Here is a 1,153,433-nt window from a genome sequence, read left to right on the forward strand (position 1 = left end):
TATCTCAAAAGAAATCAGCCATACTAACTAGTCTAAACATGGTCTAAACTTCTTCAGTGTTGTCTAAAATATCTGGTGTCCACGCCATCTATTATCCAATAGCAGAACTTCGTAATGAACACACGAGCGTAATGTTCTCGTATTTATTTCATTATATCTAATAGCGTAGCAAGCGATTTTCGTGCTAGTTGATAGATGGCACTGTAATCAAATTCGAAGAGACATCTAGTGAAGAATTGTTAAACGAATAAGTTTCAATAAACTTCCAATAGATGGCGTTTTGTAGCTGACGCTCTAGTTTTTCATTATTCTAGTCTTGTTTGTTATGTTGAGATACACTATGAAAACAAACAGCACCGAAATGATCGTTAAAATTGTTTATTTTGAAAACAGTACGTAGATAATATTTTAATGCACAAGTGCGGCTTATCTTAATTTTAAATGCGTTTTATACGACATCAAAGATAACATATTTAGCTTCGCCGATCAGTTTTCGTAGTGCAGGAAGTCCTGGAAAATAAAAATAAAATTTCTGTACTGTGAGCACCAAATAATAATGAATATGAATTTAATTTTTACTGTGTATATTATTATAAGCGCTCTTCGTTTTAGTTGCAGAATAAGTTTACATTTAGTTGCGGAACTCCAATAGATTTGTCGAGTCAGCGTCAAAAATAGCTGATCAGACTAAGTATGTCAAAAGACTCAAAAGTATGTACAATTCTCTAGTAACAACAAAAAAGAAATATGTCTCTATATGTAGAAAAAATATACTGTAAAGACGGAATTCCAGCCACCAGTGTGCGGCACTGTGCAGCATAAGCATTTTTGTACTCAATATGCTTGTCCGCACAGTGGCGCACACTGGTGGAATCCCTGCTTAACTGTACTTTTGGACGCGAACTGAAGATATATCTCTATTTTCTGGAAAAGTATTCCATTCCAACTTTTGGTGCGTTGTTTCATCCGCTACTATTGATAGTGGCCATACCTACCAAACTCAATTTTAGGTATGTAGATTTATCAGACGTAAAGGTTAATAAGAAGACTTACTATAAGGAAGCAAGTCCCAATGATAGCTACCTTGACACCGACGGTAGCGTCAGCAGGGAAGGTGATCTTGAAGTGGTCAGCATCTGAGAAGAGTTCGCACACCCCACCCAAGCTATCAGATGTTAAGATTGATAAGACTCACTATAAGGGAGCAAGTCCCAATGATAGCCGCCTTGACACCGACGGTAGCGTCAGCAGGGAAGGTGATCTCGAAGTGGTCAGCATCGGAGAAGAGTTCGCACACCCCACCCAAGCTATCAGATGTTAAGATTGATAAGACTCACTATAAGGAAGCAAGTCCCAATGATAGCCGCCTTGACACCGACGGTAGCGTCAGCAGGGAAGGTGATCTCGAAGTGGTCAGCATCTGAGAAGAGTTCTCGCGCCAGCCCGCCCCAGCGCTTAGCAATGACGCCAACTTGCTGCTTCTTCGTGTTGTACAACTGGAAAACAAAGAAAAGACATGTTTATCTGTGGCAAAAAGTTTCTTTAGGTCAGATATTGACTAACTTTAAAGAGACGCATTTTTTTTGTACCACGTCGGTGGCAATCAAGCATACGGCCCGCCTGATGGTAAGCAGTTACCGTATAGATGCCTGCAACACCATAGATATTACATGCGCGTTGCCGACCCTTTAAAAACCTGTACACTCCTTTTTTCAAGAACCCCGTACTGTATTACGCGTTACTTAGAAATCACCCATTTTAGAAGTCTCAAAGTGGTTTAAGTGATTTAACTCAGTTCCTCGTACCTAAAGTCGTGGTTTGTCGACCCCTGGAATAGGTTATTTAAAAATTATCATATGAGTGGCGGATTTGAGTCTGCCGCCCTAGGCCCCGGGCCCTGTAGTAGCTACTAGCCGCCCCTTTCTCAGCAGCCATTACATAGACTGCCGCCTTGCTGCCGCCCCTAATATCTTACCGCCCTAGGCCCGGGACTACTGGGCCTTAGGGCAAATCCGCCAGATGCATGTGACCGATTCGAGGAACAAGTTTTTTATTTTATTTGAATAGGCTGGCTTGCTTGATCTACGGAGTTATCTAAATGTCAAAGATGGGTCTTTATTGTTTCCCATATAGTTTTAAGTCATAATGTATTGTTTGTCCACATTTTCGTTAGTCATAATTTGGTTTTTCTCAGAAACGCGTAACTTTACAGGATTGCCATAAAACAAACCTAACCCGAGGAAAATCCTGAAAAGTTAACGGTTTCAGAATTATACATATATACCCACGGACAAGAACAAAGCTAAATACCACGCTTTACGTAATCGCTGCAGCACGGTGTGCCGTGACGCACAGCGGCACCATATTCATGAGTCAGTGGAAAAGGGTGAGCCAGCTAAAATTTGGAAATTTCTCAAGTCCTATGGAGTTGGTAAATCAAGCAGTATTTCAATCCCTAATGATTTAGATATCAACCTCCTAAATTTGCACTTTTCTTCTCCTGCTCTTTTCAGCGGTCCAGTTAAGGCTGAAACTCTTACTCGTCTTTCTTCTTCTCCAACTCCAAGCTTTTCCCCCTTTTCTTTTACGCCAGTCACTAACAGCGATGTCGAGAAGAATATCCGGTACATTTCTTCGAATGCCGTTGGGGTCGACTGTGTGGGCCGTCACATGATCATTCCGCTTCTCGACCTTCTTGTCCCTATCATAACTAGCATCTTTAACTCTTCCATCTCTTCTTCTTCTTTTCCTAAAATTTGGAAAGATGCTGATGTAATTCCGATTCCTAAAAAATCAAATCCGTCTTCCTTCCCTGACTTTAGGCCTATTTCTATCTTACCATTTCTTTCCAAAGTCTTAGAGCGTCTAGTGCACTATCAACTTACTTCGTTTTTAAATAGAAACTCTCTCCTTAATCCATTTCAGTCTGGTTTCCGATCTGATTGCAGCACGGTCACCGCTCTAGTTAAAATTACAGACGACATCCGTTTAGGAATGGATAACGGAAAGCTAACAATACTGACATTGCTCGATTTCACTAACGCATTTAATACTGTAGACTTCGATATACTGTTAGGGGTGCTAGGTACTCTCAATATATCTCCTGATGCGATTAGGTGGTTTCGCAGTTACTTGGAAGGTCGTCGGCAACGTATTAAAATAGACGACGTTCGTTCATCGTGGTGCAACACGCTAGCTGGCGTCCCGCAGGGTGGCGTGTTGTCTCCCCTTCTCTTTTCCATCTTCATCAATTCTATTTCTCTTAACCTCCTTTCTTCTTATCATTTGTATGCCGACGACCTCCAAATTTACTCTCAGTGCCCAATTGCGGATCTACCTTCTCTGATTCTTACCACCAACTCTGATTTAGAGCGCATTTTGCACTGGAGTTCTTGCTATGGAATTAGAGTTAATCCTACGAAGACCCAAGCTATTATTATTGGTAGCCCCAAGAACATAGCTAAGGTGAATTTTGAGAGTCTGCCTCCTATTTTATTCGATGGGGTCCAGATCCCGTACTCGGCCCAAGTAAAGAATCTGGGCGTGATTATGGATCGTACTCTTTCCTGGGGTCCGCAACTTAATGAAGTCGGTCGTAAAATTTTTGCCGCTGTGGGATCTCTTAGGCGTCTCCGCAACTTTTTACCACTTTCCACTAAAACCGCGCTGGCCCAATCCTTTCTTCTTCCCATTTTAGACTATGCCGACATCTCTTATCTCGATCTTACCGAAGAGCAATTGAACAAGATTGAACGGCTTCAAAATGTGTGCATTCGCTTCATTTTCGGGCTACGAAAATTTGATCATGTCTCCAGCTTCCGGTCACAGCTCAGGTGGTTACCGATTCGTTTCCGACGTAATACACATATCCTGTCTCTACTCTATCGCACTTTATTTATTCCAAATACTCCTGAATACCTTAAAAAACGGTTTAGTTTTCTTTTGTCTGTTAGGTGTGCTCAGAATCGCCTTCTTGCTGCCCCTCGGTCATCTAGTAAGTTCTACAACAAATCCTTCACTTTCCAGTCTGTAAGATTGTGGAATGCTTTGCCCATTGATATAAGACGTGCTCAATCCCTACCCATTTTTAAAAAACTTCTAAAAGAACACTATTTAAAATCTCTTTCTTAGTCTTGGTCCTTTCACTTACACATATATATTTTTCTTTTTGTTCACGCTACCTGGTCGTTATTCTTCTCTTGCTTGAATTCTCATTATGTATTTATGTATTTTGTGTAGGTTTATGTAGTGTATTATTGTTGCTTAAATAATATATGTAGTTTATGTAGTTTATTTTTCATTGTTTGTTATTTATACTTAGGTATTTGATTTGTAAACTTTACACCTTTGTTATTTTGCACTGCCCATTAACTTATTTCTAGCCACTGAATCGCTATCTGAAGGTTGTCTGGAAGAGATCGCTTTTTAGCGATAAGTCCGCCTGTTGTTACCTACTCACTTATGTCCTGTCATTGTTTGTAACATGTATTTTTCTTTGTAGTGCACAATAAAGTATTTTATTATTATTATTATTTGTATCTCCTTCGATATCACGGGCCTATAAATCCCGGTCTTTTGATAGGCTTGCGTGGGGATATAGATCCAACACGTAGAGGCCCCTTGGAGAGCTTTAATGTCATGTAGAACGCCTGCTGGAACCCGTTCACAGGCGCAACAATAGACACCCATGAACCGGTCGCAGCAGGCATTGGGACTATTGCAGAAAAAGTGAACAGTATACCGGTCTATGGATTGAAGTTTGGGTGGGCAATGAGACTGGGCTATTGTAAAGAACTCCGGACACCTACCATAACAATGTTAATACACGTTATCGCGGCAGGTGGTGACTTGCCGCTGACTAGATGGGCCCCTGAAACTGCCGTCGTGAAGACGACCAGGAGCAACACCGGTGTGAGCGGCTCAGGGGTGTCGAGAGGTGTGCGCCGCTTTCTACCCAGTGACTGTTAACAGCCACTGTGCCAACTCGCGTCTTATGCATCTTTCACTTCCACCCCTGGAGCATATAGCTCTTACGACTCCCCTCTGGACGGCCAATGAAGGCAAGCCAGAGCTGAGAGTCCTGCGGGTCCCCTTGGGGTCCACTCCGACCGACGAAGACACGCCGGAGACGGAGACCCTGACCGACTCTCTGGAGCACTCGGGTCCGTGGGGTCGTCACTCCCCAACAGCTCGCCACAAGCTGCCCTGCGGGCTTATTATTATTATTATTATATAATTATGACTAATGATAATATGACAATCATTATGACTTTCAATAACTATGTCAAACAAACGTTGTTCCATCTAGTTGTCATAGGAGACATGAATAATCTTTAACAGTCAAGTCACTCTTTAAAAATCCTTACTTACTTTAAAATCAGCATCTCCCGTAGTAGCCATAGGACCCTTGACTCTCAGCATAGGACGGTCATTGGCATCGTTAATGTTAAGTACAGGCTTGAAGAAGGTGACCTCCTGTCGGACCACGCTGATAAGACTGCCGCACAAGATTACGTCCATCTTGTCAGGGCCGAACGTGTAAGGCCGGCGAAGGCGAACTACCTGGAAACAAACTGGAATTAATGAAGATCCAATTTAACAGAGCATATTTAAGTTCGACTTGAACCGCCGTCCTTAAGGCCACAGGTAGACACTTGGATAAGTATCGGTAGCCGAATAGAGTAGAGGCAAGCTTTTTCAATTTCAGTATCTTTTTGCTGCGTGGGGTGGAGGATAGACGATAACTTTTTTCGCTTGTCATCGCATTATATTAGCACAACTTTTTCCCCTTCTCAAAGTAACTATTTCAGCTTTTTAACACTCTTTCCCGTGAAACAAAAGCGAATCAGAGATTACGCACACCGGGATAACTATAATTATCGAAAGGAAAACACAGTACCGAAATAGGTACTGTGTTTTCCTTTTGATAATTACCTAACACCGAACTACTATTTATTTTTGATGATTACAGTTATCTCTGTTTGTTTACTTTCTGTTTATGATGTAATCCTCATTTTACATTGAACATTCTTCTGCTACAAAACGAAATTTTTAATCTGTCAGAATTAATGTAAACAAACTACTCGTAACGTACGTCAGGGGTTAAAAAAATTGGGCTCGCGGAAAAACTTAAAAATAAATGTCAGAAATATGTTACTTAATTTATCACCACAATGTAAACATGAATGGTCAGCTTGTTGACTCGTCAGCTGAAGTGCAGTTTGCACCCGATACTAAACAAACCCATTAAACGGGGTGCGGCAGATCGATGGGGTATGGGGTCGACCCAAGGTCAATCATGATTGACCGAAAATAGGGTTAGTACCTTCTTTTAAGCCACGGACCACTTACAGATACATTGTGCACATAGTTTCCTAAAAAATAAAGTTATTGGAATATTCTAGAAAAAATTACAAATATACAAAAGTGTGATATTTTCGAAACCCATGTTAAAAAAATTAATTTTGTGTTTTTGTAGCCTTTGCAAACATTATACGACATAACCTAGTGGCGCTCTTTTACATGTGCCATTTTCAACCAAAACGGTACTTATTGTCGCTTGTCAGTAAGGCGCTATTTCCATATAGCTTCAATTAGAAATCAACCTTATCAACAAGCGACAAGGTGGTGCTTTTTGGTTGAAATCGTCACATATATTCACCACGTAGTTGCATTGTAAACCATTTTATATACAGCGCAGCCCCAGTTTACTCTATTTTTATTTTTTGTAGATAGTTGTAATCTACATACCTAATTGAAGATTGTAAACGTGGACAGACCTGAAATGACCAGTCACGCTCTAATACAGTTTTTGTACGGAACGCCATTGGACGGTGACTGCGAGTTGTCTTAATGTGCCATCTACTGAAGTGATCTGTGGTCAAGCTATAAAGACAACGCTATCTTGAAAGAATTGTTCTGCTGAAAGAAAATGGGAAAAGCCATAAAATTCGACGCAAAGGGGTTATACAATTGAACCTTTTTGAAAGGGAAATGTTCCAGTAATATGGAAGTCGTCTTAATAAGGTCAATGCGGCCAAATCCGTTTGTAAAAATTCCGTAGGTACTTAAACATGAGTTCAATAGACATGGCAAATAATGTAGACAAACCAATTTATCTTCATTTCTTCGTAATCGCGCACTTTTTGTGGACAACCCTGATTCAATCAACAGTTCATATATATTTTTTTTATTTTTTATTTATGCAGCTAAACTGTGGAATGAACTGTCGCCTGCGGTATTTCCGGACCGATATGACCTTCAAACCTTCAAGAAAAGAGCGTATACCCATCTTAAATGCCGGCAACGCACTTACAACCCCTCTGGTGTTGCGGGTGTCCATGGGCGGCGGTAATCGCTTACCATCAGGTGATCCGTCTGCTCGTTTGCCTCCTATTTCATAAAAATAAAAAATAAAATTATATCAATTACTAGTTTTTAACATGTTCATTGTTTTATCTGATCCCTTTTTTTGACATAATAATTGAAAGTCATAATGTAATGATTGTCAGATTATAATTCTGAAACCGTTTACATTATTGGATTTTCGTAAGGCTACCCCGTAGATAGGTTAGGTTTGTTTTATGGCAATGCTGAAAAGTTACGCGTCTCTGAGTAAAACCAAATTATGACTAACGAAAATGCAGACAAACAATACATTATGACTTAAAACTTTATGGGAAACAATAGAGACCCGTTAATTATATATATTTCAATTTAAATAACCATCGCAAAACTTTCAGGTTATTCGTCAAATGCTAATAAAATCTGTCGTATTTTTTTACATTTTTTGCTATTTCTATTGAACTCTACTTTTGACGAGGGCGTTTTTCTAAAACAGTAGGTACCTGTCCTGTACCTACCTATTGCCTTCATCGACATAGTCCCAGAAAAGCATGGAGCTTCGTGAACGTCAGCTGCAGCTCCGTGGGTAGATTGAGCAGTAACAGCCTTATACAAACGTTAAAAAATAGTCTAAACGAAATACTAACTTCTTTATCCTGTGTGTCATAAATGTTTATTTCAAAAGCGCGGTCCTTCCCGCCGAACAGCCGGTTGAGTGCGCCGGAGTTCTCCTTTGCGTACAGAATGACAGCGCCATCTGGTGCCAGCACCACGTACTTGTTGTTAGAGAAACCAGTCACTTTCTGCCTGATCGTCACGCCGTGGAGGCCTTCGAGGCCTTTGATGCCTGAAACGGAAATATAAATCAAAATTAAGAATAAATGTGATATTTTCTATAAAAAGGGACCTTATTGTCGATGGCGCTTACGACATTATAAACGATGCTCCGATATAAATACAATGCCGCGCGAAGCTGTGCGGCGTAAGGGCCATCGACAATAAGGTCCCTTTTCATAGAAAATGCCCCAAATAAATCAATATTTGGGGACAATCTTACACAGATCGAACCAACCTCAAGCTAAGAAAAGCTAGCACTATGGGCACTAAACGACGGTATACAAATTTATTAAGATAAATACACACTTTGTTCGAGATGGACACAAATAAATGACCTTACCAGGATTTGAACCCTGGCCTCCTGCTTCATAGGCAGAAGCTTCAATTAAGCTACTACCGAGTACTACTATAGCGAGTAGGCTAGGAGGCAGTTACTGAAAATAGGAGTTATATGCAACTTCTTGTTGTTAATTTATTTTTGAAGAAGTCACTGCAATCAGTGACTTCTTCAAAAATAAATCCAAATGCCAATACAAATAAATAAATTGTCAATACAAATATTTTTTCTAATTGTATAGCAGCTCTTACAGCTCTGCTCCTTAGTATCTTCAATGTCTTTGCTGCCTATTTTTACTGGCTTAAAATAGTTATTTGTGCAACAAGAGAGGAAAGTTGGTTTTTCTTGCGAGTGTTTATTTTGAGTTCCGAGAAAACGAAAAATTCTATAATTGAATCACGAGCGAAGCGAGTGATTCTAAGTTAGAAACTTGAGCGTAGCGAGGGACTCAAAAACACGAGATGTAAAATAACTGCTCTCGTGTTGCACACATAATTTTTCACCTCAATAGTGAGAACATAATATATTAAAGATAAAATGTATTTCGAATTACACAGAATAATTCGGAGAAAAAAAAGTTATCGAAGTATGAAGTGGCAGTTCATGGCCTTCACTAAATTAAAAAGCTACTTTGTTTCACTCCCTGGAGTGAGGAAAGTCGCACTTTCCTCATTCCAGAGAGTGACGAAAGTAGGCTTGTTCGAGCTGCTGAGGTGAAAAAATTATATTATATTACGATTATACAAAACACTATTTTGATACGATGTTATGTTGGCAAAATGCGGCTCCTGAGTACCAATTTTAATATGTTACATGTTGTTATCTACGTCACTTGTAACTCAAATCTCAAATGAATTATTCATTATACAGGATGTTTGTACAAGCCACTTTTTGCAAGGTGATGCAACTGAGTAACTTTTACTACCTATGCGACAAATCCCAAAATCTCAAAAAAAAAATTGCTGGCATACATTTTGACCGATCAGATGACGATGTTTTCTATTCACTTGCTTTTGGTAGCTGTAGTTACCAGCCTTCAGATATGATTCGCTATGGGATAGGCAAAATTTTATTCGCGTAATATACATCTCACAAAATTTTGCTAAGGGTAAAGCTGTCACTCAGACGCCACGCCACTGTCAGAACTGAAATTGGGGCATTTTCTATGAAAAGGGACCTTATTGTCGATGGCGCTTACGCCGCACAGCTTCGCGAGGCATTGTATTTACATCGGAGCATCGTTTATAATGGCGTAAGCGCCATCGACAATAAGGTCCCTTTTTATAGAAAATACCACAATTAAACTTTATACGAATGCACGCATGTAGGTCTATGTTGCTCTGTGGTCTGTGACGGATTAATCGGTCTTTGGCGTTGGACCTACGCTGCCGATATATATGTCACCGGCGACCAAAAGATTAAATAAAATACCCTGTATATTACTCAAGTGAAGAGTCAAGTGAAGTGAAGTGTATTTACATAATATTATTCATAAACCATAGTGCCATTCACTTACCTAAATGTGACGCGGTCGCCATTTTGAAATTATTTCACAGTCTTTCAGATTACAGTTAACTATTTCACTTTAATATCGTTTTTGACTACCACTTCATAATTTCACTTTTATCTTAATTATACTTAAAGTTAATTTCTTACACGATCATGGCAGCTCACTGTATCGAGACGTTTTAAAAATACCTTAATCTGGAGCCCGAATTAGATTTCGCAATTATGGTTTTAAGACGAAACCGACTTGCCATACAAACGGACTACGTTTTCCTCTCTGTAATGTTTAGGTTTAGGTATTGGTATAATTTTTAGGCTCAGGTACTAAACTACTAACCTTTTGAAACTGTTTTTACTAACAAAATGTATGTGTTACAGTTATATGATATAAATGATTTCAAATTCAAAATTCAAATAGACCGGCGACTGAACCGGTGAGATTGTAACTAATAAAATGGGCGTATGTATACTCGATTAATCATATTAAGTAGGTAGTATAGATTTAAAAGGCAGATAAATACAATGTAACTTGAAACATTTAGTCTAACCCGTTCGTATAAAAATACCGCAAATCGATGTACAGGTTAGCCGTTTGGCACACGCATACTAGAGGCCAAAACTAAATTTTTGACCCCCAGTTCCTAAAAAAATTTCGCTGGGGGGGGAGTGATAAAACATATTTTTTTTGAGGCGATTCTAAAAATATATCACATCATTTCATTTCGGGCATTTTTTTAAATTAAAACAAAAAGTATTTTCGAAACATATCAAGTTTGGGCTCCTCCAGACACGATATGGCAGATTTTTTTTGTACAATATACCACAAATGATACGTGATATCCTCATGTCTAACTCCAAGAAAGCAATTTTGTAAATAATATCATTAACAATTTTTTTTTTTTCAATTTTACAAAGCGACACAGTTCTACTTCAATACCTATAAAATGTTGTCGTTACGTTTATCAGCTGTTATTTATCATTTTTAGTGCCCTTTCCTTTCTTTCCTTTATTTTCGACCGGAAATGGAAGTCATTTTTCATCTGGCATGCTCTTTGTATAATGAAACATTACAGAAACAATATGCGGGAATGTCTTTATTAGTTATTTTTTGTTTAGATAAGTTCTAGCCACTTTTTCTATTTTTTTTCTGTATACCTATATACATATATTTTTTATCATTTCAACGAAAAATATAAATGAAATATTTTACCTAGCTAGGCAACAGTATTTTCCCAAAAAATAACAGATATGAATGTCTATTAACGAGAGAGACCTTAGCAAGGATACCACGAGTTGGCATTTGACTTTTACGTTAGCATCTGCGTAAACTCGCTCGCATTTCCTCTCTACGCGAGCGAGGTGGACTGCGAATTGCGATCAAGTTTACGCAGTCAGTAACATGAACGTCAAGTGTCAACTCGTGGTACAACTAACTCGGCTGACGCACTTGATTACCTATAATTTCTAATGGTTTTTTTTTTAAATTGTGTTACACAGTGTTAGCACAATTGTATACAAATCGAATTATTTGCTAATCCGTCAAGTAGACGAAAACTATAGAGCATGGACGGAAACTAGCGCAATGACTGACGGGCCAATTCGAACAATGATCTAGATATCAACTATAGATATCCACTAGATATGAAACAGAAACGATAACGAGATATTTAAGAAAGTCATGTCAAATTTGACATTTCCGCGATTCCGAATGTCCTCTTTAACGATCTCTTTAAGATTTGCTTAAGATATTACTTAGACATCCAATGGATATTTAATGGATATCCCAAAACGTCGCAAGAATCGAACTGCAAAAGTTGAGAACTATTTAATCTATTAGATCGTATTGTTCTCGTTAACTAGTTGAGAACTATTTAATCTATTAGATCGTATTGTTCTCGTATCTAGTAATTATCACGTTGTTCGAATTGACCGGGTCTTTTTGGTAAGTCATCCTTACACCCTTACTATCCATCTGGACATCTTTAATGAGAATTAAGTATTTTTAAACCATAAATTACAGTCATACTCCATGAATTTTAATTTTTTACATAGCTAATACAACCTAAAAACTCATCAGTCACAACTAAACTCAAGTTGTAAACAAATATCAACGAATCGAACAACGAAAACACATAGCCTTCACAAGTTTAACAACCTAAAAAAAACTATTATAACATTAATTATTTAAATTCATCACACACACATTCCAGAAGCATGCAAACACAACACTAACAAAAACTGATGTTCATTTGTTTTCAACTTTATTCGAATTATGAAATGTTATTCAAATTCTTAGAATAACGTTATCGGACATCGGACACGACTCGCCGACGCCGGCGTCGCGTTTTCACTGACAATGTACACAGGAGTATATACATATACACTGTACAGTGTATACAGTATACATAGTGTGCAATGTAGACAACGCGATTTGACTTTAATGTCATGGGGTCACTTTGATTTGATTGTTTACTTGTTTTTGTTGTTTTTAATACCGGAAAATTAATTCACTTACGACGAAGTTGCACCAACCCCAATTGAAGGACAGATAAACAGCAATCAGCAGTGAACTAGAAACCAAGAAAGGTCTGCAGAGATATTGACAGCACACGCAGTGCGGGTGTTATTTTAAACGTCAAACTTCTATGAAATTATGACATACTAGCTTTTGCCCGCGACTTCGTCTGCGTGGAATTAGTAATTTGGGTATCTTAATTCTTAAAGAAATCTGCTTTTTAATCCACCCTTTTTTCACCCCCAAATTGGTCCACACTATACATTTCCACCCCATTTTTTACACCCTTAAGGGATGATTTCGGGGATAAAAGTTATTCTATATCCTTTCCCACAGCTCAAACTATCCCCATACCAAGTTTCATCTAAATCGGTTCAGCGGTTATTGATTCCCCATTCAAATTTCCACCCCCCTTTTCACCCCCTTGAGGGGTGAGTTCTGGGATAAAAAGTATCCTATGTCCTTCCCCGGGACTCAAACTATCTGTATACCAAATTTCAAATAAATCGGTTCAGCGGTTTAAGCGTGAAGAGGTAACACACAGACAGACAGACAGACTTTCGCATTTATAATATTAGTATGGATTAGTATGGATAAATGGCAGTGCCACTGCGTGTGCTGTCAAAATCTCTGCGGACTTTTCTTGATCTAACTCTATGAAATCTCTCATACAATGAGGAACCGTGCGAAATCGATTTTTCATACAAACGTACCTAGTCCTCTTTTTCCTCTGGATTTTAACATTATCCATACTAATATTATAAATGCGAAAGTCTGTCTGTTTGTCTGTCTGTCTGTCTGTGCTGTGTGTCTGTTACCTCTTCACGCTTAAACCGCTGAACCGATTTAGTTTAAATTTGACGTAGAGATAGTTTGAGTCCCGGGGAAGGACATAGGATAGTCCCAAAAATTATCCCTTAAGAGGGTGAAAAGCGGGGTGTTATCATGGTGGAATTGAGATAATTAATGAGTTGCCTAATAATTTGTGTGCATGTTATGCTCAAATTGAATGATTGCTATTAGACTTTCTCCAGGCGCTATTCTTACTCTAGCTGGGGTTACTAAGTCCACGCAGACGAAGTCGCGGGCAAAAGCTAGTAGAAAATATTTTGACAATAATTTATGGAAAATAATTCACTTATATCTGTACTTGCCGAAAAAGAGTACAATAAAATTTATATCATCTTTACCATGTTGTCTGGCTGGATGTGTACTTATTAGGTCAACTTACGGCCATGTGTATGGATGGTATAGAAAGGATCGCAATCTCTTATGGCAGAATTGTTGTAAAAGTGACCGCGTTAAGCTTTAAATAATAGTTCCTAATCCCTCCGGTGGCGCTAGTTAGGCTCTGGGACATGAGTATAACATGAACCATATAAGGCAACAAATAACCCGACCAAATTACGTAGGTTGTTTTTGGTAGTATTTCGGTGTATGGTGGCGCCGCCTAATTACTGTTTTTTGATGGACACTTTTCATACATAGAGATTTGGCTCCTTTATACAGTCTCCATGGCCATGTGTTTATTATTGTCTGGCTCGATGTCATTACTCGGCTAAGTGATTGTTTAACAACAGTTTGATGTCAGGCGTTTGCCACTTTGGTCATGGGTGAGCGGCTTGCCGTGTTAATAGGGTATTTGACTACTAGTCAAATCAGTTTCTTTTTTCGAACTGTCAAAACGATTTTACTACTATCATAGAGTAACTTATACTAGAGCGGTACTGTCATAGTAAATTTTGTAACCCCAGTAAATTCACTGCCATCTGTCGACACACTTTAAAGCTAAAAATAAATATTTATAAAAATACGATAAAATGTATTTAAATATGGATAAATGATTTTTTTATTTGCATTAATTATTTTTTAATGATTTTCACCCATGTTCTTTCACTGGTATGCGTTAAAATTATAAATAACAAACGAAAAAGTCAACGCCCTCTATACGAGAGTAGGCCAAAACTAGTGGCGCCATCTGATCGAGAATCAAATTTTCATGATTTTCGAGGCACGTTTTTTTCTTAGACTGTATCCATCTATTACGGAGTTATATCTATCTTTGCTACTATGGAATTTATATGAAACACTAGTGAGTCACAATCAAATCAAATCAAAACTCTTTATAGTTTTAAACGGATTTTAAAATAGAAATTGTGTCTAAAAATAACTGCTGTCTACGTTTCTCTATTAATCTCCTAGCGCTTTATTTCATGCATGTTGTAAAATTATTTATTTTAAATACTGTCAAATACCCTATAGGCCTATAATAACAAAATGTAAAGTCGTCGTCAATAGAACTTGCAAATAATTTAAACAAACATGACAGATAAATGTGTCAAACGCTAAGAAAATCTGTCTTGTTTGTTTATTGTTAACCTAACATTTTTACGAAGGCTATTTTCCCTGAAATATTAATAATTAACATTTAATTTAAATTAAAAAAATTATAAATAAAATATTGAAGTATACAGATTGTTGATAATGTCTTGGTTGTCCTTTTAGATAGCGAGATTACGAAGTAATAAATGTAAAATGGTTTGTTTACGTTATTTGCAAGTTCTATTGACGACGACTTTAACGGTAACGGGATAACGCTTAACACATTTTTCTCAAAAATGGACGGCAAAGTCGACGTTGCCGGTTAAAAAGTAAGTCGCGAAGTGCGTAGTTTATGGTCAGTCAAAAAATTAAAAAGTTAAAAACATTGCAGTCTCGATTTCGGGACTGCAATGTTGCATACAAATTCCATTATTTGTCGAGTTCCAAACTTTTTAAAAGTTGAAGTGGCCATATCAAATGAAGGCATAGGTCCATTAAACAGCCAAACAGATGATCAGTACTTATTATTATAATGTTGGTACCGCGACTATTTAGGTGTCTCAAATAGGTTGGCGTATTTTCAGCAGAAAAATACACTTCCATTTTTAATTTAAAAAATAAAACGGCGGCAAAGCAAATCTTTTTAGTTTTTTCTGTGATAATATATACCTATACATAAGAACGTTGCTTCTGTAAAATATTTCTATTATATTTGCATTTATTGCGCCATTTTTGAGAAAAGCACTATATATGACTCGGCTGGAAGGCTACTTGCTGGCTTCGGATTCAATTAAACGGACTCCCAAGGTCGTCCGTTTAAAACGAATCCTCAGCCAGCAAGTAGCTACTTCCGAGCCTCGACAATAATGTACTATTAAGTAGTCGCGCTATTATAGGTATTTAAGATTATGAAAAAAACACATTCACGTAAAAACTACAAATTTAAACAAATAGTTTTATCTAACTACTACATAACTGTCCTTTTTTGTCTATATAATGTTATATTTAAAAAACCGGACAAGTGCGAGCCGGACTCGCCCACCGAGGGTTCCGTACTTTTAGTATTTGTTGTTATAGCGGCAACAGAAATACATCATCTGTGAAAATTTCAACTGTCTAGCCTAGCTATCACGGTGAGATACAGCCTGGTGACAGACAGTCGGACAGACAGACAGTGGAGTATTAGGGTCCCGTTTTTACCCTTTGGGTACGGAACCCTAAAAATAACAACGCATATTATCGGGTCACTGTCGTTTTTTAAGTCAAAGAACGTCGACGTGTTAGAACGTGAGTGACAGTTTCATATAAATAATTCCCATTTGTCCCCGCCTCATATAGGGCGGCGGTCACGTGGGGCGAGGACAAACGGGGACCCCTTACTGTGTCAACAGTCATAATAATCCCACCAAAAACATTTTCATGTAAAATGTTGCATAATGAGACCATCTGGCTGGCACTGTCAAAAAGTTATCAGATCACATGTAGAGCTTCTAAATTTCTAACTCTACCTACACGCTCCAACTCTACAAGCTCCAACTTTTCAAACTCTACACCTTAGTCAAAATATATGGCTTGGCCGTTTCGCTACTGTCACATGGGCGTAAATTGAATAATGTATTCACTGTTCATTATTTTTCTGTTATGCTGATAATTTATATCAATACGGGTTGTATTCCCAGTTCTGTGCTTGACGCTGCTATCTTAAAATGTAGGTACTAACCTAAAATAAGTTACAGGTAAGGTGCCGTACCCAAAGGGTAAAAACGGGACCCTATTGCTAAGACTCCGCTGTCCGTCTGTTCGTCTGTCCGTCTGTCTGTCACCAGGCTGTATCTCATGAACCGTAACTAGACAGTTGAAATTTTCACAGATGATGTTTTTTTGTTGCCGCTATAACAACAAATACTAAAAACAGAATAAACTGAATATTTACCATATAAGAAACGTAATTTTTTGCCGGTTTTTGCGTTTGGCCCTATAATTGACTTATAGAAAACGTCATGCGTGATGCTTTCCATAGAAAACTAAGCGCCGGAAGCTCCGACCCGGACACGGCCCGGTCTAACGTGAGTCATCCTTTATACCTTTTTTAAGTGCAATAAAGATTAAAATAAATAGTTATATTAAATAATAAATATTTTTTTCGAGCCTTGTATTATTTGTAGGTAACTCTGAAGACACTTACCTGAAGATGATAATTTGGCAAGGAGATTAACAGTCCGTATTATTCTTTTATGTTTGATTTCTCATTGCAACCATTGTTTTTTCTTCGCTAGATATCCAATAATTTCCAGAATGTCTTTACTGATCCCGATCTAATGCAAGCATTTGTGTAGCTGAGCTGGTGGTCTTAATGTAGCAAATATATTGAACGGTTGATTGCTTCTGAAATAATGGTCAAGCTTGAAGCGGTTGTACAGCAGTTCTGAAGTTTTTAGGGTTCCGTACCCAAAGGGTAAAAACGGGACCCTATTACTAAGACTCCACTCTCCGTCCGTCTGTCTGTCTTTCCGTCTGTCACCAATAAAAATAAAGCTGAAATTGTAACTTGGATAGTAGAGAATTTACTAGAGACAAGTTCTCCTGTTGTGCTTTTTTATCTGCAATAAAGTTTAAAATAAATAAGTTTTCCACATTCCCACAGGTTCACAAATTGAATGCAGGAATTAGAAGATAAAACAGTCCGGGTCCAGGGCATTTTCTTTGATTGGTGATCAGCGTGATGTATTCTATAGAAAACGAAGTGTCGGACGCCTATCCGGCCCCGAACCGTTCTAGCGTAAGTCACCCTTAACTTTGGGTAATAGTAATAGTAATTTATTTGCTTTAAATGTAATTACAATTGTTAAGTGAGCGTACGTACATTCACTTTAATAAGTCATGCAAATTATTTCCTTAATAGTTAAATCTGAACTTATAATTACAAATTTAGTATTTAATTATTTTTTTCATATGAAATAAAACTATGAAAACGGAATATATCGCGTATATTGAATCTATAATACATCCCGACGTTTCGAACCCTTTACAGCGTTCGTGGTCAACGGGTGACTGAGGAAAAATTACAAAGTGCAAAAATACCCACATACTAAAATAATGAACAATCATAGACTATAAACTTTAAGGCCGGTTGTACATGCAAAATCGGTTCATAAGGCTAGTTATACACTACAATTATTTTAAAAAAAAAACGTCGGGATGTATTATAAATTCAATATACGTGATATAATCCGTTTCCATAGTTTTATTTCATGAGTAACTATCGCGGTAACCGAACAATATTATATTTTTCATAATTTTTTTTTTTAGAATTTATTTATTTATTTCCACTTATATTTAGGTACAATCAATTTACAAAACAACATTAGAATTAAGGTTGACAAACTCAAATCCGCAACGTAGGCTTCGTCAGGTGGGTACAACCATAAATCAGCAACAGGCGTCGTCATTAATTAGTTCAATTATTAACGATAATTACATGTGCACAAATAAAAATAAAGAAACAAAGCAACACAATTAAATTACAATTTAAAAACAGAATTCATAATAAATTATTAAAAATCAAATAAATTTCATATATATACTAAGAAAAAGTGCCCCAGGCTGGAATTGGAAGGCAGGTTGAACTTTCCGTTATTAATTTAATTTGTTCTAATACTTTTAACAGTTATTTAAATATATTTGAAAAATTACTGACATTCATAAAAAAAATTCAATACAAATGAAGAATAAAACATTAAAATAAAAACTGTTTAATTGAATTAAAATATAAACAGGTCACAAAGAATAACAATTTCTGATGTTTCAAATATACAATTAAATTATTCAATTAAAAACAACATGTATGTCCACAGGAGAGACATGAACCTAAACTGCATGTACGGTGATTCATTTGTTTCCACGGATCCCTAATAACAATGGGCAATGGCCACCCACACACGGCCTCGCGGCTAAATAGTTTCGCGTAATAAACATTACAATAACGCCTTATATTTAGATCGCTTTTCTGTCGGTCTTCGCCGTGATAACTACTTAAGAAGACTTTCATACGATTAGAGCCGGACCAAGTTAACTATGCATGGTTTTTACTAAATAGTGAGTAAACCTTAAGCACAGAATAAGTAATAGTATTATTTGGTATTATCATACAGAACGGCCACGCACCGCCGCGCCCCGCCCCGATTCGAATTACTTCGCCCCGCGACAGCAGATTGACGGCCGTTTGCCGGCCGCACAGTACTGTTTTTAAGCAACTTACTTACACACTGACAAATGACGCCGTTAACACTCTATGGTTCACACATAGAAACGCAAGTGATATTCGATGTATAGCGTGTCCGCCCTGTGCCTTAAGGGTAATGCATGTTTTTTTTCTTTTTGCCCGAAATAAAATACATGTGTCACATAATTGTTTACTGACTCTGGGAAAAATAATAAATAAAATTAAAACATCGATTTTCACTGCTAAACGACTTGATAGTTCGTGGACTAATATTATTAGTCTAATACCGTTCGAGAAATGGGCCCCTAGAGTCCTTCCCTTCTAAAGCTAAATCTGCACCGACTGAACAGAATAAAGTGTCATGTGTCAGTCCCTAATCTTCCTCTGGATTATAACATTATTAAAAATATTTTGACACAATTTGTTGTATGCTATGCTATGTCCCTACATTTGAATTTTTCGAATTTTTAATTTGTATTATAGAGATAATAAAAAAAATTGTGTGACAACTATTTATCGCTCCTAATTTCTACATTAATCAAAAAAATATAAAAAGTCAAACGTAGGGGCATAGCTATGGTTAATATACATCAAATTATGTAACAATATTTTCCATAATCACAATATCCAGAGAGGAAAATGGGGACTACATTTGTATGGAGTAGTGCGAGCGCCGACCCTTGAGAACCCTAAATACCCGCTTCTTGAAGAACTCTACTCTATAATAATATTACTTCTTACTATTTTCTTGCTCTATGGTATTCATTCCTATTAAAAGCAGAGAATGAAAGATTGCACTTGAACCCGTGTTTTCCACGTTTCGCCTTGTAGATGAGTGATATAGAACAGATAACAACTGTGTGATTAACATACTAACACAATTACGTAAGCATTTATTTGTATCAATAGGGCATGGAGACTGTATAAAGGAGCCAAATCTCTATGTATGAAAAGTGTCCATCAAAAAACAGTAATTAGGCGGCGCCACCATACACCGAAATACTACCAAAAACAACCTACGTAATTTGGTCGGGTTATTTGTTGCCTTATATGGTTCATGTTATACTCATGTCCCAGAGCCTAACTAGCGCCACTGGAGAGATTAGGAACTATTATTTAAAGCTTAACGCGGTCACTTTTACAACAATTCTGCCATAAGAGATTGCGATCCTTTCTATACCATCCATACAATAGGGAATATTACGCAAAACTCTGCGTAGGGGGCGCCAGGGCGCCACTACCACAATCTGAGAGTCTATCGGGAAACAAGAAAATTTCTTTGTCTAACATCTCTGTCACTCTTGCATATTCGAGCGATAAAGAGGCAAGCGAATTTTCGGATTCACGTTTCCCGGTAGGTCCTCTGTAAGCAAACCGCCTTGATGCATCAATGTCATATTTTATTATCTCTGAAAACTTGTCAAAAACCTGTTAAAGGTACAGTATGTATAAGTTACTCTATGGTTTACTAAAAAGGCTAGTCCTGCACTTTGGTGGCAGAACATTGCAGTAATATCCCCTATTATTGTAAAAGTTTATGTTTTTGTTATGCCATTAGGAATAAATGTAAAATTTTGATTAGTTAAGGTCAGGTGGGGTAAGAGAATCATAGTTTATTTTGCTCGGACCTCCATAGTTATGAGAAAAGTCCTTCTACGTAAGTATTTTTGAATTTATTTTATATATGCATTTAGTTTTATTTTTAGTAAAACGGGGTGGCTTTAGTAAAATTTGGGGTTACTTTGATAGTTTGAAACGGTCATAAATTTACCATTATTTATTGAAACCGTAAAAAATCTCGCATAAAAATATATTATGAGTATGTCTTAAAAAGTAAAATTTCAAAGTCGCCCCTGCATTTGAAAGCCACCCCGTTTTACGGTACCTACTTATTATCATTTAATTTATTTTTGAATACCCTTTCCTACCTCTACCTGTTTATTCCCTACAAGTGTTTCTTGCCCCATAGTTTCTCTTACCCCACCTAACCTTAGATGTTTATGTTTATCATACTTATAGTTTAGTTTAGTTTATTTATTTCGCAATACAATGTTCGTTATAATGTGATGGGCACCTTTGCGCAAGGGACAACTCGGGGGGGGGGGGACTTTTTGACTAGGCTTAATTTAGTCTTATTATTAAATTGTTTCTTAAATAAATAAATAGATATAAGGAATTAACAAACAAAAAGAATACATATAATTCCATTACAATGGTGTAGCATCAATTCGTAACCCAGAATAGATAACAAAAACAAGAAATAAATGTATGGCAGGGCCCATTTCTCGAACGATATTAGTCTAATATATTATTATTAGTGTGTTGCCATGGTAACCCATACGACTTGACAGTCCGTGGACTAATAATATTAGTCTAATACCGTTCGAGAAATAGGCCCCAGGGCACGTCGTCACGTCTGTCTCCAAATTGCACGAGTAATAAGTAAAGGGCAAAGCCAGTCCCAATTTGGACAAAATATGGCTAAGAAGCTGGCAGCTTCTGAATTATTTATACAGTATTTGGGACAGTAATACGTGCCTATGAATAACCTGTGTTTGTATCAGAATATACTTGAGTTTGTTTATACAATTTAGTTGGTATGAGTAGGTAGATATATTTTGGTAAAAAGTAATACTGCAATTATAAGAACCCCAAAATCCTATACTAAATGAGACGGCGTAGGTACGTCACTTACGTCAGGATACTGATAGAAATACCGTTTTACAGTTTTGAGTGTCTTGCGTAACTCAAAATGTATCGGGAGTTAGCAAGAAATGGGGCTTCTACTCGAATTATAGATAGTTTCTGTTTGAAACGTGAAAACGTTTTCACGTTTGTAAATTGACGACGCCGTTTGTACGGCGGATTCTTACAAAATGCCTGCGAGACCCTTATAAGGTACCGAAAGGTTTATAATTACCTATTGGCTAAAGATTGTCGGATTTGGCGATTTTGAAGCCTTTATAAGCCAGATGGGTAATATTTCCTACTATGATTTTGAACTATGCAGTGATAGAATAGAATTTTGCATAATATGGATACTCGACACCCATTCTCGTTAGAGGGTTAGGTCTAACACCCAGGAGTCATAGGGCCCAAAGAGGAGTGGCATTGTAAGATTTGTAATATTCTCGTTAGTAAGGGAATAGGTATTACGCAAAACTGCGTATTGGGCGCCACTAGCACAAACTGTAAATAAACCGCATTGATGCATCAATGTCATATTATTTATTCGTAACAAATAATCTGTAAAGTGTAAAAACTTGTCAAGGAACTTTTTAAGGCATATTATATATTTTATTAGCAAAGAGAATTGAGTAGGTAAGTAAAGTTATAAGTTACTCTGTGGTTTACGGTTTGAGCTAGTGCTGCCTCCGGCGGCAGAACATAGTCCCTATTGATTGCGCCTTTGCTAGTTTTGTTCCATTGTAATAACAACTTTGCTTGTGATAATACAGTAGGCGCTATAATAATTGTATTGTTTGTCCCTATTCTGAATGAAAACAATAGTATTTTATACAATCGTGATATAATGGAGAGCTTTTCAGTCGAATACCGTCTTAAGGCCACGAAGCTTAGCTCATTCTTCTACGAGTCAACAAAAATAACACTTACGTAAGTACTTTAATAGAATCATAATAAGTATATAGATAGGTAAACAAGTATTGCAGCTAAGATACGCGAGCAGCTGCGATGCCTTCATCGAAGGTGTCGTTGACCAACCCGCCGGGCCCCGGCGGCCGGGGCGCGTACGGCGGGTTGGTCAACGACACCTCCTCGTAATCATGAGGCCCTGGTACTTGCTCCTTGCTAAATTCAATTTTTAGACAGTTTTTTTCTCGATTTTGGCCACCGTAGCCTATGGAGACTAACAAGCAACGCTAAGCGGTTTTCGTAGTCTATGGATGTTGGTATATGAAGGGTGTCACATGCGCGTTTCTTATGAAGCAACTGTTTCTTCTATACAACCTAGAATAAATAATTAATTTGAGCTATCGTTTTGTTTTGTCCTCTTGACCGCAGCGAGCTGTGATTGGTCAATTTCATTATAGGTGACTAAACCGTTTTGAAATTAATATAGCCCATACATGAAAAGTATCCAATTACAGTTTGGTATACGAAATCTTAATTCAACCATACAGTCGAGTACATTTTTTTTATTAAACGTTAACGGTAATTATTGTCAACATTCCCATATTTTTTATCACTTTATCAGTTTGCTGAACTATATGTAATGTACTCCATACTATCTATTTTGGTTCCGTTTCTTTTGTTCCATCCAATCGGTAATGTTTTGCGCTGTTAAATTCCAATACGTAAATAAACAGTTATTTATAGATACAATTAACCCTTTGAATGCCTTGTCCCGTATACGTCACAGACAATTTGAACTTTAATTTACAAATTCAAGGTTTAATTCGGTAGCAATGTTTGACACTGGCGTTCGAGGGGTTAATGCACAAAAAGGCGGCCAAGTGCGAGTCGGACTCGCGCATCGAAGGCTCCTTACTTTTTAGTATTTGTTGTTATAGCGGCAACAGAAATACATCATCTGTGAAAATTTCAACTGTAGCTATCACGGTTTATGAGATACAGCCTGGTGACAGACAGACGGACAGCGGAGTCTTAGTAATAGGGTCCCGTTTTTACCCTTTGGGTATGGAACCCTAAAAAGGAACGGAATGCTGCCAAAAATCGGAGGTCAAAATAAAAACAAATCTTAAAAGAATTGTAATTTTATTAAAAATAATATCACAAAATCATAATTTAGAACTATAACTAAAAACCTAAATGCCTAACAACCAATCTACTTCTCAATCGTTTTCGGTTCCTTCTCTTCTTTGGCGTTGATCTTGATGGTCCTCTCTTCCAGAGGCTCAGATCTGAACGCGACTAGCAACAGCTTCCCCTTATCAAGATGGCACTCGACTCTCTCCGGAGGAAAACCTTCGGGAAGCAGGAACCTCCTCTCAAAATGGCTCCTCGTCCAACCATCCTCGCGTTTCACCTCCTTTTTTCCTTCAACCATGATTTCATTCCCGACTGTCTTCACTTGGATCTGATCTGGGGTGAAATTCTGCACGTCCAAATGCACCTCAACTTTCTTCCCGTCGACTTTGACTTCGGCGTCGGAGTATGCTCCCTCGATCCCATGCTGCAGAGGCGCTGTTGCTTCCTTGATGAACTTTATCGGGTCGCGGAAGAAAGGATCGCGAGTGAAGACAACGAAAGGATCCTCAAATGCCCTTCCGATAGGATCACGGAGGGCCAGATTCCGAAAATGACGCGCCCAATACGGCATAAGTGACATTTTGCGTTTGAATTGTTTCCTCGTCGCTTGGTTACTCGTTCGTATTCTTTTACAACTGTTGCGTTTCCGCGCGCGCCGGCCGTTTATATAGTTGACGGAGCAACGCTATCTGTCGGCGAGAAGCTTGGAGAAAGTTCACGAATATTCTAGGGAGGAAGTGCAGTTTTGATAATAGCGCCACCTAGTGACAGGTAGCCAAACTACGTTATAATTAAGGTGACTACTATAGGAAAGTATACATTTTAAACTTTCAAACGATACATTAATTTAAGTTATTATGTACTTATAACAGTTATAACTCTTTGCTAACATTATAAAACAGATGATTATTATTGTATATTATAATTAATTCGAATGCCTGTCTTATATCTATCCGCATGATGCGCCATCTATTGATGAATAGCGAAACTAATGCAAATCAAATTGGAGAAACTGGAGCAAGCACAAGTAGCGAAGTCTAGAGACATCTAGTGGCAAATAGTGCTACAGAAATTACTAGACGCCCCTAGAAATGTAGAGTTCACTGACTCCTTTTAAAATAACTTGAAAGTTTAAGCTTTTGCCTCAATTTTGTAATAACATTAATTCAGATCCTTAATACGCAGTTTGTTGTCTATTTGTCGAGAATAAGCACTATTTAATGAATGATTGTTATATTTTAAACCTATTGTGAAATACTATAAAATACTGATGCAATATTTTCTGTCTTTTACTAAAGATTAGATTTAGATTTATTTATTTCAGGATAAAATCATCTCATCTTCTTATCATGATCGTCAAACATTACATACTAAAAAATACAAAATAAATAAATAAAAGTTATTTATAAATACATAGGTTACTTACAAAATCACCAAATATCACTGTTTTCTTGTGCATTTTAGTTATTTATGTCGAAATTATTCATTGAAATCTCACGCCGCTCACGCGTAATATTTATACACGGTAGCAAAAAAGGTGCACTTTAAATTACGAGTATGTGTCATGACTTCGGACTTAGTGATATTTTGGTTAAAAACTATCATCACCTTGACCTACCTTACATTTCATTAGTGTCAAAAGGGCCTCTACTCTCTACGTGTTGGCTTCGGCTCCGCGCACGCCTCCTAATGGTCCGGAACAGCTTGTTCCGTGATGGGAAAGACAGGAATAAATAGTAAGTACATTGTACAACAAGGGCATAAAGCGATCCATTTTTATCCGAGGCAATGGACATTTATGCCTGAGTTATACACTGCTTTTCACTTCGAGTGTGAGTAAAATATACAAAAATATCCAATATTTTAGGTTATTTTACCGTATTTATTCAAGACTAAAGTAAATTGTACTCAGTTGTGTCGGGGGCGCGGGGCACGCCGGTCGGGAGCGCGCCGGTCAGCCCATAATCTGTATGGCAGATTTTGGACTTAATTGCTAAGTCAATAAGGGTTATAATATATGATTTTACTTTATGCTCTAGAGCATAATAAGCAACTTTATGTCGTCTACGCACGACCATTGAAATTAATAGCTTAAATATAAATAACAATAAAATCTACATTTGAATTTGCAAAAACCATGTAATTGTTCTGTTCATTTTGAAAGATATTCCTTTTACTGAGTAGAAGGATTTCTTTAGTAGCTCAGTCGCCCCAATATCGCCTCTATCATATTAAAATTAGGTTGAGCGAGCCACTGTACCCGGCTATTTTTTTCCGAGCCACTGTTTCCCACCCTACACTACTTATTTCGATTCTTAGTTTGCGTCTGAATGTTACATCACATCACATGTCTCATTTTTAGGGTTCCGTACCAAAAGGAAAAAACGGAGCCCTTGTAGGATCACTTTGTTGTCCGTCCGTCTGTCTGCCAAGACTCTTATTTAGCGTGGAGGTATCGAGTTGAAATTAAAACCATATACTTAGGTCTAGTCGGACTAGACCTAAGTATATGGTTTTAATTTCACTAGACTAGTCCCTTGAAGCTGTGAAAGTATAGTTGGTCAAGCAAACCTTGTCCGTAGAAAAGGGCGGCAAATTTTAAAAATGTAGGCGCGAAGGGTTATCGTATCGTCCCATAGAAAATTTGAATTTCTCGCCTTTTTCTACTGACAAGATTTGCGAACTATAACTTCTAAGATAACAAATTTATTTTAATGCTGCTTGCATGCTTATGCTGATTCATGTCAAAGTGTCCATTTTCTATTAATATTATTTATTATCGTTTTATAAAAATTAGTACGTTTACTACGTAGTATTGTTTGCTCGATCATCAGCAGCTCACGAAGCGGTCTGCGGCTGCGCCGGCGCGTGTACACATGTACGTAAGTAAGATACGGATACGGATGGAGGTAATTTGGAACCTTACATTACAATTTGGGCCCGTAATTAAATAGACTATACCTATAGCCAGCCATGTTCCAACTGACAGGCTGATATCGTCCGGACGACTGATAGTCAGTGGGCCCCTTTACCTAATACATATAAAAGCCCCGTCAAACCTGTTAGTTGGTCAGCTGCTCCCCCCTCCCCTCCAACTCCGTCGCCAAGCCCCCTCCCATCAGGCTCCGGCGCCCCCTAAGGAGGGCTCCGTCTTCAGCCCCAGAGCCCACAAAGTGACGTCAGCGACGTCATAATGACGTAATAATGACGTCACAATGACGTCGCTGACGTATAAATAAATAAATAAATAATAAATAAATATTATAGGACATTCTTACACAGATTGACTAAGTCCCACGGTAAGCCCAAGGAGGCTTGTGTTATGGGTACTCAGACAACGATATATATAATATACAAATACTTAAATTCATAGCAAACACCCATGACTCAGGAGCAAATATCTGTGCTCATCACACAAATAAATGCCCTTACCGGGATTCGAACCCAGGACCATCGGCTTCACTGGCAGGGTCACGACCCACTAGGCCAGACCGGTCGTCATAAATGCTACCTGGGAGCTTTCACCACATTTTACATTAGGCCTGATACATTCTCTCACATTTCAGATTATGGATACGAGTTTTAGACGAAAATAATTATAAACCAGTATGATGTTTTAATGCTATTTATTTTCAAAATACATACAGACATGTCGATAAATAGTTTGTGACGAACTACGTATATAGGTATATTTACACAACAGATTAATGCATGTTAAGGACTATACAGACGCTTATTACATGCTATGTTTGTAAAAAATAACCCCAATATATATCAAGGGAACGATAAATTCATCATTCATCATTTCATCATTCATCATCATAATCATTCATCATTTTAGTTATGATCATTTTATTTTATTTATTAGATATAACTCGATCAACCCCCTGTTTGATAAGTTTGAAGAAAATATGAACAGTTTAACGTCATGTTCAGGAGGAAGGAAATATGAACAGTTTAGTAATATTATTCTGTTAGTTTTAGCAAAACAAAATAATGTTCATTTTAAATTTTTTACATCTTAGTGTTATGCTGCAATCGGAATCGAATCGGAATCGGAAATCGCCGTGAAAATGCGGATTGCAAATATTGCAATCACTAATATGAACAGTTACGTCGTGTTCAAGAGGAAGGGAATATGAACAGTTTAACGTCGTGTTCAGGAGGAAGGGAATATGAACAGTTTAACGTCGTGTTCAGGAGGAAGGGAATATGAACAGTTTAACGTCGTGTTTAGGAGGAAGGGAATATGAACAGTTTAACGTCGTGTTAAGGAGAAAGAAAATATAAACAGTTTAACGTCGTGCTCAGGAGGAAGGGAATATGAACAGTTTAACGTCGTGTTCAGGAGGAAGGGTATATGAACAGTTTAACGTCGTGCTCAGGAGGAAGGAAATATGAACAGTTTAACGTCGTGTTAAGGAGGAAAAAAATATAAACAGTCTAACGTCGTGTTCAGGAGGAAGCCACCAGCTCGCAAGAAAATTACGAGAACAAGGAAAATCTTAACCCGCTCTACTGTCATTAGGATGCTTATGAGAGTGATAGGCAAAGAGGTCATACGATCAAAGAAACAAAGAGAAGTGGTTACATGCGTTCCATAGAAATATGCTGATAAGAAGATGGCGCCTCCGAATGCCGTTACATATTTTTAGAGCCGATGTGTCAAGAACAAAATTATTAAAGCGGCTAATGTATATTGAAGTATAACACGATGACAGTCATATTTACCTGATGATTGTAATGTGGGATGATTTAAATAAAGAATTGGAAGGGATAGTGGGAGATCCACTGATTAATTGTTATAAAGATTGGATCGTGTTGTTGGGTTCTGTTAAAGCGGAACTGTTTTCACGTGTGGGGTTTAATTTAAAATCATTTAATTGTTTACTAAATGTAATTTTTTGTGTAATAGTATGAACAGTTTAACGTCGTGTTCAGGAGGAAGGGAATATGAACAGTTTAACGTCGTGTTCAGGAGGAAGGGAATATGAACAGTTTAACGTCGTGTTCAGGAGGAAGGAAATATAAACAGTTTAACGTCGTGTTCAGGAGGAAGCTACCAGCTAGCAAGAAAAGGATAACAAGGAAAATCTTAACCCGCTCTACTGTCATTAGAATGCTTATGAGAGTGATAGCTCCGCAAAGAGGTCATACGATCAAAGAAATAAAGAGAAGTGGATACATGCGTTCCATAGAAATATGCTGATAAGAATATGGCGCCTCCGAATGCCGTTACATATTTTTAGAGCCGATGTGTCAGGAACAAGATTTATTAAAGCGGCTGATGTATATTGAAGTATACCACGATGACAGTCATATTTACCTGATGATTGTAATGTGGGATGATTTAAATAAAGAATTGGAAGGGATAGTGGGAGATCCACTGATTAATTATAAAGATTGGATCGTGTTGTTGGGTTGTGTTAAAGCGGAACTGTTTTCACGTGTGGGGTTTAATTTAAAATCGTTTAATTACCTAATAAATGTAATTTTTTGCGTAATAGTATGAACAGTTTAACGTCGTGTTCAGGAGGAAGGGAATATGAACTGTTTAACGTCGTGTTTAGGAGGAAGAAAATATAAACAGTTTAACGTCGTGTTCAGGAGGAAACCACCAGCTCGCAAGAAAATTATGAGAACAAGGAAAATCTTAACCCGCTCTACTGTCATTAGGAGGCTTATGAGAGTGATAGCTCCGCAAAGAGGTCATACGATCAAAGAAACAAAGAGAACTGGATACATGCGTTCCATAGAAATATGCTAATAAGAAGATGGCGCCTCCGAATGCCATTACATATTTTAAGAGCCGATGTGTCAAGATTATTAAAGCGGCTAATGTATATTGAAGTATACCACGATGACAGTCATATTTACCTGATGATTGTAATGTGGGATGATTTAAATGAAGAATTGGAAAGGATAGTGGGAGATCCACTGATTAATTATAAAGATTGGATTGTGTTGTTGGGATTTGTTAAAGCGGAACTGTTTTCACGTGTGGGGTTCAATTTAAAATCATTTAATTGCCTAATAAATGTATTTTTTTGTGTAATAGTATGAACAGTTTAACGTCGTGTTCAGGAGGAGGGGAATATGAACAGTTTAACGTCGTGTTTAGGAGGAAGAAAATATAAACAGTTTAACGTCGTGTTCAGGAGGAAGCCACCAGCTCGCAAGAAAGGGATAACAAGGAAAATCTTAACCAGCTCTACTGTCATTAGGATGCTTATGAGAGTGATAGCTCCGTAAAGAGGTCATACGATCAAAAAAACAAAGAGGAGTGGATACATGCGTTCCATAGAAATATCCTGATAAGAAGATGGCGCCTCCGAATGCCGTTACATATTTTTAGAGCCGATGTGTCAAGAACAAAATTATTAAAGCGGCTAATGTATATTGAAGTATACCACGATGACAGTCATATTTACCTGATGATTGTAATGTGGGATGATTTAAATAAAGTATTGGAAGGGATAGTGGGAGATCCACTGATTAATTATAAAGATTGGATCGTGTTGTTGGGTTGTGTTCAAGCGGAACTGTTTTCACGTGTGGGGTTTAATTTAAAATCATTTAATTGCCTAATACTTAAATATAATTTTTTGTGTGATTTGACCAAACATTATAGCATCACCTGATCATGATGATGATAATGATGATGATGATGATGAACTTTGTAGATCATATTTTTTCAATATAATTGCGAGTGTACATCTTAATAGGGTATTTGACTACTAGTCAAATCAGTTTCATTTTTCCAACTGTCAAAACGATTTTGCTACTATGGAATTTATATGAAACACTAGCATGTGACGTCACGATCAAATTACCTACTCTTTATAGCTTTATACGGATTTTAAAATAGAAATTGTGTCTAAAAATAACTGCTGTCTACGTTTCTCTATTAATCTTTTGGTGCTTTATTTCATGCATGGTGTAAAATAATTTCTTTTGAATACAGTCAAATACCCTATTGTAATCATTTATATTCTCATTCTCTCTCTTATATAATAGGTATAATAAATCTTATACACAGAATAAAAATAGGGATGTTTTATTGAATATAACGCAATGAATTCACAATGTGTTAGAAACAATATTATCTTTAGCTATCCAACTTTACATACACTTTTTTCGTCTCAAAACTTTTATCACTAGATAAATATCAGTTTAGTTTTCTGCAATTCTTGCTCTTAAAAACATACAGAAATAGGTTGACGGTCAGCATCTCAAGTAAATACGTCACTGGGTTACTGTTTACACTTTGATTACTTAAAATGTCCGGAGTCCAGTTACCGGGGTAGCCTTAGCGAAAGTTGATTCATATTTACTCATTCTCACGGCGTCATTGACCTTAAACTTGGCACGTGGTTTGATTTTAATGTTATTGTACACATTATGTAACAATAACAACTGATAAGTTATTTTTGTTCACGCTTGCCGGGGCCATTACAATAGTGCGATGTGGTTTGTTACTTACTTATTGTAAATATTGTAATTATGATCCGCATCCTTTATCAGTTGTGACCATTTGTACGATACGCAGCATTCAAGCTAAATTATTTCCAAATCCGATGTTTTAAGGTTTTAATTAGCCTCTCCACTATTGAAGCTTTCATAACGCTAAAGGTATTTTATTGTATTGTCCACAGAAGTGACCTTTTCTAAAAGGTGTTCCGACTCGTTCGCATCTTTCCTGTACCTATTTATATAGCAAATTTAGGGGAATCTAAAGCAAATTTTTACGCGGCACCTTACAAGCGGGATAATTTTTTACAGTACTTGAGGCTGAAATAAGAAAAACGGGATATTGATAGGATTAAACGAACTTACCTGAAGTGAAGTTCAATCCTGATTATATGAAGTATTTAGTCCTGGATAATTTTAACAGTGTAGTAGTCTCGATCGCTGGCCAAGAAAGAAAAAATTACCAACTGTCACGATGAAAGAAAAAATTACCAACTGTCACGATGACATTCATATAGTTTAGAGTATTCATGCACTAAATGGGAAGTAACCATGGATTCATGGTTACTCGAGGAGGGTGGGGATACCCCTTATCCAGGACTAAATACTTCATATAATCAGGATTGAACTTCACTTCAGGTAAGTTCGTTTAATCCTATCATTATATTCGTATTTAGTCCTGGATAATTTTAACAGTGTAGATGTTTAGAGAAGATACTTAAATAATTTGTAAAAATAAATGTCTCAAAAATCTACCCAAAAACAAGCACTTGTATTTTTGGCAAGAATATGTATATCTATATATTATCTATCATGGAAACCTATACCTATCTCTATATTCCATAAAAAAATTAAAATTAAGGCTAAATAAACAAGTCGCTATGAGAAATCTCAAAATATCAAAATCGGCTTTTGAGTTTCCTGGCAAAAAGCAGAGAAATTTTAAAAAATTCTCCGACCAATTACATGAGAATTACCAATAATAAAATTAGGTTTTGAACTTATACTACTTTAATGGGTAAATACTCTGAGAATCAGAGATTTATTTACTGCGTTCAAAGTTTTGAACATGTAAAGATAAGAGTTTTGAGTTTTGATGTAAAGATAATTCATATCTAACAAGAGCAGCAGACAGTAACAGAGTAGTTATCTGGAGCATCCCTTTATGCTTAAAACATTATGTTCACTGGTGAGACCTACCCATATACTATGATCTTTATCTTGACCAATGTGAGACATCATAATTAGAAAATGTAAAGAAAATATGTAATAATGTACCTTTATTGCGGTATATAAATATAAAGCCTCCATAAAAGAAAGAAGACATGAGAACTGTCAAAGATAAAGATAAAAGATATTTATTCGTTACTATTTATCTACCCTTTATTTTCTTGTTGCTTGTCTAAGACACATCAGACAAGGTTTTAAGACATTATGATGCTATAGTTTTCTCTTATATTATATTTGTTTATTCCAATAAATACATATTTCATTTCATTTATTTATTCATAAACAATAATAAATTGAGTCTAGACAGTCATATTTTCGGGGCATCACCCAGTAAAGGAAAAACGTGGCGTGGCAGTCTTTATTATTAATTTTTCTTCTCTAAAGATTTTAAAGAGTATTGCTGTTTTAAATAAACATAAAAATAAAAGGAACTGTATTATTTGTTGAAACATGAAATATCTAAGACTGTAATTTTACTTTCAAAATCTCAAGTTGATTTATTATTTGTAACATACACCCTTAAGAAGACACTCATTGCTTCACATTCACGCAATTAAGCGTAATAGATTGTATCATGTCCATATTTTAAAGTCTGAATACCACTCTTCTTTTCCCAGACCTGGTGTATCTTGGGAGATTAGGACATGCTCGGAGTTGTTTAAACAACTTTCAACAATAGTACTAATAAATGTACATGGTGATTAAACATTAGATAGCTTATGTTGGAAGGGATTTAAGCACCCTTATTTAAAAAGTTGTTAAGTAACCACTTAACTAAGCTAAGTAAGTAATAGTCACTTACTATGCTATAAGGGGTAATATAAATAATACATCCTACACTTAAAATATTCTAAATTGCTTCCCTATCTAAAACAAGTTTCACATTGTCTTTTAATATATTTTATTTAATGTCTATATACATCTAGGAATATAAAAAGGTGATGCTGTTAGAGATAAAGAATCATATCTTTCAATTATTTGTTCTAGTATTTCTCAACCACTACCTACTGAATCTGACAAAAGATTCTAAATGAGTTAGTAAGTAAGCAATTTGAACCGAAACAACCTATAATTTTGGTTCAGATAATATAAATTCTTATTATATTGAAAATGTGTGAAATTACCACCACATATGTATGTGGATCGGTCTGTGGCGTTTCCTGCATAATTCCATAATAAAAGCCATGAATCAATTACAACATAAGCATTAGCCTTGAGAATCCGAAATACAATGAAAAACAGAAAATGACTATTCTCATTACATATCATAATTATGAGTTATTATGAACAGAAAGTTTGTCTCAAATGCTCTGTTAAATGCCACAAATAACTTCATAGATCAGTTTGGACAGTCTTACTGCTAAAAGGTCTTTCCAACTTCTGTTTGATCTATACTGAACATATTCATACAGAAAGTATATAAAAAACGATATAAATGAAATGCAACAATATGATCTGTTGTGAATTTTATTGTATTTGTGAAATTATTTCAATTCACTACTGATTATATAAATATAATTGATTAATTATATCATTACAAATAAAATAAAAATATATAGGAATTGCTCATTATGGCATAAAGCATATTTTTCTTTTTGGAATCCAATTCTTTTTTCCATCTCAGCTCTATTATCGATAATTGTCTTCATCAGGTCCATCATCATCATCATCCCCCAACCGTTTAAAGTAATTTTACAGTACCAAGAGGTATCAAACATTCGAACACTTTGGATAAGAATCTTTCTAGTACATACCTAACTAATAATGTTGTTTTATTTAATGTCTTAGGCTTAAAGTTAGTAGACCCTTCAAAACCAAACAATACCAGGTAACGGGGACACTAATGTTTAAATGTTGGGAAATGTGATATGACTATTGCATAATACCTATAAACCTACATTATTATCTACCTACCTACCTACTTATATAACCTACCTACCTATTTAATATTACTTACATATCCATTAAATTTCTATTTCCTTATCACAAATGTATCGAAATCTGAGCTCGTGCTAAATTGAACCCTACCATTTTGTGAAAGGGTTCCAAGCAATTGTAGGAAAAATGTTGACACAATTTGCCTTGCCTTTATAAAAGGCCCAAAAGTTTGGTAAATAATTTAAATAAATGAGAGTTTGGAGCTTTGGACTTGCTCAGAATTTATAATTTATTGATATTAGACATCCATCCAATGGCTGACTGATTAAAGTTTTCTATGTATAGTCTTTGGTATTGTAAGTACCCTTGTTCACCTACAGTTTTGTATTTTATACAACTTACTGTTCATTATCTGTAATTTGAAGGAGGAATAAACTCTTGATTTAATTCAATATATAATTCATATTTCTGAAGGAAATGGAAATTATGTCATGTTTGATTATTTTGATCAAAGGCAATTGGGCTTTGAGAACCTAAAAATTTTAATGCACAACTGACTGGGCTATCCGGGAACATATCAAGAATAAGAATAAGAAATATTATCATAATTTGTTGTGATATTTATATTTCTTGTGAGAGTGGCTAAAATAAATTAGTATTTATATTTATAATTGAATTGAATTGAGTAACCCTTAAAGGGTTATTTTTCCTTATGATATTAGAAGGAATGTATTAGTCAACATGTATGGCAATTTACCAAACTGCCTGCAAAAGGAAAAAGATTCCGTTCTAACAATATGATATTATGAAATTTATGAAACAAGCTTAAGCTATAGGAAGCTTGTAAGAAGTGTTAATGAAAATAGTATATGCCATGAACCCCCAGATTTGATCTTCATAATAAGGCAGCTGTCTGGATCTTGTCCTAATAAAGGCTGATAGCATTCTTTTGCATATTAGTATAATATGAGTAGGTATGAAGACTATGAAGTGCACTACTGAGTCACTTATTTATTTACTGACTGCCTCTCTTCTGGATAAGGCTACAGAATTTTTGATTAGCAAAGGAATAATAAAAATGACATGCCTCAAAAGGGTTCAGCATATATTATAAGTGTTTGGTACAGACCTTAATCCAAATATTTTATTCCAGCAGCTTCCAGAATAATGTTATTATTTGTAAACAATAAGTCAGCACTTAATTAGCATACAATACTAGAATAAGCTAGTTGATATTTATGTACATGACACAGGACCCCGTTCATGACTGTGACAAGATGCGCTAAATTTGATCCAGATATTTGGGTTTCTTGTTAGGTCAATCTCAGCTGCTAATGTCATTATAAGAAATTAATTAGCTATTAAAAGACATTTCGTGTATTATCATCCCACGGATGACGTGTTTCTGGTCATATATTTAATTCCATTTTATTATTGAATATTCGGTTCTCTTACTTGTCCCACGGACGAAGGGCTTCTTGCTATGCAATGAGCATAGTAATTGAAGTCATTTTAAAAAGATCTGACCCTCGTTCCACGAACGAGGCACAATGTCGCCACGCGACATGTGGATATTTTTAAGCCAACATCTCCCAGAATGTCCCACGGACAAAGATAACATAACACCATGTCGCCACGCGACATATGGGTATTTTCAAGTCAACCCTTAAACAATGTCCCACAAGGACATAGACAAACTCGTCACACGAGAATGTATAAGAACTAGATACAAAATTGTATAGGTATTTTATAATAAAGTGAGGATAAGTACATAAACTATTGTATCACACCTCCAAGTTTCCCCACGGGAACACTTTTAGCACCTTATAGTAGCAAGAATTTGGAAAATGAAGACTGCTTCAATTATCTCCTGATGATAATGTACTTACGTTCCGATATTTTATAACTTTCACTTTCCATGTGCACTTTGCACCGCATATCGTCTTTTTAGGTATAACTGCATTGATTATTACGGGAAAACTAAGAATTACTCAATAAAACATAAATTGTTCATAAAGCGACATGTGCGGTATATGGCGCGCGAAAAAGATATGAATGTCATCGTGACAGTTGGTATTTTTTTCTTTCATCTCGGCGACTCTAAATTCGCGTCAGATTGGCCAGCGATCGAGACTACTACACTGTTAAAATTATCCAGGACTAAATACGAATATAATTATGTACTTATTTAGAGTCGTTAACTTTTATTGTATTGTCCACATAAGTGTCAATTTTTCTAAAATGTGTTTGACTCAACTACAAGTTGGTAGATTTCATTCCTAGGTTTTTGATCCATATACTGATTTTATAACGACTAATACTACTACTAATACTAGTGGCTCTGTGAGCTGTAGACCTCGCGAGCATAGCTTAAGATGGATGTGTCTAGGGCTGTCCTGCCGACTAACTACAAAAAGTGATTGTGCACAATTTACGAATTATCACCATCGTTTCCAAAACTCAAACTTTTTCTAAGACGTGTTGATATTAACCAAAGATAGATAATACAGTAATCGATGTATACAGTCTAAGGAAAAAATGTGCCTCGAAAATCACGAAAATTTGATTCTCGATCAGATGGCGCCACTACCTTTGGCCTACTCTCGTATAGAGGGCGCTGACGGTTTCGTTTGTTATTTAACCATTTTAACGCATATCAGTGAAAGAACATGGGTCAAAATCATAAAAATAATTAATGCAAATAAAAAAAATCATTTATCCATATTTAAACACATTCTATCGTATTTTTATAAATCTTCATTTTTAGTTTTAAAGTGTGTCGACAGATGGCAGTAAATTTACTGGGGTTACAAAATTTACTATGACAGTACCGCTCTAGTATAAGTTACTCTATGCCTAATAAAAACGCTAACACCCGGTTTACTACCACCACTGACGTATAAACACTTTGAACTTTAAACTACTAATAATATAACGCTGTAACTTAAAAGAAGCTTTTGATTTCTATCTAATAAATAACTCACCTATCAATCGTATTATGTATAATGTTACATAAGATTGAAGAGGTTGTTTCGTTTAGTTGCAGTGGGCAATCGTTGACGGTGTGGTTTTAATATCAGCAGTTTTTCTATACTTCTTCACCTTCTCTCTTCTTCTTCTCAGTCTTTTTCAATCTTAGTGACGTAGGCCTCCTACAATTTCTGCCATTCTGCTCTATTTTGCGCTCTTACTTAAAAGAGAAAATATGATATTAGTAACTTATATAACATCGATGAAGGACGTATTACTTTGAATTACCAAATCTTAACTCATCATCACATTATTGGAAGAAAAGCTGGTGGGAGATCAGGGAGATGGTTAAGTTAATTAATTAGACATATCTCAAAATTAAGGAAATATATTAGTTAGTAATGATAAACAAAAAAGAAATTGATGTTATTTTAATCGTAAAAAAACAATCCATATAATTAGATAAGCAATTTACTATTGCAAGTTTATTTAATATTTTCAGCGGTAAAAAAAGTTTCATTATTATTAACCATCAAAAATATGAAATAATTGGGGAATTCGTTAATCAGAACTTTATCAAAATCGTTCCAGATTGACTCGTATCTTGGTCTAACTCTAGATAGGTAATAAGTAAAGCGAAACGACAGAAATTATGTGTATAATGTGTATATGATAGGTATAACTTTTTAATTCGATTTAAGAGGCCGGTGTCGATTTTGGAGCAAAAATGTAAAATTGATAGATTTAGTCGTTGAAATTAATGAAATTATACACGTTTTGTTACGTAATATCTAAATAACAAGTATTGGTTTCTATTAGCACGTCTTCTCATCTTGCCTTTTAATAATGAGGTCGCGAGCGTGCGTCACCGGTAATATATGAAGAGAAGGGGCAGTTTTTAAAAATTCATCAAAAAATTATGGTGGTAAATTATACAAATTGATGTATAAGAATAGTATCATCAAATGTTGTAGATTGTTTAAGTATCAAAATTACGTCGAAAGTAAGTAGATTTTCGGAGAAATTGTCACTTGTTTTGAGGTCATTTCTGAAGAAAATTGTATTCGTTTTACTTTCATTTCCTCGGACTCTAAGTCATATAACAAAAATGTAATTTGATAAAGGTCAAGTACAGAATATGTGTAATACAAATTTACCATTTTTAGCAGTGCAGACTTTACGAAATTTACAAATAAGAGCGACAAAATCAGCGCTTTACGCGCGTTTACCTAAACGTCCATTAGAAAAAAAAACATTACTAATTTTGTGTCTGTTTTCAAAAAATTGATTTGATAAAAGGCAAGATAAGAAGACGTGCTAATAGTAGCTAGTACTTGTTATTTCAATTAGGTAACAAAAGGTGTACAATTTCACAGACTAAATCTATCAATTTTACATTTTTGCGACTTAAATCGACACCGGCCTCTTAATTTAAAAATATATAAATAGTGAAATTAGATAGGTTGGTAATTAAAAAGTTTATACTCACGTTATATAAGTGGGTTGCGAAGTACTCTATACACAACTCACATGTGTACACAAATGGTGAATAGGTTTAGCTGCAGAGTAGCGGCAGCGATGACTCTCTCGACCGGCTGCATGGCCTGCGGCTCCAATAGCTTCGCCTCAGACGGTGCCAGCTGTACGGATTGACACCGACGGGATCTGGCCCACCAAAGGCCACGTCCGAAGTAGACACCTGAAATATTTCATTGACTAGGCCTCAGGAATTGCGATCAGGGTGAGCGAGAACAGCTCATCACTTCGATAAATCAGTTTCAAATAGTAACACAGGATTTCTAGGCGGAACCCTTTTAAAGATAAAGAAAGTTTATTATTCAAGTAGGAATATTACAATACGCTTATGAACGTCAAATAAAGCTACACCGGCTCTAACCCTACACCTCTGCCCCGAGGATATTTAAATCCCCCCTCAATTGGAGGAGGGTATCCCAATATGGGATCGGCAACAAACGGCGAGACACATCTTTTCAAAACAATACATCTTATAATTAACATGCATTATGAGTAAAGGATGACTCACGTTAGACCGGGCCGTGTCCGGGCAGGAGCTTCCGGCGCTTACTTTTCTATGACATGACAGGTGATCACGTGATGCTTTCCATAGAAAACGAAGCGCCGGAAGCTCCGGCCCGGACACGGCCCGGTCTAACGAGTCATCCTTAAATAAGAAAAGATACCAAAAAAATACTATTTTGGTTTTTAACACAACATTATGTTACGCGAGACAATTGTATGAGGCTGCATGGCGGGCCGTGCAGTTTCTGACGAAAATAGGAACGAAATCTTACCTATCGGAGGAAAATCGTCTTACCGGGCTCTCTATTGGAACATGTTAACTCAAGAGGGCCCAGGACGAGCCTGGTTCGTCACTTTCACCCTATCCACGGGGGCCATATATAGCCTCATTTTTGAATATTTTTAACTGTTGTGTTCTCAAATGCTAGTGAGATAGGAATGAAGTATGAACATCGCGTTTTTATTTATAGGGAAACCGGAGCGGATGGTAGCAATTTAATACTTTAGGGTTGCTAATGAGATAGTTAAAAATGTTATAATTTATTATATTTAAAATGATTAATCTGATCAGATTCTAACTGATTTTAAATAGAGCATAACTGGGATTTGAACATATCTGTTTTATTAGATAACAGGTCAGAACAGGTAGAAAACAGGGTTTCAAATAGGTTAGGTTAGGTTAAAGATCTAGCTCACCTATCTAGTTCTTGAAAATACACAAATATGCAAGATCTCTAAGTCTATATGTGCCATTCTCAACCAAAAGGGTACTTATTGTCGACTATCAAAAAGGCGCTATTTCCATATAGCTTCAATTTGAAATAAACCTTATCGACTAGCGACAATGTGGTACCTTTTGGTTGAAAACGTAACATATGTAGACTATGGCGATCGCTTATCATATAGTTGCTTACCGCTATCATCGACAGCTCTGAAGTATAGACTTTACGCCTCCAAAACAGCTCTATCTCACTTTATTCTAAGAGATGAGAAGGAGACAGCTCTTAAACCTCCCCCCCCCCCCCTTTGTGGTCATAGGTACTCATTATACTCATAGTAAAGAAAAGTGTAAGCTTACCCATCAGTTCTTCAATAAGGCGTTATCGTTCTTGAAAAGATCAGTAGCCGTATACAAGATCTCTGAACGTCTATAGGCTATGGCGACCGCTGACCATGTGTACTTACCACCGTTGTCGTCAACCCTATTATATAAACTGTACGCCCCCAAACAACTATATCGCATATCCGTTATTAAACCACTCATCCGGTCAAAAAAAATACTGATGACAAAATTTTTTTGTAATAGAGTGGAACCTCGATCAGTTGTAAAACAAATAACTATTTTATATAATCTTGATTTTTAGGGTCCCGTACCTCAAAAGGAAAAAACGGAACCCTTAAAGGATCACTCGTGCGTCTGTCCGATTGTCACAGCCTATTTTCTCCGAAACTACTGGACCAATTAAGTTGAAATTTGGTACACATATGTAAGTTTGTGACCCAAAGATGGACATGTAACGTAAAGAAATTAATTTTAAACATGCGGGCCACTTTTGGGGGGTAAATGAGAAAATTAAAAAATTAAGTTTGTCAAATTATATCGTGATACATATCAAATGAAAGAACTCATTGTAAGAATCTTAAATATATATTTTTTATAATTTTAAGATAAATAGTTTAGAAGTTATTAGAAATGTGGAGTCAAGCGTGAGTCGGACTTAATTACTTAGTTTTTGATCCGACTCCTACAGGTTTTTTAAAGACATTTCACATAAAAAATACATTGTTTAAATTGTGTAATGTACGGATCCCTTGGAACGCGAGTCCGACTCGCGCTTGGCCGGTTTTTTTTTAATAACATCACCGTATATTTGCTTTCTCTATATAACAACACTTTGATCTGATTACTTTAAAATCTAGAAATTATCCTCTTTTATAAAAAAACTTCCGTGAGACACAGACATATTAAATATATTAATAACGGGTCACAAGTCGAAAAACGCTCGACATATTCACTCCGTACCGAGCTCCTGATGACACTCCTCCACATATGTTAATACAAATGATTTTTATGAGGATACCAATACCAAACCAGATCTATAAGATAGATTTCACACAGTTGAACCTAATTCTATTTAAAATTATTAGTTTAAATAACCCACTGTTCTAATATGTATCTACATAAGGTTATTGCTTAGAGTCAAGAGTCAAAATATTCTTATATTCTTTATTCAAATAGACCTAGCAACAAGCACTTTTAAATTGGTTGTCAAGTTTTACAAATATTACCTTAATCTAAATATCAGAGCAATTTATTGATGCAGTTATTATTATTCTTAAACACATTGAATTATTATGGCTATGTCAAACTTAATAATAAGAATTTCACAAAAGGATCGTCAAACACCAAAATTGTATAAAAAATACTAGTCTAGAAACTTTCTAGAATAAAAATCTAAATGTCAAGAAATACGGATTACTTAATATAGGTATTTATTGAATTATCAATTTCGTCATTATTAACATAATAATAAATAATTAATTATTTTCAATCACAATCCCACGGTGTTTCATTATTCGTGTAGTCTTAATCAAAATAAGAGATGAAAGAAAAGAACAAGCATAGTTTTCATCTTCATCACTACACCTTATAAAACAAAGTCCCGCTTCCGTCTGTGTGTATGTATGTTTGCGATAAACTCGAAAACTATTGAACAGATTTGCATGCGGTTTTCACCTATCAATAGAGTGATTCTTGGGAAAGGTTTAGGTGTATAATTTGTTAAGGTTTTGTGTTACCCGTGCGAAGCCGGAGCCTATTTCATATTTTTTTTAATATACTACGTCGGTGGCAAACAAGCATACGGCCCGCCTGATGTTAAGCAGTCTCCATAGCCTATGTACGCCTGCAACTCCAGAGGAGTTACATGCGCGTTGCCGACCCTAACAGTCCTCTCCCTCGAGCTCTGGCAACCTTACTCACCGGCAGGAACACAACACTATTAGTAGGGTCTAGTGTTATTTGGCTGCGGTTTTCTGTAAGGTGGAGGTACCTCCCCAGTTGGGCTCTGCTCTAGATCTGGAATGACATCCGCTGTCCTGTGCCCTACCACACAAAGCGAGATGTCATTCACAGTGCCCATACCTCTCTTTTGGACGTAGTTTAAGGACATACCCCCGGGTCCGGACGTAGTTTAAGGATATACCCGGGTCCAAAAAATAATAATAGTTATTAGAAAAAATAAATCAAATTGGAACACATCGCTCGAAAATGTTTCTTATCACCATACCGTATATCCTGTCTCTTATCATCAAACCGCATCCTGACACCCTATCATTAGCCATTAAGGCCTAAATAATTTTACAAAATATATTATAATTTTTTAAAGTTCATATTAGACCTATGCTCGTGATTCCTTGGATCTTTTAAGCTAGCACAATACATAGACTTCAGAGTTCAACGTCGCCCTCTGTCGGAAAAGTTTTGGGCTGGTAACGACGTCGGCCTCTACTCATAAACCATACATTTCACTGCGGATTTTTTTAGAACTAACTAACGTATACAAAGTGGCGCCTGGTGAAAAAGTTTTGGTCTAGGACCGGCAGACAAACACTACTCGGGTCACTCACATTTTTAAAGTAGGTACCTAGACAACGGTGAACCGTGAGTGACTCGTTTTAATATATTCAATATGTACCTAGGTCAAATATTGAACGTATTATACGTAAGGTAGGTAAGTATTTAAAATATGACTAACTTGCTGACAGCAGATTAACAGTAAAAATATAAATTATAATGTAAAAAAAACTAATAAAAAAAATAGTGACCCGAAAAAATACTTTTAAAAATATCGTACCCTAGTGGTTTCATGAAACGCGCGCGTCCGCAAACATCAGTTTGATTATAATTACCTACCATCATACCAGTTTCTGTTTGTTTAAGAGGCCGGTGTCGATTTTGGAGCAAAAATGTAAAATTGATAGATTTAGTCGTTGAAATTATACACGTTTTGTTACGTAATATCTAAATAACAAGTATTGGTTTCTATTAGCACGTCTTCTCATCTTGCCTTTTAATAATGAGGTCGCGAGCGTGCGTCACCGCTCACCGGTAATATATGAAGAGAAGGGGCAGTTTTTAAAACTTCATCAAAAAATTATGGTGGTAAATTATACAAATTGATGTAGGTATAAGAATAGTTTCAGCAAATGTTGTAGATTTTATTTAAGTATCAGAATAACGTTGAAATTAAGTCGATTTTCAGAGGAATTGTCACTTGTTTTGAAGTAATTTCTGGAGAAAATTGAATTTTAACTTTCATTTCCTCGAACTCTAAGTCATATAACAAAAATGTAATCTGATAAAGGTCAAGTACAGAACATGTGTAATACAAATTTACTATTTTTAGCAGTCCATACTTTACGAAATTTACAAACAAAGAGCGACAAAATCAGTGCTTTACGCGCATTTACCTATACGTCCATCATAAAAAAAAACATTACTCATTTAGTGAGTCTGTTTTCAAAAAATTGATCTGATAAAAGGCAAGATAAAAAGACGTGCTAATAGCAAAGAGTACTTGTTATTTCAATTAGGTAACAAAAGGTGTACAATTTCACCGACTAAATCTATCAATTTTATATTTTTGCGACTAAAATCGACACCGGCCTCTTAATATTTGAAGAGGCAAGGTGAAAAACATTTTGCAAATAAACAACTGCGCATTTTTACAAAAATACACTTCAGCAAACTTCACAGTCAAATTTTCCGATAAAGCGGACCCTGAAATCAGCCACTGGTCCAGGGGTTCCCAATCTTTTTAGGGTTCCGTACCCAAAGGGTAAAAATGGGACCCTAATACTAAGACTCCACTGTCCGTCTGTCTGTCTGTCACCAGGCTGTATCTCATGAACCCTGATAGCTGGATAGTTGAAATTTTTACAAATGATGTATTTCTGTTGCCGCTGTAACAACAAATACTAAAAACAAAATAAAATAAATATTTGTGGGGCCCCCATATATCCCATACAACAAACGTGTTTTTTTTGCCGGCGGCGGTGTCCTAACCTAGCTAGGCTATTCGAAATAGATAGGTAACATGATTGCCTCTCGGCGCCCCTCTCTACTATCTACGGCGCCCCAGGGCGCCGCGGCGCACAGTTTGGGAACCCCTGCACTGGTCAAACACAATTGTTTAGCCTAATAATATATATAAGCGTTAACCAAGCTAATAATAATACAATATTTATCCTTTCAATCTACGTATATTCACGTCATTACGGTAGTATATATTTTACAGAAAACGTTTCTGTCTATCATTGTGAACATCCTAGTCAGAGCTCCCGTACATTTTACGGTGCTGTTTCTTGCCTAAGTTTTATAAAAGATATAGGAAATGGTGAGATTATTAGCTGTTATTTTGGCTGTGGCCATTTTTAGTGTTGTTTTAAGCAAGACTTTGGAAGAGACAAAGGATTTGGGTAAGTAATAAATTCAATACTTAGATACAATAATTTATATATCTTGAAATTATTTTAAACGGGTAACTCACGTATTAATAAGTCGGATAAATGCTCGACATGTTTGGAATCAATTTTTGAGGGTTCTTCGTAAAGGAGCGCTCACTGGCCTTTACTTTACTGATCGAGCATGCGACGTGTTCTGCGCTAATAGGGCCTGAGTCGCCATAATACAAATTACATTCCAAAAAATGAATTAATGAATTATGGTCCTTCTAGCCGGATTATCCGGTCACATTCATACAACTCTTGTTGAGTGTATGTTGCCGATTCAAACACACTTTCCATTTTTACTGGTTCACACCAGATGCTGGTTCACAAGTGCCAAATACGGTCTTGGTGAATCTTATCGACCGTATGGTGTTCAAAGATGGATGATAACTTGATTAGCACGCTTTTGAAAAGGCGATCGAAACTACAGATCATTTTGAATCGCGATGTTCACTTCTAGAACTTGTTTTATAAGTCAATGACTTTAGCCATCTATTTTCTGTACATTGGACGTTTCATAATAAGGCAGTGCAATGTGTGATCGCCAGTCGTATGATATGTTCCATCGTGTACATTTGAATCAGATATAACGCAGTGCTCAAGGTGCTCGAAAATATCTGAACACGCTCTCTATAACAATGACAATAGAGGTGTGTACAGAACAGATAGTTATGCGTGAGTTGGCCCGGTTGGACGCTCCGATACCTATATCTGATAGCGACTGTACAGTTGCATCAGATATACCTAAGTATAATTGAACAAATCTATTTATCAAGACGAAAGCGCATGTTGAGATATTGTTAAGCACATTATGACTTTATGATATACTTGGTGTCGCCTGTACGTGTACCTACGTAAATGATATCCATACTAATATTATAAATGCGAAAGTCTGTCTGTCCGTGTGTGTGTGTTCACACTTAAACCGCTGAACCGATTTAGTTGAAATATGGCATAGAGATACTATGAGTCCCGGGGAAGGACATAGGATAGTTTTTATGTAAGAAATCATCCCTAAATAAAGTGAAAAGGGGGTGGATTTAAGAAATTTAATGAATTGCCTGATAATTGATGTCAAGCAATTAAGCTTATGCTCAAATTGAATGATTGCTATTACACTTTATCCAAGCGCTAAGCTTACTCTAGCTGCTGTTACTGATTCCACGCAGACGAAGTCGCGGGCAAAAGCTAGTGTTTTAATAGCATGCATAATTGTTTCAGAACAAAAAGTTCACCGGCTGTGGAAGAGATACATCAACCAGGCTCTATCATCGGGCTTCAACAGCAACGGCCTCTCCAGGATTCGAACTCGGAGAAAGTTAGTTTATTATTATATTCTTTGAGATTTTGAGTCAGTTTCGCTTTATATCTATTAGTCGATTCGTGTAGACACTGTAGACACATTTGGTGTCTTCTCCAAGTAGGTACTTAAACTACTTAATGAAAATCTTCATGGTATTCAGGCACCTACCAAAATATGTCACTAACGTACGGAACCCTTCGTGCGCGAGTCCGACTCGCACTTGGCCTCAACTGTTACACACCAAAGCCAAAACTCAGGGCAACTGTAGTCGGTACAATATTTATTTCGACATTAAAGTTAACTTTATTTACAGCGTAGCGGAGGACTGTGAGAAATTAGAACTGTGCAAACTGCACGCGAGATCTTCTAGTAACTTCATGTCTGCGTTCGAACTTTACTTCGTCAAGTGAGTTAAAATACCTTCATGTTCACTATTATCAATATTTTTTTTAATAGCCCATCTCGTTTTCCACTGCTGGGCAAGGGCCTCCCCTTTCTTCCGCCACTTATCACGGCTTGGTGCATGCTCCCGCCAGTCCCTGCAAAAAGTGTCGATGTCATCCCGCCATCTCTTTTTTGGTCTGCCTCTGCCCCGGCCACCAATACCAATCATATTAAATTATTTTTAACCGGGTCACTCACGTATTATTAAACATGTCGAGCTATTCGACTTAATAATACGTGAGTGACCCGGTTTAAAGTAATTTAATATGTTTGAGTCTCACGGGAGTTTTATAGTTAAAACCAATTACCAATATTACTAAACGGTTTTTAAAATCTAAAAATAAAACGTGCTTGTATGTTTTGTGGTACCTAACAAATTAAATTTACCTTCCGAAGTCGTCTAAGCTGTATATTAGAAGCAAGATTTTTTAATAAACTTAAGTAACAACTTTTGTACAATTAGTTTTTCAAAGCGGCAGCAGCCTGCCTTTCCCATAACAACGAAGTGTACCTAAATAAGAACGGGTCGCTCACGTTTTTAAGCCAAAAATTACTCTATATGTTTATGCTATATTTTTATTTTTAATTGGTTTTAATGACATACATATGAAAGTCAGAGTATTGTACGTTAAATTCTGGCTGATTGTGATGTAACCAAATACTAACCCTACCACCATTTATATCCACTCACATTCAAACAATAAATAATTTGTATTTGTAAATTTAGAAAAAAAAAATTTGAGTCACATGCATTTTGACCAGTTTGTTTCTACTTTCTAGGGAATTACCTAGAAAGCAATTCACCTTTGGTTGCATTGCAATGTAATTGAAGCGTTTTAAAATATTTATCAGAATGATACCGATGAACCGATTAACTCTGCCGAATATTCGGTTTGGTAAGATCTAAATCGAACATTCGTATTCGGCAAACTCCATATTCGGCCCATCTCTAGTAGGTAGTCTCGCGGGAATTTTTGTATACGAGCTTCCCGCTTTTTTCAGCAAAGAGAACGCCCGGCTATGGGACCACCAGACGCACACGGCGGCCGACTGCAACCGCCGATTCGCTCATTGCTTCGGTGGTGCGCAGCCCCAACAAAAGCCGCAACATCAGAGGCAGTTCAGAGACAGCAGTCCTGACTATGATAACGATAGAGAGTTTAGTAGTGATGATTACGAATGATCATAACAACTAGGTACTGAATTATTGGTAAAGCCTGACCAGGAATATATGATCACGCGACAGGTTGCGGAATTTTAACAGAACTATTTTTTTCATACTATACTTAACTGTCACCCTATACATGAGAATGAACAGCGCCCTCTTGACAATGATCATATATTACTGGTCAGGCTTTAACAGTCCTCTAGCCTCTTGTACAGTCTGGCAAAAAAAAAATAGAAATTAAAAAGTGGAAACACTGTAGTGTCGTCCCGTTTTTCTTAGATTGATTTGAAAGGGACGACACTACAGTGTTGCCACTTTTTAATTCCTACTCTTTTTTGCCAGACTGTAAATATATCTAATAAATAAAAATCTGTTATACTTTTCTTTCACCACCGTTTTCATGGTCCTACTCCTCATGAATGCACCACAAAATTTTGCCTGAATTGCATACGTATATCAATTTGTAGCATTACTCGAGCTCGAATAGTGAGTGACTCATTCTTAACAATAACATATCGAGTCACTCACGGCGAATAAAACAGTTTTTTACATCACCAATTCGAAAAAGGCCTTTTCTTCCCTGCTAGGAGGGATCAGGGGCCCCTTTTTTCCCAGCTAGTAGGGATTAAAGTGACCCTTTTCTGTTCTAGGACACAATTTTGATATTTTTGAGATAATATTTTTAACATCATAATTTCCTTATAGGTGATGTTAAAAGCAGTATGCGTCACATGGTAGCAAAATTATTTCCATCTTGGCCGTAAGTGCCGTAACACACTTGAATCCCTCACTACGCTCAGGATTATATTTTAGAATCATTCGTTTCGTTTAGAATTCAATGTAAGCCCTGGCCGTAAATTTTTCATTTTGCTCCCTTGTGACACAATCTACTATTTCAGCATAGGTACTGCTGTACCCGTACCATGAGTCACTGACAGTGTCAAAACTGACATATACGCTAACTTTTATGCGAGTACGAGCGAGATGCATGGAAAGTAAGTTACGTTCTCGATAGCGTTTAAAATGTCAGTGCCAAACTGGTGGTAACCACTCTGACAATCTAATTTTAAACATCACTTTTCTAGCATGATCTTTGTGACCCGTTCATAACTACATAGTATAAAACAAAGTCGCTTCCTGCTGTCTGTCTGTATGTCTGTCCCCATGTATGCTTAGATCTTTAAAACTACGCAACGGATTTTGATGCGGTTTTCTTTAATAGATAGTGATTCAAGAGGAAGGTTTATTTTAATAACAAAACTTCCGTGAGACACAGACATATTAAATATATTAATAACGGGTCACTCACGTATTTTAAGTCGAATAACGCTCGACATGTTTCACTCCGTACCGAGGAGTCTCATCAGGAGCTTGCGTTGACGGTGACTGACCAGCGCGAGAAAGGCGGCGGGAGGAAGGTTTATATGTATAATAAATCAGCATTGCACCCGTGCGAAGCCGGGGCGGGTCGTTAGTTATTTAATTTAATATGTCTGAGGCTCTCCGGACTTCCGGAGTTTCGTGCCCCCTTAAGTTGCGATAGGTAAAATGACGTCACAATAAAACAACAGATATCATCATATATTTGTAATCAGTGAATCTGTCCAAAAATATAACGCGTACAGCTAACGACTAGGGAATGCAAACCGGTTTTTATTTGTATGAAATTTCGGTTAATAACCGGTTATTAACCGGTTTGCATTACCTACTAACGACGCCTAGACAAGTGCACTTCCTAACAACTGTACAGCACCGGGCTTCGCGTTTGCAACCATCTGGCCCCTATTCCACCACGGTGACAGTTGCGACAATAGGCTAGATGACAATTTTTTATTAATAGTATCAATCGATCAGGTTTGTTTTTGGGATCAAATGTCTATATGGGACCCATTGTTTTTTTTGTTGTTGTTTTTTTTTTTAGTTAAGTATTTGTTTTTTTTTGTATGGATTGACATGTTATCAAATAATTAATTAAATTGTATGTAGTTATTACAAATTATGAATTTTATTTTATTTGTTTTTCACTTGTCTTCAATTGGTATTTAATTTATTTAATTTTATTATTAAAAATATATTTATTTGCTGACATGTCCCATAATTACTCAGTTTAATTTAATTAATTTATAAGCATGTATGTAATTAGTTCGTAAGATTTCTAACACAATGCATTATTGTTAAAGAAATAAATAAATGAAATGAAAAATGAATTGCATTAAAGCAATACAAAAGTCAGAAATGACAGTCAAAGTCCGACAGTCGTACTTCACTCGCGAAACGCGCCTAACAAACCGATAAGTGAACGTGACGTCAAGGTCACTGAGAGAGCATCTTGAATGTATGGAAAATAAGTAAAATTGCGCTTTTGTCGGTGAAATATTGCGTTTATGCATATAGTTGCTATACAATCTTTTTTTGAATAAAATGCAAGGAATCGAATGGTACCCTTACTTTTTTTCTTCTTGGAAGTTAAAAAATTACTTAAATTTTGAAACATTCAAGTCCTGTATTTTTGCATTATTTCCATATATTATTTTAATATCCACATTATTGTGATAATTGCTCATTTGCTATCTATTTAACTAGATTTTGTTATAAAATTCAACATGTGTCATCAGCCCTATTGTCGACATCACTGTTACTGACGTCACAGGCCTCCATAGGCTACGGTAACCGACGTACTTTAGGCGTTATGGCCTTTAGTTTTTTTTTACATTTGATAGTTGCAAACGCAAATCATTATCCCTACTAAAGCCTGACCAGAAATATATGATCATTGTCAAGAGGGCGCTGTTCATTCTCATGTATAGGGTGACAGTTCAGTATAGTATGAAAAAATTAGTTCCAGTGAAATTCCGCAACATGGCGCGTGATCATATATTCCTGGTCAGGCTTTATATTAGTTACAGTTACAGCACCCATCGATGTGTGGGTTTCATACAAAACAACACAATGGTATGTGTCGTTTTCAAGAAAAAGGTACCGCACTGTCGCTTGCCATAACGCTCTGACAGGTTATTCGTGTAAAGATACAAGCAAATTACGTCCTTAAAGTGATACCTTTTGCTTGAAAACGTCACGTATAGGTACCTAATCTCTTTTCAGTTGCTCAAACACTCGTTTAAATTGTGGCCTTAGGTTTTAGTTATACTGGGAAGGAGGATGGGCAGATTTGTATGGACACTGGTCTTGCCGGCCTAGCACATAATTGGCGCGAGAGTATCTCGCCGCGACATAGACTACCCGTCCCTCTTTAATTAATACAGTTAGTAAAAGAAGGGTAGTCTATCTCGCGGCAAGACACTGTCGCGCCAATCATGTGCTCGGCCTACAGGAACCGATAAGAATAAGCGAAAGGTTTTTATATATCCTCCATTTTTTTGTATGGCGACTTGTCAAATCACTGCTAAAAACTTTTTTTGAGAAAAAAAAACAAGAAAACGAATAAAAAACTAAAGTATCGTGACACAAAATCATCGAAAAGAACAAAACCTTTAAAGGCAAGACGCTTACCGCAAGGATTCTTGTACACTGACCCGCCTGTTGCTATCTCTATCGCACGCGCATAATTATATTGCTGTCGCGCCCATGATGCCGGTTGTCAATGTCACTGTGCGACCGTGACAGCAATATAATAATTATGCGCGTGCAATAGAGATAGCAACAGGCGGGTAAATGTACCAAAATTCTTGTGGTAAGCGTGTTTTTTTTTTAAATAAATGTTTGCACAACTGAGCTTTCATAAGCATTCCGTCTCAACAATAAACATCTCATGAACGAAACGCCTACGCTACTTGTTCGACATTAGACCTTATGGGGACAATGATAAGATGCATTTTGGCATGGACCCTAATTTCTAGTTTAGTTGGTAATGTGAGATTTAAAACTGACGTTGTTTATACATTATTATAGCATATTCACAGTGATCTGAATCAGTTTGATTAATATTTTAAAAAACTGATCAGCGACGATAGCGTGGTCGCGTTTTTATCGCCTCTCATGCCATGCGTCACTTTCGCACTTACATACTTATAGCGTGACAGGCGATATAAACGCAACCGTGCGACCGCCGCTGGACAACTGATAACAGATCAGTGTAAACCTGCCTTTACATCTTGTACAGCAGCAGAAGTTGCTAAGCGGCAGTGTTGGGCGCAATTAATTACTTATGTAATTTAATTACTAATTGAATTGCATGTAATGAAATTGTTTGTAATTTAATTACATGAAAATTCAATTACACGCAATTCAATTTGTTATGTAATTTGTAAAAAATTGCAATTACAACAATTGGCAATTAAATTACTCAATTACTTTATGTTGCCAGAAGACTAATATAACAACAAACAGGCGAAAAAAAATATTTCAATAATAATTATGTATTACAAACTCTTACTGTATTTTTTTTACATTTACTAAAACCCGATGGTATAAAAATCTAACATTTTAACCCTTCGAATACCCATACATAAAACAGTATTTTATTTATTATTTCCCCTTGTACAGAATCTTGCAAAAATACTTTTACATAAAAAGTCAAATATAGTCAAATTTAGTCATGGTTAGTCAAATTTAAAGCTCATTCATAATTTTAATATGATTTTGGAAATAAAGATGATCGAAAATTTGTAATCAATAAAAGTAATTTGAAATTGAGTGAAGTAATTAATTTCAAATTTCAAATTCATAATGTAATAAAAAAATATAACAATTACATTTTGCAATTACAATTGTAAATTGAAGGCGCAATTACTTTTTACATGTAATTATGTTGTTATTTCAATTGTTAATTAGTAATTCAATTAGCGTTTGCCCAACACTGCTAAGCGGGCGAGGTGTTCAAAATTACCTTGACACGCCCTTATTCTCTTAACAAAAAAGTCGCATCAAGATCATTTTGAACACCTCGCCCGCTTAGCAACTTCTGCTGCTGACGGAAGTATGAGTAGCAGTTTAAAGTCTTAATACATCTGTAAATGCACTATAATTAGTCTCAACATTCTGAAATGGTCTCTTAAACAAAAATCAGCAACATCTTATGATATTTGAAAACTACTTACTTACATGACATTGCAACCGTCACTTCAGCAGAACCACTTAATAAGTTAATAGTATTAGGCTATGCTAGTATAACGTACATTGTGTGCATGACTCTAGTAGGTCTACTATAGTTGAATGTGCGTCACTCTAGCAGGGCCTTATAATAAAGTGTTTTTGCTGAATAAATGGTATATCACACGTGTTTCTATACTAACCAATAAACCAACGCGTCAAAAGCGGCTCCATCGCTCAAGCAAACTTCAAAACAAAAACATACATATTATACTATGCTTACCCTGTATAATTACAAAAAGAAATAGGCCGAATTTCGAACAATATATGTGCCATTCTCAAGCAAAAGGGTACTTATTGTCGGCTGTCAATAAGGCGCTATTTGCATATAGCTTCAATTTGAAATAAACCTTATCGACTAGCGACAATGTGGTACCATTTGGTTGAAAATGTCACATATTACTGTAGTAAAGATTAAAACATGACTTTTTACTTTTAGACCATAATTTCGTTTAAAATTTACGAAAATATATTACTGTATTCTTGTGAAGTTTCTTTTTTAATGGCACGAAATAATCTATCTTTGGGTTCGCATCCAACGGTGAAAAAGGAGAAGAAATGGCGTCTATTTCAATAAATATAAACGTTAGTGCATTGTATTTAAAGTATAAAATGAAACATTCTGTCAATGTCAACCAAAATCAAGATATTAGCTTAAAAAAAATCGTTAAAAGATATTTCAGAAATGGTCCCAAGCAAGAGGTCAAATAAGAAGGTTTAAGATCAGAATAAGCATTCTTATAATGAAATAGAAACAAAAAATAATAATTTACAGTACATAAATGGTGCTATTTTACCGCACTAGTGCGATAATTAGCACATTACGTAACTATGTCGAAAATGTACAGTACATAAATGGTGCTATTTTACCGCACTAGTGCGATAATTAGCACATTACGTAACTATGTCGAAAATTTAAAGGGCCATAATATACTGTAAAACGTTGGATACATGTGCGAATAGGTAATTCGCAACTCGTGTCGATTAAAAACGCTCCCTACAGTCGTATTTTAATTTATCGCCACTCGTTGGGAATTCCTTATTCTTCGCACTTGTATCGTAAAGTACTATATTCTGTCATTTTCTCCTTTTCCAACCGTGCCTTCTCTTATATAAATAACCAAATAGTATGCCTAATACCTTACAACTATTGCCAAAGTACGAAAATACTATGAATATAATATTTAGAATGGCACTTAATATCTTTTGTAATTCACAAACAAAGCTTTTGAACATTATGAGTGCATCAGATTCGAAAATTTTTGAAACATGAAATTTATTTCACTCGCAAAATCGAATTGTCTTCATAGGATGATTACAGCGCACGCTGTGGCGTATATCGGGACTTTCAGGAAAAGTCAACTAGCCAATAACGAATAAAATCAATGAGGGCTACCGTTTATGTACTAACCAGATGGCGCCACTGTTGAGTAAGGTCCGAAGTACAGTCAGTCATTGTTATTTGCCATCATTATCTTCCTCGCGTTTTTGCCACGGCACATGGGAGCCTGGGTCCACTTGGCAACTAATCCCAAGAATTGGCGTAGGTACTATTTACGAAAGCGACTACCATCTGACCTTCCAACCCAAAGGGTAAACTAGGCCTTATCGGGATTAGTCCGGTTTCCTCACGATGTTTTCCTTAACCGAAAAGCGACTGGTAATTGTCAAATCATATTTCGTACATAAGTTCCGAAAAACTCATTGGTACGAGTCGGGGTTTGAACCCGAGACCTCCGGATTGAAAGTCGCACGCCCCCACCGCTAGGCCACCAGCGCTTATCGCTAGGCCACCATTGCTTATACGCTGCACATAAGCGTTGTCATTTTTAACTAAAATAGCCGTTGAATAAACTCGTATATTATATCTTAGTTACAGTCTGGCAAAAAAGAGTAGAAATTAAAAAGTGGCAACACTGTAGTGATGTCCCGTTTTTCTAAGATTGATTTGAAAGGGACGGCACTACAGTGTTGCCACTTGTTAATTTCTACTCTTTTTTGCCAGACTGTAAGCCCGATGAAAACACCGGTTTTTGCAAGGAAACGAATATCATGTTCCTTTTACTTTAATGAATATTGTCACTTAAAAAGTCACAAATAAAGCATAGACATTAAAGTAGTGTTGTCTATGTGAAAATGTTGACTTTTTTTACTAACAATATTAGCAAAATTCTGGAATCCTTTTGTAAATTCATGACTCACAACCAACTACTGAAAACTGTACACGTGAATATAATCTAATATTTAATTATATAATTGCGAGAAAAAATCGTTTGAGATCTAAATATATAAAGGAACTTAAATAAAAAGAAAAACTTAAATTATTCTAAATTTTAAATAATATAAACAAATATTTATACTAGTGCTTAGAATAACTGTAATTAAATTAGTACTTTTAATTAATAACAAAATGACAAATGCAAAACTGCTAGTACATCGTAATGTTTATATTATAAATAATAAAAAATACTAGAAGTTAGACCGAAAGGAAAAGCTATCTACAGATATTGTCAAATAACACTATACTATTGCTGTGCTCCTCACGCAAAAGTTGTGAGAAAGTGAAACAGAAATAGTACCTTATTTCATATTTTAGCGCCGTCAAACACAAATAAGCATAAGATTGTGACACGAGTATAGAAAAAAATCATATTGTCCTTACAAAGCATACCGAGAGAAATGATCATTCAAAAAATAGTTTTTTTTAAATATATATATAAAGGCGAAACAAATGCCTATAATAATCGTAAATTCATTGAGCCCGTAATATCATTTCAAACCAAAACGATAACCTGAAATTAGAAAGAATTGTAAAATGGCATAGATATGTACCTATCTGTAAATTTTTATTTTTATTACTTACCTCCAATTACCTACTCGATGTACAGTCAAAGATTTTAATTTCGGACCCATTTTGTACCTTGTCATAGTATAGTATGAGGTCTCTATCGACTTTCATATTGGGTCACAAATTAAAATCTGCGGGCGAACCGTGACGTATGATTTTTGTACGCACTTGCGCAAAAATAAGTAGCTACATTTTATACCAAGTATACGAATAAATAATTCATACATTTTACGAAAAATGCATATTAGTCGCCGACATTGTTTTTTATTACTAATCATTAATTATATTAAAGTGATAACACGTGTTGTTCTATCCACAAATAAATTTATGAATCCTGGTCACGGCACCAAACTGTAATTAACTCATTCGAAATCCTGATTTTCACGCATTATTATTTACTTCAATGGGACTTAATCACGTACAAGCTTCAAAATTACCTTCGACGTTCGGTGTGCGGCGAGAACACGGAGTTAATGCCGTCCTCGAAACGTTGGAGGTAATTTTATTAGAAGTGCTACTGTCGCTTACGGTTGATGAATCCGTGAACTAATTTCAGAGGAGACAACATGTTTGGTGCAATTTTTACAACTCCTTTCAACAACTCAAAACTGACATAAGATCATTTCAACAACAACCCTTTGTAAACTTGACACATGTAAGTTCTCTTGTTGTTTACGCATCTTTGAGATTTCGATCTCAAACAAACGATCCTTTCAAAAGCCCATCAATTTCAAAGATCAGCTCAAATATAACATTTGTATTGACACATACCACTTACTCATTTGACAGTTCAGACTTAGAACCAGTCAGCGTTCTGCTCGTTCGTTCTGTTCTCTTACGCTTCAAGTCAATAGCGTCAAGTATAAGTTGCCTCATATCGTTGTAACATTTTTCTAACATGGGACTATATTTTTGACGCAATCTGTACATTTCAACAGTTTTGACACTCAAATATAAGGTCATTTTAAAGACATAAAGTACTAAATCGAAAGCCTGTCTAGAAGTTCTGTTGCCACTTACGCTTCAAGTCGATAGCGTCAAGAATCGGTTGCCTCCTGTGGTTGTAGCGCGTGCGGGATACGATATCTGCTCCCATCTTTAATTTTAAGTAAGCAACTATATGTATGACGCAATGTATACATCTCCTTTCAACATCTCAACACTTTCAAATACCAGTCTATATAACACCCAGGTGTGTTTGACACATTAGAAATTTTGTTGCCGCTTACGCTTCAAGTCGATAGCGTCAAGAATGGGTTGCCGCTTGTGGTTGTAGCGCGCGCGGAGTTGCTCGATCTCGGCCTCCATCTCGGAGTCCAGGCTCTCCATGCGGGCTTCTAGCTCCGACACCGATAGGAAAGTTAGCTGGAAACAAAACAAAATGGTATAAAAATTCATACTTAATATTATAAATGCGAATATGGTCTCGCCGGAAGATCAGCGCTGACTCTCGGGTCAGCATTATGCTGAGGCGAGACCATTTTCGTGGTAATTAACTCCTACCTATTTTATAAATGCTTATAGTTTTAGTTATACTTCTGTATGTAATTTTAGTTTTAAGTTTATCACGAATAAAACATTTGATTCTTAATTCTTGAAAGTGTATCTGTCTGTCTGTTACCTCTTCACGCTTAAACCGCTGAACCGATTTAGTTGAAATTCACCCCTCCCTCACCCCTTTTCTTGATCCCCTCCCGCCTCATAAACGTGTGACGTAATTAATGGATGAGCCCTTGGGGTGGTATTCCACCAGCCCAATTTCTTTGTCTAATGTCAATGCGTCTCACTTTCTCATTAAGCAAAATCGAAGACGCAATACATATTGGACAAATAAATTGGAAAGGTCCAATACCATTCTTACGAATTCCGTGTTTCCTTTTTTTGTTATGATGTTTGATATAAAATATTTTAATAACTATAGCTAATCATGAAGAATCATAGTTAGTCATGTTAATCACTCTTTAGGGTAGTATTCTTTTCTTAACCCTACTTAAGCAAAAAAATTCTAAATTCAAAGCTTGACACTTTTTTCATTACTCACAATAAGGCGAAAAAAAAAAATTGACAACCCAACCATGCGAACGCTATGCAAGCATGGACTGACGCAACTTGATACCGGTATTCAGACCGGTATGACCGGCCAGTAAGTAGTGTCCAGCGAGGTGGTGTTTTTGCCTTCAAACATTCTAATAATCAGAGCCCGGAATTTTCGCGGCAAAACAAAAGCCTGTCGCTATATTGCTAGAGTTAGAAACATTTTTTTATCGATATCGATAGTTGGGTAATGAAAGAAAAAAATGGTCTTCAATTAAAACATATATAGGTATTTAATAAGTAAATTTAAGTAAGATTTTCATAAAATTACATAGAAAAGATGCAATTTCTTCTTCGAAATCTACGTCAGTAATGTACCACACAGCAGAACATGACATTATATGTGTAATTCTCATCCAAAAGGGTACTTATTGTCGGTTGTCAATAAGGCGCTATTTCCATATAGCTTCAATTTGAAATCACCCTTATCGACAAGCGACAATGTGGTACCTTTTGATTGAAAACGTCACATATTTGGTTTGTGACAGTGATAGTAGATAATCATTATCATTAATTTCTCAAACTTCTCTGGGAGTAAACAGTTTCGTTTATCACTATAAAGCCATTTATGTATACTATTAAATTATGTATACTAATCGTATTTGTTTGTATATAATTTTATACAAACCTCACAATTGAATTTTTATGAAATATTCTTTTTATTTGGTTGACCGTCTTTGTCTTCTATTACACAACTATCGTTATCGATAAAAAAATGTTACTAAATCTAGCATAATTGCGACAGTCTTTTGATTTGCCGTAAAAAATCCGGGGTCTGCTAATAATTCTAGTTAATCATGAAGAATAGTTAGTAATGTTATTCACTCATCAGGATAGTCCATTCTTTTGGTAACCGTACTAATAATAAGAAAAAAATTCTTACCAGCTTTTGACACTTGTTTACTGTCAATAAAACGACATATAATAGAATAGACTACCCAATCACCACTCCATGCGCTACGCAAGCCTGGACTTACGCAACTTGATACCGGTATGGAAACCGGTACCGGTACCGGTAATACCGGTCACTGAGTGGTGTCGAGCGGTAGGAGGCTGACGACGTGAAGTTGACTTACGAATTCCATGTTGCCGTCTTCGACTAAAGCGCGTTGGAAGGCGAGGGCTCCCGCATCGCCTACTATACCTTCCGCCCTAAAAAAAAAGTTTTATGTGTTATTAGTACCAATACATTGCACACTTTAACCCTTTATAAGGCATACGGGTGTCAGGAATTATGCAAAATTGAACCAAATCACTTTAAAATAAAGTTCAAATCAGGTGGGAAATATATTCCCTCTGCCTTATAAAGGCTTAAACAAATAAAAAAATGGTACAATAATACAAGAGTTTTGTTTTTTTTAAACTATTGTATGGATAATATTGCTTCGTCATTTTGAAACAATTCTAATCGATTCTGAATCGACAAAAACTGTTAATAATCTAAGTACCGCAGCTAGATTTCATGAGAGGCGTTTATAAATAGACTTATATTGGCCGGGATATAGACCGTGATTGTCTTTAACTTCTTTTCTTTGTAACTGCGTCGAAATATCGGGAGCTCATAAATAATACAAAAGGTAATCACGGTCTATATCCCGGTCAATATAAGTCTAGTGAAACTAACCGTGAATCATTCAAAATTCTAATATTATAGTTCACTAAATGGTTGTATAATGATTATTAAAGTTCTATAATCAGTTTATAATGCATATTTCAGTTTAGTTAGAAGTGTCATACAGTATCCAAGACTAGAATGTATACCTGACGGTGTCATCTCCAGGTAGCCTTAAAGGGCCGGTGAGCGTGCCATTAGCCGTGCCAATGTTGAGATGATTCACTTCCTTCTTCTCGAAATGCTCGAGAAACAGCGGACGGTATTTCGGCCGGTTAGTGTCCATCGGGTCTGTGTCGTGGCCTGCAAGAAAAACGGGAAAAAAATATGATAAGGCTCTGAACAGGGAATTGGACATACGCTGTTATTCTATCGAGTAACATATCAAAAATGTGGCTGCAGAGAACGAAGAAATGTTTTGGATTTCCTTATCTTTATTGCGTAAATGTCCTGAAATAACTATAGTTTGGCCCAGGACTGTCTCATTTGAAACATAGACAGAGATAATCATATTGGCTTTGTCTAACGCTAGTACTAGCACCCAAAAGAAAGGAATGAGTATAGTTTTCCTGGTTCTTACTGACTGTCAGGTTGTGTATGCCAGACTATAGTTTCTATGCCAATTATTGGGATCATTTTCCAAGCACTTATGACCAGCGGCATAAAGCCGGGACAATGCAAGGAAGAAGGACTGAAACAATTAAACCGAATTTGATGTCATATCGCAATGTAAATGCATTGTTTCATATTAGCAGTCTTGTACCGGCAGTCTGTGCTGCCCCTCTCTGTGCCGCCTGTTTACGTCGTTCTTTGATGGCCGAAAAGTGTGGGCACTAGAGGACCCACATAGCGTTATAAGACACTTTTATTTGGCTTCACTGCGTAAAATTGTTTCTTTGTATATTTGATTCAAATCTTGTAACTTAAATTTGGACCACTTCCTAATGACTTATATGGGCTCTAGGGTACCCACGTCATATACTCACGTTTTATGGTGGCGAGGTCCGCGTCGGGCTTATTAATAACCAGTGCCCAGGTCGTGGGTCAGATATGTTCCATTTCATGTGGGCTCTAGTGTGCCCACGTCATATACTCACGTTTCATGGTGGCGAGGTCCGCGTCGGGCTCATTAATAACCATAGTGCCCAGGTCGTGTGTCAGTTCAGTACCATCTCGTGTGGGCACTAGAGTGCCCTCATCCCGTTTCTTCATTGTTGCGTCGTCATAGCCCTCGCCCTGGTCACAAAAGAGTATAAATTGTGCCATTTTCAACCAAAAGAGTATTTATTGTCGTTTGTCAGTAAGGCGCTATTTCCATATAACTTCAATTAGAAATCAACCTTATCGACAATGTGGTACCTTTTGGTTGAAAACATCACAATTGATCAATATTCAATGGAAGACCTACCGAACTGTGTCACTTTAATTATAGCACAAAAAGTAAGAAAGAGTATTTGTACCATGAACAATGTATAAAAAAACATGGCAGTATTTTAGATAGGAAATCTACTTTTAGTTTAACTTTTTTTTTGAGACAATGGTTAAAGTCTATGTCATCACGCCATCACTGTCTGGGCATGCCCCACAGAAATAAATATACCATAGAAGACGCAAATGCATCTACTTCGCGTGTCCGAACCCCGACCAAGCGTCGAGGTTGACCGTCGCTCTTTACAGTCCACGCGCGTCAGTTGTTGCAGCCGGACGTTCGTGAAAACTTAAAAAATACTTCGTTGGATGATAATTAACTGCAACAGCCCAAAAATTGCGAGCACCCAAAGGCAAGAACATATTTCCTATCACAGATAAGTAATATTAAAATTATATTATGCGTAAATTTTGTATGAAAAAGTCGGCACGCTTGGTTTCAATACAAATCGTGGTATTTGCGTCATCTAGCGTATATATTAAATCTGTGGCCCCTTTATCACATTAGCGCCTTCCTCAAAGGCATCCAGTCACTTATTGACACCTTACTCAGCAACTGGCCCGGAAAAAACACGTCGTGGGGTCTTGAAATCAACGGAGAGGCCTTTGCCCAGCGGTGGGACACCGTAATAGGCTAAGTAAAAAAAAACCGGCCAAGTGCGAGTCGGACTCGCGCACGAACGGTTCCGTACCATTACGGAAAAAAACAGCAAAAAAAATCACGTTTGTTGTATGGGAGCCCCATTTAAATATTTATATTATTCTGTTTTTAGTATTTGTTGTTATAGCGGCAACAGAAATACATCATCTGTGAAAATTTCAACTGTCTAGCTCTCACGGTTCATGAGATACAGCCTGGTGACAGACAGACGGACGGACAGACGGACAGACGGACGGACAGACGGACAGCGGAGTCTTAGTAATAGGGTCCCGTTTTTACCCTTTGGGTACGGAACCCTAAAAAATGGTACACTAAAGTAAGTGGTTACTTACAGCGCCAGCAATGATTTTGCCGTCCGGCGTGACGGTGGGTTGCTGCCTGAAGGCCTGTGTTTCTCGGATTTCTCTCGCCTCGGCTATCATACTGCTTAGTATTGACGGGTGTTTCGCGTTACCTGTAATTAATATCGCGTTACCTGTAATTAACATCGCGTTAATCGCGTTAACAAGTAAGGGGTGTACAGAAAAAAAAAACACACTTCAAATGAAAAAAACTGATGCAATAGGGAATATTACGCGAAACTCTGAAAGGGGCGCCACTACCACAACCTGAGGGTCTATCGCGAAACAAGAAAATCGAAATTTCGTTATCTAACATCTCACTCTTGCATATTCGAGCGATAAAGAGGCAGATAGCGAAATTTCGGATTCGCGCTTGCCGGTAGGCCCTCTGTAAACAAACCGCTTTGATGCATCAAGGTCATATTTTATTATCTATGAAACCTTGTCAAAAACCTGTTAAAGGTACAGTATGTATAAGTTACTCTATGGTTTACTAAAAAGGCTAGTGCTGTACTCTGGTGGCAGAACATTGCAGTAATATCCCCTATTGAGGATTTTTGGATTACTAGAATATAAATCTACTTTTAATTTAAATAATTATCAGTTTTTTTATGACTAAATTTTCTGTCGGAGTGATAAGAAGCTTTTTCCTAGCGCATTCAGTGGCAGCTTTTTACGGAGCTTTTTTTCATATTTGCCTGCACCATCCCAACACCTCCTGGAGTTGTAAACGTTTTTTGCCTGTTTTATCCTACCCTAAAATACTCTTAATTTGAGCCATAATGGAAAAATTTGCGTTATTAATTTCTAGGTCGTCGAAAATCATACAATTTCCTTCGTACAAAAAGTAGCATTTTGTAACAGACGGGCTTATAAGGCTTCCGTCTGCCATTTTGACTACTACAAAAGCAGGCGTGACTCACTCCGCGATTTCGTTGCGCCGCTATAAGTACATGCGGCCGCCCCCAATTCTGGTGTCTAGCCATAGTAGTTGCCGCGCACCGCTACGGAACGGACGCCTGTTCGCGCTTGCGCCACCTAGCGGTCATATCTGTCGTAATTGACGCGTTTTGTTAGAGTGAATCTTCTCTACCTAGTACTATTATTTATTCTGTAGCAAAAGTAAGAGTAAATGTGACGAGGTCTAGACAAAGGTCCTACTTTGTCGCTTACCATAAGGACGAGATTTGCTTGTCTTTATACGAATAACCTACCAGTATCAAAGCGTCCATAAGCACCATAAGGCAAGCGACAAAGTGGGACCTTTTTGCTTGGAAACGACACAAATAATAAAATATTAAATTACCAATAAACTCGTGTGTTAGCAGGTACTCCGCTGTGGCTCTTTCTTCCGGATTCTTTATAAGGCACTGCGTAACGAAATCGATGAATTCTGGCGACCATTGGTCTGGTTCTCTGGAAAAAAGAAACGACTGATCAGTGTCAACTGTCAAAACTAGTAATTTTGCCGTTTAATCCTTAAATGCATCTGAAGGACTGCCTGCCTACTGGATCACTCCATCCTAGTCGCGCATATAGCATAGTGAGACAGATATAGCTGTAGCTATGTTCACCTGAAGGACGGCGGCGGTTTGGTCGGTATCATGAAGATGGCCCTCATGGGGTGTATGTCGCCGTAGGGCGGCTTGCCCTCCGCCATCTCCAGCGCCGTGATGCCGAGAGACCAGATGTCGGCCACGCAGTCGTAGCCGATCTCCTGAATCACTTCCGGCGCCATCCAGAACGGTGTGCCGATTACTGTGTTGCGTTTGGCCATTGTGTCCTGAAAGAATAATTTGCAGTTTAAAAAATAGCCCACGAGAAAACGATGAAAGTCCCAATCTCAGACATAAAATATCTTCTCATACCACAACTCACAAATTATGTCCCACCACAAGTTCAGAGCCAAACAAAATATACAGAGCTTGGACCGATACTAATCTACAGGTACTTACAGTAAGTTGTCCAGCGACTCCAAAGTCAGCCAGTTTTGTGTTGACGAGACTGTTCTACCCCTTGATATCGCGGTAGATCAGGTGATTAGTTTTTCCTTGGGGTTTTCTTGTGGACACTCTATGATGTCCCTTCAGATGCTACATACATTTGCTTATGGACTTTCAAACAAATCACTTTCAGGGGCTCATGACAGCGCGTTCAGAAGTAGAGCTCGAATAAGAGGAGAGTAGATACGCTTTATTGTAACTGCAAGGTCATGGCTTCTAAGCCTATGTTGTAGGACTCATCCAATAGAAGACTTCTGTACTTACTGTAAGTTGTCCAGTAACCCCAAGGTCAGCCAGTTTGGCGTGACCTTCAGTATTGAGGAGTATGTCCCCCGCCTTGATGTCGAGGTGGATCTTTAGTATTCTTGTGGACACTACGATGTTCATACATACATACAGTTGCATATACTATAGGACTATTACTTACAGTAAGTTGCCCAGCAACTACAAAGTCAGCCAGTTTGGCGTGACCCTCGGTGTTGAGGAGTATGTTCCCCGCCTTGATGTCGCGGTGGATCTTACGTCGCCGGTGCAGGTACTCCAGGCACTTGAGAGTTTCACACAGTATGGTCTCTATTTCATCGTTAAAATCTTCTTGTTCCTCTTCGATGTTTCTACAGATGATGAACCGACACTAATGTACAGGAGCACTTACGGTAAGTTGTCCAGCGACTCCAAAGTCAGCCAGTTTGGCGTGACCCTCGGTGCTGAGGAGTATGTTCCCCGCCTTGATGTCGCGGTGGGTCTTTAGTATTCTTGTGGACACTACGATGTTCATACATACATACAGTTGCATATACTATAGGACTATTACTTACAGTAAGTTGCCCAGCAACTACAAAGTCAGCCAGTTTGGCGTGACCCTCGGTGTTGAGGAGTATGTTCCCCGCCTTGATGTCGCGGTGGATCTTGCGTCGCCGGTGCAGGTACTCCAGGCACTTGAGCGTTTCACACAGTATGGTCTCTATTTCATCGTTAAAATCTTCTTGTTCCTCTTCGATGTTTCTACAGATGATGAACCGACACTAATGAACAGGAGCACTTACGGTAAGTTGTCCAGCGACTCCAAAGTCAGCCAGTTTGGCGTGACCCTCTGTGTTGAGGAGTATGTTCCCCGCCTTGATGTCGCGGTGGGTCTTTAGTATTCTTGTGGACACTACGATGTTCATACATACGTTTACAGTTGCATTACTATAGGACTACTTGCAGTAAGTTGTCCAGCGACTCCAAAGTCAGCCAGTTTGGCGTGACCCTCGGTGTTGAGGAGTATGTTCCCCGCCTTGATGTCGCGGTGGGTCTTTAGTATTCTTGTGGACACTACGATGTTCATACATACATACATTATAATAAGACTGAGGAGATAGTGCAGTGACGCTACGGCGCACTTGTATGGAGAAAGGAAACATTGTATAATGCTCTAAATTGTATAATTGTATAATGCTTTAAATATCGCGGCCATAAGCCTCAATTTCTGTCCATATGTAGTGGTACTCTATGTTACATAATTAGACATTTAACCTATAGGTATAGACACTTAGCCGTAAGAGACTTGACTGACAGACTGACCAACGTAAATCCATAGTAGCTAAGGTTATTAGCACTAGCACCTATCTTCATCTTTAGACATACTTTTTTTTTTTTTTTTCAATCTAGTTTTTAATTCACTAACTGGTCGCCCAAGATACAGGCTATGCCTAGTTTGGGGACCCCTGTTCATACTGTTTTAAATGTACCGCTGTATACGCGCAACCTGGACCTCATGTATACTCAATCTGCAAATTCCCATCTTTGTGTGCAAAATAAATATATTTTTCATTTTTTTTTTTTCATTTTCATTTTTTCATACAGTTGCATATACTATAGGACTATTACTTACAGTAAGTTGCCCAGCAACTACAAAGTCAGCCAGTTTGGCGTGACCCTCGGTGTTGAGGAATATGTTCCCCGCCTTGATGTCGCGGTGGATCTTGCGTCGCCGGTGCAGGTACTCCAGGCACTTGAGCGTTTCACACAGTATGGTCTCTATTTCATCGTTAAAATCTTCTTGTTCCTCTTCGATGTTTCTACAGATGATGAACCGACACTAATGTACAGGAGCACTTACGGTAAGTTGTCCAGCCACTCCAAAGTCAGCCAGTTTGGCGTGACCCTCTGTGTTGAGGAGTATGTTCCCCGCCTTGATGTCGCGGTGGATCTTGCGTCGCCGATGCAGGTACTCCAGGCCCTTAAGCGTGTCACACAGTATGGTCGCTATTTCATCTTCTGAGAGGGTCTTCTTGCGGAGCCTCATGATGTCGGAGACGGAGCCTGCACCGCAGTATTCCATTACGATCTGGAAAATATGTGCAAATGTAAAAGGAAGGAAAGGCTAGAATATGTTTGATTAGATGTTTTAAATTTAAATTTCGATCAAAATTTAATTTAAATAATTGATTTAATTAATTAATAATTAATAAATTTAATTTAATTTAATTTAATTCGTTTAAAATTTTAATTTCGATCAAGATGGGAAACTGTCATGTTACCAGCAGGAAAAAAATGTATAAATGTTTCGAAATTCTGTTTCAGTAGACACAATGACTAGGAAACCTTTTAGTCAACTAGTGTTACGGGGCTTAGGTGGAAAAATTAATACAGATGGTTTAAATTCTTATGACATATTTTTGTGATTTGGGTCCCTTTCCCTAAAATCGTTTACTAATTCCACCCTACACCCGTAAACTCCGTATCCTGCCCGTAAACTTCGCTCCGAAATTTTTATAATTTTTAATGCATAAAATATTGGGCACAAGTCAATGTCCGCCGAATGACTTAAAAACTTGGCAAGACACTTACCCAAAGGTCGGTATTTTTGAAGTAGCTGCCATAGTATTTGACAACGTAAGGACTGTCGCACTGCTGCATGATGCTGATCTCCTTGATGATCTCCTGCAGGTCCGTGTCCACTGGGACTTGCTTGATGGCGAGGACCTGACCGCTTTCTTTGTGGAGGGCCTGGAAACATGACAATCAGGATTTGTTTCGAGAATCTGTAATATATTTTTACATTCTGATTGAAGTAGATATCTTTCCTTACTTGCCAAAACCATTATATGCATCGGAAGGTCTAAGTTCTGCATAGACCAAACTGGTAGTTAAAAAAACTGATAAACCAAGTTACTTATACCGCAATTGCCTACGGTAAAATAAGCTCAAGGAAATACGATCCCATCGACACATTTACTTCAACTTTCTCTAAGCGATATCACCGCCAGTATATTTTCCTTACTTCTCTACCGATGGGTATATAGATAGAGAGAAATCTTCCACCTATTTTTACTTTGCAGTACAAAGGTCAGACAGGTATGGATTTTTTCTTAGTGTGAGGAAATTAGACTAGGATTTTAGTGTAAGATATTAACGCTAAGGTACCTTGTAAACGCTTCCATAGGACCCCTCTCCAAGCTTGCAGATGATGTCGAACACCTCCTCCGGCTGCCGAGTGAGACTCTCCTCCGAGAGCTTCTTCAACTCACTGCAACAAACAAACACAAGCTTATACACAAATCGAATGAAAGAGACAAGTTATTGACTATTTTCTTGCGCGAGAAACGTGAACATATAAATCCTATGGGAATAAAACATTGATCGTTGATGGCTCTGCTACAGCTAGTTAAGGGGCCCACTGACTATCAGTCCGTCGGACGATATCGGCCTGTCAGTTGTTCGGAACTGTTACATTTTTCTTCTGACAGGTCGGTATCGTCCGGCGGACTGATAGTCAGTGGGCCCCATTAAGGACTGCCGTTAAGAGCCGTAGAAATAATGAAATAGTATTCAGTTGATATTAGCCTGCTTACTTGTGAAAAATGTTTCGAGTATAGCTTCTGGCTAACAAAGGATGAGATTTCAAAGTAATATGCTTTTGTAAGTGTAAATTTGTGGCATTTTGTGGTATACGAAAACAAGAAAGAGACATTTCCCCGCATTCGACGCATAGAACATATAATTTCAACCCTCACCTACAATTCAGTACACTTCTAAAATATTCCATATTTTTTGCACAGGAATAAGTTACATTGTAAACATTTACTTGATAACTTTAATCAAAAAGGCCAACTTATTCAATGCAAGTTTTGAGTATAAATTAATGCTATCTACTTGACTTCCAGAGGTCCGTGTTTGGGAGGTGATAACGAGATAGCTTGACCTTAAGTGCTTCTGCATAACAGCTAGTGCGCTTTTTGCCTTTCGAGATGACAGTCGTCACCAAGTAAAATAAGATATAAGGATACCAAATCAACGATGAAGTTCTTAATAGGAGTGGCACTGCTATGTGCAGTGTTCACAGTCGCAAATGCTACCGACTGCAACGTCTGTCTCAACGGCCACTGCCACGGCTCGTCCAGCTTTTATGGAGGCATCAACAAGCTCTCTACAGGTCACATGGCCATCGACTTCAACTCCAATATCCTCTACCATTACAACGAAGGCATCAACGCCATTAACTTGGACACCAACACCATGACAGCTGTACCAATGCAAGGTAAAGGAAACTATTTAAGCGTAGACCGAGACACTGGAGATTTGTATTATTACAAGAACGCTAATTTCAACAACACCATCTATAAATATCGGCCTAAAACTGGCCAGACTGAAGTTATAAACGTCCAGATTCCTGATAATAATCCGCCTCCTTTAAACGTATTGGTACATAATGGGTCTTTATATTTCAATACTCATCGTGAATCTGGATATGATGTCGCAAGTGGATTGAACGTCTTAAAAGGATCTATGATTGAAAGAATACCTGCCTTAGAAAACGTCACTGTTAATAACATAGTGATTGACAAAAATGGAATTATGTATATCAAGTCTGGTTCTGAGGTGTACAGAGTGAAGCCAAATACGAATGAAGCTGTTTTATTTAAACAAGCTAAATACTTGATAAGTGGAGATAGGAATGGTGAAGTATATTTCTTTGGCCCAACAAATAGATACATTTACAAAGTAAATGCAGATGGGGATGACTTGATCAACATCGGAGCATACGATGCTTCTATGGATGGACGCAAGCGACCAAATCTAAAGGAGTTCATCTTTGATAAGAACGGAAATCTAATTTTCAAAGACAAATGGTCGACTTTGTACTATAAATTTAATCCAGCAAGGTGCACTTTCACATTTGAGGCAAACACAGGTCGTACTAGAATAACTAAACTGTAAACAGGAAAAAAAAACCTAGCAAACTTGAAGCATATTCAGATATAAAAATAGCTTATACTAAGTTTTAAACATAATTTCAAATAGAGTGTGGCCCGCTTGCACCATCGGAAGGTCGTCGTTAGACATGAAATTAAAGTAGGGTAGCTGTGATTAGACTGATTAGGGTGTGCTCCCGGTAGTTTTCTATACAAAATCTGTTCCGGAACCGGGAATTCCCGATTCTCGCCATACAAATTCAGGGACCGACCGGGACCTCACTAACTGTTGTTGTAAAGTAGATATGGCGGTAGAAGAATTTTTCGAAGCAGATCTTTACTTATTTTCTTATTTATGGTATTGTTTAAGGTTGCGCATTGGTATTTTAAAGTATTACACAATTCCCGTTCTTTTGCGGTTCCCGTTCTGTACAAACAGAAATTTGAATCAAATTGGTAACATAGGTTCTGTATGTATGTAACATGCTTCAAATTGCATATGTTTTCTGAAGCAGGTAGCCTCGTAGAACTAAGCTGCGGTTATTTCAAAAGCGGTTCCGCAACCGCAAAAAATGTAACGTACGGCATGCTTTATAAGCGCACGCACTTAAAAGACTGAAACCGCAAGAAATTAGACTGAAACCGCAAGAAAAAAACCGCAGTGCGTTCTAAGCCTAACAAATTTAAACCAGTTATGAAGCATATTTTTCACGGGTTTCTAATCCTTTATAAACCATTAAAGGCTAAAGCTGTAAGACGAATAAGCCAATATGTGGCCCGCTTACTTGACGTCTTAGGCTGAGAACGCACTGCGATTATTTTTTTGCGGTTTCAGAATCGCAAAAATTGTAACGTACGTACGGCATGCTTCATAAGCGCACGCACATAAAAGACTGAAACCGCAAGAAATTAATCACAGTGCGTTCTAAGCCTTACTATGCTGTAGGTACAGTCGAAGGCAAAAATATCGATCCAGACAAATGGCTCAAAAATATGTGAACACGACTTTATTGTCTAAGGTGTAAGAGCGTACACATATTTTTGAAACTTTGGTAATGTATATAATATTTATGCCCTTGACTGTACATCTACTTGTCGGTGACAAGATCATTTTAAACACCTCGCCCGCTTAGCAACTATTGCTGTTAACTGTACAACAAAGAAATCAAATGATTATTTATTTCTTGTTCCTATATATGCATTGTAGACGGCAGGTTTTTGATAAAGGTTAGTAAAGAGAGTGTGTGTACTCGAAGCACAAAGTTAGTATCGACTATAATATTTATCAGTGAGTGCAGTCAAAACAACCAAATTGTTATTATTGAATTTTATCTAGAAACAGCATATGACCTGTGACATATTGAAACAATGATAACATGTTAGGTAGAAATATGGCGTTCATTATGTTGATTATTACCTGTAAATTTGTTAACACATTTTAATAGGAAATATTACGCGAAACTCAGCGAAGGGGGCGCCATCACTACCACAATATATATAGGGTCTATCGCGAAACAAGAAAATCGAAATTTCGTTATCTAACATCTCTGTCACTCTTGCATATTCGAGCGATAAAGAGACAGATAGCGAAATTTCGGATTCGCATCTCCCGGTAGGTCCTCTGTAAGCAAACCGCCTTGATGCATCAATGTCATATTTTATTATCTCTGAAAAACTTGTCAAAGACCTGTTAAAGGTACAGTATGTATAAGTTACTCTATGGTTTACTAAAAAGGCTAGTGCTGCATTCTGGTGGCAGAACATTACAGTAATATCCCCTATTTTAAATAAAACGTTAGTAAAACTATATTTTTCGCCAGAAATATAGAAATAAATGTAAATTTTAAAGTAAATTTGTAAATTTCATTCGACAGCGTGACACGTCTTTATACGTCTACTAGCTTTTGCCCGCGACTTCGTCTGCGTGGAATCAGTAACAGCAGATATAGTAAGTTTAGCGCCTGGATAAAGTCTTATAGCAATCATTCAATTTGAGCATAATAATTACACAAGGCAACTCATTAATTATCTCAACTCCACGCTGATTCCACCCCGCTTTTCACCCTCTTAAGAGATGATTTTCGGGATAAAAACTACCCTATGTCCTTCCCCGGGAATCAAACTATCTTTATACCAAATTTCAACTAAATCGGTTCAGCGGTTTAAGCGTGAAGAGGTAACAGACAGACAGACAGACACACTTTCGCATTTATAATATTAGTATGGATTTTTGTATGGGAGTTTGTACAGCGCTCCAAGAGGGACGTTTTGGAAACTCAAACTCCTATACAATCGAATGAAATTTACACTATGGTGATTTAGTGGTAATGTTGAATATGACAGAAGCATGTCAGAAGTGATATATAATGGGACCATCCGAGGGCCTGCCACCTAGCTGGCCAAAACCAAATACTGGAACTACAAAGTTCATAATATGAACGCTCCCTTACGCGATGGAAGGTCTGCCATCTTGTGGCCTGAATCGGAAACGTAAAGTTGTCAATTATCACTTTACGCTACAGAAGTGCAACTTGCAAATAGTTTCCAAAAAGCTGAACGAATTCTCGGAAACAAAGGAAACTTCCATTTTGGAAATAGAAAATTTCGTTTCCAATAAGTACAAAAATATGAGAAATTTCCAAAATTTTTCATGTGCAAATTTCGCAGTTTTGAAAACTGACGGCACATCAGTAGTTCAAGCCAATAAACGCGGGGTTTTTGTGGTGCCCCTGCAGTTTACCAAGTTCTCATATAACCACCTTATAACTTTTGGGGGAACTTTTGTCTTTTCCATTACAGTGTGATACTTGTTATGTTAATTTGAGTAACCCGCCTTAATTACAAAATCTATTTGTCAATACTTAACATCATCCTGCCACTTTCCTCAACCTTGATTGCTATGAGCTTCCCTGTTTTATAAAATAAACATTACGGGTTCATTGGCCGAATTCCAATAACACAAAAATAAATAACCCAACCTCTTACCTTACCTATCATACTTATACTATTAACAACTTTATTCAAACCACATAAAGTTCCAATTACGAAAAATGTTACACTTTTTATAAGATTTTATTCAAAATCAAGCCGGTCGATTCTTTTATCAGCGTTACTTTAAAATGCACTCTATTTCTAATAGATCAAGGTTCAAACTAAAATTATGTAAGATACGACGTTTATACAGCAACATGTGTGTAGGCATAATTTTTCAGTGTCAACGACCAGCTATCACGAAGGGTCGGTCATTACTCAAACTATTACAGCCTGTGTCACAAGTCCGTTATTTAGAAGGGTAGTGTCAAAGCAAGCTAACTACTCATGTAGTTCTCAACATTTGCAATGACAAAATGTGATAATGCCATCATTAATGTCAAATTTCTATGAAAATATGTCGTTATTGGTGACTGGTGACACGGCCTAACTTTGTTCAGTTCAAGTCAATGCTAAGTAGCTTGGACGGACTCTACAACAGAACCTGTCTCTCAGGCAAGCAGAAAGAGTAGAAAGAGACAAGTATTAGCTCTATGGGCTATGAATCATGCAACAAAGTGCGAAAGTGTCATTGCAAACGACAAATTTCAAAAGAAATTTGACAATTGGCCATTCCACTTTTCGTTGTAAATACATACGTTTTTGACACTTTTTCGTAAAATGCATATTTTAGAATACTTGGCCATTACTTTCATTTTCTGTTTTGTGATGAAGAAAGAGGTTTAATTAGGCTATCGATCCCGATATTCCCGATAGCTTTGTTTAATAAATTACTACTTTTTTTTATTTATTTCTTATTCTATATTAAAATCTTACATTACATCAAACAGAAAAGTGCCGTGAAACACTATCGGGTTTGTATCGACACTGCATTCGTGGATACATTTTACATTTAAACATTGTTGTGGTACGTAGGAAAAACAAGAATTATATAAAGTCAAAAATGAGATTACTTAATTACAAGAAATAAAATTATCGGCGGGTAAAACAAAATAGCTCCCACTCAAGTACACAACCGGCCGTGCCGTGAATTCCTTATCGCTGGGCGACTTACGTGTCAGGAAAGTCGTAAGCGGCTCAGGTTTTCCTAAGCGTATGACAAAACATAATCACAGTAACTCAGTGGTCCTTAATTGCCTCCCATAACCATGTATGAAAATAAGGCATTTACCATTACGTTACAATCTATTAAATATTAATATATGAATTTTGGTCAACAAATTCCTACGATTTGGTTCAGGTACAATTTGGGAATACAACTTTTACACACGAATTCAATATGTATCATACTTTTTTCTGGCAATATATTAATAATTAATAAATTAATATATTAATAATTAATGTCTTCGGTTACCGCGATAGTTACTCATGAAATAAAACTATGAAAACGGATTATATCGCGTATATTGAATTTATAATACATCCCGACGTTTCGAACTCTTTACAGCGTTCGTGGTCAACGGGTGACCCGTTGACCACGAGTTCGGAACGTCGGGATGTATTATAAATTCAATATACGCGATATAATCCGTTTTCATAGTTTTATTTCATGAATATATTAATAGTCACGAAAAAGTAGAAGGACCCATTTATACTAGCACTTCACACTGTATCTTGCTAAGTTGGTGCAGATTTGCTTGGACTGAATCTAATATAGGCTCTATTATTATGCTTATGGGGTTCACAAACTTTTCCACCAGAACCAGAAAAACACCTCAATGGCGCTGTACGTCCATTCAAAACTTACCAGGAGAAATGCAAGTTTGTTTTTTTTTATGAAATAGGAGGCAAACGAGCAGACGGATCACCTGATGGTAAGCGATTACCGCCGTCCATGGACACCCGCAACACCAGAGGGGTTGTAAGTGCGTTGCCGGCCTTTAAGATGGGAATACGCTCTTTTCTTGAAGGTTTGAAGGTCATATCGATCCGGAAATACCGCAGGCGACAGTTCATTCCACAGTTTAGCTGTGCGAGGCAGGAAGTTTCTAGAGAAACGCACAGTTGAGGACCGCCAACCATCCAAGTGGTGAGGATGGTAATGTTGTCGCGTAGGGCGATGGCGAAAAGAAGCGGCAGGTATTAATCCGAACAATTCCTCGGAGCACTCCCCGTTATACACGCGATAGAAAATGCAGAGCGAGGCCACATCTCTAAGCAGCGCCAAGGAGTCAAGCCGTTCCGAAATACGCTGGCAGTCGACAATTCGAGTCGCTCTTCGCTGGATGCGGTCCAGAGGGAGAAGCTGGTATTGGGGTGCCCCTGCCCATAGATGAGAACAGTATTCCATGTGTGGGCGAACCTGCGCTTTATACAGCTGTAGGCGGTGGGCCGGCGTGAAATACTGTCTCGACCTGTTGAGCACACCGAGCTTTTTTGATATATATACGATACGATGATTTGTCAAAATAAAGATAAAAAATTCATATAGGTAGGTATCGTAGCCAGGGGGGTGTCACTGCGCAGTTTAGGTATATTTGGCCGGCGCACCGCCCGGGCAGGTGTATGGCAGTGGGCTGCCGCTCGGCTCGCACGATAGTCGTGTCACGTGGCGCTCGCGCAAAATTGAAAATACGCAATGGCTTCGAAACCTAAATCGCGATCTAATCTGTATAAATAATGTTCTGTTTACGGATGTCTGAATAAACGGAAGAACAAGGAAGCAGAAAAATCATTTTTTTTTAATTCCGGACTATATTGACCGACATATTTTCAAAGGAATAAGTACTTCTGTGGCATACCTACTTCCGTGAGAATCAGACATACTATCTCCGCCTAAAAATTTTATGTTTACAGAATCAACGTATGTAATTCCTACATATTTATCTTAAAAATAATAAATCAGTAGGTATAGGTACAAAAACTTGTCAAGTGACAACCCCGTGCCGACACTCGCAGCTCGGTCATAAAACTGCGGCGCGCAAAGAAGATTCACGGTTCGTGCGCGGTTATAAGTTTCAATTTTGCTTGCAGGCGGCGAGTGTAGGTATAATTTTGTACCTAAATCTGGCTTTTGTGAAGGAGTGAATTTTCTGTACGGTAGTACTATTAGTTATTCTGTGTCGTAGCTGGGCGGCTAGAACTTTTCCAAACGTGCCGTGCCTTATGGCAGACGAGTAGGTACTACATACGAGAAACCAACTCCGGTCGTAAAACGAGAAATAGATGAAAATACTTTTAACGACAAAATTAAAACTAACCATTAATAAAGTTTTGATTTATTATAACGTGCTTTTAAAAGGTGGGAAACGGGAAGTTTATAGACTTATTTATAACTGGAAATCTATAACACTGTTGTACTTTGGAAGATACTACAGTCCACGTAAAAATATACTATACTTACACGTAACCAAATACTATTACTTATTTTGTGACGTAACACGTAACACGTAATATTTATACTTATAGTAGGTATGTGAATGAATATGATTAATTACTTAAGTCAGATGAAGGTTTTTGTGAAATTTAGTGGAACAACTTGCCATTTATTGAGATAATGTAATATTTCTTAAAAGCCAGCAACTGTCAGCAAAGTAATTTTTAAGTTTTACTTTTTGAAGTTATCAAAAGATATCGATATACAACGCACAGCCTAACCTAAACTGTGTTAAACGCCTTGAAAATAGAAACATAAATATATTCTTTACTCTAGAACTCTACTAAGAGGTTTTTTTTGAAATTCAACCCTTAATCCTTAGGACCTAAAGGGTGTCAAAATGAAGTTGAAAGTTAAAAAACGCGGACTAATTCGCAGGCGGTAGCTCGTTGTAAATATTATAGTAAAAAAGATTTGATTACCACCAGATTACAATTAAACAAAGGCAAGATAACATTTGTTTTATTCCTTTGTTCTATTGTTTTGGGTTTTCTCATGAGCCGGACAGGTAAAAATAAGCCATAACTTCGCACACAATATTGCCACTGTTGCAGTTTTGTATTTTTTTGTTTGAGCGAGCGCAAAGCGCGAAAGAAGCTTCTTCTTTCACGGCCTGGCCACGACATTGCGTGACTGGCTTCGGCTAAGGCGACAACCATATGTGGGAACGAAATGTCCGATCGCTGTCTCGCTCCAACCTATGGTTGCCTTAGCCGAAGCCAGTCGCGCAATGTCGTGGCCAGGCCGTCAGCTTGGACGAAAATGCTTTCGTTCGTCCGACTATTCTTATCTAGAGGAGGCATTTCTCAACCAATTATCGTAAATATTTATAAGCTGTTTTTGATATTTACCAATTGCCGATGGATCTCTTTATCGATTCAATTTTGCATTTTTGTAATGGCAAAGCGGGGTTCGCGGATTCCATCGTCCAGAGCTGGTAATAATATGATAATCCATCGTATTTACATTCTAGCCACATAGCTATGGAATGCTTGATTTGAGGAAAATGTTCCCTTTTTATTTAATAACGTATCCAATACGAGGAAGCTGATTCACTACGCGTATTTCGACGTACTTACAGAAAAACTATATTTACAGTCCGTGGACTTTATATCATTGTAACAAGATGTACATTCGTATACTGAATATTCGGTCAGTTATCAGTGTACTTTAAACCAAAACTGTTTTAAAATAAATAAACAAACAGCATATGGCGACCGATATCGTTATAACAACATTAAGGCGACTGAACACACTGTGGCGTAACTAGGGGGGGGGCTGAGGGGGGGGGGGGGGGGGGCGCCATCCAAGGGGGGCCGCCAAAATGAGCAAAAGGCAGCAGCAGGGAAACTTTTGTCAGTCGTCAGGGGGCGCAAATTTGGTGACTGCCCCGGGCGCCATATCCTCTAGCTACGCCCCTGACACACTGAGACAGTCCGTAGAATGAACCCGGTAATGTACACGCAGGGCGAAGTCACGGGCAGAAGCTATTGTAAATATTGTTTTATCTAAATGAACACTAAGGAAAATAGGCGCTATTGAATGATGATGTATCTAACCCATGAATTTGGTATGTACTATGTACATAATTTCAGTTCTTTTTAAATGACTCAAGTCTTTACAAAAGACTCAATAAGAACGCATAACTAGAGTCAGGTCTCAATAAGAACTCATAACTAGAGTGAAAAACGGAGTCGAGTCGAGGACTCTAAGGAGTTGGAGGAACTTTGTCTTAACCAACACTAACGCGAACGCCGTGGGCCCGCCGCGCCGCTTCGTTTCGCGTTCGCGAGTTGTTCGCTTACGTAAGACGCTGCGTAAAGCGACAGAGTACTATAGATACCTCTCACGGTCGAATGATGATCCCTATACGACAATTCATTTTTACATATAGTTATACTATGAATATTCTCAAATGATTTTTACGTCTAAGATCCTAATCTGTTAAACACAAGCCATTGTTTCTTTTCTGCGAGCGCTCGGCCATTGTGTCTAAGCGCGTGCGATTGTGTCTGAGCGCTTGGCATGCGCTCAGACGCAATGGCCGACCGCTCGCACAAAAGAAACAATGGCTTTTGTTTAACAGATAATAGGGTCTTATAGGTGTATAAATCATTTGAAAAAAAACTTTTGTCCACAGTTTTAGAAATTAAACATTGAAGTAATAAATAACATCCCAACGGTTAGAACCAAAATGATGAATTTTGGAATGATGCCATTCAGTTATCGAGCATTTCGCTCGTCCATGTCCGTACATGTATTGGCGCGGGCGAGACGCACGATAACTAAATAACATGATGCAAATCAAATATCATTCTGATGTCAGTGTACGCTCGAATTGGACTGTGTATTAAAACATATAACCTGAATTCCTGAAGTTCAATAGACGGAAGGATATTGACTCTGCCGAAAGGCTCTTAGACACCGCTATTCATACGAGACACCTGACACCATTGTTAGATACATTATAGACGGAGAGCTAGTCCCGAAAAATAGGGCACAATTGAGCATAGAAACTAGAACTAGACAGAGAAACTTAGACAGTCCCTATTTTGCTCCCTGGATAGGTATTAACTTTATGGAAAATATTTTTACACAATTTGTTGTATATTAGCCATAGATATGTGCCCCTTTGTTTGACTTTTTTTAAAGTTTTTAAGTAGGTATTGTAAAAGTTAAGAGGGAAAAACAAATTCCATACTAATATTCAAAGGCTCGTAATGAACTTACTAGGATTTTAACCCAGGACCACAAACTTTGCTGGCAGGTTCACTAACCACAATGGTAAAAAGGCCAGTTTAGTTCTCCCAAAAGCAGGATGATTCCCGAATTTCCCGATAATGTTGACGATTGATCTCTTTGTGTATATAAAATAAACATTGCTGGTGCTGCGAAATGAACTTAAATTTACTAGTGTTTATCGGAAGCTCTCAGATGAGTGTGGAGTGAATCTAGGTAAGAGATTCTGTACCTATACCTCGCATTGTAAATAGTGATATCATCCGATGTGCATCCGATCGATATTTTAATATATATAGGTATATATATATATTTTTTTTATTAATTCAAAACATTTACACAGCATTACAGCGAACTAATACACTGAGAAATTTATAATAGAAAGTATTTATACAACTAGGTACATGATACAGTCTAGAAAGGACAACAGAACAAATGTAAGAAAGAAAAACTAATACAAAACAGATGATTCACGCTTATCCATCGCATCGCACGCATATCCATTATTCCATATCAACAAACAGTCTAGCTCTGAGTACTCGTATCTAGATCTCATATTGGCAAAATGTCGTAACGAGATTTTTGGCGTCCACCGTGCAGGGCTATAACCGCGAAAATCGAAGTTCGCAAATTGCGGGCATCTGTCTCTGTCTTTCTAATTGCGCCTTCATTGGAGTAAAAGAAAAAGATCCCCGCAATTTGCGAATTTCGGTTTTCGCGGTAGCCCCTCAGGACGGCGACGGCGACAGATAAAACTTAGGTATAGACAGTGAAATACTTTGTTTATTAAAAATTGTTGCAAAACTGGTTTTCTGTTTTTTTTTTAATACGTCGGTGGCAAACAAGCATACGGCCCGCCAGATGGTAAGCAGTCACCGTAGTCTATGGACGTATGCAACTCCAGAGGTATTACATGCGCGTTGCCGACCCTAACACCTTGCACCCTCGTTGAGCTCTGGCAACCTTACTCACCGGCAGGAACACAACACTATGAGTAGGGTCTAGTGTTGTTTGGCTGCGGTTTTCTGTAAGGTGGAGGTACAGTGAGGTTTCCCCAGTTGGGCTCTGATATGGATCTGCCCTATCACACAAAGCGAGATGACATTCACAGAGCCCATTACCTCTCTTTTGGACGTAGTAGTTTAGGGACATAGCGGGGTTTCTTTAACAACTTTAAAATAACTAAAGTTTTAAAATACTCCAATCCAAAGACGCGAGTCTTTATCAACACAACATTGACAAACCCACACACCCTAGCACCTAAATGGTCGCGTACTGTGCGGTTTAAGAGGAATTTCTTCCCGCGTACGCTTCGGCTGTGGAATGAGCTCCCTGCCGCGGTTTTCCCGAGGGGCTACAGTATGGGGTTCTTCAGAAAAGGAGTGTACAGGTTTTTAAAGGGTCGGCAACGCGCGTGTAATATCTCCGGTGTTGCAGGCGTCCATAGGCTACGGTAACTGCTTACCATCAGGCGGGCCGTATGCTTGATTGCCACCGACGTGGTATAAAAAAAACCCACTTCGTCAGTAGAAAAAGGCGCCAAATTCATTTAATTTAATCCGCCGCCTTTTTCTACTGACATCAGAAATGGCTTATAAAACTATATTTCGGACAAATTCGCTCCTCTTACCCCGGAGGCCGCTCATTAGCGCTCATCCTATCAGCTCTTCGTTTCTTGCAGGTGTTGCAGTTCAGAGTGGGAGCTCCCCCCTCCCACACCCCTCCCTTCCAGAACACGAGGCGGCCGTCACTGTCCATGGGTGCCCATAGCTGCCCATGAGGCAAAGGTTGAGGTAGTAGGTCGTATCAGTTATGACTTCTCAAATCATAAGAGGCTTTTGTAAAACCGCAGCTTGGCATATGGCTCTTTAGAGGTACAATTGCGGTTCTGCAGGTCACCGAAAAAATTAACACTTTAAAGAGTTCTGGAAAACCACAGTTGCGTCTCTTTGGAATTCCTAAATCTGGCGATTTCTACTGCGGTTGGCTCGCCCCGCCAGTCCTCATAAGTTTCCCGAACTCTGGTTTAGTATTTTGGAATTCACAATTTCACTTCCTCACGTCCGTAAAACGTACACAATATTGGCAAGTTCATTGAAAGTATTGAAACCCAAAAATAAACTGCATCCGTTCGTAGAAGTATAATGTCAACTTTGAACAAAAACTTTTCACTATATTCACTGAACACTATTTATCCAGGTCACATTGGATTAAAAATAAACGTTCATAAACTTATGACACATGTGGCGTTTATGTAACCAAGGCATCCAAAAGCGATTAACAAAACTTCACTCCTGAAATATCACGTATCCTTTATGGAAGAACGTAACGGGTATGGGACGTCCGCTCTCTTCCCGCGTTGGATACAGACTGCCTTTGATGTTTAAATACATTCAAACTTGGAACTGGCCATCTAGATGTGGACCGTTCAGAAATCCCATTCCATTCTCGTTCTATATTTGAAATGTCCCAGGAGATTTCACATTGTTTATGAGACGAGAGAAATATATTGACAGACCGTGGGTGGTATTTACGTGTTAGTGAAGAATATGGGAACTTTAGGTTCTTTATCGGATTATCTGTGTGAGAATTGATATATTTTTTCTAGCAAAAGCTTTTAATGATAACGGCGATAACCTAATTCTGCATAAGAAGCCGCTTCCACCTCGCTTGTACTGAACTGTTATTTGCTATAGATTTTTGCTGAGTTTGAATAAACTTGATTGATCTTACATCTTACATATAGCTGGTCAAGCAAATCTTGTCAGTACAAAAAGGCGGCCAATTTAAAAAATGTAGGCGCGAAGGGATATCGTCCCATAGAAAATTTTAATTTCGCGACTTTTTCTACTGACAAGATTTGCTTGACCAGCTATATATCTGTTTTGTTTCGTTTTAAGCACAAGAATGTTACGTATAAGTTAACATGTTCTCACTTGTTTAATGTTTAAAGTATCTACATAAAATAAACAGAAACGTTTTTAGTATAAATTGCCGTCACCCATATCACGGTTCTATGAGGAAGCACATTTTCCTTCCTTAATGGCGCATGAAGTTGCGTTTAACTTCTTTCAACTATAAATTCTTTAATTATTCATATTAATTTACCGTGTTCAGTGGTTGCATCACAAGTAAATATAAACATGACATTTCAGAATATAGCTTTGTGATGCCTGCCAAAGTATGCCGGCTTCAAGGCATTCAAAATATGTGTAATATATTTTTCATACTGATTTTATCGTGGTCCGTTAATTTGGAATACCTAATTTCAGTAATTTCACACTTAAACCATTTTAAATCTATTTCAATTATATTATGTATGTCAGTCTGTGTACTAAGTAATAAATTAATCAATACAATCAATCATAAACTTCAGAGTTGCTACAAAATTAAAAAGATAAATTCTCGACTTTCGAAACACTACTTAAGTGTCAAAATTGTTTGAATGTATCTATAGTTTGTCAAACGACTGTCTCATTTCAAACATAGACGGAGAGATTCATACTATCATTGTCTTACACTACTACTAGCACCCAAAAGAAAAGGATGTGTAGTTTTTTTTGTTTTTATTTACCGCCAATTTGGTTTGACCAACTATATGTGCCATTCTCAACCAAAAGGGTACTTATTGTCGGTTGTCAATAAGGCGCTTTTTCCATATAGCTTCAATTTGAAATCTACCTTATCGACAAGCGACAATGTGGTATCTTTTGGTTGTAAACGTCACATATTTTGATTTGCTACCATTTTGCTACACATACAATGTGTACGCGCTTGGCACCGGCTCGGCTGCCGCGAGTTGGTCTCTAATGTCTATAAATAGTTACACAGCAGATCCCTCTTTTATTTATTTAGATACCGTTAGGTCATTAGCGGTCTTAGAAACTCTCGTAGTATTTTGTGGTTTGGAGAATCTAGGGGGGTCTGGTTGATTAATTCGTTCATCTGAGGAACTATTTACGTCAATCTTGGAGTAAGTTAGATTAAATGTTGTAAGTGGAAATGGTAGTAAATGTACCTACATAATACTACCTCGTAGAGAAAATTGTGGAAGCTATACATACTTATTTTAGTGTTAAGTGTATGTCACAAATATTTGGAATCCTTAAAATCAGAACGTCAACCGGACGTATCATCATTATAGATAATAATACATTTAATAACTATACAAATTGGTACTCCATCAAACACATAATTTGTTGTGCCAAATACTTCTTCAAGGCCAGACTTCACATTCGGTAAATCTTAGTGCATTGCAATAAAAACAAAATAGTAACCTATTGTACTAAATAACTACAAGCGATTTAACGCTAAACAATGATGTTGATTTTCGTGCTATTTTGAACCCTAACATAGAGTCAAAAGATCTAGTTTCTAAAGACAATGTTTACGAATCCCAAAGAAACAGGCGTCGTTGTAAGTTTTACTGCCAAATTTAAGCCGTGTGAATTTTATGGCATTACCTTTCAGACGTCCCAAATACCAGAGAAGTCAACTTTGTAATAGAAAGAAAAGAAAGAAAGGAAATACATTTATTTAACGCCACAACAGATTACATATATGGAAAAGGAAACATACAGACAAAAAAAAGAAGCCAACAAGGAGAAAGTCACACATATAAAATGAAGCACATATTGCACCCCCAAAAAAAAATATACTAATAGGTCTACCACTTATCTTGGTCTTGGACGTTTGGCAATTGAGTTCCGCGGTGTTTTTTTAGCAGAAGATGACGGCATGTTGGGACCAAAACTAGTTCATATATTACATTTTTACTTACCAATTACCTCAGTTAAATGGTAAACCTTATAGTACTCTGATTTTTATCTGATCACCTGATTACACTTATTAAATTCTGGAAGATCCTATTGGATATATGCTTATGTCCAAAATTGCCCAGATATACTTCCAGATGGATGGAGGATCTAATAAAACCACTCAGCCATGTGATCTTAGTCACAGGAGAATAACAAGACTTCGTTCTCGTATATTTAGTATACGTGTAATCATGCAAAATATTTGCGCGATATTTTAGTGACTAGGACCATGAACTTCGCTCTGCCTACGATTTACACTAAACGACGTATATCGTTCAAACAATTCTTTGACAAATGTACTTATATCTTGGAATTCTATCTATATATGTTACTAAGTTTTAAGTACTCATATTACGCTCCCACACACGCCAGGTAAAATTACATCACACAAGCCAGGTACAATTAAAATATCGCCTTTATATAATTTGCTGGGATCCTATTTGACTTTGCCAGTTATTTTGTCGCAAACTGATGTATTTGGTTTTTGGTACTTTTTTGACTTAGCTTCTTTAATATTGTTATATATGTAATATGTGGTAGATATGTTTACATGCGTCGACTAGAGGGTGGTTAAACATATTGGATGTCAGCTTGTTAGTTCCGAAATACACACGATTGAGCTAACGCGGTGTTTCATTGCTGCTCTCGGATATACCTAAAAAGCTTTCCACTATATCCTAGTTACATACACAATAAATATAACTATGTACTAACACTAATGTCCAAACATTACTACGTGCTAATCATCAAATTGGCACAAAGCTACGCATCTATCGGCACGGGCTGTATCTGGGTCGGTCTGTGACCCGCCGAGTGTTCAAGACGAGAATGATCTTTTTCGGTCTTGTTCGTTTTGATGACTTGTAACGAGGCACTTTGTGGGGAAATTTTTATACATTCGTTTTCATTGAAATTGATTATTGTAAATAAGCTGTCTTGTGACTTTTGATGAGTCACATCCAAGCATACTTATAAAGTTTAAGTTATTAATATATGAAAATTATTCTCATTACTAATGCTCTGAAAGTGGCTTATTATTGTTTATTTATGTTCTTTGGGCCATCTAACAACACCGCCCCAACCCCAATGTTATTCCAACTTTAAACCTATTCTCATTGTTCATTCCTCAAACCAATAACGCAAACGATTTCTAAATTATGTATACTTAAAGGGTTCATAAAATCGCGGGCCCTTTTAAGTCCTCGATAAGTGCGCGCAATGATTTACACTGAGCTTGAGTCATTCGTTGAGTCATGGTTTTGTGGTACTAAAAGCAAGAAAAACTAGATTTTGCAATAAACTTACGAATTGTCAGTTAACAGGGAGCTTAATGCCAGGGCACTGCCAGGGTGTCCACTGGCTTATGAAATTTTTGAAAACGTTTTCTAGTAATTTGTTAGACCAATTAGTGATAATGTTACAGTAACATGTTATATATTTTATTAAATAAAATAAAGGGTCAAATACATTACAATACATAACCCTTATAATACATTACATTTGTAAACTGTACGCTCAGATTAGAAAGTTAACCCCTTACTTCATGTCAAAAATAAAATAAGTATTTGGTTACAAGTAAACTTTAATAGCTAAAAACATAACAATCATATAAGGCTGCGCATGCAGTAAAGGGTTAAGTAGGTAAGTTTAGGTTTAAGATAAAGTTAAGTTACATATCAACCGCTAACACAAACGCAAAGGAGCCTCGTCTGCCAACAAACCACTGTGTGGTTTGGCAGAAGAAAATATGTATTTAGTTGTAAGTAAGATCTTTGAATAAACGTTTTTTTTTCTTTTATTTGTGATCTACTCACAAAGCCCTTTCATTTAGTACCCCAGATGGTATGTTTAAAAGAAAATTAAAATAAAAGTTTGTACAGTCGCCATCAGATATATCGGAGCAGCCGAGGTGTTCACAATATCTGATACACGCACTCTAACGCCCTGACAATAGAGGCGTGTTCAGATATTTGTGAGCGCCTTAGCCGCTCCGATATATCTGATGGCGACTGTACTGCCGACTTTATGACGTCACAGCAACTACGCCCACCACTTTCGCGCTTGTCATCTCATATATTTTTACTGAACGCACTTATACCAAATATACCCATATCCGAGACGACATGAGCGAAAATCGATTTCTAGAAGACTTTTCGTGAACACACACAACAAGGCTTCCGATACAGGAATTATGACACTTCGCTCGATACAATTAATTCCCAAAGTAACCTCTAACTCGGATTTTTAATCAAACTTTACTCGGTTATTTATTATGTGACAAACAAAAAAAAAAGAAAAAACAATCTTAACTTAAATAGTAATTAGAGCTTTCAAATTTCGTTACTGTAAGGCAACGTTTTTAAAACAAAAATAAATCGACAAAATTCGAACAAAATTGACACTTGGCGTTGGCCGCATGGTCTTTCCCGTTCTTTCTTGCGAAATGTGACAGTGATAGCGGCAAACCGATGGAACGGCCTTAAATAATAGGTAGAAAAAAACTTTAGAAAATCTTTTTACCCTGATCTTTCACCCAAAGGTTTAACCCCAAATTTAAACTAAATACCCCAAACTAAAAGGTATTCGCCGAGTAAAGTCATAAAAGGATTTGAAGCCCTAAGGCTTACCGGTGCCGTAACCTCCTAAGGCCCAGCCATACAAATGAAAAATCCAAAATTTGCCACTGAAATTTGAAACCTAAAGTGTAGGAAATAGAGTTGATTTTGCGTTGTTTGAAAACAAACAAAGCAAAAGCTACTCTGTTCCAATTGAATATGATTTAGATTTCATCGAACTGAAGAAGTACTCTAGGTAGGACCTTGGGCCTTAGGAGGGTAATGGTCCGCTTGCCGCACCATATTCGGAACCGAACGGTTACCAAGAACTGTGCCATGACTAACGACCTTAACTATATCGTCGCTATACTTAATCAACCTCATATCTGCAGCCATCATTTGATGGAAATGACGCTTTTCTTTCATTCGGAATACGGGTGTTTTTATCATCAAATGAGTGTTGCAGATACGAGGTTGAGTAAGTATAGCGGCGATATGCTTTCAAAGATTTAGATCGGAAGCGATCAAATTTTGCAGTCATCTTTTGTGGCTTTGTCCAATCATCAGATATATCGAAGCGGCCAAGGTGCTCACAAATATTAGACGCCTCTATTGTCAAGGCGTTAGTGCGTTTTCAGATATTTTTGAGCACTTCGGCCGCTCCGATATATCTGATGGCGACTGTCCTTTTCACTGGCCCAGTGGCCTTTATGGTGAAAGGATATGGAATCATTTGAAATCCGATGCGAGTAAAGTAAATGAGGCAATCCCTCAGTGTCGCTTCTAAACGCTATTAACACTGGTCTGCTAATAATTGTGGTATTTTCTATAAAAAGGGACCTTATTGTCGATGGCGCTTACGCTATTATTAACGATGCTCTGATATAAATACAATGCCGCGCGACGCTGTGCGGTGTAAGCGCCATCGACAACAAGGTCCCTTTTCATAGAAAGTGCCTCAATTCATGGCTTAAAATTACAGTGCCGAATTAAAATCTGGCTCCTTTACATGTCGAGAAAAATCTAAAGGGACATTTGTAAACTGCTCGTAAGTAAGTGACATTTGTGTAATGCTTCAAAAAAACCTCTTGAAGATTGGGCGGTACCATGCTCCGTGCCGATTTGATGGCCCTATACTAACTATTAACAGTTTTGAATGATTCACGGTTAGTTTCACTAGTCACTAGACTTACAAAAAGTAATCACGGTCACGGTATAAGTCTTATAACTATAGTTGAACGAAAACAATAGACATCTGAAGAAATTTGGCCAGCGAATTGTGATACTACTTAGGTACTGGAATGCTGCAAATTTTAAACACAACTGAGATCAATGGAGGCACTGGCAGCATACCTACTCTATGTATTCATAAGCATTTGGGAGTAATGGCCTCTCTAAACGTCACCGATAATCGCATGCGATTCGCAGTTCATTGCGACATTTGGTCCTGCTGATTCTCCTACTTAGCATTTATCTAAAATCGCATGTCATTTGTTTCAACGTCTATAGAGGCCTAACGATTAACAAGTCACTGGATTATCCTTTAATACCAACTAAACCAACTGGAGAAAGAAAGAAAACCGCAGCCAAATAACACTAGACCCTACTCATAGTGTTGTGTTCCTGCCGGTGAGTAAGGTTGCCAGAGCTCAACGAGGGTGCGGAGTGTTAGGGTCGGCAACGCGCATGTAACTCCTCTGGAGTTCCAGGTGTATATGGGTTACGAAGACTGCTTAACATCAGGCGGGCCGTATGCTTGTTTGCCACCGACGTAGTATTAAAAAAAAAGGAAAAAAAAAAACAATAATTATTGTGTTGAACTGTTACAGGCATTTATAGTTTTCAGAAACATGGGATGTTGGTTCCGCATCCGCAGCTGTTCGACCAGCGTGCGGGTTCACTGACCGACTGAGTCATAAGGCCCAGGTATAAAACCTGGTATTTACTGGTGTTTCTACGTACTCGCAATCGGTTGGACGGGTCATTTATTATTATAAAATTTCCCTTCGCAACCTTTAGAAACAATGGCGCGTTGAAACATATGATAGAGTTAGACCAAGAGAAGTCTGCAGAGATTTTGACCATCGTAGTGATAGTAATTATGTAGTGACAAAGAAGATATAATAGGATAGAGCGGTACTGTCATAGTAATTTTTGTAACCACAGTAAATTCACTGCCATCTATCGACACACTTTAAAACTAAAAATGAAGATTTTAAAAATACGATAAAATGTATTTAAATATGGATAAATGATTTTTTTTATTTGCATTAATTATTTTTATATGATTTTGACCCATGTTCTTTCACTGATATGCGTTAAAATTGTGAAATAACAAACAAACCCTCAACGCCCTACGACGAGAGTAGGCCAAAGGTAGTGGCGACATCTGATCGAGAATCAAATTTTCGTGATTTTCTAGGCACGTTTTTTCCTTAGACTGTATCCATCTATTACGGAGTTATATCTATCTTTGGTAGTGACTACTTAGGTAACTGTCGTGTTAGCGTTTATGACGTCATCAACACGGTCAATAGATATAGTCGTTAGTTTTCAAGCTGGCCCTTACGGCTAACTCATTGTCTATTGTAAGTAAAACCGAACGTGCTACTTAATAGCCGAAAGGGATAGTACCATACATAAGAAAGGGACAGCATGATTCGTCCCTGAATCGCTGTGAAACTTCGGTTTTGTAAGAAGTTTCCTTTCTGTACGGTAGTACTATTACCTATTAAATCACATTTAGAAACGGGTCTATCGCGAATTTATTTTGTTACCTTTATTTACCGACGTTTCGACACAGGTTTCACTGGTCGTGGTCGCGGCTAACTGACGTCCCAGCAAAATGTCAAGACAGAGATTTGTGTGACTACCCCACGAAAAGTGCATTTAAAGTTCGAGGTAGACATCACATTTTCAAACCACCCACTACACATAAAAGTTAATTATTGTCAATAGTCCGACACACAACACTCACAACATCCGCGCACATGATGTGATGCGCATGTGATTTAATATGTGTTTAAACCGCAAAAGTTTTAAATGTTATACTATTACCTATTCTGTGATTACGTGTGATTAGCGTGTATGCCAGTGTTGACACTGTCAGTGTCTCGTGGCACGGGTACAGGTGTATAAAACAGGGTTGATAAGAAATATTGCCACCCAGTGTTGACACTGTCAGTGTCTCGTGGCACGGGTACAGGTGGATAAAACGGGGTTGATAAGAAATATTGCCACCTAGTGTTGACACTGTCAGTGTCTCGTGGCACGGGTACAGGTGGATAAAACGGGGTTGATAAGAAATATTGCCACCTAGTGTTGACACTGTCAGTGTCTCGTGGCACGGGTACAGGTGGATAAAACAGGGTTGTTAAGAAATATTGACACCCAAAGACAGAATTGGAAAACGTTTATCTTAAAAAAAACATTTAGTTAAGGAGCTGGGAACAAATATTTGAAACTTTGCAGAAATACCCAGTGATAATCAGACCGGAGAAAGTATGTATGACGTTGGAAACTGGTACGGTGGGACGAATGTTCCGCAAATGTCAATATGCAGAGCGGTACAAGTAAATCGCTTTTTTATCATTTATAACGCGGTAACAGGATGTTATTTCCAATTCTAACTTTATAACATTTTTCAAACACGATGGACATGGTTTACACATTATTCACCTCGTAGAGTACTCATAGCTAAACCCTAAAAAAACGCTTTGTATTTAGCTTAAAGCATTTTCATCGACAAACCAAGACAACACACGCAAGTGTCTCCTAGTTTCCCACACTAAAAGCAGACTAAATTTTAAAATTATTTCCTTAAAACCCTCATTTCATTCGCATTTTGTGGCCCGTATTTTGAACTAGATAAAAATACAATCTATGGGCGTCCGCTAACTGGCGCGGGTGCACGGAGCGGGCGCACGCACGCAGGTGACGCAGGTGAGGTGACGCAGGTACTATTGTAGGTCAAATCCGTCGTACGCGTCCGCGCCAGTTACAGCGGTTTCGCACTACGCCCAATCCGAATCCGATCCGAACCTGTGAAAATATGGTCCGAAGTAGCCGTAGAACTATTTCTATGGTAATTTACGCACTACGTCATCCGATTTCGGAAAGAAATCAGACGGATCTATTGCGTAAATTACCATAGAAATAGTTCTACGGCTTCTTCGGACCCACTCGGACCATATTTTCTAGGAATCGGATCGGACGTAGTGCAAAACCGCTCTTACTCGGCTCTTAGTTGCTCATACTATTTTTCATTAACCCGCTCACCGGCGACGTTCAATCGCACCAGCTAGCGGACGCCCTAAATATAGTAAATATAAATAGAAATTGAAAGTATCATTAGGACTAAACGAAGATGTAAATATTGTAAATACATCCCAACGATAAGTTTGGCGGCTTCACCATGTAGCACGTTAAGTTTCCTCATTTAAAAACACCGTGACCTCTCAACCTGACCCCACTACTGTTTGTGCAGCCGAATGGGGTTAAAGGTCACATGTCTGACATGTCTCCGAAACTAATGAAAGTTCTCCCGAGCTTTTCAATTCCGGAGGTACTTGACGAAATAGGTTCAGAGGAACCCGCAAGGTAAATTGGGGCCTGGATTTTTATGTCCTGGATTTTGCATACCATTTGATGATATTAGGTAAAAAATATTTTTCGGACTCGAATAACATTCGAATACATGGTTTAACTCATTTACCACGATAGTAAAAATTGTAAAATTAGCACTGAAAATAATTTATTTAAAATAAAGTCAACATTCCTACACCATTTGTTTTGCCAAAATAACTGCTCAACAATACGCAAAATTGAAATGACTAGTCCTTATCAAACGGATGTCCGTCCGTGAGATATGCCCAGCTGACATTATCGGACTTTTCAACGACGTTTTGGTACCTTGTCGCAGTTAGCTGCATGAGACCTTCGAAACATTTAGCTTTAATATGTTAGTCAGACAGGGGTACTAAAATATTTAGCTTCGAGTTATGTAGGTGGGCTATAGTACTTGCATAGATTATTAACAACGTAGAGGATTGACTAGGAATTTTCATCTGCCTGATTACTATTTGTCCAGAATGCGTACATTCCTAGGTCAATACGAAAATGAAACACTCGAGAGAGGTGTTATTATTTGATCATTCGTTCGATTCGGAGTCACATTTTTGTGAAGAAAGCATGTAAGTCAAGTTGCAGTGGCGTTTCTTTTCCAGTTATCTGGCAAAAAGTAATTTTGTCTCTTCTTCTTCCCTGCTCCATCCCACTTTAGGTGGGGTCGGCTCTCCTAATTATTTTGCGCCACAAGACTCTGTCGAGGGGGGGGGGAGTAATTTTGTATTGGATTATATTAATATACTTAGTTGAGTAGCCATCAGATATCTCGGAACGGCCAAGGTTCTCAAAAATATCTAAGCATCTTGGTAACAGCCCATTCCAAAAACAAAAAGGCTGAGAAAAATTCACGTAAAGGAGTTAAGAGTGAAAAATCAATCTGTTTTAATCTGTGGTCGTCATTTAAATTAAATCATACCCTCGGAATTCAAGTATTACGTCACGACTATTGTCTTGTTAAATAATGGGGGACATTCAAAACAAATATGGCACGGTTCATTGTAACATGAGATATACTAATCAATCAATAGTATTAATTATTCCTTGTTTTAGTGATCAATGTTTTACAAGGTTTTTGTGAAGCTTCGCTCTCTGTCTTTTATGAAAAAAAATCAAGCATAGGCAGTGTTTAAAAAGTTTGAATAGGAAGCTCAATACTCATAGACTAACTAACATATACATTGAATTTTGAAAGTCATTAATTTGCCTCTTATTAGGGGGGTTTTTCACGCAAAATAGGCGCAATATATGACGTCAAGTTGCGGAAACCAAGCCCGCGAAAACCTATACTCCACAACTCCACAGTAGACCTGTACCGCTGGCTATATTTTGACCCCTAGGTTATAAAAATATTAAAGTCAATTCTGTTTTCGCTTATGAATACTTTGTTAAGATGTAAATCTTACATTTTGTTTTGTGTCATATATATAATTTGCTTTTCTAGTAATTTGTTATTTTGTGGTAATTATTTTTTATTTTGAATTATTTTGGAGAAAAAAATATTCGAGAGAAAACATGTAACTGTGTTGCATTTAGGATAGTGTTTTTAGTGTGAAAACATAGTTTGTGTCAATTACGTCCACTGCAATCTGATACTATGTCATAATATTCTAAATGACACAAAAAAAAATTAGAGTTAAAAAAAATTACTTAGGTCGAATTTAATCGTTTAAATAGGTCCATTAAATTATTTTGTGTCTTATTAAGGCATAGCTTCATAAGATATTTGATGATTTTGTTGTAACAGGCTGTCACCGTTACAAAAGAATATTAAAGATATTAGAGTTTACATCTTATTAATTTGAAATGCGGGATAAATAAGATGTATGAATTTGTGTCACTTGCATCCACTGCATAAACAAATATTACAAAAATATTATTTGCGTTCAAACGAAGCTAGCGGGCGGTCTGAATGGGCAACGGAGGCCGTGCAGGGTGGGGCCGCGGCGTGACCTTGCCGTACGCAACGCAAGTTTACTTCGCCTGTGCGCCAAATTAACGCAACTTATTCAAAGAAGTTACGCAAACAACACAACAACAAGCAACAAGCAAGCAAAGAATGCGTCGAATTATCTTTTACCTATTTAAAACTTATAGATATTGTACAATGTCACCATTATGCAAAAGAACTGTAAGTACATGTTTGATTTGCGAGCGAGCTGGCAACATTGCGCAGGGAAATCTTAAAAATATCGCGTTTACGTGAACGCCACATACATTTGTGACAGTGATAGGGAAAAGGTACCACTAAAGTAAAATTTGGTTATTAATACCGTGACTTTCTTTCATTCTTTGATAAAATAATTGCTATTTATGCAACAAGTGCGGAAATCATCTTTACGCACGTGTATCATACAATGTTTTACTATGCATTGTGCGAGTAAATAAAAAAACATATCATGGCAAATAAGTTTAATTATTAAAAGGAGTGTTTTAAATCGACACGAGTTGCGAATTACCTATTCGCACGTGTATCGTACGTTTTACAGTACATATGGCCCTTTAAACTTTCGACATATGCACGGTAAGTGCTCTTTTCCGCACTAGTGCGAGAAAGTAGCACCATATGTACTGTAAAAAAAAATTGAAAACAAAAAGCACTAGTGCGGAAAAGCAGTACTTTCCGCACGATATGGCTCCGTAGGAAACGCACTTTTCGAGCACATGCATTGTAAAAAAATATATAGGACTGTATCTCCTAAACCATGCGTCGTAGCGCAAAAATAATAAAATTTTCGTTCCCCTTTATGTAACCCAAAAGTAATACATGAAAAATACAATGAAAAAAAAGAAACAAAATCTTTATAGGGCTGTATCTCCTAAACCGTGCGGCGTAGCGCAAAAATAAACGTTTCGGTCCCGTTTATGTAACCATTAATTTATATTTAAAAAAAAACGCAATAAAAAAAACTAAAAAAAAAAACTTTATAGGGCTGTATCTCCTAAACCGTCGTAGCGCAAAAATAATCAAATTTTCGTTCAACTTTATGGAACCCCAAACTAATATACAAAAAACTCAATGAAAAAAAAAGACAAAAAAAAATCTTTATAGGGCTGCATCTCCTAAATCGTGCATCGTAGTGCAAAAATAATCAATTTTTCGGTCCCCTTTAAGAAACCCTTAATTAATACTTAAAAAAAAACCAAAAAAAAAACAGGAAAAAATCTTTATAGAGCTATATCTCCTAAACCGTGCGTGGTAGCGCAAAAATAACAAAATTTTCGTTCCCCTATACGGAACCCCAAAGTAATATACAAAAAACACGATGAAAAAAAAACAACAAAAAAATCTTTATAGGGCTGCATCTCCTAAACCGTGCATCGTAGCACAAAAATAATCAAATTTTCGTTCCCCTTAAGAAACCCTTAATTAAAACTTAAAAAAAAAACCAGGAAAAAAACTTTATAGAGCTATTATAGCTATATATATAGATATAATACCTCCTAAACCGTGCGTGGTGGCGCAAAAATAATAAAAGTTTCGTTCCCCTTTATGCAACCCATAATTTATATTACAAAAAAAACAATAAAAAAAAACAAAAAAAACTTTATAGGGCTGTATCTCCTAAACCGTCGTAGCGCAAAAATAATCAAATTTTCGTTCCCCTTTGTGGAACCCCAAACTAATATACAAAAAAACACAATGAAAAAAAAAAAATGAAAAAAAATCTTTATAGGGCTGCATCTCCTAAATCGTGCAGCGTAGCGCAAAAATAATCAATTTTTCGTTCCCCTTTAAGAAACCCTTAATTAATACTTAAAAAAAAAAAAAAAACAAAAAAAAACAGGAAAAATCTTTATATAGCTATATCTCCTAAACCGTGCGTGGTAGCGCAAAAATAACAAAATTTTCGTTCCCCTTTACGGAACCCCAAAATAATATACAAAAAACACAATGAAAAAAAAAACAACAAAAAAAATCTTTATAGGGCTGCATCTCCTAAACCGTGCATCGTAGCACAAAAATAATCAAATTTTCGTTCCCCTTTAAGAAACCCTTAATTAAAACTTAAAAAAAAACCAGGAAAAAAAACTTTATAGAGCTATTATAGCTATATATATATATATATATATATAATATCTCCTAAACCGTGCGTGGTGGCGCAAAAATAATAAAATTTTCGTTCCCCTTTATGCAACCCATAATTTATATTTTAAAAAAAACGCAAAATTTAAAAAAAAAATCATTATAGGGCTGTATCTCTTAAACCATGCGTCGTAGCGCAAAAATAATTAAAAAAAACCCCTTTAAGAAACCCGTAATTAATACTTAAAAAAAAAAACAAAAAAAACAGGAAAAAAAACTTTATAGAGCTGTGTCTCCTAAACCGTGCGTGGTACCGCAAAAACAATAAAATTTTCGTTCCCCTTTATGCAACCCATAATTTATATTTAAAAAAAACGCAAAATTTAAAAAAAAATCTTTATAGGACTGTATCTCCTAAACCATGCGTCGTAGCGCAAAAATAATAAAATTTTCGTTCCCCTTTATGCAACCCATAATTTATATTTAAAAAAAAACGCAAAATTAAAAAAAAAAAACATTATAGGGCTGTATTTCTTAAACCATGCGTCGTAGCGCAAAAATAATTAAAAAAACCCCTTTAAGAAACCCGTAATTAATACTTAAAAAAAAACAAAAAAAAAACAGGAAAAAACTTTATAGAGCTGTATCTCCTAAACCGTGCGTGGTACCGCAAAAACAATAAAATGTTCGTTCCCCTTTATGCAACCCATAATTTATATTAAAAAAAACGCAAAATTTAAAAAAAAAATCTATAGCGTGTATCTCCTAAACCATGCGTCGTAGCGCAAAAATAATAAAATTTTCGTTCCCCTTTATGAAACCCCAAAGTAATATACAAAAAACACAATGTAAAAAAGAAAAAAAAAAAAAAAAACATCTGTATAGGGCTGTATTTCCTAAACCATGCGTCGTAGCGCAAAAATAATAAATTTTTCGTTCCCCTTTATGCAACCCATAATTTATATTTAAAAAAAAACGCAAAATTTAAAAAAAAATCATTATAGGGCTGTATCTCTTAAACCATGCGTCGTAGCGCAAAAATAATTAAAAAAAACCCCTTTAAGAAACCCGTAATTAATAATTAAAAAAAAACAAAAAAAAACCAGGGAAAAAAACTTTATAGAGCTGTATCTTCTAAACCGTGCGTGGTACCGCAAAAACAATAAAATTTTCGTTCCCCTTTATGCAACCCATAATTTATATTTAAAAAAACGCAAAATTAAAAAAAAAAATCTTTATAGGGCTGTATCTCCTAAACCATGCGTCGTAGCGCAAAAATAATAAAATTTTCGTTCCCCTTTATGAAGCCCCAAAATAATATACAAAAACACAAGAAAAAGAAAGAAAAAAATAATAACAAAAAAACTTTATAGGGCTGTATCTCCTAAACCGTGCATCGTAGCGCAAAAATAATCAATATCCGTTCCCCTTTAAGAAGCCCCTAATTAAGATTTAAAAACGCAAAAAAGAAAAAGAGAAAAAAATCATTTTAGGGCTGTATCTCCTAAACCGTGCGTCGTAGCGCAAAAATAATAAAATTTTCGTTCCCTATTATGAAACCCCAATGTAATAACAAAAAACGCAAGGACAAAAAAAAGAAAAAAAAACAACAAAAAAAACTTTAGGGATGTATCTCCTAAACCGTGCATGGTAGCGAAAAATAATCAAATTTTCGTTCTCCTTAAGAAGCCCTTAAATAAGATTTAAAAACGTAAAAAAGAAAAAGAAAAAAATCTATATCGGGCTGTATCTCCTAAACCGTGCGTCGTAGCGCAAAAATAATCAACTTTTCGGTCCCCTTTATGTAACCATTAATTTATACAAAAGTAACGCAAAAAAAGAGTTTTTTTTATAGGGCTTGATCTCCTAAACCATGCGTCGTAGCGCAAAAATAATTAAATTTTCGTTCCCCTTTATGAAACCCCAAAGTAATATACAAAAAACACAATGTAAAAAAGAAAAAAAACAATAAAAAAAACTTTATAGGGCTGTATCTCCTAAACCGTGCGTCGTAGCGCAAAAATAATCAAATTTTCTTTCCTCTTTATTCAACCCTTAATTTATATGTAAAATAAAAACGCTTTCACTAAACTGCTGTAACTCGGAAACTTAGAATCCACAAAGGGGACTTTACTAAATTATGACACATATTAAAGCCTGACCAGTAATATATGATCATTGTCAAGAGGGCGCTGTTCATTCTCGCGTATAGGGTGACAGTTCGAATTTTCCACTCATTTACTCTAAGGTTAGCTGGAAGAAATCCCTTATAGGGATAAGCTCGCCTTTGTACCTAAATTTATATGAATTTCATGTTATCAATTTTTGTTTTGTACAATAAAGTGATTTACTACTACTACTACTACTACAGTTCAGTATAGTATGAAAAAATATTGTATTTAATGAACATCATCATCAATGTAATTAATGTTGCTTGCCACGCTTAAACATAACAAAAATCACAATAAATTGCGTCTTAAAATAAACTTAAAAAGTCTACTAAAAATCGAAACAAAAGTAATTTTTAAGTAGCTGATGTGACATTCTCAATCAAAAGGTAGGTACCACTTTGTCGTTTACCATAAAGACGAAATTTGATTATATCTTTATACAAATAACCTGTCAGAGAAAGTGGTACCTTTTGATTAGGAACGTCACAAATGTTGGTCAGTATGAGGAGTGCAGCCTACAGTTTATTTTTAATTATATTTATATACCTACTACGGTAAGATTGATAAGACAATGTAATTATGCCTCCGAATGAAATAAATACACTGTATCGCAAAACTAAGTGGCGAGACAGCTCATAATGCCATCTCTTGGTTGGTCTTAACAAGGGTAAAGGAGATAGATAGTATTAAGATCTCAGTCGCCAGCTGATATTGCGGCAAGTATAATAAGCACCCCACCCGCGTAGGTACCCTTCCCCGCGCACGCCCTTCTTGCTCAATTGAGTTTTATTTTGCTAGATAGTAAAAAAACCGTGGATCAAAATGACCCAAATTATGAATGATGTCTCAATGTGGTATTATAACATTGTAGACGTAAACTTAATAATATGAATTTTTTTTTGTGGCAGATACAGGGTGTTAATTAGAAAAAAATTTTTTTTAAATAAAAGCGGTGGATGAATTTGACACAGATTTGTTTGAATAACATATAACAATGTTCTGTAAAGTACAACACTTCACTTACCGACTCTAATATTTTTTTAGGCGTTTTAGGATCAATATTAGGTATTTATTAAATGCCATTATAGCCGTGGATGAAAATGACACAAAATGCGTGTGTACGTCGGAAGCCACTTTGCCTTTACAGGGAAACAATCTTCTAAACCGTGCGTGGTACCGCAAAAACAATAAAATTTTCGTTCCCCTTTATGCAACCCATAATTTATATTTAAAAAAACGCAAAATTAAAAAAAAAATCTTTATAGGGCTGTATCTCCTAAACCATGCGTCGTAGCGCAAAAATAATAAAATTTTCGTTCCCCTTTATGAAGCCCCAAAATAATATACAAAAACACAAGAAAAAGAAAGAAAAAAATAATAACAAAAAAACTTTATAGGGCTGTATCTCCTAAACCGTGCATCGTAGCGCAAAAATAATCAATATCCGTTCCCCTTTAAGAAGCCCCTAATTAAGATTTAAAAACGCAAAAAAGAAAAAGAGAAAAAAATCATTTTAGGGCTGTATCTCCTAAACCGTGCGTCGTAGCGCAAAAATAATAAAATTTTCGTTCCCTATTATGAAACCCCAAAGTAATAACAAAAAACGCAAGGACAAAAAAAAGAAAAAAAAACAACAAAAAAAACTTTAGGGATGTATCTCCTAAACCGTGCATGGTAGCGAAAAATAATCAAATTTTCGTTCTCCTTAAGAAGCCCTTAAATAAGATTTAAAAACGTAAAAAAGAAAAAGAAAAAAATCTATATCGGGCTGTATCTCCTAAACCGTGCGTCGTAGCGCAAAAATAATCAACTTTTCGGTCCCCTTTATGTAACCATTAATTTATACAAAAGTAACGCAAAAAAAGAGTTTTTTTTATAGGGCTTGATCTCCTAAACCATGCGTCGTAGCGCAAAAATAATTAAATTTTCGTTCCCCTTTATGAAACCCCAAAGTAATATACAAAAAACACAATGTAAAAAAGAAAAAAACAATAAAAAAAACTTTATAGGGCTGTATCTCCTAAACCGTGCGTCGTAGCGCAAAAATAATCAAATTTTCTTTCCTCTTTATTCAACCCTTAATTTATATGTAAAATAAAAACGCTTTCACTAAACTGCTGTAACTCGGAAACTTAGAATCCACAAAGGGGACTTTACTAAATTATGACACATATTAAAGCCTGACCAGTAATATATGATCATTGTCAAGAGGGCGCTGTTCATTCTCGCGTATAGGGTGACAGTTCAGTATAGTATGAAAAAATATTGTATTTAATGAACATCATCATCAATGTAATTAATGTTGCTTGCCACGCTTAAACATAACAAAAATCACAATAAATTGCGTCTTAAAATAAACTTAAAAAGTCTACTAAAAATCGAAACAAAAGTAATTTTTAAGTAGCTGATGTGACATTCTCAATCAAAAGGTAGGTACCACTTTGTCGTTTACCATAAAGACGAAATTTGATTATATCTTTATACAAATAACCTGTCAGAGAAAGTGGTACCTTTTGATTAGGAACGTCACAAATGTTGGTCAGTATGAGGAGTGCAGCCTACAGTTTATTTTTAATTATATTTATATACCTACTACGGTAAGATTGATAAGACAATGTAATTATGCCTCCGAATGAAATAAATACACTGTATCGCAAAACTAAGTGGCGAGACAGCTCATAATGCCATCTCTTGGTTGGTCTTAACAAGGGTAAAGGAGATAGATAGTATTAAGATCTCAGTCGCCAGCTGATATTGCGGCAAGTATAATAAGCACCCCACCCGCGTAGGTACCCTTCCCCGCGCACGCCCTTCTTGCTCAATTGAGTTTTATTTTGCTAGATAGTAAAAAAACCGTGGATCAAAATGACCCAAATTATGAATGATGTCTCAATGTGGTATTATAACATTGTAGACGTAAACTTAATAATATGAATTTTTTTTTGTGGCAGATACAGGGTGTTAATTAGAAAAAAATTTTTTTTAAATAAAAGCGGTGGATGAATTTGACACAGATTTGTTTGAATAACATATAACAATGTTCTGTAAAGTACAACACTTCACTTACCGACTCTAATATTTTTTTAGGCGTTTTAGGATCAATATTAGGTATTTATTAAATGCCATTATAGCCGTGGATGAAAATGACACAAAATGCGTGTGTACGTCGGAAGCCACTTTGCCTTTACAGGGAAACAAAGAATTTCGTCTCTAATATTTTTTTTACAGAATGCTGATTGAAAAAAGAAATACCTAAATTTCTACCTAAGCAAATACCTAGGATGACACAAAATATTATTTTTAGGTTTAGTATATGGTCTGGAAACTATATATAAAAAATAAGCAACATTAATATTCTTATAACCTCAGAAGTTATTGGTACAGGTCTACAGTCCACACAGAGCGAGCCGCCTCAGGAGGAAATTGCCGCGCGAGGCAGCTGGGTCGGTAGAGACGTGCCTCGCCCGAGGCGCGTCTACACAGGCCAAGCTGCTCCGCGCGGCAATTTCCTCGCGAAGCGGCTCGTTCTGTGTGTGTACCCGCTTTATCAAGTTTAGCACTAATGTCATAATAACAAGTGCGGATAGGCAATTTCAGTAGAATAGTAGAATTTTAGTGTTTGCAGTAGACAAACTTATCTCTAAAAGTCACAACAAACAGAAAGTGTAAGTTAAAGTTTATACCTACAACCAGTAAATAGAATGTTTTGTATTTAAAATCCAAATGGATTTGTTTGTTTGTTTCTTGAATGTTTTTCTTTTTTTTCTTGTATACTTGTTTTTTTATTTTTGTTTGTGCTCTTCATGTATATTTTTTTGGTTTGGTTAATATGTTTGTATATAATTAGGTATTCTATGTGTGTAGCTTTGTAATGTTTTAATATGTATCTTTGTGTGTTATCTGTCGTGGCATCACCGAATGGGCCCTACGGAAGACCAGCGCTGGCTTTATAGCTAGCATTATGCTGAGTTGGGTCCATTTCGTGATGCACACTTGATGATCTCTTCTTTTCTTGCTGTTGTTGTCTGTACATGTTCGTACTTGTGTTGTGATCGTCACGAATAAATGTCTTTTATCTTTATCTTATTTTATCTTAAATTTATGGAAATAAAAAATAATCTGATGATCATTATAATTGGCTCAGTGGCTTTCACAACATGGTGTAACACAATAATATAGAATCAACCAACCAAAGATCAGAAATGAATATGTCAGTGCTAATTGCACTTTTATTATTATTATTATAGCCTCTTTGTTTCCATACTCTTTTCCGTTATTTAGTTTTTTTTTTTTTTTTTTTTTTAAATTTGGTTAAAATATGTTTTTATGCTGTTGTTGTTTCTGTTATTTTTTCTTCTTTCTTGGGGTATGGATCCCATTTGGGTAAAGGCCTCCTCCCATTTCTTCCATAAATATCTATGTTTGGCATTGTACATCCAGTCTTTCCCGGCAACCTCTACTATGTCATCGGTCCACCGTTTGACAGGTCTTCCAGTTTTCCTCTTCGCTGGTAATGGTCCTTTCCATTTTGTTGTTAATGTTGTCCATCTGTTATCTGTACACCTTGAGATGTGTCCTGCCCATTGCCACTTGAGCTTTAGAGCTTGTGTGAGCGCATCCTTTACGTTTGTTTTGCTTCTTATAGTTTCGTTTCTAATTTTATGCATTTTGTTAATTCTCAGTATGCTTCTTTCCATAGCTCGTTGTGTAGTATTTATTTTTTGTTTGATTTTGTTAGTATAAGTCCACGTTTGCGACCAAAACCCTCCCACAAATAAAACACACACGGAGCCCAAAAAGTGTTTAAATTTGAATACTACCATAATTGCACTTATTAAGTTACATTGTTGAATCACATGTCATTTGATAGACCGGTTTCACATGTCACTAAAATATCAGGTGTGTTGCAAACAGACTATGCTTAACACTATAGTCAATTTTATAAAGACGGGGGGTCGGTTGCACCAAACCGTCTGTCACCGTTCAAGCGTTCGATAAATTTTATTTTATGAGAAGTTTCATAGATCTCTGCTGAGTGACGTTGATCAGTCTGTTAACGGTGGTTGGTGCAATTGGCCCTAAAACAATGTAAAGAAACAAGATGTGATTGACCTTAAGACTTGGTCATTCAGCCAATGAGATACAACCACATACGTATGTGGTTAAAGTTAAACCTGTAACTTTCTAGCTTATTATGGGGCTAGTTCAATTTGTGTAAAACCTTGCCATATGATACCTTTTTTATTTCACATTTATTTGCCAATAGCCGGGTCCACACAGAGCGAGCATATGCGTGAGGCAGTTTCCTTGTGCACAAAACGGCCAGTGTAAATGTGCCTCGCGCACGTTTCCTAGCGCACAAAATGGCCAGTGTAGACGTGCTTCTGAGGTGGCGCGCGCGAGGCACGTCTACACTGGCCGTGTTGTAATCAAGGAAATTGCCTCGCGAGTATGCTCCCTATGTGTGGACCGGGCTAATGGTATAACATTGGCCGGACTACCACATTCCATGGTTTTGATTTTTTGTGTACACCCTTGTAAGATTCTAATGTAATAAACTATAGTATAAATTTATTAAGGGTAAAAAATGTTTCTAATAATATGTTGATCAAAATAAATAAACCTTTGAATCTCCTTATGTATGGATGGTATAGAAAGGATGCCAATCTCTTATGGCAGAATTGTTGCAAAAGTGTCCGCTTTCAGCTTTAAATAATAGTTCCTAATCTCTCCAGTGGCGCTAGTTGATCTTTATAAGTTTAACTACCTATAATAACTAAGTTTAAATATATAAGTACAGGTATTGTATGTAACTGGGTACAACTAACTGAAAATAGGTTACAATAAAAAGGTAACAATGTGGCTGAACAGTACCATGCCCCTGAAAAAAGATAATTAAAAAAATATTGGAATATGTTGTCATTTAGACAATGTCATTTTTAGATGTCTATTCTATAGGGTTTTTTTGATACGTTATTAATGTTATTATTTTTAAAGTTTATTTATTTTTATATCGTACATATTAATGTGTGTAACAAGATTTTTCTGAATTGTGTACCGCCGCGTACGGTTTTACCCACAATTGAGGTTCAGTAGGTACCGTTATTGGGGTTAGGTTGTCCGCATTATCAGTCAAAATTAACGTTTCCATCCATGAAATTACTGGTCCTGCTAAGTGAGTGTTTGTGGTTGGTTATTATAATTTAATAATGATTTTAAATACATTCTATTCTTACCTCTTTGATGACATTTCCGCCGTCATTTTTGCTAGAGCACTTTTTCAGTCACAATAATGAAATAAACAAACTTAAGTCCATTATCTATTACGTTAACACTGAAACATAAAAGTTCGTTTCACTGTTCATCGAAAAATGCTGTATTATTGTGGAAAAACCAAAAAAAATCGAGACCTCTATGCACTTTGTGCATCGCATGAAAACTGTCAAATCGACACAGTGAAAGATTCGTTTTACGGTACAATGTTTTAATAGCTACATATCGTTAACTATTATAAGAATATGTAATTTTCTACAAAAACTAGAACTTTATTATTGAATTATACGGATATTTTTATTCCACTGTAATTTTATCACAGTTGCTTATATTTACGCGGTTATAATATTTTACACGAGCATTATCGTAAGCGTTAAATTCGAGAAACGGAACGTTTTATCTTCCTTCAGTGGTTGCTACGGCAACTTCGTATTGATAACAACTCATGGCCAATGGCCGTGTCCAAAATTTCTGTGTTTACTGTCATTGTGTCAACTTGTAATGTGTCCGGGAAAGAAATCGCTTTATCGATCAAACATTTATAGTTAACAGTGCCCTAAATATGAAGTTGCAGTAGCCGCTGCAGAGATGTTTAAAAACACATTTCAGTCCGGTTTCCTCTCGATTCTTTACAGTATTGGCAGCAAACCTCTGCAGATATGGGACAAGAAGGTGCGAAATGGGCACATAAAGAGGATTACGGACAACGATATTCAAAGTCTGGTGCTAGAAATTGTCGGGACCAACGTTAGCACCACGTATATAACATGTCCTGCAGACCCAAAGAAGACGCTCGGCATTAAGCTACCATTCTTAGTTATGATTATTAAGAACCTGAAAAAGTACTTCACTTTCGAAGTCCAGGTAAGGTTAACACAGTACTAGTGGAATACCGTCGTGCTAACGGTTTTTACGAGGAAAAGTTAGGTTATGTGCCCTGCAAAATTAGCTCAAATAATTTTAAGGTTAGTTTTTACCGCCATTTTTATAATTCGTTGTTACAGGTCTTGGACGACAAAAATGTACGACGGAGGTTCAGAGCAAGTAACTATCAGTCAACTACTCGTGTAAAACCATTCATTTGCACCATGCCGATGCGTCTTGATGAGGGCTGGAACCAAATACAATTTAACCTGGCTGATTTCACCCGGAGAGCTTATGGAACTCATTATGTAGAAACCCTGAGGGTCCAGATACATGCAAACTGTAGAATAAGGAGAGTTTACTTCTCCGATAGATTGTACTCTGAGGATGAGCTACCGGCCGAGTTCAAACTATTCCTTCCCATACAGAATAAGGCAAAGGCAACAGTAGCTACCTAATCAACAAATCTAGTAAAAACGAATGGTCATTACTATAGTAAAATATACCTTTAAGTTTATTTTTTTTGTATAATGACACTAAAAGAGACAGTGCACTACTTATTTGATATCCAACATTTTGTTGTAACTGTGAGAAATATAAAAGCACATCATAAACAGGTATTTCATTTAGTCCCAAATAAATTGTATGAGATTGGAGCCAAAAAGCATATAATCGCAATTTACAGCGCAAGAATAATGTACACAAACGCGCGCGCAGCGTGACAATCCTACTTACGACAAGGCAGTATGGCTTAGAGCTTTAGCCTGTCGAACCAGATGGATGAGAACAAAAAAACGTGACAACAAATGACAGTTCTGACTACAGATAAGAAAATAATCATGCCGGTTATGTGTCGTTATGTAGTAATTAAATAGTGGAAAATATTTTACACATGTTGGCAACATGAATAAAAAAATTGCCTCCTGAATCATCCTTGAATAATTATATCACAATATATTATAGTTGGTCAACCCAAATTGGCAGTAAATAAGAACAAAAAAAACTATACTCATCCTTTTCTTTTGGGTGCTAGTACTAGTGTAAGACAAAGACAAATAAACTTAAATGATTCTCTCTGTCTGTGCTCTGTCTATGTTTGAAATGAGACAGTCCTTTGACAAACTGTACAAACAAACTCACATGAATTTATTATGTTAGGAATCGATAACGATTGACTAAGAACTGGATAAAATGTTATAACGTACAAAGATAGATACTTTTTGGATAGTTTGAACATATTATACTACTCTTTGGTTTGAACTGTCTGAATAACACTTATTACCAATCGCAGAAATCAAGTCTGGCATGACTTTATTTATGTTGATGTGTCATTTTCTTATCAGTTTACGCTTATCTGTGATATATAAGCGAAAATGGGAACTTTACTAGATTTAAGAATTATTTCCTTAATTTATTTAATATCTTTAGTTGTAAATTGTTACGGTAACGACATATTAGGATGTGGTGGATTCGTGAAAAGTCATGTCAATTTGGATTTCTCTAAAATCGAAATCGGATTGTAAGCTAACCTCACTCACTTAGTTATCTTACTTCATTAATCCAATAAGACACTTAAAAACGTTAATAATCAGAAAAATAACACAACTAAACAATATTTAAATGCATTACAATTTTTGTAGCTGATATCCATTCACAAATCATACAGAAACTTATTGTTTTTAGATATACCAAAGAAGGTAGCTTAAAAGAGAAGACAGAATGCGCCCCAAACAACGGATACTACTTTCTGCCGCTCTACGAAAAGGGAGAATACGTGTTAAAGGTCCACCCTCCTCCAGGATGGAGCTTTGAGCCCTCGGAAGTCAACTTAAACATCGATGGTGTTACCGACCAGTGTTCTACCGGCCAGGATGTAAATTTTTCGTTTAACGGTTTTGGTATTACTGGTCTCGTGATCACGGCGGGGCAGAAGCAAGGGCCTGCCGGTATAGCGGTGCAGCTGGTTAATGATAAAGGTGAAGTGAGGAACACGGTGACCTCTGCGGGTGGTGATTTCCACTTTACTCCGGTGATTCCAGGGAAATACTCTGTAAAGGCATCTCATCCTAGGTAAAGCACTAACTACTGGATTAACTTGGTAACAATAGTATTATACCTATAGCCTGTTTATGGAAAATCATTAATATGTGACATTTTCAACCAAAAAGTACCACATTGTCGCTTGTCAATAAGGTTGATTTTAAATTGAAGCTGTATGGAAATAGCACCTTATTGACAACCGACAATAAGTAAGTACCCTTTTGATTGAAAATGGCACATATCTAATAAAACATGCATTATGTGGCTGTACTAAAAAAAGCCCTCAAGTAAATTGATTTCTCTTCTTTGCTTTAGAATGTTCATTAAAAAATAAAATAAAAAAAAAGCTGTTTATTTCTGGGTATTTTACATACTTAAATATAAAGTTTTTCAAACTTAGTCTAGTAATAGAAAATCGCACCAGAACCCTATTATGAGGTATAGGCCTCAGCCAGAATTTTCTACCTCTCTCAATCTTAAGCCCAATATGCAGTTGGCCCCCACCACCCACCCAGCGTGCCAATGGCCGTCTTCTTATTTTTATCCCGACCGGACCTTCCCAGGCTGTTGCTTGTAAGGTCCATCTCTTGTCCTGGAGTCTGGCAACATGGCCAGCCCATCTCCATTTTTGTTTCTGGGCCTGGCTTAGTGCATCTAACTTTAAGAGTTTTATATGATTCACAATTAGTTTCACTAGATTTATATTGACCAGGATATAGACTGTGATTACCTTTTGTATTGTTTTTGAGGTAATCACAAATATCACAATACAAAAGGTAATCACGGTCTATATCCCGGTCAATATAAATCTGTAACCTTAGTCTTGTTTCTGATTATCGAATGCCTGATCTTTATCTATTTTCCTTATTAAAAGCATACTTCTTTCCATTCCCCTTTTGCATGAAACTATCCCTTTAAGAATGTTCATTAATCCTTTAAATATTTTATGCAAAGATCTTACCCAACTAAATGTAACCAGTTTATAATAAAAAAAAATGTATTTTAAAACTTGTAGATGGAAGCTAGAACCATCTTCAGCTGTAGTCCAAGTGAAGGAAGGCAACACAGCCCTGCCGACAGGTGTGCTGGCGGTCAAAGGTTACGATGTGAAGGGCTCCGTCACTTCTAACGGCAACCCTATTGCTGGGCTCTATGTGCTGCTGTATTCCAAAGAGGTTTGTAACCACAATAATAAAAAAATGTAACTAAAATCATTGTCTTGGAAATTCTATGTATTCTTTTGTCATATAAGGCTTTAGAGTTTGTGAAGGCATATTTTGTAACATAGAGAAAACCACTCAGATGGAATGCAGAAATTTTAATTATACTTGAGCCAGTTTACATTTTCGTACACAAATATAACATGCAGTATTTTACATTATAGGCAGTAGGCACCATAGAACTGTGACTATAAAAGTTTGGCTTTATTCTTACATCCTAACTGATGTATTATTTTTACCATCAGGAAAGCCCCAAACTCCGCGTAGAAGGCTGCAAGACGGCCCTCCTGCAGGGTGTCCCCGGTTCCCCAATCTGCCACTCCATAACGGACAACAACGGGGAGTTCACATTTGGTCTGGTGCCAGCGGGAGAATACAAGTTACTGGCGCTGGCCAAGAGCCCGGGACAGGTGACTGTCAGCTATAATGTGAAGCCGGAGAGTGTGCCGTTTGTTGTGCTTCATGATAGCCTGTATATTAAGAATGCTTTTGAGGTTAGTACTCTACAAATATATGGCTCTGTTTTTGTTAGCGTCCGACCGAAATTTCGGTTAAGGATTTCCCATACTGGATGCGTTCTGTGGGCAGTGGTCAGGTCAAGCTTCAACTTCAAAGGTTGCTGTCAATGTTGTTCATACATACTGCGGGTTTGACCTGACTGCCGCCCGCAGAACGCATCCAGTGTGGCAAATCCTTTACGGTTTCACTGCTGATGGTTTGGTTTCTGCCAAAAAGAAACTCGGCCGCGCCGAAACTATATTTTGCACAATATTTTGCGGTTATCTATATGTAGTAAGTAGTAATAAGTAGGTTTTAAGTGGATTAGCCAAACCGAAATACTATACATATAGTTGGTCAAACCAATTTGTCAGTCAGTAACAACCAGGAAAATTATACTCATACCTTTCTTTTGGGCGCTAGTAGTATGATTCTCTCTGTCTATGTTTGAAATGAGACAGTCCTTTGACAAACTTTACATAGTATTCACATCGTACTTTTTTCAGGTTACCGGTTTTACAGTAATGTCGTCAGTGGTGTCCACTGCTGGAACAGGCTTACCTAACGCACGCGTGTCCTTGGACGGAAAAGCGGTCGGGAAGACGGACGGCGCCGGAAAATATACCCTGCCATCTTTGCAAAGTGGGACCTACACGATCAGCGTCGAACATGGTAATTATTGTTTCTCAAACATGCGCAGAAATGTGCCATTTTCAACCAAAAGAGTACTTATTGTCGCTTGTCAGTAAGGCGCTATTTCCATATAGCTTCAATTAGAAATCAACCTTATAAACAAGCGACAATGTGGTACCTTTTAGTTGAAAACGTCACAAATATTGTCGTTATAGAAGTAATAGGCTGCGAAACATTATTATGCGGTCGCTTTAGTGAAGCTGGCAATGGATATTCATACAACATTGCCATGAACCGTGATAGCTAGACAGTTGAAATTTTCACAGATAGTGTAATTCTGTTGCCGCTATAATAACAAATACTAAAAACAGAATTAAATAAATATTTAAGTGGGGCTCCGAGGAAGGAAGGAGAGGAATTAAATAAATATTTAAGTGGGGAAACGACTCAAGTTCCGTAACCCGCCAGCTCTTGGTATGGTGCATGTTGACAACGAGTGGGATATACATGATTCATGGATGGCTGAGTGGAATGCCCAACAATCCAATGGTGAACAACTTTTCACATTCAACCCAAATAGACGCCCACCCGGCTTCGACAAACCACGCCGAGTATGGAGTCAACTAAACCGCACTTGAACAGGCGTTGGAAACTGCTTACCACTGGCATAAATGGGGTTGGTGTGACTCCCCTCAGTGCATGTGTGGTGACCCTGAGCAGACGGTCGAACACATTGTTCTGGAATGCCCTCTCACCAAATACAAGGGACGGATTGAAGACCTCGCGAACCTCAGTGAAAGGGCCATCGAGTATTTGAAGAGTGCAAACCTCAATCTTTAGATTAGTATTTAATTTAAATCCAGTAACTGTAATGCCATACGATAAATAAGTGGGGCTCCCATACAACAAACGTGATTTTTTGCTGTTTTTTTGCGCAAGGAACCCTTCGTGCGCGAGTCCGACTCGCACTTGGCCGGTTTTTGATTTAAAGTGTACGTATTGTCTCCAGAACAAGCCCAGTTCGATGATATCCAGCTAACTATAACCCCAATCGGATCGGTCCGCGTCCCCGAGGCGCTTGTGACGCGCTGGCGCGTGTGCGGCGCGGTGACGCCGCCCGCCGCACGACACGTCGTCGTGCGCGACGGCCGCGTACCCGTTGACGACCAAGGTGGGTTATTTTTTAAATCTTTTTTTTAACCCTTTACCTACGGGGACTGAAAACCCAGTCACCGCTCAATAGGGGCATGTATTGGCGAGAGTCAGCGGTTTGACATAATTTCACTTACTTGTAACTTTTGAAGTACTTCAGCTAAGACCAGACGGTCGTCAAATATATATGCTGATTATATTATTGTTTGTCAGGCAAATGGTGCACGTTCCTGCCACCTGGCGTGTACACGGCGAGAGTCGATGTTTCTGAGCAGGAACAACGGGATGGATTGCAGTAAGTGTGCAAATTTGTGCAGCATGTGAGAAGTTTCATCTATCAAAATTAAATTATGAAAGTATATATCATTTTTACCGTAACAAATACGAGTTTAATACTATTTTGTTATAAAAAAAACATGAGATTTGTTTTTAATTTAAAAATTAAAATCGTAGATTTTATTATCTGTATGTCACGTGACCACAAACGCCCGCCATTTTTTCTCATGAGTGACGTCACTAGCAAAAACAAGTGTTCAATTTGCACTTCACATTTGACGTTTCTTTGTTACTGCACTGCTATGATGACGTCAGCAAGTGATGCCATTTTGGCGTGAACATGTATCGTTTAAATTTTAAAACCAAGTTTTCTTTGCTACCAAAGCTAAACGAACATTTATAAATATGTATTTGAAAAAAATGTGTAATAGCCTATATTGGCGAATCAACTTTTAGACGGACACTTTTCACGTCTCTGGCGTTACCAAACATGTCTCTGGAGTTACTAAGTAACCACGTTTCAAATTAATTATTTGTCAAAATTTAAGGTCCATCAGAGAGCAAATAGCTTGTTTTAACGTTTAACATAAAAATACATGAAAGTATTGTCTAAAAGTGTTGGTCTAAAAGTAGATTCGCCCATACTAGGAAAAAAAAGAACCAGTAAAATATTAAGGATAATGTAAGACACTATTCTTACATATGGCTTTACATTCTCAACGTAGTTTGATTTTGCTTTGAAACATCAAAAACTCGTCCAAAACTCATTTAGCACAATTTCTTTCAGATATTACCCCTTATCACACAAAATCACTGTAGCCCACTCCTCCGTATCCGACATAGCGTTCTCGCAACTAAAAGCACTCGTATCCGGCACGGTCCGGTGTCGGACGGGCGCCTCGGAGCTGCCCGTGACTCTTCGGACGTTAGCGCCGGACGGTAGCGTTGTGGGTAATCCTCTTACTACAACTGCAAAAGGTTTGTTGCATTACTATCAATCCTAACAAAAAAAAAGATTGAAATTTTGACATTTCATCATCGACATCCTTTACCTGGGACCTCCCGCTTCCATCTCAATGAGTTTTCTTTGTTTCAGATGGCAAATACACCTTCAAAGATGTACTACCCGGTAGCGTAGAGCTATCAGTACCATCCGATAGACTTTGCTGGGCAGAAAGCGTACACAACATAGTGGTAACGCAGGAGACAGCTACAGTACCGGACTTTGTTCAGACAGGACATGTATTGAGGGCTATTAGTTCTCATAAGATTGAGGTACGTGTCCACTATGTTACATTAAAAAAATGCATACAGTTGTACGTTGATGTCAGTACCGTCCGATACTGTGTTGGGCAGGAAGCGTTCACAATATCGTGGTAACGCAGGAGACAGCTACAGTACCGGACTTTGTACAGACCGGGCACGTGTTAAGGGCTACTAGTTCTCATAAGATTGAGGTATTTGTCCACTGTGTTACATTAAATAATTTTGCGTACAGTTGCATATACTGTAATGTCAGTACCATCCGGTAGACTGTGTTGGGCAGAAAGCGTTCTCAACATCGTGGTAACGCAAGAGACATACACAGCACCAGACTTCGTACAGATCGGACAAGTGGTTACATGTTTTGTATATCTGTTAGTGTAAGTTGTTTAATTAATAAATCCTAAAAAAGGCCTTCACTTTATTTTGCCGAATCTCCCCCGTATAGATTTGCAATTTTAACTATAAAACTCCCACACATAAAACATGAAAACATGTCGAGCTATTCGACTTAATAATGCGTGAGTGACCCAGTTTAAAATAAACTAAAAAAGGGGTTTATAACTACTAGTTCTCATAAGATTGAGGTATGTGTCCACTGCGTTACAGTATAATTTTGCATATAAAAACATACATTGAGTCAGTATAGTTCAGTACCCTCTGATACACTGTGTTGGGCCGAAAGTGTACACAACATTGAGGTAACGCAAGAGACAGTGTATATGGAGAACGCTGTATGTCCAGACCAAAACATTTTTACCCCAATTTAACAGCAGTACTACGCAAATTTAAATAACGGTTTCTTTCAGGTGGATTATATTAGCGACGACGGCTCAGAAACAGGCACGTTAACCCTCCCAGCGGGCGCGAGCACGCACTGCGTGGGGCGCGGGCTGCCCCGCCGGTACACGCTCACCCCGCGCGGCTGCCACCAACTCAACCCGCCCACTGCCCGCGCCGACACCGCCGCTGAACACCCTCAGGTATGTTATAGGGACGAATGATCAGTAAAGGACACGTTAACCCTCCCAGCGGGCGCGAGCACGCAGTGCGTGGGGCGCGGGCTGCCCCGCCGGTACACGCTCACCCCGCGCGGCTGCCACCAACTCAACCCGCCCACTGCCCGCGCCGACACCGCCGCTGAACACCCTCAGGTATGTTATAGGGACGAATGATCAGTAAAGGACACGTTAACCCTCCCAGCGGGCGCGAGCACGCAGTGCGTGGGGCGCGGGCTGCCCCGCCGGTACACGCTCACCCCGCGCGGCTGCCACCAACTCAACCCGCCCACTGCCCGCGCCGACACCGCCGCTGAACACCCTCAGGTATGTTATAGGGACGAATGATCAGTAAAGGACACGTTAACCCTCCCAGCGGGCGCGAGCACGCAGTGCGTGGGGCGCGGGCTGCCCCGCCGGTACACGCTCACCCCGCGCGGCTGCCACCAACTCAACCCGCCCACTGCCCGCGCCGACACCGCCGCTGAACACCCTCAGGTATGTTATAGGGACGAATGATCAGTAAAGGACACGTTAACCCTCCCAGCGGGCGCGAGCACGCAGTGCGTGGGGCGCGGGCTGCCCCGCCGGTACACGCTCACCCCGCGCGGCTGCCACCAACTCAACCCGCCCACTGCCCGCGCCGACACCGCCGCTGAACACCCTCAGGTATGTTATAGGGACGAATGATCAGTAAAGGACACGTTAACCCTCCCAGCGGGCGCGAGCACGCAGTGCGTGGGGCGCGGGCTGCCCCGCCGGTACACGCTCACCCCGCGCGGCTGCCACCAACTCAACCCGCCCACTGCCCGCGCCGACACCGCCGCTGAACACCCTCAGGTATGTTATAGGGACGAATGATCAGTAAAGGACACGTTAACCCTCCCAGCGGGCGCGAGCACGCAGTGCGTGGGGCGCGGGCTGCCCCGCCGGTACACGCTCACCCCGCGCGGCTGCCACCAACTCAACCCGCCCACTGCCCGCGCCGACACCGCCGCTGAACACCCTCAGGTATGTTATAGGGACGAATGATCAGTAAAGGACACGTTAACCCTCCCAGCGGGCGCGAGCACGCAGTGCGTGGGGCGCGGGCTGCCCCGCCGGTACACGCTCACCCCGCGCGGCTGCCACCAACTCAACCCGCCCACTGCCCGCGCCGACACCGCCGCTGAACACCCTCAGGTATGTTATAGGGACGAATGATCAGTAAAGGACACGTTAACCCTCCCAGCGGGCGCGAGCACGCAGTGCGTGGGGCGCGGGCTGCCCCGCCGGTACACGCTCACCCCGCGCGGCTGCCACCAACTCAACCCGCCCACTGCCCGCGCCGACACCGCCGCTGAACACCCTCAGGTATGTTATAGGGACGAATGATCAGTAAAGGACACGTTAACCCTCCCAGCGGGCGCGAGCACGCAGTGCGTGGGGCGCGGGCTGCCCCGCCGGTACACGCTCACCCCGCGCGGCTGCCACCAACTCAACCCGCCCACTGCCCGCGCCGACACCGCCGCTGAACACCCTCAGGTATGTTATAGGGACGAATGATCAGTAAAGGACACGTTAACCCTCCCAGCGGGCGCGAGCACGCAGTGCGTGGGGCGCGGGCTGCCCCGCCGGTACACGCTCACCCCGCGCGGCTGCCACCAACTCAACCCGCCCACTGCCCGCGCCGACACCGCCGCTGAACACCCTCAGGTATGTTATAGGGACGAATGATCAGTAAAGGACACGTTAACCCTCCCAGCGGGCGCGAGCACGCAGTGCGTGGGGCGCGGGCTGCCCCGCCGGTACACGCTCACCCCGCGCGGCTGCCACCAACTCAACCCGCCCACTGCCCGCGCCGACACCGCCGCTGAACACCCTCAGGTATGTTATAGCAAAGATAGATATAACTCCGTAATAGATGGATACAGTCTAAGGAAAAAACGTGCCTCGAAAATCACGAAAATTTGATTCTCGATCAGAGGGCGCCACTAGTTTTGGCCTACACTCGTATAGAGAGCGTTGACGGTTTCGTTTATTATTTATAATTTTTTTACGCATATCAGTGAAAGAACATGGGTCAAAATCATAAAAATAATTAATGCAAATAAAAAAAATCATTTATCCATATTTAAATAATATTTAAATATTTATTTTTAGTTTTAAAGTGTGTCGACAGATGGCAGTGAATTTACTGGGGTTACAAAATTTACTATGACAGTACCGCTCTAGTATAAGTTACTCTATGGTTATGGTTATAGCATACTTATACTAGAGCGGTACTGTCATAGTAAATTTTGTAACCCCAGTAAATTCACTGCCATCTGTCGACACACTTTAAAACTAAACATGAATATTTATAAAAATACGATAAAATGTATTTAAATATGGATAAATGATTTTTTTTATTTGTATTAATTATTTTTATGATTTTGACCCATGTTCTTTCACTGATATGCGTTAAAATTGTTAAATAACAAGCGAAACAGTCAACGCCATCTATACGACAGTGGGCCAAAACTAGTGGCGCCCTCTGAACGAGAATAAAATTTTCTTGATTTTCGAGGCACGTTTTTTCCTTAGACTGTAAACATCTATTACGGAGTTATATCTATCTTTGGTTATAGGGACGAATGAACAGAAGAAAAAGTGACCAAGTCCACCGGTGGCCGAGGCGGGAATCGAACTCGCGTCTTCAGCTTACGCGGCTAACGTGACCACTAGACCACCCGGCCACGGCGCTATCCGTCTCAAATTCTCTGGTGTATGCTGTCTTTGAAAGGCGCCTAGCTTTAACCAAGGGCGAGCAGTACTGACTTGTCCCGGTCCTGAGCTAAAGAAGTTACCCACAATCTTCCGAATTTCGCCCACCCAACGAGATTTCTTTCATCCGAAAGCGGCCCCCATTCCATTAACATTTTGCCCCACCTGCCATCACTTTGCTTAGAAACATGTCCCGCCTAACTCCATTTTGGGTGCACCTTGGTGCGACCAGGAGTGCGAAACTCCTCGCTTCGGGCAAACTCGGCTCCGTTCGGCTCATTGCTCCGAGCAATTATTAGGGTTGACACAACTTGGCGTCCCTTTGCGTGCACGACCACAGATAAGACAAAACTTGAATTTTGGAACCCTAAATAGCCGAAAGGGATAATTAGAAAGGGACAGCATCATTCGACCCTGAACCGCTGTCAAACTTCGGTTTTGTAGGAAGTTTCCTTTTTGTACGGTAGTACTATTATTTATTCTGTGGTGCGACGTCGGATCTCGACATTCCTTACTCGATCTTGATGCCGAGCGTGTCACAGTACGTTTAATGCGAACTTAAATCTTTCTCGAATGTCTGCCCCAGTCTAGAAACATCTATGTCAAATCGTTTAATTTTTATTTAAACTGGTGTGGGCTTTGTTCATCAATTAGCAGTAATTTAATTGTGGTAAAGTAACACACATTTTTGTCCACAGCCAATAAACTTCATCGCCGTAGCCCATTCGGTGGTCCTCCGCGTGACCTCCCCTGAACCTGTAGTAGACCTGGTGCTGAAGATCGGAGCTGATGGTCACGGAGCGCGCGCTGTTGGACCTCTGAAGGCTCAACCCAGGGCTGGAGGTGGATATGTGTTCGAGCACGAGCTGTTCATGAAAGAGGTAAGGAATAAATATCCCTAAAAGAGAGAAAAACCGGCCAAGTGCGAGTCGGACTCGCGTTCCAAGAGTTCCGTACATGACATAATTTAAACAATGTATTTCTTATGTGAAACGTCAGTGAAATGTCTTAAAAAACCCGTAGGGGCCGGATCATAAACTAAGTAATTAAATCCGACTCACGCTTGACTGCACATTTCTAATAGGTTTTCCTGTAATGTATAAGTAAAGATCTATTTTGTGTATTTTTTCAAAATTTAGACCCACTAGTTTCGGAGATAAAGGGGGGAATGGTCATTTTTTGCCTATTTTTTTGAATAACTTCTAAACTGTTTATCATAAGATTATAAAAAATATATATTTGAGATTCTCACAATGAGCTCTTTCATTTGATATGTAACACGATATAGTTTGAAAAACTTTATTTTTAAATTTTCTCATTTACCCCCCAAAAGTGGCCCCCGTGTTTAAAATTATTTTCTTTACGTTACATGTCCGTCTTTGGGTCACAAACTTACATATGTATACCAAATTTCAACTTAATAGGTCCAGTAGTTTCGGAGAAAATAGGTTGTGACAGACGGACAGACAGACGGATAGACAGACAGACAGACAGACGCACGAGTGATCCTATAAGGGTTCCGTTTTTTCCTTTTGAGGTACGGAACCCTACAAATAACAATTTTCGATTCAACGGGACCTACACTTACCTGAACCCTTCGGAACAGACTGAAACAAGACGTGAAGATGCTTATACATTGCCCATAGTACCTATAATTTCGCTTTTTTTATATGGAAATCAGAGTCAACCGGACAGCTCAGTGGCCTATTTAATAAAGCTACAAGTTATAAGCGGAACTCTCTTTCAAACCCTATGAGTTAGAAAGAGACTTCCGTTTGTAAACTGAAACTTTACTTAGCTTTATCAAATAGGCCACCGGTCCTATGATTCCTGACCGTTGGCAGGCATGGCTCACTCAGCGATTTCGTCGCGTTGCTACAAGTACACGCGGCCCACACCAATTTTGGTGTCTAGCAGTAGTAGTTGTCGCGCACCGCTACGGAACGTACGCCTGCTCGCGCTTGCGCCACCTAGCGGTCATATCTGTCGTTTAGACGCGTTTTGTTAGAGAGTGAACATTTTGTACAGTCGCCATCAGATATATCGGAGCGGCCGAGGTGCTCACAAATATCTGAACACGCCTCTATTGTCAAGGCGTTAGAGTGCGTGTTCAGATATTGTGAGCACCTCGGCCGCTCCGATATATCTGATGGCGACTGTACCTAGTACTATTATTTACGTACGCAAAAAACTTAGGTTTTTTTCTATTTCAGGGCGAAGTAGCAGTAGTATCAGCCGAATCATCGACTCTCCTCTTCCATCCGTCTGAGCCTCAGCAAGTGATCGGTTCGTCCGACTGTCAGCCGCAGGCGTTGACCATCCGCGCCGTCAAGGGCCTGTCCTTGACTGGTCGTATCATACCCCCTGTTGCTGGGGTTACTGTCACTTTGACCTCAGGTTAGTATTGTTCAATCCTCCAAAAATGGTCGTTTCTTCCGAGATACACAGACGGATATACACTAACATAATCCTTTTAGAACACAACGGAACTGGTTCGACGCTTATGGATTGCCCACAGCATCCTTGCTCTGAGTCAAGCTACCGTTTATGCAATGTACGATAACACACCGTTAGCGCGATGTAGAATTAGCGTCAGTAGGAACAGCGCTATCTAGTGACGTTTTCGCTTCCTAGTCTGGCGAGCGAGAAAGAGAACGCTCCTAGTATTAGGGAGACAGCGTGATTCGTAACGTAAATTCTTTCAGTCAAACAGTTGTTTCTTCTCAAAAATGGACGACTTCCGGTTCGAGCGCCATCTTGATAGTTAGCATCGTGATTAATTACTTTGTTTTTTGCTTATTAATATTGTTTAAAGTGTAATATCGATAGCTTATTATACAGTAAACTAATGTGGTAGTGTGCAGTGAATGGAGAATTAATTTTGAAGCGCGTTTAACCACCATCTTGGAGTCAACGGCCGGTAGTCCACGTGCTTCTTGTAAAGTCTAGCTATCGATTTACAAGAGCTAACAAATCACCGTACACTGTCTTGTACAACCGTACAATTTTTGTCGTTTGTAAACCTCTCAATACCTTGATACTGGCGAAATAGTCCCACTGGGCTGAAGCCATAATTTTAAAAGAAGAAGAAGAAGAAGAAAAATGGACGGCAAAGTCGACGTTGCCGGTTAAAAAGTAGGTCGCGAAGTGCGTAGTTTATGGTCCGTCAAAAAATTAAAAAGTTAAAAACATTGCAGTCTCGATTTTGGGACTGCAATGTTGCATACAAATTCCATTATTTGTCGAGTTCCAAACTTTTTAAAAGTTGAAGTGGCCATATCAAATGAAGGCATTAAACAGCAAAACAGATGATCAGTACTTATTATTATAATGTTGGTACCGCGACTATTTAGGTGTCTCAAATATGTTGGCGTATTTTCAGCAGAAAAATACACTTCCATTTTTAATTTAAAAGTAAAACGGCGGCAAAGCAAATCTTTTTAGTTTTTTCTGTGAAAATATATACATAAGAACGTTGCTTCTGTAAAATATTTCTATTATATTTGCATTTATTGCGCCATTTTTGAGAAAAGCACTATATATGACTCGGCTGGAAGGCTACTTGCTGGCTTCGGATTCAATTAAACGGACTCCCAAGGTCGTCCGTTTAAAACGAATCCTCAGCCAGCAAGTAGCTACTTCCGAGCCTCGACAATAATGTACTATTGTTAGACAATTAGAATTCTGTACGTAGTACTTTAATCTATTCTGTGCTAAAGCAGGCGTGACTCACTTCGCGATTTCGTCGCGCCGCTACAAGTACATGCGGCCGCCCCCAATTCTGGGGTCTAGCCATAGTAATTGCCGCGCACCGCTACGGAACGGACGCCTGTTCGCGCTTGCGCCACCTAGCGGTCATATCTGTCGTAATGGACGAGCTTTGTAAGAGAGTAAATCATCTGTACCAAGTACTATTATTTATTATGGCAAAAGGTCCATTAGTCAATCATAACTTTTACATAGACCTAGCATTACATAGATCAGCTTCAGCTATACGCGTGCGCCCGTGAGGGAAAAACATACGCAATGCGACGATATGATTTGTCGAGTAGATTTGTAGCCCACCATAAACCATACTAAATTTACGGTGGGGAATAAAAGAAATGTGAGACTGTGACAAGGACAAACAATAACAGCGCTTTCTCTGCTACTCCTACTGAAAGATACATAAGACTATCCCGTTCGGTCATTTCCCCCCACCCCTCATGACCCGATCCGAGTTATACTAGATTCATGTAACTTTATTATACTTATGTAATTGCATGTGATCAATAATTTAATTATCAAATTAATTTTTAACAAGCAGAAACGTCTGCGATCGATGCTGTTAAGCTTAGAATAATTTTTTAAAAGTGGAACAATTACTACCTTGGGTGAGACTTGAACTCACGGCCTCTGGATCGATACTCCAGCGCACTTTTCTGCTTGTTAAAAATTAATTTAGAATGGGTAGCACATCGTAACTGGTGAATTTCCAATATGACTTGGAACTCCGGTGGCCGTTTAAGAAGTGTAACACTCTTACGGTAGATGTCGCTAGGGTCCCCTAGACCCATATAGTGGGAAGATTTGCTGACTATGGATGAGGTCTTGGTGGCTCAGTTGGCAGAGCGCTGGAGTATCGATCCAGAGGCCGTGAGTTCAAGTCTCACCCAAGGCAGTAATTTTTCCACTTTTAAAAATTTAATTATCCATTTATATTTCATACAATCTTTGTCTTCAGAGGACCTCGAGCTAACCCAGACCACAACAGCCGCCGGCACATACAGCTTCGGTCCCCTGGACGCGAGCAAGCAGTACTCCATCACGTGCTCCAAGGAATCTTACGTGTTCGACGGCCCTAACGACGCCGGGGACGTGCGCGCGCATAAGCTGGCTGAGATTATAGTTGAGCTGGTCGATGATGCTGATGGGAAGCCTTTACAGGTAATTAAAAAGACGAATTTAAACTGTTGTGAGACATACCATAGATATAACTCCGTAATAGATGGATACAGTCTAAGGAAAAAACGTGCCTCGAAAATCACGAAAATTTGATTCTCGATTAGATGGCGCCACTAGTTTTGGCCTACTCTCGTATAGAGGGCGTTGACTGTTTCGTTTGTTATTTATAATTTTAACGCATACCAGTGAAAGAACATGGGTCAAAATCATAAAAATAATTAATGCAAATAAAAAAAATCATTTATCTATATTTAAATACATTCTATCGTATTTTTATAAATCTTCATTTTTAGTTTTAAAGTGTGTCGACAGATGGCAGTGAATTTACTGGGGTTACAAAATTTACTATGACAGTACCGCTCTATGGACATACTAACATTAAATCATTTTACGGTTTAGACTCACTTGTTTTAGTCACTCGCGCGACATGTTAAAAGAAATTAAGTCATCCTTCGACTGTCGAAGGCAAAAATATCGATCCAGACAAATGGCTCAAAAATATGTGAACACGACTTTATTGTCTAAGGTGTGAGAGCGTACACATATTTTTGAAACTGGGAATGTATATATATTTATGCCCTTGACTGTAAAACCCTAGCATTATTGAAACGGTCCCCTGAATGTCCTGTCCCCTGAAATCTTTTGTTAATAAATGAAAGTTCAAAATAGATTATGGAATATGTACAATTTTTTTTACCAGGGGTCTCAGGAAGTTAATACTCTGTACACTTGTATCTGGACATTCTGGACTTAAATATTTATTATACAACATTTTACACAACTATAATATTTATTTTACAACACTTAACTGAAGTATAATATTCCAGGGCGCCCTAGTCTCCGTAAGCGGCGGCTCGTACCGCCGTAACCTGGTGTCCGGTGCTTCAGGCTCGCTCCGGTTCAGCTCTCTAGCTCCGGCCGAGTACTACGCGAAGCCTCTGATGAAGGAATACAAGTTCAGTCCGCCGCATGAGATACTCACTGTGCAGGAGGGGCGCGAGCACAAGTTGACACTCAGGTAATTTGTAGGTATACAGGGTGCTTTTGTTACCACTGACCAATCTCTGAGGGATGAAATATACGGGGTCCCTTTTTTTAACATAATTACTGAAAGTCATAATGTAATGATTGTCATATTAACATTAGTCATAATTCTGAAACGGCTAACTTTTCAGGAATTTCTTTAGTTTATCCTATAGATAGGTTAGGTTAGGTATCGTAGCGTAAAAACCCGCACACCAAGAAGATGTTGATACAATTCCTCGCCAGTCTGCCTGTGACCACGAACGTAACGTCACGTTCGAAACGTCAGGCCATAAATAAACGTAAGTTTTTACGCGATTAAGTCACGTGTTAGTTCTTAAAAGTATGAGTGAAAATCGTGTTAGTTTTAATGAAACTGTTTCTGTTTAGTCCAATAGTTGACTAGTAAAAAACGTCTTAAGGCGTTAAGTCCGCCATTTGTTAAATTGCTACTACAAACATGTATTTTTTTTTTCAGAGGAGTCCGAGTGGCATGGTCCTGCGTCGGCCATCTTCTGTCTCTCGGCGGAGTGGGCTGGGCCGGGGCCACTGTGGTAGCCAAGGCATCAGGGAAGTGCGCTAGTGAAGAAGCCACTACCGAGGCTAATGGAGCCTTCAGGTAACTGTTACTATAATCAAAGATAGATATAACTCCGTAATAGATGGATACAGTCTAAGGAAAAAACGTGCCTCGAAAATCACGAAAATTGGATTCTCGATCAGATGGCGCCACTAGTTTTGGCCTACTCTCGTATCTCTATACGTTGTATACGGCGTTGATGGTTTCGTTTGTTATTTATAATTTTAACGCATATCAGTGAAAGAACATGGGTCAAAATCATATAAAAATAATTAATGCAAATAAAAAAATCATTTATCCATATTTAAATACATTTTATCGTATTTTTATAAATCTTCATTTTTAGTATCAAAGTATGTAGATAGATGGCAGTGAATTTACAGTGGTTACAAAATTTACTATGACAGTACCGCTCTATCTTATTATATCCTCATTGCTATAATTCAGCTTCGGATCATTAACATTAAGAGACTCGATTAGTCCAACTGGGATCACTATACTTGAGTCTTTTGAATCCCTATTTTTGAATACGCATGCCGAAAATTAATTTTAGTGGCATATGTTGAATAGGTTTGGCTACATTTATAGGGTTCCGTACCCAAAGGGTAAAAACGGGACCTTATTACTAAGACTCCGCCGTCCGTCTGTCTGTCCGTCTCATGAACCGTGATAGCTAGACAGTTGAAATTTTCACAGATGATGTATTTCTGTTGCCGCTATAACAACAAATACTAAAGCAGAATAATATAAATATTTAAATGGGGCTCCCATACAACAAACGTGATTTTTTTGCTGTTTTTTCCGTAATGGTACGGAACCCTTCGTGCGCGAGTCCGACTCGCACTTGGCCGGTTTTTTATTTACTTCTAAATAAAAGGAAGTTCAATATAAAGAAAAACGCGGTCATGTGAAAGTTTTTGAATTTTTTTGCTTATTGTTTGACGTCGTTAATCTTGACTTTCTTACGTCTACAGTTACTATAAAAAAATATGTTTTTGTGCAGAATTCGCGGTCTACTTCCCGGCTGTGTATACTCATTACAACTCAAGGACTCAACTACACCAGATCTGGCTGGACTGAAGCTAGTCAAAACACCGGCTTCCATACAAGTTAGTATCTTGTTATCTAAGTTATATGATTCAAAATCGCTCGGTAACAATTCTTTAGATGATTTCGTGAAGATTCATTGGTTGTTTAAGATGTGTAATGTCTAAGACAAATTATATTCAAATTAATTATATTAAATTAATTATTTATATTAAATTAATTATTTATTATTTTGAATTAATTATATTACGAATTTAACACCTGAACACACATCTACTTTGTATGGCTCCGTCCATTATGTGGTAACTTTAGCTGTCAAGGGTGTTTTAGAAATCAGTAACCAGAAAAATATATGGCGTCGTATCTAGTTCGGCTATCAAAATCGGAAGCACGATTTTTTCTTGCACTTTACACCTTTTATTTGTCTACTTAATCAAAATATTATTCCAGGTGAAAAACAACCAAGACATCACCGACGTCCAACTGATTGCCATCCAACCGCAGCAGATAACGGATACCAATGTTCTGGTCTATACCCCCAACATAGACCATTATAAGACCCTCCGTCTCACCCTGGCACTGGAGTCCACCCCGGACACTCCTATATACTCCACTAAACTTGACAGTGCCGGATACAGCCAGACTTTAAACCCAGGTATATATTTACGTCCAACCGCAGCAGATAACGTACACCAATGTTCTGGTCTATACCCCCAATATAGACCATTATAAGACTCCGTCTTACATTAACACTGGAGTCCACCCCGGACACTCCTATATACTCCACTAAACTTGACAGTGCCGGATACAGCCAGACTTTAAACCCAGGTATTTATTTACGTCCAACCGCAGCAGATAACGTACACCAATGTTTTGGTCTACACTCCCAACATAGACCATTATAAGACCCTCCATCTTACATTAGCACTGGAGTCCACCCCGGACACTTCTATATACTCCACTAAACTTGACAGTGCCTGATACAGCCAGACTTTAAACCCAGGTATTTATTTACGTCCAACCACAGCAGATAACATACACCAATGTTATGGTCTATACCCCCAATATAGACCATTATAAGACTCTCCGTCTTACATTAACACTGGAGTCCACTCCGGACACTCCTATATACTCCACTAAACTTGACAGTGCCGGATACAGCCAGACTTTAAACCCAGGTATTTATTTACGTCCAACCGCAGCAGATAACGTACACCAATGTTTTGGTCTACACTCCCAACATAGACCATTATAAGACCCTCCGTCTTACATTAACACTGGAGTCCACCTCGGACACTCCTATATACTCCACCAAACTTGACAGTGCCGGATACAGCCAGACTTTAAACCCAGGTATTTATTTACATCCAACCACAGCAGATAACATACACCAATGTTCTGGTCTATACCCCCAATATAGACCATTATAAGACCCTCCATCTTACATTAGCACTGGAGTCCACCCCGGACACTCCTATATACTCCACCAAACTTGACAGTGCCGGATACAGTCAGACTTTAAACCCAGGTATTTTTTACATCCAACCACAGCAGATAACATACACCAATGTTCTGGTCTATACCCCCAATATAGACCATTATAAGTCCCTCCATCTTACATTAGCACTGGAGTCCACCCCGGACACTCCTATATACTCCACCAAACTTGACAGTGCCGGATACAGCCAGACTTTAAACCCAGGTATTTATTTACATCCAACCACAGCAGATAACGTACACCAATGTTCTGAACTATACCCCCAATATAGACCATTATAAGACTCCGTCTTACATTAACACTAGAGTCCACCCCGGACACTCCTATATACTCCACTAAACTTGACAGTGCCGGATACAGCCAGACTTTAAATCCAGGTATTTTATTTTATTTTAATTTTGGAAGCTTTGTTTTAATGAACGTTGCTTAGACCCACTTCCTATTATTCGATTGAACTAAAACCACATACCTACTGTTAAAGTAATACACCAATCATCATCAAATAAAGGATTTAATACAATAAAAACAGACATAACTTGGGAAACTCCACTACGCCATTGCGGCGATGGTCATAGGTCAGTCCTTGCCGTGCTATAGTGATGTGTCCATTTCTAATACCGACTGTAGAGCAGCACTCGTGAAAGCCTTATTATCGGCAAAGATAGATATAACTCCGTAATAGATGGATACAGTCTAAGGAAAAAACGTGCCTCGAAAATCACGAAAATTTGATACTCGATCAGATGGCCTACTCTCATCATTTAACAATTTTAACGCATATTAGTGAAAGAACATGGGACAAAATCATAAAAATAATTAATGCAAATAAAAAAAATCGTTTATCCATATTTAAATACATTTTATCGTATTTTTATAAATCTTCATTTTTAGTTTTAAAGTGCGTCGATAGATGGCAGTGAATTTACTGTGGTCGTTATAACTACATATGTGGTATTTTCTATAAAAAGGGACCTTATTGTCGATGGCGCTTACGCCATTATAAACAATGCTCCGATATAAATACAATGCCGCCATCGACAATAAGGTCCCTTTTCATAGAAAATGCCCCATATGTAAGTTGGCTGACCATTCAATATTATAATACCATCAAGCTGTTGGTATTTTTGCACATTGTAGTTTTTCCTCAGTCACCCGTTGACCACGAACGCTGTGAAGGGTTCGAAATGTCGGGATGTATTAGAAATTCAATATACGCGATATAATCCGTTCTAGATATATACAGTGGTACTACGTAAACGAAATTAATAACTAGCTTAAATCTAAAATAGGCCCTTGAGGCATTGTACCAAGGATGCTGGCGGCATTTCCCCGCTGTATCGCAATGCTGATACGTTGTGCGAGAAAGCCGCCAGCTCTTCGGTCACCAGTTACGTCAACCAGACGCTTCGCGATTTCTGCAAACAACTTGTGCGCGCTGGGACCCCATGGACCTAGAGTTTCAACTCCAAATGGAACGAAATGATACTCTCTACCGAGGCTCTTATATTTATTACGTTTTAAAATTTCGGCGCTTTCCGCCGCTCCGCCCGCTTTTACATTAGTCCGTTGGAGGTGGGACGGTGCCAGTGTGTCTACGTTCGTTATATCCGTTCTCATAGTTTTATTTCATGAAATTACAGGATGTTAAAATAAATGTTTCAGTAAAGAAAAGTACAGTAAGCGATAAAAGCTTGTATCAACAATGAAATTTTTGACAAAAACTTTTTTTTCTAGGTCTGATGTACGTGCTGCCGCGTTTGCCAGCCGATAATAAGACTTATATCGTGCAGTTAGAGTCCAGTTTGTCTAAAGCGACGCACAGCTACGAGGAGCTGGTTGGTTACTTCAACTCTGATGGCCAGTTCAAGCATTTCGATTTGGAGTTTTTGCCTAAGGTTAGTGACATGTTTTATGCATACTAATATTATAAATGCGAAAGTCTGTCTGTCTATCTGTGTGTTCCCTCTTCACGCTTAAGCCGCTGAACCGATTTAGATAAAATTTGGCATAGAGATAGGTTGTCCCTGAGAAGGACATAGGATAGTTTTTATCCCGAAAATCATCCCTTAAGATAGTAAAAAGCGGGGTGGAATTGAGATAATTGACGAAGTGCCTGCTAATTTGTGTGCATAATATGCCCAAATTTAGATTGCTATGAGATTTTCTCCAGGCGCTATTCTTACTCTAGCTGCGGTTACTAAGTCCACGCAGACGAAGTCGCGGGCAAAAGCTAGTATTATAAATGCGAAAGTGTGTCAGTCTGTCTGTTACCTCTTCACGCTTAAACCGCTGAACCGATTTTGTTGAAATTTGGTATAGGTGTAGTTGGAGTCCCGGGGAAGGACATAGGATACTCTTTGTTCTGGAACTCACCCCTTAAGGGGGTGAAAAGGGGGGAGGTGAAAATTTGTATGGGGAATTAATAACCGCTGAACCGATTTAGATAAAACTTATTCAACTAATTACTTACTACTAAAATTATTCAACTTTGATGCCAAATATCTCGAAAACAATGAACTTTGAATTAAATATGGGATACTGTATTGCTTAAATCCGTTGCTGTTAATATGATAAGCTACAAAAAAACATTAGAAAACTAAGGGATTCAGATCGAAGGTCATCGGGGCATGGGATGCCCTTAAAAGAATTTTAATAGTCACAATACATTATTTTTCAGGTAAAATCCTCAGAACAAGAACTCCGCCAAACCTCCCTACTAGTAGTACCCCTGTTCCTCCTCCTAGCGCTCGCCTACCACCACCGTGCCAGTCTACTGTCGCACGTCACTGCCCTGGCTAGTCAACGGGTCACGCCTACTAGACCTACTAGAGCTAGACCCGATGTTCTTGATCATGCCAGTATAGAACAGATCGTGAGCACTGTTAATGCTGCTGGGAAGAAGAAGAAACAGTGAGCTTTATAGTATTGAATGAGGGCTACCGCGTTTAATTTCGCCGCTAGGGGCGCTAGTGTAGATGGTCTTTCAAAATGTCAAATACATAGATGTTGGGGGTTTCAAGCTTTATTATCGGGAATTTTCACTCCTTATTTATAATTAAGGTAAATATTTGTGCCATTTTCAAATAAAAGGGTACTTATTGTCGCTTGTCAGTAAGGCGCTATTTCCATATAGCTTCAATTAGAAATCAACCTTATCGACAAGCGACAATGTGGTACCTTTTGGTTGAAATCGTCACATTTGTCCATCTTTGATTAATCATGGTAAACAATAGATATAGCTCAATAAATGTTAGTGGTATAAAAAAGTGCCAACTAAAATATATGCAAAATTAAACAGGTTGAAAAAATTACACATTTAGACGTTAAAATACCTTTGTGTATATTAGAACGTATTGAAGAATTTTGGGATCTGTTCTTCTGGACCTACATCTACAGTGGCGCCGGCTGGTGAGCACAAAAACTGTAGCCCTCATTGCATGAAAAGACTTACGTTTTATATGTACTTTCTCAAATAGTAATTTATTTAAAACTTCTTAAAAATGGTGAACGAATGAATTGAACAATTTTAAAGGTTATAATGTTGTTTTAATTTATGTTATGTAGATGCATTTATGTTCGGATGGTGTGTTTTTAATTATGTCAAATAAAATGGACAGTTCTAATAAACGAAGTTTATTTATTTCTAATTTATTCATTCATTTGCATAACTTAACCTTTTCGACGCCGTGTCAAACACAAAAGCTGTCACTCGGACGCCACGTCACCGAAGTGCCAAACTGAAATTGAACTTTATGCACATGCACGTAGGTCTATGTTGCTCTGTAGTCTTTGACCGATTAAACCGTCTTTGGCGGCCGATATATCCGTCATTGGCGTCCAAAAGGTTAAGGGCCCTTTTCTAATTAAAAAGTCCTTGTGCACATGGAGCTTAAGAACCCTTCTCTAATGGGAAGCCACAAATGTATAAATAAATTACTACGGTAATTAAAAACTAATTACTCTCGTTTCAAGTCGAAGATTGCTCGGCATGTTTCGCTCCATGACGAGGAGCTTCAACGGGAGTACGAGTTGGCGGACCAACGCGGACTGCGCAGCTTTCCGCTACCGTGAGCAATCTTCGACTTGAAAATGCGTGAGTGACCAAATTTAATATATTAAATATCCCTTTTGTGTCTCACGAAAGTATTGTTACCTATTAATTTCATGCGGGATCTTTAAAATGGGGTTACTTTGATTGGCGGGGTAACATTGATCATCGATTTTTGAGGAATAGGGAGCTGATTTTTGAAAGCGAACTTAAACGTGTCGTTTTCAAGCAAAAGGTACCACATGCCGCTTGCCATATGGACGCTCTGGCAGATTATTCGTATAAAGATACAAACAATTTTCGTCCTTATGGGTAAGCGCCAATGTCCCTTATGATTGAAAACGTCACATTTGATAATGTGGTTAGCATGCTTAACAGAAGTAGATGATAAAAGCGTTTAGAAACAAATTCCTCAAAGTTCAAAAAACGATGATCAATGTTACCCAACGAATCAAAGTAACCCCAGTTTATGTTATTCATAAACAAAAACACCAGCAAGATCTATAACGTTTATTGTTCCTCAATAACAACCTGCCTTCGCCTATTTACAGAATATCCAGGCAATTTAGACACGCTTAAAACAATTCAACAATGGAATGGACACTGAATCTAGAGCACCAAACAATTTTGACAAGGTTTCTAGCCTTTTCAGATAGCATACACCAGAGAATTTGGGACGGATACCGCCGTGGCCGGGTGGTCTAGTGGTCAGGACGTTAGCCGCGTAAGCTGAAGACGCGGGTTCGATTCCCGCCTCGGCCACCGGTGGACTTGGTCACTTTTTCTTTGGTGTAAGTTATTTCAGTTTATAATTTAAACTAGTAGTCAAATAAATGTCATAAAATAACTTGATTTGTTCCCTGGTTGGAAGATTTCTAGGACCAAAAATATTTTCAAACTGTGATATCGGTGGGAAAGGGTCGTATACAGGGTGGTTAAAAAATAAGTGCATTCCCTTTGCCAGGGAGGTTTTGGGATTATACTGAGCAACTTTTACTATGGGAGCAGCCCCGAAATCGCGAAAACACATTTGGCTGTTCCATACACTTTGGTTGGTCCATTTTCTATGGGAGGGTAATTTTTTTTTTCGCGATTTCGTGGTTGGTCTCATAGTAAAAATTGCTCAGTATAATCCCAATAACCTCCAAATGCACTTACTTTTTAGCCCTTTAAAGAAAAACAAGTCGTCTCTTTTGTTCTCGAAAGTTAAGGACAAGTTAAGGAAAGTTAAGTTAAGGATTTAATCTGTTTAGTTATGATTATATCGGCCAAAATGTTGTTACACCAATGTCCTTTACTTATGGGGAACAGAAAGTAATAAAATAAGAACGTAAATATGCGTATGACCAATTATGAAGAAAAATACACCTTTTAATTGTTAAATGCATAGGTCAGCTAATGCAATTGCACCCACGGAACAAAGGCGCCTACTCTATAGGGTGACCAAAAAATAAGTGCATTCCCGTTGCCAGGGAGGTTTTGGGATTATACTGAGCAACTTTTACTATGGGACCAATCACGATATTTATTGCGAAAAATTTTTTTACCCTCCCATAGAAAATGGATCTGCCAAAATGTATGAAACAGACAAATTTTTTTTCGCGATTTCGGGGTTGGTCTCATAGTAAAAGTTGCTCAGTATAATCCCAAAACCTCCCTGGCAACGGGAATGCACTTACTTTTTAGCCCTTTAAAGAAAAACAAGTCGTCTCTTCTGTTCTCGAAAGTTAAGGACAAGTTAAGGAAAGTTAAGGATTTAATCTGTTTAGTTATGATTATATCGGCCAAAATTTTGTTACACCAATGTCCTTTACTTATGGGGAACAGAAAGTAATAAAATAAGAACGTAAATATGCGTATGACCAATTATGAAGAAAAATACACCTTTTAATTGTTAAATGCATAGGTCAGCTAATGCAATTGCACCCACGGAACAAAGGCGCCTACTCTATAGGGTGACCAAAAAATAAGTGCATTCCCGTTGCCAGGGAGGTTTTGGGATTATACTGAGCAACTTTTACTATGGGACCAATCACGATATTTATTGCGAAAAAAATTTTTACCCTCCCATAGAAAATGGATCTGCCAAAATATATGAAACAGACAAAATTTTTTTCGCGATTTCGGGGTTGGTCCTATAGTAAAAGTTGCTCAGTATAATCCCAAAACCTCCCTGGCAACGGGAATGCACTTATATTTTAGCCACCCTGTATATCAATTCGGTGCACTTACTTCCATAGTGGACAGAGGCGTATTTTAAGGATTTGGCGCCCCGGGCCAGTCAGATTCGCCGCACCATCAAGTGATGATAATGTATCTCATATAAGAAAAAAAGCCCTATTTTGCCGCCCCCTTGCAGCCTGCCTCCCCGGGCACAGAATAAATAATAGAACTAGGTACAGAAGATTCACTCTCTAATAAAACGCGTCTATTAAGACAGATATGACCGCTAGGTGGCGCAAGCGCGAGCAGGCGTCCGTTCCGTAGCGGTGCGCGGCAACTACTATGGCTAGACACCGAAATTGGTGAGGGCCGCATGTACTTGTAGCGACGCGACGAATTCGCGGAGTGAGCCACGCCTGCCCCGGGCCCCGGGCTATGGCCCTCTTGGGTAAATACGCCCCCGATAGTGGATGTGCTTCACATACCCAATGGTGATGTCGTTTGCCTAATATATCAAAGAAAAGTCCGCCTGGCCAATATTTGATCAAATGTACATTGCGTCACTCTCTAAGGAAAATGTGAGACGCAAATACAAATTTGATCAAATATTCGACAGGTGGACTTTTCTATGATATATTAGGCAAACGAGCAGACGTATGAGACGTATCGCCTAATGGGTGCTAATGGTAAGCAGTTACGTCGCCCTTGGACACCTGCAACACCAGAGGGATTGTGAGTTGACGGCATTTAAGTTGGGCGTAGGTACGCTCTTTTCTCGAAGGACCCTAAAGGATTTGCCACACTGGATGCGTTCTGCGGGCAGCGGTCAGGTCAAACTTCAACTTGAAGGTTGCTGTCAATGTTGTTCATACATAATAGGCTATTTGACTAATTTTTGAAAATGGTTTTAATTGATTGTTTATGACTTAATAATTACACTACATTGATATTTCCGTGAAATTTCCTGTATTAAATATAAAAACACAATGTTAGTTTATTTATTTTGAACGCGCCTTAAACGCTGTTTTTGCCAAGGGGCTAATCACGTGACACGTGTGACGTCACACGCGAGTAAACTCAGTCAATGACCTTAGTAAATCTTATGGTTTATGTGCATTGAATTGATTATTTCACTGTAAAATGGTATATAAATGGTGTATAGTGCCGCAATGTTCAAGTACGACTATAAAAAATCCAGATAAATTGTTTGTTTCCGTTCCAACGAATCCCAAAAAAAGAAAAATGTGGTTAAAACTAGCGCGAAGAGACCCAAAGAGCATTTTAGCTCATACAAATGTTTTTATGTGTGAAGACCACTTCGATGTAAGTAATATTTAACTGTAAATAAATATGGTAGTTAAAGCAGCGGATTTTGTTGTATTTAACGAAACAAGATCTAGGTATTTAATGTATTACTACATAACCTCATAACATAGCTCTTTCAGCATTAGTAGGTAGTTAGTAGCATACTTTTTCTTTCAAACTAAAGTGCAGTATGGAGATACTATTCTCGTCATCGTATTCTATATATATATCGTCGTCGTATTCGTATCATCGAAATCGAAATGTTCGTAAATAAACAATTTCTACGTATACTCACATAGCTGTTTTTACATTTCTAAGTTCCGCAGCATAGTAATCCGGATTATCTTTAAAGAAAAGTGCAACCTTTGATGCGTCTATGTCTAGTAGGTTGCCGCTATCAGCTTTCACATATTTAGGCTCCATTTTGAGATTCTTATGAATATTGTGCTACTAGATATATGGATAAATCGGAATATATCAGAAAACTGGAACAATAACTAAAATTAACTAAATACAAATAAAACAGTTAAAACACTCGAGGCAATCAAGAATGTTTACGCGCGTGTGACGTCATCCGAGCGTTGACCAATCACAGAGCGTTCACGTCCCTGATGAAATTTCAAAAAATATTAAATTTTCTTTCGTTTATATTCCAAAAGCTAAACATTATTTACATTCAAATATAGTGAAATATACTTTATTAATTTATTATCTTTCAGGATGACAGCAATTCGTTATATATTTTTAATGTTGTCAAATACCCTATGCGGGTTTGACCTGACCGCTGAGCGCAGAACGCATCCAGTGTGGCAAATCCTTTAGGTAGCTTTAGGGACTTAGTCCTTACATGCATTTGCCCCATAGTTGCGATTACACAGATTTGCCTTATGTGGTGAATCAAATTCAACAGTCGATTTTGATACATCAGTTACTTATATAACTAGTTATAACGCGCCAACCACAAACGTCAAGCCAAGCTCGCGTATTGGACGACTTCATTGCTGCACCCCATGAGCCAATCACGGCTCCGAATCGCAACGCGCTGCGCGTGAGCGACCGTATACAGATACGTTCCCGCCGCTCCCGCGCAGTCCGGCAACCGACGCGGTACAATTGATACACCTCTATCTAATATTTTGTTAATTCATAAAAGTAATCAGTGTTTAACTCTTTAAGTTTTCCCATTGTGTACTCTACCAGTGCAATACTTAACAGAATACACTTTTAATCTGATATGTGTGTCTTTTCACTTTAAAATATAGCCTCGTCATCGAACCCCGAGCTAGCTGGCGCTACAAAATGGCTGCCCAAGTGTGAGGCTATAGTGAAAAAGTGAACATTTGTGCCGTGATTCGTTAAAATAAACAATATAGTGTAATAAAATGCCGCCTAAATCAAGGAGAAATCGACGTGTGTCGACGCCGACGCCAGATGACCTCGAGCCCGCTCGAGAAGGTTCTTTCACCAGAGATGACGTCGCGACGCTAGTGGAGTCGTTACAACGGTCGCAAACCAACGCCTTCAGGGAACTGCTGGAAAGCGTCATCACAACCTCTAGGCACCCGTCGTCGTCTACTACATCGACACCGTTTCCGCTTCCAGTAGAAGGAGGAAATTTCTCTCGCTGCAAAGCTCGATTCGCTGGAAATTCAGAGGAGTCCATCGAAGGTTTTATTGACGCCATTGAAGCCTACAAAGATTGTGCAAATATCTCGGACGATAACGCCATTCGAGGGTTATCTATGCTATTAACGCATTCAGCCGCAGATTGGTGGCAGGGCATAAAACCTGAGACAACTTCATGGGCCGAAGTAATTGACAGCTTGCGCCATACCTACGGCGACAATCGAGCTCCGCCGCGCATTTACCGCGACCTATTTGCTACACCTCAAGGCGACGAAAACACTCATATTTACGTCGCGAAGTGTCGAGCGCTGTTTTCAAAATTGCCGCGCAACGAGTTAACTGAGAAAACACAGTTAGACATGGTGTACGGACTTATACACAAACGAATACGTAAACGTGTTAAGAGGGAAGAGTGCGCAACGTTTAAGATATTGTTACAAAAGGCGCGCGCTGTCGAAGAATCGTTGAACGAGAGTACGAACGATACAAAGGCCGCCGCTTCCAAGAACGTGAGCCACGCCTCGTCGAGTCTTCGCGTTGCCGTGTCAAAGCCGCCGCGCGCTACCGCGAGCGCGAGCGCCGCGCCGCCGCCCCGCGAGCCCCGCGCGCCTCCGCCGCATCTTTCAGATGATAACAGTGATAATAACAATACCGCGTCCGCCGCGAAAAAGTCGTATAGTAAGAAGTGCGGGTATTGTAAACGTTACGGGCACGTAAAAGAAGAATGTAGAAAGTTAAGTAAAGACTCTAGCACGTCTAACGATAATAATAATAGTAACGCATCAGATGTCAATGTTTTACGTTGTTATGGATGTGGTCAAATTGGTGTTATACGCGCAAATTGCGAAAAATGTAATGCTACATTCTGTACTGTCAACTGCAGCATGGATTCGTCCAATCCAGGGTTAAAGGGCACTGGTAAGCAGTCTAAGAAGCTCTCCCCGGTGAGTAGTTCTCTTAACACTATACCTAATGTTCAAAATGATAAGCTTGACGAGACCTTTTTGTCTCTCACTGATTTTCGACATGCACTTCCTGCAAATTTTTTTGGTGACGGTTTAGTAGCAAGGCCGGTGACGCCCCGCGCCGCCGACAGCTCCCAGGACGACCCCGTAGTTGTTCATCAATCGTGCACACTTTTTGCAGAGTCCTCTATTGATAACAGTGATAAGCAAGTAAATAGTTCCCATAGTAAGGAAATGTCATTTTGCACCGTGTCAAATAATATTAGTAACATCCCTGTGCTGCCAGAGCAGGTCATTGACGCCAAATCTAGGTTGACTACAGCTGTTTTTGGAACAGCTGATATCAGTATTAAGAATGGTCACAGTATAACTAACTACAGTATGTCATCTTTGGGTCACAGTATAGATAATTCCAGTATGTCAACCACACCTTGTGAGGGAATTCTATTTTCAGCTGTGAATTTTTCAGGGACAAACCAGAAGGTTGAGGACTCCACGGAGCCTGCACCTGGAGCCCAGATTGACCAGAATGACTCTGAGGACCCCGTGTTGGATTTATTTGACACTTATGAGGAATACACAAATAGACATCAGCGGCCAATTTTAGGGATTGGAATCCTGGACATGCAAGGTATTGCCTTAGTGGATACTGGTGCAAAGAGAAGCTTGGCAAGTCAGAAGCTCTACTCACTGTTACTTGAGAAAAAGCAACAGTTCTGCGAGAAGCAAATGAGAGTGAGATTCGCTGATGGTTTACCTCAAATTAGAAATGTGCTCAATATTACCTTAGATGTCAAAGTGAAGGAAAGAGTAATACCTCAAGAGTTCCTGATCTTACCTGAAGCTGAAGAAAATGAAACTTTACTGGGAATCGATTTTCTAAAAGCATCTCGCCTCAACCTGGACTTTGATACCCATACTTGGTGTTTTCCTGGTGGTGAGAGATATCCCATACAGTATGAATCTGACATGCCAACGCAATTGTCAATTGCTACAAGCAATATACTTCATGCTGAAGAAGGATCAATGCTCAGCGAAGGTGAAAAGATTAAATTAGCCGAAGTGTTAGAGAGAAATAGTGCAGTCTTCAGTCTAGGGGGAGCGCCCACTCCAATTGTTGAACATCATATTGACACTGGAGACCATGCACCTATATCTGTACCTCCATACCGGCTCACACCTGCAAAGAAGGAAATAATGAAAGCGGAGATTGAGAAGATGCTCCGGGAAGGGATAATAGAGGAATGTGAATCTGCTTGGACCTCACCGGCAGTACTTGTTCCTAAGAAGAATAATACTGTCAGATTCTGTGCTGATTATAGAAAGCTGAATAGCATTACAAAGACAGATAACTATCCCTTACCCTTAATTGATGAGCTGCTGCAGTCGACCGGAAGACATTGCTACATAAGTACCATAGATCTGAGATCCGGATACTGGCAAGTAAGTGTGAATCCAGCTGATCGAGATAAGACTTCGGTGATCACACCATTCGGTACCTACCGTTTTGTACGGATGCCATTCGGTTTAAAGAATGCACCTGCAACCTTCCAGCGGTTGATGGATAAATTCAAATCCGGTGCCAGCTTGCAAAATACTACAGTTCTAGCTTACCTAGACGATCTCCTGGTGATATCTGACAGTTTCGAAAAACACCTGCAAGACCTGCAACTTGTGTTCGACCGACTACGTCAGTTTGGCTTAAGAGCAAACCGAGAGAAATGTGTTTTTGCCTGCAAAGAGGTCAAGTACCTTGGACACCTCATCACCCCTGACGGTATAAAGCCAGATAATGGGAAAGTTGAAGCTATCTTAGCCATGAAGGAGCCTAATAACCTCAAGCATCTTCGGACATTTCTCCAGACCTGCGCTTGGTTCAGAAAATTTGTTCCAAATTTCTCAGCGGTAGCTCAGCCGCTCACCAAGCTTACCAAGAAAAATGAACCATGGAAATGGCAAGACGAGCAACAACAGGCCTTTATGGAGCTCAAAACCAGATTAACTTCTGCTCCAATCCTGGTGCAAGCGGATTACAGCAAACATTTTATTCTACGGACTGACTCAAGCAACTATGCTCTTGGAGCTTGCCTTATGCAAGGCGAAGGACATGATGAGCGTCCCATTGAGTATGCCAGCAGGCTGCTCACTCCGGCAGAACGCCGTTACAGTACAACTGAAAGAGAGTGTTTGGCTGTGATCTGGGCTGTTGAGAAGTACCGGCCCTATATTGATGGTCATACAGTTTTAGTGAAGACGGATCATCAGCCGTTGAAATGGCTGTTGACTCACAAGTCACCAAGTGGTCGCCTTATCCGGTGGGCACTTAAACTGCAAGGTTTTGACATCAAATATGAATATACACCTGGAAAGGCCAACGTCATAGCAGACACATTGAGTCGACCGGTCTGCGATGAAAACTCCAAAGAAGAATGTGGAGTCTGCTCTATAATTATTGATATTCCACAGGTTAACCCGACGGAACTACGAACTGCTCAGCTCAATGATCCAGAAGTCGCCAAGATTGTTCAAGACCTGGAAGACTCTGATCCCATTAACTCAACCAGATGGCTAGAGAGAGGATATGTCATGGCCCAAGGGGTCCTCTACTATTACAATCCCAACTCTGAGTCGGAGGAAGCTCAGCTGGTAGTACCCAACTCTATGAAGGAGGCCGTCTTAAAAGAGTACCACGACGCCCCAACAGCTGGTCATCAGGGCGTAGAAAGGACTCTCGCACGCATTTGTCACAAGTATTACTTCACAGGAATGCGCAAATACATCACGGAATATCTAAAACAATGTGAAGAATGTGAACGCTACAAGAAAAGCGACGCTGACCAGCACCGACGGCAGTCACCTTTGTTTTGCGTTAATGACCTAGTTCTGGTAGACACTCATTTGCTTAGTAACGCTTCTAAAGGTTTAACAAAGAAATTCATGCCAAAACGGGATGGTCCCTATCGTATTAGTAAAGTAATTAGTCCAACTTCTTATGTTGTAGCTGACATACAAACCAATACCGACCTGGGTAAATACCATAGTTCTGACTTGACACCATTCACACCAGGTCAAGGTATTCCTTCGGTGCCTGTCCAACCACGGCGACTACGTGGTCGCCCTCGTAACTTAGCGCGAGATGATAATGTTACCAAGTCCCCAACGGGTCGTTCTGGGAACTTGGAGGGGGAGTGTATAACGCGCCAACCACAAACGTCAAGCCAAGCTCGCGTATTGGACGACTTCATTGCTGCACCCCATGAGCCAATCACGGCTCCGAATCGCAACGCGCTGCGCGTGAGCGACCGTATACAGATACGTTCCCGCCGCTCCCGCGCAGTCCGGCAACCGACGCGGTACAATTGATACACCTCTATCTAATATTTTGTTAATTCATAAAAGTAATCAGTGTTTAACTCTTTAAGTTTTCCCATTGTGTACTCTACCAGTGCAATACTTAACAGAATACACTTTTAATCTGATATGTGTGTCTTTTCACTTTAAAATATAGCCTCGTCATCGAACCCCGAGCTAGCTGGCGCTACATAGTTAAATAATACTCAGAGGTATACATCTTTTTGCCAAGTTCTTTATGAAAAAATAGATGAGAGCTTATTAATAGGAAAACTTTTAAATTGTGATATTTACTCTTATATCCCAGTCAATTTTAAAATAATCTAGAAAATATTGATCTACAATTAGAATGACTTAAAATTATGAGTAGGTATTGACTATAATTTTATTAAAAATAAAACAAACAAGATATCATATTTTGAGCGTCTAGCACTCCTACTAACATACCATTTATACTTACGTTAGTTAATTAATAAAAAAAATATACTAAAGTTACCAACACAATATGATTAAGGACCAGAGGTCACCGGCTGCGCGTGCGCAAAATTGTTGGAGCAGTGCACGCACACGTCACGCATGCGGTGTGCCATCTCTCTATACGCATCTGTATATTACAACGCGCATGTGCACATCTACGCACACACATCCGGTGTGCGCAGGCCTGGTTTATAATGAGAATCAGTATGTTTCTTAGAATCAGTTCTGTTTAATTTGTCTTTTTTGCCCCGCTGTAGGCCGAGCACATGATTGGCGCGACAGTATCTCGCCGCGAGATAGACTACCCATCTTTTACTAACTCTATTAATTAAAGAGGGACGGGTAGTCTATGCCGCGGTGAGATCTCGCGCCAATCATGTGCTAGCCTGGCTGAGCGATATACGAGTATATGAACAATGTTACATTCTTCAGTGCATTTATGCAAAAGAAATGTATAAATTGCGAGAGAACATGGGCTGCGTGTTGCGTGCGCGAAGACGTGCACGTGCGCCAAATTGTTGGAGCAGTGCACGCACACGTCACGCATGCGGTGTGCCATCTCTCATAAAGATCTATATTACACGTGCATGTCTACGCACACGCATCCGGTGAGCACAGGCGTAAGTTACTTACCTACTTAACTGCGCGACACAAAGGAGCGTAAAGGACCTATACTAAAGAAGAGACGCTTTGCACATAGATTTTCGTAAATCGACCCGCCTGTTGACATTTGCCATCTCTATTGCACTCGCGTTATTATAATATTGCTGTCACGGTCGCACAGTGACATTGGCAACCAGCATCATGGGCGGGACAGCCCACACACACACAAACTGCATCTTCCATTCATTCTTGCTGTCTGCATCTTCTCAAATGACTATTTCATCTAAGACGGTAATCTGTTAAACGAAAGCCATTGTTCCTTTTATGGTAGCGGTCGCCCTTTATAATTATGCGCGTGCGATAGAGATAGCAACAGGCGGGTACGGAAATATATGAAAAGGAAGTTTTTTTTTGTCTTCTTAATCACGTTTTTTTGCAATATGACTAATTCAAAGGTAAAATAGCATGGCGAAGCCATAGTAAACACAAATTTGCTAATAAACCCTGCTTTAAATATGTTCAAAATCACAGCACCCCTAAATAATCTCAGTATTCACTATAATAAGCTCAAAATTAAAGCAACACAGGTCACACAGGACAGGAATGTATTTGATTATATATAATTTTGTGATGGTTTAAAATATACGATGCAATTAGGCTGCCTTTCCACCGAGGAGGAGATGAGAGGAGATTCTCTACTTTGCTGGATTATAACAACCAATGCTGTTAGTTGATTTTGCGCACGTCTCATCTCTGTCTCAGTGGAAAGGCACATGTGACACACACAACACAGATATTCACAAATCCTGGCACCTATAAAAATAACTTTACAGTACAAATGGTGCTACTTTACCGCACTAGGGCGGTAACTAGCACTATACCTACGTGCGTATGTCAAAAATTTAAAGGGCCATATGTACTGTAAAACGTTGCAGAATACACGTGCGAAAAGGTTATTCGCAACTCGTGTCGATTTAAAACGCGCGAATTGCGAATTTCCTACTTTTCGCACTTGTATCCTAATGTACTATTGCACGGACTTTGAACAGAACAAAGTGTGAGAGTGTCATCATGGATATTATATTTCCATAGAAATCTAACATCAATGATGTCATTGCCACATTTCATTTTTGAAAATGCCATGCATAGTTAGCTTGGTCTGCCTGTACAAGCAACTTTTTTTTGACAATAACTTCAATTTCTCACAAATCAAATTCCTCGACCATGGCTTATAATATCATTGTATCTTCCTTCTAGAAAAATACCGTATTTTACACTATCAAGATCATAATTTTGACAAAACAATCAACTATGTAGCCTAGAATATTCTTTGGAAGATTTTCACTAAATGCTATAAATCTTGGATCTATATAGTGCTATATATTGATTAATAATTTAAAACTACGAGTTTTCCACGTGTACTAGTGTCTGAGTATCATTTGGCAGTAGAGGAAGCTATCCAGCACTGGAAAGAAAAAACATGTTAGTTAATCACTACATAGCATAAAACAAAGTCGCTTCCTGCTGTCTGGATGGATGTCTGTCCATTGTATGCTTAGATCTTTAAAACTACGCAACGGATTTTGATGCAGTTTTTAGGGTTCCGTACCCAAAGGGTAAAAACGGGAACCTATTACTAAGACTCTGCTATCCGTCTGTCCGTCTGTCTGCCTGTCTGTTACCAGGCTGTATTTCATGAACTGTATTTCAAATTTTCACAGATGATGTATTTCTGTTGCCGCTATAATAACAAATACTAAAAAGTACGGAACCCTCAGTGGGCGAGTCCGACTCGCATTTGGCCGGTTTTTTTAATAGATAGAGTGATTCAAGAGATAGGTTTATATGTATAATACATCAGCATTGCACCCGGGGCGGGTCGCTAGTAAATAATAAAATAAATATAATAAAATAAAAATAATAAAATAAAAGATATATAAGACCTACATAAGACCAATTCTGGAATATGGCTTTCAGATATGGAATCCATACTTCAAAAAAGATATTGACATGATCGAGCGAGTGCAGCGTAGATTCACTAAAATTCCCGCACAACTAAAGTCACTTTCATACGAAGAAAGATTAGTCAAGCTGGGCCTGACAACACTGCAAAAAAGGCGTGAACGCGGCGACTTGATCGAAACGTTCAAAATAATTAACGGACATTACGACTGTCCAGAACTAAGCGATCTGTTCGCTCGAAACTCAAACACGCGCACAAGAGGACACAACCTTAAACTAATAACAACAAAGCACAAAACAAATATCGGCAAACACTTTATTGCAAACCGAGTAGTAAAGGCTTGGAACAAATTACCCTCAGAAGTTGTGAACTCTGCAAGTGTTAATCAATTTAAAAATAGACTAGACAAACTATGCTAACTGTGCTAAGTGAACTATGATTTAGACGTACCAGCATCAGCTGCCTGTCTAAAATGAAATAATAATAATAATAATAAAATATTAGGGGGCACATGAGGAGTATTTTCAAAAGGGCTTATTTTTGTATGGTGTTCATGGAGAAATAAGCCCTTTTGAACAGACTCTCTTCACATAATAACCTAGCCCCAAACTAAGCAAAGCTTGTACTATGGGGTCTATGGGTATTGGGTACCAGGCGACAATATGCATACTTAGATACATAGCAAACATCTAACTCAAAAACAAATATTTGTGATAAACACACAAATAAAATTGTGTCATTTTCAAAGCCAAAGGCGACATTGACGCTTACCATAGAGACACTCTGACAGATTATTTGTATAAAGATACAAGCAAATTTCGTCCTTACCATACCATAGTAAGCGACAATGTGGTACCTTTTGCTTGAAAATGTTACAATGCCCTTACTGGGATTCAAACCCGGGACCTCCTGCTGCATAGGCAGAGTCACTACGGATTTAATCAGGCCGGGCAGTTAATCATGTTATTGTATGTAATGTATGTATGTAAAGTTATATTTTTTAGCATTTTTACGCACAAGTTAATAATAACGGTACTTACAATATTGCGCAGCGCTGATCAGCAAATCATACAACTGTATCGGGCCCTTCCCTTTCAGCACCACCTCGGCCACAAACACATACACCACCCGACTTGTCTCAAACAGTGAATCTAGCAGCAACCAAGTCGTAATGTTCCGACTGGTGTTCAGGGTTGTGCTCCGGTTCATGACGATACAGCTGTTCAGGAAGCCTATGGCGCTCGTCACAATCATTAGGCCGGAGATGAAATAGTGAACTCCTGAAAAAAGTTGTTGTTAGAAATATTTTGTATGAGCATTCTTTAAGGCATTCTTTGACTTTTTACGCTTCAGTTTTAATACTTTTTAGGGTTAAAACGGGACTGTTTACTAAGACTCCTCTGTCCGTTTGTCTGTCACCAGGCTGTATCTTATGAACTGTGATAGCTAGACAGTTAAAACTTTCACAGATGATGTATTTTTGTTGCCGCTATAACAACAAATACTAAAACGTACAGAACCCTCGGTAGGTGAGTCCGACTCGCACTTGTTTAATTTATGCTAGAAAGTCAATGTTTGCTCTTATATTTCATTGTTTTTATCAAGCACATACGTCTGCAAGCGATACTACAAATTTTTATATTAAAGTAAAAATGGAAAATATCACTGCTCTGGGCAAGACTCGAACTTGCGAATTTTTGGAACACCTTTTTCCTTTAATGTAAAAACTTCCATAGATTTTTATCAAATAAAATAGAAACTTGTATTTCTAGCATTCTAAAAACATCAAGACCAACTAAGGTAAGCAGTTTATGATATAAACAAGTAGCCTTAAATAGAGTAATTTTGAATACAATTAAGTACAATAGGGTCACAATAAAAGGCTACGCAGCATATACGGAACTATACGCCACTTTAAACGGATGATACGAACCCAAATCGCTACTGAATAATGGCTCCAAATAGAATAATTCCGGCTTCAATAACCGAAGCAGAGCCATCACAAACGCGGTCGAAGACGAAATCTGCAATCAAATAAATTAAATAATTACACGCAATCACAGCGACTTTGTTTTCGCTTCGAGGAACATAATCACAGCCACCGTTTAAGCTAATTATGTTCTTCATTTGTAAGTCAACAACCTTGTGCAAACTCAGACAAAATAAACAGTAAATATACCAAAATAAATACAGTTAAACTTACAGAGAACACCGCCGCCACCACTCGCACGTACATTTTCAAGTCTAATAGAGGCATAGCTTTTGTTTTCGATTGTGTTGACATCGAGGCGAGGGTAGTAAAGGAACTTGGAATGCTATAGCAGGTCAAGTTCTAATATTTACGGCAGTGAAAATCGATACGAAATCCGTAATTTGCGCGGTCGGATTTCATTGGACGTCATTTTGACATTGACGGCTTTCTTTGTATAGTCTATGGCGGAGTTGATAAGAGCTGTGGAGCTGTCTATGTCTCACTATTTATTTATGAAATGACAATAAAATAAATTATGTGCAAAGTGGTTGTGACATATTACAGTTCATTATTTTTTTATGTTTAATTTATATATATTTGTGTTTTTTTTCCTATATCAGCGTCGAACTTTGAGGACATCTATATAAAAAAGTTTGTACCTATGATTTAAAAACTTTTCGATAGATGGCGTTAACAAGCAGTTCACAGCCCTTCAAAAGTTTTAAAATGGGGTTGGGGGAGTCTTTGCCCCTTTGTCTAGTTTATCTTTTACTAAATGCCCCTTAAACGCTTCATAAGGGCCCTCCACACTCATGCGCGAATAACGGCCCTTATAGGAACCTATACACCTTACTTTAGGCGCCGTGAGTTCAGGTCGCAGCTCGATTAAGCACTGAGCGGGACAGCCAAGCATATATGCCCGGGAATTTTTAAGAAAAACAGTAGGTAATCGATGACTTCGATCAAAAGTACAATTGCGCGTATTTATACTCTGGTACAGCCTCTTTGTTAGTAGAAAAAGGCGGCAAATTTAAAACACGTAGGCGCGGAGAGTTTTTTTTCTATCAAGCGAAAGTTTTTTGATCAGGGTTTCAAAACGATGAAGTTACTAAAGAAAGGTCTCAAGATGCTCTTCATATTTTTGGCAAACGTATTATGATTAAAAATAAAAAGCAACAATTTTTTATTAATAACTTTGCTGGCTAAGCCCACGGCTCCTTAGTTTCATGATTGATACTAAAAATTTGTTCCTATAGCTAGTGCAGTCAATTTTTTACTAAACCTTTACTATTTAGCAAAGATAGATATAACTCCGTAATAGATGGATACAGTCTAAGGAAAAAAAGTGCCTCGAAAATCACGAAAATTTGATCCTCGATCAGACGGCGCCACTAGCTTTGGCCTACTCTCGTATAGAGGGCGTTGACGGTTTCGTTTGTTATTTATAATTTTAACGCATATCCGTTAAATAATATGGGTCAAAATCATATAAAAATAATTAATGCAGATAAAAAAATCATTTACCCATATTTAAATACATTTTAACGTATTTTTATAAATCTTCATTTTTAGTTTTAAAGTATGTCGATAGATAGCAGTGAATTTACAGTGGTTACAAAATTTACTATGACAGTACCGCTCTATCTTATTATATCCTCTTTGCTATTTAGGATTATTTGTGTGAAGCGCTTTATCGCGAAACATCTCGTATACAACCAAAAACCTACCTACCTTTACAATTTGTATTTCATGCAGTCAAAATTGTGCATTTTCAACCAAAAGGTACCACATTGTCGCTTGTCAATAAGGTTGATTTTCAATTGAAGCTATATGGAAATAGCGCCTTATTGACAACCGACAATAAGTACCGTTTTGATTGAGAATGGCACAAATAGATATATAAATGCTAAGTTATGTACTTATGTACAAGCGTTAATAATAATTAATCCAAAACAAAAACACTCGGATAAGAGACGCTGAATGTTCAAGAAAGAATAATTAGGTACTCTTTACTTCATTTGAAGCCATTACAGGCAAGTCAAATTAGATTTCTTTCATGAATTAATTCCCAGCAAGTTGGAAATCGTCTTAATATCTTCATTTAGTTCTAAATTAGTGTAATCCGAGTTTGCTCCATTCCAGTTGTGGGAAAATTTATGCTCTTTTTCAGTTTTTTGCTTGTGGTTCAAAAACGGTACGTCCGACGGAAAATTTGTTCTTATCATGATATAAATTGACATCTGAGGATCCGAAATGTACCTTAATATGAATTAGTAGTCAAAAATTTTAAAAAATGGCCGCCACTTTGAATTTTTTTTTTGGTATACCTTGTACCTAATCGTGTTAAATATCCGATTTTTTTTTCACCAGTGTCTGATACACAACTACCTGCTGGTAGTGACATTGTTATTGATGATGGGTTCCTTCTACATGGAGTGGTTTTGTCAATCCAAGGTAAAATCTCCCAAGGCTCCCAAAATTTATCCACACCTGAGATTATACGCATTTAGGATCAAATGAAGGAATTGAAATGATTTCCAGTTTGCTGGGAATTAATTCCTTATAACGCTTATTTGGATCTAATTTGACTGTCCTATTACACCGATAACTAAAAACAGTCTTTTCTACCCCTCTTGCCACCGAAATAAAATTCGATTTACAATTTAATGATGCAACATATAAATGATTTTGTCACGGCTGTCTCGCGCTCGTCAACTTTTGATTCGACAATCGCATTTGAATTTTTACGAACAATTAATTTCAACTGCTGTCAACAAATCTACAAATGCTTGCAATTAAAATTATGTTTCTTATTTTACTCGATAAAAGAGCAGTTAATGAATGTGAGTTACATTTTAATTCCAATTGTTTGAAGTGTTATTGTAAAAAAAACACTTGAATATTTTACACTGTGGCCTTCTGTTTGAAAAACCTTGTCCGGGCGGAGCAGAGCCGAGCTCCTACCGCGAACCACGTTCGACGTGTTGCCTCTCTGTCGTTCGTACATAAGTGTGACAGGGAGGTAGCACGTCGAACGTGGTTTTCGGTAGGCCCTCTGGGCTATAACCGCGAAAATCGAAGTTCGCAAATTGCGGGCATCTTTCTCTATTACGCCTTAATTGGAGTAAAAGAAAAAGATCCCCGCAATTTGCGAATTTCGGTTTTCGCGGCAGTCCCCCTGTAGCGGATGCTCCTTTGTGACTAAATAAAAACAATAATGTATACTCAAGTAAAATAAATATCAAGTAAAAAACATTATGGTGATTAAGCTTTAACGATTTTTCTAGACATTTCATCCATAAATTGAGTGTTCTGTGCTGGGGTGGGTGGTGATGATTGACGTTTTTTTTGGAAACAACCAAGTTAAACTTATCCAGTGACTTTTTCTTCTTTATCTTTTTAGTGTGGATATCTCTTCGTCTTCCTCTCGTTATCCTGGCATTTTTGCCACGGCTCATGAGAGCCTATATAGGGTCCGCTTGACAACTAATCCCAAGAATTTCTGTAGGCACTAAATTTTACGAAAGCGACTGCCATCTGACCTTCCAACCCAGAGGGGGAACTAGGCCTTGTTAGGATTAGTCCGGTTTCCTCGCGATGTTTTCCTTCACCGAAAAGCGAATGGTAAATATCAAATGATATTTCGTACATAAGTTCCGAAAAACTCATTGGTCAATATTATTAGCCCACGAAACGTTAAATTGTATGGGTTGCTATGGCAACACACTACTTAATAATATTAGCCTAATACCGTTTGAGAAATGGGCCCCAGGGGGTTTGAACCCGTGACCTTCGGAATGAAAGTCGCACGCTCTTACCGCTAGGCCACCAGCGCTCTTATTTTTTATTTTTACAATGTTTCTTTATTTTTACAACATGATACTACTCGAACTATTTTTAAACACAGACAGACAGGCATTGAAATAAAATAACAATTAACAAAATTAGAATGGACCCAAATTTAAATTTCGAACCATTTCAAATTCAGGGGCGCAATAATGGCTGACAATCAACCGCTATTCACGCTGACCACTCAATCCGATTACCGATTAATTCGATTAAAAATAAATAACCATTCGCAGAAATCCTTGTAAAGTTCAAAAATGAACTCTAACTCTATGGTTATACGGTTGTTGGCGAGCGCATCATTTTTGCGGTTTTTTCGATTTGTGTTTCCATTTATGAATTTACGAGTTGTTGGCAGTTATAAATTTTGCGATTGTTGCGTCATTTTCGTTGAGTTATTATTTGATTACGATATATGTGGTTTATGGTTACAGTTTTATGATTATGCAGTTTTCATTTATTCCCTTGACGATATAATTTTAGTAACTCATTTTATTCAATTATTAAATACACCAATCCCTTTAGTAAAGATATAATATATCTTTACTAAAGGGATTGGTGTATATAATATATCTTTACTAAAGGGATTGGTGTATGGGATATTATCCCATACTAACACTTAACACGCACTAGATTTACAAATTAGAAGGTCATCATTATCTGCATGTGTGTGATACGCGTCCATAGGATACGGTCACTACATACAGTACCTAGTTATTATGATGCACACACCTGCTTGTTTGCCACCGACGTGAAAAAAAGTTTAGGAACCAAACTACGTGTACACTTTACACATAGGTAGATAATAATAAAATGTATGCCGTCCCTACACACTAACTATTATGTTTTCACCTTTTGAAATAAAATATTGTCTAAAATTTAAATAAACGCTTTTTAACATTTTTTTAAATATGTATAAGCATCTCCTTAATAAATAAAAAATAATAACACATACTCTATTAACACAAACCGAACAGAAAGTTTTGCAATATCAAACACAACGTCTCTATTATCATATGCAATTATACCATCTCCCAAACCTAACAAATGCAAAAGCGATAGCCACTCAATTTCTATTTACTCTGACCACTTGCTGTGGACGCTGCGGTCATCCCGTGGTCAGTCCAAAAACACTTAATAAAACCAAAGGAAAAACACTCCTAAATCCATTGAATAAAGTCCTTTTCATATTACAAAACTCAAAGGAATAAAATTAAAAAAAAAAAATAACAAAAAAACATTTTAAGTGGATGCGAGGTTCAATGAGAACTAACCTTTAAACCATAGACAATAAGAATGGGCGACGTGGCTGAATAGAGCTATTGTCAAAGCTTGGGGCTAATCGTTGGGCAATAAAACGGTATGGTGACTGTGCTTTGATGCAATCCACTTTATTTTATTACAATAATATTGACTCTTGGTGGCTGTTGGTCAGTTGAGGGGCTGTCCGAATAAGCTACTTTCTTTTCTATAATAAAAAAACCGGCGAAGTGCGAGTCGGTCATTAAGGAAAAAAATTTGGACCGCGCACGAAGGGTTCCGTACCATCTGTTTTGTCTTGTCTTGTTAAATTCAACTTCAACTTCAAAAATCGTTTATTCAAGTAGGCTTAGTAATAAATTAATAAGCACTTTTGAACAGCCAAGCATGTCAATTAAGTTCAATGTATAGTAACCTAGCCATAACTTACATGTTTGGTATAACTGTTAATGTAAGTTAGTCGATGAATAAATAAATAAATGATAAATGATTACGCAAAAAGCGGCAAAAAAATCACAGGAAACAAGATTTGCATCCAATTTATTTGCCACTCTTGTTAAATACAACTTTCTCATAAATATTTGAAGAATATGATTAGAGGCCGATATGTGCGTAGATAAAATGTGTTAACGTAGCCGAGCGACATTATACGCTACGTCGCGTCGTGTAGGCTGTACCGTTAATTTGGCGTAGCACTCATCATCATTATAGCACGTTGTAGACAGTCGAAGGCTACCAAAGTATATTATGACAACGCCATATTTACAAAATAAAATATGTACCAGCCTATGTATAAACATTTTACATGTAAAATAAGTAAAAATGCATTCATAAAATTAACATCAATGATAGAAAAGCTTTCGGATGTAGGGATAACTTTTGAATATGCAACCAATAAACATAGTCTATTGACATATTTCTAACAGACAGTTTTCGTACTCAATATCAATTCATAAGCACACAGTAAATCAAGTGCAGGGGTCAGCAAACACCAATAATAATGGAATTAATATGCACATGTTTGTGCTCGTAACTCAGCGCAATGGAGCGTGTGTGAATGTCTATTATAATTTACAGCGTAGTTTAGGGATACTTGTATAGTATAGTAAATGGAAAAAGATTATGGGCCCTGGAGGGAAAGTGAAACCTTAACTTAGCTCATTTAATTAAAGGAAACATTTAACAAGTTTGGAAACATCAAATTATTTTATTAAATATTGCTGCTCACTGGAGGGCTTCGTCACTTTTTCTTAAATATATGATATCTATTACAGTTTATAAAGGAAACATTCTTTTATTTTTTTAAAGAAACAAAATTGCATTCAGTTTTTTTTTATTCGCCTGTCTCGCCCAGGAATCGAACCGACTAAAAATTCCAAAAAATAAACAACCTCTATTTTATTCTACTAGTCGTCGTCTATCATCGAACTTGCTCACAAACTTTCACAAGTATACGTAGGTTAAGAATGGCAACCAGTAGGCGTATTATGGATGGATTTATCCACGTGATAATAGTATTTTATACAATCGTGATATAATAGAGAGCTTTTCAGTCGAGTACCGTGTTTAAGCAACGAAGCTTGTTGAGTTGCTTAAGTTAAGGTACGAGATTGAAAAGCTTGATTATATGACTATTGTATACAATACTTTTTCTACGAGACAAAAAAATAATACTTTCAACTAGTGGAATCATATAGGTAAACAAACCAAAAGTATACAGCTAAGATACGCGAGTTGCCGCAGCCCGCGATACCTTCATACTCATTACTCGTACGCGCCCCGGCCGCCGGGCCCGGCGCCCCCGGCGGATTGGTCAACTCAACGACACGTCCTCCTCGTAACTCATGAGGCCCTGGTACCTGTTCCTTGCTAAATTCAATTTTAAGACAGTTTTTTTCTCGATTTTGGCCACCGTAGCCTATGGAGACTAACAAGCAACGCTAAGCGGTTTTCGTAGGGTATGGATGTTGCTATATGAAGGGTGTCACATGCGCGTTTCTGACTTATAAAGCAATTGTTTCTACTACAATATAAAATAAAATGTTTTTGTTGGCCAACCTCACAAAGCAGATGCGACGCAGCAGCGTGTTTAAATAGACAAATTTGCATTGAATCGAGTCTCCTTAAACAAGAAATATTTTATCGAAATGTATGAAGTTCTATTTTCAAAATTTTTATAATTGACTAAACCGTATCGATAAAATTCTCATGCTTGAGTCGGAAGTGCCATAGACTATCCAATGTTGAAAAGAGTAAGGTTGTAGTGTTGCATATGAAGTTGTAATACACAGATTATACTCGATGAGTAGAAAAAAGTTATTTTATCACGTATATAAATCCATCACGTGACGGTTACGTCACTTTTTACTTATAAATGCGTATTTTCTGTACTGCCGGCCTAGCCAAGGTGACAATCGCTATCACTCTTCCATATTAGTGCGACAGTGACAGTTGCGTTTCGATCGCTACGGAGCGTAAGCGATTGGCATGTTGGCTACGCGGCCTGTATAGGAGAACATCCGTACACACGAAAGCGTTTTTGCCCAAACTGGAACGGAGACCTTCGGTAACGCTCGGCCAACAACACACTCATCATGACACACAAACCTATAATCTTAAAATTATATTTGTTATCAATAACGATTGATTTAATAAACTCGTATGACGAATCACCCGAATTTATAGCTATTGTCACCCGGAAGGGTAACTTTTGTACTGAAATTAGGTTGGTGCCATTTGGCGGCTTGTCGAACTTATGATCGATTGTCGATTATCGACTCGTTTATCAATTTACAATTAAAATCGTATTTTTCTTAATAAGAATATAATATATTTTAAATTATATTAGAAAGAAATATAATATATTTTATTTTTAATGAATTCTGATGTGTATTAGTTTTACCGATCTGCTTTGTTTAAAAAAATATTGTTTCTCATTTTTAGGGTTCCGTACCCGACAGGGTAAAAACGGAACCCTATTACTAAGACTCCGCTGTCCGTCTGTCTGTCTGTCACCAGGCTGTATCTCATGAACCTTGATAACTAGACAGTTAAAATTTTCACAGCTGATGTATTTCTGTTGCCGTATAACAACAAATACTAAAAAGCACGGAACCCTCGGTGCGCGAGTCCGACTCGCACTTGGCCGGTTTTTTTTTACCTATATATCAAAATACATACACTTCTACTATTCTGCTAGCGCTGATCAAAAAAATTTCAATAAGAAGAAATGAAGAATTGACCCACATTGATCTAGTATGTAATTATGTATTATGATAATATGTATGCGGGGTGCTAAGCTAAAAGTTTTACTGACTACCTAATCGACCGAGCGAGCGAAGCGAAGTAAAGTTTTTACATTCAACTTGGAACACACGGCCAGCTAGGGGCACGTCCCGGCATTTCGATGTTTTTGAGCTGAACTATCAGAGGATAGTTTGATGGACAATAACTTAAGTTTTCCTCTAAGAACAAATTGTCATGCATCACTTTCGCACTTAAATACTTGTTAGAACGTGACAAACATGATGACAAATGATAAAAAACCGACCATCTTAGCCCTACAGATCTTCATAAAACACTTTATTCATTAATCTAAAGACGCACACTAGATAATAGAAATGGATTTACTGTACAGTACTTTTGACTTATTTATCCCGTGTTTTGTAATAAATATAATGGATCTGAGTTTCGTTAGGTCATTGTACCTGTACAATATAAAAGTAGTTAACCTGGTAGGACGTTTAAGGCAGATATTATCTTAATTATCTATAAATTTTCGCGACGCGACCGCACTTTGCATAAAAAAATTAGCAAGCCCCTGATGAAGTGTATTGTGTTTTTAAGGTCATTTAACCAAAGTTGAAGCAAACATAAAATTTTGTAAAATGTACATACTTTATCTACTATATATAATATGAATATTATGTACCTATTAATCAAATTTTATAGAAATATGTTTCTCATATAAGTGAAAATGTAAATTTCTTTTTGAGAAAATAAAAATTCTTTAACCCGAAAATTGAAAAATTTTAAGCTTTATAATTAAAATCACTTTTTTTTATTACCTATTCTGTTTTTTTATTCCGTAGACTAAAATGACATTTCATGTGGTACTAAGAAATGTCATGTCTTACACATGAAACGTCATTTTAGTCTACGGAATAAGAAAACAGACTCAATTGAACACTTCTGAAAATACTTAATCGCTGCGAAATTTCAAAGCTCGCCATTTTGCACGAGAAAAATAGAGTATATATAGCTATTAAATATTACACCAAAATTCGTTCGAACATGCTCGGTTGAGTCATTAATGTTTTTTTTTTTCAATTAAACTTCTTATTAAAAGACGGAAGTGACGCGAAGAGACGCCTTTGACTGTATGGCTTTTTTGGTATAAAGGTACGGAACCCTTCACTGTACGTGGTCTGCACTGGGCCGGTTTTTTTATTAACCCCTTGACCGCCAAAGACGCATGCGGCAACAGCCCAATGTCAACCATTGTGCATTTCGCCAAGTTTCGCGACAACACGCCGCATGAGCATGAGCGTGGCGTCCAAAGGGTTAAAAGCAGGAGGTCGCGACCCGCAGTTTGAAGAACACTGATTTAAGACAATTTTGGTGAATGAAGTTGATTTATATTGTACTTTTGAGACTGTTTGTTATCCCGTGGCTTTTGTAATAGATATTAATTGGATCTGAGTTTTGATAGGTCGTTGTACCTGAATTATAACTTGTAACAGTCGTTGACCTCTAGGTTCATTAAGAGCTGGGTAAAGATTTTAAAAGAAAAACTCAGACGTATTCTGATTTTAAACTTTGTCATTGCAAATGCCATGTAGTTAGCATGGTCCTTGGTACGACTCTAGTTAGACCACGAAAAGTATGCAGAAATTTTGCGTTATTTATACGTCACAATTTCATACAAGTTTGACATTTAAAATAACAGTATTGCATGCGATTTTCTTTACAATGCGGTATTTAGTCGATCGACTAAATTCATTGTACTCTGTAGTCAGTAAAATCTCATGCAGGTTATTGAATCGTCTAACGGGGCTTAATTTTATTGTTAATCCTTTTCTTGGCAATATATCTTACAGGATACATACATAATTTTACACCCTCGGCCGCTTCTACATCTCGTTTGTTTTTAATTTGCCAAGAAGGTATTTGAATCGACTTCTCAGTTTTAATGTCAATATATTCTGTGTGAATTTCGTGACATTATTTTTACCAACAGTTTTAAACGATATCGGCCTGTCAGTTGTTCAGAAATTTTTGTTCTAAATATCGTCCGGCGGACTGATAATCAGTAGGCCCCTTAATATTTTCGAAATGTATGCATTAATTTCATGAAATCAAATCAATTACGTGCCCCGCGCGATTTTTTTGTGAAATTAGTGTGTCATGCAACTTTAAGACAAATTAATCTAAAAGCAAGGGATTGAGGGATACACGTGGCAGATACCATCCCCGAGCGCACAATATGATACATCCGGAGATGGTTTTCGCCAGGTGCAAAGACTATTGCAGTGCAGCACTTTTGTGCTGCGATGGAATCTAAGGTCATAGGCTATTGATATCCAAGTTGGATGGACTGGATAATGGGCTATGGGAGGAGACTATCGGACACCTGCCGTGACAATCAGTCTCAAAATTGTGTAAGACAGGTGGTGACTCGCCAACTCATTTAGTGGGCCCTACAACGGCCGCACGCACAGTGCGACAATAGAGCAACACTTCAGAGCGGCTGTGAGGTTGTCGAGAGGTGAGTCTGCGGTAGCCAGATCCCGGTAATCCGTCAAGCAGGTCGCCGGCGTTATGACATTTTACACTACCAACCTGGAGCATAGGTCCCGCTCTCGCGACTCCAGACTCCACTCTGGCCGGCCAGTCAAGGTAAGCACAGAGGTGAGGGCCAGATGACAGGGCCCTCTGGAATAGGGGTCCGCGGTGTCGCCACTCACCGTCAGCTCGCCACAAGCTGCCCCCGCGGGGTTATTATTATTATTATTCGTAGTGAAAATGCGACGTGAAAAACTAGTGTCGCGAAAGTGCCTGCGCTGTGCGGACGTGGAGCTTCGATGCTGATGGGGTCATGGTCACTGAGATGCTGTACTCGTAAATCTCACGACACTAATATACTCGTATTTCACGAAATTACTTTCGCATTTATCGAAACAACTTTCATAAAATTGATTTCAACATGCATGACACAAATTTCGTAATGTAAATAAATCCCGCTTTATAGACACTCGGTGTACGGGCATGCAATTAAAACTCGCTGACCTTTCGACGGAATTCACGTGAATAGTGAATACACAGATAAATGCATACGCTATTCATGCTAGAATCGAGAAATTGTAGAGGTGACCTGGTAATTTTAAATTGAATTCAAACTTCTATATACCTAGAGTGATATTAGATATTAGATTTTACAGTTTGTGTTTTGCTATTGTTATGATACGACTCGTGCATTTCGCGATTTTCGCGCGCACCACGAAGTGCACGCGATCGTATCATAACCACAAAAACCTAAATACCGCTCGAAGTCATTCCAGTCGGAAAAAACTTGAATAATATTATTTAAGTTAAAACTTTATAAATATTTTGAAACATAATATATATTGCATGAAACGAATACTTTTGAGGCGAGTAGATTTTATCAAACGATAAAAAATACTTTTCCCCTCACTAGCTCGGAAAGCCGTCTATTATCCTTTAAAACAAGCGGGGAAAAACGCATTTTATCCACTAGTGGGGAAAGTAATTTGACCTTGGATGGAGCGTGTTTAAGTAGCTTGACAGGTAACAAAACGTAAAACGCTCATAATAATGGTTCGTTCGATATTAATTATCATTAAATAAATGGTTTGAGAATCTAATAAAAAATACCAAATTTAGCTTTATTTAATAATTTTAAGTCATAAACCTTAAAATTCCATAAGAAACGTTAGATTTTTTATAATGATGTTAAATATAATTCTGAACGCACAAGTTGAGTCGATGCAATTTCAAAACGCATCGTTGACATTTCATACGTCAGAACAGAAATGTCAACATTGTCAACAAAAATTTTACTGTTCTTCTCACCGACTCACGTAAAAATCAGAATTTCTAGTGTTTTCTGTTATAATATCGTAAAAAAAATAGTAATTCCAGTGATGAAGATGATCTAACGCCTGTGGATGTTGCACTTTCCTCGCTATAGTGAGGGGAAAAGTTTTGTGTTACACACGGGTGCAAATGTATTTTACTTCTCGTGTGTTGAAACACTCGCTACGCTCAGGATTCTATTTTAGAACCACTCGCTTCGCTCGTGGTTCAACTATAGAATCCTTTCGCTTGCTCATGTTTCAATTCCACACTCGCGGGTAAAATACAACTTTGCACCCTTGTATAACAAATAACTATTATTTATCAAACTAAGCTAAATATAAAAACTAAATAACGAGTAAGTAGATTATTGGACAACGTTTTCCTGATGCTTAATGATATGGATTTAGTTCTGGTCCTTGAATAAATTAAATAACAAAAATCATCAAAGAATCGACAGCGTTAAAGCTCTATGTGAAAGCTTACCGGTCAATGTTTTGAGTTGAAAGAAAGAAAGAAAGAAAAGAAAGAAAATACATTTATTTAACGCCACAACAGATTACATATATGAAAAAAAAAGGAAACATACAGACAAAAAACATTGGACGCTAAAATAGGACCCCACTCAGCATAATGCCGCGGTAATCCGCGGCGCTGGTTTTCAGTGGGGACCTGACTTAAAACTATGAGTTGGTGGCGACACATACGCCAACGACACTAACAAAAAACACAGACAAAAAAAAGTAAGTAAGTAACCACCACAAACAAAAAAAAATAAAAAAATCTAATACATACTAAACAATAAAAGAGAAAAAAATAAAAACAATAATGAAATATAAAATGCACAATGAATTAAGTATATATAAAAAAAATACATAGAAAGAAAGCTTACAATTTTTTTTTTCAAAAAATAAATAAATTTGAATTAAAACTGTAACCTAAAAACTTAAAGCTAGCCACAAAACAGATATGGACAATAGGCGATCACTTCAGCCAGCAAACAATTAAATTGACTTGAGAGTTAATAGACTACCTATTCGATACCTGGAACGCTAGATTAAGCGGAGGCTACACTGTCTTCATTCATATAAAATGTCGATAAGAGTTTCATATGAACAGTAAAGACAGATTAAATAGACTGCCAATCCAATTAGGGAGCCTGCAAGAGTAAGAAAGAGAGAGAGAAGTTTCATTCATATATACCGTCGATAGGAGTTTCATATATACTTGGTCAAACCAAATTGTCAGTAAATAAGAACAAAAACTAATAACCAATAAATATAAATACTGAAACAATGTACCTAACCATGTGTCAATTTAATAAATGGCTATTCTGATTCTGATTCTGAAACACAAAAAAAACTATACTCATCCGTTGCTTTTGGGTGCTAGTAACTAGTGTAAGATAAAGATAGTATGATTTTCTCTGTCTATGTTTGAAATGAGACAGTCCTTTGACAAACTATAAATACACAAAGACTATAAAGACACACAGTGAAGAGTGAAGATAGAAAATATTGTCTTCGGTTACCGCGATAGTTACTCATGAAATAAAACTATGAAAACGGATTATATCGCGTATATTGAATTTATAATATATCCCGACGTTTCGAACCCTTTACAGCGTTCGTGGTCAACGGGTGACTGAGGAAAAATTACAAAGTGCAAAATAACCCACATACTAAAATAATGAACAATCATAGACTACAAACTTTAAGGCTGGTTGTACATGCAAAAACGGTTCATAAGGCTAGTTATACACTACCATTATTTTCAAGTAAAGATATATATTTATACGCGATAAAAAAAAAACATAGTTTCATAGTTTTATTTCATTAGTGAAGATAGACTAAATAGACCGCCAATCCGATAAGGGAGTCGCTGATAAAAAATAAATATTTGATATGAGATTTTTATTATTTGTATTGATACTGAGGTTACTAGTAGGTAATATTCATCATTACTGATTGTATAACGTCGCTGAAAGCTCAGGAAAGCTTAGTTTTACTTTTCAAAGAAAAACAAGAAATATACTTGTCTTCATATACATAGATACAAGTTTCATGTGATAGCATTGATATAGCTTTTTTTTAAGCGGAGGCGACACTGTCTTCATATAAACTTCCAATCCGATAAGTGGCAATCGTTTTCTGTCGCATTCTATCATCCCGATATGTATACTTACTCTTCAATTGGGATTTGTCGATAGGTTAATGTTTGTTAGTTTGGCTCCGGCCTTTGGAGCCTATTTAGGGATAAGAGAGACAGAGAAAGAAGTAGTAGTCATTGTTAAGCATGTCATTACATTACCTCGTACCTTAGTCAGTAGAAAAAGGCGCGAAATTCAAATTTTCTATCGGTCGGTTCTTCGCGCCAAAAAATTTGCCGGTTTTTTTCTACTGACGGAAATAGCTTGACAGACTATATCTTTGAATAACCCCTTTCTTAAGTATCTTCAGAAAACCTAGGCAAGGAGGCATACAACTGAAAATACACAGAACAAGCTGTAATATGGTGTGCGTACCTTGTGAGCATGACGCATCCCGGTCAATTCGAAGAACGTGATAATTACTAGATACGAGAACAATACGAGATCTAATAGATACGTTATAGTTTAGTTCTCAACTAGTTATCTTTTGCAGTTCGATTCGAGAAACCAATTGTCATTTCACGCTACAATTATTGTGACGTTTTGGGATATCCATTAGATATCCATTGTATGTCTAAGTAATATATTAAGCAAATCAAGGGGACATTCAGAATCGCGGAAATGTCAAATTTGATATGACTTTCTTAAATATCTCGTTATCGTTTCTGTTTTATATCTAGTTGATATCTAGATCATTGTTCGAATTGGCCCGATACATTAGATTAATACTTCCAGTTTGTATGATCGCCATTCTATACCCAGCCTTAAGCGAGGTTTAGACTACCAAGAACTTGCATGCAATTTACGTCACATTGCCGACTACTAAGGCAAACTGCATTCAAAATGTTTATCAGATACCGCAATGTAATGAAAATTGCATGCAAGTTCTTTGCTAGTCTAAACTTCGCTTTACGTTCACCCATTCCATTAAACCCGATTCCTAGAACCCACCTACACTGTATACATCCACAGTTGCAGCCGGTGGCATGCATCCCTTCGATTCACCCCCTACTGCACCGGTCCTATGGTGTAATGGTTAGCACTCTGGACTCTGAATCCAGCGATCTGAGTTCAAGTCTCGGTGGGACCTTAAATGTCTTTTGGGTTTGGTTTTTTTCACCTTATAGTAGGGAGGTTTTTCGTAGGTTTTCGTTTTTCCTTTAAGGTTTTGACGACTGGTCTGGCCTAGTGGGTAGTGACCGTGCCTGTGAAGCCTATGGTCCTTAGTTCCTGGGTTCGAATCCCGGTAAGGGCATCTATTTGTGTGATGAGCACAGATATTTGTTCCTGAGTCTAGGGTGTTTTCTATGTAGTTGTATATTATATATATCGTTGTCTGAATACCCGCAACACAAGCCTTCTTGAGGTTACTGTGGGACTTAGTCAATCTGTGTAAAAATGTCCTATAATATGTATTTATTTATTTATAGTAAAAAAACCGGTCAAATGCGAGTCGGACTCGCTCACGAAGGGTTACGTACCATAGGCACATAAAAATACGCAAAAAACGGAAAAAAAATACTTTTGTTGTATGGGAGCCCCACTTAAATATTTATTTTATTATGTTTTTAGTATTTGTTGTTATAGCGGCAACAGATATACATCATCTGTGAAAATTTCAACTGTCTACCTATCACGGTTCATGAGATACCTACAGCCTGGTGATAGACGGACGGACAGCGGAGTCTTAGTAATAGGATCCCGTTTTTACCCTTTGGGTACGGAACCCTAAAACACATTTTGGATTCTGATACTTACCTATTGTGATGGTAACTGTAAACATCGTTTATTTATACTATTTATACCAAGATCAAAACAATTTAGTATATCTACATAAAATCGCGAAAACGAAAAGTAGGTAAATTAATTTGAAAGCTAACATAACATTAGGATTTAGGATATATAATTTATCCACCGAATTTATAAGAAATGGCTTAAATTAATTATGTAATTGTATATGGAATTTTTATTCTGAAATAAATTATTTGAATTGGAATTTGAATTACTTTTCCATGGATACTAAAACTTTCACGGCTTCATGAACAATCAAAGAGTTTCTTAAAGTTTAATTTTAATTGGCTTCCTCCTCAAAAGCTATTAATATCATATTAATTATTCAATTTAGTTTCTGAAGTTTATTTCTTGTAACTGCCTTAAGGTATTAATTTTCAATAACCTATGTCATAATTTTATTCGCTGTCGAAGGGAAGTCTTAAACTAGTTTTCTAATTCTTTGTCCTCGCCTTATCCCGTTACGCGGGGTCGGCTTTCCTAATCTTGAGGTGCCACTTTGTTCTCTGATATGCGTCGTCACTGGACAGGCCCAACTCCTTCATGTCTCTCCAGACATTCGTCAGCCAGGTAGTTACTGGCCTGCCCCTTCCTCCCTTTGCTGCAGGCATGGAAAGGCACTTTTTCACAACGTGGTTTTCGGGTCTACGCATCACATGTCCGAACCACCTGTCTGGATTCCTTTATCTTCTCGGTAACTGGTGCCACCTTGAAGGTGCCCCGGATATATTCATTTCTGACTATTTAAGGGTAACTCCTCCTGCCCAACGAAGCATACGCATTTCAGTAGTGTGTAGTTTTTGCTCATGTATTTGCTTCGTAGCCCACGTTTCACTACCGTAGAAACTTAGACTTAGACTAGTTAAACTAGACTACTAGTTAGACTAGTTAATAATAAATTAATTTGATCTGCCTAAACTTATATATACTATAGGAACAAACAGTCTTGCAGCGCAGGAATTCTGAAAAAAATATATGGAATTATTGGCATAATTAATGGAAGATTTATAGACTATAGACCGAAGATATTTTACATCAAAACACAGGCATTAAGCATAGAAAATTATAATTCTCTGTAAGATAATAATTATATATTACCCTATTTCAAACGCCAAAGGAATGAACACCGGGAAATAGAAAATTGTATGTTTCTTGTCATTCTCGTCAATTGTTCTAGTTTGAACATACATATATTCAATATTTGTATAGCATCGTTTGGTTATGATTACAACAATAACTTAAGGATGACTCACGCTAGACCGGGCCGGGCCCGGGCCGAGATGTCCGACATGTCATTTTCTAAGACGGCTGATCGGAGATCACGTGGCGCTTTCCATAGAAAACGAAGCGCCGGCAGCTCCGGCCCGGCCCCGGCCCGGTCTAGCGTGAGTCATCCTTTATTTGTCAGTTGGCAGCTGCCAAATAGTCTGAAGATGTCCTACGAAAGTTCATAAATTGTCACCACGTCGTGCGTTGACGGCGCTTGTATTTCAACCACCACCAACTTCGCACAAAGCCAATAGACTTTGCAACAAATCGAATGCGATTTTCAGTATATTGCTGCATTTGATCGATTGAATTCATTGCACATACTTAGTCGCCTATAGTCGGTAATCTATCGAAAATCGAATGTGGCTTATTGCATGGCCAGTGGAGCAATGTAGTCCACAATCTCGAGCCCCAACCGGACAGGCCCCTATTTCACCACGGTGACAGGTGTGACAATTGTCGATATCACTGTTGCTGACGTCACAGGCCTCCATGGGCTACGGTTACCGCTTACCATCGGGCGGTCCGTATTCCTGTTTGCCACCATCATTGTATTATTTGAAAAAACGTTATTATATCGACAAAAAAGGTAAGTTTATGACGATGATGATGACAATTGTCACAAGAATTAACAGAATTTTCGGTAATTCTTGACAGGAAATAGTGCTGTGTCGGAATTTCGTGACAATTGTCGTGTTTCTTGTGCTAATTGTCATTAACTTCGCAAAATAAGTACCTTGGCGATATAATGAAGTTTTTTAAAATAAAAATAAATTAAATGATCATGATTATGATTTTTATTATTAAAATGTTGGTGGCAAACAAGCACACCGCCCGTCCGATGGTAAGCGGTTACCGTAGCTTATGGAAGCTTTTGACGTCAGTAATAGTGATGTCGATAATTGTCGCTCCTATCACCATGGTAGAATAGGGTGATCATTCGACAGATGTTCGGATAGCGATGGCAATACGGCCGTGCGGTCAGAAACTTGATATTAGTTTCATGTTTAAGTTCTCCTTCGAGATGAGTTGACAAGTACTTGTTCATGTTTGACAAAGTTTAAACTGAGACGCGCTTTGATATTCAGGATTCTAGGTCATATTAGTTTCCAAGTCATCTACTCAAAGGTTTCATGGAAGACATTCCTTACCCTCCTAAGTCCCAGCTTTTTTTAAAGTCATAGTCCTAGAGGCCTCTTGTTCATTTTTTTGCACATAATAAATATTTGCTGTCAGTCCTGAACAGACTATTTACAACTCTATGGACTGTCAGAATACTCTGCGCGAGCATTAAAATTTGAAAGCGGGAGGCATCTAAACATTTTGTACATCGGTGTTTATCGTTCAAAATATGTGTAAACTAGCCATACTAACAGAAGAATATCACCATGTTACTAAACTAAAAGAACACAAAAGATGTACAAAACTAAGATGTCTACAGAACCAAAACAAATATTGTATACCCAAATATAACAACATATATGGCACTAGGCTGTACACATATATATTACCTAAAATATTGAATGATCTGCCAGAAGTTGTTTGTGCTAAATATTTAAATGGTAAACATATAAAAAATGTCGTTAAAATGCACTTATTAAAAACTAACGACACAAGCTATGTATACTAAGAATCATATTTATGATAAGATATAGGATATAATATTGTTTTTCTTTATGTTATTCTCGAACTCCCCATCGGCACACAAACCTCCATAAGGTTTTGCCTACGATGGGTCTTGTAATGATCTAAAAAACTGTAATTTGCTTCCTTATTCAATAAATTAAAAAAAAAAAAAAAATATTATAGTAATTTACTTAACGCTGGGACTGAAGGGTGACTTTTATTATGTACAAAATTTGGTACCGCAGGACTTAGGAGGATAGAATAGAATTTATCTTCTAGTGCCTCTGGTCTAGCCGAAGTATTTGCCACCTTTTCAGCCTACTCGGATTGTCATTGGTGTTTACCGTACCTTGCAACTTTGCAAGTTCGTTTGAAAGCGGGGGGCATCTAACGATTTTGTACCGAAATATGTACTATAGTACATATTTCGGTACTATATTACTATAGTAATTTACTTGATGCTGGGACTGAAGGGTGACTTATATTCTGTACAAAATTTGGTACCGTAGGACTTAGGAGGTTATAGGTAATCGCATTTGTTGTTTACGACAGAAAATACGCTTACCATACGGTATTTCGTACACTGACCCGCCTGTTGCTATCTCTATTGCACTCGTATATTATATATATCGCTGTCCCGCCCATGATCCTGGCTGTCAACATCACTGTGTGAGCGTGTTAGCAATATAATTATGCGCGTGCGAAGGAGATTGCAACAGGCGGGTTAATGTACTAAAATCCTTGTGGTAAGCGTAGTTTATTAACCACTTCAAGATTTCAAAGGTTCTCAATTCGGTTGTTTTTTTTTTAAATGTTTGTTACTCCATAACTCCGTCATTTCTGGACCGATTTTGAAAATTCTTTTTTTGATTCTAAGTAGGTTGAGGCAGCGTCTTCACTTGCGTTGCGCGGCCTCGACCCGAGGCTGCCTCTAGTGGATACGTGGCTTTAAAAATTGCCTTCTCCAGAGCACACAGTCGCTGTGGCCGAAATCGGTCAGGAGAGCATCATCAACATATGCGCAATAAAGATTACGATCTCTTTTTCTAATTAAATAGACATAACACCTATATACATAGACATAACAAATTCACCTATTTACTCCCCTATCTTTAACTATGAAAGCTGTTTCTTTACATATATGAAAAATAAACCCAAACGCGTGCATGTAATTTAAACACATAATAAAAACCAATCAAACTGCGTGATTCTTTATACCTGCGACATAAGGCCGCTTTTTCTTTAACAAAAAGCTTTGTAAAGGCACGTGGCACACACGCGACAGGCACGCTTACATGTTTATTATAAAGTAAGGAGCTTTTGAAAACTCTTATTCCGCATTATTCGTTATTTGAATTTGAACTTTAAGATTTTAGGATAAGGTTTATATTTATTTGTAGTTTTGAGTGAGATACGATAATGCGAAGGTTGGTTTTGATAATATGAGTAGGCAAAAATATGTAGGTAATTGCTTTTAGGCATTGTGCTTACTTCATAATCTGTCCTTTGGAAAGTAAGATTGACAGTTCTTTGAACTATTTTAATCCTTTGTAATTACTTGTTATTGCTTTAAAAACCTAATGTTACTGTAAACTGTAGGTATGTAAGAGAAAATTTGCTTCATAAACATCGAATTGGGTTAAAATTGCGGACTATATTAGGCGAAGGCTTAGACGCTCGACGTACAATAAATATTTTGATACATAAATATGTTAAATGATGATAGATCACGTTCTATTTACGTTACGTAATGTAATGGCAAGGCTACACGTGTAATATTTATCACGTCAGTACTGTAACTATCTTTACAGTACATATGGTGGTACTTTCTCGCACTAGTGCGTAAAAGAGCACTTTACGTGCATATGTCGAAAGTTTAAAGGGCCATATGTACTGTAAAACGTTGTACGATACACGTGCGAATACGTAATTCGCAACTCGTGTCGATTTAAAACACTCCCTGCGGTCGTGTTTTAATTTATCGCCACTCGTTTCGAATTTCCTCTTTTCCGCACTTGTATCGTAAATAACTATTACAGTGCATATGATGCTACTTTACTGCACTAGTGCGATAATTAGCACTTTACGCAACTATGACGAAAATTTAAAGGGCCATATACTGTAAAACGTACGATACACGTGCGAATAGGTAATTCGCAACTCGTTTCGATTTAAACCACTACCTTCGGTCGTGTTTTAATTTATCGCCACTCGTTTCGAATTTCCTATTTTTCGCATTTGTATCGTATATAAAATCGTAATGTACTAATCTTTTATCTATCGTAATGTACTAACCGGCAGTCTCCATTGCTGTCGCGATGCGTACTGACATTTCGCAGTATTTACTGTACTACGTGTCAATATTTATCACAAACTGCGATCCGCAATCCAGAAATCTAGATTTACGAGTATGTGATAAATATTGTCATCCGCCAATATACTAGACTAGACGGTCAATAAATATCACATTTTATTTATTTGGGGCATCAACAGCAATACAAAAAGTAATACATAGCATAGTGAACAGAAAACATAGCCAATAACAGATGTCCTCAAAAGTACAACTAACATGCAGTTACTAAGTGGAAACAAGGGAATACAAAAAAAAGAAGGGAGTAAAATAGTTATTTACGATACAAGTGCGAAAAAGAGGAAATTCGAAACGAGTGGCGATAAATTAAAACACGACCGAAGGGAGTGTTTTAAATCGACACGAGTTGCGAATTACCTATTCGCACGTGTATCGTACAACGTTTTACAGTACATATGGCAGTTAAAATTTTTGACATAGTTACGAAATGTGCTAATTTACGCACTAGTGCAGAAAAGTAGCACCATATGTACTGTAAAAGTATTTTATACAAACTAGATATGGCTTGCATAACGTGTGTGTGTATGTGTGTGTGTGTTATGAGTGATTGTGTGTGTGTATGTGACTGTGACTGATAAATACTGTGGTTTACTGATATTTGATAAATATAAGTACATCACAGTATTTATTGTACGTCTAGGCTTCGCCTTTTAGGAGTTGAGAATGTTTGAGCGAAGTTTCTCGAAGTCCCGAACTTCTCAATTGAGTTGGAGCTTTGTGGAAATTTGTGCTTATTGTCTGTAATTTCTTACTTGTTCATATTGTTTTTGTTTTTTTGGAAATTTCGCAATGTTGGAATTGTTATTTAGATTGTATGCCATACTGTCGTCATGTCGTCACAGAATAAATAGTAGTGCCGTAAGGTCGGGGTACTTTAGCCCTCCAAGGTTACTTTGCACACCCATGAAAACCTATTTTATTGAATTGATACATTCTTAAAAACGACATTATGTTATTAATCTGTTTTTGTATAAGCGTTTAGTGTCGTTTTTAAGAATTTATTAATTCCATAAATGGATTTTCATGTGTGGACAAAGTAACCGTAAGGGCTAATGTACCCCGACCTTACGGTACTGATATGTACAGAAGTTTCAGTCTCTAACAAATTGCGTCTATTACAGTGGGACGGGTAGTTTATGTCGCGGCGAGATACTCTCGCGCCAATCATGTGCTAGCCCGGCTGATATCGTGTAACAATGAGACGAGGACGATTCTAATTTAACAATTCGTTATGGTTTTGAACTGGTTTTGACACGACCTTGACAGGCTCTTGGTGATTGGCGCGCATCTCACGTGCGACTTTCACTTCGTTTCGCTCGTCGCCTTAAAGCCAAACACTTTAAATAGCTTTTATTTTATTACACGTCGAATTATGTTAATCTTATGGCTGCCGGCTGTTTTAATTAACATTTGTAGGTACTTCATTTGAATTTAAGTACATGTGCCCAATTAATTAAAAATACAACAAACGTGTGGTATTTACTATGTAAAGTAACAGTATTCACGATATGAAATATTAATCCTACTTTAAATATAATTTGACCTCGGCCACCGACCCAACATTATGTAAATACAAAGCGCCGGCCACTTCGTTAAATTTGGTTTTATTTCTAGTTTATTTAGCAGATTATTTATTTTTTACTTCGCCCCTAGGGCAAAGTACCTACGCATTAATGAAACCAAACAAGCAGAATTAAGTAGGTACATAGTTTTAATAATTATACCACAGATTATATAATTTAATACAAATTAAATTATGATTAAGTACTTAGTTAAATGTAGTGTGAATGAATGAATGATACTAATTTCTTATTTACAGATTTAAATTTAGATGGTGTGTTGATCCATAACGATAAATCATTCAGTAAATTTATTACATTTAAGTCTAGTCTATTAGATATTCAGAAGGAATATAAATTTAGAAATAAAGATAATAACTAACTAGATCTTATAACTTTCACTTTTAATCAATAAACGTTACTCTTATATTTTTATTGAAAAAACCGGACCAAGCTTACTCTGCTCTGTATCGACTTTGATGGTAAATATTTTTATGATTACGGAATATATATATTTTTCGGTGACCAAATATTCCGATGCTAAAATTCTGATCAAATTAGCTTGTGCGTGGTGCGTTTAAGTATTATTTATTAGTCTGACTATAATTTACTTTTACAGCAATCAGTATGAATTTTAATAACAAAACTTCCTTGAGAGACAGACATATTAACGGATATTCGGTACGGAGTGAAACATGTCGAGCGTTTTCGACTTAAAATACGTGAGTGACCCGTTTCAGTATGAATTTCTTACAGTCATTTAACAAAATAAATACAGCTAAAGTGTGTTATTGTAATAAATAAAACAGCTTATTATTCATAATAGTAGCCCATAAAGTTGTTATTATCATTTAAGTATCCTTAAAAATATTACTTTCCAAGTACTCGGTAATTTAGGTTCCTGAATATTTCACTTAATAATTTCATAGGTATATAAGATACATTAAAAATAGCTGTTATTGAAAAATCTACTTTAACTAAACGCATTATGGTTCAAAATTTAATTCAAAAAGAAAAAACAATTGTAGGGGTGTATTATATTCAATGACTTCTCAATCATTGCATTCGGAACGATCCCTCAAATGCATAAAATTTACACTCAATTACAATTTACTGCAATTTCAATCTTATTTTATTCTTTTAAAATTCATAATCGCTTACCATGCGCTACGCTATTGCAAATAACACCTTAGCCCTTAAATTTTTAGGTCTACATTTGGTTGTTAAAGTGTATTTTTTAAGGGGGTTGGATGCGTACTCGACAAATTAACTTAGGGCATAAATGTATGGAGTGTTCATGGCGTTTATGATGTTTTAGATCTAGTAAGTTTTGGCACGTGGCAGCGTGGGATCGGCGTGAGCGCGCTTTCCCACATCTCGTTGACACTTTGCTTTGGTTACACAGAAATTAAAAGAAAATTAGCTTTTCACGATTTTATCGCTACTTAAAGTATTTTAGTCCTTATTTTTATAGCTGTATAGTGTAAGATCGAATGCTTGAGGCAAATTATTATAGATAAATAATATATACAAAGAATATATGTAGTGATAAAATGACGGAGACTTTCCCCTATGATTCATGTTTTTTTTGAACAGGAAATTAGATGCTAGTTTGTTTACTTCCGGTTATTTATTAGTTATACGTACGTATCGTATCGCCTAGTAAAAACAATATTACCTATACTTATATGAATAATGTGGAGAGATTTAATAATAAATAAAATCCATACAACATACTATTAATTTGTTACTATTACAAAATACAAAGAGGCCACGAATTCTTTGCAATCGAATTGTTATGGTTTGAAATTCGTTCGCGTCTTTTTTGAAGACATCGCAAAGTTACGTTATGAAAATCCAAAGCTAATTTTTACGCGGCACCCTAACAGGCGGGATATTATTTTTTTCAGTACTTGAAACTGTACCTGGGTCGTTAAATTTCGATGTATTGTCCACGTATTGTCCATAAAGGATGACTCACGTTAGACCGGGCCGTGTCCGGGCCGGAGCTTCCGGCGCTTCGTTTTCTATGGAAAGCATCACGTGATCACCTGTCATGTCATAGAAAAGTAAGCGCCGGAAGCTCCGGCCCGGACACGGCCCGGTCTAACGTGAGTCATCCTTAAAGGTGACCTCTTTGTGCAATGTGTTTGACTCATAAATCTGATTTTATCGAAGACCAACATTTATTTTATTACAAATGGAAACTGCCTCAATCTGGTTTTACCAAAGATCATTAATTCATTATTGACATTTAAAATACGAAAGCATACGTTTTATATTATTGATTGTGTTTTTTTCTGTCAGACATTAGCTATTAACCATGGAGACTATATAAAGGAGCCAAATCTCTATGTATGAAAAGTGTTCATCAAAAAACAGTAATTAGGCGGCGCCACTATACACCGAAATACTACCAAAAACAACCTACGTAATTTGGTCGGGTTATTTGTTGCCTTATATGGTTCATGTTATACTCATGTCCCAGAGCCTAACTAGCGCCACCGGAGAGATTAGGAACTATTATTTAAAGCTGAAAGCGGTCACTTTTGCAACAATTCTGTCATAAGAGATTGGCATCCTTTCTATACCATCCATACTATTAACTATGCTGAGACATATTTTCTTTTTTAGGCGACAAAGAAACATTTTGGGAAAGAAAAATAAATTAGAACAGTAAAGAGGTTTTGTTTACACGTGTATTATTTTACCTAATTATTTTACACGTGGTTTGTTAGCGTACCTAGTTTATTTTGCAAAAGTATTTTTCAAAGCTTTCTTTGTGAAAACATAAGTAATAAAAAGCTTTCTTAATCGGGTTTCTTGATAGCAATAATGTTTTTCCAAGCAGATATTTTTGGCTCATAAATTTCTACAAAATGTGACGTTTATAGCACTTCCACAGAGTGAATAGGCTGTTACTGAACCGGTGAGCTCCATCTTAGGCCCTGTCTTCACTTTCCATCAGGTGTGACTAGGGCCAATCGCCGATCAATTTATAATTAAAAAAAAAGGTTACTATAAGGTGTAATTTAGGTATAGGTAATTATTTCTAATTATTGACTCCAACGATTATAATTCATTAAGTCATTTAACACAAGTCACTGTTATCCATGCACTGGCGCCGTCATTTCCTGGTAGCACATTAAACATAGACGCATTAGTAATATTTATAAATAATGTTCATTTAGTGCATTAATAATATTTGTCTTTTCGCTGTTATCAGTGGTTAATCACTATCAGGTCACGTATTTTCGAGGAGACGTCTACTTATATATACACGGTGGCTAAAAAATAAGTGCATTCCCGTTGCCAGGGAGGTTTTGCGATTATACCACCAGGCCAGGCGCCAGAAATTTCCCCGGCGCTCGGCGACAGATCAGGTCTATGGTTCTGCTGCAAAACCACAACTCGGCTGCAGAGGACAGGGAGAACGGCACATCGTGACACCGACTCTCCTCTTCCTCGGCAGCCCCACCAACGCCGCTACAGCGGAACGGCCCCGCCAAGTTCGCAAGGGATAGGGAGAGTGGCGCATCGAAATACCATCACTCCTCGCGCGATTCCACCTCTGCCGCCGAGGATAGGGAGAACGGCTTACCTCAATACCGACACTCCTCTTCCTCGACGGTCCACCTTCGGCGTATCACAAGCGGGCTAAACCAGCCCACTTGGAGCGTCCTCCTCGGGCCAGCCCGCGCCTCAAACAGGCCGGCCCTGGTTGCCTCTTCGCTTCACCGTGGGTGACTAAGCCACGGTTACTAAGCCCCTCCACCACGACAAGGTGAGCAGCCCGCGGGGGTACGGAACCTTAAAAATGTGTATGACTTTCCAATACCGACTGTCCAATGCTTAAAACTACACCACCTATGTCCTTGGCTTGCCGCGTGTTTCTAAACAAATCAAACAAAATTAGGCCAAACTATTCCTGGACTAGTTACCTAACTTGTTTCGTCCTGTAAGGTGTCGAAGTTAGGAAGCTACACGAGCGACATTTGTTTTTAGGGTTCCGTACCCAAAGGGTAAAAACGGGACCCTATTACTAAGACTCAACTATCCGTCTTTGTCTGTCTGTCTGTCTATCACCAGGCTGTATCTCATGAACCGTGGTTCCGTACCGTTACGCAAAAAAACACGTTTGTTGTATGGGAGCCCCACTTAAATATTCATTTTATTTTGTTTCTAGTATTTGTTTGTTACAGTGGCAACGGAAGTACATCATCTGTGAACATTTAAACTCTCTAGCTATCACAGTTCATGAGAAACAGCCTGGTGACAGACAGACAGACAGACAGACGGACAAAGAAGTCTTAGTAATGGGTTCCGTTTTTACCATTTGGATACGGAACCCTAAAACAAAAAAAAAGGGTTCCATAATAGTTAAATAGACACAATTTTATGTTCAGTCTCTTATTGTTTAAGTGCATACTTGCGGCTATAGTAAGACAACAGTGATTAACTTTGTCAAAGTACCTAATGATAGTAAAGTAGTAGTAGTAATTATAGTAATACATATATTCCTAGTAGTGTCTAGTTTTAAGTTTAAACAGGGTGACCTTAGCCATTGGACAAACCCTGAAATCCCACATAGGGTGTAGGGTCTCAGGAATGCTCTGACTAATTTTTAATTAGAACAAAAGATAAATCCTAAAGATAAATCTCCTTTTCCTCTACTGTCCGAAATTTGGGTGTCATCATGGACCAGACGCTTTCCTGGGAACCCCACGTGGCTGAGGTGAGTAAAAAAATGTTTGGTTCCCTACACTCTCTTCGACGACTTCAGAATTTCCTCCCTCTTCGTACCAAACTGACTCTTGCCCGCTCTCTCTTGCTCCCTCTACTAGACTATGGTGACATTGCGTTCTTGGATCTTAATGAGGAATTGCTGAATAAACTTGAGCGCTTACAAAATGTCTGTATCAGGTATGTGTATGGCCTCCGTAAATACGACCACATTTCTAATTTTCGTAAGCAGCTCGGGTGGTTACCGATCCGCCAGCGCAGGGATGTGCATGTTCTGTCGTTGCTTTTCAACATACTCTTCAACCCCTGTTCCCCATCTTACCTAACCGAGAGATTTAACTATCTGGCTGAAGGAAGTGATCACCGCTTACGTTCTAGTGCTAATCTTACGCTTGCTATCCCTTCGAATAAGTCTCGAACGTACGCAAATTCATTCACAGTGCGCGCGGTGAAGTTGTGGAACGAGTTGCCCCTGTCGCTCAAACGGTCCCGGTCTGTAGCATCACTCAGTTAATCTGAAAAAGCTTTGGCTTTCCCACGAACTGTGATTTGGTTGAGTGCTAATATATATATATTATTTATATATTATATATATATATATATATATGTATATATTTATTTAGTACAAAATATTTATGTATGCTAGTACATATTTATTTTATTGCATAATGCAATTGATGTATTTTAGTTATTCGTAGACTTTAATATTGTAGTTTTCCTTTTTAAATATTATTGTACGTTCTGTAAGTTTGTCTATCTATCTAATTCGAATTTTCCACTCATTTACTCTAAGGTTAGCTGGAAGAAATCCCTTATAGGGATAAGCTCGCCTTTGTACCTAAATTTATATGAATTTCATGTTATCAATTTTTGTTTTGTACAATAAAGTGATTTACTACTACTACTACTAATAATCGTATCCGGAACACCACGCTGCGCGCAAAAACCCGCATTGCTGACGTCGGTGAGAAGACTGCTAGGCTCAAATGGGACTGGGCCGGTCACGTCTGCCGCATGCATCCAGACAGATGGGCTAGCATAGCCACCAAATGGATGGCAGAAGAGGGGCGCGGACCCGGCAGGCCCAGACGGAGATGGCGGGACGACCTAGACACCTTTCTCAACAACTGGCCGGAGGAGGCACTATATCGGGAGTCGAGTGGGACACCATAATAGGCTAGTAAAAAAAAAAAAAATTCAAACAAAAATTAATTCCAATGATCGACAACAAAAGGAAACAGCTGTATTAATCACTGGCAGTGTTTTTGACAACTTGTTTGAAAATATGCGGCAAGATGACATTTGTCATAAGTCAGAATCTTATTAATGTCATAAATAAAAAAGATAATCAATAAGGTCGAAGGTTTCATACTATTTATTAGCTCAGGAGCTATTAAAACATACAGGCTGCTCCAATGTAAAAAATCGTAATGTGTTAATTTCTTCGTAACCGCTACACCGGTTGTTATGATACTTGGTATACTGATTCTAAATACCCTAATGCATATGTACATTTCGTCTTTGTCCAATGGCTAAGGATACCCTGTATACATTTATATGTATGTTAGTCTGTAAGGTATTTGTGATATGGGCCTTGTTGCCTGATTTAAATTTTAAATAAATAAATAATTAAATATATATTATTTAAAATGTTTTTCAAACATCAAACATTTATTCAGCAAATAGGCCACAGGGGCACTTTTACATGTCAATTTTTACAAACAATACAATTAACCCAAAATTACAAAAAACAATTACATAAATATAAATGTTAAATTACACAAGAAAAAAAAAACCTAATAAAAACTATACTATTGTTTAGAGATGTAAAAGTCTGTAGGTGTCAGAGATAAAATGTACATAATAATAAAAAAAGATCATATTTTAACCTAACTTAACCTACTGGTTTGCTATGATTTGTAAATTAAATGCTGTCATCATTAGCGATTTAAGGATTTAGATTATACACATTAGTGTGTTCTCTATAACAAGATACTTACTCCCACGACTCCCGACAATTAAAACAGATTCTCGTATCAAACAGATAAGTGTGTAGAGAAAAGTTAATTTGGTGACACATTAATGTGTAAAACATAACCTCAATATTTCTAAAGTATTGAGCCCAAACAAATGTATTGACGGACGCTTCACCTAATCCACTTTTTAAGTGTTCTAACACCTTCGATCAAGCAAGGTTCACTGCTCTCCATACAAAATCCGAATAGACAAAACCATTTGATAAAAAGCTTTACTTTTACGACAAAAATGTAATAAAATACATTAGATCTATTGTCGGTTGAGACCTTTAATCTTGGAGCTGCCGCACCCAAGTTATCCACTAATGGTGTTGACCGGATTTTTGTGCAATGTGGGGTGACTTTGATTTCAGGCCTTCACAGACATAGCTATGGACATACAAACAAATAGAGGTACCTAAATAGTATGCAATTAAGCATACAGTTTCGACAGGTAATAAGCAAGTAAATATACCTAATAATTATAAAATTTATATTATCATTTTATAGGTATTTCAATGAATAGCATTTATTTACATAAAAGATATACCTAGTGACCCAGTCGTACTACTAAGTCCCCCGCAAGGGTCCTCGGCAAGCTCGGTTTTCCATACAAACGTAGTTACGCTCTCATTTTAAAACAACTAGCTAGATTGCTCTGAAACTTTGTATTTACAATAGGATAAGGTATATCTATGTCTGTAATTAGTTTATGTAGCTTTAGATAACATAGTTAAAAAATACAGCGAATTTAAGTTTTTCATACAAAAGTTGTTATTGCTCTATTTATTTATTTATTTCGTTTGTTTTATAAACTGGAGCTATATAATCGCACTTAAACTATCGTGAGACATATTTCTAAATATTTAGATCAGTACGGTTTTTACTCACTATTATTTTTAGAGTGCACGACGTACAACCGCCGCGGACACTCGTGCCTGAGGAAGGATTCCCAAAGAATCCGAAACATGTCGCCAAAAGCGACTAAATAATAGTGAGTAAAAACCGTACTGATCTAAATATTTTGGAGCTATATAAACTAATTACAGACCTTGATATAGCTCATGCCATTGTATGTGCAGTGTCATTACAATCCAACACGTATTTTTAAAATGAGAACGAAACTCCGTTTGTATGGGAAGGTGAAATTCGGCCGAGCTTGCCCAAGACTCTTAATAACTATCTTAAATCTATAATGGGCCCTTGAGGCATGTACCAAGGATGCTGGCGCCATTTCCTCGCTGTATCGCAATGCTGATACGTTGTGCGTGGAAGCCGCCAGCTTTTCGGTCACCAGTTACGTCAACCGCTATTTCCATTGATATTATCAATATCATAAGAGAGCACCAATAGTTAGGTATTTAAATTTTTAGTGCTCCGTACAAAACTACTAAAAATCTCACATTTACATAATAAAAAAAACAACTCAAAGAACGACTGAACGCTTACAAATTGTTCATTCTGACGTTTGTGGACCTATCCGAACGCCTACAATTAGCGGAAACAAGTACTTCGTCACATTCATCGACGATTACTCCCGATACAGTCGAGATTACCTGCTGAAATGCAAGAGCGAAGTCTTAGAAAAATTTAAAGAGTTCAAAGAGTTAGCAGAAACGCACACGGGGAACAAACTCATAGTTAGTACTTCATTTATTAGTGAAAGCTGCACCTTGTTAGTGACTAGGTGAACCCTTCTGGCATCGATCTGGTTATCAGATCGACCTTCGCCAGGTGACCCACTTAGCCTAGCGCCTGCCACAAGCAGATTACCTGTATAAACTATAGATGTATGTGGCTGATCAGGGGGCCTAGCCAAAATGCCAATTTTCGATTTCTGTCTCTATCACTCTTACAAATTACTGCGAAAGAGTAACAGATAGCGTTTCGTTGTCGTACCGCAAACGATTGACATCTTGGCTAGGCATTCTGATGTGGATAGATGTTTTGTCTGTCCATCTGTCTATCACCAGGCTGTATCTTATCAACCGTGATAGCTAGACAGTTGAAATGTTCACAGATGATGTATTTCTGTTGCCGCTATATAGGTACATATAACAATACTAAAAGCAGAATTAAATAAATATTTAAGTGTAGCTCCTAAGCAACTAACAACCAAAAACTAGTATTTAAGCAAAAAAAAAAGAAAATTTTTTTTACTAACCATCATAAAGCAAGAAATCGTTAATAATGTATCTGTAATAATTTAGCGGGAAATAAAAGGCTTTTTTTTATTTATTTTTTATAAGTGTAGCTCCCATACAAGAAACTCGATTTTTTTGCGTAATGGTACGGAACCCTCCGTACGCGAGTCCGACTCGCACGTGGCCGGTTTTGTATTATTAGATTTACTTCGCCGAACAGTGTACAGACACAGTTAATATACACATTTTCTTTATTCATATATCATATATTTTCTTTATAATTACTAGTTTAATTACTCTGAATCTCCTGGAAACGAGGTCGTATTTACGTAAACTTTAATCTCGATTGTATTGAGCTTTCACAGCCAGATGCTGTCTGACCGTAACAGATTGTCTTGGAAACCTTCGTAAGTTTATTTTTATAAACTAATTTCATTCGTTTCAAACCCACACTTGTATAAGTAACTATTTATGAACAACTTTGGAGACAAATCAAATTATTTTAGTAAATAATATTGTCTTCGGTTACCGCGATAGTTACTCATGAAATAAAACTATGAAAACGGATTAAATCGCGTATATTGAATTTATAATACGTCCCGACGTTTCGAACCCTTTACAGCGTTCGTGGTCAACGGGTGACTGAGGAAAAAATTACAAAAAACTACTAATACTAATTACTAGCCTTATGAACCGATTTTGCATGTACAACCAGCCTTAAAGTTTATAGTCTATGATTGTTCATTATTTTTAGTATGTGGGTATTTTTGCACTTTGTAATTTTTTCCTCAGTCACCCGTTGACCACGAACGCTGTAAAGGGTTCGAAACGTCGGGATGTATTATAAATTCAATATACGCGATATAATCCGTTTTCATAGTTTTATTTTATTTTATAAAATATTTTGATTTGTGTTTTTCTAAGTAGTTACACTACTATATATAAATTGTAATAAATGTCATATATTAAAGAAAAAACCGGCCAAGTGCGAGGCGGACTCGCGCACCGAGGGTTCCGTACTTTTTAGTATTTATAGCTGCAACAGAAATACGTCATCTGTGAAAATTTCAACTGTCTAGCTATCATGGTTCATGAGATACAGCCTGGTGACAGACAGACAGACAGACTGACAGCGGAGTCTTTAATAGGGTCCCGTTTTTACCCTTTGGGTACGGAACCCTAAAAACTGACGAAGTCCTCCAGTGGTGAAGGCCGGATTCGAACCGGCATCTTTAGCTATCGCGGCTAACGCCATGAACCCCTAGGCCACCTCGTCACGGCGGTACCCGTCACAATTTCTCGACTATATATGCCGTCTTTGTAAGACTATTTTTTTCTTTAATATATGTCATCTATTACAATTTATAACTATTTATGTTTATGTGTGTTTGTGCAAATTGTACACGCACACAGGCAAAAAGGGATTAAGTAAAGTTTTTAAATATAATTTAAATTTACTTACTTACTTACTCCGTTGGCTCAGCGACCCAAAATGAGACTTGGCCTCCGACCAAAGATAAATATAACTCTGTAATAGATGGATACAGTCTAAGGAAAAAACGTGCCTCGAAAATCACGAAAATTTGATTCTCAATCAGATGGCACCACTAGTTTTGGCCTACTCTCGTATAGAGGGCGTTAACGGTTTCGTTTGTTATTTATAATTTTAACACATATCAGTGAAAGAACATGGATCAAAATCATATAAAAATAATTAAAATCAAATAAAAAAAACATTTATCCTTATTTAAATACATTTTATCGTATTTTTATAAATCTCCATTTTTAGTTTTAAAGTGCGTCGATAGATGGCAGTGAATTTACAGTGGTTACCAAATTTACTATGACAGTACCGCTCTATCTTATATCCTCTTTGCCTCCGACACAAGACAGCCAAAATTTAAATTTAAAACATCGAATTTGAATTTTAATCAATATGTCTCTTGATTCAACTTGATAAATGTTATACATGTTTTTCGGTTAGATGTATTTATTGGTGATATTTTTTTCTTGGATATATTTGTACAAACTACACAAAACTGTTTTTCGTTTGAATATGCAATGGTCGTACTCTACAGAGTTTAGGAAATGGTGCCATATTGATTTGAATTAAAATTAGACGTTTTTAAATTTACTTACATGGTCAATTTATTATACACGGTGGCTAAAAAATAAGTGCATTCCCGTCAGCCAAATTTTTTCTCGCGATTTCGGGGTTGGTCCCATAGTAAAAGTTGCTCAGTATAATCCCAAAACCTCCCTGGCAACGGGAATTAAAGTTTTGAATGATTCACGGTTAGTTTCACTAGACTTATATTGACCGGGATATAGACCGTGATTACCTTTTGTATTATTTGTGAGCTCCCGATATTTCGACGCAGTTACATGCATCATGTTCACGGGTGACTGAAGATAGCGGGTGGGTGTCAAAGTTGTGTAGACAGCGCTCTGTCTACCCTCATTCTTGCGCGTCGGCTGCGTTCACTTTCAACGTTACCAACGGTCGCATTCACACTTGTTGGTCCGGTCGCGTTCACACTCGTTGGTCTGTCCAAACACACTACACTCACGGTGTCACTACGCGTGTTTGATTCGGATACCACTGGTTTTTAAATAATACAAAAGGTAATCACGGTCTATATCCCGGTCAATATAAGTCTAAGGGGAATTAACTTACTTTTTAGCCACCCTGTATAGTATATTCCTGAACAACGCAAAAAACACGGAGACAATTACTCGAAATTGACAATTGACTCTTATCATGACAATAGAATCATAAGTGGACAGGAATAATCGAATTTGAAAGATAAGCAAACAATGAGTTGGCAAACTATATGTTATAGGTACCTAAGTTTTTTACCTATATTTTAATACCTTTCTTTACTTAGCAGTTACATAAACTACTATTTTTGGACAAAAGTTATTTTTGATGAAATTCATCGATTACTATATTAATAATGAGTTCATCCGTGGCAGTTTTAAAGTCAGACCCATTGAGGAGAAACTCGCCGAAACCCGTCTAAGGTGGTATGGACACGTAATGAGGAGACCCGAGGATCATATGACCAGAAAGGTCCTCAGTATAAACACCGGTCCGAGGAATCCCGGTAGACCCCTTCAAACTTGGATGTCTGTCATCAACAATGACCTAAAGAAAGCCCAAATCAACGACACGACGACCCAGAACCAAAGAGTGTGGCGAAGATTGACGAGGAGAGCCGACCCCAAATGAAATGGGACGTGGCTAGGCAAAGAGAGAGAGAGAGAGAGATTACTATATTAATAATATTTATTAGATGACAAATTTTCATTAATATAGGTAGTACTAATCGATTGGTCCTTATCGCTAGATTCTAGTATATTGAATAAAACCGTAGCCCGTAGCACTGCTACGCTAGCCTGCTACGGCTACGTGCTGCGTGCTACGTGATTGACGTAACCTTCTCTGAAGCCTTCATTTGCTAAAAACACGAGACCCGGGTTTAACAATTTGCTGAGAGGAAAGGGCACGGCCGCTTCTCTATACTGACGTTTCCGCTCTGAATATTGACATTATGGAAAACATATTCACATATTTTTATGTATAGCTAAATATCTACGTTTGACTTTTTCCTATTTCAACAATTATTTACGTGAGAAAGCTACCAGCTCTTCGGTCGCCAGTGAAGTCGACCAGTCTTTTGCATAGCTCTTTTAAAAGTTAACCCTCATATAAGCCATAAGGGAGTCAGGAATTATGCAAAATTGAACCCTATCACTTTGAAATATCAGGTGGGAAATATATTCCCTCTGCCTTATAGACTTAGAGCATTAGGACCCCAAGTTGTAGTCCAGACATCGTGACGTACGCAAAACGATACGATTCATAACACGTGCCTGCTCTGTGGGTAGAAATATTATATAAAACCAATAAATAAATTCAAGATTGCGATCTAACCCGTGACCACAAACGTGTAGCCGCACGCGTATTGAAATTATCTTACCGGTCAATTCGAACAACGTGATAATTACGAGAACAATACCAGATCCAATAGATACGTTATAGCTTAGTTCTCATCTAGTTATCTTTTGCAGTTGGATTCCAGAAACCAATTGTCATTTCACGTTACAATTATTGTGACGTTTTGGGATATCCATTAGATATCCATTGGATGTCTAAATTAAAGAGATCATTCAAGAGGACATTCGGAATCGCGGAAATGTCAAATTTGACATGTCTTTCTTAAATATCTCGTTATCGTTTCTGTTTCATATCTAGTGGATATCTAGTTGATATCTAGATCATTGTTCGAATTGGCCCGAATGTTTGTTTATTATACTAGGTTTTTCATGCGACTTAATCCACGGGGTACATTTTAGCAACACTTAGGGCCACTTGCAACATTCCACTAACCCGGGTTAACCGGTTAAACCTGAAGTTACCATGGTTACCAGTACAATTAGACACTGGGTTAACGGTTTAACCGCTTAACCCCGGGTTAGTGACTAACCCGGGTTAACCGGTTAAACCTGGAGTTACCATGGTTACCAGTACAATTTGGCACTGGGTTAACGGTTTAACCGCTTAGGTTAGTGGGATGGAGCAAGTGGGCCTTAAATACAAACTAAACTAATCCTTCAATTTCACTCCCTATATCGTCAGGTGACAACCAAAACTCACTAATTACTTTCACAAGTTAAGCCAGTGAATCGTGTTATTACCAAAATTATCGGCCCGATTCGAACCTTAAGATACGTCAAATATTACGTCTAGATACGATATGGATTAGATGGGTCTCTATTGTTTCCCATATAGTTTTAAGTCATAATGTATTCATAATGTCACCCGTTGACTTGACCACGAACGCTGTAAAGGGTTCGAAACATCGGGATGTATTATAAATTCAATATACGCGATATAATCCGTTTTCATAGTTTTATTTCATCATAATGTATTGTTTGTCCACATTTTCGTTAGTCATAATTTAGTTTTTCTCAGAAACGCGTAAATTTTCAGGATTGCCATAAAACAAACCTAACCTATCTATAGGATAACCCGAGGAAAATCCTGAAAAGTTAACGGTTTCAGAATTATGACTAATGATAATATGCCAATCATTACATTATGACTTTCAATAATTATGTCAAAGGGACCCCGGATTGGGTATGTCAGTGTCAAAAGTGACGTTTCTGTTTGAAGAAACGCAGGCCGAAATGTCATATCATGGTCGCTTTTGTCACTTGTCATGTCATGCGTCACTTTCGCACTTACATACTTGTTAGAACGTGATAGGCATGATGACAGGTGATCAAAAACTGACCATCTTAGCCATACTGGACACATGGTTATACCTTTAAAATACTTCAATAATTAAGATTATGGATAGGATATGTCAGTCAAAAGTGACGTTTATGTTTTAAGAAACGTCACTTTTGTCACTGACATACTCATACTCATACTTTATTGGTAATATAAATTACAACGGCCCGTTTATCAAAAGCTTGTAGCTTGTAATACAAGTGGAAGTCCCTTTTTGACAGCTTTTGTTAGAAAGGGACTTCCACTTGTATTACAAGCTACAAGCTTTTGATAAACGGGGCCCAGGTCAAGATTTATGTACATTTCGGAAATGGATGAATTCAATTACTATTATCACAGCATTATTACTTAAATATTATTATTAATGTTATTAAGGTTTGTTACACAACTTATTTATACATATTTTGAGGTCAGATATTCTTCGACACTATAAAACGGCCGCTCAATAAGCCAATTTTTGAGTATAGATTTAGCCGTTTTGGCTAGGCTACGTGGCACTGCCGCTAATTATACCTATATATCATATCATAGAGTAACTTATACTAGAGCGGTACTGTCATAGTAAATTTTGTAACCCCAGTAAATTCACTGCCATCTGTCGACACACTTTAAAACTAAAAATAAATATTTATAAAAATACGATAAAATGTATTTAAATATGGATAAATGTTTTTTTTATTTGCATTAATTATTTTAATATGATTTAGACCCATGTTCTTTCACTGGTATGCGTTAAAATTATAAATAACAAATGAAACAGTCAACGCCCTCTATACGAGTGTAGGCCAAAACTAGTGGCGCCATCTGATCGTGAATCAAATTTTCGTGATTTTCGAGACACGTTTTTTCCTTAGACTGTATCCATCTATTACGGAGTTATATCTATCTTTGATCATATCCAATCAATGTCGTATCTTTAACAAATTTTTGACGTATGTTAAAGTTGGAATCAGGCCGTTAGTAGCACGTGCCTTCCCCTCGTGGTAAACGCGAGCTGCGTGAGGAAACCGGGAAAACTTTACTATTCCATCGAATGTTTGAATTAATTAACCTTGAGGAGGGCCTATGCTACACGTGTTAAAGATTACTCGTGACATTACCCTGTGTTGTATATACGGGCAAGGTAAACTTAGAGCTCGACATGATAATGCTTTTTTAATGTAGGGTTCCGTACCTTAAAAGGAAAGAACGGAACCCTTATAGGATCTCTTTGTTTTCCGTCCGTCCGTCTGTCTGTCAAGACCCTTATCTCGGGAACGCGAATTAAAACCATATACTCAGGACTACAGCCCCTTGAAGCTGTGAAAAAATCAAATTTCAAAGTTTACGTAAAATAAGATACGGCCGTTTATGACGTAAAAAAACATATATTTCGACACACTCAAAGGAATCAAAATTTATAGGGTACTTCCCGTTGACCTAGAACTATAAAATTTTGCAAGTAATATCATCTTAATCATAGTACAGGAAAAATATGAAAATTAAAAAATTGTTAGAAAAAAAATGTACGGTATCCTCGGTGGGCGAGTCCGACTCGCATTTGGTCAGTTATTTATGTTTTATGTTACAATAAATATTTTTATAAACTTTTTTCGGGTAGTTTAATATTATTTATGTTTACCCCCGTGGACATTTCGCTGGCCCAATATTACAGGGTTCTATGTTTCACTTTTATCTAACTGAAATTTGAACTTTATCATAGTGACATTAAGTCGAATTTTAACTATCTTGAAAATGTTACATAGAACCCTGTAATATTGGGGCAGCGATTTTGTGTGGAAGTCAGTCATCCGTGACAGCAGCAACCTAACAGCTGGTGGCCCAGTTGAAACGTCGAATTTAAGGTTAAAATAATGAATCAAATTATATCGCGGTAGACCTGTTTATGGCACTAAAAAGGTGTACAAAACACGAGAGTTTAAAGTGTTATACAGCAAATTAATTTTTTAAGTGAACAAATAAATAATTATTTACGATACAAGTGCGGAAAAGAGGAAATTCGAAACGAGTGGCGATAAATTAAAACACGACTGCAGCACACCGCAGGGAGTGTTTTAAATCGACACGAGTTGCGAATTACCTTTTCGCACGTGTATCATACAACGTTTTACAGTACATATGGCCCTTTAAACTTTCGACATATGCATTTATTACATATTATATTCACAGTTTCAGATTAGAATTCACATTGTTTATTCCCTAGTGTATATGTTCAACATACGATTAACACAAATAAATATCTACCCACTTAAAAACTTAGCTCGAGCACTGTCATAAATTAAAAATACAATTTGTGATAGCCTTTGTTAGCTTTTCACTTTCACATAATGGTGAAAAGTGAATGGTTATATCGAACGCTTTAATCTTACTTATACAATGAAGTTAGTGAAAAAAACACGAAATCGCCTGAGTAGGGCGAAGTTCACCTTTGGCGAGATTATATAGTTTTAATTTGCTAACTCAAACACTCCACTTTGTTTGAGTTCGCAAATGAAAACTATTATTTCTGAGATTGGTTTATTTCGATGCGTATCTATTTAGGTATATAGGTAGGTACTTAGACAACTTAAATATGTCTTTCTGTAAGTAAACGAGAAGATTTGAGGGGAATAGTGTGGGAATGCCACCGGAATAATGACCTGCGGTTCCAACTCCAGGGAATTGGACTGAATGAACGCAACAGGTGATCGACAGCCCGTCAGTGGATGCGGTTTTTTACGCGAAAGCGAGTTCAGTGGTTCTTAGCTATAGTTTGTCAAAGGACTGTCTCATTTCAAACATAGACAGAGATAATCATACTAACAGAACAAAGAGTCTTACACTAGTACTAGTACCCAAAAAAAAGGATGCCTATAGTTTTTTTGGTTCTTATTTACTGCCAATTTCGTTTGACCAACTATATGTTTGATATAAATCGATCCCGCAGTTGGAAATCTCAACTGATATTTTTTTTTTTACTTTTTAAGGGTTGTTTCTTTATTATTAATCTTTTTGCGTAGAAACTTTTTTTAATTTAATAGTTTTTTTTTAAATAGGTATCGAAATGAATAAATTGAATTTATTGAGACCACAAATACGGAATTAAATATCTAAAATATAAAATTTAAAACTGTGATAAAATCGTCATTAGTAACGGATAGGACATAAAGTTGTATATATATAATTATAAACTGTAATAGATATCATACACTAAAGAAAAAGTGACCAAGTCCACCGGTGGCCGAGGCGGGAATCGAACCCGCGTCTTCAGCTTACGCGGCTAACGTCCTAACCACTAGACCACCCGGTCACACAGCCGCGGATGGGTGGGGTGGAGGTGGAGCGGCGGGTGGTCTAGTGGTTAGGACGTTAGCCGCGTAAGCTGAAGACGCGGGTTCGATTCCCGCCTCGGCCACCGGTGGACTTGGTCACTTTTTCTTCTATTACAGTTTAAAATTTATATATAGTAATGTGACTACTTAAAAAAAAAAAAACAATTTTTTTAATTAAATAATTTGATTTGTTCCCTAGCCAGTATATATACGAGTTTATACTTAGCTAATGCACTTAAGGAATATCCATACACCATACACAATAATAAGCCTGCTTTATAGATATGCAAAATGCCAATTTAATTAATTCTTATTTCAATATCTTTAACCTGTGCTTTAATTCCAATTATTCACCATTTGTTCTATTCACCCACTAAATTGCAAGACAGCAATAGTGAAATAGGCTTACTTTTATTAGCCAATATACAAGAACTATTTACAGATACCGACACGTACTTAATACCCTATATCTTCCACCCTTCCCTAAGGGCTTACTCCGTATGAATAATTCAAAGCCGTGGTCTACACTGCACTTGGCAAGCGCTGAAGCCTTCCTATTATAGAATACTAGCTTTTGCCCGCGACTTCGTCTGTATGGACTAGAGTAAGAATAGCGCCTGGAGAAAGTCTTATAGCAATCATTTAATTTGAGCATAATATGCACACAAATATTAGGCAACTCATTATCTCAATTCCACCATGATTCCACCCCGCTTTTCACCCTCTTAAGGGATGATTTTCGGGATAAAACTATCCTACGTCCTTCCCCGGGACTCAAACTATCTCTACGCCAAATTTCAACTAAATCGGTTCAGCGGTTTAAGCGTGAAGAGGTAACACACAGACAGACAGACAGACAGACTTTCGCATTTATAATATTAGTGTGGATAGCCTTATTAAAATGATGCTGAGGTGTGAAGTTAGTCAACAGGTTTTCTATTTTAAAATCGACTTCATAATCTTAAAAGGAAAGATTCACAAATGGTAGGTTTCTTTTTTAATGTGTTTCCCGATTTATTTAAAAAGAAGGACCAAGTCATTTTTGCTTTAATTGTCTTCGATAACTAAACAGAAGAAGCATCGATAATATAGCGATTATCGATTTACTAAAAGTTGATAATGATAACAGAAGTAAGTTCGCATCATCTATCATTATAGTTTTGATTTATTTCAGTATCAATTGACGTTTTCTAAAAACAGTTGTCACTTAGGCCCCCTTTATACTTAGTTTTTTTAGCATTATAAAAAGGGTAAACAATCTTGACGTGTCTTTTTATTGAAAAACACTTTTGAAAAATAAGTCACAGCAAAATGTGATAACTACACAAAGTAGGTATAGAACACGAACAAAGTATTGAACACAGAACTATATTGTTCAATAACCTTGCTTGGTATACTGATCTAACATGTGATACGTATACTATTCGGTATCGTGGTCTAAGGTTAATAAAAAAGTTTAGGTACTAAGTCAAGTTTAGTATCATTTTTAACTAAATATGAGATGAAGACTTAGATTTCATCTAAATTGGTTCAGCGGTTATATATATCCCATACAAAATTAAATTCCTCCTGTCTTTTCACACCCTTAAAGGATAAAAACTACGCTATGTTGTTCCCCGGGACTCAAACTATCTTTAAACCAAATTTTAACTAAATTGGTTCAGTTTTTGTTTTTTCATATTTTTTATATGTTTTTACTTCGAAATGGTGTCAATATGATACCATAAATGAATTCTGCATCCCCGATTTATACAAAAACGATACCAAATTTGGCCTAGTAGCTTAAATGATATATATATCAAGATAAAGTTGAGCCCCCCCCCCTCCCCCCCTCCCACAAATAAAATATAAAAAATCTTCGTGGCTCCACTTCTTAAATCCATCCTTGGGTCCTAAAGACCAATCTTGCCAAAGGAAATCTTTTGTTAACAAAACGCCGTATTTCATGAGCAACAAGTACGACTAATTAGGTTTAGGTACAAAATATGTTATACAAAATCATGAAAACCCTCACTCGTAAAACATATACGAAACATTTTGGAAGCACAATTTACCAAAAATAAAGTCAACATTAATTATTGTCGTATTGGAAAGGCAGCATTCCATGAAACATACTTCAATTAATTTTAACAAAACCCGACTTGTATCCATGCGAATAGTACAGTTGACTTTGGGTATATACTACTAGATGGCGATATATATAATATCTATAGTGGTAACGCGGCTAGTGTGATGGGCACCTTTGCGCCAGGGACAACTCGGGGGGGGGGGGGGCTCTTTGACTAGGCTTAAGTTTAGCATAATAGATATTATATATTGTGGGCTCAACACAATCCTAACTGAACTTAGGTACTGGTGGGACCCTAATCACTTCTGAATGAGATTGGCTCAGGACCGGGATAAGTGGCGTACGCGAGGAGAGGCCTATGCTCAGCAGTGGGCGATAGAAGGCTGATATGATGATGATGATGATGATGATGAGGGACCCTAATCCCGATCGACCTATCGATTTGTGTAAAATTGTCCTAAAATATTTATTATTATTTATTAATCTGCCAAGGTCTCGTATAGTTAGTATTTTGTCAACAATATTTAAAAATGTGTATAGATTTGATAATAAAATCACGCACTGAAAATTGTTTTGATTATCAACTGAGGATCATACTCATGTTGACTGTACTTGCTTACCTGTATGTTAATTAACTGTCTAAAGTTTACACAGTTAATTAACATACAGGTTATATTAGACTCTAAACACACAGTTAACAATTATAAATTAATTACTTATTATAAGCGATTTTTCATACCTAATAAAATTCTACATTCTCATAATATTTCCGAAGAAAAGCCTACTTAGCAAAAGTTTTCTTTCTATTTTTAACACTTGCTTAAATTACCTAGACACCCATTTTAATATCTAATTCTCATCAGTTTGTGCCTAACGGTAGTGTAGAATCTGTAATTTCCAAAATATTCGAAGCATTAAGTTACGCGCTTGTGGTTAGGGGTGTAAGGTTCCTGGGAACGTCAGAGCGAGGGGTGTTAATTTTACTGAGGGTAGTTATTAGATTAGCTTACGGTTGACGTTTGGGCAAAACGCGTGTGGGGACATATCACGTGTCCTTTGAGACTTTTTACGATTTTATATATAAGTATTTAAATATTATAGGACAATCTTACACCAACCGACCTAGTCCCATAGTAGCCTTAATAATGCTTAATACTCTGAATATTAACATAACTAATTACCGAATAAATTAAATGAAGGAATAAAAATATCTTTTACAGTACATATGGTGCTACTTTCTCGCACTAGTGCGTCAAATAGCACTTTTCGTGCATATGTCGAAAGTTTAAAGGGCCATATGTACTGTAAAACTTTGTACGATACACGTGCGAATAGGTAATTCGCAACTCGTGTCGATTTAAAACACTCCCTGCGGTCGTGTTTTAATTTATCGCCACTCGTTTCGAATTTCCTCTTTTCCGCACTTGTATCGTAAATAACTATTATTTTCATGATTCTACTCCCTATCACTCATATCGATATGACATACAGTATATGCTTTCCAATTATTATTAGAAACGATTTGGTGATACACCAACAATACCTATATTTTTCCAACGAATATTTTAACTGCGGAATATCCAACCGGTTAAGATTTAAACGGCCTCTTAGCCTATTCGGTAGTGACCGCAGGATCACGAAACAGGAGGTCCCGGTAAGGGCATTTATTTGTCTGTTCATCACGAATATTTGTTCCTGATGTATGTTAGTTATGTAGTATGTATAATTATTGATCTATATATGTATGTATATCGTCGCCTAGTACCCATAGTACAAGCTTTGCAACTAAGTTGGGGCTAGGTTGATCTGTGTAAGATTGTCCCCAAATATTTATTTACACCAACCACTTGTAACTCACACTAGACACACGGAACGACAGGTCAATATTCCTCGTTATCTCGCTGTAATAAGGAATCCGATTGAAACTTACAACTCGTATTAATTTTTGTACGGGTTTTGGTACGACCTTGATGATTATCACATTTTCACTTAATTTTCTATTTACCAATCAACGTCAGCGATTTCAATGTCTGATAATATCATAACCATTACAAATTGTTAAATTTGAACCGGGCTCCTGGACTACCTTTTATTTTAATCTAGAAAATAACATTTCTAGTCAAACCACCAACATTTTAGATTTTTCAAGTAAGAAAGTAGATAATTATTATGTACAGAGTGAATTCCAAATGGGGTACCAAATCAGTACCTATACCTACAATATAAGATATTGTTTTTTTTCTAACGAACAATGTCTATTTTAGAAACAGTGGACAAGCCAATAACAAAACTAAACAAAAGTAGGTATAGCCTGTTCGGAAAGAGAAGTCGTGGAATGTATTGGGCCCCATACATTCCACGACTCCTCTTTCCGAACAGTCTCTATGTAAGTTTTTCTAGCTTATTCTAAATAAGAACAATCTTAAAACTTTCAGTTAATTGACACACGTCCTCTTATAAGTAATTACAACAACATCAAACAACAAATATTTTGGAATATACGCCATTTTCCCTGTTAGCTACGATAACAATCAGCAAGCAATTTCAAGCAAATTGACATTCGCCGTTATCGCTAAGCACAAATTTTGACTATGAATATAAAGTATATGGAGATACGTCATATTTCTTTAGCGTAACTTATCTACAAAGTTTAATGGAGTTACAGCGTTTTACTCGTATCTTGCCTACAAATATCAATAACCTATACATGTAGATACGCCCTTTTTCTCCGGGCACAACTAATCAACAAGTAGGTAATTACAAATGAATAATTTTAGCTTGCCTACGAATATTAAAGTACTTATAATCTCGTTAGACCAAGGACAATTTTTGCGCTTACGAGTATATGGAGATACGCCTTTTTTCCCCAGCACAACTTATCAACAAGTAATAAAACAAGTGAATGGACATACGTCCTTTGCGTTTAGGCCACGCGGGGGTGAGCAGTCATTCCCGCCGACGCCGCCGCGCCGCACGCACGCCGGTTCTCGCGACGATCGAAACTTTGTTGTGTAGTGAAGATGGTGTTGACCGACTTTCTGACGGAGACACGAAGGAGGTGGTTGAAGGTGAGATTTAAATCTTTTTAGTGTATTCTTTAGTTTATAAGTAGTACTTATAGGCTTATTTATGTCTTATTTTTAAAATATTACTTTTTAACAGAACTTGTAGATGTAGAATTCTATTTCTTTCTGTCTTTAAAACCGTAAGTGATATTTACTGTATATGATTTCAGGCAGATACTCTATAAAAAAGTGTGATCCCTTCTATATACATAGCACAATTTTTGGCAAATATAATGTCATTTTTAGGGTTCCGTACCCAAAGGGTCGGTCTGTCACGAGGCTGTATCTCATGAACCGTGATAGCTAGACAGTTGAAATTTTCACAGATGATGTATTTCTATTGCCGCTATAACAACAAATACTAAAAAGTACGGAACCCTCGGTGGACGAGTCCGACTCGTACTTGGCGGGTTTTAAATTTATTGTTCAAATGTAAGTGAAAAAATAAACAAACGTTCAGTCAAAAAAGTAGTGTGAAAATAAGAGAAGCTTACATATAGGTAAATAAGTATTTTGATTGTTAGTTAAATTTTATCGCCAACAAATCAATTTTTAGATTCATTTTATTACATGTCAGGGGATATGTAATGTAGTCAATGAATGAGTGAGAACTACTCGTATTGAGACAAATCAGAAAGGCTATGACCGTCATTACCGTCAATGTGTTATTAATAATATAATTTCTTTATTCAGATTTCTATGATCCATTATTTGAGGGCACATTATAATTGCAAAGATACCAAAACGTGTCTGTGCGAAAAGAGAAGAGTTGTGGAATGTAAGGGAGCACATTTCACGACTCTTCTCTTTCTGCACAGACTCTAACACAGTTTTGACATAAGCTACTCTGGTAATAAAATAAATACGGGTACCAACTAAATCAAACATGTAGAAATGGTACCTCGCCGTTCTAAGTATCAAGTGGAGATTCTTCTTTTTTTTCATGGCGTAAAAGCCTTTTCTTTTAAACTTGACTTCTAAAGAATTGCTATTAAACTAATTTCTTGAAGTTATTGAAATTCCATTACAATGGATTTTAGCCGTTATTATAAATATTGGTACACCATGACAATTTCTGAATGAGAGTTGGTAGAAAACTTATTGCACTATACTATTAGAGTGTTAACGAGTACTGCATTTGTTGGTGTTAATTACCTAATTACCGTTTGTATTCATTAATGAATATAAATATTTTTTGTTCTCCACGAAAGTATTGTTAGGTTTGTGTATCGGATTTTAATTTAACAAACTATTACGTAATTATTTCTTTGGTTAGACAGATATATGAGGGCATATTCGGAAACGAAAAAGCGGCTAGCAATTTTATTTCAATATAAGTTCTTAAACAAACGAAAATAGTTTTATCGCGAACTTTTTCGTTTGACGTAGGTATCTCTTTCTTGTGTTATGAGGGGCTGATAGAGTAACAATAACAAATATTGTCTTCGGTTACCGCGATAGTTACTCATGAAATAAAACTATGAAAACGGATTATATCGCGTATATTGAATTTATAATACATATATATATATATATATATATATATATATATATTATTTATATATATATCTTTACTTGAAAATAATTGTAGTGTATAACTAGCCTTATGAACCGATTTTGCATGTACAACCAGCCTTAAAGTTTATAGTCTATGATTGTTCATTATTTTAGTATGTGGGTATTTTTTGCACTTTGTAATTTTTCCTCAGTCACCCGTTGACCACGAACGCTGTAAAGGGTTCGAAACGTCGGGATGTATTATAAATTCAATATACGCGATATAATCCGTTTTCATAGTTTTATTTTATTTCATAACAATAACAAGTTGATTAATGGGCATGTTTGGCCATGGTTCTGTCTGTACATTACAAGGGCCCATAGGTTGGCAGGTGTGACAGTTGACCCGCTAAGCTTTGCGCTGTAGCGAAACAGTGTGTAAGTGGTGTAAGCAATGATTTCAATAATAAGTAATATAATTTGTCAATGGGTGTAAGCATAGAGTAACTTATACTAGAGCGGTACTGTCATAGTAAATTTTGTAACCCCAGTAAATTCACTGCCATCTGTCGACACACTTTAAAACTAAAAATGAAGATATATAAAAATACGATAGAATGTATTTAAATATAGATAAATGATTTTATTTATTTGCATTAATTATTTTTATGATTTTGACCCATGTTCTTTCACTGATATGCGTTAAAATTGTTAAATAACAAACGAAACCGTCAACGCCATCTATACGACTGTAGGCCAAAACTAGTAGCGCCCTCTGAACGAGAATCAAATTTTCTTGATTTTCGAGGCACGTTTTTTCCTTAGACTGTATCTATCTATTACGGAGTTATATCTATCTTTGGTGTAAGGAACGGTGGAAACGGCTCACCGTCTGCCGGGTCAAACTATAATGTCAAGTGTTACCGTAGAATTTTATCTCGGAAGTATTTTAATGTTAAACTATCCTATTGTATACTACACTGACATTATTTGCATACGAGATAAGATTTCATTGTATGTGTAAGATAAACGTAAACCCCAGAAACGGAGGGACGTTTGTTATGCATACGTATTAAATAATTTTAAAAGGAAAATAGACGTTAAGTGCAAGGTGCACATAATCTGCAGTACATGTAAATTAGATAATAGTACTACGTACGAAATATTTTTGAACTTAAAAAGTTTGACAGCCAAAGGTCAAGAATGACTGGTCTTTTTCCTGCGTAGGGAGGTACAGAATGTACCTATAATTACATTAATTACTGCTCGGATCAGTCGTGAACTGATACCACTGCTCGTGTAAGTACTTACATCTTAATATCTAGTAGTGTAAAGGATGACTAACGTTAGACCGGGCCGTGTCCGGGCCGGAGCTTCCGGCGCTTACTTTTCTATGACATGACAGGTGATCACGTGATGCTTTCCATAGAAAACGAAGCGCCGGAAGCTCCGGCCCGGTCACGGCCCGGTCTAACGTGAGTCATCCTTTTATCCTTTATATGCTTTTGGGTTTTTATTATTTTTTACACGAAAAACACGTAGGTAAGTGTACTAGAGCTTATTATATACATGTTTTATTTGACAAAATATTGACGCTGTTAGCTTAGCCCTGCAGTGTCTTTTCTACGACTCACTACTGTTTCTTTCCCCTGGATAATCATGTAAAATATTACGAAAATGTAGGTAAATATTAAAATATATTTATAAATAAAGGACACATAATTTAGGTCAATTTTCGCTCGATAATAATCGATACGTTATGAGGGTCCTCATCAAGAGCACTTACAGCAAAGGGCCGGTCCGTCCTCGGTGACCGTGACGAGCTATCCGTCGAAATATGTGACGTTTTCAAGCAAAGGGTACCACATTGGACCCGGGTATGTCCTTAAACTACGTCCAAAAGAGAGATATGGGCACTGTGAATGACATCTCGCTTTGTGTGGTAGGGCACAGGACTGGGGAGGTACCTCCACCTTACAGAAAACCGCAGCCAAATAACACTAGACCCTACTAATAGTGTTGTGTTCCTGCCGGTGAGTAAGGTTACCAGAGCTCGAGGGAGAGGAGTGTTAGGGTCGGCAACGCGCATGTAACTCCTCTGGAGTTGCAGGCGTACATAGGCTACGGAGACTGCTTAACATCAGGCGGGCCGTATGCTTGTTTGCCACCGACGTAGTATAAAAAAAAAATTGTCGCTTACCATACGACATTGGATTATATCTTTATACGAATAACCTGTCAGAGAGTCCTTGTGGCAAGCGACCTTTGATTGAAAACGAAACATATATTTTAATATGTCTAAATCTCACGGGAGCTTTTAAAGTAAAAAGCACCTACTCAGAACTATGTGAATATAAAAAGAAATACTTTTAGTTTTTGAATCTATATCTAGATTAGTCAGTTTTGTTATGGTCCAAACAAAAATGCAATTGAGAGCGACACAACACAAAAATTGGCAACTTTGTGACACTTTTGAAATCAACAGTCTGCTTGATGCTAGAAAAAACCAAAAAAATGTCTGTGTCAGTTACGTTACTCGCACTATTCTCCTGACGACCGGCGGCCTACACGTAGTACAGTCGCCATCAGATATATCGGAGCGGCCAAGGTGCTCATAAATATCTGAACACACCTCTATTGTCAAGGCGCTAGAGTAAGTGTTCAGCCGGCCGCCGGCCTAGCCAAGGCGACAATCGCTATCGCTTCACCATCGAATCGCTTTGTGTCTCTCTATCACTCTTCCATATTAGTGTGACAGTGACAGTTGCGTTTCGTTCGCTACGTATCGTTAGCGATTGGCACGTTGTCTACGGGGCCTGATATTTTTGAGCACCTCGGACGCTCCGATATATCTGATGGCGACTGTACAGAGGCCCCAATTAACTTTTGGTTCTTTTCATTTCTCATGCTCTGAAAGAGGGTCATTGTTGTTCTAAAAGGTGTGCAGAAAATGATACGTCTGCACTAGAGCATTTTATGTTCGAAGTAAGATTTTTTAAATTTTTTACGATAAGCAATTGAAATTTGAGTTTAAATGGATTTGTTATACAATTTTCATTCTGTTATTTGACTCTCCATTCCATAAATAACGATACTTTTGTCTAAATTGTTAATTGAAAGTACCCTCAAGAAATACTATAAAATTGTATACTTAGTCATGTTTTTAAAAAAACACATGCATTATACTTTCCTCGTATTCAAAATGAAAAGTAGAGTGTTTTCATGATTCATCCCTTGGTTAACAATCTACTATTGTCAATTGGACAGTTAAAATCAAGCTGACAAATTTTGAAATCCGGTCGTCAGGATACTTAGTATTTTTCAAACAGGCGGGTTAAGGATGACTCACGTTAGACCGGGCCGTATCCGGGCCGGAGCTTCCGGCGCTTACTTTTCTATGACATGACAGGTGATCACGTGATGCCTTCCATAGAAAACGAAGCGCCGGAAGCTCCGGCCCGGACGCGGCCCGGTCTAACGTGAGTCGTCCTTTACGCCGACAGGTGGCATCTCCATACAATTTACAATCTTAAAACGCCAAATCTCACAAAATTTTATTGATATTTGGAGATACGTCATTTTATCTTAACACGGCAGTAAACAATTATTTATTACGCCGACGTCTCGTCTGCACCATTCATTACGATTATATTTTAAAACATTCTGCAGTATATGGACATGTTTGTTTAATTGTGTAAATATTATGCTTAATGTTATGTCATTTGGTGATAATTTTTATGTTTACAAAACTGATGAAATAAAACTATGAAAACGGATTATATCGCGTATATTGAATTTATAATACATCCCGACGTTTCGAACTCTTTACAGCGTTCGTGGTCAGTCACCCGTTGACCACGAACGCTGTAAAGAGTTCGAAACGTCGGGATGTATTATAAATTCAATATACGCGATATAATCCGTTTTCATAGTTTTATTTCATGAGTAACTATCGCGGTAACCGAAGACAATATTATTTACAAAACTGGTTAAGCGGATCTGGTGCAAAATAATCTGAATGCAACTTTTAAAGCGAGCGAACGATAGTTAAAGCCTGTCGGCGCGACTCGCGAAATGAATTAGAGATTCACTAGATATGAAATAGTAAAGATATGTGATGTCCCACGGTTAAAGGATGACTCACGTTAGTCCGGGCCGTGACCGGGCCGGAGCTTCCGGCGCTTACTTTTCTATGACATGACAGGTGATCACGTGATGCTTTCCATAGAAAACGAAGCGCCGGAAGCTCCGTCCCGGTCACGGCCCGGTCTAACGTGAGTCATCCTTAAAGGTACCTTATGGCGGTTGGAGCTAACGCTATTATAAACGCCGCTCCAATTAATATTGTATGGATTAATCATACATTTTACATACATGTAAAACTACAAGGGAATTGTCTCATGATATGTATTTAATTCCAATTTTTTTTTATTAGGTTATACTGTGAAGTGGAAGTGGAGAGACTGGAGATGTAATTGAAAATGCGATTTCGTTTGGGAATATTTATTTTATTCTGTTTTTAGGGTTCCGTACCGAAAGGGTAAAAACGGGACCCTATTACTAAGACCCCGCTGTCCGTCTGTCATCAGGCTGTATCTCATGAACCGTGATAGCTAGACAGTTGAAATTTTCACACGTGATGTATTTCTGTTGCCGCTATAACAACAAATTCTAAAAAGTACGGAACCCTCGGTGCGCGAGTCCGACTCGCACTCGATTTTTTTAGTATTTGTTGTTATAGCGGCAAGAGAAATACATCATCTGTGAAAATTTCAATTGTCTAGCTATCACGGTTTATGAGATACAGCCTGGTGACAGGCAGACGTCTCGTTTTTACCCTTTAGGTACGGAACCCTAAAAAATTAAACAGCTATTTGTATGAAAACATAAAAGGTTTAACGTCGTTTACGCCATACAAAAATTTAGAAGGTTTACTAATATTGCTTTTAGGTGCGTATGTTTGCATATTTGATAAGATAAGCGTGTTGTCTTAGTTATTATTTATTCATTTTGGACTGACAACGAAAATGCGTACCTAAGGGGCCCACTGACTATCAGTCCGCCGGACGATATCGGCCTGTCAGTTAGAACAAAAATTTGACAGTTCCGAACAACTGACAGGTTGATATCGTCCGGCGGACTGTTTGTCAGTGGGCCCCTTAAAGTCGTCGTCAATAGAACTTGCAAGTAAACAAACCGTTTCACCTTCATTACTTCGTAATCTCGCTCTTTAAAAGGACAACCATGACCTTATCAACAGTCTATATACTTATAGTTATTTGTTATACAAGGGTGCAAAGTTGTATTTTACCCGCGAGTGTGGAATTGAAACACAAGCAAGCGAAAGGATTCTATAGTTGAACCACGAGCGAAGCGAGTGGTTCTAAAATAGAATCCTGAGCGTAGCGAGTGTTTTAACACACGAGAAGTAAAATACATTTGCACCCGTGTGTAACACAAAACTTTTCCCCTCACTATAGCGAGGAAAGTGCAACATCCACAGGCGTTAGATCATCTTCATCAACTGGAATCACTGATTTTTGTACGATATTATAACAAAAAACTCTGGAAATTCTGTACTTTTACGTGAGAAGTTTTTAAGTAAAAATTTTGTTGACAATGTTGACATTTCTGACGTATGAAATGTCAATGATGCGTTTTGAAATTGCATCGACTTAACTTGTGCGTTCAGAATTATATTTAACATAATTATTAAAAAACAAACGTTTATTATGGAATTTTAAGGTTTATGACTTCAAAACATCAATTAAAACTAAATCTGGTATTTTTTATTAGATTCTCAAACTATTTATTTAATGATAATTAATATCGAACGAACCATTATTATGAGCGTTTTACGTTTTGTTATCTGTCAAACTTCTTAAACACGCCCCATCCAAGGTCAATTTACTTTCCCCACTAGTGGATAAAATGCGTTTTTCCCCGCTTGTTTTAAAGGATAAAAGACGGCTTTCCGAGCTAGTGAAGGGAAAAATATTTTATTTATATAAATTTTTAGTTAAATTAAATGTTAATTATTAATATTTTAGCTAAATAACCTTCGTAAAAATGTTAGGTTATGTGTCAAACGCTAACAAAATCTCTCATATTTGTTTCTATTGTTTGCAAGTTCTATTGACGACGACTTTAAAGATCTAAATCGTGATTTCTTAGTCAGTGTCGCACTTTTGTAGGTATGGATTATTATTAGTGATGTACCGACTAATGTTTTGGCCGACTAGCCGACTAATCGGCGCTCGGATGGCCGATTAGTCGGCTGACTAGTCGGCCAAGTTCATAATCGTTACTTCCCGATAAAGGTTACATAGTATGGCCACTGCAGTAGCTTTGTCTAAGTTCGGGTGCAACTGAAAAACAAAAGTTTTGCTCCTTGTGTCATCCCGTTTACGTCGGCTTTCCTGACTAGTCGTTACATCCCTAATTATTATAATACAGATAACGTTATTAAATGAAACAAAGATTCATTAATCAACACGACATTTACTGCTGGAGTACAATCTAGAGTGCAAGCGGACAACAATAACAGTTAACATAAACCTACATTACTGATAATAGGAGTTATTGCTCTGATAGTGCAAGTGTTTAGACAGGCTGGCTAGGGATGAAAGCTAATCTAGAACAGGGGTGTTAGCCAAGATAACCGTTGTTGATAGAAAACTCGCGCAGCCAAACTGGCATGAACTGTCGCTTGCGGTATTTCCTTACCGACACGATCCATGCTCGGAACCGGTTTTTTCTTCATACAAAAAATACCGGTATAATTACGTTCCTTTTCGTTCTTTTGTTTATTATTTAATTTTTAATGGGACAATCTAATAATACGAAGTTGTTACCTAAATACATGATTCAGTCCTACGTAAAGAGCATAATTTTTTTTTAATAACAAAACTTCCGTGAAACACAGACATATTAAATATATTAATAACGGGTCACACGTATTTTAACTCGAAAACGCTCGCTCGTTGACGTGAGTGACCCGTAATTAATATATTTAATACATAGAAACAATTATAAATATTGGGCTATTTCGGGTTTTTCAAAGAAACCGGTTCCGAGCCCTGACTCGCACCACCCAGACGTTGTAATTGCGTTGCTAGCCCTTAAGATGGGACAAAACACTTGGGTCGTGTCACACGACCTTCAAACCTTCAAGAAAAGAGCTTTGTCCCATCTTAAGGGCTAGCAACGCAATCGCTAATCGCTTACCATCAGACGAGTCGTCTGCTCGTTTGCCTATGTCATAAACATATTAGACCACCTAGGGAATAATTAACTAGATCATATTCCAGCCGGGTGGAGCCAAAGGTTCAGCTATGCTATCTAAAAATAATATCAATAATTTATTCTAAATATTGTAATAATGTCCATGAAAATATTCCGACAGAAAGCTAACTCTCTGAAATAGGTTGCTTCGAAAATAGGGCTTCAACAAATAGGAATGTAGGTAATTAGGTAGGCACAAATAACCTGTTTGCCAAACACGTTCCTCCTTTTATACAGTATGTATTTTTCATACGTCGTCGAGACGTAGGGTTCAGTGCCATGAAACTATTTTTATAAGAAACTATTAATTTAGCCTTACCTAACGCAGCGTACTACGTAGGCGAACACGCGAACGCGAAGCGATGCGGCGCGGGGTGAATCAATCCTTTGATACCTTAAGAAGTGTCCTACCGTAGGACACTACGTGGGCGATCTCGTTGCGAACGCGAACGCCGTGGGCCCGCCGCGCCGCTTCGCTTCGCGTTCGCGAGTTGTTAGCTTACGTAAGACGCAGCGTAAGAAAGTGCAATTATTATTTTCAATATTATCGAGCAGCAATATATTGCGTACATAGTTATCACCTGTGGCAGTTGTGACGTCGTGTCAATAAGTGCGAAGTTTTGAATAATTATTTTTTAAGGAATAAGTTTTTAAGACAACAATTAAGTTTTTGTTACAAGTTTTTATCGCTGATCCCACTTATCTTTTAACAGGCCACTAATACTCTTTCAGACAATTCTAACAAACCCAAACACAATTAGATTGCGGTGTTTTATTACAGAGTTCCTAATCCTATGGCCATTTCCTATGTCCATCATCAGACCAGCTCACCCAACTTACATACCTTTTTGTGGAGTTTCAGCTCAACGATGATAATGGGAAGTGTGTCGTGGGTCTTATTTCGCTTGCAACATTTTACCCGACCAATCCGAACATGCATACAATGTACATTGCAGGTTAAATGAAAGCTTGTAAAAATAAAGGTAAATATAATAAATAAAAATAAAGGTTGTTAAAAGTTGATTCATTTGGGCCTATACTAACTAAATAGGTACCCTTAGAATAGATTAGATTAGATTAGATGAGACCCTAATTATAGACCCGCCGCAGGCAGACTTTGATTGCCAAAAGAAATCAAAATTAAAGCAAATATCCTAAAATTGCTTCATAAAATATCAGTCTCAAAGCAATATCGTGTTTTTTACTTTCAATTTCAGGTTAAATAAAGGATGTTTTAGTAAAATATATTAAAGTTGATTCATTTGGGTACCCTTAGAATATGTGTTCGTATCAAAAAATACACATAGTATGTCTTCCACAGTCTCATAATTAAGTTTTCTCTTGAGTACCTAGTACCTGTCGGAAAGTTTTCCTTAGACCCTAATTATAGAAGACCGCCGCAGGCTTTAATTGCCAAAAGAAATCAAAATTACCGCAAATATCTTGAAATTGCTTCATAAAATATCAGTCTCAAAGCAATATCGTGTTTTTTACTTTCATTTTTAGGTAATAACGTTTATTTTTGATAGCTTCACAGTTTTAAGGATGACTCACGTTAGACCGGGCCGTGTCCGGGCCGGAGCTTCCGGCGCTTACTTTTCTATGACATGACAGGTGATCACGTGATGCTTTCCATAGAAAACGAAGCGCCGGAAGCTCCGGCCCGGACACGGCCCGGTCTAACGTGAGTCATCCTTTACTGGTTGCTGCGTAATTTTATTGTATAGGTATAATATACCTATAATCGTGTTTAGTTCACCTTGTTCACCTTGTTAGGTTTAACATTTGCTGTCGAAAAGTTTTCCTTAGACCCTGATAATAGACCCGCCGCAAGCAGACTTTGATTGCCAATAGAAATCCAAATTACGGCAAATATCCTGAAATTGCTTCATAAAATATCAGTCTCAAAGCAATATCGTGTTTTTTACTTTCACTTTTAGGTATTAATTTTATTGTATCAAGGTACCTATAATCGTGTTTAGTTCACCTTGTTTGCGCAAATATTCGTAATTCGTTTTTACAAGCCTAGTGTTCTACTGAAGGCGTATTATGGATGACTTTTAACACCAAGTGGTCATGTCTAGACAAATACGACCATATAGGGTGATTTTGTCTCTGATCATACGCTCAGAGGTTACAAACCTTATTTAGGTCATACTTACTGACCAATTTTTACTATGGGATCAACCTCAAAAACGCGGCAAAAATATAGCTTTAGGTATAGTGTAGTGGTGAATTTTCATATCATAATGTTTTTCGCTCGTACCTAATTTATCCCGTACGTACCTAAAGATTGTCTGGAAGAAACCGCTTTTTAGCAATAATACCGTCTATTGTTTACCTCTACTTGTTATTTAAATATTCTTTTCTTCTGTAGTACTGTGCAATAAAGAGTATTTTTTATTGTATTGTATTATATTCGTGCGAGCAAGGTGCACTGAACTGAGAGTATAAAAATAATATGTTAAGGGTCCCCGGCAAGCTCGGTTCTCCATACAAACGTAGTTACGCTCTTATTTTAAAACGAGTAGCTAGATTGCTCAGCCGGGCTAGCACATGATTGGCGAGAGAGTATCTCGCCGCGACATAGATTACCCGTCCCTCTTTAATTTATACAGTTAGTAAAAGACGGGTAGTCTATCTCGCGGCGAGATACTGTCGCGCCAATCATGTGCTCGGCCTACTGAAACTTTGTACTTACTTACAATAGGATAACGTATAATCGCACTTAAACTATCGTGAGACATATTTCAAAATATTTATCAGTACGGTTTTTACTCACTATTACTTTTAGTCGCTTTTGGCGACGTACAACCGCCGCGGACACTCGTGCCTGAGGATGGATTCCCAAAGAATCCGAAACATGTCGCCAAAAGCGACTAAAAATTATAGTGAGTAAAAACCGTACTGATAAATATTTAGGATAAGGTATATCTATGTCTGTAATTAGTTTATGTAGCTTCAGATACCATAGTTAAAAAAATACACCGAATTACAGACCTAGATATACCTCATGCCATTGTATGTGCAAAGTTTCATTACATTTCAACCCGTAGTTTTAAAATGAGAACGAAACTCCGTTTGTATGGGAAGGTGAAATTTCTAAACTTTGAATGTCATTTGTTCCTGCAGGTAGCTCATTAACAATACTTGATTTTATATTTCGAAACTTTTGAAATCGAAACTTCATACTTTAGTTTTGCTGAAAAAGACGCAAAATCATTTTTTCGCTACTAGTTAAAGCAAATTTAACTTCTTCACATTCTTTGCTTTCGAAAATTTTTCTAACAAAATCAACTCACGCGGACTGCCATTATTTATATTATATAAATAACATTTCCTATTGACAGCCGCGGATGGATAATGTGAAACGTTGACCCTTCAGGACCACTGACCCTTTACGCGATTAGGGCCAGGATAGCAGAGGTCATTCGATATAGCTCTGATATAGCCTAGATAGCAAGTCAATGCCTTTTGATTGTCCTACGTTGTCCGAATTTGACAGCAGGTTCCTAAATTAAGTAAGTACTTGACAGTTTTTTTGTTTTAATGCGATAATTATAATGAAGTTCGATTCACGTAAGTTTTCACTTACAAATATATTAGGTTTTAAGTTAGCTTGCATTTGTAAATTTAATTAGTTATCTAATTTTTTTTCGTTCCTGTAAGTAGTAAGAAATAAAAAAAAACTTACGGCAAAATTATACCTACAGTCGTAAAAAAAGATACATGTAACTTTGTCGAGAATATGGTATGTATACCTACCAGTTATCGGAATATGCAGTATAAATACTTAAACTTGGTAGAACAAAGTCATAAAGTGGAAGTAATACTTGTTAATACTTTTTTATATCTTTGTAAGATAAAAATTGGGCCAATAAAAGAAAAAAAAATGATTACTTCGGTTTTAAATGTACATTTGCAATTTAATATTACATTATAAGATAGGAAAAAAGAATCCTTATGAGAGTTATGAGTAACCGTATACTAGACCTAAATCTGCCCAAAGATAGATATAACTCCGTAATAGATGGATACAGTCTAAGGAAAAAACGTACCTCGAAAATCAAGAAAATTTGACTCTTGATCAGAGGGCGCTACTAGCTTTGACCTACTGTCGTATAGATGGCGTTGACGCTCTCGTTTGTTATTTTTATGCATATCAGTGATAGAACATGGGTCAAAATCATAAAAATAATTAATGCAAACAAAAAAAAAACATTTATCCATATTTAAATACATTTTATCGTATTTTTATAAATCTTTATTTTCAGTTTTAAAGTGTGTTGATAGATGGCAGTGAATTTACTGTGGTTACAAAATTTACTATGACAGTACCGCTCTAGTATAAGTTACTGTATGATCTGCCTAACCTAATAATAAAGATGAGAGCTGCTACGTATTGGATCTATATCCCCACGCAAAACTATCAAAAGACCGGGATATAAAGGGCCGTGAAATCCAAGAAGATAAGAGCTGTAAGCCTTGACTCAAATACATGTATATTAGGGTGTAAAAGGAGCGGTTTAAGCCACCTTATAACTCCCTTCAAATCTTGACGCGGATTAAGGCAATTTCTAGGTCAAAGATTCCGGTAAAAAGACCCTTCTCTCTCTTTATGAATTTAAAATAGCCCAATTACAAATTTAACTAAGTTTGTAAGCTGATATGAAACTTGGCACGAACATAAGATATATCTGTCTAGTATTATTTTTTTATCCTAAAAATTGTTATAGATACAAACAAAGCAGAGCGTGTAGAAGTTTCGTATGTAGATAGATAGAATATGATGGGCACACTACAGTAAAAAGATACAAAAGAAAAGAACAATATAGTAAAATGTTTACTTGCACTATTTTTTTATTAAAATTTCTAGACATTATTTCTTTCAACAAGTCATTTTAAAATGAGAGCGACGACAGGTGTCGTCCCTATCGTGCCTACCCGTGCGGAATGCACGTTATTCTGCACGTAAAGTATACGTCACGCTTCGTAAGTTACATTCCTTTTCCTTATGCCCTTTTGGGTCATACGAAGAATAACAAAACATATGTATCTAATGTTCCCGAAAGGAGGAGTGATCAAGCCGAATTTGAGGATTCGGGTTTTAGAAATTTTCCAAAAGGGGAGTTCGCAATATCAACATCTCAAAGACTATTATGTATGTAGTTGGTGTAGAATTTCACATTACAACATTTATAACTTATGAATGAGCGGTTATCGTTCATAAGTCAAACGTTTGCGGTTAAAAGAAGCGGTACAGTACTTAAAAACTGTAAATCTCTGAAGTAGAGTAAGACAAAAAGCCATACGAAAAAAAAAACATGATTGAGTCAGTCGCGATTCATCATCTTCCTCGCGTTATCCCGGCATTTTGCCACGACTCATGGGAGCCTGGGGTCCGCTTGACAACGAATCCCAAGAATTGATGTAGGCACTAGTTTTCACGAAAGCGACTGCCATCAGACCTTCCAACCCAGAGGGGGACCTAGGCCTTCTTAGGATTAGTCCGGTTTCCTCACGATGTTTTCCTTCACCGAAAAACGACTGGTAAATATTAAATGATATTTCGTACATAAGTTCCGAAAAACTCATTGGTACGAGCCGGGGTTTGATTGAACCCTAGACCGCTTTTTTCAGTCGCAATTCATAAAATGAGGAAATTTTATGAATCGCGACTGAAAAATGCGCTGGTGGCTGGTAAGTCGCGATTCATAAAATGAGGAAATTGCAGATCACAATATACCCATTATGTTACAAATTAGCTTTCGCCCGCGACCTCTTCCGCGTACTCTTACGAAACGCATCTCCAACTCCAATATTTTAAACGTCATTTCCTCCCTTTATGGAATGAATCCCGAGAAAAAAGTATTAATGTCTATTTCTATAATCTACCTTGCGATCTAAATCTCGAGGGGCTACTATAGGAGGTTCTAAAAGAGGAGGGTACAGGTTTTTAAAGGGTCGGCAACACGCATGTAACACTCCTGGAGTTGCAGGCGTCTATGGGCTACGGTGACCGCGTGATTGAGGATCAAACATCCAAATATCTAAACATCAGAAACAAAGAGATAATTTTTGACATTGTGTTTAGTATAACTATCATTACTTTCTGACATTTTATCTCACTGTATTTGACTTTTAATTTTTTTATTTTGTTATGATTTGTTTGTTTTTATTTATTTTTTAATTATTTTACTGAATTATTATTTTTTACAATTAGACGATCTTTTTGTGAGTTCATGTTATTTAGATACATTGTGACATTGTTAAATACTATGTAATTCCCAATAAGAAATAAATTAATCTAATCTAATCTAATCATCAACCATACACATAAAATATGAATTTACTAGCGACCCGCCCCGGCTTCGCACGGGTAAACCTCAACAAATTATACACCTAAACCTTCCTCAAGAATCACTCTATTGATAGGTGAAAACCGCATGAAAATCCGTTTAGCAGTTTGAGTTTATCGCGAACAGACAGACAGATAAACGCGGCAACATAACTACTAATTATAACAGAAAAACTGTTTTCCTTTCGATATGCGAGCAAATTAGTTTTGGCAGTTCCCATGAGTTTCGTATGTCTTAGTGATTATAGTGACGTCACATTTTTTAGGGTTCCGTACCCAAAGGGTAACAACGGGACCCTATTGTTAAGACTCCATTGTCCGTCTGTCTGTCTGTCTGTCAACAGGCTCTATCTCATGAACCGTGATAGCTAGACAGTTGAAATTTTCACAGATGATGTATATCTGTTGCCGCTTTAACAACAAATACTAAAAACAATAAAATAAATATTTAAGTGGGGCTCTCATACAACAAACGTGATTTTTTTGTCGTTTTTTGCGTAATGGTACGGAATTTTAACTATCGTGAGACATATTTCAAAACTCACTATTATTTTTTATTTTTAGAATCCGAATCATGTCGCCAAAAGCGACTAAAAATAATAGTGAGTAAAAACCGTACTGATAAATATTTTGAATGGTACGGAACCCTGTGCGCGAGTCCGACTAGCACTTTGACGGTTTTTTCCTGAAATTACGTAAGTAAGTCACTTATGTCGAATGAGTATTATTATGAGTATATTGTATATAAAACGTTTATAAAACGTAATACTTATACATCTAAAATAACAATAAATATGAATTAATTCGTGATACATACACAAAAATATACATAAAACAAACACGCCTAGGTTAAATGCGTACATCTTATGAAAGCGTATCTTAGGAGACTGGAACATCAAAAATAAAAGTATTTATTTAATACTTTTACCTTTGACTTATGAAAACAAATATAAAAGCACTTTTTACTCGCCTACGCGACAGGCAATGTTGCCTACTTACTTGTTAACCCAGAAAAATGCTAAGGTACCGTGACAAATTGTGAAGTTGAGACCAATTAGGGGCATAATCTAAAGTAATAAAGTATTAGTAAAGCTGCCGCATTTCCAACTAGCAATGTAATTATTCTCTGAACTAGATACGTGACTTTCCTACACACAATACTCCAATCATTTCGCTCATATCAGGACATTACATCATGTTTATTCATGAAACATTAGCGTATTACTCAAGATACCGATATAATTGACACAGTATCGATTCTAGGTAAATTGTTGCTCGTATTTCAGTAGTATCTGGCCAGTTAGCCCAAATAATGGGCCTAGTTTTTGGATACCGTGTCATAATGATGTTTATTACTTTTATTAGTTGTTGTACGATTTGTTTCTGTCTTTGTAAAGCTAGTTGACCCTTATAATAATAAAGCCCATTTATTTCCAGTCAACAAATTTTTACATGCATGTTGATTAAGTACATTTATCTAAATTCTAGTTTGTAACTTTTTTTTCTTTTTTAACTACTACCAATGATCGGAACCCCTTCTGGGTATAGGCCTCCTCCAGCTTATACCAGGCCTCTCTGTCCATTGCACTCTTTCTCCATTCCTCTCCTGCAATCGCTTTTATGTCATCTACCCACCTTTTTCTAGGACGCGCTCTTCTCCTCTTTCCTGTTGGTCCTTCCCATCTAGTTGTCTCTAATGTCCATCGTTTATCTTTGTATCGTGCTATATGTCCTGCCCAGCGCCATTTCTGTTTTAGAGCATAATGTAAGTAAGTTAACTCTTTACGTTAGCATATTACAGGTATATTCATGATTCATGACATACTAGCGTATCACTCACGATATCGATATAATTGTCAGAATCGGTTCTAGGTAAATTGTCGCTCGTAATTCAGCAGTAAATATCTGGCCAGTTAGCCCAATTATTGGGCCTAGTTTTTGGATACCGTGTGATAATGATGTTTATTACTTTTATTAGTTGCTGTACGATTTGTTACTGTCTTTGTTAACCTGGTTAACCCTTTACGAAAGTTAGAAAACAACATAACTTTAAAAGTATCGGATCAGGGGGCCTAGCCAAGATGACACTCGTTTGCGCTACAACGAAACGCTATCTTTCTAATATGGTTCTCTTTTTCTCTCTCTCTCTCTCTCTATCACACTATATGGAAAAGAGACAGAAAGCGTTTCGTTGTCGTACAAATGATTGTCATATTGGCCTTTAGAATAAAGAATCTACCATTCCGGAAGTAGCTTTGAAAATGAGATAATGAGACAAAATTAAATGCATTGAGTTATGCTTACGGCGCGATTCGGGAAATGAATTAGAGATTCACTAGATATGAAATAGTAAAGATATGTGACGTCCTACGGGTAAAGGTACTTTATAGCGGTTGGAGCTTGCGCTATTATTAACGCCGCTCCAATTAATGTTGGATATCGCTAACGTCGCATAGCGTCGCAAATTATTGCCGCCATAAGGTACCTTTTGCCGTGAAATGTCACATATCTTTACCATTTCCAAAGATAGATATAACTCCGTAATATATGGATACAGTCTAAGGAAAAAACGTGCGTACTAGCTTTGGCCTACTGTCGTATAGATGGCGTTGACGGTTTCGTTTGTTATTTAACAATTTTTACGCATATCAGTGAAAGAACATGGGTCAAAATCTTTTTTTTTTTAATGCAAATAAAAAAAAACATTTATCTATATTTAAATACATTTTATCGTATTTTTATAAATCTTCATTTTTAGTTTTAAAGTGTGTCGATAGATGGCAGTGAATTTACTGAGGTTACAAAATTTACTATGATATTTAGTACCGCTCTAGTATAATAAGTTACTCCATGCTATTTCATATCTAGTGAATCTCCAATTCATTTCTCGAATCGCACCGTTATTTTCGTTATCGAAATTATGGTAATACGATTCAGGGTTTTAATAATAGGTACAGCTACATTTTTATTTACATTTAAATGTTGTTAAGTTGTTATATGTTTAGTTTTGAAATTGTTATTTTTTTAGCTTTAAGTTTGCATGCCATATTTTGGCTGAACATGTTGATAGTAAATTAATTGTTTTTATTTTAATAATTAATTAATCACAAATTATTTAAATGTCATTTCTAAACTAAACGATAAAGTACAATTAAAGATATTACAATTAAAACATTACATTAAATGTCATCATAATTACATTACAATACTATTTTACAAACACAAATTTAAAACTATTTAACTAACCTAAGACCCGTTCTGTGGCATGCCTGGTCCACAAGTCCCCATCACACTCGCAGCGTTGCCGCGCTGTATGGCAATGGAGACTTGTTGGACAAGCCAAGACCCAGATCGGGGATCGCTCCCCCTCTCTCTCAGCCGCCGACCAAGTTCTCTGAACACCGACCCAGTTCTCTGAACAAATTTTAAATGTTAGTTTCAGAATCAGAACCTAAACTACACTCTCGTATCTAAATGTTCAAAGACGTCTACCTTAGTTTAAGGCATATTTAATAGATGTAGTTAACATGAGAAGCTCTAACAAACTTAGTTTCAGTACCTGCCCACAAAAGATAGTTCCAACCTAACTTCTAATTAAGTTTCGTCGTTTTACTACGCACGAGTCGTTCTTAGATACCTACTCATAAAGGTATTCTATTCTGCATAAAGTTACTTGTTAAGTTATAATTGTCTGCAAAACATTATAATGCACACTACTTGAAAACCATGCACTATTTGGAACAAGTGTCTTGTCAAATTTGTTCTTAGTGTAACAAAAATATTGGGGATCCGTTTATGAGCATATTCGGTATCGTGCTCTGATTACGAAGAAACAGAAGAAAGATTATTTTTTTTCTATCGGGCAGGTGATAATTCGGTCAACATTGAGGGTTTTCGCCACCAAAAAATTTTCGCGACAAAAAACATTTTTCTTCTACTAGTTCCTACGCGGTTATGGATAGCTAGCTAGAAATGGCTAGAAAGTCACTTCTATCTAACTCTAAACATGCAAAATCGCTTCAAATAATATGCCAACCCGGTACCAAAACCACTAAGCCACTTTTAATATTAAAAAGCTCAAAGTTAAAGCTTAAAGCAAACATTTGTACTGTATTATGAGTATTAAAGATTAAAATAATTTTTCCTTGTTACAGGCTTTCAAGCTATTCAAACGGAGCAAAAGCCGCAAGAGCGCCCGCAATCGCATCTCGCCCCTCGTGCGCTCACCATCTTACTCTGGCACTGTCGACGCTCGCTCCGAGATCGACATCCAACGCTACTGCCCTTGCAGAGCCTCCTTGCCACCCCTCCACATCCCAAGCGAAAGCATCGATGGATACAGCAGCTGCAATAGTTACGACAGCTCACGAAACGAAAGTTTACGCAGCTACGAATGTGGATACAACTGCGCGCGTTCAGACTCAGCTTATGAATCCGCCAGAAGCAGCCCAGCTAGAGCACCGGTCTGCTATGCCACAGTCACATATTTTAACGTTAACGACAGCGAGGATAGCAGCAGTATCAGAACAGAATACACACTATTAGATTATGATGCGGAGGACAGAGAAATGGAAGGAACGGAGGAGAGAGCGCAGAATCTTATCAACGAAAGCTTGGAGCTAGTTAGCACTTTATGAATTGGTTTTAGCTAAGGTAGATTTTGTATGATATTATAGTGTTTTGTTTTGGATTAGCTTTAAAATAGTTTTAACTGTGGTGTGCTCTTGATAAATAAATAAAAAAGTAATTTTCAACGAAATGTACTGCAATGGACTTTAAAATAAACATATGAAATATGAACACAATCTAAGGCTTTAAAGTAAACACGCCACGGTCAACTAACATTATATCAAAGAAACAAATTAATTAGTTGTATTTGACTGTTTTGTGTAGGTAGATATAAATTAATGTCTGCACATTAAGTTATTATTAGTAACAATAGAGAAGCCATACCAAACAATGAAATTGTCGCAATCGCAACCTGTACCACGAGACCAAAACGTCGTAAGCGCCGTAAAATTCATGGCGCTTACGCGTTTAGGTCGCGAGACTCACACTCCGCTTCTATAGTTTGATGTCAAAACAACATCAACTCATGGCGCAAAATACTGGTTCTGTGTGCCGGTTCTATACGTTAGTAATAATAGTTTAATGTGTCTGCGTAACAATAGTACATTTCGATGCTAGTGCGGAAAGTATGTCATTACTTAAGTATGTCATGACATATCCGCACGTGTATCGAACGACGTTTTTTAATACAGCTGCGAAAAAATAAGAAAAGCAATAAGTATTAAGGAATGGAATTCGAAACTTTTTATATTATTAATTCTGTGACATCATTGACATTATGAAGAGGTATTTTTCTAGCTTTATTCGACTAGAATAGATTTTGTTATTATTATTGAACCCAATTCAATGAAAGTTTTTTTTTTTCAAATGCATGTTCTATAAGACAGAAACAATTGTAAATATTAAAACATTGTACTATGATTACCTAAATATCGTTATTTACGATTATTTGTGTATCGTATATTTATAAAAACAATATCGAATGTTGCCTTTGGAAACTTAAAACATTCTTGCAGTAAGAAAATACGCCTCTTCTTTGACAGGCGTTCCGTTCCATTCAGACAAATTATTAAGAACGGTTTTTCAACATTAAAAAATAAACGTGTTATAATACTTATAATGATGAAGAGGTAAGTAATAAAATATGAAATATGCATATTTTTCGTATTCTTACATTAACAGTAGGTTTTTATGTTGATTACGACGTTTAAAGGAAACTAATAAATATATAAACTATAAATATATAAATAAATATATAAATATATAATAAATAAACTAACACTCATTAATAAGTAGTCATGAATTGGAACAAGTATAAATTAAAAAAAAATGGAAAAGTAAAAAGCACTAGTTCGCTAAAACCAACTTTCCGCACGCTAAACAGCCACGAAAAGTAGCACTTTTTGAGCAACTGTATTAAAAAATAATGTATATAATCAGCCTCTGACGAAATTAAAAAATATATAGTTAAAAGTTCACTGGGAAATTTTGGACTATTATCTTGTATGGCTTGGCCTGAGGAGGCTAGGAACTCTAAATAATGAATAAAGAAAATTTTAATTTGTTAGCTGATTGTATATTGCGTCTACCAAAGTTTGTGTGATATCATAAAATATAATTATATGTTAGTTAGTATAAATGACGTCGACCAGCTTGCCGTTCAATACCATATCATAAATAATAATGATCATAAAATTCTACATTATTTTATACAAAAAACCGACAATACCAGAGCATTCTGCTGGGGTATAATTAAATATGTTTTACGAAATTTGATATTTTAATATTTAATTCATGGAATGCTTTTTCACCAAATACAAATAATTTTATACAATGTTATCCGAGTATTTAAAGTTTATTCGTAAGTTTAAAACATTCCAAATCTGAATATTATTAGGATTTTGATACACGACTGAGCAGTGCAGTCATTGTTAATAAGTAAGTAATTTTATATATTACGTATATTCTATATAATAATAGAATAATATTCTATATCGTTGATCTCAATTCAATTTTATTACTTGGTCATTAAATTTCTCCTTCGTCCCAATTTGTAATTGTAAAAACATATTCTGGCCATAATTGGACCAAACTCTTCATGACAGAACAAAGTGTGGAAGTGTTATTATATACGTTATATTTTATTAGAAGTTTGACACAATTTAGATATGATTTTTAATCAAATGTAAAATATGAAAAGGTTTATTATTTCGATTGTAACCCTAAAGATAGCATGTATTTGAATAAATGTATGTTATTACTTGATTTTGTATCCTAATTGGCTAAAATTGCCAATCATTTGCGATTGGGAACGCGACATAAGCTTGTATTGAATAAATTCCACCATTTAAAAACAATGTACGAAGGGGATTGTAATAAATTGATGTCATAATTACCATCGTATTTTATTTGGGTTATTGGAGGGTTTTGCTAATTGACCTTTTTATAGGTAAGTACCTATCTCTTATTTTCTAAGGTAACAAGCATCTGAATTGATATTATATTCATCATCTTCCTCGCGTTGTCCCGGCATTTTTGCCACGGCTCCATGGGAGCCTGGGGTCCGCTTGGCAACTAATCCCAAGAATTGGCGTAGGCACTAGTTTTTACGAAAGCGACTGCCATCTGACCGTCCAACCCAGAGGGGAAACTAGGCCTTGTTGGGATTAGTCCGGTTTCCTCACGATGTTTTCCTTCACCGAAAAGCGACTGGTAAATATCAAATGATATTTCGTACATAAGTTCCGAAAAACTTATTGGTACGAGCCGGGGTTTGAACCCGCACGGTCTTACCGCTAGGCCACCAGCGCTCTACTGAATTGATATTATATTACCTTGGGAAATTTTCATGAAAGCCATAATTGAAAGCTACTTCAGATAAAAGACTGGGTGAATCGTCTACTGCTGGGCGAATCCTCTCCCAAGAAAATGAGTAGACGTAATTAGGTAAGTCCCGTCTCGATAAAACAAATGTACAGCCGCCATCAGATATATCGGAGCGGCCATGGTGTTCACAATATCTGAACACGCACTCTAACGCCTTGACAATAGAGGCGTGTTCAGATATTTGTGAGCGCCTTGGCGCACCAACAACGACATTTCTGAAGTGGGATTTAAATTACGAAAACAGTGTCATGCATGTTGAAATCAGTTTCACGAAAGTAGTTTCGATATATGCGAAAGTAATTTCGTGAAATAATTAGTGTCGTGAAATTCACAGTATCGCAGTGACCAAGACCCCATCAGCATCGAAGCTACACGTCCGCACAGCGCAGGCACTTTCGCGACACTAGTTTTTCACGTCGCATTTACACTACGAAATTAGTTGCATGACACTAATTTCACCAAAAAATCGTGCAGGGCACGAAATTGATTTGCTTTCATGAAATAAATGCATGCATTACGAAAATATTAAATTACGTGAAACTGTTGGTAAAACTACTGTCACGAAATCAATTACGTAATGTAGGTAAAAATCCAGCTTTATTCCTGCTGTCATAGTCGTGTTGGCAATGTCTCCGCTGTGAACTTATTGATTGTTTATCGCCACCACATCGTAACGGTCTCGTCTCGTAGACTGTAAATGGGGTAAACCTAATAAACGGTAAATACCAGTTCACAAATTGCGGGCATGACTCTAGTTACGCCATAATTGGAAAAAGAACTTTGGTGTTCCCTGTAGACTCTATGATCCTTGAAAGAGCAAATATTGTAAAAGTATGAAGTGGTGCCGAAACCGGAATCTGCTACACCGCCGGATTATACCGACTTCAGTGACTTTTGAGAGGCTTCGCCGGAATCTTGGCTAAAAATATACCTTCTTATTCCTGAAGTATACGGTGACGTCAGAGTGCTCGCCCCTGTCGAACTGTCCCAGTACATGTCTTATTTTAAGGGTCCCCGGCAAGTTCTGTTCTCCATACAAACGTAGTTACGCTCTCATTTTAAAACGACTAGCTAGATTGCTCTGAAACTTTGTACTTACAATAGGATAAGGTATATCTATGTCTGTAATTAGTTTATGTAGCTTCAGATACCTTAGTAAAATACAGCGAATTTAAGTTTTTCATACAAAATTTATTTTTGCTCTATTTCGTTTGTTTTATAAACTGAAGCTTTATAAACTCATTACAGACCTAGATATACCTCATGTTATTGTATGTGCAAAGTTTCATTACAATCCAACACGTAGTTTTAAAATGAAAACGAAACTCCGTTTGTATGGGAAGGTGAAATTCGGCCGAGCTTGCCGGGGACTTAATTGCCATTGTCAAAAAATTTTTTTTATTGATATTGGAGGCAAATGAGCAGACGAATCGACCGTCGCCCATGGGTTGACATGGTTATGCAAAGAACCAATTTCTTTGGCTCGGTTTGGTTTGGTTGGTTTAGTTTTGGTTGGTAATTTCTTTGTATATATCTACAATTTCTACCAACGAAAATCAATACCACACATAAAATATATTCGGCGCGATTCGGGAAATAAATTAATTAGAGATTCACTAGATATGAAATAGTAAAGATATGTGACGTCCCACGGGTAAAGGTACCTTAAGGCGGTTGGCGCTTACGCTGTTATTAACGCCGCTCCAATTAATATTGCACGGGCCAACCGCCATAAGGTACCTTTACCCGTGGGACGTCACATATCTTTACTACTTCATATCTAGCAAATCTCTAATTCATTTCCCGAATCGCGCCGTAAGTTACTTGAATGTTCATGTCCGTATTATTTTAGGTAACTTGGATTGTATGTCAGCGGCTAGATAACCCCTGGTTACGTTCAAACGAGAGTTTATGTCGGTGCTAAACTGGTAAGCCACGCTGGAGTCAATCAATACTCGTCACTTTACACCGTATGTTTCTAGCTCTGACAGACAATGATGGATGAAGGTTGAATACTCGAGAGAAGAGACATAAATACGCATATAGGTATGTAAATAATTTTAACCAGAAATTCATTGATTGTAAAAGATGTGTTGTTTATGAAAAAAACGTGCCCTTGAGTTAGCTAAAGAAGATGGCGTTGTAGGGCGCCGTAACCCGTAACTAGTTTTGTGATAATGATGTGAATATTAAAATGTCGACTTTTAAAATGTTATACAATTTAAGGATGACTCACGTTAGACCGGGCCGTGTCCGGGCCAGAGCTTCCGGCGCTTCGTTTTCTATGGAAAGCATCACGTGATCACCTGTCATGTCATAGAATAGTAAGCGCCGGAAGCTCCGGCCCGGACACGGCCCGGTCTAACGTGAGTCATCCTTTATGCGATGCTGAGAATTTGATAATTATGTACCTATATAACATTAATTATTTTTTTTGGGTCAGCACAAATTGACTACACCGCCTACGCCTCTTTATACATACTCGTAATAAACATATTAGGCACAATTAGGTCGCTCGCCGCATGAAAACAATGTCCGCCAGATAGGATTTAGATTTTTCGATTGTAGGTGAACGACCCAGTGTGAATGCACCCTTATTACCTAACTCTGACCTCCGAATGTCAAAAATTATTATTATGTAATAGTAGCATAAAGCACTTTTAAATTATACTTTCTCTTACAAAAGTATTTAATAAGAGTAGGAAACATGTGCACCACCACCCTGAATAAGGCCAAAGATGTCTTGCCCAGGCAGCCCGCTTCCAGTTTCCCTTAAATCGCAAAAACAGTGAGACGAGCCGCTCTGCAGATCAACTTTAAAAGAACTCACTGACTCTGCTCACAGTTCAGCGGAGCGCGCTCGTCTGCTGGCAGTGGCTGAACCGGAAGCGGGCTATTGGTTTCACGCATTACCATCTACCAATATTGGCACCCTCCTTGATAAAACGACCCCCACTCCTCACCTGTTTACGACTGAGCACCAAAACTAATGAGCCCCACCGCTGTCGCTGTGGCACCATGGTATTAGATGAGCTGGGTCACCACGGCTTGTCCTGCCAGAGGAGCGCGGGCCGTATCTCCCGCCACGCATCCTTGAATGATGTCATCCGTAGGGCGCTTGCTTCCGTCAGCGTGCCGGCCATACTTGAGCCGAACGGTATCGCACGCGACGATGGCAAGCGGCCCGACGGGATGACACTCATTCCATGGAGGCTGGGGAGGACGCTTGTGTGGGACGCCACCTGCGTTGACACGCTCGCGCCGTCCTACCTACAGGCGACCTCCGTCAAGGCGGGTGCTGCGGCCACAACGGCAGAACTAAACAAGCGGCGCAAATATGCTGTCCTCGGCGAGGGCTACATATTTGCGCCGTTCGGAGTCTAAACTCTGGGACCGTGGGGTCCAGTGCCAAATCATTATTTAAGGATATTGCCGAGCGCCTTGTAGACGCCTCTGGTGACCAGAGGGCTGGCAGCTACTTCGGCCAGAGACTAAGTCTGGCCATCCAAAGAGGTAACGCTGCCAGTCTTCTGGGCACCATAACACATGATAGCTACCTGGGGAGCATTTTTTATTTATAAGTTTATTTTAAGTTTTATAAGTTTAGTTTTAGAGATTAGTTAGTTTATTTAATTTTAAATTTAATATATGTTTTTTATTCATTTTCAAGAATAAAAGAGTAGGTAAGTAATCTTAAATGATTTGTACAATTAAGTTGACATAATACTTTTCTTTTTATTAACTTGCAATATATCTAATATTTATCTATGTAGGTATGTATGTAACTATGTTTGTACGAGTCAAATTTCAGTCGATCAGGTTTGTTTTAAACAAATTAAAACTAAACTAACATTAAAATAAAACTACTTAAAAATTAAAGTAATATAGAAAAATACCCACCTATGAAAGGTCCCCCAAGTCTGTCCCCTGCGGAAGGGTGCCCATGAGGCTGGCTACATTACCCCGCTGGATGGCTATGCCTATTCTTTGCCCTAGGAATGAGCCAGCCCTAGGGTTTAAGTTAAATTTGTATTTGTAAGTAACATTTAAGTTAAAATGAAGCTGTTTCTATTACATAAAAAATCGCAAATGTACAAAAACCAGTATGTCGAGCAATTATGGACATTCCAGTTAGCTTCGGAAAGGACCGGGGTTATTGCAGGGACAAAGGGGACAATGAGGCAAACAGGTTTCCTGTGTCTTCGCTTTATGACATTTGAGAGGGTAACCATGGTAACCGGATGTTTGAGGACTGGGATTTCGAATTCAAAATAGGAAGAATTAAAATTTCTAAGGTCACAATAATAAAAAGATACGTAATACATACATAGGTATCAACAGGCAACTAAGAAGAAATAATAAAAAAATCTTCATTTAATTACCACGTAGGTTTTTAATCACAATTCTAATTTAAGATAATATTATGAAATCCCTACTAATATTATAAAAGCGAAAGTAACCGTCTGTTTGTCTGTTAGCTCTTTACGCTTAAACCGCTCAACCATCAATGTAGGTAGATTAAATATTGTATGGACAAAGTTTGAGGTCCAGGGTAGGACATAAATAGGATATAGTTTTTATCAATCATCATCATCATAATAATTCTAGGCAGACGAAGCTGGGGGCAGAAGCTAGTAAACCATAACAGGTAACTTGATATTTAGCTTCTGTTTTATTTATAATTCAAGGGAATAAACAGCATTAAAAATAGAACACAATGGCGCGAGCGAGTGTCAATCCTATCAAATATCAATCCAATCTAATACCAGAATGAAGCCCTCGCTTTGTTTTGAAATACGATAGTTATTGGCCCAAAGTAAATATTTATTTAACGAAACTTCCGTGAGACATAGACATATTAAACGTTTTCGACTTAAAATACGTGAGTGACCCGTTATTAATAATTAAATATTTATTTGTAGACTGCATTACTTGTATGTGTGTAAAGGTGGTAAAGTTCTAGAAAATATCTAGCTTCCAAATTTTGCAACAGAAGTTAACAGCCAAGTATATGTTGCGGTAAATTGATTTTTCAGAAGTTTATGTTTGACAAAATTTAACGCAGATGGTGCTGTTATCGTTAAAAAAAGCATGTCATTCGATCTTATATCTAAAGTCTGTCAAGCCATTTCCATCAGTAGGATAAAGCGGTAAATTTAAAAAATGTAGGCGCGACAAAGTTGTTTGACCGACTTTATAACATGTGCGTAAAATAATACTTTATTAAAATATATCAACAACATACTTACTTACATAAAATGTAAAATTATTCTAACATAAATAAATACATGCTTTCTTTTTCTTCTTTTCTACTAACAATAGAATAATCGCACTTAAACTATCGTGAGACATATTTCAAAATATTTATCAGTACGGTTTTTACTCACTTACTTACTTTTGAGGATGGATTCCCAAAGAATCCGAAACATGTCGCCAAAAGCGACTAAATAATAGTGAGTAAAAACCGTACTGATAAATATTTTGGAACAATAGAATAAGTCACAAATGTAAACATTTAATTAAGTAAGAGTTGAGCGCGGCGCGCCAATAAACTAGTTACTCCAGTTTGGCGCATTTATAGTATATATGTAACTGTGTAATTGTTTTATATGAATAAATGAATTAATTAATATCTAATCCAAAGAAAAAAAACATAAAAAACCACAGATTACAGTTTTGATTTAAACATTTTCATTTCTCATATGTTACAAAAATGGTGCTCTCGCACTGGCTGTTATGTAACGTTATACTATCATCTTGTGACAGCTACATGCAGCTACAACATGATGATAGTGTATTATTATGTTGTCCCTGTCACAGATCGTTAGAGTTCAAATTATCTCAAATGATTTTTTCGCCCAAACCCTAAGCTGTGAAACAAATGGCATTGTTTCTTTTGTGCGCCGCGTTGGCTACCTCATTTTCTCATCAGTCAAATGGATCACGCCCGTATAAAAGGCAATTTTAGCGTTCAACTTTTATGGTTCAAATTCAGATAACAGCATTCGGAGTTAACACGTTTGGGTAAAGTAGGACGACGGGTAAGAATATTCGGAGATAGCAAAATGTTGTTACTTAAGCTGAGCCCTATGTGTAGCACGCTAAAATTGCCTTTAACACTGGCGTGATCCTTTTCACTAATGAGAAATGAGGTAGCCATCGCGGTGCACAAAAGAAACAATGCCTTTTGTTTAACGGCGTAGTGTTTGGAGGAAAAAATCATTTGAGATAATTCATACTATACAATAACATTTAATAACAACTATACGGAGCACTATAACTCATTGTCACCCTACAACTCAATATGTTTCGATATTCAATACAAGTTTTCATACACAAGCCATACAATGAATAAAGTCGGGAACAGGAAAAACATGTTTGGTGGATTTGCGCTAAACATTTTTGTAATTATGAGGATTATATTTTTTTTGTGGTGAAAATGTGTATTTGTGTTTAAGCTTGCTGTTTTGTGTAAGTAATATTGTATTAGATTTGCTTTTTTTCTTTAGTAACTAAATACCAGTAAGTATTTTACTGTCCAGACTTTCAAAATACTGTTACTTAGTATCATAATATGTTATACTACAGACAGCTAGACTTACCTCTTCACTAGATATGTGTTTGTTATAAGATACAAACACATATTCCATTATGCACTCCAGTTTGTAATAACTAGTCATTAGTCATTGTCCGAAGACAATTATCTTTTCGCAGAAAACGCATACCTATTTCAAACCTGTTGACAGGTTCTTAACGACATATTTGCTATGTCTCTATTACTTATCTAGACACTTATGAAGGTACAATATCTCCTACGAAAGGAGTTAAAAGGTTTGCAACTTTATGTATTGTAAGTTAAAGTAAAAAATCCCTACTGTCCTTGAAATGGCGTTACGAGATTTGTAAAAAAGTTCGTTGAAATAATTTCGTCAGGAGTAGGGTTGATATATCAAGAAAAAGTCTGACAAAAGTTCAGACATAACCCTAAAAATTCTGACAATTCCCCGACAGTCATTTCTTAAAAAATCCGCCAATTACCTAAATTCCGTATTCCAAAATCTTTCCTACCTGTCAATACCTATTGAGATAGTATTGTCGCACGTTACGGGCTTGGGCAAGGGAATAATAAGAAAACTATTGAAATAAAAATAAATATTACTCGTTAGCGGTTTAGGTATGTTTTGAAATTTTGATTTTAATTGCAGACTCATAAGTCAAAAAAATATAGACGGAACCGTTTCATAGTGATTTTAAGACCAATCTTTGCAATTATTATCTGTTCAGCCGATTTCGTTCAATCATGTATCGAGTACGGCCACGATCTGAAATATAATGAATAGTACTTATATAATAAGTACGGCTCACCCGGTATTTAGTCCTAGCTCTAAGTATATTGATGTGCATGGTAGGTTTTAATTAATTGTACTTTTTAACATTAGTATTTAAGTTTTTTTTTGTGTTACTAACACCTCTATGGGCCATGCCTGAAAATAAATGATTATTTAATTTAATTTTAATTTAATTTAATTTAATTTATATTTATTTTGCTTTACTAAAACCGTTTTTCTTTAAAAACTGCTTGATTACCATCAATTTCAAGGACATTGGGTGTTGACAGCCCTTAACTCTCCTCAATACGCTGTAGCTAGTAGTTTGCCATTCTGTTTCCTCTGCCCAATTCCCCCCTCAATCGTAACAAAATATCCGGACGTATGGCAAATGGCAACCCTATTGAATTGTATGTAAGTATATGATACAAATTGTCACCAAAAATTAGGCTCCCTTTCTTGACTTTCGGGCAACATGAGAATATGAGACGTATTTTTACCATCTTCTGTGTACACTAACAGCCTAATTCGAAATTTAAGATACGTCAAAAATTTGCTAAAGATACGATATAGATCGGATATGTCAGTGTCAAAAGTGACGTTATTGTTTGAAGAAACATCACTTTTGACACTGACATATCCGATCCATATCGTATCTTTAGCAAATTTTTGACAGTATCTTAAAGTTTGAATCAGGCCGTAAAGAGAAATAACATCGGCTCAATTTGAAATATTTGAATACAAATTTCATAACTTAAATGGCACTTTTTTCTCTCTTTGGTGTTTGTTGACTTAGCGTCACTATCACCCCTCCTTGTCTTATTTTAACATCAATTAAAACGCAAATAAAAGGTCAAATCCAATAAAACCCCATTATAACGTCAAACGCACACATTCCAATACACACACACGTTGCACACACGCTCACGCAAAAAACTTGCACCCTGCGCACACGCTTCCCATATTAAAATGTTCAACTTTGCCGATTCGTATCAAAACCATCCATTTAAATAACGACTTTATTAGTTAACACTTAAATTTCAAATTCGAATACCATAACTGTAGAACTGTTGGCAAACTTCTATGATACCAATGGCACCTTCCTACGGAAGTGGAGAGCGAGACAGTTGCGCCGGCGCATGCGAGGGAAAGGTACGGGTAGCGTGGGAAACGTAGGGGTGGCGATATCCCATACTCGACCCCTAGAATTGCGGTAAAATACCGTATGCAGTAATGACGTAAGTTTGATATTGGTTTTATTGCAATGCTAATATTAGTAGTCAATGTGACGTACATATTTAATAAAGTTTGGTATAAAAAATCTACATTTTTAGGGTTCTGTATCCAAAGAGACCCTACTACTAAGTCTCCGCTGTCTGTCTGTCTGTCCGTCTGTCACCAGGCTGTATCTCATGAACCGTGGTAGCTAGACAGTTGAAATTTTCACAGATCTGATGATGTATTTCTGTTGCCGCTATAACAACAAATACTAAAAACAGAATAAAATAAATATTTAAGTGGGGCTCCCATACAACAAACGTGATTTTTTTAATTATACTATTTATTATAAGTATCGGAAAAATGATAATTTTAAAATTGTCTAATACAGACGTACTTAAAATGTTGTGGTAAATAAAAACTGTATTTAAATTAAAAATTATACTTTTTTTAGGGTAGTGGGAAAAAAATGTGTTAATTCTAAAATTTTCTTATAGAGACTTAATAACTAATTAGATTTTTTTCACCGGCTGTTAACAAGGAAAGTTCTTCTTGGATTCTTACTTATTTTAACATTGTATAATATTAAAACAACTTGAAATTAACACTTTGTTTCATTATTGTGCGGACCCATTATTTTTTTTTTCTTTACTTATTGACTTATTACGGCAAGTACCTAAACGTGTAAATTTAATCAATAAAATCGGTACGAAGATGAATCAAATGCACTATACCTATATAATACTTAAAGGACATACCTAATAGCAGACCCAATAGCAAGGTGAAGCCGGTTATATTTTACGTTCTCGATAGCGTTTATGTCAGTGCCAAACTGGTGGTAGCCACACTGTAGGTATTATATGAAATGTTTTAATCGGATAAGCATTAGAAAAAGAAAGAAGAAAGACATTTATTCCATAAAACACACATACACAGGACAATACAATGAAAGAAAAAAGATGTTTAAAAAAGGGAATATAAAAATAATAGCAAAAACAAAAAACAGAAAAAACAAAACAAAAAATTAAATTATTTACACATTAAAAACATAAAAGCCATAAAAATTACACACGGTTCCAGCAATGTGTGCAGTAGGGAAGAGGCCCTGTCTCAGCATATTGTTGCAATTTGCAAGCGAGGCAAATTCCAACGCTGTTATTCTGCCAAGGCCTTAGGGAGTGACATATAAATATTAATAAGATGTATATAAATATATATATAAAAAAAAAACATAATAAATGAATAGTCATTGAATGCATTGTAATATTTGTAATTTTTATAATTTAATGTAAGGATATGAAAAAAGATGTCAATTTAGAATAGTATTGTAATGTAATTACTATGTGTAAAATTGTATACACTAGCCAACATACCATTTTTTTTAAATTTGGATTTAGGTTTTCGGCTTTTCTGAAAAGTGGGCGTTTGTCCCTTATGACATTCGAAATTTCCACTGTCAAATTTTGCACTACGAAGTAAGTAGATACGCAAAAATAATGTTTTTGCTCACTTTTATCTGCTATCCTGTTATTAGGTACCTACCTATATAGTAAGTATAAAGGATGACGCACGTTAGACCGGGCCGTGTCCGGGCCGGAGCTTCCGGCGCTTACTTTTCTATGACATGACAGGTGATCACGTGATGCTTTCCATAGAAAACGAAGCTCCGGACGCTCCGGCCCGGACACGGCCCGGTCTAACGTGAGTCATCCTTAAGTATTCGCTTAGTTTACAAAGCATATTATTACATGTGACTGCACCAGTTCAATTAATCAATTTACCTGTAATATGTAGAAATTTCGCAGTTTCGATAAGTTTCCCACGGAACATCAGTACTTACACTTCGCTTAAGCTGTTCTAATTCTCAAGTCAAATAAGCTACTTATGCCGATTTAAGGATGACTCACGTTAGACCGGGCCAGAGCTTCCGGCGCTTCGTTTTCTATGGAAAGCATCACGTGATCACCTGCCATGTCATAGAAAAGTAAGCGCCGAAAGCTCCGGCCCGGACACACAGTCAGGGCAGTCATCCTTTAAACATTACTGGCGCACACATCTGGGGTTCTTATATAAGTACATACCTGTAGTTAACTCTGTGCACCCTCAGATCACCCGGGTCAAGTAAGTAAATACATAAATAAATATTATAAGACATTCTTACACAGATTGACTAAGTCCCACGGTGAGCCCAAGGAGGCTTGTGTTATGGGTACTCAAACAACGATATATATAATATATAAATACTTAAATACACAGAAAGCACCCATGACTCACCGGGATTCGAACCCAGGAGTCCCAGGACCATCGCATCGGCTAGTAAGTAAACTAAAAATACACTTGTTCACTTTAGAAATCCTTTTTCTTTTGCGGATTACGCCACATTGCATTTTACCCTGTCCTACCTATTCCTTCCGTCGCTTATACTGTTCTAATTTTAAATTCCAATTAGTTACTTATGCCGTTTCAAACATTTACAATCCTGCGAACATCTGGGGTTGTTTTATAGTGCGCACCTGTGCGATGGCTATCTACTATGAACCGGCAAATGGCAATGTCGTTGTTACTGGCCAGTTATGCTAATTTGTGATATTTTCTATAAAAAGGGACCTTATTGTCGATGGTGCTTACGCCATTATAAACGATGCTCCGATATAAATACAATGCCGCGCGGCCGCGCGACGCTGTGCGGCGTAAGCGCCATCGACAATAAGGTCCCTTTTCATAGAAAATGCCCCATTTATGTTACTTTTAAAAAGTACCTTTTTGTGGTGCCGATTAAAATTGAACTTTATTGTTCAAGATTTATAGTCCAATTTAGAAGTGTAATAATAGAGGAAATAAGCTTTTTAATGTGAGAAATTTAATAAGTTATAAAAGGGTTTATGAGTGTTTATCTCTTGGAGGTAAATACGTCATTTCGGTGCGATAGATTAGAAATAGATTATAATTAGTGAGTTTGACCATAAAGTAATCATATATTATAACTCTTTATATGATTACTTTACCCGACCCATACAAGTCTCGATTCCTTCCAAAAAAATTCAAAAGATGTCACTCAGAGCGTCATTGGGCGGTTTGACCGTTAAATACGGTTATGTTAGATTTTTTTTAGAGTTTTATGTAAATTGGAATAAAGGCGTAAACTAGTTCTACAGGTCAATGGAACTGAAAACTGAAATAGCGTTTTATTATTGCATAATTTGGCAATTATCTAAAAAAAATTATACTACGTCGGTGGCAAACAAGCATACGGCCGCCTGATGTTAAGCAGTCTCCGTAGCCTATGTACGCCTGCAACTCCAAAGGAGTTACATGCGCGTTGCCGACCCTAACACTCCGCACCCTCGAGAAATCACACACAAATCGATCTCACTCTTCTATGTAAATACGTCTCTTTCATTCTTTCCACCATTTTTGTATATAAACCGTGCATTTTGTAAATAAATTCATTCAATTCTTGTACATAGACAAGTGTTTTACTTCTACTACAAACCTTCTGAACCTACATAGCCAGCACCTTTGCTATAACATCATTCATCATCATCTCATCTCTCATTTTATGTTAAACTTTTAATTTAAAGGTGAATAAGGTGATCTATTTTTTTCCTTTATTTATGTGGTGTTTTAGTTTCCACGTGTAAATTGTGTTTAGGTAACACTAGCACATAGTTATGATATTTTTCATATAAGTACCTTGGGTACGGTAACATCAGTCATCTCCATGCAATTTATAATCGTAACCCAAAATATAGGGATTGAGAAAGTGAGAATTAGGATAATCTATCTACAATGAAATCAAAGAAATATAAAATAAATTGTCAAAATAATTTAATTCTGTTTATTTACAAGTAAAATTTACATAAGACATACCCAATGTACGTCAAACCGATATATACAAATCAAATCACACTACATAATAATAATAGCTTTTTCACAACCGCTTTTAGATATTTTTTATATTTTGCTATTTAAAGTAGTTTTTTTTCGTTTATGCCTTTTTCTTTTTAGCTTTTTTGTGCACGTTACTTATTATTAGTTAAGGATGACTCACGTTAGGCCGGGCCGTGTCCGGGCCGGAGCTTCCGGCGCTTATCATTCTATGACATGACAGGTGATCACGTGATGCTTTCCATAGAAAACGAAGCGCCGGAAGCTCCGGCCCGGACACGGCCCGGTCTAACGTGAGTCATCCGTTATGCAGTAACACTAGTAACAGCACATAATAAAAGCAGCACAATCGTATTATTGAAAATTAAAGCTTCTCATTTGGTCCCAATATGCTAGTGACTTATTAAATCTATGATATACTATATTGCTATCACACAACTTATCATATATCTCCTATCTTTACAAACGGTACAGTTTCAAACGTATTTTATAAAACTCTGAGATCGCCAACAACATTTAGTTTGATTAGGCTTATTCGGATTGTAATAATCAGCTATTAATTTGATCTGTAGGTATTTGTTACGGATATGATTTGTCAGTGTCATAGACGTTTCTGGTTGAAAAAAATTACATTTTTAACACTGACAGATTATATCAAGATCAAAATCCATATGCTGTTATTACAATTAGAATAAGTATGTAATGTTTTTCATTTAGTTGTAAAATTGGGTGAGCCTTAGACTTTAAATTAAATCTTATTTCATAAAACGTAGCTCTAAAGACAAGACTATTGGATTTCATAGGAATACATTTCAATTTTATTTTATTATTTACAGGAATATTAAAGACATTGCTAAGCATCATAAACAAAAAATATGTAGGCGTAGTAAAAATCGTCCTAATAATACTGCTTGTCATTCCAATTGGGCCCCATCAAACTAAGAAGACTTATAAATACTATAATCATAGTCTTTTGATGGCTTAATCTAGATAATATGTCCATCGATAACACAAATATTACGTCCAATTTGTGAGTAGGTACAGAAACGCGACCTTAGGCATAGGTCATTTTCATAAAGAGACACAATGTAGGTACCGATATCGGTCGATAATTTCAAATAAGTACTAGTTTGACTTTCTACGGAACATTAATAATGACAAGACAGACGTTAGATGATTTATTTAAATATATTGAGCATAAACAAAGATAGATATAACTCCGTAATAGATGGATACAGTCTAAGGAAAAAACGTGCCTCGAAAATCAAGAAAATTTGAGGGCGTTCGTGCGTTCGGGCTCGTTCAGAGGGCGCTACTAGTTTTGGCCTACAGTCGTATAGATGACGTTGACGGTTTCGTTTGTTATTTAACAATTTTAACGCATATCGGTGAAAGAACATGGGTCAAAATCATAAAAATAATTAATGCAAATAAAAAAAAATCATTTATCTATATTTAAATACATTCTATCGTATTTTTATAAATCTTCATTTTTAGTTTTAAAGTGTGTCGACAGATGGCAGTGAATTTACTGGGGTTACAAAATTTACTATGACAGTTCCGCTCTAGTATAAGTTACTCTATGGCATAAATATCCCAATGTTTAACATGTTCCCAATATTTAATGATATTAATTGTCGGGGTAGAGTCGTTTATATCATTAAAAATCTGTACAAAATGCGACAGTTTAAAGTGTTATGCCCGCAATAGTTGCCTTAAATATTATTGCTAAAAGAACCAAGTATTGAAAAGGCTGTCAGCAAACAAATTAATGTTTACCTTACATTTAAGTACCTCCTGGACTTCATTTTTGAAAGATATATGATCAACTCCAGTATGGAGTAAACTTAATCAGTAACATCCACAATCTAATAAGCTAACTCCGCACCCCAAGGTCTATAAGGTTTCGAGCTGTTCTGTGAATACTGGTTATGCGTAGGCTGGTGAGGATACGGAGTAGGATAATGAGGAACAGGGGGTGCGGGGTGGGGGCCAGGTGGTGCTGGTGGCGCAGGAGGGGCAGGGTAGTGGGGGTAAGATGGAGGGGCGGATAGCGGTGCTGCAACAGCCATAGGTGCAGCAATAGTTGTCGTCGCGGTCGAGGTTGTTGCTTCAGGTCTTAGCTCCGTGTAACCATGTTGAGTTTGAGCTTGAGGATGTACTGGTGTAGGATACTGAGGATATCCCCAGTTGGTAGATTTCGCTGCCAGCTCCCTTTGCGCCGCGAAGCACTGTAGATGGCTCATAAGGCGTAATCGCAAAGGGTCTTGGATGTCGAGGCCTTCGCAGCTGACGAGGTAGCGGGCCACTTCGGCCGCGCACTCTCTAAAGCCGATGCTGTGGTAATCCATGGCGTAGCGCTGGGGGTCGTACGCGAACGTGTCGAGACCTGTAACAAAGGAGAGGGGAGTTAGTTATGTTACGTATAAGTATGAGTTTTACTAAACGTTGCAACAATAGCATGCGATTTTAGATAATTGCTGGCTTCGTAGGAGAAATGAATTCAATCGATCGATCAAATGCCGCAATGTATTGCGAATCGCATGCAATTTATCGGTGACGTTTGGAGAGGTAAAAGAGACATGCTCGGGTGAGCCAGACAGTAGTCGTTACTTTTTATAAGTGCTTGACTGTAAAGACCGTTACAGTAAAAAATATAAATTATGTGCATAGCTAAGTAATTATCATTTTCTGCATAGGTACTTATAATGGCGGCATAAATGTGACGTTTTCGACCAAAAGGTACCACATTGTCGCTTGTGGATAAGGTTGATTTCTAATTGAAACTATATAGAAATAGCGCCTTACTGACAAGCGACAATAAGTACCCTTTTGGTTGAAAATGGCACAAATACTAAAGTTAACAGTAGATCGATACCTTTGGTCCAAATTATTGTTGTTTTTAGGGTTCCGTACCCAAAGGGTAAAAACGGGACCCTATTTATTACTAAGACTCCGCTGTTTGTCTGTCCGTCTGTCACCCGGCTGTATCTCACGAACCGTGATAGCTAGACGGTTGAAACTTTCAGAGATGATGTGTTTGTTGTTGCCGATATAACAACAAATACTAAAAACAGAATTTAAAAAAATATTTAAGTGGGGCTCCCATACAACAAACGTGATTTTTTTGCCGTTATTTTGCGTAATGGTACGGAACCCTTCGAGCGCGAGCCCGATTCGCATTTTGCCGGTTTTTTACTTATTTTATCAGTATTCTGATAACGATCACGAAGTTTAATTGGATGACAAATGTAGGAAAAAAAAATCTTCACTGAATAAGGAAATACCTCCCTAAATCAAATTTATTTCAATTCAATTAAAATTATATAAAGAGTGCAAGCTAGGTACGTTATGCAATTTCTATTTACTAGTGGCTATTAAAACTAAGATCGTTTTAAGGAAGACAGTTTTTATATACTTCACTATACTACTAACAACCCCTTCCAGATGTTACCAGAATTTGCGTATCAAAAGAAAACGAACAAAAACCAAATTTAAGAACTCATTCAACCCTTACGCAACAAGTTCTAGAAAAGGACAAGAATATAAAAATCTAAAGATTAAAGAGAGAGCTTAGAACGGTAACGGGACCCCTCCAGTTTCCGGACGTCTTCCGTACGGATGGCCAGGATAAGATGAGCTTCGGTCCCCTTCCGATCAATGGGATTTGATACGTGTAAAAACAGGTTCATTGATGATCGGGGGGGTCATGTGTGCTGGTCGGGGCAGTGGGCCACCGGGCCAGGGTGAGATGTGTCTGATTTTGTAATTGAATTGGATTTACTTTGATGTTTTTGGCGAGACGTCGATGGTAGAATAGGTATTTGAAGACTGTCAGTTCAAAAAAGATAATAAAAAAAAACATTTATTTCGGACGATAATACAATCCATATTTTGTTAGTTGAATAGAAGAATCGAGTCGAATGACATGTGGGCCAAAATAACCACAGAGTGGGTGCCCCATGAGTCAAACCGGGGATCCGGCAGACCTCATCGGCGATGGCGGGATAACTTGGACTCCTTTTTAAGCGACTGCCAAGATGTAGCTCAAAACCGGGAGGAGTGGAAGAAAAGGGGGGAGGCCTTTGCCCAGCAGTAGGACACAATAGGCTCGTAATAATACTATGTTAGCAACTAAACTAACAAATATAATAATAACAAACATAATGTGTACTATTTTAACGAAACGGGTACGGGTACGGCACTTGATTGCGCACACTTACTAGTAAGTGTTATGTAAAAGTACGCTAATAAGTCCAGTTTCAATAAAACAATATTCCAAAGTAAACCCAATATTTAAGGAATGTAGCTATAAAGTGAATTTTTCGAATTTTTTACAATATTTTAGGGTAGATAAGATAACTAAGTCACATTGACTTTGACCTATAAAGAAGAAATATAATGTTTAAAAGGTAACATTGTTGGACCCGGGTATGTCCTTAAACTACGTCCAAAAGAGAGGTATGGGTATGGGCACTGTGAATGACATCTCGCCTTGTGTGGTAGGGCACAGGACAGCGGCTGTCATTCCAGATCTAGAGCAGAGCCCAACTGGGGAGGTACCTCCACCTTACAGAAAACCGCAGCCAAATAACACTAGACCCTACTAATAGTGTTGTGTTCCTGCCGGTGAGTAAGATTGCCAGAGCTCGCGGGAGAGGAGTGTTAGGGTCGGCAACGCGCATGTAACTCCTCTGGAGTTGCAGGCGTACATAGGCTACGGAGACTGCTTAACATCAGGCGGGCCGTATGCTTGTTTGCCACCGACGTAGTATAAAATTTTTTTTATCACATTTTAAATAGGTACTGACACTAAATTAATTCCTTTTGTGGTCAAATAAAAAGATCCCAGATCACATTTAAATTAAACTGCTATGTCATTATTTGCTCAGGCTTATTAAAAGATACCCTTGAGTTCAAGTAGGTTTGAAAGGACATGTCTAACAAGTTTTTAAATTAATTATGGCAGAACAACGATTCAATTACGTGAGGTTTTTATTCATGTCTACTTTCATTTTCGCGAACATTCGTTGAGTAAGTCTTTATTTATGGGTCTTTATTAAACTGTAAGCCTTATTTAATGGTAGAAAATGAATTTTAAAACTATATAAATAAGTATAACAAAATATAGTTTGAAAAATGCGTTGCATAACTTTTTTATTCTGAAAATTTTTGGAATCATGGAAAATAAAAAAAAGAAAGTTAGAAAACAAAAAAAAAAAGAAAGAAAGTTCCCGTTCAGATTAGGGATTATTACTTAATGTTCTTAACTGTTCACGACTGTTTAATTTAATCGAAACTAACTATAAGAAGGTGCAATAAACGTGCACAAAAAATTCCGAGATCATATCATGAGCTTTGCAATTTTTGAAAATTCCTTTGGCACATTGCTAATGTAGTAAATTAAATTTGATTAATAATGCTTTCGAATAATGATAATATTTTAATAGGTTACATTGCGTTTCACATCTCAGCTCGTTTCAAATAATGACAATCGATATTTCTTCATTTTATTTTATAAACTTTTTTACTGTATCCCCAAATTCCAGAGTTCTTAGTCTTTGTTCGCCTCTTCCTTCCTTAATATTGTTTGTTTTTTGGCGCGCAGGTGTGACAACCCTTGCATTAGAATATTTTCTGTGCCAATCTCGACCTTATTCTCAAAGCGATAAGGACATGAAACTAGGGCTGGCACAATTTCCGCTTGTCATTGTATGGAATTGACGCGTGATCGTTTAATGTGGATGTAGATTAGTAGTTTTTACTTGAGGAAAGGGGTGGTAAGGGTTAAAATGGAATCGTTATGTTAAAATTATTGTACTGCGTACACACTGCGTAAATTGTACTACTTTTTACGCGCACAAGAGGACACTACCTTAAACTAGTAACAACAAAGCATAAAACAAATATCGGCAAAAACTTTATTGCAAACCGAATAGTAAAGGCTTGGACAGGGCTCGGAACCGGTATTTTTTAAAAACCCCGAAATAGCCCAATATTTTGAATTTTTTTATGCTCATTACGTAGGACTGAATCATGTATTTAGGAAACAAGCATTATTAAAACGTCCCATTAAAAATGAAATTATAAACAAAAGAACGAAAAAGAACGTAATAATACCGGTATTTTTGTATGGAGCAAATACCGGTTTCCGACCCCTGGGCTTGGAACAAACTACCCTCTGAAGTTGTGAACCCTACAAGTGAATCAAATTTAAAAATAGACTAGACAAACTATCTAAACAGTGAAATCGTGCTAAGTGAACTATGATTTAGATACCAGTATCAGCTGTAGAGTGGTTTGTAGGGGGGATGGGGGGTCAGTTATCTATGCAGCTTACTGTACTTGTAGCTTAAGAGGGAAGAATATCTTTGCGATCCTAACGAAATATCGGTACTTTTTCTATTTCCATTTCGGGAGAAACGGTTTCGACTAACTAAATCTTAACAAATCACTTTGATTTTGATGTCGATCGCTTCAACATAATTTATTCTAGGATTATAGGTTTCGCTTTTTTTTGTAAGTATTGCTAATTTTGAAAAAAAAAAAGGAAAACCTATAAACCTAGTTTTTTTATTGTGCCAAAAACGTACTAAAAATCATAAACAATTGAAAATATTTAAAAGTGGAAAAACATTTTCACTTTTTGTATGGACGAGTACAGTCAAGGGCATAAATATATATACATTCCCAAAGTTTCAAAAATATGTGTACGCTCTAAGCTCTTACACCTTAGACAATAAAGTCGTGTTCACATATTTTTGAGCCATTTGTCTGGATCGATATTTTTGCCTTCGACTGTACGTAGTATTCTTGCCTCTTCAAAGTTTTAACCAACAAGAGTTATTGTTGTTAGGTATTTAATAATTTATGTCTATCTTTCTTCGCGCCAAATTTCTTGGTAATCAGTTGTTTACTGTTTAGCCTTTAGATGGTAATAGACAGACAAAGTTAATTACTTATTAACATTACTGATACATATTACGTAACTGTATGGATTATTTTTCATCAATCATCAGGCATTCTGAGGATGCAACAGAGTTAAACGCTAAGATTAAACAGAGTACGAATTTTTCTTTAAATTTTCATTTCCCATTCAATTTCCAGAAAAAAATACCTATAACTTTGACGTGTAACGATACAGGCCCCTTGATAAGGGCATAAAGTAAAAGGGCCTCACCACAGGGCACGGTTAGTACGGTTACGTCGAGATTGGACGACGGACGTTTCCTTTAGGGCTCTATTCTCTTTGCTGTTAAGGGCCCTTTACTCTACATTAACATACCTACAGTCAAAGGTATGCCTAAGTGCTACAGTAGGTGTCAAAGCTATGGTCCAAAGATGAGTGAATCAATGTTAGATTTTGCACAGCACAGCTCTGTTTTTATAAACCAGATACTAAAATGACAGTTCCGCTTTTCTAGACTCTGACCACGCTAACCTTGAGCAAACTTGGCAATAAGAATGCATTTATATCCCTATAAACTATTCGTAGTATCGACAGGTAAAACTTATGCAGGCGCCATCTGTTAAATTCGCCCGGCTATAGGATTTTCTAGTAATGACACAAGAACAAATAAACCTAATGATGCAAAATTTGCAAAACGTGTTTTTGTGCATAAAGTGAGAATTGATGGAAACAGTTGATGTGATTTTTTAAACATAACACAAAATGACTCTTAATTTAAGAAGCAAAAACAGTGATTTTAATTAATTTTGCTTATGTAATACTGGATAATGATTTGTTGTTTTTCTTCGTCATTTCTCAAGTTTATTATTGTTTTTTAAAAGGTCAGTAAAATTTTAGGACATTTGCTTTTCTGTTTTGTTTTGTAAACTGGGGGAGATTGCAACAAAAAGTTTTTCTCATCATCATTGTTACTTTTCTTTAAAAGGTTTTTTATGTAAGCATAGAGTAACTTATACTAGAGCGGTACTATCATAGTAAATTTTGTAACCCCATTAAATTCACTGCCATCTGTCGACACACTTTAAAACTAAAAATGAAGATTTATAAAAATACGATAGAATGTATTTAAATATAGATAAATGATTTTTTTTATTTGCATTAATTATTTTTATGATTTTGACCCATGTTCTTTCACTGATATGCGTTAAAATTGTTAAATAACAAACGAAACCGTCAACGCCATCTATACGACTGTAGGCCAAAACTAGTAGCGCCCTCTGAACGAGAATCAAATTTTCTTGATTTTCGAGGCACGTTTTTTCCTTAGACTGTATCCATCTATTACGGAGTTATATCTATCTTTGATGTAAGTAAAGCAAAACTTTTGTTCGAGAAATATCTCCAAATGATGCGAACACGTCATGATTATTTTAAAATACATAATAATGTGTATTTTTAATTTTAAACTTAATAACAATAATAAAATAGGTATAGTAAACAAACGGTTTTTTTATTGTGCACTGCGCCCGGCCAACCGTTTTCGAAAGGCATTTTATCATTTAGTTTTGTTATAATAAATAAATAATAAATTATTTATTTGGCAGGCAAGAAACCCAATTTTTACAATTTACAAAAAAAAAAAAAAAATACAGTGCAAAATACTAAAACTTACAACCTAAAACAATGAAATAAAACATTTACAAACTTATGGTCTAAAGATGGCCGTTCTCGGACCGGTGCAGTTTACGCCAATGTTTGTTAAATTCGTAGTGGGGTATTAAGATAGTATTTATGCCGCTATCGTAGACAATAGACAACTGAGGATGCAAATTTCTAGTTCCATTTTTACTCTTTACCACATATTTAAATAATCGATTGATAATTAACAGTTAAAATTAGGGTTTCTAAATTATAATTAAATTCCTAAAATTAATTTTAACTGTTAATTATCCATCGATAATTTAAATATGTGGTATGTGGTAGTTCATTATCATTTTGGACCTAATTAAATTTTCGCAACCACAGACTTTCTGTTTACATATTCTTTGAACAATTAATTAAATTATTCCAATGTACTTTTATCTTTCAACACGTTTGCAAATAAAAAAAGCTGTAAGTACAGTTTTATTATACCTATTAACAAAAAGCCAAACAGGGTGATAGAAAAAGCATTGATTTAATTATTTCGAATAAAAGCGATAGCCAAAAGGATAAAAAACGTTTTTATCAGATTCTTCATTCAATACGACATTCTTTTATCACATTCTTCGAACGAGAATTTGGTCCCATTTATTATATTAGTTTCTATTAATAGTTCGGGGCTAATAAGCTGTCCTTCATAACCACAGACATCTTATATAATTTAACATACTCATACTAATATGTATTTTTGCTTGTCTACGGAATAATTTTTGATTGTATATCTACCGGTAGACTATGTCGGAAATAGATGCCTCGCTCACTGTCCAAGGTCCTAGATCACGCGGCCGCGATAGGCCTAAGAAGCGCTGGCTGAACGTCGTGACAGCGGACATGGAGGAGAACACAGGAGAATAATCTCACACCTGAGGATGCCGAAGACCGGGCAAAGTGGAGAAGATTAAGTAGGAAAGCGGATATATCGCGCAGATATCTACGGCATAATTAGCTTTCTAATAATCCTAATAATCAAGTATTAACCTAGTCTCGGTTATCGATTTGCAAATAGTACCTTTTTGGTCCGTTGGGTCTTCCTTTGGGCTGGGTTAGGTACGTAATCGTGTTACTAGGGCAAAACCAAAATGGAATTAGGACATTCATTAGGTACTAAGTGAACTACTAAGTCAATTTTGTGAGCAAAAAGGGTTTAAAGAAGCTTATTTTATAAGAAATACTAAAAGCAGGCAAGTAACCATTTCTTTAAGGTACTTATGCGACACGACACATGCCGAGTGTCCTTTTCTGGCACCACTCGCAGCACTAACTTCTAATTTACCTAGATTTTTGTTGTGTATGTGTATTTCGAATATAAGTATCATTTATTCATTCTTAAATTGTATCATCCTTATAAAAAAAACTTAGAGTCCCATTATCATACACATAGATTGAATTAAAAAAAAAACATTTGTTAGCGGAGCTCAAGCTCAATAACAGTTAAGGTCTCCTTTGTAATATAGGTATAGTAATAGTTTATTCATAAACAGTTTTCACTGTTTGAAATTAATTTACATATTAATCATATTATACTTAGGTTACATAATTATTTAATGTAACTTAGGTAATACAATTATCAATCAGTAGGTACGTAGTTAAATGGAAATACTTAGAATATGCCTGAAATAAAAAATAACATTGTCATGCAGGTTTTCGTTATTACGAACGAAACTAGGTATGCAAAATGACACCATTTTATAAATCTACTTCTCATAAATAAACTAGCTTACAAGTGAAATCCCTCCTAAGTCGAGTCCCATTACAAACAATTCGCAAGGGCTATCATCCCCGCTGGGACAGGGTGGGGCGGGTCGTTCCCACGGACGTAGGTTCGACCCCGGACTGTGATAAGATAACTGCAATATGGTCAGGGGTTATTATAGTCAATTACATATCCAAATTTGGGCGAGTGAAAGATATTGATAAGGCAGATTGCAATATGGTTAGATACTTTTGATGGGGGTAAGGTTTTTTAACAGATAATATTGAATTAATCTTTCAAAATTTTTGACATTATTAAACTACTAGCTATAACTAGCGACCCGCTTCGTACGGGCAGAACTTTGTACCTATAGTATATACCTAAATCCGCATGAAAATCCGTCACGTAGTTTTTGAGTTTATCGCGAACATACATACATACAAACAGACAGATGCGGCTGGGGACTTTGTTTTATAAGGTATAGTGAAAACGTTTGAGGTACTTAGTTCCCAAATTAATATGTTATAAGTATGCGATAATAGAGTACGTCGCGTTTGTTAAATACGGTTTATTAAAAGTAGGAGATTGTGTCAGAAAAAATCATATCGACATAAATAATGAACATAAGGTGCAATGTCTAACATTACTTTAAAAAAATACAATCATCATCATCATGTCAGCCGATAGACGTCCACTGCTGGACATAGGCCTCCCCCAAGGCTCGCCACTCCGACCGATCCGGTGCCGCTCGCAACCACCGAATTCCCGCGACCTTCACCAGGTCGTCGCTCCATCTTGTTGGAGGCCTACCGGCAGTTCGTCTTCCGGTACGCGGACGCCACTCCAGAACCTTCCGCCCCACCGGCCATCAGTTCTGCGAGCAATGTGCCCCGCCCACTGCCACTTAAGGTTAAAAAAATACAATAAAAGATTATAATTGGTAAAGCAATCTATTATTTTCGGACTGCCCATCTCAAGTTCCCAGGTTCACACGAGAAAAAAACGCTAAACCTAAACGCTTATAACTTCAAAATGTAACTTTAAACGCCTTTGAATAGTGTTTGCCGCTTTAATGAACCCATTGTTGACCGCGATGGCCCTTTAATAGACCCCAGGGTCCCCAGGTAGACACCTGGCGGTAGAAGTAGAAAAAACCAGGAAGTGTGACCATATGTGGGCATTTTTTTCTATGGATGAGTGAGAAGTTTGTGGTCGGGTGTTTTTGAAATGGATAAGGATAAGTGATTGATTTGGTGGAGGGAAATCCATATTTTAGGGTAGAATACTTTGATTGCTAATGGTTATTTTGATTTTAGTATGAGGTTACGATGTATTCTTAATACATACTTTTAAGGCGACATATATTATTTTTATACGTATGTGTAAGGTATATCGCGTCCATATTAAACAAGCAAAGCACCCAAAGTAACATATGTACATAGTTCTATTTAAAAAAATCCTCAACCTTTATACATATACAAACGTGAAAAATGAGCACATTATTATTGTTGGGTGTGTTGTTTTGAAGCCAGAACATAGAAAATCCTCTGGTTTACGTTATTTTACAAGCATTTACGAACAAAATGAATTTCACCTCGCAAAGTCACCTTTAACTGTCATAACAAAATTATTCCCCGGTGACATTTTGTCCTCTTATTGTCAATTTCTTTGATCATTGATATTTAAGGTTAGATATGTACTTGTAATTCCTGATTAATATACTAAATAAGACTACTTACTGAGCCAATAGGTATTTGTTAGCAACGATAATCAAATTAAGATTATTTTTAAATACAGGCAGTTACGTATGTACTTTATCTAAAAATAATGGAAATACTAAAATAAAATAGAAATTTCTTTATTCTTTCACAATTGCCATTTTCCGCTTTCATTAATATCCTATGAAAGTTTCCTGAAATTTCCGAGAACTTTTCTAACTTTATTAAAACTTTCCGCAACTTAATTGCCTTCCGTGGCATACGTGCATCCCGTAGACTGGTCGTTTTAATATACCTAGTTACACTTCTTTTTTCAACCGAAACAAACTGTCGAGGGTTCGGCCTTTCACCATAAAGACAATACACATTATACATGTGTTATAGCGTTAACCGAACCGCGACCTAACCGCAAAATCTGGCTAACCGCACATCCCGAAACTATTGTACAAATTAAATTAGTGAAATAACATTACAGGAAGAGCTATTTCATAATTAATTGGATAATGTCTGTTTCCTCTTCTGGTGTTTAATTTTGAAGTTAAGTTACGAACGGTAAAAATATTAAAGAGAATAATTCGTTTGCACAGTCAAGTTTAATCTTGTTTTTAATGAGAAAATAATATGATCTTAGCTTAGGAAATTTTTTAGATTTTCCCATAACGTAAGCTTTAACTTTAACAATGATTTCAATGACCATCCTGAAATCGTATCGAATCTCAACACATAACAAATTGACAAAATACCCCCAAAAAAATCACCTAAACATTCAAGTTCACTTTTGAATTCAATTAGATCTTTAACGCTATGAAAAGTTGTATTTTAATACAAAAACAATTGTTGTTACGACCTTTTTGCCGCTGATAGTGGTCGATGCCACCTGTCGGATGCGGAAGCGGGCCGTGGGAACGCGGAACTGCGCGGGCGCACCGCACGGCGATCTCCCGATGTGCGGGCGCAGCGGCGGTTACGAAGGGACGTGAGTGCAAGGAATAATAGTGGCGGTTACAACGATTTGGGAGCGGTGGTAGTTAAGGAATTTAGGGTGTCGAGTAGGTATAGTTATATTTCGTAAAAAAAAAATGTAAAAACTTGAACCACACCAAAATCGTATAGGCATATATAGGTATGAAAAGCCAAAATATTTAGATCAGTACGGTTTCACTCACTATTATTTCAACAAACATGTCGCCAAGAGCGACTAAAAATAACATGTCTCACGATAGTTTAAGTTCGGGTATGAAAAGTAGTATGAAAACAATTTGCAGTATAAAATTTCGTATTACGCAACAACGATCATATATGGGAGTTTATACCTTGAAATATTTATTAAAACCAAAATAATGATATCAGCATAAATGGTACGCTACATATATAGTCATAGTCATTTATTCATATAACAAATATACATTGCGTTTGCTAACATAACATAAAATACAAAAAGCTCGTCGACGCAACCGGTGACCAGAGAGCTGGCGGCTTTCTCTCCCAGCGCGTAAGTATTGCCATTCAGCGAGGGAATGCTGCCAGCATCTTTGGCACAATGCCGCGGGGGCCTTATTTAGATGTTTTTTAATTAAGAGTAGTTTTGTTTTTTAATTTTTATTATTTATGTTGTTATTCTTAGTTAGTTTTAGTTTTACTTTAAATTGAATAATAATATGGTAATATGTTGTTAATAGAATTTATAAATACATAAAATACTGACCTCAAATTAATATTAATTTCCAATAAAAACAAAGCGTAAAATGGCAGTAGTCTACAATCAATGTTCCTTGTAACTAATATATAGTTTTGTAACTAACTGTTTATAATTAATTAATATTAAAACTTCTAAATTATTTTTTTTTTCAACTATGACACAATTAATAAAAAAATATTTACTACGCTTCAAAACAGTAATTTTTAAAGTTATAATACAAAATTGTCGTCCAATTTTATCACCGCGCTTGGAAATTAAGATCTTTGAAATTTTTGAATATTTCGCAAAACTTGAATGCTCACAGTTAAGCGTAAATAGGCAATGAATTCACAAGTTCCATTATCTTCGAGGTTTGAATGTTTTAGACAAATATTTGACACCGAACCGAATGTAGGTACCTATTTATAGATAAGAATAACTAATTTTTGAAGAGAACTGCGTAGGTTGTACCATAGAGTAACTTATACTAGAGCGGTACTGTCATAGTAAATTTTGTAACCCCAGTAAATTCACTGCCATCTGTCGACACACTTTAAAACTAAAACTAAATATTTATAAAAATACGATAAAATGTATTTAAATATGGATAAATGATTGTTTTTATTTGCATTAATTATTTTTATGATTTTGACCCATGTTATTTCACTGATATGCGTTAAAATTATAAATAACAAACGAAACCGTCAACGCCCTCTATACGAGTGTAGGCCAAAACTAGTGGCGCCCTCTGATCGAGAATCAAATTTTCGTGATTTTCGAGGCACGTTTTTTCCTTAGACTGTATCCATCTATTACGGAGTTATATCTATCTTTGGTTGTACTATATTTCCGAGTAATAATTGGGACAAACATTTTGATTAAAATTTATCTATTTATAGTTTATAATTAATTAATATTGTCATTTTTCTGCCCGAAACACTGGAAATTCTAGTTCAGGCATTTGTAAACTATCCACTCTTCTCCTATAACACTTCGTAGTATTTAAGAGATACTACTAAATAATAAATTTGTATTATTTGTTCTTGAAAATTAAATTTCCCTAATTCAAGATTTCATATTATTCCCTAGAGGATGGAAAGGATTAACAATATTGTCCAATATTCGTTAACAGACAGTCTGATTAATTAATAAAATTGTTAATTGACTTTAGATACAGCAAAGATAGATATAACTCCGTAATAGATGGATACAGTCTAAGGAAAAAACGTGCCTCGAAAATCAAGAAAATTTGATTCTCGATCAGAGGGCGCTACTAGCTTTGGCCTATTGTCGTATAGATGGCGTTGACGGTTTCGTTTGTTATTTAACAATTTCAACGCATATCAGTGAAAGAACATGGGTCAAAATCATAAAAATAATTAATGTAAATAAAAAAATCATTTATCCATATTTAAATACATTTTATCGTATTTTTATAAATCTTCATTTTAAGTTTTAAAGTGTGTCGATAAATGGCAGTGAATTTACTGGGGTTACAAAATTTACTATGACAGTACCGCTCCTATTATATCCTCTTTGGATACAGTCAATATCATAGTAGCGGATGAAACAACGTGCTACAATTATCTGAGATCCCAGATAACTTTTCCATATATAGATAAATTAAATAAATTAAATATAAATTAATTAAATAGATAAATTAAAGCCCCTGGCGTCCATCGGCTCGTTGGGTGGACGACATCCGGAAGGTTGCGGGTCACTTCTGGATGAGATTAGCTCAGGACCGGGACAAGTGGCGTACTGGAAGAGAGGCCTATGCTCAGCAGTGGGCGATAAAGGGCTGATATGATGATGATGATGATGAGATAAATTTCTGAAATTCACGTTCAAAAGTACCTATATCTTTTACAGTCTTAATTGTTCTATATATAAAGACATCACCGTTTGTTAAGCTGTTACCTACAGAATGGAAGACACACTATGACGCGTCGTTTGAACCGCTACTTTTGATGCTGTCCATGTTTTTGCCCAGGTAGCAAAATGACGTCAGGGACGTCATAATGACGGCATATTACGTCATAATGACGTCGCTGACGTCATTATGACGTATAAATGCTACTGGGGTGTTGATTTGATGCTGTCCATTTTAATGTTGATGCACTCCAATTAAAAACGACTTATTGATCTTGTAAAATACGCGTTAGTCGGATTGCATGTATACTTTTTGAGAACAATAAAAAGAAACTTACTTTCATAATATTGTCTTCGGTTACCGCGATAGTTACTCATGAAATAAAACTATGAAAACGGATTATATCGCGTATATTGAATTTATAATACATCCCGACGCTTCGAACCCTTTACGGCGTTCGTGGTCAACGGGTGACTGAGGAAAAATTACAAAGTGCAAAAATACCCACATACTAAAATAATGAACAATCATAGACTATAAACTTTAAGTCTGGTTGTACATGCAAAATCGGTTCATAAGGCTAGTTATACACTACAATTATTTTCAAGTAAAGAGATATATATATACGCGATAAAAACTTATCTTTCATCAAATTCACTCATAGGAGATCTAAAAAGTAACAGTCACGAAAAAAGTTGCAACTTTTCAATAGACAGGATAACGGAACCGTTGTTACTTTTGCTTTTTTACGTATTTTATGAAGCTTTTAGCCAACCGTTAAATCTTTTATTGATTTGTAGGAAACGGAAATGAGTTGTTGAGTGAATGAATGGAGAGTGAATGACAGATCTCGGGACTTGGACGGAATAGCGGTTTTTGAAGTACGATTTATATTCCGGATGCTTTTACGTTTTTAGATAAGGGTAATACTTTTTATCTACAATGGAAATTTCCCGAAATAATATAAACTGTGCCCATTTTACGACTGGTTAGAAATAAACAAGCTTACGTAAGAATTTATAATTGGACTTAGATAACAATAACGAAGTAAAGTTCGCAAGGTAAACTTTAAACTTGTACTTATAGTTGGAGCTAATCCGTAGCAAATTTTGGAACATCAGGGACTTTATTATAACCCTGGTATCTCACGGTCTTAATCTTTCATCGTATTTTTCGCGGTGTGATCTTTTGATTCCTTTTAATTTCCTTTACGCCCCAAGCCTCCACTTGTGTCGCCTCGCCTTGGCGTCTTCCGAAAGGATTAGTCTGATAGAAATGTGTGGAAGATAGGATATTACCTTTAGCATGTATCATCTTGAGGTGGTCCACAGTCAACTGTAGTATCTCAGCTTTCTCCAGCTTCGCACTGCCCTGTTTTTCACAAGCTGCTGGGACAAGCCTCTTCAGCTCGGTGAGGGAGGTGTTGATGCGGTCACGTCTCTTCTTCTCGATGACGCCTCTGCGGCGTTTGCGCGTCATGAGTTGACAGGAGTCGCCGCCGGGAGAACTGATAATAAAAACAATCTTAAGTTATTATATGTTATGTTATTGTTATATTGTAATTTGTACATATGTTGTGAAATAAATATATCTAATCTAATCAAATCTATGTTGAAAAGTGACTAAGGCAAGTACCCAGAAAAATTCAAATGTTTAATAAAATAATTTGATTTGTTCCCCATTTGTAAAGAAAAAATTGTTACCAATCTTCAAAATGAAAGTGAAGAAATTGTGCCATTGGAAGATAATAGCATATACTACTCAAATAATGTTCCAATTGATTTTAAATTTGATATAGAATGACTGACATGTAACTTGGTGTTATTAATAAATTATTTGTGTTTGTAATGGAAATCCATGTTTTTACACACACACACACACCTGTGTACCAGAGTAATAGGATAGCATTGGATTAGTATAAGCGCACTTTGTAGAATAACTAAACTATGACAAAAAAAAATAGGAATATTTTTTTAATTTTTTAAACTGTTTTAATATTTGGGCTAGATGTTTTCGAGGAAGATTAAGAATATATAGAGATAGTATAGTACCCAACTAAAATCAATCGATAGGTATCACTACATAGTATAAAACAAAGTAACTTTCCGCTGTCTGTCCGTCCGTCTGTCCCTATGTATGCTTAGATCTTTAAAACTACGCAACGGATTTTGATGCGTTTTTTTAATATGATTCAAGAGGAAGTTCATATGTATAATTTGTAAAAGTTTTGTATAAATTAGTTGAACTACCCGTGCGCAGCCGGGGCAGGTCGCTAGTCAATTATAAAATACGAAAACATAATTATCAATTCGTAAATCCTTGCTTCAGTTAACTTTGCAACTTACTTAAAGAACTTTGCTACAAGTAATACAGAAAATAGAGCGGTTTATTTTTCGTAGCCGCGTAGCTCTACGGTCGTAGCACTCTATGTAGAGCGATAAACTTATTGGAATCTATTTTGTAGATCTACATTCATTTTATTAACTTATTTCCCAGCATTAATTAGGTACCAATTTGCTTTTCAATAACACGGGGATGAAGACTATTTTTATTTGATTGTAAGTAGCCATTTCAATATACTTTCTAAATAAGCTTTTTAAATAGCCTTTCAGGACAAGAAAAAATCTTAGTGGTTAATAATAATAATGAATTACCTTTTTATTTGCGATTAGACTCGAAAGCAAGTGTTTTTTTATAGTATACAAAAATTTGCTTTATAATTATGATAGAACTATTTTTTGTGCTTACTTTTGTCACCATCAATGGAATATCATTACTCGTACCTCACAAAGAAAGTGTGGAATATCAGCAATACAGTAAATTTTTTATTTAAATATGACGTGTATAATGACACATCCTCACTTTGTTCTGCTCATGTCGGTGCAAAGTTAGCTTTAGCTTAGACGGACTATCTTGATTTTTGTAGAGTTTTGTCATAATAATCATAAGGCTAAGTACAATCTCACTAATGCAGCACTAATGATGACACCAGGGAGCCGGATTACTGGAAAATTCGGATTACTGGAATTTAGAGCAAATCTGCATATTATTGATGATGTGTTTTTAGTATGTCATAAAAATACATTTTACTATTTGAATGCTGAAATTCCGGCCAGACATGTAAAGAACTAAAGTACATATTAACATCTTATATGTAACTCGTGTTTTATCTTTAAACAATTAATTTTACTAAAATACTAAATTCAAAGAAAATTCTACTCTACGCACATAGTAAATTAGGACTTAATGATCATTTGTATACCAATTTTAGTGCCGGATTAATGAGTATAACGGACCATCGGAATCATTTAAAATCATTTGTGCCATTCTCAACCAAAAGGGTATTGTCGGTTGTCAATAAGGCGCTTTTTCCATATAGCTTCAATTTGAAATCAACCTTATCGACAAGCGACAATGTGGTACCTTTTGGTTGAAAACGTCACATTTATTTTTGCTTTTTTTAATATGTCGGAATGCCGGATTATCGATATTTCACTGTACTTACGTGGCATCTTTACTGCTCTCCTCCGAGAACGCATCGTCTTCGCTCTCGGAATGCGCGCGTTTGCTCCTGGGAGCCGGTACGGCTGCCGGCGCGGGCGCAGGCGGCCAGTAGCCCCACTGCTGCTGCTCCATATGGCGGTGGTGGTAATCCATGTTCGGTGACAGGTTGGTAACACTTTGTTACTTAGTTTAGTCAAGTCACTGGTTTTTCACAAGCATTGGTTGGTTGACAAGTGATTTTAGTCACTTAGTTTAGTTAAGTCACTGGTTTTTCACAGGCATTGGTTGGTTGACAAGTGATTTTAATCACTTAGTTTAGTTAAGTCAATGTTTTTTCACAGGCATTGGTTGGTTGACAAGTGATTTTAGTCACTTAGTTTAGTTAAGTCACTGGTTAGTTGATAGTGATTATAAATTTTAAAGATATTTTAAATTCAGATAGCTTTATAATGCTTTATTTGATGATAGGTTTATTCACTACAGTTTTAGGAGTCACTGGTTATCACTTTTATTCGTTTTTGATGGTTAAATTATTGCTTTTAAAGTTGTTGTTTAAATATATCTAACTTGGTGATAAACTTGTGTTGACGTCACTTAAAATGTTCTACACAAATTCACTTAGAACTGCGTGGCGTTCTTAGACTTGTTTAGTTATTAGTAGATATAGAAAAAAATACGTAAAATTTTCAAAGACAAGAAGTAACTCCAAGGGAAGGTTACGGTCACTGAAAAATTTGACACAAAACACTTTAAAACTTTAATTTTTCAGTCACTTAAATCCTTGCAACTTTACACTTGATCATAATTTTCTGTAAAATTAATTATCGTCCAAAATCTAAAGGTCACTTAAGTTTCCGCAAGTAGGTCACGTTTCTTTATACGCGCGTCTGTATCAGACACGTGCGCGCGCGCCGACGTCGTCGCGGAGTGTGGCGCCGCGTGCGGCCGTGTGCCGCCACCCTTCGCCCATTTATTAAAAAAAAACGTTTAACCACCACCGCCCTTATTGGAGTTTCAACTTTACCGCCAACAACTTAAGGTTGAATATATTAAATAAATGTTTGTGGAATTGATGCGCTTTGGTTTTTAAAACGCACGCGGACGTATGCACTCGCCTTTAGAAAGACTATATTACGCTACCGCTATGCTAGATGAGTTTAAGCTGTATTGCAATGACATAAGGCTTGTTGTGATAGTAAATATAATTTTGTAAATATGAAAATTGGCAATGTTAAGTTCAGTGTTAAAATACGCTATTTTGAGCTTTGTATGAACAGTGGTAAGGAGTTTTTAAGCGCAAGTGGAGATCAAGTACCGTTCGAACTATTCGTAAATTTATACTCATCATTTCCGCCTTTTATTATAGCTTTTAAATACCTTTGTTTAAAGTTGAAATTGGCTTGTTTTTATAGTTTTAGGGGTTATAATAGCCACGTGTCAGGCGGACGGTGGGAAATGAAGGAGCAATTAGGAAATGCAATTTTATTCCGAGTTATTGGTGTGAATGCATGGGGGATGTATGGGGTTGCATGGGAGCGTGGGAGGATTAACTTGCTGTATGGTAAATAAGGGTAAAAAGCTAGTTGAGTTTCAATCGCTTTGAGTGCTTTTTTTAACAGCGCATCCTTGTTTAAGGTTGATGTGAAAGAGACTTGATTATAGTTTATTATGAAGATACAATACATTATATTTAGGTATTAGAACAAATTTAATTATTTTCCAGGGGGCGCCATAGCCTTCAGTGCATATACTTACTTGGAATATTTCGACCTATGCCGCTGTGGCCCAGTGGCCGAACGCACAGGCACCCGCCGCGATAGCAGAGGACGCTGGTTCGATTCCAGCCTGGGGCACTGGAGGCCTTGGTCACTTTTTTTAGTATATGACATTTATTTCAGTTTATTATCTTTAGGTACTTATATGTGGTATATTCTAATTATACACTGAATATACACATTAGGTTGAGGTGATATATCATTCTTAATTGTTTATATATTATACTTAAAATTGTTAAACCTTAACAAAAATATGAAGAATCTAAACTACCTAAACCGACCAATTTATGTGTACCACTAAAAGAATGTTAATTTACAACTTTTTATAAAATTTTACCCAGTAACATTAAAAAAAAAACACAGAAACATAGTACACAGTTATCATGGTAATATCTAAATCAATTTATTTTAATCTTATTCATTTCAAATATTTTGATTGTCCGTGTGTGCGAGGCGGGCGGCGCGGGCAGTGCACGACGTACTACAACCGCCGCGGACACTCGTGCCTGAGGAAGGATTCCCAAAGAATCCGAAACATGTCGCCAAAAGCGACTAAAAATAATAGTGAGTGAAACCGTACTGATCTAAATATTTTGAAATATGTCTCACGATAGTTTAAGTTCGTTCAGTACAGATACGCATTTATAAGTTACAATTAATTTGAAATATTTTGAGCATTTCATTAATTACCTTAACCAATTCTGCTGATGACTGCCGTTCTAAAGTCTTTTAAGCCTGTAAGACACGGGCTTTTCTTTAAAACACAATCAAAAAGGACCCAATGCACATAAAACAATTTTGAAATGACGACTTTCAGCTTCTACCAAAAAGGTTCAGTTTTGATTTTATCCCTTTTGCCTAACTAACCCCCTATAAAATTAAAGACCTCAGTTGGCTATTATTTAGTACCATCGCTAATTGCTACGGAACCTTAATTAAGGTTCTGTATGCCCGGACACGTCTCAGACTTACTTTTGGATGAATTTAGTCGATGGGACAATGGGTTGATATACTTACCTATTGTCTTATACAGTGAAATATTAAGTTATTCAATACTGTCATACTTACGTACCGTACCAATATGTGACGTTTTCAATCAAAAGGTCCCAAATTGTTGTCGCTTAACATAAGGACGAAATTGGATGGTATCTTTGTACGAATAACCTGTCAGAGCGTTCTTATGGCAAGCGACAATGTGGTACCTTTTGATTGAAAACAACACATATAATGAAACTTACACATGTAATTACATAACACGGTTTTACAATAAATAACCATCTTATCTTATGATGTTTGTTTGTCTTGTTTAACCCACATAATTTCAAATAACTAGGTCTCTCTCTGTGGGCGCTCCCTCATGACTGAGGATCGTGGTCATCAGTGGATGTGGATGCTCCACACCTGGTTCTTGTAATCTGCCTCCATCGGTGCCTGTCCATCGCGTCTCTGACGACCGAGCAAAAGCTGGTTGAGGATGGGGCCCATTCAATTTCAATTAATATTTTTTTTTCAATTGGTTAAGAGCAACGCACGGATTGCGGAGATTGCGGGCTCAAGTCCTGCCGGAAGCGTAACTTTTTCCATTTTTTTCCTTAATATAAAATTTGGAGTATCACTTTTTAGTTTTACTTACTAGCAGGAGAAGCGGCCTACCTTTAAGTACATATACCTACTCGTAAAGAGCCTTATGCGCAGCATCATTGGATTTAACTATTTTAAAAACCCCTACGCTATTATATATTTTTTTACTAGCCTATTATGGTGTCCCGCTGCTGCAAAGGCCTCTCCCCTTGTCTTCCACGACTCTTATATACCAAAAAAACCATTTTATGCAAAAAATAAGGCATTTTTCATTTTGGGAAAGAGTGATATCTTTAAACCACTGGGTCAATTCTATGAAACATAGATAAGCTCACAAGCAACTAGCTTACACGTAAAAAAACCGCATCGAAATCGGTCTACCTATACGTTGGAGAGCTACGACGCCACAGACAGACAGACAAACAGACAGATATTGGCGTCAAATATATAATGGTCCGCGAGCCAGGCGAAAATTTCGTCAATCATCGCCTTCCTCGCGAAAACTCGTATAGTGGTTAACGGCTATTTAAGATGCACCCTAGTGGAAGTCAGCTGCCGCTCCGTTGGTGGGTTGAGGAATGGCAGCCACCGAAACACGTAAAAAAAAAAATGTTTTTAGTCATCGCCTTCCTCTTGATACTTTGTCAGATGGTAGTTTAGGTGCTATTGATAGTAAAACCAATCGTCAGCCGGTTGTATCGCGGTGGAAACATCGTCAGCTGGTCACATGAACTTGTAAAAAAAAAAAATGTTTTTAGTCATCGCCTTCCTCTTGATACTTTGTCAGATGGTAGTTTAGGTGCTATTGATAGTAAAACCAATCGTCAGCCGGTTGTATCGCGGTGGAAACACCGTCAGCTGGTCACATGAACTTGTAAAAAAAAAAAATGTTTTCAGTCATCGCCTTCCTCTTGATACTTTGTCAGATGGTAGTTTAGGTGCTATTGATAGTAAAACCAATCGTCAGCCGGTTGTATCGCGGTGGAAACACCGTCAGCTGGTCACATGAACTTGTAAAAAAAAAAAATGTTTTCAGTCATCGCCTTCCTCTTGATACTTTGTCAGATGGTAGTTTTGGTGCTATTGTTAGTAAAAACAATCGTCAGCCGGTTGTATCGCGGTGGAAACACCGTCAGCTGGTCACATGAAAATTTAAAAAAAAAGTTTCAGTCATCGCCTCCCGTTTGATACTTTGTCAGATGATAGTTTAGGATCTGTTGTGAATAAAAATAATCGTCAGCCGGCTGTATCGCGGTGGAAACACCGTCAGCTGGTCACATGAACTTGTAAAAAAAAAAAATGTTTTTAGTCATCGCCTTCCTCTTGATACTTTGTCAGATGGTAGTTTAGGTGCTATTGATAGTAAAACCAATCGTCAGCCGGTTGTATCGCGGTGGAAACACCGTCAGCTGGTCACATGAACTTGTAAAAAAAAAAAATGTTTTCAGTCATCGCCTTCCTCTTGATACTTTGTCAGATGGTAGTTTTGGTGCTATTGTTAGTAAAAACAATCGTCAGCCGGTTGTATCGCGGTGGAAACATCGTCAGCTGGTCACATGAACTTGTAAAAAAAAAAACTGTTTTCAGTCATCGCCTTCCTCTTGATACTTTGTCAGGTGGTAGTTTTGGTGCTATTGTTAGTAAAAACAATCGTCAGCCGGTTGTATCGCGGTGGAAACATCGTCAGCTGGTCACATGAACTTGTAAAAAAAAAAACTGTTTTCAGTCATCGCCTTCCTCTTGATACTTTGTCAGATGGTAGTTTAGGTGCTATTGTTAGTAAAAACAATCGTCAGCCGGTTGTATCGCGGTGGAAACACCGTCAGCTGGTCACATGAACATATAAAAAAAATTGTTTTCAGTCATGGCCTCCCGTCCCGTTGTTTGATACTTTGTCAGATGCTGCTGTGTTGCTGCTGCACAAAAAACTGTTTTAGGTGCAGAGCAGGCATGAGTTTCAATAAAATTTTAGTTAATTTACTTTCATATATTTAGTGATAGCATATCAGTAGTGTGTTAGTGCCGGTTCTAGACCAAAACTTTTCCGCTAGGGGACGACACTAAATCTAATAAAAAATACTGCAAAAATGGAAAATATATCCACCTGGTGCATCAAAACATTCAAAGTATTTAAGATGCACCCTAGTGGAAGTCAGCTGCCGCTCCGTTGGTGGGTTGAGGACTCCCGGTTGATACTTTGTCAGGTGGTAGTTTAGGTGTTTAGGTGGTCAGTGAACTTGTAAACTTGTTGGTTGATGTTAAAATAAATGTATTTTCTTTGTTTCTTTCTTTCTTTCTTTCTTTAAAAAAAAAATTGTTTTCAGTCATTGCCTCCCGTTTGATACTTTGTCAGATGATAGTTTAGGTGCTGTTGTGAATAAAAATAATCGTTAGCTGGCTGTATCGCGGTGGAAACACCGTCAGCTGGTCACATGAATTTGTAAAATGCTAATTTACTCATTGTTATCCTTATACATAGTAATTTATTAATCTCATGAAAAAGATCGTTAACTATTTATAAGCATTTGGGTATACATATTTTCATTCCTTTTGCTTGATACCCTCTAGCCACAAAGACGATAAAGAAATTAAAAGTAAAAAACGTTGAAACTTCATTCCCCTCCAATTCATTTCTATCCATTCCTTCCAATATTTTCGGAGAAAGAAATGAATCAGGGTGGGTACGTATTTTACCGGTCAACTAATTAATCTAATTCTGGTTGTTTAAATAAATTTAAATGAGTACTAAAATAAATAGATTAGCAACTAAAACGGAGCTAAGTTATACATATAAATATGAGTAGTGTTTTAATGCTGTTACAGCTTTTGTTTGTTTTCAGAAAGGTAACAAGTATTTATTTGGCAACTGAATTATTATAGGTACTCGTATTGGAGACCATTTATGAAGCACATTTTAAAAATAAATCGTCTATCTATTAATTCAAAAATGAAGTTGTTTTAAGTCATGGGTAAATGTTGTTGTTGTTGTTGTTTGTTTATTTTTATTTTTTTTATTTATTTATTTAAACTTTATTGCACAAGCAAAGAAAAATGTACAAATGGCGGACTTAATGCCAAAAGGCATTCTCTACCAGTCAACCATTAGGTCAAACAGAGACATAAATGTTGGTGCAGGATAGATTCATAAATTATAACGAGAAATAGAACAAAAAAAAAATCAAATATTATGTATATATATATAAACATAATAACGTAAACTAACAAAATTATGATTAAATACTAATACTTTATACTTAATACGTTTGTTGTTGTTGTCCTATGGTACCCCATCGGTACAAAGGGCCTTCGTGAGACGTCGCCATCCGCTCCTGTCCTGCGCCTCGCGCTTCGCGTCCCTCCAACTCAGTCCTGCTGCCCGCAGCTCAGCGTCGATTGTGCGCTGCCACGTGCAGGGGTCGGAAACCGGTATTTGCTCCATACAAAAATACCGGTATTATTACGTTCTTTTTGTTCTTTCAAAGTGGATTATGAACATGCTAAACAAAAGAACTATAAGGTATGCAGGTGAACCGCAGGCCGTGGCGGCGGTGCGAGGATGCCCTCAAGGGGGAGTCCTGTCACCTCTGCTGTGGAACCTAGTAGTCAACAACCTTATAACCAAACTGAACGAGGAACACTTCTACACAATAGGCTACGCTGATGATCTGGCAATATTAATATCAGGTAAATTTGCCAGTACAGTCTGCGATCTCACCCAGGCTGCTCTTCGGATTGTAGAACGCTGGTGTAGAGAATTCGACCTATCAGTCAACCCCACCAAAACAGAAATGGTAATGTTCACCAATAAAAGAGCGCTTGGCAACTTTACCAGACCAACACTTTTCCAAACCGAGCTACAGCTGACCGATGAAGTTAAGTACTTAGGGCTAACTCTCGACAGTAAACTCAACTGGAACAATCACATCAACAAACGTATAGACAAGGCGGGAGTTGTCTTTTGGCAATGCAGAAGGATGATTGGTAAGAGGTGGGGACTCAACCCAAAAATTACTCTCTGGCTCTATAAGACCATAATCCGCCCCTTACTCTGTTACGGTGCTCTGGTTTGGTGGCCAAGAACAAACCTAGGCAACGTACGAGACAAGCTACAAAGACTCCAAAGGCTCGCATGCGCGGCCACCACTGGCTGTACGAGGTCCACACCGACTGCAGCCATGGAGGTCATGTTAAGCCTTCCACCGCTGCACCTACACATACAACAAGAGGCCAGTCTCTCAGCGGTAAGGCTGCGAGCCCTTAACATATGGTCCAACATCATAGGAGCTCTTCACACAACTTGCCTGGATAAGGTATATGACGAATTTCCAGTGCTCAATTCGGGCACGGATCGGATTCATAAACAAGCTATCTTCGACAAAAGGTACAAAATACAGTTATACGAGGACGACAATTACGAAGGACTCAATCCTCGGGAGCTCAGAATCTTCACTGATGGGTCCAAAACAGACAGCGGATCGGGCTCTGGAACCTTCTCAGAAGACCTGAACATGTCAATCACCACTCCGCTAGGAGCCCATAACTCGGTATTCCAGGCTGAGTGCATGGGCATCATAAACGCGGCGGCTGCCATCACTGCAAGGAAGGTAGTAGGATCCTCCATCCGCATACTCTCCGACAGTAGAGCAGTCTTGATGGCTCTAAAAAGCCATATAGTCACATCCAAACTTATACACGAATGCCACGAACGACTAATGGAGGTATGTCATAACAATAAGATCACCCTACAATGGATCAAAGGACACAGCGGATCCCGGGGTAACGATGCTGCGGACGAGCTTGCCAGGCAAGGATCGAGTGCGGGAGCGATTGGCCCAGAACCGATCCTCCCGATACCGTTTAGCAAGGTACGCTCAATGCTGCTGGCACGTACAGGGAAACTACACACAGAACATTGGCTAAACCAGACTGGATGCAGACAGGCCAAACAAGCCATGCCTGGCATCAACGGAAAGCTCACAAGGGTGCTCCTTCAATTAGGAAAGACCCGACTGAGCATGGTAACCAGTGTCATAACAGGTCATGGACTATTTAACAAACATCTTTTTATAACAGGTGTCACAGACAGTCCCCTATGCAGAGGATGCATGGAGACAGAAGAAACAGCCTCTCACGTGGTGCTGGAGTGCAGCGGAGTGGCCCCATACAGGGCAAAACATCTCGGATCCCCGAGAGACCTCCCCGAGGTCCTACTCAACATCAAAGGTTTGATAGGTTTCCTCGAGGAGCTGGGCTGGCAGGACTAGCCCAACCCCTATGTCACGCAAAATAGGCGCCAGTCGTCGAGTTGCGGAAAATCGCCCGAACTACAATACAATACAATACAATACGTTCTTTTTCGTTCTTTTGTTTATAATTTCATTTTTAATGGGACATTTTAATAATGCAAAATTGTTTCCTAAATACATGATTCAGTCCTACGTAATGAGCATAAAACAATTCAAAATATTGGGCTATTTCGGGGTTTAAAAAAAATACCGGTTCCGAGCCCTGGCCACGTGTGCGCCGGCCGGCCCTGTCGCTTGCTCCCGTGCGGCTTCCACTTGTAAGCAATCCTGGCCGTGTTGTCATCTGGTCTTCGGAGGGTGTGCCCTATCCACTTCCACTTCCGTTTCGCGATTTCTTGTTTGACCGGGACTTGGTGGCATCGATTCCATAGATCCTTGTTGCTGGAAATGGGAATCCTTGTCGAAGGAATGTATCTTAAGCACTTGGTAAATGAGAAAATTAAAAAATAAAGTTTTTCAAACTATATCGTGTTATATATCAAATGAAAGAACTCATTGTGATGAGTAATGAGTCTCGTCGTTATTTATATATATATTATATATGTATATTATATTTGTATATATATGTGATTATATGTTATTTTTATTTTATTTTTGCTGTTGTATTTGTAGCACCGCCCACAATTTCTCTGCTTAGCCTTAAGGTTGACTGGTAGAGAATGCCTTATGGCATTAAGTCCGCCTTTTGTACTGTAAGGTTTTCTTTTGTGCAATAAAGATTAAATAAATAAATAAATAAATAAATAAATTGTGAGAATCTCAAATATTTTTTGAAGTGAAACTTCTTATGGCACTTCCAACTGACAGCGTTAAACGTTTAACGCTACCATACATAATAATTTAATTTATACCATACATAATATACATACATATACCAGGCGAACATAACTATGAACATACAAATACAAGAGTGTGACCAGTAAGTTGAATAGGGTAATTTCCCGAAAGTAGGGTAATTGATGCTCTTCTTAATAAATCAAGAATAAATCGCTACCATAGATAATTTAATTTTATACTCTATTATTAACTCACTAAAGTTAACTTTCGCTCGACCAGCACGGTGTCTTATCTCCCTCTCTCTCTGTGTATACTTGTTTGATACATACATGTACCAGGCTAACATAACTATAAAGGAGGTTTAAGAATTATATAACTGGAGAGGTGACAGATAAAAATGCCAATAGATAATTTATACCAACGAGTAAAGTAAGTATAATAGGTAAAGAGAGCACTTGAAGCATTTTATGGAAACTGATTTGAAAGCGCCATCTTTGATTTTATTCTGAAACTAAGTATATATGTGTGCGTGCACAACTACATATGCATACATACGTGTACTTTCGTCCCACATAATATTAGGTCTACTTGGCCAGTTTACAAGTACCATTTTTTGTTTGTAACAAAAAACTTTTATTGATTGCAAGATATCAAACAAAAAAAATTACTTGTAAACCGCCCAAGTAGTCCTAATATTATGTAAAAAAGATTTAAAAGAGTTGAATGAATATAACAAAACCATAATAGTAAAGGAAGTATTTTTATTGCTTTTCAATTTGGTATACAAAGATAGTACCTAATAAGAGCAGGTGTACCAGGTTGTCCCATAATGACCTGGACTGACCCATTTCTGCGCGACATGTCATGACATGTTATGCACTATTGGATAGCAATGTCCAAAATTGAGTACCGAAGTGTCATAAAATTCCTGTTTAAAGAAGGATTATCTCCCGCTCAAATCAAAGATCGTTTAGATGGCGTATTCGGCGAGTCTTCTCCTTCTTATAGCACCGTAAAAAACTGGGTAAACGAGTTTCGATTTGGTCGGGAAGCTGTCGAAGATCTGGGACATGATGGAAGACCAGTGGAGGGACCTCACTTCTGAAAATATCAACAGCGTCCAAGAGGAAGTTTTAAGTGATCGCCGCCTAAAGATCAGAGAAATAGCAGCAAGACTAGGGCTTTCCAAGAGCACCGTCCACCGCATAATTCACGATCATCTTCACATGAGTAAGGTCAGTGCAAGGTGGGTACCTAAACTTCTATCAGCTGTTCAGAAAGAAGAACGCGTGAAATGTGCCTCTAAATTTTTGGAGCTCTGTGGCGAAAACCCTAAAAGCATAATTAAACGGCTGGTAACTGGAGACGAAACAATGGTGCTTTATTATGATCCCGAGAGCAAACGCGAGTCGATTGAGTGGCGTTTTAAAAACGAAAAGCCCCCTATTAAAGCGAAGGTGCACCAGTCCACCAAAAAGCTGATGTGCACAATCTTTTGGGATGGCCATGGTATCCTGATTGTCGATTTTAAAGAACGTAATACCGTTATAAATGGCTCTTATAAATTTTTCAATATATTTGTACATTCTTATACGATGGCCCAGCGTAGGCCAGTCCAAGGGACGCAGCTATGCGGTGGAATGAGATATCAATATCACTTGCTCGCTCTCGCTCTAACGCATAAATGCGTCCCTTGGACTCCCTCGTGACCTTGTAGATACTACTACTTTCCGAATCAGAAAATAGATATTTTGTCAGCGCATAAGGTGGTAAAGATTGACAACTAACTGAACTAACGGATTAGCGTCTTTAACATTTCATACAAGTTATATGGGTCGAAATGGAAGTTTAATTTACGATTACTCCTGAGATATTAATTTAAATTGTATGGTGTAAGGGACCTTTGTAATCTGTATGAAATGCTTAATATAACTGACGTATTTAATTTGCTAATTATTATTAATACTGTATCCGTGTAAATAGCTTTGCAAATACCACATACTATGAAATCTTTTTGTAGTAAAGATAAGAATGGGTATAGTAAATTATCCTTAAAAGATAGACATACACCATCGCGGACTTTTTTGTAGAGCAATGAAAGAGAGATCTTTCCACCATACATTGTTTTGTTATATCTCAAACGGGTTGGGCAGCGTTTTCGATTAAATGTGTTAGCCAGCGTGATTTTTTTCTGACTTGATTACCAAATATCGTCATATTACAACCAATTTACACAAAACCTTAACAAATTATACGACTTAACCTTCCTCAAGAATCACTCTATTCATAGGTGAAAACCGCATAAAAATCCGTTCAGTAGTTTTCACTGAAATTATTACGATATACTTACTGCTCGCTTAATACTTTGATAAAATACAAGCCTATAGTTGCAACCGCTGTGTGGCGCTGTCTTCGTGCACGGTCCCAATAACCATTATTCGATAAATTGTCCTTGAAATGAATAATGTGCTGATTTTATAACGTTTTCAAGGCAAAATCATATTTTTCTGCCTTAATTTTGATTTGAATTCTTTTTGCATACCTACCTACATCAAGCCTTTTAAGGCCATCCCGCCGATTCGTCGCCGCCGCCGACTAATTTTGACCGGCGGCGCTCATATCTAATCAGTAGGCCGAGCACATGATTGACGCGACAGTATCTCGCCGCGAAATAGACTACCCGTCTTTTACTAACTGTATGAATTAAAGAGGGACGAGTAGTCTATGTCGCGGCGAGATACTCTCGCGCCAATCATGTGCTAGCCCGGCTGATCACGTCTATTTTTGCATTAGCATATTATTACACTGTCATCGGACATAAAGAAGTAATTTAAATTTCAACTGAATCAGATCACGGTTGTTCCTAAAGGTAGGTATTTTAGTTTTTCGTAAATAACTCGTAACATCATATAGCAAAATATTGTCTTCGGTTACCGCGATAGTTACTCATGAAATAAAACTATGAAAACGGATTATATCGCGTATATTGAATTTATAATACATCCCGACGTTTCGAACTCTTTACAGCGTTCGTGGTCAACGGGTGACTGAGGAAAAATTACAAAATGCAAAAATACCCACATACTAAAATAATGAACAATCATAGACTACAAACTTTAAGGCTGGTTGTACATGCAAAATCGGTTCATAAGGCTAGTTATACACTATAATTATTTTTCAAGTAAAGATATATATATATACGCGATAAAAATAAACTATGCCGGCTCCAACCCTACACCACGGACCCGAGAAGATTTAATTCCCTCCTAAATTGTAGGAGGGTATCCCAATATGGGACCGGCAACAAACTCGGCGGGACACATCTTTTCAAAACATCAGAATGTCCAGCATCATCCAACACTACGGTCTCACAGTCTATGTCTCGCTTGCTCCTTTATCAGGTGGACTACAGGATCCCAAGCTGGTGGTAGAGAAAAGCCATCTTCCCTATTAAAGTTTGGATATTTCTTAATCTCAATGGCCTCGCGCAGCATTCTGGGTATGTAACGCTTCTCCTTGGCAAGAACCAGAGGCTTATCAAACTTGATTGAGTGATTGGCTTTATCCATGACATGCTCACAGACAGCAGACCTAGGTCGACGGTGCTTGACATCAGCTATGTGTTCCTTCACCCGAGTGGAAATGCTCCGTTTCGTCTGCCCGACATATGATAGGCCACACTCACAGTCCAGCCTGTACACTCCTGCAGTCTGTAGAGGGGTATTGCATTTTACAGGCCTCAGGAATTGTGACATCTTCTTCATTGGCTTGAAATATGTTTTTATAGAAGCACGCTTCAAGATGTGGCTGATCCTGTCCGTGACCCCCCTGACAAAAGGCAGAATGGCAGGCCTGCGCTCGACTGTGGGGATCTTAATGTGGGACCTCTGGTTGACCCGCGGTATCCTGAGCTCGTTTGCCAAGCCTCCGAAAAGGAATTTGCCTAGAGATGAATTGGCCGCGTTGAAAATGTTACGCGATGATCCAGACCTTACTATTCTTCGAGCGGATAAGGGAAATGCGACGGTTGTACTTAATACTTCAGATTATAACCAGAAAATTAGGGAATTATTAGCGGATACTACAACCTACAAACATGTAAAGACGGACCCGACTATGAAAGTATTGAAAACCACTAAAGAACTAATTAGTGATTACTCGGAGAGCCTTGATCTGAATGTTGCAAGTTTAGTTCCTGACTGCCCCGTGCCTCCAAAGTTGTATGGGTTGCCAAAAATACACAAACCTAGTGCCCCACTACGTCCCATAGTGAGCCAGATAGATGCTCCCACATATAAACTGGCTCAGTACCTCGCGGGAGCCCTCTCAGCATTACGTGGTAACACTAGCACGCATACAAAGGATTCTTACCATTTCATCGGTGAGATTAAAGACCTAACATTGACTGATGATGAGATCATGGTCAGTTTTGACGTCCAGTCGCTATTTACAAGCCTACCGGTACAAGACTGCATTGAAATTGTCAAGAAGAGGTTATGTGAGCAGAACATGTCAGAGGAATATGCTAAGCTGTTGGAACATTGCCTTACATCTGGCTATTTGCTATGGAATGGTGAATTCTATCTTCAAGTCGACGGCGTGGCCATGGGGTCTCCGGTGTCTCCAGTAGTCGCTGACATCTTTATGGAGGACTTCGAGGAGAGGGCACTCTCATTGGCTCCTGTGCGACCGAAGATATTTAAAAGATACGTAGATGACACTTTTACTATACTTCCAAAAAGTAGTGTTTCAACTTTCTTGGATCACCTAAATTCCATCCATAGCAAAATAAAATTTACTATGGAGTTGGAAAAAGACTGTTCTCTCCCCTTCTTAGATGTATTGGTAAAAAGAAATCCTGATAACACCCTAGGTCGCACTGTGTATAGGAAACCTACTCATACTGATAGGTACTTAAATGGCAAATCGCATCACCATCCCAGTCAACTTGTTACAGTAGGCAAATCTTTGTTTCAGAGAGCCCAGAGGATATGTGATGACCAGCATCTGGCCGCGGAGCTCCAGCATGCCAGGCGCGCGCTCCAGGCAAACGAGCTCAGGATACCGCGGGTCAACCAGAGGTCCCACATTAAGATCCCCACAGTCGAGCGCAGGCCTGCCATTCTGCCTTTTGTCAGGGGGGTCACGGACAGGATCAGCCACATCTTGAAGCGTGCTTCTATAAAAACATATTTCAAGCCAATGAAGAAGATGTCACAATTCCTGAGGCCTGTAAAATGCAATACCCCTCTACAGACTGCAGGAGTGTACAGGCTGGACTGTGAGTGTGGCCTATCATATGTCGGGCAGACGAAACGGAGCATTTCCACTCGGGTGAAGGAACACATAGCTGATGTCAAGCACCGTCGACCTAGGTCTGCTGTCTGTGAGCATGTCATGGATAAAGCCAATCACTCAATCAAGTTTGATAAGCCTCTGGTTCTTGCCAAGGAGAAGCGTTACATACCCAGAATGCTGCGCGAGGCCATTGAGATTAAGAAATATCCAAACTTTAATAGGGAAGATGGCTTTTCTCTACCACCAGCTTGGGATCCTGTAGTCCACCTGATAAAGGAGCAAGCGAGACATAGACTGTGAGACCGTAGTGTTGGATGATGCTGGACATTCTGATGTTTTGAAAAGATGTGTCCCGCCGAGTTTGTTGCCGGTCCCATATTGGGATACCCTCCTACAATTTAGGAGGGAATTAAATCTTCTCGGGTCCGTGGTGTAGGGTTGGAGCCGGCATAGTTTATTTTTATCGCGTATATATATATATCTTTACTTGAAAAATAATTATAGTGTATAACTAGCCTTATGAACCGATTTTGCATGTACAACCAGCCTTAAAGTTTGTAGTCTATGATTGTTCATTATTTTAGTATGTGGGTATTTTTGCATTTTGTAATTTTTCCTCAGTCACCCGTTGACCACGAACGCTGTAAAGAGTTCGAAACGTCGGGATGTATTATAAATTCAATATACGCGATATAATCCGTTTTCATAGTTTTATTTCATCATATAGCAAATTTATATACAATTTTCCATAAAAAGTTTCTGAACACTCACTTGGATCAAATATCTGGACCCAAAGAGGGAACAGTGGCTTGGTAGAAAATAGGTGGCTGACCGAGCCAATTTTGATTCACAACAGCACCTAAGCTATAATCTGACAAAGTATCAAACGGGAGGCGATGACTGAATTTTTTTTTTTTTTTGACAAGTTCATGTGACCAGCTGACGGTGTTTCCACCGCGATACAACCGGCTGACGATTGTTTTTATTCACAACAGCACCTAAACTATCATCTGACAAAGTATCGAACGGGAGGCGATGACTAAAAACAATTTTTTTTTTACAAGTTCATGTGACCAGCTGACGGTGTTTCCACCGCGATACAACCGGCTGACGATTATTTTTAATCACAACAGAAGCTAAACTATCATCAGTAGGGTGCATCTTAAATAGGCGTTAACCACTATACGAGTTTTCGCGAGGAAGGTGATTGATCACGGAAACTGTTCGTGGCTCGCGGTCTATAATGAATTAATGCCTCAACTTAATAGTTAATAACCACCAGGTGGGGTTCGTTCACCAGACTTAGTTAATTCGGTCGTTAATTATATTAAATAGTCAGTTTAAATTTAAGGAACGTAAGGACATTGTATCCATGTCTGTTGAACGGACTATAGAACTAAGTGCAGTAGAATGGGAGCAATTTTAAGATAAAGCGGATGATACCTGTATTATTGTACAAGCGGATAATTTCAACAATTTAAAGTACAAACTCTGTCACGTGACAAGTTTAATCGAAAAATGGTTCTCTGCAAATGGCATGTTAATTAATCTTGACAAGACAAATATTGTTCATTTTCGACTATAAAATACAAATACAAATAAACTGAATATTGTAGTAAATGACACCTAAATCCCACAAGTAGACACTGTGAAATACCTAGGATACCAAATCGACTCAGGACTAACGTGGGCCCCGCACATACAATCCACCTGCGACAGACTTGCCTCAGCCTGTTTTGCGCTGTCCCGAATAGCACCCAGTTTATCTATTGAGAACTTAAAGACCGCCTACTATGGATATTTCCGCGCAATACTTTCTCAAGGTGTCGATCTTTGGGGTACAGCTGCTGATCGAGATAGACTGCTTAGAATGCAGAAACGCGCCCTTCGTATTATTGATGGCAAACCCGTTGACTATCCTGCACAATCTCTGTTTAAAAAACACAAGATATTAACGCTACCGTGTATATATATACTGACCGCATGTACGTATGTCAGAACAAATATGCACTTGTATAAATCCAGTGGATCTACCCGCAGTGGCCCAGCCCGCAGGTTGCCTATTCTTCTCGCCCCTAAATGCAGGCTCGCGAAGTCACGAAAGTCACTAAATATTATGGGACCAAAGCTTTATAACTCAGTACCGACCGATATAAAAGAATCGAAAAGTGACACAATATTTAACAAAAAGCTAAAATCGTTACTTGTAGAAAAGGCTTACTACTCGATCGACGAATTCATGATGTCTATGCGAAATGATCATTGATTCCATATCGTAACTTCCTCTAAACATTTATATTAACCTATTATTGTGTATAATAATTTTATCTTTATTTTATTCTTAAGAATTTGTGACTTGTAAAATGTACTTTATTTTACCAATAAAGATCTGTATATCTGTAAAGATGTAACACTTTAAACTCTCACGTTTTGTACACATAATTAATGTCATTACCGGGTCTAACGCTATTAAATTTCATTATTTTCCCTTTTATTTCGACGTTTCAACTAGGTTTACAGTTAAAGATAAAGATGTGTTTATTTGTACAAATGTAGTGATGAACATAGGTGGACGGTAATTTTGGATGCGTACATTTCACTTAAAGAAGCATGCAAATTTTTCTTACTAGCTACGTACTATAACTAATAAGTTATACAATAATAACATCATCGGGATACAGATCATACATGATTTCATTTCTACCTACGGTTTTACAATATTACTATTACATAAAATTATTTATTCAATTACAGATGTGAAATATTCATTAATTTTATAATAGCATTTATATAAGTAATTTCTTACTAGAAGGTGATATTTTAAGTAGGACAGATTCCATTATGCTTTCAAATATTTCAAAATTGCTCCAATTCTACTGCATCGTTCAACAGGCATGGATACAATGTCCTTACGTTCCTTAAATTTTAAATGACTATTTAATATCAGTTTAATGTCAGCGATGCGCACAGGGCCGCAAGAGAGAAATTTCACGAGTGGACACTCTGTGGTAGACCGGAAGTGGGCAGGTTATTTAATGAGATGTGTGAAACGCGAAGAATATTCAAATCTCGCTTAAAATGGTGCCAGGACCATCAAACCCAAATAAAAATGAATATTCTAGCTTCACAGCACTCCAAAAAGGACTTCCGGTCATTTTGGAACGCCACAAACAACATGAAGTTTCGACCTTCGTGCCCTGTGAGTGTTAATGGCAAAACTGACACCAAAGACATAGCTAACACTTTTAAAGATCATTTCGTTGTCAAATCACCTCTTGTGCGGTCGCAGGATGAGATGAACGGTGCTGAGGTCAACGTGAAACCTGGACCGGGATACTCTGCTAAGGATGTAGCAGAGGCTATTAAATCTATCACCCGAGGCAAATCCCCAGGACACGATGGCCTCAGCATCGAACACCTTCAAAATGCGGGTCCCCATATCTCGAGAGTGTTAGCTTTGTTTTATACGCTGTGTGTAAGGCACTGTTATCTGCCCGAGGATATGATGAAAACTGTAGTTATTCCTGTACCCAAAAATAAAACTGGAGATTTGTCCGACACCAATAACTACAGGCCTATATCCCTTGCGACTATTATTGCTAAGGTATTTGATAGTGTGCTTAATGTACAATTAAATAAGTACGTGAGCCTTAACCCCAACCAGTTTGGTTTTCGACCAGGGTTATCAACGGAAAGTGCAATACTGTGCCTTAAGCACACTGTCAATTACTATTTAAACAGAAAGACGCCAGTTTATGCGTGCTTCTTAGACCTGTCTAAGGCTTTTGACCTGGTTTCCTACAATATCCTATGGAAAAAACTAGAAGCCATTAAATTACCTAATGAGACCATACAAATCCTGAGGTACTGGTATGGAAATCAGGTCAATAGCGTTAGATGGTCAAGTACCTTATCGGACCCGTATCGGTTGGAGTGTGGGGTGAGACAGGGGGGGTTTGACCTCGCCCACACTTTTTAACCTTTACGTAAATGAGCTTCTCGAGGCGCTCGGCAAAACTCATGTCGGCTGCCATATCGACACAGTTTGTCTGAATAATTTGAGTTATGCAGGCGATATGGTTTTGTTGAGCGCGTCGGCTTGTGGTTTGCGAAAACTTTTATGTATTTGCGAGACCTACGCCATCCATCATGGGCTAAAATATAATGTGGGTAAAACGCAATACATGGTGTTTGAACCTACTGGGTATCGGATACCCAAGGTACCTCCCATCAACCTGAGTGGTACTCCACTGGAAAGGGTGAGGGCTTTTAAATATTTAGGCCATGTTGTCACCTCAGACCTAAAAGACAACATGGATATCGAGCGTGAACGGAGGGCCCTGTCGGTGAGGGCAAACATGATTGCGCGTAAGTTTGCGCGATGTACTAGGGAGGTGAAATTAACTCTCTTTAGAGCATATTGCACTTCCCTCTATACGTGCAGCTTATGGACATACTACACGCAGCGGGCCTATGGGGCTCTCCGGGTCCAATATAACAACGCGTTCCGGGTCCTAGTGGGGCTGCCTCGCTTCTGCAGCGCGTCAGGGATGTTTGCTGAAGCACGCATAGATTGCTTTTATACGACTATGCGCAAACGATGCACATCCCTGGTGCGCCGGGTGCGGGCCAGCCCCAACCCCATCCTGTGGTTGATAGCCGAGAGGTTTGACTGCCCATATATGAGGCACTGTGAGGACATGCATGTTTCTAGAAGTACTTATTATGTATAAGCTACTTGGGTATGTACTTCTAGAAACATAAGTCAGTTCATTTCAATATTGTTTATTTTTTATTATTTATTGTAATGTTAATTTTTGTGATAATAATTATTCTGTATATATAGTGATAGATGTAAGCATTAACATAGCTATAAGTACTTACTAACACAAGCTATATGAGTCTGTAAAGTTACTCGAAATAAAAATGATTTATTATTTATTATTTAATATAATTAACGACCGAATTAACTAGGTCTGGTGAACGAACTTCCCACCTGGTGGTTATTAAGTTGAGGCATTAGTTCATTATTAGTTCAGTAATACATAAAATATCAATATCAAAATCATTCAATAAAGTTCTATCTGTAAATATTTTCCTCTAATACATTGAATGTTTTAATGCACCAGGTGGATATACTTTCCATTTTTGCAGTATTTTTCATTAGATTAGTGTTGTCCCCTAGCAGAAAAGTTTTGGTCTAGAACCGGCACAAACACACTACTGATATGCTATCACTTTTTACAAGTTCATGTGACCAGCTGACGGTGTTTCCACCGCGATACAACCGGCTGACGATTGTTTTTACTAACAATAGCACCAAAACTACCATCTGACAAAGTATCAAGAGGAAGGCGATGACTGAAAACAGTTTTTTTTTTTACAAGTTCATGTGACCAGCTGACGATGTTTCCACCGCGATACAACCGGCTGACGATTGTTTTTACTAACAATAGCACCAAAACTACCATCTGACAAAGTATCAAGAGGAAGGCGATGACTGAAAACATTTTTTTTTTTTACAAGTTCATGTGACCAGCTGACGGTGTTTCCACCGCGATACAACCGGCTGACGATTGGTTTTACTATCAATAGCACCTAAACTACCATCTGACAAAGTATCAAGAGGAAGGCGATGACTGAAAACATTTTTTTTTTTTACAAGTTCATGTGACCAGCTGACGGTGTTTCCACCGCGATACAACCGGCTGACGATTGGTTTTACTATCAATAGCACCTAAACTACCATCTGACAAAGTATCAAGAGGAAGGCGATGACTAAAAACTTTTTTTTTTTTTACAAGTTCATGTGACCAGCTGACGATGTTTCCACCGCGATACAACCGGCTGACGATTGGTTTTACTATCAATAGCACCTAAACTACCATCTGACAAAGTATCAAGAGGAAGGCGATGACTAAAAACATTTTTTTTTTTTACGTGTTTCGGTGGCTGCCATTCCTCAACCCACCAACGGAGCGGCAGCTGACTTCCACTAGGGTGCATCTTAAATAGCCGTTAACCACTATACGAGTTTTCGCGAGGAAGGCGATGATTGACGAAATTTTCGCCTGGCTCGCGGTCTATAACACCAATGTTGTTGCGGCGGGGGTTAAAAAGATAACAGTCTGAAATAAAATATGATGTTGATGATAACCCTATTTACGGTGGTTAAACTGACTATCCAAAGTAGTTCTAAAGACCTACCGTACCTACTGTATTGCTTAGTTAGGTACTTACATGTTTTTTTTATTTTTTTATTCTTTATTAAAGGGCTTTTTCGAGTGAACGAATATGTCGCCCCATAAAACATCAAACTTAATTAACAAAGTTAAAAGAAAGTAAACAGCCAATTCTAGTTTAAGTACATTTATTTATTATTATTTATTTATTTATTTACAAAAACATGTCCAGCTCACAGCGGAGGCCAAACGCCATGACATGGAAAATACATCACACATTTCTGTCCCTCAGACAGCACTTAACAACATTTAATACCTTCCCAACTACACCGGATATGGGATTCGATAGGTTGGTATTACATAACCCAATGGAACTGTCTTTGTCGTGAAATATTTGTCTTCTAGGTCGCTCATTTCGGACAAACTCCATTAAAATGTGATTCACATCTTCGACGCGACTACATAAGGTGTATAATTCCGAATTCACTTTACGCATGAGATAGGCGAACTTATTCAATGGAATGTGTCCAGAACGCAATCTTAACAATAAAATTAAGACAGCATATTACGATCTAGTTTTGCACAGAAAATAATAATATAAGTTATATTATAACTTATATTATAAGTTCAGAGTTAAGACAAAAGCGTATTGTGTCAAATACATGTGTCCCCATGTTCAGCATGGGATGCCGCGTGAGACGTCACGTTGCAAATCGCATGTTGTTCCAACTAGTCTTCACGCATAAAAGCCGTAACAGCCATTGGCAAACTCATCCAATATTGTACCGTATTCTGATGAGACAGGTTTCAAACTTAAACTAGGGTTTCAGTGAATATGTATGCGTGATACTACTCTAATTTATAACAATAGTTAATAATTACTTAACCAAAATTGAATGGCTAACCTTTTCCATGTAGGTATAGTATACTGGTAAATATTGAAAATGAAATAAAAAAATGTTTATTGGTTCCTTACAAGTAGTTTACAGCATGGGATGGGATCTTCTTTTAAGCATTAGATATGTTTGTGACAGAAAACCCCGCTCTTCTGAAATCGCTAGGGTATAAACCATTATGTTTGTGTCTTTAATCTAGTATTTAACACTTAAAAATAAAACTAAAATTAAATACTTCTTTTATACTAAAAAGTAGTACTTTTTTTTTTTTTAATTATTTTTATATTAACTTGATGGTTTTGATAAAGCTTTCCGACATAAATAAATTATTGGTTACTCTTTTTTTAGGATTAGAAAGTAAAAAGGCTGACTTAATACCTTAAGAGTTTACCAGTGAATGATTGGATCAAATATTTAATACCGATACGACCTTCAAGAAAAGAGCGTATTTCCATCTCAAAGGCCGGCAACGCATTTATAACTTCTCTGGCGTTGCGGGTGTCCATGGGCGGCAGTAATCGCTTACCATCAGGCGATTCGTCCACTCGTTTGCCTCCTATACAATAAAAAAAACTACAGGTATAAAATATCTGACCAAATTTAGTTTGTGCTAGATATATAATATTTGGAAGTATCTGGTGTAAGACTATAATTTTACCTGCGTAACTAAGAAAATTTATAACGAGCCAAGTAAATATATAGAAGCTATATAAAACAAGGTAAATTATAATAGCTTATTGTTAAATTCAATATCCAAAGATAATCTGCCTTTCGTAACACCACCTTGCGTAACCAAACAATGCCTCCAAATCTGCGCCCTGCGCCTAATTTTCAAAACGACATTTATCCACGTTCTTAAACACATTATTCTGCACCTTGTTATTACGATCTTACATTCTATAATGCAATGAGCATTCACGTCTACTTTTAGCACAAGTCTTCCCTTCGATTACTATCACAGTTTACCAAACAAAAGATGAAAAGATAAAGATAAGGGTTCGGATTGACTCCTTTTGACACCGAATAAGATTACAAGGACGAGAGTATTGAATCGGTATTATGTTCTTGAAAAAAGCTTTTGAGTAGTCTTGTTTCGTGGGAGACGGCGCAAGATGAGAGGATTATTTTTATTATAGGGAGGATTTTTAAGAGCATGTGCCATCAGCAGGACAGGCATCATTTTTGTCACGCAGGGTATATTTGCTAAAAAAAGGATGTATTTGCTAAAAATCCTTATAAATCTAAGGACCACGGACGATTTCAATGCCATTATGCGCAAACGCTTCGCGTCCCTGATGCGCCGTGCGCGCGGCGGCACAAACGGGCTCCTGAGCGCGGTCGCAGGGGCCTATGACAGCCCGATATTTGGCCACTGGGCGAAATCGCACGCGCCACATGCACACTATGAAAAGTCACTTTTAAATGTTAATTTTAAGTTATCATAGAAAAATAAGTGACGGGCGCCTCGGCCTGGGCCCGGCCCGTTGTATCGTGTTCCGACTAAGATGTAAAATTAAGCAAAGGAAATATAATTAGACCAAAAATTGTCTATCCGATGTCATTTTGTGGAACGAACTCTTGAAACATAACTTGACTTAAGTTATGTTTTAAGAGTTTTTAGGCGAGCGATTTCGAGTTTGACTAGGTATAAAATGCTTGTGGATTTGAGTTCTTTTGACGAAGGATTACAAGATTTACAAGGTCGAGTGCATTGTTGTCATAGTTTTTGTAAAAAGCCTTTTTGTAGTCGTTCGTGGGAGACGATGCGGGATGAGCGGCTTACTTTTCTTACCGCGAGGATTTTTTAAGAAGCCGAGAGGCTAATTCGAATTTATATTTGGATATCAAAAAGTTGTTATTCTGTTTTCATTCGTACGTGCATTTTGCTCGCACTTCTCCATAAATGTATTGACGCGAGCGAGACTCACGGGCGAATGATAACTAAATATGACATAATTTTGACCCCCATTATGCAGTATTGAAAGGGTTTATAAGCGAAATTCTGGTGGAATTAATTTTGTATAAGCAGATAGTTAAACCAAGAAAAGTCTGCAGATTTTGATAGCACACGCAGTGCAGGTGTTATTTTAAACGCCAACTTCTATGAAATTATGACGTATAAAATAACACTGGCACTGCGTATGCTGTCAGAATCTCTGCAGTTTTCTTGGTCTAACTACCACAATGTTTGAAAATAAAGAAAAAATGGTATTTACTAAATTCAACGAAACTCGAATTTAGTGAATTTTTTCTTCATTTCTAAACATTATATTTAAAAGAACACTATTTAAAATCTCTTTCTTAGTGGTCCTTTCACTTACACATATATATTTTTCTTTTTGTTCACGCTACCTGGTCGTTATTCTTCTCTTGCTTGAATTCTCATTATGTTTTTATGTATTTTGTGTAGGTTTATGTAGTGTATTATTGTTGCTTAAATAATATATGTAGTTTATGTAGTTTATTTTTCATTGTTTGTTATTTATACTTAGGTATTTGATTTGTAAACTTTACACCTTTGTTATTTTGCACTGCCCATTAACTTATTTCTAGCCACTGAATCGCTATCTGAAGGTTGTCTGGAAGAGATCGCTTTTTAGCGATAAGTCCGCCTGTTGTTACCTAGTCACTTATGTCCTGTCATTGTTTGTAACATGTATTTTTCTTTGTAGTGCACAATAAAGTATTTTATTATTATTATTATATTGGAATCCTCCATTCAATTTCTATCTCGGCTCGGATCCGGGCCATTCTTGACTCGTTCATTAAGGATTGATTGAATGACGTCAAGGAATTACGGTCACGAAACACAATTCAGAATAGCTACGTCAGAGTCACAGTCAAGAGATAATGTCAGTAACCTAAGTATGTAAGAGTTCTGTGCACACAAATAATAAAAATAATAAAAATTGTAGAAATAGTACACTTAATCACTATTTTTTTAAATAATGTATGTATAAATTGTAAATAATTATAAATTGATCCATAATGTTGACACATAAACTGGTTAAATAAAAAATGATTATGATTATGTGCGTAAGTTAAATGTAGATCAGGGTGCCTAGCCAAGATGCTAATCATACGCTAAATGTCTCTGTCGCGCGCACTAATATGGAAGTGATAGAGAGAAAATTGAGAGCTACGGCGCAAACGATTGTAATCTTGGCTAGACACCCTAAGGGCCTAGCCAGGATACCAACTATTGATAGAAACTTCAATCGATACTTAAATAATGTATGAATATTCCCGTAATAGTCTCGTGCCTTTTCGTAACATCTGAAGGCGGTTCCCTGAGCCAGAAGGCGAAAAATCTCCTTATATGATCCTGTTTTTCTAAGAGGCGTTGATATTCGTAGACGTGGAAAAAATATATGTATTTCTTGACTATATTATCTTTAATATCATAGCTTCCGATACACGAATTATGACACTTCGCTCGATACAATTAATTCTCAAAGTAACCTCTAACTCGGACTTTTAATCCAACTTTACTCGGTTATTTATTATGTGATTATAAATAAAAAAAGAAGAAAAAACAATCTTAACTTAAATAATAATTTCATAGCTTTCGAATTTCGATATTGTAGGGTAACGTTTTTAAAAATAAATAAAAATCGACAAAATTCGATCATAATTGACACTTGGCGCGCATGATCTTTCCCGTTCTTTCTTGCGAAATGTGACAGAGACAGCGGCAAACCGACGGAACGGCCTGAAGGCCTACCGAGCGACCTCCCCTCCCTGTGACACTTACTCGTACCTACGAATTTACAAGTGCGACAGCGAAGCAACACGTCGAACGTACATACATTTTTCTTTTCGTTTTGCCAAAGAGAATAGATAGTATACAGGGTTATTGTCATAGTAAATTTTGTAGTCACAGTAAATTTTCTGCCATCTATCGACACACGATTAAAACTAAAAATTTAAATGTATAAAAATAAATGATTTTTTATTTGTATTTATTATTTTTGTATGATTTTGACCCATGTTCTTTCACTGATATGTGTTCATATTGTTAAATATTAAAGGGGGTCGTCAACTCCATCCATCCGAGAATAGGCCAAAGGTGTAGGCGCCATCTATCCGAGATCGATTTTTCTTGATTTCCGAGACACGTTTTTTCCTTACACTGTATTCATCTTATACGCAGTTACATAGGTCTTTGGTTTGGCTTTTGTCGATGTACGATTGTCACCTTGGCTAGACCCCCAGGATTTAATAGATCGAATTGAATGCCGCTTTCGTTGAGGCTAAAACATTATTGTACCGTGTACCTATTAGGTATTTATTAATTACACCCACCCCATAGCGAGACACTGGAACAGCCTTCATGTAGTGAGTTGACCTGACGGAATTTTGTTGACATCATTAATATCTATTTTGTATTTGTTGAATTTTTGTAATCTGCCTTTCTATTTGAGTTGTGTGTGTAATGACGGAAATTTTAATTTAATTTAATTTAATTTTAAGATTTGTTTTAATGTACCTATTTATTGTTATTTTAATTGTGCTCGTGATTAATTTGCGTGGATTGCAAATTGACTTTGTGTTTGAAGATGGGCTACTCTCTGTGTAGGTATATAATACTCTGCCACAGTTCATGCATAAAATACTATTATGTATTCACCCCAAATATCCACGTGTATTTATTATTCTATGACGTCTCCTTCCATAATTAGAGCATTAGTTGTTTGAAAAGGAAATGTACTTAGAAAGTTAGTTTAAAAATAGCGGACGTTAATGTGTATTTTTGTTAAATTAGTAGTAGTAGTAGTAAACTCTTTATTGTACAAATATACATATTAAAAATTACATGGTACAAATAATAATATGTACAAAGGCGAACTTATCCCTTTGGGGGATCTCATCCAGTTAACCTTTGAGTAGATTAAAAATTATTAATTTAAATAATAATGAATTATTTGAATTATTTTGCATTATATGACACACTTACAACACAGATATAAAAGTAAGTACGGTTTAAAACTACGAGCGGCGCGATTCGAGAAATGAAATATTAATGATATGTGACATTTCACGGCAAAAGGTACCTTATGGCGGCTGGCGCTTACGTGCTATGCGACGTAAGCGCCAGCCATCCAATATTAATTGGAGCGGCGTTAATAATAGCGTAAGCTCCAACCGTCATAAGGTACCTTTACCGGTGGGACGTCTTTACTAATTAGTTATTCTGTGCTTACAGGGAATTTAAGTTTTTCATACAAAAGTTGTTTTTGCTCTATTTCGTTTGTTTTATAAACTGGAGCTATATAAACTAATTACAGACCTAGATGTGCCTCATGTCATTGTATGCGCAAAGTTTCATTGCAATCCAACACGTATTTTTAAAATGAGAACGAAATTCCGTTTGTGTGGGAAGGTTTTTTTTTATCATACTGGTGAGGGTCAATCGGTCCTCGCTAGGAGTACGGGCGGCCGATCGCCTTTAAAGCTTGACGGAGTCGTAGCACGGTACGCTTATCACCATGCCTGTCACGTTCTAACAAGTATGTGAGTGCGAAAGTGACGGACTTAGTGATAGGGGAAACCATGCTGCTCGGGCAGGAATATATGATCACGCGCCATGTTGCGGAATTTGACTGGAACTAATTTTTTCATACTATACTGAACTGTCACCCTATACATGAGAAATGCACAGCGCCCTCTTGACAATGATCATATATTACTGGTCAGGCTTTAAGTAATATTTGGTAATATTGTTTGAGGTGTTATATTAATAAGTTTTTACTATCTGGGGACTAACAATATTTATTTGTTGAATGATTTTAAATGATCTAGGGGACTAAATATTAGGTAAATATTGACCACCATGCATTAGTATTAGTAATAGTGGGTGGCCAAACTCAAACCACGATAACTATCAAAATAAACACTATACTCCATTTCGCACGCTCTAAAAATTCACTTGCAAATTTCAACCCCTCAAAAGTCACACGCAAAAAATAACAATACGGGTTTTTGCCCATGAGATTACAAGTACGAAGCTAACCCGTTGTCTGCCGTGGGAGTGGGACATTCGGGCAGGTGGTGATATTGTGAGGGGTGACAAGTGCGTTTGTATACGGTTAATGCTTTTTATGGATATGGTCACTCAGTGGCTGGATAAGTACCGTGGAAAAATAGATTGAATTCGATTTCTTGGAAATACATAATATATTATTATTGAGATATCGTTAAAATAAACCGGCCAAGTGCGTGTCGGACTCGCGCATAAAAGGTTCCGTACAATTACGCAAAAAAACAGCAAAACAATCATGTTTATTGTATGGGAGCCCCACTTAAATATTTATTTTATTCTTTTTTTAGTATTTGATGTTATAGCGGCAACAGAAACACATCATCTGTGGAAATTTCAACTGTCTAGCTATCACGGTTCATGAGATACAGCCTGGTGACAGACAGACAGACAAACAGACGGACAGTGGAGTCTTAGTAATAGGGTCTCGTTTTTACCCTTTGGGTACGGAACCCTAAAAATGACGCATATTCGATGGTGCTGCTGTTTCTGTCTCGCCTACATCCTAAATTTTGTAGTATGTAATACTAACACCATGGGATAACTGTTATTTTGAAAATTGAAATTGAAGTTATCCCGGTTGACCTTATCTCTGTTTATTTATACCAGCCTAATCTTGACCTCCCCGAGCGAATCTGACAGCTCCGTATTCTCATTACGGAGTATTTACCCAGGTTTATTAAGTTTGGGGTCGAATCTGTCCCCAAGCGTTGCGTATTTAGTTCTAACTGAGATTCGGGAGCAAAGTAAACAGTGGAAATTGAAGGTGTGTGTAGGTTTTTTCAATGTTGTATAGCATTAATTGCCTGGGAATAATTTCCTATGGCAAAAAATATTAACTTTTTTACATAGGTATTTGAACTATGAACATGAATCGGAACATTCGGAACATTTTGACTGAACCGACCGGACCGGTATGATAAATGAACTATTAAAACCGGCCAAGTGCGAGTACCATTACGCAAAAAAAAACGGCAAATAAATCACGTTTGTTGTATGGGAGCCCCACTTAAATATTTATTTTATTCTGTTTTTAGTATTTGTAGAAATACATCATCTGTGAAAATTTCAACTGTTTAGCCATCACGGTTCGTGAGATACAGCCTGGTGACAAACGGACAGACAGACACAGACAGACAGACAGACAGAGGAGTCTTATTAGTAAATGTGTCCCGCGTTTACCCTTTGGGTAAGGAACCCTAATTAAAAGAGAACTAAAGGCCTTCAGACGTTATTACTGCCTTAGGAATCACTTTAGGAGCCTACTTAGGTACCTTCTAGACCTCACCTTTTGAGCCTGTCAAACTGTCAGATATATTCATTTGGTGCGTGGGCGTACCAACTAGAAAAAATAAAGACAACTGCGCCCCCATTTTACTTATTCATGAACTTAGTGCTAAATATGTGGGAAAATGTATCCACTAATAACAGCTAGCTTCCCCAGTAGCCTAATGCGCCAGAACAAACATTTGACAATACCAGGATTTGGTTTCCATTTCACCAACATACCAATTCACTTTATCAAACCTTTAAGTAATATAAGTAACGCTCACTTTTCCCTGCATTGCAGATAAATGATGCGTGGTAATGCCAGCAAGTTCCCACGTGAATTGGGGGTGGCATTTTAATAATTAGCAAAAGGACGTAACTACAGTACAAATGTATGGTAGTTAAGGCATTTTCCGTAGAGATTTTTTTGAGGGTGACGGCGTATTTGAATCGTTTTTTGCATCAGAGTAATTATTTTGTATACGTATTGTGTTTACTGTTGTAAATGGAGGTGAATCATGTTTCATTTGATTTGACGATGACGGTCGGGGTTTTTATTTTTTACTTAAATAAGTTATAATACCTGTACGAGTAGGGTCAGCCGCATTCGAGGGAAGCCAGTACTGTCAAACTGGACTGGTTTAATTTGGCAGACATTCATACGTACTCTATGAGTAACAACAGTTGAAGCTACGTACGAGTACTTTATTTATCAAATGGTAACTAGTAATAATTATTGACAGGTTGACGGACTATAAAAACCGGCCAAGTGCGATACGGACTCGCGCACGAAGGGTTCCGTACCATTACGCAAAAAAACGGCAAAAAAATCACGTCTGTTGTATGGGAGCCCCACTTAAATATTTATTTTATTCTGTTTTTAGTATTTGTTGTAATAGCGGCAACAGAAATACATCATCTGTGAAAATTTTAACTGTCTAGCTATCATGGTTCATGAGATACAGCCTGGTGACAGACGGACAGATAGACAGCGAAGTGTTAGTAATAGGGTCCCGATTTTACTCTTTGTAAGGAACCCTAAAAACCGAAGGTATCAAAATTCAATAACTGTTCCAAAAGGTATAAAACAAAAATAAGGAAAAATAAAGAAAAACATGTCAAACGATCGAGTTTCTTTTTATTATCTTTCTTTATTTCAGTGAAGAAAATTGTTCCCAAATATTAATTTAAGCTTAAGCTAACATTATGCCTTTCGGTCTTCATTTCTAGTTCAATAAATATACTTTTATTTACTTTAGCACAGACGAAATAATCTGAGTTCGTAAACTAAAGTTTGTTTGAAATAGAAAGCTACGATGTTAACTGGCGAGTGCTAAAAGGTTTCGTTCGATTTCAATTCATTCATTTAGTAAAAGGTGGAAAAGCTAGAAATTTTGAGAGTTTAATACAAGATCAGACTAAATGTCCTTTATTTACACTAATTTGTTTTATATGACCTTTTGCTTTAGGTATATATTTACCTAAAGGTTATCTTTTCGACAAATGCCTGTCAAAATCAATACACGAGGGATTAAATATACCACAAAGATACCATGTAACATAATAATGGTGTAGGTGTGGTGTAACTTACAATTAAGTTGTATGCCTAACATGATGAAAAAATTTAAATTTTGACTAAGTAGGTACTTAATTTAATTTCGCAATGGAAAAGATTTCAAACCAAAGAAGTTCTGACAACGACATTTCTCTAAGAAACACTTTACGTTTGCTAAAGTGCGTCCATACGTTAGAAGGAAATGTTTACAGGTCTGCAAATAAACATAGGTTAATTTTTTATCGGCAAAAATATGGAATGCATGGTAGGTATCTATATAATGATTATATCATTATCATTTTTCGATGTAGGTACTTAATTTTTTACATGTTACACGACTTAACCCTTAAATGCATAATGATGTATATATGCATCGTATATTTGATGGTCCGTGGCTCAATATGCAGCTATCCAAAATCACATTTATTACTTTTATACAGCATGACACATCTATTTCAATTTATTAAAAAGTTATACAAAAAATCATGCATTTAAGGGTTAAATACAACACAACAATAAAATAAAACAAATTTACTCTAAACTATACAGCAGCGACTTAAATTGTAAATATTTGACATAACAACATACCGGGAGGCAAAAAAAAAGAACTTATTTATTAATAATACTTGATATTGACTTCGTTCGCCCGTGCATCAAGCTCACGAATACCAAAGATAGATGTAACTCCGTAATAGATGGATACAGTCTAAGGAAAAAACGTGCCTCGAAAATCACGAAAATTTGATTCTCGATCAGATGGCGCCACTAGTTTTGGCCTACACTCGTATAGAGGGCGTTGACTGTTTCGTTTGTTATTTATAATTTTAACGCATACCAGTGAAAGAATATGGGTCAAAATCATATAAAAATAATTAATGCAAATAAAAAAATCATTTATTCATATTTAAATACATTTTATCGAATTTTTATAAATATTTATTTTTAGTTTTAAAGTGTGTCGAGAGATGGCAGTGAATTTACTGGGGTTACAAAATTTACTATGACAGTACCGCTCTAGTATAAGTTACTCTATGCGAATACTAATAAATTGCAAGCGAATAGCGCTCCAAGTACTAATAAATCAATAACAGATTTTTTAAATTCGAATGCTCCATATCATCTAACAGTTTATCGAACTGATTGAATCAATGGGAAGATGATCGCGAATCATTTCACACCTGTCAATGACACGCCATAATAAATCACCCTAAATCAATGACAATAGCTTCCTCATGTCCCCACATATCGGCCCCTAAGCGCCTCGCAGAATGGACGTAAGCGTAGTACGCGGTAGGATAGATAGATACGCCGTTTTAGATCTAATAACGCAATGGGTGTATTGCGAAGTTAAAAAGGCATAAGTGTTATTGATACCTATAGAGTGTTTCTAAACTTTGGTTCTCTCATAATCATAACCGAACGATTAAATAATGTTTGAAGTTTGGACACAATTTAATATTTATAGTTCATCATCAATGGTACCTCCTACTACATTTAGAGCCAATTAACTTTCCGCTTAGTTTGTCCAACATACTGTAATAGTAGGATTAGTAGGTACCTAGGTATTCGGAATGATTCAAATACAGATAATTTAAACAAAATCACAAATAGTGATGATCATGACAAATCTAAAACACTGAGGATTAAATAAAATATTAATTTACATTGAAGTCCAGTAGGTATATAGTCAGTAGGCAGATATGACGTTTCGCACCTGTAGCGCATGTCTCGTGCGACCCGCTTCGCGCACGCGCTCACACGCGAGCCGCACGCGCCGCCGCCGCGCGATTATTTGATCGAGTGATCCGAGCTATTCATAGATGCTTTTATTGGTACGAATAATGGTTGGCAATCTTATAAAATGTACCTAAAGGAACTCTTGTTGAATGCATTTTAATAAAGTGTACCTATTCGAATAATTTCGTATTATGTCAGATAATTCCAAAAACAAACGAAAATCACCAAATATTCCATCATAATATGGAATCCTTTTCGGAATGTTCCGACGGTTTTCGACATTCGGAATTACTCGAATACACCTTTTTAATAACAAAACTTCCGTGAGACATAGACATATTAAATATATTAAAAACGGGTCACTCACGTGTTTTAAGTCGAAAACGTACTCGGTACGGAGTGAAACATGTCGAGCGTTTTCGACTTAAAACACGTGAGTGACCCGTTTTTAATATATTTAATATGTCGAATACACCTTAATAATTTTTAGTTTCCACAAAGTATTTAAGTATCCAAATAAAAAAAATATTTCCTAAAATGTATGTACCTACCTATATAATATTAATATATATGTATGTATTTTCATTTACTTTAATTACTAGGTTTCTATTCCAAATTCCAATCACAATTTGGATATTTTTTTTCGACTCGATTCGCTTAATTAAGCTGCTCTATAGGCAAGTAAAGCTAATTTTGTATCTGTTTACGAGTAATATAAGTAAGTTAAAAGTGTCCCAGGGCCTCTTTCGATATGCTATTATAGAGGACAGCTATCCTATCCAATTACCACCCGCACATGATGGGTATAATGTGTGTGTGGTATCGAAATAAAACAGTAATTATTCAAACTTCTTTATTTAACAAATTAATTGAAAATAATAAAGGAGAAATCAATTTGAATTTACAACCCATCTAAATCAGGCTCCCCAGTTACGATATCGCTTTCGATTTCACAGTGGTTATCGCCTCTCAGGAACTTAAAGAAACCTTTATCTCCCCAGTCATTGTTCCAAGAGTTGGCGCACAACCAATACTTCTGGCCGTTTTCGACTCCCCATCCCAAGATCTTAATAGCATGACCACCCAATCCTGCTCCAGATGTATGCGAGTATACGCCGCTTTTATAATGAAGGAAATCTTCATATACGATGAAAGCGGCCTCAACGGGACCTTTAGTGTATAATTCCGCTTTAATATGATCTTCATCAGCAATCGAATAAACTTCTTTTGCGCGGTGCTTGTCTTTTTCATACCCAACATTACCAGCTGTGCATTTATCGAAGCACTCTGGCGTTTTAACTAAACCGTTGCACTTTGGCCTCGGTCCGTCTACGTGGTGTTCGCATGGAGGGATTTCATAAGGCCTGCAACCTTGAGACGAATTATATTGTCCTCCAGACACGATACCGTCGGTTTTCCAGTACTCAAACGCTTTACTCGGTTGACCACCTTGGCACCCACAACTACAGTCAGTACAGCAACTAACTAAATCCTGAGCTGAGAAGTGGAACTGTTTTTTACCATTAGAATAAGTGCAGACTCGATCGGTCATAACTTCAGTAGCTCCGAACGCCCAGCAGCTACCGCAAGATCCTTGGTCTCTTATTTCGTTTAAAGTCGGGCAATTCTGCCATTTTTCTCTAGGATCGAAGTTTTCTGGTAAACTGGCGATTAAGTCAGCGTCGTGGGTTATAGCGGGAAGCTTGAGTGACAGTGGGTTCTTGACTACTCCCATTAATGCCTTGATGTGGGTAAGAGGAGTGTCCAGAGGAAAGTTTCGTCCGGCCTTCCATGAACTTTGCTTGGAGTTGATCAGCGATATGAACTCGTCGGAAAGCGGGTGGAGAGTATCCTTTGCTGCCACAAATGTAGCAGCAATGAATAATGTACCGATGGTGACAGAAAGTGCCATTCTTTATTTCGATCGCCAAATAATTGCAAGTTGATATCACGTCAATAATGAGAAATGCTAGTAGTGTAAGGTGTTTAAATACTGAAGCAATAGTCGCTGCAATGTTTTATAACTATGTAACATAATAACACGTGTAATTAAAAATACTGGCCAAGAGCATATCGGGTTATGCTGAGTGTAGGGTTCCGAAAACCACAATTGGAAAAATATATACGTAATTATCAAACTAAAACTGTAAAGCCATTTGTATTTAGCTATACCCTGACCACAGAAAGACGGACGGCAGTGAACAACTTTTATTATGGGACCAATGCCGAAATCGCGAAAAAAATTTGGCTGTCCCATAGAAATCAGCGGTATAGTATCACATCAGCCGGAATGTGGTACCCAAGTGGTCCCATAATAAAAGTTGTTCAGTATGACCTAGTCACTACGCAGAGTACGGCTGTTGACTAAAGTTTCACCCTGCATATTGTAGTTTCACTAGACATATTGACCGGGATATAGACCGTGATTACCTTTTGTATTGTTTATTATAATTTGACCATCTTTGTACCATATTCTATGAAATAAACATTTGTATTTGAGCTCCCGATATTTCGACGCAGTTACATGCATCATGTTCACGGGTACTGAAGATAGCGGGTGGGTGTCAAAGTTGTGTAGACAGCGCTCGGTCTACCCTCATTCTTGCGCGTCGGCTGCGTTCGCTTTCAACGTTACCACCGGTCGAAATATCGGGAGCTCAAAAACAATACAAAAGGTAATCACGGTCTATATCCCGGTCAATATGTATGTCTAGTGAAACTACAATATGCAGGGTGAAATTTTAATCAACAGCCGTACTCTGCGTAGTGACTAGGTCATACTGAACAACTTTTATTATGGGACTACTTGGGGACCACATTCAGGCTGATGTGATACTATACCGCTGATTTCAATGGGACAGCCAAATTTTTTTTTGCGATTTCGGCATTGGTCCCATAATAAAAGTTGTTCACTGCCTATAAAGTTACTACGCAGAGTATCTTAAACCCCCGGTCAATATAAGTCTAAAATAGTGACGCCAGACCTTTGTTACCATAGAAAAAATGTGTACCAACATAATTATTATTTGGTCATTACACACGCAGTACAAGGACGCACTGTCAGACATTGTCATGAATAATATATCCCTGTTGATTATTTAACCCTAAAATATATCATAAAGATAATCGGCGAATATGTTAAATATTCACATTTGAAGTCGCGTAATAAAACAAAGTTACGTAGCATCGATAAGCGCATATGATATTATAACACGCATAGTTCTGCATTTTGTCGATATGAAAAGTATTTTCTAGTTTTAATTGCCCACTCACGTGTAAACTTAAAGGTACTTAAACGTATGTTAAAAAAATTAAACAACAAGCTTTCTCTTATGTAATTTATTTACTTAGCAATAAGTCTTCATAATTATAATAATGGACGTGACCGGAAAATTAAATAAACCACGAAATCAAGGCGTATAATAATATGTTCAAGAATCAAATGTCGTCAGACCTACAAAGTAGGTGTGTCTGTGCCAGAGTGTAGCTACGCCTTAAAATGGGTTCAGTCGCCATTTTTCGTTTGAACGAATTTATTTGTCGTGAGAAGAGCGCGAGTCCGGGTCCGAGACGTGGTCGTGCTCCATTTCGAAATCGTCTACGGCCATTGGGGTATCTGCGAACAAGAAAACATTCACAATAACCTCTTGAGTTTCAGAATTTTTTAGGGTTCCGTACCTCAAAAGGAAAAAACAGACCAAGTGCGAGTCGGACTCACGCACGACGGGTTCCGTACAATTACGCAAAAAACGGCAAAAAAATCACGTTTGTTGTATTGGAGCCCCACTTAAATAATTATTTTATTCTGTTTTTAGTATTTATTGTTATAGCGGCAACAGAAATACACCATCTGTGAAAATTTCAACTGTCTAGTTATCACGGTTCATGAGATACAGCCTGGTGCCAGACGGACAGACAGACAACGAAGTCTTAGTAATAGGGTCCCGTTGAACCCTTATAGGATCACTTTGTTGTCCGTCCGTCCGTCTGTCTGTCAAGACCCTTTATCTCGGGCACGCGTGGAGGCATTGAGTTGAAATTAAAACTATACTCAGGTCAACAGTCCCTTGGAAGTTGTGAAAAGATCAAACTTCTAAGTTAACGTAAAGAAAAAATACGGCCGTTTATGTTGCATAAAACGTATATTTTGACACTCTCAAGGGAATCAAAATTCATAGCGTACTTACCGTAACGTTGACCTAGAACTATGAAATTTGGCAGGTAATATCTTCTTACACTACAGGAACAGGGAAAAATCTCAAAATTATTAATTTGTAAAAAAAAATATACTTAAATTTGTACGGTACCCTCGGTGGGCGAGTCTGATTCACATTTGTTCGGTTTTATTTTATTCGGACCATTTTTCATTACATGCCGCTTACACGTGCTGTCATGGACCAAAATACTTGGCTCAGGCTGTTCTATTTTACTGAAATGGTTTAAAATTACATTCATACCCAGATGTCCATATATGAAGGCAACATAGACATAGTATATACAAGTAGTTATAGACGCGCCACCGAGCGACCGGGGAGAGAAAGAACATTCATATACAATTTCGGCAGCATAGGATTTTTTCTCTTTCACTTATAAATTTCAGTATTTCGCCATCGCCTACCTATGATGCCACCCGGTCGGTGATAAGGACAAAGCGTGGCACTATATTCTCTTTCCTCTTATAGAAATCGCAATAAGACTATCTTTCTCTATCAAAGATCTTGAAACCCCCGGGGACGCCTACATGGCGCACGGCGAATTCAACCCCCTCAGAGTTAATTATAGAATAGGTGAAGTAACGTATGACGATAAAACGAAAGCCCCGCGTCCTCTTAGAATAAGATAGTATGTAAGCACATATAAAAACAAAACACGCAATATGTTTGTATTAAACTTATTGCGAATAAATAAAACACAGCAAACACAGATCCATTAGGACATAAGTTAGCTGACTCACCCCTACACGACTCCATCGGTCATAGGGACATTTATGTATAACACAAAGTAGGCAAATAAATGACATTCTGATTCTGATTCTCTATCAAAGTGTCAGGCCCTTGGAACCACCTTGGTCGGTTTCTACACGAGACAGGGACAGGTAGTTGTTGTCTCACTCACCCAGATGGTCCAGCGTGACCCCCATAGCCTTCCTTATGCGGTGTAGCGGCGCCAGGCCGGCGGGCGGCACCCTGGCCGCCATCCCGCGCAGCCAGCCCGCCGCCTGGCGCGCTAGCTCCCTCTCGCTCGCGCTCGCGCGGGCGGAGAGAGCGAGATGCCATGGCGGAGTTGTCGACAGTCTGTAAGGAAACATCTAATGTCAGGCCTCCTTCACTCGCTCAAGGTCACGCGCTATATGCCTACCGCTCGGCGTATCGTCGACGATACAACCGACAGAGGGCCGCCGAACGCCCGCCTGAGCGCTCGCATCGCACGTTTCCCGCGCCTACGCTTCGAAATGCCGAAACCACGTAATTATTGTGCAGTAGATGGGTGTAAAGGTCAAAAAACAAAGGAAAATTTGTTGTTTTTTTTCATTTCCGAGACAAAGAAAGGTGAGTAGTATTTTAAATCTATCTTTATGAATGTTGTCACCATTTATTTCTTTGAACATAAGTAGGTAAATCGTAAATTAAGGAGTTTATTAAGTCAGGTATTATGTGTTGTTTTTAAATATTTGATTGACTAATAAAAAATATGGTTGATTCGCAAAATTCGTTTTATTACAATAATAGCATACGTAACAGTACAACCCTAGCGCATTCTTACGATAACGCGTTGGCACGTGACTCGCACGGTGAGCAAGGCAGTCTCGACTCTTAGTGCGCGTACTTATGGTACATTTCTTCTCGTCCTCAGCAGCAGGTATTATTATTAAGATTTTGTAGGCTATTATAGCGTAGGTATTCTGGCTTTTGTATGGGAATGTTGTATCTGTTACGTAGTAACTATTTATTAATCTGTGCTAATGTTATGGCACAGAATAAGTAATAGTAGAGAAATTGTGACGGGTACCGCCGTGGCGAGGCGGCCTAGGGGTTAATGGCGTTAGTCGCGATAGCTAAACACGCCGGTTCGAATCCGGCCTTCACCACCGGGAGGGCTTCGTTAGTTTTTCTTTAATATATAACACATTTTTCAGTTTTTAGGGTTCCGTACCCGAAGGGTAAAAACGGGACCCTATTATTAAGACTCCGCTGTCTGTCCATCTGTCACCAGGCTGTATCTCATCAACCGTGATAGCTAGATGGTTGAAATTTTCACACATGATGTATTTCTGTTGCCGCTATAACAATAAATACTAAAAAATACGGAACTCTCGGTGGGCGAGTCCGACTCACACTTGGTCGGTTTTTTTCTTTAATATATGACATATTTTTCAGTTTTTAATATTCTTACCTATCTCTCTGCTCCTTCTCAAGTCTCTGGAGCACCTCGCACGTGTGTCTCAAGGCGGTGGCGATGCCATAATCATGTTGAGACGCCGCGATGTCCTCTTCGACTTCGTTCAAGAAATCCACATCTATACCCAGCTCTGAGAGCGTCTTCAGCTGCTCGACGTCTACTTTGACGGATGATATGTCCTGAAAATGAGAAAAAAACATAATTTATTCTGCGAGTAGGGATTAAACACTCTTTGAAATGTTAAGGGTCTCCGGCAAGCTCGATTCTCCATACAAACGTAGTTCCGCTCTCATTTAAAAAACCGGCCAAGTGCGAGTTGGACTCACGCACGAAGCGTTCCGTACCATTACGCAAAAAACGGCAAAAAAAATCACTTTTGTTGTATGGGAGCCCCCCTTAAATATTCATTTTATTCTGTTTTTAGTATTTGCTGTTATAGCGGCAACAGAAATACACCATCTGTGAAAATTTCAACTGTTTAGCTATCACGGTTCATGAGATACAGCCTGGTGACAGACGTACAGACAGACGGACAGTGAAGTCTTAGTAATAGGGTCCCGTTTTTACCCTTTGGGTACGGAACCCTAAAAACGACTACCTAGAATATCTATGTATCTAATTAGTTTATGTAGCTTCAGATGCCATAGTTAAAAAAATGCAGCGAATTCAAGTTTTTCATACAAAAACTTGTTTTGGCTCTATTTCGTTTGTTTTATAATCTAGAGCTATATAAACTAATTACAGACTTAGACAGGGATTGGATACCGGTATATTTTTTATACAAATTAACCGGTATTCAATTTCGGTATCTCAACCGAGAGCCGTTTACGTATATTTTTCCATTTCATTTAGGTAATCTGATAATAACTCATTGTCCTTACCTAAATACCATTCTATCAAAGAAATATTTCAAATGCTACGTTACGTGATATTTTGATTTTAAGTTATACCGGTTACGACCCCTGGACCTAGATATACCTCATGTCATTGTATGTGCAAAGTTTCATTACAATCCAACACGTAGTTTTAAAATGAGAGCGGAACTAAGTTTGTATGGAAAGGTGCAATTCGGCCGAGCTTGCTCGCTCTTAACAATAATACATACCTTCACCTGAGTCGCGTTATACTCGTGCCTAAAGAAGGATTCCCAAAGAATCCGAAACACGTCGCCAAAAGCGACTAAAAATAATAGTGAGTAAAAACCGTACTGATCTAAATATTTTGAATACATACCTTTTCCTCCTGGTTCGGCTGTTCCTGATCCTTCTTCTTGTCGGGGAACAGCGCTTCCATATCGTAGAACAGGTTCCAAGGGGAGTCGGGGGCGAAGCGGAGCATCTCTTCGTTGCCCTGTCCCGTTTCTGACGCTGGAAGTTAAAACGGTTTCGTTAGTTTCCATTCGCGGCAGTCGTCAAAAACTTTCAACCCCATTTTCTCTTCTTTATTTTTAGGGTTCCGTACCCAAAGGGTAAAAACCAGACCCTATTACTAAGACTGCACTGTCCGTCTGTCTGTCACGAGGCTGTATCTCATGAACTGTGATAGCTAGACAGTTGAAAATTACACAGATGATGTATTTCTGTTGCCGCTGTAACAACAAATACTAAAAAGTACGGAACCCTCGGTGGGCGAGCCCGACTCGCACTTGTCCGGTTTTTTACAAAAAATCATTCATCTCATAATAATCTCAATAAGGCTTATCTTGGAGAACTAGATAGATTCCCTCAGAAATGTTTATCTCATCTCATATGACATAAAGACTGCATTTGTGACATTTTCAACCAAAAGGTACCACATTGTCGCTTGTCAATAAGGTTGATTTCAAATTGAAGCTGTATGGAAATAGCGCCTTATTGACAACCGACAATAAGTACCCTTTTGATTGAATATGGCACATTTAAGAAAGGTCTTACCAAAGATAGATATAACTCCGTAATAGATGGATACAGTCTAAGAAAAAAAAAACCTGCCTCGAAAATCAAGAAAATTTGATTCTCGTTCAGAGGGCGCTACTAGTTTTGGCCTACAGTCGTATAGATGGCGTTGACGGTTTCGTTTGTTATTTAACAATTTTAACGCATATCAGTGAAAGAACATGGGTCAAAATCATAAAAATAATTAATGCAAATAAAAAAAATCATTTATCTATATTTAAATACATTCTATCGTATTTTTATAAATCTTCATTTTTAGTTTTAAAGTGTGTCGACAGATGGCAGTGAATTTACTGGGGTTACAAAATTTACTATGACAGTACCGCTCTAGTATAAGTTACTCTATGGTCTTACGTAGAGTATGGTAGAGCAAGTGTGACTCCTCTTTAGTGAGAGTGGCGAAGGTCCCGTCGTAGGAGGGCGCGAATGAACTGAAGGGTCCGTAGTTCAGTGGTTTCACGCCCTTCACCAGGTTACGCCGATCCTCGCGGGGTGCTGGAAAATACAGAATACAGAATAAATATATATGGGGCATAATTATTAATAGGCTTGATGACAAATTTTTATTAAAGTTTTCGACGCCGTGTCAAACACAAAAGCTGTCACTCGGACGCCACGTCACCGAAGTGTCAAAACTAAAATTGAACTTTATGCACATGCTCTAAGAATAAATTAAATTATTTTCTATGTTTTTTTTATTTCAGTTTATGCACATGCACGTAGGTCTTTGTTGCTCTGTGATCTTTGACCGATTAATCCGTCTTTGGCGTCCAAAAGGTTAATGGTATCAATCGATCAGGTTTGTTTTTGGGATCAAATGTCTATATGGGGAAAATAAGTAAAATTTCGATTTTTGTCTGTGAAATATTGCGTTTATGCATATAGTTAGCGTACAATCTTTTTTTGGGTAAAATGTAAGGAATCGAATGGTATCTAGACTTTATTCCTCTTTGGAAGTTAAAAAAAACTTTAAATTTTGAAACTTTTAGATCTCGTATTTTTTTATCATTTCTATATGTTATTTTAATATCCATATTATTGTGATAAATTGCTCATTTGCTATCCGTGTCAGAACATAATATGGTTCAGTATTATTGAAATCGTATTATAATAAATATGTAGGAATTACAAACGTTGATTCTGTAAACATATTTTTTTTATCCGGAGATAGTATATCTGATTCTCACGGAAGAAGTAGGTATGGTATATGCCACTGAAGTACTTATTTCTTTTTTTTTATACCACGACGGTGGCAAACAAGCATACGGCCCGCCTGATGGTAAGCAGTCACCGTAGCCTATGGACGCCTGCAACACCAGAGATATTACATGTGCGTTGCCGACCCTTTAAAAACCTGTACACTCCTTTTTTGAAGAACCCCATACTGTAGCCCGTCGGGAAAACCTCGGCAGGGAGCTCATTCCACAGCCGAAATATGTGCCATTTTCAATCAAAAGGGTACTTATTGTCGGTTGTCAATAAGGCGCTATTTCCATACAGCTTCAATTTGAAATCAACCTTATTGATAAGTGACAATGTGATACCTTTTGGTTAAAAATGTCACATATGTCGGTCAATGGTCAATATACTAGTCTGGAATTTAAAAAAATGTTATTTCTGCTCCCTTGTTCTTCCGTTTATTCAGACATCCGTAAACAGAACAATATCTATAGATTTAGGTTTCGAAGGCATTATGTATTTGCAATTTTGCGCGAGTCGAGCGGCAGCCCATTGCCATACGCCTGCCCGGGAGGCGCGCCGGCCAAATGTACCTAAACTGCTTAGTGACACCCCCCTGACCACGGAGTAGGATGGAGATGGCAAGTAGGCGTTCCCATCTATCCGACAGTTAGTAGCGACCGACTCACTTTATGCACAGACTATGCTCAGTTGTTGTGTAAACTTCATGCTCGAATGACATTCACGTCGTACGTACGCTCGTCTAACAAAAATTGATAATTAAATTTAAAATGCCGTATTGTGCAGTATTAAGCTGCAGAAATCACAGCGGTTTAAAAAATCTTTCACGTGGAGGTATTTCCTATCACCGGTGGTTATTTATTTAAATATAATCCGATAAATACGAAAAATCTGTTTATTTTGCATTATTTACGAATGTTCGTTAAGTAAATTTATATTTTATCAGTTAGAACTTAGAGTTCACAATCCTTTGTCATTATTCTTTACGTTTATCTGGAATATTCGCTATCCTAAATGTCAAATAACTTCGCTACTCAGATGCTGCGCAATGTCGATATTTATATCGATAAAGTTAAAGTTACGATATTTCAAGTTTGATGTTTGGTAGTTCGGTAATAAATCTATTGAAGTTAAAGTGCAAATGTATCTCCTAGATTTCATATTGAGGCTAAGCAAAATGGACATTCCTTGACAATTGTGTTTTTCAATATGGATAAATATTTTTAATAAATAAATAAATTAATTATTATTTTAGACACGTTTCTAATTATTATTTGGGATAATCAATGTCTTAGTAAATATGGCAGCACTGGTCATCAAGCACTAAGTTAAGTCGGGGTCATTTCATCCTTTACATACGTTTTTGTTTTTTACACCCATCATATTTTCATCGTTAATATAATTAGACTAGGTACTTAATGCACTTATGCGTACAATGCATGCAATGTGCCATGAATAAACGTTTTATATTTTCTATTTCTTTATTATTAATTATTGTAGGTTACCACAAGATGCCGATATTAAAAATAAATGGATCAATGCTACTGGGCAAGAAAATTAGTTTCCGCAAAAATATAGCACCATTTGCTAGGAGCATTTCTTAGAGAAAGATTTCTGGGGATAAAATTGCCATACATCTCATCTAGCGTCCACACGCCTAAAACTTAGTTACTAATTTAGTAATTATTAGTGACATTCGGGCTCACTTAATTAACAAAAAGTGTTCCGTACCACGCAAACTAGCGTCAAATATTGGAATTTTGCCGCCCCCCTTCCTGATTTGATAGGTCACAATCTTACAATCAAATCAAGTGGGATCGATGAGCCAGTTTCATGTATGCTTTCACACCATACAATTAATTTGACAATTTAATCAGGTTGTCCCGTCTAGATTGGCCTTAAATGCTGCTACAAGTAAATATATTGTTAAAGACGAATACTTACCTATGTAAGTAATTGCAGATTTGTGATCACAAAATAACAGCAATACCGAGTTAATAGACCTTTAAAGAACTATGATTTTATCTGTTTGACTTTAAGATATATTTAATGTTCACATTAACAACCTAGTTGGTCAATTAATAAGAAACAAATTTCTAGTTAGATATTTGTTGTACTGTACTACATATTATTTTTCATACAATCACGATTATCACTACCTATATTATAATCATAAACAAAGTATCATCTAAATGTGTTAAAACATACGGTAATGAAATATCAATACCTAACTGAACACACAAATATCGATAAAACACTCCGATTACACTGTCCCCTCCCTATATCGTCGAATGGAAAGAAGTTCCAACGGTTAGCTACTCGCAGGCGTGTAGAGGTCTCGAAAACACCAGTGTAACGTGACCGTGAGATCCGTAACAAACCATGCGTAATTAGACCTTACTTATACTGGTTTTTTAGCCCTTTTCTCGCCTGTAATAAGTAGTGATTTTAAAATTATATAAAATAACGCCATCTGGTGTTGAGTAGTTGTATTAGGTGAACGTTGAGCGAGCTTTTGTGAGATGAATGAGATAATAAAAGAGTCGTATGTCATATAGCTTTGACATTATATTTTAAACCGTCACTCATGTAGCCTACAGTTGATATTCGTTCGAGAAATGTCCACCGGTAATAACTTTTTGGTATGGAAAGTTGCTACGAATCAGAGCAATTTTGTAAGTGTGTGACGTATTTTAACGTGGCTATGAATGTGTGAGTTTAGCGACACTGGTTTTCATACTAAATAGGAGTCATTTCACATCCACTAGTTTATTAATTCGTGCCCCTGACAGCGCGCCAGTGCCTTGCGTGAGCTTGCCGATATACTGTCCCAGTGTGATGGGTCTCTCGTCGGCCGGTGTGGACGGGTCCACTGTGTTTGTAACCAAATTGAGTGTAGTTTTGCCGTCGGCGTCCATGTCAGACCAAAATATGTTTCAGTATTATTGAAGTAGTATAAAGACGATATTTACTATACAGCGCGCCAGTGCCTTGCGTGAGCTTGCCGATGTACTGTCCCAGTGTGATGGGTCTCTCGTCGGCCGGTGTGGACGGGTCCATTGTGTTTGTAACCAAATTGAGTGTAGTTTTGCCGTCGGCGTCAGACCAAAATATGTTTCAGTATTATTGAAGTAGTATAAAGACGATATTTACTATACAGCGCGCCAGTGCCTTGCGTGAGCTTGCCGATGTACTGTCCCAGTGTGATGGGTCTCTCGTCGGCCGATGTGGACGGGTCCACTGTGTTTGTAACCAAATTGAGAGTCGTTTTGCCGTCGGCATCCATGTTGGGGAACGCTGTAAACAGTAATACATACATATTTATTTACTAATTAAATTATTAAAAAATGTAGCGATAATGGTATCTACGTTGATTAAATATTTTTTAGAATACTGTATCTTCCTACTATTGATTTCTGAGAAAGTACAGTCACTCTTCGAAGGCCGGAAAAATATTTGACACACACTTATGGCACTAGAAATAAGATAGTGCCAGATATTTTTGCGGCCTTCGTTGTGTAACGTATTATTTGACGACCGGTCTGGTCTAGTGGGTAGTGACCCTACCTGTGAAGCCGATGGTCCTGGGTTCGAATCCCGGTAAGGGCATTTATTTGTGTGATGAGCACAGATATTTGTTTCTGAGTCATGGGTGTTTTTTATGTATATAAGTATGTATTTATCTATATAAGTATGTATATCGTCGCCTAGCACCCATAGTACAAGCTTTGCTTAGTTTGGGGCTAGGTTGATCTGTGTAAGATGTCCCCTAATATTTATTTATTTATTTATTTATTGCAGTACACAGAGGACCAGATATCAAATTGGTTGATTTAGGTAACCGCCTATTCACAATGCACAAATCACATACGCTAACGCTATGTCCGGCACTAAATTAGTAGTTTTTGCAGGGTTTTAATTTAATTTTAAAACGAATTTTAATGTAATGTATATTGTGACATTTTGCTTTAATTTTTATTTTTGTTGTTATTACAGTTGTATTATTTTTGTGATTATTTCTATCTAAATATATATATTATCATAGAGTAACTTATACTAGAGCGGTACTGTCATAGTAAATTTTGTAACCCCAGTAAATTCACTGCCATCTGTCGACACACTTTAAAACTAAAAATCAATATTTTTAAAAATACGATATAATGTATTTAGATATGGATAAATGTTTTTTTTTTATTTGCATTAATTATTTTTATGATTTTGACCCATGTTCTTTCACTGATATGCGTTAAAATTGTTAAATAACAAACGAAACCGTCAACGCCATCTATACGACAGTAAGCGAAAGCTAGTAGCGCCCTCTGAACGAGAATCAAATTTTCTTGATTTTCGAGGCACGTTTTTTCCTTAGACTGTATCCATCTATTACGGAGTTATATCTATCTTTGATATTATGAATTGTCGTAGTATATAAGCGACTTGGTTTCTGTTGACTGTAATGTTTATATATTTTGAAATAAATAAATAGAAATAGAAAGTAAATATGTACTGTAATACTATAATACTTTAGTTCAGTGTCAAAAGGCTGATTATGTACAGTGTAGCAAGTATAGAGTATGAGGTCCCTTTGTTTGACATAATTATTGAAAGTCATAATGTAATGATTGTCAGATTACTCATAATTCAGAAACCGTTAACTTTTCAGGATTTTGGTAAGGTTATCATATAGATAACAATAAGGTTAGGTTAGGTTTGTTTTATGGCAATCCTGAAAAGTTACGAGTTTCTAAGAAAAAAACTAATTATGACTAACGAAAATGTGGACAAACAATACATTATGACTTAAAACTTTAAGGGAAACAATAGAGACCCATAGAGTATTGTAGTCATGAAATCCTAAATTAAGTATACTTATAGTATTTTAAATGTTAAAATATCAATATTAGACTTGTAGCGAGACAGAATAATATTAGTATTCGCGAGGCGCGCGGATCCGAATACTTTCTCGCTCGCACACTACTACCTGTTGCGCTCAGCGGCCCGACCGACCCGAGCGCGCGCGAAGATCTCCGAGCGGCGCACGGCACTGAATAAAAGGCGCTGCGCGGCCGCCGATAGTCACAGCGTACCACTTTCCGCTCACATGTTATATATTTTGTAGCTAGGTGTAACTTGTATGACTTGATTTTGTTCTAGTATAAGTTGCAACCAATAAAATACTGGTTTCCACTTGGCGTCTCATTCCATCCCTACACTCTTACCTTTCTTAGCTAACCTCCTACGGTGCTGCTCCCTAGCGGCCTCCATCTGAAGTTTAACACTGTCTCCGTCTGGCCTCTCGGCCCCGTCGGATACCACTTCGGCCTCCGAGCCCCCTGATTTGATGGGGCTCGAACGTTTCAGCACCTTCTGTTGATGAGAGGGGTTAGTGTATGGGATTGGGGGGGCAGCTATAGGGCATGCTGTACGCGTAGTATTCCTTGTGGTCTTTAGAATTTATCAACTCTAATAGACAATTTAGCTCTAAAATTACCTTGTTCTTAGAAACTTGTTCCATAAAACCTTCTGTGGGTGGGTTAATAATTAGGTACACACAATACATTTAATCAAATTGGATAGATACCATCCACTGGGGTGAATAGGGATGGAAAGGGTGAATAGGGACAAAACTTTAAATGAGATTTTCCTGTAAATTTCTTAAAAACCACCCACAAATTGTATCATACAAAATCTACTATTATTTTCAATCGCATGACACAATTTGTATAGGTAGTTTTTAAAACATTATCAGGGAAATATCATTTCAAGTTTTGTCCCTATTCACCCCCGCCGTCCCTATTCACCCCGGTTGACGGTATACATAAAGGTTAGACCACAATGAATCCAGCGTCTCCTAACACTTCACCATGCAATTATAATGGCGTGTCACTTGCACACGATGAAGCCAAACAAAACTATCACTTCTAGGCTTTTATTATGATAGTATTTCACTCGCTCAAATATATAACATAAAGTACAATTCTTAAATATATTTTGTAAGTATAGCTAATTCTAATATGGCTAACCACTTTTCAATATTATCTGTTGTTTGTAAGCCAGAAGACAAATAAAAAGTTCATATTATCATTTTTATGATGTAAGGTCATTCATTCTGTACAATTTTTACTATGGGGCCAACACCGATTGCGCAAAAAAAAGTCAAATATAAATCATTGACACGAAATGCCACGTAAAATTTTTATCACGTTTTTGGGGTTGATTCTGTAGCAAAAGTTATTTATTAGGTTAATCGGATTATTACCCTATTACCCCATATACAGGGTGGCCAAAAAATATGTGCATTCCCGTTGCCAGGGATTTTGGGATTATACCTACTGAGCAACTTTTACTATGGGACCAACCCCGAAATCGCGAAAAAAAATTTGGCTGTTTCATACATTTTGGCTGGTCCATTTTCTATGGGAGGGTCAAATTTTTTTTCGCGATTTCGTGGTTGGTCCCATAGTAAAACTTGCTTAATTTTTTATTATTATTATGTGATAGCAAACGAGCAGACGAGCCGCCTGATGGGAAGCAGTCATCGTCGCCCATGGACGTAAGCAACATCACAGGAGCCACTTAAGCATTGCCGACCCTTGAGAACCCTAAATACCCGCTTCTTGAAGAATCCTATGTCGTAGCACAAAGGAAATACCTCAGGAGGCAACTCATTCCACATTCTGCACGTTCTGGGAAGAAACGAGCGAGATGCCCGCTTATTCATGGTGTGCCATGTATCTAAGAAGTGAGGATGAGCTTTGCTCCTTTGGCGGGAGGTGCGGTGATAGAAACGAGACGATGGCACCAGATCAAAAAGTTCTTCGGAACATTCCCCATTGTACAGACGGTAAAACATGCAAAGAGAGCCAACGTCTCTCCGAAGACTAAGAGGTTCTAAGCCGTCACTAAGTTCGGGATTGCCGACAATAGGAACTGCCCGCCGTTGGATGGAGTCAAGGGGAAGGAGCTGGTATTGTGGAGCGCCAGACCAGAGATGGGAACAGTACTCCATATGGGGTCGAACCTTATAATCCCAAAACCTCCCTGGCAACGGGAATGGACATATTTTTTGGCCAACCTGTATATTACCCTATATATTCACATAGGAAAGTATGGTTACAAGTTAAAAATATATTATGTATGTTATATCTTTGAGCGAATAAAATAGGGCTAGTAAATATATATTCACTACTAAATGTGAAGACATTCACCTTGCGCCCGTACGTCCTAAGAGGCTGCGTGGCAAAAAGTTATCACGTAAAGGTATTTTCAAATTAAAAATAAGTCTGAATTTACAAATTTAAAACAACTTACAAACTAAATTTAAAAAGTCTTCAATAGCAATGATTTTATTGTTATCGAGTTGTTCATACAATGCAAAATTCAAAGATGCTGCACCTAAAATTAAATTTAGGGTATACTAATCAATCACAATTATTTAATTCATTATCTTTGCTGTTATTAATTTATTTCATTCCTAAATTACTAGTCTAGATAAATCATCGTAGCTAAAGATTAGAGTATTATTAAATTAGATAGACGTAACAATAGATTTGAAAAAAAAAAAATTATTAAGATATTAGAGGTTTTTGATCATTTCTAATTTCAAGAAAAAACTTTAAAGAATTAAATATTCTATGCAATATAATATAATAAAAACCGCTGCTGAATTAAATAAGAAATCTTAAAACTCACAGGTACATTCGGCGTTTTAAAAACGGCAGCCATGGCACTAACACTGAATTCGTTTTGACTTTTATTTTTACACATTTTAAATATTTCGGCCGTTACGATGCGTGACAATTTAAAACTAACAAGTTGTTGGGTCAAGTTTGAATAATAAATAATTTACAGCTGACAGATGATAACACTTTTGTCTGCCTACCCATTTTTACGAAAAAAAGAAAACACGTTTAGAATATTTAGTTATGTTCAAACCAAAGATAGATATAACTCCGTAATAGATGGATACAGTCTAAGGAAAAAACGTGCCTCGAAAATCAAGAAAATTTGATTCTCGTTCAGAGGGCGCTACTAGTTTTGGCCTACAGTCGTATAGATGGCGTTGACGGTTTCGTTTGTTATTTAACAATTTTAACGCATATCAGTGAAAGAACATGGGTCAAAATCATAAAAATAATTTATGCAAATAAAAAAAATCATTTATCTATATTTAAATACATTCTATCGTATTTTTATAAATCTTCAGTTTTTAGTTTTAAAGTGTGTCGACAGATGGCAGTGAATTTACTGGGGTTACAAAATTTACTATGACAGTACCGCTCTAGTATAAGTTACTCTATGGTTCAAACAAAACTTTTTTTAGCACACATTTACTTTTTTACTTTTTTCCTTGATTTTATGTTTTTATTTATTGGAATATTTATTGTATTATTTTTCAAGTTTAGTAATATCAGTTTGTAGAAAACTTTATGACCATAAAAATACGGTATAGCAAGAGTTTTGGCTAATAATTTCTATCGGGCTTAGTAAATATAAAAATTGTAGGTGCGGATTGAAAATGATGATGAAACACTAGTAACAGTAAATGTTAGCCAGAAAGGCCTCTCCAAACGTCGCCGATAATCGCATGCGATTTGCAACATTGCGACATTTGATTGATCGATTGAATTATATAAAATCGCATGCCATTTGTTGCAAAGTCTGTAGAGGCCTTAAAACAAAACATTGAACCAGCAATTATCTATCAATATTTTCACTCACCACATCCATCTTTCCAATATCAAATCCCAGCTCCCTAATAGGTATCTCGTACATATACGTCAGCAGATCCCCCATGGGCCTCAGCTTCTGCGGAGTGAGCTGCTTCAGCCCGGTGTGGAGAAGCCTCCGGGCGGCTTTGTGGTAGACGGTGCCCGCTTTATTGTATTTCATGGCGTTGTTGCACATTAGCTTGAAGTCGCTCTGTGGAAGAATGAAATGTTTGGAGTACATTTCTCAAAAAGTTATGACTGTGACCGAGTTGACAAGTCTCGAGTTGATTTTGTTGGAGTACCAAAATTTGGTTCAAGTGCAAAGTGCTTCTTAAGCATTAAAGGTACTTTTAGTAAGAAGCTTCATAGCCTGTTAATACTGGGAAAAGTATTTTGCAATGTCTTTGTGAACAAGGTTTGCTTACTTATACTTGTTTTTCCATTTCTCATATATCCACCCAACTTATAATAAAAGGTACTCACAATAAAACAATTGAGCGACTTATACTCATTATCATCTATCTTCTGCTTGATAGTGGAAAAGTCCATAGGCCGTCGGATAATGTCAGAGTAGCCGGGAGCAAAGTTGTCATTCACCGGCCAAGCGAAGAACTGGTGAGGGTCCCGCTTCTCAAGGTTACGGAGTAGCTGCTCTAGGAGACGGGAGAGGGGACGACGCTTCTGCGAGGCCTGATAAAAAATGTAATAGATTAAGATATCTTCAATTGTTGGAAATAATACATCAGGGAATTTTTTTAAGTCCCCAAGAAGCTAGGTTCTCCATACAAGCGTAGTTACAATCTCATTTTAAAACGACTAGCTAAATTGCTCCGAAACTTTGTACTTACAATAGGATAAGGTATATCTAGTCCGTAATTAGTTTATGTAGCTTCAGATACCATAGTTACAGCGAATTTAAGTTTTTCATACAAAACTTGTTTTTGCTCTATTTCGTTTGTTTTATAATCAATCCAACACATAGTTTTAAAATGAAAACGAAAGTCCATTTTCATGGGAAGGTGAAATTCGGCCGAGCTTGCTGGGGACTCTTAAGTTCAATAGACAATACTTCAAACAAATGATTCTTTATTCTTTCATAATTTCATGATTAAGATCATGCCATTAAACCGAGTATTGATCTTATAGACCGAGGTTAAGACCATATGATGCCAATTCACGGCTATTGTGGAGTTTTTTTACATTTATAAATCTGTTTTGCCACTTTTTCATTATATTGTAACAGTTTGCCTATCTGGGGATGGTAAAAATGGTAGTACCTCAGTTGGTTAAATTTAATTTAACTTGAACAGTTTGGTGCATCTGGCCGCTGGCCCATAAGGAGGCCCACAATATTAACTGTAAGAATAACTAATTGATTACATTGTGCCAGATCTAATTTACCTTAAGTACACAAGTACGGGGCTCTCTAGAGTTGGGTGCGGGACTCAGTCTGCGATGCACCTTTTTGGCCAGGCCTTCATCGTCAGTCTCATCATCGTCCGAGAGCTTGATCTGAAGCAGACGATTCCAGACAGTAAAATAAGAGAAGTATCATTAACTTTTTCTTTTAAAGGTCAATTTTGTGTATCAGTGAAATTTATATCTTTAAAACAGTACAGATAAATAATTATTTCGTAGTTTTAATGCTATTTACACATGTATGCGGCAAAACAACTGTCCTTTTAAAATTTGTAAGCCCTTTATGAGAACTTAGACACAAGAGTCACTGTCTGAACCGAAAAGTAAATTATAATGGAATTAAACCCAACATGCTACCCTGTAGCGGCTGTAGCATCATGTCTAGATTCTAGATAAAATTAAAGCTCAGGTATTAAGTAAGATTTTACAAATAATTGCACTGATAAGACATACCATATCAATCTCACGACGCCTTCTCTTTTTCTTCTTGGGTTTCTCATCCATTTCCTTATGGTCGTCTGTGGAATGGTCTACATCACTCATATCCATTACTTCTTCTGCGGAACACACAAAATTTTACATAAAACTTGTTGATTTTGCATTTTCTTAACGGAACGAAATAGGTTATGATTGAACTTACTACAACTCAATTTATCCATGTCATCCATAGTTATCACTTATGCTTAAACACTAATAGGTACACACTTATTAATAAAATAATCACACCGAATCCAGTTCGATTAATTACCGATAAAAACTATAAAGTACAAAAACTGTACATTAGGTTTTTGCCTTATATTTTATTTATTTTTATCAAGATTGTTCTCAATTACAAGAAATATGACGTCTAATAAAAGTCTTTTGAAAGCCGTTTGCCATTGGATGTTATAGATTTACATGCAATCATATTCTGAAATACACCAATGAGAGACGAGATATCCCCCGTCCAGCAATCGCTGTGCATTGAAAACTAACTAGCCACGCTAAACGTTTCTACCTACGCAGATTCTATAACGTGGTTATCACACTGATGCGCACCCGCAACCGATATTGTCCTATTCCCACAAAAGTTCACAAAACCACAAAATATCAAACCAAATATTTAATTGTCAGTAAACAAGAACAAAAAAAACTATACTCATCCTTTTCTTTTGGGTGTTAGTACTAGTGTAAGAAAAATAGTTAAGTATCATTCTCTCTGTCTATGTTTGAAATGAGACAGTCCTTTGACAAATAAAACTATAAATTTCAAACTGACTGCAAAGAGCATATAATCACTAACTGACTGTTTTTACAATGTTTTCATTTTATGAAGTGAAAAAGAGATTTCTGACTTTTATCGAGATACAGGACCGTTTATTGATCCTGCTCTAGTTATAGTCTCGTGGTCTAGTAGCTCTCAGGTCCAGCTAGCACGTCTTGCAGCATCGCGCGACCAGGAATAACATATAAGTACTAATCTATGCGCGTGACTACATAACATTAAGCATACATCAAGGATTTGAAGACACGAACATCATCGAAGAAATTGTATTCTTGGTAAGTTGTTAAAATTACGGTATTATAGTTGGTCAAGCAGATCTTGTCAGTAGAAAAAGGCGGCAAATTTAAAAAATGTAGTCGCGAAGGGATATCGTCCCATAGAAAATTTGAATTTCGCGCCTTTTTCTACTGACAAGATTTGCTTGACCAACTATAGCTCAATAGAAGTTTTTCGGTCAGTTAAAGTACCCCAAGTACCTATTGAAAAAAGCTTTACATAGAAATAATAATAATATAATAGTAATCATCATCTCCAGCCTTGGAGGATATAACCAAACGGAGACACCGTGTCTGTAATTTTCTGTACAAAACAGTCTGCCGATTTTTGCGGGGGAGGGGCACGCCCAATGTATACGTAACGTAAAAATAGCCGTGTCAGATAAACGTCAGTCCATACATTGCGTATGACCATTGGCCGCCTATTTTCGACAGCCTATCCTCTAAGTACCAACGCCACAAACAAGCCATAACACTATTTATTCTACACGTTTGAGTTAACACGCTCTAAATGCACTTACTACACTGCAAAACACTAAAACCATGTGTTGGCGCTTAATTTCGCTTTTTAGGGTTCCGTACCCAAAGGTTAAAACGAGACCCTATTACTAATAAGACTCCGCTGTCTGTCTGTCTGTCCGTCTGTCACCAGGCTGTATCTCATGAACCGTGATAGCTAGACAGTTGAAATTTTCACAGATGATGTATTTCTGTTGCCGCTATAACAACAAATACTAAAAAGTACGGAACCCTCGGTGCGCGAGTCCGACTCGCACTTTCTTTTCTCTTTTTGCAGTCATTAACTTATCAACGTCTTAAATTAGACTTCTTACGTCTTCCATAAATTCAGCTAAATGTATACCTCATCTATCAGAAAGTCATTTAATCTATGGCCAATTTCCTTAGAAGTTTATAGACCAACTATTGAACTCAGAAGGCAGAACCACTGTTCTACTTGTTCTTAAACTGCTGATAAACCAATGTATTCATGACCTCGACGTTAAGTAACAACACGTACTAATAGGAGATCACTTTTAACTGGTTATTGGTGTGAGAATAGTATAGCGGTGTCTATGTTTATCTCAAAATTAGAGACTAGTTATTCATAAAAACGTCTGTTTAAACCTTTAGGTTTCGGTTCGGTTCCACCTGTAAAATATCTTGGTCCATTGTGCATTGTGTCTCACTCTCTCACTAAGCAAAATGTGACAAATAAATTCGACAGGTTGAATACCACCTTTACACTGACGCGGATCCACCGTGTGAGTAAACAGCGCTATGCACATAAATAATAAATATGTAAGTTATAGCGATTTCCCGTTTGCATATCGGGGCGGCGGACAGATCCGGACAGGGGCCCATTTCTCCAAAGGTATTAGACTAATATTATTAGTCCACGAACTGTCAAATCATATGGGCTACCATGGCAACACACTAATAATATTAGACTAATTTCGTTCGAAAAATGGGCCCCAGATCCCAGCGGGACATCAGCGTGACCGAAACCTTACGTGGCACCTCAAGGCTCTACATTTACATTGCAGCGGTGGATACTTATAGCATTTTGGTTTCGGCACAGAATAAATAATAGTACTATCGTACAGAAAGGACACTTCCTACAAAACCGAAATTTGACAACGATTCAGGGACGCTGTCCCTTTTTCGGCTATTTAGGGTTGTCAAAATTCAATCCATTATAGCTTATCTGTGGTCGTGCACGCAAAGGGACGTCGCATTGTGTGTGGGAGCAATGCTGAGCCAAACGGAGCCGAGAAATTCCGAAAGGAGGTGTCCCCCACTGGTTTGGCGGGAGAGCATTAGGTAGGAACCCTGAAAATTTTCATGGTGAAACATTGTGAGTCCCTCATATGCTGTAATTGATGCAGTGAAAGTCTTATAGATAACATATTAATGAGCACTCAGCGTCATTAACGTCATCACCGCGGCCTAAGTAAGTATGTTCCACTGCTGGTTATGAGTGGTCCGTCCACTCATTGCACAATGAGGTTTAAGCGTGTGCTAGAAACGGTCGCTGACAAGCCTTCAGACCGTCTGACCTTGGTATGACCTTGGTAATGTTTGTATGAAATTTTGTTGGAAACAACTGTCTACACGGTCCGTCCCGACCAAGGCCACGCGGTCCGAGGGGTTTGTCGGCGACCGTCTAGCAAGGGCTTTACCCGTAAGCTGCAACCATCACGCTAGTCCAATGCGAATTAGGGACTTCACCTTCTTGTCCTACATAAGTAGGCTATAGTTTGGCATGCCATTTCCGTCAGTATGTAGGCGCGCAGGGCACCTATAGAAAATTTGAATTTCAAGCCTTTTTTCTACTGACAAAGTGAGCTTGCCAGAGTATAGGTGCTTACTAGGCAAATGACATTTGAATTTATTAAACCACCTACATCTGGCAAAAAAGAGTAGAAATTAAAAAGTGGCAACCACAGTGTGTGTAGTGTCGTCCCGTTTTTCTTAGATTGATTTGAAAGGGACGACACTACAGTGTTGCCACTTTTTAATTTCTACTCTTTTTTTGCCAGACTGTAAGTAAGAAGTAAAATAAAATAGAACTTAGAACACAATCTTTGTATGTAAATTGCTAGTCCGCGTACCGGAAGACCTCCAACGAGATGGAGCGACGACCTAGTGAAGGTCGCGGGAATTCGGTGGATGCGAGCGGCACAGGATCGGTCGGAGTGGCGAGCCTTGGAGGAGGCCTATGTCCAGCAGTGGACGTCTATCGGCTGACATGATGATGATGATAATGAAATTGCTAGTCTCTACAACTTATTGGTCACTCCTTAAAACCAAGTGAAAGTGGAGGAATGCCGTTTGATTTGGCGGTAGCTGTAGTTATGTAATATATATATGTCACACGGTGAAGAGAGCGTGCATAATATACACTAATCAAATGTACACACGGGCGTAGATTGTGGACAGGTTTCCCTTGGTTCTCTTGCGCTTTCGAGAATAGTGGAAACGAATGGAACTTATTAATCTTTCATATGAGTGTGGTGGTCAAGTCGTGGGTTCAAACCTCGATTGTGCTGTATAGGTAAAAAGATAGAGCATACAAACCAATTGCGAGTCGGCCTCGCGCACGAACAGTTCCGTACCAACGGCAAAAAAATCACGTTTGTTGTATGGGAGCCCCACTTAAATATTTATTTTATTCTGTTTTTAGTATTTGTTGTTATAGCGGCAACAGAAATACATCATCTGTGAAAATTTCAACTGCCTAGCTATCACGGTTCATGAGATACAGCACAGCCTGGTGGCAGACAGACGGACATACAGACAGACAGACGGATAGTGGAGTCTTAGTAATAGAGGGTTCCGTTTTTACCCTTTGGGTACGGAACCCTAATTAGTAATAGGGTCCCGTTTTACCTTTTGGGTACGGAACCCTAAAAATCGTTCTCGAAAAATAAATGCGCAAATATGCCTAAAAATTCGGTCAGGATCCTTCTTATCCCACAGACGAGGTCAAGAGGCGGCGCAAAGCCGCGAACGCAAGTGTGGAGTCGATTTCGCTGATTAGCGAACTAGAGTCCACACTCGCGTTCGCGGCTTCGCGCCGCGATTCACGCACGAGTGTAGGTAGATAGACTTGTGGCTCTATGAGTTGTCAGACCTCGCAGTCCAAAACTGCCATTTGGCAAAATTTTCAAAATACAGAAACAATCAAACCTTCAAAAAAAACCTTCAAGAAAAGAGCGTATTCCCATCTTAAAGGCCGGCAACGCACTTACAACCCCTCTGGTGTTGCGGGTGTCCATGGGCGGCGGTAATCGCTTACCATCAGGTGATCCGTCTGCTCGTTTGCCTCCTATTTCATAAAAAAAAAACACATTATTATCGAACCTGCTCACAAAACTTCACGAGAATCAGTTTCGAAACGCGACCTGTAGAATAGTCGGAACCAAGAAATCATTTTTGCCCAAGCTTAAACGAAGACACTTCGCTCGCCTATAAGTAGTTTGCCTATAAAACGTTTAAAAAAACGATTATTTTTCTTATTAAGTAATATATACCTTCATTTTCCGCCAGATTGGTTAAAATTAGGTACCCTTTCCCTTCCGATGGCTACAGAGGCTACAACAACAAATCGCTTGACAATTTTTAACTTACCCCCTCTACTTACTTACTTTTTAACCCCTCTGGTGTTGCGGGTGTCCATGGGCGGAGGTGATCGCTTACCATCAGGTGATCCGTCTGCTCGTTTGCCTCCCATATCATAAAAAACCGGCCAAGTGCGAGTCGGAGTCGCGCACGAAGGGTTCCGTACCATTACGGAAAAAAACAGCAAAAAAATCACGTTTGTTGTATGGGAGCCCCATTTAAATATTTATATTATTCTGTTATAGCGGCAACAGAAATACATCACGGTTCATGAGATACAGCCTGGTGACAGGCAGACAGCGGAGTCTTAGTAATAGGGTCCCGTTTTTACCCTTTGGGTACGGAACCCTAAAAATAACCTGTTGAACAAATAAAATCTTTGAATCTATTAAATTCATACAAATTAAGCTTGGTAATTTAATTTTGAAGTTATGGTGGAACTCACGGCGCAAATATACGAATACGAACACACATATATACTATATACATATACACGTAAACTCATAAGTCTCAAACAACCCATAAAAAGCCGTTTTTTATTTCGACTAAAGTTATTTTTAGTTTACGGTAAGTATTAAAAACTTGCATCAAACAAATCTCAACTAATAAATTTCAAAATACAAGTTCCTTGCACCACAGAAAATCAAATTAAAAACGCCGGGCACGTTCTAACGCCGATATCGAACGAAACGCGATTTATTGGGTGAGATGTTATTACGGAGCCAATTTAATTAGCTGGACATACGGTAGGTGCAACTAAACGCAATGGTGTAAAACCTAGTCTACACCACTACACCGAGCTAAATATAGTTGGTCAAGCAAATCTTGTCAGTAGAAAAAGGCGACAAATTAAAAAAAATGTAGGTGGTAGGCACGAAGCGCGCGAAGGGATATCGTCCCATAGAAAATTTGAATTTCGCGCCTTTTTCTAGTGACAAGATTTGCTATAATAAGTAACGGATTACGACTGTTAAAATTATGGTTATTACTGTTATTAGGGTAAGAGGTTCTAATGGAAATAATCTTGATTTAATCCGCTTTGCATACGGGGCTCCCACTTTAGATATTTTGGCCTTCGAGACATCTCACACGTATTACAACTGACAGTTTTATTTCAACTTATGCAATACCACAGAATAAATAATAGTACCGTACAGAAAGGACACTTCCTACAAAACCGAAGTTTGACAGCGATTCAGGGACGAATCATGATGTCCCTTTCTAATGTATGGCACTATCCCTTTCGGCTATTTAGGGTTGTCAAAATTAAAGTCAATATCTATCTGTGGTCGTGCACACAGAGGGACGTCAAGTTGTGCCAACCCTAATAATTGCTCGGAGCAATGTTGAGCCGAACGGAACCCAGAATCAGGCCTCCTTCACTCGCTCAAGGCCACGCGCTATATGCCTACCGCTCGGCGTATCGTGGACGATTCAACCGACAGAGGGCCGCCGAACGCCCGCCTGAGCGCTCGCACCGCACGTTTCCCGCGCCTACGCTTCGAAATTCCGAAACCACGTAATTATTGTGCAGTAGATGGGTGTAAAAGTCAAAAAACAAAGGAAAATTTGTCGTATTTACCGAGTAGTATTTTAAATCTATCTTTGTGAATTTTGTCACCATTTATTTCTTTGAACATAAGTAGGTAAATCGTAAATTAAGGAGTTTTTTGAGTCAGGTATTATAAGTGTTGTTTTTAAATATTTGATTGACTAATAAAAAATATGGTTGATTCGCAACATTCGTTTTATTACAACAATAACATAAGTAACAGTTCAACCCTATCGCATTCTTACGATGACGCGTTGGCACGTGACTCGCACGGCGAGCAAGGCAGTCTCGACTCTTTGTGCGCGTACTTATGGTACATTTCTTCTCATCCTGAGCAGCAGGTATTATTATTAAGATTTTGTAGGCTATTATAGCGTAGGTATTTTCGCTTTTGTATAGGAATGATGTATCTGTTACGTAGTAACTATTTATTAATCTGTGCCAGAATGCCCGAAAGGAGGAGTGTCGCCCCACTGGCAATATGCAGCTTATTTGCATTAGGTATGACCAAATCGGAAAGCTGCCTCTTTCCAATTCCAAGCAATAAAAAAACTAAATAAGCGTTCTTTTTAACCCCCACGCAAAAAGAAGGGTGTTAAGTTAACTATTATGTTTGACGCTTATGTCTGTCTGTCTGTGGCATCGTAGCTCTCCAACGGATGGGCCGATTTCGATGCGGTTTTTTAACGTGAAAGGCAATTTTCTTGCGTTAGCTATGTTTTATAGAAATCGATCCAGCAGTCTTTTTGGCATAAAATGGATTTTGTTGGCATACAGGGTAGGGGGTTATAAAATTTTAAATTTAATAGTTATCAACATCTCTCTAATTTTTGTTATTGTAAGGGGTGGTTTACACTACGGATGAAAATGCTAGGATTGAGATTCTTAATTCTAGCATATTTCATCCGCCAGTGTAAATCACCCCTAACAAATCTAACAATAACAAACGGTCCGTTTATCTGTCGGCGCTTCCCGACGAACATCGATCATCTCAAATCTCAACCAGGAAGCTAGAAGGAACCCAGGTTTAGAGGTAGATGCTTTTCGTGGTTATTTGATAAACCAGTTGTAGTGACTTACGACCAAAAGCATATTATTTTCTTACACTGTATTTCAAGTACCTAAGTATAAAATACTTAACCAACCATTCTATGTTGTTGTTGACACCGGGAGTCCTTAAGACTGACGGTGATTAGTTTGGCTCTGAATGAACATTATTCATGCTAATTAGTGGTAAGCGGTGTGGACCACACATATTGTATTGTTGTTATTTAGGTAAACAAACAGCCACTACAAGTATTGTAGTGGCTGTTTGTTTACCTAAATAAATAAAAATAAAAAAACTTTTAAAAAGGGGGCAAAAGTCGACATTGCTTATCGACGAATTAGTCTTGCTCGATGTGTGGCAATTGTGTCTACAGACAGGTCGTATTTTACATCCGATCGTCGTGAAATTTGGTGAGCACGCTCGATAATTATAAGATTTTTTTCCTCGATTCAATTTTTTTTTCAAAATGACACAACCATGGGGTTTCTATCGCGAGGTCTACAGTTTACAGAGCCAATAGTTAATTTTATCTAAACAAAAGCCTAAGGTAAAAATGCCGCACCGATGGGATCAAAATATTTAAAGCGTCCAATTAGCATGCGAGTTTTTGACGCTAGATGGCGTGATACGCTGAGCGCACGCGCGTTGCGGCGATTGCTTTATACCAAAGAGGATCAAATATTATAGAGCGGTACTGTCATAGTAAATTTTGTAACCACAGTAAATTCACTGCCATCTATCGACACACTTTAAAACTAAAAATGAAAATTTATAAAAATACGAAAAAATGTATTTAAATATGGATAAATGTTTTTTTATATTTGCATTAATTATTTTTATGATGTTGACCCATGTTCTATCACTGATATGCTATAAAATTGTTAAATAACAAACGAAACCGTCAACGCCCTCTATACGAGTGTAGGCCAAATGTACTGGCGCCATCTGATCGAGAGTCATTTTTTCGTGATTTTCGAGGCACGTTTTTTCCTTAGACTGTATCCATCTATTACGGAGTTATATCTATCTTTGCTTTTTACATAAAAATATGTATGTATTACGTTGTAGATATCTCTTTCTCCTGTAAGCTACAAAGCAAACGACTTGAAGTGATAAAATTATTTTCTGTCTCCCTTTCTCATTTTAATTTTAACGGAGAGGACCGTCTATCAGTTAACACACACACATACTCTACTTACAGAAGGTCGTTAGAGCGAAACATATTTTGACATGTCATACCAAGACAGTGGCAAAATCCACAACGCAGTTTTCGTCAATATAATCAATCAAAAACATCCGCAACATGCGTCTTTAAAATATTATGTACCCCTAAAAGCTATATAAAAAGCTATATTATTTATTAGCTATTTAAACTAATTACAGGACTAGATATACCTAATGTCATTGTATGTAGGTGCAAAGTTTCATTACAATCCAACACGTAGTTATAAAATGAGAACGAAACTCCGTTTGTATGGGAAGGTGAAATTCGGCCGAGCTTGCCGGCGGGAACTTTAAACAGTCAGACCAAAGATAGATATAACTCCGTAATACAGTCTAAGGAAAAAACATGCCTCGAAAATCACGATAATTTGACTCTCGATCAGATGGCGCCAGTACCTTTGGCCTACACTCGTATAGAGGGCGTCGACGGTTTCGTTTGTTATTTAACAATTTTAACGCATATCAGTGATAGAACATGGGTCAACATCATAAAAATTATTAATGCAAAAAAAATAACATTTATCCATATTTAAATACATTTTTTCATATTTTATAAATCTTAATTTTTAGTTTTAAAGTGTGTCGACAGATGGCAGTGAATTTACTGGGGTTACAAAATTTACTATGACAGTACCGCTCTAGTATAAGTTACTCTATGCTATGACAGTACTGCTCTATAATATTAGATCCTCTTTGGTCAGACGAACCTAGCCGCCATACAATTAGGGCATGCTCCCGGTTCTTAAATTCCCGGGCATTGTATGATACAATCGAAGCACCAGTTTATAACACAAATGAAATAGAGCAAAAGCAAGTTTTGTACGAAAAACTTAAATTCGCTGTTTTTTTAACTATGGTATCTGAAGTTAAATAAACTAATTACAGGACAATTTTATTATTGTAAGTACAGAGTTTCAGAGCAATCTAGCTAGTCGTTTTAAAATCAGCGTAACTACGTTTGTATGGAGAACCGAGCTTGCTAGGGATTTAAACGAGCATCTAACTTCCCAACCTTACCTGGCGCCCACACCCCTCCACGCATTCCCCCCTTTAACAATTTAATTCGTCCGTTTAGCGACTCCCGCGCAGATAATCAACCCTTTGTTCCACCAGCTTCATAAAGATAATTGTCCCCCAAGAATCCATACTTGAACGAAAAGTCCCATCTCACTAAACATTCGTTACTCACTTACACCCTTGTGTTATTAAAGAAACATCTGTTTGTTTTGGAATTCTTTTGTCCGCTTTAAATTAGCGGAGTTTAACTTGTTTACCATAACTTTATCTAATTTTAGCGCGGGTTTTAACGGCGAAGGTGAAATTCCTGGGAAATTCTTGGCAAGGATTTTATAGCGCAGTTTGCGAAAATAATTGCGGGTCTGATAATGCATGTGTAAGTTTTCAGGTATTTGCATCGTGTTTTGTTCTATTTTTGTTGCATTTATCCCAGATTTATCTTTTACTAGCTGCGGTCGCGTCTCCAAGAGTTAGTTTCTGTCTGTATTAATATTAAGCTTCTCTCCCCACGAGAGGACTTTCAAAAATAAAGATCAAAAGAAATGTCAGACCTGGGCAAACATGCCAAGGCAATAGTAGTAATTTATTAGTGAAAAGATAACACACAAAAATACAATTTACCTAAATAGATCAACATGTAGATATTACCTACTACATGAACCTACTATTTGTGAACGCGACCGGACCAACAAGTGTGAATGCGACCGTTGGTAACGTTGAAAGTGAACGCAGCCGACGCGCAAGAATGAGGGTAGACAGAGCGCTGTCTACACAACTTTGACACCCACCCGCTATCTTCAGTCACCCGTGAACATGATGCATGTAACTGCGTCGAAATATCGGGAGCTCACAAATAATACAAGGTAATCACGGTCTATATCCCGGTCAATATAAGTCTAGTACCTTACTACGTAGTTGTTTCTGTAACAAGGCGCTATTGAAAATAAGTTCTAGAGTTATACAAAGATAAGTTTGCAACGATTTTGATATTTTATACGTCATAATTTCATAGAAGTTTGACGTTTTAAATAACAGTTGCACTGCGTGTGCTCTCAAAATCATCATCATCATAATTTAAGAGCATGGCTCTTGTCGGTGGAGTATGCGCCAGTTTTTTTTTTAATGAAATAGGAGGCAAACGAGCAGACGGATCACCTGATGGTAAGCGATTACCGCCGCGGCGGCGCCGCCCATGGACACCCGCAACACCAGAGGGGTTGTAAGTGCGTTGCCGGCCTTTAAGATGGGAATACGCTCTTTTCTTGAAGGTTTGAAGGTCATATCGGTCCGGAAATACCGCAGGCGACAGTTCATTCCACAGTTTAGCTGTGCGAGGCAGGAAGTTTCTAGAGAAACGCACAGTTGAGGACTGCCAACCATCTAAATGGTGTGGATGGTAATGTTGTCGCGTAGGGCGATGGCGAAAAGAAGCTGCAGGGATTAATCCGAACAATTCCTCGGAGCACTCCCCGTGTTTTTTCGGTCCTCGGCCAGGTTCTTTAGGTCCCTGTAAGACACGACATTTGCTTTCGCTTTCAGTTGTTGTGTGTAGCTTGCTCGTGGTTTTCCGCGGCCTCTTCTCGCTTCTATCTTGCCTTCTAATATAGTGTTAAAGAAAGTGTCGTGTCTTATCAAGTGACCTATCATTCTGCCTCGTCTATTTTCTATGGTTCTCAGTAGGCTAATGGCTCTCAAAATCGTTGCAGACTTTTCTTGGTCTAACTGTAACAAGCCAGTTCGTGATTCGGGAAACAAGTCTAGCCTGGCTTACTTTTGCAGGGCCTATGGCCTATTAAGTAATAAGGATGTAATATTTGACTGAAGACTGTGATCCTAGTGAATTTCGTGCAAAGTTCCGAAAAATATGATAGGAGCCGGATTTCGAACTCACAACCTCCGACTTGAAAAACGTACGCCTTATGGGACCCACTGACTATCAGTCCGCCGGACGATATCGGTCTGTCAGTTGTTCGGAACTGTCAAATTGTTCTAACTAACCGGCCGGTATCGTCCGGCGGGCTGATAGTCAGTGGGCCCCTTTACCGCTCGAGTAGTACAAATAGGTTGTAACTTTGTTAGTCTTCTTCTTCTTTCCCTGTTCCCTTTATTTGGGGTCGGGCCTCCTCACTCTTCTGCGCCAAGCAACTCTGTTTTGGGTTGTCTCTTTTGACATCTGGGATCTTTTGAGGTCTCTTTCTTTGTTTGACCACCAGGTCGACGGACGGCGGCCTGGGCCTCTCTTCTGTTCTGGAATGGTTGTAACTTTGTTAGTCTTCCTAGTAATCAAAATAATTGCATATCAAGCCTACGATACCACCGAAGTCGAAGGCTAAGTTCGCAATAATTTCGATCTGTTTGTCACCACTCACCAGTGGACTAATTTAGACAAGCTGTAGGCGTTAGCGCTTTATCTAAGGAAATACATGATATGATGTCATCGAACGAACTTGAAATAATACAGATTATTTCCTTGGCTGTGACGTAATATAGATTTGAGTAGCTTAAAGCAAGTATAGTGTGTTAAATAAGCTCTTTCAATCCATATTGAAGAGTTCAGGCAAAAACGATGATGTAGTAAATTTGACTTTGCATGCATCTTAATATTGAACTTAGCTCTCATTTCACATTTGTGTTTTTGTTGGAATTTAATTTACATGCAGCACCATAAATTTGATTCATAAACTTGAGGAAGGAATAGAATTAAACTAGCCTATTTTCTGAAAACCAAGAATTGAATAAAACAGTCTGTACAAAAACTTTCTTTTAAATTAAATTAATGTAGGGATTGCTATTTGTTTTGCGTGATGATGGCGCCTAATTTGAGATGCGTTGCGTCACTCGATAACATAAAAGGTAATACTTACTTATTTCATTCATCATTATTTTAATATCTAATGCTATCATAAATGTATCTTAGGATTTAGTAGACACGTATTAAACCGCTTTCCTGCTAATAATTCAAAGTAACTTGAAACTGATCCTAATCAAATCCCGGCATTGCCGCTTCACACCTTCGTAAAATGATAGCTTCTGACCGTGTTGTCATAGGTGCGGGCGCAGACGAAGTCCAATTCTCACGAGAACCAGTGTAGTGTAAGCTTTGTGAGTTTGGGGTTTAAATACCATTTGCTATCCTTTATTCAAATTCCAAAATGAGAAGGATCTCGATTTGGTTGTATTTTTTTTCGTTTCGTATCGTGGTTACATGCTGTTTTTTTAATTGAAATTATATATTTACAGATTGGTCTCATTTTAGTCAAAATCTATTTCTGATGATGGGACCTATCAAAGTTAATCTGAAAAAGCTTTGGCTTTCCCACGAACTGTGATTTGGTTGAGTGCTAATATATATATTTTATTTATATGTTATATATATATTTATTTAATATTTATTTAGTACTATATATTTATGTATGCTAGTACATATTTATTTTATTGCATAATGCTATTGATGTATTTTAGTTATTCGTAGACGTTAATATTGTAGTTTTCCTTTTTAAATATTATTGTACGTTCTGTAAGTTTGTCTATCTATCTAATTCGAATTTTCCACTCATTTACTCTAAGGTTAGCTGGAAGAAATCCCTTATAGGGATAAGCTCGCCTTTGTACCTAAATTTATATGAATCTCATGTTAACAATTTTTGTTTTGTACAATAAAGTGATTTACTACTACTACTACTACCTATGAGGAATCGAGGGAACTCCTCAAATCTCATTTTGATATTATTATTTTTTTGATATTTTATTATTATTATTTATTATTATTTTATTATCATAGGCATACATATGGCGATTTATGTAATTTCGTCAACAGTTCTAGCATTTACATAACAAAGTGACATTTTGATGAAGTGGAACTGCTGATGATGACCAGAACGTACCACCTCAACGACACGTAATACATGTACGTCGTCTTCGTTAAGTATGTTCAGCAAGTTAGGTTTTTAAGCAACATTTATATCAAGTTCAAGTTCTCATGATGGATTCCATGAAGAATAAAGGGAACTCCAAACTTTTAAAAGCATACTTATAGCCACAGATATAAATATACCGTAGACCGGAGTGGACCCGGCTGCTGCACCAGGGGGGGGACCGGGGGCCCTTCCGTACGCCGTGCCTGTGAACCGCACTACCCTACATATTCCTTTGGCAGATCTGTTCTGTTCTCTTGTCCCTTAAGCCGTCAACGCCCCGAACCCTCTTTGTACACTCAACAACAACAACACATGGCAAATAAGGGTAAAAAAAGAAATGGTTTCTCAGCGGCATCCCCTTCCACACAAGTGGACTTCTGCAATATCAGGGGATTACACTCAAATTTGAGCGCAGTCCATTACCACCTGGAATCTGCGCAGCCGACCATCCTATTTCTAACGGAGACGCAGATATCCTGCCCGGCGGACACTGCATACCTACTATATCCCGGCTATACACTTGAACACAAGTTCATGAGACGCGCTGGTGTATGCATGTATGCCCGGCAGGGGGTCTGCTGTCGCCGCCTCCATGCCTTTGAAGACAGGGACCTGTCAGTTCTGTGGGTGCGTGTGGACTACAGCGGCCACACTCGTGTCTACGCGTGCCTGTACAGGTCTCATAGCGGAAACACGGAGACAACCCGGCTCTTCGAGCACCTGCAATCGACGACTGACAAACTTCTAGAGCAGTACCCTTCCGCAGAGCTGGTGATTTTAGGGGACTTTAATGCCCACCACGTTGAGTGGCTTGGTTCCCGGTCCACCGACCACGCGGGGAGGTCTGCTCACGAATTTTCTCTGGCCTATGGATTCTCGCAACTGGTACATTCTCCCACGAGAATACCAGACATCGAGGATCATACTAGCTCTTTACTGGACCTCCTGCTGACTACACGTCCGGACGGATATTCCATCTCAGTGAATGCACCTCTCGGTTCGTCCGATCACTGCCTCGTCCGGACACAGGCGCCTTGCGCGCGGCCCGATCCACCACGGCCAACTAGCTCGCGACGCGTGTGGCAATATAAATCAGCAGATTGGGACGGACTGCGTGAATTCTACGCTTCGTACCCATGGAGGCAGCTCTGCTTCACATCAGAAGATCCTGACTCCTGCGCAGCCAATGTTGCCGAGACCATACTGCTGGGAATGGATTGTTTCATTCCCAACACGGTAATAGCAGCGGGAGCAAAGCGACGACCTTGGTTTAATCGGCCTTGTAAAGAGGCTACAGTTCGCAAGCAAGCCGCTTACAGGGCTTGGACCAAGGCCGTAGCTAATAAGGATCCGAACGTTTCTGATGTGAAACGCGACTTAAACGCTGCCTCGAGGTCCAGTAAAAAAGCCATTGCCAGGGCTAAATACGATTTCGTCGGCAGAATTGGCGACAAGCTAGCGGGCTATCCCTCTGGGAGTCGCGCGTTCTGGTCGCTCGCCAAAGCTGCCGAGGGAAATTTTTGTCAGTCGTCGTTACCACCTCTGCGAAAAGCTGATGGTGATCTGGCCCACAGTGCAAAAGAGAAAGCCGATCTTCTTGGTACTCTTTTTGCCTCGAACTCGACCTTGAACGACGACGGTAGCGCCGTGCCGCCCACCATCCCGCGGTGTGCATACTCCATGCCCGAAATCTCATTCACGCAGAGGGATATTCGGCGGGAGTTGCTATCCCTAAACGTTCATAAGTCGAGCGGGCCAGACGGCATTCCAGCACTTGTGCTTAAGCAGTGTGCTCCTGAGTTATGTTCCGTGTTGGCGCGTCTCTTCACACTCTCTAGCAACAAACGGCATGTTCCATATTCGTGGAAGACGGCCCTTGTGCACCCTGTGCCTAAAAAGGGCGACAGATCGGACCCATCGAATTACAGGCCTATCGCTATTACCTCCCTTCTCTCTAAGGTCATGGAGCGTATAATCAACGCAAAGCTCCTGAGATACCTAGAAGAACACGACCTGATCAGCGACCGTCAGTATGGTTTTCGCCACGGTCGCTCGACTGGTGATCTTCTAGTGTATCTCACTCACCGCTGGGCTTCGGCCATTGAGAGTCAAGGTGAGGCATTGGCAGTTAGCCTAGATATAGCGAAGGCGTTCGATCGGGTCTGGCATCGGGGTCTCCTGTCGAAGTTACCATCTTATGGATTGCCGGAGGGACTATGCAAATGGATCGCTAGCTTTTTGTCTGGCAGACGCATACGAGCCGTAGTAGACGGAAGCTGCTCCAATAGCATGGACATTAACGCTGGCGTTCCGCAAGGCTCTGTGCTATCCCCAACGCTGTTTTTGCTGCACATCAATGACATGTTGTCTATCGACGACATTCATTGCTATGCAGACGACAGTACTGGGGATGCCTATTACGCAGGCCGTGCCAACATCCCTCGTTCCGTGGTGCTAGAGAGTCGTGAAAAGCTTGTGTCGGATATTGAGGGCACTCTATCCAGAGTTTCGGTGTGGGGCCGGGACAATTTAGTGCGATTCAACCCCACCAAGACACAAGTTTGCGCGTTTACCGCTAAGAAAACCCCATTTACTGTGGTCCCACAGTTCGAAGGCACAGCCCTTACCATGTCAGGGAGTATTGGGATCCTCGGTGTCGACATCTCCAGTGACGTCCAATTCCGTAGCCACCTGGAAGGGAAGGCTGATCTGGCATCCAAAAAACTCGGTGTGCTCAATAAAGCACGGCGATACTTTACTCCGGGGCAAAGACTGCTGCTATATAAATCGCAAGTCAGACCCCATATGGAGTACTGCTGTCACCTTTGGGCAGGAGCACCTGGATGCCAGCTTGGACCCTTCGACTCAGTCCAAAGGCGCGCTGTACGAATCGTCGACGATCCCAAACTCACAAGCGGTATCGAACCTTTAAGTCTAAGGAGAGACTTCGCCTCCTTGTGTGTGTTCTACCGCTTGTACAATGGGCTGTGCTCTGAAGAATTGTTTGACATGATGCCAACGGCCGCTTTCTATCACCGCACCGCTCGCCATCGGCAGGGTGTTCATCCTCACACCCTAGCACCTAAATGGTCGCGTACTGTGCGGTTTAAGAGGAATTTCCTCCCGCGTACGCTTCGGCTGTGGAATGAGCTCCCTGCCGAGGTTTTCCCGAGGGGCTACAGTATGGGGTTCTTCAAAAAAGGAGTGTACAGGTTTTTTAAAGGGTCGGCAACGCGCGTGTAATATCTCTGGTGTTGCAGGCGTTCATAGGCTACGGTAACTGCTTACCATCAGGCGGGCCGTATGCTTGATTGCCACCGACGTGGTATAAAAAAAAAAAAAAAAAGATGACGCAAATGCATCTACTTCGCGTGTCCGAACCCCGAGAAATCCTCGGGGTTGACTGTCGCTCTTCCACGTGCGTTTTTGCAGCCGGACGTCCGTGAAAATTTAAAAAATGCCTCATTGCGTGATAAATTACTGCAATAGCCCAAAAATTGCAAGCACTCAAAGGCAAAAACATATTTCCTATCACAGGTAAGTAATTTTAAAATTATATTATGCGTAAATTTTGTACGAAAAAGTCGGCACGCTTGCGTCATCTAGCGTATATATTAAATCTGTGCTTCAATAAGCTTCTTTTTTATATTTATCTAAACACCAAGCATTTGCCTTTAAACAGTGAAATGGAACTGTTCATGAATACCAGAATGGAACTCCTCCACGACAAGTATTTAACGTCTTGGGGCTAATGTAATTGTTATGACATGCACTATGGTTGTTAATAATTTATATGTGGTATTTTCTATAAAAAGGGACCTTATTGTCGATGGCGCTTACGCCATTATTAACGGTGCTCCGATATAAATACAATGCCGCGCGGCGCTATGCGGCGTGTGCGCCATCGACAATAAGGTCCCTTTTCATAGAAAATGCCCCATATGGCATTTCAAACTGTTAGGTATGTGAAGTCGGTTTTTTTTTCTATTTGAGATTAATTGAGTAGAAATAGCAAAGAATTTTGAAAATATAAAGAGGATGAATCTGTTTTATATCAGTCGTGGACTCGCTTAGGCCTGGTTGTAATTGTAATAGCTCTCCAATCCCAAGTTAGGTAACTGGCGGATTGTGTCACTATGAAGCTTAGAGATAGGGTTTCCATGTGCTACGTACTAGTTAAGGAAACAGCAACTGCATTATATCGAAACTATTAAAATACCTATGTGAAACATCCTTAATTTGATTTTAACAATTATTACACGTAAAAGAGCGTCATCCCTATTGCATAGATTGCACGCTAGACGGCCCACTATACTCCGTTTTTTTCTAGCATTAGAAAGAACTCCACAGAAGTAAGCGTGCAGTATTTATCAGGCTCTTTAATTGATAACAGTAATGGAATTATCTGTTGTAGCATTGTCAATACTTATAATTTACTTCAAAAGTGCCCGATTTAGAACCACAAGCTTACTTAGCTGCGAAGTTCTTTAACTTTTTAATGCTAAAAAACTAAGTATAGGTGTACTCTAAGGATGTTAAGATTATCTTCGCATTTGTGGCCATAGTCAGTGATAGCATCTAGATCTTAACGTTACAGAGCCTGTAAATTCGAAATTTTAAACCGATACGATAACGTTTCGAAATCGTTTTGATAGAAAAGTCATACCATTAAAGGTTAAGACGATTGGACCGTGTCTCCATACAAACAAGTCCCTATTTTCCTCCCTGAACATTGACATTATTGTTAATCTTTTTCCACAGTTTGATGTACTATATTTAATCATTGCGCGTTTGATTTTTTGATTAAGTGTGAGTAAGAGTTAGGAGCGAAGAGCATTGCTCGTAGGACCGATGGCCGATGGGGCAGAAAGGTTCTTGAGTAGCGACCGCGAACCGGAAAACGCAGTAGGAAAAGACCCACAAGTCCCACAACAAGATGGATCTCGATGGGTGAGAGGGGCACAAGATCGGTCAGATCCCTAGGGGGAGGCCTATGTCCAGCAGTGGATTTATTTCGGCTGACATGATGATGATGATGTAGGAGTGAAAAACAAATACAATACAATTTTTTAAAAGCATCATCATCATCATCATGTCAGCCGATAGACGTCCACTGCTAGACATAGGCCTCCCCCAAGGCTCGCCACTCCGACCGATCCTGTGCCGCTCGCAACCACCGAATTCCCGCGACCTTCACCAGGTCGTCGCTCCATCTCGTTGGAGGCCTACCGGCAGTTCGTCTTCCGGTACGCAGACGCCACTCCAGAACCTTCCGGCCCCACCGGCCATCAGTTCCGCGAGCAATGTGCCCCGCCCACTGCCACTTAAGGTTTGCAATTCTGCGAGCTATGTCGGTGACCTTAGTTCTACTGCGGTTTTAAAAGCATAGGTACTTATTATAAGTATTAATTAAAATCGAAAAAACTAAGAACGGGGCTGCTCTGATGATTAATATAATCCAACAAGCTTCAAAGTTCAAACTCAATAATCAGGTTGCGTTGACCAAGAAACTCGAAAAAGGCAGTGTTTAAAAACAAATTAGAAAATGTATTAATTGATAAATGTTATATTGATTTAAACTTTCACGATTTTTACTCATTATTATTTACAACGACGGGACTTAATCGCGTAAAATAAGTATTAAAATTAACCTCCGACGTTCCGGACCCTCCGGGTCTTCTCCGAGACCACGGGGACAACGCCGTCCTCGAAACGTCGGAGGTAAATTTAATACTTATTTTACGCGATTAAGTCCCGTCGTTGTAAATAATAATAAATGTTATATTATTCGGTTAAAGATTTTCTTAATGACGATAGTTTATGACATTTGTCTTTTTATACATCAAATTGAGTAATTATATTTTCTACAATGTTAATTATACGCAGAGAGGATAATGAGTACTTCGTTTGCATTGAGAAGTGGTCAGGTACTGTCATCCCCTTTCCTCTTAACTCTAAAGTATAAGAAGCCACGAAAAAGCAGACCTTATCACATCGTAATAAGACTCACCCTTATAAAGTAAGTGCATTATGTACCTGATGGTATGTAGTCATAATGCTAAAATGCATAAAATGTATCTTTGTGTCACTGCCCACGATTTGAAATAAAATTGGCCCGATTTCGTATCGCTTTCCTTTAAAAGTATTCATAAACATGCGTTTTATAGTTGTGTTAGTACCTTTATGAGATAAGAATAGCATAAAACGATGCGATAGCATATGACTAATAAAATAGTTCTGCATGAGGGTAGGGTATGGACATTTAAGTAAGTAGTTTATTTTATTTTGCCTATTTTACTTTGACATACTTATATGACATATCTAAAGACGTACCTTACGAGCTATAACGGCCCAGCCTTGACATCGCGCGGCGGCGGCAGCGGAGAGCGGCGACCATGGTGGGAACGAATGGTCCGATCGCTGTGTCTCGCTCCAACCGCTGCCGCCGCCGCGCGATGTCGTGGCCGGGCCGTAAGAATGGAGCCAGTACTGACGCACACGAATTCGAGCCAATAGTGCAGTCTAACGCAACTAGTTGCGACCAATCGCGCGCGTGATGCGAACTCATCAACCAATCGCGTCTTTAGATACATAATATATTATGTCAATGGCCTGGGGCAATAGGGAGAGTACCCAAGAAGAGTGAATCGTAGTATCGGTAAACGCTAAACGAAAATAAATCAAGTGCGAGTCGGACTCGCGTTCCAAGAGTTCCGTACATAACACAATTTAAACAATTGTATTTTTAAATCACATTTACAAACGGGTCTCGGGTAATTGTATTTTTTTATGCGAAACGTGAGTGAATTGTCTTAAATTTAAAAAACCCTTAGGCGTCGGATCAAAAACTAAGTAATTAAGTCCGACTCACGCTTGACTGCACATTTCTAATAGGTTTTCCTGTCATCTATAGGTAAAGATCTAATTAGTGTATTTTTTTGCAAAATTTTAGATCCAGTAGTTTTGGAGATAAGGAGGGGGGGGGGGGGGGGGGAATGGTAATTTTTTGCCTATTTTCTTGAATAACTTCTAAACATTTTACCCTAAAATTATTAAAAATAAAATACTTGAGATTCTCACAATGAGCTCTTTCATTTGATATGTAACACGAAATCTTTATTTTTAATTTTCTCATTTACTAACTATCTCAAAAGTGGCCTCCGTGTTTAAAATTCATTCACGTTACATGTTCGTCTTTGGGCCACAAACTTACATATGTATACCAAATTAATAGGCTATGACAGACGGACAGACAGACGCATGATTGATCCTATAAGGGTTCCGTTTTTTCATTTTGAGGTACGGAACCCTAAAAATGTATCAGGATGACAGATGCGACGAAAAGTCACGTGATTATTTCCAGGTGATTTCCAGACATTATTTTAGCCTTGATTGTTTTCTATCAATGCCTGTCATCTTGGCTAGGCCTCCTGAAGCCCAACCGTTCTTGGAGATCTATTATATACCTACATTATAGTGATAATAATTAAGCTGTATAAATAAAATAATAAATGTATATCTCCACACGCAGCATAACTTTCCCTTCTCTCGTCACAGTCGGTTATAGTTGCTGGCTACTGTTTATCGATCTCTCGATGCTTCATTGATTACCATAGTCTAGTGGCCTTGATCCTTTCGTCATTACCGAAGGCTAGCATGAAGTATGTTGCACACTATTTAGGGTAGGACAGGTATCAGGTAAATAATACTGTTATAATTGTTTATATATTTTTAGAAATTAAATGTGTGTAATTTTCATAATAGTTATTTACGATACAAGTGCGGAAAAGAGGAAATTACGAATTACCTATTCGCACGTGTATCGTACAACGTTTTACAGTACATATATGGCCCTTTAAACTTTCGACATATGCACGAAAAGTGCTCTTTTACGCACTAGTGCGAGAAAGTAGCACCATATGTACTGTAAAAAACTTTTTAAACTACTTACAGTATTTTTATTGAAGCTTTGTGCGTAAGTATAGCATTTACTTTTCATCACACTTGCTCGAAAAAAATTATTAAAATGCATGTGCTCGAAAAGTGCGTTTCCTACGGAGCCATATCATGCGGACAGTACTACTTTTCCGCACTAGTGCTTTTTGTTTTCAATTTTTTATGGCATTATATGTTTTTTTTTTATTTACTCGCACAATACATAGTAAAACATTGTATGATACACGTGCGTAAAGATGATTTCCGACTCGTATTCCTTTATACACTCGCTCGTGAATAAAATTCCACTCGTCGGAAATCATATCTTTCCGTACTTGTTGCATAAATAGCTATTTCATGCAGGACAGGTGTCACGAAGGACTAAGGCATATTGATCCCGCGGGAGTTATGGATTGTGAAAAAAGGCTATTTCACTTTTTAAAATTATATTACTAATTCATACGAATTAACTAGGTAGGTATAAATGAATTTTACTTTTGATGAAATTTAATAGTCGGATTATTGCCGGATAGATCTCATAGATCTGTAATTCTGTGCCTTCGACGCCTAACTTATCAAAACATGACATTTTACAAAATAATTATAGGTATTTAAAATGTATTTTCACATCACCAATTCGAAAAAGGGGTTTTTCTTCCCTGCTAGGAGGGATCAAAATGGCACTTTTCTGCCCTGCTAGGAGGGATCAAAGTAACACTTTTCTGTTCTAGGACACTATTTTTTTTTTACACATTATTATTTTATAAATAATATTTTTAAACGTCATAATTACCTCATAGGTGATGTAAAAGCAGTATGTGTCACATGGTAGCAAAATTATTTCCATCTTGGGCGTAACACACTTGAATCCCTCACTACGCTCAGGATTCTACTTTAGAATCCCTCGTTACTCTCGGGATTCTTTTATAGAATCCTTCGCTTCCTTTAGGATTCAATGTACGCCCTCGCCGTAAATATGTCATTTTGTTCCCTTGTAACACAATTTAATCTACTATTTCAGGAACAAGAAAGATATCAGGCACGTGTATAAGTAAGATTGTAGTAAAAACTGTTTCGTGCTAGACCGTAAGGTAGTTCTCCCTCACTTGTCATTCAGTGTTCGCGCACAATCGTGTATCCATGCTAATGTAGACGGAACTCTTTCATTCATGGCTGGCGCTTGACTGAGAAGAGTAATACAAGAAACCAGAAAGGCTAGATTTTGACATTAGACTACAAAACTGACGATCGGAACTAAAGGGGCCCACTGACTATCAGTTCGCCGGACGATATCGGCCTGTCAGTTAGAACAAAAATTTGACAGTTCCGAACAACTGACAGGCCGATATCGTCCGGCGGACTGATAGTCTGTGGGCCCCTTAAGGGATGTTTTTGTCCTTTTAGCTACAAAACCCAAAAAACTTGCCTTGCACTGGACATGAGAGTCCTCCATAACTCGAAATATTTAACCTCATTAAGACGAAGTAAACAACGATTCCCTTCACGACTATCCAACTAGGTATAAATTTTATCTCCATAACTCGAAAACTGAAATTTGACCTCTATATCTCGAAATTACTTATCAACAAAGCTTTGTAACTCGAAGGAATTAATAAGACCGTACTTTATGCGTATGTAATAAATTACCTCTAATGAGAATTTTTCATCCATTTTACCTCTGTAACTCGAAGCCTCTTTAAGACGAATAACAACCTCTGTAACTCGATACCCTCTATAAAACTCGTTAACACGAACTTTTTGGCGTGTCCCTTCAGAGGGCCTAGGGACGTGTTGCCTCTCTGTCGCACTTGTAAATTCGTATGTAAGTGTGACATGGAGGCAACACGTCGAACGTGGTTTGCGGTAGGCCCTCAGATTCGTGCTATCGAGATTCCACTGTATAGATAATCAAGTAAGCTTACTTATTTGGCCAATGTTTAGGTAGCCTAGGTACCTTCCAACTTCCAACTAGATACTCTATCTGTTAAGCTCAGCCAGTTCGACCAGCCCGGTTGAGTACGTCGTGAGTCGTAAACCTACGACCCGGGGCCAAAACTTTCCCCCGATCGTGCGATAACGCGTCCATCTTCATTGATTATGATAACCTGTGCCATAGCTAAAGACATAGAAACAAAATTATGTCCATTGTGCATTGTAAACTTACAACTCATACACATAAACACATAATTTATTGTAAGTATGTATCAATTTAAACTTTCACGATTTTTACTCATTATTATTCACAACGACGGGACTTAATTGCAACTAAACTAACGTAATTAAACTTATTTTACGCGATTAAGTCCCGTCGTTGTGAATAATAATATGTATTCAATTGTTAAAGTACTGTCTGTAATAGTAAATAATAGTGTTATTGTTTTATGATACAACTTTGAAAGTAAAGATACAGAATGTTTTTTAAGTGCAATATTTTAGCGAACAAAAATTTACTCCCAAAGAAACAACCATTTTTTTTTTCTCTATTTCGGGGTTGATCCCATAGTAAAAGTTGTTCAGTAGGTAGCTTGACCAATATATTCACATCGTAAAATATTGCAGGTCTTTGAAAAAACATACTGTATAAGCGAGCTTGCATACGCGACTTTTTATAAACATGTACCTAATAACACTGATTTAAATTTACCAAGTCAAGTCGTTCAAGTTAATAAACAAGACCAAGTGCGGGTAGTTCGAAAAACTCGCTCGCCTAGAAGATGTTGATCTGTTGATGTCAACTTGAGCCAGTCTTCTCCGAGATCACGGGGACAACGCCGTCCTCGAAACGTCGGAGGTGAATTTAAAACTTATTTTACGCGATTAAGTCCCGTCGTTGTGAATAATAATGTACCTAATAGGTAAACCTTTTATTGGGAGAACCTTGCAATTCCTTGAGAAATTACAATACAAGGGCGCGTAATGGGCCGATAGTTTTTGCGTGCAAGTGTCGATACTTTGCTGACTAATTATAATTATATTGCTGGTGCAAAAAATTCAATCAATCGGTCAAATTATCACATGAGATATCAAGGTTTGTTTAGTCGGTGTAACGTAAAAATTGATATTTTACGGTTAATAATTGACACTTATATACATAAACCTAAGGTTCTCAGTTAAAATAAGTCTTAGCTTCGAATCACAATAGGGTATTTGACTATTTTGACTGTATTTAAAATAAAATATTTTACACCATGCATGAAATAAAGCACCAGAAGATTCATAGAGAAACGTAGACAGCAGTTATTTTTAGACACAATTTATATTTTAAAACTCGTATAAAACTATAAAGAGTAGGTAATTTGATTGTGACGTTACATGCTAGTGTTTTATATAAATTCCATAGTAGCAAAGCCTAGCAAAATCGTTTTGACAGTTCGAAAAAAGAAACTGATTTGACTAGTAGTCAAATACCCTATTCTCAAATTATATCCATTTTTACTTTACTGCGCCTATAAAGCCCATAAAACTGATGTCTGTTGTGTCTATAACCTAAACCTAAACATACAATTAGCATTATCACGGCAAAGCTCATCCAATGCTCTCTCCGCTTTCCCGCCTCGCGCCTGCGCAGAACATAACGGCGCGCCGACCGACGCGGACGCACGCGAGTGCTTGTGTTCCATATTCGAAAATCGAAAACTGTGCTGTGTTGTGATTTTGTTTGTGAACTGTGACTTTTATATGCGGTGAGTGTGTTTTGTTTATTGGTACTTCTATTATTTTTTGACGATTGCCTTTTGTTTTTTATAGGCTCTGTGTAGCGATATTTTTGTTTTTGCAAATTTTTCGAAAAGTTTTTCTAAGGTGATGATTCGCGGTGAAGTTTAATTTTATTTGCGGTACTTTTTAAGTGGGTTTTTAAGAAAAATAGGTTTGTTTGATAATTGCGGCGCGGTGCCGTTATGTTCGTCTGTCTGTTCGGTTCTAGCTCAGTAACGCCGTTATGCCTGAGCACATTTGGATTGAGTTTGCGTTGATTGCTTGTGATTTGATGGAACGATCTGTGCAATGAGTATTGGAAGATAATGAATGATAGTGATGATGAATTAAATGGATTACGTATTTTTAATAATCGTAATTTTGTGTGTGCAGTTAGAATTTATAGTTTAATTTAAAACTATAAAGTATAACAACAACTTGGTTATCATAAAACGAAAGATTACAGTAAAAATTACCTTACTTAATAAACAATATTTTAACTAATTTTTTGACATACTCTATAAATCTGGCGCAAAATTTTTATATTTTATTTGAGATAATTTGTTATTGTAAATACTTAACAAACTACATCATAATTTTTATTTTTGCCAAAAAATAAGTGAATATTATACTGAGCAACTTTTACTATGGGACCAACCCCGAAATCGCGAAAAAAATTTTGGCTGTTTAATACATTTTGGCTGGTCTATTCTCTATCAGAGTAAATTTCTTTTCGCTATTTCGTGGTTGGTTCCATAGTAAATGTTGCTCGGTATAATCCCAAAACCTCCCTGGCCACGGAAATGCATTTATATTTTACACCCTGTATACTACCTAAAATATGACTACCTTTTTCTATTTATTGTAGGCATAGGCAATAATAAAATATTTAGGTAGTACATTTATAAACAAAAATTGCTAAACTTTGCAATTCAATATAGATTACGCGACAAAAACACTGTGGCTAAAAACAATTTGTAAAAGATTTCAATATAAATTGATATAAAAGAGCGTCTGATAGTCACAGCAGCAGCAGCTGTACACACACATAAACTAGGCCTAATAATTAAATATATGAACATACGAATATTGCCACGTGTCCATATTGTATGAAATTCCTACACGCAGGTACTCACTTGTTTACGTGTAAAGGCTTCTACAGACGATACTGCAATAAATGGCATGTGATTTTAGATTATTGCTGGCTAACTAGGAGCATAGAATTCAATGGATCGACCAAAAACCGCAATGTATGCAAATCGCATGCGATTATCGGTGATATATTTTTATTTATTAAAAGTCATTTATTGTCGCTGTAAAAAAAACAGTAATAGAGGTACAATAAGCTTAAATTACAGCAGTATAAGTACAAGTACATATTAGGAGATGTCATAATAGTAAATACCTGTAGGTACCTACTTAAAATTATTTTTTCTCTAAATCTAAATTAAACTATCGTGAGACATATTTCAAAATATTTAGATCACTACGGTTTCACTCACTATTTTTTAGTCGCTTTTTGCGACATGTTTCGGACTCTTCGAGAGTCTTCGCTCAGGCTCGAGTGTCCGCCCTGTCCGCCGATTAATTTACTCATATCATAATAATAAACCTTGTTGATCTATTTAATATAATTACAAAATACTATTTACATATTGAGATTCCGAATAAGGAACTCCTGCCTAACTTTCCAATAGGGTATTTGACTACTAGTCAAATCAGTTTCTTTTTTCGAACTGTCAAAACGATTTGGAATTACTACTACTATAGAATTTATATGAAAAACTAGCAAGTGACGTCACAATCAAATTACCTACACTATAGTTTTATACGGGTTTTAAAATAGAAATTGTGTCCAAAAATAAATGCTGTCTACGTTTCTCTATTAATATTTGCGTGCTTTATTTCATGCATGTTGTATAATAATTTATTTTAAATACAGTCAAATAACTTATAAGCATAGTCACGACGTTACAGCATACTAAAATGACCAAGTTGATATCTTTACTAACCACAATTATGCAGTACGCAGTATTGTTTCAACTTCGAAGCGTAATACGTGATATAACTTCTAAAGCTTCCGTCTGGTTACATCACTATCACTAACAAATGAATTAATTGAATGCAGCACTAATAAGCGTGAGATTGAAGACTTTTTAAAAGGGTCATAGTGTTATTTAGTGATATCTGCATTTCACTTCTACGTACCGTAGAAAGTTACAACTTTGCCTTTTCAACATAGCTTTAAGCAGTAGAAGCGAAATATCATAAAACTAGTAACAGATACACCTCCGTTTCAATCTGTGGTTTATAGCTAATCATATTGCTGGCAACACTGGCCTATTAGTTGAAGTGTTCCTAACTTCAGTCACGCGTGAGCCGGCTTCAAGTGAGGACGTGTTTTTTGGCGGGCAAAAAAAGAAAAAAACTTTGGTGGAATATCGGTCCAGGAGAGTCCTACAGGGATGTAGTTTTAACTGTAAATAGTATGCAGCTTAGAAACGATGTAGACGAAAATTCAACACGTTATATGCATTACTTTTGTAATTATGATCGTGGGCAATCTCATGATCGTATTTACGTATCACTTTTCACAACATTGCCCAGCACATTTTTACCGTTAGGGTTGTCACTAGTATGTATGTTATTATTGACTTGCGAGGAGGCATTTACCATGCAACGTTGTTTAAAGTTATTTTGCTAATTTTAAGAGGACATATAAGCAACAACTGCTTTATTTATATTACTTTATACTTCCTTTGCAGTTTAAAAAAGTTTCTTGTTATGTTATCTGTAGTTACCTACTTTTAATGCTTAGTAAAATTGGCAGTGCTTTTGAATAATTAATATTTTTGTTAATTTATATATTTTTGTATACTTCCTTCCTTTGCAGTAAAAAAAATTATGTTGAGTTTTGATTGTTTCTTTATAATTTGGGTAAAAGTAAAAATTGACAACCCTAGCATATTTAGGATTGTGTATGAAGAATCGCATTTTTTTTATGACTGCCCACATAAGTTTGGAGGTGAATTACTGAACTTAGTGACTTAATACCTATACGACAAAACTATGCCATGTTTAGTCTGGATTATAGACTTTGATTCATGACCACAAAGTTGATAATCGTGGAGTTAAGAGACTGTAAGCAAAAGTGGGCAATCTTGATTTTTTTTCATTTTTTTGGCCCGCCTGTTTAAGACCCATTTTCTACAGTACAGAAACTTATTTCTACTATGGTTTGCTCACTCACATAAAGAAGAGTATGTCAATATGTTATTGCCACAGATAAGTAATGCAATATGGACCAAGAAACTTGAAAAAAAAGTAAAAGACTGCAAAAAGCGGGCAAAGTTGTACAGTTTTACGGTATTGCATCTCTTTCGTCAGCTACTATACACGGTGGCTATAAAATAAGTGCATTCCCGTTGCCAGGGAGGTTTTGGGATTATACTGAGCAACTTTTACTATAGGACCAACTCCGAAATCGCGAAAAAAAAATTGTCTGTTTCATACATTTTGGCTGGTCCATTTTCTATGGGATTTTAATTGCCAATTCGAACGTACACGGATATCAGAATGACATCTAACTGATGTCATTCAGTTATCGTGCATTTCACTCGTAAGTTAGTGTCCGTACATGTATTGGCGCGGAAGAAACGCACGATAACTATATATGATTCAAATATCATTCTCATATCAGTGTACGTTCAAACTGGCCTGCAGGACATAGCTGACGGTTTTATGGTAATATACGAGTAACAAACCCAGATGGCACAAAGGATGCCCAAAAACTCCCCCTAACATCTAATACCACCTGTCGTAAGGTCACTGGTGCGTAACGACCTCTACCATCGTTTGTTTATTCGATACTCTGCGTGAAATTAAAATTTTCTAGGATTAGTGAAGCGTCCAAACTTATTAGGCAATGAATGCTCAAAAAAAGTTATAGAGGGAAATGCTTGGAACACAATTTTTGACTGCGTAACTTTGTTTGGACACTTTGGACTGGTTAGGAGGTGAACATATCAAAAGTGGTAACCCTGGTGCCGGGGGGGGGGGGTCCGGTTTGAAGGTTCCATTTTTCGCTTTTTAGGGTTCCGTACCTAAAGGGTAAAAACGGGACCCTATTACTAAGACTCCGCTGTCCGTCTGCCCGTCTGTCTGTCACCAGGCTGTATCTCACGAACCGTGATAGCTAGACAGTTGAAATTTTCAAAGATGATGTATTTCTGTTGCCGCTATAACGACAAATAATAAAAAGTACGGAACCCTCGGTGCGCGAGTCCGACTCGCACTTGGCCGGTTTTTTCGATTATATCTCGGAAACTATGTGTCTGAGCGACATGGCCACTTATACAAAATGAAGTCTAGTTTTTCGATATCTTTTATAGTTTTTGAGATATCCGCTCTTGAAGGTTTATTTAGGGCTCTCAATTTTATTTTGTTATCTACATCAATGAAGCTACTAGGCCATCTTTGGTATCGTTTTCGTATAAATCGGAAGTGCCTAATTCATTTATGGTATCATATTGACACCATTCCGAAGTAAAAACATATAAGCTTTAAACAAATAACTTGTACATAAAAACCTAACCAAGTTATATACCTAAACCTTCCGCAAGAATCACTCTATTGATAGATGAAAACCGCATAAAAAACCATAGTTTTTGAGTTTATCCCGAGCATACAGACAGAAGCGCCAGGGACTTTAGTTTTATAATGAATATGTACCTAGTGATTAGTCTTGAGAGTATATGATTTCCTCTCCTGGGCTATAACCGCGAAAATCGAAGTTCGCAAATTGCGGTCATTTTTCTCTGTCACTCTAATTACGCCTACATTAGAGTAAAAGAGAAAGATCCCTGCAATTTGCGAATTTCGGTTTTCGCGGTAGCCCCGCTGACCCCTCATATTAAATATATGGTAATGTGAAATGTTGTTTGATCGACAAGTGCTGAGGAAATCGCTTCAAGATATTTTTAATAACTATTGTAAATAAAAAAAGTGAAAAATAGTTTAGAAAAACAAATTTTCATTTATAAATCATTTATACGTAAAATTCTAAAAAGGTACCGAAATGCGACAAATTATTTGCTTATTGATTGCACATTATTGTACATTCGTTGCTTTTGTTTTTATATGGCGATTCTATTGGTACCTATTTATTTAGTTTTAGTCATGACTTCAAGTTAGTATAGCCAAAGAGGATATATAAGAGTATAACTGTCATAGTAAATTTTGTAGCCACAGTAAATTCACTGCCATCTATCGACACACGATTAAAACTAAAAGTGAAGATGGTTAAAAAAACTTAAAAATACCATAACCGTATTTATATATGGATAAATGATTGCATTTATTATTTTTATATGATTTTGACTCGATACGCGTTAAAATGGTTAAATAACAAACGAAACCGTCAACGCCATCTAGTCGAGAATAGGCCAAAGGTGGTAAAACGTGCTGGTGCCATCTGTTCGAGAATCAAAATTTCTTGATTTCCGAGGCACGTTTTTTCGTTAGACTGTGTTTTCGTCTTATACGGAGTTACATAGTCTTTGGTATAGTAAGTGTATCTAAGTTATAAAACAAGTACATTTCGATGCTAGTGCGGAAAGTATGTCATTACCCCACGAGTACCGAGACATCTTGCCACGAGCCGTAGGCAAGTGGCAAGACTCGGGACGAGTGAAGAATGACATTTCCGCACGTGTATCGAACGACGTTTTTTAATACGGTTGCGAAAAAATAAGAAAAGCAACAAGTAAGGAATGGAATTCGAAACTTTTATATTATTAATTCTGTGACATCATTGACATTGACATTATGAAGAGGTGTTTTTCTAGCTTTTATTCGACTAGAATAGATCTTGTTATTATTATTGAACCCACTTCAATGAGTTTTTTTTTCAAATGCATGTTCTACAAAACAGAAACAATAGTAAATATTAAAACATTGTACTATTATTACCTAAATATCGTTATTTACGATTATTTGTGTATCGTATATTTATAAAAACAATATCGAATGTTGCCTTTGGAAACTTAAAACATTCTTGCAGTAAGAAAATACGCCTCTTCTTTGACAGGCGTTCCGTTCCATTCAGACAACTTATTAAGAATGGTTTTTCAACATTAAAAAATAAACGTGTTATAATACTTATAATGATGAAGAGGCAAGTAATAAAATATGAAATATGCATATTTTTCGTATTCTTACATTAACAGTAGGTTTTTATGTTGATTACGACGTTTAAAGGAAACTAATATTAACACTCATCAATAAGTAGTCATGAATTGGAACAAGTAAAAATTTAAAAACATTTTAAAAGTAAAAAGCACTAGTTCGCGAAAACCAACTTTCCGCACGCTAAACAGCCACGAAAAGTAGCACTTTTTGAGCAACTGTATTAAAATCATATTTATTTACATTGCATAACAAGCCAGTTTATATTATAATTCTAGTCGTTATAAAACATTAACATGTCCCATCGTTAAAGTTACATATAAACGGTAACTTATTTGCCGACGCGTAAAAACAGTAAAAGTATTCAAATAACAAATTTAATATTTATAACGTACATTAATTGATGTGTGTGAAGTCCCCAATCCGCATTCTGTTAACGTGACTGCCTGTTGCCACGTGCTGTGGGACGTAAGTATACAAATGTGTTCGTGATGATAATACAATCATTGTTTATATGATATAAAGTCCAATTACACGAATTTTCGAATGAATGACTGCAAAAAAATAGCAATATGATAGATTTTTTGCCGCTACTGTACCTTTACGGCTTTACCATTGTGTAAAAATTAAGTCTTCTTGTAGAAAATACTTGCTGAATCCAGATTGAGCGCTTATACTTTTCCAGGGGGCATTCTGTTGATATGAAACTTGGATGAATATGAATTCCACTTTTATCTATACATTTACACGATCTTCCCCAATATCAACATTTTACTCGACTGCGTCTTAACCAAAAAGTAGGGTTATATATGGGTTGAAATGCTGCTGATTCTGGGATCGCTGTTTTCATGTCTTAAAATTTGAACTGCGAACTTGGCGGGGCCGTTCCGCTGTAGCGGCGTTGGTGGGGATGCAGAGGAAGAGGAGTGTCGGTGTTACGATGTGCCGTTCTCGCTGTCCTCTGCAGCCGAATTGTGGTTTTGCGGCAGAACCATAGACCTGATCTGTCGCCGGGCGCTGGGGTTCTAATCGTATGTATTGAAAGAGATGTTAACTATAGGGTCAAACCACGGGTAAGAGGATATTACACTATCCTTCGTAACAACAATTGTAACTTACAAGAAATAGCTGCGCATTTCGCTTGAATTAGGTATGACTAGGTACTCAAGTGAAAATGAAATAAATAACATCCCCATTCTAAGAACAAATTAAATTATTTTCTATGAAAATATTTTAATTTGTGGTTTTTCAAGTAGACACACTACTATTAAAATAACTACTATTATTTGGGGGCGCCACAAGCCTTCGGGAATTGTCATATACTTGGAAATTTCGACCCATGCCACCGTGACCGGATAGCCGAGCGGTTCAGGCACCTGTCCGGTAAACGGGGTACGCTGGTTAGATTCCAGCTCTGGACACTGGAGGCTTTGGTCATTTTTTCCTTCGTATATGACATTTCTTTCAGTTTAACATCCCCATTAGTATTTAGGCGTTAAAGGACCACCGGAAATATCTAAATCTAGACTACGTCTGCGTGAAGTTAGTAATTTGGGTAGCTTATATTTTATCCAATCTGCTTTTTATCGATTTCCCTTACAAACTTCCACCCCCTTTTCACCCCTTTTAAGGATGATTTCTGGGATAAAAACTATCCTATGTTCTTCCCTGGGACTCAAACTATCTCTATAGATACCAAATTTCAACTAAATCAGTTCAGCGGTTTAAGCGTGAAGAGGTAACAGACAGACAGACAGACACACTTTCGCATTTATAATATTAATACTATGGATATAACTAAATAACTATCCGAACTACTTAATTTTTTTTAAATTAGTGTGATTTTTTTAATAATTAAATTTGTTATGGTTTTCAAACGATTCCAACGCCTATACGAGTATCATATTTATTGATACGGGATAACTACCCGCCGAATACGACGAAGGATAGTGTAAAAGCCCCTTAAAGTTAAATCTGTTAGCTCACTTAGCACGTTCTACGTTTCCGGTCAGCCGTCACTTAAGTAACGGTTAACGATAACCGCCGGTTAAACGCTATGATGCGACAGGTGATAAATACAAATTAGGAGTTTTGTGGTTACGTGGTTATGTAATAGTGTTTTAGGGTTTTTGGTTACTTAATTGCTTTGAAGTTTATAAGCAAACTAGTTTCATACAATGTTCTGTAAAACACGTATTAGTTAAAAATAAGTTAATTCAACTGTCTAAAGGAATAACCTACCTAAAAGGGAACCTAACGGTTGTTTGGAAGAGATCGCTTTTTAGTGATAAGACCGCCTTTTGTTTACCTCTACTTGTGTTGCTGTTTTCTTTCTGTATTTCTATCCGTATAAGATGAATACAGTCTAAGGAAAAAACGTGCCTGGGAAATCAAGAAAAAATTATTCTCGGACAGATGGCGTCTACACCTTTGGCCTATTCTCGGCTAGATGGCGTAGCCGGTTTCGTTTGTTATTTAACAATTTTAACACATCAAAATCATGGGTCAAAATCATATAAAAATAATAAATACAAATAAAAAAATCATTAATCCGTATGTATGCACGCACATACAAATGAAAATTTTTTTCACACTAAAACGTAACGTAATGGAGTGGACATTTTGGGAAATCTTAATTTTTTTATGGCATGGAGAATGCTAACATTAAATCATTTTACGGTTTAGACTCACTTGTTTTAGTCACTCGCGCGACATGTTTCGGAGACATGTTTCGTTCACGACGACCGTGTATTGCGTTGCGTGTGTTTAAATTCGATGGAGAATGCTGTCGATTCTGAGTAGAATGAGCCCAAGAATGTCCAGATTTGAAAGAATCGGGTTTTCAATATTCATTTTAGAAAACGCCCAGGTACAGTCGAAGGCAAACATATCGATGCAGACAAATGGCTCAAAAATATGTGAACACGACTTTATTGTCTTAAGGGGCCCACTGACTATCAGTTCGCCGGACGATATCGGCCTGTCAGTTAGAACAAAAATTTGACAGTTCCGAACAACTGACAGGCCGATATCGTCCGGCGGACTGAGTCTGTGGGCCCCTTAAAGTGTAAGAGCGTAGGTACACATATTTTTGAAACTTTGGGAATGTATATATTTATGCCCTTGACTGTACACGATGTCAACCCGTTCAAATAGTTCTATATCATAACTATTAACTATCGTTTTAATTGTATAAGATATATACATAGTCAAGTTTCTACAGCTTTTTTGTAGCAAAATTTTCACCAACATAAAGGCAGTGTGCACACGTAAGTGCCAATTGTCACTACGAGGCCGTGGAACCGCCGGAAAAATCCGTATCACTTCGGGAATTTAGGACGGCTGTGGGAGGAAGATGGCCGATTCAAGATGGCGATTAAAGATGGCGGATTAACTTAGTTTTTGTACTTTCCCGCGGTCGCGTTGATTGTGAGATTTAATTTAATTTCTAGTCTAGTAATTAGCTTGATAATGTTGATATAGTTGTGTAAGTTGGTATAGTTTACGCTAATATGGAAAATCATTATACACTTTTGACTCCAGCCTCTCAGGTTAGGTTAAAGTTCATAAACGTTCTTTCAAATTAGTGTCCGATAAAAGTTTCGATTATGGTTTCTCCAATATAATTCCAAAGGTGTCAAAACCAGTTAAAACCCATAACGATTTGTTAAATCCGTATAAGTGCCAGTTGCACCATCCGCAATTGACAGACTGATCAACGTCACCCGGCGCACCGCGGCGGTATACTATGAAACTTTCCATACAATAAAATTAAGCGACGATGATAAACAGTTTGGTGCAACCGACCCTAATTATATTAGTGTCCGAACGATGTTTAGGTCTGAATGCGGTATGCTCGTCAGTATTTTTAGCAGAAAAGTCAAATGAGAACACTAGGCTATTTATAATTATAACTGAGTAGTTAAATAAAGGTATAGGTGCACTGGTGGTAACGACCGGCCACTATCGCATCGTCGTATTGTTGCGGCCGAAACAAAGAATCATTTTCGCGAATGATTTTTCTCCCCAGAACAATGGGCTGGAGCTTCGGTCTATGCGCAGTGTAGTGTGGGTGCAGTGGTTTCAAAAATAAAGTAAGCTTTTACTTTTAACTATCTAGTTATAATGCTGACCGGGCTAAATGGGCCATTTTAAATTATACATTTTTTTTATTCATGTATTTATTTAGGGACTTTTAATCTTAAGATTACGCCAGTCCCATCGAAAAAATTATACATGGTGGCTAAAAAATAAGTACATTCCCGTTGCATACATATTTAGACTTTAATACTCTGTACAATAAAAGCTCAATTTCATCGTATGTCCCAAAAACATATCTGAATTATTAAAACGTTTGGGATTTTTGTAGCTCAAGGGAAAGTTGTTCCAAATTAGGCGTGTTTAGTCCGGCCAGAATGACCAAACGAACCAAATTTTCCAATCCAACCAATCGAATGTACAGGTTGGCTAAAAAATAAGTGCCTTTCCCGTTGCCAGGGAGATTTTGGGAATATACTGAGCAACTTTTACTATGGGAACAACCCCGAAATCGTGAAAAAAAAAGTTTCATATATTTTGGCTGGTCCATTTTCTATGGAAGGTTAAATTTTTTTTTCTCGATTTTGTGGTTGGTCCCATAGTAAAAGGTGCTCAGTATAATCCCAAAATCTCCCTGGCAAAGGGAAGGCACTTATTTTTTAGCCAACCTGTACATTCGATTTTTTTTCCATCAGATTTTGATAAAATTTGGTTCGTTTGGTCGTTCTGGGACTTCTGGGCGGACTAAACACGCCTAATTTGGAGCAACTTTCCCTTGAGCTACAAAAATTCTATACGTTTTAATAACTCAGATATTTTTTTGGGACATACGGTGAAATTGAGCTTATATTGTACAAAATATTAGTCTAAATATACCTATATATGTACATATTAACCAAATTTTATTGAAATTGACGATAAAAAAACTACAACGTAATAAAAATCTGCCCAAGTGGGATATATTGCCCCCACCGTCCCACGCTACACTGTGCTGTACAACTAAACAATACGGCTTGTATTGTACTATAAATTGTTTTTATAACATCGCACAAAGGTCGAGAGCGTTGTCCCGATTGCCGTAATTCCTTTGATTGCAATTATTCCGAGAGTATTATTAACTTAATGAGAGGTTAGGCGATATTGTTTTATGTAGACATAATAATTAGGTTGTTATTAGCTGATGGTTTGTTCTCTAATAATATCAATCAGTCTAAAATTAAAAAAGAGGTTCATAATGCAACGGTTTATTTACAGTTTATTAACGGTTTACGATAAAAAAAACTACAACGTAATAAAAATCTGCCCAAGTGGGATATATTGCCCCCACCGTCCCACGCTACACTGTGCTGTACAACATAACAATACGGCTTGTATTGTACTATAAATTGTTTTTATAACATCGCACAAAGGTCGAGAGCGTTGTCCCGATTGCCGTAATTCCTTTGATTGCAATTATTCCGAGAGTATTATTAACTTAATGAGAGGTTAGGCGATATTGTTTTATGTAGACATAAAAATTAGGTTGTTATCAGCTGATGGTTTGTTCTCTAATAATATCAATCAGTCTAAAATTTAAAAAGAGGTTCATAATGCAACGGTTTATTTTTAAGGTGAGCGATTTGTGAGCGTAGGTTATAAAATATGATTTAATAAAAAAATTACTCGGGGAATATTGAAATATCTATTGGTATATGTAGTACTAGTATCTTATTATACCTAAATACATTTTAAACAATAGTAACCATATAAGAGCGTTTTTTTGCCATTTTTTTATGTGACCTTTTTTGCTACTTTTGTGTTATTTCTAGTCAGGATCACGAGCCCTTTTTATCCTTTTAGGAGAAAAAAAAAATGTCCCAAAATTTCTATACATTTTTCAAACTTTCCTTTTTGTTACCGCCAGCGCCATACAAAGTATATGGGGAAATGGTAACACAATAGGAAAGAAACCTTGGGATATTTTTTTATCCCATTAGGATCGAAAGAGCTCGTGAATCTGAGTAGAAATAACACAAAAGTTGCAAAAAAGGTCACATAAAAAAATGGCAAAAAAAAAGAAACGCTCATAAAGCGCTGTCATCAAAATGATATCGCAGTCAAAATTTTGCTGACCATGGAAGTAGGTCAAACTAATCTTTGTAACTTGATTAGTGTATTGTATAACAAATACAATTGAAAATATGGCTGGTACCTAATAAGATCACTGTTTACGTATTTTATTTTAAAACCCTCATTTAGATACTTAATAAAGGTTCAAAAGACAGGTTGGCCCAAAACAACGTCAGCAACATTTTTCTAAGAATATTTTTCTTGCTTACAATACACGTATTTAACAAAATGTCATATAACATTAAACCACTATTATTTAACTAAAATAAAACGTAATATCTTCAAAATATTCTTCTTTATAACTATGATACATAAACGCAAACGTTTGTGAAAATTATCAATTTTGCAACAATATGTCACAGTAAAAAACTGTCTGAAACGTATTTTTGGGCCATCCTGTAGCATCCAATGGATCTACAAGATTTGTGTATGCGTTGTCTCGGGAGGTTAAAATACTGACATATTTTTGTTAAGATATATACAGAGGTACTACGTAAACGAAATGAATAACTAGCTTAAATTTAAAATAGGTTCTTGAGGCATTGTACCAAGAATGCTGGCGGCATTTCCTTGCTGTATCGCAATGCTGATACGTTGTGCGAGGAAGCCGCCAGCTCTTCGGTCACCAGTTACGTCCACCAGACGCTTTGCGATTTCTGCAAACAACTTGTGCTCGCTGGGACCCCATGGACCTAGAGTTTCAACTCCAAATGGAACGAATTTTTTTTTAGATTTATCAACAATTTTTGTTGATATATCTTGTCAGTACACAATCAAAATGAAACAATAGGTGAATTTTCACACATAATCACTCACGAGTATCGTGTTCTATTATGTTTTCTTGTTTGATTTGACGCTTCTTCAAACGACGTGAGCGTGAATGAATTCTACATGAAAAGCCATTGTATTTGACATTTAACGAAGTTTTTCGTATTAGGTCACTTGTCTAATTATCTGTAGCAATTTTCACTTGCTTCTTGCGATAAAATTGGTTTTAACTATTGGTTTTGGCTTGGTTGGTTTTGGTTGGTTGGTTTCGACTTAATAATACGTGAGTGACCCGGTTTAAAATAATCTAATATGGTTTTAACTACATCAAAAATAAAAGGTTTTCAGTTGATTGAGATCTTTGTATGTATTTATTTTTAATTATGTTGGTGTATATATTATGTCCCCGCTCCACGTAACCATCGCCATACATGAGGTGGGGACAAATGGGAATACTTGCACCATTATTTTCCACGATTGATCAAAAACGAATGGGCCGATTTGGAAAATTATTTTTGTTTGAAGGGATGTAGGTGCTTGACACTTGACAGTTATGACTTGCGACATTTATGACCCTCAGAATTTACCCTTTAAACGCCAATTATCCTCCAAAGCGTCATACCCACAGCGTCAATACATCTTAAACGCGTAGCGTCCTCAGTTTCCATATTGCCAAAGATTGATAAAACTCCGTATAAGATGAATACAGTCTAAGGAAAAACGTGCCTCGGAAATCAAGAAAATTTGATTCTCTTACAGATGGCGCCGCCACGTTTTACAACTTTTGGCCTATTCTCGACTAGATGGCGTTGACGGTTTCGTTTGTTATTTAACAACTTTAACGTATATCAGTGAAAGAACATGGGTCAAAATCATATAAAAATAATAAATGCAATCATTTATCCATATATAATTACATATCATGGTATTTTTCAGTTTTGTAACCATCTTCACTTTTAGTTTTAATCGTGTGTCGATAGATGGCAGTGAATTACCGTAACCGTTTTTAAATATCACGTATGGCATTCAAATGGGACCTAGGTAACATAGGCAGCACCTAGACTACTTAGTGTTTCAAGAACAGTGTAAGGCTCAGTGCTAATTAGTCCGGAAGCAAAGCACAATAACCGGAAACGGCTCAAACGCCTGCGCCGGCGCTGAAACGCGCGTGACCGCCGCCATCTTGGATTTCCAATGTGCTTTTCACCAGCTGAGCACACAGGTCTATTTGAGGTGCACAAAGAAATAACGGTTCTTTAATCATTATTACAAATGTTAGTGTGTGGCAAGGATTTTTTTTTCAAAAGGGTAGACACAGGCTGTATGATAAAACATAGAGATAAAATAAGTTTTTGGCAAAAATTTCATTTTTGGTACAAGCTTTTATCGCTGACTGTACTTTTCTTTCCTCAGGCAACTAATTAGGTTGCCTTATTTTATCACAGATTTCCTGTTACCACCTGTCTCCATCATCAGATCAGCTCGATATTGCATTGTCACCAGACTTACGTATATATGCAAATTTTCAGCTTTATCGGAAACCGGGAAGTAGGTCAAATTTAACTTGCAAGATTTGACCCTTACAAACATGTTACATACATATTATATACATACTTACATAGGTACATTGCAAGTTAAATAAAAGCTTGTAATAATAATACACTAACCCCTCCTCCCTTTTAGGCATCGTTTCCACTTGCAAAATACTAGACCTCTGCGTGAAAATAAACGCCCTCACAGCGGGCTTTAAGTACAAGGGTACTTGGAGCCTGATCAGGCGTGGCTCACTCCGCGATTTCGTCGCGTCGCTGGAAGTACATGCGGCCCACACCAATTTTGGTGTCTAAGCCATAGTAGTTGCCGCGCACTGCTACGAAACGGACGCCTGCACGCGCTTGCGCCACCTAGCGGTCATATCTGTCGTAATAGACGCGTTTTGTCAGAGAGTGAATCTTCTCTACCTAGCACTATTATTTATTCTGTGGCCCGATTAAGATTTAACAACTTGTTACGATTTTGATCTTATTCTAGTCTTAAAGATAGCTCTTGTTGATAAATGCGGATATATTAATTTAATTTATTGTAAATTTCTTATTTCAAATCTTATTTAGTATTTTAAATACTAACACTTGATTTTAAGTCACCATGACCTAACCCCAATGGATCCTACTTATTTGAATAAAGTAATTATCTGGGGCATTTTCTATGAAAAGGGACCTTATTGTCGGTGGCGCTTACGCCGCACAGCTTCGCGCGGCATTGTATTTATATCGGAGCATCGTTTATAATGGCGTAAGTGCCATCGACAATAAGGTCCCTTTTTATAGAAAATTCCACATATTATTATTATTATTATAAATGAAGAGAAAGTCCTGTGTGAATGCGCGCCAATCACCAAAACGCTCATCAAGGTCGTATTAAACAGGTTCAAAATCATAACAAGTCGCTAAATCTGAATTGGGCTCCTAGAGCCAATGTGTGGTGACGGCGAGTATGTAGTAAGTACCTATTTACGTAATTTGTGTAATTTTTAGGGTTCCGTACCCAAAGGGTAAAAACGCGACCATTATTAAGGCTCCGCTGTCCGTCCGTCTGTATGTCTGTCTGTCCGTCTGTCACCAGGCTGTATCGCATGAACCGTGATAGTTAGACAGTTGAAATTTTCACAGATGATGTATTTCTGTTGCCGCTATAACAACAAATACTCAAAACAGAATAAAATAAATATTTAAGTGGGGCTCCCATACAACAAACTCGCACTTGGCCGGTTTTTTAGTAATGAAAATTAGTACCAGACAGTACATACATATATATGTCATGTAAATGCCAAGTTTAAGTAATTTAAACATGTTGTTTTAAAATTAGAGCTTAACTGCGATTGTATGGGAGCGTCTTTTTGGCGTCGGATTCGCGTGTCTCTTAAGCGATATATTGCACCATTATGGGGTCACATTAGATAATGCCACAAAACCGATTAATTGCGTGTGCTAGGATAATTGTTCCCATACACAATGAGCATGCGTGAACCGGGCCGTGGGAGACGCAGAAAAAGGAACGTTATGTAAAACCAATGTATACTAAGTTGGCAAAGTTTTTATGGTAGTGGAACTGGGTTTGGATCCCGCTGAGGCTATTTATTTAGGCATTTATGTGTTAAGCATAATGTGTTTCTGACTTATGAATGTTTTCTATGTATTTAGGTTTCATATGAAACATATCATCCCTTAACAAAAATTTTATTGAGATTACTCTGCTTACATATGAAACCTCGATTTTTAAGAAATTTTCTGAAAAGTTATATACCAAAGTATATACTTAATATTTCTGTTGTGTGCTGTCGTTATCAATAACGTTTTTATTACCTACTAAAACTTATTTTACAGTTAAAATTACTAGTTTTATCAGATTTGTAACAAGTTTATAACACCCGTTTTAGGGATACAAAGACATACAAAGTTTCCACAATTTTTGATTAGTCAACAATTCGCCAAACCTAACTCATGACATAATTCGCTGCATTACTGTGCATTATTTGCTTGAACGTGACTGCATTTCTTCAAACCGCTGCGTGTGCGCATCCCCTTCTCATCCAGAAGGTCGTAACTCAAAAGGATTTTCCACGGAGTTCCGCCATTTGGAATTAAGATTGTATAATGCTGCGCTCGCGTCGCTGTATCGAAATATTGTCACGCAAGATCTCTCGTTAAGGCTTGTACATATTGAGCGGAGATATGCGATTAGATCGTGATCTTATTTTATTCCGAGATTATACTTATATCTGTATTGTAACTTCTTAACTCATTGTTAACGGATTTACTGTGTTAGGTTTAGTTCGTCTTACCAAACGCAAATATTGTTTGAATCATGACTTCTATGAGCATTCACTGTTATTTTTAAACTTAAATTTGCTCTTCCCTCTAGCATTCTGTTTAATACCGCTGTTTCAAATCATCTTTTTGCTCCTTTATCGTCTATATTTCAAAATTTACGGTGATCTCATTGTTTGGTTATCAATTTGGAAGCGATTTATATTTTAGCCTTAACATCTCCCGTCTTTATTACTTATTTTACGTTTGGTAATTGATTATTTGTTGTAAAACGAATGTGTTATCATTAGCTACATATATGTGTAACGATTATCACTAACAACTGCAGTAACATAATTTGAATTTTCGACAACTCATATATATGAGTGTTTTCGACAACTCACAGTGCGACTGTTGCCGGCATTACTTAATGGCCGTCTAATCACCGCTAACGGTGAGTGTCGTCGACCTGCGCTGCGCAGCGCCTAGCAGCTGCGATTTGTTCGCAATTAGCCGAGGGATTAGACGATGTTTGCTTAATTTTATATTCTTTGCTTACTATTATATTCTTTGACGACCGGTCTGGCCTAGTGGGTAGTGACCCTGCCTGTGAAGCCGATGGTCCTGGGTTCGAATCCCGGTAAGGGCATTTATTTATGTGATGAACACAGATATTTGTTCCTGAGTCATGGATGTTTTCTATGTATTTAAGTATTTGTATAAGTATTATATATATCGTTGTCTGAGTACCCACAACACAAGCCTTCTTGAGCTTACCGTGGGTCAATTTGTGTAAGAATGTTCCTATATTTATCTTTATTTATTAATATTTATTTATATTCCACTAGCGATCCGCCTCGGCCTCGCACGGGTTACACAAAACATTAAAAAATTATACACCTGCACCTTCTGTAAGAATTTTTCTACTGATAGGTGAAAACCTCATGAACCCCGATCAGTAGTTTTTGAATTTATCGCGGACATACGCGGCGGGAGATTTTGTTTGTGTTGTTTTATAAGGTGTTACTTTACTTTTTCTTCTCACTCGTTGCCATGTTTACGTACGGTCGCCTGGGTCACTCTTCTTCTTTTAAAATTATGGCTTCAGCCCAGTGGGACTATTTCGCCAGTATCAAGGTATTAAGAGGTTTAAAAACGACAAAAATTGTACGGTTGTACAAGACAGTGTACGGTGATTTGTTAGCTCTTGTAAATCGATAGCTAGACTACAAGAAGCACGTGGACTACCGGCCGTTGACTCCAAGATGGTGGTTAAACGCGCTTCGAAATTAATTCTCCATTTACTGCACACTACCACATTAGTTTACTGTATAATAAGCTATCGATATTACACTTTAAACAATATTGATGAGCAAAAAACAAAGTAATTAATCACGATGCTAACTATCAAGATGGCGCTCGAACCGGAAGTCCCTGGGTCACTCTTTAAATCCTGATTTTATGGCATTTAAATTAACCAAACATGCATCAAAATCCGTTGCGTAGTTTTAAAGATCTAAGCATACATAGGGACAGACAGACAGCAGGAAGCGACTTTGTTTTATACTATGCAGTGAACGGGGCCCCACTGACTATTACAGTTGTTCTGACTGACAGGCCGATATCGTCCAGCAGACTGATAGTCAGTGGGCCCCTTAAGAAGTTCCACAAAACAAACAACTAAGTCTCGTTGAGAGGAGCTGTTTCACTAAAGGGAACATCCTTCAACAGTTTATTTATTTTATTTAAACTTTTAATGCATGATATAAAAATTGTACAAATTGCGGAATGAATGCCTTAAGGCATTCTCTACCAGTCACCCATTGGGTCAAACAGAAACTTGTAATTAGTGCAGAATTGTATATATTATATAGAGATGAAATATGAAACACAAATCAAATCTTCTAAAGTTCTGAATTTAGAAACTGTAAAAGTAACCAAATTGAGTTTTCTTTTCCTTTTCTTTTCACCGATTTTTTTGTTAGTCCCGTATTGGGATTCCCTCCTACAATTTATGAGGGATTAAAGAAAAAAAAATCCCTTAAAAAATAAACTAACTATGATTTTATAGGTCAAATATTTGTCAAACGTAACCGCAAAAAAACCGGCCAAGTGAGAGTAGGACTCGCGCACGAAGGATTCCGTTCCATTACGCAAAAAAACGGCAAAAAAATCACGTTTGTTGTATGGGAGCCCCACTTCAATATTTATTTTGTTCTGCATTTAGTATATATTATAGTGGCAACAGAAATACATAATTTGTGAAAATCTTATGTGTCTAGCTATCACGGTTCATGAGATACAGCCTGGTGACAGACGGACAGACGGACGGACAGCGAAGTCTTAGTAATAAGGTCCCGTTTTTACCCTTTGGGTACAGAACCCTAATAAAAAACAGCGAATTGAAATCAATGCAATATAAAAGAAATTGAGCCAATTTCAACGCGGCTAGCATTGCAAATCGATAGTAGGTAAACAACAATTGCACTTACAGTGGCATTTAACTACTTAGAAATAAAGTTCATTATTGTACAACCGAGGTGCATTACTGTAAAAACAAAGTTGACAAACCAGCGAATAAAAAGCGGTCGTCAACATTATTATTTTATGTGAAATAGGGTTCAATTTTGTATATTTCGTTGATTATAATGATAAGGTTGACAAATATAAGAATGCCACGTTCCGTTGGGCAGTTAATTAAACGTAATAGTTATCAATTTACATACATTTTGTAATTAATTCTTTTGGAAGGTTGATGTAATAGTGACCTACTGTTTGTAAATGTAAACATAAATATGCATTTTTCGTTTTAACACAGATTAATTAATAGGTATTCATACAAATTCAATATTATATTAATATTCATGTTATTTAAAAAATCCTAGATTAAGAATAAGTCATTTTAAACAATTTATAACCTTAAATAGAAAACTGAAATAAATGTCATATACGAAGGAAAAAATGACCAAAGCCTCCAGTGTCCAGAGCTGGAATCGAACCAGCATCCATTAAAACCACCACAAATTAAAATATTTTCATAGAAAATAATTTAATTTGTTTATAGAATTTATAACCTTCTTTGACATTTATATAACCGTATTCTGCGATGTGAGTAAACTATACAAGTATAAGTCATACGAAACAACTTTTATTATGGGACCAAGTAAGAAAACACAAAAAAGACTCTTTTATTGAGAAGAACATCGTTGTTAGGGAATGCAAACCGGTTTTTATTGTATGGAAAAACCGGTTATTAACCGAAATTTCATACAAATAAAAACCGGTTTGCATTCCCTAATCGTTGTCTCCCTGGAATAAAATCGGAAAATGGTGAAAATATATACCCAAAACTGATTTAAATACTCGGGATAAAACAAAGCCTTTAGGATATGCTTAAAAATACCTAGAAAAGTGTTATTTAATTATTAAGAGTCCCCGGCAAGCTCGGTTCTCCATACAAACGTAGTTACGCTCTCATTTTAAAACAACTAGCTAGATTGCTCTGAAACTTTGTACTTACAATAGGATAAACTATATCTAGATCTGTAATTAGTTTATGTAGCTTTAGATACAATAGTAAAAAAATACAGCGAATTTATGTTTACCATACAAAACTTGTCTTCGATCTATTTCGTTTATTTTGTATATAAACTAATTACAGACCTAGATATACCTCATGTCATTGTATGTGCAAAGTTTCATTATAATCCAGCATGTAGTTTTAAAATGAGAACGAAACTCCGTTTGTATGGGAAGGTGAAATTCGGCCGAGCTTGCCGGGGACTTAAATGCTGAATATTTCCTTTGAATTATCACAAAAATATAACAAAACTATAAATTCTTTTTAAGTAGGGTAACCAATTGTATCATACAAACACAAATATAAGTTGTGAGCATGATGTAGTTAATTTCGGCCGTCTTATTGAGTCTGATTCATATAACCGAATTAAAGTAACTTGGTAGATGTGATTTGTATCTGTCATTTCAAACACAATTTAAATATAAGACTCAGTACATTACTTTCTGCCGATAAATTAACGTCGAAGATATTTCGTATACCTATTAATAGGTAGACCTGTCATTTTTTGAAATAAACATATGTATTAGATTTTTAATGTATTATGGCCCGATTAATTCCGGCCCTTAATAAGGCCCAATAATCGATAATTATTAAATCCGGATTTACGCGCAAAAAGTCGCAAACGGAGGCTAATAGACCGAATATATTTTGACGAATACAATACTAAAGATATATGTAACTCCGTATAAGATAAATAAAGTCTAAGGAAAAAACGTGCCTCGGAAATCAAGAAAAAGTAATTCTCGAATAGCCACACCATTGGCCTATACTCGGCTAGATGGCGCGTGGCGTTGATATGTAATTTTAACGCATATCAGTGAGGTCAGTCATATGGCGTTCTAAAAAACTAAAAAATAAAAATAAAAAATGATTTATCCATATATATTTTTATACTTCATTTTTAGTTTTAATCGTGTATGGTGGCAGTAATTTACTGTTACTACAAAATTTACTATGACAATAACCCTCTATACTATCTCTACGCTAGACAACGTCCATAATGTTTATGTTTATCGCTCGACAACGTCCATAATGTTTATGTTTATTTGGGGTCGCCGTCATCGAAAACGACGAGGAGGACTATATATATACTATCTATTCTCTTTGACAATACTAACGCTAAGATATGCGGCATATAGTATGACGAGTAGGTCCTAGTAAGCATTTCCTTATTCCCCATAGCTACAATTTGCTTCAATTTTTCAATTTCAATTATTTGTTCATAAAATTTACATTTTATACGTCAGTAGGTATACAATTGCAAATTAGATTAGATATTATACGTTAAATAACTATTAAAATTTTGGCTAAATACTTATTTACAAAAAGAATTCGTCAATGCGTCTTCGACTACTTTAGTTTTCATTTGTCGTACAAATGAAGCGTAACTCGGGGCCTGACTAATTGCAGGAGGTATTTTTAGTTTTAGCCTGTCGTGTGTGGCAAGCTCAGGTCATGCACTGTACTGTACAATATACTGTTTTCAACTTTGATCGTGACACTGCTCAACGGCGTTGTTGTAATCCGCGTCTACGCAATTATTGCCTACACCTTTGAACTGTTTTGACAAATGTGTATCATCAATTATGGTTTTTGTCAGCATCGTGTTTCATAGTCGTCTTTGTTTATATCATGATGTAACTATTAATTGATGATTTGATTGAGTTTGCGTACAATATCTAATAAGATTTCATGGGATGATCTCGTTTGTTGTTGTTCGTCTCAGATTTAATTGAAGCGTTTCTGAATTGAAAAATCTCTATTTCAAAATCAAAATAACATGTACGGTCAAGTTACGATTGTTAGTTCGATAACGTCTTCTGTTATAAATTAAACTGGAACTAGAAGTACGCAGGGATTTTATAGGTTAGGTCTTGTGGTTTTATTTGAAGTTATTTCCCTTTTTTTATCTTTTGCACATCATGAGTATCTTCTCATCTGTAACTATCTTTGTTTCTATATATTCTTAGTGCTTTGTTTCTCGACAATCCGAGAGGAACATCATTTTTATCACCTGTCAGTCCTGTCACCATACCTATCACGTTCTAACAAGTATATATGTGCGAAAGTGACAGGCATAGTGACAGGCGATACAAAATTAAACCATGCTGCCACCGCAGGAGACCTAGCTAAGATGATAAATGTAAATGACAAATGAAAAAATTATTCAACGGAATGACTGATGCTTCGAAAAGTTACGTTTCTGTTTCCATTTTTTTACTTTCCATTGGCGTTTTCTATCAGCGATTTTCATCTTGGCTACACCCGAGGAACTTTCAAGTACGCATCCTCTTAATTTAAAAGCTTTAGGCTAAGCGTATGCAGATTTTGTAAAGTATCTATAGAACGTCCTTTTTGAGAATGATTGCCGAAAGGTGGGACTCGGATATCCTCCGCCGATATACCGACCTTCATGTCGTAAGACCTAGGAAATAAGTATTTATATGTTTTTATGTAATAGGTAGTTTACTAATGTAGTTTTATAAGTGTCTTGTAACTAACATTTTATGGATCTAAGCTATCTGATAATATTTTTTTAATTTTATTATTATTATTTTTGTATTTAGCTACGCACGTCGTACGCTGCAGCGCAAGGACGTTCCATACTTTACAAAATCTGCGCTGCGTCACAGAATATATAATAGTACTATACAGAAGATTCACTCCCTTACAAAACGCGACTACTACGCGCAAGGCGGCGCAAGCGCGTGCAGGCGTCCGTTTCATAGCGTTTTGCGGCAATTACTATGGCAAAACCTCAACCGCCTGGCTGCGTTAACTGCGTCGCCTGCGTCTCAGCCTTAGCCTTAAGCTCGTCCAAAAGCGACTTGAAAATAAGCAGACAATGTAAAACCAAACTGCACGACATTGACTTAAAGCCCGCTACAGACTACGCGGCGCGAAGCTGCGAACGCGAGTGTGGAGTCGATTTCGCTGATTAGCGAACTAGACTCCAGACTCGCGTTCGCGGCTTCACGCCGTGATTCGCGCATGAGTGTGGAAGGCCCATAACAGTTTTTACAATTAAACTCATAATTGTTCGCGGAAGCCTGTCACCAAACAACCCACTTATAATTTATTCAAACAATTTCCCTAAAGCCTGAGAACATGTAATTTTACTTATTGTTCTAAACAATTAGTTTGGCCGTTACGTCAGTTTATTGTTAGAAAGCGGGAAAATTATGTGAATACGACATTGTTTAGAGAGAACATGTGACAGTGATTATGGTGGATTCAGATAGGAAGGGTGGTCCATTAATTATTGTACTGGCACGTTCTTCTTCTTCTTTTTTCCTAGGGGCTATGTAAGGCTCCAGAGCCTATGTATCACTGCGACCATCTCTGATCTATTGTGATCGCCACCTACTACAACTCTCGATCCAAACCTGCAACTTCAAACAGCTGCAGGATCTTTTTGGTTTCGAGAGACTTTAACTCCTCCGGGCGCAATATATGTCCACCCAGGATCAAGTCACGAGTGCGCATTAGGCAGGGGCACTCTGTGAGGATGTGTAGGGGCGTCTCCTCTGCCTCCATACAGAGTCTGCACCGCCCCATGTCACGTTTCCCCATAGTGTGCATGTGCTTATTTAGGCCGCAGTGCCCGGTAAGCACCCTAACCAAGTTGCGCAGTTGGTTCCTAGGCAGCGCCAAGGCGTTCGAAGACGCATTTTTGCTGAAGGCCTTGATAAGCGCTTTGGAATGGTTCAAACCTGGTTTTTCCCTCCAGAGTTGAATGGTTTTGTAGTGACAGTAGGTCTTTAGGGTGAGCCGCGTTAGGCTTCTGGCACGTTTGTTTTCATTGTGTTGTGCAATATGTAGGGTGTGGTAAATACGCAGTTATACATACCTCAAGAGATCGAGATTACTTTACAATCTAAATTACTTTCTATAGCTGATACATGATTGATAATAGCTTTATATATGTAAGTAGGTTTTATATAAGTCTCATTAAATTGTACTGGCCACCAATAACCTACATAGATAATAGTAGATTGTGTCACAAGGGAGCAAAATGACATATTTACGGCGAGGGCGTACATTGAATCCTAAACAAAGCGAAGGATTCTATTATAGAATCCTGAGCGTAGTGAGGGATTCAAGTGTGTTACGCCCAAGATGGAAATAATTTTGCTACCATGTGACACATACTGTTTTTCACATCACCTATGAGGTAATTATGATGTTTAAAAATATTATTTAAGCAAAAAAATAATGTGCACAAAAATGTAAAGAGGGTCCTAGAACAAAATAGTGTTACTTTGATCCCTCCTAGCAGGAAAGAAAAGTGCCACTTTGATCCCTCCTAGCAGGGAAGAAAAACCCCTATTTCGAATTGGTGATGTGATATACCTATAGTTTAGTCAGCCCAGCTGTCAACCGGCCTCATTCTTTACATATTACATACTTGAAATAGGTTCTAGAGTGTTAGGTGTAACGCATCAGGGTCGCATTACATCATATATATATCATCGTGGCGTGGGTAGCCTGCCTATGAAGCCGATGGTTCTGGGTTCAAATGCCGGTAGGTAAGGGTATTTATTTGTGTGATGAGCACGGATATTTTTTCCTGAGTCTTGGGTGTTTTCTATGTAAGTATTTGAATCTATTATATACATATAAGCACAGCGTAGGTCGCGGGAATTCGGTGGTTGCGAGCGGCACAGGATCGGTCGGAGTGGCGAGCCTTGGGGGAGGCCTATGTCAGTGGACGTCTATCGGCTGACATGATGATGATGATGATGATGATATACATATATATCGTTGTCTGAGTAAGTGAATACCTACCCAACACAAGCATTCTTACTGTGGGGCTTAGTCAATTTTTGTAAAAAAAAAATTTTTTTTTTTATATTAGCCTATTTTGGTGTCCCACTGCTGGGCAAAGGCCTCCCCTCGTTTTCTCCACTCGACCCTGTCATCGCCATTTTCCCACCATTTGGGGTAGAATGCGTCCAAGTCGTAATTTTTGTAATAATGTCCTATAATATTTATATGTTTAATTTTCTTTATTTATCAGTTACCAGTGTTACCAATTGATCCACTTCGCCATACGGGTACAAATGTCTTACACCATATGCCTACAGTAACAACATACCGTACATACACATAAAACATGGAATGCGACTAAAACAAATTGCCATTACAAACATGAAATCCGCAAACCATCAGAGATTAAACAAATTGGCGCGAATTTGAGCCGGTGGTTGAATGCGAATTCCGTCTGTGGGACCGTCGCGTGCGCGCCTTGCGTAAGGCTCGGTAGTCCAGTCCAAGGCACGTCCTAAGGCGAGTTTAACATAAGCTCAATGTGACGAATAGCGGCATATTACTTTTTTTGGTTGGGAAGACAGCAAATGCAATATGGCAAGAAATCTCGTATTTGAATACGTACTTTGCTTAGACACAGTTATAAAGGAAGAACTTCGCTCCTTCTGCTCTACCGATCTTCTGTATTAATGAAAAGAATGGTGGTTGGCGGTGGTTGAATGCGAATTCCGTCTGCGGGACCGTCGCGTGCGCACCTTGCGTAAGGTTTGGCCGGCGGCGCTTGGCACGTTCTCGGGCGATTTAATCACTAGTATATTAATATAGATGAACAGTATAATATACTTATGATAGTGTATAAATTATAGGTAATAGTTGGTAATGTGGTACTGGCAACCGAGCAAAAGGGCCCCCAGATTCGTATATCAATTTGATTTCCGATATTAGAATTATAACTTTAACCGAAGAATCAAAAAAACTCCTTTCTCAATCGACACAATGATTGATTCATCACTCGTCTTCGTCTAAAGGCCATCCACATCGTCATCTTAAGTACATGTCAATTATCTTTAAAACCGTTATATCTCATGTCTTGTGCCACGCGCACCACAAAACTCTCCCACGGCTGACCAGCCACAATCGCTCCCGAGTTTCGACACCAGACACCAGCAGCGTTTCGTTCCAACAGCATCGAACACTTGCGAGTCTAACCCTCAGATCAACCAGTATTTTAAGTAAAGTTACTAAGGTCATGTAAGAGAAACAGCTAATTTTTCTTGGGGCAAGAGCAACAGTATGAGGATTCCCTACATGTTTTCTTATTCCATCTTAGTTATCGCAACGTGCCAAAATGATAGAATAGATAGAGTCCGATAGAAAAACATGTAATTTAGCTTAATCCCGAGCAGTTTCCCTCCAGCTTTCGACATCATGCCTACGAAGACCACATTTCTACCCTACTGGGGGATTCCAGAAAAAGGTCTACTTTGTTGGGGACATGACGCGTATGGCAGGAACCTTAATAGCCTGCAGAAATTGGTATTATATACCTCTCTCGTGGCTCAGAAACCTGAGATGCTAGTTCAAGATGAGCACCAGATCGTTTCGAGCTGCACCGTCAAAAGTGAAAATATCTCTGATGAAAACCAACCTGCGGCAGGAGACGGTACCATAAGAAGAAGACCTTTGAATTCAAAGCTAATAAGTTATCAAACGTGATCATGCTAAACATCGGCTTCATAGCTTTATCAAAAGTGTTTAAAAAAATATTAGCGTCACGTACCCGACACTTTTCTGGAATGCTCCTATTATGTAAGTATCCTCTTTATTCCCCTCTATAGAAAGGAATCCAGTTGGTTGACCTAAATGCGCTCTTTTTAAGCGATCTTCGTTCGTGGTGACCCAGTCGATGATGATGTGCGTTGGTATCATTAGGTTTGGTTCCCAGTTCTTCAATCTTGGCGTTCTCAAGGATCCTCCAAATCCCTTCGTTGCTTTTAACACGTTCCCTGTTCGAATGCTCCCAATGTGAGGTTATGAAGCTTTTTTTCAGGTGCTTCCACTATGGGTTCACAAGTTCAAATGAATTTGACACTTGGACGTGTGACTTTGTCATATCATTTTGTATGGGACAGAGAACGTGTTAACGGTATCCGTATCGTAGATAAGTTGTTAAATAAGTAGGTAGTATAGGCACCAGTCAGTTTTCAATTACGTATAGTTTTCAAGTAAAGGTAAAGTTGTTTAGTTCCAAAACTCGACTCACATGTGCTAACACAACAATTGAGACGTGTACCTATAACGCTCAAGGATGCCTCGCAAGAGTTAATTGAAATTGATAATAATGCGATTCTGGCTGACCCTCAACACGCAATTTTAAGCGATATGTACTTGGAATTTCGTATTATTTGAAAATTTTAAATACACGTTTAAGTATGGCAAGGTAAGTGATAGTAATGTACTTTATAAAGAAAAAGGGTGGCACACACATATTATTATTATGCAAAAGGTAATAAAAGGCCAGGTCCGTAAGTTCGAATCTTGCTTAAGGCGTCAATTTATTTTTATTTTTCCTTTATTCACTAAAATAAAACGCAGGAAACGGTTGACAGCATTCAGAATGGATAGTGTTGACTAGTTTTGTACATAAATATCGTATCTTCAAAATATGGACACGACATTTCTAGTCCACGAGAACCGGCCTGTGCCCAGCAGTAGGACCTTAAAACGGTGAAAACTTAAGCCGGATACACAAAAACTGAATTAGTTACACTTTAATCAAAATAAATAAGCTTAGAATGCTCACTCTACACAAGTTTCAATTTTTAATAAAAATAAGCTGTATGGGAGTATAGTAAAACGTAATAATATTATTAATAAGTGAGATTCGCTTAAAACGTAATAGGTACTTATCAAGCTCAAATATTATTGAAAATAAGTTTACGCAAAGCTAGCTTAAAACTTATTATAAATGGGTTTTTATTTATTTATGGAGTGAGCTCCCTAAGTCTATTTATTTCTCTATGACCATAGTTACCATCAAGTTATATTCATCGATGCAATACGTACTTAAATCTTTTGTAACTTTTTACTAGACAACCCATTATAATTCAATAAGTGAATTTTTTGACATAACTGTATAATTTATAATCGCATACCATTTTTGACATTTTCCTTGTTTATTATTGTTACTATTTGACGATCCTTCTCAGGGGAAATTTTTCATATAATGTATAATTAATGAAATTAATATTGGATTGTTTTGCTATTATTTAAATTTTATTTCTGACGATCACAATGTAAATTCTTATAAATTGACATTAATGTAATTTGTACTGTAATCATATGTTGTGAAATAAATATATCTAATCTAATCTAATCTAATTTTTGCCTTTCTAAGAAGTTTATACACCATTGTATATATTTATGCGCCAGTATAGCATGCTTTTCTATTACTCTAACCCGTTCTCCATAAATGCCCTAAATCCATATCCATTCCTATTAGGAAGAATCACAGGATCAACTAGAATCAAACCTCGACCTTATAACGTTGTGATATGGTTGTGATTTGTATATTTTGGTTAATGTAATGTGTAGATGTTATTGCCCCATGGAACATAAATCTGGGCAGTTAACAAGCGTTGCCTAATTGCCCGGAGACGTCCAATTAGAATCCACGTGGGTTTCATTTAATGCGCAAGAGCATTTTCAAATTATACCGGTATCTAGAATAAGGTAGAGTAAACGGGCCATTAAATTTACATTTGTAACATGTTCACCAATTTTTTTAATTTATTAATTACTAGCGACCCGCCCCGGCTTCGCACGGGTGCAATGCTGATGTATTATTCATATAAACCTTCCTCTTGAATTACTATCTATTTAAAAAAAACCGCATCAAAATCCGTTGCGTAGTTTTAAAGATCTAAGTTACGGCTGGATGAAAATTCCATTTAGCACCAAACGAAATAAATAAATAAAATAATAATAAATAAATAAATATTATAGATTTTTACACAGATTGACAAGTCCCACGGTAAGCCCAAGGAGGATTGTGTTATGGGTACTCAGACAACGATTTATATAATATATAAATACTTAAAAACATAGAAAACACCCATGACTCAGGAACAAATATCTGTGCACATCACACAAATAAAATACCCTTATCGGTATTCGAACCCAGGACCATCGGCTTCACAGGCCACTAGGCCAGGCCAGACCGATCGTCTAATTAAATAATTAACCTCAAAGCACAATTATATTATTCACCGTATCTCAACTCTGCAATTACGATCTCATACGCAATTAAACTGTAACCGCCGATCGAATAAACAAATAATTTCTAATCGGCCACACTTGATCACTTTCACCATAGAGTAACTTATACTAGATCGGTACTGTCATAGTAAATTTTGTAACCCCAGTAAATTCACTGACATCTGTCGACACCTTTTAAAACTAAAAATCAAAACCGCTAGGCTCAAATGGGACTGGGCCGGTCACGTCCACCGCATGCATCCGGAGAGGTGGGCTAGCTTAGCAACCAAGTGGATGCCGGTAGAGGGGCGTGGACGGGGCAGGCCCAAACGGAGATGGCGGGATGACCTGGACAGCTTCCTGAACAACTGGCCGGAGGAAACACCAAATCGGGAGTCGTGGAAATCAAGGGGAGAGGCCTTTGCCCAGCAGTGGGACACTTAGTAGGCTTAAAAAAAAAAAAGAAACAATATTTTTAAAAATACGATAAAATGTATTTAGATATGGATAAATGTTTTTTTTTATTTGCATTAATTATTTTTATGATTTTGACCCATGTTCTTTCACTGATATGCGTTAAAATTGTTAAATAACAAACGAAACCGTCAACGCCATCTATACGACAGTAAGCCAAAGCTAGTAGCGCCCTCTGAAGGAGAATCAAATTTTCTTGATTTTCGAGGCACGTTTTATCCTTAGACTGTATCCATCTATTACGGAGTTATATCTATCTTTGCTTTCACCGAGCTGTTTGGAAAAAAGAACTTGTATGTGTACTGTTAAATAATTACGTAACGTGCTTGTTTTTTTAAAATCAACTCTATTCTAAGCGTTTGAAGTCTAAATTGGTTTAGATCGGGAGAAAGGATTGGGTGGTCATTTGGTCAGTATTTTAAATCTTTTTACCATGACCTATGGGATTTCACCTGTATTAGTTTTTTGAGAATAAAACAGCTGTGTGATATCTTATTAGAAACTAGTGATCTTTGACATTTTCATTATAAATATGTTTATTTTTATTTTATAAAAAACAATATTTAAATTATATGAATTATAAGGGTTCCCCTCATCGGGCATAATTATTGTTTGTCAGAAATACACTTCGCATAACACGTATCGCAGAAAACTTTTAGTCGAATGATACATTCGCATAAATATATACTGTTAGCGGAGTTCGGAACGCGCCCCTAACTGACAGGACGGTTGTCATGAGCGCGAGCTGTCAAGATGGCTTGGCGCCGGATCCACGGAAGCGTCGGTCAAGCATTGTTGTGTATCGAGTTAAAATAAATCGTTTACTCAAGACCTGGTGCGTTTTGCTGTTAATAATACTCGCCGTAATAGTTATTTCGCATAATATTCATTTGGCAGAATTTTCTAAGTGGGTTAGGTTAAGGTTTTCTGCCAAAAAATATTATGCGAAAAGAAATTCTGCAATAGTATTTTAAACAATCGTGATATAATAGAGAGTTTTTCAGTCGAGTACCGTGTTTAAGCAACGAAGCTTGCTGAGTTGCTTAAGTTAAGGTACGAGATTGAAAAGCTTGATACAATACTTTTTCTACGAGACAAAAAAATAATACTTTCAACTAGTAGAATCATATAAGTAAACAAACCAAAAGTATACAGCTAAGATACGCGAGCTGCCGCAGCCCGCGATACCTCGCGCCCCGGCCGCCGGGCCCGGCGCCCCCGGCGGGTTGGTCAACGACACCTCCTCGTAACTCATGAGGCCCTGGTACCTGCTCCTTGCTAAATTCAGTTTTAAGACAGTTTTTTTCTCAATTTTGGCCACCGTAGCCTATGGAGACTAACAAGCAACGCTAAGCGCTTTTTGTAGGGTATGGATGTTGCTATATGAAGGGTGTCACATGTGCGTTTCTGACTTATGAAGCAATTATTTCTACTACAACAAAATAAAATGTTTTTGTTGGCCAACCAATCACAAAGCAGATGCGACGCAGCAGCGTGTTTAAGTAGGCTAATTTGCATTGAATCGAGTCTCCTTAAAAAAGAAACATTTTATCGAAATGTATGAAGTTCTATTTTCAAAATTTTTATAATTGACTAAACCGTATCGATAAAATTCTTATGCTTGAGTTGGAAGTGCCATAGACTATCCAACGTTGAAAAGAGTAAAGTTGTAGTGTTGCATGTTAAGTTGTAATACACAGATTATACTCGACGAGTAGAAAAAGTAATATTATGCGAAAAGCAGTAAGTATGCCAAAAGTATTTCTGCCAAACGAAATTTCTACCAAGTAACATAAATATGTCAAAAAACTTTCTGCAACATAATAGGTAACCGAATTATAAATATGTACAGTCAGTAAAATTATCTTAAAACCTCTGCATAAAAAAATCTATGCAAGGGTGCTAAGCTAAATAGTTTTGCCGACTGTACATTTAAAGTACCTATAATAGGAAGAGTTTTGCCCAGCAGTACACTTTACAGCTAAATGAATGAATGAATGAATGAATGAATAAATAATATTTATATCAAGACAAGTCCCATATTATGACACAATTACAATTATAAATAATACAATTACATATCAAATTAATAAATAAGTTAATATTTTACGAGTGAAATATTAGTATTACACAGTCAGCAGCAAAAGTAGATGAACGGGTGAGTGTCCAAATTGATCTAAACAAATCTTTAATGTAAATATAATAAGAGAGAATACAATAAAAAGTGACTATAGATAATTCAACCAGTAAAAAAAACTTGTTATTTAAATGTTTTTTTTTTGTTACAGTTGTGTGCAGTGTGAGAAATCGGAATTGAAATATAACTGTAAGTAGCTATACCTACGGTATGTATTCTTGTTATTTCTACTTGTGTATATAACCGCTTTAATTACATGTACTTGTTATTTGCCATACAAAAAGTGTAAAATTATATATCTTAGAGCCGGAGTCGGCAAGATAAAACTAACACACAATTAACTTGATGAACATTCATCAAATCATCGCTAGTTTAACTATTAAATGCAGTATTTTAACTACTTCACTGAATCCATTCACCACCTTTTTTGGTACCTAATAATGGGGTTGGCAACTGTCAAAGGTTTGCAAATATGGTGCCATCATAGCTTGGCCCTTTTTCTATGAGATTTGGCTTAAAGGGCTGGCATCCAGGGGATAAAATTCCATTAAAAAAACAAAACATTGACACAATTCTAGGGACTGACAGCCTGACAGGGCAAGCTATGCTGGCGCCATCTGCTTAATACTTCAACCGGCCAACCCCATTGACATTTTATCACGCTACATAATATTTAGTATGAATTCCTTAAAAATATGTTTTGTTTAATATATTATAAACAGGTTTATAGATATTTAAAATTTATACGTATTTAATGTCAAAATTTATTAAATTCAATTGCTTAGATTAGATTAGATTAGATATTTATTCTCATAATATGAAATTACATTATAAATTATGCTAGACTAATCTACATGAATTTATATTTTAGATATCTAATAAGTGCTTCCAAAATCTTACTCTTTTTTACCATAATACGTATCATAAACATTGCAAGAGCGTATATGCAATATTGCAAGTGAATCGTAAGTATGTACTAAAATACAATACAAGTACTCTTTATGTACGCCTTAGTAATAGAAGAAAATAATGGAGAAATAAAACACCAACAAAAATGAATACTAACGCAATAGGCCGATTTCTAAGTTAGCCTAATACAAGGTATCAATCTGCAGGGCTAAGATGGTCGGTTTTTTATAATCTGTCATCATGCCTGTCACGTTCTAACAAGTATGTAAGTGCGAAAGTGACGCATGACATGTGATAAAAATGCGACTTTAATACCGCCGCAAGTAGTCAATATACTGTTCCTAGATATCACTACTTTGTCACATCCGTCCAGTGTAATTATGCTCCATTTTTTCCATAAACCATGTCGATGCTCATACAGATCACCGGCTATTGAGATGTGTTTTTGCTGTCCGACATACATGTCAAACACGATTGTGTATTCTTACTACTATAACAACCGTAAGTTACACACAATTAGTTTTGAGCCTCTAGTTCGAAGCCATATATGGCAGTTATAATATTGAACTCTATTGGCATCTATTAAAGTTCAAATTTAAACAAATATTTTTTATAACCTAGAGGGTTAACTTGGTATTTAATGCGTAATAGTACGACACATAAAACATTTAATTTATTTTCGAAGGTTTTATATCGTCGCTATACTTACTCAACCTAATATCTGCAACAATCATTTGATGGAAATATCGCTTCTCTTACATTCGGAATACGGGTGTTTTTGTCATCAAATGAGTGTTGCAGATACGAGGTTCAGTAAGTATAGCGGCGATACGCAATGAGGCAGCAATTTATGGTGTATTTGAAAGTAAAGATGGCGAATGACTTAATTATTTAAAAATCGTGCCGAATCGTGCGAAGTTTTAGTCTAATAGGATCTAGGTTGATTTCAAATAACGTAATATACTTAGGGCCACTTTCACCATCCCACTAACCCGGGGTTAACCGGTTAAACCGTTAACCCAGTGTCAAATTGTATGTATGTGTATAAACTTTATTGTACAAAACACAGAACACAAATATGCCTCAGAATATTAGGCAGTACAAAGACTGAATTGTACGGTAACCATGGTAACTCCAGATTTAACCGGTTAGTTAACCCCGGGTTAGTGGAATGGTGCAAGTGGCCCTTTGTACGTCTACACGACGTACGGCGTAGCGTATATTACAGGCTGAATTTAGTAGGTAATAATAAACTTAATTACCTAGAAAAATCAGTTGCGAGTTTTTTTTTTCATTGTTTCTTACACAAATCAGCAAAGACGTACATTTTGGATTTCTCGGTGCTGAACATAAAAATTCAGTGCAATAATTTATCTAGTCTTTGAATTTGTTTTGTTTGTGGTGCAATAATAGTATTTTATACAATCGTGATATAATAGAGAGCTTTCAGTCGAGTACCGTGTTTAAGCAACGAAGCTTGCTGAGTTGCTTAGGTTAAGGTACGAAATTGAAAAGCTTGATTATATCACTATTGTATACAATACTTTTTCTACGAGACAAAAAAATAATACTTTCAACTAGTAGAATCATATACTTAGGTAAACAAACCAAAAGTATACAGCTAAGATACGCGAGCTGCCGCAGCCCGCGAATCCCGCGATACCTTCATACTCGTACGCGCACCGGCCGCCGGGCCCGGCGCCCCCGGCGGGTTGGTCAACGACACCTCCTCGTAACCACAGACTACATCGACTTATGAGGCCCTGGTACCTGCTCCGCGCTAAATTCAATTTTAAGACAGTTTTTTTCTCGATTTTGGCCACCGTAGCCTATGGAGACTAAACAAGAAATATTTTACTGAAATGTATGAAGTTCTATTTTCAAAATTTTTATACTTGACTAAACCGTATCGATAAAATTAAAGAAAATAAACATTTTTGATTTTGATTTTGATTTTGATTTTTTGAAAATTCTTATGCTTAAGTCGGAAGTGCCATAGACTATCCAACGTTGAAAAGAGTAAGGTTGTAGTGTTGCATATATCGTAATATACAGATTATACTCGACGAGTAGAAAAAGAATATTTACTTACTTTACCCTGTGTAGAAAATGTGCGTCAATAGTGTCATTAGAGTCGATCACCATCCTGTAGCATCTTCTAAAAAGCAACGTCTACAGGAGATAGAGCCATGAGCAGTAATCAAAGGTTGAGATGAGAGGGTTGTCGTAATTAACTAATAATGTTTATATTTGATCAAAGTAAAGCGAACGTCTCCCTGTTACTGCTCCTACAAAATGAGTCTTGGCCTCCGACACGAGTAAACGCCAGTTGTCCCGATCCTGCGCAATTGCGCTTTGGGGTTGTCCAGCACATTCGATCGATTCCTGAGATTCGGAGCCCTGAGCAACTGGTGAATTTTCTTATTGATTAATGACTATACGGAATTTGTCTATGTCAGTCTGTCACACAACTCACGCAGCAATGATCCGTTGATAGCCCTGCGCCTGAGTTTTCTGACGGAAGCGGGCGCGAGCCGCGCCGGCGCCGCTTCCGCCGCGCGCGCTTTTTGCGCTCGCGCATCGGACAGTTATGATAAACGCAAAGAGTAGAGATTAGTAATCATAAAGACTGGTTGTCGGAGGTTTGTGGTGGACGATTCGTATGCAAAATAGACCAGATTGTCCTTCCAATTAACGTTCTCCAATTTGCAAGAGCTATAGCGGCAGATCTGGGGACTTGGTAGTGCCCCGGCCAAGACGAGCAAAGCGAAGCGCACGGGCACTACCTAACTTTTCTCGAAGCGCTTTGTCGTTTATTTGAACCCTCATAACTCGGGTTTGGGTTATACCATAGATAAACCAAATTCTCGGGATATGATGTCAATAGTGGACTTACTAAGCATAAAAAATTTCAATTGCATAGCTCAAATACTTTAGATTTTATTCATATTTAAAAAACCCCGATTTCGTCACTGACTTAATCACTCACTGATGATCATCAAAACCTCTAGGGTACTTCCTAAAGTCCTAGGAAGCTTAAATTTGGTACGTAAGATAGTCTTAGCACACAAACAACAAAAAAATTCAAAAACTTGAAATTTTCTGGTATTAGGCTCTCAGGTGCCGTCGCGCCTAATTTTGGGATTATGCCTTAAGTTTAATCAAATGGGCTTGGGATCCATGCTCGGCGCCCGTGGTTAAGCAAGCTCTAAAGGGGCCCACTGACTATCAGTCCGCCGGACGATATCGGCCTGTCAGTTAGAACAAAAATTTGACAGTTCCGAACAACTGACAGGCCGATATCGTCCGGCGGACTGATAGTCAGTGGGCCCCTTTAGAACAAAAATTTGACAGTTCCGAACAACTGACAGGCCGATAACGTCCGGCGGACTGATAGTCAGTGGGCCCCTTTAGACCTACAGTCCGAACAACAACTCGATTCTTACTTTTGACACTGTCAACTGCCAAACAAACTAGAATGGCACTTTGGATCATTATCAGCTATTCCACGTTAGCGCGACCTTGTCAGCTTTTTAAAATTGAGATGACCAGATGACATGTGACAATTAGTTAGAAAAAAGTACATGACGATGTAAAAAATAGGTACCTACCTATTAACAACCCCTTAACTACCCTTAACGTTCGTAGCGTATCGTATCGTAGTCATCTCTCTCTATCACTCATCACTCTTCCCCACTAGTGCGACAGAGTGACAGTTGCGTTTCGTTCACTACGGAACGTTAACGACTGCACGTAGGGAATGCTCCCGGTACTGAGTTTGTATGGCGAGAACCGGGAATTCCCGGTTCCGGTACTGATGTATTTGTATAGAAAACCAGTACCGGGAGCACTTCCCTAATTGCACGTTGGCTATACGCACCCAGACCGTCTTAGTAGTAGTAGTAGTAGCAGTAGTAGTAAACTCTGTATTGTACAAAAGTACATATTAAAAATTACATGGTACAAATAATCTCTTTCTCTATGTTCTAATTTGTTTTCTTAGTCTCGTGGTCTAGTCGTAGCTAAAGTAACAATGCTTCGTTTCTATACTAGTTCATCATCATCATCATCATGTCAGCCGATAGACGTCCACTGCTGGACATAGGCCTCCCCCAAAGCTCGCCACTCCGACCGATCCTGTGCCGCTCGCAACCACCGAATTCCCGCGACCTTCATCAGGTCGTCGCTCCATCTCGTTGGAGGCCTACCGACAGTTCGTCTTCCGGTACGCGGACGCCACTCCAGAACCTTCCGGCCCCACCGGCCATCAGTTCTGCGAGCAATACTAGTTTGGGAATCGAAATTTTTCATTTCATTTCCATGTTCCCTTTTTTTGTCAAATTCCCGAGACATTTGATCAATGTCAATAATAATGACAAACGCGACTTTGTATGCAATCGTCTTTATTAATAGTGGTCTCTATCTTCACTGAGACTACAAAGTCAATGAGATCGATACCATAATGAAGAGGAACGCCAAGGGCGTTTTTTTACACTTCGAAATGATTATCAATTTGTCTTTTATGTCTGGAGGTAATTGAAACTTTTTAGGGTTCTGTCAATACGTCAGTCCCTTAAAGACTCATGGAGCGCATTTTGACCACTCCACCCGTTCAACTGCTTGTGCACAACATATTTGTATAGTCGCAGCCATTTGGTCAAATTAGCCAGCTAAACTCCCAGGCCGTTAAACGCCTGGCCTGCATCCAATTTGATGACTAGGCCGATAGTTATTTTGTTCTTAAATCACTCAACGTTTAACAACTTGGCGTATTAAAAGTCTGTTGAAAATGACTGATGCACTCAGCCAACTGATTCAAATTTAGATTTTAAAAAAGTTATAAATAATTTTATCATCATTATAATTTAGGAGCATGGCTCTTGTCGGTGGAGTATGCGCCAGTTTTCTCGGTCCACGGCCAGGCTCTTTAGGTCCCTGTAAGACACGACATTTGCTTTAGCTTTTAGTTTCAATTAACTAAATAAATAAATAAAACAACCTAACCATACAACATAAATTCACCAATGTCCAATTTAACTAAATGACTACATGACGATCAATCATCTGGTTGGTTAAACGTTGCGCTCAATGACTTGGCTGGTTGTTCTTCAGCCATTTCATTAGACGTCGGCGTATAATGAACGGCCTGGGCGTCGTAACTAATAGCGGGCTAATTTAACCGATTGGCTGCGGCATATATCTGCAGACGTATAAAGACATTTTACTCTTAGCAATAAATATGTGCAGCTCATTTTGATCACTTCGCCCGCTCAGCTTCTGCAGACATGTAAAGACGTCAGCATTGCTTGGCGTCCGGATAATCGGTCGGATGGCACCGCGTAAGCATGCTCCCACGGATCGGATGCCGAGGTAGCGGAATGACTAATAGGATCGGTGGCTGATGGGAATGTGAGGTGCGATGTAGTAGTATCCAGAATTGAACTGACAGCTAGACTCACGTGTTTTAAGTCGAAAACGCTCGACATGTTTCACTCCGTACCGAGGAGCGTCATCAGGAGCTTGCGTCGACGGTGACGGACCGGCGCACCATCTGGTGGTGGTGGTGGTCTGGTGGCGGTCTGCGCCGGTCCGTCACCGTCGACGCAAGCTCCTGATGATGCTCCTCGGTACGGAGTGAACCATGTCGAGCGTTTTCGACTTAAAACACGTGAGTGACCCGTTATTAATATATTTAATATGTCTATGTCTCACGGAAGTTTTGTTATTAAGACAGCTAGACTTATATTGACCGGGATATAGACCGTGATTACCTTTTGTATTGTTTTGTATTGTTGTTGTTAGGGTAAACTCGCATTATTTGGTGATACGCCTAATTCGGTGATACAAGTTTTGAAGCCAGGAAAGCTAGTGAATTAGGGCCTTTTAAATGGGACCTCACGGCTTCACGGCTTCGGCGGCTTTGCCGTGAGGCCCATTTGAAAGGCCCTAATTCACTATATAGCTTTCCTCGGTGTCATGCTTCAAAACTTGTATCACCGAATAAGTCGTGTCACCAAATAATGCGAGGTTACCCTACTTTGACACCCACCCGCTATATTTAGTCACCCGTGAACAAGATGCATGTAACTGCGTCGAAATATCGGGAGCTCAAAAACAATACAAAAGGTAATCACGGTCTATATCCCGGCCAATATAAGTCTAGTGAAACTAACTGTGAATCATTCAAAACTCTTATTGAACTGAGAGCAGTTTGAATAAAATAAAATAGAATAGAACATTTTTATTCAACATCACATGAAATGGCAGAGTTAACAGATAGCGTAGTACATTTTTTACAGATAAACCTTAAATTTAGACTTAAAAAACTAAGAGATTGAGTTGCACATATCAGAGAGAAATATTCATGCGTGTTAAATAGGAGCTTGCCTCAGCATAATGTTGCATTGTATTTACTACAACGCTGGTTTGAAAAAATATTTCGTAATTCCAGGGTCATACATAACAAATACGTCCATTTTTAAACTGAAATAAAATAATTTAATTTGTTCTTAGGGGACGTCCATTTTTCCTAAAATATTAATCATGACTAACCTACGCTTTCCTACGCATGGAGACAGGAGGTGGCCATGGAAATCGCATTATTGTTTCGTTCTTTCAGGGTTTTATTTCTCTTTTCATTACTCTAGAATATTTGCAAAGTTATATTCTAACAAAAACCACACCATCGACGTCATGCAATGTTAGAAGCTCCCCAAGTAGCCACAGCATCTCGCAAGCGGCCAACCGCATCCAGATATTACCATCGCTTGCCGCTACTAGCATAGAGTAACTTATACTAGAGCGGTACTGTCATAGTAAATTTTGTAACCCCAGTAAATTCACTGCCATCTGTCGACACACTTTAAAACTAAAAATGAAGATTTATAAAAATACGATAAAATGTATTTAAATATGGATAAATGTTTTTTTTTATTTGCATTAATTATTTTTATGATTTTGACCCATGTTCTATCACTGATATGCGTTAAAATTGTTAAATAACAAACGAAACCGTCAACGCCATCTATATGACAGTAGGCCAAAGCTAGTAGCGCCCTCTGAACGAGAATCAAATTTTCTTGATTTTCGAGGCACGTTTTTTCCTTAGACTGTATCCATCTATTACGGAGTTATATCTATCTTTGCCGCTAGCGAATTGAAGTCTTAGATGATCCAGTGTAAAGTGACCTGTAACAATTAAAGAGCTAATATTAAGAAATATCAAATCTGGAAGATGGCCTCTCTACCACCAGCTTGGGATCCAGTCGCCCATCTAATAAAGAAACAAGCAAGACAGGACTGTGAGACCATAGTGTGATTTGACATTTTAGCAGAAGTTTTAATAGTTATTTACGATACAAGTGCGGAAAATATCGTACAACGTTTTACAGTAAATTAAATTTAAATTTTCGACATAGTCACGTAATGTGCTAATTATCGCACTAGTGCCGTAAAGTGGCACCATATGTACTGTAAAAATAGGTGTAATGTACCTATTACTAACTTATTAAATTTTTCTTTTTATTTTATTCTAAATTTATAGTTTTTTTTTTTCATTATTTATTGTATGTGAGTAGTTTTGCATATTGTACTTTTGACAGAGGTAAGTACACGTACGTACCACGAACGCTAAAAAGGGTTCGAAACGTCGGGATGTTTAAATACACGATAATATAATCAGTTTACAGTTTTTTTTATGAGTATATATCGCGTCAACCGACAACAATATTTAATGAGCTATCTAAATAATGCTGGCTTAACGACCTGATTAGAACTTTCATATACGTCAAATATTAGGTCTAGATACGATACGGCTCGGATAGGTCAGTGTCAAAAAAGACGTTTTTAAAATATTTAGATCACTACGGTTTCACTCACAACGACTAAAACTAATAGTGAGTGAAACCGTAGTGATTGAAATATGTCTCACGATAGTTTAATTTCGAGTGACGTTTTTGTTTTAAGAAATGTGAGCCATGTCTCGCCCGCGCAATGTAATGTAACCTTTTGGAATATGACTAAAATTGTATTGTAGTAATAAAAAGACAGAATTTGATATGAGTTTTACTGTCGGTTAAGCCCTTTAATATGAGAAGGACGATGTGCTCTATTTCATGCGCTTGCGATGCCCTTTAGGACCGATTGTGCAGCAATAAGTAGGCATTTGCTTATTTATGCATGTGCATAGGAAACTTCAATATTGATTGAAAACTGGTCCTCTTTCTTCGCAAGTGCTTTGTAAGCATAATATTGTATTCGTTTACCGCGATAGCTTATTTATAGCATAATATTGTATTCGTTTACCGCGATAGCTTATTGATAGCATAATATTGTGTTATACCATTTACTTTTTTCCGAAAAACCATCACTTTTTGGGTTATTTAGACTCATAATCACCAGTACTATTGAATGAGACAAAGAAAAAAAGGGTCCCCGGTTGTTCATACAAATTTTGGGTGTCAGTTTTGTAACAGTCCATACAAAATGTATGTGAAAATGCCTTACAAAACTAATTTTTCGTGACATTTTTTTTCTTTTTAAATCTACATGTATAGTCCTCGTGATTCTGAGTAGAAAAAACCCAAAAGTGGATGGATTATCGAAAAAAGTAAATGGTTCACTTTTAAGTGAGGTTCACTTTTAAGTGAAAAATGCCCATATGTGGTATTTTCTATAAAAAGGGACCTTATTGTCGATGGCGCTTACGCGCTTACGCTGTACGGCGTAAGCGCCATCGACAATAACGTCCCTTTTCATGGAAAATGCCCCATATACACATACACTTGCCGGCACCGTCTTGAACCAGCAGCCCGCGACGGTAGCGCACAGATGCTGCGCTCCATTTCCCTGCGCATACGCATGTGGACGTTCACTTCGCAACTAGATCACTGACGCTTACAATGGTAATGTTATGGGTCTATCACTTAGGCAGGTGAGATGTTATTATGATCTACTGCACTCGTAAGTATACAAAATTAGAAAAAGAAAATTGACAGGCTACCTTTGCCACGCTTTTATCTTATCTAGTATTTTGCGCCATGAGTTGATGTTCTTTTGACATCAAACCATAGAAGCGGAACGTGAATCTCGCGACCTAAAGGCGTAAGCGCCATGAATTTTACGCCGATTTACGACGTTTTGGTCGCCTGGTGGCTTCTCTATAGTAACATAGAGTAACTTATACTATAGCGGTACTGTCATAGTAAATTAAATTTTGTAACCACAGTAAAATTTACTGCCATCTATCGACACACTTTAAAACTGAAAATGAAGATTTATAAAAATACGATAAAATGTATTTAAATATGGATAAATGCTTTTTCCCCTCACTAGCTCGGAAAGTTGTCGTTTATCCTTCAATACAAGCGGGGAAAAACGCGTTTTATCCTCTAGTGGGGAAAGTAATTTGACCTTGGATGGAGCGTGTTTAAGTAGCTTGCTCATGATAATGGTTCGTTCGATATTAATTATCATTAAATAAATGGTTTGAGAATCTAATAAAAAATACCAAATTTAGCTTTATTTAATGATTTTAAGTCATAAACCTTAAAATTCCATAAGAAATGTTTGTTTTTTATAATGATGTTAAATATAATTCTGAACGCACAATTTGAGTCGATGCAATTTCAAAACGCATCGTTGACATTTCATACATCAGAAATGTCAACATTGTCAACAATTCTTTTACTTAAAACCTTTTCTCACCGACTCGCGTAAAAATACACAACTTCTAGAGTTTTCTGTTATAATATCGTAAAGAAATGAGTGATTTCAGTGATGAAGATGATCTAACGCCTGTGGATGTTGCACTTTCCTCGCTATAGTGAGGTGAAAAGTTTTATGTTACACACGGGCGCAAATGTATTTTACTTCTCGTGTGTTGAAACACTCGCTACGCTCAGGATTCTATTTTAGAACCACTCGCTTCGCTCGTGGTTCACCTATAGAATCCTTTCGCTTGCTCGTGTTTCATTTCTACACTCGCGGGTAAAATACAACTTTGCACCCTTGTATAACAAATAACTATTTTTATTTGCATTAATTATTTTTATGATTTTGACCTATGTTCTTTCACTGATATGCGTTGAAATTGTTAAATAACAAACGAAACCGTCAACGCCATCTATACGACAGTAGGCCAAAGCTAGTAGCGCCCTCTGATCGAGAATCAAATTTTCTTGACTTATATTGACCGGGATATAGACCGTGATTACCTTTTGTACCTTTTGTCAAGCGTGTGTTCGTGGTCACCCGTGAACATGATGCATGTAACTGCGTCGAAATATCGGGAGCTCACAAATAATACAAAAGGTAATCACGGTCTATATCCCGGTCAATATAAGTCTAGTGAAACTAACCGTGAATCATTCAAAACTCAAATTTTCTTGATTTTCAAGGCACGTTTTTTTCATCTATTACGGAGTTATATCTTTGATAGTAATAATAACTCGATAGATTCAACCAATAGGACTGGTAGACTTCTCCACTGGGTTGCGATGCTGTTGGTTGATTCCCGCACTTCTCATCTCCGCTTTAGTGGAAAGGCAGCTTTAGGAGCGAGTATTTCATGAAATTACTGTATTATCGTCAAGATCTTTTCTTATACATTGCTTTTATTTTCGTGGCTTCATTTCTTCTAAGTCGTATTGCTGTCTAATTGGTCATTCTGCTTAGGATGTATACCTAATATACCTACGGTGCCTAGTACCGGTAGTAGGTATGGTTGAAGGGTCGGCTCTTTCAATAAACTTTAAAGTACCTACTTAGATTTAATTTTCAAAATTTATTTCTACTAAAATCCCCAGCGCAACTACATCACTAACTTTGCACTCATCATCTTCCTCGCGTTATCCCGGCTGTTTCTCACGGCTAATAGGAGCCTGGGGTCCGCTTGGCAACTAATCCCGAGAATTGGCGTAGGTACTAGTTTTTACGAAAGCGACTGCCATCTCATTTTCCAACCCAGAGGGGAAACTATTAGGCCTTTTTTGGATTAGTCCGGTTTCCTCACGACGCTTTTCTTCACCGAAAAGCGACTGGTAAATATCAAATGATATTTCGTACGTAAGTTCTGTAAAACTCATTGGTAACGAGCCGGGTTTGGACCCGCGACCTCCGGATTGAAAGTCGCACACTCTTACCGCTAGGCCACCAGCGCTTCTACATCACCAACTTTGTACTAAACTGTCAAAATACTTATTAAATTGCCTGCTTTCGTGAATCAACGCATACCTATATTTCTCTCGTGTAAAATATTTCTCTCGTGTAGCCTACACATCTAAAATAGAAATCAAATGGGACTGTAAAGTTTGATAGAAACCTTTCAGATCAACGTCCGCTATTAATCCATATATCGTTCATATTTTCCTATTACAGCTATTTTCACTATCTATGACAAGTTAAACACGCCGCCGAGAAGCAAGTGATCCTAAATAATATAGTAATAAAGACTAGATTACTTGGACACGTTTATTGCGTTGTCCAGAACTTTCAAATGTAACAATCGGTTTTTGCGCGGGAAAAGTGATGGGGACTGGTTTTCTCAGGTCTTTGGACTCTGGGTCTAGTTATTAATTATTATCCCTTCCAGCATATGAATAGAAATGGTTCTAGCTAATAAATTACCTAAGATGTAGTGAATAATTGGTTTCCATCGTATTTTCTTGGAAACGTTCGTATTTGTCATGCTAGTTTAGTCAATGTCAGTACTTTTTGTACCGTGACTGAAAAACAAGACACGTTCGTAAGTTTCCGTGAAAATACGATGGAAAATAATTATATTAGTGTATACACTAAATCTTGTATTTAACGTTTAATAAGTTTTTTTTTTTTAATTTAAGCGCAATTTCACCGTATGTTCAAAAATATTTTACTCAATTACAAAAACCGGCTAAGTGCGAGTCGGACTTGCGCACGAAGGGTTCCGTACCATTACGCAAAAAACGCCAAAAATCAAGTTGTATGGGAGCCCCACTTAAATATTTATTTCATTCTGTTTTTAGCATTTGTTGTTATAGCGGCAACAGAAATACATCTCTGAAAATTTCTACTGTCTAGCTATCACGGTTCATGAGATACAGCCTGGTGACAGACGGACAGCCAGACGGACAGCGGAGTCTTAGTAATAGGGTCCCTTTTTTACATTTTGGATATTTTTAATACAACGGATTTTTAGGAACAAGATGTAATTTAGTAATTTAGATGACTCAGGATGAGGAGCTCTTCAAATTAGCCAAATTCTATACAAAAAGGAAAAAAAACAACAACAAATTCAAAATCAGCTCTTTCACGAAGTAAGTTTGACACTTAAAGTTCTAGGTACTTACTTGCATATAATACCCATCTATGTACATACTATGTAGGTATTATATTTTAAATAAAAGGATAGTTTAAGCGAATAAAACTTTGACTTGACAAAACATATTCAAATTCACTTCCAAACCACAGACAAATTCCTACTTTCTTCAATTTCTCATCATTCTTCACTTTGAATGGGATTTCCTATCGAGTAAATGTTTAACCCACATAAAGCAATGAAAATCTAAAGCCATGCGAATAATTGTGTTATTACTTTAGAAACCTGTAATGCACATGGCATCAGTTTAATTTACGACGCAGAAAGTGAACACTTTCCCAGCAGAGATTCGTTCATAAAAGGATAGCTTTCTGATGGCGGCTGTATATGGGTAAGACTGGGTTGGGTTGACCGTTGTGTTGTACCCAGGATGGTTACACTGTATGGATAAAGGTAAACCTGAATATCCGCGCCTGTATATCCCTGAGACCGTGGTGTGGTGAAGGCTACATAAATCTTAGTACCGGTGGTAATTTTTGCTTCTTTGTAGACCTTTAATTATTTGAAATTAAATGTAATGTTTTAGTTATATTCACATAAAACACATAATATTCATTATAGCACGGACATGATAATAATTATAATATACACACATAAATTAACTAAATAAGTGACAACAAATACATATTAGAAGTTCCTGCATCGACCGATTCAAATCGGCTACAATTTTATGAAGGTAACTGATTCAGTGCGATGGTATCTGGGAGGGTCGTGGTTGTGGTATTGGGAGGCAGATGTCAGTTTCCCCGTTGAATCTGTTCGGGCTTTAGCCATGCATCCTGCTAATAAATGCATCCTGCTTATAATATATATAGATAGATAATTTAGAAGAGGGTAAGCCTCATAAGCTTAAACTAATGTTAAAAAACCGGCCAAGTGCGAGTCGGGCTCGCGCACGAAGGCTTCCGTACCATTACGCAAAAAAACGGCAAAAAAATCACGATTGTTGTATTGGAGCGCAACTTAAATATTAATTTTGTTCTGTTTATAGTATTTTGTGTTATAGCGGCAACAGAAACACATCATCTGTGAAAATTTTAACTGTCTAGCTATCACAGTTCGTGAGATACAGCCTGGTGACAGACGGACAGACAGACAGACAGACAGCGGAGTCATAGTAATAGGGTCCCGTTTTTACCCTTTGGGTACGGAACCCTAAAAAGCACTGTTTAAATAATTAAGTAGTTAAGTTAAAAGCAAAATTAAATACACATTATATTATATATATTAAATAATAAAATAGTCATAATAATTATGTAATTAAAAATAATACTTCATACTTCTTAGTAAATCTATTAGAATGTAGATTAGGCTGTCTGTCTGTGAAATTTGATTTTTTATTTATTATAACAGTGTTTTTTTTTTGCTATTCATAAGCGCATTGTGTGGCATTGTCTAAATTTGAGACATTTTTTTTTATGATATAGCTAATGTAGGAGAGATGGGGCAAGAGGTTGCCATTTTGTGTTATCAATAATTAGGATGGGAGTGCGCTCTTTTCTTGAAGGTTTAAAGGTCGAACTGGTCCGAAAATATCGCTGGCGACAGGTCATTCCACAGTTTAGCTGTGCGAGGCAAGAAGTAAATAAAAGGATGCAACCCACAAAAATCAGTCAAACATTTTCAACTTTCTAACAAAAAAAAGTCTCTAATAAAATATATTTTATTCATACACCGTGTCTCAAATTATACAGCAATATTTAGTGCAAATTACAAAGAAATCAGAATGGTGGAAAAAATAATACGATTATTTGGGTTTTACAACCAAACAAAAAGTCGGACGTTACAGCAATGTACTACAAACTAAAACAAACACGTACACAAAAAAATCATTAATTTAAATGACAATATTTTGAAGATAAGTTGGGGATCTTTGTCTTTTATTTTGTACGTATTTCTTTTTCTCGAAGATGGGAGATATGATTTGGAAAATACTTATTTTGTATAAAAGGGTATCTCGTCAGGAGTATGTTGACTTGCTTGGCTTATGGCTGGCTGGAGTATCAGCCAGGCCAGTTGACTGTTCTATTAGCGATGATTTACCCATTATTTCTTATCCCTTTAATTCGCAATGTCAAGAATACTTTACACGAGAACAAAAAAATGATGCTAGTGAAATTCTTTTGTTGACTTGTGGGAGAGACTTTAAAGCAGTCTCAAATCTCATAATACACATTTGAATTTCAATTTTCGAATTTAAATACGTATAACCATAGAGTATAATAACTTATACTAGAGCGGTACTGTCATAGTAAATTTTGTAACCCCAGTAAATTCACTGCCATCTGTCGACACACTTTAAAACTAAAAATGAAGATTTATAAAAATACGATAGAATGTATTTAAATATAGATAAATGATTTTTTTTATTAGCATTAATTATTTTTATGATTTTGACCCATGTTCTTTCACTGATATGCGTTAAAATTGTTAGATAACAGACGAAACCGTCAACGCCATCTATACGACTGTAGGCCAAAACTAGTAGCGCCCTCTGAACGAGAATCAAATTTTCTTGATTTTTGGGGCACGTTTTTTCCTTAGACTGTATCCATCTATTACGGAGTTATATCTATCTTTAGTATCTTTGGTATAACTAAAACAGTACAAGCATTCATTTACGATTCCGTTGCTTAAGATCTAATATCAACTTATAAAATTGTCTCACCAGCACCAGCGTAAAGCGTGGGTTGCAAAATATGCGGGCAGGTGGCATCTAGCCTAGATTTTACGATAGTGCCGACGCTTTCCCGGCAGATGGCGCAGGAAGTTGTAAATATCGACATTTCTGCACTAGAGAGCTAAAATGACTCGTGTATGCCTTATTTCCACGCGATTATGTTACTAATGCCTTTGGAATAACGTCATAGAATTTGTGCACGTTTTCGAGGACTTGGTTGGACAGATTTCTCCGGCCGATCTATTGGATTATTTGTTTTATTAAATACCGTAGATTCTTGTATTGGAAGTCACTGCTTTAAATTATTTATATTTACGTCTGTCGAAAGTGAAGATTCATTAGTGATAAGTTAATCTTAAATCATCAGATCTGTTTAATGATATAGGATTATGAATGGAAAATTTCAGCTCAATCATATTGGGAAATTAAGTTACCATGGAGTCTAAAATATTCAGTAGGCTTGTGCTATCTTCTATTGTGTCATACGTCACTAATATAAGTGAATACTTTTTAGAACCGGACGGCCACGAAGATGATAGAAGCGTGGCCATCATGGATCCGCATAGTACCTACATAGCATAAAAAAAGTTGACCATTTATTTCCAATTTTCTCTAGTAAATTTTGCGTTTTGCGCGAATAACGAGTCAAACTTATATGATTTTAAAAATAAAATCGACAAATATACTTACCTAAATGCCTGTAATAATAGTCTATTCTCTAAAAAACAATATACAATTTTTAAACTACGTGTTTTAACTAAAAAATAAAAGTTTAACGATTAACAACCAGTCTATCCGGTATGTTATACAAATATCATCAATAGCGATTTGATGACAGCACGGATAGAAAGTGAAACCCACCCAAACACCGTGGAAACGGGCCAAGTTCGTGATACATAAAAATGAAGATGAGTCAGGTTAGTGAACGGACGGTTTTGTTTGTCTTGGTTAAGTCCAAGTCTACCTTTTAGACCGCGGGCCAGGAACAAATTTTCATTACCACAGCATGCTGGGCGAAAACTGTAATGAAACTAATGATCCCGAAGGCCGCATGAACATGTTTGTACATGTTAATACGATCAGCTGACGGTCTTTCCACTGCGATACAACATCACAATAGCATCTAAACTATCCGCTGACAAAGTTTTGATCGGGATGCGATGTAAATTTTTTACATGTTTTAGTGGGTGGGAGAGTTTCATTCAATATCATTTCAGTTATTCATTGGGTAAAAAATAACAAAACCCACGTATGCATTCGGCCTTTATTTTTTTGAAAATTTAAATAACATGATTTAAAAAATGCCATACTTGTCCCCTTGTCAACAAATTTGTGTGTTTTTGCACGTCAGTTCGAACACTTCGAACTAATATGTGTGTTTAGGCCAATGACAAAATGACAAGTATACTTTGGCCCAGTTCGATGGTAACATGTTGACATCATATCTGGCGTGCTTGTGTTAATCTGATGACAAAGCGATATTAAGATGCAGTGGGTACAGCCGGCAGTTTTTGATAAATTGCAGCGCTTTTTTACATCATAATTCGGTTGCCAAAATATATGAATAGCTTCTTGAGGCCTTTTTCTAGTAACTTCATCGATTCGAAACTTGTCTATTGTAAAAGTAGGCAACTAGTTGTCGTTCAATATGTATTAAACGAGAGGCTCTTATAAACTGAAATGAATGTGATATACCAAGAAAAGTGACCAAGGCCTCCAGTGCCCTAGGCTGGAATCGAACGCGTCCTCTGCCATCGCGGCAGGTGCCTAAGGCATACATAAGTACATACATACACACACACATACACACATACATAGGTACATAGGTTTTTGCTATTATTTTTATATTCCCTTTTTTAAACATCTTTTTTCTTTCATTGTATTGTCCTGTGTATGTGTGCTTTATGGAATAAATGTCTTTCTTCTTCTTCTTCTTCTTCTTCATAATGAGAATAAAAAACGAGCCAGAGGCTCTTTTTAATTTTTTTACGCAATGACCACTTGCTTCTTTTACTCCGTCCTTCTGGTAAAAGTTAAACTAATATTAGCATAAAGCTGTAGCAGGCGGTGGATCCCACGCCCACGCCTGGGTGGAAATGGAAAGTGAAACCATTCCTAAGGCCAAGAGGTGTGGCTGAAATATTGATTCCTGCAGTTTAAAAACTAAACACATTATGTAAGTCAGCATCAGTAGTTTTATCTAGCAGCTTGACAAAAAGAGATATCTGCATGGGGTTTAAAGTTATAACCCCCGACCTCCGGATGGAAACACGCACGCTCTTATCGCTAGGCCACCAGCGCTTGTGTCCTTTAAAAATTTAAGTGTGTCCCTAACATTGTTAAAAAAACTAAAACTCAAACCGGACTCAATAAACTTTACAAACAAAGTAATATTTACTTTCCCTTTATCTATTGATTGAGGCATCACATCCGTGCCAATGAATAATCGATGTTATCTCAAATGACATTAGGAAGGTATTTGCTTGCGATTAAACTGATTTTCATATCACGATGTTCATTTGTTGATATAACAAGGAGGCTTTGTTCTAACAGAAAAACACTGACTATTGTTAGACCTTAAGTCGTTGTAGTCAGAGTTAGGAATGGCCAGTTGTGTAGATGGCTAAGAGTCCGGACAATCACTGTGAAAGTATATATTGTCCAAATGTCCAAATTGTCAAATGGGATGTATGGGATGTAAACATGGTTTGCTAATAGGGAATATTAAGCGAAACTCTGCGCAGGTGGCGCCACTACCACAATCTGAGGGTCTATCGCGAAACAAGAAATCGAAATTACGTTATCTAACATAATCATAATATCGTTTATTGCACCATGGTAAAAAGTTGTTACAAAAAAATACAGAGTATATAAGTATCACATGGACCCCAGAAGGGTGTTGCAAGCATTTTCTTAAGCTAAGTATTAATAAGTTTACTTACGTACTAACTTTGGAACATTAACAAGCCTTATAATAGCGGTATATTAAAATTATATTAATTACTTATGAAAAATATCATCTAGGAATTCTGTGGCTGAGTAGTATGCTTTTTCTGCAAGGAATGATTTCAACTTTTTTTCGTATGTCGCGTCTCTTTCCTCTGCTTTTATATGGTTTGGGATGTGATTATAATATTTTACTGCTGCATAATGAGGGCTTTTCCGATATATTTCTAGATTTGGGACAGGTTGCTCAAGCTTATATTTTAGTCTTTTGTTTGGTAGCTCTCTGAATAAGTTAATATTTTTCCTTACATACATGCCCAATTCAAAAATATATATAGATGGTAGAGTAAGTATGCCAAGTTTAATAAAATGAGGTTTGCAACTATCCCTATTTCGAATTCCCATTAATACACGAATGCATTTTTTTTGCATCACAAATAAGTCGTGTGCATCAGTACTGTTACCCCATGTTAAGATCCCATATCGTAACCATGAATTTGCAAAGGCGTAGTAGGCAGTTAGAGCTGTTGTTAAATTTGTGGTTTTGCGAAGCGTAAAAAGTCCATATAGAAACTGGGATATCTTAGTTTTAGTGCATGTTATGTGTGTTTTAAAATTAATATTGTTATCAAGGGTAATACCTAAGAGTTTGAAATTATCTACTTCCTCAATATCTGTTTTGTTAAGTGACAGTTTTAATTGTAATGGTGTTCTTTGATATGGATAAAATTGCATTAATTTTGTTTTATTTGAGTTTATTGTGAGATTATGGTCGCGCATCCACTGGTTAATATTATTTAAGGTATGAGCGAGCTGTACGTTGTAGTTTTCATTTCTATTAAAACTAAAAAGGAGGGAGACGTCATCTGCAAATAATGTACATTTGGCATCAATTTCTTTCGGTAGGTCATTAACATATAGCAGAAATAAAAGACAGCCTAAAACACTGCCCTGTGGGATTGAGCCTTTTGTTTCTGTAATGTCAGACCGAACTGTTTCTAATTCATGACTGGATGGATTTAGGTAGTCTATCTGAACAAGCTGCGTTCGGTTTTCCAGGTAAGATTTGAACCAGTTATAAGCTATGCCTCTAATTCCTGACCCGTATAGCTTATTTAGCATAATCTCATGAGAAACTTTATCATATGCTTTTGTAAGATCTAAGAGTAATCCGACGGCCAGGCGTTTGTTATTTATGGTTTCCATGATTTCTTGTGTGTAGTTGGTTAGGGCAAGGGCAGTTGAACGATTTTTTCTAAAGCCATATTGTCTGTCGTCCAGTACCTCATTTTTTTCCAGAAAATTGTAGACACGGTTGCACATACATTTTTCGAATATTTTAGAAACGGTGGGTAAGAGAGCTATGGGCCGATAGTTGTTAGTGTCCAGAGTACTACCTTTTTTATGTATAGGTTTTATAATTGATATTTTGCATATTCGAGCGATAAAGAGGCAGATAGCGAAATTTCGGATTTGCGTTTCCCGGTAGGTCCTCTGTAAACAAACCGCCTTGATGCATTTAACGTCATATTTTATTATCTCTGAAAACTTGTCGAAAACCTGTTAAAGGTAGAGTATTTATGTATAAGTTACTCTATGGTTTATTAAAAAGGCTAGCGCTGCACTCTGGTGGCAGAACATTGCAGTAATATCCCCTATTAGATGATCATCATCTAATTAGCAAATCTGATGATGTATTGTAAGCAATTCATTATCGTTAACCTTCTAGCAAGATCTGTGAAGAAAACATGTGGTCCGAGAGAAATAAAAAAACCGGCCAATTGCGAGTCGGACTCGCGCACGAAGGGTTCCTTACCATTACGCAAAAAACTAAAAAAAAAACACATTTCTTGTATGGGAGCCCCACTTAAATAATTATTTTATTCTGTTTTTAGTATTTGTTGTTATAGCGGCAACAGACATACATCATCTGTGAAAATTTCAACTGTCTAGCTATCACTTTTCATGAGATACAACCTGATGACGGACAGACAGACAGACAGCGGAGTCTTAGTGATAGGGTCCCGTTTTTACCCTTTGGGTACGGAACCCTAAAAATGTGGTCCGAGAGGTTGATGCGAAATAAAATAAAAAATAGGTAATTTAAAAACAAGTTTTGTTTTATCACCTTTTTATCTCGAAAAGAAACAGCTCGAACACAACAGTAAAATAATGAAACATACGTCTTATAACGAATAATTTTGTTTCTGTAACAATCGGCTTTTATGTCTATAGAAATCGAAACTTCTTATATTTACTGAGTCGAAAATGTCACTATACATACAAACCATAGAGTTACTTATACTAGAGCGGTACTGTCATAGTAAATTTTATAACCACAGTAAATTCACTGCCATCTATCGACACACTTTAAAACTAAAAATGAAGATTTGTAAAAATACGATAAAATGTATTTAAATATGGATAAATGATTTTTTGATATGCGTTAAAATTGTTAAATAACAAACGAAATTGTCAACGCCATCTATACGACAGTAGGCCAAAGCTAGTAGCGCCCTCTGATCGAGAATCAAATTTTCTTGATTTTCGAGGCACGTTTTTTTTCTTAGACTGTATCCATCTATTACGGAGTTATATCTATCTTTGATACAAACCAATCACTTCGACATTTCAAAACCCTGTTAGAATCAAGCATTTTGATTTGATATATATTTTATATGTAGGTAAGTAAGTGACTCGATATGGTGTGTCGTAGGAGTTTTCCTTCAGATCCGTTTTATCGATATTTTACATTATAACGAATGCTATAGATAAACTTTTACAAAACTAAGGAAATGTTTCACTTTATTATAAATCCTACTATTAATATCCCGGATACCGATAGCAAAGCTTCAAAAAACAGTATTACTATATAATATTGTCTTCGGTTACCGCGATAGTTACTCATGAAATAAATGTTTTGAAAAGATGTGTCCCGCCGAGTTTGTTGCCGGTCCCATATTGGGATACCCTCCTACAATTTAGGAGGGAATTAAATCTTCTCGGGTCCGTGGTGTAGGGTTGGAGCCGGCGTAGTTTTTATCGCGTATAAATATATATCTTTACTTGAAAATAATTGTAGTGTATAACTAGCCTTATAAACCGTTTTTGCATGTACAACCAGCCTTAAAGTTTGTAGTCTATGATTGTTCATTATTTTAGTATGTGGGTATTTTTGCACTTTGTCATTTTTCCTCAGTCACCCGTTGACCACGAACGCTGTAAAGGGTTCGAAACGTCGGGATGTATTATAAATTCAATATACGCGATATAATCCGTTTTCATAGTTTTATTTCATGAGTATTACTATAATCACCAATTCACGGAGCGGCGATTTGAAGCAAAATGTGAAGGGCCGACATTTCACGACTCCGGCCGAAAGGGCTGCTTTTTAGGGTTCCGTACGTACACAAAGGGTAAAAACGGGACCCTATTACTAAGAAACTGTCCGTCTGTTTGTCCGTCTGTTTGTCTGTCACCAGACTGTAACTCATAAACCGTGATTAGCTATCACAGTTGAAATTTTATCAAATGATGTATTTCTGTTGCAGCTATAACAAGTACCTTGTCTCCGGTTTTTTAAGGATATTTCTTAGTCAATATTACTACTGGAGTTTTTAATGATTCACGGTTAGTTTCACTAGACTTATATTGACCGGGATATAGACCGTGATTACCTTTTGTATTATTTGTGAGCTCCCGATATTGCGACCGTTGGTGACGTTGAAAGTGAACGCAGCCGACGCGCAAGAATAAGGGTAGACAGAGCGCTGTCTACACAACTTTGACACCCACACCTTCAGTCACCCGTGAACATGATGCATGTAACTACGTCGAAATATCGGGAGCTCAAAAATAATACAAAAGGTAATCACGGTATATATCCCGGTCAATATAAGTCTAATATTACTACTGGTCATAGTACTGCTTTACCAATTTCACTATGCATAATTAACGATTTCCACCGACCGGCTGGAGTCGGGCCGCGTCGGACTCGGAGCGCATTTTCAATGCCTATATATGGCAGAAGCGATGGAATCCGTCCGGAGCCGATCGCGTCCGCGAGAAGCCGACCGGCTTGCGGCTGCACTCCGCCCGTTCGGTGGAAATCGTACTTAAAGTTTACACCTGTATTGCCGACTGCATTGCTGCCACAAATGTAAAAAATCCGGGCAGCAACATCGATTTTCATATTTGCGGCAGCAATGGGCAGTGATGTCGCACTGCTATACTATTGACTGCAGTAAAGCAGCCGACTGCATTACTGCAGAAAACGTCAAAAAGGTCATTTTCACGAGAAATTTATATTAATTATGACATTCCCTCCCTATATTTCTGTGTGCATTTTGCCCGGTATGTGTGCGTGCATTTGTATGTATTGTTAATTATGCGCATTGTAATATATGTTTAGCTAAAGTACTAAATCAATCAACAACACGTAACAACTTAGTACAACAAATCAAAATACAATACAAAAAATACAAACAAACCGAACCGACCGAACCGAACCGAACCGAAGACAATATAATGTTTGGTAACTATCCCGAAGACTAACAACTTAGTACAACAAATCAAAATACAATACAAAAAATACAAACAAACCGAACCGAACCGAAGACAATATAATTAATTATCTATTGTAATAATATATCATTATATCATATTTATCTAACAATAAACTTGTGAATGTATTAGTTATGTGGATGTTATCTATCCTCTCTCTATTTTTATAACGATACATAAAACTAGCTTATTTTATTACTTATATTCACACGCCAATTTAGTTTCATGTATGGGAACGCCAGTTAGAAAGCTGAATTTATCGATAATTAGAAGAAACTTGTACCTATAAGATCAAACTTGATCTGATATTATGTAAATTGTAAATGTAAAGCATCTGTTTGCAACTAAATTGTGTAACTCTTGCTTGTATTGACGTTGATAAATATCTTCATCGAAATAAAACCGGAATAAATTATAGTTATTTAAAATAGTAAAATACCGGCTTAATAAGTGTTTGGTTGCAAAAATGTTTGTTAAAATTAAATGACTCACGCTAGACCGGGCCGTCCGACATGTCATTTTCTATGACGGCTGATCGGTGATCACGTGGTGCTTTCCATAGAAAACGAAGCGCCGGAAGCTCCGGCCCGGCCCCGGCCCGGTCAAGTTTCTACACAAAACTGAACTTTAAAAAAACCAAAACCAAACCCAAACCGGTTAGTCTTTTCATAACTATTCCAAATTTCAAATCGATAGCGTAAGTAGTACTGGAATGATGACGATGATGAGATTGGTGAGTAACAAAAAACCGGCCAAGTGCGAGTCGGACGCACCGAGGGTTCCGTACTTTTTTAGTATTTGTTGTTAAAGCGGCAACAGAAATACATCATCTGTAAAAATTTCAACTGTCTAGCTATTATTCATGAGATACAGCCTGGTGACAGACAGACGGACAGACGGACGGCGGAGTCTTAGTAATAGGGTCCCGTTTTTACCCTTTGGGTACGGAACCCTGAAAAGTATCTGTTGTCCACCTCCGGGCTTCAAACCTACCAAGTTTTACAAACGTAACTATAACAGCGGCCGTAGCACGGTCGCATTTTTATCACCTGTCACCATGCCTGTCACGTGGTAACAAGTATGTAAGTGCGAAAGTGACAGGCATAAAAATGGAACCATGTTGCCACCGCAGATGTTTGGTAACTATCCCGAAGACTAACAACTTAGTACAACAACATAATTTAAAACTAATACGGGACTTAATCGCGTACAAACTTACGTTTATTTATGGCCTGACGTTTCGAACGTGACGTTACGTTCGTGGTCACAGGCAGACTGGCGAGGAACTGTATCAACATCTTCTTGCCGCGCGGGTTTTGCACGCGATTAAGTCCCGCATTAGTTTTAAATTATGAGTGAAAATCGTCTTAGTTTAAATCAGTTTAGTACAACAAATCAAAATACAATACAAAAAATACAAACAAACCGAACCGACCGAACCGAACCGAACCGAAGGCAATATAACAAACAAAAACTTATCATGAATAAACTAAGTAACTGATTCGATAAAGCAAGTCTAACAAAACAAAAAAGCTGCAACAAAAAAATATCACATTCCAATAACAGTAAATCGTGTATTAAAATTTCACGATTCGATGCACTCGACTAGCAATTTAATACATTGAACCGTCTACATTGTATAAATATGAAAATAATAGTACAGATTCAGCAATGTATATGGAGCATTGTAGTTTTTCATCGGTTGACCCGCATACAAGGATGCGCAGTGACCTCCGTAATCGGCTAAATCAACAAAAAGAAGGTTATGTAATGAATTATGCGCTTGAGTGGATTAGTTTGCTGCAACTGCTAGTTTGGATAATTAACTTGTTTTGTTTTACTTTCCTTTCTGGTGTTTTGATTTAGTTTAATTGGGTTTAATCGAAAAAAGTTAACGGTCGAAGAAAGTACATTTGCTAATAAGCATAATAAATACTCGTACCTTTGTAAAAAAAATAAAAAAGGTTAGTATAGGCAGTGTAAAAAGTTTACAGTGGACCGACGACTTTGACGTGTACCGAGCTACTAACAATGGCGAATGTATGCAGCTCGGGTGCACGCGGTACACTCCCCGATTGCACGACGGCTTCGTCGAATGACTGTATTGTATTGTTTTATGACTGTGGCACAGGGTATTAAGGGGCCCACTGACTATCAGTCCGCCGGACGATATCGGCCGGTCAGTTGTTCGGAAATGCAAAATTTTTGTTCTATCTGACAGGCCGATATTGTCCGACGGACTGATAGTCAGTGGGCCCCTTAACATTTTTTTCGTACGAGTATAGTACAATGAAATCAATAAAATTATCACAAATTAGCTCATTCATGTGAGTTTCAATTCAACTATGTGCAAAAATATAAAAAAACCGGACAAGTGCGAGTCGGACTCGCCCACCGAGAGTTCCATACTTTAGTATTTGTCGTTATAGCGGCAACAGAAATACATCATCTGTGAAAATTTCAACTGTTTAGCTATTACGGATCACGAGATACAGCCTGGTGACAAACAGACAGACAGACGGACAGACAGACAGACAGAGGAGTCTTAGTAATAGGGTCCCGTTTTTACCCTTTGGGTACAGAACCCTAAAAATCACCCACAAATTACACTCCGGTGGCCGTTTAAGAAGTGTAACACTCTTACGGTAGATGTCGCTAGGGTCCCCTAGACCCATATAGTGGGAAGATTTGCTGACTATGGATGAGGTTTTGGTGGCTCAGTTGGCAGAGCGCTGGAGTATCGATCCAGAGGCCGTGAGTTCAAGTCTCACCCAAGGCAGTAATTTTTCCACTTTTAAATTTATTCTAAGCTTAATAGCATCGATCGCAGACGTTTCTGCTTGTTAAAAATCTAGCTAGTCAATTCAATTCCATAAGTTTGAATACAACTCAATTGCAACACATTCATTGCATTTACGCATATTTACACGCCAATAAGGTATTGTATCATTGTATCATTCACCATAGACCCGCAAAACACCCATACCAGCACACAAAGCTGCTACCTGTCAATTTCATAACTATACCTATACATTATGCAGTTATGACAATTGTGAACCAATCGTACAATGGAAACTGGATACTAGTACATACATACAGTCGGATGCATAAATAAAAATAAATAAATAAATATTCTTCTTCTTCCTGCCTCTGCCTTCGTCTGGGGTCGGGCCCCCTTGTGCATCGGCGCCAGGATATTCTATCCCGGGTTGTCACTGGTGCAAACTTCTGGGCTTTCAAATCCTTTTCGAAATAAATAAATAATTATTTAAAAATAAATAAATAAATATTATAGGACATTTTTAGGGTTCCATATTTAACACAAATTGACTGAGCCCCACGGTAAGCTTAAGAAGGCTTGTGTTGTGGGTATTCATACAACGATAAATATACATACATACACATACATACATATAATCACGCCTATTTCCCGGAGGGGTAGGCAGAGACTACGGATTTCCACTTGCTGCGATCCTGACATACCTCTTTCGCTTCCTTCACTTTCATAACATACGATACGATAAATATAATATATAAAATAATAACTTAAATACATAGAAAACAACCACGACTCAGGAACAAATATCTGTGTCATCACACAAATAATTGCCCTTACCGGAAGTCGAACCCAGGACCATTGGCTTCATAGGCAGGGTCACTACCCACTAGGCCAGACCAGTCGTCAAACACACACACATAATAAACATAATACTTAAACGAAAAGCGTGATCTAGAGTTACATTTTTGATAAGTACATATTATTTGGACTCCAATGGAATGGAAACGTATGTTTTGCAAGCAGAGTTTCACACTCCTCCACTAAAGGGTCACATTATGGTATAAGGTTATTTATTTTCACCTCAGCAGCTCGAACAAGCCTACTTTCGTCACTCCCTGGAGTGAGAAAAGTGCGACTTTCCTCACTCCAGGGAGTGAAACAAAGTAGCTTTTTAATTTAGTGAAGGCCATGAACAGTCACTTCATACTTTTATTTAAAAAAAATGTTTTTTTTTTTGTTTCTCTGTAATTCTAAATACATTTTAACCTTTAATATGTTCTCACTACTAAGGTGAAAACTTATGTGTGCAACACGTGTGCAAAGTCATTTTACATCTCGTGTTTTTGAGTCCCTCGCTACGCTCAAGATTCTACCTTAGAATCACTCGCTTCGCTAGTTATAGAATCTTTCGCTTTCTCGGGACTCAAAATAAACACTCGCAAGAAAAACCAACTTTCCTCTCTTGTTGCACAAATAACTATGCCTTTAAGATTTAAACATCGTCCCGCTTTTCGCTCACTTCTTATTTCTCCCACACCACCAAGTAGCAAGTCGGCAGCAGTGAAAGGCCAAACACCAAACGTTTGCCCACATTGACCAACGCATGGCTGCGTTTGCGCAAGCGATACGATTATCTGAGTATTCACCTTATACGGCAGGTTTAATGCTTGCCCAATTTGCCATTGGTTCTCGATTTGATCGGTTCGGTTATCGGAAATATGAGTGTAATTGTTGGGAATGGGTGTTTTTGATTGCGACCGCTACGCTATAAGACAAGTGGTATTTTTGTGGTTTCTGGTGGTGCTTTAGCTGAAATGTTGGGTAACAGCAAAGATAATATATAGGATCATTTCATCATCATTTCATCATTTATTTAATGCAAAAACCATGGTTATAAAAGGTGTTACATAGAGATTTGGTAGGTACATGGTCACCCTGCAAGGGCGTAGCAATGTCTTAAAAACTAGTTAAAGCTAAAAAGTTAATTTATACAAAACAAGATATGTTTAAATTGGTACTTTCAGTGGAAATATAATAATAATCAATTCGTAGTAAATATATAACATTGAATTGGTGAATTATCGTCAAGAAATAATTTTATAATTATAGCAAATTAGAATGTTATATTGTCAGTTTATTCAATTATTCCATTATAGTGTCAACAAATTGGTATTCAATTAGATAATTAATTATGAGATAACATTATTGAGTATCATATGTCATAAATTCTTATTCATAGAGGGGTACCGTCATAGAAAACTTTGTAGTCACAGTAAATTTACTGCCATCTATCGCCACACGATTAAAACTAAAAATAAAAATATATAAAAAAATATATGGGTAAATGTTTTTTTATTTGTATTTATTATTTTTATATGATTTTGACGCATGTTCTTTCACTGATTTAAAATTGTTAAATAATTTGTTATTACAACCGTCAACGCCATCTAAACGAGAATAGGCCAAAGATTGCATGGTATTGGTGGTAGCACCATCTGTGCGAGAATCAAATGTTGTTGATTTCCGAGGCACGTTTTTTCCTTAGACTTCATTCATCTTATACGGAGTTATATAGGTTTGGTAACAGTCAAAACAGAAACCTCAAATACTATTATGGTGTTACTGTGTAACTCTATGTCTGTCTGTTACCTCTTCGCGCTAATTCCGCTGAACCGATTTAGATGAAATTTTATATGGAGATAGTTTGAGGATAGTTTTTATCAATCATGATCATCATCATCCCACGCAGACGAAGTCGCGGGCAGAAACAAGGACTTCAATAAACAAAAAAATAGTTTTAAAAAAGATCGCTAAAGGAAAGATTTAAGGTGACAAAGTTTTAGACATAGACATACATAATTTATTGGTAATAAGGTATTACAGGTCAACTTTTTTTTAATATTTATCAGTACGATTTTTACTCACTATTATTTTTAGTCGCTTTTGGCGACATGTTTCGGATTTCGTGCACTGTGTAGTGCGTCGTGCTCAGTGCACCACGTACAATACAACCGCCGCGGACACTCGTGCCTGAGGATGGATTCCCAAAGAATCCGAAACATGTCGCCAAAAGCGACTAAAAATAATAGTGAGTAAAAACCGTACTGATAAATATTTTGAAATATGTCTCACGATAGTTTAAGTGCGAACATTTTTTTTAACTTATTTCTACACATCTACACATTTCTCATCATTTCATTACGGTGAAACTCAGTTTTTTTAGGAAATTTCCAGTAAAAAATCTCACATTTTAGTACGTGACAACATTTGTTTGCTTTCAACCATTCAAAGTCGTAAATGAAAACGTTAACAATGTCATCAATTTCGGTTTTTATCAAAGCACGTACGTAACCTATCGTGATACAGTGAGAGAAAGTTATAAAAAACTTTGTTTAGTGATAAAAAATATCAAACTGTCAACGAGTTTTTCTACAACGTTCGATTTCGATAACAGTTAAACATAGTGGGTGTTATACCTTTGTATCTAACATAAATATTGATTTTAAAGACGATAATTCTGTTTTAAAAGAGCAATTTATTTACCTATATCTTTATGTATATGACAATGAAAATATCGTAATTTAAGAAAAATAAATATCAGTAGGTATAATTTAAATAACATGCTTAAAATTGGATTTCTCTTTCTAAACACAAAAAATAATTGCTGCTTTTTAAACAATTAGATGTTTAAAATGTCTGTTAAATACATGGAGTTAAATATTACGTTTTCTTCCAAGTGAGTAAATCGTGATGCTCAACACGTGCTGTGATATGTAATTATATGTCTTAACACGATAACAGTAAACGATGAATTACCTTCCCAAGGTTAGCAATTAAACTGAATTCCGGCACGAAAATTGAATAACCGTACATTCTCATTAGTTTACGCCCTAGGGCGCAAAACGATAAACAGAACGGCTTTGAAACATACGTATTTAAGACCTTTTAAGAGTGAGGGACGTAATAGAATAGAAAGCATGGGCTGAGGGTTTTAAATCATCCCACGTGTTTAAGGAAAGTATGAAGTTAACTGGTCAAGTGTGAAAGGGACTTACCGGTGAGGGCATAGAACTCGATTGCCATCGGCATGCCTACTTTACGTAGTTTTAAACTGGGTATATATTTAAGAAAATAGACCAAAATTTACTGGGTTATATTATATTGTATACGAGTAATTTGTTTACCTAGCCTAAATAGTCTAATACCTAAGTACCTATTTATGTAAAATTTCATTTCAGTTACACAATGAGTTGTATTATAAAACATTTAACACTGCTAAAGGTTTTTTTTCCATAAATAAGAGCCATCAGAGTACCAAAAAAGTTTTTGAAACTATTTCATAACGCGTGATCGCAACTGCATATTATTAGACATGCAAGAATCATATAAGACTCATTTCAATCATATTTATTCAAAATCCTGATAGAAATCTCTTGGTCAATGTCACAGCCATGTTCAATATTTTCTCGAGCCATTAAAATATGCATTCATACATTATGTATGGGGCAAATACTTTGCAACATCTGATAATCTAACTTATAGAGCAGATTATGCTAAGCAGGATAGTAGACTGAGCTTTTCATTTCGCTTTTATTAATTTGCTTTTACGCGTTAGATAATTTATTAGAAATTATGTTCATTTTTACAAAGTCAAAGTCAAAGTCAATATAATCTTTATTCAAATAGGCCTAGCAACAAGCACTTTAAAATTGTCAAGTATTAAATATTACCTTAATCTAAATATCAGAGCAATTTATTGATGACGACTAAATTGCTTTAGTCTTGCAAATTCTACACGGTGATATAATACCTAAGTACTTTTATTAAAATTGTTTAATTAATTTGCAGTGCGTTTGTTTAAAGGCCTCATTTTGATGGCGCACGAACTTGCTTGCGAGTTACGAATTTAGTTACATTGCGGACATCCAATTCAGCCAAATGATTGAATAAATTGTAATTCGTCGGTCGGTATATTTATCGTAATATCATCATCTCCTAGCCGATTTCGGCCACAGCGACTGCATTTTACCACTGAGTGCGTCGCTGGTGCGCTCTCAGGTGACTGACATAGGCAATTTTTGCAGCGAATGTGCGACCAAATTCGCTGCAGGTCAGCACCCCTCCGACATAATTGGGTAGGTAAAGTTTTTTGAAGATAGGCAAATTATATTTTTATCCGATAGTATTCGTCTTAGCGATCACGGAAATGCAGCTCTTTTATTTTTATTTCGTATTATTTATTAAATATATATTTTTAAGTGACCGAGATGACGTTTGTGAAATTTAACAGCAGATCGCACTAATGCCTGTGCACGTGATTTAATTGATGAGATAGAAAAAAAACGATGACAACTGTCAGTGTCACTTAGCCTTAGCTGTCATTGCCGAAAAATAAAAATAACGGCCCAACCTTTCTGTTAAATTGCGTTTTGCGATTTACTGTTATCATTGAGATTTTTGACGACCTCAGCACGACCCAAGGACTTCTGATTCACCACGACATCTGCGAGTATTTGGACAAAGATTGAATCTACTTTCGACAACTTGGCACTGCTTATTGGACAACGTTTTCTTCCCTTACGACGACCCGACCCCTGCGCTGACCCTTGGACTAATAAATTAGTAAATTAAGATCACAGACACCATGGAACCAGAATCTGAAAACGCACGAATGGATCTATAATATTACAGGGATGAACTTTAGTGTTTTGTGCCGTCGTGTAAGAAGCGCAGACCACGTCGGCTTATTTAAGCATACCAAAGTCTTTACAAGCGATTTGGTGCCAAGCATTGGAGATATATTGCCCAAAACGCAACTTATATGTATGTGAGGACCATATCAATGTAAGTATTGTTTATTATAATCTACATATGTGGTGTTTTCTATAAAAAGGGACCTTATTATCAATGGCGCTTACGCCATTATAAACGATGCTCCGATATAAATACATCCCTTTTCATAGAAAATGTCCCATATTAAGATTGTAGTCTTTAATGTAGGTCCTTTTTGGCTACAAAGTTGCCGTGTTCTTTCGTTAACATCATTATTCTTCATTTGTCAAATATTACATATTTTTTACACATTGCTACTGTAGGTATTACTGTCTAAAATCATAACCCTCTAGCTGCAGTTTAAGGAATGCTGTTTAAAAACTTAAAATCACTTTAAACAAGTTCTTTAAGGCTTGTGTAATTAATTTACTCACAACCAACTTGGATCATTTTGTGTTAGTGACAGTATTAATCTTAAGGCTAATAAGTAAACATTTTTAAATGTTTTAAATGTTATTGAACAAAAGTTTTATCGTTTCAGGAAACTGCTTGCAACTTTCTTCGAAAGAGACACCTTCCAAAGCCGAGGTAATACAAACCAAAGTGATCGCCAGCTTGCGGGTACACATGGAACATGTCATACGGCGGTTGAGGGAATCCGCATTCTTGGAACCTCACTCGACTGTAAACCATAATCATGTCCAGTATGTAGATGAAGCCGTTTTGATAGCATGTGCTCTAGTAAACTTGCAAAGCAGTATAATAAAAATCAAATATTTTTTGTCTCGTTTTATTATATAAATCCACAAATGAATATCCTTTTACATAAACAAACACTTATCAAATAAATCATATAATAAGTATTAGGGGACATCCTACACGAAGATCGACCTAGCCCCAAACTAAGAAAAGTTTGTAAGTACAGTCCCCATCAGATGTATCAGACCGGCTAAAGTTCTCACAAATATCTGAGCACATCTTTATTGTCAAGACGTGAGGGGTATGTGTTCAGATATTTTTGAGCACATCGGCCGCTCCGATATATCTGATGGCGACTGTACTAAGGGTACTAGGAGACGATATACAACATACCAATATAGATGAGTACATACTCATATACATAGAAAACACCCATGAGTCAGGAACAATATCTCTCTTGTTTATTAAAAAACTGATGAGAAAGTTGTATTTTATCCACATGTGGGGCAAAGTAATCAGATGCAAATTTTGAGTTGTTTCCTTAGGTTAGCTGGTGGAATTGACTTTTAAATGATGATTTTGAATGATCATTTGGATTTGGTCTTGTTTGATAGTTAATATTTTCTTCGGGTTGGTGTGGTGAAAATTTTTGTGTTTCACTCGGGGGCAAAATTTGTTTAATCCTCGTGCTTTGAAACCCTTGCAACGCTCAAAATTCCACTTTAAACAACAACTTTGCCCCCCTGTAAAACAAATAACGATTGCTCAACACACAAATACCAGGGGCCCATTTCTCGAACGGTAAGGTACATACCTGCGTCAAACAAGGGCCATTTTAATACAAATCTAAATATTTTGTAGAAATGAAGAACAAGAATAAAACGTAGGTTATTATAGTACTTAATATTCACTTTATTGACCGTCTGAAAAAGTAATTCACTGTGACCCGCTCTCCCCTAATTTGAGATTTAGGTATCACTACACTACAATGATTTGAAGTTTGAAAAAAAAAAAACATTCTAAGATTCAGGCATTTAAATAAACATTTATAGCGCCCCGGCTTCGCACGGGTTACACAAAACCTTAATGTGGGCTGTACACACTCGTTCTCGGCCTGTCTTGGGGTGTCTCGATAACCGATTCTGTGTGCCTTTGGGCACTTATTATAAGACTTTATTTACCAGCTGATGCAGGGCAATCCTCACTATCACATGATGCATCATTGACATTATTATTATTTTTGTCTAAGTGAACGGTCACAATATAATTTTTTTTTCTTAATTTGGTCTCCGTTACAACTTCAGCCCGAAGAATACATTCTGTGTTGCTTCTTTTTATTTCGACATAGCCTACATTATTTTCCACATATCCGTTCCTTGATGCCCTAAAACAATAAAAAATGAATGAAGTTAAGGTTTAAGGTCTATATGTAGACTAAACATTGCAGGTAAAATATAAATAACAAAATGTTTAATGTATGTATTTCACTGATACGTACAGGAGGGCCTTCGCTCCTCTAATTTCGGCGGCATTGCTGTGCTTATCACTGTTATGATAATAATTTAAAATCATAACTAGGTCCATGTGGGGCAAGTTTGTACAATCTGCTCGCATAAACTCGCTCATCCTTCTTGCAAAACTCAGTCCAGGGTCTGCGCAAGGGTCGGGTCGTCGTGAAGGCAAGAAAACGTCCAATATGCAGTGCCAAGTTGTCGAAAGTAGATTTAATCTTTGTCCAAATACTCGCAGATGTCGTGGGGAATCAGAAGTCCGTGGCTCGTGCTGAGGTCGTCGAAAATCTCAATGATAACCATATGATAACACTAAATCGCATCAGAATATGCTTTAGTTATTATTCTGAGATTTCTGAGGTTATTTTTCGGCAATGACAGCTAAGTGACACTGACAGTTGACTTGACATCGTTTTTTTTTCTATCTCATCAATTAAATCACGTGCACAGGCATTGCAGTGCCTGATCTGCTATTAAATTTCACAAACGTCATCTCGGTCACTTAAAAAAATATATTTAATAAATAATACGAAATAAAAATGAAAGAGCTGCATTTCCGTGATCGTTATGACGAATACTATCGGATAAAAATATAATTTGCCTATCTTCAAAAAACTTTACCTACCCATGACCACAGGTGGTCTGGCCTTTCAAAGTGTGTCAGTGTCAGTACTGCTGCATCACATTTGCATAGGAATTTGACGTTTATACTCGTAGTTTAGCGTTTAGTGAATTGATCGCACGTGTCAAACCAAACTTAGCCAAATTCTAGGTAAATAAGGTAAATAAGTCTACGATTAGGTATATATAAAGGTAAATAAGTCTAGGACCTTGACCTTGCGTCCACATTAGTTCCCCGTGTCGTGTTTCTAACGACCATCATAAGCATTTAAAGCATTACGAGTATTACGTGACACGAGACGCATGCGTCCAGCGATTATGCGCGATTTGCTCGAGCAAAAACTGCGCTCAATTGCGGGTGGTACGAAAGTGCGTGATTGATTAAGTTGTGAAGTTATTAATTAGTGGGTTTTAACTGTGTTCTTACGATGTGTTTCCCAGTTGGCAATTTAAAGGTGCTATTGACTTGAGCATTCTCGCGAACATAAGAATGTACTAGCATTCCTCGAATAATTCGCTGAACCAATGATGGATATATCGGCACCGCAGGTCCAACGCCAAAGACAGATTAATCCGTCATAGACCACAGAGCAACATAGACCCACGTGCATGTGCATAAAGTTCAATTTTAATTTTGACACTTCGGTGACGTGGCGTCCGAGTGACAGCTTTTGTGTTTGACACGGCGTCGAAATGGTTAAAACTGCGAATGCTGTGAGTGAATGCTCAAGTCTATCAGCAACTTACAGACAGTGTCTCTTTTGTAAGTAAGTACTTATGAGCAAAGCAAGTAAAAAGAAAAACAACACAAACATTTTACTTGACAGGTAGGGACACCATATTAAGATGAACTGCCATCGGGATCATTATTTCCGAGCAAATCATATCATAAATACCTATCGAATGTTTTGACTACTTCTATGAGGCCAGACCCCTATTTCACCACGATGACAGTTGCGACAATTGTCGACATCACTGTTACTGACGTCACAGGTTATTATTTATTAGCTTGGCAAAATAAATATTTATTTATTGGCGATGTAGTGGCGTTTTTTTAAATTAAAATGTTGGTGGAAAACAAGCACACCGCCCGTCCGATGTTAAGCGGTAACCGTAATGTCACGTCAGCAACAGTTATGTCGACAATTGTCACACCTGTCACCGTGGTGTAATAGGGGCATAGCCGGCGCAAGCTATAAACATGGTATTATTATAGTATTCATTCTCAGCTCTGATTATCACACAACACAACAATATTCAACAAAACCCGCGCAGTGAAAGTGCACGTGTTGTGACGTAACAGCGGTCAGCGGTTGTTGACATCTTCTCAGTGTGTCATGTGTCTCGTGACATTTTGAAACAGGTATAAGGGACACCATATGACTTCTTTTCAGTGCCAGGTGTGTTGTACGGTCAACACTTGTTGGCATATCGTTGACCAAAGAACTATATAATATAACTCCTAGTCTGAGGAAAAAGCGTGCCTCGGAAATCAAGAAAATTTGATTCTCGAACAGATGACGCTACCACCAATACTGACCTTTGGCCTATTCTCGTTTAGATGGCGTTGACGGTTTCGTTTATTATTTAACAATTTTACACATATCAGTGAAAGAACATGGGTCAAAATCATATAATAATAATAATTACAAATAAAAAAATCATTTAACCATATATATATACTAGCTTTTGCCCGCGATTTCGTCTGCGTGGAATCAGTAACAGCAGCTAGAGTAAGTTTAGCGCCTGGAGAAAGTCTTATAGCAATTATTCAATTTGAGCATAATACAAATTACACAAGGCAACTCATTAATTATCTCAATTCCACCATGATTCCACCCCGCTCTTCACCCTCTTAAGAGATGATTTTCGGGATAAAAACTATCCTATGTCCTTCCCCGGGAATCAAACTCTCTCTATACCAAATTTCAACTAAATCGGTTCAGCGGTTTAAGCGTGAAGAGGTACCAGACAGACAGACAGACAGACATACTTTCGCATTTATACTAGTAAGTATGGATATATATGTATACATCTTTGATATTTTTAGTTTTAGTCGTGTGTCGATAGATGGCAGTAAATTTACTGCGACTACAAAATATACTATGACAGTACCCCTCTATCCTATATATTCCCTTTGGTGTGACATTTCAGTCAGAAAGAGTAGGGGACATCAGGATTTATCATACACATGGTTATGCTTATGGTTGTTAAAAATACTTCCTACCTTATTAGATAAAATCATAACTCTTTAATTGAGACCAAATCCAAAGTTTTGTTACTCAATGCGCATGATTCGGGCCGCGGCAGATAATCCCCGATTATCTCCGTTAATGTCATTTCCGTTACTAGAGTGCCATTCCTACATTAAAATATAATCTTGTTTTTATATTGATTTGACATTTCTCAGTACGTAAAGCTCGGATTTATAAATGTACAGTTAGCGTCAAATAGACGGTGACGGTCAAAGTGGCCAAATATATCGTAACACGTCTTTGTAAACAAAGAAATAAGGATGTGTTCCAATATATTTGGCCACTTTGGCCGTCACTATTTTTTTGAATCTGACTGTATCTACATCACCTGTGAACTAAATTACAAGTGAATATCAAAGCAAACTAACATTTTTGGAGTTCAAAAGCAGCTTCGCCTCTACCTAAACATGTTATGCATTATGCAACCAGCAAGGTGACAATTATGATTATATTTTGACAAGTCCACGCATAAGGTGTTTTATATGCAATCGTTCATGTTTTATTTTACAAAGATATTATGATTGCCGATTATCATACATCTAAACACGTAAATTAAATGTAATATTTTTATTTGAGTATTTAGGACCGGGTATGTCTTTAAACTGCGTCCGGACCCGTATATGTCCTTAAACTACGTCCAAAAGAGAGGTATGGGCACTGTGAATGACATCTCGCTTTGTGTGGTAGGGCACAGGACAGCGGATGTCATTCCAGATCTAGAGCAGAGCCCAACTGGGGAAGTACCTCCACCTTACAGAAAACCGCAGCCAAATAACACTAGACCCTACTCATAGTGTTGTGTTCCTGCCGGTAAGTAAGGTTGCCAGAGCTCAACGAGGGAGAGGAGTGTTAGGGTCGGCAACGCGCGTGTAATGTCTCCGGTGTTGCAGGCGTCCATAGGCTACGGTAACTGCTTACCATTAGGTGGGCCGTATGCTTGATTGCCACCCTCGTGGTATAAAAAAAAAGTTTTAATAAGGATTCGTAGGTAGCAACTTTTTTGTATTGTTAGTCATCGAATACAACTGGTTTATTATCATTATAGCCGAGATTCAAGTTGGGAATTTCACCAGCACTTCTTGCTTAGTCTCGCCCAACCCAGTTTGACCTAACCTAACCTCATCACTTGTTACATAACGCGATCCAAACATCCTCGAGGGGCGAATTCGGAACCGTAAATTTTAAAATATAATTCCAATACAGTGACTTAAAAACAGTAGGTAGGTATTAGAAATTAGTGATTCTTGTTGAGTAAAATTTATTTCATTACTGAAACTTTATACAAAACATAACTGAATATATAAAAGTGAAGTATATGAGGTTAGTGAATATATTATAGAAAGGTTATAATATGTGTGTAGATAAAATAGTATATGTGACTGCAGGGGTCGGAAACCGGTATTTACTCCATACAAAAATACCAGTATTATTACGTTCTTTTTCGTTCTTTTGTTTATAATTTCATTTTTTAATGGGACGTTTTAATAATGCAAAATTGTTTCCTAAATACATGATTCAGTCCTACGTAATGAGCATAAAAAAATTCAAAATATTGGGCTATTTCGGGGTTTTTAAAAAATACCGGTTCCGAGCCCTGTGTGACTGTACATAATTAGGCATTAAAGTACTCGTGGGACCGTGTGGTCCTTTTAAGAAATTCATTTCGTTCGTATCTTAAACCCACATTCGTATTTTAATGCCTTTCATTATGTAGCACTCACATAAACTATTAATTAATTATACTATTAATTATCTCTTGTACATTTCGCCATACACCGTTCAAAGCTCGGCAAAGCCTTATCTGAGGTCAACGACCGATCTATTGCGTTCCAAGACTTCCAAGTTCGAAATTTCACTCTCGATGCGCCGACGCATGCCGGAATGTTAATTAATTTATTTGCTATCGCCTTTCCAAAGTTGCGACGGTTCTCACGCCCAAGAAACATATATGTACAGTCGCCATCAGATATATCTGAGCGGTCAAGGCACTCACAAATATCTGAACACGCCTCTATTATCAAGGCGTTAGAGTGCGTGTTCAGATATTGTGAACACCTCGGCCGCTCCGATATATCTGATGGTGACTGTACAAGATATGTGTCTTGTTACAAGACACATATATTATTTTAAAGAATCAAGCAAGTTCCAAGAGTAACCCTAAAAACAGACAAAAGAACAACGGTCCTATCATATCGCTCTAACCAACTGAGCTAGCGAGACTTACTCGACCCTCGGTGAATTTTTCCATCGCTTCTCTCTTTACTAACACGCCTTTGGATGTTCCGAAAGATTGCAAGTTTGAATTTTGCTCGATCAGGTGAATAATTTTTTTTTTTTATTAAGAACGGTACAACATTTAATTTGTTTTTATAAAAAAACAATAACTGTAGAATATCTCATAACTGTAAAGATAACTTTGTGAGAGTTAAATGTTACGATTTTCACTTGTCCCAAAAAGCTTACACGCATTATGAAACTGAGAACTTGCGCTTTTTGAAACCGGTCCTGAATCGACTCTTGCGCAATGGCAAACAGCTCCTTATTTAGTGAAAGGACGTAGTATTAATTAGACTTGTGCCATTAAGACGATATTTCATAAAAAATGCTGCAGGTAGAGTGACTTTGAAACCTATTATTCCAGATAAGTTGGCTACCAATTTTTTTCTTTGACCTCAAAATCTTAATCGTGAATCAGTTGTGCCATCACCCACACTGTTACCTGTATACAGTGGACCTTATGCCTCTTGTGATAAGGTTCACCTATGTAAAGCTAGGAGTGTTGCTGTTTTTATTTCATAATATTCAATGTGGTCAAACTAGAAGAAATTCTATGTTTTAATAAATGTTCTTTTTAAATATGCAAAAAAAATATTATGTATTAATGATATTAATTTTAATATTGTCTTCGGTTACCGCGATAGTTACTCATGAAATAAAACTATGAAAACGGATTATATCGCGTATATTGAATTTATAATACATCCCCGTCACCCGTTGACCACGAACGCTGTAAAGAGTTCGAAACGTCGGGATGTATTATAAATTCAATATACGCGATATAATCCGTTTTCATAGTTTTATTTCATGATATTAATTTTAATTACGGACATATTAGCCACTAGCTGGCATCCCCAGTGTAGCCGTGGCAGAGGCAGACCGAGAAAGAGATGGTGGGACGATTTTGATGCGTTCGAGCGGGATTGGCGGGATCTTGCTCAGCACAGGGAGGATTGGAAAGGGAGAGGGGAGGCCTTTGCCCAGCAGTGGGACACACACATAGGCTAATAAAAATAAAACATATTATGATTAGTACTAGAAATGTAAAAATCTACCTAGATTTAAGAATGTTGTAGTGCCCTAACAGGGTGTTATGTACCTACAAATGTATTTATTGTAACACCTGTACTCTGATAAATACGATATGAATATGAATACATACATGTTCGGTACCTTAATACGTTATTAAAGTTAAATCCTAACAATAATGTATAGTTCTTTTGTCTTTCTCTTTACGATGTATTTTATTTTCTCTCGTGCAACGAATGCCCAATCGTTTAGGGTTTCTAAAAATTGCACTAAATATTTTTCGACCCAGAAACTAGCAATGACTGATTTCATTGCATGTGTTGCATTGCATTGATTTCATCACCACACTACGAAATAAGTTTTAGTAGAATAGAATCCTGCAATGGGATATATATTTTTCGAAGAGGGTCTAATTTATTATTTGTGTTGTTACAGAGCCGGTGTCTGGAGTGTCGAGTCGCACGCGCATGGGTGAAGCAACGAGGTGAGTTATTGGAATAATTATCATGACTGGATAAGATTTAAACTAAAATTTCCTAGTTGAATCTACACCGACATCTTCAATAATTTTCATTATTAATCATTATTCTTGCATAGACACTAAATAAATATTTACTAAAGTTCATTTGGATTTGATTTGGTTTGATTTTGTTTGATATCTTACAGTTAATATTTTCTTCGGGTTGGTGTGGTTAAATTTTTTGTGTTTCACTCGGGGGCAAAATTTGTTTAATCCTCGTGCCTTGAAACCCTTGCAACGCAAATGCCCTTTGTTGGAATCTTTCGCCTGCTCGGGTATCAATATTAAGCACAAGCGGTTAAGCAACAACTTTGCCCCTTTTAGTTAAAAGAAATAACTATTCTCCTATACTTTGTCTTATAAGTATAGGACTTTGTCTTCTATTTCACTTCTCGGAATTTTCAACACCTTCGATTTTGTATATGATATAGTAGGCAAACGAGCAAACAGATCCCCTGATGGTAAGCAACTATGTACCGTCGCCCATGGGCACCCGCAACACCAGATTTTGAAGGACTTTTAATGTAACTGGTGTACCTAAAGATGCTCTTCTTCTGCTTGTTCTTAGGGTTCCGTACCCAAAGGGTAAAAACGGGACCCTATTACTAAGACTGCTATCCGTCTGTCCGTCTGTCTGTCACCAGGCTGTATCTCATGAACCGTGATAGCTAGACAGTTGTAATTTTCACAGATGATGTATTTCTGTTGCCGCTACAACAACAAATACTAAAAAGTACGGAACCCTCGGTAGGCGAGTCCGACTCGCACTTGTTTTTTTTTGCAATTAGACCAAAACCGTCCATAAACTGGCAAAATCGCACACATCTACATCAATTTACACAACTGCTCGTATTACTCATCACTCCAATTGCTGACCCATCTCATCCATCGCCAATTTCACATATAGAAAAGATCTAGATCACATACGTGCAACCTGTATCGTGGGACCATACCTACCTCAACTGACAACGGTACTAACTTTATAGGCGCTATATACTGCTTATGACTTTGTCGTACTAGGAGCGAACATAAGTGCTGGGAACCGCCTCTATTGTCTAGCTCGTATGTGGCTTGTGAAACTTATTGCGTAAGGTCATTGCAAACGGAAATAAAGGAGTCGAATGGAATTGCTTTGTTGTCTTAAATATGGGGAATAATCCCTTGTTGGAGAGCCTATGTCTCCGAAACATGTCGCGCGAGTGACTAAAACAAGTGAGTCTAAACCGTAAAATAATTTAATGTTAGTATGTCTCACAACAGTTTAAATTCGATCTATTTAAAATATTTAAATAGGTAGCTACATACATGATTTCTAATATAATATAGTTAGGTATTACCGCTCTTTGTAGGTACATCTACGTTTGTTTCTAATTTCTTTCTACTTGGAAAAACATCTACTGTCCGCGCGCGAATTCCGTGCACGGCTGAGGAATGTTAGGAATGTTGGGCGTCATGACAGACTAGTGACATTTTAGCTGAGTAGCGCACACTCCCCTCCCCCCCCACTTCCTCGACCTCCGAATGCACGGAATTGGCACGCAGACAGTATAAATTAATTCTTTTTGGTTGCCAAATGGACTTTTTTGCTCATTACACAAACCGAAATATGTAACTTTTGGCATCCCACAAGGAAGCGTGATATATCCTCTCCCCTTTCAAACCTACATTGATGGTAACCTCTTATACCATCAGATAGGCCGTATTCTCTCTTGTTTTCCACTTAGATGGCTGCCAGTCCTTAAGAGTGCGTTTCTCCATAAACTTCCTGACGCGCATGACGAATCTGTGGATTGAACTGTCGCCTGCGGTATTTCCGGACCTTTAAACCTTCAAGAAAATCTATATTATCTCTATCTATGTTGTATCTCAAAGGCCAGCTGGTATCTTTAGGCTACGGTAAACGCTTACCATCAGGCGATTCGTCTCCTTTACCTCCAATATCATAAAAAAGTGGTATAAAAAAATCTATGTGAAAAATGTCTACAAAATAAATGAATGGTTTGAAGACGGTTTCCTTTAAGCACAGTTTAAATAATTGTACTTTTCTCCATTCTATTTCCACCTTTCACCATCAGAACAGTCAATAAATCAAAAAAATTAAAAATCTAAATCAAAATAGTTTATTGATACAGTGAATCTTATGATTTAAACAAGGTTAAGTAAACTTATTCTAATATTGTCTTCGGTTAACGCGATAGTTACTCATGAAATAAAACTATGAAAACGGATTATATCGCGTATATTGAATTTATAATACATCCCGACGTTTCGAACTCTTTACAGCGTTCGTGGTCAACGGGTGACTGAGGAAAAATTACAAAATGCAAAAATACCCACATACTAAAATAATGAACAATCATAGACTACAAACTTTAAGGCTGGTTGTACATGCAAAATCGGTTCATAAGGCTAGTTATACACTATAATTATTTTTCAAAGATATATATATATACGCGATAAAAAAAAAAAAAAAAAAAAAAAACTATGCCGGCTCCAACCCTACACCACGGACCCGAGAAGATTTAATTCCCTCCTAAATTGTAGGAGGGTATCCCAATATGGGACCGGCAAACAAACTCGGCGGGACACATCTTTTCAAAACATCAGAATGTCCAGCATCATCCAACACTACGGTCTCACAGTCTAAGGTGAGTTCGGCAAAGTTACGGACATCGGGTAAGATCGTATGATTCAAATTTCCGCCTATTGTGGGGTATTTTTTTAATGCTGGTAAGGTGATGCGATGCGCCATTTTGTTCCGCACCCCTCTTCAGTCCGCACTTGTTGCTCTGACAGACTAGACGCGTGTTTTGTGCCGTTAAGTAGAAAAGTTCAAAAAATTTGATTTCATTTTCCATCCGGATATACCCTCCGCTAGTTTTTTTGGAATAACTGGTAAGTTTAAGCGTTATTTGTTTCTTTTACAGATTGCATGTTATTTTTATTAAATTTGTGACAAATCTGTATATTTGGAATTCTGATACGATGCCTGTAGGCCAAGATCCGGTCTTACCCGAAGTGGTAAAAGATCGGATGCAAATCATCCGATCTTAAATTCTCAGGAATGCTCAAACTTTATACGTGTCACCACGATGCTTGATTAAATTTCTCTAACAGACATATATAGTGGTGTTTTTTTTTACATAACCGCAAATTACAATCTAAGTGTCTAATATTGCACACTTAAGTAGGTAACTGATCTCTTTATGAATAAATAATTATAAATATTTTTATTTACCTGCTGTAATTATGAAGAGGTAGGTTTATTTGTTTGTTGATTATTATTATTATTTTAATAATGTTAAAGAAATATAATGGTTTCTTGAAATATTATTGTTGTGTTGATTAATCAATTCTTACTTGGTTTAAAATGTGTGCTTATCAAAGCGAATTGGCCTGTTTGTAAGATCGAGAGATGTTTTCTCACACGAAATCATACTCGTAGTTATGTGAGATGGCGTTGGAAAGTTTATTAAGTACCTATAGACTGATATGACTGCAATTGATTAAGTTTTGGTCGTATTAATTCCTCCACTTTCATATTATTTTATCCTTATTATTATTTTATTTTCCAAATATGCAAGTTTACAGTTCTAAACCAAAGCACTTACATACTACAATAAATCATATTATTAAATTACATTATATTACATTATATTAATTTACATGTCAAACTATAATTTAAATCATTTCTTAAACTACCAATTGTACTCAGTCATATGATTAAATTACATTATAAATAATTCAAATTGCACATTAAACCTTATTCCTAAAATTATCAAGTATATATAAATCACTCATCTTATAAATCAATCATATTAAAATTACACATGTATAAATCAAATCAAATTAAAATTAATTTTAATTGCCCACCTATATTGCGTTACAATTGCCAAGACACAGCCCAACACGTCTCACGAAAACACCTATACTATCGTGGAATATATCTGTATCAGCAACCTGCGCGTACAATTTGTTCAGCAGCAAAAGTGCTCTCCGCGTGGGAGCATTACCACCCCGTCGAGTGCGCGCAACGCTCCTCGCAAACGGGTGCGGGCGTCGCCGCGGTTCCACTGCTGCGCCACCTCCGCGCCTCAGAACGGGGACGTGCAATCCTATCTGCCCTAGCACACTCGGATTGTCAACTCTATTATTTAGAAGCTGATAGTAGTGCACTATGAGCAACAACTTCCTTCTCAATTCCAGAGTGTCCAATCTGACCATAGCCGTAACAAATAGTGACGGATACATATAGGGGTAGTACCCATATTTACGCCTGTATATAAACCTAGCAAATTTGCGCTGTATTTTCTCTATACTTAGGATATATTTTGCTTCGTGGGGATCCCAAACTATAGCGCCAAATTCCAGTCTGCTGCGAACGTATGCATTGTAAAGCCTTATGGCAACATTCGGATTAGGAAACTGGTATGCCATCCTCATGATAAATCCGAGTGTTTTGCTCGACTTCAAACATGTGGTAGTGATATGTTGCCGGAAGTTAAGTTCCCTATCAAGCGTTAGTCCAAGGTCACGAATTTCTGTGACGCGCTCCAACGGGATACCATGCAGAGTGTACGGTGCATTTATCGGCTTGCGGATTCGGTTAAAGGTGATAGTTTTACATTTGGAGACATTAAAATGTAATTTATTAACTTCACTCCATTTAGCCACCGCATCTATATCCCGCTGCAGCGCCTCACAGTCGCTTATTTCGCCGACACCCAGGAAGAGTTTGAGGTCGTCTGCAAACAATAAACACTTGGCAGTGGTTACAACTTCCGGCAAGTCATTTATCATGATTATGAATTGCATCGGACCTAGGGTGCTTCCTTGGCTCACTCCAGATCGGGTGAAATACGCCTTCGACTCGCATCCAGCAACCTTGACCACCTGACACCGATCCCTTAAGTAATTTGCGAAGAATTTAAGAAGCTTTGGCGAGAAACCTAATGAAGCACACTTCTGCAAGAGGATGTCGTTATCAACAAGGTCAAACGCCTTCTTAAAATCAAAATATTCGGCGTCAACCTGGTGGCCCGCATCCATTTCTGCGGAGACATAGTCGACAAAAACTGTCTGGTTGGTGGAAGTCGAGCGTCCCCTACGGAACCCGTGCTGGCCGTCAGCAAGCTGGGTGGAAATCTGATGTCTAATTTGACAGTCTATCATCGATTCAAAAAGCTTGCCAAAGACAGACAGGACTGCTATGGGTCTATACGTTTCTACTTCCGTATTACTTGAACCACTCTTAGGTACAGGAGTGACTCTAGATTTCTTCCATACGCCAGGATAGACTGCACATTTCAACGCTAGGTTGTAAATATGCAAGAGCGGATCCTCTAAAGCGGATATGCAGTCCTTTGCGAGATATGGAGGAATGCCATCAAGACCTGTTGCACTGCGCGGCTTAAGTCGCTTAACAGCCTTTCGCAATCCTACGGCGTCCACAATATCTACAGTGACTCGTGCCGCCTGAGACTCTGCATTACTCACCACCTGCATTGCTTCCGCCTCGTCGAGTTGCGGCTCGTCATTATGGAATACCGAGCTAAAGTAGTCAGCAAAAGCATTTGCGGCTCTTTGTCCCGACACCCTCTCACCCTTATAGGTAAATTCGGTCGTCTGATTCCTATTCTTTCGCTTGCTCTTTACATAATTCCAGAACCTCGATGGATCTTCTGTAATGTCCTTCTCAAGGTTTCGGAGGTATTGCTGGTGGGCATTGTCGATGAGGAATTTAACACGGCTTCTATAGTAGCGGTACAGTTCTCGATTGAAATCCATCCCAATTTCTTTAAATTTTCGAAAATGAAAATGTTTGTTTTGTATATTGTGGATTATTTCCGGCGTGTACCATGATGGGTATACATAGCGCTTAGGGGCCGACTTCTTCTTCAGTGGTACACAGTTACTAATACATTCGTTTAGCTTTGCGTAAAACAATTCAGTAGCTGCATCCACACATTGTGTACTGAGAACCTCACTCCAGTCTATATTTGCTATGCTCGAATATAGTGCCCTAAAATCAGCCTTACGAAAATTCCATGGTGGATTCTCGATAGCACTTACTGGTAGGGGAGGGGATGGCAGTTGTTCGTACTTGCCACGACGCAGTGCTAATGTTGCCTCGAGTGGCGGATGATATGCGTCTGGGGGCACCAGGGCATCCACTTCTCCCGTCACACTCACATTTTGCGGTCCAAGCCCGGTCAGTACCAGGTCTAAGACTCCGCCATGATCATTAGCTATGTTATTATGCTGATACAAATTCCCAAATTCTAAAAAGGACTGAAACTGTGTCTTGACAGCTGCACTGCAAGAGTTTAAATTAAAGTCACCTACAATTAGTATATCTAAATCAGAATATTTACACATTATATTTTCCAGACAATTTAAAACCTGCAAATATTGGTCATCTTTATAATTAGACGGCAAATATATATATTTCCTATTTTATCACCCTCTTTCAACCTACCACGCTTAAGGTGTCAATGAACCTACGTGGTTCATTGACCCACATGGGTTCATTGACCCCACACCTAAAAGTTTGACAACCATAATTTCTTGAAAATTGAGCGCATGGTGTAAGATCGGACGGAAAAAATGCAAAAAAAAAAGAAATGGGTCGGATATGATAGCCCGAATTACTGCTAGGCCAATTCTTCTATATATGAATCGGTGAGTAAAACCGGTTATTTTGCAATGGTAAACTTTATGGTACCGGCAATAGGGCCGAACTTATAGGCCCGTCCGTTCTTACACCACCAGGTAAAAAAAGAATGCTGTCATATTATTTTGTTTCCTATATTTAAACACTCATTACACGCTCACTATGACGTTTAGAAAGATAATAAAATTCAATTATATAGAGCATTTCATTATTATCAATTCTGTACTTAAATCTTGTCCGTACCCTATCCAAAAGCTGAGAAAAAAAATAAAAAACAACATCATCTCAACCCACCTAAAATCGTCCGAAACTTAGCCGAACTCACCTTATGTCTCGCTTGCTCCTTTATCAGGTGGACTACAGGATCCCAAGCTGGTGGTAGAGAAAAGCCATCTTCCCTATTAAAGTTTGGATATTTCTTAATCTCAATGGCCTCGCGCAGCATTCTGGGTATGTAACGCTTCTCCTTGGCAAGAACCAGAGGCTTATCAAACTTGATTGAGTGATTGGCTTTATCCATGACATGCTCACAGACAGCAGACCTAGGTCGACGGTGCTTGACATCAGCTATGTGTTCCTTCACCCGTTTGTCATGTGTTTGTTGCCGGTCCCATATTGGGATACCCTCCTACAATTTAGGAGGGAATTAAATCTTCTCGGGTCCGTGGTGTAGGGTTGGAGCCGGCATAGTTTTTTTTTTTTTATCGCGTATATATATATATCTTTGAAAAATAATTATAGTGTATAACTAGCCTTATGAACCGATTTTGCATGTACAACCAGCCTTAAAGTTTGTAGTCTATGATTGTTCATTATTTTAGTATGTGGGTATTTTTGCATTTTGTAATTTTTCCTCAGTCACCCGTTGACCACGAACGCTGTAAAGAGTTCGAAACGTCGGGATGTATTATAAATTCAATATACGCGATATAATCCGTTTTCATAGTTTTATTTCAAACTTATTCTAGTTAAACACTGCTAGATGTTATTGCAAGATATAGAAATTGCCCGTGACACCTGCACTAGGCTATGCCTGTCTCGCAGGATGGCACTTTTCCTAGTTTGCCAGTGTTTTATTGCTTAGGCGCTAAAAAATACACTACTATCAGCTATAATACCAAAATGCATGCCTTTATCATAAAAAAAAAACTTGAACATGGTCGTCATCAGATAAAATATTTACTGTGATGTGTCAATCGATAGACGTGACAGGCAATGGCTATGTCAACAGATGGCAGATCCATTTCCGTTCGTTTATTTTTGTTGCGGACTTATCGTCGGTAGCAATCTGTACCACTCAAGCATAGGATGATTGGAATAGTCGTGAATATATTGCGTGTGGTGCAAGTTATGGGAGGTTTGCTTTCATAATATTTTCCACATCACCAATTCGAAAAAGGGGTTTTTCTTCCCTGCTAGGAGGGATCAAAGTGGCACTTTTCTTCCCTGCTAGGAGGGATCAAAGTAACACTTTTCTGTTCTAGGACACTATTTTTGCATTTTTTTCGCACATTATTTTTCTAGCTTATATAATATTTTTAAACATCATAATTACCTCATAGGTGATGTGAAAAGCAGTATGTGTCACATGGTAGCAAAATTATTTCCATCTTGGGCGTAACACACTTGAATCTCTCACTACGCTCAGGATTCTACTTTAGAATCCCTCGTTACTCTCGGGATTATATTATAGAATCCTTCGCTTCGTTTAGGATTCAATGTACGCCCTCGCCGTAAATATGTTATTTTGCTCCCTTGTAACACAATCTACTATTGTGGTATATTTAGACAGACTTGATTTCTTGGAAATCTTTCCTCCTTTGCAAAAGTAAGGTTTTTAAAACATGTTTCACATCACGTTATATTATTCAGGTGCATTCGCCTTCAGATATATAGGAGCAAATAGCAATCGAGGTGTTCACAAATATCTGAACAAAGCTTCTATTGGCAAAACATTAAAGTTGCATATATATTTTTAAGCATTTTCCGCATATATATTTTTGACTACCTTGGCCGCTGCGATACATATGATGGCGACTGTAAATCATAAGGTTAGGTCCCGATTGTGACTCAAGCAGCGTTGCATCAGTGGGAAATTGGCAATGTTACCGTCTCCTTGATAAAATGAGTGACGGAGTTGTACATATTACACAGGTCTCATCTCTAAATATTGATACACGTGACACTGTAGTGGCAAATATGTATATCTTTTTAACGTCTCTATGTATTTTATACAAATATAACTGATACGAAATAGAACAGTTATTTATTTTACAAGGGGGCAAAGTTGTTGTTTAACCTCTCGTGCTAATATTGATACCCGAGCAAGCGAAAGATTCCAAAATTGAACCAAGAGCGTAGCGAGTGGTCCGAAAAATGGAATCTTGAGCGTTACAAGGGTTTCAAGGCACGAGGGTTAAACAAATTTACCACATATGTAATGTAATTCCAACGGCTCGCCAACACAAACATCACGTGACACGACTGCTCTGCTTCGCGGTCTGTCATCAACTAACTCGTCTTAACTGTCAGTGACATCAGTATAAATTATAATATACATTTTATAAAACACCTCACATTTTTCTGTTCAAATCGATGCAAAGTTAGCTTAGACGGAATTGCTCGATTTCTACGTGTAACCTAACAACGCTCCTCGCCTGTCCCTCGCACCACGGCCGCACGGCCCGGCGCACGCGCCGCCGTAATCTGGTCCATCGATCCTCTTTAATTGATCACTCACACCTGTACTGCCGCGCACATTACTCTGTAACCCTATCTCTCGCCATATTTATAAGTTATAAGCTTAGTGTCGGAGCACGCGACTACCTTGTATAATATTTATCATACGTATTAAATGAACTATATTTTATATTATTTAACAATATTCAATTTAGAATTCAATTAAAATCGTTTATTGTATACGTCGGGTATTTGATCGACTATTCAAATTAGCTTCATATTTTGAATTGCATTCAATTGATATTCTCTTTGTAGGTCTTTCAATCTTTCTCGTGTCAATAATAATGATAGTGTACGTTTAATTTCGTGATTTCGCGCTTTGTTTTGTGCAACATGTGAAATAGTTTATTTGTGCCATTTTCAACCAAATTGTCGCTTGTCAGTAAGGCGCTATTTCCATATAGCTTCAATTAGAAATCAACCTTATCGACAAGCGACAATGTGGTACCTTTTAATTGAAAACGTCACATTTTACTACACTCAAAAGTCAAATATGCCCAACTCAAGCAGAGATGGAATTCAGAATCCCTGGTGTAAATTTTATTAGATAGCGTGACGCGTGACGGACGTACGTTTTCGAAACTATATAAATCCCTACAAAATGACACTTACTCGTAACGCAAATGCGTACGTTACGTCACGCTATCGAATGAAATTTATACTAGGGGTACAGCGAGTAGGGTAAACTCGCATTATTTGGTGACACGCCTAATTAGCTCCATGCATGAATTTATTTTTATTTTTGGATTCATAATTTATATCGTTGGAACACCGGAAATGATAAAAATACTTTTGTAAACCTTAACATTATTTTATTAAAAAATATTTAAAATGTTGAAAATTTTTGAGCGGTTGAAACGCTCATAATTTTTGGCGCGAAATCGACAGAGCGTGATGACGTCACACGTTGGGCGGCCCAACTGACATTTGCTACTAATGACACTAATCTGTCGAACGCGTGACGTCACGTGGCGTTTCGAGCGTTTCGCTCGATAGCTTTTCGCGGGCAAATTTTTGTACTTTTTATTTATAATTTTAAGTAATTAAATGGTAATTTAAAAATTTGCATTTGCATTTGTAATATGATATAACGGTAACAAACATCCGAATAAAACATATTTCGTTCAAATATAAACTTCATGCATGAGGCTAATTCGGTGATACAAGTTTTGAAGCATGACACCCAGAAAAGCTAGTGAATTAGGGCCTTTTAAATGGGACCTCACGGCTTCACGGCTTCGGCGGCTTTGCCGTGAGGCCCATTTAAAAGGTTCTAATTCCAGGGGCGTATTTACCCTATGGCCAAGGGGGCCATGGCCCGGGGCGGCAGGCTGAGGGGGGCGGCGCAGGCCGCCGCTGGCTTTCAGTTTTGGGTGGTGAAAAATGGGAAAAATTTGAAATGAAAATTTTTTTTTGTAGGTTTACTTACTGTTACCTACTAGACATAATTTGATTTAAAGTAACTATTCGTTGTCTACTGCCAGTGGTCACATTACAATTTTTACAGCGCGTTTTCGCCCCTTTGCCTTCTACCTTCTTTACCCACGTCGGATTGTCGTCGAGCTCTCACGATGTCGCCCCGTGTCGTCGCTCTTCACATCGCCTTAAGGCCGCGGGCTCCCGTTAATGCTTTTTAACGCTGCATGCTCGACGTCGGCATAAATAAACGTGGTGAGCGACGTCTAGGTGCCGGCCATTGCGTCAGCAGCCGCTACATCGTGTACGGTGTCCGTGCCTCTGTGGCGCACAGCGTCCAGAAGCTGACGCCGACGACAACCGGAAACCGTACACTATAAATATGGAGTATAGAATTCAGAGGTGGCGAACGGGGCGGTCGGAGCCTTGCACAAGAAACAAAGCACGTTTTTTTAGTGGGTACTAAATTTTCCATGAAACGCTGTGTTCATTTAGTGAACATTGCAGTGCTCAGCAAACATTGATCAATAAACGCAAAAATCATATTAAATTATAGAACTCATAGTAACTACTAGGTATTGAATAAAATTAAGTTCGGACACGACACGACATGGGGTTAGTTGTTTCAAACGGACCGCTGGCAGGGTATTGAGACTTGAGACTGTGACCCTAAGGATGTCAAATGGGAGCGCTCCACGTAAGGCCGAGATACTGCAGAGCAATGGCTCTGCGAGCTGTAGACCTTGCGTTAAGCTTAGAAAATGTAAAAGTGAAAAATACTTAGTTCGTTGAGTCATTATCACAGTGAACTCACAATGGTCTTAAGTGCCATGTAGACGCTTTTGGCGCTTAAGTGTTCCCCCACATATATCGACGCGGAATCGGCAAAATCCGATACGATCCGGGACTTTGCAGTATTTAGTTATTCTGTGGCAGCACTATGCAGAGCTCGTCTCTCTACTTGGCCATAGGTTTTTGTCCCAGCTCAGATCCACTGAAGCTCGACCTTTAAGTCTCTTGGGCCCGCAGATTCATATTCGTAGCCTTCAGCCTCCCTTAGACATGACCAGTGCTTTAAGCTCTGTTCTTCTGCAGTCCGGCCTTCAGCCTCACAGGGCAGCACATCGCAATCGGACGCTCCGGGCCTCCACCCTTATACAGAGCTCGGCCGTCGGCCTCGCTCACAATTGGCTATAGGTTTTTTTTTATACTACGTCGGTGGCAAACAAGCATACGGTCCGCCTGATGTTAAGCAGTCTCCGTAGCCTATGTACGCCTGCAACTCCAGAGGTGTTACATGCGCGTTGCCGACCCTAACACTCCTCTCCCTCGTTGAGCTCTGGCAACCTTACTCACCGGCAGGAACACAACACTATGAGTAGGGTTTAGTGTTATTTGGCTGCGGTTTTCTGTAAGGTGGAGGTACTTCCCCAGTTGGGCTCTGCTCTAGATCTGGAATGACATCCGCTGTCCTGTGCCCTACCACACAAAGCGAGAGGTCATTCACAGTGCCCATACCTCTCTTTTGGACGTAGTTTAAGGACATACCCGGGTCCAAAGCTCTGCAGAAAGGCACTGAGAAAAAATTATGCTTTTGTGTTTACTTCATGGGTCATGGGGGGGGGGGGGGCGGCAGGGACCCAATGGCCCGGGGCGCCAAATTTTTAAATACGCCTCTGCCTAATTCACTAGCTTTCCTCGGTGTCATGCTTCAAAACTTGTATCACCGAATTAGGCGTGTCACCAAATAATGCGAGTTTACCCTAATTTCGAAGTTTGGTTGATTACTTTATGGTCTTCATCGGCAGTTCCACTTTTTTTTTTTATTCACTTTAAATATTCATACAACTTTTGCCAGCATGCCACTATTGTAAACCTCTTTGGTTTATGTAATAGTTGGCGAGTTCGCGCGGTCCGATCCGCGTTTGCTTAATACTTCATTCCTGGTTCTTGGCTTGTAAGTTTTTTTTTTCGTAAAGACACGTCATCTGTACCAAATCGCTGTGAACATGTCATCAAAAAATTCACATCACGAAATCCTATGACAACATTTTGAAATAGAAACTTTTGTAGCCCGATAAAAACCGGCTCACGTACACTTAGGAGGGCTATTCGCTTTTACAAAAGGGCAATACAGCTTTGGTCGTATTTCTAATACAGTTTTATAGTCACTTATGACGATTTGGTTTGAAACATGATATTTGATGTAATTCAGTTTTATTGACTATATAAACCGTAGCGTGAAGTAACAAGATAATTACCTAATTACTTTAAGGGGCCCAATGACTATCAGTCCGCCGGACGATATCGGCCTGTCAGTGAGAACAAAAATTTGACAGTTCCGAACAACTGACAGGCCGATATCGTCCGGCGGACTGATAGTTAGTGGGCCCCTTTAGGGCCAATATAAACCGAATTCAATTGAATAATGTTGAATTGGATGTTATATATTTGTGGCAATTCTTGTCTAGTTACTTTTAGTTTTATTATTTTATTATATGAAATTTCTTATTTCCTTGCACGTTTATATAACCAGGGATCTAAACGTGAACACATTACATAGAACCTAATTTCAAATTACAATTTTTTTCCAGAACCCGGAATGTTTTCTCGGATTTCGAACTCCGATCACTGCCTTTAAGGCTAGTTTTGATATTTAAAGCTTCTACTTGCAACCTTTTTTTTCATAAACGTAGATACGCTCTCATTTTAAAACGACTTTTTAGATTGCTCTAAAACTTTGTACTTACAATAGGATAAGGTATATGGTATATTAAATAAATAAACAAATAAACAAATCTATGCCTGTAATTAGTTTATGTAGCTTCAGATACCATAGTTAAAAAAATACAGCGAATTTAAATTTTTTATACAAAACTTGATTTTGCTCTATTTCGATTGTTTTAAAAACTGGAGCTAAGTATATAAACTAATTACTGGACTAGATATTCCTCATGTAATTGTATGTGCAAAGTTTCATTACAATCCAACCCGTCGTTTTAAAATGAGAACTAAACTCCGTTTGTATGGGAAGGTGCAATTCGGCCGAGCTTGCCGGGGACTCAGTGTAAAGGGTAACATAAAGAGTTACCTCCTTTCGCAATATTTGAATAATACTTTATAAAGTGTATTAATGTAATTGTAATTATTTTGAATCTACGAAGACGTGTCGATGCCTATTTTGATATTGATTTTTTTATGTGGTCTTATTTAGATTCTTCCTTTATATCGCCATAAACTATTTTTACTCTGCATTGTTGTCATAATGACACGTACAATTAATGGCATAAGTGCCTCACGAACGGCCATTAGCTAACAATATGCCGATCCCAGATACCAGTCCATTGTTCAAGAGCGCTGTCGGCGCCAAAAACGACGACGGACCACCGGCTAGCTAGATTATACTGGACTAGACTGTACTCTGGCACAGAATAAGTAATAGTATTATCATACAGAACGGCCACGCACCGCCCCGCCCCAACTCGAATTACCTCGCCCCGCGACAGCAGATTGACGGCCGTTTGCCGGCCGCTCAGTACTAATTTTAAGCATCTTACTCACACTCGCGGGACGCGTGTATACAGACGTGCCATTCACACATAGAAACGCAAGTGATTTTTGATGTATAGCGTGCCCGCCCTGTGACTGGCTTTTCTTGGGTATTTCCTAGCCTTCTAACGCCCAAAGGGCTTTAAAAAGTATTCGTGTTAGTAGTAACAAAGAGGGATATAATAAGATAGAGTGGTCATAGTAAATTTTGTAACCACTGTAAATTCCCTGCCATCTATCGACATACTTTAAAACTAAAAATGAAGATTTATAAAAATACGTTAAAATGTATTTAAATATGGATAAATGATTTTTTTTATTTGCATTAATTATTTTTATGATTTTGACCCATGTTCTTTCACTGATATGCGTTAAAATTGTTAAATAACAAACGAAACCGTCAACGCCATCTATACGACAGTAGGCCAAATAGCTAGTAGCGCCCTCTGAACGAGAATCAAATTTTCTTGATTTTCGAGGCACGTTTTTTCCTTAGACTGTATCCATCTATTACGGAGTTATATCTATCTTTGGTAGTAATATCGGCTCAGATCTATATTGTCCGCGCAGATCTTAAAGATGTAGTGCATAATTGTTTTCCATCGTGTTTTCTCGGAAACGTTCGTATTTGTCATGCTACTTCAGTCAACCTCAGTAGTTTTTACCAAGACTGACTGAAATAGCAAGACACGTTCGTACGTTTCCGTGAAAATACGATGGTAAATAATTATGCACTACATCTGTAACTTCTTGTTTGTGTATGACAAGGATCTCTGACCAAAGTTTAATCATCTTTATCCATTTTTTTCCAAGGACGATTTTTTTCTGCTCTATTTATCATAATCGCAGCTTGAACCCACGATTTTTAACCAAAACACACATAATTATGAAATGTTAAAGAAGGTACTACAAAAACAAGCATGTAAAACATAATGAAAATACTTAAATTATAATAATAAAACAAATCAAAATATTTAATAAAATAATTTGATTTGTTCTCAAACTTGTTCATAGATGGCAGCACCAGTCTCTCTCGCTACAACGTAAATCCGTAAGGAGTTCGTTTAGGAGGTACAAGCGCGCACTGCTTGCCCTTAGAGCTGGTCAAAGACGCCTAGTCTTACTAAGATGGCATATAGTCGAGAAATTCGGACGGGCACCGCCGTGGCGGGGTGGCCTAGGGGTTCATGGCGTTAGCCGCGATAGCTAAAGACGCCGGTTCGAATCCGGCCTTCACCACTGGAGGGCTTCGTCACTTTTTCTTTAATATATATGCTATTACAGTTTTTAATAAATTAAAATATTATTTTAATTTAAAAACTTATAAATAAAAAAATTGGCCTAAGTCGTAGCCCCTCAGTAGGTTGCCCAGAAGGCTGGCCGCATTGCCCCGCATGCTGAGTAAGTAATTAGACCTGGGGCCCGTTTATCAAAAGCTTGTAGATTGTAATACAAGGTTTTGATAAACGGGCCCCTGTCCTACAGTTTGAAATGCCCCAGGGACTTGCCGAGGCTTTTTTATTCTGGAACTATCTTTTGACCAATTTGAATTAATTCTGTCTTTGAAAAAAAAAGACATAACATTAACGCTACATTAGATCACAAGAAGTATTTCAAATGTCAGTCACAACAAAATTGCACATCATCGAACAAAACTACTACTTTTTATTCGAATTGGCTATCGGTTGCTCAAACTCATTCATAAAGAACAGGCAAAACCCAACGTGCCAACAACCTACACTTGATTGCAATTTAATTGGATAAACATTGGCCTCACACTTTCATCATGTATTGCATATTGTAGCATAACCAGTATACATTGGTATCTTCCTTATACTTGTTTCATTGATATTTGTTTCTAACATTTCTGGATCATTTCGTCCTTAAAGTTCTAGATATAATGGTTTTGAAAATGCGTTTTGTTTAAGTCTTGCATCGTCACTGATTCTTTTATCTCTGAACGAAATGTATCTTTATTCATATGTGTTTAAAGATACTTTTGATTTGATGTTTCTTCGTGTTATTTTAATCGTTGCAATGAGTAATCGATTTCTTTTATAAGGGATTAGATTACACTTGAGTTCATTTTAATTATCTACTCAATTGTTAATGTAAATGCTCGATGCGTATTGTGTGGTATCGAAGATTACATGCATTTCACGCATGCGTAACTCATAATTAAAGCTAATACTAGAAGGTAATTTTTCCAGATCTTAATTATTTTATGCATTTACGCGTGATCTACTTCGCGTCTTGTCCTTAGACCTCGCGAACATAGCTTAAAACCAGGGGTCGGAAACCGGTATTTGCTCCATACAAAAATACGTATTATTATTATTAAATATTATTACGTTCTTTTTCGTTCTTTTGTTTATAATTTCATTTTTAATGGGACGTTTTAATAATGCAAAATGGTTTCCTAAATACATGATTCAGTCCTACGTAATGAGCATAAAAAAATTCAAAATATTGGGCTATTTCGGGGTTTTTAAAAAATACCGGTTCCGAGCCCTGCTTAAAACTGAATAAATATCATTGCTAATTTGAAAAATTGCCAAACACTGAATTTCCAGAAAACCCATGTATCGAACCTGTTCAGAAAAAATCACGAGTATCTGTTAAAATGCTATATCCTTAGGACATAATAGCCGGACATATGATACTTTAATACCGAAATAAGGATCAATAGGTATCGACTTCCGGAATTCCGGTATACCTGTTGGAATTGTATAGTTTCATGTTAGAAAATATGAAAAAGAAGACAGCTGTTGGTACATAAAATGCATAGATTGTGAGAAAATGCACAGTCTCGCTCGCACACTCGACCGGTTAATAGCGTCTTCGCGCGCTCACGCTGTTACCTGACCAAATTGCGCAAAAAAAAAATGTCGCGATTTAACAACGACGCGATTTCCAAAGCAGTAAAGGCTGCAATACTTCCTCTGGAAAACAAAATCGAGTCATTAAACTATATAATCAGTGAATTAAGAAGTGAAATCTGTAACTTAAAAACCGTTATCCCGTTTCAAACTACCCAGACGGTTGTGCCAAACGTTGTGACTCAAACGCAACAAGTGAAGGCGGATTTGAAAGTGGATTATGCTGCGGCCGTTTCCCGCGACTTTACTCTGTCAAACACCTGTAAACCACTCAACACTGATGAACCAAGAAAACCAGTGAGAGCTGCGGCCAGAAACACCAAAAAAAAACTAGCCGCGATGCAAAACAAACGTGTGCCAAGTCGGCAAACCACGCCGAGGTCATCGAGTATACAATCAATATGCTCCCCCAGCACTCCTGCGTCAATCATCAGCGACACACCAACGCAGCACAACACCCCGAATAATTATGAACCGGACAACTCGGCCAACGCCACGTTATCACAACAAGGCGAGACTATAAAAAACATCGTAGACCAATCTAACACAACAAACCGTCATGTAAGAAAGTCGAAAACCATCAAAGGAACTGCAAAAGATACGATCCTGGAAGGAATTGATCAAATAAGGTACCTACATGCCTGTTATTTCAAAACTACCACGCAACCTGATGACATAATTAGTCATTTGAAATCAATTGACGACATGCATGACTACACGGTCGAGCAGATACAATCTAAACATGACACTTACAGTTCATTTAAAATAGGATTCCCGTCCTCTGTTTACGATACATTCCTGAAGACTACAACATGGCCAGTCAATATTTGTGTATCTCCTTGGCGGCCCTTTCTATCTGGAAAACAACGCAAGCAATCCAACTTGTAACTTGCATTCAACCGGCCCGCAAACAACGCACCATTCAGTACAAACAAACAACTTAACCGTCATACATCAAAACATTAATAGATTAAAAAACAAAACGTTCAAGCTCGAGTGCGAACTTCAACTTAATAACAAAATTGACATAGTTTGTTTATCGGAACATTGGCTAACAAAAATAGACCTGGAGGCAGTAACCATCATGGGCTTCAAACTCAGCGCGAGCTTCTGCAGATCCTCGAGGAACGGCGGCGGAGTGTGTATATATTCTAAGTCGTCGCTACTCACATTGGAACGCCCGGAAATCGCTAATCTGAGCAAAGAAATGAACATAGAAGCGTGCGCAACCGAATATGTTGGTCTAGACTTGATCGTAATTTGTATTTATAAGCCGCCTAATTCAAGCGATGATAACAACTTTCAGTATTTTATCGCTCAATTGCAGCAAATTCTGGATTTTCAAATTTTCAAACAACACAAAGTATTAATCCTAGGCGATTTTAACATCGACCTGTTGGTTAAATCTAGTGAAAAGAAAGCTTTGCTCGATTTATTAAAATCTGTCGGTATGAGATCCTTAGTCAGCTTTCCTACCAGAATCTGCAAAACGACACAAACATGTATCGATCATGCCTACACCAACGTTCCTGTTAATGAAGTTATATGTGTAAAACCCTACGAAATGTATGTATCTGACCACCTATGTACATATGTATCGCTAGAAATTAACAAGGTACTTCAATCTAACAGTATCTTGTGGAAAAGATTATTTTCAATTATAAATATTGACGAATTTAACCGTAGCCTATCATTTTATAACTGGGACACTCTATTAATTAAAACAATCTGCCCTAGTAAAATATTCGACTCAGTATTAAATGTTGTCATTCATTTCTACAACACACACTTTCCTATAAAAAAATATCCAGTAAAAAATGTATCTAAAACCTGGCTTAACGAGAATGTGTTATCGGCCCGTAAACTTATGCGGCAAACTAAAAAGCAAATATTATCTAACCCGACATCAAACGTCAACTGTAATAACAGTGACCTAATATTAATTGAGAACAACTTCGTAAACGAACTAAGTAAGGCACGTAGGGACTATGTAAACAAAGCAATCACCAACAGTAAAAATATATGCCAGACTTCATGGCGAATAATTGCTTCAGAGACCGGTAAGTGCGACAGGAAACGCGATGCACTAGATATTTTAATAAGTAAATCAGCGGGCCGTACAGACGACCAGCGCGCGGCTGCGACGGCATCGGAACTAAACCGGTTCTATGTGAACGCCAATAAGAGTGTCATTATGCATACTAGCATCCCAACTGCACTGGCTTATCTAAGTAAGTATATAGTCAGACATGCACACGTGATCGATATCGAACCGTTTTCGCTCCAACAGGTGATAAAAGTAGCACAAAAAATTAAAAGAAAAAGTTCTCAGGATATTAATGATATGAACACAAAATTCTTAGATATAGCGCCACAGTTTCTTTTTAGTATTCTGTGCGACCTATTTAATAACTGTTTGAACTGTGGAGTTTACCCCACTTCCTTAAAAAATGTAAAAGTTCAGCCAATCTATAAAGGTAAAGGGGAAATGGACAAACTTAAACATTTTAGACCCATATCTCTGATTCCTATTTTTTCTAAAATATTTGAACGCGTTCTAAGTGATGTTCTCATGTCACACTTTAATAAAAACAACTTATTGAATAAACAACAATATGCTTACCAGCCAGGTCGTTCTACCATCGACGCAGCCCGAGACGTTCATCTAAAGGTCATAAGTCACCTAGAGGCAAAACGACAGGTTGCGGCTATATTCTGTGACCTTTCTCGTGCCTTCGAACTCGTGCATCACCCGCTCCTCCTAGCGAAGTTGGACCATTATGGTGTGACAGGTAAACTTCATCACATGATCGCCTCTTTTCTCCAGGGACGTAAACAACTAACGTCAGTCAAGGGAGCACGATCAGAGCTCCTTGACCTCGGAAATTGTGCTGTACCCCAAGGCTCCACAATGGGAAATAACCTGTTTCTCATTCTTATGAACGACTTCTCAGAAGCATCCAATGAAGCTGAGTTTGTCCTTTTTGCCGACGACGGCTGTGTAATTGTTGCAGCCGACAACCAGGACCAACTAATACTAAAACTGGACACAGTGATGCAGCAGGTTGCGGCGTGGTTCGCGGCGAACGGTATGTCCCTCAACATTGAAAAAACTAATATTGTCCATTTCGGCCTAAGGGGAACTAGAGAGCACACCCTTAATATCACATGCAACGGATTGCTAGTGCCGCAAGTCGACCACGTAAAATATTTAGGCCTTACATTCGACTCTGGCCTAACATGGGGACCACATATCGATTCTCTGTGTGACCGCCTTGCTGCCGCTTGCTTCGCGCTCTCAAGGTTGCGCCAAAGTCTGCACCCCGACAACGTCAAAAAGGCTTACTTTGGCTATTTTCACTCCCTATTAACGTATGGTATAGACCTATGGGGTGACGCCGCGGAGCGCGAGAGAGTCTTCAAACTACAGAAGCGCGCAATTCGTGTAGTCGCCGGTGTCAAATGGGACCACCCTGCCAAAGAACTGTTCACTAGTAACAAAATACTAACGCTACCCTGCCTTTATATCCTAGAGGTAGCTAAACAGGTAAGGTTTAATTACGAACAGTTCCAGTCTAACGCTGCGGAACCCAAATACAACTTAAGGCGCCGCCACGAACTTCGTCCACCCCGCACACGGCTAGCTAAATCTAAAAAATGTCTGCACACAATTGGCCCTAAAATCTATAACCGAGTCTCTGAAGACATAAAAACTGCGAATAGCTACAATTCTTTCGTACTCAAACTTAAAAAATACCTAGTCTCTGCTGCCTTCTACTCGTTAAACGAATTCTTCTGATAGGAATAGAATGTCACATGAGTCCTGCACATTTAAAACATTATAATATTATATATAATAAACATTTGGTTAACAATTGTGTACCGAATTTATAATAATGCATTGTAATTTTAATAATTTAATGTATATGAATAATAATGTAATTTAGAATAGCATTGTAAATTACTATGACGTGTAAAATTTTAATTTTATTAATAAATGATTGTATTGTATTGTATTGTATTGTATTATGTTAATAAATTGTAAATGTGTGACAAAATATTAAAAACAAATCGTTTATATTGAGCGTTTAACTGATTTTTCCTAAAAAAATGGTCATCTTCAATTCCGGTATTGAGGGCCAATATTGGATTTCCATACCGGTATTGGGAATTATCCGATATTGAGTGCCTTAATCAAGATTATATAGGTTGTTAAGCTGGCCAATCAAATAAGCGAGGTATAAACATGTGTACCTACACATACATACCTACGTATTCTTCATTAGTCTAGTAAAAATAGTCAAAAAACAAAACCCCATAATTATTTACAGTAATTGTAACGACATTCTCACAAGACTAGTTACGCGGACGGGTTTACGTATAACGTCACATTCAGACAATTACCGAGTACCCTTTAGGAATATATATAACTATTATTACCCATTGTTTAACAACGATTATACTCTATTTGTATCATTATGTTATTTGTTTTAAACTTTGTAATGAACGTTGAAAAGCTTGTTTTTAAATAATGGTATGTGTTTTACATGTGGTTGTTATGTTTTGAGAAGGTAAAGGAAAATAGGAAAAACTGATTTATTTAATTCATATGCTTATTATATCAATATCTGCTATCCTGCTGCTAGAGCGAGTGCAAAAGGCGTTTCTACGCTCCCTCTACAAAAAAATGTACGGATATTACCCATTTTTATACCCTACAAATTTTTTGCAGGGTACATTAGGTTTTAACTCACTTGAGGTGAGGCGAAATTACAGACTATGTACTTTAGCCAGTAGAATTTTACGTGGGGATTCTGACTGCCCCGAACTAGTAGCTCAGTTGCTGCGTCTATATGTTCCCTCACCGACTAGAGTTCTGTTTCGACCGCGTTGTCGCCATTTGTTAGCGCTGCCACCAGTACGAACTGTGTCCCGCCGTAAATCACCGCTTGTTCAAGCCTTGCACCTGCTAAACTCACTCCTCGAATCAGCACCAAACTGTGATGTGTTTGCGAGTGGATGGTTGGACGTGTGTTATGAATGCTTGAGGTTCTGCGAGACGAGGAATGAACGGCCTTCTTCTGTTATATGTTAGTTTAGATTTGTGTACTATGTGTATGAAATGTCTATTGGTTTCACAGTGCTTTGGATCACTGTTATGCTGTGAAATGTAATGAATAAAAAATAAATAAAAAAATAAATAAAATATGCGATTATTGAAATAAAATCCTATTTATTCCCTTCCTTTTAAAGCTCAAAAGTCCCAAAAACTTCCTAAATAACATTTTTAACCTCATTAAGACGATGTAACCAAAGCATCCCTTCACACTCTTCACAGCATCCATTACATTTTTTTAACTCCTTACTCCGAAAAATGTAATTAGTTTTATATCTCTTAGTTTTAATTATTTATTTTTAAATGTTAGTATTGTAATTTGTGATTATTTGTATATTGTTTCTTTTTCTTTCTGTATTTTCTGTGTAAGTTAGCAGTGGTTTGGTATTTTACTGTCATACTGTTTAACGTGTTTGATAAAAAAATAAAAATAAATCTCAATATTATATACAAAATATTAGGGTAAACTCGCATTATTTGATAACATGCCTAATTCGGTGATACAAGTTTTGAAGCATGACACCCAGGCAAGCTTGTGAATTAGGACCTCACGGCTTCACGGCTTTTTCGGCTTTGCCGTGAGGCCTATTTAAAAGGCCCTAATTCACTAGCTTTCCTCGGTGTCATGCTTCAAAACTTATATCACCGAATTAGGCGTGTCACCAAATAATGCGAGTTTACCCTACTAACAAATCCCTGCAATTCGAAACGAAACAATAAGCCTACAGTTTTGCATATATAGTACGAATTTTTAAGTGAATTTTTAAATCTTTGTTTCTATTTAAATTATTTATATTGATCTCCTAAAATCTCAGATTGCTTTAAGGCGGTTCCCTGAGCCAGAAGGCGAAAAATCTCCTTATATGATCCTGTTTTTCTAAGAGGCGTTGATATTCGTAGACGTGGAAAAAATATATGTAGTTCTTGACTATATTATCTTTAATATCATAGCTTCCGATACACGAATTATGACACTTCGCTCGATACAATTAATTCCCAAAGTAACCTCTAACTCGGACTTTTAATCCAACTTTACTCGGTTATTTATTATGTGCTACTATAAACAAAAAAAGAAGACAAAACAATCTTAACTTAAATCTAAATTTCATAGCTTTCGAATTTCGATATTGTAGGGTAACGTTTTTAAAATAAATAAAAATCGACAAAATTCGATCAAAATTGACACTTGGCGCGCATGATCTTTCCCGTTCTTTCTTGCGAAATGTGACAGAGATAGCGGCAAACCGATGGAACGGCCTTAACTATAATATCTCGGAGAATAATATTGGCAGCTGTAACGTCCACTGTCACCGTGAGCAGGGACCGGCCCGCTATCCCTTATCGGGGTTTTATAAGGGTATTGCATAAGGCTTAACTCACCATACCCTTTGCCAGACGAAACCCTTTGTTTTGCTTTTAAAAACCCTTATATAAAGCTACCACATTTGAGTAATCGGTAGCCCAAATACCCTTACAAAACCCTTATCATCCGCTCACCAACACCTTGCATATTGCTTATAAGGGTTAGCCTTATAAAGGGTTTCCCTTTTAGCATATAAGCGTGCTAATTTAAGTCGTCTACCTTTTTCATAAAGCACACATTACTTCGAATCCGAGCGATCGTCGGCGGCGACGGCGGCGTTCTTTGACTAGGCACGTATTTTCTTTCCTTTTTATACACTACCGTAGATATATACTAATCCTGTCTCTTTCACGCAAAGGGAAACCTTTATAAAAAGCGCTTAAAGATAAGGGTAACCCTTATTAAGAGCTAGCCTTATTTTTAGTTAGCTTTTCGGTAAGGGTTAGTTAAAGGTAAGGGTATAAATGGGCTTGCAGTTCAAAAGGGAAAGTCTTTCAATGTGTTAGCCGTGTTTAAGTATCGCCCATTAAAAGGGTTTTATCGCGGAAAGGGTTGTCCGGTCCCTGCCGTGAGGCTACCTTGTCAGCTATTCCTATTAATATTTTGTTGCCAATTTTTCTTACACAACGCAACACAATAGTCATAAGGAAACAAAAACAAGTAAAAACCTAAGTCCCCAGGCCATTAATTACAATCTGTCAGTCATGTGTTGCGCACTTTCCGCAACATATCGAGTTGCAGTAGACGGCAGTTGCAGTTGCAACGTCCGGTGAGGCAACTCGGGATACTGGCGAGTGTGTGTCTTTTAGCTATAGTATAAATTACCTCAGGTGTTTTTTTGGGCTCGGGCCCTAATCTGTTAAAAGGTATCATAGCATTTAAAAGCTTCGCGCTTTGAACACATATTAAATCACATTTATAAAATTTATTTTGCTACCTTTATTTACCGACGTTTCGACACAGGTTTCACTGGTCGTGGTCGCGGCTAACTGACATCCCAGTAAAATGTCAAAACAGAGATTTGTGTGACTACCCGAAGGAAATTCGACGAAACGACGTAAATAAAGGTAACAAAATAAATTCGCGATAGACCCGATTATAAATGTGATTTAATGCAAAAGGTATTGTTTCCTTTATGCAGTGGTTACACTTTACACTGCTTACTGCCAATAGCCCCGATATAAGTAACGGGAACAAGCCCGTTTAAAAAGCAAATTTACCATTCTAATTATATGGTTCAAATTCAAGAAACAGCCCATTCGGAGATAACACGTTTTGTTATATCCAAAAACAATACCGCTCTGATTGTTCTCTAAATGAGCTGTCACATGAAATTGAATCTTAATACTATCACGTTAGTTGCATTTTAAACGACATGGTTGTTTTGGCACGTGCTGAAAACCGCTCATAAAAGAAACAAATGTTTTTGTTTAACGGATTAGGGCCCGAGCCCGAAAAAATCATCTAAAATACTATACTATAGTTAGTTTGCGATACATACAAGGTGTAACAAAAATAGTTCTGATTAGGAAAAAGGTAGGAGAAACTTTTTTTTGATGCCAAATTTTTTGATTTAGTTAACTTGAAAGACAATAATCTGAAAAAAAATATTATCTAATGAAAAAAGCTCAAATCATTTTAGAAATGCTGGTATTTTATTATTATCATCATCATCATCATCATGTCAGCCGATAGACGTCCACTGCTGGACATAGGCCTCCCCCAAGGCTCGCCACTCCGACCGATCCTGTGCCGCTCGCAACCACCGAATTCCCGCGACCTTCACCAGGTCGTCGCTCCATCTCGTTGGAGATTTTATTAAAGAAGAAATAAATTAACTTAAAATTTGAATTTCGATATAAACCTAAATGTTACAATAATAATAAAATCTATAATAGAAAACACCAGGGTCTCAAGTTCGTAGGTATGTACATTTTATGAAGGTACAATATGTTAGTCACGACATAATTCCTGTAATCTTCAAATATATAATAGTCATGATACACACCTGTTATTTGGTTGAAGTCAACGCACTATGATGCAACCCTACCCTGCTGAGATCATCCAATAATCCAATAATTACATTAATTATAACATTAAATAATATCAGGAATTCATGAGCAATCAAATTCGATGATGAAAGGCACTTGGTTATGAATTATAACTTAAGTTATAAATTATATAGCTATGATGGCTGTGTAATGTAGTTTATATAATTATCTTCTCATCTTGAATGTATAGCGAAATAAGTTGGCGTGAAATCGGTTTGTTGCGTTAAATTTATGATTTATTAAATGATAACATCGAATACCTAATCGTAGCGAAGAGTTACAAAATACCAGTTACTTACTAATAATAATTAATGAATGAAATGGCATGCATAGCGCGCGTAACGATATTGGGTCTGTGGTGACAGCTCGGGAGAGCAACTCACGGGAGTGCGGAGTGAACATGTAGAACGTGCGCGGCTGTGTATGTTAGCGAGCCAGGATGTAAGGAACACTCAACGGCATATAATACAGGGTCCATAATTATTATGTTTACGCTCGGAATGTTCGTTTCACGCAGTATTATAAATAATATTTTTTACCACACCACACCGGCTAAAGGCTCTCTTTGTACTTAATAAACTGACAAGACCATTGCATTTTATCCACATGTGCTTCATCCACTTTGCCGCCAACTGATACAAAATTTTGAGTTGCTTGCTTATGTTAGCTGATATTAGAATTGACTTTATGATGTTTTTAATGATAAACATTTAAGTAATAACGTTCATTTGAATTTGATTTGTAATGTTTTACAATTAGTATTTTCCTTGCGTTGGTGTGGTGAAAAAATTTGTGTTTCCCTCGGAAGCAAAGTTTGTTAAACCCTGCCTTGAAACCGCGCAACATTCAAGATTCCAATTTCGAACCATTCGTTACGCCCGTGATTTAGTTATGGAATATTTCGCTCGCTCGGATATCAATATAAAGGGGTTAAACAACGGCTTTACCCCTTAGAATTTAAAACAAATAACTGCGGGATTGGCGGGATCTTGCTCAGCACAGGGAGGATTGGAAAGGAAGAGGGACCCGGGTATGTCCTTAAACTACGTCCAAAAGAGAGGTATGGGCACTGTGAATGACATCTCGCTTTGTGTGGTAGGGCACAGGACAGCGGATGTCATTCCAGATCTGGAGCAGAGCCCAACTGGGGAGGTACCTCCACCTTACAGAAAACCGCAGCCAAATAACACTAGACCCTACTAATAGTGTTGTGTTCCTGCCGGTGAGTAAGGTTGCCAGAGCTCGAGGGAGAGGAGTGTTAGGGTCGGCAACGCGCATGTAACTCCTCTGGAGTTGCAGGCGTACATAGGCTATGGAGACTGCTTAACATCAGGCGGACCGTATGCTTGTTTGCCACCGACGTAGTATAAAAAAAGAGGAGGCCTTTGCCCAGCAGTGGGACACACACATAGGCTAATAAAATAAAAAAACTTTTTCACAGTTGTCATTGCGTTAAATAGCGTTAAATGGTTATCTAGCGATAGAGAGGAAGATAGCGATTTTCGATTATTCCGTATTGATGATAGGCCCTCAGGATCTGGTGATGCTCTCCTGACAAAATTTCTTCAAATATTATAGGCACATAGTAATTTGGATATTTTCTAAGTACATTTGCCTTCGGAAAGCTCAGAAACTCGGAAAGAAAGGAAACTTGGTGAAGAGCATCTGCTGTTGAAAACCATAAAAAGATGCATGGCATGATAGACTGTCTTGTAAAGTCGGTTCTTTTTCCTCAACTTTGGGAACAAATCAAATTATTTTATTAAATATTCGGTTCTTTTTGTTAAAGATTATTATAAATCGTAGGCGTTTGATATACAATACAATACAATACAAATCCTCTTTATTGCACAACCTCAGAAAAAATGTACATGCAAACACAAATAATACATGAAGACAGAGGTGACAACAGGCACATGCACCTTTCCCTTTTATTGGTTTCACTGTCCACATATACAGATGGTGAGATAATTATGATTTATAGAGGAATTAAATGAATGCGTCTGTAGGGAATTATTGCGATGAGGACTTAGTGATAGTGGATTTGATCCTAATTGATTACAAATACAAGATTTATATTTAAATGAATATTTTACATTTGCCGTACTTCTGTATAAGTAAAAGATATGAAATCACATTTATGTGATGCGACGTATCGACACAGGTTTCACAGTTTCACTGGTGGTGGTGGTTATAAATGTGATTTAATATGTCTTCAAAGAGCGAAGGATTTTAATGTTATATCAGTAAAAAGTATCTACTAAGAGCTATATATTTATTTTAATATAAAAGTTGATTTTAAACGGCTATAAGAAAAATATCAGATTCAAGTTTAAATGCACTTGTTTTTTACATCGTTTAATCGTTTCAAAAGATACGGAATTAGACATCCAGCATGGTAATGAGTTTATTGCAGCCTCAACCGGAATTTTCTGCGAAATTGTAGTAAATTCATATATATTTTGTAACTAATAACTGCAGATGTATTGGGGTAGGGTATCGAAAATGGGATGATTTCTATACCCTGCAGATTTCTGCAGTAGGTACAACAGTAAGCAAGATGCTTCTTGTTAAGCGTTGCTGTAAAGTACGAAGTGCTTCTTAAACTCTAGAAAATAAAAAAAAACTGCGGGAATAGTTCGTGGTTTTGAAACTTATTATCAGGCATCGTAAACTGCGAGCGAAATCCATTGAAGTACTAGGGTTGTTGTCAAGTCAAAGTACGTCATTTCAATGGATTTCGCTCGCAGTTTACGATGCCTGCTTATTATTATATCAACGTGATTTGGATGCTGTTAAGCAATAATGTGTCAACCCACATTCATTTTGCAATAATATGTCAACATTATCAACTCAAAAATTTGATGCTTAAAGTTGAATTATATAAAATAAAACTTCATAAAGCATTACGCACCAAATGATTTCACGTTCCTCACTTCCCGACACATTATCCCGATCATCGTGGGAACGCTTCCGACACGTTGAGCGTCATTTGATGACGGAACGCGTCATTTGACGACGGAATGCGTCATTACCGAACTGACCAGTCATGCCATAGCGCACGGGGATGATTGCTATGTTAGATCAATTTGACGCTCGAAAGAGCTTTTACGCTGCCGCCGAATGGAAGTCATATTATCTCATGTGTGGTCAGGTTTTGGAACTTCTTATACAGCGAGTAAAAGTTTTACATACAAAACTTTTACCTTGCTCTATTTTGTTTGTTTAACAATTTTTAGTAACGAAAACTAGTAGATGCCAGACATAGATATGTATATGTTCATGCCATGTTTCATGTCATTTAAATTGTATGGGAGCGGCTTTTTGGCAGCTGCCGCTGTCAGGCGTGGCTCACACCGCGATTTCGTCGCATCGCTACAATTACATGCGGCCGCACGCGGTCCACACCAATTTTGGTGTCTAACCATAGTAATTGCCGCGCACGGCTACGGAATGGACGCCTACTCGCGCTTGCGCCACCTAGCGGTCATATCTGTCGTAATAGACGCGTTTTGGAGAGTGAACCTTCTGTACGTAGTACTATTATTTATTTTTTGGCAGCGGGTACTTGTGACTCTTAAATCAGACTGAATGTGTGAGAACTCGATAACCACGGAACATTGTAACCGCAACCGCGGGTTTGGCTTTACACAATTGCTTTGCTTTAGGGTGGTTACAGTGACAGGCATTTTATGACTCCCACACTACTAAGGAAAACTCAGTCAACTGCTATCTTCATTTAATTTAAAATAACACGATTTTCACTCATAATTTTAAACTAACACGGAACTTAATCGCGTAAAAACTTTTATTTATGGCCTGACGTTTCGATCGTGACGTTACGTTCGTGGTCACAGGCAGACTGGCGAGGAATTGTATCAACACACCACTATCTTCATCACTTAGATGGTTGGCAGTTCTCAACTGTGAGTTGCCTTGCCTCACACAGCTATACTGTCGAATAAACTGTCGCCCGCGGTACTTCCGTACCAATAAGACTTTCAAACTTTCAATAAAAGAGCGTACCCCCATCCTAAATTCCGGCAATGCACTTGCAACCCCTCTGGTGTACAGGTGTCCATAGCCGACGGTAATAATTTACCATCAGGCTATTCATCTGCTCGATTTCATGAAATAAAACCGGCCAAGTGCGAGTCGGACTCGCGCACGAAGGGTTCCGTACCATTACGCAAAAAAAAAAACAGCAAAAAAATCACGTTTATTGTATACGAGCCCCACTTAAATATTTATTTTATTCCGTATTTAAACTGTTGTGAGACTTACTAACATTAAATCATTTTACGGTTTAGACTCACTTGTTTTAGTCACTCGCGCGACATGTTTCGGAGAGCCTAGGTCTCCTTTCTCAAGCACTAATAGTGTTCACGACGACCTGCCTGTATTGCGTACTGCCGCTGCCGCGCGCCGAGAAAGCCGGTTGGAGTGACTAAAGCAAGTGAGTCTAAACCGTAAAATGATTTAATTTTATTCCGTGTTTAGTATTTGTTGTTATAGCGGCAACAGAAATACATCATCTGCAAAAATTTCAACTGTCTAGATATCACGGTTCATGTGAGATGCAGCCTGGTGACAGACGGACGGACAGCGGAGTCATAGGGTCCCATTTTTACCCTTTGGGTACGTAACTCTAAAAACAGGTTCTTTATACATGGAAAATAGGTATTCTTTGATAAGGCCTATGTCCAGCAGTGAACGTCTTTCAGCTGGTATGATTATGATGGATGGTTCTTCAGGCGGTTCCCTGAGCCAGGTGAAAAATCTCCTTATATGATCATGTTTTTCTAAGACGCGTTTATATTCGTAGACGTGAAAAAAATATATGTAGTTCTTGACTATATTATCTTTAACAACATAGCTTCCGATACACGAATTATGACACTTCGCTCGATACAATTAATTCCCAAAGTAACCTCTAACTCGGACTTTTAATCCTACTTTACTCGGTTATTTATTATGTGATACTATAAACAAAAAAAAAGAAGAAAAAACAATCTTAACTTAAATAGTCATTTCATAGCTTTCGAATTTCGATATTGTAAGGTAACGTTTTTAAAATAAATAAAAATCGACAAAATTCGTTCAAAATTGATACTTGGCGCGTATGATCTTTCCCGTTCTTTCGTGCGAAATCGATGGAACGGCCTTCAAGGTTATACATGTAAATGGAGCTGCGGTTCTCTCAGCCATCTTTGGCCTTTGACCGCCTCAAACCGCTTTCCAGACATAACTTCAGCCGTACCTACGCCATTTCTGTTTTTGTCCTAGGTTTCTAACGCGTTACGACTTATTGTTGGTTTACATAGTAATGTCAGAGTAATGTTATTGTCGCCAAGCGCTAATCGTGAATGGAGTGGAAAAACTAGGAAATGGCTGCGTTGAGAAAAGCAATGATTTAATATTTTCCCTTAGAATGCTGAGGAGTCTAAGTTTTCTAAGGGAAAACTAATTTAGAATAACAGTATACACTTGGAGTCGCCATTAAGTTACTTCCTCACAACAAAGACTTAAAGCAATAGTAATAATTTTTGTTAAAAGCATTTTTCAAAAACGTAAAACCAATAAAATACTTACGGGTTATAATTTCCCTATAACCTTTTGATCGCCTTTTAGCATATGCAAAAAGTTACGCACATGCCAACATTATGGATATAAGCTAGCTCCTAACTCTTATGATAATAAAAAAACTACTGTAATTAATATCCAGAAAGCAAAATAGGGACTACGTTTAGGATAGGGTAGGAAACAGTGGCTCGGAAAAAATAGCACAGTGGCTCACTCAACCTAATTCCAAAATGATAGAGCCGATAGAGGCGATATCAAGCTGAGCCACTGTTTCCTACCCTACCCTATACGTAGAAGCGGTCTGACTTCACTCCTTTCATCTTAAGCTGTCAAAAAACTGAGTTATGACGAACAAAGATCACCTCAAAACGATGTCATGTTTATCGCCCGCCATAAACAAATTGCACTTGTTAAGTAATGTGCAATTAAATGGAATTGTGAAACCCATAAAAATACGTATATTTATGGTGTGGAGGTTGAAACAGGTCCGCAATTTGGCCAAGGCGAGCGCCGTCTGCCGACGAATACATCACTATTGGTACAATATAAGTATCAATTATTTGTACAGTACACTTACTTTAAACTAACACTATTACGGTATTAAATAATGGAGGTGTATGAGAAGCATAGCCTCAGTTTTACGAGGGCAAACGTACTAACACTAACCTTAGTTATTAATGTAATATCGACTTAAGTGTTGTCGATATCGATAGCAAGCAATATCTAAGTCATGATACTCATAATAACAAATATAAATCATCCATGAAGTACGGCATGTTAATTAAAAGTTCCTGTATTATATATTCGAAAATCTGCCAGCAATCATATCATGGAGACTATATAAAGGAGCCAAATCTCTATGTATGAAAAGTGTCCATCAAAAAACAGTAATTAGGCGGCGCCACCATACACCGAAATACTACCAAAAACAACCTACGTAATTTGGTCGGGTTATTTGTTGGTTCATGTTATACTCATGTCCCAGACCCTAACTAGCGCCACTGGAGATATTAGGAACTATTATTTAAAGCTGAAAGCGGACACTTTTGCAACAATTCTGTCATAAGAGATTGGCATCCTTTTCTATACCATCCATAAATCATATATTGAATAATGTCAAAACCAAAATTTAAAATCTGAACACTGCTTCAGTGGTTAGTCTTACAGGTTTTGTTTGTTTCATTTGTTTAAGTACTTATTCAATTGTTTTTCTTACAGGTAATTATTCAGTGATGCGAAAAAAGTATGCTAGATACTGCCACACCATGCTTATATAATAATCGTAAGTAATATTCAGAAACTTTCTTCTCCTACCGCGTTTTTGCGTAAGCCCGATTTAGCATCTGTATGCGATTTTCATTACATTGCGATATTTAGACGATCGACTGAATTCATTTTACGCTGTAGTTAGCAATGTATCTGTCGGCGGCCGATCATAAAATTCGCCAGATCGAGATATTCCTAGGCATATCATGAAACGCGCCACCATTTCATGATCTGACTAGGACTAACCCAGGCATATCACAATCTGCCTTATAAAAGAGGCGGCAGATCGGTAAGAGCAAATGTATTCGTCGATATTCCTAATAGCTTCGTACCGGGCGCGTCGTAAAATCGTTGCATTTTCTGCCACTGGTGGCGCTACATCCGCCTTTTAGTACGATTTTACGTTCCTTTTGAGCAGCATGCGTACTTAAATCTTACGTTGCCCAAAAACGTATTAAATTCTTACATTTTGGTCAAATCATAGATAAGGTACCTACGTATTTTTTGTGAAAATTTTGTATTAGTTTGGTAAGATGCGTTTCCCAAAATCGTATTAAAATATTAAAATAAGTAGTGCTTTCTGGAACATTACCTTAGTTCATAAACTAACTTTTTATAGCAGAACAGTAAACAAAATTTGTCAAAAAGACTTGTTCTATCATAAAATGGCGGCGTTTAATGATCTGCCTAGGATTTAAAATATCTCTATCTGCCGAATTTTACGATCGGCCGCCGACATATCGACTATTGCATCCAAGTTCTCGGGGAAATGGGGCTTTAAATTCCATGTTCAAACTGTCTTCCAATGTAACCTAAGGGACTGCCTAATTAACTATATTTAGAGACTGTGCTTGCCATCATTATTTTCAAGTCAATAAACTGGTTGGAATATTTTAGCTGCACCAACTCGAGTACGTTGATATGATTCATTGACAACTTGTGCTTATTGAGCGCAGCCTACGTCGATTAAAATATTGACGAAGGTGTTTCTTAATGAATTCCCGTCTTGAAATTCAAATTAGCTTGCAAATTAACAAAAGATATTTGGATAGATAATGGAATTTTTATCGGGAAGATCGAATGGAGCATCTTTTTGAAGAACTTCCATAAAAAACCGGACAAGTGCGAGTCGGATTCGCCCACCTAGGGTTCCGTACTTTTGAGTATTTTTTATTGTAGCGGCAACAGAAATACATCATCTGTGAAAATTTCAACTGTCTATAGCTATCACGGTTCAAGAGATACAGCCTGGTGACAGACAGACGGACAGACGGAAAGCGGAGCCTTAGTAATAGCATAGAGTAACTTATTCTAGAGCGGTACTGTCATAGTAAATTTTGTAACCCCAGTAAATTCACTGCCTTCTGTCGACACACTTTAAAACTAAAAATGAAGATTTATAAAAATACGATAAAATGTATTTAAATATTGATAAATGATTTTTTTTATTTGCATTAATTATTTTTATGATTTTGACCCATGTTCTTTCACTGATATGCGTTAAAATTGTTAAATAACAAACGAAACCGTCAACGCCATCTATACGATAGTTGGCCAAAGCTAGTAGCGCCCTCTGAACGAGAATCAAATTTTCTTGACTTTCGAGGCACGTTTTTTCCTAAGACTGTATCCATCTATTACGGAGTTATTAATAAAATCATAATAGCAAACTTTTTTCTGTTTCGTAAAAAGCTGTCTCATTAACAAGTTTGGCAATGACACATAAAGCTCGAGGCACAGTGAAAGCGTTACATAACTGTGGGAAGCAGGTATCCGGTGAACCTTCGAGTATGTAGCCGCACCCAAGTGTGCCACTTTCTTAACTTCAAGTGCACTAAAGGGGCAAACTAACTATCAGTCCGCCGGACGATATCGGCCTGTCAGTTGTTCGGAACTGTCAAATTTTTGTTCTAACTGACAGGCCGATATCGTCCGGCGGACTGATAGTCAGTGGGCCCCTTAAGGGTAACTAAGGTGACTGAGGGACGGATAAGGGATAATTGAACGTTTTAACCTTTCGTATGTGCGTGGTAGTCTAAAATCGTGCGTGCCCTAAAAAAAATTTACGAAAAAAATACAAAAAGATTACTAAATCGGGAAGTGGGTCAAAAATAGCTTCCAAGATTTGAACCACACTAACTAACAAACCAACTAACATACTAACAGGGCAAGTTAAATAAAAACATGTAATATACTACTTAGTTTGTCTGTGTGTCATTTTATCTGAAACCTTCAAGAAAAGAGCGTATTCCCATCTTAAAGGCCGGCAACGCACTTACAACCCCTCTGGTGTTGCGGGTGTCCATGGGCGGCGGTAATCGCTTACCATCAGGTGATCCGTCTGCTCGTTTGCCTCCTATTTCATAAAAAAAAGCTGTTGAAAATGGCTATTTAATTTGCTAGATATATTCAATGATAAATATATTGTCATGTCGTTTTTAGGGTTCCGTTAGTCAAATAGGAACCCTTTTTTGAGTTATCGCAAAAAGTCCGCCCTTAGTAAAAAGACGTACAAAGCGCTGAGTAATTTTTCCATTTTGCTTGTAACCTACATGATAATTACTAATAGCCCCCGTTCAGCCTATTATGACAGAGGGTTAACTACGGAACCCTACACTAAGCACGGCCTAACATGCTCTTGGCCGGTCTTATTTTTTTAGGGTTCCGTACCCAAAGGGTAGATTAGATTAGATTTGATTTTTATTCTCATAATATGAAATTACATTATAAATTATGCTAGACTAATCTACATGAATTTATATTATGATCGTTATTAATATTTACATAATATTATATAATAAATTAAAAACGGGACTGTCCGTCTGTCTGTCAACAGGCTGTGTCTAATGAACCGTGATAGCTAGACAGTTGAAATTTTCACAGATGATGTATTTCTGTTGCCGCTATAACTACAAATACTAAAAAGTAGAACCCTCGGTGCGCAAGTCCGACTCGCACTTGTCCGGTTTTTTTCATCGTACTAAATGTCATCTCATTTGTCACCTAATCAAACGAATTGACGCAACAAATCAAACACGCCGACATGACATCTCGCCGCACCTTTTGTCGCAGATGTATTTATTCACAGACTTCCGGTTCGAGCGCCATCTTGATAGTTAGCATCGTGATTAATTACTTTGTTTTTTGCTCATTAATATTGTTTAAAGTGTAATATCGATAGCTTATTATACAGTAAACTAATGTGGTAGTGTGCAGTGAATGGAGAATTATTTTTGAAGCGCGTTTAACCACCATCTTGGAGTCAACGGCCGGTAGTCCACGTGCTTCTTGTAAAGTCTAGCTATCGATTTACAAGAGCTAAAAAATCACCGTACACTGTCTTGTACAACCGTACAATTTTTGTCGTTTTTAAACCTCTTAATACCTTGATACTGATACTGGCGAAATAGTCCCACTGGGCTGAAGCCATAATTTTAAAAGAAGAAAAGTATTTATTCACAAATATGTCAACATCTTAATAAAATAATGTATATAACAAGACAAACGGTTTTGTAAAGCCGCACCGCACCTTTACCGAAAACCGCAAATTCTTTTGGAGAAACATACAATTTTGTAACTTCCACAGCATTTTGTGACACTCGTATAAAACATGCGAAACTCATCCCTAACACTTACAAGATTAGGTAGTTTTTTAAACAATGCGATTGTTGAAATATGCGAGCTTTTTGAAGTTACTAACTCTGATGCAACTGTGCAAGTAAGCGCTTAACATTCAGTTCGTGGATCTAACAAAAATGAATCTTATTGTAAAAGACTTACGGTTGAATTTACAAGGGAGCATAAAGCATAATACAACCTTATAAAAAATATTAAACTGATCATGCAAGCTTGACATTATTGGACATACAAAATAATATGACATAACATTTGTATGGATCTTAAACCACTCAAGCTTTTATTTGACGAGCACGTGTCTGTCAATAATTGAATTTTACGTTTCACTCTCCATTTAAAACAACAAACATTAAGGCCCACTTGCACCATCGCACTAACCCGGGGTTAACCCTAATTTGTTAACGGTTTAACCGGTTAACCCGGGGTTAGTGGGATGGTGCAAGTGGGCCTTGTATGTATGTATAAACTCTTTATTGTACAAAACACAGAACACATCAAATATGGCACAGAAATAGGCAGTACAAAGGACGAAGGGGAAACCCTAAGGGTAAGGGGTACCCTAGGGGAAAGGGACGGGTAGGGAAGGGGAGGGGTGGGAGGGGGTCGAGGGGGGGGGGGGAGGGGAAGGAGGAAGGGGAGGGAGGTGTTATTTTAAATGGAGAGATTTAAGGTTATTAATTTTATCTTCATTCCTTGTTTGTGTATTTTATGTACTTTTGTTAAAGTTTCTTTTAAGTTTTATGTACATTTATATTTGATGTGCGTGTGAATTCATAAGTATTTTTAAGTAGGTACTTAGGATCAGTTCCACAAACCAACAGCCTGGTCAGGTCAACGCTATACAGCAGTGGAAAATGAAATTTCGCTTAAGTATAATAACATTTTACGAAAGTTTTAAAGATGATAGGCGGTTCGGAGCAACCGACCCTTAGTCTTTGAAAACTGCTCTAACGATTTTGATGAAAGTTACAATAAACTTAGAAACCGATTTTCTTTAAAAATATTGCTTGCTTTGAATTTTCTCTTTTTTTTCTCGCTAAACTAGCTCGGTTGCTCAGATTTTAAATACAGCAATAATAATGAAATAACTGAAAATTAGTACCTAAAAAACTTCATTATAACTCAAAGGAACACCGCTAAAACCCACTTAGCAGGTAGGCGGTAGCATCATGAAAAACAAGCTAAGAAAACAAGTCATAATTTAAACAAAATAAGCAAAATCACAGCCTCATGCGCAATTTAACCGGAATTCTACGTCTCAGTTAAAACCAGAAAAACTATAATCACTGCACAAAATGATACCATAAACACCTAAAAAGCATAAACAGTATAAACTAGAAATATAACTTCTTAAGAGTCCCCGGCAAGCTCGGCCGGATTTCACCTTCCCATACAAACGGAGTTTCGTTCTCATTTAAAAACTTCGTGTTATTGTAACGAAACTGCACATATGAATGATGAGATATATCTAGGTCTGCAATCAGTTTATATAGCTCCGTTTTATAAAACAAACGAAATAGAGCAAAAACAAGTTTTGTATGTAAAACTTAAATTCGCTGTATTTTTAGGGTTCCGTACCCAAAGGGTAAAAACGGGACCCTATTACCATAGAGTATCTTATACTAGAGCGGTACTGTCATAGTAAAATTTGTAACCCCAGTAAATTCACTGCCATCTGTCGACACACTTTAAAACTAAAAATAAAGATTTATAAAAATACGATAGAATGTATTTAAATATAGATAAATGATTTTTTTTATTTGCATTAATTATTTTTATGATTTTGACCCATGTTCTTTCACTGATATGCGTTAAAATTGTTAAATAACAAACGAAACCGTCAACGCCATCTATACGACTGTAGGCCAAAACTAGTAGCGCCCTCTGAACGAGAATCAAATTTTCTTGATTTTCGAGGCACGTTTTTTCCTTAGACTGTATCCATCTATTACGGAGTTATATCTATCTTTGCTATTACTAAGACTTCGCTGTCCGTCTGTCCGTCTGTCTGTCCGTCACCAGGCTGTATCTCATGAACCGTGATAGCTAGACAGTTGAAATTTTCACAGATGATGTATTTCTGTGGCCGCTATAACAACAAATACTAAAAAGTACGGAACCGTCGGTGCGCGAGTCCGACTCGCGCTTGGCCGGTTTTTTTTTAACTGTGGCATCTGAAGCTACATAAGTTACATAAAATAATAGTTTTATCTTATCCTATTCTAAGTACAAAGTTTCAGAGCAATCTAGCTAGTCGTTTTAAAATGAGAGCGTAACTACGTTTGTATGGTGAACCGAGCTTGCCGGGGACCCTTAAGCCTTTATATTGTAGCTTGTGGACAATTATTTTTTACCCCGTGTCACATATAAAGGACAATAAAAGGATAAATTTACCCTCATTTAACTACCATTAGCGTACTTTTTACAGCCGACGGACAGCTAGATCAAGGATAATAAGTGTTTAAAGCATAGATAAATAAGTAAGCATAGAGTGCTCACTCCATACATCAGTTTTGTTAACAAAACGACTATTATTTTCGTAGTCGACATCTAGCTTCAAGTAGCGGAATTATTAGTACTGGTACTCGACACTAGATGTCGCGACGAACGGAAAGTCTAATGCTCAACGATTTTCAGCTAATATTATAACCGGATTAACCGAAACTCTATTTTCAACTCCTTCTGCTTGTAATATTAGTTGTAAATTGTTGAGCTATACACTTTTCATCAGTCACGACACACGTGACATCTAGTGTCGAGTAGCAGTACTGATAATTCCGCTAGTCAACTACGAAAATAATAGTCGTTTTGGTAACAAAACTGTTGTATGAAGTGAGCATTCTATGCTTACTTATTTCTCTATGGTTTAAAGTGAGTGAAAAAGATTCTTGCGATGATTGCGAAGGGAAGATTATGAGGTAAAATAATGAAGTGTAATTCAGTGGAGTGAGTTATGCAGGTGTCATGAGAAGTCAGTGGCATATGATATGAATCATTAAATGTATGAATACGAAACTTTTTTCAACTCGGTTGGGCGACTGAAAATGCCTGCTTGTGACGACTACCTACAGATTACTCGACACTCGTGTATACACGGTGGCTAAAAAATAAGTGCATTCCTCGTTGCCATCAGGGAGGTTGTGGGATTATACTGAGCAAGTTTTACTATGGGCCCAACCACGAAATCGCGAAAAAAAATTTGGCTGTTTCATACATTGTGGCTGGTCCCTTTTCTATGCGAGGGTACATTTTTTTTTCGCGATTTTGTGGTTGGTCCCATAGTAAAAGTTTCTCAGTATAGTCCCACAACCTCCCTGGCAACGGGAATGCATTTATTTTTTAGCCATGCTGTATATTATATATGCAGCTGATATGTATCAGTCACATCTGAGTGGTATTCATGTTAAATAAAATTAAAGTTAATAGCGATTGCTTCACCTGTTTATTCAAACTGTGCCTTTATTTGCACTCTAGGCTCGAACGGCGCCGAGTATGCGCCGTTGTAGCCCCCTAAGGCCCATTGGTTCTGCCTATAGTACCTACCTAATTATTAAGTTCATTTAAATTTAAATTATTTTCAGAGGGAACCGTGTTGCACTTGTTTCTTTCGTTAAATTTTTGAACAAAACGATACCAATTATAAAGGACTAGATTTTGCCCGCGACTTCGTCTGCGTGGAGTTAGTAATTTGGGTAGCTTATTTTTATCAAATCTGCTTTTTATCGATTTCCCATACAAACTTCCACCCCCCCCCCCCCCCTTTTCACCCCCTTAAAGGATGACTTCTGGGATAAAAAGTACCCTATGTCCTTCCCCTGGACTAAAACTATCTCTATACGAAATTTCATCTAAATCCGTTCAGCGATTTAAGCGTGAAGAGGTAACAGACAGACAGACACACTTTCGCATTTATAATATTAAGTAGTATGGATGTTTTGTAAATCTGTTTGTGAAATAAACTATTCTATTCTATTCTATTCTATTCTATATGGATAGGAGTAAGGAGGATGGTGTCTTTGTAACGTTGAGATCTTTTAAAATGAATAGTAAGAACTAAAGTAAAATCAAAAAACGCAGTTATGTTGGATTTCCTGAAGAATATCGACTCGCTTGTGTTTAATATGCGATTGGAATTACTATCAAATTGCACCTTGGTCCTTGAATGCCCTTCAAAACCGAACCGTAATAGGTAATACTTTTGGTTGATTTTGAAACTACAGTAAACTAAGATACGAAGTTTTGATCGTTACCCATACGAAGCGTTAATTTTTGCCTTTTTAGTTAGAAATCGTTTAAATTAAGATAAAAGTGAGTAGTTTTAATACTTTACAGTACATATGGTGCTACTTTCTCGCACTAGTGCGTAAAAGAGCACTTTTCGTGCATATGTCGAAAATTTAAAGAGCCATATGTACTGTAAAACGTTGTACGATACACGTGCGAAAAGGTAATTCGCAACTCGTGTCCATTTAAAACACTCCCTGCGGTCGTGTTTTAATTTATCGCCACTCGTTTCGAATTTCCTCTTTTCCGCACTTGTATCGTAAATAACTATTTAATGGCATAGTCAAGTTGACAAAAGTTTATACTGTTCATAGATAAGAACTAATGTTAAGTAGTGTGCAATGAGGGCTAACGCGTATGAATTCGCCGCTAGGGGCGCTAGTGTAGATGGTGGTCTTTTCCATAGTTCGAAATGTCAAATGTCACTTGTCACTTCAATGACTGACAGCTGTTCTTTAGTCTTTTGGACCACCATCAACAGAGGCGCCAACTGGTGAGCAAAAAAACGATTGCCCTCATTAAACATTGCATTTGTTTATGTTAACATGTAATTCTAATCTAGTTCTACTTATTTTTCCCTCGTCCCTCTTGCCGTGGCCAAACCACTGGCTGTTTGTGTGTTGAGGCTTACGGCCTGGCCACGACATCGCGCGGCGGCGGCAGCGGCGGCCATAGGTTGGAGCGAGACACAGCAATCGGACCTTTCGTTCCCACCTATGGCCGCCGCTCGCCGCTGCCGCCGCCGCACGATGTCGTGGCCGGGCCGTAAGTCGTTTATAGGGGAAGTGGGCAGACTTTTGCGGGAGATTGGTCATGACCCTCCGGGTCGTTCCTTAATTATGCAAAGGTTGTCCATCGCTGTCCAATGTAGCAACGCGGTGAGCATGATGGGCCCCTTTGCATCTGGAGGGGCTCGGGGCGTATTTTGTGAATATATCTTGTGCTTGTTAGTTAGTTTAGGATTCAGTTTAATTAAGTTTTAGATTTTTGTAGATTTTAGATTATTATGTATTGCTGGTCGTTTTATCTTGTCAATAAATAATTTTTAAATGTATAAATAAATACCGTATGTTTGTTTTTATATCTAGTTCTGATATTGTTATAATTAACGGCCAACGAACTAGAATAACTATAGAAGTCTGACTAGAGCTCAAAATTACCCCACGTGTATTCTACCGCACACGAAAACACCACACGAAAATAAAAAATGTACCAAGATGACATATGCTACGAAAAGTCACGTGACTATTTCCATTTACATTTTTTTAGTTTCTATTGTCGTTTTCTATCAACGATTGGCATCTTGGCTAGGACTCCGGTGCTTTATGCGCATATTATAAGCATAAAGCGCCGGGTGCTATTGGTAGTAGCGTCGGCGAGCGCAAGGCCGGAGAGGTCACGCGCCGCACTTGTTCCCACCGGGACATGTACAAGCGACACAGTAACAATCATTACCAGTATAGCATTAAATTAAATAATCATTTTTATTGTAAATGTCATGTTATCAGTACTCAATATACTTAAATACAAATTGTTTATAATACAAAAGGTATTAATAATAAATAACAATAATTAAAACTAATAATAAACTAAACGTCTAATATGCGCCTCCACCCTGCATCGTACCCGGCTCAAAAGTTCCCATGATGCCTGCAGCATTCCCTCGCTGCACTGCAATTGAGATCTGTTGAACCAGGTACGATCCAGAGCAGGGGTCGCAGCCCCTCTCCCGTAGACTCCTCCCCAGTTCACCAATCAGACGCCGAGCCTCAGAGCCCCAGGGCCCCGCGGTTTCTATTGCCACCGGCACGAAGTCATAGCTTGATTCCAGGGCGGAGTATTTGGTGTGCTTTAGCTTGGCGGCGGATAATAATAATAATCATTTATTTTCAGGCATGGCCCATAGAAGTGTTAGGCATTAAGCTTGAAAATGAAGCTTTTGTTGATTTGGAGGTGTGTAGTGTTTCGTTTACGCAGCCGGTCAGTGTTGGTTAAGGGACTACCCGACGTTTTCATCGATATTTGACAAGTTTCGAATCGTATCTCCTACTTTTGCGCTAACATATATTATAGAATTAAGGATGACTCACGTTAGACCGGGCTGTGACCGGGCCGGAGCTTCCGGCGCTTCGTTTTCTATGGAAAGCATCACGTGATCACCTGTCAAGTCATAGAAAAGTATGCGCCGGAAGCTCCGGCTCGGTCACGGCCCGGTCTAACGTGAGTCATCCTTTATATGACAAACGGTTATCGGTACACTTAACTAAACTATGAGAACGGATTATATCGCGTATATTGAATTTATAATACATCAAAAATGCCTTTAAGGCATAATTTATAAATTCAATATACGCAATATAATCCGTTTTCATCAACCGAAGACAATATTAATTATATATGAATAACGGGTCACTCACGTATTTTAAGTCGAAAAACGCTCGACATGTTTCACTCTACAGTGTTTTTAATATATTTAATATGTTAACCCGTTATTAATATATTTATCAGTACGGTTTTTACTCACTATTATTTTTAGTCGCTTTTGGCGACATGTTAAACTAAACTACTGATAAATATTTTGAAATATGTCTCACGATAGTTTAAGTGCCGTTATTAATATATTTAATATGTCTGTATCTCACGGAAGTTTTGTTATTAAGAAGATAATATTACTTATTTATTTATAATTTTTTTAAACATTGTCTAAAAAAACACTTTCTTCGTATCTCGATTGCTGTGAAAGATCTTACATTTACGAAATCTACATACTTGGGTTCATCTTTGACGTCTGTAAAATTTAACTAATTAACACAAAAGTTATGGCCCAAAACCAGTTATTTGGCCTAAAATTGTTCAACTTTGATGCTAAATATCTCGAAAACAATGAACTTTGAAGTAAATATGGAATACTATATTGCTTAAACCCGTTGCTGTTAATATGATAAGCTACAAAAAACATTAGAAAAAGGTCATTGGGGCATGGGATCCCCTTAAGACTCGAGTCATTCTTTACGAAGTCTTTATTCGGAGGCTTTCTTGTAAAAACTAGTCGAAATTTTCAAATTTAGGTAAACACCAAAGACTCGAGGTACTACCAATCAATCATCCGGTACTGTACCCTTACCATGAGTCACTGACAGTGTCATTGTCAAAACTGACATATACGCTAACGTATACGTAATTGACTTTCTATACATCTCGCTCGCACTAATATGCAAGTACGAGCGAGATGCATAGCAAGTAAGTTACGTTTTCGATAAGCGTTTATGTCAGCGCCAAACTGGTGGTAGCCAAACTAGTCAAGGAATTTAATTTCTGTGCTTTCACAGTGACGATAATATGCATGAGATCCCGGTTTTCACGTTGACCTTCGTAACAAGTAGAAAGGGTCATAGAGATCAAACTACTTAACTCAAATGTACATCATCAAATGTTACTAATATTTATACTGTGTTGTGGGCGCAGCAGATCGAGACATTACCGTCAGTAGATGGAAGTTTGCCTTTATTAGTACCTATTTTAGTAATCTGACCGAATTGCTTGAGTTCCACCCGATTTGGCTCTAAACCTACAAGTATGGCGAAATTAGATTAAATATTAGAAGGTATAGTCGTGTTGATATTTGCTAAATAAAATGTACGTGCATTTTTTATGCAAATTTGGTCTTAAATATACGTTTAATGGTTGGGAAATGTTTTGGTGACGAGAATGGATAGGATAAGGAATGAGTATATAAGAGCAAAGATAGATATAACTTCGTAATAGATGGATACAGTCTAAGGAAAAAACGTGCCTCGAAAATAAAGAAAATTTGATTCTCGATCAGAGGGCGCTACTAGCTTTGGCCGACTGTCGTATAGATGGCGTTGACGGTTTCGTTTGTTATTTAACAATTTTAACGCATATCAGTGAAAGAACATGGGTCAAAATCATAAAAATAATTAATGCAAATAAAAAGATCATTTATCCATATTTAAATACATTTTATCGTATTTTTATAAATATTTATTTTTAGTTTTAAAGTGTGTCGACAGATGGCAGTGAATTTACTGGGGTTACAAAATTTACTATGACAGTACCGCTCTAGTATAAGTTACTCTATGATAAGAGGAAGCCTGAAAGTTGCACCCATAACAGAAAAAGTAAGGGCAAATCGCCTAGCGTGGTACGGGCATGTGATGCGGAGGGATGAAAGTCATGTGACGAGAAAGGTATTAAGAATGAATGTGGAGGGAGTTACGAGGAGAGGAAAACCGAGGAATAGGTGGATGAACTGTGTGAAAGATGATATGAAACTAACGCAAGTGAATGATGAGATGACGGGTGACGGGTGACAGAGAGGTATGGAAGAAAAAGACATGCTGCGCCGACCCCAAGTGAATGGGACAAGGGCAAGCGAATGATGATGATGATGGTTGGAAAAATTCACGTTATGTTTGTGGATAAGATTTTTCTTTGACCATATTGAAATGATTTGCCAATGAAACACCCGTTTAATGTTTGCCTCATACATTAAACCACGTTTGGTTGCATGTTTTTGTTTTTGGCATAATATTAAACTTTTTACTTTAAATCTTTTTCTTTTCACTCTTGACAGAGTAGTCGTGGTCGTGGTCATAATTTTAGCGATTGGTGACGGACTTCACAACACGCCGCCATTTTCCTTTGTTGGCTGCCTTCCTGGCACATTCGTGCAACTCATCCACTGCAGCTTTGACCTGGTCTGTCCATCGTATTCGTGGTTTTGTTCGTAGCCTGTCACCATTTACTCCTCCCTGGACCAATCACGGTGTCGCTGCGGTCATGAGGAATCAAAGACATCAACGCCTTACTATTTTATTAATAAGAAGTGCGTTGATGTCTTTTGTACTATCGTTTTACCAACTGAGATACTTACCTGAACTAGGTATAATTATTTAAGTTTTATAATAAAAAAGGATATTTGGTGTTGACTCGTAGATAAAGTGCTAATAATTAAGCTTTTCAATCGAATACCTTTCACACAATATCTCAGCAAGCTTCGTGGCCTAAACACGGAACTCGACTGAAAAGCTCTCGATTATATTATCACGATTGCATAAAATACTATTTACTTACCGCCTAAGTAGAACTATAGTAATACCTACCAAAATAGGCACGTTAACATTTAGCTGCTTTACTATAATGGTTTCTATTTCACAAACCTACATGTGTTATCTATGGAAAACCTTATTCGTACTTGACAGTTCATTGAAAACGAGAGTATTAAATGAAATTCCCATGCCTTTATTAATAGAATTGCATAAATATAAACACGAACAAAAAGATATAAGTAACGTGTTTTCCGTGTTACAATAGGGCTTTTTGGATGCCGTTGGCCGCGCCCGGGCTTTAAACAAGAAAGGTTACGACATTATCTGTGAGACCATTCACAAAGCACAAAGCATTAAAATGTAGCTCTACAATATGGGTAAACAGCTTAACCACCGGTCCATCACCAGTTTTAACTGCTTATTGAAAAACAAAACGTATATCACTTTCAACTCGCTTCATTGATAGGTATTTATTTACCTAAACAACGAACGACTTTTTTATATTTTTAAATGAATGAATTATCAAGCTTAGAATAATTTTAAAAGTGGAAAAATTACTGCCTTGGGTGAGACTTGAACTCACGGCCTCTGGATCGATACTCCAGCGCTCTGCCAACTGAGCCACCAAGACCTAATCCATAGTCAGCAAATCTTCCCACTATATGGGTCTAGGGGACCCTAGCGACATCTACCGTAAGAGTGTTACACTTCTTAAACGGCCACCGGAGTTCCAAGTCATATTGGAAATTCACCAGTTACGATGTGCTACCCATTCTAAATTAATTTTTTAACAAGCAGAAACGTCTGCGATCGATGCTATTAAGCTTAGAATAAATTTAAAAGTGGAAAAATTACTGCCTTGGGTGAGACTTGAACTCACGGCCTCTGGATCGATACTCCAGCGCTCTGCCAACTTATCGCAGACGTTTCTGCTTGTTAAAAAATTAATTTTGAATGAATTATCGCTAACAATTTCATGTTTACAATAGGACCAACACTGCGTGGAATTTACCTTAGTGTGCTAATATCATTACTAATGTTAAATTTCTATGAAAATATGACCTTTATAATAATACTCTCTCACTTTGTTATTACAAATACCTTACCTATAGTCTTACATAAGTACCTACTTATAAACATACTTATAACAATCAATGATTACGGTCTAAAATCGTGTAAATATCTCGAATGTCGTGTCTAACAAATCAGGATTATGTCGTATGCATTTAGGGAGTGTTTGGGCACAGAACAGTAATTACTATTTATCAGTGTATTTAATGCAAATTGTGTGCATGGTGACCAATCCCACAATGGGCCTCATAACAGTCAAAATTACTTTTTTTTCGACCTAGCGTTTTCCCGGCGTAGCGCCAGGGTCCGCTTAAATTAGAAATACTTGAGATATAAAGGAAAACTTAGGCAAGAATAATTTAAAACAGACCAAAAGCATGTCGGGCCCTGTAGAGGGTTCCATGGCCGTACCTAAAATATTGAAACAACTCGAAATTCTCGAAAACTATGAATTATTGAATGAAGTATGAAAAATGAAATCCTGGATCAGAGGGGTTCGGAGGACTTTTCTATCGCAAGATCTGTCTAACGATGTAAAGATATCATTAAAATAAAACAAAATAAAATGGGCAAACCGAATAAAAAAAATCTGCCTTACACGAAGAGACTTATACTGTAAGATGCAGTAAGTTTAGCCAGTTTTTGAAAAATAGTGGCGTTATTTTAGATACCTACGGTTGCCAAAAAAATATGAATAGAAATGGTGACACACCTTTCTTAAATCCATCGTTTTTTTGCGTTCGGTCTATTAGTTATTATGTGGTTCGGTAAAGGACCTAAACTCACTGCACATTAAATAAAATGTTCTGCCAAAGCGGACCGATGGAACCATTTCGCAATAGCGCTACAGGTTAGATTCCGTTGGAATTCACTTGGCTTGCGTGGGCGCAGTTTGGGAGCGCCCCTAATGGCCGGCCCTTTAAATCTATCGATCATGGTGGCTATATGGCCATAAGCCGTAGCGTAAAATCTCTAGTTGTACTTGTTTCATGTTTATGGTTAATACAAAGAAATAAGAGCCAGTGCAAGTTTTGTATGTAAGATTATTTTCTTTGTATAACAATTTTTAGTAACGAAAACTGGTACATGTCGTTTTAATGAGAGCGTACTTACCTTTGATTGTATGGGAGCTGCGTTTTGTAGGCTAGTTCGTGTGACTTTTAAAAGTTCAAGCAAGTTCGGTTCTCCATACAAACGTAGTTACGCTCTCATTTTAAAACGACTAGCTAGATTGTTCTAAAACTTTGTACTTACGATAGGATAAGGTATATCTAGGTCTGCAATTAGTTTATATAGGTTCAGATACAATAGTTAAAAAAATACAGCGAATTTAAGTTTTTCATTAAACAATAGTTTTTGCTCTATTTCGTTTGTTTTATACATTAGAGATATATAAACTAATTAGAGAACTAGGTATACCTCATGTCATTGTATGTGCAAAGTTTCATTACAATCTAACACGTAGTTTTAAAATGAGAACGAAACTCCGTTTGTATGGGAAGGTGAAATTCGGCCGAGCTTGCCGGGCTCTTAACTTGTCATTCTTGAATCTTGTATTAAGTTGTAAAGATATAGGCCACATCATATGTAGTTAGTGATGCTTTCAACATTCAGGCTATCCATGACAAGTATCAAAACAATCTACTTAATCTTCCAATCTACGCATACCATAAACAAGTCAAAGTTCAAGGCTGACAATTAGGTATAAATTAGATTATCGGGTTACAAACATTATACGGATGTCGAATTCTGTTGGCGGCTACCAAGCAATCGCTATCGAAGTTACTATGAATGTCATGGTCTGGATGACGTTCATTCAGAATTCAGAGGGCCTACCGCGAACACCGAAGTTTCCAAATTGAGGGAATCTTTCTCTGTCATTCTAATTACACCTTAATTGGAGTAAAAAAGACAGATGCCCGTAATTTGCGAACTTTGGTGTTCGCGGAAGGCCCTCTGAATAGTGAGTGGACTGACTTAAATTCATACAATAAGCACTTCTGAACTTTTCTGACGAAATCGCTGGCGGGAAAGAAGAGTAAAGGATGACTCACGCCAGAACCACAGAATAAGTATAGTATTATCATACAGAACGGCCACGCACCGCCCCGCCCCGACTCGAATTACCTCGCCCCACGACAGCAGATTGACGGCCGTTTGCCGGCCGCTCAGCGCATGACGCGTGTACAGACGTGCCGTTCACACATAGAAACGCAAGTGATTTTTGATGTACAGCGTGTCCGCTCTGTGATAGAACGGTCCGGTTCTAGGCCGAGGCATCCTAATCCTACACTTCGTTTTCTATGACAAGTGATCCGTGATCACGTGATGTTTTCTATAGAAAACTTAAGTTTCGGACACCTCGGCCCGGACCCGGACTGTTCTAGCGTGAGCCATCCTTCAAGTTTCTGATTAAGTATTTACATTCTCAGTATTCTTTCATATTTTGAAAAGCCAAGCGATTGTTATTTAATTCGTCTTGGTGGGCATTTTCCGCAAATCGACAACCATATTGTGCCTATATTACGTGAACTAACCATCCCTGGTTGCTATTTAATTGCCTCCACGACCTTGCACGGAGTCCCTAACGGCCCGGCCACGACATCGCGCGGCGGCGGCAGCGGCGAGCGGCGGCCATAGGTGGGAACAAAAGTTCCGATCGCTGTGTCTCGCTCCAACCTATGGCCGCCGCTCGCCGCTGCCACCGCACACCTGCTACCTGTTTACAGTCTAGGAGGATATTTGTTATTTCCTCTTCTTCCATGCACGCTCTTCACATGGGGCTGCCTGTTTTACTCATATGAAGTAGGTGAAATGAAATGAAATGTATTTATTTGTCAGAATATAGTACATTGATGTGACTTAAGTTAGAATTAATGCAAGTGTGTTGTGCGTTGGTGTTGTGTGTTAAGTACTATAATTTATCCTAATATTTTAAACAAGCCAAGCGATAGTTCATTATTATAAATCTGGGTAGCCACTAAATAGTTGTTGCAGTTAAATATGCCGCCTACCAATAGATCGCAATCGGCCAATGCCTATACTATAATGTCAGGGCCTCCGAGTCCAAACATTCCACTGTGTACGAAACGTTGACAGGTGGAGTACCTGCTGTTTTGATTTAGTGGGTTATTTGAGTAGTTCAGGTATAAGTAGTAGTAAAGGGCAATGGTTAATGACAGTATGCAACATTTGACCCGTACATATACATACATACATTATATTGCAAGTTAATAAAAAGCTTGTAAAAACCTTGTACATAGTTGAGATCTGCACACATGTCATTGGAAAGCCAATAGTTTTCCAGCTATCTGGGGCACATTTCTAGTCATCATCATTATCGATCATTACTTGGACCGCACCGCGGTCGGCATTTCTTTTCCAACTTTTTATGTGTGAAGTGAAATATCTGGCAGAAAGACTTAACTATGTTTTTAGTGTCGTCTTGAATTTGGATCTAAATCTTTTTTAGGTAAGGTTGAAGTTGGAGTAATTGAAGGAATAATGGTTTGAGATGATGTGAGTTATAGTAGTAGTAGTAGTAAATCACTTTATTGTACAAAACAAAAATTGTTAACATGAAATTTATATAAATTTAGGTACAAAGGCGAGCTTATCCCTATAAGGGACCTCTTCCAGCTAACCTTAGAGTAAATGAGTGGAAAATTCGAATTATATAGATAGACAAACTTACAGAACGTACAATAACCTCTAGCCGCCCAGACGTCAAAACTTGCCAAGACAAATGCAATTTTGATTGGCAAAACAAAGATTCAAATTAGAACGGTACAGGAGACCTTTTTATAGGTCTCTGGGCGGCTAGAGGCTATTATTTAAAAAGGAAAACTACAATATTAACGTCTACGAATAACTAAAATACATCAATAGCATTATGCAGTAAAATAAATATGTACTAGCATACATAAATATATAGTACTAAATAAATATTAAATAAATAAATATATATATATATTAGTACTCAACCAAATCACACTTCGTGGGAAAGCCTTTTCAGCTTTTTCAGATTCACTTTGAGTGATGCTACAGACCGGGACTGTTTGAGCGACAGGGGCAACTCGTTCCACAACTTCACCGCGCGCACTGTGAATGAATTTGCGTACGTTCGAGACTTATTCGAAGGGATAGCAAGCGTAAGATTAGCACTAGAACGTAAGCGGTGATCACTTCCTTCAGCCAGAAAGTAATCCAGAAGTAAGTAGCCGGTAGTTATCTAATGTGGGCTAAGTTTGACAGGTGTTGATTGGTCATTGGCTTTTGTTATTTTTAGGAGGAAAGGGTCGACCGCTTCTCCATACAAACGTAGTCCCCATTTTCCTCTCCGGATATTGACATAATGGAAAATATTTTAACATTTTTTTTTCACGTATATCATCCCCTACGTTTGACTTTTTTCGATTTTTTGATTATTGTAAAAATTAGGAGCGAAAAACAGATTTTATACAAATTTTGAAAGGCTCCTAACTCTTATAATAATTAAATATTCGAAATAAATAAATGTATTGATATATTCACAAGAAACGGTGTCAAAATATTTTCAATAATGTTAATATGCAGAGAGGAAAATGAGGATTACGTTTGTATGAAAAGGCGATTTCGCACACATAAGTGAGATTGTATCAAATACCTATTACGTATTTATGTTTCTCGCAATTCCAAAATATTCTTTATGACTCTATGATCTGTTTTTTTATTCCGTAGACTAAAATGACGTTTCATGTGTAAAACATGACATTTCTTAGTACCAAATGAAATGTCATTTTAGTCTTCTTCTTCTTCTTCTTTTCCTGTTACCCCCTGCTGGGGTGTAGGGCCCGAATCTTGTCTTTCCATTGACTACGGTCTTGGGCAGCTTGGGTAACCTCCTCCCACCCCATCCCCAATACACCCAGTTCTTGCTCCACAGAACGACGCCAAGTGGATTTAGGGCGACCATGTTTCCGCTTGCCGGGCATCTTCCAGGGCCACTTTGGATAGGTGGGTGTCAGGTTTCCTGAGGATATGTCCAATCCAATGCCATTTTCGCGTCTGTATCTCCCTGTGCACGGGTGTTTGTCCGGTTATTCTCCATAAGTGAGCGTTTGTGATCCAGTTAGGCCAAAAGATGCGAAGGATTTGCCTTAAGCATTTGTTCACAAACACTTGGAGCTTCGTCATTAGATCTTTGCGGACAAACCAGGTTTCGCACCCGTACAGCAGCACGGCCTTTACATTGGAATTGAAGATCCTCACTTTGGTTCTTCTCGTCAGGGTAGAGGAGTTCCACACAGGTTTAAGCTGGCCGAATGCGGCTCGGGCTTTGTCTTTGTCATTTTAGTCTACGAAATAAAAAAATAGAATATACCTGTCATCATTTTTCGTTTATTACTTGTACTAAAATACATAAAAGCCTTCATTTCTAAATTTACTACCTCGTTAACGTCATATTAATATTATAAACAAACACCTGCACTTAATTAATAAAAAAACAAATGCATTCAATTAACACTTTTCATTAACGCATTCAAATTTGCATTTATCTCATGAACTTGGAACGTATCATTTTCATTGTTTAATAAAACTTAATTACATTGTTCAAAGTGTTCAAACCGTGGGTTCTCATGGCAATTACTAAACAATAAATGATGCGTCGACACTGATTAAATATACCGATTAGCATGAAGGTTGTTCATACAATCGGTAAATTGATTTGGTGTTATGAAATGTGTATTTTGTGTTATTGAGATTGAGAATAGGGTGATTAGTGTACAGTGTTTGTGTTTATCTGTAGTGTACGCTATTAGTTTTGTTGTGCAACTTAAATAAATAGGATCGTACGTAAGTATGCTTATAGTTTTTTCATTATTTGCCTTACCTCTACCCGCGACTGCGTAGAAGTAATTAATATTTGTAAAACCCTATTTACCACCTTGGGGGTTTTGTTTCAAACATCCTTTCTTAGTCAACTAAACTAAACTAAGCATTTTTAAATTATTTTTTATCAAACAGAAACGTCTTCGAGCGATACAAGAAATTTTTAAATTAAAGGAAAAATTTAAAAATTTGGGTTGCCGGAGGTGTAAATTATTCCATTTTTATTTAATTTAAAAAAGGATATTTAATTTCAAACTTAACAACATTGGAAGAATATTATTAAGTATGTGGTGAGTATGTGACATATTTCATGGTTCTTGTTCCTGAGTTATGGATGTTTTCTATGTATTTAAGTATTTAGTTATCTATGTCTATCTATCTATTATATATATATATCGTAGTTTAGTACCAACAACACAAGCCTTAATACCTTTTGGACGCAAATGACCGTTATATACGCACCGTAGGTTCAACGCCAAAGACCGATTAATCGATCATAGACTACAGAGCAACATAGACCTACATGCAAATGCATAAAGTTCAATTTCAGTTTTGTCACTTCGGTGACGTGGCGTCTGGATTACTGCTTTTGTGTTTGACACGGCGTTGAAAACGTTAAGCTTATCATATCATATCATATCATATCATATCATATCATATCATATCATTTATTCCATTGTAATCATGTTCATTTGTACATACTGGTCTTACATATTGGTCAAGTAGGTACATGATACCCTGCTAGGGTGTACAATATTGGATCTTAAACTACTTATTTTGAACTTATACCTAGTTTTAATTTCTTATATAAGTAAACTTTTAAATAAAATAAAATTGTGTCAAAAAAAAACTTACTGTGGGGCTAGGTCGGTTTATGTAAGATTGTCCCATAATATTTATTTGTGACGTTTTCAATCAAAAGGTACCACATTCTCGCTTACCATAAGGATGAAATTGGATTGTATCTTTGTATGAATAACCTGTCAGAGCGTCCTTATTATGGCAAGCGACAATGTGGTACCTTTTGATTGAAAACGACACATTTATTTATTTATAATATAATACACTAATAATACATTTATTTGTTACAGGTAAATAACGTTGGTGACAAGATATATTTATATTATCGAGAATATATAGTAAGTGCGATTATTAGTTAAAAAAAATGTTAGTAGCGGAAATTATAATCTTATCATACGTAGTTTTTTCAGTATTCGTAAACAAATACTGAACAACGGGTCACAAAACTTCACTACATAGTATAAAACAAAGTCGCTTTCCGCTGTCTGTCCGTCTGTCGCTATGTATGCTTAGATCTTTAAAACTACGCAACGGATTTTGAAGCGGTTTTTTTAATAGATAGAGTGATTTAAGAGGAAGGTTTATATGTATAATTTGTAAAGGTCTTGTGTAAATTAGTTAAACTACCCATGCGAAGCCGGGGCGCGTCGCTAGTAATAAATAACACTTTTTTGACTTTCCCTTTTCCCAATAAATACAAAAAACTGACAACCGGATTATTTCATGCTAAATGGGTTCCAGTACCGGTGGACCGATGAGGTCCAGAAGGACCTATGTGACATCCAGGCGGCTGAATGGCGTCGGATCGCACAGGATAGGAATGAATGGCGAAACCTAGTATCGGAGGCCAAGATCCACTTCGGGTCGCTGAGTCAGCGAAGTAAGTAGTAAGTAAATGGAGTTACGTCAGGAAAAGGGGGAAGGACAGTAGTGTGAGCACCATACCCAAAGGTATCATACTGCATTATTTTAAAAACGATATTAATTTGTTTATCAATAAACATAATTTGACCTAATCAATAGTGATACTAAATTGAATTGAATACTGATTTACTAGGTACTAGTAGTAGTAGTAGTAAACTCTTTATTGTACAAATATACACATTAAAAATTACATGGTACAAATAATAAGATGTACAAAGGCAAACTTATCCCTTTGAGGGATCTCTTCCAGTTAACCTTTGAGTAGATGAGAGGAGAAAGTGAAAAGAGGGTGACAAATGTAGCAAAATGTACAACAAGGTACCAGAAAGATAAAGGATATAAATACATACAAAATTAATAGGATAAACATATAATATATTACACAAAAAGGAATGGGGAAAATACACTAAAAATTACTACTTCAGCTGGGAACAAAATATGTTTGTAGTTATTAATACCTTTTACCTACACCCTATAGAGAAATATTCGAAGGCGCAGGTCCCACGCGCCGAATCCTGCCCCAGAGCCGCAGGCGCATTACAGCCTAAATTAGGGTAACAAATGGGCCCAAATCACGGCAATTTGTTAACGTGCTATTATCGCATGAGAGCTTTAATATTTTGTGGGAAACCGGCTTCGATCCATTATATGTATAGGTATTCTACGCATACAGATATACTCCATATTAAAGCCCATTATTTTTTTAAAGAAACTGTAAAATTTAGAATTTTTGTAACTAAAAGAGGGTGGACGTCTGGTCGTACTCACGCCGAAATTGTTTTTATGAACCTCCAGGTCTGTTTGTATCGCATCTCAATTCGTACATTGTGTACAACATATGTAACATGCATATTATGACTGTTTGTGTTCTAAAAAAAAAAAAAAGAAACACTAAATTTTGTCCCTTCGTTTCTCGAAACACAAGGATAGTTCCTAATTTCTAACCTGTGTCGCCTAAATCCGATCATCACATACATTTTGGACTGTAAAAATATTGATTTAAACTTTAACGATTTCTACACATTATTAAATTGTAAAACAAGACTTAATCCGAGACCACGGGGACAACGCCGTCCTTGAAACGTCGGTTACCTTCTTATCTTAAAACTTAAATGCGCGATTAAGTCCCGTTTTACAATTTATTAATGTAAAAATATTGTAGATTGATTCACCAATATTCTTAAGTTTTGGGTACAGGGTACAGGTGTACCTTACTTAATTAATGGCGCAGCGACCCAAAATTAGTCTTGGCCAACGATACGAGTACACGCCAGATGTCTCGATCCTGTGTGTCATCTCCCAGTTATCGGCATGGAGATCGCGCAAGTCCACTTCAACAGCATCGCTCCAGCGATACCTACTTACCTACTGGAACGTAAAGATGTACTTACCTACTAGTTATTATTATTATAAATTCAATTTAGACAGGCAGCTGATGCTGGTATGCCTAAATCATAGTTAGCACGATTTAATTATATATTTAGATAAGTTTCGGAAAATTTCCAAAAATATAAAATAAATTAATTTTTAAAAATATCCAGTAATTTTGAAAATTTGGAATGTTTAATTCCCTATAAACAATGTAACCTTTTTCTATTTGAAGTCGGTAAAACCACAGATTAATAAATAGTTTGGTAAAGGGGTCCACTGACTATCAGTCCGCCGGGCGATATCGGCCTGTCAGTTAGAACAAAAATTTGACAGTTCCGTTCCGAACAACTGACAGGCCGATATCGTCCGGCGGACTGATAGTCAGTGGACCCTTTTAAACCATAAATTCTCTAATTTCTCTTGTAGAAATCAGCCGTTGCTATTTATGCAGCCATTACTATTCAATTACTTATAATAAATTAAAATCCCACAAACATTTACATATGGTGTTAATACAGTTATAAATTACCCACTTGACAAAGGGCAAGGTTAACCATACCTAGCATACCGGAGGCTGATTCTGATTTCACATTTTTTAATGGTTCTTAATCTTCATCTTTGATTCTTCTCCCTCAAATGGCAATGGGCAGGGCATAAAGCTAGGTACAATGACAGAAGATGGACACTAGAATCTACAAAATGGACAGGACCAGCAGGGAGAAGAAATAAGGGCAAACCAAAAAGAAAATGGACGGAAGACATCATCTCGGTAGCAGGCACAGAATAGTTAAAGACAGCCCAAGATAGAGACAAATGGAGAAAGTGTGAGGAGCTTTTACCCAAAAGGGATCTACATCAGACTAAATTGAAAATATGTAGTAATTTTGCAATGTGATGTGGAAATAAAAAAGCTTTTTTATTATATTTATTATTTATAATCTTCATCTTATCGAACCTCGCGTGATTTGGTACTCGCTAAATACAATCAATACTCTTCTCATTATAGGTGCGCTTGAGATTCCTAATAGATTAGATATTGTATCCTCTATCTACATGTTTTATTTAAATATGTTCTGTAATGTGTGTTTTATCTAAGGAATGGAATGCGCTCCCGCCATCTGTATTCCCTGATCAATATGACCTCGGTCTCTTTAAAACAAGAGTGAATAGGCTGTTACTGAACCGGTGAGCTCCATCTTAGGCCCTGTCTTCACTTTCCATCAGGTGTGACTAGGGCCAATCGCCGATCAGTTTATAATAATAAAAAAAAAAAATGACAGTAAACTTTTTCTACTTCTTTTTGTTCTAATGACACGACTCAAGGTCATAAATAAAACAAGATGAATTTTTTTACAAATTGTTAAATCAGAATCTGGTTCCCGCCAAATTGTGCTGAATTAGGAACCTGTTTGTATGTGTGTCATGCAGGTCGACCAGCAAAAAACACGTGGTAAACTGGTTTTAAACGGCCCTTCGAGATGTGGCTTTTTGGAGAGAATGAAATTACGATGGACTCTCTAAAATACTCTTTCTTTACAATAGCTCACCCCCCTCCCCCTCCCCATGTTTTACAATATCGTAACGTTAAGACATATCTTTTATAAGTCCTCCCTTTTTTAGGGTTCCGTACCCAAAGGGTCCGTCTGTCTGTCACGGCTGCATCTCATGAACCGTGATAGCTAGACAATTTTCACAGATGATGTATTTCTGTTGCCGCTATAACAACAAATACTAAAAAGCGGAACCCTCGGTGCGCGATTCCGACTAGCACTTGGCCGGTTTTTTTTCACGTTAGGTACTTACTTTAGGCGTATTGATGTAAAGTTGACGAAATATAAATATTGTAATTCATGTGACAACCGATAAAAACCAACAAAATTTGACCCTGACCCTAATAACAGAAGTCATAAAATAAGAAAAAACACTCCAGAAAAGTTTATAGCACCTCTATTATACCCTGACAGCTAACGCGTTGATGTCGGTGTAAAGATCTATAGATCTTACGCAAGCACAATGAATGATCTACTCCAAATTAGATTAAGCGTCTGACAGACGGACAGGGGGTAATCAACCGTTTGTTATTCGATTTCGTAATAATGAAGAAAGGTAAACGGATTTTTGAGGTTAAATTGTATGGAAGGTAGTTTATTAAAGAAAGGGTCAAGGGCGATAGTGAAGGAGGTTATTGTTTGTGAAGTATTATTAAGTAATGATACAGTTGGTGGGAACCTGAGGCTAAAACTGCCTAAAATTAGAGGACAGGACAGAGGAGACCCCAGCATTAGGGTGGTTCACGTTTGTATGGGAAAAATTCAAACTAGCCAGAAAAATCCGGCCGTCCTAGTCTGGGACCGGTCTGAAAACCAGCGCCGGGCATCTCGGCCCGGCACACGCTGAGACTGGAAACCCTTTGCCCAATTGTTTGTACTTACTTATAAATTAATAATTGTTTTTCTTATTCTTGTTTTATGTAATTTTATTTTATTTTTCTTTTGTACTTTTATTTCATTTTCTTTTGTACTTGATAATGTGGCAATAAACAATTCTTATTCTTATTCTTATTCTAAAAAGCGGCACCCCCTTATTTTGTTACACTTATTATGTTGATAAAATGTGACGTTTTCAACCAAAAGGTACCACATTGTCGCTTGTCGATAAGGTTGATTTCTAATTGAAGCTATATGGAAATAGCGCCTTACTGACAAGCGACAATAAGTACCCTTTTGGTTGAAAATGGCACAAATACGCCCAGTTTTGTAACTTTATCTCAACTACATGGGAGTGCGCAACCACCTTGAAACTTTCTAACGTAGTATGAAATCCAAAAAAAATTTAGGATTTTATTTAAGTATGTAGTTGGTTTTACATTATACTGAAATGTGATTTATAAATTATTGAGTAAAAAATCATTTTTATTTAAATTTTTTTATGATTTTTTTGGCAAGTAAAATTAACTAAAAAACATACAAAAATAGAAATAAAAATGTTTTTTTTTACTTTAAAACTTATAAATCACACGTTCAAATAGTGTGGAAACAGATACTTACTTAAATAAAAATCGAAAAAATAAACACTATTTATTTCATACAACAAAAAAAAACAGTGATTGTGAGCACCCGCCCCTTGTACGTGTTAATGTGTGTGTTGGAGATTAAGTTAATAAACTTGGTGTATTTTATCAGCATTTATTTTAATAAATAGCAAAATAAGGTAACAAAATAAATGGGTGCCCCGCCGGAAAATTTAAAAAAAGGTTCTTTGAACCACCCTTAATAATTCATGAAAAGTAGGTACACTGAAAATCTTTTATAGAACCGTAAAGCCGGGTTACTTCAACCCAACAGAGGATAAATTTGGCCCGCATGAAAACCACAATAAAAAGTTTTTAGTAAAAATATAAAACATGGACGGATACCTAAAATCAACTACATGGCAATAAGCAATAGTTCCAGTGTAATAATAAAAACAGTAACGGATTAATAATCAAAATGGCCAAAGTTACCCTCCAGGGCCAATGTAACCCGACTTTACGGAACTACAAAAAAAAACCGGCCAACTGCGAGTCGGACTCGCGCACAAAGGGTTCCGTACCATTACGCAAAAAAAAACGGCATAAAAATCACGTTTGCTGTATTGGGAGCCCCACTTAAATTTTTTTTTTTTTTACTAGCCTAATTTAGTGTCCCACTGCTGGGCAAAGGCCTCCCCTCGTTTCCTCCACTCGACCCTGTCGTTTGTAGTGTCCCGCCAATCCGGATAAAATGCGTCTAAGTCGTCCCGCCATCTCCTTTTCGGCCTGCCTGCACCCCGGCCAGCACCATCTATGGTGTTCCGTTCCGGAACACCCACTTAAATATTTATGTTATTCTGTTTTTAGTATTTGTTGTTATAGCAGCAACAGAAATACATCATCTAGGAAAATTTCAACTGTCTAGCTATCACGGTTCATGAGATACAGCCTATTGACAGACGGACAGACAGGCAGACAGTCTAGTCCCGTAGTAGTATAGGGTCCCGTTTTTACCCTTTGGGTACGAAACCCTAAAAAGTATTGAACATATCTTACATATCTAAATAACTAATCTAAAACGCCTGGGATTTTGAGGATTTTAAAATTACGATTGAAAATTGTCAATTTTCAAATGGTGAGTTTCGGAGTCGTCTTATTGTGACTATTTTGAGTTGGGAATAGAATCCTTTTTCGAGTCGTTACAAAGTGTAAGTAACTCAAATAAGTACTACTCTTGTCAATAATATTAGTTTGAAGACATTAAATTTATAATTTATAAATCAAATAATGAACACACTAGTTTTAGTTTAGGTTCTTTGGCATCCCAAGTATTTTGTTTAAAAACTTTACCTTAAATAACCAGCGCTAAAGAACGCGACCTTGTGACATACTGACATCTAACTATTGACTTGTCTGTCTGTCTGTTTGCTCTCGCTATTGGCTTACGTTCGGTTATTTAGTTGGTTTAGAAAATGTTTACAGAGCATCTAGTTTCCTATATCGTTTCAAGCGCCTTTTAACTATAGGTAACGCCACAGTACAGTAATTTTGTTAATTTTATTTATTTATTAAAAAAAAAATTACCCTTAAATCGATAATGTCCACTATACTGGACATCCCAAGAAAAAAAATCTGCACCAAATATTAATACATAGCGATACTTTCCTGCAATTGGTCAGCTTACGACTATTACATTTGTAGGATTTAGGGTTTTCTTTATTATAGGGACATTCTAAATCTCTTATTGATTAACTTACAAATCTAAGAACGATATAAGACAAAATACACGAAATGATTAAATAACATACTTAAAACACAAAATTCTCATAAAAACGATTAAAAATTTACACACAATAAAACGTACGATAGAAAAAAAATGAAGTTAACAATACATTTTAAAAAAACCTCTATGTAAAAACCATTACATGAGACTCATTTTTCTCATCGCCCGTATAAAGGAATACGACTAGACTACCTGAAGCAGTGAGGTGGAAGGTGGAAGTCACTCACAAATATAAAAAAAAAGTTATAAAACATGGAGGCGATTGGCCGGTACTGTATATGCGACAACTACTATTATAACTCTGCTTATATTTATATAGAGACAAGCGAAAGCCAACCATTTATCATGTAAACATCACGCACAAATCAATATCCATATAACTTCAACGTCAATAAATACATTAATACTCTCTAATAGTAATTACACCTGTAATTAAACGCAATAGAAAATCATCCAAAGATGGCGACGGACATGGTTTCACGTCCTACAGCAAGTAAGGTAAGATGGTTGACACTGGATTACTCAATTTTCTAATGCCCGTATCTCAAGTAATAACTCTGATAAATACTTGATTTATGCACTACTATATACATAATTTATTCAAAATTCATGATATTATATTTCAAAACCGGAATTTTTTAACACTTGATGCCAGTAACGCTTTTAGTGAAAACAGTTATACATTTACGAATAAACACTTAACTTTATTAATCGTAAATTTACCCACGCGGCAGATACACTTAAACAGATATCCGTGTCGCTGTGTTCACTTTATTGAATATGTACTTAAGTTAGTAAAAACGTGTTGCCAAGGAGCACCTTTTATGCGGGAAAAAGTTGCGATATTAACTGTGCACCACCAACCCACTGTCAACCAGCTTACCCTACATCAAAAATAAGTATATGTACATATGCCTTATTAGATTGAAATAAGGTGGTAAATTGTGTACATATATTTGATGTTGACGCAATTAGATAATGAGAGGCGTTATGGCTAGACCAGTGGCGAGGTGGTGCAAATGAAGTAAAAGTAAAGGTACATATATAAATCTTATGCGCTTGCAACCTTTTGGTACTTTACGTGTGGATGATTGGAAATGAGCTGATTAGGAGTTCCTTAGTAACTTGTCCTTCTTCTAACTCGGAATGGTCTTGCTACAATGTATGGTCTCTGGGACCATTCCGAAAGGTAAAAACCCACACGACGGCCATATCTTCCGTCGCAACGTTTCGCGAAGCGCATCATATATTTTGTTTCTTTCTAATTTCCTGGCTTTATGCCCCCTCTTAAATAGGATTAGTACCCCAAAATTGTATCACCCACGGAAGTTACATTTTGGTTACCCGGTGACCCTATTTTACCCTTTTTGTTTTACTTTTACCTTTAGTCGGTTAACCCTTTTCCAAATTTGATTAATTCCGCATATTATTATTCATGTAATCGGCTACTGACCAACTTTCGCTTTCCCCAGTTTGTTTTATAATTTCACAATCTGATAGCATCTATAAAACAATGAACACATTGTTCGGATGTATGGATGCGTAGCGCTGGTCAACACAGCTACATTACTGGCCAACTGGCCTACTGAGACACCTGGTTTTTTAGTGTTCCGTGCAAAACTTTGTTTTGACAAACGGAACACTTATGGGATCACTTTGGTCTTGCAAATCAGTTATTTCTACATAGATACTTACCCCCTTATTCATAAACGTCTACTAAAGTTGACAAGCCGCTAAAAATCTATTGTCCCTTCCGACGTATTGGTATGATGGAAAGGGACAAACGATTATTAGCGGCTTGTCAATTTTAGTACACGTTTATGAATAAGGGGTTAGTGTTTTATTTAACTATGTATTTAATTACGTTAGGTAGTCTTAGTTAGGGCCACTTACATGGAGTTAGCCGTTTATACAGTACAGTTTAACACTGTATAAACGGTTAACTCCTGTCAATGCAAATTGGTCAGTAGGGAGAAGTCAGAAACTATGAGAGATAGCGACATCTGTTCTTAGGAACCATGGCTTCGATTTTAGATTTAATAATAAAGGCATTCAATTTTTACAACAAATACTACACGCGATTACATTAAGAATATTGACCAGGTTTGATTCCCGGTTATGTATGAGAGTTAAAAAAAAGTTTGAATGTCATTATTATTATATCTACAATCGACGCCATGGTTCCTAAGAACAGATTTCGCTATCTCTCATAGTTTCTGACTTCTCCATACTGACCCATTTGGATTGATCGCCCTGTATGATTGACAGAATGGTCAAACTCCACAACCCTTAAGGCTTGATCAGTCGACCATTTTAGCAGATTCCGCCAGCATAGCTTGCACTCTCAATGCCTAGAAATGCGTCAAATTCTTGTTTTTTAATGGAATTTTATGTCCTGGATGCCAGCCCTTTAAACTGAAAACTTAAAAAAATCTCATAGAAAAAGGGGCAAGCTACGATGGCGCCACCTACCTATGCAAACCTTTGACAGTTGCCAACCCTATTGCTTTATAATTATTCTCAATAAATTTATTCCTACTCTTTATTCTTATTCTATTACGAACGCGAATGTCAGAATTATACGCTACCGGTGCTAGTCAAAGTGATTCATCTGTAGCAACGAAGCTATAGCATTAATTAAATGTAGTATTTGAGAGCAAAGCATGCTCTGATTAGCAACCGGGCACCGGTATGGCGTGCCACCGCACAGGTGGCTTGCCTTGCTATAGTTGCTATAGATATCGACTTCATTATGAAATCTTATTGAGACGACCTATGGATGGACTACAGGGTGATTATGGAGACTAAAGCTGAGACTAACGTTTACCGTTTTTGTGTTGAAAAAAAAAAGTTTTAAATTATTTACAACACGCATGGTCACCCTGCGATTAGAATACTTCCGTCAAATAGTCCACCATCATCATCAACAACAACAGTTTCATAGGTGACAACGCTTCATAGTTTCATGGGCGCAAAAGTAGTATGCCGTCAAATGGGATAACCGGGGTCAGATGGGATAACTATAGACAACGTTTTTTTTAAGTATGTTCTTGTATGTTGTTCCTTTAGCTAGTTGAACGCGGTCTATAGGTCACAGAGCCACTAAGACTGGTAAATTATGATTCAAAGATTCTTCAACTTTATTAAACAGTACACTCCTGTCAATCACGTTCATATCATTTGGGAGTATTTCCTTTGTATATTGTTATCCTAGCTGTCCCCAGTTACCCCAATTGACCGTACCCTAATCTCTATTTAGTAGATATTAAAGAGCAAGGCATGCTCTGATTACCAACCCAACGCTGGTATGGCATGCCACCGTGCCTCCGCATCGTACCGTACAGGTGGTTCGGCCTTGCGATATCGATACCTATTCGGCTTTGTTATGAAATGTACTGATTTAAATTAACACGATTTTCACTCATAATTTTAAAACGAACACGGGACTTAATCGCGTACAAACTTACGTTTATTTATGCCAGTCTGCCTGTGACCACGAACGAACGTCACGTTCGAAACGTCAGGCCATAAATAAAAGTAAATTTGTACGCGATTGTTATGAAATGTTGAGACAATAGTACATTATTGTCGAGGCTCGGAAGTAGCTACTTGCTGGCTGAGGATTCGTTTTAAACGGACGACCTTGGGAGTCCGTTTAATTGAATCCGAAGCCAGCAAGTAGCCTTCCAGCCGAGTCATATAGTGCTTTTCTCAAAAATGGCGCAATAAATGCAAATATTATAGAAATATTTTACATAAGCAACATTCTTATGTATATATTTTCACAGAAAAAAGTAAAAAGATTTGCTTTGCCGCCGTTTTATTTTTTTAATTAATAATGGAAGTGTATTTTTCTTCTGAAAATACGCCAACCTATTTGAGACACCTGTCCTATAGTCGCGGTACCAACATTATAATAATAAGTACTGATCATCTGTTTGGCTGTTTAATGGACCTATGCCTTCATTTGATATGGCCACTTCAACTTTTAAAAAGTTTGGAACTTGACAAATAATGGAATTTGTATGCAACATTGCAGTCCCGAAATCGAGACTGCAATGTTTTTAACTTTTTAATTTTTTGACTGACCATAAACTACGCACTTCGCGACCTACTTTTTAACCGGCAACGTCGACTTTGCCGTCTATTTTTGAGAATAGTACATTACTACAGAGGCCGGGAAGGAAGGGGTTGCGGGCCGAATAGAATATACGGGCGAACGTAGTGAGGCCGGATAGTTATGAGGCCGACAACCCGTTTTCACGCCGATGTATGTATAGTGCTTTTCTCAAACCCGGCTACCATCCCCCCCACACAGTCCTACAGCTCTAATGCCATAGAGCCCGTCAGGTTAAAAAAAAAAGTTTTTTTTCTAATAGGCGTATTGGCAGAATGTCATAAACGAACCACAAAGCAAATATTGCTTATAGTTTTTTTTTAATGGCCGAATGCCATGATGCTGGGCCACAATTATATGTGAAATATAAATTTAAAAAAAGCCACTTCCCGGCCTAGGCCTGCAACTTTGTATGAAATTTCATTACAGACCTCTCGTCTAGCCGCGCCTGAAACGTGATACTTCCCAGCCTAATATAAAGAACGTAATATCAATGTTACATAGCATGTTTGAGAAAAATGTATTTTAGGGACGGTTATTGCTTTTGTCGCTTCAAATTATGGATTTTTTTTAAATGGCCGAGCCATGGGACGCGAAGTCTATATATAGCTCACAGAGCCACAAATTACCTAGAATCGAATTTAAACTATCATGAGACATTAACTTAACTAACTTAGCGGTTTCACTCACGTATTTTTAGTGGAGACCTATAGGCTCTCCGAAACATGTCGCGCGAGTGACTAAAAATACGTGAGTGAAACCGCTAAGTTAGTTAAATCACCTATAGAAGTTATTAAAGAACAAGGTATGCTCTGATTAGCCAGCACGGTGTGGTATGGCATGCCACCGTGCCTCCGCATCGGACCGTACAGGTGGTTCGGCCTTGCTATATCGGCTTTGTTATGAAATATCGAGACAAATGTATTTTAGGGCCGGTTGTTGTTGTTGCAACAGTTTGTAATCCTAATTTTAGTTAAAATGTTTGACCTGATGGCTGATGTCTCATCTATGGTTGACTTAAGTCAGAATTACCTCTAACATGGGGGTGCCTTTGTTTGACATAATTATTGAGTCATAATGTAATGATTGTCATATTATCATTAGTCATAATTCTGAAACCGTTAACTTTCAGGATTTTCCTCATAGACAGGTTAGGTTAGGTTTGTTTCATGGCAATCCTGAAAAGTTACGCGTTTCCGAGAAAAACCAAATTATGACTAACGAAAATGTGGACAAACAATACATTATGACTTAAAACTATATGGGAAACAATAGAGACCCTCTGACATGTCAGCATTTTGGCGGCGGTAATCGAAGTCAGTATTTGTTTAATCTCATTAAGGCCCATTACCCGTGGTACTAATTATTTCTAGGCAATTCAAACGTTTCAAATTGGAACAGAGATCCTCTATTATTACGTTCGATTTCGAAACAAAAGAAATTCAACCATATTTCCTTCACTATCGAAGGATAAGATTTTGAATTGTGCATCCTTTTCAGGCCCAGTAAGTTCGTCTCACTATCACTGACCGTAAGCGTGCGCGAGATGGAAGTGCGCGGGAGTGCAGCGGATATCATGTTTTTTTAATTTTATTTTTTTTACGTTAAAATAATAAAAAGGTAATCGATACGTTCCGTCAAACATGATACGTATTGTCAATTTTAGAAACCATTTTTAGATTTTGTGAATACCTAATTTGTTCCAATTTTTAAAGTGTATTATGATTTTTTGTGTCAAGCGAAAGTAAAAAACCCGGCCGAGTGTGAGTCGGACTCGCGCACCGAGGGTTCCGTACTTTTAGAATTTGTTGTTATAGCGACAACAGAAATATACATCATCTGTGAAAATTTCAACTGTCTACGTTTCGTGAGATACAGCCTGGTGACAGACAGACGGACAGCGGAGTCTTAGTAATAGGGTCCCGTTTTTACCCTTATAGTACTAATAGGAACCCTAAAAACCCAGGATTCGAATTGATACAGTCCCTCGAGAAAGACCTCAAGATTGTTAATTAAATGTATGGCAGCCGCATTATGATTTGTGATCCAAAAAAGCGTTACGACTTTTTAAATACTCCGTTTTCTTAACCTTACTGCACCTTAAGGCCGTTCCATCGGTTTGCCGCTGTCACTGTCACATTTCGCAAGAAAGAAGAAGAAGAAAAAGATTTTGATCGAATTTTGTCGATTTTTATTTATTTTAAAAACGTTACCTTACAATATCGGAATTCGAAAGCTATGAAATTACTACTTAAGTTAAGATGCTTTTTTCTTATTTTTTGTTTATAGTATCACATAATAAATAACCGAGTAAAGTTTGATTAAAAGTCCGAGTTAGAGGTTACTTTGGGAATTAATTGTATCGAGCGAAGTGTCATAATTCGTGTATCGGAAGCTATGTCATTAAAGATATTATAGTCAAGAACTACATATATTTTTTACACGTCTACGAATATCAACGTCTCTTAGAAAAACATGATCATATAAGGAGATTTTTCGCCTTTAGGATAAACGGGATACGGGATACCTAACTAAGTAGATATTTGATATTATTCAACCAGCCTACCTGCCTTTGTTTTGAAGACTTAATTAATTCAGACATTTTACTGTCGATACTGATTTAATTGTTATGCTAATATCGTAAATTACAATGTGGGAATACTTGTTACAATTGAATGGAATTGTGTTCAGCCTTGGTGGGTTATGGTAACTGGCTATTTTGTAATTTTGCAGTATCACAATCGATTGTTCGTAAAGTTCTTATTCGCTTTTAGGGTTCCGTAGCCAAAATGGCAAAAATGGCCGTCTGTCTGTCCGTATGTCACAGTCATTTATAACAAAAAGTATAATGTACTCTCGTATTTGAATGTTTGTAAAGTTCTTATTCGCTTTTAGGGTTCCGTAGCCAAAATGGCAAAAATGGCCGTCTGTCTGTCCGTATGTCACAGTCATTTATCACAAAAACTATAATGTACTCTCGTATTTGAATGTTTGTAATATAGGTAGATTAACAATAAAACCGGCCAAGTGCGAGTCGGACTCGCGCACGAAGGGTTCCGTACCATTACGGATTAAAACAGCAAAAAAATCACGTTTGTTGTATGGGAGCCCCATTTAAATATTTATATTATTCTGTTTTTAGTATTTGTTGTTATAGCGGCAACAGAAATACATCATCTGTAAAAATTTCAACTGTCTAGCTATCACGGTTCATGAGATACAGCCTGGTGACAGACAGACAGACAGACGGACAGCGGAGTCTTAGTCCCTATTACTAATAATAGGGTCCCGTTTTTACCCTTTGGGTACGGAACCCTAAAAAGTAACCTGAAACTAAAACTACCTACAAAACTAAAACTAATACCTAAAAAAAAGCTAAAAATCTGTATCTAAAGAACCCCTGGGGCATAGTGCTAAAGATACTGGCAGCATTTCCTATATGTAGCTAGGTGTATGGAATATAGGTATTGTGTGTCGCTAATACTAAGTTTACAAGTTAAAAATATATTTTTCAGTGAGGCACTCTATAAAATTGGAATTTTGGGACCATATTTAGAACATTTTGGACTGTATTTAGGTAGTTTTATGGTAGCTTAAACTTTCTACAATATGCAGCAATGCCATCGCCATCTTAAAAACAAAGTGCAAACAATTATGACTTGTCTAAATCACCTACCGCCATTATTCCTACTATCTGTCCATTCAACATCGCATCCAAGCAAGAATAATCACCCGCTCTCCCATGATCGAGGATTGCTAGATTTCACACGCTTATAAAACAAACACCTGCTTTACAAACCTCACATCTACTTATATACGCTTCTTTAATATCCACTCTATCCATTTAATCATAAAGTTCTATTTGGAGTGATCTTTTTTGATTAAATAAAGAGTTTTGAAAAGTTGAAGGTGTAAAGCCTGTCGCTCATCCAGGAAGCAGCTAATGTGTTTGAAACATGGCCATTTGCTTAGCTGATAATTTCTTAATGTTCAATTTGTGAATTAATCATTTAGAAGCATCTAAAATTACATTGCGTTTAGTATTCATAAGATGTATGCATTAATGTTTTTCAGTTAATAAGTAAGGTAAGGTGGGGTAAGACTAACATAGTTTATTTTGCTCGGGACAAGACAAACAGTCTTCTCCGAGAACACGGGGACAACGCCGTCCTCGAAACGTCGGAGGTGGGTTTAATACTTATTTTACGCGATTAAGTCCCGTCGTTGTAAATAATAAAGTGATAGTCTTACCCCGGTGATAATCTTACCCCACCTTATTGTAAAGATTTTTGTTGTGACACCAACCAACAGTTAATTTTAATGTGTGTTAACAACTTCGTCAAAACAAAGGTTGTATATCTGTAAGAAAATAAATATGACTGCAGATATGAAAGGTACGTAATTTTCCAAATTGACAAAAAATTTCCAAGAAATAAAGGAAGTTATAATTTTGCAATTATAAAAATTAATTTCCCCTAAGAAATGGTGTGACTTAGGGTCGGTTGCACCAAACTGTTTGTCATTGTTAGAGTTCGCTACATTTTGTTGTATGGAAAGTTTCATAGTAAACCGCCGCGGCGCGCCGGGTGACGTTAATCAGTCTGTCATGTGCGGATGGTTCAACTGGCACTTAATGTATAAATCCGTTGTATATATCGTACTTTTGTCGTAGTCTACCTGAGGTTCAAGTACATACTGAACTTTAAAATCGCGTGCTTTTCTCACCCCTCCATATATCTCACCCTTTGAATAATCGCTCGCGATCCACTCCCGCGCAGCCATTAACAGAACGGTTGCGCGCACGGACGCGGAAAATTATTCGCGCAGCGCTTCCGTCCTCAGGGCTGGCGTTGGCACACAGCCTAATTGTTTTTAATTTACCTATTTAAATTTTCTTTTATTCCATGTATAGGTAGTACACCAAACAAAGACCAAAGATTGCCAATCGGGGGAATTAATTCATGTATAAACCAATTATCCTCTTTGCTTCGTCTTCTAGATTAGAAATAAACACAATGTAGTTTCACGTAATGCATGACCTGAAACACTAAATTTGAGAGAATAGAAAAAGAAAAAGTTTAAATCGTATTGACGTCTGACATTACCATCATTCACAATTTTCAGTGCTACGCCTGACACACGTTCTTATAATAAATAGATCTTTTTTCTAGCTAGAAATAAATTCTATTGTTTAATCATAGCGTACAATGGGTAAAAGAAAGCACAAGAGCAAAGATCGGGATTACGAACATTTGCTTCACAAAATAACGAAGCTAGAAAAGGTTATTAAACGACACCGACATGATGATCTTGTGCAATCCCCGAATAACATGGAAGGTCAGTCCTTTAACATTTTGTACGAGTATCTTTTTCAGCAATAAAGAAAATAGCTACTTTTGCATAGATATTCCTACAATAACAAACGAAGTTTGGATATTAACGAAATTATGGATATTTATGACAAATAATTATTTATCACGTGTATGGTTCGTACTGCGGGCAGTTTTTGGGGCTGTCACTTTACTTACTGACGTGAATATATACCTGATTGAAGTTGAATATCTACAGTTTAACAGAATGTCTACTATTTAACATTTCCCACGTCCCACGTGTATGGTTCGTACTGCGGGCAGTTTCTGGGACTGTCACTTTACGTTCTGACGTGAACATATACGAGCAATGCGGGCAACCTGTGGGGTTGTCACTTTGCCGTAATTACAAGCCTGTCATATATTTACAGACGCGTCGCCAGTAGATGATGATTACTCGGTATCTGTAACAGAAGAGGACATACATCATGTTGAAACCGTAAGATCGACCGTACACATACCTGAACAATCGACAAAACCCGCCAACCCTCTCTGTTCACTATCCTCACCTACAGCATCAGGCATGCCGCCGCCGCGGGCACCTACTCAAACATCTGTGCAGCAAACAGTACCCCCCACCTTTTCCGTACAAAATGTTCCTTTATCGGATACACGGGAAGTACTACCAACGCAACCTGTAGAAACATCTGAGGAGACAGGAGACGTGATTCTAGACAGTACTCTTCTAGAAATACTGGGTGAGGATCCGTCATTAATCCAACAATATGGAAAAGAAATTCAAAACGACTTAGCAAAGCGACTACAGCATATTACGACTAATGGCTTGACCAAGGAAGTTCGTAAAGAGTTATGCGACAGGTACTTACCTCCTAGCAACTGTCCCTTGATTGACGCACCAGAACTCAATCCAGAAATAATAGCTGCGGTCTCAGACGCGGTGATGAAGCGAGACAAAGGTATTCAACTAAAACAAAAACAACTAGGACGAGCAATATCATGTGTTGCTGAGGCTCTAAGTACTTTAATGTCCAAAGAAGACAAAGATGCACCAGTTATAAAGTTATTAATGGATGCCTGTCGTTTGCTTTCGGATAATCAGAACCAAGACTCGGTTACAAGAAGAAACTTTATCTTATATAATCTGAAAAAAGACACGAAGGAACAATTACAAAAAACTAACATAGATAAAATGCTATTCGGTTCCGAACTTGCAGAAACCTTAAAAACTGCAAAATCCATTTCGAAGTCCGGAGCTGATCTGAAACCACCGGCGTCATCTAATAAAGTTTCTGGCCCTAAAAACAAGCCTTACACACCGCAACAATACACAGGAGCCCAACCTAAAAGAAATAATTTAAACTGGAAGGCTCCTCCTCTGAATCGCAGGCATCAGGGGAGCCAGAGGAGCAGGGAGCCTGCTTCTTCCAGGAATCAGCACGCGAGCAGCTCGCGAACATCTTATCGAGCGGCACGATACAGGTACTCGAGCCGCCGCTAGATGGAACATCGGTGAGTTACACTGGTAGACTATCCCATTTCTACTATCAATGGTCATTATTGACCTCGGATCCGGTTATTTTATCATGGATAGCGGGATATGAGATAATTACACATCGTCCCGTGGTGCAGACTCATCCTCCTAAAAGCAAAACTTTCTCAATTAATGAGAAGCTTCAGATTTCAGAATCAATTGCAGACTTGTTAAAATCTGGCGCCATTTCTGAATGTGAACCTTGCAGTGGACAATATTTGTCGACAATTTTTTTTAATTCCAAAGCCAAATGGTAAACACAGATTTATCCTTAATCTTAAAAATTTTAATAAATTCATTGACACGGAACATTTCAAACTCGAAGATTTAAGAACTGCTTTAAAGCTGGTTTGTGAGAGATGTTTCATGAGTACTCTAGACCTAAAGGATGCTTATTTTTTAATACGTATACATGATAATTCACGGAAATATCTTCGATTCGAATGCAATACAAAATTGTATGAATTTAATGTATTACCGTTTGGCCTTAGTACTGCTCCCTTTGTGTTTACGAAAATAATGAAACCCGTCACCAAATTGCTCAGAGCATGTGGTTACCTGTCCTCTGTCTATTTAGATGACTTTCTCTTAATAGGAAGTACATTTGAGTCTTGTTTGGACAATATTAAAGCTACAAAGCAATTGTTAACATCTATAGGCTTCGTTATAAATGAAGAGAAGAGCAACCTAGTACCTAATACTAGGTGTAAATTTCTAGGTTATATCATAGACACCAAAAATTTCCAAGTTACTTTACCTGATGATAAAATAGATAAAATAAAGAAAGAATTGAATCATTTTAAGACTGTGACTCTGTGAAAATAAGAGATTTTGCGCATTTAATCGGCCTGCTTAACTCGGCATGTCTTGCAGTAGAGTATGGCCAGCTTTATATTAAAGAATTCGAAAGACAAAAATACCTCAGCTTGATCAACGATCCAGATAATTTTGACAGCTATATGAACATACCTCGTACGCTGAAGTCAGAGTTTGATTGGTGGTGTCACGCCGTTAATAAACCTACTAACAAAATTAAGTATGACGACTACTGCTTGGACATTTTTAGTGATGCTTCTACCTCGGGGTGGGGGGCGGCGTGTGGAGAGAAATCTGTAGGTGGCTATTGGTCTGTGGAGGAGAGTCGCAACCATATTAACTATCTAGAAATAATGGCAACCTTTCATAGCTTACAAACTTTTGCTGAAGGCATGTCAAACTGTCAAATATTACTTCGTGTCGATAACACGACGGCAATTTCCTATATAAATCGAATGGGAGGCGTGCAGTTTCCTCATCTCAACCGCGCTGCAAAGGATCTTTGGCAATGGTGTGAGGCACGGAATATTATTGTTTACGCCTCTTATATTAAGTCGGTAGATAACTCTGTGGCAGATGCGGAATCGCGTCGTCCACACCCGGATATTGAATGGGAACTAAATAATTCCGCTTTCAACGTTATTGTTAAACATTTTGGTTTGCCAGATATAGATCTTTTTGCCAGTTCTCTGAATAAAAAATGTTATGCATATGTTTCCTGGTACAGAGATCCACATGCACTTACCATAAACGCCTTCACCATTTCATGGAACAAATATTACTTTTACGCGTTCCCCCTTTTACGATGATTTTAAAGACGATAAGAGACAACGCTACAGGTATAATGGTAGTCCCCTTTTGGCCAACTCAGCCGTGGTTCCCACTATTTATGCAACTTCTTCCCATGGAGCCCTTATATTTTGAACTTAGTAGCGACTTGATCATATCTAATTCCAGCGATCGCAGTGTACACCGCCGACTTACCCTGGTTGCCGGAGTCTTATCCGGCAGTCGCTGCTAAGACATGGGACCCCTCCGTCATCCATCAATATAATGGTTGCATCTCTATCTGATAATTCTCTTAAGCAGTATGATTCTTGCCTAAAGAAATGGCACAGTTTCTGTACTATTAATAACGTTGATTTATTCACTTCTTCAATAGCAGAAATATTAACTTTCCTTACACAGTTGTATGAAGCTAATGCTCAATACGGTACTTTAAACAGCTGCAGATCTGCTCTGTCCCTACTTTTAGGCGCGCATATTGGTAACGATGATCGTATTAGACGTTTTTTCAAGGGCGTTTACAGAATGCGCCCGCCTTTACCTAAATATAATCAAACATGGAACACCTCAATAGTATTAGATAACCTAGCATCTTGGTTCCCCAATAAAAATCTTGATCTGGATAAGATAACTAGAAAACTTGTTAGTCTGCTTGCTGTCGTAACAGCTCACAGGGCTCAGACATTAGCTAAAATTATTTTAAGTAATGTTGTATTTCATAAAAACGAAGTAACTATTAAAATTCCCGATCTCGTCAAAACCTCGAGGCTAGGTGCAGCTTAACCTATGTTAACCTTACCGGCATTTCCGGAAAAGCCAGAAATTTGTCCGGTTAAAACGCTATCGGTTTACATAGATAAAACTAAATTGTTACGTCACAATCACGATTCTCTCTTTGTGAGTTTAAAAAAAACCTCATAAACCAGTAACTTCACAAACGATAAGTCGTTGGATTCGATTAACTTTAGGAGAATGCGGTATAGATATCACAATGTTTACCGCACATAGTACGCGACATGCAGCGACCTCTAAAGCGCATAGTCTGGGAGTAAACTTGGATGTAATAAGAAAGACCGCTGGATGGAGCGGGTCTTCAGTTATATTTGGTAAATTTTATAACAGATGTATTACAGAGACTGATAATTCAACCTTTGCCAAAACTATTATAGCTAATGTATTATAATTAATTGAGTTAATACTTTGGTAACCATTCAAGGTTTACAGACAATTTGTTTTTGGTTAAAGTATTAAATTTATTTGTTACTTTTAACTTGGTTTATTTATTTTTCGATATTTCACTATTCCTCTCAAGGTCTACATTGTGTTTATTTCTAATCTAGAAGACGAAGCAAAGAGGATAATTAATGATTAAACGAACTTACCCATAAGTGAAGTTCTATCATAATTATCCGAGTTGCTTCGTCGAATAGATTAGAATCCCGCCCTCCCGTTTACACTTGCCCTTATTGTGAAATATCTTCAATAAATTAACATAAATAGGGGTATAAACTATATGCATACTTAGATGTATGCACTTATATAAAAGTATGTTGTATCTCTGAACTAAATGATGGTAATGTCAGACGTCAATACGATTTAAACTTTTTCTTTTTCTATTCTCTCAAATTTAGTGTTTCAGGTCATGCATTACGTGAAACTACATTGTGTTTATTTCTAATCTATTCGACGAAGCAACTCGGATAATTATGATAGAACTTCACTTATGGGTAAGTTCGTTTAATCATTAATTTTGGCATAGTTGTAGGGAATGGTGTAATAAACAACATACTTAAAGTACCGATGGGTGGGGGTGAAGCTGAAAGTCTAGGGTTCCTTTTAATCGTTTTTCGTAAATAACTCACGTAACAAAAAAAACTATAAAAGAGTTTCAGTACACTTTTTCGCTAGGATCAAGATAATAGTGGCATAGTGAGAGAGTTACTTGTTCCTACTTAAAAAAAAATCTAAGGTATTTTTTTTAGTTTTTCTTAAATAAATTGTAAACCATAGCCCACAGCAAAAAATAGTCTGATATTTTAACTAGAGAATGCCGTGTAGCATTAAGTCCGCCTTTTGTCACTGTATATTCTTACTGTGCAATAAAGTATAAAATAAATAAAACTCCCGTGAGACTCAAACATATTAAATTATTTTAAAACGGGTCACTCACAAATCGGATCGGATCGGGTAAATTGGATCGAAACATGTCGAGCTATTCGACTTAATAATACGTGAGTGACCCGTTTTAAAATAAATTAATAGTCTGATACGTAAATAATCTATATGCAATTTCCTACAAAATAGATATACAGAGTGTCGCAATGCCAACAACGGCGACAACCCTAACCAAACCGCTGCGGGCAGAGATGCGTTCATCAGCAACCGAGATAGTTGGGATACTTCTGTTGTCTAGTCTGAGCGTTTTAATTGAAAGTTCCGTTCAATACAGACCATAAGTATATATACAATGCCGCGCGACGCTGTGCGGCGTAAGCGCCATCGACAATAAGGTCCCTTTTCATAGAAAATGCCCCAATTATGCGCGTATATTATTGTAGCGGCGCGCGTATTTATACTCGGTGCCGTCGACTGGACAGAAACGGCTTTGGACAGAGTAGCATGGCGGTCTTTGGTGTCGGAGGCCAAGATCCACTTCGGGTCGTCGCGCCACAGCAGTAAGTAAGTAAGCATAAACGGGCATGTGGTGGATATACAGCAAATTGTGTCAAAACATTTTCAATAATGTTAATATAGGAAAATGAAAACGTTTGTAAAGGCGATTTCGCGCGGGTCCTCCACTTTCGTCATAAAGGCTATATGAGAAAAGTACCACATGGCTAAGGCTAATGCAATATATATGAACCAAATTGTTCGAACGATATAATATAGCGTGTGATCAAAGGCCACGCGAATCAGGCTAGGACTTGATATACAGGGTGTCCTGCAGTATCATCCCTACTATTATTATAAATGTGAAAGTAACTGTCTGTCTGATGTCACATGCATGTATGCCTGTGTGATACCTTTTCACGCTTAAACCGCTGAATCGATTTGGATGATAATACACCTTGACGAATATTCTCCAAATAAATAGGTAGGATTTAATAAAATTAATAAAGAATTTAACCTTTACTTAATTATACTTCTATATTATTATGTAACTGAGTCTAAGGAGCCAAAAAACTAATGGCGTTAGTCGTAAACGCTTGTGAAATCTGACAAGACTTACATAGGTTATCGTTTGTCTTTATCTGTTATTTTGATGTTTCTTTTAGAAAGAGACAAAATTTTACAAAGGTTTCTAAGAGGTTTGCAAGTTTTATGAATAAGGGAGTTAATATAAAAAAAAAGCAAAACAAAAAAAAAAATTTTTTTTTGCGAATTTGACCTAAATTCTTGTTACATTTTTTTCTTCTTCTGGCCTCAGAAAAGCGTGGTTAAAATCTTTCGGTTTCCTCGTGAACACCTTGTATAATGTAATACTTAGTCCAAAACTGTATGTACCTATATGTGTGTAATGTATTAACGTGAAATGAACTAAACATCATCGGTACTTGTAGCGTGATGTTTAATTATACTATTGCTAATAATATATTAAGTTTCCTTAGAATGATTAAGATCTAGAAATTATATGTTTTAGTACTTTGACTCGCGATGGAATGGAAAAAGTAACCAAGTGGAAAATTAACGGAGAAAGCCATTTTTTTATTAAAGTAGAATATATATGATTTCCTCGTGGTACCTAATTGTTACAGGTTCTCCGGTCCTGTGTAATTAAAACATTATGTTAATGTAATGTCATTATATGGAAATGCATCAAATTAAGTGTAAAAATATGTATATATCCTTGCCGATAAGTGGTTATCTAGTCCTTATTTAGCATTATACTATTAAGGACTCTTATAGTTATCTGTACCTAGTTTTTATTATAAATAGCTTAACTTGAGAGTGATTTTTTAAGGCTTGAGTTATTCATATAAAATTGTACAGTCGAAGGCAAAAATATCGATCCGAACAAATGGCTCAAAATACGTGAACACGACTTTAATGTCTAAGCCTTAGACTCTAAGGTGTAAGAGCGTACACATATTTTTGAAACTTTGGGAATGTATATATATTTATACCCTTGACTGTACGTAATAAGTAATAGTCTAGACTGTCCAATAGAGTAAACAGGAAAGCAAATTAAAACTTCTCGAGTTGAGCTGCAAGTGGTGGCAAGACAGTGTTGGCCCTGTCTTGCTCCCATTTGACGTCACACGTTGGATAAAACTATGTAACATAACACAAGCCTCCTTGGGCTTACCGTGAGACTTAGTCAATCTGTGTAAGAATGTCCTGTAATATTTATTTATTATTATTTATTTATTATGTTTATCACTTTTTGTTAATAAAAATAATTTTTTAGAGGCCATACCAGGATAAGCTAAGTGAATCTGCCTTTAGCGAGGTTTGGCTTGTAATTTTTTTTTGATCTTGTGACTTTCTATTAGTAACAAGTATCTATGAAAATTTTCAGCCTCCCAAACTTTATAGTTTTTTGTAAAAAAAACGAGATATGATCTCTCTTCAATTTTTTTTTTCTAGCCAGCCGATTTTGGCGTGACACTTCCTGGCATGGCCTTTACATCTCACCAAAACTTTTGTCAAATAATACTTGATAAAATAATGTAAAAACTATCTAATTCGTCTTATACACTATTCCCCTATCCTATATCAACCACAGCTACGCCTTTGATTTTTTTGAGTTTTTAATTTTAAATACATAGGAGCAAAAATCAAAATGGGTACACATTTTTAAATCCTGTTTTCTTTTCATTTTTTAAAAAAATCTAAGAAAATGCTAGATCTTACACAGCAGTGTCATGAATTCACCCCGTATACTAGTTACATTATACTTATAAGTAACCCTCACACCCCGCAGGCTCGATGATCAGTTCACATGTCGCGTCGATAAATCATATCGGCCTAATACTTATTTATCGCATTCCTGGACGATATAAATCACAAGCGATAATTGTCACGGCCTGGAGGCCTGGAGGGAGTTAATGGAGGCCTTAAAGAATAGACCTGTTAGGTCAACTGGGAGTAAATTATGAAGTATTATAAGAGATGTATCGAATAGATTGTTATTCATTCGGTCAAGTGCGAGTTGAACTCTTTAATTACACTGATTTTAGACTAAAATCGACTAATGAATTTAAATAAACCCCATAAGCTCCATACAAAATCACTGAGAGCCCTTCATACAAAAAATGCCGGGAAAAAATGGACGTGTACTTTTTAGGATGATCATATCGTAAAAAAATTGTACATAGTGTTAGAAAGAATTAGGAAATGGAACTGAGGTTTTCATCGATTTTTGACAAGTTTTGAATCGTATCTCCTACTTTTGCACTACATATAGAATTATAAGACAAGCGGCTATCGGTTCTTCAATCTTTTATCTCCATTTTTGTCTACCGGATTGTGAAAAAAATGAATACTTATGTATTTATGATTGTTTTAAACATTGTCTAAAAAAACACTTTTTTTGTATCTCGGTTGCTGTGAAAGATCTTACTTATACGAAATCTACATATTTGGGTTCGTCTTAGACGTCTTTAAAAATTTGTCTAAGGTTTTAATTTTAAACTAATTAACACAAAAGTTATGGCCAGAAAACCAGTTTTTTGGCCTAAAATTGTTCAACTTTGATACCAAATATTTCGAAAACAATGAACTTTGAAGTAAATATGGGATACTATATTGCTAAAATCCGTTGCTGTTAATATGATAAGCTACAAAAAACATTAGAAAACTAAGGGATTCAAATCGAAGGTCAATGGGGCATGGGATCCCCTTAAATGAAATGTTACATTTCCACTGCAGATTAAACGAACTTTCACTATGACCTAAGTACCTAATCGGCCTAAACCTGCTTTACTTAGTTATTTAGTTTTAAGTCTGTACGTAATCTTAACTTAGAATAAATAAGAGATTGTTTTTATTCCACGTCGGTAGCAAACAACCAAACGGCCCGGGTGACCGTAACCTATGGACGCCTGCAACTCCAGGGGTATTACATTCGCGTTGCTAACCCTAAGTCAATGAAGTCTCTTAATTTAAAGAAAAAAAAACCATTAAAGTTACATCTGTCATCTTTAGGAAAAATTACAAACTTTACAAAATTACAGAGATGATGTATAACTTGGTACTTATCTAGCAAAATCTTACATTTTTCTAGATTCCATAGTGCCGACTGACTAAACAGACCAGCAATCGATCGATAGGCCTTTTTTTATCCAGGAAACCCGCTATTCCCACTGAAGCGTGATAATTGAACGCTCTTTACCCAAACACAAATACATTCTCAACCTTTTCACTTAAAGTCCATATTCAAATACTATTTTCTTGTGAATCCAGAATTCGCACTTAAAAAGTGTATTTTGTAATTTAAACCGTATTTCTTAAATTATGAAGTCGATTTTTCAATGCGGTTGACTTTAGAATGCCTAAGCATCGCTGGACCGTGCTGAGTCCGTTCTGAGACCACATTTAATTAGTAATAGGTGTTGAATACCAGGCTAATAGGTTTTAGTCAACCGTGGCCGTATCGATGGTTATGGAATGTGTAGTAATGAAAATAGTAGAAAAGTTAAATTGTAGTTGTTACGGCGATACTGTGATATGCCTTGCAGCTTAAAATTATGTATATAATTTTCATTTAATTCTAAAATTACTCATTAAATGACGGACTAGCAGTCACCGTCCACAAAACAGTGGATTAGGCAAAAGTACCTAAGGTCAATACGGGCAAATATGGGTAAGTCAGACATAGTTGCTGGCATTCAAATTGGAGCCTGTTTACAAATCCCTGGTTCCCTGAGCCAGAAGGCGAAAAATCTCCTTATGTGATCATGTTTTTCTAAGAGGCGTTGATATTCGTAGACGTGGAAAAAATATATGTATTAGTTCTTGACTATATTATCTTTAATAACATAGCTTCCGATACACGAATTATGACACTTCGCTCGATAAAATTAATTCCCAAAGTAACCTCTAACTCGGACTTTTAATCAAACTTTACTCGGTTATTTATTATGTGATACTATAAAAAAAAGAAGAAAAAACAATTTTAACTTAAATAGTAACATCATAGCTTTCGAATTTCAATATTGTAAGGTTACATTTACTACTTACGTTTAGTGTATGAACTCGCAATAGACATGCAAGTATGTCTCAATGATGCGGCCAGCCTTCTGGGCACACTTCCCATCGGCATTTTATTAATTATTACCTATGTGTCGAACAAAGTAAATAGTGTACCTACCTATATACCTATTTTACCTAATTTTACCTATTACTATCTCCACTTTAAGTCAAACCGGTGGATCGTGTTGGCTCGTCCCTGTTTTTACACCATTCTTGAGCACGTGTGGTCGTGGAAAGTATTTTCTCCGTATGTAAACCATCGAACTCCGTTATAAGTTGAGATGCATTGGCTCGCCACAAGTACAGTGTTGGGCTAGGGTTGATACTGTTGTTGCGGATGAGTGACGCCGCGTGCCCGTGACTCCACCCCAAAGGCAGAGAGACGAACACCGCAGGTTTTTTAGTGAGTAGAAATCTCACATTGGGGAATCTTTCGAAGATTTTTCCTAGGCAAAAAAAAAAAAAAGGGTTGATACTGTTGGTTTCATGGTAAAAAGTTTACTGAATGACATTTTAGATGTCGCTGTACCGAACAGAGCGATTTCTACATCACACCAATGATATTAAAAATCCCCTTTGAAATTAAGTCATGTAGTGTAAGGTGATCAAGCGGGTTTTACTGTATTTATAATATTTATATAGTGCTGTTTTTGTATTTTCTTCATATGTAAACCATCGAAGCTATACATTGGCTCGCCACAAGTATCTCCTAGGGTTACTAAGAATATGCCATTCCCGAGTTTTATCCCTATTCACCCCGCCATCCCTATTCACATCCGTTGACGGTATTTTGTTTAGATAGAGTTCGTTCAAGTCGGGGGTTGTTTATTGACATTTACGCCATAATAAAATATAATAAGTTCTAATTTATTCAAGTAAATCACATGTTGGCGGCCCTATGCCTTAAAGGCAAAAGTGCATGCGCGCGAATCATTCTCTCGGGAGAAATGGCGTCGGCGCAGGCGCGCCTTTCTTTATGCTAATGTATACGCCAAATTTACACGCGCAAGTGTATGCCTAATGCACGCATAAAATGTGGGTGAGTCTTTGTATAATTAGACGAGAATAATTACAAAATGTTATTTTATTAGCAAAATTAGAGAAAAGGTGCATTCGGGTAACTTCGTAAACGAGGTAATTGTGAAAATGGCAAATATCTACAAAAACAAAAAGCTTTGTACTGTAGCAACAGTAAGCAAGATGCCTTGGTAAGTGGCATGGCATAAGTGTTGTTAAAGTATGAAGTGCTTCTGTTGTTAGGTATAGATATTCTGCCGTTTTCAAAATTACTTCGATGTTATCCCAAAATCCCAATGCACCTAAAATTATTCAATGAGTGTGAGTGTAGAACACTCATTTTTCTATAGTCAGTTAGATGTAATATTTTATACTTACTTAATCAAAACTTGTCAGATAACGTAATTACTGAAATTATTTATCTAAATACCTACTTGGATTTATGTGATTTGATGGTGTCGTTCCTACAAAACTAATTTCTAAGGGCGTGGACAATCACGCACCTTTTCTAACATCCAACGTGTTCCCTCTTTTAAAATTACAATTGAAACTTTATTTATTACAATAGAAAGTTCCTATCCTAAAACATTAAAAATAACTACTAAAAACTTATGAAATAAAACTATGAAAACGGACTATATCGCGTATATTGAATTTATAATTCATCCGTTTTCATAGTTTTATTTCATGAGTAACTATCGCGGTAACCGAAGACAATATTACTAAAAACTTGTATATTCATTAAAAAAAAACTTCATAATTTACTTGAAAGTAGCATATCTTTATTCGATAAAAGGTTCTAAAGTATTTTATTTCTGTTTTGGTATAAGTCGATAAATTAAAAGGGATTTTCATAAAAAGGGGATTAGTAAGCAAATGTAATTGCTTCTGGGGACATTTTAATTTTAATGTTTCCGTGAAAATAATGAATTACGAATAATATACACTTTCGAAATTTATTATCAACTCGAAGTTATTCCCGATATCAATATTCTCTGATCGTTTAGAGAAAGTTAATCCCCACTAATTGCCCTCCCAGGGTGCAGTTCAGAAATATGACCCAGCAATAGATTCCGAGATTTAGAGGCGTCATAACATTTAAGGAAAAGTTTTGTAGGTTGCTGAGCTTAGGTTATTAAAATGATTTATGGTTGTTTATGGCCGTCCATAGAGCTCGTTTTTTTTTTTTTTTTAATCAGGCAACAAGGCCCATATTACAAATACCTTACAGACTAACATACATATATGTATTATATAAACTTAAAACTAAACACTATATATGCGACAAAACGGCGTGGTTCCGTTGAACATATGTACATATATTTTTTTATAAATGTAAAATGTGACCTGTAAAATTTGCTTTTACCAATAAAGTTCTGTATTCTGTATTCTGAATCGGCTGCTTTTGTGTCGGATTCGGCAACACCTCCTTCGGTCGCGTTTATACCTCGCCTACCTTTAAGCCCTTTAAGGAACTGAGCACGTTATCAAATGTCCATTGCTACAAATCGTAATACGGAGAAAATGTATCGAATACAAGTTTTACATGCTAAACTTCTTTTCGCTCAATTTTCTTTTGATACTGACAGATCATAATATACATGACAAATCCAGATCAAATTCATAACTTGTTATTACAATAAGAATAAGTCTTAAGGTATTTTTCGCGAACAGGTGCATTCGCGGCGCATTAGTCAGATGGATGTAAATATGCCTTTAGCATGTCTAAGCAATTATGTATTGTATAAGTTCACAACATAAATAATAATTAGTTCTTTGATCTTTGAAGTAATCATACATAATAATAAGTAATTACAATGGAATGTAAAGGCTAAGACAAGGAAAATCAAGCTCATCGAATAATCACCCAGTCATCACATAGAGTCCACTCTAATTCGAATTGAAAACCCGATCTAAGTAATGCAAGATGATTTAGATCATCGGAGTTTCATATCCATCATGAAACAAAAAAAAACACTCCACATAGGAGATTAAATTATTTGCAATAGATTTCGGTTCTCTGCCTTTTCGCCGAAAATTGTATTGCCGAATTTCACTTACCAACCAACTTTTCGCAGAAGTCTCATTTGGCCGAATTTCATTTTCCTACTTTACATAATTCAACCTAACCTAACCCAACCTAGTACGTCATTTTCATTTCCCAACTATGGGGTTGGGAAATGAAATGGTTGCGAAAGAATTATTTGGTAAAAGTTATTCGGCTAAATGAAACTTATGCGAAAAGTTGGTTGGCAAGTGAAATTCGGCAATACAATTTTCGGCGAAAAGGCAGGATCCCGGATGTGGGACATAAATAATACATGATATTGTTTATTACGTTGGCTTCGCTTGTTATTTCCCCGACCACCGTAGCCATAAATACCCAAACAAACTTCTGATCAAGATGATCACACAACACCTGATTTTTCCATCCAGCTTGGTGATCTCCGTATCAATGCCGACATAATTAGTAGAATTACAGTTATATATCACTTGACATTGATAATCGCAGAGCATTCTGCGCAGTTAACCAATACATTTAACTAACCTTACATATACCTTAATCCAACGACATACGGTATAACAGGAACAGGTCGTCAGTGAAGCATGTTTGTTAGAACACCAGCTGTCCACATCGCATAATGTGTTTGGCGGCCGTTCGTACCGGTCCGTATACGGAGTAATTTTATTTACTTTAAGAAAACGTTTAAACGCACTTGTCTTGTGACGATTTCTAGAAATCCAAATTTTAATAAAATGTTATATAAATATACAAGATTTAAGCAAAAACCGATGACGTCTCTTCTGCTTTAAAGAGGATATTGTTTCCTTCTTAATCAACATTTTAACCAACTCTATTAGTCGACGCAATTCATTTGTATCACTTACCTACACTTAATTATATGACTTAATTTAAACACAATTCTAGTCTTAAATAATAATGTGCCTTTTTAATACATTGGTTCATCTTTCTGGGCTAAGTTATACCCGATTTTGGAAGTAAACAAAGGGAACTTTAAATCTCACCTATTTTCAGTTCTCGAGATGCCAGGCATTTTCGTCACCTCTATTTAGATTTACAAATCCTATCGGCAGTTGTTTAACTGAACATTATCTCCTCTTTTCAGATGCTGTTAAAATAGCGCAATGGGGCAAGCGGGCAGCCAGCAGCACGCGCCGCTGCGCGCGCACCGTGCGCATACGCTGCCCCACGAACCGCTCCGACACGCGCCGAAGGTAAAATTAATATTTTAACTACCTACTTATGGTTGGAATTCTAATGACAATGAAAATGAGCAGTTTTAGAAATTCATACCCCAAGATGCACTCAACCTAATATAGTAGCATTTTTACAAAATTTTATCGTGCCCTGTTAGTATAGTATGCAGGGTTGTATGTTATTTAGTGTGGGTCAAATCTTGGAAGCTAAATTTGACCCACTTCCCTATTTCCGATTGAGCTGAAATTTTGCATACATATGTAAATCGGATGACAATGAAATATTATGATGACATATATGGAGCTGATGTTCTGATGGAAACAGGAGGTGGCCATGGGAACTCATTGATTAAAACAACGCAAACTAATTGTGTTTGGGGTTTCTCTAATTGTTTCGATGTACAGTCAGCGATAAAATATTGTACCAAAAATTAAATTTTCGCCAAAAGCTTATAATCCAATCATTCTTCCAACTTCCAGGTGCTCCCGTCCTTCACAGAGTCACCGCGGCTGCGCAGTACGGACAACGGCGCCATTTTGCACTCCGGGGGCACGATCAGCGGACGAAGACCAACCTCTGTAGTTCCCGAGACCACCAGGACTTCACATGGGCATGTGGTACGACGTTCATTTATCTCATCATACTTCATAAGGTAGAGAGAGATGGCGTGATGCAGAAGGAAGACGGAGCCATTTATTTTTCGGGAAAGAAAGAATTCAGTTTTGATCCTATTTTCCTTCTCTTTGCGTGTATCTGATCTCTGTCAGTATCATAACTGCACCACCTTATTGGATCCTTTTCTGGATGCTCTGTCCGCTACCAACTCCACCCCACCCACCACCACCACCTTTGTGCCCCAGTGGCCAGTGGCCATGTATTATTATTATGTTCTACGTTCCACGAGCAATACCTACGCCAGGGGTCGGCAAACCGCGGCTCTTTGGAGGTACAATTGCGGCTCTTCAAGTGACCCAACAAAATAAATACTTGCAAATTGGAGACAAAGTGACAGTTGGCTTTTTTCTAAAAAGTTTGCTGACCCCGGACCTACACCACTAAAGTATAGCAGCTCTAAACTGAAATAGAAAACATACACCACAGATTTAATATATACGCTTGATGACGCAAATATCACGATTTGTATTGAAACCAAGCGTGCCGACTTTTTAATACAAAATTTACGCAGTTTATAATATTAGAATTACTTATCTGTGAAAGGAAATACCTATATGTTCTTGCCTTTGGGTGCTCACAATTTTTTTGTTGTTGCAATTAATTATCATGCAACGAAGCATTTTTTAAGTTTTCACGGACGTCCGGCTGCAACAACCGGCGGTGGACTGTAAAGAGCGACAGTCAACCTCGACGCTTGGTCGGGGTTCGGACACGCGAAGTAGATGCATTTGCGTCTTCTATGGTATATTAATTTCTGTGAAAAAGAAAAAGTACTTGTATAGCAGCTCCCTTGATATATTTCTGCCGTCATTATTTATTACAACCTACACTGTATCACTACAATATTGTCAGAAAATAAAAAACAATCACTGAAACCAATCCCAAATAAGGCGCTAAACACGCAACATGAATTTAGATTTTACAAAAAATCGCCGCTTCCTTCAGTCGCGAGGAAAACGGTTATTAAAGGTGTTAATACAATTTGCGGAAAGCGTACCTCAAAATACTGGTAAATTATATACTTAAAGGCGGCTCAATAGCTAGAAAAAAGCATTGATATGACAGATAAATACGAGTAGGATGCAAAAAAAGTAGGTATTTAAGGATTATTCAGGTCAGTTGTTTTTTTAGTGCCTATAATTACAGTAATTACTAATAAAATCATATTTTAACAAATTGGTTGTATCTCTGTTGATGGTAAATATATCCAGTAGGTATTTGTTAGGCACATCTACGAATTTCATTTGTAACAAACACCACTACAACTGATAAAACAAAGTCCCCCGCCGCATCTGTCTGTTTGTATGTATGTATGTTCGCGATAAACTCAAAAACTACTGAACGGATTTTACTATCAATAGTGATTCTTGAGGAAGGTTTATAGGTGTATAATTTGTTAAGGTGTTGTGTAAACCGTGCGAAGCCGAAGCGGGTTTCTAGTCCACCTATAAATGTGACTATATTAAACCTTATCATAATTATAGTCGTAAATAATAATGTTTAAAATGTTTCAGCATACCAACGCATACCGGTCCCGGTCAGCAGGGGCTACTAGCGACAGCGAACTGCGGGCCCGCGAGAGGGATCCGCTACACCGCTCTTACACAAATCTCGACCTTAGGCATAACGAAAGTGAGTACATTATCAATTGATACTTCACCGGTCTTCTGCAGGAGCCACTAGCGACAGCGAATTGCGAGCCCGCGAGGATCCGCTGCACCGCTCTTACACAAATCTCGACCTTAGGCATAACGAAAGTGAGTACATTATCAATTGATACTTCACCGGTCTTCTGCAGGAGCCACTAGCGAGAGCGAATTGCGAGCCCGCGAGGATCCGCTGCACCGCTCTTACACAAATCTCGACCTTAGGCATAACGAGAGTGAGTAAATTATCGATTGACACAGTACATCCTGATCAGCAGCACAAGTGACAGAGAGCTTCGGGCCCGCTGTACCGTTCTTACACAAATATTGACCTTAGAGATAACGAAAGTAAGTGCATTATTGATTGTTACTGTGTGTCCCAGCAGGCGCCACAAGCGACAACTTACAAACGATATGACAAAGACAAATATATGATATTATAGACCCAAGCATGACCCATGCACTATTCTTTCATAAATCTCAACCTTAGGCATTAAAAGTAAGATAGTGTGTTCACTGACTTTATCAATATTTTTCTTATTTAAACACCCCTTTAAGAAAGATACGGATCTCTTATTTTTGTTTAATAATAGCTATAGTTGAGTTAAAAACTCGCTGCACGCAAAACAAGTAAAAAAAAAAGACTGTACGCCGCTCGCCACAGGTAGGTGTGACATGCACACTAAGGTACATATTAGTGTAGTGTTTGACGCAACTATTATCACTAATATCTGTATTTTCAGATGGCGGTTTGAATAAGAGATTCGGTTCCGAGCCTGATCTACGAGAGGAAGAACCTAAGCAAAAATGCAAGAGACATTTCAGGAAGAAGTACAGAGCACCGCCACCGCCTACCAATGATGTAAGAGAACTAGTTACTTGTCATAACACTGCTGTAATTTAATAATAATATGATAATTTAACTCTTCTCATGCGCGGCAGGGATTGGGCTATACAATACAATACAATACAATCATTTATTAATAAAATAGCTATAGAGATTGAGATAGAGATCTAGCCCAATGCGGATTGTGGACTTTCCATACACCTTTTGAACTTCTTCGCAGTATGCAGAATTCCGCACGATGTTTTCCTTCGCCGAAAAGCTAATGGTAAATATTTAAAATGATAATCCGTACATAAATCCATGCTGCTGTAATTTATAGGAGCATTGGACGTCTAAACTAAGAAATCCGGAGCACAAAATACTTGTAGCTACCGAATTGTCAAGTGTAGTAGTGTAGGTAAATAACAAATGTGATTACTTATATCTAACTAGCTGGCAAATTCGACTAAATTTGAAACTAATGGGTAATAAATCAAAGTAAAATAATAACAGGAGTAAATAAAGTAATCTCGGTGCTTATCAAAGCATCGACACAAATGTGGTTGATCTTAAATAATAGTTACCTACAATTTTTTTAAACCGTTACACTTATGTTCCGTTACAGCAGCACCACGAAGGTTCATCGCCAGATTCCAGCGAAGTTAATGCGAGACCGGAACCCCAAAGAAAGCTTCGGCTCTTCAGGACCAGACATGAGACCAAGAAGCTTAGCCATGAGCCTGAAGTTGCCAGTAACTCCTACACGGCCTACAAGTCCTTGGACGACCAGTCCTTCGAACGACGGTATAGGTCACCCTACAAGGACAAAGAACAACACTTCAAATATCCTGATACTCATGACATGATTCAAAGTACAGCGTCCTTGAAGAGAGAAGAACATTTAATACAAAAGCAAGATTACAGAAAGAGAACAGACAGAGTCAGCGGATGTAGAGCGAAAACATCCAAGACAAACGACAGCGAAGCATGGAAAACACCATTGCTAAACAGAAACTTTAGACATTCAGAACGATTTAAAAAGGTTGACACAGAACAACCCGTATTAAGAAGAGAAAAGACTTTTGACACGCTAATCTCGAGTGAACGAGACAGCGAATCTCCGAGAACAACGCACGAAAGCAGGATGAAAGCTTTAGGCGAACAGCTGAAGGGATCCAGACTCCAACCGAGTGAGCCTTTGAGAAAATCTCTTCCTTCACTATTACCTAAAAGTAGTGAAGAAAAAGATGAATTTCAAGCGGAACTGAAGAAGGCGACAAGTAGAATAAGAAACGAATTAGGGGCTAAAATTAATGTAAGTGAAAATAAAACTAGTCAGAACAAAACGACGCAGAAACCAAACCCAACGAAAACGCCGAGCAAAGTCAAAGAGTCTAGTCTTAAAACGAATGTTAGCAAGCCAGAAACTAAAGCAGTTGTTAGTAGAAGACCGCTAACCAGAGTTACTGAAAGTAAAATCAAGTCAACTGTAACTCAGAGTAAAGTCAATGGTAAAACAAATGTAATAACAAATGGAGATAAAATGAGTAAAGATAAAGGTAGAGCTATACCTGACAGAGGGCAGGCGTCAGGGAAAGAGTCAACTCCTGAACACTCACCTACGAGAAAGATCTCTCCGATAAGAAAGATTTCTCCCGCGAGAAATAAGACATCGAATCATGTTATTTCCAAGGAGAAGTGAGTACCAAATACCTAACACAATACGTAAATCATTTGACACTAGACCTCTCTAGATTTAAAGAATGCAAATTGGTTGTAGATTTATCTACGGTCATTTGGTAAGAAAGATCTTTTGCAACTTATACTAATGGAAATGGAAACACGATCAAAAACTGCAGTCACTTTTACAAAAATATGCCCAAGAAAGTTATAAACAAGCACCTTATTTATTAACTTCATTGTACAAAACATGAGTACTATTGAGTACTAAAGGCGGCTTAATGAGCTTAGTATGAGACAAGATCAATTTGTGCAAAGCGAGGTTTAGACTAGCAAGGACTTGCATGCGATTTTGATTACATTGCGATGCGATATCTGATTTTACATCAAATTTCTATCTCAACGATTTCTAGGTAATCTCACAACTAACATGATTTTCCAGGCATACACCAGCTCCCTCAAAACAATTCTACTTTGGCATGATAGAGAGCAAACAGTTCGAGGTCCAAGACCACCTGAAGGACTTCCCCGGCCTCGGCAGCCCCATCATCGAGGAGATCAGCAACTTCCACGCCATCGAGCAGAAGCTGCTGGGCTACCATGCCGAGGATGCGGAGTTTGAGGAGTTCAATGCCAAGCTGAAGGAGGACTGTAAGGTTAAGAACTGTGAGTATCTTTTTTTTATGATATAAGAGGCAAAGGAGCAGACGAGATATTTCCACATTAGTACAATCTGGGGCTCTTCAAAGCAAGAGTTAATATAATAGGTATCACATAGGTAAGCGTGCTCCACCGTAGACCGCATCATCACTTACCATCAGGTGGGATCGTGGTCAAACGCCTGCCTATACATCATTTAAAAAAGACGGATCGCCTGATGGTAAACGATTACCGTCGCCCATGGACACTCGCAACAACAGAGGGGTTATAAGGACAAACTCGGAAAGCATTAAAAGTGTCTTTGTCTCACTAAAAGTGGCTTGTAGGTATAAGGTAAGCATCATATTAACAAATTTTAAATGTGTTGTATTTTTCTTTCTGTTTCACACCATAATATATCACCATTTTAGGAAGGATACCCTTTCAATATCAGCTTGGGAGAAATCCTTTGAACACGATGAGCAAAACGCTTGATACTTTTACAAACGTGTTAACACTCGTAATTTACCTCCTTCATCTTTTTCCAGTGTCTTCAGAATCCGCGCTTTCCTCTGACGCGTCAGACTCGGACGGCTCTCTGGGCATAGCGCTGCGCCTGCGTCCCACGTTGCCTAAGAAACAACGCGCGGTGCCGCGATTCTCGCCCGCGGCAGCGTGGAGGCAGCTGGCGACGTTGGACGCCCATCTAGCATCGGGTAAGTTTAAGGCCTGAGTGGACGCTCGAGTTGAGCGTGCAGCGGGGCGCGGCGTGCGGCGTGCATGTTAAACAAATGGAAACGTATAGGAGCGGCCTTAGTGCACGCTGCTCAAATCACTTGTGAGCCCGACGCCACGCTGCACGCCCCGCCGAACGCTCCGCTTTGAGCGTCCACTCAGGCCTTATAGTTACTGCTGGCCCATGTTGTGGTGTCGGAATATGTGCTCTCTTCAGTGCCGTATGGAGGTATCTGGATGGTTCTGGTCATGTATTTTCTCACATGTATTAGTCGATGGCGACACCTTTTCTTAGTGGTCTCCACTTATCTTATAACATTAGCATATTATACACGGTGGCTCAAAAAATAATTGAATTCCCGTTGCCATGGAGGTTTTGGGATTATACTGAGCAACTTTGACTATGGAACCAACCCCGAAATCGTGAATAAAAATTTGACTGTTTCATACATTTTGGCTGGTCCATTTTCTATGGGAGGGTAATTTTTTTTTTCGCGATTTTGTGGTTGATCCCATAGTATAAGTTGATCAGTATAATTCCAAAACCTCCCTGACAACGGGAATGCACTTATTTATTTGCCACTCTGTATATTCACTGCTGAAAAACTGAAGTAAAGAAATGAGGGAATTCATTCCATAGCCGTAGTGTATTAACAACTTATTTTTCCCTTCCAAATATGTATTCATTGTTCATCATACATTTAAAGGACCCAACTAAATATTAATAAGGATTTAATTGTTATTACTTGTTGTATATACTAATATAGAGTAAGGCATTGTTACTAACAACATTTTTATGGGCTCCAGGCCTGAAATAAACGAATATTTAATTTAATTTAATTAATAATGTATTTTTGTTCAACAGAAACCCAACAACTAGCCGTGGAGACGAAAGTGTCAGCCGACATAACAGCCGAGTCCTCACCACGATCAGACCAGTCGGCCGACAAGTCGGGCGACTCCGGCATATCAGGAGACCACGCGCACAGCGATCAGCGGATCGAGTCGCCTTCAAGACATGTAAGCTCAACTACTTTTGTTTTTGAATACCACGTCGGTGGCCAACAAGCATACCGCCTGATGGGAAACAGTCACTGTAGCCTATGGACGCCTGCAACTCCAGGGGTGTTACATGCGCATTGCCGACCCTCTTTTTAGGGTTCCGTACCCAAAGGGTAAAAACAGGACCCTATTACTAAGACTCCGCTATCCGTCTGTCTGTCTGTCACCAGGCTGTATCTCATGAACTGTGATAGCTAGACAGTTTTTCACAGATGATGTATTTCTGTTGCCGCTATAACAAAAAATACTAAAAAGTACGGAACCCTCGGTGCGCGAGTCCGACTCACACTTGGCCGGATTTTTTTTCTTTGAAGAACCCCATACTGTGTGTGGAGCCCCTCGTTAAAACCTCGGCAGGGAGCTTTCCACAGCCGAAGCGTACGCGGAAGGAAATTCCTCTTAAACCGCACAGTACGCGAAGATACTATGTATATTATGATATTGATGATATTATCAGCCTCAGTCAATGGTTGACGTTGTACAATTAATAATAATATAAATACAATACGCGTACAATTAATATCACGTTTGTACAGTCAAGGGCATAAATATATATACATTCCCAAAGTTTCAAACATAATAATGTGTACGCTCTTACACCTTAGACTATAAAGTCGTGTTCACATATTTTTGAGCCATTTGTCAGGTTCGATATTTTTGGCTTCGACTGTATGGGAAGACAGCAAATTTAATACGACACAGTACGTAGGTACGTAATTATGTACGTATAGAGATCAAAGCCTTAGACGCAATCAGAATTTAAATTGAGTGTGCACTGAGTGAGTCTTAGGTGTAAAATTCTTCTGCTTTAGATACCTAAATATGTCTTTCTAATAATTGTGCAATCGCGAGTACTAGACTTTACTAATAAATAAAAATTATTTAATTCAGACCAAAAAATCCATATTTTATTAGTAATACTTAAACTGCCTTTTACAATATTAGCCCATATAATAACTTACTGTACTGATAACACAAACTTATGAATAACTTTATGTACTGGTAACACAAACAACGTTATCTTTATGTTACATAACGGTAGCATCATAGTGATTCCATTGTAAACATCCAATTATGCAATCATTTAGTTAACGCCCCATTTAATAACATGACACTGCCCCGATGATCCAGTGTATTTCCAACTGCAACGACAAGCAGTCATGTCGCAAAAGGTAGCTGTCGTTACCGGCTCCAACAAGGGCATAGGATTAGCCATCGTCAAGGCCCTCTGCAAGCGCTTCGATGGAATAGTCTACCTGACTTCCAGGGACGAAGGCAGAGGGAAGGCAGCCGTAGCAGAACTCAACAAACTCGGACTTAAACCAGCTTATCACCAACTAGATGTCATCGATAGAAAAAGTATAGAAAGATTCAGAGACCACATCAAGAAGAATCATAGAGGTATAGATGTTTTAATCAACAACGCAGCCATCGCTAACAGTGTCGCACTGTATAATAACTATGAGGAATGTAAATATATTGTCGAAATCACTTATAAGAGCTTGCTGACCATTCAAGAGTTACTGTTCCCGCTTATAAGGAATAATGGAAGAATTGTCAACATTTCCAGCGATTGTGGGCATTTATCTAACATTAGAAATAAATACTGGATTGACAGACTATCGAAGAAAGATCTCACGGTTGCGGATATCAACGAATTCGTCGATTGGTTCTTAGAAGCTGTGAAGAATGATAACTTCAACTATGATGACATTGCTGACGGTGGAACTGTAGGTGCATACAGAGTTGCAAAAGTTGGTGTTAGTGCATTAACCATGTTGCAGCAGAAAGAATTGGAACACCGCAATATTTCGGTTAATTCTATGCATCCTGGATTGGTTAGAACTGATATGACGGTTGGCGCAGGGTTCTACAATACCGATGAGGCGGCAGTGACACCTGTGTATTTAGCCCTGGATGCCCCCCAAACTCTGAAAGGGGCATACATGTGGTATGACAGGAAGGTGCTAGATTGGTACGACTATAAGGCGGATTGGTTCTTTAAAACGAGCACTTTGAAACAATACAAAGGGTTAAAGGGTTAGGTGATGAACTGACGGTAATTTCGATAAAGTTACTAGCACATTAAATAGCCAGTGTAGGACCACCATAACAAGTAGGTACAGTCACAATCAGATATATCGGAGCTGCCAAGGTGCTCAAAAATGTCTGAACACGCACTCTAATGTCTTGACAATATAGGCGTTCAGATATTTGTGAGCACCATGGCTGCTCTGATATATCTGATGGCGACTGTACAATTCAATTAGGCTCGTCAATAATGAAGGTTAATAAATGGACTCTAGTTGTAGTACAGTCGCCATCAGATACATCGGAGCGGCCAAGGTGCTCACAAATATCTGAACACGCCTCTATTGTCAAGGCGTTAGAGTGCGTGTTCAGATATTTTTGAGCACCTTGGCCGCTCCGATATATCTGATGGCGACTGTATATATAGGACTACTTGAATGTATAGCTTCCTGAGTTTGCGGTAGGTATTTACAATCATAGCATAAGGCAGCTAACCTATTTGTAGTACCTATTTGTTTTTATAAGAATTGTTTTGATTTGTGGCAATAAAGTGTATCATGTTGATAAGCATTTTTCTTATTCTAGATATTAAGAGCGCTCTGACTGTATTCTACAGGTTCGGATTCAGACTATACCAGCATTACTGCTACAGTGTTGCAGCGCGATATTACTGCCAACTGCATTGCTGACGCAAATGTCAAAATCGGTGGTGCTGTCCGGATGTTTGACATTAGCGACAGTAATTTTACGCTGCAATATTCCTGCAGTAATACTGGTGTAGTCTTTTTAGGTTATATATAGGTTCCGTAGTCAACTAGGAACCCTTATAGTTTCGCCATGTCCGTCTATCTGTCTGTCCGCGGCTTTGCTCCGTTATCGTAAGTGCAAAAATTTTTTTACAATGCATGTGCTAGAAAAGTGCGTTTCCTACGGAGCCATATCATGCGGAAAATACAACTTTTCCGCACTAGTGCTTTTTGTTTTCAATTTTTTTTTACAGTACATATGGTGCTACTTTCTCGCACTAGTGCGGAAAAGAGCACTTTTCGTGCATATGTCGAACGTTTAAAGGGCCGTATGTACTGTAAAACGTTGTACGATACACGTGCGAATAGGTAATTCGCAACTCGTGTCGATTTAAAACACTCCTTTTAATAATTAAACTTATTTTCCATGATATGTTTTTTTATTTACTCGCACAATGCATAGTAAAACATTGTATGATACACGTGCGTAAAGATGATTTCCGCACTTGTTGCATAAATAGCTATTTTAGTGTAGGTACCTCCCATACAAAATGGTTGTTTTTCGCTGTAACCTAATAGTGTGCCGTATCGTTGGATAGGTCTTTCAACACGAATAGAGGCAACCACCAACCTGCAACAACCATTTCATAAATTGAATATTTTCGAAAATAATCGCACCGAAAGAAAAAAACCGGCCAAGTGCGAGTCGAACTCGCGCACCGAGGGTTTCGTACTTTTTAGTATTTGTTGTTATAGCGGCAACAGAAATACATCATCTGTGAAAATTTCAACTGTATAGCTATTACGGTTCATGAGATACAGCCTGGTGACAGATAGACGGACAGCGAAGTCTTAGTAATAGGGTCTCCTTTGGGTACGGAACCTTAAAAATATGTGTCCTCCCCCCCTTTTGAACCATAGGTCCAAAAAATATTTAAAAAAATCTTAAAACAATAGCTTAATAAATACTTTCAATGATAACTATAGCGAACCATGATCGGTCCAGCCGATTCTGAGTTATTGCAAAAAGTCTTCTCTTCATTGTAAAAAGAAGTACAAAGCGCTGCGGAGGTACCTACTCCCTTATACTTGTCATGTACGTGATACATACTAATAGCCCCCGTTTAGCCTCTTCTAACAGAATGGTAACTAAACCCAACACTGAGCATGGCCCGACATGCTCTTGGCCGATTTTTTTGATAAAACTAACTAAAATAACAATTAAAAAACAATTATATCCGCGATTACGGGCACGGCCTCTGAACCTGAAAAGATCCTGAACTCATGGCGCCTTAAATCGTGTTATTTAAATTAAATAGTCTCGGTTTCTTTTGAGTCTTAGAGACAATCAAAACGCAAATTGTTCGCACAGGTCCCTGAAACAACACCAACCTGGACCCCGCAACAGGACCTCGGCGACAGCAGCTCGGACGGCGTCAGCGGAGCGCCCGCGCCGCGGGGCTCCGGCCTGGCCACCTACAGCCCGGGCGCGCAGCCCTTCAGCCTGAGCCTGCCGCGCGACGACAAGGTAGTGGGGTGGCGGGGTGGAGTACGCGGGGGTAGGGGAGGTGGGGACTTTGGTTGAACGAGGTACTTATATTTTAAATAGGTATATTTTATTTAAAAAAAAATATCAGGGTAAGTTTACCCCAGAACTAAAGTAGCCTGGATTTGCGGTAGAATAAACTGTCTCTATTGACCATACGGGCGATTATTTCAGTTATGCAGATTATGCACCCTTTGTCTTTCAAGCGAGGGTGTGTATGAGTTTTGCTGAATGCCTTTCGGTTTTAAAATTCCATTTCTCGTCTATCTACCTACCCGGTTTTCCCGAGGGGCTACAGTATGGGGTGCTACAAAAAACTTGTGTACAGGTTTTTAAATGGTCGGCAACGCGCATGTAATATCTCTGGTGTTGAAGTCGTCCATAGGCTACGGTGACTGCTTACCGTCAGGCGGGCCGTATGCTTGTTTGCCACCGACGTGGCATGAAAAAAATTCCACTGTAGATACTACCTGAAAATCAATATCATAATTAAAAAGTGTTATATCGAAAAACTAGCCATTACAACGCTAGAATTGAATTCGCAATCGGAACTAAGTAGTATCTCAATGAAATGAAGTGATACGTTCAACCCAAGTTACCAACTCTATGACAACAATTTTTTTCTAAATTTTGACTAACATTGTAAACTAACAAACTAATATTTGGCCTCAATTACCCTAAACTCTCGCGTACTCGCTGAGGAGGAGTAAAGGCAATCAGTTATCACTACTAACTCTTTATCATCATACTAACCAAAGTAACTAACTTTAGAAACTTTAATACTCATTGATATATGTTTTCATTTCAAAGCATTCTCTGTAGTCATCTAAAGCTCACGCTTATCTTACTAAAATTCTATAATACTCAGGGTGATGATTCATCATCATTCATTAATGAATTGAAGGAAAATCTAAAAGTATAAGTAAGAGATACAGAAATTTGTTGCTCGCAAAAGCGATCAGCCTCAGAGTGTCTATCGGAAAATATATAAAATAATAACCTTTTTATTTCAATTTTCATTACATCCATTGGCTACGTATCTCCAAATAACAAATTTCATATTTTCTCGCATTGCATTTGGATGAAACACCGGGTGCTCTTGTAATTATATTTTTGGATCTTACTCGTATACTAAAATATGAAATAAATTATTTCCTTGACCGATTAAATGCTATTACTTCTTCTTTATTGACTTTCATATCTTGACCTCACATTTCTTAAAGTATTCCAATCGAACCTTTATTCCTCATCAGCTCATCATTATCATTAAGAACTACTTCATTCCCGCATAGTTTAAAGGCATGTCGTGCTTCTACGAATGTTTCCAGGGCAAACAGCTCCAACAAGGCTTCAATAGCCTCCAAAAACTGCGGAAATCTGTCTCAGGGGCTTTAGGAGCCGCTTTGGGGTCCAGAAGGTTCGATTTGGAACACGAACCGATGTTACAAGAGCCTGAACAGAACTGGTTTCTGACGAAGTCCGCGCCGAATTCGTTGAGCAATCCACTGCTGTTGCAGCCACCTGCGAGAGCGAAGGTTGCTGAAGATAATATTAAGGAGGAGAATTCTACGCCGCCTTCGGAAAAGGTAAGTTTATCAGTGTTTTTACGGACTCCGTTTGATATTATATTCCATAGATTTTGCATCTTCTCTCTTTAAAGTGCTCTTGACCGTGCCTGTTGTGTCAAACTCGCCTGTTGTTATACAATTTGATTCATAAAAGTAAATATTAGTCAATTTCCTTGCTTAAGACTCCATGATTCTCCATACTGGAAGACAAAACAACATATTTTTCCTTTCTCGTTGAGAAAATACCTATCTATATTAATAATATCATTATCAACTTTTTGCCTATATCCATCTCACTTGAAGTCGTGGTAGCTTAGACTTTTTCTTTCATACCTTTCTGTCGCCTGTCATATCATATCGTCTTCTTTCTATTTTTCACCAGGAGGAATCCATACCCTGGCGGCCGGGCATAAACTACCTCTCCTGGGGCGGACATGTCATGTACCTGCCCCCCGCCCCCTCAGCACCGTCGCAGCCTCTGTCCATGCTCGGCCCTATTGATAGACCTGTCAGGTAACAACTCTATATTTCTTTATCATTATTTTAACTGAAGGGGAAATTTTAAAAATAATTGCCTCGGGCGAGACACAAACCCTCGACTCCAACTTTTTGGCCCGAAAGCATAGATTCTTAGCCTCTAGTGCCTTATAACCGTAGCCAATTTCAATTTTGGAATTTTTCACTTGCTCAGGTCACAGATTATATAATAGTTCTTCTCAGGTCTCGCACAACTCGCACAAGGAACAAACATAAACCTTTATCTCTAGCATATAAATTAGCTTCAGTCCGTCAAAGCTAAGGTTGTCTGGAAGAGATCACTTTTTCGCGATAAGACCGCCTGTTGTTACCTAGTCTTAAGCTTGTATTCCGCTTTCTGTGTATTTTTTTTTACTTTATGGTGTACAATAAAGAATATTTACTTACTTACTAACTTTGCACCGACAAAGTACAATAGCACCACTATACGCGCCACATTTTTATACGAATTTTACCTTTATCGTGACGTGTTTAGACTCCGTCACTTGTTAAAGTTGCTTTTAGTTGTTAGTCAGTGCAAATTCTAGCACGATTGCTCTATTATCTCTCGCTCAATGGGCTACCCGTATCTTTCTAATGGATGTGTAGCTTCGAGATATGACCTGATAGCCTTGTTTTAGGAGTAAATCCAGCGGTTCGCTCGAGGTGGCAGCGCGAGCGGCGCGCGCGGCGGCGTTAGCGAGCGAGATGCGCGAACGTGAGCGCTCAGCATCTCCAGAAATCGCACGCGCATTGCCAGCACGAGTGCAGCCACAGCCCGAGGTTAGTGCATTATTATACTCAAGGTCTACAATACGCCGATGAAAAGGAGCTGGAGCACATGGAACCCAGTCATTAGTAAGTGTAAGCGAAACCAAATATCGAAAGTTGAAAAATCGAATATTGTGAGTGTTGTGTGTCGACCCGGTAACATCCCTAGTGCGCAAAACGTTCAAGTTAATAAACAAGACCAAGTGCGGGTAGTTCGAAAAACTCGCGCGCCTAGAAGATGTTGATGTCAACTTTAGCCAGTCTTCTCCGAGACCACGGGGACAACGCCGTCCTCGAAACGTCGGAGGTGAATTTAATACTTATTTTACGCGATTAAGTCCCGTCGTTGTAAATAATAATGAGCTGGAGATGTTCTAACCATTCTACTGCCAGTACTGCCTGCATGTCACAAGGACACCTTTCAAAACACATCAATTTTGTCCTGAAGAAATCGTATCGGCCATGTCTGCGACACTGTACCTCTGTGTGATTGGTCTGATTGGTGGTTCTGTGATTTTATTCTAAACAATAAAGTTGTGGCAAGATTAATCCTTTTACCAGTTTAATTACATCTGTTGACTTAGTTGACTGGTATGTAATATGTAGAGTATCTAATATAGCAGTAACAGCAAAAGTGTTACTTACTGCAGTTATGGTTAGAAATAGTTTTATAACATTTAAAACTTTCGCGGTTTGAACACATATTAAATCACATTTAGAAACGGGTCTATCGCGAATTTATTTTGTTACCTTTATTTACCGACGTTTCGACACAGGTTTCACTGGTCGTGGTCGCGGCTAACTGACGTCCCAGCAAAATAGTTTTGAATAGTTGTGTAGAAATAGTTTTGTCAAATCCTACGGTATAAGTAATAATTAATGCGTTTTCGTATTTTGTGTCCGATTTCAATGCGTTTTTATATTTTCAGTAATAAATACAAATTCTGTAAACAATATAGCAGTATTAACATAAACTAAACGTGTAGAACTGATTGAATTATCAACTTCGCAATTAGCACTAAATAATGATCATGTCTCATTGCCACAAAAGCTCATAATGGCGTCGCTCAGTTAGGTAACCATCTTTTATGTTACGTTTGTGTTACATTGCCTCACGCGTCTTGATCAGTTGATGTAGGTTAGAGTTTGTGGTGTATGTACACCCCCTTTGCGTTTCAATAATTAAGACATCACAGAGTTATTGTTTTAAGTCACGCAATATCGATCAATCTGTGAAAGAAGACGTTATGTTTGACAAGTGTAATCGCGTCTTCATAAAATATGAGTTAGATACGTTCTGATTCTGATCTTGTGATTGACAACCTAGTTACCGCATAAATCGGTACGTAAGTACATTATGTATTGTGTTTATGTTTGAAAAGTTTCGCACTACTTTTTTTTACTGTATATTTTGTTTGGTTCATTCATAAATTTTGTAACAAAAGTTGAGAGTCCTGCACTTTAGATATTTCGACATGATAAACGTGAAACATTCCATATTTTTGTATAGGAAAATTCTAAATTTGATCCATAATAAAAGTTTCCTTTGTTTCCTGTGAATTTTTTCCGAAATTTCCAAGAATTTTACTTTTTTAAAGTTTCCACAACTTGCACATCAGAGGCCCTAGCCAAGATGCCAATTGTTTGCGCTGTAGCGAATGAAACGGTAATTTCTCTCTATCACTATTCCATATACTCATTTTACTAGTAAGTAAGTACTCTTCCATATTAGTGCGACTGAGAGACATTAGCGTATAGTTCGCTACTGCGTAAACGATTGACACTCCTAATCTGCACTAATACGCTAAAAGCAGTTAAGATTTAGAAATTTACACGCAATCACACACTCCACTGTACACTAAGTGCCAGTTGCAGCATCCGCACTTGACAGACTGATCAACGTCACCCGACGCGCCGCCGCGCGGACATACAATAAAATTTAGCGAACTCTTTAACGATGACAAACAGTTTAGTGCAACCGACCCTAAGTATGTCCAAATTTATGCAACAATAATTCATAATTTTTATGTTTAGTTGAGACGGAACTGCAACACACAATACCTTAATTAATTGCCAAAAAACCTTAATTGCGGAACAGATTACCTGAAGCTCAACGACAGTGTTCCCACGACACTACATAATACCAGCTACATTATGTAGCCTTCCGTGTGGGTTTTGTGCTTAACAGTATTTTAACTTAGCTTCAAGTGACGGAATGGTGGCCGCTTTTGGATGAAAGAAGCCCCTGGCGTCCGTTGCTGGCTCGTTAGGTGGACGACATCCGGAAGATTGCGGGTCACTTCTGGATGAGATTAGCTCAGGACCGGGACAAGTGGCGTACTGGAAGAGAGGCCTATGCTCAGCAGTAGGCGATAAAGGGCTGATATGATGATGATTATTATTATTATTATAAATAGTTATATAGGTACCGAGCGCGTTGGGGGGTCTGCCATCTTATGACCTGAATCATAAACATAAACATGTATAAGTACATTGCCAAAGCAAGTGCTGCCATCTACCGTTCTCGTGCGTATTCTTGTGCGTAGTAGATTCTGCCATCTTGTGGGCTACATCGGATAATTTTTCCACTTTTAAATTTATTCTAAGTGAAATCATAACTGTCGAAATAAAATTCTTTTACGTCGTAGTAGGAATCTTTAGTCATGGTTTTTGCATTGCTCTATACAACACAATTGAGGTTTAAAGTATTGGAATCCACGATTCTGGACCACTACACACGTTATAAAAGGTCAAATTAGATTAGGTACCGCTCACCATGTGGTGAGCCAATTTATTTGGGTATGTACCCAATCACATCACAGTTTTATCGTTGTTGTTCGTAGTAGGTAGGTACAGTCAAGGGCATAAATACACGGTGGCTAAAAAATAAGTGCATTCCCTTTGCCAGGGAGGTTTTGGGATTATACTAAGCAACTTTTACTATGGGACCAACCCCGAAATCGCGAAAAAAAATGTGGCTATTTCATACATTTTGGCTGGTCCAGTTTCTATGGGAGAGTAAAATTTTTTTTCGCGATTTCGTGGTTGATCCCATAGTAAAAGTTACTCAGTATAATCCCAAAATCTTCCTGGCAACAGGAATGCTCTTATTTTTAAGCCACCCTGTATATATACATTCCCAAAGTTTCAAAAATAGTCGGATCGATATTTTTGCCTTCGACTGTACTAGTAACATGTCTTTATACTGATTTAAACTTTCACGATTATTACTCATTATTATGTCTTCTATAAGACCACGGGGACAACGCCGTACCTCGAAACGTCGGAGGTAAATTTAAAACTTATTTTACGCGATTGAGTCCCGTCGTTGTGAATAATAATAACATGTCTTTGTACTGCAAGTAATGTTTGTATTGTAGTTTAATGAGTATTTTGAAGTTACACTATTGGACCAGCGCGTCCTTGGTTGACGGAAGCTATTTGACACTGAGGATTGAAGCTTATTTTCTGACAGTGAAATATTATGCGATCCTTTTTTGGTTTACATTAAGACGTTTTTTGCGTCGTTTGTAATTGTAACGTATCGTACAAAAGACTTCAACGACATATAATATAAAATGTAACATTTTCCTATTTCGTTTCAATAGGAACAGAATCGCTTTAAAAAAAAAAACTTTATGGACCTAATTTAAAACGAAACTTGGATATAAAAAAACTTTTTTTTATGTGTTATTTTCTTACTTAAAATTAAAAAAATTACTCATAGACACCTCAACGTTTGAGCACCTTGGTGGCTTGCGATATACTGTGCAATGGCAAATTAAATAAAACAATAAATGAATATGTATATACTTCAAAATATTTAGATCAGTACGGTTTCACTCACTATTGTTTTTAATCGCTCTTGGCGACAAGTTTCGGATTCGTCGGGAATCCTTCCTCAGGCACGAGTGTCCGCGGCGGTTGTACTCCGTGCATTCCGAAACATGTCGCCAAAAGCGATTAAAAATAATAGTGAGTGTAACCGTACTGATCTAAATATTTTGAAATATGTCTCACGATAGTTTAATTTCGATGTATATACTTGGTACATAATGTTGACTTCTTATGCTTATATGCATAAGATAAGGGATATATTTTATAGGTATAATCACACGACACAATTATAGCCATAACACAGGTACTTACACTATTGCTTTCTCTCTCGATCTATAGTAGTCAGATAATCAAACAATTAATACAACAATACATTAATAAGGAAACAAACGAAGACATTCACATGCATAAGCGAGATAGCATCGTATTATGCAAATATGCAACGCGGACGCAAAGCTAGGATCTTAGTGAACCATACATATTCACATATCATCATAACAACTCTGTCATAAACATCTTAAATTCAACCCTTTGCTATGACAATAAGATTCCGATTCGAATGTACGTGAAAATTCCGATACGGTTTTTCGAATATTCGCTACACAATCATAAAAGTCAATGACAAAAGGGTTTAAGTCCTCTGTAACTCATGTTTCAAATTGGACCTTCCAACATATATGAATAAGGTTCATATCGGAATAAACGTGTAAATGAAGTACAAAGAGTATGTTTGTATTCTTGGCAGGACGTTATCCGATTTTGACGAGACGCCAAAAGACCGGATCCTGTATTAAGTAATTGTTTATGCGTTGTGTGTGTTGTTGTTTATTTATAATCTGTTGATGGGAAAATTGAAGGTCTGTTTTTGTGTATGTTTCCATTTCGGTTTAGGTTTAGGCATAAAGACTTAGAGGATATAACCAAACGGAGTAGCCATCAACAGGCGTTACCCTCTGTCGAAAATAGGCGGCCAATGGTCATACACAATGTATGGACTGACGTTTATCTGACATGGTTATTTTTATGTGTCGCATACATTCGACGTGCCCCTACCCCGCAAAAATTGGCAGACTGTTTTGTACAGTAAATTACAGACAAGGCGTCTCCGTTTGGTTATATCCTCTAAACATAAAGATCATGTTTCGATCGAAAGTTCGGTTTCGCCCAAAAACTGCCAAACTTTTGGGCCGCGCCGAAATTGTATTTTCGGTAGCGTCCCGCCGAAGTTTCTGATTCGGCCGAAGGTTCGATTTCGGTCGAAAGTAGAGCAAAACTGAACCTTCGGTTTCGATAAAAAAATCTACTTCGATCGGACACTAGTTTTAGCCGCCATTTGTATTTTTTTGTATTTAGCGCAATTAAGTAAAAATAAATAAATAAACATTTTAAAAGGTACTATAAGCTTAACAAAATACACTGATACTTTATTATACCAAAACCATCGAAAACTTTATTTAATATGATAAAATATAATTTTCTATTTTAAAAAAAAAAAAAACATTTATTGTCGCAGTAAGTATACAAAAAAAACAGTAATAAACAGTAGTAGGTATAAGCTTAAATTACAGCAGAAATTACAGTAGGAACTAACTATATATACATATATGACATTTAGAATTATAATTAACAATATTATAAATGCTGCGTGCGACAATAGGCTCGGGACTCAGCTTGTGCCGCGAGTCTGGCGACTGCACAGCGCTGTTTTTCAGCCCGCACCTATCTCTTTGCTTTTTAAGAAGGATAAAACTTAATAGCTAGCTATAGGGGGAATACATGCCTTCATAGCCTGCATTAACATTCAGAAAGATGCTCACTTATATTTAGTTACAATTTTTATTATACGTCCAGCAATTGGGCCCCAAGCGGTTCAAAAGTAGCACAAAGAATTGATTTTAATTTAACATAAGAAATCTTTAATTGAGTCAAACTTTTAGCATATCAAGGGGAATACATACATATATATTAGGATCCCCCAGGAAAAACGGAAAAATGGTCAGATATAGACATATAGGTACATCATTTAATGGTAATAAGGTATTAAGGTATGTGTACCTAAGTAGGTAATATCAAATTTAATAATAAATCTCAAAGTCGTTTTTTATGAATGAATTTATGTAACAATCCAAACAATAAGGTAAGGTTAAAAGTAGAAAAGGAATGGATTAACTATTTATAGCTATGCTATCATTCACTCTATTAGCCATTCTGATCAAGTGTGATCGGATTTTGACGTGTCGCCAAGATACACGACCAACAAGCACCGAGTTATGCGTAAGAATTATGGATGGTATAGAAAGGATGCCAATCTCTTATGGCAGAATTGTTGCAAAAGTGACCGCTTTCAGCTTTAAATAATATTTCCTAATCTCTCCGGTGGCGCTAGTTAGGCTCTGGGACATGAGTATAACATGAACCAACAAATAACCCGACCAAATTACATAGGTTATTATTACGCTTCCACCGAATACGCGATGCTAAAATTTAATTTTAGCATTTGGGATATAAAAACGAGGCTTAATTGAAAAACCTTCAAATGACGTGTACAAAGTGATTCTTTGTTCTTGATTACGCTTTTTATCTCTGTTATAAGGCCGAATGCTGCGTAACGAATTTAGTATCATTGCACTAATTGATGACTAGAAAATCGGCGTTACTAATATTGCTAGTTATACAGTGTTAACGTTTGAAGCTAAGATGGTCATTTTTAGGGTTCCGTACCCAAAGGGTTAAAACGGGACCCTATTACTAAGACTCCGCTGTCCGTCTGTCTGATCGTCTGTCTGTCCGTCTGTCCGTCTGTCTGTCCGTCTGTTTGTCCGGCTGTCTGTCCGTCTGTCTGTCTGTCCATCTGTCTGTCAACAGGTTGTATCTCAAGAACCGTGATAGCTATAGAAAGTTGAAATTTTCACAAATGTATTTCTATTGCCGCCATAACAACAAATACTAAAAAGTACGGAACCCTCGGTGGGCGAGTCCGACTCGCACTTGTTCGGTTTTTTAACCGACTTCAAGATTTCAAAAGGGGGAGGTTATCAATTCGGTTGTATGTTTTTTTTTTTAATGTTTGTTACTCCATAACTCCGTCATTTCTGGACCGATTTTGAAAATTCTTATTTTGATTATAAGTATATACATACAGATTGGTCTGGATGAGGAATTGAGGGAACTCCTCAAATGTTAAAGGCATACATATAGTGATTTTAGTATTTTCATCAACAAATCAAGCATTTACATTTAAAAAAGTGACATTTGATTTGATGAAGTGGAACTGCTGATGATGATCAGAACGGAACTCTTCAATGACGCATAGTTCACGTTTGGCGATTTGTCCTCTTCGTTATGATTGGTAAGCAAGTTAGGTTTTCAAGACACATTTTTGTCAAGCTCGAGTTCTGATGATGGGATCCATGAGGAATCGAGGGAACTCCTCAAATGTGAAAGGCATACATATAGTGATTTTCATAGTTCACGTTTGGCGATTTATTCTCTTCGTTATGGACCCAGACCCAAACTTGGACCTGGACTTTTTTTTGAACTGCGATCCTCACAGAACCGAACTGCTATCAGAAAAGTGGGTTAGGTAAGGTTAGAACTGTGACCCTTACAGAAACGAAATGCTATCAGAACATTGGGTTAGGTTAGGTTAGAACTATGACCCTTACAGAAACGAAATGCTACTAGAAACGTGGGTGGTTTTACCTCATTTTAGTTAGGCAAAAGATGCTGTCTTTTTCATTTCATTGTCTGGAGTGCACCATCAACAATAAGTAACCTTTCAACGGCATCCCCCCGGTTTTTTTTTCTTAAAAATTATTTATGATTAAATCCTACTAATATTAAGTCACACGAACTTAACTATCGCCATACGATCGAAATTACGCTCTTATTTTAAAACGACATTCTGTATTAAAATACAAAATACAAATATAAATGCGTTTATTTCATTACTTTTTTACAATACAGTTGTATTAACATGAATAAGTATATCTATGACTGCTTTTACATACAAAACTTCTACGCGCTCTATTATCGTTATATAGGTAACAATTTATTTTAGCAACTAAAACTACGTTAATATTTACCTATGCCAAATTTCATGTAACGTAAGCATTTCGTTTATTTTGGCTGATAGGTTCGTGTGTCTTAATTTTTTGGTTTCTAAGGCATATGATACACCCAATAATAGGTACCATAGGCACATACTAAATGAAGTGCCCTGAATAGGTACTTCAAAATGTCAAAGCAAACTCATTACCCATAAAACAATTCCATAACATTCCTTATTCAGTTTCACAATACGTCCAACAGGCGCATGATGGACGCGGTTATCGATGCGATAGAGCAGTCCTCATTTTTTAAGGGGATTATTATTATTCAGAGCCCACTGTGTCCCACTTCTGGCCAAAGGCCTCCCCCCTCTTTTTCCACTCGTCTCTGTTTAGGGCTATATCTGGCTAGCCTCTCAAAAAGGAGTCCAAGTTATTCCGCCATCGCCGACGAGGTCTGCCGGATCCCCGGTTAGACTCGTGGGGCTCCCACTCCGTGGTTAACTTGGCCCACAAGTCGTCCGGCATTCGGGAGACATGACCAGCCCAGTCCCATTTCAACTTAGGGGATATATTTTAAAAAAACTTGAGCTTTTTTTATGTACACTGATGCATGCGAATGAAGTGAAAGTCGTGCGTGAAATGTGCGCCAATCGCCGTCGTATCAAAACCAAAACAAATTGTTCAATTAGAATCGGAATCCTGTTATTTGACTGGTTATTTTCGGAGAAATGTTTTATAATCACAACTAAAATACTTTAGTTGCTAAACATTTTGACATAAAAATATGAGTCCTATACCGGTCATTTCCACCTTTCCTCTAACCCGGGGTTAACCGGTTAAACCTGGAGTTACCATAGTTACAAGTACAATTTGATACCAGGTTAACGGTTTAACCGCTTATTCCCGAGTTAGTGGGATGATGCAAGTGGGCCTATTATGTAGGGTAGGGTAGGAAATAGTGGCTCGGAGCCACTGTTCGAGCTGAAAAAGGGTCTTTACGTATCTTTTTATTAAAAATCGCTTTTAATTTTTTTTTAACTATTACTTATGAACTATTATTTAAAAAAACTATTATTAAAAAAAAAGAATGTAAATAGTAAGTAAGGTAGTAATGTTCCTACATGCTATAATTGTTACATATTTGCCGTAGGTAACTTATTTTTCAAGTGTTTGTCAACATAAAGACACTTCAAGATTGTTTACCCTTTTTCTAAAGTTAAAAAAACTAAGTCTACCATCATACGCATCATGTGTGGTATTTTCTATAAAAAGGGACCTTATTGTCGATGACGCTTACGCCATTATTAACGATGCTCCGATACAAATACAATGCCGCACGACGCTGTTCGGCGTAAGCGCCATCGACAATAAGATCCCTTTTTATAGAAAATGCCTCATATATCAGTTAGCCATGTAAGTGGACAATGACGTTCGTCCTTCGCATACTAATCGATCAATGGTCCGCTAAATAGGCACGATTCGAAATGGTCGCGAATTGCGACAAAGAGTCATTAAGTCATTGTCAAGGTGAATCTCGAAAAAAGTGATGGGAAATACCTACGCGTACTGAGAACCTACCGTTTCTGAGCTACTTAATACGTTAACAAAGAATTTTTAGCAATATTTTTCTTATTTACACTTAAAAAAATCATAAATTACTCAATAATCCATTAAGGCGGTTCCCTGAGCCAGAAGGAGAAAAATGTCCTTATATGATCATGTTTTTCTAAGAGGCGTTGATATTCGTAGACGTGGAAAAAGACGTGGAAACAATATATGTATGTAGTTCTTGATATTATTTTTAACAACATAGCTTCCGGTACACGAATTATGACACTTCGCTCGATACATTTAATTCCCAAAGTAACCTCTTTTAATCCTACTTTACTCGGTTATTTATTATGTGATACTATAAACAAAAAAAGAAGAAAAAACAATCTTAACTTAAATAGTAGTTTCATAGCTTTCGATATTGTAACGTTTTTAAAATAAAAAATAAAAATCGACAAAATTCGATCAAAATTTACACTTGGCGCGCATGATCTTTCCCGTTCTTTCTTGCGAAATGTGACAGTGGCAAACCGATGGAACGGCCTTATTAAGTTAAAGCAGGGGGGTGTCACTGCGCAGTATAGGTATATTTGGCCGGCGCACCGCCCGGGCAGGTGTATGGCAGTGGGCTGCCGCTCGCGCAAAATTGAAAATACGCAATGGCTTCGAAACCTAAATCGCGATCTAATCTGTATAAAAGATAATGTTCTGTTTACGGATGTCTGAATAAACGGAAGAACAAGGAAGCAGAAAAAACATTTTTTTTTAAATTCCGGACTACATTGACCGACATATTTTCAAAGTAAAGTAAATTACTTATTCTTCTGTAGCATACCTACTTCCGTGAGAATCAGACATACTATCTCCGGCTAAAAAATTTATGTTTACGTTTGTAATTCCTACATATTTATCTTAAAAATAATAAATCTGTAGGTATAGGTACAAAAACTTGTCAAGTGACAACCCCGTGCCGACACTCGCAGCTCGGTCATAAAACTGCGGCGCGCAAAGAAGATTCACGGTTCGTGCGCGGTTATAAGTTTCAATTTTGCTTGCAGGCGGCGAGTGTAGGTATAATTTTGTACCTAAATCTGGCTTTTGTGAAGGAGTGAATTTTCTGTACGGTAGTACTATTAGTTATTCTGTGGTTAAAGTAGGAATGTCCCGAATGTCAGCTTCCCTATTCGTTATACTACCATAGCAAACATTTAAATGTTATTATTTATATTACTAAATCATCATAATTTATGCTAAAGCAAGTCATTATTAAATATTGAATCTAAAAGCCATTAATAAGATAATGATACACCATCGATTGGTCCATGACTCCATGTAAACAATGACTGTTTAGTGTTTACCCGCACGTTTGTGCATAAATTTATCGACATGACATCAACTGACAGGCCAATTCGAACGTACAGTGATATCAGAATGACATTTAACTGATATCATTCAGTTATCGTGTATTTCGCTCGTAATTCTACATGTATTGGCGCGGGCGTGACGCACGACTAACTAACATCATTCAAATTTCATTCTGATGTCAGTGTACGTTCGAATCGGCCTATAGTATAGTTACGTGGTGCCACAAAAACATGCGACATACATTTTCCTTAAGATGTGCTACCTTATTACGTAAGCGATCGCTATGAGACGTCAGTACTATGGAAATGTGACAAAGCAAATGTTTAAAAATAAATTAAAATGCATAGATGTTATGTTATCATCAAAACAAAATATTAAACAGTATATAGTCGCCCCGGCGCAGGTTAACTTTGACATTTATTTTTCAAATTTCTAAGTCGGTTTTGGTGGTTGCCTCTCTGTTATTTTTTGAAAATTTGAATGCGTTAATGAATCTTAATCAAATAAGTTCATTTTAAAATAAAATAAAATCTATAAAACCTCAAAATGCATAAAGAAATAGTAAAAATGTAATTACTATGCAATAAAATAACAAAGTTTCATAACCTAATGAGGCTTACCATACAATTTTTTCCTATTTTTAATTTGTACCTTGTTGTTTACCTACAAGTATACCCACGGAGTAGGATGGAGATGGCAAGTGGGCGTTCCCGTCTATCCGACAGTTAGTAGCGACCGACTCACTTTATGCACAGACTATGCTCAGTTGTTGTGTAAACTTCATGCTCGAATGACATTCACGTCGTACGTACGCTCGTCTAACAAAAATTGATAATTAAATTTAAAATGCCGTATTGTGCAGTATTAAGCTGCAGAAATCACAGCGGTTTAAAAAATCTTTCACGTGGAGGTATTTCCTATCACCGGTGGTTATTTATTTAAATATAATCCGATAAATACGAAAAATCTGTTTCTTTTGCATTATTTACGAATGTTCGTTAAGTAAATCTATATTTTAACAGTTAGAACTTAGAGTTCACAATCCTTTGTCACTATTCTTTACGTTTATCTGGAATATTCGCTATCCTAAATGTCAAATAACTTCGCTACTCAGATGCTGCGCAATGTAGATATTTATATCGATAAAGTTAAAGTTACGATATTTCAAGTTTGATGTTTGGTAGTTCGGTAATAAATTATTATTTTAGACACGTTTCTAATTATTATTTGGGATAATCAATGTCTTAGTAAATATGGCAGCTCTTGTCATCAAGCACTAAGTTAAGTCGGGGTCATTTCATGGCAACCTTTCAAACCTTCGTATTCCTTTACATACGTTTTTGTTTTTTACACCCATCATATTTTCATCGTTAATATAATTAGACTAGGTACTTAATGCACTTATGCGTACAATGCATGCAATGTGCCATGAATAAACGTTTTATATTCTCTATTTCTTTATTATTAATTATTGTAGGTTACCACAAGATGCCGATATTAAAAATAAATGGATCAATGCTACTGGGCCAGAAAATTAGTTTCCGCAAAAATATAGCACCATTTGCTAGGAGCATTTCTTAGAGAAAGATTTCTGGGGATAAAATTGCCATACATCTCATCTAGCGTCCACACGCCTAAAACTTAGTTACTAATTTAGTAATTATTAGTGACATTCGGGCTCACTAAATTAATAAAAAGTGTTCCGTACCACGCAAACTAGCGTCAAATATTGGAATTTTGCCGCCCCCCTTCCTGATTTGATAGGTCACAATCTTACAATCAAATCAAGTGGGATCGATGAGCCAGTTTCATGTATGCTTTCACACCATACAATTAATTTGACAATTTAATCAGGTTGTCCCGTCTAGATTGGCCTTAAATGCTGCTACAAGTAAATATATTGTTAAAGACGAATACTTACCTATGTAAGTAATTGCAGATTTGTGATCACAAAATAACAGCAATACCGAGTTAATAGACCTTTAAAGAACTATGATTTTATCTGTTTGACTTTAAGATATATTTAATGTTCACATTAACAACCTAGTTGGTCAATTAATAAGAAACAAATTTCTAGTTAGATATTTGTTGTACTGTACTACATATTATTTTTCATACAATCACGATTATCACTACCTATATTATAATCATAAATAAAGTATCATCTAAATGTGTTAAAACATACGGTAATGAAATATCAATACCTAACTGAACACACAAATATCGATAAAATACTCCGATTACACTGTCCCCTCCCTATATCGTCGAATGGAAAGAAGTTCCAACGGTTAGCTACTCGCAGGCGTGTAGAGGTCTCGAAAAAACCAGTGTAACGTGACCGTGAGATCCGTAACAAACCATGCGTAATTAGACCTTACTTATACTGGTTTTTTAGCCTTTTTTTCGCCTGTAATAAGTGTGATTTTAAAATTATATAAAATAACGCCATCTGGTGTTGAGTAGTTGTATTAGGTGAACGTTGAGCGAGCTTTTGTGAGATGAATGAGATAATGAAAGAGTCGTATGTCATATAGCTTTGACATTATATTTTAAACCGTCACTCATGTAGCCTACAGTTGATATTCGTTCGAGAAATGTCCACCGGTAATAACTTTTTGGTATGGAAAGTTGCTACGAATCAGAGCAATTTTGTAAGTGTGTGACGTATTTTAACGTGGCTATGAATGTGTGAGTTTAGCGACACTGGTTTTCATACTAAACAGGAGTCATTTCACATCCACTAGTTTATTAATTCGTGAGTATACCTCTAGGTATAGAAAGCAATGAAAAATAAGAAATGCTACTTTATTTTGTTTCCAAGGTTCCAATTAGATTGAAACGGTGTATCCATTGTAATGCACATTAGGCTTTACGAGGAAAAAAAACTCGATACCAATGGCGATAGCGATAGCCACACGGAACACGCTACTGGTGGGGAGCCGCATCGTCTGCGCGCGCGCATCCCACGTGTCGCACACCTGTCGTGCGCGCACTGCGGCTTACCAGTCTCTATCTCTAGTGTTCTTTTTTCAAACGCGTGCTTTACTTGACTAGCACTGTTTTTTGACCGCGGTTTTGAAGGCGACATATTAGCCAGTATTTGGTAAGCGAAGTGACTATTTTACTAATTGTTTTTTTAAAGAAATTTTAACATTTGTGTTTACGTTTTTATTGATTAGATTTTTTTTTTTTATAATTTATAATTTTAGTAAATATTCAAACTAGCTTTGCACGTTTTTTTTGTTACCTTTGATATGTTTAATGTGTTTACGAATTTATAATGATACTAAACATTACCTATATTTAATAAATACCTATGGCTAGTATATTTAGGTAAGTGATTATTGTATACTTACGTATTGTAAAATACTTTACAGTACATATGGTGCTAATTTACCGCCCTAGTGCGGTAACTAGCACTGTACGTGCATATCTCGAAAATTTTAAGGGCCATTATGTACTGTAAAACGTACAATACACGTGCGAAAAGATAATTAGCAACTCGTGTCAATTTAAAACACTCCCTTCGTTCGTGTTTTAATTTATCGCCACTCGTTGCTAATTTCCTACTTTTCGCACTTGTATCGTAATGTACTAAATATTTTATTCGAATACGGTAGGTAATCTTTACGTTTTCTAGATTGGAAATGAGTGATGTTTACGTCAGTTGTTTTCTTTATTTTTATCATAGAGTAACTTATACTAGAGCGGTACTGTCATAGTAAATTTTGTAACCACAGTAAATTCACTGCCATCTTTCGACACACTTTAAAACTAAAAATGATGATTTGTAAAAATACGATAAAATGTATTTAAATATGGATAAATGATTTTTTTATTTGCATTAATTATTTTTATGATTTTGACCCATGTTCTTTCACTGATATACGTTAAAATTGTTAAATAACAAACGAAACAATCAACGCCATCTATACGACAGTAGGCCAAAGCTAGTAGCGCCCTCTGATCGAGAATCAAATTTTCTTGATTTTCGAGGCACTTTTTTTTCTTAGACTGTATCCATCTATTACGGAGTTATATCTATTTTTGTTTTTATGTTGTTGCTAATATCAAAGCTACTTTTACGACAATAATCTTGTTTTTTAAGTTTTGTATTTTTACGAATCAATAATGATACCATAATAATTATTAATTATTACATTACAGTTTTATCGTACAGATTTTCTTTAGGTGTGCTGATTTAATAAACAACTAAATTTTGTACTAACAAATTATAATTCAACAAATTATCTTTATATAAGAAAAACTAATCTTTATATCAAAAAACTAATCTTTATATGCAATTATATTAAAGACCTTGAAATTAAAGTACTTTTGCCAAGTTTAAAGGCCAAGTTAGCAATAAAATTGCAATAAATTAATTATAAATGCGTAAGTAACTTCTCAGTTTTATCTAACTTTATAATACAACATAAATATTAACTAACGTCTGCGTACAATCCGAAAAATGTAAAGGGGCCCACTGACTATCAGTCCGCCGGACGATATAGGCCTGTCAGTTGTTCCATAGAGTAACTTATACTAGAGCGGTACTGTCATAGTAAATTTTGTAACGCCAGTAAATTCACTGCCATCTGTCGACACACTTTAAAACTAAAAATAAATATTTATAAAAATACGATAAAATGTATTTAAATATGGGTAAATGATTTTTTTATTTGCATTAATTATTTTTATATGATTTTGACCCATGTTCTTTCACTGGTATGCGTTAAAATTATAAATAACAAACGAAATAGTCAACGCCCTCTATACGAGTGTAGGCCAAAACTAGTGGCGCCATCTGATCGAAAATCAAATTTTCGTGATTTTCGAGGCAAGTTTTTTCCTTAGACTGTATCCATCTATTACGGAGTTATATCTATCTTTGGTTGTTCGGAACTGTCAAATTTTTGTTCTAACTGACAGGCTGATATCGTCCGGCGAACTGATAGTCAGTGGGCCCCTTAAGACAAGAGTTCGTGACTTGATAATCTTGGGAGATACATATCTAATAGACCATTGGGCATTTTTCATGGCATTTTCCATACAAACAACCTAATATAAACATAACTTCTTCTACAGTCGCTATCTGATATAATATATCGGAGCGGCCAAGGTGCTCACAAATATCTGAACACGCCTCTATTGTCAAGGCGCTAGGTGCGAGTTCAGATATTTTTGAGCACCTCGGCCGCTCCGATATATATGATGGCGACTGTACAGTCTGGATTGAATCTATCAATCTTCATATATCTCTATAATTACAAATAGGTACAATTAAACATAAATCTTATACCTGTACAATAATTTGCGTTCAAAAGTTATAATGTTATTAGAGAAATACTGCTATTATACGCATATTGCTACTATGAATTGTTTTGAAAATACTTATTGCATTTTTAAGAAATGTTTACAATGTTATGTTTGTGACTGCTGTGTACGTGTACTTACTTCTGTAGATACAATTGTTCTGTAAACGATCAGAATATAAGTATATGTATAGTGTATGCACCATATAATTATTGTCGGTATTATAGTGTTTATCTTTTGCGTCACTTTGATAATTTCTATTCATCATCATGTCAGCCGATAGACGTCCACTACTGGACATAGGCCTCCCCCAAGGCTCGCCACTCCGACCGATCCTGTGCGGCTCGCATCCACCGAATTCCCGCGACCTTCACCAGGTCGTCGCTCCATCTCGTTCCGTTCTACCGGCAGTTCGTCTTCCGGTACGCGGACGCCACTCCAGAACCTTCCGGCCCCACCGGCCATCAGTTCTGCGAGCAATGTGCCCCGCCCACTGCCACTTAAGATTCGCAATTCTGTGAGATATGTCTGTGACCCTAGTTCTACTGCGGATATCATCATTTCTGATTCTATCACGCAGAGAAACCCCGAAGTAAATTTCTATTTACCTACACTTAAATATTTTTTAACTTTTAAAATGATGTGATTGAAGGATTTGAAGGCCAATGCTTTACCTGAACTACTGAACAACTTCTGAAAACACTGATAAATGTGACTATAACCAATATATAAAAAATATGAAAAATACACAGAATACGGTAAGGCTAGAAAAGTAAAATTAATTTTTTGCGAGTATGTAGCTATATTTTCGTATCGTGTGTTCTACCGTCGTCATCGTGTCAAATCTGCTTAACTGTTCTATATTTTTTTTATTTTTGTGGTCCAGGTAGAGCTAGGCTATATTTAATCGACATCCAAAAGTTAGTGGCTCTTTACCAAAAAACAGTAATATAACTAACGTAAGTTTTTAAATGCATCACTACTTGATACTTAGTAGTCTCAGTATCAACACCTAACATATGCAAATGCATTTTATATAATTAAGTAAAAGCGTGGTTTAACTTTCGTAACCGCTTTTTTGTTGTGCATAAGACAGTCACTTTCCAGTTTCAGCGATGTGCAGCTAGCCGTATAATGTATGTTGCCGTCCTACATATACTACCTAGTACGATACACGGTTTCCATTTTAAAACTAAATTTGGTCTACAGTTCGTCTAAGCCAAAGAGGATAGAGCGGTACTGTCATAGTAAATTTTGTAACCACAGTAAATTCACTGCCATCTATCGACACATGATTAAAACTAAAAATGAAGATTTATAAATTAAAAATACGACAAAATGTATATTATATATGGATAAATGATTTTTTTATTTGCGTTAATTATTTTTATATGATTTTGTCCCATGTTCTTTCACTGATATGCGTTAAAATTGTTAAATAACAAACGAAACCGTCAACGCCATCTATCCGAGAGTAGGCCAAAGGTAGTGGCGCCATCTGTTCGAGAATCAAATTTTCTTGATTTTCGAGGCACGTTTTTTCCTTAGACTGTATTATTACGGAATTATATCTATCTTTGGTCTAAGCTAACTTTCCACCGATTTGAACAAAGTGAGGGAGTGTATAAATACCATTTTTTCATAATAAATCTGACATTAATCATGTCAAATTTTGGAAATGGGATGCAGAGTTATCTTGGTCCGACTCTATGAAATAGATGTGGCTAGTTTAGGGAAAAGGGACCTGACCACAAAAATAGTTAATTGAAAATTAAATTTTCTGTAAAACGTCAATTTAAATCATAACTTCTACGTGATCGATCTTTTTCACAGAGTAAACATTGAAATAATTCTTGTCATGGCTTATAAAAGTATATTATACATGTAAAATTAGATAGAGGCAAAACTGTATTAATACAATTCGAAAAACAAAAAAGGTTTCATAAATAGTGTATAAAGTAAACGGGATATCACAATCTGAATCTGCGATATATAGTCGCAAAGTGATGAATATATACTTTCTCAAAGCTAGACATGCGCAGAATTAAAAACGAGGAAATACTTAACAATCAACTTCCCGACCGGAACATTAGCGTAAAGACGCATAAAATAAATTTTTACTACGCAGTTGTACAGTGGCCATCAGATATATCGGAGCGTCCAAGGTGCTCACAAATATCTGAACACGCCTCTGTTGTCAAGGCGTTAAAGTGCGTTTTCAGATATTTTTGAGCACCTCGGCCGCTCCGATATATCTGATGGCGACTGTACAAGGAACGAATAGCTATTAGTATTAGTAAGTGGATAGTCGCGTTGTCAGTGTTGTCACCGGAATCTTAATATTTAAATCAGTTGTTTTATATAAATACTGATAAACAACACCAGACTAAACCATTGAACGTAGGATCTTGAATTTGAACCTCAACACATGCTCGACTAATAAATGAATTCTAGGGGCCCACAGACTATCAGTCCGCCGGACGATATCGGCCTGTCAGTTGTTCGGAGCTGTCAAATTTTTGTTCTAACTGACAGGCCGATATCGTCCGGCGGACTGATAGTTAGTGGGCCCCTTAAAAATTCTATCTAATGGGGTAAAAATAGGAGTAAACTTTTTTAACGACTTCAATTTGGACTTAGTTGCCGGTGGAAGCCTAAAGGAGCTATTAGTAAGTGGATAGTCGCGTTGTCAGTGTTGTCACCGGAATCTTAATATTTAAATCAGTTGTTTTATATAAATACGGATAAACAACACAGACTAAACCATTGAACGTAGGATCTTGAATTTGAACCTCAACACATGCTCGACTAATAAATGAATTCTAGGGGCCCACAGACTATCAGTCCGCCGGACGATATCGGCCTGTCAGTTGTTCGGAGCTGTCAAATTTTTGTTCTAACTAACAGGCAGATATCGTCCGGCGGACTGATAGTTAGTGGGCCCCTTAAAAATTCTATCCAATGGGGTAAAAATAGGAGTAAACTTTTTTAACGACTTCAATTTGGACTTAGTTGCCGGTGGAAGCCTAAAGGAGGAAACCTGTTAATTAATATTTATTTGTTAATATTACCACACATAATAAAAATTAAGTTATTTATTTATTTATTTCCGTATTAGAATTTTAAAAAAATACATTATTTGCTAACATTACCACATTTAATTAAAATTAAATTATTTATTTTCGTATTAAAATTAAAAAAGAATAAACATACTCGTATATGCAGATTATTTACTGATGTATAACCACAGAATAACTAATAGTACTACCGTACAGAAAATTAACTCCTTCACAAAAGCCAGATTTAGGTACAAAATTATACCTACACTCGCCGCCTGCAAGCAAAATTGAAACTTTTAACCGCGCACGAACCGTGAATCTTCTTTGCGCGCCGCAGTTTTATGACCGAGCTGCGAGTGTCGGCACGGGGTTGTCACTTGACAAGTTTTTGTACCTATACCTACTGATTTATTATTTTTAAGATAAATATCTACAATCCGTTTTCATAGTTTTATTTCATGAGTAACTATCGCGGTAACCGAAGACAATATTATATATATTCATATTTTATTTATTATTTATTTATATTGTATAACCTTACTTAATAATTTATTTGTAATAAAATATTGAAGATAACCTGTTCCCAATAGTTCACGCATCAAATATCCTTGAACTTACGTTAATCTAGATTCCTGTCTAGATTATCTAAAAACGTGGTAATTTATAGCAGATCGAATTCGAGATTAATATGACAAAAACTATACTTTTTATTAGACTGACAATGAAACATCGATGTTTAAAAAAAACATATCTTTTGTAAAAATCACTATGAACACTTTCGAGTAACTATTACCGATCTAAATTCTTTATCATTAATAAAAAAAACCGGCCAAGTGCGAGTCGAACTCGTGCACAAAGGGTTCCGTACCATTACGCAAAAAACGGCAAAAAAATCACGTTTGTTGTATGGGAGCCCCACTTAAATATTTATTTTATTCTGTTTTTAGTATTTGTTGTTATAGCGGCAACAGAAATACATCATCTGTGAAAATATCAACTGCCTATTAGCTATCACGGTTCATGAGATACAGCCTGGTGACAGACAGACAGACGGACAGACGGACAGCGGAGTCTTAGTAATTGGGTCCCGTTTTTACCCTTTGGGTACGGAACCCTAAAAAGAATTTTTGCCGCGACAACTATTCCAAACGGTAATTTACATATTTAAACAGAAACTAAGTAATATATAGAGATTTTTCGATCTGTATTTATTGCTATAACCAAAGATAGATATGATCGTAATAGATGGATACAGTCTAAGGAAAAAACGTGCCTCGAAAATCAAGAAAATTTGATTCTCGTTCAGGGGGCGCTACTAGCTTTGGCCAACTGTCGTATAGATGGCGTTGACGGTTTCGTTTGTTATTTAACAATTTTAACGCATATCAGTGAAAGAACATGGGTCAAAATCATAAAAATAATTAATGCAAATAAAAAAAATCATTTATCCCTATTTAAATACTTTTTATCTATTTTTATAAATCTTCATTTTTAGTTTTAAAGTGTGTCGACAGATGGCAGTAAATTTACTGGGGTTACAAAATTTACTATGTCAGTACCGCTCTAGTATAAGTTACTCTATGCTATAACTAATATTCTTGAAGATAAACTCAATAACCAAAGTAAAACAACAAGCCATAATATAGTGCTTGTCAAAAATCTAGGTCGGCATAATAATCAAATGCGACATAGAATAGAACTTATTACTTCGTCCTGCGCGTACGCCGGGCGTCCTTGTACTGTGACGTCATCGGCGCATCTGATGTACAATGTGCACTCCCATGACGTTAGTACAGGGTGACACAAAACACGTATCACAAAATGTGACGTTTTCAATCAAAAGGTACCACATTGTCGCTTACCATAAGGATTTTGGATTGTATCTTTATACGAATAACCTGTCAGAGTGCCCTTATGGCAAGCGACAATGGTACCTTTTAATTGAAAACGACACAAATGAGGGTATCCAATTTAAAATATGTTTTTATTATTATTAGTGACTCGCAAGTTACAAAAGGGTTGAAAAGCAATAGTAAAAACGCGATTAAATAGAAAAAAACCGGCCAAGTGCGGGTCGGACTCGCGCACCGAGGGTATCGTACTTCTTAGTATTTGTTGTTATAGCGGCAACAGAAATACATCATCTGTGAAAATTTCACGGTTCATGAGATACAACCTGGTGACAGACAGACGGACAGCGAAGTCCGTTTTTACCCTTTGGGTACGGAACCCTAAAAACGTAAGCTCAAGCTCAGATAGTTCTTCTACGGATTATTTGCGCCTCTTTTGTGTAATTGAAAACTTAATATAGGTAAGTAGTGTTTTGTCAAAAGCAATATGTTTTCAAGCAAAACTCAAATAGATTTAATGACAAAACTAACTCAATTCGTTTAATGTATTTAGTTATTAACAGAATAAAAAAACGCTTATTTTCAGAGGTTATCAGAGGCTACAGTTTTCATGACACCCTGTTAAACGATCATATGTGTCTATAAAATATAGTAAACAGTCCTGCTATGATCATAGGTCAGAGAAGCGATTAACCTTGTCCTAATCTACGGGATATTATTTGTAGTGATATAATATTGTTATCTACGTATCCCCACAATTAAATTTTAACAATGACCAATTAAAATAACATTAGCCATTACCAAGCCATGGTAAAACTATAGTAGGTAGTCGAAAACTTGCCATGAACTAAATAGTTATTTGCTTTACAAGGGGGCAAAGTTGTTGTTTAAGGGCCCCTTTGTTTGACATAATTATTGAAAGTCATAATGTAATAATTGTCATATTATCATTAGTCATAATTCTGAAACCGTTAACTTTTCAGGATTTCCCTCGGGTTATCCTATAGGTTAGGTTTGTTTTATGGCAATCCTGAAAAGTTACGCGTTTCTGAGAAAAACCAAATTATGACTAATGATAATATGACAATCATTACGTTATGACTTTCATTATGTCAAACAATAGGTGCTAATATTGATACCCGAGCAAGCGAAAGATTCCATTTTACTCGTAATGTTGTAAAACTCAATATAAAACTATGTTTTTCAAATTCAATCACCAGTGGGTGAAAACGTGGTTGAATTGTTTACCCCATTTAGCGCGGCCACACCGCGGTCATCAAGGACTAATCTCTTAACCATAATTCAATCTGATCAGGTCACAACTGTCACAAGCATCCATTTACCTATTTTACATAAGTAATTTTACACAAAACCACGCAATATTTAAAAGATTATTTAAATCAGTTACATCTCGCAGTAACCTTTTGCTATTGCCGACTGCATAAAATTACCGTTTTAAATATGTTGCCTACGAACAAAGATTATAAGAATCCGCATTGCGAAGTTATACTGATTCTGATCCTATTAGTTAATAAGTACCTACATGGTAATAAAAACCAGTTCTTAGCGATGAGCACGAACACATTATTTAATAATTGTGTAAGAAAATAAACACTGCGAACCTCTAAGTGTTTTTTGCGGATGGAAAATTTTAGCAATTGTTTTACGGCGGAATTGGTGACAAAAACTTTTAGACGTAAGTTTGTGATCAAGCTGGAGTAACTGTTCTATCATTTGATTTTGATCCATGTTAATTTCTGAAACCATGTAGTAGTAAGACTATAACAAATAGTTGAGTATGGGCAGTATGCCTAGATATGTCGAAGCCAATAAATTTTCAAAAAATTTGAGAATCACGAAGTTGGAGTTCAAATATTTTGGAAAATCTTAACAGAAACTTATACTTGATACTTCTGCTGATAACAGCCATGGTGCTTCTTATTTCCAAGATTTTCCTTGATGATTTCATAGTTCATGATAAATGTTATTTATGTCTCAAATCTGACAAAAAAGATGGACGCGAAGCAAGCATTTAAAACTATACTAAATTACAACATAATTATATACTATGTATTATTATCGTAACCACATAACTACTCTACGTGCAAATAACAACAACACCACATATTCCTTAAATAAATAGACAGACGAACTCGCAAACGAACACAGACACCATTACATAACTATTTGCTATGATTTCATAGTTAACACCGTGATCTTCGCTCGCTACAAAAAGATCTTAAGTCATTATAAACATACAGTTTTCTGCAGAGGGAAAAGCGACATTTACTGAAAACCGCTGGCGGTTATCACACTGGATGCGATTCGCACGTCACTCCGATGTGCGAGCGGGATGTCGTTATAATACGCGCATAGCTTGTCTCGCTCAAACATCGGAGCGACTTGGGAATCGCATTCAGTGATAACCGCCATCCGCCATTAGGTCCATTTTTCCTAAGCAAAATTGTTTTAATACCTTTGGCTTTAGAGTAATATTTTTATAATAATGGGACTTGTAGCATCTTGACACTATTTATAAAACTTACGCAAGCTATGTGTTAATTAGTGCTTAACCTTAAAAGGGCCTCGGGCGATTTTTTATTTTATTTATTGAACTTTTATGGGTCCTCTACACTATCGGCGATGAGACGATGACTGGCGTGATAGTGTAGACTTGTAGAGGGCATACTCGGCAGTCCCCGCCAGTCATCGTCTATCATCATCAAGGGCCTGACACTCTTTGATAGAAAAAGATATTCTTAAAGAGAAAATAGTGCCATGCTTTGTCCTTATCACCGACCGGGTGGCATCATAGGTAGGAGGCGATGGCGAAATACCGAAATTTATAAGTATGTGGATAAAATGCAACTTTCTCATCATTTTTTGAACAGAGCCTATATATTTTACGTTGTACCCATATTTATTTAATCGTAAGCGAGATGCACGGGCTACTAATATCAAAACGAGATCAAATTTACATCTCTTTGTAAATTCATATGAAACTAAAACCTTCAATAGTTATTTGTTATACAAGGGTGCAAAGTTGTATTTTACCCGCGAGTGTGGAATTGAAACACGAGCAAGCGAAAGGATTTTATAGTTGAACCACGAGCGAAGCGAGTGGTTCTAAAATAGAATCCTGAGCGTAGCGAGTGTTTTAACACACGAGAAGTAAAATACATTTGCACCCGTGTGCAACACAAAACTTTTCCCCTCACTATAGCGAGGAAAGTGCAACATCCACAGGCGTTAGATCATCTTCATCAACTGGAATCACTCATTTTTTTACGATATTATAACAAGAAACTGGAAATTCTGTACTTTTACGTGAGAAGTTTTTAAGTAATTTTTTTGTTGACAATGTTGACATTTCTGACGTATGAAATGTCAATGATGCGTTTTGAAATTGCATCGACTTAACTTGTGCGTTCAGAATTATATTTAACATAATTATTAATAAACAAACGTTTATTATGGAATTTTACGGTTTATGACTTAAAATTATTAAATAAAGCTAAATCTGGTATTTTTTATTAGATTCTCAAACCATTTATTTAATGATAATTAATATTGAACGTTTTGTTATCTGTCAAGCTACTTAAACACGCTCCATCCAAGGTCAAATTACTTTCCCCACTAGTGGATAAAATGCGTTTTTCCCCGCTTGTTTTAAATGATAAAAGACGGCTTTCCGAGCTAGTGAGGGGAAAAATATTTATCAGTACGGTTTTTACTCACTATTATTTTTAGTCGCTTTTGGCGACATGTTTCGGATTCTTTGGGAATCCCTCCTCAGGCACGAGTGTCCGCGGCGGTTGTACGTCGTGCTCGGTTGTATGTCTCACGATAGTTTAAGTGCGAAACTAAAACCTGTGTTGACCAAATTTAGAGGAACGCAAAAAAAGTTTAATTACTAATTTCGAAATTACTTTAAGGTGCTGTAATAAACCTTTTGGTTTTTTGTGTTCCTCTAAATTTGTCCATAAGTATATTAAGTAGTCTTATTCTTTTTATAAATTAATGTTTCGCATCAGACTCTAGGCCAAAATATTAACATAACTAATTTAAATGATTGCACCATGCAGAATAATAAAACTTCTTTCAGACATTTAAATAAATTAAACACCACTTCACAATATATTGATAAACGATTTATTACAAAAGCGCCGCTAAATTTCGAAATCTCTACCGGTAAGAGGTAAGGGGACGACCGGTGCTTCGTACAAACGTAGTCTCCATTTTCCTCTCTGAATATTAACATTATGTTACGTCTAATTTTATTAAAGGTTTTAATAAGATTAGACGTTTATTAACTATAGGTAAATCTCCTTAGAATGCATTTTTTCGATTTTTAAAAGCTTCTAAATCCTACAATAAGTAAATAATCTAAAAAAATGAACGGACATAGCTATCAATCTTATCTTTATTTATTTATTTATTTTCTTCAAAAAAGCAACGAACGAACGAGCAATTCTTGTATATTTCTATATTTCGGGGATCTCGGAAACGGCTCTAACGATTTCGATGAAATTTGCTATATGGGAGTTTTTGGGGGCGAAGAATCAATCTAGCTAGGTCTTATCTCTGGAAAAACGCGCATTTTTGGGTTTTTATATGTTTTCCGAGCTTTGCTCGGTCTCCCAGATATTATACATTAAATTGCATAAAAATATTTTCTTAATAACCAGGGAGGAAAATGGGGGCTACATTTGTATGGAGACCAGTCGTCCAATGTAGTCTTAAATTATAGATTTTCCATCTTAACATCACATCGAACACACTGTTGACTATATTTTAACCTTATTGACAAAGATATAAAGTGCCCCAATCGCCAGTTAAAAGCATATCTGCATGTTCAATACAACTTTATATAAATTATACGGACAAAATTAAAATTAACCTCAACATAAATAAATTTCTTGTCTACGCGTATGATAACAACGAATTTAACTGACTGATATTGCTTTTATCAGGCCAATTCGAGTGTTAGTCATCAGATTCAAACATGATACTGATCTCTTAGTGTCAAAAACGTCACTTTTGACACTGACAGATCAGTATCATATCGGAAACAGATCGAATAAATAAAACTCGAATTTGCCTCTATATTTGTCTTGCGCTAACTTAATTTTGTCGCGCTATCGTGATGAAATTTATCAATTGGGTAATTTATCGTTGGCATAGGTATATTTAATAGACGCTGTAACATTTTACTATGCTAATTATATAGGTGAAATGTGCCTCATTAAGACCGTAGGATTGGTGCCGATATCAGCCAAGTGTGTAGACTTGTCGTTTGTAGAAATATCTATAAATTAAGGTTCAAGATAGTCTGGACGGAATTTATATTCAATGCACACAGCTTTCGCACTTATCTGGCGTGTGTGGAATATAATTTATAAAGAAATGTGGCAACAAGTATATTTTATGTCTGTTATTTTTAGGGTTCCGTACCCAAAGGGTAAAAACGGGCCCCTATTACTAAGACCGCTGGCCGTCTGTCCGTCTACAAGGCTGTATCTCATGAACCGTGATAGCTAGACAGTTCAAATTTTCACAGATGATGTATTTCTGTTGCCGCTATACAAATACTGCTTACCATCAGGCGGGCCGTATGCTTGATTGCCATCGACGTGGTATAAAACCCTCGGTGCGCGCGTCCGACTCGCACTTGGCCGGCTTTTTTACTTTGGCAACATGACGGTATGGCCGAAAAACTATAACGATGTTTCGCGCTTTCTGACATATATCGATAATCGTGCTTATTCTAACGTTGACGGTTGGTTTTGATCGTGATTTTATTATTGTTAGTTTATAATTCCATTATTGTTTGTTGAAATTAATTATTGATCTTGTTATTTTCCGTTCCTTCGTGACTAATTTTTTATTTCAAAAAGTATGTACCTAGTGTACAATGAGTCAATAACGCATTTGTGTTTATCATAATAATTAGGTAGGTACAGCCAAATTTACCTATTTCCTAAGAATCTGCCTACCTATAATTATTGATTGACTTAAAAATCAATCCCATCTCGGTCCGTGTCCATATTACCGTAATGTTTGTCTTGTCTCGACCACCGCGACACAAATCACCGAGTTTGGTACCAAATCAAAGAGAAAACGACAATATTTACTTATTACTACCAATATTTGGTATTAAACTGGACCATAGAGATTGTTTTGTAAGCTGTTTATCATAAAACATTTACCTAAGTATGGTGGACTTTTTGACAAATAAATAGATTTTGTATATTTTTTTTTTGTATTTGTATTTCGTTTCATAAATCTTAAGTTTCTTAACCGATATCGTATACAGTCCATGATGAAGAATTATAAAAAGTTTATTTGGGAAGTGGACAGAACGTTTGAGACTTTTGAGAGTAAGTGGTCATGATGATAACGTCGATGAAAAGGCCGTAACGTTTCCATAGAGATTTGTCCACAACGTGACACTTTTTCGTGCATGCTACCGGTGTTCATCGATTTATAAGACGTTATCACGTCAATAATAATAGACATCAGTACTTAACAAAATCACGCTTGGTTGGAAAGTCAAAGCTTCTTCAGATCAGCCTTGAGTGACGCTACAGACGCGTCTAGTTCCACTAGACTTATATAAAAGGTAATCATGGTCCATATCTCGGTCGATGTAAGTCTAGTTCCTTTCCTGCCATAGCCATTGTGCTCCTAAATTCCGTTAGCACTAATACACCTGCCCTTCAAAGTAATGGCTTCGTATCTCACGCAGCATCCCGGCCGGAGATTCGCGTGCCTTATCGAGATGCACGTGTCGACGGTAACGTGGTAACGTGATTCTACGGTTTGCTTAAATTGTTTTAGCTGTAGCGGAAAGTTGTAGAAAAATATTTTGACGAAGTAATATGTCGGTGTCGTTTAAAAAGGAATTCATAAGCAAATTTAAAACATTTATCATCATCTCTTAGCCGTCATAAGAGAGTCGCTGGTGCGCTCTCAGGTGACTGTACGTAAGTTCAATCTGGAGAAGATCGTCTATAGGTACAGAAGATTCAGTCTCTAATAAAACGCGTCTATTACGACAAATATGACCGCTAGATGGCGCGAGTGCGAGCAGGCGTCCATTCCGTAGCGGTGCGCGGCAACTACTATGGCCAGACACCGAAATTAGTGTAAGCCGCATGTACTTGTAGCGACGCGATGAACCACGGAGTGAGCCACGCCTGCTACAGGCTCTTACGTCGCTTCTTACTCTTGCGTTTCTAGACATACTCCACTTACATGAAGGTCGGTAGAGCAGAAAGAGCGATCTTCCTTTTTGACTGTTTCTGAGTTGCTGAGCGACGTAAGAATAAAAATACGAAAGTTCTCGCCCTTTTACGGTCTTCCCAACCAAATGTTATATGCCGGTTTTTCTCCACATTGACCAATTTTTACAGCCACCACCTGACCACCTGAGATGCCATCGCGGCATTAAGGATGACTCACCCTGGCCCGGGCCGAGGCGTCCGACATGTTATTTTCTATGACGGCTGATCGATGATCACGTGGTGCTTTCCATAGAAAACGAAGCTCCGGAAGCTCTGGCCCGGCCCCGGCCCGGTCTAGCGTGAGTCATCCTTTATGAACATCCATTGGTCCAATCATTAAGAGACAACAGGAGTGGTCATTTCTTCATTCAAACGTTCTCGACTGTTTCCTCCGTGGTTTTTGAAGTTAGAGCAATGATTTTTTTTTCAACACATTAATATTGTCAATATCTGTGTTGGACTGTTTTGCTTTTTTTGATATTTTTGTTTTTTAAGGCGCTAGAGCCCTTCAAACATGGCAAAAATGGCCTTACTGACTATGCACCACACACACAGGGATAGACCCTAGCTACGCGGCGCCGCCCCCGTCAACGCGACGGCGATATCCACCTTCAAAACTCAAAACTGAGAACGGACTCAGCTCCTGTTTCGTCTTGATAAAAACATTCATACATCCCACTCACCCAGTTTGTTGGAGAGATGTTTTGGAGAGCCTGGCGGTCCATTTTTAAGCACTGACAGTACTGACACCGATATGCGTCAATAGCAATATGACTCACGGGAGTTTGAGAGTGAAAAATTACAGTTATCGTAAAAATCCTGTATATATTTCAAGGCTAAAAATAATAAATAACTAACATTCTAGCCTAAGACACCCGTGACAAATCATGTGACATCACCTTGTAGCGTAGACAAAGTGACAAACATACTGGAACGGATGAAGCTTGGCCAACCGTTGTGAAAGTGAACAAAGACGATGAAGTAATTAAAAAGTTATGATTGTTACGCCAAGCGTACATACAGTAACAAACGCATAAGTACTAGGTATAAGCTAGACAGCTACGTATTCAGCTATTTATACGTATTTTAATCAATTCCATTACATAAATAGGTATAAATACCTATATTTATAGCACCATTTGATGTAGGATCTTCAAATGTCAGTTCTAGCAAGAAAGGATTTTTAGTCAACTCTTAAAGGGGGTGAAAATGGGTTTGGAAGTTTTTCAGGACTTCTAGTACAATATCAATTTAATTCTTTTCAATACTTTATTCATAAAATACAATTTTACAAGTCAGGTAGGTGCATGCCAAATACTTAGTGCTAAGTCTTATACTTATTTTGTTATTTACTTAGTTTAAGAGGCAAGGCTGAGCCAGCGAACCAGTTGCTTTTTTTTATATATATAATTCAATAATAATAAGTTTTACCCACTTAGTACAGTGCTAGGTCTCGTAAAAGGCATCGATTGTGTAGTATGCATCAGACGCCAATTTAGATTTAAGTTTTTTATAAAAACATAGGTCGCTAGTTATTTGTTTCAGCTCTAGCGGGATTTTGTTATAAACTTTATTACTAAATTACTCTAACACTAGCCTACTCTTCTTCAAGATTTGCTTTAAGAATAATCTAATATCTCGTACCTACTCAACCACTTATAAAAACAACAAAAAATATAAAAAACAACTCAAGACTGAAATAAACAGAACAATTATCCTGCTAGGTATAAATAAAATAATTCATTAGAAATAGTTAGTTATTCAAATCAGCCATCGCGTTAACATCCGATTGTGCGCAGGAGTGTCCTTGCTGTCTGTATACTGGAAATATTGTTACGTATGTCATGCCACAATCGTTTGCTGAAAAGTTATACATACACTTGCACCATCCCATTAACCCGGGGTTAACCGGTTAAACCTAGAGTTAGGTCATCAGTACAATAAGACACTAGGTTAACGATTTAATGGGTGAACCCCGGGTTAGTGGGATGGTGCAAGTGGCCCTAAGATAATAAAATAAATAACAATTTTCTTGTCGAATATTGAATGATGCTTATTAAAATAAACTGTGGGAAATTGTCAAGCAATATCGCCGCTATACTTACTCAACCTCATATCTGCAACACTCATTTGATGACAAAAACACCCGTATTCCGAATGAAAGAAAAGCGACATTTCCATTCCATCAAATGATTGTTGCAGATATAAGGTTGAGTAAGTATAGCGACGATATGTCACTGTAATATGACTTTCGTGAAGCTAATATGTTACTGATGTTTTTTTTTTTTTTTATTTAAGGTCGCTTTTAACAACAAAGGTAATTAGCGACCACAAGGGAATGACAATTTTTTATATATATATCAATTAGTTTTATAAATCCAAGTACATGTAAATATCCATCATTTAAACAGTCATTTAAGGTGTTAGGCAACTTACAGATTTCTTTTTCATTCTTATATGCTAAACACTTAATTAAAATATGGCTAACAGTTAACTCCAAACCGCATTTATCACATTATTTTTTTTCAGTTACTGATGTTATATTGGCAACTTAGATATTGAAACTATCTCAAAGGATAAATTTGAAATTACGAATTCGCCATTTCTTAGGTAGGTTATAAATTATAATCCTTAGTAATTCGGGTCGTATAGGTAAACGTGTGAGCGAAACGATTTGACACCTAGCACTTATTGAAACATTAAAGCTATAAAAATGTCCCATCATTATTCTAACTTCGTCTCAGATAACATACCAAAACAAATGTAGCCACTTATTGCTAATATGCAAAATAGTTTAACACTCAAATCATGTATAATTTTGCCACTTAACATTCCAATATTTTTCATAGTAGTTCCTAAAACGCGCACGTACCAAACTATGCCAAGTACACATCCAATATTTATGTTACACACGTCTTCTTGTGACCTTTATTTCGGACCTTAAACAACATACATAGAGTCCCTATTTGCTTGTTAAAAACATCAGAAGTTATTGAATCTTAAGTAGAGGTGTTAAGGTTTATATTTGATTGTTTTAAAAGGTGTTTGTTCAAGAAGTATATCGATGCACAGCTGAGTAAGCAGAGTATTTGCGCGTTGCCTAACTGCTGAACTGTTTTGAAGCAGACTTCGAAACATAGTTCGATATTTATTTAAATATTTTAAGAACACTACCCTAAAAACAGTATTAGGATATAAAAACTCGCCCTCGCTCTAATGATTGGTCGTTTAAACCATATTTAAGGCAACAGTGGCTATTTTCTTACAATAATGATTACATAGGTAGTTAAAAGCCCAGTATAGGAAAATTTTAGTGTTATAAATTGAAATTGATAACCAACATTAATTTATAATATTGTCTTCGGTTACCGCGATAGTTACTCATGAAAATAAAACTATGAAAACGGATTATATCGTGTATATAATCCGTTTTCATAGTTTTATTTCAACATTAATTTATTTATTATCCAGAGATGATGATTATGATGAGATAATTCATACTGTAAATGTAAAAACTGGCGAAGTGCGAGTCGGACTCGCGGACCGAGGGCTCCGTACTTTTTAGTACTTATTTGTTGTTATAGCGGCAACAGAAATACATCATCTGTGAAAATTTCAACTGTCTAGCTATCACGGTTCATGCGATACAGCCTGGTAACAGACAGACGGACAGACGGACAGCGGAGTCTTAGTAATAGGGTCCCGTTTTTACCCTTTGGGTGCGGAACCCTAAAAATTGTGTATGAAACATGCAGAAATAGTGATTACCTACTTGTATAACGAATAAATGCATTTCAGATTTAAGCAAGCAATATTTATACATTTTAGGTGAACAGTAATAATTTACCAAGAAAGTAGATATGCCATATCCTGTTAACAAACTCATAACGTACATAATTGTCAAAACCCGTTAAAATTGTCACGACATTAATATGTTAGTTAAAACGGCACACGAACGTCTGATAGTCGCAGTTAGCGATTAACGCGTTCGCCGCGGTCGGTTAAATACCGCTTTAACGGGGTTGTGTTGCGATTTTGGTTATTGATAATGTTTAAAGTTAGACTAAATCTTGTTAGTTAGAATAGAAAGTAACATGGTTTTTATTTAGATGGGTATTTGCGAGTATTCACTATAAGTTAATATTTTTGTTTAGAAACCAGGTTTATTCAATTCAATTCAAATAATTTATTTCAGAATAAAAATTCCATATACAATTACATTTACATAAACACATATCTACTTAATATTGTCTTCGGTTAACCCGATAGTTACTCGTGAAATAAAACTATGAAATCGGATTATATCGCGTATATTGAATATATAATACATCCCGACGTTTCGAACCCTTTACAGCGTTCGTGGTCAACGGGTGACTGAGGAAGAACTACAAAATGCAAAAATACCCACATACTAAATACTCCGTTTTCATAGTTTTATTACATATTTACTTGTTAGAAAGTGACATTCACTATGAAATACGATAAAAAAACTAGGTACCGCAATGAATCAACATAAAATTGCGTTCGATAGTTTTAAGAAATGTTGCGCGGATTTAATAGATAGTTATGCATTTAACAAGGCATGTATAAATGACATACTTATCTAACATATTATTTAGAATAAATAAAAAATATTATTATTTATCCAGAGGCCGTGAGTTCAAGTCTCACCCAAGGCAGTAATTTTTCCACTTTTAAATTTATTCTAAGCTTAATAGCATCGATCGCAGACGTTTCTGCTTGTTAAAAATTAATTTAGAATGGGTAGCACATCGTAACTGGTGAATTTCCAATATGACTTGGATCTCCGGTGGCCGTTTAAGGAGTGTAACACTTACGGTAGATGTCGCTAGGGTCCCCTAGACCCATATAGTGGGAAGATTTGCTGACTATGGATGAGGTCTTGGTGGCTCAGTTGGCAGAGCGCTGGAGTATCTATCCAGAGGCCGTGAGTTCAAGTCTCACCCAAGGCAGTAATTTTTCCACTTTTAAATTTATTCTTAGCTTAATAGCATCGATCGCAGACGTTTCTGCTTGTTAAAAATTAATTTATTTAGAATAAGTTATTCAATGCTGAATAACTTTAAAAACAACACACTGTAATTTCCAAATGTGATATAATATGATAACACAAATGACCACACCATGATTAATAGACCCTTAAGAGTCCCCGGCAAGCTCGACCGAATTGCACCTTCCCATACAAACGGAGTTCCGCTCTCATTTTAAAACTACGTTTTGGATTGTAATGAAATTTTGCACATACAATGACATGAGGTATATCTATAGGTAGATCTGTAATTAGTTTATATAGCTCCAGTTTATAAAACAAACGATATAGAACAATAACAAGCTTTGTATGAAAAACTTAATTTCGCTGTATTTTTAACTGTGGTATCTGAAGCTACATAAACTAATTGCAGACATAGATATACCTTATTCTTTTGTAAGTACAAAGTTTCAGAGCAATCTAGCTACTCGTTTTAAAATGAGAGCGGAACTACGTTTGTATGAAGAACCGAGCTTGCCGGGGACCCTTAAAGGTCGCTTGCATCACGCAGGATGCACTCACACAATAAAATTACATCCACACTGTTAACTGACATATAAACCTTATTGCCAATACATAAGGTTCACTTCATCGATTAGTTAAGAGTCACACGAAGCCGCCGCTAAAAAGCCGCCCCCACATGCAAACGAAGTAACGCTTTCATTTTAAACGAGATCAAACTTGGCATAACGTTTATACCTCAATCTCATATATAGTTTGTCAAAGGACTGTCTCATTTCAAACATAGACAGAGAGAATCATATTATCTTTGTCTTACACTAGTACTAGCACCCAAAAGAAAGGGATGAGTATAATTTTCCTGGTTGTTACTGACTGACAAATTGGTTTGACCAACTATATGACATGTCACAATAGGGAATATTACGCGAAACTCTGCGCAGCGGGCGCCACTGAGGGTCTATCACAAAATAAGAAAATCTAAATTTCGTTATCTAACATCTGTCATTCTTGCCAAAGATAGATATAACTCCGTAATAGATGGATACAGTCTAAGGAAAAAACGTGCCTCGAAAATCACGAAAATTTGACTCTCGATCAGATGGCGCCAGTACATTTGGCCTACACTCGTATAGAGGGCGTTGACGCTTTCGTTTGTTATTTAACAATTTTAACGCATATCAGTTATAGAACATGGGACAACATCATAAAAATAATTAATGCAAATTAAAAAAAAAACATTTATCCATATTTAAATACATTTTTTCCTATTTTTATAAATCTTCATTTTTAGTTTTAAAGTGTGTCGATAGATGGCAGTGAATTTACTGTGGTTACAAAATTTACTATGACAGTACCGCTCTATAATATTAGATCCTCTTTGTTCTTGCATATTCGAGCGATAAAGAGGCAGATAGCGAAATTTCGGATTCGCGTTTCCCGGTAGGTTCTCTGTAACCAAACCGCCTTGGTCTATCAATGTTATATTTTATTTTCTCTGAAAACTTGTCAAAAACCTGTTAAAGGTACAGTATGTTTAAGTTACTCTATGGTTTATTAAAAAGGCTAGTGCTGCACTCTGGTGGCAGAACATTGCAGTAATATCCCCTATTATATTACTTAAATTGAGCATGTTATGAACTTTCTTATGTTGTTGTTATATTTTATTATTGTATCAAATCTACTGCGGATGGTGTACCGAGACAAACCTTAAGGGGCCCACTGACTATCAGTCCGCCGGACGATATCGGCCTGTCAGTTGTTCGAAACTGTCAAAGTTTTGTTTTAACTGACAGGCCGATATCGTCCGGCGGACTGATAGTCAGTGGGCCCCTATACTGGTTTAACGGTACTTTTGTATAATATTGTCTTCGGTTACCGCGATAGTTACTCATTTGACCACGATCGCTGTAAAGGGTTCGAAACGTCGGGATGTATTATAAATTCAATATACGCGATATAATCCGTTTTCATAGTTTTATTTCATGGGTACTTTTGTAATTAAGTTGTATATTATGTGTATTTACCTGAATAAATAAAATAAAAATATGGCGGCGGCTACGTTTGTGTTACTCTTAAGAGTGTTTCTATTATTACGTCCGTGCGAGTAATATCGCATCATCTGATAACCAAAATTCACATAATACATATCCGCTACGATTGCAGATTTCGATCACCATTAAAGTATAGGATTTCCTTTATTTTAGGTTAATTGGTCCATAGGAAATTAGACTTCTCATAAAAAAGAACCTTGTAACATTGAAGATAACTATTTCGTTTAAATTACGTTTAAAAAGTATATAAACTCCTATCATTTAGTATATTATACACTAAGAGTATTTGACATTAGGACCTAAAAGAAAAAAAACTGGGTAAAATTGTAAAGGGGCCCACTGACTATCAGTCCGCCGGACGATATCGGCATGTCAGTTGTTCGGAACTGTCAATTTTTTGTTCTGACAAGCCGATATCGTCCGGCGGACTGATAGTCAGTGGGCCCCTTAAGAGCTCGTGATTTTGAGTAGTAATAATATGAAAATTATTTTCTTATGTTTCTTACTTTACTGAGTATGTAGGGTTGGTTCTAAAGTTCTAATCACGTCTCATGATTAATAGGTACCTACTCATAAATCACCCAGTAGACACATTTTATCAAACAAACAAACGGCGCGATTCGAGAAGTGAATTTGAGATTCACTAGATATGAAATAGTAAAGATATGTGACATTTTACGGCAAAAGGTACCTTATGGCGGCTCGCGCTTACGTCGCATAGCGCCGCAATAATTTGCGACGCTATGCGACGTGCGCCATCCAATATTAATTGGAGCGGCGTTAATAATAGCATAAGCTCCAACCGCCATAAGGTACCTTTACCCGTGGGACGTCACATATCTTTACTATTTCATATCTAGTGAATCTCTAATTCATTTCCCGAATCCCGCCGAAACTGTTTCTAATGTTCATTCGACAAAATCAAAATATTCGAATACTAGGTACGTATGTATGTATGTAATGTATGTATGTAAACACTTTATTGTACATAAGACAGATTACAAACACAATAAAAGAACATAAATATATACAATGTACAAAGGCGGACTTATCCCTATAAGGGATCTCTTCCAGTCAACCTTTGAGCAATTGAGAATGAAACAATAAACAGATCAAGATAGACAAACGAACACTATGAACAGAAAGTAAATTATGGTTCAATTATTACAAACGTAAATAATTAAAATGTACGTTTGTGTATAATGTACGTTTATTGTTTATTAATACAACACACAAGCTTACAGTTTACATACCAAAGGGCTCACATGCTACACAATAAGATTAAACAAGTATTTACAACTAGCTTTTGCCCGCGACTTCGTCTGCGTGGACTTAGTAACCCCAGCTAGAGTAAGAATAGCGCCTGGAGAAAGTCTTATAGCAATCATTCAATTTGAGCATAATATGCACACAAATATTAGGCAACTCATTAATTAAATATCTCAATTCCACCATGATTCCACCCCGCTTTTCACCCTCTTAAGGGATGATTTTCGGGATTAAAAACTGTCCTATGTCCTTCACCGGGACTCAAATTATCTCTATGCCAAGTTTCAACTAAATCGGTTCAGCGGTTTAAGCGTGAAGAGGTAACACACAGACAGACAGACTTTCGCATTTATAATATAAGTATGGATATACACAAAAAATTAAACATTACAAACGAGGTACATCACTTACTCATACTCATTTATTCATAATATTCTTAAAATATTACATGTCAAACATCAGAATATAAATTATTATCATCACATAATTGATAATCATGGAGACTGTATACAGGAGCCAAATCTCTATGTATAAAAAGTGTCCATCAAAAACAGTAATTAGGCGGCGCCACCATACACCGAAATACTACCAAAAACAACCTACGTAATTTGGTCGGGTTATTTGTTGCCTTATATGGTTCATGTTATACTCATGTCCCAGAGCCTAACTAGCGCCACCGGAGAGATTAGGAACTATTATTTAAAGCTTAACGCGGTCACTTTTACAACAATTCTGCCATAATAGATTGCGATCCTTTCTTTACCATCCATATTGATAATGAAAACAAATTATGTCTAGAATTAAAATTACAATAAATTATTATGTTCATTAAATTAAAAATACATTATAAATAATTATGTCAAGATTATTAAAATATCATGTCATGTTAGTAGTTAGTACATAGGTCGGGCATGTCGAATAATTGCATTACAGTATAAAAAGTTTTATCAATTAGTCATTTTTTAAGTTTGTTAATAAACATATCCGTACTGTCTAATATTTTGATGTCATTAGGCAGCGAGTTATAAATCTTAGACATGCATGGTCTTTGAAGACTTGCTTAGTCTGTGGGGTGCTTAAAAACATATATAGAGCTGCAACCTTATTTTGCAAACTTATTTTGCTCATTCTTGTGTATTTCAACAATACCGTATTTTTTCTACGGTATAGGATGTTACAAACACTTCGGCAATCTTCGCCGTTACTCATAACCAGATCAAATGTGATGCGCTGCGCTATTACTATTGCCAGTGATTCACACCTGAGCTTCTGCTGATTTGAAGACGGCTGCCATACAATCAGGGCTACCGTTTTTGTGCTCACCAGTTGGCGCCACTGTAGATGTGGATCCAGAAAAACAGATCTCAAAATTCTTCTATATGCTAATTTTTTTTAAATCAATACGTTCTAATATACACAAAGGTATTTTAACGTCTAAATGTGCCATTTTTTCAACCTGTTTAATTTTGCATGTATTTCAGTTGGCACTTTTTTTAAACCACTAACATTTATTGAGCTATATCTATTGTTTACCGTGATTAATCAAAGATGGACAAAGATTTACCACAATTTATGAATAAGTAGTGAAAATTCCCGATAAAAAAGCTTGAAACCCCCAAAACTTCTATGCATTTGTCTTTTGAAAGACCTAGCGGCGAAATTAAACGCGGTAGCCCTCATTCCGTTTTAGCATTTTCTTCTTATGGAGTTGAGGGTGATGATGCCCGTAGCCAAAGGCCTCAGACTCGGACCAAGATAACTCTGCATGGCATTTACAATGACAAATATGGCAATGTCATCGTTAATGTCAATTTCTATTAAAATGTTGCCACCAAATTCGGTGGCAACTTGGAAGAGCTCAAGACCTTGACTGGGAAAGCCGTGGATTATTTTAAGGATTCTAGTTTTAAATTTTAATTTTATAATGCAGTGACATGTAGAGATATGCCATACGATAAATAAATAAATATTAAAATGTGACGTTTATCATGAATATCATGATACTCCCCCCGCTTTGCTTTATTCAAATCGGTGCAAAGTTAGCTTACACGGACTGTCCCTATGTATGCTTAGATCTGTAAAATTACGCAACGGATTTTGATACGTTTTTTTTACATGTGAGTGATTCAAGAGGAAGGTTTATATGTACCTATAATACATCAGCGTTGCACCCGTGCGAAGCCGGGGCGGGCCGCTAGTCTCTTATACAATGTGAATCATTCAATTACTAACGATTCCTAGAATTCGACTTTTCAACCGTGAAACCATTTGTATGATCAAGCGGCCGCACGCATTAAGGCAACCCACATACGATCCGGTAACAATGAAAGCAAAAGCCAGTGGCTCCAAACATTTCTTTGTGCGCCAGCATTCAGAGCGTGAGAGCCGATGATGAGATAGCAAACCGCGGGTCCAGTGTTTTATTCGTGAGTGAGGCAATTCTAAGTGTTATGTGTGAAAAAACTATTTAAAACGACGATACAATAATTCCAACTTTGAATTTTATGTTAACTGCGGAAGGTTTGAATTTGAATGATAAGGAAACTAGTGTTTGAAAGGCTTCCTAATGTAGATTTTGCTTGCATAGACAACTTGTGGTCTAGTATTTTAACAAAAATGAAGCAATAAGCTAAGTATTATGTGTGAAAATGAGGCTTCACAATAACGTATTGTATTTTCCTAGCCTAGTCTATCTTTCACGGAATTAATAAATTGCGTATCCTCGCTTGCGCATCCGCGATTTTGCCTCATCATTGTTGCGGGGTTTACTAATGGGGCTAGTGCTGCACTCTGGTGGCAGAACATTGCAGTAATACCCCCTATTTAGAAGATATTTACCATTTTCAAAATTACCCCGCTTACGAAGTTACCATTGGGGTAACGCACACCTAAGTAGAATTAAACTTAGCTACACAAAACTGCTCTTCAAGTGTTTTTGGAGCCTGATTAAAAATTACTCAAATAAAATTTTGTGGACTCCATCATTCATTCATCGTTCAATTACATCGATACTTTGTTTTTAGGGTTCCGTACCCAAAGGGTAAAAACGGGACCCTATTACTAAGACTCCTCTGTCTGTCTGTCCCTCTGTCTGTCACCAAGCTGTATTTCATGAACCGTGATAGTTGAAATTTTCACAGATGATGTATTTCTGTCGCTATAACAACAAATACTAAAAAGTACGGAACCCTCGGTGGGCGAGTCCGACTCGCACTTGTTCGGTTATTTTTTATTTCCAAACTTATGGATTGTGGACGCGTGATAACGTCAAAAAGAATATAAAAATTATTTTTTATCTCCACGGGACTTAATCGCGTAACATAGTTTTAAATTTACCTCCGACGTTTCGAGGACAGCGTTGTCCCCGTGGTCTCGGAGAAGACTGGCTAAAGTTGACATCAACATCTTCTAGGCGCGCGAGTTTTTCGAACTACCCGCACTTGGTCTTGTTTATTAACTTGAACGTTTTGCGCACTAGGGATGCTACCGGGTCGACACACAACACTCACAATATTCGATATTTCAACTTTCGATATTTGGTTTCGCTTACACAGCTTACACTTACTAATGACTGGGTTCCATGTGGATGAGATCTTAAAACCTTCGTCTCGATTGAAATTTCTATGTTTCTTGATTTCAATGGTTCACGGATTTTTCTACTATAAAACCCACGATCTGTAGAAAGTATTCTAGGGTTGTGAAGCTCAATCCAGTGGTTTGGCCCTGACTCTAGTAAATGCTCAGCAACGGCAGACTTGTTCACCTGACGGTTCTTGACAGCTGTGATATGTTCCTTAACTCGCTCCGCAATGGTACGTTTCGTTTCCCCGATGTAGGAACTACCACAACTGCAATCGATCTTATAAACGCCAGGTGACTGGAACGGGATAACGTCCTTCAGTGACCTCAGGTTTCCTGCAATTTTGGATAAAGGACTGTATACCGTCCTTATAGAGTACCTCTCAAGTACTGTGCCAACCTTATCCGTTACTCCTTTCACATAAGGTAAAAATGCCGATTGCCTGGAGACATCAGGACGATAAAAATCAATCAATCAGGATAATAATGAGTAAAAATCGTGAAAGTTTAAATCAGTGAGAATGTAAAAATGCCTGTAACGGCTGTAACAAACAGACGGCTATCGAACTAAGTTACTACATAGTTCAACATTTTCCCCGGCCAGGGAATAAGCTTTTTATTTCGTTAATCTGTACTGTAAAAAAAAGACCTCTCAGAGCTGGCAGCTCTCTCTCGCAGTGCATAAATATTGCCATTCAGCGAGGGAATGCTACCAGCATCTTTGGTACAATGCCGCGGGGGCCTTATTTAAATGTATTTTAATTTAGATTCGTTTTTAATTTTATTATAAGTTGTTTTAATTATTTGTACCTTTTTTTTTGTTCCCGAAATAAACGTAATAAATTGGCAAAAGCCTTGCGGATGAACAAAATAAAATAAAAATTCTTTTTTACCCCACTCTCAGTTATCCAGATGCACCTTATTTACAACATTTTCTTGTTTCCAGCGTAACGCCCGCAGTCGCAACAAGCGCTTCACCTTCCAGTCAACTGTTCGGCAGCTAGAAAGGCGACGACTGGCAGAGAAGCTGTCCAAGGAGGCAGACCTGAAGGAGCAACAGCGACGCACCGAGCTGGAGGCCATGAGGAGGTACTTACTTACAAACTTACTGCTGTGGCGCGACGACCCGAAATGGATCTTGGCCTCCGACACCAAAGACCGCCATGCTACTCTGTCCAAAGCCGTTTCTGTCCAGCCGACGGCGCCGAGTTCGCTGAGACCCGCTCCGGTAGCGGTAGGTACCGCTGGAGAAACGAAGTGCAGAAAGACCATGAGGAGGTAGGTCCTATAAAACCGACCAAGTGCCAGTCGGACTCGCGCACGAAGGGTTACGTACCATTATGCTGAGGCGAGACCATATCGTGGTTAACTTTAACTCTTACCTATTTTATGAATGTTTGTAGTTTTATTTATACTCTTGTATGTCATTTTAGTTTTAAGTTTGTCACGAATAAAACATTTGATTCTGATTCTGATTCATTACGCAAACAGACAGACGGACTGACAGACAGACGGACGGACAGTGGAGTCTTAGTAAAAAAAATTACCCTTTAGGTACGGAACCCTAAAAACATCAGATTAGAAGTACCAAAAGCCTGCAGAAGATTCGATCCTGTTTTGTAGGACCCAAGGATTATATCTGGTTCGAAAAACCATATCTGCCTCAGATGACCATATCTGCCTCAAATGACCATAATATACCTGGTTCGATCTGACTCAAGGGACCATATCGGGTTTGCAAGACCATATTGGGTTTGAAGGATCATATATCTGGTTTGAAAGACCATATCTGGCTCTACAACAGAACTCTTGAGGAATTATGGGCAATGAATTTTTATAATATTGTGTAAGAATAAAAGAATTTTTAAGAGCCCTTCTCTTACCCTGACTGTTTCATTCCAGAGTCGAGGAGGAGTTCCAGAGGAAGCGTGCGAGAGAGAAAGCAAACATTAGGCAGCAACTGCGGCTGGTCAGCAGCGGTGCAGCCAGCATGCCGCTCCCCACACACCATGCAAAGGTAAGAAATTAGAAATGAATCGTCAAGAGGTCCGCAACACCGCGGCCATCCCATCGCCATCCCGCAGTCGCAACAAGCGTCACCTTCCACTTTCACCTTACAGTCAACTGTTCGGCAGCTAGAACAGGCGACGACTGGCAGAGAAGCTGCCGATCGCGCCTAATTACAGCTTAACGGGCACAACTTAGTAAAGAGAATAAGACCGCGTTAACATCTGAACACATTTACCATTCAGCTCAGCTACTTCTGCTGGTTTTTAATATTTTACTTATAGTAAATATTCATCATATTGATCTGTCGAAATTTAGATGGACATGCACTCCCCCAAGGATGTCCACCAATCATGTGCTGCTCTTATCTAAGGGTTCTCTCACAGTGTGAGGAGTTTCCTACAGTTCATGATCGTCATCCTTTCTGCAGCAGAAGCATCAGTTCTAATGCACATAAACGTTATTATTATTATTGCGAGCCTATTGTGTTCCACTGCTGGGCAAAGGCCTACTCCTCCCGGTTTTGAGCTACAGCTGGCCAGTCTCTCAAAAAGTAGTCCAAGTTATCCCGCCATCGTCGACGAGGTCATCCGGCAGACCAGAGTGGGTGCCCCGGTTTGACTCACGGGGCACCCACTCCGTAGTTATCTTGGCCAGCAAGTCATTCGGAATGCGGCAGACATGACCAGCGCAGCTACTTTAACTTGGCCGCTTTTCGAGCTACATCTATTATTTGAGTTTTAGAGCGCGGCGTGGTGCGATCCGAAAGGATTCGATACCTTAGTTTCACACCTAAACGTAGATGTTAAATATTATGATGATGGTTTCAGACGCGTGATGAGCCCGACGGCTCATGCCGAGCATCGCCAGCTCCGGAGCGGCCTCGGGACCGGCAGCGACACAGCAACGCGTCCTCAGAAATCAGTGCCAGAAGCAAAAGCACTACACCAGTAAGTACTTGCTTAATTGTAAACTGTAGCCAGAAGGACCGGGATCTAGTGGTTAAATGCTTACAGCTTTCAAATAGGAGGAATTTGTGGGTTCGAATCCAATGTAGGTACCAATGAGTGTCTCAAAACTTAGTTTATGTTTTTTATTTGCCGTTAGCTATTTGGTAGAGTTTTCGTTTCCATTGTTGGGTAACTGGACTAAGCCCAAAAAAGCCGCAAATTTCTGCTGTCATTTTCTAACTTTCAACCCACAGATGTTGCGGCGCGTTCATATTTAAAATGAGTGGCCGTTCCAGTCCTTTGGATTAGGTTGGCGAGCAGATTCTAAACTCCTTTAGCAAATCGTGGCAAATAGTTGATAGGTTTTCTTGAGATTTCATACTTTTGAGGCTATTTTAAGATTAGGTTTTTGTTTTTGTGGAGTCATTGATGTGAGCAAAACGTTCCTCGCTAGAATTACGGGCGGCCGGTTGCTCTTTGTTACGTAGGAGCTATATTTGTTGTAGTTTGTGGTTATTACTTATATCTTTAAGATGAGGTAGATATTCAGAGGTATAGCGGCGTACACATTAGTCAAATAGTGTTACAAACAAATATCAAACATTCATGTCCTCAGGTCAGATGCGTCGAGCTGTCAGAATGGCGCACCGGCAGCGCAGCACGCGTTTACCGCGACTGGGGAGGCTCCGGCGTTGGTATGCCGGCGCACGCGCACCCGCCCGCCTGCGCGCGCATGCCCATTGCCAGACAAGGTGAGGACCAGCTGAGATAGATAGATGGAGAGAGAACGTCTGATTAAGAATGGAGTGAGACCAGAACGAGAATGGAATGAGAGTCGCGACGAGAACCAGCTGAGAGAGATATACGATTAGATGGATCAAAGATAGATATAACTCCGTAATAAATGGAACAGTCTAAGGAAAAAACGTGCCTCGAAAATCAAGAAAATTTGATTCTCGTTCAGAGGGCGCTACTAGTTTTGGCCTACAGTCGTATAGATGGCGTTGACGGTTTCGTTTGTTATTTAACAATTTTAACGCATATCAGTGAAAGAACATGGGTCAAAATCATAAAAATAATTAATGCAAATAAAAAAAATCATTTATCTATATTTAAATACATTCTTCATTTTTAGTTTCATTTTTAGTTTTAAAGTGTGTCGACAGATGGCAGTGAATTTACTGGGGTTACAAAATTTACTATGACAGTAACGCTCTAGTATCAGTTACTCTATGGATGGATGAATGGATGGATTGAGAAAAGGTGGGAACCAGCTGAGACAGATAGATACCCGCCCGCCTACGCGAATACATCCGAGATCCCGTCCAGATTTTACAAAAAAAAACTTTTACATATCAAAATATGTTGTTCTCTTTTCAGCACAAGAAGTAGAAGCGTTCAGCGGCTCCCCTCGCTCAGACAACTACCGCCTAGAGTTCGCGCGCGGCCGCTCGCCCCGCTCCCCGCGCACGCCCCGACCCCCTCGGCTTATATCCACTCGCTCGCCTTCTAGCTCCGGATCGGAACTATCGCTGAGACAGCCTATCAAGATCAGGTATGTTTTGTCTCTCTCTAACTCTTAAGTGAAGCTTGCGGATGTCTAAGGTCTTGGTCTTCAGTTTGACGCTATTACGCTGTACTGCGTTATCATATATGAAAAAACAGCAACATTTCCTGACGCAGCTTCCGACGCCATTTGGTGACTAAGGCCTTAATATCACTGTGGCACATACAGGATGTAACAAAAATTGTGGGGATCCGTTTAAGGGAATATTCCGTATCGTGTTCTGTCTGATTAGGTAAAAGTAGAAGAAGAAAAATTCTGACGCGAAAAAAACATTTTTTATACAAAAAATTCTATACAAAAAATGATTTTCTTTAATTTTTTCCTAATAAAAACACGATTCTGAATATGCCCTTAAACGGATCCCCACTATTTTGTTACACATCTTGCCCAAAGAGCGTAATCTAGTTATACCACCAAAAGAAAATCAGGATTGGATTCGGCTAATTCTGCTACCAGAATAAAAAAAAATAAAGTCATTTATTGTCGCAGAAAAAAACGAAACAGCAAAGGAAAAAGAAAAAAAACGCACAATAAGTGTTACGTACAAAAGGGTTGTTGACTGTACCCATTTTACCTACCTTTAGAATACCTACTTAAAATAGTGCAATAATTTCTAGCGATGTTAAATTTAACTTTGCATGTTTAAAAATAATCCAAGCTTTAAATTCCTGTAGTTTGTTTTTATAGTGCTAAATGGGGCCCATTTCTAAAACGGTATTAGACTAATATTATTAGTACACGAACTGTCAAATCGTATGGGTTGCCATGACAACACACTAATAATATTAGACTATTATCGTTCCAGAAATTGGCCCCAGTAATCCCATTAGTTAGCTTGGCTGTTTAGCTTTCGTCTCCTTGATAGCCTTCCCAACTTAAAATTTTGAGTTTAATGATAATTTGTCTACCTAAGTAATTAAATTTAACACATGTCTTATCGGTATAATTTCAAAAAGCGATACCTTAGCTACCTAGTACGTTTACGGATAACATTATTACGGCACGGCCACGACATTGCGCGACTGACGACGGCGGCGTCGGCAACCATAGGTTGGAGCGAGACAGCGATCGGAACTTTCGTTCCCACCTATGTTTGCCGCCGCCGCCGCCGCCGCCGTCGCCGGTAGCGCAATGTCGTGGTCGGGCCGTTATAGTTAACCCATTATTCTGGATTAAAACAGCGCTAATTGTTCTTCTAACTTAATTACAACTTAACACGCCTGCGAAGTCGCATATCGACTTTAATACTATTACCTACGATTAATTATATTCAAGGTGTTGACATGTTACACGAAAGCCTCAGCCTTACTCTGACATTCAAAAGCATTCATGAGATAGATATCAATTGCAAATAAAATAGTTTTCCCCGGCTTTAGACTCAAATTACTTAAAAATATCGTAAAAGTAAAGATAACATTTAATCATAAATCTATTGATGACCTGTTTGCATCCATATACTAAAGGAAAATATAAAGAAATCGTGAAAAAGCTATTTATTAATACAATGAAGATATTAACTCAGTATTTGTCCCAAGGTGGTGACGCGCCCGGCATGTAGCAAATTAACCTAACTCGCCAGGTGAGTGCTTGTAATGCTTACTGTACATAATATATAATACATATACCTAGCATAGTTTACGTACTTCCTAATGGTGCAAATTTAGTAGACGCTTGAGCCATAGCGACCAGCGAGGTGTGCGGTATCCATGTTAAATACCTAAATGAAAACGTATGCAAGGGTTGATTCACGAAAGCTGCCACGAATGGAATGAACGAAACTTTTATCGGTAGTCAGTCACCATTTTATTGGTTAATGTGTTACACATATAGATATTATCATTCACTCATTCATTCCATTCGTATCCTCTTCTGAATCGACCTGTACGATGCTCAAATCACTTGCACCTGCGGCCGTAGCACGGTTGCATTTTTACATAAGTTTTACCGGTAATTGCTTTTAAACTATGTTACTAATATTTGTCTATGCATTCTATAGTGACACTAAAGAGGAGGATGAACCAGCAATAGTGCCAACACTACGGCCGGGCCCAGCGCGCGCAACCTTCGCAGTCCGTTGAAGTACTACTTTGCTTTGGACCCGAGATTTGGGCTGAGCTGGATGCTTGCTGGATACAAATAAATGTTATTCTTATTCTTACTGAAACTGGTTCAATTGATTGGCTAAGCTAAAAATCCACCGGGGGCCCAGTCCACGAACTGTCAAATCGTATGAGTTTCCATAGCGACACACTAATAATATTAGTCTAATATCGTTCGAGAAATGGGCCCCAGGATAACTGAATACACAGTTCAGTACGGATATGATAGGGTACTTGTCTACAATAATGATAGTACGTCTGTTTAGCCCGCTCCAGACTACGCGGCGCGAAGCCGCGAACGCAAGTGTGGAGTCGATTTCGCTGATTAGCGAACTAGACTCCACACTCGCGTTCGCGGCTTCGCGCCGCGATTCGCGCACTAGTGTGGAGGACCCTTTTCAATCGTGCGGTGTTAAAGTAGTGATAATTTTATCACATGGATAACACTTACCAACCTGTGGATAAGCCTGCCGAACAATGATATGCAACAGTCAAATTTAACGCAGAAATAATGATGATGAAAATAATGTATTGTTTTATTACCGTGAGCTGAATAAGAGTATATTTAGCCAAGGGCCATTTTTTTTTTTCGTTTAGTTAGGGTAAATTATCCAATGTTAATCATTTAAACAAGTTATATAGACCTATAGCCTATGGCCTTATAGGCCTCTGTTATAGCAATGTTGCCTTAAAATTTAATAAGGTTGAATTATTATAAGCAGTTAACTCTACTTAAAGTTGGAGAATCAATCGAATTTAATTAATGATAATAAAAAGACATTTAAGTAGGTATTTGAGGAAAATTAAAGTTAGTTTTTTTTTTTTTTTCGAAAATCATTTTTAATAACATCTAAAATTTTGATACTACAAGTTTCTAATATTTTTATTGTTAAAAACCCAAGTAGGCAGGTACACCTAAAGGGACCGGTACAGTCGCCATCAGATATATCGTAGCGGCCAAGGTGCTCACAAATATCTGAACACGCCTCTATTGTCAAGGCGCTAGAGTGCGTGTTCAGATATTTTTGAGCACCTCTGCCGCTCCGATATATCTGATGGCGACTGTACCAGCGAGCAACTGTAAAACGTAAACACAACCTCCCCTTTTATAGGTGTCAATAAAGTAAATGACATAACAATTAAGGTGAGACTAAGTAGAGATGGGCCGAATATTCGGTAATTATTTGGTATTTGGCATATTTCTCAATGCTCGTATTCGGCCGAATAGTTCGGTTTTTTTTAAAGCGCGTCCGCTAGTTAGCGCAGATGCACTTCGCGATCAGTGCCCTGTTTATCAAAAGCTTGTAATTTGTAATAATAAAAAATAAATAATAATAAAAATGTTATTTATTTACGTAGGTATCAACCCATTACATTAAAATAATAATAATTATAATTTGTACATGCTAATTTAACTATTCTAAACTAAACTAAAATTAAATAATAATATTAAATAATCTATAACACTAATTAAATTGTGAAAGAATAAAGAATAAATAGTTACAGCGGAGGCCTTGATCATACAGTAGCAGGTTGCGTACACAAGCGGAACTCACTTTTTGACAGCTTTTGTTAGAAAGGGACTTTCACTTGTATTACAAACTACAAGCTTTTGATAAACAGGGCACAAGTATCAGGTATGAGACGTTTCCGTTTCTTTTCATAAATATTCCCGGTCGATCGGGAGAAGAAGGGTCGAAAACAGACCGTGGACCTGAATGAAATTGTTTTCATCGTTTTAGGCAGTTTGCCTAAGGCCTGCTTAAGGACTGCATAAGGCCTGCCTAAGGCCTGCCTAAGGCATGCCTAAGGCCTGTTTAAGGCCTGCCTAAGGCCTGCCCAAGGCCTGCCTAAGGCCTGCCCAAGGCCTGCCTAAGGCCTGCATGCCTGTCTTGCGGTCGTGGTTGCCGCTCCTGTATCGGCTGACACTGTTTGTATAATCTGCAATAAACTGAAAGGCCTATGATGATGATGAGCTCAACTGAATATTCGGCCGAATATTCGTATTCGGCAAAGTCCATATTCTGCCCATCTCTAATGTGGACCAACAAACACACTCAACTGACCGGCGGTGGCTCTTATATCTTTATCAATAACATCTACAATTCGTCAGCTAAGTGGTAAAGCACATTCGCCATCAGATATATCGGAGCGGCCGAGGTGCTCAAAAATATCTGAACACGCACTCTAGCGCCTTGACAATAGAGGCGTGTTGAGATATTTATGAGCGCATTGGCCGCTCCGATATATCTGAAGGCGACTGTACCACAGTGATTTAGGTCAAACACACCTAGCTATTCGAGCTACGAATTTGGGCTTCGCAAACACCTTAATGGCATAACTTTCCGAAGATCGAATCTCATTTTTAAAAGCAGTCGAATTTGTACTTTAACAACGACGTATAAAGTTGCTTTTACAAATGCAATGTATTGCGATGTGAATGGTGGAAAATTATGCCGTTTTGTTGAAAGAGTGTCATTATTAAATTGTTATTGATTGTGATTTCGCCTTGTGGCTAGTTGGGTTAAATATACTATTGTGGGTTCGAATGACCCTGACCCGTTTTAGGTCATTTCTGGTAAAAAGAGTCATATTTGTGCCATTCTCAATCAAAAGGGGTCATTCTCAATTCTAAATATAAACTTATAGTCGGTTGTCAATAAGGCGCTATTTCCATATAGTTATAATTCGAAATCAACCCTATCGACAAGCGACAATTCGGTACCTTTTGGTTGAAAACGTCACATTTTATGAAAGACGAGATCAAACATAATTAAAAGCGGGATAAAGGTTTTATAAAGTATTTTATAATTTGTTGTTTATATTGTCTTCTTGAATATTTTTGAATAGGGTCATTGCGGTAGTTTTCGTCCATTTGACGAAATTTTAATATAAACCTACGTTGCCACACAAATTTGGACTTATTACAATCCTTCTTGTCTAAACAATATATCTATCTACATAAAAATGATATATCGCAAGAAGCAAATTAAAAATGAAATATATTATTTGCTGCCCAGCCAAGTGGATGAAAATTGGAGCATGGACGGAAACTAGCGCATAGACCCTATGTTTTATTTGAAAAATGTCTTCCATCGTAAGCGAATAAGAAAGCTTTAATACTGTATAAACTATAATAACTTAATCTAAACTTAGTTTTAAGATCTGGTGCTAATATTTACATTTACCTTCATTAATTTTAGTTTTCTTTATAATTATTAATATTCTTTATTATTGCGTATTAATATTCATTTCATCGTAACCCGAGGGACTAGCCAAGATCAAATTCGTGGATAGAAAAGGCCAATCGTAACTTATATGATATATGGAAATAGTCACGTGACTTTTCGCAGCTGTCATCCCGATATATTTTTAGGGTTCCGGGTACGGAGCCCTATTACTAAGACTCCACTGTCCGTCTGTCTGTCTGTCACCGGGCTGTATCTCATAAACCGTGAAAGCTAGGCACTTAAAATTTTCACGTGATGTATTTATGTTGCCGCTATAACAACAAATACTAAAAACCGGCCAAGTGCGAGTCGGACTCGCGCACGAAGGGTTCCGTACCATTACGGAAAAAAACAGAAAAAAAATACATCATCTGTGAAAATTTCAACTGTCTAGCTATCACGGTTCATGAGATACAGCCTGGTGACAGACAGACATACAGACGGACAGACGGACGGACAAACGGACAGCGGAGTCTTAATAATAGGGTCCCGTTTTTACCCTTTGGGTACGGATCCCTAAAAAGTACGGAACCCTCGGGAACCGGCACATGTTTTATTGGAAGGTATCTAAATAATATTTTGTTGGTCAAAAGTATATTAGGTACATATAAAGTATAATGACAAGTGACAATAGTAATTTATTTCTTGACCTTCGTTTTGTGATATAACAATTATAAAGGAATAACCTGACGAAATACGACATTGGCTAAACTTATGGTGCTTTCACACAACAGCTATATAATATCAGTATTATAAAATGTTTTATAATATCACCACTGCACCATTATAGTTTTCAATTCAGATTTTCATTTTTTAAAGATAACATGAAGCCTAGTTTTCGATTGATATTAATAATACACCAGATAATGTAATATATATACAATTATTAATTATACATTTCCAATATTACCCTTATTTAATATAATTCATATAAGAAATAAAGTAATACGGTGCAATATACAAATACAGTAATAAATGTAAGTTATATCATGAAATAAATATTATAATTCAATGAATCGCTCAATTTACATATAATACAATTGAATATAAGATTGTATATAAATAAAGCAAATACGTATAATTATGTAGGAATAACATAAATTATTTTGTTCATTTAAGCTGCCCTAGAATGCCATTATATTCGAAAAACTTGTATTTTTTAATGACTTCCAATATAATCAGTTTTACAAAAACTGGCAATTTTTTTTTTGAAACTGACATTATACCTTGTTAGTTTTTGTGAAATATTTGTAACTATGTCTTTTTTTTTAAATACCGGTCGCAGTGTGTTATTAGTCTTATGAACATCTAGTTACATACATTATTTACCCTTTATATAAATACTAATATATACTCACATAAAATAAGTTTGTATATAAATGAATCTCGTAACGACGGTGTATGCATATTGTACAGTTAAGAATGTACTAGGTACCTACTTAATGGAAGAAATAAAGTTTTGTATTTAAAGTTGACTTTTTTTTAATAACCAAAGGCGTCGGATAACGAAATTCCAATTTTGCCCGGCGTCCAAGTGTTGCGAGTTCACAATTTTACCCGGCGTCCAAGTGTCGCTAGTTCACAATTTTACCCGGCGTCCAAGTGTCGCGAGTTCACAATTTTGCCCGGCGTCCAAATGTCGCGAGTTCACAATTTTGCCCGGCGTCCCATTGTCGCGAGTTCACAATTTTACCCGGCGTCCAAGTGTCGCGAGTTCGATTCTCGCCCGAAGCGATGTTTTTTTTTAGTTGTAATATTTCAAGAATTTAATAATAACGCTTACAAAGTTAATATATATCAGGGTGACCTTAGCCATTGGACAAACCCTGAAATCCCACATAGGGTTACTTCTCAGGAATGATCTAGCTCTAACGTTAATATTTTTTTAATTAGAGCAAAATATAAAAAAATATCTAAACAAGAATTAATTCCAATGATCAACAACAAAAAGAAACATACTGTACTAATCATTGGCAGTGTTTTTGACTACTTGTTCAAAAATGTGCGGCAATGATGACATTTGTCGAAAGTCAGAATCTTATTAATGTCATAAATAAAATAGATAATCAATAAGTTCGAAGAAGGTTTCATACTATTTATTACCTCAGGAGCTATTAACACATACAGGCTGCTCCAAAGTAAAAAATCGTAATTTGTTAATTTCTTCGTAACCGCTACACCGGTTGTTATGATACTAAACTTGGTATACTGATTCTAATTACCCTAATGCATATGTACATTTCGGGTTTGTCCACTGGCTAAGGACAACCTGTATAAGTTGTGTTCATGTCCAACTGTCTTCAAATAATTGACCCTTTTTTTCTAACTCTACCTAAATGTCCTAAAAATAGATATTTATATTTTGTTACTTTTAATATTGTCTTCGGTTACCGCGATAGTTACTCATGAAATAAAACTATGAAAACGGATTATATCGCGTATATTGAATTTATAATACATCCCGACGTTTCGAACTCTTTACAGCGTTCGTGGTCAACGGGTGACTGAGGAAAAATTACAAAATGCAAAAATACCCACATACTAAAATAATGAACAATCATAGACTACAAACTTTAAGGCTGGTTGTACATGCAAAATCGGTTCATAAGGCTTGTTATACACTATAATTATTTTTCAAGTAAAGATATATATATATACGCGATAAAAATAAACTATGCCGGCTCCAACCCTACACCACGGACCCGAGAAGATTTAATTCCCCCCTAAATTGTAGGAGGGTATCCCAATATGGGACCGGCAACAAACTCGGCGGGACACATCTTTTCAAAACATCAGAATGTCCAGCATCATCCAACACTACGGTCTCACAGTCTATGTCTCGCTTGCTCCTTTATCAGGTGGACTACAGGATCCCAAGCTGGTGGTAGAGAAAAGCCATCTTCCCTATTAAAGTTTGGATATTTCTTAATCTCAATGGCCTCGCGCAGCATTCTGGGTATGTAACGCTTCTCCTTGGCAAGAACCAGAGGCTTATCAAACTTGATTGAGTGATTGGCTTTATCCATGACATGCTCACAGACAGCAGACCTAGGTCGACGGTGCTTGACATCAGCTATGTGTTCCTTCACCCGAGTGGAAATGCTCCGTTTCGTCTGCCCGACATATGATAGGCCACACTCACAGTCCAGCCTGTACACTCCTGCAGTCTGTAGAGGGGTATTGCATTTTACAGGCCTCAGGAATTGTGACATCTTCTTCATTGGCTTGAAATATGTTTTTATAGAAGCACGCTTCAAGATGTGGCTGATCCTGTCCGTGACCCCCCTGACAAAAGGCAGAATGGCAGGCCTGCGCTCGACTGTGGGGATCTTAATGTGGGACCTCTGGTTGACCCGCGGTATCCTGAGCTCGTTTGCCTGGAGCGCGCGCCTGGCATGCTGGAGCTCCGCGGCCAGATGCTGGTCATCACATATCCTCTGGGCTCTCTGAAACAAAGATTTGCCTACTGTAACAAGTTGACTGGGATGGTGATGCGATTTGCCATTTAAGTACCTATCAGTATGAGTAGGTTTCCTATACACAGTGCGACCTAGGGTGTTATCAGGATTTCTTTTTACCAATACATCTAAGAAGGGGAGAGAACAGTCTTTTTCCAACTCCATAGTAAATTTTATTTTGCTATGGATGGAATTTAGGTGATCCAAGAAAGTTGAAACACTACTTTTTGGAAGTATAGTAAAAGTGTCATCTACGTATCTTTTAAATATCTTCGGTCGCACAGGAGCCAATGAGAGTGCCCTCTCCTCGAAGTCCTCCATAAAGATGTCAGCGACTACTGGAGACACCGGAGACCCCATGGCCACGCCGTCGACTTGAAGATAGAATTCACCATTCCATAGCAATATGTATAACAAGCCTTATGAACCGATTTTGCATGTACAACCAGCCTTAAAGTTTGTAGTCTATGATTGTTCATTATTTTAGTATGTGGGTATTTTTGCATTTTGTAATTTTTCCTCAGTCACCCGTTGACCACGAACGCTGTAAAGAGTTCGAAACGTCGGGATGTATTATAAATTCAATATACGCGATATAATCCGTTTTCATAGTTTTATTTTTGTTACTTTTGTTAAAAAAACTATTGTCGTTAAATTATTTAGGTACTTACATACAGACAAGTTCTAAAAATGATTCATAATTTATGAAAGTCCTGAAACGTAAAAGCATTATTATTCCGCCCATACATTTGCATACATTTCACATACTTTCTTTCGAAAGAGTAAAGGAATTATAAAAGCTGTATAAACCTCGTTTGGAACCCATTAAGCTCACCTTCGACCATTAGGAAACATCGGGCAGTGCCCTAAAAACAATAAATAATAAAACAAAGTACGACTCAATGTACTAACACTACGTACAACGGAACTTGGGAACTAAGGAAGTCATATAAAGGTCATATAAAACCGTCAATGTACAACTATCACGAAAGTTTCCGTTAGAAAACTACTTCAGGCATGCGCAAAAGACATTAAGTAAAAAGCTTTTGGAGGGAATTCAGTTTCAGTGGCGGTTTTCAGCGGAGCATACATATATGCGTTGAAAGTTTTCGTAATTCCGTCAAATCAAATATAAAAGTCTATTAAACTTTCAAAATTTAAAAGTGAGTAACTTAATAGTGCAGTTTAAAAAATTTAATACCACGGACTAAAAACAAAAAAAATAACTGGACTTTTTAAAACTATAACTAAACTATATACCACAGATAAGAAAGTAAAGGCACAGTAAAGGACATTGCTCGTCCATATCTTGTCAGTAGAAAAAGTCGGTAAATTTAAAAAATGTAGCCGCGAAGGACTATCGTCCCATAGGAAATTTTATTTTCGCGCCTTTTTCTACTGACAAGATTTGCTCGAACAACTATAAATCTCGAAACACCACAGACTAAAAAACTTGAGCGCGCTCAGATTCACCGTGGCATTTGACGAAGCTCCTATAAGCAGCGGGCCCTGCTTGCTGCAGTCGCAGTCGACCAGCTTTCGACAGTGTTTAGCGTGTGCTCACAAAGCTAAATTACGATCAGGTACAGCGCCAGAACTTAAGCTAGATCCTGCCATCCTCGCTCCGAAGATAAAAGAAGAAAGTGTAGAAAAACAAGTCAAGGAGAGGAATACGTGGACGGATTGGGAAGCTGTGGAGACGGGGTGTCAGACGGACGGTCCGGCGGTGTTGGACGTCCGGTCCGAGCCACTGAAGATGGCGGTCATTAAACCGGACAGTGCAGACAGGGAGGCTCTGGAGGACCGGGATCCTAATAACTTGAATACGCATGTGCAGGTAAGTCTAAACACCATTTATCATAATATGACATAATTAAGTTGTGTCTTTTTCTAATATCGCAAAATTCTAAGTCTAAAAACTCTACCGAGTTAGACCAAGAAAAGTCTGCATCGATTTTGATGGCACACGCAGTGCAAGTGTTATTTATACGTCATAATTTCATAGAAGTTTTACGTTTAAAATAACACTCGCACTGCGTGTGCTATCAAAATCGTTGCAGACTTTTCTTGGTCTAATTCTATAGCCTGCATCTTTTCAAATGACGTTTTCGTCTAAGACGGTAATCTGTTAAACAAAAGCCTTCGTTCCTTTTTGTGTACCATTGTCTCTGACAATGGCACGCGCCATAGCACGCGCTCAAACTCAATGGTCTCAATGGTACACAATGGGCGACTGCTCGTATAAAAGGAACGAAAAAGGTCATTTGAAAAGATGCAGACTATAGGAAGGATAAAGGATAATTAAACTATTTTTATGAGTAGGATTTTTTTCCTGTTTTACGACAAAAACTCGCAAGACATTTTAATATTACAAAATTTATTTGACATTAATGACTGCATTATAAACTGTAATAGATGTCATATATTAAAGAAAAAGTGACGAAGCCCTCCAGTGGTGAAGGCCGGATTCGAACCGGCGTCTTTAGCTATCGCGGCTAACGCCATGAACCCCTAGGCCACCCCGCCACGGCGGTGCCCGTCCGAATTTCTCGACTATATGCCATCTTAGTAAGACTAGGCGTCTTTGACCAGCTCTAAGGGCAAGCAGTGCGCGCTTGCACCTCCTAAACGAACTCCTTACGGATTTACGTTGTAGCTAGAGAGACTGGTGCTGCCATCTATGAACAAGTTTGGGAACAAATCAAATTATTTTATTAAATATTTTGATTTGTGTTTTTTAAAGTAGTCACACTACTATATATAAATTAAAAACTGTAATAGATGTCATATATTAAAGAAAAAGTGACGAAGCCCTCCAGTGGTGAAGGCCGGATTCGAACCGGCGTCTTTAGCTATCGCGGCTAACGCCATGAACCCCTAGGCCACCCCGCCACGGCGGTGCCCGTCCGAATTTCTCGACTATATGCCATCTTAGTAAGACTAGGCGTCTTTGACCAGCTCTAAGGGCAAGCAGTGCGCGCTTGCACCTCCTAAACGAACTCCTTACGGATTTACGTTGTAGCGAGAGAGACTGGTGCTGCCATCTATGAACAAGTTTGGGAACAAATCAAATTATTTTATTAAATATTTTGATTTGTGTTTTTTAAAGTAGTCACACTACTATATATAAATTAAAAACTGTAATAGATGTCATATATTAAAGAAAAAGTGACGAAGCCCTCCAGTGGTGAAGGCCGGATTCGAACCGGCGTCTTTAGCTATCGCGGCTAACGCCATGAACCCCTAGGCCACCCCGCCACGGCGGTGCCCGTCCGAATTTCTCGACTATATGCCATCTTAGTAAGACTAGGCGTCTTTGACCAGCTCTAAGGGCAAGCAGTGCGCGCTTGCACCTCCTAAACGAACTCCTTACGGATTTACGTTGTAGCGAGAGAGACTGGTGCTGCCATCTATGAACAAGTTTGGGAACAAATCAAATTATTTTATTAAATATTTTGATTTGTGTTTTTTAAAGTAGTCACACTACTATATATAAATTAAAAACTGTAATAGATGTCATATATTAAAGAAAAAGTGACGAAGCCCTCCAGTGGTGAAGGCCGGATTCGAACCGGCGTCTTTAGCTATCGCGGCTAACGCCATGAACCCCTAGGCCACCCCGCCACGGCGGTGCCCGTCCGAATTTCTCGACTATATGCCATCTTAGTAAGACTAGGCGTCTTTGACCAGCTCTAAGGGCAAGCAGTGCGCGCTTGCACCTCCTAAACGAACTCCTTACGGATTTACGTTGTAGCGAGAGAGACTGGTGCTGCCATCTATGAACAAGTTTGGGAACAAATCAAATTATTTTATTAAATATTTTGATTTGTGTTTTTTAAAGTAGTCACACTACTATATATAAATTAAAACCTGTAATAGATGTCATATATTAAAGAAAAAGTGACGAAGCCCTCCAGTGGTGAAGGCCGGATTCGAACCGGCGTCTTTAGCTATCGCGGCTAACGCCATGAACCCCTAGGCCACCCCGCCACGGCGGTGCCCGTCCGAATTTCTCGACTATATGCCATCTTAGTAAGACTAGGCGTCTTTGACCAGCTCTAAGGGCAAGCAGTGCGCGCTTGCACCTCCTAAACGAACTCCTTACGGATTTACGTTGTAGCGAGAGAGACTGGTGCTGCCATCTATGAACAAGTTTGGGAACAAATCAAATTATTTTATTAAATATTTTGATTTGTGTTTTTTAAAGTAGTCACACTACTATATATAAATTAAAAACTGTAATAGATGTCATATATTAAAGAAAAAGTGACGAAGCCCTCCAGTGGTGAAGGCCGGATTCGAACCGGCGTCTTTAGCTATCGCGGCTAACGCCATGAACCCCTAGGCCACCCCGCCACGGCGGTGCCCGTCCGAATTTCTCGACTATATGCCATCTTAGTAAGACTAGGCGTCTTTGACCAGCTCTAAGGGCAAGCAGTGCGCGCTTGCACCTCCTAAACGAACTCCTTACGGATTTACGTTGTAGCGAGAGAGACTGGTGCTGCCATCTATGAACAAAAAAACACAAATCAAAATATTTAATAAAATAATTTGATTTGTTCCCAAACTTGTTCATAGATGGCAGCACCAGTCTCTCTCGCTACAACGTAAATCCGTAAGGAGTTCGTTTAGGAGGTGCAAGCGCGCACTGCTTGCCCTTAGAGCTGGTCAAAGACGCCTAGTCTTACTAAGATGGCATATAGTCGAGAAATTCGGACGGGCACCGCCGTGGCGGGGTGGCCTAGGGGTTCATGGCGTTAGCCGCGATAGCTAAAGACGCCGGTTCGAATCCGGCCTTCACCACTGGAGGGCTTCGTCACTTTTTCTTTAATATATGACATCTATTACAGTTTTTAATTTATATATAGTAGTGTGACTACTTTAAAAAACACAAATCAAAATATTTAATAAAATAATTTGATTTGTTCCCAAACTTGTTCATAGATGGCAGCACCAGTCTCTCTCGCTACAACGTAAATCCGTAAGGAGTTCGTTTAGGAGGTGCAAGCGCGCACTGCTTGCCCTTAGAGCTGGTCAAAGACGCCTAGTCTTACTAAGATGGCATATAGTCGAGAAATTCGGACGGGCACCGCCGTGGCGGGGTGGCCTAGGGGTTCATGGCGTTAGCCGCGATAGCTAAAGACGCCGGTTCGAATCCGGCCTTCACCACTGGAGGGCTTCGTCACTTTTTCTTTAATATATGACATCTATTACAGTTTTTAATTTATATATAGTAGTGTGACTACTTTAAAAAACACAAATCAAAATATTTAATAAAATAATTTGATTTGTTCCCAAACTTGTTCATAGATGGCAGCACCAGTCTCTCTCGCTACAACGTAAATCCGTAAGGAGTTCGTTTAGGAGGTGCAAGCGCGCACTGCTTGCCCTTAGAGCTGGTCAAAGACGCCTAGTCTTACTAAGATGGCATATAGTCGAGAAATTCGGACGGGCACCGCCGTGGCGGGGTGGCCTAGGGGTTCATGGCGTTAGCCGCGATAGCTAAAGACGCCGGTTCGAATCCGGCCTTCACCACTGGAGGGCTTCGTCACTTTTTCTTTAATATATGACATCTATTACAGTTTTTAATTTATATATAGTAGTGTGACTACTTTAAAAAACACAAATCAAAATATTTAATAAAATAATTTGATTTGTTCCCAAACTTGTTCATAGATGGCAGCACCAGTCTCTCTCGCTACAACGTAAATCCGTAAGGAGTTCGTTTAGGAGGTGCAAGCGCGCACTGCTTGCCCTTAGAGCTGGTCAAAGACGCCTAGTCTTACTAAGATGGCATATAGTCGAGAAATTCGGACGGGCACCGCCGTGGCGGGGTGGCCTAGGGGTTCATGGCGTTAGCCGCGATAGCTAAAGACGCCGGTTCGAATCCGGCCTTCACCACTGGAGGGCTTCGTCACTTTTTCTTTAATATATGACATCTATTACAGTTTTTAATTTATATATAGTAGTGAGACTACTTTAAAAAACACAAATCAAAATATTTAATAAAATAATTTGATTTGTTCCCAAACTTGTTGACTGCATTATAGTTAACGCTATCTCTACTGAGCTCGTTCACTTACCTGTACTAACAATGGCATTCTGTTAAACAAAGCCATTATTTCTTTTGTGTGAGCGCGTGGCCTTTGTGATTGGGCGCGTGGCCATTGTGTGTGAGCCTCAGGCACAAAGGCCAGCACGCGCTCACATAAAAGAAGTAATGGCTTTTGTTTAACAGAATGCCATTGTTAGTATAAGTGAACGAGCTCAGTAGAGATGGCGTTAACTATACAAATATTGTAACATGCGAAAATTATGGCTAAATTAAAGCGTTAGTAGAATAAAGGCGCTTTTAAATAGCAGCGTGACAGCTTGATAAAGACAGTTTTTGTCACTAACAATCGCGTGGTAAAAAAACCGGCCAAGTGCGAGTCGGACTCGCGCACGAAGGGTTCCGTACCATTACCGAAAAAAAACAGCAAAAAAAATCACGTTTGTTGTATGGGAGCCCCATTTAAATATTTATATTATTCTGTTTTTAGTATTTGTTGTTATAGCAGCAATAGAAATACATCATCTGTGAAAATTTCAACTGTCTAGCTATCACGGTTCATGAGATACAGCCTGGTGACAGACAGACAGACGGACAGACGGACGGACAGACGGACAGCGGAGACTTAATAATAGGGTCCCGTTTATACCCTTTGGGTACGGAACCCTAAAACGACGGTTATTTTATCACGTGGATAAGTGATGAATTGCCACAATATAATGATCATATAAAAAAAAATATGGTGATACTTCCACGTTTTGTCATTGCAAAGCCTGTAGAGAGAGCTTAGTCCAAGTCCCACTCTACATATAATTCATATAAATCATGTAAAGCCTGACCAGGAATATATAATCACGCGCCATGTTGCGGAATTTCACTGGAACTAATATTTTCATACTATACTGAACTGTCACCATATACATGAAAATAACAGCGCCCTCTTGACAATGATCATATATTACTGGTCAGGCTTTAGTTTACATTATCAATAAGTATGTACGTCGTAGTAGTTAATTGGTTAATAAAACAATGTACAAAACGTTTAAAAAAACAACTTTCTTGGAAGTAAAATGCTTACGTCACTAACAACTTAATTCCACCCCGTCAAGGCATGCAATTAATAACCTACGTAGAAACACGTCATTTTAGAACTCAGGTCTGAATTCTTGAAACCCCTTTCAGGACAGACTATGAATTATTTAATAATATGTAAATAAGCCCTTGAAATAGGTTTTAGCAGACACAGGTGTTTGTAAAGAGGGAGCCAAGTTTGTAGTAATAATAGTTAAATGGTTTATGCGATCTACATAATTTAATTTTGGAAAATCGTACCTACATTCCTACTTTCTTCTGATTTTATTAAAAATCTTGCCTTATAAGCTAAGGCTAAGGCTTTTCATCAAGTGAGTGTTCTCGTAACATCTCGAATGTAGTTGTTATATGTTATCTAAGTAAAAATTGGGAAAATCACAGGATGAAGTTCTTTCCGATCAGTAGCAAAATTCTACGCTATGGAGAATTCTATGGATTCTGTCTTTCTTCTAGAAGAAAAACGCAGTCAGCTGCAGAAAAAAGGTACCACCCCTGCATACATATTTCTGTCCAGGGGTGGTACCTCGTCTCTGCAGCTGGCCGTACCTAATTGGTGTAAAATTTCAGTCGGAAACAACATGACACATTGTTAACACAGTTAACATTATCAAGCTGCAATATTGAAGAGTTATCTATATTACAATTAGTTGGGTTAAGTTAGCAACTTATCATTAACCTAGGCCCTATAGTCACTATACTTAGTTACAATCAGGTGAGATCACTGGTTAGTCTGTATTAAAAAAAATTGCAATAGGTACTGTACATACGTACGCCACTTTACTGTAAGTACAAAAGGTCAAATTTCATGGAAAACTTACCCAACTTGACTATCCCACTTTCTGCTGTCTGTAGGGAAATTAATTTGCATGTACCTTCACCAGGCTGTTAGTAAAGGTCAGTACAGAAAGGTCACGTTGAAGCTATGTTATGCGTATTTTTATTGTTATTTATTTTGGACAGTTGCCTAAGGGTGAGATTTTTTGGCTGATAGTTTATTTGTACCGCAGGTAATGTTTGTGTCAAGGTAATAGCCTATTCTATTTTGATGTCTTCTTCTTCTTTTAAAATTATGGCTTCAGCTCAGTGGGACTATTTCGCCAGTATCAAGGTATTAAGAGGTTTAAAAACGACAAAAATTGTACGGTTGTACAAGACAGTGTACGGTGATTTGTTAGCTCTTGTAAATCGATAGCTAGACTTTACAAGAAGCACGTGGACTACCGGCCGTTGACTCCAAGATGGTGGTTAAACGCGCTTCAAAATTAATTCTCCATTCACTGCACACTACCACATTAGTTAACTGTATAATAAGCTATCGATATTACACTTTAAACAATATTAATAAGCAAAAAACAAAGTAATTAATTACGATGCTAACTATCAAGATGGCGCTCGAACCGGAAGTCAATTTTGATGTCGTATGGGTTAGAATAAAACTCGTTCTTTAGGTTGACGGCCCGTCATCATCTACGAAACTAAGGGTCGGTTGCACCAACTGTTTGTCATCATTAAAGAGTTCGCTAAATTGTATTGTATGGAAAGTTTCATAGTAAACCGCCGCGGCGCGCCGGGTGACGTTGATCAGTCTGTCAAGTGCGGATGGTGCAACTGGCACAATGTATATAACTGTAATAACCTGTAACTTTCTTACTACGTTTTTCATATAAATTTCACTCACTTAGGAAGATTTATGAGAAAATAAGTAGTTATTTATATACCCCATAAGGTTATATACCCCCAGTTTATAAACTAGGTACCTACTTCAAGAATTATAATTGCCTTAATATGTTTATACAATAAAAAAAGTGTGTGCGTGTAATCTTTACGCGCGATTGAAGTAAAATTTCTTTGACGATGACGTTTATCGCTATGTTGGCACTTTAACGTGTGTATTGTGCGTGTGTCACTACTAAGCGTTACTTCCATCAGAAAAAAAATCTGAGTTACCCTCTAGTCGTGCCTAAAGAAGTTTTACTTCAATAATCCCTGTCCACTCCCTGTCTGATATTACGGGACGGGCCCCTCCCGTGTATAATTTGCCAAATGGGTCAGAATCAAGACACACCTATAAGCTCAAGGGTGTGTAACTTGGCGGGGGCACTGCAGTGCCCCAGATTTATTTTTCACGTTTTAATGCTGTTCATTATTAAATTATGAAGTAGCTTCACCAAAACCAATTAGAGACCACACGTAAAAACTTCGACCGTCCATGGCGCCCTCATTAGGGGTTGTTTTTTCTAATAAACCAATTAATTTTTAAATTAATTTCAGTATAAATCAGTATATTAATATTGTTGTAAAAGTGCTAAAAAACGGGTCACTCACGTATTTTAAGTCGAAAAACGCTCGACATGTTTCACTCCGTACCGAGGAGTGTCATCAGGAGCTTGCGTAGACAGTGACGGACCGGCGCAGACTGCTTTAACTTTGACGTGGCATGCAAATGAGGGCTATCGTTTTTTTGCTCACCAGTTGGCGCCTCTGTTGATGGTGGTCCAAAAGACTATAGAAAAGCTGTCAGTCATTGAAGTGACAAGTGACATTTGACATTTCGAACTATGGAAAAGACCACCATCTACACTAGCGCCCCTAGCGGCGAATTCATACGCGTTAGCCCTCATTGTTGCAGTGCCTCGTTATACGTTGTATATGGTGACACCCAAACTTTGTTATTGCAAAGTCTGTTAGAGTTAGACCAAGTAAAGTCTGCAACGATTTTGGTAGCCTACGCAGTGCGCTGCGTGTGCCATCAAAATAGTTGCAGACTTTTCTTCGTCTAACTCTAGTTGGTCCGGCTCCATAGCAATAGTAACAGTAGGTATGTATAAAGCGTGCGCGAATCGCGGAAAGCCGCGAACGCGAGTGTGGATCAAGCTTAATAAATGTTGAAGTTGAAGTTGTCCTACTAATTCACCCAACTTTGGTCTGTCGCATAGTTTTATTTTGCTTATTTTTTGCTTTTTCAGCTAAACGGCAAATGGCGGCTACATTTTTTCCGTTTAGGTGATATAGTGAAAAGTAAATGACATAAAAACTATATCAATACGTAGGGCAACGATATCAATATAGTGATTTATACTGAAATTAATTGGTTTATTAGAAAACACAATTCTCCTAATGAGGGCGCCACTGGATGGTCGACTCAATCTTAATTAACAAGAAATTAAAACAAGTATTTAAAGCCGACATTGAAAGAGCACTTAAACGAAATAACACATGTAAAGAAAGTATTTAAGTAATTTGACACACACTTACCTACTTGATCCTTAAAAATAACTATTTTCCCTTCAACTTGACTGTAAAAGAACTCGGCCGCAATTACTGGCACGCAAAATGAAGAATAGCCAGTAAATAAAAAGAAACAAACGACGGTCAAATGTACAGTCGCCATCAGATATAACAGAGCGGCCAAAGTGCTCACAAATATCTGAACACGCCGTTAGAGTGCGTGTTCAGATATTTTTAAAAATTCAAGCTATCACGGTTCATGAGATATCTACAGCCTGGTGACAGACGGACAGACAGACAGCGGAGTCTTAGTAATGGGGTCCCGTTTTGATCCTAATAATGGTTTATCTTTACTTTATTTACATACTCGGCAGATTGTGATGGACTTTTGTATATACTAACACCTTTTGTACTCACTTTCATGCAATAAAAAAATATGTTATGTGTTATTATGTTAAGTCCCCTGTTAGTTTTAAAATTAGTATAAAAAAATATGTATTATGAATTATAAACCCCCACCCCTCGCCCTTACGCACTTGGCCCGTCAAGGGCTCAAAAGACGTAAACAAATATCATTGATTAATTTTCAATCAGTCTGGTTTCATTCCAACGTACCAAGTGTGTCATTGTCAAAGAATATTTGATAGCTTTTCAAGGTGCCTCGGTATTAAATACCATTGTCCTTCGTCAATGAAAACTCGCTATTTCCGTACGCGCCAAGGACGCTGTTTTAACTTATGTATTTCTTGATTGCATGTTTTCATATGTGTAAATTAATGAGTTGCTTTTTTCATATCTGGCACGGAAATCTGCGAGTATTTCTGAATTCTTTGGTATCAAAACTTCACCAGCGTTGCTCATTGTTGACTTACAAAATTCTTAAATTGGGAACATTATCAATCAAAAATATTAGTTTCCTCTACCGAAAAGCGATTAGTGAAAAATATCAAATGATATTTTATACCATACAAAGGGGAGAGGCCTTTGCCCAGCAGTGGGACACCATAATAGGCTAGTAAAAAATTTATATGTACATTAAGCTCCCTCCACGGTCGCGTTCGCGGCTTCGCGCCGTGATGCGCGCATGAGTGTGGAGGGGCCTTTACAAAGGCCAGTCAAAAAAACCGGCCAAGTGCGAGTCGGACTCGCGTTCCAAGGGTTCCGTACATTACACAATTTAAACAAAGCATTTTTTATCTGAAATGTCTAAAAGACCCGTAGGGGTCGGATTAAAAACTAAGTAATTAAGTCCGACTCACGCTTGACTGCACATTTCTAATAGGTTTTCCGGTAATCTATAGGTAAAGATCTATTTTGTGTATTTTTTTGAAAATTTTTGACCCAGTAGTTTCGGAGATAAAGGGGGAATGGTCATTTTTTGCCTATTTTCTTGAATAACTCCTAAACTGTTTATCCTAAAATTATAAAGAATATATATTTGAGATTCTCACAATGAGCTGTTTCATTTGATATAGTTTGACAAACTTTATTTTTTAATTTTCTCATTTACCCCCCAAAAGTGGCCCCCGTGTTTAAAATTAATTTGTTTACGTTACATGTCCATTTTTGGGTCACAAAGTTACATATGTGTACCAAAGTTCAACTTAATTGGTCCAGTAGTTTCGGAGAAAATAGGCTGACAGACGGACAGACAGACGAGTGATCCTATAAGGGTTCCGTTTTTTCCTTTTGAGGTACGGAACCCTAAAAAAAGAGGAAGAAAACCCACGACATTCGGTTTGAAAGTGCTAGACTACCAATATTAAACTAATAAATCTATCGAACTCTCGCATCCGCATCAGTTTTTCATGCACATACTTAGTTCATTTCGTGACATAGAAAGTGTTCAAGTGTGAAAGGGTTGAATCATGCTGTCCCTTTCTAATGTATGGCAGTATTCCCTTTTGGCTATTTAAGGTTGCCAAAATTTGTCATTATCTTATCTGTGGTTGTGCACACAAAGTGACGTGTGCACAACCACAGTGCCAACCCTAATAATTGCACTGCTTTTACCAATTAAAGCGTGTCCAGACGAGAAAATTTTTCGCCAATCTGATTAAATTGTCCGATTGTCCGATCGTATCAAGCCGTTCGGACGCAAACGCCAATTTGGCTCACCGATTTCGACCGCCGATAATGACCGATATTACCGATAAAATGGAGGTGTGGACGCAAGAATACCAATTTGTAACACTAGTATTTTCGTTTAGTGCCATTTTTTTAATTTAAAGCGCTCAAATATCCCCATAAATCTAAAATTGGCGATTAAATTGGAGATTGACGCCAATTTTGTTTCATCCCGTCTGTGGGGCTAAGATGGACGGCTGTCTATCATTTGTCACCATACCTGTCACGCTCTAACAAGTACGTAAGTGCGAAAGTGACGCATGCTATGACAAGTGACAAAAACGCGACCATGATACCGGTGCTGGACTCCACTTTAAACTAAGCGTAGAGTAAAAAACTAGGGTTAGCACCCGCAGTGTATCGAACTTTTCCACATGGATGACCAATTGTAAAAATAATGCCATAATTTCATGAGGTCACGCGAGCTTGACACGGAACGTCAGAGAGGCCATTGACTTTTGGTTATCGAATGTGGGACACACATTACATTATTGTGATTGGTCACGATATTGGTCTGCTTTTGCAGAAAGTATTCAGACGTAGTGATTATATGCTCTTTGGTATTCAGTCTTATGCGAGTTAAAATGTCCGATGCATTTACACACACTTCGTATAATATTTTTATCTTCTTCTTCCAGTGCCATCTCCTACCGGAGGTCAGCTATCATGAGGGCTATACGAACTTTAAACGCACCCGCGCGGAATAATGAGCGTGTGCTCTGTTTGAACCATGTTCGGAGATCTTTGAGCCATGAGTTACGTCTTCGCCCGGATGATCTTTTACCTTGGATCTTTCCTTGGATAATGAGTTGGAGTTCATATTTCTCGTTTCGCATGATATGACCAAAGTACTATAGCTTGCGTTTTTTGACTATCTTTAAAACCTCGGCCTCTTTATTTACTAACTGCAGCACTCTTTCGTTAGTTACTCTATTCGTGTAATATTTTTATAGGTATTTTAAATGTCAAACTTCTATGAAATTATGACGTATATATAAATAACACTTGCACTGCGTGTGCTATCAAAATCGTTGCAAACTTATCTTGGTCAGACTCATTTTTCAAGTGACTTATTAAAAGAGATTTCACAATGATGTTAGTTTAATACTTTGGGATACCTATTTTTGTAGGTACCACGTTGTTCGCAAAACCACCTGTTGGTACTTACGGGGTTAGATTAAATATATTTTTCTTCTCGTCTCGTCTATCCATGAATAAGGACTCAAGGCGGTTTCAGACTAGCCTATTTTTCTGCGCATATACGGTCGTTTCGGCGGTACGAGAACTACATTCGGTTTTTACGAGCTTACGCGCGCGTTACTTTTCCCTATGGGCCCTCCACACTCGTGCGCGAATTGCGGCGCGAAGCCGCGAACGCGAGTGTGGAGTCTAGTTCGCTAATCAGCGAAATCGGCTCCACACTCGCGTTCGCGGCTTCGCGCCGCGTAGTCTGGAGCGGGCTCTACATTTTGTCTATTCTATAGTAGTCTATACGAGCTTAAACGCGCCTACGCGTACGCTGGTATAAAACGCTAGTCTGTAACCGCCCTTAGTAGAACTAACTAGAATGTCATACTTTTTAATGATGGACACTGAAAATTCTAAATGAACTATAATATTTATTATGCAGCTATTTAGTGAACAATATTCATTTATCCACAGATAGTATGGGACGACATAATCGGCGAGCCAGAAGGTGCGCGTAGCCCAGAATGCGCGTGGAGACTCAGCAATGCGTGCTTCAAGCATACTCGGAATTGGTGTTACACGTTACTTGCTGTCCTTATAGCACCGCCGTGTGCACTAATACTAGGCTGCGGATTCGCCTGTTTGGCTTTTGAGGTAAGCCTTTCTTTGTTTAAGCATAAAAACCTTTCGTATTGGCGACAGCCAATTATGATGCACCTTATAGAATGAAATTGCCTTGATCCAAGTGACTAATACTACTATCCAAGGGTACTATAGTATTATGTTCTTTCACTTGTCAGTGCTTACCATATGAATGGCTGCTGGGGCATTCCACAAAAAATACACGGACTATTCTGCTTGATGGAGTACCCCCCATCAAGCAGAATAGCCTACCGGCTAGTCCTGCCAGCCCAACTAATTGAGGAATCCTATCTAACCTTTGATGTTGAGTAGGACCTCGGGGAGGTCTCTCGGGGATCCGAGATGTCTTGCCCTGTGTGGAGCCACTCCGCTGCATTCCAGAAAAATCACAAATAAATCGAAAATATATATCAATGTCACAACTTTAAATCCAAAGTTCCCAGCCACCTTTGTACATGGATCGACTCGCTAAGATGCGATTGTGGCGCGGAATCGCAAACTGTCCAACACATTAATACAGCAGTGCCTCCTAAGATTCTACCCTGAAAGCCCCGATGGCCTATTCTTACTTACTTTTATTATGTTAAGAAAATAAAGTATCGTGACACCAATTAAACTATATAAAAGAATATCTACAGTTTTCTGGTACTTTTCGCATATAAAAGTAATGCGTGTAATGACAGTCATTTTGTATCTCTTTTTGTATTAGTTTGTGTAAACTGTGTGTAATTTATTTTTCGCCATATTTTATGTCTCTTTCCTTTATGTTGCTTTCTTTTTGTCTGTTACCTTCCGAGATTCTCACCTGATGGTCTCATCGGAAGATCAGAGCTGGAAGTCTCCAGCAGCATGCTGAGATGAGGCCATTTCGTGACACTTTATTTTCACTATGTTCTTTTAATGTATGTCTATTGTCTGTGCGTGTCTACGAATAAAAACTTCATTCTATTCTATTCTACTAATATTTTTCAGCAAATCTGGTGCACAGGACCATGTCTACGCTGCGTGAAGATCTACTTCGCCTCATTCCGTACCATCGTGCAATCCTGCATGGCTGCCACTGTGGTACCCGCTTGTGAAGCCATCGGGCATGTTTGTCGACATATTCGCGTTAACTTCAGGAAAGAAGCCCCGGATGAGACAGACATGCTGGTCGTTTAACTTTAAAACGTCTATCGACTTGTACAGTTGCCATCGGATATATCGGAGCGACCGAGGTGTTCGAAAATATCTGAACACGCACTTAACGCCTTGACAATAGAGGCGTGTTCAGATATTTGTGAGCACCTCGGCCGCTCCGATATATCTGATGGCGACTACCATCCATTAGGGCATCGAATACGTTTGGCAGCATATCGGGGTTTACTTCATGAAGGAAGTTCCGAATGAGAAGATATGCTAGTTGCTAGTTCAATTTGATATCAGACTCAGTTTTAATATTTGAAAAAGGCCAGAATAGAACTCCTTCCTGCCTCTCTAATCTGGATAACAAACGTAGATCTAAACTATCTAAAGAATGCTTGAGATACTAAGATGTTGGAGTTGTACCACTTGTACCTAATTTTAATACGTATTTATTAGGTCAGTTTTTTCGTAGCGTGTCTCTTTGTCTAGTATTAACTTTAGATTTGGTATATGCCGAACGTGCCTTTACGAAATCAATGAACCATTATGATTTTTTTACCAATATAATTATTTAAGAAGCTAAAGGAGCACATTAAAGCTTGTGTATTTTACTGTTTCGATTTTGTACTGAAATATCAATAAAATTTTACGTAAGTATATAAACCATACTAAGCTAACTAATACTAATCATAACTATGTACTTAACAATACCTACTCGTACACTTAATAAATAGCCTATACTAAAATATAGGTAGGTATACACCTATAATACATTTTGTTAAAATCTTTCAATTAATATTAGTTGTAATTGCGATGTATAAATAGTTACCTATTATTAAGAGAATCTAATCATTAAATTTTCTTATTATATTGAATCGCTAGTTTTGTTATATCTTATAGTTGCTGATTGTACCTTTCCATTAACCATCCTCAAGTTTAATTGCATCTATAAATTTGCAATTACCTATATTGCGGTAACTGATCGATCGGGTGAATTCGTTGCTCCAGTAATGAGGGCTATCGTTTTTTTGCTCACCAGTTGGCGCCTCTGTTGATGGTGGTCCAAAAGACTATAGAAAAGCTGTCAGTCATTGAAGTGACAAGTGACATTTGACATTTCGAACTATGGAAAAGACCACCATCTACACTAGCGCCCCTAGCGGCGAATTCATACGCGTTAGCCCTCATTACTAAAAATCGCATGCCATTTGTCACAAGGTCTGTAGAGGCCTTAAATTCTTAAGTTTTAAAATGGTTTTAAAAGAATTCAATAGCCAGTTCAAGTAGCTATTTGGGCTATCTACTCGTAATCTGACAGCTGATAAGGTCCTTCACCCCGTATAAAGGGTAGAACGGCGGCAGAACACGCGATTCTTTCATATGGATTTTTTAATTACCTTTGCGACGCTGTGATTGAATTCAACACCTACAACTATTTAAAAGGCGTTGAAGAGTACTATTATTATATATCTCTTCTCTCTCTTTCTATGGGACGACATCCCTTCGCGCCTACATTTTTTAAATTTGCCGCCTTTTTCTACTGACAAAATTTGCTTGACCAGCCATAATAAAAAAATGTGCACATTGGCGGGAAACGCGTGAAAATAAATAAAGGCAGAATACAAATAATTGCAACCAAATTCTAATAATTTAATTACTTATAATCTAAATTTTCACAATTCTATTTTTTATTTTTTTATGTAGATTTATTAGCGTCTACTTAAACGCATTAGTATTCCATCACTGGCAGGTTGTAAAAAAAAGGCTTGGCAGTATGAGAGTAAATGCCCAAGTCACAGTAAAAATATTTTCTAATAAAAAATGTGCACATTGGCGGGAAATGCGTGAAAATAAATAAAGGCAGAATACGAACATTTGCAACCAAATTCCAATAAATCCATATTTCTTGATGACTTGGTCATTGAAAGTCGGAAATAACTGTAATAAGTGAGTCTATTGTGTCGTGACAATGATAAATGGAAGTTCTAATGATGCTTCGACAAACGCGCCACGGATAAGCAGCAGTGAAACCAATCCAAGAGACCCATTCGTTATTTCGAGGTGTCGCAGGTATTCAACTATAATCGAACTTGAAACTAGTGTATATCTATATTTAGCAATATATTGCATACTTTTATTTACCAACAAAATATTTGACCAACTTACTGTAACATATTTTATAAATCGTTTGGCGTAATTACCTACCTACTTACTTAAACATTTGAAACAAAAGTAAATATTTGACGACCGGTTTGGCCTAGTGGGTAGTGACCCTGCCTGTGAAGCCGATGGTCCTGGGTTCGAATCCCGGTAAGGGCATTTATTTGTGTGATGAGCACAGATATTTGTTCCTGAGTCATGGGTGTTTTCTATGTATTTAAGTATTTATATATTATATATATCGTTGCCCGAGTACCCATAACACAAGCCTCCTTAGGCTTACCGTGGGACTTAGTCAATCTGTGTAAGAATGTGCTATAATATTTATTTATTTATTATTTATTTATTTATTATATTCACATTCCAGCGCGCGTAACTTCTTGTCTCTATCTGTGATTGTAGTTTCCAAAAGTTGAGATACCTACTTGTAAATTTTGACTGCATATTAAAATATAAGTAGAACCTTTAGATATTTGTGATATCTTCTGTTGCTAAATAAAAGAGATTTCGTTTGTAATTGTAGAAGTACTGAAGTAACAGTAAACAACGACGACACTAATAATGATTCCAGTGAAGAAACCGACATCGAGGAGGTAAGTTTCGTATTTGTCAACTACTACTTAGGTGTACGTATTCTATTCTATCTCTTATGAGTTGAATAAATGTGGTATTTCCTATAAAAAGGGACCTTATTGAAATTGTATTTAATTATTACGGAGCATTTAAGTTCAATCTTAAATCATGCAGAAATATGACGTGTAAAAAATTGTATTCTTTTACCAATAAAAATCTGAATCTGAATCTAATGGCGCTTACGCCGTTATAAACGATGCTCCGAATAAATACAATGCCGCGCGACGCTATGCGGCGTAAGCGCAATCGACAATAAGGTCCCTTTTCATAGAAAATGCCCCAAATTCAGTTATATGTTTTGTTGTTTTTGTAAAGAAATTACTGACGGTGTACTGTCGAGCAGGCAAACTAGGAGCCGCCTACTACACCATACAAACCGGAGAGGTAAAGAAAATGCTTATTACTCAATATTAATATTATTAACCTATAAAATGTGCCATTTTCAACCAAAAGGGTACTTATTGTCGCTTGTCAGTAAGGCGCTATTTCCACATAGCTTCAATTAGAAATCAACCTTATCGACAACCGACAATGTGGTACCTTTTGATTGAAAACGTCACAAATCAATTCATTCATTTAGCCATGTGAAAGACAAAATTACTTTTGCTTTTATAATACCATTTTGGTGGATAGAAAGTATAGAAACCGCCTGTCGCAACTTACAAAATGTATAAATGTGCCATTTTCAACCAAAAGGGTACTTATTGTCGGTTGTCAATAAGGCGCTATTTCTATATAGCTTCAATTTGAAATCAACCTTATCGACAACTGATAATGTGTGGACCTTTTGGTTGAAAACGTCACAAATGTAGGTACGTACTACGTAGCATCTGTCATCCCGATACATTTTTTACTTTCGTTTGGTGTTTGTCGATGCACGATTGTCATTTTGGCTAAGCCCCCAGTCATACTCGATTATTCAAATATTTTCATACTTAGAAAATTCCCTCGTTCGAACCTTTAGTTTGATTGGGGTCAGTAGGTGAACGGCTAATAAGGAACCATGCGTACTCACGCAATGTTTAATAAAATTGAGTTACTAGTTAAGTTAATAACCCTTAGCCTAACCCCTCCAGCCCATTCTACTTTTTTTTTCGAAACAGGTATTTTTTTATTATTCCATATATTAACAAGTTTGAGAACAAATACAATTATTTTATTAAATATTTTGATTTGTGTTTTTTTTTAAGTAGTCACACTACTATATATATACTATATCCGGCCTTCACCACTGGAGGGCTTCGTCACTTTTTCTTTAATATATGACATCTATTACAGTTTTTAATTCCATATATTACTTAAGTTTCCAATTTATTGTGATAAAATGCTCATTTTCTATCTACTTAACTAGATTAAGTTATAAAATTCGACATGTATCAACTACCCTATTATAAAATACAACTACGCTTTAGTGCAACCGAGCCTTAAATTGTGGTATTTTCTATAAAAAGGGACCTTATTGTCGATGGCGCTTACGCCATTATAAACGATGCTCCGATATAATTACAATGCCACGCGACGATGTGCGGCGTAAGCGCCATCGACAATAAGGTCCCTTTTAGGTCCCATAGAAAATGGCCCAATTAATCCTAATCATCCCTTAGCTACACATCCTAGAGGAACTACCAGACCGGGCCCCAGAATTCCTCATGTTTCGAAACTTGTTCCGACAAGTCGATCCCGTACAAGTACTTCTGGATGGACGAACACAAAGTGCCTTCGTCAGCGCTGTGAAGAAGACTGTCTTTGCTGATGGAGAGGACGGAGGAAAATGCAAGTTGGTGTTCCTAGCTTCTAAGGAGTATAGTAAGTGACTGATTTAAACTCACGATTTTTAATCATTATTATTCACAACGACGGGACTTAATCGCGTAAAATAAGTTTTAAATTTAATGTGGTCTTCGAAGACGGGGACAACGCCGTCCTCCAAACGTCGGAGGTAAATTTAAAACTTATTTTACGCGATTAAGTCCCGTCGTTGTGAATAAATAAGAAGCGCAGTACATTGTGAACTGAAATTTTGTAGGTACTGCGCTTTATCTTGATATTTCTTCCTTAATTGCCTTATGTCTCTCTACGATTTCAAGTTTGATAATTTACAGGTTTCGAAGCGTGCAAACGTCGTATCTACCTCCTATCCCTACCAACTGAACCTAAAAACTGCACCGACGAAGAGAGAACATTGTTCCTTAGAACTGTAATAGACTTCAACCAGACCCAAACGGTTCATGCTTTGGGCGCCCTGCTTAAATATCTAGACCTGAACTGGTCGAATTTGAACCTGGATTTGCAGAGCAAGCCTCAGTTTTTGAGCTTGAGAAGGATTTCTTTGTTAGTAATACCTGCTATTTACGAGTAACAAGTTTAGCGCGACTTTCATAGAGCCAGATCTAACGTCACTTCGATATCAATCTACAGAGACAGCCGGGCTAGCACATGATTGGCGCGAGAGTATCTCGCCGCGACATAGACTATCCGTCCCTCTTTAATTCATAAAGTTAGTAAAAGACGGGTACTATCGCGCCAATCATGTGCTAAATAAATGATATAATATTAATTCTGAATTTATTTATAGGAAAGACATTGTAACAATTGACGAAGACACGTATCGTGGTCTCCAAATATTCAGTACCATTTCCCACCCAAGCAACTTCAAAAAGGGGGTTCAGGGCAGTAACAAGGAGGGATTGAGTTTATTCTACATATTTAGCAAATGCTCGAGCAAAGTTGGACAGACGATGATGAGGTAAAAGGTGTTTTGCATATCCGAATAAATAGTCTAGAGTGAATAGTACCTATCTAATAGTCATTAAACTAAGAAAATTCTAAACCCTGCCCTGCCCTGCCTAAGTACAAATAGTACAATGCACAGCCCTCTAGTAGGTAGCTTAGTAACATAACTTTCTTGAACATAAGTACATAATATAAGTTGCTCTTCGTTGAAGAAAAATATCGTGAATGAACCGGAGCAATCCCTTTAAAACTAAGTTTCCTTTCTGATCTAGATTTTGATAGATCTCGTAAAATCCAAAGCCCAAATTCTTGGAATTCATTTGCCAAAACCAGATCCAAAAGTTTTTTTGGATGTAACCGAGGATACATTTAATTTTTAAACCTCAAGCAAGTCGCATCAATCTCATTGTAAGAATGATATGGGCAGCCCCTCCCCCCCCGGTTAGTAACTACATTTAAATGCTGCCTTAGATGAGCAAGATAAGTAAGTAAGTAAGTAAATATTCTTTATTGCACCAAAATTAGGTATACATTTTACATACATGTAAAACTACAAAGAAATTTAACTTAACTAAGAAGAAACTAACTAAGAAGATAACTTATTTATTTCTACTATAGAAGTTATACCAAACTACCTAACCGGTCAATTCGAACAACGTGAAAATTACTGAGACTAGAACAATACGAGATCTAATAGATACGTTATAGCTTAGTTCTCAACTAGTTATCTTTTGCAGTTCGATTCGAGAAACCAATGGTCATTTCACGCTACAATTATTGTGACGTTTTGGGATATTCATTAGATATGCATTGGATGTCTAAGTAATATCTTAAGCAAATTTTAAAGAGATCGTTCAGGAGGACATTCAGAATCGCGGATATGTTACATTTGACATGACTTTCTAAAATATCTCGTTATCAGAGTTTTGAATGATTCACGGTTAGTTTCACTAGACTTATATCGGGAACTCATAAATAATACAAAAGGTAATCATGGTCTATATCCCGGTCAATATAAGTCTATCTCGTTATCGTTTCTGTTTCATATCTAGTTGATATCTAGATCATTGTTCGAATTGGCCCGTAATTCTTCAGCGATTTTTATTTGAAACATCTTTCTTTTATGTAGAGTGCTTATGCAGCACCCGACCACCAACTTGGAGACAATAAAACGTCGTCAGGACGCCGTAGAGTTCTTCATGAAGCCAAAGAGCGATACAATCATGAGGAACATGTGTTCTTCGCTGAGGTTCATCAAGAATGTTAATGTAAGTAACATTATCTTTTTGACTGTCTGTCTCTGTTTCAGTTTGGGAAGAAATGCTTTCGTATCCGGTTCTTCTTCTCTACAGCCTAGTTCGGGCTTCGTTAGTAATTAGTCAAGTGGCGAGTGTTTTAGTTAACTAAAATCGGTCAATAGACCAAAAATCGTTCGCACTACAGACGAGCGAGTTACAAGTGACCAGAAAATGAAAGGCTGCTTCGAACTACGTTAATTTATTATTATTCACAACGACGGGACTTAATCGCGTAAAATAAGTTTTAAATCCCGTTTAGTTTAAAGTTTTAGTCCCGTCGTTGTGAATAATAATGAGTAAAAATCGTAAAAGTTTAAATCAGTGTTACGTTAATTTAGTCAAGTGGCGATTATTTTAGTTACTAAACGTGTCTGAAGACCAAAAATTAAGTCGAGTAGATTAGTAAGAGGGGCGGGGGAGGCTCAATCGCCAGGAAAATAGGATAAAATGGATCCCCTCGACTAAATTACTGACTAATCTACTCGACTAAATTTTTGGTGTTCTGACACTAAATTACTAACGTAGTCAGAACTATGCTTACGGGACGACCCGATTCTCATATTATTATCATTTCCTGAGCAGAGTGCGTAGCCAACGTGCAATCATTTAGGAAACGCGCAACTGTCATTGTCGCACTAATATGGAATTAATAGAGAGAGCTACGGAGCGTTAGCGATTATCGATTGGCACTGGCATAAGCTGTGCTTTGGCTACGCGGCCAGGTTCGATAATTATACGGTTTTTTTTTGTCGCGAGGTCTATCTATAGCTTGAAGAGCCACCTATTTTCGTAAAGAGGGTACTAATTATAGTGAATTGAAAATTATCTATGAACTGTTTCCAGGGAATCTTGACAAAAATAAAGGAGTTGTCTGCCAAACCCTACCAATGGAAGTCACTCTACAACGTAAGTACTTATATTATTTATATAATATTGTCTACGCGTAGGTATATTGAATCCATACTATCCATACTAATCCATTCCATACTAATATTATAAATGCGAAAGTCTGTCTGTCTGTCTGTGTGTTCCCTTCTTCACGCTTAAACCGCTGAACCGATTTAGATGAAATTTGGCATAGAGATAGGTTGAGTCCCTGAGAAGGACATAGGATAGTTTTTATCCCGAAAATCATCCCTTAAGAAAGTAAAAAGCGGAGTGGAATTGAGATAATCAACGAAGTGCCTGCTAATTTGTGTGCATGATATGCTCAAATTTAGATTGCTATGAGATATTTTCCAGGCGCTATTCTTACTCTAGCTGCGGTTACTAAGTTCACGCAGACAAAGTCGCGGGCAAAAGCTAGTTTATAATACATCCCAACGTTTCGAACCCTTTACAGCGTTCGTGGTCAAGGGGTGACTGAATAAATATTAATTCATTGAACAAATTTAAATACAAATTCAATACACGCGATATAATCCGAGTTCATGCATAGTTTTATTTTATATTATTTATACTTTTTTTTGGCATTTTGTTACAAGCAGATTCGTCTGCGAGCGATACTAAAAATTTTTATATTAAAGGAAAAATTGTAAAAAAAAAGTTTCCGCCGGAAGCGCAGTTTTTTTTTTTCAATTTTTTCCTTCAATATAAATAATTATAAATCAGTACTTAAATAAACCTTGAAAAAATATCTTCTGGATTATATGTATTAGGTACCTAATGTTCCGTGAAAAATTTTCAGACTTTGTACAATGCAGTCCTGATTTGTGAAATGTGCGAGAACGCAGGAAAATCCAGCGAGTTTCTTGAACAACTCGCCTCTTTTGACAACAACAAACTGTATGAAGTAAGATACTGTTTTCATCATCTTATTTATTTATTTAATCTTTATTGCACAAAAGAAAATACAATCTTACAAAAGGCGGACTTAATGCTAGGCATTCTCTACCAGTCAACCGTCGGGCAAAGCAGATAATTTGTAGGCGGTGCAACATAGTGATTACATATATACTAGTATAGTTAAATAATGGATAGGCATAGACATACATACATATATCTGTATATATAATATTCATATAAATACATACAATACACATACATACAAATACATAAGATATCAGATGAAACTTCTTCCTTTCGTCCCCAGCTTTTTGCCACGGCTCATGGGAGCCTGGGGTCAGCTTGGAAATAATCCCAAGAATTGGCGTAGGCACTAGGTTTTACGAAAGTGACTGCCATCTGACTTTCAAACCGAGAGGGTAAACTTAAGGCCTTATTGGGATTAGTCCGGTTTCCTAGTGATGTTTTCCTTCACCGACTAGATAAATACCTTTATATATATACTGCTTACTCGTACCTATATAAAACCTTTTTCAGATGGCGTTATACATGAACAGGATAATAGATTTCGATCTATCGAAGACTGAAAGAAAGTTCACCGTCAAAGCTGGAGTCGACCACGAACTTGACATGAGTATGACGTTGTCTTCTTATACTTAACGTGGTGATGTTATTAATTTCATTTCCATCCTTTCGCTCCACCCAGTAGCTCTATAATAAGTACTGTCTTACCATTGCCTTGTCCGTCCATGATACTTTCACATTGATATTTTATCAGTCGTAACACCACAACTCTTCTTGTATTAAAATGATAAAATACCTGTTATTATATTCTCATAAGGGGTCATCCATTAATGACATCACACGAATTTCTACCCCCTCTCCTTGCCACACTTGGTCACATTTAGCAAACCCCTCCCCTATTTTTTTTAAATATTGTTGATAAAAGAAATATTAGTAATTATAGCACAAAATCGATAGGAAAGAAAATTAAACGAATAAAAACGATTATCGTTCCAAAAACTCGTTATTTACCTTTACAACGAATAAAAAAAATATATCGGTTATTGATGAAGTTAAAGTGACGTCACAAATTTTGTGACCCCCCACTTGTCACAACACAACATGTCAAATTTTCTTAACCCCCTCCTCCCCCCTAAACGTGTCTCGTGACATGTCTAATGCATGTTAATTATAAGATGTATTGTTTGAAAAGATGTGTCCCGCCGAGTTTGTTGCCGGTCCTATATTGGGATACCCTCCTCCAATTGAGGGAGGATTTTAATCTTCTCGGGACAGAGGTCACAGAGGTGTAGGGTTATATCCGGCGTAGCTGTAGGGGAATTGTGCTTAAGATGACATACTTTTTCTTTCAAGATACATAGTTGAAATAAATGAAGACATCTGAGTTCCGAATCTTGGGTATATTCATTAACGTTTCATAGGCAATTAAATTGTATCAATTTTAGGGCAATAAACATTATATAAAATGAAAAAAAAAACAAACAAATAGCACGCATGGTCGACGTGCTTAAGATGGCATATCTATGGTGTAAGTTGGGTGTAAGATGACACAGTATGTCATCTAACACTTTTATGGTATGTCATCTTATACAATATTATACAAGGGTAAGATGACATGGTAGGCCATCTTACACCCACGTCTGGTATGTCATCTTGCCCAATGGTGAATACAAATTTAATTCAAATGTCACAACGAAAACTTTAAGGTTAGAATATGCTTTTACCAATATTTAGGCCCTATAATAAATCCTAGATTACATTAAAAACTAGTTCAATTAGAAGATCCTTTACGTTTCGTGTATTTTCACCACCAAATAAAAACGCGATGAAACCTTTTTTACATGAAAATCACAAAAACCGGCACTACGATAAAATACACGTTCACTGTCCACCTTGAAGTTCAATAATAGCGACACCTGTCGGCCGACTCTAGAACATCACTCGTAGTACTTTAGCGCCAATATTTAAATGGATATTGCTGGTGTGTCATCTTATCTGACTATGTCATCTTAAGCACAACTCCCCTATATGATGTTCATAAGCGCATTGTAATATACCTACTTGAATAATAAACTTTTTTATCTTCTTTATCTTGGATGATCCCTAATTATCATGCCATAATCTCACAGAAAAGCAAACCATGGCCAGCCTCCACACCCTAATGTCTGAAACAGCGAAGGTAGAGCTCGAGCGACTGCCCCCTTTTGTAGAAAAATGCACTATGCTATACATGCCACATCTAGGCTACCTGCTCGGAGTGAAAATCTGGGCTGAGGGACTGACTATGGAAGAGAAACAGCTACCTGATATGAAGTTCATGGTTAGTGCGACTCCTCAGCTCGATCTAGTATGGAGGTATGGTCCCATCCGGCAGAAAGCACGAAACTTGGCATGCATATAGCCAAAGATAGATATAACTCCGTAATAGATGGATACAGTCTAAGGAAAAAACGTGCCTCGAAAATCAAGAAAATTTGATTCTCGTTCAGAGGGCGCTACTAGTTTTGGCCTACAGTCATATAGATGGCGTTGACGGTTTCGTTTGTTATTTAACAATTTTAACGCATATCAGTGAAAGAACATGGGTCAAAATCATCAAAATAATTAATGCAAATAAAAAAAATCATTTATCTATATTTAAATACATTTTATCGTAATTTTACAAATCTTCAATTTTAGTTTTAAAGTGTGTCGACAGATGGCAGTGAATTTACTGGGGTTAAAAAATTTACTATGACAGTACCGCTCTAGTATAAGTTACTCTATGATATAGCTGTTAGATTTGTAAGAATAAATAGAAGTAGAAACACACCGAGAAGTTATTGTTTCCCTCCCTCTCACCCACTTTTAGTTCTTATAAATTTTTATGAAAACTGTTAAAGCAGCTACAATAACAATGTCTAATATAAGTGTATTCTCTATAAAATTCTCTACAATATTGTCTTTACAAGTATATTGTTAAGACTTATAGTTTTCAAATTATGCTTAATTTGTCCTAACCATATACTTCCATCCTTCTATGAAGATAATTTTATGGAGAATTCTCCTAGGCATTTTTATTGTAGCTTTTACAGTTTTCATGAAAATTAAAAATAAACTAAAAATGATGATATAAAAGTGGGAGGGAGGGAGGGAAACAATAACTTCTCGGCGTGATTCTACTTCTTTTTATTCTTACAAACCTAAATGCTATATATGCATAACAAGCTTCGTGATTACTGCCGGATGGGACCATAATTATTAGTTGAGGCTAAGAAGCCGCATTATGAAGAATCAACGTAAAAAGCATCAGCATCAATAAATAAATGCTATCTTTTTTCAGTTTCAAAACAATGACTACATTCACTACAAAAGCAAAGGTTGTGAAGGTAAATGTTGAAATATTAAAGTCTTATCTAACCTACACCGAAATTGCAGACAAAGTGTGAAAGTGCCGCGATTGACGTCATAATGCGTGTATTTCCAGAACTCGACGTGATGATAGGAGACACGTACCCCGAAATCGTAGCTCACGAAACCCGCATCAAACTGCGGCTAACCGCTGTCATCTTGGATAACCTGAACGCATTAGCGGCTTGCGTTGATGCCTGCGCCGAACTAGATTGGTAAATTCAATGTTCATTTGCACCATTCCACTAACCCGGGATTAACAGTACAATTTGACACTAGGTTAACGGTTTAACCGCTTAACCCTGGGTAACTGGGATGGTGCAAGTGCCGCAAGTGGGCCTTAGACGAACAAACGCTTCATTTAAAGAATTGTCAGACCTAATTTCCCACGTTAAACTTGCCTACATTTATTATGAATATCAATTATAACATATTCCAGCCAACTTGGAATAACTTGGACTTACTTAGATAATGAACGATCTAAGGGAAATTATTTTTATTTATACAAGTGTGCCTAAGTCCGCCAGTTTCGCGTTACCACATTTTACACAAAAACAACCCTGAGACTTTTCCAGCCTCATAGCAATCGCCAAAGTGTCGATAGAGTACAACTTCGTGCGTCCCACCATGTCTCCTGAGAAGATTATTGACATCAAAGATGGCCGGCATCCGCTGCACATCCTGACAACAGATAACTTCGTGCCCAATGATGCACAGGTACCTGGGATACCGCTAAATTTTCTTGGTAAAAATGCTAGAGAATTTCTTGGGAGACTCGTATAGCTCGTACGGTTAAAACTAAGAGGTGCTATTTTGCAGACCAGCGCTGGAGCGTGCGCGAGAATTCTTACGGGGCCTAATGCGAGCGGAAAGTCTGTCTACATTAAGATGATCGGTAAGTATAACCTCGAAGACTATATATCCATGAATGTCATTACCCAAGCTTAAATAATGACAATTATCGAGGGAAAATTCGAGGGAAGAAGAGGGAGAGGTCTACCAGACCAGGGAGGTTTATCTATCCATTTATATCTAGGTCTACCTAGATATAAATGGATAGATAACATTAAGGACTGCACACTTACAAAAGACGCAGCCACCCTCAAGAGATTAGCAAAGACGAGAAAGCTGAATGCCATGCTGACCGCCGACGCCCATTAGATGGGCATGGCACCAAAAGAAGAAGCTTAAATGGAATTGGGCGGAGCATATTACCAGTCAGAGTGATGGCAGGTCTGGTCCACCTGCCACGGATTGGTGGCTGCTTTCAGATGAAAGAAGCGCCTGGCGTTCGTTAGCTCTTTGGGTGGATGACATCCATATTTCATACCTATTTCATTACTATTGCACAGTCATGATACATAATAAGATGTTACAAATAAAGTTATAGTCAATTCATGGCACCCTGTTAGGGCACAACAACAATGTTTAACTTACTATCTAATTCGAAAGATCGTGGGACACTTCTGGATAATACCAGAAGATGCGTAACGAAGAGCGGCCTATATATGATCAGCATTGGGCGACAGGAGGCTAAAATGATGCTGATGATGCCTTTGAAAGCATTGGAGCTACCGTGGAAGGCAGGTAGGCATTCTATTACAAATAATGTGTATTATTTCAGGCCTCATCGTATACCTAGCCCACATCGGCAGCTTTGTCCCAGCTCGAACGGCCACCATTGGTATAATACGCCACATCAGGTCACGCCTGCAGACTGCGGAATGTGTAGCGACCCATATGTCTGCTTTCCTCATCGATCTCAAACAGGTTTAAACCAATTTCTTAATAATCACTATTCTTTTTTCTCTAGATCTTCTCTCGTAGAACCGTCATTGTAGCAGAATGTTTCATCAGTGACGAACATCCTCCTAGAGACAGATTGTGGGGAAATGCGCATCCCATGGGATGATCTGGTTAAATGGTTAATTACGTAGTCTGTGATTACAGGAATTAGGCTAAAGACCGCGCACGACCGGTCGTTATGGAGACTTAGGGGAGGGCTTTGTACAGCAACATAAGTATTTTAGCTAATAAGTATAAGGGATTTACGTGCTGCCACTGCGTTACACTTATACCGTGATTAAAAGAACCTTTTCACAAGGAACTTTAGGAACCAAATTTATAACCAAAATTACGTGCAAATAAATTAAATACTAATTATTTTTGGTCAGAACCTCTTTGCTTAAGAGTACGGCCGCTCTATTATCGCTCTGTTATCCGAGGGTCGCAAATAACCCACTGGACATATAAGAGAAACAACTATAACACTACCTACTTAAGTACCCCCCAATTAACCCTAACCGATAATACCCCAATTTTAGATGGAGCTAGCCCTCCAAGAATCTACCTCCGACTCTCTCATCCTAATAGATGAGTTCGGCAAAGGCACCTCCGAGGTCGACGGCCTGGCTCTACTAGCAGCTTGCCTCAACACGTTCCTGTTCCAAGGAGACGCGTGTCCGCACATCTTCCTGTCCACACACTTCCTTAACATCAGGGAGTATATCGTGGAGACGCCATTGGTCAAGTTTTTAGTAAGAAATATTGTTATTTTATAGTTTTATCATCCGACTGATGAGTTAAGCAAAGGCACCTCCGAGGTTGACGGCCTGTCGCTACTAGCAGCCTGCCTCAACACGTTCCTGTTCCAAGGAGACGCGTGTCCGCACATCTTCCTGTCCACACACTTCCTCAATATCAGAAAAATCAGGGAGTATTATCGTAGAAACACCGCTCGTCAAGTTTTTTGTCAGATTTTAATACATCGGGTTTAAAGGGCCATTTCCGATTCCGATTGACAGTTACCAAAAGTACCATTTAAAGTGCAAAAACCCCTGCGCTGCCCGAGACTTGTAACCTTAATCACTAGGGCCACAGATTGATAGTCAAAATTGGTCATTACGATGGCATAACAAACTCGGTCGGCGATATATATTGCCGTTTCATAGCATCATTTGTTTCCTTTGGTTTTAAACATTTATGCCCAGTCACAGAATAAGTACTAATCTGTACTAATAGTACTACCGTACAGAAAGGACACTTACTACAAACCCGAAGTTACAGCGAATCAGGGTCGAATCATGCTGTCCCTTTCTAATGTATGGCACTATCCCTTTCGGCTATTTAGGGTTATCAAAATTCGAGTCATTATCTTATCTGTGGTCGTGCACGCAAAAGGACGTCAAGTTGTACCAATCCTAATAATTGCTCGGAGTTTGCCCGAAAGGAGGAGTCCCCCCACCGGCCCAAAGTGTGTTCATATTCCTTTATGTTATCTCTTTCTTTCCCAGCGTTTCGAACACGTAATGGACGGAGACGCCCCAGTATTTCTATTCAGAGTAACAGAAGGCTGCGTCGACAGCAGCTTCGCTCTTCAAGTGGCCCGCGTCAGTGGAGTAGATGGCGGCGTTCTTGACAGGGCCAGTGAAGTTGCTGACAGTATGAAAGTAAGATTCTTGAGGATGACACTTAGTGATAAAATCTAAGTTCTTCGGTTCAACCGCCAAAGACTAAAAGACTGTCGCAATTTTGCTAGGGTTAGAAACATTTTTATCGATATCGATAGTTGGGTAATAGAAGACGGTCAACCAAATAAAAAAAAATATGTGTTGATTCGGTTAGGCCGGTTAGGGGGTCGAACCATACTGTTCTACCTTAGGAATGGCTAGGGGGCGCCACAAGTCTTAAATTTAAAATATTTTCATAGAAAGTAATTTAATTGGTTCTTACAGCAAATATTCTCTTTCAGAACAACGGCCTGCCACCACCAAGCAAGAAAATCATGACAAAACTGAAGGCGTTCACAGAAATAATAAAATCAGATCTCGCCGAAGACATTTAATAATAAAATATGCTTATAAACATTGATATTTCTCGTAGCTTAGCAACTAATAACAATATTATTATAAAATCTCCAAAATAAAATAATAATAATCACACTTATGTACCTTACATTATACAATAATACAATAGCACATTAATAATTAGACAAATACACTTGAGAGCAAATAATCCAAATGGGTCATTTGTGCGGAAAATTCATATAAAATGATCTGTTTATATTGCTCACTAGCGAATTTCAACTCTGGAATGCGTTATACTATATTTTATAGTAGATTGTTAACCAAGGGATGAAAGGCACTCATTTCTGCCGAGGTTGTTTGGCGCTCGAACGCAGTGAGAGCGCCAATAGTCCGAGGCTGAAATGATGCCTTTCTCCCGAGTTAAACACTCTACTTTTCATTTCGAATACGAGGTAAGTAAAATGCATGTGTTATTTTAAAAACATGACTAAGTATACATTTTTATAGTATTTCTTGAGGGTACTTTCAAATAACAATTTAGGCAAAAGTATCGTTATTTATGGAATATGGATATTTATATCAGAATGGAAATTTTATAACTAATTCATTTAAACCCAAAATTTCAATTGCTTATTGTGAAAAAATAGAAAAAATCGTACTTGGAACGTAAAATGCTCTAGTGCAGACACGTATCATTTTCTGCACACCTTTTAGAACAACAATGACCCTCTTTCAGAGCATGAGAAATGAAAAATAACATTCATCATTAGTATCATGGAAATACTTATTTTTCTGCCAAAAGCACCGTTAATTCGTATCATTATCATTTTTAAAAGCAATATGTTTTTATGAATATATAAAACTAACACTAATTTAAACTTTCACGATTTTTAGAGATTATTAAATTATAAAACGGAACTTAATCGCGTATAATTAAGTTTTAAGATTTACCTTCGACGTTTCGAGCACGGCGTTGTCCCCGTGGTCTCGGAGAAGACTGGCTAAAGTTGAGATCAACATCTTCTAGCCGAGCGAGTTTTTCGAACTACCCGCACTTGGTCTTGTTTATCAGCTTGAACGTTTGCACTAGGGATGTTACTCTGTCGACACACAACACTAACGATATTCGATTTATCGACTGTCGATATTCTTTTAATACTAGATTTTTTAAAGCGTTGCGCGCTGGTGGCCTAGCGGTAAGAGCGTGCGACTTATAATCCAGACGTCGCGTGTTCAAACCCCGGCTCGTACCAATGAGTTTTTCGGAACTTATGTACGAAATATCATTTGATATTTACCAGTCGCATTTCGGTGAAGGAAAACATCGTGAGGAAACCGGACTAATCCCAATAAGGTGTAGTTTACCCTCTGGATTGGAAGGTCAGATGGCAGTCGCTTGCGTAAAACTAGTGCCTACGCAAATTCTTGGGATTAGTTGCCAAGCGGACCCCAGGCTCCAACGAGCCGTGGCAAAATGCCGGGATAACTCGAGGAAGATGATGAATAGTTTTTTTTAACTTAATTATACGCGATTAAATTACGTTTTATAATTTAATATGAAAAGCTAATCATAGATGGCGCCTAAAATAGATAAGAGAGAGAAGATAGATGGCCCTTAACCATTTGGAAGCTAATGACAGATATATCGGCACCGCAGGTCTAACGCCAAAGACTGATTAATCGGTCAAAGACCACAGAGCAACATAGACCTTCGTACACATGCATAAAGTTCAATTTCAGTTTTGACACTACCGGTAACGTGGCGTCCGAGTGATAGCTTGTTTGTTGCGGCTTGTCACACATCATCCGATCTAGAACGGGTTTAGATGGACTTCATTTGCTGCATGAGATCTTCTAGAGAGAGCTCGGAGGCGGCCACGGCGCCGCCCGTGCTGGACTCAGGAGTACTGTTGTCCACCGGGATGCTGTACGCTACCTGCAACATATATATACACAAAATTGGTATAATGTAAAATCTACTATTATTTTCAATCGAATAATACAATTTGTGTAGGTATTTTTGAAGAAATCGTCACATAAATCACATTACAAGTTTTGTTCCTACTCACCCCAGCCATCCCTATTCACCCCGGTTGACGGTACGTAACTAGATAAGTTTTGCAATAGACAAATATGAAACGAAAGGTGGCCTATCACGTATACTTTTTAAAACTATATTTCCATAGATAATGTTTGGCGGAAAAATATTAACTTTCTTTTTAAATCGACAAATCAAATTTGTATGTAAAATTAGAACTAGTTTTTTTATAATACAACTTTTAAAAAACTACTGACCTGAACACCATCAACTAATTTCAAATTGGAAGTATCTTCTTCTTCGGGACAGTTTTCATCCACCAATCTGATTCCTGTGAAAACCAAAAAGGATATCAATAATTTGATTGAAATCTTAAGTCCCCAGCAAGCTCGACCGAATTTCACCTTCCCATACAAACGGAGTTTCGTTCTCATAAAACTACGTGTTAGATTGTAATGAAACTTTCTACATACAATGACATGAGATATATCTAGTCCTGTAATTAGTTAATGACCCAGAGGAGCATGAAAGTAGTCCCCTTACCCCACTCGTTGTCAGCATGGAGTGGTCCTGCGTCTTCCTTGACCTCGGTGGCGACCTCTACCTGCGGCCGCGCGCGCGCCTCCACCTGTCGCGTGCGGCAGTGGTTGTCATCGCATTGTGTGTTCGGCTGAAAAAAGAAAAAGAAATGTTCTCAGCAAAAATTTCATTTTTGGTACAAGCTTTTATCGCTGACTGTACTTTTCTTTCCACAGGCAACTCGTACTCATCGAGACAATTCTAAAAACCTCAAACACAATTAGGTTGCGTTGTTTTATCACAGAGTTCCTATGGCCACCTCCTGTCTCCATCACCAGATCAGCTCGATGGTATCAGAATATTGCATTGTCACCCGACTTACATATGTATGCAAATTTTCAGCTTCATTGGAAGTCGGGATGTGGGTCAAATTTAACTTGCAAGATTTGACCCGTACATACTTAGGTACATTGAAAAATGCTACATTTTTTGGTTGACTAATTCGCAAAGTGTATCTTTCTACAAGTTTTTTATTTAACGTTGGTATGCTAGCTATTAAATGTCTTGGTCCAATGTGCATTGCGAATCACCATAGAGAAATAAGTAGGCATAGAGTGCTCACTCCACAGTTTTGTTAACAAAACGCTTATTATTTTCAGTCGACATCTAGCGTCAAGTAGCGGATGACAATTTCTTAAATAATACCCACACAAAATGTATGATTCAATTGAAAATAGTACTATTGTGTGATACAAGCCTTTGTAGCACAAAAGAAATGTGTAAGAGCTATATGCAGTGCCCGCTACAGGGAATCCCGTCAACCCTTGTTTCCTAAGCTGAATATACTTACACTGCCCTGCCTTTACATATACGAGGTTTCACTATTTGTTAAGCAAAATCCAGACCTCTTTCCCACACCGGGGAACGTTTCCAACAGGTACATAAGACAATACCAAATGCCAATACCGCCACACAGTCTAGCAGTCAGAAAAAAGAGTGCATACATTATGTGCATTAGAATCTTTAACAAAATTCCTGTGGCATTAAAAAAATTATCAACTCCGGAATTCAAACGTAAACTCTGTGAACTGTTATGTAAGTGTTGTTTTTAGAGTATTGATGATTTTCTTAATCATACATTTTAATCCTAATGTTAATTCTTAAGCTTATATATGTATGACATTCTTTCTAATTTTGTAATTACTTTGACTTTTATATTCGAAATGGCGTAACTTTATTACTGGACATTGTATAAATTTATAAATATAAATTGAACTATGTTGTAAGATAATTATTATAATTAAGTAGTAATATTAATTTTCTGTGATTTGGCAAAATTCTACTACTGTTAGTAGCGAATCAAGCCAATATACAGTGCATGTACACCTGTATAGGTAGAATCTTGGTGAAACAAACTCAAAATATTGTACCCAACACCTACATATGTAACCAAATATTCATATGCAAATAAATCATTCATTCATTCAAATCATTCATTCATACAATTTTTGTGTGCTATTGAGAAATTGTCATTTTAAGATTTGTCCCTATTCACCCCAGCCATCCCTATTCACCCCGGTATTAATTTACCTTTAAGCTCATCATAGGGAAGAAGTCAGTAAGCGCGCTGTAGCCCAGGTAGTGGCTGACTGTTCCAAATCCTAGCAGCTGCTTCAGTGTGTTTTGTACTGGAACAATTTAAAAAGTTACTTTATGAAATACAAACCATAGACAAGTCTTCTTAGAATCTAAAACCACCAAAACGTAGGATGACGCCAAGGGCCTGACACTCTTTGATAGAGAAAGATAGTCTTATTGCGATTCCTATAAGAGGAAAGAGAAAATAATGCTATGCTGTCTTTAGCACCGACCGGGTATTTTTTCATGGTCGGGTTATGGCATCATAGCAAGGAGGCGATGGCGAAATACCGAAATTTATAAGAGTGAAAGAGAAAAAGGATTATGCTGCCATACATGAAACTGTCAATACATGAATATGTCTTTCTCTTACCCCTGGTCGCTCGGTTTCATGTCTATAACTACTTGTGTTTAGACCAGATGACAAATTTTCATTAATGATATCAGTTGATCGGGTTTGTTTTTAGGATCATATGTCTATATGGGCCCCATTGCATTAAACTCACTTCACTCGTGAAACGCTCCTAACAAAACGATAAGTGAACGTGACGTCAAGGTCACTGAGAGCCCATCTTGAAGTATGGACAAAACAAAAAAATTGCGTTTTTGTCGGTGAAACATTGCGTTTATGTATATAGTTGCCATACAATATTTTTTTGGATAACATATAAGAAATCAAATGGTACCCTTACTTTTTTCCTTTTTGGAAATAAAATAAAAAACTTTAATTTTAAAACTTTCAGGTCCTGCATTTCTGTATTTTTTTCATATATTATTTTAATATCCACATTTGTGATAAATTGCTCATTTGCTATCTATTTTACTAGATTTTGTTATAAAATTCAACATGTGTCGTCATCCCTATTGTGTGTTTTGGTCTATTATTTGGTACCTAATAGGAGAAAAGTAAGCCGATGGAAATCGAGTTATATGAATGTTCTATCGCTGGATAATACGCTTACCAAGGAAACCGGCGACGATGCCCATAGTAGTAGGTAGACTGGCCGCACACACACCCTCCCGTTTTAGTGTACGCTCGTCGATTTTAGACGCCACCACCAGAGGGGGTGCACACTGCAACAAAGACCACATATAGTTGGATGAACAAAATAAAACTATACTCATCCTTTTCTTTTGGGTGCTAGAACTAGTGTAAGACAAAGATAGTATGATTCTCTCTGTCTATGTTTGAAATGAGACAGTCCTTTGACAAACTATTTATAGTAGGAGTTCTGTAAGTGGGCGTCCATACGGGTAATTTTTTCACAATCTGATTAAATTGACAATTTAATTGTGTAGTGTGGATGCAAAAATCAAAAGACATTGGCTCGCCGATTCCATTAACAAATTGTGTAGGGTGTGAACACGAAATGATATTAACAATCAAATTGCCAATATAATTTCTGATCTAAATTGGTGATTCGATTATTTCGTCTGGACAGGACTTAAGAATTGAATTTTGACAGTCGAGTCGAAATCGTTCAGGAATACAGGCGTCTTTTCGGTGGGTAAAATATTTGTGTTCATTTTTCTCAGGCTTTCTTTCATCATACAGCTTCTAAGAAATAGGTTTCCATAATGCCTGTAAGGGTTCAGGACAAATATTAGGCTTTTCAATCAATTTAATTTATGATGTCCATCTAAAAAGACGCACAAACTAATATATACTAAAAAGTTTTTGACTTAGTTATTATTTGACGTAGCGTAGTAGCGAACGAAACGGTAATCAAGCTCTATCATACATCTTGAAGCATACAAAAAAACCTATACCCGCGACGCATACAGCCGCAGAATGCCCATGCTAATCGCTCCTACTCAACGACTCGCAAAGGCCCAAAAGTCTCAGTGTTATCGGGCCAAAAATATACAACAAAATTCCTAATGACATTAATTTATTATTATTATTTATTTGTTTCAATTTGTTTTTCTCTCCGGTTGGAGGTGATATTACTTCCACATTCGCGGGCTTTTGGCCAAACGAATATAGAAGGATATGTAATACCCTAATTTTCTAAAGCTAAGAATTTGCGTACTATCCTACATGTGTTCATTATAACAGCTTTCTAAAGAAGAATGTAGGTGAGTGGATATATATCGAGGGTTTTGAGGCTGGTAGGCAGTGTACGAGGGATAACACCGGTAGATGAAATTATTATTGGGATAGTCTTTACGGTATTCACCCGCCATTGGGTTTTTATCTCTATTGATAAGTCTGCGTTTTTACTTATCATTTCAGTGTGAGTTGAAGTTAGGTTATGTGTGTTGGGTATGGCTACGTCAATGAGATACACAGTTTTTGCAACTTTATCGTGGAGGGTAAGGTCAGGCCTATTGTAATGTATTTTTTTGTCGGTGATGATAGTTCTGCCCCAGTAAAGTTTGTAGTCGGTAGACTAAAATAATTTGTGGGGTGTATTTTATAGTAAGGGGATCTGTTATTAATGAGGTGGTATTTAAATGCAAGATATTGGTGAATGATAGCTGCAACTTGGTCATGGCGGTGTTTGTAATCGGTCTGAGCATAGAGTAACTTATACTAGAGCGGTACTGTCATAGTAAATTTTGTAACCCCAGTAAATTCACTGCCATCTGTCGACACACTTTAAAACTAAAATTGAAGATTTGTAAAAATACGATAAAATGTATTTAAATATGGATAAATGATTTTTTTATTTGCATTAATTATTTTTATATGATTTTGACCCATGTTCTTTCACTGGTATGCGTTAAAATTATAAATAACAAACGAAACAGTCAACGCCCTCTATACGAGTGTAGGCCAAAACTAGTGGCGCCATCTGATCGAGAATCAAATTTTCGTGATTTTCGACGCACGTTTTTTCCTTAGACTGTATCCATCTATTACGGAGTTATATCTATCTTTGGTCTGGGCTATGGATCGGCATGCTCCTGTTATGTGTTGTATTGTCTCGGACGCAGCATGGCAGCGTCGGCACAAGTCGGTTTGTAAATTACTGTCGCGGATTATATATTTTCTGTAATTTGATCTTGTATGGCTATGATAAATCCTTCGGTTTATGTAAACAACTATAATTATTATTAAATTTACAGAAAGCGATTCAATATTTACTAAAAAACTTCAATGTTTACTTCTAGACCACGCAAGAGATTATTTGTATTAACAATAACAACTATTGCACGTTTATTATTTAGGGAATCTTAAACTTTGACCAATGTATTTTATCTATCATATTTAATTGTACATAACTGTCGTATTTCAAATGTACCTCTGTGTGACCTGTAAAATATTTCTTTCCAATAAAAAAACTGAACTGAACCGAACTGATAACTCTTCCATATTAGTGCGACAGATACAAAAGCGTATCGTTTGCTACGGCACAACGATTAGCATCTTGGCTAGGTACTAATTGGAATGCCACCAAATGCATTAAATTCCTTTAATAAAACATACAATATGTCATTATGTACTACTGTTATTGTTAACAGTACTAGCTTTTGCCCGCGACTTCGTCTGCGTGGAATTAGTAATTTGGGTACCTTAATTTTTAAACAAATCTGTTTTTAAATCCATCCTTTTTTTTTTCAGCCCCAAATTGGTCCACTGTATAAATTTCCACCCCATTTTTTACACCCTTAAGGGATGATTTCGGGGATAAAAATATTCCATATCCTTCCCCACAGCTCAAACTATCCCCATACCAAGTTTCATCTAAATCGGTTCAGCGGTTATAAAACCTCGATACAAATTTTCACCCCCCTTTCACCCCCTTGAGGGGTGAGTTCTGGGATAAAAAGTATCCTATGTCCTTCCCCGGGACTTCAAACTATATCTATTACAAATTTCAACTAAATCGGTTCAGCGGTTTAAGCGTGAACAGGTAACAGACAGACAGACACACTTTCGCATTTATAATATTAGTATGGATAGTATGTATGTTACATCAATACAAAATTTAAATAAATTGGTAACATAAATTAACTCAGCTAGTCCTTTTAAAACCTAAGAAATAACGAATATAATACCGAATTTACGAAGAGTAAACTGTTTAACAATATTTTATGTCAAAAATGATTATAAAGGTTAGGGTCAAGTAAATAAAAGTAATTTTAAGTCATGAATAATATGTATAAGACTTACATTACATGATAATGCACTAATCTTATGAAATAGTCACATTTACTTTTTAGAGTTCCGTACCCAAAGGGTAAAAGCGGGACCCTATTACTAAGACTCCGCTGGTTATCCGTCCATATGTCTGTCTGTCTGTCATCAGGCTGTATCTCATGAACCGTGATAGCTAGACCGTTGAAATTTTCACCGATGATGTATTTCTGTTGCCGCTATAACAAATAAGTACTAAAAACAGAATAAAATCCCTCCCCCCGCTCCTGTACAACAAACGTGATTTTTAAGCCGTTTTTTGCGTGATTGTACGGAACTCTTCGTGCTCGAGTCCGACTCGCACTTGGCCGGTTTTGTTAATTCTGATGGATAAACACAAAAGTAACAACATAAAATAAATCTCATATTTCAGTACCATGTCCGTCAGCTTTATTTATCTGTACAGAGTTCCTTTTCAACAATCCCAACTGCCCTTCCAACAAGACGTCCGTAATGGCTTTCTTCGCAAAGATCTGCTGTCTCGCATTCAACTTTCTCAGTTCCGTAGCCATCACTTTTCCCCACAAGTCAAACTCATCATCATCATGCACTATAGAAGTTTGTAGCACACTTGTTTGCTGTGACTGTGATTGGTTTGGTGCGGTGGTGCGATAAATTAATTTCGGTGTTGATTTTTCTGAGGTTTTCGAGACACGCAGTGGTGGCGGGCTTGGATTGTCATTTTGCCAGTAGTTTATGTCGCTTTCTGGTATTTCTAAGTGTTCCACGTCTTCCAAATGGTCTTCCTAGAAAAAAATAAGTTATTAACAACGGCGAACTATGGATATGGCGGCGGTATATGGATAGGAATTTGTGACTGGATTTCTATGAGACTTCCTTGCATAACAATTTTCTATTTGTGCAGTTAGCATTAAAATTAGTATTTGATATCAAGCTTTTAATAAATATTAAAAGTGGAAATTTACTGGTTTGGGTGAGACTTGAACTCAAGGCCTCTGGATTGATACTCCAGCGCTCTGCCAACTGAGCCACCAAGACCTCATCCATAGCCAGCAAATCTTTCCACTATATTATGGGTCTAGGGGACCATAGCGACATCTACCGTAAGAGTGTTACACTTCTTAAACGGCCACCGGAGTTCCAAGTCATATTGGAAATTCACCAGTTACGATTCCAATATTTTAATATGTTTTGAGTCTCACGGGTTTTATAGTTAAAAATTACTATTTTTTAAAACTGCATTAACACACCATAACATAAACAACACAAAAATACAAAATCATACTTCTTGGTCATCAAAGGAATCGGCCACACTAATTTCCATTTCTTCACATTTCAGCTCATCATAAGTTGCATCAACATCAATTTCGTTTTCCACCTCCTCGGACCCCAGGACAAATTTCATCTCATTATACCAGTACAAATTCGGCGGAGGATCCCCTGGCTTTTGCTTAACATTATATTTTCTGAAATTCGACCTCAGTGAGTTCAATTTTCTTTTCATATCGCGCAAACTTGCCGTTGGATAATGCTCTCTGTATTTCTTTAACAATACCATATAACATTTCGTCTTCACACTATGATCACGGTAACTTTCGCATTTCGAGTTCCATATCGCCGGCAGCAATTTGTAATGTTTTATGAATTGAATTGTAAATTCTCTGTCCTTTGTAGTTACACTAGTCATTATGATAAGTTTTCGATTTGAAACTTTTTGAAAGTTCAAGGATTCGGCGGGTTAGGAATCACGTCGACAGCTAAACAGTAAACACCATCAATATGATTCAATCAATATGATCATTATCTTATCAATCTTCGTTGGCATTCCATCCGTAAAATGGCGATGGCGTCAATTTTATCTCACTTCATCGAAACAACGATGTCCGGGGATGTATTTATCACACTTTACACTTATTTTTAATAGCCCTAAAACGATTTAACACGATTTTTTTACTTTTATTTCGTTGATAATTTATTGACAATATTTATGTATACACAAACATTTATCTTGTGACGTTTAAATAGTCAGTGTTGCCAGTTTTGAAAACACAAACATATCACAGGGTTTTCATTCGCAAAAATATTAAAGCATGGATAAAAATAGTCTATAGTCTACAATAATAAAAATAGTCTATAGTCTACAATAATAATTTGCATTAATGAGATTAATTTAATGAGTTTCTATGAAAACTTTGCCCACAATTAACTATCATTAATCAATAACAATAATAACTCGTTATGACAAAGTAAAAATAGTTTGTCAAAGGACTCTCTCATTTCAAACATATACAGAGAGAATCATACTATCTTTGTCTTACACTAGTACTAGCACCCAAAAGAAAAGGATGAGTATAGTTTTTTTGTTCTTATTTACTGATAGTTTGGGGGTTTGACCAACTATATTTTGTAGACGTCAACAAAAACTGGGTTCAATAATCATCATTCTCTGACACAAAACTGAAAAAAAAAACACTGCGCGTAATGTGCAATGTAATACAAAATATGCACCATTGCATTTGGCTTTTAGACCAAAACATTTCTCAGGCCTTCTTCTTGTTCCTCGCGTTATCCCGGCATTTTTGCCACGGCTCATGAGAGCCGCTCAGTATACTTGCATGAGCTAATGTGTTCATGGCATGTGCCTTATACTATCTTTTGTCGGTGAATACTCGAATCGCTTGGCCTGCTCGCTTTTCTATTCTATTTACACGATATAGGTATACAACATAAACTGAGCCAGTGTCTCATACGCAAGCTCCGCGTGCAAACCAAGCGCATAGAATGAAATTAAACTTTAAATTAAATACTCACAGCAAAACAGGCGGTCACTCCGGGTACAATGAACTGTATATGCCCCGATACAGCATTCTCACTGACTCCGCTCTCAAACCATTTCTGGTTGAGCTCATTGCAGGCGGTATTGATGGCCATTCGGGCCTCGAAGTTGTCCACGCAGCTGAGCACCAGGTCCACTGAGCCGCCAGTTAAGCTCCCAGTGCTGTATTGACATGAATTATATCATTATTTTGTAGGTTGTTTGGATATTTTAGTGGATCCTGGGCTCCAAAGCAATAGGATGCAACTAAGCTAAGATGAGAGAGAAAGGTTTTTTGGATATTTTCAGGAGTGGTATAAAAATGTATGTGTGGATTTTACAAGACGGCAATTCCAACATTTATTTGATGCAAATATTTAATGATATTTTACTGATATTTGGTTTTTAGGGTTCCTTCCCCAAAGAGTAAAATCGGGACCCTATTACTAAGACTCCACTGTCCGTCTGTCTGTCACCAGGCTGTATCTCATGAACTGTGATAGCTAGACAGTTGAAAGTTTCACAGATGATGTATTTCTGTTGCCGCTATAACAACAAACACTAAAAACAGAATAAAATAGATATTTAAGTGGGGCTCCCATAAAACAAACGTGATTTTTTGCCTTTTTTGCGTAATGGTAGGGAACCCTTCGTGCGCGAGTCTGACTTGGACGGTTTTTAGTTTTTGGGTTCGAGTCCCACGTTGACCAGAGTTGATCATCGTTTATTTTTTCATTGTGATTGACATCTGTATATACAATTTATAGTAATATCCACACCAATCCAAATCATTAAAGTTTGCACTGCAGCTGGCTGTTTTTTATATGTTTGTCAATCCTTAAATTAGAGCAGATTAAAGGTACAGTGCCCTATATTTTAATGAACTTTATACCAAGTCTATAAAAAAAATATAAAAAAAATCCAAACCTAATGGCATCGCAGAACTTCTGAAAATTATCCACCGTTGTGATATTATAGTTGTATGCATCAATGGCAACGTCAGGGTTTATGTTCTGCAGTGTAGCGGCGGCCGCAGCCACCTTGCTGAGCCCGGCCTGGTGCGGTTGGAAGAAGAGGCGGTTCATGTTCGCCAGCTCAACCTTGTCATAGTCGAAGAGGATTAGCTGAAAGAAGACGGAAACACTAGCGGCTTTAGTTTCTAACTAGTCAACTGTATCAGGTTTACTAAAGGTTTAATTATACGAACGAGTCTACCGCGACTTAAGTTCATTGTTTTTAAAGTGTTATATTACTAAAGGTTTATTTTTGACTTATTGCTGCCCCAAATTAAGGAAATTAGAAAGAAAGAATAAAAATTGAAAAAAAGTTGTCATTCAAACAACTCAATTTGCTCAAAATTAAAAAGTTATTTATATAGTCAGCTCATGAATAGTATTTGAAACACTTGTTTACATTATAAACTCTTTTAAGTTACTTCCATTTTCGGTGTTTGATGGCTGTTAAATCGTCACCACTGTGTGTAATCTGTCAGAAGACTGATGACTTGTCTCACATGCTGTTGGACTGCGTCCGGAATTCGGACTTCAGAAAAAGTATTTTTGGTAGTCTAGGCTCCATGCACAATGGACAGATCAATTGTTGGTTGGCAGAGTCTTTATCAGGCAAAGCAATCAGTGTATACCACTTTATTGACCACTCCCTTGAGTAGGGAACTATGAAAACACCCATGAGGCCGACATGTTCACCTAGTGTTCAAAGCCTCAATAAAAATCAGATATTAAAAAAAGTTACTTCCATGTATAGAAAGAAACAATAACAACCTATCAAATTGACCACACAACACACAACCAAGCTCGCAGTTTATAAAAACAAATAAATTTACCTTCCCAATACCACAACGGGTGAGCATCTCCGCAGTGACACTGCCGACACCACCGACTCCCACTACTGCCACTGACATCTCTCGGATCTTCTCATAGTTGTCCACTATACCCATCCTCTTTAGTGCCATGAGACGACTGAAACATTTGATATATCTACAACATTCCTACAAATGACTTAAGAGAGGAAACTAGGCTCTTATCGGAAATAGTCCAGTTCATTCACAATATTTGCTTCCCCAAAAAGTGACTAGTAAATTTGGAACAATACTCTATAAACTCATTAGTACGAAAAGGGATTCGAACGCACAACATCCAGTTAGGAAACTGTTGATGTCACAATATTTAAATGTTATTGCCATGACTTTGGATTTTTATATTTAAACAGCTGAGTCGATTACTGTTAAGGTACCTAATTAAAAAAGTTACGTCATGGGACAGAACAGTTCTGAAGGATAGTGTCGTTTTGAAGATTAAGTATTCTAAACTTAGGAAAACAATTTTAAGAATGTGCTAAGCATGAGTCATTTTTTAAACATTTCACCATCTTAACGTTGGATTACAAAAAAAAACTTAATTAAATACTCGGAACAAGACGCATAAAGTAATTGTTAATGTGTTTTAAAACGTATAAATAGCGAAATACCTGTAAGGATTAGAGTCCACAACTTCGGACGACATAACGTCAATTTTCTGCCGCACTGGGCCCGCGCTTCCTTGGACGGCCGCTAGTTTGGCCTCCAACTCTTGCACTTTCTTCTGTAATTCTTCGACAGTAGACATTTTTCTGTGAAATATCCTGAATTTTGCACAAAAACTATCCCGAGCTAGAGCAACTACAACTACGCCAACTACCCAGCTGGCTGGCTAAGTTGTCAAGTGAAGTGTCAAGTTGACGTTTTATTTGCCACGGAATACAATGCGTTCAGCTTACACAGTTCTTTTCACTGCGCTACATTCAGTAAGCAAAAAAAAAGTTTCATTATTACAGCTTGGCAAGCCATTTCCGTCAGTAGAAAAAGGCGGCAAATTTAAAAAATGTTGGCGCGTAGGTTATCCTCTCATGGAAAATTTAAAATTTCGGGCTCCTAGTGAGTATTATATTCTTTGATCTATGTACTCATCCCTTTCTTTTGGGTGCTAGTACTAGTGAAAGAAAAATATAGTATGATTTTCTCTCTATGTTTGAAATGAGACAGTCCTTTAACAAACTATAATTTTATTTATAATAGACAAATTTTACCTAAAAATAAAATTTATATTAAGTTACTTACCTTGTTCCAAGCCTTCAAATTGGAGATGGCAACATTCGTTTCTTACTGGCAACACCACAGTTCCGATGACGTCAGGCGCAATACCGGCTTTTATGGCGGGTTTTTTCCATGTTTTTTACGAATCCAGCTGGCAGGCTGCGCGCCAATGCTCAGACCATTGGACTCTCAATTTGATTACCTTGACCTACCGTCCAATATGATGGTGGACGGTAGGTAGCCACTGTAGATAGACTGGTGGCAAAATAGCCACTGTGGGTAGACAGGTGGCGACGTTTTATTATGTAAACAAACACAGTATTCAGCGCAGCTGTAGGTACTTGTTTTGTTTACTGAGGTAGCACGGTATTTCATTGACATAGCTGAAAAGACAAGCTTAAAACTAAACCCTACTGCTGAAATAAAAGCTTTAATAAACAATACTTACTTTTGCTGAAATATAAGTATTATGAATATGATAAAATGTGTATGTGAATGAAATTAATCGTGTAAGTATAAAAAACCTAAAATTTTACAAATTGCCAGCAGGCAGCAATGGAATCAGGCTTGGAACAAGGTAAGTAACTTAATATAAATTTTATTTTTAGGTAAAATTTGTCTATTAAGTTGACTGTACCTTGTTCCAAGCCTTCAAATTGAGAAGTGTTTGTTATCGACTGCTGGATGAGTGAGGATTGGTAATATTCAATAGATCGCCAATGTGAATAAAATAATAGATAGACTTATAAGGAAATCTGTATTGCATTAAAATAAAAATCAACTTTTACACATAATTGGTATATGACATATGACCTTATATTAACATTGATTAGAATGCGTGAATCATATCGTATTAAAACATCTATCTAAAGGATTAGAATGTGAATTATGAGTGCTAATTGTTTTTCTATAAAACTTGTGAAATGTATTAGCACTTTGCCAATTGCCTCTTTCCAAGATATCATTAATATTATGATTATCAAGCCAGCCAGACGAAGCAACTGCGGAACGGACACTACCCGCACTACTGTTTATATTAGCGTCTTTAAGGACTGCCTTTATCCATCCACCAATGATGGTTCGTGAAGCTGGCTTCACAGGACCACATATAGAAATAAATAGATTATTTATATTCCCTCTTCGGTTCTGAGACAAGGAAATTAATAATTTTATCCAATAAACGGGATCAATATTTTTATTGTAATCACATGTTAACAATTTCCAACCAGATTGTCTGCGCGATGCAGTGTCTGTCTTGGAACCGAACTCGGGCCAAAATATAATATAGTCAGAATCAATCTTACAACTGGAATCATTTATACTCAATAACGTCAGATCATGTACGCGTCGCCCTGAACAAAGCAATAACAAAATCGCACATCTCTTAGACACCTCAAATAAACTGGTTTGTAGAGGTTCGTTATTCTCTAAATAAGTACATAAATCTCTAACATCCCATATACTCTCCTTACGAGACATTGGTTTACTCAAAGCTATAGCTTTCAAAGCCTGGCGAACAACTATATGCGAGCTAAGCGGTGGGCCTGAACGTACGGGACAAAAAGTTGAGACAACCGATTTGTGTAAGCAAATTGTACTATGCGATAACTTTTCTACCAGGTGCAAGTCTGTAATAAATCTTGCCAAATCTTGTGGTTCTGGATTGTCTCTGGCGACATGATGGGCAGTACACCATCTGCACCATCTTAGCCACGCTGGCTTGTAAGAAGCTAACGAGGATTTTCGCCAACCGCTTGCAAGTAAATCCTTTTGCTTATCGTTCCACGTACCTAACAATGCGGCCCACCCTGTATCAGCCAGACTTCTAAAGCTATCCGCTTGACATCGATTGGAGGTCTCAGAGTCTGTGTGTCTACTAACCGGTTCTCCAGGTCCCAAATTTCTCTTGGAGGGGCCAGGGATCGGCTCTTCAGGTCGCTGCGCCAGAACACCTTCTCCCAATTCGGCACGATCAATAGGTACATACCCTCTGCGTCGTTCAGGTGACCGAGAACTCTCGGGATTAGACACGGGGGAGGAAATATCCACGCCAGTTGATACTCCCATCTCCGACTGAACGCATCGACGAAGAACGCATCTGGATCCGTCTGGTCTAGAGTCGCATATGTCGGTACCACATGAGCTCTCCTCGATGCGAAAAGGTCTATTTGAGGAGTACCCCAAACCTGGAATATCTGGTGCGTCGCTGGAGACAGCAGGTGCCACTCCGACTGACCGCGAAACCTTGAAAGTCTGTCTGCTTCCGTGTTGTATCTGCCGGGAATGAACTGGATTGTCATGTGAATGTGATAGCGGTCCAATGCATCCAGCACCCGGTAAGTCATCTCCATCATCTGCTGTGACCTCGTACCGCCTTCGTTGCGCAGATATGACACAACCGTTCGATTGTCCGACATAATCATTAGAGACGATTGCGTCAGTAAGCGGCTCTGTGATGTTATTACCTTCTGCACTGCCATCATCTCTAGGAGATTTGAATGTTGACGCGCCTCCCACTGCGACCATTGGCCAGCTAACTGCTTGTTGTTGAGCAGAGCGCCCCAGCCCTGGCCTGACGCATCCGTAGTCAAAAAGAATTGGGGCGCTGGAGGATGAAGAGGAGATGTGGCAGCTACGTGGTTGATCCACCAATCCAGCTCGGTGTATAGGACTACTGGAAGCTTTACCTTCGCTCTTGGAGACATGTGCAGCAGCTGGTTGCAAAACGTCATCAACAGCCTGCTGTTGAGTCGACCCCGCGGAACAACGAAGCTTGCGAAGTTCACTAGACCCAGTAAAGATTGGACCTGCTTTAATGAAGCGCACCTGCGATTTACCATCATCCGGCATTTCTGCACAACATTTTGAATCTTGGCCTCTGGAAGACACTTCAGGTTGCTCCAAGGGTCCCAACGAATACCCAGGAACTCCATGGACTTCTGGGGATTTAACACGGACTTTCCGTAATTTACAGTCCAGCCTAGACCCTCGAGGATCTGAAGGGTGAGTCTTACTTGATTCTGAAGCAATGAACGGCTCTGGGATGCAAGAAGAAAGTCGTCCAAATATACGATGACCCTGATACCGCGAGATCTCAGCACTTCCGCAATCCAATTTGTGACTAGAGCAAATGTCCGCGGAGAAGATGCGAGGCCGAACGGCAAGGAGGTCACCTGCCAAAGCCGGTGCTGAAACATTACTCTCAGGAATCTCCGGTGTGAGGGCTTGACCGGAATATGAAAGTATGCGTTGTGGAGATCGAGCTTTACGAGCCAATCTCTTGGTTGAAGAAAGTCTGGGACCTTGTACATATTGATGAGGTGAAATTTGGCCACATATACGTACTTGTTTAGTTGTCTTAGGTTGAAGACTGGGCGTACGCTCCCACCTTTCTTCGGAACCAGAAACATGTTCGATACAAAACTTGGGGTCAACGAAGCCGGCTCTAGCACACCCTGTTCTATCATGCCTTTCATTTGAACGATCATTTCCGGACTTTCCTTCGTGGATAATTTTGACGAAAGTCTGGAGGGGTGAACTAGAGGCGGTTTTTTGACAAAGGGTATCTGGTACCCAGACAAAATTTTGATTATGTAGTCTGGAGCCCCCATGGCTTTCCATTGATTTATAAATAGCTCCAGTTGACCCGCTTGGAAGCTGTGATAGTCAGTCGTAGCGCCTGCGAGATCGCTTACCTTGCCTGTTCCTGTAATATTTGTCGCTTCGCTGATTGGATCGAAATGGCTCGGCTTTTCGCTTTCTGTCCTGAGGAGCCCGGGCGGGAGCAGCAGAGGGCCCAGAATACACGCGGAAACTAGAATAGTCCGCAGCCTTCTTGCTCTGCTCCGGCTGTGAGACTCCTTGCGCAGGAGCTCGTTTGCTAGCAACTCCTTGCGCAGGAGTGCGTGGACAGAAAAATACCTTGTCAATTCCGCCATTCTTCGTTATACAGTCAGAAAACCGCTTATCATCGAAGAGGTGCTCCTGTGTTGGAGGGATCTTTCGAAGAGATTCCTTCATGTAGCGATCCTTGACGAAGTTCAATACTCCATCTCTCCGTTGCTGGATAATGTCTGCTCGACGGCCACAGACCATCTGCAAGAGGTCCAGGTGAATGCGAGAATAGTCACCCTCCGAGAACACCTCGTTGATTTTGTCTGCTACCGCCTCAACCGTGCAATCACCCTGCGAACTTATCCAAGACACGAAGGTTTCAAAGCCAGCTTTCAATTTCTCATTTTGTATGATGAGAGCATGAGACACAGCGGCTAGAGTCTTTTCCGTAACGGCGAGGGCACGGTTACGATCAAAAGACTTTATCATGTCATTACTCTCCAAATCAGTAAAGCCAGGAGATGACACGTACGTATTTTGAGCATCTATGTACCGTACCTGTGACCAGTCGTTTGAATTGAAATGCTGCAACTTGTCCAAAATATCAGCATGCTCCTTTGAGGTTATCGCGCCCGACGACTTGAGGGTAGTCTCAAGTTTAAAACTAATATCCTTTGCAGGCCCCGGGACAGGCGCCGGAGGAGCCTCTGGAATTTCCAGATCCTCAGGCGAGACAATTGATAGCACGTCTGAATCACTGGAGTATTCCCGCGGGCGAGTAGAAAAATTGTCACGTAAAGACCTTACCTCGTGGGCTAATTTGGACACTACATCCTCTAACCTGGCCATGCGCTCGTGCTCAGTTAAAGCCGATGCGCCCGGATCATGTTGAACACTATCAGGATTTGAACTATTCATATTAGAACTGAATTTATTTAGAAAATACTTCGAAAATTTTCTAAGCTAATTTATAGGTGTTTCCTCTGCCAGAAACAAATCGCCAATGATCTGAGCATTGGCGCGCAGCCTGCCAGCTGGATTCGTAAAAAACATGGAAAAAACCCGCCATAAAAGCCGGTATTGCGCCTGACGTCATCGGAACTGTGGTTTTGCCAGTAAGAAACGAATGTTGCCATCTCCAATTTGAAGGCTTGGAACAAGGTACAGTCAACTTAATATACATATATTTGAGACAAATAGAAGTTAGACCAAGAAAAGCCTGCAACGATTTCAATAGCATACGCAATACAAGTGTTATTTATACGTCATAATTTCATAGAAGTTTGACGTTTAAAATAACACTTGCACTGCGTGTGCTATCAAAATTGTTGCAGACTTATCTTGGTCTAACAAGTTATTTAAGAAAGAAAATTATTCATTTTCATTCTTAAAAAAAATGCAGTATGATGGAATGAACGCTTGAAGCGCGTGTCCGACTTGCACTTCCTGGCCGAATTTAACTTTTAGAGACACTCCTTAAATAATCCATTATTCATGTCATAAGTATTTGCTTGATTTGACGAAACCATAGTACTGTTTCCTAATATAGAATTACTTCGCCCCGTGAACTCTCTAACCGTTTAATCTTTTTGTTTTTAGTATGGCTTCCTTCACGCATCACCCAATAAAGACTACCTAAGTATATCAACTAAAAGAAAGTTCTAGTGTGGTTCTAGTCTAAGTTTTAGTTTAGATTAGACCCCTTAGCCAAGTTTAACCGGCCAAGTGCTAGTCGGACTCGCGCACGAAGGGTTCCGTACCATTACGCAAAAAACGGCAAACAAATCACGTTTTTTGTATAGGAGCCCCACTTAAATCATTTTATTCTAATATTGTCTTCGGTTACCGCGATAGTTACTCATGAAATAAAACTATGAAAACGGATTATATCGCGTATATTGAATTTATAATACATCCCGACGTTTCGAACTCTTTACAGCGTTCGTGGTCAACGGGTGACAGTTTTATTTCATTTTATTCTGTTTTTAGTATTTGTTGTTATAGCGGCAACAGAAATACATCATCTGTGAAAATTTCAACTGTCTAGCTATCACGGTTCTTAAGATTACAGCCTAGTGACAGACAGACAAGCAGACAGACGGAAAGTGGAGTTTTAGTAATAGGGTCCCGTTTTTACCCTTGGGTACGGAACCCTATAAAGCACCTAGAACGTTTTGTTTATTGTTTATTATCATTTAATGCTTACATGTACATTGATGCATAGAAATACATGGTGTTATATTTATTGTTAGGAAGCGTACATGTTACCCTGTGAGGGTGTTACAATATAATTGCAGCTGTCTTACAATTTACTTATAATTACTAATTTATATAACAATACAACTTATACAACATTTAGGTAGGACTCTAGTATTATAATTAAATTACATTTACAATAGTTTATTCAATTAATATAGTTAGGTAACAACAATAGGATATTGTGAACATTTTAATATTGGTTTCAGTACCTGAGAGGTAGGTAAATGTTGGTTAATGTTGGAGCAAATAAAAATAATTTCAATTAAGTAAATCGACGAAAATCGATACAGATAACTACTTCATACTTCATTCCATTCACGACTGTTAATTACGCGCCTTAACCCCAGGTAGCAAAATGACGTCAAATGACGTCAGCGACGTCATAATGACGTAAAAATGCCGACATTATGACGTCGCTGACGTAATTTTACGTCATTTTGCTACCTGGGACCTAACATTTTTTATTCTACAAAACGAGTTTTCCACCTAATAAGCGTCATCAATATTAGCGTATTGGCGTAGTTTAGCATCAATATTATAACTAGATAACTATCTATTCGGTGGCCCTATCAGCGCCCATTGATATCAAAAAAGCCTATTATTTTTATTATGTGCAAATGTGCAATGAATGAGCCTGGCAGTCAGTAACCGCTCGCCTTGGGCAACGGTCGTTTAAGACGCGCGTTATTTAAAAAGTTTATAAAAAAAAAACAAATAAATAAAAAGTTAAAAAACTTCGATAAGTTTTGTTTTCTGATTTGGTGTATCAAAACTAGTGATGTGAAATCAAAGTTAAGTTCTTTATTAAGTGACAACGTTTTTAATACTTCACTGAAAATATACACCGGCAAAAGTAAGTTTGTTTTAAAACTTTTATTTATCTTGTTTTGATAACAAGGTTAGTTATACCTGCGTGAAACCTGTTTCGTATCTCTGTTGAAAATGTTGAAATCCGGACTGCATCTGTGGATTCCGTGGAAAGTTTGAGGTTACCAATATTTTCTTCGACGTAGGGCTTAGAACGCACTGCGGTTTTTTTTTCTTTCTAAGCCTAAAACGTAGTCTTTGGACGTAAGTAACTATTTTAATAGGGTATAATATTCCTATGCATCGCGTATGTGTAAATAAAAATAATCAAATATCCATACAATTTGAGCCCATTTCAGCTCTCTATCACATCATCATCACATCGTGGGCCAGTATGATGGTCCATTGTGTAGAGGAGCCATAATGCGTAACTTAGATAGACACTGCGATTAATTATTTCTTGCGGTTTCAGTTTAATTTTTTGCGGTTTTTCAGTCTTGCAAGTGCGTGTGCTTATGAAGCATGCCATACATTACACTTTTAGCGGTTCTGACACCGCAAGAAATTAATCGCAGTGCGTTTGCGTACTACGTAGGCGAACAACAGGCGAAGCGGCGCGCGGCGCGGCGCGGGGTGAATCAATCCTTTGACACCTCTATAGAAGTGTCCTACGTTTGACGATCTCGTTGCGAACGCAAACGCCGTGTGCCCGCCGCGCCGCGCCGCGCCGCTTCGCTTCGCGTTCGCGAGTGTTCACTTACGTAAGACGCAGCGTTAGAGTTAAGGGGCCCACTGATTATCAGTCCGCCGGACGATATCAGCCTGTCAGTTAGAACAAAAAGTTGACAGTTCCGAACAACTAACAGGCTGATAGCGTCCGGCGGACTGGTAATCAGTGGGCCCTTTTAAAGTTTACATCCTGAGATAAACACACAAGGAACTGTTTATAGTTGACAATCTCTTTGTTCGGTGTTCACTAACTAATACGTTGCCAATTACCTAATCTCTTGTATCGTTTGCGAAAAGACACCTTATTATAAAACGTTAAGAGCGTGAGGTCATACCAGTTGTGATGTGACGTCAGAAATTTGCAATTACGAAATTTTGACATTAAAAAATTCGAAAACTTGTCATATGTTAGTATGATAGAAATATTGCGTTTCCAAATAGAAAGTTTCCTTAATTTCCTCTGAATTTTTCCTGCAATTTCCAAAAATTTTTTTTAACTTTTTTTAAACTTTCCACAACTTGCACATCTGTAGATACCTATAGATAAAGTTATAAATTGCTAGTCCGTCTGCCGTCAGGATGGTATTCCACTTATCCAATTTATTTGTCCAATATGCATTGCATCTCACTCTCTCATTAAGCAAAATGTGAGACGCAAATACACATTGGACAGATGGAATACCATCCTAAACTATGCTCCAACCGACAGAACAAAGTATGAAAGTGTCATATTATATACCTTAAATACATACTTGCACATATACGTATATTCGTACTATTCATAGGATTTTTAGGGTTCCGTACCTCAAAAGGAATAAAACGGAACCCTTATATATCACCCCTATATATATATATATATATATATATATATATATATATATATATATATATATATATATATATATATCACTTTGTTGTCCGTCAGTCTGAGATCCGTCCGTCCGTCTGTCAAGATCAAGACCCTTTATCTCGGAAACGCGTGGAGGTATTGAGTTGAAATTTTATTTATACCATATACTTATGGTCCCTTATAGCTGTGAAAAAATCAAACTTCTTAGTTAACGTAAAAACAAGATATGGCCGTTTATGCCGCAAAAAACGTATATTTCGACACTCTCAAGGGATTCAAAATTCCCGTTGACCTAGAACTATGAAATTTGGCAAGTAATTCGTCTTATACTACAAATACAGGGAAAAATCTGAAAATTGTAAATCTGTAAAAAAAAGATAAAATAAAAAATTGTTAAATTTGTACGGAACCCTCGGTTGGCGAGTCCGACTCGCACCTAGCTGGTTTTTTTTCTGTGGAATGAGTTCCCTGACGAGGTTTTCCCGAGAGTCTACGTATGGGGTTCTTCAAACAAGTGCGAGTCGGACTCGAGGGTTCAGTACCTACAAATTTAACTTTTTTTTAACTAAGAAGTTTGATTTTTTCACAGTTTCAAGTGACTGTAGATCTGAGTATATGGTTTTAATTTCAACTCGATACCTCCACGCGTTCCCGATAGCGAAGCGGCGCGGCGCGGCGCGGGGCGGGCCCACGGCGTTCGCGTTCCCAACGAGATCGCCCACGTATAGGTATCAAAGGATTGATTCACCCCGCACCGCGTCGCTTTGCTTCGCGTTTGCGTGTTGTTCGCTTACGTAGTACGCTGCTTAAGTATTGTGTACCACAGACCATGTTCACCCCTGGAACAATTTTTTTTAGATCGTATTTTGTAATTTAATTTTTTAAATGTATGTAGGCCAGTATGTTTTTTACCTTTTGTGTGATCTATAAACCTCAGATCTCTTCTCAGTACCTGCTGAAGAATGGAGCGGCCGGGAACCAGCAGTGAGCGAACTCCTCTAGTGCAGCCCACGTATGTCTTCGAGTCCAGCATAACACGGCGCTATCGCAAGCGACTGAAGAATTGCCAGTGCGCCATCTGTGTTACTATACTGTGAGTTATTAATATAAAAAAACGGCCAAGTATGAGTCGGACTCGCCCACCGAGGGTTCCGTATTTTTTAGTATTTGTTGTTATAGCAGCAACAGAAATACATCATCTGTGAAAAAAAAGCTATCACGGTAACCGGACAGACGGACAGCGGAATCTTAGTAATAGGGTAATTAGGGTCCCGTTTTTACCCCTTGGGTACGGAACCCTAAAATGCTATGTGCCTCGCACAGCTAAACTGTGGAACGATCGCCTGCGGTATTTCCGAGCCGATACGATACGATACGACCAAGAAAAGAGTGTACACCCATTTTTAAGGCGGGCAATGCACTTATAACCTTTTGTGTTGCGGGTGTCCATGGGCGACGGCTATCGCTTACCATCACGCGATTCGTCTGCTCGCTTGCCTCCTTTATCATAAATAGTTATTTGTTATACAAGGGTGCAAAGTTGTATTTTACCCGCGAGTGTAGAATTGAAACACAAGCAAGCGAAAGGATTCTATAGGTGAACCACGAGCGAAGCGAGTGGTTCTAAAATAGAATCCTGAGCGTAGCGAGTGTTTCAACACACGAGAAGTAAAATACATTTGCGCCCGTGTATAACACAAAACTTTTCACCTCACTATAGCGAGGAAAATTCAACATCCACAGGCGTTAGATCATCTTCATCACTGGAATCACTCATTTCTTTACGATATTCTAACAGAAAACTCTGGAAGTTGTGTATTTTTACGCGAGTCGGTGTGAAAAGTTTTTTGGTAAAAAAATTGTTGACAATGTTGACATTTCTGACGTATGAAATGATTGAAATGTCAACGATGCGTTTTGAAATTGCATCGACTCAACTTGTGCGTTCAGAATTATATTTAACATCATTATAAAATTTCTTATGGAATTTTAAGGTTTATGACTTAAAATCATTAAATAAAGCTAAATTTGGTATTTTTCATTAGATTCTCAAACCATTTATTTAATGATAATTAATATCGAACGAATCATTATCATAAACGATTTACGTTTTGTTATCTATCAAGCTACTTAAACACGCTCCATCCAAGGTCAAATTACTTTCCCCACTAGTGGATAAAACGCGTTTTTCCCCGCTTGTATTGAAGGATAAAAGACAACTTTCCGAGCTAGTGAGGGGAAAAAATACATTTGCCCCCGTGTGTAACACAAAACTTTTCACCTCACTATAGCGAGGAAAGTGCAACATCCACAGGCGTTAGATCATCTTCATCACTGGAATCACTCATTTCTTTACGATATTATAACAGAAAACTCCTGAAGTTGTGTATTTTTACGCGAGTCGGTGAGAAAAGGTTGACAATGTTGACATTTCTGATGTATGAAATGTCAACGATGCGTTTTGAAATTGCATCAACTCAACTTGTGCGTTCAGTATTTAACATCATTATAAAAAACAAACGTTTCTTATGGAATTTTAAGGTTTATGACTTAAAATCATTAAATAAAGCTAACATTTGGTATTTTTTATTAGGTTTTCAAACCATTTATTTAATGATAATTAATATCGAACGAACCATTATCATGAGCGTTTTACGTTTTGTTATCTGTCAAGCTACTTAAACACGCTCCATCCAAGGTCAAATTACTTTCCCCACTAGTGGATAAAACGCGTTTTTCCCCGCTTGTATTGAAGGATAAACGACAACTTTCCGAGCTAGTGAGGGGAAAAAGAAATGACATAGCTTAGACGTATATCTATCTAAAGCCAAATTCATATTTCATACCAGTTGATCCATATCATTACTTGGGTCAAAATTCTTAACGTTGTCCCTGACCACTCTGTCACGCTTCTATTTTTGTCTTTTATCAAATAAATAAAAAAAGTTGAGTGCTTTCTAACTAGATAATTCTCTTGAGAAAAATTAAGAACTAAATTTCACCCCACACAAAAAGCTCCACTCGGTCACATTTTATTGGGCACAAAAACAAGACGAAAAGAATATTAACCCACCTATCTCTTTCATACCTACATCTTGTACGGTCATCTGACACGTTTTGATTTGAAGGGCAACTGTTGTGTGGCAAGATGACAACCGTACATCGATTAAACCAGATTAAACACTAAACGAAAAAAAGAAATGTATCGCGATGACAAAGGCTACGAAAAGTCACGTGACTATGTCCATGCATTATTTAACGCTGCGTCTTACGTGCGAACAACTCGCGAACGCGAAGTAAAGCGGCGCGGCGGGCACACGGCGTTCGCGTTCGCAACGAGATCGCCCACGTAGGACACTTCTATAGGTATCAAAGGATTTATTCACCCCGCTCCGCTCCGCGTCGCGCCGCGCCGCTTCGCGTTCGCGTGTTGTTCACCTACGTAGTACGCTGCGTAAGCGAAGTGAAGCGGCGCGGCATTCTAGCGTGTATCCTTAAAGCAGAAGACCTAAATGTATATACATAGACATATAAGATTGTATCTAATAACGACATTTCTCAACAGCGTCCTCCTAAGCATCATTCTCCTCGTCACCGTCTCCTACAACCTCGCTGAAGACTTCAACGGTGACGACTTTGACAATGACACCATTCTGCCAATCGTTATCCCCGTTGCCAACGGATCCAAGCTGAATATGGTTGGCATTGGCAATCTGAAGAGTTCTGGCAACAGAACAGTGTATAATCTTACGTCGATAGAACCTAATTTACTGCCGATTATGAACAAGAAATGGCCATTAGAAGGTGAGTAGTTTTCTTTAATTCGGTTCTCCGGGGTTGGTCTGTGTGTGGTTTTAAGAGCTTATTACACTATACTAATTTAGTGACTAACAAGAGCAGGGGTCGGCAACAGGCGGCCCTCGGGCCGCATGCGGCCCGCGAACCCCTCACTTGCGGCCCGCGAGCCTTCTGGGCTATTTTGTACATAATTTTGACAAACGACAATACCTGATAAAGTCATAAGTATTAACAAAGTGCGGCCCGCGTCAATTTCGTTAACTACTATGTGGCCCTTGGCTGCTAAAAGGTTGCCGACCCCTGAACAAGAGGGACGATCATTTATAGGTTTAGAATAGCCTTCAAAAGTATAAAATTCACCTCAATGAAATAGTTAATGAGGTTAAATAATTTAAATATACTTTAATTGGGAATTATTTTATGCCTTTTCCACTTATTTAAAGACTTTGGTAGGTACGGAATTTAGTTTAATTGATTATAGAACCGGTCTTCCAAAAACCTCTATCTAAACTAGTTTGTTTTAGCCCTTGACCCTACGAAGTGACATGTGAAGATATTTTAGTGATGCAATTTGGGTTTATTTTAAGATTCTGTTCCAATCCGAAGTCCACAAAATAGATGATCGAAATATCTTTATCTGCTCTATATACTATCGCTCGAATATACAAGATTACAAAATTTCCATTTTTGTTTTTCGCATTAGGCCCAGTACTTACCTTAATAAAATCTGACGATGGGGCGAAGATTTCAACTCGACCTTTCTCCACAGAAACCCCCACAGCTCCCTGGCCAACCACACCCCCGGCCGCCGACATATCTGCCGCTGTATCTCGCGGCAACGCCGCGCTTGCCGCGCAACAGCGCGCCGAAGCCGCGCGTACGGCGTTAGGCCGGAACACACCGGCGCACCGCGCGCAGCGCGCCGCGGCAACCGCTGTTGATGTCAAGCCGATGGCTGACGCCGCGTATGCGGCTGAGGAGGCTACTAAAGTGCTTGTTAACGGGTAATAATCCTACTTAGCTTGACAGTTAAATGAAGACGCACTCATCATTCATTATCCCCGCTAGAACGGTCCGGGGCCGGGCCAAGTAGGTTTTAGCACTTCGGTTTTCACCGATTACCCATTGAAAACGATGTGTCGGAGGCCTCGGCCCGGACCCGGACGGTTCTAGTGAGAGTCATCCTTTAATCTCCCTGAGTTATTTAATAATAATACACATTTTGTATTTTTACGCACTGTATGATTTTTCCTACCCCCCCTCCCATGCACGCCTCCTAAAAACACTGCTTTCCTGCACAGCTGACAATTACACTGATTTAAACTTTCACGATTTTTACTCATTATTATTCACAACGACGGGACTTAATCGCGTAATAGTTATTTACGATACAAGTGCGAAAAAGAGGAAATTCTAAACGAGTGGCGATAAATTAAAACACGACCGCAGAGAGTGTTTTAAATCGACACGAGTTGCGAATACCTATTCGCACGCGTATCGTACAACGTTTTACAGTACATATGGCCCTTTAAACTTTCGACATATGCACGAAAAGTGCTCTTTTACGCACTAGTGCGAGAAAGTAGCACCATATGTACTGTAAGATAAGTTTTAAATTTACCTCCGACGTTTAGGACGGCGTTGTCCCCGTGGTCTCGGAGAAGACCTTTAATTATGGGAATTTTAAAACTTATTTTACGCGATTAAGTCCCGTCGTTGTGAATAATAATGCTGACAATGAAACAATTTAACCTACACTTTTTTTACAAGTATATAAAGGAAACGTTACTACAACTGTGCAAGTTGCGGAGTTTCCAAATAGCTGTGAAAGTAAAATGGAAGATTGCCATTGCCACATACTTATTTATATTTTAGAAACTTTGCGCCGGCCAAGGGTAGGGTACCATACCTACCTATATTTTGTAACACCGTGCCGAATGTCTAAAAGTAAGCATATAATAATTATGAAGCTAAATCGCATGGCATGTTCGAAAAGATCAATCTAATGAGTGGTATAGGTACTGAGTGATTAGTACGAGATAAATATTGGAAGGGAAACTTTTTTATAATTTTCTTGTGACCCGAAATATTTAATCATTCCTAAACTAAAGGTAAAATAAATCCATTACAAATTGCCAAAATAAGTACTAAATCTCTTTCTGGCTTCCGTGACAAACAAAGTAACTTAAGTAAATTCTTCCTCTAGTCAAAGATAGATATAACTCCGTAATAGATGGATACAGTCTAAGGAAAAAACGTGATTCGAAAATCACGAAAATTTGATTCTCGATCAGAGGGCGCCACTAGTTTTGGCCTGCACTCGTATAGAGGGCGTTGATTGTTTCGTTTGTTATTTATAATTTTAACGCATATCAGTGAAAGAACATGGGTCAAAATCATAAAAATAATTAATGCAAATAAAAAAATCATTTATCCATATTTAAATACATTTTATCGTATTTTATAAATATTTATTTTTAGTTTTGAAGTGTGTCGACAGATGGCAGTGAATTTACTGGGGTTACAAAATTTACTATGACAGTACCGCTCTAGTATAAGTTACTCTATGCTCTAGTAAACAAATCATCGTATAGTAAAAGGACCATTTACTGTGATCTAGTTTAGTATTGTAATTGATTGTCTCCAATTGGTATAAACGGAACGGATGTCGGCCATCGCTGATAGATACAGGATCATCTTCCTCGCGTTGTCCCGGCATTTTGCCACGGCTCATGGGAGCCTGGGGTCCGCTTGACAACTAATCCCAAGAATTGGCGTAGGCACTAGGCACTAGTTTTTACGAAAGCGACTGCCACCTGACCTTCAAACCCAGAGGGGAAAATAGGCCTTGTTGGGAACCGGTGTGAAGTTAGCGGCCAAAAGTTGGCGGCCAAATGTTAGCGCCAATCAGCCGCCAACATTTGGCCGCCAACTTCACACTAAAATTAACCTACCAAATTAAGAAGTCCGTAATAAATCTCTCCATACATAACAGAAATGGTATAAACATAAATTATTAATATAGAAAAATAACTATTTACTCAACGTTAAGGCGTGCTTAAGGCAGTGTCCCGTTAAATCATGATATTTTTTTCACCTAACTACTAGATCGATGATTGGGGTCGCACTATATATATGTCTCATTAGATATGTAATAGGCAATTCAAGTCAGCTTTTAGTAGAGCTGTACCTCGTTTAGTTTGGACGCTATGAGTCTGCGGCCGAAATATGTCTGAACTTGTGGAGAACTATGTGTTTAAGATTTAATTTTTTTCACCTAATTTCTAGATCGATGATTTTGGTCGCACTATATATGTCTCATTAGACATATAATAGTCTATTCAAATCAGATTTTAGTAGAGCTGTACCTCGCTTAGTTTGGACGCTATGAGTCAGCGGCCGAAATATGTCTGAACTTGTGGAGAACTATGTGTTTAAGATTTAATTTTTTTCACCTAACTTCTAGATCGATGAATTTGGTCGCACTACATATGTCTCATTAGACATCTAAAAGGCTATTCAAATCAGATTTTCGTAGAGCTGTACCTCGTTTAGTTTGGACGCTATGAGTCAGCGGCCGAAATATGTCTGAACTTGTGGAGAACTATGTGTTTAAGATTTAATTTTTTTCACCTAACTTTTAGATCGATGAATTTGGTCGCACTATATATGTCTCATTAGACATCTAATAGACTATTCAAATCAGATTTTAGTAGAGCTGTACCTCGTTTAGTTTGGACGCTATGAGACAGCGGCCGAAATATGTCTGAACTTGTGGAGAACTATGTGTTTAAGATTTAATTTTTTTCTCCTAATTTCTAGATCGATGATTTTGGTCCCACTATATATGTCTCATTAGATATCTAATAGGCTATTCAAATCAGATTTTAGTAGAGCTGTACCTCGTTTAGTTTGGACGCTATGAGTCAGCGGCCGAAATATGTCTGAACTTGTGGAGAACTATGTGTTTAAGATTTAATTTTTTTCACCTAATTTCTAGATCGATGATTTTGGTCGCACTATATATGTCTCATTAGACATCTAATAGGCTATTCAAATCAGATTTTAGTAGAGCTGTACCTCGTTTAGTTTGGACGCTATGAGTCAGCGGCCGAAATATGTCTGAACTTGTGGAGAACTATGTGTTTAAGATTTAATTTTTTTCACCTAACTTCTAGATCGATGAATTTGGTCGCACTATATACGTCTCATTAGACATCTAATAGGGTATTCAAATTAGATTTTAGTAGAGCTGTACCTCGTTTAGTTTGGACGCTATGAGTCAGCGGCCGAAATATGTCTGAACTTTGGAGAACTATGTTTAAGATTTAATTTTTTTCACCTTACTTTTAGATCGATGAATTTGGTCGCACTATATATGTCTCATTAGACATCTAATAGGCTATTCAAATCAGATTTTAGTAGAGCTGTACCTCGTTTAGTTTGGACGCTATGAGTCAGCGGCCGAAATATGTCTGAACTTGTGGCGATCTTGTTAAGATTTAATTTTTTTCACCTAACTTCCAAACCGATGAATTTGGTCGCACTATATATGTCTCATTAGACATCTAATATGCTATTCAAATTAGATTTTAGTAGAGTTGTACCTCGTTTAGTTTGGACGCTATGAGTCAGCGGCCGAAATAGGTCTGAACTTGTGGAGAACTATGTTTAAGATTTAATTTTTTTCACCTTACTTCTAGATCGATGAATTTGGTCGCACTATATATGTCTCATTAGACATCTAATAGGCTATTCAAATCAGATTTTAGTAGAGCTGTACCTCGTTTAGTTTGGACGCTATGAGTCAGCGGCCGAAATAGGTCTGAACTTGTGGAGAACTATGTTTAAGATTTAATTTTTTTCACCTAACTTCTAGATCGATGAATTTGGTCGCACTATATATGTCTCATTAGACATCTTATAGGCTATTCAAATCAGATTTTAGTAGAGCTGTACCTCGTTTAGTTTGAACGCTATGAGTCAGCGGCCGAAATATGTCTGAACTTGTGGAGAACTATGTGTTTAAGATTTAATTTTTTTCACCTAACTTCTAGATCGATGAATTTGGTCCCACTATATATGTCTCATTAGACATCTAATAGGCTATTCAAATCAGATTTTAGTAGAGCTGTACCTCGTTTAGTTTGGACGCTATGAGACAGCGGCCGAAATATGTCTGAACTTGTGGAGAACTATGTGTTTAAGATTTAATTTTTTTCTCCTAATTTCTAGATCGATGATTTTGGTCCCACTATATATGTCTCATTAGACATCTAATAGGCTATTTAAATCAGATTTTAGTAGAGCTGTACCTCGTTTAGTTTGGACGCTATGAGTCAGCGGCCGAAATATGTCTGAACTTGTGGCGATCTTGTTAAGATTTAATTTTTTTCACCTAACTTCCAGACCGATGAATTTGGTCACACTATATATATATCTCATTAGACATCTAATATGCTATTCAAATTAGATTTTAGTAGAGTTGTACCTCGTTTAGTTTGGACGCTATGAGTCAGCGGCCGAAATAGGTCTGAACTTGTGGAGAACTATGTGTTTAAGATTTAATTTTTTTCACCTAATTTCTAGATCGATGATTTTGGTCGCACTATATATGTCTCATTAGACATCTAATAGGCTATTCAAATCAGATTTTAGTAGAGCTGTACCTCGTTTAGTTTGGACGCTATGAGTCAGCGGCCGAAATATGTCTGAACTTGTGGAGAACTATGTGTTTAAGATTTAATTTTTTTCACCTAACTTCTAGATCGATGAATTTGGTCGCACTATATACGTCTCATTGGACATCTAATAGGGTATTCAAATTAGATTTTAGTAGAGCTGTACCTCGTTTAGTTTGGACGCTATGAGTGAGCGGCCGAAATATATGTCTGAATTTGTGGAGAACTATGATTAACATTTAATTGTTTTCACCTAACTTCTAGATCGATGAATTTGGTCGCACTATATACGTCTCATTAGGCATCTTATAGGCTATTCAAATCAGATTTTAGTAGAGCTGTACCTCGTTTAGTTTGGACGCTATGAGTCAGCGGCCGAAATATGTCTGAACTTGTGGCGATCTTGTTAAGATTTAATTTTTTTCACCTAACTTCCAGAACGATGAATTTGGTCACACTATATATATCTCATTAGACATCTAATATGCTACTCAAATAAGATTTTAGTAGAGTTGTACCTCGTTTAGTTTGGACGCTATGAGTCAGCGGCCGAAATAGGTCTGAACTTGTGGAGAACTATGTTTAAGATTTAATTTTTTTCACCTTACTTCTAGATCGATGAATTTGGTCGCACTACATACGTCTCATTAGACATCTAAAAGGCTATTCAAATCAGATTTTCGTAGAGCTGTACCTCGTTTAGTTTGGACGCTATGAATCAGCGGCCGAAATATGTCTGAACTTGTGGAGAACTATGTGTTTAAGATTTAATTTTTTTCTCCTAATTTCTAGATCGATGATTTTGGTCCCACTATATATGTCTCATTAGACATCTAATAGACTATTCAAATCAGATTTTCGTAGAGCTGTACCTCGTTTAGTTTGGACGCTATGAGTCAGCGGCCGAAATATGTCTGAACTTGTGGAGAACTATGTGTTTAAGATTTAATTTTTTTCTCCTAATTTCTAGATCGATGATTTTGGTCCCACTATATATGTCTCATTAGACATCTAATAGACTATTCAAATCAGATTTTAGTAGAGCTGTACCTCGTTTAGTTTGGACGCTATGAGACAGCGGCCGAAATATGTCTGAACTTGTGGAGAACTATGTGTTTAAGATTTAATTTTTTTCTCCTAATTTCTAGATCGATGATTTTGGTCCCACTATATATGTCTCATTAGACATCTAATAGTCTAATCAAATCAGATTTTAGTAGAGCTGTACCTCGTTTAGTTTGGACGCTATGAGTCAGCGGCCGAAATATGTCTGAACTTGTGGAGAACTATGTGTTTAAGATTTAATTTTTTTCACCTAACTTCTAGATCGATGAATTTGGTCGCACTATATATGTCTCATTAGACATCTAATAGGCTATTCAAATCAGATTTTAGTAGAGCTGTACCTCGTTTAGTTTGAACGCTATGAGTCAGCGGCCGAAATATGTCTGAACTTGTGGAGAACTATGTGTTTAAGATTTAATTTTTTTCACCTAACTTCTAGATCGATGAATTTGGTCCCACTATATATGTCTCATTAGACATCTAATAGGCTATTCAAATCAGATTTTAGTAGAGCTGTACCTCGTTTAGTTTGGACGCTATGAGTCAGCGGCCGAAATATGTCTGAACTTGTGGAGAACTATGATTAACATTTAATTGTTTTCACCTAACTTCTAGATCGATGAATTTGGTCGCACTATATACGTCTCATTAGGCATCTTATAGGCTATTCAAATCAGATTTTAGTAGAGCTGTACCTCGTTTAGTTTGGACGCTATGAGTCAGCGGCCGAAATATGTCTGAACTTGTGGCGATCTTGTTAAGATTTAATTTTTTTCACCTAACTTCCAGACCGATGAATTTGGTCGCACTATATGTGTCTCATTAGACATCTAATATGCTATTCAAATTAGATTTTAGTAGAGTTGTACCTCGTTTAGTTTGGACGCTATGAGTCAGCGGCCGAAATAGGTCTGAACTTGTGGAGAACTATGTTTAAGATTTAATTTTTTTCACCTTACTTCTAGATCGATGAATTTGGTCGCACTATATATGTCTCATTAGACATCTAATAGGCTATTCAAATCAGATTTTAGTAGAGCTGTAACTCGTTTAGTTTGGACGCTATGAGTCAGCGGCCGAAATAGGTCTGAACTTGTGGAGAACTATGTTTAAGATTTAATTTTTTTCACCTAACTTCTAGATCGATGAATTTGGTCCCACTATATATGTCTCATTAGACATCTAATAGGCTATTCAAATCAGATTTTAGTAGAGCTGTACCTCGTTTAGTTTGGACGCTATGAGACAGCGGCCGAAATATGTCTGAACTTGTGGAGAACTATGTGTTTAAGATTTAATTTTTTTCTCCTAATTTCTAGATCGATGATTTTGGTCCCACTATATATGTCTCATTAGACATCTAATAGGCTATTTAAATCAGATTTTAGTAGAGCTGTACCTCGTTTAGTTTGGACGCTATGAGTCAGCGGCCGAAATATGTCTGAACTTGTGGCGATCTTGTTAAGATTTAATTTTTTTCACCTAACTTCCAGACCGATGAATTTGGTCACACTATATATATATCTCATTAGACATCTAATATGCTATTCAAATTAGATTTTAGTAGAGTTGTACCTCGTTTAGTTTGGACGCTATGAGTCAGCGGCCGAAATAGGTCTGAACTTGTGGAGAACTATGTGTTTAAGATTTAATTTTTTTCACCTAATTTCTAGATCGATGATTTTGGTCGCACTATATATGTCTCATTAGACATCTAATAGGCTATTCAAATCAGATTTTAGTAGAGCTGTACCTCGTTTAGTTTGGACGCTATGAGTCAGCGGCCGAAATATGTCTGAACTTGTGGAGAACTATGTGTTTAAGATTTAATTTTTTTCACCTAACTTCTAGATCGATGAATTTGGTCGCACTATATACGTCTCATTGGACATCTAATAGGGTATTCAAATTAGATTTTAGTAGAGCTGTACCTCGTTTAGTTTGGACGCTATGAGTGAGCGGCCGAAATATATGTCTGAATTTGTGGAGAACTATGATTAACATTTAATTGTTTTCACCTAACTTCTAGATCGATGAATTTGGTCGCACTATATACGTCTCATTAGGCATCTTATAGGCTATTCAAATCAGATTTTAGTAGAGCTGTACCTCGTTTAGTTTGGACGCTATGAGTCAGCGGCCGAAATATGTCTGAACTTGTGGCGATCTTGTTAAGATTTAATTTTTTTCACCTAACTTCCAGAACGATGAATTTGGTCACACTATATATATCTCATTAGACATCTAATATGCTACTCAAATAAGATTTTAGTAGAGTTGTACCTCGTTTAGTTTGGACGCTATGAGTCAGCGGCCGAAATAGGTCTGAACTTGTGGAGAACTATGTTTAAGATTTAATTTTTTTCACCTTACTTCTAGATCGATGAATTTGGTCGCACTACATACGTCTCATTAGACATCTAAAAGGCTATTCAAATCAGATTTTCGTAGAGCTGTACCTCGTTTAGTTTGGACGCTATGAATCAGCGGCCGAAATATGTCTGAACTTGTGGAGAACTATGTGTTTAAGATTTAATTTTTTTCTCCTAATTTCTAGATCGATGATTTTGGTCCCACTATATATGTCTCATTAGACATCTAATAGACTATTCAAATCAGATTTTCGTAGAGCTGTACCTCGTTTAGTTTGGACGCTATGAGTCAGCGGCCGAAATATGTCTGAACTTGTGGAGAACTATGTGTTTAAGATTTAATTTTTTTCTCCTAATTTCTAGATCGATGATTTTGGTCCCACTATATATGTCTCATTAGACATCTAATAGACTATTCAAATCAGATTTTAGTAGAGCTGTACCTCGTTTAGTTTGGACGCTATGAGACAGCGGCCGAAATATGTCTGAACTTGTGGAGAACTATGTGTTTAAGATTTAATTTTTTTCTCCTAATTTCTAGATCGATGATTTTGGTCCCACTATATATGTCTCATTAGACATCTAATAGTCTAATCAAATCAGATTTTAGTAGAGCTGTACCTCGTTTAGTTTGGACGCTATGAGTCAGCGGCCGAAATATGTCTGAACTTGTGGAGAACTATGTGTTTAAGATTTAATTTTTTTCACCTAACTTCTAGATCGATGAATTTGGTCGCACTATATATGTCTCATTAGACATCTAATAGGCTATTCAAATCAGATTTTAGTAGAGCTGTACCTCGTTTAGTTTGAACGCTATGAGTCAGCGGCCGAAATATGTCTGAACTTGTGGAGAACTATGTGTTTAAGATTTAATTTTTTTCACCTAACTTCTAGATCGATGAATTTGGTCCCACTATATATGTCTCATTAGACATCTAATAGGCTATTCAAATCAGATTTTAGTAGAGCTGTACCTCGTTTAGTTTGGACGCTATGAGTCAGCGGCCGAAATATGTCTGAACTTGTGGAGAACTATGATTAACATTTAATTGTTTTCACCTAACTTCTAGATCGATGAATTTGGTCGCACTATATACGTCTCATTAGGCATCTTATAGGCTATTCAAATCAGATTTTAGTAGAGCTGTACCTCGTTTAGTTTGGACGCTATGAGTCAGCGGCCGAAATATGTCTGAACTTGTGGCGATCTTGTTAAGATTTAATTTTTTTCACCTAACTTCCAGACCGATGAATTTGGTCGCACTATATGTGTCTCATTAGACATCTAATATGCTATTCAAATTAGATTTTAGTAGAGTTGTACCTCGTTTAGTTTGGACGCTATGAGTCAGCGGCCGAAATAGGTCTGAACTTGTGGAGAACTATGTTTAAGATTTAATTTTTTTCACCTTACTTCTAGATCGATGAATTTGGTCGCACTATATATGTCTCATTAGACATCTAATAGGCTATTCAAATCAGATTTTAGTAGAGCTGTAACTCGTTTAGTTTGGACGCTATGAGTCAGCGGCCGAAATAGGTCTGAACTTGTGGAGAACTATGTTTAAGATTTAATTTTTTTCACCTAACTTCTAGATCGATGAATTTGGTCGCACTATATACGTCTCATTAGACATCTAATAGGGTATTCAAATTAGATTTTAGTAGAGCTGTACCTCGTTTAGTTTGGACGCTATGAGTCAGCGGCCGAAATATGTCTGATCTTGTGGAGAACTATGTGTTTAAGATTTAATTTTTTTCACCTAACTTCTAGATCGATGAATTTGGTCGCACTATATACGTCTCATTAGACATCTTATAGGCTATTCAAATCAGATTTTAGTAGAGCTGTACCTCGTTTAGTTTGAACGCTATGAGTCAGCGGCCGAAATATGTCTGAACTTGTGGAGAACTATGTGTTTAAGATTTAATTTTTTTCACCTAACTTCTAGATCGATGAATTTGGTCCCACTATATATGTCTCATTAGACATCTAATAGGCTATTCAAATCAGATTTTAGTAGAGCTGTACCTCGTTTAGTTTGGACGCTATGAGACAGCGGCCGAAATATGTCTGAACTTGTGGAGAACTATGTGTTTAAGATTTAATTTTTTTCTCCTAATTTCTAGATCGATGATTTTGGTCCCACTATATATGTCTCATTAGACATCTAATAGGCTATTCAAATCAGATTTTAGTAGAGCTGTACCTCGTTTAGTTTGGACGCTATGAGTCAGCGGCCGAAATATGTCTGAACTTTGGAGAACTATGTTTAAGATTTAATTTTTTTCACCTTACTTTTAGATCGATGAATTTGGTCGCACTATATATGTCTCATTAGACATCTAATACGCTATTCAAATCAGATTTTAGTAGAGCTGTACCTCGTTTAGTTTGGACGCTATGAGTCAGCGGCCGAAATATGTCTGAACTTGTGGCGATCTTGTTAAGATTTAATTTTTTTCACCTAACTTCCAAACCGATGAATTTGGTCGCACTATATATGTCTCATTAGACATCTAATATGCTATTCAAATTAGATTTTAGTAGAGTTGTACCTCGTTTAGTTTGGACGCTATGAGTCAGCGGCCGAAATAGGTCTGAACTTGTGGAGAACTATGTTTAAGATTTAATTTTTTTCACCTTTCTTCTAGATCGATGAATTTGGTCGCACTACATATGTCTCATTAGACATCTAAAAGGCTATTCAAATCAGATTTTCGTAGAGCTGTACCTCGTTTAGTTTGGACGCTATGAGTCAGCGGCCGAAATATGTCTGAACTTGTGGAGAACTATGTGTTTAAGATTTAATTTTTTTCTCCTAATTTCTAGATCGATGATTTTGGTCCCACTATATATGTCTCATTAGACATCTTATAGGCTATTCAAATCAGATTTTAGTAGAGCTGTACCTCGTTTAGTTTGGACGCTATGAGTCAGCGGCCGAAATATGTCTGATCTTGTGGAGAACTATGTGTTTAAGATTTAATTTTTTTCACCTAACTTCTAGATCGATGAATTTGGTCGTACTATATACGTCTCATTAGACATCTTATAGGCTATTCAAATCAGATTTTAGTAGAGCTGTACCTCGTTTAGTTTGAACGCTATGAGTCAGCGGCCGAAATATGTCTGAACTTGTGGAGAACTATGTGTTTAAGATTTAATTTTTTTCACCTAACTTCTAGATCGATGAATTTGGTCCCACTATATATGTCTCATTAGACATCTAATAGGCTATTCAAATCAGATTTTAGTAGAGCTGTACCTCGTTTAGTTTGGACGCTATGAGACAGCGGCCGAAATATGTCTGAACTTGTGGAGAACTATGTGTTTAAGATTTAATTATTTTCTCCTAATTTCTAGATCGATGATTTTGGTCCCACTATATATGTCTCATTAGACATCTAATAGGCTATTCAAATCAGATTTTAGTAGAGCTGTACCTCGTTTAGTTTGGACGCTATGAGTCAGCGGCCGAAATATGTCTGAACTTTGGAGAACTATGTTTAAGATTTAATTTTTTTCACCTTACTTTTAGATCGATGAATTTGGTCGCACTATATATGTCTCATTAGACATCTAATAGGCTATTCAAATCAGATTTTAGTAGAGCTGTACTTAGTTTGGACGCTATGAGTCAGCGGCCGAAATATGTCTGAACTTGTGGCGATCTTGTTAAGATTTAATTTTTTTCACCTAACTTCCAAACCGATGAATTTGGTCGCACTATATATGTCTCATTAGACATCTAATATGCTATTCAAATTAGATTTTAGTAGAGTTGTACCTCGTTTAGTTTGGACGCTATGAGTCAGCGGCCGAAATAGGTCTGAACTTGTGGAGAACTATGTTTAAGATTTAATTTTTTTCACCTTACTTCTAGATCGATGAATTTGGTCGCACTACATATGTCTCATTAGACATCTAAAAGGCTATTCAAATCAGATTTTCGTAGAGCTGTACCTCGTTTAGTTTGGACGCTATGAGTCTGCGGCCGAAATATGTCTGAACTTGTGGAGAACTATGTGTTTAAGATTAAATTTTTTTCTCCTAATTTCTAGATCGATGATTTTGGTCCCACTATATATGTCTCATTAGACATCTAATAGGCTATTCAAATCAGATTTTAGAAGAGCTGTACCTCGTTTAGTTTGGACGCTATGAGACAGCGGCCGAAATATGTCTGAACTTGTGGAGAACTATGTGTTTAAGATTTAATTTTTTTCTCCTAATTTCTAGATCGATGATTTTGGTCCCACTATATATGTCTCATTAGACATCTAATAGGCTATTCAAATCAGATTTTAGTAGAGCTGTACCTCGTTTAGTTTGGACGCTATGAGTCAGCGGCCGAAATATGTCTGAACTTTGGAGAACTATGTTTAAGATTTAATTTTTTTCACCTTACTTCTAGATCGATGAATTTGGTCGCACTATATATGTCTCATTAGAAATCTAATAGGCTATTCAAATCAGATTTTAGTAGAGCTGTACCTCGTTTAGTTTGGACGCTATGAGTCAGCGGCCGAAATATGTCTGAACTTGTGGCGATCTTGTTAAGATTTAATTTTTTTCACCTAACTTCCAAACCGATGAATTTGGTCGCACTATATATGTCTCATTAGACATCTACTATGCTATTCAAATTAGATTTTAGTAGAGTTGTACCTCGTTTAGTTTGGACGCTATGAGTCAGCGGCCGAAATAGGTCTGAACTTGTGGAGAACTATGTTTAAGATTTAATTTTTTTCACCTTACTTCTAGATCGATGAATTTGGTCGCACTACATATGTCTCATTAGACATCTAAAAGGCTATTCAAATCAGATTTTCGTAGAGCTGTACCTCGTTTAGTTTGGACGCTATGAGTCAGCGGCCGAAATATGTCTGAACTTGTGGAGAACTATGTGTTTAAGATTTAATTTTTTTCTCCTAATTTCTAGATCGATGATTTTGGTCCCACTATATATGTCTCATTAGATATCTTATAGGCTATTCAAATCAGATTTTAGTAGAGCTGTACCTCGTTTAGTTTGAACGCTATGAGTCAGCGGCCGAAATATGTCTGAACTTGTGGAGAACTATGTGTTTAAGATTTAATTTTTTTCACCTAACTTCTAGATCGATGAATTTGGTCGCACTATATATGTCTCATTAGACATCTAATAGGCTATTCAAATCAGATTTTAGTAGAGCTGTACCTTGTTTAGTTTGGACGCTATGAGTCAGCGGCCGAAATAGGTCTGAACTTGTGGAGAACTATGTGTTTAAGATTTAATTTTTTTCTCCTAATTTCTAGATCGATGATTTTGGTCCCACTATATATGTCTCATTAGACATCTTATAGGCTATTCAAATCAGATTTTAGTAGAGCTGTACCTCGTTTAGTTTGAACGCTATGAGTCAGCGGCCGAAATATGTCTGAACTTGTGGAGAACTATGTGTTTAAGATTTAATTTTTTTCACCTAACTTCTAGATCGATGAATTTGGTCGCACTATATATGTCTCATTAGACATCTAATAGGCTATTCAAATCAGATTTTAGTAGAGCTGTACCTCGTTTAGTTTGGACGCTATGAGTCAGCGGCCGAAATAGGTCTGAACTTGTGGAGAACTATGTTTAAGATTTAATTTTTTTCACCTAACTTCTAGATCGATGAATTTGGTCGCACTATATATGTCTCATTAGACATCTAATAGGCTATTCAAATCAGATTTTAGTAGAGCTGTACCTCGTTTAGTTTGGACGCTATGAGTCAGCGGCCGAAATATGTCTGAACTTGTGGAGAACTATGTGTTTAAGATTTAATTTTTTTCACCTAACTTCTAGATCGATGAATTTGGTCGCACTATATATGTCTCATTAGACATCTAATACGCTATTCAAATCAGATTTTAGTAGAGCTGTACCTCGTTTAGTTTGGACGCTATGAGTCAGCGGCCGAAATATGTCTGAACTTGTGGCGATCTTGTTAAGATTTAATATTTTTCACCTAACTTCCAAACCGATGAATTTGGTCGCACTATATATGTCTCATTAGACATCTAATATGCTATTCAAATTAGATTTTAGTAGAGTTGTACCTCGTTTAGTTTGGACGCTATGAGTCAGCGGCCGAAATAGGTCTGAACTTGTGGAGAACTATGTTTAAGATTTAATTTTTTTCACCTTACTTCTAGATCGATGAATTTGGTCGCACTACATATGTCTCATTAGACATCTAAAAGGCTATTCAAATCAGATTTTCGTAGAGCTGTACCTCGTTTAGTTTGGACGCTATGAGTCAGCGGCCGAAATATGTCTGAACTTGTGGAGAACTATGTGTTTAAGATTTAATTTTTTTCACCTAACTTCTAGATCGATGAATTTGGTCGCACTATATATGTCTCATTAGACATCTAATAGGCTATTCAAATCAGATTTTAGTAGAGCTGTACCTCGTTTAGTTTGAACGCTATGAGTCAGCGGCCGAAATATGTCTGAACTTGTGGAGAACTATGTGTTTAAGATTTAATTTTTTTCACCTAACTTCTAGATCGATGAATTTGGTCCCACTATATATGTCTCATTAGACATCTAATAGGCTATTCAAATCAGATTTTAGTAGAGCTGTACCTCGTTTAGTTTGGACGCTATGAGTCAGCGGCCGAAATATGTCTGAACTTGTGGAGAACTATGATTAACATTTAATTGTTTTCACCTAACTTCTAGATCGATGAATTTGGTCGCACTATATACGTCTCATTAGGCATCTTATAGGCTATTCAAATCAGATTTTAGTAGAGCTGTACCTCGTTTAGTTTGGACGCTATGAGTCAGCGGCCGAAATATGTCTGAACTTGTGGCGATCTTGTTAAGATTTAATTTTTTTCACCTAACTTCCAGACCGATGAATTTGGTCGCACTATATGTGTCTCATTAGACATCTAATATGCTATTCAAATTAGATTTTAGTAGAGTTGTACCTCGTTTAGTTTGGACGCTATGAGTCAGCGGCCGAAATAGGTCTGAACTTGTGGAGAACTATGTTTAAGATTTAATTTTTTTCACCTTTCTTCTAGATCGATGAATTTGGTCGCACTATATATGTCTCATTAGACATCTAATAGGCTATTCAAATCAGATTTTAGTAGAGCTGTACCTCGTTTAGTTTGGACGCTATGAGTCAGCGGCCGAAATAGGTCTGAACTTGTGGAGAACTATGTGTTTAATATTTAATTTTTTTCACCTAACTTCTAGATCGATGAATTTGGTCGCACTATATACGTCTCATTAGACATCTATTAGGGTATTCAAATTAGATTTTAGTAGAGCTGTACCTCGTTTAGTTTGGACGCTATGAGTCAGCGGCCGAAATAGGTCTGAACTTGTGGAGAACTATGTTTAAGATTTAATTTTTTTCACCTAACTTCTAGATCGATGAATTTGGTCGCACTATATACGTCTCATTAGACATCTATTAGGGTATTCAAATTAGATTTTAGTAGAGTTGTACCTCGTTTAGTTTGGACGCTATGAGTCAGCGGCCGAAATAGGTCTGAACTTGTGGAGAACTATGTTTAAGATTTAATTTTTTTCACCTTACTTCTAGATCGATGAATTTGGTCGCACTACATACGTCTCATTAGACATCTAAAAGGCTATTCAAATCAGATTTTCGTAGAGCTGTAACTCGTTTAGTTTGGACGCTATGAATCAGCGGCCGAAATATGTCTGAACTTGTGGAGAACTATGTGTTTAAGATTTAATTTTTTTCTCCTAATTTCTAGATCGATGATTTTGGTCCCACTATATATGTCTCATTAGACATCTAATAGACTATTCAAATCAGATTTTCGTAGAGCTGTACCTCGTTTAGTTTGGACGCTATGAGTCAGCGGCCGAAATATGTCTGAACTTGTGGAGAACTATGTGTTTAAGATTTAATTTTTTTCTCCTAATTTCTAGATCGATGATTTTGGTCCCACTATATATGTCTCATTAGACATCTAATAGACTATTCAAATCAGATTTTAGTAGAGCTGTACCTCGTTTAGTTTGGACGCTATGAGACAGCGGCCGAAATATGTCTGAACTTGTGGAGAACTATGTGTTTAAGATTTAATTTTTTTCTCCTAATTTCTAGATCGATGATTTTGGTCCCACTATATATGTCTCATTAGACATCTAATAGGCTATTCAAATCAGATTTTAGTAGAGCTGTACCTCGTTTAGTTTGGACGCTATGAGTCAGCGGCCGAAATATGTCTGAACTTGTGGAGAACTATGTGTTTAAGATTTAATTTTTTTCACCTAACTTCTAGATCGATGAATTTGGTCGCACTATATATGTCTCATTAGACATCTAATAGGCTATTCAAATCAGATTTTAGTAGAGCTGTACCTCGTTTAGTTTGAACGCTATGAGTCAGCGGCCGAAATATGTCTGAACTTGTGGAGAACTATGTGTTTAAGATTTAATTTTTTTCACCTAACTTCTAGATCGATGAATTTGGTCCCACTATATATGTCTCATTAGACATCTAATAGGCTATTCAAATCAGATTTTAGTAGAGCTGTACCTCGTTTAGTTTGGACGCTATGAGTCAGCGGCCGAAATATGTCTGAACTTGTGGAGAACTATGATTAACATTTAATTGTTTTCACCTAACTTCTAGATCGATGAATTTGGTCGCACTATATACGTCTCATTAGGCATCTTATAGGCTATTCAAATCAGATTTTAGTAGAGCTGTACCTCGTTTAGTTTGGACGCTATGAGTCAGCGGCCGAAATATGTCTGAACTTGTGGCGATCTTGTTAAGATTTAATTTTTTTCACCTAACTTCCAGACCGATGAATTTGGTCGCACTATATGTGTCTCATTAGACATCTAATATGCTATTCAAATTAGATTTTAGTAGAGTTGTACCTCGTTTAGTTTGGACGCTATGAGTCAGCGGCCGAAATAGGTCTGAACTTGTGGAGAACTATGTTTAAGATTTAATTTTTTTCACCTTTCTTCTAGATCGATGAATTTGGTCGCACTATATATGTCTCATTAGACATCTAATAGGCTATTCAAATCAGATTTTAGTAGAGCTGTACCTCGTTTAGTTTGGACGCTATGAGTCAGCGGCCGAAATAGGTCTGAACTTGTGGAGAACTATGTGTTTAATATTTAATTTTTTTCACCTAACTTCTAGATCGATGAATTTGGTCGCACTATATACGTCTCATTAGACATCTATTAGGGTATTCAAATTAGATTTTAGTAGAGCTGTACCTCGTTTAGTTTGGACGCTATGAGTCAGCGGCCGAAATAGGTCTGAACTTGTGGAGAACTATGTTTAAGATTTAATTTTTTTCACCTAACTTCTAGATCGATGAATTTGGTCGCACTATATACGTCTCATTAGACATCTATTAGGGTATTCAAATTAGATTTTAGTAGAGTTGTACCTCGTTTAGTTTGGACGCTATGAGTCAGCGGCCGAAATAGGTCTGAACTTGTGGAGAACTATGTTTAAGATTTAATTTTTTTCACCTTACTTCTAGATCGATGAATTTGGTCGCACTACATACGTCTCATTAGACATCTAAAAGGCTATTCAAATCAGATTTTCGTAGAGCTGTAACTCGTTTAGTTTGGACGCTATGAATCAGCGGCCGAAATATGTCTGAACTTGTGGAGAACTATGTGTTTAAGATTTAATTTTTTTCTCCTAATTTCTAGATCGATGATTTTGGTCCCACTATATATGTCTCATTAGACATCTAATAGACTATTCAAATCAGATTTTCGTAGAGCTGTACCTCGTTTAGTTTGGACGCTATGAGTCAGCGGCCGAAATATGTCTGAACTTGTGGAGAACTATGTGTTTAAGATTTAATTTTTTTCTCCTAATTTCTAGATCGATGATTTTGGTCCCACTATATATGTCTCATTAGACATCTAATAGACTATTCAAATCAGATTTTAGTAGAGCTGTACCTCGTTTAGTTTGGACGCTATGAGACAGCGGCCGAAATATGTCTGAACTTGTGGAGAACTATGTGTTTAAGATTTAATTTTTTTCTCCTAATTTCTAGATCGATGATTTTGGTCCCACTATATATGTCTCATTAGACATCTAATAGGCTATTCAAATCAGATTTTAGTAGAGCTGTACCTCGTTTAGTTTGGACGCTATGAGTCAGCGGCCGAAATATGTCTGAACTTGTGGAGAACTATGTGTTTAAGATTTAATTTTTTTCACCTAACTTCTAGATCGATGAATTTGGTCGCACTATATATGTCTCATTAGACATCTAATAGGCTATTCAAATCAGATTTTAGTAGAGCTGTACCTCGTTTAGTTTGAACGCTATGAGTCAGCGGCCGAAATATGTCTGAACTTGTGGAGAACTATGTGTTTAAGATTTAATTTTTTTCACCTAACTTCTAGATCGATGAATTTGGTCCCACTATATATGTCTCATTAGACATCTAATAGGCTATTCAAATCAGATTTTAGTAGAGCTGTACCTCGTTTAGTTTGGACGCTATGAGTCAGCGGCCGAAATATGTCTGAACTTTGGAGAACTATGTTTAAGATTTAATTTTTTTCACCTTACTTTTAGATCGATGAATTTGGTCGCACTATATATGTCTCATTAGACATCTAATAGGCTATTCAAATCAGATTTTAGTAGAGCTGTACTTAGTTTGGACGCTATGAGTCAGCGGCCGAAATATGTCTGAACTTGTGGCGATCTTGTTAAGATTTAATTTTTTTCACCTAACTTCCAAACCGATGAATTTGGTCGCACTATATATGTCTCATTAGACATCTAATATGCTATTCAAATTAGATTTTAGTAGAGTTGTACCTCGTTTAGTTTGGACGCTATGAGTCAGCGGCCGAAATAGGTCTGAACTTGTGGAGAACTATGTTTAAGATTTAATTTTTTTCACCTTACTTCTAGATCGATGAATTTGGTCGCACTACATATGTCTCATTAGACATCTAAAAGGCTATTCAAATCAGATTTTCGTAGAGCTGTACCTCGTTTAGTTTGGACGCTATGAGTCTGCGGCCGAAATATGTCTGAACTTGTGGAGAACTATGTGTTTAAGATTAAATTTTTTTCTCCTAATTTCTAGATCGATGATTTTGGTCCCACTATATATGTCTCATTAGACATCTAATAGGCTATTCAAATCAGATTTTAGAAGAGCTGTACCTCGTTTAGTTTGGACGCTATGAGACAGCGGCCGAAATATGTCTGAACTTGTGGAGAACTATGTGTTTAAGATTTAATTTTTTTCTCCTAATTTCTAGATCGATGATTTTGGTCCCACTATATATGTCTCATTAGACATCTAATAGGCTATTCAAATCAGATTTTAGTAGAGCTGTACCTCGTTTAGTTTGGACGCTATGAGTCAGCGGCCGAAATATGTCTGAACTTTGGAGAACTATGTTTAAGATTTAATTTTTTTCACCTTACTTCTAGATCGATGAATTTGGTCGCACTATATATGTCTCATTAGAAATCTAATAGGCTATTCAAATCAGATTTTAGTAGAGCTGTACCTCGTTTAGTTTGGACGCTATGAGTCAGCGGCCGAAATATGTCTGAACTTGTGGCGATCTTGTTAAGATTTAATTTTTTTCACCTAACTTCCAAACCGATGAATTTGGTCGCACTATATATGTCTCATTAGACATCTACTATGCTATTCAAATTAGATTTTAGTAGAGTTGTACCTCGTTTAGTTTGGACGCTATGAGTCAGCGGCCGAAATAGGTCTGAACTTGTGGAGAACTATGTTTAAGATTTAATTTTTTTCACCTTACTTCTAGATCGATGAATTTGGTCGCACTACATATGTCTCATTAGACATCTAAAAGGCTATTCAAATCAGATTTTCGTAGAGCTGTACCTCGTTTAGTTTGGACGCTATGAGTCAGCGGCCGAAATATGTCTGAACTTGTGGAGAACTATGTGTTTAAGATTTAATTTTTTTCTCCTAATTTCTAGATCGATGATTTTGGTCCCACTATATATGTCTCATTAGATATCTTATAGGCTATTCAAATCAGATTTTAGTAGAGCTGTACCTCGTTTAGTTTGAACGCTATGAGTCAGCGGCCGAAATATGTCTGAACTTGTGGAGAACTATGTGTTTAAGATTTAATTTTTTTCACCTAACTTCTAGATCGATGAATTTGGTCGCACTATATATGTCTCATTAGACATCTAATAGGCTATTCAAATCAGATTTTAGTAGAGCTGTACCTTGTTTAGTTTGGACGCTATGAGTCAGCGGCCGAAATAGGTCTGAACTTGTGGAGAACTATGTGTTTAAGATTTAATTTTTTTCTCCTAATTTCTAGATCGATGATTTTGGTCCCACTATATATGTCTCATTAGACATCTTATAGGCTATTCAAATCAGATTTTAGTAGAGCTGTACCTCGTTTAGTTTGAACGCTATGAGTCAGCGGCCGAAATATGTCTGAACTTGTGGAGAACTATGTGTTTAAGATTTAATTTTTTTCACCTAACTTCTAGATCGATGAATTTGGTCGCACTATATATGTCTCATTAGACATCTAATAGGCTATTCAAATCAGATTTTAGTAGAGCTGTACCTCGTTTAGTTTGGACGCTATGAGTCAGCGGCCGAAATAGGTCTGAACTTGTGGAGAACTATGTTTAAGATTTAATTTTTTTCACCTAACTTCTAGATCGATGAATTTGGTCGCACTATATATGTCTCATTAGACATCTAATAGGCTATTCAAATCAGATTTTAGTAGAGCTGTACCTCGTTTAGTTTGGACGCTATGAGTCAGCGGCCGAAATATGTCTGAACTTGTGGAGAACTATGTGTTTAAGATTTAATTTTTTTCACCTAACTTCTAGATCGATGAATTTGGTCGCACTATATATGTCTCATTAGACATCTAATACGCTATTCAAATCAGATTTTAGTAGAGCTGTACCTCGTTTAGTTTGGACGCTATGAGTCAGCGGCCGAAATATGTCTGAACTTGTGGCGATCTTGTTAAGATTTAATATTTTTCACCTAACTTCCAAACCGATGAATTTGGTCGCACTATATATGTCTCATTAGACATCTAATATGCTATTCAAATTAGATTTTAGTAGAGTTGTACCTCGTTTAGTTTGGACGCTATGAGTCAGCGGCCGAAATAGGTCTGAACTTGTGGAGAACTATGTTTAAGATTTAATTTTTTTCACCTTACTTCTAGATCGATGAATTTGGTCGCACTACATATGTCTCATTAGACATCTAAAAGGCTATTCAAATCAGATTTTCGTAGAGCTGTACCTCGTTTAGTTTGGACGCTATGAGTCAGCGGCCGAAATATGTCTGAACTTGTGGAGAACTATGTGTTTAAGATTTAATTTTTTTCACCTAACTTCTAGATCGATGAATTTGGTCGCACTATATATGTCTCATTAGACATCTAATAGGCTATTCAAATCAGATTTTAGTAGAGCTGTACCTCGTTTAGTTTGAACGCTATGAGTCAGCGGCCGAAATATGTCTGAACTTGTGGAGAACTATGTGTTTAAGATTTAATTTTTTTCACCTAACTTCTAGATCGATGAATTTGGTCCCACTATATATGTCTCATTAGACATCTAATAGGCTATTCAAATCAGATTTTAGTAGAGCTGTACCTCGTTTAGTTTGGACGCTATGAGTCAGCGGCCGAAATATGTCTGAACTTGTGGAGAACTATGATTAACATTTAATTGTTTTCACCTAACTTCTAGATCGATGAATTTGGTCGCACTATATACGTCTCATTAGGCATCTTATAGGCTATTCAAATCAGATTTTAGTAGAGCTGTACCTCGTTTAGTTTGGACGCTATGAGTCAGCGGCCGAAATATGTCTGAACTTGTGGCGATCTTGTTAAGATTTAATTTTTTTCACCTAACTTCCAGACCGATGAATTTGGTCGCACTATATGTGTCTCATTAGACATCTAATATGCTATTCAAATTAGATTTTAGTAGAGTTGTACCTCGTTTAGTTTGGACGCTATGAGTCAGCGGCCGAAATAGGTCTGAACTTGTGGAGAACTATGTTTAAGATTTAATTTTTTTCACCTTTCTTCTAGATCGATGAATTTGGTCGCACTATATATGTCTCATTAGACATCTAATAGGCTATTCAAATCAGATTTTAGTAGAGCTGTACCTCGTTTAGTTTGGACGCTATGAGTCAGCGGCCGAAATAGGTCTGAACTTGTGGAGAACTATGTTTAAGATTTAATTTTTTTCACCTAACTTCTAGATCGATGAATTTGGTCGCACTATATACGTCTCATTAGACATCTATTAGGGTATTCAAATTAGATTTTAGTAGAGTTGTACCTCGTTTAGTTTGGACGCTATGAGTCAGCGGCCGAAATAGGTCTGAACTTGTGGAGAACTATGTTTAAGATTTAATTTTTTTCACCTTACTTCTAGATCGATGAATTTGGTCGCACTACATACGTCTCATTAGACATCTAAAAGGCTATTCAAATCAGATTTTCGTAGAGCTGTAACTCGTTTAGTTTGGACGCTATGAATCAGCGGCCGAAATATGTCTGAACTTGTGGAGAACTATGTGTTTAAGATTTAATTTTTTTCTCCTAATTTCTAGATCGATGATTTTGGTCCCACTATATATGTCTCATTAGACATCTAATAGACTATTCAAATCAGATTTTCGTAGAGCTGTACCTCGTTTAGTTTGGACGCTATGAGTCAGCGGCCGAAATATGTCTGAACTTGTGGAGAACTATGTGTTTAAGATTTAATTTTTTTCTCCTAATTTCTAGATCGATGATTTTGGTCCCACTATATATGTCTCATTAGACATCTAATAGACTATTCAAATCAGATTTTAGTAGAGCTGTACCTCGTTTAGTTTGGACGCTATGAGACAGCGGCCGAAATATGTCTGAACTTGTGGAGAACTATGTGTTTAAGATTTAATTTTTTTCTCCTAATTTCTAGATCGATGATTTTGGTCCCACTATATATGTCTCATTAGACATCTAATAGGCTATTCAAATCAGATTTTAGTAGAGCTGTACCTCGTTTAGTTTGGACGCTATGAGTCAGCGGCCGAAATATGTCTGAACTTGTGGAGAACTATGTGTTTAAGATTTAATTTTTTTCACCTAACTTCTAGATCGATGAATTTGGTCGCACTATATATGTCTCATTAGACATCTAATAGGCTATTCAAATCAGATTTTAGTAGAGCTGTACCTCGTTTAGTTTGAACGCTATGAGTCAGCGGCCGAAATATGTCTGAACTTGTGGAGAACTATGTGTTTAAGATTTAATTTTTTTCACCTAACTTCTAGATCGATGAATTTGGTCCCACTATATATGTCTCATTAGACATCTAATAGGCTATTCAAATCAGATTTTAGTAGAGCTGTACCTCGTTTAGTTTGGACGCTATGAGTCAGCGGCCGAAATATGTCTGAACTTGTGGAGAACTATGATTAACATTTAATTGTTTTCACCTAACTTCTAGATCGATGAATTTGGTCGCACTATATACGTCTCATTAGGCATCTTATAGGCTATTCAAATCAGATTTTAGTAGAGCTGTACCTCGTTTAGTTTGGACGCTATGAGTCAGCGGCCGAAATAGGTCTGAACTTGTGGAGAACTATGTGTTTAATATTTAATTTTTTTCACCTAACTTCTAGATCGATGAATTTGGTCGCACTATATACGTCTCATTAGACATCTATTAGGGTATTCAAATTAGATTTTAGTAGAGTTGTACCTCGTTTAGTTTGGACGCTATGAGTCAGCGGCCGAAATAGGTCTGAACTTGTGGAGAACTATGTTTAAGATTTAATTTTTTTCACCTAACTTCTAGATCGATGAATTTGGTCCCACTATATATGTCTCATTAGACATCTAATAGGCTATTCAAATCAGATTTTAGTAGAGCTGTACCTCGTTTAGTTTGGACGCTATGAGTCAGCGGCCGAAATATGTCTGAACTTTGGAGAACTATGTTTAAGATTTAATTTTTTTCACCTTACTTCTAGATCGATGAATTTGGTCGCACTATATATGTCTCATTAGAAATCTAATAGGCTATTCAAATCAGATTTTAGTAGAGCTGTACCTCGTTTAGTTTGGACGCTATGAGTCAGCGGCCGAAATATGTCTGAACTTGTGGCGATCTTGTTAAGATTTAATTTTTTTCACCTAACTTCCAAACCGATGAATTTGGTCGCACTATATATGTCTCATTAGACATCTACTATGCTATTCAAATTAGATTTTAGTAGAGTTGTACCTCGTTTAGTTTGGACGCTATGAGTCAGCGGCCGAAATAGGTCTGAACTTGTGGAGAACTATGTTTTTAAGATTTAATTTTTTTCTCCTAATTTCTAGATCGATGATTTTGGTCCCAATATATGTCTCATTAGATATCTTATAGGCTATTCAAATCAGATTTTAGTAGAGCTGTACCTCGTTTAGTTTGAACGCTATGAGTCAGCGGCCGAAATATGTCTGAACTTGTGGAGAACTATGTGTTTAAGATTTAATTTTTTTCACCTAACTTCTAGATCGATGAATTTGGTCGCACTATATATGTCTCATTAGACATCTAATAGGCTATTCAAATCAGATTTTAGTAGAGCTGTACCTCGTTTAGTTTGAACGCTATGAGTCAGCGGCCGAAATATGTCTGAACTTGTGGAGAACTATGTGTTTAAGATTTAATTTTTTTCACCTAACTTCTAGATCGATGAATTTGGTCCCACTATATATTTCTCATTAGACATCTAATAGGCTATTCAAATCAGATTTTAGTAGAGCTGTACCTCGTTTAGTTTGGACGCTATGAGTCAGCGGCCGAAATATGTCTGAACTTGTGGAGAACTATGATTAACATTTAATTGTTTTCACCTAACTTCTAGATCGATGAATTTGGTCGCACTATATACGTCTCATTAGGCATCTTATAGGCTATTCAAATCAGATTTTAGTAGAGCTGTACCTCGTTTAGTTTGGACGCTATGAGTCAGCGGCCGAAATATGTCTGAACTTGTGGCGATCTTGTTAAGATTTAATTTTTTTCACCTAACTTCCAGACCGATGAATTTGGTCGCACTATATGTGTCTCATTAGACATCTAATATGCTATTCAAATTAGATTTTAGTAGAGTTGTACCTCGTTTAGTTTGGACGCTATGAGTCAGCGGCCGAAATAGGTCTGAACTTGTGGAGAACTATGTTTAAGATTTAATTTTTTTCACCTTTCTTCTAGATCGATGAATTTGGTCGCACTATATATGTCTCATTAGACATCTAATAGGCTATTCAAATCAGATTTTAGTAGAGCTGTACCTCGTTTAGTTTGGACGCTATGAGTCAGCGGCCGAAATAGGTCTGAACTTGTGGAGAACTATGTGTTTAATATTTAATTTTTTTCACCTAACTTCTAGATCGATGAATTTGGTCGCACTATATACGTCTCATTAGACATCTATTAGGGTATTCAAATTAGATTTTAGTAGAGCTGTACCTCGTTTAGTTTGGACGCTATGAGTCAGCGGCCGAAATAGGTCTGAACTTGTGGAGAACTATCTTTAAGATTTAATTTTTTTCACCTAACTTCTAGATCGATGATTTTGGTCCCACTATATATGTCTCATTAGACATCTAATAGGCTATTCAAATCAGATTTTAGAAGAGCTGTACCTCGTTTAGTTTGGACGCTATGAGACAGCGGCCGAAATATGTCTGAACTTGTGGAGAACTATGTGTTTAAGATTTAATTTTTTTCTCCTAATTTCTAGATCGATGATTTTGGTCCCACTATATATGTCTCATTAGACATCTAATAGGCTATTCAAATCAGATTTTAGTAGAGCTGTACCTCGTTTAGTTTGGACGCTATGAGTCAGCGGCCGAAATATGTCTGAACTTTGGAGAACTATGTTTAAGATTTAATTTTTTTCACCTTACTTCTAGATCGATGAATTTGGTCGCACTATATATGTCTCATTAGAAATCTAATAGGCTATTCAAATCAGATTTTAGTAGAGCTGTACCTCGTTTAGTTTGGACGCTATGAGTCAGCGGCCGAAATATGTCTGAACTTGTGGCGATCTTGTTAAGATTTAATTTTTTTCACCTAACTTCCAAACCGATGAATTTGGTCGCACTATATATGTCTCATTAGACATCTACTATGCTATTCAAATTAGATTTTAGTAGAGTTGTACCTCGTTTAGTTTGGACGCTATGAGTCAGCGGCCGAAATAGGTCTGAACTTGTGGAGAACTATGTTTAAGATTTAATTTTTTTCACCTTACTTCTAGATCGATGAATTTGGTCGCACTACATATGTCTCATTAGACATCTAAAAGGCTATTCAAATCAGATTTTCGTAGAGCTGTACCTCGTTTAGTTTGGACGCTATGAGTCAGCGGCCGAAATATGTCTGAACTTGTGGAGAACTATGTGTTTAAGATTTAATTTTTTTCTCCTAATTTCTAGATCGATGATTTTGGTCCCACTATATATGTCTCATTAGATATCTTATAGGCTATTCAAATCAGATTTTAGTAGAGCTGTACCTCGTTTAGTTTGAACGCTATGAGTCAGCGGCCGAAATATGTCTGAACTTGTGGAGAACTATGTGTTTAAGATTTAATTTTTTTCACCTAACTTCTAGATCGATGAATTTGGTCGCACTATATATGTCTCATTAGACATCTAATAGGCTATTCAAATCAGATTTTAGTAGAGCTGTACCTTGTTTAGTTTGGACGCTATGAGTCAGCGGCCGAAATAGGTCTGAACTTGTGGAGAACTATGTGTTTAAGATTTAATTTTTTTCTCCTAATTTCTAGATCGATGATTTTGGTCCCACTATATATGTCTCATTAGACATCTTATAGGCTATTCAAATCAGATTTTAGTAGAGCTGTACCTCGTTTAGTTTGAACGCTATGAGTCAGCGGCCGAAATATGTCTGAACTTGTGGAGAACTATGTGTTTAAGATTTAATTTTTTTCACCTAACTTCTAGATCGATGAATTTGGTCGCACTATATATGTCTCATTAGACATCTAATAGGCTATTCAAATCAGATTTTAGTAGAGCTGTACCTCGTTTAGTTTGGACGCTATGAGTCAGCGGCCGAAATAGGTCTGAACTTGTGGAGAACTATGTTTAAGATTTAATTTTTTTCACCTAACTTCTAGATCGATGAATTTGGTCGCACTATATATGTCTCATTAGACATCTAATAGGCTATTCAAATCAGATTTTAGTAGAGCTGTACCTCGTTTAGTTTGGACGCTATGAGTCAGCGGCCGAAATATGTCTGAACTTGTGGAGAACTATGTGTTTAAGATTTAATTTTTTTCACCTAACTTCTAGATCGATGAATTTGGTCGCACTATATATGTCTCATTAGACATCTAATACGCTATTCAAATCAGATTTTAGTAGAGCTGTACCTCGTTTAGTTTGGACGCTATGAGTCAGCGGCCGAAATATGTCTGAACTTGTGGCGATCTTGTTAAGATTTAATATTTTTCACCTAACTTCCAAACCGATGAATTTGGTCGCACTATATATGTCTCATTAGACATCTAATATGCTATTCAAATTAGATTTTAGTAGAGTTGTACCTCGTTTAGTTTGGACGCTATGAGTCAGCGGCCGAAATAGGTCTGAACTTGTGGAGAACTATGTTTAAGATTTAATTTTTTTCACCTTACTTCTAGATCGATGAATTTGGTCGCACTACATATGTCTCATTAGACATCTAAAAGGCTATTCAAATCAGATTTTCGTAGAGCTGTACCTCGTTTAGTTTGGACGCTATGAGTCAGCGGCCGAAATATGTCTGAACTTGTGGAGAACTATGTGTTTAAGATTTAATTTTTTTCACCTAACTTCTAGATCGATGAATTTGGTCGCACTATATATGTCTCATTAGACATCTAATAGGCTATTCAAATCAGATTTTAGTAGAGCTGTACCTCGTTTAGTTTGAACGCTATGAGTCAGCGGCCGAAATATGTCTGAACTTGTGGAGAACTATGTGTTTAAGATTTAATTTTTTTCACCTAACTTCTAGATCGATGAATTTGGTCCCACTATATATGTCTCATTAGACATCTAATAGGCTATTCAAATCAGATTTTAGTAGAGCTGTACCTCGTTTAGTTTGGACGCTATGAGTCAGCGGCCGAAATATGTCTGAACTTGTGGAGAACTATGATTAACATTTAATTGTTTTCACCTAACTTCTAGATCGATGAATTTGGTCGCACTATATACGTCTCATTAGGCATCTTATAGGCTATTCAAATCAGATTTTAGTAGAGCTGTACCTCGTTTAGTTTGGACGCTATGAGTCAGCGGCCGAAATATGTCTGAACTTGTGGCGATCTTGTTAAGATTTAATTTTTTTCACCTAACTTCCAGACCGATGAATTTGGTCGCACTATATGTGTCTCATTAGACATCTAATATGCTATTCAAATTAGATTTTAGTAGAGTTGTACCTCGTTTAGTTTGGACGCTATGAGTCAGCGGCCGAAATAGGTCTGAACTTGTGGAGAACTATGTTTAAGATTTAATTTTTTTCACCTTTCTTCTAGATCGATGAATTTGGTCGCACTATATATGTCTCATTAGACATCTAATAGGCTATTCAAATCAGATTTTAGTAGAGCTGTACCTCGTTTAGTTTGGACGCTATGAGTCAGCGGCCGAAATAGGTCTGAACTTGTGGAGAACTATGTGTTTAATATTTAATTTTTTTCACCTAACTTCTAGATCGATGAATTTGGTCGCACTATATACGTCTCATTAGACATCTATTAGGGTATTCAAATTAGATTTTAGTAGAGCTGTACCTCGTTTAGTTTGGACGCTATGAGTCAGCGGCCGAAATAGGTCTGAACTTGTGGAGAACTATGTTTAAGATTTAATTTTTTTCACCTAACTTCTAGATCGATGAATTTGGTCGCACTATATACGTCTCATTAGGCATCTTATAGGCTATTCAAATCAGATTTTAGTAGAGCTGTACCTCGTTTAGTTTGGACGCTATGAGTCAGCGGCCGAAATATGTCTGAACTTGTGGCGATCTTGTTAAGATTTAATTTTTTTCACCTAACTTCCAGACCGATGAATTTGGTCGCACTATATGTGTCTCATTAGACATCTAATATGCTATTCAAATTAGATTTTAGTAGAGTTGTACCTCGTTTAGTTTGGACGCTATGAGTCAGCGGCCGAAATAGGTCTGAACTTGTGGAGAACTATGTTTAAGATTTAATTTTTTTCACCTTTCTTCTAGATCGATGAATTTGGTCGCACTATATATGTCTCATTAGACATCTAATAGGCTATTCAAATCAGATTTTAGTAGAGCTGTACCTCGTTTAGTTTGGACGCTATGAGTCAGCGGCCGAAATAGGTCTGAACTTGTGGAGAACTATGTGTTTAATATTTAATTTTTTTCACCTAACTTCTAGATCGATGAATTTGGTCGCACTATATACGTCTCATTAGACATCTATTAGGGTATTCAAATTAGATTTTAGTAGAGCTGTACCTCGTTTAGTTTGGACGCTATGAGTCAGCGGCCGAAATAGGTCTGAACTTGTGGAGAACTATCTTTAAGATTTAATTTTTTTCACCTAACTTCTAGATCGATGAATTTGGTCGCACTATATACGTCTCATTAGACATCTATTAGGGTATTCAAATTAGATTTTAGTAGAGTTGTACCTCGTTTAGTTTGGACGCTATGAGTCAGCGGCCGAAATAGGTCTGAACTTGTGGAGAACTATGTTTAAGATTTAATTTTTTTCACCTAACTTCTAGATCGATGAATTTGGTCCCACTATATATGTCTCATTAGACATCTAATAGGCTATTCAAATCAGATTTTAGTAGAGCTGTACCTCGTTTAGTTTGGACGCTATGAGACAGCGGCCGAAATATGTCTGAACTTGTGGAGAACTATGTGTTTAAGATTTAATTTTTTTCTCCTAACTTCTAGATCGATGAGTTTGGTCGCACTATATATGTCTCATTAGACATCTAATAGGCTATTCAAATCAGATTTTAGTAGAGCTGTACCTCGTTTAGTTTGGACGCTATGAGTCAGCGGCCGAAATAGGTCTGAACTTGTGGAGAACTATGTTTAAGATTTAATTTTTTTCACCTAACTTCTAGATCGATGAATTTGGTCGCACTATATACGTCTCATTAGACATCTAATAGGGTATTCAAATTAGATTTTAGTAGAGCTGTACCTCGTTTAGTTTGGACGCTATGAGTCAGCGGCCGAAATATGTCTGATCTTGTGGAGAACTATGTGTTTAAGATTTAATTTTTTTCACCTAACTTCTAGATCGATGAATTTGGTCGCACTATATACGTCTCATTAGACATCTTATAGGCTATTCAAATCAGATTTTAGTAGAGCTGTACCTCGTTTAGTTTGAACGCTATGAGTCAGCGGCCGAAATATGTCTGAACTTGTGGAGGACTATGTGTTTAAGATTTAATTTTTTTCACCTAACTTCTAGATTGATGAATTTGGTCCCACTATATATGTCTCATTAGACATCTAATAGGCTATTCAAATCAGATTTTAGTAGAGCTGTACCTCGTTTAGTTTGGACGCTATGAGTCAGCGGCCGAAATATGTCTGATCTTGTGGAGAACTATGTGTTTAATATTTAATTTTTTTCACCTAACTTCTAGATCGATGAATTTGGTCGCACTATATACGTCTCATTAGACATCTATTAGGGTATTCAAATTAGATTTTAGTAGAGCTGTACCTCGTTTAGTTTGGACGCTATGAGTCAGCGGCCGAAATAGGTCTGAACTTGTGGAGAACTATGTTTAAGATTTAATTTTTTTCACCTAACTTCTAGATCGATGAATTTGGTCGCACTATATACGTCTCATTAGACATCTATTAGGGTATTCAAATTAGATTTTAGTAGAGTTGTACCTCGTTTAGTTTGGACGCTATGAGTCAGCGGCCGAAATAGGTCTGAACTTGTGGAGAACTATGTTTAAGATTTAATTTTTTTCACCTAACTTCTAGATCGATGAATTTGGTCGCACTATATACGTCTCATTAGACATCTATTAGGGTATTCAAATTAGATTTTAATAGAGCTGTACCTCGTTTAGTTTGGACGCTATGAGTCAGCGGCCGAAATATGTCTGATCTTGTGGAGAACTATGTGTTTAATATTTAATTTTTTTCACCTAACTTCTAGATCGATGAATTTGGTCGCACTATATACGTCTCATTAGACATCTTATAGGCTATTCAAATCAGATTTTAGTAGAGCTGTACCTCGTTTAGTTTGGACGCTATGAGTCAGCGGCCGTCTGTCTGTCACAGCCTATTTTCTCCGAAGCTACTGGACCAATTAAGAGGCCGGTGTCGATTTTAGTCGCAAAAATGTTAAATTGATAGATTTTGTCTGTGAAATTGTACACCTTTTGTTACCTAATTGAAATAACAAGTACTGGTTTCTATTAGCGCATCTTGTTATCTTACCCTTTATCAGATAAATTTGTTGAAAACAGACTCACTAAATTAGTAATGTTTGCTTTTCTGATGGACGTTTAGGTAAACGCGCGTAAAGCACTGATTTTGTCGCTCATTATGTAAATTCGATTTTATTATTGTGTAAATTTCGTAAAGTTTGGACAGCTAAATATGGTAATTTTGTATTACACATATCCTGTACTTGACGTTTATCAGACTACATTTTTATAATTATGACTTTGAAGTAGTGTAAATGAAAGTTAGACGAAATCAATTTTCTCCAGAAATTACTTCAAAACAAGTGACAGTTTCTCTGAAAATCGACTTAATTTCAACGTAATTTTGATACTTAAACAATCTACAACATTTGTTGAAACTATTCTTATACATCAATTTGTATAATTTACCACCATAAATTTTTGATGAATTTTTAAAAACTGCCCCTTCTTTTCATATATTACCGGTGACGCACGCTTGCGACCTCATTATTAAAAGGCAAGATGAGAAGACGTGCTAATAGAAACCAATACTTTTTATTTGGATATTACGTAACAAAACGTGTATAATTTCAACGACTACATCTATCAATTTAAAATTTTTGCTCTAAAATCGACTACGGCCTCTTAAGGTAAAATTTGGTATACATATGTAAGTTTGTGACCCAAAGACGGACATGCAACGTAAACAAATGAATTTTAAATACTGGGGGCGTTTTTGGGGGGTATATGAGAAAATTAAAAAATAAAGTTTTTCAAACTATATGGTGTTACATAGCAAGTGAAAGAGCTCATTGTGATATTCTCAAATATATATTTTTTATAATTTTATAATAAACAGTTTAGAAGTTATTCAAGAAAATAGGCAAAAAATGACCATTCGCCCCTTTATCTCCGAAACTACTGGATCAAAAATTTAAAAAAAAATAAACAAAATAGATCTTTACCTATAGATTACAGGAAAATCTATTAGAAATGTGCAGTCAAGCGTGAGTCGGACTTAATTACTTAGTTTTTGATCCGACCCCTACGGGTTTTTTGAAGACATTTCACATAAAAATTACATTGTTTAAATTGTGTAAAGTATGGAACCCTTGGAACGCGAGTCCGACTCGCACTTAGCCGGTTTTTATTTTTATCTAACTTCTAGTTCGATCGAATTCTAGAAACTATACGTAACCGATATGCCCGATACTAACGGATTTAAAAATAGACGCCTTAAGTTGAGTTATTCATTTAGAATATATATGAGTTTTCCAGTTGTTGATGTTACACGATGTGTACGTATATTTACATACACCGGGTTGACGTTAATTTAAGATTTGCCCAAATATATATTGCACAACTGGCACCCGTTATTTAGAGATTTTATTTTTTGTTCTATTGTCATATGTGTTCGTTTTTCTGCGATTGACATTATGCAACTGGTGTTTAAATGAATTTTCCTATAGCAAAAATGACATTGATAATATCCCCCGTCGTTGTCTGTGGTAGTTTTCGAACAAAAAAAGCATAGTTTGTCCATTTGGTCACTTTTTTCCAGAAGAATATATTTTATTTCATCCCTGAATGCATCAAAATCCATTTTGTTATTGATCATGGAGGTTTCATTAACCAAGCACGAGAAAAAGAAAACCAACATAGGGCCACAATTATAAGAGTCCATTTGCTTTGTATGCTTCACGGTTTCGAATTTAGATATATGCATGGTAAAATTCTTTTCTTTTAATAATTTATTCACTTCTGCCAAATACATATGGCCAAGTGCGTTTTCATGCCCTAGCGGATCAATGACCGTCATTGTTTTGCGTTTAATGGACAACAAAACCATTGTGAAATGTTGATACAGACATATTAAAAATACAGTGTCAGTCTCGGTGGTTATTGGTAGATTCTCCACAAAATCATGGTTGCGGACACTACCCCCAAAAATAAACGTTGATTTCTCCACGTTCACAATGTTGTATTTGCCGTTATTGTATATATGACACACATGCTCCACAACAAAACCGGACAAGTATTGTTGCGGCTGCAGGGTCGCGTAGTCATCATAGGGTAGTAAGTCAAGGGAAAATTTTAGGGAAGCCATCTTTGATACGGTGTATCCTCTATCGATTCGTGCGTAATATTTTGTATCCTTAGCTAATCCGTTCGGAAAGACTTCAAGGGTACAGACCTCAAGATTTGGGTATGAATAGTTGGGCTGTGCGGATTCGAATACTTTGGTTGAATTGAAATGTGTCCCAGTACGGCAATATTCACAGACGAACTCTTCAATATCTTCAAAAGAACATGTCTCATATTCTGGCCGGGCACATGTTTGATGGACCCACTCGTTGCACACATTGCAGGAAACCCATGAGGTTGTCAAGTCCTCCTGACTTGTGCCTCGTCGGCAATAGGTACAGAATGTACTGTCATGTAATTCGAGTAATTCGGCCTTTATTTTAATCTCTTTTAGAAATCGCCCATCGAAGTGGCTGTGGGAAGGTCTTTTTCTTCTTTGCCACATTTCTTCTACTTGACCTGACTTTGGTTGTTTGGTCAGCCTCTTTTTAGGAATACCTTTTAAAATTTCGGTGGACAGTGATATTACCTCTGTTCTCAATTTTCTTATTAACTGAGTGCATTTTAAATTACTTTGTCCATTTAAACTATACTGTTTTATTTGTCCAAAGTAATTCTCCACAGCTGAATTGCTCGTACGCATGTCTTTCCTCAAATTACTCCACAAGGGCACATATGCCATGTATTTAGATACAAAGGTGGCATATAGTGAGGGGTCGTAATATTTACTTAACGTATGACCCGACGATTCGATGTTTATGTTTTTTTCAATATTTTTACACCTGATGTAGTAAGGGCTACTGGCATATATTGATTCCTTATTAGTGTTAGAGTCACTAAAAAGCGACGAAGAAGTGTGTTCCATTTTTTCTAATAACTCTATAAGGTCTTTTTTTTCAATATTATTGCGACAAAGTGCGACCAGTTTATTATACGCATTTGCAACTGAGGTTGTGTAATATTTGGTATTGAATAGAATATAAGCATTTGCAATGAACGCATCCACCGTTGATAAATCTTTCATTAATATCACGCTTACTAAAAGTTCTTTTACGGCGTTTTTGTCACTGGCCTGTGATTTATTGACATCTTTGCAAATGCACTTCACTAAATGTGCGCAGCACAAAAACATAGGTGTATGACAATCCCTTTTCAACATATTATCGTAACATAGTCTTAGGTACTCAAGCAACGTGCAATTGTTGAATGACTTGCACACTGCATTTATTAGTGCGAAACTAAAGTCTGTCACTACTCCTGAAAATGCAGGCCAACAGTTATGAGCCTCACAAAAGACTCTAAAATCATTTAGCAATTTGAAAATGGTATTTGCATCATGCATTGCCGATATCATCGAGAAAACGGAAAATACTCGCTCTGTCAATTCAAGGAGGATTACCCCACTGTACAAAAATATTCTTTTAATTGACTTATCTCCATTAGGAGGCCTGCATACACTGCCTGTTGCATCAAAATGCAACAGGGTCTTTTTCGTGTTTTTTATTACTTTCAACTGTTCGTTACTAAAGAGTTTTACAACAAGAGGAAACGATAATTCCTGTATATACTCTGGATGATCTTTTTGATATAAATATAAGTCAATAATATCATTTTTTGACCGATCATTGATACCCATAGCCTCAGATCTCACTTTTCTAATCGTGGAGTCCGATTTAACACGTTGGAGGTTTTTTGCTTGCTCTAAACAAGCCTGGTTTAAATTTAAGAGACTTTGTTTTTTATGTACAAGTGGCTTTGTTTTGATGAGTTTACGTTTTTCTATTTTCCTTTCAAGGCCGCGCAATTGAGCAGTTAAATAATGGCTGTGACAGAAATTTAGATTTGTACTGTGTACTGTCACAATATGTTCAGAAAGTGTGATTTTAAACTGTTTGCAATTTGTGTGCCTGCATGACGCTGATATTATGATTGTCCCGTCTTTCAAATACTTTTTGTGATTAATTTTTATAGTACATGTATTGTTTATGTATTTTTCTATTGTCTTTTTTAGGATGTAAGGGTACGTAAAAGTATTTAGAGTACCATCTGTAAACATCTCGTTCCACAGTTTTTCATTTATAGTGTACGACCCCTCAATAACGTCATCAATCGTAAGGTGATCGACATTTTTGGACCCTGTAGGGAGTATATCAGCCGAAATATCTGGACTTGAAATATTTAGAACTACTTTCTGTACATGCTGTATGTCAGGTGACACTTTATGCTTTTTATCACTATGACAGTCATTTTCACTTTTTTTCATTGGGCTCACATTATCGATATAAGAGGCAAGGGAAGGTGATTTATCACTATGATCGTTATTTTCATTTTTTCCCAATGAACTCACAGTATCGATATAAGGGGTCAGTGAAGGTGATTTAACACCATGACCGTCATTTTCTTTTTTTTCTATTGGGCTCACATTATCGATATAAGAGGCCAACGAAGACGATTTACCACTATGACCGTCATTTTCTATTATTTCCATTGGGCTCACAGTATCGATATAAGGGGCCTGGATTTCGTCGTATGTCGGTGAATTCGTGGGAAGATACTTGTCTGACGACTTTGCAGCATCTCTATGTATCTTCCACCAAACCTTATAAATTCTTGTACGATTGCGTAAAGTGTTGGGTAGCTGGAAGAAGTTGCACAACAATTCATAGCTCACGTGAGACGATGTTGTGATAGAGTCTGGCTTGGAACATAAGTGATATTTGGCTATAGCCAATTTCAAGCCATCTGTTGTGAGCGCAGTTTTGTTTATTTCTGGATTGTAAAAATGAAAGTTTCTGAAACCCTCATTTTCATTTATTATTTTAAAGATATGTACAAAATGTTTATATTTACAGTTCTTTAAAGCCAGAGAAAGCTTTTTACAGTCGTCAACTGTCACCTTCTCATTCTCTTCTAGCTGAGGTTTAAGTTTATGCAGTTCGGAAGAGATTTGTTTAAAGGAGCTTATTTTTGAAATGTACATTATTGAAATGCTGCATAGATAATATGAAACCAAGCAATTAAACAACAGTTAAATTTTAATAATATTTTCGATGAAAACAAAACAAAAAAAATCTCTTGTATCTACATCTGATTTCCGATACAATCATAAAAGTTTTGCTCCAATTATAATTATAATTTCAATGTTCGATATAAAGGAAACGTAACGTAATTAAACTAATTAAGCACTACACAAATACGAAATAAGTTGTTAATACATAACAAGTAAGCAATTCCATAAGCAAGTAAGTATTATTACACCCACGTTTTTATTTTAGTCTTAGAAAAAAATCCGATAAATACTTAATCCACTAACATAGTGTCGAAAACTGGGGTTTAGAATCCAACTCGAGAAGACTATATTGTTACCCGTCTTGCATGATTACTGTCCAGAAAAGAACAGAGGTCACATAGGTTGTATATGGAACTCCGTTTGGTATAATAATTTTTATTTTCTAGTTTCTGGTAAGTACACTAAGCAGCGTAAACAAGTAAAAATTATATACAATTTCTTAAATAACAACATTTATCACTCTTTAAAATCGATGCCGAATGATAAAATGAATAGTGTTATAAAAGATGGCGCGCGTGCAGTGTAATAATACTACTACCTAGGCCATCTATCGAGAAAATCGAAAAAACTGAGTTGTTTAATTGTCGCACATACATAGATGGCAGTGGCATCGAGTTAGAAGACGCTATCGTTTGTTTGTTATTTTCTCGAACCAAGGTTACCTAAGCGGGGTTGAAATTTCATAAAAAAATACTCTCAAATAGTATATTGGCGGCATATTTTAGTATTGTGTGCTTTATTGCTACCCTTCGTGCTTCTGCTTTGAGATTCAATTGATATTATCTAATTACCTACATATATATATATTAGTTTTGATTCGTGTGTAAATTACTCTTATTACTAATAATAAATAGGTATCATTATCATTTGTATATATATATATTATTAGTTAGCTTAGATTATATAATATGATCAGGTACTAAGGTATCGTTGTATAAATAGTAGTACATATATGTATTCGTTGTTCCTGTATTGTAGTTATTAGGTTATTAAGTAGGTAATCCTGCGTGCTTTTGTTAGATAAGTCTTAGTTAGTATTTAGGTATGTAAGTAATTTAGCTGATTTGGTAAGGCAGGTAGGTATGTTAGCTTGGCATCGACTCAAAGGGTAAAAAAATATTGAGGGAATTGCTTACTTGTTATGTATTAACAACTTATTTCGTATTTGTGTAGTGCTTAATTAGTTTAATTACGTTACGTTTCCTTTATATCGAACATTGAAATTATAATTATAATTGGAGCAAAACTTTTATGATTGTATCGGAAATCAGATGTAGATACAAGAGATTTTTTTTGTTTTGTTTTCATCGAAAATATTATTAAAATTTAACTGTTGTTTAATTGCTTGGTTTCATATTATCTATGCAGCATTTCAATAATGTACATTTCAAAAATAAGCTCCTTCAAACAAATCTCTTCCGAACTGCATAAACTTAAACCTCAGCTAGAAGAGAATGAGAAGGTGACAGTTGACGACTGTAAAAAGCTTTCTCTGGCTTTAAAGAACTGTAAATATAAACATTTTGTACATATCTTTAAAATAATAAATGAAAATGAGGGTTTCAGAAACTTTCATTTTTACAATCCAGAAATAAACAAAACTGCGCTCACAACAGATGGCTTGAAATTGGCTATAGCCAAATATCACTTATGTTCCAAGCCAGACTCTATCACAACATCGTCTCACGTGAGCTATGAATTGTTGTGCAACTTCTTCCAGCTACCCAACACTTTACGCAATCGTACAAGAATTTATAAGGTTTGGTGGAAGATACATAGAGATGCTGCAAAGTCGTCAGACAAGTATCTTCCCACGAATTCACCGACATACGACGAAATCCAGGCCCCTTATATCGATACTGTGAGCCCAATGGAAATAATAGAAAATGACGGTCATAGTGGTAAATCGGCTTCGTTGGCCTCTTATATCGATAATGTGAGCCCAATAGAAAAAAAAGAAAATGACGGTCATGGTGTTAAATCACCTTCACTGACCCCTTATATCGATACTGTGAGTTCATTGGGAAAAAATTAAAATAACGATCATAGTGATAAATCACCTTCCCTTGCCTCTTATATCGATAATGTGAGCCCAATGAAAAAAAGTGAAAATGACTGTCATAGTGATAAAAAGCATAAAGTGTCACCTGACATACAGCATGTACAGAAAGTAGTTCTAAATATTTCAAGTCCAGATATTTCGGCTGATATACTCCCTACAGGGTCCAAAAATGTCGATCACCTTACGATTGATGACGTTATTGAGGGGTCGTACACTATAAATGAAAAACTGTGGAACGAGATGTTTACAGATGGTACTCTAAATACTTTTACGTACCCTTACATCCTAAAAAAGACAATAGAAAAATACATAAACAATACATGTACTATAAAAATTAATCACAAAAAGTATTTGAAAGACGGGACAATCATAATATCAGCGTCATGCAGGCACACAAATTGCAAACAGTTTAAAATCACACTTTCTGATCATATTGTGACAGTACACAGTACAAATCTAAATTTCTGTCACAGCCATTATTTAACTGCTCAATTGCGCGGCCTTGAAAGGAAAATAGAAAAACGTAAACTCATCAAAACAAAGCCACTTGTACATAAAAAACAAAGTCTCTTAAATTTAAACCAGGCTTGTTTAGAGCAAGCAAAAAACCTCCAACGTGTTAAATCGGACTCCACGATTAGAAAAGTGAGATCTGAGGCTATGGGTATCAATGATCGGTCAAAAAATGATATTATTGACTTATATTTATATCAAAAAGATCATCCAGAGTATATACAGGAATTATCGTTTCCTCTTGTTGTAAAACTCTTTAGTAACGAACAGTTGAAAGTAATAAAAAACACGAAAAAGACCCTGTTGCATTTTGATGCAACAGGCAGTGTATGCAGGCCTCCTAATGGAGATAAGTCAATTAAAAGAATATTTTTGTACAGTGGGGTAATCCTCCTTGAATTGACAGAGCGAGTATTTTCCGTTTTATCGATGATATCGGCAATGCATGATGCAAATACCATTTTCAAATTGCTAAATGATTTTAGAGTCTTTTGTGAGGCTCATAACTGTTGGCCTGCATTTTCAGGAGTAGTGACAGACTTTAGTTTCGCACTAATAAATGCAGTGTGCAAGTCATTCAACAATTGCACGTTGCTTGAGTACCTAAGACTATGTTACGATAATATGTTGAAAAGGGATTGTCATACACCTATGTTTTTGTGCTGCGCACATTTAGTGAAGTGCATTTGCAAAGATGTCAATAAATCACAGGCCAGTGACAAAAACGCCGTAAAAGAACTTTTAGTAAGCGTGATATTAATGAAAGATTTATCAACGGTGGATGCGTTCATTGCAAATGCTTATATTCTATTCAATACCAAATATTACACAACCTCAGTTGCAAATGCGTATAATAAACTGGTCGCACTTTGTCGCAATAATATTGAAAAAAAAGACCTTATAGAGTTATTAGAAAAAATGGAACACACTTCTTCGTCGCTTTTTAGTGACTCTAACACTAATAAGGAATCAATATATGCCAGTAGCCCTTACTACATCAGGTGTAAAAATATTGAAAAAAACATAAACATCGAATCGTCGGGTCATACGTTAAGTAAATATTACGACCCCTCACTATATGCCACCTTTGTATCTAAATACATGGCATATGTGCCCTTGTGGAGTAATTTGAGGAAAGACATGCGTACGAGCAATTCAGCTGTGGAGAATTACTTTGGACAAATAAAACAGTATAGTTTAAATGGACAAAGTAATTTAAAATGCACTCAGTTAATAAGAAAATTGAGAACAGAGGTAATATCACTGTCCACCGAAATTTTAAAAGGTATTCCTAAAAAGAGGCTGACCAAACAACCAAAGTCAGGTCAAGTAGAAGAAATGTGGCAAAGAAGAAAAAGACCTTCCCACAGCCACTTCGATGGGCGATTTCTAAAAGAGATTAAAATAAAGGCCGAATTACTCGAATTACATGACAGTACATTCTGTACCTATTGCCGACGAGGCACAAGTCAGGAGGACTTGACAACCTCATGGGTTTCCTGCAATGTGTGCAACGAGTGGGTCCATCAAACATGTGCCCGGCCAGAATATGAGACATGTTCTTTTGAAGATATTGAAGAGTTCGTCTGTGAATATTGCCGTACTGGGACACATTTCAATTCAACCAAAGTATTCGAATCCCCACAGCCCAACTATTCATACCCAAATCTTGAGGTCTGTACCCTTGAAGTCTTTCCGAACGGATTAGCTAAGGATACAAAATATTACGCACGAATCGATAGAGGATACACCGTATCAAAGATGGCTTCCCTAAAATTTTCCCTTGACTTACTACCCTATGATGACTACGCGACCCTGCAGCCGCAACAATACTTGTCCGGTTTTGTTGTGGAGCATGCGTGTCATATATACAATAACGGCAAATACAACATTGTGAACGTGGAGAAATCAACGTTTATTTTTGGGGGTAGTGTCCGCAACCATGATTTTGTGGAGAATCTACCAATAACCACCGAGACTGACACTGTATTTTTAATATGTCTGTATCAACATTTCACAATGGTTTTGTTGTCCATTAAACGCAAAACAATGACGGTCATTGATCCGCTAGGGCATGAAAACGCACTTGGCCATATGTATTTGGCAGAAGTGAATAAATTATTAAAAGAAAAGAATTTTACCATGCATATATCTAAATTCGAAACCGTGAAGCATACAAAGCAAATGGACTCTTATAATTGTGGCCCTATGTTGGTTTTCTTTTTCTCGTGCTTGGTTAATGAAACCTCCATGATCAATAACAAAATGGATTTTGATGCATTCAGGGATGAAATAAAATATATTCTTCTGGAAAAAAGTGACCAAATGGACAAACTATGCTTTTTTTGTTCGAAAACTACCACAGACAACGACGGGGGATATTATCAATGTCATTTTTGCTATAGGAAAATTCATTTAAACACCAGTTGCATAATGTCAATCGCAGAAAAACGAACACATATGACAATAGAACAAAAAATAAAATCTCTAAATAACGGGTGCCAGTTGTGCAATATATATTTGGGCAAATCTTAAATTAACGTCAACCCGGTGTATGTAAATATACGTACACATCGTGTAACATCAACAACTGGAAAACTCATATATATTCTAAATGAATAACTCAACTTAAGGCGTCTATTTTTAAATCCGTTAGTATCGGGCATATCGGTTACGTATAGTTTCTAGAATTCGATCGAACTAGAAGTTAGATAAAAATAAAAACCGGCTAAGTGCGAGTCGGACTCGCGTTCCAAGGGTTCCATACTTTACACAATTTAAACAATGTAATTTTTATGTGAAATGTCTTCAAAAAACCCGTAGGGGTCGGATCAAAAACTAAGTAATTAAGTCCGACTCACGCTTGACTGCACATTTCTAATAGATTTTCCTGTAATCTATAGGTAAAGATCTATTTTGTTTATTTTTTTTTAAATTTTTGATCCAGTAGTTTCGGAGATAAAGGGGCGAATGGTCATTTTTTGCCTATTTTCTTGAATAACTTCTAAACTGTTTATTATAAAATTATAAAAAATATATATTTGAGAATATCACAATGAGCTCTTTCACTTGCTATGTAACACCATATAGTTTGAAAAACTTTATTTTTTAATTTTCTCATATACCCCCCAAAAACGCCCCCAGTATTTAAAATTCATTTGTTTACGTTGCATGTCCGTCTTTGGGTCACAAACTTACATATGTATACCAAATTTTACCTTAAGAGGCCGTAGTCGATTTTAGAGCAAAAATTTTAAATTGATAGATGTAGTCGTTGAAATTATACACGTTTTGTTACGTAATATCCAAATAAAAAGTATTGGTTTCTATTAGCACGTCTTCTCATCTTGCCTTTTAATAATGAGGTCGCAAGCGTGCGTCACCGGTAATATATGAAAAGAAGGGGCAGTTTTTAAAAATTCATCAAAAATTTATGGTGGTAAATTATACAAATTGATGTATAAGAATAGTTTCAACAAATGTTGTAGATTGTTTAAGTATCAAAATTACGTTGAAATTAAGTCGATTTTCAGAGAAATTGTCACTTGTTTTGAAGTAATTTCTGGAGAAAATTGATTTCGTCTAACTTTCATTTACACTACTTCAAAGTCATAATTATAAAAATGTAGTCTGATAAACGTCAAGTACAGGATATGTGTAATACAAAATTACCATATTTAGCTGTCCAAACTTTACGAAATTTACACAATAATAAAATCGAATTTACATAATGAGCGACAAAATCAGTGCTTTACGCGCGTTTACCTAAACGTCCATCAGAAAAGCAAACATTACTAATTTAGTGAGTCTGTTTTCAACAAATTTATCTGATAAAGGGTAAGATAACAAGATGCGCTAATAGAAACCAGTACTTGTTATTTCAATTAGGTAACAAAAGGTGTACAATTTCACAGACAAAATCTATCAATTTAACATTTTTGCGACTAAAATCGACACCGGCCTCTTAATTGGTCCAGTAGCTTCGGAGAAAATAGGCTGTGACAGACAGACGGCCGCTGACTCATAGCGTCCAAACTAAACGAGGTACAGCTCTACTAAAATCTGATTTGAATAGCCTATAAGATGTCTAATGAGACGTATATAGTGCGACCAAATTCATCGATCTAGAAGTTAGGTGAAAAAAATTAAATATTAAACACATAGTTCTCCACAAGATCAGACATATTTCGGCCGCTGACTCATAGCGTCCAAACTAAACGAGGTACAGCTCTACTAAAATCTAATTTGAATACCCTAATAGATGTCTAATGAGACGTATATAGTGCGACCAAATTCATCGATCTAGAAGTTAGGTGAAAAAAATTAAATCTTAAACATAGTTCTCCACAAGTTCAGACCTATTTCGGCCGCTGACTCATAGCGTCCAAACTAAACGAGGTACAACTCTACTAAAATCTAATTTGAATACCCTATTAGATATCTAATGAGACGTATATAGTGTGACCAAATTCATCGATCTAGAAGTTAGGTGAAAAAAATTAAATCTTAAACACATAGTTCTCCACAAGTTCAGACATATTTCGGCCGCTGACTCATAGCGTCCAAACTAAACGAGGTACAGCTCTACTAAAATCTGATTTGAATAGCCTAATAGATGTCTAATAAGACATATATAGTGCGACCAAAATCATCGATCTAGAAATTAGGTGAAAAAAATTTAATCTTAAACACATAGTTCTTCACAAGTTCAGACATATTTCGGCCGCTGACTTATAGCGTCCAAACTAAACGAGGTACAGCTCTACTAAAATCTGATTTGAATAGCCTATAAAATGTCTAATGAGACTTATATAGTGCGACCAAAATCATCGATCTAGAAATTAGGTAAAAAAAAATTAAATCTTAAACACATAGTTCTCCACAAGTTCAGACATATTTCGGCCGCTGACTCATAGCGTCCAAACTAAACGAGGTACAGCTCTACTAAAATCTGATTTGAATAGCCTTTTAGATGTCTAATGAGACATATATAGTGCGACCAAATTCATCGATCTAGAAATTAGGTGAAAAAAATTAAATCTTAAACACATAGTTCTCCACAAGTTCAGACATATTTCGGCCGCTGACTCATAGCGTCCAAACTAAACGAGGTACAGCTCTACTAAAATCTGATTTGAATAGCCTATTAGATGTCTAATGAGACATATATAGTGCGACCAAATTCATCGATCTAGAAGTAAGGTGAAAAAAATTAAATCTTAAACATAGTTCTCCACAAGTTCAGACCTATTTCGGCCGCTGACTCATAGCGTCCAAACTAAACGAGGTACGGCTCTACTAAAATCTAATTTGAATACCCTATTAGATATCTAATGAGACGTATATAGTGTGACCAAATTCATCGATCTAGAAGTTAGGTGAAAAAAATTAAATCTTAAACACATAGTTCTCCACAAGTTCAGACATATTTCGGCCGCTGACTCATAGCGTCCAAACTAAACGAGGTACAGCTCTACTAAAATCTGATTTGAATAGCCTATTAGATGTCTAATGAGACATATATAGTGCGACCAAAATCATCGATCTAGAAATTAGGAGAAAAAAATTAAATCTTAAACACATAGTTCTTCACAAGTTCAGACATATTTCGGCCGCTGACTTATAGCGTCCAAACTAAACGAGGTACAGCTCTACTAAAATCTGATTTGAATAGCCTATAAAATGTCTAATGAGACTTATATAGTGCGACCAAAATCATCGATCTAGAAATTAGGTAAAAAAAATTAAATCTTAAACACATAGTTCTCCACAAGTTCAGACATATTTCGGCCGCTGACTCATAGCGTCCAAACTAAACGAGGTACAGCTCTACTAAAATCTGATTTGAATAGCCTATAAGATGTCTAATGAGACTTATATAGTGCGACCAAAATCATCGATCTAGAAATTAGGTAAAAAAAATTAAGTCTTAAACACATAGTTCTCCACAAGTTCAGACATATTTCGGCCGCTGACTCATAGCGTCCAAACTAAACGAGGTACAGCTCTACTAAAATCTTATTTGAATAGCCTTTTAGATGTCTAATGAGACTTATATAGTGCGACCAAATTCATCGATCTAGAAGTAAGGTGAAAAAAATTAAATCTTAACAAGATCGCCACAAGTTCAGACATATTTCGGCCGCTGACTCATAGCGTCCAAACTAAACGAGGTAAAGCTCTACTAAAATCTGATTTGAATAGCCTATAAGATGTCTAATAAGACGTATATAGAGCGACCAAATTCATCGATCTAGAAGTTAGGTGAAAAAAATTAAATCTTAAACACATAGTTCTCCACAAGTTCAGACATATTTCGGCCGCTGACTCATAGCGTCCAAACTAAACGAGGTACAGCTCTACTAAAATCTAATTTGAATACCCTATTAGATGTCTAATGAGACGTATATAGTGCGACCAAATTCATCGATCTAGAAGTTAGGTGAAAAAAATTAAATCTTAAACACATAGTTCTCCACAAGTTCAGACATATTTCGGCCGCTGACTCATAGCGTCCAAACTAAACTAGGTACAGCTCTACTAAAATCTGATTTGAATAGCCTATTAGATGTCTAATGAGACATATATAGTGCAACCAAAATCATCGATCTAGAAATTAGGTGAAAAAAATTAAATCTTAAACACATAGTTCTCCACAAATTCAGACATATTTCGGCCGCTGACTCATAGCGTCCAAACTAAACGAGGTACAGCTATACCAAAATCTGATTTGAATAGCCTATTAGATGTATAATGAGACATATATAGTGGGACCAAAATCATCTATCTAGAAATTAGGAGAAAAAAATTAAATCTTAAACACATAGTTCTCTACAAGTTCAGACATATTTCGGCCGCTGTCTCATAGCGTCCAAACTAAACGAGGTACAGCTCTACTAAAATCTGATTTGAATAGCCTATTAGATGTCTAATGAGACATATATAGTGCGACCAAATTCATCGATCTAGAAGTTAGGTGAAAAAAATTAAATCTTAAACACATAGTTCTCCACAAGTTCAGACATATTTCGGCCGCTGACTCATAGCGTCCAAACTAAACTAGGTACAGCTCTACTAAAATCTGATTTGAATAGCCTATTAGATGTCTAATGAGACATATATAGTGCAACCAAAATCATCGATCTAGAAATTAGGTGAAAAAAATTAAATCTTAAACACATAGTTCTCCACAAATTCAGACATATTTCGGCCGCTGACTCATAGCGTCCAAACTAAACGAGGTACAGCTATACCAAAATCTGATTTGAATAGCCTATTAGATGTATAATGAGACATATATAGTGGGACCAAAATCATCTATCTAGAAATTAGGAGAAAAAAATTAAATCTTAAACACATAGTTCTCTACAAGTTCAGACATATTTCGGCCGCTGTCTCATAGCGTCCAAACTAAACGAGGTACAGCTCTACTAAAATCTGATTTGAATAGCCTATTAGATGTCTAATGAGACATATATAGTGCGACCAAATTCATCGATCTAGAAGTTAGGTGAAAAAAATTAAATCTTAAACACATAGTTCTCCACAAGTTCAGACATATTTCGGCCGCTGACTCATAGCGTCCAAACTAAACGAGGTACAGCTCTACTAAAATCTGATTTGAATAGCCTATAAGATGTCTAATGAGACGTATATAGTGCGACCAAATTCATCGATCTAGAAGTTAGGTGAAAAAAATTAAATCTTAAACACATAGTTCTCCACAAGATCAGACATATTTCGGCCGCTGACTCATAGCGTCCAAACTAAACGAGGTACAGCTCTACTAAAATCTGATTTGAATAGCCTATTAGATGTCTAATGAGACATATATAGTGTGACCAAATTCATCGATCTAGAAGTTAGGTGAAAAAAATTAAATCTTAAACACATAGTTCTCCACAAGTTCAGACATATTTCGGCCGCTGACTCATAGCGTCCAAACTAAACGAGGTACAGCTCTACTAAAATCTGATTTGAATAGCCTATAAGATGTCTAATGAGACGTATATAGTGCGACCAAATTCATCGATCTAGAAGTTAGGTGAAAAAAATTAAATCTTAAACACATAGTTCTCCACAAGATCAGACATATTTCGGCCGCTGACTCATAGCGTCCAAACTAAACGAGGTACAACTCTACTAAAATCTTATTTGAATAGCATATTAGATGTCTAATGAGACATATATAGTGCGACCAAATTCATCGATCTAGAAGTTAGGTGAAAAAAATTAAATCTTAAACATAGTTCTCCACAAGTTCAGACCTATTTCGGCCGCTGACTCATAGCGTCCAAACTAAACGAGGTACAGCTCTACTAAAATCTGATTTGAATAGCCTATTAGATGTCTAATGAGACATATATAGTGCGACCAAATTCATCGATCTAGAAGTAAGGTGAAAAAAATTAAATCTTAAACATAGTTCTCCACAAGTTCAGACCTATTTCGGCCGCTGACTCATAGCGTCCAAACTAAACGAGGTACAACTCTACTAAAATCTTATTTGAATAGCATATTAGATGTCTAATGAGACATATATAGTGCGACCAAATTCATCGGTCTGGAAGTTAGGTGAAAAAAATTAAATCTTAACAAGATCGCCACAAGTTCAGACCTATTTCGGCCGCTGACTCATAGCGTCCAAACTAAACGAGGTACAGCTCTACTAAAATCTGATTTGAATAGCCTATTAGATGTCTAATGAGACATATATAGTGCGACCAAAATCATCGATCTAGAAATTAGGAGAAAAAAATTAAATCTTAAACACATAGTTCTTCACAAGTTCAGACATATTTCGGCCGCTGACTTATAGCGTCCAAACTAAACGAGGTACAGCTCTACTAAAATCTGATTTGAATAGCCTATAAAATGTCTAATGAGACTTATATAGTGCGACCAAAATCATCGATCTAGAAATTAGGTAAAAAAAATTAAATCTTAAACACATAGTTCTCCACAAGTTCAGACATATTTCGGCCGCTGACTCATAGCGTCCAAACTAAACGAGGTACAGCTCTACTAAAATCTGATTTGAATAGCCTATAAGATGTCTAATGAGACTTATATAGTGCGACCAAAATCATCGATCTAGAAATTAGGTAAAAAAAATTAAGTCTTAAACACATAGTTCTCCACAAGTTCAGACATATTTCGGCCGCTGACTCATAGCGTCCAAACTAAACGAGGTACAGCTCTACTAAAATCTTATTTGAATAGCCTTTTAGATGTCTAATGAGACTTATATAGTGCGACCAAATTCATCGATCTAGAAGTAAGGTGAAAAAAATTAAATCTTAACAAGATCGCCACAAGTTCAGACATATTTCGGCCGCTGACTCATAGCGTCCAAACTAAACGAGGTACAGCTCTACTAAAATCTAATTTGAATACCCTATTAGATGTCTAATGAGACGTATATAGTGCGACCAAATTCATCGATCTAGAAGTTAGGTGAAAAAAATTAAATCTTAAAAACATAGTTCTCCACAAGATCAGACACATTTCGGCCGCTGACTCATAGCGTCCAAACTAAACGAGGTACAGCTCTACTAAAATCTGATTTGAATAGCCTATAAGATGTCTAATGAGACTTATATAGTGCTACCAAAATCATCGATCTAGAAATTAGGTAAAAAAAATTAAATCTTAAACACATAGTTCTCCACAAGTTCAGACATATTTCGGCCGCTGACTCATAGCGTCCAAACTAAACGAGGTACAGCTCTACTAAAATCTAATTAGAATACCCTATTAGATGTCTAATGAGACGTATATAGTGCGACCAAATTCATCGATCTAGAAGTTAGGTGAAAAAAATTAAATCTTAAACATAGTTCTCCACAAGTTCAGACCTATTTCGGCCGCTGACTCATAGCGTCCAAACTAAACGAGGTACAGCTCTACTAAAATCTGATTTGAATAGCCTATAAGATGTCTAATGAGACGTATATAGTGCGACCAAATTCATCGATCTAGAAGTTAGGTAAAAAAAATTAAATCTTAAACACATAGTTCTCCACAAGTTCAGACATTTTTCGGCCGCTGACTCATAGCCAGAAAGACGCCAGTTTATGCGTGCTTCTTAGACCTGTCTAAGGCTTTTGACCTGGTTTCCTACAATATCCTATGGAAAAAACTAGAAGCCATTAAATTACCTAATGAGACCATACAAATCCTGAGGTACTGGTATGGAAATCAGGTCAATAGCGTTAGATGGTCAGGTACCTTATCGGACCCGTATCGGTTGGAGTGTGGGGTGAGACAGGGGGGTTTGACCTCGCCCACACTTTTTAACCTTTACATAAATGAGCTTCTCGAGGCGCTCGGCAAAACTCATGTCGGCTGCCATATCGACACAGTTTGTCTGAATAATTTGAGTTATGCCGACGATATGGTTTTGTTGAGCGCGTCGGCTTGTGGTTTGCGAAAACTTTTATGTATTTGCGAGACCTACGCCATCCATCATGGGCTAAAATATAATGTGGGTAAAACACAATACATGGTGTTTGAACCTACTGGGTATCGGATACCCAAGGTACCTCCCATCAACCTGAGTGGTACTCCACTGGAAAGGGTGAGGGCTTTTAAATATTTAGGCCATGTTGTCACCTCAGACCTAAAAGACAACATGGATATCGAGCGTGAACGGAGGGCCCTGTCGGTGAGGGCAAACATGATTGCGCGTAAGTTTGCGCGATGTACTAGGGAGGTGAAATTAACTCTCTTTAGAGCATATTGCACTTCCCTCTATACGTGCAGCTTATGGACATACTACACGCAGCGGGCCTATGGGGCTCTCCGGGTCCAATATAACAACGCGTTCCGGGTCCTGGTGGGGCTGCCCCGCTTCTGCAGCGCGTCAGGGATGTTTGCTGAAGCACGCATAGATTGCTTTTATACGACTATGCGCAAACGATGCACATCCCTGGTGGGCCGGGTGCGGGCCAGCCCCAACCCCATCCTGCGGTTGATAGCCGAGAGGTTTGACTGCCCATATATGAGGCACTGTGAGGACATGCATGTTTCTAGAAGTACTTATTATGTATAAGCTACTTGGGTATGTACTTCTAGAAACATAACTCAGTTCATTTCAGTATTGTTTATTTTTTATTATTTTTACTATTTATTGTAATGTTAATTCTGTGTTAATAATTATTCTGTATATATAGTGATAGATGTAAGCACTAACATAGCTATAAGTACTTACTAACACAAGCTATATGAGTCTGTAAAGTTACTCGAAATAAATATGATTTATTTATTTTTATTTATAGCGTCCAAACTAAACGAGGTACAGCTCTACTTAAATCTAATTTAAATACCCTATTAGATGTCTAATGAGACGTATATAGTGCGACCAAATTCATCGATCTAGAAGTTAGGTGAAAAAAATTAAATCTTAAACACATAGTTCTCCACAAGTTCAGACATATTTCAGCCGCTGACTCATAGCGTCCAAACTAAACGAGGTACAGCTCTACTAAAATCTGATTTGAATAGCCTATTAGATGTCTTCGGTTACCGCGATAGTTACTCATGAAATAAAACTATGAAAACGGATTATATCGCGTATATTGAATTTATAATACATCCCGACGTTTCGAACTCTTTACAGCGTTCGTGGTCAACGGGTGACTGAGGAAAAATTACAAAATGCAAAAATACCCACATACTAAAATAATGAACAATCATAGACTACAAACTTTAAGGCTGGTTGTACATGCAAAATCGGTTCATAAGGCTAGTTATACACTATAATTATTTTTCAAGTAAAGATATATATATATACGCGATAAAAATAAACTATGCCGGCTCCAACCCTACACCACGGACCCGAGAAGATTTAATTCCCTCCTAAATTGTAGGAGGGTATCCCAATATGGGACCGGCAACAAACTCGGCGGGACACATCTTTTCAAAACATCAGAATGTCCAGCATCATCCAACACTACGGTCTCACAGTCTATGTCTCGCTTGTTCCTTTATCAGGTGGACTACAGGATCCCAAGCTGGTGGTAGAGAAAAGCCATCTTCCCTATTAAAGTTTGGATATTTCTTAATCTCAATGGCCTCGCGCAGCATTCTGGGTATGTAACGCTTCTCCTTGGCAAGAACCAGAGGCTTATCAAACTTGATTGAGTGATTGGCTTTATCCATGACATGCTCACAGACAGCAGACCTAGGTCGACGGTGCTTGACATCAGCTATGTGTTCCTTCACCCGAGTGGAAATGCTCCGTTTCGTCTGCCCGACATATGATAGGCCACACTCACAGTCCAGCCTGTACACTCCTGTACACCCCTCTACAGACTGCAGGAGTGTACAGGCTGGACTGTGAGTGTGGCCTATCATATGTCGGGCAGACGAAACGGAGCATTTCCACTCGGGTGAAGGAACACATAGCTGATGTCAAGCACCGTCGACCTAGGTCTGCTGTCTGTGAGCATGTCATGGATAAAGCCAATCACTCAATCAAGTTTGATAAGCCTCTGGTTCTTGCCAAGGAGAAGCGTTACATACCCAGAATGCTGCGCGAGGCCATTGAGATTAAGAAATATCCAAACTTTAATAGGGAAGATGGCTTTTCTCTACCACCAGCTTGGGATCCTGTAGTCCACCTGATAAAGGAACAAGCGAGACATAGACTGTGAGACCGTAGTGTTGGATGATGCTGGACATTCTGATGTTTTGAAAAGATGTGTCCCGCCGAGTTTGTTGCCGGTCCCATATTGGGATACCCTCCTACAATTTAGGAGGGAATTAAATCTTCTCGGGTCCGTGGTGTAGGGTTGGAGCCGGCATAGTTTATTTTTATCGCGTATATATATATATCTTTACTTGAAAAATAATTATAGTGTATAACTAGCCTTATGAACCGATTTTGCATGTACAACCAGCCTTAAAGTTTGTAGTCTATGATTGTTCATTATTTTAGTATGTGGGTATTTTTGCATTTTGTAATTTTTCCTCAGTCACCCGTTGACCACGAACGCTGTAAAGAGTTCGAAACGTCGGGATGTATTATAAATTCAATATACGCGATATAATCCGTTTTCATAGTTTTAGCCTATTAGATGTCTAATGAGACATATATAGTGCAACCAAAATCATCGATCTAGAAATTAGGTGAAAAAAATTAAATCTTAAACACATAGTTCTCCACAAATTCAGACATATTTCGGCCGCTGACTCATAGCGTCCAAACTAAACGAGGTACAGCTCTACTAAAATCTGATTTGAATAGCCTATAAGATGTCTAATGAGACGTATATAGTGCGACCAAATTCATCGATCTAGAAGTTAGGTGAAAACAATTAAATGTTAATCATAGTTCTCCACAAGTTCAGACATATTTCGGCCGCTGACTCATAACGTCCAAACTAAACGAGGTACAGCTCTACTAAAATCTAATTTGAATACCCTATTAGATGTCTAATGAGACGTAAATAGTGCGACCAAATTCATCGATCTAGAAGTTAGGTGAAAAAAATTAAATCTTAAACACATAGTTCTCCACAAGTTCAGACATATTTCGGCCGCTGACTCATAGCGTCCAAACTAAACGAGGTACAGCTCTACTAAAATCTAATTTGAATACCCTATTAGATGTCTACTGAGACGTATATAGTGCGACCAAATTCATCGATCTAGAAGTTAGGTGAAAAAAATTAAATCTTAAACACATAGTTCTCCACAAGTTCAGACATATTTCGGTCGCTGACTCATAGCGTCCAAACTAAACGAGGTACAGCTCTACTAAAATCTGATTTGAATAGCCTATAAGATGTCTAATGAGACGTATATAGTGCGACCAAATTCATCGATCTAGAAGTTAGGTGAAAACAATTAAATGTTAATCATAGTTCTCCACAAGTTCAGACATATTTCGGCCGCTGACTCATAACGTCCAAACTAAACGAGGTACAGCTCTACTAAAATCTAATTTGAATACCCTATTAGATGTCTAATGAGACGTAAATAGTGCGACCAAATTCATCGATCTAGAAGTTAGGTGAAAAAAATTAAATCTTAAACACATAGTTCTCCACAAGTTCAGACATATTTCGGCCGCTGACTCATAGCGTCCAAACTAAACGAGGTACAGCTCTACTAAAATCTAATTTGAATACCCTATTAGATGTCTAATGAGACGTATATAGTGCGACCAAATTCATCGATCTAGAAGTTAGGTGAAAAAAATTAAATCTTAAACACATAGTTCTCCACAAGTTCAGACATATTTCGGTCGCTGACTCATAGCGTCCAAACTAAACGAGGTACAGCTCTACTAAAATCTGATTTGAATAGCCTATTAGGTGTCTAATGAGACCTATATAGTGCGACCAAAATCATCGATCTAGAAATTAGGTGAAAAAAATTAAATCTTAAACACATAGTTCTCCACAAGTTCAGACATATTTCGGCCGCTGTCTCATAGCGTCCAAACTAAACAAGGTACAGCTCTACTAAAATCTGATTTGAATAGCCTATTAGAAGTCTAATGAGACATATATAGTGCGACCAAATTCATCGATCTAGAAGTTAGGTGAAAAAAATTAAATCTCAAACACATAGTTCTCCACAAGTTCAGACATATTTCGGCCGCTGACTCATAGCGTCCGAACTAAACGAGGTACAGCTCTACTAAAATCTGATTTGAATAGCCTATAAGATGTCTAATGAGACGTATGTAGTGCGACCAAATTTATCGATCTAGAAGTTAGGTGAAAAAAATTAAATCTTAAACGCATAGTTCTCCACAAGATCAGACATATTTCGGCCGCTGACTCATAGCGTCCAAACTAAACGAGGTACAGCTCTACTAAAATCTAATTTGAATACCCTATTAGATGTCTAATGAGACGTATATAGTGCGACCAAATTCATCGATCTAGAAGTTAGGTGAAAAAAATTAAATCTTAAACATAGTTCTCCACAAGTTCAGACCTATTACGGCCGCTGACTCATAGCGTCCAAACTAAACGAGGTACAGCTCTACTAAAATCTGATTTGAATAGCCTTTTAGATGTCTAATGAGACTTATATAGTGCGACCAAATTCATCGATCTAGAAGTAAGGTGAAAAAAATTAAATCTTAAACATAGTTCTCCACAAGTTCAGACCTATTTCGGCCGCTGACTCATAGCGTCCAAACTAAACGAGGTACAGCTCTACTAAAATCTAATTTGAATAGCATATTAGATGTGTAATGAGACATATATAGTGCGACCAAATTCATCGGTCTGGAAGTTAGGTGAAAAAAATTAAATCTTAACAAGATCGCCACAAGTTCAGACATATTTCGGCCGCTGACTCATAGCGTCCAAACTAAACGAGGTACAGCTCTACTAAAATCTGATTTGAATAGCCTATAAGATTCCTAATGAGTCGTATATAGTGCGACCAAATTCATCGATCTAGAAGTTAGGTGAAAAAAATTAAATGTTAATCATAGTTCTCCACAAGTTCAGACATATTTCGGCCGCTGACTCATAGCGTCCAAACTAAACGAGGTAAAGCTCTACTAAAATCTGATTTGAATAGCCTATTAGATGTCTAATGAGACATATATAGTGCAACCAAAATCATCGATCTAGAAATTAGGTGAAAAAAATTAAATCTTAAACACATAGTTCTCCACAAATTCAGACATATTTCGGCCGCTGACTCATAGCGTCCAAACTAAACGAGGTACAGCTCTACTAAAATCTGATTTGAATAGCCTATAAGATGTCTAATGAGACGTATATAGTGCGACCAAATTCATCGATCTAGAAGTTAGGTGAAAACAATTAAATGTTAATCATAGTTCTCCACAAGTTCAGACATATTTCGGCCGCTGACTCATAACGTCCAAACTAAACGAGGTACAGCTCTACTAAAATCTAATTTGAATACCCTATTAGATGTCTAATGAGACGTAAATAGTGCGACCAAATTCATCGATCTAGAAGTTAGGTGAAAAAAATTAAATCTTAAACACATAGTTCTCCACAAGTTCAGACATATTTCGGCCGCTGACTCATAGCGTCCAAACTAAACGAGGTACAGCTCTACTAAAATCTAATTTGAATACCCTATTAGATGTCTAATGAGACGTATATAGTGCGACCAAATTCATCGATCTAGAAGTTAGGTGAAAAAAATTAAATCTTAAACACATAGTTCTCCACAAGTTCAGACATATTTCGGTCGCTGACTCATAGCGTCCAAACTAAACGAGGTACAGCTCTACTAAAATCTGATTTGAATAGCCTATTAGGTGTCTAATGAGACCTATATAGTGCGACCAAAATCATCGATCTAGAAATTAGGTGAAAAAAATTAAATCTTAAACACATAGTTCTCCACAAGTTCAGACATATTTCGGCCGCTGTCTCATAGCGTCCAAACTAAACGAGGTACAGCTCTACTAAAATCTGATTTGAATAGCCTATTAGAAGTCTAATGAGACATATATAGTGCGACCAAATTCATCGATCTAGAAGTTAGGTGAAAAAAATTAAATCTCAAACACATAGTTCTCCACAAGTTCAGACATATTTCGGCCGCTGACTCATAGCGTCCGAACTAAACGAGGTACAGCTCTACTAAAATCTGATTTGAATAGCCTATAAGATGTCTAATGAGACGTATATAGTGCGACCAAATTTATCGATCTAGAAGTTAGGTGAAAAAAATTAAATCTTAAACACATAGTTCTCCACAAGATCAGACATATTTCGGCCGCTGACTCATAGCGTCCAAACTAAACGAGGTACAGCTCTACTAAAATCTAATTTGAATACCCTATTAGATGTCTAATGAGACGTATATAGTGCGACCAAATTCATCGATCTAGAAGTTAGGTGAAAAAAATTAAATCTTAAACATAGTTCTCCACAAGTTCAGACCTATTACGGCCGCTGACTCATAGCGTCCAAACTAAACGAGGTACAGCTCTACTAAAATCTGATTTGAATAGCCTTTTAGATGTCTAATGAGACTTATATAGTGCGACCAAATTCATCGATCTAGAAGTAAGGTGAAAAAAATTAAATCTTAACAAGATCGCCCCAAGTTCAGACATATTTCGGCCGCTGACTCATAGCGTCCAAACTATTAGATGTGTAATGAGACATATATAGTGCGACCAAAATCATCGATCTAGAAATTAGGTGAAAAAAATTAAATCTTAAACACATAGTTCTCCACAAGTTCAGACATATTTCGGCCGCTGACTCATAGCGTCCAAACTAAACGAGGTACAGCTCTACTAAAATCTGATTTGAATAGCCTATTAGATGTCTAATGAGACATATATAGTGGGACCAAAATCATCGATCTAGAAATTAGGAGAAAAAAATTAAATCTTAAACACATAGTTCTCTACTAAAATCTGATTTGAATAGCCTATTAGATGTCTAATGAGACATATATAGTGCGACCAAATTCATCGATCTAGAAGTTAGGTGAAAAAAATTAAATCTTAAACACATAGTTCTCCACAAGTTCAGACATATTTCGGCCGCTGACTCATAGCGTCCAAACTAAACGAGGTACAGCTCTACTAAAATCTGATTTGAATAGCCTATTAGATGTCTAATGAGACATATATAGTTCGACCAAATTCATCGATCTAGAAGTTAGGTAAAAAAAAAAATCTTAACAAGATCGCCACAAGTTCAGACATATTTCGGCCGCTGACTCATAGCGTCCAAACTAAACGAGGTACAGCTCTACTAAAATCTGATTTGAATAGCCTATTAGATGTCTAATGAGACGTATATAGTGCGACTAAATTCATCGATCTAGAAGTAAGGTGAAAAAAATTAAATCTTAAACACATATTTCTCCACAAGTTCAGACATATTTCGGCCGCTGACTCATAGCGTCCAAACTAAACGAGGTACAGCTCTACTAAAAGTTGACTTGAATTGCCTATTACATATCTAATGAGACATATATAGTGCGACCCCAATCATCGATCTAGTAGTTAGGTGAAAAAAATATCATGATTTAACGGGACACTGCCTTAAGCACTCCTTAACGTTGAGTAAATAGTTATTTTTCTATATTAATAATTTATGTTTATACCATTTCTGTTATGTATGGGGAGATTTATTACGGACTTCTTAATTTGGTAGGTTAATTTTAGTGTGAAGTTGGCGGCCAAATGTTGGCGGCTGATTAGCGCCAACATTTGGCCGCCAACTTTTGGCCGCTAACTTCACACCGGTTTGTTGGGATTAGTCCGGTTTCCTCACGATACTTTCCTTCATCGAAAGGCGACTGGTAAGTATCTGCTATCCGACCTTAATATGGCCCAGAGGAAAAACTACGAATTAATTATCAATAAGTTTTCCTTCACCAAAAAGCGTCTTGTAAGTATATCAAATGATATTAATATCGCACATAAAATGTTTACGATCCAATTGATCCAAAGGTGCGTCCAGGGGCCCGTTTATCAAAACAGTTTGTAATACAAGTGGAAGTCCCTTTCTAACAAAAGCTGTCAAAAAGGGACTTAAACTTGTATTACAAACTACAAGCTTTTGATAAACGGGCCCCAGGGCATAGAGAAAATATAAGTAAGGTATAAGTACTTATATTTCTCTATGGTCCAGGGGGCCTAGCAAAGAAGACAACCGCTGATAGAAAACGCCAACCGAAACTCGAAATCGTTTGGCGTGTGTCGAATGTCGATGTACGATTGTAATATGGGTCATTTTCTATGAAAAGGGACCTTATTGTCGATGGCGCTTACGCCGCACAGCGTCGCGCGGCATTGTATTTATATCGGAGCATCGTTTATAATGGCGTAAGCGCCATCGACAATAAGGTCCCTTTTTATAGGAAATACCACATATTGACTTGGCCCCCAGATCTAATGAAAGCACACGCATGATGTTCGCTACAGGATCTTGCAGGAGCCTTGCATGAGTTGCGCGAAGAATGGCGCTGCATGGTCGCTGCTGCAAAGGCTGCGTTCAGCCACAGGTTCAGCTTATGGTTGGGCCGTGTCGTACGGCTGCGATCGCGGCCCAAAATGGTCTCGCCGGAAGATCAGCGCTGACTTTCGGGTCAGCATTATGCTGAGGCGAGACCATTTTCGTGGTAAACTTTAACTCCTACCTATCCTAAATGCTTATAGTTTTAGTTATACTTATGTATGTAATTCTAGTTTTAAGTTTATCACGAATAAAACATCGATCTTCTTGATTCTTGAAGTAAACATGCGCTAGGAGTATTTGCACAACAAGGAAATCATCGGTAGTAAAAGCCGGGGTTCAAACTTCAAACTATGATCTCTGTTTTGGTTCGTTGAGGACTCGAGCCTTGAGCTTACCACCAGCCTTCATGAATTTCATGATCTTCAGCAATGTCTTAAAGCAGGAGCACAAGGCGGACACGCTATACATCAAAAATCACTTGCGTTTCTATGTATGAACGGCACGTCTCGTCTGTACACGCGGCATGCGTCATAGTGTGAGTAAATTGCTTAATAAAAATAGTACTGAGCGGCCGGCAAACGGCCGTCAATATGCTGTCGTGGGGCGAGATAATTCGAGTCGGGGCGGGGCGGTACGTGGCCGTTCTGTATGATAATACTGTGACTTAGGTATTCTGTGACAGGGGCGTGGTGTTGCCAAGATACAATTTTGACTCTCCTGCCCAAAATTAATACTTCACAAGTTGTGTCCCTTTAATAACCCCAAAACTGATGATTTCTACTGCTGTTGACTCGCTCTAATAAGTGACCTTTGCGTTAGAATGAAACATTTCCGTATTTAATTTAATCCTAAGGTAGCCAAAGTAAACAGAAGTCAGTGTATCGTGAAATGAGATAGGTCTGTGTAACTTGACACCGACCACGCAACTTGACGCTGTTCGGCTTCATTCCGCTCTAACTGCTATCATGTGTCTCAAATTGACAAGGTACGAGTAAATGAACTATAGTTTTGTCAATGGCACAGAATAAGTAATAGTATTATCATACAGAACGGCCACGCACCGCCCCGCCCCGACTCGAATTACCTCGCCCCGCGACAGAAATCTGGCGGACTTCTGGCGTACTCTCAGTACTATTTTTAAGCAACTTACACTAACACGCATGACGCGTGTACAGACGTGCCGTTCACACATAGAAACGCAAGTGATTTTTGATGTATGGCGTGTCCGCCCTGTGTTAATGGTAAAGATGTAAAAAATAACAGAGATTGTATGAAACCTTATCTTTCTGAAACCTTATTTACCTTTATTGAAGGGAGAGTTGAAGCAAGAAGACGGAGGGGGAGACCAAGGAGAACGTACATAGATCAAGTAAAGGTAAAACTCAACGTCGTGTCGTATCAGGCTGTCGAGGAGAAGGCAGAGGACCGACATACATAGAAATCGCTTCACCGACAAGAGTCTAACTCTTACATATATGATGATAAGAAACTTGTTCCTATGGTGATAAACGATAATGTCCATAGCCTCCTGAATTCTAGTAAGGTCTATTAACGCAGCCGAATGAGTTTAAGCACAGAATAACTAACGAATTAAATTACATTAAAGTTAAACATAGAATGTAAATGAATGTCTCGAACGTATAGTCAACGATAAAACTTTAACAAAATTAAGATTTACTAAACGCCTGCCTGTTCTTAAACGGACGCAAACCCACGCCCTGGGGCATGGCATATTCTTTAAAAAATAAACTTGATACGGTTCTCAGATGCAGTGAGAGCTAAGGTAATGTGGGGTAAGACTATCACCGGGGTAAGACTATCACTTATGGAATCCTCATACTGTTTGTCTTGCCCCGCTAATTATTAATCTTACTCCACCTTACCTTATGCAAGAGTTATACACCTATGTAGGCTATGTAGAATCAATACTAAATCGAAAATGGATTTCTAAACTTAAAATAACGTAGATTTAGTAATAGGAATTGACAATACCGAACCAATAACCAATTTCAACCGTTGCTGGGGCGCAATCTCAGGAGTCAAAGCCAATCAACCCGGAGAAAGAAGATCTATAGTCTAGAGATGTTTAGGGTTAGGACGTCAATATGTTTTAATTCGGCACTAGATGTAGGAATAAAAAAGCGAAAAAGCCTACATGTTGTATGGCCAAGCCACGTTCACACTCCAGTTGGTTAAGCCCTATCGGGTTTCGCGGGCTGTTCTCGGTTACCAACAGGGAAGTCTAACGTTTCGATCGGACACTGGATTACAAACAATAAAAACAATCGATATTTTATATTATATCTGATACTAAAGTTCGATTTACCAATTTATATTTAATTTTTATGAAAATGACTTCATAAAGCGATTGTAAAATCCTATTAGGAAAATAAACGATGTGATATACGATGATATCTACTATACCTACACCTATATACCAGTAGCAGTACCCCATACAGGATGGACTCTCTACCTCTACTCCTTAGCTTGCATTGCTTAGTATCAATTTTGTACTTAAATGAGAGATTGGTTTATCTAATTGGAACAATTGAACTGTCATTTTAGTATTTCATCATCATCATCATCATGTCAGCCGATAGACGTCCACTGCTGGACATAGGCCTCCCCCAAGGCTCGCCACTCCGACCGATCCTGTGCCGCTCGCAACCACCGAGTTTAGTATTTAGAATGTAAAAAACGGTTTAGGTATTTGATATTGAAATTTCAAACATAAACGCGAGAATTATTTATATGTATATTTATGTTTAGCGCCTGATATAAAAAAAATAGCAATGAACGACGAAAATTGTTTTTGTAAATTGTTGTATTCAGTTTGTTATTAGTTATTACCAATTTTGTTTATGCATAGGTACTTATCCCCTTATTCATAAAACTTTACGAGCCTGAATTAGTTAAATTATGTTTTATTCCTTTCTTACAAATACATAAGTCAAAATGACAGATACCTGAAGACAAATTCATTAAAAGTTTAAAATAGTTTAAATAAACAAATAAAATTACCTCGGACGTCGTTGTGTCGTCCGCATCGTAGCCGCTAACACGTACGGGTCCATAAATTGTCGTGTATCAAAGCATTTTTCATAATAATCTCCATTCGACATAATTTTCACGTCCACGTAATTTTTCGTGCGGGAAATTGTTACTTTTACTTTTCGACATATTTAAAAACATCGGTAATCTATTTTCGGTGACTATAACCTACTGTATGCGTTAATTTAAAAGCATACTTTATAACAAAAAAAATATATATAACAGAGTTTATTTGCACAAGAAACAAGAATCAAGGAAGTCAACAACCACGTGAATCACATTTACATCATTTACACGTCATATGCCGTCGGCCAGGATTACAGTAAGAAGGTTTATACTATACTTGACAGAAATTAAACCTCTAACAATTACGTTTATGAATAACGCCAATTAAGGCCCCATAAGCACGAGAGCTTACAAAAGCGTTGCGTGTGTGATGCACCCATAAGTAAGAGCGAAAAGAGATATCGCTTATATATCGCTTTCTCGCTCTTACATATGGGTGCGTCGCACATGCAACGCTTTTTAAGCTCTCCGTGCGCATGGGGCCTTAGTGTGTATTCTATAGGTACAGTATACTTGGGTGTAGTGTGGAGTATATAAATTTAGAAAAAAAGCAAACCTTTAGTAGGTACCTACATATACATTATTATTTAGCAACTTTTACTATGGGACCAACCACGAAATCGCGAAAAAAAAATTACTTTAGCCAAAATGTATGAAACTGTCTATTTTTTTTCGCGATTTCAGGGTTGGTCCTATAGTGAAAGTTGCTCAGTATAATCCCAAAACCTCCCTGACAACGGGAATGCACTTATTTTTTAGTCACCCTATATGTATTTTTTTACTGAAGCGTTTCTTATTAAACAGTATATTTTAGTTCAAGATAATCTGCATGTATACAGTTTTTGTAGGCGTTTATTCAGCTGTGTGTTCATTTTGTGAAAGTAAGGTAAGGTGGGGTAAGACTATCACCGGGCCAAGAAAAACACTTGTATGGAATCCGCATACTGTTTGTCTTGCCCCGAGCAAAATAAACTAGGTATGTTCGTTATTACCCCACCTTCTCTTACCTATACAAAAATTATGCGTAGTGAAGGTGACAGCTGGTATTATCTATTGTGTATTAGCATGTCGTACATCTTGTCTTGTCTTGTTGTTGTACATGTTGTCTTGTCTTGTTGTGTTGTGTCATCTTGTACGGATAATAATCCGTTATTGCAGCAATAATAGTTATTTGTTATACAAGGGTGCAAAGTTGTATTTTACCCGCGAGTGTGGAATTGATACACGAGCAAGCGAAACGATTCTATAGTTGAACCACGAGCGTAGCGAGTGGTTCTAAAATATAATCCTGAGCGTAGCGAGTGTTTCAACACACGAGAAGTAAAATACATTTGCACCCGTGTGTAACACAAAACTTTTCCCCTCACTATAGCGAGGAAAGTGCAACATCCACAGGCGTTAGATCATCTTCGTCACTGGAATCACTATTTTTTTTTACGATAATACGATATTATAACAGAAAACTCTGGAAGTTGTGCATTTTTACGTGTCGGAGCCGGTGAGAAAAATTTTGTTGACAATGTCGACATTTCTGACGATGCGTTTTGAAATTGCATCGACTCAACTTGTGCGTTCAGAATTACATTCAACATCATTTAAAAAAACAAATGATTCTTATGGAATTTAAGGTTTATGACTTAAAATCATTAAATAAAGCCAAATTTGGTATTTTTTATTAAATTCTCAAACCATTTATTTATCGAACGAACCATTATTATGAGCGTTTTACGTTTTGTTATCTGTCAAAAGCTACTTAAACCACAGAACTAGGATGACATAAGCATAAATTTTAGGACTGTAACTTAAACACGCTCCATCCAAGGTCAAATTACTTTACCCACTAGTGGATAAAATGCGTTTTTCCCCGCTTGTTTTAAAGGATAAAAGACGGCTTTCCGAGCTAGTGAGGGAAAAGAAATTATTTATCTTCCTTACAGCTCTCCACATCGCGGCGGCAGCATCGGCCGTGGTCCAGCCACCAACGGCCACTTCCAAGAGCCACCTTACTGCAGAGACACTCCTGGCTGCCCTGCCAGCAAGTTTAGAAGCCAAGATGGAAGCTGTAATAATCTAGCTAATCCTCTAAGATGGGGTGTGTCTAGAACACCTTTCAGGAGGGTGTTGCCTGCTGATTATGGAGATGGTAAGTTTTATAGTTTAAATATTTAAGTTCCTTCCAAGAGCCCTTTTATAGAGTTATCTAGTCAACAGTTCCTTACACAGTTTTCATGCAGACTGCGGAGACACTTTGGTTTTTCTGGCAACAAGTTCAGAAGTCAAGATGGCAGCTACAATAATCTAGCTAATCCTCTAAGATGGGGTGTGTCTAGAACACCGTCTAGCAGGGTGTTACCTGATCCATTACTAGAGGGTGATCATGGAGACAGTACGTTTTTTAGGACAAATTTAAAACAGTTCTGTTCTACTTTTCTTTCATATTTTAGGGTAAGGAAGACAAGAAGTTTGTCAAGGATTCAAGCCCCTGTTGCCTAGTTGTCGTCTCTGGAATAGCTACGGGTGCGATCCTAGCTCCGAATCTTACCCGGTTCACATTTTTCCTTAGTTAAAATCGCTGGTATATTCAATAGTTCACCGCATTCTCCCGTGAAATTTCCAAATTTAAAATGAACTCCAATAACTGTTACAGCTCTTATGCGTGGGGGGGTCATGGGGATGTTTCATGTGTCCATAATCACCTAAATATATAATAGTAGATTGTGTTACAAGGGAGCAAAATGACATATTTACGGCGAGGGCGTACATTGAATCCAAAACGAAGCGAAGGATTCTATAATAGGATCCCGAGAGTAACAAGGCATTCTAAAGTACAATCCTGAGCGTAGTGGGGGATTCAAGTGTGTTACGCCACAGATTAATAAATAGTTACTACGCCCAAGATGGAAATAATTTTGCTACCATGTGACACATACAACTTTTCATATCACCTATGAGGTAATGATGATGATTGAAGATAAAGCTAAAAAAAGAATGTGCAAAAAAATGTAAAAATAGTGTCCTAGAACAGAAAAGTGTTACTTTGATCCCTCCTAGCAGGGAAGAAAAGTGCCACTTTGATCCCTCCTAGCAGGGAAGAAAAACCCCTTTTCCGAATTGGTGATGTGAAAAGTTATATATGTACCTTTCAGGCATCAGCTCTCCACGAAGAGGCGTTAACGGAAGCGCCCTACCAAGCGCCCGGGATATTAGCGTCACAGTACACCGGCCGAGCTACGCTCACGACATCTCATTCACCGTAATGCTGGCTGTCTGGGGGCAGTTTATAGACCATGATATAACCGCCACTGCTCTCAGCAAAGGTATGTGTAATAGTTATTTTTTATACAAGGGAACAAAGTTGTGTTTTACCCGCAAGTGTGGAATTGAAACACGAGCAAGTGAAAGGATTCTATAGTTGAACAAAGAGCGAAGTGAGTGGTTCTAAAATAGAATCCTGGGCGTAGCGAGTGTTTCAACTTACGAGAATAAAATACATGTGTAACACAAAACTTTTCCCCTCACTGTAGCAAGGAAAGTGCAACATCCACAGGCGTTAGATCATCTTCATCACTGGAATCACTCATTTTTTACGATAAAATGATATTATAACAGAAAACTGGAAGTTGAGTATTTTTATACATTTTTGACGATGCGTTTTGAAAATGCATCGACTCAACTTGTGCGTTCAACATCACATCACATTTTAAGGCAATGACTTATAATCATTAAATAAAGCTAAATTTGGTGTTTTTTATTAAATTCTCAAACTATTTAATGATAATTAATATCGAACGAACCATTATTATGAGCGTTTTACGTTTTGATATTTATTTTGTCAAAAGCTATACGCTCCATCCAAGGTCAAATTACTTTCCCCACTAGTGGATAAAATGCGTTTATACCCGCTTGTTTTAAAGGATAAAAGACGGCTTTCCGAGCTAGTGAGAGGAAAAGTCGAACTGATTTTCGTTATTGGATATTAAAACAAAGATTATGTTTATATTATCCAGGTGAAAACGGCACGTCGCTTTCTTGCTGCGACCCGTCGCAGCCCCCGCACCCCGCGTGCTTCCCCGTGCCTCTGGACGCGGAAGACCCGTTCTATCAAGATTACCACGTCACCTGCATGGAGTTCGTGCGTTCAGCCCCAGCGCCTACTTGTCATTTCGGTGAGTTTGCTGTTACGAAAATGGTGAGGCGTTTTATTTTTTTGTTGTGTTGTTGTTGTTATGTTGTTGTATCGTATATTTGCTAAACTTTTAGCAAATATGCGATACCTGTGGATGCAACGGAGATTCAAGATGTAAAGGAGTGTAAACAGTGTACCCGCAAACCCGACAGCTGTCGTAGAAGGCGCTGTACCTACTGCGTCATAAATTTTATATGTGGATAGTTATCGCATAATGCTTTGCGGCGTCCCTTGTAGATTTTTTTTTTCGATTAGGTACAAAAAATTCAACTACCTATTTTCTAAGGCTTATATAGTCAGTATTCATTGTTGGTGTTATAGTGTAGATGATTCACCTAAAAGTAGCCACAAAGGAAATTAAATGACAAAACTTTTTTTTTAATGTAGCTAATTAAGTAAAAGTAGACAGATAAGAATTCGCCTTATCATGTTCATTTCATTTATTATTGCCAACAGTCGTGCAATTTTTTTATCACGAGTCGAGTGTAGTGTAATTTTTATTACATTATCAGGTATCTTCGGTAGTATAGTGGTAAGTATCCCCGCCTGTCACGCGGGAGACCGGGGTTCGATTCTTTTTGTACCTTTTTTTCTATATTGTTTTTCAAACATACTCCACTTATAAAGTATACTATACTACAAATTAAGTAGATATGAATCTTTCTTTAATTTAACAATAACAAAACCTGATGTTTTTAAGGCACAAGGATTTTCATTAATTGACCCACCCACCTGTTCCCAATAGAAAATTTCAAATTTCAGATCTCTAAATCGAAAATTGCCCTTGCTGTCGTCTTAGAGATTAGAGATATACAATAAGCTGCAGAGATAACTGATCCACCCTGCAAACAAATTTCTATGTCGGCGTGGTCAGTAATCTCTGCAGCTTACTGTACTAACTTGACGGACTAATCAGCTTCTCTCAGAGGCGAGGTAAAAAACTTCTCTTAGAAAAAGATATGAAAACTTTTTTAATTTTGACAGATGAGACGGTTTGGCGCAACAGACCTGTCCCTAATATCTACTTAGCAGTATTTATTATACGTGTTCCAGGTCCTCGAGAACAAATGAACCAAGCTACAGCTTACCTCGACGCCTCAACAGTCTACGGGTGCTCATCATCCCGCGCCGCTCAACTCAGGACCTTCTCTGGAGGGCTTCTGAGGATGCTGGTCGTTGAGGGAAGAGAGTTGCTGCCACAGTCCATGGACCCTAATGATGGCTGCAATACGGACGAGATGAACGCTAAGGGGCGATATTGTTTTGAGACTGGTAAAACATTTATACGATCTATGCCGTGAATAGACATTTAGGGACTGTTGAACAAAGATTTATCATGACTATCTATCTTGTGGCCCATTTTTCAACGATTCTCCCCAACTTTGGCCAGATCTTTGACTGCTCTGAGACTGGTAAGACACTGAAATAATCATTGCAGTCTATAGATGTTCAGGTACTGCTGAACAAATACCTCTAAACATCTCGACAAAACTTGCGGTCCTGTTTTCAAGGATTCTTTCCAATATTGGCTAGGTTTTCAGGCTCCCAAACTATTAATAACTTAAGGGAATATCCCTTCTGTAAGCCATAAATAAGAGTATTTCATGAATGCTCACATTAGAAAAGTAACTTTATAAGTAGTCCAATGGTCCTTCTTTCTTTCCAACTTCATGGTCCAAAGAACGATTTCATAGTATTCGTGTATTTACCCACTCGCGCCGCTCAACTTAGGAACTTCTCTGGAGGAACTTCTCTGGCTTCTGAGGATGCTAGTCGTAGAGGGAAGGGAGCTGCTGCCGCACTCTATAGATCCCAATGATTAACTGGCAACTATTGGAGTGACAGTAATGTTCCTACAAGTGTCAACTATCGTAATTAAGCATAAATTTTAGGTCTGTGTAATTACTAATTAGACTGTCAAACTTAGGTAGGTATTTAAATTACCTCAATTTCCAGGGGACGACCGAGCCAACGAGAACCTCCACCTCACCACAATGCACCTGGTCTGGGCGCGGCAACACAACCGCATCGCCAACATCCTCTCAACTCTCAACCCGAGCTGGGACGATGAGCGCCTTTACCAGGAATCCAGAAAGATTGTGGGCGCTCAGATGCAGCATATCAGCTACAATGAGTTCCTGCCATTAGTTTTAGGTACGTGGAACCTTAAAGAACCAAGGTACGTATAGGCAAAATGCTACTCATGGTTAAACAGTATTCAAATTAATAATATCTGCAACTGCATACGAATTATGAAGTGACTGAAGCTTTCGGCAAATAGTGGGAACCGGGAAGATAAATCATGTGTTTAGTATTTAGTCAACAATTTATCAGTCTGAACAGAATATGAACTCTACAAATATTAGGTACCGATATTGCATGCGATATTTTATTGCATGCGGCATTTGATCGATGGATTGAATTTGTTGTCGGGACTCTTGTAGTAGATAATTGACAGTTTTTAACCCTTCTTAAAGCTCCTCCAAGTCAGTGTAGTTAGCTTAAAGATCACCATCCACTTCAACTCTCTCAAGTGTCTCTTCAGGTAACGATGTGATGTGGGCCCTGAACCTGTCCCTACTGCCGACGGGCCATTCCAACTCATACAGCCCTCGTGTGGACGCTTCTATGGCTAATCACTTCTCCGCAGCAGTTTTCAGATTCGCGCACACTTTGCTGCCGGTAAGTGTATGGGTTAATGAGTGATGTAAGAGTATTAGATTACCTACACCAAGAATATTGGGATTCCACTTTGAGGTACTTGTTTTCTCAGTGTCACTCTCCACCTCTCCTCTCGCATAGATTTCAACAATGAAGGCGACTTTTACACATTCTAGTCATTCTAGCTTTACTGGGTCACTAGGGTTTACAATCTGGATCCGAAATGTATGAAATTAACCGTATCTGGATCCGGATCCGCGGATCTTCCCATACATTTCAGATCCATCGTGCAAACCCTGGGTCACACTAATCAGTGACGACACTTGCAAAGTATGTGGTGGAGCGAGACCGCAAACTGGCCCCTACTGTAGAAAACTAATTTGAATGCTCATGACATCTCTATTCCTAGCTTCCAAGGACCACATTTTACTATAACTCCTACGTATTGTTCCAGGGTTTAATCCACTCCTTCGACGCGGACACTGGTTCAGTAGACTACATCCACCTTCACGAGATGCTGTTCAACCCATACATGCTGTACCGAGAAACGGGAGCGCGGAAATCCGTATACTCTGCTATGAATACGCCGGTCCATGGAGTAGATCCTCATGTTACTGAGGAGGTAAGAGAAACTATTTATAATATTTATTTAGTACTAGCTTTTGCCCGCGACTTCGTCTGCGTGGAACCAGTAACAGCGGCTAGAGTAAGTTTAGTGCCTGGAGAAAGTCTTATAGCAATCATTCTATTTGAGCATAATACAAATTACACAAGGCAACTCATTAATTATCTCAATTCCACCATGATTCCACCCCGCTTTTCACCCTCTTAAGAGATGATTTTCAAGATAAAAACTATCCTATGTCCTTCCCCGGGAATCAAACTATCTCTATACCAAATTTCAACTAAATCGGTTCAGCGGTTTAAGCCTGAAGAGGTAACAGACAGACAGACACACAGACACTCTTTCTCATTTATAATATTAGTATGGATGTTCAAGACTACACTTACCTTACTACTACTGCCTTAGTGTATAAAGACGGCTGGTATTGGCAAGAGCTGGATCAGATCAGAGTAGCCGCAAATCGTGCTCAATGGCGTGCAATAGGAGAGGCCTATGGCCTATGTCCAGCAGTGGACGAAAGTAGGCTGATGATGATGATGATGATGATGATTTTCAAGATTACAAGACAGGTAGCGCACAGAGAAATGACATTTCTAGGTCTAGGCTTATCTCAGTGCGAGTGGGGTCGCGCGTAAGATAGCTGTACTACTCAAAGTACTTACCTCTTCCTTATTATTACTTACTGTGTAAAGAATTTGATTTGATTGCATTTCCAGCTAAGCAACCACCTCTTCGAGCGCCCCACCACCAACTCCTCCCTCCCCGCGCACCCCTGCGGCCTCGACCTCGTGTCCCTCAACATACAGAGAGGGAGGGACCATGGTCTACCCCCTTATCCAGCCTGGAGGGAGCATTGTGGTTTCCAGAGGCCGAAAACCTTTGGAGAACTCAAGGGAGTTCTAAATGAGGTGTCGTGGCAACGGATCAGCACCATTTACAGGTAAGAATTCTTCAAGGAAGAAGCTATTTAAAATCCTGCCGTGTACATCCCATCAGGGATGACCAGGGATGAGTGTACATTACAGGGGTAACAGGGGTTTTGCAGCATGGAGACTGTGTACTTCGTTTTTTTCTTGGAGATTTAAAGAGATTTGTTGTAGTGGGAGGTGGGAGTAACAATGGATAAACGGAACATGATTTAAACTATTTTAAACGTCTTTACATGTCTGATTATACAAGACCTATAGTTAGTTAGTTAGTTAGTTATGCTGGGCATTTTCCGCAAATCGACATCCAAATGTGCCTATTTTGCGTGAAACGAGGTAGCGCTACTCTAACCACCCCAGCTCCTCCACGAAGCCTAGCAAAGTCTTCAGGTTGCTAGTTGCCTCTTTTAGTGTGCATGGATTACCTAGGTATTTGCTCCTATACACTTCTACCTGTTTACAGTCTATGAGAATATGTTTTGTTGTTTCTTCTTCTTATATACAAGACCTATGTCTAATGAAATGAAATGAAACATTTATTGTCAGACCACAGGTAGAAATATAAAAGATGTTAATGGTGATGGTGGTCTATGTTGCTCTGTGGTCTTCGACCGATTAATCCGTCTTTGGCGTTGGACCTGCGGTGCCGATATATCCGTCATTGGCGTCCAAAAGGTTATCTTTGTGGTTGTGGTGTGATGTGGTGTGTTGTGTGGTGGGTAGAAGGGGTAACCTTTGTGGTTATCCTTAGATATGTTTTGAAAGGGTTACCGATTAATCGAATGGGTTTAACTTTTGGATACTTTTTTAAAAGAAAGAGGACGGCCGCTTCTCGCATACAAACGTAGTCCCCATTTTCCTCTCTGGATAATATTTTTACATAATTTGATGTATATTAACCATAGCTATGTATGGCCCTACGTTTCACTTTTTTTGATTTTTTTATTATTGTAAAAATTAGAAGCGAAAAACAGTTTTCATACAAATTTTTAAATGCTTCTAACTCTTGAAATAATTAAATATTAAAAAAAAACAAACATAGCTTTTGTTGGTATACAACAAATTGTGTCAAAATATTTACAATAATGTTAATATCCAGAGAGGAAAATGAGGACTACGTTTGTATGAAAAGGCGATTTCGCGCGGGTGGAGGACCCTTCGTCTTCGACTTTCGTCTTAAGTGTTTTGAAAACAAATAGAATGGGTTTTGTACCTTTTAAAAAACCTATACGAAAGCCTTCGAAATTAAAAGGGATAACTGCTTAGTGGGCTTGTCCTAACAGCACCAACGTCTCAAAAATACACCTCATTGTAGAATAGAATAGAATAGAATAGAATAGAATACTTTTTATTCGTAAACACACAGACAATAGACATACAATAAATAAACATAGTGAAAATAAAGTGACACGAAATGGCCCCATCTCAGCATGCTATGCTATGCTATGTTTTGCCATTTCTATATACGTTTCCATGTTCCTTTTTACGAAAATATGGTGTGACACTTGCACACTTTGTCACCGCAAAGTCTATTAAAGGGGACTAAAACTTTTAAATCTGAATGTTTATTATTGTTTCAGCCACGTAGACGATATAGATCTCTACACTGGTGCCTTAGCCGAAGAACCGAACGGCAGACTCCTTGGACCAACGCTAACCTGCCTCATCGCGGATCAGTTCTTGAGGATCAAGGTTGGAGATCGGTTCTGGTATGAGACTGAGGATGAGTCTTCTGGCTTTACCATTGGTAGGTATCATAATTCCGTTCCATCGGTTTGCCGCTGTCTCTGTCACATTTCGCAAGAAAGAACGGGAAAGATCATGCGCGCCAAGTGTCCATTTTGATCAAATTTTGTCGATTTTTATTTAATTTAAAAACGTTACCCTACAATATCGAAATTACTACGCCTATGAAATTACTATTTAAGTTAAGATTGTTTATTCTTCTTTTTTTGTTTATAGTATCACATAATAAATAACAGAGTAAAGTTGGATTAAAATTCCGAGTTAGAGGTTACTTTGGGAATTAATTGTATCGAGCGAAGTGTCATAACTCGTGTATCGGAAGCTATGATATTAAAGATAATATAGTCAAGAACTACATATATTTTTTCCACGTCTACGAATATCAACGCCTCTTAGAAAAACATGATCATATAAGGAGATTTTTCGCCTTCTGGCTCAGGGAACCGCCTTAAGACTACTCCGACTAATACTATCTTATACTACTTACTTGTATAGACACGCCAAGAGCTGCAAGAGGAGTTATGGCGTTAGGAGCTCCAAATTTGATAGGCCATAGAGATTTAGAACACCGGAATCAAGTAGGTAATGTCTGGTAGCACGTTAGATTAGAACAAAAGAACTCGTTATACGGTCGCTACTTCGAATCTCGCTTTAAGCGGTACATTTTAATTTTTTTCTTGAAATAAAAGGCTAAATTAATTACCAGACTTAGTGCAAAATTAATTATTTCCTTTCTTCCAGAGCAATTAACAGAAATCCGCAAGACAACGTTAGCAAGTGTAATCTGTGCGAACGAACAACTACTGGCGCAGGCGCAGCCGCGTGTCATGGAGCTGGTGGGGGAAACCAATCCACTTGTGGCCTGTACAGAACTTCCACAACCTGTTTGGGACCCATGGAAAGAATAGTTTGATATTGAGAAAAGCAAAAGTGTTCCTCTCAAAAAGTTTACAGTGGACGCCTATAATCCAAAAGCCTAAGTTTATTCCAGATGGTTATCAAAGTGAGTCAAATTTCGCTATTGCAATTTCGTAATTTTCCGTATGAAAATTATACCCTTGCTCAGTCACTTTTCTTAAACAGCTCTTTAGATGGCGCTACTAAGGTAATAACTAATGACAACGGACATTGGGCAGTGTTTTTTTTTTCAAATCTAGCCCGAATGATTAGCGGTCGTAACACGGTCGCATTTTTATCACCTGTCACCAGGCATTCACGTTCTAACAAGTATGTAAGTGCGAAAGTGACAGGCGATAAAAATGGAACCATGCTGCCACCGCAGGTGCATGATTTTGCTAGACTAATCAACTAAACCCCACTTCATATCTTCATCATCCAATTCATGTTCAGATTAGAAGTAATTATGAAAACGTATATTTATTTGGATTCGCCCTTCCACATTCCACATTGCACTGTAAACTGTAACACTGTGGTACTGTCTCTTTGTAATGTCACAGATTTGACAAATTATATAATAGTTATTAGGTGTTTGACAACAAAGGCGTGGCTACTTGGCGTCAAGCCAATTTAAAATCAGGAAGCCGATATAATGACGACATGGTGTAATAAACTGATGATTTGTTTTGTCAGCCGTTAGATCGAGCCCATCTAAACTAAGGGGTCATCCATAAATTAAATCACACGAATTTGAAGATTCTTTTACCCCTCCTTGTCACACCTGGTCAAATTTGGCAAACCCCTCCCCCCCCTGGTGTGACGTCACATATTTGGCAATTTTTTTAACAAAATCGGCAATTCGAATTAGGTATTATTTTAATACAACATATTATATAAAAACTTTTATAAAAAAAAGATAAACCGACTTCAAAAAGGATGAAATAAAACATTATCCTTTTTAGGGTTCCGTGTTTAAGTATATGCGTTACCAACTGATATGTTTGAAGTCGGTGCCAAGCCAACTTTTAAACCATATATTCATAGTGATTTTGGTGCAATTCGATAAAGATGCGGCTATATAAGTATGTACGTTGGATTACCTAACGCACCTTACTACGTAGGCGAACAACACGCGAATGCGAAGCGGCGCGGCACGGCGCCTTAATTAATCCTTTGATACCTATATAGAAGTGTCCTACGTGGGCGATCTCGTTGCGAACGCGAACGCCTTGGGCCGGCCGCGCCGTGCCGCGTCGCTTCGCTTCGCGTTCGCGAGTGTTCGCCTATGTAAGACGCAGCGTTACACGACGACAATAAACGAACTTTCTTTAGACCTCAGAACAGAACACACGGTTGAACCTTCTTGGCGCAGTTCGTACCATGCTTGTCGGCACGTTAGTGTAAATCTAATACGTTTTGTCGTCGTATTTTTTTAAAGAGCATTTCTTACTTGTTCTTAAACAGTCATAGCACGCAAGTGTGGGATTGGGACTGAGTTATTTTCTGTCGCTTATCCAGAGGACTACATTTCAAAATATAAAACAATTCAAGGAACCTTCATGCAAAATTTCAGCTAAAGCGGTTCAGTTGTTTAGCCATGAAAAGGTAGCAAAGAGGCAGACATAATTGCTTTCACGTTTATAATATTTGTACAGTTGTAATGGGATTTATAGACATTAAGCTGATTATTTTTGACTGGTATTGTTACTACTTGGAGTACTTGGCTTGGCACCGACTTCAAACATATCAGTTGGTAACGCATATACTTAAACACGGAACCCTAAAAAGGATAATATTTTATTTCATCCTTTTTGAAGTCGGTTTATCTTTTTTTTATAAAAGTTTTTATTTTTCCATTTTTAGTTTTAAGACATTGTTAAGAGCGTGACGCATGAATGAAAAACATAATCATGTTTATCTGTAAATTCGTAAACTTTATTAAATAATCAGAATTTTCCTCGAGTCCGTCTGGGAAATCATTCCTGTCACTAAATCCATTCTCCGCCCCCACTGACCCAATCCCTCAAACCCCCCGATCACTCAACCTCACAGCACATCAACCCCTGATCACTGAACCCCTCGACTCTAAACCACCAACCCTTCAACCGCCATTCCCCGACCCCTAACCCCAGACCCCTTAACTCCTAACCCTAACCCCCAATCCCTTAACTCCCAACCCCTCAGTCCCCGACCCATAAACTCACCTCCCCTCAACCCCCAACCTCAAACCCCCCAAACACTAATACCCTCTACCTTCACCTCTCAGTCTCTTTGGTTGTTTCCAACACTACCTACTTCAAAAATCATAATACACAAACGAGGGAAGTTATCAGTAGCCTTACCACGAGTTTGACATTGATATATTCGCTATCGTGTGCGTAACTTACTGTTTATGCATCTCGCTCGTACTGGCGTATTAGTGTACAAAGTAAGTTACGAAGAATATTTAGTGCCAAACTCGTGGTTAGGCTACAGTTGCACTACATCAAATTGGTGGTTTTGGTGAGGAAATGCTTGAGTTACTTTAGAAAACACTGAAATTACCATACACGTGCCTTTTTAAATTGAGGAGTTCCCTCAATTCCTTACGGATTCCATCATCAGATCAAAACCAAAAATATTACGAAAACACCTTGGAGAGGTAACTTCTTTCAAACAGAAAAATAATAACTCAAATCGGATCATGGGTGCCGGAGTAATCGCTGAAATCATTATCATCAAAACAATCATCATCATCAGCTCCACTTCATCAAATTGGTGGTTTTCGAGAAAAAATGATCAAGTTGCTTAAGAAAACGACCAAATCACCATACATGTACCTTTAAAAATTGAGGAGTTCCCTCAATTCCTCATGGATCCCATCATCAGAACAGCACCAGATTAATGTGGGACCACCTTGGAGGTAGTTCCTTTCAAACAAAAAAAGAATTGTTCAAGTCGGACCACAGGTCTCGGAGTAATCGCTGAACATCCTACATTAAAAAAATCATCATCACTATCTTCAAAACAATCATCATCATCAGGTCCACTTCATCAAATTGGTCGTTTTCGAGAGAAAATGCTCAAGTTGCTTATGAAAACACCCAAATCACCATACATGTGCCTTTAAAAATTGAGGAGTTCCCTCAATTCCTCACGGATCCCATCATTAGATCAGAACCAGATTAATATGGGACCAACTTGGAAGTAGCTCCTTTCGAACAAAAAAAGAATTACTCAAATCGGACCACGGGTCTCGGAATAATCGGTGAACATACATAAAAAAAAAAATAGCCACAACCGAATACAGAACCTCCTCCTTCTATGAAATTGAAGTCGGTTAAAAAGAGTGTATAACACGAAACCGATTAGGAGTAAAAATTACACGAATAAAAACGATTATCATTGCAAAAACTAATTATTTAACTGTAGAGCGAATAAAATAAATCAAAAAAATCGGTTACATATGAAGTATGAAGTTAGTGACGTTACATAGTTTGTAACTCCCTCCTCCCCCTTGTCACAATATGATTTTTTGACCCCCACAGACTTAAATGGTCAAGTCTGTGCAAAGTAATGACAAAATATTACCATCAGCTCTCCCGACTACTCGCATTACTCGCATACTTACAAATTTTATAAATAGTAAAGATGAATATCGTAGTCTAATGGGGCCTGCTTGAATTAAGTACGCTATAATGTAATATATAATTATAAAATGTCGTAATTTATTTTACTTAAGTATTAATATTAATTGGTATACCTATCCTATTTATGTTCCTATATAGATAGAGTATTTGACAAATACTTAAAAGAAAACTTACGTGTTTAATAGTTACACCCTAGACCCTATTAGAGGATATAACCAAACGGAGTAGCCATTAGCAGGCGTTCCCCTCTGTCGAAAATAGTCGCCCAATGGTCATACACAATGTATGGACTGACGTTTATCTGTCATAGCAATTTTGACGTTACGTATACATTTGACGTTCCCCTCCCCCGCAAAACTCGGCAGACTTTTTTGTACAGAAAATTACAGACAAGGCGTCTCGGTTTGGTTATATCCTCTAAGCCTAAGGTTACACTTGGGTTACACCGTTTCTATTTTAGTAAATAAAACTTTTTGATTTTGACAGTTTGTTTTTACATTTCCTTTCCACGGTCCTTTTATCTGAAAATATAACCGTTATCCCTTTAAAAGGTTATCCCTTTAAAAGGTTTTTCAAGGGGTTTGTCCAAAGACTATTCTTTTCAAATCCGTTGCTCCTCACTCAAAACCAGGGACCGGACAACCCTTTCCGCGATAAAACCCTTTCAATGGGCGACACTTAAACACGGCTAACACATTGAAAGACTTTCCCTTTTGAACTGCAAGCCCATTCATACCCCTACCTTTGACTAACCCTTACCGAAAAGCTAACCAAAAATAAGGCTAGCCCTTAATAAGGGTTACCCTTATCTTTAAGCGCTTTTTATAAAGGTTTCCCTTTGCGTGAAAGAGACAGGATTAGTATATATCTACGGTAGTGTATGAAAAGGAAAGAAAATACGTGCCTAGTCAAAGAACGCCGCCGTCGCCGCCGACGATCGCTCGGATTCGAAGTAATGTGTGCTTTATGAACAAGGTAGACGACTTAAATTAGCACGCTTATATGCTAAAAGTGAAGCCCTTTATAAGGCTAACCCTTATAAGCAATATGCAAGGTGTTGGTGAGCGGATGATAAGGGTTTTGTAAGGGTATTTGGGCTACCGATTACTCAAATGTGGTAGCTTTATATAAGGGTTTTTAAAAGCAAAACAAAGGGTTTCGTCTGGCAAAGGGTATGGTGAGTTAAGCCTTATGCAATACCCTTATAAAACCCCGATAAGGGATAGCGGGCCGGTCCCTGCTCAAAACCCGTTTTCATTACTTTATACGGATAAACCGTTCACTTACCTATAGACATTCTGAAACTTTTTCTTGGCGCATAAAAAGCCGTTCGAATGGGTAACAGGCTCCTAAGAATATTTGTTCAACGTGCTTAATTGGTAAAAAATAGGGATTTAACTTTTAAAAAACCGGCCAAGTGCAAGTCGGACTCGCGCACGAAGGGTTCCGTACCATTACGCAAAAAGCGGCAAGTAAATCACGTTTGTTGTATGGGAGCCCCACTTAAATACCTATCACGGTTCATGAGATACAGCCTGGTGACAAACATACGGACAGACAGACAGACGGACAATGGAGTCTATTAGTAATAGGGTCCCGTTTTTATTCTTTGGTTACGGAACCCTAAAAAAAGTACCTACTTAGCGGTATTAATGTGAGGGAAACCCCATGAAAAATCGTTTATAACTAATCTACAGGAGTGTCAATTTGATACGCAAGCAAATTGTTAAAGCTAGAGTCTAGACTACTGAACGTACGACAAGAGTACAAGACCATCCCACGCGGATCCTAAATTGTTCTGAATATCTATGGGATCTGGGATCTGACAAAGATCTTGTCAATATTACATACAAAATAGGCAGGGCCGGGAGGTTCGCGGGCCGCATGCGGTCCGCGGGCCTCCTGTTGCCGACCGCTGGTCTAAATTTTTCAGTAACCAGAACCATATACTTACCTACCTTAAATCTTGATAGCCCATAGACATTCAGATTATTAATTAAAGATCTGTTTTGTTTTGGTCCTAACCCGTTCAAAGGCTTTTTGTGGGATTGGTGTACCTTTCGCGGTCAATTCCGTTTCAAAACCCTTTAGCTACAATAAATCCTCATTATATCGATTGACAGAAATTCGCAAATATTTCATTCTAAATTGATCAAAACACCAACCAACTTGACTCACTGTTGCCATCTCCTATAAGGCGTGAGGTGGGAAGCCGGCGACCTTGCCACCACTTTTAATATTACATCTTCACAACACAAGCGAAATTCAACTTTACGCAGATATAAATAGGTACTAGTATACATTTTAGAAGCGGTAAAGTTAAGTCTGTGAATTTGTATATGGAAAACTTATGTCATGGACTGGACAAAAGAATTTTCAATGAGATTTGTAAAATGTCAAGGAAGTTTAGGAACTCATTGAAGTGTAAACATTGGGTGAACTTTTTGGTAAAATTGTCTACGAATTTGGAAAGCGTGTGTGTAGTGTGTATTAAGTTTTTCCTTTATTTTCCGAGCGGAAGGTTTCCGTTTCACCTTTGTCTGTCCAGCCGGCCTTGCCAAGGTTACAATCGCTATCGCTACGACAGCGAAACGCTTTGTGTCTCTCTATCAATGCTTCCATATTAGTGCGACAACAGTTGCGTTTCGTTCGCTACAATCGCTACGTAGCGTTTGTAGCGTTAGAGCGTTAGCGATTGGCAATATTGGCATGTTGGCTACGCAGCCAGATAGAATAGATGATCTGAGCAAAGGGCTCTTCGGAATCCTACAACCGGAACAAGGGTGACGAAACGAGGCAGGAAACTGTGTCGCCAGAAAGATTTTTAGTTTTTACACATGCATGGGTAGTTGCATACATATACAACATATACCTAGGTAAGTATGTATTTTAGTCTGTAAGGTATATTGCGCGTTCGAGAACTTTCGAGAAATTAAAAAAAAAAACACATCGCGTGAAACGTGAGGGCTAGCGCACAATATTGTTTATATTCAGCGACAAGGGAATTTTAACTTTATATGAAACAACATTGAGTTCATTCTGCACTGTTCGATCTATTTTATCAAGATGTGACCCCTAACACGTGAATTGTTATCTTTCATTATTTATTTACATTATATGTGGTTAGTCGTCATATATCACATTGCTTCACTGTTTACCGACAAAACCCAGGATTATTTTTTACAAATTGAATCGTAATCATTACAACCGTTCTGCTTCTGGAAATAGTTTACAAATAAGTAGCTGCGTACCTAAGTAACTTATAGAGCAAAGATAGATATAACTCCGTAATCCTATCCTATATGTTATCCCCTTTGCTTAGAGTGCAGAAACTGCGTAACAACAATAAAGCGACGAAGCAGAGGAACTAACATGCTCAGTTGATATTTTTGAGAAGCACAGCAACTTACAAAAAAATGTAGTGTAATCGAGCAAAAATCATATAAATAATAGTGGATACGCTAAGTTCCCCAGATTCTTCCGCACAGAGAGCGCGCCGCTTGTATCGTCAGCTAAAGTCGGTCGCTAAGGTCAAAAAAATTACACAAAACAAAGTAAATCACACGAATCAGTCTTCCAATCTCGTTCGAGATCTCGAAAATATTTATTGAAATCTCGACCAATATTGCAAAAATCGAGATTTCCTCAACGAGACGAATCACCGAGACGAGACGATTTCAACGAGATTGAATCTCGAAAATTGGTGCGAGATTTCGCGAGATCTCGAAATTGCGAGATCGATTGCATTCCCTAAGGAGGACCCCGTCGGCCTCGCAACACCAGAGAAAATTTAATTTTAATTTCGAAAATCATTTATCCTACTACGAGCTATCTGTTCACTCTGTCTCAGTATTTTTAAAATAACTATCAATCTACAATATTTAATTATCATTAAACATTCTAAATTAAACTTTCTATTATCAGTCATAACAAAACATTACTTACTTTAGTACTAATTTAGCACGGCCATATTGAAAAACTACAATTAACAAAATTATCTATCCTATCAAACAACGTTAACTTTGCTGTTACACGAAAAATAGCAACACTCCAATTTTCATGGCAATAAAGGATATATTGGCTTATTTCTACCCCGCTAACGATATCTATTACCGCAAAAAGGAATTTGCACTAGGAAAGATCAGTCTAGCAAATTTCAACATTCTACATTCAAAAATGAACCCTAAGACATTAAAATTAAGTTTTTAAATCGTTTTTCAGTGCAGGTGTCTTTGAACTTGGTCGTATAGTCGGTACCGTTGGGAATGGGGACCCGCATGCGCGGCATCACGTTTCTTGTACACGTGACACCGACCGAACACGTGTCGCGGTCGGCGGTGTTGCCAGTGTAATGACGTTTATCACAATTTCTAGAATATTTTATTTACTTTTGTGATAATGTCTGTTTAATTGTTTATTTGACAGTAATTGTGAAAGTACGTATTGATAAATATAACTAATTGTTTGATGTCACTACAACGACGAAGCATCATGTGTAGAATTACCAGTCGAATAGAATTTAGAAACTAATATTTTTTTAAATATTTATCGGATTACAGAATAAATACTCAAGATGAGTTCAAAATAAGTAAAAAACTCTGGTGTCTCAGGTTTTCAGTGGCTCAAGTAACACCGTGTATAAGAAGATACCTACATTTTTAAGTACCACAATCACATACCATTCATCAGTCTTTGTCTCAAATGGAAAAAATATCCCAACTTTACCAGTAAACCGCTAATTAGAATTTCCATGGTATTAGACTCGAAACCTGGTAACTCGAACAGACGTGCCGCCAAGCCCAGCGGACGAGTCGGGCAGCTCTGTGAACCATCGGCAGTGCTCGATTTCTCTCGAGCATTCTACCACCTTCCGTTCATCGCACTATCTGCGGTAGTACTATTAGTTATTCTGTGCTATCTGTGCCAACGACTCATGCCGCTGTGACAACGGAAACTTAACCTTATCACTGAGTGGCAAGGATTGTTTTGCCCGCGTTAAGTTATGAATTTGTAAAAATAAGTGGAGTATGAACATCGTATTCGCCCTATCTAGATCTTTCTCTTACATCACATGGAAGGATTATCCTACAAGTGCATTGTGTAGCATTTGGATAGTTAGGTATGTGCATGTGCGTCTACTGTTTGTTGACTTTGTTGTTATCATTACGAGTGGCATTGATGCACATTCACAAAGAAACAAATACCTACTGTGACGACAGACAGAAATAGATAGACAATACATATTTACCATATATTTACATACCTACAATTTAGTACTGTGATTTTAATACACCTATTCTCGAAGGTTCTTTGGCAACTTCCACTATTTTATTTTTTAGCAAGTTTTTAAAAATCGCAAAATATGGCGGATTAACTCCGTTTATAGTTGGTATGTTGGTAACATTGTCCTAATTTTAAAGTTTTAAATTTCAGACTGCTTTCAGCATGAATCTAGTATTAACTGGATCGGTCATGAGGGGTGGGGGAAAATGACCGAACGGGATAGTCTTATGTATCTTTCAGTAGGAGTAGCAGAGAAAGCGCTGTTATTGTTTGTCCTTGTCATAGTTTCACTTTTCCACCGCTGCCACAACCGAGGTTGTGGCAAACAAATAAGTACGTGACATGTCATGTTTGTTCGTTGCTTGTTTAATTATCTTTGTTTTGTATGAAATTGTGCTTTCTCTTATGAAATATAGTGATGGTTAGCGTTTTGAATGCTTGAACTTTGATAAAATACTGGTGAATTGTTCTGTAATCGGCTGTAATAGCCGCTCTGAGCCAAAATATGAGATCATAACCTTTCACACGTAAGTACGGTATTTTACACCTTCCTCTTAACGCAATATGTGAGAATAACATCGTAATTAATTACGTTACACTCAAAGCAATGTACAATCAAACGATTTCAATAAAAATATCACAATTATTTACGCAAATTAACAAAACATTATTTGTAAAATTATCCGCCCAAATTACGTAGGTAGGTAGGAGTCTGAGGTCAGCCATTTTTAAACTTCTTCTTAATTTAGCTGCATAACAATCATTTTAGGGATACCAGATGAAAATATCATAATTTTATGGGTAATTTTGACCTAGAAGTTTTTTCGTACTTCTAATTCCAAAAAATAAATAAACAAATGTTGTGAAGATTAAATGTGGTGTACATTAATTGGTGTGATTGCGATTTGTGATTTCTTTAAATTAAAACCCATAATACATTTTATTTTACGATTTATTTACTAAACATGTTTAGTTTTGTACCACCTGCGCGAATTATAGGAGGTATTTCATTGTTTATACGCCTAAAAAGAACGGCCCATTGACATTTTATTTAACAATTTTTTAATTCCGTCAAACAAGCTAACTTTGCCTTCAGGGTAATCGCCCCAACGTGATATCAAATATTGGGGTAATTTTTACCAATATGGTATCCCCACGTTTATGACGTCATCTATGTCTATCCCTTACGGGCGCACGCATATAGCTGGTCTATGTAATGCTAGGTCTATGGCTTTCAGCTAGTTTCAGACTTTCAGTCGCTTTTAGGGTGACCACAAATTTCCAAGTTTTTTTTTTTATTACTTGAACTAGTCTGAGTTCTGATGCTAATTATTCTGAAAACAGCATAAACTTTCCCTAAAATTGTGTGGCGGGACCAGGGACCGGCCCGCTATCCCTTATCGGGGTTTTATAAGGGTATTGCATAAGGCTTAACTCACCATACCCTTTGCCAGACGAAACCCTTTGTTTTGCTTTTAAAAACCCTTATATAAAGCTACCACATTTGAGTAATCGGTAGCCCAAATACCCTTACAAAACCCTTATCATCCGCTCACCAACACCTTGCATATTGCTTATAAGGGTTAGCCTTATAAAGGGCTTCACTTTTAGCATATAAGCGTGCTAATTTAAGTCGTCTACCTTGTTCATAAAGCACACATTACTTCGAATCCGAGCGATCGTCGGCGGCGACGGCGGCGTTCTTTGACTAGGCACGTATTTTCTTTCCTTTTCATACACTACCGTAGATATATACTAATCCTGTCTCATTCACGCAAAGGGAAACCTTGATAAAAAGCGCTTAAAGATAAGGGTAACCCTTATTAAGGGCTAGCCTTATTTTTGGTTAGCTTTTCGGTAAGGGTTAGTCAAAGGTAGGGGTATGAATGGGCTTGCAGTTCAAAAGGGAAAGTCTTTCAATGTGTTAGCCGTGTTTAAGTGTCGCCCATTGAAAGGGTTTTATCGCGGAAAGGGTTGTCCGGTCCCTGGGCGGGACTAATTAGAATCCAGTTGAAATGGAATTTCCAGTAATTGCCTACTGTACCTACATGTATTTTGGTCCTTATGACTTCCTTCTGACTTCTGACTCATGATTCTCGTTAACATTCTTCCGTTATTCGGAAATTTACTGGTGACCAGACGTCACGTAAACATAGATACCACGGGAAATACCTTTCTTCAGACTAATCTTGCCTCATAAAATATATAAAACGACACGAAACATCGGAAAAAAGGTAAAAATAATGGAGTTGAACCCGTTAATGCCAGAGACAATGGTACACAATGGGCGTAGGCTCACAGAAAAGGAACAATGGCTTTTGTTTAACAGATTACCGTCTTAGGGTAAAAGTCATTAGAGAAGATGCAACCTCCCATAGAAAATCTGAATTTCACGCCTTTTTCTACTGACAAAATTGTTTGACCGGCTATACCTAGTACTAGGTACCCAGTACCCAGGTATATACACGGCCGATACCATAAAAAGGATGATCCTAATCCTAATAGGCATGTCCTCCCAAAATTACTAACAATAGCATCTATATACCCTACCCACGACCACGACCTTGACCGACTGTTTTTGCAGACGGTTTTCGCCATCAAACTATTTATAGTTGGTCAAGCATATCTTGTCAGTAGAAAAAGGCGCGAAATTCAAATTTTCTATGGGACGATAACCCGCCTACATTTTTTAAATTTGCCGCCTTTTTCTACGGCGAAGATTTGCTTGACCAACTATATATCAAATTTAACTAGCACCAATAAGTAACATTTTTATTGCATTGCAACTTGCAACACTGTTTAAATACCTTTTTTTAGGGTTAGTAACCAGGCCATAAAAAAAAAAAATTTTTTTTAGGGTTCCGTACGGGACCCTATTCCTACCCACCACATCGGTTTTATCCGCATTGCCGCATGGGAGACGTCATGGGATTCCGAACATTCTGCCATGACGCCCCCGACCCCCGACTGCTTAAATTAAATATAATGGCTTAACGTGAAATTAGTGAAAAACACTTTTCGTCTCGACTCGTCATCTGATATCATATCATCTGTGTGGTCAATCAATGGACAAGGTCATAATTATATTACGAGTACATACAGGTCATTTACCTATTGAGATGAAACTCAATAAAAAACTAATTTTATAGGTAAACTAATGTATGTTGTGGCGCTAAAAGTCGTTAAACCACTTAAACCTTGGCGCTCAGTTATATTTTAATTAAACTATATAAAACATGTCTGCTGCATCCATTTCTCCAGTAGGCCTTGCGGGGGCGTGCGTATTTTTGCCGCGTGACGTCAGTGCGATGCGCGCGCCTCGGCTTTTACATGTTTGTGTTAGCAAATAAATTGGCAACATTATTAGTTATTTTATTATCGTCTCATAAACATTATTGGAAGATGCATGACAACTGTCTGGTTTAGTTTATGCGCTTACGCCTTGAAAAATGTAGCGGCAAAGCGATTTGTGATAGTTTATCTCTATTCGAAGTGTAAGTGTCTCATACCTACACTATGAAAGTTTCATACCTATACAACATGGCAATAATGTTGGTACATAACATACCTACTTAACGTAAAGCACCAAGGTCTTTGAATTCGGGTCGTACCAACGTGATTATTGTAAGATCAAGATGCGTTATCCAGCTGTTTAATAAATGTTACGTCATTTCAAAAGCAAATTAGTTTACCAACTAAATATTTAATAACTAAAAAGCGGCAATACCTATAATATTTCCGCATCGTGCCATTACATTTGTTATGTTGGCAGCGGGTCAGTAATCAAAATAGAGAATCTATTTTCAAAACAACCAATTTAATCTGTTGGCATTGAGTATGCTAAAATTGCTATGGATTCCAGGTTTATGAGAAATGAAAATATTAAGTTTTTTCATATTTTCGTTTATTATATTAGTCAATTTTTAACAGCAATTTTAAGTGGTAAGTCGTGTCACTGTTCATTCATCCATAACAAATCATTTTAATATAAATTATGAGGAAACTCAGTACATATGATACAAATGTATGTACCCGTACCATGGCAGCTTTACCATTACACCTACGACTTACAAACACTGTCAGGTATTTACAGTACAAAATATTTACAACCTAAGTAAATTAAATACAAACAAGTAAATTAAATCAGTCACTACGCCACTTCGTACTAAAACGGACAAAGGACGTCCACACACACTTTCTAAATGACCACTCGGACTACCTAAAAACAGTTGCCCCAAGTTATTGTTGCCTAGTGAGTAGAGATTTCACAGGAATGTCCTATGATGATATTTGAGCATACACAAGTGGACTTTTTCAAGTTGGCACTTCTGAAACTGCTAAGGCACAGTTATTGCCCAATTTCACTGTCCACGAGATACACTAAAATCTGAACCGATAAGTATCCTTCCAGTCAGTCAATTCAGTTAGGAAGCGTGTCCGCTAGGATCTCCTTTACTCCTTGACTTAACCGGTCGGGGAACTTGATGTCGAACGCCACCAGCAGATCTCCTTTCCGTGTAGGCTCCTTGGGGAACGGTAGGCCGTAGTTCGGAAACCTCTTCACTGTGTGGGGTTTGACAACCTCGCCTTGCAGGTTGACTGTTAGCTTCTCTCCGGTCATGGTTGGAACTTCGATGATGGTACCACAAAGAGCCTGTAACAAAGAAAAAAGGAAGGTTAGATTTTTGAATAATAACAGATGATCACACATTAAATTTTCAAAACAATGGTAGTTAACTAGTGAATGATGACTCGATCTTAAATTGTTTGAATTTGAATGCGTCTCATTATCAACAAACGAAAGATTCAAATTAGATGTAAATAAGAATGTTGTAGACAATAAAATAGTTTACTAACGTGTTTGAGTGAGATCTTGGCTGTATGTCTAATGTCACTGCCTTCTCGCTTGAAAAGAGGGTTGGGCTTGTCTCTGATGATGAACACAATGTCTGCAGGGATCTTGTTCCTGCCTTGGTCACCCTCTTTCTGGAAGGTGATCTTGGTGCCGGCCTTCCAGCCAGGTTTAACATGGATGGTCAACACTTTATCTTCCTTCTTTGACGTGCCATCTGGCTGGATGACGCGGCGCGAAATCTTCATCTTCTTCACGCAACCGCGGGCGATGTCTTCCAAGGAAACGTACAGGTCGTGCTCGATGGGCGGATCTTGAGTTTTCTCCTTCCGGCTAGGTGAGCCGTGGAAGTTGAAGCTGTGGCTGCGGAAGGCGCCGCCGGGCCCGCCGGGGCGCGGCCCGCCCATGCCCATGTTCGCGAACGGATCCATGTCGACGTCCATCATGTCGCGCTCGAAGAAATTGCCGCCGCCGCCGCCGTTCAGGTCGAAGAACGCTTGGAACGGGCTCGCCGAGCCGAAGAACTGCGCGAACGTGGCCTTCGGGTCCCCGTGGAACGTGTACGAGAAGGACTGGCCGCCACCTGGCCCGTTATGTGCTCCCATTCCGCCCTTGAGGCCCTCCTCGCCGTGGGCGTCGTAGATCTCTCTCTTCTTCTTGTCCGAGAGCACCTCGTAGGCCTCCGCGACCTCCTTGAACCGCTCCTCGGCCCCGGGGTTCTTGTTCTTGTCCGGATGGTACTTGAGCGCTAGCTTACGGTACGCTTTCTTTATCTCGTCATCGCTCGCTCCCTTCGATATTCCCAGAATTTTATAGTAATCCTTTCCCATTTCGGAATGCTTACACCTGCAACAAAACAGTAACTATTAGCCTCCGCACGACTGACACCTTTTTTGGGTACGTACACCGATGATTCGCGCATTGTAAATTATTGCTAGAAGTTTTTTTTGGCATGCGATAAATCCGACAATATTTCCAGTTTCATAAATGAAAATTGACAATCCGAGACACTTACCTATATTATTCGGTCTAATAACAAAATCCAATAGCAGTCTTGAACAAAATTATGTAAAATATTCACTTTTCTCACGCACTTTACAACTCACAGTTCACACGTTCAAATTCACAAATGAATGAAACGTAGCGCCGCCGTCGCGCCAAGTTATATACATTAAAACGTCTAGAACGTTCTGGGGACTTTATTCGGCGCGAAAAGGAGACAAAACATTCGCGCGCATACAGCTTCGGCTCGAGTTAAAAAGAGATACATATAAATTTAGCAGTTCAAATACTAAATAGTCCACGAGTTTCGAGTCGCGTGTGGGAATGTTCTCGCTGTGTTGATAACAAAACGTGACCTCTCCGAGACATTCTGGCCAATCAGTGTTGTTTGCGCACTGAAGGTCATCCAATCATAATTCAGACATGCAAATTAGTCGTATTCGGTCAATAATTCTGCGTAATACAAAACAGTCCATATTGTAATAAAAGAAAAATGTACAGTCGAGTTCACAAACATCTTCTTACAAGTTTACAAGCGAATGTTCCAAAAATATATTTACACCCCTATAATATAAGGAACGTTGGCTTTTTTTGGGTTGGAAGATGTTTGTGAACTTGTCCATTTTTTTTTCATAATATGTACCTATACAGAAATCAGAAATGATAGACAAATAAGAACAAAATAGATATTTATATTCTGATAAAACCTATTGCTCATGTACACTTTCTTTCATAATCAGTACCTATTTAGTTAGGTACCTATCTCATTCTATTCTACATTTTGATAGCTGTGTGTGTGGACTGTCAAGTAGCTAGTCTGTGACGTATCGTATGTTCTGGTATGTTCATTTTTGATGATGGTATGATCCATGATGGACGAATTAAACGCCTGATTATTGGCGATACAGCACAATCATCGGGACGCATTCCTTTGATGTACAGTCGCCATCAGATATATCGGAGCGCCCGAGATGCTCACAAATATCTGAACACTCCTCTATTGTCAAGGCGTTAAGAGTGCGTGTTCAGATATTTTTGAGCACCTCGGGCGCTCTGATATATCTGATGGCGACTGTACCAACAATTCACGGATTATTCACAATTACAAGCAATGATGGCCACTCACAGAAGATTATAGACGATTATGTACTCAACACAATCGTGCATGCCTGTACTCGCCCATTATGGGCCATTGTGTAGACGAGCCTGCGCCGAAGGAAATCGTGCCGATGATCGTACGCGTGTCTACACAGTCGCCATCGCCATTCGCCAATGCCAATATAGTCGCGCGGATGACGTAGTGAACAGCGCCGGTAAATTTGTGTTACTAGTGTCCAAAGCCTCATTAAAGCCAGATAAAAAAAATGTGTTAATGTGACGAAAATGGTTGGGTGGACGAATGCAGAAACGTTTCAATTCATTGAAATGTACCAAAACGAGCCATGCATTTGGAATCCCAAACATAAACACCACAAGGATAAAATAAAGGTAAGTAATAATGTATAAAATGTATAAACCTATTATAATTTATTTTGTTTAAGTCGTTCGTACTAAACTTTAATTACCAATTCCCATAATAAAATTTGGTAAATAAACATAAACCGCTATTTAAGATTATGAATAGATAGACATCCTGTATTGGTTTATTACATGTCACAACTTATATTTGTGATACTTATAGGTATTTGTGATGTTTATATTTTGATTCATCAATCTATGAACTCTCTAGGATATATGAGATATATCTCTTATAAATTAAACGATTTGTTATTGTCGCACGCATCATAGTGCACCCCCAACAGGCCAACACACTGGCGATGCCATTAAAAAAAAAACACACTGGCGCAATGACAACTTGACAGCTGATTGAGCAGTGTTGCCAGCGCAATCTGTTTCATTTATTTGGACACCACACTATTCGTAAAGCTCCCTGCACACTTGTCCGCGAATCGCGGCGCGAAGCCGCGAATGCGGGTGTGTAGTCGATTGCGGGTGCGTAGCTTGCTCCACACTCGCGTTCGCCGCTTCGCGCCGCGATTCGCGCACGAGTGTGGAGGGAGATTAAGAACGGAGATTAATAATGTAATAGTCCCACAAGAAATCGTAGAAAATAAATGAGGGCGCCACTGCGTACGTAACTGTCACATTTTTGACGTAAAATGCTTAAACATGGCAACAATTTAGTATGGAAATTTTATAGTTACATTTTATTTAATTTCTACTGTCGCACTTTATTTATTGTCATTTGTAATCTGTTGTACACTGAATAAATTTATAGATTCATACTCTTCATGGAACAATCCTTACTAATATTAGATCAAGCAAATAAATATTAGTTATAGTTGGTCAAGCAAATCTTGTCAGTAGAAAAGGCGCGAAATTCAAATTTTCTATAAAAATTTCGCGTCTTTTTCTACTGACAAATTGGGTTTGCCAGAGTATAATTTACGTTTTTATTTCAGGTTTATGATGCATGGCTCCGCATTGCAAATGCTATGGGAGTACCTGACGTGGCTGACGTAAAAAAGAAAAAGGAAACTATCTTGGCAGCTTTTCGATTAAACCACAAGAAAGTCATTGCAACTCGCAAATCTGGCGAAGAAATATTCAAACCCTCATGGGTCTTTTACGATGCTGTAGCGACTTTTATGGTTGATGTATACGAGTCCAAGTCCACACTTACGTCAGAAGAACATGTAAGTAACACTTCTACAAGTGTTCATTATTTACACATTATTCACATTGTTTTGTGGTTTTCATAATCAAAAACGGATTGGAATTAATTTTAAACGTCAAACTTCTATGAAATTATGACTTAGAAATAACACTTGCACTGCGTATGCTATCAAAATCGTTGCAGACTTTACCTGGTCTAACTCTAGTTATTTTTACTTTTTGGTAATAATCAATTTTGTTTTTTTTTTATCATTGATATTTACAAAATATTGATCAGACCGCGCTTTTCGAATTATAATCTCAACTTTGCGCATTTTTGTGATCTTACGTAAAGCTCCCTGTACACTCGTGCGCGAATCGCGACGCGAAGCCGCGAACGCGAGTTAAGTGTGGAGTCGATTTCGCAGATCTGAGAACTAGCCTCCACACTCGCGTTCGCGGCTTCGCGCCGCGATTCGCGCACGAGTGTTGAGGGGGCTTAAGAACTATCAAGATTCCCTCCCACCCCCTTGTAAGAAAAAAATGCGCCTTTGCAGTGGTCGGAAGCCTCGACCGTGTAGGTAGTAGGCGTTTCAGTTTATTTTAGAAGTCCGTGAGGGACAACGCATTCAACAGAAACGGTAAAAAGTATTTTATGTTTCAGACTGAACCTAATGGCAATAGCGAAGGCGACGGCGATACAACAATAAGGGCTTTGCACAAACGGTCCAATAGATTTATCAACGATATTCTTAAAAAGTCTTCTAGCCCTGTACGAAAATACTCTTCAGGAACTCCAGAAAAGCGCAAACATTCAGAAACTCCTATTAGCAAGTTCAGTAAAATACGAAGTCACGATGAGAGAAATAATACTGACACCACCCTTAAACAAACAGACGAATTTCAGATATATGGGTTGTATGTTGCTAGCCAGTTGAAGTCGCTTTCCGAGAAGCAAAGCCTTATAGCCAGAGAAAAAATCCAGTCAATATTAACTCAATGCAGATTGCAAGATTTAAGGAAGAGAAAAAAAATACTATCAAGTAAAAATGCAAGTAGCTTTCACTCAGAGGATGAAATAAAAAACGTACAGTTTGTTTTATGTGAAGAGAGTAATAATGATAAATACAAAAGTAAAATTTCATCGTCAAATCTAAATTCTGCAAATCATTTAGACTCTGATACTGATACACTAGAAGAAAACTTTATAATGCATGTTGAAAATATAAAGGGCGAAGAAAACGATAACCAAGACACTGACAGTGACGAATAAAGAAGTGACAAAGCAGATAACAAATTTCCGTTTGGCCCTGAGATTCAAGGGACCTATCTGTAGGTATGTATGCCTACTAATATGTACCGTAGCTAATTGTCTGGTGTCTTGATCACTTTTGCCGCTGACTCAAACACTGACTGTACAAAATGTTCCAGTTTTGATTAACAACAATAATGATTTGTTATCGAGTACTTTCATAATTTTGTTATAAAGAATAAAAACCACACAATCTCTTGGCTTTGAATTCTATAAAATAATAAATAAATATTATAGGCCATTCTTATATTTATTTATTTGCTCATCACACAAATAAATGCCCTTACCGGGATTGGAACCCAGGACCATCGGCTTCACAGGCAGGTTCACTACCGACTTGGCCAGACCGGTTGTCGAAATGCGGAACATAAAGATGAAGTTCATAAGACTGGTCAACTTTCAGTGAAATTAAAACCTTGGTCTAAACTAATATTTTTTAAATATGGTGCAAGTATTAAGAAGAAGAAGACTCATTCCACTTACCTGTCATCAACATGTCTTTGTGACACACAGCTTGGTGAAGGATGGTCCATGACAAGCCATCGCCATTGGGGGCAATGGTATACAATGGCAGACGACTGGCCATCAGTTGTCTATCGTGGTGCGGAATCGGGAAGTTGCCGGTTTTGACTTTTGACACTTCAAAGGAATCGTGGCGTAGCGTGGTGTTCTGGTGTTCACACAGTCGCCCATGGCGGTAGCTTGGCATGGTCCATCGTTAGCCACTAGCTGTGTACTGGGGCCTTAAGAAACATTGCCATATATACACGGTGGCCAAAAATATGTGCATTCCCGTTGCCAGGGAGATTTTAGGGTTATACTGAGCAACTTTTACTATAGGACCAACCCCGAAGTCGCAAAAAAAATTTTGGCTGTTTCATACTCATACATTGCGGCTGGTCCATTTTCTATGGGAGGATAAAAATTTTTTTCGCGATTTCGTGGTTGATCCTATAGTAAAAGTTGCTCAGTATAAAACCAAAACCTCCCTGGCAACGGGAATGCACATATTTTTTGGCCACCCTTATATATAGCGAAATTCAAATTTTCTATGGGACGATTATGGTCCGACAAGAAATTGTAGAAAATTATTGAGGGCGCCACTTCCTATGTAACTGTCACATTTTTGACGTAAACATGGCAACAATTTAGTATGGAATTTTTTTAGTTCCATTTCTCAGAATAATGACTAAAGCATAGAAGTCGGGCAAAAATGCTTCGCAAATATGTATACCCGTACTTTACTTCCTTACGAATTAGATAATGTGCCGAAAAGAGATGCATATATGCTTGTTATTTCTCATTTACGTACGGTGTCATAAGTTTGATAATTTGCTAGGGATGTAACTGTGTCGACTTTTTATATCGATAAATTATGCATAAGTTTATGTGCCGTGTAAAATAATAATCACGAAATTGGCAAATTGATAATAGTCTGGCTAATGAAAGTTGAACCTGAAAAAACGCGGCAATTTCAAGGAATCTGTAGCAGGCGGCTCGTTGAAATGAAATGAAATGAAATGAAATGCGTGGAATACAAGGATTGCATAACTTTTACACTTTTTATAATTTTCATATTCTAAAAATCATTAAAAAGTATAAAAATTATGCAATCCTTGGAATCAAAGAGCCGCCTGATATGAGGATTAATGCATGTACCTAATATAGCTTTCATCTCATTTGCAGTCTACCACTCAGAACCGTCTAACTATACCTCTCGTTTTTTTATCATTAGAAAGAAGGCGAGCGATCTTAACGTGTCGTTTTATCGAAAAACACTTTGAAAATAAGTCACAACAAATATAATATACGATCATTTACATACTTTTGCTTTCATAAGTAAAATATTGTTATATTTATAAAAAAACTTGTCAATAAAAAGACACGTGGAAATGGTTTACCGTTTTTTCTAATGTTAAAAGACTAAGTATAGTTTCTAGTCATGTACAGTCAGCTGCAGAGAAAAGGCACCCCCCTGCATACAAAGTTCTGTAAATTGGTATGGACGTTGGGTACCTTTTCTCTGCAGCTGACTGTACCAAATAGGAAATAATAATAAAAAACTCGGCGTAGGTGGCGCCACTATCACAATCTGAGGGTCTATCGCGAAACAAGAAAATCGAACTTTCGTTATCTAACATCTCTGTCACTCTTGCGTATTCGAGCGATAAAGAGGCAGCTAGATAACGAAATTTCGGATTCGAGTTTTCCGGTAGGTCCCCTGAAAACTTGTCAAAAACCTGTTAAAGGTACAGTATGAATAAGTTACTCTACGGTGCACTAAAAAAGGTAGTGCTGCACTCTGGTGGCAGAACATTGCAGTAATATCCCCTATTCCTCGTCCTTTGGAAATCTGAAATAAAAAGTTGAGTTTTGTGACCAACAATATTAATAAAAGGAACATTCATCAATGATCATTAATGTCTTTTTTATTAGGGTTCCGTACCCAAAGGGTAAAAACGGGACCCTATTACTAATACTTCGCTGTCCGTTTGTCTGTCACCAGGCTGTATCTCATGAACCGTGATAGCTAGACAGTTGAAATTTTCACAGATGATGTATTTCTGTTGCCGCTATAACAACAAATACTAAAAAGTACGGTCCCCTTGGTGCGCGCGTCCGACCCGCACTTGACCGGTTTTTAGTATTAAACTATAGTCTGGCAAACACAATCTGTCAGTAAGTAAGAACAAAGAAAACTATAGGTACAGTCGAAGGCAAAAATATCGATCCAGACAAATGGCTTAAAAATATGTGAACACGATTTTATTGTCTGAGCGTACACATATTTTTGAGACTGGGAATGTATATATATTTATGCCCTTGACTGTACTCATCAATTAAAATGAGACAGTCCTGGGCCAAACTATAAGAAAGCTGTAAATGTCGATAGGTTATTGATCTGAGGTCGATACATCACTATGCCAAAAATATAACCTTTCATACTTAGCAGAAAAGTTCGAAAATATATGCAAAAATCTATATAGACTTGAATGCAAGTAATAATTACATAAACAACATATCGATTTCTATGTTTAGGGTCAGGTCCTATAAATAAATTTCTTCAAAATTGAACAAAACTCACCGATTAAAGGTTATCGGTTCGTGCGTATTTTCTTTTCTTCCTGTATGCGATTTACAGCCCTCGATCACACAAGACATTATCACAAAGGGAACTTCAAACCATTACAAATAAAAACTCAGCACGTTTTCCAACAATCTTTCAGGAATAGCAAAAATATAATTAAAATAAACCAAGATGACCGCTGAAACATCCCGAAATATTTCAACTAAAATAATACGACTATGTCAAGTTGTTACAGTTGACACCTACCTGTGAAATAACGAACATATATTTTATTTGGCTGGATTATATTATAGAACCACATAGGACCATTTGACATTTCCCTCAGTTTATCTTATGACAATACTGAAAAAAACGAAAGAATTTGCGGATTGTTGTCTCACTCACTCATAGACAAAAAGTAATAACGTGTTGTGAATACGATATCTTTTACCAAGCTTTTATTTTTGCCCGGCTTCTTTGCTTTAGTCATTATTCTGAGTTCCATTTTATGTCGCACCCTTCGCACCTACATTTGGTAAATTTGCCGCTTTTTTTACTGACGGACAGGGCTTGACTTTTTTTAAGTGGTTGACAAATTATTGCGCATCGGAGTTACCTAGAATCAAGTCGACTGTTTCAAAAATCAAAATGGGAATTTCCTTGATATTTTTTTAAATAATAAAGCCTAATTACATTTATTTATGATAGCAACACAGGTAATCATCTGTCAGTAGCACGTCAATTCAAGGTCGTCAACAAGTCGTCAATTAGACAATTTAGTGATTTAGTCAGCTGTCAATCAGTGGAATAAATAGCTTGTGTTTATTGCATCGGGCGTGTTGTTTTTTCTCGAAAAAGTATAAAAAACAGAGAAATTAGTAAAATACATTTATTTATCTAGTAAGTCTTAGGAACAGTGCGTGGCGGCAACCTTTGTAGTCGATGTCGTAGTATTTCTCGTAGAAATCCTGAATTAGCTCCTCTACCTGCGAACAATGATGTCGAACGATATTTTACTAACGAAATGCGCTGTTTGCGGGGAAAATGCTAATGAACCTTACATAGAATGCTGCGAGTGCGACGCTAGTTTGTGTACGAGCTGTTTCGCCACAGGACAAGAGGTGGGTGCACACAAAAATAACCACAAATACGCGGTGAGAAAAAACGACTTCCCGCTTTTCGACAATTGCAATTGGTCGTCTAAAGAAGAATGCAAGCTGTTGTCAGCCTTATCAACTTATGGGTACGGTAATTGGGAGGAGATATCCAAAATGGTGCACAGTAGATCGAAATTGGAATGTCACGAGCATTACAAGAAATACTATATAGAGAATGTGCAGTATAAGGAGTTGAAATTGTTGCCAGAGACTGAACAGTCTTTATTTCCTAAGATAGTGACACCATATTTGTACAGTATGGATATTAGCACTAATCCACCGAGGAATAATCAGGGTGACCAGCATTTAGCCGGCTATAATGCATACCGGTCTGAATTTGAGCTCAGTTATGACCATAATGCGGAAAGCATATTCAGCATTGAAGATGCTTATTCCGATGATGAGAATGATGAATGCATGGATGCCCTAAAAGTGTCTTTAGTAAGTGCTTTAAACACTAGATTAACAGAAAGGCAGAGACGGTATGAAATAATCCAAAATCACGGTTTGATCATGCCTAATAAACTCGTATCATGGGTGCAGAAGTTTGATAGAATACTAACACGGCACAAGTCTGAACGGCTCCTTGCATTCATGCAGTTTATGACAGGTATGCAATTTGATGCATTTATGGAGTCGCTTAGCGTGGAAGCTGAGCTATTGCAACGTATAACTAAACTAATAGAGTACAGAAAGAACGGGATTAGGACACTGTACTGTGCAGCGTTGTATAAAGAATTAAAGAAGGAACATGACGTAGTGATGAAAGAACAAAAATACAACACAATGATAATGCAGAGAAAGTTTGAGCGCCAATCACCGGTGAAGATGATTGGCAAAGTTTGTTTCACAAAAGATTTGCAGGTCAAAAAATACAAGCGGCAAATAAATCCATTAGAAATCATTGATTTACCAGGATTTCTTCACCTATCGGACTCGGAAAAGTCGTTATGTTCAAATTTAAGGTTAATTCCAAGGAACTACTTGGAAATAAAGGAGCAACTGATTGCAGAGAACAATAAGTTAGGGTACCTGAGATTGCTGGACGCTAGACGGATAGTGAAGATAGATGTAAATAAAACTAGGAAGATATATGATTATCTTATTAATGAAGGCTTTATTTATAAACCATTGTGAATAAATATACTATTTTATTTACATTATCCTTCCTAATTAACGTTTTCGACGCCGTGTCACCGAAGTGTCAAAACCGAAATTGAACTTTATGCATACGCATGTAGGTCTATGTTGCTCTGTGGCCTATAACCGATTAATCGGTATTTGGCGTTGAACCTACGGTGCGTATATATCGGTCATTGGCGTCCAAAAGGTTAAGAGTTAAGACTTCCGACCTTCTGAAAATGGAGTAAGTATGTGTCAGGGACCGGACAACCCTTTCCGCGATAAAACCCTTTCAATGGGCGACACTTAAACACGGCTAACACATTGAAAGACTTTCCCTTTTGAACTGCAAGCCCATTCATACCCTTACCTTTGACTAACCCTTACCGAAAAGCTAACCAAAAATAAGGCTAGCTCTTAATAAGGGTTACCCTTATCTTTAAGCGCTTTTTATAAAGGTTTCCCTTTGCGTGAAAGAGACAGGATTAGTATATATCTATGGTAGTGTATGAAAAGGAAAGAAAATACGTGCCTAGTCAAAGAACGCCGCCGTCGCCGCCGACGATCGCTCGGATTCGAAGTAATGTGTGCTTTATGAACAAGGTAGACGACTTAAATTAGCACGCTTATATGCTAAAAGGGAAGCCCTTTATAAAGCTAACCCTTATAAGCAATATGCAAGGTGTTGGTGAGCGGATGATAAGGGTTTTGTAAGGGTATTTGGGCTACCGATTACTCAAATGTGGTAGCTTTATATAAGGGTTTTTAAAAGCAAAACAAAGGGTTTCGTCTGGCAAAGGGTATGGTGAGTTAAGCCTTATGCAATACCCTTATAAAACCCCGATAAGGGATAGCGGGCCGGTCCCTGGTATGTGTACTCCACAAGTCACCTGCAACAATATTTTACTCTTCAAAGGCCGCAAAAGTATGTTAAATATGTGACACGCTCTTATGGCTCTATAAATAAGATCGTGTCAGATATTTTAGCGGCCTTCGTTGTTATTATTGCAGGTGACTGTACGAACGCAAGAGTTGCGACGAAAGAGCTTTTCGACAGCCTTCCCTTATGGACAGTCTTCCCCACATTAACCATACCTTATTCTGTGCCGAGGACTATAATTATGGTTCTCTGAGTTCCCCAGTTCCTGTGCCAAGTTTGGAAACTATCCAGTTATACGTTTTTTGTAATAAAACCATTTTCTTTCTAACATCACTTCACACAAACATCTCGGGTTTTTGAACTCTGTTCAGCATAGGCAATTTATCAAATACTAGCGACCCTCCCGCCTCGGCTTCGCACGGGTATGGGTAGTTCAATTAATTTACACAAAACCTTTACAAAATATACATATAAACCTTCCTCTTGAATCACTCTATCTATTAAAAACAAAACCGCATAAAAATCCGTTGCGTAGTTTTAAAGATCTAAGCATACGTAGGTACAGACGGACGGACAGACAGCGGATAACAACTTTGTTTTATACTATGTAATTGTCAAAATCGTAATCCCTAATCTTTAATAGACAAAAAGCTAGTTTGCTTTTTTTAGTAGTACACCCTACAAAAACAAAACAATACCTATCGGGCACAGATGGGAATAGGTGCATTCGTATGAATCATTCCCATCTGTCCCCGCCTCATGTATGGCGGCACAATCACGTGGGTCAGGGACAAATGGGAATAAACCAAATTGTTGCTGTAGGTTTTGTTCATATGAGCTTTTGTTTTTGTACTAATCTGCCAATCCATACTAAATATTACTAATATTATAGTAAATGCGAAAGTGTGTCTGTCTCTCTGTTACCTCTTCACGCTTAAACCGCTGAACTAATTTAGTTGAAATTTGGTATAGAGATAGTTTGTTTCCCGGGGAAGGACATAGGATAGTTTTTTTATCCCGAAAATCATCCCTTAAGGCAGTAAAAAGCGGGGTGGAATTGAGATAATTAATGAAGTGCCTGCTAATTTGTGTGCATAATATGCTCAAATTGAATGATTGCTATGAGAATTTTTCCAGGCGCTATACTTACTTTAGCTGCTGTTACTAAGTCCACGCAGACGAAGTCGCGGGCAAAAGCTAGTATTTTCATAAACAAGCTCTAACCCTAAAGGTGCCAGTCATACTCACTTTGAAACCAAACTTCTGATAGAGGAAGATGGAAGGATTAGTCGGCGAGACGTGCAGTGTGACATCCTTGCCCGTGCATGTCTGTAAGAGATGCATTTGTGACGTTTTCAATCGAAGGGTACCACATTGTCGCTTAACATAAGGACGAAAATTGATTGTATCTTTATACAAAAATAGCGACAATTGACAAAATCTAACCTAGGTAAATAATCACACACCTTAATCTTTCCGTCTTCCACTAGACACCCAGTCACAGTCACATACACACACACACACACACACACACGAACACGCACACACAATCACTCAAAATACACACGTACACACGGTATGCAAGCCAGAGATGGGCAAAATGTAATCGACTAACGATTAACGATTAAGATTACAAGAATTAATTGCGACTGACGATTGAAAACGACGATTGATCAATCTTAGTTGTATAGAGTGCAACTAATTTAGTTGCAACTAAATTAGTTGCCGATTGATTTCGGACAACTAAATTTTGTAATCGACTAATTAGTTAGACTATTTTCTCGCGACTAATGTTAGAAGCAAATTGAATAGAATACCTCGGTATGGCTATGTTGACAGACTGATTAGGACATCTTAACGGATGTTTAAAAATAAAATAGTCATGTATTACTTACGATATTTTGACCGTTTCTAAGGAGTGAGATCTGTTCTCACTATTATTTTGCTACTAAAGTAAGTAAGTTTAATGACCACACGTTGAAAACAAAATAGACCGCGTAGATAATAAACAACATGCAGATGCGTCATTCAATAGAACGTGTTATTTTTAGAAGATGCGTCGGCACTTGCACCAAAATGCAACAAACAACTTCCAGTTCCAGGTAAGTAGGATTATCCCATTGTTTTGTCACCGCGTGACACTAAAAAGAGTTTTACTATTGTCAGAGACAGCAAAATATTGATAGTTTCTATGTCTAAGATTTACTCAGTATCGTATAATTCAAAGTATTAATAATGCACCAACCTACTTTATTGTTTGCGATTTGTAAACAATGCAGTTTTTCGCTATTTGTCGTTATTACCAATATATCGTTATAATAATATTATGGCATTATTTGCATTGTCATTCAAGCATTTCAAATTAAACGTGTATACATAATTTTAGCTTAATCGGATGAAGATATCTGCTTCAAAATAAGTCGCAAAATTCTACCCAAACTAACATAGTTACAACATACGAGTACCTCCGTATGTTACATACATACGTACTTGTAGTTACATATTGCAAGATAAAAAATGCAAAAACGGGCGACTACGTAGTTTTAATATAGATTTAATCGTGAAATTTAGTCGATTGAAACTAAAACTAATTTAGTTGTTAGTCGAACATTCTCACAACTAATTTAATCGCAACTAAATTAATCGCGATTAAAAAATGACGATTGATATTTTTAATCGATTGATTAGTTAACTAAAAGATTAATCGATTAATGCCCATCTCTGATGCAAGCCATATCTAGTTGTATAAAATGCCTTTTTACTCCCTTCTTTTTTTGTATTCCCTTGTTTCCACTTAGTTATTGCATGTTAATTGTACTTTTGTGGACATTTGTTATTGGCTATGTTTTCTGTTCACTATGCTTTGTATTACTTTTTGTATTGCTGTTGATGCCCCAAATAAATAAAATAAAATAAAAATACGAAAAACCTGTCAGTGTCCTTATGGCAAGCGACAATGTGGTACCTTTTGCTTGAAAACGTCACATTTTTTGTACTAGTTGCTTGTAACTTGTCAATGATGGTAAGATTGACAGTAATGTGCATGACAAATATCCGACTGAGACACCACAATCCATACTAATATTATAAATGCGAAAGTGTGTCTGTCTGTGTGTTACCTCTTCACGCTTAAACAGCTTAACCGAATTAGTTGAAATTTGGTATACTGATATGATAGTTTGAGTCCCGGGGAAGGACATAGGATACTTTTTATCCCAGAACTCAACCCTCAAGGGGGTGAAAGTTTGTATGGGGAAATTGTGGAATCAATAACCGCGTAACCGATTTAGATGAAACTTGGTATGGGGATAGTTTGAGCTGTGGGAAAGGATATCGAATAATTTTTATCCCCGAAATCATCCCTTAAGGGTGTAAAAAATGAGGTGGAAATTTATAGTGGACCAATTTGGGGGTGAAAAGCCGCCGACGCCGCCTGTCGTCAGCGGCCGTGCGAGTCGGGCTTTGGCCCGCAGTACACGGCGCGCCCTCGAACAGTGAACACGTGTCGTTGCTCCGTGAAGATGATTCTCGTAAATTGGATCGAAACATGTCGAACTATTCGACTTAATAATACGTGAGTGACCCGTTTTAAAATAATTTAATATGAATTTAATTGTTTATATACAAAACTCATGTCATTGAATGTGCACAGTTTCATTCCAATCATACACGTAGTTTTAAAATGAGAACGAAACTCATTTGTATGGGAAGGTGAAATTCGGCCGAGCTTGCCGGGGACTTAAAAAAAAACTTGTTAGGGGCTTCTCTAGACCCTTTCTGCCCCATCGGTTCTACGAATAAAATGCTCCTCACTGCCACAAGTGAGGTACCAACCTGTAGCAAGTGATATAACATGAAGGTACCAACCTGCAGCAAGTGATATAACATCAAGGTACCAACCTGTAGCAAGTGATATAACATGAAGGTACCAACCTGCAGCAAGTGATATAACATCAAGGTACCAACCTGTAGCAAGTGATATAACATGAAGGTAGCAATGCCAGCTCTCCTCCACTCAGGCCGTACTAATATGAAGGAGATGTACGCCACATCCGCTGGTACTAAGAAAGCGCAGCCGATGATAAGTCGTTTGTATGTTACTACGCAGCTGAATTCAGGGTATTCCAGCGCTTCCGTCACTGAAAAAAAAAACTTAAATTAATTTCTTACAGTCTGGCAAAAAAGAGTAGAAATTAAAAAGTGGCAACACTGTAGTGTGTCGTCCCTTTCAAATCAATCTAAGAAAAACGGGACGACACTACAGTGTTGCCACTTTTTAATTTCTACTCTTTTTTGCCAGAATGTACAGTTACATGTGCAGTGGTAACAACAGGTTTTTTTTTCACTTTTTGCCACTGGGAGCAACTGAGAAAAAAATCTCTGTATAGTTACCACCATCACTTTTAGGGTTCCGTACCCAAAGGGTAAAAACGGGACCCTATTACTAAGACTCCACTGTCCGTCTGTTTGTCTGTCTGTCACCAGGCTGTATCTCATGAACCGTGATAGCTAGACAGTTGAAATTTTTATAGATGATGTATTTCTTTTGCCGCTATAACAACAAATACTAAAACCAGAATAAAATAAATATTTAAGTGGGGCTCCCATACAATAAACGTGATTTTTCTGCCGTTCTTCGCGTAATGGCACGGAACCCTACGTGCGCGAGTCTGACTCGCACTTGACCGGTTTTTAGAGTGACAAATATAGAGTGGGGTAGAAATATTATAACCTATGTCGACTGGTCTGCTTTAAAACTGAAAGAATTGTATCAAATAAGTAAATTGACAGTCTATGTATGAATAGTCTCTGCAGTTTGCAATTTATTATGACTTTACATACTTATGTATATAGTCTATGTCACTTACAGTTGCAGTCTATAGTCTATGCCGGGCAGAAGAACTGCGCGCACTGATTGCGATTGGTGTGGACGCACGTAAGAATAGTCTATGGACGCAAGCGTCAGTTTGTAATGTATGACTTTCTATGGACTATGTCACTCACAGTCTATGCCGGGCCAGAAGAACTGCGCGCACTGATTGCGATTGATGTGGACGCACGTAAGAATAGTCTATGGACGCAAGCGTTAGTTTGTAATGTATGACTTTCTATGGACTATGTCACTCACAGTCTATGCCGGGCCAGAAGAACTGCGCTGCGCGCACAGATTGTTAAGCGCTGCTATGTGGTGTGGACGCACGTATGAATAGTCTATGGACGCAAGCGTCAGTTTGTAATGTATGACTTTATATGGACTATGTCACTCACAGTCTATGCCGGGCCAGAAGAACTGCGCTGCGCGCACAGATTGTTAAGCGCTGCTATGTGGTGTGGACGCACGTATGAATATTCTATGGACGCAAGCGTCAGTTTGTAATGTATGACTTTCTATGAACTATGTCACTCACTGTCTATGCCGGGCCAGAAGAACTGCGCTGCGCGCACAGATTGTTAAGCGCTGCTATGTGGTGTGGATGCACGTATGAATTATCTATGGACGCAAGCGTCAGTTTGTAATGTATGACTTTATATGGACTATGTCACTTACAGTCTATGCCGGACCAGAAGAACTGCGCGCAAAGATTGTTCACCGCTGCTATGTGGTGTGGACGCACGTATGAATAGTCTATCGACGCGTGCGTCAGTTTGTAATGTATGACTTTATATGGACTATGTCACTTACAGTCTATGCCGGGCCAGAAGAACTGCGCGCAAAGATTGTTCACCGCTGCTATGTGGTGTGGACGCACGTATGAATAGTCTATCGACGCGTGCGTCAGTTTGTAATGTATGACTTTATATGGACTATGTCACTTACAGTCTATGCCGGGCCAGAAGAACTGCGCGCAAAGATTGTTCACCGCTGCTATGTGGTGTGGACGCACGTATGAATAATCTATGGACGCAAGCGTCAGTTTGTAATGTATAACTTTATATGGACTATATCACTTACAGTCTATGCCGGGCCAGAAGAACTGCGCGCAAATATTGTTGACCGCTGCTATGTGGTGTGGACGCACGTATGAATTATCTATGGACGCAAGCGTCAGTTTGTAATGTATGCCTTTATATGGACTATGTCACTTACAGTCTATGCCGGGCCAGAAGAACTGGGCGCACAGATTGTTGACCGCTGCTATGTGGTGTGGACGCACGTATGAATTATCTATGGACGCAAGCGTCAGTTTGTAATGTATGACTTTATATGGACTATGTCACTTACAGTCTATGCCGGGCCAGAAGAACTGCGCGCAAAGATTGTTGACCGCTGCTATGTGGTGTGGACGCACGTATGAATAATCTATGGACGCAAGCGTCAGTTTGTAATGTATGACTTTATATGGACTATGTCACTTACAGTCTATGCCGGGCCAGAAGAACTGCGCGCAAAGATTGTTCACCGCTGCTATGTGGTGTGGACGCACGTATGAATAGTCTATGGACGCAAGCGTCAGTTTGTAATGTATGACTTTATATGGACTATGTCACTCACAGTCTATGCCGGGCCAGAAGAACTGGGCGCACAGATTGTTGACCGCTGCTATGTGGTGTGGACGCACGTATGAATAATCTATGGACGCAAGCGTCAGTTTGTAATGTATGACTTTATATGGACTATGTCACTCACAGTCTATGCCGGGCCAGAAGAACTGCGCGCAAAGATTGTTCACCGCTGCTATGTGGTGTGGACGCACGTATGAATAGTCTATGGACGCAAGCGTCAGTTTGTAATGTATGACTTTATATGGACTATGTCACTCACAGTCTATGCCGGGCCAGAAGAACTGCGCGCAAAGATTGTTGACCGCTGCTATGTGGTGTGGACGCACGTATGAATTATCTATGGACGCAAGCGTCAGTTTGTAATGTATGACTTTATATGGACTATGTCACTTACAGTCTATGCCGGGCCAGAAGAACTGCGCGCAAATATTGTTGACCGCTGCTATGTGGTGTGGACGCACGTATGAATTATCTATGGACGCAAGCGTCAGTTTGTAATGTATGACTTTATATGGACTATGTCACTTACAGTCTATGCCGGGCCAGAAGAACTGCGCGCAAATATTGTTCACCGCTGCTATGTGGTGTGGACGCACGTATGAATTATCTATGGACGCAAGCGTCAGTTTGTAATGTATGACTTTATATGGACTATGTCACTCACAGTCTATGCCGGGCCAGAAGAACTGCGCGCAAAGATTGTTGACCGCTGCTATGTGGTGTGGACGCACGTATGAATTATCTATGGACGCAAGCGTCAGTTTGTAATGTATGACTTTATATGGACTATGTCACTTACAGTCTATGCCGGGCCAGAAGAACTGGGCGCACAGATTGTTGACCGCTGCTATGTGGTGTGGACGCACGTATGAATTATCTATGGACGCAAGCGTCAGTTTGTAATGTATGACTTTATATGGACTATGTCACTTACAGTCTATGCCGGGCCAGAAGAACTGCGCGCAAAGATTGTTGACCGCTGCTATGTGGTGTGGACGCACGTATGAATAATCTATGGACGCAAGCGTCAGTTTGTAATGTATGACTTTATATGGACTATGTCAGTTACAGTCTATGCCGGGCCAGAAGAACTGCGCGCAAAGATTGTTGACCGCTGCTATGTGGTGTGGACGCACGTATGAATAATCTATGGACGCAAGCGTCAGTTTGTAATGTATGACTTTATATGGACTATGTCACTCACAGTCTATGCCGGGCCAGAAGAACTGCGCGCAAAGATTGTTGACCGCTGCTATGTGGTGTGGACGCACGTATGAATAATCTATGGACGCAAGCGTCAGTTTGTAATGTATGACTTTATATGGACTATGTCACTCACAGTCTATGCCGGGCCAGAAGAACTGCGCGCAAAGATTGTTGACCGCTGCTATGTGGTGTGGACGCACGTATGAATAATCTATGGACGCAAGCGTCAGTTTGTAATGTATGACTTTATATGGACTATGTCACTCACAGTCTATGCCGGGCCAGAAGAACTGCGCGCAAAGATTGTTCACCGCTGCTATGTGGTGTGGACGCACGTATGAATAATCTATGGACGCAAGCGTCAGTTTGTAATGTATGACTTTATATGGACTATGTCACTCACAGTATATGCCGGGCCAGAAGAACTGGGCGCACAGATTGTTGACCGCTGCTATGTGGTGTGGACGCACGTATGAATTATCTATGGACGCAAGCGTCAGTTTGTAATGTATGACTTTATATGGACTATATCACTTACAGTCTATGCCGGGCCAGAAGAACTGCGCGCAAATATTGTTGACCGCTGCTATGTGGTGTGGACGCACGTATGAATTATCTATGGACGCAAGCGTCAGTTTGTAATGTATGACTTTATATGGACTATGTCACTTACAGTCTATGCCGGGCCAGAAGAACTGCGCGCAAAGATTGTTCACCGCTGCTATGTGGTGTGGACGCACGTATGAATAGTCTATCGACGCGTGCGGCGGCAGTTTGTAATCTGGGACTTTCCTAAAACAAGCAAAACGTTTTAAAAACTTTAACCTGACTACGGTTTTCACAAAATACTTAAACTACCTTCTTTCAAAGTATATTACAAATGTAGCCTAGTTTGTCAAAGGACTGTCTCATTTCAAACATATACAGAGAGAATCATACTATCTTTGTCTTACACTAGTACTAGCACCCAAAAGAAAAGGATGAGTATAGTTTTTTTTTGTTCCTATTTACTGACGTCGTACAGATGTAGTGCATAATAGGGATGTTGACATTTTTTTAGAACTGTTTTCATTTTATAGATAGATAGACACGTAATTATTGCAAAAAAGATTGTTTTTACGAAAGCGACTGCCAAGTGCCATCTGACCTTTCAACCCAGAGGGGAAACTAGGCCTTATTACTAGGGCTCAGCAGGGGTGGTGGCTGAGGAATAGATGTCCAGCATAACCCAGAGATGGCATTATTATCAGCATTACATTACTCCTCTCCAGAGATACTATACCATGGTGTAATTAGGATTAGTCCGGTTTCCTCACGATGTTTTCCTTACCGAAAAGCGACTGGTAAATATCAAAGATATTTGGTACATAAGTTTCTAAAAACTCATTGGTACGAATACGAACCCGCGACCTCCAGATTGCAAGTCGCACGCCCTTACCGCTAGGGTACCAGCGCTTAAAAAAAAAACAATGCCATTATTATTAAATCTAAAATCGAAGCCATGGTTCCTAACAACAGATGTCGCTATCTCTTATAGTTTCTGACTTCTCCCTACTGACCCATTTGGATTGATTACAATGCGATGACTAAGTTATGAACTAAATTTTTTGTGTGCGATTGTGCCCATAACACTTATTTACTAGACATGTGTAAGTAATACTCGTAATATCACAAATGAGATATCTCTCGAACGCGTAATATGCCATTACGTATCACACGGAAAAATCAACCATTACTTCATGTATCACGCGAGCCGAACGACCCGCGCCGAAGCGCGCGTAATGGTTTCAATTCCGCATAAATTCAATAGATTGACGCGCCGATATGAATGGTCAGTTCAACTATACACAGTGCGCGTAATGTATAATGCCAATTGCAATAGTGTCATCACAGTTGTTTTAGTTATGAACTATTTTTTTTGTGTGCGATTGTCCCCATAACATTTATTTACTTACCTATTGGCTTTCTTTAGCAGTTCATCAGTAACTTTTAGCCACAGAGGCTGACTTTCTGTATCTCTCCTTATGAAAGGTTTGAGCAAAGCGTTTGTGTAGTCGGAGCGAAACGGAGAAGGCTCGATGTGGGAGAGGACGGTGACTGCGTACGTTGTGTCCAGGATGGTACCGCATAGGTTGTCGTGGAGGTACTGCAATAAAAAGTCACTTTAAAAAATATTAGCGTATTAGTATCGCCATACAGCGAGGAAATACGGCCAGCCTTCTGGGCACCTTGCCCGTTGACGGCGATCTGGGCCAATTTTTTTATCTGTACTCCTTTTTTTTTCTTTGTTTTTTTAGGGTTCCGTACCCAAAGGGTAAAAACGGGACCCTATTATTAAGACTCCACTGTCCGTCTGTCACCAGACTGTATCTCATAAACCGCGATAGCTAGACAGTTGAAATTTTCACAGATGATGTATTTCTGTTGCCGCTATAACAACAAATACTACAAAGTACGGAACCCTCGGTGCGCGAGTCCAACTCGCGCTTGGCCGGTTTTTTTATGAATAAATTAATTTCCATTAAAAAAATTATGTTTACAATGTTTTGAAATAAAGGTAAAATTGAATAATAGGGTATTTGACTACTAGTCAAATCATTTTCTTTTTTCGAACTGTCAAAACGATTTTGCCACTATAGAATTTATATGAAACACTAGCATGTGACGTCGCAATCAAATGACTTACTCTTTATAGTTTTATATGGGTTTTATATTTCATATATTTATTCAGTATCAACAATAAACATTGTATTGTCTTCGGTTACCGCGATAGTTACTCATGAAATAAAACTATGAAAACGGATTATATCGCGTATATTGAATTTATAATACATCCCGACGTTTCGAACTCTTTACAGCGTTCGTGGTCAACGGGTGACTGAGGAAAAATTACAAAATGCAAAAATAAATATTTTTGCATTTTGTAATTTTTCCACCATTTTTTTGACCACGAACGCTGTAAAGAGTTCGAAACGTCGGGATGTATTATAAATTCAATATACGCGATATAATCCGTTTTCATAGTTTTATTTCATAATAAACATTGTGTTTTAATTTCTATTATATATATATTATAATAGAAATTGTGTCTAAAAATAACTGCTGTCTACGTTTCTCTATTAATCTCCTGGTGCTTTAGTTCATGTTTTAGAATAAAGGTAAAGGTGAAATTGGAATGGATGGATGGTGGAATAGTTACTTAAAAAGACACTGCACCTACACAATCTTTGGTTTAACCCATTGGTTGACTGGTAGAGAATGCCTTAAGGCGTTAAGTCCGCCATTTGTACCTTCATGTATTGTGCAATAAAGATTAAATAAATAAATACTTACTTAAGGCCGTTCCATCGGTTGGCCGCTGTCACTGTCACATTTCGCAAGAAAGAACGGGATAGATCATGCGCGCCAAGTGTAAATATTGATCGAATTTTGTCGATTTTTATTTATTTTAAAAACGTTACCTTACAATATCGAAATTCGAAAGCTATGAAATTGCTATTTAAGTTATGATTGTTTTTTCTTCTTTTTTGTTTATAGTATCACATAATAAATAACCGAGTAAAGTTGGATTAAAAGTCCGAGTTAGAGGTTACTTTGGGAATTAATTGTATCGAGCGAAGTGTCATAATTTGTGTATCGGAAGCTATGTTGTTAAAGATAATATAGTCAAGAACTACATATATTTTTTCCACGTCTACGAATATCAACGCCTCTTAGAAAAACATGATCATATAAGGAGATATTTCGCCTTCTGGCTCAGGGAACCGCCTTAAATAATAAAATTGAAACATTTATGGCCTAGGTCGTGACATGAACTCGCGATTCCGTTGTATGTCTGTACGTACCGATCTCTGGAACCTGTCGAGCACTCGTTCGACGCTGGTGACGGCTTGAACCTCTTCAGGTACTTGACCTGACAGCACTTTGACAGCCCTGTAACAACAATGACTATATTTAGCAGGAAAAAGGTACCAAAAGTACTTCGCAGTCTATAAGGACGAATTTTAAGGGCTTGGTTAAAATTTAAATTGTAATTGTAAAAAAGAGGTACAGTAATTATTGCTACTTATCTGCCAAACTGTTTGTTGGCAGAAAACTTATTCTACCCTTCACCACTGTAAATTAAGTTATTTTATCGTTATATATAGTTATACGTTTTACGGTAACACGTGCAAAGGTATAGTTGGTCAAACCAAACTGTCAGTAAATGAGATATTCCCCTCTCTCACTTCCTTTTCTTTTGGGTGCCAGTACTAGTGTAAGACAAAAAAATGAGACAGTCCTTTGACAAACCATATTAACATATCGTACAATATAATTGTAAACTCGAGCCGAATCGATATCTAGCTTTTTTATATTACCTACGTCAGTGGCAAACAAGCATACAGCCCGTCTGAGGCGCCACACCAACCCAGTTCAGCTTCTTTTATGAAGAGCATATTCAACGACATGGAACGTTCGCGGAAGGAAATTTGACGCTTCTATTTGACTTTAAATCTTGTTTAAATATATCAAATGAGCTGAAAGTTTATATAGTGAAAAAATAAATGCATTCCTGTTGCCGGGGAGGTTTTGGGATTATACTGAGCAACTTTTACTATGGGTACCAACGACGAAATCGCGAAATAGTTATTTGTGCAACAAGAGAGGAAAGTTGGTTTTTCTTGCGAGTGTTTATTTTGAGTCCCGAGAAAGCGAAAGATTCTAAGGTAGAATCTTGAGCGTAGCGAGGGACTCAAAAACACGAGATGTAAAATAACTTTGCTCTCGTGTTGCACACATAATTTTTCACCTCAGTAGTGAGAACATATTAAAGGTTAAAATGTATTTCGAATTACACAGAATAAACAGAAAAATAAAGTATTATAATATGTACGATACGATACGATACGGGACGGGACGGGACGGGACCGGACCGGACCGTACCGCACCGGACCGGACCGCACCGCACCGCACCGGACCGGACCGGACCGAAACGTACCGTACCGTACCGTACCGTACCATAAAAAAATGTAATAAAAGTATGAAGTTCATGGCCTTCACTAAATAAAAAAACTACATTGTTTGACTCCCTGGAGTGAGGAAAGTCGCACTTTCCTCACTCCAGGGAGTGACGAAAGTAGGCTTGTTCGAGCTGCTGAGGTGAAAAAAAAAATTACCCTCCCATAGAAAATGTACCAGCCGAAATGTATGAAACAGCCAAATTTTTTTTCGCGATTTCGTGGTTGGTCCCATAGTAAAAGTTGCTCAGTATAATCCCAAAACCTCCCTGGCAACGGGAATGCACTTATTTTTTAGTTATCGTGTATATAAAGATATAAAAATACAGCTTTACTTTTACTTACTTGTCCATATCAAAGATAGGCAGCCTCTTATGCCTTTTAAGGCGGCGCAGCGCCAATTTGGCCCTTAGTCTGTGGAGATGGGCCCTTTTTCTAGGTTCCTTCACTTTGGGGATCAGATGCTCCACTTGTTTTAGCAGTTGGACCTCTTCGTATTGTGTTAACTCGACTAGGTCTTTTTGTACCTGAAATTAGAGAAAAACCTTGAAGGTTTTGCCACACTGGATGCGTTCTGCGGGCAGCGGTCAGGTCAAACTTCAACTTCAAAGGTTGCTGTCAATGTTGTTCTCTGAATGTGCTCTGAATTTTCACTCGAAAATATTGCAATCTCCAATTTGAATGACGTTTTTAGGGTTCCGTACGCAAAGGGTGAAAACGGGACACTATTACTAAGACTCCACTGTCCGTCTGTCTGTCACCAGGCTGAAGCTAGACAGTTGAAATTTTCACAGATGATGTATATCTGTTGCCGCTATAACAACAAATACCCTCCCATACAACAAACGTGATTTTTTGCCGTTTTTTGCGTAATGGCACGGAAATCTTCGTGCGCGAGTCCGACTCGCACTTGGCCGGTTTTATTTATTTATTTATTAAGCCGCAGTATCCAACTTTCTTTCTTTTCAAATATGTGAACTTACCTCATATTTTTCTTGTTCGACCCACGGTAACTCCAAGCTGTTCGGCTCTTTGGAAAACATCGACTCTCTCGTCAGTTCTCGCTTCTCCTCAACCTTAAACATATAAAAAGCTATTTACAATCAAGCTCAACGTAAATACACCACAAACAATGCAATGTGGTGAATGACTTTTCTTCCAATTTTATTGTAAATTTTTTGGGGAGTAGACGCTTTTCTCTAAATTGCGTTCAATTGAAGTATCCTATCTTCTTCTCGGGTTTGTGTTCAGGCTCGAGATGGCTAGTGTCCCACGCTACGGAAGTCCGAGTCAAAGTAGCTAGATCGTCTGGCGGATTATTTTGTGTGTATCTTCTTCGTTACGGAACGCTGCGAGAGTCCGAATCGTAGTAGAGCGTCTAAAGAACTATAAGCCTACCTTCTTTTCGGGTTTTTATTCAGGCTCGGGTGGCTCGGGTCTGTGGGGAGACGCTGCGAGAGTCCGAATCGTAGTAGTGTCTGGTGTACTATTTTAAACCTACCTTCTTTTTCTCGGATTTTTCTTCAGGTTCGGGTTGCGGCTCGGGTTTGTGTGGGGAGACGCTGCGAGAGCCCGAATCGTAGTAGAGCGTCTAAAGAACTATTATAAAAGCTTACCCTATTCTTCTCGCGTTTTTCCTCAGGCTCGGGTTGCGGCCCGGGTCTGAGTGGTGAGACGCTGCGAGAGCCCAAATCGTAGTAGAGTGTCTAAAGAACTATTATAAGCCTACCCTCTTCTTCTCGGGTTTTTCTTCTGGCTCGGGTGGCTCGGGTTGCGGCTCGGGTATGTGTGGTGAGACGCTGCGAGAGTCCGAATCGTAGTAGATCGTCTGGTGCACGGGCGGGGAGTGCACGCTTGACGAGTCGCTCTGGAAATACTTATAGGAAAATTTTTGATTTGATTTTTCTCATTTAAGTTTCCGAAAGTTACAAAAAGTTCACAGAAAATTTAGGAAAACTTCACAAAAATACCTAAATAGAAAATTACGTTCCCCATAGAACATTTTGAGAGAAAATTTCGCACATTGTTTGTCCATCCATAGAAAATGGTAGCTGAATTTGAAATATGTCAAAGAATCACTACCAAAACTCTTTTGTTAGTTTGTACAAATCTCCTCAAATGATTTTTACGCCTAAGACGGTAATCTGTTAAACAAAAGCCATTGTTCCTTTTTTGCGAGCGGTCGGCCATTGTGTGCAACAGAGTCTGACAATGGCACGCGCCGTAGCTCGCGCACAAACTCAATGGTTTATAATTTTTTTTAAATTTAAGAGTCCCCGGTAAGCTCTGTTCTCCATACAAACGTAGTTACGCTCTCATTTTGAAACGACTAGCTAGATTGCCTGAAACTTTGTACTTACAATAGGATAAGGTATATCTATGTCTGTAATTAATTTATAAAATTACAGCGAATTTAAGTTTTGACAAAACTTGTTTCTGCTCTATTCCGTTTGTTTTATAAACTGAAGCTATGTAATCTAAGTACAGGCATAGATATACCTCATTTCATTGTATGTAAAGTTTCATTACAATCTAACCCGTAGTTTTAAAATGAGAACGAAACTCCGTTTGTATGGGAAGGTGAAATTCGGCCGAGCTTGCCGGGGACTCTTAATAGTTTTAACTTATGTTAGTCATTTATACCGGTAGTACGTAGCGCGGTACGAAGTCGAACCGCGCGTCGTCAGAGCACGATCCTTCGGCGGTCTCCTCTACTACCGACTGTCTGCTGCAAACAAATAAAATACACGCTTTTATTCCACTTACATGGTAACCCTAGAAAGCTTGCGCCACAGGGCGGACACGCTATACATCAAAAACCGGCGTGCGAGTCGGACTCGCACACGAAGGGTTCCGTACCATTAGGGAAAAAAACAGCAAAAAAATCACGTTTGTTGTATGGGAGCCCCATTTAAATATTTATATTATTCTGTTTTTAGTATTTGTTGTTATAGCGGCAACAGAAATACATCATCTGTGAAAATTTCAGCTGTCTAGCTATCACGGTTCATGAGATACAGCCTGGTGACAGACAGAAAGACAGACGGACGGACGGACGGACAGATGGACAGCAGTCTTAGTAATAGGGTCCCGTTTTTACCCTTGAGCATTTTTGCCGCCCGTGGCGAAAAAGGGTTCATCCATTAATTACGTCCGTGGTTTTTTGACCCCTCCCCCTCCTTGTCACACTTGGTCACATTTGACAAACCCCTCCCCCCTGGTGTGACGTAACATTTTTTCAATGAAATCGGCAAATCGAATTAAGTATTATTATTACTAATATTTGATCAAAATATTTGGAAAAAAGAAATATTACTACGTACTCGTAATTTTATAACCCAAAACCGATTAGGAAAGATAAATTAAACGAATAAAAACGATTATCGTTCCGAAAACATGTTATTTAACTGTACAGCGAATAAAATAATTTTAAGTGACACAAAGTTTGTTACTCTCCCCTCCCCCTTGTCACAACATGTCACATTTTCTTGACCCCCTCCCACCCCTCAACGTGTGATGTAATTAATGGATGACCCCAAACTGTGATTACCTACTTAAACACGGTACATTTTACAATGTGAGTAAGTATTTTTTGCACTACCAAGTGTTAAACTATAATGAACGTTACTTTTTCGAATAGTTTTGAGTTGTTTATTTAATTTGTACCTATAGTAGTTTCAACGAGCAGCAAAATGCTCCACACAAGAGCGCGACTATACTCTAAGTACAGTCGAACGCAAAAATATCGATACAGACAAATGGCTCAAAAATATCTGAACACGACTTTATTGTCTAAGGTGTAAGAGCGTACACATATTTTTGAGACTTTGGGAATGTATATATATTTATGCCCTTGACTGTACAGATGTAGTGCGTAATTATTTTCCATCGTATTTTCACGGAACGTGCGAACGTGTCTCGCTATTTCAGTCAGTCTCGGTACGAAAAGCACTGAGGTTGAGTGAAGTGGCATGACAAATACGAACGTTTGCGAGGTAATAACCCTGTAAGGCCACAGCTCCGGCTACTAACTGGTGCCATGATTGGCTACGCCCCAATAAAGAAGCACTTACTAACCATGCGTGTTACAGATAGCCCCCTTTGCAGGGCATGCATGGAGGCAGAAGAGACAGCCGCCCACGTCATCCTCGAATGTCCAGGGGTGGCAGAATACCGGGCACAATACCTCGGTTCGCCGGGGTCTCTCCCAGAAGTCGTCGGCAACATTAAGGGTCTGCTAGGCTTCCTGGAAGAGTTGGGTTGGCAAGAGTAATGCCGGCAACCCATCACGCAAAATAGGCGCAATATATGACGTCGGGTTGCGGAAACCAAGCCCGCGAAAACCTAAGGTCGAATCTGAACAAGATATTGTAATCGGAATGAGATCTAACCTGGAGTCTGCTTCAAGTTGGTCGTAGAAACTGGTCCCATAGTCGAGATCCAGCTTGCGTTGCTTGGCCGGCCTCTCGATGATCAACTGAGGCTCCTCGGTTTTTAGGTATTCTTTGTAGCCTAAACAAAAAATATATTTTTTAAAGTTACAAAGTCCTAGTCGAGTCATACGAGTAGCATATGTTACATGTTGCGAACGCAACCTTTTATTTGTATAATGCAGTAGCTAAACGCAGCCGTCGGGCTCGCTTACTATGCGGAGGCTTATTTAAATGCACCAATAGGAGCGCTCCATATAACCTGTATCGCGGTCAATTAGAGGCACCTAAATTTAGACTACCTTTTTACCATTCAAAATTAGCTTAATCACTCTCGCATCAGCCTCCATACTATTACCACCACTTCTACACCTGTAACCGTTTTCGTCAACTGTACCTTGTTGTAACTTGTAACGTATATACAATTTCGACCGAACACCGACGTCTTTCCACTGCGCAATTCGCCACACGACTCAGCGAGCTGGTGTACCTAAATGCGACTTTGACTCCAATGTATCGGCCCCATTCGTAGTGCTCGTAAGGCCGGTCTTTACGATATATATGTCTATGGACAGATATAAAGTTTGTTACCCATTTCGATGACCTTCTCAGAAAACATCATAATGTCGAGCGTCACCTGTCCACGGGGTCGGCCCTTTGGCTTGTCTCTTGCTATTTCCTGGACTGAAAATAAAAAAAATTACTACAGCATAATTTAGTTTATTGCTGATTTACTGAATCGCACGGAAATCAATTTATAAATAGTGATCGCAACGGTTTATCGGATCGGTAACGAAGTTTACGTACAATGGCACCGGTGTGCGTCCACAATGGCACAATGGTTGTCGATTTGTGAAAAATACTATAAATAAATAAATAAATAAATAAATAAATATTATAGGACATTCTTACACAGATTGACTAAGTCCCACAGTAAGCTCAAGAAGGCTTGTGTTGTGGGTACTTAGACAACGATATATATAATATACAAATACATAAATACATAGAAAACACCCAAGACTCAGGAACAAATATCTGTGCTCATCACCCAAATAAATGCCCTTACCGGGATTCGAACCCAGGACCATCGGCTTCACAGGCAGGGTCACTACCTACTAGGCCAGACCGGTCGTCCTGCTAAGTGCTATAACTAACTACCCCTAAATAACTAACTAACCGTAACTGAATTTGAATCTTACTAATATGTGAAGCGACTGCTGGTGAGAATGCATGCTGTAGCTGCCACCATCCTGTTTCTCCCAAAATAGTTGAGCCGGATCGGAAGATTATGTTGCTGTACACTGAGAGGCAGCCAGCTATAGTGCCTACCCAGTTCTTTTTCTGTTTGCTGAAAACATTAAAATAAGTGAAAAGAATGGAAAAATGTTATCCCAAAGAGAAAAATTGTAGGAAAAGTTAAACATTTAATACATTAAGTCCAAAATTATACTTATTATAACAGTTTTGAATGATTCACGGTTAGTTTCACTAGACTTATATTGACCGGGATTTAAACTGTGATTACCTTTTGTATTGTTTTTGAGCTCCAGATATTTCGACGCAGTTACATGCATGACATGCATCTTGTTCCGTGAAGAACTGCGTTGAAATATCGGGAGCTCGAAAACAATACAAAAGGTAATCACGTTCTATATCCCGGTCAATATAAGTCTAGTATACTTATTATTCTGCTATTATTATTATTATAAAGCAAATATGGACAAGCACAAACAGTGAAATATGGAGAGATTGAAGAGTTTCATCTCTATCATAGAAATATAAGTTTTTTTTAATTTGACGTTTTTTTAGGGTTCCGTACCGAAGGGTAAAAACGGGACCTTATTACTAAGACTCCGCTGTCCGTCTCTCTGTCACCAGGCTGTATCTCATGGACCGTGATAGCTAGACAGTTGAAATTTTCACAGATGATGTGTTTCTGTTGCCGCTATAACAACAAGTACTAAAGAAATCTCTAACAAAGAGCAACTTAAAAAAACTACAAGTATGTCAAAGGTCCATGGAAAGAAGCATGATTGGTGTTAAATTGAAAGATAGATTCAGAAACAAGGTTATTAGATCTAAAACACGTGTGGAAGACGTAACCATCAAAGTTAAAACACTCAAATGGAGGTGGTCAGGTCATACGATCAGGGGCAAAGAGAAATGGAGTAAGAGAATTATATGGTGGTTCCTAAAAGATAGAAAAAGGAAACAAGGACCACCAAAAATGAGGTGGGAGGACAAAATCGTAAAATTCGCAGGGAGACACTGGACCAGACTGGCGAGAGATAGAGAAAATTGGAAAGGGATGGAAGAGGCCTTTGCCAAACGGCACACAGACCAAACCGATGTTTAGACCTGTACCGCTGGCTATATTTTGACCCCTAGGTTATAAAAATATTAAAGTCAATTCTGTTTTCGCTTATGAATACTTTGTTAAGACGTAAATCTTACATTTTGTTTTGTGTCATATATATAATTTGCTTTTCTAGTAATTTGTTATTTTGTGGTAATTATTTTTAATTTTGAATTATTTTGGAGAAAAAAATATTCGAGAGAAAACATGTAACTGTGTTGCATTTAGGATAGTGTTTTTAGTGTGAAAACATAGTTTGTGTCAATTACGTCCACTGCAATCTGATACTATGTCATAATATTCTAAATGACACAAAAAAAAATTAGAGTTAAAAAAAATTACTTAGGTCGAATTTAATCGTTTAAATAGGTCCATTAAATGATTTTGTGTCTTATTAAGGCATAGCTTCGTAAGATATTTGATGATTTTGTCGTAACAGGCTGTCACCGTTACAAAAGAATATTAAAGATATTAGAGTTTACATCTTATTAATTTGAAATGCGGGATAAATAAGATGTATGAATTTGTGTCACTTGCATCCACTGCATAAACAAATATTACAAAAGTATTATTTGCGTTCAAACGAAGCTAGCGGGCGGTCTGAATGGGCAACGGAGGCCGTGCAGGGTGGGGCCGCGGCGTGACCTTGCCGTACGCAACGCATGTTTACTTCGCCTGTGCGCCAAATTAACGCAACTTATTCAAAGAAGTTACGCAAACAACACAACAACAAGCAACAAGCAAGCAAAGAATGCGTCGAATTATCTTTTACCTATTTAAAACTCATAGATATTGTACAATGTCACCATTATGCAAAAGAACTGTAAGTACATGTTTGATTTGCGAGCGAGCTGGCAACATTGCGCAGGGAAATCTTAAAAATATCGCGTTTACGTGAACGCCACATACATTTGTGACAGTGATAGGGAAAAGGTACCACTAAAGTAAAATTTGGTTATTAATACCGTGACTTTCTTTCATTCTTTGATAAAAAAATTTGCTATTTATGCAACAAGTGCAGAAATCATCTTTACGCACGTGTATCATACAATGTTTTACTATGCATTGTGCGAGTAAATAAAAAAACATATCATGGCAAATAAGTTTAATTATTAGTGCGGAAAAGCAGTACTTTCCGCACGATATGGCTCCGTAGGAAACGCACTTTTCGAGCACATGCATTGTAAAAAAATATATAGGACTGTATCTCCTAAACCATGCGTCGTAGCGCAAAAATAATAAAATTTTCGTTCCCCTTTATGTAACCCAAAAGTAATACATGAAAAATACAATGAAAAAAAAAAGAAACAAGATCTTTATAGGGCTGTATTAGCTGTATCTCCTATACCGTGCATCGTAGCGCAAAAATAATCAAATTTTCGCTCCCCTTTAAGAAGCCCCTAATTAAGATTTAAAAACGCAAAAAAGAAAAAAAAGGGGAAAAAATCTTTATAGGGCTGTATCTCCTAAACCGTGCGTCGTAGCGCAAAAATAAACGTTTCGGTCCCGTTTATGTAACCATTAATTTATATTTAAAAAAAAACGCAATAAAAAAAAAACAAAAAAAAAACTTTATAGAGCTATATCTCCTAAACCGTGCGTGGTAGCGCAAAAATAACAAAATTTTCGTTCCCCTATACGGAACCCCAAAGTAATATACAAAAAACACAATGAAAAAAAAAACAACAAAAAAATCTTTATAGGGCTGCATCTCCTAAACCGTGCATCGTAGCACAAAAATAATCAAATTTTCGTTCCCCTTAAGAAACCCTTAATTAAAACTTAAAAAAAACCAGGAAAAAAACTTTATAGAGCTATTATAGCTATATATATAGATATAATATCTCCTAAACCGTGCGTGGTGTCGCAAAAATAATAAAATTTTCGTTCCCCTTTATGCAACCCATAATTTATATTTAAAAAAAAACGCAAAATTTTAAAAAAATATCATTATAGGGCTGTATCTCTTAAACCATGCGTCGTAGCGCAAAAATAATTAAAAAAAACCCCTTTAAGAAACCCGTAATTAATACTTAAAAAAAAAAACCAGGAAAAAAAACTTTATAGAGCTGTATCTCCTAAACCGTGCGTGGTACCGCAAAAACAATAAAATTTTCGTTCCCCTTTATGCAACCCATAATTTATATTTAAAAAAAACGCAAAATTTAAAAAAAAAATCTTTATAGGGCTGTATCTCCTAAACCATGCGTCGTAGCGCAAAAATAATAAAATTTTCGTTCCCCTTTATGCAACCCATAATTTTATATTTTAAAAAAACGCAAAATTTTAAAAAAAAATCATTATAGGGCTGTATCTCTTAAACCATCCATCGTAGCGCAAAAATAATTTAAAAAACCCCTTTAAGAAACCCGTAATTAATACTTTAAAAAAAAACCAGGAAAAAAAACTTTATAGAGCTGTATCTCCTAAACCGTGCGTGGTACCGCAAAAACAATAACATTTTCGTTCCCCTTTATGCAACCCATAATTTATATTTAAAAAAACGCAAAATTTAAAAAAAAATCTTTATAGGGCTGTATCTCCTAAACCATGCGTCGTAGCGCAAAAATAATAAAATTTTCGTTTCCCTTTATGAAACCCCAAAGTAATATACAAAAAACACAATGTAAAAAAGAAAAAAAGAAAAAAAACAATAAAGAAATCTTTATAGGGCTGTATCTCCTAAACCATGCGTCGTAGCGCAAAAATAATAAAATTTTCGTTCCCCTTTATGCAACCCATAATTTATATTTAAAAAAAACGCAAAATAAAAAAAATCATTATAGGGCTGTATCTCTTAAACCATGCGTCGTAGCGCAAAAATAATTTAAAAAACCCCTTTAAGAAACCCGTAATTAATACTTTAAAAAAAAAACAAAAAAAAACCAGGAAAAAAACTTTATAGAGCTGTATCTCCTAAACCGTGCGTGGTACCGCAAAAGCAATAAAATGTTCGTTCCCCTTTATGTCACCATTAATTTATACAAAAAAACGCAAAAAAAAGAGTTTTTTTTTTATAGGGCTTGATCTCCTAAACCATGCGTCGTAGAGCAAAAATAATAAAATTTTCGTTCCCCTCTATGAAGCCTGAAAATAATATACAAAAACACAAGAAAAAGAAAGAAAAAAATAATAACAAAAAAAATTATAGGGCTGTATCTCCTAAACCGTCCATCGTAGCGCAAAAATAATCAATATCCATTCCCCTTTAAGAAGCCCTAATTAAGATTTAAAAACGCAAAAAAGAAAAAGAGAAAAAAATCAGTTTAGGGCTGTATCTCCTAAACCGTGCGTCGTAGCGCAAAAATAATAAAATTTTCGTTCCCTTTTATGAAACCCCAAAGTAATAACAAAAAACGCAATGACAAAAAAAAGAAAAAAAAAACAACAAAAAAAACTTTAGGGATGTATCTCCTAAACCGTGCATGGTAGCGAAAAATAATCAAATTTTCGTTCCCCTTAAGAAGCCCTTAATTAAGATTTAAAAACGTAAAAAAGGAAAAGAAAAAATCTATATAGGGCTGTATCTCCTAAACCGTGCGTCGTAGCGCAAAAATAATCAACTTTTCGGTCCCCTTTATGTAACCATTAATTTATACAAAAAAAACGCAAAAAAAAAGAGATTTTTTTTTATAGGGCTTGATCTCCTAAACCATGCGTCGTAGCGCAAAAATAATTAAATTTTCGTTCCCCTTTATGAAACCCTAAAGTAATATACAAAAAACACAATGTAAAAAAGAAAAAAATAAAAAACAATAAAAAAAACTTTATAGGGCTGTATCTCCTAAACCGTGCGTCGTAGCGCAAAAATAATCAAATTTTCTTTCCTCTTTATTCAACCCTTAATTTATATTTAAAAAAAAAAACGCTTTCAATAAACTGCTGTAACTCGGAAACTTAGAATCCACAAAGGGGACTTTACTAAATTATGACACATATTAAAGCCTGACCAGTAATATATGATCATTGTCAAGAGGGCGCTGTTCATTCTCATGTACAGGGTGACAGTTCAGTATAGTATGAAAAAATATTGTATTTAATGAACATTAATGTTGCTTGCCACGCTTAAACATAACAAAAATCACAATAAATTGCGTCTTAAAATAAACTTAAAAAGTCTACTAAAAATCGAAACAATAGTAGATTGTTAACCAAGGGATGAAAGGCACTCATTTCTGCCGAGGTATTTTGGCGCTCGAATGCAGTGAGAGCGCCAATAGTCCGAGGCAGAAATGATGCCTTTCACCCGAGTTAAACACTCTACTTTTCATTTCGAATACGAGGAAAGTAAAATGCATGTATTTTTTTTAAAACATGACTAAGTATACATTTTTATAGTATTTCTTGAGGGTACTTTCAATTAACAATTCAGACAAAAGTATCGTTATTTATGGAATGGAGAGTCAAATATCAAAATGAAAAATTTATTACAAATCCATTTAAACTCAAATTTCAATTGCGTATCGTAAAAAAATTAAAAAAGTCGTACTTCGAACGTAAAATGCTCTAGTGCAGACACGTATCATTTTCTGCGCACCTTTTAGAACAACAATGACCCTCTTTCAGAGCATGAGAAATGAAAAAGTAATTTTTAAGTCGCTGATGTGACATTCTCAATCAAAAGGTAGGTACCACTTTGTCGTTTACCATAAAGACGAAATTTGATTATATCTTTATACAAATAACCTGTCAGAGAAAGTGGTACCTTTTGATTAGGAACGTCACAAATGTTGGTCAGTATGAGGAGTGCAGCCTACAGTTTATTTTTAATTTTATATTTATATACCTACTACGGTAAGATTGATAAGACAATGTAATTATGCCTCCGAATGAAATAAATACACTGTATCGCAAAACTAAGTGGCGAGACAGCTCATAATGGCATCTCTTGGTTGGTCTTAACAAGGGTAAAGGAGATAGTATTAAGATCTCAGTCGCCAGCTGATATTGCGGCAAGTATAATAAGCACCCCACCCGCGTAGGTACCCTTCCCCGCGCACGCCCTTCTTGCTCAATTGAGTTTTATTTTGCCAGATAGTAAAAAAACCGTGGATCAAAATGACCCAAATTATGAATGATGTCTCAATGTGGTATTATAATATTGTAGACGTAAACTTAATAATATGAATTTTTTTTTGTGGCAGATACAGGGTGTTAATTAGAAAAAATTTTTTTTTAAATAAAAGCGGTGGATGAATTTGACACAGATTTGTTTGAATAACATATAACAATGTTCTGTAAAGTACAACACTTCACTTACCGACTCTAATATTTTTTTAGGCGTTTTAGGATCAATATTAGGTATTTATTAAATGCCATTATACCCGTGGATGAAAATGACACAAAATGCGTGTGTACGTCGGAAGCCACTTTGCCTTTACAGGGAAACAAAGAATTTCGTCTCTAATATTTTTTTTACAGAATGCTGATTGAAAAAAGAAATACCTAAATTTCTACCTAAGCAAATACCTAGGATGACACAAAATATTATTTTTAGGTTTAGTATATGGTCTGGAAACTATATATAAAAAATAAGCAACATTAATATTCTTATAACCTCAGAAGTTATTGGTACAGGTCTAGTTGTCTGAAACGATAAACTATATGTAAAACTATGTTTAGATAAGATATGTACAATATAAACTTTAAAATGTAAAATTTGTAAAAACAAAATATGTCTGAATAAAAGGCTTATATTATTATTATATTATTAAAGAAATCTCGGTGGGCGAGTCCGACTCGCACTTGGCCGGTTTTTTTTACTTATTGGGCCTAAATAATTAGTTTTACTTACAATTGTGGATCAAACAGTATGCCCCAGTTGCGATCAATGAAGGAACAGATGTGTGTTTTGTAGTGAAAGAATCCATGGTTACTAATGCCATATGCATTAGTGGTGAGATGGTGCAGCGTCAGCAGAATCACATTGACCCTGAAGAAAAAAAAATTAAAAACCTAAGTGCTCATACAATGAAAATTTTACGTTTTTTTTTATATTTTTTATTTATTTATATTCCTTTTTCATAAAATTACAAATTCTACATGTCATAGGTGTAATATTCATAAGTAAGTATGTCAGTTTAATCACAATTCATTAAAATAACTCATCAATTAAAGTTAGTTATTTTAATACATATTTAGTTTATATTTAAGTTTAGTTTTTAATTAGTTTTATGTTTAGATTTTGTGTTATATCCTATGGCAGTAAAAAGTAGTTCCTATGCCAATTCTTAAGATTAGTTGCCAAGCGGACCCCAGGCTCCCATGAGCCGTGGCAAAATGCCGGGACAACACAAGGAAGATGATTTTGTGGTATATCATCATTAAAATACATTTATAACGGAACACATATGTAGAGGATCCGTGTAACAGATCGAAACATAGCTCTATATATCTGAGAAACTTTTTATAAATGTTATAATATAGTTTAATATGTCTGTGAGTCTAGTGTGGAGGCCCTGGGGCAACAAAGGAGTGGAGGCCCCCTGGCCCTAAATTATTTTTCCGAACTCTCTATTGTGGGGGGCAGGGCCGGATCTAAGGTAGAGCGAGTGGAGCGGCCGCTTAAGGCGCCGGATGGCAAGGGGGACACCAAAATGGCAAATGAGAAAAAAAGGGTAAAAAGCTTTAACGAAGGGCGCCAAATCCCCATTTCGCTCTACCCTGATCAAGGACTCGGGCCGGCACTGGTGGGAGGCCACTCTTTTGTGGAGGCCCGGGCAGTTACACCGGTTGCCCTCCCCTAAATCCGGGTATGAGTCACGGAAGTTTCATATTTTATTTAGATCATCACTTCCAATTTCCATGTGACTTGGTTTTGTGTCTGTTGCATCAATAATATTATTTAAGACGTGAAATGTGGTGCTCTGTAGTGTCTGTAGGTAGAGCGGCACGCAGTTAAAAACGGTTTATGTCGACCAGTTGGATCAGAAAAAGTTGTAAATATCCTTACCATGGAAATCTGTTCCTTGTAAACAATTCCTTATTATTCGGAGAGCATTCCTCACAAGTAAAATCGAAGAAAACATCGCAAGCTAAGTCTCCCGGTGTACCCTGCCGCCGCAAACAAGTCAAATGTACGAAACATATACACGTATCACAGATCAGACCGGGCCGGTATTGCTTGTTCTCTGGGTCGTTACAATACTTGCAAATTGTCGTCATTGTGCATAAAACATTTAAATATAGTTTGATTTGTTGTTTTACGATGTAAGACGACGATATCGTTTGGTTTTCAATAACATAACCTCAAAACTGCGCTGTCACTGTCAATGTCATTGAAATTTGCGACTTGCGTTTCGATATGGGGACTTCCGGTTCGAGCGCCATCTTGATAGTTAGCATCGTGATTAATTACTTTGTTTTTTGCTTATTAATATTGTTTAAAGTGTAATATCGATAGCTTATTATACAGTAAACTAATGTGGTAGTGTGCAGTGAATGGAGAATTAATTTTGAAACGCGTTTAACCACCATCTTGGAGTCAACGGCCGGTAGTCCACGTGCTTCTTGTAAAGTCTAGCTATCGATTTACAAGAGCTAACAAATCACCGTACACTGTCTTGTACAACCGTACAATTTTTGTCGTTTGTAAACCTCTCAATACCTTGATACTGGCGAAATAGCCCACTGGGCTGAAGCCATAATTTTAAAAGAAGAAGAAGAAGAAGTTTCGATATGGCATCATAAATATCTTTGGTAAGTACAGTAAAATTTGCAATAAGTACAAATTTGGAGTCAAGCCATTTCCGTCATTAGAAAAAAGCTATAAAATTAAAAAATGTAGGCGCGAAGGGTAATCAGGTACAATCTGATATGCAATAAAAATTATGAGTATGAGTATGACTCTATGAGTATGGTATGATGTATATTATACCTACTCTTTGGTATGACCTCATAGAAAATTTAAATTTCGCGTCTTTTGGTACTGACAAACTAGTTTGACGGGTTATATCTTATCTATGCAAAAATAAATAAATCTCACTCATAGCTACCAAAGAGCATATAATCACTATCTAATAGCTACGAAACTACCTACTCGCTTCTCGCTGATATGATGGCCAAGGCGGAAAGCTGACAAAAGGATGACTCACGCCGCTCACGCCAGACCGGGCCAAAGCTTCTAGAGCTTCGTTTTCTATAAGCACCATGTGAACACCGATCATCCGTCATAGAAAATGACATGTCGGACGCCTCGGCCGGGGCACGGCCCCGTCTAGCGTGAGGAGTCATGCTGACCTAAGAATTCTGCTTAAGTTCCTACTATTTACTGCCACGGCGGGTTATACATATAATATCAGACTGAGTTTGAAAAATAAAACACCAAATTCTAATTCTTTATTAACAGTCTATTTAGCAGCGTCCCTAAACTCGCTGATCCATTTCTTAATATGCTCCTTGTGACTGTTGCGCGCGATCTTCACTGTGTCAGGGTCTACGGGGTTGGCGGGCATGAGGTCTAAATGGTGCGCTCCGTTGAAGATGATCACCGCTTGCACTGAGTCACTAACGCTGTCGAGGATGCCACCTAGAAAAAAAACATGATATATTTATATAGATGGTCTTTACAGTGGATACGGATTTTTACGCCGCTCTGGAGAGCGAGCGAAATATCGCTATACAGATAATTGCGCTGTTTCGCTTACACACTGGAGCAGCAGATTGGGGTTTCGCCACAGAATAAGACACTACTACTACGATAGTACTAGGTAGGTACTGAAGGGTCACTCTCTAACAAAACGCGTCTATTACGACAGATACGAGTATGATGAGTAGCGGTGGGCGGCAACTACTAGTGACACTACCAATGGTGTGACCCGCATGTACTTGTAGCGACGCGACGAAATCGCGGAGTGAGCCACGCCTGGTTCCGCATCCGGCATCAGTGTGATAATCGCGATGTCCGTGCACGTTGGAGGATCTACTATCTTGTGTCCTAAATCGGTAATTTGTGGTATTTTCTATAAAAAGGGACTTTATTGTCGATGGCGCTTACGCCATTATTAACGATGCTCCGATATAAATACAATGCCGCGCGGCGCTGTGCGGCATAAGCGCCATCGACAATAAGGTCCCTTTTCATAGAAAATGGCCCATTTAAACTTGACATGACACTTTGAGCCAACCAAAAAGGGGCTCCTGAGGTGCCTACTGCTTAAGTATGCTTCATAATGTCCTGCAAATCTAATATTATGGTGGACATGCGCATTGTAGACATTTTTGGACATAAAAGCTACTGCTACGGGCTAAAACATATTTGCCATCGGAATGTCTCCGGAATTCCGAAATTACCCACATGGAAAAAAAATGCCACATGGTTTGGGTAACAAACTTTTCTATTTCCAACAGAAATTTATTTCTCGTGAAATTTTCCAGAAATCTTTTACCTGCAGCAAAAGGATCCAGCAGCCCATTACTGAACACGATATTGGACGCCGCCTGAATCCTGTTGCCGCCGTACTCAATCTTCGCGAGCTGCTCCCGAGGGTACACCTTGAACTTGTCGTAGCACTCCTTGGAGTAGGACGTGAAGTTCCATGGGACAGGCTCGAACATGTCGTGCTCGCCGGTGGTGCACTTTGGCATCACCATTTCTGTGCAGGCCTGGTAATGGAAAGAGATTGTAATTTTTGAAATAAAGGAAAAATGGAGAATCGCTTCGAGCTAAATTCAAATATCAAATTGTGGCTTCAAAATAAAGAAGTGTTCTTAAGCTTCATGTGTATAAGCCCCTTTCCATCAGAAAATGTCCTTGTGCTTCATATCCCTGACCTGTGTGCCCCTTTTCTGATGGAAAGGTCCGTATGCACAAGAAGCAAAAGGACCGTTTTCTGATAGAAAGCCACATACTATAAAAGCATTAAAAGTGCTGATTCGATTTTTTTTTCAATTACCTAGATGCCCAATTCGCATTAGAATAATATATGACCCAGATTTTCTCGAGCAATAAAATGTGACGTGTATTTAGGATGATGATGACCAATGCTAGCCTGTTGAATTTCCCAAAAGTTAATGACGTACCTGATAGTTCCAACCAGAAATGTCCAAATTGCCGTATTCACCTCCATTTTTGTAGTCAACACATTCACTCTTGCCATCGTAGTTGGTATACACTTGCAACATCTTCCCGATTCCCTGAGAACAATGGAAAAGAATTGTCAATTGATGTGTGTCGATAACTTACGTAATATTGGAACCGTTCTATTATAGTATTTCGGACCAATATTGTAGTATTTGATAATGACTGTATGTCTCTGTAGGTCCTGTAGACCTGTAGATGAGTTTCTACATCAAACTGGAGAAAAAGTGAAGTGGAAGTGATAATAGATGAGGCATTTCAAAGCAACCGCTTCTTACCTCTAGCAAGGCCTGTCCCTTCAACGTCTGATTCAGGTACTGGCAGACAACCCTGACTGGCTCAGCTGGTAGTGGAATCAGCAAATCCGACGCGAACGGATAGTTGACCATAGCCAGCAATTCGTACATGGAGCGAAGGAAGTTGATGAGTTTCTGAACCTCGGTCGCATTGCGGACTGGGTCACAGAGCTTCCAGTTCTTTTGGAGCCATTCGGAGCCGTTGGCGGTGGTGGAGAACTTTCTGGAAATTTAAATAGGGTTTATTAACGTAACTTTTTATCGGACACTGCTCAGAGGGACAAAGGTACGAATAAAAATAACCAAACCGCCTGTCACCAAAGCGTTCGCAAAATTATATTGTATGGGAAGTTTCATAGATCTGCTGCTTGACGTTGATCAGTCTGTTAACTGTGGTTGTTGCCACTGGCCCTAGTCTGTTGCAGCTAAGGCGGGCGCTATGATCAGTAATCACAATCAGTCATGAGAAACAACAAAAAAATTTTTTTTTTGTTAAAACAATGTAAGTACCTCAAATCTTAACAGGTCTTTGATTCTAAACATCGTAACTATCCGTAGCTATCCGTCTGAATTGGGTACATTCCAATAATGATTAAACGCATTGAAATCTTCTAGGTATCAAATTATCAATCCTCTTCATGTCAATTGGCAACATTTTATGAGAAGCAGACGCGTTTGACGCTTACTGGAATTATCCTGACGCATACTGGGATTGCCCTAGTTGTCCTAAACCGGCACTATTGGCATTGGCACACAATAAGGTAATAATACTACGTACAGACAGTGCCTGCGTCTACCTTGAATATCGAAAATCGAAATTTAGTTGTCTGCGTCTAATGCTTGAATATGAAGAGCAATGAAGAGGCAAATAAAAAAAAATCGGTTACTGCAGTAGGTCTTCGGAATTTTCACTGTTATGTTAGATGTTAGATTATCAAATGTTTGACATCGGAAGGCTACAACTGGCTACAAGTGATATTGGATGACGCTCTCTTCTTTCGCTTGCTTGACTGTGACTTAATTATGGCTCGAAGACGTTGGGACGGTAACCGACCGCGCCCGAATACGTGAATATACCATTTTAAAGGCGGTAAGGTGTCTAATTGTTACTATGTCGAGTTGTATTGACTTAGCTATAGGTAAATAGCATGTGTTAAATTACTTATTTGTTAGACGCAGAACATGTGTGCGATCCCACTTTGAATGTAACACTTACAGTTCAAATAAAATGTTAATGAGCAAACACAGATGATACAACTGTATCTATGGCGTTTTGTCACTATGACCATAACATACGATATTGTTAGGGTTCTTGTCGTTCAAAACGAGATTACTCGATGATGGAAAGTCTCGCCCCAAATTGACGCAATAGGCCTTAATATTTTCAGCACAAGGCGCACGAGATAATGGTAGGCAACCTATGGTAGGCCTCGAATGGCACCATGCCAAGAAACTTGTACCTATATGTGTCAATTTGGATCAATAATTACCTTAACGTAGCCCAAGAATCTTTAATATTCTCGACGCACGTGGACCCAGCGATGTTAAAAGATGACGTCACAATATGATAATAGGCATCGCAAGGCACCATGCCGGTGAACATGTGGATAGGCGCGGAGGCAGCGATGGCGCCGGTGACCATATGGGGGTACTTCATACGGAAATAGGCTGCAAGCATGGCGCCATAAGATCCTGGAACCAATGGAACAAATCAATAGTTGTACAAGAAACATTTTATTCTCCTTATGCTAGTGGTTTTCCCGGAGCCCGTTTAATAAAACTAAAATTTACAGGTACTTAGTTTTCGCACAGAAGTGATTGCTCAAAACTAAACGTAACTAATATATATATATATTTTTAATTAATTAAACAAGAGGGAAAAGGTACACATTTTAAGACCAATGAAAATTGGTTACTCTGTATGGAGTCATGGACATTTGATTTTATTTGGTGGTCCATGAGGGGAATAATTATGATTTACCAACGGAGTTCACGGAAAAAGTATATGTTGGGGGTAGGTTCGTAATGAGAGGATGTATTTGGAGACCCATGAGGAGTCTGAGGAGAACAATATGATAAACTAAAGATTTTTCTTCGCGAAGAAGTTATAAATTCTTCCTTGTTAGTTATCTTACCTCCAAAAACGATGACAGGGTATTTGGGCACCAGCTGATGATCTTGAAGATAGTCAAGAAGGTCGGCATAGTCGGCTAGGGCTTGTGAAGATGTCAGGTAACCGATGTGCTCGTTGTCCAGAGATTTGTTGCCGAATGGCTTCGATGCTCCATAATATCTGTGACAATATTTTCGTTTATTAATTTTGCACTAAACAGAGCTAATTTAGGTCAGCTAAGGTTTCTCTAGCTGGATAAATATTTTTTGTGCTATTATTCGTTACATATGTCCAAGGGACTATAGTTTGTTCATTTTTTAGAAGACATTTTGTACTACGTTCTACTAATATGCTTAGTAGATGGCTTATTATGGAAAAACTACCACAAAAATGCATGTTTGGTAAAGTAAAATACCATAATATCACTATTTTAAGTTGTTTTTCCCTTGGACAACTAACCTAAATCATGGTTACTAGTGACACTAAAATGACTACAAAAACAATGAAGTGGACTTTTTTTATAAAATGCTACTAAGAACTAGAACATTTTATGATATGCTGTGCTGGGAGGCGTGTGGCGTGTGTCACTACGCGACTCGCGGCCGTCACCAGATATGGTGCCGCATACAAATATGTCTAATTTAAAAAGCAAGTACCTAAGCACTGCATCGCAACTGGTTGCAGGGACAATGACAAAAATACTGACTACACATAAGTATATATAATATATTCAATCGGAAACGTTTAAGCCCCTTTGCTATACTATACCTAAACAGCCAACCAAATTCAAATTTCCTAAGGTAGGACAACCTCGCGCCTACATTTTTCAACTTTGCCGCCTTTTTCTACTGCCGGAAATGGCTTGCCAAACTACGAGTATATGGCTGTTAACACACTGGATGCGAATCGCACGTCGCTCCGATGTGCGAGCGGAATGTCGCTATAATACGCGCATAGCGTTGTCTCTCTCAAACATCGGAACGCCGTGCGAATCGCATCCAGTGTGATAACCGCCTAAGTCCCCACTCACCTGTGTTCCGCAAAAACGAGCTTAGCCTTGAACTCCTCCGCGATTTCCCACATGAATCCGGTGTGCTTCGCGAACACCTCGACTAGACCCTGGACCAATCAAATACTCATTACGTGTGCAACTAGTTGTATTTCAAGATGACGTGTTCAGGAAGTGCTATTAGTAGTGTAGTACCGTAACATGGGGTGAGTAGGAAGAAAACTGACATTCAAAACCTCGATAACATTTTATTTTTACATATGCAAACTGAATGGTGTATATTATAAGTGTTCCGGACGTTTGCATTTTAGTTTTTATTTTATTTTGGGTAGTTCCATTTCATAACATTGACGATAAACAGGAAAACCCACCTCACCCCGTAGTCCCTCGTAATTGAGGTGAGACGGGTTTTCATACAAAGGTGATTTTGGAAGATTGTTGGATCGATTTTTTATTATTATGAGTATTACTATACCTCCATTTTAAATTGGAATACATTAAATAAAACTATGAAATCGGATTATATCGCGTATATTGAATTTATAATACATCCCGACGTTTCGAACCCTTTACAGCGTTCGTCGGGTGACTCACCCGTTGACCACGAACGCTATGTTTTTAAAAATTACTGCATTTTGATGGCATTTCTTATTTTTCGATTCCGCACCTCAAAAGGATAAACAGTTTAGAAGTTATTCAAGAAAATAGGCAATAACAATAAATGACCATTCCCGCCCCCCCTCCTTATCTCCGAAACTACTTACTGGGTCTAAAATAAATAAAAAAAACACAAAATGATCTTTACCTATATATAGATCACAGGAAAACCTATTAGAAATGTGCAGTAAAGCGTGAGTCGGACTTAATTACTTAGTTTTTCATCCGTCCCGGGTTTTTTTAGACATTTCACTCACGTTTCACATAAAAAAATTGTTTGTTTAAATTGTGTAATGTACGGAACCCTCGGAACTCGAGTCCGACTCGCAACTGGCCGGTTTTTGTATGTATACTACTTATAAAATGTGTACTCTAGGCTTGAGTCGGTCATGAACTAAGAACTGTTAAGAATGAAATCCCGTGAAGGACCGAAAGGAACTAAATCTTTTTGCACGCTCTTAATCGGTCTTTAGGTCCTTTAGTTCAGTGGGAGTGGAGAGCGCTTGACTGAGTGAAACGGTAAATGGATGGAACGAAACGGTTGGCACTGTCCCTGGCACGAGTGTGAACGAGATGAATGAACGACGTGACACTCCTAAGCCCGTAAAATACGAAGGAAGATCAAATATTTTTCATATTTCTGATATTTTTTTTTTTTGTATTGTTAAGGTGTTTTAATGTTTGATATCGACAAATCGTATTGTACAAGTTAAATTGTATTCAGTTACTAAATATTGGAAAAAATCCAATTCCCGGCTCTCAACAACCGAACTGAACTAAAGGAACTAAAAGACCGAACTAGTTCGTTTGACCGATTGACCGAGAGCGGAGCGCTCTCTGTAGTGACCGAGCAGGCACAAGCCTAGTGTACTCTACGCTAACTACGTAAATGATCTGTGTAATCGCCATCTGAACAATACCTCTATTTGACAAGTTTGCCTTGATGACGTTAAACTTAACCCTTAAATGCATAATGATGTATATATGCATCGTATATTTGATGGTCCGTGGCTCAATATGCAGCTATCCAAAATCACATTTATTACTTTTATACAGCATGACACATCTATTTCAATTTATTAAAAAGTTATACAAAAAATCATGCATTTAAGGGTTAAACTGCCAGCCGGGCTAGCACATGATTAGCGCGAGAGTATCTCGCCGCGACATAGACTACCCGTCCCCCTTTAATTCATACAGTTAGTAAGAGACGGGTAGTCTATCTCGCGGCGAGATACTGTCGCGTCAATTATGTGCTCGGCCTACAGGTGCCAGATTTGTTTTTCATATTTTGGAGCACCTGGTCCTTTTAATATACCCAATCTGACGACGACTGTACCATAATCCACATAATTAAATTTAATAATATAACGAGGCTACTTTGGTAATTATTGCTCTAGAATAAATTGACATTGGTTTCCTTTTCTTAACAAGTACTAATTAAATAAATTGTCAGAATGTTATTTATCACACCACATGCTGACATTGCCCAATTATAGGTATATCGTGCAAACCTCAAATAAAGTAAGTCATTATTGCTGTAGGTCTCTATGGAACAATAATACCACTACAAGCCATATACGCAAAACAAAAGCCAATGGTATTGCAAAACGCTGCAGTATTAGCAAGAGGATGAAGTTGAAAGATTATAATTTGTACGTTTTTTTTTAAATAATACAAGTAATATTGTCTTCGGTTACCGCGATAGTTACTCATGAAATAAAACTATGAAAACGGATTATATCGCGTATATTGAATTTATAATACATCCCGACGTTTCGAACCCTTTACAGCGTTCGTGGTCAACGGGTGACTGAGGAAAAATTACAAAGTGGTAAAATACCCACATACTAAAATAATGAACAATCATAGACTACAAACTTTAAGGCTTGTTGTACATGCAAAATTGGTTCATAAGGCTAGTTATACACTACAATTATTTTCAAGTAAATATATTTTTATCGCGTATATATATATATCTTTACTTGAAAATAATTGTAGTGAAATAAAACTATGAAAACGGATTCATAGTTTTATTTCATGAGTAACTATCGCGGTAACCGAAGACAATAATAATTGTAGTGTATAACTAGCCTTATGAACCGATTTTGCATGTACAACCAGCCTTAAAGTTTGTAGTCTATGATTGTTCATTATTTTAGTATGTGGGTATTTTTGCACTTTGTAATTTTTCCTCAGTCACCCGTTGACCACGAACGCTGTAAAGGGTTCGAAACGTCAGGATGTATTATAAATTCAATATACGCGATATAATCCGTTTTCATAGTTTTATTTCAATAATACAAGTAGCTTTAGTAAAACGTTGTTTCTAGTAAGTAGCCTTGCTTTTTATTGTCTCGCAAAAGGTGAGAAAAGTAGAGTATCCTTTGGGATAAAGCTGTTTTCGTCTTGGGCGAGCTTGAATCCATCGCTGTACTCAGGACTCCTCCAAATTAGTAACAGTCATAATATCCCTCACTACGCTCGGGAGTTAAATCTGGAGTCCCTCATTTGCTCAGGATTCAATATCGCGGCCGTGACATAAAACAGAGCCACAGATTAATAAATAGTACAGAGCTTTAGCCCCTCCGTGTATAATCTACTATATGCAAACTGATAAATGGTTACTTGATTGATCCTAAATAAATTTTGTATCAAGAAAAAACGTCTGCGAGCGATGCTATTAAGCTTAGAAATAAATTAAGTCGAAAATTCACTGTCTTGGGTGGGACTTGAACCCACGACCACTAAATCACTCTGTGCTCTGCCATCTGAGCTACCAAGACCGTATCCCATGAAAAAATCTGGAAAAGTGATTAAGCTACTTAGGCTATTACTTAATTAACCAATTATACATCTTGGGTATGTGTAAAAAAGCAAAGATAGATATAACTCCGTAATAGATGGATACAGTCTAAGGAAAAAACGTGCCTCGATAATCAAGAAAATTTGATTCTCGTTCAGAGGGCGCTACTAGTTTTGGCCTACAGTCGTATAGATGGCGTTGACGGTTTCGTTTGTTATTTAACAATTTTAACGCATATCAGTGAAAGAACATGGGTCAAAATCATAAAAATAATTAATGCATTAAAAAAAAAAACATTTATCTATATTTAAATACATTTTATCGTATTTTTATAAATCTTAATTTTTAGTTTTAATGTGTCGACAGATGGCAGTGAATTTACTGGGGTTACAAAATTTACTATGACAGTACCGCTCTAGTATAAGTTACTCTATGCTTATACGTACCTACTAAGTTATCTTATACCTTTAAACGAGCAATTCTTGTATATATCTATGTATCTATATATATTTATATATTTCGGGGATCTCGGAAACGGCTCTAATGATTTCGATGAAATTTGTTATATGACGGATTTCGGGGGCAAAAATCGATCTAGCTAGGTTTTATCTCTGGGAAAACGCGCATTTTTGAGTTTTTATGTTTTCCGAGCAAAGCTCGGTCTCCCAGATATTATGTAGGTATACAAGCAAGTATGTCAACAGGCTAAAAACAAACAATGAGGAAAATAACACTGTAAAAAAAAAACTCCTAATTTCAAAAATAACCACAAACTACACTCACCTCATTTCCAGTGTAAAAGAAAATGGGCCCTCCATCCTTATCCCAATGTTCCTCATTCACCAAATACTTAATCTGAAACTCCTCATTCCTCTGAAACCCGAAATGATCTAACGGCACTTTGAACCAGTTCGTGGTATACTTATATTCTGATTTAACTATATTTAGGGTCAATAAGATTACTGTGATTCGCCACATGATGGCACGTCTTTAGTGTGTGGTGGTTGAAATGATTGTGACGGTATCCGTTTGGTCGGGTGTGTTGTTGGTATTGTATCGTATCAGATCTGTTTGTAGAACTACGCCAAATTTTCTATTGACAGTAACAATAAAACACCTGTGCACGGGTAAATTTTAATGTAGGTGAATTGTATTTCATTCATCTAATTCCGACCGCTGGGTCGGCAACCTTTTAAGTAATCTAAGAATTCCCTCAAGCATAAAATTGCGCATTTTTAGAAGCAATTTTCTTTTTTTTTTGCAAAAAATGTTACGAATGTTTAAAGACGCGTTTATTCGTGATTTTTTTTTATCGAGCAAAAGTCAAAAAGTCCCTGGAAAAAGGCCTCAAGATTGCTAAGCCTACTGCACCTTAAGTTCCTACTATTTACTGCCACGGCGGGTTATACATATACGTATTCTTATCTTATCTTATCATATGGTTTTCGGGGGCTCTTGCGGAAACACTTCGACCCATAGGGATCTTTTGTGCAGTTACCCCCTAGGAAAGATCAAGTATTCATATATCATATCCGACTGAGTTTTAAAAATAAAACACCAAATTAAAATAATTCTTTATTAACAATCTATTTGGCAGCGTCCCTAAATCCGCTGATCCATTTCTTAATATTATCCTTGTGACTGTTGCGCGTGATCTTCACTGTGTCAGGGTCTAGGGGGTTGGCGGGCATGAGGTCTAAATGGTGCGCTCCGTTAAAGATGATCACCGCTTGCACTGAGTCACTGACGCTGTTGAGGATGCCACCTAGAAAAAAACATTCTATATGGTCTTTACAGTGGAACATCGCTATACACATGCATAGCGCTGTTTCGCTTACACACTTGTGGTTCTACCACCTTGTGGCCTAAATCGGTAATTTAAACTTGACATTGACACTGAGCCAATCAAAAGAGGGCTTCTGAGGCACAGAATAAGTAATAGTATTATCATACAGAACGGCCCACGCACCGCCTCGCCCCGATTTCGAATCGGCACCGCCTCGCTCCGCGACAGCAGATTGACGGCCGTTTGCCGGCGGCTCAGTACTATTTATAAGCAACGTACTCACACTATGACGCATGCCGCGTGTACAGACGTGCCGTTCACACATAGAAACGCAAGTGATTTTTGATGTAAATATAGCGTGTCCGCCCTGTGTCCTGCAAATCTAATATTATGGTGGACTGTCGACATTTTTGGACATAAGCTACGGGCTAAAACATATTTGCCATGCCATGGAAAAAATTGTAAATTTGCCACATGGTTGTATGGGTAACAAACTTTTCTATTTCCAACAGAAATTTATTTCTCGTGAAATTTTCCAGAAATCTTTTACCTCCAGCCCAAGGATCCAGCAGCCCATTACTGAACACGATATTGGACGACGCCTGAATCCTGTCGCCGCCGTACTCAATCTTCGCGAGCTGCTCCCGAGGGTACACCTTGAACTTGTCGTAGCACCCCTTGGAGTAGGACGTGAAGTTCCACGGGACAGGTTCGAACATGTCGTGCTCGCCGGTGGTGCACATTGGCATCACCATTTCTGTGCAGGCCTGGAGAGGTGAAATTTTTGAAATAATGGAAAATCTTCGGGCGAAATTCAAATATGATTCGCGTCTCTAGCTCCTCAATCAAACTATATAAGTGCGGTAAGTAAGGCTTTACAAATGGACGTCCAATTCGCATTGGGCTAGAGTAGAGACGGAGACTATGGCTCAGATTCTCTTGAGCAATGATAGGAAGCGTGTGTTCAAAAGTGGGTCGTATAGTGATGATGATCAATGTTAGTCTGTTGTATTTCCCAAAGTTCGTGACGTACCTGATAGTCCCAACCGGAAGCGTCCAAATTGCCGTAGTCACTTCCTTTTTTGTAGTCAACACATTTACTCTTGCCGTCGTAGTTGGTGAACACTTGCAGCATCTTTCCGATCCCCTAAGGACAAAGGTAAACAATTGTCAATGATATTTTATGGGTCGATGTCGCTCAGTCGCTCATCTATCTCAGTGTTCCTTGCTAGCTCTTTCCCAATCATGATTCGAATGAGCTGGCCGAGTGTGACTAGTGAGTAACTGAGTGAGACGATGCGAATAGGTTTCGGAGCGGTTTGGAAGAATTCGGAGGGTGTCAGGAAAACATGGCGGGATCGTATCGTGTGATTCGCCATCTTGGTTGCAATTATGGCTGTGTGTATCTGATTGATTGCCATCTCTGTCTACTCACTCATGAACAATATAGTCTACACCTCCAGATCCACTGAGCGAAAAGAGTGATATATATTATATCACCGCGAGCGAAATATATGAATCAATCTTTTCAACTCAGTGAAGCGTTTTGTGCATCTCTATATTCTCTATCATGTAGTATTTAATAATGACCTGGCATATCTCTTTGTAGGAATCTCTAAGGCCTGTCCTGTAGACGAGTTTCTACATCAAACGAGAGAGAGTGAAGTGGAAGAGATATATGATGGGGCATTTCAAACCAAATTTTCCTTACCTCTAGCAAGGCCTGTCCCTTCAACGTCTGGTTCAGATACTGGCAAACAACCCTGACTGGCTCAGCTGGCAGTGGAAGCAGGAAATCCGACGCGAACGGATAGTTGACCATGGCCAGCGTTTCGTACATGGAGCGGAGGAAGTCGATGAGTTCTTGAACCTCGGTCGCATTGCGGACTGGGTCGCAGAGCTTCCAGTTCTTTTGGAGCCATTCGGAGCTGTTGGCGGTGGTGGAAAAGTTTCTGAAAATATAAATGGGGTTTATTCTGGGATAGCCAATAAGCCATAGAGTGTCAAATTGAGTGAATGTGGACGTGTCCATACAACTTCTAGTTTCATAGACTGAAGCTCAAATAACTCAAATTGTTCGCTCTGTGTGGAGGAACACTGACCAAGCACAAGTGGTCAAGGGCGTTATTTTTTAAAAAGGAATGACGGTTCCAACAAAGCTGAATCGATAACTTTGTTTTCAACACACTTGCTCAAAACGACTTTTTTATTCCACCGATTTTTGGCTCATAATTTTTTGGGACGAAATGTCCATCTGTTGTACCGCCCTTATATCTAAATGGCACACCCCTTAAACGAGTGACATGTGTCAAATATTTAGGCCACTTAGTCGATGAAAATCTGCGTGACGACGCAGATATAGATAGGGAACGTAGGGCGCTGGCGATAAGAGCGAATATGATAGCACATAGGTTCAGAGGTTGTACAACTCAGGTCCAAATAACTCTCTTTAGAGCCTACTGTACCTCTCTTTATACCTGCAGCTTGTGGGCTAATTATTCGCAAAGATCGATCAGCGCCCTACGGGTACAGTTCAACAACGCCTTCAGGGTGCTGTTGCGTCTGCCTCTCGCTTCTGCAGCGCGTCAGGCATGTTTGCGGACGCGCAGGTAGACGGTTTCTTTGCCACAATAAGAAAGCGCGCCGCCGCGACGCGTTGCAGAGTGCTTGGCAGTAGCAACAGTATCCTGAGTGTGATAGCGGGTAGGCTCGATAGTCGCTATATGCAGCACTGGTCGAGCCTGCATCCTTCCCTAGCTAGGTATATTAGCCTCACATATTAGCTGTGCCTAAAACGCGCACTATGTCTCATGGCAAATCACCACTTGTCCGCGCTCTACAATATATCAACGCGCTCGCGCTCCTCGCATCAGCACCGGAATGTGATGTATTTGCAAGTAGTTGGATGGATCTGTGTAAAGAATGTATGGAGTACTGTGAGGCGATGGATAAGCGTGAATCATCTGTTTTGTATTAGTTTTTCTTTCTTACATTTGTTCTGTTGTCCTTTCTAGACTGTATCATGTACCTAGTTGTATAAATACTTTCTATTATAAATTTCTCAGTGTATTAGTTCGCTGTAATGCTGTGTAATTTTTTTGAATTAATAAAATAAAATATATTGTAGTTGTAGATATCTAGTAAGTTAAGTAATAATTAATTGTATCTAACATAGTTTTAAGTTCCTGCATGTTCGACTAACCTGTTATGGATTTCTGTGGTCCGAAATAAATGATTTTTATTTTATTTTATTTTTATTTATTTTATTTATAATCCTAGATATTAAACACGCGTGCTTTTTCAGTATATTATAACACTAGTGCTTTTTCATTATATTATCCGACTGAGTTAAGAAGGTAACTGATTGCTAATAATATGCATGGAAACGGAGCCTTCTTTAATCGGTCGGACTGGCGTGCACCGGCGCCCCCCGACCGCCTGCCGCGGCCCGGCCGGCCCTCCCGCGGCCGGGGCGATGGGCGGCCGGTACTCCGGTAGTATGACAGATGCAAGACTGCATACCTACTAACTGTTTTAACACAATATCGCCTCGTGTGTAATGACCAACTTAGCACACTTGTATCACTATTATGTAACATCAGATACCATAGTTAAAAAAAAACAGCGATGAGGTATGCATTATAAATTCAATATACGCGATAATCCGTTTTCATAGTTTTATTTAAAAAATCAGCGAATTAAATTTTTTTATACCATACTTCTTTTTGCTCTACGTATTTCGTTTGTTTTATAAGCTGGAGCTATATACCTCATGTCATTGTTTGTGCAAAATTTTATTACAATCCGACACATAGTTTTATAATGAGAATGATACTCTCTGTCTGTAACTCTGTATGGGAAGGTGAAATTCGGCCGAGCTTTCTGCGGACTTAATTGTAGCTCGAAGAAATTGGGACGGGAACCAATCACGCCCGAATAAGTGATATACTTACCATTTTTACAGGCGGTAAAGTGTCTAATTGTTACTATGTGGAGTTGTATTGACTTAGCTATAAGTATTTAAATGGCATGTGTGAAATAACTTATTTGTTAGACGCATAGACATATATATTACTTCGTAAAGACCGGCTTTACGAAATGGGGCCGATACATTGGAGTCACGAATTGCGCAGTGGAAAGGCGTCACCATTGGTGTAAACAAAGTATAAGCGTATGCTATGCATATAATTCCGACTGAACACCGGCGCCTTTCCACCAGGGACCGGCCCGCTATCCCTTATCGGGGTTTTATAAGGGTATTGCATAAGGCTTAACTCACCATACCCTTTGCCAGACGGAACCCTTTGTTTTGGTTTTAAAAACCCTTATATAAAGCTACCACATTTGAGTAATCGGTAGCCCAAATACCCTTACAAAACCCTTATCATCCGCTCACCAACACCTTGCATATTGCTTATAAGGGTTAGCCTTATAAAGGGCTTCCCTTTTAGCATATAAGCGTGCTAATTTAAGTCGTCTACCTTGTTCATAAAGCACACATTACTTCGAATCCGAGCGATCGTCGGCGGCGACGGCGGCGTTCTTTGACTAGGCACCTATTTTCTTTCCTTTTCATACACTACCGTAGATATATACTAATCCTGTCTCTTTCACGCAAAGGGAAACCTTTATAAAAAGCGCTTAAAGATAAGGGTAACCCTTATTAAGGGCTAGCCTTATTTTTGGTTAGCTTTTCGGTAAGGGTTAGTCAAAGGTAAGGGTATGAATGGGCTTGCAGTTCAAAAGGGAAAGTCTTTCAATGTGTTAGCCGTGTTTAAGTGTTGCCCATTGAAAGGGTTTTATCGCGGAAAGGGTTGTCCGGTCCCTGCTTTCCACTGCGCAATTCGCCATACGAATACGACTGAGCGTGCTGGTGTAACTAAATGCGATTTTAAATCCAATGTATCGGCCCCATTCGTAGTGCTCTTAAGGCCGGTCTTTACGAAGTAATATATGTCTATGGTAAGACGCAGAACTTATGTGTGCGGTCACACTTTGAATGTAAGTGTCAATAACATACAGTTCAAATAACATCTTAACGTACAAATACAAATGATACTACTACGAAGAGTATAAATATATTTATGTATGGCGTTCTCGTCTCTATGAGCACAAGGGACCGGACAACCCTTTCCGCGATAAAACCCTTTCAATGGGCGTCCCTTAAACACGGCTAACACATTGAAAGACTTTCCCTTTTGATCTGCAAGCCCATTCATACCCCTACCTTTGACTAACCCTTATCGAAAAGCTAACCAAAAATAAGGCTAGCCCTTAATAAGGGTTACCCTTATCTTTAAGCGCTTTTTATAAAGGTTTCCCTTTGCATGAAAGAGACAGGATTAGTATATATCTACGCTAGTGTATGAAAAGGAAAGAAAATACGTGCCTTGTCAAAGAACGCCGCCGACGATCGCTCGGATTCGAAGTAATGTGTGCTTTATGAACAAGGTAGACGACTTAAATTAGCACGCTTATATGCTAAAAGGGAAGCCCTTTATAAGGCTAACCCTTATAAGCAATATGCAAGGTGTTGGTGAGCGGATGATAAGGGATTTGTAAGGGTATTTGGGCTACCGATTACACAAATGTGTGTACACAAATATAAGGGTTTTTAAAAGCAAAATGAAGGGTTTCGTCTGGCAAAGGGTATGGTGAGTTAAGCCTTATGCAATACCCTTATAAAACCCGGATAAGGGATAGCAGGCCGGTCCCCATGAACTCACGATACCTTAAAAGAAGTCATTTATCGCATGAGTAAATGTAGAACGAATTCGAACGAAAATGAACGAACGTTACAATCAAAACCTATGGTAGGCCTCGGAAGGCACCATGCCAGGAAACGTGTATGTGTCATGTATCACTTGTATCAATGTGTCTAAAGGGGCCCACTGATTACCAGTCCTCCGGACGATATCGGCCTGTCAGTTGTTCGGAACTGTCATATTTTTGTTCTAGCTGACAGGCTGATATCGTCCGGCGGACTGATATTGCATGCAAGTTCTTGCTAGTCTAAACAGAACCTTTTATAATTTGAACACAAGTATCCCCAGCGATGTTAAAAGGTGACATCACAATACGATGAAAAGCTGTCAACCATGTCGGGAAACATTATGTACCTACTTACGTTTACAAAGTGACTAATGTGTCTTGTTTACCTTAACGCAGCCCAAGAATCTTTAATATTCTCGACGCACGTGGACCCCGCGATGTTAAAAGATGACGTCACAATACGATGAAAAGCCTCGCAAGGCACCATTCCAGGGAACATGTGAATAGGCGCGGAGGCAGCGATGGCGCCGGTGACCATGTGCGGGTACTTCATACGGAAAAAGGCTGCTAGCATACCGCCATAGGATCCTAGAAAAAAATACATGTAGTGATGTGAATAAATATGTTTTCGTCCGAAAAATCTTATTAGAGTCGAACCAAGAAAAGTCTGCAGAGATTTAGACAGTACACGCAGTGTAGGTGTTATTTTAAACGTCAAACTTCTATAAAAAACACTGGCACTGCGTGTGCTGTCAAAATCTCTGCAGACTTTTCTCGGTCTAACTCCTGCTTAATAACATAGTTTTTCCTGTTGCTTGGGGACCTTGGGGTCCTTGGTAACCTCATTATAATCTTCCTAGTGTTGTCCCGGCATTTTTTCACGCTTGGGAAGGCGAATCCCAGAGGCTCACCCGCTCACTTATGTCTATCTACATTCTCAGGGAAACCTAGGACTTATTGGACTTTCACTACAAACTACGTACAAAGTTAACTTGGTTCGGTTCAATTACTGGGTGTCAAACACCTAAGTATGAGTAATGTTATCTCAACGCATCCAGTTACAGGCGGGTTATCACTTATCAGTCAAACTCGGAGATATCTGACTGACCTCTGATCCCTATTGTGATGGTTCACTAGCCTGCTCTGAACTAAAATATTTTTAAATCGCACAAACTAAAATGCGAGTTCGATTGGTCAATTCATTTCATTGCTCATGTAATCATATCATCCTGTTTAATGCTATGCAAGTTGTAGAAATAAGTATATAAAAGTTTCGAAAATTTTCCCTAAATCTGGGAAACTTCGTAAAATATACAGAATGTTTCCCAGATTTATGAGTAGGTTTCGAAATTTATTGGAAAAATTCAGGAACCCTGAACTATAAATTTTGTAGGTACTAATAGGAGTAATATGACAAATCGGTCGGACAATTGAGGCAATGTAATCGAAAATGTAGAATCCGGGATTTAAAAACAAAGTTTAGCTTGTCCATGGTTTAGTGTATAAGATGACTTAGGTTTACTTAGTTGCTAAGTCGCTATTATAATTCTTAGAGTCTGTGCGGAAAGAGAAGTCGTAGAATGTATGGGGTCCAATACATTCCACGACTCTTCTCTTTCCGAACTCGACTAGTAAATTATAGACATTGAGTGATTTAACAACGCAATAATTATGTCCCGCAAGTAGGTAGCAGTAGGTATACTGCAATAGCGGCTTTATTATCAACAGTTCATTTATTGAGTCATTATCGCCAGTAAATATCACATACCAGGGAAAAACGGCAATATGAATGATGCAAATACAAGCGTAAATCATTATATTATTATATTTTTAATACTTTACTGTACAATAAAAATTTGTAAGTAATACAAATTGCGTTTTAGGCATTATCTACTAGTCCTAGTCAAAACAGTTTTTTTTTCAAGTGGTATTTAATTGTACAATATATGTGGGTATCCATCAAAGAAGCGTCCATATAGTTATACCTTTTTTTTTAAATCTATAACTCCCGCGGGAACAAGGCTTTTGTCCTTCAGTATATCGGCATGAAATAAGATCTTTTTCGAGCAAGTGTGATGAAAAGATATTATTTTAAAGTGCACAGTAGAAATTAGATTTTTTTTGGTGGCCCATGAGGGGAATAATGTAGGATGAACCAACGTTTGTTTACGGAAACAGTAATATAATGGGGGTAAAAGATGTATTTGGACACCCATAAGGAGAACAATATGATAAACTAAAGATTTTTCTTCATGAAGAAGTAATTACACCTCCTTCCTTGTGTCTAGTTATCTTACCTCCAAAAGCGATGACAGGATATTTGGGCACCAGCTGATGATCTTGAAGATAGTCTAGAAGGTCGGCATAGTCGGCCAGGGCTTGAGCAGATGTCAGATAGCCGATGTGCTCGTTGTCCAGAGATTTGTTGCCGAATGGCATCGACGCTCCGTAGTATCTGTGACAATATTTTATTTATTTATTTATTTAATCTTTATTGCACAAAAGAAAAAACCTTACAGTACAAAAGGCGGACTTAATGCCATAAGGCATTCTCTACCAGTCAACCTTAAGGCTAAGCTAAGCTAAGCTTATTTTCATTTCATTTATTAATTTTCAACAAAACCGTCTAGATGAATCAACTTTTTTGTGTAATTTTTATTACTCTGTCCCGTTGTCCAAGGGATAATAGAACTACAGAATTAAATTAAATAAAAATTACAATGTCAATTATTTGGATAAAGATAAAATCTTAATATTTTTTAAATAGATAAAAAAAGTCAGGTCTCATTATTCTCATCAATAAACTCATTCACTGAGTAATATTACTGAAATAGTGTTCATACTTTAAATTTTAAGTGAATTTTTTCGAACGATATAAATAGTATTTATAAATATTTATATATTATATATACATAACGCCATTTAGTTCGGCCGTCAAACTCGGGTCGGAGAAACGTTTTTCTTAACACTTTACACCTCTTCTACAAATTCTACAATGAATAACATTTGAATAAAACATAATATTGGGGCGAGAACTGTTTTTTTATAAAATGCTTTTAAATACTAAAACATTTTACGATATGCCGGTATACTCTGGCAAACCCAATTAGTCAGTAGAAAAACGCGCAAAAATTCTAATATTCTAAGGTCTTAGGACATTTTTTTACTTTGCCGCCTTTTTCTACTTTCGGAAATGGCTTGCTAAACTATATGGCGGTTAACATTACCTATTTATACTTAATCTTTGGTTAACACACACACGAATCGCACGTCGCTCGGATGTGCGAGGGATGTCGCTATAATACGCGCATAGAGTTGTCTCTCTCGAACATCGGAACGCAGTGCGAATCGCATCCAGTGTGATAACCGCCTAAGTCCCCACTCACCTGTGCTCGGCAAAAACGAGCTTAGCCTTGAACTCCTCCGCGATGTCCCACATGAATCCGGTGTGCTTCGCGAACAGCTCGATTTGACCCTGGACCAATCAAATACTCATTAAGCTGGCCATACACACTAGGGTATGCTCGTCGGCTGAGAATACGTTTGTGCGATATCCATTTTTGAGCAAAATCGTTTTTTAATGATTTCTAAAATAACATATGTTATACTCGACACTAATCGGTTTAAATTTTTTTTTTTCAAAAATGTGCCATATCCGCATTTTACTACTTATAGGATAATTACCATAATTACACTCAGTTTACACAAAGATAGATATAACTCCGTAATAGATGGATACAGTCTAAGGAAAAAACGTGCCTCGAAAATCAAGAAAATTTGATTCTCGTTCAGATGGCGCTACTAGTTTTGGCCTACAGTCGTATAGATGGCGTTGACGGTTTCGTTTGTTATTTAACAATTTTAACGCATATCAGTGAAAGAACATGGGTCAAAATCATAAAAATAATTAATGCAAATAAAAAAAATCATTTATCTATATTTAAATACATTCTATCGTATTTTTATAAATCTTCATTTTTAGTTTTAAAGTGTGTCGACAGATGGCAGTGAATTTACTGGGTATGGATGGTATAGAACATGAGTATAAAGTATAACATGAACCATATAAGGCAACAAATAACCCGACCAAATTACGTAGGTTGTTTTTGGTAGTATTTCGGTGTATGGTGGCGCCGCCTAATTACTGTTTTTTGATGGACACTTTTCATACATAGAGATTTGGCTCCTTTATACAGTCTCCATGTTACTGGGGTTACAAAATTTACTATGACAGTACCGCTCTAGTATAAGTTACTCTATGGTTTACAGAAAATTATCACAAAAGTGTGACATATTCAACACTTTTGTGTCATTGTACGTCACGGATTTAGATTTTAATTGTACGTTATTTGTATTACATTTAACATTTACTCATCAAAACGGATATGGCAATTGCTTCTATTTCAAGATTATCACTATATTCAAAATACTTGTATGGTACTATAAGTAGTAAACATGTGCCTAAATGATAAATAAGTTCAAGATGAAACTGAGATTGGCCGGTTTTTTCATATTTTGGAGCACCTTGGTCGTTCTAATATGTCTAATGGAAACTAGTACAGTTAATCCACATAATTAAATTTAATATAATATGTATAACGAGGCTACTTAGGTAATTATTGCTTTAGATCTAGAATATATTGGCGTTGGTTTCCTTTTCTTATCAATTACCTACTTATCGAACGTAAATAGTCAGTCAGTACCTATTGAATAATAATGTCAGACCGTAGGTTAACTACAATAACTACATAGTATTTACCAAGGTGATTGATAAAGATTTATAAAACATTTTAAACTTTCGCGGTTTGAACACATTAAATCACATTTATAAACGGGTCTATCGCGAATTTATTTTGTTACCTTTATTTACCGACGTTTCGACACAGGTTTCACTGGTCGTGGTCGCGGCTAACTGACGTCCCAGCAAAATGTCAAAACAGAGATTTGTGTGACTACCCCACGAAAAGTGCATTTAAAGTTTGAGGTAGACATCACATTTTCAAACCACCCACTACACATAAATGTTAATTATTGTCAATAGTACGACACGCAACACTCACAACAAAACAAACAAAGATACACACATGACACATGAATAAAAAAACATTGAATAAAGGTAACAAAATAAATTCGCGATAGACCCGTTTGTAAATGTGATTTAATAAAGATTTATAAAATTTGAAAGGGCACTCAATCTCCTCATAAACAGTAACTTTGTAATTTAAAGGCAGTTTTTGTTTAACACACATAAAAAAAAAAAACAAAAAACATTTAGAGTAGGACCAAGAAAAGTCCGCAGTGTTGTTATTTTGTCATAATTTCATAAAAGTTTAACGTTTAAAATAACACCTGTATGTATTGCGTGTTGTCAAAATCTCTGCAGACTGTTCTTGGTTTGACTCTATGTAGGACTTCCGGTTCGAGCGCCATCTTGATAGTTAGCATCGTGATTAATTACTTTGTTTTTTGCTTATTAATATTGTTTAAAGTGTAATATCGATAGCTTATTATACAGTAAACTAATGTGGTAGTGTGCAGTGAATGGAGAATTAATTTTGAAGCGCGTTTAACCACCATCTTGGAGTCAACGGCCGGTAGTCCACGTGCTTCTTGTAAAGTCTAGCTATCGATTTACAAGAGCTAACAAATCACCGTACACTGTCTTGTACAACCGTACAATTTTTGTCGTTTGTAAACCTCTCAATACCTTGATACTGGCGAAATAGTCCCACTGGGCTGAAGCCATAATTTTAAAAGAAGAAGAAGAAGAAGTGACTCTATGTATGTAAACAATAACTAAAAACTACACTCACCTCATTTCCAGTGTAAAAGAAAATGGGCCCTCCATTCTTATCCCAATGTTCCTCATTCACCAAATACTTAATCTGAAACTCCTCATTCCTCTGAAACCCGAAATGATCTAACGGCACTTTGAACCAGTTCGTGGTATATTTGTATTCCGATTTAACTATATTTAGGGTCAAAAGTAAGATTACTGTGATTCGCCACATGATGGCACGTCTTTAGTGTTCGGTGGTTGAAATTATTGTGACGGTATCTGTTTGGTCGGGTTATGTTTTTGTATAGTGGGGCGCGCAAGTGTTTGGCGAGTGACATAATATTGACCGGGATCATGGAGACTATATAAAGGAGCCAAATCTCTATATATGAAAAGTGTCCATCAAAAAACAGTAATTAGGCGGCGCCACCATACACCGAAATACTACCAAAAAACAACCTACGTAATTTGGTCGGGTTATTTGTTGCATTCATGTTATACTCATGTCCCAGAGCCCAAATATAGCGCCACCGGAGAGATTAGGAACTATTATTTAAAGCTGAAAGCGATCAGTTTTGCAACAATTCTGCCATAAGAGATTGGCGTCCTTTCTATACCATCCATAACCGGGATATAGACCGTGATTAACTTTTGTATTATTTGAAGGGTACACGGAAAGAACATGTCTATTAGTCACTTCAGTAACATTTTGAGTAATCGCGGTTTTAAAATTTGGATCCATGTATGGTATGGTATGGTAATTCCGTGACCAGGTCTTTTTAACAAAAAAGTTGTGTTACATATATTATACAGTGGTAGCAAAAGATATAACTAATAGTTCATTAAGAGCTCTACATTTTGAAATGAAAATAAAAATAATAATAAATAAAAAAAAATCGTACTAAATTGTTGCCATTTTCTTCTTGATAATTTTCTATAATTTCTTGTCGGACTATATCTACAATATGCATGTATTTTGTACTTAGTAATAAGTTTTTATTAATATTCGTTTACACATAGGAAACTATAGGTCAATTACTAGAAAAAATTTACTTTATAAACTCATCTGTTTTATAAGACTGTTTGTTTCTTAATAAATAATAATAATTAAAAATCTTATTTTCCCCGAAAAAAGTGACTAGACATGTTCTTTCCGTGTACCCTTCATTTATGAGCTCCCGATATTTTGACGCAGTTACATGCATCATGTTCACGGGTGACTCAAGATAGCGGGTGGGTGTCAAAGTTGTGTAGACAGCGCTCTGTCTACCCTCATTCTTGCGCGTCGGCTGCGTTCACTTTCAACGTTACCAACGGTCGCATTCACACTTGTTGGTCCGGTCGCGTTCACACTCGTTGGTCTGTCCAAACACACTATACTCACGGTGTCACTACGCGTGTTTGATTCGGATATCACTGGTTTTTTACACAAACAAATCATAGGATTCCACACATTTGACAGTTTAAACCCATCTTCACGATTGAAATTTTTGTATTTGTGAATTTCAACGGCTTCTCTTACCAATCTTGGTATATAGTGGCGTTCTGTCGAAATGACCTTGGGACTATGCAAAAGGTACAAAAGGTAATCACGGTCTATATCCCGGTCAATATAAGTTTACTTACTTTTGTTTAGATGTCTATTTATTGACTGCTCCAGAATTTTCTCGAGGCTAATATTAATAATATTATTCTGTTCAAATGTTATTTTAGTTGTACTAAACTCTTTTGTGTTGTACTCTTAATTTATGTACAATGCAATACTCATTGTACAATAAAGACAAATACAAAATAAAATTATCATTAAAAAGCGATCTCTTCCAGACATCCGGCCTTACATACTTTTGTTTAGATGTTTATTTATTGACTGGAATTTTCTCGAGGCTAATATTTCTTAACTGGCTTGGCCACGAGATAATTTCATTTCTTGTGGCCAATAAAGCGGATTGCGATCAAGTCATTATATGTATTACAAAATTAAAGATATCTAATATTGATGCGGTTTTAACGCCCTCTGGCACTAACTAAAATAACCGACTTGGTATCACATTACATCTCTAAACTTTTTTGTAGTAGAAGTATTGCGTTGCGAGACTGGCATCTTTTTACAAGTAATGTTTTTGATTTAAAAGTTTAAAGCTCCTGATGACGCTCCTCGGTACGGAGTGAAACATGTCGAGCGTTTTCGACTTAAAACACGTTAGTGACCCGTTTTTAATATATTTAATAAAAGTTTAAATATACTTTTTTGTAATACGTTTGTATGAAATGTAGTTTGCCATAAATAAATAAAATTATTCTTATTCTTATCACTTTCGCGCACGACTGTGTTTGTCTTTGGCTCATCGCTTATCGCGACTCACTTGACCCCTTCGCAGCAGGATGTACTCCATTACTTTTGCTTATGTCGTTGCGTCTTCTTTCTTCCACTGCTATTTACATCCAGTCATCCCTTTCTGTCACAGCTATTAATTTGGTAATTAGAAAACTACCCGATGTTTACGTTTCTTGGTGAATTGTGCGGTTCTAAAATCAACCTTATGGTGTGTTTAATACAGTTCAATTTTCTAGCAAACGCAACGAGACGCGATTGAGCAGTGCATTGTTTGTGTAGGTATGCTCCTGACGACCGGCTTTTGAAATTTGCTAGTTTAAATTCAACTTTGTCAAGTTGACACAAAGTCACAACTTGCTTGGGGCCTATGTACTACGTGTAGGACGCCGGTCGTCAGGAGGTTAAATTAAGAAATTCAATAGGTAGATTCTATTTTACAAATTTATTATGGTTTTGAAGTGGTTTTGATATGACCTTGATGATCTTCTTGGCGCTTGGCGCGCATCTCATGCAACACACACATCATTCCGCATGCACGAATCTGTAGGGGTCATCCATTAATTACGTCACACAAATTTCTAAGTTTTTTTGACCCTCCCTCCTTTAACTAAATTATACTAATTTATTTTTTTAAATGAACGAATAATTCTTGTATTTTTGTGCGCATTATATTTTGTTACATAATCAACTATTGCTGTTTGATGATTTCTGTAATCAAAAAGTGCTAGAGTTAGACCAAGAAAAGTCAGCAGTCAGCGTGACAGCACACGCAGTGCCAGTGTTATTTATACGTCATAATTTCATAGAAGTTTGACGTTTAACACATTCACTGCCCCCAACGCACATGTGCGTTCACCGTCATACAAGTTTGTTCCTAGGCCACGCCCCCTGGTAGTGAATGCGTTAAAATAACACCTGCATTGCTGTCAACATCAAAATCTATGCAGACTTTTCTTGGTTCAACTCTAATTATTCGACCTTTAATTAAATTAAAATTAAATAAGATAAAACAGTATAAAATTTGATTTATTATCATGACAAATTCCTAACAATATTTCATTACACTGATCACTGATATAAACTTTCACGATTTTTACTCATTATTATTCAACAACGACGGGACTTAACGTTCAAGTTAATAAACAAGACCAAGTGCGGGTAGTTCGAAAAACTCGCGCGCCTAGATGTTGATGTCAACTTTAGCCAGTCTTCTCTGAGACCACGGGGACAACGCCGTCCTCGATACGTCGGAGGTAAATTTAAAACTTATTTTACGCGATTAAGTCCCGTCGTTGTTGAATAATAATGAATATTTTATTATATAACTAGAGCGAAAAATTAACTTTTTTTTTTATAAATTATAAAAACTGCGTGTATAGTATAGGCACATACTAGATTGACGTCGTAGTAGGTAAGCCATATTATAATTATAATTTACGATGTAATTTACCTAATAGTTAGGTACAGATATATAATAGTTAGATACGATACGATGTAATTTACCTAATAGTTAGGTACGTGACAATTAATATCTATTTTATCGCACGTGTGCACTAGAAACAATGTATATTTAACGATTTTTAAAGGTAATAAATTAGGTATAGGGTAGGGTAGGAAACAGTGGCTCGGAAAAAATAGCCGGGTACAGTGGCTCACTCAACCTAATTCCAACATGAGGAGGCGATATGGGGCATTTTCTATGAAACGGGACCCGTTATTATTATATTTAAATATCTCATCCCTCACCCTCGACTGTTAAATAAAACTTGACGCTTGACGCAGCGTGTAGCGTCAACGGGAGACAACTTTTATAAGGCTTTGTTGCAATTTTTTTTCAAGTTGTGTTTTTTGTTTACAATGGCTGCTTAAATTTAACGATCTTTATAATTTGTCACGAGAATTCTCCAAGGAATTTTGTTTGTATAAGTCAATTGATGGCATGACCAATGTTACCAGCTCTCTTGGTGGTTGGTGGTCTTGGTTTGTTGGTCTCTTGGCTTGGTTGGTTGGTTGGTGGTTTGGTTGGACGTTAGTGGTCTGACTGCCACCAATCCAATCACCTCCATATACGGCACGTGTTGTCCTTGGATGCTGTGACGATGGCGTCACCGGCATAAGAATATGCGCAGGAGAAGATTTCACCCTCGTGACCGGACAGCACCTGAAAAAAAGTGTCACATTTCATCCATCCGTTAAAAAAAAAACCGGCCAAGTGCAAGTCGGACTCGCGTTCCAAAGGTTCCGTACATTTAACAATTTAAACAATGTATTTTTTATGTGAAACGTGAGTGAAATGTCTTTAAAAAACCCGTAGGGGTCGGATCAAAAACTAAGTAATTAAGTCCGACTCACGGTTGACTGCACATTTCTAATAGCTTTTCCTGTGATCTATAGGTAAGTAAGATAAGTAGATAGATAAGTAGGTAGGTAGGTATAAGTTTTGTGTATATTTTTTTTAATTTTAGACCCAGTAGTTTCGGAGATAAAGGGGGGGGGGGAAATGGTAATTTTTTGCCTATTTTCTTGAATAACTTCTAAAATGTTTATCCTAAAACTATAAAAAATATATATTTGAGATTCTCACGAGCTCTTTCATTTAATATAGTCCCGTCGTTGTGAATAATAATGAGTAAAAATCGTGAAAGTTTAAATCAGTGTTTTTAACACGATATAGTTTGAAAAACTTTAATTTTTAAATTTTCTCATTTACCCCCCAAAAGTGGCCCCCATGTTTAAAATTAATTTATTTACGTTACATGCCTGTCTTTGTGTCACAAACTTACATATGTATACCAAATTTCGACTTAATTGGTCCAGTAGTTTCGGAGAAAATAGGCTGTGACAGACGGACAGACAGACAGATAGACATACAGACAGACAGACAGACGCACAGTGATCGTATAAGGGTTCCGTTTTTTCCTTTCGAGGTACGGAACCCTGAAAACAAGATATAAAGTACCTAATTCGACATTTTTACTCGATCATTTTATGCATAAGCAAAGTTCAAAAGAATATAATTTATGTAACCCAGTGACATCACTATACTGAGTCACAACACTAAGTGGTCAAAAACTAGACCACTTTTCGCGTCCAGCCACTTGCTAACGTTACTAATGTTTATCTCATTGTTATGTTGTGAGTATGACGTGCTTTGGGTTAAATTTAGATAGTATACCTACTATGAGACTGACTAAGTGCAGGTACAGTTCCCTGCAATAATATGTTACATAACGGAGGCCGCAAAAATATCTGACACGATCACAATCCAACACGTAGTTTTAAAATGTTTGTATGGGAAGGTGCAATTCGGCCGAGCTTGTCGGGGACTAGGGTTGCCACCTTTTTTCTTTACACACATAGTATTTTTGACAAAATTTTTTTTTTTGTATTTACTGGAAAAAAAAAATAGGACGCCGATTTGAGGCGAATTAAAAATACAATTCGCATACGATGTGATATCGGTGACATTTGTATAACCCTTTCTTGAGTTATGAAAATATAGTATTTTTCGTACTATATTGTTTTTGTATAATATATAGTACAATTGACTAAAATATAGTACGATACTATATATTATAGTATGGGTGGCAACCCTACCGGGGACTACGGATACCTCGGATACGTGGTTGACGGCTCTGGTCTGCATAAAGATTCTGCCAAGGTTTTAGTGTACCTGTCTGCAGTTCCCAGTGGAAGAGTTCCAGATACGAGCGCTGCGGTCGGCTGATGCGGTCAGCAGGCAACCTCCGGCGGGACTGAAGCATACCTGGCAACAAACATATAATATTTATGATAAAGTCTAAGAAAAAAACGAACCTTGGAAAATCAAGAAAATATTATGCTCGAAAATATGGGGCCATAGTTGTACACTTTTCTGATAGAATGCAAGGTCGGACAAGCAAGGTTTTTGCTAACGGCTACTTAAGATAGGTATCCTATTTTTAATTTCATTTTCAACTACAAAACACAACCACCAAAGATATCCCGTAATCCATTTATACTATAGCTACTCGCTTCAACCTTAAGATGGAATTTGGAGGCGTAGGAAGAATAGGGAGCTGAGCTGGTTGCGGTGCCCAATATAATTGGCGAGATTAAAGCCACACGACTCCGCTGGCTTGGTCAGTTTGATGGGAGGGGATCGTGCTGAGAGAAGAGCGTATGTGGGGCACCCGGGCGGTTGGAGTGACGAAGCCCTAAAAGATCTGTCCGCCCTCGGAATATAACTGGCGTGAAGTGGCGCAGAATAGGGCAGAGTGGCGCTCTCTTGTCTCAGAGGCCAAGATCCTTTTTCGGTCACTGAGCCAGTGAAGTAAGTAAGTAAGCTGCTCGCTTGCTAGAACCGGTCAGACAGCTATATGGCTGGGCTGGGTATGTTTTCGCAGAACGGGGATAACGCAGAACTTGAATAAAACATACCTTTGCTCCTCGAAATCGCGCAATTTGTCCTGCACCGGGCCAATCAGGACGCTGTGCTGCCAAACCTTCTTACTGAGACGGCTCGATGCTGCATCTCTTCATGTGTCGCTTCGCTCGGTATATAGAACAGTAAAGTATAATAGTTCTGACCTTGGACACCTCATCACGATGACCCTTCATGATCGCCAGCTCCTTAAAGTCGCCCTTAACGTCGTAGATTCTCGCTGAACAGTCACTAGACGATGTAGCCATTCGCTGTCCCGCCCAGTCGAAGCAGATATCCAACACCTGCCAAATACATGAAGATTTGTCAAACGAGAGAAGATTTTCTGTATAAACTGAAATAGATATCATACACCAAAGAAAATGTGACCAAGTCCACCGGTGGCCGAGGCGGGAATCGAACCCGCGTCTTCAACTTACGCGGCTAACGTCCTGATCACTAGACCACACGGCCACGACGGTACCCGTCTCAAATTCTCTGGTGTAAGCTATCTTCAAAAGGCTAGGCGCCTTTGACCAACTCTAAAGGCGAGCAGTGTGTGGTTGCATTTCCTACACGAATCCTTTACTGGATGAGTGAGAGAGAAGGTGCTGCCATCTATCCAACTAGGGAATCCCATAGGGAATTCCCTAGTTGAAAGATTTTTTATAGTTAGTAAGAAAGCTAATTTATGAAGTCTGTAAGACTCGGCTGAGGTCTAACGCGTAACATAACACAATATTGACCAGTTTTGCACAACCCGTGTCCCTCCTGTGTCCCAGGACCCACACGGTACTCACCTAATCTTACGTTAAAATGGAAGAAGTTTTGATTTTTTAGATCTTAAGCTTTTTATTAATCTAATTCTTCTGTAAGCAACGTAGTCGTAGAGTTACCTCATTGCTGTGAGTAGAAATTGTCACAAGGCTTTGACGTGCCGCTGCCGTCCAGTGATGAAGATCTTACGAGAGAACTGTCCCAGTTGCACAGTGCACGTTAGAGATCTCGCCCTCGTGCCCGGAGAGGACTGATACTCGACTGAACAATCCATGAGTCCATTAGAGAACTGTCCCAGAACAGCAAGTTTGTCCCAGTTACCTCGTCACTGTGTGTAGAGATGGTAGCAAGACATGAGCTTTGGCGAGCGTCCCACAGTCTCGCGCTGCCGTCTAAGGAAGAAGAGCCCACGAGAGAACTGTCCCAATTGAACTGGACGTTGGAAATTTCGCCCTCGTGCCCGGAAAGGACTGATACTCGGCTGTTAAGAAAAAGGATAGGTAGGATTATAGATGTGCAAGCTGTAGAAAGTTTCAGGTCACTCTAATGACTTTGATAATGATGATCTTTCTGACCAATTTTGGCCATGGTGACCTCTTTGATTCCTAGATAGTTCGGCGCTTGTGTGCCCGAAGATGGCTGACGTAGCCGATTTTCGAGGTGTACCCGCGCACATTAAGGGCACGAGACGACACCAGCCACGTAGTGGTAGTGAATGGAAGCAGGCTGGCGCGTTTTCAGCTCGTCGTGTTTAGCGTCGAGGTCAACTTTACGTTGCTCAACGACAGACTTCATAAACTTGACGTTAATAAGATAAAATCTGCTGCCGAGAGGCAAAACATGAAGGACTACTTTGTACAGTATAAATAACATCTCCATATTACTTTACTCATGTTTGACAAATAAATTATCTTTATCTTTATCTGGCCACACTAAGTTTTCATGCCAAGTACGCTTCTTCAAGGTTTCATCAAGGTACTATGATGCCTTAGAAGTCGCAAGAGATCGAATTGCCTGAAAATCTGCCATCCGGAATCATGTGCTCCCCGTAGGAGGTCACGACCCTCAGCACTGAGGAGAACGAAGCAAGGAGGAGGAGGACGCTTCTTCAACCATCAAGTATGGTTCTATTAAGTTCTATATGCGTTATCATTCTCATTGTCAAGTTACTGCAAACTTAGCATGGTCGGAGTTTTGTATGATTGATTGTCAAGATTCAAAATTATAATTAAAAAAAAATGCAACAAATCTGCTAAATCGACCAGCAAACTTCTTAAACGGTAAACCAACAGATACTGAGTATGAGATACTTACTCCTTCATCCTAGTATCCCACATGGAGATGGTGCCATCAAAGGACCCTGTGATGAGCCTCCGACCTTCGTTGGGGTCAAACTGCAGCGCGATTACCTCTGCCGAGTGCCCAGTGTACGTGTGGAGTTCATCCCCTGCACACATACAATGTATACACGGGTGACTAAAAAATAAGTGCATTTCCGTTGCCAGGGAAATTTTGGAATTATACTGAGCAACTTTTATTATGGGATCAACCATACGAAATCGTAAAATAATTACCCTCCCATAGAAAATGGACCAGCCAAAATGTATGAAACAGCCAAAATTTTTTTCGTGATTTCGGGGTTGGTCCCATAGTAAAAGTTGCTCAGTATAATCCCAAAACCTCTCTGGCGTCGGGAATGCACTTATTTTTTAGCCACCGTGCCAGACGCTAGTCCAGAAGGGGCTAAGTCAGGCTAAGCGTGCTAGGTGACCAAGATCCAAGTCACACGCCATTATTAGCGTCTGATAATATTCAATAGCAAAATTTCTAACGACAATATTGCTAAATAAATCTAGCAGGCTTATAATTAAAACTGAACTTTTGCACAGAATAAAACGCTCATATAGTTTGTCAAAGGACTGTCTCATTTCAAACATAGACAGAGATAATCATACTATCTTCGTCTTACACTAGTACTAGCACCCAAAAAAGAAAGGATGAGTAAAGTTTTTTTTGTTCTTATTTACTGCCAATGCCAAGCCAATTTGGTTTGAGCAACTATAACTTGCCAACGCCTGGTGTCAAAAAGTGACGTACGCTTAACGTGTGTGACATACACACAATAATCGCAAACGAGATACGCCTGCTGGAATTATATTGACCCTTTTGTTGAAGTAACATAGTTTAGTTTTATAAACAAAGATTTCAAAAGCAAAGATAGGCCCGTTCATATGATTTCGGCCGAACATTCTCGTTAGGTGTGCCTCGGTGGAATGCTACAAAGCGAATGGTTGATGAGTTCGCATCACGCGCACGTTCGTCGCAACCACGGACCTAGAGAATAAATTTTATAACTCCATTGTCGCAACTAGATGCGTTAGACGCACGCTTGGCTAGCATTCGTGCACAGCGGTGTCAGTGTCAGTGTCACCGGTGTGCTGGCGCTATTACTAGTGCCCGTAAGGCCCGTCTTTACGAAGTATTATATAAGTCAATGTTTATAAAGGAAATTTACCGGTTCTGACGTCGTAAAGCTTGGCAGTATGGTCCATGGAGCCAGTTGCCGCATGGTCCCCTTTAGGGCTGAACTGTGCGGCTACCACCTCCCCGTTGTGGCCCCAGAGTGTGGCCAGACACTCCCCGGTGGAGGGCTCCCAGATTTTGGCGGATTTGTCGAAGGAGCCGGTTATGACCCGGTCACTGGAAAATATAGGAGCGAGAAAATGCTCAGGATTACAGGTACCTAAGGATGCTGTTTAGAAATAAAAAACCGGCCAAGTGCGAGTCGGACTCGCGCACCGAGGGTTCCGTACTTTTTAGTATTTGTTGTTATAGCGGCAACAGAGATACATCATCTGTGAAAATTTCAACTGTCTAGCTATCACAGTTCATGAGATACAGCCTGGTGACAGACAGACAGACGGACAGACGGACAGACGGACAGACGGACAGACGGACAGATGGACAGACGGACAGAAGGACAGTGGAGTCTTAGTAATAGGGTCCCGTTTTTACCCTTTAGGTACGGAACCCTAAAAATGTGTCAACCCATATTTATTTTGCAATAAAATGCCCATTTTTTGGGGTGACATCCTATTGTAAAATGTATGTGGGTTGAGGTTGACACATTTTTGCTAAACAGCCAATGTATAATAGTCTGGCAACATTTTAAACGTCAAAAGGTGAGAATTTTGTATGCATTCGGACAAGAGCATTTTTGATCGGCTTTAGCAGATTCAGCAACGACAAACGTGCCGAAAATCTTCGTTTATTTGCCTAATCGTGCGATAACAACTTACTAAGCCGGAAAGTTGAACACGACGTTCTGATGTCCAGTTATTAACGTTGCCAGCTCGCTCCCTTTACGTCCTACACCTTACAGAACAGTCATGGAGTCACTGCTGGTATTGGTATTGCTTGGTTTATGGTGTAATGGATTCGAACCTGCGAGTGATGGGTCAGGAGCCCCATCACTCGCCTGAAGAGGTTTCCGAGCTGGAAGGCCCTCAAGTGTTCCGAGGTGCTTTCAGCGGAGTAGGCTGCTGGAGCAGCCCCAAATTGATGGGCCCGCAAGGGCAACGCCGGCGGGGTCTCGGAGGTCTGCAAGGTTGTTCCCGTAACCCCGCCCAAAAGCGAGCGTCGAACACCCCAGGGGTTTTAGTCCGTGCGAGTCGGACATACCCACTCGGCCTCTCCCGGGCCGGGTGGGATCCCTAACGGATTTCCCCTGGGTAAAAAAAAGGTGTAATGGATAAAACGTGGATAAAACTTACCAAGCTGTGAAAGTTGAACGAGACAGAGTAGACAACGTTCTGATGACCAGTCAACTTTGCCAGGTCCAAAGACATAGTATATATATATACAATTAGTTATAAGCTAGCCATACATGCACGGATTTGCCCGTCGGATCTGCCTGAAAGATGTGTCTGGCGGAATAATCCGTCAATGTGTGACGAGAAATAGACACAGATTGGTCCGCCGGATGCCCGTCCGCTGCCCATCTGTGTCTATTTTTCGCCACACATTGATGGATGTGTCCGCCAGACACATCTTTCAGGCAGATCCGATGGGCAAATCCGTGCGTGTATAGCTAGCTATAGACGCGCCACCGAGCGACCGGGGGTAAGAGAAAGAATATTTATACAAAATTTGGGCAGCATAGGATTTTTTCTCTTTCACTCTTATAAATTTCGGTATTTCGCCATCGCCTCCTACCTATGATGCCACCCGGTCGGTGATAAGGACAAAGCATGACACTATTTTCTCTTTCCTCTTATAGAAGCGCAATAAAACTATCTTTCTCTATCAAAGATTGTCAGGCCCTTGGCCAGGTCACTGCCTGACTCCACGCACCACATCTTACTCCTCTACTCGTTTCTTAGTACCTATTGTTTCTAATAATTAAGAACAAAACGTACCAAGCGGGGAAGTTAAATGAGACGGAGTAGACGACGTTCTGATGACCAGTCAACGTTGCCAGCTCGCTGCCTGACTCCACGTCCCACACTTTACAGGTGCGGTCATAGCTTCCTGACAGACATCTGGAAATTAAGGTGATATGACAAATTAGCTGACAGGTCAGAACAGGTCACGAGTAGCTGACAAAAGGGTAGTTGACACATATATACAACTATACACTACACAGCTATCTACCCAAATTATTTTGAAAACCGGATAAGTGCGAGTCGGACGCCCACCGAGGGTTCCGTAAATTTTAGTATTTGTTGTTGTAGCGGCAACAGAAACACATCATCTGTAAAAATTTCAACTGTCTAGCTATCACGGTTCATGAGATACAGCCTGGTGACAGACAGACGGACAGCGGAGTCTTAGTAATAGGGTCCCGTTTTTACCTTTTGGGTACGGAACCCTAAAACGTCAAGGTATACAGTACCTAACTTATTTATAAAAATGCAACAAGTTAGAAAACACTAAGACCGACATATGGCAGCGCTGCGGCACGAACCCATATACAGCATACATAAAATCTATCTCAATACCAATAGGCACTAACTATCAGCAACCTCTTTTGTAGATACTTCGCTTCAGCAACTTGGTGAACTAGAAATCGTGAGACAGACGGACGGGAAGCGAGATCTAGGTTGCGATGCGACACATAATCGATCTTCGTACCGATCGTTTTCTAGATAACATTGCTATAGATTTAATTAGTATTATTGAGCTTCTCATAATTTGTTGAGCGTATCGTGATCAGAATAAAAATAATAATGGAAAGTTTAATAACGATGAATCGAAATTAACATTATGGTGTAATTCTAATTATTACGCGAATGCGCGAAACGTGTTGACAATTTTAGTTGTTATAAACTACGATTTATCGTCACGATAAAGGGGAGGGGGTATAAGTTTCTTTTTTAGTTTATTATATAATTGATTGATTGATTGATAATTTATTTGTCAATATGGGTTACAGAGGTCTTAAAACTATTTACAATATGTTATTACATAAGATCTCCACATTGTGCCTACAAACTGGCATACAAATTTAATTAAACTAGCCTAAGTCCATGCATATTAAAATAACATATTATATAATGCAGATTCTAGACTATTTCTTACCGTTCTCCAGTCTTGTCAAAAGCCACGTTCGTCAGCGGGAGTACATGGGTCATCAACGTCTTGTATATGTAGAACCTAATAAACAACGAGGGAATATGTAAGAAATAAATATTTTTTTTATATTATATAATTTTTTCTACAAAGCTTCTGCTGAAGGGAACGGCATGTTTAATTTAGCTTTTTGAGAACAATTGCACGAAATCAGGGATGCGAATCTCCTCGCTTCGGGCAAACTCGGCTCCGTTCGGCTCAGCATTGCTCCGAGCAATTATTAGGGTTGGCACAACTTGACGTCCCTTTGCGTGCACGACCACAGATAAGATAATGACTTGAATTTTGACAACCAAAGGGATAGCATGATTCTACCCTCAACCGCTGTCAAACTTCGGTTTTGTAGGAAGTTTCCTTTCTGTACGGTAGTACTATTATTTATTCTGTGACGAAATACCCAAACCATATACAGTTCCCTCGATTTTTCGAGGACCCATTGTCAAAATGGTATTTTTCGAGAGAAAGGTTGTAAGCACGAGCAAAGCACGAGTTCTTATAAGAAAGACCTAGATATTACAGTCTGGCAAAAAAGAGTAGAAACCACAAACTAAAAAGTGGCAACACTAGTGCCGTCCCGTTTTTCTTAGATTGATTTGAAAGGGATGACGCTACAGTATTGCCACTTTTTAATTTCTACTCTTTCTTGCCAGAATCATATTTAAAATCGGGTCTATCGCGAATTTATTTTGTTACCTTTATTTACCGAAGTTTCGACACAGGTTTACCCCGACCCGATTTTAAATGTGATTTAATATGTGTTCAAAGCGCGAAAGTTTTAAATGTTATAAAGACCCAGATGACAACGGGACAAAACAAGAATGTTCCAAATCGATCCAACCGTGAAGTCAAAGGTATAAACCTCTTCCCCGCCGGACCCTCGTGTTCCACCCTCTTCTTCAGCGTAGTGAGGCATTGTTCCAGCTGTTCCTTCACGTCCTCAGTGAGGAGAACCTCTCGTGCGTATAGTTCGTTGGTTAGTGTGTGGATGTCACTTCTGGAAGTTAAATGTATCATCACGCTCTGCGATTGTTAAGCCATTTAGGGTCCTAGCTATTGGTTGTTCAATACTTTACGCTATAGAATGTCCAATTTAGCTAGAACAGTCATACACAGATTTAGGTTTTATTTTTACAAGCTTTTATTTATAATTTATAAACTAACACGGGACTTAATCGCGTACTTACGTTTATTTATGGCCTGACGTTTCGAACGTGACGTTACGTTCGTGGTCACAGGGGAAAAAACATCCCACCACATACCATCGGATGTCGTGAGTGTTGTGTGTAGGCAAAGTGACAACCCTAGCGTACAAGTTAATAATCAAGATCAAGTGCGGGTAGTTCGCAAAAACTGCGCGGCAAGAAGATGTTGATACAATTCCTCGCCAGTCTGCCTGTGACCACGAACGTAACGTCACGTTCGAAACGTTAGGCCATAAATAAACGTAATATGAGTGAAAATCGTGTTAATTTAAATCAGCTTTTATTTAACCTGCAATGTAGATATGTTCAGGTTAAATCTTGGAAGCTTATACAAGCTCGGTTCTCCATACAAACGTAGTTCCGCTCTCATTTTAAAACGACTGGCTAGATTGCTCTGAAACTTTGTACTTAGAATAGGATAAAGTATATCTATGTCTGTAAATAGTTTATGTAGCTCCAGATACCATAGTTAAAAAAATACAGCGAATTTATACAAAACTTGTTTTTTCTCTATTTCGTTTGTTCTATGAACTGGAGCTTTATAAACTAATTTCAGACCTAGATATACCTCGTGTCATCGTATGTGAAAAGTTTCATTACAATCCAACACGTAGTTTTAAAATGAGAGCGGAACTACATTTGTATGGGAAAGTGCAATTCCCACACGTTTAAGCTGATACTGTCTTCCAATACTTACTTGAGTTACTAGCGTAAGTTGGATGACAATGCAATATTGTGGTACCAATGGTACAGTTGCCATCATATATATCGGAGCGGCCGAGGTGCTCAAAAATATCTGAACACGCACCTAGCGCCTTGACAATAGAGGCGTGTTCAGATATTTGTGAGCACCTTGGCCGCTCCGATATATCTGATGGCGACTGTACCATCGAGCTGATTTGATGATGGACTCAGGAGGTGGCCATAGGATAAAACTACGCAACCTAATTGTTTTTGATTTTGTTAGAATTGTGTGATTATTAGTTGACTGTTGAAAGAAAAGTACAGTCGAAAGCAAAAATATCGATCCGACAAATGCCTCAAAAATATGTATACTTTATTGTCTGAGGTGTATGAACGTACCCATATTTTTGAACCTTTGGGAATGTATATATATTTATGCCCTTGACTGTACAGTCAGCTATAAAAGCTTATATCAAAAATTATTTTTTCTACAAAAAAACATGTTTTTTGGTCTTTCTTTTCCCGAGTCGAGAACGTGGGTGAATAATGCTTAGAATTGTGTTGCAGTCAAAAACTCGTCTGTAACGGTTTTGGCAAAATACAAGACAGCATTATTTATTTATATGTCAACAAATCTACCATGCCATTTTGTCACGATAACCTGTCACTTATAACAGTTATAACCAAAGAGCATATAATCACTACGTTCTAACTTGGTTATAACTTGTCAAGGCGAGAAAAGAAGAATCCAATCCTGAGAGTTGCAATAAAAATGGATTTCTACTTCATCTTAGTGCCGTAAGTACTAACTAATGTTAATAAATAATACCTATGGTTAAAGTATTAGGTATATTTACTTGCTATTCAAATCCAGGAGGTCAATTTCTCTGTTCTTCACAGTGCCTTTTTGAGAATACTCTAAAATCAGCCCCGGCGGGTGATACCGCAAATGTATTTTTAACAACTTCATTATCGATTAAAACTAGTCTAAAATAACATTTCAATATTTGATATAAGATTAAAGTTTTCTCTAAAACACTGTCAGGATTTTGTCAATAACCGTTGTCATGGCAACCATTTTTTTTTAAACGCCATAGATATTGACGTATATCCCAAAGAAGGTGTCGGTCTGGCTGTAGAATTCACCATGTCTCGCGCTCCACGTAGGTAGGTTATTAGTTTCGTAAGTTTTTTTTAAGGTTGACTTGTTTATATTATGTACCTAACTTTATTTGTTGATATATTTATAATGAGGGCTATCGATTTTTTGCTCACCAGTTGGCGCCTCTGTTGATGGTGGTCCAAAAGACTAAAGAACAGCTGTCAGTCACTGAAGTGACAAGTGACATTTGACATTTCGAACTATGGAAAAGACCACCATCTACACTAGCGCCCCTAGCGGCGAATTAGAATAAGAATAAGAAATATTTATTAGCACAAAAAAACAACTAAAAACAACATAAAATAACATTCATTTAGAATATAAACTAACAGAATTGTGCTAAAAGGTCCTCACTCAGCTTAATGTCCCGAAGTGAATCATAGGACTCACTACGTGACGCTGATTTTCAGTGAGGCCTGATAAAACTAAAACTAAAACTAGAACTAAAACTAACTAGGTGGCAGAAATAAGTATAAAATTAAGTATGTAACAAATTAATGAATTGCCTGTTAATTGGTGTTAGCAATTAAGCATATTCTCAAAATTATTGTCATTACATTTTATCCAGCCGCTATACATAGTCTAACTGTTGGAACTTATTTCCACGCAGACGAAGTCGCGGGCAAAAGCTAGTCAATTAATAAAAGTTAGAAAAAAGAAATCTATGGGTGTGTATGTGTTTGTGTGTGTGCGAGTGTGACTGAGTGTGTGAGAGTGTGAGTTGTGTGTGAGTGTGCACGGTTGCATAAGTGCTACAATTTTTGTTTGTTTAGTAGAAAATTCCGGAGTTTAACTTTAAAAGAGGTGACCGATATTCATACGCGTTAGCCCTCATTGTAATTGTATGTCACAATATGGGACCTGTCCTGAAATAAATACTCTTCATTCATTCATAAGTAGAGTAGTAATTGCAAAAAACCGGCCAAGTGCGAGTCGGACTCGTGCACCGAGGGTTCCGTACATTACTTGATTTTAACAATGTATTTTTTATGTGAAACGTGAGTGAAGGGTAATAAATTGCGGTTTGTATAATGTACATCTTATATTTTTTTCACTTTTATCATTCTCTTATTTTCGAAGTTACAGGGGGGGGGGGGGGGGAACACACACATTTTACCACTTTGGAAGTGTCTCTCGCGCAAACTATTCAGTTTAGAAAAAAATGATATCATAAACCTCAATATCATTTTTGAAGACCTATCCATAGATACCCCACACGTATGGGTTTGATGACAAATTTTTTTTTGAGTTTCAGTTTCAAGTATGGGGAACCCCCAAAATTTATTGTTTTTTTTTTCTATTTTTGTGTGACAATCTTAATGCGGTTCACAGAATACATCTACTTACCAAGTTTCAATAGTATAGTTATTGATAGTTATTATAGTTTCAGAGAAAAGTGGCTGTGACATACAGACGGACAGACAGACAGACAGACATGACGAATCTGTAAGGGTTCCGTTTTTTGCCATTTGGCTACGGAACCCTAAAAACGTAATGAACTAATGAATTAACGAATGACTTAAGTACACGATTTTTGGGCAAATTTTTATTGTTGTCAAATTTTTTTTTCGTCAGATTTTGATAAAATTTGATGGATAGAGCTCTATTCTGTACAGGTGTTCACAATATAAGAGCAATTTCACCGCATGTCCAAAAAAAACCGGCCAAGTGCGAGTCGGACTCGCGCACCGAGGGTTCCGTACTTTTTTAGTATTTGTTGTTATAGCGGCAACAGAAATACATCATCTGTGAAAATTACTATGTGTGTACGTTATTATGGGATGTATTTTTTACGTGACCTCAACTCTACTGCCAATACCTATAAGAGTAGGTGCGTCTCTATTGTTTCACGTGTTATGCTGGTATGTTAATTAAAAATCTCAGAGCAAAGTGTTACATGTAAGTCATTGTTTTGAAGAAAACCCGTTATGACTGTTAACATGGTTTTAATTCTTTTATGTCATGCGTCATGCCACACTAGCTATGTTTAAGAATTTTGCGTACATTCTATATTCATGTAAAATACAGAGAGATCTTGTAAAATACATTTATTGTATTAGATGTGTAAAGTCTAAGACAAATTCATGCTTCGATTTTGACAGCTAATATAGATGACGCTTTGCGCGTACGGCATACGGCTTGTCTAAGACAAAGTCTTGCTTCCTTTGCTTGCTTTAGAATTCGAAAGAGATTAAAAAGAGACGTGTACTTAATGAGATTAACTCACTATAAAACCAATACTTTTATTACTAAAAAATGTTTAAACTGCTGTTAAAATACTATGTCTAATTCTGCATATCACTGCAGCAAATCGTGTAAGTACCTATAGTAGTAAAAATCCAGGCTACTCAGGTAACCGTCAGCCCACAAAAGGCCGCGCTAGCTCATCCCGAGGGTACACAGACAGATGAAAGACACCCATTACTGTGCTTTGTGCCAGATCTGGGACGGGGCACAGACATACATAGAATAGACGTCGCATGCACCACGGTTTTTAGGGCCACCCCACACTAGCGTCGATTGAGCGTCGTCGTCTAGTCAGCGCTATGGAAAATGCAAACGCAGTTGCGCCAATGTTGCGTTGAGCAGCTGCCATAGAGTTGGCTAAACGCCAACGCTCGGGAGACGCTAGTGTTGGGTGGCTCTTAGTGGACAGCTCATTATATAGATAGATAGATAGATATATAGCGTTTATTCGTGGCAAAAAAGAAGAAAACAACACGTAGGTAACACAACTTAATATAAATAATATAAGCCACGAAATCTATAATATTTGAAGAATAGGTATGCCTATGTTCCAAATTTCTAGGCCCTACCGTCAACGGTTTAGTCTGTACTGTACGTTTTGAGTATTCAATCAATTAATCAATTAAAATGTATTATAGCCTGGGTACTAAAATAGGTAGAGTTAACCAAGAAAAGTCTCCAACGATTTTGATAGCATATGTAGTGAGAGTGTTATTTATATGTCATTATTTCGTCAAGTTTGACATTTAAAATAACACTTGCACCGCGTGTGCTATTAAAATCGTCGCAGGCTTTTCTTGGTTGAACTCTAATCGTCATTAACCCTCAATTAAATTAAAATGAAATAAGATAAAACAGTATAAAATTTGATTTATTATCATGACAAATTCCTATCAATATTTCATTATAGCTAGAGCGAAACATTAGATTGCAGACTTATCTTGGTCTAATCACAGAATAAGTTATAGGTATAACTCTAAGTAAGTAAACTGTTTTCGTTCATTTTCAGATCTTGGATACACGTCGTACCTACTATATGTTGCGTGATCTACTCTAAATATGTCTGTGCCGTGTCGCCCATGTCGAACCAATCTCTTATATCACAGATACGAAAAACATACGGCACTAAGAAAAGTATGGGGATTTGCGCCGTTTTAGAAGTAAACCGGTTAGTGCTAATCATGGCAGGGCTAAGTAAGACGTCTTAGCTGTTTTCAAAATCTGGGCTAATAAAAGAGCCACCAAGGGGCCTAGCCAAATGGACAAACGTCGACAAACGCCAAACGAAAAAAATAATGTATCTGGATGACAGATACTACGAAATGTTAAGTGACTATTTCCATACAACCATACATTTTTCGATTAGCATTTTCTATTGGCGATTGTTATCTTGGCTAGCCCTCCAGGAAGTTTCTTTGTTGGCATACAACCATCAGATGATCATGATGATATATTATAAGTGGGTCTCTATTGTTTATCATAAAGTTTTAAGTCATATTGTTTGTCCGAATTTTCGTTATTCATAATTTGTTTTTTCTCAGAAACGCGTAACTTTTCAGGATTGCCATAAAACCTTACCTAACTTATCTACAGGATAACCTTACGAAAATCCTGAAATGTTTTAACGGTTTCAGAGTTATGACTAATGATATTCTGACAATCATTACATTATGACTTTCAATAATTATGTCAAACAACGGGATTCAAAAAGGTAGAAATACAATCTTGACGTGTCTTTTTGTTGAAAAATATTGAAACCGATTTAAAATAAAACCGGCCAAGTGCGAGTCGGCCTCGCCCACCACTTTTTAGTATTTGTTGTTATAGCGGCAACAGAAATACATCTTCTGTGAAAATTTCAACTGTCTAGCTATCACGGTTCATGAGATACAGCCTTGTGACAGACAGACAGACGGACAGACGGACAGCGGAGTCTTAGCAATAGAATAGAATAGAATTTTTAAAACCGTTATTACCCTTTGGATACGGAACCCTAAAAACGAACTAATAGTCGTTAGTTGAGGCTTCTAACAAACCATGACAAATCACCAAGCCCCCCCCCAATCCTGACAAAGGACCAAAAATCCTGCCGTATGGCAACCCTAGCTATGACTACAACAATATGTCCTCTAAATCTTGCCATTACACCAAACCGGTTTCATATTATAGCCATTCATTCACAATCAAAACCTAAGGCTGCTAAACCTACGTACGTTGTTCTATCTATTTAACAGTACGAGTTGAGTTAACTTTTTGATCAAAATAAAACCTCGTTATTCAAGTTTTTATAAATTATATTCACCTCAAACCATCAAACTATTTCAACAACCTCTTTTCCCACCCAAACAAAATATTGTTTATACTTCCAGTCACACTTCAATACACCTAAACAAACCAAGACCCGTTTTATTGACTTTTGCTACGGATTTCCATGGCTACCCACAGTTATACAACACAGTTGCAAAATAAATTTATTTTTCTGTCATCTCTCGATTTTTCTTTCAAAATCCGGACTCCAGAATTCGCCAATCCATATAAACAATTTCTTGATCTAAAGCTCATGGTATGTTCTTCCGGCCAAACAGGTATTGCAGAACCACATTCATATACACTCAACATCGCCTTTCTTACAAGGGTTAAAGGTTGAATTTCACTTGTTTCTTGAACTTTGTTAACTTGGTGAAGGTAGAGATTGACCAACTTACTCAAGCGCTCGTTAAAACCTTTATCTGAGGGTTGTAAGGTTGTTTTTAGCGCGGATTTCTGTATTATGGTGTTGTAGGTCCTTGACCGTAAACTATTAGGTGCGCGCGCAGTGTACCGCGAGACAGGTGCGCGGGAGCACGCACTTTCCGTTTTGTTACGTTTTATCAGTTTTGTTTTACGTCGATAGTTTCGTTGTCAGTTTTGTTACGGGAAAGTGGGTTTTATTGGTTACGAGTGTGTGATCCTGTGAGAAGATTTTGTGTGTGTCTAGCTGTAGCTAGATTAATAATTAAAAATCTTGGGATTATATAGTGTGTGTGCGTAATTTGTTTGACGTGTGTTGTGTTTCTTGTTGAATTTAAGTGACATGGGATTTTGATTTGATTACTTAATTGAAGTAAGTTGATTAGATTTTAATTCGTTCATGCGGTTTTAGTTAGAACTAGTAGTAAATAGTAGGTAGCTCTTGGCACAGTTAACTAATGGGTTCAATGTTGAGTCAAGAAATATGTTTGATTTGACGTTTTGATTATCTTAATTTTGTATTAAGAAGAAACGTCTACGAACTATGCTATTAAGCTTAAAAACAAATTAAAAAATGTGGTCGTGGGTTCAAGTCCCACTCGAGACAGTGAATTTTTCCACTTTTTTGTCTTTCTCTTGATTATCTTGTTGGATTTACATGTTATCCTTATCAGGTTTTAAACAGGTACGCACCTATTGTTATGTTAAGTTGTTAAGATTTGTTTGAATACCTGCCTATGATGTTATCTTGAATTAGATGTAATCTCGTCTTGGATTTTGCTGTCTTGGTAAAGAATAACTTGTACCATACCAAGTATGGTACAAGTACAAGTAACTATCGTAAACATTACCTAAGGGTTGCCATATGAAAAAAATTAATATCCTGACGGTCATTTCTCCAAACCCCACGTTTTAATTAGGACTCCGTATCTCGAAGTTTTTCAAATCTGTTTTAACTACAAGCCACCATATGCTGTAGCTACAACTCCAAACTTTTAGCTAGCTTCACTACATAGTATAAAACAAAGTCGTTTTACGTTGTCTGTCCGTCTGTCCCTATGTATGCTTAGATCTTTAAAACTACGCAACGGATTTTGATGCGGTTTTTTTTAAATAGATAGAGTGATTCAAGAGGAAGGTTTATATGTATAATTTGTAAAGGTTTTGTGTAAATTAGTTGAACTACCCGTGCGAAGCCGGGGCGGGTCGCTAGTCTAGTGATAAGTGGAGGTTTCTAAAAACCCTGATACTCGCGAATCCCCACAATCCTGACAAAGGAGGAAAAATCTTGACATGTCAGGGGAAATCCTGACGTATGGCAACCGTACCTACGTATTTACTACTCATAATACCTAAATAATTATCATACAAATATGATTCATCAAGGACTTGAAATAGCAGTTTTCTTTGTTAAATGTTGGATAAAGAAATCTAGCTTTAGAATACTTGGATCTTTCCTCATCTTTGTTTAGTAATATCATTAGCTAATTGAGGTTACGACATTTGATATCTCACCAAGTTGCATTCACTTTTTACCTAGATATTTTTTTATTTTGCCACTGTCGGCGTGATTGGTGTAGTATACTTATGTGAAGTTGCAGCTAACGATCAGTGAAACTATAAGGTATCGTAGTTGACTACAGAACCCTAAAAATGGCAGCAGGGTTTCTCAAACATGTAACCCTACGTACTACCCGTTTTCTCCATACAACGCACTTCGCACAGCCCATAGCCTAGCATACCTAATGCATTAGTTGCACCGTAACCGTATCTACATTCTACACCTGCGTTATGTGGGTGAGGGTGATTCAACTTTTTTTTATCACTCGTTGCTATGGTTACGGTATTCTGGGTCGTTCTTAAAACCGTTTATGGTAGGTATTAAAAAACCAAAATAACCAAACTACGCGGACCTGCATTCGAAAAGAAATCTGTCATTGATTTGAAATTGATATGTTAAATTAAAACTCGTAGTGCATCGCACCTAGGGTTGCCATGTAAAAAAACCTGACATTTCCTGGACGATCATTCCTCTAAATCTGCGCCCATGGAATCCCTTATTACAAAACCTTTCGCCGGCTACTAGCCCCTCAACTTGTCTCAATACGCTTTAGCTAATAGAACAACCTTCTCATTCCTTTGCTCAACTCCAACTTTAACTAGCTTCCCTGACCCCTGAAAATGAAACCCCTGAAATCTTATTAGAGCAAACACACAGTTTCACTATCAAGATCGTTGCGTGCGCGCAATTATGTCAGTTACGCTGCTAATTGTTCCACATTCGTAATTAATACCATACTTGGCTATTTGATACAATGCAGTTTGTAAGTGTAGTACACGTAATAAACTTGACGGACATTTTAACGTGTTGCGGTAATAAGAAATAAGTAAATTAGCCATGAGCTATTTAAACAGAGAGCGTAGATAAGATAGGGCTGCCATACCTTAGGATTTCGTCTAACAAGAGTGACAAGTCAGGATTTTTGATCCTTTGTCAGGATTGCGAGGAACTTGTGGAGTGTCAGGGTTTTTAGAAATAACTATAAGCTAGTTAAAAGTTTGGAGTTAAGGGGCTAGCGGCCCACCGGGTCATTTTAGGAGAATGCCCACCCAGGAACTGTCAGGATTTTTAGGGTCTTGTCCGAAATCTGTCAGGATATATAGGTATTGCATTTTTTCATATGACAACCCTAAACCGAAATGATCGTTTTCCCACATTATTTAAGTTTCTTATGTTAAAAACCATTTATTAAGTCACTCTGACTATAACTAGTTAAATATTATCAACATCGATGTATACCAAAGTGTACAAAGGGCTATATAATATTGATTGGACATGCGCGGGAGCGGATCGATCACCGTTCCGGTGGCCGCGCGTCCATAATGACAGGTTCGGTAGCTCCCTGCTACTGTTGCAATCGGAAACGAGTTCTTTGTATAGATGGAATGGAATCATATCAACTGAGCTCATGCACTTACCTGTTTACTCAAAGAGTCTCAAGAATACAATGCCATTGAGTGGTAAACCACAAATTAGGATAGCTACCTCGTAGTAAAAGCAAATTATAACCGCCTTGAAATATTAGTATAGATAGATTAAAGACTCTTTTTTTTAACAATAGACTACAAAATACACTAACAAAATAATGGCTAACATAAATTTATTTGCATTTTACAACCGTCGACACTCAAAACGAATGCATTTTGTAGAAAACCATTTGTTACAACATGTTTTTAGACCATTTTAACCCCATTCAACAAGGAATAAGGTTATAAATTCAATATACATGCAATGCACTTCTAACTTATTTTGTGAGTAACTAGTTGGTGGCTACGAGAACAAAAGCAGATAATAGTATTGTAACAATACAATGCCATTGTTTGTACAGGTAAGTGCATTAGCTCAGTTGAAATGATTCCATCTATAAGAAGCTAGCGATCATTTGTTGATCCACACACTTCTCTGCAGGAGAGGAGTATTATGAATGGCTTTGTCCACGTGATAAAATAACTGTCACTTTTTAAGACTGCATAATCCTGACAAAGGACCAGAAATCCTGACATGTCAGAAACCTTAAGCTTAACCCTAGGATATTGTTTGTGACCCTGGGGAACTAGGTCTGTTTTTTTATTCCGTAGACTAAAATGACGTTTCATGTGTAAGACATGACATTTCTTAGTACCACATGAAATGTCATTTTAGTCTACGGAATAATAAAAACAGAATATAGTTAAGATGACAATCGTAAGTTTATTAAGGCCCAGTACGTTCGTGTTTTTCTCTCACTCTCTTATGTGCCCGTAAACGCCATTTTACTCCAGGTAATTAAAAAAAAACACGCTTATTACTAATTACTACACTACTAACGTAAACAATAAGAGAAACTCGTCATTATCCAGGCTATACACATATTATCATACGCACAAACACAGACAATCGCCTGGGAACCGGAACGGGCATAGGGTCAGCACAGAACACACGCGAGGTTTCTGTAACAACCATGAAAATGACAGGGTTGTGGTAACAACACTAACAGAGGTTTCTGTAACAACCATAAAAATGACAGGTCTGTGGTAACAACACTAACAGAGGTTTCTGTAACAACCATGAAAATGACAGGTCTGTGGTAACAACACTAACAGAGGTTTTTGTAACAACCATAAAAATGACAGGGCTGTGGTAACAACCACGGTCTATTTCAATAGTTGCTCAAGCAAATCCTGTTAATAGAAAAAGGCGCGAAATTCAAATTTTCTATGGGACGGTGTCCCTTAGAGCCTACATTTTTTAAATTTGCCGCTTTTCTATGAACAAGATCTGCTTGACCAACTATACCTACTAATATCAAAATAAAATCTGTGGCCCTTACAAGTCTCGGGCAGCGGAAGTTTAGATAGAGATAGAGAGAGAGATATAGAGATCTTTATTTGCATACGTTTACGTGTAGCATAACGCTTCTGATAATTTATTATTTACATAGCACAACATAAGTAGTTAGATAAACTAAATAATCATTTTTTTTGTGCAGGCCCGAAGATGTCCGCCGCGGGGGTGGTAAACAAGGCCTTTGACGCAGGCGACGATGGCTTTCACACCATCGACCTGCGACCGCGCCGAGGGGAAGCACATGCTACTATGGTAAGCGGATGATGTAACTTATGGACACTTGCATTTTAGAGGTCAATGATGTAGGTAAGACATATACAATTTATTGCAAGGATGACCGTCGTTGTAATGCAACAACACTCATTTTATATACACGGTGGCTACAAAATAAGTGCATTCCCGTTGCCAGGGAGGTTTTGGGATTATACTAAGCAACTTTTACTATGGGACCAACCACGAAATCGCAAAAAAAAAAATTTTTTTTGGCTGTTCCATTTTCTATAGGAGGATAATTTTTCTCGATTTCGTGGTTGGTCCCAATTAAAAGTTGCTCAGTATAATCCCAAAACGTCCCTGGCAATGGGAATGCACTTATTTTTTGGCATAAGAGTGAAAGAGAAAAAGGATTATGCTGCCACCTGCCATACATGAATATGTCTTACCCCTGGTCGCTCGGTTTCATGTCTATAACTATGTCTATGTGCTATACCGATTTTCTGTAAGTAGAGTGGGCATAAACAAGCAAGAGTTAAAAGCGACGAAAGTACCTAATACTTTTAGACGGTCTTCCCTTATGGATGGAACAATCCGATATAACAACTCATACACATACATACATTAACTGGTATGGCGTTGTAATAATTTTGTAGATTTTTTATTTGAATATTAGTAATTAGAGAAACTGGACTGCAAGATCCTTAAGTAAGCCTGATCACGTTATAAATAAATTAATAAACCTTTGATTAATACTATACTATTTAACATAAAAAGTATCTTCCAATTAAATACACTTCCCTTAAAAAGAACCTTATTTTCAAAATACGAATAACTGGCCACTCTCGATTTCCTTTTAAAAGCCATAAATACCATAAATATGGCGCGAATTTAATTTCGTTCGAAATTCAAATTAAAGTCACGTTTGGCACGTTCGAGGCAGCTATTATCATCGCTTCGCGCGTTCAAGCGTTCAATCACAAAACTAGTATTAAGTGACCCCTCACCACGCATGCTTACTATAGATCTCGAGATGTTACTTGTAATGGTTTATTGCGCCGAATACTCGCTTTTATGTTGTAGGCGTTTTGAATATAGCAGTAGTACATGCCGAATACAGATTAAAAACGAGAGTAGCTTGATAATATCAATCAGTTAATTTCCAAACCTCCTATCGCATTCCATTATATCAATACAAAAAGTACCTTGTATACTAAAGAGTAAAGTTTATATTCGAGTGTTAGAAAAAAGAGATGTGCCGTTTAGATAAGGATCGTATTATTGCGTGTAGTTTCGTAAGGAGAAAGCATTGTGATGTCATTTAGTAAACAATGAAATTGTGTTTGAACAAAAATGCATTTAGTTACGGGTGGATTTTGATAATGAGTCTTTTGTTCCCTAGTTTTTAATGCACTGCACGAGTAAGCTCTATGTATAGAGCGACATAAAATAGTAGAAAATAAATAAAATGGAACTAAAAAAATTTCATACTAAATTGTTGCCATGTTTAAGCATTTTACGTCAAAAATGTGACAGTTACGTAGGAAGTGGCGCCCTCAATAATTTTCAACAATTTCTTGTTGGACTATAGGTAGGTAGTGTACCTATAAGCAAATTTAAGTAGGTACCTATAAAAACCGGCCAAGTGCGAGTCGGACTCGCGCACGAAGGGTTCCGTACCATTACGGAAAAAAAACAGCAAAAAAAATCACGTTTGTTGTATGGGAGCCCCATTTAAATATTTATATTATTCTGTTTTTAATATTTGTTGTTATAGCGGCAACAGAAATACATCATCTGTGAAAATTTCAACTGTCTAGCTATCACGGTTCATGAGATACTGGTGACAGACAGACGGACAGACGGAAGGACAGACGGACAGACGGACAGCGGAGTCTTAGTAATAGGGTCCCGTTTTTACCCTTTGGGTACGGAACCCTAAAAAGGTAAAAGGTGAGATAAAAAATACAATAATAATCGGAAAGAAAATAGGTAGTAGAGCCCGCTTTGCCCGCCTAATCTAACTTTGCACCAGTTTGTACAGGTCAAAGTGAAGGAATGTCATATTTTCATAGACATTTGACATTAATGTACCTCATTTTTTATTTTTTTTATCGCGTATATATATATCTTTACTTGAAAATAATTGTAGTGTATAACTAGCCTTATGAACCGATTTTCCATGTACAACCAGCCTTAAAGTTTGTAGTCTATGATTGTTCATTATTTAAGTATGTGGGTATTTTTGCACTTTGTAATTTTTCCTCAGTCACCCGTTGACCACGAACGCTGTAAAGGGTTCGAAACGTCGGGATGTATTAGAAATTCAATATACGCGATATAATCCGTTTTCATAGTTTTATTTCAGGAGTAACTATCGCGGTAACCGAAGACAATATTATTAATGTACCTATTTATATATATTTCGGGGATCTCGGAAACGGCTCTAATGTTTTCGAAAAAAATTGTTATATAGGGGTTTTCGGGGGCGAAAAATCGATCTAGCTAGGTCTTATCTTTGGGAAAACGCGCATTTTTGAGTTTTTTATATGTTTTCCGTGCAGAGCTCGGTCTCCCCGATATTATAGTTTGTCAAAGGATTGTCTCATTTCAAACATAGACAGAGAGAATCATACTATCTTTGTCTTACACTAGTACTAGCACCCAAAAGAAAAGGCTGAGTATAGTTTTTTTGGTTCTTATTTACTGCCAATTTGGTTTGACCAACTATAAATCATTAAATTGTTATTATTGTTGTTATTGTTATAACAGTCTTGGTATTGGTACATTATCTTATTACGTCTTGCCACTATCACGAAGTCGTGCAAATTTTCATTCTCACTGATATGTGAACGGTAATTTCAGCTACTGAATCAACATCTTCGGTAGTATAGTGGTAAGTATCCCCGCCTGTCACGCGGGAGACCGGGGTTCGATTCCCCGCCGGAGAGATTCTTTTGCCATTTGTTTTGTATAGAAACCTAGTCAAAATGTTTTTTTACAACTAGCTAGCCTACGCCCGCGACTTCGTCCGCATAGAATCAGTTGAAACTTTTTAAATGTTTCAGAGTTTGATTAATAAAATTATGTGTCACTCGGTATAATTGTCGTCCCTTAAAACGCTCGCAATGTTCAAGGTTTCAGTTTTCGAACTACTCGCTACGCTCGTGGTTCAATTTTGGAATCTTCCGCTTGCGGGTATCAATATTTGCACGAAGTTACGCAGCGTACTACGTAGGCGAACAACACGCGAACGCGAAGCGAAGCGATGCGGCGCGGGGGAAGTGTCCCACGTGGGCGATCTCGTTGCGAACGCCGTGGGCTCGCCGTGAGTTGTTCGCTTATATTTAGGGAGTTAGTAACAGCGTGATTCGTGATAATTAGGTACTAATAAAATTAAATTATTGGTTGTAAATTGCAAAGTACATATCGACACAGGGGCTTGACTTATAAGCTAGCTCGTAGGTTATCGACGTGTTAACGATATGACATGATAGAGCAAAAGTCAGAGATTGATACTCTATAGTATATCGTCCTTATCACACGATAACTGTGTCCAACATACTTATTCGATCTAGGTTTTATGGCTCCTCTACACGATGGCCCAGCTAATTTTTAGGGTTCCGTACCTCAAAAGGAAAAAAACGGAACCCTTATAGGATCATTCGTGCGTCTGTCTGTCTGTCTGTCTGTCTGTCCGTCTGTCCGTCTGTCTGTCTGTATGTCCGTCTGTCACAGTCTATTTTCTCCGAAACGACTGGACCAATTAAGTTGAAATTTGGTACACATATGTAAGTTTGTGACCCAAAGATGGACATGTAACGTAAACAAATTAATTTTAAACACGGGGCCACTTTTGGGGGGTAAATGAGAAAATTAAAAAATTAAGTTTGTTAAACTATATCGTGTTACATATCAAATGAAAGAGCTCATTGTGAGAATTTCAAATATATTTTTTTTTTATAATTTTAAGATAAATAGTTTAGAAGTTATTCAAGAAAATAGGCAAAAGTTGACCATTCCCCCCCTTTATCTCCGAAACTACTGGGTCAAAAGTTTTGAAAAAAATACACAAAATAGATCTTTACCTATAGATCACCGGAAAACCTATTAGAAATGTACAGTCAAGCGTGAGTTGGACTTAATTACTTAGTTTTTGATCCGACCCCTACGGGTTTTTTATAGATATTTCACATAAAAATACATTGTTTAAACTGTGTAATGTACGGAACCCTTGGAACGCGAGTCCGACTCGCACTTGGCCGGTTTTTTTTATGTATAGCGTGTCCGCCCTGTGACTAAACTCTTATGATCACCAGGAAACTGAACCAAGACAGACCAATTTCCGTACAACTCACATTGGTCAATCGTGAAAGTGGACGTTGCACAAGCGGCCTTACTTATAGAACTTCCTATTGCACATCCGAACGCATCGTCGCCTCCATTGCGCTGTTGCACTATTGGATACTACCAATACTAGTGGCTTTGGGCTAGACCCGAACCCCAATGACTCCGCTATTTTGAAACAAATCCAACTTTTACTATGGGACTAACCACGAAATAGCGAAAAAAAAAATACCCTCCCATAGAAAATGGACCAGCCGAAGTGTATGAAACAGCCAAATTTTTTTTCGCGATTTCGGGGTTGGTCCCATAGTAAAAGTTGCTCAGTATAATCCCAAAACCTCCCTGGCAACGGGAATGCACTTATTTTTTAGGCACCCTGTATAATATTGTCTTTGGTTACCGCGATAGTTATTATTCATAAAATAAAACTATAAAAACGGATTATATTTAGTATTTTTTGTTATAGCGGCAACAGAAATACATCATCTGTGAAAATTTCAACTGTATAGCTTTCACGGTTCATGAGATACAGCCTGGTGACAGACGGACGGACGGACAGACAGACAGGCGGACAGCGGAGTCTTAGTAATAGGGTCCCGTTTTAATCCTTTGGGTACGGAACCCTAAAAATCAGATCCTGCTGAATTCGGAACCCTCCTACTTTTTAGGTCTGTTAAAAAGTACACCGACATAAAAAAAATACTCAAGTCTACTTGTTTATTCCCTAGAAAACCAGCAAGCATCCAAATAATCCTTTCAACCCTTCATATCATAACAGTTGATATACTTACGCGGGTTCACTGCTCGGAGTGCTCGGGTTGACTTCATCACTTCAGTATCCCTCGAGGGTTCGGCGCGGCTGCTCGTTCCGGACGCTCAGCTCGCTGAAACTTTTACGCGAACGGGTTGTGTTCGGAATTTGAAACTTGTGGATGATATTGGAGATTTGAAAATGGTAATTGTCATTGTAGAATTAAGTTGTTATTGGGATACTTTTGCGTAATTATGTTTTATTGTTTAAAATTTAATTAAACTTTTTTTTATAAAAACCGCGTTGAAAATTCCGAATGCTGCAAATGCTACCGGAGATAAAATAAAATAACTTTAAATTATTAATTTGAAATTGTTAATGTGAGTTTTCAGTGTAAGTATATTTTTATTATTTAAAAAAACACTAAAATGGTGTATGTTCCCTTTTGGACGGTCGACATTCTGAAATTTATAAGAAAACTGCATTTATTTTAAAGTTAGCTATTTACCTATTCTAAAAATGATATTTTATTTAACATGATAATTTTACATTTTTTTTCTGTATTGGAGATATAAAAAACCGGCCAAGTGCGAGTCGGACTCGCGCACCGAGGGTTCCGTACTTTTTAGTATTTGTTATAGCGGCAACAGAAATATATCATCTGTGAAAATTTCAACTGTCTAGCTATCACGGTTCATGAGATACAGCCTGGTGACAGACGGACAGTCGGACAGCGGAGTCTTAGTAATAGGGTCCCGTTTTTACCCTTTGGGTACAGGACCCTAAAAATGATATTTTATTTAACATGACAATTTTAAAAGGGTATTGGAGATATAAAAAAGGGATAAATTTATTTGTTAGTGTTTTTATACATTTCTATTAGGTAGCAGAAATTGTATGTTAATTTTGGACGCTCACGGCGCAATTTTTTTAAACTGCTTTGCTTAATTTATATTTTAACTATTTTAGTTTTACTGGAAGGTAAAATTTAAATTTATATTAAGAGCTCACTTAGCGTTTGCTTAACTTTTTATTAAATTTTTAAATTCCTATTAATATTTTTACGATAAAAAGATTAGTCTTGAAAGTTTTTCATATTATTATTAAAATATGTTGACAAATTTTATTATCAATCTAGAAATCTAATTCTACAAATCTCATGATTTCAGTAAGTTGTTGCCCTTTATTACCACATATATTATTTAAAGATATTAATTATATTATCATGGACCAATAAAGGAGGTCTTTCTATGGTCCTTGATATTATGTTTTACTGTAGGTAAATAGTTTCCGTAGCTTTCAAGTTCCATCAGATTAAAAAACAATGAAACTTTGCTCGTTTCGTGAGGCCACTTGTGTCATTACCATCACCATTAGGTTCAGAAACCAATAGGAGAATTACCGTTACCTACCTTTTTTTACCATTCGGGTCATTACCATTACCATTAGGTTCAGAAACCAATACGAGAAAATATTACCTATACCATATTTTTTGCGACGAGAATTTGTTCGGGCGATGAAAAAATATTGTCATTTTAAATTTCGATATGAGCGTACAGACATATCCAAAGATTTTTGGTAAATTCCATAATCTACCCAAATACCCTATTAAGATGTTTAAAAAGGGTTTCTATAGGGTATTTGACTATTAGTCAAATCAGTTTCTTTATCGAACTGTCAAAACGATTTTGCTACTATGGAATTTATATGAAACACTTGCGACGTCACAATCAAATTACCTACTCTTTATAGTTTTATACGGGTTTTAAAATAGAAATTGTGTCTAAAAATAACTGCTGTCTACGTTTCTCTATTAATCTTCTGGTGCTTTATTTCATGCATGGAGTAAAGTAATTTATTTTAAACACAGTCAAATACCCTATTGTTTCCCATATAGTGTTGTCATAATGTATTGTTTGTCCACATTTTCGTTAGTCATAATTTGGTTTTTCTTAGAAACGCATAACTTTTCAGGATTGCCATGAAACAAACCTAACCTAACCTATCTATAGGATAACCCGAGGGAAATCCTGAAAAGTTAACGGTTTCAGAATTATGACTAATGATAATATGACAATCATTACATTATGACTCAATAATTATGTCAAACAAAGGGACCCCGTTTAAAAACTATACCCCATTCCAACCACATTGTATAATACCAAAGAGGATATAATAAGATAGAGCGGTACTGTCATAGTAAATTTTGTAACCACTGTAAATTCACTGCCATCTATCGACATACTTTAAAACTAAAAATGAAGATTTATAAAAATACGTTAAAATGTATTTAAATATGGATAAATTATTTTTTTATTTGCATCAATTATTTTTATATGATTTTGACCCATGTTCTTTCACTGATATGCGTTAAAATTATAAATAACAAACGAAACCGTCAACGCCCTCTATACGAGAGTAGGCCAAAACTAGTGGCGCCATCTGATCGAGAATCAAATTTTCGTGATTTTCGAGGCACGTTTTGTCCTTAGACTGTATCCATCTATTACGGAGTTATATCTATCTTTGATAATACCATAGAGTAACTTATACTAGAGCGGTACTGTCATAGTAAATTTTGTAACCCCAGTAAATTCACTGCCATCTGTCGACACACTTTAAAACTAAAAATAAATATTTATAAAAATACGATAAAATGTATTTAGATATGGATAAATGATTTATTTATTTGCATTAATTATTTTTATGATTTTGACCCATGTTCTTTCACTGATATGCGTTAAAATTGTTAAATAACAAACGAAACCGTCAACGCCATCTATACGACAGTAAGCCAAAGCTAGTATCACCCTCTGAACGAGAATCAAATTTTCGTGATTTTCGAGGCACGTTTTGTCCTTAGACTGTATCCATCTATTACGGAGTTGAATCTATCTTTGATAATACGTAATTTTATATGACCTCTTTTGTAACATTAATTTAAAAGACATTTGTGACATTTTCAACCAAAAGGTACCACATTGTCGCTTGTCAATGGTTGATTTCAAATTGAAGCTGTATTGAAATAGCGCCTTATTGACAACGGACAATAAGTACCCTTTTGATTGAAAATGGCACATTTAGATATATTCTATAACGTATCTAAACATTTGTTTGTATCACCTACGTGTACAAAAAGGTAATAATGTCACTGGCAAAATATGCGATTGCCATCCGCCATCGATATGATATGACCTTGAGAATTTGTCACGCGACAAATCCATTTGAATCATGAACCTAGAACCTACTGTGTTGTTATGCTGTGGCGTTGCAAGGGTTCGCATCGCATTCTTATTACCTACTAGCGACCCGCCCCGGCTTCGCACGGGTACATACATACATATACATACATATAATCACGCCTATTTCCCGGAGAGGTAGGCAGAGATCACGGATTTCCATTTGCTATTACGGTCCTGGCATACCTCTTTCGCTTCCTTCACTTTCATAACATTCCTCATACACGCTCGCCGGTTTAGGGTGCTCTTGACCTGGCCTTTCTTCAGGATTTCCCCGATCTGATCAGAGAATGTCCGCCGAGGTCTGCCCCTTCCAACTCCCGTTTCTACCTCTCCCTTATACACTCTCTTTGTTAGCCTTCTTTCACTCATTCTTTCCACGTGTCCAAACCATCTCAACACGCACGCACGCACGTGTAGTAATAATAATTGGGTAATTTGCACAAAACCTTTACAAATTATACATATAAACCTTCCTCTTGAACCACTCTATCTATTAAAAAAACCACATTAAAACCCGTTCCGTAGTTTTAAAGATCTAAGCGTAAATAGAGACATACATACATAGAGACAGCGGAAAGCGACTTTGTTTTATACTACCTATATATAGTGATAATCGGAAATAGATGTCATATACTAAAGAAAAAGTGACGAAGGCCGGATTCGAACCGGTGTCTTTAGCCAAAGATAGATATAACTCCGTAATAGATGGATACAGTCTAAGGAAAAAACGTGCCTCGAAAATCAAGAAAATTTGATTCTCGTTCAGAGGGCGCTACTAGTTTTGGCTTACTGTCGTATAGATGGCGTTGACGGTTTCGTTTGTTATTTAACAATTTTAACGCATATCAGTGAAAGAACATGGGTCAAAATCATAAAAATAATTAATGCAAATAAAAAAAATCATTTATCTATATTTAAATACATTTTATCGTATATTTACAAATCTTCATTTTTAGTTTTAGTGTGTCGACAGATGGCAGTGAATTTACTGGGGTTACAAAATTTACTATGACAGTACCGCTCTAGTATAAGTTACTCTATGCTTTAGCTATCGCGGGTAATGCCATGAACCGCTAGGGCATCTCGCCACGGTGGAACCTGATAGTGGACGGAGTACGAGCCCAATTCCAAAGAAAAACCGCAAATCGATGTACAGTTTAACCATTTGGCACACGCATACTAGAGGTCAAAACACAATTTTTGACTCGCAGTTCTTAAAAAAAATCCTTTAAAATAAAATAAATTAAATTGTCATTTATTTCAGGCCTAATGCACCCATGTGTTAGTAACTTACATCCATACTAATATTATAAATGCGAAAGTCTGTCTGTCTGTCTGTCTGTGTGTTCCCTCTTCACGCTTAAACCGCTGAATCGATTTAGATGAAATTTGGCATAGAGATAGGTTGAGTCCCTGAGAAGGACATAGGATAGTTTTTATCCCGAAAATCATCCCTTAAGAAAGTAAAAAGCGGGGTGGAATTGAGATACTTAATGAAGTGTCTGCTATTTTGTGTGCATTATGCACAAATTGAATAATTGCTATAAGACTTTCTCCAGGCGCTATTCTTACTCTAGCTGGGGTTACTAAGTCCACGCAGACGAAGTCGCGGGCAAAAGCTAGTAGCTAATAAAAATAATGTTAGTGCAATTACAAAACAAATTAACATGCAAATTAACTAATGACTAGGAGCTAACTTAAGGCTAGGACACACCGGACCTTTAGGATGAATAAAAAAAAACAAACCTATCGCGTGTGGTATCATATTGAGGCGATTAAAAAAATATACCACATCATTACATTTCAGTAATTTTTTTTATTAAATTTTTTTTTAAAACATACCAAGTTTGGGCTCTTCCAGCCTCCAGATACGATATGGCTGTTTTTTTTTTGTACAAACTACCACAAATTTCAGAAGTTGCTAAGCGGGCGAGGTGTTCAAAATGATCATGACGCGACTTCATTGTTAAGAGAATAAGAGCGTTTCAAGGTAATTTTGAACACCTCGCCCGCTTAACAACTTCTGGGCTGACTGTACTATGAAGTAGGTCAGATATCGCAATAATAACAATTTTTTTTGTGAATTTTGGTTCATGCGGATGGTGCGGTTATGCTTAAAATAATCCATAAGGAAATGATACTTAGAGAATCCATTTTAATACAGCTTGTTTTATTTCCGAGTTAACTGTTTTGCGAGACAGTACCTACCTTTATTTTCGAGCGATAGAGAGGCAAATAGACTAACGACTAACAATCGAAGTGGTTCACGACTTCACGGTAGGCCCTCTGCTTTTGAGGTCACACCTCAACCTCTGCCAAAATCGCAACCTCATCCGGCTTTAGCGAGAGGCTTTCGCGATTGCATAACGTTCCGGTGTGTGATGTAATGACCTTACCGTGACATTAACTTATAGGGACGTTGCCGAATTACGCCACTATTGCAGATTTGAACGGATATTACAGTCGCCATCAGATATATCGGAGCGGCCGAGGTGCTCAAAAATATCTGAACACGCACTCTAGCGCCTTGACAATAGAGGCGTGTTTAGATATTTGCGATCACCTTGGCCGCTCCGATATATCTGATGGCGACTGTGCAATAAGTCAAAAAATACGAGTGTGTATGTACAGCCAAAGATAGATATAACTCCGTAATAGATGGATACAGTCTAAGGAAAAAACGTGCCTCGAAAATCAAGAAAATTTGATTCTCGTTCAGAGGGCGCTACTAGCTTTGGCTTACTGTCGTATAGATGGCGTTGACGGTTTCGTTTGTTATTTAACAATTTTAACGCATATCAGTGAAAGAACATGGGTCAAAATCATAAAAATAATTAATGCAAATAAAAAAAATAATTTATCCATATTTAAATACATTTTATCGTATTTTTATAAATATTTATTTTTAGTTTTAAAGTGTGTCGACAAATGGCAGTGAATTTACTGGGGTTACAAAATTTACTATGACAGTACCGCTCTAGTGTAAGTTACTCTATGGTACAGCGAAATGTCAGTAGGAATAGGATGAAGACGGCAAAAAAGTGACAGATAATAAGTTATAAAATGCCTTCTGGGTTTTCAAGTAGTTATGCGCACAGAATAATTAGGTAATATAATAGTTATTTACGATACAAGTGCGGAAAAGAGGAAATTCGAAACGGGTGGCGATAAATTAAAACACGACCGCAGGGAGTGTTTTAAATCGACACGAGTTGCGAATTACCTATTCGCACGTGTATCGTACAACGTTTTAAAGTACATATGGCCCTTTAAACTTTCGACACATGCACGAAAAGAGCTATTTGACGCACTAGTGCGAGAAAGTAGGACCATATGTACTGTAAAAGGAATTTACAGTACATAATATATCGTGCTAATTTACCGCCCTAGTGCGGTAAATTAGCACTAGAATAGAACAGAATAAAACTATATTTTATATAATTTAAGTTACCGAATTATGGCCCGCCAAGTGCAAGCAGTATAATTTTATATATATGTCTTAGGTATCAAAAAGAGGGCCTTGTAAAATGGCTAAGGGTACTGTAAAATGTTGTACGATACACGTGCGAATAGGCAATTTGCAACTCGTGTTGATTTAAAATCGAATTTAGCACTTCTCTCGTAAACTAGTATTACCTACATTGACATGACAACGTTTTAATTATTTGAAGGGCCCTAGCCCCACACTCGTGCGCGAATCGCGGCGCGAAGCCGCGAACGCGAGTGTGGAGTCTAGTTCGCTAATCACTACTAATCAGCGAAATCGACTCCACAGTCCACACTCGCGTTCGCGGCTTCGCGCCGCGTAGTCTGGAGCGTGCTTAACGAACATACCGAAATCGGCCAAAAAGCTCGCTGCCTAAATTGCTCTTTGTTGTAATAAATCGTATTTAAATCAGCATTTGCTAATGTAAATACGATTTTTCAGCAAATGCGACTTTGTTTAGAAAGATTGCAAAGTCGTAAGACAGTCGTGAGGGCCCCATTATGGAACTACGAGGAGTTTGAACGGCTCGACCACACGTGGCTTATGAATGAAAATATAGTTGGAGGGGAAGCTTTGTTTGCGAAATATGCAAGCGTCTGAGGTCCTACCGCGAAACCACAGAATAAGTAATAGTATTATCATACAGAACGGCCACGCACCGCCCCGCCTTGACTCGAATTACCTCGCCCCGCGACAGAAATCTGGCGGACTTCTGGCGTGCTCTCAGTACTATTTTTAAGCAACTTACTCAGTTTACTCACAATGACGCATGACGCGTGTAGGGACGTGCCGTTCACACATAGAAACGCGAGTGATTTTTGATGTATAGCGTGTCCGCCCTGTGGCGAAACACTAAAGTCAGAATTTCGTTATCTGCCTCTCTATCGCAAAAATATGGAAGGGCCATAGAGAAGCACTGATAAGGTGGTATTTATTTAGTCGAAGTTATATTTTTCTACGGTGCAGCCGCTTAATGTAAAATCTAGGAGGATCCAAATTTTTGAAGTGCGGTAGCGACCCTGAAATGTATTTAAAAATTAAAAAAAAAATTACTTTGGTTTTGATTTTTTTTACACGTGGAAAAATATAACTTCGACGAAATAAGAACAACCCTAAGAGGCAGGTTACGAAATTTCGTTTTAATTTTTCTGTCTGTCTCTCAAACTCGAGGGCACGACTTTTTTTTAATCTATGAATTTTGCCCCTTTTCAAAAAGTACCTACATATTTAATTTACTCGTTGCCAATAGAAACTTTTATACCTTTACTAGCGACCCGCCCCGGCTTTGCACGGGTTACATAAAACCTTTACAAATTATACACTAAAACCTTCCTTAAGAATTACTCTATTGATAGGTGAAAACCGCATCAAAATCCGTTGGGTAGTTTTAAAGATCTAAGCATACATATGAACAGCGGAAAGCGATTTTGTTTTATACTATGTAGTGATTAAACTTAAGAGAATGAATTTTTAAAAACCTAAATAATCAGAAACAATAGCCAATAGCTAAATAATAGCACAGCAAAATAGGTTACAGATTTCTACAACTAGCAAGCAAAGTCAGAGTTAGGTAGTTAAAAAAGTCAATATCCAATTATAAATACTTTTCTTGCCAAGGGTGGACAATGCCCTTTGTACCTATAATGGAATACTCGCCATTGATCATGGACACGAAGGCATCAATTTGACTTGATGGAAAAACACTTCTAGCCTACGCAGCCATAATTCTATTAATAATAGAAATTTAAGTCATAAAGGTCTTGTTACACTTAATAGTGCAATAAAGGGCCGGAACAATTACCGCCGATATTTGACGTTGGACAATGATTTACTGGCGATAAGTATTCCAATTGCAACAAGCATGCGAGTCGAGGGCTTAGCAAACTAGTATTCCTACGTTTAGGGTTCCGTACCCAAAGGGTAAAAACGGGACCCTATTACTAATATTTTGGGGAAATCCTGAAGAAAGGCCAGGTGAAGAGCACCCTAAACCGGCGAGCGTGTATGAAGAATATTATGAAAGTGAAAGAAGCGAAAGAGGTATGTCAGGATCGTAGCAAGTGGAAATCCGTGGTCTCTGCCTACCCTTCCGGGAAATAGGCGTGATTGTATGTATGTATGTAAAATTGTGTAGAATACGACTCAGTTGTGCTGCTCGAATCTTAGCATTTTACAAGTAAAATTGAACCGATGTCTGGTGACCTTATGCTTTTTGTAAAAGCTAGTTAATGCAGTGTCTGTGTCGTCTGTGAGTTTTAACGAAAGGTTATATAGATACAGATGGTTAAACATCTCTGATCTCCGAGAGATCCCCCCTAACATCAAAGGTCTGATAGGATTCCTTGAGGAGTTTTGCTGGCTGCGTTAGGCCACCCCCCACCCCCGTCACGAAAATACTCGCCAGGCGTGGAGTTGGGGAAACCTGCCACCCGTAGTACAATACAATATTACATTTCGTGATCGTGAGGCAAACTTGATGATCTCTTCTTTTCTTGCTGTTGTTGTCTGTACATGTTCGTACTTGTGTTGTGATCGTCACGAATATCTTTATCTCTTATCTTTATATCTTTTCTTTTTTTTAATCTTATTATCAATATAATACAGTATCACAGATGTCGGGGTCATGTTACTTTGGTTTGTTCTTGCATTCGCCTAGCCGGCCCACGTAACAATACCATGTCTGCGCGGACGGTGTGGGAGTTTCCTCCTTCGGGATGAATCAGTGGCAGATTTTTTAATAGCGCTCAATCTTCGAGGAATGTGTGCAATCGCCAGATATATCGGAGCGGACGAGGTGTTCAAATATCTGAATATTATTGAGCACATTGTAGCGCTGAGCTATATGTAAGTAAGTAAATATTCTTTATTGCACCAAAATTATACATTTTACATACATGTAAAGCTACAAAGAAATATTTAAATAAAAAATAGAACCAGGTAACAACAGGCGGTCTTATCGCTAAAAAGCGATCTCTTCCAGACAACCTTTGGGTAGCAGGAAATGTAGAACTCATACAAAAGTCAACAGGTAGTGCAAAGAGCTAAATATGGAGACTATTAAACACAAACACACATACTACAATTACTACTTATACATATAAGTATTAAAACAAAACCTAACACACAAATAAATATACAATACAATATATATAATATATATATTTATACAAGCATATATACAATATATAAAATGGCAACTTAAGGCAGAGATAGAAAGTATATTTTTAGCAGATTTTTGAATATGGGGAGAGATTTAGCTAATCTTAATTCTACTGGTAAAGCATTCCACAGCCGAACAGCCCGGAAGGTAAAATAGCTATTATAAAATTTAGAAGTAGATGAGGGAGGAGCAAGAATATGAGTCTGAGAACATCTGATAGAAGAGAGATACTTGAAACGCTTTTTGAGATAAGGTGGTGTAGCGGGGTTAAAGAGAATGCCATATACGTATTTCTTATATGTATTTCTTGATATAGATTTAATGATTGAATATTATATTATTAGATTAGATTTTTTTTATTAAAAAAGAGGTGATGTGCGTCTGTACCGTGGCCCCACAAGAGGCTTCCATATTTGAGTCAGGCGTATGCATAAGCATAATAAGAGCATTTAACATTGTTATTTCATTCATACTCTAGCTAAGCCCTTATCAGCGTCTTACTAATTTGTCTATGGCAATAGATACACACATAACATCAATCAGGCGAGTGTGTTTATGTTCCCCTTCCATGGGTGTTTCGATAGATCAACTGCGGCAATTAATTAGATAAAGACGTATGCTGAGCTTATCTTGTTTACTCAGCTCAGGGTAACTGATTTGGGGATTGTTCATACTGATGATTATGTGAGACCTGTACTTATGTACCTTACCTAAGTTGAACAAATAAAAGCTTTTGACTTTTGATGATATGGATTGTAGGACGCTTGTAGTATAATTATATTATTATACTAGCTTCTGCCCGCGACTTTCCTCGCGTCCTGACTTCGCGCGAAGTCGTTAAAATGTTCAACGCCGTTCAAAAATAAAGAAAAATGTTATGGAGAGATCTGAAATTTTAAGATAGAGTCATATCCGTGTAAGCTAACTATGCTCCGATTTAAATAGAACAAAGTGAGGGAATGTCATTATGAACGTCATATTTTGATAGAAATTAAACATTAATGTTAACATCGCCTCCCTCTATTTGTCATTGATTCATTATACATATCGCATATGACAGTTATATTGGACAGACTCTATCATAATGTAAATTGGAAAGACGAAAAATAATGAAAAACTAATCCCTATTAAGGTACAAGAAACGAAACTATAAAGTTTCTTCGTGTCGCTCTGTCTTGCTGTAATGAAAGAATATATGATATTAAGAATTATTTTATGATCTAAATCTAAATCATACACAAGAGTGCCTGACCATCAATACTATATACGACTAAGTATGCACTACCCAGTCCATACACACATAAATTACAAAATCTGGTACTTTATTGAGCAGGGCACGTACAATAGTCATACAAAGAGGCCATATGTTTTCATCGGTAGCGCGATTTAGTGGTTCAACTAGCCAGTGTAATGTGACCTTAAAATAATTAACCACTATTAGTAATAATTAACTTTATAACTAAGGGAGCAAAGGTAGCTAAAGAACCTACGTACACGGAAAACACGTCTAATTTTAATTTTTTTATACATCGTTACTCTACATACCATAATTATAATTGTGTTGTTGTTGTTGTATTGTATAATTGTAATTGTATTGGTTGTAAACCGGCGAGCGTGTATGAGGAATGTTATGAAAGTGAAGGAAGCGAAAGAGGTATGTCAGGATCGTAGCAAGGGGAAATCCGTGGTCTCTGCCTACATTAGTAATAATTAACTTTATTAGATCTAAGGGAGCAAAGGTAGCTAAAGAACCTACGTACACGGAAAACACGTCTAATTTTCAATTTTTTATACATCGTTACTCTATATACCATAATTATAATTGTGTTGTTGTTGTTGTATTGTATAATTGTAATTGTATTGGTTGTAAACCGGCGAGCTTGTTTGAGGAATGTTATGAAAGTGAAGGAAGCGAAAGAGGTATGTCAGGATCGTAGCAAGTGGAAATCCGTGGTCTCTGCCTACCCCTCCGGGAAATAGGCGTGATTATATGTATGTATGTATAATTGTATTATAAAATAATTAGTGATATAGCCGAGGGATCTTACGAGCTAAATTTTAAAGTTTTTAAACATAAACAGTATATTTTCAGAATAATTTAGATTAAAGGTAAAAACCCACGCGACGGGCCATATTTATCATCTTTCGTCGGCGAGCCGTAGGTTTTTAAATTTTTTGACTCTAAAAAGCCCCCCTTTTAATATTGCCTTTATTGCTGGTAACCCTTATGAATTCTTACAAATATTCGGGTCATAACATTAATCACAATAATATGTTTAATATTAATCACAAACCCTTTATTTAGCTTCATTTGCGCATAGATTACATAAACCAAATGTGTTGCATACTCGCCAATGCTCGGCAAGCATTTAAATTGTCCCCTGTACAACATGTGAATGGTTGTCATACAAAGCCGCTCAACAGCTGATATCCTGCGCTTTGTGCGCGTGCGCGTGCATTTGAACCTAAGTTGATCTGCCGCTCATTCTATAAGACTACAAAATATTCTATGAATTAAACAAAAAGGCTTAGAAATTTAATGAATGAATGAGTGAATGTGATTTATGTGCCTGATATTTAAGCTAAATACTTTTTGGCCAACCTTAAAGTTAACTGTTGAACTTGCTAACTTGTGTACATACTAATAACAGTAAAACGCACTAGGTTTTGATTTGACACCATCTTAATTGTACCGCAATAATTTTCACTTGTTTTTGCTTCGTTGTTCAAAATATTAATTCGGTTAACTGTAACAGTTAACTGCCTCATGCATCAGAGAAATGTGAACGCAACCATATTAAATGTATGAAACCGATATGCGTCACGACACAACACAACACGACACGTCAGACAAATGTGTCGTTTTCAAGCAAAAGGTACCACATTGTCGCTTGCCTTAAGGACCCTCTGACAGGTTATTCGTATAAACATACAAGCAATTTTTTTCCTTATGGTAAGCGACAATGTGGTACCTCTTGATTGAAAACGTCACAAATGTAAACCGGGCTTAATATCCTTACGCCCTCAGTTGCTAATATTGGTGTCCATAAAAGCGGTGCAGTGATCTGCACTTTCTGCGATGCACATGCACCCGCCCATTCACACGAAAACCGCCGTAAACAATACCTCCGTCGACTACGCACATAAGATGTCACTCGTATTTTGTGCAAGTACATCACGGTTAGCTCAGATATATTTATGTAATTACTTACTTAACTATGATCGGGGCAAACCTTACCAGCTAAATTAGGCCTCCTTCCCATTATTCGATTGAAATCACACATACATGGTATGTATTAAGTTGGGTGATAATGCAATATTATGGTACCATCGAGCTGGTCTCATCATGGACACAGGAGGTAGCTATAGGAACTCTGTGATAAAACAACGCAACCTAATTAGCTCCATGCATGAATTTATTTTTATTTTTGGATTCATAATTTATATCGTTGGAACACCGGAAATTATAAAAATACTTTTGTAAACCTTAACATTATTTTATTAAAAAATATTTAAAATGTTGAAAATTTTTGAGCGGTTGAAACGCTCATAATTTTTGGCGCGAATTCGACAGAGCGTGATGACGTCACACGTTGGGCGGCCCAACTGACGTTTGCTACTAATGACACTAATCTGTCGAACGCGTGACGTCACGTGGCGTTTCGAGCGTTTCGCTCACTAGCTTTTCGCGGGCAAATTTTTGTACTCTTTATTTATAATTTTAAGTAATTAAATGGTAATTTAAAAACGGAAATGAATTTGTAACATGATATAACGGTAACAAACATCGGAATAAAACATATTTCGTTCAAATATAAACTTCATGCATGAGGCTAATTGTGTTAGGGTTTGTTAGAATTGTCTCGATAAGTACTTATTAAAACTTATATGTTTAATGAGGTTTTTTGTTGTAACCAACCATAAGTCTAAAGTTTGCTTTTGTCCACAGCGTGAATCAGAACCCGAACCCGAACGGCAGACAGAATCCGGGCCCGAACTGCGGTGCGGTTGGGGCGCGCTGCGACCGAGCTGGCTGCAGCGCTTCAGGACCGCGAAATGGGCGCTTTTCTGGCTCTGTTGGGCCGGCGCTGTTCAGGGTGAGTGCTTAGAGCCCCGTCACTAGTAGCTACTTAAGAACCCGAACGGCAGACAGAATCCGGGCTCGAACTGCGGTGTGATTGGGGCGCGCTGCGACCGTGCTGGCTGCAGCGCTCCAGGACCGCCAAATGGGCGCTTTTCTGGCTCTGTTGGGCCGGCGCTGTTCAGGGTAAGTGCTTAGAGCCCCATTACTAGTAGCTACTTAAGAACCCGAACGGCAGACAGAATCCGGGCTCGAACTGCGGTGTGGTTGGGGCGCGTGCTGGCTGCAGCGCTTCAGAATCGCGAAATGGGCGCTTTTCTGGCTCTGCTGGGCCGGCGCTGTTCAGGGTAGGTTGCCCAAAACTTACTACTAATGGAAGGGCGCTAAATATACTCGCTAAGTTGGAGAAATTTAGTCCTCCAGTCAGTACCACAATACTATATTTAGGAGCCCAATTCCGATTTAACAATCTGTTATGGTTTTGACACGATATTGAAGATCGCTTACGATAATTGATGCATGAGAATTAAGTAGAAATGTAATAGTGCGTGAAATGCGCGCTAATCACCAAGATCTTGATTCAAATTCAAATCTTGTTTGGGCCCGATTGGGCCTAGATAGCGGTTTTAACACCCCCTGGCATTGACTTGGTATCACATTACATCTCTAAACTTTTTTGTAGTAGAAGTATTGCGTTGCGAGACTGGCATCTTTTTACATGTAATGTTTTTGATGGGTTTTATTTATCTGGTATAATCCAAACCCAAGTTATGAGGGTTCAAAAAAAACGACGAAGCGCTTCGAGAAAAGGTAGGTAGTGCCCTTGCGCTTCGCTTTGCTCGATTTGGCGGGGGCACTACCGTGCTCCCAGATATTTTATCACAATAAACTTTATGGTCATTTTACTAGGTAAAATGCTTCTAACACATGTATGACATTATTCGATTTTTTCATAATCATAGTCATGTATAGTGCGATGAAAGCAATAAACGATACTGTCACGCGGGCTTGAGTCACGTCTAAAACTCCTATTTGTATAACTTTGCACCTTATTTTATACATCGTAAGGTATCATTTACAAACACATCATTTAGTCAAATAGGAGGATTTCGAAATTTTCATATAGCGCCGTGATACTTTACGTACTACGTATTTTACAGAATTGTATTATTAAAGAAGTGACTTTAATGGGTAGACATTAAAGTTCACTTTCCAAATGAAACTCAGATCTAAATACGAGTTTTAGGAAGTAGACTAGATTTGCGTTTCACAGACATCACGCACTGCATAAAATCGAATATAATAACTATTGGCAAATCCAATATGGATCTGAAGGTTTTTGATGTACGCAATAATTATGTCACTGTGTCATGCGGAAATGTTTCTAAATGGGATATTTGTTTACTATAGCGAAGAATGAAATAAAACTATGAAAACGGATTATATCGCGTATACATATTGAATTTATAATACATCCCGACGTTTCAAACCCTTTACAGCGTTCGTGGTCAACGAGTGACGTCCCGTTTTATTACATGAGTAACTATCGCCACTAAATATTTTAGCCAAATACTTGGACATCAAAATAAAAAATAAAAATACAAATATAAAATTCTTTGCCATTCTAATTAGCTAGCTGTTAGGCTATGCGTTTTTTCCTTCGATTTGGATAAAATAAGGCTAGTAACTTATTCTGGGTGAAATTTAAATAAGAAATCCTAATTTGGAAAAAAAACATTAATTTTCTGAAATAGAATCCTGTGTACGTAAGAAGTAAGAACGGTTAGTTTCTTCCGCGCTTCGTGACGAGATCGGCCACTTAGGACACGTCCATAGGTATAAAAGGATTGATTCACCTGCGCCGCACCGCTTCGCTTCGCGTTCGCGCGCTGTTCGCCTACGTAACACGCCGTGGTTAATTTCCCAAACAAAATATGCTCACACCAAACACCAAACCCACGGAACAACGCGAACATTCGTAACTGTTGAACAAACAGAGTAATTAAATGACGTTAATTTGTTCCTAAAAACACCGTAAGGCCTGCACGGTAACTGGATTTGGAAGGGTTTGATGTTTGAGTTATTAGCGGTGCAAGTAAAAAGCGGAAAGCGAGTTAAGGACAAGTCACGTCACGGTAGACCGGCCTGGGTTCTGACCGAGGCAACCGACACTTCATATCATGGATCAAGGTTTGTACCTTGTTTTGCAGAAAATTGTTTCATAGAATATAATGTTTCGCAGAATTTTCATTTCATAAAAAACATATTTTTTCGCAAAGGGTCACAGTTTCAGCCTAACCTAACCTACTTTTCTGTTATACCCAATGGGTTCTACACAATGACTTTTTAGCTGTACCTAAAAAGTTAACGGTTTTTGAAAAAAAAAAGTTTCTATTAAATGAAAATTCTGCGAAAAATTACATTCTATAAAACAATTTTCTGTGAAAGAAGCGGACACGCATGGACCAATTCTAAAATGACATTTCATGAAATTATTAAATTCTATGATCTGGCCACGATAGATACAAGATAATACAAGATGTTTGAGAAAGTCCGTCTAGGTAACATAACAAAAAGTAATTCGTGACGCCAAAACCGTTTCTTTTTTATAGTAACTTTGCAAGATCTCGTTTTTAAATTTTATACGTATTTTAAAAAAAAAATTAAAAATTTAAACTGTTTATTTTTATAAAAAAGCACATGTAATATTTAACTTAACTACTAATCTTAAATTAAAAAGATTTTTTGAGTTAAGGAGTCTTATCTTATATTCAATATTTATACATATAATTGCGTGGGTTAACAGGTGTTTTTGCAATATTTTGTGAGCTGGCTTCGGCTGTTTTGTGATAATAAGGAAGTATTGCTTATTTGATTATAATAAACTAGCGACCCGCCCCGGCTTCGCTCGGGTTCAACTAATTTACACAAAACATTTACAAATTATACATATAAACCTTCCTCCTGAATCACTATTAAAAAAACCGCATCAAAATCTGTTGCGTAGTTTTAAAGATCTAAGCATACATAGGGACAGACATACAGACAGCGGAAAGCGACTTTGTTTTATACTATGTAGTGATTCTTTTTAGTCAAAAACTTCGACAAAATTTATAAAATCTCAATTGTTTTTCTTTAACAATAGGTAATTAATCTAAGGTTTTTGGAGAAATTGTAAAGGGTGACTGAAGCTGTATGTTAAGGATGACTCACGTTAGACCGGGCCGGAGCTTTCGGCGTTTCGTTTTCTATGGAAAGCATCACGTGATCACCGATCATGTCATAGAAAAGCAAAGATAGATATAACTCCGTAATAGATGGATACAGTCTAAGGAAAAAACGTGCCTCGAAAATCAAGAAAATTTGATTCTCGTTCAGAGGGCGCTACTAGTTTTGGCCTACAGTCGTATAGATGGCGTTGACGGTTTCGTTTGTTATTTAACAATTTTAACGCATATCAGTGAAAGAACATGGGTCAAAATCATCAAAATAATTAATGCAAATAAAAAAAATCATTTATCTATATTTAAATACATTTTATCGTATTTTTACAAATCTTCAATTTTAGTTTTAAAGTGTGTCGATAGATGGCAGTGAATTTACTGGGGTTACAAAATTTACTATGACAGTACCGCTCTAGTATAAGTTACTCTATGTAGAAAAGTAAGCGCCGGAAGCTCTGGCCCGGACACGGCCCGGTCTAACGTGAGTCATCCTTTAAGCTGTTTGACCTGCTCCTTCTTTCCATATGTAATGAATGTATAATAAATGTATAATCTAATGAATGTAAAAGTATGCCGTATAACATATAAGTATATAAGTCTTCTTTCCGTATGTAATGATTGTATAATAAATGTATAATCTAATGAATGTAAAAGTATCCCGTATAACATATAAGTCTTCTTTCTGTATGTAATGATTGTATAATAAATGTATAATCTAATGAATGTAAAAGTATCCCGTATAACATATAAGTATATAAGTCTTCTTTCTGTATGTAATGAATGTATAATAAATGTATAATCTAATGAATGTAAAAGTATCCCGTATAACATATAAGTATATAAGTCTTCTTTCTGTATGTAATGAATGTATAATAAATGTATAATCTTATGAATGTAAAAGTATGCCGTATAACATATAAGTATATAAGTCTTCTTTCTGTATGTAATGATTGTATAATAAATGTATAATCTAATGAATGTTTGAGTATGCCGTATAAAATAAGTGTCGTATCGGCCTTAACTCGCTAAACGCGTTTCTTGTGGCCCTCGGGTGAGTCACCATATTTGACGCCAAACGTCCATCACTTGCGTCGTAACATAAAATTAGTATTCGTCAGTTTGCGAAAAGCATAACACAATAAAGACAAGGGTTTACCCATTTACTTTGTGACACATAATACAAAAACCGTATTTTAAATACCACATGTATTAAAGCAAAGATAAATATAACTCCGTAATAGATGGATACAGTCTAAGGAAAAAACGTGCCTCGAAAATCAAGACAATTTGATTCTCGATCAGAGGGCGCCACTAGTTTTGGCCTACACTCGTATAGAGGGCGTTGACGGTTTCGTTTGTTATTTATAATTTTAACGCATATCAGTGAAAGAACATGGGTCAAAATCATAAAAATAATTAATACAAATAAAAAAAATCATTTATCCATATTTAAATACATTTTATCGTATTTTTATAAATATTTATTTTTAGTTTTAAAGTGTGTCGACAGATGGCAGTGAATTTACTGGGGTTACAAAATTTACTATGACAGTACCGCTCTAGTATAAGTTACTCTATGATTAAAGTATGTCCACGAAAAAAAGTGGTCGTGGATGATCTGGTATATCTTTTTACCGAATGTACATTTTCAAGAAGTTTTTTTTATTTTAATAATTTGTATATATAATACTATAAACAAAAATAAAATAGTATTTTAATGTATGCGTTTGTGTGAGTTTTCGCCAAATAAATTCCATCATACCTTTCATTGCTTGTACAGCGTTTTTTGACATTCTTCACTCGCTTCCTGCTACATGTCACAGTATTTATCTTTTTACAAGCTGTTTTAGGCACATTAGAATTTCATCTTACCGAAAAAATACTTCTTGAAACTCATTTCTATTTGTGGCAGTCAGGAAGACTTTCTACTCTAAGCACTGAAAGTAGTTTTTATATGGGAGGCATTTTTTAGTCAAAAAGTCAAATTCATCAAAGTTAAAGAACCTCAGAACTATCTCAATCTGAATACAATTAGAAAAATTGTTTCTTTTGTGAAAAGAGGACGTCATAAGGTATAATTTGGATTATCTAATAAATAAATAAAACATATATTTAGCGGGACAACTTGGTAAAAACTGCCAGAAAACGCTGTACAAGAAAACATTGGTACCATGGGATATATATTGCCAAAATTCATAGAAAACCTAACGTTATATCATGTTTGTATTTTTAATATGTAGTTTGATATCCACAAATTATGTACAAAACGTGCTGTTTGAAAATTCACATTCAAATAAAAGATTTACACTATTAAATGCATGACCACTTTTATTCGTGGACAGACTTTAAAGCCATTTTAATCATGGAGATCCTGTCTTTTTACCGACTTCAAAATTCCGAAGAAGGTAATTAAATTCTCAATTCATCGAGATATTTTTATATTTTACTGCTGCGCTGCTGGTCCGATCTGGGTTCTTTATTAACCGACTTCAATTTCATAGAAGGAGGAGGTTCTGTATTCGGTTGTGGCTATTTTTTTTTTTTTTTTTTTTTATGTATGTTCACCGATTATTCCTAGACCCGTGGTCCGATTTGCGTAATTCTTTTTTTGTTCGAAAGGAGCTACTTTCAAGTTGGTCCCATATTAATCTGGTTCTGATCTGACGATGGGATCCCTGAGAAATTGAGGGAACTCCTCAATTTTTAAAGGCACATGTATGGTGATTTGGGTGGTTTCATAAGCAACTTGAGCATTTTCTCTCGAAAACGACCAATTTGATGAAGTGGACCTGATGATGATGATTGTTTTGAAGATAGTGGTGATGATTTTTTTATGTAGGATGTTCAGCGATTACTCCGAGACCCGTGGTCCGACTTGAACAATTCTTTTTTTGTTTGAAAGGAACTACCTCCAAGGTGGTCCCACATTAATCTGGTGCTGTTCTGATGATGGGATCCATGAGGAATTGAGGGAACTCCTCAATTTTTAAAGGCACATGTATGGTGATTTGGTCGTTTTCTTAAGCAACTTGAGCATTTTTTCTCGAAAACCACCAATTTGATGAAGTGGAGCTGATGATGATGATTGTTTTGATGATAATGATTTCAGCGATTACTCCGGCACCCATGATCCGATTTGAGTTATTCTTTTTCTGTTTGAAAGAAGTTATCTCTCCAAGGTGTTTTCGTAATATTTTTGGTTTTGATCTGATGATGGAATCCGTGAGGAATTGAGGGAACTCCTTAATTTTTAAAGGCACGTGTATGGTAATTTCGGTGTTTTCTAAAGTAACTCAAGCATTTCCTCCCAAAAACCACCAATTTGATGTAGTGCAACTGTAGCCTAACCACGAGTGTGACACTAAATATTCGCCAGCGTCTTCGTAACTTTGTACACTAATATTCCAGTACGAGCGAGATGCATAAACAGTAAGTTACGCACACGATAGCGAATATATCAATGTCAATCTCGTGGTAAGGCTACTGATGATGAAGACTACGGACGAAATGTGGAACTTCCCTCGTATGTGTATTATGATTTTTGATGTAGGTAGTGTTGGAAACAACCAAAGAGACTGAGAAGTGAGGGGTAGGTGTGAGAGGTGAAGGTAGCGGGTATTAGTATTTGGGGGGTTTGGGGGTTGAGGGGAGGTGAGTTGATGGGTCGGGGACTGAGGGGTTGGGAGTTAAGGGATTGTGGGTTAGGGTTAGGAGTTAAGGGGTCTGGGGTTGGTGGTTTAGGGTCGAGGGGTTCAGTGATCAGGGGTTGATGTGCTGTGAGGTTGAGTGATCGGGGGGTTTGAGGGATTGGGACAGTGGCGGGGCGGAGAATAGATTTAGTGACAGGAATGATTTCCCAGACAGACTCGGGGAAAATTCTGATTATTTAATAAAGTTTACGAATTTAGAGTTAAACATGATTATGTTTTTCATTCATGCGTCACGCTCTTAACAATGTCAAAACTAAAAATGGAAAAATAAAAACTTTTATAAAAAAAAAGATAAACCGACTTCAAAAAGGATGAAATAAAATATGATCCTTTTTAGGGTTCCGTGTTTAAGTATTTGCGTTACCAACTGATATGTTTGAAGTCGGTGCCAAGCCAAGTAGTAACAATACCAGTCAAAAATAATGAGCTTTATGTATATAAATCCCATTACAACTGTACAAATATTATAAACGTGAAAGTAATTCTGTCTGCCTCTTTGTTACCTTTTCATGACTAAATAACTGAACCGCTTTAGCTGAAATTTGGCATGAAGGTTCCTTGAATTGTTTTATATTTTGAAATGTAGTCCTCTGGATAAGCGACAGAAAATAACTCAGTCCCAATCCCACACTCGCGTGCTATGGACTGTTCAAGAATTAGTAAGAAATGCTCTTTAAAAAATACGATGACAAATAAACGCATTAGATTTACACTTCATTTAAGATTTACACTAATGTGCCGACAAGCATGGTACGAACTGCGCCAAGAAGGTTCAACCGTGTGTTCTGTTCTGAGGTGTGTTCTTAAATACCTACAGAAAGTTCGTTTATTGTCGTCGTGTAACGCTGCGTCTTACATAGGCGAACAGTCGCGAACGCGAAGCGAAGCGACACGGCGCGGCGCGGCCGGCCCAAGGCGTTCGCGTTCGCAAAGAGATCGCCCACGTAGGACACTTCTAGAGGTATCAAAGGATTAATTACGGCGCCGTGCCGCGCCGCTTAGCGTTCGCGTGTTGTTCGCCTACGTAGTACGCTGCGTTAGGCAATCCAACGTACATACTTATATAGCCGCAGCCTTTATCGAATTGCACCAAAATCACTATAAATATATGGTTCAAAATTTGGCTTGGCACCGACTTCAAACATATCAGTCGGTAACGCATATACTTAAACACGGAACCCTAAAAAGGATCATATTTTATTTCATCCTTTTTGAAGTCGGTTTATCTTTTTTTTTATAAAAGTTTTTATTTTTTATTTATGGTTTATGGGGATGGGGTATAACAGTTGGTCCCACTCTCATCTGATAATGAGATGCTGGAGAAAGGAAACTCTCCAATTATTACAGGTACTCGACTCTGCACTAGTCAATATAGTATTTTTACAAGTACTCGTGCAGTTCCTCTTTAAAAGCAAAATGGATATAATATTATAGAGCGGTACTGTCATAATAAATTTTGTAGCCACAGTAAATTCACTGCCATATATCGACACACTTTAAAACTAAAAATGATATTTATAAAAATACGATAAAATGTATTTAAATATGGATACATGATTTTTTTATTTGCATTAATTATTTTTATTATTTTGACCCATATTCTGTCACTGATAAAACAAAACCGACAACGCCATCTATACGAGAGTAGGCCAAAGGTAGTAGCGACATCTGATCGAAAATCAAATTTTCGTGATTTTCGAGGCACGTTTTTTCCTTAGACTGTATCCATCTATTACGGAGTTATAGCTATCTTTGTTAAAAGTAACACTTCCTAGAGATCTCAAGATACATTAAATAGATTACCTAAGGAATTAGTACAAATATTAGAAAATAGAAAACCATCGCAAGTCATTAAACTTCTTAAAGAATACTTTACAAAGGATCTAGGAAATATACTGGCAACCATTAGCTAAATTTATGTAGTTGTAATTATATTTTAAATTACTCAATATTAACAACAAAACGCGAGTTTAGTGACCGCGCACATAATCTCATGTTAGAGATTTAGCACACAAATGTATAATAGATTTAAGCACTTTTTCTTCTTGAAATAAATAGATATTTTTTTTCTCGCAAGTGTGTTGAAAAACGTCGTATGAAACGCGTGTGCATTGGTTATTACACACATCGGCTTTCTTATTGCGCGCTCGCTTACAGCTCGCGCGCACAATATCGCCTCGTGTGTAATGACCAACTTAGCACACTTGTATCATAATGTACTATTATTATTATTTTCTTAGGGCCTTTGCACCATTCATGCAGTAACCCGGGGTTACCCGTTAAACCTGGAATTACCAAGGTTACCAGTACAATTTGAAACTGGGTTAACGGTTTAACTGGTTAACCCCGGGTTATTGGGATGTAGCAAGTGGCGCTTAATGTTTTCTAATTTCTAATTTTGACACAGTTTTTATATAGCTTTAATAATCTCAAGAATTGTGCGCAATAACATCTATTTATTCCCTCAATACGGGGCAAAATGCCTCCTGCCCTGTATTATATCGCAGTGCATTAACACCGTAATTTCCCCCGGGGCACGGCGACACCGACACCAGATTAACCTGTGATTCCTGGGAACCACTATACCCTATACAGAAGTTATTCTATAGCATAAGTTGGGGCCCACTCACCACTGTAGCTGTGCTATGAAAATATAATTGCTGAGATATCTTCTTTGTTTTAGTTTTAGTCTTAAGTTTAGTTCGTTCTGGTGTTTGTTTTTTCTGTAACTTTCGTTATAAATATATTTAAAAAAGGCGGTAATTAATATTTTGTTTGTCTTAATTTTCTGTTTAATAATGTTTGTATTTTTATGTCAATGTAAATTTTATTTGTGTGTCGTTGGCGTACGTGTCGCCATTATTTTTAGATTAAGCCAGGTCCCCACAGAAAACCAGCGCCACAGATCCTTTTTGGCGTCCAAATGTTTTTTTGTCTGCATGCTTTTCTTTTTTATGTACTATGTTGTGGCGTCAAATAAATGTATTTTCTTTCTTCTTTCTTTCTTTCTTTCATTGGCAGCTTGAATTGAATTCTAAATTCTACAAGCTTTTATTTAACTTGTTAAGTTACGCTCTCATTATAAATCGACAAGCTTAAATTACAAGAAACTTGGCATGAATTTGCGTATCATATATTCGTGTCTGTTACTAGTTTTTGTTAAGGCCGTTCCATCGGTTTGCCGCTGTCTCTGTCACATTTCGCAAGAAGGAACGGGAAAGATCATGCGCGCCAAGTGTCAATTTTGATCGAATTTTATCGATTTTTATTTATTTTAAAAACGTTACCCTACAATATCGAAATTCGAAAGCTATGAAATTACTATTTAAGTTAAGATTGTTTTTTCTTCTTTTTTTGTTTATAGTATCACATAATAAATAACCGAGTAAAGTTGGATTAAAAGTCCGAGTTAGAGGTTACTTTGGGAATTAATTGTATCGAGCGAAGTTTCATAATTCGTGTATCGGAAGCTATGATATTAAAGATAATATAGTCAAGAACTACATATATTTTTTCCACGTCTACTAATATCAACGCCTCTTAGAAAAACATGATCATATAAGGAGATTTTTCGCCTTCTGGCTCAGGGAACCGCCTTAAGACTAAAAATGTTATACCTACAAAGAAAATAGAGAAGTCTTGTCTCTCGTGCATGAGAGGAGGCCCGTGCCCAGCAGTGGGACGTATGAATATGTGGTATTTTCTATAAAAGGGACCTTATTGTCGATGGCGCTCACGCCATTATAAACGATGCTCCGATATAAATACAATGCCGCGCGACGCTGTGCGGCGTAAGCGCCATCGACAATAAGGTCCCTTTTTCATAGAAAATGCCCCAATAGGCTGAAATATTATTAGAAGTTTTGTTACTTATTTTATAACCAGAATAAGTATAGATCAAAATCAAATAAAAACTATGTCAAAAATTCACATTCAAGTATAACAAATTTTTATTGGACAAGGTGCAATGCGGACATAATAAAATAAAGAATTTTGTATTTTTGTATTTGTGTAAACTTAACATTTAAAACTTTCGCGGTTTAAACACATATTAAATCACATTTAGAAACGGGTCTACAAAATAAATTCGCGATAGACCCGTTTCTAAATGTGATTTAATTTGTGTAAACTTACTTAAATAAATGTATTTTATAGCAATCGTTGGTTGGGAATATGCGTATAATTAAATATCTCGCGTAAAGATTGAATATTTATTCGTGACGTTTTCAAACAAAAGGTACCACATTGTCGGTTGTCGATAAGGTTGATTTCTAATTGAAGTTATATGGAAATAGCGCCTACTGACAAGCGACAATAAGTACCCTTTTGGTTGAAAATGGCACATTTATGTTCATTGTACATTAACCCTTAATTTACATTACATAAGGTGTTTAATTAAACAATATTTGAAACGGATGTATGATATTTTTCCCCTCACTAGCTCGGAAAGCCGTCTATTATCCTTTAAAACAAGAGGGGAAAAACGCATATTATCCACTAGTGGGGAAAGTAATTTGACCTTGGATGGAGCGTGTTTAAGTAGCTTGACAGATAACAAAACGTAAAACGCTCATGATAATGGTTCGTTTGATATTAATTATCATTAAATAAATGGTTTGAGAATCTAATAAAAAATACCAAATTTAGCTTTATTTAATCATTTTAAGTCATAAACCTTAAAATTCCATAAGAAACGTTAGATTTTTTGTAATGATGTTAAATATAATTCTGAACGCACAAGTTGAGTCGATGCAATTTCAAAACGCATCGTTGACATTTCATACGTCAGAACAGAAATGTCAACATTGTTAACAAAATTTTTACTGTTCTTCTCACCGACTCACGTAAGAATCGAATTTCTAGTGTTTTCTGTTATAATATCGTAAAAAAATTAGTGATTCCAGTGATGAAGATGATCTAACGCCTACGATGTTGCACTTTCCTCGCTATAGTGAGGGGAAAAGTTTTGTGTTACACACGGCTGCAAATGTATTTTACTTCTCGTGTGTTGAAACACTCGCTACGCTCGTGGTTCAACTATAGAATCCTTTCGCTTGCTCATGTTTCAATTCCACACTCGCGGGTAAAATACGACTTTGCACCCTTGTATAACAAATAACTATTAAAACTAATCATTTAAAACGTGCGTGCATCTCAATCTCAGGCGTGAATTATGAATATTCATTATCTTCGCGCAATTGATTCGTTTCGTAATTTCTTTTTAATTACATGCATACCTTTCGCATGTTACAATTTTGCATATTTTTTATAATGGCACAATTAAGACGAAAGTGGACGACCGCGCTGAAACCGCCTTTCCATACAAACGTCGTCCCCATTTTCCTCTCTGGATATTTACATTATTAAAAATATTTTGACTCACTTTGATGCATATCAACCACGGCTATGCAAATATGCTATGCTTCTTTTGATTTTTTTTTTTGATTTTTTTATTGTTATAAAGAGTTAGGAGCATTTAAAAAATTTTATGAAATTTGTTTTTTTTTGGTTTCTAACTTACAATAATCAAAAAATCTAAATCTAAAAATCGAACGAAGGGGCATAGATATGTACAAATATATATAGGTAATACATCAAATTGCATAAAAATTTATCTATAGTAATGTTAATATCCAGACAGCAAAATGGGGAATACGTTTGTATGGAAAAACGGTCGTCCCCATACCTCTTAACAGTTTCTGAAAAACGGTTATGTTCGAAACGAATGCAAGTAGGTAAAAAACTCCGTTAATTAAAAAAAAACACTTTTTTTCTTTCTTCCGTTACTTCGTCTGTTCCTATACAATCAAGGGCATGACACTCTTTGATAGAGAAAGATAGTCTTATTGCGATTCCTATACGAGGTAAGAGAAAATAGTGCCATGCTTTGTCTTTATCACCGACCGGGCATTTTTTCATGGTCGGGTTATGGCATAGCAAGGAGGTGATGGCGAAATACCGAACTTTATAAGAGTGAAAGAGAAAAAGGATTATGCTGCCATACATGAAACTGTCAATACATGAATATGGTCGCTCGTTTTCATGTCTATAACTACTTGTGTATACTATGTCTATGTATATAATATACATCATATGCGCCACTTTCCTAATTTCATCTCCAAATTAACAAAATATCCGGCGCTCGTGCACCTCCCGTAAACCCATGATTTGTGGTGCCCTCTTTGCTGAGTTTTATATCGGGTCTGTACCCACCGCACGGCTTCAAGCGGCAACGGCGAAAGACGTAAATCTTGCCGCGCGTGCACCTCTGTACACCTATGTGGTGCTCTCTTTTCTGAGTTTACTACACGCATCTAACATCAAATAGACGGAGAAAGAGCAAACCACGCATTAAATCGTAAAATTTCGAAAGCTTTTTTGATCAATATTTAGGGTTTCAGATTTCCACAATACTTTAATCCCGGGTATCGTTATTGAGCCCTTCAAGATATTAAAGACACTAGTCAATATATCTAGAACAATATAGGTACTTACTTAAGTTCTACAGTGGACATAATTTGTCAATTGTATATGTTGTTATGAGTAAATAATAAAGAAATTCCTAGTTTTTCTGCAAGTTTATTCAATTTGTGGTTCTTATTTTAACAATAGATAAAAATATGTAACTTACAAATTCGTACACAATTCGAAAATATGGTAAGATGGTCAAACTATAACGACATTAGACGAAAGATTTACATGCGCTCGTTTTGCTGAGTATATGTAGTATTTGGTATCGAGTTTAATCATTAAATCATTTATTCATTTGCAAGAATGTAGTACACAAAACAAGTTCTTACAATATAAAGATGGTTTATTAGGTAGTAACGTCCATAATACGTAAAGTCTGGGGAGACCCTTGAGGTCAACTAGCGCTGCTATTACCTATTCATGTTTGTCAGTTCCATGGCTGTAAGACGATATTTTGAGTAATCAATGTTCAGGAAATTAGGCAGGAGCGTAATAGTCCATATAAATATTTTTTTAAAGTTCTAACAAGAAGTTTCAGCCAGGAGGATTAAGGTGTTAGAGTGATCAAAATGTATGTATGTCTTGCGAGGTCCTTGTACGGGGTTTATTTATTTTATTAAATAATAATTAATAAACCAATATCGTGGCATTTTCGCAAGACAGTACGGTCGGTGCTTACCCGGCTAATAATGATACCGCATAATCATACAGGATGATTTATTCACTTTTATATTAAGGCTAAAAATGCAATGAAGGCATTTATTCGGTGCTTTATAGCGATTTATAAGCGGCTTTCGTACAGTTTGCATATTTTTGCGGTAAATACAGTGTACGGTGTACGTTAGACGTTTCAAATGTTTCAATTAAGAGTTCCCGGCAAGCTCGGCCGGATTGCACCTTCCCATACAAACGTAGTTCCGCTCTCATTTTAAAACTACGTGTTGTTTTGTAATGAAACTTTGCACATACAATGACATGAAGTATATCTAGGTCTTAAATTAGTTTATATAGCTCCAGTTTATAAAACAAACGAAATAGAGCAAAAACAAGTTTTGTATGAAAAACTTAAATTCGCTGTATTTTTTTAACTATTGTATCTGAAGCTACATAAACTAATTACAGACATAGATATACCTTATCCTATTGTAAGCACAAAGTTTCAGAGCAATCTAGCTAGTCGCAAAGATAGATTTATAACTCCGTAATAGATGGATACAGTCTGAGGAAAAAACGTGCCTCGAAAATCAAGAAAATTTGATTCTCGCTCAGAGGGCGCTACTAGTTTTGGCCTACAGTCGTATAGATGGCGTTGACGGTTTCGTTTGTTATTTAACAATTTTAACGCATATCAGTGAAAGAACATGGCTCAAAATCATAAAAATAATTAATGCAAATAAAAAAAATCATTTATCTATATTTAAATACATTCTATCGTATTTTTATAAATCTTCATTTTTAGTTTTAAAGTGTGTCGACAGATGGCAGTGAATTTACTGGGGTTACAAAATTTACTATGACAGTACCGCTCTAGTATAAGTTACTCTATGCTACTCGTTTTAAAATGAGAGCGGAACTACGTTTGTATGGTGAACCGAGCTTGCCGGGGAGACCCTTAATTTAAATAGGTATAAATTTTTCTCAAAGCTAACATTAATATTTTCCACTTCCAGTTAGGTAAGTAATATGGTGACATCAATTTTGTAGTGAGATTATAACATAAACTAGATCTGTAAATACGAAGTGGTATTATAGTAGTGGTAATAGTGGTATAACGTAACTGAGCATATAAGATAACCACTCATTGTTTTACCTTAATATGGGATTATAACAGTAAACTAATAAAATTATACTGTATTTATCTAGCTGTGGAACACGCTCAAACCATGTGATATTTTACCTCATTATAAGATGGTTCAGAAAAGTTTGGAATAAACCGGCGTTTTATCTCTGGCCATTACGATATTTTACTTAGATTTTTAATTAATTTCATTGTAAAAACTGTAATAGATGTCATATATTAAAGAAAAAGTGACGAAGCCCTCCAGTGGTGAAGGCCGGATTCGAACCGGCGTTTTTAGCTATCGCGGCTAACGCCATGAACCCCTAGGCCACCCCGCCACGGCGGTGTCCGTCCGAATTTCTCGACTATATGCCATCTTAGTAAGACTAGGCGTCTTTGACCAGCTCTAAGGGCAAGCAGTGCGCGCTTGCACCTCCTAAACGAACTCCTTACGGATTTACGTTGTAGCGAGAGAGACTGGTGCTGCCATCTATGAACAAGTTTGAGAACAAATCAGATTATTTTTATTAAATATTTTGATTTGTGTTTTTTTAAAGTAGTCACACTACTATATATAAATTAAAAACTGTAATAGATGTCATATAATTTCATTGTGTTAAGAAATTTGGCTAGTTAGGGTTCCGTACCCAAAGGGTAAAAACGGGACCCTATTACTAAGACTTCGTTGTCCGTCTGTCTGTCTGTCTGTCTGTCTGTCACCTGGCTGTATCTCATGAACCGTGATAGCTAGACAGTTGAATTTTTCACAGATGATGTATTTCTGTTGCCGCTATAACAACAAACACTAAAATGTACGGAACCCTCGGTGGGCGAGTCCGACTCACACTTGGCCGGTTTTTTTAATTAAGTTACACGCAATCGAATGTGTTTGCTGAAAACTTATAGATGTATAAAAACTGTAATAGATGTCATATATTAAAGAAAAAGTGACGAAGCCCTCCAGTGGTGAAGGCCGGATTCGAACCGGCGTCTTTAGCTATCGCGGCTAACGCCATGAACCCCTAGGCCACCCCGCCACGGCGGTGCCCGTCCGAATTTCTCGACTATATGCCATCTTAGTAAGACTAGGCGTCTTTTTATATATAGTAGTGTGACTACTTTAAAAACACAAATCAAAATATTTAATAAAATAATTTGATTTGTTCCCAAACTTGTTATAGATGTATAGTTAATATTCAATAAAATCAATACAATGCAATATATACACGGTGTTTCATGACCCACTGAAAACCTAAAAACTGTTTGTTCAGAATCGATAGGAGAATCGATCGCGCCATGTTTTTATGGGGGTATTTTTTTATTAATTATTTTTTTATTTTTACATGCGCATTCTACAGGTTTGTAATGCAACAATATCAATAACTAGCATTTGACACGTTATTTGTCAATGAGCAACACCCTTAACTGGCCATTGGTAAACCTTATCTCGTTGCAGTAAGGTATGCAAATGGTCTGTTAACAGTGTTTACGATGGTAACTGTACACGACGCGCATAGTATTTTGTAACTTAGTCATTTTAACATGTAATAATTTTAAGTCGCGTCACGTATAGAAATAAATTGTATTTAGTATGTTTTCATAACAGGACAAAGTATGAGTAGCATACTTTGTACCTCTTAAAGGAATCCAATAAGAGAATTCCAATTAGGTAAAGTTAGGATTGCAATATAATTTTATTAAGATAGGCTTATAACAAATAAAGAATTTCCCTCATTGTGTTTCATTACGTAGATCTGTATAAGAAAATAGGGCAAAAGTATACGCTACCTTATTCTAACAAGAAATTGTGATAATAGACTAGAATCTAATAAGATAGGTAGGATAAATAAATAAAAAACATGTAATTTGTTAATATATAACTTTAATAAATAACTTGCCGCCTATGCCGCACCCTATACAGTCCACACCCCTACGATAGATCTCAAGATAACAAGATTAGGGCCTAATACTCACAGTAACTAGCAATTTTTTGATGTCACTAAAACGACGAAGCATCTTGTGTAGATTTACCAGTCGAATAGAATCGTTAAGAAAACTAAGCAACTAATTTTTTTTTAATTATTTATCGGATTAAAGAATAAATATGATATAGATGAGTTCAAAATTAAAAAACTCTTGGGGTGTCTCAGGTTTTCAGTGGCTCAAGTAAAGGCCTAAAGGTTGACTGGTAGAGAATGCCGTGTAGCATTAAGTCCGCCTTTTGTCACTGTATATTCTTACTGTGCAATAAACTTTAAAATAAATAAATAAATAACACCGTGTATTGCTAAATGTCAATCAATTAAATCTGTACGAAATTAAGGTATAAACTATGTTTTTTTTTGCATTTCACCCTGGTTACTTTATAGTATGCGTTACGCTTACTAAAAATTTATTTAGAATCTTTGTTTACTGATACGATAACTTACGCGGGTTGTAATTTAAATTTCCAACGTTTTCCCACTCACCTAAAGGTAATAAAGAATTCACGTATTTAATTAATCCCGACCTCCGTCACGTCACGGGAACTTTTTAATTAATTCTAACGCGAAGTAATTACCACGTAGAAGTTTGATTACCTCGCGTAGATTACCTTCAACTAGAGATCCTGTATTAATTATGAACTGAGGTCGGAGAGGTCATATCGTACCCTAATACTACACATGGCATTAAGGCCGTTCCATCGGTTTGCCGCTGTCACTGTCACATTTCGCAAGAAAGAACGGGAAAGATCATATGCGCCAAGTGTCAATTTTGATCGAATTTTGTCGATTTTTATTTATTTTAAAAACGTTACCTTACAATATCGAAATTCGAAAGCTATGAAATTACTATTTAAGTTAAGATTGTTTTTTCTTCTTCTTTGTTTATAGTATCACATAATAAATAACCGAGTAAAGTAGGATTAAAAGTCCGAGTTAGAGGTTACTTCGGGAATTAATTGTATCGAGCGAAGTGTCATAATTCGTGTATGGGAAGCTATGCTGTTAAAGATAATATAGTCAAGAACTACATATATTTTTTCCACGTCTACGAATATCAATGCCTCTTAGAAAAACGTGATCATATAAGGAGATTTTTCGCCTTCTGGCTCAGGGAACCGCTTTAAGGCCAGAGCAGACCGGCTGCAAGTGCGCGTGCGCCAAAATGTTGGAGCCGTGCACGTGGCACAAGCGGTGCGTCTCTCATAACTCATAAGTAAAGTAAAATAATAGTAGATTGTTAACCAAGGGATGAAAGGCACCCACTTCTGTCGAGGTAGTTTGGCGCTCGAACACAGTGCGAGCGCCAATAGTCCGAGACTAAAATGGTGCCTTTCACCCAAGTTAAACACTACTTTTCATTTCGAATATAAGGAAAGTAAAATACATGTGCATTGAAAAATCACGTCTAAGTAAGTATTAACTTCAGTAGTACTTCTTTATGGTACTTTCAATTAACAATTTAGGTAAAAATATCGTTATTTATGGAATGCGGAATTGGGGAGTTAATTATCAGAATAGAAATTGTAAAACAAATCTATTTAAAACCAAAAAATTGATTATCGTAAAAAAAAAAAGAAAAAAAACGTACTAAGAAAGTATAGTGCTCTAGAGCACAAACGTATCATTTTTCTGCACACTTTTTAGAACAACAACGACCCACTTTCAGAGCATGAGAAATGAAAAGTATTTTTCCCCTCACTAGCTCGGAAAGTTGTCGTTTATCCTTCAATACAAGCGGGGAAAAACGCGTTTTATCCACTAGTGGGGAAAGTAATTTGACCTTGGATGGAGCGTGTTTAAGTAGCTTGACAGATAACAAAACGTAGAACGCTCATGATAATGGTTCGTTCGATATTAATTATCATTAAATAAATGGTTTGAGAATCTAATAAAAAATACCAAATTTAGCTTTATTTAATGATTTTAAGTCATAAACCTTAAAATTCCATAAGAAACGTTAGATTTTTATAATGATGTTAAATATAATTCTGAACGCACAAGTTGAGTCGATGCAATTTCAAAACGCATCGTTGACATTTCATACATCAGAACAGAAATGTCAACATTGTCAACAAAATTTTTACTGTTCTTCTCACCGACTCACGTAAAAATCAGAATTTCTAGTGTTTTCTGTTATAATATCGTAAAAAAATTAGTGATTCCAGTGATGAAGATGATCTAACGCCTGTGGATGTTGCACTTTCCTCGCTATAGTGAGGGGAAAAGTTTTGTGTTACACACGGGTGCAAATGTATTTTACTTCTCGTGTGTTAAAACACTCGCTACGCTCAGGATTCTATTTTAGAACCACTCGCTTCGCTCGTGGTTCAACTATAGAATCCTTTCGCTTGCTCATGTTTCAATTCCACACTCGCGGGTAAAATACAACTTTGCACCCTTGTATAACAAATAACTATATTCATTGTTAACTGCAAACTGTGTACATAAGATGTCATAACAGGAGATATAAGTAGCACCAACAGTTGCCCATTTCGAGCATACAATAAAATCTTAAAACTACTAACTATACTAGCTTAGTGACTAACTTATAATTATCAAACTGGTGATTCCAGAAAAAACTAATTTAAGTTATAAAATAAATTATTAAATCAACCACATATTAAATCACATTTAGAAACGGGTCTATCGCGATTTTTTTTTTTTTTTTTTACCTTTATTAAAAAAATAAATTCGCGATAGACCCGTTTCTAAATGTGATTTAATATGTGTTTAAACCGCGAAAGTTTTAAATGTTATATTAAATCAACCAGTTTTTAACTTAAATTTAAAACGATGCCCCTCGTATATTTTTATTTTAGCTGGCAGGGCGTTAATAACACGTATTGGCGTATTGAATGTACTTCTGTAAAACATCGAGTTCTTAGATTTTACACTAGGGTGGTTCAAAAAACTTTTATAAATTTTACGGCGGGGCACCCCCTTATTACACTTATTATGCTGATAAAGTAGAATAGAATAGAAGATGCTTTATTCAAAAACGCTTAATTTAAACTTAAGACGCTAACATAGATTGCTGGTTATAAAGCGTTCCTGAAAGTCTCCACTCAGCTTCATGTCAAGGAACCTTTGAGGTCCCCGACGCTGGTCTTCCGTGAAAACCTTTCCGAGAGAGCGCATCAAATAAATACAAATACACCAAGTTTTGTAACTTTATCTATTACAAAAAATAAATCTACTAAAGAAAATATGGGAATAATAAAGAAATACAAGACTTCAAAATGTAAGTACTTTTTAAACATCCAAAAACGAACCATTAATAAAAAAATTGCCAACTACCCGATTATGGTAAAACATCAATAATTGAGTTTATTGATATACACTCCTAGTTGTCATTAAATGTCTCCTAAAAGCCAATGTCTGTTAAGTAGTATAACTGGCGTTTGCACCTTATCTTACCATTCTTAATGCTCCGTCTTGTGATCCTAATCTCTACACACAGGTAACAAGCCAATGTCACGGATACCAGATCTTATTATTTACTTGTGTTTGTCTTAGCTTTATGCAAACATAAATTACTCTTGCGGAAAATTCAGTTTGCAAAACAACGGAAAGTTTTATGCATTTTATTATTAATCTACAACACATATAGTTTTTATATATATTTTTTTACTTATTTTGTTTTCGTTTAGTTTTATTTTTAGATTTACTTATTACCTATATAAAATAGTAGTCGGGTATCAATTTAACTTTCATATTCGAATTTAAACTATCGTGAGACATACTAACATTAAACTAATTTTACGGTTACTGTCACTGATGCACTGTTAGTGCTTGAAAATGGAGACCAGTGCCCTGTTTATCAAAAGCTTGTAGCTCGTAATACAAGCGGAACTCACTTTTTGACCGCTTTTGTTAGAAAAGGACTTCCACTTGTATTACAAGCTACAAGCTTTTTATAAACAGGGCACAGGGGCCCGTTTCTTAAAAGCTTGTAACTTGTAATACAAGCGGAACTCACTTTTTGACAGCTTTTGTTAGAAAGGGACTTCCACTTGTATTACAAGCTACAAGCTTTTGTGAAACGGGCCCCTGGGCTCTCCGAAACATGTCGCGCGAGTAACTTTCATATTCAACATTATGATTATTATCGGTGTCTTGATGTACTTGGTTTAAAGTTGACAGGTATTCAAGTAAAAAAAAAAGCGAATCGATGAAGTTCATCGTATCAGCCTTTTATCGCCCACTGTTGAGCATAGGCCTCTCTTCGAGTACGCCACTTGTCCCGGTCCTGAGCTAATCTCATCCAGAAGTGACCCGCAGTCTTCCGAATATCGTCCTAGCGAGCCAACGGACGTCAGGCACTCCTTTCGTCTGAAAGCGGCCACCATTCCGTTATGACAGGTGGGCCAAAATGTGCCCACCTGCCATAACTCTGTCTGGCAACATGTCCCGCCCAGCTTTATTTAAGTTTGGTAATGACGTATCCGACGTATCCGATGAAGTTACCTACTAGAAACTCCTCATTTCTGGCAACCGTATTGTGATCTAAAAAAGCGTTACGATTTTTCAAAAACTTTGCTGGCTGAACCTATGTACCTTAAAATCCTAAAGTGTTTTAAAGCATGGCTAAAAAATGGTGGTATTATGAAAATATTAATTTTACCTGACTAATAATAGCCTCAAACTTCCTCTAACAAAGTAAAACCGCGTATAAAACTTAAGCCCTCTGAAATTAATTATTCCCGTAAGTCCACCACTTTAAAATATGGCCGAAGTTAGACACTAGCGCCACCTGTTGTCCGCTAGCTAAACTTTTACGAAACGCAGTAAAAAGTATAGCTTACATATGTTCTTATTGCGTTTTTCGTCTGAGCAGGTTTATTTAGACTTAAGTGCTAGGCTTTTTATGAGTAAAAGGGTTATGAGTTTTAGTTTGTGTTTTAAGGTCCCGTTCTTTATTTTTAAAAGGGTTTCATACGGAAAGCGTCAACTTTCGGCACGCTGCGCGAAACGAAGTTGCCGCTTTCCAGTTCCGTCGAACAGAAAAAACCGACCAAGTGCGAGTCGGACTCGCCCATCGAGGGTTCCGTACTTTTTAGTATTTGTTGTTATAGCGGCAACAGAAATACATCATCTGTGAAAATGTCAACTGTCTTCTGTCTTCAATTTCAACGGTTCATGAGACAGACAGCTGCTGACAGACAGACGGGCAGACAGACGGACAGACGGACAGCGGAGTCTTAGTAATAGGGTCCCGTTTTTACCCTTTGGGTACGGAACCCTAAAAAGAAAAATAGTAAACAAGAAAGCCTCAAATTACATGTAATTTTCGGCCTACGCGTAGCCATTTCGTGCTTTACTGCCTTTAGAAAACAAACAGCGATTTACAAATAAGCATTACAAAAATTTACTCAAAATGGGCCTATAGTTTCCTACATAACTAAATAAACTTTTACGTTTAGTTGTAAACTACACGCGAATATTATTATTTATTTATTATTTTAAACTTTATTGCACAAGAACAAGTACAAAAGGCGGACTTAATGGAATAAAGTAACAAAATATACAAAACAAAACAAAATATAGCTAGATACAATTTTTAACATTGTGTAGAAGAAAAAAATTGCTGAACTTTGTTCTTGAGAACGGACAAACTATGAGCAAAAATATCTATTTCATTAACCGATTATTGATTGTGATATACCTAACTTCCTGCTTCGCACAGCTAAGCTGTGGAATGAACTGTCGCCCGCGGTATTTCCGGACCGATACGAGTATGCTGATTTATTGAAGGTATATATATATGATCTGTGACCGAGGTAACTTCAGTAAAATCTTTAGTTGTACAGCATGGTGTATAGTCTTACATACTGACTATTTTAGTGCTTGCATCTCCGCGAGTGTACCATCTATCACGCAGCAGGTGCAGCAAGTTGGCTCACTCACATTTAAGTTTGTAAGTAATTTGCCTGCCTCAGTTCCGAGATATTTAAGTATTTTATGGTAGGCAAGGCAAATTCTTATTATGATTGTTTTTATGAGCACATAGGTACGTATTCGTACACATGTAATTAAATTATAACATACAACATTAATGAAATGAGTTTAATGACAGTACACTAAAAAAACAGAAAAAACATGTTTATAAGGGTAGATCGTAGATCCAACACAATATCTTAGGTATATTGTGACGATATGATGTCACATGATAAGTCTATGTTACTAATTTCATGGTAAAAATTGTTTTGACTTTTTCATGAAAAGTAATAGGTAGATAGAGGTAGAGACCTGGATACATATGTATGCAGGCTAAAAAACAAAATTACATAATTTTCTATTTTTATTTTAATCTAATCACTTTTAAATCATCATTACCTTAAAACCCCCGAACCACCAAACAATCGGGTAACTTCGTTAACATGCAAATGAGTTAATTACTTGTACAACGGACAAGACAATACACAGATACTCGTAGCAGGGGCCTAAACAATGGGGGCCTATTGAACAGTTAACTGATATTGGAGTGGAAATTCTGTTAAAGAAACCTACTTACTGATGGAATAGTGTGTGGCCTATAATCAGGCCTATAGGACTCTACGCGCGACCTCAGATTTATACCTACGCGTCGCGTACCGTAGAAGGTGTAAAAATCCAAAAGGCGCGCACAAGACACGCGCTTACCGCCGCCGCGCTCGTTTAAATTTAAAGATAAAAATACTTCGCCTCGTAAAACCATTGGGTTCTTTATGTCTAAATTATCTTTGAAATACAATGGACAAGACATTACAGAAGCCGGCGTATTGAACAGCTAACTCTGATATTGGAGCTTGAATGTTAAAATACCTACTGATGGAGTGAATAGCGCTTAGAGTTAAGACTTAGGTGAGCCTATAAGGCTTAAATCGTTAAGGCTAGGATATAATTCTGTAATACCGATGATTATTTTGATCTCCATAATAAACTGTTTTAATGATTTATGAGTCAAACGAGCAGACAAATCGCCTGATTGTGGTGACTTGTGTAAGATTATTCCATAATATTTATACTTTACCTACCTGCACCTATGTTTCGCCGCTACCACACAATAAGTAATAGTATTATCATACAAAACGGCCACGCACCGCCCCGCCCCGATTCGAATTACCTCGCCCTGCGACAGCAGATTGACGACCTTTTGCCGAACGCTCAGTTCGGTTTTTAAGCAAATTACCCACATAATGACGCATGACGCGTGTACAGTGCCGTTCACACATAGAAACGCAAATGATTTTTGATGTATGGCGTGTCCGCCCTGTGGCGGCTACGCCCACGCTTACGCTACGCCAACGCTTCCGCTACGCTACGCTTATGACAAGCGGCAGCGGGACCGTAGCGTATTCTTGCTAAAGCAAAACCTGAACAAAATTACACATCATGCGCAAAAAGGGTTAAAATCTCTTCTTAACTACGACTTACGTTGTTTATAGCCAAAGTAAGGCTTTAAATGAGAGCATTAAACATAAATACGAAATCAACAAAATATTTCTTACGAGGTAATTGCAACTCAACGAAACAGCAAAGTGCTTACACACGTTTGAATTTAGAAAACGAGCTCCATTAATCAAAGCTTTGCTAACGAGATTGCGTTTCAGATCTCGACTGTTGCTAACTCGATTGCCTCCTGCTTATCTCAGTCGGTTGCCTAATTAAAAGGTCTCAGTCTGCTGTTTTGTAAAAAGTTTTTTGTTAAGGGGCTACCCGAGGTTTTCATCGATTTTTGACTAGTTTTGAATCGTATCTCCTACTTTTGCTCTACATATAGAATAATAAGACAAACGGCTGTCGGTTCTTCAATCTTTTATCTCCATTTTTGTCTACCGGATTTCGAAAGAAATGAATACTTATTTATTTATGATTTTTTTAAACACTGTCTAAAAAAACACTTTTTTTCGTATCTCGATTGCTGTGAAAGATCTTACATATACGAAATCTACATATTCGGGTTCGTCTTTGACGTCTCTAAAAAATTGTCTAAGGTTTTCATTTTAAACTGATTACACAAAAGTTATGGCCAGAAAACCAGTTTTATGACCTAAAATTATTCAACTTTGATGCCAAATATCTTGAAAACAATGAACTTCGAAGTAAATATGGGATACTATACTGCTTAAAACTGTTGCTGTTAATATGATAAGCTACAAAAAACATAAGAAAACTAACGGATTCAGATCGAAGGTCATTGGGGCATGGGATCCCCTTAAAAGTTACATTCTTGCTTTTGTTGTCGTCTTTTCTTTAAACAGCCACCTGCATCAGGATTATTTGGAAGAAAACTTAAAAAATAGTAATGGGTGTTTTTCTATGTATTTAAGTATTTATACACGGTGGCTAAAAATAAGTTCATTCCCGTTGCCAGGGAGGTTTTGGGATTATACTGAGCAACTTTTATAATGGGTACAATCACGAAATCGCGAAAAAAATTTTGGCTGTTTCATACATTTTGTATCCTGGTCCATGGTCCATTTTCTATGGGAGGGTAAATTTTTTTTCGCGATTTCGTGGTTGGTCTCATAGTAAAAATTGCTCAGTATAATACCAAAACCTCCCTGGCAACGGGAATGCACTTATTTTTTAGCCACCCTGTATATTATATATATCGTTGTCTGAGTACCCACACACACAAGCCTCCTTAGGCTTACCGTGGGACTTAGTCAATCTGTGTAACAATGTCCTATAATATTTATTTATTTATTTACTTTAGCTTGACCATAATATCAACGCACCGCAACGCCACTAGATGATACACACTGAAATGATTAGCCGAATTCAATGAGTAATTAAAAAAATAACTGAACTATGATCGATCAAAAATCGAACAAGGGATTAAATGTTAACAAAACATTCGCCGAAACAACCAAACATGCACAATCGGTTAAGCTACAAAACTCAGTAAATCTCATCAGTGTTATTTTCAAACCGATAAACACTGTCCATAACACACACTCCGTTCCCATAATGTTACAGCTCTACTTTTTGAAATATTTTAATTTGAACTTTAAAACTAAGACTGACGCTTGCTTTTCCAATGACGATACGTTGTTATATTTTACCAATCATAACTTTTAAAAAGTCACTAGTACCATATAAACATTGTTGAAATTTAAACCTACAGCGGATGACTTATGTTTGCTTTTCGTTTGGCGTTTATAGCATGAAGCCTTGCTACATTTTTCCAATCATAATTTTAAAAAGGACATATCTTTCATTCCTTTGTTATTGGAATTTGAACTTTTCGCGAATGAACCAGGGATGGTTTTTGTATGTCGGTAGTAAGAGGCTGCAAGTGACACTTTAAAATGGAGTAATCAGCGATCGGGGGGTGCAGTGGAGTAGAACACGGCTTGTTTTGTTTCTACTCTATTTTTATTTTAAATGATTTTTAATAGAAATAAGCTGCTAGTGGATTGAAAAAAAAAAAACAAACAAAGTAAATATTTAAATCAAAACTTTTTTTATGTCGTATGAAGTAGGTTAACATTGGGGCAATAAAAAAACACTTGTAGGGAATCCTTATATATATTAAGACGAATCAGGAGCTGAGCGAATTCTCAATTTTGAGAATTTAAGGTGAATATCGCCGTCGCGTTGACGTCGCGCGCTCTCATTGCGGCATAGTCAGTGAGGCCATTTTTGGCCATGTTTGAAGGGCTCTAGCGCCTTAAAAAACAAAGATATCAAAAAAAGCAAAACAGTCCGACACAGATATTGACAATATTAATCTGTGTTGAAAAAATCATTCCTATAGCTTTAAAAACCATAGAGGAAACAGTCGAGTACGTTTGTACGGAGAAAGGTCCACTCCTGTTGGCTCTTAACGGAATCTGTTCACCAAATTTTACGAGAATCGCCTGAGAAACGCCTGTAGATAGTGAGAGATATGCGAAAGCATTTTTGCCCAGTCTGAAAAGAAGACTGGGATTCTGATTAGCTTTATTATCAGTGTCCTGTTTATCAAAAGCTTGTAGCTTGTAATACAAGCGGGGGTCCGTTTCTCAAAAGCTTGTAACTTGTAATACAAGTGGAAGTCTCTTTCTAACAAAAACTGTCAAAAAGTGACATCCGCTTAGATAGATAGAGAGATTTATTATTCCTAAATTATACATACAATTTATACAGTTTCCTGCAAAACTGTTGTTCACAGTTTGCCTGCAGGTAAGATAGTTAACTATAGTACATTATTGTCGAGGCTCGGAAGTAGCTACTTGCTGGCTGAGGATTCGTTTAATTGAATCCGAAGCCAGCAAGTAGCCTTCCAGCCGAGTCATATATAGTGCTTTTCTCAAAAATGGCGCAATAAATACAAATATAATAGAAATATTTTACAGAAGCAACGTTCTTATGTATACTATATTTTCACAGAAAAAAGTAATAAGCAAATCGCTTTGCCGCCGTTTTATTTTTTTAATTAAAAATAGAAGTGTATTTTTCTGCTAAAAATACGCCAACCTATTTGAGACACCTAAATAGTCGCGGTACCAACATTATAATTATAAGTACTGATCATCTGTTTGGCTGTTTAATGGACCTATGCCTGCATTTGATATGGCCACTTCAACTTTTAAAAAGTTTGGAACTCGACAAATAATGGAATTTGTATGCAACATTGCAGTCCCGAAATCGAGACTGCAATGTTTTTAACTTTTTAATTTTTTGACTGACCATAAACAACGCACTTCGCGACCTACTTTTTAACCGGCAACGTCGACTTTGCCGTCCATTTTTGAGAAAAATTATTTTACTTGCTATGCTACTTAACTTATTGCTTGTTATGCTAAATGTTAATTATTGGCACACTTAAGCCTCATCCTGTTTGTGATACAGGTGTCACTTAAGTCAAAGATAGATATAACTCCGTAATAGATGGATACAGTCTAAGGAAAAACGTGCCTCGAAAATCAAGAAAATTTGATTCTCGTTCAGAGGGCGCTACTAGTTTTGGCCTACAGTCGTATAGATGGCGTTGACGGTTTCGTTTGTTATTTAACAATTTTAACGCATATCAGTGAAAGAACATGGGTCAAAATCATAAAAATAATTAATGCAAATAAAAAAATCATTTATCTATATTTAAATACATTCTATCGTATTTTTATAAATCTTCATTTTTAGTTTTAAATTGTGTCGACAGATGGCAGTGAATTTACTGGGGTTACAAAATTTACTATGACAGTACCGCTCTAGTATCAGTTACCCAATGCTTAAGTGTATCCAGTAGGTATATATTAAGCTGTTTTTTAAATTTAGATTTGTCTGGCTGGTGTCTTATCTTATACGCTTGTATTACAAGTTACAAGCTTTTGAGAAACGGGCCCCGGAACTCACTTGACAGCTTTTGTTAGAAAGGGACTTCCACTTGTATTACAAGCTACAAGCTTTTGATAAACAGGGCACTAGTTAAAAATTGTGTTTGAAGTACATTGTATACGTAAAAATAACGGGCATCTATCTGTGCTCTTTAAAATTAAACCTACTGTTTCCGAAAAATTGCAAAATGTATTTATTGAACCTTACTCATCATCATTACACGTTTGTCATATATATTGTCAAAAAATCAAGATCAATTGTGACGTTTTCAAGAAAAAGGTACCACACGCTTACCATAAGGACGAAATTTGCTTGTATCATTATATGAATAACCTGACAGCGTCCTTATGGCAAGCGACAATGTGGTACCTTTTGCTTGAAAACGACACAATTTGTTCTCTAACCATATTAAATGTTAAGAGTAAATATGATGATCACGATAGCACTTCAATTTCGAGCAGGAAATACTTTAGATCAATGATATATAGTATAATATTGCTTATATTAGCTTTCTAAATTCAATTCAGAACAGGAAACACTTGATATCAATATGACGCCTCGAATTCAAAGAAAAGTTCACTTCTCGGCGCGTTTCTAGTTTCTACCCCTGTTTATTCTTATAAACGTATGTTATATCAAAGATAGATATAACTCCGTAATAGTAGATGGATACAGTCTAAGGAAAAAACGTGCCTCGAAAATCAAGAAAATTTGATTCTCGTACAGATGTCGCTACTACCTTTGGCCTACTCTCGTATAGAGGGCGTTGACGGTTTCGTTTATTATTTAACAATTTTAACGCATATCAGTGAAAGAACATGGGTCAAAATAATAAAAATAATTAATGCAAATAAAAAAAATCATTTATCCATATTTAAATACATTTTATCGTATTTTTATAAATCTTCATTTTTAGTTTTAAAGTGTGTCGATAGATGGCAGTGAATTTACAGTGGTTACAAAATTTACTATGACAGTACCGCTCTATAATATTATATCCTCTTTGGTTATATGCATGCCAAGTTTCGTGCTTTCTGCCGGATGGGACCATAGTTGAGGCTAAGAAGTCGCACTATTACATGGGCCAGGGTGCCTAGCCAACGTGACAATAGCTTGCGCTACGACAACGAAACGCTTTGTATCTCTCTATCACTCTTCCATAAGTTCCATATTAGTGTGACAGTGACAGTTGCGTTTCGTTCGCTACGGAGTGTAAACAATTGTCATATTGGCTACGCACCCAGGCACTCAGGTACCTTACTGTTAACTGACAATTAAGTATTAAACCGTATCGCAAAGATATAAGATCCATCGATAGTTAATTAGTGATGCTATTAGTACCCCAATAAGATCCAATATCCCCTAAAATGGGACAAATCGAATTACCCCATATTGCTACTTGCTTTTACACTTGGGTACCCACGCCTTCGAAGTACTTGTCAATCGTATTCCATAATCTCTTATCTTAACAAACAGCTGTTCAAAATACGACCTTAAAGCTAGGACATAAAGTTGGATTTAAACTAGCGTAATGGTGAGATATGACATTGCTAGAATTATCAATCGTTATATTCCATTGATTCCATTCGAATAGTTTTCGAAAGCTCGCATCTACTTCTACGGCGCTGTTCCAATCTCAATCTTAAAGAAGGATAGTAAGGTTCAAATTTCCTTGAATTTTATAGTTATATAACGATGTTTTGGGGTAGTTATCGATAATTGTGCTAAGGGGTACTTATACACTTGGTAGCAAATTAAACGATATTGCGAATTAACTTGGCCATAGAGCCGCGGGAATGATGCGGTAAGTCTAGTGCCCTTAAAAGTGACACATGGGTACTGATATCTGATTATTGTTGCCTATATTTAAAAAAACCGGCCAAGTGCGAGTCGGACTCGCGCACCGAGGGTTCCGTACTTTTTAGTATTTTTTGTTATAGCGGCAACAGAAATACATCATCTCTGAAAATTTCAACTGTCTAGCTAACACGGTTCATGAGATACAGCCTGGTGACAGACAGACAGACGGACAGACGGACAAACGGACAGCGGAGTCTTAGTAATAGGGTCCCGTTTTTACCCATTGGGTACGGAACCCTAATAAAAATTAAAGCGACTGTTGAGCATATCAACATAAAATTTTAGTAAAATTAAATGACTTACTTAAAAACATGATACACAGTAAATCTACTATCTGTCGTAAAAATCTGTCATTTCAGTACAAAATTGGTACAAAAGAGGTTGCGCAGTTAAATTAGCCAATCAAGCAATCATTTTAGTAATTTAGTATCTGGGATTTAAAAGCACAGAAAAAGATGCAGAAATAAATATTCAACACCAAACCTTAAGGTATAATAACTGTAGGTATTTTAAAATCTTATTAAATAGAAAAACCGGCCAAGTGCGAGTCGGACTCGCGCACGAAGGGTTCCGTACCATTACGGAAAAAAAAACAGCAAAAAAATCACGTTTGTTGTATGGGAGTCCCATTTAAATATTTATATTTTTCTGTTTTTAGTATTTGTTGTTATAGCGGCAACAGAAATACATCATCTGTGAAAATTTCAACTGTCTAGCTATCACGGTTCATGAGATACAGCCTGGTGACAGACGGACAGACAGACGGACAGCGGAGTCTTAGTAATAGGGTCCCGTTTTTACCCATTGGGTACGGAACCCTAAAAAGGAGTGTAAAGGATTTTAAAGGATCGGCAACGCGCATGTAATATCTCTGGTGTTGCAGGCGTCCATAGGCTACAGTGACTGCTTACCATCAGGCGGGCCGTATGCTTGATTGCCACCGACATGGTATTAAAAAAACCATTAAACTTTGTCAACTTTAGCGTTGTGAAAACTTGAAAATTTGTTTCTAAATATGTGTCCGTAATAGATGTGACAGAGCAACTTTTATTAACTTCCAGTGTACCACGGCCCACACTGTTAACTGATAACAAACCTTATTACAAAAGACATAAGGTCCACCGGTGGACAGTTAAGTGTTGCTGTTTGTACATACTCGAATGTATAAAAAATATCACAGTGAAGGACAGTGTAACTTGTTTGAAGTGAAACTCCTAATGCGACTTCCAACAAGCTTGCGTAAGAGGCCGGTGTCGATTTTAGTTTAGAAAATTATTTTTAAAGCCCTTTTTTAATTAAAAAAAAATATTAAATTTATTTGGTGTTTACTAAAAACTAAACATCTAAAACACTGCTATGCTAACCCAAAAAAAGGTTTAAAGTGACTTAAAAATTTGCGTTCCTCTAAATTTGTCCATGAGTGTATATTTCACTATATCAAGTTTTGTACAATGTTTCCCGAAACACCTCGTGTAATTTCCGGGCTTAAAAAAACTCAGAAAGTTAAAAGTTAGTATGAATGAACAGAATTTAACAGTAAGTATCTGTAGCTAGGCGACGCCTCGTTATTTCTTACTCAATTCCTGTTTCAGTTAAATATTTCTTAGTTCAACTTTCACGGGTCGCCGTTGTTCGTTTATATTTCGTTGTCTTTTCTTGTTTATAAATATAAAAACAACTTTGACAACTTGGAATTTCTATTTCTAGTCTAATTTATATTAAAGATGATTATATAAGTCACATGGTTTTCATACTATTTTTTAGGAAACTGTAGGTCTATAAGTCTATTACCCTATATTGTAACAATTTATTAATATAAGACACTGTTGCTTTCTAAATAAAAAAATAAAAAAAAATTGAGAAACTGTTTGTTCAATCTTGATATTTTGTAACGGAAATATGTCATCTGTTGTATATAAATGTTCGTTTCTAGTGGTTATAAGTTTTTTGACATATTTTTGTATTGCATAATGTTACTTGGCATAAATGTCGTTTGGCATTACCTTTCGCATACTGCTTTTCGCATAATATTACTTTGATTTCTTTTTAAATAATATTATTTGGCAGAAAACCCTAACCTACTAAGAAAATTCTGCCAAATGAATATTATGCGAAATGACTATTAAGTATATATTTATGCGAAAGAATCATTCGAAAAAAGTTTCGTCAATTCCTGGGATTAGTTGCCAAGGGGACCCCAGGCTCCCATGAGCCGTGGCAAAATGCCGGGACAATTCGAGGAAGATGATGATGATGATCATTCGAAACGTGTTATGCGAAGTGTATTTCTGACAAATAATATTCTGCCAGATGAGGGGAACCCGTTCTGGTACATACAAATGTAGTGCATAATTATTTTCCATCGTATTTTCACGGAAACGTACGAACGTGACTTGCTATTTCAGTCAGTCTCGGTACAAAAAGTACAATGGTTGACTGAAATAGCATGACAAATACGAACGTTTCCGAGAAAATACGATGGAAAACAATTATGCACTACATCTTGTTGGTACATTCTTATTAATTATAAAAATCAACCTTGTCCCATAGCTCATCAAGAAGGCATATGGCTCAGTTCTAGACGACGATATAAAATAATGTAGATAAAATCTTAATCACATAGAAAGTATCCATAACATAATACACAAATTAACGCCCTCGTCCGGATTTGAACTCGAGCCATGTTTTCTTTGAATGTTAATGAAATGAAAATAATGAATGATAATGATGTTTGGATTCCCGAAGAATCCGAAGCATGTCGCCAAAAGCGACTAAAAATAATACTGAGTGAAACCGTCCTGATCTAAATAGTTTCTCACGATAGTTTAATTTCGATGATTGCTAATGAATTTGCCAAAAAAAAATTAGACTGAGTTTTAATCACATAAAGCTATGCATCAAAATCGTTGCGAACAAAACTTGACCAGAATATCTATTTACCTGGTTTAAGACGGTTGACTTTCTTCCCATGATAATTATTTTATTATTATCACGGGAGGAAAGTAAAGTCCTGTCTGTCCTTTTATAAACCAAGGTGCACAGAATGGCCGCCCAGAAAGCGAAAAAACACCGTTATTAATATAAATAACGAGAAAAGTCCCGTTATCCCCTAGAATCCAAACTAATGGGGTATTACGGGACAAATTTGTCCCTCGTGCAGTAAACGATCTAATGTATCTGTTTCGTAGTTTTGTACTTTTTTGTATAAGCTTACTGTGTCTTCTTATGGCAAACGGAGCCATATTAAAAAGCCGTCCACACCGCTTTTTTTGAAATAATTTAAATTAGTATACTTGAGCGGCTTTTAGAACGCAGATTTTATAAATTGAATGATTTTTTGTATATTATAATGCAATTTGGACCCGGGTATGTCCTTAAACTACGTCCAAAAGAGAGGTATGGGCACTGTGAATGACATCTCGCTTTGTGTGGTAGGGCACAGGACAGCGGATGTCATTCCAGATCTAGAGCAGAGCCCAACTGGGGAGGTACCTCCACCTTACAGAAAACCGCAGCCAAATAACACTAGACCCTACTAATAGTGTTGTGTTCCTGCCGGTGAGTAAGGTTGCCAGAGCTCGAGGGAGATGAGTGTTAGGGTCGGCAACGCGCACGTAACTCCTCTGGAGTTGCAGGCGTACATAGGCTATGGAGACTGCTTAACATCAGGCGGGCCGTATGCTTGTTTGCCACCGACGTAGTATAAAAAAAATGTATCTGTTTCGTAGTTTCGTACTTTTTTGTGTAAACTTGCTGTGTCTTCTTATGGCAAACGGAGCCATATTAGAAAGCCGTCCACATCGCTTTTTTTTAATTTAAATTAGTATTTGTACTTTGAATCACGATGTCTCGATCCTTATAACAAGTAAAATGGTTTCCATTTTGTTACTCTACCACTTTTTATGGGCTTTGTAAGACGGTAATGGAATGGGTGGTACGAAAATTGTATGGAAATATTGGGACACTTTTCTCCTTTTACCTATGGTCGAAAAAAAAATTTTTTTAATGGCACTAAGAATCCTAAGAATATTAATGTTTAATAGAGTCAGAACAATCTAAGTTTGCAGCGATTTTGATAGTGTTATTTTAAACGTCAAACTTCTATAAAATTATGACGATTAGGTATTTAATACTTAGCTTGGTCTGATTCTAATAATTATTTGCTCTACTTACTTATATCAAAATATTTTTGGTTCTTCTAAATTCTCCTAAATTGGTATTGGGCAAAGGACAGCGATTTATTCGATAGGCTTCATAAAATACTATAATCACCGCAATTGAATTAAATTCCAGTTAATAAAATATGAAAATAATATATTTAATTTCCTTACCTACTTTTTTTACTTAAACAATGACTAGTGAAAATCTCAATTTCCTACTCCTTTTGTTTCCAAAAGAGCAACAGCACTTTAGCCCGTTGTCCCGTTCTCTCCCCGGAATTCCAAGTCAGGGTGACAGAGCGCGATAGATTAATCACTGGTTATTGCGTTTAGTAAATCACGCTCTTATTAATTTTGGTTTCTTATGAGTGCCGGGGGCACACTGGGATTATTATAGATATTAAGTTAGCTTACTTATTTCTCTATGGCCTTATTTAATCATAAGTATGTATTTATTTTAAAGTTATTTTACTTAACAAAAGTAATGTAAGACCAAGTTAGTACGCTTATAAATTACGGATAAATATTGAAAAAAAAAATGGTTTTGGTATAGGAAATCTTAAATAAAATTGCTTGTAATTGAAAGGCAAGTCAAGTTAAAGACATTTCATGAACAATGGTCTTAATCTTATACTTAGGTTAGTATCGTAGTCTTCTATCTCGTAGCGGCCCGCTTTATAAAAAAAATAGCAGATAAATTTGAATCATAAATAAACTTGAATTTATTTCGTTACTAAATGATACGAAACAAATAAAGAGCCTCTCTATTCCATTTAATAATGATTTAAATTTCTCTGGAGGTTAAATACTAAAACAATAAGGGCCACTTGCATCGTCCCACTAACCCTGGTTAACCGGTTAACCTGGAGTTGCCATGGTTACCAGTACAAGTAGACACTGGGTTAACGGTTTAACAGGGTTAGCCCCGGGTTAGTGGGTGCAAGTGGAGCTAAATGATGTATTTTCAGTTAAAAGACTTACTTACCTGTTTTTCTTATCGTATTAGATAAACGTAATTGCCAAGCATAACAATTTAAATTTGTACAGGATACGTATTTATGGGGACTAAACTTTTCCAAAGCTCTCAGCTACTCAAACAAAAATATACCTAACCCACCTGGCAGCAGATAAATTTTATTAACACTACTGCCTCGCTTGGGGACTATAAATCTCACTCCCGTGGGCACGGTGCAGTAGGGTGGTGTGAACATTTCCTTTTAAAAGCCAGAGAAACATTTTTGTTATCAGATTTGGTAAACAGAGTGATTTTGTAACATCTATCCATACTCGGAGAGGTAGATACATATGTAGGTTATATGAATGCAAATAAAGAACTTTAAATTTAATTACTTTTCGACCTATATAGGGATTTCCTTACGAAATTACTAAATAATATAACCATTAATAGATTAGATTAGATTCATTCATTTCTCATTGAAAATGTACATTTTATTTTACATGTCAAAATAAAAAAAAAATCACAAAAAGATCGATCGTCCCAACACAATATCAATAATAATAATTAAGAATCAAATTTAATAAAGAATTATAATCTATATAATAAAATAATGTCCGTTAATAAATAATCAAAAGAAAATAATGCCTGTGGGACACCCAATATGTAGGATATTAATACCTCTATTTGTAAAAAAGGGAATAATCGTGTAATTTTTGAGCTGTTACCTTTATTACAAGTATACAAGTGAGTCAGATCATATGCAATTGACAAAAAAATAATTTTAAAAGAACGAGCAACTGTCATTCTTACCTTGCCTATAAGTGAATTTTCATACTTTTTATGAAATATCAAAAAACTAATGTGTTCAATAGCGCACACAGTAAAGTTAATATAAAGCTCTCAACCAATAATATTATAACATAACTCAAGTAAGGTTATAATAGGTATGCGCTCCAAAAGTGACGCGCACTTAACAGGTTAAAACATTTCAACGTCCGGCGCCGGCGGACCAAATCTTATTTTGCCTGCAATACGGCCACATCTCAAAAATCATAGTTTTCATTATTATTAGACCTTAATAAAAAAAATTAAGAAAATTATCCTTTAAAAAATTGAGAGGTGGCCACGAAATATTGTCCAATATGCCCCCAGTGTGCCCCACGCGCCCGTGACTCAGCATGCGGTTGGGGTATAACTGGAATTTGTGATCCGCATTGCCCCACTCCGCAAATTGATATTGTTCCCGATGAATAGTCTGCTGGGAATAAATAAACATGCGGTCTCAGCGTCGGATATTGATGCTCTTTTGTTTCTGTAAGGGGCGGCAGTCTTTTGCAATAATAAAATAGATAAATAATAATATGTCGCCTTTTTTTTCACCTTAGCAGCTCGAACAAGCCTACATTCTTCACTCCCTGGAGTGACGAAAGTGCGACTTTTCTCACTCCAGGGAGTGACGAAAGTGCGACTTCCCTCACTCCAGGGAGTGAAACAAAGAAGCTTAAGCTTTAGTAAAGGCCATGAACTGCCACTTCATACTTCGGGGTCTATTACAAATTCGAAATACATTTTAACCTTTAATATGTTCTCACTACTGAGGTGAAAAATTATATGTGCAACACGAGAGCAAAGTTATTTTACATCTCGTGTTTTTGAATCCCTCGCTACGCTCAAGATTCTAACTTAGAATCACTCGCTTCGCTCGTGATTCAATTATAGACTCTTTCGCTTTCACGGGACTCAAAATCAACACTCGCAAAATAAACCAACTTTCCTCTCTTGTTGCACAAATAACTATTTCCGGTGTGTACACTAAAACAAAACGTATTATCTTCATAATATTCTCCTAACGCAAACTTGTTAAAATAATCAACAATATGCCACAGTAAAAATCTTTGTAAACTTATTTTTGAGCCAGCCTTTACTAGCAGGTAAAAATAATTGAAAAATCACTACTTGTTTTTTCCATCAATCCTGCAATTACTTCCGACATCCGAACATGGGTTAAAAATAGCCCGGCTTTTGCAGTTATTAAAGTTTCAAATGACAGACAGCGGGGAGGCCGATTCTGATTTAACGATTTGTTAAAATGTCGATATGGTTTTGACACGACCTTCACGATGGTTGATGCGCGCGTTATGCGCATATTGGTGCGCGTTAGATGAACAGACGAACGAATATTGACATCAGAATCATATCTGAATGATGTCATGTAGTTATTGTGCGTCTCGCTCTCGCCAATACAAGTACGGACAAGTACTAAGTAACTGAATGATATCGTTAATGCCATTTTGATGTCAATGTACTTTCGAGTTGTGACAAAGTCATAACGTCACAAGATAAATAGGATTGGCCTCCGGTACCGGTACATATTCTGATTTTACAAATTGTTAAGATTTTGATTTTGTCTTGATACGACCTGGATGATCACTCGCTCTGATAGCGCGTGAAATGCACTAGGGAGTAGTATATTACAGGGCTCGGAACCGGTATTTTTTAAAAACCCCGAAATAGCCCAATATTTTGAACTTTTTATGCTCATTACGTAGGACTGAATCATGTATTTAGGAAACAATTTTGCATTATTAAAACATCCCATTAAAAATTAAATTATAAACAAAAGAACGAAAAAGAACGTAATAATACCGGTATTTTTGTATGGAGCAAATACCGGTTTCCGACCCCTGGTATATTAGGCATCTCGTTCGCACTTATTGGAGCGCGTTAGATGCATTGTGTCAAGCCAGGCGTGTCTCACTCCGCGATGTCGTCGCGTCGCTACAAGTACCTGCGGCCGCCGCAATTTTGAGATTTTGCCATAGTAATTGCCGCACACCGCTATGGAACGGACGCCTGCACGCGCTTGCGCCGCCTTGCGCGTTGTAGTCGCGTTTTGTTAGGGAGTGAATCTTCTGTATATTTGTGCCATTTTCAACCAAAAGGGTACTTATTGTCGCTTGTCAGTAAAGCGCTATTTCCATATAGCTGCAATTAGAAATCAAAATCAATTATGTATGTTTGACATTATCTTTTAATTTGTTGTTAATTATTGCCAATTGAATTGTTTATTATTATTATTATTTTTTATTTTTATTATTAATGATTGTAATTTTTACTTATATTTTGTATGACATGTCAAAAGTGCTTATTAATTTATTATTAAGCTTACTTGAATAAACGATTTTTGAAGTTGAAGTTGAACCTTATCGACAAGCGACACTGTTGTACCTTTTGATTGAAAACGTCACATTTTCTGTGGTCAAGGTCTTATTAAGACAAGATCAAAGCCTTAACGAATTCCAAAACCAGAATACAACACCGAGCTACTAAAATAGATCTGTCATTTTCAGAAAAATTTGATGCGAAATGGGTAATGCGATAGTCTGGGTGGAAATGCTTAATGCAATACAGTTTTATATTAGTTAATAGAATTATCGCGGTTTTAAATGGGTTTCAGTTAATTATGAGGATATGCGTCAGTTTTCAGGAAGGTATTTCGGGTAGAATTTAGTTGAGTAAAATCATTCTACGCCTCTACGGCAACGATGGACATAGATAATTAAATCCTATTAAAAATGTAACTTGTAAAATGTCGTAGAGAATACCTCATGACATTAAGTTCGCCTTTTGTAACCTAAGTTTTTCTTTAATAAGTTAATAAAATGTGCTAGTCAAAAAGTGGTAGTGAAATTTTCAAATCATTTCTAAGATCCATTAATAACTAAGTCAGTTAAAAAATGATGTAGCTTTTAGGTATCTATCATATATTGTAATTACCTAAAATACTAATGAATTATGTACCAATTGGAAGAAAGAATGAATGAAAGCCAAAGAAATCTAGATAAGGAATATTTTAAAAACCCTAATACTTTGCTAAGCCCTTACCGGGTCCTAGTAGTTATGTATGTGTGGGTATTTGTATAAACAGTATCTCCTTGGTTGCAAATAAAGATTGAATTGAATTGAATTAATAATATTCAGAAGTGAAAGAGAGTATGTAAGTGTAAGTATGTACTCATGTACAATAAAACCTTAGTTGGGTACCTATACATACCTAATACAAAACCATGGGCCAATACTAACTTGAATATCTTCATTCAGGTGTACTATTTGAATGACTCAATGTTGCTGCAAATTTTTGGTCAAATACCTAGTAGAAACTAGAAACTACCCAAAAAACTATAGTTGGGTTTTACAGATGGATATAACTCCGTAATAGATGGATACAGTCTAAGGAAAAAACGTGCCTCGAAAATTAAGAAAATTTGATCTCGTTCAGAGGGCGCTACTAGTTTTGGCCTACAGTCGTATAGATGGCGTTGACGGTTTCGTTTGTTATTTAACAATTTTAACGCATATCAGTGAAAGAACATGGGTCAAAATCATAAAAATAATTAATGCAAATAAAAAAAATCATTTATCTGTATTTAAATACATTCTATCGTATTTTTATAAATCTTCATTTTTAGTTTTAAAGTGTGTCGAATGATGACAGTGAATTTACTGGGGTTACAAAATTTACTATGACAGGTACCGCTCTAGTATAAGTATAAGTTACTCTATGGTTTTACGATACCTTAAAAACGTTTATAACCATAATAATTTGTGCTATTTGACAAAGATTACATAGATTAATCTACAGATAGGTAATTATGTTGTTTGCATAATTTATTTTTTTGGACTTGGTTTATGTTTTTATAACAGGCAATGTACCGTAAACATCCGGTTTTCTGGTTTTGTAACAAAGAGATGGCACTGAGTGATATTGTATAATTTGCTCATCAATAACTTCCGTTTTAAAAATAATTTTGAGTATTCTTATAGTGTCGTTTTTTTAGGGTTCCGTACCCAAAGGGTAAAAACGGGACCCTATTACTAAGACTCCACTATCCGTCTGTCTGGCTGTCACCAGGCTGTATCTCATGAACAGTGATAGCTAGACAGTTGAAATTTTCACTGATGATGTATTTCTGTTGCCGCTGTAACAACAAATACTAAAAAGTACGGAACCGGACTCGGACTCGCACTTGGCCGGTTTTTTTGGCTGCTCAGAACACAATCATTACATTAATTCATTCAGTTTCACTTTTTTTAAGGCGCGTATACATTTAAAACACATTCCAATTTAAAACCAATTTAAGATTGGATTCAAGATCGGATTGTCTAGGGTTTTAGATTTTTTTCCGATCAGAATGTAAATGGCGCCAATTCCAGTCCCAAATTCTCTTAACCGTCAAAATATTTTCTTGTGTTTGACTTTCCTCGTTCGAAATGAAAAGTAGAGTGTTTAACTGGGGTAAAAGTAAACATCTCAGTCATCTCACCTTCGAACTATTGGATTGGCGATCTCACTTTCCAGCCTTAGTTAACAATCTACTATTTCCATCGTATTTTCTCGGAAACGTTCGTATTTGTCATGCTACTTCAGCTTCAGCTTCAGCATTTGCTCCATACAAAAATACCGGTATTATTACGTTCTTTTTCGTTCTTTTGTTTATAATTTCATTTTTAATGGGACGTTTTAATAATGCAAAATTGTTTCCTAAATACATGATTCAGTCCTACGTAATGAGCATAAAAAAATTCAAAATAATGGGACATTTCGGGGTTTTAAAAATATACCGGTTCCGAGCCCTGCTTCAGTCAACCTCAGTAGTTTTTGTACCGAGACTGACTAAAATAGCAGAACAGGTTTGTACGTTTCCGTGAAAATACGATGGAAAATAACTATGCACTACATTAAGAAAATACTTAGTATTAAACTTACACCTTTAGGTACGCAAAAAATACAAAATGATCAAAATCCCTTTTTTTGCACTTTTCATTATGATCACGTCACCAACGTAATCCATTTATATATGGCCTAATAAATTACTAATATTATTATTTTAAAACGACAAACTTATAAAATCATATGATAAGCCTCAACCCTAATAAAAAACAATTGTACCCCTATCTCCAAAGTAATTGAATTAATATAAAAATGTAAATTACATTACAGTACGAAAATAAGACTAATTTGAATACATTGAAAGTTATTTATCGACAATATGATAATATACAGGAGGGATCTTCATCCGTATACAAGATCGTGGCAACGCATAATAGGACAAAAAACGTGACCGAATATGTATATGAAATTGCTTGAAATGAGGTCTTAGAGAGTTACGAGCTCATTCGCTGAAAAAATAAATATAAAGTAACGGGAACAATGTGGAAAATTAAATCTCTATATATTGTGTAAATACTCGTAGAAAGGGACGGTTTCATACAAATACCTAAATTGAATTGTTTCATAGCTAGAAATCAAACTTACTGAAATATACAGAAGAAAACCGGCCAAGTGCGAGTCGGACTCGCGTTCCAAGGGTTCCGTACAATTTTTAACAATGTATTTTTTTATGTGAAACGTGAGTGAAATGTCTTTAAAAAACCCGTGCTATATCGTTCAGATATCATTTTGATGTCAGTGTACGTTCGAATTAGCCTGTGATTCTATTAACCACCACATCTATACACACGGCGCTTTAAAAGAAAGATAGGATTTTTACTGATTTGACGACATAGCCCTATGAGCGTAGCTTAACAGTTAAGTGAGTTACAATTCCCATAAAAATACAACGCCTACGCGCTACGGCGTAGCGAACGTAGCGTTGTTTGGCGTAGAACGGAGATCATAAGCATCATTCGAACTTTACAAATCTCAATTTGATTTGAGCAGGAGCCCGATTCAGATTTAAACATTCGTTACGGTTTTTTATACGACCTTAAAGGTCGATCAAGGTTAATGCATGCGAAATGGAGTGAATGTCGTGCGTAAGATGCGCTCTAATAATCAAATCCATCAAAACCAGTTGTTTTTAGGGTTCCGTACCTCAAAAGGAAAAAACGGAACCCTTATAGGATCACTCGTGCGTCTGTCTGTCTGTCTGTCTGTCTGTCACAACCTATTTTCTCCGAAACTACTGGACCAATTAAGTTGAAATTTGGTATAAATATGTAAGTTTGTGACCCAAAGACGGACATGTAACGTAAACAAATGAATTTTAAACACCGGGGCCACTTTTGGGGGGTTAATGAGAAAATTAAAAAATAAAGTTTTTCAAACTATATCGTGTTATATATTAAATGAAAGAGCTCATTGTGAGAATCTCAAATATTTTTTTTTAATAATTTTAGGATAAACAATTTAGAAGTTATTCAAGAAAATAGGCAAAAAATGACCATTCCCCCTTTATCTCCGAAACTACAGGGTCTAAAATTTTGAAAAAAAAAATACAGAAAATAGATCTTTACCTATAGATTACAGAAAAACCTATTAGAAATTGCAGTCAAGCGTGAGTCGGACTTAATTACTTAGTTTTTGATCCGACCCCTACGGGTTTTTTAAAGACATTTCACTCACGTTTCACATAAAAAATACATTGTCTAAATTGGGTAATGTACGGAACCCTTGGAACGCGAGTCCGACTCGCACTTGGCCGGGTTTTTTTATAGCCTAGTGTGTCCCACTGCTGGGCAAAGGCCTTCCCTCTTTCCCGCCACTTGGCTCTGTCCAATTCACATTCCCGCCACTCTAGCTCCACACAGAAAGTATCGAGGTCGTCCCGCCATCTCCGTTTGAGTCTGCCTCTGCCCCGAGATCCATCCTGTGGGATCCAGTCCGTGGTTGGCCCAGCGTTCTGGGTGCATTCGGCATTAATCTAATTTAACCAGTTTTTAAATTAGATAAATTGTTAAATAGGTATCAACCTCCTGTTTGAGATTGAATTTTTTCTCGAGGATACGGTAGGTTTAAGTAAACAACTGAAAGAGTTTTGTAGTTGACTCGACAATTTTTGCATTTTAATTACTTACCTATAACAGGCATGGCTTACTCCGCGATTTCGTCGAGTCGCTACAAGTACATGCGGCCTACACCAATTTTGGTGTCTAGCCATAGTAATTGCAGGGCACCGCTATGGACGGACGCCTGCTCGCGCTTGCGCCACCTAGCGGTCATATCTGTCGTAATAGACGCGTTTTGGTAGAGTGAACCTTCTGTACCTGGTACTATTATTTGTTCTGTGCCTATAAGTAAAATGTCCTAGTCTCTCCATGCTCAACAAATTACACCTCGCTGTCGCCTCGGTTGGCAATGACTTAAGGTAACGCTCCAATGTCAACTGCAGCTGCATTACTGTTCCGGCGTCGTCGTTGCCGCCGCGTCGTTCTTCCTTGATGAAATGAGTGATGTTCGCCGCCGCATTACTGCTGCGATTATGACGTTCATTCCGTCACTCATTTGTGGTATTTTCTATAAAAAGGGACCTTATTGTCGATGGCGCTTACGCCATTATAAACGATGCTCCGATATAAATACAATGCCGCGCGCCGCTGTGGGGCGTAAGCGCCACCGACAATAAGGTCCCTTTTCATAGAAAATGCCCCATTTTATCAAAGAAATTATACACTTCATTACGCACTCGGACGGAATTGTAGATTAATAAGAAAACCAAGAGAAACCTATAAGAAATCAATCCCCACTATCAAATGACCAATCACTACAGAACTCCGATCCACCTAAAACTAAACAGACTTAACCGCCATTTTCCAGTCATTCTAAATTGAACCTTCTGTTGTTGCAGGTATGGTGGTGAATGGGTTCGTGAACGTGGTCATCACGACTATTGAGAAGAGGTTCGGGCTGAGGTCAATGCAGACGGGAGTTATAGCTGGAGGGTAAGGTTTATGAAAAATCCCTAAATGATTAATATAGGTAGTAAAAGTGGAAAAAATACTGCCTTGGGTGAGACTTGCTCAGCTGGCAGAGCGCTGGAGTATCGATCCAGAGGACATGAGTTCAAGTCTCACCCAGTAATTTTTCCACTTTTGAATTTATTCTAAGCTTAATATATAGCATCGTTCGCAGAAGTTTCTGCTTGTTAAAAATTAAAAATTGTGGTATTTTCTATAAAAAGGGACCTTATTGTCGATGGCGCTTACGCCATTATATAAATACAATGCTGCGCGACGCTATGCGGCGTAAGCGACATTGACAATAAGGTCTCTTTTCATAGAAAATGCCCCAATTTAGTTAGTAGGTACAGTTACAGTTCATAAATATGTATACATTTCTTCACCTTACTCTAAATATTGCAAGAAGGTGAAAAATTCAACTGTACTTAGGTTAAAAACTTAGCTAAAAATCAACTTGCATGTACAGTTTACAAAAACGAATTATAGTCATTTTGTGTAATACCTAACTAGATAGCTAAGATAGCAAATTTATTTTTTGCCAGTGCTAATTTTGGCCTGTCTAACAGCATCTAGACTTTACTGAAACTGTAAGGAACGAAGTGCACAACCCGTCACCGTACGTCCCCGTACCCGTCCCCGTACCCGTACCCATACTAATAACCATACCCGTACCTATATCCACACCTACACCCATACACACTCATTGCATTTTCTAACTGTCATTTCGTTCCCAGGTACGACATGGCATCATTCATCTGCCTAGCCCCCGTCACCTACCTGGGCGGGCGGCAGGGCGCCTCCAAGCCCCGCTGGCTGGGCTGGGGCGCCCTCATCATGGGCGCCGGCTCGCTCATGTTCGCCCTACCGCACTTCCTGGTGCCCCCCTACAGGGCCGCCCACAGGGAGCGACTAGACATTTGCCATGGAAATAGTACTGTGGTGAGTTTCTGGAGGCCAACACGAGGCATGATGTAGATGTCTTGTTCCCATTCGCCCGTGCGCCTCTCATTTGACTGTGAATTCTGTGTGCATTGCATCTCTGTGATGTTTTGTCTATCTACCCGAAGCGTCAGTAATGAACTAGTGTCCACTGAGTACGGTCGTTTGCCTTATCGCCACTTAACCTATACCTATATATAACATTCTGGCGACGAGGATGGCGAATTTTATCGGTTGATTACAAATCACAGGACTGGCAAATTTTTCACAGTCGACTCAGCCAATTTTTGTTATTGAATAGTGTAAGTGATGATGCAAAAAAGTGCGCGGTGTTGCTAACTCATTTCTCCGAGGAATCGTATCTCACATGAACCAGATTTCAGTCTAAAATACATTGTTTAAACCCCCTTCAAATATCCCTCATAAGTTCGCCTTTGTACTTTTTACTAATTGTATGTTGTTGTACTAATACTACTTAAACCCTACTTAATACAATGGGTTTCCATAAAAAGAACTATTTCAAGTCGTCTTTTCCTTGACAGTCATCGTACCTCTGCGAAGAAAGCGGGCCATCTGAAGGCGGGTCCTGGGCGGTGGCCATCTTCGTTTTCGCACAACTGCTGCATGGCGCTGGTGCCACGCCGCTGTTCACTCTGGGAGTAACTTATATTGATGAGAACGTTTCGAAGAAGATGTCATCGGTGTACCTTGGTGAGTGATATTTCTCGAGTCTCCTTTCTTTCACAGTCATCCTATCTTTTCGAGGATTGAGGACCAGCTGAAGGCGGGTCCTGGGCGGTGGCCATCTTCGTTTTCGCACAACTGCTGCACGGCGCTGGTGCCACGCCGCTGTTCACTCTGGGGCTTACTTACATTGATGAGAACGTTTCGAAGAAAATGTCATCGGTGTATCTTGGTAAGTGATATTTCTCGAGTCTCCTCTCTTTCACAGTCATCCTATCTTTTCGAGGATTGAGGACCAGCTGAAGGCGGGTCCTGGGCGGTGGCCATCTTCGTTTTGGCACAACTGCTGCACGGTGCATGTGCCACGCCGTACCTTACCGTTAGTTTATTTAACCGCCTCCCTCTTTTGTGCTGTTTTTAGGATTCTGTACCCAAATGGTAAAAACGGGACCCTATTACTAAGACACCGCTGTTCGTCTGTCTGTCCGTCTGTTTATCACCAGGCTGTATCTCATGAACCGTGATAGCTATAGACAGTTAAAATTTTCACTGATGACAACCTATAACAACAAATACTAAAAACAGAATAAAATTAATATTGAAGTGGGGCTCCCATACAACAAACGTGATTTTTTAGCCGTTTTTTTGGGTAATGGTTTTTTGCGTTTCGTGCACAAGTCCGACTTGCACTTGGCCGGTTTTTTAATCAGCAAAAAACAGTGATAACTTGGAGTGACATACTTACTGTTCCTTGATTTTAAATAATACACAACAGTATTTGACCGTTACCATCGCACACATTTAACTCGTATTAAAAGCTCAAAACAATTATCCTAAAGACGCCCCATAACCATAACATAACCATATTAACCATAACCGTCCATAACGCACGCACTGCGAGCAGCGAACACAGGAACGCACTCAGATCGCTCTTACAGGCGTGATAAGTGGTATGCAGTACGTTTGTGGAATGAGTAAACTTTAAATGGGTATTTATATTAACTTTGTGAAGGGTGCTAGGATGAAGTCATACATTTTTAATGGAAAAATGTATTAAAGCTCGTTTTATTTTAAGCAGACATACAGTCCGTGCACGGGTTAAGGGTCCCTGGGAAGCTCGGTTCTCCATACAAACGTAGTTCCGCTCTCATTTTAAAACGACTAGCTAGATTGCTCTGAAACTTTGTACTGGGTGCTAGTACTAGTGTAAGATAGTATGTTTCTCTCTGTCCATGTTTGAAATGAGACAGTCCTTTGACAAACTATATTTAGAGGTCTTCAGATTTCACATTGGATGCGGATCCGCATGCCGCTCCAGTGTGCAAGCGAAACATCTCTGTATACGTGCACTATTTCGCTCACACACCGGAGCAGCATCAATATGAAAACTTTGTTAGTCTGTGTCTATTAATACTGGCATAAATGTAGTGTTGGTCAATAGGAAGCGTGCATTGATTGACGGCTGAAACTAATCGCCGTGCAAGCGGATATGCATCCACTGTTTTGTTTTAGGGTTGGCGAGCTCGATATTGTTGTTATTATAAGTTGTATTGCAGTAGGGTAAACTCGCATCAAAGATAGATATAACTCCGTAATAGATGGATACAGTCTAAGGAAAAAACGTGCCTCGAAAATCAAGAAAATTTGATTCTCGTTCAGAGGGCGCTACTAGTTTTGGCCTACAGTCGTATAGATGGCGTTGACGGTTTCGTTTGTTATTTAACAATTTTAACGCATATCAGTGAAAGAACATGGGTCAAAATCATAAAAATAATTAATGCAAATAAAAAAAATCATTTATCTATATTTAAACACATTCTATCGTATTTTTATAAATCTTCATTTTTAGTTTTAAAGTGTGTCGACAGATGGCAGTGAATTTACTGGGGTTACAAAATTTACTATGACAGTACCGCTCTAGTATAAGTTACTCTATGCTCGCATTATTTGGTGACACGCCTAATTCGGTGATACAAGTTTTGAAGCATGACACCGAGGAAAGCTAGTGAATTAGGGCCTTTTAAATGGGCCTCACCGAAGCCGTGAAGCCTTGAGGTCCCATTTAAAAGGCCCTAATTCAATAGCATTCCTGGGTGTTATGCTTCAAAATTTGTATCACCGAATTAGGCGTGTCACCAAATAATGCAAGTTTACCCTACCCAGGTCTCATAGCTAAACAAATTAAATGTAACGTATTGTATTACTCGTACCCGTAGAGGATATAACCAAACGGAGACGTCACGTCTGTAATTTTCTGTACAAAAAAGTCTGCCGATTTTTGCGGGGGAGGGGAACGTCAAATGTATACGTAAGGTAAAAATAGCCATGTCAGATAAACGTCAGTCCATACATTGTGTATGACCATTGGCCGACTATTTTCAACAGAGGGGAATGCCTGTTAATGGCTCCGTTTGGTTATATCCTCTAAGCTCGTACCTAGGAATAAACATACTGATTGATGATTATATTCCAATTTAATGACATCGTAATATGGTCGACCATTTTCGTCTGAAATAAGAGTGGCATCAAATTTTCAAAAAAATTACGCGTATAATTTTTTTAAGTATTATTTTTCTGGTGAAAGAAATGCTTTATCGGCCGGTTTAAGTAATAAGTTGGCCTTTGCAGTTTGTATTTATTTTGCTATGATATGATGGTAAATAAAACTAGTCTTGTGTACAATAAAATGTTGCAAAAGACGAGCTATCATTATACCAAGACAGTTAAGTTTTCTGGACTAAATAAACTGTAAGTTTAAGTCATCTTCGTGCCAGTGACAACCCTGAATGTTAAATATGGTGGTGTCACCATCCCTAATTGTAGTGAATTAAATCAGACCCTCAAGACCACACTGATACGTCTATTTCAGAATGAGGCTATTTTGTTCGCTGTATTATATACTAGCTTTTGATCGCGACTTCGTCTGCGTGGACTTAGTAACAGCAGCTAAAGTAAGTGTAGCGCCTGGAAAAATTCTCATAGCAAACATTCAATTTGAGCATATTATGCACACAAATTAGCAGGCACTTCATTAATTATCTCAATTCCACCCCGCTTTTCACCCTCTTAAGGGATGATTTTCGGGACAAAAACTATCCTATGTCCTTCCCCGGGACTCAAACTATCTCTACGCTAAATTTCAACTAAATCGGTATAGCGGTTTAAGCGTGAAGAGGTAACACACAGACAGACAGACTTTCGCATTTATAATATTAGTATGGATTATGACACATCATAACATATGTTTACCTACTTATTAAAAAAAAAAGTGAAATGTTTAGTATTTCAGGGGGCGGGCACAGATAGGAATACATCGCCAGTTCAGTTACCTAGTCCTAAAAATTTTGCCTGAGTAAAAAATAACAAAGATATTGTTTTATAAGGATTATGTGCCTTATAAAATATCCTACAAGCTTCTTCAAAAACAAACTTTACTCTTCACACACTAAGAGCGTTCAAATGCATTTCGCACATTCACCCTACGTCACACCTAAAAGGCGCGTTCCATTACTAGCGTGGTACCATTCATGGTGGAGGGCCCTTGAGTTCGAGTATCGAGAGTGCAGGTTTGTTACACTACCAGATATACTAGGCTATATCTTAGTCTTACTAGCCATGAGTCGTATTTCTTATCCGTTCTCATTTATGTCACACCTAAAAGGCGCGTTCCATTACTAGGGTGATGGTACCATTCATGGTGGAGGGGCCTTGAGTTCGAGTATCGAGAGTGCAGGTTTGCTATACTACCAGATATACCAGGCTATATCTTAGTCTTACTAGCCATGAGTCGTATTTCTTATCCGTTCTCATTTATGTCACACCTAAAAGGCGCGTTCCATTACTAGCGTGATACCATTCATGGTGGAGGGCCCTTAATTGAGTTCGAGTATCGAGAGTGCAGATTTGTTATACTACCAGATATACTAGGCTATATCTTAGTCCTACTTAGGTACGACTGGTCATTCCTTATCCGTTCCTATTTATGTCACACCTAAAAGGCGCGTTCCATTACTAGCGTGGTACCAATCCTAATAAGTCCCTGGTGGCAAGCTCGGCCGAATTGCACCTTCCCATACAAACGTAGTTCCGCTCTCATTTTAAAACTACGTGTTGGTTTGTAATGAAACTTTGCACATACAATGACATGAGGTGTATATATAGGTCTTAAATTAGTTTATATAGCTCCAGTTTATAAAACAAACGAAATAGAGCAAAAACAAGTTTCGTATGAAAAACTTAGATGTATTTTTTCACTATTGTATCTGAAGCTACATAAACTAATTACAGACATAGATATACCTCATCCTATTGTAAGTACAAAGTTTCAGAGCAATCTAGCTAGTCGTTTTAAAATGAGAGCGAAACTACGTTTGTATGGAGAACCGAGCTTGCCGGGGACCCTTAACGATACAAACGATGGTAGTTTTTATCGTGGTGGTATTAAAAGTATTGTTAAAAGTACAACAGCCTTTTACCTTTCCCTAGGTGAAAATAAATTGTATGGCGAGTGAACCAACGTCAAATCTACATAATATTCAGGTTTCATCATCCATATATCCAAACATACAAAACTTTCACATTGCAAAAGTATTCGTATATTCATGCTCAAGTCACCTACAATTCCTGTCCCTTATCTCAAATTGTTTGGTGTAGCGCCAAATTGTGTCTGGAGGCATCTAGAGCCAATAGATCCTAATCCAATACTTTATTTTTCCTGTCTCAGATTTGTTTCTGACATTTTAGAGCGACCGTTTTTAGGGTTCCGTAGCCAAATGGCAAAAAACGGAACCCTTATAGATTCGTCATGTCTGTCTGTCTGTCCGTCCGTATGTCACAGCCACTTTTCTCTGAAACTATAAGAACTATACTGTTGAAACTTGGTAAGTAGATGTATTCTGTGAACGGCATTAAGATTTTCATACAAAAATAGAAAAAAACAATAAATTTTGGGGGTTCCCCATACTTGGAACTGAAACTCAAAACAAATTTTTTCATCAAACTCATACGTGTACATCTATGGATAGGTCTTCAAAAATGATATTGAGGTTTCTAATATAAATTTTTTTCTAAACTGAATAGTTTGCCCGAGAGACACTTCCAAAGTGGTAAAATGTGTGTCCCCCCCCCTGTAACTTCTTAAATAAGAGAATGATAAAACTGAAAAAAATATATGATATACATTACCATGCAAACTTCCACCGAAAATTGGTTTGAACGAGATCTAGTAAGTAGTTTTTTTTTTATACGAGTACATCATAAATCGTAAACCGCAATTTACCTTTCACTCACGTTTCACATAAAAAATACATTGTTAAAATTATGTAATGTGCGGAAACCTCGGTGCGCGAGTCCGACTCGCATTTGGCCGGTTTTTTTAAATCCATACTAATATTATAAATGCGAAAGTCTGTATGTGTGTTACTTCTTCACGCTTAAACCGCTGAACCGATTTAGTTGAAATTTGGCATAGAGATAGTTTGAGTCCCAGAGAAGGAAATAAGATAGTCTTTATCCCGAAAATCATCTCTTAAGAGATTAGTATTCAACCAAATCACACTTCGTGGGAAAGTCAAAGCTAAATACCTAGATAGAAGAATTTTTTTGTTCAATCTTGCAGTTGGCTGTTGAACATAGTAAACAAATTCTATAAGTTATGGATGGTATAGAAAGGATCGCAATCTATTATGGCAGAATTGTTGTAAAAGTGACCGCGTTAAGCTTTAAATAATAGTTCCTAATCTCTCCGGTGGCGCTAGTTAGGCTCTGGGACATGAGTATAACATGAACCATATAAGGCAACAAATAACCCGACCAAATTACGTAGGATGTTTTTGGTAGTATTTCGGTGTATGGTGGCGCCGCCTAATTACTGTTTTTTGATGGACACTTTTCATACATAGAGATTTGGCTCCTTTATACAGTCTCCATGTGCATGGCATTTGAAATGTCACCCTTTCTATACAAATATGTTTATAATGACACTTCCTCACTTTGTACTCTCAAGGAGCCCACTGATTGTCAGTCCGCCGGACGATATCAGCCTGTCAGTTAGAACAAAAATTTGACAGTTCCGAACAACTGACAGGCCTATATCGTCCGGCGGACTGGTAATGAGTAATGTCCTAATGTCCAATCAATATCAAATGATGAAAGTTCTAATGCTGTTCTATACAATGTGATTGTTTGCGCTGCAAACATGGACGCCGTTTGTTCTACATTATTATTCATATCCATACATTATTCATTGCGATTCATCCCGTTTGTCATTTTAGTGGTAATTCTAATCATTAGACGGAAATGTGGGGGTTTATTTGATATGATGTTTTTGCAAGCTATTGTTTAATTCACGCGTTAAGCAGGTACATAATGAGCTTTACACTTTTCTATATAATTTATTATAAAAACATTTAAGGTGGGGCTACGAGCGATACGCCCGCCGTAGTAATTAGGTACTAGGGAATGCAATTACCGGCCAAACATCATAACCGGTTTCGGTTACGGTTATGCCCGAAAAATAACCGATAATCGTTTAGAATCGGTACGGTTATTTCCGACAAAAAATTATAAATTTACAATCAAGTAATTAAAAAATATTACGAAAATAAAAAGGTACAGCCATAGTATTGGGGAATGTGAGTATAAGTCTTCTTTTTTTAGTAAAACACTCAAACTACAGTAACAGTAAAAGTACCAGTAACAGTAACAGTACAGTAAAAGTAAAACTACAATATTCAATCAAAATATTTCATAAGTAAATTATGTACATTTTCGTTATTAAATGACACGAATGACAAATTATAGTCAAAGGCGTAACGAAAAAAAAAGAAAACAAAAATTGTAGTCATTAGAAGATCAATTCATAGAATTTATGTCATAATTAAATAACCGTCACCGGTTATTCGAGTTTCCAATAATCGGTTACGAAATTTTGTCAAAATAATCGGTTATAGCCGATTTGTTATTATAGCGGCAACAGATATACATCATCTGTGAAAATTTCAACTTCATGGTTCATGAGATACAGCCTGGTGACAGACGGACAGACAGCGGACTCTTAGTAATAGGGTCCCGTTTTTACCCTTTGGGTACGGAACCCTCGGTGGGCGAATCCGACTCGCACTTGTACGGCTTTTTCATGTTATGTCAGAATACTCATATAAAAGTCAAAACAACTTAAAGAGTCTGTACATGGAGACTGTATAAAGAGCCAAATCTCTATGTCTGAAAAGTGTGTCCATCAAAAAACAGTAATTAGGCGGCGCCACCATACACCGAAATACTACCAAAAACAACCTTCGTAATTTGGTCGGGTTATTTGTTGCCTTATATGATTCATGTTATACTCATGTCCCAGAGCCTAACTAGCGCCACCGGAGAGATTAGGAACTATTATTTAAAGCTTAACGCGGTCACTTTTACAACAATTCTGCCACAAGAGATTGCGATCCTTTCTATACCATCCATAAGTCTGTACTTATAGCAAAAAAGCGTGAAATAAAAGCACAGTAAAGCTTTCATGACACGAAGATCTTAACCCGGCTTTTAGCTGTAAAAACACGCTGCGTTTCGTTTGCGCCATTTAAGACGTTCACCGCGCCATTTACTTAAGGGTCTCCGGCAAGCTCGGTTCTCCATACAAACGTAGTTCCGCTCTCATTTTAAAACGACTAGCTAGATTGCTCTGAAACTTTGTACTTACAATCATCATCATTCGCTTGCCCTTGTCCCATTCACTTGGGGTCGGCGCAGCATGTCTTTTTCTTCCATACATCTCTGTCACCCGTCATCTCATTATTCACTTTATACTTACAATAGGATAAGGTATATCTATGTCTGTAATTAGTTTATGTAGCTTCAGATAACATAGTAAAAAAAATACAGCGAATTTAAGTTTTTCATACAAAACTAGTTTTTGCTCTATTTAGTTTATTTTATAAACTGGAGCTATATAAACTAATTTCAGACCTAGATATACCTCATGTCATTGTATGTGCAAAGTTTCATTACAATCCAACACGTGGTTTTAAAATGAGAGCGGAACTACGTTTGTATGGGAAGGTACAATTCGGCCGAGCTTGCCGGGGACTCTTAAGGCGGTTAGGACCGCTCGATTGTTTTCAAATATGTGGTATTTTCTATAAAAAGGGACCTTATTGTCGATGGCGCTTACGCCATTATAAACGATGCTCCGAAATACAATGCCGCGCGACGCTGTGCGGCGTAAGCGCCATCGACAATAAGGTCCCTTTTCATAGAAAATGCCCCATATAAATACCTACTACTCATAGGGATCATACAATTTGGGATTTGATCGCGAAGCGGAAGGCGACTATCTGCTAAGAGAAAACACTTCTTAAGGACTATATACGTGAATTACTGTAAAATTCTGTTTGTTTCAGGTGTGTACTACACAATGGCCGTGGTGGGCCCAGCGCTGGGCTACGTGGTGGGTGGGCAGATGCTCAAGATCTATACAGATTTCGTTACTGTGGACTCTGAAGCGTAAGTGGCAGTCATTCCATAAATAGGTACTCGTCTGTCTTTGAATAACTCATTCCATTTTTTTACCATTCCCGCGCAACCTATACCTAACTAAATAGTTCCTGCTCTCTTTCTCAAATATCACCTTTGTAAAACAACCGTACTTTCTTATTATAGGTACGAAATGGAGTTTTTATTATCAAACACTCATTTCAGTCATTACATTTAACACATTTAACATAACACACACACCCGGGTGTGTACCCGCGCGGGCAAATCTCTCGCGCAGAGAATTGCAATTGCAATCCAGCGCGGGAACGCTGCCTGCGTGATGGGCACCCTACCAAGGGCACAACATTTTGATAGGTATTTTTAATTTTTAGCTTTAGTTATTTTAATTTTATTTAGTTTTAGTTTTATATTCATGTTACAACACTTACTCGTATTATATAATAAATGTTATCCTTTAACACATTCACAATAAACTCCAAGTACAATTTTATTTAAACTTATGCTAAAACTTCCCCCAAATCATCCCCTTCCGGCATGGCAAATTAAAGTACGTTATACAGGATAACGCAATAATACGTTGATATTTTTTTACTGCGGTATATTGTTGATAATTTAACAAACGTTTGCGTTTGTATTCAAAGCCAAAGGAGTATATTTTGAAGATAAATTATTTTAGTTTAGTTAAATGCTTGTTGTTTTTATTTAAACGTTATTATATAGTCTTGGCCCCGAGTATACTTTCATGCCCTTTGGGGTTGAGACACAGCTTTTTAAAGAGCTATCCAAAAGACTAGTCAACTTCACTGGCGACCGAAGAGCTGGCAGCTTTCTCGCGCATCGTATTAGCATCGCAATACAGCGGGGAAATGCTGCCAGCATCCTCGGCACTATGCCAAAGGGGTCACATTTTCTAGATGTATTTTAGTTTTATTTAGTTAAATTTTGAAAAAAAAAATGGGGAAGTACGAAAAGTATTCTTCAAAATTTTTGGGCTTATCTGTACGCGATATATGGCAAGAAATTTATTTAATGTGCACTGCATAACCACAGACAGACAGGGAAAAGATTGACGAACTATTGCACAGCTTAGCGCCTGATTACGTGTTACCTGAAGCCCCAATTTTTAAGTCCAACAACTTCTATTTAAGTGCCGAGATTTCACGCCAAGAACTTGATAGCTGCATGAAATCAAAGGATACCGCCCCAGGATGTGACGATATTTCGTATTCTAGGTTAAAGTATTTACCCGATTGTGGCAAAGAAGTCTTATTGCGTCTGTACAACATATTTTTTAACAGTGGTTATGTTCCATATCAGTGGCGAGATATTAAGATAGTGCCTATTCCGAAACCTGGGCGTAACCTACAATCCGCCAATGCACTTCGCCCAATATCATTGATATCATGTATTTGTAAGATTTTTCATTCTATATTAAATAAACGCCTCGAATGGTATTTTGAAAAGAATCTGATGCTTGCTGAGGCTACTACCGGGTTTAGGAAAGGTCGCTCATGTGTTGATAATTTAAGTCGCCTTGTAACTGACGCGCAACTGGGAAAGGCCAAGGGACTCATGACTTTGGGTTGTTTTATAGATCTAGAGAATGCATACAATAATGTCGACATATCTTATTTGATGAACACACTAGACAATTATGAAATAGGAGCTCAAATATGTAATTATTTATGGAATTTCCTTAAGGAGCGTATACTTAAATGTTTAATATCAGACACTTATACCATCAGACATACCGGTCGAGGCTTGGCGCAGGGTGACCCCCTCTCGCCTTTGTTGTTTAATATAGCGACGATTAATATCTGCAGAGAAATAACCAATGTAACAGTATCGCAATATGCTGATGATTTCGTTTTATACACTGCGGCCAAGAACGTCAATGATGGTATAATTGAGATACAATCTGCTCTAAATATGATGAACCATCTATTAAAGGAAAAGGGGCTATCAATTTCAGGGTCTAAGAGCAAAATATGCGTTTTTGGCAAATATATAAAGGCCGAGGCAATAAACATTAGCGTAAACGATTCAGCCTTACAAGTAGTTGATAATGTTAAGTACTTGGGGTTGTGGCTTGATCGCGGACTGAGATGGAAGCGACATATAGATGAAATAACACAAAAATTGACTAAATTTATCAATATTCTTAAAGTTCTCACAGGACCCCGTTGGGGAGTACATCCCAAACACTTAAGACGATTATATATAGCTCTTATACGTAGTCGATTGGATTACAGTAGCTTCCTTTATGACACGAGCGCAAAATGTCACTTATACAAGTTAGACAAAGTTCAAAACCAATGTATGCGAGTGATTGGTGGATTTATAAAAAGTTCCCCTATACATGTAATGGAAAATGAATTGCATATCCCCCCACTAAACATTCGTAGATATTATCTGGCTGGTAAATACTATTTAAAATCTAAATCCCTTTTGAATAATCCTACAATTAATTCCATTTGCAATTTATCTCAAATTCTCAGCTCTCGTCAGTATGGCATTAAAATACCTCTTTTAGTTTCGATTCACAATTGTCTAAAGGATGTCCTAATTCAGTCAAAAAAACAACTGGAAATGTTTACCTTAGATACTTGGATTAATAACATAAAATTGTCTGATGTCATTAAAATAAATTTAGAAACCGTAACGCAAGCGAAAAGACTATATGATAAAAACCAACTCAAAGCTAAATGCACTCAATATTTAGATGAAACATATGGGTCGCATTACAAAATATTTACAGATGGTTCCAAGAATAAGGAAATATCGGGTGCTGCCTTTTATGACCCCCAATGCAAGGTATCGGCTAAGTTCAAAATGTCTGCCAATATCTCAATTATGCAGGTCGAACTAGTTTCTATTGCAGAAGCATTATCTTGGATTGAATCAGTGGATGGAAAAGAATTTGTAATACTGACAGATTCAAGGAGTGCCCTTCAGCACCTGGCTCGATGCACCTCGAACTATCGAGGAGCACCGATAGCCTATTCTATACTAAAAACAGTTCGCACATTAAAACAATACGATAAATCGATTACCCTACAATGGATACCGTCCCATATAGGTCTTACAGGTAATGAGGTGGCAGATATTTTAGCAAATGAGGCGGTTAGCGACGGAATCCCGTTTAGTATAGTACCTACATTTATGGATTCAATTCACCTAGTCAAAAAACAATGTAGGCAAATGTGGAGTGAATACTTTGATTGTAGATCGGTAGATAAGGCGATATGGTATAAAACGATCCAGCCACAACTTCTAAGGAATCCATGGTTTGAGGACTCGTCCATGGGTCGACGCGAACTAGTATTAGCATTTAGACTACGTTCCGGACACATCCCATTAAATAAATTTGCATATCTAATGAAAAAGGTGCCGTCGCCAAACTGTGACGAATGTGACATTTTGGAGGATGCATACCATGTCATCATGGAGTGTGTCCGAAACGAAAGTGAGAGAAAGGATATGAACGTAACCTTATTTGAAGTTGGGGGTTGCAACCAAATTTTGGGGCACCCACTATCTGAGGATGCAAAATGTTTATACAAACTTGTTGCGCTTGGACTAAATAGAAGATAGTCACATTTTTGTATACGCACAGAGCGACATCGTCACAAAAGTGACAAAGCTCTTTAAACAAGGATAAAAAAAATAAAAAATAAAATAACCAACTTAAGATAAAATTAATAACAATGCATGAACCTTTTAAAACACGATTACACAAAGACAACAAGAAAAGACAAGATTTATTGGTTTAGAAAATTAAATTTCCCGTTCTTACGATATTACACTACGTTTACGTAAAATCATTCTATACTCAGTCTTAATACACCGCCCTAAGTTAAACGGTATCTTAAAATTAAAATTGTGTAGTGTGTAGTGTACGATAAAAAAAAATCTCGTTACCACAGACACGCGTTATACTTTTCTTTTAATATCTCATCCGACACGGGCACAGGCGGGCTTCATTCAGCCAAGTAGCTCTCGCTTTCATCCTATTGTGTTGCCAGCCAAATTAATTTCAGTTTTCAGCTGAGGTTTCGCGGGAATATGATTTTCCGACTTTTGAACTGCAGTTTTGTGGTATCGTTTTAATATGCGTGGATGAGGCAGTATAAGTGTTTGTTCGGGGTCTTTTGTGGAGTTTTAACGATTTTTAGCTCCGGGCTATCTGAAGCGGGGTTTTGTGCGTATGTTGTTAGTGGTGTATGGAACCCAGAGTTATTATAAAGGGATAATATTATTATGGTAGCAAAGAACGTAAGGCCAAGTGCTGACTGTTTGTACGAGCAAAGATAGATATAACTCCGTAATAGATGGATACAGTCTAATGAAAAAATGTGCCCGAAAGTCACGAAAATTTGATTCTCGATCAGATGGCGCCACTAGTTTTGGCCTACACTCGTATAGAGGGCGTTGACTGTTTCGTTTGTTATTTATAATTTTAACGCATACCAGTGAAAGAACATGGGTCAAAATCATATAAAAATAATTAATGCAAATAAAAAAATCATTTATCCATATTTAAATACATTTTATCGTATTTTTATTAATATTTATTTTTAGTTTTAAAGTGTGTCGACAGATGGCAGTGAATTTACTGGGGTTACAAAATTTACTATGACAGTACCGCTCTAGTATAAGTTACTCTATGGTACGAGGTACGTATACTATTTGGAATTAAGAGTCCCCGGCAAGCTCGGTTCTCCATACAAACGTAGTTACGCTCTCATTTTAGAACGACTTACTCTGAAACTTTGTAATTACAATGGGATAAGGTCTATAATTAGTTTATGTAGCTTCAGATACCATAGTAAAAAAATACAGCGAATTTAAGTTTTTCATACAAAACTTGTTTTTGGTCTATTTCGTTTGTTTTATATTCTAGAGCTATATAAACTATGACAGACCTAGATCTACCTCATTTAATTGTATGTGCAAAGTTCCATTACAATCCAACGCGTAGTTTTAAAATGAAAATGAAACTCCGTTTGTAATTTTGTATGGGAAGGTGAAATTCGGCTGAGCTGTGCGGGGACTCATAAAAGAATTGTACAATTGGGTTAATCAACTTTTTCTTGTCTCCTTGCCATGGTTACTGTCGCCTGGGTCACTTAATATCCTAATTTTATGGTTTTTAGGATGCACTGACAGTTGCTCAAAGTTGCGGAATCTCAGCTTTTTCTTATCTAGACTTATAAACGGGTCAAATTGTATGTTAATTACATATATAGGTTTAATATTGTCCCATTTCATTACTTGAGTGTAGTTACACCGGCTCTCTCTTTTATGGGGTTTTCCTTTATGTTTTAGCAATCAACCTCAAATCTGGTCACCTCAGTAAACGCGTCAAACCCTTTTTTTTTTTTTTTTTTTTTTTTTTTTTTTATATAGAGGGGGAATGCGTTACGCATACCACCCAGGCGCAGGGACGGGCCTGGGATGGTTATGTGGGACTCCCATACAGGCTAATGGGACCCATGGTTTACCCACTAAACCCCCTCTGTTGCCGCCTCACTGCTATACGGCGAGGTCCCAGGAACGCCGAAGTACTCTTCCGCAATCAAACCCTAAGCCAACATCACATTTGACTAGTTCCATTTTGTCGCCAGCGATCACAACAAAACAAAAAGAACAATTATAATAATAGTACAAAGCTGAAGTGTGCGTTTCCCGTTTAGCATTTGAACGGGTTCTATTATTTCTATTCATTTCAATGCCCTTTATTTTGCTGAGAGCTCTTGAGTTAGAAATACATTGAATTATTCGTCGAAACGACCGCTATAGATGATTTATACAAATAGTAAAAACCAAAGATAGATATAACTCCGTAATAGATGGATACAGTCTAAGGAAAAAACGTGCCTCGAAAATCACGAAAATTTGATTCTCGATCAGGATGGCGCCACTACCTTTGGCCTACTCTCGTATAAAGGGCGTTGACGGTTTCGTTTGTTATTTAACAACTTTAACGCATATCAGTAAAAGAACATGGGTCAAAATCATATAAAAATAATTAATGCAAATAAAAAAATCATTTATCCATATTTAAATACATTTTATCTTTTTTTATGAATCTTCATTTTTAGTCTTAAAGTGTGTCGATAGATGGCAGTGAATTTACTGTGGTTACAAAATTTACTATGACAGTACCGCTCTATCCTATAATATCCTCTTTGGTAAAAACCTAGTGGGACCAGGCTAGGGGTTTTTTTAAAGATATTTTATTTTATCCAATTGTTTAATAGGTAAAAATTTTATAGATGTATTTTGACTTGACTATTTCGTAGGCGTGGAACTAGATTTATTCACATATTGACCACTATGCAATCTATGCATGCTCGCATGCGACTCATTAAGCTATCCAATAATCACTGCTGAGTGTACGTCAAACATCTGAGCGTCTGCATCTCGATTGCTGAGCAAACCGCATCCACGCGGAAATGCTCAAGTTGAGTGACTACACGCTCTGTGTGCGTTGAGTAATTGAGCGTTGAGTGCTTGAGGAATTTGTGGTTAGTTTGGGAGCAAAAAGGTTTATTAAAGTGTCTAAATATTGGGCAAGCAATGCAGGCATCCACGCTGATTTCGTGTCAACTATGCCAAATATGCACTACGTTAGTGCCCCTCGTGCCCCTCGTATGGCATATGTACCTTCCTATGCCTTGTTACTTCCAAGTTTGTGCTAACATAGCGTTGCGGGAATCTATCTGCTTTGGTAAAACTTTCCATTGTAACAAATAAATAAATTAAGTTCATTAATTCTCGAAAATATTTTTTCCAGTCTCGGCATAACTCCAGTAAGCTCCGTGTGGATCGGCGCGTGGTGGATCGGGTTTCTGTTATCAGCTCTCCTTTGCCTCATAGTAGCAGTGCCGCTGCTGGCTTTCCCCTACGAGCTCCCAGGTAACTGTGATAGGTCATCGAAAAAGCATTCTAAACTTCTAGTCCATCCTCGAAAGGACTGACCGATGCATTTACCAGTCACCAGACAACGTGACCCGTATAAGTAAGTCAAAAAACATCCACTAGGCATCATCCCAAGGGTCTCCAAACTACCAATCGTGTGCTACCCAACGGTTCCATGCGATTTTGCCCAAATCATCGGTATACTTCACGGTATCCGATCGCTCAAGAAGTAGCGCTGCGGAAATGGAGAATCGGACATACCCTTCGAAGAGGAGCTGCGAACAACGCCAGTATCGCGTTTGAGTGGCGGTCTCAGAACGGAAAGCGAGCCCGCAAACGCCCAGTACACACCTGGAGGCGGAGCGTAGAGAACGAGCTGCGAGCCGCAGGAATGAGCTGAAGCGAGGCCAAGACGGTTGCTCCTCCGGGGTGCCTTAGGACAACAACAACAAATCGGTATACTTTATAGGCAATACAACAGAACGGAAACAGTAACAGCGAAGGTAAATTAGGTTCAGGGATCCCAAATCCACTTATTATCAGTAGCTCTAATATGTTCGCTCGACTATTTCATATAATAAACAAAATGTTCCTACTTTCCAGGCGCTGAAGAAATCCGCAACTCCAAAGTCTCCGAAGCTCACGACTCAGCCTCCAAATCCGCCGCTTTCAGCTCCCTCCGAGAGCTGCCTCGAGCAGCCACGGCGCTGCTCCGGAACCCCACGTTCCTATTCCTGAACCTGGCCGGCGCTAGCGAGGGCATGATGATATCAGGCTTCGCCGCGTTTCTGCCCAAGCTGATCGAGAACCAGTTCGCGGTTAGCGCGTCTGAGGCTGCTCTGTTGTTAGGTAAGGTCTTTATGTATTGGGAGACGTGCGTAGAGCAGAAGCCAACATGTAGAGTCAAAAGGGTTTGACACTTTAATGAGATATAAAAACAAACAAGGTATATCTCGGCAGAACCATGCCTTAAATACGTCTAAAATGTCTCTGGATAAGTAATATCTCACAGAATAATCCTCTTTCCAGGTGTCATCACGGTTCCTGCGGGCGGAGGTGGAACATTCCTTGGAGGCTGGCTGGTCAAACGCTGGAATCTCGCCTGTGCCGGCATCATCAAGTTATGCGTGGCTGCAACGTTGGTCGCTGCTGCCTTTACGTTTAGCTTCGTGCTGACTTGTGACGATTATCCCTTTGCTGGCGTCACAGTGGGATATAACTCTCCTAGTGTGGCTGGGTGAGCTGTTTTAAATATTTATTTGGTTTTACGTTACCATTGCTGCTTACATCCATACTGATTATATTGGTCACCTCGGTTGCTACAAGAACAACTTACAAATTGCACAAGATACATGGTAACAAACAATTTTTAATTACATAGTTTCTTCTTAAAAATAACTGAATTCATCAACAGTTTCATGTGACCAAATATCACGGCGCTTTACCTATTATAAAAATACTTCTCCAGGATACCACCATCGGATCCTGACCTGATACCTGATACAAGTCAACAGTAAACTACTGATATCCTTCCAAACAAAAGAGAATTTCCCAAATTTTTGCTACCGTTGAATACTCTCTAAACGGGGAAAGAATCCCACATGAAGTTTTAATGTCGAATAATAATGTCCCAGTTCGGACCGATTGGCGGCGGCCTGCAACACCAACTGCGGGTGCTCCGGCGCGGCGTTCGCGCCCGTCTGCGGCGCCGACGGCGTCGTCTACTACTCGCCCTGCCACGCCGGCTGCAGCACCGGAGTGCTCGCCGGGGCAGCGCAGCTGTATAGCGACTGTGCTTGCATCGGCAATGGGACCTCGCTCTACACTGTTCCAGGTAGGTTTGCTCGATACAGCGATTATAATATGTTCCGAAAGACTGCAAGTGCTATGTCTGCGTCAGTCTGCGGAGCCGACGGCATCGTCTACTACTCGCCCTGCCACGCCGGCTGCAGCACCGGAGTGCTCGCCGGGGCAGCGCAGCTGTATAGCGACTGTGCTTGCATCGGCAATGGGACCTCGCTCTACACTGTTCCAGGTAGGTTTGCTCGATACAGCGATTATAATATGTTCCGAAAGACTGCAAGTGCTATGTCTGCGTCAGTCTGCGGAGCCGACGGCGTCGTCTATTACTCGCCCTGCCACGCCGGCTGCAGCACCGCAGTGCTGGCCGGGGCAGCACAGATATACAGTGACTGTGCTTGCATCGGCAATGGGACTTCCTTGTACAGTGTTCCAGGTACTCAAAAAGGAGTGGAGTAGAGGCAAAATCCTCGTAATTTTAGCCAAAAGGTATATTATAACTTAAGCGTTGACGGTTGACTCCTAGTGGATCAGAAACTAATTGAAACATGTCAGTTGTCAGGCAATGACAGAAAATGAGCCTTCCCCTAATACACCTCCTTGACGTCCTTTTCCTTTGGAGATAGGAAGATCACACAAAATAAAACACCCTTTGAAATTATTAGTGTCATTCCATCTAACTCATAAGAATAAGAATGTCCAAACTTTTTTGAACTGAGGGCCACGGCCAGGCCTTTGGCTAACTGACCAGAACCGGTCCGTAAACCGTAGCTAGGAAACTTGCTTAAAGGCAAAATAATTAGCACCCGTTGTCGTTGTTTAGAAGAATTTGTGGACACTTTTATCTAAAAAAAACATTTATTTGTATTTCCCAGATTCGAACGTGTCAGTCCCGTACGAAGCCATCAACAGCATCTGCAGCTCGTCCTGCCCGTATCTGTGGTTGTTCGTGTTCCTCTCTTTCTGCGTCATGCTGTTCACTTTCATAGCTACCATGCCCGCACTTTCTGCTACACTGAGGTAATAAAAAATAATCGAGAATAATTAATGTATACATAGATACCTAAACAGGAGGTCTACCGCGAACCACTTCGTTCTTACGCTCAAATATGCAAGAGCGATAAAGATGCTGATGACGAAATTTATGTTCGCAGTAGGCCCTCAGTATTACCTATAAGTATCGCAATGTTGAAAAGCGGGAAAAACTTGATAGTGGTTTTCCTCTAAGTGCTTTTTTGGGAACCAAAGTTCAATATATTTATTGCCAGTTAGATCAAATCCTCTTCGACGTATGGTGGATGATCTGTGTGTCCAACAGTTGAGGTAAACATTAGGTACCTACACACAAAGATTCACACTGTCGAGACTGCAACTTCACGACCCTCAGGATTAATCCACACTGCACTCCTAAATACTTTAGATACATCTCCTAAACCTTCCGAAGGTAATGAATACCGAGCACATATTATTAATATCAAGCCCTCGCCTGACAGAATGAACAACTTTGGAACAACTGTAATAGATGTCATATATTAAAGAAAAAGTGACGAAGCCCTCCAGTGGTGAAGGCCGGATTCGAACCGGTGTCTTTAGCTTTCGCGGCTAACGCCATGAACCCCTAGGCCACCTCGCCACGGCGGTGCCCGTCCCAATTTCTCGACTATATGCCATCTTTGTAAGACTAAGCGTCTTTAATTTATATATAGTAGTGTGACTATACTTTTAAAAAAAAACACAAATCAAAATATTTAATAAAATAATTTGATTTGTTCCCAAACTTGTTCAACTTTGGAACAGGTTATATGGTACCAAAGGAATTGAGATGGCCATGGAGATGGTCGAAATATCTCAGTAGTCAAAAGGCTAATCAAGGGGGTGATTGCACAAAAATCCCGATGGGTCGAATTGTATCCGCAAGGGGCCTCCGAAATTATATGATAAATAATAATAATAAAACGTTTATTTATTTAGATAACAAGATATAAAGGTAAGATAAACAGAGAGCAGCAACGTTTAATATACAATACGTTTAGTTTTACAGACAATGCCTCATCTTTACAGATGCGTACGCGAAGACCAGCGTTCATTCGCGCTCGGTATCCAATGGATCAAGGTCCGTCTTCTGGGCACCATCCCAGCTCCATTACTCTTCGGATTCCTCATTGACCTGTCGTGTTCCTTGTGGGCGCGGACCTGCGACCGCTCTGGGGCTTGCTTGCTTTATGATAACTACAATATGAGCAGGTTAGTTACCAATGTTTAGTGTCTTTTGGATAGTATGAGGTAGTTCTAACCCTCCTAACCCCTCTGACACACCATCCTATGGACTTGCGGAAAAAATCCTATAAAAATCTACTTTGCTTTTCAAAATCTACCACTTCCTAAGTATAATTTCAGTATAATTTAAGTAATAGACTCTTTTTTATTTAAAAGAAATAGCAAACGAGATGCATCAGGCATTCATAGCCCATAAACAATTTCAAAATTTAGGAGAACCTTTGAGAAACCTGAATACTCCCTTCATGAAAAGCAAAAATTGCAAATTTTAAATACGTATGTCCAATGATTACAACCGAAACTTTTACAAATGCAAGCGGTATTCAGGCGTATTCCTACTTCAATGAGGGCTATCGTTTTTTTGCTCACCAGTTGGCGCCTCTGTTGATGGTGGTCCAAAAGACTAAAGAACAGCTGTCAGTCATTGAAGTGACAAGTGACATTTGACATTTCGAAGTATGGAAAAGACCACCATCTACACTAGCGCCCCTAGCGGCGAATTCATACGCGTTAGCCCTCATTGAAATACCCAGTTTAAGTGCTACGCAATTAATATATCTTTATATTCCAGGTACATGCTAGCCCTGGCTCTCATTGGCAAGCTCTGTTCTCTTCTCTTCTTCTTCCTTGCCTGGTGGTTCTACCGACCGCCGGGCGGCAAGACCGGCAACGCCGTCGTACCTTCTGTGGACCTTGTGGTCTGCGCTGAGAAGACCAACGGGGTTGCCAACGGTAATGTTGCCAACGGAGATAAAGTGGGGAACGGGTATTGTAACGCGGCGTTGGAATGTAGTGAGCATTTGTAAGATTGGTTTTTGGTAAACGACTTTTTTAAGTAGATTGACCTGGTAATGGAAGTTAAGATATTAGGATTTTGGCACCCTTTGATAAGGATAGCCTTATTGCTATTTTATACTGAATTTACACGCTTCGTACTGAATTTACATACATAGGTAATGAAGGAATTATCATAATTTTCTCGAAACCCAAAATATGCCAGTAAACCTTAACGTTGAGCGTTTTCTGAATATTCAACATACCTATGAATGTTATCTTTTAGATTTGCCTTAGCATACAAGGTACCTATATTTATTACTTAAAAATACCTAATACTTAGGTATCCAGTATTTTATATTTAGGTAACCAGGTGAAGGGTAATTTTACCCATTTTTAAATCCTTCTCTTTTAAGTAGCTTTGCTCGGAAATCGGTATAATTAGTCAATTTTATCGATAAGTACACTTGGTAGCAAAGGTACCAATAATAATTACTTACCAATCTTACCATTAAGGTCCATGCGTAAATACCACAGTCGCAAATTGCATAATTTAAGTACCCTTTAGAAACTTGAGAAAGCTGTGGGTAGTTTTAAAATAATAACATTAAAATACCTAAAATACTTTGCCGACGTCATTTACTCATTTATAATAATGTCATGTCATGATCGTAGTGATTCGGCGTAAAAAAAAAGTAAATTACGCACATGGAAATCTAACGAAAACTAGGACTTCCACATTTTGATTTAGTAAAACAGACTTTTACTGTTATTTAGAACTACCCTCAATTTTCCCAAGATATTTTAACGCATGTACATTAATCATTCCAAACATTCTTAGGTACCTCCTGAATTGTCAGTACAGTACGATACACTATGCAGTATCGGCAGCAATCGGGTATTCAGGTAGCAGTAATGTTGCACCGATTCCACTGCCATTACTGCCAATTCAGGAAAGGGCCTTTAGTTAAGGCAAAGATTCATTCATTGTGTTGTATAAAATCTAAGACAAATTCATGCCTCGAATTTGACAGTGTAGGTGGCGCTGTTCGGTCTGTATGTCTCAATGGCACTCTTTGTTAGAGAAAGATAGTCTTATTGCGATTCCTATAAGAGGAAAGAGAAAATAGTGCCATGCTTTGTCCTTATCACCGACCGGGTGGCATCATAGGTAGGAGGCGATGGCGAAATACCGAAATTTATAAGTGAAAGAGAAAAAATCCTATGCTGCCCAAATTTTATATGAATATTCTTTCTCTTACCCCCGGTCGCTCGGTGGCGCGTCTATAACTACTTGTATATACTATGTCTATGGATGTAGGGCACAACTGGCACAAGCTCTTCTTCAAGTGTCAAACTCGGAGGCACGATTTTTTTCTTACGTCTTATACAATTAATGAATTTATCGTTAAGGCCTGATGTAATTGTAAAGTATCTGTGATGTGTAGTTTTAACGATATTTATGTACCCGTTCATATTAATTTAGGGTTTTTAGTTGTATTATATTAAATATTTATTTAGCGTGTGTAATTTTATAATAATAATAATTCTAATGCAGTGTTTTCTGAGATTTAATAAATAAACGAACTTGGTTAACTTTGAGCCGTGTGTATATTTGGTCATGAAATCGAAATTTATCTGTCTGTCACTAGCAAAAACGACTTTTTAACGTTTCCCGAGACTAAGACTAAATTTTTTGACCATAAACTACAACCGAGTTCGTTTATTATTTTTTTGCACGGAAACGCCATGACGTGTATACCTACACGTCAAGAAGTAATGAAAAAAATAACTAATAATGCAAACAACAAACATGTTTCTGTAATTTTATTATTGTTCTAGTCCTTATCTACTACTTAGTTCTGATTTTAAATAGATTTTTAAACGAATATTGGCGGTTCGTGCGTTCTGTAAGAGCAAATTTTTGGAAACCGGGTTCTGGCAATCGATGGGCTCCTATACAACACAAAATGATCTTAATTTTGCTGCGCTAAGTAAAAAAAAAAAACTTAAGGTAAATATTAGACTAGAGAGTACAATGTGTAACGGCACAATTTTAATATTTTTAATCGGATTTTTATGTAATTGATTATTTATTTGGCCACTTATTTATTAATGTTTGTTGTTATTTTAAGATATAATTGGGTAGGTAACTTAGGCAAATAATATTTTTATCCGATAGTATTCGTCATAACGATCACGGAAATGCTGTCATTCGGCAATGACAGCTAAGTGACACTGACAGTTGATATCGTTTTTTTTTCTATCTCATCAATTAAATCACGTGCACAGGCATTAGTGCCTGATCTGCTATTAAATTTCACAAACGTCATCTCGGTCACTTAAAAAAATATATTAAATAAATAATACGAAATAAAAATAAAAGAGCTGCATTTCCGTGATCGTTATGACGAATACTATCGGATAAAAATATAATTTGCCTATCTTCAAAAACTTTACCTACCCAATTGTGGTACGACTTATCTATAAGCATATGCTTATATATGACGTATCGTTTCTTGTTCAATAGTTGTTATAGGAATTGTACATTTTGGTTGAAGACTGATCATTTGCTCTAGTGTCGCTTAGTAACTCTAGATTTGCTGGAGTATATGCAATAGGTTATTGGGAAATAAATACATATTAATGTCGTAACGAAATAAGAGAGCCTACTTAATTGACTAACCGGTCAATTCGAACAACGTGATAATACTAGATACAAGATCTAATAGATATTTTATAGTTTAGTTCTTAACTAGTTATCTTTTGCAGTTAGATTCGAGAAACCAATTGTCATTTCACGCTACAATTATTGTGACGTTTTGCGATATCCATTGGATGTCTAAGTAATATCTTAAGCAAATCTTAAAGAGATCGTACAAGAGGACATTCGGAATCGCGGATATGTTTAATTTGACATGACTTTCTTAAATATCTCGTTATCGTTTCCGTATCATATCCAGTGGATATCTAGATCATTGTTCGAATTGGCCCGTAAGTATTTCTTTTGTGAAATATTGAAACATCCTCAAGATATTGTGTTCATCTGACCACGTTTGATACTTACATTTTATTACACGATCGTACCATATCGGCAGTCTTATGCGTATAGACGATTTATAATTGTACAATTTTTACACTGTAAATTATTATTAATGAATGAAATAAATTATTTCCAAAAAAAAATACTTTTTTTTACCTACACATTTTTTCCTTTTTAGGGTTCCGTACCCAAAGGGTAAAAACGGAACCCTATTACTAAGACCCCGCTGTCCGTCTGTCACCAGGCTGTATCTCATGAACCGTGATAGCTAGACAGTTGAAATTTTCACAGATGATGTATTTCTGTTGCCGCTTTTTGTTATCAACAAATACTAAAAACAGAATAAAATTATATGTGTAAAGTTTCATTACAAAACAACACGTAGTTTTAAAATGAGAGCGGAACTACCTCTGTATGCGGGTAGGTGCAATTCGGCCGAGCTTGTCGGGGACTCTTAAGCGCTTTTGGCGTCCAATAAGTTAACTTATTAACGCCAATAGCGTTGTTATATTAGGACATTATTAAGAAATTAAACAAAGGACTATAAAATATCATATAATATATTCTAACATCATTAAAGTTTAACTTAACAAATGCATTCAAAATTCAATCATATACATATGTGCATATACTTAAAATATTACTGTATTCAGTGGCAATCAGAGCCGCATTGGCGAGGTGTGCAGCGTAGCGTCATACACGCGTCATGCGTCATAGTGTAAGTAAGTTGCTTAAAAACAGTACTGAGCCAAACGGCCGTCAATCTGCTGTCGCGGGGCGAGGTCATTCGAGTCGGGGCGGGGCGGTGCGTGGCCGTTCTGTATGATAATACTATTACTTATTCTGTGGTAGCGGTGAACGTCCAAACAAAGATAGATATAACTCCGATAGATGGATACAGTCTAAGGAAAAAACGTGCCTTGAAAATCAAGAAAATTCGATTTTCGATCAGATGGCGCCTCTACCTTTGGCCTACTCTCGTATTGGCTTTGACGGTTTCATTTGTTATTTAACAATTTTAACGCATATCAGTGAAAGAACATTGGTTAAAATCATATGAAAATAATTAATGCAAATAAAAAAAAAAACATTTATCCATATATAAATATAGTTAAACCAAGATAAGTCTGCAACGATTTTGATAGCACCAGCAGTGCAAGTGTCACTTATACGTCATAATTTCATAAAAGTTTGACGTTTAAAATAACGCACTGCGCATGGAGACTATATAAAGGAGCCAAATCTCTATGTATGAAAAGTGTCCATCAAAAAACAGTAATTAGGCGGCGCCACCATACACCGAAATACTACCAAAAACAACTTACGTAATTTGGTCGGGTTATTTGTTGCCTTATATTATGGTTCATGTTATACTCATGTACCAGAGCCTAACTAGCGCCACCGGAGAGGTTAGGAACTATTATTTAAAGCTGAAAGCGGTCACTTTTGCAACAATTCTGCCATAAGAGAAAATCTCTATGTAAGAAAAGTGTCCACCAAAAAACAGTAATTAGGCGGCGCCACCATACACCGAAATACTACCAAAAACAACCTACGTAATTTGGGCGGGTTATTTGTTGCCTTATATTATGGTTCATGTTATACTCATGTACCAGAGCCTAACTAGCGCCACCGGAGTGGTTAGGAACTATTATTTAAAGCTGAAAGCGGTCACTTTTGCAACAATTCTGCCATAAGAGATTGGCATCCTTTCTATACCATCCATAGCACTGCGTATGCTAACAAAATCGTTGCACATTTCTTGGTCTAACTCTACATTTTTTGATATTTTTATTTATAGTTTTAATCGTGTGTCGATAGATGGCAGTGAATTTACTGTGGCTACAAAATTCACTATGACAGTACCGCTCTATCCTATCTATCACTATCTCTTTGGTCCAAATGATGAGAGGTAGAGGGCCCACTGGTAGGCCCTCTGGGGCCGCTCTCATACCTACGTTTGCATTTGTTTAAGGTGCAGTACTTGCAGTAGGTTCAGCCAGCAGTTTTTGAAAAATCTTAGCGCTTCTTTAGATCACAATACGGTTGCGAAAAATAAGAATAGCAATCTTGAGAACTAAAAAATATATTTAATTTTTTTATTTATTGATTTTAAATAAAAAATAGAGTTAAATTAGTTTAGTGTTTAAATTTCGCGCCTAAACGCTCCAAGCTGTCAACGTGATCTTGATGACGTCACCGTGACGTCACGATGTAATAATAGTCCGTTACGATACAAGTGCGAAAAGGTACTTCGCAACCCGTGCCGAATTTATCGCCACTCGTTGCGAATTTCCTACTTTTCGCACTTGTATCGTAATAAATAAATAAATTAAATATATTTTTTTTGTAATAATTACGTGTCTATTTATAACATGACAACAGACAAATACGTAAAATTTTTGAACATCCAAACCAAATCCAAACTCTTTGGTGGTGACGTATGGATTACGGTCAGGTTCAGGCAAGGGCCTGACACACTTTGATAGAGAAAGATAGTCTTATTGCGATTCCTTTAAGAGGAAAGAGAAAATAGTGCCAAATAGTCTTTATCACCGACCGGGCATTTTTTCATGGTCGGGTTATGGCATCCTTGCAAGGAGGCGATGGCGAAATACCGAAATATATAAGAGTAAAAGAGAAAAAGGATTATGCTGCCATACATGAATATTTCTTTCTCTTACCCCTGGTCGCTCGGTTTCATGTATATACTATGTCTGTGGGACTTTCTCACACCGTGACGTCACGCGCTCCGATTCGCGTATGCAGTCACGTGATACTGGGCATTATTTTAAATATTTTTAATTAATTTGTTACGCATATTTACACTTACAAAATGTGATATTCAGCATTCTAATATTCCCTGCTATGGTAAAAACATAACATCAACATCCCTATTTCGCAGAATGCTCTTAAATCGTAATTCTTTTAACCTTGGGGTCTTGCAGCCAGACTTGTTAGAAGAACTTGACTCCCTGGTTATCGTCAAATTCCATCAGCTCGCACTTGCCCTTGGCCTCGAGGGTCTTCAGCGCTTTAATTAGGATCGTCATGTCCAGCCCGTGGAACTCTGAAATATTACAACAATATAAACACAAAACAACAACAACAAACAACAACACACCAACCAACAACAATTTAGTAATATGTAGTGTACTAGTGGTTCTGTGAACTGGGGTCGCTGGGGAACACACGAACTTCCATGACTGCCATTTTGAAAAAAACCGGCCAAGTGCGAGTCGGACTCGCGCACGAAGGCTTCCAAACGCAAAAACGGCAAAAAGATCACGTTTATTGTATGGGAGCCCCGACTTAAATATTGATTTTATTCTGTTTTTAGTATTTGTTGTTATAGCGGCAACAGAAACACATCATCTGTGATAATTTCAACTGTCTAGCTTGATAGCTAGACCAGGCCGTGATCGGTTCGTGAGATACAGCCTGGTGGCAGACGGACAGACAGCGGAGTATTAGTAATCGGGTCTCGTTTTTACCCTTTGAGTTTGGGTACGGAACAGAATCTAAAAAGCAATGGTGCTACTATAAAACCTTCGAACATATGACCTGTACAGGAGAACAGCCAGGCAGACATATGATAAGGCACCATACAATAAAAATTGGCAGTCAAATTTGAATCAATGGTCTTAGAAAATAGGATTGTATTTCGTTCATTTTAAAATCGAAGGAAACAATAGAAAAACAACAGACATAAGCTGAGCTACATCCATCTAATTAGTTTGTAAGCATTATTATGTAGGTATAAATAAATAATATAGGACATTCATACACAAGGTAGGTAGGTTTCTTAGGTATGTATGTGCAAACTTTTTTAAGAAACATCTTTTATTATTAATATTAAACTAGAGAACATATCAAATTATTTTATGAATTTTTTTTTTCTTTTTTTTTTTCTTTTTTATAACAGGTGTATGTTATCTATTTCAGTTTCTTAGTATTAGGACCGTGAGATACTAGAGCTTAATTTAAAAAAAAAAGAGGGTCACTAACCTTCATCAACTGTATTCTCTCCCTCCCGCAGCTCAAACAGAGTACACACAGAATTATTCATTCCATTACTGCTAGCCCAGCTATACACTATATTGCCCCACTCATCCAACGAGTGCCAGTACACCTCCCACACATTCTTGCTCTTATCCAGCGGCGCCGCTTGCCCCATCTTCCCCATATACTCTAGGACAACTAAAATGGACTCCTGTGACAGTTTTCGGTTGATAGATTGATTGTTAAATAATGGACTGTTCTGAGCTTCTCTTATATCTATGGTGGATTGTTTTGTAGTTTTGAGGTAGTCCGCTATGAGGTGCTGCCATGCTTCAAGTTGTTTAGTCCTGGTCTCCGAGTGTAGTTGAATCCTGGAAAACAAGCATAATTTAGAAAAAAATAGGAAAACCCCTCCCCCGCAAAAATCGGCAGACTTTTTGTACAGAAAATTACAGACAAAGCAAATCTGGTTCTTAAATTCTTTAAAGGCCCTAAAGATGGAAGAGAAATTAACACAAACTAAATAGAGCTAGTACATAAATTGTAACTTATTTTCATAATAAATTGAAATAGATGTCATATATTAAAGAAAAAGTGACGAAGCCCTCCAGTGGTGAAGGCCGGATTCAAACTAGCGTCTTTAGCAATCCGGGCTAACGCCTTGAACCCCTAGGCCACCCTGCCAAGGCGGAACCGGTCCCAATTTCTCGACTATATGTCATCTTACTAAGACTAGGCGTCTTTGACCAACTCTAAGAGCAAGTAGTACTTGCTTGCACCTCCTATACGAATTCCTTACGTAATTACGATATAGCGAGAGACTGGTGCTGCCATCTATACACAACTTATATTTTCATAACTGAATAAAATTTCAAAACTAATCATCATTCTTCTGATACTTACGCCTCCGTTTTTCAAACATTCTTCATAAATTTTTATCAGTTTCTTTTCTGTCTTTTTCCTTTTTCTCAAAACCCTTGGTAGTTTTGGTTCTAAGTCAGTCACGGATGCCGTGAACGGTATCATATTCTCACCGACTTGGATGAAGTATTCATAGTCTACAATTAATTGAGGTGTAAAGGCTATCATTACAGAGCAGTCTTTAGCTACGGCAGATATTAGAGCTTTATGTAAAGGTTCAATTTTTTCTAGGAATTTTTGTTGTTCAACATCACAATGAAGACTTCTTTCTGGATCAATTTGGTCTAATAATGATGACACATAGTCTATAGACATGTATTTTAAGTTTTTTGTTGATACCGTCAGTTCCTCCCCTAGCCTCTGCAGTCGTAGTATTTTATACAATAATGTTTCTTCATTTAGGTCAGAAGTAACGTTGCAACTTATATTCTCTTTGGTAAAAGTGACGTCATCTGAGTGGTTGTCTATTTGAGTATGTTTATTTTCATAAAGTAAAGTTTCTATTATAAAGCTGAAGAATGCATTGGTTGATTTAAAAATATGCATTTTCTTTATGATTTCTTTAAATTGGTCTTTGTTTGGCGTATTAAAAATTATTTGGCCATTTTTAAATATTTTGAAGTTGTTTTGTGGGTTTTCTGATAAATGGAACAAGGCAGATTTCATTCTGTCCTTGTTCCCAGAAAACAAATCAAGCGGACAGTATTTACTGATGTCAGAAATTTCATTTTTTTGTAGTTTTAAAAACTGTTTTAAGCAATAATAGCATTTTCCATAGTTTCTAAAACATGGTGCCATAAATCCTTCCTTTGGCTTTATCTCTATACAGTAATTAACACCGTTTGGATTCAAAATTGTTAAGTTCCTTGTCTTAATACCATAAGAACTTATATGTGATTTAAACAACCTTTCAGTTGGTCTAAATGGTCTTAAATCATTGATTAGAACGGGTAATGCTTCTGTAGGTAGTTCTATTATTTCAAGTTGGGAATCAGATCCATTGGATAGTAAAGGGTTCATGATATTATTGACAAAATCTAGTGACTTTCGTATCTCATTTATATCGCCGGTTTCTTCATCTTCTTTGATAAGACGAAGCACATAAGTCGAACATGGGTTTTCTTCTTGAATTGCAATCACTATGTGAGCATTTCCCTCATTGATGTACCTCCAAGATTTCCCCAAAATCGACATTGTTTGTCGAAACAAAAGTTTTGCGAATACAAAGGAGTTAATTTACTTACGTAAAAAAGGGAGGAAAGTTGTACTGCCAAGGCCAAGATATCTCTGACATTATTATGCCTTTTTACACTTTTATAACTATCAGTTTGTAAATAAAATTAGCTTAGAATAAAATTAGCTAAGTAATAAAATTTTCACACAGCTTCAGCTGAAAATGACAGTTCGTATGACAATGACATCAGATCGACAGATCGCAGTTCGCACTATTTGAGTAAGTAAGTCACAAAACTATAGTTGGTCAAACAAATCTTGTCAGTAGAAAAAGTCGGCAAATTTAAAAAATGTAGGCGCGAACGGTTATCGTCCCATAGAAAATTTTAACTTAGCGCCTTCTTCTACTGACAAGATTTGCTTGACCAACTATAATTTATTTTTTTATTTTCAACATTTTAAAATCTACCTCAAACCATAGGCAATCAATCGCATACGAATCGCAGTCTCGATCACGTCGAATCGATACGGTATTTTGGTATTTTATGGAACGCACATCCCTACCCAACTCTGTAATCTATGACGTGTTTTGACGTTTGTCATTAAAAAACGTCGTTGTTTTGCGGTATTGAACAGCAAATTTTATTTTTTTATTAACAGAAAACCTAATAAACAATCAATTAGACACCATTGATATGAACTTACTTTCCACGCATTAATTTATTAATAAGCTTCACTAGCTATAACAATGATTACGCTTAATAGAAAATTAAAAAAGGAACATACGGAGCCCACGAACGGTATTAAAGTGGATACGAACAAAAGGATATCTGTTAGGGACAAATTGCTAGTGAAAGAGGTTCAGGAGATGGAGGAGAACCTCCCAGGGACGTGTTCTGTGCAGTTTGAGGACCCAAACGTGCTCAGCGAGTTCACTTTGATAGTGGCCCCTGATGAAGGTATTTGGCAAGGGGGCAAGTTTAAATTCAGTGTTTTTGTCACTGAAGACTATAATATGGCAGTAAGTTTACCTATTTACATGTTAATTTACATTTATTTCTATATATTTATCCTCAAGATCATTTCTCATATGATCTCACAGCTAAAATGGTCATCCACTCTTTCAGTGTGAATAGTGTGATAGATATCATACAGCATAAATAATGCTAAAATTTCCTTTGAAACTGTAATATTGATTAAATCCTTTTCTTGGCAATAAAAACTTTACTTTTTTGTACCTTATGTAGTTGTTGTTTCTTCTATTGTATTATGTATTTTAAATCTAATCTTAAAACAATGATAAAAAAAACTTATGCATGTTTTTTTTTCAGCCTCCGAAAGTAAAATGTCTAACTCGATTATGGCACCCAAACATTAACGTGGACGGAGATATCTGCTTGTCCCTGCTGCGGCAGACATCAATTGACGAGCACGGCTGGGCACCCACTCGGAGACTCAAGGATGTGGTGTGGGGCCTCAACTCGTTATTTACTGTAAGTATCATAGAACCTATTTATTATTATTTATTTAAGCTTTGTTTGTTCTACAGTCAAGTTTTTTTTCTTGTTTTTGTGTTTTTACTTTGGCTTTGTTTTGGGGCTGACTGCAGATCCCAACTGCTGGGTAAAAGCCTCCTCACTTTTTCTCCACTCATCCCTGTCTTGGGCTTTTTGGAGCCAGTCTTTTCCTGCGACGGAGGAGATGTCGTCTATCCATTTCTTTTTGGGCCTTCCTGAGCGCCTCCGTCCTACAGGTCCAGTCCACTTTGTTGCTTCCAGTGTCCATCTTTTGTCCCGAAATCTGGATACATGACCTGCCCATTGCCATTTTAGATGAAGAGTTTGTTGAAGAGCGTCTGTAAGTTTGGTCTTTTGACGTATTATTTCGCTTCTAATTTTCTGTATTTTTCTTATATTTAATAGACTTCTCTCCATCGATCTTTGACAGGTCGTTATAGCTTTACGCACTTTATTTGTGTATGTCCAAGTTTGGCTTCCGTAAGTTAGACTTGGCAGGATACAGGTGTCCATAACGATTTTCTTGTGGGCTATGCTGTATTCGCCTTTCAGGATTTCCTTCTCCTCCAGAAGGAAGGAACCTATTTATATCTACCTATAACCTATACGGGAACCTATATTGTTCAGAAGTTATGTCTACCAAACAAATATTTACCCTAAATATCAGACAAGCTCCAAGTAACAAAACATCCGTGAGACACAGACATATTAAATATATTAATAACGGGTCACTCACGTGTTTTAAGTCGAAAACGCTAGACATGTTTGGTGGTCCGTCACCGTCGACGCAAGCTCCTGATGACGGTCCTCGGTATGGAGTGAAACATGTCGAGCGTTTCCGACTTAAAACACGTGACTGACCCGTTATTAATATATTTAATAAGCTCCAAGTAAGTTTTCTTTCAAGCGAATGTTACGTAAGCATTTGCTAAGACAAGAGTTCAAATAATATTCATCAATATTATACTTATAGTGTGTATGTATGTTTGTATTTATGTAATATATGTAGTTTATCTTCCATATTAATAAACGTTTACTAAAGTTGATAAGCCGCTAATTAATAATCATTTGTCCCTTACCATCATACATGTTGGAAAGGGACAAACAATTATTAGCAGCTTGTCAACTTTAGTAGATGTTTATGAATAAGGGGTTTGCTTTTTTTTTATTTTTTTTATCTAGTTTTTATATTTAATATGTCAGCCTCATGGGTGCTTTCATAGTTCCCTACTCAAAGGAAAAGGTCAATAAAGTGGTAAACACTGATTGCTTTGTCCGATATAGGCTCCGCCAACCAAGAATAAGGGGTAAAATTGTATTAGATTGCTTTTCATTTATTTAATTCATTAGTTTTTTTTCTCTGCACCAATTGTAAAGTGTCTCTGTTTGTCCTTATGGTTGACTGGTAGAGAATGCCATTTGGCTTTAAGTCCGCCATTTGTACAATGTTGTAATATTGTGCAATACATTTTAAATAAATATATACTTATATATTTTGGGGATCTCGGAAACGGCGCCAACAATTGCGATGGAATTTGCTATATGGGTGTTTTCAGGGGCGAAAAATCGATCTAGTTAGATTTTATCTCTGGGAAAACGCGCATTTTTAGTTTTTATATGTTTTCCGATCAATGCTCGATCTCCCAGATATAATTTTTTTTTTAATTTAATTTCAGGATCTCCTAAACTTTGAAGACCCTCTTAACATCGAAGCGGCCGAGATGTATAGCAAGAACAAAATCGAGTTCCAAGCAAAAGTCCAGGATTACATATCAGGAGCTAAAGGCAAGAGATGAAATTCGGTTTCACTGTACAGCGTCCTTAGGAATCTTTGTACATTATTCATCATTTTTATCTACCATTATTTTGTAGGTAAATATTTAATACTCCAAAAGTGATAGATCTATATTTAAATAATTCACATTATAATAATGATGGTGTTAGTTTTGTAGCTGTGATTTTATATGGTTGTGTTTATTTGGTTTGTTTGGTTGGTAATTCAATTTTGATTTAGGGAATTATTTTAAAATATAAAAACGCGTAGCATCATAAAAATAATTTATATTTAAACTATAATAATATTACGCGTTAATTTTATTAACCGATTTACCACCGTTTGTCTTATCGCGTGTCACGCACACGCCAACATAATTGATACAATCACGCTAACAAGTATGAAAATTAAGTACTTGAGAGAATGTATTATACGTTGACAGACAAGATTAATAATAAAATATGACATTGATGCATCAAGGTTTGTTTAAACAGAGGACCTACCGGGGAAACGCGAATCTGAAATTTCGCTATCTGCCCTTTATCGCTCGTATATGCAAGTGACAGATGTTAGATAACGAAATTTCGATTTTCTTGTTTAGCGATAGACCCTCAGATTGTGGTAGTGGCGCCCCCTGCGCAGAGTTTCGCGTAATATTCCCTATTGTGAGTACATCCTCTAGTCATTCAAAGGATTTGATAATTATACCAAATTATCGTTTATTTCAGACTTATTTGCCAATATTACAGTAATAATATACACGGCATGGATACATCTGCATTGTTGTATTGTAGACTATGTTTTTTTTAATGAGCATAAGATTAATTTAAAGTAAGGACGCTGAGCACAAAAAAAATCGTAAGTACATTGACGCGCCATTTCCTATCACTATAGCACGCGCATATTTAAATTGCTGCCCCGCTGAAGATGCCGGAGTCAATTCCACTTTGCGACCGGGATAGCATAGTAGATTGTGTCACCAGGGAGCAAAATGACATGTTTAGGGCGTACATTGAATCCTAAACGAGGCTATCCGAAGGATTCTATTATAGAATCCCGAGAGTAGCGAGGGATTCTAAAGTAGAATACTGTGCATAGTGAGGGATTCAAGTGTGCTACGCCCAAGATGGAAATAATTTTGCTACCATGTGACACGTACTGCTTTTCACATCACCGACGAGGTAATTATGTTTAAATAAAATATTTAAAAATAGTGTCCTAGAACAGAAAAGTGTTACTTTGATCCCTCCTAGCAGGGAAGAAAAGTGCCACTTTGATCCCTCCTAGCAGGGAAGAAGCCCTTTTTTGACTTGGTGATGTGAAAATATAATTATACGCGTGCGATAGCGATAGGAAACATCGGGTCAGTGTAACAAATTCTCACCTATAAAATCACATTCTACAAGACACTGTCGAGTCATACAAATGGAAGCTGTGTGTCCGAAATAATCATTGACGTATATCTGAGGACGGGCCTTACGGGCACTAAGAATGGTGCTAGTTCAGCGGTGTGCCTCACGAATTCGACCAAGCGCGTAGCGCGCGCTAATTTCGACCAATCGCGCGCGTGATGCGAACTCATCAACCAATCGCGTTGTAGCTGTGGCTCACCAATGTACTGGCCCCATTCTTATTGCCCGTAAGGCCCCGTCCTTAGATATAATACGTCAATGGAAATAATGCAATAATAGGTGTTTGAATCGTGTGACCATTTTTAATATGCGTGTTCCGATTACATGGAATTTTATAATAAATGAAATATGCACGCTCTATCGTTGTTTTATTTGATAGGCCAATGCAAATGTGGTCGAAATCGAAATCATTCGGGTGAATCAATTTTTAGGGTTCCGTACCCAAAGGGTAAAAACGAAACCCTATTACTAAGACTCCGCTGTCCGACCGTCCGTCTGTCTGTCTGTCACCAGACTGTATCTCATGAATCGTGATAGCTAGACAGTTGAAAATTTCACAGATGTATTTCTGTTGCCTTTATAACAATATATACTAAAATCGGAATAAAATAAATATCTAAGTGGGGCCATACAACAAACGTGATTTTTTTTGCCGTTTAGTGCGTAATGGTACGGAAGCCTTAGTGCGCGAGTTCGACTCGCACTTGGCCGGTTTTTTACTGACTTTTTCTATTGCCAAAATTCAAATTTTGTTCGGGAGATCGACCCTTCGCTTAAGGGGCCCACTAACTATCAGTTCGCCGGACGATATGGCCTGTCAGTTGTTCGAAACTGTCAAATTTTTGTTCTAACTGACAAGCCGATATCGTCTGGCGAACTGATAGTCATTGGGCCCCTTTAGATTGACCGATGTGTTTTGATGCTTAGGTAGATTTGATTTTCCATCGTAACGTAAACAAAGTAAAGTTTATAAAATATATCGCTCAATATTGGTTACGAGTATGATTATTGTAATATAAACTTTATAAGCATTATAATATGGTAGAATGTGTAATGTGCTGTTATAAACACATTTCAGTCACTAACTGGATGTAAACAAGGTGTAAAATAAAACGAAGAAAGCAAATGAATGCTCTTTATTAATCAGATTAATACTGGAGCACCATACGAATTAGTATAAATATAATAAATAGTAAAAATTGTATACAATAAATAGCTTAACAAAGTAACAAAACTGTCGTAACAAGACTCCTTCATGACTAGACTTTTTGATGATGATGATAAATGACACTTGGAAATATCACTTTGAACCCCTTTCTGGCAAGTGGCAACCCTGATTAAATTATGTTCGTACTCCGAGTATGAGTTTACCGTTTCAGCCTATGGTGTGATATATTGGGGTAAACATCTCGGCGTAAAATGATGCAACTGTAATATACAGAGACTGAAAAACAACACCAAATCCTTGTTTTCTAGATTTATACCCTTGCCTGGACTCATGGTATAGGTATAAGGCATAAAGATACCTACCATACATAAGTATTTGATTTGATGTTCCTAAACCTGTGTATATTCTTTTGTAGTGTTAAGGCTAACTCCATTCGTTACCATTGACATCTAAAGAATTAAAAGGTATTGTTTTAGTGTTTATCCTACATCTGTATCGCTGTAAGTCACGCAACTTCTTATATCACGTGACTTGATATATGAAGGTCCGCGACTCACTCAAGTCGTGCTAAAGTTTCCTTTAGCCCGCTAGCCTTAACATTACAGACTTAAGTAGATGCCCTAATGGCTCTGGAAGTTGGTCTGCAACTCTTCCTGGATGCTGTTGGACCGCATGAGCCGCCGCGCCTGTCCGAAGGCCGAGGACACGGTCGCAGACATGTCCACTTGAGCTGCTTCGGCGGCCTTCCTTTCGTGGTATTGGTCAGAGAATTCCTGAAAGGAATAATGTGATTGTTTTAGGACTGGTACAGATATTGAAGTTTTTTCTTATTTTATTTATGCTAACTTTGTTGGTAACCTCTAGTCTTGGACCGCCAGACATGTCAGTATACTCGGCAAGAACTTAACCCCTGCGTGCGTGGGAATTTAAATCTACTGTTTTAAATGTCAGGGTCACTTTTTCAAAGATCAAATTTCCGCCCGCCGCCCCTCGTATGCGGCCTGTCAAATTTGATCTTTGAAAAAGTGACCCTGACATTTAAAACAGTAGATTTAAATTCCCACGCACGCAGGGGTTAAGTTCTTGCCGACTCTTCAAGATTTTTTCTGTGCATATTATATAAATTTGAATCGAATGGTCGACCTATTATTAATATCTGAAGCTTTTTACTTTGAAGCCTAGTGGTCAAAGAGCATTATGTAGGTTAATATTAGGTAGTTGTTAATACCTTTAGCCTGTTGCCTAAGAACACGGCTCTCTCTCTCTTCTTGTTCATGAAGTCTGACTGCGTCAACCAACGATGCTCGTGGCATTCTTCGGCCGTGGGTCGTTTCAAGGGGACCTTCTTGAACAGGAACATCAGGAACCTGGTCGCTTCCTGATAATGTCAAAATTATGTTTAAATACAATATAGGAAGAAGTTTGCGTTGGAGGGTCTATCGTGACTTATTTTGAAGTAAGTACCTACTATTATATACTACACGCGTTGAATGATGATGATGATCCCTATGATATCCTTTAAATCGCTTTTGGGTAGGCAAAATTTTTTTTTTTTAAGAATTATGTTTTTTAAATTTTGAAGAAAGATAGGTATTATGTTTTGCCGTTTTTTTATTACTTAACTGATTATGTCACAGGGATCATCATTGGACGCACCAGTGTATCTGCAGTACTCTGTCTATCGTAGTTACAGTGTATTACGTATCGTATTCACAGGGTAAGTAACTTGTCATTGACATTTCACACCGATCAAAAGAGGGTTCCTGTGCTGCCTCTTACAGTTGATGCACTATTCTTATTAGCGTTAACACCTACATAATATATACCTATACTAGAGTCAGACCAAGATAAGTCTGCAACGATTTTGATAGCACACGCAGTGCAAGTGTTATTTATACGTCATAATTTCAAAGCTGCGTGTGCTATCAAAATCGTTGCACACTTATCTTGGTCTAACTCTAAGCATGTTCAATGTATGTTCAGTAGCGTGTATCTTTTAATTTTTAAGATGGTGAAAATGAGTTCTTATTATATGTAGAACTACTTGAAACCTAGCTTGAAGATGTCCCATCGTGTAATACCGTTAAGGTATTCGAGCTGATTTCTGCACGAAACCACAAGTTGTTTTTGAACAGCGCCTAGTAGGCGATCGACCTGAAGGCAGTACTGCTTGGTTATCAAATTTATCAATATAAAATTAATTACCTGTGTGATCTCCTTGTATAGGTGCTCAAACCGGTACCGCACAAAGGCGATGTTCTGTTTAGTCTCCGCGTCATCAACCCCTCGGAATGGCGAGACTCCGGACAGCATGATGTACGTGAGGACACCGAGTGACCAGATGTCTGTCTGTGGGAATGCTGGCTCGTCTGTCACGATCTCAGGCGCTGGAATAGAGTAAACGTAAGTAATTAGGTACAGTCAGCAAACTATTAGCTATACAAATGAGTATGCAGCGATGCCAAGCTAGTAGCTTTACTGACCGTACATAATTGAAAAGTCAACATAAAACCTTTAAATAGTGGCTTTATTTCTTGCCTATAACTTAGATAAGTTAAAATAGTCTTGATTGTTACATTCGCCAACAGATATATCGGAGCGGCTAAGGCGCTCACAAATATCTGAACACATCTCTATGAGGGCTATCGTTTTTTTGCTCACCAGTTGGCGCCTCTGTTGATGGTGGTCCAAAAGACTAAAGAACAGGCTGTCAGTCATTGAAGTGACTTGCGAAGACCACCATCCACACTAGCGCCCCTAGTGGCGAATTCATACGCGTTAGCCCTCATTGTCAGGGCGTTGTATTGTATTTATTTATTCATGAACAATATAATTGTATTTGAATGTAATTACATGCTAAGTTCCTTAAATCTAGGTCCTTAAATCTAAGAATTATACAATCTAACATGCAGAACAATATCAGACGTATTTACCTAAATTAATCTAAATTAATTACTACCAACATTACGTAGACAAATCACTAAAGTAGGTCGTGAACTCCTCTATAGAATAGAAGCACTCTTTCAGCAGCAGTGTTTTTAATTTATTTTTAAAGATAACAAGGCTATCGATGTTCCTCCACTCACTGGGAAGCTTGTTGTAGAGCTGCACACTCTGAAATTCTGCGCAATGGGTGACTATATTAAGTTTAGGTTGCAGTTTACAGTGTAGGTATTTCCTTCTAGTACTTACACGTATCTCCCTCTCTTCATTAGTCTCGTACTCCTTTAGACTTTTGACCAGGTCAGTGAGGAGCAGAAGGATGTACAGACACGGGACAGTTAGTAATTTAAGGTTTATGAAGTATTCCTTGCAGGACTCAGTTTGTGGAATACGCACTATAGTCCTCATGGCTCGCTTTTGGATAACAAAGGCTTTATTTATATTATACTCATAGCTGTTGCCCCAGCACTTGACACTATAACGAAGTTTTGATTCCACCAGTGCATGATATATCATCTTGAGGTATCTTTGCTCCACTATGTTCCGTAAACTTCGCAAGATATAGCAAGCCGAGCTAATGGAGTTAACTATGCTTACCAGTTCGTTTTTCCACGTGAGTAAATCGTCTATGTAAGTACCGAGAAACTTTACACTGCTTACGTTTTCTATCTTATCGCCACAGAACGACAAATTCAAATGGTCCCTTTGCCTGACTGTAGACCTCAAGAGCATTGCGCAAGTTTTACTGGGGTTCACCTTTAGGTAGTTACAGCTGAACCACCAGTCAAATAGTTCCAACACTCGATTGGCCTTTCTGTTCAGTCTCAAGTGAACTAGCACTTACAATTGCATTAGTATCATCTGCAAAAACTATTAAGCTGATATCCGGAATTTCTTTGCTGATGAATTGTATCAGGTCGTTTGTGTAGAGCACAAAAAAGACTGGGCCCAGGATTGAACCCTGTGGTACTCCTCGCAATAATTTTATAGATTTGGATTTGATAACATTCTCACAGTTACCTTCTACATCCGTAATTTCCACAAACTGTGTTCTATTGTGAAAGTAAGATTTTATAAGATTTAAGGCCTGGCCTCTAATGCCGTAGAACTCCAGTTTCGCTATGAGAATGTTATGGTCGACCATGTCGAATGCGGAGCTTAGATCCAAAAATATTGCAGCTACTTTAAGCTTTCCGTTAAGTGCGTGTTCAGATATTGTGAATACCTTGGCCGCTCCGATATATCTGATGGCGACTGTACAATCAGGTACACGTTAGGTAACGAATTAACAATTTTGAATTAAGTGTCTAATTATTAGTCTAAGGAGTATTAAGACCTACCTAAACAATATACAGATATAGTACATAATGGTTTACCATCGTATTTTCGTAAAGAAGCGCTGGTGGCCTAGCGGTAAGAGCGTGCGACTTTCAATCCGGAGGTCGCGGGTTCAAACCCCGGCTCGTACCAATGAGTTTTTCGTCGGAACTTATGTACGAAATATCATTTGATATTTACCAGCCGCTTTTCGGTGAAGGAAAACATCGTGAGGAAACCGGACTAATCCTAACAAGGCCTAGTTCCCCCTCTGGGTTGGAAGGTCAGATGGCAGTCGCTTTCGTAAAAACTAGTGCCTACGTCAATTCTTAGGATTAGTTGTCAAGCGGACCCCAGGCTCCCATGAGCCGTGGCAAAATGCCGGGATAACGCGAGGAAGATGATGATCGTATTTTCTCGAAAACGTTCGTATTTGTCATGCTACTTCAGTCAACCTCAGTACTTTTTGTACCGAGACTGACTGAAATAGCATAACACGTTTGTGCGTTTTCGTGAAATTCGATGGTAAAGGATTATGCACTACATCTGTATCTGTAAGCAGCTGATCATTTGTAATATGGTCTAAAATATAGTAACTTACCTTTGTAATCCAAATCTCCGACCTGCGGCACGCTCGTGCCAAGCTTCGTAACTTTATGCGCTGAGCCAAAATCGATCAATTTCACCTGGATTGACCTGACTGATGCCATAATGACGTTATCAGGCTGCAGATCCAAGTGGCAGTAACCTCTCCAGTGCAAGTACTGAAGACCGTCCAGAATCTGAGTCACTATAGTCGCTACCATCTGCTCAGTATAATCGTGTCTGCTAGATAAGTAGGTGAGGATATCAGCGCCTTGGAGTTTCTCCATAATGAAAGCTGCTACAGGCGAGCCAGGCGCTTGGTAAGCGGCTAAGAGATTCGATATTCTTTCATGCCTTAATCGTCTTAGGCATTCGAATTCCCTCTTAATTAGAACCTCCGTTTCTGGTTTGTATTCTAGAATTTTTGAGACTACTACGCTGTCGTTGCGTTTGTCGACGCCTTTGACTACGATTGAGAACTTTCCGCGCCACAGTTCAGATATGAAGCTGTAGCGTTCAGTGAAGTTGTCCGAGGATTCCCATTCGATAGGATTCTCTTCAGTTTCATAATTGAGCTTAGGCCTATCTTCATCCAGAACGACTTCTTGTCCGGACTCTGTGATTTGCTGTAAATGCCTCATGGCTTTCGTGACTTCGATTTTAGGCGCGCCGGCTTCCATTGTCTTGACTAAGTTGGTCGGAATTCCCTTGTCGCTCCAGCCGATTCTATTTTTAGATGCCAAACGGAATTGGTAGCTGGTGTTCGGTTTGAGGTCTCTGAGAACGTAGAATTCGTGGTCTATGTTGGAAGCTACGTCACGCCATTCAATGCTATCGCCCTCCTTGTACTGTAAATCGTAACAAATAACTGGAGAGTTTCCGTCGTATTTGGGCTGCTTCCATCGGAGTAGGACCTCAGTGTCGGAGACATCTGCAGCTGTAGGACTGTCTGGAGCATCTGGCGTTGCCGCTTCAACGATCCTTGTCCTAGCGACTGTCTGTCCAACCTTGTTCCTAGCAACAACCTTGTAGAAGCCGATGTCGTGGTGCATGGCGGGCTCGAACTTGATGGTGGAGCGTCCCTCCTCATCCTGCTCGATCTTGATGCGATTGCCTTCGGCGATGACCATGTCGTTCTTGAACCACTGGACGCTTGGTTTCGGGTCGCCGACGGCGAAGCACGAGAACTGTGCGGGCTCTCCATCCCTAAAAAAAAAAAGATGTTAACTTCTTAAACGGGTAAGTACATTCTGATTTGTGACTTATCAACAGTTCTACTCAGTGCAGTTTTTGATACACTTAACTATGTAGGGTTCGGTGACGTAATTATAATTTATTTACACATCATAAGTACAGTTTGGTTGCTGAATACAAAACAACAAAATTCAGTGTCGTCCAAATGCATCCTTACCTGATGGGCAATATTTGCGGGTCCTCCGTAAAGAACTTCAGTTTTCCGTCCTTCTTGGACTCCATGAAAGCCAGGGCTTCAGCATATGTGTCCTGTGTCAGAGTCGTCGAATGGTGTAGGACAGGGTGCCGTACTGCCGTAGTTGTAACTTACACACCATGCTGTGTTGCAAGCGAATAGTAATCAACTCAAACCAGTGTAGTATTTGATGCATCCTCACCTGATAGGCAATATTTGAGGTTTCTCCCTAAAGAACGGCAATTGTCCGTCCTTCTTAGACTCCATGAAGGCCTGGGCCTCCGCATAGCTGTCCAGTCTCGTGCCGAGCTCGTGTCGTAGTCGTCGTATGGTGTAGGACTCCGTGCCGTAGTTGTTGATGCGCTCGCGGCACTCGTCATCGATCTCCTCGTCCATGATGTCGGTAAAGCGACGGCGCTCACGGATGATGGGCGTCTGTTGGGGAAATTCAACTAATGAAACAAGGTGCTTTCATAGCGACCATGTTCAATCGGCACAAGTACACATAATTTACCTGACCCCTATGGCACAATAGGGTTGGTGGCCGAATGCAAAATATGAGGTTGCCAGACACCCGGCATATTGTCCTCATGCGGGTAATAACCCAGTTTAATTGCACTATTAGCTTAATAAGGGCAATCGGACAGTTGTTTTTAAACATATTTAGACGATATCTCACCCTCGGATCGTAAGAGTCGTTGACGCTGATATTGTACGCAATAGAGCGGTTGCAGGCAACCTTCATGTACTCGCGTAGACGAACCGGGAAGCCAACATCACGCAGCTGCAGCAGGTATGTGTCTGGCCCATTCTGGTAGCTGTTGCACAAGATAAAAGTTCACTTAGGTGTATACTGATGGTCAATTAGCCGTACAATGGGTGTAAGGGTGTACTCAAAAACTCTCTTCTTACTCGCAAGACCCTTGCAAGACTTGGAATAAAGGCCAACGCAATTATTAAGAAATAAAAAGAGTGAAATAATGCTACTAAAATAGTTTTAAATCCATTCAAGCGGAACCAAATTTTAAAGTCGTGTACGGTTTTTAACAACCAGAATTCTAGTGTTACCCGGTTGAAAAGCCCCGACGTTAAGGAATGACTGAAAGTAAGAAACCGAGGCTAATACTCACTGGCTCTCGGAAGTGGCGGTGACCTCCCAGTCAGGATGTTCCCACTGCTTGAACTTGAGGTCCAACGGACTTCCGCCTCGGTCGCGCGACGAGCGCTCCGGCGTGCCTGAAAGCATAGATTATATCAAAATAGAAGAGTTTAACCTTTCGGAGTATAAATTGGTAAAACTACCCTTTTGCAGCAAGATTAGATCTACCAGTGGACAGCGTTACAATTGCTAAATACATAGTTAGATTTCTTTGGGTGCCAAAATGTATACAGCACAAATTGGTAACAGGCAATATTTTATGAAAACTGGATTTAGACGTTCAAGTTGATTAACAAGACAAAGTGCGGAGAACCCGCGCAGCTAGATGTTGATGTCATCTTTAGTCTGTCTTTCTTCAAGACAACAGGTACAATGCGCTTCTCGGAACGCCGGAGGATTAAATCGTTTTCGTAAATAATGTGTAAAATCGTGAAAGTATAAATCAGTGCTAAGAGACCAGTTTAGGCTGCTTAAAAAGCTGTTAAACTTAGCACATTTGATGCCGAGCTGAGTTTTTGGTTGAGTGAGTTGCCATTAGCGCAGTACCTTCAGGTGTGTAGATCTCTCCGGGCGGGTAGACCATCTTGGACGGGTGTTCGAAGGCGCCACTCAGTGGTTTACGTCTGAACCAGTTGCGGCAATGGGCGTTGCTGGTCCAGTCCCTGTAGAGAGAAAGAGAATTTTAACACGTCTTTAAAGGTTGAAGGTTAGTTAATCCCATATTCCGTTTGTAATAATAACCCTGTATAATTGGCCTTTAAACACCTACCCCCGTTTGCAGATGGGGTAAGGGTATGGCAAATTCTACTTCATAGACTACCTATTTACTAAATTAGTTTGGTAGCTACAATTTTTTGTGACCTCGAGCCACCTTAAATTTAACGGAACCTAAATGATTTATGTACTGTACCGCTCTACCTCTAACCTGTGAATCTAACCGTACAAACTGCTGTAGTTCTTCAACCGAATTGTGTTGAAGATGTTTTCGTTCCAGATGCTGTAGGCTCCCATGAGCCAAGAATGGCTGAGGGCCACAGAAACTGCTGGGGGCGTTCATGAGTCCTTGGTGAGATCTCACCTGTACAAATTGTAGTAGTTCCTTAGCCGATCCGTGCTGATGATGTATTCGTCCGATCGCATCCTGTCGGCTCCGGTCAGCCAGGGGTGATTCAGGGCGGCGTTTACATCCATTCTGTCCTCCCAGCGGTATACCAGCAGCTTTGAGATGAAGTCTCGGCATTCCAGACTGAAAAAAATAAACAAAATTTAAACCAAAATGTATACACAGCCCAGCCCGTTTAAATAGATCTAAGGATATATTTAAAAAAAAATATAGGAGGAGGAAAGGACGCTTCTCAAAAATATTGACGGTTTAAAGTGCTACACCAATAAAAATTGTAATAAACAAAGCATGGTACTTGACAATTCGTATTGTTTACCTAATAAAAACATTTAAATTCAATCCTAAACGAAAATGTGTGGCATTTAAGTGAAATTTGACCACTACCGAGACATAATGCCTTTTCAGAGTTGCTACCCCAAGAGCTGCTGCAAGAGTGCTGGTTAGAAATACCTACCCCAATAGCTTGCGTCGTTTTGTCATGAATCTCGTCAGCAGTTGTCAGTTTTAGTAATGAAAAATTAGCACCCGTTAAAATACAGAAAAAAGGTCCTACTCTGGATTTCTTTAGCAACTGGTATACCTGAGTCTCGACCACCATTCCTCGTCGTGCCAGTCCCACTTCCCGTCTCGAATCCTGATGAGGGTTTCACGGTCGTTGATTCCTCTGAAGGGAGAGTGGCCACTCAGCAGGATGTAGGTAATGATGCCGACGCTCCACATATCGGCGTTGAATGAGACGCCTTCGCCTCCGGCGATCTAAGGTGCATAAAATTATCAGGCTAAAGACTGAACTAAAATTTACCAAGCATTCTCAAAAACTTCAAAATAATACCGTTAGTAAGCGTTGATCTGGTGGACTGCTCCGATAAAAGCTAATCCAACCAACTTGGGTCACCGTCTTGAATACACGAGTATGAATTCAATTTTAAGGTCTAAATGAGGTCATAAGCTCTTTGTATACCGATTGAGTTGCTAAATTCCTCGAAAATCTTTCGAAGTTTCCTATTTGAACAACTCCCTACAAGAAATTTTGAGATAGGTATTTCCGAAATCTTTCCAAGTTGAAAACCTCTCCATTTCGGAAATTTCCATTAACTAAGTAATACTACTGTTATAATGTTTTCATATAAGTAGAGAATATTAATACCTCAGGTGCCACGTATTCAGGGAAGCCGTAGTCAAGCGAAGCCAGCTTGTTGAACATTATTTTGCGCGAGAGACCGAAGTCGCAGATCTTCAGCTGATCGGAACCAGCGTGAGACAGTAGAAGCTCTCCAATCTGAAATATCAAATGGAATCTTATCTTAACCTGTTTGAATCTCGACACATATGCTCTAACTTCAAAAGCAAGAAAGATGCAAATTTATATCGTACTGTTTCCGGAATTTAATATCAAAGGAGCTTGATGTGAAATGTGATGAGCCATGTGAAAATTCTTCACATCAAATTTTCCCATTTCCCGCCAGATAGAGGAATTGAAAATCGGAAACAAAAATCGTATAAAAAGACATCCATTTATTTCACCTTTCGAGATTTGTCCCATATTAAAACTCGTTCAGTATGGCCTGTTTATTCAGTTCGCTGAGGATCGCTAAGGACTGATAAATCAATCTGTACTTACCGTAAGACCCAAATGTGCAATGCTGTTGTCATGCATGTACTTGAGTCCTCTGAGCAGCTGTCTGATGTAGCCGGCGATGTCGCTCTCCGTGTAACCTGTGCTGCGGAGCAGTCTGCAATAACACATTCATTTATTTGTGATATTCTTAATAAAGATAACTTTATTTAAACTACGGTCACGGCATGTGAGCCCTCCCAATCCAGGCTGCGGAAAGAAAAGGAGGCAGAATTGAAATCATGGCACACGACCGTCAACGACCTCTATTATAAATCGGAGATTTTCTGTTAAATACATAAAAACTCCACTGAAGCCAACGTGTCAAAGTCATAAGCGTCGTCAAGACAGATAATGCGGTCATAGAGCTGATCCAATGACTTCACTTTTCATGACTTTATTCATTACTTCTCTTACCATTGTCTTACTCACCCTGTCGATAGACAATGAGTAAGGTGAGGTGCATGAGAAATGAGCTCAGCATCGTATGACCATATTGTCATGAAGACGAAAGACGTGGACATCATCGAAATAGTTCGTAATCTCACCCCCTCACGGACTAACCTGTCTCTGACGAATTCACCACCTCCAGCTAAGTGGTCGTATTCATCGTGAAGACGAATGAGGTGGATATCGTGGAGCTGGTTCATGTTCTACGTCACTTCAGCCCTAAATCCAAGAGTTCACATAGTATATTCAGCTGGGTAGTCACCTGTCTCTGACAAGCTCACCACCGCCAACCAGCTCCGTTACTAAAGCCACTGTGGTCATGCTCATTAGCGTCGTGAAGACGAATAAATTGGATGTAGTTGAACCGGTTTATAATCTACTTTAGTCCAATCCCCAATCTCAAGCTTAATCAGCTGGGTTACCTGTTACTCACTATAGTGGTACAGAACATGTTCTCCGTAACTAGCGTTAGCGTGTGATAGGTACAGTGAGGTGGATATCATTGAACTACTTCAGGATATTGGATTACTGACCTGTCTCTGACAAGTTCACCACCTCCAGCCAGCTCGGTAACCAGCGCCAGTGTGTGGTCGTGTTCATAAGCATCATGTAGACGGATGAGGTGGATATCATTAAGCTGGTTCATGATATCGAGTTCGTTCTTCATGAACGGCTTCAGGGCGGAGTGGCCGTGCATGATCTTGGCGGCGTAGTTGCGACCTGTGAAAAGGTATGATCAGATAGATATTTTCACTGGATTTCTCGCTCCCGCTCATGCTTCCCCCTCATGCTAATCTATTGAGTTTTTAAAGCGTTATCGGACTGCTCGTTCCGTGCCGTTGTGTAAGATATATGTAACTCCGTTTAAGATAAGTAAAGTCTAAGGAAAAAACGTGCCTCGGAAAATCAAGAAAAATGTATGCTCGAATACTCGTGTAGATGATGTTGGCGCGCCCTCGACCAGTGAAGACGTGTCCTTGCTCCGTGAAGAAGATCCTCGTAAATTGGATCGAAACATGTCGAGCTATTCGACATAATAATACGTGAGTGTCCCGTTTTTAAATAATTTTAATATGAGTCTCATACGGGAGTTTTATAGTTAAAACGTCTCCTGTGGCTGTAGCCAATGCGGGACCGGCATTTTCGACCGTATTTGTGGCAGCTGAAGTATGTGGAAGCAGTCATAGGTAAATGCTTACCAGTGAGTCTCTCAGCAGCGTGGTACACGACACCCTGCACACCACGTCCCAGCTCATCGCCAAGATCGTAGAAGTCTCCGAATGGCTTCGTTGATGGCTTGATGCGGGGCGGATGCTCGCGGATTCTGGAAGGAAAAACCGTCAGATTAGAAGTGTGAATGTAAAATCATGTTGTGATACAATACAATGGGTTATAATGATAACATCCTGACTTTCAAAAAGCCCTGCGGGGCTCCATAAGGTTAAAAGATTGACTGCATGTAGACCAACTGAAAATAAGCTGGAGTGGTAATCTAATTACTCGTAGTTTTCACACCATCATCCACACTGATAACTTACCATTCGTTAACTTTACTACCAAAGACCAATGGTCAATTTAGAGTATGTTGCTGTTAGTGTAAATAAGCCATCTAGAACGCTATCGAACGATCCCAGGGATTAGAAGGCGGATAGTTACCTGTTAGAATATACATGTTCCTCCTCTTCAACATACAGCATGGCGGATGAACTGACGGAACCAGCCACGTTGCGCGCAGATATGGAGTACAGACCCTCGTCTTTGAGGATCGCGTCGTTGATCACCAGGATCGTGGTGTCGGGCTCGATGAATTTCATCTGATGAAAGAAATATATAATTCTTCATTGGAATGCTCATCTATTGGTAAATAAGGAAGATGACTTGCATAAAACTTGAGACGGGTGTTTAGATCCAACGGCAAGGTAGACATTTTAATTTTAACTGATTAAGATCCCTTCCCTTCTTTCCATGTTGCACAATTTGAAGGTGGAACTCTCAGTTGTACATATTGATCTCGGGGTACTATAGTTCGCCGCCTCTAGCCTCGATTCTAGCGCCGTGGTATTGAATAATCATTTACAACTATTAACTGACAAAATTCATAATCTTTCATAAAAACACATAAAGCCCACCAGTAGGTACTCCAGTGTTGCTGATAGCAGTACCATAATCTCATCATCATGTCAGCCAAAACTATGTCTTCTGCCGGAAGTAAACCTTACCCTAGTCCTTCTTCCTTTGGCATTTTGCCACGGCTCCTGGGAGCCTGGGGTCCGCTTGAAAACTAATCCTAAGAATTGACGTAGGCACTAGTTTTTACGAAAGCGACTGCCATCTGACCTTCCAACCCAGAGGGGGTACTAGGCCTTGTTAGGATCAGTCCGGTTTCCTCACGATGTTTTCCTTTACCGAAAAGCGACTGGTATAAATATCAAATGATATTTCGTACATAAGTTCCGAAAAACTCATTGGTACGAGCCGGGGTTTGGACCCGCGACCTCCGGATTGAAAGTCGCACGCTCTTACCGCTATGCCACCAGCGCTTCTTAAACCTTACCCTAGTATCTTCACAATAATAATCGCGCGCTTTCTTAATCCAACTGTTCTCTGTGATAGACTAGATTGTCTGTCAACTTTATGTCTACCTTCTCGTGAGCTTGCCTTAGCAGCATCATATATTGTACAACATACCTTGATTCTAGAGCTTTCCGCGAGCGGCTTCCAGTCCTTATACCACTTGATATCAGGGTAAGGTACTCCAGTGACTCTAGCCTCAATCCTGGCGCTGCGGCGCTGCAGAGCGACAGTTTCTTCAGGCCGTTTGATGAAGGTGGGGTACTCGGCCAGTTGGAGACGGACTCGCTGGCGGGTTTGTCCGTGCTCGTTGGTGGCCACGGCTTCGTAATAGCCCTCATCGCGTTCCAGCATCCTGGGAGGTCAAACATTTTAAATCGGCAGTATACAAAACATAAACCTATTTTCGACAGCGCTTGAAGAATGATCTTACCGAAACTCAACTGAATATAATATAATTGATGCCCCGTGATTGTAGTGGCATAGTTATAGGTAAAAATAGTAAAAGGGTTTGTCGAATACCCTGCCGAGGTTTTCTCAAAATAGAATAATTGAAACCAAAAGGTGGGGTTCTTCAAAAAGAAGTGATGGGGTTTTAATGGAGGATAGGGCAGTACAAGCATCCATGTGTTACGGTAACCGCTTATTACCAGGCTTAACTCTGTATTTAGGAAATGGATACTTAGAACGTGGGTAGAGAGTTCATTCTAAACTCGGAACTTTGGCATCTACCTACTCTAAAATTGTACTCAGTACGCGGACATTTAGAATCAATAGGGAGCGTGCATAAACTGTAGGGGGCAGCACAGGAGACGTCAGATTTTTGGCGCGAGGCGTAAATGTGTAGTTTATGCTTCCAAAGTAGCCCACAAGATGGCAGCACTTGCTTTGGCGTGAAGTATCAATGTACATGTTTATGGTTCCGATTCAGCTCCTTGCGCACGGTCCCTATAGCAAAATAATAACACATCTCAAACTCACTTGTTGATGAAAAGCGTAGCCTGCCCATTCCTCGTGTAGCTCCAATCGAACCGCCCTCCAATCTCAATCGGCTCATCATTGAAGTAATACGTCATCGTCGGCTTCGGATACCCATACACGAACCAGAACAGATTAACATTATGCCCCTTCACACCATACTGGCAATCATATTCTTGTCTAAGGAACCTCGGTGCTTGAGCGTAACCGTCATGCGGCGGTCTTTCAATATCAAAGTCCTTAGGGAAGTATGGAGAAGTTTCTGGTCTGAAATCGATGCCCGGTTCAAGATAAGGAATGAATTTTGGTGGGTCAGGTTCCAGTTTGGAGCGATGGGTGATAGCGTAGGGTGAGGGGTCGGAGACGCCATATTTGTTTTCGACCCGGATCCGGAACTTGTAGTCGCGGAAGGGCTCCAGGTTGCTGATGTCGCACACGCAGGAGCGCAGGCCGGTGCGAGCCGTGAACCAGTCGCCGTCCGGCTGCTCGCACATCTCCACCTGAACACACATTCATTTGGCTTATTCGTGACTTGTAGTATTTTACGATTAATAAAAAACCGGCCAAGTGCGAGTCGGACTCGCCCACCGAGGGTTCCGTATTTGTTGTTATAGCGGCAAGAGAAATACATCATCTGTAAAAATCTTTTTAGTATTTGTTGTTATAGCGGCAACAGAAATACATCATCTGTGAAAATTTCAACTGTTTAGCTATCACGGTTCATGAGATACAGCCTGGTGACAGACGGACGGACAGACGGACAGTGGAGTCTTAGTAATAGGGTCCCGTTTTTACTCTTTGGGTACGGAACCCTAAAAATAGATTAACTGACATAGGTTATAGCGATATAATCCTTTCGGTAGAGATAATACACTGAAAGAGAGTGAATGAGAGAAAGACATCTTTAATCCTTTAGATTAAAGATGTCCTTCTCTCATTAAAAGTTTTTTTTTCTTGAAGGCTTTCTTTTGCTGTGTATCAACATTACTCACATTTCTTATCAGAAATAACCTACACTTCCTCTATATACAGCTGTATTCAGGTAACTTGCGTTATTGAACATATCCAGAATAAAATATGAGCTGAGTTTTTGCGGGCTGGATATAGTACGGGTATAGTCAGGGATGCGAATCTCCTCGCTTCGGACAAACTCGGCTCCGTTCGGCTCTGCATTGCTCCGAGCAATGGTCAGGGTTGGCACAACATGACGTCCCTTTGCATGCCCAACCACAGATAAATATAATGGCTTGAATTTTGACAACCCTAACTAGTCGAAAGGGATAGTACCATATATTAGAAAGGGATAGCATAATTCGATGCGGCCCTGAACCGCTGTCAAACTTCGGTTTTGTAGATTTGTAGGAAGTTTCTTTTCTGTACAGTAGTACTATTATTTATTCTGTGGTATAGTACAGGTGTGGTAAAGGGTGTCCCAAAAAGAACGCAAGATGAAAAACGCAAGATGAAATTGATGAAAAACACTTTTTTTTTCGTTATAATACATTTGTATATAAAATCTTGAAATACATATATTGGATTATTTGTGGAATAATACGTCAGGCAAATGTCCTCCTAGGCTTTTCTGGCACATACGCACTCTTTTGTCAAAATTTTCTAATATGACTATTTTGCATAGATGCGGCTGAATTTCTCCGATGCAGCGTCGAATTTCCTCTTTTAAAGCATGAGTGGTTGTGGGCTTATTGGCATATACTTTAGACTTTAAATAACCCTAAAAAGAAGTCTAAAGGCGTTAAATCGCAAGATCTAGGGGGCCAATTCTGATCACCGAATCCAGAGATTTATTTATTGAAAACACATTTACATGACATTACAGTGTAAAACTAATGCGCCAGATCACACGACTAGGAATTTTCGAATCGTACCCGCCAAACTCTCATTACTTTGAAATATTGTTTAATAATAAAAACGCGTTGATCTTTCGTATAACCCGCCATTTTTACAAACCCTAAACCATGGAGACTATATAAAGGAGCCAAATCTCTATGTATGAAAAGTGTCCATCAAAAAACAGTAATTAGGCGGCGCCACCATACACCGAAATACTACCAAAAACAACCTACGTATTTTGGTCGGGTTATTTGTTGCCTTATATGGTTCATGTTATACTCATGTCCCAGAGCCTAACTAGCGCCACCGGAGAGATTAGGAACTATTATTTAAAGCTGAAAGCGGTCACTTTTGCAACAATTCTGCCATAAGAGATTGGCATCCTTTCTGTACCATCCATACCCTAAACATTCAGCTGTCAAATAGTTTTTTAAGGGTTGCCAGCACTAAAATACAAAAATGGCGCCAAATTGAAACCTTGCGTCCTTTTTGGGACATCCGTTATCTTACCTGGTAGGTGACAGGGAACCTCGGTCCGTGCGGGATAGACGGCTTCCACGACAACGTCAGTCTTCGGTCAGTCATACGAGAGATGATCGGCTTGTCGGCCAGCGGCATGGGAACGCCGGTCTTCTTCATCTTGTCGAAGTCTGAGTACTGGTCGGAGATGGGTTTCTTGCTCTGACGAGGCTCCAAGGCTGTTAACAGTACAACAAGAATAATTACACATTCTGGTGGTAGAGTTTTGCAGCTGGCAGTACACACTAACCTTGGCTTGTGCTGTCGGTGCTTGTGTGTTGAACTGAATTTTAGTTATATTTGATTTTTGTATATTTAATTTTTATAAGTGAGAACCTGTAATTGGCTCTGTAATTCTATTGTAGCTTTAAAAATGTTTATAGCTGTTGGTTTTCCATGTATGAAAAAAAAAAAAAAAAAAAAAATACGTAATTAAGGTATATATGTGTACAGTCACGTCTGAAAATATCTATACGAACAAAATCCCAATATGTATACACCTTATTGCTCATATTATTAAGGTGTGTTTTTGGCACTTTGTTATCCGTATCTATATTTTCAGACGTGACTGTACAGAACAGCATCTTCATATTTCTGGTGAATTCTTTCTAATGTTGGTACTCATGAATCAGCGGGCGCAGCATGGTTCCATTTTTATCGCCTGTCACAATGCCCGTCACTTTCGCACTTACATACTTGTTAGTACGTGACAGGCATGGACAAGTGATAAAAGTGCGACCGTGCTAACCCCCGAGACCTTTTTAATTTTAATATATAGTTGGTCAAGCAAATTTTTTCAGTAACTAAGAACAAAAAACCGACCCCAAATAATGGGAAAAAGACAAGGAGAAGAAGAACTAAGAACAAAAAAACTATACTCATCCTTTTCTTTTGGGTGCTAGTGTAAGACAAAGATAGTATGATTCTCTCTGTCTATGTTTGAAATGAGAGAGTCCTTTGACAAACTATACGTCCAACTCCTCATCATAAGGATTGACGATGCGACACATAGAGTTGGGGTGCCCCCTTCGCTTGATAAGTAATATCTAGCGAGTAAGTCCTGAGATTCTTTATGTAACAGTTTTGAATGATTTACGGTTAGTTTCACTAGACTTATATAAACTCCTTATTCCTTATGTAAACTGTGAGGAGTGATGACGGGGGACAAAATTGATAGTCAGCTTAGTATCCTTATGAGAATAATGTGATGATACCGCAAAGCCAAACTTACTGTCATAAGAGAGCGTGGCGGTACAAGACTCCTCTCCATGCGGGTTGAAGATGCGGCACTTGTAAGTGCCCACGTCGCTGGGGTCAATATCACTGATGTGCAGACGGAGTAGGCCCGTGGTTTCCTTATCCATACGGATGCGCTCGCAAGGGAACAGCTTTTCACCATTACGGAACCTGAAAGCAAATGTTTAGTTACTTTTGTAATCAGATTTTTTGTGGTTATAGGTGAAAATAATGCCATAGTACTGATATTTGATAGTTAGTTATGAAAACGGATGGGGGGGGGGGCGGTCCTGGTTCGGGGGGAGGGGGGGGCGTCGTGGTAGAATCATCGCGATCCCAGCAGAACGCCTCCCCAAACGGCATATTGTGGGAAACGCCGGTGTAGGTTTAGTAGGTTAGGCTCTTACCCCTCTTTCTCAATGAAAAGAGCCGGGAGGTGTCCCACATACCCCCCAAAATAGGCACTCCTCAGGCCAGGGGGACGATGCGTTACAGCATTCCTACACCGACAAAAAAAAGCTAACAGTTAAGCTCACCATTCGACGTCAGGATCTGGCGTGCCCGTGGCACAGGCAGTAAACTTGGCGCCCATGCCGCGGTATACTTCGCAGTCGCCGATCTTCTTTAAGAAAGCTGGTGGTTCAATCTTTTGCCTCTTGCCACTGTAAGTAAATAGTTATTGAAAATTATATTCAAGAACTGCTGGGGTGCAGGCAAAAACCTACTGCCTGGCAGCTACGAGATACAAGCTTTTTTAGTAACTGCCAACAAGCGTTGACAGTTACTTTAAAAAGCTGGTATCCCGTAACTTGTGCGGTGTACTTATTACATTGCGGGTCGAATTTTTTGTTTAAATATTCGCCCGTAGTGAATTTACAAACTGTAGAGGTAGCGCTAGCGGGCATCGCCATCTCGCTTCATGTGGTACTTCTCAAACTCATAGGACAGACTGTTAAAGGTAAAGGTACACTTACATCTTATCCACAACCTCTAAAGCCGCTTCACACGAAGCCTCTCCTTCCCTGTTCTTCGCAACACACTTGAACGTCCCGGTATCCCCAAGCTCCAGATTCCTCACATAGAGACAGCATGCGTCACCGTCTCGTTTTATGTGGTATTTCTCGGATTCGTATATAGGAGATCCGTTCTTGTACCAGGTGATTTCTGGGGCTGGTACGCCGGTCACGCGTGCGGGGAATTTCGCGTCGAAGGTTGGGAGCTGTGGAAGGAATGTGCGTGAGTTGTAGAATAAATACCAACCACATATATTTGGGTGTATTAACTTTTTCTTATTATGCGTTTCTTAGGTATTTTTTTCAAATACTAATTTTATTGTATTTAATAACCGACATAGATTATTGTGGTAGCTGTATACCTGTTATTTTAAGTAGGCAGGTGTAAACTATGCTATTTAACAAAATGTGTAGGTACCTACTATTTCTTTTAAAAAATACTGTATCGTGGCTGACGGGACTGAATAACAATAAAAATAGTTATCCGACGAGTTACCGAGTAAACTTTACCACAACTATTCAATAAACTTAGTAAAGAACGAGGTGATACCTAGGTCTTAAATTATTAAAATATTGAACATTCTATTGAAAATTTCAACAAGTTGAATAGATATAAAACAGGGAAAAAGAAATAATCTTCTGAGATAAGTTAAGTGACTGGAAAACATAGATTATATTTTCTATTTCTTGGCGTAAATTTAACGCCTTTGATCCCAATCTCCCAAAATCTTCTTTAAGTCTAGTAAGAGTCTTTGATGTTTTGGTTCATCCATTGAAATCTATCGTGTATCGTGTCCATAGGTACTTGAAGCTTTTTTATAAGTTTTATAACACTTACAACTTTGTGACTACTGTACAATTTGTTATTAAGTTCAAATAGATGATTCAGATATATATAAAGCTTTATAGTCAATTCGGCTTTAAATTCTAATTCAAAATACACGCTATTAATCTTGTATCATTTTGGTGGCTTCATAAGTGACGTTAAAAAATCGGCATAGACAATTTCAGTTGAGAACGTGTAATACGAATCTAAATTGACCACATCTTTTTTAGCTCAAATACCACCCAAACGCTACTATTACCTGAAAAACCAAAGACAAGCACTGTAATCCTCACCTGCTGCAAGTCAGTGAACTTCTGCGAGAACCTAGGCGGTTGGTACACCTTGCGGACATCAATCTTGCCTTGCGTGGTGTCTTCACCAAGAGGATTGACGAGTTTCACGGAGTACACGCCGGCGTCTGGGAGTTCCATGGGTGTGATCTCCAGGCCCACCTGAAGAAACAAGTTACAATTAAAAATATTAAAGTAGATACGGTTTTACTTTTGGTGACATGTTTCGGACTACTCGGGAGTCCTTCCTCAGGCACGAGTGTCTGCGGCAGCTCTACTCCGTGCACTACGTAATATGTCTCACGATAGTTTAAGTTACAATTAACAAACAAGTTAAAGGCTCTGTAGATGTAACTTTTTGTCTTCGACACGATCATCTATTTAGCTACGATTTCGATTTGATTTATTAGCGGCAATTGATATGACAACCTTTCCCATTTCTATCTCACTCTGTGTCTTTCAAATATAGCCTAACAAAATGTGTTGCACCTCGTCCCCTATAGGGTAGGGTTTCCTGCAAAAGACGGCCGCATATGTTGCATTTGGTCTTTATAGGGCACTCTAGTAGGTAGCTAGATCCAAGTAAGACTAATCTGTTCTAAATAACACCCAGCCAGCCCATCCCCGTTTCCCATCCTTGGTTTTAGAGGCGGTCCTTGGTATATACTATTCTGATTTCAGAGATGTGGTTCCCAAATCATGGGCGCGCTGATGCTCCAGATCCCTCGTTTGATTTAAAGGGTACTTTAAACTCACCCGTTCCCCGTCGCAAGTGAGCTGAATCTTCTCACTAGGCTTCAAAGGCGCACTGTTCTTAGTCCAAGTAACTAGGGTTGCCAACGAGATGCACATTAATGCTGCCCTCCTTAGGTCTAATATCAAGTACTGACCCGTTTCCATCATAAATGACCGATGATGCTCAAGGTATGTTTGGACAATAGGGAATTTTGGAGATAGACTAGTCTAAGGGGCCTTAGGGACTACATCTTAACTGACCCGTTTCCCGTCGCAAGTGAGCTGAATCCTTTCACTACGCTTCAAAGGCACACCATCCTTAGTCCACGTGACATCAGGAATAGGGTTGCCAACGAAGGGCGCGCTGATGCTGAAGGGCTGCCCTTCTTCGGCAGTCACGTCGCGCAGACCGTGAATGAATTGTGGGCGCTCTTGTGGGGACGAGTCGTCTTGACGGCCTGGATGAAAAATTATTATTGATTACGAAATCCAAAAAAAGAACCTTAACTGGTAACTGTCATTTATTTTTGTAAACCTGTGTTGTGTACAATAAAGTGATTACCTACAGATAAGTAAGTACTATGCTATAACAGGCATTTGAGATGCTGAAGAAAGGGCAAACATCGATCGGAGGAAATTGTCACAGGAGACTTCGGCATCTCATCTCGGGAGGTTTGAAGGAAATTTTGAAGTTTTTTCGCGTTTGAGGGTATATTAGGCTAAAGCCACTGTACGGACGGGTGGACAAGATCGTGCTACAAGCGACCTCTGCTAAAGAGCTCACACTTAACTAGCTAATACCGGTATTCGAAGGTTCTAGTAACTTACTGGCAACACTCAGTTTAGCGTTGCTCGCCGATTCTCCCTGATCGTTAACAGCGATAACACCATAATCGCCGCCATCTTCCGCGGTAGCCTTGTCGATTAACAAGGCGTGGGTGCCGTCAGGCTGGGCCACGATTTTGATGTGGGTGCCATCTGGGACGATCTCTTTGCCGTTGTGGGTCCTGAGAAAGAAGACAAGTACATTGATGAAACAGTAGGCGAAGTGAGAAAGACGTATGATAGACAAGGAATTGGAAAAGAACTCGCACAGAACAGACTGAGTGTGTAGGTTTAAGATCTGCTGAGGCAATGTTTATTTGATATCACTTACCATTTGATCGTTGGTGGCGGATGTCCGAGTACTTTCACTTCCATTCTTACAGGGAAGCCCTCAATAACCTTCGCCGGTTGCAACTCCGCGATAAACGCTGGCTTCTTCTCCTTTTGTGCAACCTTAAAAGAAGAATGAATGACCCATTAAAAGTAGAAGAGGACAATTATTTAAAATATTCTGTAAGGTACACACTTTACGGCGAATATTAGTTACAAATGGAGGTCGATTCTAAAGTGCATAACTTGATAAGTTCAGCTCTGCTGTAAGAGGCACCCTTAAACCTGGAGAATGTGATGATTGGAAGAATAGGTTCACGTCTAAGTAAAAATCTTTAAAATCTACTGCTTTAGTTCGTGCACAAATCCATCCACAATCTATAGTAGAAAAAAAAAAAAAAAAACATAAACCAGAGCTCAAACCCAGGAAACTCAGGAAATTTTAGGACCCGTTTTGTGAAGTTTTAATTTAATTTATTTTACCAATAACGTTTCCAATACCGATAGACAATGGAACCTATCACTTAAAGACTTCCTTGCATCCATGCCCAATGCCGATTTTTTAAAAGTTCATCAAAATTCGCCGTATTCACAATCACCAGGACTTCTGGTAGTTCTGGCGGTCTTACTTACCACCAGAAACACAACATTAAATATGGCAAAGTTGCAGGCATCAGTAAAAGATGCCTATGGTACCTCAACTACCGCCTTGGAACTGATCTCCCCAAAAATGTTGGTGACAGTTAGGCTGTAGATGCCAGCATCTTGTAACTCGCAGCTGTCAGCTACAACCAGACCGATAATACCGTGATTCTGCCCAATTTTACCCTGCAGGGTGAAGTTTGCTGATCAAGTACCCATCCAAAAAAAAGTTGGGTTAAAATTTTGGTAAGTACTTATAAAAAAATTCAAACGCCTTCTTGATTTCACTAGCGCGACGATACGACTTGTACTGCCATTTGAAGATCAACCTTTTAATTGCATCAATATCGAGGTTGATAAGGAGTAACTGTAAGAGTACTAGCAGATGCCAACAATTTTAGGCTCGGAACTGTCTTCAACCAGCCTGATGACTTATTGCCCTTATCTCAGTTCAGTTGCTTCTATAAGATATTTTCTTCTACGGTATTTGATGGTTTGATTTGATGGTGACAGTATATTCAGGCCCATAAGGAGGTAGTATATGACCAATCCACTAAAGGATAGAGCAGGAGACGTATGTGTTACCCTTGATACCGCTTTAGTAGTTTCTCCAGGTGCTTACCTCAACCTTGGCCTTTGAGCTGATGTCTCTAAGCTTATTGGTGTCAGTGAGACTGTATCCAGACTCCAGCAGCTGTCTATGACCAACATAATCACACACCAGAGGAAATGTATCTCTTGTTATAGATAGATCGGAAGACCATTATTGTCACTTCAGTTTATAGAACCTTATTTATGCTTACCTCAACCTTGGCCTTGAAACTGATGTCTCCAAGATTGTTAGTGACAGTCAAGCTGTGTAGACTAGCGTCTTCACCTTCAGGCTTGAAGCTGTGTATGGGCAATCCAATCACACACCAGACTGATTAAGTTTCTTTCGGCGTACCGATCCGTAGATCAAGAGACCTATATCTGGCGCCATTGTCACCAGTTTTTTAAGGGTGCTTACCTCGACCTTGGCCTTGGAACTGATGTCTCCAAGCTTGTTAGTGACAGTGAGGCTGTAAACTCCAGCATCTTCAGGCTTGCAGCTGTCAACGACCAATCCGATAATGCCTCCTGGCTGGTTGATGAAGTTGATCGCTTGAGATGGGCGGATCGGGTGACCTGAAACCACGACAATGAATCCACTTGATGAAAAAGTTAACATTGAGATGAAAGATTTTTGGACATACATTTTAGTCTTACTCTCACTCAGGGGTCGGAAACCGGTATTTGCTCCATACAAAAATACCGGTTTTCGTTCTTTTGTTTATAATTTCGTTTTTAATGGGACGTTTTAATAATGCAAAATTGTTTCCTAAAAACATGATTCAGTCCTACGTAATGAGCATAAAAAAATTCAAAATATTGGGCTATTTCGGGGTTTTTAAAAAATACCGGTTCCGAGCCCTGCTCTCACTAGACGGTTGGTGAGAAGGCGGTTACAAATATTAATCGCCTACTCCCCCAGTAGGGCCTGTGGGATGGGGATCCACAATATAGGGCCTCACACGTCTTTTCCTCCCTCTGCCTAGCAGAGGGAGTTACGGGAGGAGCGAGTCCCACATACCACCCCCCAATGGGCTTCCCCAGCCCGGGGGTGAGATGCGTAAATGCATTAACCCCTGCGTTAAAAAGTCTTACTCTCACTGGGGTAATATTACTTTATACCTATGTAAAGAATACTTTTACTTGGCCATTCAAGAATCTAGACCGTCACCTGAATAGCTCTTTAGATTTTTCTAAAACAATTAGCTGGCAAATTTTTGATCGAAGCTGTATTTTTGAAGCCAAGCCAATAGAATATCATCAGCCCTCAATTAGTTCCTAGCACTTTGTTAAAATAGTGGCTTTCGTATGCGATATGCTGATTTAATAATGTTTCTACTAGGAATATAATACTAACCATCCTTGAACCATTTGACTTCGGGTGCAGGGAAGGCCATGACACACGCCTCCAGTTTTAGTGGCTGCCCGACCACTGCCTTAACATCTTCCAATTCTTTGCTGAAAGATGGCTTGCGAGGGGTGGCTGTAACAAATAAGGTACGACAGTTTAACAAGCTGTAAATCCTTCAAACTCTAATTTTATAAACATGAAAGTTTGCGTGTGTTCGTTCCTGATGATATAAGTTTTTCGATGACATTTGGTTCACAGATAAATTATGATCTGGAAAAGGACCATGCTTATTTTTTGTTCTCGAATTCTGTTCTGGAATGTACGAGAGTACGGAGGGGGAGGGCGTGAAGCCAATTTGAACACTTTACTTCAAATTTTTTGTGTTAATTTTAAATATAAACGAACCAATAGAAAACTTTATTACACGTCACTCACGTTGGTAATTTAGGCCAAATACTACTAACAAATATCAATTTGTTATAAAGATCAAGAGCAGGTAACACCTTCAGGTCCACGCCCAGAACCATAACTGCCCGTGTCAAGTCTCGTGGGAATTTAAGCTTGATTTTATACAAAGAGTACACCTATTCGCTTTGCACATGGTTAAAATGCTAAAGTACAAAAGAGAGGTAAAAGTACACAGAAGAAAGGTATATAAGATGACTTACGATTTACTGCAACGGCACATAGAGAAGAGTCGTCTCCATTACGATTAGTGATCACTAGCTTATAGGCTCCGCAATCTGAAGGGGTCACTTGTTCGATGGTCAGTTTGACCGTGCCGTCGGGTAGGGCCACTTGCTTCACGCGCGAGTCTGAGGGAGACAGCTCGATACCATCTTTGAACCTGAAAAGAAAATAAAACAAAAATACTAATTAATTTAAGCCTTAATCAACAACTCTTACTATGGAACCCCGAAAACGCGAATGAAAATATCTGCACAACCTACAAATTCACCTCCCGTAGTAGTTTTAGTCCGACATAACAAAATGACATTGCTGGAGCTTATTTATTTGTATTTTCAAACATTAACATACAGCAACAAGATGATCAACTAAAATAGTTTTTGTTAAAATCATCCCGCAACGAATTTCGATCAGCTCATTAGATAAGGACGGATCCGATAGGAACATCAAATTTGTGTTTCCAGTCTGTGTGCGAACTCGGGAGCGGACTGTGCGAGGGAGATAACTGCATTTCTAAAATAACTCACCATTTAGCAGTGGGAATAGGGCTGCCATCCAGCTTGGCCTTGAGTTCTAGAGGCTCGCCTTCATCCACGTCCTTCTGCCTTTCCAGTCTGTGTGCGAACCCTGCCGCAGACTGTGCGAGGGAGATGGGAGCTTCGCAGAACGCTTCGCCTGCCAAGCTTACGGCGCGAACTTTGTACTGGATGTAGAAAAACAAACGATGAAGAAAAAGAAATGGTTTTCATCAGTAGGTATGTACTAATAATTATCGGTAGACCACATCTCATTACAAGAAAATTTACGAATGATCAATTCATGTGTAGACGTAGGCACCAAATACGTCAAAACAAAAGGACAGACGAAAGACCAACGGTTTAAGACCTTACACTTCTCTTTGGAGCCCCATTCATAATTTATAGTTTAACTTGTATTGTAATACAAACTGAAGCCAGTGGCAAGTTTTCTCAGGATGTTTTTACCGAACCAGTAAATATTAAATGTTATTATGCAAGAAGTTTCATACAACAACTCCCAAGAAACCACCACGGTCTGGTCATTCCGTTGTTTGGGAAATCTCATTGTTCCTTAGTTACCACTGTCATAATATTATAACTTAAAGTATACTCGTAGCCTAGTGAATTATCTATTCTTACCTTCCCAGAATCACTAGAATCAAAGTCCTTAATCTCTAGCTCGCTATCCACTTGTCCCCCAACCTCCGTCGTGATCTTATGCCTCTCATCATTCTTGATCTCCTGTCCGTCTTTGAACCAGTGGACTTCGGGCTTGGGCACGCCATCGCAGCGCACCTTGAGAGTCACGGTTTCGTGGTCTTTGACTGTTTGCTTTTGGAGGGGCTTGGTGAAGATAGGCTCTCCGGCTGGATAGTGATAAATTAATTATTTGGTAGATAGTAAGGTGTCTTACTAAAACCAATGAAGCTACTAGAAGCGATTGATTATCGCGAAAAAAAATCGACTGCTTAGTTCCAGCAAGGACTTTTTCTAAGAGAAAATATTTACTCTCGATGAAAATTTAATTTAGTTATTTAGTTATAGGTTAGTCTTAAGTATATTGTACGTCCGTGATGGACAAACTGTTGAATCCTAAATGTATTATTGCCAACATCTCTGTACACAGTTATACAATAAATATTATCTTATCTTATCTTAAAAAATCTCTCATCGCTACTCATTTATAGTTACTCGCTTATTGTTATATCATCACGTCACGGGTTGGTAATGTGCATAAAACATAGCGTAAAAAGCGCCAACTTTAGTTTCGTACGCTACTTCTTTATTAGAGTGTGTATATCATCTTTTGGTAAAATTGGATAGTAAATAAAGAATATCTTTATAAAGAATATCCGATTCGACTTCATGGGATACATGTGATTCTATATAAATCTACCGGTTAGCTAATGTAATATTAAGATGCTTACTGTGCACAGTAAGGGTAGCGTGCGCGGCTGTCTCTCCGAACTCGTTGGTAGCAGTCAACGTGTATTTACCGCCATCGGCCACTCCAACCTAAACAAATAATTACAGTTTTAATATCCTCCTCCTCCTTGCATCGGTTTCCTCATCACTGGGGGTCGTGGTCACTTCTAAGGAGCAGCTTCTCTTGGACAATTTCTGTCTGTCGCCGAGTGTAGAGCGTTAGTTTTAATATAACTTGAAACTATTAGATATGTGGTGGTGAGAACGAATGGAAGGAACCAGCTGAACAAAAACGATGATGAATGTGTTGTGTAGAGTAAAAGAAAAGAGGAGTGCAATTCAGTATACTATTAGGCACTATTGAAAAGAGAAGCAGAAAAAATACTGAAGAAGGAGAAAACAAAAGCGGTATAGACAAATGCAGCTAGGGGTCAACCTACCAAAAGTCCAAGAACTGGCTTTGAAAAAGAATAGACTAGAAAATATATCAAAAAATGATAGATCTGAAGTTGTTGATAATAATAATCACTCGACAGGAATGTAAATAATCAGTACTCTGAATATAATTTACTACGTTAGTGTCACTAGATAAGCTTAGCGTAACTACGACTGATATAAATTAACCTGACTGTAAATGACTGACTTTCAGTATAATCGAAAATCAGATATAAGGAAGTAAAAGAAAATGTTGACCTTCTTGATGGTGAGCTGGAAGTTCTCGGTGAAACGATCTTCAACGATATCGATGTTCTTCACGGACGGCAGGATTACGACTCCATCTTTACTCCTGTACTTATTCAATGAGTAAACAGAATTAGAAAACTTTGAGTAAGTCCTAAGATTTACGTAATATAATTAAAATATTTTTTTATGTATAAACATAAATTACTATATATAAAGACTAACTAAAACTAGACTTTAATTGACTATAAAGTCAATCTCGTAATAATAAGATCTACATTCTTTTTTTGAATGTTATTTACCAGTAAAATGTATACGTAAATACTCGTAGTCAAATTTCCTCACCATTTGACCTCAGCAATGGGATTAGCATGGATGCAAGCAACGAATGTGATCTGCTCGTAGGGCGTAGTAGTAATGTCCTTGAGACCCTCAATCTCAGGGCGCAGCAAGATGTCCAGACGCGCTGAGCTCTCACCAACGCCGTACTGGTTTTTAGCTTGGATGGTGTAGACGCCGGTGTCGGAGTGGCGACCTGGGGAGGATAATTTGATCGATAAGTAGATGAAGTCAACGGAGAGATAATGGATTTCACCCAAATAAAACATTTAACAGAATTCAAATCAGTTACACAAACCACAATATTCAAACTGGGCAAGGAACAATGAACCATTCCATTCAATAAAATTTAGCAAACATTTAAATGGTGGCAGACGGTTTGGTGCAACCAACCGACCCTTATTCTGCAAGGCTAAAAGTTTCTTTCTTGCTGAATGATCAGAAAAGACTTGAAGAAACCCAATGTTACGATAAAAACTATTAACAACTATTAGGTATACAATACTAACCAGTGGGTATAGAAAGAGTGAACGTGCACTCCTTCAGTCCATGCTCTATTTCCTTCGCATCAGCGGTCGTTACCACTGTAGCATCAGGGGTAAGTTCCACGCCGTTCAACAGCCAGGACACATGAGGTTGTGGATCGGCTGTGCAGACAGCCTTCATGGTAACTGGTTCGCGTTGCATCACACGCTGGGCTTCGAGGGGCGTGGTGAAGATCGGCTTGCGGAATTCACTGACAGCTGTATAAAGTAACACTGGGATTTAAATCACGTCAATTTAGTCACGAGTAGGTAATAGTACACTAACGGTGGCTGATAAGTAAAGAATGATTGATATCTTTTTTAATGTCAAATACCCTCCAATCTGCCATGAAATTATATGATTTTTTAATTAACTTAATTCCACAATATTAGAAATTAAGTTCTACTGTAGCAAAAAAGCCCGATCGTCCAATAATATTTTCGAATACAAGTTTCTTATGAAGATTTTTTTTTTTTGAAGAATTTTACTAAGGTCCATATTCTATATAGTACTTACAAGCAACAGATAATTCAGCCTTCAGAACCTTCTTGCCAACGTCGTTGCTAATCTCACACTGCCATTTGCCACCATCGGACATGAGTAGATTGTCGAACTCGAGTTTGTAGACGTCCCCTTCGTTGGAGATGTGGACTCGCTTGCAGGGCTTGACTTCTTTGCCGTCGTGGAGCCAACGCACTGATGTCAAAAGTTTTATAAGTATGCGGTTGCATGGCCCATGTAACGACAACAATTTATTGAATGAAATCTATTTAATTTTATCAATAACTCAATTTAAAGATCTATCTATAAATTGCAAGGGATTTAAATTATCATGTGCAATGAGCTATAAAGACTTCTCAATATCTCTGTATATGAATTAGTTTATATAGAGATGGCGGGTAGGTATTTATGCAGTTAACTTATGTAGATTTAGCTAAATGCAGGAAAATTGCTAATAATCCTACTTTTAAGGAAGATATCACATTTAAAAGTCTGATGAGACGAAAAGATCTAAATCAAAAACGAATCATATGACTGTATAATAATATGCGTTTGATCGCGTATAACTCAGAAGGTACAGTTTGGCAAAAAAATAAAGAAATATAAATCTTACCAGTAGGTTTGGGTACTCCGATGGCCGTGATTGAATAGGTCAGAGGGAGAGACTCGTACACGCTCTGGTCTTTGAAGTTGCTATCTTTGACTATGGGGGGCGCTGAAAAACAGAATAATAAGTATTAGATGATGTAGTGAAGGTTTGGAGTAGAGGGGATGTGTTTGAAAATGTTTTAAATGTAGAAGAATCAAGTAAGATATAATTTCAAATCAATTAAGGATAAAATTGAGTCGCATGAGACTTTTTAATTAACTAAAGATAAAACTGAATTTAATGTATCAAATTTGAATGACAAAATTCAAGTACAAAAGTACATGAGATTCATGACAGATTTCAAAAAGATTTCAAACAAGATCAAAAAATTAAAGAAACTATAACAGGGGGTAATATGTTACAAAGTTAAAAAGAACGCTGAAAATAAACATTGAAATAATTTGTACAATAGCCTATAGCAGTTTAATATGATAAAAATCGCCGCCAGACCCAAAGCTAGAAAAGCTCCTAAAAAGAGAAAAAAACATTATTTACAGTAACCCACATGTGTCGCTTATATACAGCAGTTATATAATAAATGTAAAACTTACCAAACGTGTAAATGGTGTAGATTGTACAGAGTGTAGTGTGTTACGTACCTTGAGAGAAGGAATCCTCGCTTAACTTAAAAGCGTTAAATTCAAAAGCAAACACCATGCTACAGGAAATAAATGTTTACCTCAATGATGATCAGGGTTCCATAGCATGGAACCCTGGAGTTTCCGGAGTCTAATACCGCCGGCGCAGCGAGCCCCAATTATTAGTATGCCAGAAGGGAATGTTATTACGCATGCGTGCTAAAACAGACATACGACAATGCATTAGTACAATACACTAATAATGTTGAACGAAACGTGACTTTGATCTGCCATTTTCACGGCAACCACTGAGTTTATTAAACTGTAGGATCTACAAAAACTGTTTGGTGAGCAGAAAGTAAGAAAAGTATAACTAACACTTGTAATACGATTATGAAAATGACAGATCTTCAAATAAAGCAATGTCTACTGTAGCTGGTGTTTTATAAGCATTGATAAATATTTGTTAAACTCCTTAACATAGCGTAGCATTTGATAATAAGTTGTCTAATATCCTCATTTTTACCTTTTTCATCTTCTTGATTAAGTATATCGTCTAGTATACTCCTTTGCCGTTGACTACGTCTCAATAGCGCTTCTAGTTCGTCGTCCTCCTCTTCTACAGCGTGAAGATTAGGAACATGCTTTTTCTTCTTTTCAAAACTTGTTTCTGTTACATTTTTCGTTAAGTTATCTAAGTTCTTCAAGGGCGAAAGAACTAGTTCCTCCATTATCCTACTTTTGACATCTTCAATTTTATTTTCAATGTTTCTACATTCGTCATCAAACTCTCTCGAAATATTAATTAGTCTTTCTGTTATGTCATTTTCGTAGACTTTCTGTGAAGTTTCTTTGACGACAAAGGATTCTTCCCCATCGTCAGTGAAATATTCTTCTTGCAAAGACGATTGGCGTACGTATGAATCTTTGCTGAAAACTTTTCTAGTTTCATCGATATCGAATATGGATTTAGAAAGGTCTTCGATGGAGATTTCTCTGGACAGTGGTTCATTTTGCCAGCTAGTATCATCTTCTGAGACAGATCTAATAGACATGGTCTGATTGGATTGATGTCTGCCTCTAACGGAGCTATTCTCACATTCTGAATCTGTTGCTGGTTCTTCAATGATACCGTAAACGCCTCTACGTACATGATCAGGAATTTTAAACTGCCCAAGTTCAGTTAAAAAGTAACTGTGACTAGCAATCTCTTCTACTTCTAAAGATGTCTTATGTGGTTTGTTAGGGGGTATAATCCTTCTGCTAAAGTCATCATCATCGTAATATACTGCGGTGGATGTCATTTTGTGTAATGTTCGAGTTTCGGCTGGACCTAACAGTTAAGATATTATTATGTGTGGTATGCTCTAATAATACTTTTTCTTAAAGCCATGCAGTGAAACGTAATACTTAGATAAAATGTGTTGAATACTTGTCAAACTAGATATTTTGTAATTATTGTGACTCCCTTCAGAGATTGAAATTTCTATATTTCGTCACAAGCCAATTAAGCATTTATATTTATATTTGGATGATGTTTCATTTAATTATTATTTTTTCTACAGTGTGGAAAAAATATGGGCCCTGGAGGGAAAGTGCCTTAACACCTGCAGTTTTGTTTCTTTTTGAAAATAAAAGAATGTTTCCTTTATGTAAAATGAGCTAACTTAAGGCTAAAACCTTCCCTCCAGGGTCCATTATTTTTTTCCAGTTTATATACAGATATAAACTTCAATCTCGTTAAAATAAAGGTTTGTTTTAGCGTATTATGAATAACTGTAAAAGCTATCGAATCAAATTAAGAAATGAACTATGAAGTTAGAAATAGGAAGAGAAGGTAGGAAGCCCCATACTGACCTGTAATGATCGCGCCGTTAGACCTGGTGCTACTGACTTTAGACATAACTATACTGCCATCACCACCGCTCTTGAAGGTTGTTACTGTTTCGAACACGCGGCCTAGAGAAGAACCACACTTGTGTTGTTAGAACACAGATTAAACGCATGCAACATTGTCATATCCAACAAAAAGTACCCAGTTTCTATTAAAAATATACATGCATGAATTAAGGTCTGTTCATTGGATATGTAATGCAAAAGGTGATTGAAGCTGTTTGGAGAAACAAGCTATAGTCTTGAATGTACCTTCACTTTCTGCACTCATAGGTTCTTGAGCGGATTTCTTTGTAGCTTTTTTAGGAGTCACAAATTCTTCTTCCACGGGGATTTCTTCTACGATTTCAGGCTTGGTGACTTCTTTCTTACCAACTTGACTCTCTTCCGCCTCTTCAATGATCGGCTGTTTTTCCTTTTCATTGTGGTTTTCATCCCAGAATGATTTTTCCTCGGCAACTTCAGGTTCCGTTACCGATTTCTTAGCTTTATCTGGTTTCGAATCACCCACTTCTTTAGCTTTAGATTTTTTAGCTTTAGCACCATCATCCTCATCCCAGAATGACTTCTCCTCAGCAACTTCGGGTTCTGTTGCTGATTTCTTAGCTTTCTCTGGTTTTGAAGCATCAACTTCTTTAGCACCTGGTTTTTTAGCTTTAGCACCATCATCCTCATCCCAGAATGACTTCTCCTCAGCAACTTCGGGTTCTGTTGCTGATTTATTAGCTTTCCCAGGTTTTGAATCATCGACATCTTTAGCACCTGGTTTTTTAGCTTTAGCACCATCATCCTCATCCCAGAATGATTTTTCCTCAGCAACTTCAGGCTCTGTTGCTGATTTTTTAGCTTTCTCTGGTTTCGAACCATCGACTTCTTTTGATCCTGGTTTTTTAGCTTTAGCACCATCATCTTCATCCCAGAATGATTTCTCCTCAGCCGTTTCTGCTTTTGTTTTATCTTTTACCGCTGCCTGTTTTTCAACCACATCTTCTTCCAAGAGAGGTTTTTTCGTTTCTTCTTCTAATTCATTTTCGATAACTTCCTTTGATAGTCTCGTATGTATTAACTTTGCTATTGGACATGAATAAAATGGTTATGATAAAATAGGGTAAAATAAAATTTGGACATGTATTAAGGACGTTACTAATGTCTATGGTTGGTGAGGGGTAAAATGCAAAACTGAACGATATTATCAAACCAAATTAATCTCAGAAAAAATAGTTTCCTCACACTTAATTACAGAACATAATGCTTGATAATATCGCTCATTTTGAAGTCTATAACGTTTATATAGGTGCAAGAGCAATCCAGTCACGTAGATGCTTTAACTCTCTACCAATTCCATATGGTACTACACCACAAACTAACTCGTGCAGTAATGCAACTTCGACTAAACTCCAATTCATTCTATGTTAATAGTCAAACTACTGTACCTACGTAAGATATTTTGTCCTGTGTGCCAACGTTGATACATTACCAGTGTCGTGGTGTGGGTTTGCGTGTGAGGGGACTTCAGTCGCGATATGTGGGCATTTATATACTTCTGAACCACCTTACTTTAATTTTGTTTCGATATTCTTTAACTACATGATACCATCAAATCCATTATATGAATGAGGCTTCCAAATAGGCTCAATTTTAAAACTGTTATACTACAGCCATCCATTTGCAGTAGCTTTTCCAATTACATCTACAGTCCAAAAAGGGTCCCTATCTCATCCAACCAAAAATGTGACTTCAAATTCATTCATAACTTCATTTAGATTTTAAACCCTATATCTTGTCAATAAAGTTGCTATTCAAATGTACTCACTGTGTATAGTGACTGTGCTCTTGGACGATACGTTGCCCATCTCGTTCTCTGCCCTCACTTCGTACTCGCCACCATCTTCTTCTTTCACTAGAGTCACTGTCAGATTGTAGTTTTCTAACCTGTAATTAAAATGAGTTCTTGAATAATAATAACCATAATAAAAATAGGACTTCTTTAATTTTTAATTTAAAATTCTGTTTAGGAACTAAAAAGTGAAATAATTTGTTGAAAGTAATGATCATGTTTCAAACAAAAGGGGATCGATGACTCCTATTTAAATTGGATTCATGCTGCTTATAGGATATTCCAAGATCTCAATGTAAACATGACCTTAGTCATGGTTAAGTAGTTTCCCAGAATAAGTCACATCTTCGTCATAAGTTTGGGATTTAACCTCTGTGTCCACGGTATTTTAGCATCTGACGTTCCCTGGAAGTTGTCTTACCTCTGAGTATCCCTCTCGATCTTGATTCTCGCGTCAGTGGTGATCTCCTTGCCATCCTTGTACCACTTAACCTTGGGTTCTGGGCAGCCCTCCACTTCGACCTCCAGTTTCAGGGTCTGGCCTTTGTCCACCGTCATGTCGACGAGACTCTTAGTGATGCGGGGTTTTCCTGAAAAACGACATTTATGAATGTGGATATAAATTACTTTTACACATGTTGTTTTTACTAGTTCTATGAAATTGATACTTTTACCTTTACATATTTATTTATGAATTTATATTTTATTTTCATTATCAATATTGTGAATGTGTTTTTTTTAAGTTGTCTAATCCACAGTGCGATATTTTATAAATAATCAATCTAGAAAAACATCGTTGAGACTTGAACTTGTGAAGGACAGTTTAGGCTATGCCGATTCCTATAGGCAATGATTGCTTTACCAAGTCGAATTAATTTTTAATGTCTTCAATCCTTGGATTGAACTGGATTAAATCTAGCTTGCAAGATTTTTCTTAACTACTTAATGTAATATTGTAAGATATAAAAATATATATTAAAAACAACTCACTCTTTACAGTAAACGTTGCCTGGCAGGAATCTTCACCCAGATCATTGGAAACTTTGCAAGAGTACTGCCCAGAGAGCTCAGAAGTCACCTCCTTGAGAATAAGCTTGTGCGTGCTGCCGTTGTCCACGCGGGTGTACACGGACTTCTTCTCCGAGATTTCTACGTCGCCTAGGTACCTGGACAATAATTGAAGTGATCAGAATATGACTAGTGAAAAGGTGTTTGATAATATGATTGGATGGTATGGATTTATAAATACTTTGTCTATATGATATAAATATCTGTCCTCATGACTGAGATCCAACCGGTGTCTATATCATTCATCCTTGACTTATCTCCCATAAAAATACAAGATTGATACAAGAGCATTAGCTTCCAAGGTTTTAATCGTCTTTAGATAAAACGTACCATTTAACTTGAGGCTCAGAATACGCCGCGATATCGACAATTTTGCGTCACCTTTATCCGCCACTGTGTCCTCAAGTTTCAGTGTGAAGTTGGTGGCGTCGCGCACGCTACTTTCGTTCTTGATGTATCTTCTGTAAAGTCTATATTTGGTGGACACTGGATCCCCGCACAGGTTTTCATAGTCTTTATCAAATAAAACGTACCATCTAACTTGAGGCTGTATCTGTATCCTGATGCGCCGCGACATCGACAGTAAAACATATCATTTAACTTGAGGATCAGGATACCCCGCCACATCAACAGTGAACTCAACATTATTGTCGCCTTCAGCTGCCATTGTGTCTTTAAGATTCTACGTGAAGTTGGGTGGCGTCGCACACGCTACTTTCGTTCTTGATATATCTTTTGTAAAGTCTATATTTGGTGGACACTGGATACCCGCACCGAGGTTTTCATAGTCTTTATCAAATAAAACGTACCATTTAACTTGAGGCTCTGGATACGCCACCACATCGACAGTTAACTCCACATTGGCGTCACCTTCAGCCGCGACAGTGTCCTTGAGTTTCTGTGTGAAGATGGGAGCGCCGCGCACGCTCAGGCTGCATTCGTCTGTGACTGTGCCGTGGATGTTGCGCACCTAGGAAAAAACACAATATTTAGAAGACTGCATTAGGAGAATTCTATGGGTCCCGTACAAACACATGGTTTTGTGTTTCATTTAATGATTTTATTTTTCTGAGCCCCTCACAATTCCTACAAATGTAGTGCATAATCGTTTTCCATCGTATTTTCTCGGAAATGTTGGTATTTGTCATGCTACTTCAGTCAACCTCAGTACTACTTGGACCGAGACCAACTGAAATCGCAAGTCACGTTCGTACGTTTCCGTGAAAATACGATGGAAAAATGATGCACTACATCTGTAATAAAATTCGTGTATGTTTTATATGGGTTCACGCAGTAGACAACTTAATTATAGAAACTAATACTCGTACATAAACTCAATAATTCAAAATTCTTGTTTTCCATACTTAAAGACGGCTTCTCAGCGACCGTGACGACACGGTCACTTGCCGTAACGCAAATAGAGTACGATTGTCAGACTTTGACTATCATTTTTGACTTTTGTATTGCTTTAAGGCAATGTAGACATTTGATCCTCAAAATAAACCTGATCGACTGATAATAAAAGCTTGTCATCTAGCCTATTATTTTCAGAAGAAGTTATAATAAATGTTACCTCGCAAGAGTACTCTGCAGAATCGGCTCTGGTAGCTGACGTGATCACAAGACTGTGCGCAGACTCTGATGATGAGAACTTCACTGTTGAAGACTCCTGCAGCTCCACTTTGTTCTTAAACCTGCACACGTTACATTTTCGTAACGTTAAAGTTCTAAATTAAGTGACAAATCATTTTTTTTTAATCAATAAAAAAAAATACAGATCAATGTGACCGAAGATACATTAAATTCTGAATCTGTTTAGATCAGACATTCAGATGCGTTGGGCAATTTCATTTCAATGTCATCTCACACGCAGCAAGTACGAGCAAGATGTCTAATGACACCAATCAGCGTAAGTGATTAAGGTCGTATCATAACAAGATGAAAATCTTAAGAATTTGTTAAATTAGCATGGGCCTATTGCTCTTGTTACCACTTACCATTTAACTTCCGGCGCTGGTTCGGCTTCGGTCTCAATTTTGAAGGTAACGGTTTCCTTCTCGTCACATATCTTAGTCTTGCCCAGTTTCTTGGTGATCTTGGGTGCGGATGTCACGTGCCATTGCCAGAAGTCACTGCATTGGTTCACTTCGTTTCTAGAATACAGAAGTTTTATTTGGTTTATCATGACAAAAAAGTGCTAGCGATCATTTCTAAGTTTTTTTATTGGTTTATATTTTGTATTTAGGTATATGATAGTCTTTCATTCTGTTGAAAGTGGATCATTCGTTTTGTTTGTTCGAGTGTCGTTATTTTGGAGTAACCATGGTTATCAGTACAATTTGATACTGGGTTAAAGGGTTAACCCCGGGTTAGTGGGATGGTGGTGATATATCTAGTTTCCAATTTCATAAGACTAGCTACTACAACTACTATGACACAGGATCACTTCCTATCTGATGCTATGAAGGCCTGGAATTTTGGTATGAGAATTAGAGAAATAAATCTTACTTAGCAACGACGGAGTAAGAGCCAGTATCAGTCAGCTTAGCATCCTTAATAGTTATCTTGTAGACCTCGTCAGACTTTTTGACTATCTGGATGCGTTCCGAGCTCTTGATCTCCACGCCGTCCTTGTAGAAGGACACTTCTGGGGCCGGGGTGCCTTCGATTTCGATGGTCACGGTATGGGTCGAAGATACCTGGAGAAGAATAGTGTTTTGTAATCTTCGTTTCATTATTGTAGAAATGACAGTTTCGTAATCAAATAGCTTCTTAATATTTGTTCTTATCTTCCTAGCGTTTCAAGTCCCGGTTTATGACACGGCTTGATAAAAAAGCCTGAAGTCCAATCCCGGGGAAACATAACCCCAAGTATTTCTTCACTGTAAAGCGACTAGTACACATCAAAGGATATTTCGCACGGTACGAGTTTATAGTTACTAACTACACCACCTCCTGTGAACTTAGAACGATGAACATTAAACGAACATAGATAAAAGAACACTTCTAAATGCCTATATCAGCTAGTCTGGCAAGAGTTACCAAGCTTCAAGTGTGCTAAAATACCTGAATTAGCTCAAGTCATTTCTCTCAGGATTGCTCATCCGTTTTAGGTTGAATGAGTGGCACGCGCAGATGATATACGAGATGGTCTGATATGTGAGGTCGGTCGGTGGCAGCAACGCGCGGTCCGGACGAATGGTTTATGTCAATGCAGACTACATATTGTCGCGATCTTTATCAAAGAGTGAATGAAAAGGAACATACCATGCATGTCTGATTCTCAATCTTCGTCTTAATCTTAGGCGCGGCCTTGACAATGAGGTGCAGCGTGGTAGTATCTTCTCCAAGCTCGTTGGAGGCGGTAACGTGGTATGTGCCAGCATCTTCGCTCGTCACGTTCTTGATCACCAGAGACATGGTCTCATCGTCTTCATAGAGGAACCTGTTAAGTATTTGGATGTTAATTTTCAAGTATCACAAGTATCAAGTAGGTGTTATTTTATTACAAAGTATCAAGATCAAGTTTGCTCGAGGATGGCAAACAGAGATATCGAAATGAAAATTTCTACAAAATTCTATTGCAAAATTGAAGGATTGCTTTTTCCACTTCCTGCTTTTGTTCATTGCAATATAGGGGAGGCTGGCGAAAGCTTAAATATACGAAAGCAAAAAAGATAGAAGAAGGAAGTTTCTGAACAAAGGTATGTAAACAAACCTTACGGAAACCCAGGGAGTAAAATTTTTATTCCCTATTATTAAACAGCTTAATTAGCTTTAACGAACTTATTTCCTACATAAGCAATCCCCTGTCTATGTTTAATTATGATAATTACTTGTGCCTAGCATCAGCTTCCACGACCTTCCCTTCCTTCTTGAACACGATTTCGGGCTTAGGGAAGCCCTTGCAGGTGAGCTCAATCATGGCCGACGCTCCGATAGAAACAACCGCCTCACGGTGTTCAATTACTAGCTTAGGCTTCTCGGGCTCACGGTGGAGGACGGTCACGGCACCTTTTGAGGAAACGGATGATAGTTAAATCATGTTTAAACATGTGTGACAGAAAGCTTGAACAAAACACACAACACACAATACAACAACAATATACCAGTATGCAATGAAAAAAAAAACAGATTAACATCTTCTCATTCTTCAATCAATTTGGCTCGAAGTTGATCACGTTTGTAAAATTGTATACTAATACTAATTGTAATTGTATTGTATTGTATTGTATTGTAATTGTATTGTATAGATCGTTATCAGATCGGATCACTTATGATGCGGTTTCTGGGTGCGGCGGCGGTGTGATAACCGCCTAAAGCAAATGTAGACAACAGAAGAATGTTTTTAGACCGCCAGTTTTACTATTTTTCGTTTGCTAGGTATGCTCTATATTATTATCACGCGTCATACGCGTCATACTCGTGAACGGGTGCTGTTCGTGGAGACCGGTCTGTTAAGGTTTACACGGGCTTCATGTTACGTTGTAAGTACCTATGTAACTTTACTTTTGCGGGCATTAACGTGAGACACTTCATTCGGTTCTTGTCTGTTTGACTGATTTAATTTCTTCTCTTTTTATTACTTATATAAAAATTCAAGTCTTGGAGACCCTTTACACCTCTAAGGATAATATGATGATTTATATTTTTTATTAGTTTTTTTTATTTAATTTGACATTTAGACCGGATACATCTCTATAAAAGTATCTAATATTTTATTGATTCCATATTTGTAATTGTTTTTTGTAATTTTTGGTTAGTTTTATTGCTTGTAAAAATTGACATGTAAAAGTGCCTCTGTGGCCTATTTGCTGAATAAATGTTTGATGTTTGATTGATTCGTCATACCCTGGACTGTAAGTTCAGCCGAGCAGGAGATGTTGCCAGTAGAGGTCTTGGCTACGCAGGTGTAAAGTCCAGCATCTTCTGGTTTCACATGCTGGAACACTAGTGCCAGAGAGTCCTCGTCGTCTCCCAGCAATACCTGGAGAAGAGAAGACATAATATACAGTTTCTGAAACTTTTGTTTCGGAGAACAGAAAAATAATTAGCTGTCGCGTACCTTGAATCTCTCTTCAGGATCGAAATCCACTCCGTCTCGCTTCCACGTGAAGGACGGTTTCTCTCCTTTGGTCAGAAGACCTTCACCACCAGGCGCCAGTTCGAAAAATATGTTCTTGTCATCTGAAAAAGAATATGTTTCTTAAGAGAAGTTCAAAAATAGTCGGTCTCAATATCTCAATATTGTTAAAGTGGATTGTGCCGTATCTCGAAATTCCGTTATATTTACGTTAGATTACATCCGGTTTTGATATACATCGAGACACTAATTGAAAAGAGTAAAATACAGATAGCAAAGGTAAAACAAACAACGAACATATTCTTCCTTTCTTTTATTATCCCTTATAGGGATAAGTTCGCCTTTGTACTTCCATTACTGTAATTTATTTTTGTAAACCTGTGATGTGTACAATAAAGTGATTACTACTACTACTACTACTACTACTACTACCTACTACTACTACTACTACTACTACTACTACTACTACTACTACTACTACTACTACCTACTACTACTACTACTACTACTACCTACTACTACTACTACTACTACTACTACTACCTACTACTACTACTACTACTACCTACTACTACTACTACTACTACTACTACTACTACTACTACTACTACTACTACTACTACTACTACTACTACTACTACTACTACTACCTACTACTACTACTACTACTACTACTACTACTACTACTACCTACTACTACTACTACTACTACTACCTACTACTACTACTACTACTACTACTACTACCTACTACTACTACTACTACTACCTACTACTACTACTACTACTACTACTACTACTACTACTACTACTACTACTACTACTACTACTACTACTACTACTACTACCTACTACTACTACTACTACTACTACCTACTACTACTACTACTACTACTACTACCTACTACTACTACTACTACTACCTACTACTACTACTACTACTACTACTACTACTACTACTACTACTACTACTACTACTACTACTACTACTACTACTACTACTACTACTACTACTACTACTACCTACTACTACTACTACTACTACCTACTACTACTACTACTACTACTACTACCTACTACTACTACTACTACTACCTACTACTACTACTACTACTACTACTACTACTACTACTACTTTCAAGAATCTTCAAGATTCAACTGAATATAGCAGTAAACTTGCGGCATTGATATCCAATATACCCATCGGGATGTTACATAGCATGACATTGTACAGAAGTTACGACTTTATGCAGAAACTACATATTTACAAATTTGCTAATGTAGCAATTAATTAGCATAGTACTTAGCAAAGTAATTAGAATAGTAGCAAGTGTAATTGGTGTAAACCGTTCTTGTGAATATAAATAAATAATACCTACATATATTCACATTACTTGTATTTAGAGTAGATATAGGTATGTAGGTATTGTAGGTAACAGAGGTCAATTATACGATTTTACATTCGAATCTCATTCATACAAATTAGATTTTGTTGTAGAAGCATTAAGACAAGTTACAAATCACTATTCCAGTCATTAGATACTATAAATAGTAGACGAAAATCAACAAGTTTCTAAATTCAGCGTCTTGTATATTTTTGGTCCAGACTCATAAATTGCTGGAAGCCATCCAAACATCATAAAAACTAGGTCTTATAGTATGATTATCGTTTGTTATATGCAAAAGTTATATGCGAATTGAACAGCTGCATTATGCAAGGATTTTAAAATAATGCAGATATTAATAATTCATAGAATAGAATAGAATAGAATAATGTTTATTGTATAACTGTGTACGTACAAAGGTGGTAATTAAAAATAATAAGTATCAACAGTATAATATATTTTAACACTGGCAAAGATAGATATAACTCCGTAATAGATGGATACAGTCAAAGGAAAAAACGTGCCTCGAAAATCAAGAAAATTTGATTCTCGTTCAGAGGGCGCTACTAGCTTTGGCTTACTGTCATATAGATGGCGTTGACGGTTTCGTTTGTTATTTAACAACTTTAACGCATATCAGTGAAAGAACATGGGTCAAAATCATAAAAATAATTAATGCAAATAAAAAAAAACATTTATCCATATTTAAATACATTTTATCGTATTTTTATAAATATTTATTTTTAGTTTTAAAGTGTGTTGACAGATGGCAGTGAATTTACTGGGGTTACAAAATTTACTATGACAGTACCGCTCTAGTATAAGTTACTCTATGACACTGGTAAATACAGTAAAAGACAAGTAAAAGGACAAGATAGTAAAATGGCGCACTATTTAATAAATCGTATTTCCAGCACTATTTTCAATTTAAAATACTTTTTTCCATAACTATTTACCTGTGTGTGTCATTTCTTTCAATAATCTTTCGTTACATTGTCTTTAAATTTCGATACCATATATTGAAGAATAATGGTGCTGACGCTACCATCATGTCACTTTTGACGGCTTCATAATAGCGAAGTGTTGCTTTTTTCTCTACTTGGTTCATGCATCTCCTTGTGGCTAACAGATCCTCTTGATCTTCTTTTTTCATGGTTTAGACTCCCCATGTCTTTCAATATGTGCGAAATGGAAGCTACTTAAGGAAGAAGATATAATTAAACGTACCAACGACAGTAGCTTTGGCCTAAATAGATTTGGCTCCATAGATGTTCATTGCGCGGAAGTAGTAGACGCCAGCGTCAGAAAGAACCACATTAGCGATGACCAGGTTGAAGAATCCCTTCTCAGCACGAGTGCAGATGATGGAAAAGTTAGTTTATAGACTGACGATCTTTCCACCGCAGAAGCTAAGGAAGATGAACACATGGTCTTACCAACGACAGTAACTTTGGCTTCAGTAGAGCATTCGCTATAAATGTTCATAGCGCGGCAGGAGTAGACACCGGCATCTGACGGGACGTCAGCGATGACTAGTTCAAAGAATCCCTTCTCAGTACGAGTGCAGATGACGGAGACGAAGTTAGTTTATAGACTGTAGATCTTTCCACCGCAGAAGCTAAGGAAGATGAACACATGGTCTTACCAACGACAGTAACTTTGGCTTCAGTAGAGCATTCGCCATAGATGTTCATAGCGCGGCAGGAGTAGACTCCGGCATCTGACGGGACGACGTCAGCGATGACTAGCTCGAAGAATCCCTTCTCAGCGCGGGTGCGAACGATGGAGACGCGGTCGGAATCCGAAGACGACTTGATTTCTTTGCCGTCGCGGAAGCTGGGAAAGACAAAATAGAGTGCGGTTATATGTCTGTATGTTCAAATATAAGAAAAGCACATCAATAAATTAATGTCAATCTATCAATACCAATTATTATTATTGGGCACAGATTTTATGCCAGTTTGAGGTATATGAGTAATAATTCTGGGTAACAATGCTCAAGCCATTAATTTCACTCAGTTTTGACTAAGAATTTTAAAAGTTACTCGACGGATGTTTAAAAAAGGGTTTATTTTATTTTATTGGTACAAAAAATTATAAAACGGGTACAATGATGTCTTGGGTGCTAGGTTGGAAGTGAATATTTGATTCCCATTTTAGCACCAGGTTTTAAAATGAATAAAAACGGAAACATACTTCAGGACATCCCGAAAATTTAAAAGGTAGCTAATACCCAGGGGTATTAGGACACAGTAGTAATTCTTTGATTGGCTGGAGGATCTGACCTTATGTAATGTGTATGATACAAACTTAAACTTTTTAAAAGATAGGTACTTACAACTTGACTTCCGGGTTGGGGTCTCCCTTGACCTTGACCATGAAGCGCAGATACGTGTTCTCCATGATCTCAGTATCTTTAAGTGCTACGATGAAGTACGGAGCATTCAGAGCGTTGCGTTCTCTGCGTTCCTCATTTGTCACTGTATGCACAAACATTTTGTCAGGACGATCCAAAAAGCACAATATCCTCACTCAAAAATTGTGAAGTAAAATAAAGAGTAGGTAACATACATAATTAAAACCAATATAATTTGATTCTAGAATGTAGACCAATCTGTAAATATTTGACGAAACAAAATTGCACCGATCTTTCGAACTGCATTACAAAAATTATCAGTAAGTGAAGTCGAGAATATAAAGGTTTTCACAATTTTGACTCTAATAAAGATGCTTAGTCCGTATTTTTAGATAACAATATTAATGTAGGTGCATAAGGTTCTGGTCGTGGTATGAACAATTTATTAAGTAAGAAAAGTAGCAGTGTCTGTCGAAGGTGCCTGTTTGATTGAACTAGTAAACATAGTTTTTAAAACTTTTATAAGTGCCGGCAACATTCATGCAAACAACATCTAAATACTCCGGTGAAAATACAAGAAAATTATAATAGTTTACAGATTCTAAATACTTGTTATACGCGTACGATGTCTTATTTGGATGTATTGCGATGGCAACATGCAAAGATATGAATGAAGTTTCAGAAATAGGTACTTATTAAAGATGTTTGTCCTTAATTTTTATTTGGGTTGATCAAATTGATAAGGGAATAGGATCAGCAAAATTGTTCTTGTTAAATAGTGTCATAACGCAAGAATAATCCTTAGTAAAAGATTATTGATGTGTGTAAGTTGTGTAATCATGAATGTGCCGTGTTGTGTAAATGTTTTGTCTTTGTATAGAAGAGTATTTTTGCGTCAAGTTACTACTTCACTGGCTCAGTGACCCAAAAAGGATCTTGGTCTCCTACACACGCCAGTTGGGTATTCCGAGGGCGGACAGGTCTTTTAGGGCTTCGTCACTCCAGCGGTATCTGGGACGCCCAGACGGACGTTTTCCGCCCGGGTGCCCCACATACGCTCTTCTCACAGCACGATCCTCTCCTATCCTCTCCAGGTGACCAAGGCAGCAGAGTCGTGAGACTTTGCGTCATGTTACGTATTTTAATCATGAATGTGCCGTGTTGTGTAAATGTTTTGTCTTTGTATAGAAGAGTATTTTTGCGTCATGTTACTACTTCACTGGCTCAGTGACCCAAAAAGGATCTCGGTCTCCTACACAAGAGAGCACCACGCTGCCCTATTCTGCGCCACTTCACGCCAGTTGGGTATTCCGAGGGCGGACAGGTCTTTTAGGGCTTCGTCACTCCAGCGGTATCTGAGACGCCCAGACGGACGTTTTCCGCCCGGGTGCCCCACATACGCTCTTCTCACAGCACGATCCTCTCCCATCCTCTCCAGGTGACCAAGGCAGCAGAGTCGTGAGACTTTGCGTCATGTTACGTATTTTAATCATGAATGTGTTGTGTTGTGTAAATGTTTTGTCTTTGTATAGAAGAGTATTTTTGCGTCATGTTACTACTTCACTGGCTCAGTGACCCAAAAAGGATCTCGGTCTCCTACACAAGAGAGCACCACGCTGCCCTATTCTGCGCCACTTCACGCCAGTTGGGTATTCCGAGGGCGGACAGGTCTTTTAGGGCTTCGTCACTCCAGCGGTATCTGAGACGCCCAGACGGACGTTTTCCGCCCGGGTGCCCCACATACGCTCTTCTCACAGCACGATCCTCTCCCATCCTCTCCAGGTGACCAAGGCAGCAGAGTCGTGAGACTTTGCGTCATGTTACGTATTTTAATCATGAATGTGTTGTGTTGTGTAAATGTTTTGTCTTTGTATAGAAGAGTATTTTTGCGTCATGTTACTACTTCACTGGCTCAGTGACGCAAAAAGAATCTTGTGTAGGAACACAAGAGAGCACCACGTTGCCCTATTCTGCGCCACTTCACGCCAGTTGGGTATTCCGAGGGCGGACAGGTCTTATAGGGCTTCGTCACTCCAGCGGTATCTGGGACGCCCAGATGGACGTTTTCCACCCGGGTGCCCCACATACGCTCTTCTCACAGCACGATCCTCTCCCATCCTCTCCAGGTGACCAAGCCAGCAGAGTCGTGTGGCTTTGCGTCATGTTACGTATTTTAATCATGAATGTGCCGTGTTGTGTAAATGTTTTGTCTTTGTACAGAAGAGTATTTTTGCATCATGTTACGTATTTTAATGTTCTTCTAACAGGTAACGTTTTCCACTGAATGATTTTTCTAATCAATATGCAAATTGGTATCAATTCGTTATATTAGCTTACCTTATCAACTTGCTCAACCCGATGGAAAAAGAATCAAAACTTACACTGAGAGACGACCAACTGCGCCGTGCAATGCGAGTTCCCCTTATCGTTCTCCGCCCTCGCAGTATACGTTCCCGAATCATCTTCCATACAATGCAGAATCTCCAGTTTATGGTCATAGGATTCATTGGTGATGTTCACTCGGTCCATGAGACGGTCCGTCAAAGGCTTGTTGTCCTTTAGCCAAGTGATTTTGACGGATTCGGAAGAACGGAGCGAGCATTCGAAGGAGGCATTCTCGCCGGCTGAGGACAGAGAATGGTTAGGAGAGTCCGTACGGGATTGTCGGGATGGTTGATGCTTTAAGTGTATTTACATGTACGTTTTTATTATCAATTATATAGAAGCGAATAGGGTGCCATAGACATCTGAATACGATTCCTGTTTTTGAGGTGTTATACCCGTTTTCAGACCTCTTTGAGCAACCTTGCTTATCATGACAAATTAAGTAGTCATTTCTTTGTAGTAACCTTAACTCGTAAAATAATTATATTAATTATGTTAAGACTATGCTTCTAAAAAAATCTGTTTCGAATGAATGTCATGTCCTTGTTTTCAGAACCGTACGGACTCTTAAAAGGAAGAAGACTACGAAGCGTTAGTAAATGTGTTGTGTATGTCAGTATCTAGAAGCGTATGTACAAGCACTAGTTGTGTGTCTACCATTGACGTGTGCACACCACTTACGCTCAATATTCTGGCCTTCCAAGGTCTTGGTGAATACCGGTTTTCCGTCCTGAGATTCGGACTTGATTACCCTGGTTGACTGGTATTCCCCGGTGCTTATGGTGCCATTGGCGATCTTGGAGTATTTGCTTTCGCCGTTTCTGGTGGTTTCGTGGCTGGACTCGATGGAAGTTTCAGTCCTGCTGGTGCCATTGCCGAGGCCGTATTTGGCAGCGATGCTGTCAAGTTTGCTGGTGGACTCGGACTCGATTTCATATTTGCTTCCTTCGACGTCATATTTGCTTCCTTCGACGCTATATTTGCTTCCTTCGACGCCATATTTGCTTCCTTCGACGCCATATTTGCTTCCTTCGACGCCATGTTTGCTTCCTTCAATGGAGCTGGAATACTTGGCGGACTCGTAGCGGGTGCTGCCCTCAATGGACCCGCTTTCGCGACGGGAGTAGCCGGAGCTCTCGTAGGAGGAGGATTCGTAGCGACCTCCACTTGATAGCTTGCGGGAGCTGCTGGAGTATTCTGAAATAGATAGAAATAGAAATAGAAATTAATAAGTCTGCTGGTCTTGACCTCAAAAATTAAAACACAAGAACAGGAGCACACATTAACATGTATTAAGTCAACCTACCTCCAGACAGCCGCGAACTGCGGGTATATCTCGACATTTCGTCTTCTTCTACAGTTTGACCGTTTGCGTTGCCTTCTTCAGTAGTAGTAACGCCACCGGCGGCGTTTACTTCTGCCTTACTCTCAACAGTAGCTCCTTCTTTTACACTCTCTAGAACGACAGTTTTCTCGTCAGATCTTTGTTCGGATTGTTTTACCTCTGCCTTACTCTCTACAGCAGCTCCTTCTTGTACACTCTCTCGAACAGTTTTCTCTTTAGATTTTTCTTCAGATTGTGCAGAAGTTTTTTGGACGGATTCTTGTGATTTTTGTTTTGACGAGATTACAGATTTCTTAACTAGATGACTAGATGATGTGGTTTTTTGTTCATCTGTGGTCGCTTGTAATGATGTTTTCTCAACGCTAGCTTGCGCTGAGTGTTTTTCGACAACCGATTCTTGTGACGATCTTCGCTCAGCGGAAACTACTGACTCTTGTGATGATTTGCGTTCAGCAGAAACTACTGATTCCTGCGATAGTCTGCGTTCAGCAGAAACTGATTCCTGCGATGATTTTCGCTCAGCAGCAGACCTTTCTGAAGTTTTTTGTGACGCAGAGATCAGTGAAGATTTTCTTTCGACAACCGTCGCCTCTGATGACGTTTGGTCGACTCTGGAAGCTTCTACAGTTGAAACAGATGATTTTTGTTCGACAGATGATGATTGAGCAGATTGCTTCTCAGAGCTCGCCTCATATGAAGAGTGAACAGTTGATTCAACAGTTGAACCTTGAACTATACTTTCGTGTGTACTCTCTTCAAGTGATGTCACGCGTACAGACGATTTCGAAGTAACTGATGATTCAACACTTTCTTCTATAATCTCTGCCTTACCCGCCTTCTTAGCAGTTTTGACCGACTCACTAACTTTAGAACTTTCGTGGCTCACAGATGATTTAGTTTCTAAACCTGATGTGAGTTCACTTTGTGCGCTGGTGATTTCTTGTACTTCACTGAGGAGTTCACTGGTTTCGGTCTTTGAAAGTTTTTTGGCTACCTCGCTTTCTAAAGATGCCTTTCTCTTGGATTTTAGTTGTTGCAGAGATTGCTCTCTTGTGAGAACTTCTTCAACTTCTATATCTTCAACCTTAGACTGCTTTTCAGCTTCAACTTTTGACCGTTTTTCTTGGACCTCAGCTGCTTTCGCGTCTTTTGCGTGCTCTCGCTTTTTCTTCTTCTCTTCTGCTGGCTCTGGCGAAGCTGCTTGTGGAGAAGCCGCTTCTGGAGAAGCTACTTCTGCTGGAGTAGCTGCTTCTGGTGTTAATAGTTGTAAGTCATCGGCCGCGTGTTCAGCTAATGCAACTGAAAAAGATACAAATAAACATTAAATAAATACCTATTGTAGTATATTAAATGATAATTTTACTACCAGCCAAACTTGTTCCCATTAAAGGTATTCATAGGTTTGAAGTACCTTTAAACACATACAGATGTCGGTACATGAATAATTATTTTTTGTATTTAAGTTTGAAAAAAACTGTATATATAGGAAAATAATTTGTAGGTACTCAATGATTTCCAAGAAAAAATAATTAGAATTGTCTAATACAAGGGATATTATAACAAAGTTTACTATATTCAGGGAACTTACCGACGTCGCTGATATTCTGCAAGATCTCCTTCAGCCAGTTCTGCTTGACCTGCTCTTTGTGGGCCGCTAAAGTTACGGACAGCGGGGGCGACTTCTGGTGAAGCTTAAACTTGAGCGGTTCTGTTGAAAGGTCGTCTACTTCGACTTCCGGTAGCTGGAAACATCATCATCAACATTTATTTAATGCAACCATGGTAAAACGCAAAGGTGTTTAAAGTTTAATGAGTACTGATGGACCCTATTAGGGTATCGCAGTTTACTGTAACACACATACAGAAGAATGGAGGTATGATAACAAAAAGATAAATAATCTTACTGAACGAAATGCCTGTACAAAGAATCGTATAAAAAACATAAGAAGGGATATTTGGTAATTCAAGGCTCTGTTACCTATCAAGTGATTCAAGAGAGAAATGAGATTGTAGACTTACCCACCACAAACGAGGATTACGATAGTGATATAACTGGAAACTTGGCGTTGGTCCAATTGCGGTTAAATTAGAAAACACAGTTGGTATTGAAGGTTTATAACTATGGACGCAATTATATTATATACATCACAATGAAATTTGTGAAGTTCACGTTAATTGTACACTTTAGGTATATACAAAAAAGCTTTAGTTTGGTTAAGTACTGTTTAAATTAGCAGATGGTAGGAAAATAACTTCGAATTGAAGATATTCATTGTATTTGAGCTCATGACTCATTCAATGTTGTGTTTAAAATAGCATGAGAGTTAATGTACTCTTAAAGAGAATTCGTTTATTCATAAGTACTCTATATTTAGTTAGATTGAATATTTAAAACAAACGACTAAAATGTTGGACACAACACAATTTTATATTATTTATATCGATAAAATAATGCGCAAATGTTTTAAATACAGTAAGCAAACAACATTAGTGCTCAACAAACTTGTAAGCACGAAAAAATAAAGAAGATAATTAATATATATATATATATATATATGTATATTAGAAAAGGCTTCTCAATACGGATCCTCTTGAACTTGACCATACCGATCAGGATTCTAGACTTAACGAGGAACTGGCAGCCAAACCAGTGAACAAGAAGTATATCGATCGTGTAAATGTTATCACAACAACCTGACATCCATCGGATTCAAATAGAAGAAAACTTACTCACCTTGATAATATCCTTTAGCACGAACACAGATCTATCATCAGAGACCCTCTTGACCTTGCAGATGAGGATTCTAGCCTTGAAGAGGAAGAGGTAGCGCTCCTTATGCTTGCCGTCGGAGTCGGTGACGGTGAACCAGTCGTGGGTGAGAAGTCGGCCAAGCTTGAAGATATTACCACGGTAACCTGAAAAATGAAAACAAAAGGTCGAGGGTTAGAACAATGTTTTTGCAATCGGTAAACCAAACTGTGAAAAGAAAGACTGTTTTTTTTCTACCAAAGGTTTGCAAAAACGAGGATGACAAATTAGCATTAAGTGAGTTAAGCGACACATATGTTATACCTATGAATAATACATTTACTTGATTTAAAAGTTTGGAAGTAAATTGTAGTTACCTTCGATGCTCGCAATAAACTTGTTGTCGGTGGCGCGGTTGGGAACGCCAAGGAAGAGTTCTAGAGCTTTCTGGAGGTCCGTGAAATCTTCGCCGAGGCGTTTGGAGTATTTTACTAGCTCCTGGAATAAGAAGATTTCAGGATTCAGTGGCCGAAGATCAACGAACATAACATTAACATTCGCTGGCTATTGATGAGGTCTTGGTGGTTCAGATGGCAGAGCGCTGGAGTATCGATCCAGAGGCCGTGAGTACCCAAGACAGTAATATTTCCACTTTTAAATTTATTCTAAGCTTAATAGCATCGTTCGCAGACGTTTTTGCTTTTTCAAAATTCAAATTACATTAATTTCCAAAAAGGATAGCTAGAGACCGACCGACCGACCACTTTTACTATTTTTGACCGACTTTTACACCTTAAACTTTTTCAAAAACTTTAGTTGTTGTTGTTGGTCGTCGTTCCATGTGATGTTAATTATTGTTATATTAAAGTCTGTATTATGTATCATAAATCATTTCTATAAAATTTCTACTTCTCTTAAGATCGGTGCCATGGGTCCGAGACATTCTGTATAACGTAGTACATAAACAATCAGTAAGATTGGCTCAAAAGATGATAAAAATGTGTATAACATTTAAGTTACAACAGCGACTAGTTTCCGAAAAATATATTACATAACTTTATAATTCAGCTTGCAAAACAAGCTGACTAACCTATCACTTCCTACTGATGAAATAAGCTACTCCTAATTACCATCCTCAGCCTATTTCAAGCTATAACATCTCATTATATCTCTAAAACTACGATTCAAATCCATATCCATATATCCTGGATCAAATTTAATCCAAAGATATTTATACACGACTATCGCGCATGGATCGTTAATATGGAGATGTGTGGCCATTATAATAGGTCAACGACTTAGTTACGCTCTGGTATGCAATTTGGTAGTGTTTGTTGACAAATTATGAACAAGGTATTACAGGCCAGATGTAGGTATAACAGTTGGATAGTCATTATTTTAGCTGACGCTGCTAAGGAATGTATATTTGTCTAGTGTACAGGATAAACAAGAGATGCAGATACTGCGAATATTATTATGTTGAGCGATGGTATTAAGATTGAAATTGATACTTATTAAATCACATTTAGAAACGGGTCTATCGCGAATTTATTTTGTTACCTTTATTTACCGACGTTTCGACACAGGTTTCACTGGTCGTGGTCGCGGCTAGGTAACAAAATAAATTCGCGATAGACCCGTTTCTAAATGTGATTTAATATGTGTTTAAACCGCGAAAGTTTTAAATGAAATTGATACTGTACAGTTCTCAGCATCAACAGTATATAGTGTGTATATTATACATATTATCTAATAACGAAACAAGAAAAGGTATATAGCTTTACATATATGTAGAACAAATAGATTGTGACAGATACTTTTGAACGCAAACGGTAGATATATAAGTACATACATACATATAATCACGCCTATTTCCCGGAGGGGTAGGCAGAGACCACGGATTTCCGGAGTATCTGTATTTAAAAAATATTACATTGTGGCAAATACTTTTGTTGCGTTGTTTCATACGCTTATATTAATTTTGTCTAAACTACATTCGTCTGGCCCCTTAAAAATTAAAAATGTCAATAAAATTGTACAATAAATTGCCTGAAGAAATTAAATAAGAAGAAAAAGAAATTACTTTTGCGAAGAAATTAAAACAAAGGCTTGTAACAAAACATACTATTCTGTAAATGAATATTTTAACGACCGACTATAAAGTGTTATTTTTGGTTTAATAAGTTAGTTACAGTTGTTACCTTGTGTAAAAAAAAACATTAGTTTAAGTTAGCTTAAGTTACTTTTAAGAATTGCCATGCCCTAACGGGGCTCATGTTTGATGCTTTTATCTTATAATAACCTATGTACAACAACATGAAAGCAAAAACTACTTGAATACTTGTCTGTACGATGATAAGATTCGAAGCATTTTGCAGGAATTGTAATAAATATTTACTTAGTTTACAGATTTTGGAAAAAGTAAAAGGTAATTTTTGACAAACTTTTTTTTTATGCCAATCTATCCCATTCCTATGGATCAAAAGCTTGTATCGGAGCAAAAAATAAAAACGCTAGAAAAGTAAGAAATCGAGGAAAAAAAGGTTTGCCAAAAATGACCTTTTTCCAAAAACTGTAAACGCCAATCTTCATTAATTTGAAATTGAGAGAAGGTCTTCTAAGACGATTTTCACGTAGCAGCACGGGATGTAGTGCCTCCCCTTATAGACCCAATAAGAAAACCACCCTGTATGTAGAAAACCTATTTATAGTAAGTCATTATGATTAGTTATGCATGAGTCGTTCGAATTTGATGAGGTGTCAGGTGCATCGTTAATTATAATGTCAAAACTGTCATAAACTGCGTAGTATTATCTTGCTAGAATACTGTGAAATCTGCACTGTGTTCAACACCTGTATATTCATCATGTTAGACATCACGATTATAACAGACAAATGTCTGTGTCTGTCTAAGGTCTGTTTTTTTATTCCGTAGACTAAAATGACGTTTCATGTGTATGATATGACATTTCTTAGTACCAACATGAAATGTCATTTTAGTCTACGGAATAAATAAAACAGAATAAAGACATAAAGTTATGTCCGGTAGGTATGAAACTAAAATGAAAAACAAAGCGCAAGATTAATTTCTTTTGTCATGTCACACAGTAAGAATAGCATTGTGGACAGTCCCAACAAGGAGCAATCCATGAAAACGGTAAGTTTTCATCTAGATTTTTTTAACAAAATTCTGTAGGACAAAGTATTGGCGTATTTTGCATGCAAATCGCTTACGAAATATTTGTTTTAAATCCGAATTACTTTGTCGACTTGCGTATTATAGTATAAGTAGATTAAACAGTTTATTAAGAAAACAAGCAGCTTTAAGATGATACCAATATTACACTATAAAAAGGCAAGCCAAAAACGAACCAGGCTCGGAAATCGTGAGACATATTACAAAATATTTATCAGTAAATGAGGATGGATTCCCAAAGAATCCGAAACATGTCGCCAAAAGCGACTAAAAATAATAGTGAGTAAAAACCGTACTGATAAATATCAGGCTCGGAAAGTCGAAAAAATGGGTCCGAATGTCCCTTACGTAACGATGGAATGCTCGACAACATTTTAATTGTTTGTAATGTTTAAGACACAATTTGAATCGTAGAGAAATTGAGGGAACTCTTCGAATATAAATGCTATATTACTTGAATTGTTTATTTCAATTGTAATTTGTAACTCGTACATTTGCAATTGGATTTAAGAGGATACACCGCAGCCGCGCGAAATCACCTTTTCATACAAACTTATTTAGTCCTCATTTTCCACTATTTTGATACAGTTTGCTGTATATCAACCACAGCTGCCCCCTGTGTTTGATTATTTTCAAATCTTTAATTATTATATTAAGAGTAAGAACCATTAAAAAAATCGGCCAAGTGCGAGTCGGACTCGTGTTCCAAGGGTTCCGTACATTACACAATTTAAAGAATGTATTTTTTATGTGAAATGTCTTTAAAAAATCCGTAGGGGTCGGATCAAAAACTAAGTAATTAAGTCCGACTCACGCTTGACTGCACATTTCTAATAGATTTTCCTGTGATCTATAGGTAAAGATCTATTTTGTGTATTTTTTTCAAAATTTTTGACCCAGTCCTTTCGGAGATAAAGGGGGGGGGGGGATGGTCATTTTTTGCCTATTTTCTTGAATAACTTCTAAACTGTATATTTTAAAATTATAAAAAAATACATTTAAGATTTTCACAATGAGCTCTTTCACTTGATATGTAACACGATATAGTTTGAAAAACTTTATTTTTAATTTTCTCATTTACCCCCCGAAAGTGGCCCCCGTCTTTAAAATTCATTTGTTTACGTTACATGTCCGTCTTTGGGTCACAAACTTACATATTATGTAACAAATTTCAACTTAATTGGCCCATTAGCTTCGGAGAAAATAGGCTGTGACAGACGGACAGACAGACAGACAGACAGACGCACGAGTGATCCTATAAGGATTCCGTTTTTTCCTTTTGAGGTACGGAACCCTAAAAAATGTGTATGAAATCTGTTTTACGCTCCTAATTTTTACACAAATAAAAAAGTCAAACATAGGGGCATAGCTATGGTTAATATATACATCTAAATATGTTAAAACATTTTCCATAAGAGGAAAATGTATCCTCTTAACTCAAGAACAAATCACCATTTAATAAATTGGAAATGCTGAAGAATCACTACATATATACTACATAGTATCAAACAAAGTCGCTTTCCGCTGTCTGTCCGTCTGTCCCTATGTATGCTTGGATCTTTAAAACTACGCAACGGATTTTGATGCCAACATAGACGCAGACGTCACCCACAGAGTAAACGCAGGATGGTTGAGATGGAGGACCCTAACCGGGGTACTCTGTGACAGCCGCATGCCAGTTCGGCTAAAAGGGCGCAGACTACAAAACCGCAGTACGACCGGCATTAATGTATGGCTCCGAGTGCTGGGCGACCAAGAAGAAACATGAACAGAAGATGCACACCAATGAAATGAAAATGCTGAGGTGGGCAGCGGGAGTGACGAGACTGGACAGAGTCCGAAATGTATATGTACGAGGCTCTTTCAAGGTCGCTCCCATTGCAGAAAAGATGTCTGAAAGCCGTATGAGATGGTTCGGGCATGTGATGAGGCGTAACGAAGAGTATGCTGTCAAAAAAGCCTTGGCCATCCCAGACAAAACGAACGGCAAAGGGAGGCCGCTTACCACGTGGTGGACAACCGTTACCAAAGACATGGAGCGGGCGCAGACTAACATATCGACAACCCAGGACAGAAAAACCTGGCGCCTTCGAACGAGGAGGGCCGACCCCAAATAACGGGACATGGCAAAGAAGAAGAAGAAGACGCAACGGATTTTGATGCGGTTTTTTAAAATAGATAGCATGATTCAAGAGGAAGGTTTACATGTATAATTTGTAAAGGTTTTGTGTAAATTAGTTGAACTTAGAACAAAAAAATATATCGCCAAAAGCGACTAAAAATAATAATGAGTGAAACTTAAAAACTGATCTAAATATTTTAACAAAAAAATTAAACAGAAATATAATGGTAATTTGCTACGCTACGGCAATAAATGATTTTAATGAGATACTAAAATGTTATATGAATCCGTTTTTTCCTAATTTTTTAAAAGAAACAAACTATATGAACCAAAGAGGATATAATAGAAATTATAGGATAGAGCGGTACTGTCATAGTAAATTTTGTGCCACCAGTAAATTCACTGCCATCTATTGACACACGATTAAAACTAAAAATAAAAATATCAAAAAATGTATTTATATATGGATAAATGATTTTTTTTATTTGCAATATTTGCATTAATTATTTTTATATTATTTTGACCCATGTTCTTTCACTGACGTTAAAATTGTTAAATAACAAACGAAACCGTCAACGCCATCTATACGACAGTAGGCCAAAGGTAGTGGCGCCATCTGATCGAGAATCAAATTTTCTTGATTTTTGAGGCACGTTTTTTCCTTAGACTGTATCCATCTATTACGGAGTTATATCTATCTTTGATACGAACCTTAAGAAGTAGCTGGTAGTCGTTGATCCGCTGTATCGGTAGCTTTAGATGCTCGGTGATGCCCTTGTCGTCACCGAGGTCGTCAGCTAGGTCCTGGAAAAGGACAGTTATGATTAGAAGATGAAAATGAAAAAAAAAAAAAATGAAAAAGCGTTTATTGGTTACAATATTGTGTACAGCAAATTATGGTTGGAATCTCCAAGTAAGTAAAATTATACTTGTGGCAGGAGATCCCGCTCTTCCTACCAGAGTTACATACAAAGTAACCGAACAAATACTTAAAATGAATATCTTACAAACTAAACTAAAATTAATTAAAGCTAAGATGTGTGTGTGTGTGTGTGTGTGTGTGTGTGTGTGTGTGTGTGTGTGTGTGTGTGTGTGTGTGTGTGTGTGTGTGTGTGTGTGTGTGTGTGTGTGTGTGTGTGTGTGTGTGTGTGTGTGTGTGTGTGTGTGTGTGTGTGTGTGTGTGTGTGTGTGTGTGTGAGTGTGCATGTTTGTAGTTGTGTGGGGTGTAAACACATATATATTTATTATTTATTTTTATTTATTATTTATTGTCTTTGTAAAAGTGCTTCTGTTTCCTCGTAGTCTAATTTTTTAATCCATTCGACTATAGCTTTTTTACAACTGTATAAGTGCAAAGGGTATATAGAAATAATTTTATTTATGTGATTATATAGGTGAACAGACTGGCTTGTAAATTGTCTTCTGGCATAAACATAAGAAGATAGATAGCTAAAATGCCATCATCATTATCATCATCATATCAGCCCTTTATCGCCCACTGCTGAGCATAGGCCTCTCTTCCAGTACGCCACTTGTCCCGGTCCTGAGCTAATCTCATCCAGAAGTGACCCGCAATCTTCCGGGTGTCGTCCACCCAACCAAGCCAACGGACGCCTGGGGCTTCTTTCATTCGAAAGCGGCCACCATTCCGTTAACATTTTAGTCCACCTGCCATCACTCTGCCTAGCAACATGTCCCGCCCAACTCCATTTTAGTTTGGTAGTCATGTAATGTCATGTAATGTCATGTAAAATTAAGTCCATTACTGTGACAGAAATAAAGAACACTAATTGAAACTTTCACGATTTCTACATACGAGTATTATGTAACGAATATCGACAGTCAATAAATCGAATATCGTAAGTGTTGTGTGTCGACAGAGTAACATCCCTAGTGCGCAACGTTCAAACTGATAAACAAGACCAAGTGCGGGTAGTTCGAAAAACTCGCGCGGCTAGAAGATGTTGATGTCAACTTTAGCCAGTCTTCTCCGAGACCACGGGGACAACGCCGTCCTCGAAACGTGGGAGGTAAATCTTGAAACTTAAATACGCGATTAAGTCCCGTTTTACAGAAATAAAGAATTTGGTTAACATTTTGAAGTTGGGGCCACAATCAATATGTTACGATCTTCAAAACATACGGAAAGGAAATCATAACGACGTTATCTATATGATGATATAAATAACACGAAATTTTGAACTTTCAGTTCAGTTCCATGTGTAACGCCGCCTAATACTTTTATTAGGAATATTTATATGTTTAAAATTTGAAATCCCGACAAACATGGATGGCCACTATAAATAGGGACTTAAAGAAGGCAAAAATACCAGCCCAGACGACCCGGGACAGACAGTCCTGGCGAAGAATTACTAGGAGAGCCGACCCCAAATGATGGGATTAAGGCTAGGAAAAGAAGAAGATTTATATGTTTAAAATTAAAATTTTATTAAAAAAAATAAAAATAAAAAAACCGGCCAAGTGCGAGTTGGACTCACGCACCGAGGGTTTCGTACTTTTTAGTATTTGTTGTTATAGCGGCAACAGAAATACATCATCTGTGAAAATTTCAGCTGTCTAGCTATCACGGTTCATGAGATACAGCCTGGTGACAGACAGACAGACGGACAGACGGTCAGACGGACGGACGGACAGACGGACAGACGGACGGACAGACGGACAGCGGAGTCTTAATAATAGGGTCCCGTTTTTACCCTTTGAGTACGGAACCCTAAAAACGTGTTTTTCACTCCGCTCTAGCATACTCGAATTAGAGTAACCACCATTGAACTCTTAATAATCGGCGAGTTTTAGTTTTCGAGTGGTTTACTAGTAGGTAGGTACTTATAGGTAGTTCGTTTTTTTAGCATTAGAAAGAAGGTAAGCGATCTTGACATGTCTTTTTACTAAAAATCGCTTTTGAAAAATAAGTCACAGCAAATATGTTACAATTATAAATCATGTACGATTTTTTACATTCTTTTGCTTTCATAAGTAATATAAAATACTTTTTTAAAAGCTTTTTAGGGTTCCGTACCCAAAGGGTAAAAACCCGACCCTATTACTAAGACTCCGCTGTCCGTCTGTCACTAGGCTGTATCTCATGAACCGTGATAGCTAGACAGTTGAAATTTTCACAGATGATGTATATCTGTTGCCGCTATAACAACAAATACTAAAAAGTACGGAACCCTCGGTGCGCGAGTCTGACTCGCACTTGGCCGGTTTTTTCAATATTGTTAAATAAAAGATACGTCAAGATTGTGTACCTTTTTTCTAATGATAAAAAAACGCACTATTACGTAACGTACCTAAACGTAACTGTCACTTATTTTACCTTAGACATAAATTCTACACTCAAAAGCCACACCAGTTTATTACAGAATTCAGAACGCCCATCTGTTTCTAAAATAATACCTAACAGAACCTTGACAAAGACCAACGGATGCCGTCGAAATTTCTGGGTCATCACCACATTTCTTAACTGTATTTTATAAATTTTATCGATGTTAAAAATAAATCAAATATTTACATGGTCACTGGCTATTAATAAAAATCAAATCGTATTGCTTAGCCATGAAATTGTTGTTTTAAAAGCAAATAGTAACTTTTATATATTTTGGAAAACAGCTATCAATGAAAATGAAAATTTATTGATAACATTAGGTTCATTATCATTTAATAGTAGACGAGGTGTAAGCTAGCTACGCAAAATTCGCATCTCGAATTGGACAGCGGTGCCACAAAATATACAACACCGTTTTGCGCCATCTGGTTCAGGTGTCAAACTCGAGGGCATAATTTTTTTCTTAGAGTATAGACGTCTTTCTAAGCCAATTACTACAATTAATTACCTAGAGTATCAAAATAAGATCAAAACCAAGTGGTTTAATCTAAATCAGGCTTGTTTTCTATTTCGTAAGCTAACGTTAAGTTATATCAATAATGAAACTGGCAATTTCAAAATAGTTTATTGAATTATTATGAAACGATTACCTATGAACGAATATGACTTTGTTCCTATAATAAGCATGAACAATACAGACGACATTCCAACAAGAGATTCTAATATAGCTGGCATGAAATCGTAGGCGAGATGCATCACAAGAGCTCAAAATATCCCATTATTTGAGGAGCAGACATTTATGAAAGCTGTTTTGTGAATGCTGTGAATTAAATAGGCACCTACGTGAAATTCGTATTGAATCTGAACATTAAACACTGTTTACATTGATATGTTCATGTATCACACAAAAACACAAAAATAAGTTGGACTCGACATGTTGCCGACTTGCGAAATCCACCAAAACGATATCTAATGCAGGGCCGGGTATTTACAATAAACTACCTGATAATATTAAAAATATTGAAAATGACCTGACATTCTATAATCAGTTAAAAAAATGGTTGACCACAAATGCTTTTTATGACATGTCAGAACATAATAATAATAATAATGATTTAATCTACATGTAACGTCCCATGCATCATGGAGCCCCAGGGTCTAAGTCGTTTGGACGGTAAGAGACCGGACGGCCTTACGCTTGTTCCTTGGGCGAAGGGCCGCAGCGCAGCTTACTTTGGGATGCCACGTGTGTGAGTACTTTTGCTCCCACTCATCTCGCGCGCACGGTGAACAAGGCAGGTGCAGCGGCTGAAAGTGCTGCTAGGTTCAAGCACAGCAAGAACGCGAACCTTGAACAGGTGTATGATTTTGTCCCGGTTGCCGTCGAGACGGCTGGGCCTTGGTGTGCCGAGGCCAAAGCCTTTATTAAGGATATAGGGCGACGCTTAAGGGAAAGGGGCGGCGACCCTCGCTCTGGTTCTTTCCTCGTCCAAAAGATATCCCTGGCCATTCAGCGAGGTAATGCCGCCAGTATTTTTGGCACATTTGGTCCGGGGGATAATCAGAGTGGGGGTTAATATTGTATTTGTTATAATTTAGTTTTACTTTTTTGCATTAATTATTTTTCTTATTGAGTTATTCTATGTAAGCAATGTATGGGAAAATGAAACAAATTAATAAAATCTACATGTTCTACATGACATTAAAGCTCTCCAAGGGGGCCTCTACGTGTTGGATCTATATCCCCACGCAAGCCTATCAAAAGACCGGGATTTATAGGCCGCGAAATCCGAGGAGATACAAATGATTTAATCTTAATTTAATTTTATATTTTGTATTTTTAATAATTATTGGAAGTTTGTAATGTGTTGATTATTTTTATATTGTTTTATTTTACTTTAATTTTATATATATTATGTAAATCAAATTATACCAAGAAAAGTGCAGGGATTTTGACAGCACACGCAGTGCCAGTGTTATTTATACGTCATAATTTCATTAATATCACTAGAGAGCGGATTTGAAGTAGCGATCTTAATATTATTATGGATATGACTGGTATAATTTATCATTTTTTCTACACACAAAAATAATGTAACTTATCGGAACAAAAAAAACAGGCCAAGTGCGAGTCGGACTCGCGCACCGAGGGTTCCGTACTTTTTAGTATTTGTTGTTATAGCGGCAACAGAAATTCATCATCTGTAAAAATTTCAACTGTCTAGCTATCACGGTTCATGAGATATAGCCGGGTGACAGACGGACAGACGGACAGACAGACGGACAGCGGAGTCTTAGTAATAGGGTCCCGCTTTTACCCTTTGGGTACGGAACCTTAAAAAGTAAAAACCTTTTTGGAAGCTTTTGTAAATATTGGGCAAAAATTATTATGATAATTAATAAAAAGTTAATAAAAAGGTAATAGTCATATCCATATTAATATTGAGATCTCTACTTCAAATCGGCTCTAGATATCACCGTGGCTAAATCCAAACTTTTGCCTACATTTATATATTGCTTAAAAATATGATAATCACGCAGACTGGTTATAGGTAAGACGGTTGAACGACTTGTAAAATTTTCATTTATTTTAAAGGGTTTTATACTTATTTAGTAAGGCAGACCGTGGTGAGTAGAAACAGTGTATTTATAATCATCTTGAGGCAAGGAAACATATTGAGTAACTCGCGGACGGTGGGGCGAGGCTAAATTTCGTTTTTTCCAGCTCAATAACAGTCATAGATGTCTCAAAATTCACGTGGTTTCAACTCATCTCGGTCTCCCCAATCACTATTTGGGTGAAGTGGAACTGCTGAAGAAAACCAGAATATGATGGCACACTAATATTGTCTTCGGTTACCGCGATAGTTGCTGATAGGTAGGGCACTCAAGGTCTATTAACACATTGCTTATTATTACATCATTTTTGTATATGACTGTTTGTTGCCTAAATAAATAAAAAAAAACTATGAAAACGGATTATATCGCGTATAATGAATTTATAATACATCTCGATGTTTCGAACCCTTTACAGCGTTCGTGGTCAACGGGTGACACCCGTCCGCGCGATATAATCAATTTTTTAGTTTTATTTGATGCCACACTACATTAATTTGTGTAGTCGGTTAATTTTAATTAAATATTATTTTACGTGTATCATTTTCTGTAAGCCCCAGACGCGATGTCATTTGGTAGTGATAAATTAGATGAGAACGAACTAAAGGATGTAGAACTTGAAGATCTCCTTCTGTTTTGCAGGATAACAAGATTTGAGTAGAATAGTGTGGTAATGTCGCCGGGACAGCTCCAGGGCATTGGCACAGGACGGACACGCTATACATCAAAAATTGCGTTTCTATGTGTGAACGGCACGTCTGTACACGCGGCATGTGTCATTGTGTGAGTAAGTTGCTTAAAAACAGTACTGAGCGGCCGGCAAAAGCTCGTCAATCTGCTGTCGCGGGGCGAGGTGATTCGAATCGGGGCGGGGCGGTGCGTGGCCGTTCTATATGATAATACTATTACTTATTCTGTGGCATTGGGCAGAATGAATGCAACCAGCGATCGACAGCCCGCCTGTTTCCGGCCGCCCCTACACTATATCTACAACTACATATGCTCGTATAATGCCTCAGACACCCTACTAAAAAAGTGTGTGCGTGTAATCTTTACGCGCGATTTAAGTAAAACTTCTTTGACGTTTATCGTTATGTTGGCAATTTGACGTGTGTCCTATTGTTCGTGTGTCACTACTGAGCGTTACTTCCGTCAGAAAAAAAATCTGAGACCCTCTAGTCGCGCCTAAGGAAGTTTTACTTCAATGATTTCTTCACGCTCCAATCCGTGTGCTAGATATTCTTGCCTAAATATCATGTCGATGGGCGTGTTAGCTTATATTAGTTAAACGAACTAACATTTGTCGAATGTCGGCGTAATTGCTTGGCTCTCGACCAGCCGATCGATCGGGTGTCGCAATTTCACTTTTGTTTTCTTTTATTGATGCTAATGTTTTACCATTGTCTGTCATTATTGCACGTAGGTTTTCGTAGCATTTTGGTGAAAGCACAGTAGAGTTAGAGCATTCAACAATAACAATATTTTTATTCATTTTTATTAAATGATTGTTCTTTACAAGGAAGTCTGTTGGTTGACTTCCTTGTAATTGCCTGACTCGTAGTCTTTTCCTGTACTACGTATGTGGAGACAATTGTGTCTTGGTATTCCAATAGCTTTTCGGAAGTTGAAATTATTCGTCCATAAGTAAAAATTAGACACCGAAGCATGCATATCACCGAAGCATGTATGTATATATTGTATATAATATTAGCGATTGCATAATTATCATCACGATACTCATCATAATCGTATATTATTAAAATGTCTCATTAAAATATTTATTTTATTTTTATTTACTAATATATCTACAGTTTATTATCACACACGTTGCTTATGTGTATGTGCATAACGTTACGATATTTCTTGTTTACTGATATTTTTGAGGTTAAAAGTCGAGTTCTAATGTGGACCAATGAAGTAAAGTCAAACTGCATTCACGATTTATACACAGACTATTTGAAAGACGATTTATCCGGGAACAGCAACTATGTTCATAGTACACATCATGTTAAAAATAAGGCAGGTACAGTAGCATTAGATCCTAAAGGCCCTACCGTGATAAAAAAAATATAAATTTCGCTATTTTGCTCTCTATCCCTATTTAGTATTCGAGGATAAAAAGGCAGATAAGAAATTCTTCGTCACCTTCATGTAAAGGGATCAAACTTCTTAAAACTAAATTTTTGTATGCCAATGCTTTGCCACTTCCAGTTCTCGGGGTATAGCCCTCAAGAGATCTTCCTCAGTGCACGTAGTAGACTAGTAGAGCATAGGGACACTATCTCATGTGTATTGTTGTGAAGACTCCACGCTCGCAGAATGTATCTCCTTGTCGCTACCTCAGAAGTCCTAAGATATTATCGTAAGTTTCGCAGTCTTTTGAAATATTGGCGCTAGATTAATTGTGGTTAGCGCAAGTTTCTTCCTATTTGCAATGATAGATTATAAATAAAACAGATGTAAGTACTAATATTATGCAATCTTGTTGATACCGTTGAAACAGCGTGAGTCACGTGTAGGCAGATTATTGTTTGCCCCACATGTGTTGTTCGGCAGTGTTTACTTAAACTGACGCAAATCTGGGAAGATACAGAGAAAGCAGTGGATTTGTTATCGTTTCTTGGAGCTTGAGAGAACTTGTATGGATGTGGTTAAACGACTCCTCTTAGGAAAGGAACTGTTAATTTCGAAGGATTAAAGTTCACACTTTCATCTTCTATATTTTATCGGGCGATTTCAAAGACAACATCCTGTTTAAAATATTACGCATGGCTTAAGACGGCATTATTATCTCATTAGTAGTATCTTATGTGCTATGTTTATGTATATTTTAAATGGATTTGAATTACTTACAATTTAATCAACTGAGATCTACAATATGATGTTAGATTTTATTAACGCGTGTAGGTACAGAAGTTAGTAAATACCTAGTAGTATTTAGTAGTAAGTATTTTATTGTATTTATGATTATGCTTATATCTAAACCTAGGTTCTTACAATTTGGAAGTTCAGAATCCGATGATATTCATAAAACAATATTTAAAAGGTATTAAGTGTTTGTGGTTAAGTGGTGTATTAAACAGTGTATTTTAGCTTCAAAGCATGAAACATAACTCGACAGATCGCCGAAACAAATAATCTGTGCAAAAAGCTACAAAATGCTCGTAAACCGAGCTGGCCGCTGTTCGTACGCACGTTTATAGATCACCTTGACATGATGGAAGCTCGTGCTATCGCGTAATTAGACAAATAACAAACATTTCAAAATTTAACACTGATAACAAGTAAGGATATTTTAAAGACAAAAACAGAAAAACAAGTTTTAAATCATAATTTTAAAGAAACAGATCTTAAGAAGATAGTGAAAGTAAAGACACACTAATTAAAGACAACAGTAATCCTCAAAATGAAGGGTGAAAGTGGGTCAAGGTCATCAGAAAAATCTTTGAAAGAACCGGCGGGAAACTTGCAAGAACCATGCGAAAACGCCCACACAATGACTAGAAATAAACCAGACGTAATGGTAATACTACACCGCGTAACATTGAAATAGAACAAGTTACGAACTGAAAGAAATGTTGAAGTTGAAAGGCTTTTCCGGACAGTCTTCGGGATGGGGTGTGCACTTGAGACTCACTCTCCACTTTTTCCGCGACGCTTCCTAACAGTTCCAAGCGGGGTAAAAATGAACTTTAACCATACCTGGGGGGGAGAAAGGGGGGTAACACACAATCACAGACACACACTTCACTCGTCGAGTGGTCGAAGGTCGCTCGCTGGAGCGAGGCGGTCGCGGTAACGGTGTCGTTGCGACTGGTCGGCTCCTGGATTCGCTGCGGGCCGACTAAAGATAGAACGAGGCGAGCATTTCTTCTGTGACGCGGTGCAAGGTCGCAAAACAAACCTTGGCGCATCCTTGCGGGGTTTGAACCATAGATCGGAATGAGGGTTTCTTAATCAAGGGTTAAATTAACTAACGTAAGATCAAATCATACCAATACGTAGCTCTTTCAGATCTTTTGATGTACATATTTATTATTAAATCTATATTTCTATAAAGAAAAGTACCTACTGTATGTAATTGTATGAATTCTATAGTAATTTAAATAGTATTTTTTCTTATTTACTCGTAATGCATGTTAATTATAAGTATTGTTTTGAAAAGATGTGTCCCGCCGCGTTTGCTGCCGGTCCCATTATGGGATACCCACCTCCAATTGATTAAATTTTCTCGGGGCAGAGGTGTAGGGTTAGAGCCGGTGTAGCTTTATTTGATGTTCATAAGCGCATTGTAATATGCCTACTCGAATAAAACTTGTTTTGATGTGATGCATGCTTCTTTTTTTATTGTAAAACTGGTAAAATTTATGTAATTAATTGTTTACGTGTTACCAAAATGTCTTTTATTTTAATACTGTTGTCAGTTTAAGGCCTACGCAAACCGGTGGAGCGCAGAACAGATCACCGAGGAGGATTTACTCCGCGCAGCGCACACCGAAGAGGTTAAATCCCCCGCGACACCGCAAGCGCCCGCCAGCCCGGCGCCGGCGGCCGGCGTACCAGGCACCAGGCAGCACTTCGGCGCAGGCCGGGGGATGCCGCGGCATGCCGCCGCCTACCGCCGCATGTACTCTATCAAAAGGGATTAGTGACTAGTGTGCACAAGTTTTCCCCCGTCGTCCCAGCGCTACCCCGGCGCACTCGAGAGGCCTCAGCGCATACCGGGGGATGCCGCGGCATGCCGCCGCCTACCGCCGCCGCGTGTACTCTCCCCTGTCGTCCTGGCGCTACCCCGTCTGGCGTCTCAGAGCATTCAAATTTATACAGAGTGTAATCGAAATAGCAGAGAATATATACATTAATTTAAAATTAATTAACAAATTGGTCATTGAATGAATTTTTGAATTTAATTTAATTGATAATTATTTATTTACTTTACTGACATAATATTATATAATTGAATTTGTTTCTCTTTTTTTTTTGTAATTTTGACATGTAATTTTATAGTGTAAGTGTAACATACCATGTATGATATAATAACATGTAAGCGCCTTGGTTATAGACTGTAAGCTTATTTGTAAATAAATAAAATGAAATGAAATTGGAGTAGAAATATAACATAACAGTAGAAATTCATAAATTTTAATCGGTATAATAATTAATTATGTAAACATTCAGTGTCATACAGGTAGGTAATTAATTTTTCCACTTTGAAAAAGTTGCAATTTGTCTACCGAATAGCAGATAACGCCAAATACGTGAACACGAAAAATAAGCGGAAATGGTATTTAGAGAATAGTGACTCTTATATCCTTTTTGGAAATTTCTATTTTACTTTGTCGAGCCACAGCGAAAAAATGCGCGTTCACGTATATTTTCAACATTGACTCAGCATCCGTGAAGAATATGCCAACCGCTGTTTTACTCATTCCCATTCAAAACAACACACGTGAGAATCTCGAAAACTCGCAATTTATTATCACATCGCATTTGTTAAAATTACAATGTAATACGTTATGCTTGCGACTGTGTGTGTAGGATGATTATTTACTGGATAAAAAACTGCCATAATGTCTTTCCCTGGGACTCAAACGATCTCCATACCACGTAGCTTCTAAATCGGTTCAGCGGTTTCAGCGTTAAAAGACCTACCTAATAGATAGTCAGATAGACATACTATATACATTTGCTTTTCTAATATTAGTAAGGATTACGCAATCCTCAAAATTATAAATCAAATTTGGCACAAATAACGGTGTAGGTACGTAAATATCGTGTTATAAAGAATAAGCAACGAAATTTTCTTTAGTCCGTCTTTAATTTACTCGTGATCATTGTCAAATTGACCAATGAAAACAATATTTATGCCCAAAACACCTTATTTTAATCCTTCCTTATTTTGTGAGAGATTCACTGAATCAACTTTAATACATTGTCTTACTGTAGTAATATCTTATGTAATGTGTATTTTGTATGTAACGAACGAAATCAGAACACAGTTTATCGTCTTGTTTTTGTGGATATATGTGCATACTGTAACAATACTTTCATTATGATTGTGAAGAGATAATACTCCAAGAACAGTTTTCCGAATATTGTGTTTTGGTGTCGTTGTCAGGGAAAACTGCCAGTAAATTTACTAAATAACATACTCCTTCTAAAGTTTTCTAACGTTTCTTATAGTCGTTGGTAAAGTTACTCTTTGCAATGGTTTCTTCTGTCAGCTTGCTGCTTGTTTGTAGTTGGCTGTATTCCATTGTAAATGAAGATAGTTTTCTCTCGACATAGTATGTCACAAATATTGGCTCATCTTTGGAATTCCTCACTGACCTTGCCAACAACTTCACACATTAGGTCAGTATCAACATTTCTGTTTTCAGTATTTATATTTCTTAAATAACAACGAATTTCATATTATTCCCTGTGAAGGTAAAACATTTATATGATTTTGAATTATACAAATATCACAAATATGGAACAAATCAATTTTATTTATGTCATTTTTATATGTCAAAAACATATTTTGGCATAGACACACTAGTACTTTTTTTTAATGGTGTGTCTCTTTGTTAGAGAGTCAATTGAAATGTAATGTTTTAAAGTAAAATGAGCTAACTTTATGGTTATTTATTATGTTCATGACAATTTTATATAAATAAATAAAACCAAACAGAATTTTTTTTAATAACTAAAATACATGAAAATCATGAAATATATTAAAGATAAAGCGGCGTTAGCTTTGAACATTAACCCACAGACAACCCGAAATAGAATTCTTTGGCGCAAATGTACGGGAAGACCCGACCATGGAGACTGTATAAAGGAGCCAAATCTCTATGTATGAAAAGTGTCCATCATAAAACAGTAATTAGGCGGCGCCATCATACACCGAAATACTACCAAAAATAACCTACGTAATTTGGTCGGGTTATTTGTTGCTGTATATGGTTCATGTTATACTCATGTCCCAGAGCCTAACTAGCGCCACCGGAGAGATTAGGAACTATTATTTAAAGCTTAACGCGGTCACTTTTACAACAATTCTGCCATAAGAGATTGCGATCCTTTCTATACCATCCATAGACCCGACCCCAGATAAACTGGGATAAGGGTAGGACAAAGAAGAGATATTTGAAAGCTGCATGAAAACGTCGGTGTCGTCAGTTTGAATCGCCTCGACCACTGCAGGGCTAAATTTTTTAACGCTAGTTTTATTAAACTTCTAAGTTTCCAGAGAGCTAATATTCAGATTCAATTTTGAAAATACCTATACTGATAGGTGAACAAGAAACGTCGGCCAAAACTATCACAAGTAATTAAGACTCCAAGGAGACCAAGGTTTTCGAAAATCATCCTCGTCTCGATTCCAGTGTTCTGCGAACTGCAACCAAGCCAAGAGCGCGCTAATATTATCGTGTTTTCGCGCGGGCGATTGCCCCCGATATGATCACGTATGACGTGAGACTATAGGGCTGCTCCGGCTAAATTATATTTGTCTTCTACAGAAAAAAAAGTTCACGCACCAAGAAAAAAATTCTTGAATCAAGAAAATTTTAAGGAAGACCGAAATAATCTTGAACCAAAAAAAAGTTATTGGTCTAAGAAAACAATTCTTGAGCCAAGAAAAAAATTCTCGAGCCAAGAACTTTTTTCTTGGTTCAAGATTATATCGGTCTTCCTTCAAATTTTCTTCGTTCAAGAATTTTTTTCTTGATTAATGTCAACTTTTTTTTCTGTGTATTATCCAAGTGTAAGTGTTTTACTTATTATTTTTCACCACACCAGCTGGTAAAGCCAGTAATTGTTCAAAAACTGATGAGAAAATTGCATTTTACCCACATGCGAGGCAAAGTAATCAAATACAAATTTTGAGTAGTTTCCTTATGTGGGCTGGTAGAATTGACTTTGAAATGATGATTTTGAATGATAAATATTTAATAACATTCATTTCGAATGGATTTAGTTTGATTTTGTTTGATATTTTACAGTTAGTATTTTTCTTGCGTTGGTGTGGTGAAATATTTTATGTTTCATTCGGAGGCAAAATTTGTTTAACCCTCGTTCCTTGAAACCCTCGCAACGCTCAAGATTCCACTTTTCGAACCACTCGTTACGCTCGTGGTTCAATTCTGGAATCTTTCGCTTGCTCGGGTATCAATATTAGCACTTTGTAAATCAAATAACTATTTTCAAGTCACGGTTCAGTTTTATTTCATTAATTTAATGTAGGTATCTGAGACTCGAGAAAAAATTGTTATCAAAGTTGAAATTTCTTTATAAAAATAAAATACGCCTGAAGACGCTTTTGCTTTTGCAAGTTATGAGCTTTAATAAATTAGGCTGTAGGTGTTATCACCTGGAAGAAATATATCGAGGCAGGCATGTCCGCTGGCATCCCTGACAGTCGTCACTTGCCGCGGAATTATAACTATTCTGGTGTTGGCCCGGTGCCGGCCCGGCGCCCGCGCTTATCTATACCAACTATCCGAACGCATGCCACATTTCTACAAACTTCTCGAACTGATTTCTAACGACATGATTTTAAAGTTTAAATTACGAACTATCATAACGCAAAGCTTGTACAGTCCTAAGTCGAAAATAAGGGTAATCGAAACTGATTTCTAATGGGATGATTTTAAAGTTTAAATTTGAGAATTTATTGTTGGATCTGCCGGGCTAGCACATGATTGGTGCGAGAGTATCTCGCCGCGACATAGACTACCCGTCCCCCTTTAATTCATACAGTTAGTAAAAGACGGGTAGTCCATCTCGCGGCGAGATACTGTCGCGTCAATCATGTGCTCGGCCTACTGAATTTGCATGCCAGAGTGAATAAAATTTTAAATCATAAACAAAGTATATATGATTTAAAAGTCGTTTTTAAAATTTAATTTTGAAAATGTTATCTGAACACGCATGCTAGATTTGTTAAGTCGAAAACAAGTTCTAAAATTTCTAAACTGATTTCTAATGGGATGATTTTAAAATTTAAATTAGCGATGACTGTGTTGGATCTGAATATGTATGCTAGATGTATGTAAAGGTATTGTTAACTGATTTCTAATAGGGTGAATTCAAAGTTTAAATTTGAGCATTGTGTGTTTTAGATTAACTATTTTTATTATTAAAATTAGTTGATATAACCTTTTCTTATTCACCTGTTAAGGTTGGAAACGAGATATATTACAATAGCCGCACTCTATCACATCTTTTTTTTTGAAGTTACATTTCATTCTTATAAAGGAAATTATACAAATTTTGTGTGAACATTTTGTCAATAAGCAGGATCAATATAAAATGTATACTTAACTTACTTAAATTAATTACGCCATTATCGATAAATTACTTTATTAATCACAGACAAGATAACAAGCGCAATAATAAATCAATTTCAGAATATTCATTCACTTTCCAAAAATACATTTCAAGTTCAACAGACGCAATCTATAACATGGTTCTGAAAATGTAAATGCGACTAAGGATATTTGTCCAACCCATTGCGACATCTCTGAAAACACAACGGAACTACCAATACAAATCTAATTTTTATGATAAGCTGAAATTTGTTACAGCGAATTCAGTGGTTATTTTCAGTAAATGTTGTCTCTCGATCACGCCAGATGGCGCGACAAATACGTTCATGTATTTGAAATAATGCAACGCTTGTTTTGTAGATGGCGCCACGGGAGCATTTCTAATTTTAACCTAACCAAGAACATTCGTGTCCGTTTTGTTCTCGGCTAGTTCTCATTTCACAATTGTAGATGGCGCTGCAATGCTTATCAAGAACATTTTGTTTACTTACTTTCCCGATGTTTAAGGAAAAAAGACATAGAAGTTGGTGGATATTGTTCATAGGTGACAGCAGTACTCTACCAAAGCCGTTTATTGTGGTGCTTTCCCACTTTATCACTTGAGATGTCGGTGCATAATTAGTTTAGATAGCCATAACCATTTTGTCGTGGATTTAAGCGAAGCAGCATAGAATTTTCCGTTCTCGAGAAAGTTTTCCGTTTCCTATGAGGAACATTCTTAAGCAAAAATGATTCTCAAACAATACGGAGAAAGTTCTCAAGAATGGCACAACTCTAATTATGTACATTTCAATTTAAGTATACTGACCTGGAAGTATTTGGCCACCTCAGGATCGTTCGCGAGCAGATGCTGCGCTCGCGGCTCGTCGCGACAATACGCGACGTGCTTGTCGAATTCCCGCTCCATGCGCAAGAGTGCTCGGCCGAGCATGCGCGGCTCGCTCGCGTAGTATTTGATGCCTTCTAGGAGTATCCTGGTGGAGAAAATGTTTATTTGGCTTATCAAGGGGCGAAGCAAGATTACAGGTCATGAGATAAACTGGCCGTATAACTGTATGTATATGTGGTATTTTCTATAAAAATGGACCTTATTGTCGATGGCGCTTACGCCATTATTAACGATGTTCCGATATCAATACAATGCCGCGCGAAGCTGTGCGCCATCGACAATAAGGTCCCTTTTAATAGAAAATGCCCCATATGTAGACTGGTTGAATGTGATTTTTATTGTGGTTAATACACTACATAGTGCTAACTAACTAGTTTAAGTCCCAAATCTTAGCTACCTTATTCGAGAAAATCGTGCAACTTTACGAACCGCCTGAGATAAGTGGTATGCCTACCTAGAATATAATTACAGATAAAGATATACTAGTTTATTATTCAAGTAGGCTTATTACAATGCGCTTATGAACGTCAAATAAAGCTACGCCGGCTCTAACCCTACACCTCTGCCTCGAGAAGATTTAAATCCTCCCTCAATTTTATGGGTGGTTTGTCCGGTTGTATCCTAATAGTAGTCAGGGCCCACGTTGGAAGACCAATCCCTAAAACTGGCTCAGACAAGTCAGACGTTGATTTTTCTAACCAGAGGCGGAACTAAGTCTTCATCTTCTTCTACCTAGCGTTATCCCGGCCTTTGCCGGCGTCCGCTTTCCTACTTGCCTATCTCCACTTTGCTCGATCCTGGGCGTCCTCTCGCGTAAGCCCGTTTGTGCTCAAATCCGCTTTCACGACATCGAGCCATCGCTTTTTTGGTCTGCCCTGGGGTCGGGGGCCGTCAGAGGCGGAACTAAGTATTATTGCTAATATTTAGTCCAGTTTCCTTACGATGTTTTTCATCATTAACATCGTCTTCGTCGTTAACTGACATTACAAAATCTTATTGATAAGATATAAGGTTCACCGACGTTCAGTTAAAAGTGAGGTTGCTGTTTAATTTTAATGTTCGTCAGAAAAAACTCACGTATTATGGAACTCAGCAATTTGCCTAAAGTTCGAGAACAGTAGTTCCCTGTTGTCGAAGACTGGTTTGGGCGTGGTCGCTTTGTCCATAGGACGCATGTATTGGGAGACCACTTGCTGAATGTCTCGGCCAAATTCCTCTTCTGTCTCGATTAGCTCGCGGACCACAGCTCTGCGAAAGAAAAAAAATTTTGTATTAGGATTTGATAGTTAACCGTAGTATTTTTTTTTATACCACGTCGGTGGCAATCAAGCATACGGCCCGCCTGATGGTAAGCAGTTACCGTAGCCTATGGACGCCTGCAACACCGGAGATATTACAAGTTAATCTGTATGTATAATTTAATTAAATAACTTTATTAAATTGATGTACATGTTTCTGTCACCAGATCGTATGTATATTATCTTTAAAACATTCAGTAATGACTAGACCAATCAAATCTACTGCCTTCTCAGTAAACTTTGAGGCTGGATTCAAGGTCACAGGATTTATTGATTGTACAAGAGTGATCCCTTCATGGCGGTTACGGGACATATTAGTTACATTTACATATGATATGAGTCTTATGGCAGATAGTATAATGCCAAGAAGTATCTAAAATGATGCGAACACCATAACCACGCTTTATTTGAAGCACTTATCTACCTTAACCAAAACTTGTGATAGGCAGCTTTCCCAATCAATCAATCAATCAATCAATCAATCAATCAATCAATCAATCAATCAATCAATCAATCAATCAATCAATCAATCAATTAATCAATCAATCAAACAAACAAACAATCAATCAATCAATCAAAATGTTTATTTCAGGCAAAAACCCATAGATAAAAATTACAAATTAAACTTAAAAATACATTCTAACAATCCTTTGGTATTGGATTTCCTGTAAAAATGTCTGGCAGCGAATTAGGTAGCTATAAAAACCTGTATTGTTAGACATCCAAAATATTTACCACAAATTTCTAGAACCTAAATTGACAAATATTTTAATTATACATATATGTTTTTTAAACTCTATGTAGGTAAGAAGTGACAATAGAAATGGTTATTTATATCTTCTAATATATTTTCGTAGAATGTGATGACGTCTAACTGATGACGTACCTATAGTTTCATTTCATTGACGCGTGGTTCCATTTCGAAATGGGAGAGAGTGGGAGAAATATTTATTGTATTGTAGCTAATAAGAAGCCAATAACTTCACGGTGTTATGAAATATCTGACGTGATAACTCTGTTACTTCAGATTTGTTCTGGTCTATTTTCTACAAGGTATGAGTCTTAGGGTTATTACCGTCATCTCTTAAATTAGACACGTAAGTATGATCAGTGCCAGCTCAATATCCACTTAAAGCCCCACATTCAGCAATTATTTTATAAATACTATAATCATACATCTATTGCTTTCGATATTCTGCAAGAACGGCACAGTAAAAATGGCTCTACTATAATTGCCAGGACGCGCCTTGTCAAGGTTTTATTTTTACTTACAGTTGAATTCTCTAATATGTTATCAAATAATATTGTCTTCGGTTACCGCGATAGTTACTCATGAAATAAAACTATGAAAACGGATTATATCGCGTATATTGAGTATCACCCGTTGACCACGAACGCTGTAAAGGGTTCGAAACGTCGGGATGTATTATAAATTCAATATACGCGATATAATCCGTTTTCATAGTTTTATTTCATGTAATCAAATGTTGCGCATTGATCTTCACAAAACTCATAGTTTTTTCATGATGGCGGCAAAACAGCATACACATCCTACTTAATGCTAGCATATACTGTACTCTACGCTTGTGACAAGAAGTAACGTCATCATCTTAGCTAAAACTATAATTTTAATTTGTATGGTTTGCGGACCAATTTTTGGAATAACCTACTTCATTTCATGCGCATCAAATGCAATTTGCAATGTATTATAAATCACAATCTGTCCTATTACCGTCCGACCACTGCCAAACTGTCCACACAATATGTTGGCCATAACTGCTGACATTAACGGAGTATTAATGTTAAGTGGGTTTTGGACAAATTGTTCGTGACACCGCGTGTTGTGTGACTAAATAAAGAGTTATATTTAGCATTGTTTTATGTAATTTTGCACATTGTGACTAGACTTACCTACATATCGTCGCTATACTTACTCAACCTCATATCTGCAACAATCAATTAATGGAAATGTCGCTTTTCTTTCATTCGGAATACGGGTGTTTTTGTCATCAAATGAGTGTTGCAGATACGAGGTTGAGTAAGTATAGCGGCGATATGATTTGTGCTGAAGCTATTTCATATTGCATATCCTGAACATGCACAGCAAAATCAAGCCCCACATTTAAACCTGGATACTCTGGATAGTATACTAAAAGTGCTAAGCCTAAAGGGGCCCATAGTCAGTCCGCCGGACGATGTCAGCCTGTCAGTTAGAACAAAAAATTGACAGTTCCGAACAACTGACAGGCCGATCTTTCTTTAACTTAACAAACAGTCTTTGTTAAGCATCTCTTTATTTGTATAATAATATTTACATCGTTTATGAATTTTAGTCTTCACGGTCTGTGGTATAAACGATTTTCGTAGATGCGACTAAGTTTCCATTCATGGATAGATTGGTTTATTAAAACATACCAGTAGGATTCTTATTTTAAAAATATTATTATAACCAAATTACGGCCAAATGATTCAGAATCAAAAAACAAACTCCGATTCTGGATTACATCAATATAAGGTCAACATCAAACAAGTGTGTAAGAAAGTCATACTTGTCACATCACACGATCGACATGCGTCAGACGCTTTGTGGTGTGTTGACTGTTTTAAGTCTGCTCCGGTTTGTTATAGCCTTTCAGTAGCCTTTATAATAAACATGTGTTATATTTCCGTGTGTTCTTGGAATGGACACATGCAGTTTGAAGCAGAAAATATTGTTCACTGACAAAAATGAATGCGTTGAGTCTGAATCAAGAAGGAACATGACGATAAGGATCTATCGTGTTTTAATTATACCTTATCAAAGACCTTAGAGATATTGTAATTAATTGATTGAATTGTAAATTTTATCTTTCTTGACATTTTATACTCTTAATATTGTAATTAATTGACTGAATTTGTAAATTTTATCTTTCTTGACATTTTATCTGTTTGCATGTTTTTTTTTAAATTTTCCTGATATTTATGTATCTTTTCTTTTAATGTGTAAGTGAATTGGTGCAATACTGTAAGCTTGCACTGTATTAAAAAAAAAAAAAACAATGTATCATTTGATACCAACATAATAGCAAGCAGTTGTTTGTCTTAAACCCCAACATCACATAGGAAGCAAGCGGGTTGCAATTGCTTTGCCAGCCTTTGAAGATGAGAGTAAGTATATAATGTTCTTTATCTCAAACATGCACTGAAACGTCGTCATTACGTGCGTTATAACAGGCTTTAAAGTATTACGTTTCGGGTGGAGCCACTCGAGAGGACTGTAAAGGAATTTCATATAAAATTGAAGGCCTAGGCCGGGAAGTTTTTTTTTCTCTAATTTTAATGTAAACAATGCGCCTGTGTTCATAAACAGGCTAAACAGCTGAATCATTTATTTTTTTCATCTTTATAGGGCTAGGCTGTACCTCCTAAACCGTGCGTCGTAGCGCAAAAATAACCAAATTTTCGTTGCCCTTTAAGAAACCCCTAATTAATATTAAAATAAAGAAAAACTAATCTTTATAGGGCTGTGTCTCCTAAACATTGCGTCTAGCGCAAAAATAATAAAATTTTCGTTCCTCTTTAATACCGCACCTATCACATTAGGACATAAAACAATCATTATCATCATCATATTTGTATTATTATTTCATTGCATGTTTGAGAAAAGCACTATACATACCTCGGCGTGAGAAGGGATTGTCGGCCTCATAATAGTTATGAGAGAGGATAGGAACTGATAGTTATGAGGCCGACAATTCGGCCGGCAACCCCTTACTTCACGGCCTCTGTAGCAATGTACTATTCTTGAAGGTCGTATCGTTCCGGAAATACCGTGGACGACAGTTCATTCCAAAATTTAGCTGTGCAAGGCAGGAATGTTCCAGAGAAACGCACAGTTGAGCACTGCCAACCATGTAAGTGGTGAAGATGGAAAGTTGTCGCATAGAGCGATGGCGGAATAAGGCGGCGGAGATTAATCCGAATTAATTTGCATCTTCATCAAGCGTATAGAATAATGATATTTATTACATGAACAGAGTCTAGTCTAGTGATGCTAGATAAATAAGTAGTTTTCATAGTAATAACAGTGCCAACTTCATGTTATGCACATAATAATTAGATTTCGTGCCCATAACCTGTCTATGTAATTTTAGACTTTGGCTTCCATTTTATTACTTTCTATTCCTTTGCCAGCTAGGTGATTATTCGCTTATTTAATTTTAATTTATTTGTATTATTCTTTTTCAGACTAAACCGGGTTTGATACGATTGTCAAGATCGTTTCGAATCTCGATGAATGGCGCGCATCTTACGTAAGAATTTCACTTCATTTCGCATGTATCAAGTACCAATCAGCGTATGCGATCTTCAAGGTATTTAGTATTAAAATAATATCAAAACCATAACAAGTTGTTAAATTAGAATTAACCTTCCGGGAATGACAAAGGAACGTTATATAATATTACGGATATCATCATTCTACGGATAAAGACGCGGGCACTCGTGAAAACGTGTTTTTAGTTTTCGTGGAATATCTTCAACATTCTAATATTTCAAAGTATTCCATGTGAATGATTATTTATATTCCTTGATATAATTTATGATTTGTACGCGTTAATACAGGAGACACGAATTGGCTATAAAATAATTGCACGGATGAAAGACCCCAATTTGAAATTATTTCAGGGAAATTGAATATAATCGCAATAAAGCTGGCAAAAAGAGATTTATTAAGATTGGGATGTTTTCAAGCCGTTAATTTTATTTTCGCAGTTTTGTGTGTCATTGCTTTATTTTCATACTATTTTTATAGATTAACGCTATTTTAATTTCTTATTAGAGAAGTTCTGTATGTATTCTTAAATAACTATCATAAGGGATATAGCAAATGCAAAGCGAATCCGAATATATACACTTAATCGAATTGGAAGGGACATGTTCCTGGGCAGAGTGATGGCAGGTTGGCAGGTGGACCAAAATGTTAAAGGTGATCGCTTTTGGAAGGAAAACCTTAAAAAGCGCATGAGGTCCAATAACTCGTTAAGTGGACGACTTGCCCACTGGACCACTTCTGGGTGAGACTAGTCCCGGACCGGGACAAGCGGCGTACACGAAGAGAGACCTATTCTCAGCAGTAGGCAACTAAAATGATGACGATGATACACTTAGCCAAAGAGATTAATGGATACTACGTACACTGTCCTAGGTACAGCTGGAGAGACAAAAAAACGTTAGCAAACTCGGTACCGTCGACTGGACAGAAACGGCTTAGATAGAGAAGTAAGGCGGTCTTTGATGTCGGAGGCCAAGATCCACTTCGGGTAGTCGCACCACTTCATCATCATATCAGCCCTTTATCGCCCACTGCTGAGCATAGGCCTCTCTTCTAGTACGCCACTTGTCCCGGTCCTGAGCTAATCTCATCCAGAAGTGACCTGCAATTTTCCGGATGTCGTCCACCCAACGAGTAACGGACGCCAGGGGCTTCTTTCATCCGAAAGCGGCCACTATGTAACATTTTAGTCCATCTGCCGTCACTGCCTAGCAACATGTCCTGCGCAACTCCATTTTAGTTTGGTAATGACGCAATCCACGTATTGCACCTTGGTGCGGCGACGGATCTCGACATTCCTTATGGCGCCACAGCACGACAGCAGTAAGTAAGTAAGTAAGAATACGTACTGTCGTCTTGCAGCCGATCCTGTGGTATCTCGTTCGAACTGACCCGCAATCTTCCGGATGTCGTCCACCCAACGAGTCAACGGACGCCTGGGGCTTATTTCATCCGAAAGCGGCCACCATTCCGTTAACATTTTAGTCCACCTGCCATCACTGCCTAGCAACATGTCCCGCCCAACTCCATTTCAGTTTGGTAATGACGCAACCCACGTCTTGCACATCCTTACGGCGCTACAGCAGTAGGGAATGCAAACCGGTTTTTAATTGTACGGAAAAACTGGTAAATAACTGAAATTTCATATAAATAAAAACCGGTTTGCATTCCCTGCACAGCAGTCTTCTTCTTCTTCTCGTGTCGATCGTTTCGTATTTCATATTAAGCGGGACCAGAAGGTAGCGACGATTAACGCCCTGTCTGTTGCATCCCGTAGATCTTGGTCGGAACATGTGTGCGGGTTCGCTGGGCAGGACAGCATATGTCTCATCGTTTGGGGAGCCGTGCCACACACGCATAGAGTAACTGCGCCGCTTAGGCCGCCCGACCTTACCAAATTCCCTTTGCTGCGGCCAACTTAGGAACGCAGCAGCAGCAGTAACGGTCAAATAACTCGTGCAGAATAACTCGCCAGACCGGGCGCCTGCTGCCTGTGCGGCGTAGACTGGCGCTGCTCGACAAATCAACGCGCGTAATCGGCCCTGCTTTCTATGAACGCCTACCCGCTAGTCTCAGAAACGAAACCTCTGATTTTTGAACGCCGACTCAAAAAAATGTTACAAAATCGCTGTATTCTGTTAAAGAATACACAAACATGAAACTCGATTAAAGTGTATAATATTTTTTCTATAATAATTTAATCTGACATTGTTATTTTTATGTTCTATTGTTGTTTTTTATTTCTTATTGTTTTAGTTGTTAATTAGAATTTTATTTTAATTTGACTTTGCAACACTATTATTAATTCTGACATTATATTAACTAGGGTGCCCTAGCAATATATATATTTTGACCGCTTATTTATACTCTGAAGAGATAATTTTTGACATTGTGTTTAGTATAACTATCATTACTTTCTGACATTTTATCTCACTGTATTTGACTTTTAATTTTTTTATTTTGTTATGATTTGTTTGTTTTTTTTTTTTAATTATTTAACTGAATTATTATTTTTTACAATTTGACGATCTTTTTGTGAGTTCATGTTTTTTATATACATTGTGACATTGTTAAATATCATGTAATTCCCAATAAGAAATAAATTAATCTAATCTAATCTAATCTAATCTAATCTAATCTAATTAAGTAAGAATACGTACTGTCGTCTTGCAGCCGATGCTGTGGTATCTCGTTCCGCTAATCTCGTATCTCGGAGTACACTGGCCGGTACTAGGCCCTGTCGAGATCGGATCTCGCCAGCATCCACGTCTTCTAGCACTCGGACCATCCATCTGGAATAAGAAAACTATCTTAAATATCTTATTACCTGTTGACTTTTGTATGAGTTTTACATTTCCTGCTACCCAAAGGTTGTTTGGAAAAGATCGCTTTTTAGTGATAAGACCGTGTTACCTGGTTTTATTTTTCTTTAAAAATTTCTTTGTAGTTTTACATGTATGTAAAATGTATAATTTTGGTGCAATAAAGAATATTTACTTATTAATTATTTGGAGCCTTACGTGTCCCACTGCTGGGCAAAGGCCTCCCCCAATTCCTCTACAGATCTCTGTCCAGTGCTGTGTCTGGCCACTCCTTCAAAAAGGAGTCTAGTTCATCCCGCTATCGCTGGCGGGGTCTGCCATGTCCCCGATTTGAGTTTTCGGGCTCCCAATCTGTGGCGATTTTGCCCCACAACTCATTCGGCATTCGACAGACGTGACCAGCCCAGTCCCATTACTTACTTAAATATAAGGTTTTAACCATTAATGTGTGTGGTGATCAAAAATCTTGAATTCAAACCTCGGTTGAGCTGTATAGAGCAGAAATACGTTGCTTCTCGAAAAAATGCAAAAAATGACTTAAATACGGTCCTTGACTAGGCCTCCAACTAAACAAAATTTAACAAAAACTAATAAAATTTAAAGACAGGAAAAATAAATAGGAAGAACTTGCTTAGATTTTGAAAAACGTTCTTTCATGAAATAATAAAGTTTCCATGTAAAATCTCGATCTCTACTTTTCTCACACATTTATATTTATTAACACTTTCTTTCATTTCACGCCAACAAATCGGGAACTGCCATTCAGACAACGACACATGCGTCAACAGTAGAGATCACCATTTAATAGATTCCGTATTAGATGCATAACATAATACCTACACATTTATAAGCACTTTTGGTCTTTTATCGTTTTCATAGTTTTAAGCAGCAAACCGCAATTTACAATTGCATCTTCCAATGAAAATCAGTAAATTACAACTCTCATTACAATTAAAACCAATTCAAAAATCGAGATCGCAGTTTTCGTTCAATTGAATATAGATACTACACTTTTTAAACCTCTCTACCCGAGTTTTGTTTTTAGGGTTCCGTACCCAATGGGTAAAAACGGGACCCTATTACTAAGACACCGTTGTCCGTCTGTCCGTCTGTCCGTCTGTCCGTCTGTCTGTCTGTCACCAGGCTGTATCTCATGAACCGTGATAGCTAGACAGTTGAAATTTTCACAGAATATGTATTTCTGTTGCCGCTATAACAACAAATACTAAAAAAGTACGGAACCCTCGGTGCACGAGTCCGACTCGCACCTGGCCAGTTTTTTTTTACACGCGTATGTACTGTAAACGGTGGAGACAAGTACCTATAAACAGTAGCGTTTTCATGCCTCATTATACGCTTTTATTTAGTTTATTTCAATTTTAAATCCACTTTACGTGCTCTAATTTGAGGGAGACCCCGGGCCTAAGTTGACCCATTCTGGAAGGGGTATGTGGCACTCACCTCCAGGCTCTTTCCTCTGAGAAGGAGGAGGAGGAGCTTACACATTAAACCCACACCAGCGGTAAACCAAAAATATTATTTTATATAAAAGTAGATTAAGAGCAACATAAGCAAGCGCGCTAATCGTGAGTTATACACTCCATCTAGGTAGCGTTGTCTGTGATAACCGATCATCAAAAACGAAGTCGAACCAACGCTTCCGACACTTCGACACGAGGAAGCTTTTAGCGCCCGTCAAACTTGTGACGTCACTCCGTAATTAGGGTTGTCACTTTAATTAATGATGAAAATGTAGGGCAAGTTAAACTACGTAATTTATAATTAGATTTGCCGTGGCAAGTACTAGTTTTTGGCATAAAAACTGCCTAGGGTTTTGCTTGCAGTCCTAATTATTGATGCAGTTTGTATATATTTATCTGTGCACGATGATTTTTAATCGGTTTTAATAACAAAACTTCCGTGAGACACAGACATATTAAATATATTAATAACGGGTTACTCACGTGTTTTAAGTCGAAAACGCTCGACATGTGTCTGCGCCGGTCCGTCACCGTCGACGCAAGCTCCTGATGACGCTCCTCGGTACGGAGTGAAACATGTCGAGCGTTTTCGACTTAAAACACGTGACTGACCCGTTATTAATATATTTAATATTTTTAATCGGTGATCAGGAGTTAGATAATGTAATTCAATAGTCAAGGTCTCATTAGCCTCATGGTTCTCATGGATACATTGATAACATGCATAACTCTGGAACAAATATTCGTAATGAACACACAAATAATAGAATAGAATAAGAATAGAATAGAATACAATTTTATTCGTAAGCACAAACAAACATTACATAATATAACAATAGAACATAGAATAAGATTAAAGTGCCACGAAATGGCCTCATCTCAGCATATTGCTGGTGGCTTCCAGCGCTGATCTATAATAAATGACCTTACCGGATTTTTTTATTTTATTTATTTAAACTTCTTTGCACAATACATGAAGAGTACAAATGGCGGACTTAATGCCAGAAGGCATTCTCTACCAGTCAACCATGGGCTAAACCGAAAGATGTAGTTGGTGCAGTAGTGCACTGCCTTATGGGAATATAGTTCAGATCCGGAAACCGCTACCAAATTTTAGTATGTTGCTGGGCAAGGCAATGGGTCTCCAAAACTGCCGGGAGACAGCGGCGCCGGCCATCCACTTCAGCGGAATGACGTCATCAAAATTCTAACTTGGGAGCTCCTGATATGTTATGGTGATGAAAATTTGACTGGTTTTAGGACCCACGCTGTCAATAGGTTTTATTTGAAATACAGGCAGATCTAGCGGTATTTAAATAATCATAAATATTTGTCAATAAAAAACGTATTCTATTCTTATTTATAAATAAACATCTAAACGACTCAGGAAGTCAGTGGCCATCGCACAAATATTTGCTCTTTCAGCGTGACATGATTCATGCTTGAACATTCTCGTACACGTAAATGTCAACTTGTAAGATATTATCTATTTTAGAACGAGTTTAAATGACTTCTGCTGACTTCCTTAAAGCTAATGCTTGCCTGCACAATTAAAAAAGTAAAATAGGTAAGAAAAAAGTTTTTGGCAAAAATTTCATTTTCGGTACAAGCTTTTATCGCTGACTGTACTTTTTTTCCACAGGCAACTAATACTCATCGAGACAATTCTAAAAACCCCAAACAATTAGGTTGCGTTGTTTTATCACAGAGTTCCTATGACCATCTCCTGTCTTCATCATCAGATCAGCTCGATGGAATCATAATATTGCATTGTCACGCGACTTACACGCGTATGCAAATTTTCAGCTTGATCGGAAACCGGGAAGATAGTTAAATTAGTTACCTTAGATTCCATTACATAGTTAGTTACATACAGGTCGACCTAAAAAGCGTGTTAAAAACAACTGCCTTCTGCTCTTATAGGTACAGTGTAGTGTACCTTCATACAACTATTAGCAGGAATGACATAGCAAGGAACTTTAATTTCTCTCATAAAACAATTATTACGAGGAAAATTATAAATAGCTTTTATGCATTTCATGTTTCGTTTCTATATCGAGTTTAAATATTTTATTTTTGAGTGACAACCCTAGATAAAAGGCAACGACGTCGAGTTCAATAGGTACCTACAGTCGCCAACATATATATCGGAGCGGCCAAGGTGCTCACAAATATCTGAACACGTCTCTATTATCAAGGCGTTCGAGTCGTGTTCAGATATTTTTGAGCACCTCGGCCGCTCCGATTTTATCTGATGGAGACTGTAGGTACATTAGCTTTTTGCTGAGATTTTCTTTTGCAATAGTGTATTGCATTAGATGTATTGGGTCTTAAAATAGTTATAGTATCATCTCTTTTATTAGCTAGATTTTACTCAACACGCCAGCCGAAATACTGACGAAGGCCTCCGCAATGGATTTGGATTTTTACATCGACCGGCCGTATTTGAGCTATTTGATAAGATAAGATAAGATAAGATAAGATAAGATAAGATAAGATAATCTTTATTGGTAGCATACTGATACACGTCAAATACAATTTTGTACAATAAACATACACATTCCACATTACAGAGTATTGCTAGCGTCATCGGGTGAAGAGTTGCAGGAGATGGTAACTAGAATGCTTGGATCTTTTGAAAGGAAAGGAATGAAAATTAATGTAAGTAAGACGAAAGTAATGGTATTTGAAAAGGAAGAATATATGACAAACTGTGAAATTTTGATTGGTCAAGAAAGAGTAGAACAAGGGAAAGAGTTTGTGTATCTGGGAACCTTATTCACTAGGGACGGTAAGCATGATAAAGATATTGAAAGGAGAGTGAGTGCTGGAAATCGCGTGAATGGGGCACTTAATGCTTTTATGAGCAGCCAGAAGGTGTCGCAAAAGGCACGGTTGGCTGTGCATAGAGGGGTGCTGGTGCCTACACTTATGTATGGTAGCGAAAGTTGGGTATGGCAGAAGAGGCATCAGAGCCAAGTGAATGCAGTGGAAATGAGAGCGTTGAGAAGTGTGTGTGGTGTGAGATTACAAGATAGAATTAGGAACAGTGTGATAAGGGAAAAGTGTGGACTGAACGAAGATGTAGTGACAAAAATTGAGAAAGGTATGTTGAGATGGTTTGGACACGTGGAAAGAATGAGTGAAAGAAGGCTAACAAAGAGAGTGTATAAGGGAGAGGTAGAAACGGGAGTTGGAAGGGGCAGACCTCGGCGGACTTTCTCTGATCAGATCGGGGAAATCCTGAAGAAAGGCCAGGTCAAGAGCACCCTAAACCGGCGAGCGTGTATGAGGAATGTTATGAAAGTGAAGGAAGCGAAAGAGGTATGTCAGGATCGCAGCAAGTGGAAATCCGTGGTCTCTGCCTACCCCTCCGGGAAATAGGCGTGATTATATGATTATATGTATGTAGAGTAGGTATATAAGTACGAAATATACACCACAGCATAGTAATGTCAGTTTTTCTGAATAAAAAAATTATATTATTACATAGTGGCAATTCCATCATTTCGTTAAGAGTATAAAAGGTTTTTGTGAGTAGTTGAGGCTGATTGTGCGTGTTTTGGTAATTACTTAAAAGCAATGATCGCGCTCGATTTGGCAATAATGTGAACTTTTGTAAGCTTACATTTTGTATAACTAAAATTTGTCAGCACTAATATAATTAAAGTTGCTATAAAAATGAATTACTGAATAAAGATATCATGAAGCAGATGTTTATTAAAAAACCGGCCAAGTGCGAGTCGGACTCGCGCACCGAGGGTTCCGTACTTTTTAGTATTTGTTGTTATAGCGGCAACAGGAATCCATCATCTGTGAAAATTTCAACTGTCTAGCTATCACGGTTCATGAGATACAGCCTGGTGACAGACGGACAGACGGACGGACAGACGGACAGCGGAGTCTTAGTAATAGGGTCCCGTTTTTACCCTTTGGGTACGGAACCCTAAAAAACAGCCCACGACACTGGTTATTTAAAAGAATAAGTACTAAACCTTATATCGGGGTCATAATTTTAAAAATATAATAACGGCCCTCTGTACACTGGTTGGACCAAAAATAGGTCACGCCTTACGAGGTTAGGACGTATACCTAAATTTAATATGTTATCGTGTTTTGACAAAATATGTAAAACGACAATGAGCCGAATGGCGAATATGTAATGCGGCTGAATGGCGTCGGATCGCACAGGATAGGAACGAATGGCGAAACCTAGTATCGGAGGCCAAGATCCACTTCGGCTCGCTGAGCCAGCGAAGTAAGTAGTAAGTACAATGAGCCGAGCAAACAAGGTAAGATTCCCAGCTATTTGAACTAATTACAAGCTTTGTTTGCATGTGGGGGATTTATTTTGAGTTGGGTAAATGGAAATTACTATTGAGAGAGCGACGTGGTTAATTTTAAAACTTAATGACTGACTCCAGTATACATGTATAAAACATTTACTTATTATTATTAATTTGCTATAGGTTTAACGTATTAGAGTTTTGAATGATTCACGGTTAGTTTCACTAGACTTATATTGACCGGGATATAGACCGTGATTACCTTTTGTATTATTTGTGAGCTCCCGATATTTCGACGCAGTTACATGCATCATGTTCACGGGTGACTGAAGATAGCGGGTGGGTGTCAAAGTTGTGTAGACAGCGCTCTGTCTACCCTCATTCTTGCGCGTCGGCTGCGTTCACTTTCAACGTTACCAACGGTCGCATTCACACTTGTTGGTCCGGTCGCGTTCACACTCGTTGGTCTGTCCAAACACACTACACTCACGGTGTCACTACGCGTGTTTGATTCGGATATCACTGGTTTTTTACACAAACAAATCACAGGATTCCACACATTTGACAGTTTAAACCCATCTTCACGATTAAAATTTTTGTATTTGTGAATTTCAACGGCTTCTCTTACCAATCTTGGTATATAGTGGCGTTCTGTCGAAATGACCTTGGGACTATGCAACTCGATCCAGTGATTTGTACCCGACTCAAGGAGATGCTGAGCAATAGCTGACTTGCGAACGTCATTGTTCTTGACCGCAGCAATGTGTTCTTTAATTCTGCAGGCAATAGTGCGTTTGGTCTGCCCAATGTACGAACTACCGCAGCTGCACTCAACTTTGTATACACCAGGTTTTTCCAGGGGAAAATTGTCTTTGGGCGACCGCAGAAATTGTGCAATTTTCCTGTGCGGGGTGAAGATAGTTTTTACAGAGTAGTTATTTAGTATTTTTGATATCTTGTCTGTCACACCCTTGACGTACGGCATAAACGCTGGCTGTCTCTCAACGCGATGAGTAAGGCGCTTGGTTTTTGTGTCCCGCTTGTCCATGTTAACTCTGTAGCCATTCATCCTCAGGACACTCTGAACATGGTTCAGCTCCTGGTTTAGATGTAGCGAGTCACACAGAGCGTGTGCTCGATTAGTCAGTGATGCCACAACCGAGTTTAACTGTCTGGGATGATGGTGCGAGCTCGCGTTTAAATAGCGGTCCGTGTGAGTCGGTTTCCTATAGACTGAGTGTCCCAGCATGCCACAACCTGTAACATTCAGTCTCACATCCAGAAACGCAATACTCCTTTCTTGTTCCATTTCCAATGTAAACGACATAGATCGGTGCATGCTATTAAGGTGTCCTAGTAGTAGGTAGTCCTAGTGTAGTGTGTTTGGACAGACCAACGAGTGTGAACGCGACCGGACCAACAAGTGTGAATGCGACCGTTGGTAACGTTGAAAGTGAACGCAGCCGACGCGCAAGAATGAGGGTAGACAGAGCGCTGTCTACACAACTTTGACACCCACCCGCTATCTTCAGTCACCCGTGAACATGATGCATGTAACTGCGTCGAAATATCGGGAGCTCACAAATAATACAAAAGGTAATCACGGTCTATATCCCGGTCAATATAAGTCTAGGTTTAACGTATACCTACTACTTAATATCCCTATCAATCTTAACTAATATAATAAAACCGGCCAAGTGCGAGTCGGACTTACGCACGAAGGGTTTCGTACCATTACGCAAAAAACGGCAAAAAATCACGTTTGTTGTATGGGAGCCCCACTTAAATATTTATTTTATTCTGTTTTTAGTATTTGTTGGTATAGCGGCAAAAGAAATACATCATCTGTGAACATTTTTAACTGCCTAGCTATCACGGTTCATGAGATACAGCCTGGTGACAGACGGACAGGCAGACAGACAGACAGCGGTCTTAGTAATAGGGTCCCGTTTTTACCCTTTGGGTACGGAACTCTAATATATGGGAAAGTAACTTTATCCGTCTGTCGGGTACTTACATACCTACCTCTTTACGTGAATAACATATATTAATCTACCGATGGCTAATACCACTGAATCGATTTAGTTGAAATTTGGTATGGAGATAATTCGTTATAGAGATGATATTTGTAAAATATGACAATTTAAAAGTGCTCGCTGCTAGGCCTATTTGAATAAACAATATTTTTGACTTTGACTGTTCAAGGCCCGAGGAAGGACATATGGTATTTCATAATCATCCACGCAGACGAAATCGCGGGCAGAAGCTGTGATGTATGAATCTTAAGGGGTCCACTGACTATCAGTCCGCCGGACGATATCGGCCTGTCAGCTAGAACAAAAATTTGACAGTTCAGAACAACTGACAGGCCGATATCGTCCGGCGGACTGATAGTCAGTGGACCCCTTTAGAATTGTGGATCCTTCGTTGACCACCTAATGTTTTATTAAGCCACTAGCGGCTTAATAATGTGACATAGGGAATTAATAATATTTAAATGTTTACATACCTACTTAAATAAGTTAATTTGTATGTATATATATATAATTTTTTTTTCTCAATAATATCTTTTTATTTAATTTTTACTTTAATATTTAATTTAATTATTACTTTTAACGTTGACATTTTGTTAATTTTTTTCTTATTCTGACATGTAACTGATTTAATTTAATTATTTTTACTTTTTAATTGTTGACATTTTTCTTCATTATTTATAATTGAATAACTCATGTTTATATAATTTTGGAAATTTCTACTTTTTTATTTTTATTAAGTATTATTAATATTTTTTATTGCTGGCTATGATGTTTGTTTTTGCAATATTTTTTGTGTGCATGTGCCTAGTTTTAAGATTTCAAACACAATGTAATATTGTTCTTGAATAAAAAATGATGATGATGATGATGATGATGATGATGATAATATGCAAATATAAAATCCTCACTAAACGCGAAAGCACTCCATGCCAAATGGGTCCGCAATTACACTAATTCGCAATCCGGAAGAATCACAATTTAGGCCGACACGAGCTAATAGGTGTTAACCATACTAATTCGTGTACTACATCGCTAATTGCGAATAAGAACTGAATTGGAAGTGTGACAGCACCCATATGGACCATCTTGGCCAATTTTCTGATGTAGAAAGTGATATTCAAGAATTGGTACTGACAGATTTTTGTGCTATATTATATACTACTATTTAAAATTGTTGTAGGGTTTTGACTAAATGACGAGCTAATGGGTAATCGCGGATTCATAATGTCCCCGTGACAGCACCCATATGGTCTATCTTGGCCAATTTTCAAATGTAAAATGGAGGACGGGAAATCTGCCGTTGACGAACGTTGCAAAGGGTTCGAAACGTCGGGATGTATTTTAAATGGGTCTCTATTATTTCCAATATAGTTTTAAGTCATAATGTATTATTTGTCTACATTTTCGTTAGTCATAATTCGGTTTTTCTTAGAAACGCGTAACTTTTCAGGATTGCCATAAAACTAACCTAACCTAACCCATCTATAGGATAACCTGAGGAAAATCCTGAAAAGTTAACGTATGTTAAAATATGACAATCATTACATTATGACTTTCAATAATTATGTCAAACAAAGAGACCCCATTTTAAATTCATTATCCGCGATATAATCCGTTTACATAGTTTTTTTTTTACTGACTCGAGTGAAGACAGTAATCCAGATTAACGGCTCCCAGTCTCATTTGCGATCCTTTGTAGCGGCCGTAAATCTTCTCATTTACTACCCATTAAGAAATGCTCTAGATTGGCCTGTCCTGGACTAAAGACTGGATTAATGGAATTAGCAAGTTCGACTTGACTGCTGGAATGTACTCTTTCTAAAGATACTACCGAAAATACTGAAAACTAAACTAAGTTGGTGAAAATACACAGTGGCAAAATGGACATTGTATGAATTAAATTTAAATAGTATAAACTATTATTTTTTGCACAATTGTGCAAAAACCAAAAGGACAAAAAGAAACGGAAAACATAGAATTAGGCGTGAAAAAGCCGGTAAGTTAAGACAGGAGAAGAACATACATCCGTATATAACAGGTTTGAATGATTCACGGTTAGTTTCACGACTTATATTTACCGGGATATGGACCGTGATTAACTTTTGTAACAAACAATACAACAAACACAAAAAATAATACAAAAGGTAATCACGGTCCATATCCCGGTCAATATAAATCCGTATATATGTCGGAATTAGGAAGGAGGAAGAAACTAACACTGCTACCTCCCTCCCTTAAACATGAAACGTTCTTTTTCTCGCTTACTAAACTGTGCCTTAATTACTGCTTGGAGCAGTCGTGAATTGTTTGAAGCAGTAGTAGGAATATAAATCCCTAGACTGAACCTTGCTAGAAAGCGATGCGTTGATGATCTCTTCCAAGACATTAACAACCTCCTGAGACAGCCTCCTGAAGACAAAGCTGTAAGGTATGAGTGCTCAATAATGCAACACTTAATTAAAAATACGTTGTCATTACTGGGTTAAGAATACTAAACATAGTTTTTAGGTTTTTAGTTTGTAGAATACTAACAAAATGGACCTTGTAATTTAAATAAATAAACGTTTTATTATTATTATTATCATTGCGCTGTCCAATCATACGCAATACTGGTTAATTCCATGACCAGCCTTCACTGATCAAGGCATCAAAACAAACGCATAAATATCGCACGCCCGATCCGGACCGTCAGTCGTTTGGCGCCAATTTAAAGCGCATTTTTTAGGTTAAGTGAGCCATATTGAAATTATGGTTTTATTACTGAAAACATTACATTTCTTTCAGCTTCGATCTGCGCAATCGGGTTAGTTCATTATATGTTGTCATTAGCTTTGTCGTTGATATTAATGTAGGAAGGAAGACCTGAAAGTTATGTATTTATTTAAAGTTTATGTATTTATTAGGTCGCCACTTAACTTAGACGATTGGTCAGATGTTACAACGTTGATGATAGTGCCTTAAACGTTTGGCTGGGTGCTACTTATTTGTAATTCAAAAATTAAATAAATAATTTAACTACGTTTTAATTTTAATCCTAGACTCAGATCATGCTATAAAGATAGCATGATCTGAGTCTAGACAAAGGTACCGACTTGGCAGTTAAATAATAATGCACATACATCCAAGAGAAGCGCCATATTTGACGTACTTATAGCACACCATGAAAACTAAGCGTGGTTCGGACTCTCGCCACCTTCTACTAGAATACTACGCAACTACCTCACCAATCGTCTTAGTGGGACGGTATTTGAACGATAACCGACAGCATTTTCTTCTATTTCTGCGCTCTTTATACGAATCTACCCTTAAGCAGTCCAGAAGAATAATAATATGATTATGAAGACGATGTTGTCGAAGTGAAATAGAGATCTCAAAATTATCACTTGATCAGCATACTGACGAGTGTTTCTGTACTTAAAATAACACGTCAATTAAATTAAAGTTTGTAACATATTAAATATATTATATTAAATATATTATATTAAATATATTTAATATGTCTGTCTCACGGAAGTTTTGTTATTAAAGTTTGTGACCCTCGTATAAAGATGCCCATGTACAATCAGCCGTAGAAATATTTGACAATACACTATAATTATGACAATACGAAACGGCGTACCTACTTCTACAATTTTTTAGTTTCTTTTGATCATTTTCGACATAAGACCTCTTGGCGAAGAACGCACACTGCTTCTCGTACCTAATTTATGAACTGGGCACAATTTACGACTATTGTGACGGAGCCCTGTAAGCTATTACAAAATTGATTTAACGGGGTTAGTGTAAAAAGTCAACGTCGTAAACTGGTCGGTTCATTTTTTTTAAATGCTCGTAAAACATTCAAGGCTTGTCTTTACTGAAAAGTGGATTTTAATCGTGTGGCTATGTTATGATGTTGGTTAGGATCGATTCTAATTTAACATTTGTTATGTATTTGAACTGGTTTTGATAAGACTTAGGCGATTGACTTGGTGATAAACTGAAATAGATGTCATATATTAAAGTAAAAGTGACAAAGCCTTACAGTGGTGAAGGCCGGATTCGAACCGGCGTCTTTAGCAATCCGGGCTAACGCCTTGAACCCCTAGGCCACCCCGCCACAGCGGAACCGGTCCCAATTTCTCAACTATATGCCATCTTACTAAGACTAAGCGTCTTTGAATACACAAATCAAAATTATTTAATAAAATAATTTGATTTGTGCCCAAAGTTGGATGGTCTTGGTGATTTGCGCACCTCGCACGCACGAATTTCACTTTATTTCTCATTCAGCGTGAGCGATTTTCAAAGTCACGTTAAAATAAGATGACCTTAACTGGTTAAATCTGTAAACTCTGGTAAAAGGCTCCACGTTAATTAGTTGATTGTTAGTTAAAATAGGTAATTTATTTCAGACTGAGCATTAGGTTATTTTTAGGACCTGCTAAGTTTCTAGAAGCGCTTTTTGACCAATGATGTTTTTATATATCTACGCTAGTTATTTTTATAAATTAAAAAGTCCCTTAATTACATTTTTACAATAAGTATAGCAGTCATAAGTGATTAAATGATTTGTTAATTATGAAAATATAGGTCTTCATACAATTTTGTTGTAACAAATGACGAGGAAAACTTTATTATGGATATTTTTAAGACACAATAGCACACTGAAATTGATGTTAATAGGTACTTTAAAGAAATTAATAACTGCTTCAAAAACCGTAATATAGTTGTCATAAAAACAAATGAGATGTTATTATTTGAAGTGAAATGAGTAACTATTAATATGTTCGCAGAATGTATCGAAATAGCCGATAAACAGTTTTGGACTAGATACAAGCGATAAATGATACGATTTAGATGAGTAGGTTATGAAAATATTATAAAATGTGAATAACACAGTCTCGTTATATCCCCTCAGCTGTGGGTGTCAGCCATGGGCAGGTGGAGGATTTCACCACCTTAACCAAGGAAGCGGTACAATATCTACAAACTGTAAATCTCTGAAGTAGAGTAACACAAAAAGCCATACGAAAAAAAAAGAAAAAAAGAAAAAAAAAGCTGTGGGAATGCCCGACAGGCTTGATCAACTTTGATATATATTTTAAAATATATAAAAGTTAAAATTGCACGGCCCCCCTGGGTCCGCTCACGTGGGCGTATTTTAAAGATTTGGAGCCCCGGGCCAGTTAGATTCGCCGCCCCATTAAGTGATGATAATGTATCTCATATAAGAAAAAAACGGCCAAGTGCGAGTCGGGCTCGCGCACGAAGGGATCCGTACCATTACGCAAAAAAATCACGTTTGTTGTATGGGAGCCCCACTTAAATATATATTTTATTCTGTTTTTAGTATTTGTTGTTATAGCGGCAACAGAAATACATCATTTGTGAAAATTTCAACTGTCTAGCTATCACGGTTCGTGAGATACAGCCTGGTGACAGACGTACAGACAGACAGACAGACAGACAGATAGACAGATAGACAGCGGAGTCTTAGTAAAAGGGTCCCTTTGGGTACGGAACCCTAAAAAACCCTATTTTACCGCCAATTGCAGCCTGCCGCCCCGGGCCATGACCCCCTTGGCCCTAGGCGCCCTAGGGTAAATACGCTCATGGAGGGAATATAACAGACAGACAAAAACGCATAAACTAAACAGTTGAAGGAAGGAATTTTTAAAATATTAGTAAAAATACGACTAAAATTAACGATTTCTACGCAGTTGATAGCAGGCGTAAGCTAGAAGATAAATACGATATATGAAATATGGAAATAGCGCCTTATTGACAACCGACAATAAGTAGCCTTTTGGTTGAAAATGGCTCATTTATCTAAAAGATGTTAAACTTGCTACTCTTGCTTCAATAGGGAATATTACTGCAATGTTCTGCCGCCAGAGCGCAGCACTATTGCACATCCTAGTTATCACGGTTCGTAAGATACAGCCTGGTGACAAACAGATAGACGGACAGACGGACAGATGAGTCTTATTAATAGGGTCCCGTTATTACCCTTTGGGTACGGAACCCTAAAAAAGAGTATGTTTGTTTTTGGTTATCTAATCATATAATTATGGCTCCTTTGAATCTCGTAATTATATGATGTAATTATTTTATAAAAACCAAGAAGACACTTAATATACTTTATGCCTAATTAGGTACTGAGAAGGATAATAAATATTTATTACCCACGTCCTAATGCATAAAAGGGTCTTCACATTAGCTTTTCTTGTATTACAAAATCATCGCAACGAAGGGTGAAAAAACTCCGTCGAAAATACCACCAAAACACTCGTCTAGACAATTTGGGGCAGATCAGGGTAATTTCACATCCGACATTAGCTGAAGTGGGCGTCACGGCGTGTCCAGAATGCTAATCCACTTCAGAATTTCGTAGAATTACCCACCACTTTACTGTGACCCCTCTCACCTCCATATCACCGAAGACTTCTAACAAAAGTAACTTGTCGTGAACACTTTTGACTGACTTACTGATCTTTACTTACTTTGACTGATCTTAAACCCTATAACTAAAGAAATAAGATCCATCGATGGGTAGCTAAAAGTGATGCTGTTAGTGTCATATATGACGGCTCATTGTAAAATGGTGTCGTTGGATGAATGGCCGTGTACTGTTTTTGCGAATACGGGACGATGACCGGGGTGATACATACGATTATTTTTTATTTGCATGCTCTAAACAAATGATTCTCTCGAGAGGGTAATAAATTTCTTGGATATCTAAATGAGGAAAGAAAGATGCGCTGGAGAATCCGGAAAAATCAGGAGATAGAAGACCTGGTCTCTGACACAAACATCATCGGCGAAACCAAGTCAGCAAGACTCCGCTGGCTTGGCCATCTCGAGAGAATGACAGGCGATAGGGCAGCCAAAAGGGCCTACGTTGGACGCCACATAGGTACTGGGGTACATACCGCTGGAGAGACCAAGTCGAGAAAGATCTACGCGCCCTGCAAGCAGAAAACTGAAAGGAGATCGCACAAAACAGGGCGTGTTGGCGCCAACTCGTATCGGAGGCCAAGACACTTCGGGTCGCTGAGCCAGCGGAGTTAGTTAGTTGGTTTATATATTTTGCGATTTAAAGCCCCATTTTGTTGGGATTTGATTAGGATTGTTTAACGCATTGTTTGAATTAATACTGGACTGTAATTTATTGAAGTTATATTGACTAATTCATCAACATCATCATCGCAGCCGAAAGACGTCCACTGCTGGACAAAGGCTTCCCCTAAGGATCTCTACAACGAACGGTCATTCGCTGCCCTCAACCAACGGTTAAAATTATTGACTAATTAACATTATCGATTACGTCATTCTCTAGCGAGTTCTTAGGCGGAGCGATGACAGGACAGAGATCAACGTGTTAACGTATTGGTTGCCGCTTCGGGTGAAAGAAACGAATTAATGGATGAGGATGATTATGATTTTATTTTTTATTTTTTTATTTTTTATTTGAAAATATGTTACATGACTACAGAAATCCAATGCGCCATGAAACTTAAAATTAACATTAAACAAACAGGTTATTAAAAATAACAATCAGGTACAAACAAATATTTACAAATAACACAATTACAAATAACTATTACTAATTAAACTTTCACGGATGTAGGCCTCGCATCTATCACCTCACAGAATCTCAGGCATTCATTTCTCACAGACGCCCATCGCCACGCAAACAGGTCGCACTCGGGTGCTGATGCCAAGAGAGCATTCAACTGTGTGAGGGCACGGAGCAGCGGAGAGTTGAGGCGCGACACGGTGCGTCTCTCCGGCAAAGCCAACAGATCGCGTCGCCGCGGTCTGAGGGTTATCCTGGGGATGTCCGGTACATGTAGTCGCACGAGTCGACTCACCAGTTCTGGGCAGTCTGAATCACCGCGCAGGGTCCGACACGCAAACGTCAATAAGCTAAGGTTACGTCTCACCTCCAAAGAGTTGTAACCTAAGGCCCCAAGGAGATACTTCGTGGGATAGAGAAACGGGTAATAGCCAAACATTTTTTTGTATAAAAACCTTAAAAAGGCTTTTTGTACCTTTTCAAGAAGCAAACTGTAGGTAGATTCGTAGGGATGCCAAACGATCGATGATGTCTCAAGCTTGCTTCTTACTAGTGCATTATAGACAAGCCTGATCGCAACAGGATCGTTAAATTGACGAAGGTTGCGTACAACGAAGCCCAGTCTTCGAAAGCAGTCGCTAGCAAGCGTCGAGATATGCTCGTGGAAAGTAAGCCGCGTATCGAAGACCACACCCAGATCTTTAATAGAGCACACGCGGTTTATAGGCTCGGACCCCAGCACATATTGTGCATGCAACGGCATATGAGCACGGCTGAAAGTGCAGACGCAACATTTAGCCGGGTTGAACAGCAACTTGTTTTCGGTGCTCCAGAGAAAAACCGAGTCGATGTCCCTTTGTAACGACTCACAGTCAGTACTCTGCTCCACTCCATATACCAACTTAAGGTCATCTGCATATAGGAGACACTGAGCCGATTGAAGGACTGACCTGATGATGATGATAAGTAATATCCATGCGTTTACAATAAGTAAGTACTTAAGTATATTTTTGTGATAATTCCTAGATTTCGAGAGTGCATCACTAATCAAAATTAACTAAATAAGAGATTCTGATTTTAATTACTATTATTTTGAAGTGTGAACATATAAGAGTAAAAAATGCATCTATTACTTAAATTTTACTGCAAAGGCATTGAATCTCGACCCTTTCGTTTTCAAATAATATTTTGAATAAATGATTATAAAAAAATTGCACACAGTTTACGAGGAAGTGAAACATGAACGCGAAACGTTGTCGGACGAAAATCGGAAAGTACGACTATGACAGATGGATACTAATACTCTGTTTAGCCAATTTAGTTTATAAAAAATCACAAAAAAATTAAGTCTGTTAAAAACCGCAAAGAACACTTAAAAATACCAACATAACGATTATTAAACATGAAAGTGAATAATCTAATCACGCCGTCCCAATTTCAAAACACACAAAACAGAATTCTCGATCAATTACAATTTAACTGCAGACTACACATTTACAGTACATCTGGGGACCTTGGTATTATTTCAACAATTGGGTCATCTAAAATATACATTATATAATTGCAATATTATCGAAGTTACATGCGAACTGGGAACACGAGAAAAATATTGTGGTTAGTAGAGCAAACATTTGTATCTATCATTTTATGCCGTGCCTATTATTTTTCTGTTAGGTTCTCTGGAATTAAAAGACATTGAACTAAATAATGGAATAGACAGTGTTCCGTGAATTATTTTTATTTAAATTTCATTAGACATTAATTTCGTAGAATGAGGTAGGAGATGGATTGAATAGTAGGTACATATTTGGAATCACAGTATTTTTTTAAGAGAACTTCTGCGGTTGATTTTACAAATAAAAATATGTCTTAAGGCGGTTCCCTGAGCCAGAAGGCGAAGAATCTCCTTATATGATCATGTTTTTCTAAGAGGCGTTGATATTTGTAGACGTGGAAAAAATATATGTAGTTCTTGACTATATTATCTTTAACAACATAGCTTCCGATACACGAATTATGACACTTCGCTCGATACAATTAGTTCCCAAAGTAACCTCTAACTCGGACTTTTAATCCTACTTTACTCGGTTATTTATTATTTGAAACTATAAAAAAAAGAAGAAATTCATAGTTATTGTAAGGTAACGTTTTTAAAATAAATAAAAACCGACAAAATTCGATCACAATTGACACTTGGCGCGTATATTCTTTCCCGTTCTTTCTTGCGAAATGTGACAAAGACAGCGGCAAACCGATGGAACGGCCTTAACATAATTACATAATTGAATATTACTGCTTTGCCCAGAGGCTAAGCCTGGCAGTGCAGAGGGACAACGCCGGTAGTGTTCTTGCGACCATGCCAGAAGGGGGTGATTTGGGGGAAGTCTTTTATATTTAGCTTTAGTTTTAAGTTGTATTTTGTATTAGCATAAGTTTAATTTACAAAAATTAATGTAATTTCTATTTTTAACTTCGTAGCTTTGTTTGGACCAGTTAGGAGATGAACATATCAAAAGTCCCCGGCCATAACCCTGGTGCTGGGGGGAGAGGGGGGTTTGAAGGTTCCATTTTTCGGTTTTTCGATTATATCTCGGAAACTATGCGTCTGAGCGACTTGGCCACTTATATAAAATGAAAAGAGATTTAATTTTCTACAAGTTTTATTTAGTCATGTTTTTCGATATCTTGTATAGTTTTTGAGATATCTGCTCTTCAAGGTTTATTTAGGGCTCTCATTTTTATCTTGATTGTCTACATCGGTGAAGCTACTAGGCCGGGTTTGGGATCGTTTACGTATAAATCGGGGGTGCTGAATTCATTTATGGTATCAACATTGACACCATTCCTAAGTAAAAACATATAAACTATAAACAAATAACTCCGCCAGACACATATTTCAGGCAGATCCGACGGGCAAATCCGTGCGTGTAGGAGGGTTGAATGGATTTACCCGAGTTTGAAATTAAGCGACACATCTGTAAAGGGGCCCACTGACTATCAGTCCGCCGGACGATATCGGCCTGTCAGTTGTTCGGAACTGTCAATTTTTTGTTCTAACTGACGGGCCGATATCGTGCGGCGGACTGATAGTCAGTGGCAGTGGGCCCCTTTAGTGAAAGTATAGCCTATAGTTGAGCATGAATGTTACTTTGAAAATTTGCACCGTAATTCTTATGCAGGAGGACTAAGCTAAGTCTGCATGGCTGTTCTTGCAAATGCAAGACCAAAGTATGGAAAAGTCATCATACGAGTACGCGTAAATGTCAAGTTTCTATGAAAATATGACGTCTGTAGTGACATTTCCATACATCGGTCTGACAAAGTTACGAGTAATCGGTTATTATGGATGGGTTTATCCACGTGATAAAATAACTGTCACTTTTTAACACCACATGATTGAAAGTGACGGACACCGTTTTATCACGCTGTCACGTAGACAAGAACGACCATCACATACGTACTGATTTAGCTTATACGGACTCTTAAGCATTTTTAATGTTACGGGCACGATTACTTCCCTCGATAGGGAATAGGTATTATACGAAACTTTGCGTAGGGGGTGCCACTACCACAATCTGAAGGTATATCGCGAAACAAGAAAATCGTAATTTCGTTTCTAACATCTCTATCACTTGCATATTCGAGCGATAAAGAGGCAGATAGCGAAATTTCGGATCGCGTTTCCCCGGTAGGTCCTTTGTAAACAAACCGCATTGATGCATCAATGTAATATTTTATTATCTCTGAAAACTTGTCAAAAAACTGTTAAAGGCACAGTATGTATAAGTTACTCTATGGTTTACTAAAGAGGCTAGTGCTGCACTCTGGTGGCAGAACATTGCAGTAATATTGTGCATCTTCTTGGCATTAAAAGTTGTAAATCGGAAAGCAAAACCCATTAAACATTTACCTTTCCTCAGTCTTCCCACTCTTGCCTTTCGGATGGTTCTTCTTAGGCCTGACTGCGGCTTTGTGCTTCGCTGCGCTGGAGTCCAGGAGTTCCACGTCCAGGTCCAAACCAGGGTCGTTCAGGCGCGCCCTGGGAGTTAGAGTGACCAATGTTAGGGAGGGGCTACAATGATGGAGATGGAAGAATGGATCACATACAAGGTGAACACAACGGTAATTATTAAGGTAATTGAATAAGGGTCTCCAAACTTTTTGATCTGAAGACCGTCTAAAAGGGAAAACCGTCTACAAGCTCTTTCGTCGCTTGCTTATAATCTACTTAAAGACGGTCGGTAGAGCAGAAATCTGAGCATCGAGATCGAGACGTGCGTAATACAAATATGTTCAAGATTTCTTGCCCTTCTGACGGTCTTCCCAGCGAACCAGCGATATATTTTAAATGCCGGTCTTGCTTGACCTTACATAACTGAACACAACTGTTTAAAATAACATTTATCCCAGTCTATACCCGCAAATGTCATACAAAAAGTGACCTTTTATGAGTCAACATTATCATACACTTAGATCGCTGTAAAATGTCAGATAAGTAAAGTTCATAGCTAGGCGATGCCACCATCATGTACATAATATATTTTCCTCCTAAAACCACTTTACATAAAATAGTCTTAAAACTTTCTGAAACGAAGCTCGCTCTTCCTCTAAACATAGCAATGTCCATCAATCATGGGTGACAGTCGCAATGTCAGGGTCCAAGCCTCTCGGGTTGCATCATGTGATCCGGGGCTATTTTTATGTGGAGCGTTGAGCAACTGTGGGACAGCTGTGGCCCGTTTTACAAAACACAGTTACAGTTTGAGGAACTATGGTTTGCAGTCAAAGTTTATAGACTAGCAAATGAACATTGTGTTCGTAAGTAAATTTTGATTCATGGCTTTTTTTGTGTAGATTAACATTCGTAAGTTTTCACCGCAGTATCGGTGTCCCAGAGAGTTGTTTCATGTAGTGTGTGGAGCGTTGTATATCTTCACTGATGTCACTAGGTACTTTTAGAAAATCTCGTATTTCGCACTACTACTCAAAGTTAAAACCACAGACCTAAAATTTATGCTTAATCCTAGTTCTGTGGTTAAAACGCTATAACTCTGTATGTGTCACATACATAGTTAACACATTTTTTCTTTGATTGACAGAATAAGATACGAGTTTTTTTTCGTTTCAAAGTAATCACGATATATATATATACATGTAATTATCTATGAATATTGAAATAAATTATGACAATAAAAATAATTTGGCTGATTTGGATTTTTGGTTGTTTCTGGATATTCTTAAAAACTATTATGCGCCCTCTGTGTAGGTACAGTTACCTGCAATAATATGTTACTCTTCGAAGGCCACACGCTCTTATGGCTCTACAAATAAGATCGTGCCAGATATTTTAGCGGCCTTCGTTTTGTAGATTATTATAAAGTTCATTCCTAAAATTTAAATCAGTACGGTTTCACTCACTATTATTTTTAGTCGCTTTTGGCGACATGTTTCGGATTCGTCGGGAATCCTTCCTCAGGAACGAGTGTCCGCGGCGGCTGTACTTCGTGTTTTTTAGGGTTCCGTAACCAAAGGGTAGAAACAGGACCCTATTACTAAGACTCCGCTGTCCGTCTGTCTGTCTGTCACCAGGCTGTATCTCATGAACCGCTATAGCTAGACAGTTGAAATTTTCACAGATGATGTATTTCTGTTGCCGCTATAACAAATACTAAAAAGTACAGAACCTTCGGTGCGCGAGTCCGACTCGCACTTTGTCTTTTGAAATATGTCTCACGATAGTTTAATTTCGATTCAGCTCATTCCTTTTTGGCGTGCCCTTTCCTCATGAAGAAAACAATTTCATTTTAAGTAATTTTATTTTCACACAAATACGGAAGCGTAAAGCATTCTTAAAATATTATTTTGCAAATAATGTATCACCAGGGCGTCGCCCTTCTATGACCTCCGTGCCGAGTTGATGACTTCACCCCAAGGTTCTAGCGATTTTGGCAAATTTTGGCATGAATTCACAATTTCGCTTCATAATTTCCACTTCTGTCTAACCTCTAACCAAGCCCTCCGAGAATAAATGAGGAAGGTATTCAAAAGCCATTTGACATGACGCAAAAAGCTCCTTTGTTCATATTTTTCATACCATGCTCGTATTTCACGTAAGTTGAATTTAAATGCATCAATGACAAACTCAGGAACAAAGGCTGCTAAAATTAGATTACGTGTGGTACTCGTTTCCTGCCTTTATTATTAATTGGTCATCCGTCAAAATGCTTGAAGTCGCTTTCTTTACCGACTGAAAACCAAGTGCAAGAATTTTTGGAATAATAAACCTTTTTAAGAGCTAAATTTTAGCTTAGCATCACAGGAGTTGAGGCTGATATACTACTGTGTTCTTTCAGATATAATAAACTTGTGGTTGCGGCCGATTGATCTTCATTTCTTCAGGACTATTTAATTAGAATAGTACATTATGATACAAGTGTGCTAAGTTGGTTATTACACACGAGGCGATTTTGTGCGCGCGAGCTGTAAGCGAGCGCGCAATAAGAAAGCCGATGTGTGTAATGACCAATGCACACGCGTTTCATACGACGTTTTTCAACACACTTGCGAGAAAAAAAAGAAACTCATATTAATCAAATTTTAATAGTTAAAACAGTTAGTATTGTGTGTTGCATCTGTCATACTGCCGGCCGCCCCTCGCCCCGGCCGCTGGCGGCGCGCCGCGCAGGCGGTCGGGCGCGCCGGTGCCCGCCAGTCTGACCAATTAAAGAAGGCTCCCTTTCCATGCATATTATTAGCAATCAGTTACCTTCTTAACTCAGTCGGTTAATATAATGAAAAAGCACGAGTGGAATAATACACTGAAAGAGCACGCGTGTTTAATATCTAGGAGTATGAGCCAAAATCGGTGGAATAAAAACGTCATTTTGAGCAAGTGTGTTGAAAATACATTTACGGTATATATTCTAGGACAATTTATCTCGATTATTTTGTGCAACATCATGCATAAGTTCCTGTATTTATTTTACTTATACTCAATATAAATCTTTCATATTTTTTCTTCAGTAGATAATTCTCATCATAAATACAGGGTGGCTAAAAAATAAGTGCATTACCGTTGTCAGGGAGTTTTTGGGATTATACTGAGCAACTTACTATTGGACCAACCACGAAATCGCGAAAAAAAAATTTACCCTTCCATAGAAAATGGACCAGCCAAAATGTATTAATTTGAAATCATTTATTTCATGTAACTGTGACACATACATTTTGTTAGTAAAAAACAGTTTCAAAAAGGGTTAGTACCTAAGCCTAACCATTATACCTATACCTAAACCTACACACTTAACCTATAAGTTACCACTGTATGGAGCCCATTGGCGTATTAAACAGCCAAATTTTTTTTAGGGGTTGGCTCCATAGTAAAAGTTGCTCATTACACCTGTTACTGATTCCACGCAGAAGAAGTCGCGGGCAAAAGCTAGTAGTTGATAAAACTAATAAATCACAACATTTTAACAATCCGCTCCAAAAACTCATTAAAGCTGGAGCTTATTTCTGTCTGCCCTACTAACGTTCTGACGTCAACGGTGGCACAGATATCGGGAGCAGAACTATCCTCCGTTCATGTTGATGTTTGGATCCATGTCAAACTAGATTGTTTGTCCCAGTTTCTGGATATTGATTTTGTCAACGAATAACAAAACATCCGTGAGACACAGACATAATTAAAAATATAATAATAACGGGACCTCCGAGGGCTCCTTCCTCGGTACGGAGTAAAACATGTCGAGCGTTTTTCGACTAGGGGCCCACCGACTATCAGTCCGCCGGACGATATCGGCCTGTCAGTTAGAACAAAAATTTGACAGTTCCGAACAACTGACAGGCCGATATCGTACGGCGGACTGATAGTCAGTGGGCCCCTTTAAAATACGTGAGTGACCCGTTATTAATATATTTTATTTGTCAACGAACTAGCATAACCTGTGGAAGTCTGAGGAAGCTGAAAAATTACCCCACGTTGATTGTTCTACGAGCGACTCATATAACTGTACCGGCGCGCAGTTTAACGTTTTTGAAGTAAAACTTCTTTAGGCGCGACTAGAGAGTATAGTATGCGGTCTATCTATTGAGCTCGTTCACTTACCTGTACTGACAATGGTATTCTGTTAAACAAAAGCCATTATTTATTTTGTGCCTGATCGCGTGGCTATTGTGTGGGAGCCTCAGGCACAAAGGCCACGCGCTCAGGCACAAAAGACATACTGGCTTTTGTTTAACATAATGCCATTGTTAGTACGTAAGTTAACGAGCTCAGTAGAGATAGCGTTAACTATAACCAAAGATAGATATAACTCCGTAATAGATGGATACAGTCTAAGGAAAAAACGTGCCTCGAAAATCAAGAAAATTTGATTCTCGTTCAGAGGGCGCTACTAGTTTTGGCCTACAGTCGTATAGATGGCGTTGACGGTTTCGTTTGTTATTTAACAATTTTAACGCATATCAGTGAAAGAACATGGGTCAAAATCATAAAAATAATTAATGCAAATAAAAAAAAATCATTTATCTATATTTAAATACATTCTATCGTATTTTTATAAATCTACATTTTTAGTTTTAAAGTGTGTCGACAGATGGCAGTAAATTTACTGGGGTTACAAAATTTACTATGAGAGTACCGCTCTAGTATAAGTTACTCTATGCTATAACTCAGATTTTTTTTTCTGACGGAAGTAACGCTCAGTAGTGACACACGAACAATAGGACACACGTCAAAGTGCCAACATAGCGATAAACGTCAAAGAAGTTTTACTTCAATCGCGCGTAAATATTACACGCACCTTTTTTTTTCATTTCTCAAGCTCTGAAAGTGGATCGTTGTTGTACTTAGTGAACTTTTTGTAGTTTATCTATGAAGTGTGCAGAAAGTCATACATTTCTGCTCTAGGGCGTTTTAGTTTCCAAGTACGCTTTTTTCTTTTTTTTTCGACAAGCAAATACAATTTGAATTGAAATAATTTGATTGAACATTCTAATATTGAACTCCCCATACGATAACGATACTTTTACCCAAATTGTTAATCGAAAGTAACCTCGAGAAATAGTCAGTATAAAAAAAAATTAAGTATACTTAATCAAATAATCATGTATTAAAAAAACCACATGCATTTTACTTTCCTCGTATTCGAAATGAAAAGTAGTGTTTAACTCGGGTAATCCCTTGGTTAATAATCTACCATACCACTGTTAGTAGCTGCGCTGCGAAGGCTTCTATTTGACTTATTCCGTTTCCCGAGAGTTGAAACCTGTCCAATAGTTTTTTGCCTATGAAAGTATGGTGCGTTGGGGTAAGTTTGAAGGGTTTTCTATAAGGGGCTTACCCCAACGCACCCTTTTTTCATACCGTGCACTGTCGTCTCTTGCATTTCTCTCACCCCCCACTTCGTACATAGCCTAGAGTACGAATTACGCGACTTTAAAGGCAACAGGAGTTGAAATGGTTATTATTCTATCTGTAATACTTTCGCACCTTTCAAATGTACGCCATGGAATTAGGCTAGGAAAACAGATGTAAGTAAATATTTATTTAAACAGCCGTTTCTTTCGAAATTAGTGTCTTAGGTGTGTCTGCTACCAATGTTTAATCTCATAAATATAGTAATAAAGTCGAGCCATCTTTCAGCAACAATCTCTCTTTTACAAACTCTTATCTATTCAACTTCTGCTAATGAAAAAGCAACCTTCATAAATGCTTATAAAGTTTAATTTCAAATAGAACAACTGATTGTTGAGGAATTTGCTAAAATTTAATTTGAAACTTATAAAACGGTAACGACCGAAGTGTTAAAAACTTCAGCCAATTTTATAGGCAAAAGTAAACGATAATATATTTTGAATATATTGTAACAGGGGCCCAAAGAAAAAAACTTAAAATTCTTTTATGGAAGGAATTATTAAATTAGGAATAGTTACCTAGTTATTTGTTTTACAAGTAGTATTTATACCCGAGCAAGCGGAAGATTCCAAAATTGAACCAAGAGCGTAGCGAGCGAGCGTACAGTTACCTATAGTACCTATAGTTACCTATAGTTAGCTATAGTACCTATAATTACCTATAGTATAGTACCTATAGTTACCTACCTACCTTGTACAATTTTCCTTATGTATGACCACGGGTCTAGCTCTAAATGACACATCACCTGAACGGACTGGCATCCAGCCAGCTTGCTGAACTAGTTAAAGCACCGACTTTGCCTACCTTTTGTCTTTTTATAAATTTACCCATTTTACGGAGAATTTTGGGGCAGGGGTGATGACCGTATTGCGAATGTCATCTGACAGTTTGTAGACAATAGAATTAATGAGCTATATGTTTTTTTTGTGACATGAATCAGTGTGGAAAAGTAGGTTTCGCAATATTTTTGTGACGTCCATGTTTTTCTAGATTTCTTGTTGTTTGACAGTTTGACACCCTCAGTCTAAAACCGACCGTCACCATTTAAAAACTTGTGAGGTACTCAAAATGCTCGGATTGATTTGTGGATCGATTTTTACTGACTTCATAATTTCTGAGGTTTATATTCTTTGATCAATGTAGTCTCATACTGTTTTTAAATCACATTTAGAAACGGGTCTATCGCGAATTTATTTTGTTACCTTTATTTACCGACGTTACGACACAGGTTTCACTGGTCGTGGTCGCGGGTAACTGACGTCCCAGCAAAATGCCAAAACAGAGATTTGTGTGACTACCCCACGAAAAGCGCATTTCAAGTTCGAGGTAGACATCACATTTTTTAAATAAAGGTAACAAAATAAATTCGCGATAGACCCGTTTCTAAATGTGATTTAATATGTGTTTAAACCGCGAAAGTTTTAAATGTCATACTGTTTTTGTTAATTGATTGATTGATTTAACCAGCCGGCCTAGCCTATGTCACAATCGCTATCGCTACGACAACGCTTTGTGTCTCTATCACTCGTCCATATTAGTGGTACAGTGACAGTTGCTTTTCGATCGCTACGGAGCTTAAGCGATTGGCTTGTTGGCTACGCGGCCAGCATTTTTGCAGTTTAACTAAAAAAATAAGGATAGCATTTTAATTCCTCGCGAAGATGTTGATGATCATTAATACGAATACCTTTCAATGTCTTGGTGTAAATAATCATCATTAAAGTTACTCTAATAATATTATGTTACACTCATAATCTATTGACATGAGTTGGTTAAGGGTTTCCGGCAAGCTCGGTTCTCCATACAAACGTAGTTCCGCTCTCATTTTAAAATTAGCTAGATGGCTCTGAAACTGTACTTACAATAGGATAACGTATATTCTGTAATTAGTTTATGTAGCTTCAGATACCATAGTTAAAAAAATACAGCGAATTTAAGGTTTACATACAAAACTTGTTTTTGCTCTATTTCGTTTGATTTATAAACTGGAGCTATATAAACTAATTTCAGACCTAGATAAACCTCATGTCATTGTATGTGCAATGTTTCATTACAATCCAACACGTAGTTTTAAAATGAGAACCGAACTACCTTTGTATCGGAAGATGCAATTCGGCCAAACTTGCCGGGGACTCTTAAGCTAAAACCTATAAGAACATCATATAAGTACTAACTTGTTGAAGCTCTTCAGTCAGTGTTTGACTTAAAATTAGATGCTTCATGTCTTGACCTAATTTTCAGTCATCTTTTTGCATTTTTTTCGAGTTTTTTTTTATACAGCACAACCGAGCTTTGAAGTTTGAACCGACGATTAATTATTGACCCCCAAATATACGTGAAAGGTACAGGAAAAGTAGTTTTCACATCATCTATTCGAAAAAAGACTTATTCTTCCCCGCTAGGAGGGATCAAAGTGGCACTTTTCTTCCCTGCTAGGAGGGAACAAAGTGGCACTTTTCTGTTCTAGGACACGATTTTTTTTCTTTTTTGCATACTATTTTTTTTAGGTAAATCATATTTTGGAATATAATAATTTCCTCATAAGTGATGTGAAAAACAGTATGTGTCACATGGTAGCAAAATTATTTCCACCTTGGGCGATATCGCTTGAATCCCTCACTACGCTCAAGATTCTATTTTAGAATCCCTCGCTACGCTCAGGATTCAATTATAGAATCTTTTGCTTCGTTCAGGATTCAATGTACGCCCTCGCCGTAAATATGTCATTTTGCTCCCTTGTGACACAATATACTATTTTCTACTTGTGCTCTACTGGAAGAATCTAATTATTCTCACATCTTTCTAATAATACCTACTTAGCTTATTTGCACTTCTACGTTAATTTACCTACCACAAGTTTCATAAATTTGAACTATTTGGCAATTAGGTACCTAATTATGGTTACTATTTTTTATTTTATTTTTTATGATGAATAGGCAGGCGTTTGACCACGATCCCACCTGATGGTAAGTGATGATGTGGTCTACGGTTTTTTACTCAAAACAAATGGTTTCTGCATTAAGCACTTTACAAAGTTCATTTTAGCCAACATTTGGAATTATGGTTCGATAATCCCTTATTTAAAAAAAATACAATCCAATAAAATTACAAACAGATTTCCCAATAGCAAATAGAGAATCTCAGAATGTAAATGGCATGAGTCACTCGTTATTTCTGAACTTATCTATCTCTGTACGTATCATCATAATGACTTCCACCTCACACTGTCACTGTGAATTATATCCTGACTATTCTTACGATAAACAAATTTTAAAAGCAAGGTAAAATAAAAAATAGACCACGCATCGTATTTATATTTAGACATCTCTCGCGCGTGGAAAAGGTGAGAAATAAATTAACAAGAATTACGAGGCATTTAATTTTATTATACCTGTTTCCCTATAATTAGACAAAGTAAATATTTTATACCACATATATGTGAAAATAGCAATTGAAATAGCTAACAACTAATGTCAATCTACTTTCAAACTTGTATCGGATTTACTTGGAGCTTAATCACCTAGAATACATAGAATACAAAGAAATGATAAAACACAATATAATGCAAATAGCGTAGCTACGTGTAGGATATATACAATATTAAAAACAAATGAATGTAACATAGTTATCACAATTCTAATTTTGATCACAACACAAATGATACAACATAAATTTTCTGCGAGATATTTACAATGGCCAATGGTCTTCTGTCTTCATCTTCTAAAGCATGATCAGTAATAGTACATTCTGTAGGTGGGAACGCTAAATACGTAGTCAATGGACGGTCCTCGTGTATTGAAGAAATGGTTCTCGTAACGATAAACTCGACCTCTGTACCTGCATCAATAATCTCTCATTATGTATTTGTTCGTGATGGTGTTAACAAATGGTTCGTGACTCGTGAGGGGCGTGAGGGCACATACAATTATTGACTGTGTAAGTTGTGTAAAGTCTAAGAGTAATTCGTGCCTCGAATTAGACTCGTGATGTAAATGCAACTGTACATGGCTCCGTACAGTCAACATCAAAAATAGCGGATGAAACAACGCGCCAAAAGTATCTGCCTGCCTCGAATACTTCCAAATAGATATATCTCTACAGTTGTGGTTCAGAGTATCTGCCACTAGCTAATTGTTCTTTATATCTGTTAAGCTATTAGAGAATACTTTTGACGCATTTTCTGATACGTTATTTTTGTCAAAAAAATTCGTTTCAGTAACCACAAAATGGCGCAGAATACAGCGTCCTCTGTTTCGGCTGTAAAACTACAGGGCACGTTTTTTCTTGGACTTTGCCTCTCTGTTACAATCAATAATTATTTGGTGAAATAGATGAGTGCGAGTATGAAGATTTATGAGAATGTTATTCGTGTTTCGTAAGAGTGCAACGACCGGGCTAAAAATATCGGTCTCATGCGGAATGTTCGACGCATTGGATCTATTAGACGCATTCTTGAAATTTTCTATCCTCTACAATCCAATATTAGATCCCGCTGATAGTCTTCAATTAATGTTGTTAATATAAAACGCTAATCAATATATAAAATGAAAGAGTTGTCATGTTCCCGAATGTTATGTTTAAAAACGGTTAATATTATAGAAGCAACTACAATAGACTGAAGATGTAATATGATAAATATAAAATAGTGAATATCTCAGTAGTAATACTTACTGACATATAGATGAAAATCCCTTGACGTTTCTTTATATGACCGATTAAAATGACAGTTTCACAACTGATTAAAGTTGTCGAATATATACGTACAGGTGGTGTTAAAGATAGATTAGTATTTTACCAAAGCAATGACTCTGACGCAACGTACGCTCCAGTTATACACACACATTTAATTGATCATCTGTGAACCTTATGGTGAAGAAATAACGTCTACCAACAAAAGTGCTGTTAATGAATGAGGGCACGGCTGTGCAAAGCGCATGCCAATAATATGATACTCACTTGGATCCGAAGGCTGCCTTCGTATCGAGAACCTCTACGATATCTCCGGCTTTCAGAGAGACTTCGTCGTCGGCTGAAGCCGTGTAGTCTGTCGTGGCTACCACTACGTCTTCGACCTGAAACGAAGGAAAAGAAACTGTATTTATGTAGTCATATAAGACTTTCTAAATTAAGCTGTAGAAGTCAGTTAAAAGTTGTTGAATATACCACATTATTCAACGCAACTGAAGAAAAAACGGTCGTAAATCGGAGTTTCTCAATAAGAAGCACTAAAATATGATGATCTCTCGAAATATAAATAAAAGGTTTTTTTTAAATTATATGATAGTATCGCCGATTTTTTTTCCAATCTACTATAGATTTAGATTCATTTATTTCAGAAAAAAATACACTATAAATTTGCATCAATGTCAAAAATATGCTTATCTTCTTATCATGATCGTCAAACATTACCTGAAATAAATCTATATAATGATGAAATAAATATTTTCAATTTCAATTTCAAATTTCAATTACATAATTACTAAAAAATATATTTTTCCCCTCACTAGCTCGGAAAGCCGTCTTTTATCCTTTAAAACAAGCGGGGAAAAATGCATTTTATCCACTAGTGGGGAAAGTAATTTGACCTTGGATGGAGCGTGTTTAAGTAGCTTGACAGATAACAAAACGTAAAACGCTCATGATAATGGTTTCGTTCGATATTAATTATCATTAAATAAATGGTTTGAGAATCTAAAAAAAAAAAACCAAATTTAGCTTTATTTAATAATTCTAAGTCATAAACCTTAAAATTCCATAAGAAACGTTAGATTTTTATGATGTTAAATATAATTCTGAACGCACAAGTTGAGTCGATGCAATTTCAAAACGCATCGTTGACATTTCATACGTCAGAACAGAAATGTCAACATTGTCAACAAAATTTTTACTTAAAAACACTTCTCACCGATTCACGTAAAAATCAGAATTTCCAGTGTTTGCTGTTATAATATCGTAAAAAAAGTGATTCCAGTGATGAAGATGATCTAACGTCTGTGGATGTTGCACTTTCCTCGCTATAGTGAGGGGAAAAGTTTTGTGTTACACACGGGTGCAAATGTATTTTATTTCTCGTGTGTTGAAGCACTCGCTCTGCTCAGGATTCTATTTTAGAACCACTCGCTTCGCTCGTGGTTCAACTATAAAATCCTTTCGCTTACTCGTGTTTCAATTCCACACTCGCGGGTAAAATACAACTTTGCACCCTTGTATAACAAATAACTATTTTTTCACCCAATAAGGATTGTCTATTTTAAACATTACAACATGGTTGCTTAATTCGATACAAATTAAATATTTTGGTATTAGAAATTACCTTAGGAGGACTTCTGCTACAACTAGATCTCGATCTGGAGAGAGATCTCGAGGGGTAGCGTTTGTAACTTGGCGTGTAATCCAAACTACTCATCCGACTCCTAGTGTTTTCTCTATCGAGTAAAACGCCGCTGTATCTGCGACTCCCGCTTGACCATCCGCCTAATCTGATCCGTTGGTTATTAGTTATACCATTACAGTATCCTGTTAAGTCTTCTGAATCTTCCTCGTGATTATCAGCGATAAGACAGCTATACATTGAAAAACGATGTGCTGTCGGTTGACTCAAATTTAGGGCTGAAAAGACGCTCAAAGGCTCGAAATGCCTGATTCCACTTTCGTCAAGAACTGTGTAGCCTACTTGTCCGGACAATACAGCTCGGCTAGCTTCTCTAGGAATAACACATTGGAGACCTCTCTTCATTATTAATAAAGCCCCTTTATGCTTTTTATGTTGCAAAAGGAAATCTTCCATGGCCAAGCTATTTTCAGGATCGAGCAAACTCAATGGCACATCTGCCGATGTCATCAATGCCGGCTCCTCAGGAACGATCATAAGCGCACCACTTTCTCTCACCAGATCCCGTAGTTTGGGATCTGTTCGAGCCAGTTCTGGGTCAGTTTCCAATTTCTTTAAAGCCGAGTGTAAGCTTGGTGTTTTGTCTGCGAGTTTCCGCATGACTGTCAGGCGTTTCAAAATGTTTAGACTCGTTGGGTCGCTTGCTATTTTAGATAAACATTGTTCGTCGTTTGCAACTGACAAGAGAGTAGCGGCAACGTCGCGCATTCCGAGAAGTTTCGCCAAACCAATAGATTGAACTATTAATTCTTTCAAATGTTTACTTTCTGTGTCATTGATTAGAATTTCTAATTCCTTTGCACTCGCTTCTTGTACGGCAGCTACAATAGCTTTTTGGAGTGTCTCTGCGGCTTCATGTTCAGTTTTGATAAACGAGATTGAGTCTGAAATATGACTCAAAACATGGTGTAAGATATTTGTGTCGTTTTTAGTGATATTCTTGAAAGCCGGTCCTAAAACCTCATGTTCACTGCTTAGGAAATCACCGAATTTCTCAATTATGTCTTCTTCACTGATCGCATTTTTCTGTAAGGAGCTGTTAATTGCAATTTTGATCAATTCTACTTTTGGCTGTGTTGTATTTTCCAATATTTCTTCACACAAGAATTCTTTGTCTTCATTTTTTTGTAAAATTTCGAACATAGCAGAAACTAAGTCTTCGTCTATGGTTTTTCCTAAAATAGTATCAATAGATTTTAAAATTAGTTTATACTTTTCCCTGCCGTTATTGTTGTCTTCGAATTGTTCAGCAGTGACTAGAGCAGCCAGGACTGCTGCCGCTATAGAATTTTTAACATGTTCTTGTTGTGCACTTTGGTCATTACCACCATATCCAGTCTCCTGCATTTCTAATCTTTTCTTATTAACTCTACTCTTCCTGTCATTTATTTTTTCTTCATCATTTTCGTGTAATTCAGATTTCAAATGGACACTCATTTCAATGATTGACGTAATCACATCCATCAATTGATTTGCTATTTCATCTTTAAGTCCATAATCAGTGACAAACGCCTTCAAGGCTTCAACGTTACGTGTGTGGTTTAAAATTACACTGATAGCAGGTAAATCTGCTGGTACTTGTCTTCCGATAGACATTCCTGCTTCTGAAAGCTGTCTTAACATCTTGGTATCAATACTCAACTCTCCTTTAGTCGAAGTAGTATCATTTGGATTCGTTTTGACCTTTAATAACTTTAACTCCTCTGGAGTGACAATAAAGCTTTGTACGGAGAATTCAAGACCTTCTTCACCTTCTGTTAGATCAGGGGCAATGAATTTGAGGCCTTCAGGAGTTTGAACGATTTGTCCAGGCACGAATGTGACTCCGTTGTCATCGGTTTCAATGACTCTTCCAGGAACAAATCTAGGTCCTTCTTCAGTATCAACCACTTGACCTGGGACGAATCTTGATCCTTCATCTTCTGTAGAAATAACTTGACCAGGTATGAACGTAGGGCCAGCTTTCGTTTCAATAATTTGTCCTGGTACAAACCGAGGCCCATCAATAGTATGAATTGTTTGACCTGGGACAAATTTTGGTCCATTTCTTGTGTTTACTACTTGCCCAGGAACAAATTTGGGTCCATCAGTAGTATCGACCACTTGACCTGGGACAAACTGTTCTCCGTTTTCAGTGAATACTATTTGTCCGGGTACAAAAACACCCTCCACCATCATTCCGGGAACGAAGCGTGACTGGTTTAATTCATTCTTAACGAGCCGACCGGGGACAACTTTGCCATCAATATTCGGCATTCTTGGGCCGGGGTAAAATTCAATACCCTTCGCTGTTTGCACCATGTGTCCAAAAACATACAAGGACTCCTCAGACAGCGAGCATGTCTTGATATCGATTGGTAATCCGGTAGGAGCAGATTCTGAGAACGTGATATCTTCAACGGACTTTGCAACCGAAAACTCTACGTGTCCATTAGTTTCTATTATAGTTTTGCCGGGCATAAACTTTTCTCCATATTCGGTGTGCACTATCTGACCTTCAATAAATTTCGGTCCATCGATTGTCTCCACTGTGGTGCCAGGAACGAATTGTAAAGTGTCGTTGCTTGTTGTTTTTGTGATACCGGGTACAAAGATCGTTTCACCGTCAGTGGAAACGGTTTGTCCTGGTACAAACTTCAGTCCGTTTGGTGTCGCTATTGTTGCTCCGGGCACGAACTGTAATCCATCATCTTGATGCACCACCTGTCCTGGCACGAACTGCCAGTCATTATTAATCTTTGCGTTTTGACCAGGTGTAAAAATAACTCCTTTGCTCTCAGTCATAGTTTGTCCGGGAATAAACTGAACACCTTCCGGAGTCATTATTGTTTGGCCAGGTACAAATATTTCTTCAGATCCGCTGTGTAGTACTTTACCAGGTACAAATTTCAAGCCTTCTTCGGATACAACTGTTTGACCTTCTGTGAAGCGGTGTCCATTATCCTTATTTTTCATTACTTGTCCACATACGAATTCCTCTCCATTAGAAGTTTGCAGCACTTGCCCCGCGAGGAAGAAAGGTTCGTTTGTGTTTTCATTAGTGACAATATGTCCTGGTATAAGCCCTGGGCCATCGGGCGTATTCACACTAAGCCCAGGAACAAACAAAGGACCAACTGGAGTTTCCACAGTCTGGCCCGGAACAAATACTGGACCCTGTGGAGTGTTGACATGTTGTCCGGGGATAAACTTTTTCGCTTTGTTTATGTCTATCGTCAGACCAGAAACTTTAGCTATTTTTTCTCTCTTGCCCTTCTTTATATTTTTAATAACTTCCGGTAATATATCCAAGGACGGAAGCATGTCAACCTTGTTTTCAGAAAGTAATTTCTCTTCGATATTCATTGTTTCATTCAAACGCTCCTCGCTTAATTCTTTCACTGCGTTTAGGATTGTTTTGGACGGACGTTCCTTTGGAACTTTAAGGGGGTTCACACACGGTACACTTTCCAGCGGAATCGACACATCGCTAATATTTTGTTCAGACTCGTAAATCTCAGCTTCACAGTGATACGGGGTTATCTTAACAGGTGTCGGCAATTGGGTTGCCGTTGGGATTACTTGTTTATTACCCGCTTCCTTTTCAAACAGCTCCCAGTCCCACGATTCTATTAACGGATGCATTCGCTCCGTCCACTCGGCGGTGCAACTAACTATACTTGACTTAGAGCGCATATGGCTCACATCGAAATTGTTACAACTGAAGCTTTTAATGTCACACTTTTCGTGTTTATTGTCTAATTTAGCCTTTTTAGAGAGGCGTTCTTGCCTAAGCTTTTCCTCTTCCAACTCTTCTACTTCAGCCAGCTTTTCTTTGTTTTCAAATATTTTCTTCATTGAAGATAATCCAGCGGCACGTTTCCTCTTCTTTTTTCTTTCCGCTAATTCTTCCTTTTCCCTTTGCAATAGCACCTCTGCATTAGGCCCTTCGCCTTCGTACATTTCAAGGTCTTCTGTGAAATCCTTAAAGTCCATGGAGACACTGCGGCCCTGTTTCGTTTTTATTAGCACTGTGTCCGAATCTTTCGCCAACATCACGTCTCTAACATCACCGTCGCGCACTGCCTGCTCCATTTGAGCGGAGAACACTAAACTGCATCTTCTTTCTTGTACCGTATACACATAACGTTTGTCGTCATTGACATGTTTCGTCAGCAGCATATCCATTAAAGCCTTTTGTGCCTCTGTCGAGCCGTCCAGTACGGGGAAAATATATCTGAAGTCCGGTAGAACGTCATGTTTTCTGTTGCCGTAGTTAATTTCTGGAGCGTAGTGGTGTGGGCCGAGTTCGCCGGCGACGTTGGTGATTTTGCACTTCTTTCTGCCGGAGCGGGCGGTCAAAAGCACTGGAATGTAGTGATGAGAAGGCAGTCCGTAGGATTTGCCGGTAATCCTGCAGCATCGCTTGGCGTCCGCAGGGGAGATCGGAGCGAGGACCGGGAAGTAGTGCGGCTTGGGCAGCCCGCGGCTGCGGCCGGTGATTCTACAGAACGACATGTTCACGCGATCATATTTGTTTACTCGAGTTAATAAATGTTTTGTTTGTAGCGGAGCTTGCACGCTTGCGCGCGTTGCGGAGGTCGCAGAGAGACTGCCGAGCGGCGTTCGCGCACCTACAGACGGTGTGGGGCAGAAAGCTTGTTCCGGTTACAGGTTATTTATAAACAAATGAAAGATGGATTTGCTCCGTATGACACAGTTTCATACAAACAAGTTTAAGAATATCGGCAATAACACCAACGCGAAGTAAACGTGCATAACAAAATAATAACTGCCAATTTTTAACCAGTTACACAAACAAAGTCCGAGTTACGAAATGGGTGGACAGAATTAATTAAAACTGAAGCGACTGACCTCAAGGAAAAGCTAATATTTTCAGAAATGAGACGTCACTCATTTGCCAAGCTTTTCGTGGGCTTTCGTACTCTCTGTCAAGGCGAGAGAAGTTTTACGCAAGTCCAGTTTATAAATATAATATTCGGTTAAACTGAAGACACTCACGATGCCAGGTTAAATGTATATAAATATATTAGACAGAGCGTTTAACCTAAATTTATGGAAAGTAAACATCATAAGTTACAAAGTTAAATGTCGGCTGTTTCCATGCGGATTGTAGTTGGAAATAAAAACTAAATAAAACGCTTGATGACTTCCTGTTGTAGATAGCATCGTAGCTCTCAATGTTCTTAGATATTATACTCGAAGCAGTCGTGGATTAACCGTATAACAAATTATTAATAGAAAATAAATAAATTATATCAGACAAACTGCTGAACCTTTGAAGCCTAATTACGTATCTGATTTCGGACATTGTCTATTTGTTTACTGACGCGACTCACATCACGTATGAACTTTATTGTTTGTATGTACGTGACTAACGTGACGCACCTGAAATAACTTCCATCATAAATAATGTCTCACCTTCTTATTTTGCCTAGATAAATGAAACGCTTGGGTATTGGGAAGGAGCATTTTTTTTAATGATTGTTACAAGCTGTAGGTACCATTAATCAATTTTTTAAATCATTTTTAGAGTTCCGTACCCAAAGGGTAAAAACGGGACCCTATTACTAAGACTCCGCTGTCCGTCTGTCCGTCCGTCTGTCCGTCTGTCTGTCTGTCACCAGGCTGTATCTCACGAACCGTGATAGCTAGACAGTTGAATTTTTTACAGATGATGTATTTCTGTTGCCGCTATAACAACAAATACTAAAAACAGAATAATATAAATATTTAAATGGGGCTCCCATACAACAAACGTGATTTTTTTGCTGTTTTTTTCCGTAATGGTACGGAACCCTTCGTGCGCGAGTCCGACTCGCACTTGGCCGGTTTTATTAAAAATCAATGTTCTTGAGTTCTACAATAGAGTTCGAACTGCCGGTAGGCCTCCAACGAGATGGAGCGACGACCTGGTGAAAGTCGCGGGAATTCGGTGGTTGCGAGCGGCACAGGATCGGTCGGAGTGGCGAGCCTTGGGGGAGGCCTATGTCCAGCAGTGGACGTCTATCGGCTGACATGATGATGATGATGATGACAATAGATTTCGATACTGGGTCCCATTTCCCGAACAATATTAGAGTAATATTATTAGTCCACGAATTGTCAAATCGTATGGGTTGCCATGACAACACACTAATAATATTAGACTAATATCGTTCAAGAAATGGGCCCCAGGAACACTTCAAAATCCAAGTTGAATATAAACATAAAATAAATATTATCAGACAACAATTTTTTTTAATAAGTTTTCAGTCAGTTAACTATCACATAAATAATTATAGTACGTCTAACTTTTCACAGGTTTTGAATTAGGTACGTAACTTATCCATACTAATATTATAAATGCGAAAGTGTGTCTGTCTGTTACCTCAGCACGCTTAAACCGCTGAACCGATTTAGTTGAAATTTGGTATAGGAAGATGAGTCTCGGGGAAGGATATAGGATAGTTTTTATCCCAGAACTCACCCCTTAAGGCGGTGAAAAGGCAAAAGCTAGAACAAAATAATTATAATTAAATTAACTATTTAATTAGGTAAACGTCTTTATATAAAAATATGTAATTGCAATATCTGTTAAAAGATTCAGATTTACATTTACTTATTTATTTCATAATAAAAAAATCAATATAAATTAATTTATTTCTTTCGTTATCCTTTATTGCATAAAAGAAAAACTTACAGCATAAAAGGCGAACTTAATGCCATGAGGCATTCTCTACAAGTCAACCTTTAGGCAAATTGGAGATTGTGGGCGGTGCTACATTAACAATATAAACAAAATATAACATAATACAATAACATACCATACATATATATATTTAGACGATATACTTCTATGGGCTACCGTTTACGAGTTATTTACTCGCTTCACCCCCACCCTCTGTATGTTTTAGTATGTATGTCACCCCCACTTTTAGTATGTTGTTTAATACACCATTCCCTACAACTACGCCAAAATAAGCTTAAATTATTTCCCCCATTTTTCCTCCGTTTTGGTGGCATAATTTAAATTTTCTATCCTATGAATTACTGTGAGTATCAACAACAGCTGAAGAAAGGAAAGCACAACAAATTAGAAGGTTAGTTTATTTATATTTCAGGCCCATATAGCTTGCACCGACCTCGCATAGCTACCCAGGTAGCAAAATGACGTAAAATGACGTCAGCGACGTCATAATGACGGCATTATTACGTCATTATGACGTCGCTGACGTCATAATGACGTCATTTTGCTACCTGGGTATATTTATTAACGTCATATGAAACTGATCCTTCATGCTATGCAACGGCGATGTATTTTCATACCTTGTTCTGATATAGCAACGCAGATAAATTATTAATTGCATTTTCTATTCAAAAATGATGATAATTTGTGGTGATATGTTAGATTTATAAGGCTCATCCGGTGTGTCCTAGCCCTAAGTTAGCTCCTAGTCATTAGTTAATTTGCATGTTAATTTGTTTTGTAATAGCACTAACATTATTTTTATTAGCTATGTAAGTTACTAACACATATGGGTGTATAAGGCCTGAAATAAATGACAATTTAATTTAATTTAATTTAATTAATAGGTATATACTATTATTGTGTCTCTTCGCTCTTTTGATTAAATATATTTCCTTTTCCTATCACGTCGGGTGAGAATACGTTTGTGCTATACGCCACTTACATATTCCGGATTATCCAAACAAACAGCGATTGACGCACAGCTTTTTGTCATTAGTATTGAAAATATTATAGATTGGTTATTTAAATGTTAATTTGACTACTAAAAGTCTGATGTAGGTACATTAGAATTTAAACTGTTGTGAGACATAGTAACATTAAATCATTTAACGGTTAAGACTCACTTGTTTTAGTCACTCGCGCGACAAGTGAGTCTAAACCGTAAAATGATTTAATGTAGGTACATAATAATGAGAATATCTGGTTGAATCTCAGTTTACCGAATTGCTCTCTGTCTCACGCAGAACTGCATCACGTAGATTGATCTACATACAATACCTACATACATGCCCAATATAATAATATGTAGTACTTGGCAGGAGAGTCCTCGTTAGTCCAACAATTCGTAACTTTTTAATAGCGAATTTTCGATAAACGCACATGATAGGGCAAATAGGTATACAATCCGTGAATGGTTTTAAAATGCGCAAATACTTATAATAAGAATTTAAACTACTGTAATTTATTTATTGTGATATTGAATTCAAATTGTTTTTTTTTTTTTTTTTTTTTTTTTTTACTTTTACTTTTACAATTGCCAAAATCGGAATCTATGGAATGTTATTATTTTTTTTTATCTTTTATCACTTTTACAATGTTATTATTTGATGATTATTATTATCTTATTTTATTTCTTTACACAAATTACGGTAGATATATTATAATGAAATGTTTTAATAGGTATTAGATAGTAAGTTAAACATTGTTGTTGTACCCTAACAGGGTGTCATGAATTTACTTACTTTATTTGTAACACCTTATTTTATGTATCATGACTGTGCAATAAATTAAAATTAAAAAATTAAAATTAAAATTATTTATTTTCGTAAAATATACAGGCGTCTATAAGTAGGGGATAGTGCTGCCCGGTAAGCAAAATTTGCCTGTGTTGGGCAACACCGCTCTTCCTTAATTAACAGATTGTTACACGAAACATTTTTTTAAGTACTAGTTTAAGTAATATAAACATGTATACAATTAAAATTTTATATATAACATTTGTTTAAAGAACTAAGTGAATAACTGGGTTGTTAGACATGCAGTAATAAAAAAGGAATTAGAGAAATTAAAATTAAAATTAAAAAAGGAGTAAAGGAGCCAGTAATTTGTGTGCCAGTAATAAATGAAATATGAAATATGCTAATTTGGCGAACGTGCAGTAAATTCCACACGTCTTATTGACGAAACCGTAAAAATATCATCAAAGACATTACTATTAATGAAATGTCATCATAACACAAAATTATAAACAAATCATGTTCAGTTGCTTCACCTTGTTGCACTACAGGCATGACGGGCGAGGACGACTGAATGAAAGAGCGGTCCATTTCAGCTTTCTAGATATAATTGTATACCTAGGTTATTTTATTATACTACAGTGGAGAAACTAATAGGAATTTCGGCCATTTTATTTAAAGTTGTACTGTACAGTCGCCATCAGATATAATATCGAAGCGGCCGAGGTGCTCAAAAATATCTGATCACGCACTCTAACGCCTTGACAATAGAGGCGGGGTCAGATATTTGTGAGCACCGCGGCCGTTCCGATATATCTGATGGCGACTGTACCAATTTTTTTTATTTGTAAATATTTATGTTATTTATACTCAGGATCATGAGCTCTTTCGATTTTAATGGGAGAAAAAAAAATCCCAAGATTTTTATCTCCACTCAGTTACAATTTTTATTGTATGAGTTGTATGACGGTAACAAAATGGAAGGGCGTTAAAATGGACATATAGCGACATCGACATTACATCCTATGTGGATCGAAAGAGGTCGTGATTCTGAGTTGAAATGACAAGAAAATTCTCACGTCAAAAAAAAAGTGTATAACTAACCATTTGATAAACATAGTTCGAAAATAGGCTTTTTTTGTAAATCCGCACCTCTGGAAAATTTAAACTGGAAACATTTTGGAGCTTAACAGTACTTTTTTAATATTTTAAAATTACTAAAACTAAAGTACGGCAAGTTAAATATATTGAAAATAATACAACATCAGTCATTTTGCAATTAAAATATAGAATCGTGCACTGAGAATTAATTTTGCACGTAGACATTGCAACACAAAACTTCTGACTTTCGTGACTTCTTCTGACTATACGTGGACTGTATAACTTGCGATATTTATAAATATTATTGTAGTGTAGGCCACAGCTGATTATCAGGTTATACACTATACCTATCTCCCATCTGTTCAAATTCAAAATTCAAAAACACAAAATTATTTATCTGTATTTTACTACTTTACAGAACACTCACTTAACGATGCCATAAACCTTGACATACTGTTATTTCATATACAATGGTTTACGACCATAATTTCCACTTGATACTCAGTATTTACTATCCACTCTTGTGTTATTATTATACCCCACAACAACGCCCCACACTTCATTATAACACTGTCACAAAGACAATAGCACTCGTCTGTCAACCGCCTATTAATAGGTACTTGCAAGCTTCATAAATGAAGCGTGGACAGCCAGAAAATTTGTACAACTCCACTGAATCTACAAGACCCTGTAAATCTCGGCTTTGTACCATTGTCTACGCTGTTCATTGAGAATCGTAAACCATATTGTGAAGACATAAGGTTCATTATGGTTAGCTAAACGTGTTGCTGTTAGTTTATAGTCTTTTGTTTTCAAGTTGAGCTCGTTGGAAATGTAGTGGCGCCCCCTACGCAGAGTTTCGCGTAATATTCCCTATTGTTTTCAAACTGTATAATGTTTATCCTGAATAAACTTTTTTTTTTCACTGATACTTTAATACTACATTCTTAATTTACGGAGGTGCAGGCGTAATCTTAACTGGAACGGCGCGTGCTTTCTTATATCTAGTTATCGTCACGTGCTGATCATATTCTGAGACAGAGCTTTTGAATTTAGCAGGACTATCATCATTATTTGTGTTGTGGTGTAAATTACAATGAAAAGGTGCATTTTGTAGTTTGTTGGCACGCATTGCATCATTGTATGTCACACCTCTGTTTGTACATTCACATTTACAAACTTTTGGCTTTTGTTTGGTGTTGAATATTTCTGTCTTCTTAGTTGAAGTGTTTCGTTGAAAACTCACAATTATTATGTATTTAGGACTCGTTTAGTTTTATAATGGATTTTAAGTGTTGTCTGGATACAACATGGTTTATTTTAGAATATATTTATTTCATTTGTAAATGTTAGACTAAACAACAATGTGTCATTATTATTTACAACGACGGGACTTAATCGCGTAAAATAAGTTACAACAGTAACGGCAACACACACAGGGTAACAGTTAGTAAGTGACGGGGACAACGCCGTCCTCGAAACGTCGGAGGTAAATTTAAAACTTATTTTACGCGATTAAGTCCCGTCGTTGTAAATAATAATGAGTAAAAATCGTGAAAGTTTAAATCAGTGTTTAACAATGTGTCAAACGGCAGTATTCGTGATAGTTAAATCTTTAACTGATGTTATAAATACAATGTTAATAAATACTCACATATCAAATCATAATTGGTAAATAAGCGTTTTATAACTCATTCAATCATAATTTAAATATAATATTAATCCAAATTAAATAATAAATCAAATAGGTAGTGGTCAATAACAAGAGATGAAAATAATTATCATAACTTTCAATTAAAGTTTTGGGAGTCATAAAAGTTGATAAAATAACTTTTAAACCTAGGCATGATTGTGAACTGAAAGCATTATAAATATGTAAATATGTAACTTCATGAAATGAAGCCAATGTTGAACAAAAAAAATGGCAGTCATTTTCCGTTTGTTTGTGATCCTGTCGAGAAGAAATGTTTAAGTAGATTAGTTGACACAATTTGGTAACCTGAATGTGGAGTCTTTTTCTTGCCTTGCCTGATTACCTTATTTATATATTTATTTATTTCATTCTTTTTAGGGTTTCGTACCCAAAGGGTAAAAACGGGACCCTATTACTAAGACTCCACTGTCCGTCTGTCCATCTATCTGTCACCAGGCTGTATCTCATGAACCATGATAGCTAGACAGTTAAAATTTTCACAGATGATGTATTTCTGTTGCCGCTATAACAACATATACTAAAAGCAGAATAAAATAAATATTTCAGGGGGGCTCCCATACAACAAACGTGATATTTTTGCCGTTTTTTGCGTAATGGTACGGGATCCTTCGTGCGAGAGTCCGACTCGCACTGGGCCGGTTTTTTTTTACTTCTGAATAGTTTATTTACTTTACTCTTAATATTGTCTTCGGTTACCGCGATAGTTACTCATGAAATAAAACTATGAAAACGGATTATATCGCGTATATTGAATTTATAATACATCCCGACGTTTCGAACCCTTTACAATAAATATAAATATGTATTATAAATTCAATATACGCGATATAATCCGTTTTCATAGTTTTACTTTACTCTTATTAAGACAAAACATTAAATTGTTTCAAGTTCTTCTAAATTATACTCATAAGACTCACTCATATTTTAGTACAAATCCCCTGGTTGCCTAACCACGTTACATTAAATCCATACGTTAACTCATGCATTAAAATAACTTCCACAGCAAATGTCCTAGATTCAGACTGTCTGAGCACTAGGTTTAGAAATAGGTCTCTTTGGTTTGTTCCCGATGGTGCGATGCGACTAATTTACGTTCAGAACAAAATATTTGTTTGATGTTATTCACCGGTTTATTGATGGTAACCTAATTTATTCTAGTCTTCTTGATTAGTTTTTAATGTTTTTAGGGTTCCGTACCCAAAGGGTAAAAACGGAACCCTATTACTAAGAAGCTATCCGTCCGTCCGTCTGTCCGTCTGTCACTAGGCTGTATCTCATAAACCGTTATAGCTAGACAGTTGAAAATTTCACAGATGATGTATTACTACTACTTACTACAAATACTAAAAACAGAATAAAATAAATATTTAAGTGGGGCTCCCATATAACCAACGTGATTTTTTGCCGTTTCTTGCGTAATGGTAAGGAATCCTTCGTGCGCGAGTCCGGCTCACATTTGGCCGGTTTTTGAGATTATTTTATCGTTTGTCGTTTTTTGAGATGTTTGCTTCTTACCAAGGATATACCTAAGTTTACCTTTTTAAGAAATTATAGTTTCTTACTTCACTTTTCGTAAATGGTGATAAAAAATCGTGAAATCGCGAAAAATAGAGTACAAAAAATTGTTCTTTGACAAAAATCTTTCGTTCGTAAATAACCTTTACGAGCAGGGGCCTATTTCTCGAACGCTATTAGTCTAATATTATAAGTGTGTTGATGTTGCTATGGTAACCCATACGACTTGACATTCGTGTACTAATAATATTAAGGTATCAGTTAGAACAAAAATTTGACAGTTCCGAACAACCGACAGGCCGATATCGTCCGGCGGACTGATAGTCAGTGGGCCCCTTTAGTCTAATACCTTACGAGAAATGGACCCATGTCGTGAAAATATTATTATATTTTTAAATTAAACCAACTTTGGTTATACCATAATTTCTTCATAACTATGTAGTACTTAGTTGACCCAAGACTCAAGTTTTCATAATACGAAATTATTGATAATTACCGCACATGTGCAAAAAATTGTGCTTTGTGAGCAACTTATATGCCTGTACTTTGTGCTTGAGCACTTTCTGAGCATATTATGCTTTGTGAATTATAAAACTGAAAATAAATTGCAAGTATATTATTTTTATATTATTCTAAAACTGTTACTAGAAGCAGGAAATTCCTTGTACTTTTCACAAAGATGACAGAACGAATTTGCCGCACGTCATTGTCACGACCATGAACTGTTAGTAGGTATATCATTATGAAACCCGTATGAGAATACGACTTTTCAGCTCTAGACGACCATGAGGCCAGTTTTACAGGTAACTCGTTTAACTTCTGTCAAAACTGTCCAACGTTTTTTCCGGTTGAGTTCTGAGATTTGTGAGTCACTCGCCCACGGCGTTGGAAGTAAATAATGTGTTTTTACTTGTCCATAGTGGGTGCGTCATAGCTTTTGGCATGGAAAAAGTAATGGAGCACATTTAGGAAAAGTTATGTGAGAGGAATTCTGTAAGCTCATACATAAAAGTTATGATTCCTTTTAATTTTTGTTCCTTTTTTATCCTGTTTCTCTGAAAGAGCTTGCGACTGGGTAGAAATATAACATGAAAAATTCCAAATTTGAAAAAAAAAAAGATTTCTTATTGTAGGTAGGTACATCTTTAACTAAAATGGCCCAACTAATACATTCTTAAGTAATATTTTTTTAAATGTCTTATTTTTATTCTCAAACATTAGTAAATGTGTTTGTTTATTAAAATTACAATACAATATTAAATAAATTCTTAAAAAATAAAAATAATAAAACACAAATTACTCTTAGTCTAAACTATACTATAGCTACCATAGAAACTAATAATATTAATAAGTCACGGTAACGGACGCCTGCTCGCGCTTGCGCCACCTAGCGGTCATATCTGTCGTAATAGACACGTTTTGTTAGAAAGTGAAGCTTCTGTACCTAGTACTATTATTTATTGTGGTCGAGGGTTAACAATAGACGATCAAAGGGTTAATGTTTACTAAGTTAGAGAACTACGGAACATTATTCAGAGCATAAACCGATAATATGCTCTTGGACGGCGGTTTTCTTAATTTTATAATTATAATGTTATTTTGAAAGTTGTAAAATGAGTAATCAACAGCATTACGAATTGTAAAAATTCTATTTTAACCTTGTAGCTTATTTATCGTTTGTAAACATGATTTGTTGCTTAAGCCTATTTCAAAAACCAGACAAGTGCGAGTCGGACTTACCCACCGAGGGTTCCGTACTTTTTACCCGACTACGGCAACGCAAAAGGAGGATGATTTTGACCGGTATGTATGTGGGTATTTAGTATTTGTTGCTATAGCGGCAATAGAAAACATCATCTGTGAAAATTTCAACTCTAGCTATCACGGTACATGAGACAGACAGACGGACAGACAAGTGTTAGTAATAGGGTCCCGTTTTGATTTTTTTTGATTTTTTATGTTTGTATTATTTATTTCGTGAATTACGTCGTACAAGTGGTACCTATCCAGAATGTCGTCAGTTGTTTATTTATTTCTGAAAACCAGTGTTTTTATTAGTGCAATAATCGTATAAGGTTTCCCACAATACTTGCTTTATTTAATAAATGCCAAATTAAAATGGTAGATAAAATGCTTCTTAGTGTCCGCTAGCGCGGGTGCATGGAGCGGGCGAATCAATAAAAACATATTGTATAAAAAATAAACTACCAAAATTAGGCGCTATAATTCCACGCATTACAAGTCGCGGGCAATAGCTAGTATTATATAAAGTCTAAAAGCGAATTCTGTTCAATGTCACATTACATGAACGGAAACGAGCCCAGCGTCTGCGCAGGTGTACCGTGTTGTATTTGAATTTGACGTTTCCGGTTTCAACATGAATGGCGGGCGACTAGTATGACGTCAGTATTGAGCGGAGCGCCCAGCGGTGGAATGAGTATTGGCAATTCATGTATGTATAGTGTACCGTTTACTTCTTCTTCTTCTTTCTCTTTGCCTTATTCCCATTACTTAGGGTCGGCTCTCCTCGTTCTCATGCGCCAGGACCGTCAGTCCTGAGTTGTCCTTGGGGTAAGTTGGGCTCGTTCCAAGTCGCGGGTCACTGTAGACCACCACGTGGCTTTAGTTCTACAGTGTGTGTTCACTATGGGGATTTAAATGCTGGTTTCGATTCTACTCGCAATGGCATCGTCCTGAAATAGCTACAAAGCTTATCATTATCACAGTGATAATTATGAGATCCCTAGCGGCTTTAAAATATAGAGTACTTACCACAGAAATCTAATATCTGTGTACGAACCCACGCGGCCTTTGGGGGCCTAGCCAACATGAGAATTTGCAGAAAACGAAACGAAATACAAACGTAAATACAAACGTTTAGATAAACGTCATAGATCATAGTTTTTACCAAATGTTACATAAGATAAATCACCATTTTTGATAAAATCGTTATTTTGAGTATCTATCTAGAACTGGATTATTTTAGGTAATTAACTTTACTGTTTCTCTTTTGAATCTTGATTTTCCCTCAAACTTTTGGCGGCCTAAAGGATCCTAGGTTAAATAAAACCGCCAAATTCAACACTTAATTATTTACGGAAAAGTACGGGAGGCTATCGAAATTAGTCGTCATCCGAATTTTAACCGTGATTTTGGTTGGTCAGTGCTTCCGAGCTGGAAAACTGTTTTGGGTACTACGTCGGTGGACAGTGTGGTCGTCTATTAGCGAATGACGTAGTAAAGTGTTGTGTGCAACCCATCATTTGACAATAATGCCGTAAACGAGGGTGGTTTCTCGCCCCCCCTGCCGCCACCGGCGTCCGCGTCGTCATCGGGCGCGGAGGGCTGCGGCACGCAGTCTGCGCCGGTCCGTCACCATCAACGCAAGCTCCTGATGACACTCCTCGGTGCGGAGTGAAACGTCGAGTGTGAAACATGTGTCGTTTTTCGACTTAAAATACGTGAGTGACCCGTTTTTAATGTATTTCATTAACTTTTTATGAAGCCCTCGCCAGAGAATATGTCCACAGATTAAGAAATAACATAACTTGGTCAACTTAGTATAAGGATTATCAATCTGCATTTGTCATTCGTTTCCTTGTCTCTCTGTGACAATTAATGTGTTGCATTCGGTGCTACATCTAAAAAGTACAGTCGATTATAACTCTTATTTAGTTAACTTACGGTATGTCAGTAATTGTGCTATATTTCACAGGGTATAATTTATTGACGACAAGCCGCAATTTACTGGTTTATAATTATTTTGGACGCGACCCAATATAATGCGTTTTCCGGCGAATGCATTTTGTATACTTATTATTACTGCGTTGATTTCGTTGACGTATACTGATTTTTATTTAAATGCCAGTAACTTTAGGGGACGGCAAGAGAAAATCCCCAGCGACCCCAACAAGATGAACCGAAGATCAAATTCTGTTTTACAAAATGTATAATACGAAAGGTCCAATATTGTACTTAAATCGGCCATGATTTAATTCAAAACACTTTTTATTCAAGTAGATCCAGTAATACGTACAATATGACCTTGTTTTTTTTTCTAAGAGGCTGAGGTTATGATACATAGGTAGAGTTAGACAAAGATAAGTCTGCAACGATTTAGATAGTACACGCAGTGCAAGTGTTATTTTAAACGTCAAACTTCTATGAGATTATGACGTATAAATAACACCCCGTTCACTTGCAGACAGGCGAAGGAAGCCCTCCCGACGATCAACCCAGGTCTGTCACGTAGGCTGCGACTGCTGAAGAGGCCACAGCTCCGGCTACTATCTGGAGCCATAACTGGCCACGCCCCACTAAACAAGCACTTACTAACCATGGCAGGCAGAAGAGACAGCCGCCCACGTCATCCTCGAATGTCCAGGGGTGGCAGATTACCGGGCACAATACCTCGGTTCGCCAGGATCTCTCCCAGAAGTCGCCGGCAACATCAAGGGTCTGCTAGGCTTCTTGGAAGAGTTGGGTTGGCAAGAGTAGTGCCGGCAACCCATCACGCAAAATAGTCGCATTATATGAAGTCGAGTTGCGGAAACCAAGCCCGCGAAAACCTATATAACCTATAACACCCCGTTCAAACCCCGGCTCGAACCAATGAGTTTTTCAGAACTTGCAGATCATTTCAAATTGATATTTGATATTTACCAGTTTTTCTGTGAAGGAAAACATCGTGTGGAAACCGGACTAATCCGAATAAGGTCTAGTTTACCCTCTGGGTTGGAAGGTCTGATGGCAGTCGCTTTCGTAAAATAGTGCCTACGCCAAGACATGGGAATAGTTGCCAAGCGGACCCCAGGCTCCCATGAGCCGTGGAAAAATGCCGGGATAACGCGAGGAAGAAGTTATACTTTTACTAACCACTGACAGGGATAATATGTGTCTAAGATAAAGTTTTTCAATTTCAATTTAGGAACATTTCGATTAGAAATCCTACATGAACATTTAAGTAAGAAAGGAAAATAGACTCCACAATCAACATTTAAAAGCGTTAAGGACCCTAAATCTGGCATATCAAATATTGCGAAGGAAAAACGAGTCTTGTGCAAAACGGCCTCACGCAACATTCTGGGAATATATCGCTTCTCCTTGGCGATAACCAGAGGCTCCTAAAACTATATTGCTGTAATTAATAACACAGATTCCAAATAATTTTAACTTTAATTTCTTGAGAATATGCTAATCACTGGCACCACAGCCCATCAAGCCTTCAGAATTCAATTACTATCTAATTGAAAAACCTACTAACCCGACTAATACTAATGAGTTGGCTCGCGGTGAGATAAATTAAGCCATCAGGATATCTTTCAACTAGTAATATCTTCTGTGTTTTAAGCTAGGCCTTGACCGCGTCTGTCAGTTTGTTGCGAATAGTCTGGAAAAGTACTACAGCAAATTAGTACTCAACCTGAATAGATTGAGGATATTTTTGAAGAAGTATATATAAATTTCAGCAACGATATTACAGTACCGGCCAATAATATATCACCTCCATGTTTTTACGGTATAACTTTTTATATATATTTGTGAGTGACTTCCACCTCACTGCTTTAGGTAGTCTAGTAGTATTCCTTTGTATGGCCGATGAGAAAAATTGGTCTCATGCAATGGTTTTTTCATAGAGGTTTTTTTTTAAATGTATTGTTAACTTCATTTTTTTAATAGACATTTTTTAGTTAATGCTGAGTATCCTATTGTAATTCACAGTATTTCATTGCACTGACTAGTAAAATATGCAATCTACAAACTAACCTATATTGTTTATAGAAGCTCATACAAAAACACTCAAAGGTGATATATTATTGGCCGGTACTATATAGACAAAGCTCTAGGTAAATTTTTGATTTCGAAAAACAGTTCATATGACTGACACTTAGCTGTTCACACTGAAAGTTATGCCATAAATATATCCCGCCCTCAGCTTTGAATAATACCCGCTAAATATAAAAACAAGGTGTGATTGGTCAAATTGTAAGTAGCTAATATAATATAAAATAAGATAAGATAAAAAGATAAAATAAGATAAGATAAAATTCTATATGTCAAATGGTTTGCTGGTCATAACAATATTTCACGTTATCAACATGCGCGCTGTACAGTTGAGTTTACTCACGGCACAAGTACCGTGGGGTCACTTTTGAGCTCCAGTCAGAATACAGAAATAGTTATTTCTATTTGTATAACAATAGCATTGCGAGGTTTCGAGTTAAGGACATACTCCGTCATCAAAACCAAATGTCTTTTCCATCTAGCTATGGTTATTCGTACCTAAACAAAAATCTGAATAACTCAAGGCACACTTTCCACCGCTTCATAAGGAATATCTTAATGGGACAGACGAATAGTAGATTGTTAACCAAGGGATGAAAGGCGCCCATTTCTGTCGAGGTAGTTTGGCGCTCGAACGCAGTGAGAGCGCCAATAGTCCGAGACTGAAATAGTGCCTTTAACCCGAGTTTATCACAACTCTTCATTTCGAATACAAGAAAAATAAAATACATACAAGTAAATATGCATTTCAAAAAACGCGGCCATGTATGAACTTCAGTAGTATTTCTTGAGGGTACTTTCAATTAACATAATTAGCGCAATTTAGGTGAAAATATCGTTATTTATGGAATGGGGAGTTATTTATCAGAATGGAGATTGTACAAGAAATCCATTTAAAACCAAAATTTTAATTACTTATCGTAAAAAAAAGAAAAAAACGTACTTGAAAGTACAGTGGTCTATAGAGCAGAAACTTATAATTTTCTGCACACTTTTTAGAACAACAACGACCCACTTTCAGAGCATGAGACATGAAAAAAAATATGCACCGCCCTTCAAAAGCCTGTCTGTATTTATTACCCGAATTATGTTTATTTTGAGCTAAAATACTAAATTAGCAAGCATTTACATATCAACTCAGTAAAATATTACTTTAAATTTATCACTAAGGACGAAATAAACAGTAAAATACCTTTCAAATTTAACTCGCAATTATGACATTTAATTTTAAGGAAAACGATAAACAAATCACAAGAATTTATTCTTCGAAAATTGAGAATTTGGGACAAAATTCTTTTCGTTGTCTTTATTCTGACCACTGTCACGCTTCTATTTTTGTCTTTTATCAAATAAATAGAAAAAGTTGAGTGCTATTGCATGTCTTTCTAGCTGTAGATTATAATTCTCTTAAGAAAAATTACAAACTAAATTCCACCACATACAAAATGCTTCACTCCGTCACATTTTTTGGGGACAAAAAACAAGAAAACGAAAATAATTATGACCCATTTATCAATATTTTCAGCCGTTACAAATGTTACAATTTATTTTAAAAACAGTAATTTTCAAAATGTATTTTTCTTAATATTGTCTTCGGTTACCGCGATAGTTACTCATGAAATAAAACTATGAAAACGGATTATATCGCGTATATTGAATTTATAATACATCCCGACGTTTCGAACCCTTTACAGCGTTCGTGGTCAACGGGTGACTGAGGAAAAATTACAAAGTGCAAAAATACCCACATACTAAAATAATGAACAATCATAGACTATAAACTTTAAGGCTGGTTGTACATGCAAAATCGGTTCATAAGGCTAGTTATACACTACAATTATTTTCAAGTAACCAAGTAAGTAAGTAGTGAGTAAGTAGTCACCCGTTGACCACGAACGCTGTAAAGAGTTCGAAACGTCGGGATGTATTATAAATTCAATATACGCGATATAATCCGTTTTCATAGTTTTATTTCATAAGTAGTAGTGTTCTTAAACCGTTTGAAGCCAAAATACGTCAATGTCTTGGTGTTAGTAATAAATAAATTGAATATTTTATTCCTGCTATAGTATTTTTCAAAATCGATGAGTACGCACTTACAGGTGCGATTTCAATACAATATTGTAAGATTTGGCATTTTTAGGTTATAAATTATATAATAGAGATGAGTAGATGATACCTGTAACCCTACCCATCGAGTTTGAAAAATACTATCAACTCTAATACCATTCTTATCTCTTAAATCATTGTTTTCGTCTTATTTTACTTTTAAACTATTTAATACTAAACAAAACAATAATCCACAATCCCAAACCTTGGCTGTTGCCAACAATTATTTTATTAGTAAGCCCTTCAAGAGTTATTCTGTCATACATAACTCTTCAATGTTTACCAACCAACTGAATAATGTGCGGTAAACCTCAATACCTATTTAACCAGTTTCTGACGGACAGAATTTGTACCAGTTTTGACACGGTTTTGACACAACCTTGACGATGTTCTTAGTGATTGGCGTGCATTTCACGCACGACTTTATTTATTTATTTAATCTTTACTGCACAAAAGAAATACTTATCGTACAAAAGGTGGACTTAATGCCAAAAGCATTCTCTACCAGTCAACCTTAGGGCAAAGCAGAGAGATCTTTCAATTCATTTCGCACCCAGGTAGCAAAGTGACGTCATAATGACGTCATTTATACGTTATAATGACGTAACGGACGTCATGATGACGTATAAATGCTACCTGAGATGCACCAATCAGCATTAGCGATTTTAATAACAAAACTTCCGTGATACACTGACATATTAAATATGTTAATAACGGGTCACTCACGTATTTTATGTCGAAAAACTTTCACTCCGTACCGAGTAATGTCATCAGGAGCTTGCGTTGACGGTGACGGACCGGCGCAGACTGCGGGCCGCAGCCCTCCGCGCCCGATAATAACTCGGCCGGAACGCCAGTGGCGGCAGAGGGGCAAACTACCCTCGTTTAAGGCATTATTGTCACTACGTCATTCGCTAATGGTTTGTCCACACTGTCCACCGACGTAGTACCCAAAACAGTTCTCCAGCTCGGAGGCACTGACCAACCACAATCATGGTTAAAATTCGGATCTTTTTTTTCGTATTAATAACAAAAATTACAGGTCATAAGTTATTGCCTATATGTAATAGGAAAATATAAAACATAATTAGTACTTTTACAAAGTGTAGTAGATTTTTAACATAGGTAAGTATTATATATCTGATTTTGAAAGATTACGGCAGTAGAATTCTTTATGGTCATAGAAAGCCTGCTCGATTAGCCAATTCTTTCTATAGCCTCCCGTACTTTTCGCTGAACCACAAGCTTTTCTTCCGCCAACACGGGTACAGTCACCTGCAATAATATGTTACACAACGAAGGCCGCAAAAATATCTGACACAATCTTATTTGTAGAGCCATACGAGCGTGTCAGATATTTTTGCGGCCTTCGAAGAGTAACATATTATTGCAGGTGACTGTACCTTATCGAAACGTATATAGTGGGTCAAACATGTCGAGCGTTTTTCGACTTAAACTACGTGAGTGACCAGTTGTAGCATGAGCAAGTATCAAAATAAGATCAAAACCATAACAAGTTATTAAATCTAAATCGGGTTCCTGTATTCTGGCGATTAACATTAACAGTTAAAATATTGTCTTTGGTTACCGCGATAGTTACTCATGAAATAAAACTATGAAAACGGATTATATCGCGTATATTGAATTTATAATACATCCCGACGTTTCGAACTCTTTACAGCGTTCGTGGTCAACGGGTGACCGTCGGGATGTATTATAAATTCAATATACGCGATAAAATCCGTTTTCATAGTTTTATTTCATTAACAGTTAAAATTAAAAATATTATACCTAACCCTACGGATTTCTCACTCAATTCATACGTCTTGAACTGATATTTTAACAAGCCCCCACAGTGACGTAACTAGAGCAGTGCTTTGGCGTATTCTGTAACTGGTTCAGGGTCGGTTCAACACCGATAATTATAAGCTTCTCGAAAAAACGTCTAAGTCTCGTTGTGAACGTGAATGATCCATCTGGTGAAAGAGGTAACGTGACGTATACATACTGCTGTTCTGATTTTGTTATATTTTATTGTAAAGACATAAGGTATACGAGATTAGATTAGATTCATTTATTTCTCATTGAAAATGTACATTATATTTTACATGTAAAAATAAAATGCATTCATTCATTCATTCATTTATTCCTTTTATAAAACATAGTTTTACATGTCAAATACAGTATTTCATATTTACAACTATTTACATCTAAGTTACATAGCAAAACACATCAGTATGAATATAATATTAGGTATAAGATTATCAAAAGGATAATCGCAACACAATATCAATAATAATAATTAGAAATCAAATTTAATAAAGAATAATAATATAAACAAGACCGAAGTGTTCCGTTTTTCAAAACAAAGTTTTGCACGAAACACTAAAAATAAACTATGTCCGTTAATAAATAATATAAAGAAAATAAAACAATAAAAAGTTATTGTGTATAAAACCACTTTGTATAAATAAAAAGAGTAAAAATCAGTCAAAAAAATTAAGAATATAGAAAATTAAAATGTCCAAAATAATTGTAAAAATATACGACTAGGACAACCTAGTAATGTCAAAACCTCAAAATTAAGATATTAATGGAGTAGGTACAGTCGAAGGCAAAAATATCGATCCAGACAAATGGTTAAAAAATATGTGAACACGACTTTATTGTCTAAGGTGTAAGAGCGGACACATATTTTTGAAACTTTGGGAATGTATATATATTTATGCCCTTGACTGTACATTGGTCAGTTAATACGTTGCTGTTCTAAAACTCGTAAAACTTTAAAACGTATAATTAGTTGTTTGGTTTCGTGATTCAAAAGTGTTTACCATATGGACCAATAAGACAAATTCAGGTACCGTTATTTCGACCGCTAAGCTAGACAAAAAAGTGGTACAAAAATTCAACAAAAAAACCTCATCGAAAAATAGAATGTAACTTGTTACCGACGATGCTAAATGTGTAGTTACTCAAGCCTCGTAAAGACTTATTGGAATCGAAAGATTAGATGATAAGGAGAAAAAAAGGTTATATAAAGTTTTCTTTTCCAGCGAGCAGGAAAGTGTCTACAGATTTTTTTTAATTTCGGGGGGTTGGTGGAGGGTTAAAAAAGTCGTAAATTAGATTGCGGATTTAGTCGTTTTTTTGTACGCATTTCCTTAATCTGATGACCACAAGTTCGACGCCCATTTTCACAATATATTGTAACCGTCAGATAAAAGATAGATATAACTCCGTAATAGATGGATACAGTCTAAGGAAAAAACGTGCCTCGAAAATCAATAAAATTTGATTCTCGATCAAAGGGCGCTGCTAGCTTTGCCCTACTCTCGTATAGATGGCGTTGACGGTTTCGTTTGTTATTTAACAATTTTAACGCATATCAGTGAAAGAACATGGGTCATAATCATAAAAATAATTAATGCAAATAAAAAAAATCATTTATCCATATTTAAATACATTTTATCGTATTTTTATAAATCTTCATTTTTAGTTTTAAAGTATGTCGATAGATGGCAGTGAATTTACTGTGGTTACAAAACTTACTATGACAGTAACGCTCTATCTTATTATATCCTCTTTGGTCAGATTAAGAAAAAGCGTACAAATAATTGTCATGTTTAATAATAGTACAATTATAGCATTAATTTGGACTAAAATGACCAAATCCACAATCTTCTTAACGTTTTGTTAAATCCCCCACCAACCCCCCACCAACCAACTGAACATAGACGGCTAAAATTGGTAAAGGTAGCAAGATATCACTTATCTTAATCTGACGCGCTTTGAGTAACTACAGAAATCCGCTCTTGGGCTCCCCAACCATTACTAATTGGTTTATATAACTATGAATGCTAAATCTTCGTCTAGTAAACTATTTGATAACCATTACCCCGAAATACTCAAGCCAAAGGAATGTGTCTCCAAATAGATACATCTCACATTATTTAATTCCGCCTACGTCTGGCATTCCTTTTTGTACCTTTGGCTTATAGTATACTAGCTTTTGCCCGCGACTTCGTCTGCGTGGAATTAGTAATTTGGGTACCTTAATTCTTAAACAAATCTGCTTTTTAATACGTCCTTTTTTCACCCCCAAATTGGTCCACACTATATATTTTCACCCCATTTTTTACACCCTTAAGGGATGATTTCGGGGATAAAATTATTCTATATCCTTTCCCACAGCTCAAACTATCCCCATACCAAGTATCATCTAAATCGGTTCAGCGGTTATTGATTCCCCATACAAATTTCCACCCCCCTTTTCACCCCCTTGAGGGGTGAGTTCTGGGATAAAAAGTATCCTATGTCCTTCCCCGGGACTCAAACTATCTGTATACCAAATTTCAACTAAATCGGTTCAGCGGTTTAAGCGTGAAGAGGTAACACACAGACAGACAGACAGTCGCATTTATAATATTAGTATGGATATGGATACCAACACGTTTTAATGACCATAGGTAGTTCTTATCTCTTCGTAATAAGGATTACAAATGGTTAAACGTTTCGATGGTTTTTTTTGTATTTTATGATGCCACCGTTTGGCGAGTGTTACGAACGTGCAGATTAGGATAGTTTGTAACTGTGATCATAACTTTTTTTAATCATACCCTGGGTTTTGTTACACGAGCAAAAAATTAGGCAAACGATAAATTAAGTATTAGGGCAATTTGTATTTATTTAACCTTTATCTTAGCAAGGCTGAAAATACCTTAAATTATATAAAAAAATGGTTTTCTGTAAAGTCGGTTTACGGACAATAATTTTGCGTGATAACGTCATAAGAATACATTGATGAAAAGGCCGTAACGTTACCATGGAGATATGTCCACAACGTTACCATGGAGATATGTCCACAACGTTACCATGGAGATATGTCCACAACGTTACCATGGAGATTTATCCACAACGCAACCATGGAGATTTGTCCAGAACGTGACACTTTTTCGTGCATGCTACCGGTGTTCATCGATTTATATTTAATACGTTATCAAGTCAAAAAATAGTTTTTCGACACCTATTGAGCATACTAGACTATTAAAAAATAAGGAAACAATCCAGGGTTTACGAGTTTCGGAAAATCATATGTATCATATTTGATACAATGCCAATCCCTCGACAAACTAGATACCTACTTATTAAAACAAAAATGTGAATTTTAATCGAAATAAAACATGAAATGCAACAAAAAATTATCATTTATTGGTAATAAAATGCAATCTATAGCATCAGATGACTATTACACCCGTAAAAATAATTTATATCTTCGAATACCCGATCACATAGAATTTGTTTATCCCGTAGAGATTCAAAAAACACGTTAACAATAAAGTTGTGTAAAATAGGAAAAGAAAACAACAAATAAGGAGTAAAAATAATAATATCTGGGGGCACTTTTTGCCATAAATATAGTTATCCGTGCTACGGTCTACGGCGTAGCAATAAGGCTACAGCGTCTACGAATAAACAATTAAATACATAATATCATCAATCACTTTAAAAAACCACAGTTCAATAACAACAATGCGATATTTAATACGACATACTTGAAATATGTTAAACCCCACCCCACACACCACAAATAAAAAATTCAAATATCCACATTGGATTAATTACGGTACACATTAGATATAATTCAACGAATGTTAGCTGTTTTAAAAAAGTGCCAATTAAAATATATGCAAAATTAAACAGGTTTAAAAAAAACGGCCAATTAAGACGTTAAAATACCTTTGTGTATATTAGAAGGTAATACTTCGTTAAAAATAAGCATAGCAGAACTTTGAGATATGTTTTTCTGGACCTCCCTCTACAGTGGTGCCAACTGAAATGCAATTGAAATGGTCCAAAAAAAGTTTTTGCGGGCTACACATAGACGCCTAACCGGCAAACGTATGTCCTACTGCAATTTATTGAAATATTATAAGCTATCCTCCGTGCTATCCTCTCTTGACTCAAGACGCATGTGTTCTGATATGATGGATCTTCACAACATCTGCCGTGACAGGTACGACTGCTCAGAGCTGCTTGACAAAATCCGCTTTAGGGTCCCCTCACGCAGTACCGCCCGCTCTAACGCCTTGTTCGCCGTCCCGACTTGCTCAACTAACGCTGGGATCCGCGCACCTCTGCGCCGCCTTTGCAATACATATAATAAACTATTCACGGCCGTAGACATTTTCAACACAAACAAAGTACGTTTCCAAAAGCAAGTCCTTGAAAGTAGCTTGTTTCTCTAGTGTGCGTTAAGTTTAGTTAAGTTTACTGTAGCATTAAGTACCTTACCTATATTATGTATAGTTCTTAGTGAGAGCGTTTTAGGAGGTAGGTGCATATGTTTTGAACTGTATCTTATTATCATTTGCTATTATTGTAAGTACTTACTTCTGTTGTTTCTCCAATAAAGAAAATAAATAAATAAATAAACTGGTGAGCACAAAAACGGTAGCCCTCATTGTCGTGTTTCTTGTGACAATTGTCATTAGCTTCACAAAATAAGTACTTATTTATTGGCGATATAATGGAGTTTTTTTTATTAAAATGTTAGTGGCAAACAAGCACACCGCCCGTCCGATGGTAAGCGGTTACCGTAGCCCACGGAGGCCTGTGACGTCAGTCACAGTGATGTCGACAATTGTCGCACCTGTCACCGTTGTGGGGCAAAGTTTAAACGTATGTTACCTACATCTATTCCTGAAGCGAGTTTAAATTTGAAATAGCCACCACACGCATGGCGCAAAAGTAGCGCATCAGTCAGCCGTCATAAGTGCATCGGAAATAACCGAACCCACGGGGCGAATGGTTATAGCGCGCCGAGGAGTCTGAGGGCCTACCGCGAACACCGAAATTCGCAAATTGCGGGGATCATTCTCATTTACTCTAATAAAGCCGTAATTTTATTAGAGTGACAGAGAAATAAATAAACTTCGATTTTCGCGGCTATAGCCCTGCTCTTAGAGTTTTCACTCCATACATCAGTTTTGTTACCAAAAAGACTTTTCGTAGACATCTAGAGTCAAGTAGCGGAACTATCAGCACAGCTACTCGACAATAGATGTAGCGACGAACGGAAAGTCTAATGCTCAACGATTTTCAGCTAATTATAACCAAATTAACCGGAACTCTATTTTCAAGTCCTTCTGCTCATAGTATTAGTTTTAAATTGTTGAGCAATACACTTCTCGTCAGGCGCGACACATGTGACATCTAGCGTTGAGTAGCAGTACTGATAATTCCGCTACTTGACGCTAGATGTCGACTACGAAAATAATAGTCTTTTTGGTAACAAAACTGATGTATAGAGTGAGTACTCTATGTCTAGTTAATTCTCTTTGGTACTAACAGTATGGCGGTTATCATACTGGATGCGATTTGCACGTTGTCTCGCTCAAACATCGGAGGAACGTGCGATCGCATCCAGTATTATAACCGCCTAATAGGGTACACTTAACATTATACAATTAAATTAAATTAAAATTCATTTATTTCGAGTATCTGATGTGACTCATAAGTACATAATACAAACATTAAACAAAACACAAGCATTAAACAAAACACAAACATTAACCAAAACACAAACATTAAACAAAAAACTACAAAAATTACATTAAGGTAGGTAACTGTGGTAAACACATTGACACCCTTCATCTATTTCTCAATGTGTACCACAGTGCCGCCGGGCGTATGAAGTCCGCAGCAAAATGTGATATTTATAACAAATAACTTTTCAGAAATAAACTGGCTCGTTCGACCTTTTCAGTAAGACAGCCTGATGGTTCGTCAATCGAGACAGCACCAAACATGGCAATTTTCATGGAGTTGCGTACATTTTTATGGCATTACGAGTATGGACATAGATTATGCATTTAAATAGGACAAGGGCCTGACACTCTTTGATAGAGAAAGTCTTATTGCGATTCCTATAAGAGAAAAGAGAAAATAGTGCCATGCTTTGTCGGTATCACCGACCGGATGGCATCATAGGTAGGAGGCGATGGCGAAATACCAAAATTTATAAGTGGAAGAGAAAAAATCCTATGCTGCCTAAATTTTATATGAATATTCTTTCTCTTACCCCCGGTCGCTCGGTGGCGCGTCTATAACTACTTGTATATACTATGTCTATGATTTAGTATGAGACGCGTTTTGTGGTTTTGTGTGAAATATTTTTGACACAGCGACGCTCATTATAAGCGGACGATATCGGCCTGACAGTTAGAACAAAAATTTGACAGTTCCAAACAACTGACAGGCCGATATCGTCCGGCGGACTGGTAATGGGTGGGCCCCTTTAGGTTTTAAAACTCAACAAATGGCGTTGCTAGGTATACTTAAATTAAGGATTAAACAATTACCATTTGTGTTTTTATTGCATTTTAAATAAGGTTTTCGTTTGATAAATAAGGTACTAAATACAAATATGTATTGTGGTCAAATTGAAAATGACCCAAACATGACCAATTGTGACGTTTTCAACCAAAAGGTAGCACATTGTCGCTTGCCGATAAGGTTGATTTCAAATTGAAGATATATGGAAATAAACTTTCCCCGTCACCTTAACCGCCAGCTGATTACTTGTTTAACATTGATTGTATCATTTCAGAATCGAAGCTCCGATAATCCGTTTCCGATAATCTACTTATACCTAAAATGTAATCTTAGATTATAATTCATATCAGTATTATAGATGTAATATTTAAATGGTAAACATATAAAAAAAGTCGTTAAAATGCACTTATTAAAAACTAACGACACAAGCTATGTATACTAAGAATCATATTTATGATGATATAGGATATAGGATATAATATTGTTTTTCTTTATGTTATTCTCGAACTCCCCATCGGCACACAAACCTCCATAAGGTTTTGCCTACGATGGGTCTTGTAATGATCTAAAACACTGTAATTTGCTTCCTTATTCAATAAATTAAAAAAAAAAAAAAGATGTAAAAGTAACTCTCTGTCTGTCTATTACATCTTCGCGCATGCGATGAAATGTGACGTTTTCAACCAAAAGGTACCACATTGTCGCTTGTTGATAAGGTTGATTTCTAATTGAAGCTACTAGCTATGGAAATAACGCCTTATTCACAACCGACAATAACTTTTGGTTGAGAATGGCACAATTCATTTTCTCGTCCCGCAATAAGTCCGCAAAACTAGTTTTCCAGTACTTACGCTTTATTTACTGGCAATAAATAAGCTCCGAACAGGAAACATAAGTCTGCATTAGCAACGGAAAACCGAGGAATTATGTCCGTTCCAATTTTCAGATTAGCGCAAACGGGTTTAATCGTATAGCGACAAATTTACTACAACTCGTAAAGTTTCCGTTGCATATTGTGCATGTAAGATATAAAGTTTGGAATTGGCAAGGATTAGGGTTCTTCAAAAAAAGAGTATTTTTAAAGGATCGGCAACGCTCATGTAAGTTACATGAGCGTTGCCGACCCTTTAAAAACACTCTTTTTTTGGGGTGTTACATGATGTAACACCCCTGGAGTTGCAGGAGCCCATAGGCATGTTTGTTCGCCATCGGAGTGGTATAAAAAAACCGGTCAAGTGCGAGTCGGACTCGCGCACGAAGGGTTCCGTACCATTACGGAAAAAAACAGCAAAAAAATCACGTTTGTTGTATGGGAGCCCCATTTAAATATTTATATTACTCTGTCTAGTATTTGTTGTTATAGCGGCAACAGAAATACATCATCTGTGAAAATTTCAACTGTCTAGCTATCACGGTTCATGAGATACAGCCTTGTGACAGACAGACGGACAGAGGAGTTTTAGTAATAGGGTCCCGTTTTTACCCTTTGGGTACGGAACCCTAAAAAGCACGATGAAAGCTAGTTAAAGATGTCGATCTTCCAGAGATGAAAAAGAGATAGAGATATTATACAGTCAGAAGGTTTTTTTAGCAAATATCTTCCCAAAATCTTTAATCTGCAAGCTTTTAATTTTAGGGTTTTCAGAAGCGGTGAATTTAATTTTTATTGATGATTGTAGGTATGTATTTATCATCGCCTAGTAACCATAATACAATAACCCATATCCATATTGTATTGAATATATATTATATTATATTGAATTGTATTGTTATTTTCACTTTGTTCTTTTAATGTATGTCTATTGTCTGTGTGATTACGATTAATAAAAACTATTATATTCTATTCTACAAGCTATGCTTAGTTTGGGGCTAGGTTGATCTGTATAAAAATGTTCCCCAAATACATCAGGCGGGGTATGCTTGTTTGCCACCGATGTAGTATTAAAAAAAAATCGGGAGAAGACAATTACTAATTTTCGCCAAAATAATTAAAAACTACCTACTTCCCGTTACGCCTAATGTTGCTTGGAAATTAATGGATGAAATTAAAAACCAATATAAATTATAAAATAAAACTATGAAAACGGATTATATCGCGTATATTGAATTAATAATACATCCCGACGTTTCGAACTCTTTACAGCGTTCGTGGTCAACGGGTGACTGAGGAAAAATTACAAAATGCAAAAATACCCACATACTAAAATAATGAACAATCATAGACTACAAACTTTAAGGCTGGTTGTACATGCAAAAACCGACGGCTGCGACGGTTGTACTTAATACTTCAGATTATAACCAGAAAATTAGGGAATTATTAGCGGATACTACAACCTACAAACATGTAAAGACGGACCCGACTATGAAAGTATTGAAAACCACTAAAGAACTAATTAGTGATTACTCGGACAGCCTTGATCTGAATGTTGCAAGTTTAGTTCCTGACTGCCCCGTGCCTCCAAAGTTGTATGGGTTGCCAAAAATACACAAACCTAGTGCCCCACTACGTCCCATAGTGAGCCAGATAGATGCTCCCACATATAAATTGGCTCAGTACCTCGCGGGAGCCCTCTCAGCATTACGTGGTAACACTAGCACGCATACAAAGGATTCTTACCATTTCATCGGTGAGATTAAAGACCTAACATTGACTGATGATGAGATCATGGTCAGTTTTGACGTCCAGTCGCTATTTACAAGCCTACCGGTACAAGACTGCATTGAAATTGTCAAGAAGAGGTTATGTGAGCAGAACATGTCAGAGGAATATGCTAAGCTGTTGGAACATTGCCTTACATCTGGCTACTTGCTATGGAATGGTGAATTCTACCTTCAAGTCGACGGCGTGGCCATGGGGTCTCCGGTGTCTCCAGTAGTCGCTGACATCTTTATGGAGGACTTCGAGGAGAGGGCACTCTCATTGGCTCCTGTGCGACCGAAGATATTTAAAAGATACGTAGATGACACTTTTACTATACTTCCAAAAAGTAGTGTTTCAACTTTCTTGGATCACCTAAATTCCATCCATAGCAAAATAAAATTTACTATGGAGTTGGAAAAAGACTGTTCTCTCCCCTTCTTAGATGTATTGGTAAAAAGAAATCCTGATAACACCCTAGGTCGCACTGTGTATAGGAAACCTACTCATACTGATAGGTACTTAAATGGCAAATCGCATCACCATCCCAGTCAACTTGTTACAGTAGGCAAATCTTTGTTTCAGAGAGCCCAGAGGATATGTGATGACCAGCATCTGGCCGCGGAGCTCCAGCATGCCAGGCGCGCGCTCCAGGCAAACGAGCTCAGGTTACCGCGGGTCAACCAGAGGTCCCACATTAAGATCCCCACAGTTGAGCGCAGGCCTGCCATTCTGCCTTTTGTCAGGGGGGTCACGGACAGCATCAGCCACATCTTGAAGCGTGCTTCTATAAAAACATATTTCAAGCCAATGAAGAAGATGTCACAATTCCTGAGGCCTGTAAAATGCAATACCCCTCTACAGACTGCAGGAGTGTACAGGCTGAACTGTGAGTGTGGCCTATCATATGTCGGGCAGACGAAACGGAGCATTTCCACTCGGGTGAAGGAACACATAGCTGATGTCAGGCACCGTCGACCTAGGTCTGCTGTCTGTGAGCATGTCATGGATAAAGCCAATCACTCAATCAAGTTTGATAAGCCTCTGGTTCTTGCCAAGGAGAAGCGTTACATACCCAGAATGCTGCGCGAGGCCATTGAGATTAAGAAATATCCAAACTTTAATAGGGAAGATGGCTTTTCTCTACCACCAGCTTGGGATCCTGTAGTCCACCTGATAAAGGAGCAAGCGAGACATAGACTGTGAGACCGTAGTGTTGGATGATGCTGGACATTCTGATGTTTTGAAAAGATGTGTCCCGCCGAGTTTGTTGCCGGTCCCATATTGGGATACCCTCCTACAATTTAGGAGGGAATTAAATCTTCTCGGGTCCGTGGTGTAGGGTTGGAGCCGGCATAGTTTTTTTTTTTTTTTTTTTTTTTTTTTTTTTTTTTTTTTTTTTTTTTTTTTTTTTTTTTTTTTTTTTTTTTTTACGCGTATATATATATATATATATATATATATCTTTACTTGGAAAATAATTATAGTGTATAACTAGCCTTATGAACCGATTTTGCATGTACAACCAGCCTTAAAGTTTGTAGTCTATGATTGTTCATTATTTTAGTATGTGAGTATTTTTGCATTTTGTAATTTTTCCTCAGTCACCCGTTGACCACGAACGCTGTAAAGAGTTCGAAACGTCGGGATGTATTATAAATTCAATATACGCGATATAATCCGTTTTCATAGTTTTATTTCATGAGTAACTATCGCGGTAACCGAAGACAATATTATAAATTATAAACTTAAATGCATGTCATATATATGAAAGAACAAGTAGCCAAAGCCTCCTGTGCCGACGGCTGAATCAAACCAGCGTCTTCAGCTTTCACAGCTGAAATCGAAACTTTAGCGCCATCTATCTACAATATCCCGTACTTCAACCGAAACTCCGTTAAAATTATATCTGTATTGTGGCGCGCGTTTCCCCCGCCAGCTAACAAAATAGTTCGGAATATCGCCACTAGATGGCGTTAATTTGAAAACTCAGCAGGTCTATTTTTAAATACGATCAGCTATGAATAATTTTAATGTACTTAATTTAATTTGGCAGTCAATGTAGCAGCGGAGACGAGCGGCTAGCAATAAATTCTGTGTAGCAACATTGTGTTTCAATTGTTGTATGAGTGAAGAATGGTTTCTTTCTACCATTCTGCATGAGTATCGTCGGGTGACAAGCAAAAGTCACTAAGTACCACCAGTTCATAGCCATAGTGAACCGTATTATTATCCGAATAAGGTTGATATTTGTTTAATAATTTTTCAATAATTAGTGTGTTTTGCTTGTCAACTGACGATATGTAGCATAGTAGTCAAATTAAGAGTACTTTAAATAACAAAAAAATACACATAATAACTCCGTAATAGATGGATACAGTCTAAGGAAAAAACGTGCCTCGAAAAATCACGAAAATTTGATTCTCGATCAGATGGCGCCACTAGTTTTGGCCTACACTCGTATAGAGGGCGTTGACTGTTTCGTTTGTTATTTATAATTTTAACGCATACCAGTGAAAGAACATGGGTCAAAATCATATAAAAATAATTAATGCAAATAAAAAAATCATTTATCCATATTTAAATACATTTTATCGTATTTTTATAAATATTTATTTTTAGTTTTAAAGTGTGTCGACAGATGGCAGTGAATTTACTGGGGTTTCAAAATTTACTATGACAGTACCGCTCTAGTATAAGTTACTCTATGCTTCATACTTTAGCAACCCTTACGCTAACTGCAATTTTTATTGTTGCTACAGTAAAAAAAGCTTCAAGTTTAGTAGATATTAACCATTTTCAAAAATAACCCGCGTTCGTAGAAAAAAGAAAGACATAACGCGCCGGAAGATAAACGCTTGGAAGTTAATTGAAAGATTCATCAGATTTGAGCAAACCTTCGCTTGCTCATTTGGTCGGAGAACAATGAGATCGGATTCGTATCCCGCTCCCGCTTAAAGGCATATCATTTCGCATCATTTCCTGTAAAAAGCAAAAAAGAGACCCCCTTCCAGAGTCGTTTTTGATGCAAAGGGTGTAAATAGTACACCAAGAGATCGTTGCGAGCGTGTTTGCACTGGAAGCGTAAAGAGGCCTTTTTGAATAAATTTTGTTTATTGGTCGGCTATTCTAATTTAGCCTCTCATGTATAAATTCAAATCCACCGTCAACAAACTGCCACACAATTTAGCAAAACTAGATGTGACGTATTTTACAAGCTTTTTTTAGGTTCACCACTTTCACCTGTAAAAGCTAAATTAGGTTCGTTTCACATTATTCGACAGCTTAAACTATAACTTCACATACTGACAATACAACATTATGGTATCATCGAGCTGATCTGATGATGTTAACCCGAAGGTGGCGGCAACGCAACCTTATCGTGTTTGGGTTTGTTACGAAGTTACGAATAAAATTGTCTCGATGAGTATTCTTCTTCTTCTTCTTTTTCTAGGGGCTATGTAAGGCTCCAGAGCCTATGTATCACTGCGACCATCTCTGATCTATTGTGATCGCCACCTACTACAACTCGCGATCCAAACCTGCAACTTCAAACAGCTGCAGGATCTTTTTGGTTTCGAGAGACTTTAACTCCTCCGGGCGCAATATATGTCCACCCAGGATCAAGTCACGAGTGCGCATTAGGCAGGGGCACTCTGTGAGGATGTGTAGGGGCGTCTCCTCTGCCTCCATACAGAGTCTGCACCGCCCCATGTCATGTTTCCCCATAGTGTGCATGTGCTTATGCTCGATGAGTATTAGTTACTATTGAAAGAAAAGCAACATCAGCAACAAAAGTTTGTGTCATAAATGAATTTACAAAAGCTTATTATACTTTTACGTCTTACTTTCCAACAAATTAAAATATAGAATAAGTACTTACGTCCATGTTGTCTTGCAGCGTCCTCGCCCGCGCCCACCGCTCGCTGAGCCGTCTGCGGCGTCGCAGCAGCGCCGGTACCGCAACGCGGCTCACCCACTCCCCGAATTCTGCGTGATGTTTGGCACCGTTATTTGTCACCGTTAGGAGGGACAAGCTTAGCACAACGTACAAAATTTGGAAATTAATGAGTGAGGAAGGGTGGAATATGCATGCCATTAGGGCCGGTTTACACATTGATTAGTATTAAAGGCAAGTTCATACATTTGCTACTTGCGTTAAGTAGAAAATGTATGTACCCGCAATTAACACAAAGCAATGTAAAAACAGGCCGTTAGGGAAACCGCTCGTAAGCCATCTAAGGCATAGCAGCAGCGCCAGCGCCACAACGTGGCTCGAACTGGGACAAGGTTAGTTAGTATAGTCGCTATCAGATATATCAGAGCGGTCGAAGTGCTCAAAAATATCTGAACACGCACTCTAACGCCTTGATAAGAGACGTTTTCAGATATTTGCGAGCACCTTGGTTGCTCTGATATATCTATTAGCGACTGTACAAAACATACTAGTTGAGCATTGGTGGAGGCAAGAATATAGAATGGATAATACACAGTAGATAACTTAGTGAGTGCTAATACCTAAGTATCTTGGCTAGCTTATATAGGACCAGCGGTAAAATGGGCATAAACATTAGCAAAGTGGAACCAAATTATTAAGTCAAACCAAAAGTAACAGTAAAGGTTGACACCGTTAGGTTAGTTGAGCTGGGTCATGTATGGCTGAGACACAGCTGAGCGGGTAACATCTGATTAGCCAAACTTGTTTAGGGTTGGCTAAGATAGATAACAACATAAATCTAAATTAGACCAGATTAGTGGAATTGGAAATTATAAGTTAAAAACGCGACATTTATGTGTGTGTTTTTTTTATTATGTAAAGCTTGTTTTATTTGTAAAAGTTTTAAAATAAGCGGCGCAGTAAAAATTATAAATGTGCAAAATTCATAGTACTAATGTTTGCTAGAAATAAAAATGTTAATATATATTGAATAGGAAAAGCTGTTTTAAAACTGTTTGTCTAAAAAATTTAGAACAAATGAAACGTCATAAAAAATAAAACACAGATAAGGTAAAATTGACGAAAATGCATTAAAGCATTAATTCCGCTTTTTGATTCGTAACAAAGGTTAAATAGAAATAGCTTTAATAAATCTATAATGTTATACATATTATATTGCATTATGTACAATTATAGTTACAGCAACAATAAAAGCGATCACTTTCCATAAATTAACTCATAACTTCATAAGTTATGACTCATAAATTATGAAAATTGGCAAAGAAATAAAATAAAAATTAAGTAGGTAGCCATAAGATCAGAGAGGTAAAATATAACATAAATAGTGCTAAATCCACAGATCTAGAATGACGCTTACGTTTAAAAATAAATGAAGTGTGCAAATGGAAAGCCATGCCATCACGTAATACTATATAAACATTTTATGACTGCAAAAGTGACAGGCGGCAACTTTGAACACAAGACAAGTAACAGCCTAGCGGCCTGCTAGAAAACACGAAAAGCTGCAGTCAGAGATACTATAACTTATATTTTTACAAAAGTAAATGATTTACATAACCACATAATTACTCTGGATACTTCCGACGACTACATCATTTCGATTTTCCTAGCGCTTTTGATTTGACAAGCAATTTGTATATTCTAGATCTGTGGTTAAATGAGTCAGTATAGTAGCTACTATAAGCAAGTGTAGGAATGCAAGTACGGTCAGCGTTCTTATACAACATCAATTTTTTGCATAAATTTTGCGCTAAGTCAAGCCAACATGTATACCAATTTATTTAAGATGAACAATAATATAAAGTTAAGCAATGCGAAGGTGTCTACTGGCTGCTTTTAAATCATTTATTGTAAATTTAACTCACCATTAAATCAGCATATGTATTTGATCTAATCAGTAAATAGAAATAAATGTACTAAATTAGATTAGATACTTTTGATCAGGTACTCACTTATGTTAGATTTTTAGAATGTTTCAACTGTGACAGAACAATTTACAATAAATGATTTGATATAATAAACCAGTACGTAATACGAAACAAAGATGTAATATTTACATCGACGCCAATAATGTTATCAACAGCGTATCATCATTGTTCATCTTATTGAATAAACACTGACCTAGTGCTTCTTTCGTCATGATATCTGTGTCGTGTTCTGTGTCCATTTTGTGTGTTTTTATATCACTACCTATTGACAAATTATCGTTTATATCTTCACCACACTGACAGTTTTGTACACTTTCACTTGGCACTGTTATGTTCGTTTTATGTCGTTTCGTTGTAATGTAGGAAGTGTTATAGGAATTCTTTGAAGCGTATAAACTTGCTTGCTATTTGCTGGTACGATCTCTACATTATACAATCATAGAATAAAATTATATGTAAAGTTTCCTAAAGTACCTTAACGATAAAATATCAGAAACATTTCACATACAAACAACTTTTGATCAAATTTATCGGTTTGTTGCCAAAAACTCTATTAAAATACCATCAGCAATGTCTATAGGCAAATCACTGTCCTTACGTTTTATTTTGCTGAAAAGCTTTTCTTATATTTTCTGACCTGATATAGCAGTTGGATACTACTTGTTTTTCATTTCCAAACGTTAGATTTTCTTACTTTTCCGCAACATCTAAAATCTAAAAACAATCTAAAAATACTCAATACTCAATATTTTATTGCAAATTCACAAAGTAGTTGTAAATATCTCCGCGTTGACCTTGACAAGCGAATAACTCAACAAAATCCTGATTCCATCAATTAGCTGTGATTTCTGCAAGTTCAAGCTTTTGGCATGCATCCGTTGGCATCGCTGACAGACGAGTTGCGCCATACATTCCCGTCTCTTGCTAACCGACCGGACCGGAGCACATTACTCTGGGGAATTAACTATCTGCAGGTGGATTGCAGGTATTTGCCAAATTGAATGTCATATGAATGAATGTAATGAGACTTTAGGGATCAGGTCAAATGTTCTTGGCTTTGAAATTAATTATTAAAACTTCTACACAGTAAAATAGATAACAAAGGTCATCAATCAAAGTATTTAATAGGAACAGATGAAGATCGAAAATCAAATTTCTATAATACTATAAACTGAAATTAGATGTCATACACTAAAGAAAAAGTGACCAAGTCCACCAGTGGCCGAGGCAGGAATAATATCTATAATATTCGTTTCTATCCGATTGTGTATTAAAGGTTAAGGTGGTTCGATTTTCATACAAAATTCAATCTGCTTTAATTAAGGCACTACACACTATTACTACACAAATATTTGCTCATTTATCTACTTTCGAATATTTGTTTGCGCTAAATTAATAGAAAAACTGTTTCATACAGAAATCATACATAAATCAACGTAATTTTTTCATCAATTTTACGTATGTGTGTGTCACAAATGTCGTGTACAAATACGTTGCGTGCGACGTTGCCACTCTATGACGTTGGCGACGTTGCCTGGCCGACCTGGCAGGATTTGCAGTGCCGTCATGTTTAGTGCATTTTTATTTGACAGTGTTGTCACTGACACATAGGGTCATGTTTATTGTGTCAATTTGTTTGTATAAATTGAAAATGATAGCAACGTCTAAATCAAGTTACAAAAATCATCGGTGTTCTGGTCCGCGAAAATCCAGAAAAATTCAGACTCAATTGAAGCGGAATTCATGATGGTGAAGTTTCGTAAGGTAGGTACAGTTTCATTCCTTCATTGTACATTGTAATTTTCTCGTGCCGATCTTTTTAGAAAATAATTCTCACTTCTTCCGTAATGGTAGATATAAGCAGTGAACAATACCTATATAATGTAATTATTACTGTTTTGGTTGCCGAATAGTCAATGTGTCACTAACTCTAGGTTTTTTTAGGTATTGTGCAAAATGAAGAGGCATTCTTGGAAATATAATGTTTTCCTTCATTAGCCAGAAAAAATCAGGACATCCTCACTGCAATAAAGTAAAATAAAACATTTCCTGGGGATGAAAATTATGGAATTTTGTCTATGAATGAAAAACACAATTATTACTAGGTAATTTGTTGCATCATCTTTCTTCCTATAACATTAGAGATTTTGTGCTATCATGATATTATTTTTCTTTCAGGTACAGGGACAACTACGGCTAACAAATATGAAAAAATGTTATTTCATTTGTTGTGTGAATCCATCTACACCAACAAGACATCCACTGCTGGAGATAGGCCTCCCCAGGGATCTCCACAACGACTGGTCTTGCAAGACCGGCCAAAATATCGAGAAATAAATAATATAAATAAACATGATAAATATCCCGTTATAATTAGAAGGCCATGCAATGTTGTTACTCACTGTACCTACTTGAATCCAAAAAAATAAAATAAAAAAAGTTTTAATTTTATTTTACAATTACTACTTTATTATTAGTACATTACGATACAAGTGCGAAAAGTAGGAAATTGGCAACGAGTGGCGATAAATTGAAACACGACCGAAGGAAGTGTTTTAATCGACACGAGTTGCGAATTACCTTTTCGCACGTGTATTGTACAACGTTTTACAGTACATAATTATGGCCCTTTACATTTTCGACATATGCTCGTATTGTATTAATTACTAGGGCGGTAACGTATATGTAGCACCATATGTACTAAAAAGTATTTTATAGTACATATGGTGCAACTTTCTCGCCCTAGTGCGTAAAGAGCACTTTTCATGCATATGTCGAAAGTTTAAAGGGCCATATGTACTGTAAAACGTTGTACGATACACGTGCGAATAGGTAATTCGCAACTCGTGTCGATTAAAAACACTCTGCGGTCGTGTTTTAATCTGTCGCCACTCGTTTCGAATTTTCCGCACTTGTATCGTAAATAACTATTTCAAACTGCAAGGGTACGATGATAGATCTCAATTCAATATAATTTTGCAACATCTGGCATTATTAGGTTATAAATTGTATGGAGATGAAATCTATCATCGTACCCTTCCAGTTTGAAAAATACTATAGAGGCTGGGCAGTAAGGGATTGCTTTACTTGTAGAACTATATTTAGCGCTTTAAAAAAAAACTGATACCTGACACTTACAAACCTGGACTTCCTTGGGCTAGTGCTACTAAGAATCGTCAGTATTCTCCATCCTTTCTGAGTTGGAAGAACCCAAAAAGGTGAGATTTGTGAAAGTCAGGTTTTCAATATATGTGGTGTTTTCAACCAAACGGGTACCTACTTATTGTTGTCATATTTCCATAAAGCTTCAAAATGAAATCAACCTAATCGACAACCGACAATGTGGTGGTACCTTTTAGTTCAAAACGTCACATATTTTTATAAAACGTTATAAACTAATTTATTAATAATACTGAATATCTGGGAGAAAAAGGAAACATAAGTAAAAACTCAAAAACGCTCGTTTTCCCAAAGATAAGACCTAGCTAGATCGAACCCCTTACAGCAAATTTCATCGAAATCGTTAGAGCCGTTTCCGATATCACTGAAATATATTTCGGTTATATCGGAATCGGACAAGAATTCGAAGAATAAAAGGTATAAGAAACATAAGATAACACAAAAAGGACAAAAAAAAGTACCCCTGTCGTACCAGTTTCGAACCCGAATCCTCTTGCACGTATTTCCACGAACATACCGCAACGCCATTGCAGCATACTTACACTGCTTGAAATTGTCTACTACAAGCATCACGGAAACACTGTTTGCATGTGTGAGTAATAGTAGGAAATAGCATGACAGAAACACTCTGTCGACTTTAAAAGTGTTTTTTGCACTAATGAAGTATTCAATGTTTATTATAATAGTTCAATATTTATGTAAAGAGTGCGCTAAACATACTTTTAAGTATACAGATACCAACACTATTCCACAAAAAAATAAAACCTGAAAATTTGCGAAAGTGACGCCATCTAGCGGGGTTTAAGCTTTGGGTAACCTAGTCGAACCACCTTAAGAGCATTTAGAGAGTCAACAAGTCAACATAGTATAGTCTTCTTGGTGGTTAGCTTAGCAGGTTAACAGAAAATAGACTACAGAGACTATTTTACTACAAACCAAAGTTTTTAAAGTAGACCAAATTCCCAAAGCTTAGACTACAATCTACTTCTGATCTAAATTCCGGACAAGGTCGGGTTTATGGCAACTGCTGAACATTTCATTGCACAGCGTCACCCGTTTACTGTCATCTGTCATGATTTAAGACTAACGAGTTGGCTTTGGAAGAGATACTGGTTGATAAAATGACTAATGAGACTTCCTAGAGCGTGCAATATTGGAACAGATGTAAAAAAATGACCGGTCTTAATGTCACTATGTTATTGCATTACGTACGTTTTAGTAAAATGTTAAATTACTATGTTATTTTTTTCCGCGTGGTTATTTCTGCTCAAAATCAAGATACTACGTTTTATTATTACCTGCATTATGTATGGATCACCACAAAAAGAGATTTTTTTAGAAACTTTAAATTTGGTTGATAAAAAATCTTCTGATTCCGATATCTCTTTTAGAAATCAGAGAACTTTCCTTAAATCGGGAATTAACCTGTGAAACTGTGATATTCTGACAAGTCCTAAACATACATGTGTTTCTAAACGAGTTTATTGGCATGAGCATTTTTTATTAGCCCGGATTAAATAAATGAGACAACTAAGAATACAATAAAATTCGTATTTTAATAAGTAATGCAGTGTTCAAAAGGGCTTCATTTTATTTATTTTACTGACAAATTACTCTCATTCGTGGCACTTTAGTTTGGCTCCTTTATCCTCTATTGTTTACGTTTCCTCGTAAACATATTGCACAATAAACCCAACAACCATCTTCAATAATAGTTTTTGGCACACTATGATGAATTCAATACGTTTAAATTATGACTTAAACGTTTGTGACTATTGCTGCATGAATAGCCTTAAAATGTAAAGTTTGTCACGTGTGTTAGTGTTCTTCCATATCGTTTAACCCGTTGCATCGTCAGCTACTGCTTTGGTGCTTAGGATTCGCTTTCAGACTTTTTCCTGGTACTGTTTTTAGCGCCCTCTTTTGTGAGGTCATTGGAGCGTATGTCATCTCTCGCAATTTCAAGCCTCTCGTGCTCTTATTATGATATTGTATAAATATGAATGAGTCATGACCTCATGACATATGACACCTTTAAAAAATGCGTAAATGGTTTTTGACTAGTGAACCTAAGGAGCTACATTTAATTCTTAATAAAGTATCTATAAACCACACAACCACCACACCACAGTTTGGATATGTGAACCAAATAAAAGTCGTGACTAATCTTAAGCCCCAGAAATGCATGGACTTGAAATAGTTGTAGCTAAAATTAGTGCCTCCTACGATATTCCCAAAATATGATGGATATGCGTTCTTCAATATACAGACGAGTGGGATTCATAAACAAATTGTATTCATTTAAGGGGTAAAAATAGCTGTCAATCGAAAAACTTATTAGTTCTGTCAAAGCTAGATATAACTCCATAGTAGATGGATACAGTCTAAGGAAAAAACGTGCCTCGAAAATCAAGAAAATTTGATTCTCGTTCAGAGGGCGCTACTAGCTTTGGCCAACTGTCGTATAGATGGCGTTGACGGTTTCGTTTGTTATTTAACAATTTTAACGCATATCACTGAAAGAACAGGGTCAAAATCATAAAAATAATTAATGCAAATAAAAAAATCATTTATCTATATTTAAATACATTTTATCGTATTTTTATAAATCTTCATTTTTAGTTTTAAAGTGTGTTGACAGATGGCAGTGAATTTACTGGGGTTACAAAATTTACTATGACAGTACCGCTCTAGTAAAAATTACTCTATGGTTCTGTGAATTAAGAATAAAAGAAAATAATATGATATAATAATGTTAGCGATGCAACAGAATTTTTTGAAAATAACTATTTAAATTTGTATCGGCAAATTATCTGTTATAAAACATAACACAATCTAAATACAGTTACCATTTAAACCTTTACAAATAGAACGTAAATAAAGAAATTGCGATTACTCAACAATTTCAGAAAACAATATTATACTTACCTACTAATTAGATCGACGTGTGAATAAAGAAGAAATTTCAAAAGCAAAACCTACTTTTCTCTTGCACAGTTACCTACAATCATAGAGTAACTTATACTATAGCGGTACTGTCATAGTAAATTTTGTAACCCCAGTAAATTCACTGCCATCTGTCGACACACTTTAAAACTAAAAATAAATATTTATAAAAATACGATAAAATATATTTAAATATGGATAAATGATTTTTTTTATTTGCATTAATTATTTTTATGATTTTGACCCATGTTCTTTCACTGATATGCGTTAAAATTGTTAAATAACAAACGAAACCGTCAACGCCATCTATATGACAGTAAGCCAAAGCTAGTAGCGCCCTCTGAACGAGACTCAAATTTTCTTGATTTTCGAGGCACGTGTTTTCCTTAGACTGTATCCATATATTACGGAGTTACATCTATCTTTGCCTACAATCAATCTATAAGTTCAGTAGTTAACGATGATAGTTTTATTTGAAGTGGCAGTCGCTCAGTCAGTGGTGTCAGCAGAGAAAAATGTCAAACGGTGGGCTGATACCGGTGAAATGAATCATGATGTTATTTGCAGGATTTCAATAACAGTTGCTGCATTGCTGTAGTGATTTGCATTGTAAGACTTCTACCATAGAGTAACTTATACTAGAGCGGTACTCTCATAGTAAATTTTGTAACCTCAGTAAATTCACTGCCATCTGTCGACACACTTTAAAACTAAAAATAAATATTTATAAAAATACGATAAAATGTATTTAAATATGGATAAATGATTTTTTTATTTGCATTAATTATTTTTATATGATTTTGACCCATGTTCTTTCACTGGTATGCGTTAAAATTATAAATAACAAACGAAACAGTCAACGCCCTCTATACGAGTGTAGGCCAAAACTAGTGGCGCCATCTGATCGAGAATCAAATTTTCGTGATTTTCGAGGCACGTTTTTTCCTTAGACTGTATCCATCTATTACGGAGTTATATCTATCTTTGCTTCTACATATCCTCTTCTCCTTCTCTTCTTCTACCTTCGTACATATCTACTTTCTGTAATATATTTTTTTGCATGATCGACATAATAATATTTATACCACAATTTTATGCCATTTGTATTCATTGATAATGCATCATATTTATCTATTAAAATTTAAGCCTCATTTTTGCAGTATTCAAAAATTGAATAGGTGAACATAACTTGACAGCTTATTTGCCTGAAATCATGAAACAATATACTGAAACAAAAGTACAGCTCAAAATATAATATACACTAGGTACTAAGGACTACGATTTAAAAACTTCTCTACTCAAAACCGGAGTCTGTTTCACGTAGGTACCGTAAATTAGATTTTATGTTTATTAAGCAAAGATATATACTCAACTAGCGACCCGCCCCGGCTTCGCACGGGTTACATAAAACCTTTACATAAACACTAAAACCTTCCTCAAAAATTACTCTATTGATAGGTGAAAACCGCATCAAAATCCGTTGCGTAGTTTTAAAGATCTAAGCATACATAGGAAACGGACAGACAGCGGAAGGCGACTTTGTTTTATACTATGTAGTGATTTACTTAAGAGGCCGGTGTCGATTTTAGTCGCAAAAATGTAAAATTGATAGATTTCGTCGATGAAATTGTACACCTTTTGTTACCAAATTGAAATAACAAGTACTGGTTTCTATTAGCACATCTTCTTATCTTGCCTTTTATCAGATCAATTTTTTTTAAACAGACTCACTAAATTAGTAATGATTTTTTTTCTGAAGGACGTTTAGGTAAACGCGCGTAAAGCACTGATTTTGTCGCTCATATTTGTAAATTTCGTAAAGTTTGGACTGCTAAAAATGGTAAATTTCTATTACACATATTCTGTACTTGACTTTTATCAAATTACAATTTTGTCATATGACAGAGACATTAGAGTTCGAGGAAATGAAAGTTAAACGAATTCAATTTTCTCCAGAAATTACTTCAAAACAAGTTACAATTTCTCTGAAAATCGACTTAATTTCAGCGTAATTTGGATACTTGAACAATCTACAACATTTGCTGAAACTATTCGTATACATCAATTTTTATAATTTACCACCATAATTTTTTGATGAGTTTTTAAAAACTGCCCCTTCTCTTCATATATTACCGGTGATGCACGCTCGCGACCTCATTATTAAAAGGCAAGAAGAGAAAACGTGCTAATAGAAACCAATACTTGTTATTTAGATATTACGTAACAAAACGTGTATAATTTCAACGACTAAATCTATCAATTTAAAATTTTTGCTCCAAAATCGACTACGGCCTCTTAATTATATTCAATGAAATGTACGTACTTATACCTAGCGGTAATGTTAAAATGAACGTAACATTTTTTACACTATAATCATAATAAATCCGGCCCATTCCAAGAGGCATTAAATTTTGTAAATAAACAGATGTTCCTTACAAACGGTTTAGTCTCGAGAGTTTGAATGAGAGTATAAATAGTTGTTTTGACTGGAAGGTCGATGAATTGTGAAATTGTTGGTAGGTGCTTTAAACTGAAATTAGATTTACAAAATAAAAAAATCAGCAATATCACCAAAAGAATTATCTTCATAAGAATAATATTGGTATTGACGCGTGTAGAAATAATCGCAATGTTGGATAATTTGGCTGTACCCAGTAGTATCAACATGTGTAATGTGTAAGTAAGATTTCTGTTATTTTCTTTATTTACGTTAGTTAATCGTATTTAATTTATTGTATGTGTTTGTGCAGATCGCATCTGATCTTTAATCTTATTTTATGTTTTCTTTTATATTATGTAATGTTTGTTTGTGCTTACGAATAAAATCTTATTCTATTCTATTCTTTTGTACTAAATAAGAGTAATCATAATCACATTAATATAAATATAATTTGTAAAACAGATGAACGCAAGGAAAATGTACTCATTAATAGGATACATTTTGACACATTATCTAATTCGTAAGGAAGTTGGACGGGTATACATGATTGCGAAGCATTTTTGCCCGGCTTCCATGCTTTAGTCCTTCTTCCGTGTGGATTGATTTTTACGCATTTTTTTTAATAGAATATCATGTATATCTTAGTTTTGAAAGTCTCAAAGCAAAGTGTTCAAAGTCATAATAATGTAAAGTATATTTGGACATAAATAAGTTATCATTATCAAGTATAAGGAAATGTTTTAACTTATCATAAATATTTTCGGTAAGTACAAATAGAAGTTCGGAGAAACTATATTGAAATTAATGATAATGGTATAACAGTATCAATACCTATGATATATTATAACTTTAAATAATACTTGCTCGCCTCTATTTTTCATTGACCTCTCGATTTTTCGTATTATAAATTGTTACCAAACATGATCAGAGAGTTGTCATTTCTGTGTTCGCTACTGGACTTCTAGTTCTATTAAAAGCTACTATTGCCATGACAACGCAGATCGTGAACTTCTCGTGAGTGCTACAAGTAATATTAAATATATTAATTATATTAATAGAAAAGAGAGCGATAAAATAGTTACACCAGCTACGTATCAATTAAAAGAACTGATCGCCAAATGTCAGTGCACGGCGTACCGATCAGGTCCGCGTTCCGGTGTGTTTACACTATCACTACTTTATCTTTTCACATCAACAATCCCTAATCTAGATGCCATAAGGCCGAAACTCGGATGTACCGATTCCCGTGAAAGCTTGTCTGAATTACAGGGCACCAATTTATATAGGTCGTCGCCGTCAATCTTATCGAGAGGTCGGAAGGTCTATTTTTGATTGGTCGGGGTTGGAAGAAAGTTTGTTGGAGGACAAGCCGGGTAGGCCGGTCTAAATGCGTCTCCTGGCACGCCAGTGGGACAAGGACGCGACTATGCAGTCCGCAGATTGATAGGTCGATTAATCTTTAGTTTTAAATTTAAATTACTAACGCCTTAGCGTGTTTTCAGTAAACAGCCAAATGTTCGCTTGCACGTTGTACATAAAATAGTAGAAATTAAAAAAATTCCGTACTATATTGTTGCCATGTTTAAGCATTTTACGTCAAAAATGTGATAGTTACGTAGGAAGTGGCGCCCTCAATAATTTTCTACAACTTCCTGTCGGACTATACCTAATCTAAGAAGAATTCCCGTATACTTTTGTTTTTAACAGATCATTCATCTGACCTTGCAGGAAAACTTAACCTTATTAATAAGATTAAATTTTCTAGCCTCAAAAAAACTTGTACAATTTTATTTATCAGCAGTTTCCGTATTAGCTTGGGCAAAAATGATTTCGTATACCGGGTCGCATGTTTCTCAACTGATGAGCTGATTTCTGAACTGATATTTTGTAAGCAAGTTCGACAATTTTATATTTTTCGTTTCCGATTTTTTTTTTGAAAATTGTATAATAAAGGCAAGCAAAATAGCAAAGCTACAATAAAATTGATTTTGGTTTTAAAACGTTTGCGCTCTACACGCTCCGAACAATTTTCGTACAGTTTCAGAACTGTAGCGTAGAATGTTGTTTACTATCGGCAAGGTTGCGTTTGCACGTTTGTTTATAATTTAAGTTTTCCACATCACTGCACATACACGTGTGAGGTTAGTTACGAAGGTTCAAAGGATTAAGTTAAGAGGTTACGAAATGGAATTACGAAACGGTTCCGATCGATGTATTTCGGGCAGCGCGTGCGCCGGCCGCCAACACGGCAATATAACTGACTGAAGCTCGAAGCTTTACTATTTTGATACGTGGATTTATGGGGTATAAAACCGATCATTGTGGCGTGGATTTCAACGGTTAGCGTGTTAATGAATTATTTATATCCATATAAACTATTGTGGATTCTACACAAGAAAAAACGGTGCTAAAATAGTTATTTGTTATCAAAGATAGATGTAACTCCGTAATAGATGGATACAGTCTAAGGAAAAAACGTGCCTCGAAAATCAAGAAAATTTGATTCTCGTTCAGAGGGCGCTACTAGCTTTGGCTTACTGTCATATAGATGGCGTTGACGGTTTCGTTTGTTATTTAACAATTTTAACGCATATCAGTGAAAGAACATGGGTCAAAATCATAAAAATAATTAATGCAAATAAAAAAAATCATTTATCCATATTTAAATACATTTTATCGTATTTTTATAAATATTTATTTTTAGTTTTAAAGTGTGTCGACAGATGGCAGTGAATTTACTGGGGTTACAAAATTTACTATGACAGTACCGCTCTAGTATAAGTTACTCTATGTTTGTTATACAAGGGTGGTATTTTACCCGTTAACTTTCAACACACGAGAAGTAAAATACATTTACACCCGTGTGTAACACAAAACTTTTCACTTCACTATAGCGAGGAAAGTGCAACATGCAAAAAAACAGCTCATAATAAATAAGTCTTTATTTGTACACATTATAATCATCATCAGGTTAATTATAATCATCATCAATGGCAATAAATTTTTTGTTAACAATGTTAACATTTCTGACGATGCGTTTTTAAATTACATCGACTCAACTTGTGCGTTCCGAATTATATTCAACATCATTATAAAAAAAAAGTTTCTTATGCAATTTTAAGGTTTATGACTTAAAATTTGGTATTTTTTATTAAATTCTCAAACCGTTTCTTTAATATCGAACGAACCATTTTTATGAGCGTTTTACGTTTTGTTATATGTCAAAAGCTACTTAAACACGCTCTAAGGTCAAATTACTTTCCCCACTACTGGCTAAAATGCGTTTTTACCCGCTTGTTTTAAAGGATAAAGACGGCTTTCCTTCGACTTTAGTGGGGGCAAAAGTATTTTTAAGTGTTAATGCAATAAGTTTATGCACTACTGATTGATTTCTTGAAACTTTGGAGAGCTTTTTTACTTTCTTAGACTAGGCATTTGTGTAAAATAAATTCCTATTAATGTTATAAATGTGAAAACAACTTTGTCTGTCTCTCTGTTACCTCTTCACGCTTAAACTACTGAATCTATTTAGATGAAATTTGCTATAGACATAGTTTCAGGCTCGGGTGAACGGCGTAGGTAATTTTTAGGGTTCCGTACCCAAAGGGTAAAAACGGGACCCTATTACTAAGACTCCGCTGTCCGTCTGTCTGTCTGTCACCAGGCTGTATCTCATGAACCGTGTTAGCTAGACAGTTGAAATTTTCACAGATGATGTATTTCTGTTGCCGCTATAACAACAAATACTAAAAAGTACGGAACCCTCGGTGCGCGAGTCCGACTCGCACTTGGCCGGTTTTTTATTCATCATCATCATTCTACGCAGACAAGTTAATCATTAAAGTATACGAATACATTTCGAGATTTTCTCTAAGTCGCTATTTACTTTACTAATAATAGACGTGAGGTCGCCAGTAACGCCTAGCGAGTAGATCTGAAGATCGTCTTTTGCAGACGTTAATTGCAGAATTAATTGAATTAATGAAAATAGAGAACAACAAAGGAGACAACACGCCGCCTTGCGGAACGCCGGCCAACGTGTTGCACCAAGAAGAAAGGGAATCACACACCTTTATACTACGAGACCATCCGATTACCGCAGGAGACATATTAAGAGAGCGAAGTATTCCACGGAGAAAGTCAAAATCGACTGTAATAACCTAGGTAATACAGTATAAACGCATTGCTAAAATCTATCAGCATTTTCACGCCCCACCCGGGTGTCGTCAGCGATCTTCACGAGTGCAGTAGCCGTATGACCAGATCGGAAACCAGGCTGGAAGGGATTTAATAGATTATTAAGTATTTGCGTTAAGGAGGTGAGCTGTTGTTGAGCTGGACGCTCTAGAAGAAATACCTAACTAAATCGCAAAATAATTATTCACTGTTGTTGCTTCCTAATACTGAAAAAACCGGCCAAGTGCGAGTCGGACTCGCGTTCCAAGGGTTCCGTACATTACACAATTTAAACAACGTATTTTTTATGTGAAATGTCTTTAAAAACCCGTAGGGGTCGGATCAAAAATAAGTAATTAAGTCCGACTCACGCTTGACTGCACATTTCTAATAGGTTTTCCTGTAATCTATAGGTAAAGATCTATTTTGTGTATTTTTTTCAAAATTTTTGACCCAGTAGTTTCGGAGAAAGGGGGGAATGGTCATTTTACGCCTATTTTCTTGAATAACTTCTAAACTATTGTCTTCGGTTACCGCGATAGTTACTCATGAAATAAAACTATCAAAACGGATTATATCGCGTATATTGAATTTATAATACATCCCGACGTTTCGAACTCTTTACAGCGTTCGTGGTCAACGGGTGACTGAGGAAAAATTACAAAATGCAAAAATACCCACATACTAAAATAATGAACAATCATAGACTACAAACTTTAAGGCTGGTTGTACATGCAAAATCGGTTCATAAGGCTAGTTATACACTATAATTATTTTTCAAGTAAAGATATATATATATATACGCGATAAAAATAAACTATGCCGGCTCCAACCCTACACCACGGACCCGAGAAGATTTAATTCCCTCCTAAATTGTAGGAGGGTATCCCAATATGGGACCGGCAACAAACTCGGCGGGACACATCTTTTCAAAACATCAGAATGTCCAGCACCATCCAACACTACGGTCTCACAGTCTATGTCTCGCTTGCTCCTTTATCAGGTGGACTACAGGATCCCAAGCTGGTGGTAGAGAAAAGCCATCTTCCCTATTAAAGTTTGGATATTTCCTCTGCCTCTGGTTCTTGCCAAAGAGAAGCGTTACATACCCAGAATGCTGCGCGAGGCCATTGAGATTAAGAAATATCCAAACTTTAATAGGGAAGATGGCTTTTCTCTACCACCAGCTTGGGATCCTGTAGTCCACCTGATAAAGGAGCAAGCGAGACATAGACTGTGAGACCGTAGTGTTGGATGGTGCGGGACATTCTGATGTTTTGAAAAGATGTGTCCCGCCGAGTTTGTTGCCGGTCCCATATTGGGATACCCTCCTACAATTTAGGAGGGAATTAAATCTTCTCGGGTCCGTGGTGTAGGGTTGGAGCCGGCATAGTTTATTTTTATCGCGTATATATATATATCTTTACTTGAAAAATAATTATAGTGTATAACTAGCCTTATGAACCGATTTTGCATGTACAACCAGCCTTAAAGTTTGTAGTCTATGATTGTTCATTATTTTAGTATGTGGGTATTTTTGCATTTTGTAATTTTTCCTCAGTCACCCGTTGACCACGAACGCTGTAAAGAGTTCGAAACGTCGGGATGTATTATAAATTCAATATACGCGATATAATCCGTTTTCATAGTTTTATTTCATAACTTCTAAACTATTTATCAGTACGGTTTTTACTCACTATTATTTTTAGTCGCTTTTGTCGACATGTTTCGGATTCTTTGGGAATCCATCCTCAGGCACGAGTGTCCGCGGCGGTTGTACGTCGTGCACTGCCCAAACCGCCGTACTGATATAAATATTTTGAAATATGTCTCACGATAGTTTAAGTGCGAACTTCTAAACTATTTATCTTACAATTATAAAAAAAAATATTTGAGATTCTCACAATGAGCTCTTTCATTTGATATGTAACACGATATAGTTTGACAAACTTTATTTTTAAATTTTCTCATTTACCCATTTTTATATGTGTACCAAATTTTAACTTAGTTTCGGAGAAAATAGGCTGTGACAGACGGACAGACAGACAGACAGACGCACGAGTGATCCTATAAGGGTTCCGTTTTTTCCTTTTGAGGTACGGAACCCAAAAAATTAAATATAATGTATTAAAATGCAGTCCACGCGCGCTACTGCGCACATCCCTGATGGGCTGCAGTTATGGTAGGGGAGAAGAGGGCAGCTATCACTGGAGGCAGCTTAGAACAAATGCGTTTAAAAATGTATTTTTGATGCGATAATAATCCAAATCCATATTTTGGGCTAGCAACATCGACCCACACAACTGTCACCTGACAGATTTGACGTTTGACAGAACATGAATGAACCAGTGGTTTAGTTTGTTTTCGATGCTCCCCGTTAGCGGTATTTGTGCAAATTTGTAAGGTTTCTCAGGCTGTATTTGAAGGAAGTTATAAGTGAAACTTAATTTATTTGAGCTGGCAAAGCGCCTCATAGAGACTTCTGGTGACCAGAGGGCTGGCCAATATTTTGCCCAGCGGATTAGCATTGCTATCCAGCGGGGCAACGCGGCCAGCCTTCTGGGCACCCTACCGAGCGAATTCGACTTAGGCCAAATTTTTTATTTATAAGTTTTTTAATTTTTAAGTTTATTAGATAGAACAATATATTATGTTTAGTGACGAAGGACGAATAATCATAATTTGCAATGTTTCTGGAAAATAACGACTTTAAAAAAATAGGTGTTGGGTAGTTTTGAAAAAAAAAGTAGGGTGCAGTTTTGAATAGTAGTCTGTTCAAAACTACCCCGGCCATAAGAATTGTTCATATCTGCCTCGATATTAACTGACATGTAGGTACGTAATTGAAACAGTAATAATATTTTAGTTGTTAGTAAATGCTAATAAGCCAATAAGGCATTTACCTAAATTCTATGAACGAAGTGGTTCAGTACTTATTACGTTTAGTCTTGTTAAATATAATATTTATTAAAATTCTCCATTTAGAATATTACTAAATATTATGTTACTATTAAAGTGCACGATGCATCTATCCTATTCAGAGACAGAGAATCTAATAAGGATACGGATACCTTATTGATACACGCTTGCATACTCATATGAACACAAACATACACATCTACCCCGCGCAACACACACACACACACACACACACACACACACACACACACACACACACAAAGCTGTTAAGCTCTCTAATATTACATTCTGTAATAATATACACATCACATCAGCACCCGAGTGCGACCTGTTTGCGTGGCGATGGGCGTCTGTGAGAAATGAATGCCTGAGATTCTGTGAGGTGATGGATGCGAGGCCTACATCCGTGAAAGTTTAATTAGTAATAGTTATTTGTAATTGTGTTATTTGTAAATATTTGTTATACCTGATTGTTATTTTTAATAACCTGTTTGTTTAATGTTAATTTTAAGTTTCATGGCGCATTGGATTTCTGTAGTCATTTCAAATAAAATAAAATAAAATAAAATAAATAAAATATTTCATTCAAACTTGTTAATCGTTTTTAGCTATTTAAGAATTAAAATTTATATTTATTTGATATTTAAAATTTTCAATCTCTCCTTCACGGGACAGGCATTGCCTAGTGTGGAGGTCAGCAAAATCTGTATCCAAGTGAATATTTACGGGAATTTTTTTTTTATTAAAACATTGCAATTTATTGATTTTACTATAATATAATAAATACTATTCGCTGTTAAAACTAATTATTGTGGTAGTTTTGATTTTTTGAACAAGGGTGTGTGCAAAACTGCCTCGAAGGGGTAGCTTAAGTAAAATTTTAATATTTTTCAAAGGTACGCCACTGAGGCATCTTTGAACACTCCAAAAAACATTAATGTACAAAACTACCTCATCTTTGTTGTAACTGCAAATTATACGAGTAAAATGTTAACACGATTATTTCTAGTGACAAACTGTACAGTACAGATTAAAAAAAAACACGGATATCTCGATATTATTGCCTTTACCGCCCATATTTCAAATCTGACCCACATAAGTTCAAAGCCACCCCGTCTTGGGGCAGTATCTAATATTACTCCTTGAGTTGCAAAAATCTAATCGAATTTAAACTGTTGTGAGACATACTAACATTGAATCATTTTACGGTTTAGACTCACTTGTTTTAGTCACTCGCGCGACATGTTTCGGAGAGCCTAAACCAAGACAACACAACACGGTTTAGACAAGTGAGTCTAAACCGTAAAATGATTCAATGCAAAAATTTAATTTGTACCTTTATCTTTAGCTTTATATATACCTATGCAAATGCAGTAATTACATAGGTAACGTAGGTTGTTGTGTAGAGGCTTAAAACTGGTTTCAATTGGTAATATTTTGAACTATGACTATTAATGTAAAAATTGTACAAGGCTGTCCCCCCTCTCCCCTACTTAATGTAAAATTAATAGTATTAAAATTGCTTGATTGAATTTCATGATAGAATGTATGTCTAATGTCTAATAAATCGTCGTAATATTACAACTATTGCAAGGCATCACTGTGAAACTACTTTTAATACAATTCATTTGTGTTCGCTTTAAATACGAGTAGATACCATGAAATTTTTGTTATTCTTAATATATTCAAATATTTTATATTGTTCCTGTAAAAAATATCAAGCCAACGTCGTCAGTATAGAGAAATGCAAAAATCCAGAGTTTCCTTATGCCAAAGAAATACCCTATTATCTTGATATATCGGCATACAAAAGTATATATAATAATCGGTTACAAATCAATTTGACAGTGGAGAAAGAGTTATCATTGGCGGATATGGAAGCATCACTTCGGGTGGGCAAGAAAACAGTCACGGGTATAGAATGGAAAGTAACACTGAGGAAGTTGACTTGTAAAAACCGTTTTATAGAAATGTGGTTTCAATTTTTCGGTCTACCCGTTATTGCATGCAAACTCAAGACAGGGAATTATTTTGTGAAGGATATAGATGTTGATGGCATGGTTTTTAGAAATCCTACCCCCGGGAAAGTCTACGGCGATTACATTTCATATTTTATAATGTATCAGAAAAATAGTACACTAGGTTGTTGGATAACGGACATAAACGTCCTACCAAAATCAAAGTACAGAAAATAATGTATTTATTTATTAAATCATTTTACGGTTTAGACTCACTTGTTTTAGTCACTCACACAGCAGCAGCGGTAAGCGGCAGTACGCAATACACGGTCGTCGTGAACGCTGCTCACACTATTAGTGCTTGAGAAAGGAGACCTAGGCTCTCCGAAACATGTCGCGCGAGTGACTAAAACAAGTGAGTCTAAACCGTAAAATGATTTAATGTTAGTATGTCTCACAACAGTTTAAATTCGATTATTTATTTATTATTTTTAAAATTTATTATTTAGTTTATGCTCACATCGGTAATGATCTTTATATAAATTTTAGGGATATTTTTTTAAGAACAAATATCTGGGGCGGAGTATTTTCGGTGTGTTTTTAGTGGTATTTATTTAATTTTAGTTAAAATATTTGTGACATCTTTTTGCTCGAAATAATAAAGTTTTGGTTTATTGTTTTGTGTGCATTTTTTTTTAAAGTTATTTTTGAAAATCTACACTAATACTTAAATTTTATTCACATTAAGTTTGTAATAGACCCATTAGGATCGACTTCATTTTTAGGGATCCGTACCCAAAGGGTAAAAACGGGACCCTATTAATCAGACTCCGCTGTCCGTCTGTCCGTCTGTCGGTCTGTCCGTCTATTTGTCTGTCACCAGGCTGTATCTCATGAACCGTGATAGCTAGACAGTTGAAATTTTTACAGATGATGTATTTCTGTTGCCGCTATAACAACAAATACTAAAAGTACGGAACCCTCGGTGGGCAAGTCCGACTCGCACTTGGCCGGTTTTTTTATATTTTAAGATTTTGAAAATATATTTTGTAATATTCACATGCATATAATATGAATATACATGGAAAATTGAAATTGGATTTATGTTAAAAAGCGATTAATAATAGGGAATATTACGCGAAACTCTGCGTAGCTGGCGCCACTACCACAATCTGAGGGTCTATCGCGAAACAAGAAATCGAAATTACGTTATCTGACATCTCTGTCACTTGCATATTCGAGCGATAATTAAAGAGACAGATAGCGAAATTTCGGATTCGCGTTTTCCGGTAGGTCCTCTGTAAGTAAATCGCCTTGATGCATCAATGTCATATTTTATTATCTCTGAAAAGTTGTCAAAAACCTGTTAATAAAGGTACAGTAGTATGTATAAGGTTCCCTACTGACTCAAATTAGTAACAACTAATGCAGTACTCTAAGAACAAATTAAATTATTTTCTATTAAAATATCTTAATTTCTGTTTTTTCAAGTAGACACTACTATTTAATTCATTTATTTTATTTTATTTATTTGAACTAATGCAGTGTGGTTAAGAAAAAGTAGATTGTGTTATAAGGGAGCATAATGACATATTTACTGCGAGGGCGTACATTGAATCCAGAACGAAGTGAAGGATTCTAAAATAGCATCACGAGTAGCGAGGGATTTTAAAACAGAATCCTGGGCGTAGTAAGGGATTCAAGTGTTTATCTTTTCCCTTAAATCTTCTAAAAAGCGCTACAATTTTTCAAAAAACTCGGCTGGCTGAAGCTACTGCACTTTAATTAGTTATAAGTATAATAACCTATAATTGTATATTGCATATATTGCGATAGCAATCATGTTTCTGTATAATAATAATATATTATAATTTGAAGTTTGCAGTTAATGAAAATAATGACTAAAATTATAGAAATAATGTCTATAAATCGTTCCATCCGGGACACATATGTCATTGTAACAATACTTTTAATACAATCCGTTCGTCAAAATACGAGATCATGAAATATTTGCTACTCTTAATATATTCAATTATTTTAAATTGTTCTTGCAAAAAATATATAACCAGCCTCATCAGTATTGAAAACTGCACAAATCCGGAATTTCCTTATTCAAAGGTACCCTATTTACTTGATTTAGAAGTCTACAAAGGCATATATAATAATCGTCTCAAATTGAATTTGACAGTGGAGAAGGACTTTTTAGTGTCGGATAAGGAAGTAACAATTATTATTGGAAGGAGAACAGCCACGGGTATCGAGACGATAGCAACAATGAAACATTTAACATGTACAAGCCCTTTCATCAAAATATTGTTCCAACTTTTCGGTATGTCGCCTCTTGGATGCAAACTAAGGAAAGGGAATTATTTGGTAAAGGACATTGATGTTAATGCCATGGAGTTTCCGGCGGCGCAAGTAAGAAAAATATATGGCGGAGAATACGTTATCAACTTAGTCATATTGAGCAAAAATAGCACATTAGGTTGTTGGATGACCATTGTAAAAGTGGTGCCAATAAAGACCCTGTGATATCCTACTATCAAAATTGAACATGTTATTTTTAACTTAATTAATGTAATGATTTAATGTTAGTATGTCTCACAACAGTTTAAATTCGATTAATTAATGTACTTAGATGATTAAATGCTTTGTTCCCGCTACCCAAAAGTTATCTGGAAGAGATCCCTCTTCCTGTTGGTTGTCTCTATCTTTCATCAATTGTTTTTCTTTAAGCTGTATCTTTTTACTGAGGTGTGCCAATAAAGACGGTTTCATCTATCTATCTACTTATTATTACACTACCAAGACTATCTGGACTAATTTGGAGGACATTTGTTTTCAGCGTTAAGACCGCCAATTGTCAACCGATCTTAATTTTTTTAATTTTCATATAGTTTTCCTTTGTATTGCAGAAATAGGTGAGCAATTGATCTATTGCATTGTATTAAAAAAACGGGCAAGTCCATCTTGGACAATGCTCAGTGTAGAGTTCCGTAGTTACCATTCTGTCAGAATAAGCTACACGGGGCTATTAGTAAGTATCATACTGTACATTATGAGAATGAGGGAGTACAATATACTCAGTACAGTGCCGGTTTTAGCCTTAGACTGAGTAAGCTGAAGCCTAGGGCGGCAGATTTTAGGGAGCGACAAATTTGCCAAAAAAAATATTTTATTAAGGGTCGACAAGTTTTGTGCCGCTACCCTATTTTTTTCATTTTAATAATATGCATAATTTCTCGATTTTGCCGCCCTCTGTCATGTGCTACGATGTCCCACTGTCTACTTTAAATGCCGCCTCGTTTCTGCCATTACTTTGCAGTAGGACCAATCCAGTGGCGTAGCGCCGTTTTCGTTTCGTTTTAGCCGGCGCCTTATTTTAGTTCCTAGTGTTTAAGTAACAGGCATTATTTGCCGAATTTTGCCGCCCAACCAGATTGCTACTCGTGCATTTTGAAATTTGGTTTGCCTAGTATTAATAAATTGCCCTGCAATGAAGCGCGCTGTAGACAATTTTACGTAGATTATGTATGTAAAAGAACATTTTTTTGCCACAAGCTACCGTTTACGAGTTATTTACGAAAAACTATAAAAACCCCCATCCATCGGTACTTTTAGTATGTTGTTTAATACCTACACCATTCCCTACAAATGCCAAAATTCGCTTATACACGAATTATTTTCCATATTTTTCCTTCGTTTGGTGGCCTAATACGGTCTAATTGGTTAAATGGTACCCGGGAAGCGGTAGTTAAAAGTATTGCAGTTTTTTTCTGTCCTGCATTACATTGCTTAGGCTGGAAACAGTGCTCACCGGTCCGCGCTCACCAACGGTCAGCGCTGACCGCCTGTCCTGACCAAATCCAATAACAAATCACGCGCGTACCGTCAGTGTAGCTGTGTGCGGCGCGTTCATAGACTTGCATTATAGCTACGCCGACCGACGGTCAGCGCTGACGCTAACTGTCGGTCGAGCACTGTTTCCAGCCTTAGGGCAACCCCGCTCTAGCGTCTCCTGAGCGTCAGCGTCTAGTCAGTGTTATGAAAAATGGCGTCGCTGCGCAGTTGCGCCAACGTTGCGTCGAGCAGCAGCCATAGAGTTGACTAGACGCCGACAGTCGGGAGACGCTAGTGTGGGGTGGCTCTTAAAGTGCTCTAACCAACCTACTTGGTATCAAGGGGAAGGGGCAATGTCAATCCCCTCCAACGACCCTATTTCAGCAGTTTGGAAAAAAATTGCCGGAAATCTTATTTCTAAAAGAGGTAACCATAACTGGCCACCTCAAGACCCAGATTTATCTCCAATAGATTTTTCTTATCGGAGATATTTTGTCAGCCATGTGAGCTTCATGGAGGAATTAAAAGAAATATATACGGGGAAATGAAAGAATTTTTCCATTATGCTTTTCAGGTTGTAATGAAAATTTTCAGGTTCAGGTTGCAAGAGGGATAGGAATAAAATGGGTACCATTTTAGATTTAATGTCTTTGAAAAATAAAACCACAATTTGTCAAATTTCATTACAGTTTTTTTTAGGAAACAAACAGTCACATACAAATATGTTAAAACTTGTAGATATACAATTAGTTCCATTAAGTATTAATAGTGATATTGATAACAAGTAGAAGCAGGGCCTGTTCGGCACTGCCTATAAATAGGAAGATACACAAAAGTAACAATTGGATACACAAGTAATAAAGTACCTAAGTATCAATCATCCTTACAAAACAAAGCCTTTTCCCTGAACAATTTATTATTAAAAAAGAACCTATCGGAACGCCAGCGTTTAATGTCCATACTACTCGCATCGGAGCAGTTTTCGTCTACTACGGCTAGTATCGTATGCGTCTTCCGTACAAAAAGTTAGCGAACCATTGCGAGCGAGAAGACCTCGCCCGACCGAACGCCTTAACATTTAATTAAATATTAATTTAACTATTTTATTTAACTTTTAATTTTAACTATTTCCAACCTGACTGCCAGGGGCCCGTTTCTCAAAAGCTTGTAACTTGTAATACAAGTGGAAGTCCTTTTCTAACAATTTTAATAGACACGAATCCCATCACTATTAATATGGAGGACAGTTAAAATTACCACGCTAAATAAATGTACTTTTTTGAAAAAAAAAAAAAAACGTAGTTACATGAATAAACGGGTTCAATTTAGATCCCTTACACCATGACTAACCACAGGAGCTCAGAGTTTTAGAGTGTAAGTTCACTGTAACGAAACTTATTATCAATCACCCCGCCGAGGGGCAATTACAACTATTTAAGCCTTTTCATATAAAACACCCATTGTAAAGTATACAGACAATATTTTTGGATGTGAGTCTGAAAAAATAAAACTTTGATAACTAATCTTCAGTATGAAGGCAATCAATTGTCAGTAAAAATACTGTATACTAGTTTTCGGTAGTCAAAGTTGTACTTTATACTTTACCAGTTGAAATTGCCCCGCTGCACCTTATATATTTTATTATATATCTGCAATCATTTAAAAAGTACAAAGTAGGAATACAATATTTTTCATTGTCCACCTAAATATAAAAAAAATAGAATGATAGAAAATAGGCGAGCTTATCGCTGATAAAAATGTCTTACAGATAATACTTGGTACTTATACTTAATAGGTCATTTTTTTTTCATGTTCAATTTTGATAGTAGGACATACTATTGCTGATGTTCAATCCCGATACTAATTCTTTATTGGCACGACGCTTACAACGGTCAAATAACAACCTATTGTGTTTTTTTTACGCAATAGGACAAATTTAGTAACGTAATCTGCGGCTCCGACATATATTTTTTTTACTTGCGTCACTGGAAATTGCATGGCATCAACATCAATATCCTTTATCAAATAATTCCCTTTCCTTATTTTGCACTCAAGAGTCGAAATGGCGAAAAATTGAAACCACATTTTCATAAAAGGGCTTGTACACGCCATAAGTTTCAATGGTGCATTCCACTCGGTTTTACCAGCAGCTGTGTTTCTTCCTAAATAAAGTTTTACTTCGTAATCCGCAATTGAAAAGTCCTTATCCACTGTCAAATTAAATTTGAGACGGTTATTATATATACCTTTGTAAACTTCTACGTCAACAAAATATGGTAGTTCTTTGGCATACGGAAGTTCTGGATTAGTGCACTTTTCGATACTGACGAGACTGGTTTTATATTTTTTATTACATGAACAATATAAAATATTTGAATATATTAAGACCAACAAATATTTCATGGTCTCGTATTTCGTAAGCAACAAAGCAACAATGTTACAAACACAAGCGGATTGTACTGATAGTAGTGTTATAATGACTTGCGTCATTGTATTAACATTATAGAATATTTAGAGCGATTTAGAGCGATTTAGAACCCATTAGGTATAGTTCTATAATTTTAGACATTATCTATTGTCATTAAGTTCAAACTTCAAATTACTATATTGTTAAAACATGATAAACACATAAAAAATACGAACAATATAATAATATGAAGAGTACACGGAAGTTGACTCGTCGCTCTCAAGGACGTTCCTAACCATGTGTATGCTTGCTTTCAAGGTATCAATCTTCGTGCCTAGGACTAATTGTAAGTCTTTAATGTCTTCGGTGAGAACGTTATCGTATCCAAATGGTCACAGCCATATTTTTTGGTGGGGTTCGTCATTTTAATTACACATGTTACTGAATTACTGAATGTTTTTTGTTACTAAAAGTTCGCGAATTCCTGGGAGAACGCCTGGTTCCAAGATCTAGCCCAAAAACGCGCAGAGGCACAATCCTCCAGAAGTTACCTACTGCCGACATGGCCCCCTACTCCAGCTGTCATAAATGCGGTCGTATCTATAATACTGGTAATATAAATACGGTATAATACCGTAATTATAAATACCGGTCCTGCATTTGGTTATACAGTCACGAGAGACGTTGTCCCTTGCGCACAGCCGCTGACAAGCAAGAGTATGTTAAAGGCCTCATGGCGATGACTAAATTAATAGGAAAATAGTTATGCAACAAGAGAGGAAAGTTGGTTTTTCATGCGAGTATTTATTTTGAGTCCCGAGAAAAGCCAAAGATCCTATAATTGAATCACGCGAAACGCCAGCTCGTTGTAAATGTATACAATCAAAATTTAAACATAGCGGAACTTTTTTTAACTGTATTATTTTTTAATAATCGAGGATTTATGCATCCTTATGATTTCTAAACATCAGCTAGATATCTATTGTTTTTACATTGTTTTCAACATGGACGTGAAACGCCAGCTCGCTGTAAATTTATACAATTAAAAATTCCGACCGTGCGAAATATTTAAGAAGTTAAAACATTTAGATATATATATTAATGTAAGGTATCTCGGACCATTAAGCGATTTAAAAGAACATGATCTTCAAGAATCAGGCCCAATGGCCTGTTCGAAAACCAACTGCTCGTGTCAAAACTATAATCAAAAGCGTTCGTGAGCGTATTCGGCGATATGCAGCCCAAAGTGGGAAGTAAAAATTAACCTAAGTAGACTATTATACTCAGAACGCGTTGCAGGGTCATATGCTAGAAAATATCCGAAAGTTGTATGGGTCCATCCCCATATCATTGCTTTCAACAAGACAATGCCCCGTCTCACAAAGCTAAACGTACACAAGACTGGTGTCGAACAAATTTCACAGATTTTATACCGTGGCAATCTCGTGGCAAGGTATCTCGGACCATTAAGCGATTTAAAAGAACATGATCTTCAAGAATCAGGCCCAATGGCCTGTTCGAAAACCAACTGCTCGTGTCAAAACTATAATCAAAAGCGTTCGTGAGCGTATTCGGCGATATGCAGCCCAAAGTGGGAAGTAAAAATTAACCTAAGTAGACTATTATACTCAGAACGCGTTGCAGGGTCATATGCTAGAAAATATCCGAAAGTTGTATGGGTCCATCCCCATATCATTGCTTTCAACAAGACAATGCCCCGTCTCACAAAGCTAAACGTACACAAGACTGGTGTCGAACAAATTTCACAGATTTTATACCGTGGCAAGAATGCCCTGCATCTTCACCAGACTTGAATCCGTTGGACTTTTCTATATGGAGATATATGCTCAGCAGGATTGGGAGCACACAGGGAATAAATTTAAATTAATTCAAGCATCGGTTGGTCAAGTTATGGGACAATATACCAGATGAGGTAGTGCGTGCCGCGTGCAACTCATTCTATGGTAGAATGCGTAAAGTTATACAGGTTAACGGAGAGCGATTTGAGCTAAGTATGCTTTAAAAAAACAAGTTTAATATTAAAATTTGAAGTTTTGTTTTAATTTTATGACTATTTTAAACTAGGACACTTACTCTGCCCAACACTGTATTTATGGGTGGGTCGATGTATATTATGCATGTGAATGATACAAAATATATCTCAAAATCTTAAAATAAATGAAGTCGATCCTAACCTAATGGGTGTATGCAAACTTAAAGTAAATAAAATTAATTAGTGTAGAATTTTATGCAATATTTTAATTTAAAAAATACCTTAAAAAAATGCACACGAAACAACAAACCAAAACTTAATTATTTCCTGCAAAAATATCACTTTTTTTTTAATTAAATAATTATTACTACGAAAATACTCCACCTCCGATATAAAAAAAATGCTTAAAATTTATATGAAGACCAGCTACCGAGTTGAGTATGAACTATAATGGAAAAATTAAAAATAATTACATAAATAAATTATTTGCTATACTTTGATGGTAGTACATTTAAGTCCGTTTTCCAGCAACCTATTGTACTATTTTTCCGATATACTGCAAAATACGTAATGTAGTCGCCGTATGCTTTCCACGGGAGAGGTTGTTTAAGCATCATGCCATTGTAATCTATATCCTTCACAAAATAATTCCCTTTCTTGAGATTGCATGCAATAACGGGAACACCGAAAAGTTGAAACATTATTTTGAAAAGAGGGTTTGTACAAGTCAACTTGCTCACTTTTGCTTTCCATTCGATACCCGTGGCTGTTTTCTTGCCCACCCGAGCTGATGCTTCCATATCCGCCAGTGATAAGTCTTTCTCCACTGTCAAATTGATTTGTAAACGGTTATTATATACACCTTGGTATACTGAGCAATCAAGATAATAGGGTATATTATCTTTGGCATAAGGAAAGTCTGGATTTTTGCACTTCTCTATACTGACGAGGTTGGCTTGATATTTTTTTTTACAGGAACAATATAAAATATTTGAATATATTAAGATTAACAAAAATTTCATTGTATGTACTCGTATTTGAAGCAAACACAAACGAATTGTATTACAAGCCCTCTTTCCGACCAACGAATAATTATTGTTTGTAACTTAATTGCCTAAATAACATGACGATACTTAACTAATGCATTTAAAATTGTCCCTAATCGATGAACTTATAGTCATATTTAGCATTCAGCCTACAACTATGAACCTGATGTTGATTTTCATTTAGACAGGCGGTAGCGTGTCCAGCCAAGTTAAACGAAAAAGGAACTGGCGGCGCAGCAACCGTTACCCACGATACTTATTACATGAACCATTTCGAGCTAATTTTGAACCTTCACAACTTGAAACCTTATTTAACCTACACATGAAATTTAGCACATTTATTCAAGCTCCTTAGCAAGACTAGGATACAAAATTTCATATACGTAGTTCAAACAGTTATTGATAAATTAACGTTTATAAACCGGCATTTTTGTGACTGACTTATAGATCAAAAACCTAACCCACTTCTAGATGACCTAGAAACTTGATATTTGGCTTGGAGGTGGACTATTAGGCGTAATCAAAGGAAACAATCTGTAAACTGAAAATTTTGGGGTCTCCTTTTTAGCTTGGCCAAAACTGCTTTCATGATGAATACTAGTAATTTCTGTAAAAAAACCAATGATAGCCCTACAAAAACATAAATGTAAAATGAGAGCCAAGTTCAATATTAAGATTTAAGAAGGTTACATATCGGAATACCGAAAATTGATTTCGTCGATCGTACCTGTGATCGTACCCAAAGGGTAAAAACGGGACCCTATTACTAAGACTCCGCCATACGATTAAATAAATAAACCGTCTGTCCGTCTGTCTGTCACCAGGCTGTATCTCATGAACCGTGATAGCTAGACATTTGAAATTTTCACAGATGATGTATTTCTGTTGCCGATAACAACAAATACTAAAAAGTGCGGAATCCTCCGTGCGTGAGTCCGACCCGCACTTGGCCGGTTTTTAGTATTTGTTGTTGTAGCGGCAAAAGCGGCAACAGAAATACATCATCTGTGAAAATTTCAACTGTCTAGCTATCACGGATCATGAGATACAGCCTGGTGACAGATAGACAGATGGACAGCAGTCTTAGTAATAGGGTCCCGTGTGTCCCTATTACTAAGACTCTGCCTGACTTTGGGTACGGAACCCTAAAAATAAACAACGGGTTCATAGTTGTGGGCTTAATGCTAAATATTACTATGACAGATAAGTTTATCGATTAGGGACAATTTTAAATACATTATCGTAATATTATTCAGGCAATTTGGTGAAAAATGGAAGTATACTTACATAAGTTACTAACAATAATTATTCGTTGGTCGGAAAGAGGGCTTGTAATAAAATTCGTTTGTTTTTGCTTTAAATACGTGTAGATACAATGAAATTTTTGTTAATCTTAATATATTTAAATATTTTATATTGTTCCTGTAAAGAAAAATATCAAGCCAACCTCGTCAGTATAGAGAACTGCAAAAATCCAGCCTTTCCTTATGCCAAAGAAATACCCTATCATCTTGATTTCACTATATACAAAGGTGTATATAATAATCGGTTACAAATCAATTTGACACTGGAGAAAGACTTATCAATGGTGGATATGGAAGCATCAGTTCGGGTGGGCAAGAAAACAGCCACGGGTATCGAATGGAAAGCAGCACTGAGCAAGTTGACTTGTACAAACCCATTTTTCAAAATGATGTTTCAACTTTTCGGTGTTCCCGTTATTGCATGCAATCTCAAGAAAGGGAATTATTTTGTGAAGGATATAGATTATAATGGTATGATTCTTAAACAACCTGCCCCATGGAAAGTATCCGGCAATTACATTTCGTATCTTGCAATATATCAGAAAAATAGTACAATAGGTTGTTGGAAAACGGACTTAAATGCACGACCATCAAAGTATAGCAAATAATAATTTTATTTATTAATTATTTTTAATATTTCTATTATATTTCATGCTCACCTCGGTAGTGATCTTCATATAAATTATAAGCATATTTTTTAAGTAATATTATATGAGGCGGAGTACTTTCAGAGTATTAGTAATATTTATTTAATTTTAGTTAAAATATTGTGACATATTTTTGCACGAAATAATTAAGTTTTGGTTTGTTTTGTGTTCATTATCTTGTAAGGTATATTTGATATAAAATATTGCATTTGAAATTCTACACTAATAAATTTTATTCACATTAAGTATTATTCAAATGCATAATATACATCGAACCACCCCTAAATACAGGGTAGGGCAGATTAAGTGTCCTAGTTTAAAATAGGCATAAAATTAAAACAAAACTTCAAATTTAAATATTGAAGACTGAAATTTTTTGAATGACCAGCACACTCCACTATATCTCTAACAGTACCGAAAGACATACCGGGACAAGAAGTAATGCCGAAGAAGAAGTAATGCAGCAAAAATTGTTGACATATAGAATTATATTTCAGTCAGTCAAAACTGTTAGTGATAACAAAGATAAATATAACTCCGTAATAGATGGATACAGTCTAAGGAAAAAACGTGCCTCGAAAATCAAGAAAATTTGATTCTCGTTCAGAGGGCGCTACTAGCTTTGGCTTACTGTCGTATAGATGGCGTTGACGGTTTCGTTTGTTATTTAACAATTTTAACGCATATCAGTGAAAGAACATGGGTCAAAATCATAAAAATAATTAATGCAAATAAAAAAATCATTTATCCATATTTAAATACATTTTATCGTATTTTTATAAATATTTATTTTTAGTTTTAAAGTGTGTCGACAGATGGCAGTGAATTTACTGGGGTTACAAAATTTACTATGACAGTACCGCTCTAGTATAAGTTATTCTATGGTGATAACCTTCTTCTACCTGGCGTTATTCCGGCCTTTGCTAGAGTCCGCTTTCGAGACATCGAGCCATCGCTTTTTTGGTCTGCCCTGGGGTCGGGGACCGTCAAGGGCTAGGTTAAGGTATATTTTATGTTTCCTACGTAGTCAGCTGGCCTGTGACAAACGGTCGAACAACCGGAGGCGACATTCTTGGAGCTTCTCCGCTACGTCACGGACTGCGATTCGCGTTTTTTTATAGCGGGAAATTATTTACTGGGCAATATTCAAAGATGCGGCGAATGTCGGTGATACTGTTTTTTGTATTAAAAGGTTTGTATCTGGCCACGACGGAATGTATTCCATTGCTTATGTAATCATAATAATTACCTGATCGATAGTTTAACTGGAAGCTAGTTGTATCTATTTACAAAGCAGCGTGCACCACACGTCTAGCACACCAAAATCTTCGTTAGCTTGTAAAACGGTTGGATTCTCCTTCAGATGTGGACCGGTTCTCTGGATAAAAGAAAATACTGTTTTTTTTTTAAACTTTATTGCACGATATAAAATTGTACAAAAGGCGGTCTTAATGCCTTAAGGCATTCTCTACCAGTCAACCATTGGGTCAAACAGAAACGTGTAGTTAGTGCAGGATTGTAGAAAGCGAGAGGAAATATGAAACACAAATCAAATTATTCTAAACAATATATATTTTGTTTATACACTTACACATATAAGAATAATAACAATATATACCTATATATATACAAACATGCATACATACATACATACATACATATATAAATAAATATTGTATTATGTACCCAAGTATACAAGTAACATGCGGATCATTTATTTTTAAGCGAGTTAGAGAGGTGCTTACGTGATTGTACTTCACAAGCTTTACGCAGCGTACTACGTAGGCGAACAACACGCGGCGCGGGGTGAATCAATCCTTTGATACCTATAGAAGTGTCCTACGTGGGCGATCTCGTTGCGAACGCGAACGCCGTGTGCCCGCCGCGCCGCTTCGCTTCGCGTTCGCGAGTTGTTCACTTACGTAAGACGCTGTGTGACTCGGCGAATGGAGGTTGAGCGTTATTAATTAAAATGTAGAACTTGTCGCATCTTAGGGGGCCCAGCCAAAAACACTCGTTAATAGAAAACACCAATCGAAACTCAAATAGTCAATGTGGGTAAGATCGGCGTATAAAATGTTTGGTTGGAAAGACTGCCATAGGACCCGGGTATGTCCTTAAACTACGTACAAAAGAGAGGTATGGGCACTGTGAATGTCATCGCTTTCTGTGGTAGGGCACAGCACAGCGGATGTCATTCCAGATCTAGAGCAGAGCCCAAGGAAGTACCTCCACCTTACAGCAAAACCGCAGTCAAATAACACTAGACCCTACTCATAGTGTTGTGTTCCTGCCGGTGAGTAAGGTTGCCAGAGCTCAACGAGGGTGCGGAGTGTTAGGGTCGGCAACGCGCATGTAACTCCTCTGGAGTTGCAAGCGTACATAGGCTACGGAAACTGCTTAACATCAGGCGGGCCGTATGCTTGTTTGCCACCGACGTAGTATAAAGAAAAGGAAAAGCACTCTCGTATTTGTATACTACTTCGTTAAGACAGTCAGAAAAGATTAACTGCGATGTTTCTACTGTACTGTAAGTAGAGCTAGAGTACAGTCCCGGACTTTAATGGTTATGCCATTTAGGGTTCACTTAACATTGGACATTTTTGTACCCTGTGAATCCAATAAACTGTGTATCTGCAGTTATCTGTCTATAGATACAGTGTATTAGATTCACAGGGTACATTTCATACCATTAGTATTGACAACCAATAATACTTAGAATATTATATTGATACAGGCATTGCAATGGATAAATACTTACTAACGGTAAAGACATGTCAACCCTCCTGTTGACGTTCAGCAGCACTTGTCGCAGCGGCAACGCGCATGTGGCAAACGGCTCCTTAGCGCTGTCCATCTCGCAAATCAGTATCGGCACGTCTTCCTGAATGACAAGTAGGTATTATGTATGATTTATTTTATAAGGGTTCCGTACCCAAAGGGTAAAAACGGGACAAATAAAACATTGTTAGACTGTTGGTTTAGGGGTACAACGATGCGCTATATACCTAGTCAGGCGTGGCTCACTCCGCGATTTCGTCGCGTCGCCACAAGTACATGCGGCCCACACCAATTTTAGTGTCTAGCCGTAGTAGTTGCCGCGCACCGCTACGGAACGGACGCCTGTTCGCGTTTGCGCCACCTAGCGGTCATATCTGTCGTAATAGACGCGTATTGTTAGAGAGTGAATCTTCTGTACCTATAGTAGACCCAAAACAAACGGACGACTGGGATCATATCTATCTCTCTCATTCTACTTTCGACCATGCGAGCGTGAATGAGAAGTTTTACGACCCCGGTCGTCCGTCCCAGGTAGCATTTATACGTCATTATGACGTCCGTTACGTCATAAAGACGACATTATTACGTCATTTTGACGTCGCTGACGTCACTTTGCTACCTGGGGTTTGGTTTGGGTCTACTACTTATACCTAGTACTATTATTTATTCTGTGACCTAGTCAAGACTCAGAATATCTATTGCCATATTTCCGAGCCGTGGCGCTAAAAAATAAACTTTAGCACTATTATTTTACATACATTTTTCAAGTATTCTTCCATTTCCTTAGTCATCTGCAACTCATATTGCGTGGAAAAGTCGAAGTAGGTGACGCGGCCTTTGCTCAAAGGCGTCATGGTGGTTTTGTGCTCAAAGCGCCATTTAAGAACCAAGTTAGTGTAGCGAGATCTCACAATCGCCTATAAAGACAAAAAAGTTTTGGGCAAATATTTAATTTTTGGTAAAAAAATTATCGCTGACTAATACTCATCGAGATAATTCTAACAACCCCAATCACAATTAGCGTTGTTTTATCACAAAATTCACATGGCCACGTCCTGTCTCCGTCATCAGATAAGCTTGATGTCAGTGCTTTTGTGCAACCCATCATTTGACAATAATGCTGAAAACGAGGGTAGTTTCTCGTTTCCTCTGCCGCCGCCGTCGGCCGCGCCGAGTAATGGGGTTGGCAACTGTCAAAGGTTTGCAGAGATGACGCCATCATAGCTTGCCCCTTTTTCTATGAGATTTGGCTTAAAGGGCTGGCGTCCAAGACATTAAAAAAATAACAAATTGTCACAATTCTAAGGATTGACTGGGCAAGCTAATATGCTGGCGCCATCTGCTTATTATTTCGACCGGCCAACCCCATTGGTCGCGGAGGGCTGCAGCCCGCAGTCTGCATCGGGCCACCAACGCGAGCGCTCTATGAAAATGATCCTCGTTATAGAGCGAAACATGTCGAGCAATCATCGACTGGCACGATCTGATGTCTGGCAGCTATTCATCGGTGTAGGTCAGAATGACAGACCAGCAAAACTTTTCACTTGGGGAAAAGGCAAAAGCAAAAAGGCATTTGATAATAAGCTACCTTCTACACTTACCTCATCAGAAAGCACGACAGTCACAACATGCATCGTAAATAAGCAAAATGGCGTCACTGTGCCGTCAAAATGGGACTTTCCCTCAGTTTTCCGGAGCACTAAGGAGATGGGGTCGACTGTGACAGCCTTCTGCTTCTGCTATAGAAAAAAAAAATTGCCGCATTTCCATATGTACCACCCGGCCACGGCGGTACCCGTCCTAAATTATCTGGTGTATTCCGTGGCCGGGTGGTCTAGTGGTCAGGACGTTTACCGCGTAAGCTGAAAACGCAGGTTCGATTCCCGTCTCGGCCACCGGTGGACTTGGTCACTTTTTCTATAGTGTATATTATTATCGTATTTCAATTTAAAACCTTCGCGCTTTGAACACATATTAAATCACATTTATCGGGTCTATCGCGAATTTATTTTGTTACCTTTATTTATCGACGTTTCGACACAGGTTTCACTGGTCGTGGTCGCAGCTAACTGACGTCCCAGCAAAATGTCAAAACAGGGATTTGTCTGACTACCCGACGAAAAGTGTATGAACATTTTTAGGGTAGACAACATTTTTAAACCACCCACTACACATACCACGACCAGTGAAACCTGTGAAACGTCGGTGAATAAAGGTAACAAAATAAATTCGCGATAGACCCGATAATTGTGATATCGTAATTCAGTTTATAATTTACACCTTACTTCCAATGAAGAAAAGTTAATAATTGTGTGACCTTGTCCCTACTTCGTGTCAAGGGCACCCAATTACTGGACACTACAAATACTGGACGTGGACTTACGAAAATCAATTCAAGGTACAACGCGGTAATACTCGTAGGAATAAAACCCAATATTTCGTGGAGCAATTTATTAGGGCTCGGAAGTACATCACAATCAATGATTAATAAATCTATACATGTTATAACTGCACGAAAATGAAAATACTATGATTATTATCAACGGTTTAGTGCAATACTAAATAAAGAAAAACAATATTTAACAGTGTAATAAACATAGGTATAGGTATTAAAATCTCAATGACAACTAAAACTCAACTGAAATAAAAATACTTATTATACTCAACATCGCAACACCCAACTTACGAATACGATTATTCACAAATCTAACATCTAAACCTATGAAACCTATGAAAACGGATTGTATCGCGTATATACAATACAACTATCGCACTAGCTTTGTCGCGTATCTTTTACTTGAAAAATAGTTGTATTGTAAACTAAACTTATGAACCGATTTTGCATGTACAAACAGCCTTAGTTTATAGTTTATGATGGTTCATTATTTTGTATGTGGGTATTTTTGCAAATTGTAGCTTTTCTTCTGTCACCCGTTGACCCGAACGCTGTAAAGGGTTCGAAACGTCGAGATGTAGTATAAATTCAATATACGCGATATAATCCATTTTCATAGTTTTATTTCATGAGTAACTATCGCGGTAACCGAAGACAATATTATCTAAAGTAGGTGAACTAATTTTAATGACTGGCTCTGAAACGACCCATTAATTTAAGCTACTTGGCGTAACAATTTATCTTTATTCACGTCACCTCCCGCGGCCTTTGGGTCTGCAGCAGCGATCGACAGCGAGCCAACTCCTGAGAGATCACCTGTAACGTCGCCTCCATTTTCTGCGTTGGAGTTCTTTGCTCGCTGCACAAACATAATGATTAACGCATGAATTAGTTTTTTTTTTTTTTTAAAGTTTATATAAGAAATTAAAACTAGGTATAAGTTCAAAATAAGTAGTTTAAGATCCAATATTGTACACCCTAGCAGGGTATCATGTACCTACTTGACCAATATGTAAGACCAGTATGTACAAATGAACATGATTACAATGGAATAAATGATATGATATGATGATATGATATTTATAAGGGGCATACGATACTTACTATATTAAATGGGTACAAAACTATGTGTCCGCAGCAGACAGATCTGATTGACACATTTGTATCATAGTCCTAGTTTAAGAAGGGAAGAGAAATTTACAAGAATTTAAATTAGTGTATCAACCGATAACAGAAGGTGTTATCTATTTTTGTCTTAATGAAAGAGGTTTTTATTTGACCAAATCATCATAATATGGGGTTGGTATTGAGGGAGGAAAGAAGTCTTTTCAAAAGGGATAATTTTTCTATGAAAACCATACAAAAAGACACTTCGATTGTACCATATTAAGAACTATCGTCTTACCCAAATGAAGAGTCTTTCGCGTAGTCGTTTCTTCGGACCTCTCCTAAGGACTTGGATGTCCTGCGTTCTAGATCTGAAAAAGAAACAAAAATAAACAACTTAATCATTCTGAATAAGCCGAATTATACACGATGGCTAAAAAATAACTGCATTCCCGTTACCGGGGAGGTTTTGGTATTATACTGAGCAACTTTTACTATGGGACCAACCACGAAATCGCGAAAAAAAAATTACCCTCCCATAGAAAATGGACCAGCCAAAATGTATGAAACAGCCAAATTTTGTTTCGCGATTTCGTGGTTGGTCCCATAGTAAAAGTTGCTCAGTATAATCCCATAACCTCCCTACTAGGCACTTATTTTTTAGCCACCCTGTATAAGTTTAAAAGACCGGATTTGGCAATAGGGTTATTTACTGGCGGGGACTTCGCCTTCGCTGAGTGTATATTCTTGATGAGATGAATATATTTGTGTCAGTGCTGGTAGCTATAAATCTACGCCGGAAGACAGTCTGTCATCAGGTTACTTACTGGCGGGGACTTCGCCTTCGCTGAGTGTGTACCCACGTGGTGAATATGTATATGTGCTGGTAGCTATAGTTTTACGCCGGAAGACAGTCTGTCATCAGGTTACTTACTGACGGGGACTTCGCCTTCGCTGAGTGTGTATTCTTGATGAGGTGAATATGTGTCGTTCTAGTAGCTATAAATCTACGCCGGAAGACAGTCTGTCATCAGGTTACTTACTGGCGGGGACTTCGCCTTCGCTGAGTGTGTGTTCTTGATGAGGTGAATATGTGTCAGTGCTGGTAGCTATAAATCTACGCCGGAAGACAGCCTGTCATCAGGTTACTTACTGGCGGGGACTTCGCCTTCGCTGAGTGTGCATTCTTGATGAGGTGAATATGTGTCGTGCTGGTAGCTATAATTCTACGCCGGGAGACAGTCTGTCATCAGGTTACTTACTGGCGGGGACTTCGCCTTCGCTGAGTGTGTACCCACGTGGTGAATATGTATCTGTGCTGGTAGCTATAGTTCTACGCCGGAAGACAGTCTGTCATCAGGTTACTTACTGGCGGGGACTTCGCCTTCGCTGAGTGTGTACCCACGTGGTGAATATGTATCTGTTCTGGTAGCTATAGTTCTACGCCGGAAGACAGTCTGTCATCAGGTTACTTACTGGCGGGGACTTCGTCTTCGCTGAGTGTGTACCCACGTGGTGAATATGTATCTGTGCTGGTAGCTATAGTTCTACGCCGGAAGACAGTCTGTCATCAGGTTACTTACTGGCGGGGACTTCGCCTTCGCTGAGTGTGTATTCTTGATGAGGTGAATATGTGTCGTTCTAGTAGCTATAAATCTACGCCGGAAGACAGTCTGTCATCAGGTTACTTACTGGCGGGGACTTCGCCTTCGCTGAGTGTGTATTCTAGATGAGGTGAATATATTTGTGTCAGTGCTGGTAGCTATAAATCTACGCCGGAAGACAGTCTGTCATCAGGTTACTTACTGGCGGGGACTTCGCCTTCGCTGAGTGTGTATCCTTGACATGGTGAATATGTATCTGTGCTTGTAGCTATAGTTCTATGCTCGCCAGGAGACAGTCTTTCATACTGGTCTGCAAGGGATAAAACCATGGTTAATCACAAATTAGCACTGGTCGATATGACGAAATTTTTGAAGTTAATAGGGAATATTACGCAAAACTCTGCGTAGGGTGCACCAGGGCGCCACTACCACAATCTGAGGGTCTATCGTGAAACAAGAAAATTTCTTTATCTAACATCTCTGTCACTCTTGCAGATTCGAGCGATAAAGTGGCAGATAGCGAATTTTCGGATTCGCGTTTCCCGGTAGGTCCTCTGTAAGTAAACCGTCTTGATGCATCAATGTCATATTTTATTATCTCTGAAAACTTGTCAAAAACCTGTTAAAGGTACAGTATGTATAAGTTACTCTATTGTTTACTAAAAAGGCTAGTCCTGCACTCTGGTGGCAGAACATTGCAGTAATATCCCCTATTAGATTTAATGTGTTGTTGTACCTACACACCACAGTTATTACCATCTTCAAAATTGTCAAATGTAACGATTTGGTTTAGAAAAACACTACACGTATAGTTGAGTTTTTTTAAGATGAACTTTCTCTCTCGTGACAATTTTAGTAGCTGCTACTGCGCATAAAAGAAACAACGCCTTTTGTTTAATACATTAGGGTATGAGCCGAAAAAATCATCCCCGAAAATTTCAACTATACCTCGGCGAGAAAAGGGAGAAGGGATTTTTCCCGGCTTTTGCAATAATGTATATATCTTTAATTTATGTACTTACCATCGTTCTCGGAAGGTAAGTCAGTCATCACTGATATTTCATGTTCCGTGTTCGCAGGACTATTGGCTCTGGACTTTTCAGAATCTATAGTATAAGTGTGTGGTGATATGGGAATAGGAACCCTTTCTGCTTTGGGTGTCGATGAGCCTACAGGAGCTCTTAAAATGGAGCCTGAAATTTTCAAACATCGAATAAGTACAGCGATATAACATTTATCTAAAAAAAGTGAGTGAACTCTCATGTGTGAACTCTGGAGTTGCAGTCCATCGGTTACGGAAATCGCTTACTTTATAGGCCGTATGTTCGTTTGCCACCGACGTGGTATAAAAATTAAGAATTTTTAGTAGAAATAGCAGAAGTATGATGAAAATTATAAAAAGGTTTACTTATACCTGTAAATAAATTTAAGTTACTATGATATAGAATTTAATAGCTATAATATTGTTATTAAAAAACATTCTTTATGATCGACTCGCTGGCTAAGCTTTAGCTAAGCGGGTGAGGTGTTCAAAATGATCTACACACACACACTCATACTCCCACAAAAAACGTACTTTAATAATACTGTAAGTCAAGGCAGTTTTATGTAGGTACATAAAATTATACAAGAATGCTACCATTACAATCGCGAGTCGCTCTCTCACTGCAACTGCATCTCCTAAACCTTCCATCATTATACAGGGTAGCGAGAATCTGACTGCCGCTGCATGATCGCAATAGGGAGAAAGATGGACCTGGCTTTTCGGGGCATGTGCAGAAGGTTACGTGGTGCTGGCAGATATCTGTGTGGTGATCGGGAATAGTAGATTGTTAACCAAGGGATGAAAGGCACTCATTTCTGCCGAGGTATTTTGGCGCTCGAACGCAGTGAAAGCGCCAATAGTCCGAGGCAGAAATGATGCCTTTCACCCGAGTTAAACACTCTACTTTTCATTTTGAATACGAGGAAAGTAAAATGCATGTGTTTTTTTAAAAACATGACTAAGTATACATTTTTATAGTATTTCTTGAGGGTACTTTCAATTAACAATTTAGACAAAAGTATCGTTATTTATGGAATGGAGAGTCAAATATCAGAATGAAAATTGTATAAGAAATCCATTTAAACTCAAATTTCAATTGCTTACCTTAAAAAAAAATCGTACTTCGAACGTAAAATGCTCTAGTGCAGACACCTATCATTTTCTGCACACCTTTTAGAACAACAATGACCCTCTTTTAGAGCATGAGAAATGAAAAAGCAAATACGTGAGTGAAACCGCTAAGTTGGCTAAGTTAGTATGTCTCACGATGATTTAAATTCGATTAATCGAAGACCTGTCATCGTGGAAATTTTTCTACACCTGTCAAATTCAAATCACGATGTTTTCTTAGACATGTCTTCTCCATTCCATATAAATTTCTAATAGGGAATATTACGCGAAACTCTGCGTAGGGGGCGCCAGGGCGCCACTACCACAATCTGAGGGTCTATCGCGAAACAAGAAAATTTATTTATCTAACATCTCTGTCACTTGCATATTCGAGCGATAAAGAGGCAGATAGCGAATTTTCGGATTCGCGTTTCCCGGTAGATCCTCTGTAAGCAAACCGCCTTGATGCATCAATGTCATATTTTATTATCTCTGAAAACTTGTCAAAAACCCGTTAAAGGTACAGTATGTATAAGTTACTCTATGGTTTACTAAAAAGGTTAGTGCTGCACTCTGGTGGCAGAACATTGCAGTTTTTATGGAAAAAAGGTGCCCGTTATCGATCTATAGGTGTTTGATTCCCAAAAATGGGATAAACGATACGATTACAGATTTATAAAGAGATAGCTGTTTGGTAGAGAAATACTGTTTTTCCTCCTATAAGTTGAATAGTTGGATAAATTTGTCTACTGGTCGGGTTTTGAAAAAGTATTCTATTAAAATAATTTATGATAAGTACCTACACTTACCATATTCATAAATCCTTATGTCGTTAGTTTTAGGAGTAACATCCAGTGGCAATTTCTCATTCTCATATTCTTGACTTTTAAGATCCCCTGTTCCGTTATACCCAATTGTAGCGCTAGTGTCAATTTTAAGTGTATCGTTTACATCCTTTTGATCATGTTTCCCCAAAACCTTATCTTTTTTATTGACTTTTTTATTTCTATCATCTTTACTTTGATCTTTGGCCGGTTCAATTTTCCTTTTCCCTACAGGTTTAGCCTTTTTCTTTGTTAAAGAAAGTTTTCGTTTAGCTGCTGAGTCATTGTTAGGTATAGGCCCTGGTATTTGCTGGAAATTATCATCATATTTTTTCGTTGAAGGTTTCGGAGTACGAACGATAGAAGAATGTCTGACACTGGATTCCTGTTCACCTATTGGTGGTATTTTTGTATTAGATTTATTATAATAATTGACAGGTTTTGGTTTTACAATTTCAACCTCTTTTTGCAAGTTGTCCCCTTGTTCAATTTCTTTTGGATAGCTCAACAGCTGATCTTCTTTATTAACCATACGACTTAAGCATTTTTCCGGACTTTTGTTCTCATTACTTTCCGTCAAGGTATTTGTTTCAAGATCGTTGGGGCAAGTTTTTTCAACAACTTGATCAGTATTGTCATCGGGGCATTCGCATTTAACAGAGCAATTTTCAACAACTTGTTCAGGTGAATTGTTTATCTGAGTTTCATTACTTTCATCTGAATTAGAATCATTCCTAACATATATTTCTCTATACCGACATTCATTATCTTTAGTAGGTGTATCCGTTTCAATCATCGTATTTAGTTTTTCATTGTTATGTATTGTGTCAGGTTTTCTTTCATTATCAAATATTACTTCTTCTGTACTTTCAGGTTCTCTTGGTAATTTTATTACTGTGGCTTCACGTTCAGAAATGGATATTCGTGTTGGCTTTGGCGATATATTTTTATCTTTAAATTTTTGTTCATCGTCAGATTTGTAGTAGTAATCAATTGATTTAGAATAGGGAGATGATTCTTGTTCTGCGTTATCATTTTCAGTCTAAGAACAATATTAAGGTATTTCTGGTGTAAGGTTTATAGTAAATAAATTTTAAGATTTGCATAATGTACAGTCACGGACTTAAATCGTTAAGCAATTTAGGGTTCACTCTACATTGGACATTTCATACCGTTAGTATTGACGTTAGTATTGACGTTAGTATTGATTAGTTTGAACCCTAAATGGATCAACAATTAAAGTCTGTGACCGCACTAGAACTTTTATAATAAAGTGATTTGAACAACCTTTATAAAAAATGAATATTTTAGGCCAATAGACTTATATTGACCGGGATATAGACCGTGATTACCTTTTGTATTATTTGTGAGCTCCCGATATTTCGACGCAGTTACATGCATCATGTTCACGGGTGACTGAAGATAGCGGGTGGGTGTCAAAGTTGTGTAGACAGCGCTCTGTCTACCCTCATTCTTGCGCGTCGGCTGCGTTCACTTTCAACGTTACCAACGGTCGCATTCACACTTGTTGGTCCGGTCGCGTTCACACTCGTTGGTCTGTCCAAACACACTACACTCACGGTGTCACTATAAGTCCCCCGGTCAATATAAGTCTAGTGAAACTAACCGTGAATCATTCAAAACTCTAATTTTAGGCCAATCTCTTAGTGCCACCATACACAAGTATAGGCGGGGGAAAACTTTCATCACAATGTTAATCTTTATCCATATAAAGCCGATATTTAAGCGGATGGTTTGTTAAAATGATAATATCAAAATACTACAATAATCTAAATCATGTTCGGATAGAAAATACTTACCTTTGCTGATTGTAAGGCGTCTAATTGCGCTTGAATTTCCTCTATCCTTTTCATCAACTCTAGATTGGTCTTATTATTCTGGAACAAAATAAATGTAAAGTAAATTTGGACATAGATAAATAAGAAAGTTTATTGTGCTCACTCCACAAATGAGTTTTCTTACTGATTAAAACTAAGTTGATTAATATTGTCTTCGGTTACCGCGATAGTTACTCATGAAATAAAACTATGAAAACGGATTATATCGCGTATATTGAATTTATAATACATCCCGACGTTTCGAACTCTTTACAGCGTTCGTGGTCAACGGGTGACGGGTGAACCAGTCGCGATACGCGATATAATCCGTTTTCATAGTTTTATTTCATAAGTTGATTAACACAAAAGCTGTCACAAGCTGTCACTCGGACGCTCACCGAAGTGTCAAAACTGAAGTAGGTACTCTTACTAGTTATTAACCCAATTAGCCCGACCACGTGTTATAACACCACTTCTTTTTCTGGTGGCTTTTTGATAGTATATCGGAAAATCATTAAAAATCCAGGGGTAAGATTTTTTAGTTTTAGGGTTTGATGGGCTAATTGGTTTTTCTCTAATATCAGGTACCTTTTCATCATCGTTGGTTTCTTGTCGATGGTCGGCGTAACCAGAATCATCTGATTTGGACAGTTTGTCGTCGGGGACTGTTAGCTCATTCGGCGTTTTAGTTGACGTTGTAGTCGGGACGGGCTAAAAAAAAAGAATAATTGGGGCATTTTCTATGAAAAGGGACCTTATTGTCGATGGCGCCAAAGATAGATATAACTCCGTAATAGATGGATACAGTCTAAGGAAAAAACGTGCCTCGAAAATCAAGAAAGTTTGATTCTCGTTCAGAGGGCGCTACTAGCTTTGGCCTACTGTCGTATAGATGGCGTTGACGGTTTCGTTTGTTATTTAACAATTTTAACGCATATCAGTGAAAGAACATGGGTCAAAATCATAAAAATAATTAATGCAAATAAAAAAAATCATTTATCCATATTTAAATACCTACATTTTATCGTATTTTTATACATCTTCATTTTTAGTTTTAAAGTGTGTCGACAGATGGCAGTAAATTTACTAGTATAAGTTACTCTATGATGGCGCTTATGCCGCACAGCGTCGCGCGGCATTGTATTTATATCGAAGCATCGTTAATAATGGCGTAAGCGCCATCGACAATAAGGTCCCTTTTTATTGAAAATACCACAATTTTGTTGATGGGTAAATAATTTTTTTTGTAGTTTTTAGTGTATTCGTTGCTATGGTTACGGTTAGTTGTTCAGAGGAAAACAACTCTTTAAAATCTCGATTTCACAACATTTCGAACGTTATTCAACATTTCTTCTAACAAAAACACTGTTTTTTTTTTATTTAGGCAAATATTCAATGGTTTATGTTTCTTTTGATTTGGCATATCTAAAAATAAAAGCGTTATAAAATTATTAATTGCTAAAGTGACTCTTAACTCGGTCACATACGAATACTGCTAGCAAAATTAAAATACGTACCATTTGATAAGTAGTACTGAGATGATTTTCTACAGTCTTGGCAACCTGTTGGGATAATTCTGCCGCCTTGAGCTGCATTTCTAACTCAGCCACTTTCCTCTTCTCGATTGATAATTGTGTTTCTAATTCCGCTGTAAAATAATGTTGATATCAAATATAAATCAGTTGCTTAAAATTTGATAACACGTGAATATTTTGACAGTTTTTAGGGTTCCGTACCCAAAGTATAAAAACAGGACCCTATTACTAAGACTCCGCTGTCTGTCTGTCACCAGGCTGTATCTCATGAACCGTGATAGCTAGACAGTTGAAATTTTCACAGACGATGTATTTCTGTTGCCGCTATAAAAACAAATACTAAAAAGCGGAACCCTCGGTGAGCGTGTCCGACTCGCACTTGGCCGGTTTTTTTAGGTATGGGATGACAGCTATTCCGCTGTTCCGCGGCCGGCTCACTGACACTGCGTGGTTGCGAACTGCATCGCAGTCATAATGGGGTTGGCAACTGTCAAAGGTTTGCAGAGATGGCGCCATCATAGCTTGCCACTTTTTCTATGAGATTTGGCTTAAAGAGCTGGCATCCAGGGCATTAAAAAATTTTACTGATTGACAGGGCAAGCTATGCTGGCGCCATCTGCTAAACACTTCGACCGGCCAACCCCATTGTGTGTTTTTAGTTTTAACCTCGTAAGGCCCAATGTGCATTACGATGTACACTCTGTTTCAATATAATTTGAACCTTACACTAACTGGATTAAGTAGCATTTCTTTTGTTTTCTAAAACAAACGAAAGTCACCCTAATCTTCTATACAACAAGGTTCAAATTAAAAACAGGGAAACTTTGTATGGTGCGCCTTACGAGGTTAAGATATATTTTTTATATATGTATGCTCGTTTTAAGGTATGGGCCAATAATTTGCCTGGAAATAAAGATTTTAATTTCATTTCATAAAGGAAAGAATGCGTTACCCTTGCCACCGTCATCGTTGCGAATTCCGCGCACGACTTCCAAGGAATCCTTGATGCGTAAACTCTGCTCGCTTCGTGCGCGCAACACGGCCGACTGCAGCTGTGATACCTAGCGATAGAAAACATGAAATTTGAATCTTACGGGCCAATACGAACAATGATTTAGATATCAACTAGATATCCACTAGATAGGAAACAGAAACGATAACGAGATATATAAGAAAGTCATGTTAAATTTAACATTTCCGCGATTCCGAATGTCCTCTTGAACGATCGCTTTAATATTTGCTTAAGATATTACTTAGACATCCAATGGATATCTAATGGATATCCCAAAACGCCACAATAATGTTGAAATGACAATTGGTCTCTCGAATCGAACTGCAAAAGATAACTAGTTGAGAACTAAACTATAACGTATCTATTAGATCTCGTATTGTTCTCGTATCTAGTAATTATCACGTTGTTCGAATTGACCGGTTATTGGTCTACCACTTGACTGGTTTGTGGCATGTTATTGTGGTTGACGGGAAAGATTTATCAATTGTATAGATTGATTCACGAAAGCCGGAACGCATTATCAATAGTAGATTGTTAACCAAGGGATTAAAGGCACTCATCCCTGTCGAGGTATTTCACCTCACTGCGTTCGAGCGCCAATAGTCCGAGGCTGAAATGATGCCTTTCACCTGAGTTAAACACTCTACTTTTCATTTCAAATACGAGGAAAGTAAAACGCATGGTTTTTTTTTAAACATGACTAAGTTTAAATTTCTACAGTATTTCGTGAGGGTACCTTTAATTAACAATTTTTGCAAAAATATCGTTATTTATGGAATGGGGAGTCAAATATCAGAATGGAAATTGTATAACAAATCCAATTAAACAAGTTTGGGAACAAATCAAATTATTTATTTTTTATTAAATATTTTACCACTGGAGGGCTTCGTCACTTTTTCTATAATATATGACATCTGTTAAAGTTTTTAATTTATATATAGTAGTGTGACTACTTAAAAAAAACAAATCAAAATATTTAATAAAAAAATAATTTGATTTGTTCCCAAACTTGTTCATAGATGGCAGCACCAGTCTCTCTCGCTACAACGTAAATCCGTAAGGAGTTCGTTTAGGAGGTGCAAGCGCGCACTGCTTGCCCTTAGAGCTGGTCAAAGACGCCTAGTCTTACTAAGATGGCAAATCCAATTAAACTCAAAATTTTCTTGCTTATCGTAAAAAAAAAAAACGTACTTCGAACGTAAAATGCTCTATTAGAACAACAATGACCCTCTTTCAGAGCATGAGAAATGAAAAGAAATTTGACAGTTCAGTAGGTAGAAATCTCGTGCCATCTCTAACAATTAGGGAACAAATCAAATTTTTCTATGAAATATTTTTTTGATTTGTTTCTTAAAGTAGTCACACTACTAAAGTTTGTCAAGGGACTGTCTCATTTCAAACATAGACTGAGAGAATCATACTATCTTTGTCTTACACTAGCAACCAAAAGAAAAGGATGAGAATAGTTTTTTTTTTGTTCCTATTTACTGACAAGATTTGCCAACTATATATATAAATTATAAACATTTATATATTATATAGATTTAAAAAAAAAACAGTCACACCTGGTTTTCTAATTGTGTCATGCGGCTTGAATACTCCGTATGTGTTTTTGCTAGTTCCTGGTAAAAAATAAAATAAAAAATTATGCACTTAAAATGCAATTAAAAGGTAATAATAATAAGTGTACGAGGTATCTCATAGCAATGAGGGCTACCGCGTTTAATTTCGCCGCTAAGGGCGCTAGTGTAGATGGAGGTCTTTCAAAATGTCAAATGCATAGTTTTGGGGGTTTCAAGCTTTTTAGGGTTCCATACCCAAAGGGTAAAAACGGGACCATTACTAAGACTCCGCTGTCCGTCTGTCCGTCCGTCTGTCTGTCTGTCACAAGGCTGTACCTCATGAACCGTGATAGCTAGACAGTTGAAATTTTCACAGATGATGTATTTCTGTTGCCGCTATACCAACAAATACTAAAAACAGAATAATATAAATATTTAAATGGGGCTCCCATACAACAAACGTGATTTTTTTTCTGTTTTTTCCGTAATGGTACGGAACCCTTCGTGCGCGAGTCCGACTCGCACTTGGCCGGTTTTTTATAGGGAATTTTCACTCCCTATCCATAATTGTGGTAAATCTTTGATTAATAAACATGCTATACTCGTATAGCTCAATAAATGTTAGTGGTTTAAAAAAGGGCGAACTTAAAATATATGCTCCCATTTTACTAAAGAACACAGATAAATACTATTAGTCGAAGGCAAAAATATCGATCCAGACAAATGGCTCAAAAATATGTGAACACGACTTTATTGTATAAGGTGTAAGAGCGTACACATATTTTTGAAACTTTTGGAATGTAGGTATATATATTTATGCCCTTGACTGTACCTAAGTATATTACCGAAAGGTTGTCTGGAAGAGATCGCTTCTTAGCGATAAGACCACCTGTTGCTACCTAGCTTTTAACTGTATTTCATTTTCTGAGTATTTTAACTGTATGGTGTGCAATAATAGTACATTATTGTCGAGGCTCGGAAGTAGCTTCTTGCTGGCTGAGGTTTCGTTTTAAACGGACGACTTTGGGAGTCCGTTTAATTGAATCCGAAGCCAGCAAGTAGCCTTCCAGCCGAGTCATATATAGTGCTTTTCTCAAAAATGGCGCAATATATACAAATATAGTAGAAATATTTTACAGAAGCAACGTTCTTATGTATACATTTTCACAGAAAAAAGTAAAAATATTTGCTTTGACGCCTTTTTATTTTTTTTTATTGAAAATAGAAGTGTATTTTTCTGCTGAAAATACGCCAACCTATTTGAGACACCTAAATAGTCGCGGTACCAACATTATAATAATAAGTACTGATCATCTGCTTGGCTGTTTAATGAACCTCTGCCTTCATTTGATATGGCCACTTCAACTTTTAAAAAGTTTGGAACTCGACAAGTAATGGAATTTGTATGCAACATTGCAGTCCCGAAATCGAGACTGCAATGTTTTTAACTTTTTAATTTTTTGACTGACCATAAACTACGCACTTCGCGACCTACTTTTTAACCGGCAACGTCGACTTTGCCGTCCATTTTTGAGAAAAGTATATTTACTTACTTACTTTCAATAAAAATAATCGCTTGAAAAAATGACGTAGTTCCGGGGCAAAAACATTAAAAAACAATCTCCTCCTTTTGGAATTTGAAAGTCGGTTAGTAAATAAATAAACAAATATTATACGGACATTCTTACACAAATTGAATAAGTCCCACGGTAAGCTCAAGAAGGCTTGTGTTATGGGTACTCAGACAACGATATATATAATACTTATATAGATACTTAAATACATAGAAAACATCCATGACTCAGGAACAAATATTTTTGTGATGAGCACAGATCTGTGCTCATCACACAAATAAATGCCTTTACCGGGATTCGAACCCAGGACCATCGGCTTCTGAAGGCAGGGTCACTACCCACTAGGCCAGACCGGTCGTCAAAGAAGAGTTAATAAAGACGATTTTTTTTATTAAAATTTTAATAGTTACCTCTTCCAAGTCCTCTATTTTCTGTTTAAACTGCTCCACTATTGATCTGCATCTGTTTTCGCTGCACACTGTTTCGGAGTCCTTCCTAGAAAAAAGAAAGAAAAACTATTTAATGAAACACCAATAAATTTCCTCTTTTTGAAAAGTACCTCAAGCAATAGGGAATATTACGCGAAACTCTGCGTAGGGGGCGCCACTACCACAACCTGAGGGTCTATCGCGAAACAAGAAAATCGAAATTTCGTTATCTAACATCTCTGTCACACTTGCATATGCGAGCGATAAAGAGGTAGATAGCGAAATTTGAGATTCGCGTTTCCCGGTAGGTCCTCTGTAAACAAACCGCCTTGATGCATCAATGTCATATTTTATTATCTCTGAAAACTTCAAAAACCTGTTAAAGGTACAGTATGTATAAGTTACTCTATTGTTTACTAAAAAGGCTAGTGCTGCACTCTGGTGGCAGAACATTGCAGTAATACCCCCTAATGTGACAGTCACCGGCTCTGAATTTTATAGGGCCGTGTATAAGTTTTTTGGACATAATATATCCATCATCTTTTTTTTTACGAGTAACATTACCTGATGGTAAGCGCTTACCTTCGCCTACGGATGCCTGGAATTCTAGCAGCAGTCGCATGCTAGTTGCATATTATTTGACACCTGTGAATTGTCAAATACCTACCCAATAGAGACTAATAGGATATAATAAGTATGCCCTAATACACCTACAAGCAGGCGCCTCTGTCATGCACACAACCAATGCTTTATACTTTTATAGTCTGCATCTTCTCAAATGATTTTTTCGCCAAAGACCCTAATCTGTTAAACAAAAGCCTTTGTTCCTTTTAACCGTGCGCGTGCCCATTGTTGGTGAGCGCGTGACCATTGTGTATCAGCGAGTGGCATGCGCTCACCAACAATGGGCACGCGCACACAAAAAAGGAACATAGGCTTTTGTTTAAAAAAAACCCGGCCAAGTGCGAGTCGGACTCACACACGAAGGGTTCCGTACCATTAACTTTAAAAACGGTCACCCATCCAAGTACTGACCCCGCCCGACGTTGCTTAACTTCGGTCAAAAATCACGTTTGTTGTATGGGAGCCCCACTTAAATCTCTATTTTATTCTGTTTTTAGTATTTGTTGTTATAGCGGCAACCGAAATACATCATCTGTGAAAATTTCAGCTGTCTAGCTATCACAGATCACGAGATACAGCCTGGTGACAGACAGACAGACGGACAGACGGACGGACAGACGGACAGCGGAGTCTTAGTAATAGGGTCCCGTTTTTACCCTTTGTGTACGGAACCCTAAAAAACAAATAATTTTTTTTGGGGGAAAATCATTTGAGAAGATGCAGACTATACTTACTTTACAACATGCCCCTCATCATTTTCTAATGTGTTCGTTTCAGCAATTATTGTTGAAGGCGGTTCTCTGAAATAATACAGCAATTATTTAGAATAAGTTATTACTGCGAATCAGGGGGCCTAGCCAAGATGCCAATCGTTTGCGTTACGATAGTGAAACGCTATCTGTCTCTCTGTTGCACTAATATGGAAGAGTGATAGAGAGACAGATAGCTTTTTGTTTTCGTAGCGCGAACGATTGGTATCTTAGCTAGCCCCCCAGGTGCGATTGTGGTCAAATGCTTTCCTCTTTCCAATAAAATAATAATTTAATAACCAGTTTAAAATCGAGTTTATGGTTATTAAACGGATTTCAGTTTTCAGTTTTATTTCATGAGTAACTATTGAGTATCGCAGTATCCGAAGACAACATTTTGCAAAAAAGAAGTTTTGTGAAAAACCCCCATTTGATTAGGGTTCCGTACCCAAAGGGTAAAAACGGGGCCCTATTACTAAGACTCCGCTGTCCGTCTGTCACCAGGCTGTATCTCATGAACCGTGATAGCTAGACTGTTGAAATTTTCACAGATTATGTATTTCTGTTGCCGCTATAACAACAAATACTAAAAAGTACGGGACCCTCGGTGGGCGAGTCTGACTCGCACTTGGCCGTTTTTTTTTTACTTACTGTTCAATTTGTGTAGTAGATACTGCAGCAGACTTCAAGTTAGCGGCTGACGATTTATTTTGCAAGGACATCGACGAATGAATTCTGTAAATAAACCGACAAGGATTATATTATATTTTTCATCTAAATAAAATTTTAAATGGTAACACACCATAGAACCTATTTTTTAAACAGAAGTATTATCCTCTTTAGGCCCACCATTCAAAAATTTTCGATTTTATACAAGCTTTTATTTAACTTGCAATGTACCTATGTATGGGTCAAATCTTGCAAGTTAAATTTGACCCACTTCCTGACTTCCAATGAGCTGAAAATTTGCATACATATTTAAGTAAGTCAGGTGACAATGCAATATTATGGTACCATCAAGCTGATCTGATGATGGAGACAAGAGGTGGTCATAGGAACTCTGTGATGAAACAACGCAACCTAACTTGTGTTTGTTGTTTTTAGAATTATCCCGATGAGTATTAGTTGCCTGTGGAAAGAAAAGTACACTCAGCAATAAAAGCTTGTATCAAAAATGAATTTTTTGCGAAAAAGATTTAATTTGAACCTAGTTGTATTGTAAATGAGGATGATTTAGATGGCAAATACCTACTCACAAAACTAACACTAAACACCACATGTGTAAAGAGGACCCGGACCCAGGACCAGGTATGAAGGCCGAAGGAAGTTAGGTATACTTACTCCGCAGTCATACTTACACATATTAAGCTTATAAAAATAAATAAATAAAATAAAAAAGCCTTTTTATTTCTGGGTTGAAACTTAATCTAAATTTTTCTAAATGTCTAATATCTAATGATCACTCCAGAACCCTCCTAAGAGGTATAGGCCTCTTCCAGAATCTGCCACTTTCTTCGGTCTTGGGCCTCCCATGTCCAGTTGGCCCCCACTGTTTTAATTATGTCGTCCGACCATCGTGCCAATGGCCGTCTTCTCTTCCTCTTTCCGTCTGGACCATTCCAGGCTGTTGTGTGAAAAGTCCACCTCTCGTCTTGGAGTCTGGCAACATGGCCATATTAAGCTTACCTAAATGTAAATATATTTTTCCTTTTTTATTGTGGGACGTACCACATTATTACAATCTATAAATTGTAAATACAGATGTCAATCACAGTGAAAAAATCAACGATGATCAACTCTGACCAACGTGGGATTTGAACACACATCCTTGGAATTGGTAACGGATTGGACCGGCAATTTGTATTTACAATTTATAGATTGAAATCTGTATTTACAATTTATAGATTGAGCTTATCCATAAATGTGACGTTTTCTACCAAAAGGTACCCTGCTTGGCACACTGTCTGCTGGCGGCGAGTTTGAGGGGGTGTTTTGTTTGTAGGGTTTTTTAATGTATATAATTTTAAAGTAAGTTGACGAAGCCTGTTGCGGATTTTATTGCTGTATTATTTTGTGACGAAGCCTGTAGCTGATTGTGAGTTTGTGTTCACCTGACGAAGTCTGCGTTGCGGATATAAAATTATGGTCCCAGAATAAATATTTTCAAAGGTACCACATTATCGCTTGTCGATAGAGTAGATTTCTAATTGAATCTATATGGAAATATCGCCTTACTGACAAGCGACAATAAGTACGCTTTTAGTTGAAAATGGCACAAATATTTGCAAGTCTTTTGAAGTTACATTAAAGCTTGTAAAAAACAACTTCTATATACTCACTTGATAGAATTATGAGTATTAGCAAAACACTTGTAGCAATTCCGGTTACTGGGATTATGTTTCAGAAACTGTTTTGCCGTACACAGCTGTGTGCTGAGCTTTCGGATCCTATCTGCTAAGGCTTCGTTTGCTTTCGTTAAGTCCGCTATTCTGTAAATATAAAATTGCTGACGGTAAACTGTCTATTAGCAATAAATAAGAAGGGTAATTTTAATAACAAAACTTCCGTGAGACACTGACATATTAAGTCGAGTCACTCACGTTTATACAGTCGATGATTGCTTAACATTGCGATGATTGATTGTGGAGCAATAATCACTTCGCTTGGCAACTAATCCCAAGAATTGGCATAGGCACTAGCTTTTTTACGAAAGCGACTGCAATCTGACCTTCCAACCCAGAGGGAAAACCAGGCCTTATTGAGATATAGTTTGGTTTCCTCAAGATGTTTTCCTTCACCGACAAGCGACCGGTAAATATCAAATGATATTTCATACATAAGTTCCGAAAAACGCATTGGTACGAGCCGGGGTTTGTACCCGCCACCTCCAGATTGCAAGTCGCACGCTCTTACCCTTAGGCCACCGGTGCTTCATTTATTTATTGCACATTTTTATATTTTGGAAGCACTTATATAATGCTTTCCGTAGAGATAAATTAGATGAGTGACCTAAAGGATGTTGTACTAGAAGAAGAACAAGAAGATTTGAGGAGAATGGTGTGGCAATGTCGCTGGGACAGTTTCAACTCCAAAGAATTGGGCTAAATGAAAGCAACAAGCAATCGACGAACCGCCTGTTTCTAGATGGGTGTCCCTACCAGGGATCGGAACCGTTTTTTTGCGAAAACATCGAAATAACTATATATTTTGAAATGTAGGACTCAGTTGTGTGTTTAGGTAACAACATCGCATTATTAGATTGCCCAATTAATTAGAAATGAAATAATTAGCAAAGTACGAAAAAATACAGTTTTCGTTTCCATACAAAAAATACCGGTATTCGATCCCTGGTCCCTACACTATATCTACATCCATGCAGCCCTGTTCTTTGCCGATTTGACAGCCATTGATTAGGCAGCCTTCTTGTTTGCATCAGTATGCAGTGGAATTTGTCCCCTACCATACTCTCCAGCGGGCTTAGCACGGTAGCATTTTTATCGCCTGTCACCATGCCTGTCACATTCTAACAAGTAGGTAAGTAGGAAAGTGACAGGCATAGTGACAGGTGATAAAAATGCAACCATGCTGACACCGCAGGCTGCATGGCGAGTAATTGCATATGATCATGATAATCAGGCATAACAGAATGACTAGAAGAGTCTAGAATATGATTTAAATCTTACCCCGCTCTTTGTTCATTAATAACAGCTTTGGCCGCAGCACAGCAGTCCTTCCCCGTATAAGTTTTTGACTGAGACGTCATTCTCTGCACTTTGGTTGACAATATTCGGTTCTTCTCAGTTTGGGCATTGATAGTTCGTTTCAAATCCAAATTATTCTCTAGTAAGGAGTAATACAAGTCCTCCAGCTCACGTTTACTCAGTTTTGATGGGCACACAGAGCGGTAGTGATCTAAAATCAAATCAAGGAGACGTTACGTAAAACTTGTCACGGTTTCAAGCATTTTAAGGACAAAAACTTACCTTTATCACAACGTGAGGCATGTTTCTTACACATATTATTATCATTTTGATCCTTTTCATACGCAGACTTTGTTAAATTATTTGAGGACATTGTGCAAATAACAAATATAACAACAATCACAAACAAAACAAACGAACACTGAATTTTTTGTGTAAAACTTTCATCTTTAATTTACATTCTCACGTAGGTACATGAAATAACGCTATATGAATAGTACATGCTTAAGATTTTACATTTTTCCGGTGAAATTTGGTAAATTTCAGCGTGTGGAAGTTTAATTTACGAAAATGCCGCCATAGCAACGGAGTAACTGTCACTGTCAATGTCAACGCAAAGGTGGGTTGTTTGAGACACACATTAAGCCGTTCACAGTTATAAACGTGTTTAATAGAGGCTGGCTAATGAAAGTTGAACCCAGAGTAAAGTAAGTATATAGGTTAGTATATAGGGTGCGGTCGTGTTTTAAATCGACACGAGTTGCGAATTACCTATTCGCACGTGTATCGAACAACGTTTTACAGTACATATGGCCCTTTGAACTTTCGACATATGCACAAAAAGTGCACTTTCCGCACTAGTGCGAGAAAGTAGCACCATATGTACTGTAAAAATTATATTTGATTATAAGGATTGTATAACTTTTATACTTTTTATAATTTTCATATTCTAGAAATCATAAAATGTATAAAAATTATGCAATCCTTGTAATCAAAGAGCCGCCTGCTACAGATTTTCTGAAATTGCCGCGTTTTTTCAGGTTCAGCTTTCATTAGCCAGACTACCGACGAGTATTATATTCTTTGCTACCGACAACCGGTCCGGTCTGGCCTCCTAGTGTCATAGACCCAGCATTACATAGGTGAGCTATACGCGTGCGCCCGTGAGGGACAGAACATACGCAATGGGACAATATGATTGGTGTAGGTTTGTAGCCCACCTTAAACCATACTAAATTTACGGTGGGAATTAAAAAAACATGCGAGACTGACAAGGACAAACAATAACAGCGCTTTCTCTGCTACTCCTACTGAAAGATACATAAGACTATCCCGTTCATTTCCCTCCACCCCTCATGCCGATTCAGTTATACTAGAATGGGTAGTGATTTGGTAGTGATCAAAGAATGTAGAGTGATTAGGGTGGGTCATTTTTAATTTATTTTATTAGGGGGCATAGTTAAAAAACCGGCCAAGTGCGAGTCGGACTCGCGCACGAAGGGCTTCCGTAGCATTACGGAAAAAAAAGCAAAAAAATCACGTTTGTTGTATGGGAGCCCCATTTAAATATTTATATTATTCTGTTTTTAGTATTTGTTGTTATAGCGGCAACAGAAATTCATCATCTGTGAAAATTTCAACTATCACGGTTCATGAGATACAGCCTGGTGACAGACGGACAGACGGACGGACAGACGGACAGCGGAGTCTTAGTAATAGGGTCCCGTTTTTACCCTTTGGGTACGGAACCCTAAAAAAGGTGCCATTTGATAATTAAGGCGCTTCGCGCAGTTTTTGGCGAAGAACTGTTACATTTTAGAGCTTATAACTTCTAAATGAGTCAACCAAAAATTATGAAAAAAATATATATGCATCTTCACTCTATGGACAACAATCGCAACATTTGACTTTTTTCCTGAAATTTGTAGTTTCACTGAAAAAAAAATAACACGACAGGCCGTTTTGCGGCTAACTTTGCTTATAACTTCTAAACGGCTTAATCGATTAAAATTATTATTAAACTAACAAACATGTTTTAACAGGTTCTACAAATGCAACATAGCTTTTCTTAATCAAAAAATATTTTCTTAAGGAATCGAACGTTTTTCCACATTTCATGCGTATGCAGCCTGAACATGGCGTGGCCGGCAGTCGTGTGCCAGCTTTGAGACGAGGAGGCTGTGTCGCTCGTCGCTCCGTGCCTTCCTTGCACTATGTTCGCTTATGCACAAGCAAAGTGCTATAATATCGGAGTTATTGTGTCCAAAGAATAAATAACTGCAGAGCGCTGATTTGGTTGCGACGCGCATTAGCGAGCGCAACACGGTATTTTGCGGTCTATTACAATGAGTGTAATGATAATATCCGTATATATTATACTATAAAATACGTATGTTTGAGAAAACTTCATTTGAAATAAATAAATAAATGTTTTCTAACCGACATATTATAATGTCATTCAAGTTTTACGTTTTGAATAATGTTCCATTCCATCTCGAAACAATAAATAATTGATTTAACATAAGCTACCTATTACCTATTACGTTGTATGTATGAATAGTACCTGTTAAAAACATTGTTTTTGTAGTTTAAAAATAATTTTAATCGATTAAGAACTAGCAAAACGGCCTATCGTATTTTTATTTACGGAAAAACTTACTATTAAGTTTATTGTAGGTTTAGTTAAGTAGTAATTAGTGTTAAATAGTTTAATTGTAGTTATGTCTGTAAATTTTTCATGGGTGATCCTTGCCTGTTAATAAACGTTTTATTATTTTATTATTATTTGTATCTCCTTCTGCATTTCAGTAATTATTTCATTGGGTCAACTTGGTGTATTATGTCTTCTAAATGGGTAAACAAAAAATTATGAAAAAAATATATATGAATCTTCATTTATTGTTCAACAATTATAAAATTAAACTTATTTCCTGATATTTATAGTTTTACCGTAATAAAAATAATAAAACAGGCCATTTTGCGGCTGTCTTTGGTTATTTTTACTAAACGGCTAAATCAATTAAAAGTATTTTTAAACTAACAATAATGTTTTAATAGCTGACGGTCTTTCCACCGCGATACAACCGGCCGACGATTTGTTTTATTAACAATATCATCTAAACTACCATCTGATAAAGTATGAAATGGGATGCGATGACTGAAAAGATTTTTTTACATGTTCATGTGACCAGCTGACGGTCAGCCGAGATACAACCGGCTGACCATTTTTTTAATTCACAATAGCATCTAAACTATCATCTGACACAGTATCAAGCGGGAGGCGATAACAATTTTTTTTGCGTGTTTCGGTGGCTGCCATTTCTCAACCCATCAACGGAGCGGCAGCTGACGTCCACAGGGGTTCATCATACATAGCCGTTAACCACTAAAAAAATAAATGACTGCAAAGCGCTGATTTGGTTGTGGCGCGCTTGTAATAAAAACCGGCCAAGTGCGAGTCGGAGTCGCGTTCCAAGGGTTCCGTATATTACTCAAATTAAACAATTTATTTTTTATGTGAAACGATCAAAAACTAAATAATTAAGTCCGACTCACGCTTGACTGCTCATTTCTAATAAGTTTTCCTGTGATCTATAGGTAAAGATCTATTTTGTGTATTTTTTTCAAAATTTTATACCCAGTAGTTTCGGAGATAAAGGGGGGGAATGCTCATTTTTTGCCTATTTTCGTGAATAACTTCTAAACAATTTAAAAATGCTTGTTGCTAGGCCTATTTAAATAAAGAATATATTGAATTGAATTGACTGTTTATCCTAAAATTATAAAAAATATACATTTGAGATTCTCACAATGAGCTCTTTCATTTGATATGTAACACGATATAGTTTAATTTTTTTTTTTTATTAATTTTCTCTTTTACTCCCCAAAAGTGGCCCCCGTGTTTAAAATTAATTTGTTTACGTTACATGTCCGTCTTTGGGTCACAAACTTACATATATACACCAAATTTCAACTTAATTGGTTCAGTCGTTTCCGAGAAAATAGGCTGTGACAGACGGACAGACAGACAGACAGACGCACGAGTGATCCTATAAGGGTTCCGTTTTTTCCTTTTGAGGTACGGAACCCTAATAATGATGATATTCCCACGTAATGATTGAGAAAACTTCGAACTTCGAAAAATAACACATTTGTAGTAGTTTATGAAGCTAGTAGGTACTTTAATTTTATAAGTTAACTATTAATGGCATTATTTATATTTATTTATTACGGATAAAAAAAAAACTGTATAAAATAAACGCACTGTACGCCTCAATTTAGTACATACCAAGCTTTAGCTATAAATCTTAATCCGTCGATTTGACTTAGGTATTTATTTGTAAGAAACAGATAAAACACAAATTAAATAATTGAGGCTTGTAAAGTATAATGCATAAGGGAATATATTTTTATTATAATGTACGACCTCCACTACACGCATGATCTACTCATACTCAAACAACAAAATATCTGCAAAAGATACACAAATACGAGGTATAGCGCCAAATGCCGCGCGCCTCTGGGCTGTAGGTTATTCTTTGAACCTCGTTCCGCCGCAGTCGCCGCACCGAGACGAAATTCACGTACGATCGCAGTGAGCGGGGTGCGGGTACAGAGACGCTGAGACGCTCAAGGCCAAATCAGCGAGAATCGTCTTAATTAATTAATTTGGAGAGCCGGCAGTAAAGTTTCGAACCAACGTGATACCGCGATGAGATGCACAATGGTTTCCCATAAAAGTGATGCTAAATCCGAATTTTATAGTCTGCCACGGCGGAAATGGCCGAAAGTACAAAAAAGATAGCCACTTCCGGTGCGAAAAAGGGGGGGTCATTTAACCCATCTGATACTGCAATAATAGCTATGGCATCAGTTAGAAATTTACTGGTAGATACAGAAAAGCGAAATCTGCCAGTATGATTCCTGCCGGAAGTGCTTGGCATACGCTCTCAAAGGTGACCATCGGGACCCCTAAATTAACCCATCTGATACCAGCATGAAACCAATTCCAGTCGGTAGATATGAACCTTCTATTCAGGAATATATAAGTCTGCCAGGGCGTTTTCAGCCGAAACACCTTGACATACGAGATTTTGTGGCGCAACATCCGTGGTACCCGTATTTCAGAATTGTACATATTACGGACATTTCAAATACTGCAGGCTTATTAATTTATTACTCTATGCTTATATTTGTATATTATTACGTTATTAATAACATATATTTCAAATTTATTAATATACACAATATAATTTGGGCAATAATTTAATACCTGCTTACGGCTTTGTACTTCTTTGTTTGCCTTATAAAGGTGCTAACAAATTAGCTACCGATATCTTTACAGTTGATAGTACTCGGCTCCTAAAGTATATGTAAGTATGAAACATTATAGGTTTTATGATGTTATTTTGAGAAAATTGGAAAACAAATTTGCTTTGTAAAAAAACTCTGTTAATGAGATAATTAAATGAGACCTCATTGAACAGATTCTAAAACCTCTTTTAAATTTAATATAAAACGTAATTGGCCACTTCACGTTGATAAATCAAATGACACGTTGACAATGACATTTAAGACAAACAAGCAGTTAAATACATGATGATTATTTTTTAGATATAATTATAGTTTATTTATTTTGTTCGGTAAATAAAATAAAAATTATGAGAAAATTTCTTAATTTCTGTTAAAAGTTAATTGTTCTAGTGTAAAGTACCATCTCGTAAAATTTCTGTAGCTAATTTGTTAGCACCTTATATATAAATAATAAAATAATTTTAAATTACAATATCCTTTATTTACCAAAATGAACAAAATTATTATTATTACATACTTATTGTAAACGGGTGTGAAAAGACATGATTTTCAACGTCAAGGACGATTTTTACCAATAATCCAAATATGAGAATTTTACATCATTTTTAGGGTTCCGTACCCAAAGGGTAAAGACGGGACCCTATTACTAAGACTCCGCTGTCCGTCTGTCCGTCCGTTCCGTCTGTCACCAGGCTGTATCTCATGAACCGTGATAGCTAGACAGTTGAAATTTTCACAGATGATGTATTTCTGTTGTTATTTATAAATATTGGGAGTATTATGGGTACTAGGCGAGGATATACATACATACTTATATAGATAAATATATACTTAAATACATAGATAACAACCATGACTCAGGAATAAATATATGTTTTCATCACACAAATATATGCCCTTATCGGAATTCGAACCCAAGACCATCGGCTTTGCAGGCAGTAAGTAGGCCAGACCGGTCGTCAATAGATTAGTTATCTCAATTTGTAGTGTTACACCCTGAATGTTAAACTACGTCATTTTTGCGTCAATGTCAAGAAATGTAGGGGAGAGGTGGGAATGACGGTATACTTAATGTTTCAAGTCCAATAAAACTAAAAATGCTATTCTTTTTAAGTTTTTGTTATTTTTATAATTATCTTTGGTAATCAGTCTTTCATAATCAACACTTACTAGGAACTCTCTAGTGAGATAATTAAATTAAAAATAAATTAAAATGGCCAAAAGTGCCTACTCTCCATCTTGCCCCCCAGGTATGGTAAGATGGGGGAACCCCTACCGGACAAGATAAGAATGATTCATAGAAATATTATATTTAGGGCCTAAACAAAACTTCAATTTTTGGATATTGGGTCCATCGTCTAATACCTTCTCACGAACTGTTTTACTTTTATTTCTTAAGTCGTCTGAGAGACAGAAAATGTGTTTACAGCTAACATGTACCCCATCTTCCCTTTATAACAGCATCCACCGCTTTTTTCTTGGCCTCTAACCACTCTCCTCTATTTGACTTTCTTTTATACTTTTTCACCGTTCTACAAGAGAAGAATAAATAAATTCAAATCCGCAATTCTTCATCAGTTTATCACTTTAAAACTACGGCCGTCAACCCTATCTTGCCCCATGTGCCTAATGAAATTCAAAAGTAAAAAAAAACCGTACTTGAAACCAAACAAGTCCTTAGCTGTTGGCGTGATTGCTGGGCCATAGGAATAAATTAACAGTATATATGTGCTGGTGATAATAAGGAAACAAACGCAAACCAAATAAAACACAAAAACCGGCCAAGTGCGAGTCGCGTTCCGTACCATAATACCATTACGCAAAAAACGGCAAAAAGTCATGTTTGTTGTATGGGAACCCCACTTAAATATTTATTTTATTATGTTTTTAGAATCATTTATGCATCAATTGTGCATTACAGGTAATGAATACAGGTGTTATAAACAATTAGTTATAGTTTGTTGTTATAGCGGCAACAGAAATACATCATCTGTGAAAATGTCATCTGTCTAGCTATCACGGTTGATGAGATACAGGCTGGTGACAGACGGACAGACAGACAGCGGAGTCTTAGTTATAGGGTCCCGTTTTTACCCTTTGGGTACGGAACCCTAGAAATAACAAGGAATATGACAAAAACAGTTTTGTTGCAAATAAATAATTAACGACACCATTTGTCTAGCCGGTCACTGTGCGAACTGATTGCCATGATGGCGACGCATCGTCATGCACTAAAGGGATTCTGATGGTTGGTCAGTCGTGTCGCCATATAAAGCCGCTACCCCGTCTTACTCGTCTTGCCCCTCTCTCCCCTAAATAAGATAGTGATTAGACACACCAAATAGGTGAAAAAACGCCTCAAGCGTAAAAGAAACCACCAAAAATCATTTTATGTCGCATTTCAAGCCTTATTTAGTTATGAATACTAATACCCCCTTATTCGTAAAACTTTACGAGCCTTAATTAGTTAAATTATGTTTTATCCTTTTCTTACAAATACATAAGTCAAAATGACAGACAAAGACAAACGATTCATATAGCTAATTCAATGACTATCCATCATATTAATCACATTATTTAATTTATTTTAACTTAATTTATTATAAATATATGTTATTAATAACGTAATAATATACAAATATAAGCATAGAGTAATAAATTAATAAGCCTGCGGTATTTGAAATGTCCGTAATATTTACAATTCCGAAATACGGGTACCACGGATGTTGCGCCACAAAATCTCGTATGTCAAGGTGTTTCGGCTGAAAACGCCCTGGCAGACTTATATATTCCTGAATAGAAGGTTCATATCTACCGACTGGAATTGGTTTCATGCTGGTATCAGATGGGTTAATTTAGGGGTCCCGATGGTCACCTTTGAGAGCGTATGCCAAGCACTTCTGGCAGGAATCATACTGGCAGATTTCGCTTTTCTGTATCTACCAGTAAATTTCTAACTGATGCCATAGCTATTATTGCAGTATCAGATGGGTTAAATGACCCCCCCTTTTTCGCACCGGAAGTGGCTATCTTTTTTGTACTTTCGGCCAGTTCCGCCGTGGCAGACTATCAAATTCGGACTTAGCATCACTTTTATGGGAAACCATTGTGCATCTCATCGCGGTATCACGTTGGTTCGAAACTTTACTGCCGGCTCTTCTACCATTATTGGAGGATTATTATGCAACTTTTTATTTTTTTTATACTACGTCGGTGGCAAACAAGCATACGGCCCGCCTGATGTTAAGCAGTCTCCATAGCCTATGTACGGCCTGCAACTCCAGAGGAGTTACATGCGCGTTGCCGACCCTAACACTCCTCTCCCTCGAGCTCTGGCAAACCTTACTCACCGGCAGGAACACAACACTATTAGTAGGGTCTAGTGTTATTTGGCTGCGGTTTTCTGTAAGGTGGAGGTACCTGCCCAGTTGGGCTCTGCTCTAGATCTGGAATGACATCCGCTGTCCTGTGCCCTACCACACAAAGCGAGATGTCATTCACAGTGCCCATACCTGTTTGGACGTAGTTTAAGGACATATCCGGGTCCTTTTGGACGTAGTTTAAGGGCATACCCGGGTCCACTGACCGGGTGCTGACATTAAATGATATTTGCAAATTTAAATTAAAATATTAACAAGATAATAGCTGATAGGACAGTTTCAAGTCAAATGCACTTACGAAAAATATGTGATAAAACTGATAAGACTTATGTAATAGGTATAATAAAAAGAGTGCCGTGAGAAGTTGCGCAGTAGTTTTCTATCAGCGTTCCATATTCATTTAATATTAACGCAATGAGTTTCACCGGTAAAGTGGCCATCGTGACTGGTGCTGCCTCCGGGATAGGAGCTGCCACAGCCAAAGCATTGGCCAAAGAAGGCGCCAAAGTGACCCTGGTGGATAAAGACGAAGAAAAACTACAAGAAGTCGCCAAGCAATGCGAACAGCATGGCAACAAAGCTCTCATCATCACAGCAGATATCACTAAAGACGAAGATGTCAGAGCTGTACTGAAAAACACTATCGACAACTATGGTCAGTTAGATGTGCTAGTCAATAATGCAGGAGTTAGCAGGGCATCATCCATTTTAGAAGAAAATCTTATGGAACATTTCGATCTACTTATGAACACCAACCTGCGCTCCATGGTTTATTTGACACACCTCGCTGCTCCATACCTGATCAAGACTAAGGGTAATGTCGTCAATACTTCGAGCGTCGTTGCTCTCTGCGTAATGGAAAGTTATCTGTCGTATTCAGTTACTAAAGCAGGTATAAATCACTTCACGCGCTGCGTTGCTTTGGATCTGGCTCCACATGGAGTTAGAGTGAATGCCGTAGCTCCGGGAAGCACCAAGACGTGTATATTAGAAAATTCAGGGACGCCAAATGCAGACGAGATAATGGAGGCATGGAGGAAAGAACGAACTGCTTTGAAAAAGTTATCAGAGCCTGAAGAGATAGCAGATATAATTATTTTCTTGGCCAGTGATAAAGCTAGAAGCGTTACTGGATCGATTTATGTGTGTGACAATGGGTCACTCGTGGTGTAGCTCAACATAATTGTGCCTAAAGTTTGACTGTTGTGGTTACACACAAGGATAGGTACATATACATATTATAATGGGATGGTTGTGAACTTTTATGACACTAGTTATATTTTTACTATAATATTTCGTCACATTACGTTCGCGGCTACATAACAGGCAAACTCAAATCATATACGTACCTAAATGTCTCAAGTCTTACCTCCTAGATAAAATGTATTTTTTCTTATTGCTACTTTCATATACCTTAAAGGGGTATTTGTATGAAACGAACCTAAGTGACAAAAACTGACTTTCCATTTTGAGTAGCGTCCAGTCTACAAGTTTCAAATACTATGTTAATAATTGTCATAGGCTGTTATCATAACATGAGGGTTTTATACCTACTTACTGTTTTTGACGTATTTAGTTTTTCACGTACGAAGTTGTCATGTTTATATTACATTGTTGTTATTTTGGTGTGTGGTAAATAAAGATGTAAAGAGAAAGTTTCGTATATATCTTTATACTTACATAAACCAAATGGACTGTTAATAACAAGATTTTTATCAATGTGAGTCGGTGGTGTGAATCATGTGAAAGAGGGTGAAGAATCAGGCAAGTGACAACCAGACTACAAAGCCCAAAGCAACACAAGACAAGGAACAAAATGGGTCATAAATGAAAACTTTTGACTGTATGTTAACCACATCAAAGCGATGCCCCTCCGTTAGATTTATTCGATTGAAAAGCAGTCGTCCACTATTGTCTTAAATAAAATAAAAAATAAAAATAAAATAAAATATCGTTTATTTCAGGCTTTCAGCCCATACTACAAGCACATGACGACACAAAATAATAATAAAAGCAAAATAAAAAGAAAACCTGTTGGAAATACCTTTTAGCAATGATAAAAGCTTTATAGCTAATAAGGCCCTGCATTTCATTGCCCTTTGTTTGAGATATATATATGATATTAGATAGATTACCTACGCACGGGACACTTTGCTATCGCAGTTATGACTGCGGGCTTGACCAATTTGTTTTTGGATTGTCACTAAAACGAATTGAGCAAAATGTCAAACGGATGTAATTGAATGTAATATAATACAGCCAAATTAAACATATATACTTATTATTTCACAGTGTGAGCGTGAAAACTATTCACGCTCACTAATCTAAATTGTGCTTTTTGAGATAGCAGAGATACGTCTGACACGGCAGTGCACCTAACCAAAAGCTGGTTTTATTTAAATCCCATAAATTAGCGAAGCCTATTTACAGTTATAACGTTATAAGTTAGGGTATCCAAGTAAAACAAACGCAGTCTATCACCAAATTTTATTAAAACAATAACACACTTAGTGACTATTATTACGACATCAATCTAATTGTAAGTGTAGGTAACATAAATGAGGAATACTGGGTAACATTGATATACAATTTTATCGACCTTTAAGCTTTATTACGTAGCTTAAGGGGCTACCTGAGGTTTTCATCGATTTTTGACAAGTTTTGAATCGTATCTCCTACTTTTGCACTACGTATAGAATTATAAGACAAGCAGCTATCGGTTCTTCAATCTTTTATCTCCATTTTTGTCTACCGGATTGTGAAAAAAATGAATACTTATTTATTTATGATTGTTTCAAACATTGTCTAAAAAAACACTTTTTTCGTATCTCGATTGCTGTGAAAGATCTTACTTATACGAAATCTACATATTTGGGTTCGTCTTAGACGTTTCTAAAAATTTGTCTAAGGTTTTAATTTTAAACTAATTAACACAAAAGTTATGGCCAGAAAACCAGTTTTTTGGCCTAAAATTGTTCAACTTTGATGTCAAATATTTCGAAAACAATGAACTTTGAAGTAAATATGGGATACTATATTGCTAAAATCCGTTGCTGTTAATATGATAAGCTACAAAAAACATTAGAAAATTAAGGGATTCAAATCGAAGGTCATTGGGGCATGGGATCCCCTTAATGCTGTAGTAGTTAACCGCATTGAAATTCTTGTGAAAATTAAAATGGTACCTTTGGCAGCGATTTTGATGGCCTCCGTTTTTATCGTCGTAATAGTTTGAGCCTTAGCACAAACTCTTCCTGACAAACTCTTCCTCGGAAATACATATTACATATTCCTTTTTTTTTATAGAAATATTGACTCATGCCACTTCATAAATTTAATAAAATCGTATATATTATAATAATATAAGGTTTATGTAATTATTGTCTTATTTCACATTTAAAATCGAATGTCTACATTTTTTTTTGGTTTATTTATAATGCGTAGGTACCAATAATTGTGTATATAGTTTTGATGTATTAGGCATTAACTATAAACTAGGTATATTATTTAATTATATATTCCGCTTTATATTTATAATTAATAATACCATTCTCCAAAATCGTTTTCGCTACAATAAATATATAAGGTACTCGTACCTACATTATTTTTGATAAATAGCATAGGGAAGTAATTACATCAATTACACCAATATTAATTAAATTGGGTACCTACAAAATGTACAGTATTTTCTAGGAAACGCGCTTTCTACGTTTTACTCTACACTCATAAAAAATCGCAACTTAATAAATGGCGGTATGTTGGCGCACAGGTTCGCTAAGTGTAGCACGGAGGTCAAAATTACTTTATTCCGAGCGTATTGCCAATGTTTTTACACTGGCGGCCTGTGGGCTAATTTTAAGCAGAAGTCCTTTGACTCTCTGAGGGTCCAGTATAACAACATTTTCAGGGCCCTGGTGAGGCTCCCGCGATACTGTAGTGCCTCTGGCATATTTGCGGACGCGCACGTAGAGGATTTTTATGCCATTATGCGGAAAAATATAGCATCAGTGGTACACCGTATACGTGGGAGCTCCAACGGGATCCTGAAAATGATAGCCAACAAGTTAGATTCGGTTGTTTTGGGACGGTATATCGAATTGCATGTTCACAAACATGCAGTTCGATAGAGCGGCCACAATAATTTGTAATTTATTAGTGTGTAGTTTCATGTGTGTAATTTAGTGTAGGTACTGTTCTGTAACATAACATAGCCTGTAAGTTAATACTAACAACTACGGACTGTAACTGTCTGAAAATAAATTATTTTTATTTTATTTAATAACTTATACTAAAACATTTTACCCATATTTAAAAATAATAATCGTTATTTAAAATAATTAGGTCGCTAAAAATCACAAGATATAAAAAAATAACTTAAATAGTAATAATAATAATATACATTTCAGTGGAAGACCCTCATTAGCGCATTCACTACCGGCGCGTGCTTCGAGCTACGTTCGTAGTCGATAATATGATTTTTCACCTCAGCAGCTCGAACAAGCCTACTTTCGTCACTCCCTGGAGCGAGGAAAGTGCGACTTTCCTTACTCCAGGGAGTGAAGAAAGTGCGACTTTCCTCACTAGTAACAGTAACAAAGTACCTTTTTAATTTAGGGAAGGCCATGAACTGCCACCTCATACTATTATTACATTTTTTCTATTCGAAATACATTTTACCCTTTAATATGTTCTCACTACTGAGGTGAAAAATTATGTGTGCAACACGAGAGCAAAGTTATTTTACATCTCAAAATAAACACTCGCAAGAAAACCAACTTTCCTTTCTTGTTGCACAAATAACTAATTCCGCTTTGTAGCAAAAAGCGCCTACGAACAGAGAACCCGCCTAGAGGATCGATGGCAATGAATGTTTTAATAGACGACAAAAATATCTAGAAGCGATTAATTGGTGCAATTCAGCAGCTGACTGTATTAGTCCTACTTACCCACATGCAGGGTACCTATGTTTTTATCCAAATATAAAAAAACCGGCCAAATGCGAGTCGGACTCGCGCACCGAGGGTTCCGTACTTTTAAGTATTTGTTGTTATAGCGGCAACAGAAATACATCATCTGTGAAAATTTCAACTGTCTAGCTATCACGGTTCATGAGATACAGCTTGGTGACAGAGGGACAGATGGACAGACAGACGGACAGACGGACAGCGGAGTCTTAGTAATAGGGTCCCGTTTTTACCCTTTGGGTACGGAATCCTAAAAATGACAGTTATACTGTCCCAATTTATCCGATAGATCTGTAATTTGTAGTACACAAACTGAGATTATTGGGTAATAGGTAGTACATACATTGGCTAATTAGTACAGTCACAGATTATATAATACTATACTAGGTACAGTCAAGTGTAAAAATATGGGTGCACAATATGTCCCATAGCTCTTATGTCAGCGAGTGCCAACTGTATATGGGACATATTTTTGAATAAGTTGTTATATTTTTATACTTGACACGATCAGATAATCCCAGAATATTTAGGTAAAATTCTTATCTTTATCACTTGACTTGATTGTAAGAACAATGAAACAATAGCCATTGTATATATTAAATGAGGCTTATATGCTTTCCGCTTTTAATACACTGCTTCAAAACCATATTTTTTCTCTCTTACTACGCTAAAAACATATTAACTAAACTAACACCAAAATCACAAGATATTGGAAACAGCCTGTAATACATATTAAATCACATTTACATTTGGGTCTAACGCGAATTTATTTTGTTGCCATTATTTACCGACGTTTCGACACGTTAACAGCCTGTAATAGGCAGACAACTACTCTCTTATATTAAATATTAGGCCTTTTAGGCCGATATATTATTTATAAGTAGATACAGGACCCTAAAATAAAATAGGCATAGGTATTGGTAACCATTTAGTAGGGTCAAATACTGGTAAAATGTGGTTGGTCTTCACATTGAAGACTTTACACATTGATTAGTGTTTATTGCGAGTTCATACATTTCATACTTATTTATTTATCGTATGGCATATCTTTAAATGTCACTGCATTATGAAATTAAAATTTAAAACTAGAATTCTTAAAATAATCCACGGCTTTCCCAGTCAAGGTCTTGAGCTCTTCAATGTTGCCACCGTATTAGGTGCAACATTGAAGATTGAATACTAATTAATATGTAAATACTAAATAGGCTCCAATGTGAAGGCCAGCTACACTTACCCCACAGCTACTCTTATCCATATCGACTTTTTTACTTTATATGGGAACCATTTTTAATCAACCATTTTTGAATAGTCTGTGTAATTGCTACAACTCCACATTACACTGATATACAGTTAGTTTTAGGAAGTGAACTGACAGTAGTTAAAAAAAATCTTAATTCCCTCCCTGGATCTATTAGGGCAATGATACACGTAACTGTCACAGCCGCATTTATCAATCGCCTTAAAAAAGCGTCTAATTTGGCATAGCTAATATAACTAAACTTATTGAGCTACCCAATTCAACCTATTAGGTAAACCTTTGTTAGACTTTCTAAGATTTTTTGTCATTTTTCGTTTTCATCAAAATTTGCAACCTTTGGCAACAAATCACATTGTTTTTACTTGTCTTTTAAAACAACAAATCTAAATAGTATAAATGCTTAATGCATGGATATTACATGTTTTTACAATAACAAAAAAGAAACATATTATTTACATTTTGTTCTTAGGTCATCCAGGTCCGTATCCTACGGTACCTCTATTTTTTTTGTGAGCTGTCGATTAATACCTTTTTACAATTATAATTAAAATAAGAATATTACTACTTTAATCACTATTTATAACATAAATCACCCCTTTCGGGACCGTATTTCATTTTCGGCGGTTGCTACGCAATAACCTATCTTCCCCATTGTCTGGCCTTATATTATTTAATCTTAAATACATGTTAATTCTATAATAAAATAGTTATTACATTTAAATAACTACAGACATCGAGAAACTTTATTAAATGGGTCAAAATTATTTTCGTTATCTTGTTTTTAGACCCCAAAAAATGTGACGGAGTGGTTTTTTGTGTGGTGTGGAATTTAGTTTTATTTTTTTCAAGTGAATTCTAATCTACAGCTAGAAAGACATGCAATAGCACTCAACTTTATTTATTTATTTGATAAAAGACAAAAATAGAAGCGTGACAGAGTGGTCAGAAAAAAGACAACGATAAGAATTTTGCTACCCAGCTACCAACGCGATACATTTAATTTTAAAAACGTTTCGGCAAAATACTTCCTTTGGTCGCGGTCACACCTTTTATTGTCACTTATTACGACGTATCGATTTACTAGTCTATGAATACATTAAAATGCACAAACTCTATAAAGTAGGTACCTTAAGTTAATGTAAAAAACATTGTAATTTCAAAAACTAAAAACGTGGAACTACAAACATTGATCACAATTATAAATATTATAATTTCTTGAAAAAAATCCACAATAAAAGTTAACATTTTCAAGTAGGTATATTTACGGATTAACCCATCATTCGAAATTACCCTAAACAACCAACTTGTGTCTACTTAGATTTTTAAAGAATATATTAAATATTGACAAATATGTTTATTTTTTGTATACTTTCCTGAAAAAAAAAAACGGTACCTAAATGCATATTATAAAAAAATGTAGTAGATTTAATGTATAGGTAGGTATAATCATTTTATAATGCTAAGTCTAAATACTTGAATTTGTATAAATGCATATCAAGATGAATCCCTAGCGTTGCTGTGTAAGTAGGCACACGCTAATATTACACGATATTATATATTTTTTTTAATTTTGCTTAATTCAACAGGTGCAAATATTCAAAGGTGTGAATAAAAAACACTGAATAAACTTCTGGAGTCCATATAAAAAAAAAGATTTCCAAAGTTTGCGATAGGCCCGCCAAACATTTTTATTCCCCAGTTGCACATTCGTGTACATTTACAAATTGCCATTTAAATTTAACTGAGTTTTTAAATTTATATTTTGAATTCTGTTAAATTATCTCTCTAAATAAATTAACAAATTTATAAAACACACACATATTTAGAAAGACCCCACATTAGCGTGTCCCGAGAGTCCCGAGCGTCGGCTTTTAGCACAGAATAAGTAATAGTATTATACAGAACGGCCACGCACCGCCTCGCCCCGACTCAAAGTACCTCGGCCCGCGACTGAAATCTGGCGGACTTCTGGCGTGCTCTCAGTACTATTTTTAAGCAACTTACACTATGAAGCATGACGCGTGTACGGACGTGCCGTTCACACATAGAAACGCGAGTGATTTTTGACGTATAGCTTGTCCGCCCTTTGCTTCTAGTCTGCTCCATGGCTGCTGATCGACGCAACGTTGGCGCAACTGCGCAGCGACGCCATTTTCCATAGCGCTGATTAGACGAAACCGCTCAAAACGCGTTAGTGTAGGGTGTCTTAACAATTTTCTTAAAACCAACCCTGTCAAAAGCATACACTCCTGCAATCTGCATATCGGAACCAACAAACGATAATTTACTAAAGAACCACTCAATATTCATTACAAAATAAACCTTTTTTCCACCAACAAATAGCTTACATCCGCTCAGCAGTTTATCACAAAGCAAGATAACAGAATCAGAAAGTGTCCAGCGAAGGGGTTGTGGGCATAGACATAGTATATACAAGTAGTTATAGACGCGCCACCTAGCGACCGGGGATAAGAGAAAGAATATTCATATAAAATTTGGGCAGCATAGGATTTTTTCTCTTTCACTCATATAAATTTCGGTATTTCGCCATCGGCTCCTACCTATGATGCCACCCGGTCGGTGATAAGGACAAAGCATGGCACTATTTTCTCTTTCCTCTTATATGAATCGCAATAAGACTTTTTTTCTCTATCAAAGAGTGTCAGGCCCTTGGTTGTGGGTGAATCAACTTTTATGTGCACCTGTTTTCCATGGTTGTGAGGCCTGGGTCACACTTAAACAATAGCCAAACCGTTTCTTGTTATTTTAGGATCATTGTAGGCTACAAATCTAAGAAGTAAACAATCTTTGCATCTAATATTCGCTGCCTCAATGAAAGCAATAAGTTGATTGACTCAATAACTTAAAACTTAAAAAAATAATAAAGCCTTTAACACGGACCGCATCCCCATTTAAAATAAAACCCTATTATCATGCACATACGGTTTACTTCTTCTGTTCACCGCAGGGACCGGCCCGCTATCCCTTATCGGGGTTTTATAAGGGTATTGCATAAGGCTTAACTCACCATACCCTTTGCCAGACGAAACCCTTTGTTTTGCTTTTAAAAACCCTTATATAAAGCTACCACATTTGAGTAATCGGTAGCCCAAATACCCTTACAAAACCCTTATCATCCGCTTACCAACACCTTGCATTTAGCCTTATAAAGGGCTTCCCTTTTAGCATATATACGTGCTAATTTAAGTCGTCTACCTTGTTCATAAAGCACACATTACTTCGAATCCGAGCGATCGTCGGCGGCGACGGCGGCGTTCTTTGACTAGGCACGTATTTTCTTTCCTTTTCATACACTACAGTAGATATACACCAATCCTGTCTCTTTCACGCAAAGGGAAACCTTTATAAAAAGCGCTTAAAGATAAGGGTAACCCTTATTAAGGGCTAGCCTTATTTTTGGTTAGCTTTTCGGTAAGGGTTAGTCAAAGGTAGGGGTATGAATGGGCTTGCAGTTCAATAGGGAAAGTCTTTCAATGTGTTAGCCGTGTTCAAGTGTCGCCCATTGAAGGGGTTTTATCGCGGAAAGGGTTGTCCGGTCCCTAGTTCACCGGCCTGCCGTCTCAGATCCCAGCTGATGGCTGCCGTGACGGCTGCGCCTAGAGCGAAAAGTCCGCAGAGAGTGAGGTTGAAAAGTCGGAAACTTATTTAAAATAAAACCCTATCGTCATAGCCATAGGGTCTACTTCTTCTGTTCAGCGGCCTGCCGTCTCAGATCTGAGCTGATGGCTGCCGTGATGGATGCGCCTAGAGCGAGAAGTCCGCAAAGAGTGAGGTTGAAAATGTCAGAAACTTATTTAAAATAAAACCCTATTGTCATAGCCATACGGTCTACTTCTTCTGTTCAGCGGCCTGCCGTCTCAGATCCGAGCTAATGGCAGCTGTGATGGCCGTGCCCAGGGCCAGCAGTCCGCAAAGGGTGAGGTTGGACCAGCGGGTGTCGGTGACCTTTAGCATCCATTCGTAGAGGAGGGTCAGGACGATGCCGAATAGCTGGAAATATCAAAATGTTAGGTTATTAATTCAGACCATTTAATAATTGAGATCCAAGTTGTTAGAACCAAAGCGTTATTGTATGTTGTGTATGTAATAGACAAGAAAAGAACGTGCCTTTTAGTTTATCAACCTAAACCGGTGGCATTGTGGATAGGTAGGTAAATCTACTTTTAATAACTAGAGTTACTGCATAATATACGGATCCGTACAAAATCATCGAGAGCACATGTTAAATTAAAAAGACAAACTTGTTTTATACTAAACGCTTACGCAATTACTTAATAAATAATATGAAGATCACAATGTAGATACATTCAGCACCTAGCATAATAGCTTTAGAAAAAGAGATTGCAGACTTGAATAACTTTGAACTATACGTACATATAAATAAATACTCAACCCAGGTACAAAGTATTAGAAAAACATATATGTAGGCAAGTAGGTACCTGAACAGCAGCGTTGAGAATCCCAGACGTGGTCCCTTCAGGCTCAGGGTACGTGATTTCCGAGGCGAACTCAAACCCAACCGGCAGATACCCGTTCATGAAGAATCTGGAATCAAAACAAATTGTGTTTATTTGTGTAATTTATTGCTACATTTTCTTGGGCAGAGGTTCCGGGCCATATTCCAATTTTTTGGTCGGTAGTACGATCTTTACTCAAATAAAACCGGCCAAGTGCGAGTCGGACTCGCGTTCCAAGGGTTCCGTACATTACACAATTTTTAACAATGTATTTTTTTATGTTAAACGTGAGTAACATGTCTTTAAAAAACCCGTTGGGGTCGGATTAAAAATATAAGTAATGAAGTCCTTTTCTAATAGGTTTTCCTGTCATCTACAGGTAAAGAACTATTTTGTGTATTTTTCACATTTTAGACCCAGTAGTTTCGGAGATAAAGGGGGGGGGGATAATGGTCAATTTTTGACTATTTTCTTGAATACCTTTTAAACTGATTATTCAAAAATTACAAAAAATATATATTTGAGATTCCCACAATGAGCTCTTTCATTTGATATGGAACACGATATAGTTTGGAAAACTTTATTTTTTAATTTTCTCATTTACCCCCCAATAGTGAACAGGGGGGTTTAAAATTCATTTGTTTACGTTACATGTCCATCTTTGGGTCATAAACTTACATATGTGTACCAAATTTCAACTTAATTGGTCCAGTAGTTTCGGAGAAAATTGGCTGTGACAGACGGACAGACAGACAGACGCACGAGTGATCCTATAAGGGTTCCGTTTTTTCCTTTTGAGGTACGGAACCCTAAAAACTACAGTAAAGCCCACTTAAGAAGATTGAAACAGATGAATAATAATAAGTTGCAGGGCCCAGTGTAAAATCGCATATTACGCGCGAAATTATATTGGATGTGATCGTTTTAAGCCGGTTCTAAATACTGTAAGACACAGAAATTCAACTTTTTCTTTAATAGGAGGCAAACGAGGCCCATGGAAACTTGGGATACTATTAATTTTAAGATAGGAGTACGCTCTTTTCTTGAAGGTTTGCTAGACTCACCCAAGTATGATAGCGCTAAAGTACACCACAGAGATCTGCCCGCAGTCGAGCGTGAACGTGAATATGATCATTCCGACTACAGATGCTGCATACAGCGCTAAGGTTGTCTCCTTGAACTTGTGTGTCTTGTCGAGGATGAAGCCGCAGATGACGGAGCCGAGCATGCCGGCGACGACGATCATGAGGCCGATGCGGCCGACGTCTTCGTTGGCACCCTGGAACGCATTAGTTATATGTTCATCAATGACAAAATTATGTTTTTCTTCTCCTCAAAAGAAGATCATTTTAGATTTTAGATTTTGGTAAGTAAGTAAATTACTTCAACACTGCATATTTGTTTTTGCTCGACATACCTACACAGCTGAAAACTCACTTATGAAAATTTGTGAAAAGATATAAACCTGGAGCGGTATTCGACATGCGTTAAGTGACGTTTCGTGTTGAACTTCAGTTGAATGGAAGAAATCGTGTGTTGTCGAATAGATAAATTTGACATTAGCAATCCACAGTTAGGTGACAACGAAACCAAACCGAACCACGCAGAGTTCAGAGCCATTTTAAACCGTATAGTAGTAAGAAAACAAAGTTGATTTTTGTTGCATAATTTTTTCAATGAATGAGTTTTGGTTGTACCAAATGATACTATCCACAGTTGATGAACAAATGATTCATTCCACTGTTGAACTGATGTTGAAGCCGAAACTGACAGTTGCGCATCTCGAATAGGGCCCCAGGATGTATATATAAACTTCTTCTTTATCATTGTATTGTTTTTTAAGGTTCCGTACCCAAAGGGTAAAAATGTGACCCTATATTACAATTTTGATGGAGGGTTTGAGTGGAGGTTTGACCTGCAGTGAATGTGGCCGTACAATTGCTGCTAAAATCGGTTATGTCAGCCACCTGAGAGCTCACGAACGTCGCTCTCAATAATCAGTACTAAACAGTCGCCGTGGTCGAAACCGGCCAAGACAATGATGCTGAGTGGCCTAACTATAACTATATCAGTCACCCCAGTCAGCCGCCCCAGTTAGTCAGTCAGTGGGGCGACATATTCGTTCACTCGAAAAAGCCCTTTAATAAAGATTAAAAAAAAAAAAAAAAATAGTCAGTCAGTATAGTTATATACCTAGTATTTACTGGGAAGAATTTAAGCACAATTTCATTTAGCAGGGTCGATATATCAAAGAACACGCCAACATTGAGTCCATAAGAGACACGCCACAGGTTACAATTGCGGTTGGTAAACAATTACTTACGATTATTTAAAGTCATAAGCAATTTACAACTTACAACTATGGGTGAGGCCATTGGAGAAAATTGTAGTTGTTATTTACTGATGAAAAATTGTTTGTGATGTGACCATCATACTTACTGGGAAGAATTTAAGCACAACTTCATTGAGCAGGGTTGATATAGCGTAGAACACGCCAACATTGAGTCCAAAAGAGACAAGCAGGAGGTTATAATTGCGGTTGGTAAACAATTACTTACGATTATTAAAGTCATATGCATTTTACAACTTACAACTATGGGTGAGGCCATTGGAGAAGATTGTAGTTGTTATTTGCTGATGAAAAATTGTTTGTGATGTGACCATCATACTTACTGGGAAGAATTTAAGCACAACTTCATTGAGCAGGGTTGATATAGCGTAGAACACGCCAACATTGAGTCCATAAGAGATCAGCAGCAGGTTATAATTGCGGTTGGTGAACAGTTTCTTAACGGAGTGGAAGAAGTTCGAGTCCAGACTGGCGCCAAGGTCGGCGGCGGCTGAGGGGGGTGTTGCTGGGGCTCGTTTGAAGACTGAAATGAGAAAAAATGAAAAGTTTGTTGTAATTCTTTATTTATCATAAGGGCCGTCCACACTCGTGCGCGAATCGCGGCGCGAAGCCGCGAATGCAAGTGTGGAGTCTAGTTCGCTAATCAGCCAAATCGACTCCACACTTGCGTTCGCGGCTTCGCGCCGCGTAGTCTGGAGCGGGCTATAAGGCTATGTGATTAAGACTGTCTATAATTCTTTTTCGTCGCTTTTAACTCTTACGTTTATACACATAACTCAACTTGCAGAAAGTTGGTAGAGAAGAGTGAAGCTCTTCCTTTCTGACTGTGTCTGACCAAAGAGAATTAAGTAGACATAAAGTGCTCACTCCATACATCAGTTTTGTTACCAAAGAGATTATTATTTTCGTAGTCGAGCGTCAAGTAGGGGAATTATCAGTCCTGCTACTCGAAACTAGATGTCACTTGTATTATAAGCAGATACTGCATATAATATACTTAGAACATTAACTGGAAATCAGCCGCGATTTGGTTGATGGTACCGGCACAGTTTATAAAACAATACAGTCATTCGACGAAGCCATCTAGACAGGGCAATCGTCCGGGGCGCGAGGGGTGTACCGCGCGCACCCGAGCTGCATACATTCGTCATTGTTAGTAGCTCGGTACACGTGGTACCCGTTTTCACAAACATTGTCACTATCTACTTACACAACAAGATGAAAACGAAGAGCACACTGGTGACGCCAGCGACCAGGTAGAACATAAACTGGAAGTCAGCCGCGATTTGTTCTATGGTACCACCGGCTTTTACGAACATTGGGGGCAGCACGAAGCCGAGTGCCACGCCGAGCTGTGAACAAAACAGGTTGGTTAGTTATATATTAGTGTGAATTATCTGAGATGATTTTTTTGGGCTCGGGCCCTAATCTGTTAAACAAAAGGTATTGTTTCCTTTACGCAGTGGTTACACTGCTAACTGCTAATAGCCCTGGCATAAGTAACGGGAACAAGCCCGTTTAGGAAGCAAATTTACCATTAATTTTATATGGTTCAAATATATAAAACAGCCTATCCGGAGATAACACGGTTTGTTATCTCCGGATATAACGGCACCTTGCATCCTTACAGATTTTATTGCAGTGGTTTCGCAGTGAAATGTCGTTCTCGATTACTGCCAGAAGGATCATGACTAAAACCCCTGGGGTGTTCCGACGCTCGCTTTTGGGCGGGGTTACGGGAACAACTTTGCAGACCTCCGAGACCCCGGCGCCGAGAGGCCGGCGTTGCCCTTGCGGGCCCATCAATCCATCAATTTGGGGCTGCTCCAGCAGCCTACTCCGCTGGAGGCACCTCGGAACACTTGAGGGCCTTCTAGCTCGGAAACCTCTTTAGGCGAGTGATGGGGCTCCCGACCCATCACTCGCAGGTTCTGTCACTCGCAGATTCTGTCACGCAGTTTCTGTTAGGGCGGCAGCATTCGGGCTGCGAAGGCTCTTCGCCGCTTGCCTGGCCTCCTTCGGCGCTGAGGGAGCGAATGCCAGAAGGATCATGACGCAACTTGACGTGAGCTCGATCACGTTTTGCCAAAATCGCCAAAATCGTTTCATAATAATACGCTTCTTGGATACCTGAAGGCCTAATAATCCTTTAATCAGCCATAATTAGACCATCATTAGACAAACATCATTACTACCACACTGTATTCAAATCAAATCGAGTTTATATTACATTATTATTACAATCGAAAAATCTCTTTACATAACAAATTACTTTTTAAGTAATGCTTAATTTGGTCATTTCTAAATAGTCAAATTCTGCCTTTTGCACAATGAAGCCGCTCATAATATTTATTCACATCATTTTATTTCACAATTTTTATTGCAAGCAATACAGATTGACACTGAACAGCGTTGAAGACTGCAAAGACCCTGATCTACCCATGCTTGAAGATATGCCGTTTACAGTCTACTACCAAGTTTACAAAGGCAGCAAAGGATATCTTCTACTTAGAGGAAACTTGACTGTTAAAGAAGACATTAATGGAAAAGATTTGAGAGGATCTTTTTCATATGGTATTGAAACTACTGCTGGGACGAATTGGAGGTACACCATGACGAATCTAAACTGCACTAGTGGCATTACTAAAGCGTTGGTAGGTGCGCTAGGTATTTCTAGTAAAAGGTGTTATATTAAGAAAGGAACGTATAGTATAAATGATGTGGATTTTGATGCCGTGGATTCGGCGTTTTTGGGATTCCCTGCGAGGGCCTATGGGAGGTGTCAGACGAAAATCACTGTGACCACCAAGACGCATACCCTACGATGTTGGCTGACGCACTTAACTGTGGTGCCATTGAAGAAAATAGTGTGAATCGGTTTTTGGCAATTATTTAATTTTTCTCAAACATGCAATGAAATATTAATATTATGTTCCTTATAATAGGTTTCGAAGTATCACGTTTCAGGCGCGGTAGACTAGCGGTATTTAGTAAAATATCAAACAAAATTGCAGACCTAGGCTGGCAGTGGACCCGGGTATGTCCTTAAACTACGTCCAAAAGAGAGGTATGGGCACTATGAATGACATCTCGCTTTGTGTGGTAGGGCACAGGACAGCGGATGTCATTCCAGATCTAGAGCAGAGCCCAACTAGGGAGGTACCTCCACCTTACAGAAAACCGCAGCCAAATAACACTAGACCCTACTAATAGTGTTGTGTTCCTGCCGGTGAGTAAGGTTGCCAGAGCTCGAGGGAGAGGAGTGTTAGGGTCGGCAACGCGCATGTAACTCCTCTGGAGTTGCAGGCGTACATAGGCTACGGAGACTGCTTAACATCAGGCGGGCCGTATGCTTGTGTGCCACCGACGTAGTATAAAAAAAGTGCTTTTTTTAATTTCCATTTCTAAGATATTTGTGACATAGCATTATGGCATTCAGCCATTTAAACAAAAACTATAGGCAGTATTTGCTTTATGGTCCGTAATGAATGACATTCTGCCTATAAAAAAAAACAATAAAGGATGTTTGCTATATTTTGCAGTTTTATTTATATAAAATCGAAATGAACATAATAAATAAGACATCATTAACGAACGTCAATAATTTTAAATTATAATTTTAACTTCACAAATAATAATTTAAATATTTCATCTAAATGTTAGCGGTAACAATGTCTACTCCTAAACACGCGTAGGTATTTTTTTAAATTGTTATAGAGGCAAAGTTGAAAACGCGTTGTTGATTTTGTTATTTAATGTAAGTTCCGAGTGTTCCGACGTAAATACTAACGAAAAAGAGTGAGGCTGGCCTCACTACGTTCGGCTTTATTTTATTCGGCTGGCAACCCCATTAAAGCGTTTTTACTTCCATCCGATATCGGATGTAGGATCCTACATCCGATATCGGATCTGACAATGTGAAAACGCTCTTACAAGCAATAAAGTGGTCACGTTGTTTTATTTTTCGTCTTTTGCACTCATAAATTTTCATATAAATTTACATGATGGCTTTCCATAAGCATACTTCAATTATAAGTGTAAGCGTCATTCTAGATCTGTGGAACATACAGTAAGCATATAATAACTCTTCTACTTCGTTACAAGCGTACAAAAGCTTCATCGTGACCGTTGAACTTGAAATAAAGCAGTTTGTCTAACTTACAACAAAGCTCCGGGTTTGGTCCGCAAGGCTTGCTATTGTGCGCTAAGTTTCAGGCCGGGAAAGACATTACTGCCGGGTGAGTTAATTTTTTGTGGTAATCAAGTAAAAATGTCGTCAGGTAACCGTTTCAGGAATGATTAATTGTGATGTCTCTGTGCCGGCAGGTAGGTCTAAGCTACATTGCCCAAAAAAAACACGAAAATTTTCGGGTGTTATCTACCTTTTTAAGTTCTGCTTCTTGCTTCTTTATATTAAATAGGTATGTGTTTAATCGCACTTAAACTATCGTGAGACATATTTCAAAATATTTATCAGTACGGTTTTTACTCACTATTATTTTTAGTCGCTTTCGGCGACATGTTTCGGATTCTTTGGGAATCCATCCTCAGGCACGAGTGTCCGCGGCGGGTGTACGTCGTGCGGCCAAACATGTCGCCAAAAGCGACTAAAAATAATAGTGAGTAAAAACCGTACTGATAAATATTTAGGTATGTGTTTAATTAAAAATAAAGCGGTGTAAGTAGGTACCTACTCTTTTTAATCACAAAAGTCTTAGACGCGCATATCGAAACTTATACCGTTTTAACTATTATAATAATATTTAAACCAGCACTGTCTGTACTGTCGGTATACTCGTAAATCTATTTTGAAATAGAAAACTCAGATAGCATTATGAATTTAAATTCCGCCTGCGGCAGTGTAGGATTTCCATTTTTGTTTCAGGTGAAATATGTGTATCCCTGTTACTGACTGGAACTGAAAGTAGATATTTTGGAGCGAGTAAAACAATTGAAAACAAAAATTCCCCTTTTTCTTAAGTTCATATAAAAATTGTTATTTAGGTACAGTCGCCATCAGATATATCGGAGCGGCCAAGGTGCTCACAAATATCTGAACACGCCTCTAGTGTCAAGGCGCTAGGTGCGTGTTCAGATATTTTTGACCACCTCGGCTGCTCCGATATATCTGATGGCGACTGTACTCGGATCACATTTCAATTTAATTAAACCACAATTAAATCTTATAACTCATTAAAATTACATATAATGTACTGTAAAATATTTGTAATAAATTTAGGCATATTTTTTCCCGGTGTGGTCTTTTCAGAATCTTCTTTATTTTAAGTTACTGTACTCATGAAAAAGGTAGGTACTAAAGGCGTTTCAAAAGGTAAATTGACCTAAGTTAATAAAAATGCTTATGCATAATTTCCGTAAGGGTCTCTTGGGCTCAATTTGATTTCCTCAGAATTAAAAAGGACCGGACCCTTAAGGGCTGTTGTGGTAAATTAGCTTCCCACGGATATTTACGAGTAAAGAGATGTTACAGATTTTGGTACATACTATGTATAATTTGTTTTATATAACTGTATTCTGTTAAAAAGTACACACGTAACGATGCCCTATGTACTGTGTACGAATGTACTGTGTACAATACATTCAATAGTAGGGGAAGGGCGGGTAAACACGAACGCTGAAACGCGAAATTTTATCAAAATATTTAAGGCCATTCCATCGGTTTGCCGCTGTCTCTGTCACATTTCGCAAGAAAGAACGGGAAAGATCATGTGCGCCAAGTGTCAATTTTGATTGAATTTTGTCGATTTTTATTTATTTTAAAAACGTTACCCTACAATATCAAAATTCGAAAGCTATGAAATTACTATTTAAGTTAAGAGTGTTTTTTCTTCTTTTTTGTGTATAGTATCACATAATAAATAACCGAGTAAAGTTGGATTAAAAGTCCGAGTTAGAGGTTACTTTGGGAATTAATTGTATCGAGCGAAGTGTCATAATTCGTGTATCGGAAGCTATGATATTAAAGATAATATAGTCAAGAACTACATATATTTTTTTCACGTCTACGAATATCAACGCCTCTTAGAAAAACAGGATCATATATAAGGAGATTTTTCGCCTTCTGGCTCAGGGAACCGCCTTAAGAAAATAATTGGATTTGTTCCCAAAGTTGTGTTCGAATTTAAACTATCGTGAGACATAGGTATTAACTTAGCGGTTTCACTCACGTATTTTTAGTCACTCGCGCGACATGTTTCGGAGAGCCTAAGTCTCCATTTTCAAGCACTAACAGTGCCTGAGAGAGTAGCGGTCGCGCGAGTGACGAAAAATATGTGAGTGAAACCGCTAAGTTACTTAGTCAAAGTTGTGTTGTTTATTAAAATTAAAAGTATTTCTCCATTTGACTAATTCTCCATTAAAAAAAGTAATTCTCCATTTTACTTTTGTTTAAAATGGACCCACAAAAAGTGTACAGACGGGAAATCGTCTTCACTTGGCTAACGTTGTGATTTTTGCCGAGTATTATTTTTTTATTTAAGTGTATTACTGACTAATCTGTCGAACATGATCTTATTTTTAGGGTAGTCTGGATCAATTGTGAACGATTTTAACTGTCTCATTAGGTGTTCGTGACTGCCCGACCAGTGTCGGGTAAACACGAACACTAAGAGGTTTTGTTTTAGTTATAAAAGTTGATTAAATAAAGAGAAATTAATGCTGTTGATTGTAGTAGTTTAAAGTGCGATAATTTACCGTTCAGAAGAAGCTTTTACAGTTAAGCTACAAATACTCTCTTTCGTTTTATTTAACTCCCTTAGGTGTTCGTAATTACCCCGCCTTCCCCTACATTGTGCAATAAAGGAGTCGAAATTGTTAAATAGAATAGAGAAACAAGGAATCTGAGGTTTAACGATCAATTAATCAATCAATCAATCAAACAATGTTTTTATTTGTTAAACATAGGTACATAGGTGTTACAATTAATTACTTAGAATCACTATGTCTTACCAGCGTTAGGTATACAAATATGTTTGTGTTGGTAAGTTTAATAATAAACTGCATATATTTTTTATATTTATGGTTCCACACTCCAACGCTTTCAAAAAAGGCGCAAAGTTAGACAGCAATTTTTGCTCATTTCTCAACAAATGCGGCATATAATTCCACTCAGTCCCACCTACAAATTGCGAATTTTCGACAAGATTTTATATGAAATGTCCTTGAAGAACAAAAAAAAATTTAACATCCATAGTCGCACAGGTGGTTAAGTAATTGTATACATTCGACGGCTTACGGACGAAAATGTCATAAAAATATAACGTTCCCGTACGGAAAGGTCCAGATCCAGTGAATCGAATGAATGTGTTTGTTGCATAAGCCACTTATAAATACGATACGAGTTTCCGAGGAGAATATAAATGCTTCTACTTATTCTGTGAAGGCTTTTAAGAGAGGCTATTTTAGATTATCTGCAGCTGGCCTGTTTTTAGAAACGTTACGAGTCAATGAGGGCTATCGTTTTTTTGCTCACCAGTTGGCGCCTCTGTTGATGGTGGTCCAAAAGACTATAGAACAGCTGTCAGTCATTGAAGTGACAAGTGACATTTGACATTTCGAACTATGGAATAGACCACCATCTACACTAGCGCCCCTAGCGGCGAATTCATACGCGTTAGCCCTCATTTGACTGCGGATTTGAATAAAAATATATTAAACGACTTCATAAATTTCTATAGATATGCTATGAAATGTATTAATTCTGAAATAAAATAAATTTAATTGGAGGTTCTCAACTTTTTCTTAGTGTGCTAACTCAAAACTCCGTCATTTCTCAATTTTTTTTTTATTGAAAGTACCTACGTACAGATTGGTCCCATTTATGTCAAAATTCAGTTCACATGATGAAATCCACGAGAAATCGAGAACTCCTTAAATCTTAAGTAGACCATTTATACATATAGTGTTACATAATAGTGAGTGGTAGTAATAGTACTTCTAACAAACCACTTTGATTAAAATGTATTCTTGTCGCTACTGTACATTTCATTCGATATCTGTACCCCTAGTGTACATTTCATTCGATAGACATACGCGACGTACACATTTGCGTTACGTCTCATTTTGTATAAGATTTTGAGTTTCCAAAACGATCCGCTTGACGCGCTGTTCAAAAAACTTATAAATTTCATTTATTATAGTTCAGTTTGGGTCGGAAACGCGCATGTAATATCTCTGGTGTTGCAGGCGTCCATAGGCTACGGTGACTGCTTACCATCAGGCGGGCCGTATGCTTATTTGTCACCGACGTGGTATAAAAAAAGTATTAGGTATTAACTCAGTTTGTATTGTAAACACGATTATAATATTTCGAATAACATTTTGTGTAGTAAGATTTTTCTTTTGAGCAATAAAAGTTGAATAGATAAATAATAATATTCTCGATACCATAGAACATAACGTTCTATTGTTATTGTTTTCCTCCTGCGACACTACAATCACATAATACAGCGATTTAACCATTACGATCAGTACTGTTTCCTGCGCGCCAACAATTTGATGATTCCATGTCACGCACGGGTGATCAACTAAAGGAGCTATTCATATCTGAAAATACTGTGTAATGGACACTAATTCCTTTTCACATTACCTACTCGGAAACAGGCTTTTTCTTTCCTGCTAGAAGGGATCAAAGTGGCACTTTTCTTCCCTGCTAGGAGGGATTAAATTACATAATACTTTTCTGTTCTAAATAATTGTTCATCATACCAAGGCATAACTAATATAAACGCATGGAAAATACTAACTATAAAATATCAAACAAATCCAAACTAACAGATCCAAATAAACGTTATTAAATATTTATCTTTCTAAATCATAATTTGAAAGTCAATTCTACCAGCTAACATAAGAAAATAACTCAAAATTTGCATTTGATTACTTTTCCTCACATGTGGATAAAATGCAACTGTCTTATCAGTTTTTGAACAATCAAAAGAGCCTTTACCAGCTGGTGTGGTAAAAAGTAAATTACATGCAAGTTCTAACTAGTCTACGCCTCGCTTAAGGCGGTAAAAAGACAGAAGTTTTATCAATAGTCAAGTATGCGTAAGTTTCTACATAAACATGCATAATGACTCTCAAATATGTTACTCACTCCTAATGTGTAATAGAATCTGATGTGTAATTGTAATAATATTACAAGACCCCGAAATAAACAAGCCAGGAAATAAATGAAGTATGAATGCGGATCAGGAAGTAAACATTTTGATATTAGTATGCGGAAGGCTTAAAAACATACCGATCATGCATCAGTCAAAAGCACTTTAAATTTGTATATACCAAAGATAGATATAACTCCGTAATAGATGGATACAGTAAGGAAAAAACGTGCCTCGAAAATCAATAAAATTTGATTCTCGTTCAGAGGGCGCTACTAGTTTTGGCCTACTGTCGTATAGATGGCGTTGGCGGTTTCGTTTGTTATTTAACAATTTTAACGCATATCACTGAAAGAACAGGGTCAAAATCATAAAAATAATTAATGCAAATAAAAAAAATCATTTAATCATATTTAAATACATTTTATCGTATTTTTATAAATCTTCATTTTTAGTTATAAAGTGTGTCGATAGATGGCAGTGAATTTACTGTGGTTACAAAATTTAGTATGATAGTACCGCGATAGCACACTTTAAAACTAAAAATGAAGATTTATAAAAATACGTTAAAATGTATTTAAATATGGATAAATGATTTTTTTTATTTGCATTAATTATTTTTTCAACACACTTGCTCAAAACGACGTTTTTATTCCATCGATTTTTGGCTCATAATCCTAGATATTAAACACGCGTGCTCTTTCAGTGTAATATTCCACTCGTGCTTTTTCATTATATTATCCGACTGAGTTAAGAAGGTAACTGATTGCTAATAATATGCATGGAAAGGGAGCCTTCTTTAATTGGTCGGACTGGCGGGCACGGGCGCGCCCGACCGCCTGCGCGGTGCGCGGCCCGGCCGGCCCGCCCGCCGCGCCGCCCTCGGCCAGGGCGAGGGGCGGCCGGAAGTATGACAGACTATGCAAGACACAATACTAACTGTTTTAACTATAAAAATTTGATTAATATGAAAGTTTCTTTTTTTTCTCGCAAGTGTGTTGAGAAACGTCGTATGAAACACGTGTGCATTGGTCATTACACACATCGGCTTTCTTATTGCGCGCTCGCTTACAGCTCGCGCGCACAATATCGCCTCGTGTGTAATGACCAACTTAGCACACTTGTATCATAATGTACTATTATATGATTTTGGCCTTTGTTCTTTCACTGATATTCGTTAAAATTATAAATAACAAACGAAACCATCAACGCCCTCTATACGAGAGTAGGTCAAAGGTAGTGGCGCCATCTGATTGAGAATCAAATTTTCGTGATTTTCGAGGCACGTTTTCCTTAGACTGTATCCATCTATTACGGAGTTATATCTATCTTTGGTATGTGCACTCTGGCGGCAGAACATTGCAGTAATACTCCCTATTGGCGCGTACCTCACGCACGAATCAGAGTAAGCGATCCTCAAGGTCGTATCAAAATAAGATCAAAACCGTTACAAATATTTCATGCAGAATCGGGCTTTGGTCGGTATTTTTTTTTAGTTTATTTAGAACACAAGTCACATATACAAATGGATTTAAAGTACAAATGTACTTAACATACTTAAGAAACAGACCTGAAGGTTCATTATTAAGTACATAATGTTAACATACTAAACAGCAGAGATAAAAAGAAGATCAACGAAAAACATGAGCCATACCTAGGTAGGTAGGCTAGTAGGTAGGCCTACCTAGGTAAATTGACTAGATTTATGTTATAGTGACCTATTTTTCAGAAGATAAGTAGCTAGCCGTACTCGTACTTCCTCATGATCCAATCGTCACGCGTCCCGCCGCTCGCTCCAATTGGATAATCGCGAGATCAGACGTCCAATTGCACTCCGTGATTTAGTGACAACTGACAATTGTTCCGTGTGTAGGCAACACCGGGTGAGGAAACAGATCATATCGTCGCCTGCACCCATAGTATAAACTTTGCTTAGCATGTGGCTAGGTTGATCTGTGTAAGATGTACCCTAATATTTACGTTACACGTTAAGCCCAAGGAGGCTTGTGTTATGGGTACTCATACATAAATACTTAAATACATAGAAAACACCCATGACTCAGGAACAAATATTTGTGTTCATCACACAAATAAATATCCTTACCGGAATTCGAACCCAGGACCATCGGCTTCGCAGGCAGGGACACTATTACCCTCTAGGCCAGACCGGCCGTCCCAATAAATGACACCCTGCGATAACTTTATTTATTTAAACCTTCTTGCACTAAAGAAAAACTTAATGTGCAAGAGAACGCCATGAGGCATTATCTACCAGTCAACTAACCCTTTAGGCATTATACAATATATGGTAGAAGGGATACCGCCGTTTAGCCAAAATATTTTTCGCCAAATTTCACTTCCCAACAAACTTATGGCATCAGTTTCATTTCCCAAATGAAATTTTAGCAAGTTTTTTACTTCGCAACCATTTCATTTCCCAACCCCATATTGCGAAATGAAAATGACGTACTAGGTTGGGTTAGGTTAGGTTGGATTATGAAAATTTGCGAAATGAAATTTTGCCAAATGATAATTTGCGTAAAATAGTTTGGGAAGTAATACTTTGGGAAACGATTTTTGGCAATACATTAGTAAACCATGGTAGAAACACAGACGACAGGCGGTTTTATCGCTAAGTAGGTCTCTTCTAAAAAATAACTAGTGTCCTGAATACAAAAAAACCAGCCAAGTGCGAGTCGGACTCGCGCACGAAGGGTTCCGTACCGTTACACAAAAAAACGGCAAAAGATCATGTTTGTTGTATGGGCCTAAATATTTATTCTGTTTTTAGTATTTGTTGTTATAGCGGCAACAGAAATACATCATCTGTGAAAATTTCAACTGCCTAGCTATCACGGTTCATGAGTTACAGCCTGGTGACAGACAGACAGACGGACAGACGGCAAGCGGAGTCTTAGTAATAGGGTCCCGTTTTTACCCTTTCAATCAATTTCAAACAGCAACACTACAACTTTTAAAGAATTGCCTTGCCTCTATAAAGACCCAATAGTTCCGAGCTATTCTTAAGTTGTTTATCTAAAAGGATGATATTGGTGTCTTCCCGTCCCCTTCGGTCCATCCGTCTCCTACACAGAATAAAGGCTACACGGATGATATCACAAGTCAATCACACATTGTTTGATGTCCTTGGCCTGTTTGACTTGTAATTCTTAGGCTATAGGTTATTCAATCTTTTTCCCCTCACTAGCTCGGAAAGCTGTCCGTCGGAATCCTTTAAAACAAGCGGGTATAAATGCATTTTATCCACTAGTGGGGAAACTAATTTGACCTCAACTATACAATCCTTTCGCTTATTCGTGTTTCAATTCTACACTCGCGGGTAAAATACAACTTTGCACCCTCTTATATCTGAGAGGCATAAATAATTGATAACTGGCAGTTCATTCTCCATTTAGTATTATTATGCGCCAAAATTATAAACTGCATATTTTCAACCGCAAAATCCAATCAGTAAATTTTTCAATATTTTTCGTTGCAATCCAGGTTACACTCGGGCAGTTGGCATGTTAAATTTTTTCTGCCAAGTAAAACAAAAAAACAAGAACTAACAAGCATATAACATTTGACAAGTTCCTATTTGCAAGCTGTTCTTTTCGGTCTGTCTGTAATAAAACATTGAATTTTGCTATGATTTGAAATAGTTTTGCGTAGGACGAGTCCCAATGTTCTCTGCTCTGAGTCGACTCAGTTTTTCACTCTTATAATTAAGTCTAAACTCAAGTTCTTTTCAACTTGATAGAGACACGAGTCTTCTGTAAAGACTTGAGTCCTTTTCAGAAAACTCGATTTTTAGGGTTCCGTACCTCAAAAGGAAAAAACGGAACCCTTATAGGATCACTCGTGCGTCTGTCTGTCTGTCTGTCCGTCTGTCACAGCCTATTTTCTCCGAAACTATTGGACCAATTAAGTTGAAATTTGGTATACATATGTAAGTTTGTGACCCAAAGACGGACATGTAACGTAAACAAATTAATTTTAAACATGAGGGCCACTTTTGGGGGGTAAATGAGAAGATTAAAAAATAAAGTTTTTCAAACTATATCGTGTTATATATCAAATGAAAGAGCTCATTGTGAGAATCTCAAATATATATTTTTATAATTTTAGGATAAACAATTTAGAAGTTATTCAAGAAAATAGGCAAAAAATGACCATTCCCCCCCTTTATCTCCGAAACTTCTGGGTCTAAAATATTGAAAAAAATACACAAAATAGATCTTTACCTATAGATTACAGGAACACCTATTAGAAATTGCAGTCAAGCGTGAGTCGGACTTAATTACTTAGTTTTTGATCCGACCCCTACGGGTTTTTTAAAGACATACACTCACGTTTCACATAAAAAATACATTGTTTAAATTGTACGGAACCCTTGGAACGCGAGTCCGACTCGCACTCGGCCGGTTCTTTTTAAAACAATTTTGAAATGCATTGTCTTTATGTTTATTTGTGGATTAGGTACACAAATCATACAATACCGCCTAATTTCTTTACTGTTATTTAGGAAAAACCTATAATTAATATGCGAATCAAATTATATTTTCTTTCCTTAGGCATTCACATAAATCTTCTTTTATCACAATCATAATTCAACCCAACAGAAAATAAATTACGGCAAATAAGCCAATCTTGCCTTATTACCTGATATCGGCCATTTTTCATCATATAATGAAAGAGGAAAAATAGCGAAATAAGCAAGCAGCTTCCACTAATCAATATCAATAACAAATGGATTTCAAAACAACACCATTATATCTTTCTCTCAAACACGCAAAGAGTAAAAATGTTAATGTTAAATGTTAATGTGTATTAATGGGTCTAATGCGATTAAACTTCAGGGTAGTATAGTGTTGTTTACCAATATCTCCGTTGACATTTTACTGGGACGTCAGTCTTCCGTGACCATGGTAGTGCAACCTGGCTGAAACGTCGGAAAAAGGGTAAAATAATAAAATTTTATCGCGTTAGACCCGTTAACCGTTAATGATATTAACTGTGTATAAAGCGCGAGAGCTTAAAGTGTTATAATAAAAATGTTATTTAAGAAGTGTATTTATTGCTCTAACGGTATTAGCCTCTAAGCGCTCTCCTAAGGCGCGTGGTAGCTCAGTTGGTAGAGCGGCGGGCTGGTATTCTGGAGGTGCGAGTTCAGGTCTCGACAGTGAGTTTTTTTTCTTTTTTAAGCATTGCGAAAATATATAAATCCGTATAAGATAAATAAAGTAAGAAAAAATGTTATTGCACTGCAAAGTTAGCTTAGTCTAACTCTACTATCGTCTACGGTTTTGAAGGATTAAAACTGCCTGACCTCAGAGGATTTTCGCTATAATATAAATAGTGTTAGAGCCTTCAATTCTGTGCGGGGTCTTATCTACGTCTGACAGGACAAGATCAACAAATACTTAAGTAATTGGCGTTTTCCTTGAGCCCCGCTTATGTCGCAAATCTCTGTGGAAGTAATTTTCTATATGGCCTAATTTTCGTATTGGATGGACGTATAAATTGGATTACTGCCTACAAGATCCCGCACTATGAATTATTAAATAGAATATATAGGATAGAGGGTTACTGTCATAGTAAATTTTGTAGTCACAGTAAATTTACTGACATCTATCAATACACGATTAAAACTAAAAATTAAAATGTATAAAAATACCAAAATAAGTATAGATATATGGATAAACGATTTTTTTATTTGTATTTATTATTTTTGTATGATTTTGAGCCATGTTCTTTCACTGATATGTGTTAAAAAGTAATTAATTTTGAAAATTAAAATTTTAAATTCTGTTTTTCTACGAAGGTCATCCGACATCCGATATCGGATCGAACAATATGAAAACGCTGATTGGTCTTCACAAAATGCAATCATGTGTCGTCTCATATGGCAATTCGCACACACTTATTTTTGCGCTTGAGATGCATGACACTCCAGCTCGATTATTATTCACAACGACGGGACTTATTTTACACGATTAAGTCCCGTCGTTGTGAATAATAATCGAGTCATGTCATGCATCTCAAGCGCAAAAATAAGTGTGTGCGAATTGCCATATGAGACGACACATGATTGCATTTCGTAAGTCCCGTCGTTGTGAATAATAATGAGTAAAAATCGTGAAAGTTTACTCCAGCTCGAGCCGGCTCATATCAAACAAGATTAAAACTTCATCAATTTTTTTAAACAGAATCGTTCACAGTGACAGATTTCGATTAAACTTCCCCTAAAACAAACTTTGAATATTCGCAAACTTCTTTCAATTTCAATTCTAAAGGTGTTTCCGCGACGTTGAAATGCTGTTTAAGATAACGGGTTTGAAATAGATGGCAACAAATTTTCAATTAATTCACACCATTTCTAAACTTTGTAACCGAAAAGTTTAAATTATGATGGTAAACTCGAATTTCACAAATAATGTAACGATACCGATATAATCGGCAGACCGATATATCGGCATCGCCGATTTAAATACATCCGATATCACAGTTTGAAAAGCACAAATGATTTACGCATCTGCTAATAATTTAAATAAACTTTGTTTCCTTAACAAAAATGTAACTAAAGGTCCTAAAGTGAACTTTAATTGCTGATTTTGATTTACTTTTGCTTTTCTTATTTATTTTTTTCAGTTTTTTCACTTCATAACTGCTGCACTCACAAAATTATGCCGAGACAGAAGCCATATTTAACAAAATTTAGTTTCAATATTGTGTCTAGATTAAGCCTTAGTTTGTAGTTAGTAGTTTCTTACTAAATGATAGTTTTTAATTGTAACAAAGTCTGATATTTAAATTATAATTGGTTCCCCGCGATACAGGCACTGCCTAGTGCGGAGACCCCTGGAATGTCTGTAACCTTTAGCTGAAAATAAATGATCTTTATTCTTTATTCTTATTCTTATTCTTTATAAAATCGAGTGTCTTTTAATTATACGTTTTAGGCATATTAAGTACATAATTCTTTGTTAATTTGATAAGTTACTACCAAGACATCGATATCGGTATCGGTATCGCCGATTATTTACTTCAAATATCGGTATTGGTATCGTATCGGCGAAATCATGTAGCTATCATATTACATCCCTAAAAATTAATTAATTTATGTCTTTGGCTTTACATAATACAAATAGACAATGAGACAACCGTAAAGTCATCTTAAAATCTTTCGTACCTACAGGTAAGTTTAAACCAACTAGGTATAGACACTTAGGCAGTTTAATGCAAATAATCCTAGGTAATTTATTAAAAAGGCTTACTCTGTAAGAGCCTAAATTTAGATCTTAAGGACACACAAAATACCAAGGTACCTATTTTAAATGGACGAAGTTCAAGAACTTGGTCCATTTAACAAGTACTAAGATATTTCAGCAGCGAAAGGGAAATTTAAATCCATTTCAAACTGTTAGAGATGTAAAGTAACATTACGAAACGTAGTTTTGTAATATATTGTCTTAACTAAAACTATTTGTCACGTAAGTTTTGAAGTTATCATGTACATCTGTAATATACGGAACTATTCTCAAAATTATATACTGTTGGATTACATTACTCCACGTATTCTCCATTTTTCTGTATGACTCTGAGACCTGGACAATTAAATCGGCTGATAGAAAGCGCATTGATGACTTTGAAATGTGGTGCTGGCGGAAAAAGCTAGGCATATCTTGGACCGAACACCGGACCAATGCCTCAATACTGAAGGAGCTCGGAGTAACCATCAGGCTTTCAACCACATGTCTCCGGAGAGTACTTGATTTCTTCGGTCACATAGCCAGGAAGACTGGAGACAACCTGGAAAAGCTCATAGTCACTGGTTCGGTGGAAAGAAAGAGAAGGGGCCGCAGTCCAACGCGGTGGCCCGACCAGGTTAACAAATCGCTATCCATCAAGGTCCATGATGCCTCAGAAATCGCATGGGATCGAAATGCGTGGAAATCTGTCATCCGGAATCATGTGCTCCACGTAGGAGGTCACGACCCTCAGCACTGCGGAGAACGAAGCAAGGAGGAGGGATTACATTACTATATATCACTGACATGACAGCACGTAATACTGTCACTTTACTGCCAGCACTTTACAATGTGAAATGTGAAGCGTAAAAATGGCGCCCAGCTCTTTGTAGGATTAACGTCGAAAATATACGTTCCGTGAAATCACGAGAGACAGTGTTTTATCGCCGATGGGCAAGTAAAGTTTTATAAATATAGTTCTTCATGATTTGCTTCCTATCCAAAGGCGTTATGCAATACTAACCTTATTTATAGATTTAATGCCTAGGAATATTTTGCAGAAATCGCGAAGCGTCTGGTTGACGTAACTGGTGACCGAAGAGCTGGCGGCTTCCTCGCACAATGTATCAGCATTGCGATACAGCGAGGAAATGCCGCCAGCATCCTTGGTACAATGCCTCAAGGGCCTATTTTAGATTTAAGCTAGTTATTAATTTCGTTTACGTAGTACCACTGTATATATCTTGTATGTAAATAAAGAATTTAAATATGCCTAGGAGATCGAGGTAAGTTAATATAGAGGAAGGTTGAAATAACGTCAATTTTGAGGTATCAATAACTGTTATCGAACTGGGAGAAAACGATGTCTAGCCTCGTCCCACCGTCCTTTGGTCCCTCAATATGCGTCCTATAAATACCGCAAAATTGACGTTGTGATTACCGCTGTTTTAACTTTACCTCGGTCTCCCCTACTCAAGTACTCAAGTAAAGAAAAAAATGTCCTTGCAAAAACCCTACTATCGGATTTTATATTGCTATGAAAATTCTGGATATTTATTATAGTAACTATAAATTATCTCAGTTTCGGGGTTGATATGAAAATTTTTTACTTTAACCGTATGACTCTGCACCAACTGAATCTTTCGGTTAAACTAGGTACAGTCGCCATCAGATATATCGGAGCGGCCAAGGTGCTCACAAATATCTGAACACGCATTTATTGCCTTGACAATAGAGGCGTGTTCAGATATTTGTGAGCACCTCGGCCGCTCCGATATATCTGATGGCGACTGTACCTAATGTCTAATATATGATAATGAACTAACCTGATTTCCGAAAACTCCAATACTGCATGCCAAAGAAACCTGGTCAGCCCCGAACCACACCGCAGCCAGCCGAGGGGGCACGTTGAGGATAAACACCTGACGGACAATTTATTAAATCAGGCGTTGCTCTGTATAATATTCCACTTACAAAATATCGGTAGAACAGAAGGAGCGAAGCACTTCCTTTATGACTGTGTCTGAGCGAAGCACATATACATCTTGCCCCATGACGGTCTTCCATACCAAATTTTTCTTATGCCGGTTTCTTCCACATCGACCGGAATAGAATAGAATAAAACTTTATTTTATGTAATTTAAGTTACAGAATTATGGCCCGCCAAGTGCAAGCAATATTATTTATCGACCGGACTCGCGCACGAAGGGTTCCGTACCATAATGGTACGGAACCCTTACGCTCAAAACGGCAAAAAAATCACGTTACTTGTATGGGAGCCCCACTTAAATATTCTGTTTTTAGTATTTATTGTTATAGCGGCAACAGAAATACATCACCTGTGATATCACGGTTCATGAGATACAGCCTAGTGACAGACGGACAGACAGACAGCAGAGTCCTAGTAATAGGGTCCCGTTTTGTACCCTTTGGGTACGGAAGCCTAATAATTAGAAAAATAATCTAACGTCCGCCAAAGGAAATGGATCTTTTTTCGGTAGTGAGACCATCGCTGGACATCTTTATAGTTTGGCAAAAGTCGCTTTTCAGTGGAGCATAGGTAGAGAGAAGAAATTATACTTACTGTATTTTTGTTACTAAATATTCTAGTATTATGCCTTATGGGAAACGGTCCAATAGATAGTTCAGAACCGATAACGGCTACCAATTCTTAGTATTTAGAGTCGGTGCAAGCTCATTCAGCAGCGAGTTTGATAGCACAGAGCGTGGAAGTGTTATCACAAACTTCAAATGTCTATGAAATTATAACGTTTATAATAGCACTTTCACAGTGTGCTATCAAATCCGCTGCAGCGTTAGCTTGTTTACTCTACAATCTACAATGTTGTTGAGAATAATATTAGGAAAATTGCCAGGTGGCAATTTTGGGATCCCGGGTCCCAAAACCGTCACCCGACAGCGGCGCAGGCGCAGGCCATCTATTTCAGCGTCATCATTCGCTTGCCCTTGTCCCATTCACTTGGGGTCGGCGCAGCATGTCTTTTTCTTCCATACCTCTCTGTCACCCGTCATCTCATCATTCACTTGCGTTAGTTTCATATCATCTTTCACACAGTCCATCCACCTTTTCCTCGGTTTTCCTCTACTCGTACCTCCCTCCACATTCATCATCAGGCCATCTACTTCAGCGTAATGACGTCATTAGAATCCCGCCTCGTTGCAAATACTGCTGCCTATTAGTAGAAAACTAGTGCACAAGTAGGATGGTTATTGGTTGGGTAGAGAATTGGCCAATCAAAATGTGATTTTAGTCCCTGGGATATAAGAACAGAGCTAAGTAATTACCTGGGAGATAGCCACAATGGTCTGTCCCGTGAAGCCGAGCCAGAACATGTCCTGAGGCACGGAGAACACCTTCAGCCACGCGCCCAGACATGTTCCGAAGGATCCGATAATGGTTGTCACACGGAGACCCTGGTGACAAAGAAGGAGAGGTTTTACAAAGAAATAGAGTGAATAGGCTGTTACTGAACCGGTGAGCTCCATCTTAGGCCCTGTCTTCACTTTCCATCAGGTGTGACTAGGGCCAATCGCCGATCACTTTATAATAATAAAAAATAAAAAAACCTGACAAGTGCGAGTAGTACTCGCCCACCGAGGGTTCAGTACTTTTCAGTATTTGTTGTTATAGCGGCAACAGAAATACATCATCTGTGAAAATTTCAGCTGTCTAGCTATCACGGTTAATGAGATACAGCCTGGTGACAGACAGACGGACAGACGGACAGACGGACAGACGGACAGTAGTCTTAGTAATAGAATAGAATAGAATATTTTTTATTCGTAAACACACAGACAATAGACATACATTTAAAGAACATAGTGAAAATAAAGTGTCACGAAATGGTCCCATCTCAGCATGCTGCTGGCGACTTCCAGCGCTGATCTTCCGATGAGACCATCAGGTGAGAATCACGGAAGGTAACAGACAAAAAGAAAGCAACATAAAAGAAAGAGACATAAAATATGGCGAAAAATAAAATTACACATCGTTTACACAAACTAATACAATAATAGGGTCCCGTTTTTACCCTTTGGGTACGGAACCTTAAAAATATATGTCTGATGGAGATGAAGTCGATGCTGTGTGGCTTTCAAACCAGAGGCCGTCGATTTGAACCAAATAAGTTTCCTAAAACTTATGTATGAATTAACAAATCAATATTTAGATTCCTTTAGGTTCCAAATCAATACTTAGGTTATGCATGGCAATTAATAACGTTGTTTTTAAATACTTATTTTCATTTTTTTGCCTTTGACTTAGATAACAGAGTTAGAAGCAGTATGTGAAGACAAGGTGAGATTCAATGCGAGTAGATTATGCCAATCTCAATTCAATAAAGTGGTTGAGTGCATGGTGGCTATTGACAAAAGATTATCAGCCTTATATCTAAATACTGGCCAGGATAAACGGATCTCCGATCTCTCAGAGATGTCACGCGTTTAGGAGTCAAACAAAGTAGTAGGGATTTTATCAGTAAAATCCCAGTGTAATTTAAACGTTTTGTGAACTTAGCTGCATTAGTGGAGTACTTCACCATTTTATTAGATCCTGCAATTCGTATTAGCGGCTTTTAAAATGGCTGTGAATAGCAGTGATATGCGAAAAAGAACGTCGGATTTTTAATATTTGAATAGGAGATATTACTACAGTGTTCTGCCACCAGAGTGCAGGACTAGCCTTTTTAGTAAACCATAGAGTAACTAATTATACATACTGTACCTTTAACAGGTTTTTGACAAGTTTTCAGACATAAAATATGACATTGATGCATCAAGGCGGTTTACAGTTTACAGAGGACCTACCGGGAAACGCGAATCCGAAAATTCGCTATCTGCCTCTTTATCGCTCGAATATGCAAGAGTGACAGAGGTGTTAGGTAAAGAAACTTGTTTCACGATAGACCCTCAGATTGTGGTACTGGCGCCCTGGCGCCCCCTATGCAGAGTTTCGTGTAATATTCCCTATTGCACTAGACATTTAGGTACGAGTGGTATACGACCTAATAAAATGTACCAATAATAAATACCTTAAAAATGTCGTTTCTTAGGATGAATTAATCTTGTACATATATTACAACGTTGCCATTAGTCTGTACACTAATTAATACTACTAAATCAATAAATAAAAATACCAACATAAAGAACCAGCAAATGAGTTTAGAGATTTTGGAAGGTAGGAATTGACCATGAAGGTGCATAACCTAAAATAAAGATTAAAGCTATAAATATAAAAGTACGTAACATCTATCACTAAACAAATAAAAACATTAATAATGAGCACATCAAAAACCCCATATCTTCCAGAAATCAAAGTGAAACCAACGTTCCTTTAATAATAAATTTTCATCCCCGCCAGGATTCCCAAACTTTGCCTTTGGAGTCGGGCCACTAATGAACCCATTATTACGTCACGAAAGCAATCAATTTCGGCTCTAAGCCGCAAAGTTGCCGGTTTCCGCCCGATACTATTTCGCGTGTATTTAGCAAGATATGCTTTCCTAGATATCAAGGGGATTTGATTTATTGAATTTGAGTGGAATATTTTGAAGTTGCGGTTACCTAGACTAGGTTTATTCAGATAGTAATTTTATTGTTTGAAACAAATTGAACGGGTTATAATAAGTACATATTCACGTCAAATGCATGCGACAAGTATAGTACTTCCATAATATACAATGTATGTATGTATGTATGGACAATGCCAGGTGCAAACTTAGCATAATCAGAGACTAAATGGTTTTACCAAGTTAAAAGACGCCAGCCTCTTTATTACATTATTTCCATTCTTATTATTCTCCCTTCAAGGTAAGTACCTACTACACACATTGGCATAAGTATGTTTTTTAAATGACTATAATTAGTAAAATTATAAAATACCATCAAAATACTACGCACTTTGCACAAAAAGAAAAAAAGCAATTAAACATTATACATAAACGTTTACGAAATTAGAACGTAAATAAAGGAAACATTTTATGGCATTACATTTTATACTTAGTCCAATAATTGTAATCATTAAAATATGTAATTATACTAATTATTTTCATAATACCTACGCCACCATATTTTGTTTTTTATCTATTAAGTATTAAACCTGTCAGCATTTATAATAATAGCGGAATAATAAATTATTTTTCCTGTCAAGTATTTTTTTGTATATAATTATAGTTGTGTATTTTATTAATATTGTGCTACTAGATATACGGATAAATCGGAATATATCAGAAAACTATGGAACAATAACTAAAATTAACTAAATTAATTAATTTAGAATACTGTACTAAGCTGTACCGGGTGCAAAGGTGCCCATCACACTTGCCGCGTTACCACGTTGGATAGCGATGGCCAACCTTTGCACCAGGTACGAACCCGCGCGAGCATCAGAGGTCCTCTCCCTAATCCTATGTATTTTATTAATTGTTTGTTGGACCTAATGTCGTATGTTACCTTCATCTAATAGTGTTAAGTGACAGCAAAACATATGGGCAGTACAGATAACTATATGTATAAGGGGCAAGTTTTTAAAACGCTTTTATTAGGTCGACATGTATGTATACCTAACTATGTAATGGAATCTAAGGTAACTAATTTAACCATCTTTCCGGTTTCCGATGAAGCTGAAAATTTGCATACGCATGTAAGTCAGGTGACAGTCAATATTATGGTACCATCGAGCTGATCTGATGATGAAGACAGGTGGTCATAGGAACTCTGTGGAAAAAAAGTACAGTCAGCGATAAAAGCTTGTACCAAAAATAATTTTTTTTGCCAAAAACCTATTTTCTTAGACTTTACCTCTCTATTACAATCAATTCTCTTTTCACCTCAGCAGCTCGAACAAGCCCACTTTCGTATTTCCTCACAAGAAAGTGCGACTTTCCTCACTCCAGGGAGTGAAACAAAGTAGCTTTTTTAATTTAGTGAAGGCCATAAACTGCCACTTCATACTTTTATTTAAAAAAAAATTCTTTAGTTTTTTTTTGTTTCTGTATTATTCTGTGTAACCTTTAATATGTTCTCACTACTGAGGTGAAAAATTATGTGTGCAACACGAGAGCAAAGTTATTTTACATCTCGTGTTTTTCAGTCCCTCGCTACGCTCAAGATTCTAACTTAGAATCACTCGCATCGCTCGTGATTCAATTATAGAACCTTTCGCTTTCTCGGGACTCAAAATAAACACTCGCAAGAAAAAACAACTTTCCTCTCTCGTTGCACAAATAACTATTGGTATTACCATAGAGTAACTTATACTAGAGCGGTGCTGTCATAGTAAATTTTGTAACCCCAGTAAATTCACTGCCATCTGTCGACACACTTTAAAACTAAAAATGAAGATTTATAAAATACGATAGAATGTATTTAAATATAGATAAATGATTTTTTTTATTTGCATTAATTATTTTTATGATTTTGACCCATGTTCTTTCACTGATATGCGTTAAAATTGTTAAACAACAAACGAAACCGTCAACGCCATCTATACGACTGTAGGCCAAAACTAGTAGCGCCCTCTGAACGAGAATCAAATTTTCTTGATTTTCGAGGCACGTTTTTTCCTTAGACTGTATCCATCTATTACAGAGTTATATCTATCTTTGGTATTACTTATTTCGAGGTAGAAATAGAAACTCAAGCACTCATGTAATGCACATAACTGATTATAAATGGCAATGGCAGCAGCAGCGCTGCAAGGACCATTTCCGAGCAATAAAAGCACTTTGCCTAATGAAATGGCGGTGCGAACAATATTCTGTGAAAGAGCAATTTGGACGTAAAAGCGGGGATATATATACTGTAAATCCGTTTTTCATTTGACTCACTTATTTTCACTTTACTACGCGGAAAGCTAAGCGAAAAGTCAAAAGAAAGAGTTTAGTTAAATCATTAACACATTGCTTATTATTACATAATTTCTGTATATGACTGTTTGTTGTCTAAATAAATAAATAAAAAATGTGAAATCTAGCAAATTGATTAATAAATAAGAAAGAAAGTATAAGAATAAGAAACCATTTATTGCCACACAAAAAAAAACAAATAGGTTACAAAATACAATGGTCAAGCAAATTTTGTCAGTAAATAAGAACAAAAAAAACTACACTCATCCCTTTCTTCTGGGCGCCAGCACCAGTGCAAGACAAAGACAGACACCCTCTCCGTTACGCCTGAAATGAGATAGTCCCTTGACAAACTATGTAACTATTATTATGGGGCATGGCACACTGCTTCGATTTGCACGTCGCTCGGAAGTTTGAGCGAGACGACGCTATGCGCGTATTATAGCGACATCCCGCTCGCACGTCGCTGCGACGTGCAAATCGGACGCAGTGTGCCATGCCCGTAATGCAATGACGATATTCTGACACATGTTTCAGAGAAAAATATTATTCAATATGTATTTACAATAAATAGCTAAAAATCATAACCATTTCTGTAGTCGCACAAAAATGTCACATAATCATGTCAACATGTCACCGAGAAATCCCGGATGTCATCTCCAGGCATCCTTCGCTCGTTATATTGCGCTCGGTTTTCAAATTGGACGAATTTGTATTCGAAAATCATACGCAGTTCCATTCACGCATTCGTTGACATATATATGAAAAATACCGTCATTATTTAGGTCGATCGGTAATAGATACAAGTAATTATAGTTGGTCAAGCAAATCTTGTCAGTAGAAAAAGGTGCGAAATTCAAATTTTCTATAGGACGGTAACCCTTCGCGCCTACATTTTTTAAATTTGCCGCCTTTTTTACTGACAAGATTTGCTTGACCAACTATAGTAGGTTTGTGAATACTTGCAAGCTTTTAACTACAGTTTTTTAAACATTTTAAGTATTTCGATGATTATTTTACTGAGCTTTTTTATATCCATTGTGATATAAAAAGTAGGTACCTACGCGTTTGCATGGAGTCTCATTTTGTATTTTGAGTTTCCAAAACGTCCCGCTTGGCGCGCTGTTCATAATTACATACAAAATGAGACAACGCAAATGCGTACGTCCGTCACGCTATCTATCGAATGAAATTTATATATATTGACAAAATATACATTTTTTCAACCAAAAACGTTACTTTTAACACACAGATCAGTATCATATTGGAATCAAATAACTAAAACTCGAATTAGCCTGTTGAACATTAGCAATTTCATCAAGTATGACGCGAATTATTTTGAGAAAAATAAGGAAATGAACATCACGAATTCCTAAATTATGGATATAATCTTGTAATCTGTTAACAATTACGGGCAAATAAACCCGAGATTACAAAAAACGATAAACGTTTACGTAGATAATCATGTAATTTAGTAAACAAGTGGAATTTCATTGTTTTATACCACTTCGTAATTTGCCCAAAACTGGCGGAAATCAGAAAAATATATCACTACATAACAGGTCAATAAAATCCATTTTGTATTTGAAAGTTTTTTTTAATGATAAATGATAACAAAATTACATAATTTTGATATCAGAATGTATAGGTTCGAATAGGCCTCCTTGTCAATCATAAATATATACCCAGTCACTTTGCTCCCATTATTAGCCGCGATTAGAGTTTTGGTTGCCACACCGCGGGATATCAGATAGAAACGGCAATATGGATACCCCACGTCCGCGATACCGATTGAAATGTGCGAAAAAATCAGCTAAATATTTAAGTGTATGTATAGGTAATATATGATAACGTATACTGCATTAAATAAGCTGTGATAAAGGTCATTCACCCCGAATGCAATCAAATCACCGATTATTAGGGATTCGATCGATTATTCTGTATTGCATTTGACGTAAAAACATGACAAACGTGAATTTTGTCATCATGGCAGTTGCCCTTGATTAAAACGTGTAAAAATTTAACATAAGCCCCCTTTTAAACAGACCGACAAGATAGAGATATCCAATTTTGAGCAAGTTTACGATAATGCAGAGCTCAACCAGGGTGCGGAGTGTTAGGAGTTGCAGGCGTACATAGGCTATGGAGACTGCTTAACGTCAGGCGGGCCGTATGCTTGTTTGCCACCGACGTAGTATAAAAAAGCAGTATAAATGAATGGATAAACGGGCGTGAACCGTGAGTGAACCAGTTGAATGAGTCAGAGATGAATGGGTCTTACACCGAACTAATGAGGGCTCTGAGCCGGATTACAGCGAGAGCTGCGTTAATACTAATACCAGAAGCTGAATAATTATTCTTATTCAATCCCTATATCACCGCTAATCCATATCCATACTATTATTATAAATGCGGAAATGTGTCTGTCTGTCTGTTTGATACCTCTATAAAATTCATAAAATGCATGCGCGTAGTCATTGACAACAGCCATTACTGAAATAATTACCTAGGTTATTACTTATTAACAGTTCTCAAAGTGCATGAGCGTTGTCACTAGTCAATAACAAATTAAATGTTTATCTGTAGGGCTAAGATGGTCGCCTTTTTATCACTTGTCACCATGCCTGTCACGTTCTGACAAGCATTTAATTTATAGCCGTATAAATATTTTATATTAATATTTGAGCCGTTTGGTGTGGAGACGCGGCAACGCCGCCAGCCAGAACTGGGCACCCTACCGGACGGCACAGACCTGGGGCCAATTTTTTATTTATAGGACTTTTTAGGTAGTTTTAGTTTAGTTTGTTTAGTTCGTAGTTTAATTTATTTTTGTTAGTTTCAATTTGTTTTTAAGTTTATAGGTTAATTTTAATAATAGTTTATAAGTTTTGTTATTGTTTTTTATACAATATTATAGGTATAAATAAATTTATAATACAACGTGGGGATGTATTATAAATTCAATATACGCGATATAATCCGATTTCATAGCTTTATTTCATGAGTAACTATTGCGGTAACCGAAGACAATAGGTACCCCGATCTTCGTTTATGACTGCACCCATACAGAGAACGAATGAACTGAACGAATGAATGATAACATTGATAACGTTACAATCATGTTACAATACTCTTTTGTCTAACGATAATCGTTTGCAGATAAATAAATAACTGTTTATTGTCCGATTAATGACAAATGTGCCTTTGTCAATATACAAAAGACTAGACCTTCACAAATCGATAAATGTTTTTTCCTGCAGTTTTTGGTATTGTTTGGTTTATTGTTTTGTATTAAGATGATGAATACCTTTATTTGGGGCAAATAGTCTCTTTCCAGGCGCGACAAGAAAAAGAGGTCGACAGACGGACCGAGAACGCCTGGAAGAGCTATTGGTCCATGAAACACCTCATGAAGATACCTACCTCTGTCACTTAAACGTATACCTCCAGTCCTCACCTACGGGGCTCAGACTTGGTCTTTGACAGTAGCTCAGAAGTCCAAACTCGGGGTTTGTCAGAGAGGTATGGAGCGCAACATATTAGGTGTGGAACTAAGGGACACCGGAGCACCATGCTGCGCTCTAAAACTCAAATAATAGGTGTAGCTCGAAAAGCGGCCGTTAAAGTGGGACTGGGCTGGTCATGTCTGCCGCATGCCGAATGACATGTGGGCCAAGATAACCACGCAGTGGGTGCCCCGTTAGTCAAACCGGGGATCCGGCAGACCTCCTCGGCGATGGCGGGATAACTTGGACTCCTTTTTGAGAGACTGGCCAGATGTAGTTCAAAACCGAGAGGAGTGGAAGAAGAGGGGGAGGCCTTTGCCCAGCAGTGGGACACAATAGGCTCGTAATAATAATAATTAAAATGATAAACGGTGCGGAAATTCGCATGGGAGTATAGTCCCATTGTCGACTAGTAAAGTACTAACTTAACCGATAATAGGATAGTTGACATTTTTTTTTAATGGTATCAGTCGATCAGGTTTGTTTTGAGGATCAAATGTCTGTATGGGACCCATTGTCTTAAAGCAATACAAGTCACAAATGATGGTCAAAGTCTCGCAAACGCTGGCGTTACTGTGTCACTTTGCTTAGAAGCCGTTCCGAATGTATGGAGACAAGGAAATTGCTTTTTTGCCGGTGAAATGTTGCGTTTATGTATATTGTTGCCATACAATATTTTTTTGAATAAAATGTAAGGAATCAAATGGTACCATTATTTTTCTATTTGAAAGTTAAAAAAAAGTTTTTTTTTCGAAACTTTCGAGGAGTATTTTTTTAGTATTCCCATATATTTTAAAAGTTTCCGATGTATTGTGATAAATTGCTCATTTTCTATCTATTTTACTAGATTTAGTTATAAAATTCAACATGTGTCAACTACCCTATTATAATTTGTTAGTGTCAAGAGTGCTTTATTTATTAGATGAAGTGGCAGCCTCATGGGCCCTCAATCAGAAACGTCACTTGTTGCTTTTGACACTGACAGATCATATCTATATCAAATTCATAACCTTTTATTACAATCAGAACACGCCTCCTGTTAGTAAAAGTACACAGTCAGATGAATCACAAACAAATCACAATTGACATTATCCGGTTGGATGAGCAAACGGTATCTTTATGTCAACGTGACAGTGATATTTTTATTTATTTCAATACTTTTGAATCTTATGATATTATGAACGAGTTATGATTTTTGCCGTGTTAATGAAACCATTTCGACTATTCAAACTGTTTTGTTACATTTTATCGGGCTTTGGACCGGTATGACGTATATCTTTGTTAAGATATAAAATTATATTAATAGTACATTATGATACAAGTGTGCTAAGTTGGTTATTACACACGAGGCGATATTGTGCGCGCCAGCTGTAAGCGAGCGCGCAATAAGAAAGCCGATGTGTGTAATGACCAATGCACACGCGTTTCATACGACGTTTTTCAACACACTTGCGAGAAAAAAAAAGATACTCATATTAATCAAATTTTAATAGTTAAAACAGTTAGTATTGTGTGTTGCATCTGTCATACTGCCGGCCGCCCCTCGCCCCGGCCGCGGTCGGCGCGGCGGGTGGGCCGGACGGGCCGCGCACTGCGCAGGCGGTCGGGCGCGCCGCTGCCCGCCAGTCCGACCAATTAAAGAAGGCTCCCTTTCCATGCATATTATTAGCAATCAGTTACCTTCTTAACTCAGTCGGATAATATAATGAAAAAGCCCGAGTGGAATAATACACTGAAAGAGCACGCGTGTTTAGGTAATATCTAGGATTATGAGCCAAAAATCGGTGGAATAAAAACGTCGTTTTGAAAAATAAATTATTCATGTAAAATAATATTGCTTTTACCAATAAACGTTCTGATTCTGATTCTGATGCTTCATTTAGGGTGTAAGTATAATGTAATAGTAACTGCCACAAATAAAATATACATTTATTATATATATCTCCAGATAGAGACATTTGTTAGACTAAAATGGTAAATGGTAACGAAACCATCAACTATACGAGAGTAGGCCAAAGGTAGTGGCGTCATCTGATCGAGAATCAAATTTTCGTGATTTTCGAAGCACGTTTTTTTCCTTAGACTGTATCCATCTATTACGGAGTTATATCTATCTTTGTATAAACTACTTTTAGTCCCAAAACTCAGCTATCTTCTACTAGAAAATCTTCAAAAGGTCAGAGTCACAAAATGCCTGTTTCCACCGAGGGCACCGAGGTATACATAGTACTTATCTAAAACATAATTTATAAATATTGCAATGGAGGCTGATTCTGATTTATCAATTTGTTATAGTTTTGAGCTTGTCGTGATCATATATTGACACGACTCACAGTACACTCAAGAGCATCAATAAGCGCGAGCTAGATATCTAATAACACGACTTCTAGTAATTCCAGTGCGGTTCGCCAGCACCTCGCCAATCAGCGTGAACTATCGTCACGGTCGTATCAAAACAAGATCAACTTGTTAAATCAGAATCGGCATCGTGGACTACGATCAATGGCTACGACCAAAAAGTGGGGCCGAAAAAGAAGCAAAACTATACAGATTGTATCTTGATTTCATTACTGTATGAACGAAGTGGTTAGGAGTGGAGTGCATTTTAAAACCGGCCAAGTGCGAGTCGGACTCGCTTTCCAAGGGTTCCGTACATTACACAATTTAAACAATGTATTTTTTATGTGAAATGTCTTTAAAAAACCCGTAGGAGTCGGATCAAAAACTAAGTAATTAAGTCCGACTCACGCTTGACTGCACATTTCTAATAGGTTTTCCGGTGAGCTATAGGTATAGATCTATTTTGTGTATTTTTTTTTTAAATTTGACCCAGTAGTTTCGGAGATAAAGGGGGGGGGGGGTAATTTTTTGCCTATTTTTTTTAATAACTTTTAAACTATTTATTATAAAATTATAAAAATATATATTGGAGATTCTCACAATGAGCCCTTTCATTTGATATGTAACACGATATAGTTTGGCAAACTTTATTTTTTAATTTTCTCATTTACCCCCCAAAAGTGGCCCCCGTGTTTAAAATTAATATGTTTACGTTACATGTCCATCTTTGGGTCACAAACTTACATATGTGTAACAAATTTCAACTTAATTGGTCCAGTAGTTTCGGAGAAAATAGGCTGTAATAGACGGACAGACAGACAGACAGACAGACGCACGAGTGATCCTATAAGGGTTCCGTTTTTTCCTTTTGAGGTACGGAACCCTAAAAATAGTTGATCTCTAACAGCGCTCTGCTGCTATCGGGGAAGGCCGGTAATAGCTAATCGTAGATTGCGCTCTCGACGATTGGTACTGCAGGGTTTTTAACAATGCCTTAAACAATACATTAGTTGCCTTCCCATTACAGCAATTTCATTTTTTTATGATAACAAGAGAACTGTAACTTACTGACCCTTTCTTGCACTAAAATAAAAGGTTATTAAATTTGCTACAACTTTATTTATTGCAATATATCTCGCCGCCTGCGCCGATATTTGTCTTAAAATATAGGCAAAACGAAAAATTACGTTAAAAAGAAAAAAATACCCTTTATTTAAAGCCTCATATCTCAAGAACTATTTGACATACGGCGCCGTAAATAGGCTTAAATTGTTCAAAATTTAATGTTCTTTCAACATTACTCAGCAAGTTTTGACCAAAATCCCATAGTTTTATAATAAAACTGACAAAAATGAAAAAAGTCCGAACTTTTTGCGGTTTTTCGCAAATTACGCAGGGAGCACAACTTTTTTTTACTTGCAAAATATAGTCTCACATTCCTCTAAGGTCTCTAAACAACATACAAAAATACAGACCTACATCACGCATTGTTTTTTAGGGTTCCGTACCCAAACGGTAAAAACGGGACCCTATTACTAAGACTCCGCTGTCCGTCTGTCTGTCCGTCTATCCGTCTGTCTGTCACCAGGCTGTATCTCATAAACCGTGATAGCTAAACAGTTGAAATTTCCACAGAATAGATGATGTATTTCTATTGCCGCTATAACAACATATACTAAAAAGAGAATAATATAAATATTTAAATGGGGCTCCCATACAACAAACGTGATTTTTTTGCTGTTTTTTTCCGTAATGGTACGGAACCCTTCGTGTGTGAGTCCGACTCGCACTTAGCCGGTTTTTTATTGTAAGATTTGAGCGATGTATCTGTTTCTAATTTTAAAATAAATAATGACGTTACACAGACATCTAAGTGTGTTCTATTAGTATGTACAAACAGCAAAACACTACTGTCCATCGATGGACCTTGTAATTGGACCTTGGACCTTGGCTTTTATAATAAGCATGGAGACTGTATAAAGGAGCCAAATCTCTATGTATGAAAAGTGTCCATCAAAAAACAGTAATTAGGCAGCGCCACCATATACCGAAATACTACCAAAAACAACCTACGTAATTTGGTCGGGTTATTTGTTGCCTTATATGGTTCATATTATACTCATGTCCCAGAGCCTAACTAGCGCCACCGGAGAGATTAGGAACTATTATTTAAAGCTGAAAGCGGTCACTTTTGTAACAATTCTGCCATAAGAGATTGGCATCCTTTCTATACCATCCATAATAATAAGGTTTAAGAACTGTCAGTTAACAATGTGGGCGATACATAACCACAGAATAAGTAATAGTATTATTATACAGAACGGCCACGCACCGCCCCGCCCCGATTTGAATTACCTCGCCCCGCGACAGCAGATTGACGGCCGTTTGCCGGCCGCTCCGTACTGTTTTTAAGCAACTTACTCACACAATGACGCATGCCGCGTGTACAGACGTGCCGTACACACATAGAAACGCAAGTGATTTTTGATGTATAGCGTTTCCGCCCTGTGACATAACAAAAGATTGTATATATTATGAGAACATCTTTTTCAAACACGGAGGTAAAATATTTGCAGACATATACTCAAGACTTGTTACATTGAATTTTTAAAAATATGTGCAAATTAACACTTCCAAACTATACATTGCTAACAGATCTTGTCAATATCCAGCTTTGAGTACATTCTTCCTATTGACTTGAATAAAGCCTTAGATTTACATAAACTATTACATATTATGTCGCTAAATTTAGTGTGCGTTATTAAGTAATCGGGTTTACATACTATTGCATATTGGTTTATAATTATTATGCTGAACATAAAAAACGCAATATGGGTCGCATTTTAAAACACCTATAACGTGTAAGTATGTTGCGTTATTTGTCTAAAGGGGCCCACTGACTATCAGTCCGCCGGACGATATCGGCCTGTCAGTTGTTCGGAACTGTCAAATTTTTGTTCTAACTGACAAGCCGATATCGTCCGGCAGACTGATAGTCAGTGGGCCCCTTAACGAATACGGTATGGTACAGAAAGAGCACAACAAAGATGTTAAAAAAAGTTCCTGATCCACATTTATTGATCTGATGTTTTTTAGGGTTCCGTAGCCAAAGGCTAAAAATGAGACCCTAATTACTGAGACTCCGCTGTCCGTCTGTCCGTCTGTCCATCTGTCCGTCTGTCCGTCTGTCCGTCTGTCCATCTGTCCATCTGTCCGTCTGTCCGTCTGTCCGTCTGTCCGTCTGTCCGTCTGTCTGTCTGTCACCAGGCTGTATCACATGAACCGACAGTTGCAATTTTCACAGATGTATTTCTGTTGTCACTATAACAACAAATACTAATAAGTACGGAACTCTCGGTGGGCGAGTCCGACTCGCACTTACGTTTTTAGTATTTTTTGTTATAGCGAAATACATCATCTGTAAAAAAATTCACAGATGATGTATTTCTGTTGCCGCTATAACAACAAATACTAATAAATAACAGAATAAAATAAATATTTAAGTGGGGCACCCATACAACAAACGTGATTTTTACCGTTTTTGCAGCTGCAGCAAATATCCGAATGGCACCTTAAAAGTGCTAAGGTCCGCGTTTTGTTGAGCACGCGCCGCGTCTCATACAATGGGAAAAATTCGAGAAATTTCTCGATTTTTTTTTGCTTTACCTATACAGCACAAACGAGGTTTGAACCCACGTTTTTGACCACCACACATGAAAGGTTAATCATATTCGGTTACTTTCGGTAACGAAAAGAATTACATAAGTCAAAAAACCCAGTGGCAAACAGAGTAAATTTATAGGCCACTTTGAGTCACAATGACAAAACATCATGACTTTGATGTTGCTATTGTAATATTTCCACAATGGCTAATTCAATTTGCCAGACCGGATTATTGCATGTCTGTGGTTTTAATTGTATTGTCTAGATCACAAAGTATAGTACTAGATATAGGTATATCGATGTGAGAGTATCTGACCCTTTACGAATTAATAAAGTAAAAATCATGTTTTACAGTAGCAGCAGAAACAATGAAATAAAAAAAAACCGGCCAAGTGCGAGTCGGACTCGCGTTCCAAGGGTTCCGTACATTACACAATATAAACAACGTATTTTTTATGTGAAATGTCTTTAAAAAACCCGTAGGGGTCGGATCAAAAACTAAGTAATTAAGTCCGACTCACGCTTGACTGCACATTTCTAATAGGTTTCCGGTAATCTATAGGTAAAGATCTAATTTGTGTATTTTTCTCAAAATTTTTGACCCAGTAGTTTCGGAGATAAAGGGGGGGAATGGTCATTTTTTGCCTATGTTCTTGAATAACTTCTAAATTATTTACTTTAAAATTATAATAAAAATATATTTAAGATTCTCACAAAGAGCTCTTTCATTTGATATGTAACACGATATAGTTTGACAAACTTTATTTTTTAATTTTCTCATTTACCCCCCAATAGTGGCCCCCGTGTTTAAAATTAATATGTTAGCGTTACATGTCCATCTTTGGGTCACAAACTTACATATGTGTACCAAATTTCAACTTAATTGATCCAGTAGTTTCGGAGAAAATGGGCTGTGACAGACGGACAGACAGACAGACGCACGAGTGATCCTATAAGGGTTCCGTTTTTTCCTTTTGAAGTACGGAACTCTAAAAATGCTACCTCATGTAGTTTGTGAAAAGTTGGAATTAGATTGAAATAGAGTGTACATTGTAATGCACATTGGGCCTTACGGGGTTAAGTTGGTTGCATTGAAAAGGCGATGCAAGCTAGCTGCAAGGAGATAAAACGTTCAATTTGCAGTAAATCTAAAATCGACAAGGCACCTAGTTCCAGGTTCACGCGCTAGCAAGACTGTAGCACTTATTTTAGAATAATAAAGTTTAAGGGGCCCACTGACAATCAGTCCGCCGGACGATATCGGCCTGTCAGTTGTTCGGAACTGTCAAATTTTTGTTCTAATTGACAGGCCGATATCGTCCGGCGGACTGATAGTCAGTGGGCCCCTTTATACAGCAACTCAAGTAGAGATAAACAACAGACGGTCATATCGCTAAAAAGCGACCTCCTCTAGACAACCTTTACGTAGCGGAAATTGAAAAATGTGTATTCCAGATGCAATAAAATAAATCTAAATACAGATTAGTTTACTTTCAGCAAAGAGAATTTAGAATACGTATTGTCAAAGTAAATTTTGTAGTCACAGTTTTACTGCCATCTTTCGAGACAGGATTAAAAATTTTAGACAGCCATTTGACTTTGATCCTTTTTCCAAAGATAGATATAACTCCGTAATAGATGGATACAGTCTAAGGAAAAAACGTGCCTCGAAAATCACGATAATTTGATTCTCGATCAGAGGGCGCCACTAGTTTTGGCCTACACTCGTATAGAGGGCGTTGACGGTTTCGTTTGTTATTTATAATTTTAACGCATACCAGTGAAAGAACATGGGTCAAAATCATAAAAATAATTATTGCAAATAAAAAAAATCATTTATCCATATTTAAATACATTTTATCGTATTTTTATAAATATTTATTTTTAGTTTTAAAGTGTGTCGACAGATGGCAGTGAATTTACTGGGGTTACAAAATTTACTATGACAGTACCGCTCTAGTATAAGTTACTCTATGCTTTTTCTTTCACTGATATGTGTTAAATTTATTTAGGGCCTGTTTCACAATGTCCAAGTAAAGTCCTGAATAAGCTACTTGCCACTTATCTGACGGATAAAGTCATCGTTGGCGTTTCACAATCTCCAAATAAGCTTTATCTGCTGGATAAAGTGTTTTTTTTTGTAGCAAATTTTATCTGGCAGTTAATTTATTTGTTAATTAGCTATCCAATACTTTACTTGGACATTGTGAAACAGGCCCTAAATATCAAAAGGTGTCTCGATCTATACGAGTATAGGCCAAAGGTATGGCGCCATCTTTTCACTGAAAGAAATGATTGCATAACAGTAACAAAATATTTTGTTACTATACTTATCCAAAAATTGGGACACGAACTATGTGTTACACCCAAGTTTGGTGTTACTTGGGTGTAACACATAGCTCGTGTCCCAATTTTTGGTTAAGTATAGTAACAACGTCGGTTTATTACAAGGAAATCAGTTGTAAGATATTGATCAAATTTTTTCTTTATTACTTAAGTTCAGTTATTTTCTGAATAACGAGTTCGGCTAATTATTTTCTTCAGTGTACGAGCGATGATATCAGATATAACCATTGATCTATTATTGTTAGTACACATTAAACTACTCGTAATTTAACTAATAACATTGAGATATTATTACTATAGTGAAGCCATACAAAACAATGAAATTGTCGCAATCGCAACCTGTACCACGCCAACAAAACGTCGTAAGCGCCTCAAAATTCATGGCGCTTACTCGTTTAGGTCGCGAGACTCACGCTCCGCTTCTATGGTTTGTTGTCAAAACAATAACAACACATGGCGAAAAATACTGGTTATATGTGCCGGTTCTACGCGTAAGTAGGTAATAATACCTACTTAGTTCATAACTAATATCCTCAAAATAAATGTTAGTAGGTATACAATGCTGATTATTGGTCACTATTGCCCACAAGTGTACTGTAAAGTCACGGGTAGAACATAAATTTTGAGTTTTTGCTGCAGAAAACTAATTTTGCAACCATGTAACTTATGCTCGGGCACGTTTTCTCATTCCATAACACATTAGCGAGATGACACTGCACTCACCTCACCTCACAACAAAACTATGAAGTACAACGGAAAAATCATATTCAGATTTAGTTTACGAACATTGTAAGTAAATGATAAGAAAAACGTGAAAGATTTTCTTTTGTAAAGGCTGTTTGAGGCAAGCTGAGCCTGTGGCCAATTTATCTCTGTCATTACCAAAAATATACCATTTTGCACTTCATTTTCTTGTAATAGGGCAATATGTGTAGATGGACCCGGGTATGTCCTTAAACTACGTCCAAAAGAGAGGTATGGGCACTGTGAATGACATCTCGCTTTGTGTGGTAGGGCACAGGACTGCGGATGTCATTCCAGATCTAGAGCAGAGCCCAACTGGGGAAGTACCTCCACCTTACAGAAAACCACAGCCAAATAACACTAGACCCTACTCATAGTGTTGTGTTCCTGCCGGTGAGTAAGGTTAATGCCAGAGCTCAACGAGGGAGAGGAGTGTTAGGGTCGGCAACGCGCATGTAACTCCTCTGGAGTTGCAGGCGTACATAGGCTACGGAGACTGCTTAACATCAGGCGGGCCGTATGCTTGTTTGCCACCGAGGTAGTATTATAAAAAAAAGTATATATATATATATGACTCCGTATTTTTGGCGACGCGTAAATGTGATCCTATTTGTTTCTTTATTTATACGCTACCTCCTATGAATGAAGATTTAATTGCAATAATTGCAATGCGACAGCAAACAGCCACAGACAATCTAGTACGTTACGACCTTTAAGATAGGCTCAAGAATAATAAGTAGACGCGGGGACGAAAGACAGTATTTACGTAAGGACTCGATGGAAAACCCGCGATTCCTTTTATTCCGATAGTGAATAAATCTATCAAAAAAAATTAGTATATTTTTTTTGATTCTTATTTACTGCCAATTTGGTTTGACCAACTACATATAATATACCTATTATAAGTACTCTCAAGACACATCAGGGGCTTAACGTTCTGGTAAACCAACGTCTTTCTTTAGGAGTTATAAAAAAAAATATGAAACGTTTTTCGCTCCTAACTCTTATAATAATTTAAAAATCGAAAAACATTATTTAAAAATCAAATTGTGTAATATTTTCAATAATGTTAATATCCAGTGAGGAAAAAGGGTAATAAATACGTTTTTTATGGAAAACCGGTTTCGAGGCGGTCGTCCCCTTCCGTCTTAACCAAGCGCCTGCAAGAACGTCTTTCTTTAGGAGTTATTAAAATAAATATGAAACGTTTTTCGCTCCTAACTCTTATAATAATTTAAAAATCGAAAAACATTATTTAAAAATCAAATTGTGTAATATTTCCAATAATGTTAATATCCAGAGAGGAAAAAGGGGAATAAATACGTTTTGTATGGAAAACCGGTTTCGAGACGGTCGTCCCCTTCCGTCTTAACCAAGCGCCTGCAAGAACGTCTTTCTTTAGGAGTTATTAAAATAAATATGAAACGTTTTTCGCTCCTAACTCTTATAATAATTTAAAAATCGAAAAACATTATTTAACAATCAAATTTTGTAATATTTTCAATAATGTTAATATCCAGAGAGGAAAAAGGGGAATAAATACGTTTTTATGGAAAACCGGTTTCGAGACGGTCGTCCCCTTCCGTCTTAACCAAGCGCCTGCAAGAACGTCTTTCTTTAGGAGTTATTAAAATAAATATGAGACGTTTTTCGCTCCTAACTCTTATAATAATTTAAAAATCGAAAAACATTATTTAAAAATCAAATTGTGTAATATTTTTAATAATGTTAATATCCAGAGAGGAAAAAGGGGAATAAATACGTTTTTTATGGAAAACCGGTTTCGAGACGGTCGTCCCCTTTCGTCTTAACCAAGCGCCTGCAAGAAACGATAACCTTAATAAATGACACCTCTCTACATATTAATTAACCTCATCAATCTCATCATGAACCAAGTTTCAAATTTTTACCTAGCGATGTATACAGGTTTACAAACTTAATTAAGGGTTCCCGGCAAGCTCGGTTCTCCATACAAACGTAGTTCCGCTCTCATTTTAAAACGACTAGCTAGATTGCTCCGAAACTTTGTCACTGTGCTGCCCCCTACAGTTTATGCACGCTTCCTATATTAAGGTTTTGGAGGTAAATGTTTTCTAGACTAATACAAACGGTTTAAGTGTAGATGCAACCCAAAAATACAATACAATAAGTTATATAAGTTTCGGTAGTGAAGTTGGGGTGAATGATTAAACACTGTTGTACTCCGGACCGTTTTTCCTGAATAATTGATTATTAGAAAAAAATAAAAACCGACCAAGTGCGAGTGGGACTCGCGCATGAAGGGTTCCGTACCATTACGCAAAAAACGGCAAAAAAAATCACGTCTGTTGTATGGGAGCCCCACTTAAATATTTTTTTACTGTTTTTAGTATTTGTTGTTATAGCGGCAACAGAAATTCACTCAGCTATCACGGTTCAAGAGATACAGGCTGGCGACAGACAGACGGACAGACGGACCGACCAACAGTGGAGTCTTAGTAATAGGGTCCCGTTTTTACCCTTTGGGTACGGAGCCCTAAAAACGAATGGCTTTAGAATGCTGTATAATTACATATTATGATATAAAATTTACTGATATAATGGTTTATATAATGGTGTACCGAGACAAACCTTACTGGTTTAACAGTACTTTTGTAATTAAGTTGTATATTATGTGTATTTACCTGATTAAATAAAATTTTTTTTTTAAATATTTTAGGTTAACGAAAACAAGGGCCAAGGAACAACACCCGTCCATCTTGCTCGTACACATATTTCGGTACGTGCTAATATAAATTATCAAATAGATATCAGATTTAAAAATCTGAATACTGCTCCATCTGAATCTGTTATTACTTCACCGGAAAACCTTTCATCTTATTCCACAATGCCTATGTATTTGTGTAGGTATACATAGGTATACGTTGTGTGTATTGCGCATGTATTTGTGTGTAATAAACATACAGGAACGCTGGTATTCGGCAATATGTTCCTATATCTGGCGCGTAACTCAGCCTCGAAACAGCTTAAAACAGAGTGGTCAATACAAAATGAACGCTCTAGATTTAGACAGTAAGTATTTCGCTAGGAAATAAACGCTAAGAAAACATTAAAAAGCTGCATTTGTATGACTTGTAAAATGTATTTTATTTTTACCAATAAAAATCTGTATATCTGTATATCTGTATTGCCCTACATACTTGGTATATTTTATCAACGTAATAAGTGTAACAGAATAAAGGGGCCCACTGACTATCAGTCCGCCGGACGATATCGGCCTGTCAGTTGTTCGGAACTGTCAAATTTTTGTTCTAACTGACAGGCTGATATCGTCCGGCGGACTGATAGTCAGTAGGCTCCTTTAGGGGGTGCCCCGCTGGAAAAGAAAGGTTTTTTTTGATCCACCCTATACCCTAGCCCACATTCACTAAGCATAAAAGCCGTTACATGTACTGGAAAACTCAATAAATCCTTTACCGCGTTACCTATGAATTCCATGTTTTAACTTGTTTTCAATTTTTGTATGCATGTTAAGCCTGTCATGAGTGGACTTTAAACACAACTTTTGAATGAATGCACGGTATTTGTGACTAACAGTTATTATTTAACTTGACACGAAAATAAGTGGCTATGTATATTAATTGGATATGGTTCTATATCTGGAGCGTAATTCACCCTAGACACAATTTAGAACAAAGAGGTCATTATAAAATAAACGCCGATTTTTTTGTACTCTTGTGTGACAGCACGAAGTACTGAATTAATTTACTGCAAATAACAAACACTGTATTTGTGCCATTTTCAACCAAAAGGGTACTTATTGTCGGTTGTTAATAAGGCGCTATTTCCATATAGCTTCAATTCGAAATCAACCTTATCGACAAGCGACAATGTGGTACCTTTTGGTTGAAAACGTCACATATAATGATTTTATTTACGAGCATAAAACATGTTTTTATAGTCTTGGTGATTGTGTAGGTGTATTTAATAACTCAAGTTTACGCATCTGCTATTTTGTATGCGATGGAAATGCGATGCAATTGATATATCAATAACTGGTTTTAAAACGTTCTAGTATCGCTCCAGTATTATTTAGGTACGATAATGGATATAATGTAAATCAATGGGAAGGAAAAAAATCGTTTTCCTTATACTTCAACTATGCACGGTAACCTTGAATCCTTGAGTGAGGTCATTATTTTCTCTCTAAATATATTAAGGGGCTACCCGAGGTTTTCATCGATTTTTGACAAGTTTTGAATCGTATCTCCTACTTTTGCTCTACATATAGAATAATAAGACAAACGGCTGTCGGTTCTTCAATCTTTTATCTCCATTTTTGCCTACCGGATTTTGAAAGAAATGAATACTTGCTTAAACTTTCACGATTTTTACTCATTATTATTTATCTCCACGGGACTTAATGTCTTAATAAGTCCCGTGGAGATAAATAATAATGAATACTTATTTATTTATGATTTTTTTAAACACTGTCTAAAAAAACACTTTTTTCGTATCTCGATTGCTGTGAAAGATCTTACATATACGAAATCTACATATTTGGGTTCGTCTTTGACGTCTCTAAAAATTTGTCTAAGGTTTTAATTTTAAACTGATTAACACAAAAGTTATGGCAAGAAAACCAGTTTTATGACCTAAAATTATTCAACTTTGATGCCAAATATCTCGAAAACAATGAACTTCGAAGTAAATATGGGATACTATACTGCTTAAAACTGTTGCTGTTAATATGATAAGCTACAAAAATCATAAAAAACTAAGGGATTCAGATCGAAGGTCATTGGGGCATGGGATCCCCTTAAATAAATCCTAATTTTTAATGCGCTTAATGCCGCGCCACATTATGATCCGACCGGACCGCTACAGATACAGGTTCGATCAGTTCATCCGTGCATTACTTTAACTTTGTATGTCGTCATGTTGTATCTCTTTGTATAAACTGTGTGTAATTTTTTTTTCGGCTTATTTTATGTTTCTTTCTTTTTGTCTGTTACCTTCCGTGATTATTTCTCACTTGATGGTCTCATCGAAAGATCAGCGCTGGAAGTCGCCAGCAATATGCTGAGATGAGGCCATTTCGTGACACTTTATTCAAAATAATAATAATTTTTGTACATCTTTTACACCAGCAGCCTGTGGGTGAACTACACGCAAAGACAGTACAGCGCCCTGCGAGTACAGTATAATAATGCGTTTAGGGTGCTGATGGGGCTCCCTCGCTACTGCAGCGCATCAACAATGTTTGCGGAGGCGCGCGTGGATAGTTTTGCTGCCATCATGCGCAAAAGAGCCGCTTCATTGTTATGCAGGGTGAGGGACAGCACCAACAGCATCCTGGCCATGTATGCTGACAGGTTAGATGGGGCATACCTGAACCACTGTGGTGCACTCCACATGTGCTTTAAGTAAATAGATATGTAAATATGTAGATAGTTAATAAGTTAAACATTAGTTGTAAGATTAAAATGTGTTACTAACCAAATTGATCCTTTGTCGGTCTTAAATAAATTTAATTTAATTTAATTTAATTTTAATTATTATTAATTCTTTATTTCAGATACATTTTATCCAAAGAAGTGTTAGTTTGGCTTATGACTACGTTAGTTACTTAACTACTACTACATTATTTAATTATGTACTTTTTATGTATGTCTATTGTCTGTGTGTTTACGAATTAAAAACATTCTATTCTATTCGAATTTGTCATTTTTGTGTGTAAAAAAAGCAGCCTCCTAGCCTAGTCGGTAGTGACGCTGCATACGGAGCAGGAGGTCCCGGGTTCGAATTCTGGTAAGGGCCTTATTTTTGTGTAATGAGATATTTATTTCTAACTTCTAAGGTATGGGTATATTGATAAATGGATAGATATAATACTCTTTTTTGGCACAACCCAGTAAAAGATGCAGCTCAAGGAAAAACAATTGATTGATGATAGAGACAGACAACAGGCGATCTCATCGCTAAGGAGTGATCTCTGCCAGACAACATTTAGGTAGTGGAAATAAGACATGGGTAGATTTGTGTAATAATACCTACATACGTGACACATGATTATTTTTCCACTAGAGATGAAAAACTAAACTTTCTGCATGTAAGCTAGTCTGTGTAGAGTTCGGGATGAGTGGGCGTACGGCAGGTGGGATTCCGGTGATTTGTCGGATAACGAGGGACACGCGGAAGAAAGGACGTTTTGATACAATTATACGATTATATACATATATATATAGGCCAAGCAATAAGAAGGTATAGAGGGAAATGATGAGGGCTATTTTCTGAATATGTAATCTGTTTATTATTTACATTAGCAAAATGTCTGTTTACCAGTCAATAAAACATTTTCGTCTTTACTGCATATAAACCTTAACGTAACTCATTAATATCGAGAGCAAGAGGCCTATTCGAACTTTCAAAAACCTCACTTTAATTCCGTACATGGCGGGAAGAAGTTAATAACTCGAGATATAAAATTGGAATTTTTTAAACTAAATAGAAAATTACATGAGATTCAACTTTCTTTAATTTGTCAGATTTTTTTATGATTTATAAATCATCTGAGAGGTCATCAATAGGTATTAAGCTGGTTTCCCGCAGGTCCTACCATAATCCTTATATTCATAATCAACAGTGGTTAAAGCTTTGAACAAACTCCCAGAGGACTTATTTAGTATCGGCCCAGTGTCAATGAATTTAAGAATAATTTAGACAAGCACAATTGTAGAGGCATTAATAAAAAACATAGAATATCGGTTTACATATTAAATACATTAATAACGGGTCACTCACGTATTTTAAGTCGAGCGTTTTTCGACTTAAAATACGTGAGTGACCCGTTATTAATATATTTAATATGTCTGTGTCTCACGGAAGTTTTGTTATTAAAATATCGGTTTACGACCCAATTAAAGTGATTATAATAATATTTGTTTGTAATAATGTGAAATGTCAACTAAATGTCACACACACACGTAGTTTGTTTACTATAAAAACGCTGTTTTCTCTCAATAAGGCATTCTGAACCAATATCTGGCTGTTCACGCCAAGCGGGACATTCTGGAAACTCAAAATCCCATACAAAATGACACTTACAAACTACACTACAAACGCAACATACATACCTAAAGAGGTGTTCAAGAACAGGATAAATTCTAGGCGTCTCAATATTGCACGTTATCAATGACATACCAATATCAGATTATTAAAACTCAAATTCGCCTCCAGGTTGGCACATTAGTACGGTTAGTACCTCGCCGCGCTAACACACGACATTAATTTCGAGAGTAGAACATATTTACGATTCCAACTCAATATACGAGTCGATATGGGTCATTAAAGCGAAAAGGTGGTAAATCCAACCCCGAACCATCATTACATCCGTACATTTAAGGAAGGTAAGATGTTACTTCTAATTTACCGATGCTTTTACTTAATATTGGCATTCAGAAGTTGATCGTATTAACAGAAGTCAAACGTACCTAAATACAGACATTTATTTATTTATAAGTTTGGGAACAAATCAAATTATTATATTAAATATTTTGATGTGTTTTTTTTAAGTAGTCACACTACTATATAAATTAAAAACTGTAATAAATGTCATATATTAAAGAAGAAGTGACGAAGCCCTCCAGTGGTGAAGGCCGGATTCGAACCGGCGTCTTTATATAGCTATCGCGGCTATTTATTTAAACTTTATTGCACAATTTTTTATATATTTTTGTATATTTTTATTTCTAATTTAATGTGTCTACTAACATTAGCATGTTAAGATTATTTTTTATTGTATTACTAACAAATAATATGGGCCTTTGCCTGAAATAAATAATTGAATTGAATTGAATTGAAATTTTACACAAAAAGAGTACAAATGGCGGATTTAACACCTTGAGGCATTCTCTACCAGTCAATTACTATATCGGCACTGTTGCGCACAGCATATTAAGCGTCATTCTAGTCTAGACTGTGGAGTCAACTATAGTCGAGTAATTAAATATATTAAACCGGGTCACTCACGTTTGATTGCTCGACATGTTTCGCACCACCAACGCGTGCGCTCCGTGAAGATGCTACTTGTTATGGAGCAAAACATATCGAGCAATAATCGACTTTATAAACGTGAGTGACCCGGTTTAATATATTTAACATGCCAGTGTCTCACGGAAGTTTTGTTATAGTCGAGTAAAAACAGATTAAGAATGAATCATCGACGAAATTATCTGAATAAATACCTAATGAACCTAATCTTAAACTGTTTACAAACACTAACAAAGAAAGTTATCATAATGTAAACAGATTCTAAGAAACATTCGTAAATAAATCCGTTGATAAATGACGTAATCAAACAGTCATTAACATGAAACGTTGAGAAATGAGGGGGGAAAACATGTTCCGGCGGTGTCGGGAAATAAATCGGCCATCTTTGACATTCGGGCTAATTCGAACAATGATCTAGATATCAACTATTCAAACGTTATATTAGTTCATTTTTTTTTTCAACTATCAACTAGATATCCACTAGATATGAAACAGAAACGATAACGAGATATTTAAGAAAGTCATGTCAAATTTGACATATCCGCGATTCCGAATGTCCTCATGAACAATCTCTTTAAGGGGCCCACTGACTATCAGTCCGCCGGACGATATTGGCCTGTCAGTTAGAACAAAAAATTGACAGTTCCGAACAACTGACAGGCCGATGTCGTCCGGCGGACTGATAGTCAGTGGGCCCCATAGATTTGCTTAAGATATTACTTAGACATCCAATGGATATCTAACGGATATTCCAAAACGTCACAATAATTGTAGCGTGAAATGACAATTGGTTTCTCGAATCGAACTGCAAAAGATAACTAGTTGAGAACTAAACTATAACGTATCTATTACATCTCGTATTATTCTCGTATCTAGTAATTATCTCGTTGACCGGTTTGAAGAGTAATTCTCGCTACCTATATAGTAGGTACTAGGTACTGTTAACGTGTTCAATATTGCTTATCTTGTCAAACATTGCCTAGCTTAAAATAGTTATTTGTGCAACAAGAAAGTTGGTTTTTCTTGCGAGTGTTTATTTTGAGTCCCGAGAAAGCGAAAGATTCTAAGTTAGAATCTTGAGCGTAGCGAGGGACTCAAAAACACGAGATGTAAAATAATTTTGCTCTCGTGTTGCACATATAATTTATAACCTCAGTAGTGAGAACATATTAAAGGAAAGTCGCACTTTCCTCACTGCAGGGAGTGACGAAAGTAGGCTTGTTCGAGCTGCTGAGGTGAAAAAAAAGATTCCTTGCGGAATTATTTGAGACATACTAATTTTTCGACTATTTGATGCTGATTGTAACAGTTACTTGAGTTGTGTGTCGACCATTTTCCGTTTTATATAAGAAACGTATTCAAGAATGGTATAATTCTACTTTAAAATATATTACACGAATGAAACGCGCAAAAATACCTGATTCGATCTAGATTATACAGTCATAATAAGAATGTGCCATAACCTTTTGCAAGTTTAGTCGTATAACATAAAATATTATAAGGTGGGGTAAGACTATCACCGGGTTAAGACGGGACAAAACTTGTATGGAATCCTCATAAACTGTTTGTCTTGCCCCGAGCAAAATTACAATAGAAGTTAACAGATGGCCAACAAAAAATCAAGGCAATAATGAAAAACACACAACTACCGATAACCGAGTCACACGAGTGGTATTATTATGATTATTCTTTGCAATACACATTTTTTGTTTTGTGCCGTGCAAAACTCAAAACAGGTACTTTGTAGTTAAAGATAGGAAGCCCCGGTAATCCATACTTCCATGCTAATCCATACTAATATTATAAATGCGAAAGTCTGTCTGTCTGTCTGTCTGTGTGTTCCCTCTTCACGCTTAAACCGCTGAACCGATTTAGATGAAATTTGGCATAGAGATAGGTTGAGTCCCTGAGAAGGACATAGGATAGTTTTTATCCCGAAAATCATCCCTTAAGAAAGTAAAAAGCGGGGTGGAATTGAGATAATTAACGAAGTGCCTGCTAATTTGTGTGCATAATATGCTCAAATTTAGATTGCTATGAGGTTTTCTCCAGGCGCTATTCTTACTCTAGCTGATGTTACTAAGTCCACGCAGACGAAGTCGCGGGCAAAAGCTAGTATTAGATATTTTTAATTTTTAATACGTATAATGACTCACGTTTTTTCCTTAGACTGTATCCATTTATTACAGAGTTAAATATATCTATCTTTGCAAAAAATATAAATGCATTGACGGCACGTAAAATTCATGGGTTTTTTCGGTAAAACCTATAAAATTGTTGACCTAGTTTTTGTTCGGAGGTTCAAATACTTTTGAGATACACTTAAAATATGCAATACCGGACTCTACTGGTGAAAAGACTTGAAAGTATTTTAAACGCTGAGTTTTGTAAAAAGGTGTCTAGTTCTTCAAATATAGACTTGAGTTCCTATCAAAACATTATAGGTACATTTTCACTTCGAGGAGTACGAGTATGGCTAAGTGCATAGAGTAACTTATACTAGAGCGACACTGTCATAGTAAATTTTGTAACCCCAGTAAATTCACTGCCATCTGTCGACACACTTTAAAACTAAAAATGAAGATTTATAAAAATACGATTAAATGTATTTAAATATGGACAAATGATTTTTTTTATTGGCATTAATTTTTTTTATGATTTTGACCCATGTTCTTTCACTGATATGCGTTTAAATTGTTAAATAACAAACGAAACCGTCAACGCCATCTATACGACAGTAAGCCAAAGCTAGTAGCGCCCTCTGAACGAGAATCAAATTTTCTTGATTTTCGAGGCACGTTTTTTCCTTAGACTGTATCCATCTATTACGGAGTTATATCTATCTTTGCTAAGTGTGTGTCGAGTAGGCGACAGCGACGGAAAAACTGGTCATTCATACACGTCACGTAATATGACGTCTCCATAAAAAACTGTAATCGCTCAACAGCCCCCCGTTTACCATAAAACCGCCATATTACACGATGCGAATAATTTTTATGACGAATTATTATTACTTTTCTAAATATGCGCTCGTTTAATTTGGCTTGTGACAATTTACCGATATACTCGTATTGGGCGATTTCAGTGTATATACACACACACAGGTTAAAAAATACATACTAGGTTAAATAAAAAAAATCGATAGCCCTTAAAATCAAAATAATTACGCGCGTTTCGCGTAGCTCTACTTACGCGAAACGCGCGTAATTATTAATTTGATTTTAAGGGCTATGGAAAATATTATTGTCAGTCTTTGACTCTCATTTCTGACTTTTGTCTTGCTTCAATGTCATGACATGATCAGGATCAAATTTTGATGCCTATATGGGACCACTATTGGGACCCATTGGTCCCATATAGACATTGACTCAAATCAAGCCTGACCCCTGACCGATTGATATCATAAAAACTTGTCGTCCCTCTTACTGTTTTTTCAACCCAGGCAATGTGGCTATGATAATTCTTAACATGTAAGTTTAGTACATATCTTACCATGTTATTAATAAATAAATAAATATTTGGGGGCAATCTTATACACAGATCGACCTAGCCCCAACCAAACTAAGCAAAGCTTGTATTATGGGTGCTAGGCGACGATATACATACTTAAATAGATAAATACATTCTTTTATACATAGAAAACACCCATGACTCAGAAACAAATATGTATCTGTGTTCATTACACAAATAAATGCCCTTACCGTGATTCGAACCCGTGCGGTCACTACCCACTAGGCTAGACCGGTCGTCAAATGACATGTAATGAAATGTAACGACAAGTATTTAATGTAACCTGTGCAATGTTTTAATAACTTCGTTGGGGATCGTAAAAGACAAGATTGTTCTCACGGCGCAGTGGCAATAAAGTGGCCGTTAAGTGAGATAGAGAGTTTTCAGCTCTTTGTGTATACATTTGATGAACTTTTAAATGCTTTTTATGGAATGAAGGCATTTTGTGAATAGTACTTAGCTAACCCGGTATTAGCAATGAAGAGAGGAATGATGAGTATAAGTAGTTTTATTTTGAAGCTGTAATTTAAAGTGAAAAGAGAGGCATTACTTATAAAGTATTTTTTTAATAATATTTAACATGACAAAGGTGAAAAATGATCAGTTTAATAAAAAAATTTATTAAAATAATCGTAATTTTTGCTGATAGTCCGGCGTAACATTTCCTATCAAAGCATGTGTTTGTTTACAATATTGATAACGCAATATTTTCTTATAATTACCGATATCCATAAGTTAGTCTGGGAACCTAGTTATTTATTTTACTCAGAAGGTAAATATCTGTTCATTTGAGATTAGATTTTTGATATTGTTTTCGGTTAGCGCGATAGTTACTCATGAAATAAAACTATAAAAACGGATTATATCGCGTATATTGAATTTATATTACATCCCGACGTTTCGAACCCTTGACCACGGTGACACCCGTTGACCACGAACGCTGTAAAGGGTTCGAAACGTCGGGATGTATAAATTCAATATACGCGATATACTCCGTTTTCATAGTTTCATTTCATTTGATTTTTGATTTAACATATATATAATCTAAACTACTAAACTTGAATTAATATAAACTCACAGTTTTATCCAAAAGCCAGCTAGCCGGAAAGATCAGCGGAATGTAAGTAATCATGTAGATCATGGACGTCCAATATACGGTGATGCTCGAAACCTCATAATATTTCACCACGGCGTCCTGTATTATACTATACTGTATCCATTGAAAAGCATTGGAAGCCGAGTAAAACACAAATATGCCCAACATAAGATATCTAGTAGGGGATACTTTGTATTCAACTTTTTTAGAGGGGGACTCCAAATTCGCCCCTTTCTCATTTACGCCATCCATGACGCTCCCGCATACATCCATCTTAGTTTCACTCATTATTGTCGTAATTTGGCACCTTAGTTACAATATTATTGTCGCTTTATAAGCATTTAATGTAAATAAATAATTTATTGTCGGTTCGCGCGTTTTTTCTATTAAACGCGACGCGTGTTCAGCGCGGCGGTTCGCCGACGACTGATCCGTTTTCCTTTGCTGACGGGATTTCCTCGTACGCTTCAAAAATATGTATACACGTGTTTCCTTATTACAGCGTGTTAAGGTTCACGTTTGATAACATATTTGTGTTAACTGCGCTATTAATTCGCAAACCTTTTATGCATGGTAAGTTTCCAAGTTATACCACTGTGACATTGATATAAATAATAGCGTGATTGTAGTAGGTATTAGATTACAGTCCTTGCTTGGGCCACTTTATATGTGACGTTTTCAACCAAAAGGTACCACATTTTCGCTTGTTGATAAGGCTGATCTTATTGAAGCTATATGGAAATAGCGCCTTACTGACAAGCGACAATTAAGTACCCTTTTGGTTTAAAATGGCACACATACAGTTGTACCCTACACTGGTCTCTCTTTGGGATTTTCATGTTATTTCTACGCAGAATCACGCTTTCGATCCTAATTGGAAGAAAATTTCCATACATTTCTCGTTTCTTCCGTTCCGTTACCGTCATACGAAGACTATGAAAAATTAGTAACGAAATGTAAATAAAAACGTTGGGACATTTTTCATCCTATTGGGATCGTAAGAGCTCGTGATTCTAAGTAAAAATAACATAAATATTCAAAAAAAGGTAATGTACTTACAGCTTTAAATAAAATTTCCTAATTTACAAATACGTAAGTGAAATACGAGTGTTTAATGTTTATTTAGTGACCGGCAATAACTTACAGTGTAAATATATAGGTCATACTGAGCAACTTTAACTATGGAACAAACCCCGAAATCGCGAAAACAAGTTGGCTGTTTCATATATTTTGGTAAATTTGTTTTTTTGCGATTTCGGGGTTGGACCCATAGTAAAAGTTGCTCAGTATGACCTATTTATTCAGCCCATAAATTATTGCAGGTAACTAAATAAACACATGAAGCACAACCCAAGCCAAATCGCGCAAGAAAGCATGTGCCCAGCAGTGGGACCTATATAAAAAAATAGAATTTTTTTTTTTATTGGATATATAAACGTGAAACTAGGTATTTATTTATTTAACCTTTATTGCACAAAAGAAAAACACAGTACATGTTGCATGTACGCATGTATGTGTGTGTAGTTGCATTTTCTACCAGTCAATATATAAAGATATGATCATAAAATAAGATACTCTGCATAACAAAAAAAACGGCCAAGTGCGAGTCGGGCTCGCGCACCGAGGGTTCCGTACTTTTTAGTATTTGTTGTTATAGCGGCAACGGAAATAAATCATCTGTGAAAATTTCAACTGTCCAGCTATCACGGTTTATGAGATACAGCCTGGTGACAGACAGACAGACGGACAGACGGAGTCTTAGTAATAGGGTCCCGTGTTTTATTTTATTTACAAGTCACATGTTCATACACGAGACGTACCTACGCATTAAAATATTTATGAAAAACTACCGTAACAAATTAATTTTTAATGCCTACAATTTTAACAAGTACATTGTTAACAACATAAAGGTTGTGCACATGAATTCATACATAAATACATAATTATATTTACACAAAAGAATACTGAGACAAAAGTAGGGGACAATAGATAAGGTTGTAACGGGATACGGTTAAAATGACAAATCTGACGAACAAATAAATAGTGTAAATTTTATATTAAAGGAAAAAATGGAAAAAGTTACACTTCCGGCAGGATTTGAACCCGCAACCTCCGCAATCCGTGCGTTGCTCTTAACCATATATAAATTTTGGAGTATCGCTCGCAGACGTATCTGCATGTAAAAAAAATTGAAATAAATAGTCTGTCTAAGCCGCCGATAGCTAAAGACGCCGGTTCGAATCCGGCCGGAGGGCTTCGTCACTTTTTTTTTAATATTGGGGTGTTTGTATGAAATCTATTACGTTTATAATTTATATACAGTAGTGTGACTACAAAACACAAATAAAAAAATATTTAATAAAATAATTTGATTTGTTCCCAAAAGTCTGTCTAAGGTCTAAGTCTGACTTTGACAGTGCAGAGTTAGACAGACAGTGTCATTATAACATCATACTCGTATTTTTAAAGAAATTTGACATTTTATGAAAACATTCCACACTTTGTCATAGCAAATACCACGCAAGTTAACTTGGTGCAATTTTATTTGTATATCCCTAGCTATTATCCCTATTTATTTATTTAAACTTTATTTCACAAGCAAAGAAAAATGTACAAATGGCGGACTTAATGCCAAAAGGCATTCTCTACCAGTCAACCATTAGGTCAAACATAGACATAAATGTTGGTGCAGGATATATTCATAAATTATAACGAGAAATAGAAACAAAAAAAGTCAAATATTATGTATATATATATATAAACATAATAAAGTAAACTAACAAAATTATGATTAAATAGTAATACTTATATGATATACAAAAGATAAACTAATACATATTAGTACATACAAGATGGAGAACATTATTTAAATTCTTCTGACAGAAGATGCTTGCGGAGTAGACGCTTAAAAACAGGTTTGCTTGGGGCTTGTCGAATCGAGAGAGCCTATATATACTTAAATTCATTATTTGAAGAAATAACAAGAACAAGGTTAATCTCATCAATCTCATCATATTAAGATTATTAAAAATTCTTCCTTATTGTACTTCCTCATAGAATGAGAAATTTCCTAATTGCTTTATTAAACCAATTTACAAATCTTATTCTTATATGACTCGTCATAAAGGAGACGTCATTACCCAAAGTTAAACTAAAATATTTATTTTGACACTGTTACGAACGTGGATTATCCATTCAAGGTGAAACTAAAACTACACTCATGGACAAATT

General features: G+C 37.6%; 32 protein-coding genes and 5 non-coding genes across 52 annotated transcripts; 17 read left to right on the forward strand and 20 right to left on the reverse strand.

Annotated features, from left to right (window-relative positions):
- Window positions 1-362: 362 nt before the first annotated feature.
- On the reverse strand, window positions 363-456,240 carry LOC134756102 (phospholipid scramblase 3-like). Its single transcript, XM_063692915.1, has 6 exons — window positions 456,224-456,240; window positions 10,035-10,119; window positions 7,992-8,191; window positions 5,371-5,562; window positions 1,338-1,496; window positions 363-510 (listed from the first exon to the last, which is right to left on the reverse strand). The coding sequence occupies exons 2-6, from the start codon at window positions 10,054-10,056 to the stop codon at window positions 487-489; spliced, it is 597 nt and encodes a 198-aa protein (XP_063548985.1). The 5' UTR covers window positions 10,057-10,119; window positions 456,224-456,240; the 3' UTR covers window positions 363-486.
- On the reverse strand, window positions 23,866-24,438 carry LOC134756317 (heat shock protein Hsp-12.2-like). Its single transcript, XM_063693147.1, has one exon. The coding sequence runs from the start codon at window positions 24,392-24,394 to the stop codon at window positions 23,891-23,893; it is 504 nt and encodes a 167-aa protein (XP_063549217.1). The 5' UTR covers window positions 24,395-24,438; the 3' UTR covers window positions 23,866-23,890.
- LOC134756318 (uncharacterized) lies at window positions 44,738-47,958 on the forward strand. The gene is made up of 4 exons (XM_063693148.1): window positions 44,738-44,883; window positions 46,135-46,231; window positions 46,530-46,622; window positions 47,663-47,958. Exons 1-4 carry the CDS (start codon window positions 44,799-44,801, stop codon window positions 47,841-47,843), a joined length of 456 nt encoding a protein of 151 aa, XP_063549218.1. The 5' UTR covers window positions 44,738-44,798; the 3' UTR covers window positions 47,844-47,958.
- On the reverse strand, window positions 54,917-102,845 carry LOC134756097 (serine/threonine-protein kinase hippo). 2 transcript variants are annotated; one of them, XM_063692909.1, is made up of 11 exons: window positions 102,640-102,845; window positions 67,336-67,438; window positions 66,760-66,918; window positions 66,029-66,256; window positions 63,496-63,704; window positions 63,228-63,337; window positions 61,913-62,034; window positions 60,589-60,727; window positions 59,641-59,794; window positions 58,956-59,031; window positions 54,917-57,150 (listed from the first exon to the last, which is right to left on the reverse strand). In XM_063692909.1, the coding sequence occupies exons 1-11, from the start codon at window positions 102,663-102,665 to the stop codon at window positions 56,992-56,994; spliced, it is 1,485 nt and encodes a 494-aa protein (XP_063548979.1). In that variant the 5' UTR covers window positions 102,666-102,845; the 3' UTR covers window positions 54,917-56,991. The 2 variants fall into 2 exon arrangements, with proteins under 2 accessions (XP_063548979.1, XP_063548978.1); XM_063692908.1 differs by lacking the exon at window positions 102,640-102,845 and adding an exon at window positions 79,841-80,530.
- LOC134756182 (uncharacterized) lies at window positions 68,209-69,158 on the forward strand. Its single transcript, XM_063693009.1, has one exon. The coding sequence runs from the start codon at window positions 68,209-68,211 to the stop codon at window positions 69,127-69,129; it is 921 nt and encodes a 306-aa protein (XP_063549079.1). The 3' UTR covers window positions 69,130-69,158.
- Window positions 102,449-104,154, forward strand: LOC134756103 (cilia- and flagella-associated protein 20). Of its 2 annotated transcripts, XM_063692917.1 has the most exons (3): window positions 102,449-102,591; window positions 103,312-103,540; window positions 103,681-104,154. In XM_063692917.1, the coding sequence occupies exons 1-3, from the start codon at window positions 102,557-102,559 to the stop codon at window positions 103,996-103,998; spliced, it is 582 nt and encodes a 193-aa protein (XP_063548987.1). In that variant the 5' UTR covers window positions 102,449-102,556; the 3' UTR covers window positions 103,999-104,154. The 2 variants fall into 2 exon arrangements, with proteins under 2 accessions (XP_063548987.1, XP_063548986.1); XM_063692916.1 differs by lacking the exon at window positions 102,449-102,591 and having other exon boundaries at window positions 103,082-103,540.
- LOC134756107 (BOS complex subunit NOMO3) lies at window positions 104,879-127,068 on the forward strand. The gene is made up of 19 exons (XM_063692921.1): window positions 104,879-105,059; window positions 105,224-105,610; window positions 106,596-106,755; window positions 107,046-107,294; window positions 107,805-107,970; window positions 108,941-109,102; window positions 109,297-109,378; window positions 110,147-110,337; window positions 110,456-110,634; window positions 111,432-111,605; window positions 115,064-115,246; window positions 116,579-116,762; window positions 119,089-119,291; window positions 120,137-120,327; window positions 120,811-120,951; window positions 121,916-122,021; window positions 122,410-122,614; window positions 125,192-125,352; window positions 126,135-127,068. Exons 1-19 carry the CDS (start codon window positions 104,914-104,916, stop codon window positions 126,369-126,371), a joined length of 3,507 nt encoding a protein of 1,168 aa, XP_063548991.1. The 5' UTR covers window positions 104,879-104,913; the 3' UTR covers window positions 126,372-127,068.
- Window positions 128,196-128,267, forward strand: Trnat-cgu (transfer RNA threonine (anticodon CGU)). The gene has a single exon. It is a non-coding gene; the product is annotated as a tRNA-Thr (tRNA).
- On the reverse strand, window positions 138,584-142,392 carry LOC134756106 (uncharacterized). The gene is made up of 4 exons (XM_063692920.1): window positions 142,162-142,392; window positions 141,892-141,982; window positions 140,999-141,238; window positions 138,584-139,460 (listed from the first exon to the last, which is right to left on the reverse strand). The coding sequence occupies exons 1-4, from the start codon at window positions 142,240-142,242 to the stop codon at window positions 139,417-139,419; spliced, it is 456 nt and encodes a 151-aa protein (XP_063548990.1). The 5' UTR covers window positions 142,243-142,392; the 3' UTR covers window positions 138,584-139,416.
- Trnaq-cug (transfer RNA glutamine (anticodon CUG)) lies at window positions 157,299-157,370 on the forward strand. Its single transcript has one exon. It is a non-coding gene; the product is annotated as a tRNA-Gln (tRNA).
- LOC134756105 (uncharacterized) lies at window positions 187,442-209,644 on the forward strand. Its single transcript, XM_063692919.1, has 2 exons — window positions 187,442-187,544; window positions 206,835-209,644. The coding sequence occupies exons 1-2, from the start codon at window positions 187,497-187,499 to the stop codon at window positions 207,315-207,317; spliced, it is 531 nt and encodes a 176-aa protein (XP_063548989.1). The 5' UTR covers window positions 187,442-187,496; the 3' UTR covers window positions 207,318-209,644.
- On the reverse strand, window positions 224,412-241,815 carry LOC134756111 (hairy/enhancer-of-split related with YRPW motif protein-like). Its single transcript, XM_063692926.1, has 3 exons — window positions 241,648-241,815; window positions 239,441-239,649; window positions 224,412-224,958 (listed from the first exon to the last, which is right to left on the reverse strand). The coding sequence occupies exons 1-3, from the start codon at window positions 241,797-241,799 to the stop codon at window positions 224,438-224,440; spliced, it is 882 nt and encodes a 293-aa protein (XP_063548996.1). The 5' UTR covers window positions 241,800-241,815; the 3' UTR covers window positions 224,412-224,437.
- Window positions 274,902-276,032, reverse strand: LOC134756093 (cathepsin B-like). Its single transcript, XM_063692900.1, has one exon. The coding sequence runs from the start codon at window positions 275,972-275,974 to the stop codon at window positions 274,964-274,966; it is 1,011 nt and encodes a 336-aa protein (XP_063548970.1). The 5' UTR covers window positions 275,975-276,032; the 3' UTR covers window positions 274,902-274,963.
- LOC134756095 (bromodomain-containing protein 7-like) lies at window positions 277,414-294,533 on the reverse strand. 3 transcript variants are annotated; one of them, XM_063692905.1, is made up of 13 exons: window positions 294,366-294,532; window positions 294,179-294,282; window positions 293,708-293,818; window positions 292,790-292,996; window positions 292,317-292,517; window positions 290,804-290,827; window positions 288,815-288,962; window positions 286,749-286,892; window positions 282,750-282,890; window positions 281,695-281,828; window positions 280,456-280,640; window positions 279,178-279,356; window positions 277,415-277,678 (listed from the first exon to the last, which is right to left on the reverse strand). In XM_063692905.1, exons 1-13 carry the CDS (start codon window positions 294,391-294,393, stop codon window positions 277,596-277,598), a joined length of 1,689 nt encoding a protein of 562 aa, XP_063548975.1. In that variant the 5' UTR covers window positions 294,394-294,532; the 3' UTR covers window positions 277,415-277,595. The 3 variants fall into 3 exon arrangements, with proteins under 3 accessions (XP_063548977.1, XP_063548975.1, XP_063548976.1); XM_063692907.1 differs by lacking the exon at window positions 293,708-293,818 and having other exon boundaries at window positions 277,414-277,678; window positions 294,366-294,533; XM_063692906.1 differs by lacking the exon at window positions 290,804-290,827 and having other exon boundaries at window positions 277,416-277,678; window positions 294,366-294,531.
- Window positions 319,660-538,842, forward strand: LOC134756094 (uncharacterized). 4 transcript variants are annotated; one of them, XM_063692901.1, is made up of 22 exons: window positions 319,660-319,762; window positions 352,052-352,089; window positions 392,732-392,780; window positions 477,194-477,302; window positions 477,765-477,902; window positions 479,475-479,592; window positions 480,350-480,468; window positions 481,058-482,130; window positions 482,555-482,778; window positions 483,300-483,467; window positions 484,352-484,506; window positions 488,698-488,853; window positions 490,200-490,457; window positions 490,822-490,952; window positions 491,597-491,738; window positions 532,896-533,038; window positions 533,852-533,966; window positions 534,787-534,906; window positions 535,523-535,658; window positions 536,287-536,461; window positions 538,009-538,052; window positions 538,470-538,842. In XM_063692901.1, exons 4-21 carry the CDS (start codon window positions 477,213-477,215, stop codon window positions 538,013-538,015), a joined length of 3,468 nt encoding a protein of 1,155 aa, XP_063548971.1. In that variant the 5' UTR covers window positions 319,660-319,762; window positions 352,052-352,089; window positions 392,732-392,780; window positions 477,194-477,212; the 3' UTR covers window positions 538,016-538,052; window positions 538,470-538,842. The 4 variants fall into 4 exon arrangements, with proteins under 4 accessions (XP_063548971.1, XP_063548972.1, XP_063548973.1 ...); XM_063692902.1 differs by having other exon boundaries at window positions 481,061-482,130; XM_063692903.1 differs by lacking the exons at window positions 319,660-319,762; window positions 352,052-352,089; window positions 392,732-392,780; ... (1 more) ...; window positions 477,765-477,902; window positions 479,475-479,592 and adding an exon at window positions 479,633-479,717.
- An 8,066-nt stretch (window positions 538,843-546,908) lies between these two features.
- LOC134756320 (caveolin-3-like) lies at window positions 546,909-560,755 on the forward strand. Its single transcript, XM_063693149.1, has 3 exons — window positions 546,909-547,097; window positions 559,422-559,601; window positions 560,562-560,755. Exons 1-3 carry the CDS (start codon window positions 547,017-547,019, stop codon window positions 560,748-560,750), a joined length of 450 nt encoding a protein of 149 aa, XP_063549219.1. The 5' UTR covers window positions 546,909-547,016; the 3' UTR covers window positions 560,751-560,755.
- A 1,928-nt stretch (window positions 560,756-562,683) lies between these two features.
- LOC134756240 (mutS protein homolog 5-like) lies at window positions 562,684-576,601 on the forward strand. Its single transcript, XM_063693068.1, has 18 exons — window positions 562,684-562,784; window positions 563,398-563,467; window positions 565,112-565,313; window positions 565,610-565,838; window positions 566,083-566,253; window positions 567,370-567,508; window positions 568,382-568,444; window positions 569,226-569,330; window positions 569,861-569,957; window positions 571,477-571,667; window positions 572,670-572,715; window positions 572,814-572,952; window positions 573,313-573,454; window positions 573,557-573,632; window positions 574,362-574,507; window positions 575,062-575,274; window positions 576,031-576,186; window positions 576,489-576,601. The coding sequence occupies exons 1-18, from the start codon at window positions 562,684-562,686 to the stop codon at window positions 576,579-576,581; spliced, it is 2,379 nt and encodes a 792-aa protein (XP_063549138.1). The 3' UTR covers window positions 576,582-576,601.
- LOC134756118 (ubiquitin-like modifier-activating enzyme 5) lies at window positions 576,563-590,357 on the reverse strand. Its single transcript, XM_063692930.1, has 9 exons — window positions 590,146-590,357; window positions 589,502-589,637; window positions 588,586-588,782; window positions 587,655-587,841; window positions 581,701-581,812; window positions 580,691-580,788; window positions 579,125-579,251; window positions 578,839-578,912; window positions 576,563-578,479 (listed from the first exon to the last, which is right to left on the reverse strand). The coding sequence occupies exons 1-9, from the start codon at window positions 590,280-590,282 to the stop codon at window positions 578,366-578,368; spliced, it is 1,182 nt and encodes a 393-aa protein (XP_063549000.1). The 5' UTR covers window positions 590,283-590,357; the 3' UTR covers window positions 576,563-578,365.
- On the reverse strand, window positions 585,132-586,752 carry LOC134756321 (uncharacterized). The gene is made up of 2 exons (XM_063693150.1): window positions 586,129-586,752; window positions 585,132-585,628 (listed from the first exon to the last, which is right to left on the reverse strand). The coding sequence occupies exons 1-2, from the start codon at window positions 586,528-586,530 to the stop codon at window positions 585,245-585,247; spliced, it is 786 nt and encodes a 261-aa protein (XP_063549220.1). The 5' UTR covers window positions 586,531-586,752; the 3' UTR covers window positions 585,132-585,244.
- Window positions 590,358-597,550: 7,193 nt separating the features above from the next.
- On the forward strand, window positions 597,551-676,620 carry LOC134756114 (chorion peroxidase). The gene is made up of 14 exons (XM_063692927.1): window positions 597,551-597,695; window positions 600,178-600,321; window positions 602,794-603,032; window positions 603,796-604,030; window positions 667,443-667,648; window positions 668,652-668,822; window positions 669,513-669,671; window positions 670,745-670,963; window positions 671,648-671,845; window positions 672,237-672,373; window positions 672,807-672,974; window positions 673,694-673,917; window positions 675,484-675,650; window positions 676,391-676,620. Exons 2-14 carry the CDS (start codon window positions 600,191-600,193, stop codon window positions 676,555-676,557), a joined length of 2,421 nt encoding a protein of 806 aa, XP_063548997.1. The 5' UTR covers window positions 597,551-597,695; window positions 600,178-600,190; the 3' UTR covers window positions 676,558-676,620.
- Window positions 676,621-689,368: 12,748 nt separating this feature from the next.
- LOC134756119 (dnaJ protein homolog 1) lies at window positions 689,369-691,484 on the reverse strand. Its single transcript, XM_063692931.1, has 3 exons — window positions 691,326-691,484; window positions 690,316-691,156; window positions 689,369-690,112 (listed from the first exon to the last, which is right to left on the reverse strand). Exons 2-3 carry the CDS (start codon window positions 691,138-691,140, stop codon window positions 689,879-689,881), a joined length of 1,059 nt encoding a protein of 352 aa, XP_063549001.1. The 5' UTR covers window positions 691,141-691,156; window positions 691,326-691,484; the 3' UTR covers window positions 689,369-689,878.
- A 1,111-nt stretch (window positions 691,485-692,595) lies between these two features.
- On the forward strand, window positions 692,596-695,466 carry LOC134756322 (uncharacterized). Its single transcript, XM_063693151.1, has 3 exons — window positions 692,596-692,800; window positions 693,775-694,008; window positions 694,632-695,466. The coding sequence occupies exons 1-3, from the start codon at window positions 692,696-692,698 to the stop codon at window positions 695,238-695,240; spliced, it is 948 nt and encodes a 315-aa protein (XP_063549221.1). The 5' UTR covers window positions 692,596-692,695; the 3' UTR covers window positions 695,241-695,466.
- A 3,754-nt stretch (window positions 695,467-699,220) lies between these two features.
- On the reverse strand, window positions 699,221-728,254 carry LOC134756120 (cysteine-rich protein 2-binding protein). Its single transcript, XM_063692932.1, has 15 exons — window positions 727,954-728,254; window positions 726,796-726,933; window positions 719,845-719,993; window positions 719,237-719,329; window positions 718,607-718,727; window positions 716,859-716,943; window positions 715,945-716,091; window positions 715,199-715,291; window positions 714,561-714,742; window positions 713,061-713,148; window positions 711,171-711,361; window positions 709,889-710,007; window positions 705,472-705,644; window positions 702,754-702,834; window positions 699,221-699,332 (listed from the first exon to the last, which is right to left on the reverse strand). The coding sequence occupies exons 1-15, from the start codon at window positions 728,163-728,165 to the stop codon at window positions 699,240-699,242; spliced, it is 1,965 nt and encodes a 654-aa protein (XP_063549002.1). The 5' UTR covers window positions 728,166-728,254; the 3' UTR covers window positions 699,221-699,239.
- On the forward strand, window positions 699,326-700,672 carry LOC134756117 (transcriptional adapter 2A). Its single transcript, XM_063692929.1, has one exon. It carries the CDS (start codon window positions 699,342-699,344, stop codon window positions 700,638-700,640), a length of 1,299 nt encoding a protein of 432 aa, XP_063548999.1. The 5' UTR covers window positions 699,326-699,341; the 3' UTR covers window positions 700,641-700,672.
- Window positions 728,255-729,331: 1,077 nt separating the features above from the next.
- Window positions 729,332-738,991, reverse strand: LOC134756121 (lysosomal Pro-X carboxypeptidase-like). The gene is made up of 8 exons (XM_063692933.1): window positions 738,744-738,991; window positions 734,519-734,607; window positions 733,511-733,668; window positions 732,866-733,067; window positions 731,358-731,598; window positions 731,022-731,135; window positions 730,388-730,604; window positions 729,332-729,528 (listed from the first exon to the last, which is right to left on the reverse strand). Exons 1-8 carry the CDS (start codon window positions 738,936-738,938, stop codon window positions 729,350-729,352), a joined length of 1,395 nt encoding a protein of 464 aa, XP_063549003.1. The 5' UTR covers window positions 738,939-738,991; the 3' UTR covers window positions 729,332-729,349.
- Window positions 738,992-739,522: 531 nt separating this feature from the next.
- LOC134756115 (lysosomal Pro-X carboxypeptidase-like) lies at window positions 739,523-751,573 on the reverse strand. Its single transcript, XM_063692928.1, has 8 exons — window positions 751,332-751,573; window positions 748,905-748,993; window positions 747,816-747,973; window positions 745,905-746,106; window positions 741,458-741,698; window positions 740,780-740,893; window positions 740,297-740,513; window positions 739,523-739,725 (listed from the first exon to the last, which is right to left on the reverse strand). Exons 1-8 carry the CDS (start codon window positions 751,527-751,529, stop codon window positions 739,547-739,549), a joined length of 1,398 nt encoding a protein of 465 aa, XP_063548998.1. The 5' UTR covers window positions 751,530-751,573; the 3' UTR covers window positions 739,523-739,546.
- A 4,088-nt stretch (window positions 751,574-755,661) lies between these two features.
- Window positions 755,662-767,411, reverse strand: LOC134756323 (dynein assembly factor with WD repeat domains 1). Of its 2 annotated transcripts, none has more exons than XM_063693154.1 (10): window positions 767,186-767,411; window positions 765,302-765,436; window positions 764,392-764,466; window positions 763,230-763,352; window positions 761,327-761,511; window positions 760,126-760,258; window positions 759,133-759,292; window positions 758,202-758,339; window positions 757,306-757,398; window positions 755,662-755,793 (listed from the first exon to the last, which is right to left on the reverse strand). In XM_063693154.1, exons 1-10 carry the CDS (start codon window positions 767,296-767,298, stop codon window positions 755,689-755,691), a joined length of 1,260 nt encoding a protein of 419 aa, XP_063549224.1. In that variant the 5' UTR covers window positions 767,299-767,411; the 3' UTR covers window positions 755,662-755,688. The 2 variants fall into 2 exon arrangements, with proteins under 2 accessions (XP_063549224.1, XP_063549223.1); XM_063693153.1 differs by having other exon boundaries at window positions 765,281-765,436.
- Window positions 767,412-772,551: 5,140 nt separating this feature from the next.
- On the forward strand, window positions 772,552-865,395 carry LOC134756149 (solute carrier organic anion transporter family member 4A1-like). Its single transcript, XM_063692979.1, has 14 exons — window positions 772,552-772,840; window positions 776,997-777,106; window positions 796,004-796,151; window positions 840,215-840,308; window positions 841,061-841,265; window positions 841,808-841,976; window positions 850,349-850,451; window positions 857,242-857,363; window positions 857,970-858,215; window positions 858,396-858,603; window positions 859,001-859,200; window positions 860,042-860,186; window positions 861,228-861,410; window positions 862,015-865,395. Exons 2-14 carry the CDS (start codon window positions 777,005-777,007, stop codon window positions 862,247-862,249), a joined length of 2,160 nt encoding a protein of 719 aa, XP_063549049.1. The 5' UTR covers window positions 772,552-772,840; window positions 776,997-777,004; the 3' UTR covers window positions 862,250-865,395.
- On the forward strand, window positions 779,947-780,018 carry Trnad-guc (transfer RNA aspartic acid (anticodon GUC)). Its single transcript has one exon. It is a non-coding gene; the product is annotated as a tRNA-Asp (tRNA).
- Window positions 860,727-860,799, reverse strand: Trnas-cga (transfer RNA serine (anticodon CGA)). The gene has a single exon. It is a non-coding gene; the product is annotated as a tRNA-Ser (tRNA).
- Window positions 865,396-868,168: 2,773 nt separating the features above from the next.
- LOC134756122 (vacuolar protein-sorting-associated protein 25) lies at window positions 868,169-871,583 on the reverse strand. 2 transcript variants are annotated; one of them, XM_063692936.1, is made up of 3 exons: window positions 871,428-871,583; window positions 869,269-869,633; window positions 868,169-868,330 (listed from the first exon to the last, which is right to left on the reverse strand). In XM_063692936.1, exons 1-3 carry the CDS (start codon window positions 871,475-871,477, stop codon window positions 868,218-868,220), a joined length of 528 nt encoding a protein of 175 aa, XP_063549006.1. In that variant the 5' UTR covers window positions 871,478-871,583; the 3' UTR covers window positions 868,169-868,217. The 2 variants fall into 2 exon arrangements, with proteins under 2 accessions (XP_063549006.1, XP_063549004.1); XM_063692934.1 differs by lacking the exons at window positions 868,169-868,330; window positions 871,428-871,583 and adding an exon at window positions 870,166-871,419 and having other exon boundaries at window positions 869,459-869,633.
- A 329-nt stretch (window positions 871,584-871,912) lies between these two features.
- Window positions 871,913-876,417, forward strand: LOC134756123 (NEDD8-conjugating enzyme UBE2F-like). The gene is made up of 3 exons (XM_063692937.1): window positions 871,913-872,377; window positions 872,688-872,849; window positions 874,550-876,417. The coding sequence occupies exons 1-3, from the start codon at window positions 872,105-872,107 to the stop codon at window positions 874,667-874,669; spliced, it is 555 nt and encodes a 184-aa protein (XP_063549007.1). The 5' UTR covers window positions 871,913-872,104; the 3' UTR covers window positions 874,670-876,417.
- A 763-nt stretch (window positions 876,418-877,180) lies between these two features.
- On the reverse strand, window positions 877,181-1,037,054 carry LOC134756132 (obscurin). Of its 7 annotated transcripts, none has more exons than XM_063692954.1 (66): window positions 1,037,005-1,037,054; window positions 1,024,242-1,024,348; window positions 987,263-987,378; window positions 976,799-976,927; window positions 957,363-957,494; window positions 950,170-950,340; window positions 949,012-949,177; window positions 933,639-933,731; window positions 927,987-928,107; window positions 927,595-927,776; window positions 926,449-926,602; window positions 924,822-926,159; window positions 924,197-924,712; window positions 923,512-923,754; window positions 921,113-921,254; window positions 920,420-920,610; window positions 917,373-917,494; window positions 917,159-917,294; window positions 916,144-916,321; window positions 915,575-915,752; window positions 914,816-915,006; window positions 914,305-914,460; window positions 913,881-914,001; window positions 913,117-913,277; window positions 912,230-912,405; window positions 911,661-911,829; window positions 911,216-911,334; window positions 909,655-910,473; window positions 909,367-909,468; window positions 908,036-908,842; window positions 906,896-906,997; window positions 906,298-906,477; window positions 905,766-905,999; window positions 905,263-905,452; window positions 904,930-905,023; window positions 904,239-904,326; window positions 903,451-903,677; window positions 902,821-902,996; window positions 902,275-902,453; window positions 901,613-901,738; window positions 900,674-900,831; window positions 899,024-899,145; window positions 898,696-898,874; window positions 898,129-898,325; window positions 897,136-897,294; window positions 895,978-896,222; window positions 895,540-895,665; window positions 894,999-895,174; window positions 893,759-893,946; window positions 891,401-891,897; window positions 890,537-890,774; window positions 889,505-889,662; window positions 889,048-889,172; window positions 888,382-888,568; window positions 887,405-887,516; window positions 886,931-887,062; window positions 886,364-886,539; window positions 885,739-885,906; window positions 885,207-885,322; window positions 884,632-884,737; window positions 884,181-884,319; window positions 883,704-883,936; window positions 882,089-883,278; window positions 879,433-879,614; window positions 878,456-878,605; window positions 877,181-878,000 (listed from the first exon to the last, which is right to left on the reverse strand). In XM_063692954.1, the coding sequence occupies exons 2-66, from the start codon at window positions 1,024,245-1,024,247 to the stop codon at window positions 877,848-877,850; spliced, it is 14,343 nt and encodes a 4,780-aa protein (XP_063549024.1). In that variant the 5' UTR covers window positions 1,024,248-1,024,348; window positions 1,037,005-1,037,054; the 3' UTR covers window positions 877,181-877,847. The 7 variants fall into 7 exon arrangements, with proteins under 7 accessions (XP_063549024.1, XP_063549023.1, XP_063549022.1 ...); XM_063692953.1 differs by lacking the exon at window positions 1,037,005-1,037,054 and adding an exon at window positions 1,026,507-1,026,651; XM_063692952.1 differs by lacking the exon at window positions 1,037,005-1,037,054 and adding an exon at window positions 1,026,438-1,026,643.
- Window positions 969,354-969,426, reverse strand: Trnas-gga (transfer RNA serine (anticodon GGA)). Its single transcript has one exon. It is a non-coding gene; the product is annotated as a tRNA-Ser (tRNA).
- Window positions 1,037,055-1,056,355: 19,301 nt separating the features above from the next.
- LOC134756133 (uncharacterized) lies at window positions 1,056,356-1,079,698 on the reverse strand. Its single transcript, XM_063692955.1, has 21 exons — window positions 1,079,272-1,079,698; window positions 1,078,972-1,079,200; window positions 1,077,628-1,077,777; window positions 1,075,940-1,076,023; window positions 1,075,274-1,075,339; window positions 1,073,898-1,073,982; window positions 1,071,917-1,071,973; window positions 1,070,292-1,070,400; window positions 1,069,322-1,069,452; window positions 1,068,393-1,068,515; window positions 1,067,787-1,067,864; window positions 1,065,952-1,067,008; window positions 1,064,633-1,064,791; window positions 1,064,010-1,064,180; window positions 1,063,190-1,063,297; window positions 1,061,682-1,061,754; window positions 1,061,033-1,061,135; window positions 1,059,483-1,059,617; window positions 1,058,640-1,058,798; window positions 1,057,862-1,057,984; window positions 1,056,356-1,056,478 (listed from the first exon to the last, which is right to left on the reverse strand). Exons 1-21 carry the CDS (start codon window positions 1,079,360-1,079,362, stop codon window positions 1,056,383-1,056,385), a joined length of 3,387 nt encoding a protein of 1,128 aa, XP_063549025.1. The 5' UTR covers window positions 1,079,363-1,079,698; the 3' UTR covers window positions 1,056,356-1,056,382.
- An 8,394-nt stretch (window positions 1,079,699-1,088,092) lies between these two features.
- On the forward strand, window positions 1,088,093-1,088,855 carry LOC134756241 (3-oxoacyl-[acyl-carrier-protein] reductase FabG-like). The gene has a single exon (XM_063693069.1). It carries the CDS (start codon window positions 1,088,097-1,088,099, stop codon window positions 1,088,853-1,088,855), a length of 759 nt encoding a protein of 252 aa, XP_063549139.1. The 5' UTR covers window positions 1,088,093-1,088,096.
- An 8,894-nt stretch (window positions 1,088,856-1,097,749) lies between these two features.
- On the reverse strand, window positions 1,097,750-1,150,768 carry LOC134756152 (uncharacterized MFS-type transporter C09D4.1). Its single transcript, XM_063692981.1, has 8 exons — window positions 1,150,185-1,150,768; window positions 1,120,408-1,120,536; window positions 1,118,928-1,119,023; window positions 1,101,943-1,102,084; window positions 1,101,056-1,101,255; window positions 1,099,447-1,099,661; window positions 1,098,365-1,098,470; window positions 1,097,750-1,097,915 (listed from the first exon to the last, which is right to left on the reverse strand). The coding sequence occupies exons 1-8, from the start codon at window positions 1,150,488-1,150,490 to the stop codon at window positions 1,097,754-1,097,756; spliced, it is 1,356 nt and encodes a 451-aa protein (XP_063549051.1). The 5' UTR covers window positions 1,150,491-1,150,768; the 3' UTR covers window positions 1,097,750-1,097,753.
- Window positions 1,150,769-1,153,433: the final 2,665 nt, after the last annotated feature.

Source organism: Cydia strobilella, chromosome 3 (assembly GCF_947568885.1).
Source record: "Cydia strobilella chromosome 3, ilCydStro3.1, whole genome shotgun sequence".
NCBI classification, from domain to species: Eukaryota; Metazoa; Arthropoda; class Insecta; order Lepidoptera; family Tortricidae; genus Cydia; species Cydia strobilella.

What these genes read in the sequence shown, in the direction of transcription:
- LOC134756102 (XM_063692915.1), bottom strand. Translation starts at nt 10,056, where the DNA reads ATGGCGACCGCGTCACATTTAG. An exon ending in ATGACACACAGGATAAAGAA is followed by an intron (nt 5,563 to 7,991) that starts GTTAGTATTTCG and finishes GTTTGTTTCCAG; the next exon opens with GTAGTTCGCCTTCGCCGGCC. An exon ending in TTGGGACTTGCTTCCTTATA is followed by an intron (nt 511 to 1,337) that starts GTGAGTCTTATC and finishes TTTATTTTCCAG; the next exon opens with GACTTCCTGCACTACGAAAA.
- LOC134756317 (XM_063693147.1), bottom strand. Translation starts at nt 24,394, where the DNA reads ATGTCACTTATGCCGTATTGGGCGCGTCATTTTCGGAATCTGGCCCTC.
- LOC134756318 (XM_063693148.1), top strand. Translation starts at nt 44,799, where the DNA reads ATGGTGAGATTATTAGCTGTTATTTTGGCTGTGGCCATTTTTAGTGTT. An exon ending in GGAAGAGACAAAGGATTTGG is followed by an intron (nt 44,884 to 46,134) that starts GTAAGTAATAAA and finishes TAATTGTTTCAG; the next exon opens with AACAAAAAGTTCACCGGCTG. An exon ending in TTCGAACTTTACTTCGTCAA is followed by an intron (nt 46,623 to 47,662) that starts GTGAGTTAAAAT and finishes CGCTTTTTTCAG; the next exon opens with CAAAGAGAACGCCCGGCTAT.
- LOC134756182 (XM_063693009.1), top strand. Translation starts at nt 68,209, where the DNA reads ATGAAGTTCTTAATAGGAGTGGCACTGCTATGTGCAGTGTTCACAGTC.
- LOC134756097 (XM_063692908.1), bottom strand. Translation starts at nt 79,968, where the DNA reads ATGGACAGTGACGGCCGCCTCGTGTTCTGGAAGGGAGGGGTGTGGGAG. An exon ending in GCTAATGAGCGGCCTCCGGG is followed by an intron (nt 67,439 to 79,840) that starts GTAAGAGGAGCG and finishes TGTTTGTTGCAG; the next exon opens with TGAGTTGAAGAAGCTCTCGG. An exon ending in GCTAACACACGAGTTTATTG is followed by an intron (nt 62,035 to 63,227) that starts GTAATTTAATAT and finishes TATTAATTACAG; the next exon opens with GTAACGCGAAACACCCGTCA.
- LOC134756103 (XM_063692916.1), top strand. Translation starts at nt 103,265, where the DNA reads ATGTTTAAAAACACATTTCAGTCCGGTTTCCTCTCGATTCTTTACAGT. An exon ending in ACTTCACTTTCGAAGTCCAG is followed by an intron (nt 103,541 to 103,680) that starts GTAAGGTTAACA and finishes TCGTTGTTACAG; the next exon opens with GTCTTGGACGACAAAAATGT.
- LOC134756107 (XM_063692921.1), top strand. Translation starts at nt 104,914, where the DNA reads ATGGGAACTTTACTAGATTTAAGAATTATTTCCTTAATTTATTTAATA. An exon ending in GAGCACAAGTTGACACTCAG is followed by an intron (nt 120,328 to 120,810) that starts GTAATTTGTAGG and finishes TTTTTTTTTCAG; the next exon opens with AGGAGTCCGAGTGGCATGGT. An exon ending in CAGCCAGACTTTAAACCCAG is followed by an intron (nt 122,615 to 125,191) that starts GTATATATTTAC and finishes TTTTTTTTCTAG; the next exon opens with GTCTGATGTACGTGCTGCCG.
- LOC134756106 (XM_063692920.1), bottom strand. Translation starts at nt 142,242, where the DNA reads ATGTCAACACAATCGAAAACAAAAGCTATGCCTCTATTAGACTTGAAA. An exon ending in TGGTGGCGGCGGTGTTCTCT is followed by an intron (nt 141,983 to 142,161) that starts GTAAGTTTAACT and finishes ATTTGATTGCAG; the next exon opens with ATTTCGTCTTCGACCGCGTT. An exon ending in ATTATTCAGTAGCGATTTGG is followed by an intron (nt 141,239 to 141,891) that starts GTTCGTATCATC and finishes AACTTTTTTCAG; the next exon opens with GAGTTCACTATTTCATCTCC.
- LOC134756105 (XM_063692919.1), top strand. Translation starts at nt 187,497, where the DNA reads ATGGTGTTGACCGACTTTCTGACGGAGACACGAAGGAGGTGGTTGAAG. An exon ending in CACGAAGGAGGTGGTTGAAG is followed by an intron (nt 187,545 to 206,834) that starts GTGAGATTTAAA and finishes TCCTTGTTACAG; the next exon opens with GCTTTCAAGCTATTCAAACG.
- LOC134756111 (XM_063692926.1), bottom strand. Translation starts at nt 241,799, where the DNA reads ATGGATTACCACCACCGCCATATGGAGCAGCAGCAGTGGGGCTACTGG. An exon ending in GAGAGCAGTAAAGATGCCAC is followed by an intron (nt 239,650 to 241,647) that starts GTAAGTACAGTG and finishes TTTTATTATCAG; the next exon opens with TTCTCCCGGCGGCGACTCCT. An exon ending in CAAGATGATACATGCTAAAG is followed by an intron (nt 224,959 to 239,440) that starts GTAATATCCTAT and finishes CCTTTGTTACAG; the next exon opens with GTCTCGACACGTTCGCGTAC.
- LOC134756093 (XM_063692900.1), bottom strand. Translation starts at nt 275,974, where the DNA reads ATGGCACTTTCTGTCACCATCGGTACATTATTCATTGCTGCTACATTT.
- LOC134756095 (XM_063692905.1), bottom strand. Translation starts at nt 294,393, where the DNA reads ATGGATGACATGGATAAATTGAGTTGTA. An exon ending in GGCGTCGTGAGATTGATATG is followed by an intron (nt 293,819 to 294,178) that starts GTATGTCTTATC and finishes CGTCTGCTTCAG; the next exon opens with ATCAAGCTCTCGGACGATGA. An exon ending in TTAGGACGTACGGGCGCAAG is followed by an intron (nt 288,963 to 290,803) that starts GTGAATGTCTTC and finishes TCTCATCAACAG; the next exon opens with AAGGTGCTGAAACGTTCGAG.
- LOC134756094 (XM_063692901.1), top strand. Translation starts at nt 477,213, where the DNA reads ATGGGGCAAGCGGGCAGCCAGCAGCACGCGCCGCTGCGCGCGCACCGT. An exon ending in CATGTTATTTCCAAGGAGAA is followed by an intron (nt 482,131 to 482,554) that starts GTGAGTACCAAA and finishes ATGATTTTCCAG; the next exon opens with GCATACACCAGCTCCCTCAA. An exon ending in GGACGCCCATCTAGCATCGG is followed by an intron (nt 483,468 to 484,351) that starts GTAAGTTTAAGG and finishes TTTGTTCAACAG; the next exon opens with AAACCCAACAACTAGCCGTG.
- LOC134756320 (XM_063693149.1), top strand. Translation starts at nt 547,017, where the DNA reads ATGGCGGTCATTAAACCGGACAGTGCAGACAGGGAGGCTCTGGAGGAC. An exon ending in ACTTGAATACGCATGTGCAG is followed by an intron (nt 547,098 to 559,421) that starts GTAAGTCTAAAC and finishes ATTTATCCACAG; the next exon opens with ATAGTATGGGACGACATAAT. An exon ending in TCGCCTGTTTGGCTTTTGAG is followed by an intron (nt 559,602 to 560,561) that starts GTAAGCCTTTCT and finishes AATATTTTTCAG; the next exon opens with CAAATCTGGTGCACAGGACC.
- LOC134756240 (XM_063693068.1), top strand. Translation starts at nt 562,684, where the DNA reads ATGATAAATGGAAGTTCTAATGATGCTTCGACAAACGCGCCACGGATA. An exon ending in AATGGAAGTCACTCTACAAC is followed by an intron (nt 568,445 to 569,225) that starts GTAAGTACTTAT and finishes AAAAATTTTCAG; the next exon opens with ACTTTGTACAATGCAGTCCT. An exon ending in TCGTGCCCAATGATGCACAG is followed by an intron (nt 573,455 to 573,556) that starts GTACCTGGGATA and finishes GCTATTTTGCAG; the next exon opens with ACCAGCGCTGGAGCGTGCGC.
- LOC134756321 (XM_063693150.1), bottom strand. Translation starts at nt 586,530, where the DNA reads ATGACTAGTGTAACTACAAAGGACAGAGAATTTACAATTCAATTCATA. An exon ending in ATTCCTTTGATGACCAAGAA is followed by an intron (nt 585,629 to 586,128) that starts GTATGATTTTGT and finishes ATTTTTTTCTAG; the next exon opens with GAAGACCATTTGGAAGACGT.
- LOC134756118 (XM_063692930.1), bottom strand. Translation starts at nt 590,282, where the DNA reads ATGTCTACTGTCGAAGAATTACAGAAGAAAGTGCAAGAGTTGGAGGCC. An exon ending in TCCCTATGATGAGCTTAAAG is followed by an intron (nt 579,252 to 580,690) that starts GTAAATTAATAC and finishes TTCTTTTTTCAG; the next exon opens with CCGAACACACAATGCGATGA. An exon ending in AATTAGTTGATGGTGTTCAG is followed by an intron (nt 578,480 to 578,838) that starts GTCAGTAGTTTT and finishes TATATGTTGCAG; the next exon opens with GTAGCGTACAGCATCCCGGT.
- LOC134756114 (XM_063692927.1), top strand. Translation starts at nt 600,191, where the DNA reads ATGGAGCGGCCGGGAACCAGCAGTGAGCGAACTCCTCTAGTGCAGCCC. An exon ending in GCGATATTGTTTTGAGACTG is followed by an intron (nt 670,964 to 671,647) that starts GTAAAACATTTA and finishes CTCAATTTCCAG; the next exon opens with GGGACGACCGAGCCAACGAG. An exon ending in GTCTTCTGGCTTTACCATTG is followed by an intron (nt 675,651 to 676,390) that starts GTAGGTATCATA and finishes CCTTTCTTCCAG; the next exon opens with AGCAATTAACAGAAATCCGC.
- LOC134756119 (XM_063692931.1), bottom strand. Translation starts at nt 691,140, where the DNA reads ATGGGAAAGGATTACTATAAAATTCTGGGAATATCGAAGGGAGCGAGC. An exon ending in CCAAGATCTCACTCAAACAC is followed by an intron (nt 690,113 to 690,315) that starts GTTAGTAAACTA and finishes TCTTTGTTACAG; the next exon opens with GCTCTTTGTGGTACCATCAT.
- LOC134756322 (XM_063693151.1), top strand. Translation starts at nt 692,696, where the DNA reads ATGGTTGGGTGGACGAATGCAGAAACGTTTCAATTCATTGAAATGTAC. An exon ending in ACCACAAGGATAAAATAAAG is followed by an intron (nt 692,801 to 693,774) that starts GTAAGTAATAAT and finishes TTTTTATTTCAG; the next exon opens with GTTTATGATGCATGGCTCCG. An exon ending in CACTTACGTCAGAAGAACAT is followed by an intron (nt 694,009 to 694,631) that starts GTAAGTAACACT and finishes TTTATGTTTCAG; the next exon opens with ACTGAACCTAATGGCAATAG.
- LOC134756117 (XM_063692929.1), top strand. Translation starts at nt 699,342, where the DNA reads ATGATGTCGAACGATATTTTACTAACGAAATGCGCTGTTTGCGGGGAA.
- LOC134756120 (XM_063692932.1), bottom strand. Translation starts at nt 728,165, where the DNA reads ATGACGACAATTTGCAAGTATTGTAACGACCCAGAGAACAAGCAATAC. An exon ending in TCGACAGGTTCCAGAGATCG is followed by an intron (nt 711,362 to 713,060) that starts GTACGTACAGAC and finishes TTTTTATTGCAG; the next exon opens with TACCTCCACGACAACCTATG. An exon ending in CTTCTGGCCCGGCATAGACT is followed by an intron (nt 705,645 to 709,888) that starts GTAAGTGACATA and finishes TTTTTTTTTCAG; the next exon opens with TGACGGAAGCGCTGGAATAC.
- LOC134756121 (XM_063692933.1), bottom strand. Translation starts at nt 738,938, where the DNA reads ATGTGGCGAATCACAGTAATCTTATTGACCCTAAATATAGTTAAATCA. An exon ending in TCTTTTACACTGGAAATGAG is followed by an intron (nt 734,608 to 738,743) that starts GTGAGTGTAGTT and finishes TGATTGGTCCAG; the next exon opens with GGTCTAGTCGAGGTGTTCGC. An exon ending in AGGGACAGGCCTTGCTAGAG is followed by an intron (nt 731,136 to 731,357) that starts GTAAGAAGCGGT and finishes CATTGTTCTCAG; the next exon opens with GGAATCGGGAAGATGTTGCA.
- LOC134756115 (XM_063692928.1), bottom strand. Translation starts at nt 751,529, where the DNA reads ATGTGGCGAATCACAGTAATCTTACTTTTGACCCTAAATATAGTTAAA. An exon ending in TCTTTTACACTGGAAATGAG is followed by an intron (nt 748,994 to 751,331) that starts GTGAGTGTAGTT and finishes TGATTGGTCCAG; the next exon opens with GGTCAAATCGAGCTGTTCGC. An exon ending in CTCGTTTTTGCCGAGCACAG is followed by an intron (nt 747,974 to 748,904) that starts GTGAGTGGGGAC and finishes ATATTGTCACAG; the next exon opens with ATACTACGGAGCGTCGATGC.
- LOC134756323 (XM_063693153.1), bottom strand. Translation starts at nt 767,298, where the DNA reads ATGAAGTTGTTAAAAATACATTTGCGGTATCACCCGCCGGGGCTGATT. An exon ending in TTTGACAAGACTGGAGAACG is followed by an intron (nt 763,353 to 764,391) that starts GTAAGAAATAGT and finishes CTTAATTTCCAG; the next exon opens with ATGTCTGTCAGGAAGCTATG. An exon ending in TCATTTAACTTCCCCGCTTG is followed by an intron (nt 761,512 to 763,229) that starts GTACGTTTTGTT and finishes TATATTTTCCAG; the next exon opens with TGACCGGGTCATAACCGGCT.
- LOC134756149 (XM_063692979.1), top strand. Translation starts at nt 777,005, where the DNA reads ATGTCCGCCGCGGGGGTGGTAAACAAGGCCTTTGACGCAGGCGACGAT. An exon ending in ACGGGAGTTATAGCTGGAGG is followed by an intron (nt 840,309 to 841,060) that starts GTAAGGTTTATG and finishes TTTCGTTCCCAG; the next exon opens with GTACGACATGGCATCATTCA. An exon ending in GTTACTGTGGACTCTGAAGC is followed by an intron (nt 850,452 to 857,241) that starts GTAAGTGGCAGT and finishes TATTTTTTCCAG; the next exon opens with TCTCGGCATAACTCCAGTAA.
- LOC134756122 (XM_063692934.1), bottom strand. Translation starts at nt 871,377, where the DNA reads ATGTCGATTTTGGGGAAATCTTGGAGGTACATCAATGAGGGAAATGCT. An exon ending in AATGTTTGAAAAACGGAGGC is followed by an intron (nt 869,634 to 870,165) that starts GTAAGTATCAGA and finishes CTTGTTTTCCAG; the next exon opens with GATTCAACTACACTCGGAGA.
- LOC134756123 (XM_063692937.1), top strand. Translation starts at nt 872,105, where the DNA reads ATGATTACGCTTAATAGAAAATTAAAAAAGGAACATACGGAGCCCACG. An exon ending in CTGAAGACTATAATATGGCA is followed by an intron (nt 872,378 to 872,687) that starts GTAAGTTTACCT and finishes TTTTTTTTTCAG; the next exon opens with CCTCCGAAAGTAAAATGTCT. An exon ending in GCCTCAACTCGTTATTTACT is followed by an intron (nt 872,850 to 874,549) that starts GTAAGTATCATA and finishes ATTTAATTTCAG; the next exon opens with GATCTCCTAAACTTTGAAGA.
- LOC134756132 (XM_063692948.1), bottom strand. Translation starts at nt 993,194, where the DNA reads ATGTCGTTCTGTAGAATCACCGGCCGCAGCCGCGGGCTGCCCAAGCCG. An exon ending in ACGACTCTTACGATCCGAGG is followed by an intron (nt 883,937 to 884,180) that starts GTGAGATATCGT and finishes TTTCCCCAACAG; the next exon opens with ACGCCCATCATCCGTGAGCG. An exon ending in CCTCAAATATTGCCTATCAG is followed by an intron (nt 883,279 to 883,703) that starts GTGAGGATGCAT and finishes TTTTTTTTTTAG; the next exon opens with GGATGGAGAGCCCGCACAGT.
- LOC134756133 (XM_063692955.1), bottom strand. Translation starts at nt 1,079,362, where the DNA reads ATGTCCTCAAATAATTTAACAAAGTCTGCGTATGAAAAGGATCAAAAT. An exon ending in CAACGATGACGGTGGCAAGG is followed by an intron (nt 1,069,453 to 1,070,291) that starts GTAACGCATTCT and finishes ATTATTTTACAG; the next exon opens with CGGAATTAGAAACACAATTA. An exon ending in AAACCAACGATGATGAAAAG is followed by an intron (nt 1,067,865 to 1,068,392) that starts GTACCTGATATT and finishes ATTTTGTTCCAG; the next exon opens with AATAATAAGACCAATCTAGA.
- LOC134756241 (XM_063693069.1), top strand. Translation starts at nt 1,088,097, where the DNA reads ATGAGTTTCACCGGTAAAGTGGCCATCGTGACTGGTGCTGCCTCCGGG.
- LOC134756152 (XM_063692981.1), bottom strand. Translation starts at nt 1,150,490, where the DNA reads ATGAGTGAAACTAAGATGGATGTATGCGGGAGCGTCATGGATGGCGTA. An exon ending in GCTGGCTTTTGGATAAAACT is followed by an intron (nt 1,120,537 to 1,150,184) that starts GTGAGTTTATAT and finishes CTTTGTCACCAG; the next exon opens with GGTCTCCGTGTGACAACCAT. An exon ending in CTTCGTTTTCATCTTGTTGT is followed by an intron (nt 1,101,256 to 1,101,942) that starts GTAAGTAGATAG and finishes TTCTCATTTCAG; the next exon opens with TCTTCAAACGAGCCCCAGCA.